The 1153433-nt window shown below is 45.5% G+C and overlaps 2 protein-coding genes across 3 annotated transcripts; one reads left to right on the forward strand and one right to left on the reverse strand.

Annotated features, from left to right (window-relative positions):
• Positions 1–136261: 136261 nt before the first annotated feature.
• Positions 136262–805894, forward strand: OIT3 (oncoprotein induced transcript 3). Its single transcript, XM_078643084.1, has 9 exons — positions 136262–136595; positions 248527–248901; positions 317948–318058; positions 501218–501340; positions 541706–541828; positions 670819–670979; positions 671806–672221; positions 786034–786133; positions 805337–805894. Exons 1-9 carry the CDS (start codon positions 136490–136492, stop codon positions 805511–805513), a joined length of 1692 nt encoding a protein of 563 aa, XP_078499210.1. The 5' UTR covers positions 136262–136489; the 3' UTR covers positions 805514–805894.
• A 68558-nt stretch (positions 805895–874452) lies between these two features.
• Positions 874453–1121619, reverse strand: PLA2G12B (phospholipase A2 group XIIB). Of its 2 annotated transcripts, none has more exons than XM_078643085.1 (4): positions 1121046–1121619; positions 931096–931184; positions 883057–883222; positions 874453–875870 (listed from the first exon to the last, which is right to left on the reverse strand). In XM_078643085.1, exons 1-4 carry the CDS (start codon positions 1121263–1121265, stop codon positions 875752–875754), a joined length of 594 nt encoding a protein of 197 aa, XP_078499211.1. In that variant the 5' UTR covers positions 1121266–1121619; the 3' UTR covers positions 874453–875751. The 2 variants fall into 2 exon arrangements, with proteins under 2 accessions (XP_078499211.1, XP_078499212.1); XM_078643086.1 differs by having other exon boundaries at positions 931108–931184; positions 1121046–1121389.
• Positions 1121620–1153433: the final 31814 nt, after the last annotated feature.

Below are 1153433 nucleotides of genomic sequence, written 5' to 3' on the forward strand. Positions count from 1 at the left end.
TTTTACCACTGGCTTGGCATGACACGCACGACCGACAGTATGTGTCGGACGCCACCCTCATTCGAGACCAATAAAAGTGGGGGACAAGCCGGGCAAAGGTCTTGTCCTGACCCAAGTGTCCTTCCAAGGGAATCTCATGAGCCAACTCTAATAGGAAGGCTCGGTAACACTGTGGGACTACCAGGGCCCGTGACAATCCGTGCACTGGCGCCCTGGGCTCACTGTAGAGGAGACCATCCTCCCAGTAAACACGGTAGTTCCCAGACTCGTTACCTGCTGCCTGGGCTTCAGCCTGTTGCCTCAGACCCTCGAGGATGGGACATTCCCTTTGTCCCTTGCTCAGTTCCTCCCTGGATGGTCCTCCCTCCACTCGCCACTCAGCGGGGATAGGCAAGCCCTCCAACGGAACCATGTCCTCCTCCGCGGACTCCGGGTCCACCTCCGCAGGTGGCCTATCCGTCTCACGGGGCACGGACATCGAGGCAGGCTCTTCCTGTCCTCAAGATGCTCCCTCATCAGCAGCTGGGTGGGCCATTGTTCCAGGCTCCAACCCACGCGACTTCTCCTCCCGAGCAGCCGCAGACCTGGTACTCACACAGGCCCAATCAGGTGTACACAGCATCTCAGTATGAGTCCAGTATTCCACCTCCTTCCAAGCATTGTGCTCCATATCATTACCCAGCAGACAATCGACTGGCACGGCGGGGCTTACGGCAACTCGAAGTGAACCTGCAACCCCTCCCCACTCAAAGGGAACCTCGGCCACAGGATAGTGGCCCATTCTGCTGTCAGCCATCGCGGCTGGATGAAGTACGCCTGGAATCACCTGCTCTGAGGACACCAGATGACTCCTTACCATAGTCATACTGGCTCTTGTATCTCTCAGAGCTTCCCCTCTATGGCCATTGATGGTGACCCATTGCCCATACTTGGTAGTATTTGAGGGCACCTGGATCTTTGGAACCATCTCCCGATCACCCTGGGACACTAAGGTGACACCCACCCACTCCCTCTCCTTAACTAAGGGCATCTCCTCCCCGAGCGCTACACTAGCGACTCCTGGGGCCTTTCCTCCAGTGGGAGGGGGTGGTCTCTTTGGGCATTTCACGTCTCCCTTATAATGTCCAATACCACCGCACTCAAAGCAATGGATAACCCTTGGCTGCTGACTTTGGCCAGGATTAGGGTTCTTATGCGGGTTAGCCATAGAATTGGAGAAGAAACTTTTCCCCTTAAAGTTATTTTGGGGGCCTTTGGAGAACTCCTGTTTCTTGTTATCTCCCCCCTCTTTCTTCTGGGGAGTGCCCTGTCCGGACTTCTGAGAATCTCCTCCCGTCCCCTTCGTGGACACTCGGGTACTTGCCCAAATGTCCGCCTCCTCAGCAAGCTTACGGGGGCAAGTAAGTTTGCTGTCTACCAGGTGTTGCCTCAGCTCGGGAAGACATTTCTCGAGTAGATGTTCCTTGAGTATTAGGTCGTACAACCCTCGATAGTCCTCCACCTCATTACCTTGGACCCAGCCATCCAGGGCTTTCTTGGCAAAATCCAGGAAGTCAACCCAATTCTGTGAGCTCAGTTTGTGGCTGCCCCTAAACCTTTGCCGGTATTTCTCGGGGGTCAACCCAAACTTTCTGATGAGCGCCACCTTCATGGCGGGGTAATTTACCTGTTCCTCCCGGTCTAGGGCCAATAGGGCATCCCTACCTGTCGGAGGCATGTACCGGTATAATCCACCACCCCAATGCTTCTCATGGATCCCATGGGCTCTTAAGGAGACCTCATAGGCTGCCAGCCACTTGGCTATGTCGTCTCCAGCGGTATAACTGGCGACCACGTCCTTGGGTAAATGGGGCCTGAGCTCCCTGGCAAATTCCTTTGACTCGACACCCTTCGGAGTGATGTTATGGGCCTGGAAGTCGAGTTCTCGTGGCTTAAACTCGTGTTACATCCTCCTCCCCTCCCTCCTTTCTTCCATCTCCATTTTTGCTATTTCCCACCTTAACTGTCTTTCCTCTCTCCTGTCGGCTAACTCGGTCTCTGACAACCCCCTCGATGACACACTGCTGCCCTCCCGTGAGGTTACCTTGGGGCTGATTGACATTTCACCCATCCCCGGGAGACATTCCGCAGTCCCATCAATGACAGTACCTCTGTCTGACTCCTCCTCCTCCACCGTTCCCTCCGTGTGCGTTTCCACCCAGGCTCGCAGACTAGTTCGGAGCTCCTCTCTTTTGGCCCCTCGCCTAACGAACACTCCCCTTTCCTGACAGAAATCCTTGAGCTGTGCCACAGTATAGGTCTCCAGCTCTGATATTTCGAATTCCATCTTGTCAGTGAAAAGTGTGGACAACCACCCCGAAGTAGGTTACAAGGATAGGAACTCTGAGGGTCACCTCCACCCACCTCCAGGAAAGAATTTGGAAAAAGCAAAATGTTGAATTCGAGGGCCGCTAGGAGAAACCTCCGGGTGTGTACCTGTGGTGCACACTGAATTATTATGGGGTACAAAACAAGCACGGCTCGTAATCCCAACCGCTGAGCACCAATTTTATGTTGGACCTGCGATGGGCAAGCCCAGCACAAAGGGGGTAGCTTGGCTCAAGTGACAAGGCAAGTGAAGGCTGTAGTGTTAAGCCGGCTTTGACCCAATAATAACTCCCTGCACAGCTACACCAAAAAGAAGGACACCACACCACTGCTGTAGAAAAATACGATTCCTTTATGTAAAAATTCTCTTCTTGTAAATAGGATTCAGTTAGGAAAGCACATTTGCATTTCTGGGATTCAGTTATTGACATAAATATTATAAATACAATAAATAGATCTTCGGGAATAAATAGCGAGATAAATAGAATAAATATCACAAATAAATATCACCAATAAATATCACAAATAAATATCACAATAAATAGCAGAATAAATACTGGTTCATTTAAATAAATAACCACATGTTCATTCTGGTATCGCTGCCACCAATTAAATACTTTAGAAAGATCACATTGCAATACGTTTCAAATTGGAAAGATAACTCTTACAGTTTACGTTGGTTTCAAGGATTATGAGTACGGGCTTCCCCAGGCACAAAACAACTTTGGACTCTTTGGGGTTCACTCAGGAAGTCAAGCGTGTGTATCTAGAAGGCAAGGAAACACAGTGAATATAACATTCGCACTCCGCTGCCACCAGGATGAGATCTCTGCTTGCCGGTGGAGTCTATGCGCGCCTACGGGCTTTATCACCGCTAGAACACAGGTGGCACCAGTTCAAAGTCTTTAGACTGACGAACGGGCTGCCGGAGAGGTCACACAACCTTCGCGCTCAGTCAAATGAATGCCGGTTCACAGTTCCTTCACAACGCTGCACCCTATCTGAAGAAACGGGCCCACCTCACATCGGCTTCAATCGGAAAGCGATTCAGTCAGGCCACAGCACTCCTCACGCCAGTGACAGGGTTTTCAGGGGCTCCACGGTCCTCCCTCCGACTTCCTCATACGGGGTGGATCCTGCCCACAGCTACCGCTTCCAGCTCACTGGGGTGGGGCAGAGACGCTAGTCTCGCCCAATGAAGGCCGGCCTTTCCCTGCCCCGGCGCACCACCTCACCTTCAGTCCACACAGGAAGCGCTCTACGGCGGAAGGGCTCGGAGACGCCCGAACTCCTCCCTGGAGGCGCCTGTCGCGAAGGGGGCACTTCTGAAGATCGCGGTCGCGGCGAACTTGCTCTCGCCTCGCGACACGCAGTATCAGTCACGATATCTTCACCGGGGGAAAGGCACTTCAAGTAAGGCCACAGTCTTTGGGGCAATGAGGCACTTGCTGGGCAGGCGCTGTAGGCGCTAGGTCACTTCTCACGCAGCTGACTGGAACGCCAGTCAGGAACAACGCCAGCAACCCTTTGCTGCTCTACCGCCTACGCTACCAGCCACCTCAGGGGGTCAACAGGGCAGGTGTCAATCTGGTGTCAAGTCTGGAATCTCTTCTCTCTTCTTATCAATCTCATCAAAACCCATCAATCAATCTAAAATGGCCGCCAGGGACTGGGTCTTTTATAGCCAGTGCCCTGGGGTGCTGGCACGAGCCAGAAGGTTCTAGAACCTTCTCTGGCTGTGACAATGACTTGGCACTTTTGAGGGGTATCTAGGTCACTAGCAGCCACCGTACTGCGGCTCTAGAGCAGCCATTTTGTGTATCTGAGGGAAACAAAGGGATTCCTGTCAGGAATGTGCGTTAAACCAAAAAGGCGCCAAAACCTCAAAAGGCCAGAGTTCAGGGAGGCTTCAATGGGAGTCACTCACCTGAGGGAAAAGGGTGTCCTCCATTTTAGGACAACCCCAGTTTGTAATGTCACAGGTTCCATCGGGCACCTTGCGAGCAACTGGGCGTCAAGGAACATCTAGCCCCATGAACCAGCACATAAAAAGTCCTGGTAGACAAAGAAAAGCGACAAATTTTGGGAGGTACGGGGGAACAAAAGAAATCATAGTGGTGAGGGGACTCTCAGAAGCAGACCGGTTTAACAGGGATCAAGAGTGATAAAGTGAGAGAAGACCTGTATGATTGAAAATCAATAACTTAGAATGTTAATGCACATGAACTTTGATTGTTATCTGCGGCAGTCCTAAGCTGTGATTTTGCTCATTTGCATAGATTTTTAAGCAACCTGAAGGTGACTAAAAGCACTGAGAACAGGGAGAGTGGGTATGTGAAATAGAAGAGTCCAGGAGAGAGGAAAGGAGGAGAAGCACTAGAGGGTATGAGAAAGGAGCCTTCTGGATTGAGTGGTCTTCTTATGACAGAAGAAATTGTGCATCAAAGGTGACTGGCCTCATGCATCCGACCTACAGATAGGGCGGGAAGGAAACGCAACAATAATGGGGTGCCGGAAGGGGCAAGAAGAACAGGAGAGGGAAAGAGGTATATGTGTGGAATGACTGTGAGAAGGATCAGCGGATGGCAGGGAGTTATAAATTGGTACCCTGTTAAAGATACTAGGGCAGGCAGAGAGAGCCCAGGAGACTATCCTGGTCCACAGTGTCAACAGGGACAGCTCTCATGATTCTCCCTCTGACTTACATTTTGCTGCGTGCCCGCAGCTGAAGATGCGTAGGAAGGGAGAGAGGAGAGCTGAACTGCTGGGAGGATGGAGACCATCAGGGTTGGAATCACCAGGTGTTTATCCATGGTTTAAGGTGGTGTTAGGTAAGGTTGACAGGAGGATGGTGCTTGGAAATGCTAGATGCAATTGTTTACTGTCTTAGAGACAGTGCTTCCTACTCAGAAGAGCGGGTCCTCTACATCTCAAAGCCAGATGAGATGGTAATTAGGATTCTTGCCTAGCTATTGTGCCCTCTTCCTTGGATATTGGAACACGGCTTACCTAGTATGTCTGCAACGCCCCTTTCCTTAAACTGATTACTCCTGTTCATCCACGCCATTTTGCAGTTACGTTTCTTACTGTGCCCCACAACTCCTGTTCGAAATAAGCTGTATATGTTTACCATTAGCCGGGTCTGGTGGCATAGTGGACTAATGCACCCACTGGAGGGGGCCTGTGTTTGACCTCATGATCGCACGCTCAAATACCGGCATGTCTACCCAGCCTTTCATCCTTCTGAAGTAGATAAAATGATTACCATTGAGTTGGGTAACAATAAACATCTGTTATTCAGTGCCAAGAGGCCCTTCTAGGTGAACATGTGCTTTACAAATACACGTTATGCTTAAGAATTCTTTTTCTGAAAGAAACGTGCTATGTCACTACCCATAAGAAGTCTTATTTCATGGTACCGCCTCCTAGCACAAGAACCATACTGAAAACACTTACCTTACCATGTGTGAAAACCTGTATCAAAATTCCAGACTTAAGTTGTAGTTCATGTATTCTTTATGCACTTCCCGTAGATATATTCACAGAGGGTGGCATTAATATATATTGCAAGCGTCCTTGGTTAATGTGCATGTTTGGGTACCTGGTCTTTGCTTTTTACATTGTTTCAGTGATTCATGCTGTTGTTTAGCTAATATCTTTCCAAATATGTGATACATATCAGACTATAAAAGAGTCCACGCTTATTAAAAATAAGGCCATTTGACGGAAGCTGGAACTCCTGGTTACTGTGTATTACTAAGGAGTACAGATTCAGGATCATATGTGTTATAGACCTTCTGCTCACGACAGTAAGAGATTTGCCTCGTCTACTAACATCCTATCCTGCAAATATGGTAAAAGTATTGTACGCTGGGAAAGAAAGTAAGAACAACGAAAAATAACAAAACCCAAGTGCTTAGACTGCACCATTAGCCACCAGTTTTGCAAAGCACTGTGAGGGCAGAGGGATTAAAAATATTGTTAAGACCTATTATGATGAGATCCATTCAACTGGGCCCAGGGTGGTTTAGATGACACCATTTGCAGACCTGCCAACTCACGCGGTGTCATTGGGTGCCACGCGATTTCGGTTCCCTTCACACAGTTCCCCATTGAGGAGCCAAAATCACACAGTGGCAGGCAAGGTGAGCTAGAACCCCTGGCATGTAGTGGATCTCCAGCTCATCTTTTGTGGCTGTAAGCAGCTCATGTCCATTAAGAGGTGTAAAAACACCCTAGGACGTTGGGGAAAGACTCAGAGAAATGGTGTTTTTTGGGGGGAGGGCGTGGTGTACTTGGTGGAGGACAGAATACCTCTAAAATAGCTTAGATAGCATGAGGCCCTGTCCCTCCAAGGTTCCCTGACCTCCTCACACAGTGAAGTTTATTTACAGGTTGAATATACCATTTTCCCGCTGTTTGTCCCTGAAACTAGATCATAAAACTTCAGATCCTGCCCATATACTGCCCAATTAGAAGCATTACAATGTCACATTTAACAGTGTTAAATTACTCCCTCCCAGATGAGTAATTTTGACTCGGGCGCTGAAGATGGCTTCGCCCCCACCATTCAAAATATTATCCCCCTCTTCTCCACCCACACTTGTGCCCCTGTCTGCGTACAAATTCCCTGAAGCAAGGACCATTTCCATTCGACGAGATCTCTTCTCGTAATTCGATGCTGACTAACGCTCCCTATCTCAGTACCGCTCATGTCACGTGCACCGCCCGGACAGGCTTGCCCCCTGCTCCTGTTTTCAATGCAATCTATTTCTCATCGGCCATTTTGTGTTTCAGGCTCTCAGGGAATTGGAACGCAATTATCTGCCCCTCGTTTCTGAAATGGCGTTAGGCCAAAGGACCACCGTCTCAGTCATTTGTCTTCCGTGTCTCGTGCTTTCTTCCTGCATAACATTTGGCAAGACAGAGAACATATTTCCATGTCTCCTGAAACACGTCTGCACGTTCATAGGTATTATCCTCATGTAGAACAATCTAGCTGGTTTAACTAAAATTAATGTAACATCCTGCAAGCAGCTCCATCAATTGTCGGTTGTTACAGAGCTCATGTCATTGTCAACTCATGGAGTCCTAACACCCCCGAGTACCTGAACCGTCGACACTTGCACGCTCAATCCTCATATCCATTCAAGGGTAAGTCCACTTTCATTAATATTGGCTGTTATTTTTAGATAAGGGATAACTCTTGTTTAAATTACTCTTAAAACTGCTGCTACGACTCAGTAGCAGGTATTCTGTACACGTTGCACCTTGAAACGGCAAAGAATAGATTCGAAGCTCCTTGATTCTCTCTGTGGCCGGTCCTATGCTCATTAGTCCCTATTATTTAACCTCCACGTTGCCAGGGGGTAAATGGCTCTTATACTGTGTAACAGCCTGATAATGAGGCCTTCCATCAAGTCCTTGACATCAGCTCCGGCATCCTTGGAGGCTAGAACAAGTGTCTTCCCTGAGCCAACTGCTTCCAATGCAAGATTTCGGTATTGCACATAGCATCAGAATTGAAAATGCCCCATTTTCTTAATTGCGAATCTTCTGACGTGAACCAAAGTTTTGTCAATTCACATCTTTATCCTCACTGTCATAGGGCTTCCTCTGGATATGATTCTCATGTACCTTGTTAAGAATGATGCATGTGCTTCTCTGGTGTGTAGCCAGTGGTCATATGTGCAAAGGATCTGAGGCCTGCGCAAAAAGTGCCCGCTTAATGCGGCACTGATTGGAGCAGTTTTAGGCTTAGCCGCACTCCTTCGGCTTTAAGACTGCGCCTTTGACCCCCTTGAGGCTCTGTGTTCATGTTCTTAATTTTAACAGATAAAACACTGATCAATGTCTCAGCAAATGACTGTAAAGACCCCTAAGGTAGTGATGCAGTGCCTGTTTTTATTTCATGTGTACTTCATTCTGTATAACCTAAGTGTATTACCTTTTTCCTGATATTGGGTTTCTGAAGTTGTGTTTCATGCAACATATAGAGCACTCTGTGCAATGAATCTTATGGGTGACTAGGTGAGTTCAGGATGAGTGTGGTTGTTTATGACAGGGCACAGTTTAGTGTGATAAAGCAGAGGCTGAAGGAAGTACAAGTCTAAAGGCGTTCACACTACATGCACATCCAATCCTTGGCTTTTCTGCAGAGCACATGGTGTGAGAAGGACAGAAGTGTCTAACAGAGTGAGAAAAGAAAGTGGTGCCACTGTATGACACTCCACTCTATGCCACTCCACAGCACTCTACTCCACTCTATGCCACTCTATGCCACTCCACAGCACTCTACTCCACTCTATGCCACTCCACTCTGACACTCCAGTCTGCAGCATACCAATCTGGCACTCTGTCTGCAACACAACACTCTACTCCACTCTATGCCACTCCACTCTGACACTCCAGTCTGCAGCATACCAATCTGGCACTCTGTCTGCAACACAACACTCTACTCCACTCTATGCCACTCGACAGCACTTTACGCCTGTCCACTCCACTCTGTCACACTCTACTCTATGGCAATTTACTCCACTCCACAATGTTATGTTATGTTGTTATGTTAGTTAGTTTATAAAGCGCTCAACTCACCCTGGGGCATCTCGGCGCTACCTAGAAGTATAGGATCCTGCGAAGGGAGCACAGAAGAAAAACTGGAGAGTGGATCAGAACAAAAAGGCTTTCAGCTATTTTCTAAAAATGGCGACAGTCTATTGCACTCTACACCACTCCACGCCACCCTTCTTTACTTCAATCTACGCAACTCTACTCTACGGCACTCTATGCCCCTCCACTCTACAACAATGCCAGTCCTGTCCACCTTACTCCACTCCACTCTACACCACTCCGACACTCTACTCCACTCCAGTCAACAAAACTCTACTTCACTCTACGACACTCCCCTCTATGCCACTTTATACCACTCCACAACACTCTAGGCCACTTCACTCTAGTCCATTCTGTGACACTCTACTCCACTAACTTTAGCCATGCTGAATACCAGCCACGCTAGTGTGCAACTTGGACAAAACACATTGGCAAAGTCAACAACTCTCACATAGGTGAGACCTAGTGTCTTTGCCAATGCTTGTCTTTGCTAGCCCTCCTTTTTTCCTCAACCATATTAATTATCAGCCCTTTTCTATTTCACCCACCTTTCTTCTCTAACAAACTTATTTCATCCGCATGCACTTAATTTCGTTTAAACAATCTGATTCTCTACCAGCCTTTCAGCTTTGCATACTCCATTGCTCTGTGAATGAGGGCTCAATCTCTTTGTCACGGAGACACCTCCATTACTACCACATGGCTTACTTCGGTAATGCCAGCTTCTTTCCTGCATGTTGATTCTTCCCTAAATTAAACAAACATTAGCAGTGACAATAGGTATGCCTTATGAATGAAAGCGTTTGGGATGCTTCTATCCATAGACACACGTTCCTCCGTCCATGCACTTTTATCATTCAGCCATGCACTCGGTCACTCATCTGTGCACTGAGTCACTCATCTCTGCACTCATACATCTATTTATATAGCCAGTGTCTCATTCTAGTACTCATCCACTCTCCCATTCACAAAACAACACACAGATAAAATTCCACCAATTAGTGAAGAGGACTTTTCTATTATCAATCAGCCCTATTGGCTTTGCTCATGCTTCTGTGAGTGATGCAAGTGTTTCCAGAACTCTGTTACTCTACTAAGTGATCGATATTTTTTTGTTCTCACACAAGCCACTCCTGAGTTGGCTCCAATTACTAATGACCTTTGGTGTTGTGGCACCAGGAGAAGTGTGTTTTTTAGAGAGGAGGGATATACAAGGGGCCACAGTTAACATTGGAGACACAGCTTACAATGTGTATTCATGAAGTGTATGCGTGTGCAGCCACTTGCAACGTCATCTCACAGGCTACTTACCAGCCTTTTACAACACCTTCTTTATCATTTTGAAAATACCTCTGGGAAAAAAACATGGATACTGGCCCAGTTACAAAGAGGGCTCTACTATGAATGCACTACAATGCAGGTACGTTTTTGACACTACAAAGCATAGTGACTTTCCAACACAGGTAAGTACATGTAAGGGATTTTAGGGCTCAGGGCTGGGTATTTTTTGGGGTGCAAAGGAATATCTAGGGTCCAAGGATGGATAGTGTGATGTAGTACAGGATTATTGGGATTTAACAATGGGTAGTAATTTGGGGTGAGATGTTGGCATATATGTGCATGATAAATGTGTGTCTATAAAATAAACGCTATATATATATATATATACATACATATATATATATATATATATATATATATATATATATATATATATATATATATATATATTCGTCTGTACATAAAATTTACTAAAGTATACTTATTTGTGTAATTGTGCTGTGATAATTCATCAGAAGTAGTAACCCACGCTGTATTGAATACGTGCAAGTCTCCTATTTTCCTCTTATCACACACCCACTTGACAGCACTTCAGACCCCGTAATATCACTCACCTGCTTTTGCCATTTTCAAAGCACTCTGATACAATCAAACCATCCAAAAGCACTCACTTCACCCACTGGAATAATCCTTCACTCTCCACCGTTGTTTCCTCCCAACCTCACACATCACTGTTGCAACATTAGTTTTTCCCACAACACTGCATTCCAACCGGAATGCATGCTCTCATTGTAAAGAGCTGGGGTGCAATTCATACCTTCACGCCGTGGCAGGCAGCACCTCAAGGTGCCTGCCACGAGGTACAGGGATCCACATATTGTGCCCCCTAGGCCGCTATCCAGAGTCCTTGCATCCATGGGGGCCTGCTGGGGGCCCACCGCCTTTCAGTGTTGGAAAGGCCAGCACAGAAAGGCTGTGGAAATCTACCATCGTAATCCTTGGGCGGAAAGAGCCGTCCTTGGGATTACAGGCCCCTTTCCGAATGGCAGACGGGCTCGTAAGCCATTCGGAAATCCTATTTGGATTAATTTCCAACCGACTCCATCAAAATCGTTCGGTTGATAATGAATCCAAACAGGAGATTACCATGCTGTAGGGACGGCTCCGACCCTCGTTCGGGCCGTTCCTACAGCATCGTAATCGGGCCCTTAATTGTTTACATTATTCACTTACCATTATTCACATACAGCACACTTTTACAACTCTAAGCAGACATACAAAATAGGTGCAGTACCGCTCACCTATATCATCACTTATTCACTTACACCCACACAAAACATCAGACCTTTAGTAGCATGTAACAACCAACCATCCACTGACCAAAACACCACACAACAAACACACACACAGCGCTACTTAAACCACCAATCAGTTTCCCTCTTATTAACAGAATTTACTTTCAGCACCAGTCACTCACACTATCACACAACCATAAAATATCTTGTCCACACTATAACGGACTTTACCAATCCAGAAATTACTTGGGCACTGATTGTAGTATTCTGCCACCCATATAATTTTGCCATTCACAGAATTGACAGACACTTGAAACACCACTCACCTCTACCACCTATACTACTTATTTACTACCCCATTCCTCACACCTCCTACTGCAAACCAAGTAGTACATCTCTTAGCACAGCCTAAACACCATTTATTTAAACCACTCACCTTTAGCCACCTTGAGTGTTCACATTCCGGAACACCAGTCATTCACATCAGCCACAAACAATAGTTACTACAATACCATTCTTTATTAATGTAGGCTATCACCTGGAGCCACTCACACTCAACCCCACTTGCCAACTCCTTTAATTCATTCTCAGCCATTTTAAACACCACTCACTGACAGAACCATTCACTCATGGCATTCAGACACATCTCACCCACAGCCATCTGTAACCTTTTTCAGTCTTGCACATATAACACTGCAGCTCACCTTTCTCACACTGTAAACTTGCAATTGCTCAGAACACCTCAGCTCTTTGTACCACTCATTCACCACACCAGTTCCAAAAGCAGTCCACATTACTCATGCCCAGCAGTTTACATGACAATTCCAGAGCCATTTGGTAACACCTGTCTTCTATATCCACTCAAACCCATGCAGTGGTCTCCATGACCACTTGCAATATCCCTCACTCACACCACTTCTGCAGCCATTTATGATACTCTCAACACCTACTCCTGTCAAGTGTTATTTGTACTACTCACTACCATCTACATTATCTATACCATACATCCACATTCACAAACAACCACGCTGCATTTGTCTCGTGCAGAAGCAGTTACTTGCTTCCCCCACACAAAACATCACGCCTCTGAAACTTTCTTTCCTTCACTCACATACATCAAATAATGGTCCTTAGCCATTTACACCTCATACTATCATCCACACACAGCACATCCACTTTTTCATTCAACAACACCCTTTCACTCACCCACCCACCACCCCTTTCCAGAATTATTCAGTTGCTTACTCACTTTTCACTGCAACGACCCATGTAATCATAACATATGATAAGATTCCTCAGCACCACATTGCACAAAGTGCCTCGAAATATCACTGTAATACAAACATTTGCAAGGCCCAGAGTGCCTCAAAACAACAGTTGATCACAAAACAGCAATCAATCACTACTGACTCTAGCTTTTTACAGTATCCCTCACTGCTACCACCATTCAACTGAAGTATTCTACTTGGCCACTCACAATAAGACATAAGTTCAGTACATGCCTGTCCCACATACCTTGACACCCCTAACTTAAATTTAGCCACTTTTGGTGATACCACCTGCGCTTACAATCACTTACTTACACCTTCCTCTCCACTACTACTTAGTAGGAATGACACACCAACATTTAAGGGTAGAGAGAAGTCAGGATAGAAAGTAGCACAGTAGTGGCATTGCAGCCCCAATAATTGTCCTTTCTCTATATTAGCCTATCAACACTTCGGTGCATGTAAGTTGTGTTTGGAAGAATGGCAATCATAGTGATCCAGCGCTGAGCCTACCCTCTTACTATTCGTTATTCGATGATTATTTTTGTGCGACTGAGAGGTGATGGGAGTTTGCACTTGGTCAAACACATACTATTAACAGTGTTACCCATTTGGCTACACAATAAGGACCATGAAACAGTAATGAAAGTTAAGATGTTGTATTACAAATTAGCAGTCAGATTAATGTAAATCAATCTCAATACCAAGCTGTAAAGGTACAGAATAACAAATGGATAGCCAAACCCCCTGAAGAACTTTAGGTGCATCAGCAGAAGACAAACAAGAAGTTCAGCCACAGCAATACAAAGAATTCACAGCAAAATCTGGTGCTCAGTGAAGAGTATATGGGGCACATGCATCAATGGAAATTGCATTAGCAAATGGTGTGAATCACAAAATTCGGCCGTTTGCGAATGCAATTCCAATTTTTGGGATGCATTATCACTTTTGTAATTTTCGCAATTTAAGAAATCGCAAAATTGCGATTTCTTAAATTGCGACAATTGCATTTAAGGAATCTCAAATTGAGATTCCTTAAATGCAATGCATCAAACTTTAAAAAATTTGCGAATTCGCAAATAAGGGGAGCAAATTACCATGAAGTTGACCTTCATGGTAATTTGTGAAAACTTTGAAAAATGCACTAAAGTGCATTTTTCAAAGTTCCATTTTACACACACACATGCCCTTGGGGCATGTGTGTGTGGAAAATGTACATATAGGCAGATTTCAGGGATGCAACAGGGTGTCCTTTGGACACCCCTGCACCCTTGAAATTGCATTCTCAATTTGGGAATTTCTAATGGTGAATCGCAAATTAAGAATGTCTTCCCATTCATTCCTATGGGCCTCTAGGCCCATAGGCATGGATGGGGAGGTATTCCTTAAGTGCGATTCTCAATTAGAGAATCGCAATTAAGGAATTTTAAGAAATCGCTATTTTTTTTGCGATTACTTGATGCATTGCAGTTTGCAATTCCTAAATTGCGATTCCTTATGTTTCGCAATTAAGGAATCTCAAAATGCAATATTGATGCATGTGCCCCTTTGTTCCTCTCTCCTAAACACTGAGTAATATCTAAAAGGTCCTCAAATTGAGAATCTAAAACTAATAAGGATGGTTAAGTCTAAAAAGATCTAAAAAGTTTGGAAAAAGTCTGCAAAAGTTGTGGGAAGTCGTGGGAAGCAGTCAGGATTTCAGAAGCTAGGTCAAGAGTCTTCTGGGGATAGGGAAATAAGTGTTAGCCTAAGCCACACTCAGCAAAAAATCAAATGGGTAAGCATAGAGGTCTGTAACTCTCAAAGGCCAAGGAAGAGTGGCCAACATCAGCCGGTGAAGACACTAGTTAATACCACGCAAATCTATGGGTAGCACCCATTGATCACACTATCAGGGTCTCCGTTGTCCCTTCAATTCTCAAGTTGTATGCTGATACATTAGCAAACTCTCCCAGGCAGGTTCTGAGAACGGCAGCGTCTGTGGGTACCTGTGACTCCTTGATAAATTAATGAATAAAGCTTGCCAGTTAACACCCTGGCTCTCCATGTTACTCGTCAAGGTCTTCTTCTCAGGCTCTCTATCGCTAGTACAGAGTTACATCTACTCTCAAACTAACAAACCATGTTAACATATCTACAAGGAAAAAAATCATGCAAGCAGAAATGCAATAAAATATTTTATGAAGAAAGAAATACAGGCCTATTTTTGTTAGCTTAATGTATCAACTCAATGGTGCACATTTAATATATGTGTGCACATACAAATTACAAATGAATAAGTCATGTCAGTACATTAAATTCATGTTACATTTCAGTAAATGTGAAATAACTTTGATTGCACGAATGCAGGTGTGACTAAGAACTACATTATGAATACCAATGTGGAAACATTAGTGCAAGTGTAAGGAGTATATATATTGTTTAATAATGTTAAGGCACACAGAACATATGATCCCTAGTTCTACAGTGAATGCACTTCAGCACTGAATTCAAGTGCAACATTTTACATTAATAATACTAGGACACATAAGTATGTAGTGCTAAGTGCACACATACATGCGTATTTGTGATGTGTACGAATGAAGCCAAAGCTATGCTGCTCCAATATACTTCCCTGAATTAGTAACTGTGGAATCCATTCTGCTATAACAAACACTTCTCCTACAGAAGTTTGGATGGTGAGCGGGAAAAGTCCTACTTCCTGAATCCTCTTCCTTTTCCCAAGCACAGAATAAGTGCATGTTGCCAGTCATATCCAGTGGTTTCGGTTTCAAAGCTTTATTCGAGGGATAAACTCATAAAAGCACAAACGTACATTTAAAAGAATATATCCCATTAAAAAACAATTTTCCTCGATTATACATACTTTTGAAACATTTATACATACATAAAAAATAAGGATAAAAGAAATCTTTCATATGCATTACACAGCGATCACCTATACCCTAGTTAAATTACAGTAATAGAGATTGCCCTCCGCCTAATGGACCATGCCCAACCCAAGTACTTTGCTGTTCCTAGAACAATAGGCATATCAGTGGTTGTGCAAATAATTCGTAACGCCTCAACACCCCTAGATATCCCTAGATTTCTACAAAAGGGAGCTAAACAAACTCTTCTCGGGGTGGTGTAAGCTTTGCACAGGAATAAAAAGTGACCTATACTTTCCTTGATTGCACCACAAACCGGGCAGCACGAGGTGGTTGTATTCCTCCACCTACCCGTCAGAGATCTCAAGGGAAGGGCACCTGATCTTAACTGGAAGAAAAGCTTCCTGTCCCCTGGGTTGGTAATGCTATCCCAGTATTGTTCCAATATAGGACACAATTTAATTTCTAGAAAGCGCCCCGCCATTGTGTCTGGTCTCGTGCTATTCCAAAGTCTGCTATCTATCCAATCCCAGTATAAACCTTTAATTATATTTTTACTTGGAAAGGGTTCCCCAGATGGATTATCCCATAGGTGGGAAAGGCCGAGGTCACCTAAAGCATTCCTAAGATTTTTTAACCATACAATTTTATGGAAGGTGTCGGCTTTAATTATGGCAAGGAACCCCTCAGCATAGTGCCGTATCTCTGGAGTAGTCCAGAGACGTCTCCAGTAGAGAATCGGGCGCAATCGCGCACGGTCACTAACTGATCTTCTCCCTAGATCAAGACCGAGCGGGATTAGTGGTGTACTCTGGGGGAGACCAGTAATTCCCCTAAGGAACCTATTCTCTGATATTTGCAAAGTTAGAAGCCTGTCAAATCCCCACAGCTCAGCCCCATATAGGGCAGACCCAATAGCCTTGGCATCATATACTGCCAGGACTGGTTTTATAGGCTTTGATTTAGATTTTTTATGTTCCACCCGGAGAGCCCCCGAAATCTGCTGGTGCCTCAGAACCGCCTTTTCTATGTGTTGAGACCATTTTAGATTATTTGCTATCTGCACACCAAGATAGGTAAATACAGTAACAACCTCTAACACATAATTCTTCAGGAGTATTTTAGGCCGGGGTCTACGTTTCGGTGAGAAGGCCATTAACTTGGTCTTACCCACGTTCACTTCCAAGCCATGTTCCCTACAGAAGTGGTCAAAGATGTTTAAAGCTCGCTGTAAGCCGGCCGGTGTTTTAGATAAAATCAAAGTATCGTTGGCGAACATCAGGATCGGAACCCTGAGGCCCGCCAACGAAGGTGCATCGACACTGGCATCCAGCAACCGAGCCACAATTCCGTTAATAAATAGGGAAAAAAGCAGGGGGGCCATAGCACACCCCTGTCGTACTCCACGACCAATTGGAAAGTCGGCAGAAGATTCACCGTTGGTACCCCACTGGACTTTAGCAAAGTTACACTCGTGCAACCTCATTATCAGAGTGAGTAACTCTGCCGGAAGGCCTATTTCGCTCAAAACTGCCCAGAGCTTTCTCCTTGGGACCAGGTCAAAGGCAGCCCGCAAGTCGACAAAGGCGACATACAGGCTGCCCTCGCCTAGCACCACCGTCCCCCACTGCAGCAGAGCAAAATGAAACACCTGATCGACTGTGCTGGTAGCCCGCCGAAATCCAGCCTGATACGGGGACAGGGCGTTGGACTCGTCTACCCAATCCATTAGCTTGTTAACCACCATCCTCCCCACCACTTTTTGAATGGTGGCAATCAAACTTATCGGCCTATAGTTGGCCGGAAGGGACCGATCCCCTTTTTTATATATGGGTATAATAGTTGCTCCCTTCCATAATTCTGGGACTGCCTTCCCTTTGCAATTGCATTTCCTAAAAGGAAAACATACCTAGCCCACCTCGCCTTATCGTTTGTAAAAACATCAGAGGGTATCCCGTCTAAACCCGGAGCCCTTCCCCCTTTAGCAGCACAAATTGCAGCTTCAGTTTCTTTGGGGGAAAATAAATTTCCAGTGGGGAATACAGCTGAAATTACCTCCACATCATTAAACTCAGTATTCTCTGCATATTTGGGGTTTGAAGTACTCCACCGAGGCACCCTCTGCGACATTATTGTCGGGTTTATTTGGGGGTCCACCTCTGCCCCACTTAACAATATTCCAGAATAACCTGGAATCCTTAGCACCCGAGGCCTCCTTTAGGTCTGCCCAATACTTTTCGTCCCATGTTTTTTTTGCTAGTAATACACTAGCCTTGTAGTGCTTCCTAGCCTCACCGATCGCTGCTTTATCCCTGTTCCTGATTGCTCTTCCCAAGCTTACCCTGGCTGCCCTACACTGGCGATTAAACCACCTATCTGGTTTATGTGGTTTTTTCCTTTTCGCATTATTAGACCTCAAAAAATGCGGTTTTAAAAGAGAGAAGAGTTTATTGTGTATATCCGTTATTTCTCTTGAGCCTGGGATTACGGAATTTACAGCCTCCATAGCAGCAATTGCAGTATCCACCTCAGAACTTATAAAAACCATGGACTCTGCGTTTGCCAGTACACTCGGCCAATTAAGTCTGCGCATGTCATTAGCCATTATAGGCAATGGACCATCACTTATTTGAGTGTTCCCTGGTATGACCATCCACCAATCATGAGTCACGCAGAGGGGATTATGGTCACTTTCCAGTCTAACCTCAATTTTCATGTCGCATACCGACTGCCACAGATTAAGGCTGCATAGAACATAGTCTATCCGACTTTGGTTGTGACCATTGTCGAATGTACATGCACCTTCCATATCGCCCTTCGTCCTCCCATTTAAGGCTCTCAACCCATGTTCCAAGCAGATGGCGTTCAGTTGTAATATATCTTTCGTCCACCGCTTAACAGGAGCCAGATGTAAAGTCGGTACACCCCATTGAGTATCCTCTTCTTGTCCTAAGGGATCCTCCGAACTATCCAATGGTTCGAAAGTCCTATTTAGGTCACCAGCTAATACAATTTTATTACCCAGGGACTGTGACTCCAAGAATGTGGCCAGGGCCTCGAGGATGGGTGAACTCCCAGTGGTGCTTCCCCTAACATAGATATTATATATATCTATCCCTCCCCCCTTTTCAGAGGTTATTCTTAGCATTTGGATGTCTTTGCAGCTCAAATCCACCATTTTAATTTTTATCTGGAGACTTTGTCTTACCCAAATAGTTAGGCCTCCCATCGGTCGTCCCCTAGAGCCTCTACTGGCCGGAATTGAAAAATTTAAGTATCTAGGAAGAAATATAGGGTCGCAAGCCCATGTCTCCTGGAATAAACAAACTTCAAATTCATTAATAAAAATCTATCCAGTGTGGGGAAGTCAACTTGCTACTCAGCCCTGCGATGTTCCACGAAAGAAACTTCCCCAAACTGGGACCGTCCTCGGGTACTACTCCTAAACAGGGCACCCCACAGTTGTTTACTGCAAAACCATCATGCCCCTCCCTCCCTCGGGTAGTATCCTCTGTGTTGTAATCAGCCTCCTGAATACCAACAGTACTTAATATGATTGGTTCCACGTTTTCGGCGACCCCAGAAATTGGGATACACTCCCCACAAGTATCCTCCATAATCACAGTCTCCCAACCAGTTCTTAATTCGTTAGTTTCCACATTTTTAAACAAAACAGTTGGCACAAGCTTCTCACATGTATCCCAGCGGGTCATACCTTCCCTATTAGTCAGGCAATAATCAAAATTTTGTCAATGGACCCATCCTAGATCTTGCATTACATTGGGATGATTATACATTGGTCCATTGTAGAAGTTGCTCCGTTGTGGTGGTACATGGAAAGCATCAAAACCAAGGGAAGGGAAATAATTACGGTAACCCAATTAATTGATCCAACCAACTTGAACACCTGTTGGTCTTGGATAAAAAAATGTGAGATCAACCACACCAATCCCACCACTGCTTGTGCCCCAATTTTGTTTCGTAATTATACGTGCCACCCTAGGATCTTGGAAATTAACAACTATACACTCCCCCCAAGCTCTTCGGAGTACAACCTGTCCAATCTGTCCTTCTCACTCCAATAATCAATCCATCAACTTCCCCAGGCAGTGGTCTGTTTGCCTTCAACCAATGCATTACCTTGTTTTTTAACATCTGGAAAGATTCTCTTTGGCCGGCCAACAAAGGAGGTACATTGGTGAGGACAACCACAAAAGGATAGGAATCTGGGGTAAGATCCATTGGAGGTATCCTACGGGGTACCTTCAATGGAAGGATGTTGGGCAGGCCAATGGCAGAAGCAGCTGGACAGGATGTTGGAATACTGGGTAGTGGTTGGGAACTATTCGATGTCATGTTGTTACTTTTGGAAATATCTTTGTTACCCTTAGCAGAAACGCCAAGAGAGGGCTTTAAACTGCTTGTTGACGGTTGGGAGCCATTAGGTATAGGGTTGCCACTTTTAGAACTCTCTTTATTGCCCTTCGTCACAATATCAGGCAGCTTGGATTGTTTGGTGGCACTAGTACCTGAGCGGTCCGACAAATCTAAGTTGGTCTTGGAGATTTGTCCCTTCGGCTGGGGTTTACTTGAGATGCTAACTATGGGGGGAGGAGGCACAGTAATGGACGCGCCATGTGCCTGGCCATTTGGTTTCAGAATATTAGTGCTATCCCCCATCCTAGGGTGGGACTTGATCAGGACTTTGGTGGAAAAAAAGTTATCAGTTCAGTTCAATAAGTCTTTATTTCGAAATAGAATTCATAAAAGACAAGTATACAATACATGGAATATTAATAAAACCATCATTTCAGAAGAACATTAAAAAAGTTATTAAACAATTGATAACGACTTTACAATAAAAATGCCTTCAGACATTATCGATTATAAAACATCATCAATATTTAAAACCATTATAAAATGTTGGGATTCCTAGTACGGATAATCCATGCCCAACCTAGGAACTTGGCCACACCAACCACAACAAACTCAGACTGGTTAGTACGAAAAATCCTCAGGGCTTCAAGATACCCCTTACTATCCAGTCTACAACATAAGGGTTTGAGCAATTTTAGGCGTGGGGCTCGATAGGCTGGGCAGGCAAAGAAAAAGTGACCAATGCTCTCTAAATGATCCGGACACCAAGGACAGCTATTATTTGAATTCGCAGCCCACTTAACAGTAAAGGAATTAATAGGGAGCGTCCCGACACGGAATTGATGATATAATTTCCGGTCAAGGGTTTTACAAATCACATCCCAATATGGCTCAAGGGAAGGTGTCAGTTTGTGAGTCAGAAAAAGACCTGTTAAATTAGTATCTTCCGATTGGGTAACTGTAGTTAGCTTAACAGAAGCCCAGAACAGGTCTTTGAAATCTTGTTTGGAGGGGAAGATGGAACCCCCCGGATTGGTCCAGAGCTGGTGTAGACCCATCTCTAAACATACCTGTTTCCCTTCCCTAAGCCATGGGATTCTAGAGGCTCCCCACAGTGATTTGACCTCATCTAATTCTTTGGCAAAAAGGCTAAGCTCCGGAGTCGTCCAGATCCGTCGCCATAATGCCACCAGACGAAACCGGGCCATCTCATTTAGGGGTTTACAACCCAGGTCTAGCAACAATGGTTTGGTAGGCGTGGACTGGGGAAGGCCTACCAAATTACGCAGAAACTTATTCTGTGCTTTGACCAGGGGAGACAGGTCCTTAAAACCCCAAATATCTGCACCGTACAAAGTGGCTGCATTTATCTTGGCTTCATAGATTTTTAGTACCGGGGCAATTCGTTTAGTCAGGGATTTCTTTTGTTCCAGAAGCAAACAACCCGTGAGACGTACAAATTTGAGATATAATGCCTCAATCTGGGGTGTCCAACTTAGATGGTAATCCAGAGTCACACCCAGATAAGTCATTACCTTCACCTGTTCAATCAAGACACCATTCAAGCTGACAGAACTTGTGATTGGATTTTTATTACTGAAAACCATAAATTTGTTTTTATCTACATTAATCTGTAGGTCATTTACCCTGCAAAACTCTGCACACCTATTCAGGGCTGTTTTCAACCCACTACGAATTTTAGAAAGAAGCAGGGTATCGTCAGCAAAAATTAGCATCGGGTACTTAGACCCGCCCAAGGATGGTGCATCTGTCTGAGATTTGGAAAAAAATTTGACTACCTGGTTGATGAACAGGAGGAAAAGAGTGGGGGCCAACACACATCCCTGGCGCACCCCACGTGTTACCGGGAAGCTGTCAGTCACCTGACCTTGTTTGCCCCACCTCACTGTGGCAAAATTATCCTCATGTAATCTCATAACTATGTCCAGAAGTTCAACGGGTAGGCCCATAAGTCTCAATGAGTCCCACAGTTTTGCTCTTGGAACCAAGTCGAAAGCCGACTTAAGGTCCACAAAGGCGGCATAGATAACACCTCCACCCAGTAGTACCACCTTCCAATATAACATAGTAAGTCTGAAGACCTGATCTATAGTGCTAGTGCCCAGTCTGAACCCAGCTTGCATGGGGGACAGTATGTTTTCCTGCTCCATCCACCCCTGTATTCTTGCAAGTACCATCCTAGCAACTATTTTTTGAAGTGAATCTATCAGACTTATAGGGCGGTAATTTCCTGGAAGTGAGCGGTCCCCTTTTTTAAAAACAGGTACAATCTCTGCCCCTTTCCAAGAGTCAGGGATCCTGGCCCCTGCTGCAATGGCATTGGCCAACATGGTTATGTACGGAACCCAAACATCAAGATTCGATTTAAAAAGATCTGCAGGGATTGCATCCAATCCAGGTGCTTTCCCTGACTGTACAGCACCAAGGGCATGCTCTGTATTAGTAGATGAGAAAGTAAGCTCGGCCCCATCGATAAAAGGCGAAACCGCTGCAGGCTCCTGCTGAATATCATGTGCTGCACTCATATCTTTAAATTGAGCGGAGTAGAAGACCGCCCAGTCCACTGCGGAAACATGGTTCACAGGCGTTTGAGAATCCGAATTCCTGCCCCACTTGACGGTCTCCCAAAACTTCATTTGGTTTGATGATTGACACGCCAAGAGGAGTTCTGACCAATGTTGGTCATCCCACTCCCTCTTTGCTGCCCACAATACTTGTTTATATGATATCCGGGCAATTTTAATGTCATTAATGTCCCTAGATTTGACTGCTGAGATTAATTTACTGTGTGCTGCCCTACAACTCTTATTATACCACCTTTTGTGAGCATTATCATTCATTGACCTCAGTGGCTTTGTAAGCAAAATTTTTAATTCCATAAAGCATTGCTTGTGTAAATCGATTATTTGAGAATTAACCCAAGGGGAAGATGGAAAATCCGCCATAATACCCATTGTTTTCATTACTACCGCCTCTATATTTTTGATAAGCGAGGGGTCTGCAATGACCCTAGGCCATTTTACCCGTCTTCTGTCATTACACAGAATGACATCAGACGTTGGGCATGCTGTTACAGAAGGTCCATCCCCCACACCGGGTACCCTAAGGCCTAATGAGAGAGGATTATGGTCACTCTCTGGCCGTACCACAACCTCCATGTCAACCACAAAAGACCAAAAATCTACTTTAACTAGTACATAGTCAATCCGACTCATACTGATCCCATTATTAAAGGTCGGATGGCCAGACTTATCAGAAAATGTACGCCCATTCACTGCCCGCAACCCCCACTCCAAACAAAATCCCATCCAAAGCAGTGCCGCCACAGTTCCCCTAACACCCTTGCTTATAGACAATGGCGGGATGTTCCAAACAGTATCCTCATCAGCTCCCAAATTCTCAACTAAACTAAGAATAGGTTCAAATGAACAATTTAAATCCCCTGCCACTAGGATGAAATTGTCACTGTCTATTTCCCTCAGAAGCAGATCAAGGTCGTTCAAGACTGGTTGCTTACGACCTCCTTGGCAGCCCCGGGGATAAATATTTATTAACACAATGCTCTGATCATTACCCCTACTGGGTTTAATACCTAAGATATCTGGGTTGCCTACCAAAATTTCAGAGGGTCGGTACCCCAAAGAGTGTTTAATCCACACCACCAGTCCTCCAGAGGCTCTTCCCTTTGGGCCCTGGATAGCAGGCTTGTAGTAGTTTAGGTACCCTGCTCTAAATAACGGGGCTGTTGCCCAGCTCTCCTGAAGCATAACAATGTCAAAGGTGTCGATGAATTCTGCCCAATCTTCATTGTCCAAGTGACCCCTTAACCCAGCTATGTTCCAGGATACTACTCTGAGCAACCCCACTTGGCTACAGGTTGGATTAGCCTCTGGTGAGCTAACATCCACCACCCTAGTCTCAATAATCCTATGTACAGGACTCAAACTCAGGCTGGGGCCTTCAGGCATAAGAACACTATCTTCGTTACATAAATCCTCCTCCACAGTGTTCAGTTCTAAGATAGATGACAACTTGCTAATGCCTGTATGATCCCTACTAATACCATTAGGCTTGGTTTCCTGTTCAAGTCAATCGATAGATTCTAACCCAGACAAAGGATCAAACCTATTCGATAGAGAGGGATAATAGGGGAGGTTGGGAAAACACGCTACCTGGTTCCTCCCCACTGATCTAAATAACGGTAGGGTGTTAGGGGGGGGACGCCATTCCTTTTGGGGTAGAAGTAGTTCAAGCTTAAAGATTGAACATCCCCCAGCCTTCCAAACCTAGCCTCCCTACATATATACTCAGCCACCCAAGGATCACGAAAATTAATTAAAATACAATCACCATCCAGGTCCTTGGTGCAATAACCCACCCAATCAACTCTCCAAACAGTCAAAATCTTAGTGGAGGAGTTGGGTGGGAGGGGACGATTTTTATGTAGCCAAAAAGCTACCTTGTTCAGTAGGTCGCCATGTGACTCAGATTGGCCATCCCTGAGAGGTGCAACGCCTGTCAGAACTATGGTATATGGCGTAGCTTCAATTGGCAAGTCCGCTGGAGGGGGTATCCTTCTAGAAACATTCCTGAGGGGGTGAGTCCGCCCAGCAGTAGAGCTGGAACTAGAGCTAGAACTAGCTGCATGGTGGGTGGGAGCATTACATTTAGCTGCCACCACAGTCTGGGCCTGAGCATGAAACATAGGCTTGGAGGTGCCAGGCTGTGGCACACCATTAGATTTGCTGCTAGCCTTTTTGGGAATGGAAGGGTGGACAGCCGGGGTCGAAGGTTGGTTGGAAGTACCAGACGATTTAGGATTCCTATCCTTTGGAACCGGTTGTTTGGAGCTAATATTAGATGGTCCACCAGCTGCATGAATCTTGGATGCTGGGAGATCATTCCCCTGGGGCTTTAGGTTGCTTTTAGAGGACGTAGAGGCCAATTGAACAGCCTGTTCCTGTACCAGTTTTTTAAGAAGGATTGAGTTAGCTGTTAAAAGGGACTCTAAACTGTCAATTTTAAGGCTCATGAGTCTTGTTCTCTCGAGTACTGGCAAGAGGAGTGTCTTAAATAGAACCTCCATACGTGTCAGTAAGTCGATGTCACAATTACTCATATTAACTATGCCCGTACCTGGAGCCCCAAGGGGGGTGGTTTCTAGACTACTAAGTGATTGGGGTAGTAACAAATCTCCAGGTAGTAAACAAGTATTACTTGCAGGTAGTGATGGGCAAGAGGTTTTTAGAACCTTAGACGGTCCCCCTTTCTGACGTCCCTTGTTGCGCTTCCTTTTGCCAGTAAGACTTGTCTCTGTAGCCTCTTCTTCAGATGAAGAGATTAATAGAGACGGACTAGCCGATAGCGCACTATTTCCCCCCTCACCTTCTGATATATCAGCATCATTGGAATCAGTAGTGGCATTTGGAAGGGAGGAAGGACCAGCTAAGTCACAGTGTATATCCGCTGAGACAAGGACTATACTTGTATTATTGATTGGGGGGTGTAAAGTAGGTAAGGGACTTGTCACGGAAGCTATGTGCCCCAAAGAGGATCGTTTCCCGCTAATTAAATCTAAGGATAGCCTTTTCTCAACAAAGGCTATCTCCTTCTCTAGTATTCCCGTTGCTTTAGTTATGAAAGCGTCCAGTGGGCCTGAGACCACCCCCTTAGAGGTCTGTAGTACCACTGAGCGATCCTTACCAGAGCGTAGCGGCATACTGGGAAAATGCTTGGGAAATACTAACAAGGTACAATAGGAAATAAAAGGGGAAAAGCCCCACAACAACAATCGGTGAGTTAAGACAGCGGGCTTAACAGTAACCCCAGGGACAATACAATATCAATAACAAAATGTAGACCAGTAAGAAAGAAAAAGCCAAAGGGTATGGCCCAACCCAACTTCGCCTGACCACGGATGGCCACAGACGGTCCCGCCCTTGTCCCGGGCTTCTCCCGCGCGCGCTCCCGCGCAGCGGCCAAGGAACCTCCCTATGAAGCAGTGTGGAAAAATGATGGGCAGGTGGGCGGGGCCAGCAGGGAGAGCAGCCCAGGTGTGGTTAATAGGGCTCGCAGGGACTCCTGGTTGCTGGAGTCCCTGCCTCAAAGCTCGCAGCCCTGCCGGCGATTCTACACGCCCCCTAGTCCTTCCCGAGGGCAGCCCCTCTCTATCAGCTGCTCCAGATGGCGATGGCACGCTGCGGGGCCCGCGAAGCGGGTCCGGCGAGGTGCTAAGTGTTCCGAACAAACAGAAAGTCAGTGGCAGCAAATACCTCTCCCAAACTGCTTACACAACAGCAAATCCGATTTGGCAGGGTCCCGCAGGAAACAACACAAAGCCCGCTTTTCACTCCGTGGGCGGGGGGGCGGGGCCAGCAGGGAGAGCAGCCCAGGTGTGGTCAATGGGGCTCGCAGGGACTCCTGGTTGCTGGAGTCCCTGCCTCAAAGCTCGCAGCCCTGCCGGCGATTCTACACGACCCCTAGTCCTTCCCGAGGGCAGCCCCTCTCTATCAGCTGCTCCAGATGGCGATGGCACGCTGCGGAACCCGCGAAGCGGGTCCGACGAGGTGCTAAGTGTCCCGAACAAACAGAAAGTCAGTGGCAGCAAATACCTCTCCCAAACTGCTTACACAACAGAAAATCCGATTTGGCAGGGTCCCGCAGGAAACAACACGAAGCCCGCTTTTCACTCCGTGGGCGGGGGGGCGGGGCCAGCAGGGAGAGCAGCCCAGGTGTGGTCAATGGGGCTCGCAGGGACTCCTGGTTGCTGGAGTCCCTGCCTCAAAGCTCGCAGCCTGGCGGCGATTCTACACGCCCCCTAGTCCTTCCCGAGGGCAGCCCCTCTCTATCAGCTGCTCCAGATGGCGATGGCACGCTGCGGGACCCGCGAAGCGGGTTCGGCGAGGTGCTAAGTGTCCCGAACAAACAGAAAGTCAGTGGCAGCAAATACCTCTCCCAAACTGCTTACACAACAGCAAATCCGATTTGGCAGGGTCCCGCAGGAAACAACGCGAAGCCCGCTTTTCACTCCGTGGGTGGGGGGGCGGGGCCAGCAGGGAGAGCAGCCCAGGTGTGGTCAATGGGGCTCGCAGGGACTCCTGGTTGCTGGAGTCCCTGCCTCAAAGCTCGCAGCCCTGCCGGCGATTCTACACGCCCCCTAATCCTTCCCGAGGGCAGCCCCTCTCTATCAGCTGCTCTAGATGGCGATGGCACACTGCGGGACCCGCAAAGCGGGTCCGGCGAGGTGCTAAGTGTCCAGAACAAACAGAAAGTCAGTGGCAGCAAATACCTCTCCCAAACTGCTTACACAACAGCAAATCCGATTTGGCAGGGTCCCGCAGGAAACAACACGAAGCCCGCTTTTCACTCCGAGGGCGGGCGGGCGGGGCCAGCAGGGAGAGCAGCCCAGGTGTGGTCAATGGGGCTCGCAGGGACTCCTCGTTGCTGGAGTCCCTGCCTCAAAGCTCGCAGCCCTGCCGGCGAATCTACACGCCCCCTAGTCCTTCCCGAGGGCAGCCCCTCTCTATCAGTTGCTCCAGATGGGGATGGCACGCTGCGGGACCCGCGAAGTGGGTCCGGCGAGGTGCTAAGTGTCCCGAACAAACAGAAAGTCAGTGGCAGCAAATACCTCTCCCAAACTGCTTACACAACAGCAAATCCGATTTGGCAGGGTCCCGCAGGAAACAACACGAAGCCCGCTTTTCACTCCGTGGGCGGGTGGGCGGGGCCAGCAGGGAGAGCAGCCCAGGTGTGGTCAATGGGGCTCGCAGGGACTCCTGGTTGCTGGAGTCCCTGCCTCAAAGCTCGCAGCCCTGCCGGCGATTCTACACGCCCCCTAGTCCTTCCCGAGGGCAGCCCCTCTCTATCAGCTGCTCCAGATGGCGATGGCACGCTGCGGGACCCGCGAAGCGGGTCCGGCGAGGTGCTAAGTGTCCCGAACAAACAGAAAGTCAGTGGCAGCAAATACCTCTCTCAAACTGCTTACACAACAGCAAATCCGATTTGGCAGGGTCCCCAAATAAAAAGTTATCTAAAGTAGCCTGCTCAAAATGGTCTAACCGTTCGACTAGTTTCTTAACTCGCTCCTCGATAGGAATCAAGAGAGCCCTCATCAGCTTCTCCAACTCAAGAAGCAGGGCTGGAACAGAAGATAATGTCTCAGCTGGTCGCATCGCTAGATGGTTGTCAGCGTTAGATACAGGACTAGCCGGAACAGCTCCCTCCTTATTAATCTCGACCCCACCAGAGGCAGCCCCAGTGGGTTTGGAAGAAGGGCGCAAAGATATTCCAACCTTCCTTATTTTTATCGGATGTTTGGGAGGATTGCACTTCTTCGTGGCAACACTTCTTTTCCTTTTAGTACTTGGTTTTATTTTATCTACGTAAGTTGTCATACTTGGTTCGACAGTGGTCACCAGTCCTGTAGATAAGCCGGTTGGTAATAAGGGCGAGGTGCAAGACAAGATGGGCACATTAAGATCCACAGACGAGCCAGCCAACAGCTCTGAAGCGGGGGGAAAAGCATAAGGCGTTTCCAGTACAACTGGCAGGGTTAAAGATGACAGGGGAGGAACCAATGCTAGTGCCGGGAAACCCTGGGGTGGCCGTTTCTCCAAGGGAATTTTTAAGAGTTCGATAGATAACCTGCGCTCGGCACGCCTCTCCACCAAGGCGATTTCTTTATCAATATCTTGGGTAACCCGACTAAAGTATTTGTCTAGGGGGCCCAAAATAGCTAAACCCACTTCAGGCTGAGTAGGGATCTGGGCAATGATATTTAAAGGAGAAGACATACTTTGTGACCAACAGCCAATAAACACAAATATATGGGCTCTCAAACAACTAGAGACAAACTCTGCCGGATCGTCAAAAGCACAATATCAGAGGGTGGGCCCAGCCCAGCCTCCTTCGGCCTCTGACGGCCACAGACGGCCCCGCCCTTGTCCCGGGCTTCTCCCAGTCGCTCCCGCGCAGCGGAACTAGATGGTTGTAATTATATGATGTGTGAGAGGGGAGGAGCATGCAGGGAGAGCGGCCCAGGTGGTGTCAATTGGGTCTGGCAGGCGCTCCTGGGACTTGGAGTCCTGCGCCCGCAACTCGCTCGCAGCCCTGCACAATACAAGCACCCACAGTCACAGCCTCAGGCCAGGGGCGACGAACTCCACAAATAGGCTTCGCTGGTGATGATGAAGATCAAAGCCCCCACACGAAGTGGGACCCGCGAAGCGGGTTCCGCGAGCAGTAGCGGTAAGAACAGGGAGAGTTTGAGCAACACTGAATCCCAGCGTGAGCACTAGAGAAAGCGAAAGTTAGCAGTGGGAGATGCACACCTCAATTTACAATATTGTGATATACTTTATAAGAAAACTTAAACAAGCGTGCTGCAGAGGATAACGCAATGTCCAGATTGCGATAAAGAACAAATCAGACCAGTGACAACAAGCGAACCTGCTGACCCCCTGCGCACTGTTGCTGTCCAAAGTGGACCTCTACATATTATACGTCCAAAACAAGACGATAAAAAAAACTCTTAAGTCTCAAAAGATTATGTTGCAAATATATTTTATGTACGTTTGTTTTACTGATTTAGTCTCAGTGTGATATTAGGTCAATACATACTAATTACTAAATTCATTTGCTCATCTGAAATCCAAAAGAACTCATGATTTTACAGCAATATCATAAATATTACATTCCTCTAATTTCCTGTATCGAAATTGCCCTGCCCAATGCATTTCGGGCCCCACGGCCCTTCGTCAGGGGCGGTACCTGCAAGAATAAAAAATGTATGGTAGTCCTTTGTACAAGTTTTCTCCAAGATGCAAGTTACATATGCGAGCCACAGTTTAACAAAAACCTCTTAATATACAGGTGAAAAAATTCTTAAGTGTGACAAGCTAACAGTGTTACAAACATTATTTCACACTCACTTTAATGACTTTGAACGTGGTAATTCAGTTGGTACACGATGAGCCAATCTAAATGTATGTTGGGTCAAATCACGTGTAGAAATAATCTGTGGACGAACAAGAAATGAACGGGATTTGTGTCTGGAGACAACACGTGTGACTGAAAACAAGAGAATAAATAAATGCGCTTACAGTTCGAGAGGAAAACAGACAGTTGCGTGACTGGTTTTCTTTCAGAATAATTTCTCAAAGCGGCGGAGGGTTCCGGAGCGCTGCGCCCACACGTTGTCAACAGGGATACTAATCTATGACAGAAATATATGACACAAATCAAACTGGTTTGATAAGAATCAAAGGTACTGATTTGGATTAACTATATATAGCCGAACGGTTTAGACCAAGATCATAAACACGATAAAGGACGCCAGCTAAATCCATAACCAATCATCACTCACATAAAGCCGGTAATGTTCGGTGTTTTCAAAACTGACCTCATCTATTACGCTGACTCCTCAACTTCCACCAAGTTTCATGCGCCCGTCCGGTACGCATATTCAAACAAGTACCCTAAGGAAAACAATGAAGTTGTCAGAATGGGTGCAAGCTCTACACCGCGAGGCATGACAAAAAACCTTTTCAGAGATGCTTGAATTACCTTTAAACGACCATCTAAACGCCGACACGGCTAGCGTCCCTCCGTCGAAAATACCCCAGGTGGTGGCGGTGATTCGAGTTCAATACGAGGCGCAGGGGCCTTATAAAATGACGTCAGTCAATAGGACAAAAATAAACAACGGACTTAGGTGCAAGGCGAACTCGGAGGGGAAATGCAAGCAGGAACTACTGTGTTAAATGTGTAAATGAAAGGGGTTTGCGTGTGAAAAAAAATTGCGTGAAGAGTGTGAACAAGTGAATGATATATGAAATATTACCACAGTTCAAATATACCAACATTGTAAAATGTAAAAAAACATTTAAACAGAAACATTAAAAAATGTTGACAGGTCCTACAGCGTGCATCTACGGTGCAATATCATAAGTAACAACTTAAATCCACTCGATCATTGATCCCATACGGATCTTGGGTATTAAGACGTTTGATCTCTGTAACAATGTTTTGGTGAGATTTCTACTTGGAGTGGAGGACACCATTTCCAGAATCTGGAACTTCATCTGCGCAATCGTGTGTTTATTTTTATCCCAATGGATTGCCAGACTGCTTTTGGGATTTTTGTTCCGAATAGTACTTTTATGCTCTGAGATGCGGGTTTTGATCTTCCTTTCTGTTTTGCCCACATATAACAGGCCACACGGGCACTTGATGGCATATATAACATTGGTGGTATTACAGTCCGCACTAATCCTAGTGGGAATCAATTCTCCTGTATGTGGATGTCTCACTGTGGTCGTTATCATGACGTTGTTACAATGTACACAGTTAGTGCATTTTCTCATTCCTCTGTGAATTGTTGTTTCTGTCACAGATTTGGGTTTCAATAATTCCTTTATATTTTGTGATCTCCTATAGGCAAAAATGGGTCTGTTGGCAAATAATTCCTTGAAATCAGTTTCATCCCTTAACAAGTCCCAATGACGGTTGATACTCTTTTTTATGTTCAACGAACTTGTGGAATATTTACTAACAAATACCTGGCGATGACGTGGTTCTTTGTTACTCTTTTTTAACAGACTTTCCCTAGGAACGTTGTCAGTCTTGTTTCTGGCTATTTCCAGTACATTGATGGGATATTTTTTGGATAGATACTTGGAAGTGATTGTTTCAAGATTGGTTTGCAATGTCTCTTCTTGTGAACAGATTCTTTTGGCTCGGAGCATTAAAGAGTATGGCAAATTGTCAATAAGTTTCCTTGAGTGAAAACTGTTGTATAGAAGTGCTGTGTTTTTGTCAGTATCTTTGTGATACACTTCCGTTTCTAGGGTGTTGTTCTCAAGCTTGACCAGTACATCCAAAAATGGAATTGCATTTTCACTGATGTGATGCGTGAATTGTATATTCTCATCATATTGATTCATTTGTAAGATCTTTTGCTCCAACATTGTTCTCGAGTTGTGCCATATCACGAAAATATCGTCTATATAACGACAATACAGAGTCGTGTTTCATGCGCCGGACGGGCGCATGAAACTTGGTGGAAGTTGAGGAGTCAGCGTAATAGATGAGGTCAGTTTTGAAAACACCGAACATTACCGGCTTTATGTGAGTGATGATTGGTTATGGATTTAGCTGGCGTCCTTTATCGTGTTTATGATCTTGGTCTAAACCGTTCGGCTATATATAGTTAATCCAAATCAGTACCTTTGATTCTTATCAAACCAGTTTGATTTGTGTCATATATTTCTGTCATAGATTAGTATCCCTGTTGACAACGTGTGGGCGCAGCGCTCCGGAACCCTCCGCCGCTTTGAGAAATTATTCTGAAAGAAAACCAGTCACGCAACTGTCTGTTTTCCTCTCGAACTGTAAGCGCATTTATTTATTCTCTTGTTTTCAGTCACACGTGTTGTCTCCAGACACAAATCCCCGTTCATTTCTTGTTCGTCCACAGATTATTTCTACACGTGATTTGACCCAACATACATTTAGATTGGCTCATCGTGTACCAACTGAATTACCACGTTCAAAGTCATTAAAGTGAGTGTGAAATAATGTTTGTAACACTGTTAGCTTGTCACACTTAAGAATTTTTTCACCTGTATATTAAGAGGTTTTTGTTAAACTGTGGCTCGCATATGTAACTTGCATCTTGGAGAAAACTTGTACAAAGGACTACCATACATTTTTTATTCTTGCAGGTACCGCCCCTGACGAAGGGCCGTGGGGCCCGAAATGCATTGGGCAGGGCAATTTCGATACAGGAAATTAGAGGAATGTAATATTTATGATATTGCTGTAAAATCATGAGTTCTTTTGGATTTCAGATGAGCAAATGAATTTAGTAATTAGTATGTATTGACCTAATATCACACTGAGACTAAATCAGTAAAACAAACGTACATAAAATATATTTGCAACATAATCTTTTGAGACTTAAGAGTTTTTTTTATCGTCTTGTTTTGGACGTATAATATGTAGAGGTCCACTTTGGACAGCAACAGTGCGCAGGGGGTCAGCAGGTTCGCTTGTTGTCACTGGTCTCACTAGAGAAAGCGACCCAACAAAGATCCAGGGACACAGGTTTTTGAAATGCGATGGTGGGGAGGAGCATGCAGGGAGAGCGGCCCAGGTGGTGTCAATTGGGTCTGGCAGGCGCTCCTGGGACTTGGAGTCCTGCGCCCGCAACTCGCTCGCAGCCCTGCACAATACAAGCACCCACAGTCACAGCCTCAGGCCAGGGGCGACGAACTCCACAAATAGGCTTCACTGGTGATGATGAAGATCAAAGCCCCCACACGAAGCGGGACCCGCGAAGCGGGTTCCGCGAGCAGTAGCGGTAAGAACAGGGAGAGTTTCAGCAACACTGAATCCCAGCGTTAGCACTAGAGAAAGCGACCCAACAAAGATCCAGGGACACAGGTTTTTGAAATGCGATGGTGGGGAGGAGCATTCAGGGAGAGCGGCCCAGTTGGTGTCAATTGGGTCTGGCAGGCGCTCCTGGGACTTGGAGTCCTGCGCCCGCAACTCGCTCGCAGCCCTGCACAATACAAGCACCCACAGTCACAGCCTCAGGCCAGGGGCGACGAACTCCACAAATAGGCTTCGCTGGTGATGATGAAGATCAAAGCCCCCACACGAAGCGGGACCCGCGAAGCGGGTTCCGCGAGCAGTAGCAGTAAGAACAGGGAGAGTTTCAGCAACACTGAATCCCAGCGTGAGCACTAGAGAAAACTCTCAAACTAACAAACCATGTTAACATATCTACAAGGAAAAAAATCATGCAAGCAGAAATGCAATAAAATATTTTATGAAGAAAGAAATACAGGTCTATTTTTGCTAGCTTAATGTATCAACTCAATGGTGCACATTTAATATATGTGTGCACATACAACTTACAAATGAATAAGTCATGTCAGTACATTAAATTCATGTTACACTTCAGTAAATGTGAAATAACTTTGATTGCACGAATGCAGGTGTGACTAAGAACTACATTATGAATACCAATGTGGAAACATTAGTGCAAGTGTAAGGAGTATATATATTGTTTAATAATGTTAAGGCACACAGAACATATGATCCCTAGTTCTACAGTGAATGCACTTCAGCACTGAATTCAAGTGCAACATTTTACATTAATAATACTAGGACACATAAGTATGTAGTGCTAAGTGCACACATACATGCGTATTTGTGATGTGTACGAATGAAGCCAAAGCTATGCTGCTCCAATATACTACCCTGAATTAGTAACTGTGGAATCCATTCTGCTATAACAAACACTTCTCCTACAGAAGTTTGGATGGTGAGCGGGAAAAGTCCCACTTCCTGAATCCTCTTCCTTTTCCCAAGCACAGAATAAGTGCATGTTGTCAGTGATATCCAGTGAAAACCACTGCATGTTGTATGCCTGTCCATCCAGTCATGAACAGTCTGACTGGCTGAGCATGCAAGGACAGGGTTATTCTGAACAGGTGAGCAGAAGCTAATGAGAAGACGTGTGGAATGGGAATATCAAAGCTAGAGTAGGGATGGGTCACGATATCATGACCAGAATATCATGGGGCAAAATATTGAGAGATAAGTTGGTATAGCTTTTCTATACCCAACTCTACATAAACGCACCTTAGGGATATACATATTTCTTCAAAGTATGTACCTGTGTAGTTAAGAACAATAAACCCACACCTCCCTCTGTGTACTTAACGTCTTCAATATTTTGTGCCTCAATATTCGGACACACAATAGGTGATGGAAGGAATGCTTGCATTTTGTCTAAACACTGACAATCTTTTGGGGTAGCATCCCAACCCATCGTTCTTTTGCCCACCACGCCACCTCAGTTTGCACCCTGCCATATGCAAATCAGCTTTGACCCTGCCCCTTATGGGAACAGTCCAGCCCGAACTGCCAGGCCCGGTCCTTCCTGAACCGGGACACAAACAGCCCAGGATAAGTTTTGCCCTAAATATTCGGGTCACAATATTGTGACATGCCGATAATCTGGCTTTGATATTCACTGCTAAAAACATCAGAAGGGTGTAACACACAGCAGTCTGGTTTTTCAGGACATCTGATCAGCTCCCAATTGGAACAAGTCTCTGTTGTTCTATCCTTCTGGTTGACTGTTGGGAATCCTTTCAGATTAACAGTGGATAGCGCATGCCTTCCTGAAACCAACTCTTCTTTCTAGTTTGCTTGCAAAGTGGTTCCAGGTGTTTTATGTAGCCACAATCCATTATTCAGGTGAATGTGCAAATAATGTTTATATTTTCACAAAAGTATTCAACTATCGCTACTCGTGAAATCACCCTGGAGTAATCGCCCCATCTTGAAGTCAGCATGGGATCATCCTGGAGTAAATGAGACACATCCAAGGATAATTTGAGCATGATCCAGGAGTAATAACTGCCTCATCCTAAAATCATTGTGTTATCTTCCTGGTGAAATATAGCCCCATCTTTAAGTCGTCATGTTATTATCCTCGAGTAATAAAAACCTCATCCTGAAGTCATCATGGAATCATCCTCGAATAATACTACCTCATCCTGAAGTCATCCTGAGATTATGTCAGAGTAATAAAACCTCATCCTGCAGTAAACATGTCACAATTTTGGCGTAACACAACTTCACATTCAAGTGAGTAGGAAAAGACCATTTCATGTTTCCCCCTGAAGTAATCAGATGACCATCCTGCAGTAGTAGAAAATGATCCTCACCTTGAAGTAATTACAACATCATTCTAGAGTAGTTTTTGTGATGATTCCGGAGTCATCTCATTTAAATATTTCACGCTATACAGATACCTCAAATGGTTTGGGATGACTTCACCACATAATTACACGAATACCACAGCTGAAGTCATAAGATGACTTCAGAATGACTTGAGGATGTCTTCCTTTTTACTTGGGGACATCCATGTAAAAGTTTGGAATAACTGCAGATATGCACCTTGAAACTTTACTTCATTGCTATGATTGCTGTGTTTTATACATAAAACAACAACCTTTTATTGCTTTCGTTTTGTCTCTTTAGTAAACTTGACTGCTGAAGACATTGTGGTTAAACCTGGAATGCTGATTTTATTACCACCACCTCTCCTAGTAATCAGTGAAAATATGCAATTGCTGCTGAGAAGAAAACACAGGGTAACCTAGATATTGGGCATTTTTCCTTTCCCACACCTCAATGGAGGAGTCAAGAAGAACCTTCTAGTTCACTCATTTAAAGTTAAGTAACATTCTTAAAGTAGCTTGTCTCAAAGTGTTGTAAAAAAGGGGGCTCTGCAGTTTTAAACGGACAGATACTGTCAAGTACGCAGTACTTGCTCTTCTTTCATTTAAAAGGGAGAGTACCCGAACTTCTCAGCAAGGGTGCAATACTTTTGCAGGAAGAGTATAGGCACTTCTGTCGAGCAAATAGGTACTCGGGGATAGTCATTTTCCACGTAACTATATTTCCATATAAAGCAGTTTAAGTGTAATTCCAGGTACCAATATTCTGTCTGGATACAATATTGACCTGTCTGGGAGGAAGGCCGCCCTGTTAGAGGATATAGGCGGGGTGAGAAAATGAAGCGAGAATGATATCGCAGGGCCTAGTTGAGGTTGCATGGTTACTGTGAAGTAATGCATTCAAAAGGGTAATACGGGGACCTGCAATATATACATATTTTTCTTTTTGTTTTGTAACATATCAGCTGTGATGTTACTGCTCTCCTATTGGCCAGGCCATGCGCCATATCCTCCACAGGCGGCCACCCTCTTCTTCGCATGCTAGCAGGAGGGTGGCTGCGGGGCCGTACCACCAGCTGGCCTCTATAGCCAACTCTCTGCGAGAGGTCTATACTGTGTGCAGTAGGGTTGGTTGGAGGGCCACACCTCTGTCCAGGCCCTGCACTCAACAATCCACTCAAGCTACATCTCTATTTGTCAAATGTCTGCCAAGTATGATGTGTAAACATTCAAAGATCACCCCATCTCCTTTTCTATTTCACATCTATCTCCACCCCCTCCCAAAGACCAGTGGAAACCACAATGTCCAAAACCACCTTGACCATGTGCATCAATGAAAAGCAACATTAATAAAAGGGAGAAAATATCTGGTTATTCAACTTTGAACCATAGTAAATTACACGACTGCTCCACCTAAATGCTCCGAATCAGAGTTACTGTCCCTCTATGCAAAATATTTCACCCAGTAGGTGACCAACAAAACTGCTCCACTCACCCTTGACTAGTCAGGTACCACAAGAACTCAAATGAAAGGCAACTAATTCAACCTTCGGTTGCAAATTACACTTGACGTCCAGTCATACATTTTTCAGAACCTTCAGGCTCTAACTCAATCATTGGGAAAAACGCCTGGCTGCTGCAGCAGAAAGTTATGACTCCCACGTGATTGTCCTTACAAAAGCTTGGCCAACCAATGCAATAATCAACGCTCTTCCATGTAGAGCAAAATATTGAAATCGATTTGTTTTTGGGAAAGAAGGCCTCGAGTTCTATAGGTGACCTTAGGAGCACAAATACAACCAAAGGAGGGAGGGAGAGGAAGAGGTGGATTCAGTCTCCCCTAACACTTCATTTAAACAAAATAGAATCCACTCAGAAGGTGGTAGTGATCCCTAAAGTGATGGGGAGCACACAGTGTTGTTTGAATACCCCTCACACACCAAAAGGCCCCTTGGTGTCATGCTTCATCATCGGGGCCTTCGCATCCCTCTACGGGACGCGGCGTGCTGCGACTCACGAATACGTAGGAGCACTGATAGTGAACTATGTGTGTGTGTGTGTGAGAGGGAGTGAGTGGTGAGGTGAGAAAGTGAGGGTTAAAAAATACCTGGCTCATAGGAAAAAATACATTTATTATGTCCTTGGCTGGTATTGTTAAAAGGGGTGCAAGACGAGGTTGTCAATTATACGTATTAGGGTATACCAACCTCAAAAAGTGCGTCAACATGTTTCGGAGTCCAGCGACTCCTTCTTCAGGACGAGGATATGCACGACTATCCTCACCTTACTCACATGGGATTGAAATGTAAAAGTGTATTCTACAAAAAACACTAGGTGAAATGTACCTATAGGTGTTATCGTATGTATAAGTTCTGTTGCGCCCAATTGGCGTTGAAGATATAGAACCTGTAGGATAAACCAAAAGCATAATAAACATCACAGTTGGACGTCCAGGAGTAGGAAAAAATAATTCCATACATCGGAGGGTAAAAATGAACCAAAAGTGAGGTTCAAGGACCCTGTGGAACAAAACACGAAAAAGACACACAATAGACAAAGACATACACTAATTGAAGATGCGCCAAATATCTTCCCAAAACATTAACTGTGGAGGAAGGACAAAGAAGATCTTATAATTTGTGGCTTACTTATGGACCAAGGTTATCTGACCTCATGAGCCTTAGCGTGGTATTGGGGGTTCCTTCCTCACTGCTCAATATAGCAACCTATAAGATGTTAAAGGTAGGTTTTAGGGTCATGAATAAGTGATAAAACTGGATATCTCAGTTGCCCTTCTTTTAACAACAGAACTCACGGTTACTGCACGACCTAGTAGACTGCCATCCCCTCAACGCGGCTCCGACGATGTGTCGAGGCTTGTTGACTCGTCTCTTTTATACCGCCATAAATGCTTCAATTTGATGGTAATTTTAAGCGGAATCATGCCCAAAGAAGGATAGGATCCTTCCATCAGGTCCGGTATTGCGCGCTGAACAGGGGTGTGTCTAGCGGTCGGAACGCGCATGCGTTAGAAGTAAGTGCTTTCAAATGCGCACATGTGTATGGCCGTTCGCGCTGCTGTCTGGGAGGCTCGGCCTATATACGCAATGCGCATGCGTCTTAGTATCAAAATAGGGAGACGCTGGTTAATCGCGCATGCGTGTTACGCACTGGGGAGCGAACGGAGGTTCAACATAATGCATATCCTATGTCAAAGCCAATATTGGGCGAAATTGTATGCTAGCGCCCGCGTCTTATGTTGCAGGAAGCTGTTATGAAGTGGCCATAATGTAAAAAACCAGGGGAATCAGGTACACATATCAGGCTTGACAATATAGGAAATGGGTTATAGTTATGGCCAGAAGACAAGAGGGTTCTTTGGCATAACCTAAACGAGATCTATACATTCAGACCGGCTTTATTTAAAAAAAACATTGAAACCGTAGCTGGTAGCCAGTATAAAGGTGATTGTCAGGTCAGTTTTCGCATCAGTTGTTTACAGTATCATAATTCAATTTTTAATCTGGTGGGTCAAGATGGATCATCGCAATTGGCTCCAAGGGACGGAGTTGCTTTTATGTTCATTAATCCTGATTTTGACCGCCCTTGTAGTCATGCCCACATATTCTTTGTTGCAAGGGCATGTGATTAGATACACAACGTTCTTACTATTACAGTTCGTGAACGTGCGTTGTTCCCATCTAGTGCCATTCATGAAAGTAAGGATCTGACTCTTTTTAGTTAGATGACAGCTATTGCAGTTTCCACATGGATGGTGACCGTGTAGCCCCTGTAACCTTGTTTGTTGTTTTTTCGTGGTTGGTGGTCTCGTGTGTACAAGAATGTCTTTTAAATTCGGGGTAAGAATTTAAAAGAACGTTGTGTATCTAATCACATGCCCTTGCAACAAAGAATATGTGGGCATGACTACAAGGGCGGTCAAAATCAGGATTAATGAACATAAAAGCAACATAAGATGTAAAAAATCAAACACAAAAATGGCAGCCCATTTCCTGGAACACCAGCACTGTGTGAACGAAATACAGTGGACAGTGATTGAACAATTGCCAACGGATGTTGGCTTATTCGAAAAGGAGCAAAGGTGGGTGTTCCGTCTAGGGACAGACACCACTGGATTGAACGACTCCGTCCCTTGGAGCCAATTGCGATGATCCATCTTGACCCACCAGATTAAAAATTGAATTATGATACTGTAAACAACTGATGCGAAAACCCCTGGTTTTTTACATTATGGCCACTTCATAACAGCTTCCTGCAACATAGGACGCGGGCGCTAGCATACAATTTCGCCCAATATTGGCTTTGACATAGGATATGCATTATGTTGAACCTCCGTTCGCTCCCCAGTGCGTAACACGCATGCGCGATTAACCAGCGTCTCTCTATTTTGATACTAAGACGCATGCGCATTGCGTATATAGGCCGAGCCTCCCAGACAGCAGCGCGAACGGCCATACACATGTGCGCATTTGAAAACACTTACTTCTAACGCATGCGCGTTCCGACCGCTAGACACACCCCTGTTCAGCGCGCAATACCGGACCTGATGGAAGGATCCTATCCTTCTTTGGGCATGATTCCGCTTCCAATTACCATCTAACTGAAGCGTTTATGGCGGTATAAAAGAGACGAGTCAACAAGCCTCGACACATCGTCGGAGCCGCGTTGAGGGGATGGCAGTCTACTAGGTCGTGCAGTAACCGTGAGTTCTGTTGTTAAAAGAAGGGCAACTGAGATATCCAGTTTTATCACTTATTCATGACCCTAAAACCTACCTTTAACATCTTATAGGTTGCTATATTGAGCAGTGAGGAAGGAACCCACAATACCACGCTAAGGCTCATGAGGTCAGATAACCTTGGTCCATAAGTAAGCCACAAATTATAAGATCTTCTTTGTCATTTTTTTTCATTTTTAATGCTTTATTCGACATTTGCCATAAAAGCGTTCACCTAACCCTAATACAATAAATACTACGTTTTAAAAATAGTTCTAAAAATACATATTAAACATTAGATGTCGAATGAATACATGATAAAAATACATCTGATCTTCTTTGTCCTTCCTCCACAGTTAATGTTTTGGGAAGATATTTGGCGCATCTTCAATTAGTGTATGTCTTTGTCTATTGTGTGTCTTTTTCGTGTTTTGTTCCACAGGGTCCTTGAACCTCACTTTTGGTTCATTTTTACCCTCCGATGTATGGAATTATTTTTTCCTACTCCTGGACGTCCAACTGTGATGTTTATTATGCTTTTGGTTTATCCTACAGGTTCTATATCTTCAACGCCAATTGGGCGCAACAGAACTTATACATACGATAACACCTATAGGTACATTTCACCTAGTGTTTTTTGTAGAATACACTTTTACATTTCAATCCCATGTGAGTAAGGTGAGGATAGTCGTGCATATCCTCGTCCTGAAGAAGGAGTCGCTGGACTCCGAAACATGTTGACGCACTTTTTGAGGTTGGTATACCCTAATACGTATAATTGACAACCTCGTCTTGCACCCCTTTTAACAATACCAGCCAAGGACATAATAAATATATTTTTTCCTATGAGCCAGGTATTTTTTAACCCTCACTTTCTCACCTCACCACTCACTCCCTCTCACACACACACACACACATAGTTCACTATCAGTGCTCCTACGTATTCGTGAGTCTCAGCACGCCGCGTCCCGTAGAGGGATGCGAAGGCCCCGATGATGAAGCATGACACCAAGGGGCCTTTTGGTGTGTGAGGGGTATTCAAACAACACTGTGTGCTCCCCATCACTTTAGGGATCACTACCACCTTCTGAGTGGATTTTATTTTGTTTAAATGACCTTAGGAGCACTCCATATAAGCCCAGAAAATGGATGAAAGGCCATCAAAGGTTTAAATCTCAAACAAATATGCATACCTTGGAAAAGGCCCCCAAAAACTCAGCTCTAAACTAAATAGGCCTTCCTTGGATATTTCCTATCCTCATATTGTCAGCATTGGAGGACTGGAGGAAGGGCCACACTGTGAGGAGGGGTAATGTAGTCAACACAACCAGCACCACTGACTTTCCTCTCTGACTGGTGATAGATGCTAGATCTGCCAAGTGTCACACAATATGTGTGACTTTTACACATCTGAGGGAAATTGATTCAGTCAGGCATCTCTGGGACTGGATGACGCAAATTTAGAAACATTTTCCATGTGCACTGTATTTCTCTTGAATGTGGGCAGCGCGGGTTGGCGGCTGCCCCGAGGTCTGCACTTTCTTCCTGATAGGGCACCCTTTCTATTTTTGCACTCCACGCATCCGCTTTAAGTTGCACCATGGTGCAAACATGGAAATTGCGCTCTAACTCTAATGTGGGCCCAGGTGCTTTCGCATCTCTTTTGCCAGTTATTATTGAGGCAGCCGAAGGGGTAGTGGTTTAGAGTGCAGAAGCATTTTCAGGAACATAAGCTGTCAGGAGACGAAGCCTCACGGTGGAACCTCATACACTGGTGCGTTAGCAATTCAATTACTGTTGTCAACTGCACCACCAGGGCTTTTGAGATAGTTTGATGTTCTATGTTAGTCAATTATATTGGGTGGTAGGAGCTGGCCTGGCCTAGTGGTGCCACAGATTTGGGTATCCATGTAATATCCGCGAGTTTCAGGTCATATGGCAGCCTGCCAAGACTCAGGGCCTCATCTAACATTTATTTTATTGCTAGTTCTGTATACCTGGCAGTGTGTTTAAAAAGTTCTGCCAAGAGACCATTAGGACCTGGAATTCTCCACTTCTGGAATTGTGCGACGACCTCCGCTAGTTCCTCCTCACTGATCTCTACCTCCAGCTGGACTCGTTTGTCGCTTGAGAGCCACAATATTTGTAAATCCCACATGAATTTGGCCAGCACCAGCGAGTTGGAAAGATCACACCTGGAGTACAAGGGCACACCAGGATCTTCAAAATACCGAATCACCAGGTGTCCCACCACCAACAGGCCATGAGGCTACCCTGATGACAATTTCTTGGACAATGTGGCCTTGGTGTACATGGAATCCAAGGCAGCACAGCTGAAAACAAGGCCCTATAGCAGTGTTAGATTTAAGGCAAATAGCCTCCTTTCCAAAACTGACAGGGCAGAGTCTAGGGCTGTGCTATAAGTTGTTATTGTTTAAAGTGGTGTAGGTTGCATTAAATCCTCTTTTTTGCTGAAGGAGTATACTAGTAGACAGCTTACTCTATTGTGTACTACTGAGAGGGAGCTACATTACAACGATTTAAACTGGCAACCTCAGTTCACACACAGATCTGTGCAGTAGGTGCATAAACCCATCGAGCCACTTAAAAACCATCTGCTTGAAATTACACAAAGATCTCTTCAGTAGGTACAATATGTATTACTCATTCACTGGTCGAACCCCTTAGGATTGGAGCCTGTGATCTGGAGGGCCCTGTTCACAAAAGCCATTTTAAAACACATAAAAGCAGTACTCCAGAATAGAATTGACAAATCTCCGACTAAAGATGTCCATCTGTCCTATACATTGTGTACAGAGATGTCCACTCTAGTAGCGGAGGTCTCTGCATGGAGAGTTATAGGTTTTAGTACTAAATGTAGGAGGGACAAGGCAGAGTGGTAGGAAACTAATAATAACGTGTTTTTATATAGTAAAGCAAGCTAAACACCATACATAGTCAGCCACTGGTACTGCAGCTTACTCCCATGGAAAACAATGGAAGCAGGAATAACACTAACAGCATATAGAAATAAATATAACATAATTTACCATAAATTAAAAATGTTATTTGTAAATATGTTCATTTTTTAATTAAAATAATCCTTAATATCATTAAAATTGTATATTTTATACAATTAAATTACACCTTAATTTAATTTAAATAACTTAAATAAAAATGTAAACAAAAATAATGATAATGTAAAACAAAACTTGAAACCACGCTTGTAATACATACAGTGCAACAGATACTAGGGAAGGCAGTGGTAAAATTTAAATTGTAATCAATTAATATTTTTTTTATACATAATGTTATTTTAAAATATATTTTAACAGTATAAGATTTTGAGTTGAAGTATTGTGTCTTGTTAATCTGATAGTCCTAGATTCTTAATTTCTATACATTTTTCTACAATTTTCGTTACATTTTATTGATGTTTCCTATTACTTGTTTGTGGGAGGGATGGTTGGCAATAGAAGCTAGTAGACTTGATATGTTTATCAATGGTTATGATTTATTTTGGGCTCCTCAGACAAAACAACAAAAGTCTTCCAGGTATGGGCTTCGGAAGTTGGGCGTCGACACCTGATCCTTCTTGCTCTGGGTTTTTAGGTTGGCTCTGTGGCTGGCCGTCCCCCAGGAAGCTCAAAGAAATAAAAATAGGATGGCAAGTATTCCTGAAGGGTATTTTCCTCTCATGTTTAGGTTAGGCCCGCCACCACACCAGGAGTGGGAAGAAAAGTGCTCTACTATATAAGGTGGGAGAACTTAAGCTGGTTCTGGTCTAGTGCCCCGTCTCGTTGGCTTTGCTTTCTTCTTCTTCTGGGACCGCCTTCCCCCTCCCTCCCTCTTCCCTTTCCCCCAACTGGTAACTCTTAGATTATGAACATGCTGCTTTGGCTTTGGCAACACACCCGGAAGTCAGCGAAGCGTCTCCCCGTAGCACAAAAGAAACACAAATGTGGCTGTCAGCCGGCATAGCAAAGAAAAGAAAAACATTTGAAGGGGGGGTTGGATGTGGGGAAACAGAAACCCACAACCGGACTGTCCGTTACTTTGGAAATAGGTCACACACCCTGTGATAGAAGATTACTTCCCCTTCCCTTTACTCTGCTCTCTCCCCACTCCCTCGAACTCCCACCCAGTTTCCAGAGGCAACCGCCTTAGGCCTTTGTATGGTTTACTCACCGTCCAGGCCACAACTCTCCTGAGCTGCGGCGGCATTTCCGCTCCTTCTGGGGGGAATCCACCACTCCTCGGACTACTCTTCGTCACCGCTCCAGTCGTTGTCGGTTTCCTCGCTTCCCTTCCTCAGCATCTCTTTGGTTCTTTCGGCTCCGGCATTCAGCAACTCTCCCGAGTTCCGCCTTCCGTTCTCTTCCTCCTGACATCCCTCTTCATCAGGCGCCACCTTTTCTCCAGCCGGCAACTCGTCTGATTGGTTCTCCCTTTCAAGAACACCTCCTTCTTCCTGCGGGTAAGAGGTTGCGAACCAGGGGTTAGCTGCCACAGCACCCCAGCGTTTCCTGGTTTGAGAGAGTGTCATCTCTATCCAAGGTATGTGGAGCATTTTGGAGTGCGTGATATTGGCCTCCTCCTGACATTCCTATAGGGAGATCTCCTCTTCTGTGGGAGTGAGCTCTGCAAACAGTCATAAAATAGCTAATAGTACATTTATAGTCATAAAGTTGGTCGTAGGATTCTCCACCTCCTCTTTTGAGGTGTTGGAGATTCAAAGTTTTAAATCCAAGCCCCTGATTCAGAGTTTGTTGGATTGAAGGTGCTATTTATTACACCTGATAAAATACGAAACCTCGGGGTTCAGAATTTATCAGGTGCAATAAATGGCACCTTTTCCGAGTTGTCGAGGAACAACGTGTGTATTTTGTGCTTCAACCAAAATTCACATGTCAGTAATTATCACATTGCTTTATTTTGCCTGGTTTGACCTGCGAAATTTAATGAAGCATTATTTATTTAAAGCACCCAGCAATTACAGCTAAACAACTTGAAATTCTGACCCCTGCCCAATCTGGGCTTTGCACAGGGGTCGTAAAATTCGGACAAATTCACAACCAGGGCCTATGTGGATATCTACGCACATAAATGGTGCATTCCATCCTGCCTAGGTGTAGGTGGAGAGAACTAATTCAGCGGTTCACCAACAACAGATTCTCCTCTACCATATACTCACCTGGGCCCATAAAACTCAAAGTGGTTAAACTGCTGGTGTGGTCAAGTTTTATATAATTTCACAAACTGTTTAGGATTAGTTTATTCAATACTTCTGTTCAATTTTTAACTAACCATTCACAGATCAAGAAGTTCTTTCCTCTGGTCGATGGACCATTAGTTGAATCTAGTTGATGGTGATAATTAATATAAACTATTTTTTCTATACTTTAAGTAAATCACCACAGACTCAAGAAGTTTTTAAATCTTTATCTAAATTTTTAGATGCATATGAACAATCTCAATACGTGCAGTCACCATCATTCATAGGAGAGAAAATTCAATTGATGAACACATTACATTTATCTCTGACTCACACAATAATTGATGCCGGAAAGGGAGAAGACAGAGAGAAAAAGTTTAAAAAAACATTAGCAAATAACAGAAAATTATATCTACCAAGGATGGTGTGGAAGACCAACCCCCTGGCCAAAGGGCTGATGGGGTCCCCTGAGATAGATTCAGGAGACAAAGACTTCAGTTCTAGAATCAGGGCAGGATAGTTACCCTCTCTAAGATACCGAGGGTTACGTCACACCCATCTCTGACACTCTCTTCCTCCTCGAGAGTCGTCCGCGAACTTCAAATCGAACCCAATTAAATTAGGACAGAATTTTTTGCTTCAGGTTCTGAAATAAGTTCTTCATCAGCAACTCAGCATCTCACAGCATCAGCTTCTCTCCCTATCATTCAGCAAGTCTCCGTCCGACTAACTAACTGAAGCTATCTTAATTATACCTTTCGTTCTGCATGTTCCACCCATTAATGTTTCAATATTGGGAAAGTACAAAATTTGATTGGTCCGGCAAAGGGTGGTCTTCATCACACCATGCTTACATTTCACAAAATTCAGTTAAACCATTGTTCGTAAACCCAAGCCCTTACTTTTTATTCATAAATGTTATTCTCATATACTACATGTATCAATATTGAAATATTAAGACATTATGATGAATAGAACTTTTCACTGTTGAACTCTGCACCATCCGTTTCCATGAAATAGCACTCAATCTTGGCTCTATTTCAACTGCTGTGTCATTGACCTTCATGGCTTCACTCAGTGGGAATGCGCAGACTTCACGTCATTCAGTTATGCGAGAAAGGCCCAAATACGCACTAATGATAAAAGTCAAAAGATAGATGTTTATTCCTCAGAAAAAGTGTTTGCACTATATACCACCCAGCTCTATTCTATCCCATTTTATTTATTAGACTTATTCTCGCGTTAGCATTAGTAAAATAGCTTGCTTTAATTTCAGATAAGCAGGTGCCATGCATGCAAGTCTTCAAGCCGCCATGTTAATAGCTCCTGCTCATGCACCAGAATTTCCCTCCAAGCATTACCTCGTCATACTACGTAGATGTAGTTGACGCACGCGCAAAACAGATTTTCCCGTTTAAAGCGGTATTAGTCCTTCAATGTTATCTGCGTAAGTACATCCATACGCAAGCTTCACTAACCCAAAAATGTTTGTGTAAATGCGTATTAGTTTCCACAAAACTATGTTAATAACTTGTTAATGAGTTAAACAAGCGGATTGCTCTGAGCAAGTCTCTTCTCTCTGAGACCTTGCTCCATCAATCCCCTGTCTGTTGGCATTTTTGAGCCATCACAAAATTACTCATCCCAACCACATGCCAACATCAACAATTCTCAATTTTTCCGTTTCCTTTTATATTTTCATCCTTTACTTCTTTTCCTTCTAATTCTTTCATTCTTTTATATATTTTCCTTTTAATCTCTTCTAGTTGGATTTCCTCATATTCTCTCTTTCTTTTCCTTCCTTTCCCATCTATTTCTGCACATATTCTCCTTTTTCCTTTACCCTTGCAACCCTTGCATGTGATCATTATCATTAACACTATTGCCACTATTACAACTACTGGTATTACTATTTGTCCTAGTAAACTCTTTCCAAAGTCAGAAAACCAATTCCCTATTGCAGTAATACTCTTTGTTAGTCTTTCCCATACACTGTCAACCTCGAGTTGGGTCAAATCTTCATGATTTCTTGTAATATTCTTAATATATCCTTTTAATTTCGTTACTCTTGTCAGGTATGTAAGTGCAACAATGTTGAATTTTCAACATTCCACAGACTCCTCCGTCTTTTGCTAATAATATATCAAGAGCAAGACGATTCTGTAAAACCATAGATCTCATTGCAACCATTTCTAAATTAATCAAGAATCCTCCAGCAATATCAGTCGAAAGACAATCAACTACTGTTGTCAATTTACGAATTTTGTGCAAATTCAGAACGACTCCAACTGAGGGTATCAGTGCACCAAATATATCACCCACTATTTCAGAAAAACTAGCCCTCCTAATTCGTGTTAGTCCATTAGATATTTCATTGATTCTGTCCATGTGATACTTTTTTGGAAATACTATTCCAAAGTAACACTACCATACCACCTGGCAGGTAATCTATAATAAGCATTATTTCCGCTTACATAATCGATGCTTGGAAATACAGGATCACTTCCCCCTTTTAGTCCCCATCCCCCTATGATTAGGAAGTTGTGTTCACATTCACTGGAACCAATGAAAATGTTATTATAATCTGTCCTTAACCTATGGAGATAACATTTCCACTTCTTTACAAAGTCTAGGGACATCGCAGCATGAGCTTTGCTCTTAGCATAAATTACCTCTTTCACAACCCATGGAGGTACATGGGTTTTCTGTTCAGAAGCTTTCTTTGTTAAATCCTGTCTCCTTTCTTCAACTAAATTAAGAAACTCGTTTTCTTCTTCACGTAATATACATGTTAGATTATTCTTTTGTGCCTGTACTATGTCTATTGGGCTCACTGTTAAAAAGAATTCGCCCATGAACTGTGTATCCTTACTACTAAGTACTGGATTCATATTCTTTCGAACAGGTCATCTATTGGATACGGTGTTTTCTAATCTTCCCCTTCTTTCCATGTCACCGTCCCTGCCTCTCCCTTGGACCGATCATTTCCTGATCCCCTTTCAACTGGGTTTTGTTACAGCTCCCCCACCTCCCCCGGCAGCCACAGCACAAGTACCAGTAAGGGCATGGTCGAAACTCCCGGTCAGCGATCTTACACGCAAGCTGACACATACCATCCCAGTGGATGTATGACGTTACAACGCATACTTTTACCACGCCTACCATTACCACGCAATTTTTACAACGCAGGATCCATTACAACGAAGTACCATTACCACGCATGTATTTACAACGCATATACCTTTACAACGCATACAAATACAACGTAAGTATTGGTAAGTATATAATATTTTTTTTAATTTTATTTAATTAAAATTAATATAATGTAATTTAATTTAATTTTATTAATTTAGTTTAATGTAATTTAATTTAATTTAATGTAATTTAATTAATTTAATTTAATTTAATTTAATCAATTTAATTTAATTTAATTTAAATTTAATTATATTTAATTTTTACCCTGTACCCTTTTACCAAAAAACCCAAAACTGACCCTGAACCCTAAAAATACCCCTTTACCCAAAAACCCAAAACTGACCCTGAACCCTAAAAATACCCCTTTACCCAAAAACCCAAAACTGACCCTGAACCCTAAAAATACCCCTTTACCCAAAAACCCAAAACTGACCCTAAACCCTAAAAATACCCCTTTACCCAAAAACTGAAAACTGACCCTAAACCCTAAAAATACCCCTTTACCCAAAAACTGAAAACTGACCCTAAACCCTAAAAATACCCCTTTACCCAAAAACTGAAAACTGACCCTAAACCCTAAAAATACCCCTTTACCCAAAAACTGAAAACTGACCCTAAACCCTAAAAATACCCCTTTACCCAAAAACTGAAAACTGACCCTGAACCCTAAAAATACCCCTTTACCCAAAAACTGAAAACTGACCCTGAACCCTAAAAATACCCCTTTACCCAAAAACTGAAAACTGACCCTGAACCCTAAAAATACCCCTTTACCCAAAAACTGAAAACTGACCCTAAACCCTAAAAATACCCCTTTACCCAAAAACTGAAAACTGACCCTGAACCCTAAAAATACCCCTTTACCCAAAAACTGAAAACTGACCCTGAACCCTTTAAATACCCCTTTACCCAAAAACTGAAAACTGACCCTGAACCCTAAAAATACCCCTTTACCCAAAAACCCAAAACTGACCCTGAACCCTAAAAATACCCCTTTACCAAAAAACCCAAATAATATTTTTAATAAAATAATATACTTACCAATACTTACGTTGTAATGGTATGCGTTGTAAAAGTACCTGCGTTGTAAATACATGCGTGGTAATGGTATGCGTTGTAATGGATCCTGCGTTGTAAAAAATGCGTGGTAATGGTAGGTCGTGGTAAAAGTTGCGTTGTAAAGGTTGTATACCCATCCCAGTGCCTAATAGGGATCCTATAGAGGCAGACGAGGCTTTCTGCGAATGGCTCAGCACAGCCTTAGATGCGGTACTCCCCCTGAAAATAGCCAACAGGAAGACGGGGGGCCCCAAATCCTTATGGTTCACCCCAGAGCTGGGTCTTCTGAGAAAAATTTGTAAAAAGAAAGAACGTGACTGGCGGAAAAACTGGGCAGGAAACTCCAAAGAAGAGTACAGGGCAGCCATGAGAACTTATAAAGTGGCACGCAATGCTACCAAAGCGGCCTACCTTGAAAATAGGATAAAATCATCAGCCAACTCTTCAAGGGAAACCTATAAAATTCTCAAAGAGCTGCTCAAAGTTCCAGGATCTCCAGAACCCTTAGAGGGGAGTACGGACCGCTGTAACCTTCTGGCCCAGTACTTTAACCAGAAACTTCAAAACATCATAGCCGGCCTCCCCTTGCCCCGTCAGAGCCCGTCCTCAGGGGAGAGCTGTCTGGCCACTGACAGAGCCGTGCTGGACAAGTTTGCCCCGATCACCAGGGAAGCTTTCTGTAAAGAGCTGGCCGCGCAAAAAAGTGGCTCTCCGACGGATCCCATGCCTATGTACATCCTAAAGCAGTTTATGGATGTCATAGCGGGACCGGCAGTAGATCTTCTCAACGCTTCCTTTGCCGCCGCCAAGGTCCCCCCCAGTTGGAAGCAGGCTATAGTAAAAGCCCTGCTAAAAAAAGCGGGGCTTGACCCCGCTGAGTTGTCCAACTTTCAGCCAATCTCCCTACTGCCAGGGATGGGAAAGATTGCTGAGAAATGGGTTAACCAGCAACTCTCGTCCTTTTTGGAATCCAACGAGTTGTTACGGCACACCCAGACGGGTTTTAGGCCCGGTCAGGGTACTGACTCGGCGCTGATCACCATGGTAGAAGAGGGTAGGTGCATCTTAGATTCAGGAGAATCAGCTGCCCTGGTCCTCCTGGATCTGAGCGCGGCATTTGACACGGTGGATCACAAGATCTTGATCCACCGGTTGGAGGAGCTGGGAGTAGGAGGCCTGGCGCTCACCTGGCTAACGTCATTCTTGAGTGATCGAACATATCAAGTGTGCGAGGGCAACAATAGATCAGTGCCCACCCCCCTTCAGTTTGGTGTCCCGCAGGGCTCATCCCTGAGCCCTACGCTTTTTAACGTCTACATGGCCCCACTGGAGGGGGAGGTCGCACCCTTTGGAGTGAAACTCGCAACGTACGCGGACGACACCCAATTGATTGTTTCGCTCTCGCTCGCAGAAAGCCATGGTGAGAAGTTTGCCGCCTGCCTTACTAACATCATGGCATGGATGGCCGACTCAAGACTCAAGCTTAATGCCTCCAAGACCGAGGTGATGTTGCTGGGAAATCTCTACACCTCCCTCCCCAAATGTATGTGGCCGGCTTGTTTAGGAGATCCTCCGACCCCGAAGGGATCCATAAAAAGTCTCGGCGTCTGGCTTGAACCGGAGCTGTCGATGCACACTCAGGCGAAAAAAACTGCAGGGTGTTGCTATGGGCTGCTCCGCTCAATACGGAAAGTTATGCCCTTACTCCCACTAGACTCCAGGAAACTGCTGGTACAGGGCCTTATTTTGTCAAGACTTGATTATAACAACGCCCTTTTCTTGTCTGCACCGGAATACACCCTGAACGTGCTCCAGAGGGCACAGAATGCAGCTGCAAGACTGCTGACGAATACATCCAGAAGAACGTCAGCGAAACCAGCCTTGAAAGCGCTCCATTGGCTGCCCATAAGAGCGAGAGTGAAATTCAAAGCGCTCTGTACAGTGTTCAGAGTCCTCCAAGGCACAGGCCCTCCGATCCTCAGAGATCTGATCCGCCCTTACAAATCATCACGAACGCTGCGCTCTGGCGAGGAAAACCTGGTAGCTATCCCGAGAGCAAAAAGAGCAAGGACCGGAGGTCGCCGCTTTTCAATAAACGCGGGTTAGCTATGGAACTCCCTCCCAACATCAATGAGGAAAGAACATAGCTTGACCAGATTCCGAAAATCCCTGAAAACATTCCTTTTCCCCCAGAATGACTAACATCTCTGGATGTGGTTCAGAGGAGGTCTGTCTGTGTGTACACGTAGCGCTGGGACGCTCAAGGGCAGCCATGCGCTTTAGAAATTCTTTTTCATTTCATTTCATTTCATTTCATTCATTTCAGGTCATTCTGAAAATACTACCTCTATATTAGAATAGAAATACTGCAACTTTGTGATTACATAAAATAAACTTGATAATACACTACATGACACACCATATGTTAAAGGATTATGGTGATAAGTTACCCCTTCTGATACTGATGTGGTTAATTTCATACAGACGCAACAATCACTAATCTCCATTATATCTACATACTGAAACAACAACTTAGTAAACATATTTAAAGATGTATCATTATTGGATCCATCATGAAGATACATAACTTCATCTACTTGTTCTAATCCTGTTTTAGTACGTTCTGTATTGGTATCTATTCTCTCATTAATAACTGTTTTATTTCTATTATTAGCTACTGTTAATAAAGGTACCAGCACTGTTAGAATTAACCATGTAAATATTACTAATGAAATACTACATAAACAAGCTCTAAAACATTTTCATTTAACCTCGTTTCAGTTGTTCAGTGACTTTAACTTCTGCCATTTTCAATCAAAGGAAAAATAATTTTCCTCTTTTTCTTTTCTTAATCAGTTTAGAATCAAACATTTTTATTGTGCGGTTAGAACATCTTAGAACACAGCCCAGCTGCCTACATCGACCCGCCGGCAGGGCGGATTCATACAATGAGCAAACACAGCGTCTGGGTCTACATCCCGGAGGTCGACCCCGCGTAATTGAGGAATCACCACCACCTCACCATAAGCATAGTGTCCGCTTTTAGAAGAGAAGAGTTAAAAGAACAGAAAAATGGAACCCTCCCACTTACCCTAACCCCCAACCCGCCCCATGCACCCCTACCCCCTCCTCCCACACCCACCCCCCTCCGCATCAGCTTATCCAAGTATCACTTGTCCCCCATGGTTCAGTCTCCCTCGGCGTGGCCGCCTCTAGCGAATCTTCAGGTGCACGTCGAATCACCTACAGGTTCCAAGGGAATAAGTTGTAGTATTTGCAAGTACTTCGGGCATGTCACTTTCCGAAGGTCCTTAGACAAGAGCTGTAAAAACGGTGCCCAAAGGTTAGCATATTCAGAACCTTTCCCATCCATACCCAATGAAAGGCGATCCATAGCAAGGGTGTGCCACAGCCGTTGAAACCAGTCTCGCATATCAGGTATCGCCGGCGAACCCCATTGTGCTAAAAGGACTTGCCGCGCCGCCAATAGAGCCAGCGCGATTTGTTTACCCCTGATGGAACACAGGGGAAAACATTTAGGGTGCGGTAGCCCTAGCAAAGTATGTTCGGGCAGTCGGGGCAGTGTGATCAGAAAAGCAGCATCCAGCTCATCAAGAACTGTTGCCCAATAGCGTTCCAGTTTCGGGCAGCACCATAACATCTGAACTAGATTCCCAGACATCCCGCATCCCCTCCAGCATAGGCCAGTCTTAGCTTTGGCCCACATCATAACGCGCGCTGGAGTGTAATACCAATAGGTCGCTGTTTTGTAGGCCGATTCAGTCCCTGCAGTGTTAGAGGTCGTGTGGTGCGCTCGATAGAACACATGCTCCCATTCTTTGGTCGACAGGGGACGCCCTAATTCCATCTCCCACCACACTTGCGCCTTCGTACGTTGCTTTCGAGGGCCACGCACAATCATCGCATAGAGTTCCGAGATAAGGCTGCAGTCATCCTTTTTACAAACCAGCCAGTTTCCAAAAGCTGTTATCGGCCTTGACATGAGCGCTACATTAGCCGGACGAGTCACCCAATGCGCCACTTGCGCATGATAGAACTCGTCCTCCGGGCCCAGCGGAAAGTAGTCCGATCGCAGCGTCTGGAATGGAATCAGCCCTTCCAGGTCAAAAAGCATGCCCACTAGTTTGCAACCCTTCTCCCGCCATCGGTGGAAAACCGGAGATGAACAGCCCGGGGGGAAGGCAGGGTATCTACTATTGGTACTATAAACAAGAAGGGTGTGTGGGGGTCAAGGGGAAAGTTTTATGACCTGACTGCTCACTCCCCAATTACAAGATACAAAACACAAAAAGAGCAGAACAAGTCTGAAAAAGAGTGTGTGCCTACAACAGTAGCCGTGTGGTACTGGTGATGCATGCGTGAGACAAGGGTTGCCAGAACCATTGGTTGGAAGTCGAGGGAGGCTGACACGATTCCCATCAGACCACCCATGCGGTGGAGTTTGCGTCATGTGGGAAAGGTTTTGTCATGCCGTCCCACAACCGACCATATAGTGCCGGTGCAGGGATGGATGTAAAAGATATCATCACAGGCATGCATCCTAAAGTGATGGAAGAATGAGAAGAGTGCAGTGCTCAAATACTAGTGAAGATAAAATTAAAAATTCAACTGTCCGGACTCCTGGAGGCATTGCGACAGAAGTGCGGGTGTCAAAGATTAAAAGACACGCTGGGTAATATGGCTACCCTCTAGCGTAGTGTGATGTGGTCGACATGTTTCTGCTTATGGGCATCTCGCCCAGCTTTCTTCAGGACCGATAACAAAAAATCAGCTACTGCAACTACATACATAGTGTATAAATGATGAATAATAAACCTGTACTGACAAAGTTACTTTTATATCAAGGGTAAGAATACTTAAGTGTCCACTGTAGGGAGAGAAATGAATCTTCTTCCTGTTAACAGACAAAAGACACTGTATCAGACAATACCAAGTTAGACACACACAACACGGGGCGTACACATAGAAACCGTGCAGGCACACATACATGAAAAATATATGATTTTTACATGAAACTAAAGCATAAATGCTTGATCACACCAAGGCATTTCCTCAGCGTGATACTCACCCAGCTTTGTGTGTTACACAACGAGGCTATTTTAGGAGGGAGGGCGTTGTCTTTAACTCGCCTCCACTTCCGCTCGCTGACAGTACTGAGGTACCGACGGAAAGGTGAGACGCCCGGCTGTCCTGAACCTTACTTCTTTACCTAACTAGGATTTAGTCTTCTGTTAGGTGTATTGTGATTTGTGGGCTCAGAGAGAGTCTTACACTTGTTACAGACTCTGCGCTGGGAGAGGGAGGCTATCTTTGTGTTTCCCTTATAATTTAATACTGCACACATGGGAACTCTTTCCATGCAGCCAGCTATGGATATAGGTTGAGATATTTTACTAGCACCTTAGCGTTTTGTGTTGTTTTCTAATAGGCCATGGTCATTAACAGGTTTGACTCCTCAATAACAGTTGTTATATTATTATTATTCCTTGAGTGTCATTAAATATGCGAGATTTACGCGCCCTGGGTATTGTCAGTGGTGGTTTGTGGCAGGAGGGTCGCTATCACACGTTTGTTGGGTCTCAGTGTAAAGTCATTTGGCTAAGACACGGTAAAGTTCAGTGCTTACTGAGTCTTTTATTTTTACACTACAGAGCGGGGCCTCTTCCTCCCGAGCGGTTGCCGGGTGAGGTGAGGTCGTCACCCACACAAAGCTGGGTGAGTATCACGCTGAGGAAATGCCTTGGTGTGATCAAGCATTTATGCTTTAGTTTCATGTAAAAATCATATATTTTTCATGTATGTGTGCCTGCACGGTTTCTATGTGTACGCCCCGTGTTGTGTGTGTCTAACTTGGTATTGTCTGATACAGTGTCTTTTGTCTGTTAACAGGAAGAAGATTCATTTCTCTCCCTACAGTGGACACTTAAGTATTCTTACCCTTGATATAAAAGTAACTTTGTCAGTACAGGTTTATTATTCATCATTTATACACTATGTATGTAGTTGCAGTAGCTGATTTTTTGTTATCGGTCCTGAAGAAAGCTGGGCGAGATGCCCATAAGCAGAAACATGTCGACCACATCACACTACGCTAGAGGGTAGCCATATTACCCAGCGTGTCTTTTAATCTTTGACACCCGCACTTCTGTCGCAATGCCTCCAGGAGTCCGGACAGTTGAATTTTTAATTTTATCTTCACTAGTATTTGAGCACTGCACTCTTCTCATTCTTCCATCACTTTAGGATGCATGCCTGTGATGATATCTTTTACATCCATCCCTGCACCGGCACTATATGGTCGGTTGTGGGACGGCATGACAAAACCTTTCCCACATGACGCAAACTCCACTGCATGGGTGGTCTGATGGGAATCGTGTCAGCCTCCCTCGACTTCCAACCAATGGTTCTGGCAACCCTTGTCTCACGCATGCATCACCAGTACCACACGGCTACTGTTGTAGGCACACACTCTTTTTCAGACTTGTTCTGCTCTTTTTGTGTTTTGTATCTACTATTGGTGTCATTGGGGAGGGGAGGAGGTCCAACCCTTACGGAGAGCCAGTTGATCCCATGCTTTTAGTGTCGGAGATGTCACCGGGGAGGAGTACAGTCCCCACGCTCTGCTTTTGCGTGGCAGCCAAAGCTCTCTCCAAATATTACACCCGGCCACCGTCTGTTCCATAAATAGCCAATGTTTACTGGACATGGGCCTATTCCATTCCACTATATATCTAAGACAGGATGCTTGGAAATATGCAGATAGCAGAGGGAAACCCAAGCCACCCGCCGCTTTTGGGGAGGTGGTCACCGTGAACGCAAAGCGAGGTCTTTTGTTGTTCCACAAGAATTTGTTAAGGAGACTCTGCAGTCGTCTCAGCATGCCCGTCGGTGGGGTTAGTGGCAACATCTGAAAGAGGTAGAGTATGCGGGGAAGCACTGTCATTTTAATTGCGGCTAGCCTGCCAAACCATGCCAACTTAAGGCAGGACCAATCGGATAGGGTCTTAGTAACCTGCTCAGCCAGCACGGAATAGTTGAGGGAAAGGGTTTTGGAGAGGGTCAGGCCTAATCGTATTCCCAAATAAGAGATGTCCGAGTGCACCCATTGGAAGGCAAAGTCTCTCTGTAAATCCACTACATCATTATCCGGGACCGAGACATTGAGGATTTGCAACTTAGCGAAATTAACTTTAAACCCCGCCGCCATGTTAAAGGCAAGGAGCTCAGTGGACAAGAACCATAGGGAAGAGTGAGGGTCAGTCAGCGCTAGAATGACATCTTCTTAATCATTTTAAAGGAAAATGTGATCTTTATTTTAGGGTGGACTTAATTTGCTTTCATCAATCTGACTGACAGAGGCTCTCTCTGATTCTTCACGTAAATCTAAATTTTCAAACTCTTCAAGTATGATGTAGGTCCACTCAGGAGTCTTATATTTTCTGTTCAAAATTCTCAATCTTAGGCTTCTTCTTGTGGATTTTGCTAATGAATTCTTTGGTTCAGTTTGACTTGAAACCTCATTTACTTGCTCTGGGACCCTCCTTGTTTTTCTTAAATAATATTTTAGGCTTTTAACTCCACTTGGCCAATTTTCACCTTTTCTAACTCTTTTGACCTGAACTGCACTTTCACCTTCCCCGTCTTTCTCTAGGGTTCTTTTATATTCACTTTGTTTAGGCACAATTTGCTCTTGTTCTTTCTCACATTCTGTTTGTCTTTGTTCTGTATTTTGTTCTTCTTCCGCTTGTTTTTGTACTTGTTCTTCTATATCTAACTGGTCCTGTTCAGGTCTTTCTGTAGTTTGTTCTTGTTCTGCCTTAACCTGTTCTTCTACCCCTATCTGATCCTGTTCAGGTCTTATTTGCTAATCTTCTGCCTGAACTTGTTGTTCTTCTTTCTGTCTGTCCCTGCTCAGGGTTCTCTATAGCTTTATTTATTTCTTCCTGAGTATGTTCTTCTTTCCCTGCCTTTTCCTTTCTAATTCCCTGTCTCTCTAGATTATTTCTTCTTCTTGATTTGATAACACCTTCAGGTATTTCGATCAATGGTGTCCAGTCTTTTTGAATTGTACTTGGTTGCTCTTCATCTATTAGTCTGTCAGAATCATTTCCTTTAGATTCTTAAGCTTCACCACCTTCAGCTTCTGACGTTTCAGCTTGCTCAGGCAGTTGTTGCTCTTGCTGTTCAGGTAAACTTGGTACTCTTCTGGTAAGGCTAGCATGACTACAACTGGGTAAACCTGCACACTTCACTGCTGTTGTAGTGACCAGTATGACCTGTCGTGGTTTATCCCTCCTGGGTGCTAGACACGATTTTCTGGCGTATTTCTTCACTAACACCCAATCTCCAGGATTCAAATCATGAGCTTGACTTGGCTGCCTTGCAACTGTGTGTTCTTCAACCTGATGAGAGACAGAACGCACCAGATCAGCCAATACTTTACAATAGTCCAATACCAGATAATTTTATTTATTTATTTATTTAACGATTTGTAGAGCACCTGGTGACCCGGAGGCATCCCCGCGCTGTAAGGACTTGTGATGACCAAAGGGGGAGAGGAGGTCCTATTTGGGAAAAAAGAGAGTTTTCAATTTTTTGCGGAAACGAAGGTTGCAGGGTTCCAACCGCAAGCAGCGTGGGAGCGAGTTCCAACTTGAGGACGCTTTTACTGCGAAGCGTCGACCGCCAGTGCGCACCTTCCTGAATCTTGGGACATTGGCCAGACGCTCATTGTCCGAGCGCAGGAGTCTGGGTGCCTTATACGGAGTGACCATGTCTCTCAAGATCGAAGGGCCTAGGCCGTTGAGGAGTTTGTGGGCGATACACATAGCCTTAAATTCTATCCTCTGTCGCACTGGGAGCCAGTGTAGGGCCTTGAGCGCTGGTCTGGCAGAGGCTCTGTTGGGAAGACTCATTAGGAGCCGGGCAGCCGCATTTTGAGTGCGCTGAAGTTTTGCCAGAGTAGATTCGGGGGCTCCTAGATAGACGGCGTTACTGTAGTCCAGACGAGCAAGGATCAAGCCTTGGACCAGGAGTTTCCTCGATGGGGGAGGGAGTAGCGGAAGGATCTTCCGGATGGAACGCATGAGTCCGAAGCAGGTTCCTGCTGTTTTAGCTGCCTGGGTCTTCATGGACAGATCAGGTTCGAGCCAGACTCCCAAAGTCATGATTTCCTTCTTCGGGGTGGGCACCTCGCCAAAAACATCAGGCCAGACCGATGGAGGAATAGTAGCCCATTTCTTGCCCATAAGCATGACTTCGGTTTTAGATCCGTTGAGCTTAAGTGATGAATCACACATCCAGTGGTGGATTTCCTGGAGGCAGTTCAACAGATTGTCTGGGCGGTGGTCAAGATGTGAGAGTGAGACGACCAATTGCGTGTCGTCCGCGTAGTTCACTATCTTGATCCCGAATGGGGCAACTACATCCTCCAGAGGGGCCATATAGGCGTTAAACAAAGTGGGACTTAGCGAAGACCCTTGGGGGACTCCGCTAGAAAGAGGGAGTGAGGCTGAGCGGGAATTGCCGTCCCAGACCTGGAACGAGCGGCCCGATAGAAAAGATTCTATCCAGGCAAGCGCGGTGCCCCCGAGTCCTACCCTGGCCAGCCGGTGGAGCAGGACACGGTTGCAGGACACGGTGGTTCACCGTGTCAAAGGCTGCACTAAGGTCCAGGAGGATCACTGCCACTGACCCTCCTGAATCTAAGATGCACCTTGCCTCCTCGATGACTGTGAGGAGTGAGGAGTTATATTCATCAGTTTATTTCCAGGAATGAATGCTTGTCTCATTGCCCTTTCCGTCAGGATTTCGTGTGGACTCAATCCTGTTTTCCTGACAGGGATGCTCCTGAGACCCATCAGTGAAAGTGGTAATGCTTCTGGCCATTTCTGGATTGTGTATGCAAACACCTTCCCTAATCTTGATTTAATTGTGCCATTAAGCTGTTCAACTACTCCAGAAGCCTCTGGGCGATAAGCACAGTGCAGTTTTTGTTCAATGTTAAATGCAGCACAGATGAATCGGATTATCTCATTATTAAAATGAGATCCTCTATCTGATCCCAAAGTCATTGGAAAACCGAATCTCTGTATCAATTCCCTCAGCAATAATTTTGCAACAGTCAGACTGTAATTTCTTCCAGTGGGGACTGCCTCTACCCATCTTGAAAACAAACACAGTCTGACCATTACATATTTCAATCCGTTGCATGGTGCTAACTGAATAAAATCTAATTGCAACCTGGTGATGGGTCCTTCAGCCTTTCAAATTTTCCCCCAGCTAACCACTGTATTCCTACCTGGGTTTTGCTGCTGACAGATTAAGCATGGTTGGCAAAGTCTCTCTGTGGCTACCCTAAACTTTGGATTATACCAATTCTGTCTGAAAGTCTGATCATTGCATCCCTGCCTATATGTGTTGCTCCATGATATACTCTTGCCATTTGGGAGAGCAGGCAGTCTGGCATGACTGGTCTGCCTTCTGAGTACACCCACACTTCATCTTCTGTCCTTTTTATGCAACCTGACCTTATCCAGATTTCTTTCTCTCTCTCTTCAGCTTCTTCCTGCAAGTGTCTGACCTCATCCCATGTTTCTAATGCTGAGAAAAACATCAGTTGGCAGCTGGTTTAATAATTTTCCACTTCCTTATTGATTGCCGATTAGTTTCTTGCACAATATTGAGCCATTTGGTCGGCATATCTATTGCCCGCCGTCACATAGTCATTTCCTGACTGATGTGCAGCACATTTGACCACTGCTATTTCTTTTTGTAATTGTAATGCTTCCAACAATTCTTTCACATCCTTATTGTTTCTCATCGGAGATCCTGAAGAAGTCAGAAATCCCCTCTGCATCCAGAGCTGGCCGAAGTCATGCACAACCCCAAACCCGTACCGGCTGTCCGTAAATATGGTTACTCTCCAATTTTTCCCAATTTTACATGCCTTTGTTAAGGCCACCAATGTGGCTACTTGTGCAGACTTGACTCCTCGTAAACAGGATGCTTCAATAACTCCTGATATTTTACATACAGCATAAGCAGCACTTAGGCCTCCTTTTTCCATCCTCAAACATGACCCATCCACTAATAATACATGATCTGATTCCGTGAAGAGAACTTCTTTTATGTCTGGGTGAGGTTTTGTACACATTTCAGTCACATCCAAACAATCATGATATGCTTCATCTTTCACCTCTTCACAACATGGGTCTGGTAACAAGGTGGTAGGATTCATCATTGTGCACCTTATCACCGTCACATACACCCAAAATCACTCTTTCATACTAAGTCATCTGACTAGGAGTGAGGTGTTGTGTTCGAGTTCTTGTTAAAAGAATCTCAACTCAATGTGGCTCATAAACCTCAACTGGATGTCTCATCACAGTCAATTCACTTTTTTTTTCTTGCTGAAATTCGTTTTCTTGTTTTTCAAACAAATCATACAGTGGAGTCATTTACGCATACAGTATTCGACACATTGCAGTACAGTACGTTCGCAGTTTCTGATATTTCTAGAATACAACTTGTGTAGCGGGCATAAGACAATGTTCACATAATCATCAATGAGGAATTGACAGTACAACAGATCAGTACACAGGTCCTCAGATATTTAAGCATTACTAGTTACACGCAACACATTTTATCAGAAATAAGCCATGGTTCTATTGTCCCAATAATTTCCAAATCCGGGTGCATACGATCAAACTAATCACACCAGAATGCATCACAATCATATCAGGGCTAGCAACATCATAACTCACCAGGGGACACATTCCTATTAGTGATGTGTTTACCCAGGACATCTAAGAGTGCAGGCACCTCTGTCTCAGGGGCAGTATTCTCACGCAGGTGTGCCAAAAGCTAACTTGTCAGGGAGGCCCAAATGTCCCTAGGCCTGGAGGTTCTAGGTAACTGTTCCGCATATGTGGCAAGTTGTTCCTGACAAAAAACGAGGTCATCGAGCCAGCCCTTGAACTTCGGCGCTTTTCCCCTTCCCCACCGGCATGCCACCCGCCTTTTGGCCATAAGTAGTGCGAGGGCCACATATTTTTGATGCGTAGCTTGTAGCGGTTTTACATAACCTAGCAGGGCCAGCAGTGGTGTGGGCTCAATATGAGTGTTTGTCATCAAGTTGAAGGCTTCAAAAACATGTCCCCAATAGTCATGTACTCTCTAGCACTCCCAGGCCAAATGCAGGAAGTCTTCTCCCGGAGCCTGACATCTGTCGCACCTATCTGTATTACGCAGAGCATATCTGTGCATCCTGGCTGGGGTGTAATACAATGGATGGAGAAATTTGTAGTGTATTATTCGTAGTCTGCTGCTGGCCGAGACCTGCTCAGTTTGCAAACAGCAGTATTCTCATTGTTCCTCAGACATGTCAAAGCCCAGCTCTGAGCTTCAATGTGTGTGAGACAGCACAGTCGGTTCTTCCCTTTGTGTGTGCACTGTGCAGTATATCAGTGAGACAAGGCGTTTGGCTGCCGTGTTTTTAAGCATCAGTTGTAGTGGAGCAAGTACTGGGGGCTCAGCCGGAAACTCCGGGGTTAGTGAGCGGATACCTTGTCTAAGACGTATATATAAAAATACATCAAGTAGAGTGTGCTGTATGCCCTGAAAGACATGCTTGGCCTTACGAAATGGGCCATCATGATACAGGTCTCCCCAAGTTTTAATGTGCATTCGCTCCGCAAAATTGTGAAATATCGTTTCTTGGAGAAGGGGCATGCTAGGATATGTGAGAGGCAGCAGCAGGGAGTAAAGCAGGGGGGTATCCAGCATACAACTTATGCGGTGCCACGCTGTGATTGTACAAGTAACAGTAGTCTGTTTCTTTTCCCTAACATTAGGTGTATCATACAACACACCTTCGATCGGTATGGGGTGTGGAAGCCAGTGCTCTGCTGCCACTTGAGGCATATATCGTGGCTGATACACCCAATAATATGCATAGTGGGCCTGAGCACTAAGATAATATAATTCAAAGTTTGGTACACAAAATCCCCCCTGCGAATATGGCCTAGTGAGAACAGTCCACTGCAGTTTCGAGTGTTTACCCCCCCCCCACACCAGATGCGTCAGTTTTGACCTGAGCATTTTAAAGAAATAGCCCCCTGGATGAAACTGTATATTTAAAAACAGATAGAGCAATTGGGGTAGTATCACCATTTTTATTAGGGATGCCCGCCCCGCCATTGAAAGGGGAAGTGTAATCCATCGGGTAACATAATCCGTTATGTGGGTCAACGCTGTACCATAATTAAGTCGCATCAGTTCGTCCCTATCCCTAGTGACACGAATGCCCAAATACTGCAAATCCTCATCACACCACTCTAAGGGATAATCCAGCGGGAAGCGAGTTGTTGCGGCCGTCAGGGGAAAGATACAGGACTTACCCCAATTGATTTGGATCCCTGAGAGTTTCCCAAAAACAATGAATTCCCTAAGAACTGGGTTTAAATTCTGCTGCGGATCGCGAATGTATAGAGTAATATCATCAGCATATAGGGATAAAAGTATCTGCCTCATGTTCGTAGGGCTTTATCATTATGGTGTTACCGCGGTTTGGCCGCTAATGGCTCAACAGCAAGTGCAAAAAGTAAGGGGGATAAGGGGCACCCCTGCCTGGTGCCCTTAGTGATCGGGAACGCCTTGGACACACGCCCATTTATGAGCACCTTGGCAGCTAGTAAATTATATAATAGTTGAATCCAGGAAAGAAAGAAGGGCAGGAAACCCATGCGCAACATCACCCCGAAGATATAGTCCCACTCAATTGAATCAAAAGCCTTTGTGGCATCTAAAAAAACAGCCGCCAAGGGCAATTCAGGGGAGACATTATTTAAAATGGTGAAAATGGTTCTTAAATTATGGGAGGTAGCCCTCCCGGGCACAAAGCCAGATTGATCGAGGAGAATCAGATTTTCCATCAATAAGCTAAGTCGAGTGGCAAGGAGCTCGGCCAGTATTTTTGCATGGCAATTAAGAATGGACAGTGGCCTATAGGAGTCGCACTGAAGGGGTGGTTTCCCAGGTTTCAAAAGCGAAATAATGAGAGCCTCTCTCATGGATGGTGGGAGGCAGCCAGTGTCCACGAGTCTTCGTACACCTCTCGCAGTATGGGGGCCATCCGATCTATATACGTTTTTATAAAACTCTATGGCAATGCCATCCGTACCGGTAGCCTTACCCGATTGCATATACATGATGGCATCCCTGACCTCATCCAATTTGAATGGGGCACGTGAAAACTTTCGCTGCACATCGCTCAGCCACCCCAATGTCACATCTTCCAGATAACTCTCTAAATTCAAATCATCTATCCTATTTGTGGTGTAAAGTTGAGCATAATGACTGGTAAAGGCATTGAGTATGTTCGCAGTGTCCCTGTAGACCACCTCACCCGGGCCTTCGAGCTCTAACACATAGTTGGAATAGCGTGACTTCCTAATTGTGCCTGCTAGTGCTTTGCCCAGCTTCTCCTCTTCCCCATAGCGGCAAACCATCCAATGTCTACCCCTGAACCGTTTTTCTCTCTGTGCCAAGTCCATATACTCTGTGAGCGTCTCTCTAAATTTGAGTTGTGTGGAACTATCGGGTTTGAGGCCAATGTCACTTCCAGCGCTTTCAGCTCTGTTTCTAGTTTGTGCAGTGTGTTAGTGATGTCTTTGAGTACGCCAGACCCCTTTGATATGCAGTACCCCCGAAGCGTAACCTTGAATGCCTCCCAAATGGTCTCCACACTCTCTACCGAGTCCTTGTTCTGTACGAAAAATTCTCTCACCTCTTCTCGCAGCTCCTCCTGGAAGACAGTATCTAATAGAATAGGGGCATGTAATCTCCAACTATTGCGTGGGGGGGCCGTAATCTGACAAGGACAGTGTGAGCTGAACAGGAGCGTGTTCCGAGTAGGTACGAGCCAAATGCTGCACCTTAAATATAGCTGGGCCTAGCCCTCGGGACAGAAACAAGTAATCCAGTCGCGCCCACGATGTTGCTTGCGCAGTGTAGTGTGTTCCCTCTAGCCTATGGGGATGGGTGTGTCCCCAGGCATCAATCAATTGATAAGTATCTAGCGTGTTCTGCAGGATAGCACGTGCTTTGGTGTAGTGATGGGGGGCAGGGTGAGACCTGTCAATATCTGGGTTGCATGTAACATTGAAATTCCCTCCCTAGATTATGTGATTAGAGCCTATGTCAAAGATCTTAGCCCATAGGGAGGTATAAAAGTCCGGGGCATCCACATTTGGCCCGTAGCAGCAGGCCAGGGTGACTGACTCAGAATATAGTCGTTCCCAGGCCAAGCAATACCTGCCCTGCATGTCCCAGGTAGCTCCAGCTAGGTGAAAGGGTGTCCGCTTTTTTATGAGTATGGCCGTTCCCCTTGCATAAGACAAATAAGAGGAAAAGATTCTGTGTTCCGCCCATTTACATGCAAAAGTATTAACATTCTGGGGATTAAAATACGTTTCTTGTAACATAGCTATGTGTACTTGATGCCTGCCTAAGTAGGCTAGAATGTGCCCTGAATCCTCTGATGTTCCACGTGACAATATTCAGTTTCTCTGGGTTTGTATCAGCCATTGACCGATATGCCTGTCTGTGATGAGGCCCGTGCCCAAAGAATGCATCCCAGTTCATGGGTGTGTACATAATGCAATTCAATACTGTGTGCCGAATGCTCAAACCTTAAATCGTATGCTATCCATATGGCGCCATAAAAGAAACCATCTTGCCTTACTAGAGACATGCGTAACCTGAAACAGTCCCCCCGTATCCCCACCCCCACCCCCACCCACTGAAGCAGCCCAAACTTGCCAGAAATGAATTCTGTCCACCTTGTCCACTATGGTGGTGAACCCTTGTCGGACCTCTTGTTGAATACTCTGTACACCAGTGTTCTGTGCAGTCGCCCCTCCCTGGGCCTCATCCCTTTTGTCCAGGTCGTCTTGCAGGCTCCGGGCGCTCCGTTTAACCGCCTCAAAGTTTAGTTTGGGTTGATGGGTGTCTGGCTTGCCCATGGTGTTCTGTATTCACGGTCTGCCTGTTGATCCGCAGCGTTGCCGCACTTGCCCTGCAGGCAAAGGAGATGATGCGCACAGCGGCTATCGGGGTCCGGGCGTAGAAGAAACAGCGGTACGAGGAGTGTATCACAGTGCCTGCCACCTGTGTGTCCTAGCTGTAGGCAGATCTCGGCTCCTCTAGAGGACCGATAATGAGCAGTTCAGTGCGGTCAAGCCCCCTCGCCCCCAAGCATGCCCACCTGCCCAGGAGGGATCTAGCTAGTCCGATGGGCTCAGAGAGGTCAGTGGGCTATTATACAGCAGCACCTCATAGCATCAGCACGCTGATATGTCAAGGCCGTCATCGGGGCAGGTTCCACTCATATGGCCGGCAAGTTGTGGGGAGAGTGCAAAGTGTTACTTATATTAAGTCGCCGCGTCAGGAGCCTCACCTCTTCAAGTGCCTCTACAGCCAAGCAATAACTCCCAGTGTCAGTAAAAAACAACATGAGTAGGAGGATCGTATTGTGCACCCAGCTCCTCATCGCACAAAATGGCGGTCAGCAGCATCCGGCCTCAAACTAGCGCCAGACCAGGGGACCCAAACGCCCACAGTCAGTGGAAGGGCACTGGTGGATGGATGATCCTCAGCCCCACGCCAGTCCCCCTCCTAACATCAATGGGGACCCCCTTGGGAGAGGGCCATGTCCACGGGCCACGCCGCCAAAGAAGTGAGCGTCTCTCACCCCTCAGCAGCAACAGTAGGTGAGGGCAGATCCAGCGCTGGAGTGCAACTGTTAAAGGTAGCGAGTGCCGTGCAAGTATTACGGGCGGCCTCCGGTGCCGGAAATTACACCAAGGCAGTATGGATTGTGTGCGTGCTGCCCAGCGCTGTATTACAAGTTCACGGGGCAGTGAGGGCAGCGCGATCGCTCCGGGCGGCCTCTGGGCGCCAAAACTCTTGCCAGGATAGCGGTGGCGGTGCGCGCCTAACCGCCGAGGAGCCCATGGCGTCCGCAGCACTGATCACGCGCTGCCGCTCACCTACCACCCTCAATGTCGTTGCGGCCGGTGCAGTCCGCCTCAGGCAGCAGATAGGTAGGAGTCGTCATTCACCATGTAGATAGTCGCTGCGGCTGGCGATCAAGAGAACCGGGCCGTTGTCAATGGTGCCGCCGCCCAATTCGCGTCGCAAGGCCTAGGTGCCTCGTGTGAAGCAGCGGGCTCGCGTAGTTACTGAGGTTGCGTTGGGGCACCACACCGTTTGGCTCTCTCCCTCGGTCGGATCTTCACGCTGTCATGGCAGGTTCAGGGTTGATCCAATGCGGCTGATTTTTGCAGCGAGTCCTCAGTGGGTCTAGGTCTACATCAGGCAGTATTTTCAAGCATCAGTGGGGCCTCTGAGTAGGATAAGTGAAAGGATTTACACGCCAGGCTGCAGGAACCTCACGATTGTGCGGCCATCTAGCGTGTGCACCACCTAGCGTCCCCCACAGTCAATTCACTTTGCTTCAGACTCACATAAGTAGCAGCTACTGCCCTTAAGCAGCCAGGTAAAGCTGAAGCCACTGGAATCAAAGTGGCAGAGAAATACGCCACTGGACGTCGGCTCAGTCCATGTCTTTGAGTCAAAACTGAAAGTGCACAACTCTCTTTTTCACAACAGAATAATGCAAACTCTTTTGTATAATCTGGCATTCCCAAGGCTGCGCCTCACACAGACAATTTTGCAACTTTACAAATGCTTCCAAACATACATCATCACAATCAATTGGACCCTTTGCTCTTTTCCGATTCAGTTGTATCAATGGCTTTGCCAGCAGGGAAAATCCATTGATCTACTGCCTGCAATACCCAACCACTCCCAGGAACATTCTTATCTCCTTTTGTGTCTGAGGTAATTGCATCTGTTTGATTATTTGTATTCTTTCGGGGGTCACTTTTCTAACTCCTCCTTCTATTTTATGCCCTACATACTTAACTTGTTGTTGACAAAACTACAATTTCTCTGGAGACACCTTGTGTCCTACTTCAGCCAAATGGTTCAGTAATGCAATTGTGTCAGGGACACAATCCTCTCGTGTCTTCGATGCCACCAATAGGTGATCAATATACTGAACCAGAACAGATTTTCTGGATTACTAATGACTCTTGACACTTTTTCTTTTTTTTTTTTTTTTTTTTTTTTTTTTTTGAAGACCTTTATTTGCATCATTAGGATAAACATGTACGGGCCTACAACCAATCCGGCCGGCCACAAATCAAAGACAATCAAGAGGCAAAAGAGGCGACACAAAGCCAGGTGGCAGGCAAGCAAACATAATCGAACAATGCTAGAAATGGGATAAGCAGCAATAACGGCCCAACATCAGGATCAATGAGGTCTATTTTATAATAAGGGGACAAGGCTCATGGCTGACTCACAAATTCGGAAAAAACCCAGAAACAGGATTATACCCATGCCAGAACGAGAGGAGGAGGGGGGGGTGGGGGAGAGGAGGATGTAAGGGCATGTTACGACCATAGCACAAAACAGATGCAAAATGTAGTGGAGAAGCATACAAGTGCTACCAAGATATAATGACCCCCACCCAATAACACGCTAACGGAGGCAAGGGGAACGGAAAAATGTACGAATCAAGTCCACTTCTCACAATACGAGCCTGGGAAAAAAGGGGGGAAGGGGGGGGGGGAAAGTGGGGGGAGAAGGGAAGGGGGGGAAGAATAGGAAGGAAACTAGGGGGAGGAAACCAAAAAAAGGGGGGGGACAAAAAAGGGGGGGGAAAGGAAGGGAGAAGAACAAAATAAAATAAAAATAAAAGGAGAAACACAATCGTGCGAGATGGGCGCCACCCCGGGCCAAGCAACCCGCGGCTAATAGTACAGAAGAAAGTGGTAGCTGGCGAAAAGAAGGGTATGGCAGTCGCAACGAAGCATCGAAACCGAGAAAAGTGGCAAAGCAATAGACCCCAACCCACCCAAGCCTGAGAAGCGAGGACAGAAGCGGCACCGCTATAAAGAGATAGAAAAGGGCCATAGAACCAAAAGAAAACATCTGAAAGACCCCACCCACCCGTCCCACCCCGCACCCCTGCAGAAGGCTACGGCCTACCCTCCAAACAGCGTGCCTGTCGCCCTAATCCGAAACCCGAAATATAGTGAAAGAAAGTAGAGGAAGAAGACAAAAAGAGAAGGAGAGGAAATACAAAACAAAAATAAATTGTGAGGGAGGAGCCAGAGGATATGATCAAACACATTCGGCCACGACCCTCCCCCGACCAACAAATGAATAAGTATCAAATCAGTACTACACCTTCACATACAGCAAGAACCACAGGGAGGGGGAGGAGGGAGAGATCGTAACGTTTCACCGTGTCGAGAATACAAACATCAATGCAACGGGCAGGTAGACCAGCAAACTATCATGTCGTGTAACTCACCCCCAACCCTTCCTGATCACGAAACCAACCCAATAAAGGATAATGTGGAGCGGACCACCCAGCAAAAAATAATCATAACGTAGTCCAGAGTCACGACAATGATATAAATCAGGTAGACCTTTCGTACGGAGGGAATACAAAAAGTCAATTAAGCAAGTCAATTGTAGCAGTAACGACAAGGCAAGCAAAGGCAAGCCGAAGTCCAGGTGCGCAGTTCGACAGTACAAAGGTATCCCTCCAGAACAAAAGTTCGAATCCAACGAAGCGGGAGCAAACAGCGGCCCACCATGAGTCCCAGGTACCCGGGAAGGAGCAAATCTCCGCGGCGTGTGGAAGTCCTCGAAATCCAGGCGACGAGGAAGCAGAGGGTCAAAAGTCACCGGCCCATCAAGCGGCCGAAGAACAACAACAGCAACTCCTGGCGCAGCCGAAGGGGGTGAAGCAATGGCGGCATCAGGACGACAGGGGTGCATGAAAGAGCGGCGGCCCAAAATGGCGGCGAGCCGCACGGGGTCAGCAGAGGCACCGGGGGCCAAGACAGCGTACAATGACATCAAGGCGTCCAGGACATCTCCGGGCGTGGGCGCTCGAGTACACACCCAGGCCTCTGCACAATCCGGCCGGCAAGGAGCATCGGTGCAGAGCGTAGTACCCCCAACGTTGTCGGCAGCCATCTTGTGAGTTTCGCCGCCCCACACTCCACCGTGGGCCCCCAAACAGTTCCCAAATGTAGGACTTTACAGACCCCCGGAGGCTCCCAACAACGGCCTCACCGGCACAGGATGGGAGAGCGCCCGATGGGGGGGGATCCTCTCCGAACAGCGGCAGGCCCCACAGGCAAGGGCCAGGCGCGGGGTCCAGGACCGCCGGACAGGACAAAGGCGAAGGGACCCCTTCACACGGTCAGCCCCCAACACAGCTCGTCCCCCTCCAGCCGCACGGCCCAGTCATCGGGCCGGTTCAGGATCTCCGGGGCACACGCACAACGGTTCCCACCAGTGGCTCACTTTCGCGGCCGGGGCCGGCAATCTCTTCTCCGCCGGTCGGGTCCCGCAGGAATCTCTTCTCCGCCGGTCGGGTCCCGCAGGCGAGGTCCCGGTCTCGAGCGCCCGGAGGCCCCAATCTCACCGAGGGCACAGCTGCGGATCCACAGCACCCAGGGACCTCCGGATCAGACGGTGAGTAAGAGTGGGTGTTCAAAGTTCGAATTCTGTATGGAAGTAGCGTTGCAGTGCAGGATATATGACAGGATAGTCGGAGTTAGCCGGAGGGTCGACGGAGCCGAGCTAAAAGGCGGCCATTACGTCCGCGAGCTAGCTAGAAATGCTCTTGACACTTTTTCAAGGTCTGATAAAAAATCGAGGGACTCTCTGTGTGCCCGTGAAGAACTCGGCACCATGCCAACACACGATCTCCAAACCGGAAAGCGAAGAGAGACTGGCTATTTGGGTGCAAAGGCATAGAAAAGAATGCTTGACACAAATCAATCACTCTATACCAACTTGCTTTCCATGGGATCTGATAAAGAATCACTGCTGGGTTTGGTACGACCAGACAAAAATGCATTACAATCTTATTAATCTTTTGCAAATCCTGCACTATTCTCCACGTGCCTCTAGGTTTATTAAGTCCCATAATTGGCGAATTACAAGGGCTCCCTACAATTGCTTTAAAAATTCCTTGCTCAATCATTTGTTTAATTACTTGAGCAACTCCTGCTTTCACTTCTGGACTCATTTTGTATGGTTTTGTGTTTGGATAAACTGCACCTTCCTTCACCACTATTATCACTGGATCAACATTTGTCATTAACCCTATCTCTTTTTCTGAAAAGTCCCATTCCTCTGGATTTACTGTGATTTTCAATTCTTCTGGCAAGTCATTTTCAGTCATTAATGAAAACATCTCATCTACTTGTGTCCCTTGCTTAGCTAGCAACAAATTGTAAACAATATCCTCATCAGGTGTTTGGAAACCAACACCATCAGGAGTACAATAGATTGTGCAGTTCATCTTGCACAATAGGTCTCTACCTAACAAATTCACTGGTCTTGAATCACACACCACAAATCGATGCATATCTTTAAAATTTCCAATATGCACTTCCATTGGTCTTGTAACAGGGGTTCTAATCTGTTTGTTTGATACTACTACAACTTGGATAGTCTCTCCCAAGAGGGGTAGGTTTGGGATGTCTGCTGTTCTCACAGTAGACCGGGTAGCACCGCATCAGTTTCCAATAGAAAAGTGATGTCAAAACCTTCAACTTTCCCATCAATGAATGGACCTGGCTGGTCTACCAGCAAGGATGCGCCAAGCACGCACTCTCTTTCTACCCCCTTAGGCACAGTCACTGCACATAGTCTGAGTCATCTTCATCATTCTGCAAAAAATATTGTGAAACCACAGGGTTTTTCTTACCAATTTCTCAGTGAAATCCGGTGTTCGCACTGGATTTTTGAATTTTCACATGGTTTGGCATAGGAGCTTGTGGCACCTGATACTGTGGAGTAACTACCTGTTGCTGGTTCACAATCACTTCATTCTGCATCTGCGGATTTACATTTTGATTTACCCCATTATTATTCTGAATATCCTTACACTCGTTCTTCCAATGTCCATGCTTTGCGCACGCATGACAAGGACATTTCTTCCTTGCTTCCTCTTTACTCATTCGTACTCTTCCTTTACTACCATTCAACACTTGTTCACTCTGACTCTGCTCTTTCATCTGATTTTCCGTTTGAGCCACTAAATTCATTTCTTGCTGTTCTGCCAACTTCATTTGTGCCCACATAATTTTCTCTTTTAAATTTCTGTGTTTTGCCTCAATCTCATTGCTGCAATATTTCGCATATTTCAATATCTCATCAATTGACTTGCTTTGCCAACACGTGTTGCTGAATCATCTGACTAATCTCCGGTTTCATACCATATACAAACCAATACACAAAATGTCCAATATCTTTAGCACCAATATTTTCAAAACGACTATACTGCTTAAACACCTGTAATAACCTCTCATAATAGGCATACACAGACTCCCTAGGTTCTTGTATCGTTCTGTCTATTTTCATCCAATCCGTTTCTTTAAGAGGGCTTTTCCCTTTTAAGAAAGTAACCACTTGGTGATACTTCTTCATCACCTCTTCTGACGGGGCTCCTGTTTTTGGATCTCTTGCATACTCTTCATTCGGCCAATCAATTGTAATTTTACACTCCGTCCATAAATCAGCACGAACCACAATGTCAAATGCACCATCCAAATCTTTCAACAATTCCTTTGAAACCTTCACAAACCTTTGTACTTGCTTGTACCATTCAACGGGTTTCTGTCTCAACCTGGGAAAGTCATTTGTAAATGACAAAATATCCTGTCTACTCCATGGAACATGAACATATCCACCGCCAGGTACCTTCCTCATTGGACTTACCCTTTCAATCTTTTCTGATTCCCTTATTGGAAATGCAGACGATGCTTCTTTAGCTTGCGCTTTCTCTTTCTTTCTTATCCATCTAGTTCTCCATTTATCAATGTCTCCCCATTTTATTAAAATATTAATTAATTATTTTATCTGAAGTCTTTTACCAGAAGTATTTATACTTTCTAAATCCTTTCAGTAAACTTCACTCGATATGGTTTCTGCAACAACTTTGATCTCTCTATATCTATTCCAATCTCTGAAGCAACTTCTCCTGCAAAAATCGTTGCTCTTCTAGTTATGCTTTTACACAAAAACAACAATTCTTCTTCACTATAAATGTTCAATCTTTCTATGCTTACATTACCAGCTATCATTTCTTCCAAATCCACTTTCAATCTGCTAATATATAAAACCTTTGATTGTGAATTTCGTTTTTCTATTCCTTGTGCCCATCTCTCTAAATCCTCAGGAGCAACCATTGTTGAGCCTCCCGTTTCACTAGGGCTGGTAGATACCTTTTGTTTTACTTTTTCAGGTGTAACTCTTTTTGGAGTCTCAGTTAAGGGTTCCATAATTGGAAGATCCATTAATGAAATAGCTGAATCACTCTGACTGACCTGATCATCAGACATCACTATTTCTTTTCTAAAATTACCTAAGGGAACTGTTACAGTTTGTGGTTTGGGACTGCTCTTTTTATCTCCTTATAATGGGGTCACCGGACCAATTGTCACTGGCACTGTCAAAGCTTTAGTATTCAAATACAACGGACTTATTTTCTGTACTTCTTCTCTAGTTTTGTTCAAAGCTTCTCTCTCGCTTTCTTGTAACACCCTAGCGTTTGAAGCAGGCATTTTCGGTGGTGGAGTAGGAATTCCCTCTCTAGTCAACAGAGGCATATCTTTCTTAAAGAAATTCTTAATTTTCTTTATTAACAACATCTTCCTCTTTTCTCTATACATTCTGGATGAACGATATAAGAAAGAGTCTTCCGTAAACCCTCGAACTCTGTTACCTACATCTCGTACTATCTCAGCACGACTCACACAAGCAATCAAATCAGAATTCAACATACAATTTCTTTCTTAACCAATCCTAACAAAGCTTCTATCTAGCAACCAATCAACGCTCAGGCTTGCGCTGCTCGTCTAACCAATACTAGCGGGGCCTTTTGTGACGTCAGTATTGCTCCTCACTGGTGACCCTCCCTTTACAATCTGCTGCCTTCTCACGCCCGCTGCTTCGACCACTCCCAGCACGGCTCTTTGTGATGTCAGTATATCTCCTACGACTGACTCTCCCTTTACAAGGTAATATGAAAACTTATTTCTTTACCTTTTCCTAATAAAATGTGTTAGTAGCAACATAAAAACAGCTCTACTCTCTCTGCTCCACTAAATGAAAGAAGAAATTCAACCTTTTCCGAAGTAAAGAAGTACTTCTTCTCACTGCGAGTAACACCCCTGTTTACCCTTCATTCAAGCTCGGGGTGTACCCATTTCTACTTCAGCTATACCCCTTTTGGGAAAGAAGGCTTAGGTCCCTCTGTTAACACCCTCCGCTTTCATTTGCACTCTACATTTACAGGATATAGTCCCTAATGTAACACTGCCAGGCCTCCGTAGCTTCTCAGTATTATGACAACAGATGAGTAACCTTCTGCAGTGTGGCTTCTGTCACCACCTGTTATTCAAATTCCATTCCCGGAATGCCCAGGTATCCACTGTACCTGTGCTTCTAGACAACATAAACCAAGATAACTCTTTTTTAAACATAAATCGATAATCAATAATCAATGCTTATTACCAAACTAGTCAATAATAACCATAGCTCTGCTACCAGAAAACTGTTCCAGTTGTTCACCAACAACAGATACTCCACTACCATATACTCACCTGGGCCCATAAAACTCAAAGTCGTTAAACCGCTGGTGGGGGCAAGTTTTATATAATTTCACAAACTGTTTAGGATTAGTTTATTCAATACTTCTGTTCAATTTTTAACTAACTCTTTGCGGATCAACAAGTTCTTTCCTCTGGTCAATGGACCATTAGTTGAATCTAGTTGATGGGGATAATTAACATAAACTAACCTTTTATACTTTAAGTAAATCACTACAGACTCAAGAAGTTTTTAAATCTTTATCTAAATTTTTAGATGCTTGTGAACAATCTCAATACAGTGCAGTCACCATCATTCAAAGGAGAGAAAATTCAATTAATACACATTCCATTTATCTCTGACTCACACAATAATTGATGCCGGAAAGGGAGAGGACAGAGAGAAAAAGTAAAAAAAAAAACATTAGCAAATAACTGAAAATTATGTTTACCAAGGATGGTGTGGAAGACCAAACCCCTGGCTAAAGGGCTGGTGGGGTCCCCTGAGATAGATTCAGGAGACAAAGACTTCAGGTCAGGTCAGGAATCAAGACAGGATAGTTACCCTCTCTAAGATACCGACGATTGCGCCGCACCCCTCTCTGACACTCTCTTCCTCCTTGAGATTCTTCCGCGATCTTCAAATCTAACCCAATTAAATTAAGGTAACAATGTTTGCTTCAGGTTTTGCGATCAGTTCTTCATCAGCAACTCAGCATCTCACAGCATCAGCTTTTCTCCCTAGCATTCAGCAAGTCTCCATCTGACTAACTAACTAAAGCTATCTTAATTATACTTTTTGTTTTGCTTGTTCCACCCATTAATGTTTCAATATCGGGACAATACGAAATTTGATTGGTCCAGCAAAGGGAGGTCTTCATCACACCATGCTCACATGTCCCGAAATTCAGTTAAACCATTGTTCGTAAACTCAACCCCTTACTTTTTATTCATAAATTTAATTCCATATATACTGCATGTATCAATATTGAAACATTAAGACACTTTTCACTGTTGAACTCTGCACCATCCGTTTCCATGAAATAGCACTCGATCTTGGCTCTCTTTCAACTGCTGTGTAATTGACCTTCTTGGCTTCAATCAGTGTTCATGCGCAGACTTTGCGTCATTCAGCTCATTCAGTTATGCGAGAAAGGCCCAAATACGCACTAATGATAAAAGTCAAAAGACAGATGTTAATTTCTCAGAAAAAGTGTTTGCACTGTATACCACTCACCTCTATTCTATCCCATTTTATTTATTAGACTTATTCTCGTGTTAGCATTAGTAAAATAGCTTGCTTTAATTTCAGATAAGCAGGTGCCATGCATGCAAGTCTTCAAGCCGCCATAGCTTCTGCTCATGCGCCAGATTTTCCCTCCAAGCATTATCTCATCATACTACGTAGATGTAGTTGACGCATGCGCAAAACAGATATTCCCATTTAAAGCGGTATTAGTCCTTCAATGTTATCTGCATAAGTACATCCATACACAAGCTTCACTAAACCAAAAATTTTCGTGTAAATGCTTATTAGTTTCCACAAAACTATATCAATAACTTGTTAGTGAGTTAAACAAGCGGATTGCTCCAAGCAAGTCTCTACCTATGGGACCTTGCTCCATCAGCTCCATGGACTGAAATTCCACACATATAAACTTCCCGCTATGAATAGGGCCTTACATATAGATCTCTGTACAAAACACTCAAAACCACCGATTTATCTCACTCATCTATTGACCTGTCAGATGCAGAATAGGACACCATCATTTAAATTCGGATTTCCGCTCCCTGGGTCTGATCTCCTCATCACTTATATTTCGTTGTGCACTTAAGTGTTAATACAGAAAGGGTCTCACTACACAACAGCCCAAACTGTTTGCCGGGTCAGTGATTGCTTATTCTTATTTACTGTAAAGCCCTCTCCTTTTTGTAATATGAAATATGAAATATGAACTAAAAAATGCTCCAAGCTTCTTAAATAGCAAAAATTAAAAAGTAGCCTTTGAAATCTGAGGCAAGTTATATAACCTCTTAGTGTACAATATATTATTAATGTAATCATGTGACCTTGAGAGGGCTTTCACTGCCTCACTGTCTGTACTATAATTTCCTGTTTTTGCCCTTACAAAAATACTGAGCAGCAGAATCCATAGAAAACATGTGCTTGATTTGCCTCAAAGGAGCTAAGCTTTTGGGGACCTTTTCCTTCGGCTACCAGTGTATGATTTCTTGATTATTGTATGTATCGTACAGTTTTAATGTAGCACTATCCATACTATTAAAAGCAAAAATAACACACATTTGCACAAATAATAAGTCTGTGTTTTGTTTTTTATTTATTATTTGCAAACATATGCAATACGCGTTGAAATTTTAAAAACTTGTTGTGACTGCCCTGGGTGCGGTCTAGGTCGTGCAAATTTTTTACACATGACATAGACCTGTGGTTGGCTGCAGGGGTACTGGACAAATGGGACAGAGAACTTATGCAGGGTTACTAGGATGAAAATTGCACGATCCCCCCATTATTGTTTGCTGGGCACCCTCCTATTGTCCAAAGGGAAGAAGATATGGTTTCGGTTTGCAATGTTGGAGATGGTGTTGGCGAAATGGTTCACAGCTGTTCGATGGTTGCAGGTGACGGGACCTGATACTGTGTGCTGGGAGCGGGATTTGATGGAGTAGACTTTAGCACAGGAAATAAGAATGAAAATGGTCCACATGGATGAACATCCAGCTGATGCCTTAGAGGATTGGGCTTCAATTTGCAGGGATTTTACGGTGGGTGTGCAGGGAAGATTTGAGGTGGTCATTGTGGATGCATGGGAATAGTGGTTGTGTTGCCTATACAAGCCATGGTGGTTCATAGAGTGTAAGGTGTCATGTTATTTGTCACCATATGTTTCCTTTTATTGTTGTTCGTGCTGCAAAATGAAAAATAAACATCTTTTCTTTTAAACCTTCAAAAGTTTAAAAACGAGCAAATTGTAATAGCGTCTACCGGTTGCTTGATTATTTATGTCAAATAAATAAGTAAATAAATAGAAAATTACCTATTGCAAATATAAATAATAAAAACCTGAAATTAAAGCATTGCCACTGCAATGGATTCATTTTTAGGTGCACATCCATAATCAAAATGGCAACAATCACAGTGAAGGGAATGAGGAGATCCAGTGGCAAAAGTGAGTAGAATCAAAATGTAAATGAGACTTCAACAGACCAAGGAGGTAGACGACTGAAAAACAGCCCAATATATATTAGTCTGTATGGTTTTTTTTGTTAAGATTTTCTTGAAAAAGATGAGTGTGCATACACAGCTAAAGCTGTCTCTAGGCCAGACCTAAAAACGTGTACCCAATAAACAGAAAAGCACAAGTGATGTAGCAATTTTATATACATATAGTGGGGAGGCATGGTGAAGCATACCTTAAAAGTGACAAAGAGAAGTAAAATAGTGTATAATACCTACTGGCGGTCGGCAGTAGGTAGTTATAGTTAGGACCAAGTTTCCATAGGAAGAACATTTTTTGTTTTGCTTATAACTTTGGCGTTGTTTGATGAATTTCATGAAATTTTCAAAACTAATTCTTTGTTCATATCAGCTCCTGTGTTGGAAGCTTGGGGGTGATTGGGCAAGGGGAGCGGGCATAGATAAAAGGAGGGTCCCAAAACGTGTTTTCTCCATGTTAATTTCCATAGGAAATTTTAGACACGGCTACAGGTCGAACGGGTGAACGGAATTACCCCAAATTTGGCAGGGAGAAGGGTTTTGGTCTAGAAAGCATGCTTTTGTTTCTTTGGTGTACATCCGTTCAGTAGTTTTGGAGAAATATCAAAATTTACAGATATCGATATTTGGGAATTCTTCCATCTGATTGGCTGAGGCGTTACGAGCACGAGCTTTCTGCTTATTGGTTGCGAGCGCTGCAAGTGGTTACAACTAGGAAGTGTTCGCTGCCATTTTGTGATTCAGTTGAAGCGAGTAAGGGGAAAAAAGGGTAAAAAAAGTAGAAAAGGAGGGTAGGAGCACTGTAACCTCTGTGGGTCAGTGCGAAGTGAAGTAGTCACTCCTACAGGTCTGAAAGTGAAGTGTTGCTCAGAGTGACATGGTGCTGAGATGATATGCTGCTACACTCAGGTATGAAACCGAGAGCCTAAATCGTGAGCTCATTGCTGTAAAGTGATGCGCTCTGGTCTTTGTAGCATACGTGTGCAAGTAGTGTTAGTAGCCATTTATACCATACAGGGAGTGGAAAGCGAACTACTGACCGCTATTGTGTGTTTATACTATACCGGAAGCAGGAAGCGAAATACTCACGCCTACCGGTGTAAAGACTCGGGGATCAAACCGAGCTGATTGCAGTAAAGTGATGGGCTCTGGGCGCTGTAGGATACTAGCCGCTGTAGTGTAACTGTGTAAGTATGTGTTTATAGTATATAACGGGAGTGGGTAGCGAACTACTTTCTCCTACTGGTCTGAAGACTCAGGGATTAAATCGTGAGCCTGAATCGAGAGCTCATTGCTGTAAAGTGATGTGCTCTGTGTGCTGTAGTATACCTGTTCAAGTAGTGTTAGTTTGCGTTAATATATTACAGGGAGTGGGAAGCGAACAACTCACCCCTACCGGTCTCAAGACTCCTGGATGAAACCATGAGCTCATTGCTGTAAAGTCATGTGCTCTGTGTAGTCTGTGTAAGTCATAGTAGAATATTAGTATGTAATTCTACTAGAATGTAAGTATGTAATGTTAGAATGTAGGGCTGTCATGAGGGGAACCTTGGGGAGTTTGTACACGGTGCTGGAGAAGACGGTTGCCTTGCTGTCTGCTCCTGTTGGTGGGTGTTTAAGGTGTCTTGTTTTCCTGCAATAAATCTACTTATTGGATCCACTGCTGTCTGCCTCTTTACTACATAAATTTGGCAACGAGCGGGAGAAGGTAAAAAGAAGGCAGCATTCACCAATATTTCAAAGTAGCTTGCTTTGTGCTGAAGACCCGTTTTCTTTGTGTAGCTGTTACCACTCATCCCAGGGTCGTCGGCTCATTGAACTATGTTATCCGACCTCTGGTAGGATTTATATTTTTAGATTTTGCGCTTCCTCTGCCTCTTCAGTACACTCTGGTCGCTGTACTACACGTGTTTAAGTAGTGTTAGTATGCGTTTATACTAACCAATGCATCATGGTCCTAGGGAGCGCCACCTCCCAGGCGCAGCTCATACAATGTCCCGGGGTGTGCATCCGCGGGACATTTATGTTTACTATTAGAGGGCGGGTGCATGGGTTCAACACTGTGATAGCAAATCCTTGTTTGACTAGTTGAAGCGAGAGGAGGAAAACCTCGTATCGCTTTAATAGAGCAGATCCGGATGGTAAAAATGGAGAAAAAAAAGCGGGGTCTCACTCGTTCATTTAAATGAGACTCCTGGTGGATAATGTTCCGTGGCCAATCCTATTATTATATTGCGGGGTCTCTGTAGGAATGGGGATCTTAATGTCACATGTAAATCAGGCGCGGAAGGGCACAGAGACGTTTCGCAGCCTAGAGAATCGCCACCTTCCCGGGTATTGTTTACTAATTGTTCGGGGGGCTTCGAGGCCAACTGAGGTCCGGGGATAGCCACCCTCCGAGGATTTACTTAAATATGCAGGGTGGGCCTCAGCAGTCACTGAAGCCACGGTGGTCCTAGGCAGTGCCTTATTGGTTCTGTGATCACACGGGCAGTACTCATGTTGTTATAAAGTGATACACGCATAGAACCCTTGCAGTTGTAGAATTACGCAGGCTTCATTTATGTAATAGTCTGTTGGTTTATATTTGGTAGGTGCACTGCAAAATTACAAATGTTTTCACTCATAACCTCCTATAAACAGACGATTTTCACAATAAACACCAGGGGCATCGTGTAACACACATTTGTTTTTTTGATGTAACGTTTGAGATGCATGGCCATCACACATGGAAGGCTAATGTACAGGCCATGAATATTGATCAAGAGGATCGTTGCATGATGTGTGTAGTATAAGATATGTGTATACAGCAAAAAACATTTCAAAAAAGCTGTTTAAGCTGAAGAGGTCTCTCATCAAACACTGTAGAGAGAATGACTAAAATGGGTGGGGTCGTCCAACTGTTACAATGGGAAATGGTATGAAGCAATCAAATGCTTTTTTTAAGGTCACATGGCAATCGAACACCGAGCGTGCAAAGAGGCCGCACCCAACACGATTTTGAGAAAATATATTTATCATAATATAAGTTTATTATAGTTAGAAATATATAAATGTTTAAACTATTTCAGATTATCGCTTGCTGTCCTATACTAATTAAAGTTATTTAGATATACTTTTGAGACAAAAGAGAGAATGGCGTACCCGGCGCGACACCATACGTCTGTGACGTGACACAGGACCGGGCGGCGTGCACCCATCGCATACGCAACGTGCAGCGGGCGTGACTCCATACGTACATGACGTACCGCGTGGCTTGGTACTGTGTACCCGTCGGATACTAAAGTAGCAGCTGGGGCGACTTCATGCGTATATGATGTTACCCGGGACGAGGTGTCATAAACCAGTCGGATACGAAATACGTATCATTTACGAGTTTAGCAATATGGTGGATCGGATTCACGTGGTGATGGAGCTTGGTACGCTACCAATATGGGAGTGCAGTTTTCTCTCCAAAAAAAAAGAGATACATATTTTTGGGGGAAGATATAAAACATTACATAATTTTTAAAGTTAAAAAAAGAAGTGTAATAGAGTTCCAAAATATTTAAAAATATAATAGAAAAAATATAGGTTTTATAAACATTAAAATATGAATTTAACATTTAAAAAACCTTTGAAATTCACTAAAAAACCATAGGTTTCAGGGACGTTACAGTTAGTTGAACATTTGACTCATATAAAACCAGGGAAAGTCGCCTGTTACAGTTAGTTGAGCTAACTATAACTCGCGCGCCCGCAATGCACTGGTGATACCGTCACGTATTACATCCCTCATGACATGGTCAGTGACATCACTGATGACATCACTGATGATATCTCAAAGCATGAAGTATTTCAAGCATCTCTGTGCCAGCGCTAGAGTCCCAGCAAAGATGGCGTTCCCCCCCCCCAAGGGAGAGACCAGTGTCCAAGATCTACACCCTCTGCTCCATATAGCACAGCAATCTTCCCGCCCTGTGCTTGTCTGTAAGCACGCATGTGGGAGCTTGTAAATTTTGGTCAACTGTGTCGGGGGTCCGACAGCAACATTGACATACAGTTGCAGACCAGGAGAGACCTGAAATACCTAGAATCCACCATGGCTACAGCCCGGACGAACAAAGAAAGGCCGGTGAAAGACATGTTGTGGAAGCAACTTGGATTGGGTGCCCCAGTAGGGACAGCACATAGCGATGATGGGCAGCAAGACATAACCAAAGGCACATACGGGCCGGCTACTAAAGCATTCATGCCAGTACTGTTCACATCCCTTAAGGAAGATCCACAAGAGATGAAATATAAACTTTCAACCGACTTGAAGGAAATAAGGCATGACCTGGAAGAGGTGGGAGACCGGGTGGCAGCCCTGGAGGAGCGAGATACCAGCAGGAATGAAGAGATCACAGTGATGCAACAAGAAATAAACTGGCTGAGGGAACAACACACAGATCTTCAAGCCCATACCGAAGATCTTGAAAATCGCTCCAGAAGAAATGATATCCGTATCAGGAGAGTACCAACACAAGCGGAAGGAGAAAATATTAGGGCCTATATCCTTGCTCTCTTCCACCATTTCCTAGGCAACAAGCACACTAAAAATATTCAGGTAGACCGAGTACACCGTGTGGGCCCACCTAGAGGGAACAAGCCCCGCCACCAGACATATTAGTGTGTGTTCATGATTTCCAAATTAAAGAAATGATCATTCGTAGGATAAGAGAGGCCCATCCCGTACAATTTCAAGGACACTCTCCAACTTTCTTCCAAAACATAGCTATGTCGACTCTGTGTAAGAGGAGGGAATTCCACGATGTAACTAACCACTTAAGGGAGCAGATAATCTTATACTACTGGGGACCACTTCCAGATTATTTTTAAATATGAAGGAAAGCTGAGACAGCTCCGCTCCTTGAAGGAAGCCCAAGATGTCCTAGGGATAACGGACTCCACTGAACATAAGCGAGACAGCAAATACCGGGAGATTCCCAAACACAGATACCCAGGATGGCAACTGGTTGGGAAGCCCCCCTCCAAGCTCAAACCAGACCTTGCAACAATTGCTAAAGAAAGAGAAGCAGTCATTAGTACGCTAGCCAGATCACCAGGCCTTCCGGCTCCCACCTAATAGGAGCTACAACATGGTTGGAAAACGCTATTCTAGGCGGGGCCGGGGGGACCAAGAGACCACGTCCATGATTCCAGATGGAGAACTCTATAACACTTTTCGAGTGGCTGAGAGAATTGAAGACCGCAGGATCCTCATTGGCTCATGACCCCTATGGGTTACCTTATTTTGACGAACTGTTGTCTTTATTTCTTATTATAGTTGGGAAGTTTTGGGATTGAATTCTGTTCTTGGGTGAAGTTGTATCTTTTTTCTTTGTGCCTGCACTAGTCTCTGGAAGACCTTTTATTCATTTGCTGGCCAGCGCGTTTGTCCTATGCTCCCAGATATGCAACGTAAATTTGTTCTGGCATGTGGAGCATATCTACACCTCTACTAACACACTATAGGTAGAGATTTGAAGATAGTGAGCCTTACTGTTAGAGGCCCCAATCACCCTGTAAAACGTGTAGCAATTCTCACTGCTGGAGAATTCTGGTGGAGACATATGCCTACTGCAGGAGACACATCTCCTACCGAGGGACACAGCTCGCATGCGATCACACCGCTTTCCCCACCAACTTTCGTCCTCAGGCCCCACTAAAAAGAATGGTGTTGCAATATTATTGAGAGCAAATTTCCCTTGGAAAGTTATCTCCACAATAGCAGAGGTGAAAGAGCGTTTGCTTGCAGTTAGAATCCAATGGGGGAACACACATATCACACTGGCTAACATTTACACCCCCCAACACTCAACAAGAGCCCTTTATCCTCAAGGCTCTAACGGAGGTATTCACGTCTCCTGATGCAGCAATACTTGTGGGTGGGGATCTCAACTTGGTGAAGGACACCACACTTGACCGTTCATGGCAACGATCTGCGCAAGCGGGGGCATTCACAGCAAAAGGTACGCAATGGTTGGCTGGAAATGGTCTTCAGGACGTTTGGAGCAAACAACATCCAGGGGTCCGGGATTATACATTTTACTCTGCAGCACAAAAATCGTATGCACGTCTGGACCACTTGTTAGCCTCAGCTGCGCTTGTGCCTTGACTGACAGATTCAACCATTGAACCCAAGTATCTGTAAAACCATGCACTGATTACCGTCACGATTCAAGCAAACATATGTCAGCCGAACCCTACCAAATGGCAATTGAGGGAGGGCCTTCTGCAAGCACCGACGATCTTGACAGATATGTAGGCAAAGCTGACGGAATACCTGCAGACAAATGATGTAGGAAACACCTCCTTGGTGGTGGTTTGGGAAACATTAAAATTGGTAATGAGGGGGGAATTTATAGCAATTTTGACTGCGGAAAAAAGACCCGCTGTGAAAAGAGCCACATTCTAGAGCACGAGGTGAATGAAATGTAATCTATCCATAAATGAACTGGAGCTCCGGGAATATGGAGAGAGCTTGAAAAGAAAACGCTCCTTCTGAAGTGCTTAGACTTGACAGGGCAGAATATGCACTACTCCGGATTCAACACAAATTTTATCTGAGTAGTGACAAATGTGGCAAGATGTTAGCACAGAGGCTTACGGCTAAAACAATAGCAAAATCAATAACTTCAATTAGGCGACCCACGGGGGAGGAGGTATACATAGATTTGCAGATTGACAACGCCTTTTAGTCCTTTGACCAAACTCTCTATTCTGACCAAGACTCCCCTCAGAGAGAGACCCGTGTGTATCTTGAGAAATGCCAGCTCTCTCGCTTCCCACATACATATCGAGGAGGTAATTACTGCAATTGCCCGTCTAACGGTGCAAAAGGCCCCGGCTCAGACTGTTTTCCTGCCCAATTCTACAAGGCTTTTTGCCAAGGGTTCAAAAGTGGGTTTATGCTGTTCCTCTGGGATAGGTGCTGGTAGAGTCCCGAGTAACTCTACCAGTGACCTCTTCTGACTTGATTGTTCAATTCATTCCTAGATACGGGCTCCATAACTCATTCAATGACAGAAGCCTCAATCTTGGTAATCTTAAAGCCTGCCAAAGACCCCACTGAATGTGAGTCGTACAGACCCATATCGCTAGTAAATATAAATGCGAAAATGTTCACCAGCATCCTGGCAGCTCGGTTAAACCCGCTGATAGCAGACCTGGTAGACCCGGATCAAGCAGGCTTTATCCCCTCTAGACAAGGAGGGAACAACACCAAATGTCTTTTCCATCTCATGGACAGAATCCAAAGGTCCCACAAGGAAGCACTGTTCCTGTCAATAGATGCTGAGAAAGCATTCAGTAGGGTATGCTGGACATATATCTTTGACACACTGCGTCATTTTGTGTTTGTTGAACAATTCATAAAATGGATTAGCTGTCTCTACTGAGCCCCAAGAGCCTTTGTCCGGGCGAATGGGGCATCGTCGGTAACGTTCCTGATTGCTTGTGGCACGAGGCAGGGCTGTCCCTTGTCCCCTCTTTTGTTTGCTCTATATATGAAGCCGCTCGTACAAAGATTAAGGGATGATCCACAGATCGAGGGTTTACGATTCGGTAACAAAACTCATAAAATTTGCCTTCATGCTGACGAAGTAATACTATGGCTTTCCAACCCACAGTCCACTTTGCTGGTCCTAGTAACCCAATTGAATAGCTTTGGAGACATTGCGGACTTTAAAGTCAACCTGAGCAAGTCACAAATTTTAAACCTCTCGGTGCCTCAGGTAAAGAACATTCATAATCAACTCCCACTCCAATAGACAGAAAGTCCATTCCATACTTGGGTATCCAGCTTCCCCCGACTATACAAAAAACTGTTGTTCTGAATTATGCAACACTACTAGATCAGATGACTAAAACATTAGACAGCTGTGCACAACTCAAGCTGGCATGGTTTGGGAGGATTGTAGCAGTCAAGAAGACAGTATTGCCACATATCCTATACATTTTCCAAACGATACCTATGGCCCCACCCCAAAGGCTATTCGTAAACTACAATAAGCAATCAATAAATTTGTCTGAGGGGGAAACCATGGCTATTGTTTGCCCAACTGACACTACCTAGGCAAGAAGGAGGAGTTGGGCTACCAATGATTCATAGATATTTCCGAGCTGTAAATCGCCGGTATATGGTAGAGTGAAATCGCCCCATTTCTGAGAAGCACTGGTCCTTTATGGAGCAAACGGTGGCAGGAGCGAACATCTGGCGAGAGATGTGGCTCCCAAGCATACAAAGGGCACCACATCAACAATAAAAGTCTGGGATGCAGTAGCCGGCGAGAAAGGACTGACCACCTTCCCATCTCCTATATCCCCAATTGTAGACAACCCAGACTTCCCCACGGCCGTGACTCACATGTATTTCAGAGATGGGGGGAACGGGGGTGTAAACGAGTTGGCTCTCTGTTTGATATTAAGGGGCTAATCCCATTCGACCAACTGAGGCAGGACTATGATCTTCCCCAATCAGATGCATTTTATTACCACCACTTACATCATTGGATCACATCTTCTGATTACCAATTAGCGGCATCCCGTTCTCTCACAGTTTTAGAAAAATGGCTGTTATATGAAAAAGATGACAAGCATCTCATCTCTGACCTATACTCAATGCTTTCCACTGAGATAGCGGGGGGTCAAACCAAAGGACAGCTCCGATCGGAAAAAGAATTAGGAAGGGCACTCTCAGACAAGAGTGGGCAGATATACACTACCGGACACATCATACAGCTCATAATATAGCAGGGATGGAATCGGCTTGCAAGTTGACGTCATATTGGTATTACACGCCCGCCCGTATATGTAGCTGGGATAAGGACCGTTCAGAAAAATGTTGGAGGGGTTGTGGGCTAACGGGCTCGCTCTTACACTTACTCTGGCATTGCCCCAAACTGGGGCGCTACTGGAAGTTGTCCTAGACTAAATTGATAGGGCCTTCGATACCTCACTCCCTTGCTTTCCAGCGTACACCATACTGGGTTTACCAAACCCTCTGACCTTTCCCCTTCACTCTCTCAGAGGCAGACAGATCTCTTTGGCACTACTAGCAGTGCAACAGGTAATTCTGGCCCAATGGGGTACGTTGATTATCCCGGATCTTAGTGCATGGCTACAGAAACTCTGGCTAATGCTCGCTATGGAACGTATGTTCGTAGCGGCAGATCAGAAGGGAGAGACTTTCGCCGAGCTATGGGCCCCTTTCCCTTCTGATCCTTTTCAAAGAATTACATGAGATTGCATGCCCCAAATACCTGCAAATGTTGCGACTAATCCCTCATGAGCTAGGGTAGCTTGAATCAAGTGGCAAAGTGAGCAAGGGACCTATGTCTGCACATACCCTGCTAACTTCGTGTGAACAGAGCAAACAAAAGGAGATGATGGACGGAGTGCTGAAACTTTTCAGACACTCACCCCCCGTCACAGGTCTGGGTTGAATCCATCATCGTTCTTTAGCTCACTTCACCTCCACAGTTCAGACACAGCTATATGCAAATCAGTCTTGACCCTGTGCCTCATGGAAACAGTCCAGCCCGAACTGCCAAGCTGTGTCTTCCCTGGACCGGAAACAAGCATCCTGGGACCGTTTCGGGGTCACACCCCTCATAAGCCCGGCTAGCTTGAATCCAGTGGCAAAGTGAGCAAGGGACCCACATCTGGGCATACTCAGTCAACGTCGGGCAAACAAAACAAACACAAGGAGATTATGGTGAGACAATCTCGGGATTTTTTGCTCGCGGGATATAGTTTACGGCTAATGAACAGTATTGGAAGTTCAACACCATCTTTAGTTTTCTGGGAGAGAACGGCACCCAGGGCTTTTTCTAAAGCATCAGTTTGTGGTATAAAAGGCTCTTTAAAGTTTGGGGGTATCAACTCAAGATGGGGCTAGACTTTATGGCTGACTTAAGTTTTTGAAAAGCAACCTGGGCAGATAGGGGGGTTTTAATAAGTCCTCCATTTTCATGTCCTTTTTTAAAAGGTCTGTCAAGGGGGCTGCTACCTCGGAGTATTGGGCTATGAATCTTCGGTAATATCCTAGTAAACCCAAGAAGGCCCGGATATCTCTCTTGGTAGTCTGGAAGGGGGTGTCTAGAATTGCCTTCACCTTTTCTTTTTGTGGTGCAATGACATCATTCCCTAGGAGGTATCCGGGATACCGAACCATATTGAATCCTAATGTAGACTTTCTTGCAATTATATAGAGTTCTGCCGATTGTGAGGCTTGAAACACCCTCTGGCAGAATATAAGATGTTGTTCCCAATTGGGGCTAAAGATCACAATATCATCTAGATAGGCCGATGAATAAGACAGATGATTGTGGAGTACTTTATTCATGAGTCTTTGGAAAGTAGCAGGGGCCCCTTGTAACCCAAAAGGTAGGACTGTGAACTCAAAAAGGCCGGCTGGGGTACTAAAAGCGGGTTTTTTCTTGGTCCTTAGCTCTTAGGGGCACCTGCCAATACCCTTTGGTAAAGTTCAGGGTTGAAATATATTGGGCCTCCCCAAGTCCTTCAATCAACCCATCTATCATGGAAAGAGGGTATGAGTCAAATTTTGAGATGGCTTTCATCGCTCTAAAATTGATGCAAAAATGAATCGAGCCATCTGGTTTTGGCACGATTACAATGGGCGAAGACCAATTACTATGGGATGGTTTTATAACTCACACCTTCAGCATGTTCTCTATTTCTGTGGATACAGCACCCCGTTTGGCAGCTGGGATTCGGTAAGGGAGCTGCTTTACTACTTTCCCTGGAGGAGTGTTAATAGAATGTTCCACCAGGGTGGTCTTGCCCGGTAGATCAGAAAAAATGGGAGCAAAAGTGGTTAGGACTTCTTGAAGGGAAGTTCTTTGGGTTTCTGTCAAGGCTTCATTAATAACCAGGTGGTTAAGGGAAGAAGAACATGAGTCTGTGAGTAATAAATCACCATTTTTGGGAGGGGACCCTGTCTATTTTTTAAAAAGATTGATGTGGGAAATGTATGTTTTCCGTGGAGAGATTCGTATTTTGTACATCGTAAGGCCTATCTTACCTACAACTTCATAAGGGCACTTCCACTCTGGTTGTTTCTTTGTCAGAGAGGGGGATAAAAGTACTAGTACCCAGTTGTGGACTTTTAGGTGTCTACGTTTCTTTCCTCAGTTATAGAAGGTTTGTTGTTGTTTTTGCGCTCTTTCTAGATTAGCATGGGCAAAGTCTCTTAGTTTACGCAGGCGGGTTTTCAGTCCCTGAGTATAATCTATGAGATTCTGGTTACTTTCTGGTTTTTCTTGTTGCCAAGCCTACCATGTCATCTCCAGCAGTGCCTGTGGTTGTCTCCCATACAGAAGTTTGAAAGGAGACGCTCCAATACTGCTTTGTACCTGACTTCTGATGACAAAGAGAGTGAGTGGTAGGAGAAGGTCCTACTCCTTTCCTGAGGTACTCGGCATCTTTTTGAGAGTTAGCTTCAGAGTGGCATTGTATCTCTCACATGAACCGTCTGTTTGTGGATGGTACACCGATGTCTTTATGTGGGAGATATGAAGGGTTTTACAGATTTGTCCCATAACACGGGACACAAAAGGGGTTCCCTGATCAATTAGGATTTCATGGGGAAATTCTACCCTGGAGAAGAGTTCTAGTAACTTATCACTTATGTTAGTGGTAGTAGGAGCTCGTAGGGGAAAAGCTTTGAGGTACCTTGTCGTTTAGTCTACTATCACCAACCCGAATAGGTTCCCTTTTTTGGATCTAGGAAGGGGACCTATATAAGATCCATGCCCCCTCTCTCAAATGGTCTCCCTATTATACGAAGGGGTTGTAGGGGTACAGAAAGAGGCCTGTATGGGTTCTCCTCACATTCCTGACAATATTTGGTGGGAAAAGATGCCAGGCCAATAGAAATATCTCAGAACATTTTGAGTAGTTTTTAAGGCCCCTGAACGGGCAGCCAAGAAGTGGGAGTGAGCATAATAAAGTACTTGTTCCCGGAAGGGTTGTGGCACCACTATCTGAGGTAAGTTGTCTTGTTTCCATAGGCGATATAATAAGTTGTTTTTGCTGATGAAGTGGGGGTAAGAACTTTTGGAGTAAGTCGAGGGGTTTCTCGCTTGTTGCCAGGCCAGCTTCAGGGTAGAATCCTGGGTCTGGGCATAATGAAAACATCTGTCAGAGACCCACCGAGCTTGGGTGAGTAGGGTTGGGGCAGATATTTGTTTAATTCCTTGATTTTGGAGTTTTTCTGTCATGAGGTTAAGGAAGGTTGGGTTGTCTGTTCCCAGGATGATCTTCTCTGCAAGACTATCCATCACCCCTACTGTAACATGCATCGGTGACCATTTTGATGTTTTAACAGGAAAGTTTGTTAGGGGATATATCTTAACGTCACCATGAACACAACGAATAGATAGATGAGCGTTAGGGTATATTTGGGAGGGTTTTTACAAAGGACTTTTGTACAACTGACGGATGACAGCCTGAATCTAATAATGCTGAAACCTCCTCCCCGTTAACAAAGAGATTTACATAGACGTATGATCCTAGTTCTTCAGTATACAGGAGGGACTGGGGTAAATAGCTAATATCCATAGGTACTTCTGTCTGCTTCTTGTGCAGACAAAGTCTAGGTATGTGGCCCCACTCACCACAGTCAAAACATTGGGGTCCTCTAGTGGGTAGAAACTCCATCTTAGGTAATCAGCCTTTTGATGGTTCTGTCAAGGTCTTGAGGTTATTTTTTTCTCCTTTCCCATGTACTGTTGAGGGACGCGGTTGTCTTTCGACTCTCCAAAAAAGGGTTTTGGTTGAGCACGCGCAAACGTGGTTGCCATCTCAATGGCTTGGTCAAACGTAAGATAAGGTTGTTGTCTCAACCAACGTTGGGTAGTGTACAGTAGAGCCTCTAGGTATTGCTCTAAGTAAATAAGGTTCATTATGTCTTCTTTGCCGCTTTCTTGGGGTCAAAGCCATTTGTCTGCCGCAGCTTTTAGTTTAAAGAAGAGGGTTTTAGGGTTGTCCCCTGGAGAGCCTCTTTCTTTCCTAAATCTCACCCAATAGGCCTCTTGGTCCGTGCCTAGATGATCCAGTATTATCTCCTTAATTTCCTTGTATGATGCGTTCCCGGTGGGATTAGTGACCTGGTATGCCGCCTGAGCTTCACCTGTTAGGAGGAGAGCAAGAAAAAAGGGCCACTTAGCCTCAGGCCATCCACAGGCTATTGCTGCTATTTCAAAATTAAACAAAAAAGCATCTGGATCCTCCCCGGAATATATTTCTGAAGGGCGACATTGGGGTATCCTGCTTGAGTGCCTTGTACCCGAGTATCTAACTGTACTTGCTTTTCTGCGAACTTTTGAATACATTCTACCTGTTGAGTCATCTGTCATTCCCTTGCCCACTCTAATTTTTCCTCTCTTTTGATTAGGTGTTGGATAAGGTTCTCCATTTTACCAATCAAATGGATGTAATTCCCGGGTTTCGGCACCAAAACTTGTGACACTGCGGTTATGGTGGCGATATGTCAAGACTCTGAACCCGACATTTTTTAAAAATTTTATCTTTATTGTTCTTCTCTTTCTTTCTTTCTCTATTTGACACAATTTTTATGAAGATTAATTGTTTTCTCTTATTTCTTTTGTGAGATCTTCAGAACATCCTTTCGTGGTTCTGGTCCCTGCCGATGCCCCTCGTTAAAGAAAACAGGCTTTTAGTAAGTCTTTTATTTCTTTCCTTCCTTTTTTACATTAACAAGTATTAGGGCCTGGGAGTGCGGGGGGAGGGAAGTAACTTTATTCACCCAATCCGTCACCAGTGTTCTCTTCTTCTATATTTTCCTTTTCGCTAAGGTGATATCGTGTGTCCTTTGTCCCACAATCCCGACCCTTTCCAGACCTCCTCCTCCTAATTTTGGGTTTATTTAAACAACCCTTGTAACCGGTAATGCACCTGAGATAGCCATGTCCCTCCTGGGACGAGGCGAAATACAGCTCGACGTGGCCCACTCCTCCGGTTGTCTTCTCCCTCCGCGGGCTGCTGTATAAGGAAAACTCTTGTCAGTTCACATTCTGCCTTCGGTTTTGCTTCCGATCTCCCGTTCTTCTCCACGTCCCACTCTCTACTCTCCTCCTGCGTTTGGATGTGCTTCTCCGTCTCTGCTTCCATCTCTCTTCTTAAAGGGCACGCATCCTTCCCAGCAGGTTCTCATGACAACTGCACATCAGCAAATCCGGCTTGCATGGAATCGTCCTCATCAGGGGGGCTGTGATCCACGCCTATATCGGCAATGTTCAGAGGACTCGCGGGCTGTAAAGAGGGAAAGGGAGAAACGAAAGGCGGTATTGTTTCAGTTTCCTCCCCTCCTTCTTCTACCGCATCAAGATGTAAGGGCACTTCGTGACATCTGACTAGATGCAAGGGTTCCTACTTGGAGAAAGATGCAAACCACTGCCAACTAGAGACCCCCATTTCTAACAGTCACCAACTGCCACTGTTGACACAGAGAGGCAGCTGAAAAGCTGGTGGTGTTAAACTTTACCTTCAGATACCATCTCAACACTAAAATGACTGCCCTGGACCAAATGCCCAGAAAGGCCCTTGATGGCTTCAACGGTGTAAGATTTGAAAGGAAGCCCTTTACGAGTGCGGAGAAAAGAGGCCAAGAGTTTCTGGTTGCATTTACCAAAAATAGAATAGATATGTTGATTATTGCTTGGGACAAGTAGAAGTTTTCATATTTTTTGCTGATCTTCAGTACGTGTGTGCATTAATGAAACATGGCCAGAGTATTAGATTGGTTGTGTAATGTGCATCGCATAATTGGTAGAGGCAGAATTGGATACTGCATTGTGCACTGCATAAGCGGTAAGACTAAAATGGACGTTTTAATGTGCATTACGTACTTGCAAAGACATATTCTGATGCTTTAATGTGCATCATGCACTTGATGAGACAAAACCTAATGTTGTAATGTGCATCGAATATTTGGTAGAGGCAGAATTGGATATAGTGATGTGCACTGAATGAGCAATAAGGCTAAAAATTTACATTTGTTTTTCGGCATTGCATAATTGTTAAAGACAAAACGTAATGTTTTAATGTACATCGCGTGCTTGGCAAGACAAAACATAGGGGCATATTCTCAAGAACGTGTGATAACCATCGCAAAAGTAATTTAACGCAACTCCCAACATCGCAGTCCATTGCGGGAAAATTACGCTGCGTTAACCAAGTATTCACAACAGGGCGGTACCATGCGATAGACGCCAGATTACGCCTCAAATCACTGCGTTAAATTCAACGCCACACCGCAAAAATGCGAAACATGAACGCAAAAAATGCTGCGATGAGGCCAACACCGATACAAAAAGCAGCAAAAACCAGCAGCAGGCCTGCAAATCCCACACGTAAAAGCTACAAAAACAATATACCAGAAGCAATCCAAAGTGCGTAGCAACATGGATGCACCCTGACCGAGTGCAGACGCCAAAGTGAACCCCACAAGCCCACAGACTACCAGCAAGGAACAACAGGGTCGGGGAAGGCCAGGGAGAAGATGGAGAGGAAGACGGGGTACAGTTTGCAGCAAAACCAGATCAGCATCACGGAGGTGACAGAACACTACCATCAACTGACCTACAATTAGACTACCCGCACAACGATGTGTAGCACACTGCACACCCACAATTACCCTGGATCATGTCCCTGATCCCCGTGGCACACTCCAGCACCCACACATAGCAAGAACGGCACACCCACATTGACAACAATATGGTACAATGCGCAAACCCAACTCTGCATAACAGAGGACACAACTGGACCCACACACGCGCAGAAACAGGCCTATTACATCTGACAGAGCTAGGGAAACTGTGAAATGAAAATGAACTCGTACAACCACACATCCGTCATGTAGTCCAAATGTACACAGTCCCGCATCTAAATCCTGCACCTCCCAAACAGTCAAAATGTACATTGCCATACAGTCTGCATGTAAACAAGAACAATGTGCCAAAATACATGTCAACACAATGTCAACATGCATCTCCCCTTCACATTGCAGAGGGACCCACAACACCTTCAGCAGAGCACAGAAGACCACGCATCAGTGATGCCAGAAAGGACCACCACACCTTCGACACCGACGCCCTACAACAACCCATGGACATCCCACGCAACCCACCACCAGGACCAGGGCAGTCAAGCTACTTAGAGGAAAACACAGAACCTGCAACAGACCACACAGCAGGATGCACCCGCAAGCACGGCTGGCTCACAACACTTCAACGACCCACACATGGCACCTCAATGCCAGATGTCAGAATGCCAAAAGGAGGTGGCCGAACAGGTGCAGGTGAGGTCCGAACCCATGGAAGGCAAACTAGATCACGTACGTGGGTGTCTATTATCCTTCAGGGACCACCTACACCCCACAAAGGAGACCCACACTGCCATAGACACATGCAAATGCACATTCCCATACAGAACCACGCCCAGGGGCACGCAAACATCAGTCACACACCCATATTAGCTCTGCGTACGATGGCCAGTCTACTCCCCAGGACAGCACACCTTACTGTGGTAACCTGGGCTTGCCATGTACATGAGGGATCACTGACACATCATCGACGGAAAAAATATCGACCTACACAAAAATTGACGTTGTTATATCGGAAGCAAGAATATCGACAGCCTATCTACAACATGGTGTCAAAAAATATCGAAAAAAAATTATCCAAGTTAAAAATATCGTAATTAAAAATATTGTTTTTTTTTTAAATAAAAAAAGTGTAAAATAATGTAAATAATAATTATAAACCAAATAAACACAGTTAAAAATATTTAATAATGTTTAAAACTAATAAATAATACATATACAATAATATAACATTAATTAAACATATACATAAAAAAAATAATATATACCTTTTTTAAAAACTTTATTTATACTTTTTCAGTACAGAAAAAAACCAAAACAGAGCAAGAAAAGCACACACATAGGCACAAGTCAGTGTAATCAATTACATATTGAGTCTTCATCTCATTATCAGCAATAAACAGCAGAATTGACACAAGAGCCGTGTCATAAAAGCTTATGTCTCTCAGCAGGGAAGAATCGACATCAGTAAGCATCCCGTCATCACATCACCGAGTCATATTCCAAAATACATTACATATACATTGATAGGATCAAGCAGGAGGAAGTGTCATCCCTGCAACTACTATTATATTCGGTTAAGCCAACAATAATGGTTCAGTAGTTATTACATACCCTCAATATAATACATATCGTACACGTTTACGCCCACCACTGCCATCGGTGCCGCAAAATGTAATCATGTTAAAGGAACATCATTCTCCTTGTTCCCATCTATCTCTGCAGTGTCCGGTGTCTCTGCATGGTCTAAGAGGTATGCCTGTAGGGGACCCCAGACATCCCTAGGTCTGCACATCGTTGGCAATATTTCCGCATATACTGCATGTTACTCCTGGCAATGTGTGATATCTGTAAGCCAATCTTTGAATTTCGGTGCCCTACCTCGTCCCCAGCGGCATGCTACACTACGCTTGGCTAACAGCAGTGCTATGTCTAGTAGCTTCCGGTGTTGTTTTGGTATCTGTCTGGTGTATCCCAGTAGCATAATAAGCGGATCCCTGTCAAATGTTTGGTTTGTCATTGCCTGAAGGGCCGTGTGTACGTGTGCCCAGTATTCCCACACTCCAGGACATTCCCATGCTAAATGCATAAATCCCGCTCCTTCCGCTTTACACCGTGCACACCTATCATCTTCCGACAAGTGAAATCGGAGTTTCATTACTGGTGTATAATAAAGTCGCTGCAGAAACTTATAGTGGATTATCTTAAGTCGGCATCTTGCTGAAATGTTAGCTGTCATGCCACAACAGTAGTTCCATTGCGCCTCCGATATATCGCATCCCATGTCCTCACTCCATCGTCTACAAGCAGTCAGGGCCGGACTGGGAACCAAAACCGGCCCTGGCAAAGTGCTTGGCCGGCCCCCCTCCTCCCCCTGGGGGAGAGGGAGAATGCCACCAAGCTCTTTACCAGGGCCGCTTGTCCGCCAAATTTGTTACAGGGACGAAACTGCCCTGTCACAAAAACGGCCCCCAGGGGGCCAAAAACGGCCCCCACCCTTGCGGCCGACCGGGGAATTGCCCGGTGCCCGCAACGGCCAGTCCGGGCCTGCAAGCAGTGCTATCGGTCCCCTGCCTTTGCGCCCTATCGCCCCCATAAATGCATGATACTATATGTCTACCAGTTGTCGAGCACAGCATCCCATGTAGTGGGAGGGCAATTTCCCATTCATTCGGGTAATCTGGTAGTACCCCCTTCAGTCCTTGAGTGAAGCGTAAATAGTAAAATATATCCAGAGGTGTGGGTTGGAGTTCTCGGAATAGTTGTTCTTTGCTGCAAAGTTGCCCATCTGTGAACAGGTCCCCCCACCTGGCAATTTTGAGTCGCCTGCACCAAGCCTGGAATCCTGGCTCTTGCAGCAAAGGCATCTTAGGATGGTATTTCAGTGGCATCCGCGGAGAGTACAAGAGCTTTAATTGCAATTTTTTCATTATCCGTTTCCAGGAATCGATCGTGCATGACACTGTGGTGAACTGTGTCTCAATGGCCTCGACAGGGCCATGTATGAGGCCAACCAGGGGGAGTGGTCGAGCTACCCAGTCTTCCACTGCTAGGTGTGGCATGTATGGCGTCGGTGCCATCCAATGATAAGCGTAATGTGCCTGTGCGCTCATATAATAAACCTCGAAGTCTGGCACATCAAAACCGCCCTTATCATATGGCTGCGTTATGATAGTCCATTTTAGGCGTGGTTGTTTGCCACCCCAAAACAGACGCAACAATTCCAACCACAGCGTTTTAAAAAAGAAGGCACCTGGAAAGTAAAGTATATTGAGGAACAGGTACAAGAAACGGGGTAAGATCACCATCTTAATAAGTGACACTCTACTTGCCATAGAGAGTGGCAACGATATCCAGCGTGTTACCTTGTCTGCCAATTTGGTAATAGCTGTGCCATAGTTCAGCCTAAGTGTCTCTTCCTTATCCGTAGAGACTTGTATTCCCAAATATCTGAGGTCCGAGCTGCACCATTCTAAAGGGTAATCCAGCTGGAACTCTTTTACTGCAGCAGTGAGTGGGAAAAACTGCGATTTGCCCCAGTTTATCTGTATACCCGATATCCTACCAAACACCAAGAATTCGCGCAACAAGGGGTTAAGATTCGTTTGAGGGTCAGTTACATATAGTGTCATGTCGTCTGCATACAGTGACACCCCTATTTGTCGCTGAGAGCACTTGAACGCACTTGCCATGTGGAGTTGTCTTATGCGACAAGCCAGAGGTTCTATCGCAATAGCGAACAGAAGGGGGGAAAGTGGACACCCCTGACGGGTACCTCTCGTGATCGATATCTGTGGTGACAGGCGCCCATTAATTAGGACCCTGGCGGTGGGTTGTGTGTAAAGCAATTGAATCCACAATATAAATAGTTTGGGAAACCCCATTCTGTAAAAAATGGAGAATAAATATTGCCATTTGACCGAATCGAATGCTTTAGTAGCATCCAGAAACACTGCAGCCACTGGGAATCCGGGCGCTATAGTCTGAATCAGTGAAAACAGGGTACGCAAATTGTGATTTGTGGCTCTTCCAGGAAAGAATCCAGCCCGGTCAGGCAGCACTATCTTGGTCATAAGTAGCGAGAGTCGCGTGGCTAGCACCTTAGCCAATATTTTGGCATCGCAGTTAATGAGGGATAGGGGACGATAGGAATCACAGTCTGTGGGATCTTTCCCTGGCTTTAGAAGGGAGGTAATAACCACCTCCCGCTTCGAGCCGGGTAATATTCCTATCTCTAGCGATTCCTCAAAGACTTCCTTGAGGACGGGGTCCATTATGTCAATTTACTGCATATAGAACTCAGCAGGCAGCCCATCACTTCCGGACGCCTTGCCATTTTTCAGGGACATTATTGCCTCCTTGATCTCATCCAGCTCGAGAGGAGCCCCAAGAAATGTTCTGTGCACATCGCTTAGCCAACATAATGCTATGTCGTCCAAGAACATCCCAAAACCTTCCTCTGTCTGCCCCTGTGTCGTGTATAACGTATCGCAATGTGTCTGAAATGCTCGTAGAATCCCTTCTGTGTCCAGGTAGAACCTGCCATCCCTTGTGTTTATCTCCAATATATTAGTTCCGAAGCGGGGGTTCCTAATAATTTCTGCCAATGCACTCCCTGGTCTCTCCCCCTCACAGTACCTTCGGGCCACCCAGTGTTTTCCTCTGAATTTCGCCTCTCTGGCCGCCTCTTCTTCAAACTCCGATAGCTTAGCCCTGAATTCTTTATATAACCTTCCATCACTGCATCCAATCATCTGCACTTCCATCTCTTTCAGTTCTTGCTCTAATTTGCGTATGGAGCCTCTTATGTCGCGAAGTACCCCAAAACTTTTAGAAATGCAATAACCTCTAACCGTGACTTTAAACGCTTCCCATATTACCTCCACACTTTCCACCGAGCCTTTGTTGTATGGGAAGAATGCAGCTATTTCTTCGCCCAATTCTGTCCTGAACACTTCATCAAATAACGCTGTGGGCTGCAACTGCCATGGGGGCCTAGTTCCATCATAACCTGGCATTTTTAATTGCATCAACACAAGACAATGATCTGAGTATGTTCTAGCCAAGTGTAAAACTTTACCTATATCTGTGCATAGCCCTCTAGACAGAAGACAGTAATCGAGACGAGCCCAAGTGTTAGTGTAGGATGTGAAATGTGTTCCCTCTCTTCGTGTAGGGTTCAAGAATCGCCAGCTATCTATTAGACTACCCTCTTCTAGAATACCTTGCAGCACATCTCTAGATTTTTTATTGTACTGTGTACATCCATCCGCTCTATCCAATGTAGGTGTCATAGCCACATTGAAATCTCCGCCCCAGATTATGTGCATAGAGCCAATGTTGACAATTTTTCCCCACAGCACTTTGAAGAATTTCGGCATGTCTACGTTTGGCGCATAGCAATTGACAATGGTGATCGTGTCGGTGCCAAGCCTGCCCCACATTATAACATATCTACCTTCTGTGTCGCAAATATTTCCAATTAACATAAAGGGGAGTGACTTTTTGATCAAAATGGCAGTGCCCCTGGCGTACGATGAATATGAAGAGAACACTCTAACCGCTGCCCATCTGTTGCCAAATGTGTGAGTCGGACGTGGTGACAAGTGAGTCTCTTGCAATAGTGCTACATGAATCTGCTGACGATCTAAGTAAGCCATGGCATTCCTGCCCTTCCTAGCGTTATTAAGACCCCCGTATATTCCAGGAAAGTACTGTCAAGTGAGACGTTCTCCTGTCCTCAGCCATGTCTGATTACAGCTTCTTTAGTCGTCTCCGCTGAGGATTCTACCTCCAACATACCAGTATAGATCTGTAACTGCCTGTGGATCCGGACCTGTGCTATGCTCGGTGCTTTATAGTAGCTAACCTCCCCCGCCCCACTTCCCTCCCACTGACATACCCCAACTCTGTCAGGCAAGCCCATCCCGTCCACCCCAACCCTGTCCCAGCTCACAGTGCATAACCATGGAGCGCTAAACCATCGTAAACTTTCCCCATGCCCCCCCCACCCACTGAAGCAACCCAAACTTGCCAGAGAAATCTGACCACCCCCCTCCCTCCTGCCCTCCCTTAAAGTCTAACAGTACCCAAGAAGCATGTTCCATCATGGGTGTATGCCCATATGGGAAGTCCTATAGGGAGCGCGCAGCCACTTCTCCCTCCCCTAGCCTTGGTTTCTGTACCGCCCTTGTATTCGGCATAGGAGGGATAGTGGTCCCTGTAATACATTACCACTGGGATGGCATATGGGTCCCAGCCATGGAGTGTCTCGTGTTCTCAGTCCATAGTCCCCCTCAGAGTTCATCAGCCCTGCGTTCCATCAGGGTATTAGGCATTCCGTTCGTGTATCTGCTCAAGCGTCCTCGAAAGCTTCCGGCGGATCATCTCTGTGTGCAGGCTCTCGGCCACTTCCCCCCCTCTGCGCTCTCCTCACAGATTTTAGATAGTCCTCCACGTGTTGTGGATTTGTGAAAAATCGTTGCTTCCCCTTGTGCGTTACTCGAAGCTTCGCTGGGTATAACAATGCATAGTCTATTTGAGCAGCACGTAGTTTCTTCTTAACTTCCAAAAACTTGCGCCTCTCCTCCTGCACAAGTGGGGTGCAATCCAAGTAGTTTGAGAAGGATACGCCATTGTATGCCAGATTCTGCTTGGTGCGGGCTGCCCTCAGGGCCACGTCGCGGTCGCGATAATTCAATAGGAGCGCTATAATGGGCCTCGGTGGAGTACCAGGCTTGGGCATGGGGCCCAGGGATCTATGTGCCCGTTCGACTATGAACTGTGCACAAAAGGCCTCCGCCCCGATGGATGTTTGGAGTAGTTTCTCTATATAGATCTCCATCCTGCCCGTGTCTGTGGACTCCGGGATGCCCGTAACGCGGATGTTATTGTGTCTGCTACAGGCCTCCAAATCTTCATTTTTTGCCGCTATTACCCGTAGCAAATTATCCATCCGGGCAAGCTGGGTCGTGTGAGATGCAGTAGTATCGTCGTTGTCCGATATGCGTTGCTCGGTTGCCTTTATACGTTCCTCGTGTTGGTCTACCTTATGCACCAGCGCGTCCATTCTGGAGGACATTCGATCGACTTTATCCACCACCGTGGCAAATTCCTGTCGCATCTCCTGTAGTATTTGCTGCATGTCCAATCCTGCAGAGGGGGGCTGCAGCTCGCCGCGCCCTCTCCGATCATGTCGGATTCCGCCGCTGGTGTCTTTGACGCTCTTTTGGCTGTATCAAAGGTGAGTCTCGGTTGGCAGCTGTCTTGTCTCACCATTGTGTCACGCTCCAACTAGCGCGGCAGGGATCGCTAAGTGAACGTGCACCCGTCACACCAATGGTCAACCACGATATGTCCAGCACCTGTGGTGCTTGTACTCCACTTCGCAATAAGCCGCCAGTACTTTAATATCCAATGTCACTCAGTTGCACCCAGGTCCCGCAATGGAGACACATCAATACTCAGATCAGGCCGAAATCAGAGGCGGCAGCTCATGCAATGTTGTCACTAAACAGGCCACCAATAATTGTAGGTCCTCCCTAACTCGCACAGGCTCTCGCACCAGCCTGGCACGTTCCGGTCTCAGGACAGCGACGGCACGCCTATATTCAATTTGGTTAATATCTTTGCTCTCTTTGCATTATGTAGGAAGCGCCGCAGCACTGTTCAGGGCCTCAGGCCACCCGCATCCAGCATCTCTCCTCCCTGTAGCACAGTATCAGGAGGGGGGGAAGTTGCGACCTTAGTCTGTCCACCTCTCCTTACCGCCAGGCCCAGCACACCATATGGTCATCCCCTACACCTCGTCATGTATTACAATGTCCAGCGCCAAGGGATGGAGGCCCGAAGAGCCCCACAGCGCTGTCCGATAACTTCTTCGCCCCGGGGAGCCGCCAAAAATAGCTGCGCAGATTAATGCGGATGCGGGTATATTGTGTGAGCCTACGTCGATTATCGCCACCGCCGCCAGTCACCAAGCGCCTCAGTTCCGCACTTTGATGTATGCAGCCACATAAGGAATCCTCTCCGGACCCCCGGCGCTCCGTAAGTTTTTTTGCAGGCCTTGCGCTTACCGCCCTCGGCGTCACCTCGCGCTTCAGGCAGCCGTGTCTCCGCGCCCGCCAGCTAGCCCATTGTTGGTGAGGGCTCTGCACCGGCGTCAGGAGTACCCACAGCGCGCTGCAGTCCGCCGATAGGAGGCCGCTTCCACCTCCAGGGCTTCAATAGTGGTATGTCTATTTCTCCGGGCGGGCCTCCGCAGACGCCAGCAAGACGGGCGATCGGGAGCCCGTCGGTTCAGCCCTGCAAGCTCACCATATCAGGTCCGTGCCCTTCTGTTCCCAACCGTTCTCCCTTGTGCTGTGTCTTGTGGTGGGCGGGGGGGTGCCTCACTCGCCCCATGTGCAAGAGGGTCGGGCGTCTCAGCGTCTGTGGTGCAGGCTGTTAGGTCAGGCCTACCTCCTCGTGGCGATCCCTGGGCTATCCCAGCACCGGCAGCCGCACCTCCTCGCTCCAGTAGCTCCAGTGCCAGCCCCGGAGGACCCTGTCGTGACCTCTCACGAAGGCTGAGATGGTTGCAGCATTACCAAATTTAGACCGAGTCTGGGGGGAGCCACAAGCTACCGGAAAATGTCTTTTGGGACCGTCTACCTCCCAGTTGGACAGGATAAAGGCAGGATAACTGTTCCAGGGAACAGGAGCTTCACCGCAAGGCGGCCATTCTGTTTGCGCGCCCTCTAGCGCCCCCAAAAAATATAATATATACTTACCTAATAATACGTTTTAATAATTATTTTAATAACCTATAAAATATTTAAAAGTATTATAAATTACAAATACATCTACACACATCAAAAAATAGCATAAATAAAAAGTACATAATTATATTTAATACATTTAATACATTAAAAAAATTAAATATACTTTCAATATTTTTAAAATTAAGAATATACTACATTATCAAAAATAATAATAAAACTATTAAATAGATAAATAAATGAAATTACTATTCAAAGTCCCAAAAACAACTACAGTAATGATAACATTAGATAGCGTAACACTTAAAATTACTATTCCAACTTCAGAAAATGCAACAGTGGGGAAAGCGTTGGATAGCGTAGGGATACAAATTACTATTCCAAACTCCAGAGGGGACAAGTAGGGAAAGCGTTGGATAGCGTAGAGGTAAAATTACTATTCCAACTCCAGAGGGGGCAATGGTAGGGAAAGCGTTGGATAGCGTAGGGGTAAAAATTACTATTCCAACTCCAGAGGGTGCTACAGTAGGGAAAGCGTTGGATAGCGTAGGGGTAAAAATTATTATTCCAACTTCAGAGGGCGCTACAGTAGGGAAAGCGTTAGATAGCGTAGGGGTAAAAATGACTGTTCCAACTCCAGAGGGTGCAACAGTAGGGAATGCATTGGATAGCGTAGGGGTAAAAATTAATATTCCAACTGCAGAGGGCGCTACAGTAGGGAAAGCATTGGATAGCGTTGGGGTAAAAATTACTATTCCAACTCCAAAGGGTGCTACAGTAGGGAAAGCATTGGATAGCGTAGGGGTAAAAATTAATATTCCAACTCCAAAAGGTGCTACAGTAGGGAAAGCATTGGATAGCGTAGGGGTTAGAATTACTATTCCAACTCCACAGACTGCAACAGTAGGGAAAGCGTTGGATAGCGTAGGGGTAAAAATTACTATTCCAACTCCAGAGAGTGAAACAGTAGGGAAAACATTGGATAGCGTAGAATTTAAATATAACATACTTATAAACAAAATTTGTATTTAAAATATTAAATAAGTAAATTTTGTAATAACTCTATACATCATTTACAAATACCCATAAATAAATATTAAAAACATAATTACAATTGAATAATTAATTAACAATAAATTATCAATAAATTAACAATAAATACCAATAAATATTAATTCATAAATATTAGTCACTAAATAATAAATATTGAACAATACCATATTTTTCTATACAATTTTTTTTATTATTTAAAATTAATTCACAATTATAAAATATTAAACAATAAACTTATTTTCCATACCAAATAATACTTTTTATGAAACATTGATTACCAATTTATTAAAAATATTTTCCAATTAATAAAAAATAATTACCAATTAAAAACATTAATTACCATTTGCGAGGCGCTAGGGGGCGCACAGCGGAATGGCTGTATGATGTGACAGCTCCGCCGGGCAGACACCAGCAATGCGGGATTTCAGATGTCAAATGAATGATCTTTAATGTGCCACACATAAAAAGCGGAATGGGAAGACACCAGGTGTAGGGCGGAATAACTTAGAACATTGACGGACTGCTATTCCCGGAGAAAACGGAGGCTGCAGCCGGAGGCGACCGGAGGGTAAGATGGCGGCCGCCAGCAATGGAATGCCCGGAACGAACGGCTGCCGCTTTGTGGAGTAACGACTGCTGTAGCTGTCTGACCTCCAACGGTGGATTCAGTGATCGGAGGAATGCTTGGTGTCCTGAACGGCAGCGGTAAGGCATAATTGCATTGCGGGGCAAACCAACGTGTGACAGAACGACAGGGCAGCGAGAATCGAAATGGCAGCGCCCGTGTGTACAACCAACTGCTGACTGTAATTGCGAAGTGCGCCAAGACCCTCTGCTCCACGGCTCCAAAATATTATATGGCAAGTAACGGGGCGAAATCGGAGCAGCACCTGCATAATGGAGCTGAGGAGTGGGGATCGGCGCGCCTGATGTACGGGACTGATGAACTTAGACGCAGGAACCTCTATGACCACGAAATGGCGGCGATGTGGCGCACCATCTGAGGTAATAATGGCAGGGACCGGGAGAATAAAGTTGTAACGGTAGAATCATTGGCATACAACTAACACCCTTACACAAATGAGGATCTTAACGACGATATTGAGGATCTTAACGACGATATCACTGGGGCGTCTACTTGTATTCTAACTAATTGTGTCGGGTAATGGTGATGTACACACTCCAAGCTGAACAGCAAGGCTCTGGACCCGGGGAACGGTGAAAGGGTACACTAGCAAATACCAGAACTGTTCACTCCATGTGGTTGCTGGCGGGGACCCTGGGATATAGAGAGCACACCACCTGCTGCCTCCAATCGGTAGTGCATAAAGTGACCCATGGGGAGCTGTCCGAAGAGGTGAACGCCATTTTCCCTGCAGTCTGCCTCGGATGTCCCGACTACTGAATGCATAGCGGAGAGAACCGGCGGTAGGTGGGGGAAACTTGAAACCGTAGGATGAGCGAGGCAGACTACAACTATCACATAGCCTGATACAATTGGTCCCATTTATTACGCAGGAGACGCATATCGTGACATTGCAACGCTATACACCACTTTCCCTAATGTGCGCTGGGTGCTGTATGAGAGTGTCAGTGGCTGCAGCATTGGCTTAAAATAGCGAAACGTAAAAACCGTAACTGAACATTCAGATAGAGCCACATACCATTCTGCAATGGTACGACCGGACAGGCAGCAACCCAAGATCACTTTTGAAGCTAAAAAGGCACCCAAGGGATCTGCAGAACAGGCGGAGGGCGAACCAACTTCAGATATGCCGGCAGAAAGTAGCATGGAATCCATCCTCAAAGCCATACAGTCCAATCTGCAAGAAATTAACAGAAAACTAGATCACTTAACGTGTCTAATGGACAGCATGGCCGCAAACATGGACAAATAAGGGGAGAGGCTGGAAACGACAGAAACACGCATTTCGGTGGTCGAAGACGAGGCACAAGCAACAATGGGCAAATGTAATGGCATGGAAAAAGTCCTCGACGTGATTAAGGCTAAGGCTGAGGAGTTGGAGGCTTGTTCCCGACGTAACAACATAAGGATAGCGGGATTGCCTGAATCGACAAATACAGGCCGCATGGAAGCATATATCGAGCAGCTATGTACAGACATCTTTGGAGCGGATGCACTATCATCGATTTTTATCATTGAAAGGGCGCACCGATCACTTGCACCGAAACCGCCACCGGGTGCTGCACCGCGGGCAATTGTGGCTCGTGTGTTGAACTATAGGGATCGAGATAATATTCTACGACTTGCACGTGAAAAAGGACCGATAAATAACCAAGGCAACAAGTTAGAATTCTATCCAGACCACACTATCGCAGTTCAACAAGCACTAAGAGAGTTCACAGCGGCAAAAGCTAAATTGCGAACAATGCAGATAAGCTACGCCATGCTCTATCCTGCCCGTCTGAAGCTAACATGGGAGGAAAAATCGACAATTCTACCCAATCCAAAGGCGGCTCAAGAATTTATAAAGAAAGTGTCGAAGCAGAGCAAAACCGCGGAAAGAAAAGAGCAGCAGCAAGACCAGGACTAGCGGGATGGTGCTAAACTGGGGAATGGTAGTAGTGACGGCCGTAAGGGCAGAATTTGCGGTGAGAGATTCGGATGTGCTTAACCTGGGTAAGACTATGAAGCAGCAATTGCGGAGACATTGGAGAGTGTGTGGCCGAGATCAATGCCTAGTAATACACCAGACTCAGCAGCTGGATTTGCAAGTATGCATGTGACACTGTGTGGAGGGCTCAGGTGTGCAGATGCGTACAGACTAAGCTGTAAACAAGCGACGCAGCGATAGCGCAATGGAACTGAGAAGCATCCTTTTCAAGGTTTGTTGGTTGAGCCTGGCGTGGTCTAAAGGTGGCACATATAATGGCTTGTGATGCAGATCCGGTTGGCTGTAGTACATATGAAGGGACACGCACTGACGTTGTTCTAATAACAATGCTAGATGTTATGTGATGATTCTGGACATATTTCCGGACTGCTTTCAGGCACTCCTGGTTATGATAATGAGTCAATGATGTTGTTTAATTCCAACTGTTACATAGAACACTAGAGAAGTGGTACTGCAAGATATTGCTATATTGATCAGACACGGGTACTATTGTTGTAATATAACACACTGAACTATTTCCCAAGGAATACGTCTATATATTACAGTGAAGATCTGCCCCCATCCATTAAGTTGGGGGGTGTAGTGTACCCTCGGCGGACCTCCACATGGGTGATCCCCATACAAGTTATGTTATCAAGGGATGTTAAATGGGGGCTGCGGCTTCGGCAGACTTGGGTTGCTAAAGTGGGTGGGGATGGGTGGGGGTTGGGTTTTGTTCTAGTTAAGAGACCAAAGCATTTAAGATGCATTGCTGAAATTCATGTTGTATGACAGGTGCATGTAAAGGGTACTATGCTACCGTGGAAATATGAAAGCATTATGTATAGACACTCTTGCACTATCATTGTTATAGTAATGTTCCAAAACCTTGAATGGCTAAGAGAGTAACACCTGCCAGTAACACAAGTTTGAAACTCCTCACATGGAACGTGCAGGGCTTCACGAACCCGAAGAAAATTAGACCGATATTTGCCTGTTTAAATCGGTGGGGAATAGATATAGCATTCCTACAGGAGACCCATATTGCTCCTAACACGCATAAAACCATTAATGCGAAATGGGCGGAATCAACCCACACATCTAACTACTCATCATATTCCAGAGGGGTCATAACGCTGGTAAGGAAGGTAACGAATTTCAAAATCAGTGAGGTAATACTGGATCCAAATGGGAGGTACGTCATAATCACGGGGATGTTAAGGGGACAGATGATCAGACTGGCTAACATATATGGTCCCAACGTGGACAAGCCAGAATTCTTCCAAGAACTATGGAATCACATGCACACACTCCGTGATACGCAAATACCTTGGGGAGGGGACTTTAATATAGCGCTGGTAGATCAAATAGATCGTTCTGCAAATTCCACAGAACCGCACAAGAAGGCTAGAGCGAAAGTATTAGATATAATGGCAGATATACCTCTGAGGGATATTTGGAGGCAGAGACACCCAGGTGCGACAGGGGCAACACATATTAACGTGGTTCATAACAGCTGGTCCCGAATAGATTATTGGCTAGGGTCAGATAACACCTTACTATGGACAAGGGAATTACGTACTCTACCTAAAGTCCTCTCGGATCATAACCCGGTTTTACTGGCGCTCCAGATAGCACATTATATCCCGCCTCCATTCAAGTGGAGATTCAACGCTAAGGACCTCACAGACACAGTATACGCTGATACCATACACAAGGCAATAAGGGACTATTTTCAATTAAATGAATCAACAGTGGAGGACCCGGGTATTTTATGGGAGGCATTTAAAGCAACTATACGGGGAGTCTGTATAGGTACATCGGTGGGGATCTTACGGGATATAAGACAACAGATTAAGCAGTGTGAAACCCGCATGAAAGAGCTAGAGACAAACTATGAAAGCACACACGGTACAGCACTACTGGGGGAATTATGACAAATACACACTGAACATCAAACTTATCTCGAGGATGAGCTCAAGTATATTAACAAAAGACACACGGCTAGGAACTTTGGTGAAGGGGGCAGACCAGGCAGAATCCTGGCAGCTAAGATTTGTGAAGGAACAGGCCCTCAGGCAATATTACAGTTAAAGGCGGAGGATGGCACATTAACGACAAACACGGAAGGAATATTGCAATGCTTTGTGAATAATTATAGAGCATTGTACAAGTCACAATCCACGGCGCCCCCCTCAGAAGTACTTAACTATCTGGAAGATGTGGCCATTGCAATTCCTGTCGGATAATCAAAGGGAGTACCTATCGCTACCAATAACTGTAGAGGAAGTGACAGAGGTGATACAGTCATAACCAAATGGGAAAGCCCCTGGCCCAGATGGGTTTACATGCGAATTTTAGAAAAAATATGTTGATACTCTGGTCCCCCATTTGGTGACAATGTATGGCAATGCCTTTGATCAATCAGAACTACCCCCAACACTTAGAGAAGCAGTAATAATAGCCCTACTGAAACCAACTAAGGAACCAGAGGTATGCGAATCATATAGGCCTTTATCGTTGATAAATGTAGACTCTAAGATATTGGCGAAGATCCTCGCAGTCCGGTTACAACCATTGATGGCGAATCTGGTCCTTCCGGATCAAGCGGGTTTTATACCCACTAGAGCCACCTCCCATAACACCAGAACCCTCTTCACCCTTTCCCACTATTTACTACCCACTACCAAGGCAGTGGCGGTTATGTTGGATGCTGCCAAGGCCTTTGATTCAATAGAATGGCAATATATACTAACAATACTGCGGAGAATGGGCTTCCCCCCGATGTTCATACAGTGGGTGACATTATTATGCACGAAACCGGTGGCCAGAGTCAGGATCAATGGGTATATATCAGACACGTTTATCATTGAGAGCGGGACAAGGCAAGGGTGCCCCCTATCTCCTTTATTATTCGCGCTGGCTTTGGAGCCGCTGGCCTGCCTGGTCCGACAGAAACCCAAACTTTCTGCTTTGCAATTCCCTTCCAGACCTCTACAAATATCATTATACGCAGACGATATGCTCTTGTACGTCCGTGATCCCGCAAAACATTTGGCACCTCTGTTGAGGGAATACACAAAATTTGGTAGGCATTCTGGCCTTACGATAAACTGGACCAAGTCATCAATTATCCCCCTGACAAACACAACTACACCACATGACACTGAATTTCCCTTCGACTGGCAGACCGATCCTATCAGGTATCTAGGGGTATGGTACCATAGAAATCCCGAAGTGGTCATCCGCACAAACTATGGAAGAGTTATCTCCACTTTAGAGGACAAAATTAAACGTTGGATACAACTACCGCTCTCACTTGCAGACCGTATTGCGATCGTGAAAATGAATATCCTGCCTAAATTCCTCTACCTTTTTAATAACATCCCCATCCCTCCCCCGAGTGCAGTTTTTAAGAGCATAACATCACTGGTGCTAAAACTGATTTGGGCGGGCAAGCAGGCACGCATAGAGCTTAGGACATTAACGCTACCCTATGAGAGAGGGGGATTCTGTGTGTCAGACTTCCTCCTTTACTACTTGTGCGCCCAAGCGCAATATGCTGCTTACTGGTACCATAAAATACCGTATCTCACGCACACTGCAGTGGAAGAGGGGGATGCAATGCCAGTGCCACTGACAGCCATAATCTCGCATAAACGTCCACCCTTACATGCAGAAGACATAAACACTATTGATACTACGGCGAAGGCATGGCAAAGGCGAGGACAACTGGCACATAAAGTACCATTATATGCACCAGCCTTGCCTCTACACTTTCATCCGGAGATCTCGGTAACTGGGGAGACTGTGGGTATGGATCTCCTGCGGCAAGTAGGATTCGACACGATGGGAGACCTATTTCATGAGGGGCAATTTCGTCAGGCATGGGACTTGACATACATTCAAAACCAAACCTTACTGTTCCGATTCACTTACTATAGGCTGCAAAGAGCAGTACAAAAGTTATATCCAGATTACCCAGCTGAACCAGCCAGCTTAAATACACTCCAACTCATCTTGACATCATCCAACACCACACACCTGGTATCAAGGCTCTACTCAGTTGCGCAGGCAGAAATTCCGTATACTACTGATAAAGCCAGGACGAGATGGGATGCATGGCTTAATGACCCACTAACCGAGAAGGAATGGCAAACGGCATGCACGCTAGTCCAACTGCTCACACCTAACGGCAACTTGCGCATTATACACTTCAAATATCTCCACCAAACATATTACACGCCGGTTCAACTACAAAGATATGGATTACAAGAAGAGGCAACGTGCAAAAGGTCTGGGGTAGGTGGGGCTGATTTTATTCATCTGGCATGGAACTGTGTAAAGGTGTGGGCGTTTTGGGAGGAAGTGACCACCAAAATCACAAACATGATAGGAACTGAAATCGCTTGCACAGTAAAAATTTGTTTGCTGGGTCTACTGATGAATGTGAAAGCAGAGAAGCGTAAGTTCTGTGCCATATCATTATTGTTAGCAAAACGCCAAATTGCGCAGTGTTGGAGTAGCACAAAGGCCCCAACGGTGATCCAATGGTTCCGAGATATGACTTATTGTAGAGATCGTTTATTGACATATGAAGAAGAACTGCCGGCCAGATCTCGACCGAAAGATTACTGGCGATTCTTTACAGAATATGTACGTACCATCGACCTGGATGAGATACCGTAATTCAAAGAATGTCTATCAATTAATGCATGGTAGTAGGCAAGCTACCCTCAAGATATTGTCTGATGATACTGTTCATGTAATGATTACACATGGATAATGAATGCAGAAATGTAATGGTCTGAGTTATTGTTTACAATATGATTTTGTTTTGTACTCTTTGATGAAAATCAATAAACAAATAAAAAAAACATTAATTACCAATTACCAAAATTAATTACTCAAAAAAATTAATTACCAATTAAAATAATTATTTGCCAATTAAAAACATGAATTACCAATTAAAAAATAATTACCAATTAAACAATTAATTGCCAATTAAAGCAAGTATTTACCAATAAAAAAATTAATCACCAATTCATAAAATTAATTATCAAATAAAATAAATAATTACCAATTAATAATTAATTCAAAATAAAATATTTACCCATTCCAATAAATAAAAATAAATCATTATTTAATTATATTTAAATTACTTCCCACCCAATTCCCCTATAAACCCACAACCCGCTACAGAAATAAACACAAACATTAATTTAAATTAATTTATAATTCCTAAAAATTAATAATTAATTTAGTATATTTAAATTACTTCCCACCCTATTCCCCTATAAACCCACAACCCGCTCCGGTACTAAAACATAAAATGTACTTAAAAATAAAATTATTAATATATAAAAAGAATACACATATAATTTAAAACAAGTAAAATACTTACTCATACATAACAATAATACAAATATCGATATTAGTAACTCCGATATTACTTACATCGATATAAAAACAATCGATATTACTTACCTTAGGGTCGATATTCTGTCCGATATTCTTGACCTCGATATTATGTACCTTCGATATTCCCAACACGATATTTTTGTAGGTCGATATTTCAAACTCGATATTTTGACTGTGCACCGTATATGAGCCATCAACGGCATGGCACCTCAGCCACACAGTAGCAGATTGTGGGGAGAAGTGGCAACGAGGCATGTGCGAAGGAGGCAAATGACCCATGAATGAGAATGTAAACAATGCCAAGTGTGGCGTGGATGCGCTGGCCAGACTGCAGTATGCAGACCACAGACATGTCCATGTCGACATATACTGCTGGTGTTTGGAGTGTAGTGGACAGTGGACCAAATGATTACATATAGGCTGCCATTTGTGACAAGTGACAACGGGGCTTTTTTTGGGGTCAAATATGTACCACCATGATGCAGGGATGCACCCTGTGACTCAATTCCTTCAACATGAGCGACATATACGTAAGGGGTAGTCACTGCCCCACATTTGTCCATGCTTTCATACTTGATTGATCATAGACATGACACATCTGTGTGCAGGAGGTGTTGATTGTCCCTCTGCAATGTGAATGGGAGATGCGGTTTCCCAGTGTGCTCAATGTATGTTTCTGCATTGGCGCAGTTTACATGCAGACTGCATGTCAATGTACATTGTGACTGTTTGTGAGGAGATGCCTATTTGATGCGGGACAATACGGGACAATACATCAGGGAATTGGGGCTGTACTCGTACATTGTCATCGCACTGTTTTTTTTCTCTGCTTTCATGGTGCATTTTCCCGCATGACGCATGAGAATTGCAGGCCTGTTGCTGGTTATCGCAGATTTTTGTATCGGGGTTTGGGACATCGCCGCTTTTTTCACGTTCGTGTTTTGCATTTTTGCGGCATCGCGTTGATTTTAACGCGGTCATTTGATGCGTTATCATGAGACTATTGCATGGTACCGCCGTGTTGAGAATACAAAGTTAACACTGCATTATTTTCTCGCGATGGACTGCGATGTGAAGAATTGCGTTAAGCTAATTTTGAGATAAATATCACACGTTCTTGAGAATATCCCCCTAATGTTTTAATGTGCATCGCATACTTGGTAAGACAAAACCTAATGTTTTAAAGTACACCGCGTACTTGGTAAGACAAAACCTAGGGGTCAATTAGGATGGCGGACGGACAAAGTCCGTCCTCCATCCTGTCTGAGGACGGGACCGTCGGCCACAGGGGCGGAGGTCCCGTCCGTGGATTTAGGATACACCCGCCACAGTGGCGGGTGCATCCCGCATTTTTAAGATTGCACCGCAGCAGTGTTAAAAATGCATGTTGTGCGTTTCAAAGCACAACATGACAGGCACCACGCGGTGCCTGCCATGTTGTATTTTGAAACGCAGGGGGGTACCATAGGTACCCCCCATGTGCACCCCCACCCCCCCTTCACCCTGGGGGCCCGCAACAGGCCCCCAAAGCAAGGAACGTAAGTCCAATTGGTCGCACACTGCTTGTCCTATCAGCGTGTTGCCCCAAAGCATTGTGGTCCATGAAGTAAGCATCAGCGGGTGCGCCTCTGCCAGAGTCTTGAGCAAAAATCACTGTCGCGTTGGCCTTCCCTGGACACGTGTTTCGAGGTTGTTACCTCTCGTCAGCAGGGAATAGGCATATATGTAGGGGTGCTGCGTAGGCTGCCAAAAAATATTCTCAGGTCCGGTACCACTCGTGGCACGCAGGTGGGTAACCCGGGCTCGTCAGCCCCACCAGCTCAAGGGAGCTTGAATATAAAAGTAAGTCAAATTGGTCGCACACTGCTTGTCCTATCAGCGTGTTGCCCCAAAGCATTGTGGTCCATGAAGTAAGCATCAGCGGGTGCGCCTCTGCCAGAGTCTTGAGCAAAAATCACTGTCGCGTTGGCCATCCCTGGACACGTGTTTCGAGGTTGTTACCTCTCGTCAGCAGGGAATAGGCATATATGTAGGGGTGCTGCGTAGGCTGCCAAAAAATATTCTCTGGCAGAGGCGGTGGGGCTGACGAGCCCAGGTTACGCACCTGCGTGCCACGGGCGGTACCGGACCTGAGAATATTTTTTGGCAGCCTACGCAGCACCACTACATATATGCCTATTCCCTGCTGACGAGAGGTAACAACCTCGAAACATGTGTCCAGGGATGGCCAACGCGACAGTGATTTTTGCTCAAGACCCTAGCAGAGGCGCACCCGCTGATGCTTACTTCATGGACCACAATGCTTTGGGGCAACACGCTGGTAGGACGAGCAGTGTGCGACCAATTGGACTTTCCCAAAGCAAGGAACGTATGCCTTTTCGTGGCGGCATAGCCCCCAGCACATCCTAATATGGCTGGCGGTGACTGATAGACACCGCCACCATATTAGAGCTTCTTGCAACCGTGGCGGAAAAGCGGCGGACGGTCTTCCCATCCGCCACGGTCCCGTCCACCATTGTAATATGGCGGGGGGGGAAATAGGTGGCGGATGGGCAAGGATGGCGGACAGATCGCCACTGCCTGCATGGCGGTGGCGATCTGTCTGCCATCCTAATTGACCCCCTAATGTTTTAATGCACGTCATTTACTTAGAAAAACAAAACCGGGTGTTTTTTAATGTGCCTTGCCTAATTTTGAATTTCCCAGTCTTTTTTAAATACTCATATAAGTCATTTACAAAGAGCAATAATATCTGCCCAGACAGATAAAATGTGTTGTAAAAAGCACCAGAAAGATAAATGATCATGGAGACTCCTTTAGCGCACATGCAAAATACTTTTTCACACGATCAGAGAAAATTACAACGGTATAACTTAGAATGATTTAAAGCCACCCAAAAACGTACGTATCCCCAGCTGAGAAGGAGAACGTTTTAATGACAACAATCAAGCATATTACTATTTATCTACTATTTATCTTAGGAGTAAATATGCAGGGGCCAAACTACAGAAGATAGAAGCTATTTTAGCTTCATGGCAAGTTGTTTGTGCTAAATCAAAGAACTCCTCAAAAGATGGTGCCTCTAGTACAACGTCTGTCCCCCAACCCCATATAATATCACGGGCATCCCTTCGAAGATACCTAGTATCCGTCCACTGCTACAGCTACAAGAAGCTGCAGTAGGACGTGAGAGCTTTTAAAATCTCCAAACCCCACCCCAATTATCACCCTACAAATGCCACAGCCAAAACATGCGAGGACACCTAGGCTGCAAACCAGAGCAGATGACTCACAGTTCTAAGGACAGCTAAAAGCTTTAGTTTACACTGCATTCAGACCGCGCTTCTCCAGAGAAAGATAAAAGCGAAGAGCAAAGCACGGGATATGATGATGACCAATCACATGTATCCTCAGAAACATCGCATTTATTGCAGAGAAGTGACACCACAGGAAAGGTAGTTAGGGAGCAAGAGTTCACTCCACAACAAAGGGATGCCGATAATGAAAGATGGAGAGACTATGTGGATAGGGCTGTAGGTATAGCACCATGGCCAGTATATCAAGGAAGAGATGAGGATATTAAAAGAGCTAGAGCTAGTGTACCATCTGGAAAAAGGAGAAAGTGAATGTAATAGTTTCACCAGAAAGTGTTCAAGAATGACTATCACAAAGTGAGAGTAGGAGAGATGCAAGTGAAAAAAGGAGGAATTTCACGATAACTTTTCAGGACAAATTGATGGAGGGCTTGGGAAAATAACAAATAAAATAGAATATATACATAAGCAGGTTGATAGCATGGGCGAACTGCCTCAAACACCAGAAGCTAGGCATGCTACCTATGATGTTGATATTCAAGAATGACCCCTTATTGATTTGGACCACACAAGGAATGCAAGGAAACTGCCTAAACCTACTGATACTAGAGAAAGATACCCAGGATGTTCTGTCTAGAGGTAGGAAAACTCGAGCAACAGAATATAAGTGGTTGAGATTGCAAGGTACTCATGGCCAGCCAGACCCCAGAATGCGATCCTGCGAGACTGTGTGAGGATTGACACTGCATGATAGACTAGTGCAGCAAATGTGTGTTTAATCAATTTTGCGCAGTGTAGATCTCACTTCTAGCGAGAAAGTCGCTGAAGGTGAGAATAGCTGGTACAGTGTTGTGCCGTATGTAGACAATTTGGTAGATTGGCCTGAGCAATTAGCTTCACAAGTGAGTCCATGGACAAAGAAGGGTCATTTGAACCACGATTAATGTTAAATGCTGAAGATTGCATTCTGAACTGTGAGGGAAACCCAGACTGGGATTACCCTTACATGCAGGAATGTTTGCATGTATTGCAGAAATACGCCAGACAGTACAATGCCCAGCATTCAACCACTCCTTTACACCAAATGCCCCATATACGCTAGGAACCTGGGGCACCACATTATGTTCCTTGGCCACAGATGGACCTAGAAAATCTCAGAAAACTGTTGCCGCTGCTTACAGAGGGAGCAGGGAAATGGATTAGTGCATTTGAAAAGCAAACCGCAGGTGTCACCGGAGTAGTAGGGGACATCAAGAGCCTGCTTAGTTCTCTCATAGGAGATGAAAAAGACACTGTATTTCAAAAGGCTGAAGTGAGAAATGTTACCCTCACTGAGACTAGATGTGATGGGTCTCCATTTATTTTGGTTAGAAAAGTAGTTTGGAATCCGCTGCTGAAAATGTATCCTGATAGGCCAGATATTGATCTCTCATGGCTCAGTCAATGCAGCCTAATGAGGATCCTGCTCAGTTTTTTCATAGGATGAAAGAGAAATGGACCCAGGATGTAGGTCAGGGTTAGGAAAGAACTGGAGGAAATGCTGTATTGTTTTACAATGTAGTTAAAAAAGGGTTGCCCTCAATCGTGCAGGATTAGCTAGATAACAGTGGTGCTAGGAGCCAAACCCTTGACAGAAATACAAGTGCACATAATACATTTTTGCAAGAAAAAGCAAGAGAAAGAAAGGCACAAACAGGATGTGACGTTGAAAATAGGGGAAACATCCTTTACAACGCAACTTTTACCACGCTGTGCTTTTACATCGCAACATTTACAACGCAAACCATTACAACGCATTGCGCTGGGGGGCGCTCTAGGATAGGGAATAGATTTAATTTACTATCCAACACCTTCCCTACTATCCACGGGGACTGGAGTTGGAATAGTAAATTAAACTATTCACTATCCAGCACCCCAAAGCGCTATGCGTTGTAATGGTATGCGTTGTAAAAACTGCGATGTAAAAGCATGCGTGGTAAAAGCATGCGTTGTAATGTCATACATCCTGAAAATAGCTGCCAAGGTAGTGTAGCAGAAGTTTGCAAAGAAAGGAGCACTGGAAGGAGCTGTAGTGACCACTCAAATGACTGCAATGTTTGTGGGATCTGTCCCAGGGACCACTCAACAAAAGTACCCATAACAGCAGGATGATGTAAGGGTGCAGGGAAGTAGTAGAGGTGGACGAGGAAGAGTATAAAGAGTTAGGATGTGTCCTCCAAGGAGGGATCAGGTATGTCATTATTGTCAGAGTATGGAAATTTTATCCGAGACTGCAAAACTAAAAAATGGGATGAGCAAACTGGTAGAGCAGGAGTTTGTAATCAGGCAGAAACGCAGCAGTGCAGCCACAACAAAATCCCCAAATAATATGTGAGCCGCAGACACCACACCAAAATACACAGCCACCAGAAATGCCCCAAGCATAACAGGGGCCACCTCAGCAAAACTACCAAAAAAAAACAATGGTGACCCCACATCCAAGAGGACAAGGTGGTGTAGTTGTGAGGGGAGAAAATAATTTCCAGATTAAATCTGTGGGAATATATATACAATGAAGGTGCTCACAGAGTATTTCTATGTGTCCAGTCTTGTCAGTGATACACAGGCCAGATGAGAAACCCACTGTAACGGTAGCTATCGATGACAAAAGGTATGCATTGCTCTTAGACACAAGAGCAACTAGGTCCTGTATTAAAGAGGGAAACCTTCCGATTTTTGTTATTGACTTGAAGAATGCCTTCTTTAGCACCCCTCTTCTTTAGCACCCCTCTCCGTCCTACAGCCACTAGTGTTTTTAACAGAATGATAAAAAATTACTTGTTAAATTTCCAGTGTGGCAGCCAATGCTCCCTCTAATTTCTTTCGTCTGTGTGCGGCAGTGTAAGGTCTATGTGCACTGCAACCAAGGCTATGTGCGCCAGTAACCAGACGCAGTTGTGGGTGCAGCGCCAAATATCACTCCAAACCTTTGCTTAAAAAAGTGAAACGAGAGTGCATTTCCTCACATACAGATGCACGTGAATGGTGTTAAGGTAGGTTTGAAACCATCCCGCATATCAATTTGAAACCTTGGCAGCTATGTTGCTGCATTTCTTTTCTTAATATAGCTGGGCCACGGGGTGATTGTGTGCATTTGTTCAAGTTTTCATGTTCATTTCAGCTAATGATGGGTGCTGCGATTAACAAAAACGTTAACAAATGCTCTCTTTGAACATGAAAAATAAAGTTATAATAACGCTGTTATTATAATTTTACTTTTTCCAGGTTCAGGGCAGGGTTAGGATAGGGCCGCATCAGGCTTTCGACTAACGCATTTTAATGCTAGTGTCCGCATCACAGCATTAAAATGCATTAGTCACGTATTCTAGCTCCCCTCTGACAATACTGCAATTGAGGCACATTGCCAGTGAGGCAGCACCAGCACGCTAAAATTGTCTAACATATATGAGCATGCAACTGCGCCATCAAATTTAAAATGCTATGCGTTAGAGATAGAATATTCATGAACAGCGCTGAGCAGGCAGGCCAGAATTTAACAGATCAATTAGCCGTGCACCAATCAGCCTTCCTGTGAGTCAACTATGGGGGTACCAGCCATCACATGGGTGATCCATGAAGCGGATCTTGCCTGTTGTTTTCCCACAAACACACCACCCTTTTGGTGACCAGAAGCACACACATGCTGCGAAAATTGGACACACCGGTGGGTGGTAGTTACACCGGTGACATACTAATCCAGCAGTGACAACGTGATCAGTCAACCTTTGCAAAGGGCCGTCGACTTCTGCCGAAACACTAGTCACATTTTTTAGTAACATTTGATCCGTTTGAGCTACAAACAATTTTTTAGTTACTATTGTCAAATTATGCAGCAGATGACGCATTATGCTGTAAATATTGCAGAACCAGAATTATATAGAAAACATTTGCAAACTAGCATATTTTGCCATTCATGCCTGAACTGCTCTTGTTGAAAAATGGAGGACAAGTGCTGATGACAGAAAATCCATGGCTCGGAGACAAATGATTTGTGCTTCCACTTTTAAGCTTAGGCAGTGGCGGCTGGTGCTTTTAAAAAGTGGTGAGCCAGAAAACTTTGAGTTGAATTTAAAGTGCGAGAAAGCGCGAGAGAGCGTAGCGATTGAGCTTGAATCAACCATGGAGAAGAGGTTACTATGAGACTAATTATTAGTTTGGTACTATTTCACAAGAAAAATGTAGAAAAAATGGGTGCAAACGGTGCATTTTCATCATACATTTCAAGAAACCTTGCAACAATTCTTTGAAAATATGCAAATGACCTCACAAAGACTCACCACTCTCCCTATACTCATGCAAACACCTTGCTCCTCTTATCCTGTGTTCACAGATGCACACCGCTTTGCTCAGCCTACACTCACATAAGCATACCCTTCACCCTGCTCTCACTAGTGCACACCACTCACTGAGTGCATTCACACCCCTCATCCAGTATACTCATAGTCACACAACTCACTGTACGCTCACACAGACGCATTGCTCACCATGCACCCCCAGCACTCACCCCAGTTCTCACGGAGGCAAACTAATGAACCTCCACACACTCACTCACACAGGCACATCCTTCGGGTTGCGCTCACACAGTGGACTTGCATTATTCACTCTGCAGGCTCAAAGGCACATCACTCACCCTGCAATCGTACAATCTCATATCTTACTTTGCAGTCACACGGGCATTTCACTCACCCTGCATTCATACAGTCACAGTACTCTGTATTCACCCTGCACGCACACAGAGGCCCCAAGGTTGCAGCTCCACTCCAGTCAAGTGCTCTTCCTGTGGTGTGTTGGGAAGGGGTGTTGTTATGTAGGCACTCAGAGGAACAGTCGGGCTGCAGGAGTTTGGGAGTCCACGCTGATGGCTACCCCTCAGAAGTGCAAGTTAAGAGTAGAGAATGTATATCTTCTGCCCTCTGGGTGCCTCCCTTCCCTACTGACACTGCAGGATCCTGAGCCTTTGGAGATAAGGGGAGGAAGTAACAGCAAGGCCTTAACTATCCAGGGCATATCACTTCACTCACTTGTTTGTGTACAATAGTTGTGCACAAATGTGTGCAATCATTAGCTTTACACATTTATGCACATTTCGCCCATAATACCAATGTTTTACAGTTCTGCATATGTCCTACAGTATCTGTCTTTCCAGTGAGCCCTTTTCTCTCCCAGTATGTCTAGTTTTACAGATGTTGCTATGTTTCTTAGCATTAATTTGACAGCGGTGCACATTTTCTCTCATTATTACTGTTCTACAGATATGCATTTCTCCCCATTAGTACTGTCTTAGAGAGCTGCCCATTTCTCGTGCAGTATTGCTTTTGTATTCATAATTGTCTATCTCAGTATGTAATATTTAGAGGTGTGCCTTTCTCCCCAGTGTTAGCATTTTAGAGCAGTGCACATTTTCTCTTGAATTGAGTTCTTGATGGTGTGCACATTCCTCTCCCCTTATGCTCCTTGCCGAAGGGCACAGTTCTTCCTCAGTATAAATGTCTACATGGGTGAATACCTATCCCTGTATTGATGCCTTGGAAACAGTGCTGGGCAGGAGTCAAACAATATCCAGAGCCTCTGTCATTTTCAACTTTTCTTGCTGCGAAGAGTGGCGCTTCCTCCCTTCCCAATTCCAAGCCCTCCGTCCTCATTCAAGCTAAACTATTGTTTAAAGGTTATGTCAATTGTTTCAAACAGTGGAACAGGCTGAAAACATTCTCAATGACAAAAGCGCAAACATCCCTATACTAATGAAATAACATTGTGGATCTTGGTTACACGTCCATTAAAGAGGCGAAAGAGGTAGTCTGGAAAACATGAGTTGCAACGTCACCCTCCTCCTAACACGTTTCACAATAATCACTTTATTTCTGTTCATTGTCCGCGCCGTTGGTCCGCAAATATGTCACCTGTTCCCTAGAAGCAAATACCGCGTTTGTAAGCTTGCTGTATTTCTTCCCTTACTAGAGCACAGCTGCAGGGTGATTGTGCGCCTTTCTTAACGTTTTCATGTTAATGGCAGCGCCTGACCTGCAATTTACATGAAAACTTTAAAAAAAAAGGCACACAATCACCCCGCAGCCCAGCACTAATAAGAGAAGAAATACAGCAGGTCTACAAACACAGCATGTGCTTTTAGGTGATTCTAAAAGCACACGCTGTGTTTGGTGCTGCATTTCTTGTGTTTTCTACAGTGTTGTTGCAGGGCAGATTGTGTGCTTTTTAGGTCTCGCCTGTCGATGCGCATGCGCATCGAGCTTGCGAGCCTATTGCGGCTTTAACAACGTTTAACTAAGAAGCAAGGAATCGTGGCGATTCCTTGCAGTGCCCGTGACTTTTAAGCTCAATGCGCATGTGCATTGAGCTTAAAAGCGCGTGCACATCAGTTCCCTCAGCCGCACTCCAGGCCCCTGCTGTTTTCACACCCCCTCCCCGCTCCGCCCCCTCCCCTGCCCGCCGTGTCGCATTTCTCCTCCCCCCTCCCCTTCTCTGCCTTCCCTCCGTCTTGTCTCTTCACTTCGCCGTGCCTCCCCTACTCTCCTCCTCCCCCTCCTCCTCCTACTCTCCTCCCCCCTCCTCCACCTACTCTCCCGAGCGAGCTTCAATCTTGTTTGTAAAAGAGATAACTTGCCAGTTTTATAAAGTCAAGTTCGGAATACATTACATTGTCCCAAGATGATTTACGAGCAGGTAGAGGAAATGCGCCATGATTCTGTTATCCCTCCCGCCGTTCACTGCTTTGGTTCCCGCTGCCATATTAGCATGCAGCTGTGTGAAATAGCAGCGGAGTTTACACAGATACGAAAAAAAAAAAAAGAGAGTTCTGGTGCGCCATGGCTGCACCAGCTTCAAAAAACAAAGGGCATGATTCCAAAGGGGAATATGGAAAAGGAGGGACTTACACAAAAGGCCACAGACAGCCGTAGTTTTCAATAGGCTCTAACGCAGATCGGAAATGCAGCACTTTTTACGCATGTTCATAATGACAAAATGAATCTGCACGCGAGACGCATGTGCAAAAATTGCTGTTCTAACATGCGTTTGTCACTTGCACAGAATATGCACCAGGTACCGGTGGTAGGGGTGTGGGAGGTCCTGTGATTTGCACCTGATACACTTTATTTTCATTGGACAGTGTTAAGCCAGCAGTAGGAGACAGAAGTGTCCCCGCTGAGTGAGTTGAAGGTCAAACCTATGCCTCTACTCTTGTACGCCATGATCAATAGAGTAGAACATTGTATGTGTACCTCATAAGGGATAGGAATGTAATTCAATCGATTAAGGTGCAGGCTGTTTCAAGGTCCATACGTGTCAAAGCTTCTCCCATGTGTGATATGGGCGCATAGATGGGGGCACTCTGACATCAGCAGGACCCGTTCCTTCACCCATATGCCTCGCTTTATCATTTCATTTTGGGTTTTTGAAAAGTGTGAGCAACTATTCCTTTGGCGGCCTCGGAGCCTCACGGGAGCCAGCGTTTATAGAGTAGCAGCTGCACGCCCACTGCTCTGATATGCACAGTCCGGCATGGTTAACACCCCAGCCCCACCCCACAAAATCCAGGCCTGCGGCCAAAACGAATTAGAGCAGGTACGATTATTATTTCGCCGTTACATGCCATTAATTTCCCTTTCACGCACGACCTTGTACACACTGCTGCACTTTATATGTGTTCAAATGAAGATGGAAAGTGCATTCCTCGGGCTTTGTAAGTTATCCACGGTGTACTTCCTTGTGGCAGCGCCTGCATTGCATATTACTTACTTGTCGTTCCAACTGATCTGCAAATAACACATTTGCATCACCAAAAGTGGAAATAAGCTGCCATTTTCTCAACTTCTGTGTGTACTGTACCGTAGCCCCCACAAAAGTCCCACAGTCAGCAACAGTGGTAACATCTCTTGTTTATTTTCTCTTCCTTGTTTGTTATATCTTCCTCCGCATTGCTGGCTCGCCCCTCCCCCTCCACAGCGGCCCTTATTGTCACCTCGGCTTACACTCACCCCTCCTTTCTCCCCTTTAGGCTGCTTTCGGATGCTTTGTTCGCAGCTTGTCATTTACTTTTGCATTGTGGGCGTATTATGATTATATTTCTTAGGGAAGGGTAGTGCTAGTCCAAGGTACATTGCGCGCTCCCACCTTTCTCTGGCCTCGTCTTAATTTGTCTCTGTAAATAATTAAAATTTAGCATCTGAGGTATTGCGGGTTACCTGTAAATGTGAAGCGATCTAATTTTAGTTTCTGATTTGACGTTTCTGAATTTAAAAGTTTGTTTTAATTTATCTGAACAAACTTTTTACTGGCACAGTTGTAACTGTTCTCACTGTGGATACAATCATGTTTGCAAGCGCTGCTTCTAGTTCGAACCTTTGTAGACAGGGCCTATACTGAGCGTGTTCTTGTGCTAGGGCTTAATTTCAGCCGGGGTTTACCGGTGCGCACATTGGCGTTTAATTCCTGGCGCTTACTCTGGGCATGTTGTAATACATATTACTTAAGGAATATGCTGTTTCCGTTTTTTAACACCCAAAAGTGTAAGTTATCTGTGTTCTGCTTATTATGTTATTCATCCTAGGTGTCTGGGCCACGGCAACATTTGTGCTCTTGTGCTGCCCACACAGGAAGCACACCAGCCCCCTCACTGTAATAGGAGGCAGACCCAGCACCTCTCCCATACTTCTAACAAACAGCTCTACAGTAAACAGTCTGTGTACTGCTTCTTATCACTGCAATCTATCTCCGTTCACTGGCTCCTCACCCGCCCCCTTCACTCCTCTCTAAACATTCCTTCCCATGGCGTTTGGATCTCGGGAGAGAGCAGTGGCACACAGCTGCATTCCTCCCCTGTTGTTGAAGATTTTACCACTAATTAACACAGTGCAGTCGAGGTCGCTTTCACTTTTGTGTCCGCGCTTCTTTTACTGGTGAATTTCATGCCTATCTGTGCTCCTCACATTCACGCATAATAAAGTGTAATTCATAAAGCACATTCGGTACCCCTCACTGTGCAGGTCGCAATAACTGACTTACTTTAATAATTGGGTGGCAATAGAAATATCCAACACTCCAACATGTATCACAGTGAGCTGAGCACGTTGTTATAACTACTTCCCTTTTGACAAACTGCGATACACACTGTGACAAAGGCACACTTCCACGTCTCTCTGGCCTTCTTTTTTTTTGCCTCTGTAAATAATTAACATTGGCACCTGGTGGATTGCGGGTTACCTGTAAATGTGAAGGATGTAAATTCATTTTCTGTTTTCACGTTTCTGAATTTAAAAGTTGTTTTCATTTATCTAAACAAACCTTTAACGGGCACAGGTGGAACTGTTCAAACTAATAGATACAATAATGTTTGTAAGCGCTGCTTCTACTTAGAACCTTTGTAGGCAGCGCCCAGAATGAGCGCGTTCTTGGGCTGGGGGCTTAATTTCAGCAGGAGTCTACTGGTGTGACCGTTGGCACTTAATCATTAACACTTGCATTTTGTGTGTATTATGAAACATATTTCTTATTTAATCTTCTGGATACTGTTGGACTGCTGTAGTAGAGGTAAGATGTGTAGCTACCTCAGCAGTTCATAGTCTTCTAGCTGCCATTGGTAGGGCCCATAACTATACCTTTTTATATTGTAGTATGCTACATTTAGTTTGTCTTGATGAAGACACATGAAAAGGTGTTGCAAGGGGCCAAAACGCTTATGCTTCCACTGATACCGTTTGCAAATAATTCTATGCATTGCAGCCTTCACATTGGGTGAAGTCGGTGCCCTTGCAAATAATTTATTGTAGAAGCCAAAAAAGAGACGTTGTTTCTCTTTTTAATTAACTTTCTCCATGCACCTAATACTTGTTCACTTGCACTGTGCTGCGACTTGGAGCACATTTTGATGAACTATAGTTTTTGTGTAGTTGTGACAAATCTATATATAGCTTATTTTGAATTTTATACAAGTGTTTACTCTATATCAATTTTTTCTCAGCACTTCGTCGGAGACCATTTGCTTTCTTGCTCCCTCGTTTGTATACCGCTTCCCACTCACAACCACCAGTATTTTATTTTATTTTTATTAACATGCTTTCCTCACTCACCCTCACTCACCCTCACTCACCCTCACCCTCACTCACCCACCCTCACCCTCACTCACCCTCACCCACACTCACCCTCAACGCCTCACCCTCACTCACCCTCAACCCCTCACCCTCACTCACCCTCAACCCCTCACCCTCACCCACCCTCAACCCTTCACCCTCAACCCACCACTCACCCTCACTCTCACTCACCCTCACTCACCCTCAACCCCTCAGCCTCACCCTCACTCACCCTCAACCCCTCACCCTCACTCACCCTCAACCCCTCACACTCACTCACCCTCACCCTCACTCACCCTCAACCCCTCACCCTCACCCACACTCACCCTCACTCACCCTCAACGCCTCACCCACCCTCACCCTCAACCCCTCACCCTCACTCACCCTCAACCCCTCACCCTCACCCACCCTCAACCCTTCACCCTCAACCCACCACTCACCCTCACTCTCACTCACCCTCACTCACCCTCAACCCCTCAGCCTCACCCTCACTCACCCTCAACCCCTCACCCTCAACCCCTCACCCTCACTCACCCTCAACCCCTCACACTCACTCACCCTCACTCACCCTCAACCCCTCACCCTCACTCACCCTCACTCACCCTCACTCACCCTCACTCACCCTCACTCACCCTCACTCACCCTCACTCACCCTCAACCCCTCACCCTCACCCACCCTCACCCACCCTCACCCACCCTCACCCACCCTCACCCACCCTCACCCACCCTCACTCACCCTCACTCACCCTCACTCACCCTCAACCCCTCACCCTCACTCACCCTCAACCCCTCACCCTCACTCACCCTCAACCCCTCACCCTCACTCACCCTCAACCCCTCACCCTCACTCACCCTCAACACCTCACCCTCACTCACCCTCAACACCTCACCCTCACTCACCCTCAACCCCTCACCCTCACTCACCCTCACTCACCCTCAACCCCTCACCCTCAACCCCTCACCCCCTCACCCTCAACCCCTCACCCTCACTCACCCTCACAACACATATTGTGTTACAATAGGTGTCACATTTGCGAAAGATAAAACTATCTAGAGATGTAGCATAACGACCAGAGCTGCCATATAAGTCACGTAAATACAAAACATGTTGCATTCCAAATGCTATAGGTGTCACATTCGCAAAAGTTATAACTATTGGCATTGTAAATGACAAAGCCATCAATTTAGCAATTTTAACAACGAAAAAATAAATAAATTATGTCATTTACAAGACCAATAACTACAACTTTTCTAATGCGAAACCTATTGCATTCCAACCCCACTCACCCACGCAACGCCACTCACACACGCAACGCCACTCACACACGCAACGCCACTCACACACGCAACGCCGCTCACACACGCAACGCCACTCACACACGCAACGCCACTCACACTCCACTCATCTACGCAACGCCACTCATCCACGCAACGCCACTCATCCACGCAACGCCACTCATCCACGCAACGCCACTCATCCATTTGCAAAACAAAAAAAGTTAAACTCTTCTATTGCGAGACCTATTGCATTTTCAATGCTTGTTTTAAAAAGCATTCATGTTAATCGCAGATCATCATGCTCTGCAATTAACACAAATGCTTTAAACAAAAGCACACAGTGAGCTCCAGAGCCTCACTCTAGAAAACAAAAGAAATTTGGCTCTTCCTCGGCAAGTTCGAAATGCCTGTTTTTCGCGCTGCAGTGGTGGCGTGAATCCTCTTGTTATGTGTGTGCGCGCCACACCCACAGCACTGCGCGCCCGGGGGCACTGAGGTGCGCGCATGCACAGCCGCGCAGCTTCGAGGGAACAGTGCTCCTGACTTGCACTTTGTGCAGCATTCCTGTCTTCTGACTTTTTGGGATGCCTACAGTGAAGTAGTCAATTTAGTACATCCTCATGTACACAAGAACTGTGACAAAGAAGATAAATGGGTGGTAATGTCTTAATTACTTACCCATAATCTTCATTATTACGAGCCCTAGCTTTCCTCATTCCCATCCACACTCTTGCCTTCCCTTCCTTACAGGAGCCTCTTCTGTGGCTGCTATTCCAGGGTTTGCGGTGTTTAGTGCTTGGTATCTGAAAGCAGGAGGAGTCTTCACTGGGTTGGGACCTTATGGGTAAAGGGGGTGGGCCAAAGTCTCAGAAAAGGAAGAAGGGTTACATCGTCTAGGTGGGACAAGGAAACTGATTTATTCATAGTAATAGAGGGTTATGTGTCTCGGGTAAGGAGTCCCCTCTTATGCATATGGACTGAATGAGAATTGGTAAAACATGGAGATTACCAGTAAGCAATTGGGACATAACCTTGCTTTGTGTATTCAATGCAATCAAATGATGTCCACAAACAGGCACTGTTATTCAACTCATGTTCCCAATGTGCAAGAATACACAATGTACATAGCACCCAAGCATCTCAGTATGCTCCAGACCTTTCCCATTATACGATAAGCAAGCACTTAGAAAGCAGAGAGATCTGGCTTTTTAAATGGAATGACAAGTGCTGCCTTTAAAAAAACTGTGGGCGTGCCGGTGTGCTTGTGTGTGTTGGTGTGATTGGGTTACTGAGTCAATGTACGAATGAGTCACTGGGTGGATCAGTAGGGATAAATGTGATTACATGGATAGATAAATGAATGGATCAGTGCATGAATAGATGCCTGATTTTTTGAGTGAGTGCATTCATGAATAAGTGTGTGAATGAATTTGTAGTGGGGGTAATCCAAATACCATAAATGCAGAAAATGTTATACATACCTAGTGAATTTACTTTTTAGGTCGAAGCCTACCAGATAGTTCATCTGTCTGGTGTTCTGTCTGGTTTGTTAAAGACATCTGGTGGACATTCAGAAAGCTGACCTAGGAATGCATTCTTCCCTTTGCTTACCATTGGCTTTGTGGTATGCAACTCACATTGTCTGGCGTTCTATTTGCTGACTTCATTTGCTTTAGGCTGTCAAGCATGAGTTTGTCCCTCCCGCTGCCCAAACCTTGTTTACTGTATTCTTCCACAAACTTGTTTTCTGTAAACAAGCCTTTAAATATTGTTCTTAATCTTGTTCTTATCTTGCCATTTTTGCTGTGCATTCAAACGCATAGGCAAGTATGTACCCCAAACTAGGCCAAGTAGCAAATGCCGTTCATCTATATTAGTCCTATGTTGCTCTGCATAACGGTTCTAGCATTGACCTTTTACCCAGTTATGTGCTGAATAAATGCCGATCGGTTTGCTTGAAACTAGCTACATTTATTACATATAAGGATTCTTAGAAAGGTCCCCTGCACATGACGTACATAATAGGATTAACAGACTCTGTATAAAAGTCATGGTCATCTTCATCTTAGGACGACAGAACTACTTTGCATAATTGCAAGTAATGATTTAGACTCATTTACATAATCATGCTAACAACATATCGATTGTGGTAGGAACCTTGAGGCTATCTTTAGAGCACAAAAATAACCACACCTTCACTAGATTGAGAGAGGAGATGCTTCCATACTGACACTAAGGTCTCTGCATGCACAAGCTCCAGCACGCAGGGGTCTGACGTAACTTACGGAGTGTCCAACTCATGACCAAGACCGGGTCTTTCATTCTCTCCCAACAGGTAATGAGGTTGGCTCTTTCCTAGGGGATTCTTGGCTTTAAACCCACATACATGCTATGTATACTTAGGTAGGATCCGCTTTGTAGGAGTAAGCTTGCTTACTTTCATGTTTATATGCCTGCATATATTCACTGTATTAGCACCATGGTAGAATTCTACCTTCTATGTACTCTGTTGGTGCTTGTAATCTTTTACATTTGCTTCTGTCTAATGGTTGTCACAGCAAACATGTTTTATGCTAGAATGACGCTGGTTCAATAAATGCTCATTGAAAACGTCCCCAACGTTTATTCTGTGTATCTCTCTGAGACTAAGTGAATACGATTGACCAAGCGAAAAGTACTGTACTGTTTCCAAGATCTCTGAAGGATCAAGGGTTGTCATGTTCGATCATACCGGAAACTATTCGCTCCTTGGTAAGGTTAGTGGGCTTATGGTGGCACTGTGAGCTAGCTGGGCTACAGGTTGACATATCCTTTGGGGGTGTCCGGAATTAGCCTAGACACCAATCCCTTAGTTTATGTTACCTACAAACACGCAGATCCTCTGTATTTTTAAAGAACTACACAACACTCTTTTCCGAGGGAGTTTGGCGTTTCTCTGGCTTCAAAGTGGAAGAATGTATGTGACAATCCTGCTAAGTATCCATGTAAGAGGAGAGGGTGTAGGATGTTTTTTTTCTTGCACACAAAAAAATTAACTGAGCTGATGTTTCAGAATATATCAAAATTAGTACAAATGAAGCAAATTTGTTTGTAATTCTGAAGTGTGGTAAAAACAAATATTTGAATATGATCAAAACACATCAATACCCTAGCTGATTACATTTGCATACATTATCGTTTGTGTGCAGAAACACCATGTATAGGTGCAAATATAATGGTAATTTCAATTGAAAATGTGTTGTCTGTAAATGCAGTGCGCAACTACACTAGACATACTCCATGGTATGCCACTCCACTCCATTTAATGCTCTTCCACTCTGTCACGCCACTCCATTCCATAACACCCCACTCTACAACACTCCACTGTACGACATGCCACTCCACTCTAAACCCCTCCACTCTAAGACAATCTATGACATGCCACTTGATTCCATGCCACTCCAATCTAAACCACTCACTCCACGACACAACAAGCCACTCAACTCCATGCCCCTCCAGACCACACCACTTACCCCACTCCACTCTACCTCACTCCAATCTACCCTACTCCACTCCAATCTATCTGACTCTACTACAATGTACCTCAGTCTACCCCACCCCACTCTGCTACAATCTACCCCAATCTACCCCACTTCAATCCACCCAATCTCCCCCACTCCGCTCCAATCTACCCCACCCCAATTTACCCACCCCACTCCAGTCTACCCCACTCTAACCCAATCTACCACAATCCACTCCACTACAATCTACCCCTCCACTACAGTCTACCCCACTCCACTTAACTCTAACCCAATCTCCCCCACTCCTATTCCACAACAGTCTAATCTACCCCACTCAATCTAACCCATTCCCACCACCATGCTTAGTATTCAAAATAAAATGGCAATTAAATAATTTCATTGCCAATTTATTTTTTAATATATAAGCATGGCTCGCAGCAGGTGGGGGAGCGACGCTCCCCTGACCTCATGAAGAAACCATTGCTGTTCGTATCGCCTATTTACAAGGGAGGAAACAAATCAGACCCAGGGAAATTTCAAATTGATACCCCTGGTTGGCAATGAGGCGAAATACTATGGAGCATTTTATTGGAGCACCTTCTTGAATGGGCCACCATAAACTCAATCATTTGGCCCAACCAGACTAGATCCACCCCAAAAACCCTGGGACCTTGACAAACATCATGACCCTGTTACTAATCATCAACTCCTCGAAAAGCACCAAACTCCCTCTCTACCTTTGCTACATCAACTATAAAGGTGCTCTTGACTGCATCAATTGAAACAGGCTTTGGAGGAAACTAGGAAGATGGCTTAAACCCCTGGTGCTCCTAAGAGATATCGAAAAGCTATACTCCAAACACCTAGGTCAGAATCAAACTGGGAAGCGGAGCCAACCTACCAAGGGCTATTCCAACATCCAGTAGACTTAAACAGGGCCGTGTCCTGGCCCCATGCTATTTAAACTATTTCAGGCTGACCTACTCCCAGCCTTGTCCTCTGTCAATTTTAACGCTCCAAAGTTTGGTTCCACACTACTTTCTCATCTCCTCTACGTCGACAAATTGGTGATCAGTCAGAATAAGGATGGCATGCAGCGCCTTCTGTGTGCCACCCAATAATACTCCTCTGTGAACGGACTGGCAATAAACACCAAATAGAGAAAAATTATTAAACTTTCTGGAAGAAGAACAAAAGCAAAGGAAATCTGGTTTCTTGATGCCAACAAAATGAAATAAGAGAATATAAATATCGTGGCCTCTTATTTAACAGCAATGGCTCATTTAAACCTCACAAGGAAGAAATCAAAAGAAATGGGAACGCCCTGGCAGCAGGGCTAAAGACACTGTTTGGAAATGTAAATGGCCATTCGTATAGCCCGATCTTAGAAATTACACAGGCAAATGTGGTTCCTACCCTGGTTTACGGAAGTGAGGCCTTATTGGACAGAGACTCGAAAAACTCTGGATACCACCATTGCAAGAATATACAGGCAAATTTTCCAACTACCCAGCTATACTCCACCAGCCCAGGTCAGGTTGGAGTTTGAGTTAATAAGACAGTCTTTTGCTAGGCGAGCAGTATTTGCCATCACCTGCTATAGGTTCAAATCCGTTGAGGACAAAATCATAAACTACAACGCATGGAAGGAAATAACCGAAGGATCCCAATTCCCCGCAAGACACTATCTCAACAAAACAGTTGGTCTATTTGGTTTAGCAGAATTATGACCTGCGGCAGCAAGCTATGGAACCTGTAAAAGAGCAGTTAGCAAAACATCCAGAATATTATCATTCTTAGACAACATGGCCACCCTAGTAAAATGCGCTCACGCCTGGACTGTATTAAATAGCTACACAAACTAGAAACCACAGAAATACCTGAGTGAGGTCTTCAAGGGCTGGATAAAAGGGAAATACCTGAAACACCTGAAACACCTACTTGGGATCCTGCCCTCCAACTCACATGACTGGCCCTGGTTGAGGGCCAAAGGGAAGGCTGCTTGTCGACTACCCAACAACACAAACAAAGACGCTAAACACACAGTATGCCTCTGCAACACCACCTTAAGCCCCTGTTGACGTTGGCTGCTTCCTCAGTGGAACCTGTCAGGGGTGCACTCCTACAGACATTCCATATGGTTCTGCCTTAATTCAGAAGACACCTAATCAATCTCCCAGACAGTGAAATATCTCCAGGGGGTTGAAAGTGCCACTCTGGTCTACCCCACTCTACTCCATCCTACCTCCATCCACCCCACTCTTCCCCAATCTACCCCACTCCACTCCAGTCTACCCCAATATATCCCACTCCACTCTACCCCCAATCAACATCAATCTAACCCACTCCAATCTACTCCGCTCTAATCTACCCAGCTCACTCCACTCCAATCTACCCCACTCCACCCCAATCTACCCAAATGTAATCTACCCTACTCCAATCTACCACGCTAATCAACCCAACTCCCCCACTCAAATCTACCCCACTCCACTCTACCTCAATCTTACCCAATCCACCACACTCTATTCTGCCCCTTTCTACCCCCACTCCACTCTACGTCAATCTACCCTAGTCCTTTCTACCACATTCTACCCAATTAACCCAATCTACTCCACTCCAATCTACCCCACCACGCTCCACGCCACTATCTTTTAGCCATGCTGAACAAACAGCCACACTGGTATACATAATGACTAAAACACATAGCCAAAGTCAATAGCTCTTGCATAGGCAAGAGCTATTGGCTTTGCCAGCGCTTTAAAAGACTGGTATTTAAAAAGGGGAAAGGACCAGAGCGCTTTTAATCACTTAAAACAGTGAGGTTCCTCAGTAAAAATCCCTTGTTTGAAAGCTTTCTAGTGGTTTGTGATGGTATGATGGCAGTGAAAGTGCTCCTGCTATACAGCTTCATTCATGTTCCAGCTGTGGTAAAAGTTGTGTGGGCGCTGAGACTGGCCGGCAGGAAGGGTAGGCGCGTGCATGTGGGGCACTCATGGTGGCCAGCTGGATTATGAGAGGAGCACCCAACCAGAGCCCTAACACTCACACACAACACTTACATCACTGACTTTAAAATGTTATAAAATAGCTCAGTTCTCTCAAGTTGCAAAATGCAACACTTTACTCTCAGTGTACCATGAATGCGTAACGCAAAGAAAACAAAAGGGTCGCAGGGAAGGTGATGCGTTGGTTCCTTACACGTAGGGGAGTGGATGCGTCGTTTCCTTACTGCTTTGCAGGGGAGTTGATGCTCGCATCCTTACTGTGTGGGGAGTTGATGCGTCGGTTTCTTACTGCTCTCCAGTACGATGCGACAAGATGGCACCTCGTGCGATACTCTTCTCCAGTGCGATGCGACAAAATGGTGTCTTGGTTGTGATACGACAACGTTGGTGTGATGCGTGCACAACCGACGGCCGTGTGGCGATTCGATGATCTTTGGAGCCTCGACAGGCCCTTCGACGCACTTCTCCGGTGATGTGACGACGACCTCTGTGGCGACGTCCCGCGCTTCAGCGATGCGATGATGACAGCGGCAGCGGTGGCTCGCTTCTTCAGCGATGTGACGACAGCTGCTGCGGCAGCGACACGCCTCCATGCTTCCAGCTCCCAGCGACACGCAGTCTCTCAGAAGGCCCAGCACAACAGCAGGCACTTCAATTCCCAGCAAGGGAATTCAGGGGGGGCTGGTTGGTGAAGTCTTCTATCCCTGAGACTTCAGGCAAGAGGCAAGCTCTAGTTCAAGCCCTTGGAGATTCTTCTTCAAGTTGATAGAAAGCACACTCAGTCCTTTTCTCCTTTCTTCGGCAATGAAGCAATCACTGCAGGCCAACCCCCAAACACACAGCATAGGGGTAGTCTCCTCCTTCAGCTTCCTGCTTCTTCTCCTCAGCAAAGGTTTGTCTTGATTCCCAGAAGTGATCAAAAGTTCTTGGGTCTGGGTCCCAATATTTATACTCCTTTTCCCTTTGTTCTCTGAAGGCAGAGAGGCCTTTGCTGAGTCCAAACCAGCTCTGGTCAGTCCTGGAGCACTTTGTTTACAGGACTCCTTCTCTTCATTTAACAGTGCAGGCCAGGGACATCAGACACACCACAGGAGGTGGAGCCAGCATTGTGGAGGAAAGGCACAGCCCTATTCAGGTCCCAGGTGCAACTCCTCCCTCCCATCTGCATGCAGATCTCTCTATTCAGCTTTGTGCTGACTCACCCTGTCTCCTGTATTCCCCCAACCCTTGTCACTCAAACTCCATACAAGGAATACACAACCTAGCAGAGGCAGGCTTGGATAGTTAGGCAAGAAAATACCTACTTTCTAAAAGTGGTATTTTCAAACACAGAATGTTAAAACCAACTTCTCTAAAAGATGTATTTTATCATTCTGAGTTTAGGCATACTAAACTCGAATTTCTACCTAGTTCTCTGAGTCAGTTAGGATTATAAAATGTTATAATCTAACTGCCCATTCTGGCCTGTGGGGAACAGGTAATTGCCTCGCAATAGTGAAAAACGAAAATGTCTGTAATTCACTATTAGGACATGCCACACACATCACATGTCCTACCTTTTACCTACAATGCATCCTGCCCTGGGCCTACTGTAGGGGTGACTAATATGTATAAAAGGGAAGGTTTCGGGACTGGCAAGTGGGTGCACTTGCCCAGTCAACATGGCAGTACCAGACTGCACACAGGCTCTGCAATGGCAGACTTGAGACACACTTTACAAGCTGCTAAATTTTTTCAGTCTTTCTCTGTTTTTCTGGGTCTTTGATGTCTGTCTGACTCCCCATATATTTCTCTCGTCCTCGCTCTACCTGTCTTTCTGTTTATCTCTCTTGCTGTGTCTCCTTGACTCTCTCTCATAGTTTCCCTCTGTGTCTAAGTGTCACAGTCCAGATTAGCATCTCTGGAGACTGAAGGGCGTTTAAACCATAATCGATCCATGCATCTGTAGGGCCAGAAGTGCATTTTGACCCCAATCTGTCCAACTATCTGAAGGAGACACATTGTGTCCATTCATCTCAAGGGCCAGAAGACAGTTGTGGCCACAATCTCTACCCCCATCTCTTGGGGAGACAAATGTGTGCTGTAGGTACATTCTATCCACATTTGCTGTCCAACATATGCGAGTCAGAACTGCACTCCTGCCACAGTATGGCCGGTATCTGTAGGGGCAGCAGTGCATTGTGGGACCAATCTGTCCCAGCTTCTGTAGGGCCTGGCATCTATGGGGGCACATGTGAATTGTGGGCCTGTGGGAGAGCGGTTTAGCCAAGGGGAAAATATACTTAGAAAAATACATACAAAACCCACAAAACTGATTGCCAAAAAATGTTCAACAAAATGTGACTGTTGTTTTTTTCTGGTTGCAGTCAAGTTGAGACGTAAACATGAAAACGTTAAGCATCATTGAAAGTGTAGAATGAAGTTATGTTCACAAACAGATGTTGTGTTCTCCCCTTGCTCTCAGTTAGTGTATGAGGCAGTGAGATCATTGTGCAAAGATTTGCGTTGTATACGCCTTTCGTTTTTAATTTGGCTGAAACCTTCATCTGCTATAAAGATGGCCAAGGAGGAGAGCTGCAGTGAACCCACGAGGCTTACCCAATGAGTGAAGAAATTAAAGTATGTCATGCCTAGAAGATCTGCCTTTTCACTCTTTTAACACAACTTGTGGACTACCACACCCGCCCACTAGGCCTACAGTACAAAGGGAGGTGAACATTCATATCAGTAAATTGTACCTAATAAAATTGTTGTACCGAAGGTCAAGCACCCCCTTCGCCAAGATCTTCTCATCTCTCCTTTTGTTTTTTACAATATCTTCGGTCATTCTTTACTTTTTGATCCTCAGCACAGAGCTCTGTTTGGTCCTAGCTAGGTCTGCACTCCACACATGTCACGCCTACTTCCTTTTCCATAAAAAGGAGAGGGATTCAGTCATAGGGTCCTAACTAATGTCCAAATGAATGGAGGTGTACTTGAAAAACATCCTATTTTGTAGGGTCCCTTCGCACTCTGATGGGCGTGGGGTCTGCTCCTATTCCAAGTGGCCAGTGTTTGCATTTCCTCACTTGTTGGCTGTTCCCGCATGAAGAAATAGCTCTGGGTGGCCTGTGACCGATGTGGCAGACAAGGGAGGAAGCCTGTGATGATAGTAGGGTGTGATGGTGCGTGTCCATCCTCTGTCAGCTGTATCTGCTGCCCCGCCGCAGTTCCCTTTCGGATAAGAGGGGAGTCCTTTGCAGACAGCTCGCAGAGGGAGACAATAGGAGGATGAGACCACGAATCGATTAGCAAAAAATAACCTTGTTGACAAAGCAGGCTCTTCTCCGGAGGTCAAGGCCGCAGCCCCGCCGCTTTCCCTTGATAAAGTCTCCAGCACAACCGATAAAGGTGATCTCTCGGTGACGGAGACAAACAAAAAGAGCGGGAGAGTCAGTCAAAGGCGGTGAGGCAGAGCAGGGGCAGTGAGAGAGCGGGGACAGTGAGGCAGAGAGGGGGCAGTGAGAGAGCGGGCACAGTGGGACAGTGAGACAGGGAGGAGGCAGTGAGACAGCGGAAAGGTGGAACGAAAGAACAGAGGGAGACAAGTAAGTAACTCGGAAGAGACCAAATAAAGTAGTACGTCAGAGAGAAGGAGAACGAACGCGAGCTCCCGTCTGAAGGTGTGGGAGAGGAAGTGCTGAAGAAGGATGGCAGCAGTGCAGTCCGTGGCATACCCGTTGTCGACGAGGGCACTCCGTTCCCTGTTCTTCTGCCTTTGCCTGTGCTCCAGACTGCAGCTAGCGGCGTCTTTAGGTAAGTGCAACACAGGCCTGCACCTGGCTCCCGTCCCTTTAAAAGGGCCCAGCATCCCTCTTCTGAATACATCTGTGCCACCTAAGGTACCCAGAGTTATCCATGTCTCGTTGGAAACAACCTTACCTTGCTGGCTGGCTATACACCCAACTGATGAATGCATTATGGGAGTTGCAGTTTTGAATTGTTCCAGATTAACCCATTAAAATAAAAGAACTTAAAACAGTAATTTAAGCACTCTGAGATGATTGGAAGTCACCATGTTATTGTAAGGGTGAAAGTGTCCAGGCATGCCGTATAATGGCTTCAGGATACGGCTTTGTCAGGACTGAGTTGATGTTAATTTTTTTGCAGTAGAGGGTGGAGATATGGGCGTGAAAAGCAACATTTAGCCTGGAAGATGCGCTCGAACCTTCAGATGTTAATGAAGGGTAGGAGTTTTGCATTGAGGCTGATGGTTTCAGGGATCTGACTTCACAGTCTGGGCGCTAAGCAAAAGAAGACCAGGCTTCAGGTCTTTGCTTTTCTTTATTCTGACATTCTAAATTGTATTTAACATTTGTTTATAGCATTTCAGTATAACACCATTGATGTTATCAACCTAAGGGTTATGATCGGTTCTAAAAAAAATAGTAAGATTCAAAATATCATTAAGAAATGTAAATATATACAGTAATTGTACGATGGTTAGCAAAACCTCAACATGGATATTTTTATGTGCGAAAAATGGCCTACTTTCGCGCTCTTGTTGATATTGCCATATTGAACATTGGACATCATCCGTCATGGTAGATAGCTTCATTACTCTTCATGGGGTGGGGGATAGACTTTAAATTAGCTGATTGGAGCCTGCAAACGTAAACACATATTAAGATGAATGTGATATTTCTATTTATTTATTTCTCTATCTATTTATTTATTCAAGTATTTACCTATATATTTTGACGTCACAGCAATTACATTCCTATCAGCAACTTTTTACATAGCATTTACTAGCTCAATGAGGTTTGGGTGGTTTAAATAGTTTAGACAAACTACTGGCTGCTGCATATGTTAATTGCACCAGTTGTGAGGTTGAAACTGGCATAGACATACATTTCACAATGGGTACAAAATATACAGCTACTACCTGGTGAATCAATCCTACGCGCATGGAATTCCATATTTACAGTTAGACGGGGGCACACACACCACCTTTTTTAAGTTGCCAAAAAGTACTTTTCTGTTTCTGTGCTGTTTGAAATCCTTGTAGAGATGAGATGGAGTTACTGGTGTATAGAGTTCAAATGTAGTGACAAGATCAGAGTTTGGAGAAAGCGCACCGAGGCACAGATGTACCTAAAACATTGAGTCTGGTGGATTCAAGGTTTCCAGTTGGTGTGTTTTGGCCCAAGATGTCAGAGGTGTAGTTTGGACAATTGTAGAACACCTACTGTCTTGGGAGTGTGCACAGATCGAAGTTTAGTCTAGTTATGGAAAGGATAACAGGCTTTGTGACTGAGTAACAACAAGTCACAATATACAAAAGTTCTCAGTCAGTCAGAAATGTCCCTTTGACTCGTAAAGTGTACTTTGCGACTCACTACGAATCACGAGTTAGAGGGTGTTCAAAAGGAGGGTATCTCCTTCCCTACATTTCACAATGCAATATATCACCGCTGTTATTTACAACAAGGGGTGGTGATGGACAGAGTCTCTGAATTAAGCAGAGTACTCTCACCCAGTCAAGAGATCAGGGCTAGATCCAACACCGTTTTTTAGCTCATTGCACCATCCCAGTTTCAGAACCTGGCTGTATGCAAATTAGTCTGTCCCTGGCCCAGTGCATCATGGGAACAGGGCAGACCAGACTACAAAAGCCAATTCTTACACTGGGAAGGAAACAAGCTTCCGGGGACCGGTTGCTGGCATTACAGCCGTCTTCGGCCCGGCTTGCTTGAATCCTGATGGTGCAATGAGCAAGGGACTCACATCTGAGTATACCCTTCCACGCTTAGGGTGGACAAAATTATTTACAACAAGGGGTGGTGATGGACAGAGTCTCTGAATTAAGCAGAGTACTCTCACCCAGTCAAGAGATCAGGGCTAGATCCAACACCGTTTTTTAGCTCATTGCACCATCCCAGTTTCAGAACCTGGCTGTATGCAAATTAGTCTGTCCCTGGCCCAGTGCATCATGGGAACAGGGCAGACCAGACTACAAAAGCCAATTCTTACACTGGGAAGGAAACAAGCTTCCGGGGACCGGTTTCTGGCATTACAGCCGTCTTCGGCCCGGCTTGCTTGAATCCTGATGGTGCAATGAGCAAGGGACTCACATCTGAGTATACCCTTCCACGCTTAGGGTGGACAAAATTATTTACAACAAGGGGTGGTGATGGACAGAGTCTCTGAATTAAGCAGAGTACTCTCACCCAGTCAAGAGATCAGGGCTAGATCCAACACCGTTTTTTAGCTCATTGCACCATCCCTGTTTCAGAACCTGGCTGTATGCAAATTAGTCTGTCCCTGGCCCAGTGCATCATGGGAACAGGGCAGACCAGACTACAAAAGCCAATTCTTACACTGGGAAGGAAACAAGCTTCAGGGGACCGGTTTCTGGCATTACAGCCGTCTTCGGCCCGGCTTGCTTGAATCCTGATGGTGCAATGAGCAAGGGACTCACATCTGAGTATACCCTTCCACGCTTAGGGTGGACGAAATTATTTACAACAAGGGGTGGTGATGGACAGAGTCTCTGAATTAAGCAGAGTACTCTCACCCAGTCAAGAGATCAGGGCTAGATCCAACACCGTTTTTTAGCTCATTGCACCATCCCAGTGACCACAACTGATGTTGTAAAATATTAACAGGCTCACCATTATCAAAGCAGGTGCTACTGTTGTCAAGAGAAAGCTGCCGGTGATAGCACGCTTGAAGTTGGTGAATGAGACCGGGGTTTATCAGGAGGAACAGGCAGCATTCTAAGTCTTCATTTCATCTAGTCCCCATTCCAAACAGGCAGGCGGCTCCACCCAGTACCTCTTTAGGAAGCACCAGACCCTCCTTCCTCTCTCTTATCTACCCAACTCCACTTCTCTGCCTCCTAATTCAGATCTCCTCCCCCCAGACCAACCCCCTACACTGCCACCCTTTCTCCTTACCGGAATAAACCATAGGCTTACCCTCTGCCTCTTTATTCTCCCGTTACCATCACTCATGTCCCTATTACTTTTCATTTTTGCTTTTCCCTTCGTATTTCACTACTTTCATCATCCACCAAATTCCCCCTCTCCAAACCCTTACCCAGCACTCCCTATCTCCTACTGCTTTGTCTCCCAACACCCCTGTCAAATCCTCCATTTCTGGAGGGCACTGTTTACCTCCCTGAAGTGCCACCAGCTGCTGGAGCCAAGCGCCCTCAGCTGAAACCCCTCCCACGTCCTCTTGCCCCACCACCATCTTTTGTACTTGGGCTCCCCGTTGAGCTGCAGCCCTGGCCTCTCCAAGCACCTGTGATATTCGTAGCTGAACGGGCCTTCCTACTTCACCCACTTCCCAGTTATGCGGCGGCCCATCTAAGAGGCTAGTAGTGCACAATGTCAAACATGCCAATAGGGAAGCACCATGCCATCTGCTGCCACCAGCTGCTGCTTGTTCCACTAGCCTGACCCTCCGTGCCTCCATTACAATGTGGCGGGCCAGAGGCACCAGCAGGTAATCTAGCCCAGCCTCTCGCAATCCCCCTTGGCTACGTCAGGACGGAGCCGGGAGACGTCGCCTCCCGGCGTGCAGAGGTATTGCTGGGGAAAAAAGATTTTCCGGATCCAGTCTGACGCCTGGGGGGATATTCTAAGTTAAGGAATCTGAGGCTAGACTGTGTCTCTACCAGATATATTGTTACAGAAGGTAAGTAACTCTTCCATCTCTCCATTGCTAAACTCACCTCTAAAAACTATCCCTCAATGCAAGCTACACTCACTCTGGCCTAGCAGATGTACCCTAATGGCTTCGCCGGCCAACCTCGCTGCCATAAACTTTCTTAGACCACTGTGTGAGCACAGGACAGGAAGAAAGGGGAAGCCATTCGTGTTCACCTATTCACTGAAGAACCCTGTGCCTCACCACCCCAGCCAATGGGCTCCAATGCCTACCCTACCCACTCTGAATGCCCATTGAAGAATGGGCGAATCCATTTTAAGCTTTCCCGATTTCTCTTGCAGCACCTCTGATATGCTTAGCGAGCCAGCAATGAAGTATGATTTGCACTTTAGAACAGTAAACCTGCTAAACTGAAAACTAACCAATGATACGTCTATACATCCTTTGAAAAGACAGACTTGAAAAGAGCGGGGTTAGATAAGAAGTGAATTTACTCCAACATAATAAGCTCATGGCCGGCTTGGGATACTGTGATGGACACAATGGCACAGGTTAAGCCATCTTTATGAGGATCGAAACAGAATCTATTTGTGTTCCCCTTGTGATAGGACTGTTCACAGATAATGCTCATCTCTTGCCCAGTTCCTCTGAAGGCGCAGAGATTCCCGCCATCTTGGAGTTCTTCTGTTCTTCTGCCAGGGGAGTGGAGGGCATACCTCCTCGTACCTGGCGGGCCACCTGGCCAGCCACAATCTCGATATAAGCCCTCATGTCTTCTGACAGCTTCACTTCCTCAGTCTCATCTCAAAGGCTCCAGCACCTCCTTCGGGCTTCCCATACCGAGCCTGCATGGAGTTGGATTCAACCCGTCCCGACTGGTTCACAAGAAGACAAGCAGCTTCCGAATCCGAAATGGTGTCTCATAATTAAACATTACCGTCCAGTGATGTGTATTTCCTGTAAATTGTTCATAGCTAAATACATTTTTCCAATAGTTTAATCTGCACCACTGTGCATAGTAATCACTTTCACCCAATTAATGACTACTGATGTTGTTAAACATTCGTCCCCTAAAACAAATCATAGCATTACTATGATTGAGACTTTATATTAGTAGTACACCTGTGCATTTTTATAAGGAACGTACACACATTTTAACACACATCTCATCAAATTCCTGAGCAGCCATTCTCGAGGATGCTATTCACGAACACTGAATATATTTACCTTCCTCGTGGTGACATGCACACCCTTGAAATTGACACATCACTCATTTGTCTATTCACTTTGTAGAGAGGGAGCCATAGATATTGGTTGGTCGAGTTTTACTGGAGCGAAGTGTATGCATCTCCAATTTTTTCATTTAGAAACAAACACAGGAACTTACTCAAACATGTCTCTGTGTCGAGAACTGACTTTCATCCTTCACCTCAACAGGCAATCAGTGCAATTGTTAGAGTACATGAAAAGGCACTTCCATTTGATCACCCCTAGGATGATGTGGGCATGGCACTTTTATACCTTTTGTAGATGGCATGAACATTCTTTAACAGTCCTATAAAGAGCAGAATGTGTGCTTGTGCTTGCAGGTGGTGGCCACCGACTATCATGTTTGGGGGCTGGAACTTGTTTTTCATCAGTAGACTTTGACCAAGAGCAAGTGAGGGAAAGAGAGAAGGATAGGAAAACTGACAAACAGAAAACGTATGGATGAAAATAAGCTACACATGTGAGATTAAGATGCAGGAAGCGCAGGACGGAGAAAGGAGTCATGAGATGGAATCAGAGCTAGGCAGCTTTGGTATTCGACAATCCAGACAATCATTAGCACAGCGATGGCCTCCAAGAAAAACGTCCAGCCCCTGTTCTTAGTTTTAGGGTTTACAACGGCTAGACATTATGTAATCTACTCAAAAAGAGCATTCAGAGATCTTCAGAGGGAACACCTTTGGCTCTGCAAATTGATTCATTTGACCACAGCACTTGGTTGAGTAGATTTTGTGTACTTCTGCTGAAAAGGAGTATATTATGTTATTGGCCAGTTTCCTTAATTGGTATACCCGCAAAGATCGTGGGCAGGGTTATATATAATAGGTGTTGGAATGGGCAGAAGATAATAAAATCTTGAACCCTTGTCAATGTGGTTTTAGGAGCCAGGTGGGTGCAATAGCACAGAGTTTATACCTAATCAGAGAATATATACAGAGGCAAAAAAAAACTCCACTTTATCTCTCGTTCATGGACTTGTCCATGGCTTTCACCATGTCAATCGGCCAAAGCTCTGGCAGCTCCTACTGGGAATGAGCCTGGATATAACACAGGTTCATTTGTTAGCTACCTTGCTTGCCAACATGAAAGCTAGGGTCATGTTTGGCCCCAATGGGAAACTGTCCAATGAAATAGATATCAAGCAGGGAGTTCATCAGAGTTGTGTTGTTGCACCCCGGTTATTTATTTTACATATAAATAACCCTACACCAGAATTGGCTGCCTGCACCCAGGATGTGCCTATGAAAAAAGGTGCTCCCCTGCCAGCATTATAGTATGCGGACGATGTGGCGCTAATTGCTCGCACTCAGTTAGCCCTACACCTCCTAGTTTACTCTTTTGCACATGTTATGGGTTGGATCATCATTTAGTCTCCCTTTGTCACTGGGAGGCAGGCCTGTGAGCCCACTGATGCAGATATATGCCTCTAAGTGTGCGCCCAGTAGCTACATGTAGGGTGGATATGGGGCATAGGTGAGCGTGCGTCTGTTCAAATAGGGGAAAATGGCTTTTGCATGAAGATACTGTGTATCCCCTGCACTACTTCGCACTTTATCTGCCACAGAGCACTGGGATTGGGGTATTTGATTCATAGATTGTGTACCCTTCCATCCTTGCTTTGGTTGTCTGTGTGGAAAAAGGAGGAAGCTGCCCTTACAGGGGATATTCAGCCAGATTCATGAAGCAATATTCGGCTCCCAAAGGGCCAGATTCTGCGAATCTGGCCCTTTGCGAGCGCTTTTTTTGCATTTGGGATTCATCATCCCAAATGCAAAAATCGCAAATTTTGAAATCGCTAAATTGCGATGAATTGCATTTAAGGAATCTCTATTTGAGATTCCTTAAATGCAATTCATGAACCATTATAGAATTGCGAATTCGCAATTTTTGGCCGCTATTTACCGCGAAGTCTGACTTCGTGGTAAATAGCGAAAACTTAGAAAAATGCACTTTAGTGCATTTTTCTAAGTTGGATGTTACACACACACACATGTCCTTTGGACATGTGTGTGCACAACACCAGTGTAAATCACCATTTCAGGGGTTCTACAGGGTGTCCTTTGGACACCCTGGCACCCTTGAAATTGCTTCCTTATTTGCGATTCGCTAATTGCTAATCGCAAATAAGGAAGCAGTAGAAATCGCTATAAATTTTGCGATTTCTACATGCATCCCGTTTTGCGAGTTTTTAATACCGATTCCTTAATAATCGCTATTAAGGACTCGCAAAAGAGGAGCATGATGAATCTGGGGGATAATTAGCAATTGCTTAGCATGCGATAAAGGTTTGTCCATACCCTGGTTGACTTTTGTGAAGAACGCTTTTGAGGAAATCGGCCTTAGTCAAGCCTTTTGTAAAACGGCAACCTGCACTTTACCTGGTAAAAAGCAAGTTCAAGCATTCCTATTAGCACAGGCACAAGGCCACAAACTGGATGCAGATTCCCTTAAACCTACGGTTGCAAACTATTTGCGATTATGTCCAGAAAAGTCCCCTACTAGCTATTTGTGGAACGCTGGAGGAATATGGGCTCGAGCATTATTATTTCGGTTTAGGGCTGACGCTGTTAAATACTTGTTGGCTTTCCCTTTAGGTTATCAGCACAATCTTGATTCTAATGATCATTCTGGCCAATCTATGCTGCACCTTGTTTTCTTTTGCGGGCATTATATAAGATATAAGCAACACCTGGTCCCCCTGTTGAAGATTAGAAATCAAGCAACACCTGGTCCCCCTGTTGAAGATTAGAAGTCAGAGACAGTGCAGTGGAGAAGTGTGGCTCAATGGTTAGAGCGGCAGACCCTGATGCAGAGGTCTGCCCGGGACCAGGGTTCAATTCCCCGCCTCGGCGGGTCTTGGGCTCAAAAATTCCACGGACCTGATAATTCTCGCCTCGGTGCCTATTCCAGTCATGGAGTCCCACTCTGCAACTCTGGGCAATAGCTTGCTTAATCTCCACAACGGCCCCCACAACGCTAAGGATGCCTGGCCTCCACCTTGGGGGTGCCCAGGAGTGGACACCTCACAGGGAAAGCCAGGATGGGTTCCACAGCGGTATTCGTACAAGCGCCTTGAGACCCTTGCGGGTGAGTAGTGCGCTATACAAGTATCAATTTACAATTTACATTTACAGGTCCGCGTATCAACACTAAAGGGAGTTATCTGATGTTGAAACATGCCTTTGAGTTAGTTCATTTGTGCGGTCTGCGGTTCGCTCGAGGGGAACTATGCTCTTAGGGGCTTATTTACAAGCCCCTTGCACCACTTTTGCATCACTTTTCCCATGTTAAAAGTGGCGCAAGGGGCTTGTAAATTTGCCCCTTAGTATTTTATTATTACGGCTGAACATGGCCTTTCTGATCAACAACAGACAGTTTGAGCATGTGACATTGCTGAGAAATGATGTATTGAATATGTACAGAGTGCCTGTGGCTTAATGTTATTTTATCGTATGATTGCACTTTAATGGTTGTATTGGCGGCCAAACAAAGTTTGACGATGATGATAATGAAAGGACGGCAGGTACTGCACTTTTTGCCTTGTGGCAAATCTTATGGTCAATACAGATGGACTCAGATTGTTATGGGGCTGATTCAATGATCAACTCTCTATGACTGCTCGGTTTATTATTTATAGTTGCAACAAATGCACAAGGCCTGGCCTATTTTACGAGAAAAGCTTATGTTAAAGCTGATAGGCATTTAAGGCTGGATTGTTATCACACCGTGTTAAAAGAGACAGAACGGTATTTTGTTACTTGGATTCTCACAGGTTGCTCTAGTAGGAAAGAAGTTTGGTGTTACCAACCCCCACTGACAAACTCTAGGGGTAGACTTTCACTGTGATCAACTCTGATAATCCATTTTGAGAGGGGTTGTATTTTGTTATGTCATTTATAATATATATTTGTAATCAATTCAATTCAAATATTTTTATTCGGTTTCTATAAGAAATAACCATAAAAGCACAGTACATTATACAATTAAAAATAATTTCAGTGCCTGGTAGATACATAATTAAGAATCACATAATAATGGATTTCCGAAGATTAAAAACATTCTTTAAGCAAGCACAAACAGATGCCATACCTAATTCATTTTCTAAAAATTGTAGTGTTAAAAATGCGGGTCAACACTGTCTTAGTCCAAAGTTCTTTAAAACAGGGGTAATCTATCTCCTTCTTGGTGTAACATAATAATTACAAAAGAACATAATATGTATATTTGATGGGACAGAGACATCATCACACTGACATTTGCACAGTACTCTTGACCAATCGTTTACTGCAGGAAAACTTAAAGATCTATATAAAATATTCAATCTAAAACGTATCAACAGGAAACGTTCATAGTCGCCAATTAAAATAATATATGGATGTATTGTTGGGGTCAGTAAAGTTAAATGGTGGGCTTGAACCGTAGGCTTTCTCATTTCGGTAGTAGCTCTGATTTCGCCCAAAAGACAGCTGGCTTTAAGGACTTTCCTGGCTACACGTAGAAAGAGGCTCAGTGAAGTATTCCAAGAGTCCTAATTGTGAAAGGAACATTTTCACATATTCCAGCCATCTAATTTGTTCAACACCATCAGACCCCAGCGCGTCTGTCAATATATAACGATTAAAATCAGTTTCATCTGATGTCCAAAATCTATGCCACAGGAGGACAGGCTGAATCTTAATTGTGTCCTCTAAATAAGGCATACCCAGTTCTAAGTGAAAAATATAGTTTGATGTACTTTCTGGTAAAGTCAGAAGAAACTTAAAAAACGTATTTTCCGCAATCTGCAGTGCATTTACGTCCGCATAACCCCATATTCCCGCTCCATATGTGGCTCTTGCCACACATTTGGCCCTGTAGATGTGTAACAGTTTCGTTGGATGGCATCAACCTAATTTGCGGCTAAAATTTGATAATGCCATTAGCGACTTAACTAACAACAAGCGTCTGGCTTTAACTGCCTCACACCATGTTTCTGACCTATCAAATAATATCCCTAAGTATGAAAATGTTTCAGTGCACTCTATCGCCCTCGAATCTACGAAGATAGATGTAATCCTCTTATTTGAGCCAGCCCCACAGTTCATTGTAAATGTTTTAGAACAATTGATCGTAAGCCCCAAATTCAACATAAAATTAGAAAAAGAATTAACAACCCTTCGGAGACCGAGCGGTGTAATCTTATGACTGTTTGCCTAATCATTGCCTTTTGGGAAAGCTTATGCTCCATACAGTGGGCCTGAGTTGGTTACAGTGACAAGCCAATAATAAAGGGAGTACGTTGCATTGTTTCATTAGGGGATTTTAACTTCCACCTTGAGGATAACAACTCCACTGAATCCACTACCCTTATAGAGAACTTCCGTAGCTACGGACTCACCCAACTAAGGGTAGGACCCACTCATACTGCTGGCCATACCCTAGATGCCATCTTTACCAATAATCGCCATGTTAAAGTTACGTCCACCACTCTGCTTCCCTGGACGGACCATGCCGCTATTCACTTTACTCTTACAACTATACTGACTAATCCCAGGAGAAATGACCTTGCACTTCCCACTAAAACTCGCCCATGGAAAAAGCTTGAAGTTACTTCCCTTACCAACACACTCAGAAGAAATATGCCCACTCTCGCTAGCACAGATAGCAACTGTGGAGCAAACAAATTCCACACCTGGCTCACCCAGGCCATGGACGAATTAGCCCCGGAAGAAATAAAAAAAACAGGATTCGCTCAGCCACCTCACAATGGTATACCCCCGAAGTCAAATTGATAAAGATAAAATGTAGAAGGGCTGAGAGGCTATGACGAACTGACTACAGCTCCCAGTCAAGGACTGAGTATACAGTGGCCCTACATGAATATAAGCTAACGATAGAGCAAGCCAAGGCAGCCTTCTATACAAGGAAGATACAAGAATCCTCGAAGTCCTCAAAAGAACTGTTCAAAACCATAACTCACCTAGCTAAAAGTCCCAGATACACTATCTTCAAACCATGTCAAGACTTCGTGGAAAACATTGCCCAAGGCTTCCAGCAGAAAGTTCAGACAGTCTGCAATGACCTCAGCCGGCTACCCACTTGTAAAGAGTTCTCCCATGAAACAGATCGACAGGCATCAGCTCCGGAATTCTACAACTTTTCCCTGCTTAATGACGACCAGGTCGCCACACTGCTTCTTCACACCAAATCTCGTTCCCCACTAGACCCTTGTCCCCCGTATGTACTACACCTGGTTCCTGACACTATCAGTCAAGCACTTACCCGGCTCCTTAACACTACAATCACCTCCGGGCAGTTCTCCAGAAGTTGGAAAAAGGCCTGCATCAGGCCCATCCTTAAAAAGGAGATACTTGACCCCAATGAAGCAAAACACTACCGCCCAATATCGTGCTTACCCCTTCCCGTCAAAATTCTGGAAAGTGCAGTGAACCAGGAGCTAACCAAACACCTTGAGGACAGCCATCCATTAGATCCTACACAACATGGCTTCAGGGCCTGTCATTCAACCGAGACAGCCCTGATAATAGCCTCGGAGAACATACGACAGACCATGGATAAGGGAGGCAGAGCCGCTCTGATCCTTTTGGATCTGACAGCGGTGTTTGATACCGTCAACCATAATGTCCTTATAAACAGACTAAAGGTGTTAGGTATCTCACACACAGCCTTAAATCTACTCAAGTCCTTCCTCGAGGCACGTACCCATCAAATTCACTGGGATGGCCTCCAGTCTGACGAGTTCCTTCTACCTTGTGGAGTTCCCCAGGGATCGTCCCTGTCACCTACCCTTTTTAATCTCTACTTCACTCCTCTGGCTGCATTGATAAAATCCCATGGCCTCCATCTAGTCTCCTACGCTGACGACACCCAACTGGTAGTCTCACTTGCGCAGACTGTGGAAGCTTCCGCCACCAGTTTTAAGAACTGCCTGTCAGACATAAAGAAGTGGATGAACGACCACTTCCTCAAGTTGAATACTGAAAAGACGGAGGTGATCAAATTCGGCCAAAAACCCTCCATCTGGAATGATCTCTGGTGGCCACCAGAGGCTGGCATCTGCCCTATTCCGGCCAACAAGGTTAGAAACCTAGGATTCATAATGGACAAGGACCTCACCTGTACAGCCCAAATTAGTCAGGTCACCTCAGCTTGCTTCTTCACACTGAAGGTCCTCCGTAAAATCCTGCCCTACATCCCAATCGCCCTGAGGAAAACAGTTACGGGAGCACCGATTCTGTCCAGGGTAGATTATTGTAATGCCCTGTACATTGGCGCGGGAGAAAAACAACTTGACAGACTCCAGTCAAATCAGAATGCTGCGGCCAAAGTTTTGCTTAACCTCCCCAAACGACATCCTACCTCCAAAGCAATTCGTGAACTCCACTGGCTGCCAGTTAGGCATAGAATCCAATTTAAGGTTATGTGCCTGGCCCACAAGTCCCTCCATGGGCAGATATCCAAGCAGCTTTCCAACCTTCTTCTCCCATATGTACCTGAACGCTCACTCAGATCCAGCTCCCAAAATCTACTGCATATCCCGAGGATCAAGAGAGTTCGCTGGGGCGGCAGATCCTTCTCTCATCAAATACCCAAGCTCTGGAACAGTTTACCATCTGCACTTCGTTCAGAAATGAGCATAATAAAGTTCAGAAAGGCCTTGAAGACCTGGCTTTTCGCACTGCCCTAAGCCTACACCTCTCTTTCCGTCCTACAGCGCCAAGACGCCTCGGCATAAGAGCGCTCTAAAAATAGTTCAGTCAGTCAGTCATTAGATAACTTATATCCGGTGCCATAGGTCAGATCTGTTTATTATGAAACGTTATGACAAAGGTACTAGTCCTGGCTTGTTTATTGTGCAACGTATTTGCTGAAGCCAATAGGCCTCTACGGTTGGATTGTTATTTCACAGTGCTAAAGGCTATGAACAGATAATTGTTACATGGAATCTCGCAAATAACTGTAGTTGGCAAAAGGTTTGGTGTTGGAAGCCTCCACTAACTAACCATGGGGGTAGCAGATCCTTACAGTAATAACCCATGTTAACTTCTCATAGAAACAGTTGATTTTGTTCTGACAGCTAAAATGTTGTGTTTGTTGTTTTATTAATGCATGCCTCATAGTTGCCTTGTGGGAAAGCCTGGGCTCAATACAATTGGTTTGAGTTGGATATGGTGATAAACCAACGATAAAGGTTACAGGCCTATATTGGTTAGCTGGGAAAAGTTATGTTAGACCCCACATGGCTGATCTGTTTACTATGGAAATTATGACAAAGGTAGTAGACAGGTATTGTACTACAAGTAACCTCACAGATTACCGTAGTAGCCAAGAGTTTTGGTGTTGGTCACGCCCTGTGACAAACCCTTGGGGATGAAGAATTACAAAATGAGTCTCCTTGTTAGGGTCTTTTCAGGGGGGTGCATAGTATTTTGCCAAGAGTATTTTTGCACATATATGAGGTTTTAGGACTATATGACTGATAATTGCCAGCATATGCACAACCCAGGAGACACGAGCAGCTTATATTGACAAGTCAATGATAAAGGCTTGATTGGTCTATTGGGAACAATTTTGTGAAATGCTATAGGCCTGATATGTTTATTATGAAAAGTTATGTCAATGGCAGTAGGTTTAACCTATTTATTGTGAAAAGCATTTGTAAAGTCAATAGCTCTTTACTGGTTAATTGGTGGCAAGTTGTGTTAAAGTCCACACATAGATATTTCGTTACTTGATCACCATAATTAAGCAAGATTCTGGTATTGGTTATCCACTTTGACAAACAATGAAGATTGAAGAATTTTGCAATTAGAATCCATATTAGGTCCCTGCAAGAAGGGTTGTATTTTGTATTGTGAACTGACCTTTGTACATATTTATCATTTTATGACTAATATGCCTGAAGGTTGCCTTGTGGGAAAGCTTATGCTCAATATGGCAGGCCAGAGTTTGTTATGGCTACAAGCTAATTTTATAGGCTATAGGTCAGCTTTAATTCATTTGGAAAAATTGTGTCAGATGCCATAGGTCCGATCAGTTATAAACAATTATGACAAAGGAATTAATACTAACTTATTCATTATGACAAGCATATGTTTAAGTATTTGGCCTAAGCAGTTGATTTTATTCCACCCTTTTAAAACCTGTAAACAGGAATTTTGTTACATGGAATCTCACTGATGACTTTTGCACGCTAGGGTTTTGGCGTTCATTGCCTCTTTGACAAAACCTGGGGCAGAAGATTGCCACCCAATTGGCAAGATTTGGGAGATGATATGGCACAATAGCCAGAGCTGCTGACTTTGGAGCTGGAGAAAGCGTTGTCTCTACATCCTGTGATTCTGCAAAAATCACGTCATCTCCCCATGCTCAGAAAAAACAAAACGAATTTGTCTTGGTCTAATGTAAAGCCCTTCATTTCCTTTGGGTTCAGTCTACGCAATAAGAAAACTGCAACATAAGAAACTGCAACACTGTGATAATCCTTGCTAGGGTTTCTTAAGAGGACCAGAAAGGTATAACTGTCTTCCAATCTCTTTTAATAAAATCAAATGGATTAAATGCATTCTTACATATGAACACATACATATGCACACGTAGAGAGGTTTTGGATCAGCCCACTTCTTCCATTGGTCTGTTCAAGTGTCATTCTCACGCTGCTTCCCTCGATGAGGAAATGGATCAGCCCATCTCAGCCATTGTCTCTTTTACACTAAGAGCAGGGGCATAGCTTTTGTCAGTAAGATTTGGGGGGGCGTGGGGAGGTGAGTGCCAGACTTTCTAACAATCTCGCTGGCATATCTTGTTAAAATACATTATATGAGAAGCAGCGCATGAGGGAGGACTAGGAGGCTGTGGAAAGGGAAATGAGGGTGGATTGTTAGGGATACTTAAAACACAATATTTGGCAAACAAATCAACATTTCTGAAGGCCTTCAAAACAGGGACGAGAGTGTATGTGTATATGTTTTTGTCAGTGTGGGCATGAAAAAATCTCAGGAAAAATTCGACGTACACTTCTCAATACCCAAATGAAAGCACTTATACCTAACTATTTACTCCAGAAAATATTTTTATGTGGAGTTTCACACCCCCAAACATCCCCACTGGAGCTACGCCCCTGACCATGAATGATAGCATTTTGCCTGAACAAATTTTCGTATCTGTCTGAAAATGAGTGCGCTTCGGTACCATGTCTGGTGCCAGTCCTTTAGTTTTCCATTTTATCTTTTATACCTGCCCTTTAATTTTTTTCCTTCTTTTTTAATGATATTATTAGTTTTTAGAGCATAATGCAACTTCCCAGACAGTGCTACTAGGCCTCTCACTTGCTGCTTATCATCTGCAATGCACCGCATCCCACGCAATCACTGCTTCTAAACCGGGAAGCCATTTTGGAATGATATAGTCCATAGTGTATCATTGTTTATCGTTATAAAATGGCCAGCATGTTGCTTTTCAACATAGCAGCCATCTTAGAACCTTAAAATAACCATAAAATATGTGTACTATCATTGCAACATGGGCACAAGTTCCTGTGCTTAATTTATTTTTTTACGACAAGCATAAAGTCTAAGTGGTGGCATCTTTTCTATTTTATACTTTTTTTCTACTAATTTATCTTTTATAAGCTTGTTGAGCTTTTGTGTCTGTGTTATTGTGTATAGGTTAGTGGATGAGTGCAAGACTTAGTCAATGTGTAGATGGCTGAATGAATACACGATTGCAAGGGAGAGTGCAAGCATGTATTTATGATAGTTACTTGAATTCTCCATGCTAGCTTATTCACTATAAACACCACCTTTTAAGGATGGTACTACCGTGGTCTGCATCACAGGCCATATTTAGCTATGACCAAATCATGACAATCACAAGATGTTGGATGAAGTTGATGGTGTCAGCATTAAAAGCAGACCATGGGAGCAGTATTGCATACAATCAGTAGATCAATATCGTAGTTCATTACAATAGTTTATTTTAAAGTTATAAAGTATTACCCTCACATTCCTTCCTCCTTTTTTGAATATCAAGAGTAAGTACAGACTAACGAAAACTGTAATTAGCTCATTTCCTTTTGAGAGGCGGGCAATTTTAGATACTTTCATTGTTGCTTTATAGGGTATACAGTATTAATTCTAATTACAGCAATTATATACAAGTGTGAATTAGGCAATGCCACCAAATTGCATCCCACAGACTGTCTCTCCCTTTGTAGAATGTATTATGTTTCCTTCTCTATCTTACTGCCTTTTGTTCTCTTGCTCTCTTTGCTACTGCGCGCTCAGGCTGAGCAAAATTAAATGCACAAGGCTTGCTTTCTGTCCCTGAAGATGTGTATATGTGTTTGCTTCCAGCTATCAGTAAAACAGAGGGGCCAGGATTGCTTAGTCTCATGGCTTCTATGGAAATCCCTGCTTCCCCTTCAAGCTACTCACACAAAAAATCATCCTATGCAGTGCCTTATTAGTTAAAAAATAAAAGAAGGCCCCAAATATCTTCTTAGAAGCCTTCCACTGGCCTAAGATTCCAATGCTTCCTGTCTTGATTCCTCCTCGTGCTTTTTTCTCTAGACTTCCTGTCTCTCCAGCACTCTAGACTTCCTGTCTTGTTATCTGACTCTTGCATATATTTTTCAACCCTAATGTTTCTCTTTGTCACTATTTTCCAATCTTTGTTTTCCTTTTTCATTTTCTCTGGTCTGCGTTTCTCTTGTACTGAGTTGAAGCTCAAGGATGAAAAATAGTTCACAGACCCAAAAATTAATTTTCGGTTCTCACCCCCTTACAACCACGGGGACAAATAAAATGCTGCTGTAAATATTAGCCAACCAAATTCCTATGCTTGATCAAACCTTTTATTTCAACGCAACAATCACATTTCCCAACAACTCTACCCTTAACTCCAGTGACAGCTGGTAGGGAAAGGTTGCGGTGGTGTGGCGAAGGGGGGGGAGGGGTGTTTGCGGGGAGAAGTTAGGAGGTGGAAAAGTTAAAAAAGTAAGAAAAAATAAAGAAAACATACCTGCTGGTCGCATCGCCAGTCGCCACCTCTCTTCCGTCGCAGGAAGCATCCGGGCTCCAAGGCTCCCTAAGCCAATGGCAACGCTGCAATGTTGTGATTGGTTTCCCTAAGCCAATTTGATTGGCCTGAGTGCCTTGGCTCGGTGCTCAGATGGGACAGAGTGCCTGTGCATGTTCCCCACCAGGCTGTGTAATGCAGTCTGGTTGGGAACATGCAAAGTGCGCATGACTGTTTGGCCTGCCCAAGATGGCCGGCCAAACAGTCATGGGCTTTTTGAGTGTGCTCACCACTACTCCCCCTGGCTCATGCGCAGGCCAGCCCACCCCTCCCCGCACCTAGGAAAGGGAAAATAAAATGACAATAGTCGCTTTGTTATTATAATTTTATTTTTCCTCTGCACTCGTCTTAAAACAGTGGGGCGATGCTCCTTTCGCCTTAGTACAGAGGCATGTGAGTTCCATGCCCTTCTGGGTCGCCCACCTTCTTCTTTCCGGAGATTTAGGGGATCAAATTATTCCTGCTTAGGGAGCTGTTATAGGTGGGAGCCACTGATTAAAAGTGGCCCCACAACGTATTTCTGCCAGTTTGGTAGTGTCAGTTCAGGGTTATCCAAAGTCGGTCCTGGATTGCCGGATTCATGCCAGATTTTTCAGATAGTTACATTTATCTAAAAAGGGATATGCAAAAAATCTGGCATGGATCCAGGACTGACTTTGAAGAACCATCAGTAGCACCCATTTTTTAACATGAAGCCACCTCGACACGCTTCAGTTGTTCTGATTTATTTTCTTTAGGATTTTCTGGAGCATGTGCCTTCCCCCTGCTGAGGCACCTGAAAGGCTCTCTACTTGATCACTCGAAGGGCTCCTTGAGCCGCGCTGCCAGGTCTGCTCCTTCACATGCCTGAAACTCTCCCTGCATTGCCAGGCGTTGGAGCCAACTGTTCTGCCTTTCCCGCACTGCCCTACCACTGTGGCGTGGGAAGGGACCCAGTGGAGGGACCTCCCCATAAATGGAAGCCATTAGGCTACGTGGAGGTGGAGGATGCAAGCAAAGAGTTCCTGTGAGAAGTAGTGTTTAAAAAGTTTGTAAGACCGATGTGCAAGATTTGCACTAGAATTTAAGTGTGATATAAAAGGTGGGGGAGGAGCTCAATGGAATCATCATGCATTGAACTAATTTAGAAATAGAGTCCTACTAATAGAGTCTGACTCAACATAGAATAACCAGAATCATTGGCAAAATTATATTTATATAACTGTTTATATAGCACTATTATCCAGGAGCAAAGCTATCAATGGTTCAGCAGGCGGTGTGGCCCAGAGGCAGGGAAAGCTCACTGAAGCGTGGTTATTGATTAATTTTGATACCAAGCTAGATTTTAGGGGACCCATTTTACTTGTTTGCACTAGGGCCCATGACACCCTTACTAATGGCCACATGAAATAATTAAACTTGACAAGATCAGCTCAAAAGTAACCAGATTATTCAGTTTAAATAAAATAGTATCTTAGGTGCTATAGCACCATGTTATCATTATACCAATGCAGGACTTTAACCCTAGTGGCACCACTGACCCAGCCCAGATCTACTAAAGCTTTGCACTGGAGCTGGTGCAAAACAAACTGACAAAAAGCACCGCCAAGGGGCGGATGCCATCTACTATCCAGTAAAAAGGGTGTTTCACATTGGAAAAGGGCATTTTTGCTATAAAAAACATAATTTGCATCCTTTGTGCCACTTTGGTTCAAGGGGGCTTTACTAGTGCACATAAGCGAAAAACGTGCATTGTTTTTGACGCAAAGCCTGATGTAATGAGATAGCCAGACTGGGCTTTGTTTAAAACACTAACACTTACTTGATGCAGGTGGATGCTAGAGGAAGAGTGTTAATTTTTGAAAAAAAGAAAATAGTAAGCATTGAATGTGTTCTGTAGTTCACAGCACACTTCTAAAGCGTGGGAATAATCTGAGTATGTCTACGGATTGGAATCTATACTCGAAGGGTATGCCTCCAGCACAAATCCTATCATACCTATTACACACTCACAATATTTTCATAGCACATTTTTCTGCTCTATATTCAGAAATGCTACCAATTTTGTACTTTTGGATGAATTGGTGTAGTGATGTTAAGAAATCTGTGCCATAGAACTGTTTGGCAGAGGAGGACCAGAGGCACATCGGGCATTGCCAAGGTTTTATTTTATTTTATAAAAGCAGAAAAGTTAATTTATCTCAGCAACTGATAATTGCTATGGGGTGCATTCCAGTTAATTGTTTTTGCCCCTATTCCCCTCTTGATAGGCCAGCCAAAGGTAAATCAATCTTGGTTCAGCTCCAATAGACTGGGTCTACTCTGAATTGTCAGGCCAGATCCCCTCTAGACTGGAACATAAGCAAACCCAGCTGGTTTAGGACTTGTTAGGGAAAATGAATGAGATGCTGCATAAGATACATGGCCCCCAGGACTCATCACATCTATACTAATCACCACTAGGTGATTAGCTCCCAAACAGTAAGGCCAAACCCTGCCTTTAATTATGTCACAAAGAAGATGCCAATACTGCTAATTTTGAATTCTAGGGTTATTATTTCATCACATACATTGGTCAACCACTGGCAAATGAATAATCACGGAGACAATGAACTACGATGGACTGTGATTACAAAAGTCGAACAAGATCCAAGAGGTGGAGACTTGGACGCAAAACTTTCGAAAAAGGAAGCAATGATGATCGTAAGATTTAATACAGCTACAAACGGATTAAATGAACTTTCCGAGATGTTCAAATTATAACTATGAGTATATATGCGTATCAATTTGGCCCTACCATCTGACCAAAAATTAAACAGATTACTCAAAATTCAGCACACGATCTAGTGGATAGTCTCCCTACTCAAGATGGCCCCCAGCATACAAGGAACCTAAATGGTATCTCGTCAATTTCGAAGAACCGTCTCAAAGCTTACAGCCAATTGCAACTATCCACCAACTAATAATACCAAATTCATACTATTTACCACGCTATTTAAATACATGCTCATAGAGATTAGAGCACACTTGAACATACAAAGATGGAGCCCGCATTACATCAGAAAGTCATGTGACACTACCAAACAGGAAATATTAGCGGAATCTAGCTGCACGCCTGAGATCGTGAGACGGGACCAAGCCGGAACACGCCACAAATGAAAGGTATGATCTATCCGACAATTTAATGGAGCTTCACTTGGCCCCTGAGCTTGCGAAACATCCAAACAGGTATTTATATGCTCGCCCTCTTTTCCTTTCATCAGGCGCACCGTGAGCCCAGAAAATAATCCTGCCGATCTCCTCATGCACATCACAGGAGAACCAATTAGAAAATTCTGGTAAGACATCTAACTTTCGCGCAGGACTGTGTCACTAGTTTCACGATAGAGATCGTCCCTCTTATATATTGTCATCCTTGTCCTTCACAGAAAGAAACGAAAAAGCACTACATATAAGTAAGTACACCTCAGAGTGTGTCTGACTTTGAATGCATATAGTTAGATGATATAAACAGCGCGTGAGTATTTGTCATGTAGGTGGTCCCGCTCCGCGGACGTTGGTGAATCTAGGAATCACATCCCTTCTGACATTTACCGCTATATGTATCAACAAACCATTTTGCATTTCCTAAATAGCGAATTTTAAGGAATCGCTATTTAGGAAATGCAAAACGGTATGTATGTACAAAATCGCTTTCCAATAGCGATTCCTTAGCATTCCTAATTTGAGATTAGCAAATTGTCATTCGCAAATTACCCCTTCATTTCCATGGGCCAAGAGGCCCATAGGAATGAAAGTGCAATTTGCGATTAGCAATTTGCTGATCGCAAATTAGGGATTTTTCCAAGGGTGCAGGGGTGTCTCAAGAACACCCTGCTGCACCCCTGAAAAAGACATTTGGGGGCATATGGCGCACATACATGCCCTAAGGGCATGTATGGGCGTCATATGGCACCTTTGGTTTTTTTCAAAAAAGCTTTTTGATAAGAATTCGCAAATTACCACCAACTAGAAGTTGGTGGTAATTTGCTAATCCTTAATGGCATTTTTTCCATAATATTTGTTTGATACATTGCATTTAAGGAATTGCAAAATTTGCAATTCCTTAAGTGCAATCGCAAAATAAGGATTAGCAAATTTTGCTAATCCTTATTTTGCATCAAACTTGTTTGATACATTCCATTTGTCTATTTAGCATTCGCAAAGGCCGAAATTCGCAGAATTTCGGCCTTTGCGAATGCTAAATAGCTTGATACATATAGCGGTTAGAGAGGTAAGAAGTAGAGAGCTGGGTGTCGAACCCAAACCAGCTTCTGTTATATAAATAACGTATTATAACAGAGGTCCCCCGTGTTTTCCATTTACAGTCTATGGTCCTGACGAGAACTCTACATTAAAATGAGTTTGAAACGCGTAGACCTTCCCATGTAACGTCGCCACATTGAAACCATAAGAAAACTGAACAACACTTTGATTACAGTGATTTATGCCTTGAAATGCGATTCTATGGTTTCTTTTCAAAAATTGTATATAAATTGTAAAAATATAGCTGTTTGTCATTTAGATTGCTAGTTGGACGAATGTGTATTGAGTGTGTATGGAAAAGTTCTTTAGTGAGAATGAGTATGAATGAGGTATGAAGAGAGAATTAAAATTATTCAGTAGACGTTTGTTTTTGTGATGTGTTTTGAAATGTTCTGTTTAAATATTTAAATGTCAAAAATCTAAATGAAAAAAGAAAAGTACAAATAAAATGCAAAATTGAAAAGATTGATTCTAACAATCAAATTCCTCTTACATAGTGTTTTTTTCGTATGTGAGTAATGAAATAATAACCCTAGAACTCAAAATTAGCAGTATTGGCATCTTCTTTGTGACATAATTAAAGGCAGGGTTTGGCCTTACTGTTTGGGAGCCCATACCCAGTGGTGATTAGTATTTGTGATAGCAGGCAAATGCCTGTGTGGTAGCCCCTCTTCGTGGAATTGTGGGTATTTGTTATTTGTTGAATTGTAAATTCTCATTTGAGAATTAGGAACTCGGTCCTGCGTCAGTTTTGGAATTGTTTGTGGGTGAATTTGAGTGAGTGTGTCAAGAGTATAAGAAAATTATGTCAGAAAACGAGGCTTGTGCCTATAGTGAGGATCACATAAAGAAGCTGCTAGCGGCTCCACCCCTCTTTGCATCGGCTTCTCTAAACGTGTCAGCACAAAATCAAAACGAGACAGAAAAACTCCTTAGACTAAAGAAAAAACAGATTCGAACAGACGTACATGGTCATTTCTTGCTCCAACATTTGAGAGCTAGGACTATTCCAGGAGGCTTACAGATAAAAAATATACCTGTAATTTTTACAGAAGATCCCATCTATAAAAAGGGCTATAGTTTCTGAGAAACAAAGTGTAGTCGGGATTTAATGGTCCTGACAATTGAGACAGCTCAAAGACTATCAAAGGTCCAATTGGAGGAAATAGAAAATTTACAATCAAGTATTGCTACAAACCAACTGATAACCGACGCCAAAGAATTACTGGAAAAAGTGGAAAAGGAAATCAGTGAAATCAAGGACTATACCATTAACCAAAAGACCAACCAATTTGACAAAGATCAAAAAAATTTCAATATAGAAAAGGTATATCCGTTCCTTCAACAAGACTTCTATTCACGACCTGATTCTCGAAGATACCTACAGGAGTATCAAGGAAGATCGTTCCAAAAATATATCACCTTCTCCGACACTTCATCCTCAGGCAGTAGCAGTGAAGGAGAGAATACAGACCCTAGAAGAACTACCAACAGAAGAGGCTCCTTTCAACAAAACCAACAGGGCCCTACTTTTTTAGGGAGAGGTCAGACAAAACCCAGAGAAAAACCAAGATATACTCAACCATGGGAAATGTCGACCAGACGTCAGAACTACAAGAACTGACGCCTTCATTAATTTTCAATATCTCCCAAAAAATCCTGACTAAGGACGAGGAAAGTATACTTCAAAAAGGACTAACTTTTGTCCCCACCAAAAGGACAGATTTTGTTAAACTTAAGACTGAAACTATAGAGTTCTTCCGAAAAATCAGGTTAACAACATTCTTTTCAGAAAATCCTATGGATTCAAATATGGAAACTACTGGACTCCATAATAAATCTACATTCTGTCCTCCCAACCATAAAATACCAAAGGAATTATTAACATTTGAGAGAACTATCCTTTCAGCAATCACTGATATGGAAAAGAAGACCAAGTGGGTCAAACACAACATCACAAAGTCTGAGTCATTGGCATTGACGCAATTATCAAAAGACACATCTGTAATTATAAAACAAGCAGATAAGGGTGGGTCTATCGTATTATGGGGCCGCCTATTATACACTAACGAGGTCAAGAAACAACTGAGTGACACCAATTGCTACCGTAAGCTCAACAAAGATCCCACAATGGAATTAAAACATCAATTACATGCCATCATTGATGAAGCATTCCAACAAGGTTTCCTGGGAAAAAAAGAATTTGATTACTTGAAAATAAAACACCCCAGAACTCCTCTTTTTTACGTACTACCGAAAGTACATAAGAATGCTAATACTCCACCTGGACGCCCCATTGTGTCCGGTTGCGATTCTCTCATGGAACCAATTTCCAAATTCGTGGATTTCTTTTTAAAACCATTCATTCCCTATGTTAAATCTTACATCAGGGATACAACTGACTTCATTAATAAATTACATGATGTGAAATTTGACAAAACGAGTGACTGGATGGTGACAATGGACATAACGTCCCTGTATACCCAAATACTGCAAGACGAGGGCATACAGGTTTGGAAATCTATCTTGGAAACTAGAGAAAAACCAGAAAAGGTACCGACAGAATTCATAATACAGCTGGCACAATTTGCACTTAAACATAACTACTTCTACTTCGATGGAGATTTCTATTTTCAAATAGGTGGGGTGGCGATGGGCTGTCCGTTCGCTCCAGAACTGGCTGTCCTCTATATGTCAAGTTATGAGGATAAATTCATTTACCAGGATAATCCTTTTGGACCTTAAATTAGTAATTGGAGTCGTTATATTGACGACGTTTTCTTTGTGTGGTCTGGCTCTGAAGAAGAACTGAAGCATTTCAATAATTGGCTTAACAGTAGAACACAAGAAATCAAATTCAGCCTGATGTACTCAAAAAATAAAATTCCATTCCTTGATGTAGAGATATACCCTTCGGATGAAGGAGGTCTGATGACTACTCTATATAGAAAGGAAACCAATCGTAATAGATCATTACATTTCACCAGCAACCATCCCCGAAGCCTGAAGGAGAACCTGCCATATGGGCAATATCTAAGGATCCGGAGAAATTGCCAAGACAAGCAAGAATATGAAAAGCATGCGGAAAAATTGACCACCAACCTAATAGACCGGGGGTACCCCAAAAAACTACTTCGACGTTCAAAAAAACGAGCGTGGTGGACACCACGAGAGCATTTGTTGGAGAAAAAGGTCAAAAAGAAATTTGACCGAATAGTACTAGTCACCACATATTGCCCCAATTCAAACATGTTAAAAAAGGTGGTGAATAACAATTGGCATTTGGTAAAAAATTTAAGCGAAGAATTGCATAAACCCCCACTATTCGCTGTTAGAAAAGATTCAAGTTTGGCCAATAGACTGGTAAGAGCTGCACTACCAATAAAATCACAACCCAATTTGAGAAGCATGATTGGATTACCTCCAGTTGTGGGTCACCACAGATGTGGAGGGTGTAACTGCTGTGACTCCACCGAAGAAGGATCAATTTTTAAACACAATGAAACGACATGGAAACACGACCTGTTCACAAATTGTAAATCACGATACGTGATCTATGGAATTAGGTGTCCATGTAACCTTCTATACATTGGCAAAACTAATCAAGAGATCCGCTCAAGAATCCAACAACACAAATCACGGATAAAACGCAAGGTGCCGAATGCCCCATTGGTCAACCACTGGCAAATGAATAATCACAGAGACAATGAACTACGATGGACTTTGATTACAAAAGTCGAACAAGATCCAAGAGGTGGAGACTTGGACGCAAAACTTTCGAAAAAGGAAGCAATGATGATCGTAAGATTTAATACAGCTACAAACAGATTAAATGAACTTTCCGAGATGTTCAAATTATAACTATGAGTATATATGCGTATCAATTTGGCCCTACCATCTGACCAAAAATAAAACAGATTACTCAAAATTCAGCACACAATCTAGTGGATAGTCTCCCTACTCAAGATGGCCCCCACCATACAAGGAACCTAAATGGTATCTCGTCAATTTCCAAGAAACCGTCTCAAAGCTTACAGCCAATTGCAACTATCCACTGACTAATAATACCAAATTCATAAGGCAAATACTACTACACCACCACGCTATTTAAATACATGCTCATAGAGATTAGAGCACACTTGACCATACAAAGATGGCGCCCGCATTACATCAGAAAGTCATGTGACACTACCAAACAGGAAATATTAGCGGTATCTAGCTGCACGCCTGAGATCGTGAGACGGGACCAAGCCAGAACACGCCACAAATGAAAGGTATGATCTATCCGACAATTGAATGGAGCTTCACTTGGCCCCTGAGCTTGCGAAACATCCAAACGGGTATTTATATGCTCGCCCTCTTTTCCTTTCCTCATGCGCACCGTGAGCCCAGGAAATAATCCTGCCGATCTCCTCACGCACATCACAGGAGAACCAGTTATAAAATTCTGGTAAGACATCCAACTTTCGCGCAAGACTGTGTAACTAGTTTCACGATAGAGATCGTCCCTCTTATATATTGTCATCCTTGTCCTTCACAGAAAGAAACGAAAAAGCACTACATATAAGTAAGTACACCTCAGAGTGTGTCTGACTTTGAATGCATATAGTTAGATGATATAAACAGCGCGTGAGTATTTGTCATGTAGGTGGTCCCGCTCCGCGGACGTTGGTGAATCTAGGAATCACATCCCTTCTGACATTTAGAGAGGTAAGAAGTAGAGAGCTGGGTGTCGACCAAACCAGCTTCTGTTATATAAATAACGTATTATAACAGAGGTCCCCCGTGTTTTCCATTTACAGTCTATGGTCCTGACGAGAACTCTACATTAAAATGAGTTCGAAACGCGTAGACCTTCCCATGTAACGTCGCCACATTGACACCATAAGAAAACTGAACAACACTTTGATTACAGTGATTTATGCTTTGAAATGCGATTCTATGGTTTCTTTTCAAAAATTGTATATAAATTGTAAAAATATAGCTGTTTGTCATTTAGATTGCTAGTTGGACGAATGTGTATTGGGTGTGTATGGAAAAGTTCTTTAGTGAGAATGAGTATGAATGAGGTATGAAGAGAGAATTAACATTATTCAGTAAACGTTTGTTTTTGTGATGTGTTTTGAAATGTTCTGTTTAAATATTTAAATGTCAAAAATCTAAATGAAAAAAGAAAAGTACAAATAAAATGCAAAATTGAAAAGATTGATTCTAACAATCAAATTCCTCTTACATAGTGTTTTTTTCGTATGTGAGTAATGAAATAATAACCCTAGAACTCAAAATTAGCAGTATTGGCATCTTCTTTGTGACATAATTAAAGGCAGGGTTTGGCCTTACTGTTTGGGAGCCCATACCCAGTGGTGATTAGTATTTGTGATAGCAGGCAAATGCCTGTGTGGTAGCCCCTCTTCGTGGAATTGTGGGTATTTGTTATTTGTTGAATTGTAAATTCTCATTTGAGAATTAGGAACTCGGTCCTGCGTCGGTTTTGGAATTGTTTGTGGGTGAATTTGAGTGAGTGTGTCAAGAGTATAAGAAAATTATGTCAGAAAACGAGGCTTGTGCCTATAGTGAGGATCACATAAAGAAGCTGCTAGCGGCTCCACCCCTCTTTGCATCGGCTTCTCTAAGCGTGTCAGCACAAAATCAAAACGAGACAGAAAAACTCCTTAGACTAAAGAAAAAACACATTCGAACAGACCTACATGGTCATTTCTTGCTCCAACATTTGAGAGCTAGGACTATTCCAGGAGGCTTACAGATAAAAAATATACCTGTAATTTTTACAGAAGATCCCATCTATAAAAAGGGCTATAGTTTCTGAGAAACAAAGTGTAGTCGGGATTTAATGGTCCTGACAATTGAGACAGCTCAAAGACTATCAAAGGTCCAATTGGAGGAAATAGAAAATTTACAATCAAATATTGCTACAAACCAACTGATAACCGACGGCAAAGGATTACTGGAAAAAGTGGAAAAGGATATCAGTGAAATCAAGGACTATACCATTAACCAAAAGACCAACCAATTTGACAAAGATCAAAAAAAATTCAATATAGAAAAGGTATATCCGTTCCTTCAACAAGACTTCTATTCACGACCTGATACTCGAAGATACCTACAGGAGTTTCAAGGAAGATCGTTCCAAAAATATATCACCTTCTCCGACACTTCATCCTCAGGCAGTAGCAGTGAAGGAGAGAATACAGACCCTAGAAGAACTACCAACAGAAGAGGCTCCTTTCAACAAAACCAACAGGGCCCTACTTTTTTAGGGAGAGGTCAGACAAACCCAGAGGAAAACCAAGATATACTCAACCATAGGAAATGTCGACCAGACGTCAGAACTACAAGAACTGACGCCTTCATTAATTTTCAATATCTCCCAAAAAATCCTGACTAAGGACGAGGAAAGTATACTTCAAAAAGGACTAACTTTTGTCCCCACCAAAAGGACAGATTTTGTTAAACTTAAGACTGAAACTATAGAGTTCTTCCGAAAAATCAGGTTAAAAACATTCTTTTCAGAAAATCCTATGGATTCAAATATGGAAACTACTGGACTCCATAATAAATCTACATTCTGTCCTCCCAACCATAAAATACCAAAGGAATTATTAACATTTAACTAGAACTATCCTTTCAGCAATCACTGATATGGAAAAGAAGACCAAGTGGGTCAAACACAACATCACAAAGTCTGAGTCATTGACGCAATTATCAAAAGACACATCTGTAATTATAAAACAAGCAGATAAGGGTGGGTCTATCGTATTATGGGACCGCCTATTATACACTAACGAGGTCAAGAAACAACTGAGTGACACCAATTGCTACCGTAAGCTCAACAAAGATCCCACAATGGAATTAAAACATCAATTACATGCCATCATTGATGAAGCATTCCAACAAGGTTTCCTGGGAAAAAAGAATTTGATTACTTGAAAATAAAACACCCCAGAACTCCTCTTTTTTACATACTACCGAAAGTACATAAGAATGCTAATACTCCACCTGGACGCCCCATTGTGTCCGGTTGCGATTCTCTCATGGAACCAATTTCCAAATTCGTGGATTTCTTTTTAAAACCATTCATTCCCTATGTTAAATCTTACATCAGGGATACAATTGACTTCATTAATAAATTACATGAAGTGAACTTTGACAAAACAAGTGACTGGATGGTGACAATGGACATAACGTCCCTGTATACCCAAATACTGCAAGACGAGGGCATACAGGTTTTGAAATCTATCTTGGAAACTAGAGAAAAACCAGAAAAGGTACCAACAGAATTCATTATACAGCTGGCACAATTTGCACTTAAACATAACTACTTCTACTTCGATGGAGATTTCTATTTTCAAATAGGTGGGGTGGCGATGGTCTGTCCGTTCGCTCCAGAACTGGCTGTCCTCTATATGTCAAGTTATGAGGATAAATTCATTTACCAGGATAATCCTTTTGGACCTTCAATTAGTAATTGGAGTCGTTATATTGACGACGTTTTCTTTGTGTGGTCTGGCTCAGAAGAAGAACTGAAGCATTTCAATAGTTGGCTTAACAGTAGAACACAAGAAATCAAATTCAGCCTGATGTACTCAAAAAATAAAATTCCATTCCTTGATGTAGAGATATACCCTTCGGATGAAGGAGGTCTGATGACTACTCTATATAGAAAGGAAACCAATCGTAATAGATCATTACATTTCACCAGCAATCATCCCCGAAGCCTGAAGGAGAACCTGCCATATGGGCAATATCTAAGGATCCGGAGAAATTGCCAAGACAAGCAAGAATATGAAAAGCATGCGGAAAAATTGACCACCAACCTAATAGACCGGGGGTACCCCAAAAAACTACTTCGACGTTCAAAAAAACGAGCGTGGTGGACACCACGAGAGCATTTGTTGGAGAAAAAGGTCAAAAAGAAATTGGACCGAATAGTACTAGTCACCACATATTGCCCCAATTCAAACATGTTAAAAAAGGTGGTGAATAACAATTGGCACTTGGTAAAAAATTTAAGCGAAGAATTGCATAAACCCCCACTATTCGCTTTTAGAAAAGATTCAAGTTTGGCCAATAGACTGGTAAGAGCTGCACTACCAATAAAATCACAACCCAATTTGAGAAGCATGATTGGATTACCTCCAGTTGTGGGTCACCACAGATGTGGAGGGTGTAACTGCTGTGACTCCACCGAAGAAGGATCAATTTTTAAACACAATGAAACGACATGGAAACACGACCTGTTCACAAATTGTAAATCACGATACGTGATCTATGGAATTAGGTGTCCATGTAACCTTCTATACATTGGCAAAACTAATCAAGAGATCCGCTCAAGAATCCAACAACACAAATCACGGATAAAACGCAAGGTGCCGAATGCCCCATTGGTCAACCACTGGCAAATGAATAATCACAGAGACAATGAACTACGATGGACTTTGATTACAAAAGTCGAACAAGATCCAAGAGGTGGAGACTTGGACGCAAAACTTTCGAAAAAGGAAGCAATGATGATCGTAAGATTTAATACAGCTACAAACGGATTAAATGAACTTTCCGAGATGTTCAAATTATAACTATGAGTATATATGCGTATCAATTTGGCCCTACCAGCTGACCAAAAATAAAACAGATTACTCAAAATTCAGCACACGATCTAGTGGATAGTCTCCCTACTCAAGATGGCCCCACCCATACAAGGAACCTAAATGGTATCTCGTCAATTTCCAAGAAACCGTATCAAAGCTTACAGCCAATTGCAACTATCCACTAACTAATAATACCAAATTCATAAGGCAAATACTACTACACCACCACGCTATTTAAATACATGCTCATAGAGATTAGAGCACACTTGACCATACAAAGATAGCGCCCGCATTACATCAGAAAGTCATGTGACACTACCAAACAGGAAATATTAGCGGAATCTAGCTGCACGCCTGAGATCGTGAGACGGGACCAAGCCAGAACACGCCACAAATGAAAGGTATGATCTATCTGACAATTGAATGGAGCTTCACTTGGCCCCTGAGCTTGCGAAACATCCAAACGGGTATTTATATGCTCGCCCATCTTTTCCTTTCCTCATGCGCACCGTGATCCCAGAAATAATCCTGCCGATCTCCTCACGCACATCACAGGAGAACCAGTTATAAAATTCTGGTAAGACATCTAACTTTCGCGCAGGACTGTGTCACTAGTTTCACGATAGAGATCGTCCCTCTTATATATTGTCATCCTTGTCCTTCACAGAAAGAAACGAAAAAGCACTACATATAAGTAAGTACACCTCAGAGTGTGTCTGACTTTGAATGCATATAGTTAGATGATATAAACAGCGCGTGAGTATTTGTCATGTAGGTGGTCCCGCTCCGCGGACGTTGGTGAATCTAGGAATCACATCCCTTCTGACATTTAGAGAGGTAAGAAGTAGAGAGCTGGGTGTCGAACCCAAACCAGCTTCTGTTATATAAATAACGTATTCTAACAGAGGTCCCCCTGTTTTCCATTTACAGTCTATGGTCCTGACGAGAACTCTACATTAAAATGAGTTCGAAACGCGTAGACCTTCCCATGTAACTTCGCCACATTGAAACCATAAGAAAACTGAACAACATTTTGATTACAGTGATTTATGCCTTCAAATGCGATTCTATGGTTTCTTTTCAAAAATTGTATATAAATTGGAAAAATATAGCTGTTTGTCATTTAGATTGCTAGTTGGACGAATGTGCATTGAGTGTGTATGGAAAAGTTCTTTAGTGAGAATGAGTATGAATGAGGTATGAAGAGAGAATTAACATTATTCAGTAAACGTTTGTTTTTGTGATGTGTTTTAAAATGTTCTGTTTAAATATTTAAATGTCAATAATAATAATAAACTTATTTATTCGGTTTTTTTCACAAGTGAAAACCATAAAAGAAACAGATAAAAATACAGTTTACATTTTGTGAACGTGGATAAAAATTCATACAAGTACTTAAAAAGGTAGGTTTTTCAGTCCATTTCATTTCCTCAAGGCGAGATTAAACAATACTGTTTAAACGGTGATTGCTATAAGCTTTTCCTGTGCTTCATGATACATTTTAGGAAATTGAGAACAAAATAGCAGACAGTCTCGGATTCTAGCATTTGAAGTCTAAGAAATGCCGGCCTGCATTGTCTAAGGTGCCAGCTCCTCAGTGTAGGCAGGATCCAAATTTTCCTGTGTGCATGATGGAATTTGCAAAACAAGATGACATGTAAATTAGATTGAATTGATTTCTCGTCACAGGGGCAAAAGGGAAAACTTGTAGCCCATCCATTGTTCGTAGGAAAAGCGACCAGTCTAAAGAATGTATCTAGTCTGAATCTGGTCAACAGCATTCTGTCATATGTCGTCAACGACAAAGTTAAGTACAAGTGGATGCTGTATGATGTTTGGACCATATTCGCGTGAATGGTCGCGCGTTTCAGTGATTCCGAAGCCAATCTCAACGTCTCTAGGTGTCGGAGAGCTTGTTGTTTTAATACTTTCTTTGGAAGGTTAGCTATGGACTCTGGATGGGCATAATATTTCTCTAGACCAAGATCTTTAAAAAAAATTCTAATATAGGAAAGCCATCTTATCTTGGAGGACTTGTCAAGAGCCATTGTATCTATGATGATAGACTGGGACAGAGCGTTATTCACGGATGTCCAGATACGCCGCCACAGCATCAGCGGTTGGATCTTGATCAAATCCTCCAGGTAGGGAATTCCTAGTTCTAGATGTGAGGCATAGGTCGAGGTGCCTCTGGGGGTAACTAGAAGAAATCTCAAAAAGGCGTTTTCCGCTACCTGGATGGAGCTGGTGTCTGTGTGACCCCAAACACCCGCTCCATAGAGAGCAATGGCCTGGCATTTGGCGTTATAGATCTTCAAAAGCTCCACTGGAGCTCTTCTCCCCAATCTCCGAGAGAAACTGATCAGAGCCGCTATAGATCTTTTGAATAGGTGGCATCTTGACTCTACTGCAGGCTTCCAAGTCAATCGTCCGTCTATCATGATGCCTAGGTACGGATACTGGGGAGTAACCTCTAACTTTTGCTTATCGAGGAAGATCTCTTTTACTCCTTTTTTCTTAGTACCCGCTATCATGACAAACGTTTTCTTGACGTTGACTTGTAGGTCTAGGCCTCCCATGAAAGTCGTGTATCTCTTCAGCAAGCTCTGAAGCTCGCGTGGAGTGGGTGCGAGGATGACGGCATCGTCCGCGTAGAGCAGGGCGGGAATCAGGCGCTGTTTTATGCGAGGAAGGTCCTGGGCCCCTCTCAACAGTTCCCCCTCCAGACCGTTAGTGTAGAGTGAGAAGAGAAAGGGGGCCAGGACACAGCCTTGCCTGACTCCTCGCTCCACTCCAAACGGAGCCGTTAGCTCACCGTTCCGCCCAAAATGAACTCTAGCCGAGGCTCCTGAGTAAAGTTCCCTTACAAAGTCTACTAGAAGAGGTTCCACGCCCATTTGGCTTAGGACCATCCACAGCTTTGAATGCGACACGCAGTCGAAGGCTGCGGATAGGTCTACGTAGACCATGTAAATCATGTTCTCCTTGGCCTGTGTGTATTTGCCCACTATCAGGCTGAGATTAAGGGCCTGCTCTACAGTTCCGAGCCCCTCCCGAAAGCCGAATTGGAGGTCAGAGATAATGCCTCTCTCCCCGGCCCATTGCTGAAGACGTTCCAGGATTACTCTTCCCACGACCTTGCCGAGCGAGTCCAGCAATGAGATGGGGCGATAGCACTTCACATCTTGGCGGTCCCCTTTTTTAAATATTGGGACCATGATGGACCTAGTCCAGGAATTCAATACCCCCTCATTGGCAGCTGCTATGCATACTCTTGTAAGGATGGGAGCCCAGAGGTCCAAAGTATATTTGAAAAAGTCTACTGGGACCCCGTCAGGGCCCGGGGCTTTCCCCGTTTTACTTGCTTCCAAGGCCAAAAGCAAGTCGGGTATATCAAAGAGGAGCGGGATTGGGTAATGTACTTTCGAAAGGATGCTCTCAGAGCTGTCAATAGGTGAGCCATTTTTAAAGATCTTGGAAAAATGAGCCACCCAAGTTTCTTCATCAATGGCTACTTCAATCTTGGGGATGTTATTATCAGCGAGAAACGGTGCTCTAACTGTGCGCCAGAAAGCCTCGCTATTTTTTTGTACGGCGCTCTTATGCAGGTCTTCCCACAGTTTCTGCTTCAGATCTTTAGTTCTTTGCTTTCGTTCCCTGATATATTCACGCCTGAGAGATTGGATTTGTCCCTTGTCTCTAGGTTTGTGGTGTAGTGTAAGTTTTAATTTAGTGAGGGCTACAGTACAGTTGTGGTTAAACCACCCTTTGTTACCGGGTTGCTTGGACGTTAATTTAGACGAAAGTAGTCCCTTGATTTTGACCAGGATTTGCTTAAAGTTATCAAGGACCTCTTCGTGATTTACCGAAAGGTCCAAGCATTTAATGATGTTAGGATATGCCAGCTTGACCAGCTTTTTAGTGATTTCGATCGGGTTAGTTTTTTCCCATTTTATTGTGAATCTGTTCTGTTTGCCTACTTCTAAATTATTCTGAGCGAGGGTGTTTGCTATTTTTAAATTTTGATGCTTATAATTAGGTAAATGAAGATACAGGCTCAACGCTGAATGGTCGCTCAGAGAGTTATCAATAACCAGAAAGTCATTTGCCATCTCTAGCAATCCAGGTGACAGAAAGATGTAATCCACGGTGGTTTGGTGGCCTCTGCCCACATAGGTCGGAACTAAACAGCATGAATCCGAGCTTGGGTGAATTGCAATTTGCAGGTCCAGTTCACAAAGCACGCTGTTTAGGGCGTTCCCCGCCTTACTGTGTGTAAGATGTGCTAATGGGAGATCAAATTCGTCCACGATTCCGCAGCAATGTGAGTTCGCCAGTGGGCACGGGTGAAGGTTAAAATCCCCTCCCCATAATACGTGGTTTGCCCCATGGGTGCCTTTCCTCAAATAGAGTTGAGCTAATCTCTCATGAACGTCGCTGAGAAGAGTCACAAATTGGTCTTCGTCTAAATTATTATAGAAATTGGTAAGAAGAATAGTCTCCTTTTCCGCTAAAGTGAGTAAAAGAATTTGGCAATTGGAATCATTATGGATGGTGGTCACTTTTAGTTGATTCAGAGTATTCGCAATGTACGTTATTAGGCCCCCTTTAGGCCTGCCTATTGTACTACGAACAGCAGGGACAAAAAATGTTTTGAATCCTTGAAGGTGAAGCTCAGAGGTTGACCATGTCTCCTGCAAGCAAATTATGTTATATTGTTCCAAAAACTTTTGAGCCGACCCGTCCTCGATCTTATTGCGCAGGCCTGCTATATTCCAAAAAAGAATGGATATAGACGATGAATCAACTTTTAATTCTATTTGGTCTGTTGGTGGCGGAGAAGGATTAGTTGTGAAGCTCTGATGAGGAGATCTTAGGTTAGCGGATTCTATGTCAGTTGGTGGTCAATCGACCATCTCGAGGCCGCTAAATCTGTTAGTTGTCGGGATATTAAACCATGGTTCCCAACGGGGCGGTTCTCTAAATGTCATCCTTTGAGTAGGGGGCCTCCATTCTCCCCAACCACCACCCTGCTGGCGCGATCCCACTAATTGCCATGAGTAGTCTTGATCATACTGTCTAGGGGGCCCTTGATATCCTGTATATTGGAGATCAGTGTATCGGGGAGCAGGAGCAGACCATACGGGATCATAGTCCTGAAAGAAACCCTTCGGTTGTCTTGAGGGGTAGAAGAAAGAGAGTGGTTTGACACTGATACCTCTGTTTACATTCGTATCTTCCCAGGAGCAGATATAGTCTGCAATACGAATGTCCTCAAAGGTAACCAGGATACAATCCCCAGGGATCGATTTTCTCGCTTTGCCCACCCATGGAGTCCTGCGAACTGACAGGATCCTTCCATTCCAGGTTGGGGGGAGGGGACAATTGTTCTGTAGCCAATGTTGTACTTTATTTTTGAGAGACCAGCCTGGTTCCGCGTTGCAGTCCGCGGTTGCTGGAACTCCGTTCATGACCGCTACATACGGCGAAGCCTCGGGTGGTAGATCCACTAGGGGTCTGCCCTCTCCGGCGCCTCTGGGGATATTTCTATGAGTTTTGGGGACCGGAGGGTCAGGAGCGGGTACTTGAGAGGCCGATGATTTTGATGTTATCTTGGGAGTGGCCTTGTTTTTAACCACTAAGTTTGGAGCAGGTGAAATTAGTGACTGAGAATTATCTTGTAGCAAGGAGGTAGAAGCGTTAGTCACTGTGTTCGAAATGCTCTTAGGGATCGGGCGGGAGGATGTTGCAGTTTGGGATAGCTTGTTCTGCTCTGATACGGGTTTCTGGGGAAGATTTAGTGGCTGTATGGAGGGGTGATTTATGTGATTGTTTCCCCGTGTGTTTTGAGCCCCTACTGGTTGATTATGTTGTTGAAATTTCACGAGTTTACCTAACTGCATCTCCAACTGAGTTAATCTTTTTTCAATTGGTTGGAAGGATGATTTGAATAAGTCAGCGATCTTCTGTAAGAGCTGGGTGTTTTCGCCATCTCCTGCACCCCTATTAGTAAGTAATGGAGTTGGGGATTCTAGGTCAATAAGAGTAGGAGTTTCATGCTCGTTGTGGTGTATTAAAGCTGTGACTACTAGGTGTTCTGCTCTGGGGGGTGGATCCTGGGGGGCGCTTGGTGTATGATCTAGCATATTCAAGCTGGGATTTATTTGATCATCTTTTCTCTTGCTTACCGCACCCTCCCGCCTTCCTCTTTCGTAAGATTTCTCTAAGAAGGTCATTTGAGTGGGGGATTGTGGAGGTAGGTCAGGGGATCTCTCCAGATCGGTGCTTAGCTGCGAATCAGCGAGTTGGGACACGGATAAGTCCACATTATTTGGTAGGCTTTGCCTCCCACAGCACTCCCTCTCCCCTTCCTTGTTTTTCCCTACCGCTACTGGGGTTCTTGCATCGGCTAGGTTACCCAAGGAGGATCTCTTGGCAAATGCAAGATCTAATGATACTCTCTCTTCTATCAGTGATATGCTTTGGTCTATGAATGTGTTCGCCTTGGTTATAAACTCATCCATGGGACCAAGCAGTTTACCCACGCTGCCCGGGGCTTTAGATTTATTCCCTCTGGTGACTACCATGATCTTAAGATAACAATTAAAAAAAAAAAAAAAAGAACAGGAGATAATTTATGAGTGTAAATTAAAAGGGAGTGGCCCAGTCCAGTCTCGAAAGTCCTCGAACGGCCTCAAACGGCCCGCTCTTTGCCCGGTCTTCGCCCCGAGCTCCGCCCCGCGCGTGTCCCGCGTCGTGGTGGGGCTTACACCAGTGAAGTACGTAACAAAAGGGGCGTGGCCCCGGGGGAAGAGGCACCAGCTGTGCAAGGTGGAGAATGCTGGGCCTCGCAGTCCCCTGGTAGGCTCCTGGCGAAGTTTCCAAAGAGTAGTCCTCTACCTGGGCTGTCCGTCACTGGGAGCGCGTCAGGAATCCGCCGACTGCGGAGCCGCTCACACCAGGTTGGGCAGCCTCAGGGAGCGTGCAGGGAACAAGGGCCAAAGACGATCCTTCGGGCAGGCAAGGTTTGGTCAGTGAGCGTCACCCGCGGAGCGGGTGGGGCGAAAGGTATTTCAAGCTGAAACAAGGGGCGTGGCCACCGGGGGAAGAGGCACCAGCTGTGCAAGGTGGAGAATGCTGGGCCTCGCAGTCCCCCGGTAGGCTCCTGGCGAAGTTTCCAAATAGTAGTCCTCTACCTGGGCTGTCCGTCACTGGGAGCGCGTCAGGAATCCGCCGACTGCGGAGCCGCTCACACCAGGTTGGGCAGCCTCAGGGAGCGTGCAGGGAACAAGGGGCCAAAGACGATCCTTCGGGCAGGCAAGGTTTGGTCAGTGAGCGTCACCCGCGGAGCGCGTGGCGCGAAAGGTATTTCAAGCTGAAACAAGGGGCGTGGCCACCGGGGGAAGAGGCACCAGCTGTGCAAGGTGGAGAATGCTGGGCCTCGCAGTCCCCCGGTAGGCTCCTGGCGAAGTTTCCAAATAGTAGTCCTCTACCTGGGCTGTCCGTCACTGGGAGCGCATCAGGAATCCGCCGACTGCGGAGCCGCTCACACCAGGTTGGGCAGCCTCAGGGAGCGTGCAGGGAACAAGCGGCCAAAGACGATCCTTCGGGCAGGCAAGGTTTGGTCAGTGAGCGTCACCCGTGGAGCGGGTGGCGCGAAAGGTATTTCAAGCTGAAACAAGGGGCGTGGCCACCGGGGAAAAGGCACCAGCTGTGCAAGGTGGAGAATGCTGGGCCTCGCAGTCCCCCGGTAGGCTCCTGGCGAAGTTTCCAAATAGTAGTCCTCTACCTGGGCTGTCCGTCACTGGGAGCGCGTCAGGAATCCGCCGACTGCGGAGCCGCTCACACCAGGTTGGGCAGCCTCAGGGAGCGTGCAGGGAACAAGCGGCCAAAGACGATCCTTCGGGCAGGCAAGGTTTGGTCAGTGAGCGTCACCCGCGGAGCGGGTGGCGCGAAAGGTATTTCAAGCTGAAACAAGGGGCGTGGCCACCGGGGGAAGAGGCACCAGCTGTGCAAGGTGGAGAATGCTGGGCCTCGCAGTCCCCTGGTAGGCTCCTAGCGAAGTTTCCAAATAGTAGTCCTCTACCTGGGCTGTCCGTCACTGGGAGCGCGTCAGGAATCCGCCGACTGCGGAGCCGCTCACACCAGGTTGGGCAGCATCAGGGAGCGTGCAGGGAACAAGCGGCCAAAGACGATCCTTCGGGCAGGCAAGGTTTGGTCAGTGAGCGTCACCCACGGAGCGGGTGGCGCGAAAGGTATTTCAAGCTGAAACAAGGGGCGTGGCCACCGGGGGAAGAGGCACCAGCTGTGCAAGGTGGAGAATGCTGGGCCTCGCAGTCCCCCGGTAGGCTCCTGGCGAAGTTTCCAAATAGTAGTCCTCTACCTGGGCTGTCCGTCACTGGGAGCGCGTCAGGAATCCGCCGACTGCGGAGCCGCTCACACCAGGTTGGGCAGCCTCAGGGAGCGTGCAGGGAACAAGCGGCCAAAGACGATCCTTCGGGCAGGCAAGGTTTGGTCAGTGAGCGTCACAGTACATTGCACAGAGATTTCTTATAGTGTGGTAAAAGCAGTGCTCTGTGCACAGATTACCTCTTTAAGCTGTAAATATCCTTTACAGTGCCCTGAAAAGCAATGCACTGTGCACATATTTCTTATAGTTACGTAATAAACACGTACAATGTGCACAGATTTCACATAGTATTGTAAAAATCAGTCCAGTGTGCAAAGATGTCTCATACAGTATTACAAGTAATGCAGTGTGCACAGAATTAAAGAGTAAGCTGTAATTACCTCCGTGTGCAGGGAAATGCAAAGTAACATGCAGGATTTCCCAGAGAGCAATAAAAAGCAGCACAGTATGCACAGATTGTTATATAGTAGGCTCTCTCCCCCTCCTGGGGGGCCGTGGGCAGATCTGGAGGGGGGTCTGTAGATGAAGATAGCTGCACAGACACCCAGGGAGGGTCCTTCCGCCTCTGCAGTCAGCTGAACACAGAAAGAAGCCGGGAGGTATGATGCTTGGGTTCGAGGAAGGGCTCGTTCGACCCAAAGTGGTTGAATTGGTTTTCAGTCCGAGGTGGTCGGCCCCTGCGTCTACTCGTATCTGCTCACATACATTGACGCTGTAGTGCCTCGCAGCCCGTGTATCAAAGCTCATACGGTGTCAAAAATCTAAATGAAAAAAGAAAAGTACAAATAAAATGCAAAATTGAAAAGATTGATTCTAACAATCAAATTCCTCTTACATAGTGTTTTTTTCGTATGTGAGTAATGAAATAATAACCCTAGAACTCAAAATTAGCAGTATTGGCATCATCACATCTATGGCATTTTACTTAGAAAACATACAAGTGATGGGTGGAATGCTTGAATTCATCTCGGCCTCTGGTAATCACTCAGGGCTGCATCGTTTTTTGCCCACTGTCCAAATCAGTCTTGGTCCTGCTCCTGCTCCAACAGGAGTAGTCTAGCCTGAAGTGCCTGGCCAGATCTTCTCTCTATGGGAACTCAAGGAACCCTAGACTTGTTTCAACTTTGATGCGCCTCGTCAGGGAGGTGCACCTTGAATCCTATGGCACAATGAGCATGGGTTCCACATCTGGGCATACTGTCACACCTACAGCGTTGCCTTTATAAAGTCAAATTCATAGTCAAAGTAAGTTTTATTGTCTGGGCAGTTAAAACCTTAACAATATAAAAAACATTTAAAATATGAATAAAATGCACTAGATTTTAGCACTTTACATCAATATGTAGCTGATAAAATATTACACACTATTAATTAAACATACTCTGGAGGCGTGGCTTAGCCGGAGACCGAAATGGCCGCTGGGCATTAGCGCTCTCCCGGCCGATGTGACATCGCAGCCTTTCCCTACGTCTCATGGCAGCCTGAAACCCGTGCAGAGGCCAGATTCCTACAGCGGAGCGGTCTGAGCAACATTTGTGGCAGTCTGATGTCCCAGCAAGCTGCAGAGCGGGCGGAATCAGCGGCCTCATCCGCCGGAGGAATGCAGCGCAAGATGGCGGCGGGAGGACGGCCGCAGGACCAGTGACTGTGGCAGAGTGTATGCGGGGTGGAGACAGCTGACAATGGCGGTGTGGTAAATCGCGGGCCATCCCTGGCCAGCTGCAGAGCCCAGCTCCAGTTTGTTATGCCCTTTCTGGTGCGGGCGGTCCGTTTGGCCTCCTGCGGGGCAAGTGCGGGACGCCCCCATAGAATCACAACCGGCGCGAGCAGGGATAGGGCCTGCTCACGCTCACTGATGTGGGCCTCTCTCACTGCCTCGGTAGTATGCGTTTGCCCCTCGCTACTGGGGGCTCGTCCTGTGCTGTGAGCCGGCTCCAGGGCGGTCCGCGCTGCCCTGTCTCCCCCCGCTCCCCCAGATGAATATACATTGCTGCTGCCCCCCCCCTTCTGAACTCCTCTGGGGGGGGCTCTTTCCATTGGTTCCGATTGGGCTTAACTCCCGTTGCTGCACTGCCTCTCCCTCTACTCCCTAAGGCGAGTCTGTCTCTACCTTTGACCGCCAGTGCAGTACTTACCGCAGGCAGACCGGGTGTGTTCCCCAGTCGGGCCTCCACACAGTTTCAGACGGGCTTTCCTGGCCGTAGCCTGTTCCATTAAAGCCCCACCTCTGTGGGTACCAAGGTTTCTGAACTGGGGGGCCAGCGAGTCCACTCCCTCCACGTGCTTTCCATCGCTGCTGCGGCATGGGCCGCAAGGAGCCCAAACAGCGTCTACTCCCATTCGAAAAAGTCTCTGAGACCGCCACCGACACCGACACCGACACAGATATGGCAGAAGGGGGTCAGTCATCCGCTACCACAGACGACAATGTCACACAACTGGGCCCACTGCTGCAGGAAAGGAGGACGGGATTTAAAGCCCTGGATGTCCGATTTGACGCTTTGGACAAGCATATCGATACAAAAGGGGATGATGGACGGAGCGTTTGAACAAATCAAACACTCACCCCCAGTCAACTGATCTGGGTTTAATCCATCACCATTCTTTAGTTCACTCAGCCACCCCAGTTCAGACATGGCTATATGTAAATCAGTCTGACCCTGTGCCCCATGGGAACAGTCCAGCCCGAACTGCCAAGCCATGTCTTCCCTGGACCGGAAACAAGCATCCTGGGACCGGTTTCGGATTCATAATCCTCATCAGCCAGGCTATCTTGAATCCAGTGGCCAAGTGAACAAGGGACTCACGTCTGAGCATACCCTGCCACACTTAGGGCGAACAAAGCGATACAAAAGGGGATGATGGACGGAGCGTTTGAACAAATCAAACACTCACCCCCAGTCAACTGATCTGGGTTTAATCCATCACCATTCTTTAGTTCACTCAGCCACCCCAGTTCAGACATGGCTATATGCAAATCAGTCTGACCCTGTGCCCCATGGGAACAGTCCAGCCCGAACTGCCAAGCCATGTCTTCCCTGGACCGGAAACAAGCATCCTGGGACCGGTTTCGGATTCATAATCCTCATCAGCCAGGCTATCTTGAATCCAGTGGCCAAGTGAACAAGGGACTCACGTCTGAGCATACCCTGCCACACTTAGGGCGAACAAAGCGATACAAAAGGGGATGATGGACGGAGCGTTTGAACAAATCAAACACTCACCCCCAGTCAACTGATCTGGATTTAATCCATCACCATTCTTTAAATCACTCAGCCACCCCAGTTCAGACATGGCTATATGCAAAACAGTCTGACCCTGTGCCCCATGGGAACAGTCCAGCCCGAACTGCCAAGCCATGTCTTCCCTGGACCGGAAACAAGCATCCTGGGACCGGTTTCGGATTCATAATCCTCATCAGCCAGGCTATCTTGAGTCCAGTGGCCAAGTGAACAAGGGACTCACGTCTGAGCATACCCTGCCACACTTAGGGCGAACAAAGCGATACAAAAGGGGATGATGGACGGAGCGTTTGAACAAATCAAACACTCACCCCCAGTCAACTGATCTGGGTTTAATCCATCACCATTCTTTAGTTCACTCGGCCACCCCAGTTCAGACATGGCTATATGCAAATCAGTCTGACCCTGTGCCCCATGGGAACAGTCCAGCCCGAACTGCCAAGCCATGTCTTCCCTGGACCGGAAACAAGCATCCTGGGACCGGTTTCGGATTCATAATCCTCATCAGCCAGGCTATCTTGAATCCAGTGGCCAAGTGAACAAGGGACTCACGTCTGAGCATACCCTGCCACACTTAGGGCGAACAAAGCGATACAAAAGGGGATGATGGACGGAGCGTTTGAACAAATCAAACACTCACCCCCAGTCAACTGATCTGGGTTTAATCCATCACCATTCTTTAGTTCACTCAGCCACCCCAGTTCAGACATGGCTATATGCAAATCAGTCTGACCCTGTGCCCCATGGGAACAGTCCAGCCCGAACTGCCAAGCGATGTCTTCCCTGGACCGGAAACAAGCATCCTGGGACCGGTTTCGGATTCATACTCCTCATCAGCCAGGCTATCTTGAATCCAGTGGCCAAGTGAACAAGGGACTCAAGTCTGAGCATACCCTGCCACACTTAGGGCGAACAAAGCGATACAAAAGGGGATGATGGACGGAGCGTTTGAACAAATCAAACACTCACCCCCAGTCAACTGATCTGGGTTTAATCCATCACCATTCTTTAGTTCACTCAGCCACCCCAGTTCAGACATGGCTATATGCAAATCAGTCTGACCCTGTGCCCCATGGGAACAGTCCAGCCCGAACTGCCAAGCCATGTCTTCCCTGGACCGGAAACAAGCATCCTGGGACAAGCATATGGCAGACCTGGGTTTCAAGATTACGGTGCATGATAGGCGCCTCGATGTAGTAGAATCCCGCACATCAGATCTGGAGGACGGAATGGCACAATCCTTGAAGAGACTTGATTGCATGGAATGTATTCTTAAGGAGGTCGCAGTCAAGAGCGAAGATTTGGAAGCGCGCAGCCGGCGCAATAACGTTCGCCTACTGGGAGTGCCTGAATCCACAGCTGCTAGTTGAGTGGACTCCTTAGTGGAGACGATACTAACTGTCCTGTTTGGGAGGGAAGCATTTACAGCGGACTTTGCGGTGGAGCGAGCCTACAGATCGCTCGACCCTCGGCCCAATCCAGGTTGCCCGCCTAGACCCATCATCGCCAGAGTGATGAACTACAGGGACAGGGACACTGCACTGAGACTAGCGCGTGAGCGGGGTGAAACGATATAGCAGGGTTCCAAAGTTTCTCTGTACCCTGACTTTACATCTATGGCTCAGGAGGCTAGGAGAAAAACACGGGGGTCAAGGCAACACTCAGGAACCTAGGCCTGAAATATGGCATGCTCTATCCAGCACGGCTACGGGTGTAGATCGACGGCCGGGCCCGTGTTTTTGAGAATCCTACAGCAGTACAGGAGTTCTGCCACACTTATAAAGTTAACTCCAAGCATTCCACAGATAAGGACAAACTTTCACCCCTCGCATAGCGGTTCGGACGCCAGCATGGAGCTGTTTTCGAGTTCCAGGCATGGTTGACATTCCAGATCTGTTTTTTCTGCATGGCTAGGCTGCTCATGTAAGATTTTACCGTTCACGTTGGGAAATGGTTCATAAACGTACGTATACTACATGTGTCACTTAGCCGTTGGAGAGTACTCGCCCCCTGTTTGGTGTTCACCCACTAATATTTGTTACGGGGGCAAAATGTACCTAAGATGCCTGTTTTTCATTTGTCTGATGTTATTATTGGTACTATGTGGTAGTTTGTTACACTTTGGTATTGCCTTTCCGGATGGGTGGGAATGCTGGGTGGGCCTTGGTTCTTATTGCTTTGCATTGACACGAAAGTTGACACGTACATAGAAATATTTGATAGATACGCACGATTCTTGTTCACCAGATCACGTCCATCTGCAGTTATATGGCACAGATAGGTTTTAATTATGGCCCTTCGAGTGTCACCTTTGCCACTTGGAATGTGCGGGGTTTGAAAAACACGCGCAAGCGGAGGCAAGTAGTCCATTATTTACTCAGACACGGGGTTGACATAGCTTTTATACAGGAAACACATCTCTCCACAAGTGACCCCTCCCGTTTTGCCGCGAGCTGGGGCACAAATAGGTTCTTTGTGAATTACAGCAACTACGCCAGGGGTACGGCCATCTTTGTACACAAACGCATCCCCTTTAAATGCCACTCTGTGACGTGTGATGAAGGGGGCAGGTTTGTGATTCTTGTGGGTATACTTATGGGCCACAGGATAGTACTGATATGTATCTATGGCCCAAATGCAGATTCTCCTGATTTTTACTATTCACTACTCTCTAAATTGATGCATTTGAGCCCCATGCCACTGGTGCTGGGAGGTGACTTTAACATAGCCATCCACCGGACAATGGACAGCACTACGACCGCCCCGGACCCCAAGCCTCGAGCACGTAGAGCCCTGGAGTTTGTATGACCAATTCTCACTGTTAGACCTGGGCCGCTCATGAGATCCTGGCAGAAGCACCTATACACATTACACCAGCCCGCATAACACATGGACAAGGATTGATTACTGGCTCACGGCCCCAGAGATCTCCCATTGGTTCCAAGGTATTAGAACTCTCCCTAGAACCTACTCTGATCATTCCCCAGTGTTACTATTCTTGAGGGTCCCCCGTCCCGAGGGCTATGAGAGACAATGGCGTTTTCCCAATCGCGCATTAGAGGATGAGCTTTTTAGAAAATTTTTGAAATACAGGAGGCAATTGAGGAGTACTTCACCTTAAACACAGAGTCAGTAGATTCCGAGGCAGTGCTGTGGGAGGGCTTTAAGGCTTACATGAGAGGTGTGTTCATATCAAAGAGCGCAGGAATGCTGCGGGACTTGCGTGGTTCCCTGGCCCGCTTAGAGGCAGAACTTAGCGCGCTAGACGCTCGACAGGCGCAGTTATTTGACCCGGACTCTGACAATAAACCAGCGGCACTTCTCATAGACTACAGAGACACAGCAAAAGGGAATTCCTCTTTATGGAGAAATATCATTACACTAAGGTATATGGGGAAGGAGACTGCCCTGGAAGGGTATTTGCCCAGATGATCAGGCCGCCATACATAAAAATATGCATCACAGAGCTCCAAATGGCGATTGGGCAGCAACGCACCGACCCACTTGACATCCAGGGTGAATTCCTGTCCTATTTTAAAACCTTATACACCACGAGACTAGGACAGGACCGGACAGACCAGGAGACTTATTTATCGGATATTGCACTGGTGTATCTGGAGCGCTTTATGCAGGACTTTCTGGTGATTCCCATCACTGAGGACAGTATAGATGAAGACATCACTGCCCTCAATTCCTCTACTGCCCCCCGGCCTAGACGGGTTCATAGGCGAATTCTACAAGGCCTACAAGGATCTACAGAACCCCCGGTTATTGGGGATGTATGCCGAAGCACTGGAGATGCAGGTATTACCCCCCACCCTCCGTGAAGAGGTTATTATACTGCTTCCCAAGCCTTGAAAGGATCCCCGACTGTGCAACTCCTACAGACCTTTGTCCCTTTTAAACCTCGATTACAAGTTACTTGCCAAGGCTCTCTCCTGTCATCTCTCCTTGTTCATGGAATCTATAATCTCCCCGGCTCAGTCCGGTTTTGTTCCACACCGCTCAACTGCCCTCAATCTCCGCACATTATTTAACACCCTGCACAGGATAGACCCAGGAACCCCCGCCGCAGCGATATTACTTGACACTGAGAAGGCCTTTGATTCCCTAGAGTGGCCCTTTTTCCTGTCCATAATGCAACGTATGGGGATGCCTGTCGGTTTCATCGCAACAACGGCTCTACTGCACAGCCGAACCACTGCTAGGCTCTGGTTAAACTGCACTCTATCGGCTCCTTTCTCCTTGTCCCGCGGCACAAGGCAGGGCTGTCCCTTATCCCCCTTGCTCTTTTTATTGGCAATGGACCCCTTGATCAGGCATTTTCAGGAGAAACACCTACACCGTGGATTACAATTCTCCACTGGGCCACTGTTAGTTTCCCTATATGAAGATGACACAATATTATATGTTCGAGAACCCCGACTAAACTTGGATCCCCTTATTCGGGAAATACTCCGATTCGGTACCTTTTTCAGACTGGGCATAAACTGGCATAAGTTGGTGATTTTACCCCTCACAGCTAGCACCTCAAAATGGGATACTGAATTTCCACTGGAGTGGGGATCAGACTCAGTAAGATATCTGGGTGTGCACATCCACCTTGAGACAGATCAGATCATCCGCCGTAACTATGGGGTGGCAATCTCTAAATTGGAAACACAGATAGACATATGGCTGAAACTCCCACTCTCCATGGCCGGACGCGTTGCCCTCATAAAAATGAATGTGCTCCCGAAATTTTTATATCTCTTTCAGAACATACCGATCCCACTCACAAATCGGTTTTTCAGTACTCTTTGCACACATTTATTCAAATTGGTATGGGGCAACAGAAAGCCTAGAGTACGCTGGCAAATCATGATGCTTCCCTGCAATAGACGAGGGTTCGGGTTCCTGATTTGCAAATATATTATCTGGCAGCACAATGCGGCTTAGTACAAACTTGGTACCACTTAGATACTAGGATACCGTTCCTGCGTCCCGAATCAGACTTCGTGCTCCTGGACAACTTAGCTTCAGTCCTGCCCTTGGGTTTCCCCAGAGACACCACGGATATTCAGCCGGTCTCAATGACTAGCTGGGCCTGGACAAAACTAGGACGCATATTGAGCGCTTCATCATTGTACTCTTCTGCCCTATCGCTCCCTAACCCCAGATGGTTCCCCATTACAGGCGAGAAGCTAGTTCAAAAGACCTGTACTAAATTTAAAATGTTTAAGATGGGGGACTTTTACCCTGGTGGCCACATTTTTGACCCAGACGACGAGGCTCTGTTTCCTGACATCACCTTCATGGACAAATTTATCCTAATGAGACTATGCTCCGCCTTGAGGGCCAAGTTCACGGAACATCCCCTAGAGCCTGCTTCCTTCCCCACACTCACTATAGTGATTAACAGCAGCAAGGGAGTCCATCTTATGTCCCAACTCTACAGAGCGTGTGCCGACATCCTTCTGGTTACAGATGACAAGATACGCGAGGATTGGGAGATAGACCTGGGGAACCCGATATCAGAAGAGCAGTGGACGGCCATAAACGGATCCATTTCAAATTTTTATGTCGGCTGTGTATCATTTCAGCCAAAATGCACAGAATAGATCCCACCAGGTCGCATTCCTGTCAGCGATGCAACTCCCCGTATGCAGATTTTTCACACCTCGCCTGGACATGCCCCAATATTCTCAATTTCTGGATTGGTATACACAAAAACAATTAGTAGGATGGTAGGGATACCGGTTAGGCTCTGCCGGAGATTGCCTTACTGGGCTATGTTGTGCAGTTTCCACAGATAATTTGTAGATTTGTCGCTATTTGTTTAGTATTGGCCAAAAGCTAAGTCGCTATATGCTGGGGCAGTAAACTTGCATCCACAGAACAGAATTGGATCCAAAGCCTGGCCTCCTGCTCCGTGAAAAGCAAACTATATGCCAATACAATCCCACCAACATCTAGACCCAAGGATGTTTGGGGCCCCTTCCGGACCTTCAGCAGCAAGACCCCCCACCCAACAAGAACAGGGTATAGTTCCAACGAGTGTAGGATAGAATGGCAAAGCAAAGTTTTCTCCCATAATACACATACGTTATATGATGATTGTTAGACCTGGCACCATTGGCGTGGGTCTCCCTTCCATTTTTGCTGTTGCCTCATGTATTTTTGCTGGTGTTGAATGCTTTGGGCACTGTGCCACTGCTATTCAGTGCCACAGTGCAAGTGCTCCCTATTGTAAATTGATGTATTAATCAGTGGTTCCATGTTTGGCTATTTGGTTTACTTGTCAGACCCTAGTCTAGTGCACTGAGTGTGCCCAGGGCGTGTAAATCCAAATGCTGCTGGTGGGCCTGCAGCACTGGTTGTGCTACCCACAGAGGCAGCCTTGTAAAATGTGTCCAAGGTCTGCCATTGCAGAGCCTGCATGCAGTCTGGTACTGTCATGCTGACTGGGCAAGTGCACCCACTTCCCAGTGCCTAAACCTTCCCTTTTCTTCAGTCACCCCTATGGTAGGCCCAAGGGCAGGGTGCATTGTAAGTATAAGGTAGGACAAGCCCTGGTGTGTGTGGCATGTCCTAATAGTGAATTACAGCCATTTTCGTTTTTCACTATTGCAAGGCTACCTGTTCTCCATTGGCCAGAATGGGCTGTTAGAGTTATTACATTTTATAATCCTAACTGTCTCAGGGAATATGGTAGAAATTCGAGTTAAGTATTTAATATTCTATGTTTGCAAATACCACTTTTAGAAAGTAGGTATTTGCTTGTCTAACCATTCAAACCTGCCTCTGCTAGGTTGTGTATTCCTATGTCTCGTATTGTGAGTGACAGGGCTGGGGAATTCCAGGAGACAGGCTGAGTCACCCGGTGGTGAATAGAGAGATCTGCATCTAGATGGGAGGGAGGAGTTGCACCTGAACCTTGAATAGGGCTGTGCCTGCCTTCCACAATGCTGGCTCCACCCCCTGGGGAGAGGCTGATGTCTCTGTCCTGCACACTGAAAGAAGAGAAGGAGTCCTGAAAACAAAGTGCTCCAGGACTGTACTTGCCTTCCACAATGCTGGCTCCACCTCCTGTGGGGCGTCTGATGTTTCTGCCCTGTACTGTAAAAGGAAAGGAGAAGTCTGGTAAAGAGAGTGCTTCAGAGCTGGTTTGGACTGGGCAAAGGCCCCTCTCCCCTCAGAGAACAAAGGATTTTGGGGTATAAATATTGGGACCCTGATCCCATAAAATTAGATCACTTTGGACTACAAGAAGAAACCTTTACCGAGGAGAGGAACCTGAAGAAACTGAGGAGAGACTATTCCCAAGCTGAAGTGCTGCTTGGGGGATTGGCCTGCAGTGGTTGCCTTACGGCCAAAGGAAGGAGAAAGGAACTTTGTGTACTTTGCTTTCAACTTGTGAAGGATCTCCAAGGGCTTGGAAAAGAGCTTGCCTCCTGCTGAAGTCTCAGTGACAACAGACTTCAACCCCCAGCTCCCCGGAGTTCTTTTGGAAGTGCCTGCTGCTTTTTTGGGCCTTCTGAGGAACTGCATGTTGCAAGGAGCTGGAAGCGCAACTCAACAAGAAGAAGCGTTTTGCCGTCGCTGAGCCTGCCGTCGCAACTTCGAAGGAGGGTGTCGCCGCTGTAGTTGTCGCACTGCACCTCATCAGGAGAAGAATCTCGCAACGAGGTCGGAGCGTGTCGCTGTGCCTGCCGTCGCAACTCCGAAGGAGGGTGTCGCCGCTGGAACTGTCGCACTGCACCGCATCGATCAAGAGCACCTCACATCCCCAAGAAGCGCGCCGCCATTGGAGCTGCTGCCGTCGCATCTTGGATGTTGCTGCTGTTGTTGTCGCATCGAGCGGAAGCTTCACGCATCGTGGGAGAAGAGCGTCGCCGCTAGAGCTGTTGCTGTCGCATCGTCAGGGTGTCGCCGCTGCAGTCCACGCATCGAACCGAGAACTTCTTGAATCCCCGAGAAGCGTGCCGCATCTGAAAGATCTTCACGTCTTTATTTCATTGTATCTGAACTTTGCCGCATTTCCAATCGCTGCTACATTGCTTGTCGTGGAAGCACAACGCAACCTAAGGTACATTGACGCAGAGTGTCGCATCTAAAAACTGAACTGAACTAAGCTTAAATGTACCATCTTAAAGTAATCATAGTGTGTATTGTTGTCGTTTATGGTCTTGTGGTAACTCTATATAAAGTTTACTTGTTTTTGATATAAAACCTGTGTGGTGTCCATTTGTAGTGTTGTCACTGGGTTACTGTATGGGGTCACAACTGCTTAACTTACAACGCCTCTGAAGTAAAGCCCTTCTGCTCGTGCCAAGCTACCAAGGGGGTGAGCAGGGGTTATTTGGGGAGTGTAATCCCCTTATCCTGACTAGAGGAGAGGATCCCTATTTGTCACACGTACCTACCTGTGCCAACTAAGAGACCCCCAAATCTAACAATGGTTGCATATGGATAACAACTATTGGCGAGACTTGGGAGAGGGTAGATAATGAAGGGGTACTGGGGGTGGGAGACATGAGCAGACGCTTGATGGAGGCTGCTGAGAAATGCATATATTTTAAATCTCCTAGATGTGCCTATTTGAACGAGTGTAATGTGTAAAGAACTGATATACATGAACACTTGTGCGGTTAATCATATATCCTCAATGCAATGCTGATGTTACTATGAAAATGCTAAATAAAGTAAAAAAAAATAATTAAACATACTCTAATTATTATTCCAGATTCCTGTCCATTTGCACTGGCAAAATTCCAACCTTTTCAATGGACTTGATTTGTTTTTTTTAAAGTTTGAGTCACATGCTTTACTTCAGAGGAGTCAAACATTGCCACCTTCGAGCTAGCTTTTAAAAAAAATCAGTTTTCAGGGCCTGTTCAAAGACAGTAAGGAATTTAATCAATTTGCAATTCAATTGTGTCAGATGGGTTTAGCCCTGAAATTATTGCAGCCCTGCAGGTCCTGATACCTCTGGCATTAAGAGTTTTTCTAAGTAAAGTGACTTGTGCATTGTGAAGTTTAGTGCATATACAGATTATATGTATAAAATCCTCTTTATAGTTGCCACAAAGTCGACATGATTTATTTAGGCCCTGTGTGCTCCCAGGTGGGCTGGTCAGCTATCGACGGTAGTTTCCCAACACGTGTTGCCATTAATTGTTTCTTCAAGTAGATTGAGAATGTTATGTTCAAGTAAGGTGCCGGTGCAAGAGTGTGTGGTGAATAAGTACGCAGTAGAATTGAATATATACTCCTTTATTCCTCAAGATGAGTAGTACAGGTAAAAAGGTGCTGCCAGCTCGTAGAAGAACTCAGGACTGGCCAGTACTCCAAGTACAAGCATAATGACATACACACATTCTATACATGACCTATACCCATTCTAAGATTGCTTAATAGGTACTATATAAATAACATTATAAGCATTACTACACATCCTCCCCCTAAAATAATAAACGAAAACAAAATTAAATTAAGGAATTATTTACAGACAAAATCACTTAAAAATTTTGGAGTGACAACACTTCTACCACTCCTGGTAAGAACCGGAGACTGCACTGCCTTAGAAACAAAAGGATTGTGATCACACTGTAATTGAGAAGAATCAGAGTTATTATCTTTGGAAGTTTCAGAAATAGATGATGACAATGAACAAGGCTCTTCACTTGTGTTCTGAGACTCCTCAACCAAAAACCCAGACCCAAGTAAAGGAGTTAAAGGCTGACCTACACTATTGTCTCTGTCAAGAGAATCTGTACTGGAATCAACGGATCCAACTGGAGTCAACCACCAAAAATCATCAACATCACACACATCCCCTTTCTTATTTTTGCGAGAATCAGACCCTTTGGCAAAGGCAATCTTACCCATATGATGAATGGAACCATCATCTAATACGACGGTATTGCGCATTACTTTAGTAATGGTCTTGGGATCTGAAAAACGAGGTTGCAACTTACCCAATTTCTTGGAAGATTTAACTCTAACCAATTGACCAACCTCAACGCGAGTATCCCTAGTGCCATGTTTCCTATCATAATATACTTTGCTTTTCTCTTGAGACTTGCAAATGTTGTCAGTGACATTGACAGCATTCCACACATATTCTTTGCTTCTGCCCATCCACACAGGATTCAATTTGGAATAAGGAAATCTGCCCCTCATTAACCCAAAAGGACTCTCACCACACGTTTCATGAATAGTGATTCTATATGACCATAACATTTTATCAAGTTCAGTATACCAATTCTTTCTGTTCTTGTTGGCTAATTGTAAAGTTCCTTTAATGACTCTGTTAACCCTTTCAACAACAGAATTGCCTTGGGGGTGATAAAGTGCAGAAAATCTTTGCTTGATACCAGAGGATTCCATAAAAACCTTCATAGTGTCAGATTTGAACTGAACACCATTATCAGTTAAAATGGAAGCAGGGAGACCTTCTCTGATAAAACACTCATCTAAAAATGCTATAACAGTTTCCGTATTTTCCTTGTTAATCACTTTCAATTCAATCCATCTAGAAAATAAATCTACTAAGACTAAGATAAACTTGATAGAATCATCTTGCCACACAATCGTTCCCATAATATCTAACGCTAATTCCTCCCACGGTAATTTGGGACAGTTAAGAGAGGACATTGGAGGATTAAGCGTTTTTTGGCTTTTATCAGAACATTCACATTGTACACAGTCTCGAACAGACCTTTCGATCTCTAAATCAATGCCAGGCCACCAGTATAAAGCTTTTATAACCCTTTTTGTTCTGGATATTCCAGGATGTCCTTCATGGCCCAATGAAATAATCTTTTGACGTACTCCCAACGGCGGTACGAGTTTGTCACCTCGACATAAGAAATCACCGTCAACACTGAGCTCATCTTTGACCTCCCAGAATGGCTTAAATTGAATGTCCTTTTTAGATAAAACAAACCAACCCTGGTTGATTTTCGTTTTGATTGTTTCAAACACCACATCTTTGCCCGATGCTGAATCCCACTCATCCTTTGATAGGCCATGAGGATCAGAAAAAATTCCAGCAACACAACAATCATTCCAAGCATTCACATCAATCTCCTTCATTGGCAAGGGTAACCTACTTAAGAAATCAGCGACTACATTCTTTGCACCAGGTAAATATTGAATAGTGTACATGAAATCTTGCAGTCTCATGGATAAACGAGCAATCCTGGCTGAAGCTCTGGATAAACCCTCCGTAGTGAGAAGTTTGGTCAAAGGTTTATGGTCTGAACGTAAAATAAATTGTTTACCCCAAATAAATTTACGAAAATGTTCCATGGACCATACAACAGCAAGAGTTTCGCGCTCGATCACAGAGTACTTTTCCTCACAAGGCGATAAAGAACGTGAAGCGAAAGCTACAACTACTTCATCACCTTGTTGAGAAATCTGTGAGAGAACACTCCCCAAGCCAACTCCACTAGCGTCAGTGGTTAAATAAGTTTTGGCGGAAGGGTCAAAACCTTGTAGCATAGGTGCATTCACTATGGCATATTTGATTTCCTTAAATGCGGCACTACATTTTTCATCCCAAACAAAAGGTGATTTGTTTTTCATCAGAACACGCATGTGAAAAGTCTTCTGTGAAAATTGATTAACAAATTTAGAATAAAATTCAGCTAATCCAAGAAATGATCTAAGTTCATCCTTGGACTTAGGTTCAGGTGAGTTCACAATAGCCTCAACTAACTTCGTCTTAGGTCTTATACCTTCGTCACAAATTTCGTGACCTAAGTAAGTAACAGAGCTCTCCGAAAATTTACACTTGCTGAGCTCTCCAACTAAACCATTATCAGCTAACACCTTCAGAACTTTTCTCAGGAGGTTGTCATGGTGATCTTTATCTTTTCCCATGATTAAAATATCATCCTGGAAAAAGATTACCCCTTTGATGTGTCCAAAAAGATTGGCCATAAGCCTCTGAAATACTGCCGCAGCAGAGGCTAAGCCAAACGGCATTCTTTTAAATCGAAAACATCCAAATGGGGTAGCAAATGATGTTAGATGTCTGCTGTCGGGATCAAGAACAACTTGATGGTAAGCTGCTGACAGGTCCAAGGTGGAAAATATCCTTGCATCTTTGGTTAAGGACAACATTTCATCAATGCGTGGAAGTGGATATTGATCAACCAAAATTTGACTGTTCAAATATCTCAAATCCACACATAAACGGGCCTTACCATTGGCCTTGCGTGCGACGACCAATGGCGAAACCCATTCAGCCGCCTCAACAGTCTCAATAATATTGGCATTTAACAATTTATCCAATTCGGATTTAACCTCATCCCTAATGATGAGAGGAATATTCCTGGCTTTGTGGATTTTTGGAACTGCATTGCTTTTGTGCTACCTCTTGAATGCAAGCAATCTTACCTTTAAGATTACCTTAATCTTACGTGAAAAGCAATTTCCTTTTCACGTGTTGTTTATATCATAGCGCTGTTCTGCTTGACTGCTCTAACTGTGCATTTTAAGCTTTCCACATTTCGCCAGCTGTGGAGCACATTTCCGCTCTGCTTCGTTAATTAAATAATTAATTCCCCACTGCTGTTTTTGCCCTGTTAGCGCGTTTGACTCCAGCGCTCCGCTCTGCCCCCCCCTCCGCCTCCATTTTGTTTGTTGTTGTCCTCGTGTGCCCGCCCCGCCTCCCAGCTGAGACGCCCTCGCCCCTCCCCCTTCCCACCATCCATATATGACAGCAGCCCAAGCGCGCAGCGTTCACGCGCAGCGACCGCGCCCAATCCGCGCCGAAGGTGCGCCAAAGGTAAGCCCGTCTACGCCCGTCCGCGCCTGGACCGCGCCCAGCGCTAGACCCCCTGGCCCCCGTCCCTCCCAGCCCCCCCGCATTACCTATGATGCCGCCAGCCTCCTAGCCCTTAACCCCGGCCGCTCCACCAACTGCGTCCAAGCCGCTCCTGGACACACCCATGGACCTTTCTCCTGCTACTCCTGCAAATTCAGCGGCACCGTCAACATCTCCGCTACGACCACACCACAGATCCCCGACCCCAACCACCTACAATGCATCCTTCTCAACACCCGATCAGTCCACAGACACGCCATTGACCTATGGAATCTACTAGACACCATCTCTCCAGACGTCGCCTTCCTAACGGAAACATGGATGAACGCTTCCTCCGCACCAGACATCACCATTGCCATCCCTGAAGACTATAAGATCACTCGCAAAGACCGTACCAGCCACACAGGAGGAGGGATCGCTATCGTCCATAAGAAATCAATCCGCATCTCAACCAGCTCTGACGCCAACCTCGCCAACCCCGAACACCTCCACTTCCAAATACACACCGACCCCAAGACCACACTCAGAGGCACCCTCCTCTACAGACCACCAGGACCCCGAGCTAAATTTAGTGAAGACATCACGGACTTCATCACTCCACACGCGCTCCCCTCCAAAGACTACATCCTTCTGGGAGACCTCAACTTTCACCTTGAAAAGAGCAACGACCGCAACACCGCCACCCTGCTGGACAACCTCGCCAACCTCGGACTTAAACAACTGGTCACTTCCCCCACCCACATCGCAGGTCACACACTCGACCCAATCTTCACCTCCAGCAACCATGTCTCCTTCAGCCACACCACGGACCTCCTCTGGACTGACCACAGCTGCGTTCACTTCACCTACAACAAACCTAAACCCAACATACTCCCCCAACCTACCCTGCAAAGAAACTGGAACAAAATCACCACGGACCAAATTTCCGCATCGCTCCTTCGAAACCCCCCAGCCCTATCTTCCGACACCAACGAAGCCGCCGCCAACCTCACCCTATGGTTATCCAACACCGCCGACACCTTAGCACCACTGAAAAACGTCGAAGCAAACCTGGCAGCAAGAAGGCCTCATGGTTCAACGATGATCTCAAGAAGTCTAAGAAACTCTGCCGTTCCCTTGAAAAGACTTGGAAAAAAGACCCAACCACCAGCACCAAGGACGCCTTCAAAAGCGCCACCCGCACTCACCACCAACTGATCCGAAAAGCCAAGAAAACAGCATTCAAAGATCGACTTGACAACAACGCCCACAACAGCAAGGAACTTTTCAACATCGTCAAGGAATTTTCCAATCCCTCGGCCAACTCCAACGACATCACCCCATCTCAAGCCCTCTGCGACTCCCTAGCCTCATTTTTCCACAACAAGATCGCAGACATCCACAACAGCTTTGACAACCAACCCAGAAACCAACCCACCCCACCATTTGCTGTTCATCTTCCCCCCCTGAACACCCTTAACAACTGGAACCCAATCTCCACTGAGGACACCATCCGGCTGATGAATTCCATCCACTCAGGATCCCCCACAGACCCATGTCCTCACCACATATTCAACAAAGCAGACTCCGTCATAGCACCACACCTCCGAGACGTCATCAACTGCTCCCTCAACTCCGCCACCTTCCCGGAAGACTGGAAACACGCTGAACTCACCGCCCTCCTGAAAAAACCAACAGCAGACCCTACCGAACTCAAAAATTACCGCCCCATCTCGCTTCTTCCATTCCCGGCCAAAGTCATCGAAAAGGCTGTCAACAACCAACTCGCCGCCTTCCTCGAAGCCAACAAATCCCTCGACCCCTCACAATCTGGCTTCCGAGCAAAACACAGTACTGAGACCGCCCTCATCGCAGCAACAGACGACATTCGAACTCTACTGGACAATGGAGACACAGTCGCCCTCATCCTCCTTGACCTCTCTGCAGCATTCGACACAGTCTGCCACAGCACCCTTTTACAACGCCTCAATAACATCGGAATCCAAGGAAAAGCACTTGAATGGATCACCTCGTTCCTCACCGGAAGAACCCAGAGAGTCCGCCTTCCTCCATTCAAGTCCGAGGCCTCTGAAGTCATCTGTGGCGTACCACAAGGATCCTCACTCAGTCCCACCCTCTTCAACGTATACATGAGCCCCCTCGCGGCCATCGCACGCCAACACAACCTCAACATCATCTCTTACGCGGACGACACTCAACTGATCCTCTCCCTCACCAATGACCCCAGCACCGCCAAAACTAACCTACACGAAGGAATGAAAGAAGTTGCCGAATGGATGAAACAAAGCCGTCTGAAACTGAACTCGGACAAAACAGAAGTCCTCATCTTAGGTACATCCCCCTCTGCTTGGGACGACTCCTGGTGGCCAGAAGCCCTCGGAAAAGCACCCATCCCGACAGACCACGCACGAAACCTAGGCGTCATCCTGGATTCTTCACTCTCAATGAACAGACAAGTTAGCGCCGTTTCCTCTTCTTGCTTCAACATTCTTCGCATGCTCAGGAAAACATTTCGCTGGATCCCCTCCGAAACGAGGAAAACAGTCACCCACACTCTGGTCACGAGCCGACTGGACTACGGAAACACCCTCTACGCAGGTACTACCGCAAAACTCCAGAAGAAGCTCCAACGAATCCAAAACGCCTCAGCCAGGCTCATATTAGACATCCCACGCAACGAACACATCTCCGGTCACCTTAAAGACCTCCACTGGCTACCCGTCAATAAGAGGATCACTTTCCGTCTGCTTACCCACGCACACAAATCACTCTACGACATCGGACCAGATTGCCTCAACTCACGACTGTCCTTCTACACCCCCCCCCGCCAACTACGTTCTTCCAGCCAAGCCCTCGCCACTGTACCTCGCATCAACAAGACCACCATGGGAGGCAGATCCTTTTCTTACCTGGCTGCCAAAACATGGAACTCACTCCCCGCGTACCTTCGCCTTACCCAGAACCACCTAGCATTCAGAAAGCAACTTAAAACATGGATATTTGACAAGTAACCCTCCTCTCCTTCCTAAGCGCCTTGAAACCCTCTGGGTATGTAGTGCGCTATACAAATTCCATGACTTGACTTGACTTGACTTGACCTTTGGAATTTTTAAAAACTTTCTTCTTACAAACCTTAGCAAAATGCCCCATAACCCCACAATTCAGACATTTAGTGTTCTTAGCTGGACATTTAGGATAATGAGCAAGGTGAGAGTGACTACCACATCTATAACACACTGGTTCAGAAGTTTTCTTATAGTCAAAGTTTTCCTTTCTATAATTACTAGACCTGAAATCTTTGCTACTTTTAACAAAAGATTTCCCTTCAGAAATTTTGTTTACACTTTCAGTTTCTTTTTTTTCACTGGAAAGAGAAGCTTTAGCACAACGTTCTGAAAGTTCAGCTTTTTTCACCATGGCGATAATTTCTTTCAAATGTCCATCACCTTCAACCCATAACTTGTTTTGAATGGTCTTAGTTTTAGTATACATGACAATTTGATCACGAATGAAATCATCATGAAGTTGAGCAAATTTGCACTTAACAGCTAATTTTCTAAGTGCAGAAACGTAATCCTCTACTGATTCGGATTTCTCTTGCTTACGTTGAAAGAAGGAATGTCTAGTGACAGCTATGCAAACACATGGAGAAAAATAATCATCAATATCCAAAAGTGCTGAATTGAAAACATCAATGTCACCCGCAGATCTATCAGTCTTGTCCAATTGATTGTAGATTCTTAATCCTTCTGGGCCAAGACCTAATAATAGAATCCTTTTCTTCCTTTCAGGAGTGAAAGGCCCACTCACATCCTCAAGATTTGCAACATAGTTCAAGAAATATTCTTTCCAATCTAACCAAGCAACAGGAGGATCGCCAGGAACAACTAAAAACTCTCTGGGGGCATTTAAGTTCAAACCATGTACAGGCTTTTCACTAGATGTAGTGGCACTGTGAGTGTCAGGCATAACGAACGAAGAAAAGTAATATATATATCACTTTTATCTTATTTGAGGAGGAGAAAGAAAAATAATTGCAGGCAGCACCTTAACTTAAACACGTTTGAAATTGCATATAAATAACAATAAATAAAATCGTAGATAAATACCCCACGAAAAGCAGTTGCTCGTGTCCAAAATAGAAACGAAATGAAATGCGGTGAAAAATGAGAAATCGGCAGAAAACCAATCCAAAATGGCCGCCGGCGTGACCTTACGTGGGGTCGTACCCACAATGCACTGCACAGGTTGTTGTCGAAGTATTAGTGACGCGTGGTGCAATGACGCACAGCAACAAAGGAAGGTTCTCTGAGAAAATGCTGCGTTGTTTGAATTCGCTGGAGCCAGAGCGGAGATGCTGCAGCGGTTTGTCAAACGGCAACGTTTGAAAGATGCCGGCACAGACGCTGGTAGGAATTCAAACAAAGTTTCTTCTTCTCTTCCCTTTTTTTTTTTTAAATAATAAATAAGGATCTCACCGCAATAGAAGTGGAGCAGTTTTGAAGAGAAACAGGAAGTTTTCCTTTAAAACGAAGAGTTTTGTTGAATCCGGAGACAGGCAATTGTACTGTCGAATGAAGCAGGATCACAAAATCTTCATTAAATTAGTGGTTTCCCTCGTCGCCAAATTTGTGGTGAATAAGTACGCAGTAGAATTGAATATATACTCCTTTATTCCTCAAGATGAGTAGTACAGGTAAAAAGGTGCTGCCAGCTCGTAGAAGAACTCAGGACTGGCCAGTACTCCAAGTACAAGCATAATGACATACACACATTCTATACATGACCTATAACCATTCTAAGATTGCTTAATAGGTACTATATAAATAACATTATAAGCATTACTACAGAGTGTTATAGTTATTAATCACCATCCCGGCATGCGACCTTGACCTGAAGATATTTGTGTCGAACAGTAATGAATGGATTTTTGCTGATTTGTTTATTGCTTGTTTGAAGGACTGATATGGCAAGTTTGTATTCCATCACTCGGTCGGGCAGGTTGTTAACAAGGATTTATATAGATATAGGTTGTATGGTGATTTTATTAACAAAGCCTTTATAAGAAACATTGATAGGTGGAATGCCACTGGCAATTACTCAGGCCGCACTCCAGACAATTATTTTTTCGCTGCTCACAGCTGCCCCTGCTCCATGTTCATAATTGCAAAGAAGGTTCAGAAGCAGCCATGAAATGTGGTTCTCCTCCACGTCCCACAGCATTTGACGGCACATGGAAGAGGGGGGCAGCTCACAGCTTTCCTGCTTCTCCGTGTCCTGCTAAATGCCATGAGACGCGGAGGAGTGTTCTGCAGCTCATTCCTGCCAGACAGCTTTAGTTGCAGGCATTGTAAATGGATATAAGCAATGTAAAAAAACTAGAAAGTGATACAATACATGTTAAATAAGGTCCACCATCTACAACCTGGAACTATTGAAAGTCCTACATTTTTTAACAGTCTTTGCCTGTTATGAGCAGAGTTTGAAGTGATATTGATGGGAATTGGAGTTCACAGTAACCAAATGCCACTACTTTATTCCTACTTGTGAATGGTTGTACAACTTTTCCTAACCATTTTTATGGTTCTGATGCTTTCTCTTGGCAATTGAGACACACGTCTTTTAATTTTATAACTACAATTAATGCTTTTTATAACTAAATTATATTTCATTTATGATCCTGCTGAGGCAGAAGCTTTCTAGTCTGTTCTGGACAACAAAATAAAAATAAATCTACAATTCACCAAAGTCCTGCCCCCATTAGTCTTCTATACCCCCCCCCCCCATGGCCTGTCCTTTGGCTCCATGTTATTCTCACCAACCTCACATACCCTCTCTCCCAGAATCTTCCATGTTGGTCGCTTATCCACTCTTTTCTTGCTCCACTTCGACGTCCAGTGGATAACATGTTTAGTTGCCTGGGCCATAAATTTTTGATCAGTAGGAGTAGTAGAGTGGTCGAAAGATAAAAAGTTTAAGACATTTTTTAAACCGGGTTGTTAAATGCAGACCTGCCAACTCACACGCTACCATTGTGTGTCACACAATTTTGGTTCCCTTCACACGTTCACCCGGTGAGGAGCCGAAATCATATAGTGGCAGGGAATCAGGGCTCGAGTCGGGGTACCACGCGGGTGGACGGCGTCCCCCCCACTTATTTTACGGGGAGCTCGATAACTCGAGCAAATGGAGTCACACATTTACTCTTTGGCCTCTCTGGGGCGAGGTCATGACGTCAGCGTCCCCCCAGTTCTTTTTTTAGGACTTGTGCCCTGCAGGGAATATGAGATGGAAACCACTGTAAACAGGGGTTTTCCAGCTCATTTACACAGACAGTAAGCCGATGTCCATCAAAAGGTGTGAAAACACCCCACGACATTGGCGACAGCCTCAATGACACTGTTTTCTTTTGGGGGTTGGGGGTGGCTTGATGAGGGGCAGAGTGCCTCTTTAAGAAGCTCGCAGCATGAGGCCCCGCCCCCTCCTCACACCGTAAAATTCATTTATAAGTTGGCAGGTATGCAGATCATGGAAATGTGTAGCAATGTGCACACTTTATGAAACTGACATATGCTCAGGTGAGGTCCATAGATGCCACGTTGCTTGCATCATGGGGTCCACCTCAAGTCAATATGGGCTTTGAAGTCCAGGGGCCATATCAAATAGAGCTGCTGTGGCTCAGGGCAGAGCTGACTCCTGCTCTTTGGGGAGTCTAAAGTTCATACATATAACTTGGAAAATTCTTGTAGTTAATGCATGAAATGCAGACACACAAGTAGGAAACACAAGTTGAGCACAGATTGCTTCTCTCTGTTTCTGACTTGCCCTGGCCAAAGTTCATACATTATTAACTCAGAAAAATTCTGAGTAATATTTACAAACTTAAGACACCTCGCTCTTAAAAAAAAACAGCTGCTCTGCTTCTCGCTGATCCAGCGCAGCTCTTCATGATACAGAAAGTATCTCATGTTATAATATGGAGTGAAATATCCCTGCATGCGAATTCTGTTGGTTATATACCTAGGAGTGTCTATGGTGAAATTGAAATTGATTCGCCAAAATACCAGAGGTAGAGGAAGAAGTGACATTTTGCAAACTTTGACCTTTTGACCACCAAAGCCATCACAGTACCCAGGTAAGCACCCATACCCCAAAACAGCCTTGGCTGATTGATCAGTGGGCCAATGCGTCCCCCGTAGGTTACTGTTTTTAACTTCATGGTCATTGGTTCAAATCTTGGACAGGTGACAATAAACATCTGTGATTAACTGTGAATATACCCTACAGGGTTAAAGTGCATTATGCAAATACACATGTGATGTCCTATGTGTGACGGGGAAGGAGAGGGAACTGTAAAATGGGCCTTAAACCCTTATCTACTTGCTGGTGCTGTCATGGCCATCATGACCTCTGACATCAGGCGTAGCAAGGTGCACCAACGAAGAAGGAAGGGCAGATGTTGCCACCTTCCCTCACCACAGTTGGTGGCCAATGATAGGCTTATGGAGGGCAAGGGCCTCAGTCTCAGCTACTTTCTAGGTTGATTCTAGACTGTTCTAGGTCAGATGTACACCGTAAAGTCTAATTGTCATGAGTGAGGACGTTTTAGCAGCCTAGTTGTTGTACTATCGTAAGACACGGTCTAGTGTCTCAGAATGATGTCAGCACACTTAACACCCACCCACCACCAGGCGTCATTGGTCAGATGACCCTGGCCAATAAAAGGGACTGAGTGCACGTGCTCAGGGCCCATTCACCCATCCCATACCACTGTGTCCGTGTCTGCCTCATTGTGTGCATGCCTGCGTCATGAGGGCCTAGCGCCCCTCACCTCAAATCACCACAGTTGTGACAGATGACAAGCCCGTATACCCGAGACCATGATAGTTCTTAACTTTATTACCACACTTGCGGGCTCATTCTTAAATGCTGTACGAAGTTTAAAAACAGGTGAAGCCCGCTCCCTGATTTTAAATCCCGATTTTTCAGCAAATTGCACTCGGTCCTGCATATTTTACATGCACAATTGCCTCCACGTAGTAGCTGGGTGAATTTCTGTTGACAGGATATTGAATTAAGAAGAATGCCAGGTTGTCAAACAGTCGCAGTGGCATGATATTCCGCAAATGTGGTTAACATCTTAACAAACGCAAAACCCCGCAATGAAATGCACAAACGGTATTTCTCTGGGGGGCTTTTCTGCCGGTATTTTGCATGCCACTCAGAATAATACTGTTGATGTTGGTACAGATGCATATTTGTAATGTTTTTAACGAAATCCATCTCTTTTGCTGATGCTTCGAATTAATTTCATTTTGTTTTTTGCTCTTATTCTCAGAGCACTCTCTATTTTGCCTTTCCTATTAGCAGTTTGTTGGTGCACGGGTATTTTGTGTTAGCGCATCTTGGGGGACATATTCGTAAGAGATAAAAAATGGAGAAGGGCGGGAGGCGCTCCGCCTGCCTGCACATTGTTTACTGTTGGAGCATTGAAAAATGGCTCGTGCATGCATCGGCCTTGGTGAATTAATGCATCGATCTCTTGCGCGGGACAGAGCCGCCGTAATCATAAATAACCATCCTGCAACGACGAGCTCCTTTGCTCTCCTCAGAAATGATCCCTGACAGCTTCTTGTTTATTCCTTTCTAAAATTGCGAGATGGGCTGTAGACAGAATGGAGTCGTTAGTGACTGGGAACAAGGCGTGTGTCAGGGCTGGACTGGCCATTTACCCCGGGCCGTGGTGCATTTTCCCTGGGGGTTGGAGTCCTTGGGGGTCTGACAACCATTGACAAAGCCAATAGTCCTGACTTGTTGTAGGTATGATTTTACGTGTTGCATTATATATCTGGATGCAATGACAGAATCAGTAAAATAGAAGTCCAGCAGCACACTATGCTAAGCACACATTTTTAGATTACTTGTATTAAGCCACGTCCTTAATTACATTGGCCACGCCCCCTTGAGAGACCTCCCAGTTTTTTCATCCCACTTAAAGCCCCGGGGAAAAGAAATGAAGTCAGGTATTTTTCCCTTCTTAACGTGTCCGGACTGGGAATCCAAAGCAGTCCTGGCAAATTTTGTCAGACCAGCCCCCCCAGTATGGGGCATAGTGAGTGCAGCGAGTGAGCCTGACCACTACAAGAAAGGGTTGGAGGAGTTCTCCCTCCAAGAAAAAGTGTGCAAAAATGCACAAGACATATATTTTTCAACACATATTTCAATATACGTTCAAATGTATAGCTTGTAAGGCATAGTAAAGGATCACCTTACAGTGCACCAGGATTCAACAATGTTTGTTGGGGCCCTTCGATGATTCCCTCACTATCACCTATCTATAGTGCCCCTCATCTCTCCATAACCCCTCTTTCACATGTATTTCATTTGTTTTCCAGCGCCTCTCATACCAGTGTAGGGTGTTGGAGCACTTTACATCACATTCAAATATAGAGACAATGAATCATATGTGTGTAAATCAGTGTATAGAAAATGTTTACATAAGACTAAGAGGAATACAAGGTGCAGGATTTATGTAATCCATATTGGTCAGCATTTTGTAAGAGTGCTTGGTCTGGAGAATCACACACTCAGTATTCAGAACGTAACACAGTGGTTTGGAATGGCTTTACAGATAAGAATTTATTTCTACCCAAAAAAGCTTTTTTTAGCAACATTAGGATAGTAAAAGCCTCGGAAAAAAACATAACTTTCTAACCTGTACAATGTAGTTTGCATGCAGCTCTTTGATGTCACTTCATAGCTCACTGTTCTAGATAATGATTGTAATTTATGAACTGCACAGTAAAAAAAAGAGTCTCTGTGACAAAAGCAGTAACCCACTAAGCTATGCACATACTGTTCTGTGATCTGCATGGTACACGTCCTTTGCAGCAGGCATATTAACCCAATGCACTACCTTAGATAAGTCCAAACTGCCACTAGACAAAGCAAAATTCCGATCACTCTCCAGCATGTAGATTAATCACAAGAGTTATCTTGACACTTTAAAAAAAAAAATAAACACATTTTATTGGTTCACTTGATAAAAATCAACAAAAACAATACAGGAATTACTTACCAATCAGATCCTGCCTCCCCATCCACCCACAATCATAAGCAATTACATGAAATCCAGAGCACCAGTTGGCACATCCTCCGATGTAGAAGACAAACCATAATATTCCCACCATTGACCCAAATTTTATGGAAATTCCAAGGGCAACCACTAGTGAGATAAATCGATTCCTCCTATGTAGCGCCCCAGTCCATGCCGGATCTCCACATAGTCAGGCTAGGTGGGCGTGGCTACTTCCAATATTTTGCAATGTATCATTTAGTCACTAGTGTAGTCAGTCCTAACAATGTTCTATTCCCCCCTCACCCTCCCAAACTCGTCCAGAAGGCCGAGGCGAGCTACCTTCGGTGACAACAGGACAGGTCGATCTAGGGTCATGGAGAGAGTGTGCGGTTCTAGTATTGGGTGGTTAAGGGGCACTGCCAGACCATGTGATAGAAGTTGGCCTCTGGAGAAGAGCAACAGGTGCATACAGGTTCAGGTATAAGATCCGCATGCCAGAGCCTTAGGGGCGTCATGTATGTGATGTGTAGGTAATGTATTTGGACCACTCCGAGTCGTGCCGAAATGACAAGTTCTCGGGGGGGGGGTGGCATACAAGCCTCCCACCATTCAATGTCTTCCAATTTCCCAACCCATCCCTCCCATTTGTGTTGGGTGTGACTCAGCACCTCAGGGGCGCTACATGTCAGGGAGCGGTACAGTGTGTAAATCCTCCCATAACCCAAGCTCCCCGTCAGTAATCTGACCTCCAGGGGGCAACATTCGGTCAGGGCATTTAATTGAGACTGATAACAGCCAAGTGTCTGTCTCACTTGCAAGTATTTATGAAACTGCGTTTGGGACAATGCAAATTGTGCCTGCAGATCTGCAAAGGAGTGCACACAACAACCCTGCCGCACGCCACCCAAGGTTCTAACCTCAATTCGATACCAGTGCTTGAATCCCTCCAGTCGCGCAGAGTAGGCAGAGTTTTAAGTCATGGGTCGCCTCCAGAATCTCGGCCTTGGTGATCGGAGAGCCTAGAGCTACCTGCTAGGCACGAGTGAGATAGGGGAGGGAAGCATCAGGCAGGAGGGGCCGAGCGAGCTCACACTTGGATCTCAGGTGTCGGAATTGTGTGTTTGAGAATAGTTAGCAAAGGCATTCACAGTGACCTCAGGTTCAGTGACCAGGGACCCAGTAGTGTCAGTATTAGAGGGAATAAATCAGGGGCGGGTGCCTCTGATGGGGAATCTATACAGAAGTGTACTACTATTATGTTCATATGTGATGAAGGGATGCTCTCCAGCAATGGCAGGCCTCGTGAAAGGCAATTTGGTGAAGGGAGTTACTGTCTAATTACAATTGCCGATTCATGGCCTCAGACGCATTGGATGCCACTATTGGCTCCAACCGTATGATGCAAGCCTCTAGTTCTGTCACATGTCTGCAACAGTCCCTGTACGCATGAATAAGGTAAGTCTTGGCCATGCCCCGGAGTGTAGCCTTGCTGGCTGCCCACAGACAGTCCCTTCATTAGTGTTGAAGTAGGAGAAAAGCTCCTCAGTCAAATGGTCTAGAAATGTATCATCTGTAACAAACCTGGCATTAAGCTGCCACATGGGTCTCTTGCACCCATGTGGTGTTCTGTGATGAAGCAGCATGAGAGAGTGGTCTGAGATACCACGGGGTAATATGCTAACAGCAGAGCTGGAGGTCATATCTGTGGGTGGGAGGAGTATAAGGATGATGAATTTAAGCCACTTCGTGGAGGCAGAGGAATGAGTCTATGCACGTTCTCAAGAATGCCAGGTCCACCCCACATCATACAAGCCTAGTGAGTCCGTCCACAACACGAGGACCCTGGACAAATCCCTACAGCTTTGCGAAGGGGGCCAGTGGCATCAATGTCAGGGTTTGGGGTGGTGTTTAAGTCCCCAATGAGCAGCACCCCGTATGGTAAAGCAGTTATAGCTTCACTGAGGTCCTCAAAGGTTTGGTTAAGCAGGTGGGGAGGTCTATATAGACACACTGTGATTGCGGGTTCCCTTCCAGTGTCCTCACCACCCCCACATCTCTGCCTAAGTATCATGAATGACCTGGCCAACCACTAAGGGAAAGTCCTTGTGAAGAAGTAATGCTGCACCCCAGGACCTTCTACCAAAACCTGAATTAAAGGCACAATTGTATCCAAACCTATGCAAGAAAGGCCACAGAGTGCCCATGAGGTGAGTCTTCTGTATAACCACGATCCCAGGTTGGTGAGATTGAGAAATCTAAGAACAGCTGTGCATTTGATACAGTCCGGGAGGCCACTGACATTCTATGACAGAAGGCTGAATTCAGCCATTAGGTATGTGTATGGAGTTAAAAGGGGACAGCCAGGTCTGCTGCCCAGAACATAGCATATAGTGCAGAGCAGGCAAGGAACCAGTCAAAACCAAAAGATGTAAACCATGTTCAATAAAAAAAACAGAACTCCCCCATCAACACCCCCCGGTCTGCACTTCCACCCACAAGCATCAGTCACCCAGTCCCGCACAACAGAACAAGCAAAACACATAACTGGGTATTCAAGGTCAAGTCAAGTCAAACAAGCTTTATTTCGACCGTATGGCCATAAAAGCACATAGGAAAAAGGCAATACAATACATTTTGGTATCAAGGACGATTTCCTCCTATGGAGTCTCTACTATATATAAACACAATGTGTGCCCAGGCCCGGATTAATCGATAGAAATGAGTCACCAAGCGTTTTAAAGTTGTCCCTCACTGAGCGGCTCCCAATCAGGGTTAGTCCCCAGGTGGCTCTCAAGGTGCCACGCGACATCAGGGGTCTGGGATTCATCTGTCGGGTCTTTGGCACCACCCCAGCTTTGTATCAGAGGAGTCAGGGGAGCAGCCATGGTGCCTTCACCCTCCCTTGGGGTTAGGGCATCACAGCTTTGGGATCGGGCAGCGTTTGGACATGGTGTTCCCCGACTCATCTCAGCAGCAGGGCATGGGGGTTATTAGCAATGGAGAGACTTCTGCTTGGTGGCCAACTCCCACGCCCTCTTCAGGATATCGAAGAAGTAGGAGCGAGATCCGTGAATCACCTTCAGCCACATCGGGAAGAGTATAATGTAGTGGACGGACATCGCACTAAGCTTCTACTTGATGGCATCAAAGGATCTGCACTATTTCTGGGTAGCTTTTGTTTAGACTGGGAAGATCATGAAATGAGCAGATTGGAATAGGAGTTTTCCTTGACTACGAGCCTGTCGAAGGATCTCACCCTGTCCTCAAGGTTAAGTATTTTAGCAATAAGGGGGAGAGTGTGTACCCCCGGAGAGGGGTTTCTGGGCCGGGACTCGGTGCGCCTATTTGACCATGAACCAGGGTGAAAGACTTGATCCAGTTTTCCACATAGGTTTAAGGGTGGGGTGTCTCAGCCCCCTCAGAGTACCCTACAAGCTGCAAGTTACTGCATCTGGAAGGACTTTCAGCGTCTTCCACTGTGGTTTAATGGGCACGGACAGTTGATAGCAACAGAGGGGCTTTATCCTTACCCATCGTTGTCAACGATGGTGGAAGTTGTCAGGCCACCCTTCTACGTAGGGAGAGGCAATAGCAATAGTGTCCTCAAGCAAGATCATAGGTGGAGTAGGTGCTTAGGTGTAGCTCTGCTAAGGAACTAGATTGTGGCCTCTGGCTTCAACACTTGTCACACAAGTGTTTGGCCTGCCTACCCAGATACAGGGGGCAGCACGAGTAGCCAAAGCACGAGGCCATCAGCAAGGAGGGGGCCCCCTCCAATGGGATGCCATTGGCGTGGGGTGGAGTGCCCCAGGGGCCTACATTCCCTCACCAGCGATTGAAGTACACAGCTCCAAGAGGGCCACCGAGGGCTCCGCACAAGTGGTCTCCCAACCTGCTTGCTTCAAAATCCCCAGTCTCCAGGGAGGCAACATGAGCAGTTGACTGGGCCTTGCGAGTACAGCAGTGTCCAGAGGGGCAGGACAAAGCATGGACCCACAGCAGCTAAGCATAGGCCAAAGAAGAGGGAATAATGATAGGTGTAACAGGCAAAATGCCCAGAAGCCACCCACCTGTCCACAGCCAGAAGTCAGGGCGCACAAAATCTCTAGTGCCCCACAGACCCAACCAGCACGTCACCAGCTCATGGGGGAGGGGGCTCACGGGCCATGTCCTCACTAATTAGACCCACAGTCAGGGTCACTCAAATTAGGGGAACTACAGGGCACTATGTTGAAGCTCGCTGGCCCCCCAAGACCCCGGTAGGTCCCAGCACTCCTTACTTCATAACAGGGCCCTCAATACCAACAGGGGGCCCAGTAGCGGCTACCAAGATTGGCGCTAACGCAGCACGGCTCCTCCTCTGCTATGTCTGCTCCGGAAATGGGAGGTCTTGAGGAAGCTGCCCCCAGCAGCACACAGAGTCCTTGGTGGATGGGGACCTGCCCTGGCAGATTGTGCGGGCTCTGAAATCCCCGCTCAGCACAAGAGGCTTGAGCAGTACGACCTGGCTCAATGCTGCTGTCTGGGCCTGGGTGCCATCTGGGGGTCATGAGCTCTGTCCCATACTAGCTTCATCAAACACAGCCCAAGCCCAGAGTGACCGACCCCAGCAGCCACACAGGGTCCCCACATGTCAGGGAATAGCCCAGCAGGAGGAAATATGGGCCCAGGACACAGTTCTTTTAGACACGTCAGCCATCTTGGCTGCTACGGCCAGGCTTCTTCCTTGACACTTTTATTGTTGCCTGAAAACTACTGTTTATATGCAGAACTCTGCAGCAGGTGCTCTCAAAACTGCTGCACAGCTACAAAAACATACTCCAGTAGCAGAACTGCCCCCCCACCCTTCAGGCCTCCCAGGGAAATCCCTGATGCCCGCTTTCGGCCAGTCTGGCCTTGCTTCTGACACATGAGCCGAAAACAGCAAACACATAAGGAACTGAGAGCAGTCTAAATTGCTTCAGAATGAGTATTAGATCCAACAGAGGGATAATTACATTTTACAAAAGATACAGAAAATATTTTCCACTTACCAGCTCTTGGCTGTTCCCAAATAGTAAAATGTAAATAAATGGCAGTGTTTATTATTTAAGCACGGTAGCAACCGTATTGAAGGTTGAGGGCTTCTGCCGGGCCTTCAGAAAGACTTTCTAGATCTGGGGGTTTATTGTAGAAGGGAAAGCATATTCACAACATGTGGAGAGTGGTAGAGAGAGAGGGAGAGGAGGGAAGAAAGACACGCAGGTGTAGAGCTAGTTGGCAAGTCTGCATGTGGTACCCACTCTAGCTTTGGTGTGGAAATGTTATTAATATGAGGATTACATCCAGAAAGCCATTGATTGCTCTCACCTTTTGAAGTACCTGAAAGACTTCAATATTTATTCAATTATTATCTCTTGCCAACAGCCAACCATTCTAGCTTTCTTAAGTTGCTTATTTGCCCACTTCTTCCTATAAGTATCAGATTCTTGGCCTCTAACTGAGAGTGACTCAACTACTTTCATTCCAGCAGTAAATTTGAATGGTACAGGATAACTGACTTGTAATGCCTCATTTGCCCTATCCAGTTAGATACCATAATTTTTTCTTTGGCACGCACCATTACCAGAGGCCTTGTTTCCTGTTTGGCCACAGACCTCGACCATCCAAACCTGCAATTGTGCCATACAATCACTACACACATTCACACAATTTAACCACAAGTACTCATCCAAGGCAACCAAAACAGAGGCCTTATTATGAATAAGCACTATTGGGGTAACATTGAGAGCACAATCTTTGATTCAAAAGCGCTTGTTGACAGGTTGGGGGTTACTTTAATGGCAACTGGGTGGTCCCGAACGTGCAATGCGTATGCACTACCAATGAGCAAAAGATCCTGCAGTAACCTGAAGTCCGGAATACAGTTGTACTGTTCCACCTCAAATGCCTAGTCAATTTTTAGTTCCCTGAACCCATTCATACATTGGACAAGGGTACCTTGTTTACTCCTCAGGGCAGCCATAATGAAACCTTTTCTGGTGCACAGCAATTCTTCGAGGTATCCTGATGGCTCATGATCCTGGTGGACCACGTGTCATGCATATCTTTAACTAGGTTATTTAAAAATGTTATACTTGGTTTATCATTTTCACGGCTTTTATGCACCTCATGACATCATTTGGGTATTGTCCAGTACATTTAAATGAATGTCGTAGGCAATATACAACCCTTTGATTCCTGGTCATCACACTGTCAATCGTGCTTTCATTGCTTTTGTAGCAGCTGGAACGCCATCTGCCAATCTTCATAACCCTCTCTTTTGAACAATCTATTGCTGCCACCTCTGAAGCTGCTCCAATCCTGAAATAATGTTCCTTGAAATGCCTATGTTGCAACCCACATTTCAGCAGAGCAATTGTCATTGTGCTGCTGATTTGATACCTTATTAAGGTGCAACCATCCTCCTGCACCGGTAGCCTTCTATGGTCCCAAGTTCTCAAAGCCATAAATGCCTTAATTGCCACTGATGGTCTCAGCCTGCCTTTTGTATTTTGAAACCAATAATTCACTCTTTTAAAAAAAACTGTTTTGGACCTCGGAATCTGATATCCATTTCTTGTCTTTCAACCTTCAACTGTATTCCCTCCTTCTGATGGTCTGATTGGCTAAATGTTTGTTCCAGACCTTGAAACTCTAGCATAGTGGCTGGAGATGTGCCCTACAACATCAATGTACGTTTCACTGTCTTACAGGAATTACAAGACTTCTGTGATTAGCACTCCAACTGGAATTAAACACATTCTGCCACTGACCAAGTGAAGGAGTTCGATGCGGCCGAAGTAGGTACGGAGGTGGGTCCCTGATTTTGATGAACGTGTGACTATAGGTCGGGCCCCCACACAGAACTCATGGGGCACTTTCCAGAAATTCTCTTAGAATGGGCTGCTAAAGGAAACCATCCTCTACCACATAACGCACCTTAGCGGGTGCGCCACATAGATGGTCTGCAATACACTATTTTTTAGACCACCACTTTAATATTCACTCACATAAGGTCCTGATGAAAGCCAGCCCAATAAAGAGAGCGTGGCTGAAACATGTTGACTGGTAAGGATATCAGAGTTACTAAAGACCTCCACTGATATCCGCCTCTCGTTTTTAACCACTGTCCAGGGCCCAAACATTAAAATAGTCCCTTTTGTTACCTGGGACCCTTCGGACAGTTTTTTAATTCTCACTCATTCACTTTCACTGCACACTCATTGCATAAAATCTGCTCCATTGTATCCAGGTGTTGATGAAGCATGTCACCAACCAGGTTGGTGGGTGAGGGTCTTGCAAAAACACAAATGTGTTTCCCCTGTACAAACATACACTAGGAGCACCGTCCTTATAGCTAGTTCTCCTTGATATAACAAAGTGAAGGAGCAACCAGCGGTTTCTTGCTAGATCACAAAAGTTGGGGATCTAGTTTGAGAGAAGGTTGCAGATAAAAAAGAGTTTGGCCCGTCCTACTCTGCACCTGTGCCTATCCTTGCTGTATAAGGTACCCAAACTGATTTTTCAACCACTGGCTGGTTGTAAACAAAAATGATAGGTTTCCATTGATTCAATCAAGTTACACCATGTGGTCCATTCATCATAGTAGGCCACAAGGTTTCTGGGAATTTCCTTCACACCTCTTCCTACCCTGCATGAAAACCCTCTACAAGTACTAAGTATTTCTAATCATGTTACTTCCAGGCTGGGGACTTCAGATGCTGAACTTTCAAATGTAACAGTTAATGATGAAAACACAGGATGTTTTTCTACCATGAGTTTGCAGTTTCCAACTGCTGCTCCTTGCTATGAGATTATTTACCATAAACCACCTTTGGAGGAACCTCCCTGCTCTCTCTCTCTTTGCCTGATGAAGTCCCTGTTTTCACTCAGACTGCCTCTTTTTTTGTCAACATTGATGATTTTTCAACATACAAAAGTACAGAGGCACAAATAGGTAGTCTATAAAGCACTGCTGATTCGTGGCTACACAAGTATGCAAAAGCAGTCTGGAATGGTGTTTCTTCTTTTTATTATCCAGTCTTTTCGTACAATACACGCACAATGGCAGCCAACATGTGTTTTGTCCTACGGACCTTTTCAAGGCAAGCAGTCCTGGGATGTAAATAAAAGCCCGAATAGGTCAGAGGAAACTGGTCCCAGTATGGTCTGACCTCCCAAACACATTCTTAATATGCGTAATGCGATCTGTTCTGTATTGCCAGCCAATTGCAAAGAAGTAGTAGTCTAGGATTCCCCTTCCATGTAGGACTTCAGAAGCATGTATAGAATAGGCAAACGGCACAGCTCTTCATTAGAAAGCGGTCCAGGCTACTACGTTCGTGGTGGACCTGTAAAGTGTCTCAGGCAGTGCCCCAGTATTCTTCACTCTATTCTAACAGGCACCCGAGACCCAGCACCTGTACCCTAAACTCAAGTCCTTCCCTAACTCCTGTGTTGCTCTGCTGGCGCACTGCTCTTTCGTCGGGCTGCAGATTGTACCTAGTGTGCCCAGGCAACTCCTTATCAACAAACAAAGGTGCATACTTGCATTCACTTGGGGACCGGAACTCAGAGGCCTTATGCACAGAACCCAGTGTATCCGAAGCAACCCTTGTTTCAGAGGAGGTCACCTCAGGTAAAACTTCCTTGGTCTTGTTATCGGGCTGTGCCTCTCTCAGCTGAGCATCAAAAAACAGGAACAAAGTGAATAATTAGCTCTCTGTCCTGATTTGTGACCCCATCTTTCACCCAAGAATTCACTCTCATGGACCCAGTGCTTCTGGCTACCTTCACTGCGGTCCTCGTTGCCAGCAACACCTGTGCTGGTTCCCTTTAGCTCGACTCCAAGCTGGACCTGCGCTGAATCCCCAGGCTGTATTCGATGTCCGGACCCCTCTGGCAATGGTTGTAGGGCAGCAGATAGCTAACACCTGTCGATCATAAAACATAGCTAAGTAAATAAGATAGGCTTTACCCAGGCACAAGCTACAAATAAACACTGTGCCTTTCTATTCTGCTTGAGTCATCAACTGTAGTTAACTCCTTCAGTACTGAACCAGAGCACTATGTGAGCTCAGAAAGGCCTGTAGTTGCTAGACTGCTCCTGTCTTAAAATGTAACTGTCAGACTGCTCCAACTGATGTAAGCAATTCTGTCTTCCCTCCCACTCTGCTGACAAAGTGGTTTCTATCTGTCCATGTTAGTCGATAGCTATTCCTGTGTCTGCCTGTATCCTCTATTTGAGTCTCCATGCTTGCTCAGCTACAAAGTGTGTAGAAAAGGCACCTGGTTTCTGTATTCCTGGTTCTACCTCATACAGTGCAGAGGGTGTTGTATCGATGTTGTCCAACTCATGAGTGATTAATAAACTTGGTATTTGATATTCCAGCTTCAGTGCCAATCTCTATTTTGTTGGTTTAAGGACCAGTGGACAGATAAGAGTGAACCCCTGCACCAGTGGACCCCTGAAAAGGCTCATTTCCACACTGTGAGACCTACCTCTCCCATTGGATAACATTAGTTTTACCGTTTTACATTTACTAAGCTGTAATTTCCAATTGGGAGATGTTAGACAGACAGAAACAGCACTGAATAAAATCGCTCCTATGAGCAGAATTAAACAGAAAATCAGAACGGCGCCTTGGTTTACAGCAGAACTAAGAACTGTAAAATCAAAATGTAGAACCGCAGAAAAGAAATGGCGGAAGAGTAAAGACCAGAAAGACAGGAAAACATTTAAACTTCTGCACTCTAGCTATATGCTGGAAATAAAACTGAGGAAAAGAGCATTCCTCACGGAGCGAATAGATAACGCCCAAAACTCCTCCAAGGAACTCTTCCAAATAGTGCAGGAATTTACAGCCCCCAGTGCTGCATTAGAAATCCCTAATACTCTGGAATGGACTAATGCAGTGTCTCAGTTCTTTGAAGACAAAATTACCACCATTCATCTCTCCTTTCCCGATCACCACGACCAACTGCAGTTGGCTGCTCTGGTCGCACCGTATCTAGACCCCCCCCACATCTTGGAAGAATTCAATAAATGTGACCATGAGATGGTGATATCAGCCAGTTTAAAAATTAAGTCAGGGACCCCTACCGATCTCATTCCCCCTAAACTATTCTCTACACTTGCACCGGTGTTGGTCGAACATCTTACTGATCTCTTTAATAAGTCTTTTAAAGACGCTGATTTTCCGACAATATGGAAAGCCGCTAAAGTCAGGCCCATTTTGAAAAAACCCACGGCTGACCCTAACATCCTGACAAATTATAGACCTATATCCCTGCTCCCATACTTTGGGAAAATACTTGAATCACTTGTGAACAAGCAACTTTTGAACCACCTCGAAAGCCATGGACTTTTGGATCCTTCACAATGCGGTTTTAGGGCTCAGCATAGTACTGAAACCGCATTGGTTGAAGTGGTTGATAACGTCAGACTGGCGCTAGATAAGCGCCGATCAGCCATCCTCGTGCTGCTGGATTTATCGGCAGCATTTGACACCATCTCCCACCGTATTCTAATTCACCGGCTGTGGGAGATTGGTGTCAGAGGAAATGCCCTGAACTGGTTTGTTTGCTATCTGTCCAACTGCACTACGACAGTCCAAATCGGAGAACATAGTGCACATGTAGTAAACAACAGGGAGGGACAGGGAAGGGACAATATTTAAAGGGGTCCAGTATGCACGTCCCATCAAGCACTATCCGAAAAGATGCACAAAGTTCCCCTAGAGAGTAGTATTAGTATAGTGGAGTGGTATTGCTTACTCTCTCCGGGTGTGGTTGTATGTGAAAGTTAGGGACAGGTATCCCTTGTCGGAACTAGGGATGCCTCACACAACAGGCTGGTTTAACGGCTGCTGTCATATCACCAGCCAATTGTCTCGTGTCATCATCGGCTTCCTGCTCCTACGTCAAGCCGGCGCTGCAATGCCTGACGGGTAGCCCTTAGTGCTACACTTTTGTGGAGATCTTTTGTTCCTGGCCGTTGATTGAGTGAGTGTGAGGGGCCTAAGTGATTAAGTAGTGAGCGTGAGGTGAGGTAAGTTAAAAAGGTTAGCGTAGTCTACTCTAGTCAGTTTATTCATGTAGCTAACTACCTTGTTAAAATGAGAGGGGTATAGGGACTCAACCAGACTATGGGTGGGGGACCCGTTCGACCCTCGTCAGTGATCAGGTCAACATGTTTCATGCCATCACGGCAATTCGTCAGGACCTAAATACCCCATTCAAAGCTGGCTTTCACAAATGAGCGCGCATCCCAAGCAGCCTTCTTTGAACTAGATTTATAAAAATTTACAAATGCATTCTAAAAAAGGCAGCTGTGTTTGTACCGCATCCAAGAAGCCATCTGTGATCTGTGTTTATTTTATTTTTTTAAACTACAAATGCATTCAATGATGGCCGCTGTGGATGTACACGCGCAAACCCGTTTGTAATATTTTAATAAATCCTTTTCCAAGTTGGACACAGCGGATGCCAACAGATTTCACTGCCCAGACCTGTTTTCTTCGCCAACGCTTGTTTCTGTTTACAAAATGTACTAGTTATTGAATGCAATAAAAAATCAATTACATTGAAGGGAACATGAATAGTATGACTGGCTGTGAACAATGAAGGCTAAAAAAACACAAGCGGTGTTCTTTAAAAACGTACTTTATAGTCTGCCTCGCTGAAAGGACACACTTGTAGCTTTTCTTAAGGTATAATTAGGCACGTTTTCATCACGCAGCTGCATCTTTTGTGCCTCTGTTGTTAAAGTGACATAGTTGGGACTGCACCCATTGGTGATTTAAGGAGACAGTAATGACCCCGTCTCATTTTCGCGTATTAACTTGTTTTTCTGTGTAAAATTAAAACATCAGTGCATCCGCTTAAATACTGACTTTGAAAGTGTTCGTTCAGTATATGCTGCAGGAACAGCCATTAATAATCTCTACACCAATATTGCAGGTAGGTCCCAGTATGTTCACATATGCAGTGTCTAGCTGTTCAAACCATTAGTAGAAGTGTGCGAAATTCTCACAATGTTCATTTGTGGAATTACGAAACTGCGAAATTTCACGGAAAATACAAAATACAAGACCTCCATCTGGCGCTGTTTTAGCATGAAAGGTGTTCTTCCATCCATTTTTGACACGAGAACACATTTGGTGCTAAACAAATGTCACAAAAACACAAGCTCTACAAACAGCAACCACTCGCGTTCTGGTTGTTGGCGTAATAGCCTAATTTAAGAAATTTCAAATTATGCTAATTTACCAAAATTACTTTAGATTACTCTGTCCTAACATATATTTCTCCCATGCCTAGCCAGTAGTACATTGGCCAGCTAGCATACATCTAACTGAAAACTTCATGTCGCTTGGCAAATTTGCTGCAACCCTGCAGTGTAGCTACATTGATATCTGTGAGCAGAGTTAGAAGTGACAGGATACTTGTACACATTTGAGGCTTCTGTGTATGTACGAATATGTGTATCCTGGGCTGATCAGAGCAAGGGTGCGTACGATTGACTACGGCTTTCAAGCAGCCACGAAAGCAGTTTTCAAACCCAAATCCCCTCGATATTCTGGAGGTCCCGCCAGGGAGACCTCGACCCAACTATAAAGGAGGGACTTACTTTATTAGAGAGATGGAGCCCTGCATATATATTGCCCTCTCCACCGTCTCTACGAAGAAGACATACAAACATGGATTTGGTTACTTGTCATCGTAAAGTCAAATACGCTATTTCCTACCTTGTCGCGCACGATTAGCCATATGTGTATGAATGTGTCAACCTGTTTGTGCCCTAGATAGAGATGTGGGTGACCTAGGCGATAAAGGCAAAGGCTAAAATGCTTGTGTCTCCTTGTTGTAGCAGAAAGTCAAAGCAAACCAGCTGTAGAGGAGTTGGTGGTGGAGAATAAGCTAGGGCCCAGCCCATTCAAAGATGGCAGCTGAGTGCTGGGAGGCTAGAGATAGAGGAAGAGAACAGACGGCAGTGACTAATTGGAAACAGCGGCTGATTATCTTTAAAAGTGGTGGGGCATAAATAGTTATCCTAAATTACACGGAGCACGCCCAACATCTCCCAAGGGTGGTTTTGGGGTGGATTCTACCTCATAACGTAATTGATCAAAATGGTGATATACCGTGCATTTTACAGATACCGCAAATATATTGGCTGAAAAGCCACAGCTCTGAAGGAACCCTCATGAAATATTTCAATATTTTCATAATGTGTCAAGCAGGTTTGAGTCCAGAAATGTTTTGTAAACCTCGGCTTTAAGTAGTTTTTTTTTCTCAAAACAATTCCACAACAATTGGTTGCAACGCCTAGGTTTTGCAGGCTGTTGAAGGAATCAGTGTACGTACTTCGGTATGGCCTCAAATCAATGTTCACTTCTACTGTCCACCTCCTCTCATTTTTCCATTCTGCTCCTTCTCAGTAGAATCTTAGTCGTATTTAGTGTTGGAGAATCTACCTGAGGGGCAGGGTGGGACAAATAAACAATACACATATCTTCATCTTAGATTGTAGGAACCAGAGCTATCTTTAGGTATCAGACAAATCCTACATGTGCAGACACTGAAGGTTAGGTTACATATATACATGTTAGGAGGCAACATGCATCTCCTTTAGGTTACACGAATCTTACATACTCAGATAACAGAGGGCAGTAATGATGATAATGACAAAAATGCTATAAAATGCCTCATCATTTTAGTTGATGGGACATTTCCCAAATCAGTAACACAATAACACCCACTGCGACAAATGCCTTATACACACAATAAATCACAGGAACAACCGATGTGGCGAATTCTGCACGGATTGACACTCAAATGTCAATTTTGAATGCATTATGGAAATGCATCTGCTCTCAGACATCAGTTTGCCATTTTCTTAAAATAGACACATTTAAGCCTCGAACAGAAGCCTTTCTTTAACTTAGTTCACAATGTTTATTTTCTCAAATACTAGCTTGCCAGTCTCTGAAAAATGCAAATTTTGCTTCTATATGCCAGCGTTTCATTTTGGGTACAACATTCCCAAAACAAAAGATCGTGATGTCTGTAACAAAGTCTTTGATTTGAAGTAACATCTTATAATTTTAGTAATGTTATGTGGCATCCTGGTTTTTAGGTCTCGCACCTGCGACGCATCGCGAAGCGATGTCGCAGCGAGACCTATAGCTGTCGACTCTGCTTCCCAGGAGACAAGAGATGGGCACGCGCGGCATGCCGGAATCGGATCAGGTCACGCGCGTGAACACGTGCTCTGATTCTGGCATGCTGTTGACACTCACAATGGATCAGGACGCGCGCATGCACAGACACACGCGCGCACACACAGACACACGCGCCCGCAGACACACGCACGCGCACACACACACACACGCGCACACACACACGTGCACACACACACGCGCACACCCCCCCCACTCACCGGGCTCTTTCTGCTACAGGCTCCGTCACATCACCTGGCACACGCTCTCTGCGAGAGGGCGCCATGCCTCCATCACACAGGCTACAACACGCGGGGCTCCCTCAGCTCACGGGAGCCCCGGACACTGCTGCGCACTCCATGCCCCAGGCAAAGTTGGCCGCACGCATACGCAGTGTGTAAGGACTGCGTGTGTGTTCCTGTGAGGTCGCGCGCTTTCGCTTTCACTTTGGCTAAACCCGTCAACTGGTCCTGCCTCTAAGGAACACTCATCTCCACCCTCAGTGCTCCAAGCTTCTCAACACGACCCACAAGCTTGTTTTTATCGCGGATTCTGATCAGGGCAGGCGGGCATGTCCCGAACCGGCGAGCGGCAGACACACCTACCTCGTTTAGTTACAAATCAGTGGCATGCCGGTTTTTAGGCTGAACGCAGCCGCTGACCTTTCCTCATTACGGCTGGTTTCAAATTCCTATTAATGCAGCTCCTCCAAATCACGAATGTCAGCTCGTAGCACTTCCGGATAGTTTCCCGCACTAGTTTCTAGCGTCACTAGCAGAGGCTTTTAATAGGTGTTATCAGCTAGAGCAGGCGACTTTGGAGCCGAGGTACCGGGTCCGTGTCTCGGCGCGAGGCTCAACATCCTGTGAAGCTGGACAAATCGCTCAGTGCCTAAAAATTAATGTGTCTGCAACTCAACTGGTGATCACATAGAGCGCCTCGATATCTGCGGGTCGAGTTCGCTCTATATAAAAAACAACTGCAAATAGAAGAAACCAACAATGTACGTAGCAAGCAACCTACATCACAGGGCGGGGGCTCGGATCGGCTCTCAGCAGTTGACTTGGGCAGCGCGTGTCTGTGTGTGGGGAGTAATGAAAAGCAGAGGGGCTTTGCGGCCCGGGGAGCAGCCGCACAGTCACCCGTTCATAACAAAAGGCCCTATGATCCCTGCAGGGGAGTCAGGCTGTTTGGGAAGGAGGCTAACCGTGATAGTGTACGGGGTGGGGCGAGGCAACAAGACATGTTTTCTCTTTTTTGGGGGGCATGTTATTGCGTGAAAGTGCTTTTTATTTTCTGGAAGTGCGATAACTTGGTGTAAATGCCTCAGCTTGTTTTTGGTAGGCACGGGGAGATAAAGTGATTTGCCCAGAATCACAGGATGTTGAGCAGATGTCAGAGGCTCCAACCTGGTTCCCCAGTGCCATGGTCGGCAGCTCTGGCCTTATGCCACATCTTCTCCCTGCAGCGGACTCGGGGCTGTACGGGCCGCCTGCGTCATTGGGTACAGTGTGTGCTTGCCATAGGCTACCGTCACCGACCCCAGCAGCGACCTCAGAATGATGAAAGGCTGAGCGGGCATAACCTTCATCAGGAAAGAGACAGACCCCAGCAGCGCGCATCTTATCGACCGCAGATTGATGAAAGTCTGAGCGGACATAGCATTTAGCAGGCAGGAGACAGACCTCAGCAGCAGGCACTAAACCCCTTGAGCTGAGATGAGCACAGCCTTGTGATGGCAGAGAAGAATCCGAGGCTGCGCTTACCATGTGTGTCTCTCGAGGTCCCGAGGCTCCGCATTTCACGTGTGTCTCTCGAGGGCCCGGGCGCCGCATTTCATGTGTCTCACGCGGCCGCACATTCCACTGTTGACAAAACCAGGCCTTTAAGAATGCGGCTGGCCTCGGGGTACACACTTCCTCGCCCCCTGTCACGATTAACAGTTGAGCTACACAAACCCAGGCACTTTAAAAACGTGTTCTTTGAGTAAACACTTGGAATGACCCTGTCGTGGCCTCGAGGCACTTTACTGAGCCACTAAGGCCACGGATTAAAGAGCGGGCTCAGGAGACGGCGCCCCTCTCACACCACTCTCCCCCCTCACCTCTCTCCTCTCTCACCACTCTCCCCTCTCACACCACTCTCCCCTCTCACCTCTCTCCCCTTTCACCGCACTCCCCTTTCACCTCACTCCCCTCTCACCTCTCTCACCACTCCCCTCTCACACCACTCTCCCCTCTCACACCACTCTCACCTCTCTCACCACTCTCCCCTCTCACACCACTCTCCGCTCTCACACCACTCTCCGCTCTCTCACCACTATCCCCTTTCACACCACTCTGCCCTCTCACACCACTCTCTCCCCTCTCACACCACTCTCTCCCCTCTCACACCACTCTCTCCCTTCTCACACCACACTTTCCCCTCTCACCACTCTCCCCTCTCTCCTCTCACCACTCTCTTATCTGTCCCCTCTTCCCTCTCTCCCCTCTCCTCTCTCTCCACTCTCCTCTCTCCTCCCTTCCCACTCTCCCCACTCTCCCGACTCTCCCCTCTCACCACTCTCACCACTCACCACTCTCTCCACTCTCCCGACTCTCCCCTCTCACCACTCTCCCCTCTCACCACTCTCCCCTCTCCGCTCGCACCACTCTCCCCTCTCACCACTCTCCCCTCTACCCTCTACCCACTCTACCCTCTACCCACTCTACCTTCTCACTACTCTACCCTCTCACCACTCTACCCTCTCAACACTCTACCCTCTCAACACTCTCCCCTCTAACCCCTCTCCCCACTCTCCCCCCTCTCACCACTCTCCCCTCTACACTATCACCACTCTCCCCTCTCACCCCTCTCACCACTCTCCCCTCTCTCCCCTCTCACCACTCTCCCCTTTCACCACTCTCCCCTTTCACCACTCTCTCCTCTCACCACTCTCCCCTCTTACCACTTTCCCCTCTCTTCTCTTCTCTTCTCCTCTCCTTCCTCTCTCTCCTTACTCTCCCCTCTCCTCACTCTCCCCTCTCCCCTCTCCCCTCTCTCCTCTCCCCGCTCTCCCCTCTCTCCTCACTCTCCCTTCTCTCCCCTCCCCTCTCCCATCTCTCCTTTCTCCTCACTATCCCTTCTCTCCCCTCTCCTCTACCATCTCTCCTCAAGTACACACACATGTCAATGAGCAATTACACTGCACTCTATGCAACATACACTCCAAATACCACTCAGTGCCACATAATTACACTGCACTCTATGCAACATACACTCCAAATACCACTCAGTGCCACATAATTACACTGCACTCTATGCAACATACACTCCAAATACCACTCAGTGCCACATAATTACACTGCACTCTATGCAACATGCACTCCAAATACCACTCAGTGCCACATAATTACACTGCACTCTATGCAACATACGCTCCAAATACCACTCAGTGCCACATAATTACACTGCACTCTATGCAACACACATTCCAAATACCACTCAGTGCCACATAATTACATGCTACATATTTACACTGCGCTCAACGCAACATACACTCCAAATACCACTCAGTGCCACATAAGTACACGCCACATAATTACACTGCACTCAATGCAACATACACTCCAAATACCACTCAGTGTCACATAATTGCACACCGCATAGTTACACTATCTATCTATCGCCCTCACTCTATCTATTTTTATCTATCACCCTCTATCAATCGCCCTCTATCTATCTATCTATCGCCCTCTATCTATCTATCTATCTATCTATCTATCTATCTATCTATCTATCTATCTATCTATCTATCTATCTATCTATCTATCTATATATCTATCTATCTATCTATCGCCCTCACTATCTATCTATCGCCCTCACTCTATCGTCCTCACTCTATCTATCGCCCTCACTCTATCGCCTTCACTCTATCTATCCCCTCACTCTATCAATCTATCTATCTATCGCCCCCACTCTATCTATCGCCCTCACTCTATCTATCTATCTATCTCCCTCACTCTATCTATCTATCGCCCTCACTCTAGCTGTCTATCGCCCTCACTCTAGCTGTCTATCGCCCTCGCTCTATCTATGGCCCTCACTCTATCTATCTATCTATCACCCTCACTCTATCTATCGGCCTCACTCTATCTATCTTTCGCCCTCACTCTATCTTTCGCCCTCACTCTATCTATCTATTGCCCTCACTCTATCTATCGCCCTCACTCTATCTATCTATCACCCTCACTCTATCTATCTATCTATCGCCCTCACTCTATCTATCTATCGGTCTCTCTCTATCTATCTATCGGTCTCACTCTATCTTTCACTCTATCTTTCGCCCTCACTCTATCTATCTATCGCCCTCACTCTATCTATCTATTGCCCTCACTCTATCTATCTATCGCCCTCACTCTATCTATCGATCGCCCTCACTCTATCTGTCTATCTATCTATCGCAGTCACTCTATCTATCGCCCTCCCTCTATCTATCGCCCTCCCTCTATCTATCTATCTATCGCACTCACTCTATCTATCGCATCACCACATCATCACTCAGCACCACCACAGCATCACTCAGGGGCACCACAACATCACTATGCGCTACCACAGCATCACTGAACGCTACAGCATCACTCGTCGCCACCACAACATCACTCAGCGCCACCACAGCATGAATCTGTGCAACCATTCAACAACAACTGGTTCAAATATGTTCTCTCAATGTTTCAAGCTTTATTACAAATGTCACAAAAAGATGTTAATATTTCACTTCTGTTCTTGGATTTTTGTCACAATAAAATACACTGAACTATGGGCCCGATTCACAGAACTAACTTAAGACAAAATCCTAAACTTACTACCATTTTGATATTCACAGAAGGCACTTACTCATTTCGGTATTCACAGAAGTTAGGAGTCCTAACTTTAATACTCCTAAACTGAGAAAAATCCTAACTTTAAGACTTTCGGTATTCACAGAAGGCATTTAGGAGTCCTAAAGTTAGGACTCCTAACTTCTGTGAATACCGAAATGAGTAAGTGTCTTCCGTGAATACCAAAATGAGTAAGTGCCTTCTGTGAATATCAAAATGGTAGTATGTTTAGGATTTTGTCTTAAGTTAGTTCTGTGAATCGGGCCCATAATCTTCACAAAAGTTATTTACAAAAGTTTAAGCTATTGCCATTATAAATTACAATAACTTTGATTTAAGTATTAATTATTAAAAAGAATGAAAAGCCTTTGTTATTTTTAATATCAATACATCTAATTCACGTAAATACAACACATATTGCATTCCAGATGCTACAGGTGTCACATTTGCGAAAGTTACAACTATTGGCATTGTAAATGACAAAGCTATTAATTTCGCTATTTTCAAACAAAACACATAAATAAAAAATTTGCCATTTACAATACCAATAGCACAAACTTTCCTAATGCAAGACCTATTGCATTGCAAATGCTTGTTATATTGTGCCAGTGCTTAGTGTATAGAATGTACCCTGGAATGTGAAACTCACATTGCTTTTAGAATGTAAGTAATGGCAGTTAACCTGCTGTTGTTCTGGTGGCTGGGACATTTCCATGTATCATTTATACTTGAATAAAGTTCAAGTTAGATTCGTCCTCCGTGTTTACCACCAAGATTGTACACACACAAGGATGAACATGAAGTTTATTCAAGTATAAGTGACACATGGAAACATTACAGCCACCTCAACTACAGCAATGCAACTGCCCTTACATACATTCTAAGAGCAATCTGAGCTCCACATTTCAAACACTCAAGGCATATTCTCTACGCTAAGCATTAGCACAATACAATAAACCAGGATATCACACATCTTTCCCATTTAGATATATTTTTTTAAAACAACAGTGTAATATAATTCCAAAAACTTAACAAAAAGCCAACTAGTTAGTGAATAATGTCAATGAGAAGATTAAAAAGTATCTTTTGGAAAGAAAAGAAACAGAACATATGTGTTCAAACATAATCCTCCATGAACCTTGGAGGAACCACAACACATCTACTGCGTCTAAATTAGCTGTCATTACCACCCTCAGTGCAGATGCATATTTTTGACGGCTTAGCACATATTACTACAATTCTATTTAAGTTCCAAATGCGGTTGTCACTAAGTTTAACGGAATTAGGAAATATTTCCACCACTTGGAAAGGTGTAGAAAATTTCGAAGTTCCGCTTTTCTGTGGAAGTTTCACCTTTACCACGTCTCGCACTTCTACCTCAGTAAGACTAACAGCTGTATGTACATCAACATTTTGTTTTCTCTTCCAAATCCTCACTTGTTAGCATCTTTTCCAATCAACTTCGTTAGTTTCTTCCAATCCTTGTTTTGTGCTTTACAAGTTTGAAAAGACTCTTTTAATACTCTGTTGAATTTCTCTACCGTCTCATTAGTCTTGGGATGATAAAGAGAACATTTGTGTGTGTATGACCCCTCTTGAAGATAAGACCTCTTCCATTCCTTTGGACACCAATTGGACACTATTGTCCCTCACGCTGCTGTCTGTAAGCCCTTCTCTCCTGAAAAAAATCCCTAAGAAAAGTCATTACCTTACTAGTTTCTACGCTTTGTGTAATGCCTATTTCAGGCCAACGCGAGAACATAGCCATCAGCACTAAACCATATTACTGACAAGCCTTGCTCGTGACTGGATCCAGGATGTCCATAGTCACTTCCTGCCACACTCTCCATGGGGTGCTTCTCACTATCATCGGTTGAACTCTTGGTTTACAACTCTTGTCAATTGAGCACCGTTCCAAGCACTCTCTCACACACCTATCAACTTGTTTGTCCATTCTTGGCACAGAATTGCAACCTGATCTGTAGACTTAGAAATTCCTAAGTGTCCATGATGACCCAACTTTTTTATGATCTTACTAGGAATAAGCGACTTTGTACCTCTCCATAGCAACCCCTTACTTTCAGGCAAATCATCTTTTACTGCCCAACAAATCAAAACACTTCTACAGAGCCCTCTTTTAGAATTCCATCATTCCCTAGCCAGACTTATTACCTCTTTTAGAACTTCATCTTTATTAAAAAAGATCTCCACTCAGACTCACTGACCGCACCATCAGTGAACTCACAGACCTTATAATTAACTAGATCCTAAATATCATCCTCCACATCAGGATTAGACTTTCTTTGCGTTGGTCTTAAGTGTGACAAACAATCTACAACATATTCCTCCACTCCAGGGATTTACACCACCTTAAAATATAGTTCTATAAGAACACCACCCATTTGCAGATAAGACTTGAAATGGCATTCACATTTTTCTTACAAAACATATCTTTGAGGGGGCCTATGGTCCGTCCTTACTTTGAACTCTACCCCCAGAGGAATTTCTTCAGTTTTTTTAGTAGCCCAGTAAATGCAAACAGCTTCTCGCTCAATTATGGAATACCAGTTTTCAGGCCCCACCAAACTTCTAGAAATAAACATAATAGTTCCTTTCACTCAATATTTTACCTGTTTAAGCACCGCACCCAACCCTTTAGAGCTGGCGTCAGTATTTAATATGGTGTAATCTCTGACATTAAAACTTTGCAAGGATGGAGCATTATTTAAAGCAGACTTCGTATCTTGAAATTCAGGTTCACACAAAGAGAACCAATTAAATGTTACACCCTTTTTTAGCAAAGGCTTCATATTTTGGGTATGGCTGGCAAAAGACGGCACAAATTTGTTATAATATACAACCATTCAGAGAAACATTGTTAATTCTTCTTTGTACTCAGAAGCATGCAAAATCCCAATGGTTTTAACCAATTTTTCTTTAGATTTCACCCCCTCTTTGGTCAACCTATGATCCAGCTATTCAATTTTTGTTTGATTAAACTTGCATGTATTCTCCTTTAAGGTCAGAGGTCTTGCTCTGAACCTTTCTAAGACTAACTATAGTATTCAATCATGTTCTTCTTGGTTGGACCTATAGATCCAAATGTCATTCTGGTAGATTGTTACCCCAAGAACATCATCTAACACATTCTCCATGGCCCTTTGAAAAACTGCTGTAGCCGAGTTGAGTCCAAATGCTAATCTAGTGAATTTGAATACACCAAATGGTGTGATAAATGAAGTTAAATCCATAGAGTCTTCATCTAATCTAATTACATGCCTCCTTTAGGTCTAAAGTTGAGAAAATACAAGCTCCTTCTAATTGTGTAAGTATCTCAGAGATATTCGTGAGAGGATATTTATCTACCACCACTGCCATATTGAGACCTCAACACATACATGTATATCACCTGAGGTCTTGTGTGCGAGTACCACTGGCGCAACCCATTCAGTTGCTTCAGTCTTAACAATGATCCAGTTTTTCGAATTTATGAAGTTAAGCCTGCTTGTATTCTCAAAGGTACTCCTCACAATTTGCACACTACAGGGGGAGCCTCACTCTTCAGAACAATTTTATGTGCATAATCAGACAGACATCCCAACTTTTCTTCAAAGACTTCCTTAAAATCCTGGTGTAACTCATGTGGTAAACAATTCACACCTCACTTGAAGACAGCTATTGCATCAGGGAAATGTTTCAAAATAATACTCTGCTCACTTTTCAGATCTAGCATGACACTTAAATCTTTTGGGTGGAAGCAACTGATGATTCTGTCTCCTCTGCAAGAAACATTATTTTTCCTGGCTGTGAGACACCCTTTGCATTCTAAATCACCATTAAAGTACCCAATCAACTTTATGAGCTGCCCTCTATAGGCTAATGGTCGGATGTCTGGTTTGAAAAGTTTACGATTTTGAATTACCACAGATGACTCAATGTCACTAAGAACTTGCGGGTACATGCATCAAAATCTGATTTAGCAATTCCTAAATAGCGATTAATAAGGAATTGCTATTTAGAAATCGCTATCTGCAATGCATGAAACCCCTCACAAATATTCACCGAATCGCTAATAAACACAATTGCGAACAGCGAATTTTCAAATATGATGCGCAAATTCCAAAAAAGATGACTTGCGATTTCGCACTTAGCGATATCGCAAATTGTGAAATCGCAAATTGCGAATTCGCAATTAGCATGTCGCTTTGGAAGCATGTTGATGACATCACAGCCAGGAAGTCATTCAGCCCATGCTTCATTCAGTGCCCAAAAAAAGTGAGAGGAGGATGCAGAGTGCTGGACCTGAGCAGATTCACCAAACTCCAGTCCACATTTTCCCTCATACGCCAAATGCATTATGGGAGTTGTAGGCATGTCAGGTAAGTGGGTTGTCAAACACAACAATGGCAAGAAAAGCACGCGAACACTGCATGGCAGTCAGTGATTTAATGTGAGCCAAGTATGCTCACTTTCACACAACAGTAACCTTAACACAAATTACCATTGCACTGTTTCACATCACAGATGCAACAGAAGGAGACTCTGAAGACAGTAAATGTCTACACATCTCGGAGACTCCTGCAGAGATTGATATGGAGACACCTGTTGCCCCAGCAAGCACATCCACCGCACCCACAAAACGCAGGGCCCAAGTTCCATCACTGCAGCCCGTGGAATCTGAGCTGGCGCCTGCACCCGCTCCTGTGACTAGCCAGCCTTTTGTGAACACAACATCTACACCCCAGGCATAGGTCCGACAAAGACGGAGGCACAGTTCAAGTGCCCGCATTGCTGCTCAAGTTGACCAGGCTCCAAATGTGTGGGGTGACGTGGAGTCCCAGATTTTGAGGGTGCAGCACCTGCAAGCAAGAAATATGGGGTCAATCCAGCTGCAACTAACAAAATTAGCCAGGAACATCACGGTCATGACAGATAGTGTGCGGGAACTAACCACAGTGGTGGTGGAGGGAAATAGGCAGACCAACACAAGCATGCAGGATCTGACCAGAGTAATGCTTGAGGGCCACGAGACACAGAGGAGAAGGCATCAGCAGTTCATGATGCGCATGGCTGGGTTATATATATATATATATATATTTTATATATTTTATATATATATATACATATATATATATATATATATATATATATAATATATAATATATTATATATATATATTATATATATACATATATATAAATATATATATATATATATTATATATATATAACCAGGTCCAACAACAACCTTTGGAACACCACTGCGCTGTTGTCATGTTGCTCCGTTGCCTTGCAAATTGAAATGGGCCTTTGTTGTGGGGATGTGGGCTGGGCTTTGACAAGTAACCACTGCCGTGGAACAGATCCAGGCTGCTACTTTTGGTAGCAGCAATGTAACGGGGGAGGAGGGTAGTGAGGAGGCATCCAGCCTTAGCAGCCTGTTGGTGCCAGTGACCACTGCCAGGAGGCGCAGTACCCGCAGCACAACACCTTCCGGTGCACACTAGGTGGATGTTGCAGATGCAGGCGAAAGGCATTTGGGGGTGCGTGGCAGGAAGCGCTAGACTGACATGTCCTTCTTCATTTGCCCATGGTTACGTAACCATGGACAAAACCATGATAGTGATTGAGTTCCAGGACCTGGAATAGTTTAATTTGCTGTTTATTGAATGCAATAACTGTTCTTTTTAGCAGCATTCTCTGTGTGGCTACACAATACTACATGGGCTCATGTTAGTAAATACTTTTCTGTTCGAAATTTAAGTGTCTTGTCTCATCATTACATACCTCAGAAATAATGTTGTGTGATGTCTGCACGTCTCCTTTGCCCTTCTGCTCAGCTTGCCCAAAGCTCTTGTTGTGCCGGTGGCTGGTTGTCCCCCTCAGACTTACTGTCGGATACCTCAATGGGTATACCTCTCCTGGTGGCAATATTGTGCAACATGGCACATGCAGCCACAATCCGGCAGCAGGTCTGTGGATGGTACTGCAATGCTCCACCAGTTTTGTGTAGGATTTAAAAGCGACTTTTCAGTAGTCCAAACGTGCATTCGATAACATTCTGTGTGCTGCATTGTACCTCTGCTCATGTGGTGTGGCTGGGTTGAGGTATGGCGTCAAGATGTAGTTCCAGCACGACATATGGGCTGTCATCCACAGGGTGGTCAGCAAAGGGTTAGCAACAGTTATGCATTGACATTTTGTCTATTTGTGTTGGGAATAAGAATTTGTGTGTACCAAGTAGGTGTCCTTCGCCAAATTCACCCCTGAGCAGACGGGTGTGGATGCCACTGTGTCGAAATATATAGGAGTCATGGGTGCTTCCAGGGTATTGCGCCACAATGTCTGTTATGATATGGTTTGCATTGCAAACTACTTGCACATTGATTGAAATATAGAATTTCCTGTTCCTAAAGATGTATTCATTAGCTGCTGGGGTACAAATGGGAACATGCGTAAAATCTATGCAACCGATCACATTAGGGAACTGTGGTACCTGGTGGAAGTCCAGTTTTGTCTTGTTCAATTCCTGATGGGTTGTGAGAAGGTGATGTGGGTGTGGATCCTTGTCATCATAGCGTCTAGGAAGGATTTGAAGAAATGTGAAAGGAAGCTTTGTGATACCCCTCCAGCTACAGCTACTACCCCTTGGAAACTGCCTGAGGCAAGTGAGTGCAGGCAACATAGGACCTGTACATGAGCGGGGATGGCATGGGTCCAAGGGTCTTGCTCTGCATTGGGGGTTCCAATTCTGCTATTAGGTGTAGGATCATTGCACCGTTCAGCCTGCACTTATCGTAGATTTAATCGTCTGTATGTCTCAGCATTGTGATGCGCACTCTGAAAATCTGCTCCTGTATTCTCCTTCTGCGCTGTGCTGCAGCATGAATCCTTATCCTCCTCGCCATCACGTAGAGCACTTCCATTGTGAAAAGCTTCAGGGGCATTCTGGGTCAGTTTAAATAGGTTTCTGAGTGGTTGCACCTGTGTGATTTTTTTTTCTCCACTTTACCACCTAATTGTGATTCCCCTTAGTCTGCACTTGCAAAATTGCGATTTTCATGCGAATCGCTATTTGCAAGTTTAGATGCATTGGTTTGCGACTCTTTATTAGTGACTCGCTATTCACAGACTCACAAATAAGGATTCGGATAATTGGTTCTCGAATTTTTTAGTTTTTCGGTAATTTAGTTCCTGCATTTTGAAGGGCTGAATTGTGCTTGCAAGCAGCCTTTTTTTGCGAATCACAATTTTTGCGGTGCATTTTTTGCTTGATGCATGTGCCTGTAAGAGCTCTAGTCCTGGGTTTTCATTCAACAACCTAATGCATTCTAGGCGATATAGTCAATTTTTATTTCCATTGAACTACTTGAACAAATGCAAATTCACCTAAAAGCAATTCATTAAAACTATGAAATGCTTTTATGTCTCCTAACCTTTCCTACTTTGCGTGAGTGCTGCACTGTACAGCATACATCCACTGTGGGAAAAGTTTTAAAGTTTCTCTAGGTATAGTATTTTGTACTGAAAGGGTAACCTTCCAGTACAAAACCTTTGTTAGACTCACACAGGCACCTTTGCACTTAGTAGATATGGAGTTGTTCTGCTCTCTCCCTCTCGTGCAATGCAGTGCAGCAACTTTGGGCGATGCGCTGTATTGTTTTATAAATCTGGGCCCTAGTGTTCAGGGTGCTAGTGGGTCAGATACAGGTTCAGTCTCACATGTCTGTTCATCATGATAGCATACCAGGAATTGCCTTTGTAAGGCATGGTTAGCCACCAGAGGACTATAGTAGCCACCAGAATGCTTGATTTGTCTAGTATATGCAAGGCTATTCTTGAGCCAGGTGCAGCTATTTATTCCTGGGCAGCCAATAATGTTCTTGATTACCATAATGTTAAGAGGCCACACTATCCCATCATTGTGCTAGGTGTGGTCCCAATATACCAGTCAGGGGCATAAATATGGCTAAGTGAGGTTACTATTCTGCCAAGGGAACCACTATAAGCCAAGGCCACCATAAAGTTAAGTAGGACCACAATATACCAGGGCCACCATTATGTAAGAAAAGTGGTGCCCAGAATATGTGAAGTCCAATGTGTCAGAGATGTACACAATTACGCAAAATGAGCACATACAACGACCCTAAACTATGGAAGAATGAATTGACTGTTATATTTTTTTATTCACGGCCACTGGAATGTCAACCAACAGCTATGATTTAACTGATTGTTTTATTAAAAAAAAGGAAATATAATTAGAAGCTCAAACTATACAATGGTATATTTGTGAACAATGTTTTTAGGCATAAATCAGATAGCATCATGATGTGATTTTCTACTTAAAAATATTTTTGCTAACAAAAAAAGTATTTTGTGGAACGTTACTGCGTGGACATATGTTCTCTTTTGATCTCTGAGATCTAGTATGTTTCTTAAAATATGTTTATTGCAATTTTTTGTTAGTGAGTTACAGACAATGTTTATAACAATATCAGTATAAGTCACCAGTGCGATTACAATATGCGTAAAATCATCAGAATAATTCTATAAGAGTTGTGACTAGATATTTATATAATTGTAGAAATATAGTATTAAAGGAGAAATAGTGTAGGGTTCTTGTATGCATTCAAGTTTCACTCCTGTCACACAAAAAAGAAGATAAGTGGCACCTTCTAATATTCGTAAACACCACTATGCAAGGGTCAAAACACACACACACACACACACGCACTCACCCACCCACTCCGTTAAGGCACTACTCCACAGTGCCGACCCCTTGGCAGAATCCATACTGGACATTGGACAGAGACTGGTTCTTTTCCAGCAAGACTTCAAGTTTCGCAGCACTAACTGTAGGAGAGTAGGATCTGCTTTCCTATGGTCACCCCAATTTTTGCTTTTTGCTTCACTGGTTTTCGACTTAATGTGGCTGTGGGCCTGCTAATCAGACCCACAGCCTGCTGTTCTCTCTCTAAATTCATAACCATGTACTATAAGTACATCACCAATTTGGTACTGGACACCTTATCAGCCCCTGTACAGTGCACTATAGGTGCCCAGGGCATAGATGCATCCAAGGCCTACCAGGGGCTGCAGCATATCTTTTGCCAACCCTGGCTGGTCATTTAAATTGACACAACTGGCTGATCACTCAGCTGGGGCAAGGTGGTGTAATCACCCCTTGCTTAGATATAGTATAACTATGTCTAAACCTATATCTGGACACATATGCACCTATAAGTCACTCCTATGGCAGGCCTTAACAATCCTGGAGGCAGAGTGATTGGTTTTATGTGAGATGGTGCTCTAGCATGAGCTGAGCCTGTCTGCAGCATTCGGAGCCATTTCCTTACTGCTGTTCCAGGATATTGCCATACCATATACTCTTAAGTGCATTATAATCCTCGCGGTTATTGCTAACTTTGGGTTGGCTTTATCAAAACATGTCGTGTAAGGTGTCATACACTTTGGAATACTACTCCCTCGCCAGTTCTGGCGACGGGGGTAGCATTCCACCCTTCTAGACGGAGAAGACATGTTACTTCACTTAAACGCGGTTAATCCTAACCAGAGCCTCAGCATCACAAAATGGATGCTGCTGCCCCGACACAAGTCTGGCCTCCTGCTCCTGACCGAAACCTGGCAGGGGAGGCCTGGACAAAGAGTTTCCTGTCACAGGTAGGTGTTACACCACCCCAGACAGGAGATAGTGGATTGGAGCAGGGAGGGTTGAAAGAAACTAGACACTGCCTGGGGCACACAAGGTGTCCCATGCAAAATCCAGTCAAACCGGTTCTGGGGCACTCCAGCCCCAGCTCTGGCGCGAAACTGGACAAAGAGAAAGGGGTGTAACCACCCCCTCCCATTCCCACCCATAGGCGGGACCTAGCAGGTAATCCAGCCCCTTGATTTGGAATAAAGGTAGGAGCTGTGCCCAGGAGCATCAGATTATCCTGACTGAAACTTTGATACAGAACTCTGGACCCTTCGACATCCCACTCAACGTGGGAGACTGAAGAATCTCCCTTGTGGTCAAGGAGTGACCACCCTGTGCAAACAGGCACCATCCAGCGCCCAACAGTTTGCTTTGTTACAGTTCCCGCCGGAACTCGAGCAACAAAGATCAACAAAACCAGCTTCCCTCAACTTCTAACAGCCCGATCCACAGTCCCAGTGAATCTGAGACCCGTGGAGGCGACGTGAAGCATGGAGCCGGCTATCTTGGAAAAACTACAAAGTGCTGACCGTTCAGCTCCCAAGGATCCTTTGAAGCTGTGCATTAGGGTTTGAGAAGCCCCAGCTCCGAGCAGTTTTTGCACCGAAGATCTCCCCTCCACACTCACCGAGTGCTGCGTGGGGCCCTTGTGCATTTTCCTGCTTGATGCGTTGGTCTGGTCACTTGCCCGTTGGCTAGCGGCCCCAATACCGACGATCTTTTAAATTTACACTGCTGGTCTGGTTGCTCCAGACTGGCCCTCGCTTCCCTGAAAAGGAGCAATCTATCTGACCTTGCTGGTCCGCACAAGAAGCGATCTTCCAATCCTGCGTGGGTTGCACTTGCCAAGGCTTGTTAACTCCGATCTGGACGCCAACACCGCCGACAGCGAGAACCTTTGTGGGACAGCTTGTGATCTACTCCTGGACATCCTCGATGCCCCAGAGTCCACGTGGCAGTGGAGACAAGCTTCCAGTCAAGCACCTGATTGCGCCCAACATTGCCTGGTTCCTTCCTGGTTCCTTCCTGGTCACTGGCTAGTGACCCAGACTCTGTCCCCTCTGCTTTCAGGTACTCTACATCTTCGATCCACCCTTGGATCCAACCAGACTCTTCTCTCCTGGGCGCCTGCAGCATCTTCGTCTCCAGGTTCCATAGATCTACACGACGAAACCTGACACACTTTGGCACCTATGCACCCGCTTCCTGTGGGTGAGGTAACGATCTAACACCGGTGCTCCTGTAGAGGTTTATACCTCTAGTGTCTAAGTTTAAAGTGTGGTAATTCTATTCCAGTCGGAAGACTCTTAAAACTGTAACTCGATAACTTTTACGCACCATTGACTTTGCATTGGTGCATGCGTGTGCTTTTAGCGCTGCACCCGATTCCCGCGGGCTACTCCCGTCCTAACTGCTGTTAGTCCAGTGTAGTCCCAGCGATTCCCAAGGCCCCAGGCCTTACCCCAGTTCAAAAGGTGATACTTATACCACTTTTTTTATATATGGTTTGAGTGGCCACCGGCCTCATCCATAATTGTGCAACTTTCATATGTTTAACTGTGCTTTTGTTTAAACGCTTGTGCTTCTATACTCATAAAGAGTATAGGGGATTATTCTAGTAATAAATACATATATTTTTATAATATATAACTTGTGTGGTGTCCTTTCATTTGATATTACAGGATTGCATATGGTAAAACAGCTAGCTTCACATGCCCTCTTGAGTTAAGCCTGAAGGCTGCTTAGTCCATGCTACCATTAGGATAACTTGTCTTTTAAGGTTGACTTACAACCACCACCATAAGGGATTGTTTGGACTGATACAAGGTGCCCCCAGAATTGGAGACATCATACATCAGGCCAACTTCTCGCACTAACCCTATCCAAATGTTTTATCCAGCTGTCCTTGAGAGATAAGGGACGATAACAGGCCAGAGAGTTCCTATCCCCCTTCTTAAATATGGGGACAACTATAGCTTCAGACCATGATGGGATTAGATCTCCCTTAATTGATGCTTTAAAAATGTTAGATAAAATGGGGGCCCAAAGTGCTTCATTTTCTTTGAAGAGGTCCAAGGGTACCCCATCAGGCCTAGGAACTTTCCCCACCATGCTTCGCCTGATGACGGTGATTATATTAATAGTGTCTATCATGTCGCTCCGAGCCTCGTATGATTCTAAGTTATGTCTCTCCTATCTACTTGGGGGTAAAAAGTATTTTCATTTCTAGGATTGAAAATATTACAAAAAAGCTCCACCCAAGCTTCTGCTGGTAATAACAAGTACAAAGTAGGCTTATCAAAACAGGTAAATAATGGTCGGTTTACCACCTTCCAAAAAGAGGCACAGTCCCTCAACCGAGATGCCTTGTCCAGCTCTTCCCAGGCGGCATCTAAGCTCAGATGTTCTGGCCTCCAGGATGGCTTTGTATGCCCTGCGAACTTCTGTTCCCTCTTCCTTGACTTTTTTTTTAGAGAGGACTGCTTTTAGGTTTTTGTGTTCCACAGTACATTCGAACCAGCTGAGGGGTGGTTTTATTCCACTTTAGGCTGATATCACTACTACACACATGGAAGTAAAGGCATCAATATTGACACTCATGATTCCTCTACCCAGGCCAATAATGAAAAGAATTGCAAATTGTTCTTGAACAGATTGGACAAGAAAGCCCCTTTGTCCAGAGAGTCCCACTTAACTCTTAACCCTCGTTCTGTGGATTCGACAAAGGTAAGGTTACCGCAGTCACTTCCTTGTCCCCCAGGTGGAAATCCAGTCAGTGACAGAGGATTAGGGTCACTAATACAAAAAACCTTAACCGGGTGACTTTTTTTTACATTGACCAAATAATATGAGATAAAGTCAATCTCACTTCCCTTTGAGGACCCCGTATAGGTGGGAAGGGGTGAGAATTCCACCATAAATTCTTTGGCGAAAACCAGATTCCTGCCTATTTATATAGTCCCCAATTAGGGAATGTTGAAAATGTGGGGAGCCATCACCATCCTTTTCGTTTGCTCCACAACACCTAAGATTATTGGCTCCACAGAGCTTGATGTTGAAATTGCCTGCCAGATTATGAGTGTCTCCCTGGTGTGACTATCCATAAAGGAATCTTGGGCAGTCTCAAGTTCCTCTAGTACCTTTGTCACTTATTTTCTTTTGTTTAAGTATCTTTATTGTTTTTCATTGATTTTGTAACAAAACAGGGTTATCGGAGGCATCATACCTGCATATGCAAATTGACATTTTGAGAACAATTGACATATCTGTGACTAGTTACATGAATATGGGTACAATACACAGTTATGCTGACTTGTCACTGCAGGAGGCCAATATTTAAAAAACAGTGCATGCTACTTCCTGTTCGCACCAGTGAACTTCAATTCCCAATTAACAAATCATATCACCCAAGAAAATGCAAACATAGCTGATTGAGCCAGTCAGTTGTGACACAGGGTGTATATCTGTAGCGTATATGGGAGTTGTAAATGTGTATCAATGACAACGTTTAACTGGGAAGTTGTGCAGAGAAAGAGATGTGGGCCAATAAGACATATGTTAATCAAACTTCAAAACCAATAATATAATAAAGGAACTGCCATCGAAGAAGAGCAAATAGGATATCTATAACATTACAGGACACACAAATGTGTATCTCGTGCGTGCCATTATGGTGGCTCACCAGGGTGATTCTAAGACTCTTTAGGGCGTTAGAGATCTCTGCCATCTTAGCGATTGGTTAGGGGTTGGAGGGGGTTCCCAGCAGCAGATCCAGGTCACAGGTGCGCTGTAGCATAGGACGCAATGCTGACTATGGATATCTTGTGTCTCACAGCTCCGGGCCACCATAGGGTGGGTTACGTACTGGCTGTTGGGGCACCTACTTTGTCCCTGCCTCCTCCACTCTTAAAGGCCCTGAGCATGGCATCCCAGTGCTTTACTATGTGATATTTGTGGTGACCCGCTGTTTCCTCCCTATGTAGTATTGTACTTTCCGCCTGTGCCCATATTGTGAATGATCTCTCCCAACTGACCGACTCCAGGGGAACAATATGTTTCCACCTTTTTGTGATTAAGTGCTTCGCTACTATCATCCCCAGATCTCAAAATCGTAGTACCTTTGTTACTCATGCATCAAATACATTATTGTACAAATTTATCAGGATCAGGTCAAAAGAATAAGGGGTTTGAATGAGAATAAGCTGGAAGTGAAAGGAGTGCCTGACAGTTCTTAGGGAGGTGGCCAATAGGACGAGTGAAATTATGATGTATAGGCCCCCCCCTTGGCCCGCCTTGAGCTCAACGGCATGGCACTGCCCCTTAGGAATTGATAAACATCCACACTAAAGCTATCCAGTGACCAAGTTTCCTGTAAAAAGATATCAGCTTCTTTTAATTCAAAATGCCATTCCGGGTTCCTCAGCTTATTCTGGACGCCGGCTATATTTTGTGATGTTAGCCTCAGTCCCACTTGATCCATCCTAGGGCTTCCTTGACAAGAGGTCATGGATGCATAGGCCCCCGCTTCCACTGCTTGTTCCTCTATCCCCCCCACCCCCTGGATTCCCATTCAACCTCCCCTGATATTTCCTGATTGTTGATTTCCTCCAGATTATTGGTGAGTCAGCCCAGATCCTTAACCCCTTCCCTGCGACCATAATTTTACTGCGGTGTGGAGATGTAATTGGAGGCATAACCCCTTGCGTGCTCAGGATAGCCCCCGGCCGTCCTACGTCACCCTGGGCGTGTGCGCAGGACAGCCGAGGGGCGTATGAACTCCGCCCACTAATTAATTCCCCAGCGCAGGTGCGGAATTTGCACCGCGCTGGGGAATCCGTGGTGTTCGGACGACCCCCGGCCATCTTGAGCACATGCCCAGTGTGACGTAGGACGGCCGGTGGCCATTCTGAGCACGCAAGTGGTTAAGGGTGAAAAGTGGCTCAAAAGAATTCCAGACTACAATGCTAAATTCTTCACCCACACCCACTTGCAGACGACAACTCCCTTGGTTGGCTATAGAGGAAAAGGACATTTGGCGACCTAAGATCCGACTATGGAAGTAGAAGAACTGCAGTAGAGACTCTTCCAAACGAGGTGACCTAAAATTAATGAGGAGGCAGTCCCCCGGTGATTCCTTCTTTCCTAGGCTAATCCATGGTGTTCTTCTAATCATCAATTTCTCGCTCAAGAAATCCACCCTCTATCCAGTTTTTCCCCTTAGCCAATGTAGCACTTTTTTTTCAGGGAAGAAAACCCTTCCCTTTCCCGTGGCACATTATTAAGGACTGGGACATAAGGGGTTGGTCCTTGGACTACTTTCTTATTAATAAATTAAAAAATATATTTTAATCCAGTTTGCATGCAGAAGCGTATTCAGCCTATAATAATCAATATACAATGCACCTTGTGAAAAGAAAACCATAGATACCCACTGTTTCAAACAAAACTGTCTATTTTATTCATAGTATCAGAAACACATGTTAGGACATAGTTATACAGTTAGAGGAGGGAAGTGTGCTCTAGGGCCTGATAGAAAAAACAAGGATGAAGATAATTCAAAAAAAGTGGGGGGGGGGGAGTTTCAATGATTTACAATAAAAAAACTGGTCATAACATTAGCACCAGTTGGTTGAGGCTTGCCCATGTAAACATCATTCTTTTATTCAAAACAGATTGTGTGGCGTTGCAGAGAAATGTATCATCTGTTCGAGGGACATGGTGGTGGTGTCTTATGATATAGGTCTGTGTAAGGAGTAAAAGTGAACGTTTTGACCCGTCTAAGGTGTGAGGGTATTTTGGAACCTCCACATACGGGTCTTCCTCAGGACAGGGAAGGAGTGGGGCAACCTAATTCAGGTGCCTGACGTTAGAAGGCCCTGCTGCCAACTCCCATGAGTGCACAATCCACATCATACTCATGAAGGGGGTTGATTATGCTTTCAGACACCCTCGGGCCACAGAAAAGATGCACTTTTAAATTTGCCCTTACCTCTTCAGTGACATGTTTCTGTAGTGTTTTAACCTCACAACAGTAGAAGCCAATGTAGCTCAAAAAGAACCCGGGCATACTCATATACTGACATATTGGGTTCTCTGCTGGGCATGATCAGTCTAACAGGTAGTCAGTCAACAATAATACAGTTATTATTGAACAGCTCAAATACATTGTAAAAACAAGCTAAGACTTGACATATTTATTCTCAACATTACACAGTCCCATAAACATATTATTCTTGTGCATGAACATATAGTAAATAGGCTAAGTCTGGATCTACCGAATCTTCTACATGCCCAATGTATATGTTAATTCATCCAATTTTATTACAAGACTTGACCTTGTGGATTCCTGGGGAGGCCACCAAGAGATTGTACGAAACGCTTTGACCATGCTCGTAGAGGGTATTGCCACCAGACCGTGAAAGACTGCAATTCGAAATACTTGTGATATTGAATATAAAGGATGATTTCTCGTCTTATCCTTACCATTGGTGGTTGATCTATTCATAGGCGTACCATGGAAAATTGAATTTTGTTGCACGCCTGCTGTTTGTATGAATTCCAATGACAAGGACAGTGCCTTCAGGTGTTTTTTTTTAAATGTGATCTATTTGTAATAAAATTGGGCAAATAAACACATACTATGTGCATCAATGAGATAAATCCCCTGAAGAGTCAGTATTTGTTGTGTTTTAAAGTTGTCTTAATGGGTTAGCAGTTGTGGGCCACCAAGTGCATAGATCCTTGTGCTTTTCGTTGAGTTGTGGGCGTGCCTTTGGGCTCACGAATGGCTTGTGGTCCATTACACTGACCTATGCCCAAGTATCTATGATGACTACTATCTTGAGTTCATTACCATAAATCTTGCATTCAGGTTGCTACATTTTAGTTGATGAGTTCCTGTCAACAAAAGAAATTAGAAACCCTTCTTCCTTGTTATTGCCTCTGTCAGTCTGGGGGGTGGTGGGCAGCAGCCAAGTCACTCGTTGCTGTGGTCCATCACTGCTCAAACATGTCATGGTTGTGTCATGTTTCTCCACTCTTCTCGATTGTTTCACTTCACATGGCAGAAGCATGGAACGTGGATTCATACACTCACATGGCTCAGGCCTTGTCTCTGAATGGAGAACCTTATCCATCTCTGCCTCAAAACCTCAGCTGTCGCAAGTTCTTCTCCATGTTGTCTACTTTCCTGTCAGTGGGATTTGTTTCAGGCAGGGCATGAAGTCCCCTTTTGTTGATGTGCTCCCCATGCTCAGGCTCTGGCTTATTTGCATGCATTCAAACAAGGACCTCATTCAGGAGGCTCTGGCAGGCAGTAGTGCTGTGAAAGATATAGGGTTAATAGCTCATTCAAACGTATGTGTGGTTCTCTGGAAGGCTCAGTCATGTCATAAGCAATGTCTTCTAACCTTGGATAATTTGTGCTCTGCCTTCCTGTTATGCTCTTCATTGGTGCAGGCGCTTCAAATATCCCACAACCATACGTGAACTTTATCCAGTGATTCCCCCATATAAGCACAGATGAAAGCGTTGACTCTCTCACTTGATGCCCATGGCCTCGAATTTAAATGTGCACCATCTGGTCTCAGTTTCAGAGACAGCTCAGTTGGGAAATGCAAGTGGCCCACTCATGCCGTCATATTTACAAGGAAGTGGCGGAGCACGGCGTTAGCCTCCTTGGTTTAAGGCAGCGCTCCACCACTTCTGAAATGCAAGGCTGCACAGTATTTACAAGGATACAGTGCAGACCCTGTGTTTCTCCCTGTGCTGGTGCTAATATAGCTGCCCAGCGCCAACGCAGGCACCGTTGCACCATAGTGCAAGGGTGCATGCTTTGCAGGGAAAGATTGTTTTCATGCAGGAACGTGTCCTGGACATAAACAAACTGAAATAGCGTTTTGTAACTAGTTGCAAAACAGAATTTTCCTTTAATGATTGTCAGGCAACAGGCTTACAGCTTTTCTCAAGATAATCTTTCGTAATCATAATAAACACCCTCACCCAGTACTGTTTTAACGCATGGGAACCCTGGGCAGTTGCCTGGGTGCCCCACGAGCATTGGAGCCCCACGCAGACCATCATTTAACACTAATTTTCCGTTAAACATTTTTATTCCTGTGGGTGGTTGTCCAGGCAGGGCAGAGTGCACTGGGCCTATAGTGCTTTTAATACGTCCCTGCACTCACCTAGTGCCCCTTTGAAGTGCTTGCAAAAGAGGATGGCCCTGGATTGGCTAGCAGGTTCAGTAGTTCACAAAGTTTCTTCCACGGAACACCTTGGGCCAGGCCCCACTTCCTGGCTGGCTCCTTTCACAGAGGCTGTTCACAACCTCTCTTCCTCTTGCCTTTGCTGGATTTAACCATGACAAAATGCAGATGTCAAATACTGTTATTTTCTGCCACAAAACAGCTATGACTCCCACACAATATAAACTGAGCAAAACTGCACACCTTACCAAACAACTAAGATGGTGCTAAATACAATATTTGTGGAAAAATATAGCACTACCCAGGCACTTGAACTCCAGCTCCCTGTATGTTCAAGACGGTCTTACCAAACTCCTCGTATAAAGGGATTGCTGAAACCATCATCATTTCCATCTTTATTTCGACAATGTTGTCTTAAAAGAAATACATTTGATTGAACAGTTTAAAAAAGGAATTCATACATTACATCCTAATACACTATAAAAATATGATCTAAAATCTAAATCGTCAAATAACCAGGAAGTTATTTCATCGCAACATAAAAAATGGCAGTAGAGATAAATGAGTGCATAGTCATAAATGAGTGCATAGTCTGCTGAAACATGGTTCGGAGGCAAGCTAAGACAAACCTGAAATGTAGAAATATCATACTTTTTTGTTTTGTAGAGCAATATGCTGCAACATTTATATATTCTGCATGAATGCTAAATTCCACAGAGATACGGGAGCCATAAATAATACTAATTTGGCTTCACTAACTTGTTTTATTACTTTCATATTTTTTTATTCATAATATGAATGGTATGTGTTTTAACATCAGTACTGAAGGATGGTTTGAAAAATACATATGGATCCGCAGGGATGCATTTTGCGAATATTCTGTAAAGCATAATTCTTACAGTTCAAATTATATCCGAAAGTGTAGCATCATGCATATTTTATGAATCTAGAAAACTATTAGAAATTGGATTTTAATACGCTAATTATCTTAATGTTTATGATGGCAACAGCAGAATATGCAATAAAATAGATAAAAGTAGCTGTCATGTTCCTCAATTGAAATGTCTTGGAAAAAGGAGATATTTTCTAAACATCTCACAAAAGAACTTCAATACCAGAGGAACTTTATTACAGAATTCTATACCGGCTCGTTAGAGATATACGGTTTGATTTTAGGTGAGGAGGCACAGAATGTATTCCTGAGATACACTGAACCGAGCTACTTTAAGAGGACCAGATTCAAGACCCTGGAGGCAGCTTATAAGGTGTGGAAGGCGTTTAAAAAGAGCTTTGGACTGGGTAGATACCATGCATATACTAGGTTAGGGAACGACCCCACATTACCCCCAGAGATCTTTTCTGATACTGTTTTCAAGGAATGTGGACGATTAGGAGTGAAAAGAATGGGGGATTTGATAGGCCCGCTAGGAGTGCGCCAATTCTCAGAGATACAGAGAAAATTTGGGCTCAGTACAAGGACGTTTTTTAAATATTTACAGATAAGAAGCTTATTGGCTGGAAAGAGAGGAGGACCTCTAGAATTTGGAGACAATACAATATTACAAGTAATAGAAGGGGGACACGGCTGTATGATAAAAAGGTTCTATGCTGAACTTATAGCACACAGGGGAGATGACCTGGGTACATTTGAAACAAAATGGATTGATGCGCTAGGGATTACGGAGGGGATCTTTGAGAAGTCATTGCAGATGGGACAGGAGGTTCTCCGCTCTTCTTCATTGCAAGCCCAGCACTATAAGACCTTGTACAAGCTATACTACACCCCAGCCAGAATTGCACAGTGGGGGGGCACACAAGGGATAACATGCCCAAGATGTGATAGCCAGGAGGGAGACATAGTCCACATGTTCGGCTAATGCCCCAACCTGGTCCCTCCGATAAAAGAAATCGAATGGTTTTTAGATCGATCGCTGAATTGTAAGTTAACGATGACATCCGAAGTAATATTAATGGGACTGGACGGGACTGGAGAGCAATCACAGTTTGAGAACTTTTTGTTTGTAGCCATGGCAGTATTTCGTCTATGCATAGCTTCAGCATGGCCAGATAAACACCCCCCACTATGCAGCAATGGTTGGCCAGGCTTTTACATATATACAACATGGAAAAAGCGTTATACGCCAGAAAAGGGAAGAAGGTCAGATCCCTCGGTCTGCAGATCTGGAAACCAATAACAGATTGGAAGAATAGGGTGGCAGGAAACATAGAATTTCCATAGGGCCTCAAGTCGGGTGTGTAATGAAAATAAGGAATACTAATCAAGCTGTATCCATGGGGTTATGTTTAGTTGTTTGCCCTACTTGGTTTTTTTTTTTCTTTTTTTTTTCTTCTTTCCAGCTGTTTTGATTGATGCTCTAGCTTACCCAGTATAATTTGCCAGGCAGAGTTCTTGTAACCTGAGATATAGAAATGTTGTGGAAAAAACAAAATTTGATAGTATTTTTTTTTGCATTTTTCATGTCCTGTGCGGGGGCGGGAGGGGGGAGGAGTTAGGGGAATAAACGTTGTAAAAAAAATTTGAATAAAAAAAAAAAGAAAAAAAAAAAAGGAACTTTATTACGGAATGTCGCGCATAGGAATATTGTGATATCAGAATATCGAAGGACAAAATAACGAAAAGAAATGGCATATAGATTCACTTTTCTTAATTCCACATGGAAGGTATATACATATACAGGCACATCTATGTGGAAACAGGTAAAGAAGTTCTGTACTTACCTTATGATATTTCAGCCTTGATATCCTGGTCATTGAGATTGCCTCTCGATCTTCTGGAGGTACTCTGAGGAACTGACTATTTTGAGCAACATCCTTAATAACTCTCTTCCCTCTCTTTAGTCACTTACTCATCCTCATTGACTCCCTCCTCTCCTTATTTCTAGTTATTTTTCTTCCTTTTTCTCTCACCCACTTTGCTCATACTTTTTTTCTTTCTATTTTTTGCTCAACGTTATTTACTTCTCCAATTCTGTCACCTTTTCCTGCTCTCTTCCCCGTTCTTGAACCCTCTCCTTTTCTTTCATCCTCTTTGCGAGAAGGTGGGTTGGTATATGCTGCCCACTAGTTAAAGTGGGCACCTTGTACAAGGCCACACGACACTCATGATGTATGAGGTCAAAGATAACCTTTAGAAAGCTATCCAAGTGGTAGCTGTGGAGAGCAGCCTTCAGGCTTAATCTTGAAGGAATGTAAAGCTGCTTGTTTTACCGGAATATCACCTCCTGAATAACTAAATGATAGGAGAACCACACAGTAGTTTTATAAAAATATGTATTTATTAATATAACTATCTCTACTAACTTCTACATGAGATTAGAACATAAAGCACACAATACTGTAACAATAGAACATTCGTAAGTAGCAAAATACACAGCGGGCTCCAGGAGGAGACCGAACCATATACAAAGAAATGGTATAAGAATCACAACTTCAATGGACACAGGGCCTAGAGCACGTAGAATCGCTGGAACCCCAAGGAACCACCCAGTGGAGTGACGCTGGGAGCCCACAGAGTAGGGGTGCAGTGAGAAAACACGACCGGGTGCTCCGTACAACTCTATGGGAAAGTCGCAGTTGGGAAGTTAAAGTTTAAGGACACCTCTACGAGTACTTCAAGCAAACCCTTTGGAACATAGGAGGTTGTAAGGCCAACCCACCAGTGAGTACCGAAGTACCCGTGTTACCTATCCCAGAGGAGCCGGGGGCATAGGGGTCAAGTGGTGTTGGAAACCTTCGTCATTTTTAATGGAGAGTTGCAAAGTAGCACTGCTGCCAGGAAGGCGAAGAGTGTCCAGTGGAATCCAAGCCTGGATTCGAGGTGAGAGGAACCTGAAAGCAGAGGGGACAGAGTCTGGGTCACAGCAAGTGACCAGGGGCTCGGCAGTCGAATGCCCACTGATGTTGGGTGCTTCAGGTGCGAAGAAGGGATGCTTGACTCTGCAGCCACGAGGACCAGGAGATGTCGAGGAGGACCAGGGTCCAGAGGTGAGGTATTCCACGAAGGATGTTGAGTGCTGAGGAATCGATGTCTGGCTGGAGCACCAACAAGCCTTGGCAAATGCAACCCACGCGGTCAGAGAAAACAGGTTACGGTGAAGATCAGCAAGGTCCAGGGGACTCTCCAAGCAGTGGAGAGTCACGGCACGTATGGAGCAACCAGGTAAGCTCAAGAACAAACAAGGTGACCCTCGCCAGGACCCACAGGCCAACGGACCAGGGATCGCGAGGAGACCTCAAGCAAGTTTACAAAGCACCAGCCCACAGAGCACTCAGTGAGTGGAGGCCAGATATCTTCACTGCAAATACTGCTCGGGGTCAGGACTACGCGGAGTCCAATGCACAGACTCAGGGATTGCCAAATAGCATATGCACTTGCAAATTTAAGCGGTGCACAGAGGTTCAGGTTGCACGGCCCCCACGAGTGATACTGGTCTCAGAATCGCTGCGAGGTCAGATCTACCTCAGAGACCTTCAGGAACCCACCTCCTGTGTTGCTGAAATTTTTGGAGTCCGCAGGAGCTTTGGAGAAGCAAACGGTCAGATACGTTTAGGTGCCTGCTGCTGAAGGGGAGTGACTACTTTTCTCCAAGGGATATTCTTCAGTTGTGCAATCGATGTGCAGGCAGTCAAAGTACTTGGTTTCTTCTTAGCAGAATCTTGTCCAGGTAAAATCTAAAGTCCTGTAGTCTGGTAACCCACTTTATACCCATGGGAATGGGTAGGACTGATTACGTGGATCCTCCTAGGGGAAGGGCAGGACAGAGGGGTGGCTACACCCATGTCCTTTGTCCGGTTTCGCACCAGACCAGGAGCCAATGGCTCCCAGAATTGGTTTAAGCTGGACTATGCACAGGGATACCAAATGTGCCCCCAGTGCAGACTTTCTGGCACTCACAGAGTGCACCCACCCAGCCCCAATACACTAAATCCTGTCTGGGAGGTGGTAACACCTCCCTGTGACAGCATGCCTATTGTCATGCCTTCCTCTGCTCAAGCTTGGCCCAGCAGCAGGAGAGCAGAATTATGTCTGTGGCTGGCAGCATCCATTTTGTGCTGCCAAGGTCGAGAAAGCTGGTACCGGGTAGACCGGTGAACCACAGTAGTGTTACTTGAAGGGTGGAATCATATCTCCCACACCAGTTACTGGTGTGGAGGTGTGTTTCCAAGGTGTTTGACACCAAACACAACATGTTTCTAAGCAATCGTTTTAAAGTTAGCATTTATCGCGAGGTTATAATGCACTTAAACATATATATCTAGCTGCATCACAGACAACCCTGGAGAATGGTCCCTGAAGGCTGGAGAGGGGCTCTGCTCATGCAGGGGTACCATCTCACATAAAACCCAGCACCCTGCCTTCAGGATTGATAAGGCCTGCCATTGGGGTGACAGATAGGTTTTTAAGTGTAGTGATTTAGATAGATATAGTGAACCTATATCTTAGTAAGTGATGCAAGCCCCATCTTACACAGTCTGCTGTAGCAGACCTGTCATGTAATTTTGAATGGCCTCTCATGGGTGGCATAATACATGCTGCTGCCCATGGGAGGCCTCTGGGGTACCTATGCCCCGGGAACATGGGAATACTAGGGACTGATAAGGGTACCCCAGCATCCAATCTGGAGTGTACCTAAAATACATATACAACAATTTAAGGGAGAAAGAAGATAGACTGGGGTCCTGGATAGCAGTATCCCAGTCAGACTAGTCAAAAACAGAGATATATCAGCAAAAAGTGGGGGTAACCATAAGAAGCAGATCCTACTTTCCGACACTCTTCCTCTCTCTTCTTTATTGTTTCCTTATCCTCTACTAACCCTGAACCCCCTCCCCCAAAAAGTAAACACTGCCAAGTCTGGCATGCAATGTGCTTGAAAAAATATAAGAACAGGAATCCTCTGAAATAATATCACTAGGTGCAGGACAGACTAGACCCCGTCCCACCTGTGGGCTCTGGTGCATTGCATTGGCTGCATTAAAGGTAGCTGCGCCCCAACTTTGCCTGGGTGAGTTATCCTCTTTAGTGGAGTGTTTCTTAAACTTTCTAATTCTTGAGTCAAAAGTAAGAAAAATATATTCTATCTGGCATAATTATGGCATATAAATACAAGGGGCCATATTTACAATACCCCTGCAGCACTTTTATGCTGCGGGAGCAGCACTTTTGTGACGCTCAGAGGCGCAGTGTGCCGGCCCATATTTACAAAGCCATGCAAAGCCACACTGCGTGTCTTTTTATGACCTTGTAAATATGGAGTAAGGTAATGCCTTACTCTGCTTGGAAGGGGTGTTCCATGGTGTTGCTGTAGGTGTTCCCGCGCAACACCAATGGATTTTGACACTGCCCCAAATTGACAAACTAACTTGAATCTGGGGCAGCACCAAAACTAACTCCTTTTCAAAGCAGGCCTAACGAGAAGAAATGTTGTGTGCTGCATTCTGAAGCGCACATAGGACAAGGAAAACACCTCCCTTGATTGTTTTTGTGCAGGAAGGGACACCTTCCTGCACAAAAACAATCATGCCAACAACACAGACACCCTTGCACCATTGTGCAAAGGTGCCTGCATTGGTCGCTTGGCTGCAGTTGTGAGCCAGCGCTGGAAGAAACTACAAGAATGCGCCATATCTTGTAGATGTTATTTCTAAAGACAGTGGTCCCTAGACAAGGATTTATGAGAGCAAACAATAAATATAGACCCAATCAGTACTATATTTTACAGCTGTACAGACGGACAGCGGTTTTGAATATATAGAGCTGAAATATACACAAAATTCAGCAAGAAACTAATAAAGTGAGACACAAGCCTGTATCCAACTTAGTGGGAAGGACGTACAGCATGAAACAAAAAGGCTTAGGCAGAGTAAATTGTTTGTATGAGACACATTTTGGTAGGACAAATAAATTATAGTGGAGACACCATTACACATAATAAGTATTAAATAAAGAGGTGTATATGGCGTACAACAAGTCGACGGCGTTTCGACCCTTACAAAAGATATAGGATCATCATCAGGACATTAACAATGGTATGCCTGTATACATTTTGCCTGTAATAAATAAAACCGTAGGAGGGAATAACAGATGAAAAAAGAAAAAGAGACATATGAATGTTAGCTTGGGCGGAATTTTTTTTTAAAACAACTTGGCTGGAGGTGAGGGCAGTGTATGTCAGACCAACGTAAGAGGATCACACGTGAGTACAATGATACCGGAGAAGTGAGCAGAACGTTTAAAATTGCTAAGAAAGAGTAAAAGAATTACGCAATAACAAGCAATATTTGCTAAAAGTCATAGTCATACGCGTGCAGTGATAAAAAGCGCAATACGGTAGAGAGCTTGGTGAGTGGTGAAAAACCAGCGAAACTAGCGGAGTGCCAGTAAAGCGCTGGTGTTGAAAGCAAAATGTGCTTGGGATTGCGTAAGAGAAACAAGGAATAATTTAAAAAGTGGGAAACGTATGCACTGGTGAAGCGTGTGTGATAACAATGCCAGTGGGTAGAGTGCTTGAGGGCAGCGAGCGAAAAATAGTTAAATTAATACCTAGATCCAGGTCAGAGTGACTTGGACGAGGTTTGTTTCCGGCGAAGACCAAGTAGAAGTCCAGGCCAAGTACAAGGAGAGTAAAGGATGCAGACAGCAGCGGTCTGTGCAGGTGGATGCTGGGTCAGAGTCAACCTACATGAAAAATGACATGGTTCCGTGAGGGATACCAAAATTGGGAAGGACGTTGTACTTACTTAAGAACGAGCACTGACGGGAATTTATAGTGAAGCCAACAAACACAGGAATAACACTGACATATTGATGCAATCACTTAGGGAAATAATTATATTTATATTATAATTGTTTTTCCTCTATCTCTCTTACATCTCTTTCTGACTCTTCTCTGTAGCATCTTGCATAAATCTAAGTGTAATTATCACTTCCTTAACATTCATGCTATACTAGTCCTTCTCTCATTCACCACTACAAAATGGCTGCCTCCTTTACGTAACCTTGTCTGTCCTTTATTTTCTTTATTTTCTTGATTCTGGCACATGACCTCATGATCCAATTAACTCCCTGCCCATTCAAATTGCCTCCTCATCGGCAGCTTGTTCCTACATATCCCCGATTCCGACAGGCAAGACATGCTGTAACAGAGGTTGTTCACAGGTAAGCTCACCCTGCACCCAATTCCCCTTGCCTCACCTCTTTACTACCCAATACTAAATCTCTACAAACTTTTGTTTAGATTGGCCTCTACCCCATTCCTTGTCACTAGAGACCTCGGACGCGGCTCACAGGTTACTGGCTTGCCGTCCCTGATATACAGCAGCCCACTGCAATAGGTAAGCCTTGTTGCGCCTGCAATTGTTACTGTCCCACCCACCTTGATCTCACCCTTCTTAATTGGCCACTCTCCTTCATTTAGGCCACTATGATTTTGACACCGCTCCGCTGCGCGAACATTTCAAATGCCTCCTTTAAGCTGTTACAGACTTTATTTGGTAAGCTCCTTTCTTCCTTCGGCACCCCACCAATCTTTACGATCTTCTCTTAAATCCACATACCTTGTAATTTTTCATGTAGGTCGACTCTGACCCAGCATCCAACTGCACAGACCGCGGCCGTCTGCATCCTTTACTCTCCTTGTACTTGGCCTGGACTTCTACTCGGTCGTCGCCTGAAACAAACCTCCTCCAAGTCACTCTGACCTGGATCTAGGTATTACTTTAACTATCTTTCGCTCGCTGCCCTCAAGCACTCTACCCACTGACACTGTTTTCACACGCGCTTCACCAGTGCACGAGTTTGCCACTTTTAAAATTATTACTTGTTTCTCTTACGCAATCACACCCATTTTGCTTTCAACGCCAGCGCTTTACTGGCACTCCACTAGTTTCGCGACTTTTTCACCACTCACCAAGCTCTCTACTGTATTGCGCTTTTTATCACCCCTCGCGTATGACTATGACTTTTAGCTAATATTGCTCGATATTACGTAATTCTTTTAATCTTGCTTATCAATTTTATACGTTCTGCTCACTTCTCCGGTATCATTGTACTCACGTGCAATCCTCTTACATTGGTCTGACATACACTGCCCTCACCAGCACCCAATTTGTTTTCAAATAGTTTTCCGCCCGAGCTAACTTTCATGTCTCTTTTTCTTTTTTCATCCTTTATTCCCTCCTAAGGTTTTATTTATTACAGGTAAAATGTATACAGGCATACCATTGGTAATGTCCCGATGATGATCCTATATCTTTTGTATGGATCGAAACACCGTCAACTTGCTGTACGCCATATACACCTCTTTATTTAATACTTATTATGTGTAATGGTGTCCCCACTATAATTTGTTCGTCCTACCAAAATGTGTCTTATACAAACAATTTACTCTGCCTGAGCCTTTTTGTTTTATGCACGTCCTTCCCACTAAGTTGGATACAAGCTTGTGTCCCACTTTACTTGTTTCTTGCTGAATTTTGTGTATATTTAAGCAACTATATACTAAAAATACCTCCGGCTGGACAGCTGTAAAATATAGTACTGATTGGGTCTATATTTATTGTTTGCTCTCTTTAATCCTTGTCTAGGGACCACTGTCTTTAGAAATAATTGATTACACAAGGTCCCTGACCAACCTTATTTTGATTCCCTTGTTCTTTTTAACATATCTTGTAGATATAGCACATTCCTGCCCTTTTTTTGGCGTAGGGCAGCACAGCTAAAAGACTGGAGGCACTGCCCTACGCCAACATATTGTAAATATGCCCCAAGGTACACCTACCAGAACACACCTTGGTATACATACCAAGGTGTGTTCTGGTAGGTTTTCTTTTGGTATGAATTATCATTGGGTGTTTACAAGTATGTAATTTGGTTGTTTTTATTTTCATATGAATTTTCATTGGCTGACTTTAGCAACAGAGTTAGCTTTTTGTTGGTTACAGGACATTATGAACCGATAGATGTGGGTATGGTGCACCTAGTCGAGAAGTCATGGACTGATAAATTATTTATCTTCTCTAAGACAAGCTGTGGTATGTTATGAGTACCTACTCCTTCTTCATTTCTCTCCTAAGATGATGTTTAGTTCAGAACTCAGAGTTCTTGTTTCTTGTTCGAAAGTATGCATGCCTAACATTTAATGTTATGCACAGGACCTGGGACATGACTGAGTTAATAGATGCAGGAACCCACTACATGATAGCAAGTTTCAGCTTATATGCTTTCTCTCCTTTCAGCCCTGGATCCTTGCTCTGCCTACATCAGTCTAAATGAGCCATGGAGGAACACTGACTATCACTTCAATGAGACTCGGGACAAGCCAATGTGTGACAACCACCTTGATGGAGAATGGTATCGTTTCACTGGCATGGCTGGGGATGCTATGCCAACCTTTTGTATCCCAGAAAACCATTGCGGCACTCATGCACCAATATGGCTGAATGGGAGCCATCCTAGTGAATCAGATGGCATTGTCCAGAGGCATGCTTGTGCCAGCTTCAATGAGAATTGCTGCCTTTGGAACACCACTGTGGACATCAAAGCTTGCCCAGGCGGATACTACGTCTATCGTCTAATGAAACCAAGAGTCTGCTTCCATGCTTATTGTGGACGTAAGTAATTAGTAGCCCTTGACCTGTTTTATCTTTTTCTTTCCTTATTTGTTAAAAAAGAAAAAACTCCTCAGAAAAAAATAAGATAATTTGTACAATTAAAAAAGAAAAGAAAAATGTAATACAACGGCTTTCCAGCTACAAGGCATGATTTCTTTTTTTAATACTTGTACAATGGATAACAAACATCGACTGTCTTTCGGTGATACAGAAGAGACAAGCGTCAGAAAATTATGAGGGTTATAGTTTATAAAAATCAGTGTTCAATATAAATCAAGCTTAAATTACATGCTTGAGCAAAATAAGAGTACAAAAAGAACATCCAGGGTGTTCAGAACCACTTGTGCATGAAATCCAAATTTGTTCACTCATTGCAGGATTCCCCAATATGAAATTAATATACAACCTTATCACATCAAGTTCCCATCTAGCCTTTTTAAATAACTAGGCTTCACCCAATTTCAGAAAATTAAAATTACAATTCAACCATTTGTTTTTCAACAGTGGCCCAGATAATAAGTAAAGCTTATACTCTTGGCTATCCTGTCTAACCATAATTTCATATTGGCCATATTGGTCTGATTCAAGATCTCGGCCTTAGGTATTGCCAAGGCCACCAAGTATACAAAAAGTAGTTTGGTGAACGAATTCTTCAGAGCGAGACCATTTAAAAATTCAGACCAAACTATATTTTTTAGAAAAGAGGATGGAACTTTAGATATATTATTAAAATAGTGTACCATCTGAGAGAACGCATGGTATCCCAACAAAGTTAAACCAAGCTCCTGCTTCCTTTACCCAGTCAGGGTGTACCATCTTACTCCACAATTGTCCTTTTAAATTTGAGACTCTACCATATCCATTATATTAATCATAAATAAAGGTTGAGATTCAATAGTATATAAGGAATAGCTGGGATTTTAGACACATAAGGCCTGATTTAGAGTTTGGAGGATATGATTTCCATCACAAATGTGAATGATATTCTGTCTGCTATATTACAGGCGCCCTAGGATGTAATGGACTTGTAATACGGCGGGTGGGATATCAGTCACAATTGTGACCAAGTGTCCCATCCACCAACCTATAAATAAGGCCCAAAGACTTTTACTATGGAAATTATGTCTCTCTTGCCTAAAGCTTTAAAAAATTGGATTTCGGTCAAACCGACAGTGCTACTTTTGCTGACTGCAATTTTAGATAAGTTACCCATCACAGATTATTCAAAACTATGACACCTGACTAGGGACAATTGTTTACAGTTTCACAATGACTACCATTGATGGTCCAGTGTCAGGGAGCCGTCAGCCCTCGGGTGCCCATTGTCATGATTCTATTTTTTTCTATTTGTAACCACGCGATTATGGGTGCTGAAGTAGGTATCTAGCCAAAACCTTGAGCTGATGCCTACTGGAGTGAGTCGTCTGCATATATTTGTGTGGATAATTTTATCAACCCTAATTTGCGATGAAAGTGATTGAAAGTTTTTACAAATCTTAGACAATCCAATTTAGATAATAACAATAAAAGATGGCTGCAACACTGTTGTAGGCTATTAGTAACAGGAATACTGGTTGTTAGTTCAAAGCCAGTCCCAATCATAACAAGTGAACCAATTGCTGGAGTGCTGATTTCCTATTGCTTGCAGTGTCATTTGGTATTTTCAGATATTTTATTTTTTACTAACGTTTAAGTTGATCAGCATACTTTGCACATACTTATCACTCAAAAGTTGCATACACAAGATATTATCAATTGTTGATCAAGAAGCATGAAATCCAACTTACTCAAATGGTAGTTGTTTTTCAATGGTGCATGACTAGAGCTGAATTAGATTTACTTTGGCAAACCCTTTTCCTGCCTCATCCAACAAGGTAATGGGACAATAGTTTAAGAGGTCGGTCCTGCCCTTACTTATACAGGGAAATATACAACTATTTTTCCATGAGTCAGGCATTTAGTTAGAGACAATACAATAAGTCAAAATGTGTTGCAATAACTTGGCCCAAATGGCTAGGGCTAATTTAGGAACTGCAGCAAATGGAAATCCATAAATATCCTGGACTTAGGTGCTGTTCATATTTGTATAAGATTGTAAATCATATTTATTGTTATTGTTTAAAAAGCTAAAGAACTCAATTCATTATTAACTCTCTGTAAAATTGTAATCTCCTGATAAAGATTGCTAAAATTAGATTGCCAGAAGGCAACAATTATAGGAAAAAGTTATTTCTAAAACATCCTTACCCGAGACCCTTGAAACTATGGATCAAAACTCTATTAGGCGGTATTTTTTCAGAGAAGTCTGAATTAAGAACCACCACCCGGCTTCTAGCCCTCCTCCCGCTCATCTTTGTTCTTTTCGTTAGATCTTTCTTATTTTAGATCTTTTTGTACCAAGATATGTTTTGGAGCTACAGCTGTTAAAAAAATGTTGACCACATATATCATAACATCTGCAAAGGTTGTTACTTCCATTGCCCCAGAAAAGTTTAAGCCTCTAATAGGTGTTCTTAACAAATCTATATAGATGTCAGCTAGCTCATTCCAGGTGAACAAACTATTATTATGACAACTAGAATTTTGTAGAGGAGGTGAAGAATCAAAGGGAGAAAGAAGAGACATTTGCATATATAGCATTAATTGAGAGTGATCATTAAGGTTCTTTGACACAATATTCATTGAGGAAACAGGACTACATCCTATACAGAAACAAATATATAACGAGTGAAGCATGACAGCCTTCTTTTATCCCACAAAAACTGCCTGTTGCGTTTCCCCTGAATAATCCTTTAACTAATGCCAAATTTAACTTTAGTCTAACCCAGGACTAACCCTTATACCAATTTCACTGAACCTGGTCAACAATTAAGAGTAAAGCACAGTGGTTCAGGGGGAGTGAGTACTTCAAAACAGGTATACTGTTTACAACCTGTCCAGATTAATTTCACAATTTGAATTACTCAAAAGACACACATAATAATGTGAATAGAAACAATGCCAGTGAGAACAAATATCTCTTATAACTAACATCAGTATGTCTAACTTCAATGGTATGCACACTTCGATCATTATGGTGGTCAATTAGCTATCCCTATCTTATGCTCTGTAATTATTTGCCGAACGTTTTGTGGTGTGCACCAACACCATACAGGACTTTATAATGTGTGTACAACAAAGATTACACTTACAACACATTCACACAAATCGATGACATTTACCATTACCACGCAGCCCTCAACCACCATTACATCGCTTTATTTAACATACACAATTATGTTTATATACATATACACATGTGTGTTATATATATATATATATACATATATATATATATATATATATTCACTGAAAAAACCATAGGTTATAGACCATATATAGTTAGGAATTAGCATTTAAAAAACCTTATTTTACTCACACAAAACCATTGAAATTCCATATATAGTTAGTTGCACTAACTATATATCGCGCACCCGCAATCCACTGCTGATCATGTCACATATTACATCATTCATGACATGGTCAGTGACATCACTGATGACATCACTGATGACATCTCAAATGACATCACTGATGACATCACTGATGACAACATCCAGTGACTGTATGTTTCTGTAAAGTTAAAATATGTCTTACATATTGAAGAATGAGTGGATGTATAAGTGTCTGGATGAAGGATTTAGTAGGTGCGTGACTGACTGTATGAGTGAGTGATTAAATGTGTCTCACTGAATGCATGGGTTAGTGACTAAACTGTCTTAATTTGTGCATCATAATGTCTGTTGTGATGTAAACTGCTGCATGTGTTGATCATTAGCTATACGAGAGGCTATATGTGTTATTGATTGGTTGCCCAAATATTTGTATGGGAGATTGAGTTTGTGTAGGGGTGGCTGGGAGGTGTGTGACTCTGTGCATAGATGTGTGAGCAGTTGATTCACTAGGTGTATGAGTTCAAGAGTGCATGTGGAAACAGCTACATGGGCAGTTGACTGTGTGCATGAGTGTATTGATGAGTGAATGGATATCTCAATGCTACATGTCATAGTAAGTACATATGTAAAACACAGTACATGTGAGAGTTGGCATATATAAATAACTGTGCATGAGAGCCACTGAATGTGTGAGTGGTTGTATGGATCATTGTGAACTTGTATCAGGGATTGTATAAGAGAGTAAATATGTGTTAGTATATGTTTGAATAAGTACGGTGTGTATAACTGTATAGTTGAAGAAATGGAGGTGAGATTGTTTATTTGCATGACTGACTAGGTGTGTGAGTAACTCCATGGATGAGTGACAGTGTGTGAGTGTCTGTATACACTGAGTGTATCTAAGGTTATATTAGAGTCTGAAGAGGTTTATCGTATTAGCAAAAGAATGATGTCAAATGAGATGTCATCATTGATGTCATCAGTGATGTCATTTGAGATGTCATCAGTGATGTCATCAGTGATGTCACTGACCATGTCATGAATGATGTAATATGTGACATGATCAGCAGTGGATTGCGGGTGCGCGATATATAGTTAGTGCAACTAACTATATATGGAATTTCAATGGTTTTGTGTGAGTAAAATAAGGTTTTTTAAATGCTAATTCCTAACTATATATGGTCTATAACCTATGGTTTTTTCAGTGAATTTTCAAGGTTTTGTAAATGCTAATTCCTAACTATATATGGTCTATAACCCATGTTTTTTTCAGTGAATTTTCAAGGTTTTGTAAATGCTAATTCCTAACTATATATGGTCTATAACCTATGGTTTTTTCAGTGAATTTTCAAGGTTTTGTAAATGCTAATTCCTAACTATATATGGTCTATAACCTATGGTTTTTTCAGTGAATTTCAATGGTTTTTTAATAGCAAATATCATACACTGTCGAATGTCAAGTACGTGGTAAGTAAAAACATTTTCGTGTTTATGCACACTGATCTGCTTTGAATGCTGCCCCCCACCCCTCATTTCTATTAGGAGTACTCTCTCTTTGCAGATAGTGAAGGGTAGTTAACGCAGGCCTTTGCCCCCGTTGTAATCCGTCGTGCCTGCTTCTCTCTCCATTTGATTGATTGTTCTCTTTGGTTCATTCTCTATTTACAAACAAGCACAGAGTCGCAATACTCTGTTTAGTCTTTGCAGATAGCGAAAAATCGTGTAAAAAAACAAAAGGAATCGAGCAAAATCAGTAGGCCACTAATGGGATCTCTTTTTGACCTCGCTAAAATAGAAACATTAGGAACAACCTGTTGAAAATAGCAATGTGTATGTACATAAGCGGCGTTCATTTCTGTTCACAGTACCCCTTGTTGATTGTTTGAATCGAGCATTGAATTGTTCGAAGTTGGTTCTCTTAAGGATCTTCTCTGCCTGCAAACGAGGAAGAATAGGAATATTCTCTCTCCCTTTGCAGATAGTGAAGGGTAGGTAACGCAAGCCTTTAACACGTCGTACCTATTTCATTCCTCATTGATTGATTGATTGTCCGAACATTGACTGTTTGGGAATTAGTTCTTTTTGGAGGTATTCCCTGTTTGCAAATAAACGTAGGAAAATCTTTGCAAGTAGTGAAAGGGTACGTAATGCGGACCTTTCTCCCCCGTTGTAATCTGTCATGCCTATCTACTCCCCACTGATTGATGCACCTGTTTCACCCAGACCATTTACTAGAGATAGGTCATCTGGCCCGACCAGAGAGCACCCCTAGTGAAAAGGACATATGCAATAATAACGAAGTGATCACTGTATCCTGTTAACAGAAACTTTAGCATGAAACAACCTGGAAAGAAAAGAATAGGAAAACGAAAATCAGTAGGCCACTGATGAACTTTTTATTAAATAACAAACAAAGAAACGATAACAATACGTAATGATAAAACCTATTATTGTCCTAGAAACAAGAAACGTTAGAAGTAAGCCCGTAATAAGAAACCTGAAAACATCGCCCCTCACTGCCCCAAAACGTGTCTGTCCCACCGCCTGCCACGGCCAAATAAACTGGGAAAGATAGAAGTCAGCAGACATCCGCCCCATTCTAGAAACTTCCAAAGGGCAACAGGTTTTCGGCTACGCCCAGCCGGAAGCAACACATATAAGGCGGGTCCTGCTGCCACGCCTCGGCCAGGAGATCATCACGTAGGGTGTAGCCGGAGGAGAGGCCGAGGCCAGCGGGACCCGGCCAGGGGGATTGACAACACTGGAGAGTTTCAGGGGGGGGAATGTCCCTGTCCTCGACCCTCCCCTCTCTCTCCCAGTCCGGCCGCGGTGGCCCTTGAGAGTTGCAGGTTGTCCCTCCACACTCTCTCCCGGTCCGGCCACCAACGGCTGGGGGGCTGGGGCCGACGGGATCCTGCTGCAGCCGATGAGCCAAGGAACCCGTTCATGGGGCCAGAGCAAAGGGCGTCCGGCCGCCATCCACCGGAGGTGCGGCCCAAAGACGGACGGGACATTTCTTCTTTCTTTTATAATGGCTGCGACAACACTGGGGGGGGATGTCTTGCACATGCCTCCGACCCCCCCCCCTCATCCTCATCGCCTGGTCCGGCCATAACAAATGTCAAGCGAGACGCCGTGGGGTGCACTGGGAGGGAGAGACGATGCGAACAGGCCTCTCCCGCCTCCCCAGGTGAAGGCTTCCCAGCTGCAGCCTCAGCGCTCCAGGCGCCCGGAAAAGGGTTCTTCCACTGTGGCGATGCTGCAACGTCTCGCCCGGCAGGGTGGAGCCCGTCCGCTCATTTGACCCCGCGATCGCCAGTAGCTACCGAACTCTCAAAATGGCGGTCGACCTGGCAAGAGCGGGCCCAGCATAAAGAAATGGCCCGGTCACTGGTTGACTCCACCACCGTAGTCCTCCACGACCTTGAAGATTCTAGAGGAGCCGCGGGAGTCTCCGACCCCCGCAGACACCCCCGATGGGGAATGACTGCCATGATCGCCCGTGGAGTGACGAAACTGTAGCCGCGGGACGTCGGCGCTCCCATGCTGCCACCAGCCTCAGTTTGAATGACTAGAATCCTGCAGACCTCAGTTCCGGTGAAAGCACAGTGTGACCCGGTAGGAAAAATTGTTGCACCCCCTCCCCTTTTTGACTGATAGTTCAAACCACCGATCCTTTCCTTTGCCCTTTTACCGGAACTATGGACTGCCTCCCCCTCTTTTACATTTTCTAGAGAAAACAAAACATTAACCACTACATTAGCATAGCAGTTGACACCAGAACTGTTTTCAAATTGAAAACCAACAACATCTTCAACAGAATCCTTTTTGTTTCTGCTGTGACCCTGCTACAGCACAGGCATTGTCCCCAGCAGTAATTCTGCAATGCCGATAAGTATAGCTGTGGTGCCTACTGGACTCACTCACCCCCGCGGCGCCCCACGCCGTTATTTGCTGGGCGGCAACTTACTAGACATCACCTTCGTGACATCCAGATTTCAGCGCTTTCTGCTGCCTTGGAACTATTCGCAAAACAGACCGCTACTGACAATCCACCCCCCGGGACGCCCCACGCCGGATACCCAAATCAGTGCGGCACCCAGGCAACATCTTCTGAATTTTCATAATTTGAAAGAACTAGTAACATGTCCTCATCAGGAATTTCCTCATGAAAAGTCTGCAATGATGATTCTTGTAACTCTATGGTCTCCAAACATTCGATAAATTCGCCATCAAGAGATTGATCAAAAAAATCATTCAAGTCATCTCCTCCTTGTGAGAATATTTCATTATTGGTGCTGTCAATTTCAATAAATGTATTGGATAATTCAAAAGAAATTGCCACGGTCTCTTCGTTGTTTAAATGTTTTTACTGTTTTTGTTTTGTTGTATATATTTATAAGTTATTAAAGTTTTATAATCCTACTACTTTGTTGGAGTGCTATATATTTTTAATATGACACATAATTGTAAAAACTTTGATGTACAAAGAGTCATCCCTGGAATCTTCCGCTTCAGGCTCGGTCCCCTCCCCAATCACAATACAGGATGGTTTTCAGATAGTAGGAACACGTGTGGTGTGACGGATCTCATCGGGTGTGGGCCTTGATCTACTATAACTCCTTTGAAGAGGGGTGATTCTTTACAGCTGGGGCCATAAACTACATCTGCAGGGCTAGCTGATAGCCTGGACAATCGGACACAGAGGAAGAGGAGTGTCAGAGGGTGCGGTAGTGAATAGGGCGAAAGGGAGGTGTCGGGCGGGCACAGAGTGTGATTCTCAAGGAAGAGCAGCGCGGATGGGGGGAGGTTTATTGCCCATGCATAACACAGAGAGCGGGGGTGACCAGTGCCTGGGGAAGATGCTTGCGAAGGTGGGGAGCCATGCTAAGGATCGACAGCGTGCAGAGAGTGGGTCTGGTCAAGGCATCTAAAATGGCTGCCGTGCACGACAAAAGTGTGGCATTTCAAAAAAGGCAAGATGGCGCAGACAATGTTTTTCAACACTTCCTCATTTCCTTCGAATCGAACGTTAACAGACGTTGGTGCATATTACCAAAGTTAAGCGATATTTATCGCTAACGATGCTTAGCAACGAATTTTTTACCGCTAAGCATCGTCAGAAATTATCGAAGATAAACCTTGCTATTATCAAGGTTTATCGCAAATGCGATAAAAAACGGCCGCAATGCATGAATATCGCTAAAAAGTCAGCGATATTCATGCATTACCGAGCTAATGCTCTTAGCCATGTTATCCACCTCCCATTGGATAACATGGCTAAGAACTGCTCAGGGCAGGTGTTAGTTTTTGGAGATATTCGCGCTTAGCGCGAATATCTCCAAAAGTTGGTAATAGGAGATAGATATCTTGCATGTTGTAATGCAAGTTATTGTGGTATATGGAACTCATACCATAATCTCTCAGGAAAGCAGAAACTGATCCTTTTGGGACCGCCTGAGAAGGCCTAGGAGGTGAGGGGTACTCTACTTTGCCCCCTTTTCACGTTCTGAACTATTTTTTTTTACTCTCTTCTGTAATTACACAAAATGGCAGCGATAAGATGCATCAGAGACAGACAGTGAGAGAAAGGAGGACGGAGATGAAGAAGAGATGTCAAATACACATTGGAGATAATATAGTGGGAGAAGGAAAGTAAATATGAGTAAACTTACCATGTAACATAAAAATGTTGCACTCTATACTATAAGTCTCATTTTATACTACAATCACTTCGCTACAACCTCATAAATTAAAAATAAAAATGAATAATGTCTCAAACAATTTTTGATTTCTAAATATAAATTTATTCTTCTGAATTTTCAAAATTTGAAAGAACTAGTAACATGTCCTCATCAGGAATTTCCTCTTCAATCATCTCATCTGGAATCTCCTCATGAAAAGTCTGCAATGATGATTCTTCTAACTCTATGGTCTCCAAACATTCGATAAATTCGCCATCAACAGATTGATCCAAAAAATCATTCAAGTCATCTCCTCCTTGTGACAATATTTCATTATTGGTGCTCTCAATTTCAATACATGTAGTGGATAATTCAAAAGAAATTGCCACGGTCTCTTCATTGTGAGCCATTTTATTTTGAAATTGCTTACTGTAAATTGCAGAAAAAAATAATCACTTTCATTTATCGTTTTTAGTAATACATAATATAAAACTAACTTTATCAAGTATTTAGTATAACAGAAAGACTGTAAATAAATAACAGAAAACATTTTTCAAATTATCTTCAAGTGTACAACATAGTTCCCCTTACAAATTAACAACTCACCTTTTTAAAAGTAGGAGAAGTGTTAGTACTGTGTAAATCAAACACCAGCAATTGACCACCAAAAATTCCTCACAAATGTACCTCAGACAGTAGTATCACAAAATGACTGTGGTTTCCTCTCATTTTTGATATATACATAACCAATTAACTTTCATCACACACAAATACAAAACCAAAGTAACATTTTAATTGGTTCTAAATTTCAACACTTTCAAATGTGTTTTCCCCATGCAATTTTCCATAGGACATTTAGATACGTCTACAGCCTGAATGGCTGAACGGAATTACACCAAACTTGGCAAAATGGTACATCAAACCTAAGAGGTCAGGGAGGATCTACTATGCCCCCTTATGGTCATTTGCCCCTTCGCTTTGGCCTCCTCTTGTCTCTCGATCCTACCGAGAGACAAGATGGCGGCCGCTACGGACTGTTTGGAATGTTTACAGACGCCGGAGAACCAATCAGCTTCGCAAAGCTCCGTAACGCGAAAAGTACGCGAAGCGGAGCGCTGTTACAGATATATATCTTTTTTTGAACGTTAATTTCTCAAAATCCACTGGAGCACATATATTGAGACCTAGCAAAGGCACATCGGGCTACCAGTCCCTACAATTTTGCCAAAGTTTCGTGCAAATCCATTCAGCCGTTCGATTATTATTATTATTATTTTTTTTGCCCCGCGGGGCCCTTTTAAAACCTCCACATCAAACCTAGAGGGTCAGGGAGGATCTACTATGCCCCCTTATGGTCATTTGCCCCTTCGCTTTGGCCTCCTCTTGTCTCTCGATCCTACCGAGAGACAAGATGGCGGCCGCTACGGACTGTTTGGAATGTTTACAGACGCCGGAGAACTAATCAGCTTCGCTTCACAAAGCTCCGTAACGCGTAAAGTCCGCGAACCGGAGCGCTGCCTGGTCCGCTGTTACAGATATATATCTTTTTTTGAACGTTAATTTCTCAAAATCCACTGGAACACATATATTGAGACCTAGCAAAGGCACATCGGGCTACCAGTCCCTACAATTTTGCCAAGTTTCGTGCAAATCCATTCAACCGTTCGGGCTAAAAGTGAGGCCAACCGCCCTATGGAAAACTCAATGTTAAAAACACGTTTTGGGACCCCCCTTTTTTCTCGGCCCCCCCTTGACGAACCCCCCCAAATTTTCAGGGGCTGCTCAGAAACAAAATGTTCCATTTTCCTGAAAATTTCAGCCAATTCCGTCCACAAACGCCAAAGTTATTAGACATAGAATTTTCAAAAATCCCATAGAGAAAAAATCCTAACTATATATACCTACTGGCGACCGCCAGTAGGTAATATATATATATTATATACATATATATGTCCATTTCAGTATGGATGGAACGAGAAATTGTGTAACGCCTTGCACATGGAGAAAATGAAAAATAAAGAATTGGAGATTTTAACTTGGACCGGCGCTGTCGTCATTTGACTGTGTTCCCACTGCATGAGGTGCTCGCTAAGTTGGACGCCCAGGAAAACATATATATATATACACTCACATGATTAAGATCACTCACGCTTAGCAATTCTTTAACGCGCGGACAGGCAGCATTACAACATATTGTGATGTATCCCAATTTACTATGTTCCCATTACATATGACATCTATAAGCCCAAACATGTCCCAAAACTGCAGTTAGGATTTCTATTTGGACTAACCCCATTTATGCACTTCTTAATATTTTTTTTAAATGTGACGTATAAAAATCTAATTATTGTTTTCTCTATGTCTATGACATGCTAATTACATTGTACCTTTAAATATGATGTACTGTGGAGACGTGGGTCATGTGACCGAGACCACAGACGTGGTCGAAACGCATCATCTCTAGCTGCCAGGAATAAACCTTACCTGCTAAATCGACTTTGTGGGTTTGTTTGATGTCTGTCTCATCGGATTTCTCTTGCTGAAATACATTGGCGGTGGCGCCCGCGACAAAGCCCCGACTCGACTGGAAGGGTACTCCGTGTCCACCCATTCTGCACCTGGATTCCTTTTCATTAGGAGTACCCGCCAGATGGATTAAAGCGCACGCAGTCGACCTCTGGGAAACCGGAGCCCCGGTCTACGAACAGAGGAGTGACCCTAGGGTAAGCAACATGGTGAGTACGGCACGTCTCAGCAGTAGCTGTCTCACCCTTGCTGTTACTGGGTTGCGAAGCAAACGAGGAGGAGCAAGGAGCGGCGTGGAGTGCATCGGCACTTCCGCCTGACCTGTCTCGATCGATCACCTCGACCGACTGCGCAGCCATTCAGAGTTCACGTGAACCAGGTGGCTCAGAGACGTGAGGTCGATACCACTAGCAGGAGTGCACATCAGGCACTGAACGCTGTATATCCAACAACTTGGCAGATGAGTACCTCAGGGGACGTGAGGAATCTGCAAAGGCAATCTTTACATGGACACAACGAGACCTCCAACCAACTGGTAGTACAGAATCAACGGTGACACCGACCAGCCTTCACCAAAAAGGTAACACGCTGGAACGCCTGCGACGCAAGGAAATAAGCAGATCGTGGGAGGCGACCTCTCTACAAAAATACTTAGAGGTCAACCGGATCCCAAGAGGACTGCGTATTTTTATTACCCCCACGCTAGCAAAACCAAAACCAAAAGTACTGCAAGATTTGGTGGAAAACACCACTGCATGTTCCAGACGCATGATGGAAATTCTAATTACAAACACATGGGAGGAGCAAAAATCGCTGCTTGTACAAATCCAGGAAGTCCTAGATGATCTGAAAAAAGACAAGGAACAGCAAGAGGTAGAGAAAATAATCAATTCCGTGGAGGACAGAATGAAAGTGTTCGAGAAGGATATTGTGGCAAGAAAGCAACGCAAATTTGTACGAGATGAGAGGGACTACGCAGCTGGCCGCATATTAAGTTTTGCGAGGAAATACGGCAAAGTGAGAACAGAACTAAGGAAAGACAAGGCCATGGAGTCCCTAGAACTGAGCAAGGATGACTCCACCACAGACCTGAGCTCGCACCAGGAATCAATAGACAGCACAGCATTGGGCAGCCTTGAACAATAGTCTTTTTTCCCGGGAGCACCTACTGATTCAAAAAGCAAAGGAACATTTGAACAGGGGGAGACCGAAGGGAAAAAGAAGAAGAAGAAGACGCAGACAGAACCGGAAGAGAAACATCAGGCGCCGACAACACAAGATCCACTGGCATGGGGACAAGAGGCCAGAAAGCGAAGAACCAGTAATGGAGAACGCCGTACACAAATTAACGGTAATGAATCTCAGTAATAAGACTCTCTCTGATGTTGAAATGAGTGTTTTAGAATTGGGTTTGTCGTTCTGTCCCGATAAAGGGCTGGACTACGCACAGGCAAAAGTTGACCTGCACAAATTTGTACAAAAGGGGGTGGTGATGGACGGAGCATCTGAACCAATCAAACACTCACACCCAGTCAAAAGATCTGGGCTTGATCCATCACCGTTCTTTAGCCCACTCTGCCACCCCAGTTCAGACATGGCTATATGCAAATCAGTCTGACCCTGTGCCTCATGGGAACAGTCCAGCCCGAACTGCCAAGCCATGCCTTCCCTGGACCGGAAACAAGCTTCCGAGGACCGGTTTCTGGCATTACAGCCGTCTTCAGCCCGGCTTGCTTGAATCCAGTGGCAAAGTGAGCAAGGGACTCACGTCTGAGCATACCCTGCCACACTTATGGCGGCCAAAGCGGTACAAAAGGGGGTGGTGATGGACGGAGCATCTGAAACAATCAAACATTCACACCCAGTCAAAAGATCTGGGCTTGATCCATCACCGTTCATCATCCCCTTTTGTATCGCTATACAAATTTGAGCGTAAGCTGAAATTATGTAAAATGCATGCCTAAAAAAAAATCAGTAATAAGACACACACCAACCACACCAATGACAGTGACGTAGGCATAACAATTGGGGACATTCCTGCATTACAAACCATGATGAACTTAGCACAACAAACACCGCTCGAACTCACTCATATGACCCTTGACCCTTTTGATCCCACACATACATCTGACATAACGAATCTTCTGGGCACAGACACCGACGCAACATCACTCACTGGGTTTAGGGCTAAATCCAAGTTTGTACCAATACTACCGGAAGATAACATTGATGTATTCAGCGATCTAGTGGCCCAAGACCTACTTTCCTTTTTAGGGAGAAGCCCAGGCAAAAGAAATTTAACCAAAGGTCAGTGGGAGGCAGTGCACAATCTACAGAAAGATCAAAACCTTACCATAAAACCATCTGACAAGGGGGGGAACGTTGTCATTATGACACGTGAAATGTACCTAAAAGAGGCATATCGCCAACTGCAAGACAAGACATGTTATGACAAAGTAGACAAAAGGTACCTCACCAACCTCAAAAGTCTATATCACGACAAACTGGCAACATGGCAAGAACATGGGCTCCTAACCTGGTATGAGAGACAATTCCTTAAGAATGACCCCTCGACCACACCGACTCTTTATCTTCTACTGAAGATTCATAAGAGCAATACTGACCCACCAGGGAGGCCCATAGTATCCTCCAAGAATAGCTTGATGGGGAATACAAACACATATGTAGACTACTTTCTGTTCCCCTTTCTCAAAGACCTCAAATCCTACATACGGGATACCACTGACTTTTTGCATAAAATACAAGACATCAGAATGGGCGCCAGGGACTGGTTGGTATGTCTAGGTGTAGAGGCACTCTACACGAGTATACAACATAAAGACGGGCTCAAAGCTTGTCATTTCTTCCTCAAAAATCGCAAAGCTGAATACCTACAACACACCAATATGCTACTTGACATGATTTCCATGTGCCTCAAAGAGAATGTATTCATGTTTGAGAATGTTCATTTTAAACAACTACAGGGCACTTCCATGGGCACTTGCTTCGCCCCCAGCTACGCTAACCTCATGGTGGGCTGGTGGGAGAAGCAGGTGCTCTGGAATGATCAAACTGAAAAATGGGCCTATAATGTTTCCAAGTGGCTAAGATACATTAACGATATTTTCTTTGTGTGGAGGGGAGCTGAGAATGACCTAAATGTATTCATTGACTGTTTGAATTGTAATGATGTCAACCTCATTTTTACCAGACACTATAGCCAAAGTTCTGTTGAGTTTCTGGACCTGAAACTCACTGTAGAAAAAGGGAGAATAAGTACGAACGTATTTAGAAAAAGCACAGCAGGGAACTCCATCCTTCACTCCACCAGTTCCCACCCTTCCAGTTTCAGGTGGGGAATCCCCCCCACAGTGACTTCCTAAGAGCTCAACGCAACTGTAGCACTGAGGAAACATTGCGTACCAGTACCAGAATGCACCTTTCTGACTCTAAACGCCCATGAAGAAGGAAAACGAAAGGCGTCGGCATGAGTCAGATGCTTGTAATTGACTTCTGCTCTCATGTGCCCGTACCAATAAAGGCTAATGGGGAAAAGCAACTTGCTCTAGAGTGCAGCTCATGTCTTGGACATTTTCCCACAGAGCGTGATGTGTGTGTGTATATATATATATATATATATATATATATATATATATATATATATATATATATATATATATATATATATATATCCAGCACACAGGAACCCAATTGATGAAGCCACATGGAGTTGAAATCAGCTTGTGAATTTATTAATCATCTTGCAAGCAGGCTGCACATCCAGAAATACAAAACAAAGTGAAGGACGCCGGACGCGTTTCAGGAAGTGAATCCCTTCATCAGCGGCGTGAGTTCTTGGAAAGAAATGAAAGCGTCGTCGGACTACGCATCCCAGAAGACTTTGTGCCTGATTATGCCCACTGGGGCAGGTGTGTTGAAATTCAGGTGTGTGCTTCCGACGACGCTTTCATTTCTTTCCAAGAACTCACGCCGCTGATGAAGGGATTCACTTCCTGAAACGCGTCCGGCGTCCTTCACTTTGTTTTGTATTTCTGGATGTGCAGCCTGCTTGCAAGATGATTAATAAATTCACGAGCTGATTTCAACTCCATGTGGCTTCATCAATTGGGTTCCTGTGTGCTGGATGTTTACGGCCTTCCCAGGTCGTGAATGAAGCCCACTGCTTCTGGCGGACCCGTGCAGACACCATCTGGTGTTTCGCGCATTGGGAGGGAGACAAGCAGACACCTTGCAGGAGGTCGCCTGCTTGATGCTCAATTTTTCATCTGTAAAGCAGGGCAGGCGCCGCACCAGGAGTGCATCACAACCCACTCGGGTTTTACTGTTCGTCACTTGAAAGCTATGTAAGCGCACCCACGGGGGAATACAAGCATGCACTACGCATCCCAGAAGACTTTGTGCCTGATTACGCCCACTGGGGCAGGTGTGTTGAAATTCAGGTGTGTGCTTCCGACGACGCTTTCATTTCTTTCCAAGAACTCACGCCGCTGATGAAGGGATTCACTTCCTGAAACGCGTCCGGCGTCCTTCACTTTGTTTTGTATTTCTGGATGTGCAGCCTGCTTGCAAGATGATTAATAAATTCACGAGCTGATTTCAACTCCATGTGGCTTCATCAATTGGGTTCCTGTGTGCTGGATGTTTACGGCCTTCCCAGGTCGTGAATGAAGCCCACTGCTTCTGGCGGACCCGTGCAGACACCATCTGGTGTTTCGCGCATTGGGAGGGAGACAAGCAGACACCTTGCAGGAGGTCGCCTGCTTGATGCTCAATTTTTCATCTGTAAAGCAGGGCAGGCGCCGCACCAGGAGTGCATCACAACCCACTCGGGTTTTACTGTTCGTCACTTGAAAGCTATGTAAGCGCACCCACGGGGGAATACAAGCATGCACTACGCATCCCAGAAGACTTTGTGCCTGATTACGCCCACTGGGGCAGGTGTGTTGAAATTCAGGTGTGTGCTTCCGACGACGCTTTCATTTCTTTCCAAGAACTCACGCCGCTGATGAAGGGATTCACTTCCTGAAACGCGTCCGGCGTCCTTCACTTTGTTTTGTATTGCTGGATGTGCAGCCTGCTTGCAAGATGATTAATAAATTCACGAGCTGATTTCAACTCCATGTGGCTTCATCAATTGGGTTCCTGTGTGCTGGATGTTTACGGCCTTCCCAGGTCGTGAATGAAGCCCACTGCTTCTGGCGGACCCGTGCAGACACCATCTGGTGTTTCGCGCATTGGGAGGGAGACAAGCAGACACCTTGCAGGAGGTCGCCTGCTTGATGCTCAATTTTTCATCTGTAAAGCAGGGCAGGCGCCGCACCAGGAGTGCATCACAACCCACTCGGGCTTTACTGTTCGTCACTTGAAAGCTATGTAAGCGCACCCACGGGGGAATACAAGCATGCGCTACGCATCCCAGAAGACTTTGTGCCTGATTACGCCCACTGGGGCAGGTGTGTTGAAATTCAGGTGTGTGCTTCCGACGACGCTTTCATTTCTTTCCAAGAACTCACGCCGCTGATGAAGGGATTCACTTCCTGAAACGCGTCCGGCGTCCTTCACTTTGTTTTGTATTTCTGGATGTGCAGCCTGCTTGCAAGATGATTAATAAATTCACGAGCTGATTTCAACTCCATGTGGCTTCATCAATTGGGTTCCTGTGTGCTGGATGTTTACGGCCTTCCCAGGTCGTGAATGAAGCCCACTGCTTCTGGCGGACCCGTGCAGACACCATCTGGTGTTTCGCGCATTGGGAGGGAGACAAGCAGACACCTTGCAGGAGGTCGCCTGCTTGATGCTCAATTTTTCATCTGTAAAGCAGGGCAGGCGCCGCACCAGGAGTGCATCACAACCCACTCGGGTTTTACTGTTCGTCACTTGAAAGCTATGTAAGCGCACCCACGGGGGAATACAAGCATGCACTACGCATCCCAGAAGACTTTGTGCCTGATTACGCCCACTGGGGCAGGTGTGTTGAAATTCAGGTGTGTGCTTCCGACGACGCTTTCATTTCTTTCCAAGAACTCACGCCGCTGATGAAGGGATTCACTTCCTGAAACGCGTCCGGCGTCCTTCACTTTGTTTTGTATTTCTGGATGTGCAGCCTGCTTGCAAGATGATTAATAAATTCACGAGCTGATTTCAACTCCATGTGGCTTCATCAATTGGGTTCCTGTGTGCTGGATATATATATATATATATATATATATATATATATTACCTACTGGCGGTCGCCAGTAGGTAGTTATAGTTAGGATTGTTTTCCATAGGAAATCCGCAACATTCTATTGGGAATAACTTTGGTGCCGGTGGACGAATCTTCGCGAATTTCTCAAAGAAGATGGCCCGCTCCTCTCCTTCCCTGAAAGTTTGGGGGGATTCGTCAAGCGGGGGCCGAGATATTTGGGGGGTCCCAAAACGTGTTTTCCCCATGTTAATTTCCATAGGGCGGTTGGACTCACTTTTAGCCCGAACGGCTGAATGGATTTCCACCAAACTTTGCAAAATTGTAGGGACTGGTAGCCCGATGTGCCTTTGCTATGTCTCAAGATATGTGCTTCAGTGGATTTTGAGTAATTTAGGTTCAAAAAAATATATATATCTACATGCGCGCCCCGGTACGCGCACCGGGGCGCGCTCCAGCGCACTACGCGAGTTCGCGAGCGGAAAGCTGATTGGCTCTCGGGTGTCTGTGAACATTCCAAACAGTCCGGAGCGGCCGCCATCTTGTGTCTCGGTAGGATCGAGACACAAGAGGTGGCGAAAACAAAGGGGGAAATGACCAAAAGGGGGCAGTGTAGACCCCCCCTGACCCCTTAGGTTTGATGTGGGAGCTATAAAAGGGCTTCGCGGGGCAAAAAAAAATTAAAAAATTTCGATGTTCGCGGGGGGAGCGCCCGGTACGCGCACCGGGGAGCGTACCGGGGAGCGTACCCTGGAGAAAAAAGAATGACAGAGTTTTTTAAAAATGTAGCATTTTTTATAAATTGTAGGTAGTTCTAAAAAGAACTGTTTTTTTAATTCTTTTTCTTGTTTTATATTTTTTTTTGGTTTTTTTGAACATTTTTTACCTTTTTTGGCTTTTATGAACAGTTTTATATTTGTTTTGTAATTTTTATGGGGAGAAACAAAAAACAGGGAATTGTAAACGGCTCAACTGGAGCAAAAAAAATCAGGGAAAAAATTAAGTTTTTTTTCTGTAGATATGGTTATCTCCTGCACAGTTGATTAGGTTTATACTTTTTTCGCCATACGTAATTGTAGTCCCACAATAGATACAAACAATTTTAAAACCTCCAAACTTTGGTTTGTAAGTTTGGGACCATCTCCCTTGCCTCTGGACCCGATGGAGTGGGTTCTTTGCTTGTTGAGGTTCTGGAAGAAGATTGGGGAAGGTTTCTGCACAGTTCTCTCACCTCTGCCGCAGAATAGTTGTTAGGATGCCTGCGTTGCATGTGGCGAATCATGGTGTAATTACCAAAAGAATATTTTTTTGTAGGGTTCCCCCTGGAAAGTTCACAGCCACAGATCAGACAAGTCACTTTTGCTGCATTGACTTTCTTCTGGCCTCTTGGGAATTTAAAAAACTCCCACACAATGTGCTCTCTCGGTTTGTAAGGGGGATTGTCTTCAGGCAGGAAAGTCCTCCTCTCCTCCTCCTCCTCCTCCTCCTCTTCTTCACCACCAATGTGGTGTTGTGGTGGTCCTTGTGGTGGTGGTGGTGGTGCAGATGCTCCTGCTGCTGCTGCTACTGTAGCCATTTCTCAATGAATGAAACAGGTCTTCCTCACTCAAAGAACAAAGTGAGAATGAGGATAAAAGGTGGGGGCTTTCATCATTTGGAAAACAAAACTGTTCTGAACCAATGAAAAGTGTTATTTTCAGGTCACATGACCCGGTCTTTCATCATTTGGAAACCAAAAGTGTTCTGAACCAATGAAAAGTGTTATTTTCAGGTCACATGATCTGACGCGCTTACGCTACACGCCCCGGGGCACGCCCGGCGGCGCTTACGTTGCGCGATCGTATGCGCTTGGGCGCTTCCGGGTGCGCTTACGCCGTGCGTCATAAGACGCATCACGCGGCTACGCGATACGTCACGATGATGTTTTCGTTCGCGGCAATAGCGCTAACGGGACGCTCACCGGTATGCGAACCGGGGCGCGGCAAGACTGCGCTTACTGGTGAGCGCATCGGTACGCGCACCGGCAGCGCACCAAGGCAAAAAAAAAAAAGGGAAAAATATACATAAAAAAATAGTATTACATAAATATACAATATAAAATTCATTATAAAAAATCTTACATTTCATACCTATAGAGATTTGCTATTAAAAAACCTTTGAAATTCTCTGAAAAAACATAGGTTTCACACCAGTTATAGTTAGGAATTAGCATTTAAAATACCTATTAAATTCACTGAAAAAACCATAGGTTTCACACCAGTTATAGTTAGCTGGAAATTTTACTCGCATAAAACCATTGAAATTCCCACGTTATAGTTAGTTGGACTCACTATAACTTGCGCGTGCAATGCACTGCTGATGACGTCACATATTACATCACTCATGACATGGTCAGTGACATCACTCATGACATCACTGATGACACCATCCTTGTGACAGAGTGACAGACCTACTTTCACTGTAATGTAACCCTTGAAACACATATTCAAAAATAGAAACTAACATTTTCAAAAAAATTGAGATACCCATACCAGTTACAACAACCAATTCAATAATTCCACCATCTATATACACATCCACTCATTTACCAACAGTTCTATATACTCACTCATACATATACTCACTCATCATATGTAGTGATACACCTATACATCCTCTTACACACCGACAGTCATCCAAAAGATACTCTCACACATACTCACACATGCAAATAAACTATTGAACATCCATTTATTTGCATATACAGCTATACACACACTACCACTTTACTTCTAAGGAAACTTACACATACTTACTCTCTTAAACAATCACTTATAGAAACACATACTAATTTAAACAGGAACTCCTACAATCCCTCACTCTCACATATACTCACTTATACACATCAATATTCACATATACTAGATTAAAACATATGTAGTTACTGGTAAAGACTAGTGAGACAGTCATTCACTCACTAACACACACATATACACACTCATCCACCCATACAGTCCTGCACATATGCTGTCTTCAAAACACATACAAAGAGAGAGTCAGTCATTCATTTTATTTATTTATTTTATAGCATTTATAAGGCGCACAGCTACCCACAAAGGGTTTCCCGGCGCCGAAACAGCAAAGACACATCTATGCATCTATGTGCTAAGTAATACCCCCACCAAACCATACAAACACTCATACTGATACTAAGAAAAACATCTAATAACCCATATACATACACATGTAGCTACTCACCAACCCATGCAGCCACTTATACACAAAGTGAAACACTAATACATATATTTAAATATTTAAACATTACTCTCTAATATATGTATTCACTAAGATACACTTAATAAACCAGTTAACCAATCCATTTTTTTTAAAAAAACATCCATGTAAACACTTATTTAAACATTTATTCTTCCATCAACTTTTACATATACATATATAACACATATTTATTTTTTAAAAAGACACACATTCACTGGATGGTGTCATCAGTGATGTCATGAGTGATGTCACTGACCATGTCATGAGTGATGTAATATGTGACGTCATCAGCAGTGCATTGCACGCGCAAGTTATAGTGAGTCCAACTAACTATAACGTGGGAATTTCAATGGTTTTATGCGAGTAAAATTTCCAGCTAACTATAACTGGTGTGAAACCTATGGTTTTTTCAGTGAATATATATATATATATATATATATATATATATATATATATATATATATATATATATATATACCTTAATGATCACTCTCAATTAATATATGAATCACAGAGTGCCGGTGGCCACTCAGTAGATATCGTTAGGCTTCCCAGAGATAGGAATGCCTCAGATTTTTCACCATTTATAACTTTGCACCCGTTTGACGAATCTCCACGCAACTTTGCAGACCTATTCCTTCCTCTACATTGGCTGATTGTGCAAAGTTTTGTGGAGCTTTGTTAAGAGGCTGCAAATAACAATCGGGGTCCCAAAAAGCACTTGGGCACCAATGCTTTTTCCATAGACTTTGTACTAATGCATAGCGCAAAAACACCTGGACGGATTTGATTGAACTTTGTCAGGATTACACAATATAGTGCGCAGATGATCGTTTTGGGTACTACAGGTATGTAGGGTCAGTATTTTTTTTAAGTAATTAGGCATTTTAACTTAGTGACAACTATAGTTGAGGTACTTTTGTAAAATGTCACTGTATGTTACGGAAGTACCGCGGTACATAGCGATGACGAATCATTATGTGATTGGCTAATGTCTTGCTTTACAAAAGTTAAAGACATCCATGTTGTTTTTAGGTACACTTTGGCTGTGTTCCGAGTTACGTCTTCAGATCTAGGTAAGTAATAAGTAAAATATTTTTCCCATACCTATTACCACATTATTAAAGTGGTAATAGGTAGGGAAAAACATTTATAAGTTTGTATATATATTTTTTAAATGTATGGAGAAGCGAGGTAATGCCTCGGGATAACGGCGGTACTTAAGACAAATTAAAAAAAATATGTTACAAAATTAAAAATACACTGTAAGCCACTATATTGAACAAATACAGTGTACAACAGTGTATTTTCTATGTTTAACTTATTCATATATGCACAAAAAAAGTCCACGGATAATTTATAATGCGCGAACTTAGCCCAAAGGGCATCAAGGCGCAGACTAAAACATAGAGTATAAATATAAAATTACATAAACAGACAATGAGTGACCGTGAGTTTAAAAGTTTAATAATAGGCCTGAGAGAAGAGCCAAGTCTTCAAGAGCTTCCGGAACGTAGTCAGGGAAGGTTGGTTGGAAAGCTCGGGGGGAGGTTATTCCACAATTTGGGGGCCAGAGTGGAAAAGGCTCTTCCTCCCCATTTCTCCTTTTTGAATCTGGGGGCCGCAAGCAAATTTCTTGAGGATGATCGAAGGGTTCTCTTGGGAGAGTAGGGACTGACCAGGGCCTTTATACCATCGGAGCCAGAGCCGAACACGGCTCTGTGGGCCAGACATATAAGCTTAAAGGAAATCCTGGCATGTATGGGTAGCCAATGAAGATCCTTTCTGGCCTGAGTTGCAGATGATCGCCTTGGAAGGTTTCAAACCATCCTAGCGGCAGAGTTTTGAACCATCTGAAAATGATGGAGGGCTTTCTTATTGATGCCTCCATACAACGCATTGCAATAGTCAAGCCTGGAAGATACCAGGGCGACAGTAGACTGCTTGCGAGCATCAGATGACAAGTAGGGAGCAATCTTTTTTAGCATGCGGATGGTGTTGCAGCAGGTAGATACGGTTCTATTTACCTGAAGGTTAAAGGAGAGGGCTGAGTCAAAAAGAACTCCCAGGTTCCTGGCCGAATTGGTGGGTTGGGGACAATCTCCCAAAGAAGGAGGCCACCAGTCCTTGGACCAGATGTCGGGATTTCCTCCAAAGACTAGGACCTCCGTCTTCTCACCGTTGAGCTTCAAGTAATTGCGCACCATCCACTGAGAGACCGCCTCCATACAAGTTCGAAATTTGGAAGCGGCCTCAGTGATCGGTGAGGTAGTGGAGATGATAATTTGGGTATCGTCTGCATAAGACAGAATTTGGTACCCAAAAGATCTTATCACCTCGGCAAGTGGGGTTACATAGATGTTGAATAACAGGGGACTCAGGGCAGAGCCCTGAGGTACCCCACATTGCACATTATGGGAGGAGGATAGAAAGCCACCAAGTTGGACCCTTTGCTGTCTCTGCGAAAGAAAAGAAGACAAGAGACTCAGGGCACTTCCCCTCACCCCTATCCCCTTCAGCCGGTCGACCAGGATCGAAGGGGATAGGGTATCAAAAGCTTCCGTAAGATCGAGGAGCACCAGCAGGGTTGTCCGCCCTCTGTCAACCTCAGTGCGGATGTTATTAGCCACGACAGTGAGGGCAGACTCGGTGCTGTGAGCAGCACGGAACCCATGCTGGGAGATGTCAAGAAGACCCGATTTCTCTAGATATGTGGTCAGATGAGAGTTAAGGTGGGCCTCAAGCATCTTTGCTGGGGCTGGGAGCAGAGATATTGGCCGGAAGTTTTTTAAGACTTCTGGATTGAGTGAAGGTTTCTTTAGAAGAGGCTTTACAACTGCCGATTTCCAAGGGATAGGAAAAGATCCCTAATCAATGGCCATATTCATAACTTGTAGGAGTGGAGGGAGAACAGACTCTCTGCAGGTTTTCAAGATTTTTAAAGGGCAGGGATCGAGAGGAGAGCAAGATTTAGTGGCATCGAGAAGGTGATTTAGATCCTCATGCGACAAGTGAGGGAAGCAGGAGAAGTTTAGCAGTTTGGAATCAGAATCAGTGAATTCCGTGTATGAGGGGGGAGAGGGAGAAGGCAGAGATGTACTATTGACATCTAGTGAGGTATTAAGGGATTTGAGAGAAATGTAAATATCCAAGATTTTAGAGTGGAAGAATCCCACGATGTCGTCGCAGAGCTCTTGCGACTCGTTCACTGATTCAATCGTTTTGGGAGTGGCCAAGGTGTCAATAATTTTAAAAAGTTCCCTAGAGGATTTCAATGAGGTGGTAAGTTTGTTAAAGTAGTTCTTTTTTTCTTCATCAATAGCTTTTTTGTATTCTCTCAAGGCGAACTTATGTGAGTTTTTCCTCAGGGAGTCCGGGTGGGCATACCAAGCTCTTACCTTCTGTCTACATTTCTGCCGCAATGATCTTAGATGTTCCGAGAACCAGGGTGACGAGGGGCTCTTCCTGGCCAAGTAGTGTTTTTTAAGGGGTGCTAGTGAATCCAGGGCATTAGTAAGAGCGGCCGACAGAGCCATAGCAGCCTCGTTTGCATCAAGCCGAGAGAGGGGATAAAAGTATTTCAGGAAGGGAGCGAGTGTAGTATTAGATAAGTTATTATAGTTCCTCCTAGTCTCCCATCCTTTTTTATTGGTTGGGTCAAAACAGGAAGGAGTAATAGTGAGATGGAAAGGAATAGCCGAATGGTCCTACCAGGACAGGGGAATCGGAATACCGATCCCCAGTCTGGTATCGTTGGAGAAAATGCCATCTAGGGTGTGTCCAGTGGCGTGAGTCGGACCATCTACTAGTTGGTTAAGTCCACAGGAAGTTAGACCCTCTGTTAAAACTTTGGTGTTGTTATCCTCTAGTAGTTCCAGATGGAAATTGAAATCACCTAGAAGAGTGAACTTGGGCTTGCTAATAAAAGGTTCTAGTAAAGTAAGTAAGTTATGACAGAAATTAGTTCTTGGGCCTGGGGGCCTATAGCAAAGGATACCAACAAAGGAAACAGAGGTAGCTAGCTGAATGGTGAAATGTAATGCCTCATAATTCTCCTCGGAGGATGAGAGGGGGTCGATACGGCAGGTAAAGCGATCTTTGCACAATATTCCCAGTCCTCCACCCCTACGATCTATAACATGTTTAAATATGTTGTTCTACCTAAACTGCTGTAAAAATATAGAGACATTTAGAAATACATTTTTCTACCTATTACCACTTTAACAAATCTGTAATCTGTAGTAAACAACAATAAAATCTACCACTTACTTATATCTAAGACTGTAACCCACAACACAGTGAAATTCAGAATGCAGCCAAACTGTGCTAAAAACTACATGGCTGCCTTTTAACTTTGGTAAACACAGCCATTAAGCAATTACATACTGGCTTCTCGTCCACATGGACCACTGTATACCGGGAAGTTACCACGGTTTACTACGGCACAATATATAACTGAGTTTTAAAACTGATATCTTTAACATTATTTTACTTATGCTATTCACACATACTACCACAAATGACCATTTACACCTCATAATGTATATTCCTGACACATTCACATATCTACATCAGTTCACATACTTTCACGCTACATCTGTTTGAATTACCCCACTCCACTCTGTGCCACTCCTCTCTACGCCACTACACTCTACACTTTTGCACTTTATGCCACTCCCCTCTGCATCACACCACTAAACACCACTCCACTAAACGCCAGTCCACTGTATGCCACACCACACCACTCTACTCCTCTCCACACCATTTCACTCTGCACCACTCCAGTGTATGCTATTCCACTGTACGCAACTCCATTCTACGACACTATAGTCCACTCTATTGTACTCTATGCCACTCCACTGTATGCCACTTCAGTGTACACCACTGCACTACAAGCTATTACAGTGTACGCCCCTCCACTGTATGCCACTCCTCTATATGCCACTCCACGACAATCCATTGTACTCTACTACACTCTACGATATTCCACTGTCCGACACTCCACTCTACACCACTCTACTATACGCTACTTTACGCTACTCTACTATATGCCACTCCACTCTACGTCACTACACTGTACGTCATTAAATTCCACATTATTCAACTCTACACCACTCCACTGTATGCAACTCCTCTCTGTGCTACTACATTCTATGCCAACAGTTCTTAACCTTTTGACTTCTGTAGACCGCCGCTGAATCATTACTGGAATTTGAGGACCCCACAGAGTCATTATTTGAAACTGGTGACCCCCAGCATAAGCAATATCAAGAATTTCAACTTCAAAACAATACACAAAAATACAAAAACAAGCATACACTGCATAAATGCTTAAAAAATGCAATATTTTGCTTAATTCACAATCAAATATAGAAAAGAAATAAACATTTTCAATTTTGCTTCTTTACTTGTATATACTTTATTAATTGTAATGAATTAATTTTAGTATTATTTAATTTTATAACGCTGACCCCCTGGTAGGTTTCACGGACCCCCAGGGGTCCACGGATCACAGGTTAAGAGCCACTGCACAATGCTATTCCACTGCATGCCTCATCACTCTGCAACACTCCACTCTACGCAACTCCAGAATATGCTATTAACTGTATGCCACTACAGTCAACACCACTATACTGCACCCCGCCCCGCTCTACAACACTCTACTCTATGGTATCCCACTCTAAAACACTCCATTCTACACCACTCCACTGTACTACACTCCAGTCTACGCTATTCTATTGTGCGTCACTACACTGTACCTCCCTCCACTCTACGCCACTCAACTCCACTCTACACTACTTCAATGTACGTTATCTATTATACGCTATTCCACTTTACGCCACTCCACTCTATGCCACTCCAGTCTATGCCGGTCCACTGTATCCCACTACAGTGTATGCTATTCTTCTGTACACCACTCCACTGTATGCTACTCAACTCTACGCCACTGCACTCTACGCTATTCCACTGTATGCCACTACACTGTACTTCACTCCACTCTATGCCAGTCCACTCTAAACCACTACACTCTTTGCCATTCCACTATACGGCACTCTACTATACACTATATGTTTGTACACCACTCCACTGTATGCCACTCTGTCATGCACTTACCTGGTTCCAACTATGGAGACAATGCTGGAACTGATGCAGGACCTCCTATCCCTGCAGGGCCTGGCCCGTTCTAAAAATAGCTTCTCCCTAAACAAGGCATGGCCCCGGGGTGCTAGGGGGGCTGGACAAAATAAGAAAAGAGAGACTTGTGGCACTGGTTCCAGTCAGCAACGGTGTGTCACAGCATTAACTGGAGACCATCTGAGTCTGTTAGGTAGATGTGCACAGGGCCATGACCTCTGATTTTGCGAAGATGCAATACACTGGAAATAACAAGAAGAGGCAATTACCAATAATACACTACGGGCTTCTCAAACAATGGATTTGCAATAACTTCAGTAACATACACTTACAGTCTCTATCAGAAACACAGTAAAGAAACAGAAGAACCGGAACCACCGATTGGAGCTATACACTTCCAAGGAATAACTTGAAATACAGAGTGGAGTTACTGCCACTGCTAAGGAAACACGCGAAACATAGATTGGAGATAATGACACTCCCAAGGATAAACTTGAAACATAGATGGTGGTGCAGGGTTCATTTTTTTAAAAACAATTTTGATAGATTATCAGCTAATCAAGACAGTAAACAAAGAACAAAGAAAAGAGCAAAATACAATAGCGGGTTCAGTTACATACCCCAGTTGTTTTAGCAAATACTCATGTCAGGCTATTAAGGCATGCCAGCGACTCTTCAGGCTACGCATCCCTCCTGCCATGGCATGGTCCATGAGTGATTGCATTGCTAAAGTTGTTATCCAACCATTGCAAATTCCTAACCCCAACTATTCCCCCCAATCCCCCTCCACCACCCCTTAGGGCCTAGCCTTATTATAATTGGAAGGGGGACATGCACCCCCCTCCTGGTCCGATTTCAGGCCTGGGAACCCCATCTCCAGGGGCCCAGATAAAGAAAGAAAGGGAGAGGGAGGCACACTGGCTCCCCCTCCCCTAGCTGATTTCGGCCCCAGGGACCCCATCCCCTGGCTTCAGCTGGAATAGCAAAGGGAAGAGGGGCCATGTTTGCTCTCGCTTGGCTGGAGCAATTTCAAAGCTCCATCCAAGCGAGAGCAAACACACAGGGCCAGATGTAGGTCGCCAAATACCGGTCGGTAACGGCCGATTTCGGCCGTTACCGACCGGTATTTGGGATTTGACATGTAGGTGGCCTTTAATGTACAGAATCAGTATATTTACCGATTTGGTAAATTTACCGATTCTGTAAAATACCGAATCGGTAAATTTACCGAATCGGTAAATACAGATGTAGGTGGCACTTCAAACAGTGCCACAGGCCATTACCGATTTGTTATTTACCATGTAATTCCAGTGTACATGCACATCTGTGCATGTACACCTGTGCCATGTGGCACACATACATGCCCTAAGGGCATGTATATGTGTCACATGGCACACAAGCCAAAATCAGGGGTGCAACAAGGTGTCAAAGTGACACCTGTCCCCCTTGCAAATTCGGTATTATTACTCAAGGCCCATAGGAATCAATGACAATTACCGAATCGGTAATTACCGATTCGGTAATTACCGAATCCTACATATACGGTAAAAAATACCGAATTTTTAACTACATCTCATTTACCGAATCTAGAATACCGAATCGGTAAAATTCGGTATTCTAGAGTCGGTAAATGAGAATTACCTACATCTAGCCCACAGTCTGGTCCCAGCTGGCGGGAGCTTTAAAAATGCCCTCGCCAGCTGGGAGTGGTATTCTGATCTGTGTCCCTGCCTGCCGTGATGCAGGCAGGGACACAGATCTGACTATTGCTCCCGCCCGCAGGGAACAGCATTTTTAGCTGTGAGATTATCCATCTGAAGAAGAATGGAACACTACCTTGTGTTTTGCAAAGCTCTGGACTGCAAAGATGCCTGCAAGCATCTCTAAAGAGTGTATGTGCAATTTTGACTCTGAAAAAGACCATGTGCCTGCAGTTGAGATCAGACCACACCCGGTGCCCCAGCCTGTCAGACTTGCATCTGATTCTAATATATGATCAGGGGTTGATGCGAAAATTGTTCTGCCGTTCCCGGCATCTAAACGGTCTATCCAACATTTAAACTGTAGATGAGACTTGTGATCTAAGTTTCATGAGATTGGCGTAAGCTGAGCCTTTGTGAAGGTGGCAAATTTTTTGTTGTTGAAGAGCTTCATATTGAAGAGGCCCCGGAAAGATGGCCTGTATGGAAGAGGATAAAAGGGCCACAGTCCTTGCGGTTTCTGTTGCTTCCACATCCTGTTTGGCTACCAGCCAAGCCATCCCCAGGAACACAGGTTCCGCTCTAGGGCCACTGAGTCCCTCCAGTAGCCCAAGTAGTGCAACCCTCGGTGCCCAGGAGCACGGATAGGATTTGGCCCACTCCCTCCAAAAAGGGCCTCAGCTCTGGGCACCCCCAAGCCACGTACTAGAAGTTCGCAGTAGTAAGTGCACATCGCACTCATATTGCTTGCACACCTGGGAGTGAGTGTTGTATGCACCTTGGTGTGAGGTGGGTTGGATGCAGATAGTTAAATTGTACCATATGCCGCCGCGTGGAGATCGCCAGCTCTCTAGTTGCCATGTATGTCTCCCTCCAGTTGTCTTCATTCACATCCCCCAAACAGGACACCCACCTCTGCCCAACCTTCTATAGTCCGTCCAGGGTGTGGATCACAAGTGAGCGATAGAGTCCTGAAGTCGCTGTCTTACCCAGCTTTCCTTGGAAGATCTTCGCCTACAGTGGATTGTATTCAGGCAGAGGATCTTCTGGGAGGTCCTGAGCTAGCAAGGCGTAGCGCAGCTGGAGATATCGAAAAAACTACGAGTTAGACAGAGAGTACTTGGTCTTCAACTCCTGAAATGACATAATGATTCCTTCCTTGGAAAAGTATCCGAGTATGAGATCCCAAGGCGATCTCAAGACCGGAAACCCTCTAAGGGCGTGAGGAGACCCAGCCAATTACTTCACCACAAGGGGGTTATCCCGGTCAGGCGGCTTCCATCAGTAAGTTGAAGTGAGTGCTGCCCTCCAGCAACTGAGCTACACCTACATCAGAGATGGCAGGGTACTCTGTAAGCACACTCCATATTGGAGATCAAACAGGCCATCAAACCCCAACGTATATATTTCCAGGCGATATGCTGGGTTGTCCCACCCCCGGTGAACCAGTCATTAACCGGCACCATGTGTGCTGCTAAATAATATAAATAAATATCGGATAGCCCCAAATCTCCATCAAAGGGAGATCTATGTAATGTATGAAACGCCACTCTGTGACGGCCTAAAACCCACACAAAATTGGTAACCTTCATGGTCAGTGAGTGAAACCACTTACTGGGGATAGGTTAGGGATAATTACTCAACACGTACAAATAACGTGGTAAGCACACAATTTTAAAGAGGGCCTTTCGCCCCATAAGCTTCAAAGGTAGCGTGACCCAGCGGCTGAGATCCCGATCAAGGCGCAGATCTAAATCCCTGAAATTGTGGGACCAGGCCAAGTCCGGGAGGGGAGATACGTGTGCGCTCAGATATTTAAAGAAGTTGTGCAGGGAACATTGGGGGACCAAAGCATCGCCTTTCACCTCCACCAAGGAGGATTTCCCCTCATTAATCTAAAGCCCAGAAGCCTCGCCGTATAGCCAGAAGAGTTTTAAGTAGTGGGGCACGGAATGTTGTGAATCTTTTAGGAACCGAAGCATATCATCTGCGTAGAAAACCACATACTCTTCCAGGTCAATTCCCCACCGCCAACCACTGACCTGGGCATTGCAGCGTATAAGCCGCACTAGGGGGCTCTATCACTAAGGCAAACAGCAGTGGCGACAGTGGACACCCCTGGCGCATCTCACGTTTGATGGAAAATACAGGACTCCATTAACCCGAACCTGGGCTGTCAGGGACTGATACATGAGACAAATCATTTTACAGAACCCCTCTCCCAGGCCAGTCTGCTGAAGAACTCCATCTATAAAGACCAACGACACTGTATCAAACACTTTAGTAAAATCAACTAGCAACAGGGCCAGTGTGTCATCAAGGGTGTGTGCCTTGGATAGCGACACGTGGACTTTCCTAATACAGTGGCGTATGCCAGGGCCCGACATTAATCCACACTGATCTGGGTGGGCTAGGTGAGGCAAAGCCCTTTCCAACCGCGCAGCCAACAATTTTGCATAGATCTTAATATCAGAGTTGATCATCGAAATGGGCCGATATGTGGAGCAGTGGATATGAGAAAGACCCTCCTTGGGTAGGACTGATATTATGGCACAATTCAATTCTGGTGGAAAGGACCCTCTCTGCAAAGCAGCTGTGTAAAAATTCAGAAGATGGGGGCACAGAATCTCCTGCAAGCGTTTGTAATATTCAATAGGATAACCACCTGGGCCCACTGTCTATCCAGCCTGCAACCCAGACACTGAAGCATTCACCCCCTCAAGCATCAGATCTTGGTCCAGGTCTGAGCCAAGGCAATTGGTATACTTGGCAGTGGTATACTGTCTAGCATGGGTTTGACATCTCCGCTGGTGACGGAAGGCGTTGCGATAAAAATCAGTAAAAGTTCAGGCAATTGCAGGGAGCTCCTCATGGAGTCTCCAATCACTGGAACACTCGGTCGGAAATTCAGTGGGTTGCCAACCAATGCAGCAGTTTACCGGATTTATCACCAAAAGCATACCCCCTCTGCATAGAGGCTCTTAAACATTGTCTGGCCTCCTCCATTGAGGGCTATGGCTAAAAGCCGACTCGAATGCTCGTTATCCAGACGCCGGAGCACGGCTTCCACTTATAGGATTTGGGCCTCTAGGTCCGTCAGGCACGCCATCCGGAGCGCCTCGGCCCGACAGACGTAGCCTTTAATATGGCCTCTCGTGGAATGCTAGCCGCCCATAGCGTCGACACGAAGCCACGGACCCCCATTGAGCTAAAAAACTGCTGCAGTTCTTCCTTGATAAGGGCCTCACATTCCGAATGTTGAAAATGCCAAGCTTTACACCTCCAGGTCGGGTGCACGACAGTGGGGTGAGCTCCACACGACATTAACGGGGGGTGATCTGAAATCCCTCACGGAAGGATACAAAACAAGTGAACCATGAGAATGTCCTCTGCCGGCAACCACATTAGGTCAATGCGGCATACAGCTGCATATGCTACGTACTGATGGGTATAAGCCTGTTGCAAGGGATGCCAGGAATGCCAGACATCACAGAGTCATAGAGAATCCACCCAGGAGGACAAGCAGGCCGACCGGGAGCACCTGGCAGAATAAGGGGTGGAGGAAGCATCTAAGATAGGAACAGGAAGCGTATTGAAGTCTCCTCCAATCTCCGTTACGCCCTGCAGGAGAGTTAGGATGAAGGATCTCAGGGATTGCAAGGAAGGTTGTAGTATGGGCAGTGGGATATAGAAAGATATGAAATTGTAGTGCCTCGCTTCCAGACGGCCCTCAATACCTACATGGCATTCCTGTGTGTCCAAGTGGTGTGCCATCACTGCCAGGGGGAGGGATTTATGCAACAATATGGCAACTCCTTTGGAGCTGCACATAAAACCTGAGTGATAAACCCTTTCATAGCCAAAACGGCCTAGGTATGGGAAATTTGTACCCAGAAGGTGAGTCTCATGCAGGAAAACGACCACTGGCCTATGACTCTTAATATAACGTAACACTGCACAGTGCTTAATATGGTCCAAAAGGACGTTCATGTTCCAGGAGAGCACCGTTATCTTAGGGGAGTTCATAGCTCGATTAAAGAGAACCAGGGGCAGACCCTACCCAGGGCAAAAAGGGGGATAATGTCCGCGGACCTGCCATGACATGCCCTATCAAGCAAACTGCTGCAGTTTGTGTACGTGCCAACTGTTAGCCTAAAAAGGAAAAGCAATAGCAAGACATAACAGTTAAAAGGAACAAGAAGACAAACACGACTCAACTACCCGACCAATCTACCCCAACAACACCCCCACACCCCACGCTTCACCCCATGAAGCATCTGTTGCCCTAACTAAAGAAGCCAAAAACCTCTAACTAGAGGGTTGGAAGACCACTGCGGCTCATTGGTGACGGTACATAAGGATCATAGGCCTGGCAACTAAAGTCCACTACATAACAAGGCATTGGCCCTCAATATTTAACTGATGTAACTGCACAAAGAAAAGAGAGTCCCATTGGCCACAACCCCGAGGGAAGGGGAAAGATGGCTAGTCCAGCCATTGTCCCCAGCAGTTCCTTCCAGCCTGCCCGCCCAGCCCAACCATCGATGCAAGTGGGGAAGGTACCAAAAGTCATGACGGGTTAGAAAGCTGAGAGGAAGAGCCCAGGTCCCCCTCTCCCAAGCGGAACACCATTGGAGAATCGGAGAGGCTCTCCACCTCCCCAGGTGAAGCAGGATTTAAGGAAAGTTCTTCCAGAGCCGGGCCCAACCCCTCCTCAGCAGCTCCCCAGTCCACTCTGGCCCTCCAGGAGAGAGAATGCCCCCCTCCTGTGACAGCGGGAGAGCGACCCAGCTAACTCCTCGCACCCCCAGATCAGCGCTGCTCAGGGGGATGGGGGATGATGTAGCCAGTGCTCGGTTACCCACTCCCATGATTGGTCTGACGTGTCAAAGAAGAGAGTACGGGATTGGAAGAAGACCTTGAGGCAAGCGGAGAACAGGAGCATATAGTGCAGGTCCAGGGCACAAAGTTTCTGCTTCACTTCCGTAAAGGAACTCCGCTTTTGCTGCACCGCCTTGGTGTAATCGGGGAAAAGGAGAATCTTCAAGTTTATGTATGCCACCAACTACTGTGTCCTGGGAATTCAAAGGCAGTCCAAGAACTGCCTGAGGCCACTGGTGCAGGCCTCAAGTGGCCTCAGCTGTGGCTGCAAGCAGCACTGGACCCCACTTGATGTGTGGCAGCCACACCCTCTCTCTGCCGCTTACTCCCATTCCCCTTCTGATGCGATAGTTGCGTTCAGTACATTGGCTACCAAGATTCCAATCTCACTCACGTGCAGAGGCCTATGTGCGCAAGTCTGGTCCAACGCCAAGCACGAGAAACAGGAACGGGCAGGGTCGGATTGAGTCACAAAATAGACCTGGTCACCAAAATAAAAGTGGCCTTCATCAGCAAATCTGATAGTTAAAAAAGAGTGGTCGGCATTTATAAATCGAAGCAGTTTTCAACTTGGAACTGTAAGCTGTAAAGGTGATTTTAAAAGTATGGGAGACTGCATGCAGTTATGCTTGCTGCAGGCGGAATTTGTTACACTATCAGCGAAATGAACACAAACAGCGGCCCAGCTGACTATACCGGCCCGCAATCAGCCAAATAATCGGTCTGCACTCTCACCTATTAGACCAACCCTTCAAGCGTTGCCAGATTTCCCTACCTAACGCTGTATGTGGGCAGCCTCAGTGAAGGCCACGCCCATGAGAAAATACATGAATGAGCAGGTACGGATATATGACATTACAACGCATGCTTTTACATCGCATGTTTTTACAACGCGTTTTTTACAACACATACCATTACAACGCATAGTGCTTTTGGGCGCTGGATAGTGAATAGTTTAATTTACTATTCCAACTCCAGACCCCGTGGATAGTAGGGAAGGTGTTGGACAGTAAATTAAACCTATTCCCTATCCTAGAGCGCCCCCAGCGCAATGCGTTGTAATGGTTTGCGTTGTAAAAGTTGCATTGTAAAGGCACTGCGTGGTAAAAGTTGCGTTGTAAAGGATGTTTCCCAGCAGGTACAGGTGCTTCCCTGATAAAAAAATTGTCAATTGTTAAAACAGACTGTTTTACCACAATGTTTGGAATGTTCTAAAACTAAGTGCAATGGATTATGAACATTCCTCTTAGAATAATTGGTATATACATCTTGCATGTAATCCTCCTTTGCCTGAAAGCCCTAAATAATTTCCTAGATATTTTTCTATTCCTGCCAAGTTGCCAACAAGACTATGCCTCAAACTACGATGCCGGTCTGACAAGCATCTGACCAGCATTGTGTCAGAATGGAAACCGATCGACAAGCAGTCAGCGGTTCCATCAAACAAATTTGAATGCGGCCACTCCTGAGGCAGTCGTACACATCAGTTTACCTAATGCAGTTTGTGCAGTGGGATGAAAAGGGCTGCTGCACAAACCGCATTAGGAAAATGGATTGTTATATGGCCCTTAGGGACATTGTCTACATTGCTAAGTTAGCATGAGCTTTGCTGCCATGATGCTGCTTTTGTGCATGTTACTACATGACTTTATTTGTCAAGACTCTGTTTATGCCTTTCACATGAGAACTCTCTGCTATTCACTTTCTCTGCTGAGTTCCTGCAGTTTTATCTGAAGACGTTGTGCAAGGTCGATAAACAATGCTCCTGGTTATCTGTTCTGGTCAGTCCCTAGCACCTAGACATAACAAGCTAAACACAGCTGCAATGCTGGAGACTCGTGCTTTGATATTGCGGGGATGCATGTTGTTTTTATCAGACACTCTGAGAGAGCCTTTCCATGGAGAAGATCTATGCTGTTCCTATGATGTAAACTTTACATCCTGGCTTTAAGATATGAGATCTGCTGTCAAAGCCCAGAGATCTTCTTTTATATAAATAAACTTCTTCCACTCAAGGGGAGGGTGGTTAGGCCTTATAGTCCTTTTTCCACTGTCTTTATATAATGACTTCCCCCTTTGTACTCTATGGAATTGTAACAATGCTAATTGTTCTGAGTTTATGCATTTTGCTGCTGGTAGTGGCTCGTATACTGTAGTGTAGAGCACGATAGTTAAAATAAACATTTTGAACTATTACAGTGACTCTGCCAATTCTTATTGTGGACAAGTACGAGTGAGCGAGCGAAAGGGTATGTCTTGCTATGGCGATTCCTGAGAGAGTCGGGAGTGTTGTGTTCTGGGTTGTTTAATCATTTGTAGCTTTGTGATTTTTATAGGAGAACAAATGAGACACTATAGCTAGTCGGTTTTGGGATTTTGGGTACTAAGGCAATAGGTTGGTACACCCCTATACACCAAGGTCCTGTTTTCCTGCACATAGTTCTGTGTATGTGCAGAATCCCTGCAACAGGATGTTTCAAACATCCATGTACCTTGGGCAGGCACCACATAGTGCCTGCCATAAGGTGCATGGATGACTGGGGGGGGCACCACAGGTGCCCCCCAGGCCTCATAGCGGAGTCCGCAGAGTGACGGGGGCCTTGCTAGGGGCTCCCAACATCCATTTAGGACTGCCTTTCTAAGGCGGTCGGACCACCATAGAAAGGCAGACCTAAAGGGACATCGTAATCCCTACAGCAGTGCCTGAGTAGGCACTGCCCTTATTACAGGGATTACATTCTGACCGCTGGGCCGACAGCCTCCTTGAGTCTGTTGGAACAGCAGCAGTTGGTCCCTCAGCATGCTGCCTCCGACTGCCACATCATAATGCGGCGGGCGGAACGCAGGGGCAGATGTTGGGGGGAACTCAACCGACAGGCTGTCAGTTGCGATCCGACCGACATCATAATCAGCCCCAAAGTATTAGTCGAATTCTTGAATAACAGGGAGGTGCAGTGCTGTTTACTCATGATATAATTTTTCCAATACTAGATCTCGGTTGTCCGTGCTTTACTTAATTTTCCCCCTATATTTTTGCCATGTGCTCCACATTTTCTCAGCTTTGCAATGCAGTCCTGTGTTGTGGCAATATACGTCCTCTGCTACCATAGTCAGATACATCTTATGACAAAGCTTTTAATATACCAAGGCAGTAGCATAGCCAGTGTGTCCTGGGCCATAGTGAAATGAAGTAAATGAGCCCGAAGGAAACTGTTTGAATTAATCTGGGTTTGGTGGGCCCCTTATGGCCTCTGGGATACGGTACCGCTGCCCCTGCTGCACCAACGGTAGACACACCCCTGTTTCCAGGTCTTTCTGATGTTCGATTCTTGGTATCAGAGTTCTTACTACCAGACATCTCATGAATAAAAGGAAAGAATACTGAAGAGTTACATCTAAAAATTCACTACGCGCACTCAACAATATTTCTAAAGTGTATTTTCCTGCTGATTTTATTATTACTGGTGAATGATGCTAAACATTCTAATGTTAAAATGTTGACTAAGATAGAATGCAACCACTTATGATGCTCATATCATTTTGTACGTTGCATTCAATATAATAAATATGGATATGCAGTGGGGCGGCCTAGGAAGGTTCACAAGTGCTGGTGCCTTTCTGCCTGTCCTTGTGGAGCAACAGTTGAAACCGCTGTAAAAGAGGCAATTGCTGGTCATTAGAGATGGCGTCTTTCCACATTACAGGGCCATGTAGCACCTTATTGCAGAAGGGGAGAGTGTGAAGCGATCATCAAGATAATGTACTTTTGTAAACAGGCTAATCAATTTAATTGACCTTTATACTGAGACCTAATCCATTTGTCTAGTTATCTACCCTAAAACACAGTAGTTTTATGAAGCTTTTTTATACTCTCCAACATATACTTTCTCAGACTACAGGATACAGCTTTTGAGATGCGCCTATGCTTCAGATCTTCACTAAATGATATCCGCTTGAAAAACTAAGAGAAACATTAGCAATTCTAATAATTTTTTCAGGCTAGTCAGAAAAAATAAGTGACATATGTATGTATTTAATTCATGTAAAGCATTAGCTTGAGTAGTGCTTAATTTGGGAAAGAAAGTGTCCTGGTGCCGTAAGCTCTGCTCCGAAGCCAGCGACCAGTGCAATTAAACATTGGTGTGCGGAATACAAGGCTGGTAGTCTTTAATCCACTACCAGACACTTCATTCATATTGTTCGTACTATTACAGGTTCCTGCTTTCTCCCTTTGTGACGATTTTGCCGTGTTTCTCTTCCTTTGTCTTTCTGATCTGCGTTCTTGCACTCTGTAAATTACTGATGGGAGCGACCCCTGACTCTTGTTTAGGTAGGTCGTGCCCCATGCCGCACAGCGCCACCTCTGTGCTTGTGTTCCCCGCTGCTGCAGCTTGCTGTAGTGCCGAAGTCGAGGCCCTCCTCCACCCGCATGCTACCACCTGCGCCTCATCCCTGGTGGCAAGTGGTAGGCCGTAAGCTCTTGCGCTTGCTCTGCCCTTGTTCCCCTTTCAGCCCTGGTGTGATTGTGATCCTGCTCCCCTAGTGTACTTTCTGTATTCTTCTTATTTCTTGTTGTATTACTGTGTTATTGTGCCCGTTTTGACATCTGCTCCTCTGCCCGCTCTTCCCTCTCGTCTTCCCGCCTCTGCATCCCCTGCGGTCCCACCCCCCTGTGCGCCCATTCGCCGCCTGCTCCCAGCTGCTCCTCCCTCCCACCTCCCCTCATATGGCGGCCGTGCACATTGGGCACGCCGAAGGCGCGCATAAGGCAAGCCCGTCTGCTCCTTGACCACGCCCAGTGCCAGACCCCTTGGCCCCCCCGAACGCCACAACACCTGACGCCGTTACGATGCCAACACCCTCCACGCATTCAACACCGGAAACCACACACCTGCTTCCTGGCCGCCCCGAAGCAGGAGGTGGAATCGCCATCATCCACTAGAACACCCTCAGGGTATCGACCAGCACCGACGACACCCTCAGCACCGCCGAACACCTGAACTTTCAGATCCACACTGATCCCAACACCACCCTCAGAGGAACTTTCGTCTACAGACCCCCCAGTCCCCGGCCTCAGTTCAGCGACTCCATCGCCGACTTCGTCAGCACACACGCCCTTGCCTCCACAGACAAGATCCTCCTCAGAGACCTGAACTTCTACCTCGAGAACAACTATACCATCTCCACCACCCTGATTGACAACCCCGTAAACCTCAGCCTCAGACAGCTTGTCACAACGCCCACCCACTTCGCTGGCCACTGATCCCATCTTCTCCGCAAGCCCCCCACGTCATCTTCAGCCACACCACCGAACTCCACTGGACCGACCATCGCTGCATCCACTTCACCTTCTGGAAACCAACCACGCACTACCGCACTCAACAGAACCCCCGCCGCAGCTGGAGGAAAATCACCGAAGGCGAGCTAAACACCACACTTGCCTGAAGCCCACCCGCCGACCCCACCGACGCCGACACAGCCGCCCGCAACCTTAGACGTCGATCGACAACTGCGCCAACACTCTCGCCCCGATCAAGAAACCCTCCAACAGGCACACTAACAAGAAAGCCATCTGGGTCACGGCATACCTCCAGGCCTCCAAGCAAACCTGCTGAGTACTAGAGAAAAAATGGCACTGCAAACAGACACCAGAAAGCTACGCAGCCCACAAGAACGCCATCCGCAGACACCATCACCTCACCAGAACTGCCAAAAGGGCCTTCTTCAAGGACCGACTAGACAACAATGGGCACAACAGCAAAGAGCTCTTCAGCATCGCGAAGGAACACTCCAACCCCAGCTCCAACACAAAGGAGATCCCACCATCACAAGACCTGTGCGACTATCTCGCCACCTTCTTCGATTGCAAGATTGCAGACATCCACAACAGCTTCAACAACCTGACCACCCCAACAACCACCAACACCTCAGACCCCGCGGCCTCCACCCACATCGATCCCCTACTCACCTGGCCCAGCATAAACAACGACGACACCATCAAAATCATGAACACCATCCACTCCGGCTCTCCGTCAGACCCATGCCCATACAACATCTTCAAGAAAGCTAGCGCCACCCTTGCACCCCATCTCCCAAAGGCCATCAACATCTCCTTCAAGACCGCGACCTTCCCGGAAAGCTGGAAGCACGCCGAGATCAGCGCCCCAGTGAAGAAACCCAATGCGGATCCGAGGGACCTCAAGAACTTCCGGCTCATCTGCCTGCTCCCGTTCCCGGCAAAGGTCATCATGAAGACCGCCAACAGACAGCTGACCCGCTACCTCAAGGAGAACAACATCCTGGACCCGTCCCAGTCCGGGTTCCGCAGCAACCACAGTACAGAGACTGCCCTCATCGCCGCCAACGATGACATCAGGGCCCTGCTGGACAACGGCGAGACCGCGGCCCTCATCCTTCTGGACCTATTAGCCGCCTTTGACACTGTCTGCCACCGCACCCTACGCACACGCATCCACAACGCAGGGATACGCGGCAAGGCTCTGGAATGGACCACCTCCTTCCTCTCCGGCAGAACCCAGAGCCTCCCCCCTTTCCGTTCCGAAGCCTCCGAGATCATCTGCGGCGTACCCCAAGGATCATCCCTCAGCCCGACACTGTTCAACGTCCACGTCGCCCAACTGCACGACCTCAACATCATCTCCTACGCCGATGACACCCAGCGGATCCTCTCCCTCACCAAGGATCCCCTCACCGCCAAAACCAACCTCCAGGAAGGAATGAAAGCCGTCACTGAGTGGATGAAGAACAGCCGTCTGAAGCTGAACTCGGACAAGACAGAGGTCCTCATCCTCAGCTCCACCCCCTCAGCCTGGGACGACTCCTGATGGCCGTCCGCTCTGGGAGCAGCACCGACACCCACCAACCACGCATGCAACCTGGGGTTTATCCTCGACTCAACACTCTCCATGACCAAGCAAGTCAACGCCGTCTCGTCCTCTTGCTTCAACACCCTCCGCATGCTCCACAAGATCTACAGGTGGAGCCCCACCGAAACAAGAACGGTCACCCAGGCCCTCGTCAGCAGCAGGCCGGACTACGGAAACACCCTCTACGCAGGAGCCTCAGCAAAACTCCTGAAACGCATTCAGAACGCCTCTACTCGCCTGATCCTCGACATTACGCGCCACAGCCACATCACACCACACCTGAGAGACCTGCACTGGCTTTCCGTCAACAAGAGGATCACCTTCAAGCTCCTCACCCATGCACACAAGGCACTCCACAACTCCGGACCAGCATACCTCAACAGACGACTCACCTTCTACACCCCGAACCGACAGCTCCGCTGACCTCGCCCTCGACACCGTCCCCCGCATCCGAAGAGCCACCACCGGCGGCAGATCATTCTCCCACCTCGCGGCCAAGACCTGGAACACCCTCCCCACCCTCCTACGGCAGACCCAGGACCTACTAACCTGCAGGAGGCTTCTCAGGACCTGGCTATTCGAGCAGTAGCAGCACCCCTCCCCCCCCCCCCAGCGCCCTGAGACCCTCACGGGTGAGTAGTGTGCTTTACAAATGTACTGATTGATTGACGCGAAAAAACAAGTGCAAGTCTCCAAAAATAAGTGTTGGTGCCCACCACCTGCAACCATCAGCTCAAATGAAGCAGTGATGCTTGTGCCAAGAGACAATTTCGTAGTGCAGAAAATATATATATCTTTTTTAATTTTCAAAAACCTTTATTACAGAATAAAGACACATCGGGCACAATACACCGTGCAGCACCATCGCACGTAGCAACAAGATACATTACAAGTAGTGTGGTAAATTACAATCAGGTTACATTCACAGCTACATGGTAAATCAGGAATGTAAAGACACAGCTCCACAGTATCAGGGTCTCAGCCCCCAGAGGAGGAAGCACACATGAAAAAGCGTTATTAGTGGGGAATCTGAAGCAACAGGGGCGCTGGTGGAAAGGAAAGGGGTGAGGAGCAGTCTCTGACCAACACCGGCGGCTGCCGCGGACCCAGGGCTTGCGGGGAGCGCGGGAGACGAAGACCCGCTGGGGTGGGAGCGGGAGAGCAGGTACGAGACCAATGGGGCCCAAATGTCAACAGGGTGGGATCTGGCAGGCATTAAGTCCCAGAACTCCGAGAGGAGAGTCTGGCACCGAGAGGCGTCCTCCAGCCAACTCTCAACCTTGGGAGCAGGTCGTCGCCCCCAGCACATGGCCACCCTACGCCTGGCGAGTACCAGTAGCATCGAAATGAGGCGGCACGAGGCATCAGGGCAGAACTTGACGAAGCCCAGAAGGCACAGGGGAAGGTCAGGTTGTACGACAGCGCCAGTGATGTTGGAGATGATGGAGCACACCGCCAGCCAGAGTAGTGCAGAAAATATAGTTTGTAACAAGTTCTTAGATATCCGTATCCCACCGAATCAGGATTGTAGGGGTACTCAGATCGAGAAATTAGTGGGATTTAAACTGCTCTCAGAGGGGCTTTCCTCTTTTTAGAGTGGACGGGGAGCTGAAGTCTCTGTGGTGATATGGTAGGAAGAGAATGCCTCCTTGAAAATGCAATTTTGTTTTTTTCTTGATAGCAGTCAGATTTGATTGGGTCCTATAATTTGGGTGCAACTCGCTCTAGACAATGCACCCATCACCTGATCAATCTGCCTTCATGTGACGTGACTCATATCTGTGTGATCAGGTATGCTTTACTGGACCTTAGGGATAAGCTGGGTGTATATTACATTAAGAGAGTCTGTAGGTATTGTGGGCCTTGGCCACCCATGATTTGAAAAAGATGCAGAGAAACTTTTCTTTTATTATTATTTTTTTTTTTTTTACTTTATTTTTTCAGTTTATGCAACAGATACAAATAACCCCCCCCCCCCTTAATTGGCATCGTTACAACACATGTACACAGATCGACTTTCTCATTATGGCACTTGGGGATATAGGCTTCATCTGGATAGGCACGGACACATGAGGAATAACAGGTTAGCAGGCAAATAAATAACATCGTGAGGAAGCAGCCAGGGCTTGCACACCTCCCTGTAATAAATAAACTCTAGGAAACCCCCCCTCCCTCTCCATCAGATCCGGACCCCATTGGCGAGAACAATTCATCACTTGCCCCATCAGACTCGCTCTGGGAAGACTGCCCTCTCTCTGCCAGTCCCGAGATACACATGCTCCGCCAGGCAAGTAAGTCCTCCTGCAGTTTCTCATCCCTCCGAGTGAGCTGCATATGAGTTTCCTCGGCCAGGGACCACTCTCTCACATCTCTAAGCCAGGTGGGCAACTCCAGGGCCCTCTGTCCCATCCAAGTAATCGCCACCCTACGCCTGGCAAGCACCAACATCAGTTGCAACAGTCTATAGGAGAGTTTCCGTTTCTTGGGCTTGGGGACTAACGCCAGTAAACAATGCAAGGGATTCATTGCGATCTGAAGGCCTGTAGTGGTGAGTATGTGATCTACCACGCCCACCCAGAAACTCCTGATCAAAGGGCAGTCCCAGGCTAGATGCAGGAAGCCCGCCCCCCGTACCACATCTGGGGCAGCTGTCCCCCTGTCTCCAGACAAGCGCCTCAATGAGATCGGGGTGAGGTAGGTGCAGGAAATTAAAGTGTATCAATTTGAATCGTGCATTGCATGATACCTTGCGCGTGAGGGACCCTATTCGCTTCCGTTGCCCCTGTTCCAATGGAGCACCAAGATCCCCCTCCCATGCCACCCAGGACGGCGGCACCAGCGGCGTGGAGTCCTGTTTCATAGCCACATATAGCAGAGAGATTAGTCTATGCCCCCTGCTGCAGGAAAAAAGAATGTGTAAGGTGTGAGTCATCGGTGGTGCATCCGGGCACTGAGGCCAGGTGACCTTTACCACATCCTGCAGTCCCCGATAGTGCTGGTACTGCCCTCTTCCTAGGCCGAAAGCCTCCTCCGCCTGCTCATAAGTCAAGAAGAACTCGTTGGGGTATAGATCGGCCAGAACCTCGCACCCCCCCTCCCGCCAGTTGTGAAAGGACATATGTTTTTCCATTGCCACGAAAGGGGCTAGTATCCAGACCGGTAGTTCCCTATGGAAGGGCGCCCGCCGCAAGACTCTCTCTACAAACCGCTGCCAGATGCCCGCCGTGTGACGCACAACATAAGGCAGGTTTTCATCCGCTCCCCTTCCCTGCATCAATGCAACCTGTAGCTCCTGCACAGTCACTCTGCCCGCTAAGAGGGGCATCTCCCAGTTATTCGGGTCTGCGAACCACCTGGCCGCAGGCTGCAGTTGTGCCGCGTAGTAATATAAGTCGAAGCGCGGTGCCTCCAGGCCTCCCTCCTCCTAGTTACGCACAACAGTGTGGAGAGCTACCCTGCTGCGCTGACCCGTCCAAAGCAGGGACATAAGCAGCATGTTGAGAGTGCAAAAGACTCGTGGGGGAAGAGGACACAGCGTATTCTGGAGGACGTGTAGCGTCCTGGGAAGAATTACCATCTTTGTGACTGCCAGCCGTCCCATTAAAGACAACGGCAAGGAATTCCAAAAGGACACCAATTGCTGTAGGGACTTGAGTATCCGATCGATATTCCTGGCTAGCAATTGTGAGTCCTCCGGGGCCACCTGAATTCCGAGATAACGGAATCCCTCCCGTTCCCAGCGCAGCCCGAGATCTGGCAAGTCTTCTAGTGGCACTGAGTCAAAGCCTGCCAGCGGGAAAATCAGAGACTTGCCGCGTTTGAGTTTCAGTCCCGACGCCTCGCCGAACCGATCCAGGTGGTGCAACAATATCGGCAGTGCCTCCCTCGGGGTTGTCAAGTAAAACAAGGCGTCATCCACATATATAGATGTGGGCTTTCGAACAGACTGACGGACAAAGGAACTCTGGGTAAGGATGGTTTTATTAACTTATACGATTGTTTCTTCTGAATGGTCTTGCGATAATAGGGGAGTGGCGTGTCCGTGTCTTCCGACAGGCGTTCCAGGCGCTTCACTGCACCAGTCCTTCGGTATTCCCGGGGTCTTCTGGGACTTGTAGGCCGCTTCTCTTCTGAAGGTCTCCCCGTCCCGTCCAGTGTACCGGAGAAAGAAAGAAAGTGCAGTTAGGCTGGGGCCAAGGACTGTGCACAGGGGAGGGAGTGAGGAACACACGTGTCTTTTATCCGACCCAGGTTAGAGTGTAGTGCTTGTGAGGATAGGGTTTAACACTAGGGATGACAGGTGGTTCAGGGTGGCTTAATCCACCTACGACCCGCCCAGCCCGCAAAGCGTGACCGTACCTGCTCAAGCCACACTTCCCTTGAAGCGTGGCCGGGCGAAGCGCCTCTAGGGTGGCCTCCTGGCTTGTCGCGGACGTCTCGTCCCAGTCTCCGCTGGTCTCTGTTCTTCTCCTCGACTCCTGGTTGTGGGTCTTCCTCGTCTTCGCGGTCTGCCTTCTCTTCTTCCCGCCGTTCGCCTCTCGCCTCCTCCTTCCTCCGATGGTCTCCGCTCACCTCCTCCTTCCTCCGATGGTCTCCGCTCGCCTCCTCCTTCCTCCGATGGTCTCCGCTCGCCTCCTCCTTCCTCCGATGGTCTCCGCTTGCCTCCTCCTCGTCGTCCTCTCGCCAGTCTCCTTCTCTCGCTCCGTACTCCCACTCCTCTCTGTCCTCACGCCAAACATTTCCGCCACCTCCGGGTGTAAAACACACCTGTAGGTCGTCTGAGCAGGGTTTTACCTCGGACGGGAGGGCGTGGTCTGGGTCCAGTTCCGCCCAATTAAAGAAACAGGATTCCGCCGTCGTCTCTGGTCCGGGGGTGTACACAGCATGCGGTGTCTTCCAGGTCTCGGTGTGCTGTGTAAAGAGATGGGACACAGGTAAGCCAGGGGGGTCCGGGACCCCCTGGTCACAATAGAGATGACATTGCATGTGTCTCCCACCGGAATGCCCCACTGTATCATCTCCGTGCGGACTCGAACAGCAAAGGGCTCTATGGCCAGGTCAAATAGGAGTGGTGAAAGGGGACACCCCTGTCGTGTACTCCGTCCCATTCGCAACCCATCACTCCCCGGGGACTTAGCACGCGGCAAGCCGCCCAATGCCACACGCACCTCACTCAGCGTTAGGGCCTCATCTAACTCCTCCCGTGCCGCCTCGGGAAGGGACTGCAGGGTCAGCCCCTGGAGGTAAGGGAGATAAGAGGCCTCAGTGATAGCGGGGTCTGCAGCATATACCTGTTGCAAGTGGGACTGGAGAACTAGGAGGATGCCCAGTTCTGAGTGAACCATGGCCCCCGTAGGGTCCCGCAGGGCTACAATACGCTCCGGGCCTGCTCCTGCTGGAGGATCCAAGCCAAAAGGCGACCTGATTTATCGCCCTCCCTATGAAGGTGCTGTCTATATTGGCCGAGGGTATACTTGTCAAGCCGATCGAGGATGTCATGTACGTGAGACCGAGCAGTCTGTTCCTCCTCCCGCTGTAAGGCATCATGGGCCGTCGAGGTTTGTACGTTTAAGAGAGTATCCTCCGCCTTCTGAAGGTCCTGATGGAGCTATTTCCGAACCCCATAGGTGAGACCCATGCACACCTCTCTCACCACCGCCATCAGGACATCCCACCTAGTGGCTAAGGTAAGTCCCCCCCCCTCTCAGTTCAGGCCCACGTAGTCGTTAAGAGCGGTCTCTACATGAGCTTTCCCCACCTGGTCCTGAAGGATATCTGCCGGCATCCTCCAAGTCCTGGGGCAGGAAACCGGAGCTCCCCAATGCACCATGCACGCCACCGAGGAGTGATCAGATAAGAACCGAGCCTGGTGGGTAACCTCAAGGGACACGTCGGACTCTGTGTTTGCCACTAGTACCCTATCCAAGCAACTATGTGTGTTGTGAGTGGGGGAAAAGCAGGTGTACACCTTCTGTGTCGGATTTCCCTGGCGCCAAACATCAAAAGCACCTATATTCCCCATGACCTCCCTAAGCTTCGCAGTCATACGGGGCTTTGTGCAAGCTCGGGGCAGAGACCTATCCAGCGCGGGATCAAGGACACTGTTAAAATCCCCGAACCAAAGCACCGGCGCCTCCAGGTCAGGGATCAGGACTTCCTGAAGGGTCTGGAAAAAGACCGGGTCATCCGTGTTGGGTGCGAATGAGTTTAATATGGTGACGTCCCTGCCATTCAGTTTCGCCTAGAGAAGCAGGTATCTGCCATTTATGTCCGCCTTCACGTATTGGATAGCAAACGGGACCCCGGGTGCCACCCATGTCCCGGTAATTCAGGATCTTAGCGATGAGGGCTCGCGGTGGGGCGCCCGGCCTCGGGGGCGGAACCAACGCCCTATGGGCGCGCTCAATTACAAAGACATCAGATAGACCCGTTGGGCAGAGTGTTGTATGGATCCAATGTTCCAGAAAGCGCTCCGCATTGCCCATCTCCTAACGTTCCGGAATGCCGAGAACTCTAATATTACTGCGGCGTGCCCTCCCTTCCGCATCTTCCACCCTACGCTCTAGCGCCACCGTTGAGGCGGTGAGCTGCGAGACTGTCTTTTTTAGGGACGCCACCTCTCCCTGCAGTTGGACGATATTCCCCTCCGCTGTGGAAACTTTAACTGCCACCTTTCGCACATCCGTTCGTAGTAGGTTCACATCAATGGACACCGTTTCTATCTGCCTCTCCAGGGCGGAATGGGACCCCTGGATTGTCTTCAGCAGCTCCGCCCGGGAGGACTCGTCGGGGACCTCACTCCCTTCGTCCTGCCCCGACTGACGCGTGATCCGCTGCAAGGGGTGTTGTTGAGTGGTGTACTGCGTTATGGTGTTATGGTGTTTGGCTGAAAGGCGCGGGCCATCTTGTCTTTACGCATTGCAGTAGCCTAAAAGGACCGCACCTGGGTGTCCGGGCAGCAGAAATGTCCCTAAGCAGTCCCACCCAAAGGCCTGTGAGGATGTGTGGAATCCGCGACTGACTCCCTGGCCGCACGTGGCCACGTCCCCCCACAACACCAGCTCCTGCTCACCGCAGCGTCGCCCTCGAGATTCTTGGCCCACGCAAAGGAAGTCCCTCGGTACCGGGTCACAATGTCTCAAAGCTCCACAAAGGCCGGACTCGGTGCGGTCGTAACGGACCCCCAAGGAGAGTGGGCACCACGCTAGTGGTGCAGAAAGGCTAGGTCCATAGGCCAGCATCCAGGCGTCGCCACTTCCCCCACGCCGCGCAACAGGAGCAGCCGCACGACAGAAGGGGCCCAACGTCCTTGCACACAAGGAGAGGACCCTCACCACTCCTCAGGTCCTTCAGCTCCTACTGCCCCTCCTCGTGCGCCATGTGCATAGTCCAGGAGTCAGGCGAGGCACCGGTCTTACGCCTCTCCAGCAGAGGCCTCAGCTTCAGTCCCACCCATCACACCGGGTCCGCTCCTACAGGGTTGCGATGGGCCAGGGGCTCACCTCACCACTCGGAGGCCCCCCAATGGCATCGGGTGCCCCCCTCATTGTCCCACTAATCCTCCTGGGGCGACCAAACGGGGCACCCGGATCGCGGGCCGCCTCTGCCCCGTCAGCGTAGGCCGCAGTCCCGGCCTGATCCGCCAAAAAGGGTGTGTACCTGTATGGTCCCGGCGGTGTGCGTGAGGTCCTCGTTCCTCGGGAGGCCCCCGATGGCAGTGGGTGCCTCCCCTGCTGGCTAGCCTCGCTGCAGGGTCAGTCTTGAGAAGGGCAGAGAGCGAGGGCCGCCCCCTCCTCAATAGTGCAGGTCCCCGCCCCAGCCTCACTCCCCACACCGTGTGTGTCCGCCGCCGGGCCCCCACGAGCCCTTGAAGCTCCGGATTTCACGGGAGGCCCCCCGATGGCAGTGGGCGCCTCCCTAACTGGTATGCTGCTCAGGCGGGACAGTCTCGAGGAGTGCTGGGAGCGGTAGTCTCCCCCGCCGCTCCGGTGTAGGCCACTGTTTCAGGCCTGCCGACCACCCACCGCGGGGCTCAGTAGGGCCGCAGGCGATCCTCGCTACGCTGGAGGCCCCGGATGGCAGCGGGCCTCTCCTGCGGTGATGCTGCAACAGTGGCCCAGCCTCGATGGGGTCCGGGCACGCGGGCTGCCCCCGCCGCCCTGGTGCAGGCGGCCGCCTCGGTCCATCAGTGCGTCCACCGGATGGGGCCCTGGAGTTCTATTCGTCACGGGGGGCCCCCGATGGCAGTGGGTGTCGCCCTACCTTCCCGCTTCCCCGCCAGGAGCACTCAAATCACGGGCCGCCTCTGTCACGCCAGTGTAGGCCGCAGTCCCCGGCCTCGTGTGAATCCGGCCCCGCCGTCTCGCAGCCCGGGCTGCCGTCGCCGCTCTCCGTCCACCGGGCGTGCAAATCCCCGGATTGACCCTAGGCAGCTTGGACTCGTGGACCCCCGTTGCTCGGTCCGAGAACCCCCGGAAAGGATATCTTGCAGGATTTCTGTGCTGGCCTGCCGGGAGCCGAAGGAGCTCACGTCCTGTCGGCCATGCTGCCTGGCCACGCCCCCAGATGCAGAGAAACTTGACTTTTATTCTCTGGTCCACCACAAGCTAATGAATGGTCTTATTTATTTATTTATTTATTTATTTATTTATTAATTTTATATAGCGCGACAGCTACCCGTAAGGGTTTCCCGGTGCTGAAAAACAGTGGTAGCAAAATACAATCCAAAGGAGAAATCTATTGGACAAAAAGCCAGGTCTTTACGGCTTTACGGAAGAGGAAGTGACAGTTCTCCATTCGCAAGTCTAAGGGAAGAGAATTTCAAAGTTTGGGTCCTAAGGTGGCAAAAGAGCGACCGCCCATTCTCGAGAGCCTAAACTTAGGAATACAAAAAAGGTGTTGGGAAGAAGAACGAAGAGAACGAGCAGGCACATAAGGTTTAACAAGGGACTGAAGATAAGAGGGGGCGACTCCAATTTTGATCTTGTGCATAAAACACAGTGCCTTGAATTTTACCCGGTTGTCAAGATTGAGCCAGTGCAGCTCCTTTAGACGCTCAGTGATATGATAGCGTTTCCGACAACCACAGAGAAGCCGTGCAGCAGCATTTTGAACCAATTGGAGACGGCGTATGACCGCCCTGGTGGACCCCAGGTAGAGCACGTTCCCGTAGTCTAGTCTGGAGGTCACCAGGGCCGTCACAACAGATCTCTGGGTATCAGAGGGCAGAATCCAAAAGATTTTTCTCAGCCACCTTAAGATGGTAAAACAGGTGGCTGCCACTTTGTTGGCCTGGTCTTTCATGGATGGTGTGGCTCACTGGTTAGAGGCGGCAGACCCAGAAGCAGAGGACGGCCCGGGACCAGGGTTCAATTTCCGACGCGGCAGGGTCGTGGACCAGGGTCAGCGGGCTCGATAATTCTCGCTTCGGTGCCTACTCTAACCAGGGATCACACTCGGCAACTCTGGGCATTAGCTTGCCTCATCTCCACAACGGCCCCCCACATACACCGGGGATGCCTAGTTTCACCTTGAAGATACCCAGCAGGGATCATCTCACAGGGAAAGCCCGGACGGGTTCCCCATTGGTCTACAGCGCTGGGACGCCCCATTGCTGGGGTAGCCATGCGCTTTACAAGACAACCTAACATAACCTAACATGGATAGATCCCTATCAATGATGACCCCGAGATTGCGCACTCGTTCCGATGGAGTGGGTAAGGAACCCATGGCCGAAGGCCAGTGTCTCGGGCTCCAAAGATCAGGTTTGTTACCAAAGACTAGTACCTCCGTTTATCGCTATTTAATTTAAGAAAATTGCGATTCATCCAATGGGAAATTTCACTAATTTCACTTGCAAAGATGAAGGAGAGGTAGGATCAACTTGAGATAGGGAGAACACAATCTGTGAATCATCAGCGTAGGTGAATAGATTCAGACCAAAACAGTGAGCAATATGGGCCAAAGGAATAACATGAAGATTAAAAAGAAGAGGACTAAGAATAGACCCCTGGGGCACACCATGTGGGGAGACATAAGTATTAGACGTAGACGTATTAGAAAAAATTTGGAAAGTCCGGTCAGTGAGGAAGGATGAAAACCAGTACAAGGCTTTATCGCCGATACCGAAAGAGGCAAGATTGTTAAGGAGGATATTGTGCGATACAGTATCGAAGGCTGCACTGAGATCAAGCAATATCAGTGCAGCCGATTCGCCTCGATCTAATAGTAGGCGAAGATTCTCAGTCACTCCTAAAAGAGTGGTTTCTGTTGAGAAACCCTGACGAAAACCAGACTGGGAAGGGTGAAGAAGATTATTGGTTGCTACAAAACGCGATAAATGCAAATGAATGTGCCTTTCAAGAATTTTAGAAAATGCAGGCAGCAATGAAATGGGGCGAAAATTTGAAGCAACATTGGGATCCGCTGTAGGTTTTTTTAATAGCGGAGTGACCATTGCGTGCTTCCAACAGCTAGGAACCGTGGCCAAGCTAAGAGAGAAGTTAAGTAAGGTGCAAATCATAGTGAGTTGAGGAAGCTCTAGCTTACGTAGAATCGAAATAGGTAGGGGATCAATGGGGGAACCGGACTTAATATTGTTTAGAGTTTCCAATAGAGTAGTAGGTGAAAGATCAGGCCAAGTCAACAGAGAGGCCGAATGGGAACATGATTCAGTGGGAGACCAGGTAGAGCCAGCACCATTATTTATGATCGATGATGGATTAGTTAAGGCATTTTTGTCGTCATGGGCAGCAATGTCCAGGTAGATGTTTTCAATTTTCAAAGTAAAATACTGGGCAAGTTCGTCACATTTCCTGCTGGAGAGAGGGGGGGGTACAGCAGTAGTTTGTGAGCCGGCAAGATCTCTCACTACATTGAACAATATTTTAGATTTATTCATAGCTTCAGTGATCATATTATTCACATAGGTGGCCCTAGTATGAGCACAAGCCTTGTGATATAGTTTTAGTTCTGTTCTATATATGAGACCGGCTGGGATGGAATAGTCCTTTCTCCAGGCACGTTCCAGTTTTTTACATTGGGATTTATGGAGACGAAGGGTTTCATTGTACCAGGGAGCAGGTGACTTGTGAACAGTAGTTTTCTTTTTAGCAAGGGGGAGGCAGGTGTTTATAGCCTCCAGAAGCCAGGAATTCACTGAGTTGGCAGCCACATCCATGTCATCCAAATCTAGTGGAAATTTAGACACAAGGTCGAGCAGGATTTTGTTAAGAGCAACAATATCGAGATTTTTCCAGTCTCGCTTCCTGATGTTTACAGAAGGATTGTATTTAGACTGTGCTTCATTACTCGTAAAAGTAAATTTAATAAGGTAATGATCAGACCAGGAGACTGGCAGTGCAGGAAGACATATCAGTTGAGTGGTATTAGATAGAACAGGATCTAAAAGATGGCCACCCTTATGAGTGGGGCCCTTATTATGTAAGGTTAAATTCATAGAGGCTAGGTCTGCAATGAAGTTGCCCGCCAATTTATCAGTAGGATCATCGAGATGCAAGTTTAAGTCACCTACAATTAGAAAATTGCTAGATGAAGTAAGAACAGATGCAATGTATTTCAAGAATGGTCTTGAGCATGGGGCTACTTTGAAATGGATACTTTAGGTTAGGATGGAGTCTGAGGCACTGGTTTTTTACTGTTTTTATTTTCAGAATTGCTTTTTTTGGGGTTCTGGCATAGACATTTTGATAGGAGTCCAGTCTCGACTCCATCCTTGCTCGCATCAATTCACTGTGTGTGATGGTGGGAGCAACAAGAGGATCCTTCTCAATAAAACAAGGTAGAACCTAGTATTTTGAATTACTGTCGCATTTTCATGGTTCAAGGATGCATTTGTGCAGATGTCTGAGAGGCTTTACTGTTTCAGATGGGCCTGGGATTGCTTCCAATACCTCTGGCCGCTCTCTCCAACCCAGAGGATTCTGTTATTTTGTGCCATTCAGGCACAGGTAGCTATTATTCATTTAAAAGTATATTTTATTCTGGGCAATTGTTGATTCTATTGCAGTGCTCTATATGACCACTCAGATGTGGAGTTGAACATATGCAAACATTTTGAATTGTTAGTGGGCCTCGCAGCTACTTGTGCGAATACCATCTGCATGTGTTGAGAATGGTGGACAATGGCGCTCACTTGTGACGAAGGAGAATTAAGTCTGATTAGCTATTTGAGGTTTTATAAGAATGATTTAAAGCATGCAAGGGTGATTACATCGATTGCAGCCAAGTTTTGAATTGTTTTAAAACCATTTCATGCTAAATTAAATTGCACGCAATGTATATGTCAAGTAGGATTCCGGTTTTTCCAGAATCAAGGAAGCAGAGCAGATCTTGCCTCACATTGGCAGTGGGCTTTTCTGTGTCCTTCCTCAGTGTTATACCCAGTGCTTTAAATGGGCCGGTACTCATCGGTACTGAGTACCGGCACTTCCGATTTTTTTTGCCGTCAGTACCGGCACTTCTCTGTAGCCAGGGAGAGTACCGGTACCCTGATCCGCAGGCTCAGGTTAATTAGGTTTCTGCTCCAGTGCAGGGCAGACGCCGCTCTGTTTCCGAGGAGTTTGTAATTAACTCGGCTCAAGTATTCTTTTGCAGAGTTGCTGGTGAAGATTCCAGCAGGCACGGCCCGTGACGAGCGTGCCACCGGGCGGTGACGTGGGGAGGGGGAGGGGCAGGGTGGGGGTTGTAAAATGTGGGAAAGGGATGATTTCAGGTAAGTACCGGAAAAAAAAAACGAATTTTGTTACGCGCGCTGCATCGTCAAATGTGATGCGCGCAACGAAATGCGTTTTTTTTTTCCGGTACATACCTGAAATCATCCCTTTCACGCATTTTACAACCCCCACACTGCCCCTCCCCACGTCACCGCCCGGTGGCACACCCGTCACGTGTTGTGCCTGGATTCCAGCATTGCCCATTTGAATTCCCCAAAACTGCAGGGGTGTGAGAGGGGTTGTGTCACACTCTGATTAACAGGACAGGGTCTCTAGACAGACCCTGCGTGGTCAATCAGGTGCTCTGTGATCATTGGGGTGAAAGTGCCAATGGCCTTTCATTTTGTGTTATGAGTTAATCTGTGTTTTTTGACATAAACACATCTCATGTGTTTTAATATGTGATGCAACTGGTACAGATGTCATTATGTATGATGCTATTTTGCCCTTAGCCCCGCCCACTTGCCACACCTCTATTTTAATGAGTACCTGCACTTGTTTTTCCCCATTTAAAGCACTGGTTATACCTGATCGCCTGTCATGTAGGATATTGCTTGAAATTGCACGTTCTCACAGCTGGCATGGTACCTTCTCCTCCATGATTTTCCAAAGTAAGGATAAGGTTAATTTGGGCCTTTAGATTGTGGATTGCAGTTGATCTGGCTTTTGGTTTTATTAAGTACTTGTTTGAGAGAGTTGGGCACTATTTTTGGTTACAGTGATTCATTTATAATGTTTGTTATTTTGGGGCAGAGACTTGAAAGGAATTTTTTATTGTGACGGCAGGGCAAGGCACAGCTAGAATGTGTGAAGCTTTTGCCTTACTAGCTGCTTTTCAGGCTTTATCAAAACTCCTAAATGCAAACGATGCAAACAACATTTAGATATGGTGTCTGGTTGACACATAAGATTTCTGATCAATTTTTCTGGATTTTAATCTCACAAAAAGTCGTCAGATTGTCTCAGTGTTTGTCTTTGATGATAGGGCAATTCTTATTACACCTAACACCGCAACTTTGCAGAATAAACTGTTACTCAAAGAGGTTTGAGGACCAGTAGATTCGGGTAACACAATTAGGCTTCTTTGCCATCTGGTTTGCTTTATAGTATTTCCTTATGGTTGCTCTACATTTCTGTCATATTTATAAACAAAAGATATCAGTGCTTGCTAATTTTTTTTATTTCCCTATCTAGTGCAATTAGAGGCACCGTTGTGAAAGGTTTGCACAGGTGAATGGACTAAATTGGAGTTTTGTTATGCATGACTAATCTATGCGTAGGGCTCCTTAGGGTCATCAAATAAAAGTATTTCAGAATATTCAGCTGACAATTCTCTATCCCCACAAACCTAATTCATAATGGTTTATACAATCCAACCCTTAGTTCCTACATATTATTGAGCACTTCATGCAGGCAAGCGAGCAAAGCAAGCATTGAAGCACTGATCCTTTATAGGTAATTTAACAGGGCAATATGGTCATTGGTCCCAGAATAACTCACAGTGAATTTAGGCACTCCTTACTTTGATTCCAGAGATTTTATCGGTCGATCAAACTACTTGTCCACTCCTATAGTCCACTGCAAGACATTACTACAACCTACTCTCTGCCTTCCTAGTAAGGGACAACCAAATGTCAAAGTATCCCAATTTTAATAATCAACCTCAAACACTTAAGAAGTGCTGGGGCTATTGTTGTTTCACGATTGTGCTGAAGACACTGGATTAACCACCTACTTTACTTTCACATGCATTTTATTTCAAGTGTGATCTTCTTCTAGTTCTCTTGGTGCAGTATCGATATAGACCCAGTAATCTGCTTATACACCAATAGATTAAAACTAGAAGCTGGCTATATAGCATCAAGTTTACAGAGGATTGCTTGGATATCTTTGTCTGCCTTTGCTCTCTCATCGATACACAGATCTACACTTGATTTACCCACCACACCATCTTCAATTCCACAAACGGTTATATTGCTGAAGGCACTGAGTTATCAAAAAAATCTTCATAGTCCTCTCTCCTTAATCTAACAGTGAAGCGGGAGGAGATTGAGCAAGTGATGGCAACCACGCCCTTGTGTGAAGCCAAAAAAGACATAATATACCTAGGAGTCAGGATAACGTCCCAAATCACAGATCTCTTTAGGGCTAATTTCCCTCCCCTCCTCTGTCATCTTCACGATGACCTTTGTAGGTGCGCCCCAATGTATATTTCCTGGATGGGATGCATTCAAGTAATTGAAACGAATGTGTTACCCCGATTGCTGTACCTCTTCCAGGGCTTACCAATTGAACTAGATAGGGATTTTATCCCAGCACTAAAAACCCTAGTTACAAACTTTATTTGGCAAAGAAAACTCCCCTACAGGCAATTACGACTCTCGAAAAACAAAGGGGGGCTGGCACTTCCAGTCTTTAATCTCTACAACCAAGCCTCTCAACTGAGAGTCATCACAGAATGGTCCTCAATGGAGTCCGATAAACATTGCCTCCATATGGACCTAGCAATAGCAGGCAGATATACATGGGACTTACTCTGGAAGCCTAAGGGAGATAGACCACCCAATGTATACCTCAGCACACCCACCAGAACTATGCTATGGGTACAGGATAGAATCCCTACACGATCAGACTCAATGACCTATCCCTCCTTGTATGTCTCAAGCCACTTCAATCCAGCATTCCCCCCATCCCTACAGACTGGATGCATGGTGTCAGGGAGGTTGTCTCACAATCTCTGACCTCTTCCATAACTGGGACCACATTTGAGAACTATCAAAGAGACTTTCTCCTTTTGGCAATGGAACACTACCATTGCACCAACACGGAGACTGGGCCCTCCAACCTGAAATACAAGAGGCCGCCACTAGAAGCGTACGGCTCATAGAACAATTTGTTCGAAAGTGGGAGGTTCCAAAAGTTGCATCTCCTTTCTGTATTCTCTCTCCTGCTCACTTCTACCACCCTCATGCACTCGTGTTACAAAGCCTTCTGGGAGAAGATCATAGAATGGGGGGTTTCTGGAAGGATATATCACGGTTCAGCTAATCTATGGGAATCAGGGAAGCGCATTACAGGATAGCATATGACTGGTACCTTTACCCCACCAAGCTGCGGATGATATTCCCAGAAACCTCAGATTTGTGCTGGCGGGGCTGTGGACTGCAGGGAGATTTCAGAAAACATTTGGTGGGATAGTCAGGGGATACGCCCATTCCAGGCGGAAATACTGGCCCAGATTAAAGACATACTGAGTTATCCATTACCGAATACAATAGGGTTCACACTACTGGGACTCAGGGATGACTCTCTTAAATACCAAACTACTGGAGATCGATCTATCCTATGGCTCTGTCTTGGGGCGGTGAAAATGGCAATAGCGCAGGCTTGGAAAAAGAAAGAGGCCCCATCATTACTTCAGTGGTACGCTAGATTGTGGCAGGCACTCACAATGGAGAGGATGGCAAGCATTTTTATAGATAACTATACGGGTTTCGGATATACTTGGGGGCCACTGGTAGCCTACCTCTCCAGTGGACTGGCTCTCATGGCATGCCTCACTCGCACAAGAGCGCTTCACCTCTTCCAATACTCAGAGCCTCCTCATTGACTCATTCTAGACCTCGTGAATCTGGTAGTCTTCCCACCACACAACCTCACCTGGCCTAGGCTCCCATATCGCTCTACACCAACTCGATATATATTACTTGATCATCCCGTGCACCAACTGGTTAGGACTTTGTTTGATAGTTTTTCTTCTTTTTTTGTGGGGGAGGGGGAAGGGGGATGGGGAGGGAAACTAGAAAGCTGCACGGAAGTATTGACCACAGTTGCCACAATGTGAGGTTTAGGAATACCCACCGAAACTTGAGGAAACTGTATCTGGAAATGGCTGTGTGTACCATTTGATGGGGGCAATATATGTCCACGCCGTTACAATATACCTATGGAACCTAATAAAAAAAAGTTCGACAAAAACAGCTTCAGCACTCTAATGGCATTATTTAGGAACGGGGCTAGAGAACCTTCTTATATCAAAATACTCTCAAAGGGCTGAATACATCCAAATTTTGGCATTTGTTATCGTGACGGATTTAAACATAGTTATTTCCATTCACATTTACTCCTTAGCTACCCGCCTGGCAATGTGTCCTACCAAACCTTAGAATATACAGCCTGATTCATCATTCTCCCGTTTTGCGAGCCCCTAATAGCGATCCATAAGGAATCGCTATTAAGGACTTGCAAAACGGGATTCATGTAGAAATTGCATAAAGAATTGCGATTCCTACACATTCCTTATTTGCAATTAGCAATCGCAAATAAGATAGCGATTTAAAGGGTGCCAGGAGTGTCCAAAGGACACCCTGTAGCACCCCTTAAATGCAAATTGAAACAGGTGTTGCGCACACACATGTCCAAAGGACATGTGTGCGTGCAACATGCAACTTAGAAAAATGCTTTTAAAAGCATTTTTCTAAGTTTTCGCTATTTACCACGAGGTTTGACCTCGCGGTAAATAGCGGGCCGAAATTGCGAATTCGCAATTTTTAAATGGATGATGAATTGCATTTAAGGAATCTCAAATAGAGATTCCTTAAATGTAATTCCTCGCAAAATAGCGAAATCGCTATTACCGATTTTTGCACTTGGGATGATGAATCCCAAATGCAAAAATAGCGCTCGCAAAGAGCCAGATTCTCAGATTCTGGCCCTTTGCGAGCCGATTTCGGCTTGATGAATCAGGCTGATAGACCCCACCGTGATTCAAAAACTGAAATAACATACTGTTGTACATTTAACAGGTATTCTAATTTAAAACACACTGAAAAGGTACACTGATCAATTCCATAACGAGTCTGGTGTCCAGCACCTCCTTCCCTTTCAGTATTCACCACAGGTGTGTATGTCCCTCACTCTGGATCTGAAAGCCAAACTCTCATTTGTACCTTTTACAATCCCCTCCTCCTACAGATGAGCAAAGCTGGTTGATGGATTTCACACAATCTAGTGTAAATGATTGCCTGCATCTCATTCCATATTAGTCTGCTCCTCTGACATCCTACTCTTCATCTTAATGATGCATGTTCCTCCGCCAACTAAGCTCTCTTCTTCAGCATCTCATTCGGAACTGCATTTACAACCTTTTATCTGATAAAATGTATTCCATTCCACCTCATACAGCCCATATAAAATCCTTAAATTGTAAAACCGTAAGTATTGAAGTTCTGAATTCCTTCAATGCACATTCCTCCTAATCATTACACAACACAAGTCCTGTATTTAATGAAAATTAATTTGACATGGCTAGTCAGTCAGTCAATAGTTCTTTATTTCGATATACTTAAATATAGTTTAAATACAGTATATTAATAATTACAGTATGTTAAAAATAACATTACATTTAAAATACATTACAATATTGCATTCATAAAACTTTCACTTAAAATTAGGGTGAGAAAACAGGTAATATATAGTTGGAAAATCAGTTCTATATTAAGTTAATGGGATTTATGTATTATTCTCTTCATAAGAGTTGTACTGTGCCAAGGATATCTACTTTGTGGGTCCACATGTGATTAATTCAAGAATAAATCTCAATATTTTTCCTCATATTGTGTTTTTCTGTGCATATTACAGAGTATTCATTGGGGTCTACGACCTCTATATTCAAAGCTATATTCATAATTACATTTCAGATATGTGATAACCATTGGACAAAGGATTTTTAAAACCTAAAACGCTATACTTAATATTCAGTTGTGGTCCAAAGAACAAGATCATACATTGATAAATAAAAATTATCAGCAAATTACCATATTTGCCAAAAGATTACAAAGCATCTAAAATTATTCGAAAGATCAGCATCTTGTGTAAAGCTGTAAACAATTCAAAGGTTTAGATCAGAATAACAGTTGATGGTGAGAAAATTACGATCACTTTGCACTAGATCGCAAAGCAGTCTCAGACCTGGCGCAAATTATAGCGTGGGGATTTACTTTTCAAAACAAATCCTAATTTGCATTGGAAAGTTGCTTTAAAGAATGTGTCTGCTTTGCATCAATGTGGCGTTCAATGGGGGGTACATGGGCATTCCCATGCAACCCATGGGTTTTGACTCAAGGATCTATCTCCTAAATTTAGGCAGGACTTTGAGACACAAATCTATGCCTCCTCTTCTTTTACCAAAACGCTTTCAAACTTTGCGTGTGTTCAGCACTTTACAGAACGCATAAATGGTGGGAAAAGTATCAAACTGTGTTAAAGCACAGGTTTTGTATTGAAAGGATATCCTTCAAAGAGAATGTAAGTGCTTGATATCACGCACACACACTTGCACAAGTGTGCAAGGGTGTGTGTGTTGGGCTAAGGCAGTCCAAAAGAGTGAAAACAGTGCAAGGCCTCGACCTCCAAACAAACTGATGGGGTGAGTCCGCCATAGTCTACAACACTGATGAGCAAATGGCACTCTTCTTCAATAAGAGGGGAAGATGAACTTCCACAGCAAAGTCTCCACACCCACCAATACCCTGCGGTTTATGACTGCTGCAATCCTAACCAAGGCCACATGCCAAATTTAGCAACTTGGGTTCTGAGAGATCACATATCCCTGACTTTGTAGCTTGAGGAAGGAACATTTCATAATACTTCACATAAAATGCCTGTCCTACCGATTACATAGAAAGATAGAACCAACATGAAAAAAGACAGGGTTTGGCTAGATCTGCACAGAACCCATTAGGAGGACTTGGAGCAAGCTCACTTTTAATCCAAAAGGGGCACTTGTATAAGGAAATAATAATGGGCTCAACTATAAATAAAGGGTTTCTTTTACACACACTAATAGATACAAGCGCATATAAAGTAAGACTTTTACTTGGGCACCACATGTAACATATTGCACGTCTTATTGGACTGCTGGAAGGTCATGGATATAAGAAAAATGTTTGTAAGCCCAATATTTAAAAAGTATGATATTAAAAATCGCTCACAAGCGGTAGACTTTTTAATTGAAATGCATAATTTGGATATAGCATGTGCCATTGGGAAGTTTATTCAAAAAGTTTTTAAAAACCCTTAAAGGTGAATAGAATCGAAATTTCTCCCGTAAATATGTAATATGATACATGGTATTTTAAATAGAAAGGTAGAATGATTAATGAATTTTAAATGTATGAATTTTATGTGAGATTTTATTAAGTTATGGTTTATATGAGATAGTATTTATGGAGATTTTGTGTGTTTAAGGACTAGTTGGTCCAAATAAACTTTTGTACTGATATAAAGTAAGAAACTCCCCACCAGGTGCAAGATAACCTATCTGATTAGCCTCTCTCTCGGTTCAGGCTCACCTCACACCAGCACAGTCACAGCATTCCATCTTATTTCCGACTAACTAGGCCGGGCAGGATAAGCATGAAGACACCCCAGGAAAACAGATACAACAGATTGTTAAACACTGAGTCATCTGATAACCTGAGGTCAAATTAAAGTTCCCCCAGCGCACTCAGCACAGCTAAAGAAATCCAAGTTAATTTAATCCCACTCAACACCTCAAAATGTATTTTTTTTTAAATAAATATTTTATTAGTTGCGTGTCAACAAAAGTACAAAATACTGTACTGTCTACAGTCCTAGCACACCAGGCCAAATACTAGTTCCTTTCCAGCTCATTAGTTCACAAACAATCAAATAATGCATCAGGACCCAATACAATGATGGCCAGGCGGTCCATATCTAACCATAGTATGCTTCTCATTACTGCGAACCTCAAGCAACTTACCAAAACTACCCCTAAACCCAACTAAGGCCCACCCCCCTCCCTCCCCACCGGTGTGTAGTACATTAAGCACAAGATTAAAGCGCATTTCTTGATCCAACTGTAACCCAAGGTTTCCCACAATGGACATATAAGGGGCCTCCCTTGAGTATATCGTCCTCCACCTATCCCTCTTCTGATTGGTGGTCAGACAAAGATTGTACCACCGTCTCCCATGCTTTTGCTGAATCCAGTGCTTTCTCATTATTCAAGCATCGTGCCTGCTGAAATCTAATAACACTCTCGCTACTGGCCCATTTTTGCAGCTCTATTTCCCTTTTTGCTAGCAGTAACCCCATATCCACGAATTTACTTGTCACCTTTGTCTTGGAGGTATGAGGGAACCAATGCTGTATACATGTTGCCATGTCAAAATGTAAGTGTCGCTCAGTGATTGCATTCAACATGCTTCCCACTTCATCCCAATAATCCCCCAGTTTTGGACACTCCCACAGCATGTGTTCCAGTTCCACCCCTTCACTTGTGCACCGAGGACATGCTGCATCCTCAACCTTAAAGTACTTCCTGATCTTACCCGGTGTCAAATATGCTCTGTGTAGTATAAAGAAGTGCACCAGTTGAAACCTTGCGTTCCTAGTGCTTTTCCAAGCCCTACGTAGTATATGCCCCCATGCAGTCTCCGGTATGGGCTTCCCAATGCCTGCCTCCCATTTTAGTTGCAAGGCGTCCAGTGGTGCCAATCCCTCGTTTAGCATCCTTGAGTAGAGGCACGTGACTGCTTTAAAAGTCCCTGCTGCCACCACTACATACTGACATGCCATCGTTGTCTTGGGCTCTACTAATCCCTCCCTCCAATGTTTCGGAATTGCATATACCAGCACGGCGTGTACCAAGAATCCTCCCCCAGGAAGATCATACCTCTCCTGCAGTGCCTGAGAGGTCAGCAATTTCCCATCCTCATATAAATCCCCAAGTACCTGGATCCCTGCTAGTTCCCAGTCCATCAAGGACGTCCAGTCTCCTTCGTGGGGTAACGATGTAATCATCCCCAACGGAATTTCCGGTGCATAGGGATGTAGCACTCCAGCCTTACGCTGGCTGCGATTCCAGCATAATCTCAACGTTTTCTCTTCTAACGAGAGATCTCTAAGATCAAGCTTTTGTCGTAAGATTATAAAGGATAAAATGTGCCTTGGAATCCCCCTACCTCTCAAGTTCTCAGGACCTCTAAATTCCATTGCAACTGCCTGTGTCAATACCTGGAGTTGAGCCCCAGATAATACAGCTCCAAGTCAGGAACCTCTAACCCACCTTCCGCCTCTGGTCTCACCAGTGTTGCCTGGGCCACACTCTGTCTGCCAGATCCCCATAGGAACCCTACAATCATGGAGTTCAGTAATTTAAAGACAGAGCCCGGTATCCAGATAGGCAATGTTCTAAAGAAATACAACATCCTAGGTAGCGCCACCATTTTTAACAAAGCATTCCGTCCCATCACAGATAACGGAACCGTAGACCAAAATGCCATGCTACCTTTCAGAGCTCTCACGCATCTCCCTATGTTCCCTTCCAACATATCGTTGACCTCATGGTAGATATGCACACCCAGGTATGCCAAGCACGCCGAGTCATCGGAGGCAGCAACCCGCCGGGCTTCACTGGGAATAAACACGTCCTTGCCCAATTCACCCTTAGTCTTGAAATGTCACCAAACTCCGACAACAAGCCCGCTGCTCCCGCCAGTGCACCCTCCGCATCTGACAGAAACATCAATAGATCATCCGCATATAACAAAATATGCTGCCGATCCCCTCTGAACCCCAGGCCCTCAAAGCCCTGACCCAACCTAGCTCTCGCTGCCAAAGGCTCTATTGCCAGGGTGAACAATAGCGGAGAAAGTGGGCAGCCCTGCCTCGTCCCGCGGGACACACGGTACAGGGGCAAAATTAACGCCCCCACCTTCACCCTGGCCACCGCGGAGGTATACAATACCTTAGCCCAGCCTAAAAACTCATCTCCCAGTCCAAAACACCCTAGTGTCTTATGCAAATATAACCATTCCAAACTATCAAAGCCCATCTCTATGTCTGTCCACTGACATTTTCGTGGGCATAGGTGCGCCAGGATGATCCTCCCCTAAAATCCTCAGTAATCTCCGCACGTTAGTAGTTGGGATAAACCCAGCCTGATCTCCATGGATCAGACCGGTCATATACTGCAGGAGACGAGACGCCAATATCCGACTCAAGATCTTATAATCAGTAGTCAACATTGGTAACGGTCGATAGGCAGCTGTGTCCGTACCCTCCCGCCCAGGTTTTAACAATGGGATAATGAGCGCCTTTCTCATTGACATAGGAAGTTGACCCAAGTCCCTCGCCTCTTTATAAACCTCCAGCAACCGCGGAGCCAGTAAGTCCACATACTGCGAGTAGAATTCTACGGGCAAACCGTCAACCCCAGGAGTCTTATTGCGGGCCATATGCTTAATGGCGCTCCTGATTTCCTCCAGCGTTATATCTCGGCCCAAACATTTCGCTTGTTCCTTCTCCAACTGCGGGAGGAGCACCCTTTCCAAAAAGGCGTCAATTTCGGATTCCCCCACCACTAGCGAGCTTTCATATAATGCTTCATAATACTCCAAGAATCGAGCCATAGTCTCACGCTGAGTGTATGTGGCGCTACCATCTTGGGCCTTCAGTGCCATGATTGGAGAGCCACGTGTAGTTGGATTGGCCAACCACGCTAAGAGAGTCCCCGCCTTGTCCCCCTCTGCATGAGCCTTTGTAACATAGGTTTTATAATCGATGCATCGCAGTCTCTCTAGCCCCCCAGCCACTGCTTCCTTTGCTTCCACTACTTCTGCTTGCACTTCAGGATGCTTAGGTCTCGCTTGCTCAGCTGACCGCAATCTATTTTCCGCCCTGTCCACGTCCTGTAGAAACACCTTCCGCACTCCTACATGCTTACTAATTCAGAGCCCCCTTATCAACACCTTAAAGGCATCCCACTCCATTGCTCTAGTGGAAGCTGTCCCTGCATTCTCATTAAAATAAGGCGTTATCCCCTCTCCAACCTCCCATCGGAAAACCAGATCATCTAATATTTCGGGGCGCAATCTCCAAGTAGGGATGTCGGATTTTACCGCCATCCAGTGCATAGTAATCAACAACGGGTTGTGGTCGGACAGTGTCCTAGAAAGATATTCAGAGTGGATTATGGAGGGCACTATCGATGTGGAACATAAGACTGCATCCAACCGAACATGTAGTTTATGCATTGCTGAGAAGTAGGATAGTCCCGGTCTCGCTGGTGGTGGGTCCGCCATATGTCTACTAAGTTCCATCTGGTTTGCCAATCCAGTCTATATTTGGCCAATCTGCGATAGGAGAATCTGCCAGAGGGGAGTGTGATCTGTCCTGAGATACATCCGCAATGGAATTAAAATCCCCTTCCAACACTACCGGGCCTGTAAGTAATGTGCCAGTGTGTCTGATAAGTGGTCTAGGAAGCGCGCCTGGTCTATGTTTGGTGCATATATGCTACACAGCGCTATGTCCCTACCATGTAATTGCCTCTCAACCGCTACACATCTGCCTTCAGGGTCTATAGTTTGTTTTGTGACCTGAAAAGGAACCCCCGCCCTTATCCAAACCAATTCCCCCCGTGCAAATGCCGAGTATGATGTGCTAAAAACCTGCCCTCTCCACCAGCGCTGTAGTGCCAGACCTTCTGCTTTAGTAAGGTGGGTTTCTTGGAGCAGTGCTATATGTACTCCTCTCCTGACCAAATATGCATTGACCTTATGGCGCCTCGTCATTGTGTGTAGCCCCCTCACATTCCAAGTGACACAACGTAAATCAGGTACCGCCCCCATCACAGTAAAATAATGTCCACATTTCGCCCCGTACAAAAGTAAACACACTGGTGATCCCCACATCCCAACCATTCCCCCAACCCCCCTGGCCTCCCACCTCCCCGAGAACAGGTCCTAGAACATAACTGCTAGTCCCCATCCAAACCATACCAACAATCAACACACACCTAAGCCCACCAGTAGTCACTGCGGGCATGTCTTATGGGCAATGGGGGGTGCTCAGTGCCAACAGGCGACCACGTACACTCCAGGACTAACCCCGCTTTGAACCCCCAGATAAATACAGTATCCTCTTCCCACCCGCGAAACCGTTCCAGGAATTACCGAGCACCCACAAACTGTTCGAGTCTGTCATTGCATAATGAACCCGCAAAGACCCCCTTCCCGTGTAGTACCAAACACCAGCACCCTGCCTCCGTAACAGTGTGCACAAGCCTCCTCCCCGCTCCCAACATTCCCACAACAGCCTCCCGGATTGCAAACCATTACTCGTCCAACAGTCCATCTGCTGTCGCCGGAGTGACCTGCGGCAAACGTAGACTCTGAGGTCTCAGTGTCCGAGTGCGCTTTGTCCTTCTCCGAGTCCGTACACTCCGGTGACTGTCCCATCTGTTCACCCGACAAAGCAGACACCGCTTCCAACACTCCCTGTCTCTCCACCTCAGTTTGCTACATCGATGGCTTCCGCAAACCCCGACCCTTGCGTAGTTGAAGCGCTCCAGAGAGTTCCGGGGCCTGAAGTTCCATTCGAACCGTTCCAGCCCTGTAAGATTCCAACCACGTCCATGCTTCCTCCGGGGTTTCATGGAAATAAGTCTTACCATCTAATATTATTCTCAATTTGGCTGGGAACAACAGGGAGTACTGGAGACCCTCCAATCTTAACTCTTTTTTGACCGACATGAAGGACGCACGGCGGCACTGGATCTCCAAAGTATAATCCGGAAAGAGAGTCACTTTGCCGTTTCCAACTTGAAATGGGCCATCGGTGCGCGCTTTTTGTAGCAATAAGTCTCTGTCCTTAAAATGCAGTAGGCGAGCCACCACTGGGCGGGGAGGACGCCCCAGCTGCGGCGGCTTTACAGGTACTCTGTGCACACGTTCCAGGGAGTAAAAAGGAGACAAGCCCTCAGGAGCCACCACCTTCTACAACCAGTTCTCTAGATAGTGCACCATGTCCGATCCCTCCACTTTTTCAGGAAAGCCCACTACGCGAATGTTATTCCGCCGATTTCTACTTTCAGCATCCTCAGCACATTTCTCCAATGCCAGGATACGATCCAAGGCATCCGCCATTTTGTTCGACAGCGCAGTTTGGGCTGGTGCCACATCCTGGAGTATGCCTTCCACCTGTTTTACTCTAACTGTCAGCTTAGAGTGATCCGCTCTCAGGAGGCCAAGTCCTGTCGCCACTTGTGCAATGTCCTGTTGTAGGGCCGTGTGGGAGTCCGCAATTGCTGCCAGTATTCTGTCAAATTGCTGCTGCATTCTGGGATCCCGGGGTGCTTTCAGCGCCTCTAATTCAGCCTGGTTTGGAGCCTCACTGTCCGATAGCTGTTGTGCTCCATCTTTCTTCCCTCTTGGTTTGCCTATAGCCAGGCCCTCCAGTGCGTGTCCAAGTAGTTATAGGTACCCCACCGCGTCCTGACCGCCTAAAGAGAGCCAGAGTCCATACCCTCTCCAGTCAAGATCAGGAGTCCTTCCCTCCAAAAGGTCCTCTGCTCAGCAGCTGGTATGTCCTAGCCCGCAGAGCACTATCGTGTCCCAGCGGCGTAAATTCAGGAGCCCTAAAGGTAAGGTCCCCTCACCGTCACCTATTCCAGTGCACAATTGCTCGTGTCTGCCTTCGTGCTCTCCGCCAGCCACAGCTATTCAACTCCGCAGTCTCCAGGAGAGGCCCAAATATAGAACCACCACCTCCCGTGGCCCTGCCCAGGATATGCGTCCGTAGTTGTGTTAGTCCTAGGCCAATCCCATGCAGCCCTGGCCGCCACCATGGGCCCAGACCTTAACGGCGCTCCTTCATCCTCATGGGTGCTTCGAAGATATTAAGCCCCCAGGCCCGCTACAAGCCGCCCCGCCCAGAAGCCAAAGCACTCTCCCCGGTCCTCCTCCGTTTCCCATAGTGCTCCTTCGCTCTTTAGCGCCCAGCTTCAGGAGCCCCAGGGCCAGGCCCGCAGCTCTTCTAGTCACAGTCACTGCAGGCGCCACGATCTATTCCAATACAGGCCCCTCGCCAGCAGCCTCTAGCCGTCAGTCTGTGCACTCCCCCGATCCCGCCCCAGGTTACAGGCCACAGCTTCTCCGGTGCCCCGCGTCCGCGGGCCGAGGCTCCGGGTCGTGTTACACTCCACTCACCAAGGCAAGATCAGGCTCCGCTGCCCCTCCACACACCTCCAGGCAGTTCCACTCCGCCGCGCCTTGACCCGGCCTCCCAGCAAAGCTCTGGGAGAGCCGGAGCTTCCGGGTCCGTGTCTCCGGTCTCCGCGCCTACTCCACCGGTGTTTGATCTCACGCAGGGCTTCCACAGCGCCGGCCAAGGTAGTCCGCACACCTCACAAGCGCAGCACTGAACCAGTTCACGAGGGAACCTCTGCCGCACCGTCCCCCTGGTCCGCCAGTGAATCGGCCTCTCAGCCAGCAGTCTTGAGTGTCCTCCGTCCCAGGCTCAGCGTCTCCGCGCCTCTGCCATTTTGTGGCCACCGCCATCAGCAGTCTCGGGCCGGGAAACCACCAAAAACTCTCAATTGACGCCCGGTGGAGCGTCAGGGCAGCGCCAGTGCAGGGACGCACCTTTCTCAGTTCACCCGGTGCTGCCAGGTGAGTCGGAGTTCCGGTTATATCAAGATTAGTGTGGGGGTCCTCGCGGAGCTCAATTCTCACGCAGCCTTCCCCATCGGCTTCCAAGCCACGCCCCCCAACACCTCAAAATGTAGTCAAGCCTTTGGTGTTTTAAAGTACTTGGGGAGGGCAAGGATCGTGATGACAATCAATAAACTAGGCCCCAGTACATCTTTTTGGCTACGCCAACGAGAGGCCTGCTGAATTGTAACCCTCCTTAGTACATTCAAGCATTATAAAAAAATGCAAATCATAAAACGAAACCGAAACAAAAGTAAAGTAACTTATAGAAAGCAGCCAGGAAGAGGTCTGAGTCAGAGAAAACATTCAAACATGACTTTTGTGTGATAGGATATGTGTTTTTATAGTCAGAACAATTAGAAAAGGTAAAATGGTCACAGCCGGCTTTAGGGTGGTGCCACTGGTTTGGCTGCACTAGGCGCTGACCTGGAGGGGGAGCACTGACCTCAGGGGGGCGCTGTGTTTAGCTATAACTTAAGATTTAATAGCACCTGCTGCAGAGTTCCTTATGCATCCAGCTTTTAGGCAGAAATAAAAATGTAATGGTAACTCTTGTGATTGATATTCCTGCGAGAGAGAGAGTACGGAGTTTTGTCTAGTGGCCGTTTTGACTCCACATAAAGTAGCGCAGAGGGTTAATATGTCTGTTCAGAACAGATCATTATGTTATGTGGGTAGCTGAGTGAATTAGGATAGCCAGCCTTTACCAGGAATTTAAAACAAATGACAAGTATTTGAGAGAGAAGCTATGGAGAGTTGAGGGGGACTTTTGATTGGTGGTAGTCAGGAAATCCTAAGAGATCATATTGGGGGGGTGGGGGTGGGGGAGTAGGGGGTATACCAAAAGGATAGTCGCACGAGTTGCCACTAGAGTTAAAGCCGGCACTGATAATGCTTTTTAATATTAAAGAAATAGCATATCTCCCTTTTTCTGTGCATATATTCTTAGGGGAGGAGGAACAAAAAGGCAAAACAAACTACAGCCCTAGTTATAGGTGACAATTATTTTATTTGTTTCGGTGCTGATCCAAACCTCTCCCGTGCTTCTTTCTTCAGATAATGATGACTTCGCTCTTTTTTCTTCAGATTTCTATGACATATGCGACATGATGGATTGCCAGGGAGCTTGCTTGGACGCCACGGACTGCACGTGCGGTGCCGGAACGTTGCTGGGCCCAGATGGCCAAACCTGCCTTGGTAAGTAAAGGAAGCGGTGAGCTGGGCCTGGGAAGAAATCATTTCCGTCACTTCAAAGGGTAATTACGTTTCTGCAACCATTAAGCTTCGGGCTTTAATAAAAATATTGCTGGGTGCACTCTTTCTTTGATAAAATACAAATGCATATTTTCATTATTTATCTTCCTAAATTTTTCCTTTTGTGCTGAGTTGAGTTTACACCTGGAAGTTGGTCCCGGAATGTTTTCAACGTCCATAGTTAGAATCTACGCAGCATAACATGACAAGAGGCAAACTGCTGCCCATTCTGCGCCCGATCTGGCAAGCAATTATCACCAAATCTACTGGTCCTGTATAACTAACCACATTCTAAACAAGCATTGGCAAGGCCAGTTAGTCTGCTCATATCAAACCTGCAATGCTCTTTTATTTTTACAAAGAAATGCAATGTACATTGAAAGTGCAAAAATAGTTAAAAAAAAATGAAAGCCCTGACAATTAATGGTAGTATGCATATGTTTGTTAAATAAAAGTTAAAATTGACGGATCACAAAAATAAATGAATTCAATCACAGCAAAGATACTCCTTCTAGCCCTGGCATCGAAGTGGGCTAGTTTCTATGTAGATGTCCAAGAGCAAAATGCAGTCACTCACAGTGAGGGGAGTCAGTGGGTGAAGCGGGCTTTCCCAGAGCCCCAAACCGCGGGCTTTGGTTCCAGGAAGCGAAATGTGAATAAACAGACTAATGGATGAAGAGTGCTAACAGAAAGATCCTCTATGTATTTATCTATGTATGCATTTGTATTATGATTTTTTTTAACATGAGCCTGACAAGAAAGCTAAAGCTGTTTTTCATCCATCTCTAAAAAGTTATTACCAAAACAATCCATTCCCAACCAGTAAGGCTACATGATGTGCATAAGACCTAGTTCTATGACCGGTAACAACCATTTAATACAAGTACCGATACAGAACAAAAAAGATACCACCGAAAACCTCCTGTGCCACATTATGCCGACAGAGACTCTTGAGCCAAGGGAGTTTCCTCATGCATACCTTCACAGAAGAAAGAATTGCGCTAAAAGAGACTAGATCCTCGTTTCACCAGAGAGAAAGTAATGTGTTTGTTTCAGATGCTACAAGCCACACACAGCGTTCGATAAACTCAATACCCTTCCTGGCTACCAGCGGTCAACATCCCGTCTGACCAAAAAACAGATATGTCACAGTGCCCTTCAGCACCAAAAAAAATCAATTATAAACCTGCGAATCTTTGGGTTGCCGCCCCTGACACATAAATGAAAGCCCCTGGGCAGTCTTTATTAAAGACCTACTCTATGGTCCTCATTGGGTACCAAATTCAAACAGTAGTTGCCCTGGCTGAAACGTCGTCTGCTCCTCCACACAAATTACAAACTTGAATTTACCGCTGTAGTGAAGGCATGTTTGGATCAAAGCAAGCAAATCTGTACAGGTGTCCTCCAAAAAACGCTCTGAAGTATATGACAAAACAAGACAGCAGCAGCATAGGAAGCCATCTTGAGCCCCACCTCTGGAAGCCAGAGAAACACGAGAAGACCTATGTTCTGAGATAATTTGCTGGTTTTGTGGACTCTGCCTGGAAATTTGCGACCATGTTCTTCTGACCTATCACGAGTTTCTCCTGTGGTGTAGAATGGGTTCGATAGATTTATTTTCTAGAACCAGAAAAGAGAGCTGTCAGGGCCTGTCTTTTTGGTATAGGTAAACCAATGGTGTAGACATTTTGCATACATTGTAAACAGTTGTAAACCACAGTAAATAACATACGAAGCTTCTTGACGAAAAAGACTTATGTTCACATTTAAATTCCTAATTAATTTCAAAAGTAGTTTGCAAATCATTGTTTTAAATGTTAGCCACGCGTTTTATAGGCCTTAAAGTAAACCATCGCTGAAACTGTTTGAAATAAACTTCAAAGTCTTCCACACCACGAACATGATCTTTGAGGGAAGGGTCATGCTGGAGCTGGGCCTCAACCGCACACTAGCAATCAACAGTCAATCCACCTTTGGATTACTCCGATTTACCCTCCAGACTCAGGTGCACAATCTTTCAGAGTGCTCCTACTCTCAAGAAATCTTGAAATCTGTTAAACCCAGCGTTGACATGTTCACCGACTCACAGGTCACAGGTTCTACCATCCTTCTCTTGGCCAACCTAAAGTGCCCTGTACGTCAGACTATCTGCAGGAGTCAAGTCCCATCCTAAGATTTTTGGGGGCATCCCCCCAATTTTTTTTACCGATTATCAGCTAATCCAAGCTCTCAGGAGGCCACACAAATTTTGAATGACAGCTCATAATTTTCATAAACAGAGACATGCCAAAATAGCCAATACTGAATGGCAGTGCTCAACAGCCTAATATTGTATTTTGTTGTAATATAACAGTTCTGTAGGACTTTCCAAGGTCTTTGGAAGGCCTAAACCACTTTTCTGTATGGTCACGTTGTGTTATATATAGTGTGTTTCATATCCAAGTTAATGTTGAAAAGCACTCAGTTGTACATGGATTTCCTAGGCACCGTTCGGAGTGCTTGGTTGAAATTATTCTGTTTATTTATGAAAGAGGTGAAGCTCAGGGAGAGAATAGGGGAGCTGTACAGTAAAAGCAGAAAGTGGAGGTAGCCAAAAAGTAAGAGAGCGAGAGAGAGAGAGAGAGCGAGACCGAGAGAAAGGAAGAGGTAGGCTGCGAGATAGGTAAGGTTTTAAAGTGAGATAGAGAGAGTAGTTAGTGGCAAGAAGGAAGTGTAGAGTTGGAGAGAGTGCGGCGGCATACATTGAAGGGTTGAAGTCGAGCGAGAGAGAGACGCAAGATACAGTGAGAGGTGAATTTAAAGAGACTGGTGGAGAGAAGAGGGAGTAAAAAGGAGCAGATAGGTGCAAGGTACAGATTGGGCACACTGATGTATAGTAAGATAAGTCAGGTAAAGAGCAGCGATGCAGAGAGAAAGGTCTACAGAGTGGGTTGAGAGAAGAAAAAGACGAAAAGGTGCAGAGAAAAGAGGTGAAGTAAAAAACAGGTTAGGTTAGAGAAGAGAAGTATGTGATGCTGATTGAGAGGTAGAGAGAAGGTGAGATAGAATTGTGAGGTAGAAAGTCAGGTAGAAATGGACGGGGTAGAGATGTATTAAGAGAGAGGTGAAGGGGGGGGAGGAGCTTGGCGGGCATCCGTGATGGCCGCTTGAGCACAGCGCTCTCCGGACCTTCGCCGCTCCCGGCGATTTATCCTGACTAGATCCTGATTTCTTGTAAGAATTCAAGTAGAGGTCGTTTGGCTGATCACCCTGGCACTTTCCGGAATTTGATTTGGATCTCGTACTCCTGAGCTACGGTGGTCTGAACTTTTGGGCTCCGCCCTTGAGGTGCGCCCGGGACGGGGTGCGGATCTGTGGCCGTCCTGGAATTGAACAACAACGGCAGGAGATCTGGCCTTGTGAGACCCCCTTCCTGAGTTTCGGTTTCGATTCTGTCTCGACCTGTGCCACGAGTGTGCGTATTGCGCTTGGCTGAGACTTGGAGACAGTTCGGACACGGGGCTTTCCTCTTGTCTATTTGCTGGTTTGGTGGCCTCCTCCCGAGTTGAGCCCTTCCTTTTGGTGCACTTTTGATCCTGAGTTTTGGGTGTTTGGCCCGTCGACCCTGGTGGCTTATCCCGTGACGCATCTTCAAAATGGCGGGCAGAGGGGACAGAGAAACGCGCAAGACGAAAACACCTCTGCGCGGAGCGCCGGTTCAGACGAACGTCATGGACCGTTATACTCAATCCAAGGGGTCCCCCGGAGCTGCCCTACCTGGCCACAGTACTGCGTCTGAACGCATTTTGGAGGAGTCGGCGGAGCCTTCCCTACAGGATATTATGGGCGCCATCTCGGGAGTGAAGGAATCCACCGGCCTTCAGTACGAGGCCTTGGCCCACAAACTTGACACCGTGGCCATTGAGGTGAACCTGATTCGTGCTGATCTCGGCAAGACGAATGAGAGGGTCCAGTCACTGGATATTAAATCATCTAGCCTCACGAAGGACGTCTCGGAGCTCCAGACAGAGGTTGGGAATCTTCGTCGGGTGAACGACTTCATGGCCCGACGCCTGGAGGATTTTTAAAACAGGGCACGTCGCTGCAATGTTCGCCTGGTTGGTGTACCGGAAAACCCTGAACCCCACTCTGTTGATCTCCTGGTTGAGGGTCTGATTTTAAACCATCTTGCCCCCTCCGGGCTTACCAAATTTTTCACGGTTGAACGCGCACATCGTGTCCCGGGGGGCAAAGTTAAGCCGGGTGCTCCGCCAAGGCCTATTGTGGATAAACTGTTTCATTATAGGGATCGGGACGCTATCCTGCAGGCCTCGCGGGTGAAGGGCCCGGTGGCCTTCGAGAATGCCACAGTGAACTTCTACCCGGACTTCTCCCAACAGGTTCAAAGACAACGGATGGAGTTTCGTGGTGCTAAGAAACGTCTTCGAGATCGGGGTCTACGCTATGCTATGCTTTTCCCCACCAGACTTCGTGTCGAGTATAATGAGCGTACTCTGTTCTTTGATAGACCAGATGCTGCTAATGACTGGCTGGACTCCTTGCCTGACTGTCCTCCTGATACTGAGTCTGCCGCTCACCCTGGTGGTGCCGAAGGTGGTGTGGAGATCTGATTGTTTGACTCTGACGTCTCGTTTTGAATATGTTCCCAGAAGTGGTGGCCGGCGTACCTCTGCAATGTGATTATTTATTTTTTGTGTTTTGTTTCTTGCTCTTACTGTAGTCTGGGGGCGGGTGGCCCAGAGACCTTTCCTCCTCCGGGGTCTTTGTGTAGACTAGGGGTTATGGGGCGACAGGCACACTGCAGGTTGGGGTGGCTCTTTAGCTTTTTGCAGGGGTGCAGGGTGGGGGGTGTTTTCTTTCAGCTTGGGGGAGGGGGGATGGGAAGTTCTTATTTTTTTGTGTGTTGTTTTCAAGGCGAATTGCTCCTGTCTTTACTGATGTCTCTGATGTCTAGCTCTTGGATGGGGGGTCCTGGCTCGGGTGAGTGGGATGGGGGGTAGGGGGTTGAAATTTGTTTCCTGGAACGTTAATGGCCTGGGAGATCGCATCAAGCGCAGTGTGGTGTTGAAATATATAAGACGCTTGTCACCGGACATTGTTTTCCTGCAAGAGACCCATTTGATTGGGAATGTATGTAATGCAATGAATAGATGGGGCTACAGCCTTGTGGCACACTCGGGGTTTACTTCAGGATCCAGGGGTGTGGGTATCCTTGTTCGTAACTCCCTCCCTCTGGCGATAGATGACGTGATTCGGGATGATCGTGGGAGATATATTGTTCTGGTGGGCAGATATGAGGGCCGCACCCTGTCCCTCTTTAATGCTTATGTCCCCCCAGGCTTGCAAACTGCTACTTACACTGATTTAGGCCGTGTCTTGTTGGATCTTCCTGATAGTGTACTCTTTCTTGCCGGTGACTTTAATTCAGTGCTTTCTGGCCTTCACGATCGCCATCCCCCCAGGGATACCCCGCATGCCCAGCGTTGGTTGGGTGGGTTTTTGGATACTTTTGGCCTCGTGGACTGCTGGCGCTTGTTACATCCTACTCAGCTTCAATACACTTTTCACTCTGGTGCCCATGGTAGCCTTTCTCGGCTAGATTATTTCCTGATGCCCGCTGCCCAGTCGTCGGCGGTCCGTGAGATTATACATTTGCCAAGGGGCATCTCTGACCACTCGCCGCTCTGGCTTCGTTTTGAGGTTGGGATAGAGGCAGTGGGCCGAGTGGCTCCCATTAACCCATGGTATCTCTCCTCCCCTGAGACTCGTGCCCTCTTGCTCAAGTCCATAGATGCTTATTTCCTGGAAAACGAGGGCTCGGTCCCTTCGGCGGTGTCCCTGTGGGAAGCCTTCAAAACTGTGATTCGTGGACAGGCCCTTTCTTTGATTGTTGAAGCTAAGAAAGCCGGGAAGAGGGAGGTAGTGGACCTCGAGGGGGAAATTTCTGCCTTGGAGGCCGAGTTGGGATCTGGTGTCACGCCTGAGAAACTTCATGCCCTGGGTCTAAAACAGTTTGCATATAAATCCCTAGTCACTGACGCTGCAAAAGTGATGTTTCGTGAGCAACAAGGCCGAGTGTATGATGTTGGTGATAAGGCGGGTAAACTCCTGGCGTGGTTGGACAAGAGAGAAAGAGCTAATCGTGTGGTGCCTGTGATTCAGTCTGCGAGTGGTGAGAATGTGATTGATCCGATCGCCATTGTGGATCGTTTCGCGGAACATTTCCGTGTTGTGTATGCTCCTGTGTCTGTGAGGGACATGGCTGACTCCCGCCTCCTTTTGCGTGATATTGCATTGCCCTGTGTTTCTGATTTGGACCGTATCGCTTTGGACTCCCCCTTTACGGTTGATGAAATAGCTACTGCCATTCGTTCGCTCCGTTCGGGCAAGGCGTTGGGTCCAAATGGTTTGCCTATTGAGTTGTACAAGTTGCGACCCGACAAAATGGCGCCATATCTCCGCGATATGTTTTTGGAATCACGTGAGCGTAACCTCCTTCCCTATGATCAGCGTTTGGCGACGATAGTTATCATCCCTAAAGACGGTAAACCTCGCGACCTTTGTTCCTCATATAGACCCATCTCCCTGTTAAATGTTGAACCCAAGGTTCTGGCGAAACTTTTGGCGACCCGACTCCTATCGGTTCTCGGGGACTTAGTTCATCCGGATCAATCTGGTTTTATCCCGCATCGCAACACTGCTTTGAATCTACGTCGTCTTCACGGCGTGATAGCGAGGGCGGGGCTACTGACTGAACCGGCCATTTTGGCGTCCCTGGATGCCTCCATGGCCTTTGATACTGTGGAGTGGCCCTATTTATGGGCTACTCTTGAGAAATTCGGTTTCGGGTGCGAGTTTATTAACTGGATTAAGTTATTGTATGCGGAACCTTTGGCGCAGGTGGTTGTGAATGGTAGGGTGTCTGCTCCCTTCCCCCTGGGCAGGGGCACCCGCCAGGGTTGCCCCTTGTCCCCGCTACTGTTTGTGCTCGCCCTTGAGCCGTTGGCGGCCTGGCTCCGCTGGGAACCGTCCCTTAAAGGGATCCGTTGGGCCCCGGACTTCGAGGACCGAGTCTCGCTCTATGCTGACGATATCCTCTTATATCTTACCTCCCCTCGTAAGTCTTTATCTGTTCTATTTGATGTTCTTGTGTCCTTTGGTGCTAACTCGGGCCTCGTAATCAATTGGACAAAGTCCTGTGTGTATGTTTTGTCTGGTGTCTTGCCTCCGTTACCGAGCAGGCTCCCTCTTCAGGTGGCCCGGGATGGTTTCAAATACTTGGGAGTTTTCGTTACTCTGGACTCGTCTCTTCGCTTTGATCGTAATCTCCTTCCTCCGTTGCTTCGTTTGCGTTTGGACGTTGCTCGTTGGCGCAAACTTCCCTTGTCTCCCCTTGGTCGGGCAGCCCTGTTTAAGATGATGTCGTTACCGAGGTTTCTTTACGCTCTCCAGAATTATTATGATCCTGTCCCTCAGTCCTATTTTCGGGAGATTGAGACCCTTCAGAGACAACTTGTCTGGGATGGACGCCCGCGTATTGCTCTCGCTAAGCTTTCCATTCCTTGGTATGACGGTGGCATCGCACTCCCCGATATTAAGAGGTATTATTGGGCCTCACACTTGTCCGCTATCAACCACATCATGTTCTCGCCGGGTAGTAATCCGGCGTTTGAGATGGATAGACTTCAGCTTCCGGGAGGTGACTTTAACAGAGTGCTTTACTCTCGCCCTGCTGGGCGCCATCTTGTGGGTCCCACGTCGATTGCTTTGGCGGTGTGGCGGGCCGCGACTCGGAGCTTGGGCTGGGAGGATCGCTTGACGTTAGCCACGCCGCTTTATGCTTCCGAACGTCTGGGCGGTCTTTGGTCTACCAAGGGTTTCGATCGCTGGGACATGATTGGAATTTCTAAAGTGGGAGATGTGTACTCCAAGGGCTCTGTGCGAACATTTCAGGCCCTCCAGGCTGAATATGGCTTGAGTGATCGGGAATTCTTTCGATATCTACAGGTCAGGCACGCCTTGACCGCTGTATTTGCTCCTGGTGAGACTCCGCCTGATTCTTCCCCCCTTGAGGACCGTGTCCTTGACGGACATCTTCCTGATAGCACTATCTCCCTGATTTATAAGAAACTGATTTATAATCGGACTGATCTGTTGGTCCGACTCCGGGAGGCGTGGGTTCGTGATGGTTTGGAGCTTGATGACGAGGATTGGCAGTCGGCCCTCTCTTCTCCTAAAGAGGTGGCTATCCCGGCTCGTCTCCGTTTGGTCCAATTGAAGATCCTTCATCGGGTGTATGTTACGGGACCTCGTTTGCTTGTGATGGGTTTTTCTTCCGATGGGTTGTGTAAGCGTGGATGTGGTTTGAGTGCGACTTTCCTACATATTCTTTGGGAATGCCCGATGGTGGTTGCTTACTGGACGGCTGTGCTTGAGGTTATGGCTGTGGTGACAGGGGTGTCCTTGTGTCCGGAACCTCGTCGTTGTCTTTTGAATGTTTGGGAGCCCACTGACTGCTCGGTGGCCCAGATTAGGTGGGCCACCCTGGGTTATATGGTTGCTAAGCGAGATATTGCTCAACTTTGGGGGGCCTCCAAGCCCCCTGAACTATCGAAATGGGAAGACAACATGGATTGGTCTATGTTCCGTGAGAAGACTGTCTACGTGGCTAGGGGCAGACCCAGGGCATGGACTAGGGTGTGGGGTCAATGGAATGAATATCGTGGTGCCATCTGTACTCCTCCCCTTGTTGATGACATTGAGCTTTCCCGGTCTCCTTAGGCGGGCGTTCTTGGAACCTGGCATATAGGGGTTGTGCTGGTTTTCCGGCTCCCCCCCCCTTCTTTTTCTCCTTCGTGCCCCGTCCCCCCCCCACCATCCGGGCTCTCTGGAGCTTATAGCTTTGATTCCGTTCTTGTTGCTGTCCCCTCCCGTCCTTTGGGCTGACCTTCAGTAATACACTTTCGCCTTTTTTGTGTGTCTGTTCTTTATTGTAAAACAAAATCTGTTTTTGTCCTGTATATTATATGGAGTATTGCATTGACGATTGATCGTTACCACTACGAAAGTGTATATTGTGTATTTTCTCCTCTTTAGCGGCTGGCCCGTGTGGTTGTAGGCCCATCCTTGTATTTTACTGCATACTTAAATAAAGGTTTTAAAAAAAAAAAAAAAAAAAAAAGAGAGAGGTGAAGGGGTGAGTTCAAATAGAGGAGGTGCAGACAGAAGGGAAAGAAGATAATGATAGAGAAAAGAGGTAGAGATGGAGAAAGAGAGATAGAAAAGAGTAAGATAGTATTGGAGGTGAGGTAGAGGTAAAAGAGGCACAAAGAAAGAAGAAGTAGATAAGTGAGTTAGCGAACAAATGTGAAGGGAATTGAATATATATATATATATACATATCACTGTAGGAAGGTGGATATCTGACTATATGGTTACCCCAACTTTTTGCCTAGTGTTTAGCTGGTTTTTGACTTAGTTGGCCTGGGATCCTGCTATTCAGGGCCCCATGCTATCTGCTCTCTCTGTAAAATGGACTCCATGTACTTTAGGTATATACCTAATTGGATATTGGGTCACCTTGTGAGCCCCTATATAGTGTACCATAGGTACCCAGGGCATAGGTGCATCCAAGGCCTACCAGGAGCTGCAGCATATATTATGCCACCCCTGGCTGGCCATCCAAACTGACACAACTGGCTGATCACTCAGCTGGGGCAAGGTCATGTAAACACCCCTTGCTTAGGTATAGTATTCCTATACCTACCATTATATATAGACACATATATACCTATAAGTCACTCCTATGGCAGGCCTTAACAATTCTGGAGGCAGAGTCCTTGGTTTTATGTGAGATGGTGCTCTAACATGAGCTGAGCCTGTCTGCAGCTTTCGGAACCATGTCCTTATAGCTGTTCTATGATATAGCCATACCATATACTCTTAAGTGCATTATAATCCTCGCAGTTATTGAAAACTTTGGTTTGGCTTTATCAAAACATGTCATGTAAGGTGTCATACGCTTTGGAATACTACCCCCCCCTCCCTGCCAATTCTGGCGGCAGGGGTAGCATTCCACCCTTCTAGAGGGAGACGACATGTAGTTGTAGCTTTACCCGGTTAAAGTTAAACAGACCCTCAGCATCACAAAATGGATGCTGCTGCCACAGACACAAGTCTGACCTCCTGCAGCTTGGAGCCCTTCCAGCGAGGGAGGCCTGGACGATAGCACCTCCCCAGACAGGCTATAGTGTATTGGGGCAGGGTGGGTTGAAAGGAATGAGACACTGCCTGGGGCACACAAGGTGCTCCATGCATAGCCCGGTTCAAACCAGTTGCTGGGGCACTCCAGCCCCAGTTCTGGCGCGAAACTGGACAAAGGGAAAGGGGTGTAACCACCCCCTTCCCTGGTCCCACCCATAGGAGGGACCTAGCAGGTAATCCAGCACCTTTAATTCGTATAAAGCTAGGAGCTGAGTCTAGAGACTTTAGATTATCCTGAACTGAAACTCTGAAACGAAACTCTGGACCTTCGACATTCTACTGCAACTAGAAGACTGAAGAATCTCCCTTGTGGTCAAGGAGTGACCACCCTGTGCAAACAGGCACCACCAGTAACTTGCCGGTTTGCTTCGTTGCCGCTCCCGACGGAACCCGACAACCTAGCAACGCAGTCTCTGGACTTCCAGACCTCTCTGATCCCGACCCACATCCACAGCAAAGCTGAGACCCACGGCGGACACAAGAGACGTGGGACCGGACATCCTTCAGTACCTGCTTTTTGCTAATTGTGCAGCTTCTGAGGCGTCCTCGAAGTTGTGCATTGGACCCTGAAAAGTCCAAACCCCAGCAGTAAGTGCACCGAAGATCAGCCCTCCACACTCCACGAGTGTTGCGTGGAGCCTGCACCTGCATTTCTCCTTGACGCGTCTTCGCGGTTGCTAGCCCGTTGGCTAGTGGCCCTGTTGAAGACTCCATTTTGGAACAACACTGCTTGCCTGGTTGCTCTGGGCTTGCTCCTGCTTTCCTGCAAAAGGGAAGGCCCTCAGACATTGCTGCTCTGAACAAGAAGCCGATCTTTACATCCTACGTGGGTTGCCTTTGCCAAGCCTTGTTGACTCCAATCCGGAAGCCGACACTGCCAACAGCGAGATCCTTTGTGGGACAGTCCGTATCCAGCTCCTGGTCAACGTCAACACCTCCTGGTTCACGTGGCTGCAGAGACAAGCTTCACGACATCACTTGATTGCATCTCGCCATAGCCTGGTTCCTTCCTGGTCACTGGCTAGTGACCCAGACTCTGTCCCCTCTGCCTTCAGGTTCTTAATTTCTTCGATCCACCCTTGGATCCACCCAGACATCTTCCTCCTGGTCGCCTGCAGCATCTTCTTGCAGCTCTCCATAGGATTCGACGACGAAACCCGACACGACTTGACACCTATGCACCTGGCTTCCCTGGGTGAGGTAACTCGAGTACTCCGGTGCTCCCGTGGGTAATACTATCCAAGTGTCCTACTTTAACTGGGTTTTCCCGTAGTCCATCCGGAAGGTCCGAAATCAACTAGCTTCTAAACTTTACGTTCCTATTGTAAGTCTATGAGAACCCGCGTGTGTTTAGACACTGCACACGCATCCTGTGGGACTCCTGCTTCATAACCTCTGGTTACTATGTGTAGCCCCATCGATTTCCAAGGCCCTAGGCCTGTTCACCTGTCCTGAAGGGTTCCTTATACCACTTCTTTATTATATGGTTTATGAGGCCCCTAGGGCAGAATTGTATTTGTGCAACTTAACGTATGCTTATTAAGTCACTTGTGCTTTATCTCGAACTCTGACCTCATAAACAGTGCAGAGTGGTTGTGTTAGAAATAAACACATATAAATTTTACATATATCTTGTGTGGTGTCCTTTCATCTGGTATTCAAGGGGTTCTTATTGGTAAAACAGTTGGCTTCACATGCTCTCTGAAGTGTTAGCCTAAGACTGCTTTGTCCATGCTACCACTAGGATAGCTGGTCTATAAGGTTGACTTTACAACCATCACCATAAGGGTTGTTTGGACTGGTGCAAGGTGCTCACTAGAATAGTGCACATCATATACCAGGCCAACTTCGCACAATCACTAAAAGAAAACAAAGGTAAAAGTGACAATATAGCTAGATGAAACTTTCAGTGACAATGCAAAAATTTAAACACAAAAACAGAAATTAAACAAATATAGTTATCTGCAGTAACTATAACTCATGCCTTACGGTAACTGTAACTCATGCCTCCACCAAACACAGTCTTGTCATCAATGATGTAATTTTAGATATAAATCCCAGGATGCTTGTTTCTGGTCCCGGGAATACCTGGCTTGGCAGTTTGGGCTGGACTGTTCCCAGAAGGAACAGGGTCAAGATTGATTTGCATATGGCTCGGTCTGAATTGAGGTGGCGAAGTGAACAAAAGAACGATGATGGATTCAACCCAGATTTAATAGTGACTTGGGGTGAGTGTCTGAAAAGTTTCAGTGCTCTGTCCATCATCTTATTGTGTTTCTTTGCTCGCCCTAATTTGGCCGGATATTTCCAGACGTGGTTCCCTTGCCACTGGATTAGAGCTAGCCTGGTTGATGAGGGGTGTTGCCCTGAAACCGGTACAAGGATTCTTGTTTCTGGTCCAGGGAAGACCTGGCAGTTCTGGCTGGACTGTTACCATGAGGAACAGGGTCAAAACTCACATATACCTGGGTCTGAACTGGGATTGCGAAGTGAGCAAAAGTGAGAGAACGATGATGAATTCAATCCAGATCTAATAGTGACAGGGGGTGAGTGTCTGAAAGGTTTCAGTGCTCCGTCTATCATCTTTTTAATTTATTTATTAAGCATATAAATAGGTAACATCAGATTCGTCATGATTATTTCAGCTTAAACAAAGCATACCCAGATATTGCTATAAAATAGCAAAATATATGTATAGATTAAGCCAGTTTAATTTACAAAGCGGTACAAAAGTATTCAATTTTCCATCAGTCCTTCATTACGCATTATACCTTAATGGCATGAACATAACAGATATAATAAAATGTACTTAAATGACAACATCAGATAGAACCCATTCATCATTATATTTTCAGCAGTGCATCAAAACCTAAGTATATCTGGAAAGTGTGAATGTGCATTAGTGTAAATATTGGGTATGTAATATATAAAGTGCAGAGATAAGGAATTTAGCAGCTATCCATTCTATATAATTATGTCCTAGAAAGTGCTTGTGTGCTCTTTAAAGAGAAAATTATCTGTTCAACAGGGAATCCTAACGTATAGTTCTAGATCTTTGTCATAAACTGCCAAGAGGCGAGAAATCTTTTAAGGCTCCTGACCCTGCTAGCATATGCTTTCTCAAACCTTTGAGTTAGGATCATTTTATTATACCATTCCTGATAAGTTGGTGCTCTATTAGTCCTCCAGTTCTCAAGGAGCAAGCAACTAAAGACGTAATAGTTTTAAATAAATCAGCGCCTTCACTCACATGTTGGTATTGCCTTCGGGTGCTTAACCCAAAGAGAGACACACCTACATCAGGTTATACCTGTATATTTAGCCCCCTGCTTAAGGCATCAAATACTTGTTCCCAAAACAACTTTATCCCATGGCAGGTAGAAAAGATATGGAGCCAATCTCTGCTCCTAAACTGCTGACATCAAAAACAGCAATCTTCCACCTCTGGATAAATCTTTGAAAGGGGTATAATATGCCAGCTGCCAAGCTAAAAAAGAATTTTTTGTGTAGTTTGCATCTTTTAAGGCTGAGTTCCCTAATTTTGAGATCATCTGCCATTCAGCTTCTGAAAAAGTACACTGCGGTGCCAAGGAAATCTTCACAATTTTTTCTTTCATCAGGAGACATTCCGTTTGACTACTTAGTAACCTATACCAATTTCCTATCCCCCTCATTCTTGTCTTAAAAAGAGCAGTTGCTATTGGTGAAGTGTTGGAGCTCGTTGGTACATTAAACTGTTTTAAAAGTGCCCAATTTGCTGATATTCTGCCAGGAGATAATTCCGCTTCCTACCATAAAATGTCCTAATTCTTTAAATCCATTCATATACCAATACCTCGTATGGGTTTTAGGGATGTGCAAACCCAAGACCTGGCATTTGTCTAACTGCAGATACCTACCACTCACAGTTTGTCCCTTTACGGCATAAAATATTTGAAGTTGGGTTACATATTCCTGAAGAACCTTATATCTTGTCTTTTTTGGGAGCTTTGCAGTATTTTAAAAAGCCGGTAACTGGGACCCCTCCTGCTACACCATCTTCTCAATAAAATATTATCCTGTGTTCCTACAGCATCCAAGATCTGCACAGTTCTATCTAAAAGGGCTGCTTCATAATAAGAATACATGTTGGGTAAAGCCGATCCACCCTGACTTATATCCAATTAGAGTATTGGGAGTTTAACTCTTGGAGCATTTTTATTCCAAATAAAATTCCTAAAAAGTGTATCCAATTCCTTAAAATACGCCCTACTGATTTTAATCGGGATATTCCAAAAAATAAAAATCAACCAAGGTAAGATAGACATCTCGATCAATGCTACACGTCCTATCAATGTAAGAGAGAGAAATGCCCATCTATCAAATAATTCCTTGATTTTACTCAACATTGGTTCATAATTCAATCTATATAGTTCTGCATATTGGTTAGTTACTCCTACCCCTAGATAATGAATTGGCTGGTTATTAGATGCCTGCTGCTGAAGAATTAGCAGGAATATAGTAAGCATGGCATTGAATACAAGCATTTCTGTTTTGCTATAGTTGATTTGATATCCCCCTATTGCTTGAAAACAATCAAATTCTGCCATTAATTCTTCAAGATTTTGCCTTTCTGGCCTGAGACAAAGTACTATATCATCCTCAAATAACTTAAGCTTGGACATTCACAAGATTGGTGGCTCAACACCCCTATTGGCCCTGATACTAATGGCTAAGGCTAAGGTTTCAATAAAAAAAACAACACTGCTGAATCCCTGACACGTCCCCCCATTTATTTGAACTACTCCTGCTAACTTTGAATTTATAAGGACCTTTGCCTGCGCGCCATAATATATTCTGCGAAGCATGTTAGTAAACTGCGAGGGAAGCCGAACTTCTGAAGGGCAAAGAAAAGAGCATTCCAGTTGACTAGGTCAAATGCCTGTTCGGCATCTACCATCGTAATGACTGCGGGTGTATGATCAGTATTGAAAATATTAAGTGTCTGGTCCTTATGGATTAACTTCTGTGCTATAGATGACACACAACTAGCCCATATTTTCATTAAGATTTTATAGTCTGCATTTAATAGGCTTATCATCTGTATGCATTTACATCTCTCCTGGATTCTTGCTCTTCTTGGCAAAGCTTACTATATTCTTCAAAATCAGATGGAATTTCTCCCTCCATTTTTATTGCATTAAAAATCTCAACCAGAAAGGGTGTCAACTCCTTAATAAAGATTTTATAAAATTCTATTGGAAACCCATTGTTGACGGAAGTCTTGCCACTTGGCATTGTGGAAAGGGCAAGTTGGATTTCTAGTGCTGTTATGTCTGCATCTGATTCTTCCATTTGTATAGTTGACAGTTGTGGGAGATTTATAGAGTGGAAGTAAGAGGATATAGTCTCCTTTAAGACTATATTTTGCAGCATATAAATTGTTATAATATTGTAGAAGATTGTGGCTATCCTGTCCTGCTCAAAGACCATAGTACCTGTCTGTGGTTCTGCCAAATCCCTAACTGTTGCTGCTTCCTGTTTAGTCCTAGTTGAATGAGCAAGGAACTTCCCTATCAACTGGCTTTCCTCATAGACCCTTTGTTGGTATAATCGTGAACTCTAAATTTCCTCTAAAATAAAAAACTGTCTTAAGTCGTGCTTTGCTTTACTTATTCGCCTAATATTATTCTGACTCCCCAGCCGTCCATTGCTGAGCTGTAATAAGTTATCGACTGTGGATTGCAATTGAGCTATATGTGCCAGCCGCTTTTTAGGTTGTACAGCAATAAAAGCTACCATTTGTCCACGAATTGTGGTCTTAAGGGCTCCCGAGACTGAAAAAATGATGCAGTGCCTTTATTGATATGAATTTGCTCATATCTAATTCCCATTGCTGATTAGACAAAAGGGAGCGGTCCAACTGCCACCTGGGCCTCTCTCTTATTCTGGCCTCCATTTTCAGGTCAATACTAACCAAAGAATGACCAGAAAAGGCATTAGCCCTTATTTCAGAACCCAGACAATTAAGCAAATGAGAGATTGAAAAGAACTCTATACGCACAGCAGATTTTAATTGCTGAGAATAGCAAGTATATTGTGAAGATTCAATATTACCACTGCGCAGGTCCGTCCATCATTTGTTTGCGTAGCACTTTTTACCCCAAGTGGGTTGGGTATGCCCAGACGTGGGTCCCTTGCTCACTGTGCCAATGGATTCAAGCTAGCCTGGTTGATGAGGGGTGTTACCCCGAAACCGGTCCCAGGAGGCTTGTTTCTGGTCCCAGGAAGACCTGGCTTGGAAGTTCGGGCGGGACTGTTCCCATGAGGAACAGGGTCAAGAGTGATTGGCATATGCTGGGTCTAAACTGGGGTGGCGAAGTGAGCAAAAGAACGATGATGGATTCAACCCAGATCTAATAGTGACTGGCGGTGAGTGTCTAAAAAGTTTCAGAGCTCCATCCATCATCCTATTGTGTTTGCTGTTTTCACCCTAATTTGGCAGGGTCTGCCCAGACGTGGAACATGTGCTAACTTTGCCACTGGATTCAAGCAAGCCTGGCTGATGAGGGGTGTTAGTCCAAAACCTGTCCCAGGATGCTTCTTTCCGCTCCAGGGAGGACCTGGCTTGGCAATTCGGTTTGGACTGTTCCCATGAGGCACAGGGTCAAGACTGATTTGCATATAGCTGGGTCTAAACTGGGGTGGCAAGGTGAGCAAAAGAGCAATGGATTTAACCCAGATCTCTTGACTGGGGGTGAATGTATGATTTATTCAGCATTCTGTCCATCATGTGTTTTCATAGCACTTTTCACCCTAAATGGGTTGAGTATGCCCAGACGTGAGTCCCTTGCTCACTGTGCCACTGGATTCAAGCTAGCCTGGCTGATGAAAGGCAATACCCAGAAACCGGTCCCAGGATGCTTGTTTCTGCTCCAGGGAGGACCTGGCTTGGCAGTTCTGCGGCATATGTGCTGGGCTGCTGGTGCGGTGATAAACCGGCCTGTTTGGAGCCCGGTCCCAGAGAGGACCTATGTGCTGGGGGGGTCGGGGCCTTCCTGGCGGTGACCGTCGTCCCCCCCTCGACGCTCCGGAGACACGTGGTTTGGATGCTGAGAGGGGACCCGGCGCCTGGATGCGGATAAAGTGGTGAGCCCGGGCTCGACTGGTGGTGGACTGCGACCCGGTCTGGGCCTCCCCCGGCCTCGAGGCCAAGGCTTATGTAATAGGCCGCAGTGCTGCATCTCAGAACGGGCCTGAGAGGAGCTTTGGCCCAGGACGCGGTTTTCAAGCTGGGGAATCGAGTGCCTCTAGGAGATTGATGGGGCCCCCCTCGGCGGCCCTGAAGCTTGTGGTCGGAAGGAGGACCTGGCGCTTGGATGCGGCCCCGGAGTTGGGCCCTAACGTCAACGGGATTGGGTTGCTGCCCAGTCGGGGCATCCCCACCCGTGAGGCCACCCTGTAGCGATCGCCTCGCCCCCTGTCTCCCTTCTGCTGGCCTGCTCCTTGGGAGATAGAGACCACTTGTGCTGACTGATGCGGGTCGTGGGGGGCCCCATATGGTTGAGGACGCGGGCCATGGATCGAGGCCTTCTTGCGCCCTCTCGCCCATCCTCCCCTCTGGTGGGCACTTAAAGCTTGAATCACGAGACACCGGCTTCCCGAGCGGAGATTGTGGGGATACTGGCCCCTTGCACTTGATCATCCCACCCCGCACAGGAGCACTGGATGTGTGAAAGCTACTAGGACCCGTGGCGTAACTTGGACCAGACAATACGAGGGCTCAGATGACAGGCCTACAGTCCTGAATGGAGATGAGGTGGTGCCTCTAGGGGGGAAAAGCTTGAGGCACTTGCATGCAGAGCAGGGAAATGCAGAAGAAATCGAATGCTGGGCCTCCACGCGAGTCATGGATGAACACACAAGAGGGATACAGGTGGTGCATATGAGGCATTAGCTGGATCTAAAGACATTGCCTACCCCGGGGCGCCTGATCGCAATTAGTTGGGGTGATTGCCTGCCCTGGCTGGGATGCGCAGGTGGGTCTCCGCCATACTGGGTGCAAGGACATTTCATACAGCAGATCGGTGCCCCCATGCATGATGCCAGGTGACGTGACCAGCACACTGTGTACTGGTGGAGGGGTGCAGGGGCTGGGGACCGGTGGGTATGCCAGGCCGTATACCTAGCAATGGGTAAGGATCGTCTGCCGATGGCTGCCCAGCAAACAAAGATAAACCAGTTTACAGCTCAGGATGTGTCCCCGAAGACTGTTACACTGCCTGGGATGTCGACGGGGGAGATGTGGAGCAACCAGAGCCCACGGGATCGCAAATCTTGCCTGCTATTGAATCCTCGAGGGCAAAGGTAATGTCAAAAATAGAAGCGTACTCCCAGAATGTGGGACTGCTGCGGGCGGACCTTCGCACGATCGCAGAGCGGTCTCTGGCCACGGTGCAAACTGTTAGTGAGCTGCGGGAGGAAGTCTTGGCCCTGAAGGTGACACTTACTGAGCTGTCACTAAAAACGTTGTCCTTGGAGCGCCGAGCGGAGGATGCGGAAGGAAGATCCCACAGATGTAACCTGCATTTTGTTGGTTTCCTGGAAAGGGCTGAAGGGAGGGAACCGGAACACTTCCTAGAAAAACGGATCGGAGAGACGCTGCCTACAGCTGAGCTGTCCTTGGTCTTCATAATAGAGCGTGCACACCGGGCACTCGTTGCACCGCCACTGCTGGGGGCTCTGCCCAAGACCTCATCACCAGGATCCTCAATTATAGAGATAGGGACAGTATCCTTAGGGCAGCATGACGGGAAGAGGATCCTGCGTTTGAGAACCTGAAAATGTGCATCTTCCCAGATTACACCCTCAAGGTTCAACAGCAGAGGGCATCTTTCCTCGGAGTCAAGTAAAAAATTGCGAGCCATGAACCTTCAGTACATGCTTCTCTACCCAGCAAAGTTGAAAGTCCTCCATGCTGATCGCACACACTTTTTTACAACACCGGAGGAGGTGTGGGACTGGTTGGAGGTCCATGGTGAAGGAAGGGTGCTGCGAAGGGGACGAGTGGCGGCAAGATCCTCGGTGAATCCTCAGGGTGGAACTGGTAGAAGCTGTGCTGGAAATCCCAGTAAAATCTCCAGATCGACACAGAGGGTGGTGGTGCAATGGGATGTGTCCTTGGAACTGGAGGGGGCTGACTCAGGAGGCGAGGGCAGGGTATCCCCCAGGATAGACCTGGAAACCCAAGGGGCTGAACAGGACGCTGCCAGAGCTCTGGTCGAGGTGGTGACAGCGACGGGGTCGGACGCAAGCATGGGTGAGGTTGTTGAAGACACTCCGCAGCAAACAGATCCTGCATGAACACTTGATAAGTGGACATAGTGGTGAACCGAGTAACCCAGATACGTGTATTGTTGGGACGCAACTTGTACCTTCGCCCTCTTGGGGGTGCTTGGGTTTGGAATCTGAGGGGGTCACTTTCTGCCCTTACCCCCCTCTGCTTTCTCCTCTCCTTATACTAGCATGGGGAATCCGGATGGTCAATGCAAATGGTGCGGGTGGGTACCGTCTCATGTCCCCCATCTTTACCCTCTCTTTCGCGCTACACCCCTCTCTCCTTACTCCTGTATCCCTACTATTCTTTTAATCTCTCAACTTTTGTTCTAAGTCCCTTCTCTTTGGGGGGAGATATTGCTTGACTTGGGCGTAAATATTGAGGTGATTTACTATGAGTGACTGAGGTATGCATAGGAGTGATTGTCGATTGGGCTAGGGTGTGCTCGGCTGACGGACTCCCCGGTGTTAATGGGTATTGGTTGTGATGGCCTGAGTGGCATGATGTCTGTGGAGAGTGTGTGTGTTTTTGTTATTATTGTTTTTTTTCATTGTACAGTTGGAATGTGTGCTATTGTTAATGAGGTGTACAATGGGGGTGGCGGGTGACGTTTGGAGATCATATGGGGATGCACGTTGGTTTCAAACAGTGTCTACCTGGGGAGTTGGGGGTTTCCAATGTTCAAGATATGGGGTTGTTTGGCAGCGACGGTGGTGGAAGGAGGATCGGTAACACACAGGTTGAGACTGGTGGTTTTGTTGGTCATGGGGCACTATAAAATTATGACATGCCTGTAAGTGATCTAAACTTGTTTGTGAAGCATTATCGAGTGCAGATATATTTGCGGCGGCAGGGCACACAGGTGGCTATGTTACAGGAGACTCACCTACTAGACACTGAAATACAGACACTCCACAAAAAATGGAGGGGACAATTGTTCGCATCTACATTCTCTTCCTAAGCCAGGGGAGTAGCTATATGGGTAGCTCCACAAGTCCTGTTTAAGCTCTACAGCTATGAAGCTGATGTAGTAGATAGATAGGTAATAGTGCATGGCGATATGGATGGGATAGAGATGTGTCTGGTGAATGATTACGCACCAAACCTGGATAATGTGGATTTCTATGGTGAGCTACAGAATCGGTTACTACCATACATTGGGATACCAGTAGTATGGGCGGGGGACTTCAATTGCATGCTGGATGGTATACTGGAGAGACACCACACCAAGTCGAATATGTCAGCGCCCTTAGAGAGATAATGGATAGGCTTCAGTGTGTGGACATATGGCGTGAAACACAACCTGAAGAACGGCAGTATACATATTATACGCCGGCCCGCGCGGTCTACAGCAGGCTCAACAGGTTTCTGCTCTCCCGTGAGTTGTGTGGTAGTGTGGGTGGGGCCACGGTACTGGGCCGCCTTCTAAAGGATCATGTAGTCCCTGAGTCCTGTAATGGCTGCCAGCAACATTTTTCTCATTGTGCTGGCAACCAATCAATGCGCTTGCTCTCGCTGGAGTCTGACTCCCGTGGGAGGTAGATGGCCCAAGGGAAATAAAGCTCCCTGGCTCCGGTTGTGAGCAATAAAAAATGCTTTAGACGCTTTGGGTTTTATGTTTTTTTGTCTGTGCCAACTTTTTGTTGCAGAAAAAAGTAACATGCTGCAGATACTTTCCAGAGCTTGATTCAGAGCGATTGCTACATGAATGAAAAGCAGCTCTCGGACCTGACCAGACATTCCAAATATTTGTTAAGCCCCTCAAGAAACAGGAAACCCGAATGCTGGGCAACTTTCGATGACTTTTCTTTCCAGGCTCTTTTACCAAGACTTTTTTTGTCAGTGCTGCTAGCTACGCAGGCTGACTCCCCACCTATTCTGCCTTATGTTTCTTTTATGAGGAGTGTTCTGCCCTCCACGGGGTCCGATCTCTGCAATGAGCAAAATCCTCAATGCTAACGTCAGAGAATGAAATCTCTACCCTCAGCGCTGATGGGACTTCTTGTACAAGTTTACCACAACTCTAGTGTTTTTTTAATTAATGTTACAATCTTATTCATTCGTAGCTCTTTCTTTGCACATTTCACATGAAAAGTTATATCTCAAATGATTACTGTTCATTTGTAATCGGTGCCAATGACATGCTGTTTGCAAAGTGACCATCTTCTGCCAGTAGGCTTCGGTTCACTTGATCACTCGGGCGTTGACATGGGTTCTGTTGCAGCTACACAGTGAAGTTAGAGGATATGACATTCTGTGAAGGTGACCAGCTCATTCAGTTAATCAGATCATTTTCATGTCAAAAAGGCCTCGACACAGTGGCCAGGACACTTCTTTTTGGAGGTACTGAGTTTTTAAATGGTGAAAATTGACTCAACATTTCAACTTCTTATGCTCATCTTGCAGGGAGGATGGGTCTTTTTTTTAGTTGGTGATTGTGAAGTCTGCATCCCATCACTATACCTACATCTTCCAGGAAAGCGAAGCATGTTTTAGTTGGTGATGGGTATCTCAGCATTTCAGCATTACATGCATGTCTTCCAGGAGAGTGTAATGTTTTTCATTTGGTACTAGTTGACTCAGCATTTCAGCTTTCTATGCACGTCCATTCCCTCTGCCTCTCCCAAAAATACATTTGAGTATAAGCCTCGTCTATTTATGCTTGTGAAAAAAATATGAGATTAGAAACTTTGGAGGTGTTTATGGTGATGTCTCTATTCTACAGCGCCTTGAGGCAGCTGAGGGCCACATTAAACTGCTAACGTTACACTTTCATTTGCGGCTGCATTGTGTCTCCTTTGGCACAGAGCTTTAGATCTGTTAATGCTCCACCTTGCATCTGTTGGACTTGTCTTCATGTTAGCACAGCACCTTGTATATATTAGTGCATCACCGTGCATCTGTTGGACTTGTCTTCCTGTTAGCACAGCACCTTGTATCTATTAGTGCATCACCTGGCATCTGTTGGACTTGTCTTCCTGTTAGCACAACACCTTGTATCTATTAGTCAATCACCTGGCATCTGTTGGACTTGTTTTCCTGTTAGCACAGCACCTTGTATCTATTAGTGCATCACCGTGCATCTCTTGGACTTGTCTTCCTGTTAGCACAGCACCTTGTATCTATTAGTGCATCACCTGGCATCTGTTGGACTTGTCATCCTGTTAGCACAGCACCTTGTATCTATTAGTGCATCACCCGGCATCTGTTGGACTTGTCTTCCTGTTAGCACAGCACCTTGTATCTATTAGTGCATCACCGTGCATCTGTTGGACTTGTCTTCCTGTTAGCACAGCACCTTGTATCTATTAGTGCATCACCTGGCATCTGTTGGACTTGTCTTCCTGTTAGCACAGCACCTTGTATCTATTACTGCATCACCGTGCATCTGTTGGACTTGTCTTCCTGTTAGCACAGCACCTTGTATCTATTAGTGCATCACCTGGCATCTGTTGGACTTGTCTTCCTGTTAGCACAGCACCTTGTATCTATTAGTCAATCACCTGGCATCTGTTGGACTTGTCTTCCTGTTAGCACAGCACCTTGTATCTATTCGTGCATCACCGTGCATCTCTTGGACTTGTCTTCCTGTTAGCACAGCACCTTGTATCTATTAGTGCATCACCTGGCATCTGTTGGACTTGTCATCCTGTTAGCACAGCACCTTGTATCTATTAGTGCATCACCCGGCATCTGTTGGACTTGTCATCCTGTTAGCACAGCACCTTGTATCTATTACTGCATCACTGTGCATCTGTTGGACTTGTCTTCCTGTTAGCACAGCATCTTGTATCTATTAGTGCATCATCTAGCATCTGTTGGATTTGTCTTCCTGTTAGCACAGCACCTTGTATCTTATTAGTGCATCACCCTGCATCTGTTGGACTTGTCTTCCTGTTAGCACAGCACCTTGTATCTTATTAGTGCATCACCCTGCATCTGTTGGACTTGTCTTCCTGTTAGCACAGCACCTTGTATCTATTAGTGCATCACCGTGCATCTGTTGGACTTGTCTTCCTGTGAGCACAGCACCTTGTATCTATTAGTGCATCACCCTGCATCTGTTGGACTTGTCTTCCTGTTAGCACAGCACCTTGTATCTTATTAGTGCATCACTGTGCATCTCTTGGACTTGTCTTCCTGTTAGCACAGCACCTTGTATTTATTAGTGCATCACCGTGCATCTCTTGGACTTGTCTTCCTGTTAGCACAGCACCTTGTATCTATTAGTGCATCCCTTGGCATCTGTTGGACTTGTCATCCTGTTAGCAGAGCACCTTGTATCTATTAGTGCATCACCGCGCATCTGTTGGACTTGTCTTCCTGTTAGCACAGCACCTTGTATCTATTAGTCAATCACCTTGCTTCTCTTAGTGCTCTTGCTTGTCCGTCTACGTGTCGTGGTTTACGCAACTCATACAAATTCTATCTTACATACCTTAACCAAGCCCCAAAACGTTTCCTTATCATAAAACTAGCAAAAGAAAGAATAAAGAAGCAATAAATGCAAATTCATTTTGGGTATAGAATTTATGTTTTATAAAAAATTCATTTATGTTATTAAAATGTTTTACAGTAGCAGACACAGAGCACAACGTGTGTCCTAATCCAAGGCCCAAGATATGGCTAGCGGACTTTATTGATTAGAGTTTCTAGCAGAGCAACTTGTATCTATTAGTGCATCACCGTGCATCTGTTGGACTTGTCTTCCTGTTAGCACAGCACCTTGTATTTATTAGTGCATCACCGTGCATCTGTTGGATTTGTCTTCCTGTTAGCACAGCACCTTGTATTTATTAGTGCATCACCGCGCATCTGTTGGACTTGTCTTCCTGTGAGCACAGCACCTTGTATCTATTAGTGCATCACCATGCATCTGTTGGATTTGTCTTACTGTTAGCACAGCACCTTGTATCTATTAGTGCATCACCGTGCATCTGTTGGACTTGTCTTCCTGTTAGCACAGCACCTTGTTTTTATTAGTGCATCACCGTGCATCTGTTGGACTTGTCTTCCTGTGAGCACAGCACCTTGTATCTATTAGTGCATCACCTGGCATCTGTTGGACTTGTCTTCCTGTTAGCACAGCACCTTGTATCTTATTAGTGCATCACCCTGCATCTGTTGGACTTGTCTTCCTGTTAGCACAGCACCTTGTATCTATTAGTGCATCACCTGGCATCTGTTGGACTTGTCTTCCTGTTAGCACAGCACCTTGTATCTATTAGTCAATCACCTTGCATCTCTTAGTGCTCTTGCTTGTCCGTCTACGTGTCGTGGTTTACGCAACTCATACAAATTCTATCTAACATACCTTAACCAAGCTCAAAACGTTTCCTTATCATACAACTAGCAAAAGAAAGAATAAAGAAGCAATAAATGCAAATTCATTTTGGGTATAGAATTTATGTTTTATAAAAAATTCATTTATGTTATATAAAATCCAGTCGACCCCAATTAAGATTTTTTCCTAGTCCTTCCTTTGAGGAATTTTGCAGTATGGCCCACACGGTGTCATCGGGCTCTCCGCTCGATCCACTGCCTCCTAAATTCTGGAAGGCATTCCAGGCGGAACTTTTCCAGCCCCTATATTCCATCTGCCTCCAATCTTTGGATCTGGCTATTGTTCCCGAGTGTTGGAAGTTAGCAGTAGTGTCTCCTCTGCTCAAGAAACCAACGCTGGATCCTGCCTGTCTTTCCAATTACAGACCAATTTCCTTGCTCCCTTTTCCTATTAAGATCATGGAAAAATGGGTGACCCGCTCCCTCTCGGGCTTCCTGGAGGAAATTGGATGGTTCGATGAGTCTCAGTTCGGCTTCCGTCCTGGGCACGGGACGGAATCCGCACTGGTGACCGTACTGGACAATCTTCGTTCGCGTGTCGACAGTGGTCGGGCAGCCTTTCTAGTGCTGCTCGACATGTCGGCCGCGTTCGACACGGTTTGCCATCGGACCCTTATCGGGAGGCTCGAGGAGTGCGGGGTCACAGAGGGAGCAAGAGACTGGCTGGTATCCTATCTTAGTAACCGGCAGCAGTTGGTCTCGTTACCTCCATTTCGATCGGAGCCACGGAAAGTAGGGCAGGGAGTTCCACGGGGCTCGGCCATCAGCCCTATACTTTTTAATCTGTACCTTCGCCCTTTGGTCCAGCTTATAAAATCTTTTGGTGTCTCGGCTTTTAATTACGCTGATGACACCCAGCTGGTTTTCTCTCTGGAAGGAAATAATGCGGTCCCATTGGAGACCTTCCACCGCTGTATGGCAGCCACAGCGGACTGGCTGCGGGCTAATTCCCTCCAATTTAACAGCACAAAGACGGAGGTGCTTCACTGCTCCATAGACCGGATTCCGCGAGTACTCCCAGAGAACTTTTGGCCTGTGACCTTTCCCGAGCCAGTGTCGGCGGCGGAGTCAGTTCGCAACTTGGGGGTGATCTTTGGCCCAAATCTACAGCTTGATATGCACGTCAACAAGACCATCTCTACGTGCATGATGCTGTTACGCATGTTGCATAAAGTTTTACCCCTCCTCCCCGCTCAGGCCAGGCCGGAAGTAGTGCGTGGGTCTATACTAAGTCGTTTAGACTATTGTAATGCGCTTCTTCTGGAGGCTCCAAAAAACCTGCTGGGGAAGTTACAACGGGTGCAGAATATGGCCGCGAAGCTGGCTCTTTCTCGCCCTAACTTTAGCTCCTCTACTTTAGCTTTAAGAGATCTTCACTGGCTACCGGTGCACTTGCGTGTATTGTATAAGGCGGCGTGCCTGGTCTTTAAGGCGGTACATCGACAGGGTCCAGTGCTTTTGCAGAACATGTTTGCCTGGTACTCTGCCTCGCGGCCTCTCCGCTCTTCTTCAGCACATTTGCTCGTGGTCCCAAGGTTTCAGAGAGTCAGGATGGGCGGCCGCTCATTTAGTGTTCCAGCGGCCAAACTCTGGAACTCCCTGCCACTCTCTCTGAGAAGCCATAGGGATTACCTTCCGTTCAGGAAAGCTTTAAAAACGCATCTCTTTCCTAGAAATGTTTGAGCTGTGAAAAGTGTTGCTGACCGAAGTTCAAGCGCCAGGATGCCCTTTGGGTGACAGGACCGCGCTCTACAAGTACACAAAATAAATAAATAAATAAATAAAATGTTTTACAGTAGCAGACACAGAGCACAACGTGTGTCCTAATCCAAGGCCCAAGATATGGCTAGCGGACTTTATTGATTAGAGTTTCTAGCAGAGCAACTTGTATCTATTAGTGCATCACCCGGCATCTGTTGGACTTGTCTTCCTGTTAGCACAGCACCTTGTATCTATTAGTGCATCACCGTGCATCTGTTGGACTTGTCTTCCTGTTAGCACAGCACCTTGTATCTATTAGTCAATCACCTGGCATCTGTTGGACTTGTCTTCCTGTTAGCACAGCACCTTGTATCTATTAGTGCATCACCGTGCATCTCTTGGACTTGTCTTCCTGTTAGCACAGCACCTTGTATCTATTAGTGCATCACCTGGCATCTGTTGGACTTGTCATCCTGTTAGCACAGCACCTTGTATCTATTAGTGCATCACCCGGCATCTGTTGGACTTGTCATCCTGTTAGCACAGCACCTTGTATCTATTACTGCATCACTGTGCATCTGTTGGACTTGTCTTCCTGTTAGCACAGCATCTTGTATCTATTAGTGCATCATCTAGCATCTGTTGGATTTGTCTTCCTGTTAGCACAGCACCTTGTATCTTATTAGTGCATCACCCTGCATCTGTTGGACTTGTCTTCCTGTTAGCACAGCACCTTGTATCTTATTAGTGCATCACCCTGCATCTGTTGGACTTGTCTTCCTGTTAGCACAGCACCTTGTATCTATTAGTGCATCACCGTGCATCTGTTGGACTTGTCTTCCTGTGAGCACAGCACCTTGTATCTATTAGTGCATCACCCTGCATCTGTTGGACTTGTCTTCCTGTTAGCACAGCACCTTGTATCTTATTAGTGCATCACTGTGCATCTCTTGGACTTGTCTTCCTGTTAGCACAGCACCTTGTATTTATTAGTGCATCACCGTGCATCTCTTGGACTTGTCTTCCTGTTAGCACAGCACCTTGTATCTATTAGTGCATCCCTTGGCATCTGTTGGACTTGTCATCCTGTTAGCAGAGCACCTTGTATCTATTAGTGCATCACCGCGCATCTGTTGGACTTGTCTTCCTGTTAGCACAGCACCTTGTATCTATTAGTCAATCACCTTGCTTCTCTTAGTGCTCTTGCTTGTCCGTCTACGTGTCGTGGTTTACGCAACTCATACAAATTCTATCTTACATACCTTAACCAAGCCCCAAAACGTTTCCTTATCATAAAACTAGCAAAAGAAAGAATAAAGAAGCAATAAATGCAAATTCATTTTGGGTATAGAATTTATGTTTTATAAAAAATTCATTTATGTTATTAAAATGTTTTACAGTAGCAGACACAGAGCACAACGTGTGTCCTAATCCAAGGCCCAAGATATGGCTAGCGGACTTTATTGATTAGAGTTTCTAGCAGAGCAACTTGTATCTATTAGTGCATCACCGTGCATCTGTTGGACTTGTCTTCCTGTTAGCACAGCACCTTGTATTTATTAGTGCATCACCGTGCATCTGTTGGATTTGTCTTCCTGTTAGCACAGCACCTTGTATTTATTAGTGCATCACCGCGCATCTGTTGGACTTGTCTTCCTGTGAGCACAGCACCTTGTATCTATTAGTGCATCACCATGCATCTGTTGGATTTGTCTTACTGTTAGCACAGCACCTTGTATCTATTAGTGCATCACCGTGCATCTGTTGGACTTGTCTTCCTGTTAGCACAGCACCTTGTTTTTATTAGTGCATCACCGTGCATCTGTTGGACTTGTCTTCCTGTGAGCACAGCACCTTGTATCTATTAGTGCATCACCTGGCATCTGTTGGACTTGTCTTCCTGTTAGCACAGCACCTTGTATCTTATTAGTGCATCACCCTGCATCTGTTGGACTTGTCTTCCTGTTAGCACAGCACCTTGTATCTATTAGTGCATCACCTGGCATCTGTTGGACTTGTCTTCCTGTTAGCACAGCACCTTGTATCTATTAGTCAATCACCTTGCATCTCTTAGTGCTCTTGCTTGTCCGTCTACGTGTCGTGGTTTACGCAACTCATACAAATTCTATCTAACATACCTTAACCAAGCTCAAAACGTTTCCTTATCATACAACTAGCAAAAGAAAGAATAAAGAAGCAATAAATGCAAATTCATTTTGGGTATAGAATTTATGTTTTATAAAAAATTCATTTATGTTATATAAAATCCAGTCGACCCCAATTAAGATTTTTTCCTAGTCCTTCCTTTGAGGAATTTTGCAGTATGGCCCACACGGTGTCATCGGGCTCTCCGCTCGATCCACTGCCTCCTAAATTCTGGAAGGCATTCCAGGCGGAACTTTTCCAGCCCCTATATTCCATCTGCCTCCAATCTTTGGATCTGGCTATTGTTCCCGAGTGTTGGAAGTTAGCAGTAGTGTCTCCTCTGCTCAAGAAACCAACGCTGGATCCTGCCTGTCTTTCCAATTACAGACCAATTTCCTTGCTCCCTTTTCCTATTAAGATCATGGAAAAATGGGTGACCCGCTCCCTCTCGGGCTTCCTGGAGGAAATTGGATGGTTCGATGAGTCTCAGTTCGGCTTCCGTCCTGGGCACGGGACGGAATCCGCACTGGTGACCGTACTGGACAATCTTCGTTCGCGTGTCGACAGTGGTCGGGCAGCCTTTCTAGTGCTGCTCGACATGTCGGCCGCGTTCGACACGGTTTGCCATCGGACCCTTATCGGGAGGCTCGAGGAGTGCGGGGTCACAGAGGGAGCAAGAGACTGGCTGGTATCCTATCTTAGTAACCGGCAGCAGTTGGTCTCGTTACCTCCATTTCGATCGGAGCCACGGAAAGTAGGGCAGGGAGTTCCACGGGGCTCGGCCATCAGCCCTATACTTTTTAATCTGTACCTTCGCCCTTTGGTCCAGCTTATAAAATCTTTTGGTGTCTCGGCTTTTAATTACGCTGATGACACCCAGCTGGTTTTCTCTCTGGAAGGAAATAATGCGGTCCCATTGGAGACCTTCCACCGCTGTATGGCAGCCACAGCGGACTGGCTGCGGGCTAATTCCCTCCAATTTAACAGCACAAAGACGGAGGTGCTTCACTGCTCCATAGACCGGATTCCGCGAGTACTCCCAGAGAACTTTTGGCCTGTGACCTTTCCCGAGCCAGTGTCGGCGGCGGAGTCAGTTCGCAACTTGGGGGTGATCTTTGGCCCAAATCTTCAGCTTGATATGCACGTCAACAAGACCATCTCTACGTGCATGATGCTGTTACGCATGTTGCATAAAGTTTTACCCCTCCTCCCCGCTCAGGCCAGGCCGGAAGTAGTGCGTGGGACTATACTAAGTCGTTTAGACTATTGTAATGCGCTTCTTCTGGAGGCTCCAAAAAACCTGCTGGGGAAGTTACAACGGGTGCAGAATATGGCCGCGAAGCTGGCTCTTTCTCGCCCTAACTTTAGCTCCTCTACTTTAGCTTTAAGAGATCTTCACTGGCTACCGGTGCACTTGCGTGTATTGTATAAGGCGGCGTGCCTGGTCTTTAAGGCGGTACATCGACAGGGTCCAGTGCTTTTGCAGAACATGTTTGCCTGGTACTCTGCCTCGCGGCCTCTCCGCTCTTCTTCGGCACATTTGCTCGTGGTCCCAAGGTTTCAGAGAGTCAGGATGGGCGGCCGCTCATTTAGTGTTGCAGCGGCCAAACTCTGGAACTCCCTGCCACTCTCTCTGAGAAGCCATAGGGATTACCTTCCGTTCAGGAAAGCTTTAAAAACGCATCTCTTTCCTAGAAATGTTTGAGCTGTGAAAAGTGTTGCTGACCGAAGTTCAAGCGCCAGGATGCCCTTTGGGTGACAGGACCGCGCTCTACAAGTACACAAAATAAATAAATAAATAAATAAAATGTTTTACAGTAGCAGACACAGAGCACAACGTGTGTCCTAATCCAAGGCCCAAGATATGGCTAGCGGACTTTATTGATTAGAGTATCTAGCAGAGCAACTTGTATCTATTAGTGCATCACCCGGCATCTGTTGGACTTGTCTTCCTGTTAGCACAGCACCTTGTATCTATTAGTGCATCACCGTGCATCTGTTGGACTTGTCTTCCTGTTAGCACAGCACCTTGTATCTATTAGTGCATCACCTGGCATCTGTTGGACTTGTCTTCCTGTTAGCACAGCACCTTGTATCTATTACTGCATCACCGTGCATCTGTTGGACTTGTCTTTCTATTAGCACAGCACCTTGTATCTTATTAGTGCATCACCTGGCATCTGTTGGACTTGTCTTCCTGTTAGCACAGCACCTTGTATCTATTACTGCATCACCGTGCATCTGTTGGACTTGTCTTTCTATTAGCACAGCACCTTGTATCTTATTAGTGCATCACCTTGCATCTGTTGAACTTGTCTTCCTGTTAGCACAGCACCTTGTATCTATTAGTGCATCACCGTGCATCTGTTGGACTTGTCTTCCTGTTAGCACAGCACCTTGTATTTATTAGTGCATCACCGTGCATCTGTTGGATTTGTCTTCCTGTTAGCACAGCACCTTGTATTTATTAGTGCATCACCGCGCATCTGTTGGACTTGTCTTCCTGTGAGCACAGCACCTTGTATCTATTAGTGCATCACCATGCATCTGTTGGATTTGTCTTACTGTTAGCACAGCACCTTGTATCTATTAGTGCATCACCGTGCATCTGTTGGACTTGTCTTCCTGTTAGCACAGCACCTTGTATCTATTAGTGCATCACCGTGCATCTGTTGGACTTGTCGTCCTGTTAGCACAGCACCTTGTATTTATTAGTGCATCACCGTGCATCTGTTGGACTTGTCTTCCTGTTAGCACAGCACCTTGTATCTATTAGTGCATCACCGCGCATCTGTTGGACTTGTCTTCCTGTGAGCACAGCACCTTGTATCTATTAGTGCATCACCGTGCATCTGTTGGACTTGTCTTCCTGTTAGCACAGCACCTTGTATCTATTAGTGCATCACCTGGCATCTGTTGAACTTGTCTTCCTGTTAGCACAGCACCTTGTATCTATTAGTCAATCACCTTGCATCTCTTAGTGCTCTTGCTTGTCCGTCTACGTGTCGTGGTTTACGCAACTCATACAAATTCTATCTAACATACCTTAACCAAGCTCAAAACGTTTCCTAATCATACAACTAGCAAAAGAAAGAATAAAGAAGCAATAAATGCAAATTCATTTTGGGTATAGAATTTATATTTTATAAAAAAATTCATTTATGTCATATAAAATGTTTTACAGTAGCAGACACAAAGCACAACGTGTGTCCTAATCCAAGGCCCAAGATATGGCTAGCGGACTTTATTGATTAGAGTTTCTTGCTACTTTTAGGGGGAATCTACCTAAATAATTATTTTAAAATAGAAAACTAGTTCAAGTAAAACTGTTTTGGTCTAGAAAATGGCATTCACAAAGAACCAGAAGGCGCATTATTTAAAGTATGGTGAGGTCGGTGACATATTTGCTGATACAACACATATGCAAATACTTCATTAGAACAACAGCTCTGCCTGGTGTGGCCAGTAAAATGCCTGCGTCTTCCTTGAAAGGCGATTAATCTAAGAGCATTTACAGTAGGATGTGAGGTATCGGTCTAAATTTGGCATACATACTACTGAGTGTGCTGGACAAAGTGCAGTCTGGCAATTGCCAGAGGCTCCAGTAAGGTGAGGGATACCATCTATGTGACGCGTATTTGGGTCCTCACATTGTCTCCCTCCCTGCACTTGTTCTTCTCTCTTTTCATTCCTGCCACATTATTTCCTTTGATATGTTGAATTTGAATTGACATATGCTTGCTGCATCTGTCCATTAGCTCTGTCGAAGGTTCTGCTTCGAAATTGCTGCCACATTTCCTCAGAAGACTGACTCTGAGCAATTGAGCTACCAGCACCGAATATGCTCGAATGTAGTGTACTTTCCCTATTGTCCCTAGAAAACTACAAGACCCAGAATGCTTCTGGCTGTGTGATGAAAAATTTACTGTTTGAAAGTCATTCTCATGACAATAGGCCAAATGACACCTGTGGGGCTTATGATGCAGTAAGCACATTCGACAGCAGGTGAGTGGTGACGTACCACAAAATGAGGGCCCCCCCTGCAGAATGTGATGATGAGGGGTCCCTACATCTCCCAAATCTCACAGAAATTCATTGGCCTTGGACTGAATAGGATCTCGCTGAAGTGCTGGGAGCCACCAGAAGGGCTGAGGGCCCCCTGCACCTTGGGGCTACAGGGGCCTGCGTTACGCCCCTGCTGGTGGGACTTGTGAAGTAATTCTAGAGCTGCACAACTGGCCAGTCCCAGCTAGGGTTACTAGAAAACACAGAGGCTCGGGGTAAGTGGCAAGAGGACAGTCTATACCACTGAACACCACCCTAGCAGTGCTACTGCATTAAACATTGAATACCAGTAGCAATAAATAATGAAAATCAGGCTATTTAACGAGACCTAATGAATCTATCCGACCAAAAATGGAAATGTACATCTTCGAATATCGCTTCAACTTGAAGATGATGAGGGTGCATTGGAAATCAAATTGTTCCTGCTGAATTATATTCTTCGCGCTCTATTATGCAGTGCATGTTTCAGTCCAGCTGACCAACATGATACATATCAATTTTAATAACTCTAAAATATAATTGCAAGTTTTTTCACATATTGACACCTTTTCACTCAACAAAAACCTTAGTTTTACACAATTCGTTAACACATTGTTTTATGCCCGGGCCCTAGGGGGGGGGGGTGAGAGGGAGCGATATATGACGCACATGTATATATGCGAATGTTACGGGCAAGCCGTGGGAAAACCTATTCAATAAAAATGCCCTTTCTGCCATGTCTAAACATGTTTTAAACGTTGAGCCTGATTGTACAGCCGACTCCTCAGCCTGGTCTGCATTCAATTGTATCCCTCTGAGGGCAGTTCCAGGCAGAGTGACAAGGCTGAGCGTGCAGAGCCCGGATTAGGAGTAATTGAGACATGGATCCTGCGTCATCAGTATGCCGGAGGTGTCTGTCCACCACGTCTCTGCGGATGATGCACGAGGCATTCTCTTCATCGTTCCCGCTGCATTCAAACTCAATTCGTACACTTTTGCAAAAGCTTATTTTTTATCGGTGAAATCTTACATTTAGAAATCTGCACTGGCCAAAAAATTCATAGTGCGTCCAGGCCCGGTTCTAGCGGGTGGGCCGGGTGGGCCGGGCCCACCCAAACATGAGCCTGGCCCACCCAAACAGGAGCCTTGGCCCTCGCAGTGAGGGCTTGAAGGCAGGTCCGCAAGGGTGTCTCTGTGTGTGTGCGCGCCCGGGCCGGGCTGAGACAGCGATTATCACAGCCGCACCCGAGTACTTAACAGGTCTTTAAAAGACCATTTACATAATTAACAAGGCTTTGTTTATTTTTTCACCCCTTAATCTTCATGTGGCGAAAGGTGACACATCCTGTCTTTGACATGGGTAACCTTTGCCTACAGTTCTGCTGCGTGGATATTTCTTTTTTATGCAGCGCAGGAGAAAACGAGTTTGGTTATTCCTATTCACCTTTCCTGACCCCTGCAGCTGCTTACCACACAAAGTTTAACTAATGAAGTAGTAGGTAAGAGAATGTGTTACTATTTGTTTTTCTTTAAAAAATGTGCACATCCCCAGCACCACACATACTTCGTGTGAGCTTCATTTAAACAGTTTTATCATTATCATGGCTAATGCAGGACAAGAATTAGACACTACAAAATGCCCAGATAACGCTGGTGATTAATGATCCTGCTGGAGAGCAATCATTTGTCTGTTAGTAGTTTTTAAATGCAGATGAACTGTATTTTATGTGGAAGCTCAGTGGGTTACTGCCTTTGTCACAGAGATCCTTGTGTTACTTGCAGTTCAGAAGTTACAATCCTAACATAGGACAGTGACTAATGAATTGTTACCAAAGAGCTGCATACAAACATGAATGGTATAGTTAGAACGTTGCTTTTTTTTTATATATAGTTAGAACTTCCTTTGTCTTTCATTATTCTAATGTTGCTAAAATGAGTATGTTTGGGCAGATATACATTTTTATCATTTAAGCTGACCCCCATGGAATACTTTTTAAATCCTATGTTTGTGTTTCCCCAGACCAAACCCTTTAAAAATATACTGCCCACCAGTATGGATGACATGTGATTCCTACACCTTGTAATTCTTATTGGTTAATGTGACATTCCCTGTAGACTGATTTACATACTTGTATGATTCATTGTCTTTGTATAATGTGTGCGTGGTGTAAAGTATTGACACACACTACACTGATATGAGTAGCGCTATACAACAAATGAAATGCATATGAGAGAGTGGCTACGTAGAGATGAGGGCACTGGAGGAGGGTGGCAGTGAGGGAATCAGAGGAGGAGGTCAATAGGGGGCATTCACGGGGGGGCTACGGAGAGATGAGGGGCGCTGGTGGAGGGTGGCAGTGAGGGAATCCGAGGAGGAGGAAGTGGGAGGGCCTATGGAGCGATGAGGTGCACTGTTGGAGGGTGGCAGTGAGAGAATCCGAGGAAGAGGTCATGGGGTGGAGGTGGTAGCTAGGGAGAGATGATGGGCACTGGTGGAGGGTGGTAGTGAGGGAGTCTGAGGAGGAGGTCATGAGGGGGAGGGGCTACAGAGAGATGAGGGGCACTGGTGGAGGGTGGTAGTGAGGGAATCCGAGGAAGAGGTCATGGGGTGGAGGGGGAAGCTAGGGAGAGATGAGGGGCACTGGTGGAGGGTGGTAGTGAGGGAGTCTGAGGAGGAGATCATGAGGGGGAGGGGCTACAGAGAGATGAGGGGTACTGGTGGAGGATGGCAGTGAGGGAATCCAAGGAGGAGGTCATAAGGGGGAGGGGCTGCGGGGAGATGAGGGGGACTTGTGGCATGTGGTGTGGTAGTGAGGGAATCCGAGGAGGAGGTCAATAGGGGGGCATGGAGGGATGAGGGGCACTGTTGGAGGGTGGCAGTGGGGAGTCTGAGGAAGAGGTCATGGGGTGGAGGGGGGAGCTAGGGAGAGATGAGGGGCACGGTTGGAGGGTGGTAGTGAGGGAGTCTGAGCAGGAGATCATGTGGGGGAGGGGCTACAGAGAGATGAGGGTGGAGGGTGGCAATGAGGGAATCTGAGGAGAAGGTCATAAGGGGAGGGGTTATGGGGAGATGAGGGGCACTTGTGGCACGTGACGTGGCAGTGAGGGAATCCGAGCAGCAGGTCAATGGGGGGCATGGAGGGATGAGGGGCACTGTTGGAAGGTGGTAGTAAAGGTTTTTACAGAGAAATAGGTCAGTGGTGGGGTGCCAAAAAAGACTTTCGCATCAGCGCTGAAGCCGGCCCTGTCATGGCCTTTCTGTTTTTGTTTATTTAATTAGCAGTCTGGTCATAAGGGCTACTGTGGAACATACTTTAAAGTGCGTGCTAATTATATTTACTGCTATAGTCCGTGTTTTAAGTTTGAAGGTGATTTTAATAATGATTTTACCAGGAAAAATTAAAGTGGAGCCCGATGGTGCCTGATATGGGGCTGGGGCCCAAGGTCAGCTGTGAGATAAGGTGCATTGGAGAGGAGTGGGTATAATCAAGCCTGTAAGGGAGTGTGTTGCAGAGTCCAGGGTCAGGTGGAGGTAGGTATGAAGAGGGATTCTCCCTGAAGTGTCACTTGCCTGATCCTCCCACCTCAGAAACCTCCTTTTTCCATCAAAGGAACATTACATGGAAAAAGAATTTGGGGAGAGTGATAATATTTAGAAAGAGATTTGGAAAAGAGTGCGTTTTACTGAGCCTTGTAAGACTAAAAAGAAATAAAGGAGGGCCCTGAAGCAGGTGTGCCTAGAAATATATGCGACAAATCGAGCCCGCAGTGGCCCACCCAAATGCACCCTTGGCCCACCCAAATAAAAATTCCTGGAGCCGGGCCTGAGTGCGTCCGAGCAAAGAATCAAGGAGAATATAACATACGGGTACTTTTGTCGCAGCAGTAAAGGAGAGAGAGAGACCAAGGCGATAGGTGTCAATGGCCAGATTCAGTAAGGTCTGCACAGGGCCAAAGCTGCAAGAGTATGCTTGTGGGTCCATCATGCGGCCTTTGCCAAATTTTGGGAAGCACTTTGTTGTGATTTACAGGTGCGAAGCGAGATATCCTCTGAACACGAAGACGCCTGCTGAGCTTCTGACTTTTGTACCTCGATTTTAAAGTTCAGGGGCTTATTTATCATTCTTTAACGCATCGCAAAGAAGCAAGCTACTTTGCGGCGTGACAGAAAAAAAGGAAGGAATCCGCCGTATTTACGCCTTGAGACCCTACGGGTGAGTAGTGCGCTCTACAAATGTCTTGATTGATTGATTTACCATTATACAGCGCAATCCAAACCTTTCCTAGCGTTGGTGCACTTTTGGCTGCTTAGCGCCAATGCAACACACTTGCGTCGTATTGCAAGGGAGCCTGTGTTGTAGGCAGGATTGTTTTTGTGCAAGAAGGCACACAATCAATCTATGGAGGCGTTTTCCCATAGAAAGAGGAAAAACAAGGAGAAAGAAAGATACTCTTCCTTGTTACCCCTCATCTGGGGAGACATAGCATTTTGACCCATTCCCAGGCCTACCACTAATGGTAAATCTGTGACTGCTTCAATATCTATGGGTCAATGCGTGGGAACACCCACACTCCACCCATGGAAGGCTTCCCTGCTGCAGATGCTCCGTCCATCACCACCCCCTTTTGTACCGCAGAGTATTTCAAGGCATTTGCTCTGCCTTGCGTTACTCTAGATTTATCAAGCCATGCAGGGTCACGCATGGTGGCCTTGCACGGCTTGATAAGTCACGCTTAGGTTTTGCGTTGCCCGAGTGTCTCCTTGTGTGGAGCAAGGGCGACGCCAAACCTTGATAAAAATGTATCTCAGTAATTTTGATGTTGTGCCACCCTTCCATAGTTCCAGATTCCTACTCTACCATTCGTTACTCTCTTAATAGTCCCATGCATACTCTTAGTGTCAAAGCATGTACTGTTGTCATCTAGTACGATTTTCAGTTTAGCTGCAAATATTATCCCTCCTTTAGCCCAATGCCTAGTAATGCCAGCTTGAGTGTCTACAGCTCCTTCCTCCTCCTTGATGTGACACTACCTATAACTGGAAATATTAGGATCTGTGTATTGTTGTGCATAACTTTGCCCACCATCCTGACCCTGGTCAGGACCTAATCACACACAAGTTCACCGTCAAGCTTGACAATGATCGTGGTGCTACTGTGCACTGACAGGTTTTTAGAGTTCTTGATCTGACGCAGTGCCAAGTCCTTATTCTCAGCTGCAGACTCTCTCATGCAAAGTCAAGGTGTACCTTCAACCAGACTTTCAGAAAGTATCTGAAGTCAGTCCTTTAAGGAAACTGGTGATCCACAAGTATCCCGCCGGTGCGTGATTCTTCCGCTACTACACTTGCTCTGACAAAAGTTTGTGTTCTGTCATGAGAGCGCTATGCTTCCCCTTGATCTTCATAACTTTAGTTGAAAGCTATTAGACCTAATCAGCAGCTTTTTGTGGAGTGGGACTACAGTGAATTGATCAAATGTTATTTTCCATTAACTATCAGCAAATGCAAAAGCTACAACATGCGCAAATAAAAGAAAGTTCCCAAATTCTTTAACGTCCACAAAAAACATGCAGAATATAAGAGCGGTCAACAAGCTCACCTTCCTAAAGAAACTAATCAGAATGATTGTTTTCTGTTAGCCTTTTCTCACGTTGTCAATCACAATTCCATTTATCAATCTGGATTCTACCCTTGTTGCAGCACAGAGATTATTAAGGCAGGTGATGATGTAGTGTATATTCTTGGTGCAGCAAAAAGGATCCAGTGGAGCCACGATGCGTGAGTATATTTCCTCAGTCCTCGTTCACATCCTCTAGCTTCCATGTAAGCAAGAATCATCCTCACAATCTTCTGGTTTCTGTACAAATGCATCAGTTTACAACATCCGCGGCACCACAATTGCAAACTCTAAGTGGACAAAGACCTCTTATCCACCAGAAGCCAACCAGTCTTAACTTTTAAGAATTCTGCTGAACATTAAATGTAAAACTCTAAATCAGTTGTTTCCTGCTGTGCTTCCAGGGCGTTTAATTCTCTACAAACAGTCATTCAACTTGCTGCATCTTGCCCAGAGATCGTGTCTCTTCACATCCCATCTTGCTGCTTGAGAGATATTATGTCCTCTGCGCACCTCAATAGGCTCGTAGCATCCTTAACAGACACCTCCCTATGCTGAAGGTTTGCAGGTGCTGAATTTCCCCCCAGCACATCCGAACTAACTTCCCAGCATGGCAAAATACTCACTATCTTACTTTTTAATTTTTAATTTTCAGCAGATATTTGTCCTCAGTTGGGCCGGCCAATCAGAGATTCATGTCTTTGAATCTGCCGTGTTTGCAGCCCTGGCCACACCCCTTTAACTCATTTTTTAGTACTCTTTGGGGGCAGTTGAACCTTCTTCTGTCTTTCCATAGAAGGAATTATCTCTACTAAATGTGAACTTTAGATGTTGGGTTAAATAAAAAAAATACTCCAACCTCTGCAAATATCAATATCCATTGATCTTTCCCCTTCTAAAAGCTCCCCTCTGATACACCAATTCTCTCTCTGAACATGTGTCTATATCACATTAGACAACTTATAACAATGAAGTAATTTTACATCTAATTATCCTTGATTACGGATCTTACGAGTCAGTTTCATGTTACTAGCTAATCATACTTCGAATTTGCCTACTTTGTATTGCACCACAGGTAGAGTTTAAAAATGCCTATAATTGGATATTTTATTCCACATCCTTTTTTTCATTCCTTTTGTACACTCTCTATCAATCTCCAGTATTTCGAATCTCACAGAAATTATGTAAACTAAAAAAATATTTATTGTGGTTTCACCTGTCCTATCTTCACAAGTGCAAAGACAATCGCTTTGTGGTTTCTTGTCCCATGTTCCTTCCTTAAACGTACGTGAGAGCTGGCCCCCAGAGAACCTTGTGTAGATTTCACCAAGAGGATCTGTATACATATCTGTGACGAAGTGCTCAAATGCCCCTGGTGTGTTCGCTCTCAAAATATGGAATGAACTATGAGCGTTTCAACATATTTGCTAAATAGTGCGCTTTTTGGAGCCAACATGTTGGACCTTGATTCTTCCAAGATAAGCTTTCTCCGTACCTTTTTAGATATCTCCTGTGTTTACCAACAGTCGGATTTGTTTAGTTCTCCAAAATCTTCCTTGACTCATGCAAGTCTTTGAAAGTGATGTAGTGATACCTGGCACCACCACATCTAACCTCTTTAGTGCTCCGTGATATCTCCCATCCTTTCCAAGGTATAGAGTCAAAATATCGAGTTTTGATATCGACTAGAAACAATATCGAGTAAAAAATATAGAATGGACACAATATCGACTAGACATAATATAGACAACAAAAATATCGACTAGAAAAAATTAATATCGAATAGAATGGACATAATATAGAATCAAAAATATAGAATGGACATAATATCGACTAGACATAATATAGACAACAAAAATATCGAATTAAAGGTAAGTTAATATTATTTTTTTTTGTGTAATATAATTCTGTAGCGGGTTGTGGGTTTATAGGGGAATAGGGTGGGAAGTAATTTAATTATAATTAATTAAATTTATTTATTGACATTTATTTAGAATTAATTGTTAATTAATTATTAATTGGTAATTAATTAAAATATAATTGGTAATTAATTATAATTGATTAATTGATCAATATTTTAATTTTAGTAATTTATTTTCTGTAGCGGGTTGTGGGTTTATAGGGGAATAGGGTGGGAAGTAATTTAATTATAATTATTTAAATATGTTAATTTGTTTATTGTTAATTATTTTGAATTAATTGTTAATTAAATAATAATTGGTAATTAATTAAAATATAATTGGTAAATCATTTTAATTTAATAATTGATAAATATGTTAATTTCATTAATTTATTTTCTGTAGCGGGTTGTGGGTTTATAGGGGAATAGGGTGGGAAGTAATTTAATTATAATTAATTAAATATGTCATTTAATTTATTGGTATTTATTTAGAATTAATTGTTAATTAATTATTAATAGGTAATTAATTAAAATATAATTGGTAATTAAAATTAATTGATTAATTTTTAAATTGAAAATTAATTTATTGTTAATAGGTAATTAATTAGTATTAGTAGGTAATTTTTATAATTAAATAATTTTAATTTGTATTTATAAATAATTATTTAATATATTTTAAACAATTGTAAAATATTTTAATTAATTTGTAATTGGTATTGCTATTTGTTATTTATATTTATATATGAAGTATTTGCTTTCCCTACTATTGCACTCACTGGAGTTTGAATAGTAATTTTTACCCCTACACTATCCAACACTTTCCCTACTGTTGCACTCTCTGGAGTTGGAATAGTAATTTTAACCCCTACGCTATCCAACGCTTTCCCTACTGTTGCACTCTCTGGAGTGGGATTAGTAATTTTTACGCCTACGCTATCCAACGCTTTCCCTACTGTTGTACTCTCTGGAGTGGGAATAGTAATTTTAACCCCTACGCTATCCAACGCTTTCCCTACTGTTGCACTCTCTGGAGTGGGAATAGTAATTTTTACCCCTACGCTATCCAACACTTTCCCTACTGGTGCACTCGCTGGAGTGGAAATAGTAATTTTTACCCCTACGCTATCCAACGCTTTCCCTACTGTTGCACTCTCTGGAGTGGGAATAGTAAATTTAACCCCTACGCTATCCAACGCTTTCCCTACTGTTGCACTCTCTGGAGTTGGAATAGTAATTTTTACCCCTACGCTATCCAACTCTTTCCCTACTGTTGCACTCTCTGGAGTGGGAATAGTAATTTATACCCCTACGCTATCCAACGCTTTCCCTACTGTTGCACTCTCTGGAGTGGGAATAGTAATTTTTACCCCTACGCTATCCAACGCTTTCCCTACTGTTGCACTCTCTGGAGTGGGAATAGTAATTTTAACCCCTACGCTATCCAACGCTTTCCCTACTGTTGCACTCTCTGGAGTGGGAATAGTAATTTTTACCCCTACGCTATCCAACGCTTTCCCTACTGTTGCACTCTCTGGCTTGGGAATAGTAATTTTTACCCCTACGCTATCCAACGCTTACCCTACTGTTGCACTCTCTGGAGTGGGAATAGTAATTTTTACCCCTACGCTATCCAACGCTTTCCCTACTGTTGCACTCGCTGGAGTGGGAATAGTAATTTTTACCCCTACGCTATCCAACTCTTTCCCTACAGTTGCACTCTCTGGAGTGGGAATAGTAATTTTTACCCCTAAGCTATCCAACATTTTCCCTACTGTTGCACTCTCTGGAGTGGGAATAGTAATTTTTACCCCTACGCTATCCAACGCTTTCCCTACTGTTGCACTCTCTGGAGTGGGATTAGTAATTTTTACCCCTACGCAATCCAACGCTTTCCCTACTGTTGCCCTCTCTGGAGTGGGAATAGTAATTTTAACCCCTACGCTATCCAACGCTTTCCCTACTGTTGCACTCTCTGGAGTGGGAATAGTAATTTTGACCCCTACGCTATCCAACGCTTTCCCTACTGTTGCACTCTCTGGAGTGGGAATAGTAATTTTTACCCCTACGCTATCCAATGCTTTCCCTACTGTTGCACTCGTTGGAGTGGGAATAGTAATTTTTACCCCTACGCTATCCAACGCTTTCCCTTCTGTTGCACTCACTGGAGTCGTTACAGTAAATTTAAACCTCTTGCTATCCTACGGTACAAATATTGTATATGTTTTGTTAATAATATATATATATATATATATATATATATATATATATATATATATATATTACCTACTGGCGGTCGCCAGTAGGTATATATAGTTAGGATTTTTTCTCTATGGGATTTTTGAAAATTCTATGTCTAATAACTTTGGCGTTTGTGGACGGAATTGGCTGAAATTTTCAGGAAAATGGAACATTTTGTTTCTGAGCAGCCCCTGAAAATTTGGGGGGGTTTCCCATAGGGCGGTTGGCCTCACTTTTAGCCCGAACGGCTGAATGTATTTGCACGAAACTTGGCAAAATTGTAGGGACTGGTAGCCCGATGTGCCTTTGCTAGGTCTCAATATATGTGCTTCAGTGGATTTTGAGAAATTAACGTTCAAAAAAAGATATATATCTGTAACAGCGGACCGGGCAGCGCTCCGGTTCGCGGACTTTTCGCGGTACGGAGCTTTGTGAAGCGAAGCTGATTGGTTCTCCGGCGTCTGTGAACATTCCAAACAGTCCGTAGCGGCCGCCATCTTGTCTCTCGGTAGGATCGAGAGACAAGAGGAGGCCAAAGCGAAGGGGCAAATGACCATAAGGGGGCATAGTAGATCCTCGCTGACCCCCTAGGTTTGATGTGGAGGTTTTAAAAGGGCCCCGCGGGGCAAAAAACATAAATAATAATAATAATCGAACGGCTGAATGGATTTGCACGAAACTTGGCAAAATATTAGGGACTGGTAGCCCGATGTGCCTTTGCTAGGTCTCAATATATGTGCTCCAGTGGATTTTGAGAAATTAACGTTAAAAAAAAGATATATATCTGTAACAGCGCTCCGCTTCGCGTACTTTTCGCGGTACGGAGCTTTGCGAAGCTGATTGGTTCTCCGGCGTCTGTAAACATTCCAAACAGTCCGTAGCGGCCGCCATCTTGTCTCTCGGTAGGATCGAGAGACAAGAGGAGGCCAAAGCGAAGGGGCAAATGACCATAAGGGGGCATAGTAGATCCTTCCTGACCTCTTAGGTTTGATGTACCATTTTGCCAAGTTTGGTGTAATTCCGTTCAGCCATTCAGGCTGTAGACGTATGTAAATGTCCTATGGAAAATTGCATGGGGAAAACACATTTGAAAGTGTTGAAATTTAGAACCAATTAAAATGTTACTTTGGTTTTGTATTTGTGTGTGATGAAAGTTAATTGGTTATGTATATATCTCAAATGAGAGGAAACCACAGCCATTTTGTGATACTACTGTCTGAGGTACATTTGTGAGGAATTTTTGGTGGTGAATTTCTGGTGTTTGATTTACACAGTACTAACACTTCTCCTACTTTTAAAAAGGTGAGTTGTTAATTTGTAAGGGGAACTATGTTGTACACTTGAAGATAATTTGAAAAATGTTTTCTGTTATTTATTTGCAGTCCTTCTGTTATACTAAATACTTGATAAAGTTAGTTTTATATTATGTATTACTAAAAACGATAAATGAAAGTGATTATTTTTTTCTGCAATTTACAGCAAGCAATTAAAAAAAAAATGGCTCACAATGAAGAGACCGTGGAAATTTCTTTTGAATTGTCCACTACATTGATTGAAATTGACAGCACCAATAATGAAATATTGTCACAAGGAGGAGATGACTTGAATGATTCCACTAAATTGATTGAAATTGACAGCACCAATAATGAAATATTGTCACAAGGAGGAGATGACTTGAATGATTTTTTTGATCAATCTGTTGATGGCGAATTTATCGAATGTTTGGAGACCATAGAGTTACAAGAATCATCATTGCAGACTTTTAATGAGGAGATTCCAGATGAGATGATTGAAGAGGAAATTACTGATGAGGACATGTTACTAGTTCTTTCAAATTTAGAAAATTCAGAAGAATAAATTTATATTTAGAAATCAAAAATTGTTTGAGACATTATTCATTTTTATTTTTAATTTATGAGGTTGTAGCGAAGTGATTGTAGTATAAAATGAGACTTATAGTATAGAGTGCAACATTTTTATGTTACATGGTAAGTTTACTCATATTTACTTCCCTTCTCCCACTATATTATCTCCAATGTGTATTTGACATCTCTTCTTCATCTCCGGCCTCCTTTCTCTCACTGTGTGTCTCTGATGCATCTTATCGCTGCTATTTTGTGTAATTACAGAAGAGAGCAAAATAAAATAGTTCGGAACGTGAAAAGGGGGCAAAGTAGAGTACCCCTCACCCCCTAGGCCTTCTCAGGCGGTCCCAAAAGGATCAGTTTCTGCTTTCCTGAGAGATTATGGTATGAGTTCCATATACCACAATAATTTGCATTACAACATGCAAGATATATATCTCCTATTACCAACTTTTGGAGATATTCGCGCTAAGCGCGAATATCTCCAAAAACTAACACCTGCCCTGAGCAGTTCTTAGCCATGTTATCCAATGGGAGGTGGATAACATGGCTAAGAGCATTAGCTCGGTAATGCATGAATATCGCTGAGTTTTCAGCGATATTAATGCATTGCGGTCGTTTTTTATCGCATTTGCGATAAACCTTGATAATAGCAAGGTTTATCTTCGATAATTTCTGACGATGCTTAGCGGTAAAAAATTCGTTGGTAAGCATCGTTAGCGATAAATATCGCTTAACTTTGGTAATATGCACCAACGTCTGTTAACGTTCGATTCGAAGGAAATGAGGAAGTGTTGAAAAACATTGTTTGCGCCATCTTGCCTTTTTTGAAATGCCACACTTTTGTCGTGCACGGCAGCCATTTTAGATGCCTTGACCAGACCCACTCTCTGCACGCTGTCGATTCGTAGCATGGCTCCCCACCCTCGCAAGCATCTCCCCCAGGCACTGGTCACCCCCGCTCTCTGTGTTATGCATGGGCAATAAACCTCTCCCCATCTGCGCTGCTCTTCCCTGAGAATCACACTCTGTGCCCGCCCGACACCTCCCTTTCGCCCTATTCACTACCGCACCCTCTGACACTCCTCTTCCTCTGTGTCCGATTGTCCAGGCTATCAGCTAGCCCTGCAGATGTAGTTTATGGCCCCAGCTGTAAAGAATCACCCCTCTTCAAAGGAGTTATAGTAGATCAAGGCCCACACCCGATGAGATCCGTCACACCACACGTGTTCCTACTATCTGAAAACCATCCTGTATTGTGATTGGGGAGGGGACTGAGCCTGAAGCGGAAGATTCCAGGGATGACTCTTTGTACATCAAAGTTTTTACATTTATGTGTCACATTAAAAATATATAGCACTCCAACAAAGTAGTAGGATTATAAAACTTTAATAACTTATAAATATATACAACAAAACAAAAACAGTAAAAACATTTAAACAACGAAGAGACCGTGGCAATTTCTTTTGAATTATCAAATACATTTATTGAAATTGACAGCACCAATAATGAAATTTTCTCACAAGGAGGAGATGACTTGAATGATTTTTTTGATCAATCTCTTGATGGCGAATTTATCGAATGTTTGGAGACCATAGAGTTACAAGAATCATCATTGCAGACTTTTCATGAGGAAATTCCTGATGAGGACATGTTACTAGTTCTTTCAAATTATGAAAATTCAGAAGATGTTGCCTGGGGGTGGGTCGTCAGTAGCAGTCTGTTGTGCGAATAGTTCCAAGGCAGCAGAACGCGCTGAAATCTAGATGGCACGAAGGTGATGTCTAGTAAGTTGCCGCCCAGCAAATAACGGCGTGGGGCGCCGCGGGGGTGAGTGAGTCCAGTAGGCACCACAGGTATTCTTACCGGCATTGCAGAATTACTGCTGGGGACAATGCCTGTGCTGTAGCAGGGTCACAGCAGAAACAAAAAGGATTCTGTTGAAGATGTTGTTGGTTTTCAATTTGAAAACAGTTCTGGTGTCAACTGCTATGCTAATGTAGTGGTTAATGTTTTGTTTTCTCTAGAAAATGTAAAAGAGGGGGAGGCAGTCCAAAGTTCTGGTAAAAGGGCAAAGGAAAGGATCGGTGGTTTGAACTATCAGTCAAAAAGGGGAGGGGGTGCAACAATTTTTCCTACCGGGTCACAGTGTGCTTTCACCGGAACTGAGGTTTGCAGGATTCTAGTAATTCAAAGTGAGGCTGGCGCCAGCATGGGAGCACCGACGTCCCGCGGATACAGTTTCGTCACTCCACGGGCGATCATGGCAGTCATTCCCCATCGGGGGTGTCTGCGGGGGTCGGAGACTCCCGCGGCTCCTCTAGAATCTTCAAGGTCGTGGAGGACTACTGTGGTGGAGTCAACCAGTGACCGGGCCATTTCTTTATGCTGGGCCCGCTCTTGCCAGGTCGATCGCCATTTTGAGAGTTCGGTAGCTACTGGCGATCGCGGGGTCAAATGAGCGGACGGGCTCCACCCTGCCGGGCGAGACGTTGCAGCATCACCACAGTGGAAGAACCCTTTTCCGGGCGCCTGGAGCGCTGAGGGTGCAGGTGGGAATCCTCCACTGGGGAGGCGGGAGAGGCCTGTTCGCACCGTCTCTCCCTCCCAGTGCACCCCACGGCGTCTTGCTTGAGATTTGTTATGGCCGGACCAGGCGATGAGGACGGGGGGGGGGGTCGGAGGCATGTGCAAGACATCCCCCCCAGTGTTGTCAAAGCCATTATTCAAGAAAGAAGAAGTGTCCCGTCCGTCTTCGGGCCGGGCTTCCGGTGGATGTCGGCCGGACGCCCCTTGCTCTGGCCCCATGAACGGGTTCCTTGGTTTATCGGCTGCAGCCGGATCCCATCGGCCCCGGCCGTTGGTTTCCGGACTGGTAGAGAATGTGGCGGGACTACCTGAAACTGTCAAGGGCCACCGCGGCCGGACTGGGAGAGTGAGGGGAGGGTCGAGGACACGGACATTCCCCCCCTGCAACTCTCCAGCGTTGTCAATCCCCCTGGCCGGGTCCCGCTGGCCTCGGCCTCGGCCTCTCCTCCGGCTACACCCTACGTGATGATCTCCGAGGCGTGGTAGCAGGACCCGCCTTATATGTGTTGCTTCCGGCTGGGCGTAGCCGAAAAAATGTTGCCCTTTGGAAGTTTCTAGAATGGGGCGGATGTCTGCTGACTTCTATCTTTCCCAGTTTGCCGTTATTTGGCCGTGGCAGGCGGTGGGACAGACACGTTTTGGGGCAGTGAGGGGCGATGTTTTCAGGTTTCTTATTACGGGCTTACTTCTAACGTTTCTTGTTTCTAGGACAATAATAGGTTTTATCATTACGTATTGTTATCGTTTCTTTGTTTGTTATTTAATAAAAAGTTCGTCAGTGGCCTACTGATTTTCGTTTTCCTATTCTTTTCTTTCCAGGTTGTTTCATGCTAAAGTTTCTGTTAACAGGATACAGTGATCACTTCGTTATTATTGCATATGTCCTTTTCACTAGGGGTGCTCTCTTGTTGGGCCAGATATCTCTAGTAAATGGTCCGGGTGAAACAGGTGCATCAATCAGTGGGGAGTAGATAGGCATGACAGATTACAACGGGGGAGAAAGGTCCGCATTACCTACCCTTTCACTACTTGCAAAGATTTTCCTACGTTTATTTGCAAACAGGGAATACCTCCAAAAAGAACTAATTCCCAAACAGTCAATGTTCGGACAATCAATCAATCAATGAGGAATGAAATAGGTACGACGTGTTAAAGGCTTGCGTTACCTACCCTTCACTATCTGCAAAGGGAGAGAGAATATTCCTATTCTTCCTTGTTTGCAGGCAGAGAAGATCCTTAAGAGAACCAACTTCGAACAATTCAATGCTCGATTCAAACAATCAACAAGGGGTACTGTGAACACAAATGAACGCCGCTTATGTACATACACATTGCTATTTTCAACAGGTTGTTCCTAATGTTTCTATTTTAGCGAGGTCAAAAAGAGATCCCATTAGTGGCCTACTGATTTTGCTCGATTCCTTTTGTTTTTTTACACGATTTTTCGCTATCTGCAAAGACTAAACAGAGTATTGCGACTCTGTGCTTGTTTGTAAATAGAGAATGAACCAAAGAGAACAATCAATCAAATGGAGAGAGAAGCAGGCACGACGGATTACAACGGGGGCAAAGGCCTGCGTTAACTACCCTTCACTATCTGCAAAGAGAGAGTACTCCTAATAGAAATGAGGGGTGGGGGACAGCATTCAAAGCAGATCAGTGTGCATAAACACGAAAATGTTTTTACTTACCACGTACTTGACATTCGACAGCTTATGATATTTGCTATTAAAAAACCATTGAAATTCACTGAAAAAACCATAGGTTATAGGCCATATATAGTTAGGAATTAGCATTTACAAAACCTTGAAAATTCACTGAAAAAACCATAGGTTATAGACCATATATAGTTAGGAATTAGCATTTACAAAACCTTGAAAATTCACTGAAAAAACCATAGGTTAGAGACCATATATAGTTAGCTGGACATTTTATTGACATAAAACCAATGAAATTCCATATATAGTTAGTTGCACTAACTATATATCGCGCACCCGCAATCCACTGCTGATGATGTCACATATTACATCATTCATGACATGGTCAGTGACATCACTGATGACATCACTGATGACATCTCAAATGACATCACTGATGACATCTCATTTGACATCAATGACCACATCACTGATGATATCATTCATGTGACAATACAATGCATCTCCTCACATTTTAATATAACCTCTGTTTCACCCAGTGTTAAATACAGAGTATAATTTTTGAAACCATTGACACACCAATACTAGTTACTACGTACGCACTCACTGATTGCTACGTCTACACACACCTTCACTCATTCACCCATACAATCATTCATACATACAATCACTCATCTTTACAACACTATCATATGCACTCATACACCTATACAGACACTCACAGTCTGCCACTCATCCATGGAGTTACTCACACACCTAGTCAGTCCTGTAAAGAATCAATGACACTTCCATTTTCTTGTCTATACAGTTAAACATAGAGCACCTTACATTTTCAAACATATACTAACACATACTTACCTTCTTATACAATCATTGATACAAGTACACATTGATCTGCACAGAGTCACACACCTCCCAGCTAGCCACACACACACTCAGTCTCCCATACAAATACTTGGGCAATCAATCAATAACCCATATAGTTACTCATATAGCTACTGATCAACACATGCAGCAGTTTACAGAACAACAGACATAATGATGCACAAATTAAGACAGTTTAGTCACTAACCCATGCACTCAGTGAGACACATTTAATCACTCACTCATACAGTCAGTCATGCACCTACTAAATCCTTCGTCCAGACACTTACACATCCACTCATTCTTCAATATGTAAAACATATTTAAACTTTACAGAAACAAAAAATCACTGGATGTTGTTATCAGTGATGTCATCAGTGATGTCATTTGAGATGTCATCAGTGATGTCATCAGTGATGTCACTGACCATGTCATGAATGATGTAATATGTGACATCATCAGCAGTGGATTGCGGGTGCGCGATATATAGTTAGTGCAACTAACTATATATGGAATTTCATTGGTTTTATGTCAATAAAATGTCCAGCTAACTATATATGGTCTCTAACCTATGGTTTTTTCAGTGAATTTTCAAGGTTTTGTAAATGCTAATTCCTAACTATATATGGTCTATAACCTATGGTTTTTTCAGTGAATTTTCAAGGTTTTGTAAATGCTAATTCCTAACTATATATGGTCTATAACCTATGGTTTTTTCAGTGAATATATATATATATATATATATATATATATATATATATATATATATATATATATATATATATATATATATATATATATATATATATACCGTATTTATTTTCCGGCGTATAAGACGACCCTCTACTTTGCTTGATAAAATGTAGGTTTTGTGCTATACTCACCGTATAAGACTACCCCCACTTCCAGCGCAGTCCTGCATAGTTGGCTCGTACTTTGTACGCTTTTGTAACCTGCACACTTATCACTTTTTACTCCAGGAATGTACCGATTGCTACCTCATGTATTTTGGTTGCTCACTATTGTCACTTTTGATCCATGTAACTTAACGTTTGCTTTTGTAATTTGTTCATTTGTACGGTAATTGTTCCTCTTGTATCAATACTGTTCCTACTGTAAAGCGCTCTGACACCTGATGGGAAAAACAGCAAGCAGCCCCTGGATGGAAAATCTGTCATAAGTAACAGTACAATTCAGGGGAAGAGGAGCGCCACCCCTGTCACGGTTGCTGAGAGTAGCAGTTCAACCTTTCAGCACTGTGAGGTCAAGTACAGGAGTATTAAAACTGGCAGAACTAAAAGTAAAGTCTGCGCTATGTAAGAAACGCATGAAAACATACGTCAAATTTGGCACCCGGCGTATAAGACGACCCCCGACTTTCCAGAACATTTTAAGGGGTTAAAAAGTCGTCTTATACACCGGAAAATACGGTATATATATATGTATTAAAAATATTTTTTTTTTTTAAGTTATATTAATTATTTTTTAATAGTACGTTTATTTAAGTATTTTAAATAAGTTAAACATATTTTTATTTATTATTATATTACTTTTAAATTACTTTTAAGACATTTAAAAAAAATCGATATTTTGACAGTCTATATTTTTTACACTCGATATTTTGGAGTCGATATTTTTGTACTTACCTGTTTGAAGATAGGAAGTCGATATTTTGGCAGTCGATATTTTTACCTCGATATTTTGTCATCTCGATATTGTGACTGTCGATATTCTGTCAGTGATCCCCTTTCCAAACTGAGTTTCAGAGCTTCACCATGAGACTTTCTTTTGCAAAAGGACCAGCATACACCTCCCCAGAAGGAATGCCTCCTCCAGCGTGAGATCTTTTTGGTTACAAACAAAATCGCAACAGCTGTTGATGGGTAACGAGGCACGACGTAAAGGCAGAGTTCTGCAGCCTTCGTGGGGGAAGGGCCCTCGCTTTGGAAGCCTCTCAACTCAACAAGGCCTGAGCAGCAAGCAGTGGGGCACCGCTGAAGGGGAGGCAAACTGAGTTGCAAACTGTTGAAACAGAGGGCACCATGATACCTTAAAGGCAGTCATTAGGGCCAGTTAATTGTGTTGGTGTATCTTCCATAAGAGAAAGAGCCTCAGTACAATAATGTATTGGGACAGAATTGAGGGAAGCAAAGGGAGGAGCATAAGATGATGGGTTCCATTGCAGATCTAATAGCAGCAACAACAATTCGGAGACAACTGAGGGTATTGTTGGTTAATCAGTCAGAAAGCACCCAACTAGCTCTTAAGAGGAAGATCCATGTTACTAGAGACAACGCTCATAACTTACTAGGTTCAAAATTAAAAGCTAAGCAGAACGTTTGTGTGGCTTGAGAAGTGAGGCACAGGACCTGTTCCGCTCCTTCTACACAACCCTGAAGTGTACATGAATAGAGACAGAGCAGGGAGGATATCTTTCCAGAATAACCTGTTCTTCCTCAAGATTTCATGGGAAGAGGCAAAACCTACTAAAACCCGAAAAGTAGAAGAAGAAATTCAAACGGTCATATAAAAATGAAATCAAACAATAGCCCCAGGATGGATTCCGTGTAGAGGATTTTAAAACTTTCTCCACAAAATTAACGCCAATAAGACAAAAGTTATATTGGAATCCTTCTCCGATTTAGACAGAGAGTTCCCCTCTGTCGAAGGTGCACACGCATCATAATAGAACCTTGATGGGCTGCTCGAAGTGCTCAGTCTGCAGGCCAATTAGGTAAAGTAATGTGGATGTAAAGATATCCATGCAGGTTCTACCTGACTGACTGGTCAAGTTCTTTGTGATCCACAAACACGAAGACCATACTGGTTTTGGTGTAGGGCAGCAAACCTTTGACAACATTTACAGTCTGCAACACATTGTTGCAAAATCTAAATAAAAGAATGTCAAATCAGCATTTCTAGCATTAGAAGCAGAAAAGACTAAGGGTGAGCTATTCCTTCATGGCACAGATTGGTAAAGGTCAGGCACGGCCCGTGCAGGGCGTTATATTGGGGCGGTGACGTCAGGCGGGGGAGGGTCTGGGAGGGGGGTTGTAAAATGCGGGATATGGACCATTACAGTTAAGTACCGAAAAAAATCAATAAAACGAATTTCGTTAACTGCGCTGCATCGCCAAATGTGATGCAGCGCGGGCAACAAAATTCGTTTTTTTCCCCCGATACTTACCTGTAATGGTCCATATCCCGCATTTTACAACCCCCCCCCCCCCTGACCCTCCCCTGCCTGACGTCACCGCCCCGGTATAACGCCCTGCACGGGCCATGCCTGGTAAAGGTATTCATAAACTGGGTTCTAAGTACCTATCAAACCCAGGGGGCCTTTGCCTTTAATCATGGGGTGGCGTTACTTCTTTTGAATTTACATAGGGGCCTTTGTGAAGGATGCCAACTCTTTCTCCTTTTTTTGTAGTTTAGTGATCATACGCCTGGCTATAGCTATGGGATCAAATGCAGTTATCAGACTATGTTAGGAGACTGGGACCATAAACGTGAACCATTTGCAGATTATGTCATGTACTCGATTGGACCAAGTGTCGTCGCTAATGCCCCTATTGGAAATCTTAGCAGACTATGGGTCATGTCGGGGTTCAAAATTAATGGTGATAAATCAGACCTCATGCCCCATCGCGAATCTCCAAGCTAATGTTTGCTTTAAAATATTCAGACGGTTTCATTACTTGTGGGAACAAATGACTACCTCTTTGCTGGGGCTATATGCAGCCTTATTCCAGACATATTTAATGAAATTCATAATTCCACTGGTCCACCTTTGGTCCACCAAAGGTCTGTCTGGCACGAGGAGAACATGGGTTGGTGATCTCCTTGCGCCAGACAGACCTTTGGTAAGATAACAGCAGACCAGTAAGGCCTTGTACTTTCTGTCTGACGAATTGCGAGTGGAGGTGCATCAGTGTGGGTGACAACAACCGTTATCAGATCCACATTCAGTGTGGCACATTGGATGTATCATTTATTTTCTATTACCAGTTTTAAAGATTATTGACTTCTCTTGCGGAGTGAGAACATACAAGATGTCGGTAATTAAGAGTGCCATACAACTCATAGTAGGGTTTTAGACTGACAGAAACATGTTGACCTTTTTATTACTGGTGGGTTGAAGTCATATTGCCCTTATATTTTAATATACACTTGGGGATGTTTAATGAACTGTTGTTTTATTTCATAACAGGTATTTCTAATCTATGCACCCCTCACACTACAATCTGTCATACACAACTACACCTTATTGGCTCACATTAAAAATCTGAAGATCTCTCTGAGTGGGAGTTTAGCCCACACCAGTCGCCTTTTGGGTGTTGTGTGAGGAGAAACTCTATGATGAAGCATACCACCTAAGGGCGGGTGAGGCTTTTGTCCTTAAAATAGGTTTTTTTCTCAAATCAAGAGACTATTTGTTATTTTGATCTTTCCAATGTGATTGGTCAGTCATACTTGAGGTATTTCCTTTGTGTTATGGTATTGTGTTAGGAGTAATTTATCTTTGGTCTCTAAACAACACTACCCCTGGATCATCTTTGTGATGTAATATAGGGGATCCTGTCATAACACACTATATGAATATTATTGTGAACAGGAAGTGTGTAATCTCTTCAAATTCTGGTTCAAGAAAAAAAGGCCTGTACTTCATAATTTTCATATATGATCGTACAGACCAAATCTCACATGGAAACAACATTAAAATCATGTGGAGCATCTGCTATGGGACTCATTACATGTGTAGGTCTGACTGAAGGTTGAAATGTGGAGCAGGCCAGCAAATGGCAACTGTTTGGGGAGTTTTGTCCCTACAGCTCGGCCCATGATTCTGTTATATCTTACTGCTGCATTCAACAACAGCAACTCTGCATTTTTTGCTCACATGTGAAATGTCTTATTTGGTGAAGGAGTCATAGAATAGTTTTTTGTGTAAAATCAAATTCCTCCGCCTGTTTGCTTCTATTGCCCATGCTCCCACTTTTTTTCAGAGTAGATTTATTAAAAGTGGGTCATTTAGCACAACAACCAAAATACTATGCCTATACAAACATTTAAACTGTTTACATATTCAATGATCTGTAAAGTGCAGCACGTATGCTACGTGTGAAACGTTAGGAGAAATTAAAACTATTCCTTCTACTCATTGCCTGCCCCAAGGAGGCGTTATTATTTTGGCAAAGCACTAACAATTTTAGTAGATATGGCTTTGTGTCAAAAACCATGGGTGGTAGCATGGCAACGCCATGTACCACCCATGGAATGCCGCAATGATGCAAAGTTGTGCACAGTGCTGGTTGAGATACTTCTAGGGATATTTTCAAGCACAAAGAGGTTTTGCACTCAAAATAAATATTTTATCAAGAATTCGCACTGGTGTACATCACTTTGCATCTTTGGTCTTTGCATCGGTTGTGTCTTGATAAATCTACCCCACATGTTGTGAATCTGTTGGCGATAGTCTTCAACATTTATCTTTGACCTAGGCAGCTGATTAGTTATGTATTATCTCCAATATGGTTTTAGGCAGGGGAAGGCCACTCTGGACCAATGCCTTACGCTCCATTTGGTGATAGGGATGTACACAGTCACAAAGTACGGGGATCTCCACCTGGCCTTTATGGATTTAACCTCGGCCTTTGACCTTGTTAATAGGTCAAAGATGTGGCTGATTCTTCGAGATATAGGGTTAGATGCTGACCTGATTTCATTTCTGGCTGCCATCCACGAACACACAATAGGGGCAGTATGTTTTAATGAAGATGGCAGCCTGACTGATTCTTGGGCAGTAAAAAGAGGGGTTCGGCAGGGGTGCATATTGGCCCTCTTGCTGTTCACCCTCTATGTTAATAAATTAGGGGGCTCTCTGGCTTCCTGCTGTAAAGATATACCTAGAGCCGGTACCAAAATGATTCTGGCGCTTCTATATGCCTATGACGCGGTCTTGGTGGCCAGAACTGCAAGGGGGCTGCAACTGCTTTTAAATTGTTTTATAGATTTTATGGAGTTGCTGCATTTAATTACTAATTCAAAAAAATTGCATGCCATGACCATAGGCTCCAAGAGGGCAGCGAAGGTTAAATTCTATGGCACGGGAGTTGAGTTAGTAAAAGTCCACGCTTTTCCCTATTTATGGGTTCTTTTGATGATCAACGCTCATGGTGCACGCAGCGTGCTCACAAAAAGAACGTGTTAGTTAGAGCATCGGGGGCTTCTCTAGACTTTGCAAAAAGAATAGGATCAAAACCACTCCCTGCACTTATGAAGATTTATAATGCCAAGTGTGTTCCCATGGCGACCTACGGCAGTGACATTTGGGGTTATACAGATGTGAAAGAAATTCAAGGGTCCAAAAATCTTTTTATGCGTAAACTGCTCTCGGTCCCCGCATCCACCCTAATCGTAAACATACATGAGGAACTGGGAGCGGGTTTTATTCTCGATTAGATTGCGGCTGCGCCTCTACTACGTTGGCTGAGAATCTGGGCCAACCGACCCCAAATTTAAAGCAACTGATCATCCAAGACTGTCTTACCTTAGAAAAGGTGTTAGATATTCCTTGGGTGAAATACATTAAGGATCAGATGGAAGTCCTTGGCTGCCTCGACTTATACTTGAGTCCATAGCATTGGGTAAACAGGCCATTAGAGATGTGAAGCAGCAATTTTTAGAAAGACGAAAAGGATTAAGGGAGGAGAACGAACTGAAAAAACCTATGGTGAGAAGATTTGTCACATTGAGCTCGGGCCAACAGATGCAACCATATCTATCTTACATAAATAAACCTTATCATCTTTTTGTTCTGACAAGATTTAGATTGAATATGGTTCCCTGGCTACTTGCCTTCCCTAAAGGTTACTTTAAAGAGGGCACATGAAATCCCTGCCCCTGTGACAACTTCTTGGATCAAAATATGCTTCATATAATGTTTTTCTGCCCTTATTACAATCTATTGCGCAGAAAGTGTATCCTCCCTTTGCTTAGAGGTTGCAATTTTGTTCAGGTTAGGCCGGCGCTATTTTTTTTTTATAAACGCTAGCGTCACCCATGGTCTCCTTTGGGATAGCCAGTTTCCTAATGGGGGTGATTAGACATAGGAATAGGCTGCCCTTGAGTCAGCCTGCGGATACTGTTCCTAATCATGTTTTGTAATTTTTAAAAGAACATATTTTTATTCTCTGTATGTTGCAGTCTTGTTCAATATGAATTATTTTTATTTTCAATTATAAATACGAGTAAGTGTATGTTGGGCAAATTATATTTTGTACTCTCAGGTCTAATTATGTCATGACGGGCTGATCTCTTATTTATGTATTCTTTTTTCTTGTCAGGGATTTTATGATGGGTGTTCTACTTTGTACGAATTGTCACATTATATGATGTTGTGTATCATATTTTGTTTTTCCCCAAGGGGGCTGCAGACTATGACTTTCGTGTTGAGTAGGATTTTATGATGATTGTTAATTGTCTTATGGTTTTATTATCTACTTATTTATTTTATATGTTTGTTTTATGGTTGTTAAATTGGTGGGACTTTAACTGACTATGGACTACATATCAAAGTATTATAATGTTTGCAGAATGTCCCGCTTTCATTTTTATTGTTGTACTTTTATGGCTTTAATTAGCCGAATAAAGTTAATTTTGACTGACTGATTAGTTATGTATTTGTGGTGTATTCTCTGAAGCCAAATGTGGCCTACCAACCTCTTCAAAGTGACGTTATATACATAAGAGCCCATGCATTAGGTGTAGTATAATCTGTGTGATGGTAATAACATTCAAGAAACAAAGTTCTAACTTCCAATATCATCTGCTGAGGAAGAACAATACTAGTGGTTAATAGTTCTGAGGGCAGCAGATCTTTGTGGCAGCTGTAGGTTGTATTAATTTAGAGAATGGCCATTGATCTACTGTATAACATACAGAAGAGAAGTTGCCTTGAATCTGGGCTGCCTCATGAACTCCATCAAGGTGAGGAGGCAGACCTTTTATTTATTTCTAATTGTAGACACCGTACTTCTCACTTTTCCGAAACTTGTTTCAGATCAGAGAGAAGGTCGCTTTATTCTACATACCTTACGTTCTAGCCAAACATTTTGCTTAGATGTTGGAGGACTTAATCGATGCTTAGTTGGCTAGTAATAGAGAATGGCACTGGGTTCCTCGAGCAGCAGGTTATTGATTAACTTTCACAAGCAGTTCGGAATTGCTTTGACCAGCAAGTGTTTCAGATTCTTCTTCTTCATCATCATCATAATTTATTTGTCAGATCGAGTATAAAAAATTAATCAATACCGAAGCATACAAAACAGTGTAAAAATAGAGTAAGAGTCAGTGAAACATACCGACCAATAAATTAACATCCAAAATAGCAATAGTCTATACATTGATAACCAACCAATACATATGTATAAAATCATAATAAATCAATCACAACTTAAGGTCACTTTTAAGACCTATCAGCTCAAATAAATCAATCCTAGAAGTGCAAGGAGGGCACTAACTGTTCAGGGCAGGCAGACTGTGCAATCGAGTCAGCCACTCTGAGTACAAACATTTAGATACTGCAGCTACCACAAGCAAACTGGAATCGCTTTTACAGATTCGTAACACATGTACCCAGTTTGTTAGCCCCAGTAATCGGGACATAAGGCTAATACAACGAGATCTTGGTTTGGTTTATGCTGGACAGAAGAACAAAAGAGGTTTGCCACGAGGGCCCCAACAAAAGTGGGTGTAAATGCCCTCGGTGGAGGCATAATATAATATTAAGAAGGTTGCTAGGAACACCTATACTAGCCAACATTTCCCAAAGCTTAACTCTAGCGACCAAATCAAATGCTGGGCGGAGATCAATATTAGCTATAAAAAGCAGTAGTGGCTGCTACTGGGCGGAGGGAGTGATGGGGGAATAAAAAATAAAAGGGCTTACCTGGGTGCTGCTAGCAGCACCCTCTCTGCAGTTGTCTTCTCCACGCAGCAGCCGGAAGCACACAGCTTCCCAGAATCCCCTGGCCAAGCATGACGCTGCCTTACAGCAGCGTTGTGATTGGTCTGAGCGCAGTGGTTCGGTGCTCAGACTTGACAGGGAGGCTGTGTATGTTCCCTACCAGGCTGTGTAATTCAGCCTGGTGGGAACATGCAAAGTGTGCAGGACAGTTTGGCCAGCCCAAGAGGGTGTGTGCTTAACACTCCTCCCTGGTCCTTGTTCTGGCCAGCCCAGTCCCACCCACTCCACCTCGCACTGAAGCAGGAAGGAAAACTAAAAATATAATAACATTAATTATTATCATTTTAGTTTTTCTTTTTAAACTGCTCTCAGAGCAGTGGGGCGACGCTCCTCCGCCATAGCGGAGGAGTTGTGGCTGACTAAAAGTTTCCCACCACTGATAATAACAGGTTTCCACTTAAACAAGAAGCGAAAGACTTGATGGACAGTACCAGTGTTTGGTCTAAACCCCGCTTGCAGGTGTGTCAGGGTGTCATTGTCTACGATCCACTCTGATGACTTCGCAAGAACCTGTTTGGAAAATATATTTAGCAAATTATCCAAAAGACTAATGGGGTGATAGTTGCTGGGAAGGTTCCGACAACCTTTTCTTGAACATTTGAACGATATCAGCAACCTTCCATGTTGGGGGATAGGAGCATCCGCTGCTATTGCATTAGAAACCCGATTAATATAACAGACTCAAATAGTGGGATCAGAGAGGAACAGGTCCAAAGGTATCGTTTTCAATCCATGGGCGTCTTCCTGCTATTGGGACATAACTGCTGCTTCAGTATCAGCAAGTGAGAACATAATCGGAGGCAGGGCAAGTCCCTTCATCTGTCCACTTACATGCACCATAAAAGATGGCCTTAAGATTGGCTCATGTGAAAGTGAATAAAGAGATTCAAGTGGTCAGACCACTCCCTGGGTTGAATGTGTACCTATGAAATCATTGCATGATCTTTGCCCCCTTCCCTAACAATGTGCCAGAAATATTTGAGGTCTTTTTTCCTAGTCGCTTCAAGGTCTTCCTACTTCCTGCTTTCCCAATCAGATATAGCAAGCTTTAAGGCTTCCCTATAGAAAGCTCTAGCTTCCCTAATCTTAAAGTTGGGAATATTTTTGATTTTGGGGCAGTTAAATATTTATCTGGTTCAATCAATCAATCAATCATTTGTAAAACGCACTACATACCCACGAGGGTCTCAAGGCGCTGGAGCAGGGTGCTACTGATCGAACAGCCAAGTCTTGAGTATCCTCCTGAAGGTCAGCAGGTCTTGGGTCTGTCGTAGGCTCAGTGGGAGGGTGTTCCATGTCTTGGCGGCGAGGTGGGAGAAGGATCTCCCACCGGTGGTTGTTCTTCAGATGCGCAGGACGGTGGCGAGTGAGAGGTCTACGGAGCGTAGCTGGCGGTTGAGGATGTAGAAGGAGAGCCGTCTGTTGAGGTAGGCTGGGCCGGTCTTGTGGAGTGAGGAGCTTGAAGGAAATCCTCTTGTTGACGGGGAGCCAGTGTAGGTTTCTCAGGTGGGGGGTGATGTGGCTGTGGCGTTGTACGTCGAGGATCAGTCGTGCCGAGTCGTTTTGGGTGCTTTGTAGTCGGTTGATGAGCTTGGTCGGGGCTCCCGCGTAGAGGGCGTTTCCATAGTCGAGTCTGCTGCTGACGAGGGCCTGGGTGACTGTCTTTCTTGTATCTGTCGAGATCCATCTGAAGATCTTGCGGAGCATGCGGAGAGTGTTGAAGCAGGAGGAGGAGACGGCGTTGACTTGCTTGGTCATTGAGAGCGTTGAGTTTAGGATGATTCCCAGGTTGCGTGCATGGTCGGTGGGTGTTGGGGCTGCCCCCAGTGCTGTCGGCCACAAGGAGTCATCCCAGGCTGAAGGGTTGGAGCCGAGGATGAGGACCTCCGTCTTGTCCGAGTTCAGCTTCAGACGGCTGGTCTTCATCCAGTCGGCTGGTCTTCATCCAGTCGGCGACGGCCTTCATTCCTTCGTGGAGGTTGGTTTTGGCGGTGATGGGGTCCTTGGTGAGGGAGAGGATCAGCTGAGTGTCGTCGGCATAGGAGAATATGTTGAGGTTGTGCTGTCGGGCTACTTGTGCGAGCGGGGCCATGTAAATGTTGAACAGCGTCGGGCTGAGGGAGGATCCCTGGGGTACGCCACTGATGATCTCGGAGGCTTTGGTATGGAATGGGGGAGGCGGACGCTCTGGGTTCTGCCGAAGAGAAATGAGGTGGTCCAATCCAGAGCCTTGTCTTGGATCACTGCGGTGTGGAGGCGTGTGCATAGTGTGCGGTGGCAGACGGTGTCGAAGGCGGCAGAGAGGTCTAGGAGGATGAGTGCTGCGGTCTCGCCATTGTCCAGCAGGGTCCTGATGTCATCGGTGGCAGCGATGAGGGCTGTCTCAGTGCTGTGGTTGCTGCAGAACCCTGACTGGGAAGGGTCCAGGATTCTGTTTTCTTCGAGGTATCGGGTTAGCTGTTTGTTGACGGTTTTCTCGATGACCTTGGCCGGGAAGGGGAGCAGAGAGATGGGCAGGAAGTTCTTGAGGTCTCTTGGGTCTGCCTTAGGTTTTTTGAGTAGGGCGTTGATTTCAGCGTGTTTCCAGATCTCTGGGAAGGTCGCGTTCTCGATGGAGAGATTGATGACGTTGCGCAGGTGGGGTGCGATGGAGCTGCTTACTCTGTTGAAGACGTAGTGCGGTAATGGGTCTGACGGAGAGCCGGAGTGGATTGTGCGCATGGTCTTGATGGTGTCATCTATGCTCACGCTGGCCCAGGCTAGCAGGGGGGTCGTGGTCGATGGTGTGCAGAGTGTCTGTTGTGTTGCTGTCTGTTGGGGCTGTCTGGGTGTTGAAGCTGTTGTGGATGTCTCCTATCTTGCGGTGGAAGAAGGTGGCGAGGGAGTCGCACAGGGCTTGCGACAGTGGGATGTCGTTGGTGTTGGAGCTTGGGCTGAAGAGTTCCTTCACGATGTTGAAGAGCTCCTTGCTATTGTGTGCTTTGTTGTCGAGGTGGTCTTTGAAGGAGGTCCTCTTGACCGCCCTGATGAGATGGTGGTGGTTGCGGATGGCGTCCTTGTGTGCTGCGTGGCGGTCCGGAGTTTGTTCACTGTGCCATTTCTTCTCTAGTTTCCGGTAGGCTTGCTTGGAGGCTAGGAGTTCTGGGGTGAACCAGCTGGCCCTCTTGCTGGTGTCTCTGTGGGGGGGTTTCTTCAGCGGGCAAAGGTGTTGGCGCAGTCCTCAATCCAGCGTCTGAGACTGTGGGCAGCGTCGTCGGTGTTGGAGGATTTGGTGGGTGGGCTGAGAGCGAGGTTTGCGTGTAGTTGGTCTTTGGTGATTTTTCTCCAGCAGTGGCGGGGGATCTGTTGGGTGCGGTGGTGTGTGGTGGGCTTCTGAAAGGCGAAGTGGATGCAGCGGTGGTCGGTCCAGAGGAGTTCGGTGGTGAGGCTAACGGAGACGTGCGGGCTTGAGGAGAAGACGGGGTCGAGCGTGTGTACGGCAGAGTGGGTGGGTGTTGTGACGAGTTGCTTCGTGTATTCTACTCCCAGGAGTGGGTGGTGAGGTTTTTTCTTCTGTCACTTTTGTTTTCTTTGTAAGAGAGGTTGAACCTTGTGGTTTAGCTCACACTGTTCCTTGAACTTTTTAGAGACTCTGTAATTTTCATTTTAATTATTAATATTATTGCTCGTCTCTACTGTAGGTGTTCTGGCTCGAGACAGATTTCTGGCTCTAGTTTGATTGATCAGGCCACAGCCAAGCCAAAGCACTGCTCCTCAGTTTTCTGCCACACCTAAGCCCAAACCACTGCCACAAAAACAGCCCCAGACAATCAGTGGCAAATCAAAAAATATACAAACATTAGGCTCATGTGATAAAGTTCGGGGACAAGTAACAGGGAAAATCTCCAGATCCGCCTCCCAACCTACACCCCTAATTACCACTGTACCGGCCCCTAGGAAGCCAGTACGTCGGACGCCGCCAATAAACCTCCCGCCAGACTGTCAACCTTTTGTTACAGTTCTGGTAAATGTTCCCCCACTAAAGGAAGGCCAGTTGGAAAATCACCAATCCCTCAAGAATAAGTGCATCCACTGGCTAAAGTCAAACAAGCCAATCCCGTTGGGTGTGGATGGGATTATTCTAAGTGTCCGTAGAGTAGGCTGGGTAGGACAGGGAAAGAAAACCCAGGAGGGGGATTGTATAATAATACATTATCAAGACCCCAGAGTAGTGCCTTCCATCTGCACTCCAATAAAAAATATGGGGGCACCAGGGGTTAAAGTAGTAGATTTATCCTACTTCTACCCCATGCAAATTGCTAGTCCAACTGGTGAGAGCCCAAGCTCCCCCGATTTTTGCCAAAATCGGGAGACACCTTGGGATGGGGCACCTGGGGGTAGAGGGATGAACCCAGTGTGGGTGTCAGGGTCCAACTGACTGCAGGAGGATGACCCCTGGGTATGTAAAAATGCAGCCGTAGATAAAACTTCTGTGAGTGTTCTAGATCCAATGGTATTATCTTCCCTAATTGACTCCCCTCCAACTGGAGATATTGGAGATTCTAGCGGGACGAGGTCAATAGACAAGGGTACTCCTGCGACTTGCGACATTCCAGCTGTGACAGGCCTAGTATTTAAGGTTTTCAGCTGGAATGTCACTGGAATCGCAAGGAAGTTGTCTCTGCCTGACTTTACTGAATGGGTTGATGAACACTCTCTGTGTATTTTTCAAGAGACGTGGAGCTTAGTGCCGGTACACAGGGTGGGATTTTCTTCCTACTCTGTCCCTGCACTGACCTCGGAAACTGGAAGAGGGCGACCTTCAGGCGGTCTGCTCATTTGGGTAGCAGCCTCCCTAGACTGCAGAGTAGAGGAACTTTATACTGGTCACCCGGACATCCAAAACATTATTCTAATAGATCAGAGGGGAAGACTGGTTCTAAATGTTTATAATGTTTATGCTAGAGGGACTAAGGGTGGAAGAAAGTCACCGGTAATATCCCTTCTTGAGACCCTCCTAAATAAAACCTCTCACAGGTTGCGTACACTCGTCGTGGGCGACATGAACTGTACGTTCGAGCCTCTGGGCTCGGATGTTGCCCTAGAACAAGATGAGGAGGATACTAGGTTGGGGATCCCTGTATTGGAACTCCCACCTATCAGAAGGTGGTCCGAAGTGGCGCTACAGTTATACTCCCTGAGCCTGGAATTAAATCTAAGGGCAGCTAATGGGAGGACAACCTCGGATAGGGGGGGTGCCCACACGTACAATAGACCAGGACACACCTCCAGGATAGACTACATATTAGTAGATGTGTATCTATGGAAGCACGTGAGGGACATGCTAGTAGTTCCATCAACTGAAAGTGACCACAACCCACTTTCCTTAAGCATGAATCAGTGGTGGCGACCTGCAATAGAAGGTCATGACAACCCGGTAGTAGTGCCCCCCGATGAGTCCGAAGTCTCGCCCTGTGGCAGACGAATAAAATGGGCTAAACTGGTCCTATCGGAGGCAAGGGTCGGAGAAATTTCTTCCCTCTTAAATCATGCAGTGGCATCCTTGGGGACGTCCCTAGAGGGGGTGGGTAGGGCAAGTGGTCTCTTTGTCTCCCTAGTAGAGGCTTTGTCTAATGTGTTTACCATCCACTCTAGCAATTTGGGTAATAAGAGAAGTAAAAAACTAGAAGTCGGCTGGTATACCCAATCATGTAGGGTCCACAAGGCAAGGCTTGTTGAGGCAGTAAAGTGTAATTCCCACAGTGATATACAGGTAGCAAGGAAGGCCTACAACAGATCCCTTAAAAGTGCTAAAAGGGAGTGGGAAGATAAATTCTGGGAAGATCTGCTCCAAGCTAGTAAATGTAGGGACTCAAGGGTTTTTTGGAATCTTATAGGATCTCGGAATAGGCCCGAGGCAGCTATGAGACCGTGTAATATCCCGCCACAAAGTTGGGTGAAACATTTCGGGACTTTATACCTCCCGGCACAAGGGGAACTGAATGTTAGGGCGTACTCCCCACTAGCAACTGAACCGCACGCCTATGACCTCTTTACCCCTATAGAGATTGAAAAAGTAATAGGGTGGGTAGCCCCCCGCAAGGCAGCTGGCCCAGATGGCCTTCCGGGGGACCTTATGAGGGCATATTCAGTAGAGTGGGGAAGGGTCATTGCAGCTCTCCTTAACGACATCATGAGGGGAGGGCCAGTGCCAGAATCATGGAAAGGGGCGGTGGTGGTACCGATCTATAAAAAAGGTTGTAGAGAAACCCCGGGGAACTACCGCCCTATAAGCCTGATAGACTCCACCCAAAAGATAGCAGGTAAAGCTATACTTGGGAGGATTCTTCACTGGGTGGAGGAGAATAAAATACTATCGGATTTTCAGGCAGGTTTCCGGGCAGGAATGGGGACAATAGAGCAGGTATTTAGGCTGGCACTTCTGGGGTGGAAGGTGGTGGAGCTAGGCAAGGGCAGTCTATATCTGGCCTTTATAGACCTAAAGACTGCCTTTGACCTAGTTCCTCGGGAAGAATTGTGGAGGGTGCTCTATGAGTTGGGATTGCCCCCTTACATCCTGTCCCTCCTCGTTAGCCTCCACGCCCATACCTTTGCCCAGGTCCGCTGGGGTAAAAGCGGAGAGCTCACTGAGAAAATACCGGTGTCCAGGGGCGTGAGACAGGGCTGCGTTCTGGCGCCCACCCTATTTTCACTATATGTGAACGGGGTGGTAGAATATCTTCAATTGGACCCAGCCGACGCTCCTTGTCTCGGAGGAGTGCGGATCCCTACCCTGCTATTTGCGGACGACACGCTTTTGATTTCTAAGACTCCGCAAGGCCTCCAAAAACTGCTAACCCGCTTCCAGGATTTTTGTGCTGCAAAGGGCCTAGTAATTAATGTGGACAAAACTAAATATCTAGTCCTAAATCCCCCAAAGAAACTGGGCCGCCCACCTATGCTCAACTCTGTTGCCTTGGAGAAAGTATCCGAATTCGATTATCTTGGAATTCGGATAACGGACAAAATGTCCTGGGCACCCCACATCGATAAGATGGTTCTTAATCACAAAAGGGTAGGAGGAGCCTTGCTGAGAGAATTCCGGGCTTCACCTAGGAGATCGCTTACCCCAGTAATTGATATCTACAAGGCCAAGGTAGTAACATCTGCCTTGTACGGAGCAGAACTGTGGGGTCACTGCCGTCTGGAGGCCCTGGCCACAGTGGAAAGTAAGTTATTAAAAACCATTATCGCCATCCCTCCGAGCACTCCAACTATACCTGTGTTGATGGACACAGGCTGTAAAAACATCAAACACCAGGCCCAACTCCGCCCCCTCCTTTTATGGACACGAATTTGGAGGGGTGAAGACCTGAAATCATATGCTGATGGATTGGCAGAAATAATGAGTTTGGGTGGCTGGGCAAAAATAAGATGGCTGAGAGACACTAAAAAACTGCTGGAGAAAATCGGACTGGGGGACTGTTGGTCAACTCACACAGCACCACCAAAAGAGGTTGTGAAGAATCTTTATTGGAAATGGACTGCGGAGTGTTTAGTTACAAACACGATTCACTGCAAGTCCACTGCTGCTTTCTTAGTGGTAAAAGATGTGGTGGCATTTGAGCCTTATTTGGATCTTATTACCCTCCCTTTTGACCGAGCACTATATTTTAAATTTAGAGTTGGCTCTCTCCCGCTTGGGGCTGTGGTATCAAACTGGAAATCAGCTGCTCACAGGTCTCCCAACTGTGCATGCTGTCCGAGCAGGCTTGAGTCCATTACGCATATCCTGTTTGAATGTCCGGACTATGCAAAGCCCAGGAGCTTTTGGCTTAAACCCCTTTGCCGAAACATGGGAACGCGTAGTTACTTAGTAGCTTTGCGGATCCTAATGACGGACACATCCCCCCCAATTATATGTGGAATAGCAAAATTTTTAAAGCAGTTTTGGCTCATTCGTTGCAAGAGATTGTCAGTAGCGGTTTAATTCTCTTTTTAGTTAATTTATTCAGGGCATTTTCATGTCCTTTTATCCTTTTTAAACGTGATTATTATTGACTTCTTATGTAATGGTTTTGTACATTTGTAAATGGCTGTATCGTATTTGTGCTTATAAGATATCTTGCATATCGAATAAAAGCTTATGACTGACTGAAAAGCAAACCGCACACTGCGATCTAAAGAAGAGCTTCATTAACACACTTTCAACATAATTAAATCAATAAATGTGTGTTCTTCATCTTTTAATGAACCTGTAGTTTTAGAGAAACACAAAGGAAAACCCTGAAAATATGCAGCCCACTGACAAGCCGAACTTCACATGCTTGCCCTTCTAAAGAATGTCATCTGAAAGTGATGGTGCTCTGCGCATCCTTATTGTCTTAATTTCTTATATTGCTTCTACAGAAGTGTGGGCCTTTTTCTGAAATAGGATTGTTTGTTAAGTCACAGGAGGCTGGTGATATTTACATATAAATGGAGTTTGCCTCTTCCTTTGATTTATCTTTCCATGTTAGAGAATAACATTAAACTTTCTATTGAATCCATACTATTTGCTTTATACAGATGTGACAGATAAACTTTTCAGCAAATCAAAAGGGAGAGAGAGGACTAGGTAAGCCAGTCCGGGTCCCCTGGTTATATGTAGAGATATCAATATAGGACTAGCTATGTTGTGTTAGAGGAAACTCAGAAGGTATATCTGTAGGCAAACCCTTAGGTTTGGTCATGAAGCCCTCACACACCAACCTAGTTGGTGTCATGCTTCATCATCGGGCCCACCACAGTGACACCGAATGTGTCCCGGGTGTGCTGCGACTCCAGATTACTGAGGAGCTGGTATTCTTACTGAGTGTGCAGTGTTGGTGAGAATGAAGATGAAAGGTTTTAAAAGCTATACAGGTGGTCCCAGTTCCCGAGGGTAAGAGGTAAATTTAATACCTGGGCCCCTGTTAGCAAGATAAAAAGGCTGTGGACGATGTGGAGTATATTAGGGGCTCCTACGTCCTTGTGGTCTACATGTTTCAGCCAGGCCTTTTGATTAAAACTGGCTTTCCTCAGGACCAAATGAGTATGTGTGGGTGAAAATAAACTATATTAAGTGAAAGTGTGTGGTAAAAAAGTGTTGCACTCGCTAAGGTGCCGTACGTGTAAGAGGGGGATTCCCTCTGCTTTACTGTACATAAAACACAAAGACAGTACAGACATACAAAAAGAGTCATTGAGAATGGTATTAACCAAAACACAGCAAATAGCCGGCTTCTGGTGTGCGTGAGCGACCTAGAGCGGCAAGTAACAATGCCATGAGTGTGCCATGGCTAAGGTGAACTATGGCGGTTAAATATTAAACGCAGTGGCAGTGGTGGGCTACACAGCGAAACAGGCATAGCGTGAGGTACAGGTAAGTATGGTACATAATTCCTCACACTTGCTACTTGCTGTTAAAGCCTCATGGGTCACTTGGCAGGGAGGGAAAGAAGATCCTAAATGTTTGTAGAGGATTACAGTTAGGATAGTACCTGTGGAGAGAAATTGTTGCTTACCCAGAGCGTTGTGCAGAGATCAAGCTTACTCACGGTATTTCCGATCAGCGGTTCCTGCGACCTATCGTCCTGCTCCAGTGTCCCGAATGAGCTTTGCCAGAGTCAGGTATGGGCTTAAATAGCCGGTTTGATTGTTATCACCTGGAGAGGGGAGAGGGCGCGGTCGCGTTTCCTTTTTAGAGCGCGGGCGCTGGGAGCTAGCGGTCTGCGCGTTGCGCATGCGCGATGTGAGGTTTCCAGCGCATGCGTGGTAGAGGTGTGTGCGAGCGCTATCCATTCGCGCATGCGCCATGGTACCAGGACTAGGTTAGCATTGGTAGTGGCATGTGCGCGCGAGTGCGTGCGCAACTGGGGCAAAAAAAGGAAAAGAAGCCCGTGTGGGTCTTTTAAGGTTTAAAAAGCAACAACAGCCTTTTGCCTAATGTGTTTCCAAAATATTTCATCCATAATGTTATGCTGATGGACCAACTGATTTGTAAATGTATCAAGTCAGCGGTATTGAAAACATATTATTACGTACCTCTTAAAGTGAATGTATGTATTTACAAATAATCAGCCTGTTTAATAATATCAGACAAATGAACTAATACATTATATGCCTTCATTGCAGAATTTCTAAGTGGGAAAAATTGCCTTGCATTAACTGTTCCCCAACTGACAAAAATTATGTGATAACGGGAAAACCATTTTATCTCATTGTGACTCATATTCCTTAACCTTATCATTCGGGAACACGTACAGGGTCATTCTGAGTTTGGAAGTCTTAGCTTCAGAACACTGTCACAAAATGTCCGTGCACAATTTACAACCTCTACTTGTGATCTGTCTATTTGTAAATTGGTCCTTCAGACTGACCATGTTAGAAGCAATTCTGTTTGGTGTCCTGCTGCATTTTTATACACTATATATTGCTCCACATATAGAAATATTCCGGCCCAAAATTTAAGTTAATGTGTTTTTCGACACAGTCTGCCATAGCACCCTTCTACAGCACCTCAGAAACATCGGAATCCAAGGAAAAGCACTAGATTGGATCACCTCGTTCCTCACCGGAAGAACCCAGAGAGTCCGCCTTCCACCATTCAAGTCAGAGGCCACTGAAGTCATCTGCGGCGTACCACAAGGATCTTCACTCAGCCCCACCCTTTTCAACGTATACATGAGCCCCCTCGCGGCCATCGCCCGCCAACACAACCTCAACATCATCTCCTACGCGGATGACACTCAACTGATTCTATCACTCACCAATGACCCTAGCACCGCCAAAACTAACCTACACGAAGGAATGAAAGAAGTAGCCGAATGGATGAAACACAGCCGTCTGAAACTGAACTCAGATAAAACAGAAGTCCTCATCTTAGGTACCTCCCCCTCCGCATGGGACGACTCTTGGTGGCCAGAAGCCCTCGGAAAAGCACCCATCCCGACAGACCACGCACGGAACCTGGGCGCCATCCTGGATTCCTCACTTTCAATGAACAGACAAGTCAACGCCGTCTCCTCATCCTGCTTCAACATTCTTCGCATGCTCAAAAAAACATTTCGTTGGATCCCCACCGAAACTAGGAAAACGGTCACCCACGCCCTGGTCACGAGCCGACTGGACTATGGAAACACCCTCTACGCCGGGACTACCGCTAAACTCCAGAAAAAACTCCAACGAATCCAAAACGCCTCAGCCAGGCTCATATTAGACATCCCGCGCAAAGAACATATCTCTGGTCACCTGAAAAACCTCCACTGGCTTCCCGTCAATAAGAGGATCACTTTCCGGCTCCTAACCCACGCACACAAAGCACTCTACGAAATCGGACCAGAATGCCTCAACACACGACTGTCCTTCTACACCCCCTCCCGCCAGCTTCGATCTTCCAACCAAGCCCTTGCCACTGTACCTCGCATCAACAAAACCACCATGGGAGGTAGATCCTTCTCCTACCTGGCAGCTAAAACCTGGAACTCACTTCCCACTTACCTTCGCCTTACCCAGAACCACCTTGCATTCAGAAAGCAACTTAAAACGTGGATATTTGACAAGTAATTCCCCACCCCTCCTTAAGCGCCTTGAGACCCTCTGGGTATGTAGTGCGCTATATAAATTCTCTGACTTGACTTGACTTGACTTGTTTTTGCTCCGAGAAAATACCCTGCATGATGATGTGCTACTGCCATTAACCAGATTTAAGAAGAACACGTGTAGTGGTGGCGCCATACCATTTTTGTAATGGTGATCAGTAAAGTGAACAGACATTTTTACCTACCCTGTTTGTTATTTATTTATTTATTTATTTATTAATCTTATAGAGCGCGACAGCTACCCGTAAGGGTTTCCCGGCGCTAATTGACAGTGAACAACATAATTGATCCTGAAGAAAAAATTATTGGGCAAAAAACCAGGTCTTTAAGGCTTTTCGGAAGCGGAGATGGCACTGCTCCATTCGTAGGTCCAGGGGAAGAGAATTCCAGAGTTTGGGTCCCAGTACAGCAAAGGAACGGCCCCAGTAATCGGGACATAAGGCTAATACAACGAGATCTTGGTTTGGTTTATGCTGGACAGAAGAACAAAAGAGGTTTGCCACGAGGGCCCCAACAAAAGTGGGTGTAAATGCCCTGGGTAGAGGCGTATTATAATACTAAGAAGGTTGCTAGGAACACCTATACTAGCCAACATTTCCCAAAGCTTAACTCTAGCGACCAAATCAAATGCTAGGCGGAGATAAATAGAGTTAAGTAGAACTTGTAATGGTGATCAGTAAAGTGAACAGACATTTTTACCTATATTACTGCAGTGGGGCCTTCTAGCCCATTCCTGTAAAGTTCTGCTGCTGTGTACCTAACTCGCCCTTGGCCTACATCACGTTAGTATGTATCACGGTGCAGTGCATGAATGGTTTTGTTTACATGCTGTAATCTATGAGTTCCTGTGTGTGGTATAGGACTCGGAAGCCTGTGGGTTCCATTTATTGCAAGGCCTGGGCCTTAGAAAGGCATGTGTAGGTGGAAGGGTCATCCCAGACAGATTTGTGGATTGCTTGCATTCCTGAGAACTGTGTGTGACACTCACGCACACACTGGAGAATGGTGGGCCAGGCTGTCTTGTGCACTTCAAAAGAGATCTTTAATTCTGAAAATATCACTGGTCAGTGAGGCCTAGGCATTTCTCAAGAAGGAAATGGGACTGGTAAGGGAATCATAAAGAATAGGGATGGAGCCTTAGTAACCCTTTGATAGGCATATGTCAGTGAGGCTGACATCCAGGTATGATCCACTAGTCACTCCCATGGCCTGTGTTGTGGCGCTATCAAGTTTGAAGTCACTACTGCTGTGACAGGCTGCTTCCTAGACAAATCCCAGGACATGGTAGTGAGCATTTCAAAGGGGCATCCCCATATCACAAACTTCAAAGACTAAGACACTGAATCAATCTGTATCTGGCGATGGACTATAAAAAGGGGAGCTTGAGTCTCCCAAAATTGTCAATCTGGAGATGTACGTCAGTGTGGAGAAGTTTTTTGACAGGGCAGGAAAGTATAATATAAGGGAGAAAGGTTCAAATAATTTTTACTGACCGCTTGGCATGGTTGGACAGGGCTTATTTTTTTACACTGACTAGGAATGTCATGGTGTATTTGGTAGCCCTTAGGTGTACCCCAAGGGCATGCTAGGGTGAAGTACTATTTGTTTCTGTCTCCGGCTTATATGGCAGGCCAAGGAGATTCACACAAGTGGGAGTGCCAAAGGCTAACCACCATATGCATTGGTAGTATACACGACTGATGTGCTGCTTTGTTTAATTGTGGTTTTGTTTGCTTTCGAAGATTGGTAATGTGGGAGAGTATGAATGGCCAGTGGACTTGGGCTTACACTTCATGTGCCCTTTATTAGCATTTTGTGGTGTTTGCCTAGGATTCTTCTGAATTTTCCAAAGATCGCAAACACTTAAAGATTGATACATAGCTGGAGCATGGACACTGGACTGCCACCGTTTTGCTTATAGATCCAAAATGGTTTGATGAATATTACCCAAACCAAGAAAAGGCACCAAGTAATGGAAAAGTTGACGAGCCATAAAAACCTGGTTAACTTTTGTTAGGGAAAACATTTTCTCAGCAAAATCTATGTTATTTGCTAAATTCACAGGTATTGGAGCGTGTGATGTGTTTCACCAACCTGCATCAAGATGATCCCGAGAATTTTTTTGCATTAATGGCCCTACTTAAAGATTACAAGCAAAGCATTATTCAGGCTAAAACCTTATATTTCTCTAAAAGAATTGTAGATTCTGCCTCTAAGGCGAAAGATATTTTTTCCATTGTGGAAGAACTGTCACACCCAGATAGGGTGACCATTAAACCTCTTCCGTCTCAAGCACTTTGCGACTCCCTTAACTCCTTTTTCGTGGATAAAATTGTTAAAAATAAAAATATTATCTCTCGCCGTATGCCATTATCTACACTGATCCCCGCCACTACCCCCGCCACTCCGAGTCCCCACTTAGTTGTACAGATACCCCCGATCTCGGAGGAGTAATTTTTTGTTCTATTAAAAAAGGTGGCCTCGGGTTCCTCCACAGATTGTTGCCCCCCCATGTCCTGCGAGAGGCCTTTGCTGCCTGTCCAAAGCCGCCCCTGACACTTCTCAACAATTCCCTCCGACTCGGTTTGGTCCCCGACTTCTTTAAGACCGCCGAAATGGTACCAATACTAAAGAAGCCTAATGCCGATCCGTCTCTGATGAGCAACTTTCGTCCTATCTCCCTCCTTCCTTTCCTTAGTAAAGTTCTGGAGGCCCATGTCACTAACTTTTTGAGCTCCTTCATCGAACATACTCAGTTCCTTGAATCCCAACAGGCTGGATTTAGACCTGCCCATTCGACTGAGTCAGTTATACTCTCAGTGATGGAGGAGCTGCGGAGATGGGCGAACCTTAAGGTCAGCCAGGCCTTGGTGCTCTTGGATTTGTCGGCTGCTTTTGACACGGTCGACCATGATATTCTGGTCGGCGGTATCAGAGATGCCGGCATCCAGGGGCCAGCCCTTGAGTGGGTTCGTTCCTTTTTAAGCAATCGGCACCAGGCAGTTCGTCTCTCCCACTTTTCAGCGGAGAAAGTTAAGTTGACATGTGGTGTCCCTCAGGGTTCTTTCCTTTCTCCCCTCCTTTTTAATTTGTACCTCACTCCCCTTATTCGTTCTTTACGCGGTAGCAATGTCACCGCATTTAATTATGCGGATGACATTCAGTTGGCTTTTGAGATTGATTCCTCTGATCAATCCATTCACAACTTTCAGTCCACCTTGTGCCTTATCAGTGATTGGATGGGAGAAAATCATCTAAAGCTCAACCCCGACAAGACCGAGTTGGTCTTGATCGGGGGCGCTTCCAATCCTTGGAATTCCAACTTCTGGTCTTCGTGTCTTGGCTCTCCTCCTTGCCCTGCAGACTCTGCTAAGAGTCTGGGAGTTATCATTTGTAAGGACCTCTCGATGAAGCCCCACATTAATGCTGTGATCTCTTCTAGTTTTTTCCATCTTCGAAAGATCCGCAAAATATCTCGCTTCCTCACTACAGAGGCCCTTACCCTGGCCCTTCTGGCACTTGTAATCTCCAGGATTGATTACGCTAACTCCCTCTATGTCGGAATGCCTGCATACCAGCTGAACCGTCTGCAGCTGGTACAGAACCAGGTTTCAAGATTAATTTTCCATCAGCCCAGACACCACCATGTTCGTCCCCTGCTTAAAATCCTTCACTGGCTCCCGGTGGCCAATCGCTGTGAATTTAAATTAGGCTGCATCACCTTTAAAGCCCTGGCCGGCATTGGCCCGGTTTTTATCGCTTCTCTTCTTCACCACTACCTCCCATCGCGCAACCTTCGCTCCTCTCATCTCGCCCTCCTCACGACTCCCACTTTTAAGCGCAAAAAGCATGGTGGCCTTAGATTTTCGTTTCTCGACCCCTCGCGCTGGAATGTACTCCCTCTGGAGCTCAGACTCACCACTTCTTATGCCCATTTTAGGTCCCTCCTGAAAACTTTCTTGTTCTGTAAAGCTTACGACTAAAAACTCCTTCTCTCTGCTGCCTCGACTTCCGACTGTCTCTCCTCCCTTGCTCATAGCGCCATGAAACCGTTGGGTGTAAGTGCGCTTTACAAGAATTTTAACATAACATAACATCAACTTTTTGCACTCAAAGATTGCCTTATAACTTCTGTTTCCTTGACGTGTGCTGTAAAATGTTTAAGAGGGTGCAAACGTGGGATTTCCCAAGGAGCAAAGGCATTACCCGTTTACATAGTGCGTACCAGAAATACCAGAAATGTAACTGTATTTGAAACCATTCATGTCAATGTCTTCAGGACATTATTTATTAAAAATGTCATGGGTTTATCTTTAAAAATACGATTTTTAATAACTGCCACTCAAAACAGAAACTCACTCTTGTGTTTTATGTTTCAAAGATTCCTTTCAAATTTCCACATGCCGTCTATTGCATGACATACATGTTGGTGGCTGAACTCATATACTGTACACATACATTAAAGCAAAGTCACACCACCGGCTTGGCGGTAAATTATGAGTCTGATTTATAAATATTCCATTCACAAAAAGTGATTGCAAATTGGGCATCGACTTTTTGCGAACGGAATCTCATTTTACCAAATGACTAATGTACTAATATGTCGCTATTGTGCAATATAAAGAATTGTAGCGAGTCACAGACCATCCTAACCAATAAATATCATGAGTTCACAGGAGGCTGGTCGCAATTTGCGATTTATTAAATTTGATCCAAATATCTACAAGCCAGAGCAAGCATGCCTTGATACATTAGTATGTATGTATTTGCATACTTATATAGCGCTATACTGTCACCCAGAGGGCATCCTGGCGCTTTGACACAACAAGCCGAGCCACCGATGCAGAGCTCAGACTGCTCTTGGGAACAGATGGGTTTTGAGCCCTTTTTTAAAAGCTGGGAATTCAACCTGACTTCCTAGCAAGAGCGGGAGAGAATTCCAAAGTCTGGCGGCCGCAAAGCTAAACGACCGCCCACCCATCCTTATCCTCTGAACTCTGGGGACCGTCACCAAACAGGCAGAGGAGGAGCGTAGGCTCCGAGAGGTGGAATACCAAGAGAATAAGTTCTGCAGAAAAACTGGGCCCTGTCCATGTAAAGCTCTAAAAACCAGGCGGGATGCTTTAAAAAGGATACGCTGATGTACAGGCAGCCAGTGTAAATCCTGAAGTGCCGTGGTGGAAGAGGCAGCGCGCGGTCGAGAAAGTGCCAGCTTAGCTGCCATATTTTGGACCCGCTGCAGTTTGCCCACCAGCGTACTAGGCGCCTCCAGGAGCAGTGCGTTGCAGTAATCCAATCTGCTTAGGATCAGGCCCCGCACTACCTCTGGCCTAGCCTGCGCTGGGAGCAGTGGTAGTACTCTCCGCAACATCCGAAGCAGCATCATGGAGGTGGCTACGGTTTTGTTGACGAAGAGGTCCAGTTGTAGGTTGGGGCCAAACATGACCCCCAGATTTCGAGCAGACTCTGCTGCAGTCACCACCCCGGAGAAGGAAGGGGGCCAGAAATCATCCGGTAGTGCACGCGGGACACGGTCATTGGAGCAGTACAGCACCTCCGTCTTAGATCCATTAAACTGGAGGGAGTTGGCGCGCAGCCAGTTCGATGTGGCAGTCATACAGCGGTGGAATGTCTCTAAAGGGACAGCGTCTTTGCCCTCCAAAGAAAAGACTAATTGGGTATCGCCGGCGTAATTAAACACCGAGATGCCGAAAGATTTTATCAATTGGATCAGAGGGCGGAGGTACAGATTGAATAATATGGGGCTGATGGCCGAGCCCTGCGGTACCCCCTGCCCAACTTTCCGCACATCCGACTTAAAAGGTGGCAAAGCCACCACCTGCTGTCTGTTGTTGAGGTATGAGACTAACCAGTCCCTGGCCAGCCCCGTAACCCCGATCTCCTCCAGTCTCTCAATGAGGGTGGAGTGGCTGACCGTGTCGAACGCGGCCGACATGTCGAGCAACACTAAAAAGGCTGCCCGACCTGTGGCGACCCGCGAACGAAGATTGTCCAACACGGCCACCAACGCAGATTCCGTCCCATGCGCTGGCCGGAACCCAAACTGGGCCACATCCAACCTGGTGTTGTCCTCTAGGAAACTGGATAGAGAGCGGGTGACCAACTTCTCCAAGATCTTAACCGGAAAAGGGAGCAGGGAGATAGGCCTATAATTTGACAGACAGGTGGAGTCGAGTGTAGGTTTTTTCAGAAGGGGGGAGACCACCGCCACCTTCCAACTCTCCGGAACAGTCGCAGTAACAAGCGACTGGTGACAGATGGAGTACACAGGGTAGAAAAGTTCTTCCTGGAATATTTTCCAGAATTTATGCGGAAGAGGATCCAGCGGAGAGCCAGATGATACAGTCTGTGCCAATCTACAGAACTTCTCGAAAGATGGAAAAGAGAAGCAGCTCAACTGAGGTTGAATGGAGAGTTCACCCGAAGCTCCCAGACTAAGGGGAGAGCAGTTCTGCCGGGGACAACTGGGAGATTTCTCCAAAGCCTCCAGACTAGGGGAAAGGCAGCTCAACTGGAGACAATTGGATGATACTCCCGAGTCTGCAGAGCTAAGAAGAGAGTAGTTCAGCTGAGGCAAACTGGAGGGTTTCTCCGGAACTCCCAAGCTGAGAGGCAAACAACTCTGCCGGGGTCGACTGGAAGACTCTTCCGGAGCTCCCATGCCGAGAGGAGGACAACTCGGCAGGGATCGACTGGAAGATTCGTCCGGAGCTCCCGGGCTAAGAGAGGAACGACACAGCTGGGGTCCACTGGAGGACTCTTCCGGAGCTCCCAAGCCGAGGGGTGAATAGGTCGGCCGGGGTTAGTTGGGTTAGTAAGAGTGTGCACATTTGAGTTGCTACCATTTCGCCATGAATTAGATTAACAAAAATGAAACAAAAATTGCATAAAGCTGTTGTATTTTCATAAAAAATGAACAAACATATCACGCTGACGTTAATGCTTCAAGGTGGTACCAATCACTTATTCTATGTTATGCAACCATTTTCACACCAAATCACTTTATTTATTTTGGTGGCTTGATATAGCACACGACTCACTCCTGAAGAAGCATCTCGGCTCTGTGCTGATCATAACAAGGGAAGACACATCCTAAAACAGCAAGGTTTTTAGCATCTTCTTGAAGTTCGTAAAGTCTGGGCAGGTACGAAGGTGAAGCAGGAGTTTGTTTCAGTAATATGGAGGCATGTAGGCGTAAGATTTACCCCTAATCTTGAGGAGCCGATGTGTGGCGTCAGCAAAAAGGCTTGATTTGAGGATCTGAGTCGCCTAGATGGCAGATAGTAGTTCAGGCATGATAACAGAAAGGCTTGGCGGGCCTTATGAAGAGCTGTGTGTGTCAAACAGCAGAATTTAAAAACAACATGCTTTCTGATGGGCAAACAGTGTAATTTCATTAGAATAGGGGAGGAGAAGGAACATGCAGGAAGGTTGCAAATGTGCAGCTGTATTCTGCAGTACTCGCAACTTAGTTAGCAGGGTTTCATTTACTCCTACCAATAAGGTACTCCCATAATCCAGGCGACTGGTTATGAGGGCTTGGGCAAGGGTTTTTCTGAAGGCATCCGGAAGCCAATGAAAAGCCTTTTCAGAAGTCTCTTTGTGGCAAAGCAGGTGCCACATGTGGCATTGACTTGGTCTTTCATGGAGAGTGACTGATCTATTTTCACTCCGAGGTTTTTCACCACCTGCTTAGGTGCAGGGGCAGGACTAAGTTCCGCTGGCCACCAGTTTGCCAACCACAACTCATTGGCTTTGCCAAATAACATGATCTACGTCTTCTCGCTGTTTAGTTGGAGACAGTTCTTATTCATCCATACTGCGATTTCCTTCATGAAACCCGAGAATCCGTCCTTAACTTTGTCTGGATCAGGGCCAAAGGAGATGAGAAGTTGAGTGTCATCTGCATATGACTCGATCTCCACCTCGCAAGTTTTCACAATTTGGGTTAAAGTTGCTACATAGATATTAAACAGAGTTGGACTCAAGCATGATCCCTGGGGACCTCCTTTGTTTATTTTCATCAGCCTTGACTTGAAAGGGCTGAGGCAGATGTGTTGTCTATGATTATCAAGGAAGTCCATGAGCCAATGTAGCTGATCCTTAGGTAACTTGGCCTTAGCCAATAAGAGACTGAACAGATCCCTGACTGCAGGTGCCAGACAGTGCGCTAGGCTGGCTGTTGTTCTAGGAGGACATAAATCCTGAGGGGAGACAGATTTGGCAAGAGTGAGCATCTCCTGCACTTGAGCTATAGAGCAGTATTCAAAAGCACACAGGCATCAGGGTGTGGATGATTTAGATCAGGTTCCCTTTCAGATCGTTCAGGGCTACCTGAGGTGGTCTTATAAATTATGTCAACTGTGGCTTTAAAAAAGTCAGCTAAATCGTCGCAAAGATTTTGGGAAGCCACAATGGTGGAGGCACAAGTACGAGGTTTTATACAGCTATTAAGTACTTTATATAACTCTTTGTAGAGTTGCCTGCATTGGGAATCGTTGAGGTAAAATGTGCTTTGCATGCTGCCTTGATCATATTATGATATTTGCCTAGCCTAGTCCTATATTCTATATTATCCTCTGAGGATTTGGTAGGACGCCATCTGCGTTCTAACCGTTTACAAATTGACTTTTCTTGCCGCAGGGTGTAAAAATACGAGGGAGGTTGATTTCTGGAGGAGGAGTGCATGGATTTTTTTTAAGGAGCTATTTTATCAAGGTTGATTATAATGGAGTCATGGTAAGCAGACAGCGCAGAGTTAACACCCAGGTGGGTTGCAAATGAGCAGACCTTAAAGATCTCTTTAAAGGAGTCTGAGGTGACCAATTTTCAGGGACGTCCAGGTCTATTGACTGCTTTTCTGGATTTCTCTGAGGAACTTTTACAGGGGGAAATGACCTTAATTAGGTGGTGATCCAACCAGGTAGTAGAAAAAGAAGGTTTGCATGTTATTTCCGAAACATTGGTATAAATTAGATCCAGCATGTGTCTAGCCCTACGCGTGGGACCTGACACTATTTGATTCATCCCTAGTGCCTCCTGGTTTACTAGAACTTGTAGTACTCCTGGATAATCGGTGTTCTCACCATGGTAATTGAAGTCACTTAACAGTAGAAACTTGTCAGAGGCTATTACCTGTGGCACAATATAATCAATTAAAACCTGACTAAAATCCTTGTTGACGTCTAAAAGGCCATACATTAGGGCTCCCCTCCAGACTTTTGTAACAAATTGTAAATTTAAAAATGCATATCTCCAACTAACATGATCATAGTGTATCAATCAGCTGGAATTTGAAAGAATAGTGGAAGGTGATGGCAATGCCACCCCCAAGCGTTTTAACCTATCTAATTTAACCGGTAAATAATGCTCTGGGATTGCTTGACGGAAATAGACGACAGCTGAGTCACTGAGCCAAGTCTCTGTAAAGAAGCATAGTTTGGGATTATGTGATGAAATGAGATCCCATGTCTCCATGGCATGTTTGGCCATATACCTGATATTACAATATAACAATATCCCAAAACACTTTGTTTCGTCATCCGCCAAGAATATGCGTAGTAATAATATTTTAGTTAATAAACTTGTATTTTGATTTGGGGATGCCACTAGGTTTTGCCATTTCAAAGTTCAGGGAATAGTGCCCCAAATAAGAACTTTGTATGCCTAGTTTCTGCAATGATACAATGTATTTTTTCAGTATTAGATATTAGATTGCGACAGTCACCTTTTTGATCTGCATTTCAACGCTTTCTGCAGTGGCATGCGTAATGTGCGAGAATTTAACAGGTGAGACAATATTTCCTCTGCACGATCTCCCCGCAGCCAATCACCACAATTTACCAGCACTATAGCCAATAAAAATATCTATTTTATGGATGTTTCTCCCTTAGTTTCTAGGCTTTAATTCTTATGTATCATGCATTTTGTATTATTGCCAAGCCCTTTTCTGGCCTGTTAAGAGGATGTTTCTGATAAGCCCCCATCTTTTAGAAAATACGGCTGTGGTATCCTAGTCACTGGCTCCTTGGTGACTGAATGCCACAGGTGCCAGAATATTGGGTGGTGGAGCAGTTGCAGAGAGTGGAGCTAGCATGAGGTCGTACCTGCCTGTTCTCTTCTAAAATAAAGCTGTTTCCACTGGATTTTCGTGTCGGTGGTTCTTACAAAGTGGCGACGAGCGAGGGATGACAACCCACCGGTGCTAACCAGACAGAGGTGTGTCTCCATTGAGCTACAAAGCTTTCGAGAGAGAACAGGCAGAGCAGAGTTGTATTTTATGGGAAAAAAGAACTGAATTAACATACCCGTGAACAGAGCAGTGGACTGCCAGAACACAAGTGCGGTGTTGTGACCAGGTTTGTGACCAGTGCAGCCGGGTGAAATTGGCCCACTCCAAGTACGTGGCAGTTGTGGTTGGAGTGGCCGTTGGAAAGCTTGTGGTAACTTGCGCGAGCTGCAAAGAAGGCTCGCGTACCATTGCGTGCAGGTGCATGATGATGCTGTGTGGTGACATTTGATCCCAATGCAGAGACGTCATCACACTTTTATGCGGCGTGCCGCCATTTTGGGAAGAGTTTTTTCCGTCTTACAGGTACACGCATCAAAATATGCATAGTACACACGCTAGCAGCAAGTCACGCTTTATGTTTCACGGTGATACGCACACCACAGAAGTAGCGCTCATCTGGAATTCATACCAGATTACTGTCCAACGCTTTGGAACCGGTAAATCGGTTTAAAGGAAAGTGCGTAAGTCTCAACAAGTGGAAGGTTTTTCTTTCACATCACGCATACCATTACACACAGTATACGGTATACAGCATATCTCGGTGATATGCACATCTTGTATTCTACTTAGATCAGCACATTATTATTATTATTACTCTACACAATGGCAGTAAGAGTTGAGATTCATTTTGCAGAATACTGTGCTGAGATTTTTTTTAGTGAATTCTGCAAGTAACAATATGAGTTCACAAAATTGTGGACTTATTCCACCTGTTCCCTTTCTGGCTCATCCTGGAGAACCAATATTAAAGTAGCCAGAGTGGAAGGATTATTTCTTGAATCACAGTACCCCTTTAGAGGAAGAAAGTGCAGATGAATTTTTAGCTTCCAGGAATAAGAAGATGCTTTTACACAGTTTGGGGCCAGAGGGTCTTCGTGTTTTCAATCAAATGGAAAAAAAAGTCAGGCCCGGTACTAGCTCCAATGTTTTCTTAGAGGCATTGGAAGTCTTAGATACTCATTACCACCCCACTGTGTGTGTTGGCATAGACAGATATACATTCTTCCAGAGAAAGCAAGTAAGCACAGAAAGTGTAGAGTATTACGTTGATGCTCTGAAGAAGCTAGCCATTTCATGTACATTTGGATCGCTACATGATAACTTTATTAGGGACCAATTAGTTATGCATTCATGGATTCAAGAGAAACTATGGGTGTGTGGTGAAGCTCCCTTGGCTGAGGATACTACATTAATCAAAAAAGCAGAAATGTCCAGAAGGTGTGCAAAAGCAGCTCTTAAAAATGATGGAGAGGTTGTAGGGAAAGTTTTCACCATTCCTAAATGTGAAAACAAAAAGATAGAAAAACCTAATCTCAGGGAGATGAATAAAGTAAAAGTAGTTCATACTGACAGGAATCATACCTGTTTTAGATGTGGCAATAAGGGACATTTTGCTAGAGATAAGAGTTGTCCTGCCTGGAAATCTAATTGAGCGTTCAGCAGGAATATGGGTCATTTTGCAAAAGTATGCAGAAGAAATTTAAACTGAGCAGGGAAAAAGCATGTGATGTGTGTGTGCGACAACTGTGTGGAAGACAATGAAGACGTTGATTCCTTAAGTGAGGAAGATGTATTATGTATTGAGGATGGAGAATATCCTGATGATATTGATTTTGGAGTGAGTGCAAGTTTCCAAAAGACACCACGGTGTGATATAACTATTGAGGGAGTGCAAATTCAAATAGTTACAGACTCTGGGTCCCCGTACACCATTATTCAACAGAAAATATGGGAAGATAAATTGGTTAAGGTTTTGAATAAGGAGTTAAGACCTACTGACGTCCATCCTGTTACATTCACAGGGGAAGAAATTCCCATGGTTGGATTTGTGGCGGTAGTATTTGAGTTTAAGAACAGGACTGCCATAGGGAAGCTATATGTAGCTGAGAAAGACCCATCAGTTTTGGGGTGGAGGGACCAAGGGGCTCTTGGTATCATCCTAGATCTCAATGAGAACCAAGTGTTATTGCTTGGCGATCATAGACAAATTTTGGTGGATGCTTTAAAAAAGAAATTCCCCAGTGTATTCTCTGGTGCAGTGGGCAAATTGAACAGCTTTGTGCACAAAATAGTACACTCTGAGGGAGATGTTCCTGTTTGCCACAAAGCAAGGAATATGCCCTTAGATGTGAGAGAAGGAGTTATGGCAGAACTGGACTCCTTGGAGGAGAAAGGCATAATTGAACCTGTATAAAGTGCAGAGTGGTTGACCTCATTAGTCGTAGCTCAGAAACCTGATGGCCGCCTTCGTCTATGCATTGACTTGAGAGATCTTAACAAGAATTTTGTTGTTGATAAATTTCCACTCCCAAGGATTGATGAATTATTGGCACAGTTCCAGGGAGTAAAATGGTTCTCTACCATAGATTTGACCTCGGCTCATCACCAGGTTTTGTTACACCCTTCTAGTAGGAATTTGACTGCATTTATCACCCCTTTTGGCTGCTACAGATATGTATGCCTGCCCTTTGGCCTTGCGTCAACCACTGCTGTGTTTCAGAGGTTGATGCACAGAATATTCAAAGGCACAAAGGGGGTGACATACTTTCAAGATGACATCCTGGTGATGGGTCGAGACAAGGTTGAAATGATAGGAACTTAGAGTTTGTTCTAAGTAAACTTTCTGTATAAGGGCTAACTGCTGAATTGAAAAAGTGTAAATTTGCCATGAAGTCTGTGACATATTTGGGGCATGAAGTAGTAGTTGATGGTATTTCCCCACAAAAAGATTTAATCAAAGCCATCAAGGATACTCCTCTCCAACTTCCAGGGAAGATTTGAGATCCTTCTTGGGGTTGGCAGAGTTTTACACAAAAATTGTAAAAAGATTTTCCACAAAAACACATACTCTAATGGAGATACTGAAAGTAAGACAACAATTTAGATGGAATAAGGACTTACAAAATTATTTTGATGGTATTAAAAATAAATTATGCAGCGCTTTTGCTTTGCAGGGATGCGATCCACTGGCTCACAGCTTTATAACCACTGATGCAAGTGGTAAAGTTTTAGGTGCTGTGTTGACACAAAAGAATGATACAGGTGAGGTATCCACTGTAGCCTTTGCTTCAGGATCCTTGACGACTGTGGAAGGCAAATTCTTGGTCATAGATAAAGAAATGTTGGCCACTGTCTGGGCTATAGTAAAATTTAGGCAGTACATTTGGGGATCCAAGTTTACCATTCTCACAGACCATAAGCCCTTAGTGAACATTTTTACTTCCGAGGGGATCATGAAGGCTGCACCTAGAATTGCTAGAATGACTGTTGGATTTCATGTACAATGTATTATACTTACCAGGGAAGAAAAATCAAGTGGCAGATTTTTTTAGTAGAGCTCCCTTACCTGATATTGCTGATATAAAAACAAACTGGGAAGATAATAGTGTAGTGAGCATTTCTGAATTTCTGATTTAGCTACTGCTGCTATTTCCAAGACAGAGTGAGAGGAATAATGTGCCTCGATGTTTTCCTTACAGGAGTTAAAGAGTTCATCGTTAATGGATGGCCTTGCAAGAAAGACATTCAATCTGATTACAGAAGTTTTTGGGAAATCAGAGAAGAATTATCAGATGCTGACACCAACCAAGTTTTAAGAGGTGACAGAGTAGTAGTGCCTTATGGATTGAGGGCCAGGATACTTGATATCAACCATGGTGGACATCTAGATATTGTGAAATTAAAAAAAAGAGTGAAACGTTTGGACTGGTGGCCGAGTAGGGACAAGAAAATTGAGAGCGTAGTTAGGTCTTGTCAGGTTTGTGCTAATTCGGACAAAACACAGTTGTTGTTCAGGCCATCTTTGGGTGATAGGAAAATTCCTAACGGACCTTGGGAGGATCTAAGTATTGATCTTTTAGGCCCAGTTTTGGATGGTAACCAGAAACCCAAGCATTTACTGGTTGCAATGGATAATTTTTCAATGTGGCCGGGAGTGGATGTAGTAGATAATGTGGATAGCAGGACTGTCATTGATTGCCTTGGAAATTTTGTTTTGAGAGAAGGGATTCCTAAGGTTATTTTAAGCAACAATGGCACTCAGTTTTGCTCTGGCAAGTTTAACAGCTTATTTGCCAGGAATGCCATTATTGGTAAGAAGACACCTATCTAATATCCGGCTGGCAATAGAATCGTGGAATGGTTTAACAGAGTGATGGTGGGCAGCATTCAAGCTTCCATTGGTGTTGGCAGGGATTGGAAGAAGGAACTTTTTAAAAACATCTGGGCTTTCAGAATTACACCCACAGTGGTTATAGTCAATTTAGAATTTTAAGAGGTAGGGATCCCTTCACTAAAGTTAACATAGCCTGAATCAAAGGAAGATTTGCAGCAAGTGGGCACCTGCTGTGGTAAGGACAAACCTAAGAAAATGCAAGAAGTTTGCAAACTGCATTAAGATCAGAAACATGGCACCAAGGATGTCTATCTTAACCAAGGTGATTGGGTTAGAGTGAAATTGGGACACAAAACCAAGAAAGATGAGAGCAAATGTTCTAATCCTTTGCAGGTAACTGACGTGTATTCGAAATCTGCTAAACTAAGGGATGGGAAGGTATGGCATTTTAGTAGTAGGGACAGATGCAACAGAGTCTTGAATTGGGAGAGTGTTTGTAGGTGTGATTCCAATTTGTCTACCAATCGGATGTGTGACGACATCACTAACACGTGTTATGGTGCATCTTATTACCCACCCTTGGAACCCCATTCTGAACAATCTTTGCCTGTGGAAGATGTTGCCAGTTCTGTTAGTGGTTCCTTTGCTCATAGTAGGGGGGCCACACCCATCTTTAAAGGTAGGAAAATTGTTCTAACAAAGAAGTTTCACCATTTTGTCTTGTAAATTCTGTTTGTTTTTGTCCCTGAAGAGGGGGTGGAGGTGTAGGCACATTATATCTTTTGTTGTGCTTATATTTCCCCTGCACTTATTATATTGTTTCTCCATTGTACTTAAATTTTTATTGTGCTCAGATCTTATTGTTTCACTTAGGTTCTCAATTATTGGTTTCCTTATCGCTATGTTGTGCATGCCTGTGTTTTTTCTTAATATACTTTTGTTATGTTTTGTTGGGTTTTATAAAAGAGGAAGGATGTGGTATCCTAGTCACCAACTCCTTGATAATTGGATGCCACAGGTTTCAAAATCTTGGGTGGTGGATCAGTAGCAGGGAGTGGTGCTAGTGTGAGGCCGTACCTGCCTGTTCTCTTCTACAATGAAGCTGTTTCCACTGGATTTCCGTGTCGGTGGTTTTTACAACGGCAACACCAAAGTACACAATTCTAGATGTAGAATAACGTGTTTATCCTCAAGAAGCAGAGTTAAAATAGCATTTTCCTGAAGAGCATTAAATTACACTGCACAGATCCATGGACAGGCCAAGCCACATTGTAATTGCTGGAAAATGCAGTTCAGTTTTTAACGTCTTTATTTCGAAATTTTTCTTCATAACAGACAACAAACAAAATATATACAAAAATACAACATGGTAAATGCAGATCTTTAAAAAGTACAATATAAACAATCATAATTCTATAAAATCAATTAAATTGCATCGAAAGACGTTTTTGGAAGTTGATAAACATATTATAATTCATTCAATAGACAACAACTAGTGGTGTATTCCTACTATTACAATTCTCTCATTTGTCATCTAGTAGGTGCCTAGCTCTGATGGTCCAAGCCCATCCGAGATATTTTGCCATACCTATGGACAACCACTCTGCTGTATTATATCTTAAAATTTGCAACGCTTCTTCGCACACCCGTGTATTAACCCTACTGCAAATGGGTTTAAGCCATTTCCGACGTGGTGCGCAATAAGCTGGACAAGCAAAAAGAAAGTGGCTTAAAGATTCCCTTTGCTCACTACACCAGGGACAATGCAAAGACGGTTGGTTATGCCACCTGTTGGTAAATTCCCTTATTGGCAACGTCCCAACTCTAAATTGGTGATATAGTTTCCTGTCTGCACTTTTAGTGATAGTGTCCCAATAGGTCTCAATATGTGGAACCACTTTGTGGACCAGGAAAATACCTGTTAGGTTGGAGTTCTGTGAGAGCGAGACCAGATCTTCCTTTACTGTGGCCCAAAACAAAAGTTTAAATTCTTTTTTCGACGGGAAAGCCTGGTTTCTCGGATCTGACCACTGCGTATGAAGACCCATTCTAAAAAGTGTAGCCTTCACAGTTTTAAACCAAGATATATTCCCTGACCCTATTATCGATCTCACATCCAGAATCTCATTAGCAAACATAGATAGTTCCGGTGTGGACCAGATACGTCTCCACAAGGCTACCATCCTATATTGGGCCTGGTGTTTGATGGATTGGCAGCCCATGTCTAGCATAAGGGGAAGTGATGGTGTCGATAGCGGAAGGCCTACCAAACTACGAAAAAACTTATTCTGGATTTTATCCAGAGGGGCGAGATCTACATTTCCCCATAAATCCGAGCCATAGAGGATGGCTGAACTAATTTTTGCATGATAAATTTTTAGCGCTGGCAGAACTCTTTTGGTTTGGGAGCAACGCTGTTCTTTAACAAGACATCCCGTTAAACGGGCAAATTTTAGGCAAAGTGCCTCGATCTGCTCCTTCCAGCGTAACCTGTAGTCTATAACCACCCCATGGTAGGTCATTACCCCTACTTGTTCCAAAATGGTACCATTCATAGTTACATGACCCTTTAACGGTTTGTTCTTGGTCAGGACCATACATTTTGTTTTTGAAACATTAATTTCGAGGTCATTTATACTACAAAACTCCACAAACTTGTTTATTGCAGTCTGGAGGCCCACCTGTGTTTTTGCCAAGATTAGGGTATCATCGGCAAAAATTAAAAGGGGGAACCTGGTCCCACCCAAAACTGGCGCATCTGTCGATATAGCTAAAAGAAACTGAACTACTTGGTTAATGAAGAGTAAAAACAGGGATGGTGCCAAGACACACCCTTGTCTCACTCCTCGGGTCACTGGGAAGGATTCCGTCACCTGGCCGTGGCTACCCCAACTTACTCTAGCAAAGTTTTGTTCAGGTAGCCTGATGGTTAACTCAAGTAATTCAGGAGGCATTCCCATTCTCCTTAGGGCTACCCACATCTTCTCTCTGGGGACCAAGTCGAACGCAGATTTAAGATCCACGAACGCTGCGTATATTGTACCTCCGCCTAAATGCACTGTCTTCCAATAGATCATAAGAAATCTGGGCACTTGGTCGACAGTGCTTGTATTGGCCCTGAAGCCAGCCTGTAGTGGGGACAGAATGTTTTCTTCTCTCATCCAAAACTGAATTCTGCCCAGCAACATTCTAGCAATTACCTTCTGCAGGGCGTCAATAAGGCTAATAGGGCGGTAGTTCCCCGCATTGGTCTTGTCACCTTTTTTATATACAGGGAGGATCTCAGCCCCTTTCCAGGAGTCTGGTATTCTAGCGCCTCTGGCAATAGCATTAGCCAGAGTGGTTATATAGGGAACCCAATTTTCCATATCATACTTAAAAAGATCCGCTGGGACGCAATCCATGCTGGGTGCTTTACCAATTTGGACCTGCTTTAATGCGTTCTCTGTCTCGGTTTCCTTAAAAACTATGCTCTCATAGATAGCTGCAGGAGTGGGAGGCAAGTTACTCTCCTCTATAATATGACTTCCTGTCACCATGCCACTGAACTGGGCCGAGAAGTGCTCGACCCAGACCTCGGCTGGGACATGATTAACTGGGGTTTGCAAGTCCCCTGACCCTCCCCACTTCACTACCTGCCAAAATTTTAGCTGATTGGTGGACAGGCTAGCCTCATAGAGGTCTAGCCAACGTTGATCGTCCCATGCTGTCCTTGCTTGCTTTAAAACTTTCTTGTATTTTGCCCTCTCTACTTTGATATCCATTGTTACCCTAGTTTTGATAATGGCTATCAGGGAACTATGTGCCTTACGGCAGGTCTTATCATACCATTTGGCCCCCAGAGGGTTCCTGCCAGTTTTCTTGGAGATACCTGGTTTTATAAAGAAGGATTTAAGTTTAGCAAAAAGGGACTCGTGGATTGAGCCAATTTGCTCCAGTGACCACAAATCATCCAGTAGTGGCTTCGCTTTCATGGTCGCTGCCGATACTTCTAATGAAATTTTTTCTATGGTACCAGGATCTTCCAGAACCCTACCCCAGCGTACCCTACGACAGTCATTTGTAAGGACTGCCTCGGCTGTAATATAGTTAGTTGCATTATTTCTGAACAAGCCACCATCCACTTTCAGGTTTATTGATAAAGGATTGTGGTCACTTTCCGGTCTTACAATTATTTCCATGTCCTCCAATAGGCTCCAAAACTCCATTTTAATTAAAAAGTAATCTATGCGGCTGGTACTATGACCATTATCAAAAGTGGCATTTCCCGCCAAATCGGACAAAGACCTCCCATTTGCTGCTCTTAAATCCCACTCCAAACATAGACCAAGCCAATGCATAACGGCCTCAGTAACCTTTTTAACTGGTGATATGGCCAGGCTGGGAATATTCCATAGTTGGTCTACCTCACCATAGCACCCCTCTTCCAAAGTAGGTAATGGTTCGAACGTACAGTTAAAATCCCCTGCCACTGTTACACACTTGTCACTACCAATATTATTCAATAGGAGATCTAGGTCCTCAACAATTTTGGGACTCTTCCCTCCTGGTCGCCCCCTTGCATATATGTTGATTAAATAGAAATCCCGATTATTTGCTCTGCTAAGTTTTAGCCCCTGTATATCATCACTTGGGATAGACACTTCATGGGTCCTGTAACATAAAGATTGTCTAATCCAAATAACAAGCCCCCCAGACGGGCGACCCTTTAGCCCTTTGAGAGCTGGTTTAAAAAAGCTCAAATAACCCAAACGAAATAATGCGTCAGTTGACCAACTTTCTTGGAATACAACAATATCATATTGCTCTACAAAGACCCCCCATTCAGTTTCATCCATTTCCCCCTTCAGCCCCGCAATGTTCCAGGATAATATCCTAAGTGAATTTGCAGGAGCTACTGGTACCTTACCAGGTGAATTAACATTCCCCCCACTTTCCTCTTGTATTGGGGAGCTACTTGTGCACTCATCCACCGATTCTATACCAATGGGGCCATTTCCTAATTGATCCTCTAGCATAACGTCTGCGTTGATTCTTGGTCTTTCGGTGGTACTATCTAACGCCTGTATGGTTGAGGAATGAGGGGACGTTACTCCAATGGGTGGTCTAGGCAACCTATTGTTTTGTTCCAATAACCCACTATTGAGTCAGTCTACTCCATCCAGCCCCATTAATGGTGCAAAACGATTTGAGAGGTGGGGCAAAAACATCGGATAGATAGCTGCTTCTGGAGGATATCTGCCTCTAAATCTATTGTTTTGGTTGGAATGGTTTTGACGGGAATAATCTCTCACTGAATTAAGTTTGGGGTAAAAATAGTGCAGGGACAAAGTTTGGACATCACCCATTCTTCCAAATCTCGGTTCTCTGCGGATAAGATCCGCTACCCATGACTCCCTAAAAGTGATAACGACGCAATCCCCCTCAAGATCTTTTTTACTAAATCCCACCCAGTCCACCCTCCTGACATTAAGGATTTCTGTTTTGGACATTGGTGGAAGAGGTCGGTTCTTATTTAACCAAAAGTTTACTTTATTATATAAATCTCTGTAGGTTTCCACCTTTCCCTCTCCCAATGGAGCCACTCCTGTTAGAATTATAGTATAGGGCAGTGACTCAGGGGGGAGATTTACACATTGTTTTCTAGGTGGAACTATTTTCCTAATCTGGTTGCTTTGATCTATTGGATGGGTAGGATTAGGTAATCCTCTGGGAGTGGGCTGTGAATTGTTAACCAAATCTACCTTATGTGATATAACGTTCGCAGATGTCTGCTTGTTTTTATTGATGGCAGGCTTCTGCTGTGGAGCTCTCAAGGAAGAAGATACAGGTTTGGCCGTATTCCCCTTATCTCCATTGCTCGACAGCTTTTGCTGAGTACACATTAGATCTAACCCCGTGGGGGCAGTAGATAGTTGAATCTTTTTCGATATGCCCACATTTTCTCTTACTAATGTTTCCAAGAGGTCCATTTTGTCATTTAATGACCTAGTCCGTTCAAATAGGGGCAAAAGGAGAGATTTAATCAGCAACTCAATTTTATCCAAAAGAATACGTTCTGCATCATTTCCTATGGTTTTATTACTCACTGGGGGGTTTGACAGGGTTGATGTAGTAATTAGTATAGGGGCTGTGTCGTTAGTTCTCAAAACCTTTTTATTGCCCCCCTTCTGTAACGAATCTTCCCTTTTCCTTTGACTGGGTTTATATGTAGTCATGTTCCCCAAGATTGGAGATCGGATTTCTTGCTCAGGGCTTCGAACGATGCTAGGGGAATCTGAAAGACCGGTCTCAATGTGTTGTGATATAAAGAACTACCTTCCAATGGGGAGCCAAGGGCAATTTCGATAACACCCCCCCTCTAACTCCTGGTCTTGGCAAACAGGTACTATATCTAAGTCTATAACATTGGTAGCGGTGATAACGGTACAATCCAGTTGTGTTGGGGGAACCGGAGAATCCGCCTCACGGATTTTCCCTAGTGAAGAACGCTTACCCGTGACCAAGTCAAGAGATAAGCGTTTTTCTGCGAGTGCAATTTCTTTTTCTAGAATACAGGTGGTACGTTTAAAGAATTGGTCGATGGTGCCTGTAAAAACTCCATTAGAAGTGGATACCTGAACCTGTCTTTCCTTACCGGAACGTAGGGGCATTTTGTTGATGTATACTAGCCCACCCTTCTAACAGACCCGGAATAATGGGACAATATAAAAAACAATCAAACAAACACTATTTACCCAGAAAACTTCCTAGACCAGTCAACATAAAAGGAGATGTTAGAATACTAAAAACATGAAGGGAAGGTGGCCCGACCCGACCTGAGTCGGCCTCGGACGGCCGCAGACGGCCCCGCCCTTGTCCCAGGCTTCTCCCGGTTGCTCCCGCGTGCTCCCGCGCAGCGGGTCTAAGGGAATACAATTATAGGAACTGTGATTGAGGGGAGGAGCAGGCAGGGAGAGCGGCCCAGGTGCTGACAATCCGGGCTGGCGGGCGCTCCTGGGAATCGTAGTCCCAGACCCGCAACTCGCTCGCAGCCCTGCTAGCTGCACTTCCACCCACAGTCCGTGTCCTGGATACACCACAGGCAGAGTCCGTAGAAAAAAGGAACCCCCCACGAAGCGGGACCCGCGAAGCGGGTTCCGCGAGATGTACCAGCAGGGGTGTCAAAGAGGAACCACAAGCACAGAGTCCCAGCGTCGTCTAGTAGGTAGCAGCAAAGCGTCCCAAACAGTTTCCGGTGACTGGGGCTTATGAACACGAAGGTGGGGAGGAGCAGGCAGGGAGAGCGGCCCAGGTGCTGACAATCCGGGCTGGCGGGCGCTCCTGGGAATCGTAGTCCCAGACCCGCAACTCGCTCGCAGCCCTGCTAGCTGCACTTTCACCCACAGTCCGTGTCCTGGATACACCACAGGCAGAGTCCGTAGAAAAAAGGAACCCCCCACGAAGCGGGACCCGCGAAGCGGGTTCCGCGAGATGTAGCAGCAGGGGTGTCAAAGAGGAACCACAAGCACAGAGTCCCAGCGTCGTCTAGTAGGTAGCAGCAAAGCGTCCCCTGGAAAATGCTAACAGAAACGTCCTGCCGGCTACAGTCCCAGAATCCTCGTTATAAGCCGGCATAGCATTGAGCAAACTCGACAAACCATCAACTATTTTGCAAACCCAAACAGGAGGCTAAATCCGTTGAACACATTCACCCTACCATGCAAAGAAAAAACTGCCATAGACTAACAACAATACCCCTCTAAACCCGTCTATCTATCCATCTGCTACCGCCAACCAAACACCCAGGAATACTAACACTTCAGTTGCACAGCCACACTCGGATCCCCACACTTGCAAAATCTAAGTAACATATTTATGAGGAAATAGTGCAGCTCAGCTGCAAATTTTGCAGTGCCGTGCTGCGTCATTTAAAAAAGCAGGGATGCACCTTATTTTCAAGAATACGGCACACCCCTGTCTTTTTCCTAGCACTGGCACTAAAATTAGCTACTTAGCGCCAGCAATGACAACCTTGCGCCATAGTGCAAGGGTGCCTGTGTTGCAGGGATGATTGTTTTTGTGCAGGAAGGTGTCCCTTACGGCATATAAACAATCAATATTGCCGATTTGCTACTTGCATTTGTGCTGCATTATGCAGCGCACATAGAAGTAGCAAATCGCCTTTATCTATTTGATTGTTTTTGTGAAGGAAGGGATACCTTCCTGCACAAAAAAAATCATTAATGGTGTTTTGCTCTTTAGAAAAAGCAAAAAGGAGGAAAAATAAAAGTAGTTATCCTCTTTGCACCAATCTAACACCTGCTTTTGCATGGCATTAGTTTTTGGTGCTGCCTCAGATTGACAGATCTTTGTAAATCTGCGGCAGTGTCAAAAAGCAATGCGTGTTGTGGTGGAACGCCCACAACAACACCCATTACACGCCCCTTTCATGGAGAAAACTGCGTGAAAGAGGACCATATTTGCAAAGTGGCTTAGCGTCACTTTGAATAATATGGAGCAGGACATTGCACCACCGCAACATCGGAAAATGTGACTTCCGGTTGCGCAATCCCCTTGTAAATATGCCCATAAATCTCGTTAACAGCATGTACCCAACTAGAAATTAAGCATGCAAATTGTGTGACAATGAGCAAGGGATAACAGAAACAATTGAAAGTAAGGGGCTTATTTACAAGCCCCTTCTGCCGCCGGGGCGTCACCTTTAATATGGGAAAATGTTGCGTCCCGGAGGTGCAAGGGGCTTGTAAATGAATCAAAATGGAAGTAAAACCACAGAGGGCATCAGAATTCAAATCAGGAATAGAGATGACCTCACTTAGTCAAACCTATTAACATGAGCTGCTTGTGAAAAAAGTGAAGACTAAAGAGTCTGTTACCACCATTCACTAAAAACCAATGCTGGTTGTTCCAGCACACTTAAAGCCGGTTGTATGAAGTGTACCACATTTGTATTCAGCCTGTAGCATGAATTGTACTACAGCAGCTAGTTGTCCAAATGGGAGCAAAAAGTGGGTGGGAGGAACGTGCAAAAAGCCTGTTCCCTCACACAGCCCTACACTACAACCTGAAACAGGCAGAAGCAGTACTTTACAATAAAAAGGTATCCACATTCCACAAAAAGCAACCCCACATCATATAGAGATGGCAGTAGTTACACAGAAGCGGCATAGACCATGCCAGATTACACACTCAGGAGACATCACACTTCCAACATTACCCCAACTCTCATTCACACAATGTCCACAGCCTTAAGCTACAAACCAACCAGGAAATTTGAGACACATACCTATGCTATTCATGCAGCCATTCCACATGTGAAGGTGATTCTGTGTCCCAACAGGAGCCTCTAAAACCCCTAACTCTCCCCACAAGGCCTGCACCAAAACCCAACTGGACAAAGAGCACAGATCATTGCAATACAGCACCTCAGTATTGCAATAGAAGTACGGTATCTGTTCATCGCTGGACATCATGCAGACTTATTCTTATATCGTATGACCCTATATATTATACACTACATTGTAATTATGCTGAGTAGGTATTATTACATATAATAATAATTATTATAATTAGATTATTAATATGTGTTGATATATATTATACATATTATAATATTATTCTTAGCTATATCACTATTGCAGTATAAGGAAGTCTTTCTTTGAATGGGAAAGGTAGAGTGCAAGTATCGCATAGAAATTTAGCCAAGAGACATATAACCTTTCACTGGTAAAACCAAAACTATAAACTGGGGAAATAGCAGACAATGAGATGGTCATATATGTTGGTCTTGTGTATCGTACGTGTCTAGCGAGTCGGCACAGGATGCATGGTCATAACCATAAGACGAACCCAGGGATAACCGGATGTGTCACAGTTGTCAGGGCACAGAAGATGTGCTTGATGCCAAAAACTCAAACCAGGGTAAAGACAGTGGTGAGGGCTGCGGTATAGTTCGGCGAACAGTGTAGGTGGACGGGAGACCAGGGTGTCGGCAGTTGCCTCAACACTGTAGCACCTGTCAGAGAGACGCTGTAATCACCTCTGTTGGTACTTGTTAGCTCTACAGGAGGGTAGACATAAAGGTGATGAGGCAAAAAGGCAAGCCAACTTGGGTGGGCATTCAATGGATATTAACTGCTCATTGCAGATGGTACGGAAGAGTTCAGGAATTTATGTAGTTCAGTCGGGTCCGTGAAGAGCAGGGTTTTTCCATGATGATGATCCGAAACTTCGAGGTGCCCGCAAATCCGTATGAGATGTTGTGATCCTTCAGAGACGGATGGAGGGTCAGGAAGCCTTTTTAAGTTGTAACTGTGTCCTTTGAGTAGTCGTGTGCAATATTGATTTCGGAGGCGTTCCAGAGGACCTGCTGAATTTTCCTCATGTGGGCAAGTATGATTTTTGTGTGGCAATATCTTAGTGGTTTAAATATCATGGCTCTAGGGAACATATTAGGAGGGTTGGAGCGTGATTTGCCCATTGGTACTCAATGAGCTTGTTCCATTTCAAAGTCTTGGTCAAATTTGATTCCCAGGGTGCGTGGTAATCAGGCCTCCAGAAACTCCACACATGAGTTTGCGTCATCCTCCACTTTTCCTTGCCGTCCAAAGATGCACAGCTTACCCCTGCAGCTTGATCTACCAACTCGGAGAAATTTTCATAAGGGTTTTGATCTTATTAGCGACCACCTCCACTCTACTCTTTTCATTTGAAGCAGCATTCTCTAACGTACCGATATTTGTTTTAATGCAAGTCTGCTTGACTTGTTTTGGAAGTTGTTCCTTAGGGCTTGGAGGTTGTGCTGCATTACATTTGTGTTTGCCTTTGTCTCTTGGGTCAGGTCATGTAATGCACTGAGTTACTGGAGGATCATTTCTAGGCAGACACCTGAGCCTTCTTTGGCTTTGATGAGGAAGTTTGGGTGAGAAGGGCCCGCCTTGGTTGGTTCTCTTTAGAGAGGATTTATTTTCCTTTTTGTCCTTGGAATATTTCCCCCTGTGGTCTGCCATTTTCGAATTCGTAGAAGGCACTACGTGTTGGTGTATGAGTGGTCTAGAATGGTGTCTTTGCGTCTTTGCGCCCGTTGGTCACCTAGTGTCTACCAAAACACATTCAGTCACTAAGGGCCAGATGACCGTCCCTTACATTGTGAGACTCGCAAATTGCGTTGCTTTGTGACTCGCAAAATGCAATTTACAACAGTGTCTCAGACACTGTTAGCAATTCCTGATGGGGTTGCAAATTGCCTGCCTCATTAATATTCATGAAGCGGGTGCTATTTGAGAAATGGCCAGCTCTCACAGGGATGGTGGCCTGCTGGGGTCAGCAGACCACCATGTCTGTTATTGCTTTTTTAATAAAGCAGGTTTTTTTTCAAATAACAGCCCGTTTTGCTTAAAGGGAAATGGGATGCATTTAAAAAAGAAAAATTAAACGTTTCTGTTTCATTTTATGAGAGCAGGCAGTGGTCCTGGGACCACTGTCTGCACTTAAAAAATATTATCGCATGCATTCACAAAGAGGAAGGGGTCCCAGTGGCTTACCACCTACTTGAAGTAGGTGGTAAACTGTGTGTGTTTTGCGGCCGCAAATGCAGTTGAAATAAACAGTAGTACATACCATTGTGACTCGTTATTAGGAAGGGACGCCCCTTCTTAATAGCAAGAGGCACAAACCGACTCGCAAAATTGTGTTTGTACATGCCAGGGCCCATTTTTGCAGTCTCAAACGGGCCGATTTCCCGTTTGCAATTGCAAAAAACGGTCGTACAACTGGCCCTTAGTATAGAAGGATCGACTTTTCAATGGCATCAAGAGCCAGGTATTTTCTTAAAGTATTTAGGATGGCCAAATTTATAAAGAAGGAAATCACCCCCCAAGGGAAACTCACTTGTCAAGGCTCTAAAAAATGGAGAAAAAAGGGTTTTATCCAAAAGTGATGATCTTGTATTCTTCAGGTAGAAAGCCCATAATATTGAAAATAATCTGGGGCTGCAATGCCCTTTGTTGTTTCCTCCTTTGGAGTTTACTCCAGACAGTTCTCACTCTTTTGGCCCTCCATATAAAACTGCTCAAAACTCCCTGCAGCTTCTTAAACCATTCCGGTTTAAACTACAGGGAGATTGCGTGAAAGATTCAAGTACATTTTGGTAAAATAGACATTTTCAAGAGGTTAGATCATCCTATAAATGAAAGCGGGAGACCCACCCCATACTTTAAGAAGCTTTTTTGTCTCTAGGCTACTGTATCAAAATGTACCTGGGCCATTCTGTCCAAGTTTAGCACTGCTTGTATTCCCAGGTATCTTCTTTCTTGTTTTACCAGTGGACTGATATGGTGGGTATTCTACTCCATAATTTCGTTTTTCTGTTGATTGACCTACTAGCCCAAGACCTTCCTAAAGTTTTCTAAAAAGGGAAGGGAGTGACACTTCAAGGTGTCCTGTATAGATCATTAAGTCATCAGCATACATGTCGGCGTTTTTGCTCCCACCCATTTACACCAAAAGGGAAAATATCCATACTTGCCCTTATCGTGTTCGCTAAAGGTTCTAAATAGAGATTAAAAAGCAAAGGTAAGAGCAGGCATCCCTGACGAGTTCCTCTTCTGATGTTTATTTGCTTTGTTAGGTACCCATTAACTAACATCCTAGCCATGGGATTTTTATAAAGGTACCTGCCTGCTCCAAAAAAGCTCTCTTCCAAGTCATAATATTTCATTATACTATACAAAAATGGCCAGCTAACCCTATCAAGTGCTTTAGCTTTATCTAAGGTAAGAACTGTCAACTGAGTTCTATCCTTATTAGCCAGATCTATTGCATCTATTAAGTCATGCACCAATTCATTTAATTGCCTTCCTTTAACAAAGACCCTTTTGATCCCTGTGAATTAAGACATCCGTCACCGTTTTCAACCTTTTCGACAAGATCTGTTTGAAGATTTTATAATCACTATTTAGAAGAGAAATTGGGATGTAGGATTCATAGATTTTAGGATCTTTGTTTGGTTTAAGAATTGTGTTTATTGTGACCTCATCCCAGGAATGCAGAAGGTCCTGTTTTTTTTAAAAAGTGCCAGATTAAATACTTCTGTTAGAATAGGAGTCAGTTCATGACTTAAAGACATATATATTTCATTTGAAAGGCCATCCAGTCCAGCTGCTTTCCCTCTTTTTAGCTTTTTAATTACTTCGGATACTTCTTCAGTAGTAACCTCAGCATTCAGTTCATCCTCATAGCCCCCTTGTATTGGCGATGGTTATACTTCATTGAGATATCTTTTAATCTGGTCCTTGTCCCCCTCCACATCTTCTGTATAGACATTTTGAAAGAATTGTATAAAAAACAGCTCTATATCTACGTCCACTAAATGTAATTTTCTAGTAGCTTCACATCTAATGACCTTAATAACATTTCTTGTCGGCTCTACTTTAGTTTTCCAGGCCAAGAGTTTCCCTCATCCCTCCCCATATTAGTAGTAAGAGAGTTTACTAGCCTCCTATATTCTTTTAATTATTGCTTCTAGATAGTTTGCCATTTCCAACCTTGCAAATTTAACTGTTCATCCAACCCTATGAAATTTTGGGGGTCACAGGTATTCTCTCTCTCTCTTACCAAAGACGGTATAGAAAACTCAAGATCATTTGATTCCTTTTTTGTTTTTTTATTTTGTGCTATAGTTAAACCTGTTAGGGTTCCTCTTAAGAAGGCCTTATACATATCCCAGACTATATGTTGGGGAGCCGATAAATTATTTAGGAGAAAAAAATCCTTTGTTACCTCTTTCAGACTTTTTATTGTTTGCGGCTCAGTGAGAAGGACTCGGCTTACAGTCCAGCTCTTCCGCGTCTGGCGCTCACTTAACAGGATCTCTATGTTCACTGCTGAATGATCAGATAACTGCTCTACTTGTATTTACTTTATTAAAACTTTATTATTATTTGTACCCAAAATTGCATCTACCAGAAAGAAATGTATCCTGGACCGATATCTGTATTCCCCTTTATTTCCTTTTAGCCTCCAGATATCAATGAGGCCAAAGTATCCTATTACTTGTTTCAACAAAGCTCTCATATTGGGTGAATTGGCTGTTCCTCTGAAAGTAGATTTATCTTGTACAGGGTCTATTAATGCATTCAAATCTCCTCCCAATATGATTGGATGTTTAACATCAATGAGCTGATTATATAATCATTGGAGAGGGGAGATGTCTATATTTGACCCATAGTACCCTACAAAGGCCAACCAGGCACCTTATATTTTTGCACTAGCTATTACCCATCTGCCTCCGACATCTACCGCACAGTCACCCATGGTAGCTTTGATGGATTTCTTTAAAAAAACTGCCACCTATTTACACAGCATGTATGGTTAGTACATATACAATGTTCTATCCCTTTTTGACCTACCATAATTTGCTCCCCTTCCTCTTTTAACATTTCTGGTATGATTATGACCTCACTGTTCGAAAGTATGAGATACTCTAAAATATTTTTCCTTCTGCTCCTGACCCTAAGACCATTACCATTCCAAGTTTGAACTTTCAGTGGTCTAAAATTCACTAATCCCCCCATTGATTCAATTTAGTGAAAATGAACCAAACTAAACTGACCTGTATTCCAAAATCATCACCTCTCACTATTGAGAACTTATTTTTTTTTCTTTCTTTCCCCACATGCTCTCCCACCCAGTATTTTTTTTTTTTTTTTGTAGTAAGACCTTTATTACAATTTGTTAATCATACACAGCCACTAGCCTACAACCCTGGGGCCGGCTGCAAACTAATAGACAGGACATAGTGATGAGTTATACATACATTCCTAAATTCAATAATGTTAGCTCCGGCATTGTAGTGCATATCATGAGGTCTTAGAGTTTTATAATTTTGTAGATGGTCAACAGTGAACACAAAATAAACAAAATAGCAACATAAATATGAGACTCTTACAAGCCAACTGGCGCAGTAGTAGTATGACAGTGAATCATGGTGTCTACAGACATATGGGACTGAGTGACGCATAATACCTATAGAGTAGCCCTTACATCTGAGTCATTCCTCCTCACCTGTATGCAGTGTCAGTATATAGTCCGTGAGATAGCACCAGAAGTCCTTGGGCCTGGATTTTGCAGGCAATTCCTCTTCGTAGGTCTGTAGCTTGTCTCTACAGCTGGCCATATCTTGCAGCCATCTGGATGTTTTGGGCACTTGCCTGCTGTGCCAGCATTGTGCGATCTGTCTCTTGGCCAACAATAGTGCTATCACACAGAATTTACGTCGTGTAGCTCTGAGTTGCGGTACTACACCCAGCAGACAAGTGCAAATTGTGCATTCCAACTCAACCCCCAACATAGCGGACAGCGCAGCTACCACTTCTATCCAATAAGCATGGACCACAGAACAGGACCATGCCAAATGTGCAAACCCTGCGCCCTCTCCGTTACATCTTTTACACCTGTCGTTATCCTGCAGCCCGAATTTCTGCATGCGCGCAGGTGTGTAGTATGCCTCATGTACAAACTTGTAATGGATAATTCTTAAATTACCGTTTGGAGTAAGGATTTGTGTTAATGCACAGGTTTGGTGCCATTCTTTTTCGGAGAGTGGTTCTGACAGTACCTTGTCCCATCTTGCTTTTGCCCTGTCAGTGGTGTACGGTATCTCAGCCTGTGCTGTGGTGTACAATCTAGACACCAGGTGTGATAAATCTTGTGTAGTAATGATCAGCTGTAGCGTGTCCAGGCTATCGGGTTCAGTAGGGAACGTTGGATAGTGTACCTGCATAGCACGTTTCAGTCTGTAGTGCGTGAATTGAAACATGGGCGTTTTATTTTGGATATACGTTAGGTCCTCTGTATTTACAAAGGAGCCCTCATGAAACATGTCTCCCATTTTTTCAATGCCCACTTGTTGCAACAGAGACATACCCACTTTTCCCCCCGTGACCGACAGTGCTTGATGGTAATGTAAAGGCATTGCGGGTGCATACAATGGTGTCTTATGCGCTAATTGTCCCAATTTCCTCCAAGCCTTAATGGTGGTGCCAACTGTGTTGATGTCTTGAGCATGTAGGGGCTGCCGGACATGGGATAGGATCGCCGTCAATGGTACCGGTAACGCATCTCTCTCTTCAATAGCAGTGTGTGTGAGGTATGGTATTTCGTGGTACCAATATGCAGCGTATTGAGCTTGAGCGCATACGTAGTACAATAGGAAGTCTGGTACTCCGAAACCCCCAGTATATATGGAAGTGTTAGAGTTTGGAGGTCCACACGTGCTTGTTTGCTAGCCCATATAAGTTTTAGTACAAGCCATTTTATACGGCGGAACACCTCTTTCGGAGGCTCAATAGGGATGTTATTAAAGAGATACAATAGATTAGGCAGTATGTTCATCTTCACAATCGCTATACGATCCGCTAAGGATAGGGGCAGTTGTATCCAGCGTGCTATCTTATCTTCCAATTTGGATATTGCTGAGCCATAGTTTGACCTGATAACCACTTTGGGATCTCTATGGTACAGCACGTCTAGGTACCTCACAGGGTCTGATTGCCACTCCAAAGGGTAATCAGTGTCTTGGGGGGTTGTCGTATCTGTCAGTGGGATAATGAAGGATTTGGACCAATTTATGGCCAGACCCGAGTGTCCACCAAACCTGATATATTCACACAATATTGGATTTAAATGTGTGTTGGGGTCGCGGACATATAGTAGCATATCATCTGCGTATAGAGAGATATGTAATGGCCTGGATGGAAACTGTAGTGCCGACGATTTGTAGTTTTGTCGTATTATGCAGGCTAGGGGTTCGAGTGCCAAAGCGAATAACAGAGGCGAGAGTGGGCATCCTTGCCTGGTGCCACTCTGTATGTGAATTGGGGCTGATACATAACCATTGATACGTACTTTGGCACACGGTTTGGTGTATATGAGTGATACCCACTGCACGAAGCGTTTGGGGAAACCCATTCTATGTAAAATAGCAATTAAATATTCCCACTCAATTGAGTCAAAAGCCTTGGCGGCATCTAGCATTACCGCCACCGCCTTTGTGGATGGTTGAAGATAATGTGAAAGGGCAAACAATGATCTAGTATTATGTGAAGTGGAACGCGTAGGGATAAACCCTGCTTGATCCGGTAGGACCGGACTCGTCATCAGTGGTTTCAGTCGTACAGCTAGTAATTTCGCCAATATTTTGGAGTCTGTATTGATAAGTGAAAGCGGCCTATAGGAGTCACACACCTCTGGGTCTTTGGTAGGTTTGAGGAGCGCTATTATTGCTGCTTCACACAGTGTTGGGAGTAATTCCGATTGTTCAAAGGCTGCTCCATACATTTCTACCATATGTGGGGCAAGGATATCCACATAACGTTTATAAAACTCATTGGTGTACCCATCAGGGCCCGGTGCTTCCCATTAGGGAGAGATCCAATTACTTCAGTTACCTCCTCTACCGTGATGGGTGATGCTAACAGTTCCCTTTGTCCGTCCGATAGCCATCCTATTGCCACGTTTTCTAGATAGTTAAAAATGTCGTCCGTCGATGCTATCGGTCGTGACCTTTATAGCTCCTCGTATCCTTCCGCAAAGCATGTTAAAATATCTGTAGCCTGTGTGTGGAGGAAGCCATCCTCCGATTTAATACGCAGTATAGGTGTGTGCCCTTTACCATCACAAATTTTGGCCGCCAGGACGCTGCCTGGTCTGCCACCCTCCCCATATGACCTGTCTGTGCGTTTTTTGTCTATGTATTTAATTTCGTCGTCGACGAATGTCTGATGTTCTGAGTGTAGTTCCATCAGCTCTCCCAAGAGGGTGATATCTTGGGTAGTCTCATAGGCCCTCTCCAGTTCCCTCAGATGTGTCTCACTACGTGCAATTTGCCGCCCTATATCCATTAAAATACCTATCGTGGTGCTCATTCATACTCCACGTATCGTGGCCTTGAATGCTTCCCACAGTAGTCCCGGGTCTTCCACCACAGGTTCGTTTAAAAGGAAGTATTCTTTAACCGCTTTGTGGATGGTTTCTGCATAGACCGTGTCTGTGAGTGCGCGGGAATTGAATCTCCAGTGAAAAGGGGGTGTGGTATAATTCGGAATCATTAGGGTTAACATCACAGGGTTGTGGTCCGAAAGGGTCCTGGGTAAAATCTTTAGCTCTCGTGTCCATAAGGCAATGTTATCCGAGCCCAGCCAGTAGTCCAGGCGTGACCAGCTATGATGGACCGCAGAAATGTGTGTAGCGCCTGGTGTATCAGGGAATTTGTGCCTACAGATGTCAGTCAATGATAGATCTGTGAGCATGTGAAGGAGTTTAGCTCTGGCCTGTTTATGTGGTTCTGATGAATATAAGGAACGGTCCACCTCCTCCGCCATCGTCACATTCCAGTCCCCCCCGCATATGATGTATGTGTTTACTAGTGTTTGGAGATGTACCCACAATTCTTGGAAGAATTCCGGGGCGTCCGTATTCGGACCATACACATTAAGAAGCGTTATCCTTTGCCCACGTAGTGTGCCTGACACAATAACATATCTTCCATTGGGATCACTTATAACTTTATGTACCGTGAAGTTCACGCCTTTACGGATTAGCGTGATCACCCCCCTCGAGTAAGATGAGTAGGTAGCCATGTACGAGGACTCCGACCATCTTCCTCCCATCTGCGCATGCGTGTTAGGTGCAATATGTGTCTCCTGTAATACAGAAATATCAACTACCCATCTAGTTAAATAGGCAAATACCTGTCTTATTTTTTTCGGCTGCGTCAAACCCCGTACATTCCACGTGAGGAGGTTGATATGATTCCTACCAGTACCTCTAACTACCTGAGCCATCTATAAAATTGAGGGATCCATCTAAGTAACAGATGACAACCAGATACAAAATACAACTTCAGTCCCTCAGTCGAGGTCAATTGTTCTCTATCAGTCCGTCGTCTTTTAACACCACGTGAATGAACATGCAGCATTTGCTTTGGTCTCATAACCTTAACAATACCCCAGTGCTCCCCACCCCCTCCCACTCCAGCATCCCAATTCTGCCGAAGCCATTGTCCCTTCAGAAACATCCCCTGAAAACAGTCAAATACAAACAACTTTTGTAGGGGTTACCCTTTTGGAGGTCCGCCTGGGGCACAACTCTACACCCAACTAAATGGGTGCGGACGACTCACATATTTTACGATTCATACATGTGTACTCCGTCCATCCACCCTGGTCCCACCCGCAGATTGCAAATGCCCTGATGCAACAGTGTAGACCTCGGCAGCAGGCGATTCATCATATAAATCGTAGTAATGCTTCACCACTATACAGAGAGGGTGGGCCTACAGAATCAACATTAGCGTTCAACACATTGGCATTCATTATCGCAGCCCTCAGTTTCCCATACGTGGTATTCCATTCAGAAGAACGACAACACGCTGCCTTATACACTCCGGGTCACCCGTGTAAGCGTTCCTGTATATCAACACTCCAGAAAGATGAGTGAATGGTCCATGTAGTGCATTTGAACGCTAGCCATTAGCACTGTAACAAACATGGTGTAAAGATGCCAACCCCAGTGGGGTGTGTGTGGTCCAAATGGTCATTGCGGCCCTTATTAGAGCAGTGTCGTGCCCCGTGGGAGCAGAAATGTCTGAGGTCATCAGGATGGTGGTGTAATACTTCGTGTATTGTGTAACAACAACGGGCCCTCTCGAGTTAATATTACGGCAGAGTGCCCCCACAGACCTGAGGGTACGGACACCATGGCCCGCCCGGCAATATATCTGAACAGTTCAAAATGTTGTCAGCCTTAATGTTCCCACATGTTAGTAATCAAAATTCCAAGATTATAAGCTCCCCCAACCTCCCAATCAGTCAGTTCTGGCCGTTAGTTGTGGTTCCAAACGAGAACACCAGGTTGTCCCAACAGAGTCAGTGGCATTTCCATCATTGGAGTGGTAATTCACACCACAAGCATTCAACATCTTACCGCAGGTTTGGAAGGGGTGCAATCTCAGCGTACCTCATCTTCAGTCCGATTCCAGGTGTTGCTCCTCACGTTCCGTCGCCTTAGCCTGCTGTTGTACTTTTTTAACGAACTCTTGCGCTGCCTTTGGCGTGGCCAGCAGCACGGGCTTACCTTTCCAAGTTACCCGCAGTCTGGCCGGATACAGCATAGAGTAGTTGATGTTCAATTCTCTGAGTTTGGCTTTAGCAGATGCAAATTCCTTCCTAGCTTGTTGAACAGCGACAGTGTGATCCGGATAAAACTCAAAGGTTTTTCCCTGATGAGTAATCGTACCTTTCTCGCGGGCTAACCGTAGTATGGTGTCTCTGTCACGGTAATTTAGAATCCTCGCCACTATGGGCCGTGGCGTAGCTCCCGGCGGTGGGCGTGGTGCTAGAGATCTATGCGCTCGCTCCACGATGAAGATCAGAGAGACTGTCCCCTCGCCAAATATATCTTTACACAGCTGTTCAATGTAGACCTCCATGCGACCGGTGTTGGTCGATTCCGGCAGGCCCGTGATGCGTACATTGATGCGTCTAGAACGCGCTTCCAACTCCTCCTCTTTCATCTTGATCACTTCCAAGACGCGTTCTATGCCGGTGCATTTAGTGGAAGTTGCACATGATTCCTCTTCCACCGCCGAGATTCTTTTTTTTTTTTTTTTAAATATGTTTTTATTGCGAAAATATAGAGTAGGCACAAAGTACAATGACATCCAGGTCGCATACGCAAATGGGATAACAACACAGCCAATTACGGCCCACACCCCGGAGGCTGGGCGGCGTAGGAGCAAAGCATGCAATGAGGATAGTAGAGATGCATTCGTGCCCTGAGGATACAAAATTATCAATACATTCGCCAATTTTCTCATTCTGAATTCTTATCGCGTAAAACATTGCAACAATAACCACAACCCCCAAAAACAACAAAGGCATCAATAGTACAAAGTCTAAGGAAGTAAGTCATAAATGTGGGGCCCAGCTAAGGCACGGACATTATAAAGTAGTCTGGACCTATGGGGATCACAGCTATGCACAAACAGACATTCTAAGGAAACCCGGCGTGGGTACAATGGGCTCCTACACCTGATCTAGACTCCCCCCTTCGGAACGCTCCCCAGGACAGTCAGACTCCGGATCAGTGGAAGTAAACAATTCAGCGCTGGTGGCATCCGACTCATCCTCTGCTAGCCCCTCCATGCACAACACCCTCCAGGCAAGCAGATCATCCTGCAGTTTCTCATCCCTGCGAGTGCGCTGCATGTGCGTCTCCTCAGCCAGGGTCCACTCTCTCGCATCTCTCAGCCAAAGGGAAAGGTGGGGTGCCCTCTGCCCCATCCAAGTGATGGCCACGCGCCTCCTCGCCAGGACCAACAAGAGTTGCAAGAATTTATAAGACAGTTTCTTCTTCCTGGGCTTGGGTACCAGCGCCAGGAGACAATGGAGTGGGTCCAAAAGGAGCTTGATATGCGTGGCCCGGGCAATGTGGGGCACTACTTTCCCCCATAAGTCCTGAACCGGAGGGCAGACCCATGCTAAATGCAGAAAGCCCGCTCTCTGCGCACCACACCGCGGGCAAGTGTGACGTCTATCTGCCGAGATGCGATGCAAAGAGACAGGGGTCATATAGGTTCGGTGGATGAAGTTAAAATGTATGAGTTTAAAACGCGCATTACAGGAGACCTTGTGGGCAAGAGCCCAATCCGCATCCGCTTCCGCTGGTCTGGCTCCAGTGCCACCCCTAAGTCCGTCTCCCAAGCCGCCCAAGCCGGCGCCGTCGGGGGGGTTGAGTCTCGGCGCATGGCCGAGTAGAGAAGGGAGATCAATCGTTTGCCTTGCCCACAGGACAATATGATGTCGAGAGTATGCGTGGGTGGAGGGGCCTCTGGATACTGGGGCCATGTTGCCTTGGCCACGTCTTGAAGGCTCCGAAAGTGGAGGAATTGCCCCCTTCCCAGCTCAAAGGACTCCCTGGCTCGTTCAAAGGATAGGAAGGAGTCGTCTGGGTAGAGATCCGCTAGTGTCTCACATCCACCAGAGCGCCACTCCCGGTAGGACATAGTTTCTTCCAACCGGAGTACCGGGGCCAAGATCCATATCGGAAGCTCCCTATGAAACGGCGCTCGCTTCAACACTCGATCAACAAACCGCTGCCAGATTTCGGCCGTGTGGCGCACCACATATGGTAGAGTGTCATTGGCGCTACGGCCCTGCATCAAGGCCTCTCGTAGGATCCTTTCATCGACCGTACCAGCCAGCAGTGTCAGCTCCCAGTTCTTCTCCTCCGCAAACCACCTCGCCGCTGGGAGGAGTTGCGCCGCAAAGTAATATAGTTCGAATCTCGGGGCCTCAAGGCCTCCCTCCTCCCAACAGCGCACTACTGTGCGTAAAGCTACTCTGCTGCGCCCACCCGCCCAGAGCAGGGAGGTGAGGATCGAGTGCAAAGTGCGAAACACTCGGGGAGGCAATGGACATAGGGTGTTCTGTAAGAGATATAGGATCCTAGGGAGCATCACCATCTTGGCAACCGCCAACCGACCCATGAGAGAGAGAGAGAGGAAGCATATTCCAAAAGGTGACAGATTTGCGGAGGGCTATAAGCACCTTGTCAACATTATGAGTCAGCAGGGCCTCATCAGATGTGGCCACCTGAATACCAAGATAGCGGAACGCCTCCCGCTCACAGAGGAGGCCCAGGTAGGGCCTATCCACGCCGCCCGTCAGCGGGAAAACCAGGGATTTGTTAAGATTAATACGCAACCCAGAGGCCGCACCAAAGCGGTCCAGGATCCGCATCAAGACGGGATGGGCCTCAGAGGGGGAGGCAAGATAAAAGAGTGCATCATCCGCGTATAGGGATATCACATTAGTAGTGTCACCCACGGCAATCCCCCAACGCTGTAGTTCAGCGCGGGCGGAGACGGCAAGGGGCTCAATCGTGAGCATGAAGAGGAGAGGGTAGAGAGGACAGCCCTGCCGGGTACCCCTCCCCAACGACCACTCCTCCGAACGGGCCAATCCCAATGGCACCCTGGCCCGGGGCGCTCCGTAGAGCACCCGGATCCAGGCGCGAAATTCAGGTCCGAACCCTGTCCTCCGGAGCACCTGCATCAAATATCCCCAGTGCACCGTGTCAAAGGCTTTAGCTAAATCGATCGACACCAATACATGAGGGCCCTCCCGTCCCCGTACCTCATGCAGGATATGGTTCAGGCGGCGCAAATTCATCGCCGTATTATGACCCGGGATAAATCCGCACTGGTCGGAGTGTATCAGCCGAGTCATGAGTGGGGCAAGGTGAGTGGCCAACAACTTAGTGAGGATTTTTGCGTACGTATTAATCAAGGTGATAGGGTGGTATGCCGCGGGGTCAGCACTATCACCGCCCGGTTTTAAAATCATGCACACCTCTCCCTGGTTCATGGTGGGCGGAAGGGCGCCCCTTTGCAGAGCCTCACCATAGACTTGCAACAGGAGGGGAGCCAGGACGTGCCCGAAGGAATGGTAAAACTCTGCCGGATAACCGTCCCCACCAGGGGCCTTGGCACGAGGGAGGGCGGCCATTGCCGCAGTAATCTCACCCAGTGTCAGTTTCGCGTCTAGGTCTTTTGCCGCCGCTTCCGGCAAGGCTTGGAGGTTCAGTTCCTCAAGATACGAGTGATAGGTATCTTCCGTAACCGACGGGTCTGCCTCATACACCGTCTGCAGATGATTCCGGAGGACCTCGAGGATATCGGATTCAGAGTGGACCATAACACCATGCGGGTCGCGCAAGGCAACTATCCTTTCAGGTGCAAACTCACGGCAAAGTATCCAAGCCAGCAGGCGGCCAGATTTATCGCCCTCACGGTAGAGACGTTGCCGGTACTGGCCCAGAGTAAATTTGTCAGGCCGGGAGAGGATGTCATGGATTGATACCAAGGTGTTCTCTTCCGCCTGTAGATCTAATGCTCCCGGATCGGAGCGGGACTGGGTGCGCCGAAGCACAGCTTCAGCGTCCTGCAACTCATACAGTAATTGTTTTCTGACCCCTTAGGTGAGGCCCATACATGCTCCGCGCACCACTGCTTTCAATGCATCCCACTTAGCAGAATAGGGAAGCTCATCACCCCCCCAGTTTAGGTCCACATAGTCCGATAGTGATGTCGCTACATGATCCTTACCCACCTGATCCTGGAGGAGGTCAGCGGGCATTCTCCATGTGCGGGGGCGTGTAACTCGATCAGGCCACTGCGCCACACACGTCACAGGGGCATGGTCCGATAAATACCGGGCCTGATGGGTAACCGTCAAGGTGAGAGACGGAGTGAGGTTAGCCGCAAGCACGCGGTCCAATCTGCTATGTGTACCGTGTGTTGGGGTGTAGCACGTGTAGAGCTTCTGTGCAGGATGACAAGCCCATCACACGTCCAGCGCCCCAAGATTGTGCATCACGTCCCGCAAACGCGCCGTCATACGGGGCTTAGCGCCCGACCAGGGTGGATAGCGGTCCAACTCAGGGTGCAATATGCAATTAAAGTCCCCAAACCAAAGGAGGGGTGCATCCAAGCTAGGGGCCACAAGATCCTGGATCCGAGAGAAAAAGGCTGGGTCATCGGTGTTTGGGGCATAGGTGTTAAGCAGCAGGAGTTCCGAATCATCCAACCTAAGTCTCACCAATAGGTATCTACCCTCCACATCTGCGTCAACATACTGAACAGCGCAAGGGATCCCCGGTGCCACCCAGATGAGGACCCCCCTAGCATATGTAGCGAAGGAGGAGTGGAAAATCTGGCCCCTCCATTTCTTGGACAGGCGCTGCGCACCGTCGTCGTCTAAGTGGGTCTCCTGCAGACAAGCTACTGAAACCCCATGTCGTTTAAGAAAGGTGAGGACTCTGTGTCTCTTAGTGCAAGTACCCAATCCACGCACATTCCACGTTAAAAATTTAAATCCCATGGCCAACCATTACGCCCGTTCGGGCCACAGTGGAAGTACAGCATGACCTGCCCCCACCCGGTCCCCAGAGTAGTCAGACTGAAAGGAGGAGCTCCACGAGGGAACCCTCCACAAATCGGATTCGACATACACATGATGCCAGCAACAACTTCTGTGTAAACCCCAACCCACCCTCCAGCAACCCCAACACCCGAAACATTTGCAAAAACAGATTCCCCACCCCCACCCACGAGCGAAAGGAGAGCAACAAAGAAAAACGCCTCCCCGCCCTTCCCCTGCCAGTGCCAGGACGTACACAGCCACCCCATACAATCCACTCAACACACACTCACACACACCAAGTCAACCCCACCCACCCTCCCTCCCAGCTCCCAGAAGAGTCCAGGGACCCTAAGATAGTGCCTGGGCATGTCTATCCACCCCTATTTGCTTTTTGGGCAAGTAGTTCTTCAAGGCAAAAGTTGGCCCCGCCCTCCTCCCCGCCCCACATGCCAGAAGGGTGCAAGTCTTCCATCACAGTCTATGTATCCAAAACCCTCAGTAATAGCAAGGAGTTATGGTAGCTTACCAAAGTGTCAATAGGAGGTCTCGCAAGTGGTGGACATCCACACATAGAGGAACATGTACCTCAAATTAACAAGTTATTCCAGTCTTGGCTCAGGGAGGGCCGTCTCCGGGACCACCGGGATCGTAGAGTCCGTGGCCAGCGGTGTTACCTGTAGAGTATCTGGGACCAAGACCTCACCAGGGGGAGAGCTCCCGGGCGATCTCGGCTCCGCTCTCAGCGGCGATACCTCCATTCGAATAGCTCCATCTGCTCCCACCGTAGGGCGGTTCCCAGTAGATCCACGGGATCCAGATCAGCGTCGTCCCCTCCCTCGGTGGCGCCTCTGTGGTCTGGTCCCCCAAGTTTCACGGGGGCCGCCTCGCTCACCTGGGGGCAGGTCATCTCCTCTGATCTCAAGCCACTCCCACACCTCCGCTGGCATCTCGAAGAAGTGCGCTCGGCCCTGGGATAGCACCTTGAGTTTAGCTGGATACAACAGCATATACTGGAGTTTCATATCACAGAGTTTTTGCTTGACTCCCAGATAGGATTTCCTTTGTTCCTGCACTTGTTGGGTGTAGTCAGGGTATATTGACACGCGGCTGTTTTCAATCATGAGGGTTTCCACCTCCCTTGCAGCTCTCAAGATACAGTCACGGTCTTTATAGTTCAGGATCTTCGCAATGAGGGCTCTAGGAGCCTCGCCTGGGCGCGGAGTTGGCACAAGGGCTCTATGCGCTCGTTCCACGACGAAGACGCCGGACAGACCAGACGGGCACAGATGGGTACGGATCCAGGTTTCTAGGAAGCGTTCAGGGTTCCCCGCCTCCAATCTCTCCGGCACTCCCAGGACCCTTATGTTACTCCGACGGGCCCTCCCTTCTGCGTCCTCAGCTCGCCTCTCCAAGGCTCGAGTGGCAGATGTAAGTTGCGCAACTGTCTTCTGCAATGAGGCCACTTCACCCTGTAGTTGTGTAATATTGCCTTCTGCATCTGAAACCTTTTCTGCCACTTTGTGGAGGTCGGTCCGGAGTAGATTCACATCTATAGAAACAGTCTCTATTTGCCGCTCCAGGGCAGAGTGAGAACCCTGAATAGCTTTCAAAAGTTCGGCCCTAGATGGTTCCGCAGGGCCTTCGCTTCCGTCCTCGGGGCCCGTCTGGCGCGTAATCCTCTGCGAGTGCAGGCGCGGGGTAATGTATTGAACAATAGTGTTGAGTTGGGAGCCCTTCGAGGACCGATCCTTGCGTGTCGCAATACTACTAGATGGACGCTGTACTTGACTGGTGCGTTCCAGAGGACCCACTTTTGGCTCGCTAGCCTGGGAAGGTGAGTGCGAGGATGTCCAGACCACGGCCAGGCAGCGGAGAGGCCGTTGCAAGACTCGCGTCAATCAGGTCATGGGCTATGTCCAACGTCAGCCAGACGACCCCACAACAGTGGCAAAACGACGGTAGCAGGCTCCCGACCTCTGGGCCACGTTAAGAACTCAGCCGTGATCAGGGCCCCACGTCTGCCAAAGGAGCGACCAGGGGCCGGCCGGACCGTCCGTCAACGCACCCCTCCAGGATCCCTCCACCTCCAGTCGTCGACAGTTCGGGCCCGAGGGCTCCAGGGGCCACCCTCCAGGCGGGCACCCACTTGCAAGCAAGTTATATTCAGGAATCCCCCCTCACATGCGGCTACAGTGCCACCCGGGAGCCTCCAGGGCAAGCTATCCAAGATGGCAGGCGAGCGCGAAACGGGCGCCGGCGCCACCACCACTCTCCAGGCGCCTCGTCCCACGTCTCCCGCCAGGAACCGGGGCACCAGCAACGGGCAGCGGGGGTGTATCGTGCAGGCTCCCGTGTTGAGGGGGGAGGGGCGAAGCTTCAGTTTCCGTGTGTCCAGGCCAGGGGCCCAGAAGAGGCCGAGCACCCAACATTCAGGGCCCGTCAGGGGCCAGGGTCAGAACACTCACGGAGTCCTTTGTGCCGGTCAGGGTCCCCAGAGTCGCAGGCGGCCGTCAGCCGACCCTCGGCGGGATCAGCGCTGAGCCGGGCCGTCACGGCAGGGGCCTCGCCCGGGACGGGCGACGTCGCGGTCCCACCCTCAGGCAGACAGGAACTCCGGGGGTCCGCGGCCGCCAACCGCCACCGCCAGATGCACCCCAGTGGTGTATTTCAGCGCGCCGAGGTCTGCCAGGGAGCCCCCCGTGCCAGGAGCTGTCACGCGTCCGTGCCAGGCGGGCCGCTCGGCGGACGGGCCCACGTTCTAGGCCCAGACCGCGGCGTCGCGTAGTTCAAAGCGGCGACGCGCACGTCGACGGCGCCACCACATCCGCTCACAGCCGACCTCCGAGTTGCTCCGTCAGCCCAGAGGCTCCAGGCGAGTTCGAGAGGTTTCCGACATCGAATTCAGGGACTTTGACAGCCCAGGCAGGATGTTTGAACAGGATTCTGCGGGTCCTCGGGACGGAGCTGATAGAGCTCATGTCCTGTCGGCCATGTTGCTTGGCCACGCCCTCACCGCCGAGATTCTTTGTTCGGCCGTGTCTAGCCGTTCACCATGCTTGTCTAGTTTCGCAGACATGCCATCTATCCTGCATGTTAAATTGTCTAGCTTGCCATTAATGTCTTGTAGGTTTGCTTGTATGGCCATCAGTATCTTCTCTATGTTAAAGTTAGACGCCATATCAGTCGGTACATCGCTATCAGCCATCTGTTCCGTAGGTTTAGGCACTTTCTTGCTTTCAAATGAGATCTTTTGTTGCTGCTTATCAGGCTTGCCCATCTTAGTCAACAGCGGGCGCTTCGATTGTGTAGCCTGGAGCGAGGACCTGGTTATTCTGTCCGATGACGCCGTGTTGCCTGTTTGGTGGCTTGTGACTGATGGCAGCACTCCAAGGCTTGGAACACCGCGTTGCCGGTCTTCAGGCTCCCCTGGAACGTGAGTTATGTTGTCAGTGGGTCCGGTGAGCACCCCAGCCTGCAGACCTCAATCAGGTTGAATAGCGGCCAATGATCCAAATCACCAGTAGTTGCACGATGTTCGACGTAGGACCGAGCCCCATTCACGACCAGTTCTGAGCGCCTGCGTCTTGGCGCCTTAGAGGACTCAACAGGTTTCCTGCCGAAGCACCCATCGCTCGGTTCACACTTTATGTTTGTATCACCTCGGGCCGCCTGTTTCTCCCAGCGGCAGCAGGTGTGTGCTGCAGATGTCCACCCTCTGGACTGCCCGCTCTGTCCCCCGATCCATCCGATCAGATCGTGTGTAGATGCACGAGCCAACACTCGGACCGCTAACTGTCTCGCAGCCCAGCAGTTGAACATGCGAGAAGTGTCGCCATGCTACCTATCTCTGGTGACGCAAACGGCGATCGCTCCGCACACAAACATCATGATGTCCCTCGTGTCACAGCTGTTCAGGCGTATGGCGGGGCTGCACGTCGTTGTTGTCCTGATGTTAGGGTATTACTGCGCCCAGGGATCCTCGTCAGCCCGCCTCAGAGGCACCCGACTCCATGGATCCGCGAGTGTCACGCTCACCAGTGCGAGTGCCTGCTTTAGCGTCGGGAGTGTGGTAGTAAACGCTTCAAGCTGGGGTCGCGAGGTGCTGCATGTGTTCTATGTGTGTTCCGACCCCCGAAGGAATGTACCGCATTGATGCTCGGTTCCCACGTCAAGTAATTCCGAGTTCTGCCGGTATATCAGTAGTCTGCTAGGGCGTCGCCATTTTGTCAAGATCGCGGTCTGATCCGAGGATCTGGCTATCTGTGTGGGGCAGTCGTAATATCAGCAAAGATTACATGCGCATCGTAGGTCGCAGTTCAAAATACAGCTACGCCACTTCAGTCGCGCTCTCGCACCCTCCTCTGGTGCCCTTACCGGCGTTACAAGTCCACGTTCAAAGGAGCTCCGGGTCCGGTCGCCATCTTAGCTGCAGTCGCCGGCCGCCGACCGCCGAGTTCTCGTTGTCCGCCGTCATTAATGCTTACATTTACCGCACAACACACCGACACGGGGTGCCCAAGATGCGTATACACCCGATCACTGCATTTTTGGACGATTGCACAGGGTCTGGACGGGAGAAACACGCATTTTCGCGGTCGTCCGGCGGAGCTGCGGTATTACACAGCCATTCCGCTGTGCACCCCCTAGCGCCTCCCCTCCCACCCAGTATTTTTAGAAAGCTACACTTATTTTCATTGTCTGTGCCCCTCCCCCTCCCCCACCCCTACCCTGCGGAACCCTACCTGATAACTATGGGTATTCTCAATAGGCTACCCATTCAAGCTCTTTCAGCTCTGTGGTATTAACCATTCACTTTTGGTTTTGGTGTGCTTTGTTCTGTTCAACTAGTGTAACTACTTCCTTTGGGTCTCTGATGTTATGCATTTTATTATTTTACGTAACTCTAATAGAAGCTGGGAAACATATGTGTGCCACAGCTCCTAACTTCTTGAGTTCAGCAGTACATTGTCCCAGTTCCCACTTCCTGTCTTGGGTAGCCCTAGAAATATCGGACCTAATAGGAAAGGATCAGTCATCTTTTGTGTAGCTCTCTGCCATAAGTGCTCAGGAGAGAATTCTCTCTTTAACGGAGTTGGTTTTAAAATTTACCAGTATTTTCCTAGGAGTTTTCCTAGCAGGACCTTTAAAGAGCGGGTCTTGATGGATCCTCTGTATGTCTTGTTTTAAGTTGTCTACTTCAATACCTTGACTATAGTCTTTAGTAAATTCAATATAAAGACTTTGATGTTGTCCCCCTCCAGACCAGATATCCTGATGTTATTTCTCCACGTGTTATTCTCAAGTATTTCCAACTTATCAATGAGTTCTCTATCTCTGGTTTTTAACTGCTGGATCTCCTTTTGGTTCAATCCTACCTCCCTAGTAAGCTCTATAAGGGATACTTTCATTACATTTACTCTATCTATTAAAAAGTTCAGTTTGACCTCTAATGACTCGCATCTCCCTTGATGTTTTGCTGATTCTTTTCAGACATTGCAAATTTATTCATAACGTCTTCTATCAGGGTGATAAGCATCCCCTCTATACTTGGCTGATTTTCTTTCCCTAAGGATTGTGTCTCAAGATCCTGAGTTGGGGTCTGGGAGTAATTTTCTTGATCCGGGAGATCAGCTAATACTTGATACCTGTTCCCTAACTCCAGGGCTCGCTTGGTCTTTGATATTTGTTTCCTGCTCCCAGACTCCACCAATTTATCCATGCTTCCTTGCACCTCGACTTGTGTTGTATGATTCTGCAAGGATTCAATTGTACAGGGAGGTAAAAGGGGGCTAGATTATCTCCATTTAGACTGAACCCTAAAATAGGAGCGCAGAGAGGAAGTAATCTTAACCCGATTTGTGGGTTTGGCCACTTTTCTTCCCGCCACTTTTAAGGGTGCCTGTTTGCCTGGTACCCTCTGGAGTTGGAAAATGGGCCACTGAGGGGGCAGCCTCCAGTTGATAGTAGGCTGTTCTTGAATTGGGTCCTCCTGACAAATAACCACTGTGTTGGGGGCTGTTATTTTTACTGTATTAGATAAATCTGTAACCCTCTGTCCAACCAGATATGATTGTTTCTTTAAGCATATCTATTAGGTTGGATTTCCAAAAGACTCAATTTTGGCTCTACGGACCCTTTTCTTTCTCACTTTCCCCCTTACCTTTGTTTTTTACTTCTGTTTTTCTTCGTGGTTTGTAGAGGCTCCGCCGCTGTGAATACCTCTACCACTCTTCCTATCTGCAGTACTCATAGCGGCTCTCCGTTCGCCATATACCTTGTTGTCCTCAGCAATGTCCTCATTGTCCTAGGCAACGCCTTCATCTTCCACCTGAGGCAAAAGCCGTAATCGACAGTGTCTCCCGCTGATGCCGCCTGATGTGCCTCAGAAGCTAATCCTTGCAGAGGGTTGCCGACCCTTGGCGAGCTGCTTTGCGGCCTACGCCCACAAGCCTGCTCCAGTTCAGATTCAGGAAAGTATGCAAGTCTAGGTCCGTCCGAAGGCTACTTTCTACCAAAGGTAAGTTTCCTACTCTTTCACACCATTACTAGCCTAAATTCACCACTGCCGCCATGTCCCCCCTACTTGCGGATGCTTGTAAGGTGTGGTATCAAATTAGACGGGCTTTAGGAATACCATACTACAACAGCTGTGCCCCAATATGGAATTCGCCTTGTACCCCAGCTTGCCTTACAGATAAGCTTGCAACTCCCATGATTGAATGGGATATTCATAAATGGGGGCAGGTGTTAGAAGATAATCAGCTAGTCCCTTGGGAATGTTTGGCAGAAATTACAGAGGGTAATATATCAAAATGTAAGTGCTATCAAGTAGGAAGTTGGGCAAGAGAGCTAACAAATGACAGAAAAGGAAATTGCTACTGGGAGGATAAGATACTAAAAAGATCAATTCAGCAAAAAGAAGTGGCTGAATTTGTATTGGATGTTGGTCCAGACAGGAGAAGAATTTACTTTGCCTTTGAAAATCTGGAAAAGGGAGCTACCAAGGCTGGATGTAGATTCTTTGTGGCAAGTATCATACATATAGATTCATAACACAAATTGCGATCACAATAGCTGCGAAATAGCTATTGCGATCGCAATTCCATGAATCGCAATTCATGAAATAAAACCTGACCAAATTGCGAATTCGCAAAACATATTTTGCGACTTCTCAAAGAAAATCGCAGAATCAAGGTGGAACCCCCTTTGCGATTCGGAAATTGCGAGTTCCCATTGATTCTGTGAAATAATCGCAAACCCAATGCATGAAATATTGCAATTAGCGAAAAACCTAAAATTCGCAATTTGCGAGGCGCAAATTAAGGAGAACCCAAACCAGGTGGTAACCATGAAGTAAAAAAAAAAATCTAAAAAAAAATTCCTAACTAGCCACAGGTGCGGGGCTGATCAAACACACTTAATGAGACACAGTTGGAGCATGATACATTCACAATGCCAGGACTCTACATGGTGGTTAGGCGGCGAAGGCTCCAGGCTGCAGCAAGGAACAGAGGCAGGATCCAGGAGAGAATTTTCCGCCAGCGGATCACACTACTGGGCCAAACTGAGGAGGAAATCTGCTCAAAGTACCGGCTAAATGGGGCAATGATTACAAAAATCATCCGGGACCTTGACCCCCTGATGCAGCACCCAACAAGGAGGACCAATGCCGTGCCCACCCATGTCCAGGTCTTGTGCAGCCTGCCCCTCCTGGCCTCCGGAAGCTTCCAGGGGATAGTTGCCGTTGCAGGGGGGATCTCCCAGAGGACCATGTCCCGCTGCCTAAGGAGTTTCCTGGAGGCCATGCTGATCCGGCTACACCATTACATCAAATTTCCAACCACCCAACAGGACTTGAATCAAATCAAGCTACAATTTTACAACATTGCGCAATTCCCCCATGTAATTGGATGTATTGACTGTACCCACATCCACATCTGCCCACCCGCAGAGACTGAATACATGTACCGGAACCGCAAGTCCTACCACTCACTAAACATCCAGATGGTGTGCGACGCTAAGACAATCATCACCGACATAGTGGCACAATACCCAGGGAGCACGCATGACTCCTTCATATTCCGGCACAGCGGCATGCACACACGACTTGCCAGGGGAGACTATGGCGAAGGACACCTTCTAGGTAAGTACACATGCCAACAAACAGTACATCGAGACCATGTAGCTGCACATGACAGGCACTCACCCTCTGCTCCTTTCATTCAGGTGACAGCGCATACGGCCTCCGTGAGTACCTCCTCACCCCATACCTCAACCCTGCCACACCACAGCAACGGCGTTACAATGCTGCACACATTCGCACTAGAAATTGCATTGAGCGGACATTTGGGCTTTTAAAGAGCCGTTTTCGCATTCTACACAAGACTGGTGGGGCCACCAAATACCAGCCTGAGGTCTGCTGCTGCATCGTGGCCGTGTGTGCAATACTCCACAACATTGCTACCAAGCGGAGAATACCTGTGGATATCTCTGGCAGTGAGTCGGAAGAGGACAGCCGCCCACCTGCAAATGTGCATCATGCACTCGAGGAGAATCCTGCTGAAGGACACAGGCGCCGCAACCAAATCACAATGAACTGTTTCTAGTGCACACATTCCCCTCACACAACACTGCACTCATGCATGACAAATGTAATAATGACATGAGTCGGATTAACTTGTGACCATAAATTCTTATTGTTTTTTCACAATAATGGGTACTACGATTATTTTAAATATTACATGCAAACTGTATTCCCTCATACAGCCCCATGATGGGTTAGAGGGCGTGCTTGTGTAATCAGCATGGCCCTGCTGGTAGAGTACAAAGTGTCACTGGAGCGTCCGGCCGGACGCACCCAGTCCCTTCTCCACGTCCTCCACGACACTATTGGCCCGTGATGCAGCAGTGGGCCTGGTGCTGCGGCGGCGTTGCGTTACCAGCGGCAAGGACAGGCTGCTGTGACTGGAAGTGCCCTCGCTGGCATCATCCCCCCACCTGCTTGGCCATGGCCAGACGCCTGCAGACTCTGCACAGCTGTTGTCACCTGTTCAAGGGCCCTAGCGACATCCTGGCAGCATTGGACCATCTGCATCTGCATCGCTGGGGAGCGGCGCGAAAGTTGGGAGGTGGCATTTCCTATAATATGGTTAGATCTGGTGTAGGCTGACAGGCGGGTCAGCAGCTGGCGGTGACGGCGGCGGGTGATATCCTGCTGGGACACCAGGATCTGGCTGTTCTCACGGACAGCTGCAGTCATGTCCTGCATGCTTTCTGTGAGCTGGCCCACATTTCTCGCGGTCCTATTCAGCTGCAGGTGGGTGGCTGCCAAGTGCCTACCCTGCTTCTGGTGTACTGCAAGCATCCGGCGTTCTATGGCCAGCCCAGGATCCCGAACAGGTACCCCCCCTGCCAGCGCGTGTTGAGACGTTGTGCTGCTGCCTCAGTCCGCTGGACTGGGATCGCACAGTGGCTGTGCGCCGTGTCTGCCTCCTGGGTGCTGGTGGTGTGGCCTGTACCACTGCCATGGGTGTCACTTGGGGTGGTTGCTGGGCACCTGTGGCTGCAGGGGTGGCCCTGTCCACATGGGGAGGTGGTGGTACTGCTGCTGCTGGCTGAGATGGTCCGGGTCGTGGGGCAGGATGGCCCTCACCCTCGGTGTCCTCAGGGTTCTCCTCTATGTGTAGGGCCTCACTGTCGGTGCTGGGTTGCTCAGACGCACCTGTGATGTAAATGGGTGCATGATTAATGATATGTATCTTGCACATGGGATGTTACTACATGCATGCAGGCTTGCATTCCCTGACTGGCTTTAGGAATAACTTTCACTTGACAGGTCTGGCTGTGTGGGGGTATCCGGGAATTGTGGTCACACTACAAGTACCACAATGCAATAGGGCATTTCAGGTGTGCATGGCCTGCATTACTGGGGTTATCAAATAGCTATCTCTGGAGTCATGGGCATTGTTAGGGGACGGGGTCGCAGTCGCATGGCACTTACCTTGGGATTGTTGGGTGGGTCGGGAGGAGTCCAGCCGGGTGACCCCCACGCAGGCTGCAGGATTTAGGGTGTCCTCCACAAGGTCTTCCGGTGGAGTGTTGGGTTCAACAGTGGGGTCTCCTCCTCCGGTGGAAAGTCGCTCCCCCAGCCTCTCAGCGATGCGTTCTTTGGCACGCCCTCTGAGGTCATCGATGGAGTGCTGGGTCACCCCGACTGCGTTAACCTTTGCGCGGATGCGCAGCCAGATGCGCCTTTTGTCCGCATCAGGCACCCTCCGGGACTCCTTTCCAAAAAGGCGATCATGGTCCTTAGTGACTCCCTCAATGAGGTACTCCAAAATGCTCTGAAAATTTAATTTTCCTTTTCCTTTCTGGTGCACTGCTCCCTGCTGCTTCCTGGGACATTTTAAGTTGGTCTTTGTGTCCTGGTGTGGTGCTGCAGGTGGTCTGTTGTGGAGCTCTGGCCAGTGCTGCTTCCACTTTCAGGCTCAGTGATCTGAATGAGGGAGGGAACTGCCTACTTCCTGGTTGTGATGTCATCAATGTGCTCGAAATGTGACTTCCCGTTTTTGCGATCTCGCAATTAGCGAAATCGCAATTTGCGATTTTGGTAATTGCGAGTTCGCAATTTATACATGGGAAACGGCCGATTCTGCGATTTTAATGCAATTTTGCGAAAATCGCAATCGGCAATTACTGCCGATTGCGATTCGTTTTTTTTCATCGCTTTTCTTGTTGCATCCCATTCTGCGAATTCTAAATTGCAAATCGGTATTTTTCGCAATTTAGAATTCGCAGAATATGGGCTGGATGCATCTGGGGGTATGTCTTTTCTTTGGTCATCTACTAAATCCGTGCCTTTTAAGATGAACCATTTGCTTACTGTTCATAAGGCATACTGCACACCCAAAAAACTGGCCAAGATGGGAAACCATGGGATTAGAAGATGCCTAAAGTGCGGGGAAGAACTGGCATATGATGTCCATATGTTTTAGCAGTGTCCCCCGACAGCGTCCTTCTGCCAAGAAGTAGGCAAGTTTCTTTCAGACATTTTGGGCCAAGAGATCAAGGTAAGCTTGCATTGGTTGTTTTTGGTGTTTTGTATGAGGAAGGTCCCTTGAATTTATTGAAAACACAAAAGTCCCTTATGTATGTTTTAATCTTGCTTGCACGAAGAGAGATATGTCTGAAGTGGATCATCCTTAGTCCACAGGAGATAGAGAGATGGTTAATATCATGGCAAGGGGTAAATAGCCTAGATCACCCTTCCAAAAAACAAAATTTGGGGATATATGGTAAATCTTATATAACCCTCATATAAGGTAGAAAATGTAGTCACCTTTCCTCTTTTCTGTAAAATGACTGGTCCAATGATTAGACATTCAATGCAATAAACTGAAAAGACAGTTGCATTAATGGTCATATCCCAGAACTCCCAAATTCCTGGCACATTTGAGTATGAGGCGTAGGACTCCAGGTGAGTCATACGCCTCATACTCAACTTGGTTGTCTGGGCTCCACCAAGTGCCTTGGAAAGGCAAGGGAGAGCCTTAACGCTACCTCGGAGACCCGGACCTCTTTGATGAATAATGAGGACTAGGAAAAGAAGAGCCAGGTATTAATTTCTTGTGCTGGTGTGATTAACTTGTTGAGCCATTATGGGGTAAGGCAGAGTGTGGTGAGCAGACTGGGCTTGTTCTCAGTAGACAGTAAATTACTTCTCAATAAATTACTGCACAGTGGTCGTAGAGATGAGGGAAAGTACACAGGGCGAAATAACAGACAGTGGTGTTTGACCCTGCATTTGGGCATGTCAGGCGATAGTCTGAGAGGGTGGACACTGTGGGACGCTTCAGGATGGGCACAACTGCTTTTTTTTAACCTCTATTAGAGGTTGTAAATGTTGATTGCCACGTGTAGGATCGTGCTGATAGGTGTCTGGCAGTAGGAAGCAAAACTGGGTTCGAGGTCGCTGTTGGGGGGTATTCTGTGAGGATTCTTTGTGCCCTCTTTTAATGTTCCTTTGACACTCCTTGTGTGTAACTAGTGCATACAGAATACCAGTTGATTACAAGTCCCTGATATGGGTGCATCCGCCATTTTGTTTCGCTTCAATGGAGGGCAAGAGACTTTGTTTATGAACCACTGGTTCCTGCAGCACAGTACTTGATGGTGGTGCTTGGTGGCGGGACCCCAGTCTGGGATTGCCGTGCGGGGGTTTCTTGTGGGTAGACAGTACTCCTTTTGTGTGACGTGTTCATAGAAAATGGACAGCCGCAATAGCGGGGTCGAACACACCAGGGTGGATGGTTTATAATGGAATCTGGGCACCGGTCCTAGCACACTCTATTCGCTGGTCCTTTCCTTGTTGTGTATAACGCTGTAATTTATTCATCGCCCAGTCTGCAGAGGCATCTTTAAGGATTTGTGTGGCATAGGAGTTTGTGTGGCATGTATCTCTCTGATTCTTTTGGCCGCATCATTTGTGGCATCTTTGCACTATTGACATTTAAACTGCTGACCGTGTTTTATTGCAATATTATGGGGCACAATACGAGACAGCAAAATACATTAGTGCATTGCATTGAGAGGGTGCTACAGTTGTACGTGGGTTTTTCCACCCTAACACACATGCTTTTTCGCAGACAACCCTATCTACTAACTATGGTAGACAGGGCTGTAGGCCCATTAATAATGCCTTCTCGAGGCAGACGCTAAAAAGGAGATATGGTTTTATTTCTCCAGATTTTTCACATATTGCATGTGCACTGCAGCATACTGTATAGCATACATACTATGTAGGAAATGTATTCAAGTATATTAAAACATTATATTTAGTAATAGAAAGGCACCCTTCCAGTACAAATTGTGAGCAAGACAGCATGCAAAAACTTTTGCACTGTACGAATGTGTGTGCGCGTCACTAGGCCGCCTGAAAGAGCGCCACTGCAGGGTAAGAGAGCAGAAGTGCCATGTCTTAGTAGATTTGGTGCTGCCTTGCTCTCTCCTCCTAGCACAACGCAGCACAGAAACTCTGGTTACTGTACTGCAATACACTATAAATGAGTAAATGTCCCCCTTGCAGACCGTTTTGCGCCAAGTGGTAATCTTGATGTTGGTTGCATGCTGTATATGCACATAAGGCTCCATGTTATGCTGATCACCTACAGATAATTTCTTTTTGCATGTAGTAGCTACGCATGTATGGACTTGCATTTATTTTTTGGAAATTCTATACAACTCTAATTGTTGACATGTGGCTACCACAGAGCACCATAATGGTTCCGGATAAAGATTTGAGGTAGTAGGAGTCCAATTGAATGCGTGGTGTAAACCATTGTGAATTTTAAACATGTTTCCACAAATCTGAGATGTGGGATCTAACAACCAATGAATCCAAGCCTTAGTCATACTTGGTCATACTTATAATGTCAAAGGCGAAGCTACCACTGCTAGTTTTCTTAGGGCCTGATTAAGAAATAGGTGAAAAGAGGTGGAAATGTAAGACCAGCAAATTCTAATTGGATTCGGTAAAGGCTTCATTGGTAGGATTACTACCTATGGAATTAACACCACCGTGTTGCAGTATGGCAGTACCGCTCACAGCAGTAGCTGATAGCAGGTCTGCCCCTCGGCGGCAGATTTATGGCATCAACTGGGACTCAGCAGACCATGAATAACTGAGGCTGGATAAAATCCACCCATGACTTTTAAAAATTGGAAGCTTTGTAACTATGCTGCTTCTATGGAACACACTGTTAACTGGATTGCCTCTTGGAGTCTGCATGATTCCACCTATTAAATAACACTAGGAGGCGACAGTGCAGGCAGACGTCCATCTTGGAAGTAAGAGAGACTTGAGTCCATCCATGTCGTGGAGAAAACAATGGGCCCGATTCACAAAAGTAATCTGAGACAAAATTCTAACTTTATGACTTTCGGTATTCAGGTAGGAGTAGTAAAGTTAGAATTTTGTCTTAAGTTTGTCTTAAGTTTTGGTCTTAAGTCAAAATCCTAACTTAAGTTTAACTTAAGTTTAATTTAAATTAGGATTTTGTCGTAAGACCAAATTTAAGACAAATTTAAGACAAAATCCTAACTTAAATTTAATTTAAGTTTAACTTAAATTAGGATTTTGTTTTAAGACCAAAACTTAAGACAAACTCAAGACAAAATCCTAACTTTACTACTCATAAATGCCTTTTGTGAGTACCGAAAGTCGTAAAGTTAGGATTTTGTCTCAGGTTCCTTTTGTGAATCTGTCCCAATATAATTAGGAGAACCCATGCAGGACGGCCCTGGAGTGGCCAAAGCAATAATTTATCAAACCACCACTTCATAGTTGGGCAAAAGCTGTACTTTAAAAAAAAATTAAAGTCCAATAAATACAGCGCTCACTTAAAACACCTTCTTCGTGTTAATTTGGAGAGTTGTGAATAATTACTACTACCCTTAATGTCAATTAATTTTTTTAAACCCGCTGCAGTATGTGTTTTTTTCTCCACGCAGCAATATTCCTCTCTTATACTTTCCTAACTAAAGTCACTAATTTTTCCCCTTAACTTCATGTTGTCTGCCATTGCAGACTCCAGTCACAAATCCCTGCAGTCTCTGGTGTGTGGCCTGCCACCCATCAGGGAGTGTGAATCACCAACCGAGCAACCACCACTGTCAACTAAAAGAGCCGCAGTGACTGGGCAGCAGCAGATGCCACAATTAAAATGCTTTGCTCTGCTGCCGCTTTCCAAGCTGCTTTTTCCCAGCTTCTCAAAAGCAGGCGCGCTCGCACAGCTTGTGCCTGTTGTCATAATATTACTCAAGGTGCAATTCCATTAGAAGTGAACACTGCGACAAGTGTGGCACGGTCAGTGACCTCCTGGGATCATTTATATAAAGAAGCATTGGTAAAAACCAGTAGGTCTTGCCTACAAGACCTATTGGCTTAGCCTATTTTTTGTAGGCATGCGGTTCAGCTGTGCAACTGTTGTGCAGAATGGCTAAAAATATGTCTAAAAAAAAGATGATTTCATGTAATTTTGTATGTGCGCAAATGCATTCAACACACATGCATGTGCCTACAAAAGGTCATGGACATTTTTTCATTTACCAATCTGAGATGGGTCTGTAAATTTAAACAAATCACAAAAGTTCCTTTTTTTAACCTTTTGGATGCTCATGACGAGCTCAGCTCGTCATGAGCGATGGCGCTCCGGTGCTCATGACGAGCTGAGCTCGTCATGACCGCGCCCGTTCCATGGAACGCTCGCACGCTGGGCTGATTCCCCAGCTGTGCTGAACGTTCCATTGGAACGGGTGCGGTCATGACGAGCTCAGCTCGTCATGAGCACCGGAGCGCCGTGGCTCATGACGAGCTGACCTCGTCATGAGCATGGGGGCGCTGTACGCGCCCCCCGCCAGCTGCGAAGGGGTTAAAAAAAACATGTAAACAGGGTAGCAGGGTGAGGATGGCTGGCACGTGAAGCAACACACCAGGCACTGTGTGAAGCAATACAGCAGGTGGGGTGTTAAGCAACACTGCATGTGTGGAGGAGGTGCAACATGAGGGAGACAACACAGGTGAAAAAGAGCATTGTGGAGTGTGCAGGGAAGAAGGGCAAGAGAGAGCTGTACAAGTGCGGGTAGGAATAGTGAAGCACATAGTCGAGAGAGAGTAAAATGGAGGGGGGAGAAAAGCCCACGAGAGAGACAACTATAAAAAACATGCATCATCATTGAGCGCTAAAACAAAAAGAAAAAACTTGTTCCTTAAAAGCGAGCAGAGGAAGCATATAAGCCAGCCAAAGATATGGTCAAAAGGTTATGCTCCAGAGTCGGGACAAACAAAAGATAGACTGGCAGAAACAAGGAAAGCCATCAAATCAAACAAATAGGAGTTACAGTATGACAATGGTAAGCAATGGGCGGGCTACAAACCCTCAGGATCCTTGGTAAGCCCTCAAAATGTCTTTCACAACCAGACAGCTTGTGCTGTGTCATTGGCAGTATTTTATGCAAGGTTAATTTAGACGTGCAATCCTAAATTATGCATGAAAGCATTATTTGTCATGTTTAAAGGTAAATGATGAACACTGTATCCAACATACACAGTGACATATGATATTGGCTGGAACTAATGTTCTGGGAAAGGTTTTGAAGTGGTGGTCTACTGACATGAGACAGGGTGTGTGGGTTTCCATTTTACATAATATTTGTACTGAATACTAGGCTCTGGTGTAGGGTGTCTACGTGTCTGAAGCTACTCTCGCATCACTGGATGGACAATAAAATAATCTGCATAACTTCTTTTTCTACAGGGGGTTGGCTGCAATATCATCAGTGTATTGTATTAGATGGCAACATTTATGTAGTGCCTACTACCCCTTTGTGGGACCCTGAAGCGCTTGTCTACATGTTTAGTATGCTACATCGTGTAGTGTGTATGCTTGGAAGTGTTTTGCCTTTTTTTAGATCGCATGTGGGTAGTCTTTCCATGTCGTGTGTGATGACCACCGAGGTGCGGCTATCGTGTTATGCAACGCAACGCTTAACAGTGTGGTGGATGAAGAAGTGTGAGAGAGAGACAGTCTTGTTATGGTTTTTATTGAGCTGGCAGCTTTGAGCAGCTCTGTAGGTCCCTTTATGGTATTTGTTTATGATCATGATCCCCTTAGCTGGTTTCTTCACTATATTGCCAATTTTAACGTATTTTGTGTAAAGTTGATAGAGCTGGACAGGCATAGATTAGAGGGAGAAATTGTGGGGAGATCTATAGGGGTAAGATTTGTTAATATAATCCCATATCTGACTGTCATTGTGAGAGGCCAAGAAGTTGTCATAGCACGCAGCTTGTCCGGTTCTGCAGTGGTGGACTAAGTTAAAGTCCTCCATTAGCCAGATGCATGTTGCATATCTCTTTAGTTATTCTATGCCTCTACAGTTGGGGAGGCGCGGTTTATTGCTGTGGATTGGTAAACTACTGGGCAATGGACATGGGTCATTCATGTTTTGTTTTAAATTAGTATAAAAGTGACACTCCCTAGCTAGTGAGTGTTATGGTATTAGTGTAGGCCAGTAGGGTATTGTAGTTGCATTTATATAGCACCTACTAACCTTGGCATGGGGTTAATGTGTTTTACACCAGGCAGCACGTGTTGTTGGGTATTGGGATTAGTCTTGTTCTGGTTAGGAAACAATTCCATGCATTTACTCCAATTACTATGTGCAAGAATAAATTAATGAGTTTGATGTGATCTTTAGTGGGAGAGAGACTATGTGAATTCATACAAATGGTGGCATTATTAGCTTATAAGCAACAGGAGTTTAGTTATTGTTAGGTTGCAGGTGTATACCTTTAAAGGATAGGTTTTGATCTTTGAAATGAGGCGTGGGCAATTTGCAAAAATACAATTATAGTGATTAAGGTATGTGACTTGGAGTGAGCTGTGCTCAGAGAGGGGAGGCATGCAGAGGGTGGAAAGTAAGCAAAGGGCCATTTGAAAGAAAAGGGGAGGCAGTGCATGGAACTGTTAAGCACGGTCACTTTCTGTGGCAATGCAAAGAATACCTTTTGAGATGGAATGCAATCTGAAGATGCAAAACCGTAGAAACAAACAACATTATATGCATGTGAAACAGGGTTATAGTAGGTACTTTTGAAAAGCACTAGAATCAGGCAAACGTTCTATCCCTGTCCCAGGGCAACACTCCACCCGAGGGCTTACCCAGGTCACTGATGTGCTGGCTGACAGACAGGGTGTGGGGTCTTCATTGCCCATGCTTGTTCAGCCACTCCCAGACCACCACGGCTGGGGTCAGCAGCATCCTGCTGCCTGTGGAGGGCGCAGGGGGCTCCAGGATTGATGGGTGCTCGGGTGCATGGGGCAGGGGAGGCAGAGAGCCAGGGTAAGAGGAGGCAGAAACCTAATCTAAACACGTATACTCGATCAATAACGAACCCCTCCCCCTTAAGCGCCTTGAGACCCTCTGGGTGAGTAGCATGCTATACAAATTTCTGATTGGATTGGATTGGAACAGGAGATAAAAAAATCTTTTGAAACAAATTAAAAGTTTAGGCAGCGGGCAGCAGTTCAAAAAGCATTTGGAGCAGGGGCAGTCGAGAGACAGATTAAAACTATTAGACAGTGGACAGAAGTTTAAAAAGCTGAATGTCCTGATTGTTGTTAAAGTGATGTCCTCTGCACAAATGTATTATTTACATTTCTAGATATATGCAGCAGTAACAGGAGGCAATAAATAATTCAGGCATGGTACACAGTGACTTAATTTATATACTCTGATAAAATGGTGTTGCAAGAAGTTCAAACGCTATGCACATTGATATACTCCATTGCTGAAGGCGTTTTCAATAAATATTGAGCATCCCTTTCTTTTGCAACCATTAATTAGTATAAACACTGGGGACGAACAGCTCACTGCACAGGAAGAAGGGGGCAGTGCTTCCCTGGGATTGCCAGCCTCAGCTCTTTGCTTGCTGCTTCCAGTAACCAGCCCATGTCTTAGCTTGAGCAAGCCTTGTCACTGAGCTGTGCCCGGCTGAGCGATTCCCCTCATTCCACAGCGCCTATGTTGCAATCTGTTGCTGGTGATTTGCGTACAACAGCTACACCTCGACACTACTACTCGGTCACCTTAACTAAGACAAGGGGCAACGCAGCACGACATGCACAAAGAGTAGGAGGTACCAGTAGTGCCCCCATATATGACACACTGCACTATTCGCGCCACTGGAAGTGGTACAGGTACTTACACTATCTTGTTTTTCTGGCCCATCAAAGTAGAGTTGTTGACTCTTTGGGGGGGCATTCAAAAAGGTAAACTTATATGTGAGTAAATCTACATCTGAAATTTTACTCTTAGACTTTGCAGGAGATTTAATACTTTAGGCTGTTCACCATTTTCACAGGTAAATTTGCTGAAAAGTTTAGGCTTACATGCCTCCATCCCCTGAATTAAGGGAGGAGAGCCAAATTTATGATTGTAAAGTTACTACTTGTGACTTTTCACATGTAGGCTGAGATCTCTGCCACCGGGGAGGAGTTATCCCTATGGTAAAGTATAGGGAAATATGTAAAACTTTAATAAAAGTTTTTTTTAAAACAGAAAAAATATTCTTGCGATAAATATTAATGTAGTGATGTCATCAGTGATGTCACTGACCATGTCCTGAACGATGTAATATGTGACGTCATCAGCAGTGCATTGTGGGTGCGCGAATTATAGTTAGCTGAACTAACTATAACGGGAGATTTTCTATGGTTTTGTACGAGAGAAATGTCCAACTAACTATAATGTCCCTGAAACCTATGGTTTTTTCAGTGAACTTCAAAGGTTTTTTCAATGCTAATTTCTAACTATAACATGCCTCAAACCTATGGTTTTTTTCAGTGAATATATATATATATATGTAAATATATATATATATATGCTATCAATTAACCCAAGAAGGCGCACACTCAGGGGATCATTACTTCAGCCTAAGATTTTATTTCCAGTAACGCGTTTTGACTGCCATGCAGTCTTGCTCACACACTGGATTATGAAAAACACAGTTACATACAGAGGATTCGACATAGAGAACAGACAATTCATATTAGAATACCTGATGTCATCATAATGGTAGCATCCATTTTGTAATGTGTTTCTACTCCCTTGGAAACCTGTGTTACAACATGCATTTCATACTTTACATATATCAAAACAAAATCCATAAACTAGGCAAAAAAGAAGCAGAGAACTACCCAGAGTTCTCTGCTTCTTTTTTGCATAATTCATGTGTCACTCTATTTATTTATTTTATGTATGGATTTGCATAGCGCTTGAATCACCCCCGAAGGGGCATCTCAGCACTCACGGACCCAAATAAGAAAGCTGTCGCAAAGGAGCGAGTCTACAACAGAACAGTTTTCAAAGTCTTTCTGAACTGCAGATGGTCGGGCCCTGGATCAATGAAATGTGAAGCTGGTTCCAGGAGAGGGGTGCCAGATATGAAAAAGCTTTTCCCCCTGTCGTTATCTTCTTGACCTTAGGTACCATGAGGAGGGATTTAGAACCAGAGTGGAGGTTCCTACGGGGAGTGTATCGGTTAAGTTTCTCCGCCAAGTAAGTAGGTCCTTTACCCCATACTGCTTTGTGGATGATGCAGCAGATTTTAAATTGTGTTTGTTTGCGCACAGGCAGCCAATGAAGCTGTTGGAGAAGGGGAAGTGACGCTGTTCTGTAAGGGGCATTCAGTGTTAAACGAGTCGCCGTATTCTGCACTACCTGTAAGCGGTCCAGCAAGGACTCAATAGCTGCAATCAACAAGGCGTTGCAGTAATCCAATGTTCTCAACACCAGAGTCTGAATAATAGTTTTCCGTGTGGAATCAGGAAGGAAGGAGAAGACTCTTCTCAGCAGGCTGAGCACATGAAAGCCTGTGCCAACCGTGTGGGTCACATGCTCCTTCATGGTCAGAGCCTGCTCGATACGAACGCCTAGATTTTTTACTACTGTCTTCGGTGCTGGAGCGGTCCCCAGCTCTCTTGGCCACCACTCTGGTGTCCGTAGCAGTGGAGCCCCTCCAAAAACATGATCTCAGTCTTTCCGGCATTTAGTTGTAGAAAGTTGTTATGCATCCATTGAGAGATTGCCCAAATGCCGGAAGAAAAGGTGGCTTGAGCTGCCTGGAAAGATTTATTGAAAGAGAAGGTAAGCTGGGTGTCATCTGCATATGATATTGGAGTGAACCCGTAGGTCCTCAGAAGTGTGGCCAAGGGAGCGATATAGATGTTAAACAAGGTGGGGCTTAAAAAAGAGCCCTGGGCGGTCCCTTGGTTTGTAGACTGTAGTGATTTATTGATTGATTAATTAAAATCTTTACAAAGAATGAATGCTCAATTTTGTACATTTAAGTTACATTACCTCGTTAAAAATGGTTTGTAAATAACAGTAAATCTTTTAAAATGTATACAAATACATTTTAAAACTGTTTTAAATAAAGCAAGTACATATGTATAAAAGTTAGTGATGAATATAGTGATTTTAGAAAACAATGTTTTAATTTTTTCAGTGCAATTGTTAAATAAGTTTGATGTTTTTTATTTGTAAATGAAGTGGTGATAATTTGCTGACTGTGATCGCTCTCTGGGACATTCATTAAAAAGTACGAAGTAAGATTACAAAAAATATTCAATGATACCATGGTGTAATCAATACAAGATTTGGTGTTATGGGTGTAGCAGGACCATGTCGGGGGTGAATCTGTTGGGAATCTACCATTAAGTATTCGTAGGCCCAATGCTTCCATATCCTTCAGAAAATGTAGTCCTATTTGTTTTTTTCCTGGTTTAGTTGAGGTTTTCAAAACTTGCGCCGGAATTAACCATTGGTGATCTTGTGACTGCGTCACCTCATCTCTTGGAAATGGTACTAGGAGATTAAGATTGAAATCACCTGTGATAATAAAATCCGTAAAGGGGTCCTCTATCCTTTGCTCTACCAAGTAGGTGGAGACAGTAGCGCACATGGCCTTTCTAGATGTGAATGTTGGTGGAATGTATATATTAACCAACTTTAGCAATCTTATTTGTTCTAGAATTTTGTATTTTAGCAGTACACACTGAACATTACAGCTGTTTGTAACTAATTCCACATGTTCCACATTTAAATCCATTGATATAAAAATTGCTAAGCCGCCAGAGGGGCGACCATAATTGCTTTGCTTAATAGCCGGTTCACAGTATCCTTTATAACCGTGGATTATAAACGGGGCTGTGGCCCAGGTCTCCTGTAATAAAATTATCTGGTAGTTTTTAAGTAATTGAGTTATATTATCCAATTTTTTGCCTACACCATTTACATTCCAAGAACAAATTGTTATAGCTGCGTTGCTATTCGTTAAATCATCAACTGATATTTCCTGATTTACTTGTCATTGATTGGTAATTCCGTGTAGGGAAATATTGATCCATGAATCATGTATCCCGTTTTCCTTCTCTTCCCTTTTATTATCTGATAGATTTGCGACTCCTCTATCTATTTGTTGAATTGGATTTTTTAGGACAGAGAAGGGTGGCTGCCCCTTTTTTCCTTTATCAGAACATGGCAAGTTTTCTACTTTTAAGAGTGGTGTCGGGTATTCTTTTGGCCTAATTTTACTGATCATTATTCCCCAGCTACAAAAGATATACTCTTCCTTCGTAATTTGTTCCGCTACAGCCGGGGATGTAACTGTCAGAACCGTTAACGGCAATGGGCCTTCTGGATTTTGTAGGAATCCAACACACTTTATTACTTTAGTTGTCAAATTTGCAAGAGATGGAACCGATTTGAACAGACACAAAAGGTTGCCTCTATTTAACATATCTTGGTGTCCTCTGGATTCGTATACAGGCTTAAAGATTAGTTGTTCCTTCCTCTGATTATCCTTAACCCTTTCAGTGTCTGTATTCCGTTCCTTTCTAATTATGTTTATGAGACGTTCGTTGTTACCAGTTCTAACTACTACTATTTGGTCTCCTTTTATTACGTCAGCCACGTCCTCTATAAGATCAATTGATTCCAACGATTTCACCGATTCCATAGATGAAAGTTGTTTTATATTTGTTACTTCGTTTAGAATTTGTTCCGATATTTGATTTACCGGTTCAGGGAGCAAAAGTGGTTTGATATTTGTTTCTATATTTAGAGGTTGTGTCAATGTTTGTTGTTCCATAATATCAGCCTTCAGTGAACCTGAATCCTTTTTTTCCAGCACTGTTTTATCTATTTCCTGTTTTACTGAACAGATTGTGAGGCAACTTTTTACTTGGGTACCAATCGATGTTTCCTTTTTAAACGTTTTTTTCCCGAGGTTAGTTTCCACCTTATGGTCAAGAGGCTTATTTAGTGTGAAGTTTTTCCAGATTTTAGAGGCTTTATCACAAGCAAGATCAACTGTTTCCACAACAAGAAAAGCTATATCATTTTCAGGTTTCCTATCTGTTAGAGTTTTATTTACCGGGTCTTTAGTCATATTCCTGCATTTTCCATATTGTGAAAAAATATCATAATACTTAGTTTTTGTTATAATCGGTTTTGTTAGCGCGCCATTACCTATATCTATCATTGTTTCCTTTAGTGGTAATGCTCCCATGTTTCCTTTATTAAGTTTATTATTCAATGTTCCCTCATATGACCCTTGATCTACTTGGTCCTGCACTTTTGGTTTATTTCTTGCTTTGCGTAATTTTTTTCTGTCCCTTTTCGTCATTTTGACCGGGTATAAGTCAAGAACACTTTTATTCTCATCATCATTATCCCCATTATGTTTTTCCAGCAGTTGATTATTAAATTTCCCGGGAATCCACTTGGATATAAGGTAGTGTTGTGGTAGGTAAATGATTTTTAACTTCCGACTCACTTTGGATTGTTAGACAATCATTTTTAATGTGTTTCCTTTCTGATTTGCAACTTATACCTTCATTATCATCTTTTTTCCAACTTTGATCCCTTTTAAGCGTTGCCTTAGCATCCTCTAATATAGCATTAATAACTTCTGGTATGGTTGTAAGTTTATTAATTATTGGCACACAAGGACATTCCAAATAATTGGTGGATTGATCTGCTTGAGCTCTGGTTATCAAGCAGTTAAGGTCAGCTAGTTTATGATCTATTCCTGTGACCGCTTTTGCCATTGTTCCTAGTAAATCAACTTGTATATCCATTTTGTTGGACTGAAGCGAGTGTGCCTCAAGAGTAAGTGATGAGGTTTGATAAAAAAAAACAAATTGCACCCAAATCCTGATTATCATTAGTTTTAGTGCCTTTACTCAGTCGCGGTTTCTGGTCTATAGTAGAGGTATTTTTTTGACAGCTCCTATCATAGCAATCAGATTGTACCTTTTGCAATGGTACAGAATTACGTCTTGTTCTAGCTCCCACAGGTTGTGTCATTCCAATGTCCAAGTTTGCTCTATCAGATTGTTTCTCTAAAACTGTTGTAATGTTTTTTTTGTTCGGGTACTCTGTTCATTACACAGTGTTTGGAGACCTATTTTTTCATCATTAAATAACTGCATAGCTATTTCCAATGTAGGTGAAGCGATTTCTATTTCTGTTTCCTTAGAACAACCATTCTGTTGAAAATCATCAAATATGTTATAATTATTAATGGTCGGTGCTAAACTTGAAACAGTGTTTATCCTTATTTCAACGATAACCTCTATAGGCATCCTAGATGACATGGTTACTATACCTGGTTCCATAGAGCGATCAACATATAAGATGTCAGTTTTTATTTCCTCTATAGTGTTCTCTGTAGTGACCCCTTCCTGTAGATCACTTATACACTCTGAGTCTTGGTTAGTAGTTTCCGAAGGTGTTCGATTTACTAATTTAGCCTAATTGTTAGATTCGCTGTCACCATTATTTATTTCCTCTAAGCCATGTTTTAGTCCAAATTGATGCGTCATACTTGTCTGATTAATGATAGGGATAATGGGTGATTGCAAGTTTCCTATTGCTGGATCGGATTACATTGACATTATAGCTCCCGTTGGGTCCTTTAGAAAGTCACATTTCTGAGGAATTGTAGAACTTTTTTCAAACATTCTTGCAATTGGTGATATAAGTGTCTGACTTAGTTCCTTAGGTTGAGCTTTAGACTTTTTTAATACATTTGGAGCTTTAGATTTACGTGCTCTATGTGCTGGGGGAGCAGTTGGCCTCTCCTTCCCAGAGAGCATTGGCTTTTCTTTAAAGAACGTTTAGAGGATAAAATATAAGGTATCAGTCAACTCCCAGGCGAGCAGATCGTCCAAACCAAACAACAGTATCTTCAACAACCATATACAATTATACAACAATATTTGTCCTAGGTGAATAAAAGGAAATTAAAAATTCAGCAAGTATTCCGCTTTCCTCCGAAATGCTGCTATTACAGCTAACAATAAGTAAATACATTTTAGATTGCAGTTCTGGAATGCACGATGTTCAATATATCGCTGTAACTTGTTAGAGGCTAATTAATTATAGGTTTCCAGAGGAACATACTGGTTATAATGCCTTGCAAAAGGATTCCTCACGACTCACGGGCCACTTAAGTTTATGAGGTTTTAAGTCCAGTGTATGTCCTATATCATGCCTGTAGTTTTAATATATTTCCATATGATTATTCGTATTTATATAAATTGTATTTTGATCAATGCTGTAGCAGAAGCAGCAAGTCTAAACAAGTCTGTGCAATTCAGAGGATAATCACAAAGCTCCTCACCACAGGCAGGCGCCGGGCACCTTTCCCCCCTGCACACTCAGGGGGTTAAGGGGATACTTCAACCCACCTCCGCCTTTGTCACTCACTTCGCCATATAGAAAGCCAGTGGCCAGTGGGCAGGTCTCAAACCCACCGGCAGCGTCCCTCCGTCCTGCAGTCCTCACGACCCGTCACCACCTCCCCAGGCTGTCAGCTCAGCGCCTGTAGCCTTACCAAAAACCACCAAACCGCCAAAACCGCCGAGCCACCGGGCCGCTGACTACCTCACAACAAGGTAACGTGGCGCGGCGCAGTGCGGCACGGCAGCGGGACGCGCTGGCAGTAGGCAGGCACCATCAGGCACCAACAGACTCCGAGCAGCAGCTGTCGGGGGTCGGCGGCAACAGACGGGTATTGCGGTAGTGCGGGTGCCGTAATCCAAGGGCTCGGCAACACAGCACAGCAGCAGCAGCAATTCGGCTCGGCGGCAGTTTCGGCGGCAGCTCGGACAAAGCACGTGACTCCTCCCCTTCCCTTAGTCAGTTCCTTGGATGTAGAGCGATACGGACCCAGATTGACTGTCTGGGAACGATTAGAAAGAAAACTTGTCATCCACTGCAGAACCACTCCACCCATACACGATTCCTCCAGTCTCCTGAGCAAAATCTGGTGGTCGACTGTATCGAATGCGGCGTAAAGATCTAATAACACCAGGAGAGTGGATCGGCCGCTAACCAGTGCTAGCCTGATGTTATCTGTAACATCCACCAGGGCCGTTTCAGTACTGTGCCTCGTCCGAAAGCCTGATTGGGCTGGATCAAGGCTGCCTGCCGATTTGATATGGTCTGACAGGTGTTTATTAATGTGCTTTTCCAGAAGTTTGCTCATAAGAGGTAGCAGGGAAACTGGTCGTAAATTAGTAAGATCTTCCATAGAAGCTTTGGTGTTTTTGCAGATCGGAATTATCTGAGCTGCCTTCCATAACGCTGGAAGATGGCCTTCCTTCAGTGACAAACTAAGGAGAGAGCAGATTGGAGCAGACAGTTGTTTAACGAGAGAGAAAGAGATTCTGGCAGGTATAACATCAAGCGGTGAACCTGATTTAACATTGCACATTAAAGATTCCACCTCCTCCTGAGTCAGAGGGGAAAAGCTCACCAGTGAATTTACCTTCGAGCAAGGTGACAGATCTATGGTCGTGGTAACCAACTGCGGACTGCCAGCAGAGGTGATCTTATTATAGATAGTATCAATTTTCTGTATAAAGTAATCAGCTATATTATCACAGAGGATTTGAGATGGGGCTTCCTCTAGATCACAAGCTTTAGGATTAGTAAAAGCTTTCAGGATCTGGAACAGAGCTTTGGGTGCGTTCTCTGCCTGGCTTATCTGTCGGGCAATATAGGATTTCCGAGCCAGCTTTATATTTTTGTGCTACTGGGGCTGTCCTGTATTTCTCTTTATCATTAATAAGATGGGTCCGTTGCCATCGCCTCTCCATATTCTTGCAATGACCTTTTTCGTTACGAAGCTCAAGTGTAAACCAGGCCGCCTGGGCTTGTCTAGATTTACTCGGTCGGGTTCTTAATGGGGCGATCTGGTTGATGGCGGCTCTGGCCACCTTATTAAAGTCGGCCAGGCCCTCCTGGACATTCCTAGGTTCAGTGTCCCATGGTGATGTAAAGACTGCTGAGAAGGATTCGGGGGTAATTTTATGCCATTGCCTATAAAGGAACCAGCATTCTGGGCCAGGTGACGCCTGTCCTCTGGTTCCCTGCACTTGGAAGTCTATGAGTGCATGGTCGACGAGCTAAATGGTCTTGGCGCTTTACATGAAATGTGGGTTGAGTTGGAGAAAATAATGTCCAGAGTATGTCCAGCTTTATGGGTTGGACCGTCATTAATTTTAGTTAGGTCCAATGCGGCAAGATCAAGCAAATCAAAAAGTCTCTGCATTGTCCTGACACTCACTATACATGTTGAAATCTGCCAACAGCATAAAGTTATTGGAGGGGATAACATAAGGTGCAATCAATTCCACCAGTTGAAGTGAAAATTCAGCAATAGGACCCGGGGCCAGTAAACTAAGGTGCCTTTCCAACTGTACTGTGAAAGTAAATCCATCCGGAAAACCAGGATTTTGATTTTATCGTTACTACGTTGCTCCAGTATAGTAACTTTAGCCCTATCATTGTAGACTATGGCTATCCCGCCACCCACCTTAGCCTGTCTGTCCAATCTTTGAATCCTGTAGCCCTCCGGAATTGCTATGGTAATTGCAGGGGTGGAACCAGGTTTTAGCCATGTCTCAGTCAAAAAACCTAGATCTGGTTTCTCTGAATTAAGTAAATCCCATAACTTGATCGTGTGTTTTGGGAGCGATCTAACATTGCCCAGGAAACCCTTCCAGTTCCCGGTAGTCTAGTGCCTGCCCTGAGTCCGGTCTCATTACTTTTACTATGGGAAAGTTTCTCAAGGTTGTACGAGATTGACCCATTGGTGGGGGGCCATCTGGATTATTTAGCTCTTGGTCAGGACCAATACTCTGGTACCTACAATATATACATGAAAAAGGCCCTTTCAGGGAATTGAGGCTCTCCGCCCCCTCAAGTAAATGAGAGTGGCACCAACGTTGGGAGTTTTCCCTAAGGCAGACTAGGTCCCTGCTTGAGTATCTTAGCCTCGGGCCAGTACCTTAATCTGATTCAGAACAAGCAGGGATCCTGGCTCCTGGCAACGGAAGGGCGCGGACGGGCTTGCCTTTGGTGCGCCCTCATCGCGCCCGCTGCACTCGTCCGCTGCACGCTCCGTTCTGCATCCGGTTATATGGGGGAGTTGGCGGACTAGACCACCAACCTCCAACCAGCCGCAAGTTGCCTCCCTCCACACAAATGGGGAAAAACCTGCGGTGGACCAGGGAGAGAAACCTAGAAGAGATGTCAAAGGTAAAAAGTATTTTCAGGAATGGCTATGTCCACGCAACTACCTAGGTACACTTTAAAAATGCAGCAACACAATTGACGTGTATTTTGCAATTAGAATTTAATGTGCCTGAAAGGGTTTTGTTTTGACTTATACTTGGTCCTCTCTTGTATCTGGACAAAGCTATACCAATCTGAAGAGTTCTAATGAGAGCAAAACACATATCACGGGTTGCTTTTATTTATTTCAGGTTGGCTTGGATGGTATTTATTGTGTTCTACTTGTTGGGTTAATGCCTCCTCTCCATTTTTGTTCTCTGCCTCGCTGCTCAGCCAGTGGTGAGGTCATTAGAATTCTGGAGTGTTGGTGCTTGAAGTGGAAGAGTCAGTTGGAGTTTAGGGGCTGACAGCAAGGAGGCTTCTCCTGGTGTGGCATTACATGAATCTTAAAACACACAAGATGATGGACGGAATGTAGCACAATGGCAAAACATTCACCCCCAGTCACAGATCTGGGTTTAATCCATTGTTATTTTGCTCACCAAGTCACCCCAGTTCAGACATGGCCATATGCAAATCAGTCTTGACCCTGTGCCTCATGGGAACAGTCCAGCCCGAACTGCCAAGCCATGTCTTCCCTGGATCAGAATCAAGCATCCTAGGACCGGTTTCTGACTATCAGCCGTCTTCAGCCAGGATAGCTTGACTCCAGTGCCAGCTTCCTATAACCTGTAACTGTAGCTGCGACCCACTTTGTTTTAACACTGGCGACGAGCGGAGAAGACCCAAGCATTAAGGAGAGTTAATGCAGGACCACAAGAGCTCTGAAGTGTCACTAGAAACAAAGAGGAATCTAAGATGAAGACAAGATGATAAAGTAATTGAAGACTTAAGATTAGAACCGGTAATGAGGAATTGCACCTGGTAGCCCCACTGGTGTCTATTTGCACTGACAGCCTACAGCCAGCACAGTGTGCAGCACAAGTAGTAAGCTGCTTTCATTCTGCAGACCTAAAAGATAACCTGTGCATCTGTTCACAGACATTTGTGTTTCTGCTTAAATGGACTATTAATACTGAAGAAATGGTCAGAGTATGTTAAAAAAAAAAGAGGAAAAAATGTACAGCAACCCAAAGTAAAGTCAGTTTGGTATGGGCGTTTGATCTACATCTTGTAGCGTGACAAGGATCTGAAGTTTCAGCACCATCAGGACATTCGACCTGCAGAGAGTGTTTGATTTGTGACACTACTAGATTTGAATTTCTATCTTTGAATTTGAACCGGCGGAGAGCGGATAGATGACGTTGAGTGTTAATTGGCTGCACTGAGGCACGGTGGTGAGTATATCTTGAGCTGAGCGCTGGTAGCGCTAGGGTGGTGCAGCATTCAAAACAGGGCAACTTGGGCTTCAGTGTATTTTCCCCCAGGTGCATGGGGAGTACAGTTCAGCGTGTGCCCCCCCTTACCATCATTTGTTCGTGAGTTTTAGGAATTGCCGCGTAGACTGCTCATCAACATAATAAATATAACGCTTTAGTTAGCGTGAGTTGGTGCATGCGCGTAAACGCTAAAGTAACGTGTCACAGTTTACTTGTGACGTGTGGCCACTGACTATAATGTTGACAGCTCTGTCCAATGGTGGTGCGGACATCATGCTGACGCGATGGCTTGGAGGCTAGAATGTGCACTGCTGCGATGAAGAGAACAGGAAGCAGTCTCAACGCACGTTGGAAGCAGGAGCAGGGACATCATTTTCTTGTTCCGCGGCCTTTATACTACTTGCAAACGTGGAAATGGTGTAAAACTTGAGCAATAGCCTCAGCTCTCGAGGGTATATTGATGCTTTTTGGGATGCAAACTGAAACATGAAGTGAAGGGAAAAAAAGATAACACTGATAGAACTATAAAGTACTGAGGTGCTGTGGTGACTGGAATTGGGGATACAAAGGAAATGTTGTTCAGGTGAGATGGTCGCTCACCGGAGAAGGAAAATTGTGTTAAGTTTTGCATTGTCATGCTGTTGTGACTGTGAGGGTATATTTTTATTGATGGTATGGTGAATTTGCTGACTGGCGGTGTGTTCTTTGCCATTTACAGTTTGTTACTGTCCTGGTGGGAGGATTCTGACGTCCTAAGTTTGTGACTGAGACTTTACCATCTTTAAATTTAGAGGGGGCGAGAAACGTTGTGGTGAGTCCACGAGGTGGGTTAGATTATGCCCACTGTCTAGGAGATTAATTTGAGGGGCGTAATACCCTGTGTGTTGTTTAGGGGTGAAATACCCTGTGTGCTCACCTTGATGTGAGGTGAAGTGGGTTGGGTGATACCCACTGTCTAGGGATTAAAGATATCCTGTGTGTGTAGTGCCTTTAACTGTGTGTGTAGTGCCTTTAATGTGAAGTGAGGTGGGGATGTTACCCACTGTTTGAGGGGCGATGGATACCCTGTGTGTATAGTTACTTTGAGTGTGAAGCTAGGTGGGGATTTTAGCAACTGTTTAAGGGGTGATAGATACCCTGTGTGTGTAGTGTGTCTTGAGTGAGAGATGAGGTGGGTTAAGTTATCCATTACCCACTGCTTAGGGGTTGTGAAGATGCCCTGTTTGTGTGTAGTTGCGCCTTGATAGTGAGGTGAGGTGGTGTGGTTTACCCACCGTTTGAGGGGTGAGAGATAACATGTGCGTAGTCATGTTTGGAGTGTGAGGTGAGGTGGGTGAGCACCCACTGTTTTAAAGGATAGAACTTTTACTTTGTGTGTTTCCTAGATTGGAAGGGCATGTAGTTTTTTATTCATTATTTTGGACGTGTTGTGTGTGTATTTTATCATCTTGCGTTCATATGTTTTTCTATAATCATTATAAGGGGAGATGTGTTGTAATCTACTTGTTGCTTTAATGCTTCCTCCCCATTGTTGTTCTCTGCCTTGCTGCTCATCTAGTGGTGAGGTCATTGGAATGCTGGAGTGTTGGTGCTTGAAGTGGAAGACTCCGTTGGAGTGTATGGGCTGAGCAGCAAGGAGGCTGCTCCTGGTGGGGCATTATATGGAATTTACCATCTTCCTGTAACTTGTAACTGAAGCTGTAACTTGAAGAATACATCTATAACCTTTATCTACATGACTTGTCTACCTGGTATACTTTGTTTTCACAGTATTTTACCAACCCAAAGCTGTAATATTGTGCCTGGAGTGGTAAAAGGCTTTGGTCATTTTATAGCTCGGCATGGATAGCATTGTGCTAATCCTATGCTTAAAGATTTTGCTTTAGAAATGGCAAAAGACTTTGGGCCAGATGTAGGTGTCCCAATACCGGTCGGTAACGGCCGAAATTACCGAATTTTGGCCGTTACGTAAATTGCAAATTCGGTAATTTACCGATTCGGTATTTTAAGGAATCGGTAAATTACCAATTCCTTAAAATACCGAATCAGTAAATTACCAAATTTGCAATGTAGGGAGCACTCAAATGAGTGCTTTTCCCATTTTAGGATTCGTTATTTACCACCAACTATAAGTTGGTGGTAAATAAGGAATACCTTTGAAAATGCAAATCTGTGACATGTGGCAGACGTGTGCCACATCTGCACACAAGCACGATTCAGGGGTGCAACAGGGTGTCAAAGTGACACCCTGGCACCCTTGAATGTTTCCCCCATTTTACCGCATCAGTATTTACCGATTCGGTAATTGCTATTCATTCCTATGGGCATCCAGGCCCATAGGAATGAATGGCAATTACCGAATCGGTAAATACCGATTCGGTAAATACCGAATCTTACCGATTCAGTAATTTTTAACGAAAATGTATCTACATCCCATTTACCTATTCTTAAATACCGATTCGGTAACATTCGGTATTTAAGAATAGGTAAATTGGGATTAACTACATCTGGCCCTTTGTCCCTTTCTATCTCGGTGTGGATGACACTGTGCTAATTCTATGCTTAAAGACTATGATTGAAAAGCAGACATTTGAGGTGAGCAAATTTAGAGTGTCGCTGGTTTTGAGGGTGCTCTATATAAGAGCTACTTTCCACCTAAACCTTAAAAGTATGCAGAGTTCTCTGCTTTTTTTTGCATAATTTATATGTCAGTCTATGCCTGAAAGGGTTTTGTTTTGACTTATACTGGGGGCTTCCTTGTGTCTGGACAAAGTTATACCTCTCTGAAGAGCTCTAATGGGAGCGAAAGAAGTGTCAGGGGTTGTTTTATTCTTTGAGGTTTGCTTAGATGGTATTTTACCAATCCAAAGCTGTAATACTGTGCCTGGAGTGGTAGAAGGCTTTGGTAATTTTACAGCTTTGCATGGATAGCACTGTGCTAATCCTATGCTTAAAGATTTTGCTGAAGAAATGGCAAAATCCTTATCCCTTTCTATCTCGGCGTAGATGGTACTGTGGTAATCCTATGCTTAAAGACTTTGATAGAAAAGCATACATTTGAGGTGAGCAGATTTAGGAGTGTCGCTGGTGTTGAGGGTGCTCTATACAGGAACTGCTTTCCACCTAAACCTGAGAACTACCCAGAGTTCTCTGCTTCTTTTTTGCATAATTTATTTGTCACTCTATGCCTGAAAGGGTTTTGTTTTGACTTACACTGGGTGCTCCCTTGGGTCTGGACAAAGCTACACCTCTCTGAAGAGCTCTAATGAGAGCGAAACACATGTCAGGGTTTGTTTTATTCTTTGAGGTTGGCTTGGGTGGTATTTTACAAATCCAAAGCTGTAATGCTGTCCCTGGAGTGGTAAAAGGCTTTGGTCATTTTACAGCGCCGTCATGGATAGCACTGTGCTAATCCTATTCCTAAAGATTTTGCTAAAGAAATGGCAAAATGCTTTATCTTTTTCTATCTCAGCGGGGAGTGCACTGTGCTAATCCTATGCTTAATGACTTTGATAGAAAAGCAGACATTTGAGGTGAGCAAATTTAGAGTGTCGCTGGTGTTCAGGGTGCTCTATACAGTAGCTGCTTTCCACCTAAACCTGAGAACTACCCAGACTTCTCTGCTTCTTTTTTGCATATATATATATTGTAATATGTGACATCATCAGCAGTGCTTTTTTTTTTTTAAGTATTTATTTTTTTAGGTCGCGCCTGGGCAGCGCATGCTCTGCTCTGCAACGCATGCTGTATTAAGGTATGCATGTGAAGTTCCGCCCACTCTCTGCCCAGTTTTTTCATTGACTTATGTCATTGTCCATTGTAAACTGTGGCATTTCGTTAGTAAATAGGCTTAGTAGTCCCTCCTAAGTACCAACTTTTCCCATTTTGTAACCTCCCATGATAACACCCCCTGTTACATGTGTTGTTGCTCGCAAGGCTTTAATTACAGCCTCAGAGCACTATTTTCTCAAAGAGCTTTGTCCTGGCTGTTTTCGCATGACGGAAAAAGCAGGACATACTTTCTCCTAATTCATTTTCGATGCATTAGGTCTCGCATTTGCGAGAGTTCTAGCCATTGTAGATGACAGTGGCTTTTATTTATCTGCTTTAAAAAAAACACATAAATAAAAGGCACTGTCATTTACAATGCCAATAGCTCATACTCTAGTAAATGCAAGGTCTATTCCATTGCAAATGCTTGTTAATTGTGTACTATGAATTAAAAAAATATTTGTTGAAGTGAATTATTTAGTTTCTAATATTGCATTGACTGGAGTGGGAATAGTAAATTTTACACCTCCACAATCCAACACTTTCCCTACTTTTGCACTGTCTGGAGTGGGAATACTACATTTTACCCTTCCGCAATCCAACACTTTCCCTACTGTTGCTCTGCAGGAGTGGGAATAGTACATTTTACCCCTTCGCAATCCAACACGTTTCAAACTGTTGCACTGACTGGAGTGGGAATAGTAAATTGTACCCCTCTACAATCTAACACTTTCCCTACTGTTGCATTGACTGAAGTGGGAATAGTACATATTACCCTCTCACAATCCAACACTTTCCCTACTCTTGCATTGACTGGAAAGGAAATAGTACATTTTAACCCCTCCACAATCCAACAATTTTCCTACTGTTGCACTGACTGGAGTGGGAATAGTAAATGTTACCCTTCCGCAGCCCAACACTTTCCCTACTGTTGAATTGACTGGAGTGGGAATAATACATTTTATCCTTCCTCAATCCAACATTTTCCCTACCCTTGCATCGGCTGGAGTGAGAATAGTAAATTGTATCCCCTCCACAATCCAACACTTTCCCTACTGTTACGCTGACTGGAGTGGTAATAGTAAGTTTTACCCCTCCGCAATCCAACACTATCCCTATTGCTGCACTGACTGGAGTAGGGATAGTAAGTCTTACCCCTCCGCTACCCAACACATTCCTTACTGTTGTACTGACTAGAGTGGAAATAGTCAAATGTACTCCTCGGAATGTAAGAATTACCCTACAGTTACACTAAATGGAGTGAGAATAGTAAATGTTACCCTTGCGAAAGGTAATAGTTTTCCTATAGTTTCATTGTGTGAAGTGGGAGTAGTACATCTGATCCTGCCTCAGTTCAAAACTTTGCTTGATATTTTTTACAATTTAAATTATTATGTTTTTGTTTATTTAAAATGATATTTATAATTACTGTTTTTAATGTGTTAAATATTTTCAGTAAATTGTAATTTTGTATGTTGGTTACTCTTTTATTTGTAATGAACTCTTTCGCTGCTAGGCCTCCTCCCCTCCCCTCACCCCCCCCCCCCCCCCTCCACCCCCACCCGTGCTAAGCCTTTTTTGGCTATTTGGTGTAGTTGATGCTCAGGCCTCTGTAAAGTTTTGTTCACATAAGATATCCACATCGAATTTGTGTCCTTTTTTTCCAATATATACGCACAAAACCCTAATCTTCAAATGGGGAGGGAACAAGAGGCTACAGGGAAGTCAGGGTAGGGATAGTAAGTCTTACCCCTCCGCTACCCAACACATTCCTTACTGTTGTACTGACTAGAGTGGAAATAGTCAAATGTACTCCTCGGAATGTAAGAATTACCCTACAGTTACACTAAATGGAGTGAGAATAGTAAATGTTACCCTTGCGAAAGGTAATAGTTTTCCTATAGTTTCATTGTGTGAAGTGGGAGTAGTACATCTGATCCTGCCTCAGTTCAAAACTTTGCTTGATATTTTTTACAATTTAAATTATTATGTTTTTGTTTATTTAAAATGATATTTATAATTACTGTTTTTAATGTGTTAAATATTTTCAGTAAATTGTAATTTTGTATGTTGGTTACTCTTTTATTTGTAATGAACTCTTTCGCTGCTAGGCCTCCTCCCCTCCCCTCACCCCCCCCCCCCCTCGACCCCCACCCGTGCTAAGCCTTTTTTGGCTATTTGGTGTAGTTGATGCTCAGGCCTCTGTAAAGTTTTGTTCACATAAGATATCCACATCGAATTTGTGTCCTTTTTTTCCAATATATACGCACAAAACCCTAATCTTCAAATGGGGAGGGAACAAGAGGCTACAGGGAAGTCAGGGTAAGCTGGCCTCTAAGTAACATATATCACACACCAAGAAGCTATCCTGGCAAGATGTCTGATTCTTAAGGGAGGTAGAGGCACAGTATGCTCGTAACATTTGTGCTGTTGGGCATCTAAAAAAAATGTAAGGACTGATCTCACACACCACCAGGTGTCATGCTTCATCATCGGCAGTCCTCGCTCTTTAAAAACCGCGTTTGATAAAGAGCGGGCCAACACCTGGAGACAGGGAGGCACTTCTACGACTAAGTGGGGGCTCGTACTAAGAAAGTGAGTGAGTGGTGTTAAAAATTGATGCAAATACTACATGAAAACTTTAATTGTGCAGGATTTGGTCAATATTAAAACTAAAAAACGGGACTTAGGGTATGTGTGCCTCATCCCCATCAGTGTTGCCAACAAGGAAAAATGGGCTCCTATCTAGTCACAAAGAGACTAAGATGAATCCACTTAAGGTAGGTTGACCTTTGTCAAACTCTACTGTAAAACTCCAGAGACCCCGGGTAAGGGGTAGAAATATTCCATGGGAAGGGAATAAATGAGGCACCCCTGTAGTCACACTTGCTTCAAGGTGCGTCCCTCGTGATGTTTCTATGGTTTGTCCTCATTGCTTTCCTGCCGGTGAATTTTAAAGGTACCCAGGTTTGTAGATTCCCCTTGAGGGGACTCAGAAATTAGGCAAAATACAGCAAAACAAACTTTTTGTTGAGAAAATGGGAAAAACATGCTGCAGAAGATTGCGTCTGTTTTTTTCCCTTCAAATGGCATCAACAAACGGTTTGTGGTGCTGAAATTACCATCTTCTCAGCTTTCAGGGACAGGCAGACTTTTGTCAGAAAAACACATTTTCAACCCAGTTTTGGCATTTTACAGGGACATGGCCTATTTTTGCTATTTTTGCCCTTTTAACCTCCTTCCAGTTAGTGGTAGAAATGGGTATGAAAGCAATAAGTAATTCAGCAAGGGGTCAATGTGTTGATCCTTCAAGTTTTTTTAATAGAAATTAACAGTTGAAAATTAAAAATATTGAAATTGAGTTGCAAAAAACAGCCATTTGTGCCAACATTTTCACCTCTAACTTCTGACAGATTTTTTAAAGCAATATGCTGTTACATCCGCTGGCCCCTTCTGGTAGTGGGGATACGTAGGACTTGTAGGTTTACCAAGAACCAGAGGAACCCAGAGCCAATAACTCTTGCAATGGTTTTTCATTGTGTACCAGGTATATAGCAATTCGTTTGGTGAAAAAAAGGTACCAAGGAAACCTATATATTTCTGAAACAAAATAGTGGGGCATATTATCAAGGACGGGGGATACATTATCGCCGCTTTTATCGGCAGGAAACTGCCGATAAAGCGGCGATAATGGGCTTGATAATATGCTCTATGAATTCCTATCGAAGCCCATGTTAGATGTGAAGATAAAAGCGGCGATAATGTATCGCCTGTCCTTGATAATATTCCCCATAGAGTTTAATAGCAGTGGTTATTTGCAAATCTCCAAAATTGTGGGTACCCATACAAGCATGTGAATCAGAGGTTATTTTTCAAAATGACTTCTTTTATTACAAATTGTCTTATATTTGCAAGGGAGAAATGCAAAGAAAGTCAATTGATAATAACACTTGTTCTACTATTCTGTGTTCCTTTAAGTCTCCCAATAAAAATGCTACCTCACTTGTGTGGTAAGGCCTAGTACACGTGACAGGAAACTTCCCAAAACGCAACATGGTCCATCACATTTTTCCAGTGAAAACTGACCCTTTTTTGCAATGTGCCTAGCAGTGACTTGTGTGGCTCTCACCAGGTTCTGTTATCCAGAATCCCTTGCAAACCTCAAACATTGTAAAAAAAAAAAACATTTTCATCATATTTCTGTAATGGAAAGTTCAGGCTGGAATCTGTGTGGAGCTACAAATTTCCACCCTCCCGGCATTCCCCAAAGACTCCAGATAAAAATGGAACCTCACTTGTGTGGGTAGGCCTATTGCCCGCATCAGGAAACGTCCAAAAACACAATGTGCACAAATCACATTTTTCCAGTGAAACTGACCCTTTTTTTGCAATGTGCCTAGCTGTGGATTTTGAACCCTAGATCAGCCGGCACCTAGGGAAACCTAGCAAAACTATACGTTTTTGAAAACTAGACAACCAGGGAAATCCAGGATGGGGTAACTTGTGTGACTCTCACCAGGTTCTGTTACCCAGAATCCCTTGCATACCTCATACTTTGTAAAAAGAAAAACACATTTGTCTCACATTTCTGTGATGGAAAGTTCTGGATTCTGCGTGGATCCGCAAACTTCCACCCACCCAGCATTCCCCAAGTCTCCCGATAAAAATGGCACCTCACTTCTGTGGGTGGGCCAAGTGTTTGCGGCAGGGAAGGGCCCAAAATATATTGTGGGACATCAAAATTGCCAATCACAAAAAGACCTGGTTTTGAAAGGAGGGTCACCTGGATTTTTGGCCCCGGGCTCAGCGACCATCTAGGGAAACGTACCAAACCCAGACATTTCTGAAACCTAGATACCCGGGGGAGTCCAGCGAGGTATGGCATGCATGGATCCCCCAAAGATTTCCTACCCAGAATCCCCTGCAAACCTCAAATTTAGTTTAAAAAATCCAATTTTTCTCACGTTTCTGTGTGGGAAAGTTGTGGGATCACCGGGCTGACACACATTTCCCTCCACCCAACGTTCCACCAGGTCTCCTAATAAATATGAATGTAAGTCTATTCACGCTGCAATAAAACAACCCCTGGAAGTTCCAGAGATTTCTGCTCATCAAAAAGGGGTTCTCCAATAGAAATAGCAGAACTGAAACAATGATGCTGAAAACGTTGTCACGAAAAGCAACGTTTGCAACAGCGCCAAAGTGCAGCTGTCAATTTGTTTAACTTAGGCTTGTGCTCAAAATGACATTTTAAATCTTTAACCTTCTACTCAAGAAGGGCCACTTCTTCTGAAGGAATTCTGATATTTGTGCCCTCAGCCTGTGTTGATTCCAGTATGGAATGGTACAGCTCATGCACAAGGGTTCTCCTTTCTCTCAGTGTTGCCATTTAGGTGACTTACCACCCCTTTTGACATAAAAATCAGCCTCTTGAATTGCTTTGATTATCAGCAACTCTGGCCCAAAACTAAAATATGTATAGGTTTCATTTTGGATGCTGAGAATATTCAAAAAATAATATTAACCTATTCTTAAACGCCAGCCCTATTACTCCTCCTTCAAACTGAATATTAGCTTTCTCACTGTGAAGTCTACAGGGCCCTTCCTCTTGTCCCATTGCACCTTGACCTATAACTATTTTTTTGATTGTGCAAGGTTGACCTATAACTGTTTTTGTTCTGGTAGTGCAGAGAGCCCACTCCAGTGCTGCTGCTGCATCTTTGTATTCTGATTCTCGCTATTTTGAGTGCCCCTGTCCGCTTCAGGCACAACAAGCCTTTTTTTTTTTTAAACCTTTTAGCAGCACGGGGGCCCACTTCTGCGCTGTCTAACTGGCACCCCACCTGCCAGCACACTAAGTGCAGGCATGGAAGTGGGCACCTTCTTGCTCTCTGTCCACTCCATGGGGGCAGGGTGCTGAGGTGTGTGCCATGCTCCCTCGGTCACGGGGATTGGGAGGGCACCCTGCATGGATGGTTGTTGCACAAGGGAGCCACCCTTCTCCTTCCTTTGTGGTCCTGGTCCTTACAACTCATGCCACACCCAAGGGAGATGAGGGTTCTCAGGGTCCTTTTCGAACTCAGGGAGGGGGCACTACAAATTCAACCCTCCCCAACTATTAAATAAAATAACAATGCTGATCTCGTCTACCCCAGAGGATTATAATTGAAACGGACAGATCTGGTGTTATCATTTGATCTACCGGTCCCCCATTAAATATGTCATCAATGATGTCGTAAATGATGTCATACAACATGTCGTGAGTGATGTCATATGTGAAGTCATAAGCAGTGAATGGCAGGTGTGCAAGTTATAGTTTGCGCTGCTAGTTATAACTGGTGAATTTCTGTGTTTTTTTTGGTTCAAAAAGTTAATGTTATCACTTACATCTTCACCTAACCATAACGTTACTTTAACCTTTGGTTTTTTTCAGTGAATATATATGTTTATATATGTTATGTTATGTTATGTTATGTTATGTTATGTTATGTTACAAATTGCTTGTAAAGCGCACGTACACCCAGGGGTTTCATGGCGCTAATTTCATATGCCATGCAGCCTTGCTCACAATGAAGGCCGCATTTTGGAAATTAATTTTTAAAGTTCATGTGTGCAGCGTCATGCTAAACATAAAAGATATACTTGTGAAAGTTCTTCATGCTGAACAATTAATCTTCAAATGTAAACAGACATATTTAATTTCGACAAACTAGGAATGCATCAAGGACTATGATATATGTATTTGGTTTTGAGGCACATATTTCTATAGAAATTCCACTTATTTCGATTTGAGGACAAGTGAGCCCCAGTGGGCTAAACATATTTATATAAAATATTTCCACAAATAATTACGAACAAAATATATAGAAATATATATATATGTGTGGACACGTTTAATTATTGACAATAATATAAAGCAATTCAAGAGTCTTTTCATTAAGATGGCTTTAAAACTCAAACAATATGTTCAGTTACACACACACTCCATAAAAAAATAAAGACTTCGAAAAACTTGCATTAAATGGTATCTCGGAATTCGATGTACGTGCGACAACAATTAAAATTTGTATCTTTAATTGTAATTCAAATAATGTAAGTTCTGAAGTGTTCCAGCCAAAGGCATTAGACATAATGAAACTATAAATTGTGGTTATTAATAATGAATTCCTTTCAGTGGATTATCTAAACAATGTGGTGCACAGTTTACTCTCAAAATACTCAGCCAACAAGTGCAGAAAACTGGTTTCCCTCAGACTGAAAATGATGGTTACATTTAAGTTGTTACTTAAAACATTCACTCAGTAACAAAAATGAGTACGTTGGCTCGGGTCCACCCATAAAATAAATTCATCCGGGTAGAGTGATCAGTAGAGCGGCTTCTTGTTCAGAAATGGCATTTGTTCTTTAAAGATAATCTAGATATTAATTGACTGCACAAAGGTTCAGCAAATGTAGTGTCAAACTTGCACCCATCAAAGATTGCTCGATCTGTGGGTGAATATTATCTGGAATCTGAAATAGATGCAAATGAGGTCCAATTAAACACAGCCAGCTATGAATTTTAAAGGGTGCTGGTCAAGAGTTGAATATATTATGCGTGACATGGAAAGAGTAATATTTCAAGATGTTGGTATACAATGTTTTGATGTCTAAAGCAACCAAAAAGTTAATGCTATTGTCAGAGTTGAAAACTTCCACCATGATCACAACAGTGGAGGTCCTTGGAGAAGGATGGGTATCCTCTATTCTTCTTGAACCTGCAAAATCTTATACATGTACTCCAGGGAGTCAGTGTGGTATTAGTCCAGGCAAGGGAATGTGGCAAAATCAAGATGGAAGTCTTGTGTGCCTTATGCTACATACAATAGGCGAACCCTTGGTTGTTGGGTCAGTGTTCTGTGGTATATAAATAAATAATACCGGATCTAGGTTTTACTAGGCATAGCAATAACAGATAGCTCAATAAATAAGAGTCAAGATTCGAGGTAGTAGGAGTTTGCAGGTTTATTACAGCATAAAGGACAGGAACAGGACAACCTGCATAGGAATAGGATGGCAGGGCCCAGCAGCTGCTGGGGCTGGATCTGGGGTGAGCGCGCTAGGAAGGATAACTTTTTAATAACAGTACATGAGCATATATACATAACGCGAACACATAGCATTACATTGCAATAGGCGTAGCAGTGGGAGGAGCAATAGGCGTGACGCGTAGCAGTCGCGAAAGATAAGGGTGAAAAGAGGTGTAACAGAGGCGTATACATAGACATGTGATGCAAACGTAACAGAATATGTCATGAATGGGGCGGAAACCATGGAGGGGGCTACCTGAGGAGCCAGGACCTCTAACCTGATGGTGCGCGCAAACTGGCAATGACGTATCACTAGGAGAAGCTGGGGGCTATGAACTCTGTGCTAGGAGCAGAGACTGAAGTCTGGAGAGTCAGGGCGACATGTACCTAAACCCTATCTAGTATCTGATGTTTAGAGAACATGTTGATATAAACTAGAAGTCAGGAGGGGAAATGCTAACTTGATTCTAAGACTGGAGCATGCATTATTCTACATGTAGTGCGTGATGAAGAATATTAAATGACCATTAATACAGTATTTCTCTAACGTGGAGACGTGAAGGCTAGACAATGACGGAAACTATTGATGCGATTCAGTAGCTTTAGGAATGCAGAGAAGGAGGGCTGGACTGATAGCTAGAATCATAACATACTCTTGGCAGACTCAGAGGCAGAGCCAAGCTGAGCCGGGCACTGCGAGGCAGGAAGTAAGTGAAGGGTCGAGGATACAGGTGGGGGCTGTATCGCTCCTCAGCGAGGGCTTCAGGAGACAGGAGACAGGAGCTGAATCTGGTGTCCAGGCCCTTTTGAGGCCTAGAAACGGGGACTTTACAATGGAATAACGTGCACACTGAGAAACGTGGCAACGTAGCTTTACATAGGCCTGATATTCGTAGTATTCACGAGAACTGGGAACTGACATACTAGAGGTGGACACAACTGTAATTGCGTCTTTAATCGAACATAGGGAATACATATGCATATTTAATCATGCACACATAACATATGATGGATGACACGTAGGGACACAGAACATGGCAAAATTTACTTTTCCACATTCCCTCCTTGTCACTACGTTTCCATCAGGAAACATCAATATTCATGATACCATCTATCATTTCATACAGTATCATTTGCTCGTCTCGAATTATCCTGGAACGGGATCTAGAACGGGGCTTGGGACTAGGAATACATGATGTAGCACAAATGCCGCAAATCGCAGGGCCACATTGTATACAGAGGCAGCAGCTGAATATGATCGCTACTGCAATACCTAGAAAGGACAAGACTTTCCATCCCCAGGCGGAAATTATATTCCAGAACCAACCGGACCATGTCCAGGTGCCTGGATCTTGGTGTAACAGATGGGCAATTTTATGGAGTCTGGTTATAGCTGAATAAACAGACGGCGCGTTATTTGGAATGAAAATGCAGCAACTAGATCCGATGACTCTACAAGCCCCGCCCCTATCGGCCAGTATGACGTCAAGGACGAGACGATTCTGTAAAACGACAAATCTCATAGCAGATTGCTCTTCAGTTAAGTTACCTAGAGCAGAGGCAGTCTCATTGACTACTGCTTCAAGGGTTCTGGTTAACCTACGGATCAGCTTACTATTCTGGATAGGTCCTATAAAGAAAAAGAAACCTCTGTTGAAATCTGTATACTGTTCTAGAGCAGTTTCAGTATAATCGACAATGGGGGACTCCCTTCTATGTCTAATGTGTACTAGATGTGTGTTTCTATGATAATCAGATGGGGCCAGGAAAACTGGTGGCAGTAGGAAGGCAATGTAACAGGTTCCCTCCCAATCGAGGGGCAGACGAATATATGCAGTTTGACCACAAATAAAATAAGAATGACGTGAAGCTTTGAAAATAGACTTCCCACTGTCACTATACTTGACAATAGTAGTACAATCACTATGTCCTACGTGTATGGAACCATTATTTGGGACACATAATTCGCCTTTGACTGGCAGTACTGAAATAGCAGGTAAGTCTGGAGTAGTATCAGACTGAACATTCAGGACCATGAAATTCGAAGAATAATTACCTAAATTATACACTTCATTTTCTAGATCTAACCCGGTTCTGTGGGGAAGACCTTGCTTGTCTGGAAAACACGTACTGTTAAGAAAAGACATATCTGTTGAGGATGACGTTAACGTGGACCATGCTCCACACGAACCATTATGTGAAAAAGGATAAGGAAAGAGTGGCAGAACTCCCTTCGGCGTCTGGAAAGGGGGGAGTCGACCACACACCCAACAATTAGTGGCATTGCTGGTCTGGTGTGAATAATGTAACATGCGGATGAAAGAATTATTTCGCATAGCGAGGCGGTAAGAGAGTTCATGAGGAGGTAGATCACTAAACGTATGCTCTACTGTAGCATTAGCAGACTTATTTACATGAAGAACTGGGAAATACAGGTAAAATGCATAACTGGTGCAGGAAATCATAATGCTGAGAAACAATATGAAACATAGAAAAACGATACATCGGATTGAGTTTTGACTAACTCTCTCACTATGGGGGTCTATTTTATACATGTCAGAAACAGTCTAACCGTTTCACCTAGGGGAGGACTTAGACAATCAAACTGGCTGACTTATTTTACTAGACCGGAGTTTCAACTTGTACTCCTGTTGCGGAGTTTTCTCTAACAGGGGAGGGTTTGTAGCAATGTCTTTTGCGGGACAGTCCTTGAGAATAATACTTTGGCAGTCCTTCAAATCCTGGGCAATGTTCTTTGAGACTGGTTTCAGTCCATAAAACTTCTTTATATGTGAAAGGTGCACCCAGCCTTTGCGACCCTCCAACTTCACGGCTGTACGGGTGGCGAGGAGGACCTGTCGGGGCTCCTTCCAGCGTGGCTCCAGCGGACTTGAGCGGTCAAAATTGCGGACAAGAACCATGGATCCTGGAACGATTTCATGCGGTGCCACCTCGGTATTGTCTGGAAATGCGGCGGCAACCTGTGAACGACAAGAGTTGAGGGCAGACATCAAGGAAGCTAGGTAATCTGTCAGCATATTACTTGAAACATCGGTAATACTTCGGGGTCTAGGAGTACCCCACATGTTAGGGGGGCGGCCGAATACGACCTCATACGGGGACAGACCTGATCTGGAATGTGCGACCATGCGCATATAGAACAAAGCGACTGGCAGAGCTACTAGCCAGTCCACACCTTTCTCTTTACATACTTTGGCGATGCGAATTTTCAGGGTCTGGTTATGTCTCTCTACGAGACCGGCTGCTTCAGGATGGCGTACACAATGGAACTTCCACTGGTATCCTAACAAAAGGGAAACATGCTTCATTAACTCTGAGGAGAATGGCTGGCCGTTATCAGAATATACGACCCTAGGGAGTCCATAACGGGGGAAGAACTCACGAACCAACTGCTTGGCAGTGGTCGCGGCTGTGTAATCTGGGACTGGATATGCTTCTGTCCACCTGGACAAAGCGCATACAACTACAAGGACATACTTGAAACCTCGACATCGCTCCATCTGAATGTAATCCATCTGGAGGACTTCAAAAGGGTGGTCAGGAGGTTGGAATCCACCTTGTTCCACCGGGACACTTTTACCTGGATTAAACTGACAACATATCATACAGGTACGGACTTTCTGCTTGGCTGCAGCTCGTAAATGCTTGTTGAACCAAATGTTCTGGATACTGTCTAACATAGCTTTTTCTCCTAAATGTGCTGGACTATGTGCAGTATTAATAATGACTTGAACCATAGAGTCGGGGAGAAACCAAGTGGTTTTTCCTTTCATTACCCATCCCTGATCTGTCTGGACCCCTCCTTGTTCGGACCATTTCTTGATTTCTTCGGGAGTAGCATGTAACTGGATATCTATGACATCTTGAGTAGGGTCCTTAACTGTCATACATGTAGTCGGATCTGGAGTGTGTGTCATGTTAACTGGAATGTCTGGAGTCTGTGCTGTAAGCTTGGCTGTGCGATCTGCTAGATCGTTACCCTGGGAAATAATGTCAGTAACTTTCGTATGTGCTTTGCACTTCATGATAGCGATAGATGTCGGTAAATGTATGGCATCTAACAGAGCTTGAATAAGGAGACCATGCTGAATCTTGGTTCCATGAGAAGTCATGAAACCTCTCTCCTGCCAGAGCACTCCGAAGTCGTGTACAACTCCGAATGCGTAGCGTGAATCTGTGTAAACATTAACTTTCCGGTTCTTAGCGTGTATGCAGGCTTGTGTCAGAGCAACTAGCTCTGCTGCTTGAGCGGACAGGGTGTCAATACGGTGTGTCTCAATAACTTCAGTATCAGTAGTCACTGCATACGCGGCGACTAGTTCTCCTGTACTTGTTCTCATACATGAACCATCCACATAAAGTGTCAGGTCGGGGTCTGGTAACGGAATATCTGTCAGATCTTGTCTTGGCTTTGTCGTAATATTAACTACTTCCACACAGTCGTGTGTGTCAGGATTTGGATTAGCTGATGGTAACAGTGTAGCAGGATTGAGAACGTTGCAGCGTCTGATTTCTATGTGTGGCTGGAACAGTGTCAATTCATAACCTGTTAAACGTGCAATTGTCAAGTGCTGAGTCTGTGTTCGATTTAAAAGAACTTCCACGGAGTGTGGAACTTGTACTGTCAAGGAGTGTCCTAATACTATGGAATCACTTTGTCTGATAGCTAGTGCTGTGGCTGCAACTGACTTGAGGCACGCAGGCAGAGCCTGGGCTACAGGATCTAATGTGCTCGAAAAATAAGCACAGGGCTTGTATTGTCCTGCTTGATCTTGTGTGAGAACAGATAATGCTGTACCTTCACGTTCTGTGACGAAAAGTGTAAAAGGCTTACTGTAGTTTGGTGTAGCTAGAACTGGAGCTTGGCATAGGGCTTTCTTTAACTCATTGAAACTAAGTGTATGTTCAGATGTCCAAGGAAGGACAGTCGATGCGGCTGCCTCCTGTGTCGTTAACTGTATCAGTGGCTTAGCTAGAAATGCATACTGAGGAATCCATTGTCGGCAGTAAGAAGTGAGGCCGATAAAGGCACGTACCTCCTTCTGGGTCTTGGGCTGAGGAAGACTCGCTATTAACTGGATACGGTCTGGTGTCAACTGCCTACCCCTCTTGGACAGTAAGTGTCCTAAGTATACCACTTGCTGGACACAGAATTGAAGCTTCGAAGGGGACACCTTGTGCCCCATCTCGGCTAGGAAATACAGAACCGTCAGTGACGCTCGCTCGCAGTCACGTTCAGAACGGGCTGTGATCAGTAGATCATCGACATACTGGAGCAGGGCAGTGTCAGTTGGCATGTGAATGTTGTCTAGTTGTCTCTTGAGTGCTTGACTGTAAATACTAGGACTTTCTGTGAAACCTTGAGGAGCTCGTGTGAACATATAGCTCCTTCCATTTAAACAAAATCCGAAAAGGAACTGGCTGTCTGGATGAATGGGAACACTAAAAAATGCGTTCTTGAGGTCGATTACAGTAAAGAACGCGGCTTCGGAATCAATGGCTGTCAATAGGGAAGAGATATCTGGGACAACTGGGTACTGGGGAATAATACATTTATTAAGCTCTCGGAGATCAATCACTAATCGATATACTGGGGGTGCATTTGGATCAGTACGTTTCATGACTGGAATGATCGGAGAATTGCATACATTGGAGTCAGTTTCTACAACTACTCCTTGAGTGATGAGCTCGTCAATAATTTTGGATAAGGCTGCTACAGCCTCAGGTGGCAATCTGTACTGTCTGATTCGTGGTAACACTACACCTGGCTTGAGAGTCACACGATGGGGTGTGATTTGCATGTAGCCTACATCAGTTGGACCTTGCGCCCATAAATGCTGCGGAACATTAGACAATCTGGGATCAAAATCTCGTAATACATAGTGACCCTTGAAGTCACGCAGGAACAGACGTATTCCCTCTGGGGAACAGCATATAACTGCACCTAACTCTTTCAGTGTTTTAATACTTAATAGATTTTCTGGACATGACTTAGTAAGTAACAGATCAGTAGTGCGGGACAATGGACCTACTTCTAGAGTAACTGGCTTTGATATCTCATTTACGATAGGTTTTCCTGAAAATCCAAGGGAAACATTTCTTGAGCCTGAGAGCGGAGCCCCTGGAACTTCGGCGTGACTTATAGTGGTCCTACTTGCCCCTGTATCGATCAAAAACTTTCTGTCTTTCCCTAATACTTGACTGTGAACATAGGGACCTTCTTGATCTACAGGTATCTCGATGAGAGGCAAGCCTACCTCCCTCTCTAGGCTGTTTCATGAATACTGCTGGTACTCTGGATACTCAGACTGTGCATACTGGTACATCTGCTGTGTAACGTGCTGTGTTGCAGCGATGGGCTGCGGAGCTGTAACTGTCTGTGGTGCATTCTGTGGCTGAGGAATCTGTGAAACTTGTTCTTGTCTAGGCGGACGTGGTCTTTCTTTAGTCTTACCAGTAGCTATGTTGTGTTTCAGAACTGCACACTCGTTTATAAAATGACCTGGCTGTTTACAATAATTGCAGTTCCCTTTAACGGGAGCTGCAGGATGACTGGCTTGATTCGGACCCCTCTTCTGACTGTCTTGAGGAACAGATTGTGCAACTAGTACTTTCATTTTCGTGTCTTTCATACGCTTTCTCTCGTGTTCTTGCTCTTCCCTGATTCTATTCTGGTGGTATTGGAGCATCTGCAACATCTGGGACGGGGTATTAGCTTGCCAGGTGCTTTCGACTTTCAAAACTCGATTTTTAATTTGTGGGCTTGAATTCTCGACTAATTTAGTAACAAAAAGGTGAGGGTATGACTCACTACTTGTCTTGAGGCCACTGTTGATGCTAAAACATTTCTCAAATCTAGAATAAAAATCACTAATGTCTTCGTCTTGTTTCTGTTTACAGGCTGAGATTGCATCCCAGTCTTCCTTTTTCGTTGTTAACAATCTGGGTAAAACTTGTATTAATAATTCTGGCAATTCTTTACATTTCGCTCCAAGACCGGTACCTGGTACTCGTGCCTTGTCTTCGGCTTCTAGAACTGCCCAATCGATCTTTTTCTCTCCCACCTCCCATTCTTTTTCCTTGAGCTTTTCATACACCCCTGCGGGCAGCAGAACCTTTAACATTTTAATTATATCTGGATACGTGTATTCTCCCATACGGAGCATGTCCTTTAATTCTCTATGGAACCCTGCTGGATCTTTATCATGACAGGGAATTCATTTCTTCATCTCTAGGAGTTCCATCTTTGTAATCGGAGTGTGAACAAACACTCGTTCTAGTTCGCCACCCGTTCCTCTAACTGGGTGGACTTCTCGTAACGGATTCTGTCTCTCCATGTAAAATGGTTTACTTTCTGGGGGTGAGACATGAACAAAATGCGGATTCAAAAACGTTCTATATTTGTGACGCTGTTCTAGAATGACACTAATTAAATCGGTACCTAAACCTTTCCATCTATACTGGAGTAACTCGTTCAGGATATCATGTAACGGACCTGGATCAGAGTGCTGACCCTCATACAATGTAATGAGGTGCTGGATCATATACATACCCGCCAGTCGTTGCTCGGCTGGGGGCATTTTCAGAAACATTTGTGCCACTATTTCATCTGGAAAAGTGGTAGAATCAGTAATCCATCGGACTGCTGATCGGACTAGTTCTTGTTCATGCATGGTACTCAACTCACTGTAACCGATTCGTGATTTCAGAATGTGATCGGTAGCTTGAAATACTTGTTCTAGAGAACCTTGTTCTGGTGCTGGATGATGGAAAGTTGACTTGTGTTCTAGGCGTAAATGGCGATCTGGGAATCTAGATTTTCCTACATACGCTATTCTGGCGGAATTCTCGTCGTCTACCTCTTCAGTATCAGAGTTACTTTCTTTCTCGCTTACTTGTGCTGCTTTACGCTGTTCGTGTAACTTTATTATTTCTTTACGGATTTTCTTGTACATACTCTCCATAGCACCGACGGTCTTGTGCTTACCCTCGGCTATATTATCACTCCACCTTGTCAGGGTTCTCATTTCGGCTTGATCTTTAGACGGGTAATCTTGTTCTCTTATTAAACAATTAATCAAAAACTTTAGTATCATGAGCTGGGTCTCAGCTTTCCTTTGAGACATGGCCTCGCCAATGCTTTCTGGATCATCCCCGGTACGGATGAAACGATATATTCTGTCTAGATCTTCTTTCATATTCGGTAGGGTGACTAGATACTCGGCCACCTTTCTTACGCGGAATGAATATAAAACCATATTATCCTCGCCTGGGACTGGATCATAGCCGCATTCATTAAGGGCTTTTCTTATTTCTGCTACAGACTGATGTCTGGGCGTACGCTGTGACGCTTGTGTATGTAATTCGGCTGTCGTTAAACGCTTGTGCGGCGGCGGGGTTTGAGGAGTACCTCCCCCTGCGGCCCCTAAACTAGAGTCGTCGACTGATGCTCTTCGTCCTGGCAGAGTGGGAAATGGAAATGCAGGCTGGACTTGTATGGCGGGCTGGACCGGGGGTACCGTAACAGGTACTCCGGTGTCTGGAGGAGCGGGAAGTGCCTGATTTACAGGGACCGGCGGAGCGCGAACAGGATTTGCATATTCTGGGACTGTGTCGTCCAAATAGGACGAAATGAAAATATCAGCTGCGGTCTGTTTGTGACGTAGCTTGGTCGGAACTAATGGTGGCGGAAAGTTACTGGATGCCTCTGGGGTCGCTTTTGGCAAGCCCTCGGCAAGGAGAGGATACATACCCTTAATAAGGGCATTCCTCTGTCTCTCTGATTGTTCGGTTCTAATTCGTTCACCTATCTCGATTAATTCTTTTTCTTGTGCTCGTTCTGAGGATTCTCTACTTAATTCTGACTTTCTGATTTCTTTTTCGGTTCTTTTATGAGATTCTTTGCGCCATAACTCGATGGCATCTTTCTGTGACTGTCTGGCTTTCTTTTTCCATAATGCTTCTTCTACTCTCATGATGCACTCGGCATCCCATGTGCCTGATACGGGCCATCTATACTCTTCTTCTAACTGTTTGGTATACTCTACCCATAAATCTAGATATAATATGGCGCTTATGCCATGCTTCTGATACATAAAATGACCTGGACTGTCCCTAGGCGGGACAGGAACTGCTGCTTCCAGCAGACCCTTTCTAGTTTTTAACTGACGTAACTTAGAAAAGAGCGGCATGACTGAACTATAATCTAGACACAATACAATACACAATGAACACGATACTTATTCCCCATTCATACCACGACATTAAAATACATGAAAAACATTTAAAATAACAGTTCGAACAGAATACTACCTGGAATACGGAACACAGAATACATGAATTTTCTCGAGAACAGAACTGACTAGAACAGGAACTAGATGCACTGCTGAAACAGTACGAGACTTACCGGTCTCATACAGAGACACGTCAGGACCCGCATCCACCGAAGTGGACACTTCGTTTGTGGGACTGTGTACCACCAACCCACGGACCAGAGTCAATTAAATTGACCCTGTCTAGATACTACCCCAGTAACGGTACTCACCGGGCAGCAAGAACGGAAGGCCTCAGACTGGACGAGACTGCTTGGACGCCGGACGGACGAACTTCGGACTTCTGTTACGGGTGGGCCTCCGGATACCTCGGACCTTGGACTCTTGGCTCGGGCTCTGGTCGGGACTCGCCGCGTTCCTCCACCGTCTCGTCTGGATGCTGGACCGCCTCCTCCGTGGGCCTGAGGGATACTTGAAGCAGAAATATCTGCCGGTGCGCAGAAGAGTTCCGTCACGACTGCAGAGGGTCAGGGGGTCGGCGTGGCTTCACCGACGCGTGGGGAAAGGGCAAGTCCCTATTCGGGCGCCATTATGTGGTATATAAATAAATAATACCGGATCTAGGTTTTACTAGGCATAGCAATAACAGATAGCTCAATAAATAAGAGTCAAGATTCGAGGTAGTAGGAGTTTGCAGGTTTATTACAGCATAAAGGACAGGAACAGGACAACCTGCATAGGAATAGGATGGCAGGGCCCAGCAGCTGCTGGGGCTGGATCTGGGGTGAGCGCGCTAGGAAGGATAACTTTTTAATAACAGTACATGAGCATATATACATAACGCGAACACATAGCATTACATTGCAATAGGCGTAGCAGTGGGAGGAGCAATAGGCGTGACGCGTAGCAGTCGCGAAAGATAAGGGTGAAAAGAGGTGTAACAGAGGCGTATACATAGACATGTGATGCAAACGTAACAGAATATGTCATGAATGGGGCGGAAACCATGGAGGGGGCTACCTGAGGAGCCAGGACCTCTAACCTGATGGTGCGCGCAAACTGGCAATGACGTATCACTAGGAGAAGCTGGGGGCTATGAACTCTGTGCTAGGAGCAGAGACTGAAGTCTGGAGAGTCAGGGCGACATGTACCTAAACCCTATCTAGTATCTGATGTTTAGAGAACATGTTGATATAAACTAGAAGTCAGGAGGGGAAATGCTAACTTGATTCTAAGACTGGAGCATGCATTATTCTACATGTAGTGCGTGATGAAGAATATTAAATGACCATTAATACAGTATTTCTCTAACGTGGAGACGTGAAGGCTAGACAATGACGGAAACTATTGATGCGATTCAGTAGCTTTAGGAATGCAGAGAAGGAGGGCTGGACTGATAGCTAGAATCATAACATACTCTTGGCAGACTCAGAGGCAGAGCCAAGCTGAGCCGGGCACTGCGAGGCAGGAAGTAAGTGAAGGGTCGAGGATACAGGTGGGGGCTGTATCGCTCCTCAGCGAGGGCTTCAGGAGACAGGAGACAGGAGCTGAATCTGGTGTCCAGGCCCTTTTGAGGCCTAGAAACGGGGACTTTACAATGGAATAACGTGCACACTGAGAAACGTGGCAACGTAGCTTTACATAGGCCTGATATTCGTAGTATTCACGAGAACTGGGAACTGACATACTAGAGGTGGACACAACTGTAATTGCGTCTTTAATCGAACATAGGGAATACATATGCATATTTAATCATGCACACATAACATATGATGGATGACACGTAGGGACACAGAACATGGCAAAATTTACTTTTCCACAGTTCTTTGGATCCTTTCTTTGGTCCTGGTGAAGAGAGCTAATGTTTCTCAGGGCTCTAACTCTTTCTAGACCTTGAACTGGGGTTCATTCTGGTTGCAAACTCAGCATATCCATTTTTCTCAGATCAGAGGCTGCTTCAGTCACCCATGGCAAGGTCATCTTATAAAAATACCCAATAGTATGCTTATTGGGCCTCCCAAATCTGACATCTGCACAACAACTAGGGATCTCCCTGGTGATGCTCCAAGGCTCTAGTGTCACCAAGAGGTTTGGATGGATGTAAATTCCAGTTCAATGTCTATCAGATGAAGAATACAATTGCTTTTTGTTATACCTGACACCCTTGAGTGGTAGTCTCCCAAACATTTTGTCTGTACCCCTCCTGTTGCTGAATCAAGTTCTCTTGGTTTTAGGACTCTGTGCACTTTACCACTGCTAAAGAATGCTAGAGCACTTGTGCTCTTTCATTTTAACATGGTAAAATTGGCTTACACCCAATTGCCCCATTTAATTTATGTATATGTCTTTAATAAAGTAGTACTAGCTGCACACAGGACCTGTAAGTTAAATGCTACTAAGTAGGCCTGCCACCCTATTGTGCCACCGACTTCAGTAGCCTTTTAAAACATGTCCTAGGCGTACCATTGCAGCCTGTATGTGCACTCTAAGCTGCTATTTTGACCTGGCAACATAAAAATAAACATTTTGCCAGGTCGAAACCTTCCTTTTTAATACATATAAGTCACACCTAGGATAGGCCCTAAAAAGCCCATAGGGCAGCTGTGTTGTATTTAAAACGTTGGACATGTACTTTTAAGTTTCATATATCCTGGTAGTAGAAAACTCTTATATTTGTTTTTGCCTATTGTATGGCCTGCCTCTCCAATAGGATAACGAAGGGTTACCTTATTCAATTTAATAAGTGATAACTTTTGATTGAGAGCAGGTAGGAAAGTCATGTTTGGTGTCTGAAGAATGGTAACTTAAAAACGTCTCTACTAGAAAGTTAGCATTTTCTTGTGCTAAACATTTGTTGGCTGCAGCCGGTTTCATGAGTCACATGGCTAGGTGTAGTTGGCAGTTGGACTCAATGTATTCCTCCCAGACAGCAACACAATGGTGGGTCTTTGTGTTATCAGGATGGACAATCTCTAGCAGAATGGAAGGGCGGAGTTATCACCGACCACACTTGCACAACAAAGGCGCTGGATGAGCTCACACACACAGGACAGGACTTCACACTAGCCTATGTGACCCCAGGCAATCTGGGACCAGGGCAAGGAGACAGGACTTTCCAGACATCTCCGTACTCCCTCTTACTACAGCACTGTTGTAAACACTAAATAAAGACACAAATAGCTGTATGTTGTTTTGCCGCGTTCGAAGGACAGCATCGAGGGTATTCTTGGGAAATAATAATGTTATAGTTAAGTATGAAGTGGCTGGAAAAGCAGCCCCCTGACTGGCCACTCTTTGGAGCGCTTCCCCTCACTCTTCGGGTCCTCCACGCTTCGGTTAAGCAGAGTTCAGCTCAGCTCTGCTACTCTACCTTGCTCTGTGTGCAGCTCATCTCCCTGGAATAAACTTCGTTTATTAATTATGGCTAGTGTCCAGAAGAGCTCGGGACAATCGACCTCACATAAATGAATACCAATGACCCAGAGGGGAGAGGGCGTGATTAACGGCGCATTTCAATGGCCCAAAATGCGGATTTTTATGTTCCATTGATTTTTCACGATCAATAGCTTGTATCTGCATAAGGCACATAGGCTGCACCAGCACATATGGTAATATATGTATTTATGTTATTTGTTCATTTTGAAGGTATCCACGACCACGTTGCCAAAGGCAAGCAGTAGATTTATTACTGGTGCATTCAAATGAGATATTACAATTAGAAATAGAGGATTTAGACGGTGAACTGCGTGAATTGTGTTTAGTGTGTGTAAAGCACAGCTCCTCACCGCGTCCAAGCCTTTCCCATGGAAACAGAGAGAAGTAACTGGGGAAGGATTAGAATGGTTTTGCTACATATATGATTTTTTTCCTTTTTATATTTATTTTATTGGTTTTAAATTCTATAGATCTACAGTGCAATTGACAAATAAACGCTTAACAGAAAATCTCTTTAAAGTAGATACCTCTTCAGCTGTTGATAAAAACAAACCACGTAGATTTGGCGAATGTAGGAGAGTTAATGGTCGGGACATTGCTCTGCACTGTTGCACACACAACTTTGTCATATTATCATAGACCAAGCAACATGGGAAATACAAAGAAAAGTAACATTTCATACGCCTCACAGGTCACGGACGTTTCTCCATTCCCTATTGTTCCATGAGTTGGACCTTCAAAAATATGTGAAAGAACTACACATTTTGAATTTCCATCAATTAATTCCAGCTTGTGCCTAAAACTACAAAATGTATTTGCGAGTGAGCATGGCAATTCTTTATAATTAGATGTATTTCACTCCGATAAAATGCTTTATAACAGTAAAAAAAACATTTTTGGTGTCTTAGTCACATGAAATAAGGGACAGCAAACAACCATTTCATTCACTTCAAATAGGACAATGTTAGTATTGGACAAACGATAATGTTTTCTTTGTTATTGGCCCCGTGAAGGGGTTTGTTTTGAAGTTAAATGGCCAACTTCTGTACCTTGACAATTCTTCGTTAAGCTGTATTGCTTCATGTCACATCCGCCTTTTGTAAGGTCTTAAATAAAATCAATAACATTTGTTATAAAAAAAAAAAAAAAAACATTTCATTGTAAAGGATTGAGCATGCCCGAGGGCACATCAAGTAAAGGCTAAAGTCTATTTACTTCAGCTGTAAGACTTCTTCCACACCTCCTTGACATGGAGAATACATTTACAAGCATTGGTCCTCCAGTGCCCTCATCGCTTAGAAGGTTCTTCCATAAATGTCATGAACAACACCAAAAATTAGAGCAAACAGGTCCTGATTCAGGAAGGTAACCTTACACTTTTGTGTGAGTTGACTCTTTTTCGGTATTCATAAACTACGAATTAATAGTAATTTTATAACTGCTGAGAACCCGCAGTCGGGCGGATGGAGCACTCCCCACTTAAAACGATAGCCCAGATATGCAAGACTATTTTTTTTCAATACAAGATCTGGAAGTAGGACCAAAAAAACATTTTTGCAAGTTGTTCACATTTTAAAGCTACACTCGCGCAGTCTCTGAGGCCAATGCAAAAAAAGGAAAAAGCTTTGTGCAATTGACGAAATTCAGTTATATATGGAAAACCTCTTTTGCGATGCAGGCAGAGTGCAGGAAACACCAATCCCCTAGTACATAGTCAAGAAAAGAGGGCCATTAGCCGAAATCAAGATCAGGAAGCCAGCACTGGAGAGCAAATAGTCCTTTAGCGCGATAGTTAAGCGCTCAGTGGGTCAGATTGTGACCACAAACAGGCCCTGCAAAAAAAGGGGCCAAGATTCATGCACCTGGGCCTCTGAGTGCGCACACCAACATCAAGGCCCTTATTTACAAAGGATGTATGTTACCTTTTAAAAACAAACCGAAGCAAAGTCTTCTTTTGGGGTTTCAAACCAATGCAGATTGCGTTTTACATTGGTTTATAACCCAAAGTAACTCTGTGTCAAGGGGGTGTTCCATTGGTGTTGCAAGGGCGTTTCCATGCAACCACCAATGGGTTTTGACACAAATCTCCATCTACATAGAACTGTAGACAGGATTTGTGCCAAAATCCTACTCCTGTCTGAGGTAGGCATAACAGGGAGAAATGTTTTCATATTGTCTCGTTTTTTTAACTCTTTGCATCTGTGCTGCGTTCTGCTGCACACAAACAAATAAAAAAAAGGATTTAAAACACAGTTTTTGTTCAGGAAGACACTCCTTTATTGATCAGACTATGCTGACTACAACTCAGACACCGTTGCACTATGGCAAAAGGGTGCTTCCACTGGTGCTTGACATCCACAAGTATGCCAAAACACAGAGAGAGCAGGACTGCACCACTCTAAAGAGATATGCTGCGCTGCGTGAACACTTTGTAAATGTGCCTGAGATTCATAATATGATTCTCTGGCAGCCCTCCATTCATCATATCCCACCTAAAAGACTTGTGCAATGTGAGCTAATACAAGTATCCTGACTTTAAGGTAGAGTCTTTCATTGCATTTGTACTTGACATTACGCACTCCTTGTAATAGAGTGGATCAGCACTTTCTGCAACAACAAGCACCAAACCACCTCTGTACCCAGTGGGCTTATAGCATCCTGGCACCCACCGTATATCTCTGGGTGAATCTCAGCCATGACTACGGCACCTTCCAGCAACAGAGCCCCTGGTACCGATGTGGACATTTGCATTTAATGCAGCACAGTGGGCATGGTTGAGGCTCTCACCAGGGAGGGAGAAACACTCTTCACTCACTGCCCTGCTCAGCACCACTTCAAGTAAGACTTCAGCCTTGCCTCCTCTTGGCCTCCCTACAGAGTTCAGTGTTAAGGCAGAAACTGTGAGTACTGACAGGGTGTAGAAGTCTAAAATTATTAAAAACACAGAGCCATAGGATTCCAAATGTAGCTTTATTAATCAACAGCTGTGCACTGCTGACTATCAGAGTGGACCTGCTCAATTTACAGAAGGTAATGTGGGGTATTATAGATTACAGTGCATATTGCACCAATGAGACACAACCCACGAGATGCAGTTGCTTTGAGACACTCAAATACGTTGTGTACAGTGAGGGAAGAAATGGCCGACCCTAGGTGTGTAGTCAGCCAAGACTAAAGGAAAGATAATAAAAGAAATGAAAAAAATGGGAATCAACTCAAAAAGTGACTGTGGCCAAATATACCTTAGCCAGCAACGAAGCAGTATATCTAGGGTTCATGGACCTCACCGCAGCTTTTGACCATGTCAATAGAGAGAAGCTGTAGGCTCTGATGACTAGACTAGGGGTTGATCAGGGCTTGGTAAACATCTTGAGAGCATTGCACTGGAATACCTCCGCCAAAGTGCGTTTTAATCTGGAAGGGGGCACTAAGGCACCTTTCCCCTGCACTAGTGGGGTAAAACAGGGATGCATCCTGGCCCCGTCCTGTTTTCCTTATACATTAATAACTTAGTCCAGGCGTTAGGTACATTAAAAGTAGATTCTCCCAGAGTAGGCTCCCGCCTGGTCCCAGTGCTGCTGTACGCAGATGATGCGGTTCTCCTAGCCCGCACCCCTAAGGGTCTTCAGCGCCTGATAGATGAGTTTGTCAGTTTTATGGACACATTAGACCTATCGGCTAACCTAAGTAAGTCTTACGTCATGTTGGCTGGAACCAAACCCTGCAAGAAGTTCTCTTACAAAATAGGCTCACATAAAATAGGGCAGGTACAGACCTTTTCCTACCTTGGTATGCTATTTGATGGGTTTTAAATTTTTTAACTTTTAATTGAAGAGCGGTGTTCCAAACTAGTGGCCTCGACCGGGGCCATAATGAACTATGGATGCAGGCTGGGTCGATGGTCCCCAGAACAAGTTATGAACTTGTATAGCTCAATCTGTTGTTCCACAGTGGTATATGGATCTGAAGTCTGGGGTTTTGTAAGCACCCATCAGGTACAGATAGAGGAGAACCAATATCTGAGAAAGGTGCTCGAAACCCCACAAAGTACACCCGCCTATATTATTCATGAGGAATTAGGAAGGGTATATATCGAGGACTTGATTAAGGTCAGACCTCTCATGGCCTGGTTAAAGATTTGGTCCAATACGGAGGCAGATCTGAGCAGACAAATTATTAGAGACTGCATAGATAGGGACAAAGGAATGAGTATTCCGTGGCTAAAATACGTGAAGACTACCCTTGAGGGAATTGGGTGTAAGGATCTTTTTACCAACTCAACGGCAATCATCCCTCAAGATAAATTGAGAATCAAAAGAATTTTTATAGACATGGTAGCCTAACACAGAGCTGCTGCGGAAGGCTGGAAGACCACAGTCTGCGCTCATAGAATGGTAAAGACAGGGGGAAGGAATGGAACCCTGCCTCGCTCTTATGTATAATGTACAGGAAAGATTTTTAATCACCTGTTTTAGGCTCAACCTTTTACATCACTTACTGGCTGATCCTCCAGGTTTTACTGTAACTGTTGAGCAGAAGGGTCACTGCAGTTGCGACAATAGGTCTCCGCAGGATGCCCTTCATTTTGTATTATTATGCCCATTTTATGCTTTACCCAGGCGTAGCTTTTTAGTAATGATTTTAAAACAGGCGAAGTTCAGACACGCCAAGGTCGCCCTTTTATTTTTGCAAAGGGCCAAAGACCCCCTACATTGCTATGTACTATGAATTTCATTAAGGTTGCTTTAAGACTTAGGAACTCAAGAGGGCTGTGTTGAATGAATTCTCGGTCAACTGTCTCCAATGTATTTTGTCATGAACTGTATTTTATTGTATTTTAACTGTATCTTGCACTTTTATGGTATTTTCTAAATATCGAATAAAGGACTATTGATTGATTGATTGATTGACTGTGGCCTATTATCAAAATTCATCATCCACAAATCACACAGAGACTGTTGCACCAGCATTGTCCAGTCCACATGTTAGTGAATTGAGGTGAGTGTCAATCAGTGTAATCCCCACTGAACATTGCCCTCCCTTCCCTCCGCATCAATACATCTTTACTCTTGTCTTTAGGGATGCTGCCGTCTTTTGCTGTCTCCCATCCCTCCAATCACCAGAGACTAGACGCTATTCCATTTACCCAGTATGTACTTTTTACTTGTTTTTCAAACTGGGGTTTCTATATATTGAAAAGATCCATCGATTTCTAATACTCATTCCTCTTCTTCCCTAGACCCCTACCATCCTCAGTCCTGATGAGACCCTATTATTCTGAAAGGGTCGAAACGCTGTCGACACGAGTATAGAGACAAGCAAAGTTTCTTGCTTTATGAAGATACAAATTTACATTATTGTATCCATGACTGTTTGTACCTGAATTTGCTGTCTCACATGTGTGTGTATCAGCCAGTCACTTTTTGAGTTCATTCTCATTTTGTTCACTTCTCATAATATCTTTCCTTTAGTTTTAGTTGACTACACACCTGGGGTCTGCTATTTCTTCTCTCATTGTACACAACGTAATTGAGTTTTAGAATTCATATTGGTTTTGAATAAACTTGGTTTAGCTGAACTGTGCTACATACTAGTATGGCTCAGTTATCATTGCTCCTAATAATGTTTGAAATATTGCATTGCCTTTGTATATGATTTAGTCCACACAGAAATATCTGTGATACCCAAACATCAATGTTTAAAATGAGGTGCATATGAATGTTTTTTCTCGAGGATCCTTTTGGTTACAGCAAAAGCACAGACAGTTCAAGTTCACTTAGAAGCCAACAGGCCTGTGCACCTTCTGCATGAAGCTCCTATTGAGTGTCACAAAATGGAACCTGAATCAAAAATGTATTCCACATTCCCTCCTCTGACATGCAATAGTCATTTAATCAAGCTCAATGGCCATCATTTTTCTTGCTTCCTGCTCACTGGGAAACTCGGCTTTGTCTCAGGGGCCTACACATTTTAGGGATTTTGGATGCATCGTGGCACAACCGTTACTATGCAAAGAAGTACCAAGATACCAAGTCCCATCAAAACTGCCTCCATTATCACCTTCCCCATCTACCTATCTAGTGGTCAGGGAATCCAATAACCCTACTTCATGTATCTTTCCTGCTACCTTACTTATCTGATGGATCTAATTTACTGCCTTCCTAATGATGCCTCTGTTGTCCAGTATGTAGGCATCACACTTTTGGCTTACCACCTGGCACGCTCCTCCTTCCTTAGTCAACAAAATATCAAATGCTATCCTATTTTGTTTAACTGCTGTCCTCGTTTGTTTTATTTCATATGTAATATTCCCCAGGCAGCTGTTGTTTCATCAGATGAATCCTTACTCCATTTTGCCAGCTCATTTATTCTATGCTATTTTCAGACACCCCCGCTGTGGCATTATTATCCCAAGGCCCGTTGGTACTAAATAAATTGGCCATTGTTCAGTACCTCATCATTCCCTTACTTTCTTCATGTCCCACTCCAGGCAAATGTTGAACATGAATCATCATCGGCACAACAAAGAATAGGTGACAACCCCCATAACAATCTCAAGGCAGATGGTAGTAAGCTGATGTTCTACACACAAAATGCATTCTCGTCTATCCAATTACCTCAGGAGAGGACCCTTCAGCTTTCCCTTCTTTCCCACAACAAGTGTGTAAACATATGTGATATAGGCACTTAGGCATGTGCTTGTCCCCATATATATATTTCTATCCGGAGATATCCCTCCTGTTAGATGCATCAGGTAATCAATAACATAGCATTTCTTAATTTCTTCGCTGCTACTTTTGAGAATAGCTTACAAGGGAGATGGACAATGAATGGGGTGGCTCGGAAGTACTTTTGTACACTACTTATTCCTGTGCTATTTTTAACTTAGGAATCTCATGCTTGTTTTCTAGTGGACCCCCCCCCCCCCAGGCCTTTGTTCCTCAATCCTACCCTAGGAATTATGCCATACTGTTTTTTGTGATAATTCTTCTGGGTTGGTGTTCCTTGTTATGGAAGAGGTGATATTCAGGGCCTCATTTTTGAGTTTTTGTCATAGAGCAGCGCTGCAGGCCTTTCTGCAGTGCTGCCCTATGGCAAAAGAAAAGGGCAGGAATTTGCGGTATCTATAAGATATGGCGCATTCCTGTCCTTTTCCTCAGTGCTGGCGCACAATTGGCAGCCGTGCGCCAACACAGCCACCTTTGCACTACGGTACCTGCGTTGCAGGGATGATTATTTTTGTGTCTGAAAGGAAACCTTCCTGCACAAAAACATCACAAGAGGCCTTTTCCTCGTTCTATGTGTGCTGCAGAATACAGCACTCATTGAAAAAGAAAAATGAGGAGAAATAACGATATTTCTGCTTGTTGTGCCTCCCTTACGCCTCCCCTGGGGAGGCATACATTCTCGGCACTGCCTCAGGGTTACGATTTCTCATAAGTCTGGGGCAGTGTCAAAAAGTCATGGATGTTGCTGGATAAAGGGGCGTGCAACACCCATTGAACGCCCCTTTATCATAGAAACTGCGTTAAATGGAGTGATAGTTACAAGACAGCATTACGCCAAAAAAGTGGCTTAGTGCTGCATGGTAAATATGGAGCAGGCTACTGTGCCATCGGAGCATCACAAAAAGTGACGCACTGGCAGTGCAAGGGGCTTATAAATAAGTCAATCAGTTGCTTACGTGGTACCCTTCTAACACCTTCCTGGTGTGTTTTCACTAATATGTTATACTATCCTAGAGCAGAAAGCATTTCTTGTATGAAGACACAACTCACAGCTCTTGTTAAAGAGAGAACAGAACAAAGCTATATCTACTAAAATATGGTGCTGTTTTCCACTCCCCCCCTGGTGGTACACTTTAGGCTGCTATGTGCCAACACACACACCCTTTTGTGATTGTGCAAAGTTGTGTGCAATCTGGCAGAACTAGTTTCTGGACTGGAAAGTGACCCTTCCAGTACAGAAACTATTATAAACATATATAAACATGGAAAAATGTAAACATATCTCCTTGTTACGCCTGCCTTGAGGAGGCATAATATTTTGGCACAAATTGCTGTCTACGAATATTAGAATATAGAGACTTATGTTAAAGCCCATTGGTGGTTGCATAGGTACACAAATGTACCACCCAGGGAATGCCCTATTGACGCAAAGCAGTGTTTAGTGCATTTTTACATTACTTTGAGAAACTAGTTATGTTATAAGGTCTCTTATATAGCGCACGTCTACTCCAAGGAGTGTCCCGGCACTTTGGCAAAGAGAACTGGGAAAGAGTACACAACACAGCAACTCACAGAGGGCCGAAAGAAAATGATTGAAAGAAAAGCCAGGTCTTCAACTCCTTTCTGAAAGAGAACAGACTGTTGGCTTTTCTTAGGGAAACGGGGAGCTCATTCCAGCACCGAGGTGCCAGGTATCGAAAGGAGCGACCTCCAATACGTGCGCGTCTAATGGGGGGAACAACGGCTTTGGCCAACAAGGCCGACCGTAGAATCCTCCTAGGCGCGTAGAAGGCCATACGCTTCCCGATGTATTTCGGGCCAATCGAATGAAGGGCCTTAAAAGCAAGGGTCAAAACCTTAAAAGTAATTCTCTTAGAGACAGGAAGCCAATGCAGTCTCTTGAGCAGCTCCGAGGCTTTTGCCCTGCGCTGAAGACCAAAGATGGCTCTTGCAGCAGAATTCTGCACGATCTGCAGACGTGCCAGAAGATATTTGGGCAGACCGAGGTAGAGGGCATTCGCGTAGTCCAAACGCGAGCCTATCAAGGCCTGAACAATGTTTTTTTTATGTTGCAGAGACAACAACGGGAGAAACTTCCGCAGCATTTTCAGAATGCCGAAGCATTGCCCGGACAGCCCAATGATCTGGGGTCTGAACGAAAGGCCGTCATCGAACAGAACACCAAGATTTTTGGCTTTTGAAGAGGCATCGTCGGGAGGAAACATGTCCAGAGGCCACCATGTCTTCCAGCTGGGATCAGGCGGACATCCGAAGAAAAGCAACTCCGATTTATTGGAGTTGCATTTCAGACTGTGCCGCTGAAACCAGTCAAAAACAGCGCCCAAGCATTCTTTGATCCGACTACCATCGAAGGCCTCACCCTTATTACAGGTGAAAAGGAGCTGGGTGTCGTCAGTATAAGATATGATCCGGGCACCAAAGGATTCCGCCACCGCCGCCAGAGGGGCCATATAGATATTAAAGAGGGTGGGGCTCAGGATAGACCCCTGAGGAACCCACACCTCCAGCTGCGGCATTTCCGTGGAGAACGGAGGTGCCCAGATCACTTGTCGGTGGCCGGTCAGAAAAGACTTAAACCAGTTCCACACCGTCCCACGAAGGCCGATCTCCCAGAGTCTTAAAAGGAGACCGTCGTGGGGAACGGTGTTGAAAGCCGCCGACAAATCCAACATAACCAAAATAGCCTTACCCCCATAGTCAAGAGTCTCTCTGATGGCATCGATGATCTCGAGAAGGGCCGTCTCCGTGCTAAGATTAGCACGGAAACCCGATTGAGAATCATGCAAGATGTTATTGCTCTCGATAAAGCTGGAAATGGAGAGATGCACGTGCTTCTCAGTCACCTTTGCCAGAGCAGGGAGGAGGGAGATCGGCCTATAATTGGCATGGATAAGGGGATCCAAAGTGGGCATCTTGAGCAGCGGCAGGATCAGGGCATGTTTCCAAGCCTGAGGTACCTCTCCCGTGATCAGGGAGGAATTAAGCAGCGGATTAAGCAAGGTGTTAACTGCAGGCGCTACTCTCCCCAGGCATTTCGCTGGACAAGGATCAAGTGGCGAGCCAGATTTTAGCTGAGACAGGAGATCAAGAGAAGTAGCAGAAGACATAGGAGGAAAAACGGAGAGAAAAGGACCTTTCCCTTCCAATAAAAAGGGTAAAGTGGTTAGGTGGCTAGCAGCTGAAATGGAGCCAGCATGGGGGAAAGAATCCTGAATGGATTTAATTTTGTTTATGGAAAAATCATCAAGCTGGCTGATCCAAGCTTCGGTGTGAGAGTGGGAGGGCGTACTCAAGGAGGGGGAGGTGAACTCTTTTACTATCCCAAAGATTTCTTTACTCATGTTTTCTGCTTCATCGATTCTACGCTCCAGGTATACTTTTTTTCCATCCATAATATGTTTATGATAAAGCCTGATAGCATCCCTATATTTTACTTTATCAGCCGGGTCATACATGTGCCGCCAAGCTCTTTCAGCCTTCTTACAGTCTTGGCGCATCTTACCAAGAGAGGGAGTAAACCAAGGGGCCGAGGCGTGCCTACCCGCAGACTTGGCCGGCTTTCCAGGGGCTAACTCCTCAAATCTAGCTATCAGCCACTTCTGGACCAAATCAAGATTTTCCTCCAAATTACCAGATAGCTGACAGGGATGACGGCGGAGAGCATCAGACCGCATTTCCACCCAAACCTGATGAAATGGCCGGGCCACCCCTCTAACATCTTTCAGCGATCTTGGGCAAGTCATAGCAGAGGAAAGAATACGAAAATTAATTAAAAAGTGATCTGACCATAGGACTGGAAGCGGCGAGGACACGTCAATCGGCCTAGTCGAAAGTATTTGGTTAATGGTATGGCCTTTAATATGGGTGGAACTGGTGATGTAGGGGATCAACCCTAACAAAGAGGCAATGTCCTGCAACTTAATAGTATCAGGATCCGTTGTATTATCCATGTGAAGATTCAAGTCTCCCAATAAAAAGCAGTGCTCGGATCTAAGGCAGGGCACGGAGAGCGCCGCCTGCAGTTCATCAAAAAAAGAGCCGAGGGGACCAGGTGCTCTATAGATAAGGATCCCTGCGCATGCTTGACAGGGAGATAGCCGAAGGGTAAAACCCAAGGCTTCACAGCCCGCGATGTTATCAACGGGAAAAGCCGTGCAAGGGAGATGCTTATCCACAATCAGTGCCACCCCCCCGCCCCTGCCTACCACTCTATCCCTCCTAAAGATGGTGTAATCCGGAGGTATGGCAGTCACCAAATCTGGACCAGAGCACTCTCCCAACCAGGTCTCAGTTAGAAACAGACAGGATGTTTTAGAGTCCGACAACAAATTCCAGATGTCAATGGAATGTCTACTGAGGGATCTGGTATTAAGGAGAGAACATTGATTGTACGTGAGTGGGGTCTCGAGTAAGATTCCATCCTGACCAGGAATGCGCCAGCCGCAACCCGAACAGCCCTTCCTAAGTGTTCGTCCGCCCGGGAAGACATGATGGCATTTAGTGGAATGTCTTCGCAACGCGAGTAGCTCCGTGGAAGAATAGGAGAGCATGATGACAGGAAATGCAAACACGCCCCCAAAATATGAAAGAGGAAAGAAAAGAGGCCAGTAGTGCTACCTCATCCGCCTCAGAGATGCTGACGAGCGCAGACGTGCAGGACTCTGGCACGACTCAGGCGCAGGGAGGGCGCTCCCGCTGCGCGTCGACGCTGCGCGCTAGGGAGAGTGCTTTAAATAACCTGCTCTCTCAGTCCACGAGCGCAGGGACGCTCCAAGATTGCGGCGATACTTCCCTTCCTGATCCAAGATGGCGCTCCCCGCCCACAACCTCCCCGGAACTGGACCCGCAAAGCAGCGGTGAGGTTTCTGAAGAATTATGGTGCAGGTAAGGGGCAGGACAGGGTCGCTAATAACAAGGGTAACTCGAACCAAAAAATTAAAATAAAATAGAAAAACCGGCAATTTAAAATAAGCAGACAGCGGTCTAAGCGCGCGCGACCAGCACAGAGGCGCTGAGGCAGACTCTAGCCGCAGGTCACCTTCAAACTAGCCAGTGTAAATTGTTATTTGCGTTAAATAGTAAATCCCAGCATAACACTTTGTGTTGGGTTTGCACAACAAAAGTACAAAGCATTAGTAGATCTGGGCCTTGGTGTCTTACTCTTTCATAAAACTCATTGTTTGCTTGCTCAGGAAGAAGGCAATCCTGTAGTGGTTCAACTCTAGAGTGCGCTAGAGAGCTGAGGGAGACACGCTGCTGCCCAAAACGCCATTCTGCCGGAGTTGGACACCGCAGCAGGCTGCTGCTGCTCTGCTGCTCTGCTGCTCTGCTACTCTGCTCTGCTCTGTGTCTGTGCTCTGTGGCTGTGGTTGAACTACGAGCTGATTATGCGTGGGTTGGCAGGATACCGGTGGCACTTTGAGAAAAATCTCCAACACTAACTCCGACGCGGCAGGAGCAGCACGGCCACTACTGGACTGGACTCACTACTGGACTCAGCCAAACCGCTCGATACCGCCCCGAGGTTGGGAAGTCGGCAGGACCGCTTCATTTGAGGACGGCTGTAGGCTGCGGGCCGCGAACTGTGGACTGTGGACTGTAGCCTCAACGGGCTGGCAGCAGATGTCCGATAGCAGACTACAGGCCAGTGGCGCCTTCGGCGTATTGGGAAAAAGAAAGCTCCATTTCGCAAAAGCGGCGGAAATTGTACCGAAAAAACGTTTAGTGACAGCACTAAGCACTAAGCACTAAGAGTGCTGAGACCGCTGAGACCATTGAGCTGGGAGCCCATCCCATCTGCCATTCTCTGCCTTCTCTGCCACTGGTTTTAAAAACTTATTTTGACATTTTTGACATCTGACATTTTCATCAGGCATCAGGCATCAGGCATCAGGAACTTGCAATTGCGTGGCCTGGGCGATCTGGGAGGCCATGTGAACCCGGCAGCTTCAGCCCTAAATCATGGAGTTGTGGGATTGGCAAGCCAAGCCAAGCCGAACCGAGCCGAGCCTAGCCTAGCCAAGCTAAGCCAAGGTAGGAACGCTGATGCCGATGCTGTGGTCAACTGGCTTCTGCACAAGCGACAAGCAGTAAGCTGGTGGAGGGTAATCATCATCGGGCAGTGACTGGATTGGTAAGCCCAAAAGAAAAAAAAAATCACTTGTAGTCCTGCCTATTATAAACATTATAAACATTATATTACATTACAAAACTATAAGCCGCATGTTTTCAGAGCTTTCCGAGCTTCTTCGACAAGGCGCAGTGCCGAAAAGGTTATATTAAGGTGTGCTGACAATGCAGCGATTTCTGCGAAAATATAAACCTGACTGGGACAGACCAACCCCATTGCCCCTGCCTAACCCTGCCTAACACTGCAAAACCGGCAATTGCAATTGCGCAATCAGCGTAACGTTGCCTCCCTGACGGCAGCTGCACCAGATCCCCGTGTGTCGTGCTCGTGTAGGAAGTGGTTACACGGCAGAGAACGGAGGGTGCAGACAGGCTTGGGAGGGCGTGCGGTCTGCGCAGCTTTGTACTATCGAGGTTGAGTGAACATCCTGCAGGGATCAGCAAGGGGTCCGTTTATACCATTATATTGTCTGGACCAAGACTTAAACCAAGGACTAGGATATAACAAAGACAAAGTCAAAACCAAAGACAAAGATAAAGATAAAGATAAAGATAAACTTAAAGTCAATTCAAGTTCTAGTACCGCCAGGTTTCACCATGAGGTCTGGTAAAGTGAGGAAGGCACCAGGGGATAAGATCCCAGCCTCACGAGGCACCCTCAAATGGAAAAGATTGGAAAAACTGAATGTAAATAAAGCAAATAGTCCAAAACAAAATCCACTGATTGCCTCTCTCTTTGAAAAGTCAATCCAAAACAAAAACTCGTCATGCTCTCGATTCCAGTACTTGAAAGACCCGGGGGCTGTTGTGTTTTCATCTACGGAAGGAGTCCCGGGTTTATTAACACCGATTGAGCCCACAATCGAGACTCGCCCTGGGGATCACGGAGCGGCCATGCCAAACAAAGCCTTTTCAATACCACCAATGATACCTGTCCAAGTGACCCATAGTAATCAATCAAGTGATACATGTGAGCCCCGTAAGCACATTGATCAGATGGAGAGTTTAGGAAACATTGAAAAATCAACAGGCGTGTGGGGGAAAAATAATGAAGTTATAACTGCAGCATTAGTACATAATACCCCAGTGGTCAAACCAACGACATCTTCAAATCTGCAGTCCCCAGGATTGTTAACAACAATTAGACCAAGCCCAGCTTTTCCGGGTTTAACAGAGTCTACAGATATTGGGGAAGTTTACAGCGTGGGTTCGATGGAATCGGCCCCTGACGAGCGGGCCTGCTCTAGTCTCAACACAAGTCCATTTCCAGATAAAAGGGACTGGAAGGATCAGCCGGTTGGGTTCTCCCCAGGTAAAGGGGAGCTAGAGGGAGTAGGTAAAATAGATAGTGTCAAGGAGGACAAGTTCCTGGCCTGTGAGGGCCTCATGGAACATCTACAGAGATCACTGGGTCCCAGGCCGGCTTCATCACCACCAGGTAATACAAACAAATAATGAGACCACAAAGCTAATGTTAACCAAGAGACAAAGGAAAAAAGAGAGGAAAGCCCGAAATAAGAAAAGTGAGGTTGTTCCAAACAAGGTTAACAGAGTTTATCCAATTTTTTCAAATCTGAACCAATGTCCACCAAAAAGCACTGGCAACTCCGGAAGTCACTCAGACACATTCGCAAGTGATGAAACGTTCAAAGGAGGTAAATCAGTGTTTAAAAATGCTCTTAAAAACCTCCAGAAATCCGACACACCTTCCAATTCTACACAAGTTGTAAAAATGCAGCAAACCGAGAATGTTGGCATAAATCATTCGCCCACTCAAATCCAGATAGAAATTGCAAATTAATTGGTGATCAGAGCATGCAGCTAGAAGCAATGTCCAAGATCAAGCCCATTGAAGTCATTTTCCCCGGCTCGGATAAGGATGATAAGAAGGGGCACTTGCAATCTAGTGGCAGTTCAGTGGAATTAATTCCACCAATACCACAGGTAGATGATCAACCAACAGATAAAAATGCTGCCCCAGATTGTTTAATTAGCCTTGCACAAATGTCAGTATGTAGAGATGAAGGTCAAAAGGTAATTCCCGCTCCTTCGATACAAGCAATAACAGATCGGGGGAGTACAATTAGAGAGGACTTACCTCACCGTGGACGCCAAGGGCTGTATGAGGATTTAAGCTCCTTGACGAAGAGAACATTAAAATTCTGTGTAAAGAATCCAGAGGTTGCACAGGAAAATACGGAATCTGTCATTTCGACAAGGCCACTCAATTATAAAGCTGGTATAGAGCTGCACAAAATAATTTGGTCACCAGAGTATAAATCACAGGGGGCACATGATATACTAAACAGGAGCAACATTCTGAAGCTATTGGCAGAATTTGATGACCTAAAAGAAATTAACACGGCAGATCATGAGCTGGTTGAATTTCTTAATGGCCCTAATGATACATCAGCTGAACATACTTTGACAACCTGGAAATCAATAGAAATAGCAGAAGCAATTATGGGGAAAGTGGATATCTTTCAATCGTGGGGCATTCAAATATCTCATCAAATTTGAGATGATCCTAACACTGGAAGATGATGATAAATTATTAACTGATAATAGCTACTGGGGTGTTCCCGAATAGATACAAGGAGGTGTTGGTACACGGAAAGATCGACTAGCAATCCAATTAGTGACTAAATTGGAGTTTCTCGGATTGCGCGTACTGAACGGGAGGTTTGCCGAGGACCAACCACCTAGTAAAACAGACTCTGGTCCTCATTCTCAATCCACGTTGGACTTTACAATGGTTGGTCTTTCATTAATCCCCCTTGTGATTAGTTTTCAAATTGAGTTTACCCTGTTGAGTGACCATGCACTACAACATACCATTTTTAACCTCGACAAGGAAAGATTGCTACCGTCATACATATTAGAAGGCCAGTTAAGTTCTGTCAATTTGAAACGGATAAATTGGTCCAACACAAATGAATATGAGTGGTTCTCTACAATGAAGGACACACTGACTGAGATAGGTAGTTCCTCAACGGATGCTATCCAAGGATGGTCTCTTTTTCTGTCAAAATTGAAACAAAAGATGAAGCTGCCTGTCATGAAATCCAGCACTGACGGATTACAGAATAAACACACGAAAGAGCTACAAAACCTGAGAAGACTTCTTCGAAAATCTCAAAGGAAGTTACAGTCGGCAGACCATGGTACATCCCAATGGGCCAGCTTCCGTGCACAAAGAAAAGAATATAAAAATATGATTTGGGAATTTAAAAGGTCAACAAATGATAGCTTCTGGTCAAAACTAATTTACAGTTCAAAACTACAGAATACTAATATATTTTGGCAAACAATAAATCAGTTAACAAGACCCTGTAACGTCCTAAGTTCTAACGTGCAGGAATCGGAGTGGGCAGCGTTTCTCGCATCAAAATTTACAGACACCTCGACAATAACTCAAAGTAGTGACCCATGCACAAAAAGTCAAAATAAAATGTGCCCCGTAGAAGAACCTTGGAGTACAACGTTGACCAGCGTACATTGCAACATACCGGGTACAGACTCTCAGAATAATCCATATACGGCGGAAGAAATAATTAAAATAATCAAAAAAGGAAAAACCAATGGGGCCCCAGGCCCGAATGGCATCCCACAAGCGGCGTATAAACATGCCCCAGAATTTTGGGGACCTTGCCTGGCGGAACTGTTCTCAGATGTGCAAAATTTGAATCAAGTACCTGAAAGTTGGCAAGGATCAATATTCATGCCAATCTATAAAGGAGGAGAAAGATCATTAGCAAACAACTATCGTCTGATAGCATTGCAGGACGTCGAGGCAAAATATTTTGCATCCTTGCTATTAAACGATTTGGTCTCTTGGCCAGTTGAAAAAGCCCTGATCCCCATTAATCAAACGGGGTTCAGGAAGGGGATTGGAACAACAGCAAACATCCTATCCATCACTATGATTGCGGAGAAGTGCATGAGTCGCAAACAGGACCTGAATATGTGTTTTATTGATCTTCAGGTGTAGATCGTAACTTATTGTGGGCGAAACTGAGAACGTGGGCAATACCGGAAAATATTCTAAGGGGTCTGCTGCTATTTTATTCGGATACTTGGTCGCAAGTAAAAATAGGCGATGGAACACGACTGTCGAGAAAAGTTCCTACAACGATTGGCCTCAAACAGGGGTGTGTTCTTACTCCACACTTATTTAACCTCTTCATTTCAGATCTTTCCGGGAAATTGAACCATTGCAATGCCCATCCACTGAAATTAGGTGTTTTACAGCTCACCCATCTGGCTTACGCAGATGATATAGTACTTCTGAGCCTAACAAAGGTGGGACTAACGAGATTAGTAACGGAACTCTCGGCTTTCCTGTTGGCAAACAAGCTGTCATTAAACATCTCAAAAACCAAAACCATGTGGATTACTAACCGCCGTGGATCGCATCTTGATATTAGGTTAAAGGGAAAACCGCTTGAGAAAGTCTCAGCTTATAAATACCTGGGTTTCTTTATAGACGATAAACTTAACTTTATAGAACAGAGGAAATATCTGACTCAAAGAGCTGGTGCCCTATTATTTGGACTAAGTACTTTGTCAAAAAAATTGGAAGGCCATCACTTAAACCCTTATTAACCGTGATGGCAAACAAAGTCCTCCCAACCCTGACTTATGCAAGTGTGGCAATGCATGGAAAAGACGCGGACTTACTAAACAGCCTGACAACAAACATTTACAAAAAGGTATTGCGATTACCAAACAGTACATCACCAGCGCAAATGCGACTTGAGTTTGGATTAAAAAACGAAACACCGGGCAAATTATACTCCTACATTAAGGTGTGGTATCAGATCAAGCAAAAAGCATGTAATAAAAATCTTAACACCTACCTATGGCAAGAGCTCAAATCTAAAAAAAAATCCATAGCAAATCAATTCCTCACGCATGCTTTGGAGACAACTTGCGCAAAAACCTTATGGGATAAAAATCTGTCATTTGCTGTACTAAAACAGACCCTTAATAAAGTGGCCAAACTTCATTCATTAGTTTAGGCAAAGAAATTTTCTCCCATCGCTCGCACTCATGGGCTGTGATAAATGGCTATAAGACATTGATACCAGCACAGTACCTGGAAACAACCTACTCTATTTTTATTAAGAGAAAGCTGATGTCTCTGAGATTTGGTGATTTTCCGACACTAGCCGATGATCCTGCCTGGAAACAGCATGCTGCCGTTATATGTCGACTGTGTGGTAGCCATAAAGAAGATCTAATACACATAATCTGTCATTGTAAGATGCTGTCCAAGGAACGGTCATACTTTTTAAAGGAAAGTTTTCGGATCAGGAGATTACGAACATGCAGATCCGCCATTATTGGAAGCCTGGACATAACGGCTCCTCGAATACATTGCAAGCTGGTGAAGTTCCTGCAGGCTTTTGAAAAATGCATAAAGCAACATGAAGATTTTAAATTGTCAATGATTTGAATTTTTTTTTCTGCCTCAATAATTCTTAGAGTGATGTAAATAACAGTAGGAAAATTATTTAGTTTTACCTTCCGTTTTTACCATAAGCCTTTTTATCACTCATTTTTAATGATAATCTTATAAATTTTTATATCTGTTGTGCGACATACATCAAATTGTTATGGTTTTAATTAACTAAACAATAAAGTTTAAATTTCAAATTACTCTTTCATATGAAACAGATGGTATGTTTGCAGACATGAAGAATGAAAGCAGAATTTGTAGTGTGAACGTAAACTCACCAAAGAGCATTGAGTAATTTTTGCCATAAAAGCATATTAGTATTAGATTAATGTAAGCCGTTTGAAAAACATTCTATCTCAGAATGTGTAGGGACACCCAGAGAGATTCTATCTTTCCTGTATGATTCTATAATGTGCAAACAAATAAATATGTTGCTATAAATATGTTCTTTCTGCTGATTGCTGTTCATTTTAGAAAAATAGATAAGAAGAACGATAAGTCAGTTTTGGATTTCGTTTTCTAAACTGCAGCTGTAATTATGCTCTGTGACCTGCCTTTAACTCTAGCTTCTAGTTCTGTCTGTAGGCATTAGTAAATTCATTTTGTTATTACAGATTCTAGAGAGTAAGAACTCACCTATAATAAGAAAATTAGAGATGAGCTTTTACATAGGGCTTGCAGTGTCCCGTATACTGCAAATATATATTATTTAATGTACCCTTCCACGGTCTTCCCTATTCCTGATTACATATTGGAAAACTAAAGAGAATTTAAAAAGTGAGAATGATAATTTCTGCCCTAAGTGTACATAGTTCTCTGTGAAACTCTAGCGAAACTCAGTTGCTCCTCTTTCTCTACAAGTACTAATACAGAGGTTGGGAAGTAGCAGCAAAGGGACACTGCCTACCACTCCCCCCTGTATAAGCAAGCTGGCTGAATGCAGTAAGGTAAACCTGAAGCAAGAGATGGTGGCAATGCACCAAAGAAACCTTTGAATTTGTGTGGTTATTGTGTTGGTCTTTTTTGCTGTGTCTGTTGGTCTATACAGTAGCTGTGACTTTGCTGTTACTTGTTTTTCCGCAGATGAAAATGAATGCGAGCACAATAATGGAGGCTGCAGTGAAGTCTGTGTGAATCTCAAGAACTCGTACCGTTGCGAGTGTGGCGTCGGAAGGATCCTGGGAAAAGATGGCAAGACCTGCACAGGTGAAATCCCAGTTGAGGCTAAAACATGACTTGTCAGCAAAATGTTTTGGCCATGTATATCTTCTTCCAGTAACTCACACACTAGCAAAGGAATAAAAGGAATATGACGTAGCGCCCTAGCCTTTACTGCAGGACTTGTTCATGGAAGACTTCCATATGCACATTGAAGGACTGACCATGAACCTTAGTTGGCTTCTCTCTGGCAGCTGACTCCAATAACTCTATTACAGCCAATTCCTTACAGCTTTAGGGATGTTTTACTGCAGGTAAATATGGACCAGCATACAAAAAACAATCTTTGTAAAGATTAGGGAACTACTTCATTTCGATTTAATTTCTATTGCACCATACCTTTTGGGACTACATGTGCCTTTTATATAAACCTTTATAGTCAGTTGATGTATGTTCTCCTACATATGTTGAATACGCTACTACACATGATACTTGTGGGGTTTCAACAGCTCATGTACAATATCATATTTTGATTCTTCTATTTTTCTGGTGAAAGGTATTATAGCCTAATACATTTATTTGATGTGTCTTCTCTGCTACGTTGTAAACAATTATTTCCTTGCTGTGTACCTTTCCTTTGACTCCATCACTGAGTCAAAATGGTCATCTTGTGGCATAGGAGTTTAACCACTTACCTTTGAGTTGTTTCAGAGAGGGTTTAAATCTTTAAAGGAAACTACACATTAAAATTGAATATACGCATAGTAGATAACTTGGTATCCGTCTGAAGGTTATTATAAGCCTCAGTAAAGTTGAAAATGCACGTGTAAAACAGATCAGTGGTGGCAGCCATCTTGTTCCCATAGCTCGAAGCCAGGAATCACCACATCTCCTAAACAGTAAACGCCACACCTTCCATGAAGACTATTTCTGACAGAAATGTAGCCTCTATGGGGTTTTAAATAGAAAATAAATTGTGTCAGGTAGGCTGAGGCATGTGTCCCCCGTCATCAACTTGGTGGGATGTTGGAGGTGTGCAAGATGGAATGGAGTATTGGTATGTAAGCGTGGATTAATATGGTTTGAAGGGAAATCAAATCACACAAAAAGAGAGGGCCCGGAGAGATTTTAAAATCAGCAGTTATTTTCTCGTAATTCATAAACTAAAAAGACACACTGAAATACCAAGGTCTGGGAAATGGCCTAATGAACTGACATGTAACCTGAGTTGTGAGAGGAATGTTTCCTTTTTCAGACGAAAACTCTCACCCACCAATGGGTGGCATGCTTCATCGCAGGGATCCTCCTCACACCAGAGCAGAGTTGTGGTGTGGGCTACAGCTTCTAAAGAACTTAGGAGGAGCTTTTTGGATGTTTTTGATAAGGCCCTCTGTGTGTCAAATGCATGGTTGACTTTATGAGTGACATTCAACTCTGGCATAGGGTATCAGAATTGCTGATATGGACCTGAATGTTCTGACGGTATTTTATCTCTCTACAGGTCTTGTAAAACTAGATTTCCTCATGGTTTTGTGGGCCACTTTCATTGCATGTTTATTTTTTTGGCATATTAGAGTGATTGATTGGAGGTCTTGATGAATACCCCTACACCTTAGATAAGGGTAATTTGAAGCCAGAAACATATTGACGAAAGTCCACAGCGCTATGAGCGTTGTATAGACTTTTCCCTGATCAGTCACTTCCGCGTATTTCTTTATCCCATCCCCAACAGACAACAATAAAGACAATCATCTGTTGTGGCGTTTTGACTTCACTTTATTCACTTTTTCATAACAGTCACTCATACATTTGACTACCTTATCAAAAACATCAGAAGAGCTCCTCCTTTTTAGGAGTTGTAGCCCACATCACACCTCTGTTGTGGTGTGAGGAGGTACCCTACGATGAAGCATGCCACCTATTGGTGGGTGAGGGTTCTCGTCTGTAAAAGGAAACATTCCCCTCACATCTCAGGTTACATGTCAGTTCATTAGGTAATTTCCCAGACCCAGGTATTTCATTGTGTGTGCTGGTTTGAAGGAAGCGGTAATGTCGCCTCGCCTGACCCTGGTGCCGGGACAGGGCAGGCAGAGGCGGAAGAGAGGGAATTAGGAGGGCGGGGAAAAGCGCCAGTTCGGCACGCGATACGGGAAAATAAAGAAGCTAGAAATACGAGCTCCCGTGTCCATGTTTCCTTGGGGGCCCCGGACACGACACTGGCGACGAGGGTGGGATCGCTGCAATCCACCTTTTGCCCCCACACGGCCGCGATGTCAGGGAACTGCTGTAGCTGCGCTGCATCGAGCAATCTAGGTGGAGAAAGAGCGCGAGGCAAAAAGAAAAAAAAAACAACAACCCAGCGCGAGTGGCGGCCTGCGAGCAACGGGACGCCGCAGCAGAAGAGCAACTCGCAAGACCTAGGGTGAGTCCAGCCTAGCGACTACCCTTTCGTGCCAAATTATGAAAAATTGATGTAGTGCATGCAGAAATCCACGTCCCATCTGGCGGCCATCTTTAAGTCAGGCATCGTGTATAGGGCAGCACTAACTCCTGCCACGGCGGCCATCTTTAAGTCAGGCAAGTCACTGAAACACCTCACAGACCTGAACATCTCCGCAAATAAAGGCATGCACAGTTCACCAATGCCATGTCCTAGCCCAGCATGTCATTAGAAGCTGACTCCACACGCGTAACCGCCACTGGATCTGCCCAACAGGCCATGCAACCAACGACGATGCTCATGGGAGTGTCATATCTTCCCCCTCCGGAGCCCCTGGAGCTGACATCCGGGAACAGCATGGGGCCCAAGTGGAAGAGCTGTGCTGAAGATTTTGAGGATTTTATGACGGGGTCCCAAGTGCAAGACTCAAAACAGAGCTAATAGCACTGCGAAAACTTGACAGGGAAGGACATTGCCCAAATCATCAAAGAACTGCCTGCTGCAAACGCCGCCTCGTATGAAGATGTGAAAGGAACGTTGGACAGGACGTTTCTTCACAAACGAAACCTTGATTACAAACGATATACCTTTAATCTTGCTTCGCAAGAGAAGGATGAGCCAATGTGCGACTTCATCGGCCGCATCCGGCGCCGAGCCCGATACTGCGAATTTGACACGTTCAATACCGCGGACGCGCCCCGCCTGCGCATTATTGAAGGATGTCACTCGGAATCGCTACACCGCCGATTGCTGAAGAAACACTACATGCTTGAAGAGCTCACCCGCATAAATGATCGGGCCGATGAACACGCCAAGAAAATGGAGGCCAGCAAATCCGACAAAAAGGAACAAGCTTTTCGAATACAGTCTCACACCGAGTCGAGGCGCCGCCCTGACCATCGCAAACCTGGAAGAACGACAAAGTCCAACTGAGTGACTTCCTCACGCCATGGATTTTAAAACAGTCAAACAAACAGACCAGCCTCGAAATGTTACCGATGCTGCCAAGAGTATCCGCATTCAGGACAATGTCCTGCCATAGGTCAACAATGTCATCGTTGTGGAAGGGAAAACCACTTTGAGGTGGCCTGTCAGACGCGACGGTCGGACACAAAGTCATCCAAGCCAAGCACAGAAACTCACCACCACGCGAGAGCAGTACGAGGAAGAAGAAGCCGTTCCTCCAGTTCGTTGAGATCAAGTGCTCAGTCAGTCAACACTTACAGGTCCCGGAGGTTGACATCCCAGGAATCAGAATCCCTCACACCCATCTCGCAAGACAGCGATGAATACGTGTGCATGGTGTCAGACCCCGACAGATTGAAGAAATACGAGCGAATAAACATTCAAATAGGGAGTCAGCCCGCCAAGTTTGTACTGGATACAGGAGCGTCACTTTACATCTGTGCCACGGAATACCAGAGCATGAACCCCCAGCCCAAACTGGAGCCTTCAGCTGTACGAGTCTACACTTGGATGTTGAGGAAACCCTTACCGTGTTTGGGACAATTCCGCACGACTCTAACCTACAAGAACAGACAAATATAAGCCCACATCCACGTGATCGAAGGCCCTGAAGCGGCAGACTGCCTTCTCAGTTTGCCAACAGCAGAACGTCTGAAGCTTGTTTAACTTCTCTACACGGTGGATGACTCGACGGACATCGTCAACAAATTCCCGAAGCTCTTCAAAGGTCTGGGGAAGCTCGCGCACTTCAAAGTCAAGCTACACATTAACAAACAAATACCACCGATAGCACAACACCACAGGAAAGTGCCATTCCATCTGCAACAGGCGGTGGATGATGAATTACAAGACTTGCTGAGAACAGACATCATCGAACGATCCACGGGCCCTACTCCCTGGGTGTCACCAGTAGTAGTTGTACCTAAGAGAGAGCAGGACAACCAGGTACGCCTATGTGTGGACATGCGAGCCCCGAACACGGCTATTGAGAGGGAACGTCATCCTTGACCCCACATCAGCGACATGATTGCGCGCCTCAATGGGGCAACCGTCTTCTCGATCTTAACAAAGGTTATCACCAGCTGGAATTTCACAAGAAGTCTCGGTATATCACCACATTCACCACCCATCAAGGCCTCTTCCGATACAAGCGCTTGAACTTTGGAATATCCTCAGCCGCCAAAATTTTTCAAGATGCTATCCGGCGTGTAATTCAAGGCCTCCCCAATGCTTTCAATTACAGCGAAGACATCCTGGTCTTTGAAGAGAATCAAGCGGAACATGACAAAGCACTAGACCGAGTATGCCATGCCTTGCTCAATGCTAACCTCACACTCAACCCAGACAAGTGTGAATTTCACAAGTCTACTCTGAAATTTTATGGACACATCTTTTCCAAGGACGGCATGAAGCCAGACCCCGAGAAAGTATCTGCCCTGGCGGACACTCCACAGCCAAAGGACGTCAGTGACCTTCGGTCATTCCTGGGGATGGCAAGCTATTGTGCCTGCTACATTAAAGACTATGCCACCATCAGCTACCAGCTCAGGGAACTCACTCGCCAAGGACAGCAATTCATATGGTCCTCTGCGTGTGAACACGCATTCAACAAAATCAAGACGGCTGTGAGCACCGCTATCAACCTAGCATACTTTGACACCAAAAGAAAGACTGAAATTACTGTAGATGCCAGTCCTGTAGGACTAGGTGCCATCCTGGAGCTGTACGATGATGATGCTGATCAACGACAAGTTGTCGCGTACGCGAGTCACAGTCTCACCGACACGGAAAAGGCTTACTCCCAGCCTGAAAAGGAAAGTCTTGCGGTCGTGTGGGCCTGCGAACACTTTCATCTGTTTGTTTATGGGAAACACTTTACACTCATCACGGATCACCAGGCGCTGATTACCATCTTTGGCAACCCACGAGCAAAAATGTCCCCACGGATAGAAAGATGGGGAATATGTCTGCAGGACTACGTCTACACCATTGTCCACAAACCCAGTAAGGCAGAAGATCCAGCGGACTACATGTCACGACACCCGCAAACCCAAACACAAGCGCAACGCTCCGTGGCGGAGGAATATATCCACTTCGTCATTGACAATGCCTGTCCTCCAGCGGTGCCGTTAGACGCCATTCGTGAAGCATCTGCCCAAGACACCACCACCCAAGCCATCATGCTCCGAATACGCACCAACTCGTGGAGACACTTGGAAACTGGCCACCAAGACACAGCTGTCGATACTCAAGAACTTACCGCATTCAAACATGTCCAAGAGGAATTATCAATCAGCACGGATGGCTTACTGCTGAGAGGGGGGAGGATAGTAATTCCTCAGAGACTGCGCCAGGGTGTTATCAACTTAGCCCATGAAGGACACCGGGGAGTGGTAGCCACGAAGAAAGCACTCCGAGAACGTGTTTGGTACCCATTACTTGATCAGATGGTGGGAGCCACACTCAAAGATTGCACCTCATGCCAAGCGGTGGGTCGAGATGAACCGCCGGCGCCACTGCAGATGTCTGAGCTACCAGACGGTGTGTGGCAACAAGTAGCGATCGATTTCTTTGGTCCGCTGAAATCAGAGAAGTACATACTTGTCATCATCGACGAGTACTCACGTTTTCCCATCGCACAGCAAGTACCCTCCACCAAAGCGACAGCTGTCATCCCCGCTATCGATGAAGCGTTTGCAGCCTGGGGAATACCCATGACAGTGAAATCAGACAACGGACCACCCTTCAATGGCCACGAATTCGCCGAGTTCGCAAAACATCTAAACTTCAAACATCGGAAAATTACTCCCTTATGGCCTCAAGCCAACGGGATGGTCGAACGCTTCATGGGGACACTCAAGAAAACCGTTCAGCAAGCAGAACTAGCACATCGCGACATCCAACAAGCACTCAACGAAGTGCTGCGAGCCTACTGAACCACGCCACACAGCACCACGAATCAATGTCCTGCCACTCTGATGCTCGGGCGGGCTCCACGTACTCGGCTCCCTGCCTCGGATGACGTCACACAATCCCGAACCGTGTCTACCGATCATGACACTCTGGTAAAACTTGACCATGAGAAGAAATCAAAAATGAAGGACTATGCTGATCGACGCAGACATGCGCGACCAATGGACATACATGAAGAAGACTGGGTGCTGGTAAGGCGCGACCGAAGAACAAAAGCAGACAGTCGCTACCTGGCACACCCCATGAGAGTCTCTAGCTGGAAAGGAACCATGATCACGGCTGAGGCCGAAGGCAAGTGGATAACAAGAAAAGTGTGCCATTTCAAAAGGTGCTACCCCTCGTTCTACACTAGAACTCAGGACCTAGACTCTGAGACAGATTCGTCAAGTTAAGGAAGAAACAATGATGGCGCGCCTCGCCGAACGCTGTCAGTTGAAGATCTGAGGGACAACAGTTTGGCTGAACAAGTGCGGATAAGTCGTCCACAAGGAACAACCAGGCGACCTGTTCGACTCATTGAAGAACTCTGAGAGACAGTAAGCATTACTGTACAAAGGGGGGAGGTGTCATGTCGCCTCGCCTGACCCTGGTGCCGGGACAGGGCAGGCGGAGGCGGAAGAGGGGGAATTAGGAGGGCGGGGAAAGGCGCCAGTTCGGCGCGCGATACGGGAAAATAAAGAAGCTAGAAATACGAGCTCCCGTGTCCGTGTTTCCTTAGGGGCCCCGGACACTACAGAAACCATTATGTGTGAGGCAAACAGAGATTTCAAACGTGTACCTTGATGCGCCAACACTAAAAGTCGTTCCTCTGCAGTTTTGTTGTTCCTTTACTAATTGCACATTGTATTAAAAAAAACATATATTTTAAGATGTTTTTGAAGCACCCTAAGGACTGGCAGAAACATGTCTTCAAACAGCGCACCATTGCCCAGCATGTATCTAAAAGCGAACATTAATCAGAAAACGACTGGGGAGCTCAGAACATTAAAAAGTATATACAATTTTAACCCAATGCTCCATCTCATAGATTTGTAATATTTTCAGTATGCATGACTGGGGAAACCTAACAAAATGAATTCCTAATAAACCTAACAATAAAGTAATAATAAAGTAGCAAAAAATAACATTAGAATTCTCCTTCAAAACCTACCCTGGAAATCGCATTCAGATCACTGTTGTGAAATCCTAGCTTGCTAGAAAGTGGCTTCAAACTAAGCTTGTTAGGGCAGCATTTGATTAAGGGATGCATCTTTAGAGATTTCAGTTGTAACTCTATTTATCATTTTTGGTTTAAATCTTTTCATTTGGTATCAAGCCAAAGTACTTTCGAGAACAACAATATTCAAGTTAATCTGACATCTCTTTCGTACTCGTGCCTTTAAACTTTAGATCACTGTATGATGCCACTTTAAAATGGCAGAGCATGCTAGGTCTCTCTAGCATTTTAGACAGTAATGGGTGTAATTAGGGGCTTTGGAAAGGCAGGGTTCGTATGGAAGGGTGGTCAATTCAGAGGGGAGGTGTGCCCTTCTAGACACCAAGCGGAGGGACCCTGTGTCTGCCGGGGGTGCGTCATCTTTGTCAGTTGTTTGCTGGAAGTGCATGAGTACGATGGCGCACTGCTCTCTTCATATCGGAGTGCTTCTTACTCTGCAACACCACATTTGCGCACTGCCCCTGTCGATTTCTCCACTGGATGACCCTCAGGTGCACGCCAGTGTAGTGTAATTGCTTGCTTGGCCAGGGCGGTGAAGCATGTTTGCACCTTGTGTTGCTACCGACACTTGGATATGCCTAGTGAGCAGCCCTCCCAAGTTTGAATGTCCTGGAGTCCTGTGACTGTCCTGTCAGTGTGGCATGAATGGCACCCCAATATTGTTTTAGAACAGTGCAGGCCCATAACATGTGTATAAGTGTTACGTTAGAGGTCTTACATCAGGGGCAAGCAAATTGTGACTCTGGGAAGTGGCAGTGGAACTGCTTCGGTGTTAGATAGGCCCTGTGCAAGATGAAGTACTATATGTTCTTGAATCATGAGTTTCGGGAGACCTTTTTGGGGAATTCAAGTGCCCTCCTCCATTCTCTATCGTGGAGCATTCTACCTAACTCCTCCTCCCATTTTGGTGAAGTATAGTGAGCGGGGTGGCTGACAACTCTCGTATGGCTTTGTAGAGCCAGGCGATGAGGTGGTGACTGGGTCCCATGATCAACACTGTCTGAAGTACTGGTTGTGTCATGGGTTCCCTCCCAGATAGGTCCCAGAGAAGCAGGCAGGTGTGTGTGAGTTGCCTGTGGACGAGGAACCGCCCTGGGGGAGCTCAATTTCCTCAGCCAGTTGGTCAAAGGGGAAAAAGTGGCCCTCTTTAAAGAGGGCTCCCGCCTCAAGTTCCCCGGCTGTGTAATAGCCTTGGCCTCGAGTCAAGCTAACCAGGGGCAGCATGGGGGTATAGAGTGGGGTCTTCAGGGGGAGGAGATGTATCCTAGCCATACTAGTCTTCTCTATCTACACCTGTTTGGGATATGGCGACATGAGTTGTGCTCTTGGTAGAAGCAAACAAAAAATTGCTGGACCTGAACTCTGAAGAGGCCTCCCCGAGATAGCACCCAATGGGACAGCCATTGGAGTTGCACCACCAGGAAGTACGCCTCGAAGGATGGGACCTCGAGGCCTCCCCGGTCTGCCGGCAACTGTAGTTTGGCCAGGGCAACTCGTCGGCATTCAGTTCATCATATGAGTGTGCAGAGGATTGTGTCAAGTTATTTAAAGAAAGAATGGGTTGAGATAACTGGGAAGTTTGTGATGTAGAAGGGAAATCTGGGCAAAATGACCATTTTCGCCAGGGCGATCTTGCTGATAGGGCCTTGGGGAGGTGTCCTCCTAAAGCAGATAGCGATTGCCCTTGTAAAGATAGTGGGTTTATGATGCAGGTGGACTCCAAACAAGCATGGTGCCTGCACAAGCCAAAATAGCAAGGAGTCATCAACGTTCACCTCTCGCAGTTGGAAGTCACGGCTGAGTCGGTAGATGGTTGATTTTGCCCAATTAACTCGCAGTCCAAGTGCTGTGGCGAAGTCCACTAACGTGACTTGGTGGTGGGTGAGGTCTGCTGTTATGCCCTGTATATAGAGGAGTAGGCCATTTGTGTCCAGGGACACTGTTTGTCTCCCACCCGCCAGAGGGATGCCCTATTTCTAATCTCCCCTTCCATAGATGTGTGGCCAAGGAATCCATAGCAAGCGCGAATAATAGGGGGGAGAGCTGGCATCCCTGTTTTGTTCTTTGGCATATCAGGAAGGGAGATGAGATGTTGCGGCCCAAACGAATCCGGGAGGTGGGGTTCAAGTACAGTAGCTTTGTGTACTCTAGAAGTATGGGTCTTACCCCCATGCGAGTGAGTACTGTGAACAGATAAGGCCAGGTCAGGTTGTCGAAAGTCTTCTCTAAGTCAAGGATGAGGCAGGTGGCATGAGGAAACTAACGATACAAAAGGGGATGATGGACGGAGCGTTTGAACAAATCAAACACTCACCCCCAGTCAACTGATCTGGGTTTAATCCATCACCATTCTTTAGTTCACTCAGCCACCCCAGTTCAGACATGGCTATTTGCAAATCAGTCTGACCCTGTGCCTCATGGGAACAGTCCAGCCCGAACTGCCAAGCCATGTCTTCCCTGGACCGGAAACAAGCACCCTGGGACCGGTTTCGGATTCATAATCCTCATCAGCCAGGCTATCTTGAATCCAGTGGCCAAGTGAACAAGGGACTCACGTCTGAGCATACCCTGCCACACTTATGGCGAACAAAGCGATACAAAAGGGGATGATGGACGGAGCGTTTTAACAAATCAAACACTCACCCCCAGTCAACTGATCTGGGTTTAATCCATCACCATTCATTAGTTCACTCAGCCACCCCAGTTCAGACATGGCTATATGCAAATCAGTCTGACCCTGTGCCTCATGGGAACCGTCCAGCCCAAACTGCCAAGCCATGTCTTCCCTGGACCGGAAACAAGCATCCTGGGACCGGTTTCGGATACATAATCCTCATCAGCCAGGCTCTCTTGAATCCAGTGGCCAAGTGAACAAGGGACTCACGTCTGAGCATACCCTGCCACACTTAGGGCAAACAAAGCGATACAAAAGGGGATGATGGACGGAGCGTTTGAACAAATCAAACACTCACCCCCAGTCAACTAATCTGGGTTTAATTCATCACCATTCTTTAGTTCACTCAGCCACCCCAGTTCAGACATGGCTATATGCAAATCAGTCTGACCCTGTGCCTCATGGGAACAGTCCAGCCCGAACTGCCAAGCCATGTCTTCCCTGGACCGGAAACAAGCATCCTGGGACCGGTTTCGGATTCATAATCCTCATCAGCCAGGCTATCTTGAATCCAGTGGCCAAGTGAACAAGGGACTCATGTCTGAGCATACCCTGCCACACTTAGGGCGAACAAAGCGATACAAAAGGGGATGATGGACGGAGCGTTTGGACAAATCAAACACTCACCCCCAGTCAACTGATCTGGGTTTAATCCATCACCATTCATTAGTTCACTCAGCCACCCCAGTTCAGACATGGCTATATGCAAATCAGTCTGACCCTGTGCCTCATGGGAACCGTCCAGCCCGAACTGCCAAGCCATGTCTTCCCTGGACCGGAAACAAGCATCCTGGGACCGGTTTCGGATACATAATCCTCATCAGCCAGGCTATCTTGAATCCAGTGGCCAAGTGAACAAGGGACTCACGTCTGAGCATACCCTGCCACACTTAGGGCGAACAAAGCGATACAAAAGGGGATGATGGACGGAGCGTTTGAACAAATCTAACACTCACCCCCAGTCAACTGATCTGGGTTTAATCCATCACCATTCTTTAGTTCACTCAGCCACCCCAGTTCAGACATGGCTATATGCAAATCAGTCTGACCCTGTGCCTCATGGGAACAGTCCAGCCCGAACTGCCAAGCCATGTCTTCCCTGGACAGGAAACAAGCATCCTGGGACCGGTTTCGGATTCATAATCCTCATCAGCCAGGCTATCTTGAATCCAGTGGCCAAGTGAACAAGGGACTCACGTCTGAGCATACCCTGCCACACTTAGGGCGAACAAAGCGATACAAAAGGGGATGATGGACGGAGCGTTTGAGCAGATCAAACACTCACCCCCAGTAAACTGATCTGGGTTTAATCCATCACCATTCTTTAGCCCACTCAGCCACCCCAGTTCAGACATGGCAATATGCAAATCAGTCTGACCCTGTGCCTCATGGGAACAGTCCAGCCCGAACTGCCAAGCCATGTCTTCCCTGGACCGGAAACGAGCATCCTGGGACCGGTTTCGGATACATAATCCTCATCAGCCAGGCTATCTTGAATCCAGTGGCCAAGTGAACAAGGGACTCACGTCTGAGCATACCCTGCCACACTTAGGGCGAACAAGTGGGAGAAAGCGGTCAAGGGACACATAGAGATTGTGCAGGATGGAGTATAAGGAGTATAGATGGGACCTGGGGTGGTGAATCTCCATGCATCATTAAGTGTCCAGTAACGTGCCCAGGTGCGGAAACGGTCTGCCCTCGTGTGCGGGGGAGTGTGGAAGGGGAGGTTGGGACCTGTCTAGGGTCAGGTCAAGCACACAATTATAATCCCCACCTAATATCCCTGGTGACGCTGTGTTGTGGACTAGCATGGCGGAGAGGGAGTCCCAGAATTTTCCCTGTTCAGTGTTGGGCGCATATATGCTCCCCAGGAGGATGGGCTGGCCATCTAGGTGTCCCTCAAGGAGGGCTTATCGACCGTCCTTGTCTACCACCCTGTGAATTTCCTAGAAGGGGACTCCGTGGCGGATCCACACCATAGTGCCCTAAGCATATGCCAAATATGTTGTTGCGCAAAAAGTGCCCCTCCAGCGCTTACCCTAGCGGCCTAGTTCCTCTGCAGTAAAGTGTGTCTCCTGCAGAAAAATTATTTTCACCTGCTGGCGTTTGTTGTAGGAGTAGACAGTGTAGCACTTTCTAGCTGTGTGCATGTCAAGCTTGTTGAGCGTCAGAAGACAGGTGTCAGTGTTTGAAGCCATGGCAATTTAATAGTAGTGCAGAGGAGACGAGTAGGGCGTAGGAGGCGTTAGCCTCGTCCCCAGAGCTGTGTGTCACTCGCCCACCATAATGCTGAGGGTGTGAGAACGAGAGTAGTGAAAGTAAACTGAAATAACTGGGGACGTGAATTTTCCCAATACTGGGTGCCTACCTCAACCAGCAGTACACTCAACATAACATGTTTAATATAAACTAGTATATCGTGGGGGTGACCAAAACGTGTGCCCAAGACAGAGTGGGTTAACTGTCCTTTAATGTCCAGGATGAAAATTTGCCAGTGGCTTCGGGGAGCCATTCATACGTTGCTACAGTGACTTGGGACCTCTGGCAAGAATGGGACATTGTGAGGCAGTTAAATTAGGGTATCCGTCGTCTGTGGAGTCACTTTAGGGCGGGGGCAGCGAACCAGCCCAGGAGCTGTCCAAGCAGCTGGGGTCCTCCAGGAAGTAAAGATGTAGGGACCTTTCTCATCATCTGTGGAGGCAGGCTCTCCATTTTCTAAGTCTTTGAGAGCTTGTCTGAAAGCCTCGGGTGTGACTGAGTCCTTTTCTTGCAGCGTTGCTTGCTCTGGGGAGCTCAGGAGTTCAGGGTGTGGTCTGTGTTTGCCTTCCCCAGTTCTTTCAAATGCTGGTCAGCCCAATCCCTTGCTTCTGTGGGGTCAGTAAAGAAGATATTAGTGCCCTCTAAGATTATCTTGAAGTGTGCGAGGAACAGCAACAATTTTTGTACTCCGCATTGGTGAAAGTGACGTTTTACCTCCAAGAAAGAAGAGCATTGATTCTGCATGGCCAGAATAGCATAATGTGTTGGTCTTTCACCTGCAGGGGCCTGCCCATCTGGTGGCGCAGAGAACCGCATCCCTGTCCTTATGGTGAAGTAGTTTCGCCAGCATTGGATGTGGGGGGTCCTGGGAGTGGACGCTTCGGAGGTTGGGGTGAACCAAGACTCTAGGTAAGTAATGGAGTCAGTCCCCTCAACTCCCTCCGGGAGCCCTAGAATTCAAATATTGCTCCATTTGGAGTGTCCCTTGAGGCCTTCTGCTCTATTCTTTAACTGTGTAACATGGCCCTGAAGGTCTCATATTTCAGCTTAATTGTCCTTCGTAAGTGCTTGTAGATACAGATAGGGTTTTCTCACCTTCTGTGACTCTATCAGCTAGTTAAGGTCGGTAGCTAAGGGTCCAAATCTGTCCTCCTTGGCGACCCTGGATTGTTCTATTGCTCCCGGTACATTGTACAATTTGTCGGATGTAGTGAGGGCCTGCATTCCCTACTCTTCTCTCCACTGGGCGTTAGGGTTTGGGGAGACTGTATTACGGGGACTGGTGTCTGGGCCCTAGTAGCTGAGAGTAGTCTGCCCATGGCGCTAGGAGTCGTCCCAAAGCTGGCTGATGACTCAAGGGAGACACTTATGGTAATGTGCTGTCCGTCGCACCCCCAGGTGCCCACAATGTCGGGAAATGACTGGCTTGGGTAAACGTGCATGCTCAGGAAGGGGTGGGGTGCCACCAGGTATCGAGCCGTTAAGGGCTGAAGGTGCTTCCCAATAGAGGCGATGGGAAGATGCTGACAGTAGGGATGGTCGCGCTGTGTCCCTCTACCTGTCACTTATAGCAGCAGGGCCAGACCTGAATTTGGGATGTTAAGGCACAGCTCCTAATGCGTGGTGTTGTTTTAAAGCAGTCGAGGTGTCACGAGGGCCAAGCCCAGGGAGTGCCGCAGACGTTGGGCCGAGTCCGGTTCCAGTACCTCTTCCAAGCCCGCGTGGTGCACGTGTCTCGATTTTGATGCCGGTGTGCTGTTCCAGATAAGCGGGGTGATGCAGCTGCCCAGAGTCCCCCAACTGCAGCAGTAGGGTTACAGTGAGTCCCACCAGGACGTGGAGGCAGCTCTGCCATGGGCCGTGGCTAAGTTGTGGTAATTGGCTAGGGCCTCACCCTTCCTCAAGCAAACTCTCACGATAAGGGGGGCCCGTTGGTGATCCAACGGGAATCCCCGAGCACCAGGTCCCAGGACCAAACAGTCACAACCAGGGAAAGTGCTGGGGGAAGCAGGGAGACACAAGGCCTCACTCCTCGGTGGTGACCGCACCCCTGCTCCCCAATTATGGTGCCGGCTTAGGGGCTAGGCGGAGTGCCCCCAAATGCCAGCCCCCCTGCCCGATCATGCCACACCGCTCCTCATCTGCCATGGCCGACTGGTGGTTCAATGTGTAGTTCCCCATGGATGCACCTCACCATGCAGGATCCGGTGTCCTGGCAGTTGTCCCAGCCATTGACCCCGCTCTCCGTGCTGCAGGGTGCCTTAATGCTCCTTGCTGCTGACACCAAAGTGATCAGGGCAGATGGGCTCAAGATCCCACTGGATTAGGCCACCTCCGGGGGTCCTCTCTGTTTCGGCTCCTCTCCCCGCATAGGCTCAGTGGTCTGCCCGGGCCACATCCCGCCCAAGTGCCACTGAGCCGCAGGCTCAGTGACCAGATAGGCCCTGCTCAGGATGATGCAGGAGGGCAGGGAGTGGGAGGGCCCTTATCACAGCAGCATCCGGCCGAGATCCACCACCGCACCTTGATTGTGGTCCGATTCAGGGGCCAGGTATGGGGTCCCTGCTTTAGCCCCCACGCCAGATCTCACCAAACTGGGGGCAGACCGCATGGCACCGCCTAGATCAATGCCGCCCTGCACAGGGACTCCAAAGTAGGCAGCGAGCAGTGGGTCATGGGAGCCAAGCGGGAACCCCCGCCCCTCGATAATCTCCATCCTCAATTCCAATCGCCATGCAGCAGAGTACTTTCATGCAGCGTACTCTGGGTGCTGCTGCAGACAGAGCCAATGAGCGGATGGGGGGGTCTTTGCAATTCAGCACAGGGCCACCTCGGAAGGCTCAGGGTGGTCACCTTCTCCGCAGTAGTAGCGCTCCCCGCCCATTGAGGTTAGTGGTGACTGGCCACCGCCATTTTGCTGGCGGTCATGCAGCTCATGGACGCCGGGCCCTCTATCTGCACATATGCCGGGTCCAGAGTGGCAGCAAGGGAGCAGTGTGATGTGGAGAGCTTCCTGCGATGCTGTACTGCTCCCACATTGTGCCACCGGCCAGGATGTGTGTCACTGGGCGGGCTCGTTATCGGATCTCCAGGGAGCCATGTCTGCCATCTTGGCTGGCTCGGCCATGCCTCCCCTACATACAGCCACTATTACAAAGCTGTACTGTATTAAACAACAAACCATCTCTGCTTCAATCCTACTCCACTGTTAGTGACAAGAAACTTTGTAGGTTTCCAACTTTCTAGATCATTTCTGTCCAGCATATTCCCCGAAGTGTTGGCTGAGTCCTCCAGCTGCCACCACATATGTCTGTCAGGTTTCCTACATTCTTCTCTGCTGCTGTTCATGGTTTGCTTCTGCTTTTATGGTTGCAAGAAAGTCTCTCACTGTCTGGGGAGGGTTGAGAAAGCATGATATTTCCCAGCACTGTGCACACAAAGCCTCGAAGGATATTACATACAGAACTCTGCGTCCCAACAGCTCTCTCTTAGAGCTCTGACCTCTTGTGTTGCATGGTCCTGCCTAAATCTGTGAAGATTAGCACTGTTCCTCCTGTGTAGAACAGCCCTCTTTTCTTAGAGGCCAAAGATGTGACCTTCTCCCTCTGTCTTGGAGTTCCCAGTTCTGTCGGGATTGTCGCAGTGTCTGACGGTTTACTCTCAGGTCCTCTTGTTGGTAGATATGTCTCATATTACCAGCTTCAGGAAAGGCTGCATTGTCGTCACCCCTCATTGCCATCAGCAGACATTGCTGGATGATTTCTCTGATGTCTTCTTCTTCTTACAGTTTAGGGAATTACAGTATTCTCTGGTGCATTGCCCGCAATGTATTGTCCAGTGGTTGGACCATAGCTGGGATGGAACACTTCCTGAAGCTCTCTAGACTCTCTAACTCCTCCACTTATTTATTGAGAGCTTCTCCACTTTCACAACACACCGATCCATTCCCTCAAGTTGTACTTTGGGGCGGCCTCCTCTCCTTTAGTCCTTTAGAGTTCTTCCATAATTCCTTCTATCATGGTGACATTTTGGTCAGTGCTTCCCACAGCAGCCTTCGAATCCCTCAGCAGGTTGTGGAACACGAGCTCCCCGCAGGTCAGGCCAGAGGCATGAGGGTCCCCCATGTGACTTTCTGTTCTATCTTCCTGGCTCTAAGCTGTACGTCATGTGCTAAAACAAAAAGTTTTATGTTTTGTCTCTGGAGGGTTTTGTTTTAACCTCTTTAAACAGTATAGTGGTAAGGAACATCTAATGGAAAGTACAACAAAGATAGGTAGTAGTGTTCCCATAGGGAAACGTCCGCACAACTCTCCAAAGGATAGTATTATTAAATATACAATTTGTACACACTTATGATCTGGATCACACAAGAAAAAGTTTACAAAAAGGGTGCTAAAGAAACTCAGGGCACCTACTACCTCAAGGTGCTATTGGCATACACAAAAAGTGTGTGTCACATAAGCTACAAGGGGTTGAGATTCTAATTACAGCACTCCTGATAATTCCAATTATAACAGTCTGGGCATAAAGTACATAAGGCCCTAGGTATAGCACACTCTAGTTATCATAGAGAATACCGTAAGGGACAAAAAACAAGATTCTATTCAGTGGGGGGTTCCAGAGAAATTCAAATACAGTCCAGTTTTTGATTTCTTCAGTCTTTTCTTTATTGATATTCAAATTTCATAAAACAAGTTCTCCCAGCACATAAATCGCCAACACGTGTTTCGTCCCACACAAGGACTTCATCAAGGCATAAATGTGGTGGAGTGGAATTTTGTTCGTTCATCAAAATAAAAGATGCAGACTGTAGTGTAATTGAAGCAGAGTACCATTGAATTTGATGATAGAGTAAATATCTGCAGTATAGTGAGGAATTTGTTCAAATCTGTCAACCAATCGCAACAACAATCAGGTACGATGGAGGTAAACAAAAAAAAATTTCTTGCTGCGGGGACGGACCTGTGTGGAAGCGCTACTATTTAACTTTCTGCGAAGCAACTTATCATGGTTGCGAAAACGTAAATTCCACGAATACTGTTCAGCCGTCTACTGTGTACCTAGACCATTACTCCAACAGGAAATGTATAAACGGTAAACTAATTTGTACATAGTGAGTAGTACAATAGCTCCATCGTACCTGATTGTTGTTGCGATTGGTTGCCAGATTTGAACAAATTCCTCACTCTATACTGCAGATATTTACTCTATCATCAAATTGAATGGTACTCTGCTTCAATTACACTACAGTCTGCGTCTTTTATTTTGATGAACGAACAAAATTCCACTCCACCACATTTATGCCTTGATGAAGTCCTTGTGTGGGACGAAACACGTGTTGGCGATTTACGTGCTGGGAGAACTTGTTTTATGAAATTTGAATATCAATAAAGAAAAGACTGAAGAAATCAAAAACTGGACTGTATTTGAATTTCTCTGGAACCCCCCCACTGAATAGAATCTTGTTTTTTGTCCCTTACGGTATTCTCTATGATAACTAGAGTGTGCTATACCTAGGGCCCTATGTACTTTATGCCCAGACTGTTTTAATTGGAATTATCAGGAGTGCTGTAATTAGAATCTCAACCCCTTGTATCTAATGGAAAGTACTCCGGTATCCGCTGATTTAAGTATCTATACCATGACCCTGTGCAGGCCGTTTAAACCTCACGGGCCCCTGCATCGGCTTCTCCCGCTACTAATGGGCCTCACTTCTCTCTTTGACAGAAACAACCCTGATCTGCCAGCTTGTACTCTCAGGCAGGTTCTCCAGGTGAACACACACTATCAGGCCATTGTCTCACGGCTCTGTGATGTCATCTGGTGTTGGAGTAGTAAAAGCCGTTCTTCGATGTTTCAAAGGCTGGTGTGCCCGACAGAAGGCATACCGAGGCCCTTCCCCTCTCACCGAGGGTACATGCCCCACCTCACTCACTCCCAGGGACCAGAATTGCTCCCATGAGCTGTTCCCAGCAGCTCCACAAAATTAAAAAATGTATCAGAACATCACAATTGGAAAATAATTAGGGCTATTTGCCCCAGGTGCTCCTCTTAGCCATGCCCCACGTGGACACTGATAAATATATTTACATATCACCAAAATATATTGTGGCCTGCATTTATGATATATTCCTGAAGCGATAGATACTTTCAGTTGACACTAGGTGGTGTCATTTACTGAGCTGTTTACAAATCTGTCCTAGAGCATTATTTATATCTTGAATGAGATGCTATTGGTGCCAGAAACCAAAAGGGCTACTCATGACGTTTGTGATCCAGACTCCACAAAAGCTTCCGACAGACCGGGAATTTATTATGTAAATTACCTTGACATGATAAGAGGTCGTTGGAGGAATGAGGTGCCATATATCTCCTTACACACCATTAAAATAGGAACAAAAAATGGTGCTCCGTAGAATGCATGAAATGCTATGCTTCCTCCATCCATCGAAATCTGAAAGTATTCAGTGATGTCTGTCTGGTGCTATTGGGCGTGAAGGGTGTGACCCTGCCACCCTGGGGAGAAACAAAAGGATGAGATGAACAGCCGAGCAGCTTCTAGTAAATTATATTTGCAGCTGGATGACAAAGCTATTCAAATCTGTGTTTTGTTTGGGGGAGGGTGATTGCCCCTGGACCCTGCTCATCTGTTGGCTGGGCAAAGATAACCTCGCCCTGGAAGCCTTAGCCAGGGCAGTGACAACACACTGATGGGCTTGGTGTGTGTTACTGGGAGGACAGATTTATTTTGGGTGTTATTTATATAGCCCAGGGCGATGGCTGGGGCAGGCCAGGCCTTTTGGGACAATGTAAGAGTGAGTTTTTCAGTCACCTCTGCCTCCTTCACTTCCACCCAGCAACTCTTGTTGATAATCTTCAGATAGGTGGACTAGAGTCTGGGGGGGAGGGGGGACTCCAGCAGCTTCCTTCAAGGATGAGTTAGTGTGGGTTCGTAGTGTTTGCGTTTAGTGTTTCTCAGTTTAGCTTGTTGTATTTATATATGGCCCACAGAAGCATGTCTTGTCTGTGAGTGATGACAGGGATCATTCATGCACAAATCCCCAGCACACGAGGTGCACCTGGCCCTTCAGTTAGGCCTCTGAGAGCACCTACAGGCACATGCATCAACCATATTTGCGAGTGCAAACGGTGCCATTCGCAAAAATCGGCTGTTTGCGCCCGCAAAACGGGCTTCTGCAATACATCAACATGTCAGCCTCTCGCAATTTAAGAAATCCCTAATTATTGAGATTTCTTAAATTGCAATTGCATTTCAGAAATTGCAAATTGCGATTCCTTAAATGCAATGCATGATGGAATCGCAAATTGCGATTTCGCTACTAGGGGGCGCAAATTACCATCAAGTTGAACTTGATGGTAATTTGCAAAAACTGAAAAATGCACTTTAGTGCATTTTTCAAAGTTGTAGGTTACACACACACATGCTTGCGCAACATGTGTGCACAGGTCAATTTTCAGGGGTGTCCTTTTGACACCCTTCCACCCTTGAAATTGCATGCGCAATTTGCGAGTACCTATTGGTACTCGCAAATTGCGCATGCAATCTCACAGAAGAATGCGAAGGCATTCTTCAATTGCGACTCGCAATTTGCAAGTTGCAATTAAGGAATGTTTGGGAATCGCAAATTATATAGCGATTCCTACATGCATAGGCTTTTGCAATTCCTTAATTGCGATTCCTTAATAATCGCAATTCAGGAATCGCAAAAGCCTACGTTGATGCATGTACCTGTTGGTCTCTCCCCTCCATTATGCTTTCCTCCCACCCTGTCTTCTTTTCATTGGCTATCACGCTGTCTACCTCCGTCTGTCCCTTTACTCCCTCTCTCCCTTGCATACCCATAGGATGTTATTTTTTTCCAGTTTTATAACGCGAGAGCTCTGCCCGAAGGTGTTGGAGCGCTTTGCATCAGAACCGGTTACATTTTTAGGTCTCGCTAGACGTAAGCAAAAGCGAAGCTTTTGCGTCTAGCGAGACAACTTATGTTGTTACTTTTCAGGGAATGAGGACAGCAAAGTGCCACGCGCTCCAGGACGAGATTTGACCTCGTGAACACGCACGCACAGCCGGCGCCGTGCTCAGCCCCTGCCACAGACACACACATGCACACGCAGGCAGGAAGGGCCACACACACACACACACAGACACGCAGGAGCGCACCTACACACACGCACGCACACACGCACGCATACAGAGACTACAACCACCACCACCACCCCGCCCCCGCCTCCCCCGCCGCCGCCGCAGACATAGAAGCGCCCCCGGCCGCCGCATGCATGAGGCCTCACGCCCCTCCTCTCTATCCGGGACTCACCGGGTCGGCTGGCGCTAGGCGGCGGGCCGGTCTCTCCTTCTCCAGCGGGGGCTCCCTCTTCTGCACAGGCCCCCCCGCCATGGCTGGCACGGCATTTCCGGTCTCCCTCACGACTCGGGAGACCGGAGGACAACAGACAAAGCTTTCCGTAAGGCAGTGGGAGCGGGCACACCTCTTCCCGGCCCCGCCCACAACCAGGCGGCGGGCCGGATATCTGCTTCCAGTGTTTTCCTCCGGGCTGCGGCGGTGATTGTTGTCTACATTGCAGAACTGCCTTGTTAACAGAGGTTTTATTTGGCCGCTTTCTCTGCTTCTCCCTACACATATTATATACATTGTTCACACCCAACTCCACAGGGCAATCAGTGAATGTCTGCAACCTACATCATTTGCAGTCGATTGTAACTAATGTAGGTTTGTTCCTTTTTGCCACCGAGGCATAACGTGCTTTCTACAGCAAATCATTCGGCAGCAGCAATAGCTGAGATCCCAGTGTTAAATGCTACCGTCAGTACTTGCTTAGACTATGCCAGTACTCACCCATTAAATGTATTTTTGCGGTGCTGAGAGGTGCGGGTACTGTCCTTTCAAGTCACATGTCAAATACAGATATGGCATCCAACTCCTCATTTGGGCCACTATAGTGTGACAGATAAAGGATGCCAAATGTGTTGGTACTTTATTAACATCCATGTCCTCTTCTTTGATTTCTAAGAACTCAGTGCACGCAGCATTGGCAAACGAACAGGATGTAAATGATTGGCCCAGTAGGAAGCTCTCTGTTCACATATTCAGTTCCCCCTATGTAAAATATTATGAAAATAGCAACTGAATCAGCAGGTTCATTTAACTGCTCAGTATACCAAGTCACAACGCTGGCAGCACTGTAAGTTTTTTTATTTGTATAACTCTTTATTGTTTTGTCAACAACAGGTACAACATGTAGTAATGTTACCTTTACTAGTACTCTTGCTCAGGTAAGCCATCTTCATTAATAAAGCATTTTTCTAATAACTAGGAACAGTTTTCCTGGAGCAGTGATAAATACTTTTGATGGATTGGAGATTTTAACTTGAAATAATTTTGCTGTGTGAGTTTTTAGAATTTCTGAAAATATCCACTTACTACTTTCTGTCTTGCTGTCTTATCTAAAATTTACGACTTTTCTCGTTCCAAACCTATTTGCTTCGGAGTCTTCTCTAAACCTCGATCTACCCCAACCCCCTTTTGGAGAGTCTCACACCACAATCAGTCCTCTTTGTTTATCTTTGAAGTGCCCAGCACCCATGACTTTATCCTCCCGCCTTTTGTTTTAAAATATAATTAAAACTTGGCCTCTACTTGTGACTTGCCAGTCCCATGTAAACTTGATAGCTTGTTTTGATGACTGAATATGCACAGAGCGTGTGGATGACAAGGGAGAAATAAAACAGAAGGAAGGGACTGGGCAGTGCAGGGTCTTTAAATATAAAATAAAAGCAGAGTTTTTTTCTGGGAAGGTAACAGAGCCTGCACCTCTGACCTCACCCTCAAATATTGTAAAAAATTAAGTAAAAAACAAGCATTAAAAAATAAATATTTTAGGTAACAAGCTGCAGCTAAAACAGACTGCTTTGACAATATTGCCCCTAAAAAATAAAAAATGTAAACAAAACCTATCTCGGGGAATCTGTTCCACATCAGCTAAAGATGCATCCAATCAACCAGAGGTAAAGTCTGTGGAAACGGTCGGTTGCAGTCAAATATATATTGTTTTACTCGATCTTTTTGACAATATTATCCTTTTCCAAACAGCTGTTTAATGTAAATGTTTAATGCCAGAGTATATATTTATTTCACAGTCAGTTATCAGATTCCTTCCATATTAGCATAATATCCTTCCAAATGATAATGTCACTAACTTCCTCCTGAAACAGACACAATTATAAATATTCCTTTAAGCTCACTTCCATACAAATATTGTTTACTGCTGTTTGTTGAATTAAAGGATCAATTCTCAATTTCCTGGTCATGGAGCTGTGGATAACAAGCCTATGACACCTGTTGGTTTACACAATAATTTGTAGCCATGCTATACAATGTAGAGGCACACAGACAGTGGATGTAAAGGATACACGATGATTCTGCAGGAGCGTCAGGAATCCGAAGTATAGTCCACAGCCTTCCCCTGCAGCCTTCCGACTCTATCAAGCACTAGAGCACAGGAGGCAGGACAGGGGAAAACAGGGAGACAAAACAAGGAAAGGTTGGGGATAACAATGGGGTGTTAGCTGGAGTCTGGTCTTTTGTCTTAACTGCCACGAAGCACACCCCAAAGGTCTGATTGAATACAAAAACTCGGTTGCCAATATCCTTGATAGTGGGAACAACATCTACAAATAACAAAACAGGAAATCAAAACACTACAATACAGTTTTCCTTATACTAATACAATGTGCAGCGCAATAATGCGCTGTTACCGTGATTCTGGAACGTGTAGCTGTAGCCCAATCCTCACTGGTCCACGCAAGATACCAAGTCCAAATAGGTGAAATATCACAAGAGCTGAATGACCCCAAGGAAATGAAGTCAGAAGGGATGGGCAGAGGAAACACAAGGTAAGGAAAGACCCTAACTGACTAATGTTAGAGCACCGGTAACAACCCGGCCGCCAGCGGAGAAGAACCCGGCTGACAGCGGAGTACCCCGGTATAGGAGAAAGGAAGGGGGAAGGTTTGCCCGGCCTGTCAGCGGAGCACAAGCCCGGCCGACAAGCGGAGCAGAAATGAGGCCAACAGAAGGGAGAGGATGCCCGGCTCGTCAGCGGAGCACAAGCCCGGCTGACAAGCGGAGCAGAACTGAGGCCAACGGAAGGGAGAGGAATCCCGCCGGATGGCGGAGATAAACCCGGCCGCCGGGCGAGATACCAGAACACTGGAAATGCAATAAAAAACGGGAAATGACACGGAGTGTGTCAAAATGCACAAGCGCGGTGGCAAGGCGCTTGGCAAACACGAGAGAAAGGCTGCGTAGGCTCAGAAACAAACCAACGGAGCCGAGGACACTCTCGAGCAGGAAGAACGCCAGGACGGAGAAACGGAAGTCAGGCACAGGAAGTCAGGCAGCAAACGGACCCAACGGAGCTAGACGCAAGAACGTGAAGCGTCGCTCCCTGGGTCAAAGAATCCTAAATAGTGCACAGTTAAAGGGACAGTGCACTGGGAGGGGGCTTGAGGCATGACAGTACACTCCCCCCACAACAACCCCCACCCGGTTTTGGCTTGTCAGGGTATCTTTTATGGAACGCCCTTAACAGTCGAGGTGCATGGACATTAGAAGAGGGTTCCCATGTACGCTCTTCTACCCCGTATCCCTTCCAATGAACCAGATACTGAACCGTACCCCTCACTCTCCGGGAATCCAGGATAGTCTCGACCTCAAATTCCTCAGAGTCCTGCAGAGTTAACGGAGTAGGTTTTATCGGCAGTTTAGTCCCTGGTTCAACCGGCTTTAGTAGGGAAACATGGAATACCGGATGAATCCTGAATGAAGGTGGAAGCTGCAATCTTATGGCAACAGGATTGATTATTTTTTCCACCTTATAGGGGCCTATGTATTTGGGATTGAACTTGCGTGGACCCCCAAGAGCAATGTATTTAGTGGAGAGCCAAACCTCGTCCCCTGGTGTGTATATGGGTTCTAATCTTCTGTGTAGATTTGCCCCTTCTGTGTATCTCACCTTGGCCATCTCCAGATTTTCTAATGCCGTCCTCTGTATCTCAAGCAACATTTCTACTCTATCTGCAGCAGCAGGGGTTGGACAATCTGTGGAACAACCTGAGGGCAGCAATTTAGGGTGATAACCATACAAGCAAAAGAATGGTGAGACTTTGATGGAGGAGTGTGTGCTGTTGTTATATGAGATTTCTGCTACCCAAACTAACTCATCCCAATCCACTTGAGACAGCAACACCTGATTCCTTATGTATTGCTCAAAACACTGATTTACTCTCTCCGTCTGCCCATCTGACTGGGGATGGTGACTTGAGGACAGACGAACATCTATCTGGAGCAAAGAACACAAACTCTTCCAGAACCGTGACACAAATTGGGCTCCTCTGTCGGAGACCAAGGCAGAAGGAAAACCATGAAGTCGCACTATGTGTTGCATGAATATGGAGGCTAACTCAACTGCTGTGGGTAACCGCTGTAATGGGACAAAATGGGCCATTTTGGTGAACATATCCACCACCACCAGCAACGTATTATTCTTTGCTTTAGTGATCGGTAGTTCCACTATAAAATCAAGGGACACTGTATGCCATGGACCGGGAGGGGAAGGTAATGGCAGAAGAAGGCCTACAGGGTTGAGGCGAGAAACCTTAGTTTGTGCACACACGTAGCATGTCTTAACAAAGTGTTCTATGTCTGCCAACATGGTAGGCCACCAGTAACGTTCACGCACAGTGCTAATGGTCTTCTTAATCCCTGGATGACCTGCTATTGGATGTGTGTGATACCACTGCATGACTTGTTCCTGTAGGTTCTTTGTTGGTATAACCACTCCCCCTTGTACACACACAAGGTCTCCCTTCTTAGACGTGTCTTGTGAACCCACTACAGTCTGCATGTCTGCTGATGCTTGACTACACCTGACCTGTGACAGGAATTCATCCTCTGACCTAGTTCCTCCTACAATATTCTTTCTAGGGATAATCAGTGTAGGCTCGATGGGATCTGTAGGAGTTTCGAATCCCAAACGTGATAGAGCATCTGCCTTCCCGTTACGTCTGCCTGGTCTGTACTGGACAGAGGAGTCGAACTCACTAAAGAACTGAGACCAACGCAGTTGCCTCATGGAAAGTGCCTTTGCTGACTTGAGATATTGGAGGTTGCGATGGTCGGTGTATACCACTGCGGGATGTCTAGCACCTAGGAGATACTGTCGCCACTCTTCGAATGCCTTCTTAATAGCTAGGAGTTCCTTATCCCCTACCGCATAATTGTATTCAGCAGGGGAGAGCTTGTGAGAATAATAGGCCACCGGATGGCACTCACCGGACACGGCATCTGCCTGAGATAGAACACCTCCCACTGCCACTTGAGAAGCGTCTACCTCCACCACAAAGGGCAGAGCGGGGTCGGGATGATGTAGCACCGGGGCACTGGTGAAAGCATCCTTTAGCAACTGGAATGATCGCTCTGCCTCACAGGACCAGACGAAAGGAACCCCCTTTTTCAACAACGATGTAATGGGTGACACCAAGTCAGAGAAATTGCGAATGAATCTCCTATAGAAATTGGCCAGCCCTACAAAACTCTGGACTTCTTTGATTGTACGCAGAGCCGGCCATGCCAGAACAGCCTCCACCTTGGAGGGATCCATGCGCAGGCCTCGAGGAGAAACAATATATCCTAAAAAAGGGACCTCTTGAGTGTGAAAAGTACATTTCTCCAACTTACAATACAATCGATTGTCTAGTAAACGTTCCAATACGTTACGTACATGCTGTTGGTACATCTCCAAAGTAGAGGAAAATATCAGCAGATCATCAATGTAGGCAATTACATAATCATCAAGAATGTCTTTCAAAACTTCATTTATGAAGAATTGAAATGCCGCCGGGGCATTACAGAGCCCAAAGGGCATTACAAGGTACTCGAAGAGACCATACTTGGTGCAGAACGCCGTCTTCCACTCGTCCCCCTCCTTGACTCGGACCAGATGATAAGCGCCCCGCAAGTCCAACTTGGTGAAGTACTGGGCATTGCGAATTCTGTCAAGGAGGGAGGCTATAAGAGGAAGAGGATAGCGGTTCTTGATAGTCACTTCATTGAGCTTCCTGTAGTCGATACAACATCGCAGGCCCCCTTCCCGTTTAGGAATGAAAAACAATGAAGAAGAGGCCGGGGATCGCGATGGTCTGATGAATCCCTTCTCAAGCATAGAGTCGAGATATTCACGTAAGTATACGTTCTCCTTTTCAGTGAGTGCATACACTCTGCTACAGGGTATTCTGGCTCCTGCCTCGAGATCAATACGGCAGTCGTAGACTCGGTGTGGCGGAAGAACCTCTGCTTCCTGTACATCAAAGACTGCCTGCAATTTGTGGTAGCAGGGTGGTAGAACAGGACAGACCTCAGTATTTTCCGTGGCTGTGAGTGTCTCTCTCTTAGTAACCCCTACCACAGGCCCCGGAACTACAGGAGGAAAGGATACAGTGGAAGTTTCCCAATTGATGTCAGGGTTTTGCGTTCTTAACCATGGAATACCCAGAAGCACCGGGAACTGTGGAGAACTGATTAAGTCAAAAGTTAAGTCTTCATGATGATCAGGTGCTATAACCATGTGCATAGGGTTGGTGTGATGTGTAACTGGACCAGAAAGAAGGGGACTGCCATCGATGGTAGTGACATTACTGGCAATCTCCTTTTCAGTGCTGGTTATCATGTTCTCCCTAGCCCATTCCCTGTCCATGTAATTACCAGAAGCCCCAGAGTCCACCATTATCAAAACGTGTAAACCCAGAGTGCCTTGTGTGAGATATGCTGATATGTATAAATGATTAGTAGGAGTGTATGTATAATCGGAAGAAGAGACTGTTAGTCCAGACCTACCTGAGTTCCTCGTCTCACAAGAACTCAGGCTGACTAGTTTCCCGACAACTTGGACTGAGTGGGCTTAACTGGGCATTCTCTTAGGAAATGTCCCGCTTTCCCACAATATAAACATAGCCGAAGCGTTCTTCTCCTCTGTCTTTCCTCGGAAGTCAGAGGTCCTCGGACTATGCCTATCTGCATGGGTTCACTGTCTTCCGTGGCTTTTTCTGGGGCACTCTTTTTCTCCTTCAGAGCAACATACCGATACTCATGCTTCCCTTTCTCCTTCTTTCGTTCATGCAATCGATGGTCTATCTTCACTACCAAATCAATGAGAGCGGTACAGGAGGTAGGGAGATCGACTATCTGGGACAAGGCGTCTTTCAGTTCCTCCCGCAACCCCCTGTAGAACATGGTACTGCATTTTTCCTCCGGCCAGTCGGACTCAATCACCAACCGGCGAAATTTGGTAATATAAGCTACCAGATCCTGAGTGCCCTGTTTCAGTTCTAATAATTCTGTATCGGCAGAATGTGTATACATGTGTCGATCGAAGAGTTTACGAAATTCCCGTCGAAATGCTGCATAATTATGTAAGAGGGGGTCATCTCTGTCTACTAAGGGAATAGCCCAATCAGCTGCAGAACCACTGAGGTAAGATATTACAAAGGCTACCGTAGCCTGATCAGAGGGAAAACATTGGGCCTTGCAGGAGAAGTGTAGTTGACATTGACTAAGGAAAGCCGCGCATCGCGCTGCTTCACCTGCAAAACGCTCTGGGGGTGCCAGAGGTATCGAAGGCGGAGTGGTCACCTGCACAACCGATGTCCCTCCTCCTGTAGCACCAGAAGCATGCTGTCTCTGCAGGGTGTCCATTCTGGCCATCAATGTCTGAGTCTCAACCTGCAGATTTCCCAACATACCTGCCACATCAGCCAGTGTGACCGCTTCGAGATCCATGACGCTCAGGCAGAACGAACCTCTTGGGCTTCACGTTCTGTAAAGGATACACGATGATTCTGCAGGAGCGTCAGGAATCCGAAGTATAGTCCACAGCCTTCCCCTGCAGCCTTCCGACTCTATCAAGCACTAGAGCACAGGAGGCAGGACAGGGGAAAACAGGGAGACAAAACAAGGAAAGGTTGGGGATAACAATGGGGTGTTAGCTGGAGTCTGGTCTTTTGTCTTAACTGCCACGAAGCACACCCCAAAGGTCTGATTGAATACAAGAACTCGGTTGCCAATATCCTTGATAGTGGGAACAACATCTACAAATAACAAAACAGGAAATCAAAACACTACAATACAGTTTTCCTTATACTAATACAATGTGCAGCGCAATAATGCGCTGTTACCGTGATTCTGGAACGTGTAGCTGTAGCCCAATCCTCACTGGTCCACGCAAGATACCAAGTCCAAATAGGTGAAATATCACAAGAGCTGAATGACCCCAAGGAAATGAAGTCAGAAGGGACGGGCAGAGGAAACACAAGGTAAGGAAAGACCCTAACTGACTAATGTTAGAGCACCGGTAACAACCCGGCCACCAGCGGAGAAGAACCCGGCTGACAGCGGAGTACCCCGGTATAGGAGAAAGGAAGGGGGAAGGTTTGCCCGGCCTGTCAGCGGAGCACAAGCCCGGCCGACAAGCGGAGCAGAAATGAGGCCAACAGAAGGGAGAGGATGCCCGGCTCGTCAGCGGAGCACAAGCCCGGCTGACAAGCGGAGCAGAACTGAGGCCAACGGAAGGGAGAGGAATCCCGCCGGATGGCGGAGATAAACCCGGCCGCCGGGCGAGATACCAGAACACTGGAAATGCAATAAAAAACGGGAAATGACACGGAGTGTGTCAAAATGCACAAGCGCGGTGGCAAGGCGCTTGGCAAACACGAGAGAAAGGCTGCGTAGGCTCAGAAACAAACCAACGGAGCCGAGGACACTCTCGAGCAGGAAGAACGCCAGGACGGAGAAACGGAAGTCAGGCACAGGAAGTCAGGCAGCAAACGGACCCAACGGAGCTAGACGTAAGAACGTGAAGCGTCGCTCCCTGGGTCAAAGAATCCTAAATAGTGCACAGTTAAAGGGACAGTGCACTGGGAGGGGGCTTGAGGCATGACAGTGGAGGGCCGGGGAGCACAGAGACATGGGTAACACTGCGGCATCTATTGAAATAAGGAAACAATTTCTAGGGCAACGATACCGCACCAGATCTTTCATGTGCCACAACAGATCTTTAACGCCTTAGGCACTGCGCACATTTTAGCCCTGTTCGGGTGTTTTAAACAGTAGGCGGAATTTGGATGGCCCCGGCATTTCTCCGCACACACCCACCGTGACGCATGACGGCCGGGGGCCTTCATGCGCACCGAAAGTATTAATGTGACACGTGATGCTCAGTCCTCTAGGCAGTGCTGCTTGATGCTAATATGGCCCCAGTGGTAATTCATGATTATCAGTCTTCTACCCAGTGTTGGAGCTGCTTCTCTAGTCCCAGTAGTAATTCCTCATTCTTGGTCCTATAGCCAGTGCTGCTTCTCTGGTTCCAGTGGTAATTCCCCAGTTTTAGTCCTCTAGAACGTTGCTGCAGCTGCTACTCTTGTTTCAGTGTTTTTTCCTCATTCTAAGACCTCTAGGTAGTACTGCTGCAGTGATTCTAGGTCCAGATGTAACTCTTTATTCTAAGTCCTCAAGGCAGTGCTGCAGCTTCTACTCTGGTCCCTTTGTGAATTCCTACATTCTAAATTCTTTAGGCAGTGCTGCAGCTGTGTGTCGGTCTCAGTTGTAATTCCTCATTCATGGTCCTCAAGCCAGTGCTATTAGCCGCTTTTCTGTTCCCAATGGTAATTCCTCATTCATAGTCCTCTATGCAGTGCTGCTAGCTGCTTCTCTAGACCGAGTAGTAATTTCTCATTCTTAGCCCTCTAGGCAGTGTTGCAGCTGTGTCTCTGTTCCCAGTTGTAATTCCTCATTTGCAATCCTCTCAGTCCTCTATCTAGTTAGTTCTGCAGCTGCTTCTCTCGTCCCAGTGGTAATTCCTCATTGTTAGTCCTCTAGGCAGTGCTCCTATCTGCTTCTCTGGTCCCATCAGTAATTCCTCATTCTAAATCCTCTATGTAGTGTCGTACCTGTGTCTCTGTTACCAGTGGTAATTCCACATTCTCAGTCCTGTAGGCAGTAGTGCAGCTGTGTTACTATTCCCGATGGTAATTCCTCATTGTTGGCCCTCTAGAATGTGCTGCTTCTCTGGTCACAGTAGTTGTTCCTAATTTTTAGTCCTCTAGACATTGCTGCAGCTGCTTCTCTAATTCCAGTGATTTTACCTCATTCTAAGTATTTTAGGCAGTGCTACAGTGTCGATTCTGGTCTCATTTGTGTCTTCATTGTAAGTCCTATAGTCAGTGCTTTAGCCGCTTCTCTGGTCCTGTTAGTAATTCCTCATTCTAGGTCTTCTACACAGTGCTGCACTCTGCTACTATGGACAAGCTGGTAATTCCTCCATCTAAGTCTTCCAGATAGTGCTGCAGCTGCTACTCTGGTCCCATCGTAAATTGCTACATTCTAAGTCCTCTTGGCAGTGCTGCAGCTGTGTCACGGTTCCGAATGGCAATTCCTCATTCTTGGTCCTCTAGGCAGTGGTGTTAGCTGCTTCTCTGGTCCAGTCAGTAAATACCCCATTCTAAATCCTTCAAACAGTGCTGCAGCTGTGTCTCTGTTCATACACCCACTACACTCCAAACAAAAAAAAAATACATAAAACACATTGAAGTTACAAAGCCAATAGCTCCAACTCTGACAAATGCGAGGCCTATTGCATTGCAAATGCTTGTGCTATTTTGACGCCGCCGGGGCCCGCTCCCTCATCCGCAGAGCTTCACATTAGTGTTACAGACTGATGTTTCTCTGGGTTTGGTCGCCATGCTTGGCTCACTGCGACTAGCCCTGACTCAGCACAGAGAGGGGGTAGAAACAGACACCCCACAGAAAAAAATAAGGCTTCATTACATATCAGAGTAAGAGTAAAGCTTGTTAGGCCTGCTGCTTCTTTAGCATACTGCCAGTGAATTCTGTGTCCTCAAACCTGACCCCCCTCTCTGCATTCAGCATGAATTCTGGAGAGTAATTAGTCCACATTCCTTCCCTAGCTCCCTCCCTGGAAGGAGCCATTAAGGATGATAAATGCCCAATTGATGGAGGGAGATACAGCTCGTTTGAGAGAGAAAAAAAAGCAAATAATAGCCAGGGCCAGTGTTTGTAAGTGCAATTTCCATTGTCTCGTATTATTCTAATATAGGGAAAGAGACAAAAAAAAGTGAAAACATGCTCCTGCTACTCTGGTGTGCTGCGACAAGCCTGATTCGAACCTCTCCAGACTCGAGTGTGCGTGTGGGTCGCGGTACTGGTAGCCTAGGGTTCGGGTAACGTAAAACATCATGTATTTGGCTCTGAGGCTGAAAATCAGTGCCAGCTTTAGGGCACAGTGCCACACACCGCTGGGTGGGCTGCTGCAGCTTGCTACAGACACCTTTAGGTAAATGATCAAGTTTCAGAGTTCCATAAGTTCCCAGTTGGTAATGCAAATGTCAACATAAGGCAGGCAATGGGTGTATCTGCTGGAGAGAGCCGAGTCCTGTTTAGTGGCAGTTTTGGCTCGTTCTAAAGAGGTGTAGGGGGCGCCTTCTGCAAAGCACAACGTGTACCATGCAGATCGCCGAGTTGCATTTTATGTAGATAGCTCAGTGGGTTACAGCTTTTGTCACAGTGATGGTTTTGTTATTTGCAGCTCGTAAGTTACACTCCTAATATAGCACAGTGAGCTGTATGCAAACTGCACGGCATAGATTTAGAACCTTACAGTCTTTTTTCACAGTCTTTAGTTAGTTTAAGGTTGCTTACATAAAAGACAGATTTAGATAGTAATGAATTCTCATAAGTAAAGAAATTCTGAAAGGGCACTTTTAAAAGGCATTACACCTTCCTACTTCTTTGGACACACAGTTAAGACACATAATTGAATTCTTACCTACAGACCAGATTGGGCTTTAATTCCTAAAACGGTAATGTAACGTTTGCCCTCTTTGACGGAATTGCTTGACTGGCGGCACCCCTTACAGAAAGGGAGTGTTACTTAGCATTTTATATACAGAAGAGTGCATATTAGTTGCGGCACTAACAAATTGTAGAAGTGTGAATGCACCACGCAACTCGGGAATTGGGGGTTAAGATACTTTATTCCCCGGAGCGCCGGGAGCTGTGCCTGTTACTTTCAGCGGTCGGCGCCGAACACAAAATGGCCGCCTTCCGCTTCCTGTCCCATCATTTCCTGTTCCGGTAGCGGAACACTAGACCGTTACTACATATCTCCCCCCTTTATGCAATAACCAAATAACAACAATAAGTCCTTACTTTCAGTTCATTTCATAGTCCTTAAACTTCTCAGGTATCCTTACTGTCCTTCCCACTCGGGTTCTCACCACTTCACTGCTCCTTTCTTCTTCCGGTTCCCTTCTGTCTGACCTTCTCCCTGCACCTTCCGTTGCTCTGTCCATCACTTCCTCCATACATTCTTCCTTGCTCCTGTTCCTCATACCTTCTCTCGTCCCTCTTTCTTCCTCGCTGTCTTCCACTTGCTGCAACTCTTCTTCGACATTCTCGTTACTCCTTCCACTACGTTCTCTGTCTCCTTCGTCTCCTACTTGCTTTGCTCCTTCCACTTCCTCATCTTCCCACTTCAATATCTTACTGCATTTGGCCATTTTGTCCTGTGACCACACCTTGCCGTCACTGAGCAGGGCAGACCTTGCGTATGGTTCCAGCACTTGTAATGGTGGCGAAAATTTGCTTTCCCCTTTCTTCTTGAGGATTGCCAGTTTAACTCTCACCCAGTCTCCCTTTTCCAGTTCTACTCCTTGTACGTTGCGCCTCTTGTTAAAGTGTGTCGTATATACTTCTTGAGCCCTCTTGAGATTTCTTCTGACCACCGCTGGTGACCACCTGCTTTGCACTACTAATTTCCTTCATGCTATGTTGTCCTTCGTGAAGGCTTCTCTTCCTCTCAACACCTTAAAAGGGCTGTATCCCGTGCTTCCCGGAGTGATACGATAGGCCCAGATCATCTTTTCCAATTCCTTCTCCCAGTCCATACCATCGTTAATTGCCGCTTGAACAGTGCCCATGTTAACCCGGTTGAACCTTTCCACTTGACCGTTACCGGCGGGGTGGTAGATGGGCACGTGCTTGACTTCTATGCCATTCCTGGTCATGAAAGCTATCCACTTTGCCGAGGTGAATTGCGGCCCATTATCACACGTGATTATCTTTGGGATGCCTTCTCTGACAAAGGTGGTGCGTAGGAAGCGCACCACTGCGTCTGTGTCCACGTTCTCCATTACCTCCACTTCTGGCCATTTGGAATATTTGTCGATGAGGACTACCACATACTTCTGCGTTCCTTCTTTGTTGAGGATAGGACCCATTATGTCCACTGAAACCATTTCCCATGGTCCGTCTGGTACTGAGAATTTCCCCAATGGCGGTCTTAACATGCTCTGTGATTTGTCTGCCTTGGCACACGACTCACACCGCAGCACATGTCTTTCTATCTGCGCATCAATGGCCGGCCACCAGTACGCTTGCCTGGCAAGGGCTTTGGTCTTAGTGATTCCCTGGTGTCCTTCGTGCAGTAAGGCCATTAGATGCTCCATTAGGTCTCGTGGAGGAATCACTTTGTCTCCTCTTAGCAGGAATATGGGGTTCTCTGCCAGCGACAATTCATCCCTTACCTCCCAGTACTTTCTTAGTTCTTCCTTGAGGTGTCTCTTTTCTGGCCACCCGTGGACTACGTATCCTTTGACGGCTCCCAAGTCCGCGTCCTTCTTGTATGCTTCTTCCCACTCTTGGGCACTAATCACTTCCTCTGTATCCTGTATGGTGGCTACTACATAATCTTCCCACTTGTGTTTCTCACTGCTGTCCGCTTCTTCCATCGCCGCTGCTCTGCTCAGGAAGTCTGCCACTTTATTCTGTGGTCCTGGAATGTGTTCCACTTCGTATACAAAGTCTAAAAGTCTAAGAGTCATCTTAGCAATTCTAGGGGTCGCGTGAGCATGTCCACTTTACGTCAGTACTCGGACCAAGGGCTTGTGGTCCGTTCTCACCAGGAATTTCGCTCCCCACAAGTACTGCCTAAACCTTTCCATCGCCCACACCACTGCCAGCATCTCCTTCTCTATGACGCTAAACTTCTCCTCATTGGGCGTGAGCGATCTTGAGGCGAAGCTGACCGTCGATGTCTCTCCGTTTTCCGCCTTCTGCATGAGGACCGCTCCTAGGCCACGGTCACTGGCATCCATGGTGAGGATGGACTCCGCCGTCGGGTCGAATCCCTTCAGAGGAATGGCAGTACTCATGTCCTGTTTGAGGGCTTCAAACTCCACCTGTTCATCCTGACTCCATACTAATTTGTTCTTTTCCTTCAGGAGTTGGCGTAGGAGATGCGTTTTCGTGGCGAAATGAGGAATGAATTTACTGTAGTACTCGGCCATTCCCAGGAATGACCGAACATCCTCTTTCTTGTTTGGTGTGGGGGCATCTTGGATAGCCTTCATGTTTGCACTTTTAGGCTTTATGCCGTTGTCGTTCACCTCATGTCCCAGGTATGTGACGGATTGCACTGCGTACCTGCATTTTGCCCATTCCGCCGTCAGGCCATGTTCTTGCAGCGTCCGTAGTACTTTGTGAAGACTCTCATTATGGTCCTGTTTGGTTCTCCCCATTATCAGGATGTCGTCTTGAAAGAACTGCACGTTCTCTATATTCCTCAGCAACCTGTACATCAGCTTCTGAAAAACCGCTGCTGCAGAAGCTAGTCCGAATGGCATTCTCAAGAATTCATAACAGCCGACAGGCGTAATGAAGGATGTGAGATGGGTGCACGACGAATGTAGTCGTACTTGATGGTATGCTGACGACAAGTCTATTGTGGAAAACCATTTGATGTCTTTGGTCTTGGCAAGCATCTCATTAATACGGGGCAGGGGAAACTTGTCGATTACAATGTTTTTGTTCAGTTCCCTTAAATCAACACAGAGCCTTACTTTTCCATTTGGCTTCTGGGCTACAACCAGAGGGGAAAGCCATTCGGCGCTCTCTATGGCTCTGATCACACCTTCCTTTTCCAGCCTGTCCAGTTCCGTTTGCACTGCTTCCCTGCTGCGGAGCGGGATGTTCCTCACCTTGTGTACCACTGGTTTGGCTCCTTCTCTGAGCTTTATGAGGTGTTTATACTTCGCCAAATCTCCAATTTGTCCCTTAAATACTTTGGGGTACGCTCTCTGCCACGACTCCTCTCCGTCGTGCTCTTCCCTGTCCATGAGCAGTATTTTCTCAATGCCCCCCGGATTGAGTTGTATTCCTAGTGCTCCTTGGTCCTTCCAGCTCAATACTGAGGGGCCTTTCTCGGCTATGTATAATTTGCAGTCCGCTTGGCGACCTCTGAACTCGAATAGGAGGGGGCAATACCCCAGCATGGGAATTCTTTGTCCCGTATATGTGACTGGCCTCAAATCCATCGGACACAGTGTTTCCTCGATCTTGGGTGCGAATTTTTCTTCCCATACTCGTCGTTGTATGATGGAGATGGGTGCCCCACTGTCCGCTATCATTTCCAAGGGTATCCCTCCTATGTGCATATTCAGTCTGGGTTTGTCCGTTCCATCACCTTCCATTTCCAGCACCTGCACATCGATATACAAGAACTCCACTTGGTCGTCTACATCTTCTTGATCGTCTGCATCATCTCTTTGTTCTTGGTCAACATATCTAACCATAGTTCCTTTGGGTTTCCGGCGGCACACCTTTTCGTAGTGCCCGAACACGGTACAGTAAGCGCATTTCGCCCTGAACGCCGGGCACACTTTGTCATTGCCCAGATGTGACGTGCTGCCACATCTGTAGCAGCTCGGTTTTCCACCTTTGGTCGTCCTAATGTCCATCTGATTGTTGTTGTTGTTTGGTCTTCTACCGTCTTGATTCCTTTGTTGGTCTCTCTGCCTTGGTCGTTCTCCCCTCGACGGCGCCATTATCCTGCAGACAGTTGCTGTCCCACCTGCTTCTTTCTTGGCTGCCTGCGCGCAGCGTCTCGACAATTCTGCCTTTTTGACCATCGCCCATATCTCTTTGAGGGGAGCGTCTCCATTGACCCACAGCTTCTCTTGGACTTGGGAACTGGTGGTGTGCATGATAATTTGGTCCCTGATTATGTCGTCATGTAGCGCGTCAAATTTGCACGTGAGGGCCAACTTTTGTAATGCTACGACATACTCGTCCACCGTCTCTCCATTCCTTTGTTTCCTTTGGAAGAAGTTGTATCTGTCTATCGCGACGCACACCACTGGCCTGTAGTGTGCGTCCAGATCCGCTATGGCGTGACTGAAAACATCTGTGTCCGTGGCGCCCCTCTCGGCTTTAACGATGGTGTCGTAGACTCTGATCCCTTCCGGGCCCAAATTGTGCAACAATATTTTTTTCCTCCTCTTGCTTGAGAACGGAGTATCTCCTTCTTCTTCTAGGGCGTCTAGATAGTTTAAGAAGTACCTTTTCCAGTCTACCCACTTCATCTCCGGTTCACCGCACTTCGTCAGGAATGGTACCAGTTGGGTGAGGGAGGACGACTGGACCGCCATCTTGGCTGCACCTCTCTGATTCACCGGAACGGGGATCGTACGACCTGGAGGACTCCCCGGTGTGTGCTGCTCGGCTGTGTCCCCAACACTGCGCTCACTGCCGCTATCTGCACCCTTGTCTCCCTCAGAAGGACCCGGTGATGTTCGTAGGCCGTTCCCTCTGGGTGGGTCCGACGAGCTAGGCACCTCTTTGTCCAACCGCTGCTCCGCCAGGATGCCGGGCGCCTTGTTGCTGCCAGGAAGGAGGCACCCACCGTGTGGCTCTGTGGCTTCCTTGGGCCCTGTACTGTGCACCACTCTCCGGGTTGCGTGTACCCCGTCCCTCACAGCGCACGATGTGCTTCGGCTTACTGTCCGTCAGCTGTGTGCGTCCCACTGCTGTTCTGGGGCGCCGGCGCGTTTTCGCGCCCTTTCACTGTGGCACCTCGGCTCCTCTGCCACGCTCCGGGTGAATTCCGCTTTGCGCGTAGTCTTCCCGCGTCGTGGGTGACGTGTGGGGTCTAAACACCGACCCTCGTCGCCATTGTAGAAGTGTGAATGCACCACGCAACTCGGAAATTGGGAGTTAAGATACTTTATTCCCCGGAGCGCCGGGAGCTGTGCCTGTTACTTTCAGCGGTCGGCGCCGAACACAAAATGGCCGCCTTCCGCTTCCTGTCCCATCATTTCCTGTTCCGGTAGCGGAACACTAGACCGTTACTACACAAATCTTGCTTCGAGCTCCAATGGCTGGTCTTTAGCGTACACCAAATAAATGTGTGCGCAAGTATCTTTAGGTATCTGGAGTCACAAGATCCTTCCTCTGCCAAGACTCCCATTAATCGACGACATGTATGCATATCTTGCTTCTACCAGTCAGAAGGACATTTGTGCAGTTTATCTATGTTTCTGTGTTGAGAAACTCCACTTTGAGAGCCTCTGGTTTGTCTGAAAGCACCATTTCTGAGCTCAGTGATTCACATTTGAACACATCTTGTGCTGGCTCGACTCATAAAAATAAACAAATCTATTCTACACCTTTCTTGAGCACAAACGAGCTGAGATTTTATGGGAGTTGATGTGGCCTCATGGCTACAGCTGCCGACCATGCAGTGCTTAATTTGTAGAAAATTAAGTGCCAGGGCCCTTGTTAGGAGGCCACTGCAGCGCGCACCACCCGCTCGCTGCCTCTCTTGCACTGCCAATGTCGTAGCAACACAACTACTGACCATCACACTCTTACAAGTGTGATAATTCAGACTATTCCCTGTCGCCAAAGCTATAAGAAGGGCTTGAGTAGCAGGTTTTAGTCATTTTTTAATACATATTTTGTTAAATAACAACTTTAGTTGTGCTCATTTCTAAATTAGACAGACGATGCAACCATGTGGCAGACTGTCATAAGGGCCGGTGTTGGCCATTAAATGCTGGTGCCGAGCACCAGAAACTACCGCCTCAAATTAAGCACTGCAACCATGTATCATGGGGATCGGGGTTGAATCCCGGCCTCTGCTCATCATCCGGTAATACTCCTGTAATACTCCTGGCACTGCAAGCTGGGTCTCATTACGCAAATCTTGTAGAAGAACATAACTTATGTCCTGGACAAGGTTTATGCTATGTAAAACTACCCACATCGATTAAGCTCACTCACTTTTCTCGCTATGTAAAATTTATCCCCAACTTTTATGCCCCACCACTTTCAAATATCACCAGCCACCAATGAATATACTGTAGAACAAGAAAAGTACGCTTCGTAATGCATACAGGTTGTTTACAGGAAACACAGGAATCAGAGACCTGTTGGGATTAAAGTTCCAACAATTGGCAAAATATTACAAAGGAGTTACCCACTATGACTGGCATGAACTTTAAGAAAGGGACCAAGACTCTGAATGTGAGTGAAGTACACTCCTAACTTAAAAACGTAGGGGTCAATTAGGATGGCGGACGGATTGCCACCGCCATGCAGGCGGTGGCGATCCGTCCGCCATCCTTGCCCGTCCTTGCCCGTCCGCCACCTTTCTCCGCCCCGCCATATCACGATGGCGGAGGGGACCGTGGCGGAGGGTAAGACCGTCCGCCGCTTTTCCGCCGCGGTCAGCTTTCGACCGCAGCGGAAAAGGCCTGATATGGTGGCGGTGTCCAGCCATATTAGAATGGCCTGTGAGGCAGGCATACGGTTCCTGCATTGGAGGCCCGTTGCATGTCCCCAGGTTGAAGGAGGGTGGGGGTGCACATGGGGGTACCCCCCTGCGTTTCCCGCTGTCAAACGCACACCAAGCATTTGTAACATTGCGGCAGCCGGTGCTTTAAGCACCGTCCGCCGCAACGTTATAAATGCGGGATGCACCCGCCACTGTGGCGGATGCATCCTTATTGGGGGCACGGTTCCTCCGCCCTTGTGGCGGACGGTACCGGCCCGGACAGGATGGCGGACAGACTTTGTCCGTCCGCCATCCTAATGGACCTCAAAGTCTTTTGAAGGGTTCCGGTTTACGCTCCATTTTGACTCCTTGGGGCTTATTACAATGTCGGACAGATGCACCGTTTGCGGATTGGGAACCACCCGACTTTAGGTCGGCGGTTCCGACCGCCTGATTTGGATGCAACCAACATCCATTCCACAATTGAAGCTTGTGCGGCAGGCGGAATAGGCCTGCAGCACAATCTGGCATTGTAGAATGGAGGTTTGCAAACATCCCTGCACTGTGTGGCAGGCTCCGTGCAGTGCCTGCCACAGGGTGCAGGGATGTTGAGGGGGGCACCATACATGCACCCCAGGGCCCCATTGCAGCGGGACCTGTAGGGAAGGAGGCCCAGCTGGGCCCCCCAATGACATTTTCCGACAGCCTTTTCATGTCTGAAAAGCTAACATGAAACGGCTGTCGGAAACTGCCATCATAATCCTGACGGCAGAGCCGAGCCTGGCTCCGCCATCATTAGGGGATCATTGGGTATTCTGACGTATCGACGGGCTCCTTGAGCCCGTTGGAAGTGCCATGGACGGTCCCTCCGCCCGATATGACTGCGCCTGCGCATCTTAATTCGGCAGGCAGACCGCAATGTCAGATGTCGGGTAGACCGCAACAGATGGTTGGTCGGTGGCAGTCTGCCCGACATCGTAATCGCGCCCCTTGTATCTTGAAAACTACGGCCTTAATTCTGATTAACCTGAATTAGTAGCTGGTCACTGCTGTTACCAGCCCTATTAGAATTAAATAGTCAATTATAAGGAGGGCCTACATTTTGTCTCTCGCCTTTTTGTTCACCATGTCTAAAATATTTATTTTTCTCTTTTACACAACCAGAAATCGAAGGCTGCCATAACAACAATGGTGGATGCAGTCACACTTGCACAGAGGTTGGGACGAGGTACCTCTGCCAGTGTCCCAGGGGGCTCATCCTTGCGGAAGATAACCACACTTGTCAAGGTATGAGCGCATCACAGTGAGCATTGCTTAAATTAACGTAACCAACCTAATCACCTTTTCGCGTTAACAGGGTCATCAGTTCAAAAGGTTTGATGCCTCTCTTGGGGAGCCATCAAAATTGGCTCTTTCGTGAGGTCATTGGCCTGGATTCTGAATGCCGAATAATTAACGACCCATGTTCAAAAACCTGGTTGTGCAAGGGCTGCTAATTACGAGTGGGTAAGAGTTTACCATATCCAGTAATTAAAGAGCGCTAAAAAGGCAGGACACCCCAGACACATCTCAGCATATCATCCTTGCCTGAATTCAGTGGAGGAAAGCACCTGATCAGTGTCGTGACGTGCAGATTTTGATGTAGTAAGCACGACAATCTGCAACGTTATTCCCCATTTGAAAGAAGGACACTTGTAATTGATGCTGTTTATCGCACCACTTTAAATTCAAAGCCCTGGGTATTGGATTGTAATGAGTTGAATGACTGTCCCTATCGTCGAGGGTAATCGTAATCATGACCCTATTGCTTGTTACTTTGGATGATTTGGTTGATGCATGTGACTCCGAGGGATTTCAGATCAAGACAGTGATGTGCTGGTTATTGTTAATGAGTACCTAGCGCTCATGGGTAATCGTTATCTATTCTGTAGTTCCCAGGGTAATCAGAAATGTAGGATTTGCACAATGACTATTCATGAGAAATGTTTGCATAAAACTGATCAGCATGGAATGCGTTGTTTGTATATTTGTTTGAAATACTGAATGCCAGACATGGTGAGAAAGATCAAAAGAGATATGCGGACCGCAAAAATAATACTATGTTGGCTTTGCAAACATGATACTGAAACATAAATATAAAAGATAAAGAACAGGAATGTGACTATAATATATGCAAAGCGATAAATATATTATGGAACAGTAGAACCTTAAAGAAATAAAGTTTAGAAATACAACTTTGAATTTGCTCTCTGTGGCAACAATAAGAGAAAGATTTTTTTAAATATATTTTATTGCAGTTTTCAGAAAACAATGTCATGTACAATACATGTACGTGCTAACGGTGTATCTGAAGCCACACAATATTTTAAACAGTGAATATTCTTTGTGACGTATCAGAAATAGTCTGCAACATAATAGATATACCACAACCAATATAATGATGACATATGTGCCAGTGCAGCAATGGTTAATGAAAAGAATCAAAAACTGTAAGCCAAATTAGAGACCAAATCCTGGAGCCCAGTCCCTGATCGTCCACCAGACCACCCCAAGGGAACTGAAAAGCCTTAATGCCACCCACTGAACCTTAAGAGTGGCAGGACTATGGCCCAACTGAAACCCATCCTGAAGAAACTCAAGGATCTGGGGGAGGGACACAGAAAGAGGAAGCAAGTGCTTCTGATTACACCAATGTTGAAAAGTCTTCCAATGCCGGGGAGTGCAAAGACCTAGTGAACAATCTCCTGGAAGCCTGCACAGAGGGGGAGACAGCGGCAGAAAGACACTGCAACGTCAATCCCTCGTTCAATCGCCAAGCCATCAATTTGATTTTTGCCATAGACTTGAACTGAAGAACTGTACTCAGGGCTAAGGGACCAAGGGAAGCCATCACTCCTGACCCACTTTTATTGCCATCAGAAGAGGAAACCAGATTGAGCGGGGCCATGTTGGAGCCACCACAATGACCTGAGCCCTCTCCCTTCGCACCCCAATCAGAAACTTCTGGATTAAAGGAAATGGAGGGAAAGCAAACATCTGGCCAAACTACAAGGACATGTCAAGACATCCACTCCTGATGACAACTCCTCCCATCCCCTGGGGAAAAAATGGGAGAAGAAGGACATTACAAAGACTCACAAACAGATCCACCTGGGGTGACCACACAGCTGACACCCTCGCAAACACCTGGGAAGAAAGATAACATTCATGAGAGGACAAAATCTAACAGCTCAGGCAATCAGCCTGACAATGCAGAACTCACTGAATGAAAATGTCGGGGACAGAACCCATATGATACTGAGCCCATAGAAACAGCTGCTCCGTAATCACCGTCATTGCATGGCTCTCATCCCCCCCTGACGATTGACATACGACTTGGCAGTGGTATTGTCTGTCTGGATGATGGTGTCCTTGTCCATCAGCAGGTGAGAAAAGTGAAGGAGAGCTAAATAAATGCCTCCAATTCCCTCCAGTTGGAAGATCGAGAACTTTGGCTGATATCCCACAAGGCACCGACTAGAAAGGTTTAAGACCAGGCCCCCCAACCACTTCCACCCGAATGAGTGGTGGCAACCACCGGAGCAGGAGCAGACAAGAGAACACCTTTCAAGATGTTGGAAGGAATAAATCTTGACTATCCTCAGGTCTGGCAGAGTGACAATGCCCAGATCCGTCTAAAACTGCACCCCTGTGAATATGTGATCTTGAGTCGGAGTCAGCTGGGATTTCACCAAAAAGCCATGAGATGACAGAAGATCCAGCACGGTCTTCACTTGCGAAGAGGTCGGGAAGAAAAATGACATTGACCAGGCAGTTATTGAGGTAAGGAAAGACGGAAATCCTCTGCAGGTGGAGAATGGTCATCAAGGGGCCACCACCTTGGTAAACACACAAGGGACTGACTTCAGCCCGAAGGGAAGAACGTGGAATTGAGAATGTGTTGAATCCACAGCAACCTCAGAAACCTCTGAGGACTCAGGTGGATGAAGACATGCAGGTATGCATCCTGAAGTTCGATGGTCACCATGAAGTCTCCAGGGTACAGCAGAGGGATGAGCTGCTATGACATCAGCATCTTGAAAGCCATGAAAGCTACCCAGGGGTTCAGGCACTTCAGGTCCAAAACTCCGTACACCTTCTGGACCAGAAAGATAATAAAATATACCAATGAACAACCTGATCCAGTGGCACAGGAATGATTGCCTTCTTTTTCAGCAGAGCAGTGACCCCAACCAACAGGGCTTCTTCCTCACTGGATTCCTTGGAATGGGAGTAGGGATGCACCCCATATGGGTAGGAAGAGAGACGAAGTTGATAAGATAACCTTTCTGAATGATACTCAGAACCCACATGTCAGAGATGGAAAGATCCCGTGCTGGAAGAAAGTTCTGTCATCAATAATTTTATTGCGGGCATACACTTACATACAACTATACTATCTCCCTCAGGTGTCCCTATATTGCCAGGTCTTGAAGAGACCCAATACCCTAACTGGGTCGAAACGCCATCGACAATTGAAGAGGCGAACCCAAAGCAGCATTTTTTGATTGTTAAAAGTGTTGCGGCGCATGAGACTATAACATTTCAGTGTCGCATCATTTGTTTTATGATTGAAACCTTAACCATCTCTCACTTTTTTGAAGTCACTTTGTAGCTTAGGTTCAATTTCACTTTCACTGGGACACAAGACACTACTGTGTAAATGTTTAGTTTTTGAATAAATACAATTGTCCACTGTAAATATGCCTGTATGTACTATACAATCCATGTGATTTCTATATAAATAACTACGCTAGTTTAACAAACCTCGCAGTTGTATGGTCAGCGTTTTGTCTGATATCTCCCAACCCTTTTTCATACCATTGTGCGTTAAGTCTACTATAAATTATCTCTTATCAGTCCACAGGAGCCGCTGTTTTCTCAAATAGTCTTCACACCCAGGCTCCCAGTGAGTAGGGTCCGCTTGTTTCCTTTTTATTCAACACAATCAGACTGTAAGATTTTCCAGGAACCACCAATGCCTGTTGCCGAGAAGTCACTTGTCTCCCCAGAAACAAAGACAAACCACTCTTGCAGACTGGAGGGAGACACCACACTCTTGTATCAGGCAGAAAAGGGAGAGAAGGGGAGACATGCATGCTCCAGCCTGCCACGCCGCAGGCAGGTGAGCCACACAAGTCTTGCTCCTATTAGAAGGAACTGACTATCCTGCTGGCCCTATATTCATCTGCATGCCAGCTTCCTGCTGCATCCGATGGCCGATAAGACACCATGAGGATCTAATGCTGGTTAACACCATTAGGACAGTTGAGAGGGCCGGCCAACCCCCAGTCTCGCCGACAGCTTCCAGCGGTAAAGGAGCTGAGAATGCGCTGGAGCAAGCGCACTACGCCTGCCCAAGGGTCATGGCACAGAAAAGGAACAGAAAGTAAGGGGGGGGGGTTTATACTTTGGAGGAAGTTGTTAAAGGAGGCACAGGGACCTCAATCAGTGATTCATCATGGTGAGAGGGACAAGGAGGTAATGAAACTGTACTGGATAACAGTGTGTGAAAAGTGCACAGTGACATCAAGGTTCCTGGACTGGTCGATAAAATTGTGAAGGCCAGAATGACCAGAACGCATTATTAAGAAAAATTAAAACCGGATAAAAGAAAAAGCACTCTATGAACTAACTAGAGTTTTATTTTGGGACAGCATACATGTGACCTGATCCATAAATTTCACAAATCTGCAGTTCATCTGTGTATGCTTGCCATTCATACTTTGGGCCTGATCATAATGTTGGGCGGACTACCACTGACAGGCCATTGGTTGTGGTCCGGCCGTCAGCCAGGATAGTGGTCCGACCACCACATTAAGTTGTGGTCCGTCAGAGCACAGCGGGCGGAGCAGGGGACTGACGCCTCTGACAGGTTCAAGGACCCTGTTGGGGCATCGGTCGGGACGCAATCCCTACAACGGATGCCAGACGACAAGAGCAGCGAGACGCCCTCCGCCTCGTCATGGAACTCAGCGGCTCCCCTGCACAGAGTGAGGTGGCGAGCGGCGGCACACAAGGCCTTCAGAGCGACGACGAAGCAATCTATGGAGTGCCTGATTCCCCGACGTCGGATGTCCGACCTGATGTCACCCCCCAAACGGCAGACTACATCAGCTAAGCAGGCGCCGGATGCAACTCCCCACGGAAATGTATACAAGTGACCATTACAGAGTGCCAACGACACCACGACTACGATGAACCCTGAGTGCAGTGGCGGACAAGCCCCCTCGTCTCCTGTACTACGCCCTTGGGACACATCCACCGAGGGTCTCGTCGATGGCCATGACTCCCAGCACTAGCGATGAGAACCCACACTGGACGAAGCACAGCTGCGGAGACACTCTGCCCAGCCTGAGGGTGGCCCGACTGGAACACTTAATGTATGGCATCTTACAATGTATGTGATGGGATCGTCCGATACGAGGGCGGCATTGACTGAACCGCTCCCCCCGGGAAGGCAATAAGCCTTCACTTCACAAACACTTTGACATAATCCATCTGATCCTGTGCATGTAGCACAACCACCCCCTTAGACTTGAACATTGTTGCTCTCCTAGAGAGTATGGACGGGAGCACGTTTTGCATCCGACCTTTTGGTATTTTGCAAGTTCATACTGTTCAATGGTTTACGGTTTCGATAGCCATGTTTTTCCCCCCTCCCATGGTCATAGAGCACTGGAGCGCCACGTCAAATGTTTGTGGGGTGGCGGGGACTGATTTCATGATGATATGTGGGCATGTATTGAGGGGTGGTGGTAGAGACGGATGGGAAGTTTCGTTCAATTGCTATAATGTTCCCCTTTAAGATATGCACGTGGAATGTGAGAGGTATACATACACCGTCCAGACGCTACCAAATATACTCTTACCTCAAACGCCACCACATTCAAATTGCCCTCCTGCAAGAAACCCATCTTAACAACACTGAAATTGCTATGCTACGGCGCAGGTGGCGTGGACAACTTTATGCTACAGGGTTCTCCTCATACGCCCGGGGTGCGCTGGTATGGGTCAGGCCGGGCATCCCTTGGACCACACAAGATGTACATATAGACCCCGAGGGCAGATACGTGGCTATCCACGGTAAATTAGATGGCAACCAGATGGTAATCGCTTCCATTTATGCGCCTAACACGGGGTTAGCGGATTTTCTCACAATCTTATCACGCACACTAGCCCCCTGGCACGGGGTCCCTTGGGTCATTGGCGGGGACTACAATAGTTCGCTAGACTTGGCACTTGACCGCTCTCATCCTTCATTACCCAACTCACATGCACAGGCCACCACGAAGGCGCTACAGGCGTGGTCCATACAATGGGGCTTGCAAGATGCATGGCGCTATCGCAATCCAAACTCCAGGGTCTACTCATATTACTCGGGGGCACACACCCTGCATGTCCGCCTTGATCGCTTCATGGTCTCTAGTGAACTCTTGCCCATTGTCACGGACACATGCTACATGGGACGCACACATTCCGACCACAACCCACACCTCCTAGACCTGCAGTGGGATCGCCCTCGACCACCAATACCCACATGGCGGTTACAACCAGATCTCCTACTAGACGCCACGTTCAGGGGTTCCATCAGCACACAGACGGCACAATACTTTGAAGATAACACAGGCTCGGCATCCACACCTCAGATTGAATGGGACGCGTTCAAGGTGGTCCTCAGGGGACAATGTCTGGGCACTCAAGCACACTCCCGGCGACGCTTGGAGGCGGATCTCAGACGCGTTGAATCTGACCTGCTACGGCTGGAGCAGACTGCGACAGCTGGCCCCACCGCGGAGTTAATACAAGCGCGGGCAGAGCATGCTACTCTGATTGACAGCTTAAAAAATATCAATTACAAGGCCCACGCAGCCCGCACTCACCACTCTGGCGATAAGCCAGGCAAGTTGTTGGTGTGGCTGATCCAACGCGAACAGCGTGTCACGCCGGTGGCAGCGGTGCAATCGCCGGCAGGCCCGGTGGTATACACGCAGGCGCAGATACACAAGGCCTTCGTGGCTCATTACAGCGCGCTGTACAAGTCCCGACTGCTAGCCGCACCATCGGCAATAGCCACGTACTTGGAAGACATCGTGCTGCCTACCCTGACAGATGATCAACGTGAGGACCTGGGGTCGCCGTTGATTGCCGAGGAACTCCGCGACGCCATCTCTGCCCTTTCGAACGGCAAGGCGCCTGGCCCTGACGGGATGCCAGCGGAGTACTATAAAGCGTGCTCTGACATCCTAACTCCAGAGCTCCTGAGGGTGTTTGCCGCGGCACTGGACGACTTAGCCTTACCCCAGTCCATGAATGAAGCAACATTGGTGTCCCTCCTGAAGCCAGGCAGAGATGAAACACAACTCGGCTCATATAGGCCCCTGGCGTTGCTTAACACTGATTACAAGATCCTTGCCTCGACTCTAGCCCGACGACTGGCAGGGCTGGTACCCGGCTTAATACACAATGACCAGAACGGCTTTGTACCCTCCAGATGCACCTCCCAAAATATCCGTAGATTATTCAGAGTACAACAGTATGCAATACAAGATTGGCCCAGCTCGGGTTGTCTAGTATTGGACCTGGAGAAGGCATTCGATTCGCTCGAATGGCCTTATTTGCTGGCAGTGCTGCGCAGATTCGATCTCGGGGATGACTTTATTGAGCTGGTGGGATTACTATATAGGCGCCCAGTGGTGCGAGTCCGCACGGGCGGGCTACTTTCGGACGCCATTAGAGTGCAACGCGGCACCAGGCAGGGCTGCCCGCTATCCCCGCTGCTGTTCTCATTAGCCATTGAACCCCTAGCCGCACTGCTGCGCGCAGAGGGCACACACTGGGGGATCCCGCTCGCGGACGGCATACACGCAGTCTCGCTATATGCGGACGATCTCCTTTTATACATCAGGGACCTCACCCACATACCCCGACGCCTCTCGGAGATCTTTCAATCCTTCGAGACCATGTCAGGCCTCAAGGTTAACTGGGCCAAGTCGGGTGCATACTCGTTCAACCCTGACCTCCCTGACCCCGGAGTCACGATCAATGGGGAACAGCTGCCATGGCACCACACAACGTTCAAATACCTAGGAGTGCACATCCACAGGACACCACAAGATGTTCTAGATGGAAACCTGACACGTGCCATCACGTCTATAAAATCCCAGATCACCTTTTGGAAATCCCTACCACTCAATGTCCCGAGTAGAGTGACACTGACAAAAATGATTGTACTCCCCAGACTCTTATATTATTTCGCCAACCTACCGGTGTACGTACAGACGCGCACCTTTAGGGAACTGGCCTCAATGGTCAGAGAGCTGATATGGAACACAGGACGGCCTAGAGTAGCCCTCCGGAAACTATATGCCCCAGTCGATGAGGGAGGCCTCGCGTTACCGAACCTTGAACTTTATTATCTGGCGGCCCAGCTACAATGGGTCACCGCCTGGTTGGCGGGCAACCACCTGGGAGACACTGCTACGAACACGGACATATACTCCCCCACGCAGATACATACAACATTCCACCCCCTGACAAGCCCGAGGAAATCCACTCAGTTACACGTCGCCGTGGCGATACGTTGCTATGTCAGAAGCCTACGGCTCACGAGGGCGACCAAGCCATACGCCCCGGCGCTACCACTCCTGGGCACCCCCAAGTCCACCTCTGTAGCCACGGAAACAGCGCTAGAACCATGGACGCGCACAGGGGTAGACACTATGGCAGACCTATACGCCGATGGTGTCCTGATACCATTTGCAGCGCTAGCGGCAGACACAGGTCTCCCGGCGGGTCAATTTTTACAGCACGCCTCAATACTTTTAGCGTACACACAGCGGTGGGGCAACATCACGGAGGAACTTCCGACGCACCAATTGATACAGAGCCTGCATGTCATGGGGGATGGCACACATGTAGTGCACTGGCTACACCAGGCACTGCTGTCACACACACAGCAATCGCTGCAACCACTGCGCGACCACTGGGCCACTGACAGAGGGAGGGAATGGACGGATAAGGAGTGGAAAATGATCCTGTTAGGCCCCAGACACGTGCCACGGAACGCGCGTTTTAAACTAATACAGTTCTACATACTGCATAGAGCGTACCTCTCACCCAGTAAGATTAACCGCTACTTCCCAGGAGCGGCGGCCACATGCCCGAGATGTGCGCTGGAAGAGGCAGATTTACTACACATGCTTTGGCAGTGCCCACGGATTCAGACATATTGGGGGGCGATACTGACGACACTAGACAAATGCACGGGCATGACGATCCCGCACACGTGGGAGGCATGCTTACTTGGCCTGTATAAGCGGACATCACTAAACAAAGCCCCCTCTCGATTCTGGGACCTTGCCCTCCTCACAGCAAAAAGATTGCTCACGAAACACTGGAAGAGGACTACCCCGCCACTACCAGAACACTGGCACGCATCCCTAGACACCTGGGCAAAGGCGGAAAGCACCGCCCTCCATAACGAGGAAACGGCAGGCCTCCGTCAGTTCCCGATTGCGCAATTCTGGGACACAATGCTCATCTCTTTTCACAGGGAATACCTTCTCACACAAACCACGACAGGAGTCGTCCGTCCGGACAATACCGACGATGCACCCCTTGTACATACTCCATGAGGTCGCATCAGATGGCACCCCCACCAGCACGTTCTCCCCCTCATGCCCGATGTCTGTAGTGACAGACGAGCTCTCACCCCCCCGGGCCATGCCCACTTCGTTAGACACTTCTGAGTGACACTCACGATCCCCATGACGTCCCACCCACACAAAGACGCAAACATCTTACTCCAGCATCAGTTGACCATATCCACCCCTTCCTGATTTCCCCTTTATGTCCCCTGTTCCCTACCCTCCCCTTCTTCCCTTGATGTTTATTTCGGAATTTATATCCTTGTTACGCAAACATGGTTTGAAACGTTTGTGATGGCAAATATAGTCATGATGTATGAAGACAGTAAACCAGAGCATTGGGTGCTAGGCCCCGTATACCTGACAGACATCTTTGAGATGTAATGCTATATGTATTGTACTATTCATGTTTTACTTCTCCTATACCCCTAATAAAGGATATTTAAACAAAAAAAAATAAGTTGTATGCTTTAGTGCTGCAAATTTCTTCCCATACTAGGTTGCTTACGGAGGTTTTGGGAGCTTCGTGCAGTTTTCTGAAAGATTTAATGAATGGTGAGTTCTTGTCTTAACCTCATCACTGCGGCAGGAATTCCGTCGCAGTGCTGAACATTCCAATCGCGGGCGTGGTCATGACGGCTCCCAACCGACATCAGCACAAGCCCACCGTGACTAATGACGGCCGGGTGCCATCATGAGCATCGAAGAGGTTAATAATCCAAACTGTGGATGTAGTTATATCATGTTACATAATTTTTAAAGCGCATGTTTACCCTGAGGTGTCTTGGTGCTAGCACAGCTTGAGCCCGACTGATAAATCTATAGATTAGGGTTAATTATTGAAAGCCAGGTTTTCAGGAGTGTTTTGAAAGCGAGCAATGAGGGTTAAGCTCTAACGTGAGAGGGAAGGAGAGTCCAACACTTACTAGCTCCAGTAGCAAAGCTACTTCCTCCCCATTTCACTCGATAAAATCTAGAAGGCAGACCTTTCTTGCTTCTCTGGATCTCAAAAAGAGTTCTCAGATTGTAGGCATAGCGTCTTAAATTTAGTCTAGTTTCTGATGGTCAACCAGGGAAGTTCTTCAATTTCTTTCGACACTGATTGACATTTTGGAACCCCTACTAGTAGCCTGGCTGCTTCATTTTCAAGGTCTGAAATTTGTTGAGGTATTGCTCTTGTAAATTCAGATACTAGACCATTGCAATAATCTATTTTTGCTAGCACCAGTGAGGAGATAACTGTTTTTTTGTGCAAAAAGGAATGAAAGGAATAATTTTCGTAATAATCTTTAATGTAGTAATGGATGAGGAAAACATAGAGTTAATTTATTTACCAAAATTCAACTTGTCATCAATTATTAAACCAAGATTTTTGGCCTTTGTGACTGGAGCTGGGAGTGATCCCAGTTCTAATGTCCAGCTGAACGGAGTCCAGAACTTTGTATTATTTCCAAAAAGAATAATCTCAATCTTATCTGAGTTTAACTTTAAACAATGCCCACTCATCCAGTTGCTAGTCACTCTCATGCAGCCATGCAGCTGTGAACTTATGAAGTTGTTATTGTTAGAACCAGACAACACAATTTGAGTGTTGTCTACGTATGAAGTGGGCAAAAAAATCATAGGATTAAATTATTGATGCTAATTCTGTGGCATATATGTTAAAAAGGGTAAGGCTGAGTGAGGATCCCTGTGGGACCCCCCCAAGGGAGCTTAAAAGGTTTAGAAATAAAATCATCTAGCTTCACTGAGTTCTTCCTTCCTTCAAGGAAGGATTTCAAGAGTGCACACGCTTTGTCTTTAATGCCTAATGTATTGAGATGGCTGACCAGGACAGCATGGTCGACTGTGTCAATGGCCGCCGATAAGTCAAGAAGAATAAGGACTGCAGTGCCTTCCTTATCTATGGCAGCCTTTAACTCATTGGTGGCCTTGATCAAAGCAGTCTTGGTACTGTGACCAAAATCCAAACAGCGTAGGGTCCAGTAGTTGCTTAGCCTGGATAAAGTGAGGTCATTTCATGTTCATAAATGTCTCCACTATTTTATTTTTAGTTGGGCTTGAGAAGTATGTTTTTTGGAGGAAAAATAGTTGCCTGTATAGGTTTGCTTGTAAAATGTCTATCTTCATGGCATGTCTTCCACAAAGTAGTTCAGATCGGTATACATTTGTCATTCAGAACTTTTTAAACATGTTCCAGTGATGGATTGTGCACAAGGGTCCAAATCCAAAGGTCAGGGATCACACTCTTGTTTTTGTTTCTGATATTTGAAGATGAGCTTTAAAATTGTAGCTGTTATATGTATGTCGAGGTTATAGCAATTTCATCCTCCAAAAAACACCTACCAGATTTTTGGTTGGAAGCAAAGACCATTAATTTGCTATTTTTGAGATTGCTTTCCAAGCCGTTTGCTTTGATATACGTGGCATGGGCTGTTATTAACCCCTGAAGGCCAGAGTGTAGCTCTGTAGCATGATTTAATCAGCATTTCGGAGATTGATTATTGATTGATTTGCTAATCGTGGGCTATGGGTTACTGTGTTAATTGGATTATTTAAATCAAAAGGTTGAATAGCAATGGGGCAAAAACACAGCACTATAAATATTTCATTTTGAAGGTATTTTCCTTGATGTTATTTTATATTCTTCCAGCTTGATGCCCACCCACGTACTGGAGTATAATAATTCAGTTGCGCACAGGCGCTTTGAGCGGAGCTCAATTTGATTACATTTTTACCATAAATTCTACCGCGATACCTTGTTAAATACAGATTTTAGATCTACAAAACAAGTGTACAGCAGTGGCTTTTGATGTCAAGTCTTCGATGATGATCGACAAGGCATAGAAGATTGGAAGAGTGCAGTTTTCCCAACTGAACCCCATTTGATTAACAGGAGCCATGACCATTTGATTGACCCATTCTTCTGGATTTTTTGGGGTAGAAAAGCTTTGCCTCTAGATCTGATAGGGCGATCAGCCTATAATTCGAAGGATCACCTGGTGGACCATTTTTATAAATTGGATACAAATGCTTTATTGTACGGAGGGAGCAAGGCCTGATTCCAGAAAATAGGATATGATTCAAATAGACTAGATGTCAAACTATTCAACCCTGGAGCAGCATCAGATTTTGCATTATTTATTATGTAATGTAGTTGCTTATTGTCAATGGTAAGAGCACCTGCATCATCCGCTTGGTGAATAGTATGTGTTAGTTCATCAGTCGGATGAGAAATGCCATAACGTTTCTTTATGTGGTTCATCTGTATTTGTTCACTGATTATAGCAATGCGGACTTTCAAGAATCCGTATGTTAATGTGTGTATGAGTACCCGAAAAACCCTTGGAGTTCTTCTTTTTCAAAATTTGCTACAAAGATAGCCACATTTGAGCTTTGTTTTGTGCTTCATGTCTTCAAACGGCTCATCTATACTTCCGCCTTTAGTGTGTACTATTTGCAGTTGACTTAAATTTAATGTGGCTGAATTTTTAACACTCTTAGGGCCTGATTAAGAGTTGACGGATGGGATATTCCATATCAAAAGTGACAGATATCATGTCTGCCGTATTGCAAGTGCCATAGCATATAGTGCACTTGTATTTAGGTGTAAAGGATATTGGTCATATTTCCGACGGAGTATTCCATCCACCAAACTCTAAATCAGGCATTGGATGTACCGTTATTTATTTGTAGATTGTGTCTCTTTTCAGAGAAGTGCTATGCATAGTTTCAATGGCTGTACAGCAAAGGGTTAGTCAAACAGAGAAAATAAACTCATAAACAAAAAACAAGCTTTGGCAAAGGTCTGGAGTTGGCTGCTAGCTTTTCATTTTGTCAATGTTTGTTATTTTTTCATGGACTTTGTAAAAACCTTATTGTTGGTAGAGCTGCTGGGCCCTTGACAATATAAAAAAGAAACTTTGCTTACAAGCAAAGATATGTTTTGGTCTCAGAAAGCACACATTGCAATAGTAGCCCATAGCCCTGCAGGGAACTACTTTGTGTGTATGTGCTCATTTTAAAATATCAGAAAACTGTCAGTCACTATTAGTTAGCCAATTGCTGAAATGAGATGATTTATTGCTGTAGTGGGCAAATTAAATGTAAATGACACTGCAACAGACCAATGGATGAAGAAGACTGACTGAAAGACCCTATAACTAATTATGTTGTATGTATAATTTTAATAAAATCTAAAGGTTTTGGCTAAAGCAGGCCTTAAAAAAGGAGCGATCCGATAGATATTGAATTTTTTTTCTTATAGAGCACAGATCTATCTGGGTGCAACTAAGCATTGAACATAACGCTGGACAGAAAATGATTCAAGGCTGTGGACAATAGAACTGGGGTTCCACCCCAGGATTATATATAACAAAAAATGCAAGGACCGTGCTAGGAATAAAGGGGTTCTCATGAACACTAGTTACTTTCTGTTCCCGCATCAGTAACTGACTAATTAAATGTACTAGAATGTGCATCACCCTTCAGGATGTATTTAGCTTGTAAAATTGATACGATCTGAAATGCAGTGCACAAACCGATTAATTAAAATAATGAGTCCTACATGTGTGTGAAAAACATCTCTACATCTACCCGCAGGCTGCGTTGTTCCGCTGTTCACTGATGCTGCAAAGGTAAAGGATGCTTTGAAATGAAGCAGCACAACAGCGAGTTTAGTTAAGTCTCTTAAAGAGCCAGTTACAAATCTCTGCCAGCCTTTAACAAGACAGGACCGTGGGCTGCTGTGTATCTGGACAGCGCATTTCTGCTCTATATGTCATCTGCAGAGTTTGTTTCACTTTCTCTGTGGTTGGAGTGAGCAGGACCTCTCTGTCTGGCCTAGTGAGAAGAAAAGAAATTCCAGAGAGAGACGAGCCTCTTTATGAGTCTTTTTGTAATGCGGATGCGGCTGGTAGCATCAGTTACCGATCCAATCGGAAATACACCACCCGTGGGAACACTGCAGATCAAGTGCATTAGTGCCAATCTCAGCAACACACCCAACCCGCAAACACAGCAATACAATAATAAAGAACACACAAGACACATTGGTTGTTGGAGAAAACATTGCTGCAGGTTTATTTTGCATAAGAAATATGCCAACATGGTGGGTCAACTTACGGGCGATCATAGGGCGGGTAGCTCCTATGCTGCCTGCCCACATGATGAGCCAAGCATTGTGGCATAACCAATCGGTGCTATCAATTTTGGGGGATTACCCCTTACATCCTGTGGACCACCAGTCCACCCATTTACTCACGCCCCTTGAGGGGGCGGAGCGTATCTAGACAAGCCCCCGGTTGTTCAGGTTTACGACCACCCGAAAGACTAATGGGGCGCCGTCGTTCCTCCAGGGTCCTGTCGTAAGGACTTCATGGGGCTAGTTAGCAATTGCACGCTTCTTCTGGCCCTGAAGAGGGTACCCCTGTACCATTCAGCCTCTGGATCGCCCTATAACTCTGCCTGCAACACAAAACAACAAGTTAACAGCCTTCCTACCCTAGCCACCCTTCCAGCCGACACTCCGGGTAAGCGGTAGGGAGGGAGACGGCGTGATGCCTCGGCACGGAAAGGATTGCCAGCTGGGCTTGGGAGATAGATATATGTGACCCCACCCACTGGCGCGCCGGAAATGATGCAGAGCGCCGGACCCCAAGGGGGTTCCAAACACTAGCCCTGTCGGGTTTATGCCCTCATGTGGCACTAAGGTGGGCGCCCTCCTATGGGGGCCCCCTGCGTGTGATTCGGGCAGCCTCATAGTGTCAATATCGGCAACACATCCAACCCACAAACCCAGCAATACCATAATAAAGAACACACAAGACACATTGGTTGTTGGAGAAATCATTTCTGCAGGATTATTTTGCAACTTCCAGGGGATCCAAGGGCAGGCAGCCCCTATGCTGCCTGCCCACCTGATGAGCCAAATTGCACCATGGCATAACCAATTGGTGCTAAGCATTTTGTGGGATAACCCCATACATCCTGTGGACCACCAGTCCACCCATTTACTCACGCCCCTTGAGGGGGCGGAGCGTATCCAGGCAAGCCCCTGGTTGCTCAGGTTTACAACCGCCCGAAGAACTAACGGGGCGCCGTTGTTCCTCCAGGGTCCTGCTGTAAGGACTTCCTGGGGCTATTTGGCATTTACACACCTCTTCTGGTCCTGAAGAGGGTACCCCTATGTACCATTCAGCCTCTGGATAGCCCTGTAACTACACCACAGGTCTGGGTGTGGCACCCGTCATACTCAGGGCCCCTCACCAAGGCAGGCATTCTTACTTACACCCTGCTGATTCAAGGGCATCACCCAGGTCCAGCAAAGCAGGTCCATACCCATACTAGACAAATGGATCCCCATCCACATCAAAACATTCTGTGGTCTTGGCATGCAAGAGCAGAGTCTGATAAAACCAGGAACCCCTTTGTTACCTGAATTTTGTGCATGGCGCTGTTTACCCTCCTGCGAGAAATTTCAACGGCTTCTCCAGACCCAGAAAATTCCAATTTACCTCTGACATGGTTACCAGTTTTTTTGGCTGGACAATTCACATCAACCTCTGCAGGTGTTTCCTGGCCCTATCAGGGAAACCCTGCGATGTAGCATTAACGAGACCATGCCTAATTCACTGAGCCCTTCAGATTGTATATGATTTTGAATTAGAGTTGCACCAAGCCCTCATGCTTGGTGTGCTTACGCATGGCTTATTTACCCTTCCTTAGGCAATTTTGATGGCCTCCATTTAACTTAGGAACTACTGTTCTCTGTTTTAACAACAGCTTAATTTACCCCCATGGGCATGTTCAATGGTTTCCCCGGGGTTGCAGCAACTGATCTCTACTTTTACCACTTTTCAGGAAGAAATCCCTATGGTGCCCTTTGCGCCGATAAGGGCTTTCTTGTTAGGTGTTGCTGCGTCATGTGTTTATCCATTACCACCCATTCCCTGGTATAAGGCTTCGCTGGTAATCATGGTAGAGTTTGTCTCCAAGCCCATCTGTATAGTTGTTAACAGTTATTAATTGTGGCTACCCAATACCCTTCTATCTAACCACTGACCTCTGTTGTATGGGAGTACAGCGCCAGCTAGAGGTAATACCATAGAAATTAAAACTACTGCTCTCCTCTTGACCAGGATTCTGCGTGGCATGCTCTCCTGTTGACTGTGTACCATTATTTGCAGTTCCATAGGGGGGTTGACAAAGCCCTTGGTTACCCCCTTTGCTTGGCAAGTCCACATTTGGAGGTTCACTGATGACCATGTGCGGTACCAAGAGAAATATGGACCCCCTGGAGAGAGCCACCGGGCGGGGACAGGGTTAAGACTTGTGACAGATGCTGTGTCGCCATGCTGGTGTCCCCACCTGAGTAGTAGCCCACAACCCTGCGCACAATTTTATAGTTTCTACGCAAGGTTGTACCTAGTTTGTTCAGAAATCACACTGCACACATATTAGCACATGGTGCTACGCAAAATTGCACTTGGTTTGCTCAGAAGTCGTGTTGCATACATATTAACACATGGTGCTCCAATGCACCTAAGCCCTGAAGACTAAGCCCTTGCTTTACCCCCGTACTTGCTTATTCCCGAACTTTGGTGGGTTCACCCTGGTAACCGTGTACTGCACCAACAGAGGAAGTTTACCTGCTCCTTCCAAATGTGAATTTTCCTGAATAATGAACATGCCAAGTATTCTAAATGCTTTGTAGCCTGTTTATGCTTTTACCCCTTGTTTCCCCATCTTGGGGACAGTAGCACCCTTGTCAGCTGACAACTTCCACATCCTGCCTAGCTACTGAGGCTAACAGGGTGGGGGATTTTTTGCTTAACTGGAGCAGCCTGTAACCTACCCTCGGTTCCAGACTTCACATACTTTGCTGAGTTCGACCAGGCATTTGCAACACTTTTTTTGATTGCTGAACCCAAGGCTAACACATTAATGGTATCATATCTGGTTGAGGGATTGTATGTATTGTGCCCACTATTGCCGTCACCACATCCTTACTTGGAGTGACAACTTACGAGGCCCACCATGCTTGCTTAACTGCAGTCCGATCACAGATTTACACTACCTGCTAACCAACTATGACCTTTGTTGCTACAATCAGCAATAGAACTAGCTCACTTAGTTTTACCTAGAATTGATTGCCCTCAACCGAATCAAAGTTTGGTTTGGCTTACTTTCTAGTTATCTTTTAATTAATGTTGGAACATATTTCACCCCTCATAGCCAGAGAGTCTTGCATATTATTAATCCAATGATGATGTCAGAATCAAGATTCCCAGTTTCATGTTTTGCCACAGCCCACCCTATGTGGGTCTGCTGGGACCCATCTGCCTCCCTGCAAGTACCCTTGTTACCTAATACAGCTCCCTTACTGAACTTGCCTGACTCAAAAACAAATGGCAACAACATGACACCCTGAGGCTTAGTGAAGAGAATGTTTGAGACAAACGTACCCTGGTCCGTGTTTTCAGCAGTTTATCCTTATGGAGGCTGCTGTTCGTGTGAAGTGTGTCAAATGCCTGTTCAACCTTGGAGACTATCCTACCATGATGTGTAAAGGCTCAACTATCCGATATTAGAATAAGCAAGCAAGGGAGTCCTCATGTACTTGCTGTGAATCACTCCTTTCTTACAGGAATGTTGCCTGTTCAGTTTATCTGTGGTGTTTGCCCCCAGACTTCCCAGACTGCTTACTGCTAACCATGTGAGCAGCTGCTGACGTTCATGATGGACATCTCCCAGTTGCCCTTGAACTTATGCACTGCCGTCTTAATGTGCCATGTTGTAAGCACTGAAGTACCTAACTTATGTCTCTTCATCTTGGAAAGATACAAAAACCCGCATTGGTCATGAGACCATCGTAAGCACAAACTTTTAACATGGACATACCTCTAAGTGAGAATGGTGCTACCCAGCCATAAGCCCAGAGATACACATGCATTAAACCCACAGATACACCTCTGATGTATATTAACCTGCCCCAAAATCTGCTTCTCCCTGCTCCTGAAGTGGGAGCCTGTTGCCTTGAGGCACAACTCCTCCGCCCCTGAAACTCTCAATAACATCAGCTGGCTGAAGCTGCGGCTCAATTAGTTACATTTGTTTGCCCAGGCCAGTGAAAGTAAATTGTACTCCTTTATTCGGAATCTAGGTAAAGTTGAGGTGGGTGGGGGGACTAATATTTGCCTTTGCAGTACCATAGTTATTGTTTTAACCAATTTATGGTACACCTGCTGCTGAAACTGACCCCTCAGATCTCTGACTTTATCCCATTGAAGCATGAACCTGTGGCTTTTGTCTAAGAAACCTGTATGTATGAGCCAAACATGACGCATATTTGAGCGCACCGTCACCCTGAAAGTTCTGTTGGCTCTGAACAACATATGTCTGTTGATACTTGACTTAATGGTAGTCATATTATCTAGCTCAGTGGGCTGGAAGGCTTGGTGAACCTGCTGGGTTCTCACTGTTGTAGTGCTGCAGACCTACCAACACCTGAATTGCCCATACTCCATCGAAGCTTACATAAGGACGTGATTCACACACTGATATGCTTGTAGTATTAACCAACTTGCCTCGCACTGGTTTATACAGCCCCCCTTTAACTATCCTAAGAGCTCCGCAGTCCATTTCCTGTGGAAGGCAGGGCTAACTTAGTAGCACATAATATCAGACCCCCCAGGATATAGCGGCATGGATTAGCAAATTTAGCGGCACAAAAATGGAAATTTAGCGGCACAAATATGGAAATTTAGCGGCAATTTTGCCGCATTATATTTGGCCATTTTTCCTACAACAAACACAGATATCTTGTTTTTTTTAGGTATTTAACAACATGAAGCTATGTATATTTGGTTTATTTACTATGTAGACACTTTGTTTCCCTCGAAAAGCAAAAGACTGCCCGTCAGCAGCCCAGGGCAGCAAAACAGAGTTACAGGCGTCCCGCGTTGCGTGGGGGGGCTAGGACCGTCGTCCCACCAGGAGCTACCAGCATCATTCACGGGAGGATGGCAGAAACTGGTCCGGCTTATGACGGTGGAAGATTTGCCCAGCGATAGAATGGCATGGAGTTTCTTCAGGGAGAGATGCTGGAGTTTGGAGGTTCATCACTCAACAATCATTTGCGCCCTCAGCTCTTCCTCAAGACCAGCGACGGTGCACTACAGCAACTCACTCTATACTGGAATTCACACTCAACTGGCCAGAAGAACTGGCCGGAAGACTTAAGATCATACAAAACGCAGTGGTCAGGCTCACTCTGAACCTCCATCCCTGCATTCACAAAACCCCACACCTAAAAGAGCTCCACTGCTCCTAATTCACAAAACAGCACTCTTCAAACTCCTCATGCACACATACAAAACTTACACAACATTGGCCCCATGTACCTCAAAAACTGCATAAACTTCCACAACCAACCAACCACTTAAGTTCAGCTGGACTTCTACTTACAATCACACTCCACATACACAGAACCAGATCCTGAAGTCGTACCTTCTCCTACCTCGCTCCTAAAGCCTGGAACAACCTGCTCTGCACATCAGAGCCGGCTCCTCAGAATTCTGCAAGAAACTGAAGATCTGGCTCTTCGCCTAGCACCGACCCTGGTTCAGCCCACACAGCTACTGCTTCAGCTTCAGGGTACCCTCCGGGAGAGTTGTGCGCTATACAAATACACATAACATAACAGATGCTGCATTTAAAATGAAGTTGTAAAGACAGAGAAATAATTTTTTGGGTGCAAATCTGGCTCGTTTTGAAACACGTAGGGCCTCAAGAATGCTGTGTTATGGAGTGGGAGCTTTGACAGTCAGCTGGCAACGTGATTGCTTCTTCCAATCTCCAAAATAGGGTGCCACCAATGACCATAGAATATGTTAAATTGGAGAGAATCACAAGATAAAAATATAATAACTGTAAAGGTATAGATACAAAGATAATGGAGATTGGTGACTTGCCAAATAGAAATCGTCCAAGATAAGTTAATAACACTAACAGGGAATGCTACAGGCATCGTAATATGCAACACATCTACCAGCCCATGGAAGTAGAAACATGGCACGCTAACTAACATTAGTGGCCAGGCCCAAACAATCAGAAGTGACGGATTACTACATGGAACAAACTAGAAATGTTTTTTAATTCGGTGTTTTGTTAACAGGACAGCACTTTGCTGTACATAACATGCTTCCGCACGCTCTATGATACAAGCAGCTTAATCCCATGATTTATCAGCAGGCCAAACTCTTGTTCCACATAGGGTCACCACACACACGCCCACCCAAATCAAAACAACTCCCAGATTTTAGAAAACACTTCCTAGATCGGACTCTAACGTATATAGCGTGGAATATATAAACAAATGCCTCGGCTTACGCGGGGCTCCTCTTTCCGTACAGCCAGCCACACTAAGGCATGTTGAACCTAGCCTGGTGACGGCTTCTTCCACACTCTGTGCGCGCCCGCTCCCTCATAAGCAGTTCCCACTGACCTCACTCACCCTCGTCGTCTCCTGCGCCACAACCCCCTACTGTGCGCTGTCTAACCGCCACATATATTTGGTAGAGGGTAACTGCTGCGCCGAACGGTACCGAAGAAAACTGGATCTCCCGCGGCTGGACTGTCAGTTCACTCCCTTCGCAAACACCAGCAGCGCGGCGACGATACCTGTTTCTTCCTGAAAACTGAAGCTGCAAAATTCAGCCACCCCAGCAACTTTGGAAGTGACAGCCCACGGCAATCCGGAAGCGATGGACCTTCCGCACGCAAATTCAACTCAGTGACTGCGCGTGAAAATTAGCACAGGGCAGAATTGGCAGCTGCCGGGTCAACTAAGGATAAATACTAGGCGACTGTGTCGCACTTCCTGGACACAGCTTTCTCTTTCTAACCAATTGCAGCTTTCACCGAGGCTGCCTGGCTGCCAAGCCTTTAGATTGGTCCTTTTCGCTGTCAGTAAACGAAAACTAGCTTTCCGATTGGCTGTCCCATTTTACCTGTTGACAGCCCCTGCTCAGACCCCCCAGGATATAGCGGCATGCATTAGCTTTTGTAAAAATGCCGCGATTTCTACAAAAGTGCAGATTTCGCGGGCACTTTTGTAAAAATCGCGGCATTTTTACAAAAGTGCCGATTTCGCGGCAAACCGCGAAATCGCGAAATCCTGGAGGGTCTGCTTAATAGCGCTCGACAATGTGGTGTAAGTGCAACTAAAATTGGAGGTCTAAACCCATCCTTCCCAGATCCTGGCCTCATTTCACAACCCCAACAGCTCAATCCTACAATGCATAATTGAAACAACAAGCTCACCAATGCTTGCCCAAGTACCTTGCTGCATCCACCAAACATGCTATGTTGCCCTGAAACGCTACAAAATCAACCTTATGAGGCCATACTTGGGATCATAAGGATGATCATAAGCACCACAATTAGCCATGGCTATACCTTGAGTATATCTGCAGGTGGTCACGAAACCTTAATAAGCACCATAGTAACCTTCCATACCTTAAAATGTCTGGGGTTAGGAGGAAACGCATGTTAATGAGGCACAATTGCAATAAGATAGAGACTGTATAGCCGCATGTTTGTTGAGAGATGTCTTCCAATGGAAGAGATGTCTTCAAAATGAATGTATTCCTACTGTTATATGGTGTGGTGCACCATATATGCTTCTCCTATTTCGGTTAGTGTAAATAACGCTTGCCATTCTACTTAGCATTTATATGAGTGTTAGTTCTCCTGGAAGCCCACAAGGCGGTACCCGTTAGTGCCTGTCCCCACCAATATACATGGCGGCACAACTTCTGATGGGATGGTATTAAGTAATGGATGCCCCTATAACATCTGGTAATATTACCTGTGCCATCGCATACTTCTGCTATGTATTTGTAAACCTAGTGGTTTACTGCCGTCAGGCCTAGCTATCGAAAAAATTGTGCTGCGTTGGGCTTCTGAATGTGAAAGCACTGCCCTATTAACCCAACTTCCCCCCTTTTGCACGACTGCCACGCATCCGTATCTGAATATAACCTTACAGAGATGCTCCCTAAACTGATGCATTCAGCTGCATTCCAGTTGTAATAGGGTCAGAAGAGTCATTAAACTGGTGGTGATCGACCTTAGTAACCCAAAACCGGGGTGCTAGTTTACTCTCAATATGGTGCCAGCCACATGATGCAGTCTGCACTCGCCTCAAACTGTGGGAGCACCTCATTACCTAAACATGCCGCCACTCCAGAGTGATGTCCCCCACACAAACGTCCTCTGCTGCCTCCCCTGGCCCAACGTGGGAACCAACACTAAACCAACAGCACTCGCCCGTCGCAGCCCATGGCTGGGATGTTGGTTGATGAGACAACAAGGTCCCCAGACCCATTCTCTGGGGCATTAACTCTGAGTCCCAAGGACTTGTGACACGGCGGAGTGATCCAAAACGTGCCTGAGTAAAAATATCTGACCAAATGGCTGCAACATGTCCCCTCGCAACATTATTTACATGTAAAGCCCGCCTTTTAATGCGATCGGGAGCACAAGAGCCCTGTCGCCCAAAGAATGCAAAGTGGCGGAGCCCAGTCAGTGACCTTAACAGTGCCCGAGACATGCACCGGAGAAGGGAGGCCAATATTATAAACAAAGTTTTACAACTTCTTTGCACGTGGCTCGTGCAGCACCCTAGAAGAGGTATGCAAAATTTCCTATTTGTGAGTTGAGAACCTAATAGATAACCCACACATACAAGCCATTTCTATTACTCCTCTCTCACTACATACTCGCCCTCTGCTAGATTACTGCATACTGTGAACACTTCCTAGTCTGTTTTCGTGTGAACATCGAACGTTTGCAACCCTTTTATGCTGTTGCAAGACAAGATTAACTAAAAGCTACATTTTCAAAATCCCTCAGAAGAAACTTTAAAATTGACTTGAGAACCCTTCAACAATTTTGAACAACAGCTATCGTGCTGTATTCTATGTGTCCCTATTCTATGCAAGTGTGAGCTGGTGTTTGAACTTCTGTGATTGAATGAGGTAATGGCATATTGGTGAATGGGCTGGAGTTGAAGCTATGCCATAGGGACAGTTGGAGGGAGAATGGGGACCTGACATGATCTACTTGCTGTTAATATATTAATGTAACCTCAATATAGCCTTTGCAAAGAAACATAACATGCTATGGCGCAGACCTGGGAAAAGTTGGGGCAACTTGGGATCAACATCAGATAACACAGAATGACGAAGCCATTTTCTCACAATAATTCCATCGTAAACCACTCTGAACATATTTACCAATTCAAACACTGTTATTTTCAGTTGTTCCTATTAAAATCAAATACGTGAGTGTCAACCGGCATTGGAAGCTGTCTTTCCCTAAAAATTTTAAAAGTATTAACATTGTGATCCTACATGAGGAAAGTTTAAATTCACTCTGCCAGGTTTCGAACCTATAAACATCATTCTACACTCAGAAGTCTGCCAGACTGATGGCATCTGGTTAGTAACTGTTGCGAGAGTACCAGATTCAATTCACACAGTCTGCCCAATAGCCGATCATAGCACTGGGCCGGTATCGAACCTGTGACCCAGAGGAAGCCCACCCTCTAACCAGCAGCGGTGAGTTGTCAAAATATCAATTTTTTAAATATCGACATACAGTAATATCAAGTGTTTTATGTCCTAGGGACAGAATATCGATGTCAAGAATATCGTTGACCAGAATATCGACCTTAAGGTAAGTAATATCATTTTTTTTATATTGAAGTAGGTAATATCGAAGTTAAGAATATCGAAGTAAGTAATATTGTTAGCAAAAATATTGTTGTTAATAATATTGATATTTATATTAGTGGTATGTATTTTATATGTATGTTTAACATTTTTTGTAATGTAGTTTTATTATTTTTAAATATATGTAATAAATGTTTAGAAATTTGTAATTGTTTTAAAAGTAAATTTAGCATTTTAGAATCAGAGCTGGTTGTGGGTTTCTAGAGGAATAGGGTGGGAAGTAATTTAATTATAATTCATTAATTCATATGTTTTTATTTATTGTTATTAGATATTCATTTATTGTTAATGAATTATTAACTGGTAAATAATTTTATTACTTGATTAATTTATAATCATATTATTTATGATTAATTTATAATTATTCTGATTTATTGTTATGGTTTATTGTTATTTATGAATTGGTAATTCCTTTTTATTAATTGGTTAATTGATAATGAAATTAATTATGTTAATTTTGATGTGTAGCAGGTTGTTGGTTTATAGGGAAATAGAGTGGGAAGTAATTTAATTATCATAAATTAATTGATATTTTTATTATTTATTGTTAATCAATATTAATTGGTAATTACATTTTTACAATTGATTAATTTGTATTGATATCAATTATAATTAATGTATTCTTTTTTATTTGTCTTTGTTGTTAATTAATTTATTGATAATTTAATATTAATTGGTAAATATTTTTTATTAATTGATTAATTGATAATTAAAATAATTATGTTTATTTCTATGTGTAGTGGGTTGTGTGTTTATGGGGAAATATGGTGGAAAGTCATTTTATTTTATTTAAGTAAATATTAATTTAATTTTAATGGTTTTATTATTAATTTCTTAGTTAATTTAATTTGTAATATGTTCTTTATTTTTCAAAAATTATTTAATTAATAAGTATGTTAATTTAACCCCTACACTATCCAAATTTTCAACACTGTTACATTAACTGGAGTTGGAATATAAATTTTTACCCCTACACTATCTAACACTTTCCCTACTGTTGCACTCCCTGAAGTGGCAATAGTAATTTTAACCTCTACGCTATTCAACACTTTCCATACTGTTGCACTCACTGGAGTGGGAATAGTAATTTATACCCCTATGCTATCCAACACTTTCCCCACTGTTGCACTCCCTGGACTGGGAATAGTAAATTTAACCCCTACGCTATCCAACACTTTTCCTACTGTTGCACTCACTGGAGTGGGAATAGTAATTTTACCCCTACGCTATCCAACAATACAATTAATATTAAAAAGAGTAAAACATATTGTAATTTTTTTAAATGTGTTATATATATTTATTTCATTTTTTAATATTATTGTTTTATGTGTATAGATGTATTTATAATGTATATATTTTTTTATAAGTTATTAAAGTAATTATTAAACATTATTAGTAAGTATATATATTATGTATTATATGTATATGTTTAATTTATTTTTACATTATATATATATTACTTATAATTCCATTAAAACATTTTTAACTATGTTTATTTTAATTATATGTATTTTTTACTTAATTTTACATTATTTTTTTAACAAAAAAAATACGATATTTTTAACAACGATATTTCTGACATCGATATTTTTGTACTTACCATAATGTAGCTGGATGTCAAAATTCTTGACTTCGATATTCTTGCTTCAATATTTCTGTGGGTTAATTTTCTGTCTGTCGATATTCTGTCAGACATTCACCAGCAGCGGGGTCCGATTGTTAGTATTAATGACTCATTCCAGTCTGGGACAAAAACAGGGGAACCCTACTCACGGAGGTACCAGGGTAAGAGTTTTTTTTTAAAAGAAACAATGGTTCCTGTGGCTAATACAGATAATAATATTAATATAAAGATCAATGGCAATATGTAAGGTACTGTAATGTCAGAGAATAAGGAACCAATCACACACAAGGGTTGATTTGTAATCAAATTCACAGTTTTATATACATTTGTAAACAAAGAAATAATTGTGCATTTTGTCCCCATGTGAAATGGAACCTAAATGTGAGTCTTAACGTGGTCTAATATATACAAGGTTTCCAAAATTACAAAGAACGACCATTTATACATCCATGCTTAACGGCACCAGTATACTATAATACATGCTGAATAGTGGCTCGTTCTTTTAAACTTGTCGACGGCGTTTCGACCCCTGCCTGGGTAGGGGGTCTCTTCAGCACTATGATGACTGGGACATCTATAATGATAAAGGAGAATGCATAAGGCCCATGTACCGGCGCTAATGCTGGAGTGGACTGGAAAAGGTAATTTTAGCGGGAGTACCTTTAGTTATAATAGCGCAGCCTTGGTGAAAGTGTGCCACCGTGGAAGTTAATTAATTAAAAATGACTCACATCAGCACCCAGCCGGGTTCTGTCACATAATGAAAAGAATGGTAAAAGTATCACTTACCTCAATGTGAGGCAAGTTATGCGTATAAGGATAGTGGTAGGGCGGTGCTCCTGTTCAAACACGCTACAGTCGTAGCCGTGTTGATGTTCCCTTAAATGCAAGGCACTCACGATGGACTGATGCGCCTAGAGGGGGCAAGTAATAAAAGTTCAGACTAGATTGGGTTTGGGATGTAGAGTGGATGAAAGCGAGGTGGGTTATCTGCTTTCTTACCCGGATCCAGAAAAGGGGGTGGTGATGAACAGAGTGCCTGAATTAAGCAGACCACTCTTACCCAGTCCAAAGATCAGGGCTTGATCCATCACCGTTTTTTAGCTCACTGCACCATCCCAGCTCAGAACTTGGCTATATGCAAATTAGTCTGTTCCTGTCCCAGTGCATGATGGGAACAGGGCAAACCAAACTACCAAGCCAATTCTTGTACTGGGAAGGAAACAAGCTTCCGGGGACCGGTTTCTGCCATTTCAGGCGTCGTCGGCCCGGCTTGCTTGAATCCTGATGGTGCAATGAGCAAGGGACTCACATCTGAGTATACCCTTCCACGCTTATGGTGGACAAAATGATTCAGAAAAGGGGGTGGTGATGAACAGAGTGCCTGAATTAAGCAGACCACTCTTACCCAGTCCAAAGATCAGGGCTTGATCCATCACCGTTTTTTAGCTCACTGCACCATCCCAGCTCAGAACTTGGCTATATGCAAATTAGTCTGTTCCTGTCCCAGTGCATGATGGGAACAGGGCAAACCAAACTACCAAGCCAATTCTTGTACTGGGAAGGAAACAAGCTTCCGGGGACCGGTTTCTGCCATTTCAGGCGTCGTCGGCCCGGCTTGCTTGAATCCTGATGGTGCAATGAGCAAGGGACTCACATCTGAGTATACCCTTCCCTTGCTCATTGCACCATCAGGATTCAAGCAAGCCGGGCCGAAGACGGCTGTAATGCCAGAAACCGGGCCCCGGAAGCTTGTTTCCTTTCCAGTGAAGAATTGGCTTGGTAGTTTGGTCTGCCCTGTTCCCATGATGCACTGGGCCAGGGACAGACTAATTTGCATATAGCCAGGTTCTGAACTGGGATGGTGCAGTGAGCTAAAAAACGGTGATGGATCAAGCCCTGATCTGTTGACTGTGATGGAGCGGGATAGAAAACAGAAATCTGTTTAAACCCGTGAAGTCACACTTCCATAAATAAATTAATAATGCTAACAATTTGTGATATGTGTATGCTAATTCAACCTAGTTTAAAGTTGCATTTTCACAGAACACGTGGGAAACTAACATGTGTGCTCATAAATGTGCATTATGTTGCATTCTTATGTATGTGGAAAATAATACATTAATCTTGTCTATTGTCATGTCATAACTAATAGCAGCTGTTTTTAAAATAATGGCATGTGCTTATTTTGCTTCCCTTGTCTATGTGATGTCATTTCTACTATTCTAGGTGCACATAAGGCTTTATGGATTTATGAAGACTGGTAGATATAAAATGCTGCTTTATTTGTGCTTTACTGCTAGGTAATTTAGACTAATGGGTTAATTATTAGCAATGATGGGAGGCAACAGAACAAACTGTATTTCTTTCATTAATTATTCTTTGTGTTTGTTTATATAATAGTTTTACAAGTGAAGCTTAGAGATGGCTGCAGAAAATTAGTACCCTTTTAAAAGTGGCGCAGGGAAGGTGGCGCAGAAAATTGACGCTCTTTGAAAAGAGGCCTAATGATGAAAATGGCTCAAGTGAAAATAATTCTGAGAAGGATGGAAAAGGCCTCTGAGCTTTTATTTTGAAAGGTTTTGGATTGAACTGCTAAAAAGAGGACTTTTTGGAGAAATTTGCTAACGTTTGCTAACGTGCCACGGGAGTTCAGAGCTGACTGGCTCAAGGTTAAAAGGAAGCTGTCGCTACAAAATGTAGCAGCCTAAGGAGAAGCTGCCAAGACTTCTACATGAACAATGGACTAGTGAATTTGCCCGGGCATGTAAGAAGGAGGTGTCACAGTTTACTGTGGTACGAGGTGGCTCAGCCAATGGAGAACTAGAATTCGTCTGCTGGAATGTGAAAAATAGTTAGCTCAGCTAAAATTAGGGTATAAGAATAGGTTCAGAGAACACATAGTTGGCTTACGCTCGAGAATTCTGGAGGACGATGTTATGCTGATGGACTTTACACGTGAGGACAGGAGTTTTTATTAATTACTTTATTACTAGGTGATGAGGGTAGAGACAGAGATATAGTTAGGATTTTGGAAAATGCTTAATTTTACTTATTCCTGCTAATGAATAATAATTCTTGATTTATGCTCTTTTTATTAATACTGAATAAATCTTTCTTTATGACATTTTCTAATGCTTGTTTAATAAAATACCAAAACCTAAGTTTTTCTAGATGTGTTTAAAATAAACTTTCTAAAATGACAAGCTGGTCTTGATTATTGCAGATGGTTTAAACAACTATATTTAGATCTTATCGCCTCATGATTCAAGCGCTCTATTGTTGTTATGGGCCTAGTGTTGTAGTGTAAGTTTTGTGGTAGTAAATAGTGTCATTTGTGCAATATTTTGGTGAGAGCGCTGGATCAATTTCTGGTAGCCATCGGACGGTTTATATATGTTGTTTTTGACATACATGTTACATGCATGATACATATATGTTGGTAAATTCATAGGATTAAATTTTAACACATGTTGAGTTTGTTTGTTTTGTGATATATGTGAGTTGTACCGGTACAGTTTGTGTGATGAGAAGGCAGTCACACAAGACATCTGTTCTGTTTGTAGTGATATCGCCGAGTATCACAAGAGGTATCGCCGTGTACCATAGTGTTGTCGCCGAGCAGCACAGTTTTAGGGCTAGGTGTGAATGTTGAATAGTGAGGGTTTTCTAAGAAATTAGAGCAGCATGAGAATAGGGACAAAGCGCCTTCCATAAAACTCACTGTGATAAGAGTATTAGTTATATTCAAGCTTGAGTGAAGGGTAGAGTAATGTCGGTGCATGATTATCTATAAACAGGTTAGAGTCCTGTAGGGGTACATGTTTTATATCTATAAACAGGTGAGAGTCCTGTATGGATAACGGTGTTATTTTGCTAACGGTGCATGATTTCTATAAACAGGTGAGAGTCCTGTACGGATTTCATGTGTGACTGAAGTTAGGGAATTTTCAGTGTGAAAGTGCGTGATTGTTTTGTAAGGTATGTTCAAGTGGAACTCTTAGATACTGTCACTTCGCGGTGCGTTCAGAGGAAAATGAGTTCATATTTTACGTGTTAGAAGGGTAGGGTAAGAGTTACTCTACTGGCAAATGAAAAATATTCTATGGGAATAGCGCCTTATATTCCGAGAATGAGAATACTTGAATGCATGTAAAACTATCCTAAATAGTGAAACAAACAGATAAGTTCGTTTTATGTATTTACTAAATAGTACCAAAAGTAATTTTAAGGTACTTAGGAAAGTTTAGGATAAAGTCTGTACCATTCTAAGACTTTTTATGATGATGTGCAGTGTTTAAATACATTTAAAAGCTCTGCACGCTAATAAAATTCAAATCAAAAGTGTTCAGCATAGTTGAAAAGTATAAAAAGGTGAACTGTGCTATTTTAAAACATTCAGGAGCATTTTAGAATGTTCTGTGTTAATTAGGCTATAATTAAGGTATTCAACGTTGTTAAACAATTTTAAGTAAGTAAAAAGTGATCAGAATTAAATTTATAAACATTCCTCGCTTTAATTGTAATAATAAATCGTTCTCCGTAGTTTAAATCCATTAAAATGTGCCCCGATCGAAAATTGTAAGGGAGGGGTTGGTTTTAGGAGTGGGAACGTGTGAGGAGAGAGCCTGCAGCTGCAGCAGCTGCTTACGTCAAAACAACCGCGCTCTGATTCGTTGAGGCCTAAGGCTCGTCATAGGGAGAAGACGCTCTGATTGGTTAAAGGTGTCAGGAGTGTCTGAGCAAAGCTGTGCTCTGATTGGGCTGGAGCGTCAGCTAAATTACTGTGAAGAGAGTTTCAATTGTTAAGAAACGATTGCGCTTTAATAGTTGATATATGTCACCACAAATGTTCAAATAGTTTATAAAATAAATTGCCCCTGATTTAATTTCTGCCTTGGATTAGGATTTTGATAAAAACGAAGCGTGTCACATGAGCGTGAGGAGATAGACTGTGGTGGAAGGGTTTCCCTCGCTATAATAATATCGTTGTTAAAAGAAGAATATTAATGCTGGTAAAGCTGGTGCGTGTGAAAAGCATAGCGCGCTGTTAAATATCAAATTTTGTGAGGGAGGGGCTGTTTGCCGAGAGAGAGAAGCGCAAGGGGAGAGCTGCGAGCTGCAGCGGCTGTCTACGTCAGCCACCGCGCTCCTATTGATCAAGGTGCTCGTAGCGTCATAGCTGGGTCGCGCCCTGATTGGTTGGAAGGTCGCAGCGTCAGAGCAAAGCTGCGCTGTGATTCGTTGTTAGGGTTTCAATGTTTAGAATTGTCGCTTGCTGAAACATTTTCCCAAAATTTACATTGATAAACTTTAAATAAAGTTGAGTGCCCGTTTTTGATTCCCTTCCTTGTTGCGCTATTGTATATCTTTGAAGTGCGAAGGGAGAAATGCTTGGATCTGCAGCGGCTGGGTGTGTTAAAGCCGCCGCGCTCCCATTGGTTAGAACGCCGTCGCGTCATAGGTAGAGCCGCGCTCTAATTGGGTGAGGCTCCGCTTCGTGTCCAGATTGGACGAGGCTTTGTAGATAAATATCCCAATAATAAATATTTGTTATTGCTTCTGGCGGGTGGTTTGAATGTATATTGGCCCTGAGTATTCTATATAATAGCGCGTGTGGAGGGAAACTGTCTGTGGCTGTGAAGAGCGCGCTTCATAGAGAGAGAGATAACCCTTGTTTCAGCGCGTCTTTAAGGAGTTGTACACCCATTGGCGCGAGGAGCTAAGAGCAGCAGTGAGGAGCTGAGAGCCGTAATGGCTGTGTGGGCGGCCGCGCTCTAATTGATTCCAATGTCTGGCGCGCGTCATTGTAGAGCCGCGCTGAAATTTACTAAAAGTTTAAAGCAATTGAGCAAGGACAGGCTCTGATTTGCTGAGAGGCCTGGCGAATGACAGCGAAGTAGCGCTGTGATTGGTTAAAGTCCCGGCAGGTCGCGCACCCATTGGTTGGTGACGCGCACACCCCTGGTTCCCGGTGCAGCTTAGAAAGGTTGTGCACCCATTGGTTGTTGACGCGTAGCGTCACACAAAGGCCGCGACCTCATTGGTTGAGGCTTCGTGAGCCTCGAGATTGTTTATTTTTGTACAAATATTATGCTACACATGTGCCTGCTGTTTGGAGATTTTAAAAATTAAGAGGCAGGTTGGATTTTAGTACCAGTGTTGTTTAGGAGGTTAAGGAAGGCTTCGTGAGCCATTGGGTGGGGCTCAGTGAGCAGCGCTGGGATTGGGCGAGGTTCTCCAAAGTGTAAACAAGGAGCTGGCTGTGACGTGTGTTGTCATGAGCTGTGACCTGATTGGTCAGAGCTCTATATAATTAAGACTTCCTTTTCTTATTACAGAGGGAGTGTTGGTGAGCGCTACATAGCGGAATAGCGCTACACTTTGTAGAGTATCTGCCTTAAGTTGAAGATTGATTTGATTATACCTCGAGGAGAGGCTTGCTGTATTCTGATTGGCCGTGACTCGGGTGAGCACTGTGATTGGCTGTGCGTTGTGATAGCCGCGCTGATTGGCTCAAGCATTTGTTGAGCTAATACCAATTGTTTACTTCTGCTGAGTGATTGGGCTTTGAAATTATTAGCGCTAGTGCCCAGATTTTCAATTTAAAAATGTTTTGACTTGATTTTCTTAGCGCTGTTATCTGGAGTTTTAGTAATATTAAAATTGTTCCCTTCAATTATGATTTAAATGTACTTTGGGGAGGAGGGAGTTACTGCTTTAGAATAGTAGATAGCACAGCAGCCTCCCTGGTGGGGACAATAGTAGCAGAGGTGTTCAGAATAACTGTTAAAATTGTCTTCAACAGCAACATTGTATTACATTTGGTGATTTGTGATTTCCAAGTCAAATTAAATTATTAGTTTAAAGAAATTAATAGAAGGGGTCAAAGGTTATTTACAAGCAAGACAATATATGTAAATTTAAGGCAAAACAAGTCAGGTTTTCTTTTTCCACAGGTATATGTTGCAGAAGGTGTGTAAGTGAAAATAAGTACATTTAAAACACATGTGATTATATGTTGGTATTATTATTATAAATAAATATTTTGCGTCGCTACTGTTTTTACAAATTAATTTTTTTTACAGGTAAATTAAAATTAGTGATACCGGTAAATTAGGAGTTATATTAAATTGTTCAGGTTATAAAGTTTTACTTCACCTGACCTTGTTAAATTAATTAATTAATTGATCAACAAGCACTGCAAGGCAAATTTAAAGAGTATATTTATCAAATTAATTAAAGAAAATGTCTTCCTTGTATAAGAAAATGAAAAAGGTTGTAGCCAAATGCGAGAGTAAATTAAAAATTCCCAAATTAGTGAAAATAAATAATAAAGGTGTCAGAGAAGAATTAATTGATCAGTGTAAAATTGATATTGTGAATATGGATCAGAACAGAAATCCAAGAAGACCCCCAGAGCAGATTGATGCAACGCCAAAAGTCCCAGATCAGATTAATAAAGTGCCAGCTCAGAATTTTACTAAAAATAATGCAACAGAAAAGCATGATGAAATGCTTAGTACTTCTGGAATTAATATTCCTGATTATGTAAATTCATCAAATGATTTAAAGGAGTCCATGAAAATTATGGAAACGGAGATAGTCCCTGTGCTAGGAAAGGATGAAATTAGTTCCGCAAATTTAAAGGTCCCATTAACTGAAAAGGTTTATTCTATTGTACTTGAGATTGAATTAGTAGGGATTGCAACTCAGCAAGAAACAGAGATGACTTCAGTTCTGGTAAGTGAGAAGTCTGACATTGACTTAATTGAATTAACACAGCATGATGAGTCAAAATTATGCTCAAAGGAAAAGGAGATTGAAATAAATGAGCTGAATGAACAGTTACAAATACAGCGACAGGTATTGATTCAGCAGAATGACATGGCTTCATTGCCATTACACATTTTTGTTAATGAACAGAAAGACAAGACAGATACAGGATTAAATAAAGAACAGGAAAACAGTCCAAAAGGATTAAATACACTTCCAGAATGTTGGAATGAAAATAATGTTCTTTTGAGTGAAGACATCAAGGTAAAGGACACAATTGATCAACAGATTGAAACATTGACTTCTGCAGGTTCACTTTTCAGAAATGCAAATTTAATTAAAGGGTTGATTAATGATATTCAATTGGCAGAAAGGTTTGCTGTCGTGATATGTGCAGCATACAAAATGAATGATGAACATGCTTTGAGTTCACTAATACTAACAGCTGTAGTTGAAACATGGCAGGTAGTCAAAGGCTTACAAGATGATGCAACTCATGAGGAGAATAACACATGGTTGAGAAACACATGGTTAAGAGCAGATCTTAGACAGCGAGATGAGGATGAGATTTGGATACACAAAGATGACAGAGTAGTTTTACCAAATAGCATGAATACTGACATGAACAGAATGTACCATAGATTTGTAGAATTTCTTTACCAGAGGTGTCTGACATATCAACAAGTGAACTTAATTAAGAGAACAATTATGAGATTGGGAACAGAATTACAGGAGAATGATTCATTGAACAGATTACAAATGGATTTCTGTGGGATGTCACTACATGAAAAACTGTGCTACATTTTTGTGATTTACTGTTTGTTTTCAAAATGGGTTGAAACATTTCAGATGCGACATGATAAAATTACTGCTGAAAAGTTATCAGATAACAGAAAACATATTGAAAACAGATTGCTCCATTGTACAGATAGACTAGAAATTTCAGATGTTGAGGAGCATGAGAATGTTATTATAAAAGACAGAGATGCAGAAATGTGCCTAGCTGCAGGTACAAAGTGGACAGATGTTTTTCCACTTGTTTTGATGTTTCTGAGAAGTACTACTGATAAAAAGACAGATTTAAGTCCACGTGAGATTATGATGGACAAGGTCATGAGACAAACATTTATACCAGAGAAAAGAATGATGTCTATCAATGATGGCATCAATTTGGAGACCTGCAGGAATATATCAGATGAAATGATCTCTGTGTTTGATGAAGATGAAACTGAAGTGCAAACAAGAGAAAAAGAGCAAGCACTTGATTTGTTACCAGGTAAAAGAATAAGGAAAAAGGTTCGTCTAAAAAGAAATTCTCTAGTGCCAAGGTGGCAGAAAAGGAGGTCAGTCAGTCTTGTCACAACAAATGCAGAGAAGTGCAAAAGACTGAAGAGGTGGATTGACACTGGCCATACTTTTCGTGTATCTACACCTGAAAATCCTGATGAGGATAGTGTCACAACTGCTGATTCAGATTCTGAAGAAGAGCCTGAAGAGAATCCAGATCTTGAAGATCGACAAGTTGGTCGACATCTGGAGAACATGAAGAGAAAACAAGCCTTGATTGAAGAAGACTTGAAAATTGTGACAGAAGACTCAGAAAATGATGGAAATCTGCCAGAAAAAGAAGCAGAAGAAGAATGTGATCAGATTGTGATTCAAGACCAGGAGAGTATTGAAAAGCAGAAAAGTAGCTCTGAAAGCAGGAACAAGAATTCTGAAACTGGGAAGTTGAAGGTAATTGAAGAAGAAAATGAATTGCCAAGTACCAGCTACAAAGATGATGTTCCTAACAGAGTGAAGCTGCCGAGTAAAGAAGTACCTGAGTCTGAAGTTGAAATTTCTGACACTGAAACTGATGAGAGTGATGAAGATTCTCAAATAAGAAAATTCAGAAAAGGAGCTTGGAGAAGAGAATGTAATGTAACCAAGCAAAAGAAGAAATTACAAAGAAAAAGTGATAACTGGCCAGATGAAATTGAAGGCCTAAAATTCAAATTGAGATACAGATCAAAGGAACAGATTGATGAAAAATCAAGTCAAAAAGATTCTGAAAAGAAAAGTGAGGCAGGAAAGAAAATAGAAGTGATACCTGTAATGGATTGCAGTCAGGAAAAGATTGAAGAGAATAGTGACAATGATTGAAGTACATACCTATTAAATTTTAGGTTTTCTGTTTTTGGCATAAGGCTGAAGAAATCTTGTTAGATGACACAAGGTCGAAGAAATTGTGTTAGCTGAAAAATTAATTTGTGACATTAGGTCGAAGAAAAACTGTTAGAAGGTTTAAAGAGTATATAAAAAAAAAAAAAATTTGAAAAAGGGGGGTGTTAGAAATTTTTAGAAAATTTAAGTAAAATTTTTTAAATTTTTGTTTTATTTTTCTTTGCAAGCTTAATGAAAATATAATTCTGCTTTGGTTAATTTAGGTTATTGTTCTTTTAGAAATTAACAAGGAAAAGTTTAAGGTTAATATGACAAGCAAGATACTGACATTTTATTAGTTATAGTTTTTGCAACACTTTTGTTGAAGCTTAGTTGCATGTTACACAAAGAGAAAGAAATAGAACTAGAGGGGTTTCTTAAAACTCAATATGAGAATTGTAGATAAACTGATGAGATAAGTCTTTAGAAATACTAACACAGGTGAAATTGAATCATGTTCATCTTAGATAAAAAAAATTTGCTAAAATATTGGGTGGTGGTGTGGTGATTTGTTAATCACCAGATGAGGGAGTTGATGGAGCGGGATAGAAAACAGAAATCTGTTTAAACCCGTGAAGTCACACTTCCATAAATAAATTAATAATGCTAACAATTTGTGATATGTGTATGCTAATTCAACCTAGTTTAAAGTTGCATTTTCACAGAACACGTGGGAAACTAACATGTGTGCTCATAAATGTGCATTATGTTGCATTCTTATGTATGTGGAAAATAATACATTAATCTTGTCTATTGTCATGTCATAACTAATAGCAGCTGTTTTTAAAATAATGGCATGTGCTTATTTTGCTTCCCTTGTCTATGTGATGTCATTTCTACTATTCTAGGTGCACATAAGGCTTTATGGATTTATGAAGACTGGTAGATATAAAATGCTGCTTTATTTGTGCTTTACTGCTAGGTAATTTAGACTAATGGGTTAATTATTAGCAATGATGGGAGGCAACAGAACAAACTGTATTTCTTTCATTAATTATTCTTTGAATTTGTTTATATAATAGTTTTACAAGTGAAGCTTAGAGATGGCTGCAGAAAATTAGTACCCTTTTAAAAGTGGCGCAGGGAAGGTGGCGCAGAAAATTGACGCTCTTTGAAAAGAGGCCTAATGATGAAAATGGCTCAAGTGAAAATAATTCTGAGAAGGATGGAAAAGGCCTCTGAGCTTTTATTTTGAAAGGTTTTGGATTGAACTGCTAAAAAGATGACTTTTTGGAGAAATTTGCTAACGTTTGCTAACGTGCCATGGGAGTTCAGAGCTGACTGGCTCAAGGTTAAAAGGAAGCTGTCGCTACAAAATGTAGCAGCCTAAGGAGAAGCTGCCAAGACTTCTACATGAACAATGGACTAGTGAATTTGCCCGGGCATGTAAGAAGGAGGTGTCACAGTTTACTGTGGTACGAGGTGGCTCAGCCAATGGAGAACTAGAATTCGTCTGCTGGAATGTGAAAAATAGTTAGCTCAGCTAAAATTAGGGTATAAGAATAGGTTCAGAGAACACATAGTTGGCTTACGCTCGAGAATTCTGGAGGACGATGTTATGCTGATGGACTTTACACGTGAGGACAGGAGTTTTTATTAATTACTTTATTACTAGGTGATGAGGGTAGAGACAGAGATATAGTTAGGATTTTGGAAAATGCTTAATTTTACTTATTCCTGCTAATGAATAATAATTCTTGATTTATGCTCTTTTTATTAATACTGAATAAATCTTTCTTTATGACATTTTCTAATGCTTGTTTAATAAAATACCAAAACCTAAGTTTTTCTAGATGTGTTTAAAATAAACTTTCTAAAATGACAAGCTGGTCTTGATTATTGCAGATGGTTTAAACAACTATATTTAGATCTTATCGCCTCATGATTCAAGCGCTCTATTGTTGTTATGGGCCTAGTGTTGTAGTGTAAGTTTTGTGGTAGTAAATAGTGTCATTTGTGCAATATTTTGGTGAGAGCGCTGGATCAACTGGGTAGGAGTGTTCTGATTAACTCAGATACTCTGTCCATCACCACCCCCTTTTTGTAATTATTTTGGCCACCATGAGTGTGGAAGGGTATGCTCAGACATGAGTCCCTTGCTCATTGCACCATCAGGATTCAAGCAAGCCGGGCCGAAGACGGCTGTAATGCCAGAAACCGGTCCCCGGAAGCTTGTTTCCTTTCCAGTGAAGAATTGGCTTGGTACTTTGGTCTGCCCTGTTCCCATGATGCACTGGGCCAGGGACAGACTAATTTGCATATAGCCAGGTTCTGAACTGGGATGGTGCAGTGAGCTAAAAAACGGTGATGGATCAAGCCCTGATCTGTTGACTGGGTAGGAGTGTTCTGATTAACTCAGATACTCTGTCCATCACCACCCCCTTTTTGTAATTATTTTGGCCACCATGAGTGTGGAAGGGTATGCTCAGACATGAGTCCCTTGCTCATTGCACCATCAGGATTCAAGCAAGCCGGGCCGAAGACGGCTGTAATGCCAGAAACCGGTCCCCGGAAGCTTGTTTCCTTTCCAGTGAAGAATTGGCTTGGTAGTTTGGTCTGCCCTGTTCCCATGATGCACTGGGCCAGGGACAGACTAATTTGCATATAGCCAGGTTCTGAACTGGGATGGTGCAGTGAGCTAAAAAACGGTGATGGATCAAGCCCTGATCTGTTGACTGGGTAGGAGTGTTCTGATTAACTCAGATACTCTGTCCATCACCAACCCCTTTTTGTAATTATTTTGGCCACCATGAGTGTGGAAGGGTATGCTCAGACATGAGTCCCTTGCTTATTGCACCATCAGGATTCAAGCAAGCCGGGCCGAAGACAGCTGTAATGCCAGAAACCGGTCCCCGGAAGCTTGTTTCCTTTCCAGTGAAGAATTGGCTTGGTACTTTGGTCTGCCCTGTTCCCATGATGCACTGGGCCAGGGACAGACTAATTTGCATATAGCCAGGTTCTGAACTGGGATGGTGCAGTGAGCTAAAAAACGGTGATGGATCAAGCCCTGATCTGTTGACTGGGTAGGAGTGTTCTGATTAACTCAGATACTCTGTCCATCACCACCCCCTTTTTGTAATTATTTTGGCCACCATGAGTGTGGAAGGGTATGCTCAGACATGAGTCCCTTGCTCATTGCACCATCAGGATTCAAGCAAGCCGGGCCGAAGACGGCTGTAATGCCAGAAACCGGTCCCCGGAAGCTTGTTTCCTTTCCAGTGAAGAATTGGCTTGGTAGTTTGGTCTGCCCTGTTCCCATGATGCACTGGGCCAGGGACAGACTAATTTGCATATAGCCAGGTTCTGAACTGGGATGGTGCAGTGAGCTAAAAAACGGTGATGGATCAAGCCCTGATCTGTTGACTGGGTAGGAGTGTTCTGATTAACTCAGATACTCTGTCCATCACCACCCCCTTTTTGCAATTATTTTGGCCACCATGAGTGTGGAAGGGTATGCTCAGACATGAGTCCCTTGCTCATTGCACCATCAGGATTCAAGCAAGCCGGGCCGAAGACGGCTGTAATGCCAGAAACCGGTCCCCGGAAGCTTATTTCCTTTCCAGTGAAGAATTGGCTTGGTAGTTTGGTCTGCCCTGTTCCCATGATGCACTGGGCCAGGGACTGACTAATTTGCATAAAGCCAGGTTCTGAAATGGAATGGTGCAGTGAGCTAAAAAACGGTGATGGATCAAGCCCTGATCTGTTGACTGAGTAGGAGTGTTCTGATTAACTCAGATACTCTGTCCATCACCACCCCCTTTTTGTAATTATTTTGGCCACCATGAGTGTGGAAGGGTATGCTCAGACATGAGTCCCTTGCTCATTGCACCATCAGGATTCAAGCAAGCCGGGCCGAAGACGGCTGTAATGCCAGAAACCGGTCCCCGGAAGCTTGTTTCCTTTCCAGTGAAGAATTGGCTTGGTAGTTTGGTCTGCCCTGTTCCCATGATGCACTGGGCCAGGGACAGACTAATTTGCATATAGCCAGGTTCTGAACTGGGATGGTGCAGTGAGCTAAAAAACGGTGATGGATCAAGCCCTGATCTGTTGACTGGGTAGGAGTGTTCTGATTAACTCAGATACTCTGTCCATCACCACCCCCTTTTTGTAATTATTTTGGCCACCATGAGTGTGGAAGGGTATGCTCAGACATGAGTCCCTTGCTCATTGCACCATCAGGATTCAAGCAAGCCGGGCCGAAGACGGCTGTAATGCCAGAAACCGGTCCCCGGAAGCTTGTTTCCTTTCCAGTGAAGAATTGGCTTGGTAGTTTGGTCTGCCCTGTTCCCATGATGCACTGGGCCAGGGACAGACTAATTTGCATATAGCCAGGTTCTGAACTGGGATGGTGCAGTGAGCTAAAAAACGGTGATGGATCAAGCCCTGATCTGTTGACTGGGTAGGAGTGTTCTGATTAACTCAGATACTCTGTCCATCACCACCCCCTTTTGTAATTATTTTGGCCACCATAAGTGTGGAAGGGTATGCTCAGACATGAGTCCCTTGCTCATTGCACCATCAGGATTCAAGCAAGCCGGGCCGAAGACGGCTGTAATGCCAGAAACCGGTCCCCGGAAGCTTGTTTCCTTTCCAGTGAAGAATTGGCTTGGTAGTTTGGTCTGCCCTGTTCCCATGATGCACTGGGCCAGGGACAGACTAATTTGCATATAGCCAGGTTCTGAACTGGGATGGTGCAGTGAGCTAAAAAACGGTGATGGATCAAGCCCTGATCTGTTGACTGGGTAGGAGTGTTCTGATTAACTCAGATACTCTGTCCATCACCACCCCGTTTTTGTAATTATTTTGGCCACCATGAGTGTGGAAGGGTATGCTCAGACATGAGTCCCTTGCTCATTGCACCATCAGGATTCAAGCAAGCCGGGCCGAAGACGGCTGTAATGCCAGAAACCGGTCCCCGGAAGCTTGTTTCCTTTCCAGTGAAGAATTGGCTTGGTAGTTTGGTCTGCCCTGTTCCCATGATGCACTGGGCCAGGGACAGACTAATTTGCATATAGCCAGGTTCTGAACTGGGATGGTGCAGTGAGCTAAAAAACGGTGTTGGATCAAGCCCTGATCTGTTGACTGGGTAGGAGTGTTCTGATTAACTCAGATACCTTGTCCATCACCACCCCCTTTTTGTAATTCTTACCCGGATCGGCGATGTGATAATGCCTCTCCTGGGTTCAGTAGCAGCCGCTTCGGTCTGCTTCCGTGTGCCGCTGCCGTCAGCACTCAGGTTCGATGACAGTGATCGCTTGAGCAGCGGGAGGTTAAATACTGAGAATCCCGCCAAGCAATTGTAAGCCGGGATGGGGATAGCCGCATCACCGTTCCATCCGGTGATCGGTTACTGTCAGTAGAGATAGAAGTCTGGAGCAGATAAAATTCAGATATCTTACGTGGAAGGGCCTACCTGCTCTCTTGGCAGCCTCCCCTGTGCCTGGCAACACTAGGGTGGTGATGAGGTGCCGCGCACACAGCAAGCAATGCGGATACCCTCAAGAAAACACCTCCTCAATCGGCAGCCTAGCCTCAGCCCCCCCCGTCAGGGCACGCCCCACCATATCCCTTCCCCACGGGGCACCGGTTCACCCTCAGCCGCCCAGCCCAGCCTCCCACAGACCCATCAGGCCCGGGCCCGACCAGGCCGCGGGCCCGACTCCTTGCAGCTCTCTTGACCCATCACGAGCTAGGAAAACTAGCATCAATCCGGGGGCCACAATCACCAGCCGGCCTCATCTCCTGCATCCAATCGGACCGGCGAACCCAGGCTCGTTAGCGAGGAATTGTGTGCGTTGAGTCGGAGGTCGGCACCTCCGTGGCTGAGGAAAAACTAGGGGATAGCACAGAAAGGGCATTAAAGGCTGACGTAAATAAACACTATCGCACACAAAGTCAGGTCGGGAGTGTCGCCCCCTTGCGGACGGCCTCCTTTTATTCTCTCCCCGCAGGCCACGCCTGGCCTGCGGATGTCAGGATGAGTGAGGGGTGACGTGTCACAACAACTAGAGCGGGGACATTACATCCCTATCCAACTATAATTTTTTTTAATTTTTTTAAATAGTCCACAACAAAGAGTTTAAAACGTGCCATGCCTCCCAGGTTGCTAGCATGGCGAGGGTGTCGCTGGCATATCTCTTGTTGGGAGATCAACGTCTCAGCACACAAACATTGTCTCTAAGTCTTTGACTAGGCCGCGGGTTTGGCCGCAACCCATAACTCTGCGACCGGGTTCCTCCGCTTGGGGCGCCCTGGCTCGAGCTGCTTTCCATGGTCGCTGGTATAAGCGGGCCTCCTGCTTCCTCCTTCTCCACTTGTTGTTCAGCCTCAGCTGTTTCGTTTCCGCCCTCAGCTGCCTGTTCTCCTTCAGCATCTCCTTGCCCCGGGGCAAGGTCCTTGTTTTCGCCTGGGGTGATCTTTTTGAACCAGGAGGTGTTCCGGGACACCTCTTCTCCTCCTTTCCGTGCTGTTACCATGGTTCCTGAGGTTGAGGCTACAGTCCAGGTGCCTGGCTCGAAACCGGTCTGGAACTTTCCTCCTGGCCGCCTGTTCTTGAGGATTACTTGTGTTCCCAGTTCTATCCTGTTGGGCCTTGCTCTCCTGGTGTGGCTAGCTTGCTGGTTTCCCCGTCTTCTTCTTTCTTGGGTGTCTTCCACGGGAGCCGGAGCTGGTGTCCATTCCGGGCTGCTAGGAAGGAGGTCTCTTCGGGGTCCCTGAAACATGAGGCTCCATGGGCTTCTCTGGGTGGTGCAGTGAGGGGTGCTCCTGTATTCACGCAGGAATTCGTGTAACCTGTGTTCTGGGTCGGCTTGTTCCACTAAGGCAATGCGAAAAGTCTTGTTAAGGGTGCGCATGAACCTTTCCACGTCACCATTGGCTTGGGGCCATTGTGGGGTGATGCGGCGGTGATGGATTACCCTCTGCTGTAGGAATATGGCGAACTCAGCACCTTGAAAAGGAGGACCATTGTCATTGCGTACTTCCTGAGGGTACCCGAACATTGCGAAGACTTTTTCGAGTGCCGGGCCCACGTGGCTGAAGGCCGTGGATTCCACTATTTCCACCACCGGGTACTTGGAGTAGGCATTGATGATTACTAGGGTATGTCCGCCTCCAGGGAAACTTCCAAAATCGACACTTATCTTGGTCCAGGGTTTCACACACGCTTCTTCAGTGATGACGGGCTGGGGCCTGTCTGGGACACTTGTCGGTTGGCATGGCATGCAGCCCCGCACATGTTCTTCGACTAGTTCATCCAGGTCCAGGAACCACATTTTCTCTCTTATCCTCGTCTTCATTTTTGTGACCCCTTGGTGCCCCCCATGGGCAAGTTGTATCGCCCGATGTCGCAGAGTTTGGGGGATGACTAGTCGGGATCCCCGTAGGAGTATGTTGTCCTCGGTGGCACTTAACTCATGCCGGATCCGCCACACTTTCGTGAGCGCTTCTTTGTCCTCCGCAGTCCAGGAATTGGTGTGACGGAGATATTCGGCCCAGGATCCCTCCTGCACCGCTCTGAGTGTCCGGGCATACACGGCATCGGTAGTGGCGGCTTCTTTGATGTCTTCGAGTGTCATGTTCTGAGGGCATGAGGTTAGTGCTACCCACTGGGCGAATTCGTCACAGTCTCCATCTTCCCCTGCCTGGCCTTGCTCCCCTGGATGGCGGGACAGAAAATCCGCTGGGTTTTTAACGCCTGGCCTGTAGACCACCTCCATTTTGTAGGGTTGTAGCTGGATTGCCCATCTCTCAATGTGCGGAGGGGGGTGTGGTGCAGTCCCCTTAAAAAGAGATACCAGTGGCTGATGGTCGGTGACCATGACAAAAGGGTGTCCTCGCAGATACAGGTGGAAATGACTGCACGCCCATTTAATGGCAAGCGCTTCTCTCTCAATTTGCTCATACCTCGTCTCCGTTGGGGTGAGGGCTTTGCTTGCAAACGCCAATGCGACCCATTGTCCTGGCTCTTGTTCCTGTGTGAGTACCGCTCCCAGGCCTACGGGACTGGCATCAACTAGTACTTCTGTTCGTTTGTCCGTATCGAAGTAGGCCAGGGTGGCTTTCTCCAACAGTGCATCTTTGATTCCTTGGAACGCCTCCTCTTCCTTTGTTCCCCACCGCCAAACTGCTTCTGTTTTGGTCAGTGCCCGTAGCGGTTCACTCCAGGTGGCCAAACCAGGTATGAACCGGCCACAGTAATTGGCCATACCTAGGAAACTCCGGATTTCCGTCGGGGACTTAGGTGCTGGTGTGTCTTTGATGGCTCTTGACTTTCTGGGATCCACTTGTATGCCTTCTTGACTGAAGACATATCCGAAAAATTCAATTGTGGGCTGGAAGAATTGGCACTTCTCCTTGTGGAGTGTCTCTCCGTGAGCGCTCAGCCGTCTCAAAGTGTCCCGGAGGTGTTTGTAGTGTTCCGCTGCTGTCTTGGAATGTATCAGGATGTCATCGCTGACATTGATGACGCCGGGTAGGCCAGAGAGCAGTTCCCTGATCGTGTTCTGGAACACCTCAGCTGCAGATGATATGCCAAAATTGAGCCTCTTGTAGCGCCGCAGTCCTAGATGTGTGCAGAAGGTGGTGATGAAACGACTCTCCTCTGCTAGGGGAAGTTGATGGTAGCCTACATTTAAGTCAATTTTGGAGAACCATTTTGAGCCATTGACGTCTGCGATGATGTCGTCCATGGTGGGTGTCAAATGGCGCTCCCTTCTGATGGCCTTGTTAGGGAGGCGCATATCAATGCACAGGCGGATCTCTCCGGGTTGTCGAGGTTTTTCAACGATTACCATTGGGGACACCCACGGGGTAGGTCCAGACACCTTCTCGATGACACCCTGGCTCTCTAGTTTCTCTAGTTCTTTCTCCACTATTGGTCTCAGGTGGAAAGGGATACGACGGTGTCGTAATGCAATGGGAGTGATTGTCTTGTCAATATGTAGCCTCATGGGCTCACCCTTGATGCAGCCTAACCCCCTGAAGAGTTCGGGGAACTGATCCAGCAGTTCATCAACCTGATGGGTTCGGATCCGATTGGCAAAAGCTATAAGTCTCAAATATTCAGCTGTGTGGCTGCTTAGCAGTGTGTTAGCCTCCCTGTCGATTATGTGGATGGTCGCCATCACCTCCAGGTCATCCGCCTTGATCGGTACTGTGATCTTCCCTTTGAGGGGAAGTGGAGTGTCTGCCCCATAGGCGAAGATACAAGTTTTTGAGGGAACCACCGGTGGGCGAGGACGCAACTTTTTGAACTGGGGTAAACCCATGACATTTACCGTGGCCCCGGTGTCAATCACCGCCTTGACTTCATTGCCTCCCAACTGGACAATACACGTAGGTTGTGGTCGTCTGCGTCGTTTCAATTCCCGTGCGAACGAGATTACATGTACCTCCTCGTCTTCTGAGTCTGATGATTCATCTTCAGTCGGTAGGTATGTCCCCGGACTGCGATAAGGTCCTCCCAGAGGGGGTGGGTCACTCACAGACAGCTGTCTTACCGCCTTGGACATCGACTGAGGTCTCCTTGGGGTTTTTGCGTAGTTGCGTCTCCGACACACTGAAGCAAAACGATTTGGAATCCCACAGTGTGTGCAAATCTTCCCTTGGGCTGGGCAGTCTTTTGCAGCATGAGGTTCATGCCCACAGTATCCACACTTCGTTCGGGGACTTTCTCTTCGGGTCTCCTTGGAGTAGCGACCCCGTGTCTGCGTCTTCACTGCGTCTGCTCGTTCTGTCTTCACAGCATTGAGTTTTCCTGGAAGCTTGTTCAGTGCTTGGTCCATCGCCGTGGCCCTGACAGCTGAGAGTTCATGCGACCTCGCTAGGATTAAGATGTCTTCTAGCATAATTCCTGGCTTCCTCAAGATGAGTCCTTGCAACGTCTTATCTCTGCACCCTTGGATGACTTGTCTCCGTATGGCTTTGGGTTGGTCTTCGTCGGTGCAGGTGCTGGCGAGTTCCCTTACTCTGGCATAGAATCTGTCCATGGATTCACCCTCGCGTTGTCGTGCTTGGCCCAACTTGAAAACCTCAAAATCAAGGTTCAATTGCGGGTCAAAATGACCATTGAGTGCTCTTACCGCTGCGTCGTAGTCTCCGGCAGCTCCGGTGTCAGGCAGGTGTTTGAATAACTTGAATATTTCATCCCCTGCGTAGTGGAGGAGTAGGGACCTCTTGATCGTGTTGTCGGTCTCTCTTGATACCACAAAGTAATTTTCCAGCCGCTCTAGCCATGTCTTCCATCGGGGAGACGCAGTGGATGGGTCTGTCAGTTCACTAAATGGGGGTAGAACCGCCGAGGCGGCATGCTGAAACGGGATGTGAATCGGAACCGCGGGTGCGTCTTCATCCACCATGGCCGATGATTTATTTATTTATTTATTTTTTTGTGGCGTTTGTGGTTGACAATGCTTGTTTGCCGGGGTGCCCCTCTGCTGTTGTCCTGACTGAGTGTATCAGGGTGTATTGTATCTGTCCCTGCTTGTGGAGACCCCTCGTGGGCGTTTCTGCTCACGCGATGTGGAGTGTTCACTGTGGGCTACTTTTATTGCAGCTACTAATGGTTGTTTCACCTAGCGCTCATATGTTGTAATTGATCCGCGCTGTTTTCTTGTGTCTCCGACCTCGGTGCCATCCCGGCACCTCCACACGCGATTTGCGTGTCAGCAATAGGCCTCAGCTAGGCCTCAGTTAATCATGCGCATGCGCGTCGGGCCTTGCCGATGTCAATTTCATCGGAGCAGCATCCCACTCCCTCGCCCTGTTCGCGCCGTCTAGATTCTTCCCCCGCCGGTCTCCCCTTACAGCTCCTGGTGTATGCTGCTTACCGGCGGCGTTTCTGAGGCAGGCAGTCTTCCTCCCGGCTTTCTGGCGTTGGCCCGTCACCACACCGTTTCCTCACAGACCGCCCCGGCCCAGGTGAGTTCCTTCAATCTTTCCTCAGTTGTTGGGGTGACCGCAACAGTCTCCGGTCATCCCACCCTGCGTCGCCAGTGTTGAGTCGGAGGTCGGCACCTCCGTGGCTGAGGAAAAACGAGGGGATAGCACAGAAAGGGCATTAAATGCTGACGTAAATAAACACTATCGCACACAAAGTCTGGTCGGGAGTGTCGCCCCCTTGCGGACAGCCTCCTTTTATTCTCCCCCCGCAGGCCACACCTGGCCTGCGGATGTCAGGATGAGTGAGGGGTGACGTGTCACAACAACTAGAGCGGGGACATTACAGTGTGCATCGCGGCACACCCGCACTCCCATTCCCACATGGCACCACCCCTGCGTGCTCCTGGCTGGGGAGGAGGCAGCCTGGCAACCCTGCGGTGTCGTGTTGGGAGGAGGCAAGGTGGAATGGATTCTCATGCATTCCCAGGATGCACAGCCATAGCCGAGCATCGACCCGGACTCCCAGCCCAATTTCGGCCGCTCTGGCAGCATGGGTAAGGTTCCCCCAAAGTCCCAGTTCTCGGCGGCCTAAGATCACTGCCAGCGACTGAGGAGGGGTGGACGCACGCTCCCCCCGGCATCCCTCAGCAGCCTGCTCCTGCGCCCCTTACCGTTGCCCGGTGGATACCCTCCGGGTCCTCCCGCACAATTGGCTTTCGCGCCGCAACTTCGCTCCATTACTGCTGCCTGGTGGGTATGCCCTGGGCCTTCTGCAGAAATTGGCTGACCAGACGCAATCTCCGTGCTCTCTGAAACCGCGCTCCGACCTGCCCAGGCCCCATGCCGGAGTACGAGGCCGGGGCCTCTAACAAGTCGGACCAAAAACTAGGGCCCTGGAATAACCGGCTTCCCCCCAAGTGGGGAGCCATAACATGGGGGAATTGGGGAAGGGGGAAATCAGACGTATCTCCTAAACCTGCAGCTTCTGACCTAACACGGCGCGGTGGACGACTGATTGAAACGGCGTGATGCCTCGGCGCGAAAAGGATCGCCAGCTGTGCAGGGGAGGTAGATATACCTGCCCCCCTGCCCACTGGCATGCCGTAAATGACATAGAGAACCGGACCCCCGAGGTGTCCAAACACTAGCCCTGTCGGGTTTGTGCCCTCATGTGGCACTAAGGTGGCCGCCCTCCTATGGGGGCCCCCTGCGTGGGCCACGGGCAGCCTCATTCTACCAGGCACATGAGCTGCTGAAACCAGTTGAAATGTCCTGGTGGAAGTCTGTTAACAAATGAGGAATCACCCAGAGAATCAATGTAGTATTCCTGATCATAAATGCATTTCCTTGTTTCTGAGAATACCTTTGGGGCATACCTCCAGTGGCGGGCAGTGACCTTCAATGCTGGAAGGGCATCAGGGGAATTGAGAGCAAAACCCAGTGGGGCAGCAAACAAATAATAAAAAAAATGCAACATACTTTCCCGTGTTTCAGTTTCCTTTCTTCTTTCACTTGGCGGTGACGAGGGCCGAACTGGCCATTAGTGGGCATCCAGTGTTTGCCCGGGAGGCTGGAAGGGTGGGGGCTGGTTTTGAAGCGGTGGGAGCCGGTTTTGCAGCGATATTGCAATATCAGCTTCCAGTAACAAAAGCAGCAGTGCTGGGGGCTGGTTTTGTGAAGAGACTTGCACCTCCCTCAGTGGTGGGGGCCGGTCCAAAACAAATTGCCAGGGCTGCTTTGGGTTCCCAGTCCGGCCCTGGCAGTGACGGCATGTACCTCATAGGAGCCTCAGGCAACCCCCTTCTGCAAATCCTGACGCTGCTCTTGAGCTGCAGATGAGCAGCATGAGAGCAGCACCAGGATTGGCTGGCCCGGGCAGCCTCAACGCTCGAGCAGGCACAGGTGACCTGTGCCTGCTCTACACCGAGCTGTTGAAACAGCTAGGTGAAGAGGTTTTCATTGCTCATGTCACACTGGCTGTTGCAAGAAGGCCGGCCAAAGTGACCTGCGCAGTGTAAACTGGTGAAGTGAGCACCTCTCCCCTGCTGCCAATCAGCAGCTATGTCCCATCCCCAAACATTGCTCAGATTGGGAGCAGTGAAAAATAAAACGGTAATTCATTTTATTACCATTTTACTTTTCCCTTTTGCTGCACTGGCAGAAAGGAGTCGACGCTCCTCCGCCCTAATGGGGAGGTTGGGCGCCACTGCAGACCTCGTATTGCCCAGTAATTCAACCCCCCCCCCATTCATTGGTGTAACAGATGCCTCAGTAATTCCGGGGGTATATACCAGTCCTGATACTAATGCACTCAAAATGATGCTCTATTATGTGGCTTGCCTGTAAGGTGTGGAGCCCTGTTCCTTCAAAAAGTTATTACCTAGATGGTGAGACACCCTAATACATTCCGCAGACTCTAATCGTTTTATTTTTAACAGTTAAATAACCTGTCTGAGCCAGAGTCAAATGAAGGGATAAGGAAAAAGTGGAGGGTAAAGGATAGACTGTGTAAGTGAAAGAGCATGAGAGGAATTCATGAAAATAAGGGCAAGAAATGGATTGAAAGAGAGAGCAAGTGGCAACAAGCTAGAAGGGTATAGAACTATTCAGTGCAAGTTGGATGAGGATGCACCAAGATGTAGGCTGGATGCAGGGATGAGGTGGTGAAAGGAGTGCTTGAGAGATTCAGTGAAAGGTGTGACATATGCAAACAAAAGAGAGAGTTTTGAAAGAATAAACAGGAACATGAGAAGAGGTGAAAAATGGGGAAGGGGGAAGTTACTGAAATAGCAGTCTGACTGGGGAAGATGGAATCTGTACGAAAGATGTAAGAGAACGTCTGCGATAAAGAGGAGGTTGATGGTATAATGGGCGCGGTGTAGAGCTGGGCTGATAAGAGAGGAAGACGGGACGGCTAAAGAGTGCATTAATTAGTGGTCAAAAATAGTGGTGAAGACTATTAGTTTGAGTCAAGAGAATTCAAACACTGCAAGTCAAAGGGAAATGGTGATGGAGGTGCTAATGAGAAAGTTAAAGATGGGAAGGAATCTGGGCGACATGCAGATAAGCATGGGATAGGAAGAGATAAATGTGAGACACATAAAGTGATGAAGTTGGAGGTAAGAGGCTAACTCTGGACCCAACTTAAAGCAGGGAGGTGCAACCCAGGAGAAAGAGGAGGGACTTAGATTGTCAGATACAGATGTGAAAGAATAAGAGTTAGATGTGTTGGGAAAAGTGTGCGAAATGGGTGTGAGTGAGAGAGAGGGGCAGTGGGAGGGAACATGTGATACATCTTTGAGCTTAAGAGAGAGTTAGATGTAACAATATCACAAAAGTGTGGTTAAGAGGTACACTGTGAAAGAGTTAGACAGGGTGGGCAAGAAAAATATGAAAGATAGTGAAGACTATGACGGGTAATGTTGGATGTGAGGATACAACAGTGAAGGAAAGCAATAAGCGGATAGTAGCTACAGAGGCCAGAGGGAGACTGAGGGAGAGCTATAGCTAGAGATGTTAAGATGTTAAAGGAAGGATACAAAGGTTAATATGATAAGATTAGAAAGGAAATCTGTATTTTATTTACCTTGCACTATGTGTAGGGTTCTGTAGCTTTAGTGATGTACTTCCTATGATAGCAGGATTAAAAGTCATGTGAAAGCACTCCTCTGGAAGATATCAAAGGTCACATGTCATTTCCCATGATGCCATATGGTGTGTGATAACAGTTCAGCTACCCCTGACATTTGGTGAATCTCCTTCCCTGGAGGGTCAATGTTGGCCTTAGATAAGCTATGTTCTAAATTGCAGGAGCAATGAGGCAAACCTATTTTGTGGAGAGATGTTATTCCAGGTCCTGCATCCACAGCCTGAATAGCATTATTGTCTGATCTCTTCCTTTTTGCACTTATTGAGTTCAACACTGATATGTTATGGCTTACATTGTTGCATTGACCACCTAAGATGGTAAGCTTTTTGCAAGATGGAGTACCATGCTAGCTGTTACTGTTTTGTAGGTGACTGAGAATGTCTTGGACATGATATAACCTAATAGGGCTAGGCAGTACGGGCTCCCCAGCGTGAAAGTAATGTGATTAGAATGTTTAGTTCTTTGATTCATTGAGCAGCAGTGTAAGGAAAATCTTCAAAAAGGGCATCATGAATTTGGGCACACAGTCCTGGTGAGAAACTATAAAAATGTGTGTTTGGTACATTTGAAATCTGAATCAGGCTGGAATGTTTTTTTTAAGTATAAGGTACCAGTGACACTGTCAGTCGCGCAGCAGGTGCAGTGTCACCAGTACCCAGCAGCGTGAGGAGTTCTCTTCCCCCTATGTATGCGTGTCTTTCATAATGGGTGTAGCAGACCCCTATTACTTTCTTGTATTAGGGCCCTTGGCATCCTTACTATGCCGCTGGAAGGCACAGCTTCTACCAGACTGTCTTGGCTATCTTTCTGATGGGGAAAGGATTGACCATTGAAGTACACTGTAGCACGTTGTTTCCTGCTGGAGCCGCCAATCTGAAAGAGTTGGTTTTAGTGATGTACTTAAAGGAGACTCAAATCAAATCAAATCAACTTTATTCGGTTTTTCATAATAATAGAAATACCATAAAAGATCATACAATACATTTGACACATTTACTCAATTTATAAAAACAGTTAAAAGACAGAGATTAATTATTTCTGTTCTATTAAAAAAAAAAAAGAAAAAAAAGATAAAATAACAGTTTGTATAAAAAGCACAGTTCCTAGGGTCTTGGCTATGACACATAGTTTTTATACTAAGTTCATCAAATCTTGGTTAAGCCAATATTAGGACTCAGCAGTATCAAAGATTTAAGCGATGGCGTATGCAAAATTTAAGAAAGCATGCAATCGCTTTTGCTATTAGTTCGTTTTCAAGATATTGAAGCGCCAAGTATGCTGGGCGGCATTGACGTAGACCCCAGTTTTTTAATATGGGCAATAACCAGTGCTTCCGAGGTGCAATAAAAAATTTACAAAATAATATTGTATGTATAGTTGATTGTTTAGACAGGGAATCACAAGGGCATGGTGATAGTTTTGATGACCAATCATTCTGAATGGGAAAGGAAACCATTAGGTGGAACATATTAAACCTAAAACGTGTCAGCAGCAGTTTTTCGAATTGGGTTAGTCTGTACGTCAGATAAGGTTCTAGAGAGAACACAGTTTGTACTAATAGACCCTGTTGAACAGAAGGTTTCTGTATCTCTTTTAGCAGACGTACCTGACGCAGATGTACAAGGCATGCTTTCTTTAAATCTGCCTTTGAGATATCATTTAAGGATAATGGCTCTGTAAAAAAATGTTCGTATCCCAAGTCTGTTAGAAGGGCTTTAACATAGGCTAGCCATTTTATCCTTCTGCAATGATCAAGTGTCTGAATGTCTTGTACAATAGATCTTGTTAGCTGACATTGTTCAGTTACCCAGATTCGGCGCCACAACATTACTGGCTGGGCTTTTATGATGTCTTCTAGATAATCTAGGCCCAACTCTAAGTGGCAGGCATATGTTGAAGAATTTTTCGGCACTCCAAGTAAATATCTTAAGAAAGAGTTTTCTATTTTTTGTAGTTCATTCACATTTACGAGGCCCCATATCCCTGCCCCGTAAGTGGCGGTACTGACACATTTGGCATTGTATATTTTTAGCATTTCTGGCAGTGGTTTCTGGCCCAGTTTTTGTGCAAATGATCTTAATGCCGTGGTTGCTCTTAAAAAATATAATTTCCTGGCATTAATCGCTGCCTTCCACCTAAAGTTTTCGTCGATTACAATTCCCTGATATTGGTATGTTGGTGTTCTTTCCAGTGCCTCACCTTTCACAAATAGTCTTTTGAGTTTTGCACTTTTTCTCCCCGCGTGCATAGTAAAAGTTTTTTTTACATTTAGGGTCAGATTTAAGCTCAACATGAAGTCACAATATTTGTCCAGTGCTCGCTGTAATTCCACAGAAGTTCTGGCTAAAATGACCGCGTCGTCGGCATATAACAAGGCAGGTATCTGGCGACGACCAACTGAGGGGAGATCTTTACTTCCTTCCAGCATGGCGGCCTCAAGTCCATTTGTATAAAGAGTGAATAAAAAGGGGGCCAGAACACATCCCTGTCTGACCCCCTTTTCCACTCTAAAACTTTCTGTGAGTTAGCACTCTACCTGTTGTTCCGGTGTATAGTTCCCGAAGGAAGTCCACGATGGGAGGGTCAACTCCCATTCTTAGAATGATTTTCCACAGCCTCGAGTGTATAACACAATCGAAGGCTGCGGACAAATCTACATACACCATATGGAGTGCAGTCCCCTTAGCCTCCACATACTTTCCTGCCAGTAAAGACAGGTTTAATGCTTGGTCTACAGTACCTAGCCCTTCTCGGAATCCATACTGTATTTCCGATATAATGTTCTTCATAGCTGACCACTCCTGTAGTCTCTCGAGAATGATCCGACCGGCGACCTTCCCGAGAGAGTCCAGGAGTGAAATGGGCCTATAACAAGTCGGGCAGTTTCGGTCCCCCTTTTTAAAAATCGGGACAAGTGTCGATGTTTTCCATGATTTTAGCAGGCCCTCTTCTACGGTAGCATTTAAGACATTCGTCAGGAGCGGGGACCAGAGATCTTCCTCATATTTAAAAATGTCAACAGGAACCCCATCCGCCCTGGGGCTTTGCCTGTTTTCGAGGACTTTAATGCTTTTTTTACCTCATCGTGTGAGAAGTGCAAATTTAATGGATAGGTGACTTGATTCAATGAATCTATATAATCGATGCCATGTTGTTTCCCTATACTAAAAACTTTAGAGAAGTGATTTACCCATTCGTTGTTAGTAATTGCGATATCAATGGATGGTAGATCCTCTTTGTCTGTAAGGTATGGGGACCTTACTATTTGCCAAAACTCTGCGCTGTCTTTAAGTTCCGAACTTTTCCTAAGACGCTCCCATAATTCAGTTTTTATCTCTTGTTTTCTAGCTTTTAGAGCTAGAGCGTATTCTTTTCTTAGACTGATGACCTCCCCTCTGTCCCTTTTATCCCTCCCTAATGCTTTCTTTAACCTTGAGTATGCTTTAGTGCAGGCTGGACTAAACCAGCCTTTCTTCACCTGATTTTTTTGTTTGTGGGTTCTGGTAAGTGCCTTCTTTATATTTTGTGAAATAGCGTTGAAGCTAGTTATGACATCACTACATTTTGTCTCACACTCTAGACAAGTTAAGATGTCTGCTTTGCATTCAATAACTATTTCTGCAGTTGCGACTTTTTTATCAATGTTTCCCCATTTTAAAGTGTAACCATTCAAAGATCCTAGCTCAAGATTTTGTTGGTCTAATATTGTCAATATGTCGGGTTCTCTTTGGTTTTTTGAATCACGCAGGGCAATGATAATTGGGAAGTGGTCACTTAGCAGGTTTTTAACTACTTCAAATAGTTCAATATTTGGGCCTTTGTGTGCTGGGATCAGAACGAAGTCTATCAGACTCGTTAACCCCCTACCATTAAATGTTGGTGTGAAGGGTACTCGGGAGGACCTCAGTTCATTTGCAAAGCCCAGTTCTAATTCTGTTATGACCTCGTTCATTTTTTCGCCCTCAATCGAATGTATGAAGTGTGTTATTCTGTTACCATCATCCTCCTCAATTCCACACTTATCAGTGTTATTATTTCCGCATAGGTGGAAGTTAAAGTTGCCGCCCCAGAGTATTACGCATGATTTATTGACATATTGCGCCTTAAGGTCTTGGAGGACTAGGGAAATCTCTGAAAGAAGGTTGGTCAGGTCATCTGCTTTCACGTTGTTATAGAAGTTTACTATAACATATATCCTCTGTTTATTTCTCTTTGGTATGATTATTTGATAGTTCTCTTTTAATATCAGGGGTAAAATTTCCTCATTGCATAATGTATTTGCAATGTAGATGACTAGACCACCACTACTTCTTCCAGATGGAGATTTTTTAGCTGCAGAAAAGAAGGTCTTATATCCTATTATATGTATTGGATCGATAGTCCAAGTTTCCTGGAGGCAGATAATACTGCTCGTGTTAACTTGGTTCAGGAAGTTGGAGTTCGTTGATTTAGCCAACAGACCGGCTATATTCCAAAATGTCAGATGTATTAGGGAGGTGGATGGATTATAACTAGAGGGGATAGGTTTTATTGCTAATTTCTCCGCTGAGGCAGTATCAATTTTTATTTGTAATGGATTAGCCACATTGACCGATCCAGTTCGCATAGAAGCAATGAGAGTGTATTTGTCAGAAACAGTTACTATGGGCCCGATGTAGGTAAAATAGATTTACCTATTTTTAATTACCGAATCATACCGATTCGGTAATTAAAAATCGGTAAATCTAAGGGGTGGAGATGTAGGAACATCCAGATGTTCCTTTTACCGAATCGGTAAAAATCTGTATTTACCGATTCGGTAAATACCGACCGGTAATGCCCCATTCATTCCTATGGGCTTTGAAGCCCATAGGAATGAATGGGGCATTACCGGTCGGTATTTACCGAATTAGTAAATACAGATTTTGACAAGGGTGCAGGGGGTGTCACTTTGACACCCTCTAGCACCCCCAAAAAAGATTCGGGGGCCATGTGGCAGGCATACCTGCCCTAAGGGCAGGTCTGCCTGTCATATGGCACAGGTGTGCATGCACACATGTGCATGCACACCTGAATCGGTATTTTACCATCAAATATATTTGATGGCAAAATACCGAATCGGTAAGGGTTGTGGGACTCAGAAGAGTCCCACCTACATAGCAAAAATACCGAATAGGTAATAATACCGATTCTGTATTTTACAGATTCGGTAAATTTACCGAATCTGTAAAATATGTGGCCCTACATACCGATTTGTAAATACCGGTCGGTAACGGCCGAAAATACCGATTTTCGGCCGTTACCGACCGACCTACATCGGGCCCTATGTCCTTTTCCTCTCTATCTAGGATGTTATCTGTTGCCTGCCCCTCTGAAGTCGATGTATGGATAGTAGTCCCTTTGGACTGATCGATCTTTTGTCAATCATTAAAGTCCAGAGTAGACAGTGCGTTAAACCTATTTTGGATTGGGATGCTATAGGAGTTGCCTGGTGCAGCAGCGACTTGGTGCCAACGAGCATCCCTGTATTCTTTATGCGGGTTTGTAGACAGATAAGGATGAGTCGTAAAGTTTAAGTGAGTTTGAGCTTGATGTCTTTGTACAGGAACACTCGGATAAGTGAATTTAGGATACTGTTGTAAAAAGGGAGAGTTGCTTTCTGTCATCTGATAATGATCAAAAAAAGGAGTAGCTAGATTGGATCCCATATTCGATTGAGTAGTGATCAGATGCCTATAAAAATAGCCCAACGGAAGGAGGGTGGTATTAAATTCCCACACCGAAGGTGAGGGGGCCCTTGCCAGTGTTTTTTTGGCCCATTGTGGATTCTTGAAACTTATAGTTATACAGTCCCACTCGAATTTTTTCTTCAGGGGGCCTATCCATCCTACTCTCTGGGCATGATTTATTTCTCCTGAGCATTCCATCGGGAAGTTACAGTTTGCTATCAACCAATGCAGGATCTTATTTTTCAAGGAGGAAGAATTTTCCTCCTGGTCATATCTGAGTGTAGGAACGTTAACCAGGGCCAGCACATAAGCACCACATTCCGGTGGCAAATTGATTCGTGAAGGAATCTGTCTTGAATTATACGCCGGATCGTGTAACAGCCGAGAATTTTGGAAAGTTGGAAAAATGTCACTTGGTTGGTTAGATGTCTTTGTCACTCCATGGGATGCTGCTTTCTTCTTCCCTGCATTTGTAGTTGTATCCTGGGTGTTAATGGTTATGCTCGGGGTAGATCTGCTTTCTACAGCGTGGTTATTTGAGGAACTTTCTCTGCTTGCAGGAACAACTGTTTTTGATTTTGTTGCAGTAACTACAAGCGGAATAGCTTTCAGTTTGGAAATTATAGATTTACTGGTGGTTGTTTTTGGGCCAGTGTTACTTTTTATGATGTCGCTAGGAGCTTTTATATTAAAGGCAATAAGTTCTTCTAGTTGTTTTTCGATTCGGGCCAATCTAGATTCAATTGGTGACATAAAGATGGCCAGAAGATCACCAACTCTTTCAATTAGTTGGTCATTTACTGTAGATGCGTCAGGGTTAACCGCGCACGCCTGAATGTTCCCCTGGGTATCTTCAGTTATTGTCCCTGTGTGTATGGTTATTCCATTGTCAATAGGATGTTTGGTTATATCTTTACTGGGTTTTGCTTTTGTTATATTGCGTTGTTTTGCAGCAAAAGGGATAGATTTCGTTGTTTGCTGCGTCCGTTTTCGTATGGCGCCCTCTTGCCTGGATCTTGAGTGCGACACATTGTGTTCTTTTACAATTTCCGGAGTGTGATCTATATTTAGTTCTGGTGTCTTTTCTAGATCATCACTTGCATCCGAGTCACAGTCAGTTAAGGGATCCGTTGCCGATAAATTGATCTCATTAGGGATAGTGTGGAGATCAGGTCGAATTTCTCGGGGTCAACCTGCTTGTAGATCATTATGTTTTACTGGAGTTTTTGCTAGTAAGATACTCCCGAGAGAGGAGCGTTTGGCGTTTAATAAGTCTTGGGAGACCCTACCCTTAGCGAATTCTAGGTCTTGTGAGACTCTACGCTCAAGGAGCGAGATACTGAGGTCGATTGCCTCGTTTGTTCTTGTTATGAAGCTATCAATAGGGCCGATCACATATGCACCGGCCGCAGCTGTCTTGCTTCTACTTCCCCTGGTGGACATTCTAGTATACATGTAAATACTCTGAATGTAAAATGAGTTTGCTTAGTTTCAAAGGTGTCAGGGCGAGATAATACAATACTAAAATACTGGTAGCCCTATGCTGATGATTTCAGCTAATCCATACTGCCAAGGTACAAAGTCAGGTAACCTACTTGATGTTAGGATGATGTTGTTAGGGGAGTACCCCCGACCCGACCTCCTCGACCTCTGAGGGCCTCAGAGGGCCCGCCCTTTGCCCAGGCTTCGCCCGGCGTCCCGCGAGACGGGTCTGATGCAGTTTTAAAGCACCGCCTGGCGCTCCCAGGTGACACGGATCACCGCAAGGGCTTCTGGGGGATGCAGTTCGCCCCTCGCCAGTCTCCTCTCGGCGGCCCCGCTCTAGCTGGAAAAGAGCAGCCGGGCAGCGGGAGACAGGCGGGCGGGTCCGCGGTATCAGCTAGGGGTCTGCAAGAGGTTCAGCAATAAGTTTGTGGCCACAATAGAACAGCAGCAGCAGGGCAGTAAGAGTTCCCCCACTCGATGGGTCTGATGCAGTTTTAAAGTGCCGCCTGGCTCTCCCAGGTGACACGGATCACCGCAAGGGCTTCTGGGGGATGTAGTTCGCCCCTCGCCAGTCTCCTCTCGGCGGCCCCGCTCTAGCTGGAAAAGAGCAGCCGGGCAGCGGGAGACAGGCGGGCGGGTCCGCGGTATCAGCTAGGGGTCTGCAAGAGGTTCAGCAATAAGTTCGTGGCCACAATAGAACAGCTGCAGCAGGGCAGTAAGAGTTCCCAAAAGGAGACTCATTTTGGTGAAGTGTTTCAAATCCAAGTCATGTTTAAGAAATGCTGATCAGCATTTCTTGGTCAATGATGTCAAAGGCTGCTGAAAGATCTACCAAAATTAGGAAGCAGATTTCACCTCTGTCGATGTATTTCAGGGCTGTGCATCACAGTTTGAATGGCTGCAACCTTAGTGCAGGATTGTGGATGGACACTGGTCTGCTGGCCTGTTGGCCTGTTGTTGATTTTTACTCACAAGAGGACAGCATCATAATCAACAAGAGTCGCTAGATGCAGGAATGGTTTAATTGGTAGAGAAAGTATTTAATCTTTGGAGAGCATTGGGAAAAATAAGTTAGACTAGGAATGTATTGACTGCGCTGAGGGGGGTGGGGGCTTTAGAGCATCTCTACTGACGGATTCAAAATCAAAAGATGGGTGCGCAGAGAAATAAAAACAAACAAGGAAAGAAAGAGATCAAAGTAGAGTTCTGAGGAGAGACACTTTATTGTGTGTAAAAATATGGAAAATTGAGAGATCGCACTACCACGGAAATGTAAGAAAATAAGTCAGCAAAAAGATCTTAGTTTTTGTAAAGGAACAAAATAGATATAGGCAGACAAGAGAAGATAGAGAAATTGCAACTTTAAGGAGTCAAACGGGAAAGAAAGGAAAGAGGTGATCGTAAAGGGACAAAAGAGAACATTAGGGAGATTTTTGTGGACAGCAGAGATAACAGAGATATACTGCGTGAGAACAAATGCAGGAAGGTGGGCTTAAAATGGAGATGAAAAAGATAAAAGGGCACAGCGAGGGAGAAGCTTGAGATGTAAAATAATATTCTGAAAAGGCAATATACAGCTAATTGAGATTTACGGAGACAAATATGGGTGAAAATACTTGGTAAAAATGAAGAGATGTATGGGAAATCTGAGAAGACATTGTTAAGAAGTAATTAGTTTGATGATGAAATCGAAGAAAAAGGTATCTTAACAGAGAATATGCAGTCATTTGAAAAGTGATAAAGGGAAGGTGGTAGGCAATACGGAAAGCTGACAAAGGCTGTTAAGGAAAAAAGGAACAACAAATTAAATGAGGGGCGGGAAAAGATAAATAAAATATATTAGGAGACAAAGTGAAGGAGAAATAAGGAGCATATTATGAGACATTTTGGAGAAGAAATAAGGATTGGAAGGGAAAGAGAAAAGAAGATGGAGCTCTGAAGATTGCAAAGTAGGTAGAAAAGAGAGATATTTCTGATTGCAAAATCGATCAACAATAACAATAATGGAACAAAATGAAAGTGAGAACTTAAAAAAAAGTCTTATGGCAAAGAAGGCAGACGAGGGAAAAAGAGAAGCAAAAGAATAAAAAAAGAAAATTATCAATTTAAACAAGAGAAGCTAGAATATTTGGGAATGAATAAACACATAGGATCATATGTATCAGCATATTTCCCCATAGACACAGAATGGACAAACCCCTTTGATACATCTGGCCCTATAGTTTGTATAGTGTAAAAAATCTGAGGCATAAAAAAAATCTCTTGGAAATGAGCAATCCCTAGAGAGAAAAAAAGAAGGCATGATTAAGTCTGATCGAAGACTACGAAATGTGAGAGTTCATGGAACTAATGAAGAAGTTAGTATTATTTTTAGGGGCTAGTAACATGGAAAGTTGCTACTTATAAGAATTACAAGTAACCTCTGACTTCAAATTTGTGTTACAAGTGATTTCTGATACTCCTGTAATACGTAAATAATTGATAGGCCATTTTAGGCATATCCCATCACCCTATTTATTATATGTACATGCAGGATAGTATGTTATCAATTTTTTCCGAAAGTGCATATTACTCCCTTTCTCTAAATTGGCCCCAGGTGTGGATGCTTTAAATAGTGGCTGACTTTAAATTGCCTGAACCTGACTGAAGCCCTTTTCGATTGCGATACCCAAATCAAACACATTTGCGTCACAAAAGTGACCAGCACAAAATGTTTTTTTTGCTATTTACTTTCCAGCGCAAAACTTGGTTTGCATCACATGGGCGATCCCATGCAACCCCTCATGCTTTTTGACACAAAACCCTATCTACCTAAACTCTGAGACATGGTTTTGCGTAAACAATTAAGGACATTTGAAAGCAGGTGTTAAAAGGAGAAATCGACTTTGCATGTTTGCTACACTGTACAGCACACATACAAAGTAGGAAAGGTTTAAAAGTTGGCCAGGGATAGTATTCTGAACTTGAAGGGTGCCCTTACAGTACAAAACCTGTGCCTGACTCAAACACACACCCTTGCACTATGGCGCTGAGGTGTCTGCATGGCGCTTGGCAGCAAAATTCTGCGCCAGCGCTGGGGAGAGAAATGGAGAGAGCATATCTCTGTAGATATGGTGCTCTCTTGCTCCGTCCTTCTCATGCAACGCAGCACAGCATTTTGTGGCTGCTGTGCTGCGTTGTATGAGGAGTTAAGAAAAATTGCCCATTTTATTTCAAATAAAAGCTGGCCAAGGTCTTGCGTAGTAGTAAAACCTTCTTAGGTCACCCTACACTCATCTACAATTGCCAGTGTCATAAAAACTTCAAAAATAACTATCATAGTTTAAAGTAGCCCCATTAAAGTTACGTAACTCACTCTTAAGCGAATGATGCACACTTTCTAAACAGTATATCACCTAAAATCCCCTTACAGGCATGAACATAATCAGCCACCTGTGCTATTGACACGTAAAGCAAAGGTTTGCAAGTTTTCTGTGCATAAAATCACATAGAATACAAATACAAAACCAGTATTTCATCAACTTAAATGGAGCTTTGTATTACAATGGAAGCCATCCCCTTAAGCGGCAATTTTCACAAACTAATTGTACTAATGCAATGCCGTAACCTCATTTAATTTCTTTCCAATTTCACGCGTCAGATCATCACTTTAGCACATAACAGGCCGCCTGCTGATCAAGGCAGACTGCTGATCAAATCCTTGGCATTAAGTCAATCAAAATCCATACCTAGATGGATCACCAAGGTTAATCCAATTATTTGCTTCCTCATGCCTAACTGGGCAAGCTGCCTCATGGGAGAGGGTTGACCAAACAATGCAGTGTTGCTGGCCTTCAGCTGTGCTTCAAAAGGACACAACGTGCCCTCTACAACTTCCGATTTGGAATACTGCAGTGCACAACTTAAACCGCTCCTGGTAGACGCAGTTTAGTATCAGCAACATTTCTCTTTCATTTCAAAGCATGACGGATTTCTTTCTGAAGTATTTGGCACCCACAGCCGTGGCATAAATATTAACAAGGCCGGAGATCTGTGTATCCTCCTGGGTTTAATTTGTAGCACCTTGAGACCCTCAGGGGTGAGTAGCGCGCTCTACAAGTGTATTGATTGATTGATAATACAGAATAAGCCGAAGGGGCACAAAGTTTTTTGTAGGAGCCTGCTCAGTGCTTAATTTGAGCTGGTGGTTTAAGGTGCTCTGCACCGACACTTAATTGACAACACTGGTGCTTATAATAGTCTACCACATGGTGGCACTGTTTGTCTAATGTAGAGCTGAGCACAACAGTTGTATGTAAATCCCATATACATTAAAAACAACAAATACCTGGCGCCTAAGCCATTCTTATAGCTTTGGGGGCCTAAAATGGTCTGGATTGTCAGACTTGTAGGAGCGTGATGACCCGTAGTTGTGCTGGTACTGTCATTGTCACCTCTGGCAGGGGCGGTTTAAGTTGCAATGCCTTCTGAGCCCTGGCACTTATGTTTTTACAAATTATACACTGAGCCTGCGACCTGCTCTGCCTAATGTCGGGGTTGCCAAATACCAAGACTGGCAGGTAATGACTTAACCTCATGACACTTTGTTCTACAACCCTACAAGGCCTGTCCTGTTATCTCACTCTTGCAGGTTATTTTTCATCCATGTTTTCGCTGCTTTTCCATGCTTCTCTTTCTCCTCATCTCTGCCTCCTTTTCCCTTGCCTAGAGTGGAAGAATGAAGATGAAAAATTAGCCGCGGTTCCAAAAAAAATGATTGCTGGTGCCCTCCATCTTCGACCACCGGCACAACTGAAGCACCAAGAAACGGACGCTTCAGACACTGGTACCCAAATACACATGCCGACCTTAGGAGAAAGAGAGAGTGCCTTAGGGACAAGCAGTGCACTGAACACTGTGCTACAGAGATGTGTAAATCAGGCCAGGGATTTACTGACAATGAGCAGGGAGCAACCAGGTGGAGAATAGTATGCCCCTGGTGTGGAGAACAGCACTCCTATTCTGACCAGCTCATAATCGGGGCATAGGAGGCCAGCCCATAAGAAGGCACACGCTACAGAAATAGCAGTTACAGCACAACATTGCACAGCAGCAAGTTAAGTATTAAGCGTAACAATAAAACCAAAGTATTGCTTCATCCCTGGTTCATGTGCAGGTGTTGTCCATGGAGACCTTGTAAACAAGCATTTGCAATGCAATAGGTCTCGAATTTGCAAGAGTTTAAGCTTTTGGCATAGTAAATGGCAATGCCTTTTATTTATATGTTTTGATAGTTAACACATAAATAAAAGGCATTGTCATTTACAATGCCAATAGCTCAAACTCTTGTAAATGTGAGGCCTATTTCATTTCAATGAAGCAGCCGACATTTTCACGGGCTGCTTGGAAAGTGAAAGCACGCATGGCGCGCTGAATGTTGCAGGAAAGCATGTCGGGCTTGCAGGAGGAGAAACTCATTAAGGAAAATAGTGCTTACAAACTAAATACTGTGTAGCAACAGAAGTAAAAGGGCCAATCCTCATGGGAGATTACAATGGAAGACAAGGTGATACTAAGGAGGGACTAACAAGCCTATTAACGAATCAGAAGCCAGCATTTACGAAGGACAATGACACATGCCAATGGAAAATATGGGCGGAGTGCGGGCGGGCTTCAAGTCTATACTCGAATACAGCATGCCTCGCAGACCACCACATGTGCTGCCCAGGTTCAACCTAAAAAGACATGACTGATAAAAGCAAGTAAAGAAACTAGGTCAAGCCTAACCTACTCAAGAGGGGAGTACATCCCCAAATCCCTTCTTTTCTTGGAGACTGACGTCCGTGAAATACGTAACTCTGAGTAGCTCCTTTTTTATGGGCTAGCATGCTCTGCGTAGTACCCTTGGATGGTAAAAGCTGGGAGTCTAGACCTTCCAAAATGTGAGGTTAGAAAATTCTCAGGCAGATGTGTGTAGTGATACATATGCAGTGCAGAATTAACTTCACTACCCTTGGTTGAAACAAAGGCAGAGGCAATAGTCTACCAATAATGATGGAACAAGAAGCCAGTTGTGGTTCACTTGATACGAGAGGATAAAAGGAAAGGTGTGTACAGGGATGCAGGTATAAAGGCACCCAAGAACATGGTACAAGGGGTTGTGATAAATATTGAAACGGGGATATAGGACGAGAGGGCAAAGAGGCAGAGAATTAGAGGATCATGTAGACACGAGGATGGAGAAAGTGTGCACAGAGAAATGCTGGGACAGACAGGTATCACACCAAGTGGCCATGTGGATGGAGGACAATGTGAGAGGCAGGAAGGTGGGCGCATGGAGACAGGGGATGAGGAGACAGTGTGAAGCTCAGAGTCAGGGACACCTGTAGAAATAGAGAGAGTCAGGGAGGCATAAAGTCAAAGAGACACATGGGCCTGTATACAAATAATGGGCCACATGAACAATCCATAGCAAAGACTCCGGTGTAAAATCGCACAAGTTTGGTGGAAGACAAGTATACTTCCCCACAGGTTCAGCTTTACACAGTGCCCTCCACAGAGGAGTCTCACAACAGCAGGAGTCAATGGCCATACCTGCACTGGATAGCAGGAGTGCCTGTTGTCTCAGAGGGTTCAGCTGACATAGTGTTATTTGTTTCTTGTGTAATGGACTATTTTAAGCTTGAGGTTCCATACATGGTAGTTGGTGAAGTTTGCTTTAATGGACACTTGTTGTGGTTCTTAACTTTACAATGAAGTTTTATCTCAAATTTGGGGCGCTAGAGGGTGCACACGCAGCATGGCTGCACTTTTGTGAGGCTCCTGCTGCCCGGACCGTCGATCCTGCAATTATCCTGTTCAATTGGAGGGATACGCGATGAAACTTTGCCGACTGGCAGGGTAGGTGGTAAACTACCCTCGCTGACAAAATTAGCCCGATCGGAGCTTGCTTGCCTCCGCGCCGGCCGCCTGAAATCCTGACTGCGGGGAGAGCGGTACGAGAGCGGAGGCCTGTGGGGGCGTTCATCGTCAGGCAAGGCCGGGGATCCTCTGGAAGCTACTGGGCCGAGCTGTGCTAGGTGCGGGACGGCCTGCAGAGACAGCCCCGGAACAGCAGGCACACCCACGTGGGTGAGGGGCCGCACAATAAAGGCATGTGCTGTAGCTGAGGGCAGCTCAGATCAGAGCCTGAGGGGGCACAGGGATGCCCGTCACGACAGAGGGCGGCTGCGGACTTCAGATCGGCGGCTGGGAGGCCGTGACCTGAGCCCTTGGAGGAGTCCTCTGGTAATTTCCAACTGCGAGGGACGCAAGAGGCGGAGAAGCGCTGCAGCTGGGGTGAGGGGGACTGCACATGTGCGCTAAGAACAACGGTTTGCAGCACCCAACATGGACAGTGCAACCAGCTGCAAGTCAGGGTGAGAACTCGATTTTTTCGCTGTCACCCCCCTCCTTCTCACTCGGGGCCATATTGGATTGCTGCAAAGCCAGGAGAATTCTGCGAACTGCCTGTAGCCATAGACTGCTGTGAGTGCGGCCCTGTAGGGCTGGGGACAAAAAAAGTAGGATGCATTAGGGGACCCTCTCCCCCCACGCTGCCAGCTCAGGTATTGACGCTGGGCTCCAGGATTCGGCACTGGTGAGGAGGATTCCGGATACCTGAGCAGGAGAGAGGAAGACGGTATATGACCCTTGGAGCAACAGCACTGCACTTTGCGTGTGGCAGCTACTACCTGTAACTGCTGGATCTGACATCTACAGTGAGGAGCGGAGTAACGCAGTTTTATTTGGCGCTCTACACCTGCGAAGGATAACCAGGGCTCTCGGCCTATCTTGTGCACGGGGGACTGCGCAAGTGATTTCCTGTGTGTCGGAGCAGCTAAGCGACGGCGCGGAGGGGAGACCAGACCCCCACTGATCCCTGAGGGACGCTGGGATTTCCTGGGGATAGCGCCAACAACGGCGGTGCAGCTTTACCCCGGTGCGGAAGAGTACAGGAGGCGTCATGGGTAAACTGGACACCAGACAGCCCAAGATCAACTTTGAACCAGCCCATATAAAAGGGAACAAACAGGGGTCCGATGACAGGGACACGGCGGAAGGACTGAGGGCCGAGGAGGGAGCCACGTCACAGGTGGCGGACATGCACAATATCCTACAAGAAATGCGGCAAAGTTTTACAACAATTGCTGACAAAGTGGATCGGGTGTCGTCTAGAATAGACGCAATTGCACACAAATTGGATGCGCATGAGGAACGGATTAAAGAAACAGAGAGACGTATATCGGACAATGATGATACCACCGCTAGCCATACAGCACGGCTCACACGCATGGATAAACTCCTGAGAGTTATAGCTGCCAAGAACGAGGAGTTGGAAGCTCACAGCAGGCAGAACAACATTCGCGTGGTGGGTATTCCGGAGTCCACCAACACCGGCAGGATGGAAGACTATATTGAAAAATTACTATTGGCGACCATGTTTGAATCTAGCACGTATTGTGTGAGGGACTTAAAGACTACCCTGACTTTGTTGGGAGCGGGGCCGGGGGGAGGGTAACAGATACAGGCAAGATTGGGTTGCTTCAGTGGGAGGTGGGCGGGGGGGGGAAGTGTTGGGAGAGGTTGTTGTTCAGGTATGGTTGTAGACGTGATGTACACATTGGGGAATAAGAGAGTTCTAGCACAGCATGCTTTACAGTGTCAGCCGTACGGTACAGCCTTGAGTGTAGGAGAGGTACCAGGAGGGAGGCACATTGCACCACCACTGTTTGAGACACAGCCACCAATAGAGGAACATGGCTGGGGCAACCTTAGGCAAATTGCATTTCATCACATGGAACGTCAGGGGACTAGGTGATCCTCGAAAAAAGCGGCAAGTCCTCTCCTACCTAGATAGGCATAATGTACACATAGCGATGTTGAAAGAGACTCACTTTCCACGCAATTCACAGAATACATTTGCTTGTAAATGAGCAGCCCACAGTGTTTTCTCTTCTTACTCTACATATGCAAGGGGTACTGCAATTGTCATTAAGGCGCGGGCACCGTTTCAATTACTGGGGGCAACCGGAGATGCAGAGGGCAGATATTGTATTGCTTGGGGACGTCTGGGATCCCAATCTGTGACACTGGCCTGCTGCTACGGACCCAACACAGATGACCCAGGGTTCTTTGATACACTATGGGCCAAAATATTTGAGATAGATTCCACACATACTATCTGGGGGGGATTTCAATGTCACATATAATCCTAATATGGATAGATCCCGCGCTGCGCCGCACCATTACACATCTCCTTTCTGGTGAAGAATTGGCTTGGTAGTTTGGTCTGCCCTGTTCCCATGATGCACTGGGCCAGGGACAGACTAATTTGCATATAGCCAGGTTCTGAGCTGGGATGGGGCAGTGAGATAAATAACGGTGATGGATCAAGCCCTGATCTTTGGACTGGGTAAGAGTGGTCTGCTTAATTCAGACACTCTGTTCATCCCCACCCCCTTTTCTGAATCGTTTTTGGCCACTATAGGTGTGGCAGGGTATACTCAGACATGAGTCCCTTTCTCACTGCTCCATCAGGATTCAAGCAAGCCGGGCCGAAGAGGCTGAAATGCCAGAAACCGGTCCCCGGTAGCTTGTCTCCTTTCTGGTGAAGAATTGGCTTGGTAGTTTGGTCTGCCCTGTTCCCATGATGCACTGGGCCAGGGACAGACTAATTTGCATATAGCCAGGTTAAGAGCTGGGATGGGGCAGTGAGATAAATAACGGTGATGGATCAAGCCCTGATCTTTGGACTGGGTAAGAGTGGTCTGCTTAATTCAGACACTCTGTTCATCACCACCCCCTTTTCTGAATCGTTTTTGGCCACTATAGGTGTGGCAGAGTATACTCAGACATGAGTCCCTTTCTCACTGCTCCATCAGGATTCAAGCAAGCCGGGCCGAAGAGGCTGAAATGCCAGAAACCGGTCCCCGGTAGCTTGTCTCCTTTCTGGTGAAGAATTGGCTTGGCAGTTTGGTCTGCCCTGTTCCCATGATGCACTGGGCCAGGGACAGACTAATTTGCATATAGCCAGGTTCTGAGCTGGGATGGGGCAGTGAGATAAATAACGGTGATGGATCAAGCCCTGATCTTTGGACTGGGTAAGAGTGGTCTGCTTAATTCAGACACTCTGTTCATCACCACCCCCTTTTCTGAATCGTTTTTGGCCACTATAGGTGTGGCAGGGTATACTCAGACATGAGTCCCTTTCTCACTGCTCCATCAGGATTCAAGCAAGCCGGGCCGAAGAGGCTGAAATGCCAGAAACCGGTCCCCGGTAGCTTGTCTCCTTTCTGGTGAAGAATTGGCTTGGTAGTTTGGTCTGCCCTGTTCCCATGATGCACTGGGCCAGGGACAGACTAATTTGCATATAGCCAGGTTCTGAGCTGGGATGGGGCAGTGAGATAAATAACGGTGATGGATCAAGCCCTGATCTTTGGACTGGGTAAGAGTGGTCTGCTTAATTCAGACACTCTGTTCATCACCACCCCTTTTCTGAATCGTTTTTGGCCACTATAGGTGTGGCAGGGTATACTCAGACATGAGTCCCTTTCTCACTGCTCCATCAGGATTCAAGCAAGCCGGGCCGAAGAGGCTGAAATGCCAGAAACCGGTCCCCTGTAGCTTGTCTCCTTTCTGGTGAAGAATTGGCTTGGTAGTTTGGTCTGCCCTGTTCCCATGATGCACTGGGCCAGGGACAGACTAATTTGCATATAGCCAGGTTAGGAGCTGGGATGGGGCAGTGAGATAAATAACGGTGATGGATCAAGCCCTGATCTTTGGACTGGGTAAGAGTGGTCTGCTTAATTCAGACACTCTGTTCATCACCACCCCCTTTTCTGAATCGTTTTTGGCCACTATAGGTGTGGCAGAGTATACTCAGACATGAGTCCCTTTCTCACTGCTCCATCAGGATTCAAGCAAGCCGGGCCGAAGAGGCTGAAATGCCAGAAACCGGTCCCCGGTAGCTTGTCTCCTTTCTGGTGAAGAATTGGCTTGGTAGTTTGGTCTGCCCTGTTCCCATGATGCACTGGGCCAGGGACAGACTAATTTGCATATAGCCAGGTTCTGAGCTGGGATGGGGCAGTGAGATAAATAACGGTGATGGATCAAGCCCTGATCTTTGGACTGGGTAAGAGTGGTCTGCTTAATTCAGACACTCTGTTCATCACCACCCCCTTTTCTGAATCGTTTTTGGCCACTATAGGTGTGGCAGGGTATACTCAGACATGAGTCCATTTCTCACTGCTCCATCAGGATTCAAGCAAGCCGGGCCGAAGAGGCTGAAATGCCAGAAACCGGTCCCCGGTAGCTTGTCTCCTTTCTGGTGAAGAATTGGCTTGGTAGTTTGGTCTGCCCTGTTCCCATGATGCACTGGGCCAGGGACAGACTAATTTGCATATAGCCAGGTTCTGAGCTGGGATGGGGCAGTGAGATAAATAACGGTGATGGATCAAGCCCTGATCTTTGGACTGGGTAAGAGTGGTCTGCTTAATTCAGACACTCTGTTCATCACCACCCCCTTTTCTGAATCGTTTTTGGCCACTATAGGTGTGGCAGGGTATACTCAGACATGAGTCCCTTTCTCACTGCTCCATCAGGATTCAAGCAAGCCGGGCCGAAGAGGCTGAAATGCCAGAAACCGGTCCCCGGTAGCTTGTCTCCTTTCTGGTGAAGAATTGGCTTGGTAGTTTGGTCTGCCCTGTTCCCATGATGCACTGGGCCAGGGACAGACTAATTTGCATATAGCCAGGTTCTGAGCTGGGATGGGGCAGTGAGATAAATAACGGTGATGGATCAAGCCCTGATCTTTGGACTGGGTAAGAGTGGTCTGCGTAATTCAGACACTCTGTTCATCACCACCCCCTTTTCTGAATCGTTTTTGGCCACTATAGGTGTGGCAGGGGATACTCAGACATGAGTCCCTTTCTCACTGCTCCATCAGGATTCAAGCAAGCCGGGCCGAAGAGGCTGAAATGCCAGAAACAGGTCCCCGGTAGCTTGTCTCCTTTCTGGTGAAGAATTGGCTTGGTAGTTTGGTCTGCCCTGTTCTCATGATGCACTGGGCCAGGGACAGACTAATTTGCATATAGCCAGGTTCTGAGCTGGGATGGGGCAGTGAGATAAATAATGGTGATGGATCAAGCCCTGATCTTTGGACTGGGTAAGAGTGGTCTGCTTAATTCAGACACTCTGTTCATCACCACCCCCTTTTCTGAATCGTTTTTGGCCACTATAGGTGTGGCAGGGTATACTCAGACATGAGTCCCTTTCTCACTGCTCCATCAGGATTCAAGCAAGCCGGGCCGAAGAGGCTGAAATGCCAGAAACCGGTCCCCGGTAGCTTGTCTCCTTTCTGGTGAAGAATTGGCTTGGTAGTTTGGTCTGCCCTGTTCCCATGATGCACTGGGCCAGGGACAGACTAATTTGCATATAGCCAGGTTCTGAGCTGGGATGGGGCAGTGAGATAAATAACGGTGATGGATCAAGCCCTGATCTTTGGACTGGGTAAGAGTGGTCTGCTTCATTCAGACACTCTGTTCATCACCACCCCCTTTTCTGAATCGTTTTTGGCCACTATAGGTGTGGCAGGGTATACTCAGACATGAGTCCCTTTCTCACTGCTCCATCAGGATTCAAGCAAGCCTGGCCGAAGAGGCTGAAATGCCAGAAACCGGTCCCCGGTAGCTTGTCTCCTTTCTGGTGAAGAATTGGCTTGGTAGTTTGGTCTGCCCTGTTCCCATGATGCACTGGGTCAGGGACAGACTAATTTGCATATAGCCAGGTTCTGAGCTGGGATGGGGCAGTGAGATAAATAACGGTGATGGATCAAGCCCTGATCTTTGGACTGGGTAAGAGTGGTCTGCTTAATTCAGACACTCTGTTCATCACCACCCCCTTTTCTGAATCGTTTTTGGCCACTATAGGTGTGGCAGGGTATACTCAGACATGAGTCCCTTTCTCACTGCTCCATCAGGATTCAAGCAAGCCGGGCCGAAGAGGCTGAAATGCCAGAAACCGGTCCCCGGTAGCTTGTCTCCTTTCTGGTGAAGAATTGGCTTGGTAGTTTGGTCTGCCCTGTTCCCATGATGCACTGGGCCAGGGACAGACTAATTTGCATATAGCCAGGTTCTGAGCTGGGATGGGGCAGTGAGATAAATAACGGTGATGGATCAAGCCCTGATCTTTGGACTGGGTAAGAGTGGTCTGCTTAATTCAGACACTCTGTTCATCACCACCCCCTTTTCTGAATCGTTTTTGGCCACTATAGGTGTGGCAGGGTATACTCAGACATGAGTCCCTTTCTCACTGCTCCATCAGGATTCAAGCAAGCCGGGCCGAAGAGGCTGAAATGCCAGAAACCCGTCCCCGGTAGCTTGTCTCCTTTCTGTTGAAGAATTGGCTTGGTAGTTTGGTCTGCCCTGTTCCCATGATGCACTGGGCCAGGGACAGACTAATTTGCATATAGCCAGGTTCTGAGCTGGGAGGGGGCAGTGAGATAAATAACGGTGATGGATCAAGCCCTGATCTTTGGACTGGGTAAGAGTGGTCTGCTTAATTCAGACACTCTGTTCATCACCACCCCCTTTTCTGAATCGTTTTTGGCCACTATAGGTGTGGCAGGGTATACTCAGACATGAGTCCCTTTCTCACTGCTCCATCAGGATTCAAGCAAGCCGGGCCGAAGAGGCTGAAATGCCAGAAACCGGTCCCCGGTAGCTTGTCTCCTTTCTGGTGAAGAATTGGCTTGGTAGTTTGGTCTGCCCTGTTCCCATGATGCACTGGGCCAGGGACAGACTAATTTGCATATAGCCAGGTTCTGAGCGGGGATGGGGCAGTGAGATAAATAACGGTGATGGATCAAGCCCTGATCTTTGGACTGGGTAAGAGTGGTCTGCTTAATTCAGACACTCTGTTCATCACCACCCCCTTTTCTGAATCGTTTTTGGCCACTATAGGTGTGGCAGGGTATACTCAGACATGAGTCCCTTTCTCACTGCTCCATCAGGATTCAAGCAAGCCGGGCCGAAGAGGCTGAAATGCCAGAAACCGGTCCCCTGTAGCTTGTCTCCTTTCTGGTGAAGAATTGGCTTGGTAGTTTGGTCTGCCCTGTTCCCATGATGCACTGGGCCAGGGACAGACTAATTTGCATATAGCCAGGTTAGGAGCTGGGATGGGGCAGTGAGATAAATAACGGTGATGGATCAAGCCCTGATCTTTGGACTGGGTAAGAGTGGTCTGCTTAATTCAGACACTCTGTTCATCACCACCCCCTTTTCTGAATCGTTTTTGGCCACTATAGGTGTGGCAGGGGATACTCAGACATGAGTCCCTTTCTCACTGCTCCATCAGGATTCAAGCAAGCCGGGCCGAAGAGGCTGAAATGCCAGAAACAGGTCCCCGGTAGCTTGTCTCCTTTCTGGTGAAGAATTGGCTTGGTAGTTTGGTCTGCCCTGTTCTCATGATGCACTGGGCCAGGGACAGACTAATTTGCATATAGCCAGGTTCTGAGCTGGGATGGGGCAGTGAGATAAATAATGGTGATGGATCAAGCCCTGATCTTTGGACTGGGTAAGAGTGGTCTGCTTAATTCAGACACTCTGTTCATCACCACCCCCTTTTCTGAATCGTTTTTGGCCACTATAGGTGTGGCAGGGTATACTCAGACATGAGTCCCTTTCTCACTGCTCCATCAGGATTCAAGCAAGCCGGGCCGAAGAGGCTGAAATGCCAGAAACCGGTCCCCTGTAGCTTGTCTCCTTTCTGGTGAAGAATTGGCTTGGTAGTTTGGTCTGCCCTGTTCCCATGATGCACTGGGCCAGGGACAGACTAATTTGCATATAGCCAGGTTCTGAGCTGGGATGGGGCAGTGAGATAAATAACGGTGATGGATCAAGCCCTGATCTTTGGACTGGGTAAGAGTGGTCTGCTTCATTCAGACACTCTGTTCATCACCACCCCCTTTTCTGAATCGTTTTTGGCCACTATAGGTGTGGCAGGGTATACTCAGACATGAGTCCCTTTCTCACTGCTCCATCAGGATTCAAGCAAGCCTGGCCGAAGAGGCTGAAATGCCAGAAACCGGTCCCCGGTAGCTTGTCTCCTTTCTGGTGAAGAATTGGCTTGGTAGTTTGGTCTGCCCTGTTCCCATGATGCACTGGGTCAGGGACAGACTAATTTGCATATAGCCAGGTTCTGAGCTGGGATGGGGCAGTGAGATAAATAACGGTGATGGATCAAGCCCTGATTTTTGGACTGGGTAAGAGTGGTCTGCTTAATTCAGACACTCTGTTCATCACCACCCCCTTTTCTGAATCGTTTTTGGCCACTATAGGTGTGGCAGGGTATACTCAGACATGAGTCCCTTTCTCACTGCTCCATCAGGATTCAAGCAAGCCGGGCCGAAGAGGCTGAAATGCCAGAAACCGGTCCCCGGTAGCTTGTCTCCTTTCTGGTGAAGAATTGGCTTGGTAGTTTGGTCTGCCCTGTTCCCATGATGCACTGGGCCAGGGACAGACTAATTTGCATATAGCAAGGTTCTGAGCTGGGATGGGGCAGTGAGATAAATAACGGTGATGGATCAAGCCCTGATCTTTGGACTGGGTAAGAGTGGTCTGCTTAATTCAGACACTCTGTTCATCACCACCCCCTTTTCTGAATCGTTTTTGGCCACTACAGGTGTGGCAGGGTATACTCAGACATGAGTCCCTTTCTCACTGCTCCATCAGGATTCAAGCAAGCCGGGCCGAAGAGGCTGAAATGCCAGAAACCCGTCCCCGGTAGCTTGTCTCCTTTCTGTTGAAGAATTGGCTTGGTAGTTTGGTCTGCCCTGTTCCCATGATGCACTGGGCCAGGGACAGACTAATTTGCATATAGCCAGGTTCTGAGCTGGGAGGGGGCAGTGAGATAAATAACGGTGATGGATCAAGCCCTGATCTTTGGACTGGGTAAGAGTGGTCTGCTTAATTCAGACACTCTGTTCATCACCACCCCCTTTTCTGAATCGTTTTTGGCCACTATAGGTGTGGCAGGGTATACTCAGACATGAGTCCCTTTCTCACTGCTCCATCAGGATTCAAGCAAGCCGGGCCGAAGAGGCTGAAATGCCAGAAACCGGTCCCCGGTAGCTTGTCTCCTTTCTGGTGAAGAATTGGCTTGGTAGTTTGGTCTGCCCTGTTCCCATGATGCACTGGGCCAGGGACAGACTAATTTGCATATAGCCAGGTTCTGAGCTGGGATGGGGCAGTGAGATAAATAACGGTGATGGATCAAGCCCTGATCTTTGGACTGGGTAAGAGTGGTCTGCTTAATTCAGACACTCTGTTCATCACCACCCCCTTTTCTGAATCGTTTTTGGCCACTATAGGTGTGGCAGGGTATACTCAGACATGAGTCCCTTTCTCACTGCTCCATCAGGATTCAAGCAAGCCGGGCCGAAGAGGCTGAAATGCCAGAAACCCGTCCCCGGTAGCTTGTCTCCTTTCTGGTGAAGAATTGGCTTGGTAGTTTGGTCTGCCCTGTTCCCATGATGCACTGGGCCAGGGACAGACTAATTTGCATATAGCCAGGTTCTGAGCTGGGATGGGGCAGTGAGATAAATAACGGTGATGGATCAAGCCCTGATCTTTGGACTGGGTAAGAGTGGTCTGCTTAATTCAGACACTCTGTTCATCACCACCCCCTTTTCTGAATCGTTTTTGGCCACTATAGGTGTGGCAGGGTATACTCAGACATGAGTCCCTTTCTCACTGCTCCATCAGGATTCAAGCAAGCCGGGCCGAAGAGGCTGAAATGCCAGAAACCGGTCCCCGGTAGCTTGTCTCCTTTCTGGTGAAGAATTGGCTTGGTAGTTTGGTCTGCCCTGTTCCCATGATGCACTGGGCCAGGGACAGACTAATTTGCATATAGCCAGGTTCTGAGCTGGGATGGGGCAGTGAGATAAATAACGGTGATGGATCAAGCCCTGATCTTTGGACTGGGTAAGAGTGGTCTGCTTAATTCAGACACTCTGTTCATCACCACCCCCTTTTCTGAATCGTTTTTGGCCACTATAGGTGTGGCAGGGTATACTCAGACATGAGTCCCTTTCTCACTGCTCCATCAGGATTCAAGCAAGCCGGGCAGAAGAGGCTGAAATGCCAGAAACCGGTCCCCGGTAGCTTGTCTCCTTTCTGGTGAAGAATTGGCTTGGTAGTTTGGTCTGCCCTGTTCCCATGATGCACTGGGCCAGGGACAGACTAATTTGCATATAGCAAGGTTCTGAGCTGGGATGGGGCAGTGAGATAAATAACGGTGATGGATCAAGCCCTGCTCTTTGGACTGGGTAAGAGTGGTCTGCTTAATTCAGACACTCTGTTCATCACCACCCCCTTTTCTGAATCGTTTTTGGCCACTATAGGTGTGGCAGGGTATACTCAGACATGAGTCCCTTTCTCACTGCTCCATCAGGATTCAAGCAAGCCGGGCCGAAGAGGCTGAAATGCCAGAAACCGGTCCCCGGTAGCTTGTCTCCTTTCTGGTGAAGAATTGGCTTGGTAGTTTGGTCTGCCCTGTTCCCATGATGCACTGGGCCAGGGACAGACTAATTTGCATATAGCCAGGTTCTGAGCTGGGATGGGGCAGTGAGATAAATAATGGTGATGGATCAAGCCCTGATCTTTGGACTGGGTAGGAGTGGTCTGCTTAATTCAGACACTCTGTTCATCACCACCCCCTTTTCTGAATCGCACCATTACACAAAAGCGCAGTCAGTGGTGCGAGAGATTACAGAGGAGTACCAATTGATGGATGCCTGGTGGCGTATGCACCCGCAGACGCTGGAGGGCACACACTTTACGGCGCAGGCGCATTCCTGGGCTAGGTTAGATTACTTTCTGGTGACTAGAGGGTTGGCACCGGCATTGGCCGAAGCGCGACATCTCACTAGAACTTATTCGTATCATGCCCCAGTACTGATGGCACTCTCCTCTCCCGACTTGAATGCGCCCCGCAGTCCCTGGCAGCTCTACGCACCAATACTACATGACACGGTATTTCAGGAGGAACTGCGGGAGGAGATTAACAAGTTTTTTAAACACAATAGAGATTCTGTCAATAGTGTGGAGACTGTATGGGAGGCGTTCAAAGTAACGATACGAGGATACTGCATAGCGAAAGGGGCTGGGGTCCTTAGAGACATACAGATGACTTTGAGGAAACTGGAGTTGGAGCTTAAAACACTAGAATCAGAGATGGCTGAGACCCCGGCAGGCACTACTCAAGCCCTCTTTAGGGAGAAGCTTACAGCTTACATGGAAGAAACGCAGAGGGAAACAAGGTTTAAAGGGAAATACTGGGTAAGGTGATAGGCCTGGCAAGATACTGGCGCAAAAAGTAAGGAGACCCCGCTGCTCTGGGTACATAACAGGAGTGACGGATTCAGAGGGGATAGTGTGCCGAGACACGAGTAATATACTCAACACTTTCGTGGATCATTATAGCACGCTCTATACTACGAAACGGCGGGGGGGCCTGGAGTTAGATGATTTTCTTGGGGATGTTGCGTTGGGCTGGCTTAGCGATGGCCAGAGGGCCTTTCTGTGTGCCCCATTTGAACTGGATGAGGTGAGGGAGGCCATTATGAGTTTGCAGTCGGGCAAAGCAATGGGCACAGACGGAATACCTGCAGAGTTCTATAAAACATACATTGATTTGATGGCTCCTCTTCTTAGGGAAGTGTATGAGGACACGCTAGAGGTGGGGTATTTACCTCCCTAAGGGCCATATGTATCAAGCAAATTCGCATTCGCAAAGGCCGAAATTCGCAGAATTTCGGCCTTTGCGAATGCTAATTTGCTAAATGGTATGTATGAAACATTTTGGCTGCAAAATAAGGAATGGCAAAATTTGCCATTCCTTATTTTGCGATTGCACTTAAGGAATCGCAAATTTTGCGATTCCTTAAATGCAATGTATCAAAGAAAAATTAATAAAAAAATGCCCATAAGGATTTGCTAATTACCACCAACTTCTAGTTGGTGATAAGTTGCAAATTCTTTTAAAAAAGCTATTTTTTTAAAATCCAAAGGTGCCATATGACGCTCATACATGCTCTTAGGGCATGTATGTGCGCAATATGCCCACACATGTCATTTTCAGGGGTGCAGTAGGGTGTTCTTGTGACACCCCTGCACCCTTGAAAATATCCTCAATTTGCTATTAGCAAATTGCGAATCGCAAATTGAGAATAATTTCACATTCATTCCTATGGGCCTCCTGGCCCATAGAAATGAATTGAAAATTATTCCTTAATTGCGATTAGCAATTTGCTAATCGCAATTAAGGAATTTTAAGGAATCGCTAAAAAATAGCGAATTTCTTCATACATACCATTTTGCGATTTCTAAATAGCGATTCCTTAAAAATTGCTATTTAGGAATCGCAATAGGGTATGTTGATACATATGGCCCTTAATGAGGGAAGCTGTCATACTGTCGCTTTTAAAGCCAGGGAAGGAGCCAGAACTTTGTGATTCGTATAGACCTCTCTCGCTACTTAACTGTGATGTTAAGATATTGACCAAACTTATCGCAACGAGGCTGAGCCTATTGATGGCAAACCCGATCCTGCCAGATCAATCAGGAATTGTGCCCGGAAGGGCTACGTCCTACAATCTCAGGACGCTCTTTGCTGTATTGAACAATGTGTCTCCGGACCTCCCCCTAGCTGCGATTTTTTTAGACGCCACTAAGGCATTTGACTCTATAGAGTGGGATAATATATTTGGGGTGATGCTGAGAATGGGGTTCCCGCCATTGTTTCTCTCATGGATTAAATGACTGTACACCTTGCCAGTAGCGAAGGGTCTTATTAATGGCCATACTTCACGAACTTTCAGTATAACGATGGGGACTCGGCAGGGGTGTCCTCTTTCACCATTATTGTTTGCCATTGCTGTAGAACCGCTTGCGGCGAAACTACGCCAACATCACAAAGATAGGGCCCTTAGGTGTTATCAGCGTCAGATACTAATAGCTCTCTATGCAGATGATATTACCCTATATGCACGTGATCCTCAGCACAACCTTAACCCAGTGCTTCAGGAGTTCATAGTGTTTGGAAGACTCTCAGGAGTCCGAATAAATTGGGGGAAGTCCAGTTGTTTTCCGCTTACTGAGGCTACGGGGCGCTTCTCGATGGACTATCCCCTGGAGTGGTGTGATGATGACCTGAAATATCTAGGGATTAGAATCACTAGAGATAGGGATGCGCTCCTGAGGCTGAACTATGGGACGGCTGTGACTCGAATTACAGAGACCATTACACGATGGGTGGCATTACCTCTATCCATGGCGGGGCGAGCATCATTGATAAAAATGGTGGTACTCCCTCAACTGCTTTATTTATTTTTGAACATACCCTATTATCCAGGCGGGCATTTCTTTAAGACGATTAAGTTGGAGATGATACGCTTAGTGTGGGGGGCAAACAAGCTAGATTACAGTGGGAGGTGATGACGCGCCCGTACGCGAAAGGTGGATTTGGAATACAGGATTTTGAGTTGTATTTTGCTGCGGTGCAAGCCTACTATGCATGGTTTTGGGTGAAGCAACCGAAATATATTCAGCAAGTAGCAGCTGAACATTGGCTGGCACACCCTGTACCATTGGAGGGGGCGCTCTTCCTCCCGATAGGGGACAAAGATAGACGGCCATGTTGCCTTGGCATGCACGATAACAGCCTGGCGCAGAATCGGGCGCATGCTCGATGCGCCTTTTCTATATTCGCCATTGCTACCCCTAGTCTATCATCCGGCTATGCCGCTGCTGCAGGAAACGGTCTTTCATAAATTCAAAAGCCGGGCCCAAATTGTTCATTGGGGGACTTGTATGTAGAAGGCCGCTTTCGTACCCTTGACCAGATGCTATCAGACACACAGAGGACGGCGCTGGACGTGTTTTTGTACATCAGATTAAGGCAGGGCATAAGGTCGATCACTCCTGTATTCCCAGAGGAACCCAGGGCGCTAGCCCCCATGCAGCACATACTAGGCACAGATACGGCAAGTAAACTGGTATCCCGGATATATAATATGATACATACACAGAGGGAGCTTCCGGCTGCACAGTCGCGTGTACGGTGGGAGGAGGAACTCGGAATTGCCATGACGGATGAACAATGGGAGGACTGTTGCCTACAAACTGAGAGAGTATACGCGAGTAGTAGACTACGGATCATACATTACAAATTCTTACACAGACTTTACTACACCCCGGCCAAAATGTACAAATATAAACTTAGAGATAATGACAGCTGTGACAGATGTCATGCGGAGGGGGCGGGATTCCTGCACCTGGCGTGGGAATGTTCAGGAGTTAGAGATTATTGGACACAGGTTTTTAATGCTTTACAGACTATGATTGCCACCCCATTGGCACCGGCTCCGCTGTTGGCCCTGTTGGGTTATGTGAAGCCACTCCGTGCCGAACATCGTAAATTTATGGCCATAGCATTATTGTTGGCTAAACGGAGAGTTGCCTGTAGATGGGGCAGGGGGCATGCGCGTAAATTCAAGGTGTGGCTGGAGGACTTGATAACATGTCTAGAGAACCTGTCAACGTATGTGGAATTGCTACCTCTGGCATCTCGTCCTCAGGTTATATGGGCCCCACTGATATGCTTCCTGATTACAAACCCCAGAGGGGAGACATAAAGGTTATTTGCGTCATTATGTAACAGTATACACGGGTCTAAGATCATTAGAAATGTGGGAGAGATGGAGAAGGAGGGCTAATATTTGGATATGTGTATAGAGAACTCGTGGTGTAGGAGGCTAAGCCGGATTAGACTGGATATACTACCTGAGAGAACTTAGAACTTAGAATAATAATTTGAAGATGGGCGGCGCACTGTATAGAATTGTATATGATCTTATTATTATATGGTACCTTGTAAGCACTGTGGTAAATATGCTGATGCAGTTATACATCTGTCGCTTATAGCCGATCATAATGCATGCAAATGCTGGAACTAAGGATTTGAGCAAACTATGTCACGGTATACCTGTAATTGTTGCATTGTTGTGTAACTTGAAACTAATAAACAAAATAAAAAATAAGAACAATGTATCTCACATTTTTCATATCATCGTTTCATTTGCGGTGAGGCATGTGAGGCAGTGTATGGACCAGGATGTAGGGGACGAAAAATACTTTGCACTGCAGCTTGTGAGCAGTTGCCAAGTGCTATGAAGTCAGTGGCCAGTCTAGAAACAGCAGATAATCTGCAATCTCAGAAACGTTCTTTAGAAAGCCCCTCTGTAGTTGTGGCAGTTAGCTTCAGTGGACATTTGTGATTTATCTTGGTTCCAAAGTAAGGTTTCACTTACCTTGCGCATGTATGTTTTTTGAGTGCAGCAACAGCCGACCCCCTCTCAGAGCACCCGATCAGGAAACACCTGCAATCAACATACAACACAGACACATAAACCACACTCACTCATTACAAGAGGAAGGTTGACAGACCTCCTCAGAAATCCCTGTCCAATAGGCAAACACATAACCCTTAACAATAGACTTTTCTCTGAGACTCCAATAGCCAGAAGGATCTAAGTAAAACATGTAGCTGGAGATAATATTTGGCTTGATTAAAAAACATGAAGAGGGCTGTGGCATTTATAATGTTCAGTTCTAGAGAACATATAATTCTTCAAGAAGACTAAATCTGAAGATCACCATTACACATAGCGCCCAAATGAATGGACTGTGGTGAAGACACCGCATCAGAAAGACATAGGCTGGTCTGTAGGGAAATGAGAAGAAGTCCTGTGTGTTGTCAGCCTAATTATCTTGTGCTCCGTCTATCACGGGGAAATCTATGTATGTCTCGTGTACAGACATGACTGAGATTGGCCTTTGGCACAATATGGATTTTCACAGCACTCAGAAACAACTAGAGTCAGTAGAGATAAAAGATGACTAGAAAGTGGCGGAGAAACACCTTTATGTAGTATTATGTGTAGGGGTATGACATTTTAACTACACACTTAAGCGCATATAATGGAATCAATGCAAATACAAAAGCAACTCAAAATTATTCTATATTGGGACCCATTTCTAAAGTCCAGTTGCAATCACAACTGATTTCTTTTAGTTGAGTAACATCAATAGCCAAACATTTAAGATTTTTCCACAATAACACACAGTTCCAAATGAACGTTTGAGGCTATAGTTCGTCACATTATAACACAGCAAAGTCTAAATGCAAGCACAATGATTTACGGCAAATAGAGAACAAAGTTTAAAACATGTATGATGGCCTAAATGCATTAATATGATCTGAGGGAAAGGAGAACATGTAGGATGTGAAAGTAAGGCTAAGATTAGCATAATATGTTCAGCTTTAAGGCTAGTTGAAAATACAGCAGCAGTCATTTGGTGTTTGCAAACTTTGTCTGCTGCGTACAGCTAAAGGCTAAATCATATGCTACTCAAAGCTACTCAAAGCTGAAAGGTTGCTCAGATTAACTTGCTCTCTCTATTCGTCTGATTGTAAATTCTGATATTTCTGTGTGCCTGCAGGGAAGGGGGGGACATTTGTATTGATTATTTTAAAAACTGCACTGATTCTGTGTTGTTTTGGAGTGTGTTAAATGCCTTTTAACTTTTTACATTCTTCACTGTGCGTGGCGGCCATTTTTGAGCCATGCGTCTGGGCAGTTAGCCCTCTAGTCTTTTGCTGCCCTGCCATTTCAGTATTTAATGGCCACGGGACGGACGCGCAGTGCCTGAAAGGTTGCTCAGATTAACTTGCACTCTCTATTCTTCTGATTGGTAATTCTGATATTTCTGTGTTCCTGCAGGGAACGGGGGGCATTTATATTGATTATTTTAAAAACTGCACTGTTTCTGTGTTGTTTTGGAGTGTGTTAAACTCCTTTTAACTTTTTACACTCTTCACTGTGCGTGGCAGCCAGTTTTGAGCCACGAGCTGGGGCGGTTAGTGCTCTTGACTTTTGCCGCCCTGCCATTTCAGTATTTAATGGCAAAGGGAAGGACGTGCAGCAGACGCGTGCAGCGGGCAGGCCGAAGGCGTGCCTAAGGCAAGCCCATCTGCCCCTGTCCAAGCCCGGTCGGGACCAGGGGCCAGGACCGCTGGATCAATCGAGAGGAGTACTTATAGCTACACTCCTTTTCAGTTAAAGGAACTTAAGACTGTGCCGCGCCCTGACTGTCTATTATTTAATACTGAATCCATGGTCTCACTTTGCCCCTGCTGCGGGTTTGCACTTAAGCCTAGGGAAGGTCATTGTCTAGCAAATGACAAACTTCAGGGGAATCTTTCCGTTATCTACCGCAAGGAAGTGGAGGAAAAGTACTCCTTTTTCAACATAAATTGTCGTTCACTTGCAAAGCATAAGTTAGATATTCTGGATCTTTTGATTAATGAGCAACCAGATGCCATTTTCCTTACCGAAACTTGGCTTCATGGAAGCTCTGGCCTCGATATAGCAATTACTTTTTCCCCTAACTATGCTATTCTTAGACGAGACAGGGGAATCAAAATTGGGAGAGGTATAGCCATTTTTTTGTTTTAATTCTTTCACTTGGAAATTTGATACTTTACTCTTCCAGGGTTGTGAGGCCGCTCTTTTTAGGCCTATTTTAACCCCCCAATTTACATTTTCGGGAATCTTGCTTTATCAGCTGCAGGGGCCTGGGCTGCGTCTTTTCCGGATCAAGTTATACCATACCTCGTAGACGCTACCAATTTTACTATATTGGGTGATTTAAATCTACATTTTTGAAGAGACAACCTTTGGAACCAGTGCTGCACTTATCTCTGATTTTGCTGCGGTGAATATGTTGCTTTGTAATTCGGGGCCTACTCATGTGGCTGGCCATCTACTTGACACCATCTTTTCTAATATGCACAATATTTGCTGCTCCCCAACTTTGCCTATATTGTGGTCCGATTACTTCCTAGTTGGCTTTCTAATCTCACATGACTTACCTGATCCGTCTTCTATGGTCTCTGGCCTTACAGCTAAATTTAGGAAGTGGGGGAAACTTAACACGAACGTGTTCAACAATATGCTATTCAAAACTGCCCCCATAGTCGGCCTTTCATTTGCAGACGATGTGGTTGCCGTCCACAGCTGGATTTCTAACTCGGTTGCGGTTTGCCTCCTTTCTCTGCCACAAATACAAATAACCACCATCCACATGCCCCTTGGTTTACAGAGAAACTAAAAATGGGAAAAAGTAAATGTAAAATATTGCAGAGGCATTGGAGAAAGATGTATGCACCAGAGGCTAAACTAACTTATAAAAAGGCTCAAAGGGACTATCACACACTTTGGAAGACTGCACGCACAGATTATCTGACATCAGTTGTGTCCAGAGGACAGAATAATCCCAAGCAATTATTCAAGCTTGTAAAAAATCTATCAGGGGCTGACTGCCTACCTGCTTCTCCTGGTTTGAGTGCTTCACAATGTGAGGAACTTGCCACATTATTTTTGAGTAAACTTGAAAAAATCTATGGCTCATTTCAGGAATCTACGTCGAATAATGCATCACAGCAATCTGGGAATTTCCATAATTTTGCTAATGAGGGGCCCGTCAGGCAGACCTGGCTGTTAAACATACTGACAAACATGACTTCTGGGCACCCTTAGAAATTAATTCCTTCAGGCGGATTTTGGGGAGCCTGAAATCTGGCTCCCCCAGAGATCCCATTCCTATCACTGTGCTTCAGAAATTTACACAATCCTCCCTGATGCTGATCATGGAGCTGCTTAATGCCTCTTTAAAAGAGGCTATTGTTCCATCTATCTGGAAGCACGCAATTGTTCTCCCATTAAAGAAGGCCACCGCTGACCCCACACAATGATCTAATTTTAGGCCCATCTCCCTTCTTCCAGCGTTTTCCAAAATTTGGGAAAAGCACGTCAATTTCCAATTGACATCTTTTGTGAATTCCCATAATTTCCTTCATGGCTCCCAATCAGGCTTCAGAGCGTGCTTTTCTACTGAAACCGCTTTGCTTGGGGTCACAGATATGATGCGTCAGCAAGTCGACGCAGGCGGCACTGTGGCACTTATACTTTTAGACCTGAGTGCCGCTATTGACACTGTTTCGCATACTGTGTTATTGCAGGCCCTGCAATTACTGGGGGTGACCGATAGGAAACTCAAGTGGCTTGCAGACTTCCTGACGAATTGCACGTTTCAGGTTTTCTCGCCAACAGCGTGCTCTGGGATTCACAACTCACCATATGGGGTTCCCCAAGGCTCTGTCCTCAGCCCTCTACTATTTAACATCTATGTTAGGCTGTAACGGGGAGGACAGGAGGGTGGAAGAGCCCTCCTTCTCTTAAAAATGGTGGGTCGCTTATTCTACCTCCCCTCCTACCCTCCAGAGTGACTGGTCTTCGGTTCCATTGCTAACCAACACAAAGGAAAAAGAGGAAGATGCCTTTAACTGGGCCTATACCGAGAATGAGGCCACACCCCCACATGACGTCAGGACCACGAAATTGGAGAAAACCCAGGAAATCCAAAAGCCAGCAGGAGGTTGTGGAAGGAGCGTGGCGGAGAGTAAACTGTGACGGGAGCGGAGTGCGTAATCGAGGGAGAGACGAGAAGGAAGCCGAGCCAGGAGGCCAATGACCCTGCAGAGCGCCGTGCCACACTCCCGAGGGAGGAGTGTGCCTGAGACAGGTACGGCAGCGGGAGGCGGGGAGACTCTCCTCCTTAGCGATGCGAACGCCGAACCATCGCCCTATATATATATTGTAAATTCCCTCCTTTCCTGTTCGTCCTGTAACCCCTTACACCTTTTCCTCACTACGTGTCCCTCAGCACAGCCCCTACTGCATAATACACTTGTCAGCTGTGATCCCAGCACAACCCGGTTCCACGTGGGTGCCTAGGTAGAGACCTTGAGTCCTGACGGCCTCTCCTCTGTTTTGCTTTCCACATCTGACCGGTGGGGAGCCAATCCAGACGCCTGACGAGAAGGACGACTGAAGACGAAATTCCCCGCCCCTACGAGGGAAACCGCAACCACGGAGCCTGCCGAATTTGCCTGTGAAAGGCTAATGTCACGCACAAGAAAATCACTGACAAAAATAAAGCCCTATCCCACAAGAAAGAGTCTCCGGTCCCTTACTTCACCCACGTCACATAGGCCTATGGCAAGGATTGCGGAGGAAGCTGGGTTGTCCCTTTTTTTCATACGCCAATGACACCCAGATTGTCTTCTCCCTTTCTGCTGATGGGGCATTTAAACCCTCCCTACTTCAGGTTGGCTGGTGGAATATTGCAGGTTGGATAACTACCAACCTGTTAAAACTCAACGGCGAGAAAACGGAAGTGCTGATTGTGGGCAAAAATAAAAATAAAGATCTGTTGGGCCCCCAGCATTGGCACACTGAAATGGGTCCTTTACCTCAGCATAAACAACAAGTCCAAAATGTGGGCGTCTTAACTTAATTGTCCATGAAGCCGTAAGCAGTGAGACTAGCCTCTACTTGCTTCACAATCCTTAGATGGCTAAAAAAAATCCTATGGATGTTACCTCCTTCTACCCAATGTGCTGTGGTCCAGGCGCTCATCACCTCTAGACTGGACTACAGTAACATTTTTTACTTGGGTGCCACCAAGGATGTATTACGCAAGCTTCAGTCAGCACAGAATGCTGATGCAAGGTTGCTGTGTAAGATTCCTAAAACTGCTTCTAACTCTGGATCACTTCAAGATGTCCATTGGTTCAGGATTGCGTGCCGCATTAAGTTTAAGGCATTGAGTCTCATGTTTAAGATAAAATCTGGAAAGGCACTTCCCTACCTGAAGACTCTTGTTCACCCCTACGTACCATCCCGTGCACTCCGCTCAGCCACTCAGGCCAAGTTTATTATTCCTAGGACAAGACTAGTGCGTATGGAAAATGTCCCCTTTTCGCATCAGGGTCCTTCTTTATGGAATTCCCTTCCTGCTGGGTTGTGCTGGACTTGGCCCTTTTTGCAGGGTCATCCTGAACTTTTTGCCTTCCTCCTGGTATTTTTCTGATCTGGTGGTGGTGGTTTTAGGACTCTGAGCACTTTATCACTGCTGTCCAGTGTAAAGTGCATGTGCTCTCTATGGAAAACGTGGTGAGATTGGTCTACACCTGTTTGGCGTATTTCATTTACCTATCAGTCCCTTGTAAAGTGGTATCTCATATACCCAGTGCCAGTACATTAAATGCTACTGGTGGGCTTGCAGCGCTGCTTGTGCCACCCACCAAAGTAGCCTTTCAAACCTTACTCAGGCATCTGCCCAAAGTGGGTGCCATGTCTGTGACTTACCTTTTACTACATATCAGTCATCCCTAAGGTAGCCTTAGGAGCAGGGTGCACTGTAGGTAAAAGGTAGGACATATGCCTTAACTGTGTGGCATGTCCTGGTAGTGACAAACAGCCATTTTCATTTCTCAGTACTGTGAGGCTACCCTCTCGTATGAATACATTGGGGATTCCCTGATATGTGTTTCAGTGATAATTCCTGACATGAGAGGATTAGTGTGATCAAGTTTGGTATATTTGCAATAGTGGTAATAAGTGCTGCGTAATGGTGTTCGCGGATTTATTATCACTAATTTAGAAATGCCACTTTTAGAAGTGTAGTAACAAATTAGTAGGAAACCCAAAATACCCTTGGAGGCTTGGGCAAATAAACTATTGATAGCTGAGGGTGCCTACAAGGGATTTTATTTACAAACAAGAGGAATCCATTAGGAAGTGGGTCAAAGGTGTCCCTACTGTGGTTGGGAACACACTAGTTGTTTTTGGGTACCCCTCACACACCAACAGGCCCCTTGGTGTCATGCTTCATCATCGGGGTCATCGCATCCCTCTACGGGATGCGGCGTGCTGCAACCGATGATTGCGTGGGAGCACTTGTTTTGACTATGTGTGGTGTTTGTGAGGGATTTTTATATGTGAGTGCTGTGGTGGGGTTTAGATAGTGAGTGGAGTATAAAAAGTGCCTGGCTCGTGGGGTAGCAAAAAAACTTTAATTGGCCCCTGGGCTGGTACTAGTAAAAGGGGTATAGGAGGAGGTTTTGGCGTAACCTATGTGCGCCACCTCCTATGTGTGTGTCAACATGTTTCGATGTAAAAACATCTTCTTCAGGACTGGGGTACACAAATCCCCACCTTACTCACGTTTTTCTATTTTTTTATTTTTTATTATTTCTAAAAAAGTGGTATTTACAAGTGCAGGTATATCAATGTACCTACTGAACAACCGCTATTTAGCTGACTGTTTTGTTAGGAGTTTGTTAGTCCATGAGACCGTACTAACGTAGGGGTTACCCGTGCTTCCTTGCTGCGGGTCTATGAGGAGAATCCCTCTTCGCTGCCCCTTACGCCGGCTCCGATGGCGGCTCCACCACAGTCAGCTAAATAGCGGTTTTTCAGTAGGTACATTGATATACCTGCACTTGTAAATACCACTTTTTTAGAAATAATAAAAAAAAACAAAATAGAAAAACGTGAGTAAGGTGGGGATTTGTGTACCCCAGTCCTGAAGAAGATGTTTTTACATCGAAACATGTTGACACACACATAGGAGGTGGCGCACATAGGTTACGCCAAAACCTCCTCCTATACTACTAGTACCAGCCCGGGGGCCAATTAAAGTTTTTTTGCTACCCCACGAGCCAGGCACTTTTTATACTCCACTCACTATCTAAACCCCACCACAGCACTCACATATAAAAATCCCTCACAAACACCACACATAGTCAAAACAAGTGCTCCCACGCAATCGTCGGTCGCAGCACGCCGCATCCCGTAGAGGGATGCGATGACCCCGATGATGAAGCATCACACCAAGGGGCCTGTTGGTGTGTGAGGGGTACCCAAAAACTACTAGTGTGTTCCCAACCACAGTAGGGACACCTTTGACCCACTTCCTAATGGATTCCTCTTGTTTGTAAATGTAACCCAGGGAGAACGAATCCATTTCAAGGTAATATATTCTCTCTCTCCCCCTTTTGTTAAAATTGGTACAAGGGATTTAATTCATTAGTCTCAGTCAGTGGTTGTACATATTAATTATTTGTATGTTGAGCTCCAAATGGTGACTGAACCTTGAAACAATCTAGACATCAGTTATAGTAAATAATATGCAACAGAATTTTGAAAGATTTTTACAGACACGGGTATATCTATTTTTCTCAGAAGTACATACTTTTAATGTGAACAAAAATGCAAAGGGTACAATTAAATACAATATAACACCATGATAGAGGGTATATGAAGGAGCCTACAAATCAATGATGTGAACATCTATTCCAAATGATCAACAATAGGGAAATGAATCTAAAACAATAGAAAACAATTCCTCAGTAGCCACATGTGAAAGTGTGTACTTCTGAGAAAAATAGATATACCAGTGTCTGTAAAAATCTTTCAAAAATCTGTTGCATATTATTTACTATAACTGCTCAACATACAAATAACTTTTAGAAGTGGGCATTTCTGTGTGCTATGTGTCTTTGTGCCTGCCTGTTGCGCATTGCATGTCTGGCTCTGGAGTAACAGGGGCTCCAGAAGGGCTGGGTGAGTCAGCACCAGGCTGAATAGGCCGATCTACATTTGTATTGTATTGTATCTATGCTTATATAGCGCTACTGCCACCCTACGGGTATCCTGGCGCTTTAGATATCCAGACACTTGGTCAGCTGGCTGGTGAAGAGAGAGAATGGAACATAGATCAGAGTTTTGGGAAAAGCCAGGTTTTCAGGTTTTTCCTAAATTCGATTAATGAGACTCTGTCTGATCATTTGTGGTACCTTGTTCCATAACTGTGCCCCTACCACACTGAAAGCCCTCCCCCCATCCGGGAGCGTTTAAATTTCCTGACTGCCAGCAAGCCGGTACCCGAGGACCGGAGCTGTCTCTGAGGGAGATACCAGGAGAATCTTTCCTGTAGTGGGACTGGGCCCATCTCATGTGAGGCCCTAAACACCTGGCAGAGTGACTTAAAAACAACCCTTTCCCTGATTGGTAGCCAGTGGAGCTGCCTCAGTGCGGAGGTGGAAGAAGAGTCACGTCGCAACCCCAGTACCAGTTTTGCCGCCGAAGACTGGACTCTTTGCAGCCCTTGAAAGATGTACTGGGGGCTCCTAAATATAGGGAGTTACAGTAGTCCAGTCTGCTCAGCACTGTGCTGCTTACTACCACAGCGCGCAGTTCTCTTGGTAGCATGGGGAGTATTCAACGAAGCAGGCGCAGCAGGCCAAAGCAAACATTAGCTGTCTTGGTTGCCTGCGACTCCATCTGGAGGTTTTTGTCTATTAGGACCCCCAGGTTCCGCACCGTATTGGCCGGGGTCAATAGATCTTCCTCCGGAGTAAGTCTAAACTCCAATGGGGAGTAGATGGTCAGCCTTGCAGGGGAGCAGTAGAGCACTTCAGTTTTTCCGTCATTGAACTGCAAAGAGTTCCTCCGCAGCCAATCCGCGGTGTGGCGCATACACTCTTGGAAGTGCTCCAAGGAAACTGCCTGTTGTCCTTCCAAGGAAAATGCCAGCTGCGTATCGTCCGCATAGTTGACCAAGTCAACCCCGAACGATTTGATGATAGAAAACAGCGGCTGTAGATAGGCATTAAAGAGAACAGGGCTAATAGCAGAGCCCTGAGGCACCCCATGGGTGACCAACATCTTGCAGGAGGTGAAAGGTGCCATAGAAACTGTCTGTTCTCTTTCTGTCAGATAGGAACCAAGCCATTGCAAGGCTTTACCCCTGACCCCCATCCTTTCCAGTCTCTCTAAGAGGATTGGATGGCTTACCGTGTCAAACGCGGCCAACATATCGAGAAGTACCAATACTGCACCATTCCCGTTGTCGACCCTCATTCGTAGGTTGTCCAGCATAGTAAAAAGAGCAGACTCTATCCCGTGCGCCAGCCGAAACCCAAACTGATCCTTGTCCAACAAGTGATGTTCCTCAAAGAAGTCTGACAAGAACCTGCTTACCGCCCTCTCCAAGATTTTGATAGGAAAAGGGAGCAGCGAGATTGGACAAAAGTTGACTGGGTTTGTGGGGTCTAAGGAAGGTTTTTTAATCAGTGGTGTCACCACCGCCTGTTTCCATTCCCCCGGGACAGTGCCTGTTTCCAATGACTGATTGCATATCTGTTGAAGCCAGGGAAGAGTTTCGTGGTCATAGGTTTTCCATATTTTCTGTGGCAAAGGGTCAGAGGGAGATCCTAAAGATATATTTTGCACTACCTCGCTAAAGGCGGAGTCAGAGAGAGCCTGAAAGCCATCAAGAGTGTATAATTGGCTCAGGGCCCCCTCCGTCTCCAGTGGGCTGTGGGGCTGGGTGTCGGTATTAGGCACCCCAAGTGATCTAACAATCTTTTCCACTTTATCCAGGAAGTGCAAAGCAATATCATTACATAGTTCCTGGGAGGCCACAACTTTAGTGCTCAGACATGCTGGGGCTGATAGATCTCTGACTATCCTGAAGAGTTCTCTAGTCCCATTAGAGGCGTGCAAAATGGAATTAGCATAGAAAAGGGCCTTGCAGCCTAGGATCCATTGTTTATATTCAGTCTGTGCTGCTCTCAGCTCAAGCCTATCTCCCTCCAAATAACCCTTCCTCCATTTCCTTTCCGCCTTTTTACACAACAGGCGTAGATGTCTTTGGAGTAGTGGAGTAGTAGGTTGAGTAGCACCTGGGCCTGAATAGTACTGTGCCTGCCTTACACAATGCTGGCTCCACCCCCCTGTGGTGTTCTCTGATCCTAAGGAGCCTGCATGGGAGGCAGACCTCTGGGTGAGTGCCAGGGGGTCTGAGGAGAGATTTGGGAGTGGCACAAAGAGGAATGGCTCAGGTATTTCCAAGCCTGGGGTGGTGAGAAGGGTTCTTAGTAGCCCAGATAGGTCCCGGTGTAGTGGGAGGGTTGTAGGGACTTACGTCCTGTGTATGCAGGGAAGGAGTGAGAATGTGATGCATCCCAAGGTGCCCAAAACCCAGTCTCAGTGCCTGCAGGGTTCCCTAAGGGAACGCCAGGTGAGGAGCCTAGGCTGTACTGGTAGGCCGTCCTTTGAGGGGGATCTCCTAGTGTCAGGAGAACTGGGAGCGTCTGTTAGCAGAGCTCCATCCGTTCTGGTGTCTGGCAGTGCCACTCCTAAGTGGAAGGTGCAGCAGTCCAGATGGAGGGGTACGAGGGGATGCAGTCCCCAGTGGGAAAACCAGTGGGTCAGGGGCCAGTCATAAGGGCTGAGCCTCCTAAGAGTGACCATGGTGACACCACTTCTGTTTTGGGGGGTCTTCGTGCACTGTCAAATAGACAAGGGGTCAGGAGATCAGTGCCAGGCAGACTGTCATGCAACACATCAGTTATGTGTTACCCTTGGGGGGGCATGCATGCTCCCCAGGAAGTCCTGGTGTGCCAGGTGGATGCTCAAACGCAGATGTAGTCCCTGAGTTGGGAGGCCAGGTTCAGGTTCTGCCTGACCTGGAGGGAAGGACATCTGTAGCTAGTGTCCCTACCATCTTGTCTTCTGGGGGTACTATTCCAGGTGGGAGGGTGCAGACCTTTGGAAAGGGTGCAGAGGGAGGCAGTCCTCACCTCGGACCCTGGTTCAACCTGAGGGTTTAGCTCCTAAACTGGTGGGAGAATTGTTTGGGAGGACTGATTCATGAGCCCTGAGAGTTTTGTGTTCTGACGGTGCCTTTCCTAGGAGGAGAGTACGGAACCCCAGAAGGAGAGGTAGGGTGAGGAGAGCCTCGCCCGTGACCTCTGATCAGCCTGAGGGTGCAGACGCTGGGTTGAGGGATCAGTGGCAGTATAGGACTGCACTGATGAGAGGTAGAGTGGAGAATGGATAAAATGTACCTGGGGCTACTGCTCCGCACTCGGTGAGAGGGGAAGGACCAGAGACATCCGGATGGCCTAGGGCCTGGTCCTGGCCGCAGAAAGCTAGGAAGTCCCAGTAGGGTAGCTTAGTTGGTCCTGGAAGCTTTGACAGAGGGAACCACATGGATTCACTTTGGCGAAGAACTGGAGTGTGCCTTGCAGTGTGGCCCACGTCCGTGTTCTATCACCCCAAGCAGGGAAGCCCATCAAGGTATTGCTTGGTCTACCCTGGCTTTAGGCTGGTAGAGGGTTGTGTTGGACTTGGCCCTTTATGCAGGGTCATCTCTGAACTTTTTGCCTTCCTCCTAGTATTTTTTCTGGCCTGGTGTGGGTAGTTTTAGGACTCTGAGCACTTTTTCACTGCTGTCCAATGTAAAGATCATGTGCTCTCCATGGTAAACATGGTAAGATTGGTCTACACCGCTTTGGCGTATTTAATTTACCTATCAGTCCCTTGTAAAGTGGTATCTTATATACCCGTGGCCAATAAATTAAATGCTACTTGCGCCACCCACCAAAGAAGCTTTCAAACCTGTCTCAGGCCTCTGCCATTGCAGGGCCTGCACGCGCAGTTTACTGCTGCTGTGACGAGACACATAAAGTAGGTGCCATGTCTGTGACTCCCCTTTTACTACATATCAGTCGCCCCTAAGGTAGGCCCTAGCTAGCCCTATGGGCAGGGTGCGTTGTAGGTAAAAGGTAGGACATGTTCCGTAACTGTGTGGCATGTCCTGGTAGTGACAAACAGCCATTTTGGTTTCTCACTACCGCGAGGCTGCCGTCTCATAGGAATGCATTGGGGATTCCCTGATAGGTGTTTCAGTGGTAATTCCTGACAGGAGAGGAGAGCGTATCAAGTCTGGTATAATTGGAATAGTGCTAAATGCTGCATAATGGTGTTTGCAGATTTATTATTGCTATTTTAGAAATGCCACTTTTAGAAGTGGGCATTTCTGTGTGCTCTGTGTCTTTGTGCCTGCCTGTTGTGTATTGCCTGTTTGGCTCTGGAGTGACAGGGACTGGGGAGGTGCAGTGGCTCCAGAGGGGCTGGGTAAGTCAGTGCCAGGCTGAATAGGCGGATCTGCATTTGGAGTAATGGGAGGAGTGTACCTGGGCCTGAATAGGACTGTGCCTGCCTTACACAATGCTGGCTGTGCCCTCCTGAGGTGTGTCTGGGGCCAGAGTCTACACAAACAAAGAAGGTTGTGGTGCACTGTAAATAAAAGATGTAAGAGCCCCCCAGAACTGGTTTAAACCAGGCACAGAGCCTGTGCCAGGGGAAGAACAAAGACTTAAAGTAGTATACGTATTGGGGCTGTGACCCCATGTGTGTGTGCTGTTGGGTGCTTACTTGGGCTGGAAGGAGCATTTTGCCAGGAGGAAGCGCCGTGGGACCCAGTTGCTGCCCTCTGCTGTGAGGCCCTACATGCTGGCCTACCTGTGCACAGCTCTGCCCTGGTGGACTTGAGCATTAACGATAATGGGGTAACCCAGTGACCCTCAGAACCTGGGTAAGTACACTAGAGAAAAAGTGGGTCTGTCTGGTAGCTCAACTGATTTGCACAAGGTATTAAATACAATGATCAATGTGGCTCCCTGGACTTTGCATTTGGTTCTGCTTGAATGTTGTAAAATCCTGTTTTTAACTTTTTGTGTGGTCTGTCCCATGTACATCTTTTGGCAGGGGCATCTGATAGCATAAATGACATTATAACTGTTGCAATTTGTGAATTGTGTAAGGTGGTATGTTTTTCCATGGTGCGTGAATGTGGATCTAATTAGAGTAAGTTTGCACGCTTTACAATGGCTGCATCTATGGTGGCCAATCACTGGTGGTAAGCACAATTGCTGTCTGATGTCTGGTGCCGTGGGCCTTTCTAGGTACGAGGAGACATAGGGCACACATGGTTGGCGTATGGTTGGATAAGGACCTCACCTTTGGCCCACATGTCGGTCGAGTGGCAGGGATCTGTTTCGGTGTTCTGAGAGCTCTTAGGAAAGTATTAGATCTGCTTCCCACTCCTGCTCGTCAGACACTGGTGCATGCCCTGGTTACCTCCCGACTCGATTATGGGAATCTGCTCTACCTGGGGGCCTCAGGCAGGGTCCTCGGCCGCCTGCAGGTTCTACAAAACGCAGCGGCGCGGCTGGTCCTCAGACTCCCCAGGAGGTCATCTGCCAAGCTGGCCTTGCGGGCGCTTCATTGGCTCCCCATAGAGAGGAGAGTGGAGTTTAAGGCTCTTGCCACTTGCCATCGCATCCTGAGTGGCAAAGCACCTCTCCCGCTCCAGAGCCTTATAGCCCATTATGAGCCTGCACGCAGTCTCCGGTCTTCGCAGACCGGGCTGTTAAAAGTCCCAAGAATATTTAAAGCTCGCATGGGAGGCAGATCTTTCAGATACCTTGCTCCCAAGCGCTGGAACAATCTGCCACTGGAACTTCGGTTGGAACCCTGCGAAGTCCAGTTTAGAAAAAAACTTAAAACGCACCTGTTTCAGTAGATAGCTTGGTTGGGAGGAGGGGGGGACAGCCACACCACTTGCCATAGCGCGGAGACACGCCAGTGGCGTAATCAGGCGCTTAATAAATTTCCAATAATAATAATAATAATAATGGTTGGGGTGGACAAAGGTGAGTTGCACCCCCGCCCCATGTGAGGATTGTGCCCATACTGAGTGCTGCATCAGTAGCCAGAAAAGCTCTGACTTTGGGACAAAGGGCACTGCTGGGAAGCCCAAGACGGGCTCCCGAGGAGCAGACCAGTTGGCGGAGTGTTTACCTTATTTGTCGGTTATGCGTAATGCCCTGAGGTGGAGTGTGCACCGTATTAGTGTTACTATGGTGCACTGGTAATTTGGGATGTATGCCTAATATGGTTTATGCATAATGTGCTTATGCCACGTACAGTGTTTACCAGAAGATACTGGTTGTTTTATTAACTGTGAGTTCTAACGGTTAAAACAGTGGCCCGATTGGCCCTGTAATGTATATAATCCCCTGTAAAGTAATATCTAGTGTTAGGTGGCACAGTGTATATATGTGATTACGTTCTAATGTGTTTTATGAGTAATACAAAGGCTATTTTTGATATAACCTTGTGTGGAGTTTCTTTGTGGTGTGTGCCTAGTGTGTCGCTGCTGTGTAAGTGTGTTGCGCAGACGCTTTACACATTGCCTCCGGGATAAATCTGACTGCTCGTGCCAGGCTACCATGGAGGTGAGCAGGGGTTATCTTCGGCTTGTAAATCCCTTGCCCTGACTAGAGTGGTGGTTTCTGCCTGGCTTAGGTGTAACCCCTAGCCAATAAGAAATCCCATTTCTAACCCCTCCTGCGTCCCAAACTCACAGACTTTGTGGCACCAAAATCCAATGTTGCAATGAACAAAAAATATTTTGCGAGACTGAATTGTCTTCCTAACTCAAAAATTACACTTAGTGACTCACTGTTATTTAGAAAGTCGAGGGACATAAAAGGGGTAGCTCCTCCTTCCAAATTGCAATGGAATATTTCAAATGTTGTGGTCACAAACAATTGAACAAATGCCAGCCTGTCAAAGCAGGGAGTATACATTTTTTCATGATGGGCAGCTGATGGTATCAGGTTGAGCAGTCAGTGGTCCAAGGGACCACTGCAGGATGACCCCAAGTCATCTCACAGCAAGCCAATTTCTTCTTATGGATGCACCCATGTCCCTTTAAAGTAAAAGGCATTTTGTGATTGTAAATGCAGACAGTAGTGCCTGCTAACGGACAGGACTGGTGAGGAAGGGGGGATGAAAAAGATGAAAAAGATTTTAAAAAAGAACAATTACCTGGAATTGCGCCAGCTGGCTCTACCCGGTCCTGTTTATCTTCCTTGAGTCCGGCAGCAGGAAGCACCAGGGCTCCCAGGCTCCCAGAGCCAATAACAACTCTACAATGCAGCATTGTGATTGGTCTGAGTGCCGTGGTTCGGCGCTCAGACAGGCAGTGAGAGCTTGGGCATGTTCTCCACCCAGGCTGTAATGCAGCCTGGGTTGAGACATGCAAAGTGCGCATAACGCTTTGGCCGCCCCGAGATGGCCGGCCAAAGCATCATGCGCACTTACAAAGTGCTCACCACTCCCCCCCCCCCTCTTAGTGCTCTGGTGTCATGAAGTCCAGCTGCCCCAGCACATAACCAACTGAGCCACTGCAGTAGGAAAAATAAAATGATAATTACACTGAATTATCATCATTTTATTTTTCCTCTTGCAACTGCTTTGAGGGCAGTGGGGCGACACTCCTCCACCTTAGTGGACGAGTCGCCACTTAATGCAGGGTATGTATGGGTATTTATATAGTGCAAACCAAGCTTTGAACCCACAGAGCGCTTTACTTTAGGCGAGAGGTTGGGAGATGATTGTGGATCGTGTACATCAGGTGGGGATTAAACCAATATATTTTATACACAATAGGCACTTAGGCACATGAAGATTTAAGGGATTGCCCAGAATCACACAATATCAGGTCTAGCACCAAGGCAAGAATTCACACCTGGGTCACCAAGTTCTAAAGGGAGCAGCTCGAGCCACTAGGCCACATCGCCTCCCTGTCCCTCTCAGGCCTCCATCCCTGCATTCATAGGCATTCTGTAAGATTTCACAACATAATACTGTTTGTTCATACTGATGAGGTTAGATTCTGGAACTCTTAGCAATTGGCTTGCTCTGTGATATTTGTGCTGTGACCATTTGGTCGTCTATCACAATGCAAAATAAATGTCAGGTCGCACAGCAGTTGGTGCGTGAAAACCTATCCATTAGCTAATAATACAGGAACTAAATAAAAAGTGAAACATTGGCTAAATGGATACGTTTTCTGTTTCATCTAATAGCAACTGTCAAACCCCGAAAATGTTCTTTTTTCCAACGAACTAGGACATTTACAGATGCACAATGCAGCAGACACACAGATAAAATACACATACGTACGCAAGACCTACACCAATATATACAAGTAAGGATAGAAGGAGCACTATCTTAATTGATTAATTAGTCAAACTCATGGGTTACATTCCTAAAGTCATATTTCATTATATATCCAACAATTCATAAAAACAGAAACCATTATATCAGGCTGAAACTAAAAAAAAAGTAAGGCAATATCTTGATTTGTATATCTTTAGGCTTTTTTTCCTTTATTAGCAGTTTCTTATAGTGAACACACAAATACACCATTATACTCCCCAGACAAACTGTATCCAAGGGTGTAGCTACCATTGGTGCAGCAGGAGCAGTAGCTCTGGGGTCCAGAGTCCTGAGAGGCCCATTAAACTCTGACAATGTTGTATTTCACTAGCCCACAGCTGTTAAAGGAGCTTTTTTCCTAGCTCGTATCCGGGCCCATGGCATAATGGGTATGCTTCTAACTAGATCTGAACAAGATCTTACAGTTTTGTCAATTAGCAATTTTATATCACACTATGGACCACATGTACAAAAGGTGTTAGTGGGAATTGGACTGTTTGAGATTGCTAAATAGCCTTTTGACATATACTAACCCTATTTTGCAAGTAGGTATCCCATTACCGAATCGCAAAATAGGGTTTGCGAGTCGGTACCGGGAAGGGGCGTGTTAAGGGCGTCCCTTCCTAATAGCGAGTCATCATGGGATGTATGAATGTTTTGCGACCGGAATGCGGTTGCAAAACATTTGCAGTTTACCACCAACTTAAAGTTGTTGGTAACCTATTCGCCAAGGGGAAGGGGTCCCCAAGTGACCCCTTCCCCTTTGCGAATGTGGGCAGAAACATTTTTTTGAGAGCAGGCAATGGTCCGATGGACCACTGCCTGCTCTTAAAACATGAAAAGAAACTTTTTTTTTTTTTTTTAAATGCGTCCCTTTTTCCTTTCAGGAAAAAGGGGTGCATTACAAAAAAAAATACCTTTATTGAAAAAGCAATCACAGACATGGTGGTCTGTTCACTGCAGCAGGCCACCATCCCTGCAATTTTAGTAATTAACAAATGGTCGCAAATTGTGTCCAACCTCATGATTATTGATAAGACAGGTTCATTTGTGACCCACTAGGATTCCCAGTGTCAAACACACTGTTGTACATTGCATTTTGCGACTTTCATAATTACGAGTGTCAATAAAATTGCAAGTATGAACTCACAAAATGTAGCAATCGTACATGTGGCCCTATGTGCCATGGGTATTCCATCACAGCACCTGCCGGTAGTCTGAGGTATGACTTTTCAAATATTTCCATTTCCGACAGGACTGTGATTCGATTTTGTTGATGTGTGTGGTCACTGTTAAGAGTATGTGAGTCCTAAAGGGTTGCGAGAGGCATATGAAGGAATTGATGATCCTGTGACCTCTACAACTTTGCATGAGCTACCTTTCAGAGGCGTTCTTTATGTCTAATGAAAAGTCAATGTATTTAACATTTGGTTTCCCCACAAAATCTTATGACTGATCCTTTGAAATTGATGTTTGACATTTAAAGGCTAAAACATTGCAGAGAATTGTGCAATATTCAAACCGAATTGCAAATGATCTTGAGTAATTGTGGCTCTTTTTAAAGGGAACAGCTCTTCATGTTGCTTATTCATTGAACTATTAGTCTTGGTGCTTAAAAATAGCACAGAAGATGGAGATGAGACAGACCCTATGAAGAAATATAATAAAATTGTTCTTTTAAGATCAAGTCTCAAATTTACTAAGGTTTCTTTCTGTGTGTTCAGATAATGCAAACAGATGCTTATATGATACAAAGCTGCACAAACGACGGCGGTGATCAACTTTTGTGTGAAAGAGTAATTTTTGCATCTAAAGTTGATGCAAGGTCAGTGCCACATACCAATTGTAAGATATTGACGTATTGGTTGAAGGGGGTGAAACCCTATTCAAGCATGGTCCACAATCCTTGTTAGGTGAGGCACAAGCAAACCCCAAATTAACCTGTGCTCAACCCTCTGGTTGTTTTGCACAGACCAGTCAGGCTTAACTTAGAGGCAAAGTATTTATGTACCACTTCAAACATTAATAAAGTGAAAACACAACACAAGGAAAATCCCACACCACTTAGAAAACAAGAGTAAATTTTAAGAAATAAATCAAAAGACTAAAGCGACAAAAATCCTATCAGTAGAACTGGAGATATGCAGTTTTAAAGATTTAAGTGAACAGAAGAGTACAAAGTGCTAACCGTGGACATCTGGTTGCACTACACGGGACAAAGTAAAAAATTCAGGCCGACAGCGATGGAGCATGCACGGGCAGCTACAGGGACCCAATTAGGTCAGCTGACAAGAGTATCTTAAATTCTATTTACGGAGTCTGCATGGAGGATACGTCAAACAGCCGAGGTGATGTGAGGTCTTGCTCAGGGATGTGTTGCACAGCATTGCTTCCGAGGAGCTGCGAGGCTGCGATACAAGGTCCTGCATTGTCATCGAGGAGGCCATCAAGTAGGGTCTTGTGACATTAAGTCATGAGTCGAGGCAGTGGTTCTGATGAGGCTGCAAGGACAATGTGAAGGTTCTGTGCGGAGTTGTGCCGCATAGCAGAGGAGATGCGTTGATTCTGCGTCGTCCACGGATGGGCTGGCAGAGCGCTTTCATGCCCACTTTAAAGGGTCCAGGACTGGGATTTCACCACTTGGAAGGGTAGGACTCACAGATGGCAGAGTCCAGGTGCTGGGTTCAAGTTATTGGAAACCTGTTATGTCCCTGAGGCTTCTCATCAGGAGGCCAGCCAACTAGCCCTTAGAGTCACTTTGGGTCCTGGATTTAGAGATGCAGGTCCATTCCTTCTCACCCAGGCAATAGGGCAGCTGGGCATCAGGGCAGCAGTCCTTCAGAGCAGCAGTCTGGGAGAGTCTACAGATCCAGAAGTGTACTGAAGAGTTGGGTCTACATGTCTAAAATGTATATCTAGTGGCTGTGGACATAGAAGATATTTTGGGGCGATAAGGCAATTTACAAAAAAGTCTAAAAAGAATATCGGTGAAAGATTAAGTTAGTGCAAGCGTACATTTTCACGCTAAACAACAGAAAGGCAGATCTTCCTGGACATTAAACTTTTAAGATAGTAAAACCGCTTCTTTATCCCAAAGCATGTTGCGTGAGAATTCTGGCCTCACAAGAACTCTGCAATAAGCTTGCCACCAACTTTCTTGAGAAAAATTATTCAAGCCTCATTTCTCAACAGGAAGTCCCCTTTGCACATGGACCCAATGCCCGATGCCCAATGCCACTTGCACTGTAAATTATTTTGACCAGATTCCTTTAGAAGAGTCGCAGAGGCGATTTTATTTTGTAACTTTAGCTCAACCTTTGAGGCCTGCTGGCCTAGTGCCCTTGGGGCGCGATTGAGGTTATCAGACCTGTTTATAATCAAGTTTAGATTCTTCCTTGGAGTGTGGCCTAGTACCCTAATGTTGGAAACACATTGTGGTGACTCCTTTACTTTTTTTTAAAAAACTCTTTTTTTAAACAGAGCTCGCAAGACCATACAGTGCAAAAACATTTCCATTAATACATTATGGAGTGATCACAGAAAATCGATAACAGATTGGTCATGAGAGAATACAGAAGATATTACACATCCAATGAGCCTCTATTCGCCCACACCCAACCCTCTATACTTTCACCAGGGTGCCCACACTTTCCCCCACTTTTTAGCACATCCCCTACATTTGTACACTGTTCCTCGGCACGTTGGCACCAGTCTAGTTCACGTTTTCATTCCTCCAGCTGCGAGGGTTCGGGTGCCCCCCACCCCCTGGCAATGTTTTGCTTTGCTATGCCCGCTGCCAGGGCCAACCATATTCCCACATATCTGGACCAGTCAGATTCGCCTTTGATCATTAGTAAAAACCACTTAGGCTCCAAGGGGACAGTCTCTCCCACCACTCTGGTCATAGTGTCTTTAACTTTCTGCCAAAACGAGCTACCTCGGGACAGTCCCATAAAAGTGACTCCTTTACTGAAAATAACGGCAACAGAACTTACAAAATTGGGAAATAATCACTCGATATCTCTGCTCCTTGTAATGCTAGGAAAAACTTGTAAATCAACAACTGAGCTGATATTTGGAAGATAACAATCTGCTTCATCCCTCTCAATCACACTTTCGCTCCAAACACAGCACAGAGTCAGCTCTTCTTGAGGTCTCTGAGAAAATGAAATCACGCTTAGATCGGGGTCATATCATCGCTCTCATTCTTTTGGATTTGTTGGTGGCTTTTGACATTATCTTCCATCATCTTTTGCTATCTAGGCTTGAAGATTTGGAAATCAGTGGCTCAGTGTTGAGTTGTTTACAATCCTTTTTTATCTGAAAGAGTGCAATCTTTGTATCTGGAACCTTATCTGTCAGCATCAAAGAAAATAAAATATAGAGTTCCTCAGGAATCCTCTCTTAGCCCTACGCTGTGCAATGTGTACATCCCGCCCTTGGTCCATCTCATTGAGGTGTTTGGAATTAAAGTGTTTTCGTACGCAGATGATACCCGGCTTAGTTTCTACTTTGGGAAAGCAGGTCCGAATGAGCCAGCCTTATTTAAAGCTTGCCTGTTAGAGATAGTAGGTTGGATGATTGGGAACTGTCTAAAGTGTAATGCTTCAAAAACTGAGATTTTGTTTTTTGCCATTCTGCTTCAGAATGTTCCAATGACTACGGGCATGCAAAAATTAGGCCCACTCCACCACCCTCCACTGTGGCAAGACATTTTGGGTTCAAGTTTGATCAAACTCTTGCCTTTCACCATCAGATCTCCTCTGTGGTGTGATCTTGTTTTGTCTTGCTCTGGCCATGAAGAAAACTTTGGCGCTTGTCCCCTTAGAGACGAAAAAACCACTGTGCACGCAGCCATTACTTCCAGACTGGACTATCCCAATGTCTTCTATCTTGGTCTGCCATCCTACCTGCTTAACCAGCTGCAAACAGTACAATTACTTCTGGATCTTCCCAAACCTCAATTAGGAATTCCTATACGGAGTAAGCTGCATTGGCTTCTCACTGAAAACCACATTATTTTTAAAGCCTTAGTTATCTCTTTTCTTGCCTTCATTGCACGGCCACCAAATACATCTGCATTAGGCTATAGCACTACCAGCCTACGTGTAACTTAAGATCGGAGCACACGCTATTGTTAAAATAGACGTCGGTGTGCCTGAGTACTAAGGGCGGCTGCTCTTCTTCAGTTCTGGAATCTGAGGCATGTAACTTACCTCCTGTTACTTTGCAGTGCTTCGAAAAGGAGCGTTTGTTTAGATCTCAGTTGAAGACTTGGCTCTTTGACCTGAACTAATCTGTTACTTTGGCTGTGGTTCTTGTCTTTTGTATGAGCGCCGGGACGACTTGTGCAGCCTTGTGCTCTATAAATCTTTTGACTGATAGATTGCTGCCCACTATGAAGTGGAGGAAGCTTTTAGAGGTTTCTACCCCCCTGAGGTGTCAGGCATCCTGTTCCTAACTGTACTGGCTCCATCTTGTCTGGGGTCACAAAAGACTAGAGACAAACCTTTTGTGGGAGTGCTCAGGCAGAGCCTTTGTAATGTGCAAGTGTGGTAGGTGACAGCTCCTCCCCCTAGTTAACAAAGAGGGGCTCATCCCTCCATCACCTATCTTCCCTTTGTCTCACTGTCTGGGAGCAATACACAAAAACCAACTGCCAGCTACATCTAGTCATGTGACCCAGGAACAGGCTGCAGGCATCAAATGTTTAGGACAAGAAAATTCCAACTTAAAAAATAAAAAATAAAACTGTACCATTAAAGAGGGCTTTTAATTACGATTCTTTAGACATGAAAACTGGACCTGTCTACTTGCTCTTAATTGGAAGTTACAGCTTACTAAAAGTAATAAGGCAACTCCAAAGTTATTCTATCGGAGAGGTAGGCCTTGCAGTAGTTAAAAACAAATATAGGAGTTTTTCACTACCATGACAAGTAAAACTTAAAAGTACATGTTCTACTTTTTACACAGCACCCTGTTCTCTGAGCTGTTCAGCGCCTACCTAAGGGTGACATATGTATTAAAAAGTATGGTTTGAGCCTGGTAAAAGGTTTATTTTGCCAGGTCAAAATGGCAGTTTAAAAACTGCACATACAGGTCTGAGACATGTTTGAAGGGCTACTTAAGTGGGTGGCACAATCAGTGCTAGAGGCCCACTAGTAGCATTTAATTTACAGGTCTTATGTACATGTAGTACCACTTTAATACAGACTTACAAGTAAATAAATGTGCCAAGGACGGAGCACTGCAGCACTGGCTAACGGTGGTAAAGTGTGCAGAGTCCTAAAGCCAGCAAAAACAAAGTCAGAAAAACAGGAGGGTTGAAGGCACAAAGTTAGGGGAGAACCACTCCAAGGATGCCAGGTCTAACACCTATCCATTGAGGAGAACCAAACCGTAGATAATGTATTCAAGAGAGTATAAGAGAGATGGAAAAACACAAAACCACATTTACAAAACTCGAGCAACCTTGTTTTGCATGGAATCTTAGCGCCAAATGAAGCCACAAGTATTGAGGTATGGGATTATCCTGTGATATTTCCAGGGATAATGATACATTCCATTGGTTCATTGTCTTCACCTACAAATTTGTTCTGGAAGATGTACCTCAAGTAAAAATGTTACACAAATCAGTGCTTGCTTGTTTGCCTCTGTGGCATGGTGCAATGCGCGGGCCCAGATTTACAGTCCAACGTACGACATGATTTGCATTGGATTGTAAGGTTGTATTAATTGTGAGCCAAATGAATGCAAAGGTGTGCAATGTGCTGCCATGTGTTACATTGTGTCAAAGGGTTGTTCCATGTTTGGTGCATGGCTGTTCCCTTACAACCACTCACAGGTTTTTACTCAAATCCTATCTACAAAAAATTGTAGACAGGCAGGCATAAAGAATTTTTAATTTCTACTTGTTTCCCAACTTTGCTTGTAAGCTACACTGTGCAGCACTCATACAAACTATCAAAAGTCTCAAATCATATTTTTTGTACTTGAAGGGACCCCTTCCAGTATAAATGCTAGGCTTCAAACAATGCATGCATCCTTGCACTATGGCTCAAGGCTGTCTGCGTTGGTGAATGGCTGCCTAAAGTGCACCAGTGCTGTTCTGCTTTCTTCTGTTCATTAAATCAGCTGTCCTGCGTTGTGTGACTTCTTGATAAATTTGGTCCTTTGTGTTAAGCGAATAAGTCATTTTTGGCGTATATAAATGTGGCAGTGCACAACTATTCCGTCTTTACGCAATGCGGCACCGAAGTTTTAATGCTGCATTGTGATAAATGGATTTTAATAAATGTAGGCCTCAAATCAAATCAAATAAACTTTATTCAGTTTCACAAGAATAAAACCATAAAAGTTGCATAAAAACTATAATACATAAAAACAACAATTCATTAAATAGAACACTTTTTAAAACATGATGAGAACCCATTGCACAACCTCCTATTACGATCTACAACAATTAAAAACATAGTATATAGGCCTCACATTTTAACTTTCTGCCTTAATGTTTCAGATAGGAAAGTTAAAAAAAAAATGTATCTCAATGTACCAAGATCCAGTTTACATAGTTGAAAAAAAAGAATTAAGACAACTGCAGCTGACAGGGCTCTACTGGATACTGGTGGGCCGTTTTCCAATCTCTTAAGCAGCAGCCATGTTAGATATAAAGGCCGTATGGTTTTTGCTTCCATTAGCTACAGAATACGGGATTGGGCAATCAGTGAGCCCTTTGCAGAAATGGGCTATCTTGCTCTGAGCATTGTGAGTGAAGGCATTTTACCTGATCATTAGTGTATCTTTTCTCTACGGCCTTAAAAATCGTATTTTTCTTTGATGTGCATTAAAACAAAAACAAAATATCTACACCATTTTTAGCACGTCTTCCAATTAGAAAGCATAATTAATTTAATGTGATGGTTACATTTTTGTTATGTAATTTTTTTTAATACAAGAATATAGCAACGGTTCAGCATGGCATATTCTTGCAATGACATTTTTAAGCATAAATAAATAACCATTACACCAACTTGAAAAGGTTAGACTTATTAGCTTTGCTTTTGTTGGCAGCTTTACAATCAGCTGCCAATTTCTGTGTGCCAAGATTTAAATTGGCAAGAATGGGAGGCAGATCCTTTTCCCATCTTGGACCATCCCTCTGGAACGCACTCCCTCCCTTCATCCGAAAGGAGGAAAACCATGTCAGATTTAGAGGGTACGTCAAGACCTGGCTATTTGAACAATAACATGAATAACCTGAACCTTCTCCTGACTTCTTTCTAGCTGTGTCTCGGCGCCGGGAAACCCTTTTTGGGTAGCTGTTGCGCCTTACAAATTGAAAAAAATAAAATAAATAAATAGTTCTTTTTAAAATATAGAATAAACTAGATTAGGTCAATATAACACAGCAAGGCTATCGTTTTTCCCTTAAGCTATTTTTTCTCTTAAATTGGCATTGCTAGAGAAAAGGTTCAATTAATATATTTTATAAAAAGTGCTCCTGGATACCGCAAAAGGATGGAAACAACTGCTTAGGACCAACAATAAGATTGCCTAAAGGAGATGGATGTGTCCAAAAAAGACTGTGGAGGAAAATTAGCATCCTATCCCATGCAATAGGACTTCTCATCCAACTAAAATTCACCTCCTTGATGATCGCTCTCACAACATAACTGATCAGTAGCAATGTGCCAAAAACCTGCTTTAGGGACATCCACTGGATAACTCCTACACATTCTTTTGAAAAGTGGTACCAACACTACCCAGTCTGATAATCACATTTGCATAACCCCTTCTATTTGTTAAGCACAACAGTTGGTATTACTTGGCTGTTCAATATGGACTGAATCCTATTCAGCCTCCCTATGCAGAGGCTATTTTTAATCACACAGTCAACCAGAGAATTTTCTCCCCCCCCCCCCCAGTATGTCTTACCAACATGTTCCGAAAGGAAAACGAAGAAAAAAGGTGTGACCAAGTCATTGATTCTTTGGACGTAACCCCTGGCCAAATGATGACTTGCTGAAATAAACAGGATTCTATGTCAGGACCGGAGGCGAGGTTTATGCTCAACTTTCTTCAGCTTCAACTTTAAACAAAAACTAACATTCCCATAAGGCACACAGCAAGGGTCATCTCCAATCCACCAATAGGCAGTCCATGAGGGCTACAAGGGTGTATGCTTCCTGCATGACCGCCTCTTTCTTTCCTGCTTCCAGCAGATAAGTACACGTTTTTTGCTCTCGCTACATAAACGTTTACAGTTTATTTATGTAATAGTGATATGCTTTGACACTGGTGTTATGTTGTTGTGGTTTATCCTTGATTGTAGGAATCAGGGCTGCAGGAGCGTTTTGTTCGCTCTGCTCGCGGCCCCTCATTGCCAGGCAGCGGTGCAGTGTGTATACCGGAATTCCAGGGGGCGCTTGTCTGCGTCTTGTTGATCCGAGCTGCACTATCCGGCAGGATCAATGAGTGCTCGACATTTCGCCCGCGCTGTACACTTGCTGCTTGGGTTTTACCTGGAAACCCTGACGCCCGCGAAGCAGCGGATCTGTACTAAAAGAATTCCCTCAGTTGGACGCCCGCTCGCCGGGCCAGTAATTGTCGACACGCTGTACGGGCAAGTGCCTTTTGGTTTTACGAGGCTATTGGGGGCAGGCCCAGGTGTGAGAGACACTCGGTGCTATCAAGGGTGAGTCACCCCTAGCAGAGAGTGGAATCCGACTAGCTCCTTGAGAGCACAAAATCAGTGACTTCAGTCATGCCACGACTGGCCATAGGCTGACTTTGAGACCAGTTGTAGCGCATAGAGCGCTTGAATAAGCAGTTAGGCTGGGTTTGAACCCCAATATATTACTCAGAGTGCTTGAGCAATCAGTTGCCTAACTTTGCCCAGCTGCAGGGGTGCTCGATTTTAACGCCATGGAGGAGGACTATACAGAGTAGGAGTCTCTGCAGGTTCTCCCCTTTGATGGTGAATTCTGAGATGCAGTGGAAGCTTACATCCACCAGGCAGTGGCGGCTGCCATGGGCCCTTTCTAGTGCTGCATAATGCAGTTTGCACACTCTTGCCAGATTGATCAGTCCCAGCGCGCCCAGAAGCGCAAAAGTGCCCCAGGTATGCATATGGGGGCTTTTGAGTGCCTAAAGAGGGCTTTCCTGACAAGAGCAGATGCAGGCCTGCAGACTCCTGTCCTAGAGTCCCCAGAAGCTCCCAGCCCGCAGGATGATGGGGAGGAATCCTCGGGGGAGTCCGCAGATGAGGCAGGTCCCTCCAGACCTTGGTGTCCTATTGGGTCACCCTCCTTAGACACGCCTAAAGGCACAGAGGAGGTCTCTAACATGTTGGTTCCCGAGGATCTCGTACAACCCTGGTCCTCGGAATGGGCACCCTCCTTCAAGGTCGCAGCGTTCGTTGCCGGGCGTCTTCGCAAACCCCTGGAGAAGGAGGTGAGAGCTTGCCTTAGAGCGGAATGCCCCCGCCTGAAGGACTGGGTTCTTTAAGGCCCAGCGGTGCCAGGGAACAACACCTGAAACCTTCGTGGGTTACCTGCTCTGGCGTACAAGTGACAGAGACACGGGACACTTCCTTCGGCGTCAAAGATCAGCGTTTATTACTGCAGGGATACAGAAATCGCAAGAAGTACAACATAGTGTAGGTTCTGAGAGTCTGCTTCAAATTGCAAAAGGGAATCGCTCCTTTTATACACATTTTCGTCATTGCTCGACATAACGAACAAAAGGTTACAACTCAGTTCCCACAGTAAACTTCAAAAGGATTGCATTCATGTTTTCAAAAGCCCGGAACATGATTATAGTAACATTGCCGGTTCCCAACTGTAAAAGCACATCATTTCGCCATAAGGCACATTCCACTCTAGTTGTAAACAGGCGAAAGAAAGAGACAGGAACAGGTGAAAGAAAGACAGACAACCGTAACAGAAGAGTGTGGGGGCAATATTGGAAGCGTGATCACAGGATCAAAGGACTCAAACCTAACATATGTAAAGCTGAAACAATAGACCAACACGGCAGAATAAACCTCAAGCTGAGCCATCTGCCTTTGCCGTGTCATTTCCCCGGTCGTAAAGACGACCCCAAAGAATATTCATCTTCCGCCAGAGCTTGGGAATCCCAGGGTCACGAAGCGGACATTGTCCCTTCGCTGGCTACGTGAGGGCAAGAAACAAAATGGATGCCGTATCTAAAATGGAACCCGAGGGTTCAGATGGAAAAACCCGTAAAGGAGACGAACCCTTCTAAGTAGTGTAGCGTAAACGCATACACCTACTAATCTCGTCATTTACGGTTCATAGATACCAAACTCGTCCATATCCGAGCATGCCCAAAACGTCGTAATGATTCTCACGGAACCTCACGCCCCGCCCTACTAGGCAAGGTGTCACTGACGCTAGCGGTGGACCCTAAAATGGCCACCTTCCTACAGAAGTATGTAGGAGACCCAAAAAAGGGGATTGATAGATCGTGGAGGTCCTGCCAAGATAAATTATTGGATATATCGGGATCTATTACTAAGATCCTGGAGTTGGCAGAAGAGGCCAAGCTGGCTGGCACCCCACTTTCCCCGGAAAGGATTTCAAACTGGGTGCAACGTGCAATAGTGTTCTTAGGCAATGCCAATTGTTCCCTCCCTACAGAGACACGCCATTCATTTCTCCTCAAGGTTGATCCCAAACTAGGGGACTTGGCTTACTCGGAAGCAGTCATGGTGGCACAAGGACCATGGGGACCCGTTTATCAAGGAGCTACCTAAGTTTGTAGCCACTTTTACATCTTTAGACAAGGTGCAGGCCTCCATAAAGAATGTGTTTCACCCTAGAATTTTTGTCAGGCAGAGGGCGTTCGGTCGGCCGCTTCTATATCCAAGGTCCTCAAAGAGGTGGCAAGAAAGCCCAAGATCCAGGCAGACAGGAATTCTTCCAGTCACGAAGAGGTTACAGAGGCCGCGTGGCAGAGGAGCAGCCAGAGGCCAACCCCTGGCCACATCAGGTGAGCCTTTCCCCCTTTCCTCACTTAAAGGTGGGCGCAGGTTGGCGCTTTTCGCACACAATTGGAGATCGATCACCTCCGACGCATAGGTGTTGCAGACCAGTCAAGGTTTTCAGATAGAGTTTTAGGGGTCTCCTCTTCAGGAGTTTTGCCCCGGTCCGCTGGTTTTTGCACAAGATCAGGTTACCCTCATAGAGCAGGAAGTAGCGGATCTCCTACAAAAAGGAGTGATAGTACCAGCACATTTCCATCCAAGGGGTTTCCTCAGAAATATTTTTCAGGTGGACAAAACTGACGGTGGGCAGAGACCGGTGATAAACTTAAGAGAATTCAACCAGTGGTTGGTTTATCGCCCTTTCAAGATGGAGGGCATCCATCTTTTGCGGGACTTCCTTCAACCCAACGACTGGACAGCCAGGTTGAATTTGAAGGATGCATATATGGCGGTCCCTATTTTTTCCCCGCATTGTTGGTTCCTCAAGTTCCAGTGGGACGAACAGGTGTACAAGTTTGTATCCCTCCCCTTCGGCCTTTCTTCGGCCCTGTGATGCTTCACCAAGGTCCTCAAGCCAGTGGTGGAGACACTAAGGGCAAAGGGCAATCGTCTCATCATATACCTAGACGACATTCTGCTCTTAGAACCCTGCTTGCTCCGCCTCCTTCACCTGTTACAAGAGACGGTAGACCTCCAGAACCTGGGGTTTGTGATCAACTCCAAGAAGCCGCTATTGAAATCTTCCAGGCCGGTGACCTTCCTAGGATTTGTCATAGATTCAGTAGCCCGCACCCTGAGACTCCCAGCAAGGAAGATGACCAAAATCCGTAGGGAACTTAGGAGAATGCTAGCTCGTCCTTCCACCTCGTTAAGGCAGATAGCAAGGTTGGTAGGGCTTTTGGCCTCGTCTATCCAGGCAATCTTCCCAGGTCCGCTCCTCTACAGTGCGTTACAATGCCTGAAGGCCTCTCATCTACACAGAGGACTGCAGAATTCAGATCCAGTGCCGTTTACAGAGGAGGTACGCACGGAGATGAGATAGTGGCTGGAGCACATGGAAGCCTGGAACGGCAGAGCCATCTTTGGCTGTGATCCGGACTTAGTGATAGAATCCCACGCTAGCTAGTGTGAGTGGGGTGTGCGATGCAGCAACTCATTTACAGGAGGAAATCGGTCTGCCGCAGAAAGCAACCTCCATATCAACTGCCTGGAGTTGATGGCGGGTTCATTCACAATCCAATGTTGGACAAAGGACAAGATAGCTAGCAATGTCCTCCTGAAGATGGACAATGTCTCGGCGGTCCGTTACATCAATCATCTGGGGAAACGAAGTCCAAGGCCCTGGCGGATCTGGCCAAGGACCTTTGGACATTTTGTCTATCCCACAATATTTCGGTGACAGCAGAATATCTCCCAGGAGCTTCCAATGTGGTAGCAGACTGGTGCTCCAGGAGCTGGTCAGACATGAGCCTGTGGCATCTACATCCACCAGTATTTCAGAGACTTCACCTTGTGTGGGGCCAGTTCAAAATAGATCTTTTTGTGTTGCGTCTGGATTACCAAATGCCGAGGTTTTTCAACTGGAAACCAGACCCTCTGGCCACAGCAACGGACGTTTTCTCCAGGATTAGTCCGGGGAGACGGGCTACGTCTTTCCCCGTTTGCGATGATAATGAGACTCACGACACTCATACACAGACGTACAAAAGGGGGTGGTGATGGACGGAGCATCAGAACCAATCAAACACTCACACCCTGTCAAAAGATCTGGGTTTGATCCATCACCATTCTTTAGCCCAGGGTATGCTCAGACGTGAGTCCCTTGCTCACTTTGCCACTGGATTCAAGCAAGCTGGGTTGAAGACGGCTGAAATGCCAGAAACCGGTCCTCAGAAGGTTTTTTCCGGTCCAGGGAAGGCATGGCTTGGCAGTTCGTGCTGGGCTGTTCCCATGAGGCACAGGGTCAGACTGATTTGCATATGGCCATGTCTGAACTGGGGTGGCAGAGTGGGCTAAAAAACGGTGATGGATTAAACCCAGATCTGTTGACTGGGTGTGAGTGTTTGATTGGTTCGGATGCTCCGTCCATCACACCCCCTTTTGTACCACTTTGTTCGCCATAAGTTGGCAGGGTATGCTCAGACGTGAGTCCCTTGCTCACTTTGCCACTGGATTCAAGCAAGCCGGGCTGAAGACGGCTGAAATGCCAGAAACCGGTCCTCAGAAGCTTTTTTCCGGTCCAGGGAAGGCATGGTTTGGCAGTTCGGGCTGGACTGTTCCCATGAGGCACAGGGTCAGACTGATTTGCATATGGCAATGTCTGAACTGGGGTGGCAGAGTGGGCTAAAGAACGGTGATGGATTAAACCCAGATCTGTTGACTGGGTGTGAGTGTTTGATTGGTTCGGATGCTCCATCCATCACACACCCCTTTTGTACCACTCATACACAGACAGCAGGCGATGGTAGTGTTGATCACTCCATACTGGAGGTCTCAAGTGTGGTTTCCAGTTCTTCTGGAACTTTCCTGGGATTCTACAATCTTCTACCTGGAGATCAGTTTATTCTGAGGGATCCCAGTGCAATCCATATCCTCAAGTCCAGCAGGGATGAATACCACTGGTGGCTTGATGGATTTCAAGCATCATTGGAGAGCCTCAGGCCTATCGAACGAAGCTCAGAAGTTACTGGGGGCAACGGGGGGACAACACAATGAAGCACTACAGATCAGCATGGGCCAAATGGGTCAGTTGGTGTGTTCAGAATGACCACGATCCCATGGGGTGCGAAGTGGTAGCTATCATGAATTTCCTGGCCTCCTTTGTGGCCTAAGGGTTAGCGTACTGTACTATTAACTCTTATCAGTCAGCAATCTCAGCGGGTCATATGCCCATTCAGGGAGCCCCAGACAGGGAACACCAGATGATTTACAAGTTTATGTGAGGAGTTCATCTCATGTTGCCTCCGTAGCTCAAGTACTCGTCATTATTGGATGTCAATTAGGTTCTACACCTGTTCCAATCTTGGCAGCCTAACAAGTATTTGTCTCGTAAGGAGCTGTTGGCTAAGCTGGCCATGCTACTGTGCCTAATGTCATGCCAACAAGTGTCTGATGTTAGAGCCCTGGATATCTCGGGAAGAGTATTCACCCCACAAGGAGTCACCTTTCATATTGTTCACAGAACCAATACAGACTCCAGAATGGTGTCATATCCAGCTTTTGACAATTCCCCTAAATTGTGCGTAGTCCGATTCCTCAAAGTATATGAGAGTATGACAGAAGAAACCCGTCCTCCAGGGGAACGCCAATTACTAATCTCCCTAAGGAAGCCTTTCAAAGCGGATTCGCTACCAACCATAGCCAATTGGATTGGATGGGTGATGCAAGAGGAGGGTATAAACTTCTCGCAGTTTGGTGCCCATTCAGTGAGGGGCGCAATGGCTTCAAAGGCCTTTTCTCTGGGGGTCAGACCCAAAGATATTATAAACGCCGAAGACTGGCAATTAGATTCGATGTTCAAGAGATTCTATTTCAAGCCAGTCGTAGACATGCCGTTGTTAGTGGTGGGTAAGCTTTGAACGAGCATAATCCTCGCCTCCGGTTCTGACATAGAATGAAAAATGTCCTAGTAATCAGGACGGAAAGTTTCAATTCTACTAAGAATGTGGATGCGAGGATTATTCCCGCACGAGGCTCGGTGAGACCTGATCCCAACCAGGAAACATTCAGACTTACAGATATCAAAACGGAACGGCTCGTACGTTATAAGTATGTGTTTTTTTTTAATGAATGTCTCTTTTTCTAATAATGACAGCCATACAGGGGTGGATGAAGAGTGTTACATAGTCAGGTGTACTGTGATTCGTTTGCATTATGGCCTTGTGATACTTACCTATCAGAATCATTGGTCTGTTTCGGCTTATTTCAGGTTGTGGGAGTTCCAAGGCTGATTAACACCACTAGAGGATGAAGAGGTTGCAGTCAAGAAAGAGGAGGTCACGCAGGAAGCATACACCCTTATAGTCCTTGTGGACTGCCTATTGGTGGATTGGAGATGACCCTTGTTGCGTGCATTATGGGAATGTTAGTTTTTATTTAAAGATGAAGCTGCTGCTGGAAAAGGAATAAAGAAAGTTGAGCATAATCCTCACCCACGTGTCCTTAATAGAATTAAAACTTTCCGTCATTATTACTAGGACATTTTTCATTCTCTCCAATATCTCCAGTACGAATGGCTGCTGGAACAAAGGGATGAGGGGATTTGTTCTTGGAATGTCAATGTGGATCTGCTTTAGGAATACACACATCAAGTCGAGCAGCTCTCAACAGGTCTCAACTGGCCTGGGCACCACATACAAATATTGGAGCTCAGTATCTCTGCAAGGTATTGCATTAGCGAGGCTGTGTAACATAAGACACCATACACTGTGTTCTAACAAGGGATAGGTATTTTGGTGTGGAACCATTGACAAATAAGAGACTGCCACCCCTCTTAAGTGTCTGACACAGGCACAAATTATTATATTCCCCTGGCCCAACTTCATTAAATCGATCTGTTTCTACAGACGCCTAGTTCGCACTTATATACGTTATAGGTTAGTTAGTCTAAACTCAAAGATTCACCGCTTGCAAGCTGTAGGGCAGGTTATTTCTAGACACCTTATTTGCATATTGATAGAAAAAACTGGGGTCACTCTAAGAGACATAAGAAAGATTGGACGTGTAAGTGGGGTGAATATGACATTAAAAAGCATAAGAGACTGTTTTTACACATTGTGAGTCATTATTATAGGAAATAGAAGGAACTGCTTTTGCTGTCATATTACACTATACGTGTATTTAAAAAGTATATGTTCTTTGAGAAGACAGCAAATAAAGACATTATCCCACCTGTAAGGCCACTGCCTGGAGTTAGTCTAGCAGTGCCTGGCGGACCAAGATAAATGTAGGAGGGCTGTTAAGATCTATGCCTCTTTCTGACTTGAGGAGCCTAAATATTCCGTTATTAAGAATACTGTGCACGCTCTGACAGCATTTTCTTAGGATAGATATTACCTGGATTGCACAAAAACTGGTTGCTGAAAAAACGAACATCAATAGGACAAAAGTTGGTTCTGTTAAGTTTTTCTCTCCATCAGTTCATCCCCAAAAACATTGCAAAACACATATTTGATTTTATGCCCACGATATTTGGCGATTTTTAGGTGTTGATATTCTGTTAATAAACCGTACTTTTTATACAACAGGTGCGTAGACATAAACTTTCTCCACTTTTGTTACCAAAATGTCGTATTCTGTGGATCCAATCCACAAAAAATCCTACACTTCATAAAATACTCTACAGTTAGAAACAGTTGGAACACCGTGGCCTCGGCCACATGTGTTCCAACATCGCAAGCATAACCACGCTTGCATAAGCGTGGTTAAGGCAATGCGTTGTCTAGCTGCTGCTGGGACAGAAGTATGAAGGCCTCGCCAGGAAGAGAGCCACGGTGAGGTTAGTGGGGCTGGGCTGGGTGGGTATTTTTCTGGGCTGGGGGTTGAAGTTTTTGGAGCTGGGGGCTCAGGGTGGTTTACGGGGCTGGGGGTTATTTTCTGGGTGGGGGGGTGGTCCGGTAGTTTACAAGGCTGGGGGAGGGTCAAAGGTAGTTTACAGGGCTGAGGAGGGTTGGGTAGTTTTTTTAATTAGGGGTTAGGGTATTAGGCCTAAGGGCAGTGGAAGGGGTAGGGGTAGTTTTAGAGACAGCACAGGGGGTGAGAGGGGGTTTGGGTAGTATTTATTAGGGGTTAGGGACAGCGTGGGTGTCGGGAGGGGGTCAGGAATTTGGGCCTCAGTGCGAGGGGGTCAGGTAGGAAGTTTGTGGCTTAGGGCTGGGGGTGGGTGTGTTGTGATCTTATCCACGCATACCCCTTTGCCATGAAATTACATGTAAAGGCATGCTTGGTACAGGAATGCGTAGATAAGATGCATTCGTGGTTTAGGCTGCATGGTAGAGGCACATGTTGTTTCACCATGCTTGCCTCTATCTTACAACCCTGTACAGTTTATTTCACATTAGAAATTACGGTTTTTAGCTCCCATTCTAAGTGTGTCAGTTCTTTTGTCTATGTGGAATTTTGGAGCATGCTGTTCCACAATAATGGCCCCCGTACCAAATGACATGCCTTTGCTGCTTCTACATCTTTATTCTATCTATGCCTGTGTCATAGTATGGTGAATAGATGTAAAACATGGTCTCAGTGTTACAGTTGGAGTATCAAGTCTAATCGCCCCTTACTGTAACAGGACGTTCCATTGGAGTGATATATGAACCAGGCATCATTTAAGGGGAAGGCGGGGCAGCTTTGTTTTTATTACGAATTTCCTATGCTGGAGATTGGTGGGGTTGAAATAAAGGCCATGCTGCGCTATTGTGAAAAGACCGTCTAGATAATATTTTGGGAGTGTATATGAGAGTCCTGGAACATACCCACCTCTGGATGCGGAATGCTGCCTGTGCTTAAGCGGCCATACTATGAGCTGCTGATATTGGGCAAGGTCAACAAAGTCACCTTCTCTTGCTCTTTATTTCAGACATTGTGGGTACTTAGAGCCTACTGGCTAGGCCTGGGAACCTGTGAATCATACTTAATAGCAAGCTCTCGTTCACCCTGCTGAGGAACGCAGTGGTCCAGACTATGAGCTACCAACTCAACACACTAAGGCCATCAAACTGCTTAACTCTGATCATCTCATTAAATTACAACATTGATTGAAACTAGCGTGCAAACTTCATGTGAAATCTCTGAACCAGACATTTCAGGGACTACAAAACAAAGTAGCAAGAATTTTTACAACTAAAGAAGTGAAAACAGATGCCTCAGCCTTAAATTGATCTCACTGACTCCTGGAGGAGGAGAGGGTTAATTTCAAAGTTCTCTGTACCTCTCTCAAAGCTTTTGGGCACTGGCGCCAAACTACCTTCATATGCTGGCTCTTATCTACACGTTGGTTTGAAGCTCTTCTCCAGCCGAGTGCATCATATCTGCCAGAAATGGTTCAAATTTTATAAGCACTACAGTAGATTCCTGAGCCCCCACAGGTCAAGTCTCTTGAAAAATCCAAACCCGAATCTTAGGCTGCTAAGGAGATGTTATCCTTTCAGAAAGATCTGCAAATCTTCCTCCTTATGATTAATTTCAACTGCTGATTAAGTGTGAAAGGACACGGGGGTGGTGCCAAGCCGGCGACAAAGATGGCCGCCAGCTAGAGAAGCTCTTCCGTTCAGCCTGACCCTGCGGCAATTTTCCCCATGAAATGCGAGGAAGCTGGAGAATCTCCAGACGGCGTGGACAGCTGAGGCGGCGCTGAATCCGCAGAGCCGTGCATGACCATCCTACACGGCCGGGACCCGAAGTTACACCGAGCGACGTGGGGGCCGGGCCTGCCGGTGCGGCCGCATCAACGGGGACCAGCCGAAGTCCTACCTGCAGCGGAGTGGCCCCGGGTGAGTTAAGCGGTGCACCGCAGTTCCCCCCTCTCCCCCCCTGTATGCCGGTGCCCGTGGCCTGTGCTCGGGCCGGCTGCCCGGCCCCCAGAAACGCTCCCCAACTGCACCCCACGCCGTGGGGACAGGGCCCACGTGCCTGTATCGGTGGGGGCTGGGGCGCCGGTCTGTGGTGGTGGGCGGGCCAGGTGGGGGAGGGTCAGTGCATCCACTTGCTACCACCACATTGCGCTATTGCCTCACACCCCCAGGGGCCCTCCTGAAGCGCCACAGCATCACTGAGGGGGACACGCTGCCCGCTGCACTTGATATGGGACCCTAGTACACCCCATTTGGCCTGCACATCCCTCGCGCTGCATACCACAAGGCGCGGACCAACAGCATGACCCAGTCAGGAATCTGAGGGCAGATCAGCGGATTGAACACCTGGGAAGTCGCTTCTGCAGGCCTCCTGCACGCCTCTGTTACTGGGGTGCCATAATCCGCATCAGCTTACTTACAGCTACTGCCTTCAGCCCTGGTGAATCCAACTGACTTGTCTGCACATTGCCGGTCTTCTGTACCCACGTGGAGCCTGTCGGGGTCCACTCCCTGAAAGACAGCTCCTTGACGTTATGGGTCGCAAAGACCCTAAGCAGAGCACTCTACCCTTTGGGAGGGCAACTGAGGGAACGGCGACACTCCCCCCTGAGATGGCGGAAAAGGTACCTGTGGCGTAGGCTCCAGAGCCTCCAGAGGCCTCGTTCTCAGCACTACTACTGGAGATGAGGGCGGGTTTCAAAGCTCTGGACTCTCGATTTGACTCGCTGGATCAGACCATTGCTTCATTGGGCGCCAAGGTACAGGCCCACGGCCGACGGCTGGACTTTGTGGAGGCACGTGTGTCTGACCTGGAGGATGGGACATCCCAATCTTTGAAGAGGCTGGAACGGACTGAACGCCTGCTAAAGGAGGTCGCCATCAAGAACGAGGACTTGGAAGCGCGTGGGCGATGCAACAATGTTTGCATAATGGGTGTCCCGGAAACGACGTCTACAGGCCGGATGGACCTCTTTGTAGAGAAGCTCCTTGCGGAACTGTTTGGCAGCGAGTCTTTCACTCCGGGTTTTGTTGTGGAAAGGGCGCACCGGTCGCTTGGCCCTAGACCTAATCCTGGCCTCCCTCCGAGACTCATTATTGCGAGGCTCCTGAACATCCCAGACCGCGACACAGCGCTGAGAATGGCTAAAGAACGAGGAGTAATGGAGTGGCAGAGGTCGAGATGGAAATTTCAGGGGGTGAAGGCCGCACTCCGCAACCTTGGCCTCAAGTACAGGATGTTATATCCGGCGAGACTGAAAGTTGATTTTGGCCGCAGGTCCGGAATATTCAACACCCCTGCGGAAGCCCAGGAATTCTGTCGCACGTACAAAGCGCGGAACTCACAGCACTCGGTGGATGGCACGTTCGCCTCCCCGCCACACAGGGGGTCAGATGCTAGCGCAGAACTGTTCTCGAATTCCGGAACTGGGTGATGGCTTGCTCATAATTCCTTGCATGGCTACTTTGCTCTTGGGATTTTGCATGGATTAACGTAAATAGTTGTTATATCGCTTGGCTGGGCTGATGGCGGGCTGCCACCCCCCTAGGTGTATCCTCTGTATTTGGTTTACTGGACTCCGGGGGTCCACTTTTTGGTCCTCTATGGTTAGCCTTACAATCCCTATGACCCACGGGCTGGAGACTTTTGAGAGGGATGTCCACCCTCGGGTTGGAAGGCGGCTGGGTGAGGGGAGGGGGGCAGGGTTCAGTATTACGTACTGTTTGAGTTGTTGTTCACACTTTATTGTAGCATTGTTTAGCGCAACATCATTACATACAACACCTGATGCACAAGGGGCCGATGGCATGGTTAGGTAACATACAGGGGCCCTCGGCCGTCACCTTCATGTCCTGGAATGTTAGGGGGCTCAATAATACTCGTAAGAGGAGGCAGGTGATCCATTATCTTCTGCGTCACAAGGTGGACGTCGCATACTTACAGGAGACGCACCTCCCCACTACAGATTTGGCCCAATATGGCGCTAGCTGGGGCACACACAGATTCTTTGCCAATTACAACAACTACGCTAGGGGCACAGCTATATTGGTCCACAGGAGAATCCCTTTTACACTCACAGATGCGACCCTGCACCCCAGGGGCAGGTATGTGATTGCCACGGGTAGCCTCTATGGACACAAAGTCACTTTGGCGAATGTGTATGCCCCCAATGTCAATTCCCCCGAGTTTTTCAATGACCTGAACGCACGGATCACAAAACACGACCCCCATACACTACTCCTGGGAGGTGACCTCAATTTATTATTGCACCCCGACCTAGATAGCACCTCTAGGATGCCATACACAAAGCCGCGAGCGCGATGTGCCCTAAGGAACCTCTGGGAGCACCATACTTTAATCGACATTTGTCGGCGGCGCAACCCTGCCCTTACCAAATACACACATCACTCTGGCCCACACGGAACCTGGTCCAGAATAAACTATTGGCTGATCTACCCCGTGGTTGTGGACTGGTTTGACTCCCATACGACACTCCCTTGCACATATTCTGACCACTCACCAATAGTTTTACATTTAATGCTCCCCTGACCAGAAGGATACAAACGACAGTGGCGATTCCCTGGGAGAGCCCTCCAAGACGACCTGTTCAAGGCAGAGGTCCAGGAGGCGATAAAGGACTATTTTGTGCTTAACCATGGCTTGGTGGACACAGTGGCGGTTCTGTGGGAGGGATTCATGGCCGTTATCAGGGAAGTGTGCATCTCCAAACAGGCAGGGGTACATAAAGACCTTAGACAGACAATGACCCGCATTGAGCGCGAAATAACTGCGTTTGACTCCCAATTAGTGATTCTCCCGGAACGAAACGGCTCAGGCTGTGAGACTGGCCCTGCTGACTGAATATAGGGATACAGCGGAGTGCGAGATTCTGAAAATGGGCAAATACCACACCACAAGATGATACGGGAAAGGTGAACAACCTATAGTAAAAACTATATCACCGGGTTGCACTCTGCGACTGGCACCCCTCTCACCTCCACGGTGGCTATCCGTGATGAATTCTTAGATTTTTATACCACTCTTTACACATCTAGGAGAGACCCCAACGGTATGGCCCAGACTGCATACCTAGATGAAATCGCATTGGTATTCTTGGAGAAATATATGTTGGACTTTATGGCAGAACCAATATCCGTTGTGGATGTAATTCTTGCCATCGGCACCCTGCGGAAATCTACGGCCCCGGGATTGGATGGTTTTACCGGGGATTTCTATAAAGAATTTAAGGACATTTTGGCCCCCCAGCTAATCGAGGTGTATGCAGAGGCATTGGAAAAACAAAGTCTCCCCCCCCACAATGTGCGAAGCTGTGAATATTCTCTTGCCAAAACCGGGCAAGGACCACAAGCAGTGCGGCTCCTACCGGCCGCTGTCCTTATTGAACTTGAACTACAAAATCCTGGCATAAGTGCTGGCCAACAAGCTTTCCCAGCTGATGGAATTTAATATTTCGCCAATGCAGTCTGGCTTTGTCCCCAATCATTCCACGTCCTTGAATCTCCGAACACTGTTCAATGTCCTGCACAGGATACAACCTGAGGTGCCGGCGGCGGTGGTGTTACTCGACGCCGAGAAGGCGCTTGACACTTTGGAGTGGCCGTTTCTGGTGGAGGTGATGCAGCAAATAGGCATACCTTATGGCTTCATTGCAACCATTTTGTTGCTATACAGCAGCCCCTCGGCACGACTCCGCTTGAATGGCACTCTGTCAAGGCCATTTTGATTACACCGCGGGACCAGGCAGGGATGCCCCCTGTCCCCTCTACTGTTTATCTTAGCGATGGACCCGTTAATCAGGCACTTTCAAGGACACCATCTATATAGAGGGCTACAATTCAAACCGGGCCCCCTTTTAGCTTCACTATAGGCGGACGATATCATCTTGTATGTCCGCGAACCCCACATAAACCTGGCTCCTCTGATCAGGGAAATTATCAGTTTTGGTAGATTTTCAGGACTTGGCATCAACTGGCATAAGTCCATCATATTCCCGCTAACAGAAGTTACCATCCAGTGGGACTGTGAGTTCCCGCTGGAATGGAGCCGGGACTCAGTGAAGTATCTTGGCATCCACATCCACCTGGACACCACTCAGATCATACGTTTAAATTATGGACAGGCCTTTTCTAAACTAGAACAGGTAGAGAGATGGCTGAAGCTACCCCTGTCACTAGCAGGCAGGGTGGCCATATTAAAAATGGTGGTCCTCCCTAAATTCTTATATCTCTTTATTAATATCCCTGTGCCCTTGGCAGACGGTTTCTTTTGCACTTTGCGGACTCTTCTGACCCGACTGGTGTGGGGTGGAAAACGGCCCCACGTGCGATGGTCCATACTCACCTTACGATATGAAAAATGAGCTTTTAGTGTGCCAGACTTTGAATTATACTAGTTGGTAGCGCAATGTCGCTATGCACACGCTTGGTTTCACCCCGACGCCCGTATTCCATATTTGAAACCAGAGGTGGACCTGGTCCTTCCGGACAAATTGAGTGAGATACTGTCGAGTGGTTTCCCACGGGACAGGCGAAACATCCAGACAGTGTCAACCACTACTTAGGCTTGGGACACGCTGAGAAAGCGCATGGGTGCTACATCTCTATACTCCTCTGACCTACCATTACCCAACGTTAGATGATTCCCACTCACTGGGGAAGGTATAGTACAGCGCACATTGGCAGCGGCAGACATAGTTAAGATGGTTGACCTATTCCTGGCGGGTCATATTCTTTCCATAGACGAAGTCGACAGATTCACTGACTGCAGCTTTATGACACACTTCCTAATGAGCAGAATGAAATCTGCATTAAGCGCAGAGTTCCCATCATACCTGATTGAACACAGAGTCCTTTCCACCCCTGGGTTTGGTCCTGGTGGCGCACGTCTCATCTCCAAAATGTACAAGTCCTGCGCCTCAATGCCACCTGTAGAGGACTCCAAGATTAGGCAGGCCTGGGAGAAAGATACGGGTGGGGCGATCACAGACACCCAGTGGGAGAAGTTTTGTAGGGTTACCAGGGATGTCTCGCTTAACAGTTGCCATAAGTTATTACATTTCAAGTTTCTCCACAGTGTATATTTTACACCAGCCATGGCCCATAAGATTGATGCTACTAAGCCACATAATTGTTTAAAATGCACCTCTCCACATGCCGACTTTCTGCATCTGGCCTGGTCCTGTCCTCGTTTGCAGACCTACTGGGCAGCGGTGTATGAGACCCTGGGGAAAATATTTAGGATCCCACTTGACCCCCTTCCTGAAATTGCCCTCATGGGCTATACAGTTCAGATTCCCAAGAAAGTGAGGAGGCTGGCGTCCCTGGGGCTACTGCTGGCAAAGAGGGAGGTGGCCATTCATTGGGGCAGGAGGACAACTCCCAAACCAAGAGATTGGCTGAATAGCTTAGTATTTTGCAACACCAACGCAGTACTATATGCCAGTCTTATGCCACCGACATCACAAAAAAATAAATAAAAAATGAAAAAGTGTGAAAGGACACATCTATAGTTTACACTTGACCCTCAGCCAGCACCCACAATTGTAATCCAGCCGGAGTTCCTACACTCAGCCATGACTCCTACAGCACATGCTGTCAGACCAGCATCCTCAAGTTTAACGCCTAAAGTACAACTTAACAACCAAATCAGGCATATTCATAACACACAGCACCATACAAACTCCTCCAAACACATAAATATGTAACCAAGGTGCTGGGCTCCGTGGAGGAAGCTGTTGGAATAGGCGCAGGTGATCGATGCCACGCCCTCCGTGGAGGAAGCTGCTCGGCCGAGTCTGGGCTGGAGTGTAATGGCGATGTGTATGTTGAACGCCGAGCCCTGCTGCTGAGGAAAAACAGAAGAATCATTTCTTTTGCCTCGAAGTGTGGCAGAAATCCCCTTTGAATAAGCTGATGAACTGGGTCCCCAGAAGTAAACGAAATGTTCAGTCGGTGAACAACCATTACAACGTAACTATTACAACGACATACTATTACCACGCAACTATTACAACGCAAGTCATTACAACGACTTGCGCTGGGGGGCGCTCTAGGATAGGGAATAGTTTAATTTACTATCCAACACCTTCCCTACTATCCACGGGGACTGGAGTTGGAATAGTAAATAAACTACTCACTATCCAGCACCCCCCAACGCAAGTCTTTGTAACGACTTGCGTTGTAAAACTTGCGTGGTAAAGGCATGCGTTGTGAAAGCATGCGTTGTAATGACATACATCCGTTCCGTCAATGCAGAGGCTGGCTGTAAAAGTAAACTGTCGAACTGGGCCTCAGACTAAACAAAGGTAAACTCAGTGACTATCCTATTACATCGAGTAAATTACTCGACTACTCTTCCTGGCCTTGGAAACAAAGCTGCTTCGGTAATGCAGGGGGTGCAGGGATTGCTGTGCTGCCTGTAAAAAGTAAGATACACAAGCCGTTTTTATAATACACATGCAGACAAAAAAAACGGCAAAGCGTAAAGTGCAGAGGCTGTTTGTGAACAACAGGTAGTTGATTGGAACTGATTGAAACAAAGTAACCAGGGAAAATCGGACTTTCAAATTCAGCCGAGCAGTTAGGAGGAGCGAGGAGGCTAAGACAGTAGTCTGTCGGAGGGTTAAAGGAGAAGAAAGGAACTGTCAGTAAACGCCAAAATTAATTGGAATCGCTGGTCGAGGAGGACGCTGTGATTTCTCGTGGGGGACTGCAAGTCCCAGAAAGCCCTGCTGCTGCCCCTATAGCGCTACACCAGTGTTGGGGAAAGGCTACATCACCCCTCGCGGGAGCCGCTTCGCTGGTGGAGGAAGAAGCTGTGATTTCTCGTGGGGCGCTGCAAGTCTCAGGACGCCCTGCTGCTGCCCCTAACGCGCTACATCTGTGTTGGGGAAAGGCAACATCACCCCTCGCGGCACCCGCTTCGCGAGACGCACGCGGACTGGCCCGTCTGAGCCCGTCAGTCACCGGAGGAGACTGGGCTGGGCCACCCCTCTTGTTACCTCCATCAACTGATCATTCCCCCGGATGTATGACATTACAACGCATGCTTTTACATCACATGCCTTTACAACGCTGTTTTTACAACGCATGACTTTACAACGCATAGTGCTTTGGGGCGCTGGATAGTGAATAGTTTAATTTACTATTCCAACTCCAGTCCCCGTGGATAGTAGGGAAGGTGTTGGATAGTAAATTAAACCTATTCCCTATCCTAGAGCGCCCCCAGCGCAATGCGTTGTAATGGTTAGCGTTGTAAAAGTTGCATCGTAAAGGCACTGCGTGGTAAAAGTTGCGTTGTAAAGGATGTTTCCCCATTCCCCCTAAGGTGAGTGCGCATTTACTCTTTGCTGTGCACTGGACAATATGGGGAAGCGAAGGGGAGCACCCCCAGAACTACCTGTTACCTCCAGCATAGATAGCATGCTGGAAAGGGCTGTAAGCATTGTAGCTAACGAGATCAAATTAACTGGGAGGCGCCTATCGTTTGGCATTGTGGTTCCTCCAATGATAGGTCCCACGCCCGGGGGGATCATGCCACTACCTCACTTCTTTGTAATTCTAGCGCTCGTTTGCACAATGGCTGTATTAATGACTCTACTATTGATATTGAGTCTATTGATGGTGTAGACACTGTAGCCCCCCCTGCAAAGCCGGCTCCTAACTTAGTATCGGTGGGGACTGAGGCAGTTTCTGGGGCAAAACGAAAGAGAAAGCCAGCAAAAATGGTTACTGTAAAGAGGAAACAACCAACCCGTGTAAGCTCATCCCGTGCTACCCTGAGCTCCTGGATACATACCTCACCCTCTGCCAAGACTCCTGAAGCACCTATCCAAACTTCAACCAAAGAGCCTGGCGAATCCACTGGAACACAGACCAATGCAGGCCCCCCTTTATTAGAGGGTCATAATAATAAAGGGGACCAGTTCACTACTTTTGTTATATATACTGTGTATGGACGCATCAGAGATCTACTGGATAGTAAATTTGATGTCTTGTGGAAAGGATTGGAATGTTTGAACATGTTCAGTGTTAATTTAAGTACACAGTGTAATCCTATTGAGCAGGTCAATATCAGGTTGGCGCCATTGACTAATGTTTCTAATTCTAACTCTGATATTTTGACCAACGCTCCAACTACTGCTCCAACTATCGGTACTTCTATAACCTGTGATAAAGTAAAAGATTGCTTTGTACTAGAGCGTAGCAGGGTAATAAATAACATAGCTGTCTCTGGTCGTGCTAATAGCCGTGGCCATAATTGGTCAGTGAAAAATTTGCAACTGACCTGTGATCCTTCTACTATCTCTACTGTTGCACCAGTCCTCGGTATCCCTAAAGCCATTAGATCAGGTGAGGGTGGTTTAGACCCCGGGCTCATTCAAAACCCAAAGCGCAGTCAGGAGTCATTGGACCTACCACCACCAGCCTGTCCCTATGTAGTGGTCCTGGCAAGAGTACCACCCCTCAAAGAAAATCAGGTTGAAACATGGGACCAAGTACGTAACAAAAGTGTTGACTGCATGTCAAAACATAAGGGATTCCGGGCTTTATTTACTAATAACATCATTCTGACACAAAGGGTGGGATGGGTGGGTCAGTCCCCTAAAAACATCGAGGGGTCTGTGTAATTCTTAATTGTTGAAACCCATCCTTAGTGAAATCAATAGTAATGGCTCAGGAGACCCACCCCAATGTTTCAACCCAGATCTGGGCTTTGCCTTTGGGATATTTTTTTAAGCCATATTTGGGGACCCTAAACACCGCAGCTCCTGTCTCCACATACAATAGGTTTTTGGCGTTGTCTGACATGGATAATCAGGATTGACTGCTTCCCATTGCGGTGTCTTCTAATGTAATTCCTCTATCCCCTGACTCTCTATCTAGGGGCCCATATACTCACATTGCCCCCACCTCTGACACCGATCCCGAACTTTTAGCTCGGGCCCCTGTTTTTCGATCAAGCCCACCCCTGACCCCGATTTCGACTTACAAATACTAAGTTGGACCGTCGCCGGCCTGGCTTCTAAAATTAATTTGCCAGACTGGACAGAATTTGTCCAAAAATATGACATGTTAATGTTTTAGGAGACATGGGCAACCAGAGATCTATTTCTGGAGGGGTTTGAGTGCTTCAATTCTCTTGCTTCTATTCCAAATCTGGGTCGCCCGTCAGGTGGCCTGTCAACTTGGATAAACATCTCTGCAGGTGGAAGTGTAAAGACCTTGGATACCAATAACAACAAATTCCAGGCAATTATTTATAAAAGAGGGGCTTCCATATGTGTCATCAATTTTTATAATAACGACTTTCAGAATCTACCAAATGTTAATTTCGCTAATCTATTCAAATTTATAAGCACTATACAGAACTCAAACAGTTTTCCCAATTTTGTAGAGATCTGCCCAGGGGGAGATTTCAATGCCAAAATCCTTAACGGTAGCTATACTACTACCCATCAACCTAGTAATGCACCTACCTGTAGCAGGGGGATTGAATTAACTAATTATTTGTGCACACACAATTTTGTGGATGTAATGGAGATTGTCGCGGATCCTTAATGTGAGAATTACACCACACCTTCCTACAGAGGCAGGAGCCACGCCTCTATCATCGACTATGTTTTTATATCCCCCTTATTAGAAGACTGTCTATCCAAAGCTGAGGTGATCGAAACTATTTATGGAGATCACAATCCTGTAAATGTAACCTTGAGACTCACTCCTAGAGCAACATTTAGCAAAGAGTGTGGCGCAAGAGATCTGTCCCCGTCTACTGATAATCTTAGATTGGTTTGACGTGGTGTTGATAACACAGTTTTATTTGGCAAAGTGGTAAAAGTGCATTCGGATCTTGTAGATATTTGTCTGACTTTTAAAGAATATAACGCGGACATAGTTGGCTCCTTCACACAATTATGTGAGGGCATCAAACACATGCTTTCCAGGCCCGTAAAGGAAACACCCTTAGGCCCTAGATGGTTCAATAGCGATTGTTCTGCAGCTAACAGAGATCATAGAAGAGCAATCGCAAAAATTCCCAGAGACCATGTGGCCATTAAATTGTGTAGACAACGATACAGGGCTGCTATTAAACTAAGAAAAGATGACGTAGTTAAAGAACCCTGGAAGAAATTAGCATGTGCCACTACACTAAAGGATGGGAAAGGTTTTTGGCAGGCTGTCAAAGCCATGAGGTCTATAGGACAACTGCTAACTCCCATCAGTTGTAACATCAGCAGCGAGTGATGGGACAATCATTTCTCTAAGATCTATTTAGCTCAAGTCCAAAACATGGTCTTGAACGAGAGTTTGGCAGCTATTAGGCTCCAGATAACCCTTTCTGAAGTAGAGGAAGCAACACATCAGAGTCTGGGCAACAAGGCGCCAGGCCCAGACGGCTTCCCAATTGATCTTATTAAACATCAGCTTGAAATTTGGGCGCCTCTTTTATTGAATGTTTTTAACAATTTATCGGTTTCATCAATCCCTAAAACATGGTCGACCAGTATCATCGTGCCTATTTTTAAAATGGGCGACCGTTCTAATCCAAGTTGTTATAGACCGATCTCCCTGATCAACAATATATTTAAAATTTAGGGAGTATCCTGTTTAACAAGATCAGGGTTTGGGCCGAGGAGGTTCACATTCTCCATCCTTGTCAGTTGGAGTTTAGGAGCAAAGTTGGCACTGTTGAGCAGTGCCTCAACCTCAATCTGATTATAGGTAAATATACAATAGCTACAAAATCTCCTAGTTACCTGGCATTTATGGATCTTACCTCTCCTTTGATTTTGTTTATAGGTCTCAGCTTTGCTCTATCCTTTTAAAATATGGCCTGGATGAGGTTTTAGTGTATATTTTGGCCTACTTACATAAGGACCTGCACACCAGGGTGCGGATTGGGAAGGGCGGAGAGGTATCGAAGGCCATCAGAGTTGGCAGAGGGGTCAGGCACGGCTGTGTCCTGGCGCCCCTGCTTTTAATCCTTTATATCAATGATTTGAGCGAATCATTGGTATCACTTACCCCTGATGTCCCTATTATTAATGGTAACATGCTCCCGGCCCTTCTTTATGCCGATGATGCAGTTTTAATGGCACGCACCCCGACCGCCCTACGCATATTGGTGCGGGGCTTTGTAGATTTTATGGCAAGCTTGGACCTATGCACTCATTTTAAGAAAACGTTTTTAATGGGTTGTGAATCAAAAAAGTATTTAAATAACACCATTGTTTTGGATTCAGATTGTTTACAGAGCACTTGCCCCTATTTGGGGCTGGTTTTTGCAGGTAACGGTCTATGGGTGGAGCACGTGGCGCATTGTGGTAAAAAGTACTCTAGAGCGATTAACAACATACTCAGCTTGCCCCAGCCTGGAAAGACACAGGTCGTTTCTTTTCTGCCATCACCAAAATTTTTAAACTACAATGTATCCCCACTGCCACCTATAGCGCAGAAGTTTGGGGTTTTAGGCAATGTGGTAGCATACAGGGGGAAAAAACTGATAAATTATTGGGCGCCCCTATTTCTTCATCACAGAATGCTTGCCATAGTGAATTGAAACTTCCTTACATAGAAGACTATATTAAAGCTGCTTTATTTTGGCTCGCGGTTTGGAAGAACCCCGGGGCGCAGCTAACAATGGAAATAATTACAGATTGTCTTAGCTGCGATAAAGGAAGGGATATACACTGGCTTGCTGCTGTTAGGAAGAGTCTGATTAGCGTAAACCTTGAGCGGATATTCTTAAACCCAACCAACTCAGATGGCATAAGTAAAAAAAGCCTACAGAAGGCACTTTACGCAGTATACAGCAAAACTAGACATGAAGCAGAGATACAAAAACATTTAGTAGCTAGATATATGATGATTGAGAAAACATCCCATCTACCCTGCAGTTATCTTTTAAGACCAATTGGCAGATGGGAGAGGGGTCTGCTTTTTAGACTAAGGGCTAATACTGTGAAATTCTTGCTCTTTTTCCCGTTGGGGTTTAATTCCAATCTTGACCAACCTCCTTGCCCCTTAATGCCCAACGTAAACAAACAATGATGCACTTTTTATTCTTTTGTAGCTTTTATTTAAAATACACTAAAAAGTTTTTGATACAATTTTTTAAGACTATACCGATGATCAATTACAAGGTAGCATATGGACACATTCTTACTCTGGAAGACGAGGAGCTAACCTTACGAGTAGGATCTTTCCTGAAAGTGGCAGTACTTGCCCGCAATTCCATGTGCCCCTACTGATTTATATTCTTTGCAAAATTCACTTGTATATATTGTAGATATATCCTGTGGAGTTTCTTTTTTACTGTATTTGTATATATGATGAATTGTTGTATGCATTTGATGAAGGTGATTAATGAATCCCACCGTGTTTTTTAATTGTTTTCCCCATCCCCCTTTTTTTAACTGATTCAAAAATTGTGATATTTCAGATGCTGGACTTGTGCCTTTATGGATATTTAGTGCATCCAAATATTGAATTGATATAACCAAGGCTCTGTTTATTGTCAGTGCGTCGGTGGCTCTCTGAGGATTGTCCTAGTCTTCAACTTTAACTGCTGGTGAATGGATTTGAGGCCTTTATTTACCCTCTGCTATGAGTGACCAATTTGCTTTAGCTTCCATTTACTCCCAGAATGGGCAAATGGGCACTAAAGTATAACATATCCAAAGAAAGGGCATTCAAAATTATATGTAGGCTTTCCTGTTTTCAGTTTCTATTTTTAGTAAATTCTGGAGTTTTTTTGAGTGTTTTCAAGTGATTTCAATACGTTTAAAAACAGTGGTTATCAGTGGTTACACATTTTAGCGTCAGTAAAAACAACAGAAACAGTGCTTTACCTGGTGTTTATGGAACTTTTTGCTTTTATTATTGCTTGCTTTCTGCACTGATATGCAGTCTCACAATTAAGAGTTCATCACTAATGATTGCTTTTGCTTTCCTTGCAGTTCCAGTGTTGTGCAAGTCGAGCAGCATTGAGGTGGCTGTCCCAAAGGATCTAGTTGGAGGGCTGGAGTTGTTTTTGTCTAACTCTTCCTGCAGAGGGGTGTCCAATGGCACGCATGTCAACATCAACTTTAGCTTGAAAACGTGCGGCACAGTGATCGATGTGTGTAATTCTCAATTTCAACATTTGTATATATCTTTTTATAGCTTAAATTTAGGATATAGCATAGGCCATGGGCAGAGCTACACAGAGAAGAGGACGTGTTTCAAAGATGACTGGGCCTGGTTTACTAAAATTGAAGCAAATTAAGGTTTCATTTGTTACAACTATACCGAAACAGGTGTAACTGGTGACAATCATAAAGCACAATCTTATGTGTACAGGATATCCTTAAAAACCGCCTGCACCTCTTTTTCAAGCCCTAAATTAGCATATTTCATTCACTGAGTAAAAAATGCTAGGCTTAGGAAATGACATATATTTTTTAATCAAGTTTAGACAATCTTTCTTCTCCCTGTAAACAATTTTTATGTAATATGTATTTTTTTCCTCTGCTCCTAAGCCCTGTGAAAACTGCTGTGATTTTGTTTCCTTCCTATGCTTTCTGCAGCAGTTACGCCTGGACATTTGAGCTATAAGTTGAGGGTGCAAATTCATTTGGTAATGCAGTTACAAATGTTTGTAACCCTGAGTGATTGTTTGCCACATTAGCCTGGAACTTTTCTGACTACTCCTCTAACATATACTTCTGTGACGCCTCCAAGAAAAACTTCAGAGAAGATGTAAGAATGCATAGATTATGCACATACAAGTGGGTTATACACTCTTATTTTATTTAGTACCCCAAGCTCCGGGTATAAGGCAGGCTTATGTGTGAAAAGCAATCCTTGTCAATCCTTTGAAGAATACATGCAGAGAAAAATAAACAACTTTGTGCCTACTTTCTATTCTTCCTACCTTTCATTCAGTCTTACTTCCTCTTTTCCAGGTGGTGAATGATAAAATAATTGCTAGCAATCTGGTGACTGGAATGCCAAAGCAGACACCAGGCAGCAATGGCGACATTATCATCCGCACCAGCAAGTTGCTGATTCCTGTGACCTGCGAGTTTCCTCGTACGTACGTCATCACGGAGGGATATGTGGCCAACCTCAAGAACTCCCCACTAGAAATCATGGGACGCAACAGAGGGACCTTCCCCTTCGCTCTTGAGATCTTCAAGGACAAGGAGTTTGATGAGCCCTACAAGGAGACACTCCCTGTGTTGAAGCTCAGAGACTCGCTGTATTTTGGGATCGAGCCCCTGATGCGCGTGAACGGACTGGAGACCATGGTTGAAAGCTGCTTCGCCACCCCATCTTCTAAAATTGATGAGATGCTGAAGTACTACCTCATTCAGGATGGGTGAGTATTAGCTTGAACACTGAGTGTGTCATTTATTCAGTTCACAAGGTAGTGGTACTCATTTCATTTGACACAACAGACTTTTACTGCTTGCCCCATCATTTTATTTCAAGCCCTAAATATTTAAAATATTCACTATCTTTTCACATGTTCACAAATAACTGTGTTGTTGTCACTTCCTGGTTATTTCCTGATCTGTTATAAATGAAACATAATGCATATGTTTTACTTGTACCTAAGGTCTATTTCTAAAATATTATGGGGCAGATTTACAAGAAACTGATGCATCTGCCAGTTTCCCTGCGTCTCCATGTGAAACCCTTGCTTCACCATGGATTGGCCGGATTTACAATACGATTCAGAAAAGGGGGTGGTGATGAACAGAGTGTCTGAATTAAGCAGACCACTCTTACCCAGTCCAAAGATCAGGGCTTGATCCATCACCGTTTTTTAGCTCACTGCACCATCCCAGCTCAGAACCTGGCTACATGCAAATTAGTCTGTTCCTGTCCCAGTGCATGATGGGAACAGGGCAAACCAAACTACCAAGCCAATTCTTATACTGGGAAGGAAACAAGCTACCGGGGACCGGTTTCTGGCATTTCAGCCTCGTCGGCCCGGCTTGCTTGAATCCTGATGGTGCAATGAGCAAGGTACTCACATCTGAGTATACCCTTCCACGCTTATGGTGGACAAAATGATTCAGAAAAGGGGGTGGTGATGAACAGAGTGTCTGAATTAAGCAGACCACTCTTACCCAGTCCAAAGATCAGGGCTTGATCCATCACCGTTTTTTAGCTCACTGGTGCAGTGAGCTAAATAACGGTGATGGATCAAGCCCTGATCTTTGGACTGGGTAAGAGTGGTCTGCTTAATTCAGACACTCTGTTCATCACCACCCCCTTTTCTGAATCGTTTTTGGCCACTATAGGTGTGGCAGGGTATACTCAGACATGAGTCCCTTGCTCACTGCTCCATCAGGATTCAAGCAAGCCGGGCCGACGACGGCTGTAATGCCAGAAACCGGTCCCCGGAAGCTTGTCTCCTTTCTGGTGAAGAATTGGCTTGGTAGTTTGGTCTGCCCTGTTCCCATGATGCACTGGGCCAGGGACAGACTAATTTGCATATAGCCAGGTTCTGAGCTGGGATGGGGCAGTGAGCTAAATAACGGTGATGGATCAAGCCCTGATCTTTGGACTGGGTAAGAGTGGTCTGCTTAATTCAGACACTCTGTTCATCACCACCCCCTTTTCTGAATCGTTTTTGGCCACTATAGGTGTGGCAAGGTATACTCAGACATGAGTCCCTTGCTCACTGCTCCATCAGGATTCAAGCAAGCCGGGCCGACGACGGCTGTAATGCCAGAAACCGGTCCCCGGAAGCTTGTCTCCTTTCTGGTGAAGAATTGGCTTGGTAGTTTGGTCTGCCCTGTTCCCATGATGCACTGGGCCAGGGACAGACTAATTTGCATATAGCCAGGTTCTGAGCTGGGATGGGGCAGTGAGCTAAATAACGGTGATGGATCAAGCCCTGATCTTTGGACTGGGTAAGAGTTGTCTGCTTAATTCAGACACTCTGTTCATCACCACCCCCTTTTCTGAATCGGTTTTGGCCACTATAGGTGTGGCAGGGTATACTCAGACATGAGTCCCTTGCTCACTGCTCCATCAGGATTCAAGCAAGCCGGGCCGACGACGGCTGTAATGCCAGAAATCGGTCCCCGGAAGCTTGTCTCCTTTCTGGTGAAGAATTGGCTTGGTAGTTTGGTCTGCCCTGTTCCCATGATGCACTGGGCCAGGGACAGACTAATTTGCATATAGCCAGGTTCTGAGCTGGGATGGGACAGTGAACTAAATAACGGTGATGGATCAAGCCCTGATCTTTGGACTGGGTAAGAGTGGTCTGCTTAATTCAGACACTCTGTTCATCACCACCCCCTTTTCTGAATCGTTTTTGGCCACTATAGGTGTGGCAGGGTATACTCAGACATGAGTCCCTTGCTCACTGCTCCATCAGGATTCAAGCAAGCCGGGCCGACGACGGCTGTAATGCCAGAAACCGGTCCTCGGAAGCTTGTCTCCTTTCTGGTGAAGAATTGGCTTGGTAGTTTGGTCTGCCCTGTTCCCATGATGCACTGGGCCAGGGACAGACTAATTTGCATATAGCCAGGTTCTGAGCTGGGATGGGGCAGTGAGCTAAATAACGGTGATGGATCAAGCCCTGATCTTTGGACTGGGTAAGAGTGGTCTGCTTAATTCAGACACTCTGTTCATCACCACCCCCTTTTCTGAATCGTTTTTGGCCACTATAGGTGTGGCAGGGTATACTCAGACATGAGTCCCTTGCTCACTGCTCCATCAGGATTCAAGCAAGCCGGGCCGACGACGGCTGTAATGCCAGAAACCGGTCCCCGGAAGCTTGTCTCCTTTCTGGTGAAGAATTGGCTTGGTAGTTTGTTCTGCCCTGTTCCCATGATGCACTGGGCCAGGGACAGACTAATTTGCATATAGCCAGGTTCTGAGCTGGGAAGGGGCAGTGAGCTAAATAACGGTGATGGATCAAGCCCTGATCTTTGGACTGGGTAAGAGTGGTCTGCTTAATTCAGACACTCTGTTCATCACCACCCCCTTTTCTGAATCGGATTTACAATACAGCGCACCATGGCGCAAGGATTGACAGATGCAGCAGAAATCCTGATGCATCTGTTGCCGCAAAAGTCACGCATTGCTGGAGTCGTGTCGCAAGCACAATGCAACTCCAGCAATGCACGGGGAGGCCTTATCCCAATACACTGTGTCACTCCTTACACCTGCTTCAAGCAGGCATAGGGTTTGGACCCAGTGGCGTCCTAGAAGTGGCGCAGTGATATCTTGTTGATTTCACGGCGTCCCTTCTACAAGGCTTTTTTGCGTGGGAAAGCCCACCCTTCATACATTTAACCTAACACAGACATAATGTGACGCAGGGTTTTTACAACTTGACACATCTTCCTAGATGCATTACGTTGTAAATGGCCTGCAGCGTGGTACATTGTTTACGCCACCGTTGCGTCGCAAAACGCAACGCAGCGGCGGCGCAAAAGTGTCGCAAGGGTCTTGCAAATCAGCCCCTTTGTTGTAGCTACTGCAAATCATACCAGACCTATAAAATGCTGTTTCAAAATTTTGCATAATTCAATTAAATTGAACCATACAGAACAGTTGTTGATATTACATTTGTAATTATCCAGTTTTTGCCTTGGAATACAGGATAGACCTAGGGTTTCTTACATGAGAGCCCAAGTGACTTGAATCACTGCTTCTCGCCAGATAGAAAAATCTAAGTTGGAAACAGATGGCTTCCACAGCCACTTTCACATGCAATTTAATGAACTGTTTTAAAAACGACACGAAACCTCCCATGCAGAAACTGCCATATGTGTCGAAATTTCAAACCAGAGATAATTTAGGTGTGTGACATTGTAGCAAGGGTTTGCTCTGAATCATTTAATCTAAAAAAAAATGCAGAATAAAATGTCAGTGCCTTCAGCTATTTAAAATATGCGAAACGAGATGCATTTCCAGAACATGCAAATAGAGTCATTTACTGAGCCAATTGAAACCTCGTGAAATGCAATTCTAGGTCAATAAAAACAGGAGGCAGTGCGAACGCTACACAACTTGACCTGAATGTGACCCAGCCGGCCCTATTCGCGCTCTAGTAAGCAGTCTCACCAGCAGTGCTGCTTATAAACAATGGGTTGGACCCTATAAAGTCAAAAGGACCTGGGTAACAGTAGAAATGAAGGAAAGCGGTCCTAAGACTGAGTACAGAAAAATATCACACAACTATTCAATTACATTAATTTAAATCAATTTGAAGAAGCAAAGCTATTCAATGCAAAAGGATTTAATTCAAATTTTGCATGTATATCCTTCTCAATGGATTACAAATTAAGTTACATTAGACACATTTCTCGACATGCTTGTGCCCACAAACACAACAGGGGGGGGTGAAGTGGAAGGAGTGTTAGGAAAAGGGTAAACGTGATCTGAGTCATTCAGTGACAAATCTTATTTACAGTCAAAACAATACATATTGGTGGTCCCTTGAAAACAAAGGCCACACTACAAGGCTCATACAGAGTCCAAATTTGATCTAGTAGAACGAGCCTAACTCCCTTGGAGCGATCAGTGTCTGTGTGGGGACAGGAGTTGGTCACTGGTGTGTAGTCGTCTACGTTTCGACCCGAAAGAACAGTAGGGGTTTCTTCCTTACAATTGGGTCTTCATCAGGACAAAAGGAGTTGTGGGCGGGCAACCTCCTGGGGGAAATAAAAAACTTGTTTGAATTATTTCGTTAGAGACCACTACATCCAGTTATATTTTCAATGGATGGTGGGAATAACATTAAAATATGAAACCGTGTCGTCTGATAGTGTCTGATTGCCACACTATTACGTCTAAACCTATGTACACAAATAGTTCTCACCTATCGCCAAAGGCGAGCGAAGTTGGAACTACTCCAAGATGGATTATCTGATCCTAAATCAAGTTCTTATTGGTCGTGACGTTGTTGGTAGATCAATTTGTGCAGCTCACTTGGTAATGTCTAAAGGAAAAGGAAATTCGAACTCAGTAAGAAAGGTCCATACTAGACCACAGAGAGAAAGGCACCACATTGGGAACATTTACGCACACGTTGGAGAATAACGTCTTATTTTATTACCTAGTAGCCTCTAGAAAGTCATCTGTAGTGGACTTATGACAAATATTCTTCCACAGTGAGTTTAGCACCCTACAGTAATGGATAAAAGGAAATTGGTCACCCTGTTGTAGGCGTGATTGTATACTACCGCATTATAATTAGACCACAGAGTGATTAACAAATAGTTATTAGCGTTGAAATATATTTCTGAGAAAAACATCATGGTGTATTACCTAGTATCCTCTAAGCAGTCAGCTTTAAGGAGACTTATGACACAATTTTCTTACTCAATTTGTTTGACACCCTACAAGAACAGAATAAACGAAAGTTAGTAGCCATGTTATGTGCTCGATTGTATTCTGCCACAAAACATGTTGCGTGTCCATACCTCTAAGTGTTCACAAAGGCCACTTCGGATTATTCTGGTAGTGGTAATGCGTTGAGCGTCATATGAATATTATATGTGAACTCTTATTGCGTATTCATATCCGCGTTGGGGATCCATGAAACCTTATTAAAAATGACATGCAAGACCATACATTGATTATTGTCATTCTACGTAATAGCTCCAAAACGATGGAAAATATGGATCCTATTAATATCTCATATTAACATTACGGTTTTCTTTAAGCGGCGCTTCTAACAAATAGGAGAAGTGAGGAGTCAAGCCTACAAATCGGAAAGAAACATATTACCATCTAATATACGAACCACCATGCACGATTCCAAACGCCCCTCACAGTTATTAAATCATACCGTCACCGGAGAAGGCTATCACCGGTGAGAGACAAATTCTTGTTGGTTATTCGCAGCTATCTGTTGAACAATAAATAGGACACACACGTTTTAAAAAAAATGTGTCATGAAATCGCTACCGCGATTCTATCTACAAAAGACACCAACATAGAGCGGGGTTTAAATACCTTAGGACGTCTAAAGTTGTCCCAACAGATCGTCAAGTATTCGTAGCTTGTATATTTGTTCAATGGTTGCTGCAAAGTGTTAGGAGGAAACAAAGCCCGTTTTTAAAAAAAGCCGTTCTAAACACAAGGGTCTCGTGTGTGGCGCGCCATTAATTTCGACGGATTACGGACTCGCAATAAATACCTTATAGCTTCATCTGTCATCCGACAGAGATCCTCTGGTGTTCCTCCCCCATGTAATTCCCCCGGGGCGTCAAACCTGAGCTGCATTCACATCATCCGCAGTCCGCTTCTACGCAAAGTAAAATAAGTTACACCATTTCCTGGGTGTTCGGTGGGTGGGCGGGACTACTACGTGAAAATAGAAGAGATACTTTCCTTTGTAAAGGAATAGTAGTTCCAAAGCCATTAAGCTTAATCGGACTACAAACTCTTCATTGATCGCAATTACTGTCTACATGCGTGTCCCCATACTTATATACGATGGTTTTAACGGTGACGCGACATCCATCCCTATGGGCATATAAGATGACTTTTTATCTCATATTATATTTCAAGATTCCGTGTATTACCGACGTATTTTGCTTTAGATTACATGTCAAAAAATCCAAAATTGTTGCGTGTGAAATTACCATACATATTATACAAAAAAGCGAAACGAGTGCACTTAACTCGCAGGTTAGTGAAAACCCGTCACTTCAATGATCATTGTCAAAAGATTCTACATCAGTTCCTATATAACTCCCGGGATGAGGGAGTTCCACAGCAATGGCCTATCACTGATCCCGTTATTAACTATCTGTTGACATGTTGGTTTTAAAATTTAAACAAGTGCAAATATGCAAAGCGTCAAAGCATTTGAATCACATAATTCTGCTGTTAAGCCCTGGATAAAACTGAGAGACCATCACCACCATTCTACCATGTTGTACTCTATGGTTCACAATTAGAAAATACTTATTGAAAGAGTGCACTTATCACATAGGATAGTGAAGACTCTGCCAGTTGTTGTATAAATAGTGGAAGAAAAATTGTGCAAACAGACTTTCAGTTACCTAACACAAAAGGATATCAACATATATGCTTAGATATTCGCTAGTTGAGCAAAACTAGTTTCTGTTTCATTGAGACCTTCAGCCACAGAGTTGAAAATATGCATCCACTTTAACTCTCTAATGTTCAGAATATTGGACAGATTTCCGCCCCTAGGGCCAAGTGTGATGTGTTCCAAAACTACCCATTTCAATGATTCAGGTAGATGGTTATGCTTCGTGCAATGTTCAACTAGAGGTGCCCCGGGTACCTTGCATCTGATTCTGCTGCAGTGTGAAAGGAACCTTGCCTTAACGCGCTGTTGTGTCTGACCGACATATATAAGCTCGCACGGACAAATTATTGCATAGATCACATTTTTCGTGTTGCAGTTCGTGTGGTGTTTGTGGGTATGGCGATGGTTCTTAAAGACAAAGTCCTTAGATTGAATCGTAAAGGGGCAAGCCTTGCACTTGCCACACCTGTAGTGTCCCACTATCTGAGGGAGATTCCAGCATGAGGTTAGCGTGGGTTCGGGCGGACACTCTAGAAATGATGACACTACATAGTCTTTCACATTCCTGGCCTTTTTGAATGCATGCATTGGTACGTTTGTTATGCCTAGATCTCTAGCAACCATGCTCCAGTGTTTGTTGATAACTTTCTTAATAGAGTTACTTTTAGTAGAAAAAGTAGTAACACAAATCATGCGTTCCTCCGACTGATTGTTACGTATGGTAGGTTCCAGAAGTGTTTCGCGATGACAAAACCAGGCTCTTTTCCTGGATCGTTTAGTAAGCCGTTTGGGATAGCCTCTCTCTATTAAGCGTTTCATCAGGATCTCTGATTGAAGCATATAATCTTCTTTTTTACTGCAGTTCCTTCGAATACGGAGGAACTGCCCGTAGGGCAAGTTATCTCGAAGGCTCCTCGGATGGTGGCTCGAGTACTGTAACAGAGAATTCCTTTCCGCAGGTTTCCTGAATAGGGTCGTGTGTAGTGTGCCATTTTCCACCACTACTGTGATGTCTAGAAAGTCAATCTTTTCATTGCTGGCTTGTATAGTGAATTGGATATCTGGAGACCGTGAATTTAGCCATGTATGAAAAAGTGTCAGTTCATTATTATTACCTTTCCAAAGTAACAGCACATCATCTATGTACCGAACCCAAAGTTGTATATGTTGTTGAAAGGGATTCTGGTCACAAATGACAAATGTCTTTTCATAGAAGGCCATGAATAGGATGGCCAGGTCCGGGGCAAAGGCTGCCCCCATTGCCACGCCCTTGGTTTGAAGATAAAATACATCTTGAAAAATGAAAAAGTTCCTCATCATTGCTATTTTCAATAAAAGGATTATGAATGAGGTGGGCACTTGCACAGGGGCTACACGACTGTCTAGGGCTTCAGTGATCACCATCAGTGCTTCATCCTGCGGTATGCTCGTGTACAATGACACTATGTCGCAGGTTACAAGTAGCTCTTCGTCAGGATCAAATGCTTTGCCGTCTACCAAGGTGATGGTCTGTGTGGTATCTCTCAGGTAAGTGGAAGTCGCTTCTGCCAAAGGTTTTAAAAAGAAGTCTATATAGCGACTTAGAGGTTCAAGGATGGAACCACATCCGGAGACGATAGGTCGCCCCGGAGGGTTATGTAGATCTTTATGCACCTTTGGCAAGGTGTATATCGTTGGTATCCGTGGGTGACTCTGGTTAAGATATTGGTATTCCTGATCCGTCAAGAAACCATGTTGGACTCCTTCCTGAGTTACTCGTTGAATTTCAATAGCTAAGTCGCGTGTTGGATCAGATGTCAGTCTTCGATAGCTCACACCATCATTCAATTGGCGCAGGATCTCATCTTTATACTTGGATACATCTTGTATGATAATGGCTCCACCCTTATCGGCTGGCTTCACAACCACATTGGGATTTGATTTGAGAGTTTCCAGCGCCGTCCGTTCTGTCTTCTTAATATTGTATTTGACATAGGTTTTCTCATTCAAAATCTCTTTGACCTCGTCAGTAATGATGTTCTCGTATGCCAATATTCGGTGGCTCATCATGTTCGAGTGGGGTACAAAAGTAGAAGGTGTCCTAAGTCCTGTTACCGAGATGTTCCTTGGAGGTGGTCTGTTTCTAAAGAAAAACCGCAATCTGATTTTGCGAAAAAATCTGGAAAGTTCCATGATCGTGTTAAAGCAATTCGGTGGTGTTGTTGGGACAAAAGATAAGCCCTTACTCAGCACCCCAAGTTCGTCCTCATTGAGTTCATTCGATGACAGGTTGATGATGGGTGTATCCGTGGTTCCTACCACCTGTAGTTCTTGCGTCTGGTGGAGCGCTCGCCGTGTTCCTCCGGCGGGAATCTGACCTGTTTCTGGCCTCGGCCTCTGCCACCGTCGTTGTCCCACTGCATCGGAGGACCTTGCTGTCCACGTCCTGTCCCTCGGTTCCAGTTGTTGCCTCGTCCGCGAGGTGGTCTCCATGTACCTTGTTCTAAAAAAGAATTTGGTTGGTATTGGGGACGGTAGTTATCCTGGTAACTGTAGGGGTTGCTGCTACCTGCTTGCTCTGAATCCTCTCCGGAACTGTAAGAGGAGTCGGAAAATGTAGTGAATTGTCCTCTGGGTCTTCCGCCCCTAAAGCCCCGATTCGTGAAACGCCCTTGTTGGTCCTGTCGATAGAAATCTTCAGATAGGTATGGATAGGTTTTCTTCTTGTCATAGAATTTAAGATCACGAGCTAATTTGTCAAGTTTTTTCTTGATGGTAGATGTCTCAAAATCTTGAAGAGTGGCAACCAGTTCAACTGGTTCAACTGGTTGCCACTCTTCAAGATTTTGAGACATCTACCATCAAGAAAAAACTTGACAAATTAGCTCGTGATCTTAAATTCTATGACAAGAAGAAAACCTATCCATACCTATCTGAAGATTTCTATCGACAGGACCAACAAGGGCGTTTCACGAATCGGGGCTTTAGGGGCGGAAGACCCAGAGGACAATTCACTACATTTTCCGACTCCTCTTACAGTTCCGGAGAGGATTCAGAGCAAGCAGGTAGCAGCAACCCCTACAGTTACCAGGATAACTACCGTCCCCAATACCAACCAAATTCTTTTTTAGAACAAGGTACATGGAGACCACCTCGCGGACGAGGCAACAACTGGAACCGAGGGACAGGACGTGGACAGCAAGGTCCTCCGATGCAGTGGGACAACGACGGTGGCAGAGGCCGAGGCCAGAAACAGGTCAGATTCCCGCCGGAGGAACACGGCGAGCGCTCCACCAGACGCAAGAACTACAGGTGGTAGGAACCACGGATACACCCATCATCAACCTGTCATCGAATGAACTCAATGAGGACGAACTTGGGGTGCTGAGTAAGGGCTTATCTTTTGTCCCAACAACACCACCGAATTGCTTTAACACGATCATGGAACTTTCCAGATTTTTTCGCACAATCAGATTGCGGTTTTTCTTTAGAAACAGACCACCTCCAAGGAACATCTCGGTAACAGGACTTAGGACACCTTCTACTTTTGTACCCCACTCGAACATGATGAGCCACCGAATATTGGCATACGAGAACATCATTACTGACGAGGTCAAAGAGATTTTGAATGAGAAAACCTATGTCAAATACAATATTAAGAAGACAGAACGGACGGCGCTGGAAACTCTCAAATCAAATCCCAATGTGGTTGTGAAGCCAGCCGATAAGGGTGGAGCCATTATCATACAAGATGTATCCAAGTATAAAGATGAGATCCTGCGCCAATTGAATGATGGTGTGAGCTATCGAAGACTGACATCTGATCCAACACGCGACTTAGCTATTGAAATTCAACGAGTAACTCAGGAAGGAGTCCAACATGGTTTCTTGACGGATCAGGAATACCAATATCTTAACCAGAGTCACCCACGGATACCAACGATATACACCTTGCCAAAGGTGCATAAAGATCTACATAACCCTCCGGGGCGACCTATCGTCTCCGGATGTGGTTCCATCCTTGAACCTCTAAGTCGCTATATAGACTTCTTTTTAAAACCTTTGGCAGAAGCGACTTCCACTTACCTGAGAGATACCACACAGACCATCACCTTGGTAGACGGCAAAGCATTTGATCCTGACGAAGAGCTACTTGTAACCTGCGACATAGTGTCATTGTACACGAGCATACCGCAGGATGAAGCACTGATGGTGATCACTGAAGCCCTAGACAGTCGTGTAGCCCCTGTGCAAGTGCCCACCTCATTCATAATCCTTTTATTGAAAATAGCAATGATGAGGAACTTTTTCATTTTTCAAGATGTATTTTATCTTCAAACCAAGGGCGTGGCAATGGGGGCAGCCTTTGCCCCGGACCTGGCCATCCTATTCATGGCCTTCTATGAAAAGACATTTGTCATTTGTGACCAGAATCCCTTTCAACAACATATACAACTTTGGGTTCGGTACATAGATGATGTGCTGTTACTTTGGAAAGGTAATAATAATGAACTGACACTTTTTCATACATGGCTAAATTCACGGTCTCCAGATATCCAATTCACTATACAAGCCAGCAATGAAAAGATTGACTTTCTAGACATCACAGTAGTGGTGGAAAATGGCACACTACACACGACCCTATTCAGGAAACCTGCGGAAAGGAATTCTCTGTTACAGTACTCGAGCCACCATCCGAGGAGCCTTCGAGATAACTTGCCCTACGGGCAGTTCCTCCGTATTCGAAGGAACTGCAGTAAAAAAGAAGATTATATGCTTCAATCAGAGATCCTGATGAAACGCTTAATAGAGAGAGGCTATCCCAAACGGCTTACTAAACGATCCAGGAAAAGAGCCTGGTTTTGTCATCGCGAAACACTTCTGGAACCTACCATACGTAACAATCAGTCGGAGGAACGCATGATTTGTGTTACTACTTTTTCTACTAAAAGTAACTCTATTAAGAAAGTTATCAACAAACACTGGAGCATGGTTGCTAGAGATCTAGGCATAACAAACGTACCAATGCATGCATTCAAAAAGGCCAGGAATGTGAAAGACTATGTAGTGTCATCATTTCTAGAGTGTCCGCCCGAACCCACGCTAACCTCATGCTGGAATCTCCCTCAGATAGTGGGACACTACAGGTGTGGCAAGTGCAAGGCTTGCCCCTTTACGATTCAATCTAAGGACTTTGTCTTTAAGAACCATCGCCATACCCACAAACACCACACGAACTGCAACACGAAAAATGTGATCTATGCAATAATTTGTCCGTGCGAGCTTATATATGTCGGTCAGACACAACAGCGCGTTAAGGCAAGGTTCCTTTCACACTGCAGCAGAATCAGATGCAAGGTACCCGGGGCACCTCTAGTTGAACATTGCACGAAGCATAACCATCTACCTGAATCATTGAAATGGGTAGTTTTGGAACACATCACACTTGGCCCTAGGGGCGGAAATCTGTCCAATATTCTGAACATTAGAGAGTTAAAGTGGATGCATATTTTCAACTCTGTGGCTGAAGGTCTCAATGAAACAGAAACTAGTTTTGCTCAACTAGCGAATATCTAAGCATATATGTTGAAATCCTTTTGTGTTAGGTAACTGAAAGTCTGTTTGCACAATTTTTCTTCCACTATTTATACAACAACTGGCAGAGTCTTCACTATCCTATGTGATAAGTGCACTCTTTCAATAAGTATTTTCTAATTGTGAACCATAGAGTACAACATGGTAGAATGGTGGTGATTGTCTCTCAGTTTTATCCAGGGCTTAACAGCAGAATTATGTGATTCAAATGCTTTGACGCTTTGCATATTTGCACTTGTTTAAATTTTAAAACCAACATGTCAACAGATAGTTAATAACGGGATCAGTGATAGGCCATTGCTGTGGAACTCCCTCATCCCGGGAGTTATATAGGAACTGATGTAGAATCTTTTGACAATGATCATTGAAGTGACGGGTTTTCACTAACCTGCGAGTTAAGTGCACTCGTTTCGCTTTTTTGTATAATATGTATGGTAATTTCACACGCAACAATTTTGGATTTTTTGACATGTAATCTAAAGCAAAATACGTCGGTAATACACGGAATCTTGAAATATAATATGAGATAAAAAGTCATCTTATATGCCCATAGGGATGGATGTCGCGTCACCGTTAAAACCATCGTATATAAGTATGGGGACACGCATGTAAACAGTAATTGCGATCAATGAAGAGTTTGTAGTCCGATTAAGCTTAATGGCTTTGGAACTACTATTCCTTTACAAAGGAAAGTATCTCTTCTATTTTCACGTAGTAGTCCCGCCCACCCACCGAACACCCAGGAAATGGTGTAACTTATTTTACTTCGCGTAGAAGCGGACTGCGGATGATGTGAATGCAGCTCAGGTTTGACGCCCCGGGGGAATTACATGGGGGGGGAACACCAGAGGATCTCTGTCGGATGACAGATGAAGCTATAAGGTATTTATTGCGAGTCCGTAATCCGTCGAAATTAATGGCGCGCCACACACGAGACCCTTGTGTTTAGAACGGCCTTTTTTTAAAAATGGGCTTTGTTTCCTCCTAACACTTTGCAGCAACCATTGAACAAATATACAAGCTACGAATACTTGACGATCTGTTGGGACAACTTTAGACGTCCTAAGGTATTTAAACCCCGCTCTATGTTGGTGTCTTTTGGAGATAGAATCGCGGTAGCGATTTCATGACACATTTTTTAAAAAACGTGTGTGTCCTATTTATTGTTCAATAGATAGCTGCGAATAACCAACAAGAATTTGTCTCTCACCGGTGATAGCCTTCTCCGGTGACGGTATGATTTAATAACTGTGAGGGGCGTTTGGAATCGTGCATGGTGGTTCGTATATTAGATGGTAATATGTTTCTTTCCGATTTGTAGGCTTGACTCCTCACTTCTCCTATTTGTTAGAAGCGCCGCTTAAAGAAAACGGTAATGTTAATATGAGATATTAATAGGATCCATATTTTCCATCGTTTTGGAGCTATTACGTAGAATGACAATAATCAATGTATGGTCTTGCATGTCATTTTTAATAAGGTTTCATGGATCCCCAACGCGGATATGAATACGCGATAAGAGTTCACATATAATATTCATATGACGCTCAACGCATTACCACTACCAGAATAATCCGAAGTGGCCTTTGTGAACACTTAGAGGTATGGACACGCAACATGTTTTGTGGCAGAATACAATCGAGCACATAACATGGCTACTAACTTTCGTTTATTCTGTTCTTGTAGGGTGTCAAACAAATTGAGTAAGAAAATTGTGTCATAAGTCTCCTTAAAGCTGACTGCTTAGAGGATACTAGGTAATACACCATGATGTTTTTCTCAGAAATATATTTCAACGCTAATAACTATTTGTTAATCACTCTGTGGTCTAATTATAATGCGGTAGTATACAATCACGCCTACAACAGGGTGACCAATTTCCTTTTATCCATTACTGTAGGGTGCTAAACTCACTGTGGAAGAATATTTGTCATAAGTCCACTACAGCTGACTTTCTAGAGGCTACTAGGTAATAAAATAAGACGTTATTCTCCAACGTGTGCGTAAATGTTCCCAATGTGGTGCCTTTCTCTCTGTGGTCTAGTATGGACCTTTCTTACTGAGTTCGAATTTCCTTTTCCTTTAGACATTACCAAGTGCGCTGCACAAATTGATCTACCAACAACGTCACGACCAATAAGAACTTGATTTAGGATCAGATAATCCATCTTGGAGTAGTTCCAACTTCGCTCGCCTTTGGCGATAGGTGAGAACTATTTGTGTACATAGGTTTAGACGTAATAGTGTGGCAATCAGACACTATCAGACGACACGGTTTCATATTTTAATGTTATTCCCACCATCCATTGAAAATATAACTGGATGTAGTGGTCTCTAACGAAATAATTCAAACGAGTTTTTTATTTCCCCCAGGAGGTTGCCCGCCCACAACTCCTTTTGTCCTGATGAAGACCCAATTGTAAGGAAGAAACCCCTACTGTTCTTTCGGGTCGAAACGTAGACGACTACACACCAGTGACCAACTCCTGTCCCCACACAGACACTGATCGCTCCAAGGGAGTTAGGCTCGTTCTACTAGATCAAATTTGGACTCTGTATGAGCCTTGTAGTGTGGCCTTTGTTTTCAAGGGACCACCAATATGTATTGTTTTGACTGTAAATAAGATTTGTCACTGAATGACTCAGATCACGTTTACCCTTTTCCTAACACTCCTTCCACTTCACCCCCCCCCCCCTGTTGTGTTTGTGGGCACAAGCATGTCTAGAAATGTGTCTAATGTAACTTACTTTGTAATCCATTGAGAAGGATATACATGCAAAATTTGAATTAAATTCTTTTGCATTGAATAGCTTTGCTTCTTCAAATTGATTTAAATTAATGTAATTGAATAGTTGTGTGATATTTTTCTGTACTCAGTCTTAGGACCGCTTTCCTTCATTTCACCAGCAGTGCTGGGCTGGCTCGTTAGTTTCCAATAGAGAGGCAAAGGTGAAAGGTGGAGTTTTAAAAGGTGTATTTGTATCACATTCTGATATTCATCACTTGTCGCATCTGTATATGGGCGTTATCAGTGTCGTAATTCTTGGTCGCCACTGGAATTATGCAATTCTGCGGCCATGGCAGTTTTTGCATAATTTAAGATTTGCTGCATTTGCCACATAATCCAGCATCTGCAGTTTTTATCACAACATGTTTTTGTTTCTAGCTCAAACGGTTAAAAAGTCACTCAAAATGCAGCTATGCATTGCTGCACAGTGTAAGGCCCTCTGTAAAGCTGAACGGATCACCTTCCTGTTGCTTATTGCTATATTTGGGCATTGAACTGTTACTAATGAGGTGCAACAAATGCCCAGGCAGTGTTGCAAAGTTTAAAATTGACAAAATAATGTACTACTACTATAAAATGTGACACATTATGCGCACAATTTGCCTTTTCTTGCTGCATAATTTACTTTACCTGCTGCATAATTTGGCCCTCACCTGCCGCATAATTCCAGTGGCCCTGGCAATGAGTCAAATTCTTCACTGAGTGTTTTAGTCTCATGCTCACAAGACTGATGTACCAACCTTAGGGCTTGATATAGATTTGGCGGTAGTAGATAATTATTTAATTTGTGAAGGAAATGCTCAATAAAAAGGGGAATCCGCTGGTGGAATTACTTCACCCTCCGGATAATACAGTAGAGGATTTTTCACCTGCACCTAATTCCATGTATTTAGTACTCCGGCTTCCAGCCTGCTATGATCACCATCTTACCAGCGTTCATAAACAAGCAGAATTGTAATAAAAACATTTCTAACCACAATTTTTGAATTTTTGTAACAGTTGGTCATTTTTTTTAAAAATTTGTGCTTTCAACCTACTTTCAATTTTTGGTGGAAACAGGTGTCTCATGGGTTATCCTGGAAGGGTATACATTTCTGGAAAGTAAACAAAATGATTTCAGCACAGAGTCATTTGTGTAGCTCCCTCAAGTTTTTCCCAAATAACCCATTGTTAAAATAAAAAAGAATGCAAAGAAGTAGGAAAAAGAGGCATTAGTGACAAGCTTTTCTTCTATAAATCTTTGCCACAATGGGCAATTTACAAAAACAATATACTGTTACATCCGATAGACCCGTCTGGACACAGGTATGTATAGGGTTTTGGAGGTTTTCCAAAAACACATGCTACCCATAGCCAACAACTAGAGGATGTTACCTAACGGCTAGAGTGGTCGACCTCGAAGCTGGGAAACTGGGTTTGAGTCTCAGCAGGGACGCTCAACATCCAGTGATTCTGGGCAAATCACATCTCCCCATGCCTACCAAAAATGCATGTGTCCATCTGTAACGTAACTGGTGGTGATGTAAAGCACTCTGATATTCTCGGGTTGAGTTCGTGCTAAATAAAACACAACAAAAAAATAGTTTTTTTAAAACTGAGCTGGAGCATGTAATTAGTTTTCATTGTACACAGCAGTTCATATGATACCTTCAGGTCGAGTTTGTGCTATATAAAACAAAAAAAGTACACGTTTTTTTAAATGGAGCTGAAGCAAGTTATTAGTTTTAATTGTATACAGCAGTTCATATGATAGAAATATAATGGATGAACAATGCATCTGATGAAACATATGCATTTCTGAAATGTGCACAAAATACTGAATTTAGAAACAGTTGTTGTTTGTATCCCTTTGAATTTGGAGTTATCCATACTAAAGTGATTAAGAAGGCATTTCACTAAATCTCTTCTTTCTTGCGGACTCGCTTACATTTGGAAGCCAAACATCCAGAGAAATCCAGTTAGTAATACCAAATGTTCTACTAAACTGTGTTCCCACATGTCACCCATTAAAAACAATACCCCACCTACGTGGTTCAGCCTAGCGGCTGCAACACATCGTTCCCCTAAATGTGATTAAGAGACATCACATTTCACTCATCAAAATCAATGTTTTGTATATAAAATGTGGGTATCTGCAGAATTTGGGGCCTAGCTCAGCCGCTTCTCAGTAAAACCTCCCAAACCCAGACATTTCTGAAAACTAGACATGCAGGGGACACCAGCATTGTATGAATTGTGTGAATTCCTCAATGTTCTTTTACCCAGAAGGCCATGCACACCTCAAACTTTATCTAAAACCACCCTTTTGCCTTACATTTATGTGAGAGAAAGATAAAGATAAAGAATGTACGGAGATCAATCAAATTCCTACCACCCAGCATTCCCACATGCTTTGCAATAAAAATGGTACCCCAGTTGCGTGGCTGGGCCTAGCATGCACTACACAAAACACCTCAAAACAAGACATGGAGACATCCCATTTCACTGATTGAAACGGACACTATTTTTGCAACATAGGCAGATGTGGAATTTGAGCCCTGGCTCGGCCACCACCAAGGGAAACCCGCAAAGCCCAGACATTTCTGAAAACTGGACACCAAGGGGTATAAAGGGTGGTGTTACGTGTGAATTTCATCATTTTCTTCACCAAGAAGCCCTTATAACCTTCAAGCCATGGCTAAAAAAACATCATTTACATCACATTTCTGTGAGAAAAAGTTCCAGACTCTCTGCAGATCCACAAAATTCCTATCACCCAGCATTCCCACACTTCTCCCAATAAAAACACTACCACACTTGTGTGACTCAGCCTAGCACCCATGACACTACAGGCCTAATACCAGAACATTGGGATATCAATATTTCCTGTAAAAAAATTACCTAATTCTGCAAAAGGGGTAGATATGGTATTTGGCCCCACGCCCTACCGCAAAAAAGGGAAAGCTACCAAGTCCGGGCATTTTTGACAGCGCCCCCATCGCACCCTGGCCCCAAAGTTTTCCTATCAGGTTGGCATTTAATTATGGACCTGCCAAGATGTTGTGGCCAAAATATTGGCGATAAGAATGCTGTTTAAAATGTTTCTATATGGAAGTATAGGTTGACTATACTTCACATATACATACATTGATAATATGTATATCTACATACACGCTGTTGTGCAGTTAAGAATAATAAATCTATATTTGCTTATATAGATTTACGGTCACAATATCCTGCTATTTTCTATTTTTGCCAGCGTATTTAATCAGGGCAGTATTTTGTCCTCAATATTCTGACATACAACAGGCCCCAAATAATGCAAGTCCAGACTGTTCTACTATAAGACTTTATGTTGACCATGGAAGTTCCATGCATCCACCTACCATGCAGGTCTCCCCGTCTATAGGGGGACTTTGCTCAATCCCCCCAAAAATTCAGTCAAACCTCAGAAACTTAGGGCTTGATTTAGATGTTGGCGGACAGGTTACTCCATCACAATGGTGACTGATATCCTGTCTGCCGAAATATAACTCCCTTACGATATAATGTGGTCCTATGTGGTATATGTCTGTTGGATTTGGCGGAATGCTTATTTATGCTGATTTAACACTAGCAAACTAGAATCAGTAATTGTTTTAAAGGGTCTATTTATCGATTTTTAATCAGGTCTCGACAGTTTTGTTATGTTATTTTGTTATGTTATGTTATTTTGTGACTTTTATAGCGCACGGCTACTCGGAAGAGTGTCCCGGCGCTTTATTGACATCCTATAAAGACAAACACAACAGAGTAAAAAAAGACAGGGTTTGGAGAATATGAGAATCTAAGAAGAGAAAAGCCAAGTTTTCAGGCTCTTCCTAAAAGACAACAGATATGGGGTGCTACGCAACGTCAGGGGCAAAGAGTTCCAGAGCTGAGGTGCCCGGAGCATAAAAGAGCGGCCTCCCATACGAGCCCTCCTCACATGAGGGACAATGGCAAGAAACTTCGACTCTGATCTCAGAGATCGGGAAGGACGATAAGGAACGAGCCTCTTCTGCAGGTATTTGGCCCCTGTGGAATAGAAGGCCTTATGAGCAAGGGTTAGAGCTTTAAAAGCTATCCACTGTCGGATAGGCAGCCAATGAAGCGACTGCAACAGGCCAGAAACATTGACTCGCCTGTGCAGACCAAAAATGGCGCGTGCCGCCGCATTCTGGACCACCTGCATCCGTTGCAGGAGATATTCGGGCAGGCCCAGATACAAGATGTTAGAGTAGTCCAGTCTTGAACCGATCAGGGCCTGCACCGTAATCCTCCTTTGGTCCTCCGAAAGCAGAGGAAAAAACTTCCGAAGCATACGGAGAAGACCAAACCAGGTGCCAGTGAGGGCAAGGATCTGAGATCTTAAAGTCAGACCATTATCAATTTTAACCCCCAAGTTCTTGGCTGACTGAGACGACTGCCTCGGAGCCGGCCACCATACCTGCCAGTCCGGATCGGATTGACAACCGAAGAAGAGTACCTCCGATTTATCTGAGTTGCACTTTGTGGACAGTTCTGTGGATTTTACCTCAGAATCTCTCATGTCGCTTGTGTAACTCTGTCCCCTGGTCTCTAATGGGGAAACGTAAGTTAGTGACAGTTGCCACCATGAATACAGTAACCACTATGCATGCCTTTTTACAACGAGCTGGTGGTGTTTTAGATAAAGAGCTAGAGCTGGTTACTCATCACCTCTCTCACTCTCCCCTACATCCTTTGCCTCTGTTTGATTCATTTTGTTCCTGACTACGGGGTCATGGCACCCATTTGTTACTGGATACTAGGGAAGCTGATGTAGTTCCAGTAGAGGACCTTGGAGTGGTAACAGGAGCTAAAAGGAAGCATCCTTTGATTGGTACTAAACCCAAGCGCCTTAGGGTTGATTTCCCACAGTCTAGCTTGCATGACCCACAAGCTTTGGCTAAATCAGACTTGATGATCATGTTGGACCTGCTTGAATTCTGTCTGCCAGCTGCCATGGACACCAAATTGGACCTAATTAAGCAATGTTAAACAGCAATAGAAAAGGAGCTTATTAACCATAATCAAATTAACCTAGCTGGCCCAACAGCAGTATATACTCACAATCTTGTTCCTATCACAGAGAATCATAGTGATCGGGAAAGTGGCAAAAGGGGAATGAGCCACTGATACTACAAAAGCCTGAGAATGTCACTCATCTGTCAGGCCCGCCCACGCAGCCTGCTTCTTTCCCACCTTGTCGATGAACGAGGGGGCATCCTCAACAGAGCGACCTAGGCCTAACATAAGACCTGGAGTTGCTTTTAGCAAACTAGTTGATGTGCACAAAGTAGGGTAAAATAGACCACATTTTGGTGTATCTAGTATTATCAGCCAGAGGTCAATCACCCTACATTTACCACCGGAATCAAATCTGTTTGCAGTGGTCTTGGGGTACACCCCCCGCTCTTATCTGGTGTACTGAGGACTTTGACCAACTTAAGAATAAAGTCTTGCACTTGTTGAACCTCAACACCATCAAAGACAAACGGGTGGAAAGACACATCAACATGGTGTGTAGAATTGCGTAGGGAGGGCTAAGAAGAATTGTGAGGGTAATTGCGCCATTATTAAATTCAACAGACCCAATGTGGCGGAGAGAATTTTACTAGCTGCCAACCAGTCTACCCCTAGTGGTTCTACTCCTACCATTGTGGCTCTTCCCCTGTTATATTTTTATAGACCCACTAACCATTCATCACAGCCTGGCTACAGGAACCACATGAGGTATTTTTTTACTCTGTTTGGACTGGATGGCAGGGGTGCCCCTGACATAGCCCTTTCTAGTAGTTTTTCACCATTTTCATCATTTGGAGCCGATGACCTCTACAGAGCAGAATCTCTCTGGGATTTTTGTTTCTGTGTCATCTGAATGTAAGAAATTTCATTTTATATCTTGGAACATTGCTGGCTTAGCACACACGTTTACTGACCATTTATGGTTGTGTTTTATAAGAACATTTGTTGTGATTTGCCTTCAAGAAACTTGGGCCACTGAGAATTGTTTATGCCTGCCACACCATTGTGGGCGGGCCGATCAATAGGAGGATAGATTGTCTTTGTTTATTTACCAGTTCAATGTAGTCTTGTTGTGTTGCCCACAGAAAGTCCTACTGTGCAGGCTCTGTTATTTTCTAGTGGGTCTTGCAAGTTGTTGTTTTTGAATTTTTATAATGCAATATTATCCTTGCCTGACGTTTGTAACATCTCCCTTTTGGGTTTCTTTTTAAGTAACTTGAGAGCTTCAAATTTATACTGTATTAACATCATGATTGTAGGAGGCTTTAACGTCCATCTGTGTTGAAACCCGAGGTCTGAAGGTTCAAACCTGACGCATGACGGGCATGTACATAGAACACACCTTCCATGGAGGTAATCTCAAAGCCATTGTGAGTGAGTTTGATTTAATATCTGCCATGAGCAAGGTGCCCCCCCTGACAAGACGGATATTAATCCCACCTTTATAGGGATTGATAGTGAGTCCTTTATTCATTTTATTTTTGTTTCCACACCTTTGTTTTATTATATCTCGGATTTTACTACCCTTTTGAGTAATTTTAGCGACCGCAATCCTTTGGCCCGCTGGCCTATGTTAGCTCAAACCCTGGTGGTAGGAGTTAGAGGGTCTATGAAAGCTATGAATGGGGGTGGGAGACTTAAGTGGGCACAGATAACTCCAGACTCTTTTTACGAGTCTTTGTTCGCTCAGTGGCATTTGGAGCTCGCTATCTGTTTAAAACTACAGGCTGGCCCATTAGATGTAACAGAGGCTTTTTTTGTAATTTCGAGCACTATAGCAACCCTTTTGAAGACTCCAGCTATGCGACATCATGATTTGGCCCCAAGGTGGTTTGAGACTGACTGTTCTTGTGCACTAAGAAAATTGAAAGAGCATTAGGTATCAAACAAAGGTACCCCTGCTTAGTTTAGGAATCTCGCAGCCGGTACAATGCAAAAATGGCAAGATGTGAGACTGTTTTAACGGACGAGGCTTGGTCAGACCTTATAGAGACTAGTATCCAGAAAAGAAGTTCAACATTTTGAAGTTTTATAAATAGTCCTTTTTTGGTGACGAACATCACCATTCCATTGGAGGTTCACATTACGGAAGATAACTAGGTAAGTCACTTCAAGGAAATGTTTCAGTCCTCTTCCCCTTTGAGTGAGGGTCAGGGCCTGGTTGAAGGGGAACCGGCTGTCCTGTTCAGAGTACAGGAAGTAAGAAAAGGTATAGCGGGGTTGTCTAAAAATAAGGCCCCAGGTCCTGATGGGATCCAACCCCATCTTTATATCTCTAACATGGATATTTAGGTACTGGCCCTTACCTCTATCATTAATGCAAAAGTTGTAACTGATCCCCAGGGTTGCTGGGCAATATCTACCATCGTTCCTGTATTTTAAAAAGGAAACAGAGACAACATTCATTGTTATAGGCCAATCTCTTAGCTAGATTAGGTGGTAAAGGTGGTTGGACGTGTTTTATTAGATAGGCTTTTGGCTGGGCAGACGAAAATAATATATCATCAGAAGTTTAGTACAGTTTTCGTCCAGTACGGTCAGAAGTTGATCAATTTTTGTACCTTTGCATGATCCTTAACAAGTGTACCATTGCCCGTTCTGGTTGTATTCACCTAGCTTTTATGGATCTGTCTTCTGCGTTTAATCCAAGTTTTAGCAGATCATGTTGTCAATTGGAGTGGATAAAGATATTATGTTCATAGAGACACTAAGGCAGTGGTTCGTTATTCAAAAGATCTTAACGTTAGCCGGCAATATTCAATACATAAAGGGATCCGGCAGGGTTGTATCTTGGCCCCATTTCCTTTAAACGTATATGTTAACAACGCACCGCTTTATGGAGGATCTGAATCTGTTGGTTAATAATAAGAAATCTTATGTGATGGTGGTGGGACCCTGCTCAAGAAAATCTTACACTTTTATAGTTGGGCCCACCCCAGCCCCCAAAACAAGTGTTTTTCTTACCTTGGGGTATTGTTTCACTCTGCTCTGAATTGGCAGCCTCTAATAAGTAGAAAGAGAGGTGACTTAGTGAGGGCTAATGCTGCTGTTTTTAATTTTGCTTCACGACTGGGCGATAGACCAGTTGGGGCTCTTCTGCAGATATACAGGGCTAAGTGTATCTCCAAGGTAATCTATGGTAGTGAGATCTGGAGCTACACTTCCCATGACGAGTTACAAATTGTAGAAAACAACTTTTTGAGACAGCATTTATGTGTGCCCCAGGGTACCTCTACTTTTGTGGTGCATGAAGAACTGGGTATGGCCTGTCTTTCTGACGCTCTGTATTATTGTCCCCTTTCTGTATGGATGAAAATTTGGCTTAGGGTGGTGAATGAATTAAGTAAAGTGATTTTAAAGAATTGTCTGGCCCTTGACTGTTTTTATAATGTCCCCTGACTTAAGTACATCCGGGAGTGTCTTGTGAGCCTGGGCTGGGGAGATCTAATTTTTAACCCAGAAACAATCGGTTGGAAGGTTCTCTGTTTGGTGAAGGAGTCCTTCTTTAGAAATCAGATGTTGGATAGAGAAGAAGGGGCGCCGAGGAAGTCCAGCACTTGTAGGCACATCGTGTTGAAAACCATGTGGTCAACTGAGCCTTATCTTTTAGGGGTCAAAAATAGCTATGACTGTTTTTTATTGACTTGGTTTTGTTTGGACTTCTTTTATCTCCTCCTTGCTCACCCTCACGGGGGGAACAAGAGTCAGAGTTTTTTGCCCTCTGGCTGTGAGAGTAAGTCTTCACAGGACATGCTTAATTTTGTTTATATTTTGTAGTTTTTATGAGGTGCTCAATCAATCAATCATGACACTTGTATAGCGCGCTACTCACCCGGAAGGGTCTCAAGGCGCTTGGGGGAAGGGGTCCGCTACTGCTCGAACAGCCAGGTCTTGAGCTGTCTTCTGAAGGCGAGGTGGTCCTGGGTCAGCCGAAGGTGGATGGGGAGGGAGTTCCATGTCTTGGCCGCCAGGTAGGAGAAGGATCTGCCTCCGGCGGTGGCTCTTCGGATGCGTGGTACGGTGGCGAGGGCGAGGCTGGTAGACTGTAGCCGGCGGGTGGACGTGTAGAAGGTCAGGCGGTTGTTGAGGTACTTGGGCCCAGGTCGTGGAGAGACTTGTGTGCGTGGGTGAGGAGCCTGAACGTGATCCTCTTGTTGACGGGGAGCCAGTGCAGGTCCCTCAGGTGGCCGGAGATGTGGCTACGACGGGGGATGTCCAGGATGAGTCGGGCGGAGGCGTTCTGGATGCGTTGGAGTCTTTTTTGTAGCTTGGCTGTGGTTCCGGCGTAGAGGGTGTTTCCGTAGTCCAGTCGGCTGGTGACGAGGGCCTGGGTGACCGTCCTCCTGGTTTCGGTCGTGATCCATCGGAAGATCTTGCGAAGCATGCGAAGGGTGTGAAAGCATGATGAGGAGACGGCGTTTACTTGTCTGGTCATCGAGAGGGAGGAGTCCAGGATGAAGCCCAGGTTGCGTGCGTGGTCTGTTGGCTTGGGGGCGGTGCCCAGGGCTGGGGGCCACAAGGAGTCGTCCCAGGCGGAGGGTGATGGTCCCAGGATGAGGACTTCCGTCTTGTCTGAGTTCAGTTTCAGGCGGCTGTTCTTCATCCACTCGGCGACATCTTTCATCCCTTCGTGGAGGCTGGTTTTGGCGGTGTCGGGGTCTCTGGTGAGGGAGAGGATCAGCTGGGTGTCGTCGGCGTAGGAGATGATGTTGAGGTTGTGTTGGGCTGCGATGGTAGCGAGAGGTCTCATGTAGATGTTGAAGAGGGTGGGGCTGAGTGAGGATCCTTGCGGGACGCCGCAGATGACTTCAGTGGCCTCGGATCGAAACGGGGGGAGGCGGACTCTCTGTGTTCTTCCGGCGAGGAACAAGATGATCCACTTCAATGCCTTCTCTTGGATGCCGGTGTTGTGCTGAGGCGTTGGACTAGGGTGCGGTGGCAGACAGTGTCAAATGCTGCGGAGAGGTCCAGGAGGATGAGTGCCGCTGTTTCCCCGTTGTCGAGCAGGGTTCGGATGTCGTCGGTGGCTGCGATGAGGGCGGTCTCGGTGCTGTGGTTGGCTCTGAACCCGGACTGCGAGGGGTCGAGGGAACCGTTCGTCTCGAGGAAGGCAGCCAGCTGTCTGTTGACGATCTTCTCGATGACTTTAGCAGGAAAAGGGAGGAGTGAGATGGGGCGGAAGTTTTTGAGGTCGGTGGGGTCCGCTGTTGGTTTCTTCAGTAGGGCGCTGAGCTCGGCATGCTTCCAGCACTCCGGGAAGGTGGCAGTGTTGAAGGAGGTGTTGATGACGTCCCGGAGTTGGGGTGCGATGGTGGAGTCGGCCTTGTTGAAGACGTGGTGGGGGCAGGGGTCTGTTGGAGACCCGGAGTGGATGGTGTTCATCGTGCGGGCTGTGTCTTCGGTGGTCACCGTGGTCCACGTGCGGAGGGTGGCGGTGGGGTGCGTTGGTTCGGTGGTAGGGAGCGTGGATGGTGCGCCAAAACTGTTGTGGATGTCGGCAATCTTGCGGTGGAAGAACGAGGCGAGGGAGTCGCAGAGATCTTGTGAAGGGGTAATGTCGTTGTTGCCGGTGCTGGGGTTGGAGAACTCCTTGACGATGCTGAAGAGTTCCTTGCTGTCGTGGGCATTGTTGTCCAGTCGCTCCTTCAGTGATTTCTTCTTGGTGGTGCGGATGAGCTGGTGGTGCTTGCGGGTGGCGTGTTTGAGGGCGGTCATGTTGTCAGTGGTCTGGTCGAGGATCCAGGCTTTCTCGAGGGTGCGGCAGGTCTTCTTGGAGTCCTTGAGTTCGTCGGTGAACCAGGGGGCTTTCTTGCTTCTGGGTCTGCTGGGAGGGTTCTTCAGTGGTGCGAGGTCGTCGGCGCAGGCGGTCAGCCACTGTGTGAAGTTGCGGGCTGCTTCTTTGCGGTCCGATGTGCTGGCAGGTGGGTTCTGGCTGAGGGAGGTGGTGAGCTGGTCGGCGGTGATCTTGCTCCAGCTCCTGTGAGGAACATGTTGCGGGTGGTGGTGGGTTGTGGTTTTTCTGAAGCTGAAGTGGACGCAGCTGTGGTCGGTCCAGTGGAGTCCAGTGGAGTGGCTGAAGGTGATGTGTTTGCTGGATGAGAAGACGGGATCAAGCGTGTGGCCGGCGTAGTGGGTGGGGGTGTTGACCAGTTGCTTGAGTCCGAGGTTGGCGAGGTTGTCCAGCAGGGCGACGGTGTTGCGGTACTTGTTGTTCTCCAGGTGAAAGTTGAGGTCCCCTAGGAGGATGTAGTCGGTGGAGGGGAGGTCGTGTGGGCTGATGAAGTCCGTGATGTCTTCGCTGAATTGTGTGCGAGGTCCCGGGGGTCTGTAGATGAGAGTGCCTCTGAGGGTCGTCTTTGGGTCGGTGTGAATCTGGAAGTGGAGGTGTTCAGCGGTGGCGAGGGTGTCGTCGGCGTCGGTCGTGATGCGGATGGTATTCTTGTGGATGATGGCGATGCCTCCTACGGTCTGGTTGACGCGGTCACTCCTGATGATCTTGTATCCATCCGGGATGGCGACGGCTATGTCGGGGGCTGAGGAGGCGTTCATCCAGGTTTCCGTGAGGAAGGCGACGTCTGGTGATGTTGTGTCGAGGAGGTTCCAGAGTTCCACGGCGTGTCTGTGGATGGAGCGGGTGTTGAGCAGGATGCACTTGAGGTCGCTGCTGGAGCTTGGCTTGGTGGGCGCGGTGCAGATTTGGAGGCAGGTGAACTTGCAGGTTGTGCAGGTGAAGGGTCCGTGAGTGCGTTTCCGGGCGGCCTGGCAGCAGGTGGGGTTCCGGCCGGCATTGAGTGCGTTGAGGGCCGCGGCGTTGTAGGTCTGTCGGGTCGTCTTGCGGCGGTGGGGGCCAGGGGTCCTGGCGCTGGGCGCGGTCCAGGCGCGGATGGGCGCAGACGGGCTTGCCATTGGCGCGCCTTCGGCGCACAATCGGCGTGACCGCTGCACGTTCGCGCGGTCGCCATTTATGGCGAAGTGGGAGGGAGGAGCAGCTGGGAGGCGGGAGCGGGGGGGACACAAAATAAAAGGGGGCGTGGCCGCGTGAACGGCGGCGGGAAGACAGGTGGGCAAGGCACAGGGGGACGACAATGAAATTAACACAAGGCAATAATAACACACACAGGCACAGGGGACAACAGCAAAGATGAAACAGAAGGCAATAAAAACAACAGCAAAGCCACAATAAATTATGAAGCACGGCGGAGGGGCAGGGGGCAGCGAGGCAGGCTGCTAGGTGGCAAAACAGCACAACGAGGCTGCGAGCAGCAGCGGGGCGAGGGGCACTCACACAGCTGGTGGCCGTGCGGCGCGGGGGTGTCCTGAGAACAGGTCATAGCTCAGGAGGTCATATATAATTCCCATTTAAAAAAGGAACATTTTAGTTTGGTTTGACCTGCTTTTCATTTTTTACAAATGCTTTCAGGTAATACTGTACTCTATGTTCTTAGTTTCTTACGGTCTACTGAAGCTTAGATCCAGTTGTGATTAAAAGCCGAGGGTTAGTCATGTTTTTTAACCGTTTTTGCTAATTTAGTAATAATTTAATTTTATTTATATTGAGTAAGGGGTGGCACATGTATTGTGTAACAGAAGTTTTAACTTTTATTATGTACATTTATTGTATAATTGAACTTTTATGTTTTTTTGCAAAAGCTGAATACAGTTTGTTTGTTTGTTTGATTGATTGACTGATTGATTGTTAAATAAGATAATGATTCATTTGGCTCAAAAGTGTCTCATCACACAGTTTGTTTAAATGACAGAGACGTCTTCCCTCACACTGAAGAACGTGTTCCTGAGTATCTGACATGAGCAGCATCAAACTGGACTATATTTTAGTGCTTCAAAATCCTTCACCATGTGAAATGACTCCCAATCTTTTTATCATTTTCTCACCCAATTTGCTGCAACACTTTAGGGAGTTAAAGAGCTTTCCTCCAAAGGCATGAAGTAAAATCATTACTTTGTATATCAAATTAAAGTTTTATGTATAGCAGGGGTGGCCTGTCTATATATGTGAACTCGATGTTGCTTTGGGTTTGTGTTACTTACTTTAACACAGACCCAAAACAATATTCAGCTTGGTATTTACAAACAAATGCAAAAGTTGATTTATGTTGGTTTGAAACCAAAATTACTTTGAGTCAAGGAAGCATTCCATTAGCAATGCATGGGCATTCACATGCATCCATCCATAGATTCTGATGCAAATCCATATCTATGAAGCCTTATACATGGATTTGCACCAAAATCCTGTTCTTGTTGAGACTGACATAAAGAGGAGATATAGTTTTATTTCCTAATTTTTTCCTCTTTGCATGTGCCTCTGCACAAAGACTGTGCTAACCACAGCTTCCTTGTGACACCCTTGCAGATTTGTGTATGGCTGCAGTAAGCGCAGCAGCAGAGGGAGAGAGCAGAACTGACCCACTTCTTTTACATATGGCTCAGTTCTGCTCTCCACAGTGTTATGGAAGAAAAGAAATATGAAAACATGGCGCAACAGCAGACATCAGTAGACTGCGTTACACAGCTGTACGTGGTAAAAGAGAAGTGCAGGCCAATACCTCGTGCTGATGAGAAAGAGGTGAAGAGTTTAATTGAGAACAGAGTGTATGACCTGTATGGTTATAGTTAAAGAAAAACCTGTGTTTAGCAAGCTTAAAGCAATATATGGCCTTATCACACAGGCACATTGGCATGTATTCTTTGTTTTCAATAGATTGGGAAAAATGATTAGACAATAGGAACAGGAGATCAAATTTGGTAAGAACAAACATAATCTGATAAGAATCCTTAGGAGCCTAATGATAAGGCACACACACACTAATTTACACCAGGGACCGCTCCTCCATTATGGCGGAGGAGCGTTGCCCCTCCTGCTGAAAGCCTGCAGAGACAAAGGACAAAAATAAAATAATAATAAAACATTTTTATTATCATTGTATATCTGGCCCTGCAGTCTGCGAGCCGAGGGAGTGGTGTGGCCTCCCATACAGACGCTGCAGCACCAGGGAGGAGGGCTGAGTTGTGGGCACTGCCAAGTGCGCTTGACGGTTTGGCCACTCCTCTGGGGTCGGCTAAACTGTCATGAGTACTTAGCCTTTCTCCACCCGAGCTATGTTGTACAGCTGGGTGGAGAAACCAAAACAGGCTCCCAGTCCATGTCTGAGCGCCAAAGTTGTGGTGCTCAGACTAATCCCAGCGATTACTCAGATACTATTCCCAGCCTGTGAGCAGCGCTGGAATTGGGAGCTGGGAGCCAGCGTTGTGTACAGCAGTTCATGGACGGGACGCGAGGATCGGGAGCAAGGCAGAGTCCGTCCGAGCAGGTAAGTTTTATTTTCTTTATGTATACTTATGTTTTTTTTGTGTGTTCCCCCTCCCCGCTACACCACTTTGCAATACAAGTGGCCGCTCATGCTGTACATGCATTTAACCCAAATACGTTTATATTCAAATATAGAAGAATAATAAGGGGTCTAATAGGATGTAGGGTTGATCGCCACCGCCAGCATGCTGGTGGCGATCCGCCCTACAACACACCCCGCCCGCCACCCACTTCCCCCTGCTATATTAGTGTGGGGGGGTGACCCAGGTGGAGGAAAATACCATATGCCGGTTTTCCGCCAGTTGACCATTCGACCGGCTGGAAAAGGGGCTGGATATGGTGGCGGTGCTGCTAGACACCGCCATCCATATTAGCATGAGCAGCGGTGCAGGGCTTCCATGGCGAAGACCCCGCCATGGAAAGCGATGCAGAGTTTTCTCACAGGGGCCCGTTGCGGGCCCCCAGGGCATTGGGGGGTGCACATGAGGGGTACCTATGGTACCCCCTACGTTGTCATGAGCAGGGTGGCAGGCAACGCACAGTGCCTGTCACCTTGTGCATGACAATGCACAACATGCATTCCCAGCATTGTGGCTGGCGGTGCTGTGAGCACCGCCCGCCACAATGCTGGGAATGGAGGACCCCACTGCCACGGTGGCGGTGGCATCCTAATTAGCGGTGTGGGACCGCCGCACCACTGGCGGCCGGTCCCTGCACCGCTAGGGTGGCAGGCGGACTAAAGTCTGCCCGCCATCCTAATAGGCCCCTTAGTTTATTAAGCATTGTTAGAACTGCAACAAAGGATGTGTATAGAATTAGGTTAAAGTCAAGGGTCACAAGTGATTTCATATTTCTTCATCATCAGTGTGTGCCAATGTGTAATTGGCGGTATGCATACATAGGAGTCTATTAGTATGTCGTGCCGATCGCCACCGCCCTACCAGCGTTGGCGATCCGCACGCCAAAGCACCCAGCCGTTCAGCCTTTTACCCCTGCCACATTAGCATGGGAGGGGGTACCGGGGCTGACAGAAAGACCGTCCCTCGCTTTTCTGCCGGTAGGCAATCGCCACGATTGCCTATTGGGTGGAAATGACCCAAAATATGGTGGCGGTGCCTTGCAGGCTCCGCCATCCATATTAAGATGGTGGCGGTTTCATGCCTTTCCATGGCGGAGACTCCGCCATGGAAAGGCGCAGAGTTCTCTTTGGGGGGCCTGTTGTGGGCCCCCTGGGGGGTGGGGGGGTTGGGGTTGCACTTGGGGGGTACCCATGGTACCCACCAACATTGGCATGCACAAGGTGGCAGGCACTGCGCGGTGTCTGCCACATTGTGCATGCTAATGTACAACATGCATATATTGCATTGTGGCCGTTGCTGCTTACAGCACCGCCCGCCAGAATGCAATATATGCAGGATGCCACCACCACGGTGGCATCCTAATTGCCGGTGTGGGACCGCCGTACCACTGGCAGCCGGTCCCAACACTGCTAGGGTGGCGGGCAGACTTCAATCCTTATAGACCCCATGATATCAATTTTTTATTATCGACCTACACTAAAATAGAGCTTTAAATATCGTAGGCACAGAATATAGATGTCAAGGATATCAGTGACCAGAATATCGACCTTAAGGTAAGTGATATCGTTTTTTTTAATATCGAAGTAAGTAATATCGAAGTAAGTAATATTGAAGTGAGTAATATCGTTTGGAAAAATATTGTTGTTAATAATATCAATATTTATATTAGTGTTATGTATTTTAGTATGTATTTTATATGTATGTGTTTAACATTTTTTGTAATGTTTTTTAATTATTTTTAAATATATGTATTAAATATTTAGAAATTCGTAATTTTTTTTCAAAGTAACTTTTGCGTTTTAGTATCAGAGCGGGCTGTGGGTTTATAGGGGAAAACGGTGGAAAGTAATTTATTATAATTAAATACTTTTTAATATTTATTGGTATTGATTATTAATGTATTGTTAATTAATTATCACTTGGTAATTCATTTTTAATAATTGATTAATTGATAATTATATTTAATGTGTTATTGTTTATGTGTGGGGTTGTGGGTTTATAGGGGAATAGGGTGGGAAGTAATTTATTATAATTAAGTACTTTTGCATTTTTCTTAATTGGTATTGATTATTAATTTATTGTTAGTTAATTTTTCATTAGTAATTAATTTTTGTTAATTGATTAATTGATAATTAAATTAATTGTGGTATTTTATATGTGTAGCGGGTTGTGTGTTTATAGAGGAATAGGGTGGAAAGTAATTTAATGCTATTTAAGTAAATATTAATTAAATTCTATTGGTATTTTTTTTGTTAATTAAATATTAATATGATATTTATTTTACTAAAATTATTTAATTAATAAGTATGTTAATTTAACCCCTACACTATCCTACATTTTCCACACTGTTGCATTCACTGGAGTTGGAATAGTAATTTTAACCCCTATGCTATCCAACACTCTCCCTACTGTTGCACTCACTGGAGTGGGAATAGTAATATTAACACCTATGCTATCCAACACTTGCCCTACTGTTGCACTCACTGGAGTGGAAATAGTAATTTTTGCCCTATGCTACCCAACATTGTTCCTACTGTTGCACTGTTTGGAGTTGGAATAGTAATTTTATTCCCTCGGCTATCTAACAGTTTTTGTATTATGTTAGTTAATGAAGTATATAATTAATTTTAAAAAGATTAAAAATAATTGTAATTTTTTTAATTTGTCATATATATTTATTTTTTATTTATATTATTGTTTTATGTGTATAGATGTATTTTTAATTCATAAGATATTTGTAAACAATGTATAAGTTATTAAAATAATTATCAAAACATATTATTAAGTATATATTATATATTATATGCGTATGTTTAATTTATTTTTACATTATATATCAGTAATACTTTTTACACATTTTACAATATTTGTAACTATGTTTATTTTAATTATATGTATTATTTACTTTATTTTACATTATTTTTGTAACTTAAAAAAACCCAATATATTTAACAACTATTTTTGCCATCAATATTTTTTTTTCGATATTTTTCTAGTATATAGATAGGATGTCGATATTCTTGACTTAGATATTTTTGCGTTGATATTTCCGTAGGTCGATATTCTGACTCGCGATATTCTGTCAGTGATTCGTAATTGGCTAGTAATTCATTGTTTGAACTTTTGTAATAACCATTGTCTAACTCTGAATACAAATAGCTGCCTGTGAAGCAGGAAGTGAGACCGGCTGTTTACTTGTGTGAACTTGCCACTCTCCTTGCCGCTACTGTAAAGAGCTGTTTTTAAATTGCCCAGAGGGCCTGTCATTTTCTTCATTTTTAAGTTGCCCTGCAACCACAGTTAATGCAACGCAGCACAGCGGCTTTGCATACTGTCCTGATTTGCATCAAATTTAGGTCTTAGTGTCGACTAGTACACCAAGTTAAGTGGGGAACCATACTTTTCTGTTTTAAAATGAAAAGCGAATTTTGCAGGGTGCCAATTACCTTGTCGTCTAGGGCACCTGTTTCTGGCAGCTATTATAGAGCCGACATTAGGCAAATTTTCACATAGCATGAGAAGAAATATCAGCAATTCCCAGTAAACTATTTGGGAGTCAATCATTTTGTATATATCTTAATGTTATTTATGACTCAGAATTAAGAAAAATACTGCGCTGTTTATTGAATACCGTGAAAACTCCAGGAATATGTTTGTGCCATTTAATGATCCATTTTTATTTTAACTAACAGCTGCTAGCTTGCTTGTTAACATATTTTGCAATAAAATTATTTTTAAAGCACAGCTACCAGATTACCTATTTTTACAGTATACATAGAATCAGCTTTGGTTCCACCCTCAGAAATATTTCCCTCTCACCTCATGCTGTTGGATGTTTGGTGCATCATTTCACCTTCTCGAAAGTACTTCCATTGGAATTTATGAGGGACTATTATACATTATTGACCTGAGAAGCACACTTAATTATCACACTATCTGTAACCTTCAAATACTTTTCTACTATATGCCTTATACACAGAAAGCATTATTTTGCTGCTACATTTTTCTCAGCATAAGTAAAGTTAATAGGGCTAGCCTTAATGTAAAAAACAGCATTTGAACATGCCACACGTCCTAACAGCATTTGTGAGTGTCTGTGTTTACATGATTTGGTACACTAAATTCAGACATATTGCCTTGTCCCATTCTTGTTGAATATGCTGTCTTTTTAGGGACAGTGTTCTAGACCTATAACTTAGAGAGGAGTATTGTAACATTTATGTCACCCCAGTAACATTTTTGTCGACCCAGACATTATTTTAAAAGCTTCAAATGCATACAATTCCAAATAAGCTATGGTAGAGATGTTTTGTTAAAAAAAAAATGAATGTGTGAAATATTGTAATGAGGGCTGAAAGCCCGAAACCGGTCCTTGGATGCTTGTTTCCAGTCCAAGGAGGACCTCGCTTGGCAGTTCGGGCTGGACTGTTCCCATGGGGCACAGGGTCAAGACTGATTTGCATATAGCTGGGTTCAAACTAGAAAGGCATGGTGAGCAAAAAAACGATGGATTTAGGCCCAGATCTCTGTACTGGGGTGAATGTATGACATTGTTCTGCATTCTGTCCATCACCTGTTGTTTTTGCTTTTGTCACCCCGAGTGGGACGGGTATGCTCAGACGTGAGTCCCGTGCTCTCCATGCCACTGGAATCAAGCTATCCAGGCTGATCAGGGCTGAAAGCCCGAAACCGGTCCTTGGATGCTTGTTTCCAGTCCAAGGAGGACCTCGCTTGGCAGTTCGGGCTGGACTGTTCCCATGGGGCACAGGGTCAAGACTGATTTGCATATAGCTGGGTTCAAACTGGAAAGGCATGGTGAGCAAAAAAACGATGGATTTAGGCCCAGATCTCTGTACTGGGGTGAATGTATGACATTGTTCTGCATTCTGTCCATCACCTGTTGTTTTTGCTTTTGTCACCCCGAGTGGGACGGGTATGCTCAGACGTGAGTCCCGTGCTCTCCATGCCACTGGAATCAAGCTATCCAGGCTGATGAGGGCTGAAAGCCCGAAACCGGTCCTTGGATGCTTGTTTCCAGTCCAAGGAGGACCTCGCTTGGCAGTTCGGGCTGGACTGTTCCCATGGGGCACAGGGTCAAGACTGATTGGCATATAGCTGGGTTCAAACTGGAAAGGCATGGTGAGCAAAAAAACGATGGATTTAGGCCCAGATCGCTGTACTGGGGTGAATGTATGACATTGTTCTGCATTCTGTCCATCACCTGTTGTTTTTGCTTTTGAAATATTGTAATATCGGGATGAAGTCTCTGGTATGTTTGTAATAACGTAAACTGTGGCATGTAATTGTGTCTATGGGCTGCTTGTGGTTATAATACAATATAATACTGATTAACAAGATTCAATTGACAGTAAACATCTGTATACATTTTAATACCAATGCTTATGAATTTCCCTCCTCTCCAATCCATACCACTTGCTGTTTAATACAACATTTCATTGATATTCCAAGTTCCCTTTTTGATTACATTCAAATATGTCCATACCTTGATGGCAACATATAATTTGCTTTTAGTGAAGTGACTATCCATATAAAAGGTATGTTCCCAGAACTAACTCCTTATATAAATTTCTGCCCAGCCTCTTGCTCATTCAGCAAAAATATTTGATCACACCATTGCACTTTCACTTTCTTTTCTAAAGTTAAGAGGCCCCTAGTCTACAATGCACTTCACCCTAAACCCTTGTAGTTGTACATCGCAGTAGAACAGCATGTACTAGCCACACTATCTCTCCTGAAACACAAACACAAAGGTATGCTTTCCATCAGAAATTCTCTGAACTCAAACACCTTTTTTAGTGGGCTTGTATTAAGAGGTTAGAAAATGTGGGTGCATAGGGCATTCTCATCGGTGGTACATACACTTGGGATTCCCTTTTAGGTGAAGGTGAGGCCCATCTAAAACTTCAGCATCTGGTTTCTTGTCATATAATAGAAAACATCCTCACAGGAACACACATCGATAGTTCTTAGTGCCTCCTCTATGTATACAAGGGAATTGGAGTTGAGGGATTAGGCATCTGGGTTACCTGTTATATTGCTGTTCTAGCTCATGGTCACTGTAGCTTCCATATATAGGAGCCTATCCCAGGTCATTGCCTCTGTAATGATGGAACCCTACACATATTTCCTGCTAAATCCATTTCTGACTTTTTTTTGGTCATATTTATTCATTGTCAATATTAATAGCTGGTTACATTGGATTTCACATAGTTACACAATACTGTTCAAGGTTTCAGATGTACCAGCTTCAATCGTCTATTCATCCTTTCCCCCCTCCCCATACCCACTTGGGCTAAACTCAGATAATAACAGAAAACAATTGGACAATAGTTTTTTAGTAAGAACAAAGCGGGATAACAGGTCAGATATAATGAATTTCCTGATAGGAGTACAATATAAATATGGTCTTTCTGTAATTATGTCTTATGGTCATTGTTCAGCGCCCACCGCTTGTTGTTATATATGCTATGTGTCTGCTATTTGTCTCTGTGTTGTGTACCCAGCGATTGTGCCCCCGTCTGCAGTCCTACGTACATCTGCCTCCATGCCCTCAAGTCGTCTTCTAGTTTTGCATTTTTTCTAACGTGCTTCATTCTGATCTCTTCAGCTGTTGTCCATTTCAGCATGTCACTGAGCCATTACCCATGCATTGGTGGATTCAAATTCACCCACTTGATTGCAATGCATTGTTTAGCGAGTACTAAACTTAGAACAAAAATTAGCATCTGAACTTCGTAAGCCCAGCAAACCCTCTCTAGGGGTGCCCTCAGATTTCCAGCCTGTAGCATCTTTACTTGTCTGTGGGACCTCTCTCCAGCATAGTGGAATATAGGTACACTCCTAGACCATATGTAGGAAATCTGACTCAGAGGCCCCGCACCTAGGGTATTCATCAGGTCTGGTAGGATATATATCATACAGAGTCTTAAAAAGGAGTAGGTTTCTGCGATCTGATCAGGGGGTTCAGCAAAGGTTTATCCCAATCATCCCCCTCGTCAAACCAATGGATTGCATGCTGGAGGTGTGCTGTGAAGTAATAGTAAATTTGGAAGTCCTATGCCCCCTCTCTCCCAGAGCTGTTGTAGCATATGGAGTACTATTCTTTTACGTTTCATGGACTAGAGCAGTTCCACCAGGAGACTATCGAGCTCACAGAAATATCCACGGGGATCTCATAAAGTGAATTTTGCATAGCATGTAGACAGCAGGGCAATATCACCATCTTAGTTGTAGCCGATCTACCCAGAAGTGACAGTGGGAGGTCTTTCCAAAACTGGATCGACGCTTGGAGGGTCGCCATGATCCTGTGAATGTTTAGATCTAAAAAACGTTGTTTGTCTGTGGCAATTTGGATGCCCAAATTGCGGGTATCATCACAGCACCAAGGTAGTGGGAGTTGTAGGAGCTGTGACAGATCTACCTCCGCTAATTTACCAAGTGGCATAAGTTGAGGTTTGCAGGGATTCACCCCTAGGCAAGAGACAGCTGCGAGCTCCGACAATGCTGTCTGCAATATAGGTAATGCCACTCTCCGATTCCGCAGGTAAACTAACATGTCATCTGCATAGAGTGACACCACATGTACAGTCCCCTATTTTTATGCCCCATTCCATAAGCCGGAGTCGCAACTGCACCGCTAGTGGCTCCATCGCCACTGCAAACAATAGCGGTGACAAAGGAACAACCCTGTCCCGTACCTAGGCACAACGGGATGGATTCAGAGACACAATCACCTGTCTTTACTCTGGCTATCGGAGCAGTATACAACAGTTTCACCCATGCAGTGAATTTAGGTCCAAACCCCAATTTGTCCATTACTCGCTATATATGTGACCAGGCTATTGAATCAAAGGCTTGCGCGATGTCTAGATATGCAAGTGCACGAGGTTCCCGCTGCGTTTCAGGGGCCTGCATCACATGAAATAGTCTACAGAGATTTAACGTCGTATTTCTCTCGGATATAAAACTGCATTGGTCCTCCTGTATGAGTGTAGACATGTAAGGGTGCATTCAGGAGGCTAGCAGGCCACTTGGTATTTTAATATCTACATTGAGCATTGAGAGTGGTCTGTATGAATTCAGCTCATCGATTGGTTTCCCAGGTTTAGGAACTAGCACCACCTTTGCTTCTAGCATAGTGTCAGGGAGCATTCCTACCCTTATTTCCTCATTGTATACCTCCAATAGTTTGCCTTTAATTGGTCTGCAGACTTATGATAAAATTCTGCAGGTAGGCTGTTTTCACCCAGTGTTTTGTATACATATTTTTATTATAATACTGCATTGTAAATCACAGAAGAATTATTACATTTTACATTTACTCATAATAATCTGCCCATGGGCTATCATCAAGAATTACATTGCAATGTACGAGTTCTCACCCACACCTCATTTATATTTACAGTCCTTGTGCAGCAGTCACAATAATATGGATGGTGCAGTATGATTTAGTGAAAAACAACAGTACAAAAATGGGGATCATTATGACAATGTACAGCAGTGACTGGTGATGGAATTTGCTCTGAGGGGAGAGCATACCAAACCGTTAATTATCCTTTTTGCGAGACCGGCCATCCACCCTTCATTTAGTGGTTATGTACCACATGTGAGGGGGGAGAGGGGGAGTGTGGAGTCATTCCACTTATCAATATCTGACTCTCCCGCGCTTGGGTATCCAGACCATCCCTTGTCTGTGGATCTGACAAAGAAGTGTTTGATTGTGTTCTCTGAGTGTTGCCTGATTCAAAGTCCAGTTGCGAGTCCGGCAATCGCACCCCTTCTAACATGTGCCTCCAGTACTCCAAATCCTGCTTGGTGTGTTCATCCGTACGTACATATTTTTACGTGCCTTTCTTCCGCCACCCCTCATAGTGCCCACACCGTCATCCGCTCCCACCCAACATCATACACATTTTGCCCATATAATGATTACACTGGACACATTGCTTATGGGTAACAACTGCTGCAGGTTTATTTTCATATAACAAGCATATGACGTTTGATGGGTTATCTTACGGGCGATCCAAGGCTCGCTGTCCCTCGCTGTCCCGCCTGCCTAATGAGCCAGCCAGCACGGTGAGTCGACGCTCGGACAGTGCAGCCCTTGTAGATCCTTATCTTATACTCCCGCCCCCCCTTTCAGGGCGGAGCGGTATGGCACACCCCCTGTCGGTTCAGGCCCCCCGACCGCCCAAAGGACTAACGGGGCGCCGTCGCGGTTTCCCGGAACCTCCTGCGGCTCCAGGTCCTTGGCTCAGGCACCCTTACTGTGCCAGGCAGAGGTACCCTTACTGTACCAGTCTGCCGCAGAGGTACCCTTACTGTACCCGTCTGCCTCCAGATCGCCCTGCAACTCCGCCTGCAACACAAGAAAAAACATTAAAATACTCAGCAATCCGCGCCACCTGTCCAGCCGCTGGGTACGAGGATAGGGTGGGTGCAGCACTCAGGTGGGCGAACAGGACAGAAGCAGGAACAGAGGCAGAGCTAGGGGCGGCCGGAGTTTAAGTAACTGGCCCGCCCCTACTGGTAAGCCCTCCCCTGACCGCGCGTCATGGAGACCCCGGGGAGGGGCAGACGAGGCTCGCGCGCCTCCTTCGAAGCCCTGGACAGGGGGGGGGGCTACGACTAGTGGCCACTACGGTGGCTGCCCTGCCAATGTCCCCCTGCGTGGGATGTGGGCAGCGGCATAGTGCCCACACTGTCATCCGCTCCCACCCAACATCATACACATTTTGCCCATATAATGATTACACTGGACACATTGCTTATGGGTAAGAACTGCTGCAGGTTTATTTTCATACAACAAGCGTATGACGTTTGATGGGTTATCTTACGGGCGATCCAAGGATCGCTGTCCCGCCTGCCTAATGAGCCAGCCAGCACGGTGAGTCGACGCTCGGACAGTGCAGCCCTTGTAGATCCTTATCTTATACTCCCACCCCCCCTTTCAGGGCGGAGCGGTATGGCACACCCCCGGTCGGTTCAGGCCCCCCGACCGCCCGAAGGACTAACGGGGCGCCGTCGCGGTTTCCGGTAACCTCCAGGTCCTTGGCACAGGCACCCTTACTGTGCCAGGCAGAGGTACCCTTACTGTACCGGTCTGTCGCAGAGGTACCCTTACTGTACCCGTCTGCCTCCAGATCGCCCTGCAACTCCGCCACAGCTCTGGAGGAGGCTACCGTCGATGACAGAGTCCCCCCACCTCTGAGTTCCCTACTTCCATCTCGCAGCTTCCAGTGCCTCCGTATATCGAGTATAGACATATCCGTACCGACTTAGGACGAGTGCACGCCATCCTTTGATAATAGACTTCCACTCTTGCCTGCAATAGTGCCTCTGCAATAGAGCCTGCTTGGTGACCCCCAGCCTTCCCCTTCTGTGACCTCTGCGTGGCCACGTAGAGCCCTTTTGCATGAATGCTCTACCGCAGCTATGGACCTGGCACCCTGCCGTTCCCTACGTGGAACAATCTCTGACCACACAAGCTCGCATGGCCCAAATTATTGCTGATAGCCCGCTATATCAATTTGCATGGCCTGTAGAAGTGCCCTCCTCCCCATGGTTACTAAGTCCTTGCCCCCTGCATGGGTAACCAGGACATGGGAGGGGGTCCCCTAATGAGAGCTGTTGTTCACCTGCTCTTCCAACCCGTCCCGGGGTAGCCCACATACAACTGCGTCCGTATGAAACCCTGGGTCCAGTCCCCGTGCGTTGCCCGCTATGCCAACCTGGCAGCGTATGAGTGTTCCTAGCACAGCTGACAACCTGATGGGTAAAAGGCCACCTTGTCACACTTGTGTAATTGTTCGCGAACACTGCGCACCTTAGTTATTGCTCCATTACTAATACTCAACAACATTGCTGCTCGTTGTACCCAAGGAGGACCATGTTGCTTACCGCGGTGCCGCCCTACCCAGGAAAGTGAAGTCCTGCCTCCCCAGTGTATTGCCAAATTGGTGGGGAGGGGGAACTCTCCCCCCCCCAAAGATTGTCGCAGTTGCTATCGCAAGCTGTTCCAGCGCATGCTGCGGCTCCCAACCAAACTATCTCAGTGGTGGGCGGCAGCTTCCCCTAAGCTGCGTTCGCGCGTGCCTCCCTTTCTAGCTCAGACCTAGCTGCTGGCATCCTAACGGGCACTGCACTCCATCTTATACAGCTAGACACTCTCACACCTCCTCACATGACCGTTGGTCCTGGAAACTTTGAAGTGCTAGGTTGCTGAACCCCCTATTGCGCTACCTTTGTCATGACAAAGTGCATTTGGCTGGTGGGGCACTCGGAAATTTAATACGCACAACTAGCCTCCGCCTTATTCTTGTCCTAGCCTGGCGGTCCCACGCCATCTTATAGCGGTCCATAGCTGCTGATTCACCTTGTTCCTGACCGAACCCTGGAGTGCGACGCCCTGCGCCACACCACACCACTGTTCATGTACACCAGGAAGGAGTGGGTGGTGACAGTCATATACACCCTTCCTCTCCTTGCCGCCTAGCAGCGGTGTCTTGTTGTACCCACTACCCACCCCTCTAGACAGGTCATGGTTGGCCATGCTGAAGATGTGTGGTTACCTCTCATCCGTGTAGGTGGAACATATAGCATGTGCCCCAAAAGCCCAATATGTGTGATGTTGTGCAGGTGTATCAGAATCCTCACTCAAGTAGCAGCGGATATAACACCCAGTACCATCATAATTTGTTCTAGGTATTCAATCACTGGCATTGATTTTATCACGATTCATGAGTGTAATCTGTCCGCCCCCACCCAGGGACAGTGAACTGGTTTGTCATTACCTTCACATTACCGAATTTAACGTGGGTCTTCTCTATTATCTGGAGGAAGACGTTTCAAATAGAATTCTAATCTCCCTGCCTCTGTAGGTGTTTTCCCAGTGTATTCCAGTGGTTCGATAGTCTGCCCCTCGTTGCAGTGATATCCCTCACCCTGAGGTTGGTACTCAGAGTGGCATGCACCCGTCACTATTCTCTGGTACTACACTGTTTGCTACCTCTTACATTGTGTTTGTTTCGTCACTTGCAAGAATGGCCCCATAGCGTACGTAACGTTTGGCAGTCTGATATGTATCGCAGTACTATTCCCCACTTGTACCTCTTGTGGTTAGTGTCCACCATGTATTGCAGTATTATCCTTCTACCTGTGTTTGGCGCTCTTTTGTAACCTGCAAACATCACCTCTTGCTTGTCACAGACTGTTTGCTACCTCTCCCATAGTCCTTGCTGCCGGTACTTGCACAAGTGCCACCGTTGCCTATGTAACGTATGTCCGTGTGTTTGACTGCCTGCCGTGTATTGCAGTATTGTACCTCTACTTGTACTTTGTACCCTTTTGTAACTTGCATCCTGAGTTACGAGAACTATTTTGCCCACAATACCTTCTCGTAAAGAGTTTGGTGGGGCACCTACTTGCATACCGCCAGGGCCTGCTGCAGGCGTGTGGTGTCTTGAAACTAAGTCAGATATCCACATGCTAAGTTTGCTAATGACCATTGCACTTAGGGGTGTGTGATTTGGAGTCGCTTCTTAACTCGTCTCCTTACTATCCCTCTCATCAACACCTCCTCCTCTCAGGAAGACCTTTTTAACATAGAATATCCTATTCTCCTTGACTACGGAAGTGTCTTCCCAGTGTGTTACTTGTGGTTGGAGAGTCTGCCAATTGTAGCAGTATTGTCCTACCTGTGTATGGTACTCTATTGTAACAAGCACACGTCACTTCCTCTTGCAACACACTGTATGCTACCCCTTACAATGTCTTTGCTTCCCGTACGTGCCCCAGTGCCACCATTGCCTTACTTACGTTTGTTCTTGTGTTTGAGTGTCAGCCCTGCATTGCACTAATATCCCTCTACTTGTACATTGTACGCATTTGAAACTTACCTGCCTGTCACTTTTCCCACCCACACTGCACCGTTCGCTACCTCTTGAACTGTTTGCTCACGTATGTCACTTTGCTACATGTAGCTTAGCGTCTGCTTGCGTAATGTGTTCATTGTCGTGCTCTCCTGGTCAGTTCAGTTCCCTCTGTGAAGCGCTCTGACACCTTCGGGTACAATCCGCGCTAATCCAGGCAAAAAGAAGGGTGAGTACATGATTAGAACTGCAACGGGCAGGTCTCTGTAAATACGGTAAACACCAATGAGCGCCAAGATTGTGGGCCACGTTAAATTTATTTATGACAGGCTCGCGAGGCGGATAATCCGTGCAGCACCTGGAGAAGGGCGGCCTGCAACATCCCCACGCCACGGGGGTGAAATACATTAGCTATATCGTAATTGAAAGGATGTGAAGAATGCGATGCGCGTCATGGAGACCCCGGGGAGGGGCAGACGAGGCTCGCCGCGCCTCCTACGAAGCCCTGGACAGGGGGGGGGGCTACGACTAGTGGCCACTAAGGTGGCTGTCCTGCCAATGTCCCCCTGCGTGAGTTTGAGTTTGAGTTTGAGTTTGAGTTTAAAAGTTCTTGTAAAGCGCGACGTATACCAGCGGTTTCTTGGCGCTATAGCTAACGGGGACTGAGGTTTAAAAGGAAGGAAGGAGAAGGGAACAGTTATTCAAAGGATTTGGTGAATAAATGGGTTTTAAGGCATTTACGGAATTGTGAGTAGAGGGGGATAGAGCGAAGGTCAAGGGGAAGAGAGTTCCAGAGCGTGGGGGCAAGAAAAGCAAATTTGGAACCGCCCCACTTCTTTCTCCGGAAACGTGGGATAGAAAGGAGGGACTGGGAGGAGGAGCGTAGGGCCCTGGTGGGGGCATAAGAGACAATCTCAGAGGAGATGAAGGCCGGCGCCAAACCTGATCGGGCCAGGAAAGTGATGGATGCGAGCTTGAATTGAATTCTAGCTCGCACGGGGAGCCAATGAAGAGATTTCAGGAGTGGGGTAGAGTGGTGGAACTTGGGGAGATTGAAGGCCAGGCGGGCCGCTTGGTTTTGTATTTGCTGTAGGCGGCGTAGGCTATAGGCAGGGATCCCAGCATATAGGGCGTTCCCGTAGTCCAGGCGGGACACCACCATGGCCAGGATAATAAGTTTGAGGGCAGAAAAAGTGAAGAAGCGGGACACCCTACGTATAGTACGCAATGAAAGGAAAGAGGAAGACACCACAGAACTAACCTGGGAGTGTAGGGTGAGTTGAGAATTAAGTTTTATACCCAAGGTTTTAACTGAAGAGGAGGGAACAGGAGAAGAACCAAGAGAAGGGGGCCAAAAAAGAGGGGACCAGGGACTGGACGAGCCACCCGTCAACACCAACTCTGTTTTATCAGGGTTGAGTTTAAGGTGGTTGTGGTTCATCCAGTCCCTGATGTGAAGCATGACAGTTTGAAAGTTGAGGACAGCCAAAGGGGAGGAAAGATTGAAGACCAGCTGGAGGTCATCCGCATAATTAAATACGGCGACCTCCATCTGTTGAAGAGAAAAAATCAAGGGGGCAATGTACAGATTAAACAGGAGGGGAGAGAGAGAGGAACCTTGGGGGACCCCGCACTGAACTTTCCGGGTGTCCGCTGTGAAGTCACCCAGGCGAACAGCCTGGGTGCGGTCGCTCAGGAAGGAGGATAACCAGACCAGGGCACTCCCCCCGATCCCCGCCGCCCCGACACGGGAGAGTAAGATGTTGTGATCTACCGTATCAAAGGCGGCTGAGAGATCGAGGAGCACGAGGGCCTGGTGCTGATCAGTGTCCATACCCTCCCTGAGGGTGTCTAAGACCGACATGACAACGGACTCCGTAGAGTGTGCGGGGCGGAAACCAGCTTGGCGGGGGGCAAGAGCTCCGTGCTTCTCCACAAAGGAGCTCAGAGCGCAGGTTACATGGCGCTCGAGCACCTTAGCCAGAAATGGCAGAAGGGAGATGGGGCAGAAATTGGCCGGGACAGAGGGATCTGCCCCAGGTTTCTTTAAGATAGGGACAATGACCGCGGATTTCAAGGAGTTCGGAACTATGCCTTGTGAGAGGGAGCTGTTGAGAAGGTGGAGGGGAGGATCTGGACAAGAAGTAAAGACGTGACGGAGGATGTGGGCAGGGCAGGGGTCGAGTGGGGAACCAGATTTGACCAAAGGCACCAAAGAAGTCAGACTTTCCCTAGTAAAAGGGGGGAAGGAGGTCAGTGTGCCCTTGGCGGGAGGACATTGGGGATCAACAAAAGATGGGGACGATGGGGGGATGTTAGCCTTGATAGTGGCAATTTTTTGAATGAAATAGTTATTAAGAGAGGAGCAGAGATCTTCGGACGGGGCTGGTTTTAGAGTAGTTCTGTCCGAGAAAGCCAAGTTATGGACGATGGTAAAGATCTCTTTGGACTGGTTCTCTGCTGCTAAGATTTTGGAGGAGAAGTAAGATGTTTTAGCCTCCAAGATGGCTTTTTTGTACTGGCTCAGGATGTTGATGTATTCCAGTTTCAGAGTGGGGCAGTAATTTCTCCTCCAGGCCCGCTCCGCGCGGCGGACTATTAGTTTGGTGGTTTTAAGGTCGTTGTTAAACCACCGATTAGCGTCTTTGTCACGTTTGGAGGTAATGCGCTTGAGCGGGGCAACGGAGTTGCAGCTATGAGAAAGCCACTGATTTACGGCATCAACCTGGGAGGTAGTGGTGAGGCCCTGAAGAGAAGGAAGAGAGCCAGTAAGGAGAGAGGAGAGATGCTCGAGGTTGACACGGCTCCATGATCGGACCCAGGTATTCTTGGGCCGGGGGGGCTTAGCTGGGGGGAAAATGGAAAGATGAAAAGAAATCAGGTGGTGGTCAGACCATGAGCAGGGAGAAATAGAGAGTGATTCCACAGGGCAGTTCAGAGACCAGATCTGGTCGAGCCGATGACCTTTAATGTGGGTGGGGGAGTGAACATGAGAGGTGAAGTTGAGGGAGTGAAGGGTATCGGAGAATTCCCTAGATGATGAGCATTCGGCGGGATCAGAGGGCCAGAAATTAAAATCGCCAAGAAGCAAGATGGAAGAATTGTTGACTGTAATGGTGGCCAGGACCTCCAAAAAGTCGGGGAGAAACTGTAAAGGGGACTGAGGGGGACGGTAAGTGAGGAAGCAGGTAAGAGGGGGAGAAGTGGAGACTGTGCGAATCACCAGGAATTCCGTAGTAGCGATGGTCGGTAAGGGTAAAATTTGAAAAGGGAGAGTGGTACGTGCGATGACCGCCACGCCACCCCCGGCTCTACCAGAAGAACGATCAGCCCTGAGGGCATAGTAGGAGGCCGGTAAGGTGGACAGGAGAGCCGGGAGGGAGTCGTCGCAGAACCAAGTCTCAGTTAAAAAGAGAAGATCGGGAGCATGGAGGTCCAGCAGGACCGAAAGTTCGTGCGCATGGGCAACAGCAGATCTAGTGTTAAGGTAAAAGGCAGTAAGATTATTAGGGATTTGCGGAGAAACAGACCCACACCTCGTGGGGGGAATATCAGCAGTGGGAGTAAGAAGGGAAGGGGGAGTAAGGGGAGCTATGCCAAGAGCAGTAATGCGAGAGCTTGTTGTAGCCGAGATGGGCCAAGAGCCCTGGTAGGTGCGTAGTAGGTCCGGGGTGAAGGTGATAAGTGGGGTAGAGTGAGGCGCCCCTAGTCCCGGCCGGTCGCGGACGAGCGCAGACGGGCTTGCCTTAGGCGCGCCTTCGGCGCGCAATCGACGCGCCCGCTGCGCTCGTCCGCTGCGCTTCCTACCAAGACACATGATTTATAGCTGCTGGACGGGAAGTAGGGGGGTGTGGCCAACCGAGGGGGCGTGTTTCAATCAGGCGCCGCGCCCTCGAGAATGGCTACCCAGGAAGAGAGTCGTTGCAGCGTGAAGCGCTGTTCAAAAGGTCACAAAGTGCAGGTAGGTGGGGGGGGGATCAGAGCATAATATCACAACAATTTTAAAAGTTTTAAAAAGACAGCGTTTTTCTCGCTCCCGGCTTTCCGCCTCAGGAGTCCTATCGTTAGTGCGACGCCTAGTCTTGGCGCGCTCTATTTATATAATCAGCGGGGGGCGTGGCCAACCGAGGGGGCGTGTTTCAATCAGGCGCCGCGCCCTCGAGAATGGCTACCCAGGAAGAGAGTCGTTGCAGCGTGAAGCGCTGTTCAAAAGGTCACAAAGTGCAGGTAGGTGGGGGGGGGATCAGAGCATAATATCACAACAATTTTAAAAGTTTTAAAAAGACAGCGTTTTTCTCGCTCCCGGCTTTCCGCCTCAGGAGTCCTATCGTTAGTGCGACGCCTAGTGTTGGCGCGCTCTATTTATATAATCAGCGGGGGGCGTGGCCAACCGAGGGGGCGTGTTTCAATCAGGCGCCGCGCCCTCGAGAATGGCTACCCAGGAAGAGAGTCGTTGCAGCGTGAAGCGCTGTTCAAAAGGTCACAAAGTGCAGGTAGGTGGGGGGGGGATCAGAGCATAATATCACAACAATTTTAAAAGTTTTAAAAAGACAGCGTTTTTCTCGCTCCCGGCTTTCCGCCTCAGGAGTCCTATCGTTAGTGCGACGCCTAGTGTTGGCGCGCTCTATTTATATAATCAGCGGGGGGCGTGGCCAACCGAGGGGGCGTGTTTCAATCAGGCGCCGCGCCCTCGAGAATGGCTACCCAGGAAGAGAGTCGTTGCAGCGTGAAGCGCTGTTCAAAAGGTCACAAAGTGCAGGTAGGTGGGGGGGGGATCAGAGCATAATATCACAACAATTTTAAAAGTTTTAAAAAGACAGCGTTTTTCTCGCTCCCGGCTTTCCGCCTCAGGAGTCCTATCGTTAGACGCGGGCAGCGGCATTCCCGTAGATCCGACAGCCATACAGCAACTTTTGGGGGAAGTGTTTGAGTCCAGAGTATTGCAATGCGCTTCCCAGGAGCGCAAATGTATATCTAGCGTGCGTTCCCTTATTTGGTGTCAGGAGTACCCCCAGTAGGCAATGTTTAACCATCTGTTCTATTCAGACTGCTGTGATGGTCCGAAGAGTCTGAATAACTCGATGCCAGTAACATTGTAGCCTGATGCATGTCCAAGTCATGTGGAGGAAAGGGGCAGGGTCTGAGCCTGTGTGAGTCTGAGTCTGGCCAGTGGGAAGGGCGTGCAGGGTTGAATTGAGCCAGTCTCTGCGGAGTCAAATACGTACGATGTAAGTAGTGGAATTGAGTTAGTTTAAACCTAGCGTTGCTAGCCACCTCCCGGACCTGTGCAAATGCCCTTTTCCATTCCCCATCCATGGCAGGTCAGCAATCCACCTTTATTTTATCTGTGTTATGTTATGTTATGTTATGTTATGTTATGTTATGTTATGTTAATCTTATGCTTCTATAGCGCACGGCCACTCCACGGAGCATCCCGGCGCTTTAACGAAGGTACCCACCAAAAAGGGAGCAACATAACAACTGAAGGGACACATAAAAACAAGAAAACAACACCAGTTTAAGGGAAGAGCCATGTTTTAAGGGCCTTTCGGAAGGAAAGAAGGCTAGAGGCCTGTCTTAAAGAAATCGGGAGGTCATTCCAAGCACGGGGAGCTAGATAGCGAAAGGACCGGCCACCTGCTCTGGCGCGCTTGATAATGGGAACATTCATTTTAGATAGAGACGAAGATCTAAGGGATCTAGAGGGCTGATACCAAGACAGTCGTTTAGCAATATATTTAGGGCCTATGCCATGTAAGGCCTTAAAAGTCGTGGTCAGGGTTTTAAAAAGGATCCTTTTGGCAATGGGTAGCCAATGTAAGGATGAAAGAAGATCAGTGGCTCCGGCTCTTCTTGGAAGACCAAAAATGGCTCGGGCCGCTGAATTCTGGACGATTTGTAAACATCTAACCGAATATTTGGGAAGTCCCAGAAATAAAACATTTGCATAATCCAGCCTAGAACCAACCAGTGCCTGGACAATGATTTTCCTGTGCTGGATGGACACTAAAGGGAGAAATTTGCGAAGCATCCGAAGGATGCCAAAGCATTTCCCGGTAAGAGAAGAAATATGCGGTCCTGTGACGTCTCGAGGACGTGGTCCTCTACAATGGCCTCATATATGTGAGAGATTAGGCCTCTGGTGGAACCCGGATTTAACAATAGGGCTAGCAAGTGTGTCTCTGTCTGTTCATCAGGAGCCACCCAGTGTTTTAGCTGACGTTTGTTGTTTTAAAGAAGCAATGATCTTATCCCTGGTCAGATCAGCTTCAAGCACGGCTCTATCCTCAAGGGACAAGCTTGGCAGGTTAACATCTGCTAAAATACCCGACTGGTCAAGTGTGGACGTTATCTTTGGCATTGTATTTAAATCAGTAAGATAATGTGGCGCTAACCGATTTATGGTAACCTTCATTGCATCCCAGTTATGGGCTCTGGCTGTGGATGTCCCCAATTTTCGGAAAAATAATGCTCCAGTGCAGTCTTACAGAAACGCAAAAATGGCAATCAAGCACCTCAGTGCGCAAGTGCCACTCTGGGACCGCAGGCCGGGGCTTCTAACGTGATATGGATAACAAGAGTGGGGAATGGTCTGACAAATAGCGGGCCAGGTAGTTCACCTCAATTGTTAGGTTTACAATGGTTGAGGTCAGGAAAAAGTAGTCAAGGCTACTGTGTGTGCCCATTGCCGGGGTGTAGCAGGAGAAGGCACGAGAATGTGGTTGCCTTTCTCTCCATATGTCTTTTAACTCTAAAACTTTCAATATTGTTTGTAAGCGTGAGGTCATGTAGGGCTTAGTACGGTCCTAGAGGGGTTCATGATCTAGTATTGGTTTCTGTACACAGAGAGTATGTCGCCCACTAGACAGGGGGCTGCCACTGTCATCACGTCACCATAAAACTTTGGGCAGTCCTCATTCGTTGCATAAACCGAGATACAACAGCACTCTCGTCCCTCCAACAATCCAACTAGGATCACAAATCATCTCTCCTTATCCACTACATGGCTACTAAGCTGAAACCGTATCCCTGGAGCCACCCATATCAATGTACCCTGTGTAAACCTGGAGTGTGGTGTTGCGTATAGTTGTCCCCTCCAACGCTTGCGTAGTGCAGGGAGTCAGTCACCCCAGACGTGTGACTCCTGTAGGAAGGCAATCACTATATGATATCTTTTAAGATATGCATGCACCCTCTACCTCTTCCCAGACTGTGCCAGGCCTCTGACATTCCACATCAGGAATTTAAACATTCTATCTGCCATGGTAATGTATTGTTGTTATCAAGATTCAGATGTGACCTGTTTGTCCGTCTGAGTAGCCCCCCAACCCAATATAGGAACAAACTAACTTCTCCATCCCCCAACTACCCCCTCCCACTGGGTAGTACCACCAACCCGTCCCGCTTCAAACTAAGTGATATTAGGATTTGAGGATGCCGCGCCATACCTATTACTGTGTACAAAACATGAAAGTATCAAGAAAACAACATGAATTTACTAGTATGCAACACTAGGAGTCGAGGGGGTGTGGCCTGACAACATGGTCGGCTAGACGTGTCTCTGCGCTGCGCCTGACCCAACGGATGGAATCCTGTGTAATCCTTGCGTAATGGTGACCTTTCATACTACAGACTGATTGCGGAATCCCCCCTGAGTCCGTGGATCCCGGTGGTGCTTTTCGCAATCGGCCTGCAACGTCGCGACGGGCTGCCGGTGACCCATGGAAATCCTGCTCCCAGTGCATGGCAGCAGCCATGCTGCCTTCAAAGCTGGGTATTGCGGCGAACGCCCCCCAGGCTTGCTGACGGGCGGTGGAGGTACCCATGGATCCAGGGAAGTCCCTTCATCATTACTCGACTGCTGTGAGGCCCCGGACGGGGGTGAAGGCAGAGAGGGACGGCCGCGTACGGCCCGCTTGACAGGTCGCTGGCAGCCAGGGTTGAGATCTAGGCGAGACTGGTGCGGTGGGGCCTGCTCGCCTCGGCCTGGAAGTGCCCGGAATTCCGGCGCGGCGGCCCCAAGTGACAGATTGGGGACTGCTGTGAAATGCCACGGGCCTCCTGGTGAGCTCTGAGGAGGCCCGTGATCCTTGATGTGCCCCGCCGCCATTGCCAGTCGGATGCAAGGCTGCAGGAGAGGGTGAATGAGGAAAGTGGCAGACGCCTACATAGCCGCCTGCATTTACATGGAACAGTAGTGCCTGGAGTGATGTGGGAGACAGCCCGGGGCCTCCACGACCGGTCATAGGGCTGCTGACCTGGGACTGAGGCTCAAGTTAAAAAGATGAGGTGACCCCCTGCCAGAAGGCGCAAGATCCCCCGGTGCTGATGGGGCCACGAGACGCAAGAGAGGGCCTGGAACACTTGCTCGGCTGGCCTGAGACCGAGGCTCAAACAGGGGTGGTGAGGAGACCCCCCATAACACGCGGGATCTCCTGATGCTGGAGGGGCCGCGAGGTGCAAGAGAGGGCCTTAAACACTCCCTCCACCGGCCTAGGACGGAGGCTCAAGCTACGGTGGTGAGGAGACCCCCCATAAGACACAGGATTCCCCCAATGCTCAAAGGACAGCGAGGTGCAAGAGAGGGCCTGACACACTCGCTCTGCGGATCGGCAGAAGATCGGGCATCCACTGTAGGAAGGTGCAGTCTATAAACTGAACTGAGTGGCAGTCCGAGCGGAGAGGACCGGTGGTGCCAAATCGCTGTCTTGGCCAGCGGAGGGCGAAACCTGTGCACTATCGCCAACTCTGAGGCCCCCCGGTCTTGGCTTGGCGGCGTGGTAGTAGGCCTGGGGGATCCCAGTTGGACTAACCATGGCATAACTGTTGGCCTGCCTAAAGGGACACCTGAGACCTGGACAGGGGGAAAGACCGGCCCCCTAGAGGTGCCCAAACAAATAAAATAATGCAATACACAGTTCCAGGCCCAACTGCAGTGGACCGCCTCAGAACAGACCCAGAATTGGAAACTCACCAGGACTCAGCGGCCAGAGATGAGGCCGACATTTTGGATCAATTTGTGACTCCAGAGTCGCGCTGGAAACCAAAATGGACGGGATGACCATAGACATCAACCATTTGCGCCTGGATCTCAGAAAGGTGGTAGATAGGGTTCCCACAAGAGAAGGTGACCTGAATGCTTTGCAGACAGAGGTCCGTCCGCTACGGGAAATGGTAACGGCCCTCCAGGACCACACGGCTAGGCTGGAAGACAGAGCAGACGATGCGGAAGGGCGGTCGAGGAGGAACAATCTCCGTTTTTTGGGATTTCCAGAAAAAGCGGAAGGGCCAGCGGCAGACCTATTCCTGGAAGATTGAATTTGCACAACATTTCCAAATCTCAGACTCTCCAAACTGTTCGCTGTAGAGAGGGCTCATAGATCTCTCGGGCCACCGCCGAAACCAGGATCCCCGCCCACAGCCATGATCGCTCGATTGTTCAACTTTAGAGACCGGGACGCGATCCTGCAACATATTCGCACTAATGGACCGCCCAGGTTCGAAAACCAGGACATTCACATCTACCTAGGCTATACGAAAAAGGTGCAGGACCTACGTAATGGCTTCCTGAGTGTAAAATGCTGCAAAACCTCAAAATTAAATATAGCTTAATGTTCACGGCCAGGCTCCGAATACAGTATGGCGACAAGGTGCACTTCTTTGGTAACCTGCCGGAGGCAATGGACTGGATGGACTCGCTGGACTTGGCGGAGTGGTTGACAGCGGAACCAGCAAATGGCGGATCTGGAGCTGAGATCGAGGGGTTTTGGATCATGTACACTGTGAGTAAATGCTCTGCATCGAGGGGCACTGGACTTTACTGAGGGACTTGAGTGGGAGGGCCATTGGCCCGGGGACACGGCAGGGGGGCTGGGGGGGAAAGTTTTTTAGGAGGTTACACTATTTCGCTCAAATTATTTTTAGACTGGCCGACTGTAGAGTGCTGAGGTGAACCGGCTAGACCATTGGTCGGGCAGGGCTGTGCGGTGCCAGTCAGTCGGTTACATTATGGAAGTTTAGAGGGGGCTTTCCTGACTTGGGAAAGTTAGTTTGTTTATAATTGTTAATTCAAGTTGGGTGGGGTCAATCGGGGGGTGGGTGGAACTTTGAGGCGGGGTTCTGAGTCCTCAGACCAGGATCGGGTTGTGAGAATGAAGTGCTACTGCCTGTGGGCGGCTGGGGTTTGGGGTTTACATTTTGGTTTTGTTTGGGTTGATGCCGGGTCTGGTCTTTGTTGCACGGTTAGAGGTCGTAGAAGATCGTATCATGAGAGGTCGCGCTGCAGCACGATAGGGGGTCCCCTACATGAACATTGGGTGCGGCGCCACCCACAGCTGCTGACTCAAGCAAGGTGACACACAGAGGTATAAACTAATAACATGGAATGTTCGGGGGCTCAATAATAGGGTCAAACGGATCCGGGTGGCAACTTATCTTAGACGCTATGGGATAAGTATAGCTCTGCTTCAGGAGACGCACCTATGGGGAGACTGTCTAAAATATGTCAACGTAGATGGAGCGGTCAGTTTTTCGCTACTTCCTACGCGGGGTTTGCCAGGGGTACGCTTATATGGGTGGCACTGGGAGTTCCCTTTAAGGCTTTACGCACTACACAGGATCCTGAGGGGAGGTTTGTGACAGAGGAGGGGACGCTGGATGGGCGTAGTATTTGTGTGGTGAATATCTATGCCCCGAATAGTGATAATGGTGGGTTTTTAAGTCGAGTCTTGGGGCAGTAGGATCTAGATCCAGACACGGAATTGAATGTGGCAGGAGATTTTAATTGTGCCCTTAATGGGGAATTAGACAGACACCCCCCAAAACTGGATGCCAAACCCAAAGCCAGAGAAGCGATGGGCCAGATGCTTCAAAACTATGGCTTATTGGATATATGGGGACATCGCAACCCAGATCGTCAAATGTACTCGTGCCACACACCTGCTTCCAATACCTATAGTAGACTAGACTACTTTTTTATTCAAAAGACAGCTGCGCATCAGATAGCGGAGTCGCAATATCTGGCCCGCTATCTGTCCGACCACTCCCCACTACTATTAACGTATTCGATGGGCCGGCCGAGGTCTGAGACCCCGCTTATGGAGGCTCAACACCGAAGCTTTTGGGGACCCGATCTATAAGGATGCCATATCGAAAGGGCTGGAGGCCTATTTCGAGATGAACTGGGGCTCTGCCAGCACCAGGGCAATCGAATGGGACGCAATGATGGTAGTGGTATGGGGGTATGATGTCTACTGAGGTGGGAGTTAAAAAAGTGCTGGAGCGTGACCTATGCCAACATGAGGAATGCTTGGTGGCTCTGGAGAAGGAGCTTCTCACGAATAAGGAGGGGTCGGCTAAATGGGATGATATGCGACGGAAGATAGGGGACATATGGGACTAACTTGGCAAATTCAATAAAAATGCGAGCAGGCATCGCTGGTATACAGAGGGGGATAAGGCGGGTCGGCTATTGGCGCGCCTGATCCGGGCAGAGACTCAACCCCACCCGATTTTGGCACTTAAAGATGACCTTGGCCGGGTGGTCAATACGCAACACAAGATCAATAAAACATTCTGGACCCATTTACGTAGAATATACTCTGAGCCCCTATCCCCCATGGCCCCAAGGTGGTGGAGGCTTTTCTAGCGGGGTTGAACTGCCTTGCGTGGACTCAGAGAGTCAGGAGGCTTTAGGAGCCCCCTTTAGTGGGGAGGAGATACGGGCGGCGATCACCCACCTGAAAACCACTAAGTCTCCCAGGATGGATGGCATGGCGGCGGAACTCTATAAGGAATATGGAGGGGTCCTGATCCCTAAACTCCTGGAAATCATGGAGTAGGCCAACGAGTGAGGACAGCTCCCGGATTCCATGAGGGAAGCATTGATAATAATGATCCCCTGCTCCCCAGTTCTTATAGGCCAATTTCAATGCTGAATGTAGATCTTAAAATCATCAGCCAGGTGTTGGCCAACAGGCTCCTCCCATATCTTGGGCGGTTGGTTCATGAGGACCAGTCCGGGTTTATACCGGGCAGGATTACGCTGCGGAATGTCCATCGCCTTGCCCACGTTATGCAATACTTGGAGGGACGGGCCCAACAGAGCACCTTAGTGTTCCTAGATATCGAACAAGCGTTCGACCTGATCAGGTGGGACTATCTATGGCAGGTACTTCTAAAAATGGGACAGAGTGAGGGATTCGTCAGTTGGGTGAAATTGCTCTATGCCCGGTCGCACAGAGCGGTATGTGTCGGACACAATACCCATAGCAAGGGGGACGCAGCAGGGGTGCCCGCTCTCCCCCTTGGTGTTCGCCCTGGAAATGAAGAGATTGGCTTGCCACCACCGTGGGGTATTTGCGGGACAGGGCATACGGGTTGGGGGTTCGGAGCATGTCGTATTCCTGGTCGCCCACGACGCGCTAATATACCTGAATCGGCCAACCCAATCCTTACCAACCCTGATCGCTGCACTGAGGCGGTTTGCTGCCGCCACTGGGCTTTCCATCAACAAAACAAAATCTCAGCTTTACGCAATTGGATCGGAGAATGAATGGGAGGGAGCCCAGCACCCGGTGATGGAACTTCCATGGGCAGAGGACACACTGAGACATCTGGGGATATGGATCGGCAGGACTGAGGCCATTTTTTACCAGCATAACATGGAGAGGATAATCTGGGGCCTGCGGGGTAGTATTGCCTTTTGGAACACACTTAACCTCTCCCTAATGGGCAAGATCGCCTTGATAAAGATGGTGGTCCTGCCTCGATGTCTCTATGCAATGCTATGTTCCTTTTTTGAACTTCTGCAAAGCTGAATGCACTCCTGGGCCTATTATTGTCGAATGGGAAGAGATGTCGGGTTAGCCCTGAGATCATGAAGCGTAGGTGGGGCAAAGGGGGGTCTAGAGGTCCCAGATTTAGAACTTTATTATTTTGCATCGCAATTGCAACATGCTATAGCCTGGCTGGACAAGGCCCCCTCCTGGGAGAGGTCACTGCTGGAAGGCATATATGGGAACCGACAGCAGCGCTTCTCTGGCAGACGGGGGCAGCGGGATCAGCGTCCTCCATTGGTGCGCCTCGTAGCAGCAATATGGAACCGGGTGGTACGACGACTGATTTGGGTCCGGCCATTTGCCCCGGAGGCGGACTTCTGGCTAATGCCACCCTTTGCTCAAATAGACCAGATTATGTCCACAGATAAATGGAAATGATGCTGTCTGACCTCTACCTGGACAATAAATTCATTACTTATCAAGAGGCAGTGATCAATTTTGAGCTGGGATCGGGGCAGTTTCTGCAGTATGCTAAAATAGCTGCGTCGGCGTGGCACATATGGCCCTCGTCCCCAGAGGCCCCAGTGCATACCCACACCCTGGTCACTATGATCACCCTGGCTCAGGGCGAAAGTTTGTTACTCACCTCTACAGGGTGTTGAGACAAGATAAGAATGGCCCCTTAAAAATAGAAGATGAATGGCAGCGGGTGTGTCCGCAGTATATCACACCACGAGAATGGGAAAAGATACACGAAAGTGTGCGTAAGGTATTGGTATGCAATCGCTTCAAACAAATTCAGTATAATATAATACACATGACCTACCTATCACCCAGACGGCTTCAGGCCATCGATAATTCCAGGGACCCACATTGCCCCAGATGTAGTAGGGCTCAGGCAGATTTCCCGCACATGTTGTGGACGTGCCCAACAATCCAGAAATATTGGCTGGCGGTTCTAGAGGACCTGACCAGGATAACGGGATGGACAATTGCCCTGGACCCATGTGCCTGTCTCTTCGGCTTGATTCAGCGGGATCCTAGGAGCAAGACGAGTAGGCGGTTCCTGGTTTTGGGCCTCGTTATTGCCAAGCGGCGTATCACAATCCATTGGTTAACCCAACAGGGGCCACTAGTGGCAAAGTGGTGAACAGTTTTGAGGGAGTGGGAGCAGGCAGAGGAAGTGCATATGCGGAACACCAGGAGAGATAACAAACTACCTGAAGTGTTACTGGCGTGGGGAGTGATGATCCAAGAGATAGCGGGACTAACCTCACAATCCACACAAGAAAGCTAGGAGCCGGCGCCTTCCGCAGGGCGGATGGCTCCAGGTTCCAGGGGAAGGACACAAGGGGACCCAGCATAAAGGTTTCGATGCACAGACCTCGAGTTATCCAGACCCGGCAAGGGGGGGGGGGAGGGGGGGGGGGGGGTTTGACGGGAGGGGGTTCAGGGAGGGTTGGGAGGGTAGGGGGAGAGTTTAATTACAGTTAAGTTCTGTTGTCATTCATAAAGATGAAGAAGAACATTGAAAACGGAGAATCCTCCACTGACACGATCTTAGGTCTAATTGATGATATGTATCATTGTTAAAACGTGCTCCATCTTGGCTGAGACGGAAGAGAACTATGATTGTTGATGTACATTGTCTGCTGATATGGAGGAATACCTAATAAAGAAATTTAAAAAAACACTAGGAGTCGAAGCACCACAACTAGCACCAAAGGAAGTTAAGACCCAAATGGTCACCCATTCCCTCCTGCAACCACGCCGTAGTCATACGACTCCTAACCCCTAAATATATAGATTGTGTATTGCAATATGACATTAATACAGGGAAGGCCCCCAGTCAGACCAGTGTACACCACATGTGGACAAACCCATCCATCCTGAAGGTGGAGCTCACTGCCCCACCTACCTACCTCCATCCTAAGAAAAAGTATCAGTAATTACATATTGCCCAGTATATCAGTGGACACATTTGACATTACATATTTTACTAGGGGATTGTAGACAGTCTGGTAATGCTACTGATTATTCAAGTCTCTGACCCACTCCAATATTTGCAATAGAAAGAAAGAGGACTAAGTGCGACCATCATCTGTACTATCAGACTGGTACTCTGGGTCGCTTTGCATGTCTCAACAGTCCTGCGAGGTCGTTTACAAGGTTGTTGTGTGTCACAGCTCCATCTGAGCAGACCTTGACACAACCCTTGTCCACCTGTGCCTCAGCTTGTCCTTCACTCCTCGATGTCTCTGTCTCGAGGATTTGAGTCTCAACGTTGAGGGATGTAGGGTTGAGGTCCTAGTGGATTGGGAGCCAGATCCCAGAAGAGTATTAATCCAGTCTGATGCTTCAGTAGCTGAAGTAAAAATCATACTTTTGCCTGATATATTACATGCAGTTTTGCAGAAAGCATCGTATAATGCAAATCAAGATTTCGAAGTCTGCCCTTGACTGCTAAAAAGGTGCGACGTTGCTCCTGCCCCTTCAGGTTGTAGTCAGGGAACACAGAAATTATACGTCCCTCATAACTTGGAGAGCCCTTCGCTGTAGTATTGTGTCTCGATCTTTATAATTGAACATCCAACCGACGATGACTCTCGGGGGCACCAGGATGGGGGGCGGTGCCAGAGACCGGTGGGCTCGTTCAACCATGAAGAACTTAGGCAGGGACTGTGGTCTCATGTATTCACTGATCCATTCTTCAAGGAATAGTTTCACTGATTGCCCCCTCAGGAAACCAAACAAAACAGAGGTTATTAATTCTGGAACTACCCTCCGTGTTTTCAACGCGGTCCTCCAGGTGTATAGTTAGTTTCTGAAGGGAGGAGACAGCTTTGCAGAGGGACACAACCTCCCTCTACAGGTCGGCCAAAATGCCCTCTGTCGATGTCACACGGTCTGCCACACTGTGGAGACCTGTGTGCAGCAGGTTAACGTCAATGGCCACTGAGTCTATTTTATTAACCAGCTCAGTACGTGTGCCCTGAATAGCCACCAAAAGGTCAAATAGGGTAGGGTATTTTGTCTGTGCCATCACTGACACATGCTCAGCCGCTGTAGCATTATTTTCTCCAATGGTACCAGCTGGCGGAATTATTTAAGTGTAGTTATCGATGTTGTTTGACTGCGTGGAGCATGGGACATTGTCTTTCCCCATATTACCACCGCTTGCAGTAACGTGTGTAGGAATGACACTACTTTTCAACTGCGAAACACCTACTGGTAAGTGCAGTACGGAAGGCAATAGTTGAGAGAGGACAGAACTTAGTACAGTACGCTTATCAGGGTGCCAAGACCACAGCGCGTCATAACAGGCATATGCAGTTGACCCTTACCATGCTCACTGCTTGTAGGCACACTCCCAGTAAAAGGGCAACAAAGTCCTTATGCTGTCCAGCTATGTTATGTAATTTAGCACAGTGCCTCAAGTAGGGCACAACATGAATCACTCGCTTTTCAATGCAGGTGGGGCCGCAGAGATTTATAATCAGGAGGGAAAGGGGCCCCTGGCCCTGATAGTTAGACTTCATGCATGGCCTAGCAGAGGGAGTCGACCGGCCTACATCCTGTTCCCACCTGCAATCTCTGCTAGGATCGTCACCATACCAAGGCTTCGGGATGGTGTGGCCGCCCACAACTAGTATTGGGATGGAATGGCTCACTCTCTTGCAAACAGGGCTCAGTTCATGTTGCAGTTTGCCTTTGGGCGCAGTGGCTAAGGTCAGACAGCGACTTCTTTGTTGGCACAACATCTCAAGTCATGCCACAATATATCTTCTGGCATAGCGACTTAGGTAACAACGCAAATTTGTATCTACATCAGTGGTCCAGGTCACACCACTGAGGATCATAGCCCCAACTGGCCTTCAGCAATCTTCAGTCATGGCACACAGTTCCAACGAAAAATTCCAGCGAGAGGGAGACTGCTGCCCATCGACACCGGGAAGGTATTTTGGTGCTGAGCAGGTGTTAGTCTAGGCACACCATTGGTCTAATGAGACTACTCAAAAAGCCAGGTCTTCAGCTTCTTGTGGAATTCAAGAAGTGAGGACAAAACAGTTATATGTAGCAGCAGGTTGTCCCACACTTTGCGAGCCTCCACTGCCAGATTACGATTTCTGTATCCACGGGAAGCGTGCAAGTAGGAGTCCAGACGAGCAGAGGTGTCTGGAACGTTTGTGAAATCATGTCCAATTGTCGAGGTTAGCTGGGCCAGTCTTATGTAGTACCTTCAAATTGTGGGTGAGGACTATCAATTGTGCTCATTTGTAAAAGTGGAGTCAGTGGAGCTTCTTCAGGTGAAGTGTGATGTGAGTGCTGTATGAGAGATTGAGAGTGTTTCTGTCTGCTAAGTTCTGAATGGTCTGCAGCTTTTTGGTGAGTGTTTTATTGATCCCGACATAGAAGGTGTTCCAGTAGGCCAATTTGCTTGTGACCAGGGCATGTGTGACGGTTTTCCAGTATTGACTGGGAGCTGTTTGAAAATGTTCCTCAGCATCTTCAGAGTATGTAAGCATGAGACAGTGACGGAATTGACTTAGGACTTTCTTGTCCAGTATGCTGTTGATGATGTTCCGAAGGTTCTTTGGGTGGGTGGTGGGTGTGGATGGCGATTTTAACTCTCCTGACCACCAGATGGAGTCCCACTGTGATGAGCTCTTCCCTAAGACCACGATTTTGGTCTTGCCGGTGTTTAGCTTTACAGAGCTGGACAGACCCCTGCGATTTTGCAGCTTTGGGTGGCAAATTTCGCAGCCAAAAAAAGCACAATTTTCATGTGGTGGGTGAATAATGTCCCCGTCACAAAAATACCAAAGGTTTGTGCTCGGTCACTGCTGGAGGTGGAGGGGTGGGAGGGGGGGAGTAGAGAAGGTTGAGGGTAGGTAAAAAAACAATTAGGAGACATGGGGGAGGTTAGATGTTAACAGAAGATAATGGGGAGCCGAGGGAGAGAAGTGCAGTGGAGGGTGGGGGAGGAGAGCCTTTCAAGGGTCCACAGGGGGCACACAAATGTGTGAGGCATTTCAGAGGCATGCCGCAAAGGAATTTAACACCTCTGCTGCCTGCTGCAGCACAGAACCAGTAAGAGGGTAAAAGGATATTTTTTTTAAAACATATTTTGCGGCACTTTTGTAAAAATGGCGACATTTTTACAGAAGTGCTGATTTAGCTATTTTTCCGCAAATCGTGAAATCCCAGGGGGGTCTGGTTGGAGGCATATTTACAAGGGCCTAATGCCACACAGTGTTAATTTTTGTGATGTTCCTGTGGCGTAGTCATTCACATTATTTACACAGTGGCATTAAGCCACTTAACGTGTCTCAAAACGACCTGGCAAATAAGGCCTCCTTTCACGCAACACTTAGCGTGAAAGGGGTGGGCAATGGGTGTTGCGGTGGGCATTCCGCTGCAACACCCATGGAGTTTGCTGCTGAATCCTATTTAAAAGGGTGGCATAAATAGGAGGCAGCGCCAAAATTAGTTTCTCCTCATTTTTGCTGTTTCTATGTGTTCTGCATTGTGCAGCACACATAGAAACAGCAAACCACGATGAAGGATTGTTTATGTGTGGGAAGGTGTCCCTTCCTGCACATAAACAATCATTAAAAAACTGATGATTCCCAACTTCTATGTGTGCTGCAAAATGCAGCACACATAGGAGTTACAAATCACTATTACTGATTGTTTATATGCAGGAAGGGACCTTCCAAGACACATAAACAATCATTCCCTCAACGCAGACACCCTTGCACTATGGTGCAAGGGAGCCTGTATTTGCACTAGGGATCTGAGTTTAGTGCCAGTGCTAGGGAAAATGCAGGAATGCGCCATATCTTTGTACATTTGATGCATCCCTGTGTTTTTCCAAATAGTGGAGCGTGGAGCTAGCAATTTTTCCTTAACGTCACACTTCACCATTCCTTTGTAGATATGCCCCTTGGCCTTTATACAGTGGGAGATTTCAGTCAAGCAGGCATTGAACTTGATCAGGGTACCGGGCATCTTGTCCTAGGGGGAGAGAATGAGGTGCATGTTGTCGCAATAGGAGAGGATGTTGATATTGTGAGAGTGGATAAAGCTGGCTAGATGAATCATGTATGCATTGAAAATGGTCAGACTCAGGGAGGATAATTGTAGAACTCTGCAGATGAGGTTGCAGGCGTCCTGGGTGTAAGGCGCTAGGCTAAGTGACGGGGTCCTTCCAGACAGGAAGAAACAGATCCATCGGAGTGCATGTCCTTGGTTTCCGATGTCATTTATTTGTTGAATTAGGATGGGGTGGGAGATTGTGTCAAATGCTGAGAAGTCCAGGATGATGAAGGCTGCTGTGTCTCCTCTGTCCATAATCATGCAGAGGTAGCGATGAGGGCAGTTGCCATGCTGTGGTTGGGTCTGAAATTAGCCTGATTGGTGTGAAGGAGTAAGTGGTTGTTGAGGTATTCAGTGAGGTGTCTGTGATGATTTTCTCTAAGACTTTGGCTGGGAATGGAAGCTGGGAGATTGATCTGTAGTTGGCTGGCATTAAAGGGTCCACTGAGGGTTTCCTCACCAATGGGAGGACAGTTCTGGGTTTCCAAGCATCTGCAAAGGCCACAGGTCAAGGGTGGAGGCATTTAGAATGGGTGTGAGAATGGCACTGAAGGGTTGCAGCGTCTGGAGTAGGCGTGGTGGGGGCAGGGGTCTGCTGGGGCCCCTGAGTGGGTGGAGAAGTGTGGCTCAGGGGTTAGAGGCAGCAGACCCGGAAGCTGAGATCGATCCTGGACCAGGGTTCAATTCCCCGCCTTGGCGGGTCTTGGGCTAAAAAATTCCACGGACTCGATAATTCTCGCCCGGTGCCTCCTCGACTCACGGGTTCACACTCTGCGACTCTGGGCAATAGCTTGCTTAATCTCCACAACGGCCCCTCGCGGCGGGATGCCTGACTTTCACCTTGTGGATACCCTGCTATCTCACAGGGGAATACCTGGAAGGGTTCCCTAAGCAAGCGCCGGGAAACCCACTGCGGGTAGCTGTGCGCTATATAAGCTCAACTACATTTACAGTGGTTTCATCTGGGATAGTTACAGATAACGTGTTTACCATAAGTTCTTGGATAAAATTGGGAACCATTTGGTGAGGTTTGATGGACTGAAGTTGCTGTAAATTGTGGTAATTGTATTGCTAAAAAATTGAGAGAGATTGTTGCAGAGGTCCTGTGAGGGAGTGATAATGTAGGTGGATGATAGTGAGGTGAAATCTTTCACAATGGTGAAGATTTCTTTGCTTCTGTTGGTGTTGGCATCGATGCGGTTCACCAGAGAGGCTAGTTTGGTGGTCCAGGTATTTCATGGTAGCGCCTCAGGGGGGATTTGATTGTGCTTCCATCTGCATTGTCCTAGCTCATTCTCCATTTGCGCCCTAGTTGTTTGCGGTGGCGTTTCATCAGTCTCCATGTAGCAGCTGGCCGGAGGTCTCGAACTTGTTGTGTTTGTTGAGGCCAGGGAGTTGACACATCCAATTGTTGAAAATTCTTGATGGCTTTGGTGAGACTGTTCCAGTCCTTGTCAGTTGTACTGTTCCAGTTTCGGTTGGATGGTCTGGCAGTGGTGCATATGTGTTGGACTGGGATACGATGGTGAACTTGACAAGGGTGTGGACTGTCCAGGGAAATGGTCTGGGCTTGTTGACTTGAATGTTGCCGAAGTAGGTGAAAAAAGAGTCCAGGAGACATCTGGAAAAGTGGATAGGTCCCTGTACTCATTGGTAAGGCCCAGGTTTCCAAGGTCTTCAAGGGGTGCTCTTGAGTTGGTGTTGGCGTGGCCTTCCAGGTGGAGGTTCAGGTTTCCTTGTAGGATGTAATTGCTAACATTGAGAGCAAGTGGTGTGATGAAGTCTGTGATGGTGTTGATTAAGTTGTTACGTGGTTCCGGGGGTCTGTAGATGAGAGTGCTGCTCAGGGTGAAATTAACGTTGACGTGGAGCGTGAACAACAGGTGTTTCATGTTGGAGGATGATGTGTCTGTGGATGTGGTGCAGCTTATGGTGTTCTTGACAATGATGGCGATTCCACCTCCGGGCTTATGAAATCTGTCTTGCCTGGTAATCTTGTAGCCAGAGGGGGTTGCTGTGGCAATGTCAGGTGTCCATGCAGTATTCATTCAGGTTTCTGTGAAAAAAGAAGGCCAGGAGCCTTATCGTGCAGCAGGTCCCAGATCTCTGTGGCCTGCTTGGTGAGTGATCGGGTGTTGATGAGCATGCATGCAAGTGTGAAGTGTTGTGGGGGTGGTTGCAGGACTGTGTGAGTGTTAAGAGCGGGCTGTTGGATGCTGTTGGTGCAGTGAGTGTCGAGTGTGGGTGAGTGCATGAAAACACTTGCAGGAAGTGCAGGAGAAGGCTCCCTCTGTGCTGTGTGGTGAGCATGCAGCTTTCTGCAGCCTTTATCTTCTGGTAGAGTGCATCATGCCAAAATCACACTGCATATCACTTCTCCTGGACAGTCATTCATCCTGAAGGGATGACAGGCTTGTTCCCTTTGCCACTGGACTCATGCTAGCTTGGCTGATGAGGGGTGTTACCCCGAAACTTGTCCCAGGATGCTTGTTTCCGGACCAGGGAGGACCTTGCCTGGCAGTTCGGGCTGTACTGTTTCCTTGAGGAACAGGGTTCAAGACTGATTTGCATATGGCTGGGTCAGAACTGGGGTGGCGAAGTGAGAAGAAGAACGATGATGGATTTAAACCAGATCTAAAGTTTTAGCGCTCCGTCCATCATCTCATTGTGTTTGCTTTCTTCCCTCTCACAACAGGCCAGGCAGCTCATAGGCACTTAAGGACCGCTTTTACAGTAAGGGCTACAATCATGTAATCTTTTCATACTTTTAGGACACTGGCTGTTAGGCAAACACCAGGTCTGGTTTCATAGTAGTCCTCTGAGTATGTTGCCAGCACTCCTTTCCTTAGTAATAGAGAACTTGGAACTGGAAATAAATGTGGATACATGTGTCCTACTTTCATTCAGTAAAATAGATGTGGATGTAGATGTGGATCAACTGTCTACACTTTCAGAACTGACTTGAGGTGGCTTTCAAGACATAGCCTTTGTGCAGAGTGATGCTTTGCAAAGTAGGGTTTTCTCCAGCCTGGAATACCCATGGCAAAGGCACAAAGAGGTGTGAGGTTTCTGTATCTGCATGTCATCAGCTAAACTGAAAATCAGGTCTCATCAATGGGGTCCCCTCCACCATGCACAAAAGAGTATACCACCTTACCCATCACCCTCACCAGTTACTAAATGGCAGATTTTAAAGAAGACTATCAGCAGTTTTTTGTTCAGCCAAAGGCTTAGTTGAATTTTTAAGGGAGCCTTGGCTCCTCTTCCCTCATTTCACTGTATAGGGCTCCTCTACCATGCTTCAGGAATGTTAGCAATACATTTCCATTATCTGGGAAAGCAACCTCACCTCCATCAAGAGCAGCAAGCCAGGCCTGGGGCATCCAAAGTGGTTCCTACATGCTTCTATTATTCTGGCTCACTTACACACACCATGCAAATACCATGCAGACCACATACACAAAACACACACACATACACTTCAGATGTTAGTGCTAGGATCTGGGTAAGTACAAAAAAGTGGAACTTCTGCTCCTTTGACACAGATAAAATGGTCTAGTCACAACTATATATAGGCTTTCCTGTTTTCAGTTTCTATTTTTGGTAAATTCTGGTGTTTTTTTCCAGTGTTTTCCAGTGATTTCAATACCTCAAAAAAACAGTGGTTATCAGTGGTTACACATTTTCGCGCCATTAAAAACAACAGAAACAGTGTTTTCCAGTGTTTATGGAACTTTTTGCTTTTATTATTACTTGATTTCTGCACTGATAGTGCATGGTATATAGACAGTGTACGTACAGTGTATATGAGGTCCAAATGCATTTTTACAATTCAAACTTATCGTAGTACACCATACAATAGTTCTTCAGTGAGTCTTTGTTCATGCACGCTCGCTCTTTCCTTCTCATGTAAACTTTTATCTGTGAAAAGGCCCTCTAAACATTGGCACTTGAGACAGGCAATGCCAGAATAGCCAGTACACAATTTGCTAACTCTGGCCACTGGCATAGCTTTACATGCCAATACTGGTGCACCTGAAGATTGTGATTCTCTGCGACAAGTTCGGCAACATATGCATTGAACTGGGCGCATATGCCCTCAGAGTTATTGAAGCGGTCAAAAATTATACAGCACTTTTGAAACCCTGGAGAAACCTGCCCTTTACAAGGGGATCTATAACTTGTGCAGAGTACCACAGTGAGGCTTCATTGACTTCAAATACCATGGTTGGTGAAGGGCTATTTCTCATACATTGTAAAATAAATTTTCTTGAATTGCTCCTCAACATTTCTTTGCTTACCAAGTGACAAGCACTCTAACATGGGACCTGTTGCAGTGCCCAAGTCACTAAAAGTGTCACCCAGCCTACTCTCAAAGAGATGTTTCACATCTATATGAATTATGCTGAACACTTGGCAGACAGGAGTGTTTTTTTATTATGTCCACTACCGCAGTCGTGCTTTCCTGTAAAAATCTAAGAATGCAGTAGTGCACTTTTTTTTCAAATCACCATCAACATGTCACCAAAGATCCTCACATTTCTTGCCGTTTACATCATCACTCAGCAAATGTTCTGTAAATGGTTGCCACATGGATAATATAGGATTCATGGCCTCTAGGACTGCGAACCACCAGCTAAGTGGCACAATTGGGATGACTCTTTCTTTGATGCGATACAAAGCACAAAATGAGAAATATTTGTGTTTTAGTTCCCACACATAACAAAACAGTGCACCAGAATGGACTAAAAAGTCAATAGCATTCTTCATTAATTCTGAAGATTGTAAAGATGCTTTCAGCATACCATCGAACAAGTGGCAAGGATCTCTTACAGGGAAGCACTTCAGCTCAGGTATCGATTTTGACAGGTCATCATACAACTTTTTCATATACGTAGCTGAATTACCGTAAATACAAACAATACCACTCCAATCTTTGTTGAACTTGGTAAGAACTTTTTGCAGCAGTATTCCAAGGGACACTGCATTCCATGTTTTCCAAACGTCTGGTGTCATGTTTTCACCAGTATCCCAGATGCACTCTTTTCACATATACCTGTCACTTTACCTTGCATTGAATGTTTCAAGCCTGGGGTGTTTCGCAATTCGACCTACTATCAATACTGGCTCACTAGAAAAGGGGGTTGGTGTATCAATGGTTTTTATCCATTCTCTGTGAATAAATGTGATGGTATATATTGGGAAAGATTCTTATGAAACCTACATTTTTCCTATCAGTGAAAGACTCAAACGTAGCCAAAAAATCAAATATGATTTATATATTTCCTGATTCTCTACAGTTTATAAAATAAATAAACAACACCTACAATATGCTTCTAACCCCTGTATCTTTAGACCAAAGACCACAAAACTGAAGAAAGGATGAAGAAACAATATTTTAGTAACATCCCTAAACAACAAAACTCAAGCAGAATAATGTTAGCTCTCTCTTTCTTATTGCTACCTTATATAACAAAGTTACATTGTATTGGCCCATTCAGGAAGAAATAAAAATGACTCACTCTCCTTTTCCTGTCTTTGAATGCCATTTAGTTTGTGGTTAGCATGGTTTTTTTCCAGTGTTTATATGTTTACACTGGTGAGGGCTATTTCCCTTCCGGTTGGGTTTTATCAGTTAACAATAGGTTTAAAAATAAAACCGGACAGCCTAACTATATATAAGCAAAATACAGTACACTGCCACCACCGCTCTGTGTGTTAAGTCATTGACAGGGACAGTTGTCAGTCCATTGTCAGTGCAATGAAGGGAGACTTGTAGCACCCCAATAGGTCACAGGACGGATCCAGGACCTCACTTATGTTAAGGGTAAGGCCTAGGTTTCAGTACAACCCCTAGATTAGTGTGAACCTAGAGCCAATATCAAGAACCAGGGTGCCAAGTACACAAAGTTGGGCACTCAAGGAGGGAGAACACAACTGTACACCACACAGGGAACATTTCTGTCTCACCATTTTCCGTCATACACTTAGGCACACGCACCACCTTCTTGACCTTCCACATGTTTCCATTCGACCGTTCCACTTATAAGAAAGGGCTGAAATCTAACCCTCAAAACTACCGTATGATCTCCCTGCTCGACATCGAAGGAAAGGCCTATGCAAGCACCCTACTAATAGACCTCTCAAGGTGGGTTAGTAAGGAGGGTCTCCTGCCCTTTTACCAAACAGGGTTCAGACCAGGAGCCTCAACAGTGGACAACATTATATCGCTCTCATATCTATCACAGAAGGCCGTGGCGCGAAAAACCCTCCCGATCTTTGCTTGTTTCATTGATTACACGGCGGCCTTTGATGGCGTTGACCGCTCGATTTTCTGGCAGAAATTGGAAAGCTGGAACATCGCCCCCCCCTTTATTTAAAGCCATTCAATCATTATATTCAAGAACCTGGGTTAGAATCAAACTTTCAAATACGGCAGCCTCGGAGAAAATTGATACAGACCGCGGATTGAAGCAAGGCTACGTGTTAGCTCCGATGCTGTTTAACTTATACACTGCAGACCTGGGCAAAGCCCTGACTGGAGCATCATTAGCAACACCTCGGCTCGGTCACACGAAGATTCAACTATTGCAATATGCCGACGATTTGGTGCTCTTAGACCATACTAAAATCGGCCTACAAAAAGCACTAACGTCCTTGGACAATTACAACGCCAAGAACAAACTGATTGTAAATCCATCCAAATAAAAAATAATAATCTTTGGGCCCTACCCGAAAAAAAAACTGATAAAATGGAGGATAGGAAAGTTGTCTTTGGACTGCACACATCATTATAATTATTTGGGAGTTTGGCTTAGCGAGACAGGGCACCCAGGAGTACACCTTGACAAAATATGGGCAAAAGGGAAAAACATTACATATGCCCTTGGCAAGCTGCATGCTACCTTACATAGCCCTACAACTACAGCAATTCAAAGAGTACTAAGGGCTAAGCTTATACCATCATTGAATTACGCACAACAGGCTTTCCCTGGTAAATTACCAAGCACACTAGAAAAAATCCTCTGCTCAGCATATAAAAAGTTATTCCACCTACCCGCTTGCACCAGAAACAACTTAGTGCGGCTGGAGTTCGATCTGACCCAACAAAAATATGAAGAGTTGGCCTTAATGAGCAAATACTTTTTCCTCGCCATTGCAGCAAGAGAGAACACTCTGAAATTTTCTATAAAAAGTATTTTTCTGGAACCAGATAACCCGTGGTCAAATAGCCTCTGCGCCGCCAAAGAAGCTCTGCAGCTCGCAGTGGAAAACTGGGACCCTGAGTCAATTAAGTACGCCGCCATTAAAAGCAGGTACGCCTCTGTTCTCGTACCTCGGACCTGGAATCTTTGGAATTAAGAGGCTTTCAGGAGTCCTTAAAACTCCCTCACACAGTACGGAATTCTAAACTTCACCTTACCAAGGCGGTGGGGAAACATGCGTTAAATAGGATTTTAGCGCTCAGATTACATCCTCTCCCCCTTAAAGATCTTTACCCCTCGAGGTCACCCTGGATAAAACACTCGGAGTGCCGGCTATGTAATTACAAACACGAGAGGTTTGCACACATCTTATTTTGCTGCCCGGCGCTGTCCTCTGAGCGTAACCTTTATCTAAAGCCAATCCTAGTCAAACATGGGATCAGATCCATAAAGGAGGCCGTTTACCACCTATTCACAATGGAAACAGTGAAAAATATGGCTATGTTCAGCAAATTTATCCAACAGTCACGTCGGAAATTGATGGACTTTCACGGCTAGGCCATTGGCCCCGATCGTGAACTCTCACACCATCGAGACTAACTAGCTCTTCTGAGTGAGACCAGGCAAGATTAATGGGCAAGCACAAATGGTCTAATGAACTTTAGATTTTAAGTATGTCTATGTCGTACCCATTTTAAGTTTCTTTTATCTAACAATAATGTTCATTTGTAGTTTGTTGTCTTATTTTAATGGTTTTGAGTAACCACAAATACATTTTATTCATTCATTCATTCATTCATTCATTCAACCGTTCCACAACACATGTTTCCACTTTCATCACCTAAAAGGGCTTGAGAAATGTTGCAGACACTTTCAAACTCTTTGACCAAATTTTACTATAACCCAGCCTCCCAACTTGAAACACAAGCACGTTGGTGAAGTTCCCTCATCCACACCTTTACTCCTCAGCCCAGAACCCTGACATCCATCACAGTTTAAGCTCAGAACAAAAATCTATTCCTGGTATTAGCCTGTGGGAGTTTTACCTGTAGCAAAGTTAAGGATGGTGCAGTATGCCTGAACTAGTTTTCTCATGGCATTACACCAATTACGATCTTCACACCGAGATTGTAGTTCCTCTTTTGGGATTCCGTCCCACCTCTTCAAAAAGCCATTACTTTGAGTACAATAAACAGATGATCAATTCTGGCGTTTGTCAAAAAACAAACTTCTTCCAAGAATTACATGGCTGTCCTATGCTTCACTTGTTTCACAAATTTTGGGGCATATTATCAACAAAAGGTGATACATTATGGCCGCTTTTATCGGCAGAAAACTGCTGATAAAACGGCGATAATGGACTTGATAATATGCCCTTGAGAATTCCCATAGAAGCCCATGTTCTTGTGTGAACATGGGCTCTATGGGAATTCTGAAGGGCATATTATCAAGCCCATTATCGCCGTTTTATCGGCAGTTTTCTGCCGATAAAAGCGGCGATAATGTATCGCCTTTTGTTGATATGCCCCCGAGTCTCTGGCCAATGGGAAAAGTAATCTATTATGAGGCATACATAAAGCCACTGCCTAAAATGTGGAAGAAACCTGATATAGCCATTGCCATTTTCCTCTAGGGCCCCATGCTCTTACCTGTTACCTGTGGGATATTTGTTGTGTTTTTTTGTGATTTGTCACTCCAAGCCTAAGTCACACACTGCCTCATCATTCTTCAAACTCCTACTCCAATCCTGGCCACCACATTCTGTCCACAACTTCCTTTTCATAGTATTCATGCCTGTATGCCCAACTCCATTGTTCTCGTCCTCAGAGCTACCAGTACTACTAATGTCCATTTGTTATAATGGGATTATCTTGCTAATAAAGCTCCACCTTTAGGTTCTCCTCTTCAACAATTTCTTTCTTCTTAGACCATCTTGTCATACAGCTTCACTTTACTCAAAGCATCATCAAATTGAGACTCTTCCACCCATTTCTAAAGAGACATACTCATGGCGGTCACTTCCATCACATTAAGCCATTACACACTCTTCCATCATCCCCTTGTCTGACTACATTAGTGGTACCCGTGACAAGCAATTTGCTGTAACATTCCTCACCACAGGGATGTATTCTGTTTAGAACAGAACCCCCTGCAGTTTAAAGTGTGATTTTGTTCTGCATGATTCACTTTAACAGCACCTTTCACAGAGATCAATTCCACCAATGGTTTATGGTTTGTGTATACCTTAAACTCACCTCCCTAGCATTGTACCGAAAGTGTGTTACCTCCCCATTCACAGTCTAAGGTCTCCTTTTCCATAACAGAGTAATTGTATTCTACCTGCATTAAAGCCCTTGAAGCATGTGCCATTACAACTTCCTTGCCATCTCTTTCTTGCATTAGCATGGCAGGAAGCCTATAATTCCACTCATCGTTCATTATGCTAGTCAGAAGTTTTGTATCAAATGGCTTCTGGATTGGGGCTTCAGTCATCTCCAGGTCAGTCTCAAAAAATCATCTTTGATGTTCAGACACCACACATCCTGGCATCTTCTTGAATAATTTCTGTAAGTTTATCGTATCTGCAGATTTTTCGTATATTTATCTGCCAGACCTAAGAATTAACAGAGCTGGTCCTTGTTAACAGGGTCTGGTGCTTGTCCTTTCTCCTACACTAGAATTTCTTTTAGTTTAATCCCTACACAATCAATATGGTGTCCAAGGTAATCTGCCCCAATGGTGCCCACTTGCCTCTCTTAATTGTCAAACTATTCTTCAACATGTCAAAACTTCTCTTAACATGTGGTGGTGATCTTTTCAATTCTTCCTGTAAACATAAATATCATCCTGAAATTAGGTGCTGTTAATCATATTGCCAAATAACTTGTGCATAGCCATTTGGAAAACTGTGGATGCTGAGGCAAGACTAAAGGGCATGCGGCAAAATCTATTAGCTCTTCAGAAGAGACAAAAGAGGTCACCTCTTGAAACACTCTTCTTATACGATCTGATGAAATGCTGAAGAGAGAACCGATGTTCAGAAAACTATTACGGCCTTCACAGGTCTCAATATCTCATTGATATTGGGCAGTTGGGTGTTGCTCTACCCAAATATTTTTGGTTAAGGTCATTTTGGTAGACACACATCCATAAACCTTCTCCCACTTTCTGCCGTAGGCAACTGGGATAAACATTCTGGAGCCTCTATTTACACTATTATGCCTTGCTGGCACAATCTTTCTAGTTCCTCCTTTAACTACAATCTCAAGGCCATCAGCACAGGCCTTACCTAAAACACTTTGGCCACAGCTTCTTGACATAAAACTATTCTATCCTTGAATCTGACAAAAAAAAGCTGACCGTTTCATTGTCCATCTCAAAATCCATCTGTACCTTAAATGTGGATTTTTCTCAATCCCTTCTGATACTCAGAACTTTATCAGAATGATTCAGGTCAAGTTTTATTCCTAATTCCTCATTGATGGGGCCATTCAGCAGCACACATAGAAAGAGGAAAGCAATCAGCTCTGCAATGCAGACACACTTGCACCATTGCACCATGGTGCAAGGATGCCTGCATTGGCCCATTGTGCGACCAGCGCGGGGGAAAAGGACAGGAATGCCCCAGATCTCATAGATACAGCACATTCCTGCACTTTGTTTTGACTCAAGGCAGCACAGCAAGGTTGCATGCGGCGCTGCCCTACGTCAAAACCTCATAAATGAGGCCCTCAGTGTATAGAAAGATTCGTCCTCCAGTCAGCATGTCAATTACTTCTCAGCAACAGTTGAAGATGACTCTGGGAGCATAGTAAACATATCAGTGTAGATGTTTGCATACCTTCAAATACCTAAACACATATGCAATTCATAAAATACTACTAACATAACATATCACATTAACACACCCATGCCACTTCATCAGTCCACAATGTCACTCCCTGATCTGCATGATTCTCAGATCACACCAACCACACACCATCTGAACATACTCTAGTTTTGGCTCACATTTCAAAAGATCATGTCAGTGGGAGACAACCTCTGTCTATATGAATAGCAAGACACAACAAAATAAACGGCAATAAAAAGGACTTGGGGGCATATTATCAAGCAGGGCGATAGGCAATTATCGCCGCTTTAGCGGCCGTTTTCGGCCGCTAAGCGGCGATAATTCTATCGCCCTATTAGCAAGCTGTTGCTAACTGATGTTAGCGATAGCTTTTAGGCGATAGAGAGCGGTTTGGGGCCCGCTTTGCATGTCAGCGATGCTTATCGCTAATGACATGCAAAGTGGGCATACCCAACCAGTTAGCGACTGAAAGCAGTCGCTAACGTCGCTATCGCCTATTAGCAAGGCAGGCGTAGCGATGGAAATATTTGCGCTAAGCGCGAATATCTCCAAATACTAACACCTGCCTAGACCAGTTCTTAACCATGTTATCCAATGGCAGGTGGATAAAATGGCTAAGAGCATTTTGTCGCTAATGCGTGAATATCGCTGTATTCTCAGCGATATTCACGCATTTCGCCGCTATCGCGGGATATTTTAGCACAATGGAGAAAAACGTTGCTAATAGCATGTTTTCTCCGCTACATATCCAGCGATAGGCAGCAATAAAATAAAATGCGCGAAGCGCATTTAGCGATAAATATCGCTATTCCTTGGTAATATGCCCCTTGGTTTCGTACTTTAGAAACTCTCATGTCTTTGATCACATAGAAGCACTTTAGTGATTGTACATATACAATGTCTAATCTATCGTAGTCATACTAAAAGTGTCACACGGTCCCCATTGCTTTACCTTCGTTGTTGTAGATATGTTTAATACATTTCCCAGCAGTGTTTTCTGCTAGCAGAATCCTCAGTATTGTGATTTTCTCTGTGCGCGGCTTTGCTGGTTTTACAGTAAATTAATATCTGGTGGGTTGGTGGTTGCTGTGCGTTATTGTTTTCTGTTTCGTCAAATGCTGCGCTCACACCCTGGAGGACGCTACGCTGCAGGCCACATGCAATGTAATTCAGGCACAGCTTGCTGGCTGACGACGCTTGGCTGGGCCATATATTTAAATCATTGCTTTTATTTCAGATCATTAGAATCCCCTGCTGCATTTGTCTCCCCCTTGCAGTTAGGCAAATAACTTTGGCAAGAAGTGACAAGACTGAAAGTTGTTACTCAGGCCGTGAGTACTAATGGATGCAACATTATTTATATATAAGAGATTATTTGACTGGCAAGTGGGGGATTGTACGGATATCAGTGCCAGTGTAAGCTAACTGTCTCGCTTTTTCGTTAAGGCATATTCCTATGGCTTTCTGCAACTGCAAACAAAAGTCAGTTTCTCGATCCAGCGCTGTGAAATGATCGAATGGAAGCAGCAATTTGGTCCTGAATAAACTTCCTTTCATAGTTCGCCACCATTCGTTCTCGCTTTCTCCGTGTTGCCTAAGTTAGAATCATAACTCTTGGCCAGTGGTGACCCATCCTGTATCATTTGTGGGGCCTCTCCTCGTCTCCCTGTATGGGACTGCCAGTGATGCCATCATGTCATTGGTCAGCGGATCCTGCCACCACTGTGTTGGTGACACCCCCATTTTCTCTTTTCCCAACCTTCACTCGCCCTGATGCACAGATATGAGACTGCCAATAAATCTGATATAGGTCACTGGGTGATTCTACTGTCAATCATGCTAAATATCTTTTATCTAAAAGCAATATATGAGTCAGCGCCAAGAAACCAATTGGTGTATGTGCGCTTTATAAGAAATTTTAACATAACATTTTAACATAACATGCTGAGCTCATCTAAGATTGCTGTGAGGTGCCCTCCTGCAAACACTGCACCATGCTCTTTATTTGACACCATCCTGTTCTCACCTGACATCCTGAGGCCCCCCCACAACCACAAGCTGCCTCCGCATTGTGTTATATACAAGTATGAGTTTCAAGTGCCAGTGCAGCAAGTAGCCAGGTTTTAAACATACGAAACATACCTCCTGAAATTCCACCGACACAGTCACGTGTCTTGTCAACCCTCTATTAATGAGCAAAACGATGACTATAGCAAAGTTCTAGTCGACCTTGCCTATACTGTTACCTCAACTTTCCCGCAGAATATCTCTTTAACTTCCCCAAACTCCTCCTACCCGTTGACCTCACTAGTTCCCTGCAAAAATAGTACTCTATTTCAAGAAGTACATTGTGCTCAAGTTCATACATGGAGCCAATCCAACATACTTTACCCCCATGCTATACCGCCATATACTTTCTTGCAATCTGTGCTCTGTTAACAACAATCCACTGACAACACCACAAACACATTGCAGCTCAACCAGATTCTGACCCTTCTGTTTTCTAACTCTGCATTGGATTTCTCTTCTTAGTGGGCTCAGAAGAGTCACCTCCTCGCCCCTCTTCGAGACTGACCGAAATATCTTCTGATGCAGAAAAATAACAGGATAATGACTTCCCCTCATGTATTGAACACCCACTCTTCATTGTGATATCAGACCAGTGTCTATTTTGGTTATGGTCTGGTATTTGCCAATAATGTGACCAATTTATGTGTGTTTACCCAAACTGATATGGGTCTAACGAGCCCCCGTTGAAACTTTAACCAGCACTAGTTTTAAATTGTTCTGGCTTATTCTACAATAAATATTAAACAAAAGTTCCATAATATCTTCTCACCATCTTCTGACGATGAATCGCCACTCTCACCCATTGGCTCTCCTTGATGGCTCACCATCATTTGTTCTCCAAACTCTTGACAAGGGATCACGACTCCACTCCAGCGAATTCCCATCATAGCACCTCAACGTTTCTTGTCCACACTTCCTAATGTGGATACATTTAGTCCAGGTTCCATTTAATGTGTTGTCCCCATGTTCCTCTATTACATTGGCATAAGAGGAGAAAACCAGAATAATGAAACTGTCTTGATTCATTTTTCCAGATACCCATTGCCTTTGTAATGAAAGCATAGAACATTACCCTTTCATCCATCATGCTTGTTAAATTTCTTAGGAACACAAGGTGAGTCCTCACCATGAGACGGACAACCATTTTTTTAATAGTTGGGAAGAAGACAGTTTTCCTTTATCCACCTTGTGGATGTAGTGCTTCTTCACTTTTTACAACTTAGGCTCTTACCACTTTCTTGTAAAACGCCCACCCTTCTGAAGGCTCAATCTTTAAATTTCAAGCAACAGCCAACTCAGGGCCTTCAACATAATACAAGGAGTCACGGCAGAGAGTGCGCATAGAGGAGTCTTTAGAAGCAAGAGAGCTTGGCAGTGAGGACCGGGAAGGAGCAATCCTAATGTTCAAGATAATTAAGTTTACAAATAAGTAATTGAGACATTACCTCCTGGGCATTCTTTCCTGTCCCAGTGGATGTTGAAAGTCAAACATGACTTGCAGGCGCCCTAAACTGACAGAATACATGCATGCTGTGTTAAAAGAAAAGAAGGAGCCAGAAATGCAGAACCAATAATTACTGAGGAGGGGCCTGCAAGACATTGTCAGGATGCTGTGAAACAAACAGCTGAAGAATAAGAATGAAGTGTAATTCAACAGCAGCCTCACTGAAGATGGGATTAAATCAGTAGACAGGAATCAGGCATGTTGAAGTGCAGCATGACCTTGGTTCCAGGAGAATGGCAGGTGACATGAACTGTGACAACAGTGCCAAAGAGTGGGTAGTACTCAAAGGTAAAGAGACATATAAAATACAGCAGGTGCACGGCACCAGGTGGCTGCCCAGGAAACAGACTCCCTACCAAAAGAAGAGCAGAATTATCCAGAAGAGAATGGAAGCTACACTGAGACCACAAAGAGTGACAAGGCCAGGATGTACACCTGAAGGAAACTAGAGAAGAACTCAAAACACTGAGAAGCAAAAAGGAATGATCAATCCAATACAAAATGCCAAATATAGGCAAACAAGAAAATGGAGGAGACTGACCATGAAAAGGTAGTGGGTAGTTGACAGAAATATTGTTTTACTCGAGGTGAAATAGGTCCAACTCAAGGTAAAAAGACCACAGCAGAAGATTCAACAGCCAGGACCAGGTAAACCCGAAGGAGTAATAAGCTGTAGGTTTTTCCAGACTGACATCTCAGCTCACCATGGTGGTGTATCAAACAACAGAGCCAGATGCCCAGGATTATAGATCAGAAAATACTGGCAGTTGGTGCAGAAATAAGGCCAGAGCAATAAACACGTGAGAAACTGGCAAAATCAGTCCATGCCCACAGGGACTGGTGAAAATAGATTCCAAACCTATGCCTGATGAGACAAGTGTTCCCACCACACCACAGTAAAATGTTTCCATTCATGTGGCTATGGGTAGCAGACAAACTGCAAATTGCACCTTTCCAGAAGGAGCCCACCGTGGCATACAGCATCAGAACAAGCCCCAGAATCAGAGTTTAGCACAAAATCATAGCCATGGTAACAACCTGAGAGCCTGATGTAGATGAAGGAAAGAACCTTAGATGAAGGAGAGAAATTAAGAAGACAAGGACAGACAAACAAAACACCTTTTAAAAGACAGAACACTCACCCACAGGAAACCGAGCACTGGCAATCAGATGCACCTTTAAAATAAGTGCCTTAAACCTTATTAGAAAGGACTTTATAAAACCATGTGATTGACCTTAAGCCCACACAGGAATGGGATGAGGAGAACTAGGACTTGCAGTAATGAAGATTACCTACAAGTGGTTATGACCTTATCGTCCATGTGTACACATCTATGTTTAAGACTCTGCCACTGTATGAATTAATCTGTACTTACGATTCTAGGGCCCCGATACAGAATGTACCCTTTATGAGGGGTGGGGAATTGTGTGGTAGTTGGGGGAGGGCAATACCCATCTGCAACAGCTACCTCCAGAAAAATGTGTTATTATAGAAAGGACTAAAATTCTTATGCAGTCCTTTCTACACATGGATTTTGCTGGTGCAATTCTATGTGAAGGAATATGTGGATTTTTTTAAAGTTACATATTAAATCACACTCAATCAACTTTCCACAATCTACCTTTAAATCCTATCAATTATATGGAATTTAGAAGTAGAGAGGTATAAAGGTGTAAGGTAGACTGAATAACAACTTTGTGTATTTCTTTAAACTGTTCTAGCTTCGTGAAATCCAAAGCTTATGAAGTTTTTTTTAAAGCAATTAAGCTGGCCTCAGCTCAGAGTCCTTCCTCCCACACTCTTACCTCAGGTGGTGGATGTCCACCCTCCACGTTCAACATTTTTATTTGCTGGAGTATGCCCTACCCAGGAATTTCTACATCAGGAAATCATCCCAGGTGGAAGGCCAAAAGGCTACACCATAGCTCACGTAAAGTTAAGAAACTTCATCTGCTTTGTAAAGTGTGGAGTCTCCTGATTCCATCCAACTTCATAAGTGAAGTTTTATTTCAACTCGCCACTAATTTGAAATACCTTTACAGAGAGCGTGGGGCATATTTAACAAAAACAGTTTGGAAAATTAGTGGTGAACAGTGTGTTTTTAAACATTTTCAGATGGCAACAATGTAGAAAACTAAATAGCATTTAGATGTCATTTTACATGGGAAAGTGGGAAGGCCCCACAATGAATTTCACTATTAGGTTGTGAAAAAAGATTGACAGTTCAATTACATTTGATCAAAAGCACCAGCCAAAACCTCATAAACCTGAAGCAGGCTCCAACATTGGCATACACAAAATAGGATAAGTCTAGTCTGGAGAGAAACATGAAAACAAAAATGACACAATTAATCAATTTTGCGTTATATATAGAAAACAGCTTCTAATCAAATAAGGTGTATGTGCAATTAATTCTGTGGTCTTTTCACAACAAGCTGTGTCAAACTCTAAGGTAAGGTAGATAATATTACAGAAAAAGAAAAGGGAAAAAAACAAAGTGGGTCATTTATGAGAAGTTGGATTGTAGGTGGAGTGCCCATGTCTGTGTATGTGAAATATCATAAGGGCAGTGCACAAGGGAGAGAAAGTTGGGGAAACTAAAGGTCAGCAGTTGTTTGCTACATTAGCCTTACAATTATATATGAAGGGTCTCAGCAGCTAAAGAAAAAACAATCACCTGGATAAGAGAGAGTAGGGAAAGTGATTTCAACGTTGTAAATGGGATGAGAAAAATATCATAGCGAAGTGAGTACATGTTCAGTTGGACTTAAGTCCTTTCAAACAGGAAGGGGTGCTTTAAATCTGTAGACACGTGTTTCTAGATATCATCCGTCATTAGTATGGATAAAAACGAGTTTTATTTTTCGTTGCTGAGCAGGCTACCACAATCTTTTCAGGTCTCAGTACCTCTCACAGGCGCACAGGTGCATCTCCACATGCTTGTCAGCTCAATGGCTCAAGGGAGCCTTTTCAAACAGGAAGGGGTGGTAGCACACTGCTTCACCTCCCAGCACAGTTCGCCCCTTAGCATTCTGGTCAATGCAGTTCATGGTACATGCTTACTTCAAATTTCACTGGCGCATTCCACCAAAGCTGGTGCAAGTTAGTGCTGTAAATCTGTAGTCACTGTTTCTGGATATCACCCGTCATCAGTACAGATAAAAACAAATTTTATTTGCGGTTCCTGAGCAGGCTTCCACAATCTTTTCAGGTCCCCAACCCATATAAAATTAGTTTTTATCTGTACTGATGACGGATGATATCCAGAAACACGTGTCTACAGATTTAGAAAATAAAGTGCAAATTGTACACTTAAATCACATTGGTCCAGTTGGATTGTCCATAACATGGTAAGCTATGAATTCCACTTACAATCTCCAATCACTTTTCTCTAAGTGTATGTAGCTATCGGTTTGCTCATTTAGGCTATTTCTTACTTTCTCAATGCTCTCCCAATCTCTTACTATCTGTCCCCACTGTCTCTCTCAACATTTTCCCCACTGCTCCTTTCTGTAGGCTGCTGCTTCTCTCTTACCATTACTGTCTTTCTTGCTCTCTTGCCTTTTCTATTTATCCTCCTTTCCTTCTCTCAATCTTCTCACTTCGACTAATCTGGAGCTGCCCCCCCCCCCACCTAGAGACCCTCCCGGGTAAGTAGCGCGCTTTATAAGCATGGACTAAATTGCAAAAGTACTTGAATCACACATCTCTCTACTCACCGCACATACCGTTAGCCGACAACCTGGCAATGCCACCTGCCTTAGAAACAATCACAAAGAAAACGCTGATTATAAACAGACATTTGAAGATGGGGGATCTGTTTCATAACTCCAAACCATGTTCTACCGCAAAACTTACTGCAAGCACTGCAAACACATACATGGACACATTTGTACTGCACAGAATCCGCAGTGCCTTATTAAAAATACTGCCCCATCAATCATCCGAACCAGATGATTTCCCACTACTTACGCTTGTAATAACCTCCCCGGACAACGCTCACTTGGTCTCTAGTATGTACTATCTGGCGCTTTCCCTCCACCCGGCTGTAGGCATCAAGGTGCGCACATCCTGGGAACAGAACTTAGGGGTGAGGAACGGTGGGAACGATGAATGAAGCTATGTAACCCTATCCCCTATATGGAGTGACCTGTGAGTATGTTGTTTTAACTCAACAGATAACACCAACATAGGGGAAAGGGAAAAAAAGGGACAAAGGAAACAATAAAGGCGTGGCTGCGAAATCACAGATGAAGAGGTATGCGGAGTTGTAGACCTCACTCCTGTCCTGTCAGTCCAGCTGTCTACCCCCAAGTTCCCTGTAGTGGAATATAAGCACAGCACACACATTAAACTGCCACAGCATGTAGAGAGCATTAGACACCATAGACAAATGTGTAAACACTTAGGTTCACGCTCGTCGTACTTGCATCAATACAGAAGTGCAAAATCCAACATTAAAACAGGACATGTATTAACCATGTCTTCAATTGGAATATGCAGCGCCTGCGCCTCTTCCAGCACTACATTAGCCTTCAAGTAACGGAACATATAAGCGTACTTAGCTGAATGTGTTCCTATAGGGTATTTGCAGGTAAGTCCTCCGCTGTGCAGTACCATGGGAGCTCTTCTTCAAAGCGAGGCTCAGGTGTACGTCATGCGGTTCCTGCGAGCAACAGTGAATCGAAAAATACGAAGGAAAATCCTGCACAGACACTGAGCCTTTTGACGGCTCCGAAACGCACACAGGCGCGTGATCCTTAGATATGCCCACAAACACGGAGGTTTGAAAAAATGAAATCCAAACCTTTCAAGCGGCTCTTGACGCACTCCAGAGTGTGTGTCTGGGAAATGACAGTGTAAACAGGGGTTTTAGGAAAAGTGAAATCTGAGCCTTTCAGGCGGCTCTGAACGCGTGCTGCGTGTATGTCGAGAGAACTCAATAGTTCTGAGCTCTTTAATCGGCTCTGAACGTGATCACACGTAAGAGCACGCAGAACATACAACAAACTCATCAAGGAAAAAAAATCTTCCTTCTTCTGCTCCGCTCTAGATAACGCAAAAAACCACCCTAAAGAGCTCTTCAACATCATCAGAAGTCAAACATCCGAACCTAGCAAATCCGTCTCAGTGGCCTCCAAAAAACAATGCAACAACTTCGCCAACTTTTTTAACGAAAAAATCATCAAGATCGACCTTTCTCTCAGCACTGCCCCTTCTTTTCCCAAGGAGAACATCACCCCAATATTGACTGACACCACCTTATCGATCCCACCCACTCAATGGTCCGTCTTCACGCCGATTCAGGAAACAGAGATCATCAACCTGATCTCCAACGCCAAACCGTCATCCCACTCCCTTGACCAGCTTCCTATAAACTTGACCAAAGCCCTGAAACACACCCTAGCTCCAATCTGGTGCAAAATCATCAACAGCTCGCTGAGCTCAGGAACCATCCCAGACTGCCTCAAGGTCGGCCAAGTCACGCCGCTACTAAAAAAAACAGGGTTAGAAACAGAAGATATGAACAACTTTAGACCCGTGTCAAATCTCCCTCTGTTATCCAAAACACTAAAAAAATGTGTGCTCCCACAGCTAACCCAACACTTAGAGAACATCAAGCTCCTTGACCCCCACCAATTGGGTTTCAGGAAAGGATGCAGCACTGAAACTGCCATCCTCAATGTCATAGACGATCTTCACAAATCACTTGACTCTGACCAATGCTGCCTTCTCATTCTCCTTGACCTTTCGGCCGCCTTTGATACTGTTGATCACACACTGCTCCTAAAAGCCCTTCAAGACAGAGCAGGCCTGGAACTGACGGTATTGAATTGGTTCTCCTCCTTTCTACACAATCGCTACCAAAGAGTAAAAATCAAAAACTTTGAATCCGACCCCCTACCCGTCAGCAGAGGTGTCCCTCAAGGGTCAGTACTCTCCCCGCAACTCTTCAATATCTACATGGAACCGCTAACCACAATACTCAGGAATTCAAACATCCCCTTCCTCCTCTACGCTGATGACACACAACTCTATCTGGAAACCACCTGTATGGATGACATTCTCAAACTTAACGACACGCTCAAAGACGTTCAACAATGGCTTTCACAAAATCACTTAAAGCTCAATCAAGAAAAAACTGAAGTTCTTCTCATCTCCAACAGAGACGAAAACCCCCAAATTGAAGAATGGCTCAAAGCCATCGACGCCATCAATGTCACCCTCAAGCCAAAAGACTCGGTCAAATCCCTAGGAATCACCTTAGACCCCAAACTAAACTTGAAAAAACACATTGCTAACTCCGCCAAAAGCGCTTTCCTCAATCTGAAACTTCTCTACAAAATAAAACCATTCCTGCCTCCCAAGGACCTCCAACAGGCCACTCAAGCTCTGGTGCTCTCCAGAATTGACTATGGAATCGCAACCCTGACCGGCTCAGCCAAATCACACCTTGGCCCCCTGAAAACCACCCTCAATGCCGCGGCTAGAATGGTCACAGGAACCAAGAAATTCGACCACATTTCCCCGGCACTCAAGGATCTGAAATGGCTCCCTATTGAACAACGAGCAAACTTTCGAACAGCATGCCTTACACACTACGCCCTCCACACAGGCAAACCAGAATACCTGGCTGCGAAACTCAAAAGGGCTGGCCAATCCAGGACCCTAAGAAGCTCCAACACGCTTCTTCTCATCCCGTTGAAATCGCGAAAACGCAAAACTCTAAGCAAATGCTTTGCAGGTAATGCTCCCAGGATATGGAACGCCATCCCCTCCCACATCAGAATGACATCCCACTTCCCTACATTCAAGACTTTACTCAAAGCCCTCTTCCTGGAGGACACCTGAACTGTAAGGGGATGCTCATAGTTCCACTAACTCTTGTAGTCATTATGATCTGTATGTTTTTGTTGTTTTGTTATCCTCTTGAACTGTACAGCTATCAAACTTTCTTCGCCATCAAGGCACTTTGTTTTACCTGATGTGAAGCGCTCTGATACCCTCGGGTCCAGCTAGCGCTATACAAAACTTATAATAAATAAACGTAAAAAAGGGGTAAGCGCTGAAATTCCTCTGAGAGGGTGAAATGAAGCCGGCAACGAACCAGCTTCTTGTAACGGCTCCAAGACGTGCCCAGCGCCTGTGTGTCAGGAAAGGTCAGGAGACTTCCGACGTGTTCGTTTCAGGAGCGAAGCATTCTACACTGCTAACAACAGCAATGTGCTACCGGACCTGGATATGAAGGCAAAGCATAATACTCGACGTATAGCTTTCAAATTGACAAACACCAGGTAGCCTGTGGGCGGTGCTTATGCAGGGCTCTTGATTCAAAGTCAGGTGGTGCTCCCAAAGGATTATGTGAGATGTAGTGCAACCGCTCGTACGCATTAATCTAGACCCCCATATTCATGCCTTGTTGTGTATTTAAGGCCCTATCTATGCTTAAATGTGACATGAGCATAACTGATGACATGTGGCGTTATTGCTGCTTGCAGTTACGTTATGTCTCGGGTAACTACAAGCACAAACTGCTACATTTTAAATATATACACAGAACCTATGTCACTCCCAAACTGATGGCTAAGATGAACCGTGAAGTGTCTAGCGCCTGTGCAAGATGCGGCATCCTTGAAGCAGATTTTTTCCATTTAGCTTGGACTTGATCTCCGGTACATGCATATTGGATAGAGGTGTTCAGACGCCTGTCCACTATGTTAGAGCATACTATTCCTCCTGAACCACTGACAGCCCTATTAGGATTTGTCAAACCTTTTAAGAGAAGCATCAGACGTTATGGTGCTATTGCTCTATTGGTAGCTAAAAGAGAGATTTCTCTGTACTGGGGCGTGGCACAAACGCCATCGTACAGGCATGGATCCGAGACCTTACTTATTGTGACACTATGAGTGACATTTACGCTACGTTGGTACCTACGACCTCACTACCTCGTGATATTTGGCATCCCCTCAAAAGCTATTTACAATCACACTCCACAGAAGGTTAGTGATGTCATGTTCGCTCATTGCCATAATTGGAGGATGTTTTATTCATATAAAACAAAAATCTGAGCTATGATTTGACATGGTATATGTAGGCTCTCATTTATAGAGTGTTTGGGTGGAGGTGTTGCTTGGATGTACACTCAGATAGTTATGCGATGCATGTTTCCTGCAACACATTTTGCACAATTGCTCCATTGTACTTATTTTGTAGTAATGTATAATTTCTTTTTCTTTTTTTCTTTTCCTTTTTTTTAAAGTTTTTCATGTTGTTATTCATGACTGTAGATTAATCGGAAATGCTCAAACGCACTGTATGACAAACTGAGATCCCCATCTGTGTATGGGCCAACGACCTTCCGTAAACAAAGTTTAGTTGTATGTTTTTCTTGAAAAATGTAATAAAAAAAAATAAAAAAATAAAATAAACATGAAAAAGCCAAATAATACAAAATATAAAACAAATAAACAAATAATACTAACAAAAATACTTAATCAATATGAGGAAAATGATTGGGGTCTGGGAGTATGAGATATACTATTCCTACTCCAGCCCATGCAACAGTGGGGAAGGTGTTGGACTTCAGAGGGTTACATTTACTATTCCCACTCCAATGTAAGCAACAGTAGGGAAAGTGTTAAACTTTGGAGAGGTTAGATTTACTATTCCTACTCCAGTCAGCGCAACAGTAGAGAAAGTGTTGGACATCGTAGGGGTTAAATTTGCAATTCCTACTCCTGTCAGGGCAACAGTAGGGAAAGTGTAGTAGTTCGTAGGGGTTAAATTTACTATTCTCACTCCAAACAGTGCAACAGTAGGGAAAGTGTTAAACTTTGTAGGGGTTAGATTTGGCATTTCCTCTTCAAACAGTACAATAGTGGGTAAATGTTGGACTTCTGAGGGGTTACACTTAGTATACCTACTCCAGTAAGCACAACAGTAAGATAAGTGTTGGACTTTGACAGAGCTAGATTTACTGTTCCTACTCAAGTCTAAGCAGCAGTAGGGAAAGCACTTCACTTCAAACACGCATTACATACATGAATAACCCTATTCATGTAGAAAATATTAAATTCTAAATATAAAGAATAATATTTAATATATGTGCGTAAGTGTGTTTGTGTGTGTATATATAATATATATGTATATTATATATACATGCTAAGAGAGTGGGCGGACAACAACGCTGAGTCATCAAGAAGGATGTTGGTCTTTCACATAAAATATGCAGACATTGACCGACAAGCATTATTAAAAGAGATTGACTCTTTAAGTGAAGATTTGAAAAAATTACCGGAGCAAGAAACAAGGAAGAATATGCAGGCGGAAATGCAGGAGAGGGTGAAAAAATGTGAACAGGTGATTACAAATCGGAAAGCTGTAAAATTCAGGCGTGACAAGCTTTATTACCAAAGAGGTCAAATTTTCACCTTCTCAAAACATTTTGAAAACATCCGGCGTCAGAAACTTTCACAGAGTCTGCATGTGAACACCATGCAGAAGAATGATGAGACTGGTTCAGATCTGAGCTTAGAGGTAGAAACGGGCAATGAAGATGCAAGGCCAACAACAGTGATACCATCAGTAGAGGATGGACTACGTGTTTTATGCTGGTACAGGTACACAAGCCTAAGACCATTGAGAGGCCAAGAAAGAACATTTAGAGGTGATGGAAGAGGCAAAGGAATAACATGTGGTCAAGAAGCACAAACCGCCAGCAGAGGCACCAACAGGGGAGTTCACAAGAAGAACAAGTAACGGAAAATGTGGACAACAACATAGTGAATTTGACTAATCTTGAATGAAATGAGACAGAAATTAAAACTCTATCTTGTGGTCTATCATACTGTGCCTCAGAGAATAAGGACTATGTCCAGACTCAAATAGACTGTTTCAAATTCACTGGTAAACTGAGGTTGACAAAACATTTTGAGAGCAGTTGAACATCTGCGCAACAACAGTAAGAATGGACTAGCACTGATGACAATCTGGTGGTATCTGATTTGACTGTATTATGTGATTTAGATAGTTTTATGAGACATAACAGTGTAGCGTAGCTGATGATGTATTAATTAAAGATTATGATTTTAATGTTTATGGGAGACCTGCAACATCATTTAAACCTAGGTCTGTTTTTTCACAAATGGTCCTAAGGGACTCCATAGATCTATTTTCAGACCTAGTAATACAGATTTAAAAGAACTACATACCAACTTTGAGCATGAAGCAACATCAAATTCGTCCACAATAGGATATAAGAGTCCTGATATAGTAGTGACACAGGCCAATAAAGGTGGAAATATAGTGCCCTGGCAACTCACCATGTATCAGGATGTGGCAATGAAACAGTTGAGTGACAACCAGTGCTATAAGAAAATTGATAGCGGAACCTTAGTTGATGTGACTACGAAGTTCTATTCAGAGTTAACACAGTGGAGGTCAGAAGGACTTCTAACTCAATCAGAATACACATTTCTCAAAGTCGACTTGCCCATTATTCCTGCTCTGTAGCTCATACCAAAGATACATTAGAACATCAATGTGCTACTAGATCTCCCAATCATATTGGCCATGGGTAGTCTATTTGAAAATACTTTGAATTATTTAGACTATTTTCTTCAAGATCCAGTAAAGAACTTGAGTTCCTACACCAACGACATAGGAGACTTCCTGAAAACAAATCTATGATGTAGACACAGAAACCTGACTATCTAATGATCTCATTAGATTTCTCTCCTCTATACACAAAAATCTCCTACTTGGAGTGCATAAGGCAATTCGACATTTTTTAAGTTTTCGACCCTTGTCTCTGTACAAACATACAAATATGTTGTTAGATGTACGAGGATGGTGCCTATGTAACATTATATTACTGTTTGGTTCAGATCTATGTCAACAAATGAGAGGTACTGCCATGGGCACCTGCTTCGCCCCCAGCTATGTGAATCTGCATATGGGCTGGTGGGAGGAGCAGGTGCTAGCCAATCAATATGGCAAAGAGATTAATGAAAATGTGATACTCTAATCACGCTATATTGACAATCTGTTTGTCCTATGGCATGGCAGCAGATTGTCAGCAGAGGATTTTGTAATCAAGTTAAACATCAATGATCTGAATTTGCATTTCACCACTTATCTCAGTGACACAGAAGTACCGTTTCTAGACTTAACCATCTATGTAGAGGATGGAAAAATACAAATTAAAACATTCAGAAAGAGCAATGCAGGCAATACTGTGCTGCATGCTCAGAGTTTCCATCCCACAAAACCTAAAAATAGTATCCCCTACACCAGAAACCTCCATATGAGGAGAAATTGTAGCGATTCTCAGTAACTTCAGATAGCACAATTAGATCTGTCTAAGAGGCTTGAAGCAAGAGGATACAATAGAGCCATCTTGAACAAGCAAAGTGTAAAGCAAATCTGAAACCCAGAGAACAACTTATATTTATCCGAGCCATCTTTCAAAAACATATGCATATACTATGTAGTGATTCCATATTAGGGCCAAAAATACACAAAAAACACTCATAACCTTCTGTAAGGCAAGATCTATGGGGAAAGATCTGGTGGTTAACAACCACTACCGGCAACAACATGGTTAAGTGGAAGTAGAGTCTTCAGGCGATGCGATAAATGTAAAGCATGTAAATATGGTACAAATACAACAGAGGTACCTCTGCCATTTTCGGACAGGCAATGGCAGATAATGAAGCCACTCACCTGCAGAAGTGAATTTGCCATATTCACTTCTTTTTTTCAATATTGTTATTTCATGAATCCCTGAACAATATTGAAAAAAATCAGCGAAAGAAATTTTCAATATTGTTCAGGGCTTCATGAAACCGAAAAGCACTATTCCATCCTCAAAAACTTTATGTGAAAATCTAGCTACCTTCTTCATGACAAAAATTCAGGATATTTATTCCTCCTTTCCACTCCCAAGGCCACTAGATTTTCCATCTCAAACATTGTCGCCTCTTAAAGTTGGAATTGTCGGCGGGGGAGCTTAATAGGATAAAATCAGGCTCTCCTATCGACCCATGCCCGGCCAGATTCTTCAAACTTCTGGCACCCTGGTTTCTCCCGCTATTGCATGAAATTTGGAACTCATCTCTGGCAACAGGGGTCTTTCCCTCTAGTTAGAAAAATGCATTTGTCCAGCCTATTCTAAAAAAGGTAAATGCAGATCCTCTGGAGCTCAAAAATTTTAGACCAATTTCTCTCCTTTCTGCTCCGGCGAAAATCCTAGAAAAGGAAGTACAGAAACAACTTAAGGACTTTCTAGAATTGAACCATCTTCTTCACGATTCCCAATCCGGGTATACTACAGAAACGGCTTTGCTGGAAGTGACAGAGAGTATCCGGGAAACTATTGATCAAGGAAGGTGTGCGATGCTGGTGCTGCCGGACTTGTCCGCAGCTTTTGACACCATGTCGCACAGGATCCTTTTAAACAGACCTAAGGATCTTGGGGTGTCAGGCACGGTCTGGGCCTGGTTTGGCTCCTTCTTAGAGGGACGCACGCAGCAAGTCGTTCTCCAACCCTACACTTCTACTGCTAGCCCCCTAAAGTGTGGGGTTCCGCAGGGGTCAGCCTTGAGCCCAATTATTTTAATGTGTACCTCATTCCTTTGGCAGCAGTAATTGAGAAATTTGGGGTAAAGGTCGTCTCATATGCGGACGACACACAATTAGTGTTCTCCTTTAAAGACAATAGTGAGACTGCCTTTGTTAATTACAAGCAAAGTCTTCTGAATAGTCCCTTATGGATGACAGAGAACTGCTTGAGACTGAATACAAAAAAGACGGAGGTTCTCTTCTTTAATCAACTTACTACCCCATGGTCAGAGCTCTGGTGGCCGGGTGAGCTAAACCCCCCGCCTCTTCCAGTTATCTCTTCCAGAAAGTTGGGCTTCAATTTTGACACAGAATTGTCTAGCAAAGTGTAAATTGCCCATGTCTTGGGCAATGTTTTTGGAAGACGAAGGTTCTTCGGAGCTTTCTCCTCTATCTTCCTATGGATTGCAGGAAGACCGTGGTGCATGCATTGGTCACATCCCAACTTGATTACGCAAACAGTCTGTGTATGGGACTTCCAGAGTATTTACTAGGAAGACTGCAGACTGTTCAGAATGCAGCAGCTAGGCTTGTGCGTAACGTGCCAATGCGGCACCACGTAACCCCCCACCTGATCAGTCTTCACTGGTCACCAGTGAAAAGAAGAGTAGAGTATAAAGCCCTTACTTTGCCCCATAAAGCAATGAACAACATTGGTCCTCTATTTTTGAGGCGAAGACTGGTACAATACAGTAACAAGAGAGCACTCAGATCTAATGACAGGAACTTTCTGGTAATTCCACGGTTTGCAAAGGCCAGGACCGGTGGTCGCACCTTTTCGGTTAAAACGGCAAAGTTGTGGAACACCATGCCTGACTACCTAAGGAAGATACATCCTGAACAGATTTTCAGGAGAGCATTAAAATCATGGCTCTTTACTGTTCCTTAACTCCTAACATTTGTCACATAACTAGATCAATAGCACTATTAGCGTCAGGACATCTCTGTTGGAGGAAGCTGTGCGCTTTATAAGCCTCCTATTATTATTATTATTATTATTATTATTATGTGCTTAGATGTAGCTGCCACAAGATCTATATAGGCAGCACTATTTTACGGGCGCATCAGCGCATTGTACAGCACATTAGAGCTATTAAAAATAAAGACCAGACTTATCCAGTGACAAGACACTTCGAACAGATGCATTACAGCAATGTCAATAGGTTGGAGTATTTTGTGCTGAATCAAGTGCCAAAAAGACTGAGGGGTGGCAATAGAGAAAGATATTTAAGGCAATTGGAATCGAGATACATTCTACGTTTTAATTCAAAGATTCCAAATGGTCTGAATATCGAGGAAGATTTGCATGTTCATTTGTAAGCTTTAGAAAATACAATTGTATCGGTTTGGTGTCCAGCAACATATTTGTTTCAAATCTTTTTTATTTCCATCAAAGAACACACTCCACAGGGTCATGATATACACAGCGATAAACCTACAACCCTATCAAGGGCCGGCCGCGTGATTAGATAGTACGTCAGATGGCAGCGTTTACAAGGGGAAAGTTAGATCATACACAGCGTTGCGCCTACAACCCCTGAGGGGCTGACCGCGTTCATATTGCAAAATGTGGTGTCAGTTAGGCCTGTGGAATGGCAAGGCCCAGAAGGCCTACCTGTGGGACAAACGGGCACCAGGCCCAGGTTCAACAGTCAACTCGGTAGGGCCAAGAGCTCAGAAAGTGGCAGAGACAGAAGAGAAGAGAGCAGGTGAAGAGAAAGGAGCGAGAGAGAGGTGGAAGGCCAGGAAAGCGCAAGGAAGATCGGTGTGTGCAGGGGAAGGAGGGCCTAGAGTCTAGCCCGGTGTCAGCAGCATTGGGGTGTGTTGCAAGGGGATGGAAGCAATCTGCTCGGGTCAGGGGGTAGAATAGCGTCTTCAAACACGCGCAGCGTCCTAAGTTTGGTGGGCACCTGGCGCGCAGGTTCAACCGCGCAGAGGTATTTGACTAGGGATTGCCAGACAGCTTTGAAATGGATACCACACACCTGCAGCTGGGGTGTGAAAAGCTCCATTGTGACAACATGCCACAGGCGCACAAACCAAGCCGCGATTGGAGGAGCTTCGGGATTTTTCCAGTGTAGGGCTATAAGCTGTTTGGCCGCTCCCAGCATTTGGAGCGTCAAGATCCAATTGCTCCTGGTTAGGGCCTTCAAGGTAGAAGGCTTGACACCCAGCAAGATTGTACTTGTGGTCTCAGGCAAAGGAAATCCCAACACCCCCTTGATGTGGCTCAGGACCTCCTTCCAGAATAGAGTCAGCGATGGGCATGTCCACCAGATATGAATGAGATCCCCCATTGCAGAACGGCACCGCCAACACAGGGGAGAGGATGCAGGAAACATCTTATGTAGATGCTGGGGAGTATAATACCATTGCGTCATAAGCTTATAGGCTTTTTCCCGCTGCGGGATGCTACGGTACACTTTGGGGATATCCTGCCATAGCCTACGCCATTGTGCGGGAGTAATGTCCGTGTCCGACAGTGCCTGCCATCTGCCCTGATACGGATGAGAGGTTGGCTTTTGCGGGTGCTGGAGGATCTGGTAGATCCGGGATATTAACCCCTTCGATTCAACAGGGTCGCGAGCCAACCGTTCAAAAGGAGTGAAGGCGCGTGTGGCCGCCTGGTACATTGAGTCTTCAGTCACCTGATGTCGCAGCTGGGTATATTGTAGCTGCGCCACTAGTGGTATACGAAATTCTTCTCTACATTGAGCGAAGGATTTAAGTTTACCCTCTTCAAACAGATCGGTGACCACCCTGCAGTCACCCTGCGTCCACTTGGCGAAGGCTCGTGACTGGTGCACCGGTGGAAAAGACGGGTTCCCCTCTATCGGGGTGTGCGGTGAAGGAAAGGTTGTGAGGCCTCTGCGCACAGCTACCTTATCCCAAAAATCGAGCACCGTCTTTGTGGGCACCGCTATATAAGCGCTCTTAGAGCGCGCCGCCCGTTGATGCCAGACAAGGTCCCAGATGGTTCGCCCCGTCACAACCCGGTCCATGTGGAGCCATCCCTTTCCACTCTCTGTCACTCCCCACTCCACCACAAAGCGAAGATGTGAGGCCCAATAGTAATCCACTAGATCGGGGCACGCTGTCTCTCAGTGTCGTTAGAAGCTTCTGGGAGAATCGGGGTCTTTTCCCACCTCAGATAAAGGTTGTGAGGGAACGCTGTAGGTCTCTTATACAGCGAAGTGGGATAGGGGTGGGGAGGCACTGGAATAAATATAAAATTTTAGGAAGAATTGACATTTTGACGGCATTGAGTCTGCCCAGCCACGTAAACACTAGGGGTCACCACTTCCGCAGGTCCTCAAGAACCGATCGCCAACATTCCCTTAATTGACTTGCGTCCACGTGTCCAGGGAAGGGGTTATCTGGAGACCGAGGTAGCGAATGCCTTGGGTGGCCCACTGGTATAGCGCTAGCTGTTCAAGGTGCGGGATCTCCGCCTCTGGGATGGTTAGATTGAGGGCCCAAGACTTGCTATGATTGATCTTAAGGCCTGAGGCCCGCTCGAAGAGGCTCAACGCTGCATGGAGTGCCTGTAGGGACTCTCGAGGGCGAGTCAGGGTATGGAGCAGATCATCAGCAAACAACGCCACCTTGTTCTTGCGGCCTCCCATGGGGATGCCATGTATATCGGCTGCTTGACGGATCATTTCTGCCAGAGGCTCTACCACAAGGGCAAACAATAAGGGTGAGAGGGGACACCCCTGTCTGGTGCCCCTGTGGATGGGCGGTACGAGGCACACTTTGCAGGGTCCTTCCCTGGTTTCAGGATCAGAGCTGAAGTGAATGAATTGAACAGCCTCAAGAGGTGAGGCCAGAGCTGCGGCTGGAACATACGATAAAAGGTTAGAGGTAGGCCGTCCGGCCCCTGGGTCTTCCCGAGGGGGAGATCCCTCATGGATGCCACTATCTCTTCCTGGGTGATGGGGCCTTCCAGGGTCTTTGCATGGTGGGGGTGAAGCAGCATCCCCGTGTAGTTGTCCAGGACAGCTGCCACCGCTTCCGGGGATGGTGGTTTCTCCCCATACAGTGCGGAGTAGTAGGCTCGGAATGCCTCCCATTTGTCTTTCTCCGAGGTGACTCTCGTCCCATCAGAGAGCAGGACATTGGCTATATGGGCCTTGGCGGCTTGCGCCCTCAGGCGTCTTGCCAATAGCCTGCCCACCTTGTCTCCACCCTCAAAGTATTTCTGCTTCAAGGCCAGCAGGGAGGTTTCCGCCTTGTTGGTGCGTTAAAGCTGGAGCTGTCCCCTAAGGTTGGCCAGCCGCCGCCGAGACGCCAGGGAGGTGCCGCCGTGATCACGCCACTCCTCCAGCTTCATGTCCCGTGCCAGCCTATCCTCTAGAGCCCTGGCCACGCGCATCCGTGCAACCGAGAGGGCGGTAATGTGTCCCCGGATCGTCGCCTTGAAGGCGTCCCATACTACAGGGAAGGGCGTCTCTAACAGGTCGTTACTAGCAAAGTAGGAGTCGATGGCCGTTTTAATGCTATCCGCAGCGGTCGCGTCTCGGAGGATATCCGGCGACAGGCGCCACCGCACCTCACGAGTAGGGCAGATGGCCGGGTCCTGCAGGAGCAGTTCAACATGCGCATGATTCGACAGCGAGACAGCGGAGATGGAGGTTCCCAACACGTCACGCAGCAGAGCATGGGAGACGAAGAAGTAATCTATATGGGAATACGAACGGTGGGCATGAGAGTAGAACGAGTAGTCCTTCAGCCCTGGGGAGTGATAGCGCCACACATCAAATAGCCCCAAGCCTGTAATCTGGGTGCGCAGCGCGGAGGACATGGCTCCAGCCCCGTAGGCCGAGGCTCCGCTACGATCCACGTCCGGGTCCTAAACCGAGTTAAAATCCCCCCCAGGATCAGGAAAGGGTCTCCGTGCGGAATATGTGTTTTTAGAAGAATTGAATTGAATTAAATTACGCACTTGTATAGCGCATGGCTACCCGAGGGCATCCCAGCGCTTCCAACTCATTCAGACTCCAAGATTCAAACAAACAGAAAGGTCTTTAACAATTTTCTGACTTTTAAGTGATTTGCTTCCATTCTAATTACTTCGGGAAGAGTATTCCAAAGATTTGTGGCTTGTAAGGAAAAACGTCTCAGGGTCCGCTTGGGAGCATAGGGGCAGAGCATGGATTGGATAAGCGCAGGTCCGGTTTTATTAACTGCCTTATGTACCATAGTCAGAGCTTTAAATTCCACTCTCTGTTTCACTGGTAGCCAGTGAAGCTGGCGCAGACCAGGCTTAGCGGATGACCTGCGCGGGACATTCAGCAACATTCGTGCTGCACAGTTTTGTACTGTCTGTAAAATTTTGATTGTCCCTAATGGGGCACCGAGATATAGTGCATTAGCATAATCCAATCCTGTCAGGATCAGCACTTGCACCAAGATCTTCCTAGCTTCGAAAGGAAGAAGCCTAACAATTTTCCTCAGTAGCCTGATATAAGCAAAGCAGGTACCTGCAACCCTCCGGGCCTGTACCGCAAAATTAAGAGCAGGGTCTAGCCAGACCCCCAAGCTTTTAATTTTTTCCTTTGGTAGAGGAGGCTGGCCAAGTTTAGAAGGCCACCAACTTTCCACAGTGGTGGGTGGGTTGTATCCCAGCATCATCACCTCCGTTTTTGCGCCATTTAACTTTAGGAAGGATTTATCCATCCAGTCATAGATCTTATCAAGACAGGTGGTAAGATTTACATACGGGGCGGCTTGGGTGGTCAGGGAGATGATGAGCTGGGTATCGTCTGCGTATGTCACCAGCTGTACCCCCCAGGGCAGCACCACCTCAGCCAATGGCCTCATGTATATATTAAATAAGGTAGGGCTGAGGGAGGAGCCCTGGGGAACACCACACTGTAGACCCATTTGGGGGGAGGATACATTATTCTCGACCACAGCAAACGATCTATCGGACAGGAAGGAGCACAGCCAATTGAGCGCCTGGCCTGGCCTGGCCTGTAACACCTACTTCTCTTAACCTCTGAATCAGAATGGAATGATTCACGGTGTCAAAGGCCGCGCTCAGATCTAAAAGTAGTATAGCCGCACAACTTCCACTGTCCATGATCTTCCTTGTTTCCTCCACCACTGTAACCAAGGCTATTTCTGTACCCAGATTGCTTCTAAAGCCTGTCTGTGTAGGGTGCAGAGAGTTACTCTTCTCCAAAAAGGAGGAGAGCACGGAATTTACATGCTTCTCAGCAAGTTGGCTAACAGTTGGTAAAAGGGATATTGGGCGGTAGGTTGCCCAGTCATCCGGATTAACCCCTTCCATGCTCATTACGAGCTCAGCTCGTCATGAGGTACACCTCTCATACACTCATGACGAGCTGAGCTCGTCATGAACAATGGGTTTTTGCAATCTTCAGCACAGAGTGTAAATCTGCACAGCACTAAAGGTGTTAAGGTTAGGTTTTTTTAGCAAGGCCCTCACTCTTGCCTGTTTCCAGGAAGGGGGCACTACGCCTGCTATAAGGGAGGAGTTGATCACCTCCTTGATCACTGGGGTCACAGTATCAGACACCAGATTCAATATAGTTGGAGGTGCGGGGTCTAGAGGAGAGCCAGATTTAAGATTCTTTAGAAGCATTTTGGTAGTCGAGCAGTCCAACAAATCAAAATGCTCGAGTTCATTTACACCTGCATAAGAAGGGCCGATGGATTCAGTGGGAGGATGTTGAAAAGAGGAAAATATATTGGCCACCTTTGTGGAAAAGAAGTTAGCAAGTACATTGCAGCGTGTAATTGCTTGGCTGGGGTCAGCTATGGGAACAGGGGGAACAACAAGAGAATTAAAAATTTTAAAAATTTCTCTGGGCGCATTAGCTGCAGCACTGATTTTTGTCTGGAAGTAGTTAGATTGTGTATTTTTTATTTCCTGTTTGTACTTCCTTAGAGCTAATCTATAGCTCTCCTTGCTGGTTGCCGTATAGTCTTTCCTCCAGCTTCTTTCTTGTTGTTTACACAGCAATTTGAGAGCTTTCAGCTCAGGGGTGTACCAAGGTTTTTTATTTCCACCACTTCTGTGGGATAAATTGCTTTTAGGAAGGGTGAGGTCCAAAGATGCCTCCACCCATTGTTTAAACCGTGCATCGGCCTCCAATGGATCATTCGTTATAGCGGGTAATGTTTCTTTCAAACTCTTGTTCCAGCTATCTATTGGGAGTTTGGACCAGACTCGAGTTGTCCGTTTGGAAACACTAGCCGGTTCCTGCTGTTTCTCCGGGGTCAGGGAGAAAAGTAATAATGAATGATCGGACCAGGGAATCCTAATGGACTTATCAAAACTAAGGGTATCCATATTAGTATGGCAATGGTCTAAAGTGTGTCCTGCCTTATGGGTTGGACCTGTGACTATTTGCTTCAACTGGAGCACTTCCAAATTGGAGGTCAAGTTACGACAGGCTAGAGAGTCAGGCTCATCAAAGTAGATGTTAAAGTCACCTAAAATGGTGAAATTGGGAGCAACGCTTGCATAGTTTATTATTAAAGGGGTTTGTAAAGCGCCTGGTGTTTAATGCATTAATCGAAAGATCCTCACAGAATTGGCCGTACGTGCCTGGAGGTCTATAAAGCAACAATCCAGAAAAGGTGCAGGTAGGGGAGAATAGGATCGCAAACTTCAGGCATTCAGCCCCTGAAATTGTAATTTCTTCTATTCTGCAGATCAGTGTTTTCCTATAAATAATGGCGATGCCTCCGCCCCGGCCCAGTGGGCGATCTTGCCTCAATATAGCGAAGTTAGAAGGAAGAGCCCGTATAATATCCGGCTCTGAGCTGTCATCCATCCATGTCTCCGACAGGAAGAGTACATCAAGGTCTCGTTCCTCCAGGAGCATGTGGAGCTCAGTCGCATGTTTCGGCAAAGATCTACAATTCAATAATGCAAGGGGAAACAATTGGGAGGTATCCTCTCTCCCACAGGAGTTGGTTAAGTTATAGTTACATCCTGTACATGGTTTCCAAGTCCTTAAGTATGTGTCGAACTTGGTACAGAGAGAGCTTTCCCTCCCCTTTAGGGCATTTAACTCATCAGGACTATACCTTATAACAGGGACTACAGGATTTGTTCGGGCAGGGTACCTGGCCCCTGGGCCCGTCCTGGCCCGGACGGGCCCAGACGGGCAGGACTCTGGCATGACTCCGGCGTGCATCCGGCGCGTCCGCAAACCGCGTCCGCTACGCGGAGTAAGCCCGTCCCTTTTTATAGAGAGCTAGAGCGCGTCAGGTCGCCACCACCCTCAATATGGCCGCTGTAACGCCTTCACCTCCCCGGGACCAACTCTCTGCGTCGGTAATCAGCTGAGAGTGGCCCAGGCGGTAGTGGGATGAAGGGAGAGTCGGGTCCAGTGAAAAACGCTTTCTAAATGAAGCGGAGGTAGGTTTTACACACAATTTTTTAAAACGACCTAAAATAGCTTTTTCAATCAAGCATTAAACTACTAGCAAAAATAAAAAGAACAGAGCTTAAAGAACCTCCGGCTTTCCGCCTCAGAGGGTGAAAGAGTTATGCTGCGCGTCACAACAAGCCCCTTTTATAGAGAGCTAGAGCGCGTCAGGGCGCCACCACCCTCAATATGGCCGCTGTAACGCCTTCACCTCCCCGGGACCAACTCTCTGCGTCGGTAATCAGCTGAGAGTGGCCCAGGCGGTAGTGGGATGAAGGGAGAGTCGGGTCCAGTGAAAACCGCTTTCTAAATGAAGCGGAGGTAGGTTTTACACACAATTTTTAAAAACAACCTAAAATAGCTTTTTCAATCAAGCATTAAACTACTAGCAAAAATAAAAATAACAGAGCTTAAAGAACCTCCGGCTTTCCGCCTCAGAGGGTGAAAGAGTTATGCTGCGCGTCACAACAAGCCCCTTTTATAGAGAGCTAGAGCGCGTCAGGGCGCCACCACCCTCACTATGGCCGCTGTAACGCCTTCACCTCCCCGGGACCAACTCTCTGCCTCGGTAATCAGCTGAGAGTGGCCCAGGCGGTAGTGGGATGAAGGGAGAGTCGGGTCCAGTGAAAACCGCTTTCTAAATGAAGCGGAGGTAGGTTTTACACACAATTTTTAAAAACGACCTAAAATAGCTTTTTCAATCAAGCATTAAACTACTAGCAAAAATAAAAAGAACAGAGCTTAAAGAACCTCCGGCTTTCCGCCTCAGAGGGTGTGCATAGGTACCGATCCTGCATCTGATTGAGAGTATACATATTGCATAGGGTAAAGACACGCCGGCCAACGCCTACACTCACCCTGAGGAAGCGCCCATCCCCACTTCTGAAGGGCTTGGTCTCACCCCGCCTGATGCCAGTTCTGCACAATATTGCCACGCCTGCTGTCTTGGTGTCTGCAGTAGCCCAGAATTGGAGGGGGTACTTAGGATGTGCCATGCGCCCAATATCTGCCTGCAAGAGATGGGTTTCCTGTAGGAAAAATATATCAAGAGTCTGCTGTAGGAGGTAACGCCAAGTTTGTTGCCTCTTGTTGGGGGAATTCAGGCCCTTTACTTTAAGCGTCAAGACCTTCAAAGTGCTAGGTAAGGGAGCTGTCATAGTGAAGTCCTAATGGGTGTTGCCTGCGCCCTTCCACCCCCCACTTCGCATCAGCACACCATCGCAGATACCGGTCACCAACGCACCCCACACTAAGTTTCTCCGCTGCATACCCCCACCCCAACCCGGAAAAGACAAAAAAAAGAGAGAGTGGAGAAAAGCAGAGAGAGGCAGAGAAGAAAGAGACATAGAAGAAATAGGGAAGAGACCAACAGTGGCAGAGTGCAGGGGAACAGGGAGCGGCCAAGCCGGCCACAAAACATAGCATAACCATGACAGCCAACAGGGCTGCACTTGTCTGGCCCACGTACAGGGCATCCTACACCCAAGGGTTTGGATACTCTCAGGGATGTCACTCCCCTAGGGACAGTCTGGGGTGGAACCGCAGTAGCCTCACAGCTCCATCCTCAGGGAGCTCCCTCCACCCCATCCTCCCAACCAGGAGCCAGGGCATAGGGTGACGTATGCTGCAAAGTACCATCCATCGGAGTGAGTGAAGCCCGCCGGAGGAGCGGGCAATCCGTTGCACGGGTAAGAACCAGTCTTCTGATCATGGTGTCAAGGGGCGCAAGACAGATTCCTCCCGGTCTCCCTCCAGGGATTTAATGTGCGCAATGATGTCCTGCTTGGCCTGGGAGGCCAACCGCTCGCCTAGCGGGGGCGTGCGACGATGGCGCTGAACAGTGGTCCAAGTCGGCTTGGCTGGTATCCGTTCCAGTCGCCGTGGGCGGCTTGGGCTTGTCGGCGGCGACATTGGCACCTGAAGGAGCTGCGCTGCCTCTGTGAAGGTCCGTATCACTCTTCTTTTGCCCTCCCACTGGAATATGAGGGCGAAGGGGTGACCCCACTGGTACGGAATGTCCAAGGAGCGCAACTTCTCTGTCACTGGCTTGAAGGCTCGTCAACGCTTCAGAGTGTTGGGCGTTAGGTCTTGAAATATCTGTATCTTGTGCCCCTGATATCGGAGGTCCTGTTTGTCACGGGCTGCTCTCCAGATGGCTTCCTTCTCAGTACAGAAATGGACCTATGTCAGTATGTCGGGGAGGAGGCCCGGCCACCCCGGGGGTCCAGAGACTCGATGCGCCCGATCCAAAGTCGGAGGCGAGGCATTTTCATCGCCTCATACTTCATGGAGGAGCTGCGCTACATACGTTAGGATATCCTTCCCCTCTTCTCCGATTGGAACTCCCCGGATGCGCAGATTGTTCCTGCGGCTCCTGTTCTCCAAATCCTCCTGTTTGATTTGCAGCTCAATATTCTGCTCCTCTAAAACCGCTAGGCGCTGCCACAGCTGCTCCTGGTCCTCCGTGCGAGCATCCATAGTTTTTTCCAGCCCATCCACTCGGTCACCTAAGTCCATGACTTCCCTCCGAAGTTCCGTCACGCAGGTGTGCACCTCAGTTCTGAGGGAGCCAATCTCCGTCTTAGGCCATGAAGGTGGCCATAAACGCCTAAGTGACCGGCAATGAGTCCCCCGCCGCCTGGGAGGAGCCCTCAGAGGCCGTTGACGTCCCCGCCTTGCCCCACATAGCCACGACAGAAGTGTCCTTGGAGGCCGCAGCCGGGTCCGCCTTGCCCCCTCTGGAGCGCGTCATCACCAGCCCCGAAGTGGTTCGCAGGCAGCCGGAGAGTGCAGCCATCGTATGCCCAGCACAAGGGTATTAGGGGGCCTCACCAAAGTGGTGCTGTACATCAGATGTGGTCCGAAGCTTCAGTCCCAGAACAGTATGCAAGGTGTTAGGCCCCAGCTCCCCGCCCGTCCGCTCACCGGTACCCAGGCAGGGGGACCCTCCCTCTAGACCGCCCACCCGAGAAGACTTTAACAGGTATGACACAACTGTCGGAGGTGATGACGCTAGCCCCCAAGGACACCAACCGCGAACGGAGAAGAGTCAAGGCTGCGAAGCGGGGTGCGGGGGAGATACCCAACCCACCTCAACAAACGAACCTGGGGCTTAGGGGCCCATATGGGTTCAGTCACTGCAGTACGTACAGCAGGCCGCCCAGCCACACCACCCCAAGTCAGCCCTCGCTGCCCCCCAAGTAGCAACCCCCAGACAGAGGATAAGCCTCCCGAAGCTCAGGACATACAAAGCATGTGTCGCAGGGCAGGCAGTCTCAGCAACGGGTAAGAGTCCATATAAATAGTCCCCACCAAAGTGCCAACTCAAGACGGGGGGTATACCCACCTCTCCACTGTCCTTCCGGAGGCCTTCCTCAGCAGTAGTGTCCCTGCACCCCCGTTTATGGCCCCGTATCGCAGTCTCGAGGTTCATGCAGCCCCCGGGTAGAGAGAGAAAGCGCCGTGAGGCCAGGCCCACCGGGGCAGGGTGCTCAGAGGCATCAGGTCGGGCACCAGATGGAGTCAAGGGCCGTCGGCGCCTCCACCCGGGACACCCCAGTGTCAGTGCCTAATAGCAGGTCAGGGCCCCGCAGCAAGAACAGAGGCGACCAAATGGAGGGGAGTGCCAACCCACGGCAGGAAAGCAGGCAAAATGACGGGGAGGAGCACGCATCCCCTCTCACCTGGGCCGGCTACCTCCAGTGCCAGCAGCGTCCAGGCCCCAGCACCTCCAGCAGAGCGGGGGGACGGCCCAAGTCCAGCTTTGGTCCCCGCGGTTCACGCGCTCCCCCAACCGGCAGGTCACAGGTCCTCCCCAGGGACCCAGCTGCTCCCACCCCGCTCACCTCCAGGTCTCCTCAGCAGGCCCCCATGCTCAAGCAGGCCATAATCCGCTCCGCGGCAGGCAGATCCCAAAATGGTGGCTCCGGCCTCCACTCTGGCCCTCACTTCCCGCCGGGCTCCCAGGGGGGCACCACAAGACGGGAGACAGCCGCACTTCAGGTCCTCCGCCAGGGGCCCTCCCCTGCGGGGGGCCTGCAAACACCACCGGCCGCAACAGTCTCCCCGTACCTCTGCCACCGCAGCGGGGCCCCTCCAGGAGTCAGGGCCGCCCACGGCAGAAGGCCTCAGTCGGGGGTCCGGCGTAGAGCCCCCGATGCCCCCTCACCACCTGTCAGGGCGCGGGGGTGAGGCATCTCCAGTCAGGCCACGCACCCAGCAACATATTTGTATAACAAATATGAATGAAATAATTTGTACATTTTAGCTCCGATGTTCGACTCCAAATTGATGTTATAATTCCTTTTTCTTCAAATCACTTTTACTCTTGGAGTTTTATTGGTTTTTGTACTTTATCTTTGATAAGATCTCACCATTCACAGCAGGAAGTTATAGCTTGAAAAATGTGATTACAGTTTATTGATATGCAGGGTCAAAATGGGCAATTGCCCTTGATTACAAAGTATTTAATTGTGTATTATGGGAGTAACTTCCATTATGCTTATTTTGCTCTGCAATAATTGGTCAAATTAATTTTATTGCCACACAGTTAGTAATTGCTCTCATAGTTACACCAACTTAGCTTTATACATGTATACCTGTGTATCTCTGCAATAATTGCTGGCAGTTGCTAATGCGAAGTGCATGCTGTTTGAATTGTTTTTTTAGATATTCATATGTTCAGGCACTTGTCAATGTATTCAATTTTTTTTTAATTGTTTAAAACAATGGGATAGGGTGCTTTGGTTTTTAACGCACATGTCACTTTAAACTTGAAATGTTGCACTGTCACTTTAAGTAGATTTTAAACTCCCGGGAATATGTATAAATGAATTTGAATATGGCGATAACATTTGGTTTGAAAAAGACTGTGGCTGTGGTTGAAACGCATAACCTTTGTGAGGCACAATAAACCGTGTCATGGTGAAAACCTGAGCGTGCTTGAGCCTGTTTGTATGGAGAAAGCAGGCATTTTTGAATATATATATATAAAAAATTAAAAGAAAATAAATATATAGGTTAAGGCCTATCACCGGGACATTCGCCTTGGAAAAAAAGCCTACCTTGCAGGGAGGATAGAAGCCGCCTCCAACTCCTGCAAGGAGATTTTCACCATAGTGAGAGAATTTATGACCCCACGGTCCATTACATCTGAAGAGATGCCCTCTGAATCCTGGGCCTCGGATCTTGCTAATTTTTTTACTAGCAAGATCAAACTTATACAGGACTCTTTTCCATCGGGAGCACCTGCAGGGCCGTTCAAACCTGAGGCTGACTTGCTCCCTCGGGCATCGCCAGGTGCGACGTTGGCTGTGTTTCCATCCATTTCAGCCCCTGCTTCCTTAGCGCTTATGGGCAATCTCAAATCTGGGTCGCCTCTGGACCCGTGCCCGGCCAAATTTTTGGGGAAAATCGCGGAAGTGATTAATCCGCTGGTGAACCCTCTCCTGAATCTCTCGCTGAGCCAGGGAGTGGTCCCACAGGCCTGGAAGCAGGCAATGGTCATCCCTTTGCTTAAGAAGCCTGGTCTCGATCCGAAGGCCCCAGTCAACTATAGGCCTATTTCATTGCTGCCGGCTCTCGCGAAAATTTTGGAGAAGCACGTTCAGACGGTGCTCTCCAACTTTTTAGAGACACACGAGATCCTGCACGCCACCCAGTCTGGCTTTCGCCCAAATCTCAGCACAGAGACTGCGCTCCTAGAGGTTTCTGAAACCATTAAAGGGGTTTTGGATACTGGGGGCAAAGCCATGCTGGTGATGTTGGACTTGTCGGCGGCTTTTGACACCGTCCCCCATGATGGCCTTCTCGCAAGACTCTATGAGATCGGCTTACGGGGGACGGTGCTCAGCTGGTTCTCTTCTTTTCTAGCTGGCCGCCGGCAAACGGTCTGGGCCTCCCCCGATTCTGCCGTGATGCCGCCTCTGGGAGTCGGGGTCCCACAGGGCTCTATTCTGAGCCCGTCCCTTTTCAACATCTTTATGACCCCTCTGGCGGCGTTGGCGGAGTCATTCGGGGCCCAGATCGTATCCTACGCAGACGACACCCAGCTCCTCTTCTCTTGTAAGAGAGGAGGAGACTTCGATGGGGAGAGTATCCGGGATTGCCTTGGGGCTGTTTTTAAATGGTTCCAACTGAACAGCCTCAAGTGCAATTCCGATAAGTCCGAGGTACTCTTCTTTGGGTGCGATACGGAGCCAGACTGGCAGGCCTGGTGGCCCATTAATATGTTCCCCCCCGTCTTGTTCTTCCCAAATTGCTAAGAACTTAGGGGTCAAGATGGATAAGGGGTTAACGCTGAAAGCCCAGATCCTAGGTGTGACTGGCACTTGTTTCGGCCTCCTAAAGATGCTGCGGAGGTTTTTGCCCCTTCTGTCTGAGGAGCATAGGAAGTTGACTGTGCAGGCTCTGATCGGCTCTAGGCTAGATTACTCGAACGTTCTCTACCTAGGACTACCAGAGTATTTGCTACAGCGGCTCCAAGTCGCGCAGAACGCTGCTGCCAGGGCCATTTTTGGTCTAAACAGACGAGTTAGTGCTGCGGGTTTGTTGCAGACGTTACACTGGCTTACCATCCGCAAACGGATTGCTTTTAAGGCATTGACTCTGGCCTATAAGGCTCTCCATGCGGTGGGAGCAAAGTACCTTCAAAAGAGACTTGCCTTTTACCACCCGGCTCGTTCTCTGAGGTCAGAATCTCTATTCCTGGCGGCTGTCCCGCGAGTGAAGAGAGCCCGTCTGGGTGGCCGCTCCTTCGGATTGTTGGCACCACAGATGTGGAACTCACTGCCGCTCACACTTCGGGGAGCCACCAGTCTTCTTGCTTTTAGGAAAGGCCTCAAAACCTGGCTGTTTACCCAGTAGGCCATCCAATTGTCTGTTCTCTTTGTGTACTTCTCTTCCCCTTATTTTTACCGTGTTATGTTATTGTGCTGTAGCTCTCCTTACTTAAAGCGCCGGGACACTCTTTTTGAGTAGCCGTGCGCTATACAAACACCAATATAACATAACATAACATAATATATAAAGAAATAAAGCTAAGGAAAAAAATCAAATGACATTGTTCCCTATTACCAAAAAGATAAAATCATTAGTAATAGATTTAATTTCAATTAATACATTAAAAATCATTCAAATAATATCATAGCACAAACCAACTTTCACAAACACTTAAAAAATGAATAAAAATGGTTACAAAGTTATAAATTGTCATATAATATAGATAACTAATTAGCGGTGAATAAATTGCAAATAAATATCTATTATAAAAGAAAAGCTATTTCTTTTTTTCTCTAATCAACTCATCCCAAAAAAGTAAAAAACAACATCGAAAAATACATGTGAAATACACATATAAATACTAAAATCCATAGAAAAATAAATTAAACATTGGAACAGTTACACAATTATTAATAACATAGTTATTTTACATAGTTAGTGACAAAATAACAAATAATGTAAAAACAAGACTTTAAAGTAAATCACATTTAATGTTATGTAACTTTCCACCTTATACCCGTAATAAACCAGCAGCCCACACCTGAAATATAACTAAAACAAATCAGTATTAAACAATTTACATAATTAATAATCAAATAAATATTGAATTGATAATTAATTATTACTTAATTAACTTCCTACTCTATGCACATACAAAGCTATCAGCCTGCACCTAACGTATAACTAAAAAAAATTGCATTAAACAAATTACATAATTAATAATCAATTACATAATTAACAATGAATAATGATTTTAAATATTAATACTTAATTAACTTCACATCCTATTCCACTACAAACTCAACAACCTGCTACAGCAGTATAAATAACTATTAAAAACTAAATTATAAATGACATAAGATTACAAACTATATTAAAATAAATTATAACAATTATGCAAACAATAGTAACATATAAAATTAATATATAATAACAAAAACACATTAAACTAATTTGAAAACAATATTTTTTCAAATATATTACTGAAAACGATATTAAAAACGATATTTTAAAAAACGATATTGCTTATCACAAAAATGATATTCTTGACAATTATATATTTGCATCACAATCATTTTTAATCACAATATTGTTTTACCTATATTTCTACCTCCCTATATTTTGAACGCATTATTTTGTCTTAATACCGCACCAAGTTATGGGTGTGCCTTGGTTCAATCAAAGGCAGTGAAACTGATTGAATATTTGGACCATAGAATGTAAAGTAGACCAAAAATCAAGGGTTGGTGAGTTGTACGTAGGTGTCCAAAATTTGAGTGCTTTATAAAGGGGGGGGGGGCACAGTTTTGTTCACCATTGATCCAATGTGAACCAATGGTAAAATGAAACTCTTCTCTAGTAAAAATAGGTGTATACTTGTAAAATAATTTCCAGTGATGTACCTGGTTAGGTCACCAATATATATTTTCTAGGGACTTTAGAGAATCATTTTCCAGTTATGATGATGCTAAGAAAAACCTAGCTTCATATGCTTATGTATTTCCCCAGATTTTTGTTCAGTACTTTTACCCTAAACGGAAGAGGTGGATACAGATGTCGATTTCTGTGTTGGTGTGTTCTCAGCTGTTAAGAAAAGTAGGCTTAAATAGTTTTGCTACATTTTTTTATCCATTAGCCAGGCATGTTCTCACTTCATTTCACCAAAATGACATCACATACTTTCTGATCATTTCTAATTGGCTTTTTTTAGGAAGTGACAACACATGAGGTTTGACTCTAATTACTTGACAAAAAATACCATTGTACATTTGTTAATCCAGTTTGTAACGTGGGAGTTGAATTGTACAAGAACTGTACACACAATACGTTAAAAAGCTTGCAAAAGCAGTAATAACAGCAGTAATAAGTATAGGGGTGCAAGAGGGCCACATTGGCAGGACCCCTTGCCATAAAGAATGGAGAAAGAGAAATTTGGAGTAAAAATACCCTCAACAAGGAAATAGCAAAGAGGGATCAGTCATGGGATTGGATTTCTGAGACTTTGAAGAGTAACACACAAATCAAGGATTCCAAATCTCCTGTTTAGCACAGGCTTAACGATCTCCTCCTGGAACATAGCTGGAAAAACTAAAGAAAAAATGGAGGAACTAATAAAAGACTATCCAGCTATAATGGCCCTACAAGAAACATGGACTACACAAAACTTTAACCAAGAGAATTATTTTGTATTTGATATCTCTGCAGTACGGGTCGAACGGGGTCATGCGAAAGGTGGGATAGCGATTTTATTAAATGAAGAATTCGACTGGGCCCAAGAAATAATACCATCTAAATCAAATAATTATCAATGTATTAAGATCAAGTGTGGGACAAATTTTTCAGAATCCTTAGAAAACCTACTAATTTTTAATGTTTATATCCCACCTGGAGTAAAAATGGATGCACTTGCAATAGAAATACTAGAGGACATCGAACAAATAATTGAAAATCAAGGCTATCCATCGTTTCTCATTATGGGTGACTTTAATGGGAAATTATCCAACGAGGAATTGCAAAAATGGGCAAATTGGTACAAAGAAGAGGCGCTGGAATTTTCTGTACCACTATTTCCTAAAGGAAATAAGGCGGATAAAAGAGGAAAAATCCTAATACCTTCACTCCCAATGTTAAATGGAATCATATTAAATGACATTCCTGCCTCAAATACGAGACAGGGAAATAGTAGTTCATCATTGCTGGACTATATGATTTGCAGCCTTGACTTGTTTGGGTCCGTCTCACACCTTAAAATTAATTTTGTCCATGGTAGCGACCATGCTATTCTACAATTATGCACAGAATGGAAAACACATCTATGTTCGGCTAGTCAAATTATGTACAGGTATAGCACGGTTATGGTAAACCCAAAACAAAGGCGGATCCATTGGAATTCAGCTATGCTTAATAAGATAATTTCCATAATCAATTCAACGCAACTTCTTCAAGTAATGCACTCCACAAACCCAATAATACATTTTGAATTGGTTATAAAAAAATTAACACAAACACTGCAGGAAAAATTGATGCAAACGAGATCATCAAAGATCCAAAACAAAAAGCCAAAGTTAGCTTTCAATACAAAACTTTTAAATAAACTGATAAGAGCACAGTTCCTAGAAAATTCACTGTCCAAACAGGTAGAAATTAATAAATTGAAGAACCAACGCAGGAGAGAAAAAGAAAAACATAAGAGAATACCCCAAGACAAAAATTGGGTGGACCTGCAGATAGCAGCGAAACAAAACAATCAACGCGCATATTGGAGTATAATTGCCAAAGAATCTGGCACGAAAAAGCACTACAAGCTACTCCGGTGCCCCCAAAAGAATGGGAACTCTACCTTGCTAATTTATATAAAACAAATACCAACTCAAAAACGGACCATAATTACAATAGGAACTTAGAAATAAAACCATCAAACAACGTAACATCTGCCCCTTTTTCTATCGAGATACATATAAGAAAGGCGAGAACAACAGGAGCAACTGGTCCTGACCAAATTCCAATTAAGGTCCTCCAGTCCAACCCCAAAGAATGGAGCAAGATGCTATCCCCCCTCTTCAACTACATTTTTAAAACTGGGGAAATTCCCAAATCTTGGAAAGGGAGCATCATTATACCTATACACAAAAAGGGATCAAGGCTGCAACCTGGTAATTACAGACAGATAGCCCTTCTGGATTACGGCAGCGGTATTAAATCATCTTAAAAACTGGGCCTTTTCATCTGGACTAATTCCTCTATACCAGGCAGGATTTAGACCAAAGCCTTCGGTCACTGATAATATTGCAATGCTGCAAACCATACTAGACAAATACGTGACAATTAAATCCCAGCCAGTATATGCTGCTTTCATCGATTTTTCCACAGCGTTCGATAGAGTGGATAGAGGAACACTCTGGAGAAAACTTAGCAAAATGGGCATCCCGGAGCAGCTATTACGTATATTAATCTCACTGCACACAGATACCTGGTGCCAGGTCCAAATGGGAAGAGCAAAGGGATTAACTAGCCCCATCCCGACCCCAAACGGCCTTAGACAAGGATGCCTTCTTGCTCCCCTATTGTTTTCCCTTTACCTCAGTGATATGCCTCAATGTCTTCAGCAAGTACCCAACGTTTCACCAAAAATAGCCTTCCACAATATACATACTATGTTATATGCAGATGATATAATTATATTAGATCTAACTCCATTCGGTCTACAAAGAAGACTTCATGCACTGCATAACTACACGGTGGAAAATTATCTAATACCTAACATCACAAAAACAAAAATAGTTTCATTTTCAGGAAGGAAAAAGAGCACAAAATTCAGTTGGATCCTAGAGGAAAAAAGGTGGAAGAGGTAAACGAATATACCTATTTAGGCAGAATTTCTACTAAGTCTCTTCAAAATCGGTCACACACTCTGAATCTGACCCGGAAATCTGATGTACACGCGGGAGCTCTTTCAAGGTTATACGCAGCATCAGGACAAAGGCATTTCTCTTCTTTGCTCACGGGATATAGCGCCAAGATCCCGCCAGTACTGTCATGTGCTCTGGAATATATTCCAATAAACCAATGGTGCTTCTTGGATTTAAAAGAAGGAAAAATCCTACGGAAATTAACGAAGGTGTCCCAGGCTGTACTAGTACAAGCTCTCCGCCTTGAGTATTCACTAACCAGTTCCTATTCCCGGGGAATCGCAAATATCATCAGGTGGGTGTATAATCTCCTTCACGCGGAAGAAGGAACGATTCGATCTCTGCTCAAAAAATAAACATTTGACTGCGACTCCTCCAAACATGTATTCTCAAAAAATGCGTTAGCTGCTTTTAAGTTATCAGAGACTAACATCAAACTTGTTACTAGCTTGGACACCAGCCCAGTTGAAACTCTTTTTAAAGCACTTCACTCCAAGACTTAGTTTTGACCTTGACTCTCTGTATTGCTCTAAACTGTCTATATATAAGAATCTTACTGAAACTATAGTTTTCAAGAAACCTCAGCAATATATTACTTTTAATTTAAATCATGGGGTCAGGAGATCGATTGTTCTGCTTCGATTTGGGATACTACCTGTAAAAACCGTAACATCTAAATGGCACTTAAAAGTAAGCTCTATGTGTAATTTGTGTGAAGGCGGGGAGCAGGATTTGGAGCACTTGATATTTATTTGCCCAAATGCAAAAGTGGTAATGGCAAGAAAGAGGTTTTTACAACCAGTTTATAACAAATGTGGAATTAACTCAGCAAAGGAACTGATTATTTTAAGTAAAGCTCCGCCTAATGAATTTGTTTGTTACAATTTTTATACATTTTTAAAATCATTTTGAACTTTGTATTAGAATGACAATTTTAACAAAATGGTGTAAATAATGGATTATTATGCATGAAACATTTGTGGTTCTCAGTGGAGTACCAAATCAAATAAATAAACTTGAAAAACTTGGAAACTAAATAGCACCTGGCCAAATCTCTTTTTTGGTCCAAGTATTAAGCAATTTGATTGGTCCCTCAAACCATCCAGGGATGCATTCACCAGTGTTTAAATCTATTGCAACCAGTGAGAGACCTCACATCTCCGGGAGTAGAGGATTTTCTTTGAGTGGGCAGCGTGGTTCCAAATGGTTGGAGGGTGAGGCAAGGCAGATAACCACTTTCAAAATGAAATGTTTTTTCTGTCAGGCATTTCAGAATTCCTTCCTACCACAAACCAACTAGTGCCTGCATCCCACTCTCATTGCGTAGTGACGAAGCAAATGGTTTCATGCCACATATAAGCCATTGTTCTACCACACTGCATGTCAACTAGGCCTGCCGGTTTCTCCGTACCAATTAAGGGTTAAAAAGTCATTGCAATGTCTCCAAGAAGCCTCTTTCTGCAAATGCACTGTTCCCTAACTGCAGCTTAACCACACAATCTTTCTCACTTTACCGATGCAGATTCAAAATACCATTTCAATTCCAAACAATGTAAAATGGTGCACTAATGCATCCATCAACGGTTCATGTCCTTAACCATTTTGCTATAAACTTGTATCCTGGTAGGTAAAGTCAGCCGTTCATCATTATGTGCTTGATACATGATAAGAATACTGTGTTGTCAAAATTCTATCATCAGCACCTAGAATCTCTTTATGTGGTGCAGGTGTGCTATTATGTTGTCCTATTGTAGCTCTATCTGCTTGCCTGGCTCATTAGCGCGGTATTACATTATAAGTTAAATTTCTTTTAGTGCTCCTTCAGTTAACACAGTGTTTCCTTAGAGTACGCCAACCTGTGCCTGCCTCTCCCACTGAGCAGTGTCAATAGAGATCTTAAGTTCAAACAGTTCCACGTATAGTTAATGAAAAATATTTTTTATGAAAGGAAAACCCAGGCCTATATCCTCTATAAAGTAGACTCTTACTCTTCCTGAGGTGCAGTAGGTACCGTGTCATTAGGTCCCCACGATGTGCAGGTGTCACTGCACATCAACATAAAGCATGTCCACATGAGGTCTAACTGTGTGGACTTGGTCTGGAGGGGGTTTTGGGAATCCATACTAAATGCGTTCCCATGGTCTCATGGCACCCTTGATAAGCCACTGAATCTCTTTTAGTAATAATCAAATATTGTTTCTAATCCAGATGACATTTTGGTTACTGTTAGCAAAATAAATAATGTTGCCTTTGACTGACCCTGCTTTTCCATGGCTCAAGAAATATCGATCTGTGTGCTCTATGGGCTAGATTTATGAACCTATTTTACAGTTGCGAACACTCCGATTCAGAATTGGTGCCAAAATAGGTGTTCCCTCTATACCAACCACAGTTTAGTAGTGGGTAAACTTTTGCCTGCTCCTAAAATGGGATTTCGACCCCATAATGATTCGCTATTTGGAAGAGCTGTGTTGTAGGTGTCAGTTCAAAATACGAATCTTTAGGACATCTATCAATTTTTTGCAACCGTAATCCTGAGTTGGGTTGTAACCCATTCGCAAAAGGAAAAGGGTCCCCTTGGCACACCTTCCCTATTGTGAATATAAAAAAAAGGGGTTGTTAAGGAGAAGGCAGTGATCCAGGGGACCTCTGCCAACTCTCATACAATTTGTTTTGAAAAAAGTAAACTTTTATTTTTAAATACAGCACCGTTTCCTTCAAGGAAAAAAGTTAATTATATTTAAAGGTGATTAGGTGGTCTGCTAAACTAGCAAGTGGTCGGCTGAACCCAGCAAACCATGTTGCCTGTGATGGCCACAATCAGAGTGAATCGCAATTTGTGACCTACCTCGTTAATATTTATTAGATATATTGGATTACAGCGCACTCCGAATCAGAATTTTATGAGCCACCCTTTTAGTGCATTGATTAATTCATAGAGTTCTTCATAAGTCTCAAAAATACTGGTTGTTTATTTTTTAATGGTTTTTATTGAAGATTCAAAAGCAATATAAAAAAGAAATAACATTTGTGAAGAAATGGATACATCAACAAATATTGCAATCTTAAGAGACAAAAGCATGGAATAAAAAGATTATTTTATATAAAAGTAAGAGGAGATAATAGGATAAAAGAAAAAGAAGAGGAGTAAAAGGGAGTGGAAAATAGAAAAGAGGTGAGGGGGAAGAAAAGAATCATTCGATTAAGATATTGATGAGTGTGAGGAGAGAAAGGTAGTGAAAGGTAACCAGTATAAATCAGATTTAATCTTCTGATGTAACATCAAAGAAGAAACAGTATGAATTCTATGTTCATCACTTATATAATTCCAATATGTTAACATAGACAGTTTAGAAACATCCTTCCCACAAGAAAGTATAACTTTAAAATAAAAGCAAGTGCAAAAAAAATATCAAATAACAAAGTTTTAGGAGATAAATGTTCAAAACTAGGGGCCTATTTACGAAGTCCGCCCGACATCGTTTCGTTCATGGGATTGCCCGACCTCCTGTCGGCGGTCCCGACTGACTAAATAGGATGCGACCGAACAGTGTTCGGTCGCACTCCTATTCTTTACAATGGGAGCATGCATTCCAACTAGAATTCATGCTTTCATTGTAAAACAAAGAGGTGCAGTTCATCCCTGCACCAAGGTGCCTGCCACAGGATGCAGAGATCAACGGGGCACCATAGGTGCCCCTTCGACCACCAACCGGAGGCCTTGCACCCCTGGGGACCCCCAAAATTGGCTTCTGGCAGCCTTTCTGTGTCAGAAAGGCTGACACAGAAAGCCAGTTGGAGGCCAGTCTGAATGACCAGTCAGATTCCTTTCTGACCGACACCATCAAAATGGGTCGGTCGGAAAAGTATCCAACTGACTTATTAGGATGCCTTAGGAAACGACTCCGATCTTCAAAGCTGTTTCCTAACACATCGTAATCAGCCCCTAGGTGTTAAGGAACCTAAGAAAACAGTTTGGAAAGTTAGTGGTATAGTACATTTGAAAATCTTTCAACATTTAGACCAACAAAAGTTCCAAAATGTATTAATATTGGGGCAATGTAGCAAATGTGTTAAAGAGCCATTCCATATGGAACATTTCCAACATATTGAAGAAGCAGATGGGTCACATTTAGAAATAAATTCTGGGGTAGTAACAGCGCTATTATAAATTTAAAAAAAAGGGCTGGATTAATGCAAGCAGCTTTGGAGGCATTGAATATCTTTTTTTGTTAAATTCTTTTTATTGAACACGCTCAGTAGGCAGCATACTAACATTTTCAAAAACATGTACATTGGAAATTTCCCTACATAGGTTAGGCGGACACTTGAAGGGATGAGATAAAACTTTGTTTGCCAATTTAAAAGGAGCCTCATTAACCGGGTACTATTCTCTACACGTCTGGGGCCACTCTCATGTCTACTTGGCTTTCCAGCAATGAGGCATCAAATATCTTAAGCTAAAGTCTATCCCAGAATTGTACAGGAAAATATATGGATAGAACTGTTCCTATAATAATTCAAGAGAACTTTTAGTAGGAGACAACAATGTTTTATATACAAGCATTATTGGAAATAGAATCATGGTGGACCAAATCCAGAGGTGTCAGAGGAAAGGGTGTAACTGGAGAAGAAGGGAGCTGGTGAACGAGAAAACGGAATGGAGAGAGGTGGACATTAATTTATATTTCTTCAAAAATTAGGTAGGTAAATTATATTGTGTTTGCTATTGAGGGAAAGGTACAATAGAATTGTCTATTACAAATTGGTGAACAGACATAATACCCTGATTGCAATTTATAACCATTTTTTTAGACCAGTATTTCATATAGAGGGCCCTAGGTTTTGATGGTCAGTACAGCACACCACCGGGCCCATCGCCACACTTAAGATGTTTTTCTCCATAATGGGGGTGACTTTCAGCAATTTGCCCTTTTCACAACCCAACTTGACTACTGACCTTGACTCTCAAATCTTGAATCTGAAACCCCTAGAAAGTTTTCATAGAGTAAATATCAATGACATCTAGATGAACACTCCAGTGGTCACAAATCATGGGGGGAAAGTATGGTCCTTTGAGTGAGGGAGCTAGATCACCTGACGGGCTCATGTTGAGCCAGACTTCATGATCAAAACTACAGAAGTCTCCTGTCAGTCACAAAACTGAAACCATTATTGAGTTGTACGTCCCTCTCAGGTGTTTGTGGGACAGCTGTCAGGTAAAACAGAGGATGCATCCCTTTGCTCTCCTTTAACATTCATCCTTATATAGAAAACTGAATGTGACAAAAATGAAATATATGTAATACATCTTCAGATTAATTTTTAAAAAACTTGTAACAATTGTTGATTAAGACAGCTTAGTGCTATTGTCCATGCCTAATCATTTTGCTCTATTTTCCTTACCCTCTCCTTCTTCTTCATTGTGCCAGAATACCTTTGTCCTGTCTGTTAAAGTAATGGAGTTGTAACAGAAACCGATTCTTTGCTTTTTTTCCAGGTGTGTCTCAGATGAGTCTGTAAAACAGTACACTTCTAAGGATCATCTTGCCAAGCATTTCCAAGTTCCCGTGTTCAAGTTTGTAGGCAAAGACAACAAGGTGAGCCAACAAACTAATACATTATATCAGGGTAGCGAGGTCACCTTCCTTCATAGTGATGGCAAAAGGAAAAATGTATGGCTTAATTTTATTGTTTCTTTTATTTATTTATTTTCCATTACGAGTCCCATGCTAATAACATCAGCATAGTAATTGTGCATGGGTCAGTAGGTAGCCAGTTTAATTTTTTAGGCATGGTCAGGTACTTCAAACATGTAATACAACCTGTAGATCAGAGTGGCGGGTGGGTGATTTCCTCAATGAGGAGTAACCCTAAACTTTAAGTGAGTAGTAGAACTTGCTTTTACATTAAGGTGAACAAATGGTACTACAACACATAAATGAAATGATGTGTCTCTCTTACTTGCAGTGAGTTAGAATAAGATCATTTATTATCCACCATAAGGGGATAATAAACATCATATAGCCTTAATTTTTCGATCAGCAAATGCTACATCCCAAACATTCTCCATGTAGGTCTTTTTATCCTGTCTCGTGATGAAAATACAACTTCTCCAATTGTAAGGATTTTTGTCTGCTCAATTGTGAACCCTTGAACCTTTTGCCTTTGCCTTTCCTACACACTGATTTTTGAAGTTCCCTCATGTGTGGCCGGCATGTATGAAAAGACTAAAGAACAATAAGTACAAATTATTTCTTCATCATGTGAAGAACGCACAACTGCGCTCTGGAAAACTCCACTCTTGTTCACTTAAATCCAAAGGAGTACAGGTAGTCGGAGGTAAAACAGAGCAGTTTATTCACGCTTAAGCGGGTGCAAAATCAACAAGGAAAATTCTTGTTCCATGAAGGTAATGAACAACTGAGTTCTTTTATATTTATACTATACTTCAAACAAGTCTGCGTACAGACTCCACTCCACTCCCCAAATCCATTGGACATTTCCTTCCAGTTATAAATACAAAAAGAATAGATAACCACACTACATTTTCAAGGTAAGTAATGTAAGAGAAAATCACAACCCATCACTAATTGCTAATTGAATGGAAAAAAACAGTGTGGTTTACCATCTCAGAGAAGCACAAATAATTAACAAATTGTAATTATTCTAGCAACCTTTCGGTACTTGCCCAAGGGCATGGAGAAGAAAAGAATGGACAATGTCAGCACGTATATGGAAAAATTCCTCAGACAATGTTGTACAAAGTCAGGTGGATTTAAAAAGATGTCTGCACTCATGTTCATATTATATAACCTTTTCCTCAATCAGATCACTCCATTAAAATGTACACAAAAGAAATTCCACTTAAAAACAACTTTCATTTTAAAAAAATCTAAACAACAATTAAAAGTTGCATCCATGGACCAAAAAAGAAATGTTGCCTACAAGTTTTACTTTTCTTAGGGGCTTCCTTAACAACATCATTTATAGATGCTGTTCTTAACATGTGGAACATGGAACACTGTGGTTTGCCATCCCTAAATAGAGAGCCCATGACTATTACGACAATTAAATAATGCAAGCAGTTCAATCAAATAAAAATATAGAAAAAAACAATATGTAAAATCAATTTTTATAAAATGCTCTGTAAATGTGTCAGGAATTTGAAACTGGAGTCTAAGAATTATATTGGTATCTTTAGCTAGATTCGTTAGAGCAATCAAAGTACAGCAAACAGAATTTAGTACAGATGATTAGTGGTGTCAATTGAAGCATCAGTATAGATCAATAAAAAAAGAGCATGTGCAAAGACCAAAACAGACAAAGTGATATGTTCATGGATAGATTATTGCTTTGTCTTTTAGGTGTAAAAAACATTTTTGAAAATCTCCAACCTTTCCATTAAAATTTAACTTTTCTAGTTTTTTTGTTTCTCTATTAAATAAAATATTTCATGATTAGTGTTTATTTGATGGATACTTATTTCTGTATTTTTTAAATATTATTTTGAGATTTGAATCGTATAAATTGATTCAGCCGGACTCTTCGGATTCCAGTAGTGATTCAGTGGGCGTCTACACAAGTCAAAAGAACAGCTGCTCTACGGTATACATAAAAATGTTGTCCACTGATCTCCCCTTTCCTAGATGTAGAAAAGCTTTGTCATCGTCAAGGTTGTCTCATGTATTGGTTTCTAACCTTGGCATAATGGTAACAAGGGCATAAGAGCACTGCCCCCTTCTTACCAAACAGTCTACAATTACACCAGTTTGGGCCAACGTTTTCCCTATCAACTAAACTGTCCTAAACCCAGAGGCAGCATGTTTACCCTACCCCTCGCTATGTGTGATGGACTCTGTTGCGAAATAATCTGAAAAACAAAAACCTTACCTTCATAGGGGGAACTTACACAGGCTTAAAAGGACACAGAATAAAGCTTTAAGGTTGTAAGACTGGAAAATGCACGACACTACTCTGCAGCACAATATTAGCCAGGGGATGGCCTACCGCATCCTAACAATTCCAACTCAAATTAGATACAGACTGTCCTAAGATGGTGGATGCTTAATACCAGGAAATTAATTTAATGTACTAGAGTGGTTTTTTGATAAGCTTATTGATTGCAACTTCTACAGTACTTTTCTCTCCCCAGCAGGTAGGGTTGACAGCCTCATGCAGAGTTGAAATGCGCCAACCAGACCAAGGTGCAGTAGCAGGTAGCTGAAGCCTGTCTTTGTCAGAACGCCACTGATACTACCCACCGTGTTCCACTGGAAAAAAGTCCTATGCTCTTCAACACTAAAAGCTCTACTGCCCAGCAGTGTACAATTAAAAACAAAGGAACACATGCAGATTGGGTGTTCATATTCCCAGCAAAACAGGTGGGAAACCTTAGTCAGGTGCGTAGCAGGAAGCACAATCAGACTTCAGCTTCAAAAGTGCCATTTGCAATCTCTGGGTTGTCTTTGGTCTCACAGCTAGCAGGCCACTTTAGGACTTCCAAGCATTTAAGACACCCACTGTAAGCAAGAAGAGCAAGGGAGCATGTCAAGCTATCCCACTGGTCCTTGGAGTAAATATGGAGCTTAATGTTCCAAATCTGGTAACATGATTAAATGTTGCAAAGACTCTCATCCTGGAAGACATGCTTCTTTTATGTCGAACTGGTATCACTATTAAGAGTTCCGAACAACCTCAAAGCACAGTGCATTAATATTGAGGTTAAATGTGCACACTCAAGGGCCGACTTGGGGTTACCCGGTCACAAATGTGAAGAATATCCTAATCACCTTATTACAAGAGCATTTGAATAGAAGAGGGACTGAAGGAAAGCTCAAATTGTGGGTAAGAGCTAGTCTTTTCGCTTGTTTTAATGACCCTAGTACGTAAAACATACCATGTAGCAAGACAGAGACAAGAGAGAACCACCCTGCTTGTTGTGGAGCCAGCATGACTATCCTGCTACCAATAAGGGTGAAAGGATACAAATATCCTCATCAGCGTACTTAGCGTTAAGTGATCTCCTTGGGCGAATCCCAGGTTGTCAAGAACATTCTCAAAAATTGTGATGAGCGTATGTTAAAATATATTTATATCTTTCAGGAAAGGCAAAACCTTCTGATTAAATAAAGTTTTAGGAAAAATAGAAAGACATATTGTATTTGATAGGACCAATGCGAATAAAACATACATAGGAATGTTCCCAATAATCGCTACTAATGTGAGGAAATTATGAATTTAATAATTTTATTAAAAGAGGGTACATTTGAAACAGGAGCTTTTGGTCCTCTCTGTACCTGTTGGAAGACAAAAATCAGTTGCTTTGCAAAAACATGGTAAGAGTGAGAAACGGTATTTCGTCTCTCTGTCTTTTCTAAGTAGGCCATTGCCGTATAGGAGAAATAAACCCTTTTGTAGTTCACTTCAGAATATTATATGAAAAAAAGTCATTTTCCACGTTTCTTTGTTCTTGTCCTTGGGTAGGCTTAAATAGTGCTACCACATGTTGCATTTGTGGGGAATATATTTACTATGTTAAGAAAGAACAAGGTCCTTGACAGGTATATGGGCCGCAGACATTGAACAGCTCTTGCATGAGAGTGATGTTTAGATGCTCATTTCAATGTATTCACACTTATAGGGTGGTATGTGCAGCATTTTTGGTTTATTCAGTGTACTTGTATTGTTGCAGAATCCAGACTTTGGTACGAAAGAGATGTGCCTTAGTAGAACCATGACATCATTGTCCATTAAAGAAATTGATAGCCCAAACTCATTGATAACAATCCTACCATTGGGTGTATAAACAAAAGAGTATTGTCATATTGGGAAAGATGTTCAACATAACAATATGAAGAGGTTACCATGCCAGCGAACTCTATAAGTAGCTCTATACAGTCATTCTTTGACTGACTCTTGCATTTCTGCAGATAGGCAGAGAAGCCATTAAAAATAACATTACTTCAAACATTCTCGACCTACTCTTTCTGACCAAAACCTGTCTAAAAGAATCCTCTCAGACAATCCCAGACGTATTTGCTGCTCCTCGCTAGTACAGTATCTGCCTGGGTGGGATAGATAGAGAAAACATAATAAGGTGGCATTAATTCTCAACTACATTGAAAAGTTTAAAATGGCCAGTCCTCTACCTTACAATGTTTGTCAATTGAAAAAAAATTATTGACCCAGAACAGATTAAGTGTCTCTGTTACCCACCGGGCAGAAACGAAATATGTATTGAACAACTGATGTAACTCCTCCTAAGGGACATAAAAATTAATTGGGTGGAATAAAAGACTTCACTGTATCATTTCATTTTTTTTTAACATTTCTGTCTGTATTTATCCATATTTATTTTTTGTCCATCTTATTGGTATTTATCCATATTTATTTTGTGTTTTGCGGATATATGGAGTCATAAAATGGTATATTTCCACATTTATTTAACTTATAATCATGCACTCATACTTTGCTGCCTGTCGTGTTTTACCACATTAAGCAGCCCAATATACCAAATCACTACTCCTTCAGGTATATATGAGCATTATAATACAAATATATGTTACCATATACCTGCATTTTCGGAATTCTCAATCTATTTTTAAATTTCCATGCGGCCTATCTGCCCAGCTGTTGTCCTAGAAATCACGAAAAACAGCATGGAGGGTCAACCACAAGAAGCACCATTTTCTGCATTTTTGCACTTTAAAAAATAAATACAGATGCAGGGGGGAAAATGGGCATGCCGCGCGCAGACAGCTTCTGAATACACAGCAAATATACGCCAGTGAGCTCCTAGACGAAGCTCGACTTTACTGGCTCACCACCAGCAGCCGGATTTACCAGTGGGGGGATAAATCCAGGGCCCTGTTGCATCTCATGTGTCAACAGACGCTACACCCACAGAACCTTTTGAGCATACCTGGCCCAGACGGGGAAATACCCGCAGACCCGTCATTCATCGCAGACTGTTTTGCAACGTACTTTGCAGAACTGTACGCCCTGTGAGACCCTACCCGCAGCAACATAAGTTTATCAAAGATCTCCCCCAGCGAGCTTTACCCGATACTTTGCGTGCAGCACTGGATGCCCCATTGTTGATAGAGGAACTGCGAACTGCATTGTTAGATATGCGCTTGGGGAAGTCACCAGGCCGAAATGGTTACCCATGTAAATTCCTCCAAAAATACCACCCTCAACTGCTGGGCCCATATCTAGCAGCCTTAAGTGCGGCCTTGGAGGACGGCTCTCTTCCGCCGGATTGAAGATATGCAGAGATAGTGGTATTCTTAAAACCGGAACACTACTCATCATACCGCCCCATATCTCTTCTCAACGTAGAGGCTAAGCTGCTGGCTAAGGTGATTGACAACCGCTTGGTTACCCATATAATGGAGTTGGTCCATCCAGATCAAGCCGGCTTCATGCCTAGCTGGGCCACACGGCACAATATCCAAAGAGCACATAATGCTATAGCTGCAGACAACTGACTTGAGGGACCGGCCGCGCTCCTCCTTGCGGACATTGACAAGGCCTCCGACACCCACTGTTGGACCAACCTTTTCCCCCTGCTTAGCCGCCTAAATATTGGCCCTTGCCTATTGAACTTAATACGTCTACTATGTACAGACATAACGGCCGGGTCTGAGTAGCTGACTCCGCCTCGGGACACTTTCCTATTAGATGTTGAACACGTCAAGGATGCCCCCTCTCTCCATACCTTTTTGCGTTAGCCATGGAGCCACTGGCTGCCTGGGTAAGAATAAATCCACAGGTCAGCTTTGAGTAAGCGTTGGGGGTATCGGATCGCATAGCACTGTATGCGGATGACGTTTTGTTCTTCCTTATGCGTCCATATAGAACTGGCCCATGCCTCCACAAATCCTGCAAATTTTGGGTGTAACGTTCAGCCTCTACATGAAACGCTTGATTCGTCGGACCTGTTACACGGTCCATACCGGCTTTCTTTGTTTCCCAGAGGCACGGAAGGAATTCTAAGACCATTTTGTCTTTTCCTCGAGTTTAAGCCTGACTTTGCCTGGCACGCCCAGCCCCGTCGGAATTTTGGAATTTGAACCCTGGTGGCGGACCATTATGAGTTATACATCGAGCTTGAATCTCTACCCCCATTGATGTCCAGAGATGTGGTACTTTTCTTCTTGATTAGTTCTTGGCTTCGATTCCCTCTGAAGACGTGTCCTTGGATTCCTGACATGGAATCTGCCTACCTACTTGAAAGAGCACAGGACCACATCTACGTAACCATTGTCCTGATGATGACCTCAAGTCATAGAGGCTGAAACGCCGTCGACCCTGCAACGCCATTTGCGGCTTTCTTTTGGTCAATTTGCAAATAATGAAATTTTGTATATAACTGTAAATACTGTATTTTGACCGTCACATACTATTTGTCTACTCTGCGCCGCCTCACGTTGTTTTATAATCACTTGTGTCACTGCGCCGTTCATTCACTTTCACTTTGCCAGTACACCCTTGGTTGTTTCGGTTACTGGAATTTATTTGTGCCTGTGTGCTTCTATATGCGAATAACAACCCTGAATTATCCTTTGGTCTTCCTTGTTCTCTTTTCCCTGTGCTATGTGATTTACCCACGCTTTATTTGTCTTTTTACGTGATACTCCTGTTGAGACATTGTATTATTGCTATAACTAGTACCTGGTCTCAACTGGGTTAACAGGTTTACTCCTTTTATATGTTTATTCTCTACATGAACCGAGGCAAATCCTGCCTGTGGCCACTGCGGGGGGAGATCAGTTGGGTGAAAGGTCGCAGGAGGTGGAGGTGGTCCCAGATGGCTTCAAATATTTAGGGGTATTTCTCTCGCCATCTCAGACTATCACTTGGGATAGAAATTTGGCCCAGCTGTGGACGCAGATAGGAGATCAGGTCCGACTGTGGTCTCACCTGCCACAGTCCCTGTTTGGCAAATCTGCAATTTTTAAAATGGTCTCCTTGCCCTGTCTCCTGTATCAGCTTCAGAACCACCCATACCTCATACGACCAACATAGTTTCGTCAAATAAATGCTATTCTGGCCTGGTTCCTCTGCGGGGACGGTGTGGCGTGAGTAGCACTGAGGTCTTGTTTTCAGTCCGCATACTGTGGTGGTGACGCCACCCAGGTTTTCAAACATATTACGCGGCTGCACACTTTCTCGTCATTAATAATTGGTCGTACAGGGATAATCGGGACCCAGCACATGCGGTCGAGCGTTGGCTGCTGGGCGATAGTACGCCACACACAGTCTTATACTCAGCATCAACACTTAGGGAGCTGCCACCTGAAACCAAAACGGCCTTTACGATTTTGAAACGTACACTTCGTACAATAGGGTGGTGGGGAGGCTTACAAGAGAAACTCCTCTGTGGCGAAATGAGCAGCTGCCACAGCTGGTGCAGTTGTCTGGCTTTCGGGGTTGGGAATCTATCGGAATAGACATGGTGGGAGCAGTTCTGCATGGTTGGAACCTAAAGTCTTTCCAAGAACTCCAGACATTACACTATGCCCACTAATAATTCTATAGATATCTCCAATTTCGACATGCCTCCTCCATGTGTTTGATACAGCAAACAGACATACCTGACTTTAATCCCATAGAGTCCAAGGGTTTTTATGGGTGAGTTGGGAGATCATAAAATAACTAAAATCTATTGCACACTCATTAATAATACAACTACAACACTGCATAAAACTAGAGAGGCGTGGTAGCAGGACCTGGGCCCCCTGGAAGAATACGATTGGGACCCCGCGCAGCACGGCAATTGTGGCCCGCCTGAGACTCGGCCAATTTAAATATTTATCTACTATACAAGACATAGACTGTGGTGTGCCCGCCTGATCACATCACCACACTGCTTGCGATGTGGGGCAGAGGAAGGTACCTTTTTACACACGGTGTGGGAGTGTACGACACTGCTGAGGTTTTCGAGACGGATGACCACATATGTGTAAGAGGTTATGGGGTGGGATATCCCCTGTCTCCAAAACTAGGTATACTACATATCACTGAGAGCCTTGGAGAAAATAGATATAAACGTCATCTGCTATTCCTTGGCCTCACTTTGGCAAAGAGAGATATCGCTAGGGCATAGAAGGATGAACCCCCGCCATCGGTTGTGGTGTGGAAGAAGGGATTAGACTTTACCGTGGGCCTGGAAATCCCTGTCTTTAAGGCGAGGGACTGCCCCCAGAAACATTTTAAAATTTGTAAAAGCTGGGCGGAATATAGAGGGTTGTATTTGGTACCTGCTACCCCATCGCTGATTTAGAAGAACAGTTGAAATGACGGTAATAGGTCGGGACTCAAATGTTAAAGTTGTTTGCCCTAATTGTGAATGGCTTGGACCCCTGCATATAAGATTTATTTGTTCCTCCTGCAGATGCAATGTGGCACTACTGTCGATTTTTATAAAAAGCTATTTAGCACGACGTTTACTTTATAAAAGATACTACAATGTTATTGGAAATGTTGATGTAAATGTATATATATTACTGGTGTCCCTCGAGGCACCAGACTTGTACCGGCTGTCAACAATAAAATTACTTTATGGAAAGAAAAAAAGAATACAGACAGGAAACACTTTGTTTTCTGTCTATAATTATCTGTGAAAACCCGTAAAAACTGAAAACCGGGAGCCTTTATGATTAATACTACAATCTGTATGGACAGGTTTGACCACTTTCTCATTCCCTTCTATCTTCGCTCCCTAAAAGTTGGTACTATTGGGTAACCACAGTGAACTAAGCAGAGGTACCTGACGAACATTGATACTCCTATACAATCATCTCAAGTAGCACATCTTTTGCATCCCATCTCTCCAAAATAGCAGATTAAAAGACTCAGGGGCTCATTTACAAGCCCCATGTGCAGCAGATGCATCGCTTTTAATATGGTAAAAAGTGACTTACTGGTGGCGCAAGGTGCTTGTAAATAAGCCTCTCACTGTTTAGTACAATCAAAATATAATAGGGGTAATAGAGATGATAACACCATAAACATTTAAAAGACAAAAACAAAATCAAGAGATCAGCCCATTGGTACTCTACTGATCTGAAGAATCAAAGAAGAACTTGATTCTTGCATGAAAATCTCTACCCGGAGAACCTGGCACAACTTTGGATAAAAACAAACATTAAAAAAAAACATTTTTAATAAGTTGATAGACTCACTATGAGCGAGATGATAAAACCACAACAGTCACTGAATGGACTGGAAGAATGGTTTCAGTGCAAAACTGAAGAACTTGTATAGAAATCAAGGCGTGTACATAGAAAGTATGTTAAAAAATTAGGCCCGTGGCTGAATTCTCCAGAAATTGTATTATAAAAACTTGCATCCAAACAGCATTAATGTGAATCTTATCCACATTATTGAGTCTTACCTTGTCTAGCCTAATTAGACTATGACTCTACATATACCTGTGTAGTGACTGTATGTATGCTTAACAAATTGTATGTTAAAACCAATTTACATAATTATAAAAAATGTGACAGATAAGCATTAAAATACGCCAAAAATATTTTCGAGTTTGTCAAAATATCCACTATTCTTACTTCCAAAGAAACATGTTAGGAGGGTTAACAAGATAGAAATTCTTCTCACATATCCTAGGAATACAGTGAAACTACACAGACATCCATGGTTACTTGGTCTTCTTCAGAGAGGTCACCCCAATGGAATTGCTCAACACAACTGCAAAGCATTCCTTTAATTTGTAAGAACCTATAACCAAATGAAATGAAAGAAATCAATTCCTCTGTTATTCTTTAAATAATAGTGTTTAGAAATTGGCCTTTAGTTAAGGCTTAAATTCGGAATAGTTTTTGCCCGGTTTATAACCTTTCCTTTCCAAAGTCATATGCAGTTGCATGGAGACCCACCTCACATACTGCATTGAATAATATGACCTTTTAGATGAGCTCCAGTCTTGTTTTAGGTCAGGATGCAGCTCTGAGACGGCATTCATTAAACATTGTTTGACACCCTCCACATTCTGGATAAAGGTGTCTCCTTGCTTCTTGTCCTACTTCACTTGTCACTAGCCTATGACATGGTAAAAACCACAACTCACCAGGAAGTTTTCAAAGACAGAATGGGTTTCAATGGCGCACTACCCAGTTAGTTTGAGACCTACTTAGAAAACATATGCCAATACATTATTAGGAAAAGCTTTCTGTCCAACTCTGCCATGGTCCAAAAGGTGGTTCTCCAAGGTTCTCTTCTCTACCATCTCCAACCTTTAAACAAACCCTTTGCCCTCTACTCTTAATCAATCTGATATCTTATTCCACTTTCATGTTGACACACTCAATTCTATATGAAAATCTAATCCACTAAGGATTTTGAATTCAAAGTTCAATGTCTTGAGGACATTCAATCCTGGATGTTGTGCAGGTATCTTAAAATAACTGCACTAAAAAAAGAGGTTTTTTTCAATCTCCACCCTTAATTAAATTGGCCTGATCCATATGTGACTTACCTCACGTTGTTCAAGGTGACCCCTCCATTGTTAAGTGGACTAAATATCTCAGATTCTTTTTTAACAACAGCCTCAACCTGCAAGTGCATACCTTATCCTGCATGCGCACATCTATTGAGGAAAGGAGTATCTTTAAGCTAATTCACATCACACATTAAAGCCTTGTCTCTGGAAATGCCTTGTGAGAAATAATTGTATCCAGTGAAGGGCTACTCCTGTCTCTCCTGCCCACTCCACCAGATGATGTAAGAGTATTGTGTGGTCCACTGTAACCTAGGCTGATTACATGTTGAGAATTGGGCCAGGCACACTGATACAGATGAGAAAGTGGAGCATCATTTTAGTTTTTGAGTTCACAGATACATTTGTTGCACAAAACAGGTTGCTAGGAAAACAAGCGATTTGCTTTGCCAAAAAACTGAGAACAGGAAGCCTGTCAACCACTTCATTAATTGACCCACTTCAAAAAATGACTCTACTTTGAACTCAAGAGGAGAGAAGAGTTGCTGACATGGTGCCGCACTAATAATTTCTGCCTGTCTGATCAGCGGGCTGAGGTGTTTCCAGCTACCTCTAGTTCTTCTGTTCTTCCAGTTTTTCAGGGTGAGTTGTGGCAGCACCTACTGGCCCACAGGTGTAGTGGGTTCAAGGTCATGGTAGAAAACCCTTCTTGCCCCTTTGAAATGTCCCCCCTGTGTCTGGAGGGTGTGTAATGCCCTGAGACACTGGAAGCTGTTGCCTGTCTGGAAGGATCACAAGGGAACAGTTGAAATTGGCCATTTCTTTAGGTTGCATTTTGTAGAACCTTCCCCCCATGGTTCCATGATGAGTCACAAGCTGTCTTGCTCACACAAAGGTTATTAACCCTAACCCTTGAAGAATTAGGAGCAGGAGAGTGACTCCTGTATCCAGAAGGTGAGAGAGGTCCTTTCGTAAGTGAAAGGAAAGGGGATACGAACTCCACTTAAATATCGAATAACCTATGTGGCATCCTTCTCTGCAGGTGGCAGGGTGATAAGGAGATTAAACTACACTTCTACTTCACCGCACTCAGAGGTGGGAAAAATGAAAACCTTTTTTATATAACCCGTACCCACTCGGGTAGTGGCATGCTTCATCATTGGATTCAACCTGACTCCTAAAGGTCAGGGTGCGCTCGACTGTATTCCAGCGAGCTCTTTGAAAATATTTTTGGAGGGTTCTATACTATTAGATAAAGATTCCCCATCCAGCCCAAGGTATCCCTTAATTCGTGGGGGGCGGTGGGAAAGATTACAACTGTAAATACACGCGGCAAGCAGGGTATTGTGATCCTTTGTCCCTAGTGTTAAAAACACCAACATGTTTCTGCCCTACTCTATTGGCCTAACATAGGTCCTGGGCATTCCTCAGGGTGAGGAACGTGAAAGTGGTTCCACTAGTGATGCACCACTGTAACAATTTTGCAGAGAAATGCGTGGCATGCAATAGATTATGAATGCAGGTAAAAAGTGATATACTTGCCATATTTTGGAAGTATCACAGACTCAGGTAAGTTATACTCATCAGGGAGCGGTCGGGGAAGACCCTGTGGTCAAGCTAACACCAAGGGTCCCTGCCCTCTGCAAACCTGTTTGATGCCCCATCTCTGCCTGGCTGGGATTAAGAGAATAATTCTATACAGTTTAAAATAAAGAACATCAGGACACAATAACAGACTCAGGCAATTTATACAGTTAGTGATTGTATTACTGTTCCAAAATTGATACAAATATCCAATTTAAGCATCTCAGTCAAAAATCATAAAGCGTTTAGTACCAGAACACAAATTAAGTCAGAAGTTCAAATCCAAAAAGGATAGTTTTAAACAAATATCAGATACTAGTTTACGGGCTTCTACCACCATTAGAGGCAGAAGGACAGTTCAGTCCTATATAAAATACAAATAAAAGAGGTAAAAGAATCCATTTTGAAGTCCTCTAAGGGCTAGTCCATGAGCATTGGCAAAAAGAAAATATGAAGCAAAAATCTATTTGTTCGGCAAAGAAGGATTCCATGTTGACTGCATGAATGCAGCAGCATTAGCAAAAAGGCAGTCCAAGATCGGATTAAGAGATAATTATAAAATCATAGGAAAAGAGTTTGATTTTCTCCCGAGGAAAAGAAATTAATCAATGCATTGTCCCAAAGAAAAATAATAGCGATGCCTTGTCAGAAGGGAAAAGGTATGGTGTTGCCGCTTCTTTGGATTTCTTTTTTATAGTCCTTATTACACCTTAATGACGTGGTGTCACTCCACTAGTTAGTCCATCGTATGACTAGTTTACGTATGAAGTCACAAAATACACTTTAGTTACTCCTGCATCCTTTCCAAAGCACTCCATGAGAACGACTTATCTTTCTGGGTCTCACCCGTTTGTCATGGGTAGAAAATATACAATCTAACAGACTATGGCATCTGGTGAGAGTTGACTTTCCCACAGAGCCATTCCATCATGAACATCGAAATAATGTCCTTTGTAGTATACTGAAACATGCACAGACAAATAAAGCAACATTTGCAAAAAGTCTATGAATTATTATGCTTGCTATGGGAAAATTGCAGCTAAAAAAGAACACGAGTAAATCTTAAAATGTATACATCTGTGGTAAATGAATTATTGGAATCAATATAATGCATCAAATCATCACTTCATAATAAAGAGTAATAATACATTTTTCACCAATGTATTATTACACAAAAGTGATTAGCTTTAGCTATGGGCCACTGCCAAATTTTTCAACATCCATGCATGTAACTTTTTCTTAAAAACCTTTTTACCTAAATCGTTTCTACATCTTATAAAATCATTAAGGTCTCTACCATGACCTCTGCAAGTTTCTACCTCCTAGCTAATTTTATCGCATAATTGCACCACAATCCAATTATAATGCATTTGCAATGAAGGGGAATAGAACTGTTGGGCCTAATCATTAAATTCATTAGTTTTCATCAGTACATGAATAATAAAGCATCATTTCATGATTAATCATTTTATGAAAATCTATTAAAAAGCGTTACAATTATTTAGCAATGTATTTTCTCCTTTTCTAACTCTTTCAAGCAACCTGTCACGGTGCTATTACTTTTCTTGTCTCAATTGTTGTATTACTTCGTGCATTATGTGCAATGTGCAAATGTAGGTTTTTGTCTATAAATCGGTAAAGTGTCATGTACTGTGGTCGGGAAAGTATTTGCACAATCGAGACACAGGAAGCGGTTGTCTGCCTGGAAAGACTCCATGGGACCAGCTGGAATTGGACATTTCTTTTGTTTGCATTCTGTGGAACCTTTCCCCCACGGTTCCATGATGAGTCACAAGCTGACTTGCACACTCACAGGGAATTAACCCTAACCTACCTACAGCTAGGGATAGCCATCATTTGGATAACTAGGTCATGCAGAAGAGGTAACGTTCGAACATTGAACTATACATTCTTATATGTATTGCTGGCCCAGTAAAACTCTGCCACACTTCTTCAACTGCTATTATCATCTACCTCGGACCAAAACTTCTTAACTCTCCCAAGGCATTTTGGGGAGCTTTGCACCTCACCAAATAGGTTTAAAGAACCACCCTCATATTCTGTAGGGGTCTGGATAGCAAATTGACAGGCATTGTGGGGATCATGTTAGCCAAAGAAAAACCAAAAGGTGGTGATGGACGGAGCGTTGACAATACCAACACTCACCCCCAGTCAACTGATCTGGGTTTAATCCATCACCGTTCTTTAGCTCACTCCGCCACCCCAGTTCAGACATGGCCATATGGAGTAGTAGTGGAGTAGTGTGGCTCACTGGTTAGAGGCGGCAGGCCTGAGAGCAGAAGTCAGCCGGGGACCAGGGTTCAATTCCCGACGCGGCAGGGTCGTGGACCTTGGTCAGTGGACTCGATAATTCTCGCTTCGGTGCTTACTCTAATCAGGGGTTCCACTCGGCAACTCTGGGCATTAGCTTGCCTAATCTCCACAACGGCCCCACCAATTCCGGGGATGCCTGGCTCCACCTTGGGGACTCCCAGCAAGGGACCATCCCACAGGGAAAGCCAGGACGGGTTCCCCAGAGTTATACAGCGCCGGGACGCCCCGTTGCTGGGGCAGCTGTGCGCTTTACAAGTATACTACATTTACATTTTACATTTACATTTACATATGCAAATCAGTCTGACCCTGTGCCTCATGGGAACAGTCCAGCCCGAACTGCCAAGCCATGTCTTCCCTGGACCGGAATCAAGCTTCCCAGGACCGGTTTCTGGCATTACAGCCGTCTTCAGCCGGGCTTGCTTGACTCCAGTGGCAAAGTGAGCAAGGGACTCACGTCTGAGCATACCCTGCCAACTTAGGGCGAACAAAGAAAAACCAAAAGGTGGTGATGGACGGAGCGTTGACAATACAAACACTCACCCCCAGTCAACTGATCTGGGTTTAATCCATCACCGTTCTTTAGCTCACTCCGCCACCCCAGTTCAGACATGGCCATATGCAAATCAGTCTGACCCTGTGCCTCATGGGAACGCTCCAGCCCGAACTGCCAAGCCATGTCTTCCCTGGACCGGAATCAAGCTTGCCAGGACCGGTTTCTGGCATTACAGCAGTCTTCAGCCGGGCTTGCTTGACTCCAGTGGCAAAGTGAGCAAGGGACTCACGACTGAGCATACCCTGCCAACTTAGGGCGAACAAAGAAAAACCAAAAGGACGGTGATGGATTAAACCCAGATCAGTTGACTGGGGGTGAGTGTTTGTATTGTCAACGCTCCGTCCATTACCACCTTTGGTTTTTCTTAGTTCGCCCTAAGTTGGCAGGGTATGCTCAGACGTGAGTCCCTTGCTCACTTTGCCACTGGAGTCAAGCAAGCCCGGCTGAAGACGGCTGTAATGCCAGAAACCGGTCCTGGGAAGCTTGATTCCGGTCCAGGGAAGACATGGCTTGGCAGTTCGGGCTGGACTGTTCCCATGAGGCACAGGGTCAGACTGATTTGCATATGGCCATGTCTGAACTGGGGTGGCGGAGTGAGCTAAAGAACGGTGATGGATTAAACCCAGATCAGTTGACTGGGGGTGAGTGTTTGTATTGTCAACGCTCCGTCCATCACCACCTTTGGTTTTTCTTTGATCATGTTAGCCAGTCTGAGAAGGCTACCTTCCGACGTGCCAGTGTCAGTTAATGCTTAAGAAGGCCTTTGATACCCAGTGGAAAATGTGTCTTTGCATCTGGCTGGTAGTCCTAAGGGTTGTGACCCACTCTGTGTCACCCATTTACTGCCTCACAGGAGTCTGATAGATCTGGGTTCCAAATAACTCCTCTTCCATTCCAGCACCCACCAAACCCTCTAGGCATGTCATGGCACACAAGTGGCCCTGGGAGATCTGCCTGCAGGTGAACCATTCAAGATTTCAGCCTGTCCAGTGGTATATGTACCCTTTGGTCCTCTCAGGCTAAGTCCCTCACAAGAAACTATCAACATCCTCATTCATCCTGCAGCAGGGCGTCACCTAGCAACTGCGTCTCATTGACATCAAATCCAGTTAATCTTGTCATCAAAGAGGGTTTGGATGTCCTGAGACCTGAACTCAAAAAGTCTTATAATCACATGTAGGAAGATAGCCGGAAACGGCCTCCCCCGCTACGTTGTTCCTGTGGTCACTGTGGAAGGCTGCATGTTGTTGATAACAGGTGCTGTGACCTGAAATCCCCTCCCTTTGCACTACCCTGTTGGCCAGGACAACACCATCAACATTTTCTGTCCCTAAATCCTTGCAGCGTTTACACTGAAACCCCCTCCTTCATTCTAACCTCTCCTGAACTAGAGCACCAGAGGAATTTACTGCCGAAAATGAAACTGTATCAACTGGGCAGTAAATATTCTGTAAATGGGGCTTCGGGCATTTGTGATTTGCTGCCTTTTTGAGAACTTTCCACTGAAGAAAGCAGTAAAGCCTCAGTCCGAAACATTCGTGATATTCATTCTGCTTGGCCAGTTTTCAAATATATGATCAGTAGAATCCGTTGCTTTATTTTGTGGCTTAAAAAAAACTGATACAGACGCAGCTTTTGTGTACATGGAATTACGCATAACTAACTCCTTCCCTAGACCGTTTATGTAGTTGACTAGAAATTAAATGGTGACACTGCAGTATGTGCTAAAATTGTTCACATTAATGTTCATTGCAGGGCATGATTTGTTTATGGCTACTTATTACACAGCTACTTCTGCCACTCTGAAAACGTCTAATACTCTAACAGAGAGAAAATCAACTGTTTGGGTAATTCACATATGAGATAATAGATGCAAAAACACCCTGGTGCAAATAACATTAAAACTGGACTTGGGGGCTTATTTACAAGCCCCTTGTGCCGCTGGTACGTCACTTTTTTCCATGTTAAAAGTGACGCACCAGCGGTGCAAGGGGCTTGTAAATAAGCCCCGAAGTGTGCTCTTTCACCCGTTTATTACCTTGGATCCATACGCTGGCGATTGCCACGCCTATTTTGACAATTATTACACTTTTCACATTGTTTTGCACAAGCATGTTACACCAGCTCTATGGTGGCAATTACACGTGTGGCAGTCATAGCAAGTTCCATTTTCACCCAGCTCTTAATGGGGGCCGGTGCTATAACAGGCTCAAATGCTTTTGGATTCGGTTTCAACACTTACAAGTCTAAATGACGCCTTCCAACTAGTGGCAGCTCCTCCGATATGGCGTAGGAGCATCGCCCACTACTTTTGAGCAGTGCAAAATAAAGGAAATATAAAATGATAATACGTTTGAGTTATTGTCATTTTAGGCTTCCTTTACAGGCGGGAGGTTGGGCGGGCTGCTCTGCTCGCGGAGCAGGGCAGGAGAGGTTTGCCCACTCCTAAGTGCGCAATGACTGTTTGGTCGGCCCTTTCGGGCAGCCCAAAACTGTCATGCACACTTTCCCTGTTTTCCATGCAGGCTGCATTACAGCTTGCATAGAAAAACTGCCCAAGCCCCCATTCCCTGGCTAAGCATCAAACCAGGCCGCTCAAAACCAATAACAACGCTGCGTTGTAGCATTGTGATTGGTATGGGGAGCCTTGGTGCCTACCAATCACAAAGCTGCATTGCAGCATTGTGATTGGTCAGGGGAGCCTGGCTGTTTTTCCTGGCTTCCTGTCCGATGCAGAGAGCAGGGGTAGAGGCACGGGACCAGGCGGCAAAGTAAGTGTTTATATATATGTGTGTGTTTTCCATTGCGCAATCCCCGCGACCCCCCATGACCCCCCCCCCCCCGCGCCCTCCCCCACACCGCCCACCATGAGTCATGCCGGCCGCCACTGAATCCAACTGGAAAATGTGTGCATCATTAAGGCCCTAATTGCGAGTGGCCAGTTCATTCCAAAAGGACTTGAAACAGGAATTGATCCGAAATAATAGAAATCTGTGTTGCATTCCTCAAAGCTTCCGGTGGTTGAAAACAGCCAAAAACGTCAAGGAAATTGTAGAGAGTAATAGGGATTTACCAGGAGCTGTATTACACAAAGTGCCCCGGGGGCGCAACGAGCCTTTGCGCCTGCTGAGGCAAAGAAGCTCTCAGGAGGTGCACTGAAAGTGCGCCACTTAAAAGATGAAGCACTGTCAGTGCCCCCCCTGAAAGCAGCCCTCTGGAGGGTGGACAGACATCCCCATGCAGGAGGGTGCAGTCACTAGCTTCACCTGCATGCAAGGGGGTCTCTAATCCCCTTTCAAATTTCAGGTGGGTTGCTGCCTTGCACTGTGAAAACAGGGAGCGGCTTGAAAGTAGCTGCTCCATTTCTCACATGAATCCGCTGCCACTAGTTAGTGGCTGCCCTCAGGGCAGCGCATTCATCATAATAAGGCGCATTTCCCTTCATTGCGCTGAGCACACCTTTTAAAAGGTGCGTCCAGCGCAATGAAGGAAATTGCGCTGAGTCTCGGGCCTTGAAGTAGCGATTTATAAGGAAATACGCCCTTTCTCAGGGAAACCCAGGATTACACTCAGAATATCCTCTAATCGGCATTTACAAGGCTTAACCGGACACCTGGCAGTGTTAATTGTGTCAAGGAGGATTCACCTGGGCATTTATAAGAAGGCCTATATTTGATTCACCTGGGCATTTATAAGAAAGCCTATATTTCCTTTACATTGCTATTGTTTATGAATATCATTACAATATTTCAACACTGCCTGGACTTTTCGGTGGCCTACTCTGTGTGTGTGCTTGAATTGAGCCTGAGCAGATTCATACAAATATGATTATGTAGACTCATTTGCAATATTTTTCACCCAATGTAGGAAGTCTTTTTGCACTGTCGAGTCCTAGTATGCGGAGCACTGGATGAGCGGTCACGCTGTGCACAGGGCTGCCGAAGACGCGTGCGCAGATCAACTGATTCAGAGGAAGAGGAAACGCGTCACCTGGGGAATCATGTCCTGGTTGGTGGACCTATTATGATTGACATGGAGGAGTAACATCACCACAAGCACTATGCACTGCTCTGGCTCCCCAGGTCCTGACGCCCTGAATACCTAACTTTTCTAATGGCTTTCTAATAAATGCTTACTTCATTGGTGTGTCCCTGCAGGACAAGTCTCCTTCATGCCTGAGATAAATAGTGTCAAAGGCTATATATTTAATAAAAACCTGTCCAGCGGCAAGGATTTAAAATAAATATAATATAGAAATGGAAACCTATTTACATACATTATGTTGTAAAATAAAGCGAAATCTTCTCTTTTAAAAGAAACTTTCGTATATATTTTTCTTCTACTTCGGTGTTTTATTTTCATAAAATATTTACAGAAAGCTATACATTTTGAAATAGCTCCTGCATGTTTTTAAGCAAAGTTAAATAATAAATGTCTTTTTTGTCATTGTGGTGTGAGCTGTATGCGTTCCTCAGATGATCTCAGTCTATTCCTGAAAGTCATTTAATATAAATGAAATTCATGCCAAAGGTAAAATTGTAGCCCATTGGAAAATTATGAAGTGGGCTAGCGGCTGAAGGTTGACCTTCCGATTGGCGTGGGTGTTTATGTCGTAATTTGTTGTGTGCTCATGAAATTAAATGATAAATTTGATTTTCAGCTCATTTGTGACTTGAATTGGACGAGAAGGTTGAAGTCACCCAATTTCATGGCCTACTTTGTCGATTCGTCTTATTTTGTGCAAGGAAAATAATGAAAACAAGATAGATTGAATACTTGGAGGCATGTTAATAAAATGCAATTGTGCAAGCAGAGTCAACCAGAGACACCCCTTGCAAGTTGTCCTATGCACTGGGCTTGACAGAGCAATCATTCTGGACTCGCAATTTGTGTGTGAAATTCTGCATTAAAGCGATGAATCTGCAGTTAAACAAATGTGCTCATCTGGCACCTTGTCTGATAGACTGCTCAATCCGATTACTAATACAAAAGTAAACCCTGTCCAAACACCCCTAAAATACATTCCATTATCATCCTAGCTGTCCTCTAATGTTAAATGGCTAATCCACTTGTGTCTCCTTAGTCCTTTGTCCACCCGCAGGGCCTGTCTGTTCTATTAGTCTTATTCCCCCCTACATCACATACCTTTTGCATACATGCCAACCCCTCCTGATTCAGGCGGGACACTACCGATTTCAAGGCTAGTCTCCCACCTCCTGATTCCTGTATGCCAAAACCTGATTCCTCGTCAGTCTTCTGCAGACAGAGACTAGTCTTGTGTGACTCAGAGTATGCACTGCCAGTAACCTGCTCCTGCAGGCCAGTGCACAACATTATTGTCACGCTGTCTCTGCCTGCCAGAGCGCTTTCTCCATCCTCCTGACAGGTAAGGTAAAAAAACTATGGGCCATGTTACCAAGGTGAAGTATCGCCACTTTTTCGGCGAATTGTGCCGAGAAAGCGGCGATACTTCTAGCGCCCTATTAACAAGGGCATGCTAACGCCTGCCTCAAGCCCACTTTGCATGTCAGCGAGAAACATCGCTAATGACATGAAAAGTGGGCGTTCCCACGTCCAACCACAAGGCAGGCGTTGGGAGATGGAGACCTGCGCTAAACTCGTTTATCGCACGTCTCCCAACACCTGCTCTGATCAGGTGTTAGGCATTGATAACATGGGGGTGTGGATCATAAAGCTGAATCCACCCCCCGTATTATCAAGGCACACATTAGCGCGTGACAACAACGCTTGTTTTCACGCGCTAATGTTCCCTATCGCCGGATTTAATATCGCCTACGTGTTGCGCGTTGATAATGACGCGCTAACACGGCGATAAAATCCGGCGATAGGGAAATGTGCGATGTGCTTTTTTTAACGCACATCTTGGTAATATGGCCCTATATTTTCATTTAGTCCCAGTACATGGCACTAGACCCGATTCAGGCCTCAAAAGAAGAAAATTGGAGAAATACATTCTTCTGATTCTTTTTTACAAATCTAACACTTTCCCCTTCTAAAATGTTGGCATGTATGCTTTGGATCGTTCAGAGTATATCAGGTCAGTGTCCCTTCCTTCCTTCTACCTAGATACCTTGTCCATACAGGAACAACAGCCAACCTTCAAGCAACACCTTAACTTAACAACTCCATACCCATGAAATACTTTCTTTATTGAGTTTTCCTACGTTACCCTACCCAAAACCTACTCCCAATATAAATGTCTTTACTCATTGGTTCCCTCGCGTGCCAACATTCTCAAATAACAATAAGCCACAGGTTCCCTTCCACACGGCACCTGCTCTATTACAAGTAGATACCTAGCACCCTTCTCATTTCAAATCTTGAAATAAAAAAAGAACCCCATAGCCCCTGAGCAAGGTATTCTCCTTACATTTAATCATACAACCTCAACGATAATGCACAACCTGTTGAACAAGTACAAGTGCATGATATAAGAATAGCACAAGCACACAAAGGAATGCCACGCTCGTGTAACAAAGATTACTGCATCAATTGAAATGAGCACGAGTCTAACACCCGTCACACTTGTGCATAATAGCTACATGTTCCCCCTTTGATAAACTATAATTCTTTTCCATTACGTCAACAAATAATCTCGGAGTCTTGGCAGTCTGTGTGTTCTCATGCTTCTAGATGTATCCCTGACACCAACTTCTTGACTGGAATGCATTCCACTATTCCTATTTGTGTCTTCCACGCAATCGGATTAATTCACATTCAAAAAACATTATTCACACGTTCACTCAGACACCATTCTTTCCTTTTGAACAAAGACACACAACTGAAGTTCTAGACACCCCCTCCTTCCACCCGCACAGCATTCTTAAAAAAATTCAATGACATGCGTGGGATCCGACCAACATACTAGTCCCTTGCCTTCTGCCCTTCCTTTCTTGAGATAAACCAAATCATTAACATTCACCATCACCTTCTGTTTGCTGCTAGCTCCTTTCCTTTTCCCTATAGTATCTCTCATTTTCAACTTATACTCCTCTACCCTACGTTGGATTTCCGTAAAATACACATCATCAAAACTTTTCTTCTGGTTTCTCAACCACCAGAGGACCAGTTTCATACTAGTTTTCCATCCCCATGACAACTCAAATGGACTCACCGAAGTCACAGAGTTAGGCAAAGTACTGTATGCCAACAGCATGGACTGTTCCTCCAGGTCAAACCCCCCATCACTGATAACTGAATTGCTTCCTTAACTACATGGTTAAACCTTTCTACCTAACCATTAGCCTTGGGATGGAATACAGCTATACACTTATGCACCACCCCATACCTCTCCAGATACCTTTTCATTTTCACTAACAACCTGTGGACCATTGTCCCTTATTACCTCCTGAGGAATACCCTCCCTGCAGAGAATTACATTGAAAAATTACACCACACTTTCTTAAGTAACTTCCTTAGGTAACTTCCTTCACCATTTACATTTTAGGCCATTTGGAAAAGTAGTCCTCCATAACTATACCAAAAGCCTCCTGCCTGGGCAGCACTGTAAATGTGCCAATAATGTCCAACCTAATTTTCTTCACAGTGCCTCAGGTAATTCAACTAGCTGGGGAGAAGGAGTCAATGCCCTTGCTGTTTTGTCACTCACAGCACAATAACCACACATCCTCACTTGGTGTTCCAGAAAAAAAATCAATTCCCGGGACTCCAGAAATTGACCCTGACCTGCCTCCTGGTGCTTGACATACCCAGATGTCCTTCATATGCAATATCCACATTGACCTTCCCCAAATTAAAAGGAGGTACAAAATTCAATTCTCCACAGCTAACGCTTCCTGAGCTTTAAAAAACCCAACAACTCACCCAAATCTTTCCTTTCCTCTGTCAAACCACTCCTGATACATTGAATTACCCTATTCAATTCACCATCCCTCTCCATCTCCTCTTTCCACCTAGTTTCCTGAATGACAGGATGTTCTACACCTGCCAAATTAAGATCCTGCAACGTAAATTCCACCTCCCATACATCCACATTAACTTCCAAATGGCCCTTACCAGGTAAGGGTAACCTGGACATGCAATCAGCATAAACATTGCACTTTCCCAGAACATACTCCATGCGGTATTGGAAATTCTGCATTCTGAAAGCAAGTCTAGCCAACCAAGCAGATATGGAATGCACCCCCACCAGGTGCCATAATATGCTTTAACTGTTTGTGTTCTGTTTTGATAAATTTGGTACCCCACAAAAAGGTCCTAAAATGCTCCACTCCCAACACACAAGCCAGCAACTCTTTCTATGACAGAGTAATTTTTCTCAGCAGCCCGCAAAGCACATGATGCGTATGACACGATCCACTACTTGCCATACTTTTTTTTCACTAACACTCCTCCATGTCCACAATTGCTAGCATCAACCATCACCACACATTCCTTACCAATGACAAAAGGCTTGTTGTGGTGAGCCTTAGCTAGGCCTACCAGTGCTAGGAGTTCGCCCTTCTCTGCACAAATCCTCAGACCAATGGAATAGAAGATGGCACATAAACTGGAATATAAAACAAAGTATTTATTAAACCTCATGAGGTGGAACTACATTCACACAACTCCCTTCGGTAGTGTATGAAGTAGCACACTGAACAGAAGGAACATGGGGCCAGATGTAGGTGGCCGTTTCAGGCCATTTACCGACCGGTAACGGCCGATTTCGGCCGTTACCGACCGGTAAATGGGTTTTCGGTATGTAGGGGCAATTTTTTACAGATTCGGTAAATTTACCGATTCTGTAAATTTCCTGAATCTGTAAAATACCGAATCGGTATTTTTACCGATTCGGTAAATCTGAGATGTAGGTGGGAATCTTCTGAGTCCCAAAAGCCTTACCGAATCGGTATTTTACCATCAAATCCAATTTGATGGTAAAATACCGATTCCGGTGTGCATGCACATGTGTGCATGCACACCTATGCCATATGACAGGCAGACCTGCCCTTAGGGCATGTATGCCTGCCACATGGCACCCGAGCCTGTTTTGGGGGGGGCAGAGGGTGTCAAAGTGACACCCCCCTGCACCCTTGTGAAAATCGGTATTTACCGGTTCGGTAAATACCGAATCGGTAATGCCCATTCATTCCTATGGGCTTCAAAGCCCATAGGAATGAATGGGCATTACCGATTCGGTATTTACCGAATCGGTAAATACCGATTTGTTCCAATTCGGTATTCCAGCACATCTGGAATACCTACATATCCACCCCTCAGATTTACCGATTCTTAATTACCGAATCTGTAAAATTCGGTAATTTTCGGTAATTAAGAATCGGTAAATCTATTCTACCTACATCTGGCCCATGGTCCTTTTATACCCACACAGGGGCTCAGAAGAAGGTGGTACAACTACAGAAGAGAAGGTTTACATACATAAAAGGTCATACAGAAATGCACAGTCAACAGTAGGGTGGAGCTTAGCAGTTTGCTAATTGCGGTAAAAATATCCTGACAGTTACAGATTAAGACATATGTGAACAGTTGCAGTGTCTTCTGCGCAAGTGCAGAGTAGCAGAATCTAAATATAGTCTGTCCATAAGCAGAGTACAAGAGTAAAAGACAGCAAGGAAGGGCAGAGCACATGGTGAGCACACGGCAGACAAGATGGCTGCCGAAAACAAGATGGCTTCAGCTAAATGCTAACCCCGATTGCTGCCAAATTACAACAGGCTTAAGACAGGGTGCTTTAAACCAAAAATATTTTTCCAGTGCATTAAAGGCAACAGGCATGTTTTTAGTCCATTCAAACCTTATTTTATTTTTTAAAGACATCTAAACGGATCTACCCTTGCCGCATAGTTAGGAATTAACTCTGTGTAAAATTCTGTCAACCTGAGAAAGGCCACAAGTTGTTCCTTGCATTTGGGGATAGGTGCATTGGTAATATTCTCAACATGGTTGCGCTTGTGTTTGATACTAGCTCTGCTAATACTGTGCCCAAGATACTCCACCTCCTGTTTCCTGAATTTACATTTCTCAGAGCGCAACGTAAGTCCCTTATATAATAACGCTGCCAGCCCATTTTTCAAATTGTTGTCATGATTCTCCACATTTTTACCAAACACTAGGATATCATCCGGGAAAGTTATTTCACCCTTATTGTCCTCCAATGTTTCTTTCATCACCCTTTGAAACACAGAGGCTGCGCTGGCTAACCCAAATGGCATTCTACAAAATCTAAACAGACCTTCCGGTGCAATAAAAGTGGTCACACTTTTAGAGTCGTAATCAAGTCGGACTTGATGATACGCACTAGCCAAATCTTAGCATGAGAACATGTGTGCCCCTGCTAAAGTTGTACTATCTCATGCAGATTTGGGAGAGGATGTGCATCCACCCAAATTGCACTGTTAAGGCTGCACAAATCCACCCAGAGTCTCAATTCACCAGAGGCCTTAACTGAAATAACTACCGGAGAAACCCATGGTGAAGACTCCACAGGTTCAATGATGTTTTTCTTACACATATCTTGCAACTTGTCCATGAGTTTATTTCTGCAAGTGGGCGGTACGTTTCTCACTTTGTGTTGTGTAGAGATGACATTATCACATAACTTAATGCAATGTTTAAACCCCCGGTATTCTCCAATTTGTCACAAAAAAATCACAAAATTGTGATTTTAACTCTTGAATTAATTTGTCCACATATGTGCCCACTAGCTCTTCTTTGTCCTCGGAAGCATTTCTAATGATGCACACAGGAGGATCAGCCCTAGGATCCAATTTTATGCTATCTCCCCTTGCTGTGGCCTACCCAACAAAGACTGTCTGCTTCACATACACCTTACCACAAGTGTGTTGTCCAGAGAGCCCTAAATCAACCCACAAATATCCCACTAAGTCAATTTTATGACCCGTATACCCTCCAAGTGCCACATCAGGTGATAATAAGATCTTGATAGGCAATTTCTCCTTTACAATGGCAAGTGACAAAATATTGTTCCACACACATGAATCAACTAAAACAGGAATCTTCACACCATCAATAGTAATATCACATGCTTGAATTTTGTTTTGGTCTTTCCATCATTTATGTTTAGAATAGTGTTAGGATCCTGATCAAAACTGTTGTATTTGTATTCATCATCACAGTACTGAGCCAAATTCACTTTCTTGAATACTGATTTACACACTCTGACCCTTCTTGCCATATGGTGTGCAAATTGTATCTACAGCAGGAGAAAACTTTGAATTCCGCAAATGAGATGCACTACCGCAGCTATGACATAATGTTACACCTTTCTTCCCATGAGTTCTTTGTCACGTTGGTTTCACCTCATTCTTTTGTCCCCCTTTCTGCTCGGTCTTCACCCAACATTTGTGGACACCAAGAGGCATATCTGTTGTAGTCCAAAGGCTTTCTTGTATCTCCTTGTTATTAGTTCTCATTAAAATGTGATCTCTTAAAACCTGCTCATATGTAATATGTCCTGAATCGCAAGTCCCAGACAAAGATCTAAGCACTGATACATAATCCTCTTGAGATTCATCTGACCCTTGCTTCCTAGAGAAAAATGTAAACCTCTCCATTACTACATTAGTTTTCCTTCCTTATCGTATATCTAATTGTTTAGAGGCATATTGATCCACATTAATGTTATCAGGATTAATTAATGCCGGTACATTTTAAAACTCCTTCAATCCTATTCCTCCTAAACAGTGCTTCAATAATGCTAATTGCCTCTCAGGTTCACAATCATCCCTTTACAAAACCCAGTTCATAGGTGGATCACCTGGTACTGTGAGAAACGAAGGTGATGGCACAATATCAGACATTTTCCCCTAAACTGATGGCAATATAATACACAAAACCAAGACACATACGTAGTAATGCAATGCTGTTATAATAAAATGACAAAAATGGTGACAGTTGACTTGTTGAAATTAAATAACCGAAGTAGACACCACTGTCACGCTCTTGAAGGTAGGAACTTCACCATGTGAAGGCGCGCTGCAAAATCCAAATGGAACTCCAGAAGACGTGCACACCCTGGAAAACCACTTCCATATAATTTGCATGTGGTTCGCCCCACCAGCGTAGTAGAAGACAATGCAAAAGAACGAATATGCAGATACACCCCATCTGAGCCTCCCTGCATGCGGCGTACATGCTTCGAACTCACTGGTAACTGGCTCTATCAAACTCGTTGGTTAAAGCAACCCCTCCATCAATTCCTGGCACCAACCAATCGGGACCAGCCTTTGTCGATTCTGTTCCCGTTCATCGACAGTGTAACAAATGTCATCCACACCCCAGTGTGAAAACACGATGCACAGTAAATAATTTCCAGGAACATGTAGTTTATTTACACAGGTCGAAGTGATCTCTCAACATGCATGTCACAAACTGATTACATAATCGTCAACCCTACGTACAATGCCCCTCTGTTCAAATACATACAACCCCCCAAAGGATGCACAACCTGTTAAACAAATACAAGTGCATCATATAAGAATTGCACAAGCACACAATGAACTGCCACGCTCGTGTAACAATGGTTACCATATCAATTGAAACGAGCGCGAGCGTAACACCCATGTCACACTTGTGCATCAAAGCCACTTGTAACACGAACCCCAACAAAAACTCTGTTTTAACTGTCAGCACACCTGCATCAACAAAATATTGAAACCTAGGTGCTTCCCCAAGTCCTACCATTCCAGCTGCTTTCTAGCCCACTGCAAAAGTGAGTGAACACATGAAGAGATGCATCCTATTGTCAGCCTGGTCCCACATTTAATCTACGTTAAGAGACCATGGAAAGGATGCTTATAAGAAAGAGAGGAGGGAGAAGTTAATTACTCCATCTCCGCATATCTCCTGCAACATCTAGACACCCTACTTATCAATGTGCTAGAGGTGAGGCCAGCTGGCAGTTCCACTTTCGCACCTCTCAGCACAGGTTAAAGTTCTCCTGCAATTCCTGCATCTCGGGAAGCCACCTTCCAGCCTTCGTAGCAGGAGGTGTCTCCCCTCCTGTTCCTGCCTGTTCCTTCTCCAGTGCACAGAGAACCCGAAGACCACCTCCCACCAGACGTCAGATCCCTCCTGAAGAAAACCCAAGCTGAACCCAACGTTCTCAGAAATTATCATCTAATCTCCCTGCTCCTCTATCCAGTCAAAGTTCTTGAGAAAGCAATAAACCTGCAGCTCACCAAATTCCTGGAACAAAACCACCTACTGCACGCCTCTCAATCAGGATTCTATGCCAACCGCAGCACTGAGACCTCGCTGATTGCCATCACAGACATCAGTACACTCCTCAATCATGGAGAAGCAGTGGCCCTGTTCCTCCTCGACCTCTCTATGGCATTCCACATAGTCCCCCACAACACCCTCATCAACAGACTCCACAACACAGGCATACAGCAGGCTGCACTCAAGTGGATCGCCTCCTTCCTCACAGGGCACACACAGAGCATCCGACTGCCTCCCTTTACCTCTGCATCCAAGGACATTATATGCGGCATACCACAAGGATCTTCCTTCATCCCCATCCTGTTCAACATCTAAATGACGCCGTCAGATCTCACAGACTCAACATAATCTCCTATGCAGATGACACTCAACTGATCCTCTCACTCACTGGGAACCCCTCCAACGCCAATACCAACTTCTGCAACGCCATGACCAACGTAACTATATGGATGAGAGATAAATTCCTCTAACTCAACTCAGACAAAAATTAAGTACTGATCTTTGGAAAGAACACTGTCGCATGGGGCCACACCTGGTAGCCTGCAGAACTCGGACCCACACCGACCGACCATGCACACAACCTTGGCATCATCCTCGACAGCCAACTGACCATGAAATGACAAGTCAACACAGTCGCTGCCTCCTGCTTTCACACACTTCACATGCTCCACAGACTCTTCTGATGGATCCCAACCAACACCAGAAAGACCCTCAATCAGGCTCTCGTCACCTGCCACCTTGACTACGGCAACACCCTCTACACTGGCACCTCTACCCAGCTCCTCAGAAAACTTTAGACCATAGAGAATGCTGCAGCCACACTCATTCTGGACCTCCCCAAATGAACCCACATCGCCCTCCATCTGATAGACCTCCACTGGCTCCCCATCTAGGAAAGATGCCAGTTTAAGCTTCTCGTGCATCCCTACAAATTCTTCCACAAACTAAGACCTGCTTACCTCAACCATCGACTGAACTACCACCACTCCACTGGACACCTGCCCTACTCTTCACCCTCGCACAGACATCATCCCAGTGCTGGCAGCTCCATCTACATCGCTGTCAAGTCCTGGAACAACCTTTCCCTCCAGCTTTGTACAGCCCCCTCACTGGCAGACTTCAGAAAGAGATTCAAGACTTGGCTCTTCGACGGTAGCACAGCGCCCAGGTACCCCTAGCGGTGATAGTGCTGTGCTTTACAAATGCTGTTTGATTGATTGACATGCCGGGGTAAACCCGGTGAAACATGCTGCAAGAACTGGGAGTGTGTTTGCGCCCTCTTTTAGGAAGACTGCATGAATGAAAAGAGGCCAGTAGACAACACTGTATTCTCTGATAACATTAGGTAAGGACCTTACCTAATCTACTGATGTTTTAAGATAATTTGCGGCCTCTAGTTCATCTGAGGTAGGATGTATCAGAGCTCTCACTCAATTAATAAGTTGATCTATAATGATAAAAGCATTTGGGAAGCTTTGGTTAAATAATAAGCCACGAGACCTAAAGGCTTAGTGGTTTGCAAGCATAATCAGAACTCAATGTTGCTTCTATTAGATCATAATACGCATGCTACCAATTATGAATTTTTTATATTGCATGATTTATTATGTAATTTTGACCCTATTGTGCCAGAATTACGTACTCCACAGTGCCTTTGATTTTCTACTTTACAATGGGGCCTATTCCCAAAAGCATTTTCTAGTGCCTAAATTAATACTCCAGTAGAATGGCTGTCAAATGCTATTACAAAATCTAGTGCCATTAGTCTTAATCTATGTATGTCCAGAATCTGTGGGGCATTCTCAACCATGAGTGTGGAGAACTCCATATGTGGAGAAAATGGGAGCGGGACAATCGACAATATCTACTGCTAAATGGATGGAGCTAAAGAGCAAATAAAAAGGTTTAGGTGAGACAACCAAATTCTAAAACACGCCCACAAAAGACACAGGGAAGGATTTAGATCTTGGCAGAAGGGTTACTCCGTCACAAAGGTCGCGGTTATCCCGTCCACGAAAATATATATCCTTTTATATCCTATGGATTTATATTTTGACCGATGGAAATCCATCATCGTTGTGATGGAGTAACCCATCCACCAAGACCTAATCAGGCCCTAAGGCAACCACTATTCACCAAAGTTATGCCAACATATACTGTAATAGTACTACTGAAAAAAACAGGCTAAATTCTAGCCGAGCCAATTCACGGATTAAGAGGCCCATTAGCATGGCGGGCGGATCGCCACTGCCCGACCGGCGGTGGCGATCCGCCCGCCAACATACCCCAGCAGACGGCCTTTTACCCCCCGCCACATTAGCATGGCGGGGGATACCGCAGCCGACAGAAAGACCGTCCGCCACTTTTCCGCCGGTAGGCATTCGTCCCGATTGCCTACTGGGCGGAAAGTCCCATAATATGGTGGGGGTGCCTTGAAGGCACCGCCATCCATATTAGCATGTGGCATTTTTAATGCCTTTCCATGGCAGAAACTCCACCATGGAAAGGCATGTGGCTTTCACTTAGGGGCCTGTTGTGGGCCCCCAGGGGGTGGGGGAGTTGGGGCTGACTTGGGGGGTACCTATGGTACCCCCCAACATTGGCTTGGACAAGGTGGCAGGCACGGTGTGGTGCCTGTCACGTTGTGCATGCCAATTCCCAGCATGCATATATTGCATTGTGGCGGAGGCTGCTTACAGCTCCACCCGCAGCAATGCAATATATGCGGGAAGCCACCGTGGCGGTGGCATCCTAATTGCCATTGCAGTACCACCGCACCTCTTGTGGGCGGTCCCGTTTGCCGTTGCGGTGGCGGGTGTAAAGCATGGCTAGTCACTGGTAGTGTAAGGACTCTCAAAGCAAGCTGGCATAAAGCAAGCCATCTATGATGCAAGAGGTTGCATCACCAATGTGCACACTGCCTTTCCTGGGTGCACCCATAACATTTACATTTTCCAGAAGTCACCTCTTTCACATCAGTTGCAGTCTGCGGATTTTGGTGACATGTAGCTACTTGATTATTTCAAACAAATGTTCCTTGGAACAGAATGTATATCTAGAGAATGGCATCAATATCATTTTCACCCATAACTTCACCATATCACAGTATACACCTGTAGCAATTCGCATGAATGCCTATGGTTAGGCTTTCCTGTTTTCAGTTTCTATTTTTGGTAAATTCTGGTGGGGTTTTTTCAGTGTTTTCCAGTGATTTCAATACCTTAAAAAACAGTGGTTATCAGTGGTTACACAATTTTGTTCCATTAAAAACAACAGAAATAGTGTTTTTCCGGTGTTTATGGAACTTTTTGCCTTTATTATTGCTTGCTTTCTGCACTGATAGTGCATGGTATATAGACAGTGTATGTACAGTGTATATGAGGTCAACATGCATTTTTACAAATCAAACTTATCGAGTACACCATACAGTACTTCTTCAGTAGGTATTTGGTCATGCACGCTCCCTCTTTCCTTCGCATATAAACTCTTATCTGTGAAAAGGCCCTCTCAACACTGGCACTTGAGACAGGCAACGCCAAAATAGCCAGTAAACAATTTGCTAACTCTGGCCACTGGCATAGCTTTCCATGCCAATACTGGTGCTTCTGAAGATTGTGATTCTCTGAAACAGGTTCTGCAACATATGCGTTGAACAGGGCGCATATGCCCTCAGAGTTATTGAAGCTATCAAAAATGAGGCAGCACTTTTGAAACCCCTGAGAGAAATTCCCTTTGCGTGAGGGATCTATAACTAGTGCAGAGTACCACAGTGAGACTTCATTGACTTCCCATGCCATGGTTGGTGAAGGGCTATTTCTCATACATTGTAAAATAAAAGTTCCTGAATTGCTCCTCAACATTTCTTTGCTTACCAAGTGGCAATCACGCTAACATGGAACATGTTGCAGCACCAAAGTCACTAACAGTGTCGCTCAGCCTACTCTCAAGGAGATGTTTCACATCTACACAAATTATACTGAACACTTGGCAGACAGGGAGTTTTCAGACTGTAGTTTTTTTTATTATGCCCACTGCAGCCGTCATGCTTTCCTGTAAAAAATTAAGAATGCAGTAGAGTGTACTTTTTTTCACATCACCAACAATATGTGACCAAAGATCCTCACATTTCTTACCGTTTGCATCAACACTCAGAAACATTTCTGTAAATGGTTGCCACATGGATAATATAGCATTCACGGGCTCTAGGACTGTGAACCACCAGCTAAGTGACACAGTTAATATGACTCTTTCTTTGATGCCATACAAAGCACAAAATTAGAAATATTTGTGTTTTAGTTCCCACGCATAACAAAACAGTGCACCAGAATGGACTAAAAAGTCAATAGCATTCTTCATTAACTATGAAGATTGTAAAGATACTTTCAGCATACCATCTAACAAGTGGCAAGGATCTCTTACAGGGAAGCACTTCAGCTCAGGTATCAATTTTGACAGGTCATCACACAACTTTTTCATATACGTAGCTGAATTACTGCAAATACAAACAATATCACTCCAATCTTTGCTGAACTTGGTAAGAACTTTTTGCAGCAGCATTCCAAGTGACAGTGCATTCCATGTTTTCCAAAAGACTGGTCTCATGTTTTTACCAGTAACCCAGATGCTTTGTGACTGCACTCTTTTCACATATACCTGTCACTATACCTTGCATTGACAATTCACCATTCTATCAATACTGACTCACTAGTAAAGGGGGCTGATACATCAGGGGTTTTTACCCATTCTCTGTGGGTAAATGTGATGGTACGTATTGGGAAAGATTCTTATGAAACCTACATTTTTCCTATCAGTGAAAGACTCAAACATAGCCAAAAAATTCAACATTGATTTAGATATTTCCTGATTTTATACAATTTATAAAATAAATAAACACCTAAAACATGCTTCTAACTCCTGTATCTTTAGACCAAAGACCACAAACCTGAAAAAAGGACGAAGAAACAATGTTTTAGTGACCTCCCTAAACAACAAAACTCAAGCAGAATAATGTTAGCCCAGTCTTTCTTACTTCTACCTTATATATATAAGTTACATTGTATTGGCCCTTTCAGGAAGAAATAAAAATGACTATTTAACTCTCCTTTTCCTTTCTTTGAATGGCATTTAGTTTGTGTTTGTGCAGGGGTTTTTTCAGTGTTCATATGTTTACACTGGTGAGGGCTATTTCCCTTCAGGTGGGGTTTTATTTATTATTATAGGTTTAAACCTAAAACTGGACAGCCTACCTATGGTACATACTGCTGTTTACCACACTATACTAAATACTATGGCCCAGATTTGCTAACATTTCATGCAACACAGATCTGCAAGGTGAGATGCTTCACTGTGTTGTGTGAAATGGACAGAGCAGAACTGCTACATATTTGCAAAGATATGGCACAGGTCTCTCCTAGCGCTGGCACACTTGTGCCTGTCTAGTGCCAACACAGGCATCCTTGCACCATATTACAAGGGAGTCTGTCTTGTCGTCAGGATAGTTTTTGTGCAGGAAGGGGTAGCTTCTTGCACAAAAACTATCCTTTGCAGCTATTTTCTCCTTGTACGTGTGTTGCAGAATGCAGTACACATGCAAAGTGTAACTAAAGAGGAGAAATAAATTCACCTTGTTAGTTCAGCCTGAGGGGAGGCATACCATTTTGGTGAAGCCAATGTTTCCTGACTTAAATATGGGTTTGCGTCAAATTACATGGGTGGATGCACAGGAACACCCATGCTCCACCCATAACAGATTTTGCATCTGGGCTGCGGCAAAAAACTGACAAAACACAGATGCGAAATCTTGACCTACATGTCTTTCTTGCAGGTGATGGCGAGTATGCCCACTCCCCCTCCTCACCCCCTTTCAATGTCCAGCTGCATAGCCTCAACAGAGGTATAATAGGCCACTCATACTTATGCAAGCCATCACTTAACACACTTTTGGTGTCCACAAGTTGCACTTCTTGCCTATTGTGTGTTGCACAACATTGTGAAGTGACGGGACTTGTTGCCTGAACTATGGGCCCATTCTGGTTCTGGGAGTGAGACATAAAACAGAGGTCAGTGTCTGCAGGTTTACGGCCAACGAGTGGCCTCATTTTCTACTTCAGTGAACACTTTTGTTGCTACATCTCAGTGGTTGTACACTGACCAGCCAATCATGAATGGTGGAGTATGACACCATCTATGTGTACCATCCTGAGACATCATGGCTGTAATACTATGTCGTCACAAACATACTTGTAGATCTCAATGTAATATGCATCCACTAACGTCATTTATTCATAGGTTACAAAATGACTATATATACACATCACTCACACACCCTAACATTTAGAAATCACATGCATGGACACCACATATAGTGTATAAAATAAAAAAGACAATAAATGCACAATTACATACACATATCTGCATAAATACATACATATACTTCTATTTTTAAAGGTCATGCAACACTCTAGATACCTTCAACGCTACAGATGTGTTTCTCTTTACCTTTGCTATCATTCTTTATTAATCCTCCTAATGTTGGATTCCTCTACCTCTACAATGCAGGCACAGTGCTCCATCGCATAGGTGGCGAACTCTGCATGCAAACCATGCGGACTTCTCTGCTCAGCGTAACAAACAGGCTATGACATTCGAGAACAAGAAGTAGGCCATTCCTGAATCACCAAACTATCTGCCTCCATTCCGCTGCCCTTTAATTCCTGTAATCCGCCAAATGGCTGAGGATAGAGAAGACAGAGCTACAGTTTCTCCCATAAATCATTGGAGATCACCAGAGGAGGGTATCCTCCAGGACTATCCTCGGCTCCACAAGGGCCCAGCTGACAATGCAGCGCAGACTGAGATCTGGTAGGCTATTGCAAATGTTCACGCTCAAAGGAGTTGGCCTAACGGCTAGGGCGCTCGACCTCGGACCTGAGGATCTGGGTTCGAGTCTCGGTAACGACGCCAAAAACCTCCTGTGATTCTGGGCAAATCACTTAATCTCCCCGTGCCTAAAATGAATGTGTGTCAGTCCTCATGTAACGTAACTGGTGCTATGTAAGCGCTCTGATACCTGATTCGGTTCGGGTCTAGTTCGCGCTATATAAAACTCTGCAAAAAATAAAATAAAAAAGATCCATTGAGTACCCCATGAACCGGGATTATCTCTGGAGCTGGGCAGGATTGAGGATGGTCATGGGGTATCCGCCCAGCCCCACACACATTGGTGTTCCCACCCAAAGAGCCAGGGAGGTCCACAGGCGCTGGGATTGCCTTTGGATCTAGGCAAGACTGAAGGTGGAGGAAGTGCATGGAGTATTCTTCCAGCCTCCCATGTTATGTTATGTTATGTTATGTTAATAACACTTCTATAGCGCGCAGCTGCCCCAGCCAAGGGGCGTCCCGGCGCTTCAGGAAGAGTACCCAGACACAACACAGCAGTACAGGACAGCACATAGAGCAGAGACCTAAGACCTAAGACCTATGAGGGAACAGATGCGTTTTAATAGCCCTCCTGAATTTCAACAGCTCATCAATTTCACGAATGTGAGGTGGGGGAGTGCTCTATCCACTGCAGATGAGGGTACTGAAAACATCATGGGGGACCCTCAATGCTGAGCTGGTGGCAAACGAGCAACAGGAAGGTAGTAAGTCTTACAATAATAATTAACTTATCATTTGTTCCAGTGCTTTGAAAGGTTTTTACTGTCATGTTTCTTGTTTAATTTGCTTGTGTATGTTAAAGATGAGAGTGTTCGATGTTAACAAGCTGAATATGACTTTGAATGAAAGTAAAATATTGTGCTAAAATGCATGTATTTTATTTTGTAAACTATGACCTATATACTGTAAGAAATTGGGATATTAGTTTAGAAGAATGCGAGTCCTGCGCAAGTAATGGGTCGATAATTGTCTCGTTTCTGCGAACGAAGTGCCCCATTCCAGCTCTTGACTCTCCCAGGGTAGCGAAGCAGAGCAGTCGAAGGCCAACTCAGGGAAGGGAGTGTGGGCTAGCAAAGCAAATTCGCTAGCACAAAACAACAACACTCAATAAATAATTGTCAAATCAGTGTTTTTTATTTCCAAAAGGAAAAATACATTTATTACACACACACTACTATATACAATGCATTAACTTACAAATATTTACACAAGCTAGATGGAAGTCTCTTTGGTGACATGCTCATATCACAGTTCACTCCTAGTTGATCAGGGGGTGTCATTCTATATATATGGCAGTCCTACTGGCTTTGTCAAAGGGTCACCTCAATAATAAGAACAATAATCAAATGTTAGAAATCACCAGTAAAACCAATGGAAACCATAATCATATACTTATGCAACCATTGTAAATATAAGCATTAGAATGCCACGCAATTTGTCTGAAGGCACACTCCAAGCGAAGGCTTCGATAGCCCCAGTATAATCCACCAGTATCCCTTGCTTCAGTTGCATTAAGGGTGGACTTTCCTGTGTCAGGGAAGCTGCCAACTCTGGGGGGAAGCAGTGCAGCAGATTGTGAGATTGGCCAAGAAAATGGGCTGTGTGGTGGCAGTCCCGGGCCTTTGAGTGCCAGGCCCCCGGGTGGTACAGAGGGGCCATGGGATGAGAGCGATGAGACGGACGGGTGGCCCCCTGCACTGCACAAGAGGAGGAGACCGCTGGGGACGCCATTGAAAGGAATTATCATCTGGGAAGCACTGGGGCATGGGGCTAGTCTGCTAAACTATTGTTGAAGCAGCACAATTTGCCAAGGTGCACTGGGAGGAGAATGTGAGACAGTCTCCAGAGGCATCAAGCTGTTAATGTAGGCTTGCCGGAGCTGAAAAACCTAGCTGCTACCCCCCTCCATGGAGCTGGGGGAGCAGGCATCACACCGCTGGCTGGGTGGTGGAGCAGGCCCGCACTGCCGCTGCTGAGGCCCATACTGTCGCTGCTGAGGCCTGGCAGGTTGAGGCCCCCAACTTAGGTTGAGAAGAGGAGTCCGGGAGACTGTGCTGCAGAGGGGCTGTGCAGTGGTGAAGGTGAACTGGGGTTGTTCTCTTCACCCCCTGTTTTTGCTTCTCCCGCTGCTCTTTGTGGCCCTTATGGATTGGGATGTATTGTCACCTCAATATGTGATGCTCCCACGCAGCACAAGGCCCATTAACGACCACTGACATTTGACCCCCAGTCCCAGGGATTGTATTGGTCTTCTTCCCTGTATTTGCCATTCTGAGGAGTGAGGGGCAGAGACAGGAGCCCATCATGGCAGCAGACCAGTATGGATCAGTTCATGGGGTTATCCAAGATTGTGACCCATTGAGCTGATCAGTGGAAGGGGGAGACACCCAGGCGGCTGTGGAGCCCACAGATGTCAGATTCTAGCAGCCACTGAGGCCTCTACATGAACATTGGGAGGAAAAATAGGCTCTGTCTGCATTGAGGTCAACCTGCTGGGGACAGATGCACACAAGGTGTTGGCGAGATCCCAGGAGAATCAGGCCAGGGTGTAGAGCCTAACTAAGGAGACAAAGGAGCTGTAGTCCACAGTGCACGGACTAACTGAAAGAACAAAACAGCTTGATAACCATGTGGAGGATTCAGAGGACAGGTTGCGAAGGGGCAACCTGCTCTTTATGGGGTTCCTTGAGGGGCTGCAGAGGGAAAGACCGGACTCTTTCCTGGAACACTGACTCCAAAGCTTCATGGATTCAACCCAGTTTCCCTCCTTTTTTGTGATTGAGCGGCCATTGGGCCAGAGTCTCCCGGCCACCCTCTATCGAGTGCTCTGATTGCAAAAGTGGTTAACTATCGAGATAGGGACAACATTCCTCATTGTGCCCGCAAACATGGAGATCCCAAACACAAGGATCACACCATCAGAATCTTTCCAGATTACACTCATACCCAGGCACTCCGATGCACCTTCTTGGCCGCAGCGCAAAAACTAAGGACCCTGAAAATTAGATACATGTTACTCTCTATGGTGAAGTGGCGGGTGGTGCACAATGGCCAGTCCCACTTCTTTACTTGTCCGGAAGATGTGTGGGCCTGGGTTGACATTTGAGGCCCGTGGCAGGGGTCGTCCACCTAGGAGATCCAGAACCAGATGTTGGAGGCGGCGCACCAGGCCAGTTGCTCCATAGATAAGCAAAGATGGGTCATGGAAGTTACTTCTGGTGATTCAAGTGTCGAAGTGCAATAGGAGGGGATGCTAGTTGTAGATGCTGGGGGAACCCGAGGGGGTCCCCTGAGCCCAAAGGTGAAGATGCACTATCATTATCTGATACTGGCTGAATCGTTTATTGCTTGCAATGCATACTTTATGATGTGGACATGAGGTATGTTTGGTTGAGTTCTTGAATATCATTGTGCTGAGAAGTTTGTCCCTCCCTCCCATTCCCCCACCCCTGTTGTCTGCCTTTTGCCATTGGTTTGCATCCTCATCTCTTGATCCTTGGGAGAGGGTGGGGGGATGCCCTTTCGGTCTCTCCTACTGCTGGGTATCTGGGGGTGTTGAAGGATGAATTTATTTATTTTAATTTTATTTAAGACGTTTTCTACAGTGCTGGCCTGACCCTAGGGTATCGGAGCGCTTTACATTAAGTACATAGCAGATAATCACCAGATACAAAATAGAGAGCGACGTATTAACAGAGGAATGCAAAATAAAAGAACAACACATTATAGTGCAGGACAGTCTTTGTCTTCAGGATTCTACGGAGTCTTATAGTTGGAGCAGAGCGTGATGTACGCTAGCTGCCCCGAGCTATCGACTCCCTAGGGAGCAATTGAGGAACAGAGTTTTGAGTTGGCTTTTGAATTCTACAAAGGAGGGAATGGTTTTGATGTGAGGGGGAATAAAGTTCCAGATTTTAGAAGTGCCTTCGGCGAAGGATCGGTCCGCAGTCTTTTTTCTTCTAGTTTTTGGTGGAATGAGTAGGAGGGAGTTTGTGCTTCTAAGGTTCCTAGTCTGGCCGGCTTTTTTGAGTTTTTTCGCCAGATATTCGGGTTTGCTGGTGTGAAGGGCTTTATGGATGAGGCAGGCTGTTCTGAAGCTAATCCACATTTCGATTGGAAGCCATTTCAGTTCCCTGGGTGCAGGGGAGATATGATCGAATTTCTTGATACCGGTGATCATTCTGGCAGCCGCATGCATGGTTGTTTTGATGGGAGCTAGATGCGATTTTGGAATTCCTGAGAGGACTGCGTTCCCATAGTCCAGTCTTGACAGTACCAGAGATTGGGTGGCCTGTTTGAGATCACTGGGCGGAATGAAGGGTTTTATTTTGTTCAGTAGTCTGAGGTTAAGAAAAGCGTTTTGGCCAAATTCTTAATGTGTCTTGTCATGTACAGTTTTGGGTCTAGAGTGATGCCTAGTGATTTGACAGAGTCTGCTAGTGAGATTCCCGTTGAGCGCATCGATGGCCTTTAACCACTCGGCAATTTGGGGGTTATCCTCCTTATTCGAGATGAGGAGTGTCTCAGTCTTGTCCGGGTTTAGTTTAAGGTGGTTGCATGTCAACCAGTGTTGGACATCTCTCAGTACATCATTGAGTCTTTGAATGTCTTTGAGAGAGGTAGTTTCCAAATAAATCTGGGTATCATCAGCATAGAGATGGAAGCGGATGTTGGCATTTCTGTGTAGTTTGGAGAGAGGTTCCATGTAGATGTTAAAGAGTTGCGGTGATAGCACCGAGCCTTGTGGGACACTCTTGTTGACTTGTTGGAGGTCTGAAGTGAAGTTTTTGATTTTTATTTTTTGTGTGCGATTATGTAGAAAGGAGGAGAACCATTGGAGGACTACCTCGCCAAGACTAGCTCTTTCTTGGAGAGCCCTTATGAGGAGTTTGTGATCTACCGTGTCAAATGCTGCAGAGAGGTCAAGGAGAATGAGGAGGCAGCATTGGTCAGTGGTCTAGTGATCCGTGGATATCGTCGATGATGTTGAGGATCGCAGTTTCAGTGCTACAGCCTTTTCTGAAGGCAGACTGGTGGGGGTCCAGGAGGTTGATGTTATCTAGGTGTTGGGTTAGTTGTTGTAATACGCATCTTTCTAGGGTTTTTGATAGAACGGGGAGGTTCGACACAGATCTAAAGTTGTTCCGCTCCGTAGCGTCTAGGCCGGGTTTTTTAAACAGGGGTGTGAATTGTCCCATTTTAAGGCAATCTGGAATGACTCCATTTTTCAGGGAGCTAATTACGATCGTGCACCAGAGCGGAACTAAGGCGCGCTTCAGTTTTTTGGTCAGTAGTGGAGGAATGGGGTCTAGGACATGAGCTGAGGGTTTGGAGGTGGAGATCAGCGTGACTAACTCAATTTCTTGAATGGGGCTGAAACTTAGCCAGGAATGGGAAGAGGTACCAGGAGAAGGATCAAGCGACCCAGTCGCGATGCTCTTCGTGGGGTGTGTGTTGTTGACGTCCAGTGAGAGTTCGATTTTAGTGATCTTATCATTGAAGAAGTTGGCGAAGTTGTCGCAGAGTTCTTTGTACGCCTGCATAGAGGAGGACACAGGCTTGGAGGTTTGTTGTCTGATGATGCTATAGAGCTCCTTGGGTCTGTTTTTTGCACTGTCCAGAGCCGCATGGAAAAAGCTGGATTTCTTGTTTTTGATGTGATTGTTTTACTTCCTATGGGCTGATTTGAGTTGATCATGGAGGATGGAGGTAGGGTTATTTCTCCACTTTCTTTCTTTGGCTCTTAGTTATCTCCTTTCAGAATTGAGGTCGGAGTTGAACCATGATCTGGATGGAATGGCTCTGCTCTTTTTCAGCTTTAGGGGAGCTAGTTGGTCAAGCATGGACACTAGCTTAGTGTTGTAACACTCAGTGAGTTCATTTGTGGAGAGGTGGTCGTTGGTGTCGGGAACAAGTGAGCTTATCCATTCTTCAAGGACTTCCATGGGGATCTGAGAGAAGTTTCTCAACCATTTGGGGGGGATCTTGAATAGGCGTTTGAAAGAGAGTTAGTTGGTTGATATGAAATAAGATCATGTGGTGGTCTGAGCAGCCCACGGGGAGTATGTGGTTGATTATGATTGTGTCTCTTTGAGCGATGATGGCATCCAAGGTGGCTCGTTTGTAGTGCATCTCCTCTGTGTAGTATTGGATTAAGTTGTTGTCACAGAGGAGACTGGATAGCGATTGGATTAGTTGGTTGTTAGTTCCATTCCATTGCAGGTTAAGGTCACCAAGAATTAGATTATTGGCATCTCCGAGTGCACCATGAGCTATCAGGTCAGATGAGTGTTCCCCGAATGCGGAGGTGTTGCCTGGTGGATGATAGAGATGCTGGCAGAGCAAAGTTCTATTATCTTTGGTCTTATTGTTTGCTGAGAGACATTCAAATGAGTGGTAATTGCATGAATCTATTTCCGGGATGACTATGTTGTCTTTATGGATGATAGCAACCCCTCCCCTTCGCTCATCTTTTCTGTCTTTGTTAATGATGGAAAAACCTGGGGGTACAAGCATGTCTAAGCATGGTGGGGAGAGCTCGTTGAGCCAGGTCTCCGTAATAAATGCAATGTTGATGTCATGCGAGAGGATGGCCTCTGCTAGTTCAGTTGCATGCAAAGAAATCGACCTGCAGTTGATGAGCAAGCAGTTAGTGAAGAGCTCTTTGTCGCTGGGGGTCTTTTCTTTGGGCGCCCTAGGTAGGGTGGTGAGGACGGGCGGTTGCGGGGGTTTTGTGCAGAGGGTACTTTTCGGAGACCCGTGATCACTTGGATTTTGGCTTTAGGGGCCTCAAAAGGAGGTGTGTCATATGAGGAGGCTAGATCGGCTGCTTCATTGTCCGAAATGGCTTCTTATGTCCTAGTGGGTCTTGCGGTCGGGGGCTTGATATCAGTAGTTGAACGTCTCTGGGCCCTGGTGGAAAGGACTGGGTTTCTTAAGTATTTTTGTGGCCAGGGTTCCGTGTCCAATCTTGGGAGTCTCTGAAGCTGAGTTTCGTGGGTTTTTGAGGGCCAGGAAGGGCTCTTGTGGCTGTTGTTGTAGGAAGTGGAGTGGTGTGGCTCACTGGTTAGAGGCGGCAGACCCGAAAGCAGAGGACGGCCCGGGACCAGGGTTCTATCCCCGACGCGGCAGGGTCGTGGACCAGGGTCAGCGGTCTCAATAATTCTCGCCTCGGTGCCTACTCTAACCAGGGATCACACTCGGCAACTCTGGGCATTAGCTTGCCTCATCTCCACAACGGCCCCCCACATACGCCGGGGATGCCTGGTTTCACCTTGGAGATACCCAGTAGGGACTATCTCACAGGGAAAGCCAGGACGGGTCCCCCAGTGGTCTACAGCGCAGAGATACTCCTTCGGGAGTCGATTCTAGCGCTTTAGAAACCCACAATCAATCAATCAAACCCACAATCAACCCATGGAGTGGATTGGTGGGGTCTGCGTACCTTATCTGGGATGGTGAGGATTTCGGACAGGCCACGGGTGATCAAGTCTATCTGGTTTTCTAGTGACGCTAGACGGTGCGCCACGGAGACTTGGATGGGGGGTGGGGGCATCTTGGGGGGATTCGCCTTTTGTGGTGTAGGACGTGTTTATGGAGTGTTCTCTATTGCTCATTATGTAGGACTAGTTGTCCGCTTTTGGAATCCTGGGAGGGGGGTGAGTTGGGTCATGATAAGAATTTTGAGTTTCTGCGATATATGCGGGAACTAGTGAGGTTAGGGGTCACTGTTGGCGGAGCTCGTTCGTGGGGTTGTGGTGGGAGGGTCCAATTAGGGAGTGGAATAGTGTTTTCCTTAGGGAGTTGTGGAGCATGTTTAGTAGGGATGCTGTAGTATGAGGTGACTCGGGGGAGGTGGAGAGTGGGGGCATGGGGTGGGGTGGATTGTGTTACCTGTTGGGGCCGATTAGCTGTCAGAGGGAGCTGGGATAAGGAGGGTCGAGGCAGGTGGGGGAGAGCGGATCATAGTGTGGGGAAGAGGGAGTCAAAAGCCTCAAGGTACTCGTTGTTTGCCTGAATTTGGACAGTGCCGTTAGTGTAGATGGTCACGGATGTGATCCCTCTTCTTGACGAGCGATTGGGGAGCAGGGATGTTAATTGGTAGCTGTGTGGTGTGGATGTGGTTTTGGCAATGTAAAGTTGTGCTCTGAGAGTGGAGATCCAATCGTCTGGTCTCTCCGTGTGGAGAATTAGGTCCATCTTAATCAAACCTTTGGAAGAGGAGTAGTAGATGTCTGTAAATAGGGTTTCTCTGGGTTGTCTGATTAGTTTCTGTTTGAAATTTTGTCTCATTTTAGCAGAAAGGTGGGGGGGAAGTTAATAGTGTATGAGTTCAGGTTTCAGATGGGTAGGTGGGGATTGGATGGGGTGAGTTGGCGTGTCAGGAGCCATAGTGTGAGTTCTACACAGTGGAGGATCAAGTCTCTGAAAGGGAGTTTGAGGGGGTTGGAGAGAGAGGCAGATCAGCAGTGAGTGAGATAGATGTTGAGTTAGAGGTTGTTGCCGGTGTCGGTCTTGGGGTACTGACTTCAGGAGTCCACCTTAATGGACCTCTGGGTCAGGAGAGGATAGGTCAGCCACTATTGATATGGGCGCAATAGTTCTAAACTTATGGGAAAGGGCTGAACAACTTCTTCTTGCTTGGTGGCCCTTAAGGCGGATTTGTTTCAGAGCCTGATTATGTGGTTGGCGTTCGGTGGTCCCTATTTCTCGATGGAATGGTCGTGCGTGGCTGCCATTTTGAGGCCAGTCGTCCTACCTGAAACGCTGCTCCAAGGCAGATCGGGACCTGGAATCCTACTATTTCATTTCATGAAGCTTTATTCGGTTCATATAAGACAATGACCATAAAAGCACACAGCAAAATGTGTTATAAAATACAGAAACAGATTAAAAGAAGTAAATATGTAAAATATCATGCTATTTCTAAAGTAAACAGATTTACAAATAAAAGTAGCAATATAAAAACATTTATCCGGTGAGTTCATATTATAAATCAGCCTCATGGCATCCTCCACGTTACTAATTCCATACTTTATAAACATAGGTTTCAGATATGCGACCCTTACATTCAGAAAAAGAGTACAAATTAGCATAAAGTGCAGCGTGCTTTGCTGTGAACGCCCGTCACATGGGCACGGCCCAACAGGGTGCTTTTTAGGCTGCGGAAAGGCCACCAGAACGTGGGCTGTACTAAATCTGAGTCGGGTTAGAACAAACCTATAGGCAGGTCTTGTTACCGTGCTCAAGTATAGCTGAAATCCGTCACTTTCAATGTATTTGTTATAAAGGTGGACTGTGGTAAGGCGACAGTTGACCACTAAACGTTTCTGGGCTCTATACAACATAAAAGCATTTTTCAAATCCGGTTTGGAGATGGTACCTGCAGAACATGGTTCTACCAATATGTTAAGCCCAAAGATGTCCCGGAAACTGTCTACAACATACTTCAGCCAGGGTATCTTGGTGTAATTCTCCCGATCAAGACAGTCCTTGATGACGTTTTGGTTAAAAACTGTCTCGTCCTTCCTCCAGATCGCACGCCATATCATCAGAGGCCTCAGCGAAATGAGGTCGCCTAAGTAGGCGACACCCAATTCCCTGTGAATCAGATCAGTTGGGGCAGAGGTGGGTAAGCAAAGAAGTTTTTTGAGGAAGGTATTCTCTTCCCTTTGCACGGAACCTGCGTTAGAATAACCCCACAACCCTGCCCCATATAACGCAATTGAGACGCTCTTTGCTTTGTAAATCGACATCATGTCCCTGATCCGTCTATCGCCGAGTTTGGAGGCGAATTCAAATATACCATAGGCGCTCTTTGCCATCTTAGTCCTAACATTTGAAAGTTCTTGGGACCAGCTACCGTTGCGCATAAAGACAACGCCCAAAAAGCAAAAGGATTCCACTTGCTGCACTTTCACCACTTCAACGAAAAAAGCATGCTTTTTGTTGTATTTAGAACCACAAATCATTGTATGGGTTTTAGTCTTATTAATTAACAGCTTCCTTTCCCTTATAAAATCAGAGAACCTATCCATCAGGCGCTGTAGACCTATAGGGGTCTGCGATAGTAGCACAGCGTCATCAGCGTAAAGCAGGACTGGCACACATGACCCGTTAACCTGTGGTGCATCCGCCCCAACCAATTTTAAAACGGAATCCACAGCATTAACAAAAAGGGTAAACAACAGAGGGGCGAGAACATAGCCCTGCCTGATTCCGCGCTTTACGATAAATTTGGGGTACACTCTCCATTTACCCCATACCGCACACAGGCTTGCATCTTTCCATATAGCCTGGCTAAAAAGAAGATAATGGCCTCCGGTGCACCCACTTCTAGCAGGACTGGCCATAGGATAGAGTGGTCTACCAGGTCAAATGCACTACTTAGGTCGGCAAAGCAAAGATATAGAGTACCAGGCTTCGCCTTTGTATACTTGCCGATCAAGACTAAATTAAGGCACCGATCTAGTGTCCCTCGACCTCTCCTAAAGCCATACTCGGAGTTTGCAAGGATCCCCTTCTCCTCAGCCCAAGCTTCCAGCCTGGCCAGCAGCACTCTGCTCATGACCTTCACCGAAGAGTCGAGCAGGCTAATTGGGCGATAGTTACTCTCTGTTGACTTGTCCCCCTTCTTATAAATGGGAACAATAATGGAGTCTCCCCATGTAGGCGGAATCGAGGTCATCACCGCAGCGTTAAGGACCAAGGTGAGAATAGGTCCCCACAGCAGCGGAACGGCCTTATACACATCAATGGGGACACCATCAGGCCCTTGCGCCTTGCCCCCCTTGCTGGCCTTAATACTGTTTTCGACCTCACCCAGGGTAATGTCTAACGGGACTATAGGCCAACAGCTTTGTTCTCCCTTGTTGGGACCACCACCATGAAATATAGCCGAAAAGTGGGATACCCAAGCCTCGCAGCTAACATTGGATGCAAGATGTGGGGCTTTCTTGTCCCTAAGAAAGGGGGAGTTAACAGTGGACCAAAACAGGCAGCTATCAGTAGTCTCTGCAGCCCTAGACAAACTGTCCCAAGCTTCCTGCTGTAGCTCCCTCTTCCTTTTGGAGAGTGCCATTTTATAGTCACGTCTCAAAAGTATAACTTGGTTCTGGTCCCTCAGCCTGAGTGTAAGGGCCTGTCTGAGTTGGGTCAGGAGGGCTGTACAGGCATGGTCAAACCAGCCCTTTTCATGGACAGAATTACCTGGCCTACGTCCTGTAAATAAGGTATCAATCTTACTGATATTAACAAAGTTGTTCAAAATGGCAACAGGCGCGCTACCTGCTGCCAGAATGCCGTTAATGTCTGCTAAGCAGTTTGAAATGATTAAAGGCATTACTATTATTGATTTAAACCCACTCCACCTTAACCTGGTCCCCTTTGGCCTATGTGGCTCAATGTTGACCAGGGTTCTTGTCACACACTGATATCTACGTTTCCAGGACTCTACTCTCAATACGATACGATTGTGATCGCTTAGAGTCGGGTCCTCGGTTACCAAGGTCCTGCAGTGTGGTGCAATGCTGGATGAGACCATAACATGATTAATGTTGGAGTTGGTGTTCCTTCCGGTGTATGTAGGAATGATTTGGCCATTATGATCTGTCGCTGGTTGTAATAGTTCTAAATCATAACTTATCATGATGTTGTTAATAGCCTCCCCGTAAGTGTTGTGTGGGAAGTGGGGTGTATTCTCGCCGCTAATATTTAGAACACCACATGCCCTAGAATTCGACAGTGATCATGTCGGAGAATTAAAATCACCTAACCAAATGTAACTAAAAACACATTTTGCTTCTGCTTCAAGCTTCACGAGGGCACTTTCCAGTTCCTCAATAACCTTGTGCCGTGAATTATCAAATATGTTATTATAAAATGTATTAAAAGCAGCTCTGAGCCTTCTTGCTGATTTACCCATAAAATTTGAGAATGGCTTCCTACTGTTATATATTTAACAACGGACAACGTTAAATCTACAGATAATAATACTAGCAAACCACCCTAGGCCCTGCCATGCCGTGACTCTGAGGCGTTCAAGTTATAACAAACAAACCCTTCAAAGCTAGATTTTGTGGAACACCAGGTTTCTTGGAAGCATAGAATATCATATAACCTGATCGTATCCACCCAACCCAACTTTTCCCCTTTGGATGCCCATCCAGCTACGTTCCAGCTGACAATAGATATACCCTCAATAATACAGCTTATGGGATGATCAAGGGCATTACCACAGCTGGCAACGTCTAAACAGGATGCAACCTCAGCTGGATCAACATTGGTATCCTCAATACGTATTAAAGACTGAGCATTTGCCACACTATTTACAACAGAAACAGGTTCAAGCCCGTTTCCGGAGCACAGTATAGGAGTGGCTACACACAGATCTTCGGAATCCATGCTGGTCCCCTTCGGATTTTCATCCTGGGAATTTAAAGATATATTCGGGCGGGGCCTACTGACCTTTGGATGTTAATCATTCATGTCCAATGTACTCAAGGCTAGATACCTATTCTCTGTCGGGATCTCAAAAGTTGGACACTGACTAGAGCTGGGAGGCCTACTTCGGTTACTAAGGTGAGGGACCTTACAGAGGTGGGTATAAAAGTATCCTAGTGGGTGTACACGTACACCATTCTCATCCGGTGTTAGGGAGGCTGCTCTGAGTAAAACAGTTGCAACGTGTTGAGGGTGCTTGAAGTTAACAATAACACACTCGCCCCTACAGGATTTCCTGGTGTTACCTATCCAATTTACCCTTCTCGTTGTGAGTATTTGGTCAGAGTAATTTGTTGGAAACCCGCAATGCCTGTTCAACCAGGAAACTGTCTTATTTTTGAGTGAATCATGTGATTCCTGAGGGGGTTGAGTCAAATTATGATCAAGGGGCGGGACGTTAGAAAGCACAACTACATAGGGTGCACAGTCTGGTGGGAGATTACCAGAACGGGTTTTCCTAGGTACTGGGGCTGATACCCCCACCTTATTAGCTGGTGCCGTTGTAGCTTGGTCTGTTTGTATATGTCCGCCCACTGGGCCTAGCCCACCTATTTCATTAATACTAGACCTCCCCACAGTTAGCTTCTGTACAATATTGCTGCGTAATACATCCCTCTCTAAGGGCCTAGGGCTTTCTTTATTGCCAGTGTGGGCACCCAAAAGATTACCCAGTCTGGACACTTCGGCGGTCAATAGGTCTAGCTTATCCACTAAAGGCTTAACAATAGTATCTAGCTTAACTTCTATCATATTGACTAATAAATTAAATTGTTCTGAATTCATGTGAGTTCCACTGTTTTTGGTCATGGTCTCCTTATCATGAACAGGGCTCCTGGGTACAGTTTCAGATCTTTTCTTGCAACGGTTTCCCCCTCGCTTATACTGTGCTTTCCTGCATGCCCTCACTGATCTCTTAACCGGAGAGCGCCGTGGTGGTGTATCCAAGGAAACATCCAGCAAGTCCTGAACACAGACATCCTGAGCTGGTGCTGGTGTTTCCGGCGATTCCGTTAATGGGACATTGATAGTACAGGGGGGGTCCGGAGATGTTACAATACTGTCTATAGAGGACGTAGGAGGTATGGCTGGGGGAGTTTCCCGACCCAGCGATTTTCGTCGATCATGATTAATCTTGCTCACAACTTTAACTAAATAGTTATCCATGATTGATTTCTGTTTGGACATTACTGCAACGGATAGATAATCCCAAGATCGTTATAGTCGGAGCAACAAACAGTAGGCTCGGCGCAGCGATAATAAGGGTCAGTTCTAAAAATCCTTTTACGTTAAAATACGAGGTTAAATATGAGAACGAAGAGATTAATCCACTTAGCTGTTGATTGGGTAGTGTAGCGGCAGTCAAGGGGGGTGGCCCAGCCCAGCCTCGTCCTGTCCCGGACTGTCACAGACTGTCCGCCCTTTGTCCGGGCTTCGTCCGGCTCCGTCCCGCGATCGCGTCCCGCGTTGCGTGAGCAGGATGATGTTATAATGGGCCGATGTGTGTGGGCGGACCTCCGCACAGGTGGACTCTCGCACGGACTCCTGGTTCCTGGAGTCCCGTGCGGCGTGCTCGCTTAGCCCCCACAGGTACAGCTGTCGCAGGCACAGCCTCAAAGCCCTCGACGTAGCTCCCCTCCCTGGGAAACCGCAGTTCTGCTGGCAGTAGGCTCAAACAACGAAGCGGGACCAAATTCAAGACCTGCAGCCCTTGCTCAGGCATGAGCGGTCGTCTGGACTGAGGTTTAGTACGGTGGATTTTTGTGTGACCGACGTGGATTCTGGAGTGCTTGCAGGAATCCTACACAGAGTCCTGTCAGGGCTGCTGGCAGTCCTGCGGGGTCGGCGAGGGACAAATTTTGCCAGGCACTGTGATCTGCGTTGATATCGTCTTCAGGCTTCTTCATTTCCGTGAGTCACGTTAAGCTGAGTTGCGGGGAGAATGGGGTTTCGGGGGGGGGATTCAGGTGGGGAGTCATTGATGTAGTGAACCCAATCCCGGGAGCCAGCTTCAGAGCTCACTCCCCGCGGCCATCCTGCCTTGACATTCCCATCAACGCGAGTTGTGCTGCACACCGCCAACTCACTGCAAGCAATGCCGTCCCCGCGGTGTGGGCCAATAGCTGCGCTATGTCCGGTGACCAGCCGCAGGGACTCACACAGGTAGGGTGTCATAAATGTGGGGATGACAAGGGAATGTATGACAAGGGCACTGCCCCTTGTCATACATTCTACTGAGAAGGAGCATACTATCTACTTGGAACCTTTGATGCAAAGGTGAGATGGGTGCTAGATTGTGCTTTGCATTTCTCTTCCCTCTGGTTATTGCTTCCCATCCTTATTTGTTGTCTTTAGGTCTAGCCTAAGCAGCGAGCATGCGCTGCAAAGGGAAGAGACCTGTAGCGTCGATTGCCTTTTTCACTCTAAAACAGGCATGCCTTCCATTGCCTTCAATGGCAATGCGTGCACGTGTGGCGATTCCCTAGCGGGAGCTAGCGGCGCCATGTGTTAGTAATTATTGCAAACACATAGTGCCCCTGGCTCACTCCGGCAAGGGAAACGCTTTGGTTGCTCTGGGCGTTTACCAGGATTGCTCATAATTGTTTCAGTGACACCACAGCTCTTGCTGTAGTACTAGATTTTGTTACAAGCTTGCCTTCTTGGAAAGAATATCGCATCTGCCGTTATTTCCCCTCTGACCCGAGCGCGCTGTTCTTCCTACCTCTCCGAGTGGCCCGGACAAATTGAGCTGCAAGCCTTTGTTCCTCACAAAGGAGCCCCAGGTTTTTATCAGCCCGTGCCTGCAAAGGGGGTGGGTGGTTGTGTGGTTCGAACGTTAAGCCGCCATGTGATTTTCCGCGTCAGATTGGACACTTTACAGCTGAGGTATAGGGAGAAAAAACTGCCTCCAACAGCTCGCAGCAACCCACAACTTAATTTGCGACTACATAAACTACTTCCTCAAAAAGCACAAATTATATTAAAAAGAGCTCTCTAGGCTCTATCATAGTCAGGCTGCGTAAATGATGTACATGGTTTGCAGATGGGGTTAATGTGCAAAAGTAAGGTCCCTAACCTCAATCATGGACCACACAAAACCCCACGTTTGCTAAAACTGACATGTTCCTCTATGATATTTGCCACTCATTGAAGTGGGAACGAACTATCTGGCTGCTTTCAGATGCGTTGGATGAACAGGGCTGCAGACAGTGCTGTAGTTAGCTTTTTATGTGGGATGCAGCCCAATTGCTTCTCTAACACAGAAAATGTTTTGTGGAAGAATGGAAATGCATAATTAAGTTATAGGATGAATACATTAGAGTTCACTTTCAAAGGATGTTCATGTCGCCAGGTATGCACCTCAACAAAATGTGATGTCATTTCCCAAACTTGCAAAATGTTTCCACACTGACGAGTGACGTTTTCCTCACACACCCTATACACACAAGCAACCTCTGCTGCTTGCAAGAACAACTATCTCTGCCTTGGCTTTGCAATCTCACTAGCATTAAGAACAAGAGCTGGCGAAAGCCAATAGTTCTGACATTGGCATATAGTCTTTATGCTTTGTCAATGTTGTTTTGCTTTGCCTTGGATTTTACAAAACGTTATTGTTGGTAATAGTGCTGGGCACAAAGTTATACTTTTTTGTCTCAAAAAGCATATAGTGCCACAGTAGTCACTGCAGTGAAGTGAACTACTTTGTGTGTGGAGGTGGTCCTTGGTAAAGGGATGGGTGTTGCTACTCAGGTTAAAGTTAATTAACAAAGTGGGGTGACCGATTGCCCCATACTTTTAGGTGTAGGGGGCAGAAGCAAAATGTGAATGACACAATAGCAGACCAATGGATCTGGCACAATGTAGGAAGTATTCCCGCCACAGAGCCTGTGCTTGGTATCTGCTTCAGCGTCAAACGTTTAAAACAATAACATGATAATGTATTTGCACTATTCATAGCTGCAGGACTTGATTCGTATCCGGATTTATTAAGTGAATGTTTTTCGCGGACTCATGTGATTCTCCCACTTGGAATAAACTGCTGAGAGCCGGGAACCTGCCTAGCTCATCCACGGAAGGGTTTCACTTAGGTGTGACATTCCCATGGTTTCAGCACGCTTAACTTGACATGCTTGTGCGTGTGATATTTAGAGAGGCGCAGTGTCGCTGGCTCTGCAAAGCACGTCTTATTATTAATTATATCTGAAATTATCCAGTTTCTACGTCCTGCATAAATCATAGCAGCCAGGGCCGGTCCTAGAACGTCTGGGGCCCCGGGCGAAAGGAAAGATGTGCAGTCCCTTGAATTTGCATGTAACATCCAGTCGCGGCCGGCCTGATGCGAGTGGGGGTCACCAAGGTGTTCGCACGTGGGGGCGTAATTTAAAAATAAAATAAACTTACCTTCCCAGGTCTCGCGTCATCTCTGCTCCTGACCTGCTCTCCTGCAACAGGAACAGGAACAGAACAGGAAGCAGGCAGCCTCCCTCCCCAAAGCCAATCTCAAGGCTGCAATGGCAGCATTGTGATGAGTCGGTACGCAGACAAGCCAGACCAGCCAGGCGTACCTGCCAGCCAAGCCATTCGTACAGCCTTGGGGGCCTGAAATAGTTCAAATTGTCGCGCTTGCAGTAGTGTGATGGTTAGTAGCTGTGTTGTTACTAAAATTGGCAGCCTGGTGAGGGCAATGTGAGGTGCAAGCTGCAGGGACCTCCTGATGAGAGCCCTGGCACATATGTTGTTATAAATTAAGTACTGACTGCTCTGCTCTTTGAAAATATTCTGCCAGCTAAAAATAAACTACTGCAGACTACTGCTGGCTGGGTGTGTTTATTTTTGTCTCTTTTATTGAAAGGCTGCATGCTACATCATGTGTTTTTGGTGAAAGGACAGGCCCCGTACCAAGGAGCGATATACCCGCTTAATACATACATGCAGATGGTATTGTCAGACTTCTCTCTTTTTAAATTATGGACAAAAAGCCTCAGGCAAAGCTCATTTATGCAGATCAGATAACTGGTCTGGGACTACAGGCTCCTAATCCATGACTCAGCGAGAACCAAAAGGGACATAATACTTAAATATGACTGCAAAATAAGAGTCTTTGGAAGTTCAAAAATTAATAGAGAGGTGAAGTCAGTCTCTCACTTGCAGTGCCAGATGTCATGCAAGGCGGACACACTGTGGGTCAAAGGTTACACAGGAGGATGAGTATGCCATGATAATTCTCACTGAGTAATTGTTATGGATGATTTCAGCTCCAAAGGTGGACAGTGCTATCACTGGCTCACTGTGCAACTAATATGCTTAACTAATCTTAGTGGGCAGACACCAAGCAGATACTTAGAGCTCTATAGTTGTCTCACACATGTGCATTCTGGGACCTGTAGTTTTACTTTCCTTCTTAGGCGCTCGGAGTGCCAGAAGGAAACAAGCATTCACAATGCAATAGGTCTCGCATTTGCGCAAATTGAAGCTATTAGCATTGTAAATGACTATCCCCCAGATTCATCAAAGTCCCGTTTTGCGAGTCCTTAATAGCGATTTTTAAGGAATCGCTATTAAAGACTCGCAAAACAGGATGCATTTAGAAATCGCAATATTTTTTGCGATTTCTACTGCTTCCTTATTTGCGATTCGGTTATTGCTAACCGCAAATAAGGAATGGCTTTCCCATTCATTCCTAATGAATGGGGAGTAATTCCTTATTTGCGATTCGCAATTAGCGAATCGCAAATAAGGAAGCGATTTCAAGGGTGCCAGGGTGTCCAAAGGACACCCTGTAGCACCCCTTTAATGGTAAGGTACACTGGTGTTGCACACACATGTCCAAAGGACATGTATGTGTGTAACATACAACTTAGAAAAATGCACTGAAGTGCATTTTTCTAAGTTTTCGCTATTTACCACGTACTTAGACTTCGCGGTAAATAGTGGCCCCAGATTGCGAATTCCCAATTTTAAAATGGTTCATGAATTGCATTTAAGGAATCTCAAATTGAGATTCCTTAAATGCAATTATTCGCAATTTAGCGATTTCTAAAATTGCGATTTTTGCATTTGGGATGATGAATCCCAAATGCAAAAATAGCGCTCGCAAAGGGCCAGATTCTCAGAATCTGGCCCTTTGCGAGCCGATTTCGGCTTGATGAATCTGGCTGTGAGCCTTTTATTTATTGTCATTTACAATGTCAATAGCTCAAACTCGCTCAAATGCGAGACCTATTGCATTGCAAATGCCTGCTTTACATGGAGCACCAAGATTGAACATTTAAAATTAAATCAATGCCAAAAATCCATTCAGTTCTTTTGCTGTTCAAGGACAATCAAAAAACGAATTATGTATATGAAAATGGGCAGTGGAAGGAGCTGCTGAGGCCTCTCGAGTTCATAGCAGCAGAGCCAGCCTCAACATACATGAGGAAAAAAAACGGCCCACTTAAGCCTCAGGGACTGGGCCTCTCGCACCAGCCGAATAACTCCCTTCCCAATCCAACCCTGGCACTGCATATTACTACAAGGCCCAGGGACAGGGGCCCCCACACCTGAACCTTGCAGCTTGATCCAGTGCTTCAAGGCCCAGGGAGGGGGCCCCCTCCCCTGAGCCATGAAACAGTAAGGACACACTTCGCAAAACACACAGTTTATACACAAAGAAAGGTCAAAAACAAGTAGATCTGGCTGCCCCCTCCTCCCATCACCCACCTCCTCTTATCTGTGTCCGGCTTCCCCTGGAAACAAAGGGGCCTTCTGTCGCCTCACTCTATCTATCCATCGCCCTCATTCTATCTATCTATCTATCTATCGCCTTCGCTCTATCTATCTATCTATCGCCCTCATTCTATCTGTCTATCTATCTATCTATCGCCCTCACTCTATCTATCGCCCTTACTCTATCTATCGCCCTCACTCTATCTAGCTATCTCTCGCCCTCACTCTATCTATCTTATCTATCCCACTCACTCTATCTATCTCCCTCACTCGATCTATCTATCGCCCTCACTCTATCTATCTATCGCCCTCACTCTATCTATCTATCGCCCTCACTCTATCTATCTGATGCATGCGCCCTCACTCTATCTATCGCCCTCACTCTATCTATCTATCGCCCTCACTCTATCTATCTGATGCATGCGCCCTCGGTGATTTGTTGTCTCACTTTATTTTTTTAATTATGTTCCGAACTGTTACAATGCGGTTCAACTGTTGTTGTAAAGTATTGTAAAGCTCTCTGATATCCTTCGGGATCAAGTTCGCGCTATATAAAACTTTATAAATAAATAAAAATAAATAAAAAGGACGCCTAGAATGGCCGGTACTTAACAGAGGCGCTGCCTGCCTCTGACACTGAGCCAAGATAATTGCTGGCCCAGCTGGTCTGCTGTCCCCAAATCAGTTTGTACCTTCCCCTACCCCGGCACCCCCAGGAATGTCACCACGCCAGCAAGTTCAAGACGTAATATGATCAGCTGGGGCAGGGGCCTCGCAAGAATAGGTTGGCTAATGTGAAAGTGTGGCCTTTCACACTGATGGGGGGGCCCTAATTTTTGGCAGAGCGCGAGGCCCTGGGCAGCTGCCCCCACTGCCCATGCCTAGCGCCGGCCCTGATAGCAGCGATGCACTGCCATCAGCTGTATGAGTGTTGTGCATGGTGCACCCTATAAACGTACAATCAAGCACATCTACATGCTAGTAAGCTGCAGTGACATGAATATTTGGCGCTTCTCCATGGAGGGGCCGCAGCCTGTGGTTTCATTTTAGTTTTGCAAACCTTGCCTCCACGTTTGCCAAAATCCCATCCTTTCATCAGCATGCAATCATTTTTTAGCACGCATGATTTGCTTTCTAGAGTTGCAACGTCACCCTCTGACATGTGTCACTTTGAAAGCCCTAAGTTAGTGATCTAAAAACAAACCCAAGATTGTTTCAAGTGACATGCAAGGGGCCACTTGGTGGTTATTTTATTTTACAGAACTTCCTCAACTGGTGATGAGCTGCTTCCGACGTCCATCATTTAACATCCACCCCCGCCCATCATGCATCCATTCGCCCATTCATTCAACCGCCCATTCACACTTGCATCCATCGATGTGTGCTGCCACCCCTACCCACCCACCCACCCACCGCTGCATGCAGGCACACCCATCCAACTATATATTCATCCAAGTATACACCTATAAATGTATCCATGCATCCATTCGCCCACGCCCAACTATTTACACACCCATTCTCACTTACACCCGTCCATGTGTGCTACCACCCCTACGCACCCTTTCACACTGGCACCCATCCATGTGTGCTGCCACCCCTACCCACCCATCAACCGCTGCATGCAGATACGCCCATCTAACCATATATTTATCCAAGTATAAACCTATCAACAATAAACATATCCATTAATGTACCACATTAGTACTATGTGCATGTTCTTATACGTCTGTCGTTTGTCACCATATGTCTTAATGTGTTTGTGTATGCATGCGTGCGTGCGTGCCTGTGTGTGTCTAAAATATGTTCGCCTTATCGCATTTTTTCTAATGATTGTTTTATAAAAAACATTTTCCTTACTGCTCTCAGGAGGCCACAGATTCAGTTTAGAAGGAGATACAGCCTCGTAGTTCCTATTCTTACCCTTCACAAATGTAATAAAACCTTCATGAACAATAGAAACACAAATACAGCAATAGTCATTCGTTTAAAGTTCTTTCAGGGTACACCATAAACCAAGGAGTAGAAAAATACATCTCTAACCTCAAGGCAGGGCTAGAAAACACGAGGAGCCCTGGCAAGTGCTGCCTCATACCAGTCTGCATGAAGTACAGAGTGGGAAAGACCAGTACGGAAGCTACTATATCTAAAACAAGCATTGGCATAGCCAATAGGTCTCGCCTTTGAGACCTTATAAGTGTTTAGTTATCCAGCACAATATTCTTGGTGCAACACCATCAACTATTGCATGGCTAAACACTTATAAGGTCCCAACGACGAGACCTATTGGCTATGCCAATGCTTGTTTCTATTGTGTTCATTGTCTGTCTGCAGTTTGTCTGGACTCATAAGTCCACTGCTGGCTTCGACTGGCAGTAGCTTGTGGTTTTGTGTGGCACACCGCATATGGTTATGTATATTATCCTTGAGGGTATTCTAGGGACATAGATGCTATAGCAAGTGGTGGGGTAAGTGTAGATACACAACTGCATCTAACATGGGGAAACATCTCCATTTGAGCATTAGACTTCTACTGCATTATACATGGCAGTATGGACAGGTCATCCCCAAACACAATACAAAAGCGAGCATGACTAGAGTACTGGAGGAGGTAATGACTCAAATGGACTGTATTGACACGTGATGAACACTGAACCCGGCGGAGATAGAGTTCACCTTCCATTCCAATGTACATATTATGCATAATCGATTGGATAGAATACTTGTGACACATGAGTTGGGGGCTCAGATGACTGTTGTGGAACACTTGGGTAGATTCCTGTCTGAGCATGCCCCGGTTCTTCTTACGAATAAATGGCGCCGCAAGGTTGCCCCATCCCTACTTGGCGCTTGCACCCTGAGATATTGAGAGATGGGGCGTTTAGTGCAGATATACAGAAGGTCCCGGAAAATTACCTTATGTGCAACTGGGGGTCCACTGAGACTAGAGGTAATGAATGAGACACACTTAAATTTGTACTGTTTGGGGAGTGCCTTGCTAAGGTTTATGGTAAAGCAGCTGAACAGGGAGCTAAGGACTCAGGAAGAAGAGTTGACACGGCTTCAGAGAGACACTCATGGACATTCCACTTCTCAAGGCAAGATACTGGCTGCCAGGCACGTGCTGGGGAAGACGTGAGACAAACTGGATCATTTTACCCAGAAATAATTCAGAAGTTTATTGCACATAGACAAGGTTCGGCCTGATAGGCTTTTGATGTGGCTGCTCCATTGGATGAATCCCACACACTTGTTCATGTCCCTAACGACAACAGATTAGTAGTGACACTGGTATTTGTTAATAGAGAGCTCTGGAAATACTTGCAGACACTATACCAGAGGCAAGAAGGCAGTGATCAAACTGCCATTGAAAAGATTCTGGGAGGGACTTGGATTACCATGACTGGAGCCCTCACAGAAGGACTAACTATAGGGGGCACTCACCAAAGAGGAGATGGGAAGATGCCCAGGTGTAAGACACCCAGCACATATGGGTTCACAGCGAAATTTTATGCTGTATATGCTGATGTACTTACGGGAAAGCCACTGAAGGTCTTTAATGTAGCTACGGAGGCAGGGGTCTTTCTGTGGTATATGAGGGAAGCACCCATAGTCATGTTTCCCACACCTGATAGAGACCTGGAAAAGCTTGGCTCATATTTCCTGCTGTTCATGATCAATGTGGATGTGAAGATCTCACCCGAAATCATAGCGAATAGAATAGAGGGAGTTATCAAAAATTGCTACATAAGGGCCAATGTGGATTTATCCCCAAGAGGAGTACACGCCTGAATCTCCGTAGGCTTACTCCACGTAATGGTAGGGCTTCCAAGAGGATATGGCGGTGGTAGCCCTTGATACAGACAAAGCATTTTTTTCGATAGGGTAGGATTTTATGTGGGCTGTGTTGAAGCACATGAGGTTCTGCGCGAAACTCCTGAGCCGGGTAGCTTTACAGTATTTGTGGCCGACTGTCAGGGTTCGATCTGAGAGATACATATCAGCCAACTGGAAGGTACAGAGTTGTACTTGGCTGGGGTGTCCCCTGTCCCTCGACCTGTTCGCTTTGCCATGGGGCCACTGACGGTCCCTTTGTGGGTGATGTTACAGGTGTTGGGGATACAAGAAGTGAATTCAGAGCAAATCATATCTCTCTATGAGGATGATGCGCTAGTGTATGGAACCTAGCCACCAGGAGCAAACTCTTCAGGACTCCTAGGCTTAAAAAGGGTGCACTTTGATGGAAGAATGGTTTTCTAGCTCACTGTGCCTGCCTTCTTCTTTGCCTGGCTGTTTGGAAGGGCACTCAGGGGGCCAATGAGGTCCAGGTCTTCCTCCAACTGGTCCACAAGGGGCATAAGGGGTTCAACACTACTGGTCCTGGATAGCACCCTCTAGTCCTGGAGGTCAGCTGGAGACAAAGGGCCTCATTTATGAAAAGTGTAACATTGCTGCGTGAAACCAGCGATGTGAGACCTTTCAGTGTGCCCTCCTTGCAACACCTTGGATGTGCCGTATTTACTGTACATCACTCCATGTCACAAGGAGTCAACAGATATGTCAGTATTCCTGATGTATCTGTTGGTACAGTAATGATGGATTGCTGGAGTGTGTCGTAAAACAGACGCAACTCCAGCAATGTGTCCTTTCACAGGGGCAATATGAAAGGGCCTGCGTCAGTCTTATGCCTGCTGTGAGGCAGGCATAAGGATGTGACGCAGTGGCGTCCTAGAAGTGGCGTAATGAAATATGATAGATTTCAGTGCCCCACTTCTATAACCCTATTTTGTGGGGACGCCCACCCTGCATACATTATACCTGACAAAGGTATAATGAAGCACAGGGGTTTACAAAGTGTCGTAGTATGGCGCATATTTTACACCACCGGTGCATCACAAAAGTGATGCACCGGTGGCACAAGGGGCTCATAAATAAACCCCAAAGTCCTTAATCATTCTTTCATGGCATCAGGTGACTCCTCTTTCCAGCTGGTCATTTCCTCCGCTATAATCACCTCCCAGGTTCAGGATCTTCTTCACTGTCTCTTCTCTGTGAAAGGGATTATAATTGGGGGTTTGGAAGTTGTGCATTCAAGCAACCCCGGGCCAAACATATCATGCGTAATAATTCAGATAAGGGGGTAAGGTACTCCAGTCGTGGTTTGAAAGTTAAATTGCTTTCCCAAAAATAAAGGTGTGCGTCTGGGTATCGGCTTCTGATCCTAGGCGTAGGTAAATGAATCACTAAATAGCGCTCCCCAGTTCAGGGGAAGCATCCCCTTATTGCACCACGGTTATCTCTGCATAAGGATGTATTCCAAGTATTTCAAAAGGTTTTCCAGATAGTTAGACTTAAAACAATTATACATGTACACACTATGAAGGAAGGTAAGATCCTTCTGCATGGTTATCCCGACACCCTGGTGTTGCTATGTTTTAATGACTAGTCTGACTGGGATCCTGCTAATCAGGACCCCAGTCTCATGCTTCTTCCCAAAATTGGACATGGTGAGTACTTAGATACACTACAGATTGGCTACTGATGTACCCTGGTAAGTCCCTAGTATATAGTACTAAGGTACCCAGAGCATAGGTATACCAGGCGTCTCCCATGGGCTGAAGCATGCATTATGCTACCCTTGAGAGACCCCTCAAATTGTGACTACAGGCCTGCCATTGCAGCCTGTGTAAGCTGGTGCTAGCACAACTTACGGCAGATATGTTTCCTTATATCTGAAGTCACTGTACTGGAAACCTATAAGTAACCCCTGAGGCAAGCCTTTCAATCTTAAAGGCACAGTGCAAAGTTCTAAGTGTGAGGGTGCCCCTGCATGAGCAGGACACCCCTACAACCTTCGGAGTCCATTCTCCCGGATTGTAAGTGCACAAGCCATTAAGATACATGGAGTAGCCATGCGTCATTATGCTATGGCTATCTCTGAACTGGCTGTAACGAACCCTGTCTTTGGTATCAAACATGTTGGAATCGTACCCTTACATGGTAAATGGTGTGGAAGGTATGATGCCATGCACTGTAAAACTGTAAAGTTCCTCCAGGAGGCCGTCGGTGCTCCCAGTACTTCTAGACCCGGACAAAAACCTATGGCTGCTGCCGGCCAGAGAGACAATTCTGCCCTCCTGCTGCTGAGCCAAGCTCAAGCAGGGGTAGGCAGGACAATAGGTTTTCTGTCACAGGGAGGTGTGACTACCTCCCAGACAGGACTCAGTGTATTGGGAGAGGTTGGGGGTGCTTGCCAGGACCACTAGGCTGCTTTGAAGGGCACATTTGGTGCACTCCTTGCATACTTCTGTTAAAGCCAGTTCAGGGAGCCATTGGCTCTTGCTCTGGCGCTAAACTGAAATAATTTACAACAAGGGGTGGTGATGGACAGAGTCTCTGAATTAAGCAGAGTACTCTCACCCAGTCAAGAGATCAGGGCTAGATCCAACACCGTTTTTTAGCTCATTGCACCATCCCAGTTTCAGAACCTGGCTGTATGCAAATTAGTCTGTCCCTGGCCCAGTGCATCATGGGAACAGGGCAGACCAGACTACAAAAGCCAATTCTTACACTGGGAAGGAAACAAGCTTCCGGGGACCGGTTTCTGCCATTTCAGGCGTCTTCGGCCCGGCTTGCTTGAATCCTGATGGTGCAATGAGCAAGGGACTCACATCTGAGTATACCCTTCCACGCTTAGGGTGGACAAAATAATTTACAACAAGGGGTGGTGATGGACAGAGTCTCTGAATTAAGCAGAGTACTCTCACCCGGTCAAGAGATCAGGGCTAGATCCAACACCGTTTTTTAGCTCATTGCACCATCCCAGTTTCAGAACCTGGCTGTATGCAAATTAGTCTGTCCCTGGCCCAGTGCATCATGGGAACAGGGCAGACCAGACTACAAAAGCCAATTCTTACACTGGGAAGGAAACAAGCTTCCGGGGACCGGTTTCTGCCATTTCAGGCGTCTTCGGCCCGGCTTGCTTGAATCCTGATGGTGCAATGAGCAAGGGACTCACATCTGAGTATACCCTTCCACGCTTAGGGTGGAGAAAATAATTTACAACAAGGGGTGGTGATGGACAGAGTCTCTGAATTAAGCAGAGTACTCTCACCCAGTCAAGAGATCAGGGCTAGATCCAACACCGTTTTTTAGCTCATTGCACCATCCCAGTTTCAGAACCTGGCTGTATGCAAATTAGTCTGTCCCTGGCCCAGTGCATCATGGGAACAGGGCAGACCAGACTACAAAAGCCAATTCTTACACTGGGAAGGAAACAAGCTTCCGGGGACCGGTTTCTGCCATTTCAGGCGTCTTCGGCCCGGCTTGCTTGAATCCTGATGGTGCAATGAGCAAGGGACTCACATCTGAGTATACCCTTCCACGCTTAGGGTGGACAAAATAATTTACAACAAGGGGTGGTGATGGACAGAGTCTCTGAATTAAGCAGAGTACTCTCACCCAGTCAAGAGATCAGGGCTAGATCCAACACCGTTTTTTAGCTCATTGCACCATCCCAGTTTCAGAACCTGGCTGTATGCAAATTAGTCTGTCCCTGGCCCAGTGCATCATGGGAACAGGGCAGACCAGACTACAAAAGCCAATTCTTACACTGGGAAGGAAACAAGCTTCCGGGGACCGGTTTCTGCCATTTCAGGCGTCTTCGGCCCGGCTTGCTTGAATCCTGATGGTGCAATGAGCAAGGGACTCACATCTGAGTATACCCTTCCACGCTTAGGGTGGACAAAATAATTTACAACAAGGGGTGGTGATGGACAGAGTCTCTGAATTAAGCAGAGTACTCTCACCCAGTCAAGAGATCAGGGCTAGATCCAACACCGTTTTTTAGCTCATTGCACCATCCCAGTTTCAGAACCTGGCTGTATGCAAATTAGTCTGTCCCTGGCCCAGTGCATCATGGGAACAGGGCAGACCAGACTACAAAAGCCAATTCTTACACTGGGAAGGAAACAAGCTTCCGGGGACCGGTTTCTGCCATTTCAGGCGTCTTCGGCCCGGCTTGCTTGAATCCTGATGGTGCAATGAGCAAGGGACTCACATCTGAGTATACCGTTCCACGCTTAGGGTGGACAAAATAATTTACAACAAGGGGTGGTGATGGACAGAGTCTCTGAATTAAGCAGAGTACTCACACCCAGTCAAGAGATCAGGGCTAGATCCAACACCGTTTTTTAGCTCATTGCACCATCCCAGTTTCAGAACCTGGCTGTATGCAAATTAGTCTGTCCCTGGCCCAGTGCATCATGGGAACAGGGCAGACCAGACTACAAAAGCCAATTCTTACACTGGGAAGGAAACAAGCTTCCGGGGACCGGTTTCTGCCATTTCAGGCGTCTTCGGCCCGGCTTGCTTGAATCCTGATGGTGCAATGAGCAAGGGACTCACATCTGAGTATACCCTTCCACGCTTAGGGTGGAGAAAATAATTTACAACAAGGGGTGGTGATGGACAGAGTCTCTGAATTAAGCAGAGTACTCTCACCCAGTCAAGAGATCAGGGCTAGATCCAACACCGTTTTTTAGCTCATTGCACCATCCCAGTTTCAGAACCTGGCTGTATGCAAATTAGTCTGTCCCTGGCCCAGTGCATCATGGGAACAGGGCAGACCAGACTACAAAAGCCAATTCTTACACTGGGAAGGAAACAAGCTTCCGAGGACCGGTTTCTGCCATTTCAGGCGTCTTCGGCCCGGCTTGCTTGAATCCTGATGGTGCAATGAGCAAGGGACTCACATCTGAGTATACCCTTCCACGCTTAGGGTGGACAAAATAATTTACAACAAGGGGTGGTGATGGACAGAGTCTCTGAATTAAGCAGAGTACTCTCACCCAGTCAAGAGATCAGGGCTAAACTTAACAAAGGACATGGGAGTATCCTCCCCACTGTCCAGCCCCTCCTATTGGAGGGACCCCTGAATCATCCCAACTCTTTCCTTAGGGTACTTAAGGTCTTACCTGTCTCCAGATTCATCGTGGGACAAGATTCAGATCTTAAACCACTTCTATTTCAACCATCTGACACTCTGGACTTTGCTTGGGGAACCGAGACTGCAACTGGGAAGGCTACTACTGCTTCTGGTCTCGTTGTCCTGCTAGTCTGCTGCAACGTCTGTGCCCATGCACCATACAGTTTCTTCACAGGGCCTGTATACATTCAAGACACCTGAATGAATCTCTCTTGGAGTCACTTCCCTGCATCTGCAGGCACCGCAACAAAGCTGACCGGTCTGTTGTTCCTGGACTCCAAATGGCTCAGCAACACAGATGGTGGTTCTACATCTCCCTCAAGACCTGCACTGTCTTCTCACCGAGTTTGAGGCCAGTATTCCTCATCGGAACCCCTGGAGCAGAACCCCAGTGTACAGCGTTGACTGGCAGTTGCCAAGGCTTTTTGACTCTCTCCTCCAGAGATCTTCAGGCTCCAAGAAGCTCCAGTCTCAAGCATCTCCTACAGCCAAGATCTTTGCCTGCACTACATTCTTTGCACCATTGGCCTTCATCCTTTGGTGAGCTGCTTTAGGTCCTCTTGTGGCTCCAGTGGGCTCCCCTGCTTGCTCAGGGCCTGCTCTGACTTACCTGCTCATGGTGAGTAACTTGGACCTTGCTGTGCTCGACACTGCACCTTTTCTTCAACTACGTTGGTTGCTGTTGCCAGACTTGCTGGTGTCCCTGCCGGACACTGAACCCTTGGCTCTTGACATCCAACGTGGGATAGCTTGTGCATGGCTCCTGGTCCTCCTCTACGTCGCCTGGTCCATAGAGCTGCAACTTCAAGGGCACCGTCAACTCTCCTACATCTCCGACATTGGTGGGCATTCATCTTCCGTGCCTCCTGATCACTCCTGAGTGGCATAGACTCTGTCCCTTCTGTTTGCAGGTTGTACTCATCTCAAATCCACCTTTGGGTTCCACCGGGTACTTTCACTTTATTCGCCAGCTGCATCTTTACTGCAGTCCTCCATTTTGGTCTATGGAGGTTACAGACTCACTTTGCACCTATGCATCTGGCTTCCCTGGTGTAGGTATCCTGGTTCCTAGGGTATTCACGGGTTGGGGTGACTTTTCAACCTTCCATCTTCCACAATGTTTCTTCAGGGTCCACTGGGAAGGGCCCTTTTTCTTTAAAAATGCAACGGCAACTTACCTATTGACTTACATTGAGCACGCGATCGTGTTCACACTCTGCACACAAGCTCTGTGGGGTTCCTAGTTACTCACCTTGGGTGGTTCTTTGGGTCCCTGGCTCTTCTACGTTTTCTGGGTCCATTCTCGACTTAAGTTGTGGTTTGCATTCCACTATTTTACGATATGGTTTGGTCTCCCCCTGGAGATCACTGTGTATTCTGTGCTACTTACGTATTCTATTGACAAAGTATTGGATGTATTGTGTTTATATCTCCGGGTAGGAAATATTACATTGTGTTAGTGAGTGTTAATAATAAATACCTATTTTTATAATGGCACTGTGTGGTTCTTTTTCACTTAACCTATACCATAAGCACTGGTAAAACAAGCTGCTTTACACTCCTTTTGGACTAAGCCTGACGGCTGCTCTACACAGCTACCACTTAGAGAGCTTTATAAGGTAGTCTAAGGTCACTAAAATCACCATAACGGTTGTCTGAATTAGTGCAGGGTGCTTCACTTAAATAAGTGTGTACCATATACTAAGCCAGCCTCTCACACATTCGCTTTGGGCTTTTTTCAATTATCTTCATTTGAGTAGCCTTCTTGTTCAGTTCATGTCAAATTGAATGTGCAAACAAATCCTTGTTTCAAAATATATGAACATCCAAATTTTCAAGTAACCCAACCTTTCCAGTATCCCGATGCATTTCAGGCCGGGCCCTTCTGTAGTGTAGTTCCTATATTCCCAATAGGCTCTGCGCATTGGAATAATATAAACAGCAGTGTAAACATGACAACTTTGCTCCCTCAGAACAAGAGTGTATCTCTAGAGTTGTGTGAAAACAATAGACAGCTATTTTACTCCGTCAATCGTGCATACTTAGTTTCACCAGAGTGCAGAGAATAGAGAGACGGGCGTTTTCAATAAAAGGTGTTATCTATTGAGCAGTCTTCTTTCTCATGCAAGAGAAATGAATTGCCACAATTGCAATACTTATAGTAAAGTAAAGTGCGTACAGTAAAAGGAGTATTATAAAATAATACTGTAAAAGCATTGATATGGTTTCTTAGCCATATGATACTTTAAAATAGATAAAATATATACATACATATATACATTGACTAACAAACTCAACTGGTGCTTCTAAATACGCCTACCCTGGTGTACCTGACCTAAGCCTAATACTTGGGAAGGAGTAAGTAAGTAGCAGTTTAAGTTAAGTTGGTTTTGCCAAGAATCTGAGTCAAGAATTCTCTTTAAGGGTTTAGTCAGCTCCGTACCTGGGTAATAGAAAGCAGGAGGTCTGGTATCGCTCTCTTAGGACTCGATATCCCAGCAACCCGCAAGGGCGGCTGAAAACACCGGAGATGGATTTTCTCGGCTGGAGAAAAAGACAGCGTCTCTCTCAGTGCGTCAAAAGGGAGGGTCGGCGTCCGTGGGCTCTCGCATCAGCTGGGCTCTCTGGCAAGTAGATAGCTGCTCTGCTCCAAACCACCGTGTGTTTGCTTAAGGCAACTTTGGTATATTTATACCTGAAAGGTGCCGGGTTTGACGTAAGGTTGGACATAAGACGTCATTAAAGATGTCACTAAGAACTGCCCGTTCTTTCAGTGTTCACAGGAGTTCTAGGACAAATCAAATCAGAAGCATGGGGATTTCCCAGGTTGCTGGAGGTTTGTTTTGTTTAAAGAACTCGTTGTACTCTCTAGGAGCCTGGGGAAGTAGCCTTGCTTAATTTGGACTGCATGGGCTACGACTAAATATGGATATGATTCTTATGCCTTTATAAGGATATTATTTATTATAACCACATAAGGGCATAAATCAGGAATATCGAATTAGGGTCCTAGATAAAATTACAACACCTACTCCACGATCTAATGTCACTCATTACTTAAAACTAAGCAATAGTAAGCATATAATGGTGCATGTGTTTTCCAACCCACCCCAAAATACATAATTCGCATTTGAAATGGTATATGGTAAATACACGAAAATGAATATTGGTACTGTATGTTTTTCAAGCAGTGGTATCATTCAGTTAAAAACGCATATATGTATATCAGCTGAATGAAATGCGAAAATTACACATGAAATGGCTCTTAATACAGAAGAGAAGGTCGAGACCATTCCATCACATAATAATACAAATTCTGTACATGTGCTAGAGGCTGAGGTAAAATATTGTCTCTAGAGTTCCTAAAATAGAAGCTCGGTTCTCTAAGAATAGTTCTACTTTAAGCAGAGTACATGTGCCAGAAAAAGGTAAATATTTTGGAAGTGAAAAAAAATAATTTCGTTTTTGGGGGAAAAAAAAATTGTTCCAAATGTTTTCAGTAGCTTTTGTTTATCAAAGCTGAAGGCCGAATTCAGAGTTCAGGGAACGCTGTGTGCTCGTTGCTTTAAAAGTTATTCTTTCTGTTCAGGGGAGAACATCATTTCAGACAGACTCGCAAAAAATTGGTCTACAGCATCAGGTGAAAGTTCGACCAAGTTTGAAAATGCTGCAACAGTGCAGTCGTGATAATGATTGCTATCATCGATGTCAGGATCAGCAATGCTCACTGAACGTTGTACCTATGTGATGCTGCTCTCATCTCGTACTCCACTGCCACATACTCGTAGTGGTGAAGTCTCAACGAATGCCGTCATCAGAATAGGTAGCCGCTGGGGACAACACGATGCATGAGCCGTTACAGGACCTAGCAAGGCATCTGTATCCATTGGTACTGCTGATGGTAGTGTAAGACAGACGTCCAACACGCATTCTTCTCTGCATAGCATACATCGAAGCACAGGTAAGATGCAATTTTGCCAGATAGGTCTGAATGAAAGAAACCAGGTCATATTCAGATCTCTTAGCCGGGCTAATCAGAGGACTTTAGTTATGCGGTCCCGCTAGCGTATAGCTAGGATCGTTTCTTCCATCGTTGCTGGAGTCTTGTCTGCGACTTGGTTTGCCATATCGGAGCAGAAGAATCAAAAATAAAATTCCTGCTACGAGTCCCAAAAGTAGAGGTAGGCCGCCAAAGACAGAATGGACAAAATTGGGAAAAATGCCCAGAACTGTTTCGAAGGGTGTTAACAGTCCCGAAAAAATTGTCTTGAATACATGTGCGATGCCACTGGTATCTGACATGTTTAGGATTTGGCTTAGCATTTCTATGAAATGCACGGGGCAATTTGTTGATAAAAGGGTATGTATCTCTGTCGTTGTCCTTGCGACTTGCAGATCATACGTTTCCTTGGACGAGGTCAAAGGCACAGTTGTCTGTAAAAGAATAGACTTCATTCTGCTTAAAGTATCAATTCGAATGGAAGAGATATTCAAACGAGGCCATATTGCCGCCTCCATATCTGGAGTGCTGTTTGGATACAATACTTGCATACAGTAAGTGACCATGGAACTAACGCTGACGAGATAGGCTTTCCCTGGCACCATGCCACAACAGCTGTGGTCATTTATTAGAATATAACTCCCGTTAGAAAGTTGTCTAAAGAATGGCTCTATCTGTGTTGCAAGAGTGCCGTGCAGGTGACATGAAAGGTTATTCGAAAACACTTCGCAGGCTCCATGCAAGTTAATACCTTGACACAGAAGTGTACCGCTTAGTGATCTTTTTCTTTTCACTGCAACATGTGTGTGTATAAGGTAAATTCCATGTTGACTTGATGTACCCTTTACCCAACCTTTCATACTGGCCCGCTGGTATATATTCTTGGCAGTATTTAAATTGGAAAGTTGTTATCGGAATTGTGATTATTCCGTGTATTATCCATTCAATGACAGGTCATTCTGACATTGTCAATGGTAATCTCTCAAGTTTTTCAATGCTCAGAATCGTATAGTCTGCTCCTTTTTGTGCCCAACTGATTTGTTTATCAGTAAGGTTAAAGATAGAAAATAATGACGTTACGTTGATTAAACGCCATGGCACGTAGCCTGAACGCAGATTTTGCAACGTCCAGCCAAGCTGTACAATAGAACGTAATTGGGACTGACCATGTTGTAACATTAGTAAGTCTTGCTCTATTATATCAATAGCAGATGATACAATACTGTCCAGTGAATATATTCTGGAGGACAGAGTCGATAACCCATTGTCCACAACAGAAAGTGATTTTTCCAAATTAATACGATCAATTTCTCGTATTTTTTTCTGCTGTTTCAATTTGCATTACTTTCCAAGCTTCGTTGTACGCAGCGTATATACCGGCCGCTATGAAACGTTTTTGACGCTGTTTGTGTGGTCCCAATATGAAATCGCGCAAGTCAGCACCGTCTTTAAGTAAAGTCAAGTGTTGCTTAATTTCAGCCAGTGTGGATTTCTGTAGCCATTCGAGGCATAGTTTCCCTACACTGTATGTTGTAACTATCCCTGGATGTTGTCTCTGGGAGTATCTTGGGTCTGGCCTGTTCAGTTTTAACCCCTGTAAATTGTTCAGGAATCTATCTTGACAGTTATTTGTGTCTGTGGGCCAGATCAACCATTTTTTCCAATCAGGATGTGTTCTGTTTTGGTATAAAATATGGGATACGTCTATCTCCATATCAGTAGTGCTATTACTATCAGGTATGGGCTTTGGAATAGACGGTTTGTTTAAGTCTTTAATTTTGGCTAGGCCAAGACAGGTAGTCTGTTGAATGGTGTCATTCAAGAATATTAATTGTTCTGGGATCATGCAGGCTCTAAATAATGCTTCTAGACCTTGGACCTGCCATTCTTTTGTACCCCAGATGGTTTTTGTTTCAATGCTGTATTTCCAGAATTCAAAACCAAATGTAATCATTTTTTCATAAAATGTTTCAGAATAGATCAATTTAGTATTTGTCAGCATTGTTTTCATTCCTGTCTTATTTAACATTTTAAAATAAAACGTTTCTGCATCACTTGTGTTAAAACCTGAGAAGTATGGGAATTTCTCATAAAACGTTTTTGAGCTGCTTTTAGGTGGTGTTGCACAATGTTCCCATTGGTTATAATTAAAAACATTTCTAGGTTGAGCAGATTTATGCAAATAGTGATGACCAAAATGATTATAACAATATAACTCTTCATAATTTGATGAACCCTGCAAATAATCATGTTCTGTGAATTTTGCTGACATTACTAAATCTGACATCATATTATTAATGTTTTCAAAGTCCCAATCATCAGAAAAAGTATTTGGTTTTACAAAGTCACTTAATGAAACTTTAAACTGGTGTGGATATTTCAAGAGCTCAATCGGGCCAAAAATGTCAAATTCAGTTCTGTCCCATGCTACCCCACCGGATATTGGATTGGCTGTGACGTTCACTGATAATAGTTCTCTTTTCTCGATGTGAGATGACTTGTGAGGTTTTAGGACCAAGTTGATGTTCTGACTTGCTGTGTCCATTGTACTGTATTTTCCTTCAATGAATTTTCCCAAACAAAGAACCATGATGAGCCAAAGCAGGAGGAAAAGTACACCTAACACAATCCAAAATTCAATCCATGGAGAACTCAGAAAGGTTTTTTTGAGTTGATGAAAGAGTTCTGTTACTTTTTCTTTGAAAGTTTTTGTTGCTGGCGTTTCTTCATGGTCACTTGGATCTTCAGAAAAGTCATTGAAATTGATGAAGTAGCCAGATGCAGTTCTGTCAATTGTTGGAATTGCTTCCGGATTTTCATTTGCTTTTGGATTTTTCTTTGTTTCATTAGCATAGTCTGAGGCTACATCGTTGTAGACTGGTGTTTCTTGACAAACTGTTGCAATTTGGGTCGCAAGAGGCATAAGTTCCATGGCATTATTGCATAGTTCTTTATTATTTACTGCAGGTTTATCGAATGTGATTAGTCTCTCAGTTTGAACCTCTTGAATTGTAGCAAATTTTGGTGTTCTGCTATTTCTTGGGAGTCCACTGGGCCTACTACTTATTATTGGCCACATGATTGTGGTTTTACCAGGTCGATGGATACAACTCGGTTCTCCTTTTTACCAGCAAGGGGCGGTAGTACTACTGATCTTGATCCGTTGACAGCTAAGACAGGTACTGCTTTTCTGTAAGAAGGCCCAAATTCCTTCTTTACCGCGATCTTCTCTCTGACCAGATCCCCAATATTTGGAATCCAGACAGGTCTTGCTGGGACAGGTGGTTTTTCTTCAGTGGCTGTTGGCTGTTGTTTTAACTTCATGTTGCTCAGGTTTCGTCTTGTTTCATTTAATTCCTGTAAAAACAGCCAAACGGTCTTTGATATCAAAGCATTTTTCTTCTACCACTGAAGTGTGACTATCAAGGTCCTGAATACACATTCTAGTACCGAACAATAGTTCGTACGGACTGAGACCTTTTAGAGAATTTCTTGGCAGATTATTAAGACTACGTTGGACACTTGTTAAATGTTGGACCCACCCATCACCCGAACCTAATACCCTCGCCGTTATAGATTGCTTTATGTCCCGGTTTTTTCTTTCCACTACCGCATTTCCCTCAGGATGGAATGGACAAGAGTACCGCAATGCAATGCTCATGCTGGCCATGGCCTCCTTGTAAGCCCTAGAGCTAATCGCAGGACCCTGGTCAGAATGTAGCATGCCAATTGCGTATGTGCCGATAAAGACTCACAAATCTTTTATAACAGTTCCAGCGTCAGCCGAGCGCTGGGGCCACATTTTAAGTGAATCTAGTCTTAAACATAAATGGGACGCATTTCTCCTACTGGATTTCTGCGTATAGATAGCCTTATGCTTTCTAAAAGAAGGGTCCTGGCATTACTCCGGTCAGTTCGCGACTGCGATCTCTGTTGCAGTTTGGACAGCCCATTGCAAATTTGTGAAATTGCAGGCTCATCCCCGGCCACCAGTATTCTGATTGTAATTCTTTCAAAGATTCCTTGATCTCTCGGTGTCTTAGACCCAATCCCATGTGTGCGTCTGCTTTTAAATAGACTCTCCTGTTCGTGTTTGGAATTACTCTATCCTCCACTCCAGGGACTCGAGCAAAAGGAACGGAGTTTGCATCAATTATGTATGTATAATTGAGTGGATAGTTCAGAGGTACTGCTGCAAAGTCGCCTTTTAAATGCGCTTTTACCGCCAGCATAGTTCCTCCGTCTATGTATTTTTCTGAATGCTTTTTTGTGGCTACGGAAGCCAGTTGAGCTGCTTCCGCTATGGCTCTGCGAGCCAATGAATTCCCTGCAACGTGAACGCCATCACGTTGATGACTCAGTGCATGTATCACGTGAGTCTTTTGTAGTTCTTTCTGTATGTATCACGTGAGTCTTTTGTAGTTCTTTCTGCAAAAGAACTACCTGTTCCCAAAGCTTTTTATGCTTTATTGTGGCACCTGTGTCATCTTTGTAATCGTTTTGAACCCAGTTCTGCAAGTCATTATTGTAAGATTTGACGCAGTAATGCGAATCGCACACTATTAGTGTGGGGAATTCGCGATCCGCATTTTCAAGCGCCATCTTTAACCACTTGAACGCTATGGGGATTTTTCCCCTGTGCTGTAAATACAGGAACACCATTATTCATGACGAGCTGGGCTCGTCATCAGTGTAGCAGGAGGCTACTGCATGACGAGCCCAGCTCGTCATGAGCGTGGAAGGGGTTAAAGATCTTATTTCAGCTCGCTGAGTTGAACAGTTTCTGAGTGATTCAGTTTTGGTCATTAACGGTCTGAATTTACCAAAGCGCCAGCGACCTTCAACAATCGCGCACGCTGCGTTGTAGGATTTTTTCTCTACATCGTAGTGTTGTGCAAATCTGTCCATATATATTACACATGTGTATTGTTCGAGAGGCAGAATTTCGATTGGCAGAGGATATTCTTCATATTCTAGATTTTCTCATTTTTTCATTTTCGGGTCAAAATAGTATTTCACGTCTTCTGCAGCAAGAGAATTTTCAGATTGTATCCATTTTGGATCTAATGCCACAGTAGTCAAATTGCGTGGGCTTGTTAATGCCTCAAGGGCTGATTCTGCTGTTAAAACAGTTATTCTTCTGCCTTGGGCTTGGGCTCTTTCTTTTGCTACAGCAGTTTGAACCGCTATTAGAAATTTTTCAGTAGAACTGAATTTCATTTCGGCTTGTGTGTACAAGTGTGATTTGTAAGCTATTGGTACCGTTTCTCCCTCATTAGAGGTTAGGGACGTGAATCCGCATCTTCCTGGGATGACTCGGATTACAAGGTTGCGTACGTTCTCGCGTGTTTGCAATTTTGTTTTAGCTAACATGCCTGTTTGCAATGATCTTAAAATTTCTGTATGTTTCTGAGTCCAATTTATTGGTTTAAAATCAGGTTGTATTAATTCATAGAGAGGTTTAACCCTCTCTGCATAATTTAGAATGTATGTTCTTCCGAAATTCAGGAAACCTAGTATTGATTGTAAGTTCTTCAGCGTTTTAGGTGCTTGGAGTACAGCACATTTCTCTAAGAAGTTGTCAGCTAGGCTTTTGCCTTCACTTGATAATTCATATCCTAAAAATAGGACAGTTAGATGGGCAATTCTTGATTTTTTAAAGTTGAATTTGTAACCTTCAGCTGCGAAACCAAGTATTATGGTGTTCACTCTTTTCAAGTGAGTCTCCAGGTCACCATCTGTTAGATAGATGTCATCAACATAAGATAATGCTTCATCATCATATATTTGTAGTAACTTTGTTACTCTTCCTGAGAAAAATCCTGGGCTATTCTTGAATCCCTGTGGGAGTCGACAGAAGTGTTTTTGCGACCCCATTATTGAGAACGCGGTCACATACCTGCTCACAGGTGCAATGTTTTGACAAAAGAATCCATTAGAGATGTCTAATGTTGTTTTGTATTTTTTGCGCACAATGTTATTCATCAGTGCTGCACTGTGTGAGTTTTGTACTGCAAATGTTTTGCAACATGAGTTAAGGTGTCTGTAGTCCAAAACTAGACGATATGAATCGTCTGGTTTGGAGACAGGAAACAAAGGATTGTTCATTTGTGAGGTGCATGTTTCAATCACCCCTTGGTATTCAAGTTGATCTAAGATCTCCCTGACTTGCTTTTTAGCTTCTTGAGGAGGAGAGACCTCATCCCATCCTACATGATTTTTATATAATGCAGGAGCTTGGGCCACTGCCCATTTTCTTGCATATATGGATTTTTTATGAATTGAAATATGATTTGAGAAGGCAGGCATAATCATTTCTTCGCCATGAGGGCACTCCCTGACAAACTCTGGTGGCCAGTCTTTCTCAGCTAACAGGAAGTCATAGCCTTTCGAAAGGTTATCCCAAAAGAGACCCCTTACTTTCCTAGTCTTGTCCCCCTCCATACGCTGTGTTATTTTGTATATTTTATGAGGTTTGCTAACTCTGGTATCTGCAGTTTCCACCAGAATGTATTCATTCCTGTCCACTGTCTCCAGAAGATTCATCAAGATCTTGCGAGCTATGGTCACTTCTGCTGCGCTGTCTAGCATTGTCTGAGCCCACTCTCCGTTTTTCAGTTGCGTCCTCAGTATCCTCGGCATGTTTAATTATTTTAATACTGGCTACCTTCTTTCTTGGAAATTGTAATTTTTTACTTTGATGAGCAGGTTCCTTGTCTTTGGACTTGACGTGCTCTTCCTTTTGTTCTGACCGTCCTCTTCTTTCCGATTTCTGTGAGGAAGTCTGAAAAGATCGAGAGGGACGTGTATCAATATCTTGATATCTATCAGGTTTTCTCAGATTATCCCTATTACTAAGGTTGTATCTTTTCTCAGAGGGCTCCCTCTGGGGAGACTTGTGTCCTTGGTCCGGAGATCTTTCTCTCCGTTGAGGAGACCTTCCTCTGGACAGGAAACGTTTTTCTTTGGGAGTGGATTGTTTATTTCCATCCCAGCTCTTTTTTGGAGTGTTTAGATTATTTGTAATAAAAGTTTTTTCAGGATTTTCAGTTAGTTGGGGTTTTACTGGTTTCCCACCCAAACTATCTCTTCCTAGTTCTTCATAGGATTTTTCTATGATTCTGGCAAGTTCAAAAGGTTGTTCTGCTATATCTGTTTCTTTCAATTTCTGGCGGATCGCCACAGATGCTGCTTCTCCTTTTATGTTGGCTAATAATATAGCCCAGACCTGCTTGAAGTCTTTCAGTAATTTCATACCCAGAGTTAAAGTAGGTTCTGGACCGTATTCATTTTGAATCTGTCTTAGCACATCTGGTATAACCGCCATGGACGGAACACCATGTGTTTTTGTGTAAATGGAAGCAAAGACTGTGCCCCAAGTGTCACAGTCCTCCACATGTGGTGCGATCCCCATTGGAAGACAGATAGTCAGAATTCTGTGTTTCTCAGTAGGTGTAGTATCAGGAAATACTGCCTCTATTTGAGTGATTTTTTGTGCTAACCAGAATGGAATTTGTTCCCGTTTTGCAGGTGTTTTACCAAGACATGATTGTATGTTTTGTGGTGTAATTTTGTTTGTGTTCCCCTGATGAGGGGTCAGCTGTGGAATGTTAATTGCTGGTTGGACTGTTGAAGTCCGCATTACATATTGGACCAATTGTCTATGTATATTAATTAGTTGTTTTAGCTGGGCTAAAAGTTCCTGGTTTGACATTTTTTCAATGTCTGGATGTGGTGTGTAGCTGGCTAGAACCGGCCATGTTGCTCCTGGTCTACCTAGTGGACCGAGCCTGGTGATGTGATTTCGATGTTTTAGGGCGCCTTTAAACCAGAGCAGGTGCTCTTGGTAATTTAATGAGATTTAACCTTCTCGAAAGGAGTGTATTCATCCGGAGGTTCCTCTATTTTGTAATAGTGGAAGTCATGTGTCACAGCATTTGCTGCTGGAAAATGTATCCATGAATAGAATACCTCTGTCTGCCGATATTCATGGGCCTCTACCACGAATATGACTGTACCACCTCGTGATGTCAGTCCATTTTCTATAAGTTTAATAGTTATAGTTTTTCTTACATTTACCGGAATGATTATAGCATTCGGGTCATTCTCTTGGAGACTTGTGTCATCCTCTAGGAGTTGAGCTGCTATTCTAGCTGCCTCCCTTTCATCTTCACTTTCCGTCATTTTTACTTACAGAAAGTTTTTTTTTGCAGATCAAGTTTCAAGGGAAACAAAGATTAGGTGCACAATATTTTGGAACACTGTATCCTTCAATGTTGACTAAACCAAAAACTATACATAGGAATCTCTTCCTACTAAGTTCCGGCGGATTTTAACCTTTTACCCACTCCAGACGTCTTTTGGAGTATTTGTGGGAAAAAGGGTTCTGTGTGAAAAAGCACGACTGAGTTACTCTAGTGTCTTGCGTTAGATTATCGCCTTACCAAACGTTGGGCACCATGTAGTGTAGTTCCTATATTCCCAATAGGCTCTGCGCATTGGAATAATATAAACAGCAGTGTAGACGTAGGACTGAGGTCGACTAGGTCTCTACTGACTATATTAGACTTAATTAGTTTTGCCAGCTAGCTCAGAGGTCACCAGAAACTTTCTCGAATAAACAAGGAGGAGTTTAACTTCCCTGGATAGACAAGAAGGGATTAGCTTCTGACAACCATAAACATGACAACTTTGCTCCCTCAGAATAAGAGTGTATCTCTAGAGTCGTGTGAAAACAATAGACAGCTATTTTACTCAGTCAATCGTGCATATTTAGTTTCACCAGAGTGCAGAGAATAGAGAGATGGGCGTTTTCAATAAAAGGTGTTATTTATTGAGCAGTCTTCTTTCTCATGCAAGAGAAATTAATTGCCACAATTGCAATACTTATAGTAAAGTAAAGTACGTACAGTAAAAGGAGTACTATAAAATAATACTGTAAAAGCATTGATATGGTTTCTTAGCCATATGATACTTTAAAATAGATAAAATATATACATACATATATACATTGACTAACAAACTCAACTGGTGCTTCTAAATATGCCTACCCCGGTGTACCTGACCTAAGCCTAATACTTGGGAAGGAGTAAGTAAGTAGCAGTTTAAGTTAAGTTGGTTTTGCCAAGAATCTGAGTCAAGAATTCTCTTTAAGGGTTTAGTCAGCTCCGCACCTGGGTAATAGAAAGCAGGAGGTCTGGTATCTCTCTCTCAGGACTCGATATCCCAGCAACCCGCAAGGGCGGCTGAAAACACCGGAGATGGATTTTCTCAGCTGGAGAAAAAGACAGCGTCTCTCTCAGTGCGTCAAAAGGGAGGGGCGGCATCCGTGGGCTCTCGCATCAGCTGGGCTCTCGGGCAAGTAGATAGCCGCTCTGCTCCAAACCACCTTGTGTTTGCTTAAGGCAACGTTGGTATATTTATACCTGAAAGGTGCCGGGTTTGACGTAAGGTTGGACATAAGAGGTCAATAAAGATGTCACTAAGAACTGCCCGTTCTTTCAGTGTTCACAGGAGTTCTAGGACAAATCAAAACAGAAGCATGGGGATTTCCAAGGTTGCTGGAGGTTTGTTTTGTTTAAAGAACTCGTTGTACTCTCTAGGAGCCTGGGGAAGTAGCCTTGCTTAATTTGGACTGCATGGGCTACGACTAAATATGGATATGATTCTTATGCCTTTATAAGGATATTATTTATTATAACCACATAAGGGCATACATCAGGAATATCGAATTAGGGTCCTAGATAGAATTACAACACTTCCTCAGGGGATATGTTATCCTACAGAGTGATGAAGATAGCGAAAATAAGAGTCTAACCTTCAAGGAATAGTTGGTATTTATAACATTGAACCATGGGTGTAAGTAACCCAATAAGAATCCCTTATGGTTAGTGCTCAAAACTCAATAGCTAAAAGGAGTGTCAGTTACCATCCACTGTGAACCGAGCTAAGGAATAAATAAAGTGCAGTGATATGTAAAACCAAAGATAACTGATAGTAGTGATTGAAATACTGGGCTATTACAGTCCCATTTAATAGGCAAACTCAACCATAAAATAAAACCATCCATTTTTATTGTCGATGTGTGTGACATGGTGAAACTTGAAATATACTTGCATACTGGACTGTTGTAACCAAGTTACCATCATAAACATGCATCCTTATTTAGGCAAAATTATTAAATAAATGCGAAAAAACGATAAAAGAAATGGAGCAATCATCAGAGTGAACGCGCGTTTGTGTGATAGTTAAAATCTTACAGTGTAGCATGCTCACACACACCTCACAACCTTTCTTTTAGCGTTTGTGGCGGCCGCCATCTTACTGCGGTTAAGAATGCGTGCTCGAGTGTGGTGAACATAAAGAAAGGCAAACTTGGTTGTGAAAAACCTGCACCATGATGAAACAGAACATGAATAATGTAAAATCACCCAATTTATATATTGCAGAGTGTGTGAAACCCTGCGGCACAGCGATCAATTCCTATGATGCAAAAATGTTATAACATTCACCCAATTATTACTCATATCTGATAGCGGGTATTAGCACCCATTGATAATTATGCCTTATGAGGAGATAACAAATCTGACTGACAAAAAAGCCAACGTGTTTGCATTTTCGTCTGACGAGGCATTTTAGAGACTACAGATTCAAGTACAGAATCGATGTGTTACACTTTACCTTATACCAGAGCTACTTTACTTGAACTGATAGATATTTTCTACAGAGAACAGGTTCCTCCATGGGAAACTGTCCTGCCCCTTGCTATGCCAATCTCTTCATGCGTAAATTCAAACTTGATAACATCTTCACCGACCAAACATGGCAAGACAATCTCTTGAGCTTCCTGAGATATATTGATGACATATTCCTCATGTGGAAGGGAACTTACAAAGGGCGAACCCTTAAACTGAACTGTTAGGGAGCCTGTGGCGGCCACCCCTCCCAATTCTCCTGATACAGAGGTAACTCATTCCCCAAAATGCACCTGGGGACTAACTACGACTCTCCTCTGGGTCACCGCCCCACCTCACTGTATGGATACCAGGTCCATGGGCCAGGAGAAGTCCTGCCCATGCGCTGTGTAGTAAACTGGACTTTTGCAGATGTCACCCCACTTTTTGCTGTTAGATGCTGTGGTAATTGACCTGAAAGTGTACCAGGTCCTTCTAACCAGGCCTCAGCACCAGTGCTATGTCCCTTAAATTGTAAATGTGAATTGGTACACCCAAGTGTAAAGTATTGTTAGCCCCCTGTATTACCCTAGTATACGGTACTAGTGGTACCCAGGGCAGAGATGTAAAAGGGGCACCAGGGCGGCAGCACTTATCGTGCCACCCTGAGTGACCGGAGTGGAACCAAAGGCTACAGGGCTGCCAAGTCAGCCCTGCATGAGCAGGTTGCCTGCTCAAGTTAGATCCTGCACACACCATGTATGGTAGGGTCACCTCACTGCATTTAATTTATGTCAGTCACCCCTAAGGTAGGCCTCCTATATCCATGGAGGCTGGACGCATTATATGGCATATGTGGAAATATAGGAGCAAGCATATAGTACCCTGTGGTAGAGTTCTAAACGTAATTCTACAGCAAGTGACGGACCCTCATTAGGATAACATTGGCTGGACACTTGACATACCCCAGATGTCCTGCTCCATTATAAAATGGTTGATTATCTTCATGTTTGGTAGCAAACACCATGCTTTTTAATCCTGACACAATGGTGATGTTGAGGTTTAACCAGCATATACCTAGGTGGCACTTTAGACAATGCCCACCAAGTTAACCCAGTGATCTTGTGCCTTGGATGGCTTTTCCGAGGGCTTGCCACTGAGATAGAAGTCTGATCTCATGCTGGAAAGTGTGCCACTCCCAGAGGCCAGAGATAGAGTATTGTGTGTTCTGAGTGTATGACCCCCTTCTGTAAATGTCTGGAATGAGCTCAATGTGTTTGTTTTTTTATTTTGCTGTCATCATTCTATTATGCAAAATGTCATTTAGTTACTTACATATTAAATACAAAATCCAGAAAAGAATTATATAACATATGCTAAATAGCTGCATGTTACTATTAAATTGAGAGAGTAGGAAACTATACATGTGTGCAAATTGCCACAATGCTAAAGATAAAATAGAATTCACATTCAATAGGAATAAAATAGGCCTCAAAAACAAAATATTGTGCTTTGTAATAATTATGATGACTAAAATACAAAATGTTACAGCATTTTCCTTAGATACATTGTATTAGATATTAAAAGGTATTCACATCATCTGAGTGAGTTGGTTGTTGCTGAACTAAACACACATTACAGAACGATAGATTAGTGCTGGCTTGAAAGGCGCAAGAATTTGACGTCTGCTGGTCACAGCAACAGTTGCGTCAATAGCACATGGATTTTCCTGACTGCAAGCCACAAGGAAACTTCTGAGTCAACTACATATTAAGTCAGTGCAAACAAGATTTAAAGGCCTGCAAAACAGACTGCTGTTTTAAAAGTTAGAAATACAGTTTCATTATTTTTGGATAACAGAGAACAGATTGAAAGTAGGGATTTTCCTTTCTTAATGCCTTTTTACACAAGCACATCCGTGGTTTTGATGTTAAATAATAACTGTCCTTTAAAAAGTAGCGCAGAATTTTCATGTTTCAAGTAAGGCTTCTGTGCTTGGTGTTATAAATTAATGCGTTTAAATATGATAGGAAAGGAATGAAGTATGCTTCTCATATGTGGAACCATCAAAATGATTGGTGTTACTAAAAAAATTTTTTTTGATTAAAATTAATGCGTTTAAATATGGTAGGAAAGGAATGAAGTATGCTTTTCATATGTGGAACCATCAAAATGATTGGTGTTATTAAAAAATATTTTTTTGAGTATGTGAAAAAAATTGTTATTAAAAATAAGTGCAGTAAATTCGTTTTGTAATCTTTATAATGCCTAATAATAATACTGTGAACTCCTAGCATTAAAGTTGAATTTAAGCAGTGCTGTACAGCAATGGGGGTGAAACTAACATGGAAAATGTCTCTTCACAAAGGCGTACAAAACTCATTTTTATAAGGGTGTAACTTATACATTTCTAATCCCCCATCCCTGGGATATGTAGAGGACATTCTGGGGATGACTAATATGCCAAAACAGTATAGGTTATTCATTTTTAACTGTCCCTAACACCAAAGTCGAAATTGGTCAAAATTCACTGTTTAAAAGCAGTTCTGCCACTCAGAGCAGCTTTCAAACTGCTCTTAGGCTTCAGTAAATGCATACATTTAAGTATAACACAAACAACTGACCTCTATACTGCTAGAAAAGCACATCGCACACTGCACACAAATGAAACTAAATGTAAAAACCCAGCAGAAGTTATTAAGCGTACCTCTAAATTTAAATTACTGGAAAACAGGAATGGAACAGGACTGCTTTTCAGCTGTGTGTTTCCATAAGTTGCTTTGAATTGGAAAGCTGCATGAAAAGCCTTGCACACAAATAGGACAGCTGGTAAGGGTTAAAAGGTTGAGTTCTGCATTTAGCAGCCTAGCAGGGCTCAGAGCAAGGTTTGCTTTGACACTTCGACCTCTGAAACGTTTTGAAAGACGAGATGGCAACACAGGGAGAGAAAGAGAAGTTTTGCTTACTATTTTTGGCAAAAGCAAGTTTTTGTGCACTCATATGAACAGAGGGAAAAATAATGGTATGTGAGCTCTGATTAAGAGAATAGCTCTGCCATGTATATAGCACTAATGCTTTTAGGGCTGAGATAAGGAGGCAGTGGGATTTAGTTTGAATTCATGTTCCCTCATGTTACAACTAGTATACTTGCTAAGGGAATTGGTGGTTGGTTATTAATGTTTTCTAGCTAGCTACATGTGCTATTTACCTCCTACCAGTGTATTTGTGCCCACCTGTCACAGATAGAAGTGGATAGTGTTGACAGAAGTGAAACCTGTTTCAGGTTTTCCTACTGTCGAAATGGGGGAAGGAGACTAGCTCCTCTACAAATTAAGGGTAGGCAAATTTATGTTTTCTGTCTCTTTTTCTCAATCTCTCCTGAGCCTGTCTAAGCTGTCTGTGAATCAGTCATGAGCCATTTAATTGGCTATTCAGTAATACTGTTTTACAAATTGTTATAATTAATCAAATGAATAAATATATATATATATATATATATATATATATATATATATATATATATATATATATATATATATATATATATATATATATATATATATATATATATGCTATGTTACTGTCCTGTTTGATGAAATTATGAAAGGATGAGTAGTCTAGATTGCTGTTCCCCTATTTGACCTTTAAGGGGAACTAGATGTGGGTAGTTTTTGTTCTAAAATTCTCAGGTGATAACACCATTATTATTACCTAGTCTGTGTAAATAAGCTGACAGTCCTTATTGGAGCTGATTCTGCATAGTCTGGATCGTGAAGAGTAGAATGTAGGAAAGACTCCCATGTGATCTTAGCAAACATTTTTGAAGAAAATATTGTTTTATAGGGGTTTGTTTGTCACAACATGTTCTGAAAGAGAGAAATTTATGTACCCACTATGTTGAAGTTTTTTTTAGTTCTTTATGTAATAAGAATCCCTGTTAAATTAGCAGTTTTCGATTTTCCTGCTGCACCTATAACATGAGAGCATGGTCCTAAGCGTACAATGTAGGTGATTTTATTAAGAGAAATCATTTTAGAAGTGTCTTCAGTCCTGGCTCCCGATCAAAGAAAGGGTCACTTTCAAGACCTTATGCATTACGCATAAGTTAATGCAAGGCAAAGGCCCGCCAATCCTGAAATCCCTCATCAAACCCTACCACCCTAACAGACAACTTAGGTCTGATTCTCTCTCCCTTGCCTGCATCCCAAGAATAAACAGAGCCCGATCGGGGGGAAGATTGTTTTCCTACAACGCCCCTAAATTATGGAAGTCTCTCCCGCTTTCCATTCGAAGAGAACACAACCTACTCACGTTCCGCAGGCAACTAAAAACCTGGCTCTTTCCATAATGCCTATCTCTCCCCCTCCCCTCTGGAATAATAGGTTGTATGTCAGCGCTGGGACGCCTCAGGGTAGCTACGCGCTTTAGAAATCTAAAAATAAAATATAAAATAATAAAATAATGCAAAGTCTATGAGTAAAAGTGTAGAACATTTCCTTTTTTCTTGAGGGTTTTCAGATAAATAGTGTAGGAATACACAGATGTAAGGATTTAGAGTATGTCTGTATTGTTTTTCTCCTTTCCTCAGAATTTAGTAAATGAACACAGACTTCCTTAGCTGCTTCAAATAGAGTAATAGGTCCAGGTTTTTTTTTTACTCTCAGATAGATGAAGTGGTTCTTGGATGCCTTGCTAATATATGGGGCGTCCCAAGACTAGGAAGTATTCTGAGATTATCCTCTCTGTTGATAGATTATTTCTGTGCCTTTGTCTAAAGACCTTTTGTTCTGTCCACCAATAGATATTTGCTGCCTTACAACCATTGCCAGAGGGGCCCAGACATCAGATCAAGCCTGGGGAGTCAGCACCAGTCCAGCTTGAAGCCAAGGTGAAGGTAACCAGCACTGCTGTTGCTGCCAACAAGGACCTCAGTGATATCCAAAGCACTGGGATGTGAAGTGTGTACCCCTGCCACTGTCTTGGGTGAAAGACAGGGTCACAAATCAGAAAGGAGAAATCGTGGATCAAGTTTTTGATGCCCAGCTCAGAGAGTCACACACCGACCAGAACGGCGAGGAGGCTTTGCTTGAGGTGGCCCCTTTTGAAACAAGGGTTGCTTCTGAGATCCTAGCATGAGGCCTCTGAATCCTGGACCCAAAATGAATGCAAGTTTGCACCTTTGTTTGTTGATCAAGAGTGCCTGGGCACACTGGATGCAATTAGTGGCCCCAACAAAGGAGCAGTGCGCCAGCAGAGTAATACAGGAGTTAGGGAAGTACTTGTGTTTAGGATACAGGTGCGGTGCCCTTGGTGCCTGTTAGACTGAAGTGAAGAAAACTGGTGCACTGCCTGAGACACTGGACAGGATCATTGAAAGACTTCTCTTTCTTCTCAAACTGGGCCCTGATTCCTGATTTGCGAGTTGTGCAGCTCCACCGTGGAAATAACAAGAGCCTGCCTGTGAGGCTCAAATGGACACAGGGAGAAGACTCCCCTCTGGCTGGTTGTACAGCGGCTTCAATTTCCCAAGGTATTCTTTTTATTTGTTAATAGTGTGTACCCCTTTGGTCGTCCCATTTTCTAGGAGGAGCAGCCCTTTGCGGCTCCTCGTCCTAATTCCTATGACCCTGTGTGGTCCTCCTGGTCCCCTGGAGCCAGGATTGTTTTTTGTAATAATATGTGTGACTGCTTTAATATTTGTATTAGGTATTTTTTTTGCGAGAGAAACATTCTTCTGAGCAGTTAACAAATGCAACTTTGCCCGCCTCCTAAAAATATAATGATTGATACTCTAGCCCTTATAAAAGAAACACTGGAAAAGTCTATTGAAAATGTTTTTATTAGATATGTACTGTTGGCTATTCTGAGATTGAAATGGATGGTCGCTGAAATGCATAGGAGCCCTGAAAATGTTCTTTACATAGAATTGGACTAGATGGTTCTAGGATTTGCTTTTTGCTTAGGGCTAGAAAAAATGATAATTCTGTTTGTGATAATAGTCATTACTCTCTCCTGCTATCTGTATGTTAATTATGACCCAATGCTCTGTTCCCTTTGTACTCCTGCTTATACCTTATATATACCCACTTAATCAAATGCTTAGAATGAAAAATGCCCACCTAGCAATGAATTAGGATATTGATAAATTTATGAAAATAAATGTGCAAAATATTTTCTATGTTCCTACTAGATCATGGGAAAGTCTTTAGCTAATGCTAAAAGGACTATCTGTTAAAGATTGCAGGAATCTGATAGCATGAGCCGAAAGCCATTTTGTACTTGGCAGCCATCTTAGTTAGCCATGTGCTTGCCATGTGCTTTCTTCCTCTTGCAGAGCCTTGCACATGCTCAGAAAGGCCTAGCTGATAGAATGCACCTGCTCCTAGTGTAGAACTGTCAGGTTATTCTTACGGATGTGCTCAGTTTAGTCTCTCCTCCCACTTTGTAGAGCAAGCAAATTTTGTGCACCCATATTAGTCAACTTGCATGCTGGTATGTGCCAGGACCTCACCTTGGTTTTATGCTGTCTAATGTAACCTATGCATATATAAGGCCCCTGTTCTTTGTACTCCTTAGACTGGCTCCTACAGTGGCCTGAGGGGAACACAGTCTCCCTCATCTGAGGTTAATAAACTGTTATTTATTTTTTATATTACAGCTTCTGTGCCAATCTCTTCTTTGTTGGCTAAAAGAACCAGGTGTATCAGTGAACCCCCTTAGGAGATTTATATTTCTTCAAGAGCAGTCAGGCTACCCTAAAGAGGCAATGTCTAAAGTATTTATGCACACACACAGTAACAGTGAACAAATCACAAAGAGACTAGACTACACGCTGGTTAAGAAAATATAGTATTATTTTCTGAACAAAACAAGACCAACATAACATAAATCTAATAAGTACAAGTCAAGATATGATTTTTTAAAGAATAAGTTAAAAGTAGCGCTTTAAGCAAATAGTGCTTTGGAGCTACTATAGGTGGTGCTGGACCGGGACAATGACAATAATTCAGGCTGTACATGAAGGAGCACAGGCCAGTTACAGGACCTACGCAGGGCCCGCTGAGCAAAGTACCATAATCCTTTCACAGAAAGGAATGCAGTAGTGGCGAAACGTCGGTTTCTGTGGATGAAACGCCTTGTCTGGAACGAGTGGGCACTGTGCCAGGTTAATCTACGCTAGAGGCGATGCGATGATGTTCTCCATACGAATGCGGTGATGGGTTGATCCCTGAAGCAGTGATTCCGGAGGTGCTGCGGTGGTGCTGAGTGCAGTGCGCCGGGTCCAGACCTCGCCAAAGTGGGGATGCGTTGATTCTGGTGTCGCCGCATGCAATATGTCAGTGTTTGATCAGTGCAGGGATGTCAAAGCGCAGGTTCTAGCAGATGCAGCACTTTCAACTCACATCTAAGCGCCTTAGACTGAAATGGCAGGACTTGGCAGAGCAAAACTTACAGCAAGTAAAGTGCAGGTGCTGGGATGAAGTTGAAAGGTGAAGTCTGATCTCCCTGAGACTTCAGCAACAGGCGGCAAGCCAACACGCCCTTGGAGAAACTTATGGGCATATCATCAAGCGGCAGCGATAATCATCGCTGGCCGAACTCAGCGCGAAAAATGTTATCGCCAGCTATGGCTGGTAATTATCGCCATGCTAGCACTGTATTAACAACGCGTAGCGCAATGGCGATAATTATTCCAGCAATAGCAGTGTTTTCCATGGAACATCGCTAGTTTTTCAGCAATGTTCCAAGGAAAACGGCGATGACCTTGCTGATACGACCCTGTGGTCGTATCAGCATAATCCACCCCCAATGATAAGTATACCTAAGTCAGCATTTTTGCAGATTCTAGTTTTCGCCAAAAACGAACGTCTGCAAAAATGCGTGGGCCTCCTTGTAAATATCGCAATGTACACATCAGCGATAATTTACAAGGAGTACTGCCCAGTGATGCCCACTTTGCATATCAATAGAGACGCAAAGCGAGGCGTTGGGAAAACGTGTGCTAACATGCACTAATGCATGTTAGCACCCTATTGTAGATAGGGCGATGTCATTTTCGCCGCTTGTTTGGCTTTTAAAGCCAAAAAAGCGGCAAAATGGCCCTTGATAATATGCCCCTTAAGTCCTTAGTGATGTAGAGAGCAGGTCCAGTGCTTCTCACTTTGAGGCAAGAAGCAGCAGGGAGCAGGCCAACACAGCAAAGCAGGTAGCAAAGTGGTAGTCCCTCCTATAGAACAGCAATCAGAAGGCGACAAGCCAACATAGCAAATCAATTAGCAAAGTGGCAGCCCCTCCTACAGCACAGCAGCTCTTCTTCATGTCCTTATTTCCAACAGTGTTCTGAGTTGATGGGGTCTGAGGCTTAGTGCCTATACCCATTTTAGACTTTGAAGAAGAGTAATTTCAAAGAAAGGTATTTGTAGTGCAAAATTCGAAGCCCTGGCTCCAGACTCACTCCAGGAGGGTATGCAATCCTTTGTGTGGGGACAGAACACCGATCTTTCAAGTGAAGAGTGTCAGCTCGCACTGTCCTTCCTGCTTAGGCAGCCCCATCAACATACAGATGATGAGGCAGGCACACCTACTCGCCCTTTGTGTGTGGCTGTCTAGAGGTAATGCAGGAAATCAGCTGCCCTGTCCAGACGTGTATTCCAGAGTCAGGCAGAAAGTACAAAATAGTTTAAGTAAGAAAATGCCAACTTACTAAAAGTGGTAAAAGTAGTGATACATGAATTGAAGAATATTTCAGTACCACGCATATAAAATTAAAAAGTACACATCCTACCTTTTAAGGACACTGCACCCTGCCAATGGCCTGTTCTGGGCCAACCCTAGGGGTGATTTATTTGTAATAAAAAGGAAGGTTTGGGCCTGGTATGTAGGGTAACTTGCCTGCTCGACATGACAGTTTAAAACTACCCATACAGGCTCTGCAGTGGCAGGCCCGAGTTATTTTTAACGGGCTACTTATGTGGGTGGCAAAATCAGTAGGCCTGGGTGGTAAATTTCGTTCCGCTTGCGGAATTTGGGTAATTTTGGGAAATCGCCCAAAATGCATGTTCTCAAGATATTTACCCCCGAGCACGCAAACAGCAATTGCGAACAGTAAAAAAGCATCGCGAACAAGCAATTCCGCGCGTTTGCGGAATTTCTGCGTGTTCGCGGAGATTTTTTACCGTTTCGAGGAGATTAGCGTAACGCGATTATGCAAATTCCGTCCACCCCTAGAAATCAGTGCTGCAGGCCCCACAGTAGCATTTGATTTCTATGCCCTGGGCACCTCTGGTGCACTTTACTAGGGACTTAATAGTAAATCAAATATGCCGATTGTGTTAAGCCAATGTTACCATTTTTAAGCAGAGAGCTCATGCACTTTAGCACTGGTTAGCAGTGGTAACGCGCCCAGATTCCTAAAGCCAACAAAAACGAATTTTAGGGAACAGGGGCGGAGGAAGGCAAAATGTTTGGGGTTACCCCGCAGAAAGGACCATTTCCTACAGTTATGATGTCAGTTGGCCCAGCTGCCACCACAAAGAACATACAACCATACAGCAAGACTCCAATACCGTAGCCTGAATAAAACCATACAGCCTTGCATACAAATCTGCACTGACATGTGATGTCCTGAAATACCATCTATGCTGTCAAAAACAAGAAAGGTTACAAGAAGGGCAGTCAGAAAGTAGAATACTGCCTCAAACATTGTGCAGTAACTCCTCTTTAAGTAACGGCAGGCGCTGTCTTTTTGACCAGGTGTACATGCCAGATGTGTGCTCTCTGATGTTGAAGCAGTCCCAATAATGCATTGAAGCAGCTCTTAGTTTCTTGAAAGACGTGTTACGTGTTTACCCTGCACAGTCCTTAGTATTACAATGCATTGTAGAACCACCAAGACGGTAACTTTAAAATTCATTTGTCGCTGTCCTATAAGAACAGGAGATCATGCTACAGAGCATACAATCCAGTGTTTATTTATTCAACTCTAAACATTACTGCCATTTTAGCTCATTTTAATATGGGTGGTATCTGAAAAATAAGCTTGCACTATTACAGGCATGGATACTCAGCAACCTATATGGTGTTAGCCATTTACGAAAGTAGTTGAGCCCTGCCTAGAGAAGATGAAATAATTGTTGGTGGTTTGAGAAAATATTTCAAAACACAACAAGGTTAACAGTTAGAATTATCATTGATAACGAGTGGTTCATTTATATTTGTTTTATCAATATTGTTTGTACACACACATTCTGAACGTGACAATAAAGACTATACATATATAATTAATCTTCACAAGCTACATGATTGCCTACATTTAAGAACCAGGCATATAGCTCTTCAGAAAAGTATCCTGGGCACATGCTCTCTAGCAAAGCTATCCACCTATATGAACATGTAAAGCTGATTTTATTAAGCCAACCTCCATCAGCGGAAAAAAAATCTCAGTCCAAAACAAGCATATATTTTAAGAACAGGCACATTGAATTAAAAACAATTCCTACAATGTTGCTAATTCTACCTTTTGTAAGCAAGTAAACAATGAGAGCACGTAGGAAACAGCATGTGCTTTGCATTGGTTCAGAAATATTGCAAGTCTTGTGTAGTGTAGTGTGGTCTTGAGCTATCTTGAAATAGGTTGCATTGAATTGGGTTACAGTATATATGGGTGTGTAGTACATTGCAGTGGGATTGGTTGCATCCAATTGGTGGGATGGGTTCATATTAGTTGTGCAGTTATGTGTTGTTTTGGTAGAATAGCATAGTGTGGCAGGTAGTAGAGACTAGTGTTAGTAATGTTAGCAGCATGTGTAAGGCGGTGAATGATCCACTTTAGTGGCCTTAGGGTCCTGGGACCACACCATGCAGCAAGACCACAATGTTGGTTGGTACTAGGAGAGGATTTCCAATGTAATCCAAATCGAGAGTGGAATCCTGATTACAAACATATATAAATACATGTACATCTCATCCACATTATTTTACTCACAAAACGTCACTTGTTAAATTTTTTTAGAATTACTTAAATACGCTTATAACAGTTGTCAACGTAGCATGTATGAATAGGTGCCAACAACACATTCTAATTCGTAGATTGGCGTGGTGCCTTTAAAAAGGACATCTCCAGGAGGAGCATTAAAACGTTGTCAAGATGCAGACAATCTACAGTCTTTGGTGAAAAGTAGATGGATGAGAAACAACAGTTCGTTGGTAGCGAGGCTGACCGGAAGACTGAAGATGCCTCGTGCCCTCGACTTCCTCAGAGCTCTTCCCGCTCTTCCTCGTTACAGATGCAGGAGGCTCTCTGACTGTTCATGAAGGGCCGGCAGCCCAGAGTCCAGACGGTGTTGAAGACTGTGTCCGCAACGGACTCGCAGGCTGCAAGGGCGAGAAAAACATAATGTTTCATAGTTCCATATGTGACCCTGTTTGATAGACCTGCCTGTTAGCCCTTCACTCTAGTCTACAGCTGCATTCTCAGCATGACTTATGCGTACGTTTCCCCTAACAAAAATATACAATCCAGCTATAAAGTGAGATTATCCTAAATATCCCAAAACTTCTAAAACAAGGTCACCACCTGGATCCCAATTCAGCTTCAGGTGCAAACCATGGTCTATTAGTATGAACACGGTGCTGACTAACCCTCTCGCCACACGCCACTTTCCACTTTAAGACAACCAGACCAGTCCAATACAATGGTTTACAAAGATGTGTATTTTTCACATCCGAATTTCAATTTTAGGTCTATGTATTTGGTATTTCATTCCCACTCATGCTACAGATGTTCATATTTTCTGTAAGTGTCTGTGTTATTCTATATAATGCTACATGGATCAAGTTTTTATTTGTTTTGTTGGGGTGGGGGACAAATATCACCCCAGATACATGATTAAAATTAAGTTGCCTTTTAGTAAGTGAACGGCCTTACACTGTAAAAATAGAAACAGCTACCCACCCTGCTTCTCAGCATTCAAGTAATCAAAAATATGGTCTTGCATTTTTTTACTTTCAATGAAAAACTAATGATGTACAATAAATGTTTAGATATGTATATTGCAAAAAAGTAAATTTAGGTGTTCGTAGGTAGATACATTTCTGATGAATACAGGTCACATTTGGATTTTTATACATGGGTCATTTATCCAAAACCTTAACAACCTAACCCATTGTACAATCTCTAATACTAAAAAGGTTTTTAAAAAATATTGTGTGTGACCTCTCGTGCGGCACAAAGCAACGCAAAGCACTGAGTCGTTATTTACCATCTTAAAAATCTGCTGGCACAGCGCAAAGTTGTGCAGTGTCGTGCAAGGACCCACACATCCCTCTGTAAATAGCTCCTTGGTGTTTTGCCCTGGTTCTTTGTGAATGAACAGAGAGCAGAGTATCAAACGGGTTTCCCAGACATAAAGAGTGACTTAAATGTCATAATCTATCCATGCATAATTGCATATAGTATGTGGTATTCACAAAGGTGAAAGCGGCCGCATACATTTTACATATGCATAGTGCATGCAACACATCTATACACCGTGCATACGAAAATCTTCAACTTGCATCCTTTTTTGAGGGTACCTATGGAGGGACCGGGACATACAGTGCAAATCACAAAGGTGTGAAAAAGCGGTTTCTCCCCTGAGGCTGTTGACACTGCCCCAAAGCCCTCGAATTTGGGGTCCACAACGACAGTAATCTAATCTCTCAGGCATTGCCATCTCTGGTGTAGGACGTGCTCCACACCATAAGGAGATAGCTGACAGGTGGTGACCACTTGACAGGGATCATTTGAATTCCATTGGAATTGGTTGGTTCCAATATAACTAAGGCTGTTTCTGGTGAACTTTTTCTAGTAACAAAGGAGACAAGCGGAAGAATACTACTGCAAGAAAGTTCTATTCTTCATGATTTAAAAATAGTCTGGATGCAAGTTTTACCGAGATATCCTAGTGCTGATATGAACACATTCCCGTAAATTGTAACTGTCCCATGGGCTAATTATGGACAAGTATGTCATGGTTAGAGTTGTAAAAAATATTCTTCTTAATTCCCACCATACCACTCGGGAAATCTTCCATCTAGGATTATACCTGCTTGTTGATGGTTTCAAAAGCTGTCAGAGCATCAGAAAGTTGAAGAAGAATGGCGATGCTCAGTGCAGATCCACAGCCTTGTCACAATGCCGGATGCCAACAAATTGGGCTCACAAAATTATTAGAAGCTGGTAGAAATGCAGCAAGGAAAGTTGCAGGCACATGTGCCTCTCATGATCAATAGACGTAAAGACATTCCTACTTAGGTCTCAGAATGAAGCACACGCCTTCGCAGAAAGCATTCAAGGGAGTTCCAGATTAGGCTGAGCAGCAGCTTGCAGCTCCGGCCTCAACAGGCTTGATATTTCATCCTTCTCACCTCAAGGTGCTCACACTAAACTTGGTCTCTAGCTGAACAGAGCATTTTTCTGTACAAATTCAGCAGTTTAGTTCCTGTCCCCTTTAGTAAGAGCAGCGGAGGAGCTTCTTCTTGGAACCGCGGCATGGTCCATACCCCTGAAGATGAAGGCAGTCACGTATTATGGCTCTGGTCCACATCTTCTTCTACACATTTGTGCTGAGCTCCTAGACATGACAGGTGAACCCTGGATATAGTATAGAGGCCAGCCGTTCCTTGAGGCCAAAGGTTCAAAGCAACCGTGCAGTCAAATACATTTTAATTTTGTCGGGAAAGAATCCTAGTAAAGTGGAGTTTCCCTCTAGTTGGCCACAGCTTCATGGTAACAAGTAGTAGGTGATAATCAAGGCACAAGCCCTAAAAAAGAAGTGGGGGGACTAACCAAGTTAGGCAGTATGCAAGTGACATCATGCCTTGTGGCAGCACAGCGCATGACATCACAATGCTTGACGTCACAGCGCTTGACATCGCACATGGCATCACAGGAAGTGACCTCAGATATTAAGACCTCACACATGTTTAGCACGTCTAGGTGCATTAAGAGATTTAAAAAATTAGATTTTGCACAAGGGTCATGCCAAAAAAGTGGCACAACCCCAGCAGTTTCAGAACTCCGCCACAAAGAAATTGGCAACAAGGAGAAACATGGCAGTTGATCTGTTCTGCTTAATTGGTTGCAAAGTCTGCTTTTTAAAATATCTTATAGGGTTAAGGCACCATTGCAGGGATTAATAATAATGGTAAAATAACTCTGGAGGTTAACGCTTTTGCTGGAGGGATTTGTGTTCTGTCTATTCACAGATTAGAATCAAAGTAGTATAGAAGATTAACGTGTCTCCTGTAAAGTACATCATGTAATATGCAGATGACAGATTTTTCTATTATGCAGATAGGTAAGTGGGTTACTGCGTTTAACACAGATCCTTTTGTTTCTTGCAGTTCATATATTAAAATCCTCCAGATATAGCACAGTGATCTACAAAGGATATGTGACTCCTACACCCTGTAACACTCTCTGTCTTATATAACACATCTTGTACATTGATTTACACACTTAAATGATTTATTGCAAATGTCTAATGTGTATGTTTTTTGTTACTTGCCTAAATACTCGGACAGACTAACACTTCGGACATTTTTTCAGTGCATGCATATGTCTTACATACAGGAACTGAACAAAGTCAAAAACATGTCTCTCTTAAGAACCTGTGAAGTAATAACAAGCTGTGTGCCTTCGTTTCCCCTCTGTTGCATTTGCATCTAAGCGCAAGGCTCAGGAAGATATTGAATCAAAAGGTGGCTTGATGACCCCTTAACTTTTGAGCCAGCAGGAGGCGAAAATAAAAAGGCCCACTCCCTGCCTGCAAGTTGCTGCTGGGAATCGAAAGCAGGCAACATTCTGGTACTGCTGAACGTGTTCTGGTGTCTGAAAATTGCACTAGAACACGTTAGGCATATTTTATGGGGCCCAGCTTCTTGGCAGGGTGGGCGGTGTCCACCCTGTGAAAATAGTGGGTGGATGCCATTTACCTGTGTGTACCACCGACTTGTGCCCTGGTGATACTGTCATCTACTTATTGTGTCCAGGTAGGCTGATTCTGCTTCGGGTATCAATCCATACTTTGAGCCCGAGGTTGCAAGTGGGGCCCATTTTAGGGGTGGACTGGAGAGCCAAAAGCAGCACTGGCACGAATGCTGAAACCAGCCCCACCCCTTCTTCTCCTCCTAACTTAGTCGTTGTGTTTCCATCCATCCAGTCTCTCTCCTTCTCTCCTCTTTCTTGTCTCCCTCTCTAATCACTTTCTCTCTACCTTCCCATTTCACCACGTTCTCTCTCTCTCTTGAAGCCTCTCCATGCCTGCTATAATTATTCTTGGGGAGCTGGGAAGAGGTGCCAGGAGCGTCCCTGGGCTTTCAAAACAGGCCTCTGAGGAAATGTCCAGTGTTATAAAAGGCCTGTCTAGCTGTGTTCACTGGCACTTTTTGGGGGAGCAGCACTTATTTGTCCAAAACAGATTTTGATCCATAGCAAGAGAGAGAGAAAAAAAACAAAATGAAGAAAGGAGGAGGAAGAGAAAGATTGAAAAACTGTAAAAAAAAAAGGGGGAAAGCAAGGATGTAAAGAACCTGCATAAAAGAGATAAAGAGGCACAAAGTGTATGGTGATGTGATAAAGAGGCATGAGGTGGACTCAAGATTGTGCAACCTGGTATTTGACTCCCCAACCTTAGCTAGCACAGGCTGCAGGCTTACTGAGCAAAACTTTGGGTCCCAGCACTTATCCTTTAACAAACTAAGCACTGTTCAGCATAAAGAACAGTATGCAGGGAATAGTCAGGCAACAAAGTCTTACTGAAAAGGATATGGTACTTTTGGATTTGACTGCCGCATTTGATACGGTAGACCACACAATGCTAACTCAAAGACTGGAGGATGTTGGAATCAGAGGAACAGCTAATCAATGGGTTGCGTCATTCTTGAGTGACAGAACCTTCCAATGTATGGAGGCCGGTTTTAAGTCAGATACTCTCTTAGCATCATGGGAAGTGCCTCAGGGATACTCCCTGAGTCTGACTCTTTTTAACATTTATTTTAGCCCTCTGACACATATAGCACAGTAATTTGGCATCTCCATCGTGTCATATGCCGATGACACGCAATTAGTGTTCTCAATCTCAGACTCTCTCAATTTAGACCACAGACAACTTGTCCCTTGCCTGGAAAAAATTGGAGCTTGGATGGTGGACTGTAGACTCAAACTCAATGAGGACAAAACAGAACTAATGATTTTGGGCAACAACTTTAATCCTCGCTCGGAGATTTCTTGGCCCGCCAGATGGGGCCATCTCCTCCCCTCCAAAGCAGCCATAAAAAACCTAGTAATGTGGTTGGACCAGAACCTATCAATGGAGGTCCAGGCCAAAAAATGATCTGCCACCTGCTTTGGGATACTACGCTTGATTAGAAAAATAATATCCCTACTCCCAGAGGACTCCAGGAAGACGGTAGTCCAAGCCTTAGTGGTATCAAGGCTGGATTTACGGCAACTCCCTCTTTCTTGGCTCTCCTAAATATGTAACAAACAGATTACAAATTGTGCAGAATGCAGCTACCCGACTGCTGCTGAACATACCCAGACAACACCCAGTGAGACCAGCATTGAGGGAGTTGCACTGGCTCCCAATTCAAGCCAGAATCAAATTTAAGTCCTTAAGTTTGGCCCATCAAGCCATGTATGGGAGGGGCCCTGCCCTCATTCAAAAGCTGGTTTCCCACTACTCTCCCCGTCGACAACTTAGGTCAAGCTCAAAATTCATGATGAAAGTGACCACATTCAAAAGAGCCAGATGGGGTGGAAGATCTTTCACCCATCTGGTACCAACACTCTGGAACAGCTTTAACCCAGAGCTCCGACTCATTGAAAATGTAGCATCCTTCAAAAAAAGACTTAAGACATGGCTTTTCCCGTAAACCCAAGTGCTTACCGCTTCTATTCTGTATCACCTCAGCGCTAAGATGCCCAAGGGTAGTCATGCGCTTTATAAAACTCCTAAATCAAATCTTATCTAATCAATGTGCCTCCCAAATATGCTTTCAGGCCACAGTTATGTTTAAAGGGCTGTTGTCTATCTAGGTCACACAATGATGCCACGCTAGGCATAGTTCAGTTTTGGTCCGCTTCTACCATAGGTCCTTCTTCTGGATGGGTAATTCAAATTGCACACAGAAGCACACTCTGAATACAGTCAGGGAGGATGTATGTGACTACTTTGAGGTAAAGAAATATTACATCAACTACCTCACCTACCATTCTCATGGTAAGTATATACTTACTATTATTAACTGCATATATACTTACTTTGACAATGTAGTAGTTGTAAATGTAATGCACGTAATACTTTTGGCATGTAAGATCAAGAGAGTAGCCAGACAATTAAAATACCTCCACCTTGAACCATAGAGTTGATGGCACCATGCAACCAAACCAAGCGAGCATTACGCTCCATGGAAATACTCCTTTGACTCTTTTCAAACATGAATCCATTCATCCTTTCATCCCTTCATTCACTCACTAATAGCCACCATTTTACTTTTCTATTCTGTCATCCCTTCATTATTTAATCCATCATTCAATGGTTCACCCTTCCTTCAATCCATGCATCAATCCATCCAACCATCACATGACTTTGCCATCCCTAAATAAATCCATCTAACCATCAATTGATTACTTTGCCCAACCATTCATTCACACTCTAATTTTTCCAGTTACTCTACCATCGATTCATCCTTTCAACTATCCAACCTTCTATCCATCTCTCCTTTCACTCTGAATCCATTCTTCTTTCTTATTACTATTCCTTCCTCTCTATCACCTTTCCTTCCAACCTTCCTTGTTTATTTCACGTTTCTATCTAGCTGTCGCTCTTTCTTCCTCGCTGATGCTTGCTCTCCTATTTTATCATCGCTGTTAATGTTCCCCATTTTCTTAAATGCATCTCTCTCGCCCCTTCACTGATACCAGTATTGCCATATAGTTTTTGTCTGCAGTGTTGCACATAGAACAGGCTCATAAAGAACCCCCTCCCCGCTGCAGTTTCTGAAGCAGGGGATTCATAATGCCCCTGCCTGCGATATCACATGTGATACAGGGACCAACCACTCTCATCAGCTAAAATGATGGGTCTGATGTAATGATATACAATCTTAGTTATGGGGGGCAGCTAGCAAGCAGTCTTCAGATTCAGTAAAAAATCTATACCATATTACTATAATCAGCTGACACCAACCCCTAGCAGTGCTGTGGTCGGAGGATGGGAGTAGTCACCCACTTTAACAGGAGTACCATATTGGACACCCCTGAAAAAACCTGCCACTCTGACACAGGGTTCTTGCAGCAGAAACATAACGAGTGTGTGTGAAAGGAATTTCAGTGTTACACAAATGTTTTCTGATTTTGTGTCATTTAAATCTTACATTGTGTTCACTATAGCAAAATAATCTACATTTCTGAAATGATGAATAAAAACGATGCCAGTGAATAAAATTACCTTATAAACCACATTCATTTTTTTTAAAGTATCAGCATTAATAGAATATTTCACATTATACAGACCTTCCACTTTGGAGACAAAACCCAGGCTTTTTTTTAGGTCAGAGCAGATAGAGTGGAGACACCAACGGAACTTGGCATCACAGCGGTATTTGTTGGCCCCACAGGTGTCGTAGCAGGTATCCAACTGATTACAGCACTTGGTCATGGCAGGAATTCCCATGTCCAGCTGAAAAGAAAGGAACAGAGAGAAAGAGACATGTTTAACAGAAAATCGAAGGTCAGACTTTTAAGGATGGTGATGAGTGCTGTGATGGTTTAATTTTTTTGAGGATACAATTACTAGAAGATTGGCAGCTGCACCTGTGTCGGATAACAGAGTACACCTTGTTTCTGTATAAATGGTATTTTGAGGAGAAGTAATAGACACTACAGCTATACACAGCAGCAAGTAATAAGAAAACCACTTTTGACAATTATAACTTAACCATTAGTAAATATCACACTCTTTTGGGATATTGGAGAGAGCGGAGTTTATTGAGTACTGAGGAATACACATTTCTACCTCTGAGCAAGCGGGTAGCACTTTGCTTTTATATGATACCAAAATCCCATAAGAACAGGGAGGCCAATTATCTCTGTAAATAATAGATTTCTTGCGCACACTTCTATCTATTTTGATTTCTTCCTGTTGCCTTATTTACTCAATCGATCCTCTTACTGCAGGAACAGCACCGACTTCATCAGCAAGGTGGGTGGGATACCCTGGTACTCAGATTTTACCTTAGTAGCCATGGATGTGGTGTTGCTGTACACATGCATTGACCATGTTCTGGGGATCCAGGTATGCTGTTCAGTGATGTGTGGCACCACCAGCTGATTGGAACGGCGATGGGCAGTGGTTTTGCTCCAAGCTATGCAAGAATTTTCATGGGCCGGTGGGAGTAACATATGTGGGTGGATGAAAATGAGAAATGGACTAAACATATAACCTTTTGGACAAGTTACATTGACAATCTTTTTATTATCTGGGATGGTCCTAAAGATCAGTTGCATGATTTTCAAGCATATATTTCACATAATAACCTCAACCTGTCCCTCACACACAAGAAACATGATAGACGTTGAGACCGTACACACCAGTCTTTTCTGCAAGAGCACAGGAGAGAACAGTGTGCGTCACGCACACAGTCATACCCGGGGAAACTGAAGTGGAGTATTCCCTTTGGAGAACTCTCCAGGGCCAAGCCGAACTGCAGTACAGCACTGGCATACCAGGAGGAGGAGGAAAGGATGAGTAACAGGTTTAGAGCCAGGGGTTACCTCTGGAATAACTCAAAGCAGCTAGTGGAAAAGCAAGCAGTATAACTAGGGACACCCTCCTCAAGATAAAAAGCAAGGAGGACCTAAACAAAGTCAGACTCATCATTACTTTTAATAGTGAGTTCAATACCAGCAAAGTGCCCATCCATCCTTTGGTGACATACCGTAAGTCAAGATCTATTAGAGAAGTTTTAGTACACAGCTTCACTGGTACAAAAGGCAGAAGGGAGGGTTGGTTGAAAGAGCAAGGGGACTTCTACAAGTGTGGAAGATGTAAAGTGTGTAAGGGAAATCGCAACCTGAAAAGTTTACCAATGAGCAATACTCGCACCATCAATAAGTTTATCACATGTAGCAATGACTATTGCATATATGTTTCACTATGCCAGTGTGGTTACCGATATATGGGCAGCACTATCTTCCCAGTGAAGAAGAGAGTATTTGAGCATTACAGGGCGATAAAGAATTGTGAGGTCAATTACCCTGTAGCCAGACACTGGTCTAAGTTACATAACGAAAACCCATTATCAGTGACAATGATACTGGGAATCCCTTCCATCAAAAACACCTCCTTGAGTAAACAAATGAGAGACCCATTGTTGATGAGACTCACCACTTTCGTCATGATCCAGTGTGAATGGTAGTCCACTAATTCCAGTATAAACTTTCCCTCCTACAAAGGTACCTTGAGGGGCCTATATTGTCCAACCCAAGTTTATCCCAAGGTTTTGAGGGACAGACACAGGAGACAAGGACGCTTTATGAGTAGATCCCGATTTGTCACTACGGGCACATAATAAACAATCTCTGACCGGTTCATCAATTACAGAATTCATTCTGGGAACCAGTATGTGGCTAATTCCAGTATAAACTTTCCCTCCTACAAAGGTACCTTGAGGGGCCTATATTGTCCAACCCAAGTTTATCCCAAGGTTTTGAGGGACAGACACAGAGAACAAGGACGCTTTATGAGTAGATCCCGATTTGTCACTACGGGCACATAATAAACAATCTCTAACCGGTTCATCAATTACAGAATTCATTCTGGGAACCAGTATGTGGCTCTGACCTTGGCTTTGGTTAGGCTTCTGCCCAAGTGTCCCTTTTGAGCAATTGTGGCAATCCTAGTCCACAACTTAATCGACGGAACCAACCTGTCTCCCTTCATGACTTTATTGTTAGAAATGCCTGATTAATGACGGACAACCCAATAATCCTTAAGGTTATCACAAAGTATACCAGGTTTAATGGGCCAGCCCTGAATGATCTTGCTTTTGACAAGTTCCAAGGTCTCATCACCACACATTTCCGATTTCCACTCTTCCTCAAAAATCCTGGAATTTCCACTGAAGCCACAATCTCACCACTCTCAGTCATGGCTTTGCCTCATCACAGGGTAACCATGAAAGACAGTCTGCAACTCAGTTCCTGTTACCAGGCACATATTCTACAGTGAAATTGAATCCTTCCAGACCCAAAAGCCATTTGGAAATACTGGCCGTTGTGGCAACTCTCCCTTTGATCGAGATCAGGTACATCAATGGCTTGAGGTCAGTGCGCACCACTAAAGGAAGACTCCATAGAAAAAAATGTAAAGGGTCAATAGCCCAAGAACAAGCCAGAGCTTCTCTTTCAACTGTAGAATAATTGCACTCAGCCTCTCTCAAAGCTCTAGATGCGAAGGCTAAACTCACTTCCTTACCGTCTACTACTTGCGACAGCGCCGCACCTACACCAACACCACTAGCATCTGTGGTCAAAATAGTTTTGCGCTGTGTATCAAAACAGCCCAGAGAGGGAGCATTTGCAATGGCCTCCTTAAGAGCCTCAAAAGAAGTAAAACATTTTTTTTTAAAAATGTGTGCAATGAAGAATAGATAGGTGGCCCATAATATTGAATTCTGATATGGTGCTAAGTCTTGTGTAATAATTACAGCCTTGAGAAAGCCTGCGGAGGGCGAAACGCGCGTCGGCTGTGACGGATGTGACAAGAAAAACCTAAAATAAAGAAAACTGAATATCAATGAACATTGTGCATTTGTATCTTGGATCAAAAGAAAAATTGAGACATTGGATTGACTTGGCTGGATGCCCATTGGATAACAGTGACTTATAAGGATGTGCCCTGGTGGTATTTTGTAAATTGTATATGATACTCTGCCGCACCGTGAGTGGGTAAGGTATCGTAGAGTGGTGCCAAAAGGTGGATGAGCACTACATCGGGTTTGCACTCCAACAAAGTCACATAAATTGACATTGTTCATAACCATAACAAGGGAGATATCTTGCTCTGAGATGTGCTGATCGTGCTATAGCAAATCCGCCATTTGTTTATTGTCATATAAATTTTGCTGATCTAGCACTCGTTTCCCACATATATATGGTTTACTGAATGTTCTATTGTATGATGTTGTGATAATTAATGTGACTTACAGTAAAAAAACATATGAACACAGGAATTGAGGACTCAAAACTGAACTCGGAGTCAAAATATAGAAAAAAAGAAATATAGATATAATATGGCCACCTTTGATGATAATAGGGATGCCCTATTCGATGACCTATTTAGTGAGAACCCCAGCAAAAACACTCTTCCAAAATCAACTATGAATGAGGGTATGAAACAAAAGTTCATGAGATTGGAGAGGGTAAAAAAACAGGAATTATCCCGATGGTGGGATGCCGCCGTCCTACGTAAATATATTACCAAAGAACAGGTCCCTAGAGGTCTACGAGTACTAATATTTCCCTCATTTGAGGACTTGGATAAAGGACACTTAAAGGAATGGGAGAAATTATTGTTGCATTCCTCCATGGGTATGATGGACATCCTGATTAGGGATGCGGAATTGAAAAGAGAAAAATTGCTAGTGGAAATTGCAAAATTAGAGAAGGAGATCAAAGAGATGGGTTTACCTGAAGTAGCGGATAAGAACTGGGCCATCTTAAAAGTTGAGCTCCAGAAACACCAAATATATCTACGAGATAAAAAGTCCCAGAAAATAAAACGTGATGAACGGGACTATAAATGTGGTAGGGTATATACTTTCGCAAGAAAGTTTGATAACATAAAACCCTACAATAACCAGAATGGCTCAGATGTGACATCACAAACAGCAGGCACTACTAGTATGTCTGATATCTCAAGCATAAGTAGCATGACGAGCATTGAATCATTGGGACTAGAAGGAGGTGCACAGGGCCCTGTGCAGGATCCCTTTTTTTTTTTAGAACTGCAGCGCTTCAGGAAGGGCAACAAGGAGGCATTCAAAAAGGATCTAAATGTAAAAGGACAAGGAGAGGGATCAAGAGAGCAGGATCAAAAAGGAAGGGAGGGTGTGGCAACAAGATCAGTAACACGCAATCAAAAAATGTAAATGAATGTGTGGAAATGGGTGACAATATTGATGTTGTAAATCTTTCAGATCATGTGTTGACACAATCGGAAATAAAAATATTGAGCAAAGGCTTGGGTTTTTGTCCAAGTAATACACCTGATTTCACGGCATTTCACATTAGTTGCTTCAAATTTATCAGAAACATCAAACGTCATAAATTCTTTTTAGGTAAACCAGAAAGTGTTGGTGGAGGGGGCAACGTATTAATGACCAGCTCTAATCCCTCAATTAGAGAAATCAGGGATACACATCTATTGCTAAGTATAAATGATGAGGATGGCATAGAGAGCATAGAATCTGTGGCAACAAATCTACAGCTAGAAACATACACGGAAATCAACAGTGGTCTTAGAATTAAATCTAGGTTTACACCCCAACTACAAGGAGGGAATAACATAGACAGATTCCAACAAAGTGTAGTACAGGACTTGTATCGATTAGAGGATAAATATCTCCGTACACAGAAATACAAAACTCAAAATATAACCATGGAAGAACGTAAGGCGGTAAGGAATTTGAAAAACAAAGACTCCCTTGTCATCCGAGAGGCTGACGAGGGAGGGAATATGCAGCCTGATTCATGAAAAACGGGATTTGCGAGTCTCAAATAGCGATAAAATGCGAACCGCTATTGAGAACTCGCAAATCAGAATTCATGAAGATTACCGGTAAAAAAAAGCGACTTGCACGCGGGCGCAAATTCCGTTAGCGATTAACGATAATCGCAGAATAATCGCTATTTCCGGCTACCTGCGTCGGGATTGCGTTTCGCAATCTCGCGAGATCGGGAAAACAGGAAGTCGCTTTTCTAGCTCAGTGATGACATCACAACCAGGAAGCAGGCAGTTCCCACCCCCATTCACCACAGTGAGGCAGACCTCGAGGGAGCAAGTGGGAAAGCTGCAGCTATTCTGGTGATTGCTAAAGTGCAACTACTCTGCTGCCATGTCTGAGGAACCTGTTCCTGGCCCCAGCAACAACACAGGGCGGAAGAGGAAGCTAAAGTTTTCTGAGCAGGAGCTCGAAAATTTGATTGAAGGGGTGGTGGCCAACCACGAAAAACTCTTTGGCAAAGACTCCAGGAAGGTCCCGGAGCAAGAAAAAAGGAGGATCTGGCTGGGAATAGCCTCCACTGTCAACTCCGTGGGTGTGGCCGATAGGTCACTTGAGGAGCTGAAGAAAAGATGGTATGACCTCCGAGGTCGTGCCAAGGAGAGGGTGGCGGAGCGCCTTGGAGAGTCATCGGGCACTGGAGGTGGCGGACCTACAGTCCCTCCTAACACACCCTTGGAGGACCAGGTGGAGAACACCCTTGAGAGGGAGGCGTGCGTTGGCGTCACACTTCTGGACTCCTCCCGCCCCACCCAAGACACCCAAGGTAAGTGGCATGCGACTGCGACCCTGTCCCCTATGACCGTCCCTGACCAAATAGGCTCACATAATGTCCCTTAGTCATGCCAATGTTGCGCATCAGGAAATGCCCAGAAGCATTGTGGGAGATGTAGTTTGGCCACAATGTAGTAGTACCACAATGCAGCCAGACAGGTTCCGAAGTACGCAAATCCACAGCCATTCAGGGAATGTCACCCAGCATGCATGTAACAACAGCACGTCTGACAGTCACATGCAACTAATGAGTGTCCACTTACCCTCACAGGTGGCGCAGAAAGCAGCGACAGTGAAAGACTGCAAATAGATGAGGAGGCCCAGGAGGAGTATTTTCCACCACAAACCCAGGCACCAGCCCCTGCCGCTGCAACAACACCAGCAGCCAGGCCCCCCACCATTGTGCCCCCTGCATCTGGCGGACCACCGACAGCCAAAGCCAGGCCCCCCACCGTTGTGCCCCCTGCATCTGGCGGACCACCGACAGCCAAAGCCAGGCCCCCCACCGTTGTGCCCCCTGCATCTGGCGGACCACCGACAGCCAAAGCCAGGCCCACCACCGTTGTGCCCCCTGCATCTGGCGGACCACCGACAGCCAAAGCCAGGCCCCCCACCGTTGTGCCCCCTGCATCTGGTGGACCACCGACAGCCAAAGCCAGGCCCACCACCGTTGTGCCCCCTGCATCTGGCGGACCACCGACAGCCAAAGCCAGGCCCCCCACCGTTGTGCCCCCTGCATCTGGCGGACCACCGACAGCCAAAGCCAGGCCCACCACCGTTGTGCCCCCTGCATCTGGCGGACCACCGACAGCCAAAGCCAGGCCCCCCACCGTTGTGCCCCCTGCATCTGGCGGACCACCGACAGCCAAAGCCAGGCCCACCACCGTTGTGCCCCCTGCATCTGGCGGACCACCGACAGCCAAAGCCAGGCCCCCCACCGTTGAGCCCCCTGCATCTGGCGGACCACCGACAGCCAAAGCCAGGCACGCCACTATTGTGCCTCCAGTCCCTGCCGCACCAGCAACGCCTGCTGTGACACCACCTGCAGCTGGTGCTACAACATCTGGGCCTGCGACAGCGCCAACACAGCGGCCAGCCACAGTGACAGGCCAGCAGAGCAGGCGTGGGAGGTCTCGCCATCACACCACTGCTGCAATCAGCAGGAGGGGCAATGGACAGAGTCATGCCTGTTTGAGCGTCGAAAGACGCATGTTGAGGATACATCAGCGCCAGGCACAGCAGCAAGGTGCCATTCAGCTCCAGCTCCACAAGATTGGGCGCAATGTGGCCGCAGTGGGAGACCGCATGGACCGCATGATGGCGGCCATGGCAGGTATGGGGGACCGCATGGACAACATGACTGCAGCCATGGCAGGTGTGGGGGAGGGAATGGCCCGCATGACTGCAGCCATGGAGGCCAACACCGCTGCGATGACTAAGCAGCGCAGTGCAGCACGCCGGCGCCACCACCAGCTCATGAGCCGGCTGGCCTCCTACAGCAGGTCCAATTATGTGACAGCAAATGCCACTTCACAGTTGTCGGGCGGTCACTAACACAGCAGCACCAACTCGTACAGTGCTGTGAGGACATGACCAGGGTCCTGGAGCACCTCACCACGGCGGTTACGGCACTACACCCTCCTGCTCTACCTGCCACTGTAGGGGGTGATGATGGCAGTGAGGGGGCATCCAGCATCAGCAGCCACTCTGCCACACTAGTCCCGCCACTTAGGCGCAGCACCAGGGCAACGCCAGGTACAGGTGCCCCGGAAGAGGAAGAGCCTCAGAGGCGCTTGGGCGTAACGCGCGGGAGGCGCAATTGACTCATTCAGACAATTACAGGCACAGGCTGACTATAAGCCTGCCCTGTCCTTTGACACTGCAGTATGAAGTAATACTGTTAGTAGAAAATAGTTGTACTGGTGACATTTTTTGTGAATGAAACAAATATATTTATTTTGCAGCACACATTAGCGTTGTGTCATCATTACATTTTGCATGCAATTGTGATTTGTGGGGTGAGGGAAGAGGGTGGCCTAGAAATTGTTCTCAGTGATGTGGTTGCGACGTCTGTGGCCTTCAGCTGGGTTCTCCCCGCGTGCATGGTGCGCATGTGCTGGTGGCCGGTCGTCCCCTTCTGATTCACTGCCTGAGATGTCAACAGGTATCCGGCGCTTGGTTGCAATGTTATGAAGCATTGCACAGACAGCCACAATGCGGCAGCACACTGCAGGACTGTAATACATGGCCCCACCTGTCTTGTGCAGTATACAGAACCTGCTCTTGAGCAGGCCAAATGTCCTTTCTATACAGTTCCTTGTCCGGATGTGCGCAACATTGTAGCGCCGTTGCTGAGGTGTGGCAGGGTTGAGGTAAGGGGTCAGGAGGTATTCCCGTAGGGCGTAGCCACTGTCACCTGAATGAGAGGAGCAGATGTTGATTGCCTGTGCAGCGCAGTTACTTCATAGCAATGTGACATTGTCGACAAAGTGTACTTACCAAGTAGGTGTCCTTCCCCAAACTCTCCCCTGAGCAGTCGTGTGTGGAGTCCGCTGTGCCTGAAGATAAAGGAGTCATGGGTACTCCCTGGGTACTGGGCGACAATGTCAGTGATGTAGGTCTTGGCATTGCAGACCATCTGTATGTTGAGGGAGTGGTAGGACTTTCTGTTGCGGAACATATACTCCGTGGCAGCTGGTGGGCAGATGGCGACGTGGGTACAGTCTATGCAACCGAGTACATGGGGAAAATGGGCTACATTGTAGAATTGTAGCTTTGTCAAGTCCAATTCCTGTTGGCTCGTGGGAAATGTGATGTGACGGTGGAGCTGGGTGAGCATGGCGTCAACGAAAGTGTGGAGGCAGCGTGACATGGTGGGCTGGGATATCCCCCCAGCAGCCGCTACTATGCCCTGGAAACTCCCGGAGGCCAGGAGGTGCAGGCTACACAATACCTGCACATGTGTAGGCACCGCATTGTTTCGCCTTGTTGGGTGCTGCATGAGGGGGTCAAGGTCATGTATCAGCCAGATTATCATTTCCCCATTCAGCCTGTATTTAGCAAATATCTGCTCTCTGGTTTGGCCCAGCAAGGTGACCCGCTGGCGGTAAATCCTTTCCTGCATCATGCGTCTCCTCCGTGCTGCTCGCTGTAGCCTTCGCCGCCTCACCACCATGTACATTCCTGGCATTGTGGAACGCCTAATGCTGCTGCTGAATGTCCTTATGTGTGATTGGTCAGGCCTGAACCTGTTGGTGATTGGCCAACGGTTTTTCAAATGTAATTTATTCATGGCTTTTATGGTTACCACCTGCTTTGAGTTGTCCTTAATTTGCGCCGCGCAAACTGCGATTTTGGGGTTTTTCGCAATTGGAGATTTTTCATGAATGCCGATTGAGAATATATTGCGTTTCGCTATTTATTTCGCAGATTCCGTGGTTGGTCGCTTTTTCCGTATCGCTAATGCTCGACTACCGGGAATCTGCGACTTTTATAGCGTAATCGCTATTATGTGTTAGCGTATTCGCTATTATGTGTTAGCGATTTCGCTATTTTGTTCTTGAATGCCAATTACGTAAATTGCGCCCGCAATTGCTTTTTCGCAGCGATTGCGGGCGCTATTTTGCTTCATGAATCAGGCTGATAGTACTGATGAATCGCAGTGACTATACAGGTGAGATTGATAGACAACTAGGGGATACTAGTACGTATACCAAGTTGAGAAGCAATCCAATTAAAGAAACGAAGGTAAGAATTTTTGATCATCTTAAGAGTTGGAAAGAACAGTGTCTAATTTCAGATACAGAGATGAAATACCTTTTTAATGACTCACCAACATATCCCTGTATATATTGCCTACCTAAGGTACATAGGAAGAATGATTTTCCTCCAGGAAGGCCCATTATAGCTGGTATTGGATCCCCAACTGAAAAAATATCAGAATACATCGATCTATTTTTTACAGCCGCTTGTCACTAATCTACCCACATATATACGGGACACAGGGGATGTCCTGAATAAGATTGGAGATGTGGATTGGGTGGAGGGACACTTCCTAGTAACATTAGACGTATGCGCGTTATATACGAGCATACCCTGTGACAAAGGACTAGAAGCGGTACGGCACTTTTTGGACAGTAGACCCATCGAGACCTATGCGCATTCTAATATGCTGATTGCAATGATACAAGTGGTACTTGAGAATAACATATTCCTACACAATGGGGAGTGGTATCGCCAAATAAGGGGTGTGGCCATGGGGGCGAAATTGTCGCCCTCATTGGCCAACCTCTATATGGGCTACTTTGAATTGATACACATATGGAGAAAATGCCCAGCGACTCTGACAGAGAACATTCTATATCTGGGTAGATATATAGACGACCTACTTATGTTTTGGTCAGGTAGTAGGGATGAGTTGGACATGTTTTTTGAACATCTAAATGAAAACCCCTTCAATCTAAAGTTTACAAAAGAACAAAGTGTGTCGAAAATCAACTTTTTGGACATTACTATTGTGGTCAAAAAAGACAAATTGCACACTGTTCCCTATAGAAAGGAAACTGCGTGTAATTCAGTGCTACACGCGCAAAGTGCCCATCCTATATCACAAATTAAGGCAATCCCCTTTGGGGAAATGTTAAGAACTAAAAGGAACTGTAGTGATATAGATAGAGTGGATACAGAATTGAAATCAGTGGAAAAAAGATTCCTATCTAGGGGCTATAACAAAGAAATGATATCCAGTGCAAGGAGTAGAATAGACAAAATCAACAGAGACTCGTTACTGAAATATAAACAACACAAACTTCCTCATAAGAAGAAGAACATAAGATTCATTACACCATACAGTACAGTGAGCACAGATCTGTACAAAATATTGAATAAACACTGGCATTATTATGGAGAACCCAGCTGAAGGCCACAGACGTCGCAACCACATCACAGAGAACAATTTCTAGGCCACCCTCTTCCCTCACCCCACAAATCACAATTGCATGCAAAATGTAATGATGACACAACGCTAATGTGTGCTGCAAAAACTTGAGGATACCAGCCTGCATGTGAAAGTGGGAATGAAACCAAGCATTACTTTTAGTAGAGGTAAAACTCTGAGACAAGAACTATGTCCAAGTTACCTTCCCCCAAAGAGAACACAAAACTGGATGCCTATAACACCGAAAGGGTTTTTCAGATGTGGTAGTTGCTGCATATGTTGCTTTGCAATGAACAGAACAACCAATTTTAAATATAACAGTCAGAAACAATACACCATACATCAATTTATTAATTGCAACACGACACACATAGTGTATTGTATTAAATTAACCCTGGGCGTAGTGGGGCGTAGTGGGGCTCCGCGGAGCTACGCGGAGAGGGCGAGAAGCTACGCCCACTCCCGCACTCCGCGTAGCCCCACTACGCACCTCCCTCCCGCTCTCCCCTACATACTTTATTTAAGCATTTACACGGATTAAAACAACTTAAAAGCACTTACCTTGTCCGGGGCTCGTCCGGGTCTTCATCTTTGAATAGCGTCCTTTGCCTGGATACCAATGCGCATGCGCGGGCGGCCGCGCATGCGCATTTCTCCCGAGAAATGCGCATGCGCGGCCGCCCGCGCATGCGCATTGGTATCCAGGCAAAGGACGCTATTCAAAGATGAAGACCCGGACGAGCCCCGGACAAGGTAAGTGCTTTTAAGTTGTTTTTATCCGTGCAAATGCTTAAATAAAGTATCTAGTGGAGGGCGGGAGGGAGGCGGGTGGCGGCCGACTCGGCTACGCTCACGGAGTGGGCGTAGTGTTGCCGGCTACGCTGTCTACGCAAAATGCGTAGAAGGCAACACTACGCCTACTCCGTGGGCGTAGCCGATTCGGACGCCCACCCTTATATTAAATGTATATGTGATCGGATATACATTGGAAGTTCTATAAGGCCTTTGAAAGAAAGGATACAGGAGCACATTTGTGCCATACGCAATAACAATATGCAATATCCTTTTGCAGTTCATTTCAACGCAACACACCAACAGAACGATTTACATAGCATTAGATTCCATGGAATTGATGTGGCAATGGCAGGAAACAGGGGAGGAAATCGTGAGTGTAAATTACGCCAGCTAGAAAGTAAATGGATTATATCTCTGAGAGCTGTCGAGAAGGGGGCTAATATCGACAAAGAGATGTATGAATTCTTGTAACAAAAGATGAGGTTGCATTAAACTGCTTAATAACATTCAAGGTATGCACTGGGGCAAATTTAGAGATTCTTGGTCTGGGGTTGCATATGTTCGTTGAATAATGTGACACCTTTGAAACTGTATGAAAAGTGAGTGGAATTAGTTGTCTTTGCTGAAAGATAACATGACTTTAAAATGGACTTCAAGTAATGAACAAATCAGCAAAAATAATTAATAATATGGAATTGCAATGTATAAATTGAAACACCAATTAATTAAGATTTGTTGTTTTATAAATAGAGCGACAACCAAGTGCGATCACTTAAAACATGTATTTTTTGATAATGTTTTAAACTGGTTCACATTGTTGAAGAAATTGATTAGATTGTAGTTATAAATACATTAAATTAGAACTGGCCCTACATAAAACCAAGACTCCTTAACCCCTTCGACGCTCATGACGAGCTGGGCTCGTCATGAGGTAGCCTCCTCGCACGCTCATGATGAGCCCAGCTCGTCATGAAACATGGGAATGAGTAAATCCCAGCGTACGGGCGGAAATCCTACCGCACGCATGCGGTTAAAATGGCCGCGCCGTTTTCTTAATATTGAATATGAGACCTTTGAAATTGGTCTGTCGTCGCCTTTTACGTAAACAAAGGGGAGGGGTAACAGAGAGGGCCGGGAAAAGGAAACGCGGAAGGAGGCATTTTTCTCCGAGTCGGGGGCACGCGTCAATGGCGGTAAGCGGAATAACCTGATTTTTGCAGGTTCGAGTGTAAAAGCAATTGGGATATAGATACCTGCGCTAGTACATAAAGTGGGGAGCTTCTGGTATGGGAAGTGTATGTGACCTTATATTTATATAAACGAAATCCGCCGTCGAAATGATGTGTCACATCACGTAGTGGGGAAATGGCACTGATGCCGCTATTGTGAATGACACATCAGAACATGTATTACTTGCACTACAAGAAGAGACACTTTGACTTTGAGCCCAGCATAGAATAGTAGGATCTAGTCTTTTTCATATTTAGGAATGTTTTAGATATATCTAACTATATCCTCTTTTAACCATGGATGTGAACCAGACAAAGAGTAGTTCAATATACATTTTTATAAAAAAATGGCATTGTGATACGAGCAGATTAGCAATATTAGTTGATATAATTGTGCAATAAGTATATATTTGGACTGGAATAACTAATAAATAGAGCTTTTTACATGGTTAGTAAAACTTATGGTAAAATTCTATTGATACTATAGATGGAACTTAACAAGGCTCCGAACAGCGCATCCAAATTTTGAAACACTAAACGTGGTTGTACTAGACAAGGATTCCGAAATTTAGAGGCTCGAAGGTAAGCCTGGAATCAGTTAATTTTTAAAATAAATCAAATGAATTGCCAGTTATATATTGACTGCAATGGTAATACGACGTTCGTATATTTTTATAGGAACAATGATCAGAGATCTTCATTAATTATTGATTTATCACACACATGCTGCTCATCTAAAAAGTACTTGGTAATTGTAACTATAGAGTGCTTATTATGACTATTAGCTCTACCAGCTTGCATAAATTGGCAGTTGGTCGATAATGAGTTTGGATGCGATGGAAGAACTGGTCTTTAATCAACACACAGTGGATATATGGGAACATTGTCTATCATGGTGAAGGTGGTCGCACTAATTGGTTGTGCTTGTAGCACAGGAACTAATAGTAAACTGATTAGAAAATATGAGTACAAAATAAAATCAGTATGAGATGCACATTCACCTTGTTGGTGGTGGTGGCACGATCCTTTGATGTGGATCAGATGTTTTACAAGTAAAAAATGTTTTTAAAAAAATGTGTGCAATGAAGAATAGATAGGTGGCCCATAATATTGAATTCTGATATGGTGCTATGTCTTGTGTAATAATTACAGCCTTGAGAAAGCCCGCGGAGGGCGAAACGCGCGTCGGCTGTGACGGATGTGACAAGAAAAACCTAAAATAAAGAAAACTGAATATCAATGAACATTGTGCATTTGTATCTTGGATCAAAAGAAAAATTGAGACATTGGATTGACTTGGCTGGATGCCCATTGTATAACAGTGACTTATAAGGATGTGCCCTGGTGGTATTTTGTAAATTGTATATGATACTCTGCCGCACCGTGAGTGGTTAGGGTATCGTAGAGTGGTGCCAAAAGGTGGATGAGCACTACATCGGGTTTGCACTCCAACAAAGTGACATAAATTGACATTGTTCATAACCATAACAAGGGAGATATCTTGCTCTGAGATGTGCTGATCGTGCTATAGCAAATCCGCCATTTGTTTATTGTCAAGCTATAAAGAACTTTCAATAGGTTCAATAATGCTCAGTGAAACCAACCTGTCCAATTCTTCCTTCAGCGGTGCTTACATGAGGTTAGGAATGGGACGCACTTTATAAATTACAGGGACTGAGTTATCTTTTACTCTAATTCTGTGCTGGAAGCCTTTTAAATCACCCATATCATCACATAACACCTCCAGGAACTCATCACAAATAGCATCAAGCTCCAGTTTCCCCCCTTCTACAGCAATCACAGGCTCAACTCTATTAGGATCAAACCTTATGCCCAACTCTTTCTGGTGAGCCCATCCCAACAAACATGACCCATTTCTTGTAAGGTAAACTTTCCCTTGTGTCAAACGTTCCTTAAATTTGATTTGCATACACAACATGCCCACCAGAGGAATGGGATCCTTATTATAACTTTGTGGAATTATATCAGGTGAGTTCAGCGTGTAATTCCTGCCCAGGAACTTTTCCTTAAAAATGTCATAATCGATTAAAGTATATGGAGAGCACGAGTCTACGAACACATTAAACTTGATATCATCAAGTGAAATCATGCATTTAGGCTAGTCCACTCCCTTGCACAAGGTGTTTTTTCAATTTGGAAAATATACATACTGTTGGTTCCCTCAGCAACCTCACCGATTACATGAATGTTTTTCCTTTCTGAACTTGCATGTTTGCAAAGTCTCGCAAAGTGTCCTATTTTATTACCCTTCATTCAGACTATGGATCGAGCAGGACAACTAGGGCTGTTCGCTAAATGATTGTAATTACCTCAACGGTAACACCTTAGTCTTTCACCCTCCTATCTTCTAAAAACTTGCTACTAGAGGGTTCACCACTTTTTTTGCTCGAGAAACTCTCCTTCTTAACACTTTCAGGATCAACTTTATTTTCACCACCTGCATTGTCTCATTCCCATTAGAATGCTTCATTTCTCTAATACACTCAGCTGTATGTTTGAAACTTTTAGCTATTTCCACAGCAACTTTTAAGTCAGGGTTCCCAGTCAGTAACTTCTCTTGGATTTTTGGGTTATTAGTGCAGCGAACAAGCTAATCTCTAATAAGAGAATTACCTAAGACGCCAAAGTCACATAAATTCACCAGACTTCTCAACACAGCTACGTAGGATGAAACTTTTTCTGTTTTTCCGGGCGCCCTTCAAAAGAACGTATGTCTCTCTCTAAGACCACATTCACTCTTTGCCCAAAGTGTCTTTCAAGCTTCAGTAAGGTCGCAGAGTAGACATTATGAGAATCCGACAGATTCTCGTAGGCTTTTCAACGTTGGATACCAATGTTGTGTAACATAACATGATGTTTTCCTAAAGGAGAAAAAGTCTCACACCCAATTGCGATGAGATGGGAACTGAATAATTTTTCCCAGTCTTTCCAAACAATAGTAGGTTCACCCACATCATCCAAGAAGGGTAGAGATTGGTTCATGTTAGACGTATTCATGGTGGAAAGATTAGAGAAAGGTGTGAAGAAAGGGTATCTAGTACCAAAGGTATGCTCAGCGGTGTGCAGGGACACTAACAAATCCACGTAAACCGTTCAGATGCCACTCAGTTGCAAAGAAATGCCTCATTATGAACTCAGGTTCTCATAGTGAAGAGGCAATCAATTGAAAAACAAAGTCACTGCTCCTAGATTTATATTGCTAACAGGCCACAGAAGTGGGAAACTACACCAACAATTTACTTTCTTCTGAGCTACACGATGTGAACATGTGTGCTGTTTAAATTACAACTCCTGTGCCGATCAGCGTGACAGGCTTGAGAAATGATTTAAGGGTTGCATAGATAATAGTGTACGGAAGTTTCCACAGAGGAAAATAACTTTGGATTAGCGCATATTGAATGGCATTCAGCTGTTCCTATCAGAGTGACAGCCTAGTGGAATAAAATAATGTGGAGTGTGAGGTACTTTGTCACTTGCTTTGAAGATTTTTGCTAAGCTGTGCCCATCAGCGTGACAAACAAAATTGGTTCAGGGGCAATGTTTAGATCAAAAGCTACCTCTAGAGGATCCAAAATTTAATTAAATTAGAGGCGGAAGATGGCTGGGCAGGCAAACGTGACGAAGAGCGCAGCTCCCCACAGACACAGTACGTAGTCCCAGAACACGGCACACACGTGACTCGATGATGCCCACCACTCGGCTCCTCACCTTAGGACAGTGTTACCTCAACACAGTAAGTAGCGGCTCACTTAAACAATATGGACTAGGAGTACAGGTGGCTACGGTGAAGAAAGGATTCGGGGATTAGGCTGGCTGCGCTGTCCGCGACCAGTAACAAATCGTCGCCAAAATGTTGAAAGGAACATTCAAAGAATCATGATTAAACTCATGTTTATTAGTCTCACACCCTTCCAAAAATCACTGCAGCTCACAGCTCAGGAAACCATCACCAACAGAGAAAGAATGTTGGTGACAGCGGGAACAGCTCGCGGCAGAAGAGGGGAAGGAACCAAAGCGGGTTAAGGGGGTGGGAAGGAAGGATGACAAGGTGAGGGGAAAGGCAGGGGAATACCCATTACAACAGTCCTCACCCCGAAGACGAGCTGACAGGTGGAAAGACCAAGAGGGGTGGCACAGCCCAGCCTCTTTCGGACTATGACAGGAGCCCGGGGGCATTTTGCGCATGTCCTGTACCGAGTGCCAACCAAGCTGATCAGGCAAATACCTGCTGGCAAAGTAATGAGCAGGGAAACCGCTGACTTGAGGAACCCAAGCAGCGGTCCGGCAAGAGCACTTTTAGCGCGATACTGTTTGTTACTGCCCCTCTGGGCGCGCAGTGGTCTGGGGGACCGAGTCCCACCCCAGCCGATCAGGCAAGTAGCTGTAGGCGAAGTAATGGGCAGGGATACTGCTGACTTGAGCAAGCAGGCCCACACGCAAATTTCTGTTACACAACAATTATTAAAAAGTTCAAAGATTTTTTTATAATTGAAGTTTGTACATCTCATGCTTTTGTTCTTCTGATTAGTCAATATTTTGTAGTCACATACAAATCCTAGTTTTATACATTTTGAACAAATGGATGCCTAAATGAGGAACCATTTATAAGCTTTAGATGAGATTTCTGAAAAATGGAGCACAAAACTCATTTCTTTTCACCCATGGCTCGATTACTTACAAGTAAGGTTACATTTTTCTCATCTTCTCCATCATACTACTACATCTTTAGATTTTTCTCATTATGCAGACAGGGTTTACCTATCTTAATCCTAATCCTTGTAAAAACTTAAAATGCAGTACTATTTCTTAATAATTAGCCTAGACTCCAACTCTTTCTGGATGTCTTAAGGAATGAGCCAAACAATTTTCCTGAAATAGTGAAGCACTTCACAGGCACTGTGGACCATCAACCCTAACTTAGGACTAGTACATGGTTTAACAAAGACTACCAGTAAGCAACAGAGTCATACCTTCTTGTCAGTCCAAGTTGTCCTGGTACTACCATCATCAGAATGTGCCAAAGCAGTAATGTGACCTTTCAGTCTGAAAATAACATACCCATTCAGACTCAAAACTGCAACATAAGAGAAAATCATACTTCTTAGCAAGATCCCACAGAAGCCAAGGTGGTGGAATGGAATATGTTCCCGAGGGAATTCCACTGAAGTCCATCCAGGAGGTGCTCCAACTGGTGAATCAACCCTGCCAGAAACAGTTCCCGGAAGAATGACCTCTGCAGACTAGTAAGTGACTGTAATGGTTTGACGAATACAATAGCTAAGGGCAACAAAATATGGGGACTGTCCTTCTCCATCAGGCCAGCAAATAACAGGGAATTGACGTTCTGGAAGGAAGTCGTTTGAAACAGGTAAATGAACAGAGTCTTTGAACACAAGAATGAAGGTCTACCTCCTAAGTCAAAGAAGTTAAAAAGTACATTTGCAGGACTAAATCCTGACAGCAGTAACATCTTGAAGAAACTGTGGGTAGAGAAAAAGCGTCCAAATGAAGGGCCATCTTGTCTGTGGAAAACACAGAAAGGGATCATTGTATAGTAGGATTTGAAGTTACCCAATAGAATGGCCAAAGCAGGTTGCTACTAGAATGCAGGCTTTTAAATGTATTTATACTATGGTATACTCTTAAAAGTACTTCAAGTAAAATAAAAGTTTTATATGTAATATTATTTGAAGTAGCCTAGTTTGATACAGAATACTTCAAGTAAACAGGTCTATATTTGGTGATCTTTTTAGGTGTCTCAAAAGCTTCTGTTGATGGCGGCAGTTTATTTCTCCTGTTCTCTCAATATATAATTAGAGTACAGTCGCTCTGTAAATTTTCTGCAGTTAATTTGTAGATTTCTATTTTGAGCTGATTATCACCCCTAATATCTTAGAAAATGGGGGCACCTTTGTTAAGTTGGCGGTATGGCCTAGAAACAAGCACTCAAAAAACCAAAGTGTAGAGAGCTAGGACAGTAGGATGGCCGTCCTTGTCCCTAGAACTATTTTATAACCAAAGAAGACTGCCAAGATGAATGACTGTCTGACACTAGAGTGTCTGGCAGCTCATAGGTTTGATAAGAAAACCCTCACACACCAACCTGGTTGGTGTCATGCTTCAACATCGGGTCCCAGCCGGGTAGCCGAATGCTTTCCAGCTGTGCTACAACACCTGTTTACAGTGGAGCAGGTTGAGGTGTGGGTGAGTGTGATGAAGTAAGTGTAAATGTAAAAATACCTCCAGAATTCTACCCGTTAATTTATTCCTGGTGATCTGGGGCAAGTTTAAAAACAGGAGAGTGGGTAATGGGTTACAGATACTATGTGTAGCTTATTATTACCCTATGGTGGTCAACATGTTTCAGCCCTCTAGAAAAAATATTGGGGCTTTCTTCAGGACCTCTCAGAACAAAGGTGAGTGACGTGAAAAAGTGAGTGGTAAAAATGAGATACCACGTGCAAAGCATTTTTAGCACTCGCGCTAAGGAGTGCTGTATATGCGTAGAGGGCTGACCGTATGTGGGTCCTCACAAATTTTGTAATCAAATAGGGGGAGAAGGAATAGAGGTCCATTCAGTTCCCCAAGTTCAATAATCAAATAATCAAAAAGGGAATGGACACTTGTAGCTTCATAACCATTGATTAATATGGATCCCCCTCATAAACGCTATGTTGTTGTTTGCGGTGTATATCTGTTTTCCGCCCCACATTCGCGTTATGGCATAGTCATTGGATGTCCAATATCGTGCTGTATGCCAGCCTCATCCCGAAGCAACCTCTGGTCTGGGTAGCAGTGTCTAGAGAATGAGGGGCACCCCCAGAGGGAAGGTGAAAGAAAGGAGTAGGTGGTTTAAAAACAGAGTGTCACCAAACAAAAGTTTATTAAAAAAGGTGGAATTCTGTAAGTTAAAAATTCGATGGGTATACTGATAGATCAGGTTACTGGATCATCTTATACTACTTTATGGACAGAGTCGACATGTTTCAGCTCACTTTGCCCACCCGGGACTATGGAGCATTCGTCAGGACAACAAATATAAACACGTATATACTCACACCACTTGTGTAGTATTTCAAAAGTGTAACACTCAACACTAATTTTCTTTACTTGTTCTCAATTCCTGTATCGAGAACGTATTTCTCTTTATCAGGGTGCATGGGCATTGACACCACGGGACTCCCGGCCGGGCAGTTCCTACTCCATGCGTCGGTACTGCGGGCATACACTGACTCCTGGGGTGACATCCAGGTTGAGCCGCCGATGCACCACCTGGTCCAATATCTACATGTAATGGGCAGAGGATCGCACATCACGCATTGGTTAGCGCAGGCGCTTCTCATCCACACGCAAACACCCACACAGCAGATCAGGGCTAAGTGGGCGGCGCACCGTGGGAGGGATTGGACGGATAAGGAGTGGAACATGGTACTAGCTAGCCCCGTAAACATCCCCCGCAACTCCCGCTTCCGCATCATCCAACTGTACATATTGCACCAGGCATACCTAACGCCAGATAGAATAAACAGATACTTCGCGATCGACACTGCCGTTTGTCCCAGATGCGACCTGTTGGGCGCAGATATCCTGCACGTGCTTTGGCACTGCCCAACCCTGACCACGTACTGGGGGGAGGTGACCTCACTCCTGAATCACAGCACGGGCCCGGGCCTGCCAGACACATGGGAGGCGTGCATTCTCGGACTCTATAACAGAACCAAACTGAACAAAACACAGGCACGATTCTGGGATTTGGGCCTCATCACGGCCAAACGGCTGCTTACGCGACACTGGAAACGGCGGGAACCGCCTACCCCAAAACACTGGTTCGCATCCTTTACAAACTGGGCCAGGGCGGAAGGCACGGCGCTCCACCGGGAAGAAATAGCGGGTCTGCGGCAGTTCCCGATAGCACAGCTCTGGGATGGCATCCTGGGGACCATGCAGGGGGAGGGCACTGCCAGAGGGCTCACGTAGAATAAGTGAAACCGGAGGTGGGTCACAGAGGCTAATGCTGTATCGCAGGAACCACCGCAAGCGACGCCCCCCCCCCCCCCCTCCTGACACAGACAAGAATCAGCCAGCGCGTAGACCTCGGATACGACCCAACGCCAATGCGGGCGCCCATCAGCAGCCATTGCCCAGCAGCGCGCCCCAAGCACAGAGTTGCTGACATCGCCCCCGCAAGCACACTCCACCCCCCCCCCCCACCCACTTTCACATATATGTTTACATGTTTACAGTATCGGACCCCTGCTCACAGACGGTGGCCTCCCTGACCCCCCGTGTTGAAGTGGGTAGGAGCCACTGGCGGCACTACAGACGGCGACTGCAGGCGTAGACGCCGATAGCCACACCGACAGCGAGGCTCCTCCACCTGATTGCAACATGCTCCACTAACAAGGCCGGCGACCGATGACACATCATGGCCCACAGGGGCTGTCCCACTCTAAGTTCAGGCACACTTGCGCACACACACCTCTGACCTCCAGTTGCACTGTAACAGCATCGGCAAACAACACACCGATCAGAGGTGGTTCCTACTAACACCGTGCAGGTGGGGCGGACTTCGAGTGGGGAAGTCGCGAAAGGAACATTGGGACATACCGATACGAACTGTTTTGTTTAGTTTGCCGATTTCATGGCTAAGTTCTAGGGAAAAAAAAGAAAAACAAGGCGTCATTTATGGACTTTTCCTTTCTAGACTTACGAATATGTGACTATCTTATCCATGTCCTAGCACACCGGGGACACGAGGGACGCAATGACATGCCCTTTTATGATGACCCACACCCTCACGATTCACCGTTCATTTGCAGCCGGCCCGCAGGGTTGTAGGCTTTGCTATATGTACTGTACCTTTGAACACTAATAAACGTCTTAAAAAAAAAAAAATCAGGGTGCATGGGCACTGTGCGTCCCGAGCCGCGTGGGGAGCGGTCACCTTCGTCTAGTGCTGGCTCTGCCCCTGGACGTTCTCGATACAGGAATTGAGAACAAGTAAAGAAAATTAGTGTTGAGTGTTACACTTTTGAAATACTACACAAGTGGTGTGAGTATATACGTGTTTATATTTGTTGTCCTTACGAATGCTCCATAGACCCGGCTGGGCAAAGTGAGCTGAAACATGTCGACTGTGTCCATAAAGTAGTATAAGATGATCCAGTAACCTGATCTATCAGTATACCCATCGAATTTTTAACTTACAGAATTCCACCATTTTTAATAAAGTTTTGTCTGGTGAGACTCTGTTTTTAAACCACCTACTCCTTTCTTTCACCTTCCCTCTGGGGGTGCCCCTCGTTCTCTAGACACTGCTACCCAGACCAGAGGTTGCCTCGGGATGAGGCTGGCATACAGCACGATATTGGACATCCAATGACTATGCCATAAAGCGAATGTGGGGCGGAAAACAGATATACACCGCAAACAACAACATAGCGTTTATGAGGGTGATCCATATTAACCAATGGTTATGAAGCTACAAGTGTCCATTCCCTTTTTGATTATTTGGTCCTCACAAATTGTCGAGTACCTATAAGGAAGGAAAAATATGGTACAGTGCAATAGTTAAGAAAACATTAGATTCATTCCATGAATATCGCCAATACTGATGGTGAATATATGGTGTTTTTGCGGCACGAGGTGTCAGACAGACGTGTAACATCTTTCATACACATGCCATGCACACTATACAACATGTAAAAGTGTGGTGATTGTGCCTTCCAACACTATGAGAAAGGCGCGTTTTTTATGCCCTGTGTAGCAGGTCAAACAGTGGCAGTGGCTAATCTGTAGGACTTATGGTGATCAAATGCGTGAGGAGTCCAGAGCAGATAGCTAAGGTGCGCTGTGAAAATGCCTATAATTAAGCTATATAGCGCGCCGTGTAAATTTGTGTAGTAAGTATTGACTTAAGAAATAATTACATTAATAGATTTGTACACTTTCACATCTGGTCCTGGGGGGAGCGGGCCTCTTTTAAGTCAAATACTGAAGTAAAGGGGGGTTAAAACAGAGGAGAGGATAAATGCGGACATCCATGCTTGTATTGTGGCAAGCTCTGTCTTTTAAGACAGTATTGCAAAAATTAACGAGAGTGCAGCGGTAAACCGGCTGTACCCTGAACTGGTCTAATCTTACTTATTGTGGAGGTCGCGTCCGCCGTCTCACCTAAATGGGGTCCTCAGGAGCAGGCTGGCACCCATCCTGGTGTTCACGGGTGTTTTATCGTAACCGTTCCACTACTGGGGGCGTTTCTGGGTAGTGGGCCCGTCATCACACACGTAGCGTGTGACGCGGTTTGACGTTTTTTGCTTTTGGGATCTAGAGCGCTAACTTTCTTTGGAATAGAGTTCCATTTCCATTTAGCGGAAGTTGCGCTCTAACGTGATATTCACTTGCTTGTTAGAGTGTCTGTAACGGGGTCTAAATATATTCACCATATTGGTTATACATGGTGCACTGAACCACTTATTGTCATGGTAAATAGGAAAGAGACAAAATTAAAAATGTATATTATTCGTGCAGCAATCTCACTGGTGATGACTTCTAACTATTAAAATGCACATGAAATCCACTGAAGCGGTATGCAAGTGTATTGATTAGTTGCAGTCACTGGCTCAAATAGCTGTTCCAGTTTTATGCGTCATAATTAGTAGACACAGTAAGTGTCTAGTCAGTCAAATAGCAGATATCATAGACACTTTCTCAAGTATTAATTTCACTGTTAATGCAAAGGTCTATTGATATCCTGCAGTTATTGGCTCAAAGCATTAATTCCAGAGTAGTGAAATAAATAAATAAATAAATCGATACTAGGTACCAAGGAAGGGGAACATCTTCTTATTTAGAAGGTTCGATAGTGGCACATATTACATTTCTTTTCGTTTTGTCGTAAGAGCGATGGACGAGCTCATCTTTATGATATCTAGACCCATTGTGGTTTCAGAGAAGCGTGTTTTTCAGCGACTGAGGCTGTTCCAGGGTATATTATCATTGAGCCCTTGGATGTGGTGGACATCCGATATATCCATCTTTGTTCTTTATCCAATAATTCCTGTTGGATATGGTTCGTGTTACGGTCCAGTTGCTCTATCACTACCCATTGCATGTCATTAGGGGTGTGACTTTGTTCAAGAAAATGTTTGGTCATTCGTGATATGTTGCGTTTGCAACGGATGTTACTCCTGTGTTCACAGATTCTTGTTTAGACTTTGCAGCTTGTCATGTCAACATATCTTAAGCTCCACGGGCAAGTTATGAGGTATATGACGTTGATGGAGTTACAGTTTGTATGTCGACGTATCTCCCAGGCTTTCCCAGGTTCTAGGTTTAGGGTTTTTGCGGGTTGCGTTAAGTGACATACGCTGCAATCGCCGCAGGGATTATGTCCTGTTATTTTTGGCAGTCACCAGGCGTTGATGATTGTGTTTTATTCTTGGCATTTTTGTGTTGGAGTTTCGTGTTGACCAGACTGTCTTTCAGGCTCCTCCCTCTTTTGTATGAAAATAGTGGTTTCTCCCACTCAAATTTACCTGTGTTCAGTATGGCCCAATGTTTTTGTACTATCTTGGCCACTTGATTCGACACAGGATTATAAGTTGTCACGCAAGTTAAAGGAACAGGTGTTTTGGGTTCAAGCAAACCCTCACGATTTTGGTTACGTGCTCTTTTTTCTGCTCTTCTGGGTATTTTGTTTGAATACCCATGATCAATTAGTTTAGTAGTCAGCACGTTTGTCTGATCTTTAAAGTCTTTGATGTTGCTGCAGTTCCTGCGTAACCAAGATATTGTCCATAAAGGAGATTTTCCCTCAGGGGGCGGGGATGGAAACTAGTATAATGAAGCAGCACATTTCTTGCTGTGGGTTTAAAGTGTGTCTTGGTGTCTAGTCTCCCATTGTGAAGTGTAATGTCTAGGTCTAAGGAGGTGATGGTTTTCCTACTTATGGTGTGTGTAAATTGGAGGTTACGGTCACACCCGTTGATCCAATCAAGAAAAGATTTTAATGACTCCTCAGATCCTTCCCAGATGAGGAACACGTCATCTATGTATATTTTGTAAAAGCGTATGTTCTTTGTGAGGGGAGTGTTAGGACTCAACAGGAATTTTAGTTTGAAACTGTAAATGTACAGGCCTGCCACGCTTGGGGCGAAGGTGCTCCCTATCGATGTGCCAATACGTTTGTAGGTACAGTTGGCCTTCAAATTCAAAGTAATTTTTTTTTAGGGCTAGTTCAGCACATTTCAGAATAAATGACATAGGTGTTTGGTAGGACCAGCTACTGCTGTCTAAGGCAGTTTTCAGAACTCCCAGTGTGTCACCCTGCGGGAGACTCGTATAGAGACTCTATATCCAAGCTTACTAGGAAGCCTGTGTTGGGATTAAATGTAAGATCTTTGATTTGACCTAAGGTCTTTTGTGTCTCTTAAATATGTAGTAATACTCTGCACCAATGGTTGCAGGAAGAAGTCACAAAACTTTGACAGTTTCAACAGAGATTTTCTGATCAAACCTATGAGGTCCCAGACACTCTAGTGTCAGACAGTCATTCATCTTGGCCGTCTTCTTTGGATAGAAATAAGCATGAAATGAGCACGCCAACTCATGATAGTGGTCAATTGGGGTAACTCATGACTGACTGCATCATGGTCCCACCTTTATTTTTATAACCCCATGTTAACGTCACCTTGGGGCAAGCTACAAACTGCGGTAGGCACACACCTCTACTCCCACCTAAACAGTGGAACACTACATGCCTCCTCAACTTTAATAAAAATCAAAACATTGAACAAAACATTTTAACAGCTCTCGTCATTATGAACATCAACCTGATACTGATACCAATATTCATTATAAGAGTTCCCACAGTTACCAGTCTGCTGATAGCAGCCTGGTGTTTCACTCGCCTCATACCAGAAACTCTGCCAAACAGGAGGATGGAGTTGGGTTGCTTCTAGGTTTTGTCAGGTCTCTCTCGCATGGAGTTCGGAAAGAGGCATCGTAAAATCTAGGCACACTCCCATGAGATGGCGAACCTCTTGGAGGAAGACTTCGGAGGGAAACGGGGAACTCTGGAACTGTGTATTCTTCACCACTCGATGCGTGATGAATGGACATGGACCTTTTGAAGAATGTAATGTTCCAGGTGACTTTTTCTCCTTGGTGCACTGTGACCATGTTTCCCTTCTGACTCGTTACTCTCCACAGGCTATGTTTGAGGGGAAGATGGAATTTGCTGCCCGGATGGCGATCTTTCAAGTAAACTAAGCCCCCTTGGCTGATAGAGGATGCCCTGGCCTATCTCCTCGTGCTGGATTGGTTATTGTGTGTGCCCTTTTTTCATCAATAGACATCGATGCCCAGCTAGGATGATGGGGGATGGTGTCTTGTACAACCCTCCCCATGCTGGCATGCACTGGAGCTCTTCCAGTCATTACTTGGGATGTCACCTGATATTCTCTTAGGAAATTGTAGATGGCTCTTTCAACGGATGAGTTATCTGCATGAGCGATGCGGACCACCTTGTTTAATATCCTCATGAAGTGCTCGACCTTGCCATCTGCTTGGGGCCACTTCGGAGTTACCCTGCGATAATGGGTGCCCCACGAGTTGAGATAGTCTGTGAATTCTTGCCCATGGAAGGGAGAGTCAGTGTCTGTCATTATGACCTTAAAAAACCCATCGGTAGCAGTGACCTTCGCCACCTTGGTGATAACCTCAGCAGCGGTCTGTGTCCACACAATCGCCATGTCTGGATACTTTGTGTAATCATCGGTGATGACAAAGGCATACCCCCTGTCCGGGAGGTGTCCAAATCCATGCTTATATTTTTCCAGGGGCGTTTTATGGTGTCTTCAGTGAGCACCAGGGATAGTCACTCAGGGATCCCCGATGCTTGGCACCACAAGCATTGGCCGTTGCCCTGCTCCACCATATAATCCATCCCCGGAAACCACACCTTTGCTCTGAGTCGGCTTTCCGTCTTCACTTTACCCTGGTGCCCTCGATGGGTCAGGTGCAGCGCTTGGGTTGTGAAACTCAATGGGATGACTAGCCTGGGGCCTTTCAGAGGGCAAACTCTGTCGTCTGTAGATAGTTCCTGCAGTACATGGATCAGGAACTCTAGGACCTCCTAGACGGCTCTGTTACGAGCCGCACGCACGCTTCAGTGGCCTCTGCCTCGCCCATCTCCTCCAAGCTGACACTCTGAGGGTGTTGTAACAGGTAGTCAGCCGGATTAGATGACATTGGCTGATATTTGACCAACCAATCATAATCCTGCAACTTGAGGAGCCATTTCTCGATGTTTGGTGGTGGCTTTGAAGCTGATCTTTTAAAGAGGGGTAAGAGTGACTTGTAGTCCATCAAGATAGCAAATGGATGGCCATAGACATATAAATGGAAATGTCTGCAAGCCCAGTGGATCACAATGGCTTCTCACTCGATCTGAGAGTAACGTCTCGGTTTCAGTCAGAGAGGGACTGACGTACGCAACTGGGGCCCAGCTTTCATTCTGCTGTTGCATTAGGACGGCACCTAGTTCGTGCGGGCTGGCATCTAAAGATACTTTGGTGAGCTTTGCGGAATCAAAGTAGGAGTGGGTGGTATCCAAGGAGAGTGCATCCTTGGTCCTCTGGAAAGATTGCTCTTGGTCCACTCCCCGCTGCCAGGTTGCGGTCGATTTTGTGGGCTCGAGTAGAGGTTCAGTCAGGTTTGTCAGGTCAGGGATAAACCTGCTGCAGACTTGACCATACCAAGGAAACTTCGCATCTCCAATATGTTGGTGGGTGCTGGAGCTTCATGGATGTCACGCACTTTAGCTGGACCTGGGGCGATGCCTTTGTCGGAGAATGTGCATCCAAAGGAACTAATCTTTTGCTTTAAGAATTCACTCTTCTCTAAAAGTAGAGTCAGGCCAGACTCTTTGATACATTGTAGGACTCCTCATAGGTTTTGAGAGAATTTGCATAAACCAGTATATCATCACTCACGTTGAGAACCCCAGCCAATCCACTGAGCCTTTACCTGATGGTGTTCTGGAATACATCAGCTACGCTGGAGATTCAGAAATGTAGGTGCTGGTATCAGCGCAGACCAACGTGGATAGAAAACATGGTTATGTAGTGTTAGTTGGGGTGGAATGGCAGCTGGTGGTACCCAGACCTGAGGTCCATCTTCGAGAACAATACTGCACCCTCCCAGGATATCTTTGATGGTGGAGGTGAGGTGGCACTCCCGTTTGATGGCAGCATTTGGTGGGTGCATGTCCACACAGATGTGCAACTGTTCTGGTTGTTTTGGTTTCTTGGCGACGTCTATTGGGGAGACCCAGGGAGTAGTGTCAGTGATTGTTTTCAAAGATGCCTTCTCGTTCCAGCTTCTTAAGTTCATCCTTGATTTTGTGCCTGAGATGGAAGGTGATGTGATGATGCCTCAACACCACGGGCTGGATGGACTTGTTGATGTGAAGTGAGATCTCTTTGCCTTAGCGGCATCATATACCCTGAAAGATTTTACTTTACTCTCCCAGTATCATCGCGATTTCTTCCTCCTGCACTCTGAACGCAAACAATTTCAGCTTGAGGGTTTCCGCTGTGGCTCCACTTATGAGCATGCATTGCCCTTCTTTGTCTGCGTAAATTGTGGTGTTCGCTGTTTGCTCTTGGTGGAATATGCCAGTTGTGAAACACCCGATGAGGGGAATGGGTCCTTTTTGGCCATATGCAAATACATAGATTTTCGCCTCCTGCAGACGGGGCTCGGATTCATAGAGCAGCAGATACATGCAGACATGAGTTCGATGGATTCCTCTATGTCAATGGTGGTCGTAATATTCTGTTGGTGGATCTGGATCTGGCATCTGAGAAGGTGACACCGGTTGGGTGACTGTTTTCCTACAGCAAAGACGTAGTGCACTGGGTAACCTTCTGTGTCATTGTCCATGTCTTCCCTTTTGGTGGTGTCCTCTACTACTTGTGCTGCCTCTTTCTGGGGTCTGAAGGACCTGCAGACTTTTTCAAAATGATTAAGCTTCCCACAGGCTGAACACCACTTTCCTTTGGCTGGGCACTCACTCATTCTGTGTGGGGGCCCGCCACAATATCTGCATTCTTTCTGCTTCTCTTGTGGGTGCTTGGCCGCTGGAAGGTGTGATTGTGCCTTTGCCACATTGGCCTGCACTGTCTTGATGGGGCGATGGAGAGCGGCTTCCATGTGTGAAACTTTGGCTTTGCCAGTTCTTTGGACCTCCCCATAGACAGGATGTCATGCAGCAACTTTCCTGATTCATGGAGGATGTTCTCACGGAGTTTCTCCGAGTAGCAGCCCTGAATTATTTGGCCCTGAATCTCCTCTTGTTCATCCTGGAACCCCCATGTGCTGGCAAGCTCCTTCAAGTGACTGTGGAAACTCCCCGGCCTCCTGGCAGGCTTTCCTAAAGGCAAAACACTCATAGTCCCTGTTTGCCATAGGTTCAGGAGGGTGACATATGTTTTAGGGATAGCTTCTACTAGTGTTTTGTACATCCTGTGGATGCCTTTTCACCCTAAGTGCAATAAAAGGGCCGGACATCGCTTGGGGACAATGCCTGCACCTTCAAAGTAGAACTGTAGGTAGTCCGTTTATTTCTTCCACTCTGGTGCTAACGAGGAAGGTGCGCCGTCAACCATGAAAGGTTCAATGGCAGGGATAGCAAACATTACAAGTAGCGTGTGCTGAAACACCTTCTGGAACGCTTCACAGCACAAGCACTTTCACTCCACTGTGGCGCCCCAGACAGCCACCAGACCAAAGAAAGGTTCCTGGAAAGATGTGAGTTTGTCACCCAGTGCCGTGGCGGGACGCTGCTGGGAATAGAAAGTTCAGCTGGCCATTTAGTGGGTGCTGGGGCCAGTGAGTTAATGTGGCAGCAGCAGTGCCTCGCCCACCATCTGGGTATCTTGGACCTCCAATGATGACCTCATGCCTTGTCGCTGCGCAGGTAAAGCAGTAGGCACCAGATGAAAGGAGTGAGACCCCCTTGCTTTGAGGGGCACTTCGGGCAGTGGCCTGTTTGTCGTATGCGCCGTATCATCTGCCAGATGAGGCCGGGTGAGAGGCCTCCCAGGCTTGAATGAACCTTTACCTGGAGCCACCAGGCATGATACAGGAGATCGTGAGGGAAATCTGCAATGTACCACATCTTCACGCTGGCTCTGAGTGCCGGCCCTGTGGGATGCTGCAGTTGTGGAATGACCTCCTGCAGTGATTGCCGGGCAGGAGGCCACCAGATACACAGTCCGTCGTGTGAGTGTGAGAATGCTCGGCTCTTCCCTGTGGGGCTGGCGCTCACTGACACACTGGGGTAGCTCACCTCAGACATGTGGGCTGCGCTGACATCTCTGCTGCTGGCCTATGCGCACTGGAGGGTGCAGAGAAACCAGCAACACCCATGTGCAGCAGTGCGGGCAGCCCTGAGCTCGGCATCACCAGGAACCGTGGTGGGGTGGGCAATTAGCCCTTGTTGTCAGTGAAGCCTTGGTGGTACGGCCTAGCAGTAGGCACGCCAACTCATGAGTGTGGGCAATTGGGGTAGATCATGACAGACTGCAGCATGGCCCCACCTTTATTTTTATACCCCCACTTTATGTCACTTTGGGGCAAACCACAAACTGCAATAGGCGGATGTGTGCTCTTTCACACCCCTACTCCCACCTAAACAGTAGAACTACAACCATTTCAATGATTGTGTATGCACACTCTGAAAGGCAACATATTATTCCAGAATTTGCTTCTTTGGGGCATTTGTTTGTGAAGAACAAAACAAATGCTGAGGGGCCACATTGATGTGCTGGACAGCAATGCATAGTTTTACTAAACGTGCTTCCACCATGTCACTAGAAGCACTTTCTGTGACTATTTCTCACCCGTTCAGCATGAAACTAAATTCATGGGATCCACTGCCGATTGGCCAGCAGTAGCAGGGACTCCACCACACCTGTGCCATTGCAGCAGGCGCTCCAGGGCTCAAATGAGGCCTTTCGTTACTTTGATCAAAGGGATATACATTTAACCAGTCAAGAACCCTTTATGCACCAGTAACTTAATCTGCAATATTGATTGTATAAAATAAGTGGTTCTTTTAAAGCAACAACATTGGCAATATTTTGAGGATGGTTCTGAAACGTGAGGATGAAAAAGCCCTATAAGTGGAGCAAATTTCAGAATCGTATGACATTGTCAAACAACTTAGGAGCAGTCCTGGAAAACAATAATAGATGTGGTTTTATAGAATATCTCACATGCATTGGTTTCCATGTGCCCTAATGCAAGCAAGGAAAATGGGCTGTCCTGGCCCGTGTGTGGAAAATGACTAAAAATAGGTATACATAAGCGGCGTTCATTTATGTTCACCACAGCCACTGTTGAAAGTAAAGCGAAAATTACGAAACAGTGGCCACGCCATCTTGTCCCTTTTAGGCCCCATCACGAACGTAGGTGACAGCCATTTTGTGTGTCATAACCTCTCTGCCCACTGCCAATAGCCTGCGCGTCTCTCCTCCTCACTCCCCAGTCTCGCAAGCATTCCCCCGCGCCCCGACAGCCCCCGGTCTCTCCTGCTTGGGCCATAAACGCACCTCTAACGCGACCCTGTCTCCGAGCCACATCCCGTGCTGAACCCCCTCGCTCTTTCACCCCATTCATGGAACAGGCCCTTTTGATAACCTCTTCCTCCCTGCCCGATTGTCCGGCCTGATCCCAGGCCATCACCTAGCCCGACAGATGCAGTTTATTGCCCCCTACAGTAGGACCTCGCCTCACATCAAAGGAGCGGTGGTTAATCCATACCCTCACACCTCCAGATCCGACCGATCGCCCACTTTCCCGTTCCCAGCGGAATGTCCAGCTGCGCGACAACCACCACATGCTGAGATTGGGGTGGGAACTTTTACTGTAAATATGTGTGGGAACGGGTGTGAAGCGGGGATTCCGAGGATGTCTTTCCGTACTTCAAAGTATTGACAAGAACATGTTTCATACAATAAAGCCATAAACCTGTGTATAAGAGGCCAGGCCTCAGAGATGCGGTTAGAGCACCTCGAGAAGATACCCTGTTGTCTGATTTGACGTGTTCTGCTCCGTCGGAATAAACTCCTGTTTCCTGCCTTCCTGTCTCCAGCGCCTGCCTCTTTGTTTGGTAATATTGAATGGTATGAGAGGCGGCTAACGCCGGGCAAAAACTGAAGGTTCTTGGTCGACACCGGCCCTACCTTTCAACAATTGGCGTCCCAAATGTGGGGCCCATCAGTGACACGTGGATCCAGTGGGAGAGGTCCCAACGACAGAGTGAACGACTGCAACGATCGGGAAGTGCACCTGCCCGATAGACCCTCGTCTGGCAGCCGATCATCCGAACTTCACTGGTTCCGAGCAGACCTCTCTCGAGTGATCTATGGTCCTGACTGGGAACCATCAGGAGTGCCACAGCAATTACGGAGAATAGAGGACGATCGGGCGCTGGAAACGGAAGACGAGAAACTGTCCATGCGGTCCGAATTGCGAATTGATTGTTTGATTGTTTGAAAATACTAGTATTACTCATTTGATTGTTTCTGAGAGATTCTCTATTTGCAAACAAGCACAGAGTCGCCATACTCTGTTTAGTCTTTGCAGATAGTGAAGGGTAGGTAACGCAGGCCTTTGCCCCCTTTGTAATCCGTCGTGCCTACTTCCCTCTCCATTTGATTGATTGTTATCCAAGCATTTACTGTGTTGGAATTGGTTCTCTTTGGATCATTCTCTATTTACAAAAAAGCACAGAGTCGCAATACTCTGTTTAGTCCTTGTAAATAGTGAAGGATAGGTAATGCAGGCTTTTGCCCCCGTTGTAATCCGTCGTGCCTATTTTTATCCCTCATTTGATTGATTGTTTGTCCGAACATTGATCGTTCGGAATTGGTTCTCTTTGGGTTATTCTCTATTCACAAATAAGCACAGAGTCGCAATACTCTGTTTAGTCTTTGCGGATAGTGAAGGATAGGTAGTGCAGACTTTTGTCCCCTTTGTAACCCGTCATGCCTATCTTTGCCCCGTTTGTTGGTAGTTGGTTCAGCCCGGACCGCTCCGGTGGTCGTGGTGAAGGGCGGCTGCTGCGGGACTCACAAGATGGCGGCCGGCTCATGGGCCCTCGACTCCCGCGGGCTTCCAGTGGGGGCAACCGCCACTGTTGCTCGACTATCCCCCACGGATATGCCGCTGCCCCGGGTGACCGCCGCCTTGTCCACATCTGGTGCCGTGGGAGAGGCTGATTTGGCGCATCGGTGGAGGGACACGCCTGCTGTCCCTCTCTCTGGAGTGGCCACAACGTTGCCGCAAGATGGTGGTGCTCTCGTGCTGACGCCAGCTTTTGTCCAAATTACTAAGAGACACTGTAGACTGCCAACTCGATCAGCTCTGGTGGGACCTCAGCGTGACCCGGTAGGGAAGATTTAGCCTTCCTCGCTTTTAAGTTGCGGTCCACGCCGCCTGTCCTCTCTGCTGGCATTAATGGAATCTTTTGAACTACCGAAAGGGATTCTGGTCCGACCACTTGTTATTGGAGGCATTTGGACTATGCTCTGGGCCCGCCCGGCCTCGACCAAAATGGCGCCAGTATGGGCGGGACTCGCAATTCCTTATGACGTCCTAGTTGCTTAAACCTTGATGTTATGGGATATGTATGCGACCTTTGTGCACACGGCGGGCGGGAAAGGGTACGGACTGAACATGCGAACAACCCTATCGATGTGTTTTCTTTGTCATTTTTTGTATTTTTAAAGCTCCGAAATAATGTTACTGATGATACTCGCCCATGGTGTACGTATGGACGATTTTATTGTAACTGATCCTGTTATATTTCCAACTATAACATAAACCTTCACTGGTCCTGCAACCATTAGTCGCGTTTAGTTTTTCAATTAAAATGGCTCGTCCTTTACTTATTTCTATACTACAGTGTAATGTCTCCTTACCTCATGCGTTTCCCGTCTGCCCCGTGGCCGGCCTACATGGTTGAAGACCCGTATTTGAATTCTGACATGTTCACAAATAAAGTTTTTTTAAATATATGGAACTAGCCTCATAACAGTCACTTAGATTGGTAGATTCTCGAATAAAGGCTACTATTCTCAAAATAAATAAAGGGCAAGTAAAATGAAGCAATTTTAGTCGTGAAAAATTAGAAAGACATGGTACATAGAAATAATGCGAAAGGAATAGTCAGGATCTGTCGTATTTTACATTTCTGCAGCATAAGCAATAGGTAAAAGATCCTGATATTTAGATATATCTATGAATAGGACAATAGACCAGTTCCTCTGGGCTTCTATGCCGAGATGCAAGGTACTGCATCCCAAAGAAGATAAGTTAGGTACGTGGTAGGTAAAAACATTTTCGTGTTTTTGCGCGCTGATGTGCTTTGAACGCTGTCGCCCCCCCCCCTCTTTTCTTTTCAGCAGGCTACATCGGAATTTCAGCTGAAGTATGGAGAAGACCCCGAATGCACCGTGTTCCACGCAGAAAGAAAAAAAATTTGTATGGTATGAATGTGCGCATGGGCCCCGATTTGTGTCGTATGAATGCTTATGTGTGGTGCACGTCTGGGTTGACGAAAGAATGCTTTTTGTATGACTGAGGTGTTGATCGAACGGTCACTGGGATAGGAAAATTAAGCCCGAACATGGTACCTGCATGTGAAAAATGAATAAAAATATAGCACTTTCCTTACTTAGGAACGACTCTCTCTGGGGCTAGCGAATGGGAGAGTGGCCTACGCCAGAAACTTGGAGGCTTATTTCAGTACGACGAACCCAACCCCAACCGATATCCCAAATGTACGCCCTAAATGACGCGCACCAGTGAGTCAACTTATGTGCGGACTAGATGAGAAAAGTTAAGAATACCACGGGTTGGGGTTCATCCAACCCCCCCCCGGCCCAGCTATTAGGGATACTGTTATTTTTAGATTTACCCCCTCTTCTTCCACCCTCATAGAAAAATCAGAATTGCACCATCGCACGTCCGACTGACACCCCTCCTTTACCTCAGCTTGGATCGTCATTTGTTAGATGTTGGAAGACCCCACCGTGAGTATAAGCACGACTGGACTAGTGTCCGACCAATTAAAAGGAGTAAGTATTTTTGTAGCGAGGTTACCAACAGAAATTGTCTGCTATTAGGAAGGAAGGAGAACAAAGAGCTCGACCCCCAAATGAATTAAATGGAGTACTGAAAATACGCAACACACATGAAAAGGCCCTTTCGCCAAAAATAGCCCTCTGTTTTGTCTTAGGTTTTCGTACTTGATGTATGTATTGTCGCACCCTATCTGGTATTTGTGTATACGTAAACTATGAATTTATGTTTTCCCTCAGCTTGTGTTTTATACGTGAAACCGACCCGTACTGTTCTATATGTGTGTGCACTGAATAGTCTATTATTATACACGTTTCTCTCTCTCTCTCTTTTTATGTTGTACGTGTACTAATAGCCTATTTGGTACGCACGACGCTCTCTCCCTCTGAGGGCTCCCTTGCTCCCTTTTGAATAAATGACGACACTGTACCTCGCCGGTACAGGTATAATTGGCTTTAGACACGACAGTGTTTGAACAAATTGACAGAAACGAAACGATCGTATTTTGCCATATTACTACCTCTCCTTTCTGTAAAATGATGGAACTTAATTGGCTGAGAAAGAAAGGACAGGTAAGACGACTGATGTCCCCTAATCTGACCCTTAAAAGGGAACTATATGTCAGTGGCGTTTGGTTTAGCGCTTTAGTAACACCACCCTCATCATTCGGATTACCACCGCCCATTGCACAAAAATAGAATGTCCGATACGTCCCCGTTTCTCCAGAATGGTCCCAGTTCTGTACCAGCCGTCCCAGAAAATCTTAAAGACTGTAGCTATAAGCCCACGATAATAGCATTTCACACTTTTTATAAATTAACAGATCTTGAAGAAACATATAGCTCAACAGGATTTGTTTTAGACAAACGCGAGTCTCTACTGCAGGAGCCGGTTTGAATTCGATAAACCATGTAATTTTTAGCTATCAGACTTCTTGCCACGTTCGCAAATATAACAGGAGTAAAACACCAGACAGACATGATGTTTGAAAATAGAAAAATGCTTGCCGACCTGCACCACAGCAATGATGCATGAGTTAACAACATACACCGATGTAAGGATTACTAAGCATCCACCCTATCGTGACCAATGAACGTTTCCCCAACTACTTGGGGTTGGGAGAGAAATTAAAGTGTGTAAACGTCTTCCTCTGCCAGTTCTCTAAGACTTGTTTTTTTATACTCATTTAAGGATAACGTGCAGTCGTCTGAGGAGAGGGGCCGGACGTGACGCACAGCTGGCTGCAGATCGGGGAATATCTATGACCTCGACCAAGGTGGAGCCACGGAGCAAAGAGTTGCGGGACAAGGCACCATTCTCAGCATGGAAAGTGAAGGAAAGAAGGGCCGTCCAGAAGCCCCAGCACGTTGATGAGCTCGTGCCGAAAGTCCCAGCCCATTGTGCCCGATTGATGAGCCCACTTGCTTGAAATTTCTGCCCTCCTTGGTCCGTCTCAGATCTGATCCCACTCCACCCTCTCCTCCCTCGGCCCACCCCAAAAGCACGCCCCCATCACACCCCCCCCCCCTTTTTTTCATATGGAATTTTTGAACTTGACTCTGAGAAGAAACACAGCACAAAAGAAAGAATAGGGTTTGTCACGAAGGAAGAACGGAATGCGGGTACCCCGCCTAAGGTACCTATGATAGGTTAGTTAGGGAACAGGACAAACACAGGACTGTGGTCCGAGAGCAAAGAATGGCCACACCCTGCAACGCAAGATCTGAAGTAGAGCTGGACGCATAGCTCCACCGCCGGTGCTCAACAGTGCCAACGAAAGAGGTAGAACGATGAGAGCCTACCAGTGATGGCTCGCTGTAAATAAGACACTGGAAAGACGAACCCTTTTTGAACATTGCCACCCCTTGACTGTCCCTTGTATTAAGTTGGATTCCTCTCCCAACCACTTTGTATTGATTAACACCCAATTGAGCTTTTCGTAACCTTACATCGGTCACTTTTCAACTGTACAAGGATAACTGAGAAGGCGTTAACTCTGTACCTTGATGATTGTAGAACACCAGTTATGCACATGAACATGCTGTCTAGTTTTGACCCCCATGGAGTCCAGACCTCAAGAAATTTACTTAATAGCCCTTATTCGGCCAGAACTTTTTCTGTATGACACCATGTTTGTATTCGAACGAAATACCCTACATCATCTAAGTAATGTCCCCATCTCCAAGGTCTAACGTATGACACAGCTAATGTAGTTTTGTATGCACTGTCTCCCCACCCATCACATTGATTACATATGATTGTGTACGATTCTGTCTACATTGATAGCAGAATTATTTTCCATCTGCCTGTAATGCTACCAAAGCGAATTGTATAACTAATGTCAGCTTGTACATCCTCACCTATGACATTAACAGGAATGAACTAACTTATGATAAAAAGTGGGGACTGTGGAAAATGACTAAAAATAGGTATACATAAGCGGCGTTAATTTATGTTCACCACAGCCACTGTTGAAAGTAAAGCGAAAATTACGAAACAGTGGCCACGCCATCTTGTCCCTTTTAGGCCCCATCATGAACGTAGGTGGCAGCCATTTTGTGTGTCATAACCTCTCTGCCCACTGCCAATAGCCTGCGCGTCTCTCCCCCTCACTCTCCAGTCTCGCAAGCATTCCCCCGCGCCCCGACAGCCCCCGGTCTCTCCTGCTTGGGCTATAAACGCACCTCTAACGCGACCCTGTCTCCGAGCCACATCCCGTGCTGAACCCCCTCGCTCTTTCACCCCATTCATGGAAAAGGCCCTTTTGATAACCTCTTCCTCCCTGCCCGATTGTCCGGCCTGATCCCAGGCCATCACCTAGCCCGACAGATGCAGTTTATTGCCCCCTACAGTAGGACCTCGCCTCACATCAAAGGAGCGGTGGTTAATCCATACCCTCACACCTCCAGATCCGACCGATCGCCCACTTTTCCGTTCCCAGCGGAATGTCCAGCTGCGCGACAACCACCACATGCTGAGATTGGGGTGGGAACTTTTACTGTAAATATGTGTGGGAACGGGTGTGAAGCGGGGATTCCGAGGATGTCTTTCCGTACTTCAAAGTATTGACAAGAACATGTTTCATACAATAAAGCCATAAACCTGTGTATAAGAGGCCAGGCCTCAGAGATGCGGTTAGAGCACCTCGAGAAGATACCCTGTTGTCTGATTTGACGTGTTCTGCTCCGTCGGAATAAACTCCTGTTTCCTGCCTTCCTGTCTCCAGCGCCTGCCTCTTTGTTTGGTAATATTGAATGGTATGAGAGGCGGCTAACGCCGGGCAAACACTGAAGGTTCTTGGTCGACACCGGCCCTACCTTTCAACACGTGAGGAGTGGCTAAAAACAGCCATAATGTGGTGCAGCGGATCACAGACAACTCTGGGCTGCAGGGTCACTAAATCTGTTGCGCTAATGATACCTACACTCCTGCTTATTATATGTGTAACAATTACGCATGCTGCATTTCTATCAAGCAACAAAAAATAAACGCTGATCAGTTTTTTTGAAGGATGATAGGAAAAAATTGTTAATGTTTGTATTTTTTTGCACCAGAAATAATCCAACAAGTGATAATACAAACAATGTGATATGCAAATATTTAAAAAAAAAACTGGGAAAGGTTGCATGTTAGTCCCTTTGGATGCATAGATGGCATTTAAATAAGTGAACTAAGATTTTCTAAAAACAGACATTGTCACATATGGAAGTTGATCGACATTACTCAATCAGAATACCAGCATGTTGTGATAATGATAACATCGAAAATAGACTGAAGTAGCCAACAAAATCAAATATGCCCTATCATGTAGGGGAATTATTTTTTGGTGAATTCTGAACAAATATGGCACTGGACCGAGTAGCCCAGTTTAAGCACTGATAAATATTTGCCCGTATACTGGAACCAGGGCTATTTAAGAAGATTACACTTGTGAATATGATGCTTGTCCCCTTGGGGTCACTGATGCAGCCAGATTCCGCTTTAAACCGATGGTGCTACACACAGAACAGTTAAGCCTAACAGTACCTGATCTAGGAAAATCTTATCAAGCTGCACCACTGATATGTTTGGTGGAGCTAGCCAGGTACACTTGAGGCGTATTATCAGGGAGCCTTGACCACAGAATGGCTAACACACCAATTCTTGATATCTGTCGTAAATGAAGGGCACGGGGAGTGAGCTGCAGATGATGCAATTTTATTGGCAGGTGAGAAAAGAGTCTACTCGAGAGGTCGGCATCTACAGCGCTGGCCTGGAGTCGTTAACTATCACAGATGGAATAATTTTCATCTCTCGACATTCCAGGCCAAACCCACAGGGAGGATGGGGAACGAAGGAAAGAGTTCAAGCAGAAAATGTGGAGATATAACAGCATGCTTTGTTGATTAAACCTAGCAGCCACAAAACTTAATATATAACTCTGAGGCACCAGGCTTGATTCTAAGCAGGTGCAACAATATATGTGCAATTAAAACATAAAACGTTATCAATGTTTATTTTCTATTCTTTGAAATTCCAATAGTACACCAAAGCTGAAGAGGATGGTCACAGATATTGGAGGGCCAAACACTGTCTAAAATTGGCGATAACTTTACTGAAGTCACAGTAAAAACATTTTTAGTGAATAAGGTTTGGTTTTCACCACAATTACAACTAGGTCAGACCGTGAGTTACTAAGGATCAATTTTTACTGTATATACTATCAGGTGAGAACTTGTGCTTCTAAGGCAGACATTTAGAAAGAGGGTACCTTGCCAAACTTTAACAATTGACAAAAAAATCAATGGAATATGTCATCTGATATCAGATCATAGTGATGGTGGGCTCCCAGCTACAAGTAAATACCACTGTAGTCAAATTACAAGTGGTCAGTCCAAACACGTGCAAATAGTATAAACCTACTATTTGAAATATTGTACGTTTGACATAAGGGTTGAGCTTTGCAAGCCAATGGTAAGGACATTATTCCAACTCTCGTTGTCCATGGCTATGGAACCTTATCTGAAATATGTAACCAAACCATACCACCGTTTTTTACTAATAAGGTTCAGGTTTAACCAGATACATCTTTTGCTTGGCTCATATACAAAATGGGGTATTCCAGAAAATTCTCCACCCTGTTCCTGCGACTGCTTTTCCACGCAGGATACTCTTCATCTAGTTATGCTTTGCGATCATTACAGGGTGGCCCGTAAAAAATTCCTCTTCCCAATTCTGAAAGATCTGAACTTCGCCCAGGTACGGCCGGCCCTCCTACACCTACAGATGCTGAACTCGGTGCAGGTCACATATAGTGTAGCTTGTTGTTTGGTAGCAGCCGTCAGACAAAACAAAACTAAACTCCCTCCGTTAAACAACCTCCAAACCTGATATTTTTCTGTAAAATATGTTCGTGGGGAATGTACAAAATATATTGGAAGGTGTATTTTTCATATCTACTTTTTTTGATCTTGTTTTTATTTTTATAACTTCTTTCTCTTTTAAATACTTTTTAATGGATTCTTCAGGATTTGCAATCACTTTTTGAAACTTTAATTGTAAATTTAATCATATTTTAATTGTGTTTTATTGCTTATGAACTATGTACTGCTTTTATGGTTTTAATTAACCGAATAAAGTTTCTTGACTGACTGACTGACTGACTGACATAAGGAAGCACTTCAATATAAGAAGACAGATAACAATTTGATGAGTCTGGGCAGGGGAATGGAGGAAGGGATGAACTGTGTAAAACCTGCTCCATTTTGCAAAAAGATAATTACTCTGTTAGATAAAGTAATTGGACAGCTAATTCCTAGAAAAGCAGTTGTCGTTTAGCTTGCTGTGCCATATAGGAACCCACACCTACTGCACTAGAAGAAGTGGAAACTAATATCTCAAAGTAGGAGCTTGTCGCTTGTACTGTGTAGTGTCGAATTTGCCCAGTAGCAAGGCTGCCTAGTCCTGATTCCACCCTACGTCTCTTTCTTTCACCTCTTAGACTGTAAATCTCTTTATCAAATTGTTGCTGGTTCTATTCCCTGATTTCTCTGCTTAGCACGGCTTTCCTATGTTTTTCATTCTCTTTCTTGCTCTAGGCCAAATTTTAATGGTGAAAAAGAAGTCCTCCCCAAAAAATAATTGCTGGTGCCTGGCAAGCAGCTGTGTGTTGTGGGCTACGCTTTTGGGGTGATCTGGGCCTCCCTTGGACCTAGGAGGTAGCGCGGGGGCAGAGCTCGCAGCAGCAGTAACCCACACCGACACTGGGTAACAGTCGGAAGTGACGTCCCCGAGCGGGCGTCCTCCTTTTATTCAACCCCGCAGGCCAGGCGTGGCCTGCGGATGTGGGGATGCGTGTGTGCGTGCAGCGACTAGAGCGCTGTGGGCATTACATCCCTATCCAACTATATATTTTTTTCAACGAATAAAAGCCTCATAATGCAAACATTTGGAGATGGTAACACTCAGGTACTTGAGTGTCTACTGGTGACATCTTCAAGGTTTCAGTTGGCAAGCATAGTCTCTTAGTCTCTGACTGGGTGGTGGGTTGGGCCGCAGGCTGTAGCGCTGGGAGTTGGCCCTGCCACTTTTGGCATCTTGGTGCGTATTTCTGGCCATGACAGGAGGTGTCGGAGGCACCAGCGCTGAGTCGTGTCCTTCCGCTTGTCTCCCGACCATTAGGTTGTCTTCTTCTTCGGGAGCTGCGGCCACGTTTGAGTCGGTTTCCTTTTCGCCTTCCTCGGATGGTTGTCTGTCCTTGGCGGAATGGCTTTGAACCAGGAGGTGTTTCTGAATACTTCCTCACCTCCTTTCTGTGCAGTGACCATGGTTCCTCTTGTGGATGTAACCGTCCAGGAGCCTGGCTCGTATCGGGTTTGGAATTTTCCCCCTGGACGTCTGTTCCGAATGAGCACCCGGGTCCCCGGGCTTACCCTTCTGGGGATGGCTTTTCTGCGATGGCTAGCTTGTTGGTTCCCTTCGCGCCTCCGTTCCTGAGATTCACCGATGGCACCTGGTGGTGGGGTCCACCCCGGGGCACTGGGAAGAAGGTCTCTTCGTGGTCCTCGAAACATAAGGGTCCACGGGCTGCTCTGGGTGGTGCAGTGAGGGGTGCTGCTATACTCCCGTAGGAATTCGTGTAGCCTCTGTTCCGGATCAGCCTGCTCCACCACTGCTATCCGGAAAACTTTGTTTAAAGTCCGCATAAATCTGGATTCCCCTTTGTCGAAGAAACATGGCAAAATCAGCCCCTTAGAATGGTGGTCCATTGTCACTCCGTACCTCTGATGGATACCCAAACATGGAGAATATCTTCTCTAGTGCCGGCCCCACGTGTGAAAATGCCGTAGATGCCACCTTCTCCACTAGTGGATACTTCGAGTAGGCGTCAATGGCCACTAATGTGTGTCCTTCCCCTGGGAAACTCCCAAAGTCTATACTGATCTTGGTCCAGGGAGAGGTACAGGCTTCTTCAGTGATCACGGGTAATGGTCTTTCAGGGTCACTGGTTAGCTGACAGGCCATGCAGTTCCTCACATATTCCTCCACCATGCTCTCTAACTCCGGGAACCACACCTTTTCCTTCATTCGTGTCTTCATCTTCGTCGTCCCCTGGTGGCCCCCATGGGCCAGTTGCACGGCTCTGTGTCTCAGGCTCTGGGGAATGACCAGACGTGATCCTCTCAACAGCACCCCTTCTTCGGTAGCGCTCAGTTCATGCCGAATCCGCCACATCTTCGTGAGCTACTCTTTGTCTCCCGCTGACCAGGAGTTGGGTGGGCGGAGGTAGTCCGCCCACGACCCTTCTCAAACCGCCTGCAGTGACCTCAGATAGATGTTGTCGTTGGAGGCTGCTTCCTTCACTTCCTCTATCGTCATGCTTTGGGGGCACGACGTGAGCGCTACCCACTGGGCATATTCCTCACAACCGTCGTCTTCTGCCTCTGGTTCTGGTGTAGACGGATGTCGCGATAAGAAATCTGCAGGGTTTTTGGCACCCGGCCGATATACGACTTCCATCTCATATGGTTGGAGTTGGATCACCCACCGTTCTATGCGAGGTGGCGGGTGTGGAGCCGTCCCTTTGAAAAGAGGCACCAATGGTTGGTGGTCAGTGACCATGACAAAGGAGTGTCCTCGCAGGTACAGGTGAAAATGGCCACAGGCCTACTTGATAGCCAGGGCCTCCCTCTCGATCTGGGCGTACCTGGTTTCAGTTGGAGTGAGGGCCTTACTGGCGAATGCTAGCGCCGTCCACTGGCCGGGTTCATGTTCTTGGTTCAAGCTCCAAGGCCCACTGGGCTGGCGTCCACTATCACTTCCGTGCGCTTCGTGGGGTCAAAGTATGAGAGGGTGGCCTTCTCCAGGAGAGCGTCTTTGATTCCTTGGAATGCCTCGTCTTCCTTCGGGCCCCACTGCCAGATGGCATCTGACTTGGTCAGCGCTCGCAGAGGTTCACTCCGAGTGGCCAGGCTCGGTATGAATCGGCCACAGTAAGTGGCCATCCCAAGGAAGCTTCGGATTTCCGTCGGGGATTTTGGCGCTACGGCATCCTTGATGGCTTTGGATTTCCTTGGGTCTACCTGGATACTCTCCTGGTTGAAAACGTATCCAAAGAACTCAATGGATGGTTGGAAAAATTTACACTTTTCCTTGTGGAGGGTTGCTCCATGGGCACTCAGTCTCTTCAAGACATCCCGAAGGTGTTTATGATGTTCCGATGCGGTGGTGGAGTGTATCAGGATGCCATCGCTGACATTTATTACCCCAGGCAAACCAGACAGGAGTTCTCTGATGGTGTTTTGAAACACTACCGCCGCTGAGGAAATACCGAAGTTCAACCGCTTATATCGTCGTAGGCCAAGATGGGTGCTGAACGTGGTAATGAACCGGCTCTCCTCCGCTAATGGTAACTGGTGGTACCCAGCGTTTAAATCAATCTTCGAAAACCACTTTGACCCGTTCACGTCAGCAATGATGTCATCCATCGTGGGGGTCAGGTGTCTCTCTCTCCGGATTGCAGCATTTGGTAACCGCATGTCGATGCACAGGCGTATTTCACCCGGTTGCTTGGGCTTCTCTACAATCACCATCGGTGATACCCACGGGGTGGGCCCCGTGACCTTTTCTATGACTCCCAAGCTTTCTAACTTTTCAAGTTCTTTCTCCACCAGTGGACGTAGATGAAAATGTACCCGGCGGTGCTGCAGGGCGGTGGGAGTGATCGACCTGTCGATGTGTAGCTTGATTGATTCACATTTTATACAGTCCAAGCCTCGGAACAGTTCGGGGAATCATCCCAGTAGCTCATCTACCTGGTGCGCCCTGATGCGGTTGGCAAACGCTATCAGTTTCAGGTCCTCAGCTGTGTGACTGCTTAGCAACGTGTCAGCCTCTCTGTTGATTATGTGAATTGTCGCTGTTACCTCTGACTCGTCGGCCTGGATGGGTATAGTGATTTTTCCTTTGAGGGGTAGTGGTGTGTCCGCTCCATAAGCGAATATCCTTGTCTTGGATGGTAGTATCCGGGGCCGTGGGCGTAGTTTCCGGAATTGTTGCAGACCCATCACATTCACAGTGGCTCCGGTGTCGATTATCGCCTTGACTTCGTTTCCTGCCATCTGTACAATGCACGTGGGTTGTGGCCGCCGCCGTTGTTTAAGGTCTCGCGCGAATGACACGATGTAGGCTTCTTCGTCCTCGGACTCCGAGTCGTCATCCACCGTGGGTAGGTGTCTCTCTGTCTTTGATGGCGACGGTTCTGCTATTGACAATGCCGAATAGCTTTGGTAGGCATGCGTGACCTTTTGAAGGTCTTTGTCGTGTTCCTCTTCCGGCACACTGTCGCGAAGTGGTTTGGAATTCCGCAGTTCGAGCAGGTTTTGCCCTGTGCTGGGCAATCCTTGGCCGCATGGGGCTCATGTCCACAATATCCAGACCGTGCCCGGGACTGGTCCTTCCGGTAGTCTCTCTGGGGTGGTCCGCGTGGCTGAGTCTTTATCGCTATCGCATTTGCTCGCTCGCTCTTGACAGCCTCTGATTTGATTATTTGGGGTTTATGGAGGGCTTGTTCCATGGCTGTAGCCCTGACATTCGAGAGGTCGTGGGACCTGGCCAAGATCAGTATATCTTCTAGTGAGATCCCTGGTTTGCGTAGTATCGACCCTCTCAACGCCTTGTCTCTACACCCTTGTATGATCTGTCTCCGTATGGCTTTCGGTTGATCCTCGTCGGTACAGGAACTGGCTAATTCCCTTACACGGGCATAGAACTGGTCCATGGTCTCGCCTTCCCTCTGACGTGCCTGTCCCAATTTGAAAACTTCAAAGTCTAAGTTCAGTTGTGGGTCAAAATGACCGTTGAGGGCAGCCACTGCGGCATCATAATCACCCGCCGCCCCCGTGTTGGGCAGGTGTTTGAAGAGTCGGAATATTTCATCCCCTGCATAGTGTAGTAAGAGCGACCTCTTCACTGCTTTGTCTGTCTCTCTTGTGACTATGAAATAGTTTTCCAGTCTCTCAATCCATATCTTCCACCTTGGTGACGCTGTGGACGGGTCCTCCATTTCACTGAATGGTGGTAACACCCCCGATGCGGCATATTGAAATGGGATGTTAATGGTGGCCGCTGGCGCCTCTTCATCCGCCATGGCGACAGCTCGCCGGGATATATCCGCTTTCCTTCCCTTCTCCCCTGACTTACACGTGCGCTGGGCGTGGTCTTGGTGGTCGCGTATCCCTCATACGCTTGCCTTGCGACGCCACGTGGTAGCCGTGCGGCCTACCACGGTTCCGTCGAGCGTGTTGCAGGCTTCCGGTGGCGTGGGGTGTCTGGCTCTTTCTGAGGTCCTTCCCCTGGTCCAGATGCGGCTTGCACTCCCTCCAGGGCGCAGTGTGTGACGTCAGGAAGCGATTTCAGCGACTCACGCGCAATGCGTGAGCATTGGCAGGGAGCCACGCGTGTGCGCAGCTCACGCGAGATGCGTGAGGAATGGCCTCATGTCGCGTCTCCGGTCCGGAGCAATTCGCTGCCGCACAGGGACACACGGCTGCCACAGGAGATGTCCAGCGCCCAGGCGTGGGGAGGCTGGGGAGGTCAGGAGGGGCCAGGCCGTAGCAAGGAGGCACACGGTGGGGCTGCGGAGAGGAGCAGGCAGCTCCGCTTCAGCCACCGGTGTACGGGCGAGGGTTTGGCCCCCTCCGCTCGTCACCAATGTTGTGGGCTGCGATTTTGGGGTGATCTGGGCCTCCCTTGGACCTAGGAGGTAGCGCGGGGGCAGAGCGCGCTGCAGCAGCAACCCACACCGACACTGGGTAACAGTCGGAAGTGACGTCCCCGAGCCGGCGTCCTCCTTTTATTCAACCCCGCAGGCCACGCCTGGCCTGCGGATCTGGGGATGCGTGTGTGCGTGCAGCGACTAGAGCGCTGTGGGCATTACACTGTGCACATTAAGTAGTGAAATATTCATTCAGAGTGACTCAAAAAAACAAAGAAACATTTAACAATGTACCACTCTCCTGTGCTCCAGCTGTCTGTCCTCTTGTGTTTTATAGCGTGTAGCGATGGAATTACAATTATGCTATGACCACCAATTAACAGTGGCGGCTCCTCCGCTAAGGCGGAGGAGCGTTGCCATAATGCTCCGCAGCAGGAAACATAAAATGATAATAACTTGTGTTATTATCATTTTATGTTTCCTTCTGCTGCAGCAGCTCTCTGGGCAGGGCGGGCTGCTCTGAGGACAGAGGAGCAGGGGAGAAGTGGTTTGCCCCTTACTCAGTGCACATGACTGTTTGGTCAGCCCTCTTGGGCCGCCAAAAACAGTCATGGGCATTACCCTTATTCTCCATGCAGGCTGTATTACAGCCTGCATGGAGAACATGCCCAGGCCCCCATTCCCTGGCTGAGCACTGATCCACGGTGCTCAGACCAATTGCAGCGTTGTGATTGGCTATCGGGAGCCTGGGAGCCAGGTGCTTTCTGTTGCTTCCTGTATCCTGCTGCAGGGCCGGAGCAGGAAGAAGAGGATGGAGAAGAGGCGGCAGCTGGCCGGCTTTCAGAGGTAAGGGTCCCCCCCATCCTCTTGCCCCAGCCCCCGCCCCACCAACGGAGTCTGGTAGCAGCTGCTACTGCCAAACAATTCTATGTTGGATGCCTGTCTGCCTTATTTTCTACAATATTTCAGCTAAATTGTCCTTCCTCTTTTCATAAACCACACACTCTCATTCTTTGCAATCCTTTAATTGCAATGTTTAAACTCATTTACTCCTTCCACCTTCCATTTGCATGAATTCACACTAATGATCAAACCTAACTTCCATCAACTTAATCTATCACAAGATATTGGAGCAAATGTATAGAACAGTTTGTTGAAAGAACAATACTAATCCCAAAAAACACAAATAACCAGGAATGACTAATAATCACTGTATTAAGTACCACTGGGATTTAGAGTAGTGTGCTACAGATCACAAAGCACTGCAATGCCTCATCAGCGTAGTAAGCACTATATAAATGCAATTACAGTACAATTATCTATTCCTTGTGTCCCTAAGACTACTAAAATCATCCCACACTCCAAAAAATTGACTGAGTGAGGGCATTAAAGGAAGGACAGAGGAAACGAAAAGGTGTGAAGAGTGGGAGTGATGTCAAACAAGCAGGAATAGCTACTAACTAACCCAATGCAACATACTGATTCACATGCACACTAGTTGTTTCCTTTTAATTGCGCTGTTATGAATCATAAAGTGGTTCAAGTAGCCCGAAACTGCATTTTTCAGGAGTGAACCTAGGTTATTATTTGTATAGGTTAATAAGTGGAAGTGGTTAATATTCTAAGGCGGAATCATGTTGCTTATTAGGGGTTAGTTGTACATACACTCTCTGGTACCTGGAGACCCATGAAGTAGGAGCTGCATCCATTGGGCTCTGGCGCCTTGTATTCGGGTCTGGGCATCGGAGCCTTACCTGGGTGAAAGCAGCAAAGAAGAAGAGACAGTTAGCAATGAAGACATCTCTTTTCAAAGCAATCATAACATACAAACTAGCACAACTAGTTCAATCGTTGAATTGATGTAGTGCTACCAAAATGCTCTGACAAGGGCATTGATTTACATTGTCCATATTAGTTACCCATGTTCCTGTGCATGTGTAGCATCCACTGTCGCATGCTTTAAAAAACAGGAGGCAAGGCAGAATCAGAAAACCACGTAGCGTTGGATACCTGTCATACGCTGTTCTCTGGTCGAAGATAAAAAGGCAGTAATTGTATACTACCTACTTATTATTAGAAATTAAACTCAATGAGTCATAACTTAAAACCCAACCCTGCTTCTCAAATTACCTCCAACATGATCCACCGCGCTAAATAACCTCACAACATGGGAACTGGCATTATTTGTTCAAGATGTGGGAGCAAATATGATATTACACAGCCTTTTAGTCTTTTATGTCATCAATGGAAGTGACACCAAGTGACCTTTGACCCAATCACACCACAAAAAGTGATATTACGGGGGCGTGGCCAAGATGGCGACGGAGTAGGACGTGCTTCTTGTCCCCTCCGGCGCCGGGCCCTGCATAGCCTTGTCCAGCGTTGACCCCAGGAGCTCCTCTGGGCTGTGGGACGCTTCGGAGCCTTCTGTGAGCGGTGGCCGGCGGTGGTGTGGACTTCGTCGCTCCTGGTGCCCGAGGCCGTGGGAACGGAGCTGGCCGCAGTCCTTTGCGGCCCTGCGGCGCTGTGAGCTGAAGCGCCGGACGGAGCTGTGAGGAGCTCTGGTTGTACCCGGCGAGCAGTGGAGGTCGGTGGCGCCTACTCTTCGGTGCGGGGCACTACAGGGGCTGAGCGGTGGCGTGGACGGACCCGGCTGGAGCCGCGGCCTTGAACCCCGAGAGGGGGAGGGGTCTATTACCCGCGAGCGGCGGGCCTGCGGTGCGGCCGGCGGACTAATTGAGCTCGGGGTCTGGGCCTGGTCCGCGAGGCGGTAGGCGCTGCTCTGGGAGCCGGCCCTCTGAGTGGAAACCTGCACAGTGAACGGCGGCTGGGACGACCCGAGGGGAGAAGCTTGGCACCTGCACTAGTGAGCAGCAGCAGTTACGGGAGGGTGCGCTCCGAGGCCCATGCTTGATCCAGGGTGTGCCTACCTCGCTCGGTCCGGCTGCTGGTGGATGAGTGGGGGCACAGGGCACTGCGAGCCCTCGGCCCATCAGCGGTGAGCCCTCCTACAGGACGGACACGGGGAAGGCTGCCGGTGAGCAAATCGACCGGGGATCCGGTGCAGCCACGCAGTATCAGGCTGGTGAGACTTTGGGGCCCTTTGCGGATCTCTCGGGTGGCCGGGACTCCTGAAGGGGGGCTGTGGCTCCCCCTCGATCGGGACTAGTGGCAGATCTGCGTCAAGTGGGGGGGCGCCTCAATCGCCTCGCGCACCCGGGGGGGCCTGGCTGGCACTGAGGCCCCCGGCAGCACTACTACTACCACACCGCCACGCGCCTGCCTCCGGGGGTGCACCTCCTGTGTAGTGGGACATCGAGGTCTACAGGCTGGGGGCGCCTGGTTCACCTTTGACATTGGGACGCCGGGGGATGGCTGGAGATCGTTGGGAGGTGTGTCCGCCTGGTTATTGCAGCAGGCTCTGGTGAACTCTGCCCCCCTGCGCACCGCTCTTTCGACCTGCCCCCGGTGGTGGACTGCGACTGCGATGGCCACCTCCCTGCGCAAGGGGAAGCCTGGCAAGGATGGCTCCGTTAAGGGCTCCCAGCCCCCGGCCTCCCCCGGCCCTAGCGCGTCCCCGGGGAGATCTGACGATGAGGCCCTGGCTACTAAGGCTTTCATGAAGGAACTCTTTGCCTCCATCAAAGATGATATCTCCGAGCTTCGCACTCAGCTGGCCTCGGATCTCCGCGAGGTGCGGAGGGATGTCGAGGGTATTGGGGAAAGAGTGGCCACTTTGGAAGACCATGACCTCAGCATGGCCAATGATGTCCACCTGCTGCAACAGGACGTGCTCCGACTTATGGAACAGAACATTGATCTGCAGGCCCACGCTGAGGAACTGGAGAATCGTTCCCGCCGGAACAACATCCACATTCGGGCGGTCCCTTGGGATGGCGAAGCTGGAGATCTCAGGGGTTATGTGCAGGCGCTCTTTCTTCAGATCTTGGACGAGGAAGACTTGCAGGACATCAGAATGGATAGAGTCCATAGAGTGGGGCTGCCCAGGCGGAATGGGGGCCCTCCCCCTGACATACTAGTGTGCGTACACGATTTCCAACTCAAGGAACGAATCCTTAGGAAGGCGCGGGACATCCCCTCCCTGCTATTCCGGGACCATCGTCCTCAGCTGTATCAGGACTTGGCCGCATCGACGCTTCAGAAGAGGCGCGAGTTTCATCCGGTCACTACCTATCTGAGAGAGCACAACATCTCCTACTCGTGGGGCCACCCCTTCCGCATAATCTTCCGTTGGCAGAATAGACTGGCACAGATTCGGTCCCTTCGGGAAGCGAAGGAACTCCTGGGGATCAAGGAGGAGGCTCCGGCGCCAGGGAGTCGCAGTGCTTCACCACGGAGAAGACACCGCTCCTCGTCTTGGCACAGAGTGGGACCGGCGGCAAACCGCAGGAGGCCTGACCACACGACTAGCCTGCAGGAGCGTGGGAGCGCAGTGGCGTCAGTGGCCTCTGCCACGGTGGCGGAGCAGAGCTCTGGGGCAGCCTGATCTTCGGGCAGTTCACCTTGGTGCCGGAGGGGCACGCACATTCAGGTACCGGGGTTATGTATGTACTTTTCGAGAAGACACCCCGCCCTTTGGCCTTGGGAGATCCGATGTTTGATCCCCGTCCACGCCCCCAGGGGGGTTTACGTCAGGGTTTGTTTCTTTCGGGACTCTGTTTGTTTTTGATCTGGGGTGTTGGGGAGTTGGGGGGTTGGGGTGGGGGAGGGAGGGAGGGGGAGGTGAAGGGGTGGTCTGACTGGGGCGGGGGTTTTGGGGGTTTTGGTGGGGTTGTTAGTGGTGGCGACGGTTGGCTGCTTACTGTCCGACAGGCTGGGTTGCGGGTTGTGTATTGCAGGTTCTGGACGACGTGTGTTAATCCGTATTGTACTTCAGGGAGATCTCTTAGCCTCTGTATCTGGAGGACTTGGCCGCTGGACTCTTGGAGCTGGGGAGGGTGGCAGTGTGGAGGGGGCTTGTCCCGGGGTGAGCTAAGTGGAACGCCTGTCGTGGATGAATGTGGGAGATGCGCGAACTGGGGAGGGCGGGGAATTATGGATCTAGCGGCAGCGGAGCGGGGGGGCCTGACATATCCTTATGCCTCTTAGCATAGGCACCTGGAACGTAAAAGGTCTTAACTCCCCGCAGAAACGCCAAAAAATTTGGAAATATCTGCTGGACCATCACTTAGATGTCGTGGGCCTACAGGAGACCCACCTGGCCCGTAAGGATGAGCTCCGGCTCCGTCATAAACAGTATCCTCTCATCTATAGGTCCTCTGCCTCTACTAAGCACAGGGGGGTGGCTCTGCTGTTTCGAGCTTCCATTCAATTTCAGCCTGTGGAAGTGTGTGGTGACAAAGAAGGCAGGTGGTTGATGGTCAAGGGGATGCTTTGTGGCCGACTGTGTACATTTGTGGTTGTCTATGTGCCCAATGCCCAGCAAAATAGCTACGTCCAGGGCTTATTAGATAAGATGGGGAGCTTTGTTGAAGGCCATCTGGTTGCCATGGGGGACTTTAATATGGTGTGGGACCTCGCCCTAGACTGTTCCCGGGCCCAGAGGGCGGACTCTGGTCTTTTTTCCACCGCGACTAAAGACACGGTGGGGGAGTTGGGACTCATAGATGCCTGGCGCGCTGTTCACACACAAACTAGGGACTATACCTTTTTCTCCCACGTACACCATGCTTATTCCCGCATAGACTATGTGTTTTTGAGCCAGGGCCTCAGGGGAGATGTCCGCGATTCTAAGATCTTCCCGCTCTCTGTCTCGGATCATAGCCTGTTGGTGCTTCTGCTGCAATGGTCACCAAGGGGGGATGGATATCGGAAGTGGTACTTCCCAGCGGCGCTTGTACGGGACGACGCCTCCTGTAGGGAACTCAGGAAGGCCATTTGGGAGTTCTTGGCGCTTAACCCGAGTTCGGACACCTCTGTGTTCAACACTTGGGACGCCTGTAAAGCCTCCCTGAGGGGCACCTGCATAGGCCTTAATGCGGCCCTTAATCGCCTGCGGAGGGTTGAGCGGGAGAACCTGGAGGCGGAACTCGAGGATCTGGAACGGGCTCACAAATTGAACCCTTCCCGCGCGACTCTACGCCCACTTTCGGCTGTCAGGGGGAAGCTGAAGGCGCATTATAACAATCGCTCTGAGCTTGCTCTCCTACGACTACGTCGAGGTTCGTACGCTCAAGGGAACAAAGTAGGCCGACACCTGGCACGCCAACTTCGAGAGAAGAGGGAGAAGGAATATATAGGGGGGATTCAGGACCTGGGAGGTTTGGTGCGTCACCGGGATGGAGATAAGGCGGATATCTTTGGCCGGTTCTATGCGGCACTATATGCTGGTGACTCGCTTGACCCTAGTGCGCAGGACGCCTTTTTGTCGGGCCTCTCCTTACCGCAGGTCTCTGACGGTAGCAACGAACAACTGACGGCTAGCTTCACTAGGAAGGAGGTCCTTGAGGCTATCAAGGCCTTGAAGCCTAATAAGGCTCCCGGGCCGGATGGATACACCGCCTACTTCTACCAGTCGTTTGCCTCTGAGCTGGTTGACTACCTGGTCTCGCTCTTTAACGAAATGGCGGCCAAGGGGGAGACCTCTGGCACTATGGCAGAGGCTATGATCACCGTGATCCCCAAACAGGGGAAGGATCCCTCCAGCTGTGCCTCATACCGCCCCATAGCCCTGTTGAATGTGGACGCTAAATTTTACTCCTCTATCATCGCCCGCCGGTTGCAAGACCTGATGCCGGCCATTATTCACCCAGACCAATCCGGTTTTATTAAGGGTCGGCAAACCCAGACAACCTACGGAGGGTGATGCACTTGATGGAGAAGGCCTCCAAATTCCGCATTCCAGCCATACTGGTGGGTCTGGATGCCGAAAAAGCTTTCGACCGGGTGGATTGGGGGTTTATGTTCCGCACCCTGTCCGCCTTTGGCTTTTCGCACCACTTCCTCACGATGATTCGTGCGAACTATAATCGTCCTACCTCGAGAGTGCTGGTTAACGGTCATCGCTCCGCCAGCTTTCCTCATTCCAGAGGTACACGACAGGGATGTCCCCTTTCCCCTCTCCTCTTTGCCTTAAGTATTGAACCCCTGGCCCTGGCAATACGGGAGAATTACCGCATCACGGGACTCCCCTTCACAGGGGAACAGCACAAAATTTCCCTTTTTGCGGACGACGTCCTGCTGTCCCTTGGGGATCCAATCCAGTCTCTACCGGCTATACAAGAGGAGCTCTCCCGGTTTGAAGAGGTGGCGGGCTTTAGAGTCAACCTCGACAAGTCACACATCCTGAACCTGACCCTGTCCTCTGCGGAGGTCGACCAGGTGCGTTTACTGACGCCCCTGCCATGGGCTTCCACTTCCCTGATATATCTGGGAGTGCACCTCACACCTACTGTGAGGTCCCTATTTGAGGCCAACTTTCCCCCCTGCTGGCTTCGATACGATGTGATCTGGATCGATGGAAGCCAAAATTCCTTTCATGGCTCGGCAGGATCCATGCGGTCAAAATGGTTCTCCTACCTAAATTTCTATACCTGTTTCAGGCCCTCCCTATACCTATTGATCTGGCCTTCTTCCGCAAACTGAGGACGTTGATACTGAAATTTGTCTGGCAGGGGGGTCGGGCTCGTATTCTCTTTACGACGCTGCGCCGGCCGAGGGGAGAGGGAGGCGTGGGGCTCCCTGACCTGCTTCTATACTATAAGGCCGCGCAGTTGCGGGTGATAGTGGAATGGTCCCAGCAGCTCTCAGAGAAACACTGGCTGCATATGGACAGGGCCGTGGCGGGGAGGTCCATCTGGGATTTAATCTGGAAGCCCAAAGGGGATCGCCCGCGGAATGCTTACATCAGCACTCCCACTAGCACGGTCCTGAAGGTGTGGGACTCGGTCGCTGGCGACGACCGCTGGACCACATTTCCGTCTCCCTTCACCCCCATTCACTTTAACCCTGCCTTTCCACCGGCCTCGCAGGAGGGACCCTTTCGGCAGTGGCGAGAGGGGGGATGTAGGGCACTTACGCATTTGTTTCACGGGAGGGCCCCCCTCACCTTTCACAATTGCATGCGCGACTATGGACTCCCGGTCACTGAGCGCTACCGCCACGCCCAGCTTCTCCATTGGGCGACATCGCCCGGAGTCGGCGAGGCCGCTACGCGTCCGCCTTCCCCTTTCGAGTCCTTTTTACTACGTACGTCTACGATGCGGGGGCGATCTCCTTCCTATACAGCCTGCTTCTGACCACCACGGTCTCCCCGCGGCCTCGGTACATGGGACAGTGGGAGGTGCTATTGGATCGTGACATCACTGATACGGAATGGAAGTACCTCTGGAGGGATATAGCCACGCACAACCACTCCGTGCGCCTTAGGGAAGCCCATTTAAAGACCATGTATGACTGGTATTTATATCCAGTCAAGCTTCACCGTATATTCCCTGCTACGTCGGATAGATGCCGGAGAGGGTGTGGCCTATTGGGAGATTTCCACCACATTTGGTGGGACTGCCCGATCATTCGGCCCTTCTGGACGGAGATCCTAGCCCACATCAAGGAGATACTGGGGTATCCGATTTCGGATTCGGTGGCCCATGTGTTACTGGATCTCCGGGACCCACTGTTGGAACATCAAACTAAGGCGGACAAGCGCATTCAATGGCTGTGCTTGGGAGCGGCTAAGCTTACGCTGGCGGCGGCATGGAAGAAACCGCATGCCCCGGCTATATCATTGTGGCACGCGAGACTGTGGGAGCTATTGAGCATGGAGAGAATGGCGGACATCTTCCTGGGTGATTTTAAAAACTTCTTATTCCGTTGGGGGCCTCTTGTCCGTTTCTTGTCCTCTGGGCTGCCCTCTGCGGTGTGCCCACCCACACTGCGTGCCTTACACCTGTTTCAAGTTTGACCTGACTGCATGACTGTCCAGTCCGCTAGGATGTGTGAGTGTGGCGTCGTCACCACTGGGGGAGGGTGGGGGGTGGGGTGGGTAATAGTTGGGGTCTGTTTGGTGTTACTTGTTGCGACAATGCTCAGCTACGGGGATTTCCGAGCTTTTGATTCGCTCTGCACCCCGCTTCTACTGACCACGGACTACTTATGGGCGTGCCCTGCGAACTCTCGAATGGTCTCTGGACTCGCAGTTGGGCTAGCTGTTGGACCTTCCAACCTCCTTCGTTGCTCATTGCTTTCTTCCCCAATATACTATACGGATTCCCCTGTGCGGGATTTGTGGCGGGTTTGTCGCCCATTTCTTTTTCCCTCTCTTGTCCCCTTTACTTTCCCTCCCCTATCCCCTCTCTGAAAAACTCTGAATAAAAACACGTTTTACAAAAAAAAAAGTGATATTACACAACCTTTAAAACTGATTAAGCCACAGGAAGTGGATATAACGATTCCTGCATTGAGTGTAAAGCTAATGACTCACTCACAATTTCACCAGAGTAGATAAAAAGCAGACTGAGGAGACGCAGGTCAAGAACTGTTGCCGTCTCAATCCATTGGTGGTTCTTCTATGACATCCCTGGCTTCAGCTATTGTAAAACATAATAGGAAGCTCAAGTTCCTTCTGTGATGTGAGGTAGTACACTCCTGTGGGAGCTAGCAACTCACAAGATAGTGCTTCTGAAATGGGAGAGTCTCACATGCATGGGGGAATCTAAGGAATCCTCAGCAGGCATAAGTGGACATCTCTTCAATAGACCACACTTTTCACTTTTCCTTTCCTAACACCACTTAATGGTTGCACACAGTTTTCTGCCACCTAAATCTGCTTTATTGTCTTTATGCCTTCCCATCAGCATGGTATTGTCCATGCTATTTTACATTGCTATTGCAACAAGCACACTGGACATATTAGGCTATCGTCATCAGCCTTCAACGTAGTACCTAGGGCCTCATTATGAGAAGGCCGTTATTGGAGTCACTAATTCCAGCTCCGGGAGTTGCTATTACCGGCTGGTACAGTACTTTGACTCCTTTTTCTTCAGGGATAGCTTTGTCCTATCACCTAGAGGTGCTGGTCTCTGGTGTATTGTCAAATTATATGGTTGTAACAGGTGAGCATGAATGGCTTAATATAAAAGTCTTGTTCCACCTCTTTCACAGTAGTCCAGTTTCTCCCCTCTTCAGGGCTGTTCTTGATGTCTTTCAGAGATCAACAATAGACCAGGTGCAGCATTGTGATCTTACTGGTTAGTCATACGGTAACATCAAAGTCATAATGCCCAGATCATTTTTTGGATCAGAATTGAATAACGTTAAGAACCGAGGAGGGAAAGGCTACACGCTATGGTGTTCATGTGCATGTATCCTCTTTAGGTGCAAATGAAGAAGGGTTAAAGGGGAATGATGAAATAGGGAATAGGTGCTACTAAACTGGTGAAGTTTAGAGGAAGAAGTTGGGATGGGCAGGACTAGAAAGTACTAAAATACACAAGAGTAAGACAACCTCTGTTAAACAAAGTTACACCTAAATGTACTACAGTATTGCTATTGTCAGTCCTTTGAGTAAGTCAAGCACTAAACATAACCTGTCAATGGTGTCATGTCTTGTGTATTATAGAGTGCGGGACCCTTATATTCCCTAACAAACTTCTTAGTCTAGTGACATAAGTGATTGGATGTGCTTATTAAAATTCATGATGTAGTACTTTTCATTTAATGGTTACACTTTAGAGAATAAAAACGTGTAATATCGAGCTCCGTGTGTAGTGTAATTTGTTGAGATGGAAACATGGAGACGTGAAGGTTTCCTTAGTGTAGGGTTTATTCTTGAAACCGGCAGAAATGAGGAAGACAGGCTGGACACTCCTTCCAGTGAAGCTCAGTCAACATATGACTCGCAGGATTCCACAGCTCGAGAACACAAGAACTGGAATCCTGTGAGATCACACGTCAGCATAGCTGATATAAACACAACACTTCCTTTTCCACAAAAGAACACATTAGCAAGAAATTAAACAGAAATTACAATAAGAGAGAAAATCAAAGGAAAGTAAAATAGAAACTTTAATGCATCTAAGAACTAAGAACGACAAATGTGTGTAACATAATCCTTTAAATGCTTGGGTTTGACACAAGCTCTGCCAGCTCTGGTGAATTCAGAACTTTTAGAACCAATGCACTCCTTAGGGACCAAAACAACTTTAGAATTGCAGACTTCAGCATTGCTAATGCTGGGACTACTGCAGTCACTCAAACAACCCTTCTTCCCTGTAATATTAGAGTAGGAAGATCCATGACCACTTTCCTTAGTAATACTGGAAGACTTAGAACCAAAAGTACCCTCAGATGGAGTACAAACCTGAATCCAATCATACCTGTTCGGGCGAAACTTAGCACGAGAATCATGTTGAAAATTCTTCACACAATCAGGTAAAGTTTTGCCTTTAAACTTAGCAATTCTATTGGAAGCCACACCTTTCCATTACTAAGTAAGACATAATTACACATAACTTTGACAATTTTGAGAGGAGCAGAAAACATACTTTCCCCTTTGCGCGTTATTCTACGTTTCTTAACCTTAACAGTATCACCTACACAAAGATGTACTTTTTTGTACCATGAGATTGGTCAAAATTTCCTTGTACTTCAATTGAACAGCCTCCAAGGAATTCCTAACTTCCTTGGCAGACGATGAAAAATAACTGGTACACCAAACACAATCCCACATTGTGTTTGGTGCGAGGAGACCTGCCACTCATTAACTCAAAAGGACAATGCCCAGAAGTCTCACAGCATGTAACTCTGTATGCACAAATGGTCTTCCTTAACTCATCCTCCCAATCTAAATGAGGAAAATTCAATAATATCTTTGATTACTCAGTTGAAGCGTTCTACACCACCATTTCCCTCAGGGTGGTACAAAGAGGTGGCCCTAAGGGTGATGCCAGATTCTTTAATATATTTCTTGAAGATATCTCTGACAAACTGCCCACCATTATCAGGAATAATGTCTTTGGGTAAACCCTCTCGTCCAAACACATCAGCTAAGAACAAAAGTACTGACTCCGAATCTGCCTTTTCAACAACCTTGTATTCTGGCCACTTCAAAAAGTGATCCACTAAGACAAGAATTTATTTCAGCATCCCTACATAATTTTGTACAGGGCTACAAATATCAATACCCAATCTCTCCCAAGACATGTCAGGGACAACAATGGGATGCAAGGGAGATTTATGAGTAACTAAACTCTTGTCAGAATTAGTACACTGTACACAATCTCTGATAACACTCTCATCATCTTTGTCAAGATCAGACCACCAATAGGATTGTTTGACTCTGGATTAGCACTTCACAATACTTAAGTGACCTTCGTGGCATACGCTGATAATTTTATTTGGAGGAACAAATCTTCCACTCCTAAGTAAAAGATCATCCTCAACAGACAAGTTGTTTCTAATTTCCCAAAATGCCAAAAGATCCCTGTCCAAATGTGCTTTTCCAGGCCATCCCTTGCGAACATGGTCAAGGACAGAAACTAAAAAGCAGTCACGCAATAATCCTTGGACCCACTCATCACGGGAAATGCTTTACAAATCATCACCAAAGATCATAGCAACCAGCCAATCATCCCACTCATTTTTTTCTTCACACGTAATAAATAGGCAAAGGACATCTACTGAGAAAATCAGCGATCCTGTTGCAAACACCAGGAAAATAACTTACTTTGCACACTAAATCTAACAACTGGACAGACATGCGTGAAATTCTGGGTGAAACATAGCTAAGACCTCTAGAAGTAAGTACCTTGGTCAGAGGTTTGTGATCAGTTCTTACAGTGACACACATGCCCCATATATATTGTCTGAAATGCTTAAGAGCCCAGACACAGCCAAGAGCTTCACGTTCAATTATTGAATATTTCTCTTCTGTGCTAGTGAAGGCTCTGGAAGCAAAGGTAATAACGCATTCTTTGCCATCTTCCTGAATTTGAGATAAAACTGCATCGAGACCTTTCCCACTGGCATCCGTGGTAATGAGACTCTTAAGGCATGGAGAGAAACCTTTAAGTGCTGGGGAACAAATATCATTCTTTATACAATCAAAACTGCATTGACATTCCTTTGAACATGAAAACTTATAACCTTTTTTTAGGAGTTGCTTAATGCAGTACATTTTACCAGAGAAGTTGTGTACAAATTTCGAATAGAATTCGACCAACCCTAAAAAGGACCTGACCTTATCCTTATTCTGGGGAATAGGTGCATTCTTAATAGCATATACAAGTTCAGATTTGGGACAAATTTCAGCAGAACTAATCTCATGACCAAGATACGTAATGCTACTCCTTGCTAGTTTGCATTTGGATTCCTCGGCCGTAAGGCCATTTTGTTCTAAGACCTGTAGAACTTTAACCTGAGTTTTATGATGTTCTGCTCTATAAGAGGCTCTATAAGAGGCCATAACAAGAATATCGTCCTGGAAAAATACTATGTTTTTCATATCTTGGACAATCAGGTGCATGAGCCTCTGAAACATGGCCGCGGCAGAAGTTAATCCAAAAGGTACACATTCGAATTGAAAATGCCAATTGGAGTAACAAAAGCTGTAAGCTGCCTGCCGTCAACATGAAGAGGAACCTAGTGGTAAGCAGAGGTGAAATCAATCGTGGAAAACCAGTGTTTGTTCCTAGTAGCTGAAAGTAACTCTGAAATTCCAGGAAGTGGGAAAATAATATCAACAAAAATGTTTTTATAGAGTTCTCTCAAATCCACACAGAGACGGATACGGCTGTTGGCATTGCATGCCACCACCAAGGGGGCAACCCAGTCAGATGATTCTATACGTTCGATAAGTCCATTATCAACTAATTTATGTAATTCATTGATAACTTCCTCTTTGACACTCATAGGAATGTTTCTAACTTTGTGGATGCATGGACAAGCGTCCTTTTTTAAGGACGATTTTATGTGAAAAGCCTTTCAATTCTCCAACACTCCCTGAAAATACTTTGGGAAACCTTGAAATAACCATGTTATACTCCTCACTTTTAGTCTCAGACACACTTAAAACGGGATCAGCACTGTTAGGATCAAGTAAAATCCCCAATTCACCTTGATCCCACCATCCAAGGCCACAAGGTCCAGAGTTCGAGATGTAAAGCTTACATTCTTCCCTTAAATTCAAAAGACAATTTTCGAAAACCAAGCAAATCAATAGGTTCCCCAGTATTACTCACAGCGTGAATATCAGGAGTTTAAAAAAAAAAACAATTTTCGTACAAAAGATTCACTTCAGGTATCTTGATTGATAATAGAATATGGAGAACCTGAATCAGCCATGAGTGTCACCGGTACACCACCAGCAACAATTTTACAGACAGGTTAACATTTTCCTTTCAAATCAGCATACCTGTCATTATGAAAAGGCTTAACATGTTTCCTTTCCTTACTCATATCTTTCCCAATCTTTTTCTTCCCTTGTTCATTGGAACAAACACGAAAACGTCTTACAATTTTAATAACTTCTTCACCCTGGACACATTTAGAAGAAGAAACAACCGTCTTGGCACACCTAGATGTAAGTTCTGCCCTAGAAATAATGGCAGTGATTTCACTAAGACTGGCGTCCCCATTAATCCACAATTTGTCTTGTAAATGAGTATTATTACAATGCATAACCAATTGGTCACAAATTAATTCTTCTTCAATGAACCCAAATTTAGAAGTAAGAGGCAAATTCTTCAATGCAGCAATGCAGTCTTTGACTTTTTCATCAGCACCTTGTTTACGATCATAAAAATTGAAACGATGTATAGCTTTACAAACAGTGGGAGCAAAATAAGCTAAAGCATGTGAAAAAACATCACCTTCGTTACCAGCTCTAGGTTTTTTATCTATATGATTATAAATACCTAAGCCACCAGCACCCAAACAATGTAATAACAATTCTTCTCTTTCAAAAGCATCTAAATAGTTAATCAAATAGTCTTTCCACTCTTCCCACCTCAAACTGGATACTTCACCATCTTTAATCATGAACGGTTGAGGAGCCGGTAGGTTCATTGTGGCCATATTGAAATTTGCACGTGTGAAAATAAACATTACACAGAAGTGCGGATTAAGATGTTGCAAACTGCACAATGAAATCTCAATTAAAGTTAGTGTGAAACAGTAGGGAAAAGATAAATACAATTTGCGTTAGCAAGAACACTGTACAGACAGTAATAATAAAGGTGTGTGAAGATGAACACACGGAGCGTGTATGAGTTACCGTGGATCAGGAAGTTGAAGTTGAATTTGACAATGGAGTAGACACACGGTGTGTGTGTTACCGTTGTAGAATCAATGAAAACCCCCCCAAAAAACCAATGTTGAAACGTAGGTAAACATGGAATTAGAAAGCAAACACGCTGGAGTGTGTGTCACCGTTGAAGCGAACGAGGAGAATGACAGGACACGTTGGTGTGCGTGCCACCGATGGAGAAAACCGAGTAGAGAACTTCAGGCCATAACAAAAACTGCTGCCACATAAGTACGTTGCGTGCGTGGCGCACGGAAGAGCTTTGTTCCTTAGTTGCCAGAAGCTGTGAGGCACAACATTACACATGCCGCACAACCACTCGTTGCCAGGGTGCTGCGAGACGACGTGGAAGGAAATGTCGCATGGAAGGAGGTGAGGCAGGAGTATCGAGCGGGATAGAACACAGGTGAGGTTTAAACCACGCACACTCAACTGCCAACTGTAGACAAGGATAAATGCACCAACCTCTGACTGGAATGAATCTTAGAGTAAAGTAGCTTGAAGATCCTTGACGCGAGTGACACAAAAGTAGATCGTGGTTGGTAGCGAGAAATCCTCATGTTACATTGGTAGCGAGAAAGCCTTACGAAACAGCTGAAAACAATTGTAGTAAAAACCCTGAATCCTGCAACCTTCAGTGATTCGAGAAATGTAGACAAGTGGATTCGCTGAGTTCAAGCTCGTCACCAGTGTTGAGATAGAAATACGGAGGTTTCCTTAGTGTAGGGTTTATTCTTGAACCCGGCAGAAATGAAGAGGACAGGCTGGACGCTCCTCTTCCAGTGAAGCTCAGTCGACATATGACTCGCAGGATTCCACAGCTCGAGAACACAAGAACTGGAACCCAGTGGGATCACACGCCAGCACAGCTTACATAAATACAACATAATTCATTACACGTTACTAGACTGCAGAGGTCAATACAACCGGCAAAGAGATAGGGGTACGAAAACCCTGCTACTGGAGAGTCAAGAGTGCTCTCCCAGAGAGTTTGCGGAGGTCCAGCAAACTGTTTGTGTGTGCCACATGTGCCTCAGTCAAAGTGAAGAATTAACGGTTGGCATATGTGGAGTAAAAGTGTAACTCCAGCCAGTAGGAGATTTTCATAGGCAGTGAAGACCCAGAAGGAAGTTTCATTTATAGTCGGTCAGAAGATTGCTAGTACGACTGAAAAGAGAAGAGCAACGCCACAACTTAACACAGAGCTGTCATTCATACAGTACGGTAATGGTAAAGCAAGTGACTGCCAGGTTCAGAAAGCGTACCAAGCGGCGACAGCCATATGCCCAAGAATGCTGTGAGGGAAAGCAGATAAATGCAAAGGAAGGCTAAAGACAAAGAAAATCAGGTACAATGCAGAAGGTTGTGAGTGGTGGACAGCAGGAGCAAGAGACAAAACTGCTACTCACTGTCAAAGAAGATGGTGCCTCACCACCTCCAGTTGTGCACAACAGTCCAAGCACTAGTCAGAGGGCTGATGCTCGCAGAAGTGACACTGGGTCAGAAGACGCTGTAGGTCAAGTGCGGACTGAACAGCATATAATCCTGGCAGCAGCTGCAGAAAATAGTGCAAAGTATGATGCTGCCATTTTCTTAAAATCGCTGTCTTCATTTGATACCACCAAAAATAAGTCTATTCACTCCATGGACTGCTTGGATCAAAACCTTTGATGATTTAATTGATGCGCTAGAAATAACAGATGACAAAACATCATCAAATATCCTGAGAACATAGCAGGAGAAGGAGTAAAAGAAGTGATAAAGCCAATACCACAGGTGGGGGCAGTGTATCTAACCAGGATGTCAAGGTGGTATTGAACCTCAAGTTCAATCCAATGCCAAACAGTGACTTTGAAAGGTACATCGTCAATCATTAGAGACAGAGAGATGGTGAAACGATGGATGAATTTGCTGAGAGTCTTGAAGGGCTCATCAAACACTGTAAGTTCAATTAATTCAATGATGAATAAGCCATTTGTCTCAGAGTCATAGATGATGGCCCGTCTGATTCCTTTAGACGCTGATTGCTGACATAAATGCTTAGTCTGGAGCATGTGCTCATGGCGGCCAGAGCAGAAGAACATACCGACAAACAAGTCGTTGACATGGAGGCTGGAGGAGCCCACAGTGAATCGCATTGAGTATGAAATGCAAGATAAAAGACAAGGTAGAAGGCCGGAAAGTGATGTCTCTGGAGTAGAAGAAGCTCTGTTTTCCATGTGGATTTTCCCTTCTGTTGTAGCTTAGTAATTGGTTGCTGACTATACCAGATTCTAGATTATGGAATCCGGTGAAGAGAGAGTAGGTGGTTGCTGATGTGACAGGACGTGACGGGGCTGTGCTCTGTGCTCAATAAAATTACCTACTTATTTTACCTGCATCTGCGTCTTAAAAGTGTGAATGAGATACTAAATATAGGCATTTTGGGAGGAGGGTTCGAAGGAGCATTTCTAATGTTGGAACAAACCTTGGTTCTCAATTTGACTGTGAAAACACATTCAGGTATGTTAAAGAACTTAATGGGGACCAAGTTAAAAACAAAGGTGATCTCAACAAAGTAAATGTTGTACAGAAATGAAATAAACTGTTGAAACCCCATCCAAAGTGCTGTCAGTTGAGAGCAAATATATGTGGTAAAGATGTGGGAGCTTTAGGAATACTGCAGATGCTACAAAAGCAAACGCTTTAAATGCAAAATGTTAGGGCGTTTTTATCACATGTGTAAAGAGGGAGGTCAAGATGGGCGGAAATATTCAGTGAGTGCACTTAACAAATATTGTGCAGAATATTCGGAGGAAGAGGAAGTAGGTAGAGTCGAAGTGCTAGTAATAAATGAGAATGTAATAGGCGAAATAAAGGAAGGGCATTGTCCACCTAAAGGCACTATGAAAATCAATGGGACAAATGTGTCTGTTTGGGCAGACTCATGCTCCCCGTACAGGAATATTTTTAGACATGTGTGGGAAAGTTTAGGTGAATGCAAATTGTTTCCCCCAGACACAGAGTGTGAGGGGTATTGTAGCGTGAAGCTTCCTTTAGTGGGATACTTCAATTGTGTCTTACCTTTCAAGTACAGAAAGATAAATGGGAGAGTTTATGTTGTGGAAAAAGGGAGAGCCCGCTCGGGGTGGAGAGAGCAGAAATCTTTAAGCATTATCCTTGATCCCAATCACCCAGAATAGGTACTATTGACAGAGGATGCGGAGAGAGCAAAATGGAGTGCGAAGTACCCCAAAATATTTACAAAACAAACTTGGATGTTTAGATAACTTTGAACGGCGCTGTATTTTAAAGGCAGGGAGCATACCGAACACACACAAAGTTAGAATGTGCCATTTACTTTGCGCGCACAACTGAAGGAGGAACTGGATAGGTTGTGTGAGGCAAACGTTATAGAGCCAATAGAATCATCAGAATGGCTTAGTCCCATTGTTTTGGCATGCAAACTGAGTGGCAAAGGTGCGCTTTTGTGTCAACTTGAGAGACCATAATAGCAGTATCTGAGTCAATCTCACCCACTGCTGCGCATTTAATTAAGTGATTCCCAGCATAAAGAATGCCAAGTACTTCTCAACAATAGATTTATCCAATGCATACTATCAGATTTGTTTACATTCCGAATCTAAACACCTTGCATTGTTTATAACACCAGAGGGCGCGTTTCAATTTGTATGTATGCCTATTGGCCTTGCAACTGCATCTGCGGTCTTTAAAAGACTCATGAGTAGCATTTTAAAGATGATATCAAATGTAGTGGCATTTCAGGATGATATTCTGGTTTGGGGAGCCGATGTCGGAAGTCACAATGGCATTATAAAAGAGGAGTTGGGGAAATTGCAAGGGGGTTAACAGTGATCGGGGACAAATGCAAGTTTGGGGTGATGCAAGTTGATTACTTAGGGCATACGTTGTCTGGAGAGGGAGTTAAACCAAAGAAAAAATTACGTGAAGCTAGAGAGTGTGCACCCTCACCAACTGACAAGGAGCAACTGCGCTCTTTATTCAGTCTTGCTGAGTATTACTCTAAATGTGTCCAACATTTTCCTGACAAGGTACATGTTTTGAGATTATTGATGAAGGAGGGGGTAAAGTTTGAGTAGACCAATGCATGTCAACTAGCTTTTGAGGGAATATAATTGGAGATTGTGAAAGCTGTTGCCCTAAAACCTTTTGATCCATGTGACCGACTTATTGTGGTAGTGGATACAAGTGCATATGGCTTGGGGGGTGTATTAATGGAGAGGAAGGATGGTCATGAACGTGTGGTGGTGTTTGCCTTGTGTACCCTTAAGGGGGCAGTGGCTACATATTAGGTCATAGAAAGGGAAGCACTGCCATGCTGTTGGGGTGTCAGTTACTCCAAGACATATGTGTGGGGGACCAATTTCGAGTTAAGAACTGATCATAGACCGTTAATTGACATGTTTACAACTAAGGGTGCAGGTAGAGTGACTCCTGGAATTGCAAAATGGTTGTACAGGTTGCTAGAGTGTATGTCTCCAGAAATAGGAACTTAATTGTTGATTGTTTATCCTGGTTACCATTGCAGAAATTTGAAGAGGATGATGAAGATAAGGACACCGAAGAATGATTGGTAGTCAGCATGAGCGAATCTTGTGGTGGGGCCATATGTGAGGATGAGTGGAAACAAGCAGCATTGGAGGATGAGGTTTTGAAGCAAGTACTGACAGGTTTGGCTAATACCTCTAGCCCAGTGGTAAAGGTAAGGAAGGAGTTTGAAGAGCATAGGATGGTGGGGTCGGGTTGTCGGTGGTTGACAGAATTGTAAGAAGAGATGGTAGCCTGGTGGTGCCTTTGGGTTTGCGAGTCAGATAGCTAGAATTATTGCACGAAGGTTATAGCAGCATGTCCGGCATTAAGAGGAGAGGTTTCATTAATTTTTCTTGACTAGGCATGGAAAAGGAAATTGAAAGGTGTGTTCGGAATTGTGAGGCGTGTACATGTAGTGATAAGTCTCATTGCTCTGAGGAGACTGCCAAGTGAAGGTTACCTGGAATGTGTGGTCACAGATAATGGGCCCCAGTTCTTAGCAGAAGAGTTCAAGGAGTATGTGAGGAGGTTTGGGACAACACACCACACTATGGAGATCTATAATCTCAGGGAAAATGGTCTTGTGGGAGATTTAATTGTGTGTTGAAAATGTGTGCAATTGGCTGGGGGAAAGTAGAAAAGAATGCAAGGGTGCGGACAAGGAAATGTTATGGAGTTATCGCAACACACCTCATGCAGCCACGTTAGAAACTCAGTTTAGCCTTCGTAACGGTAGGCGAGCCAGCACCAAGGTGGCACCAGCGTGGATAAACAGGTCACACATTAAATTTATTGAGAAGAAAATCTGGAAAGCAGGGTAAAAGAGTATCAAAAAGGGCCTGTACATAGGCAGAATGATAGATTGAGAAACAAAGCATGCACATTTGTGTGTGGTGATTGGGTTAGGACCAATGACCAGTGGTCAGAGTGCGAGTTTGTCCAAGTGGTCCAATCCCAAGCAGGTCAGAAGAGTTGTTGGAAATAATGTGTGGTTGGACGATGGGAGGAGGTAAAATACCTGGAAGGTAACTTTATGTAATGAGTTGGAAAGCTGTGTTTGGCTACAGGAAAGTGGTGGAAATGTTCCTGGAATTTGTTTTTGCAGCAGAAGCAAAAAGTGCAATAGATGTGAAGGGCAGAAAAGTGGAGTGGATAAAGACAAAACCATTTTGGCTGAAAGACTGCATTTGTATATGAGTAATATGCGTGTTCCCAAGTGTAGTGCAACTATTAGTATTATGTTTTTATGTTAAGTGCATGAGGATGCATTGTGTTTTCTGTTGTGGTGCAACTTAGTGCCAGTGGAAGGTGTATGCTCCTAAGCAAGTTATTTTTACTTGAAATTTATTTTTTGGAGTTGTTAAACTTGTGTTGCATTTACTGATGCATTTTAACCCAGTGTATGACATGTTATTTTTTCCGTTAATTTTATAAAGGGGGGAAATATGTTTTATCTTAGCAACTGGTTGCTGACTACACCAGATCTTATAGTGTGGAACCTGGAGCAGCAAGAGCAGGCGGTTCCTGAAGTGAGAGGTTGTGCCAGGGGTTGTTGCTCTGTGCTCAAAAAATGTCCTACTTCTATCCCCTGTGTCTGCGCCTTAAAACTTTCCACATGAAAGTAACTGTCCACCATTGGGCACATTTGTAAAGGCTGTGGTAAAGAGAACCATTTTGTAAAATTTTTTAAAGTGAAAAGAAAAGTGAGTGTGTCACGTCGTGAAGACGAAATGTCTTCCAGAAAGTTCAAGAAGCATTGAGGCAAGCAGAAACTGAAAGAGGCCCTTTGTCCTCTAATTCCTCATCGAAAGGTTAATCGACGTCACTGTAGAGCGACAGTGAAGAAAATAGTTGTGTGATGTTGACTCCTGAAAGATGTGTACATGTAGGTCTGATTTATTGCAAGAAAGAATACAAGTCAGACAAGAATCAACAAGTGAAGACACAACATTCATTTGGAAATAGTCCCAAAATAAAGTTGAAGGTTAGTGGCTGCTATATACAGTTTATCATAGACAGTGGTTCGTCGATAAATATCATAACAGATGAAAAGTACCATGAACGGTTTTCGGTGCCCCGCCTCATATCATCGAAAACCAAAGTATAAATGTGGGCAGCCTCGAAAGTTAAGGGTCATTTATGGCGACTTTGAAACATAAAAATACGAAGGTACGAGCCCCAATCCATGTTCTTCAAGGCACTGCAGCTGACATGGGACTAATTTCTGCGAATTACAATATTAATGCTCATCACAAGCGAATCAGTTTCTGTCATTGTTTTCAGGGTTATGAAAGTGCAGCTCGACAATAACGAGGACATTCATCCTGTTGCTCAATAACATCGCCAAATTGCATTTCATCTACAAGAGGCTGTTGCAAAAGAAATTGAGACTTGCTAAATCAAGGTACCACTGAGCGCCTTACTAGTCCAACGCAATGGGTGTTGCCAATAGTCAACACAAACATGAGGAGTGTGCCGCCAAGTCAATGTCCAATAGCTATAATAATAATAATGACCTTGAATTTGTAAAGCGCACAGCTACCTCCGAAGTTGTTTCCTGGCGCTGGGGGCCCTCAGGAAGATTAAGCGAGCAATTGCCCAGAGTCACATGGTGCTGGGCTGACCTGCCAACGGGGATCGAACCATGAACCCTTTGGTCCGGAGTCAGGCACCCTGGCCGCAGCGCCACACCTCTTCCACCGTACCATATCAGCACAATCAATCATATATATTTCAACATTTTCTTTATTTTTCTTAGTGATGACACCGGACAGACAACAAGTTTCGTTCACTACACCTGAACTTCATTAGGGCTGTAAAACATATACAAATAAAATATAAAACCACCTGCATATAACATACATATCATACAACATAAACATTACAAATTTTCACTATAACTGACAAAAACAACATATTAACTTGATACCAACTACACAAAAGACAAGAGGGAAGTTAAATAAGGACTGACATAATACTTAGACAAAAACATATGACAAACGAGTGTGTCAATTTTAGAAGCAGTAACAAAACCATTAGACAAATGAAACGTACTAAAAAGACAGGGTCTGGTCTATATATCATATCGTTTGTGGTCAAAAGTATGGTGTTGTAAAGAAAAAATCATAATATCTAAACTCTTAAGTGATAGGAGAAGCAGCAAAGAGGTCAAATAATTTAAATATGTGTCTGCCCGAAAGTGTCCAGTGTGATATGAAGAAAAAAGGGAAAACACACCATATATTCGTCTAGATCAAGATATATATGGAAGAACAATGGTTCCTTTTCTTTAATATCACTTTCTTTTTCTGTCTCGCACACTTAAAAAATATCTCTCTCCAGCTCTCTTATGTGAAAATGTGCGAAAGTGGTCATCAGGGGCATGTATAAATCCCTCGGGGCACCTGCAACCACACAATGCAATTTTATGTAGATTACCTATCAACATATTCCAAATCAAAAATTGAGATTAATGGTTCTATCCATGTAGTATAATAATATAAAGACACTAGATTGCCTAATCCACAACAATCTAATTTAAAGTTATAAAAAGCTGTACCGGAATGCTTTCACTTCTGATGTCTCGCGCAGCTAGTTTTTATTAGGAAGTACTCCCAACCAGCCGCTGGCTGCATTTCAAGATCGCAACACAAAAATAGCGCTTGGTTATGTAATAATCTGGCCCAATATGGCATGTGCACATCAATTGGTTGCACCTCATTACATAAATACTGTGGGGCTGATTTACAAGCCCATTGCGCCACTTTGCGTGACTTTTAACATGGGAAAAGTGACGCAAAAGTGGTGCAAGGGGCTTGTAAATCTACCGGTCTCGCGAGTGGAGGAGCAATACCGGCGTGTTTCATAACATGCAAGCTATACTAGTCTCGTGTCCAATACCAAAGGGAGCCCAAAGTATGTCAACGCCGCTTGCCACAAGCAGACATTAACGGAAATGTGCATGACACGGACGGTATCCCATAACAAACCCCACTCGCTCCCTTACGTCTCCAAGAAAATCATCAAAACATGTTGGGCATAGCCTCGCTGACCCAGTTTTACGCTGACAATAAAAAGTGATGGTCCGAAGGTAAACGAAAATAACACTTATTTTCAAAATGCCCATACACAGTGACGTCCTCTTAATGCCCTCCTCCATTATCATTCTTTATATTTATTGTACATCCTATTGTCAAAGAACATAGTGTGATAAGTGCCGAAAACGCTCTCCAAAGAAACTACATATGAGATACCCTAAAAAGATGCGAAAAGAGGCTTCTTCAAAAATAGGGCAGCCATTTTCATTACTTCTGGCATTTCAAAAACGAAAAATGGATTGTGTAAGGATCTTCATATACTAACATAAATTGGGGAATCAAAGAAGGAACCAGGGTGGCCAGAGGATAAATAATGATCAAATCGTAAAATATAATGAAGTTCCTCATCTCTGTTGTGTACCATATCTACACACCATAAGCAACAAATCCAGCCTGCCTTATTTTGTCTTGTCATTAAATCTCTGTCCCCTCCCCTGAAATTAGATGGGATATGGTCACTGCAGTGAAACCAGATGTCCAAATTTCCTTTATGGTGCTCTGTCATGTGTGAGATCATGGGATATATTGTATCTGAGTGTCTTATTGCTCTGACATGTTCCTGTATTCTGGATTTTAATGGCCTTACAGTACTACCAACATATATTATGTCATAATTGCATCCAGTAATATATCTCACAAACTGAGTTTTACAATTGATGTTGTAACGTATCTCATGAGTATATCCAGTGTTGTAACTGAATTGTTTGATCTTGTTTCTGCTATATTTGAAAATATTGCAATCATTACATGTGAATAATCCTTTCACAGACTTCGGCCACCAATTGTTGGTGGCTCTAAATGGCATTATGTACCTGAGGTACAACCAATCTGTAATGGTTTTCCCCTTGCGATATGTCATGCTTGGTTTGGGCGCGATCTCATCTTTAACTCCTGGTATTTCTTGTAATAAGTGCCAATGCTGCCCCAGGATCTTGTAAACACTATTGCTGTGTTCCGTGAATTTTGTGACAAAGGCTAATCAGCATTGTTTACCTTTGATTATCTTTGGTCCTTTCAACCAAAGTGTTCTTCCTAGGTATCTGCTGTATCCTGTTATCAGCTCTTTATAACACACTATCCTTATAGCCTCTAGTCATAAATCGCTGTTTAACAACCTCTATATTGACAGAGAATTTTACAGTTTCACAGCAATAGCGTCTCACACGCATCATTTCACCATAAGGGATATTGTCACTGGTGGACCTGGGATAGGCACTGGTCGCATGGAAAACGCTATTGCAGATGATGCTTTCTATAGTTCGGGAGAGCCTTGGGTGCCAAGCTACCCCGGTGGACCAGTAAAAGAACAATTGATGCACAGAAAGTTCGACTCACTGATTCCGCTCACAAGTCCAGAATGAACACTTGTGCAGACAAGCGTCAATGTGCTCGGGACCTTATGTTTCAGAAAGGAGACCGTGTCCTTGTCAAGCAGAAGAGGAATCACAAATTTGATGCTCCATTCAATGCTGATCCATTGCAAGTAATGACTAGTAAGGGACACATGGTGACTGTTCACTGTTCTGGAAAGGAAATTATGAGGGACTCCTCACATTTAAAGCACCTGTCTCGGAGTCTGTCGGTTCCAGACATGCAGAGTGAGACTCGGTCATCAGAGGGCCCCAGGACACCCTCTGTGGCTCACTGACCAGTGCCTGCTGTTGCTGTTTCTTCTGTGTCTCCTCAGCCTCAAACCACAAGATCTAGAAAAGTGGTTAGAGTGCCTCAGCGACTCATTGTGAAACTATGATGTATATGTCTGTATCTTTTTATTTTAAAAGAGGGAGATGTTGTGTCTTGTGTATTATAGAGCACAGGACCCTTATGTTCCCTAACAGACTCCGTAGTCTAGTGCTGTAAGTGATTGGGTGTGGTTGGTAAAATTCATGATGCAATACATTTCAGTTAATGGTTACATTCTAGAGAGTAAAGATGTGTAATACCGAGCTCCATGTGTGGTGTAATTCCTTAACATGCTATTGGGCCAGGGGGGAACGTTACAACTGGTACTACAAGTCAATCTCTTTTAATTTGAAATCATTTGAGGAATGGAATAACACTAACAACATGCTAGGAAAATGTAAAAAAAAAGGAATTTAAAAAAATGTAATAAAAATTTTATTTGAACATTTTTCAACAAAAAATAAAATAAATAAAAAAACTATAAATAAAACAAATAGAGAATGTGTATTGCAAAAATGCTTCATTTACGTAAAACACCCATGAACAAATGAATGTCTTAAACAGCATCAACCAATCACACAACACAACCCACACAAGCAGCATTGTGGTTGGTCGGGACGCCGCCCAGCCAGAGGCTAATGGGGTCGCCATGTTCTCCACACAGGCTGTAATGCAGCCTGCATGGAGAAGGGCAGAGTGCGCATGACTGGTTTGACCAGCACAAGAGGGCCGAACAAACAGTCTTTGCGCACTCAGGAGTGGGCAAACCACTCCTCCCCTGCCCTGCTCAAGGAGTAGAGCGGACCCGCCCACCCGCCCACAATGTGCAAAGCAAACATGAAACGGTAATAATTTTATGTTTTGGCTTTCTCGCACTGTGAGAAAGCAGTGGGGCGACGCACCTCTGCCCTGGTTGAGAAGCCGCCCCTGGTGGCATGCCCAGGAAAGCAGTTGTTGCTAGATACCACTTCTCACTGGATGTGATCCTTGACACGTGTGCATGCTGGGAGAAGGAGATCAAATGATGTCAATTCAGCTACAACACGCTCCTAGGCCATCCATGCACTTCAAAATACTAGTTGCACTCCATTTCCAGGACACTGGATGTTTCCAGTAGGTCAGTGGGGAAACCATGAACATCTCACAGGCAGGCCAATCACTGTATTTTTGAAAGGTACTCTGATGCGTCACTGACTAGTGAGCCAGTTTATCACTATGCAATAGTCACTTGCAGAAAGACAACCGGTCACAAGGAAATTCCATGCCTTTGCCCTGTTCCCTCGCGTATATGTTGCTCCATCAGTTGCACACACTTGATACTTCAGCCACTCCACCACACAAAACATAATTTCACAACAGACACACACCACTGACACTGCATCAACATGCAAGTAAGAGGAAGTGGACTGAGCCTAGGAGGTCAGCTGTAGTTATGTGATTGTTGTGCCAGGTGTGCGATTGAGATTAGGTGAATGCAGTTTCCCTTGACTGCTCCATTTTGAGTCTTCCAGAGGAGAGACCGGAATGTTTGCCTCCGCTGAATCAATCAATCAATCAATACATTTATAAACCCGCGAGGGTCTCAAGGCGCTGAAGGGGGGGGGGTGCTACTGTTCGAATAGCCAGATTTTGAGGTGTGTCCTGAAGGTGAGATGGTCCTGGGTCAGTCGCAGGTGTGCGGGGAGGGAGTTCCATGTCTTGGCACCCAGGTAGGAGAATGATCTTCCTCCCGTGGTGGTTCTGCGAATCCGTGGGACGATGGCAAGGGCGAGGCTGGTGGAGCGGAGCTGGCGGGTAGAAGTGTAGAACGAGAGGCGGTGTTGAGGTATTCGGGCCCATGTCGTGGAGTGCTTTGTGTGCGTGGGTGAGGAGCCTGAACGTGATCCTCTTGCTGACGGGGAGCCAGTGCAGGTCTCTCAGGTGGGCAGATATATGGCTGTGGCGAGGGATGTCGTGGATGAGTCGTGCGGAGGTGTTCTGTATGTGCTGAAGACATTTCTGAAGTTTGGCTGTGGTTCCTGCGTAAAGGGCGTTCCCGTAGTCCAGTTGGCTGGTGACGAGGGCCTGGGTGACCGTCTTTCTGGTTTCGGTGGGGATCCACCGGAAGATCTTTCGGAGCAGGCGCAGGGTGTTGAAGCATGAGGATGAGATGGCGTTGACTTGTTTGGTCATCGTGAGGGAGGAGTCCAGGATGAATCCCAGGTTGCATGCGTGGTCCGTGGGTGTCGGTTCGGTGCCCAGCACTGTGGGCCACCAGGAGTTGTCCCAGGCGGATGGGGTTTGTCCGAGGATGAGGACCTCCGTCTTGTCTGAGTTCAGTTTCAGCCGACTGAGCTTCATCCATTCTGCGACATCTTTCATTCCTTCCTGGAGGTTGGTTTTGGCGGTGGCTGGGTCTTTGGTGAGGGAGAGAATCAGCTGGGTGTCGTCGGTGTAGGAGATGATGTCGAGGTTGTGTTTGCATGCGATGGCGGCGATGGGGCTAATGTAGATATTGAAGAGGGTTGGGCTGAGCGAGGAGCCTTGGGGTACGCCGCAGATGATCTTGGTGGCCGCGGAGCGGAACGGCGGGAGGCGGACTCTCTGGGTTCTGTTGGAGAGGAACGAGGTGATCCAGTCCAGGGCTTTTCCTTGGATCCCAGTGTTGTAGAGGCGGGTTATTAGGGTGCGGTGGCAGACGGTATCAAAGGCGGCTGAGAGGTCTAGGAGGATGAGGGCGGTTGTCTCCCCGTTGTCCATCATGGTCCTGATGTGAGGTTCTGTAATTCTCGAGTCTGACTCCATTTTGTTCTGTGCCACCATTTTGTGTTGCCCTCACGTAGGCCTGTAAAGGTAACCTGGCGAACGAAGTGGCCTGGCCTTCTTAGTTCATGTATACATTAACTAGGTTTCTCTTTGACTCTGAAATGAACAGTAAGAAACTGACCTCTTCACCTGAAACTGCCTCGCAAAGCCAATTTCCCTGATCGATCTTTTATCTGAGATTGCCAATCAATGTTCAGGACATCGTTTACTTTTTAGTTTCCTTGCACGTGCTTATCTTGTTCAGTATCTGTTACTGTTTCTTTTTTTTATGTTTCTTCATTACATGGGTTATGCTTTCAATTATAGGTTTGCCCGGCTTGTGGAGATTGAATTTGGGACATTCCTAATAATTAACTTTTGGGTTGGGAAACTGTAAATTGAGTTTTTGCTATGTGATACTTTGTTTGAAAATGTATCTTATTGGCTAGAATTTTGTGCAGTGGGTGTACATTTATAATGTGAATATTGGGTATAAAAGGAGACGTCTCGCCTTAGTAAAATGAGCAGTCTCCTGAGAATTTACACCGGGATGTATTTCTAGGATCACTGTTACTAGCTGCAGCTAATAAACTTGGTCTCTGACGCCATCCAGAAGTATTCCGTGTCTTTGAATACCAAGACAGGTGAACTCGAAGATCTTAGGCATGTCCCTGACGCCGCTGGGTTAAACCCCGGTTCTTCAACTGGCGCCCAACATGGGGCGACTTAAGCGGTACTGGTCCAAGCCCGAAGATTGTGAGGAGCCCCGTGAGGAAATTCTGGAGGACGGCCGCCACTTCAATGACCCCTGCATGTCGACGTGGACCGAAGGTTTTTTCTGTGAGGCTTCCCCTTTCCGACGGCTGCGAAGGACTGCTGCCCTAACTGTCGCCCTGTCTTGGACCCTCTTTTGATGATTTGTAAGGCGAGACGTTAGACGGTCTTCTGGTGGCGTGACAGACATTTTAGTCTAAGTGAGTCGCTCCCACGACTTTGTTTTGTTTCTTGGTTTTGATTCGGCCATTGCAATAGTCGAAGCCGAGAGGTTCGTATATTTACGAGTGTATAATTTTTTGATAACCCCTTGAAGTTTGAAGCAAGACTAGCGAGCTAAAGATGCCTGGTTTTGGTCAAATTAGGACATGGTTGTTGTAGTTGTAATAAGGATTCCCGATTGGAGGACTCGTGTCCGATACCTCCGGTTGGAACTCCAACCTATGAGCTCTATTCAAAGCATGGTGTGGGTCCCATTACCTATAACGAAGTATGGGTCCGTTATACAAGGAAAGATGGTGTTTTACGATGGCCCCAACATGGTAGTTTTGAATCAGATGTTTTAGATAACCTAGAAGTTGCGCTATTTAAGAAAGCCCGGCCGGCGATGTTTGACTCTTTCCGCCTTTGGCGTAAGAAAGCCAAACAGCGAGAAATTAAGCAAGCTAAGAGAGATAGGAAGGAAAGGAATATGTCGGTAATGCAAGCTGCTAGGCAGTTTAAGGAAGATGAAGAAGATCGTGCGATTGAAGTGTCAGATAGACAACATTGCATGGCCATTGACAAATGTTACCCGGCTTTGCCACCTCCCCTTTCAAATGTGACTGAAGACCCTGAAAAGGATCCTTTGATGTCACATTTACTGAGATTACCATGCCCTTATGTGCAGGTGCTACTGCACCTCCGTTACCTCCAGTTGTTGCACCCCTTGTTGTCGTTCAACCCCCTGTTGTTGTTCCGCCACCTGTTGCTTCACAGGTGGTTCTTCCTTCCGCAGCGCAGACCCCTCCAGGGCCGCCAGCTTTGTCACCAGCTTTGCCTCAAACTCCTTTGCCTTACACTCCTTTATCTTCGACTTCTCTTATTTCTGTCCCTACGTCTCTCTTGCCTCAAAACACTTTGTCTCCTGTCCTCATGTTCACTTCTTCTCCTTCTGCTCGGCAACGAATGACTGAGACTGTCACTAGTCTTTTGTATCCTCTCTTTGGGTCACTAAATATGACCCCTGTTTCTGAACGTAAGCAGAGACGTAGTCAGCTTCCTGGTCCAGAAGAGCGGGCAGTGTTAGATCTCCTTGCTCGTAGATGGGTTTAGAATGCCTCCAAGTACGGTCCGCAAGTGGTTATGGATATCTTCCTACAGTGGGAGGCACCAAAACAAAGGTATGTTTTTGATGTCATGTGTACCTTCCTTCGTCAGGAGTGGGAAGATAATGAGTTGTGTTCAATTCCATTGGAATTGATTAATGTTCAGTCTGAATTTGCTAAAGGAACGATAGTGGGTTCCGATGTTGAGGAAGCGGTAGAGACACTACTCACTTTTAGGTCTAGATTTCCACCTCAGTCATTGTTCGAACCTGACCCTTCTGTTAGGAGAAAAGTGAAGCAGTATCCTATGAGAGAGGTTCCCCCTGTATGGAGAGAAGAAGTTTTGGCTGATGCCGCTCATGGTATTGCGCCTGCACCGGCTCATTTTCAGCGAGTGTGGATGCATGTCCCTTGGAAGAGAGCTGAGGTCCTGGCTCTTAAGCAGACCTTGCCTGACCCCCGTAAAAATCCTGCTGGTTATTACAAGGTGCAGTACTGAAACAGCTATGTTAAACATTACTGATGACATACATCGCTCCCTAGACAAAGGTGAATCTTCTCTACTTATCCTCCTTGACCTTTCGGCTGCATTTAATACAGTGCACCATCCCGCTCTTCTCAACACTCTCAAAGATCGATTTGGCTTGAAAGGCACTGTTTACAAATGGTTCTCCTCATTCCTTCAAAACAGATGTCAGCAAATCAAGCTTAACCACTTCCTCTCTAAACCTCAACCTGTCTCTCTCGGTGTCCCTCAAGGATCCATCCTCTCCCCTACCCTATTCAATCTTTTCATGGAACCACTCACCCTCATCCTGAAACAAGCTAAAATCAGCTACCACCTCTATGCCGATGATACACAATTATACTACAAGATCAAATCCCACAAAGACTTTCTTCACCTCAATGACACCTTGACTAGAGTTCAAGCCTGGTTCCATCTGAACCACGTCAAACTGAATGCGAAAAATACTGAAATCATCCTCTTCACCCCCAAAAACAATCCCCTTCCCATCCAACTCTGGATCAATGATATTTAAGCACTTAATTGCTCCCTCTCCACCTCTAATTCTGTCAAATCCCTAGGCATCAGCATCGACCAAAATCTTAACCTCATCCCACATATTAAAAATGCAGCCAAAAGCGCTCTCTTCACCCTTCTCCACCTCAAAAAAATAAAACCTTTCATCCTAGCGGATGACTTCAGAATCGTTGTCCAATCGCTTGTCCTCTCTAGGATTGACTATGGCAACGCCACACTTGCCGGCACCCCTAAAGTCCATCTCACTCCAATTAAATCTGTTCTCAACCTACCTGCCAGACTTATCTCTGACTGTAAAAGGTGTGATCACATCTCACCCGTCCCTAAAAATCTCGAGTGGCTCCCAATAGAAGGAAGATCCACCTACAAGATTGCCTGTATCATGCACAAAGCTCTTCACCAAACACCCCCTCTTACCTTGCAAGTAAACTACAAATAGCAGGTTGCTCTAGGTCTCTGAGAAGTACTAACTCCCTTGTCCTGATCCCTCTCAGACTTAAATGCCAAAAGACCCAAGCCCGTTCTTTCTCTGGGAATGCTCCTATGATCTGGAACACTCTCCCCAAAAATCTTTGCTGCAACCCCTCTTACTCTCTCTTCAAAAAAGAACTCAATATACTTCTCCTCAACAAATATTGGGGTGTCTAGGGTTATCGTCCTTGATCATGTTCACTCTTTTCTCTTCTCTGGTCCACACCTCTCCTCACCCCATCCTACTTCCTCTCATATTCTCACTCACCCTCTACACTCCTTTCTCTCCCTCAACTCTCAGCATGCATCTTCCCATGAATATACATCCCTGTTTTTCTACCCCCTAGCTCTTCCCAATAAAAAATTTGTATCCCCTATGAATGTCCTTCATTCTGCCAATTATATCTTATTATTATTTTCTCACATGTATAGCGCTCTGATTGCAATACTATATCCCTTGCATTTTCTGCACACTGTTAACTTCTTCGTTTTATGTCTACCTTCGTTGTAAAGCGCTCTGATACTCTCGGGTCCAGCAGCGCTATATAAAACCTTTGAAATAAATAAATACAAGGAGTTGTCTCAGACAGTTGATGCATGTGTTATGAATTTAGCTGACATAGATATGTTGATGGGTAATGTAGTTCCTCAACCCTTGTGGGCGAAGATCCGTCATGAGGACCACGCGCCAGAGTTAGGAGATACATGGGTTAATATTACTGCTGCAGATGGTCGGCAGGTAGGAGGTGCTAAACCTGAACCCTTAGTTGCAGAACTACCTGGTAGGATTATTAATTTAATGAAAACTATGATGCCTCCTTTGCGGGTGAATTGGGACAAGTTAGCAGCATGCAAACAAAAGAAAGATGACGGTGTTTCTGATTTCTTCACTAGGTTCGAGGAAACATTCATTGATCATAGTGGTCAGGACATGAGTACAGAAGGTGGTCAGAGGTTGTTTGTAGATAAGTTTGTTTTTAATTTACTTCCTGAACTTTCTAATAAGTTAAAGGACTCTGAGAGTTCATGGGTTGTTTCTTCTTCAGCCCAGATATTGGCTACTGCACAATACTAGGAGCATAGAGATAAAGATGAGAAGGATAAAGTAGAGAAGAAGACTAGAGAATTAAAAATGAATGTTCTTCTGCAGCAGGCTTATCCGCCTCGCCCTAATCAGCGTCAGTTTCAGCAACCCCCACAGTTTCAGAAACTGTTGCAGAAGCCTGAGTCTTTTGATTCGCGACTCCCGCTAGGCCCTAATCAGTGTGCTTATTGTAAAGAGGAAGGTCACTTCAAGAATAGTTGCCCGATCTTGCTACAGCGTGCGAATGGTATGTCTGGTCTGAGAGGTCGTGGTGGTTACCAACAAGTACCTAGGGGTAGGGGACGTGGTACATTTCCCCAGAATGAACGTTCCTTTCCCCCTCAGAATTCTATTAATTATTTTGACCAACAGAATGTTCCGACCGTTCAGTCCGCTCAGTACTATACTGATGATTATTATGTTGGAAGTGAGAGTGCTGGTTTCAATGATAGTTAGGACAGCCATGGACGAAGGGAGGGAGTAGTGTCAGTTCCAGTAGACCAGAGTGGACCTTATGTTGAAGTGATTACATCAGGTGTGGCAGAACCTTTTCTTTTGGATACTGGTGCAGCAAAGAGTTCTATCATGCACTCTAAACTCCCTGGCGCACCCTTGTCTGGCTTGACTAATGTTTCGGTAGGATTTTCTGGCGCCCCAGTTCGTAACCCGGTTTCTTGTCCTTTGCCCCTTTCTATTGGTCCTTGTGAGTTGGAGGCTCCCCTTATTCTAACGACTGGCTGTGGCGACAATTTGTTGGGTTTGGACTTATTGAAAAGATTGCATGCGACATTACATTGTTCTCCTTTGGGAGTACATCTTACAGTGGGTAAGAAAGTGATTTCCCCGATGTATCTGTCTAAGGATCACCTTCCACTGGAACTGCGTTCTCTCCCTGATACACTTTGGGCTACAGGTCCAAATGATGTTGGCCTCTTGCAGATTCCACCTTACGTTGTTACCCTTAAGTCGAATGCTAAATTACCTCGCATTCCTCAGTACAAAATTTCCATTGATGGCGAAAGAGCTCTTTTAGCGATTATCTATGATTTGGTTGAGAAAGGTGTGGTTGAAGAAACGAGAGGCAATGTGTGTAATAGTCCTGTTCTGCCTGTCCTTAAGCGTACTGACTCTTCTCAGCCACCTGTGTATCGGTTTGTGATTGACCTTCGAGAGGTCAATAAGATTGTTGTGCCACAGTTTCCTGTTGTCCCAGACATTACTGCTTTATTGACTATGATTCCTGCCTCAGCTGCTTGGTTTTCTGTTATTGATCTGAAGAACCCTTTCTTCAGTATTCCGATTGCCGAGGAAAGTAGGGATATTTTTGGCTTCTCTTTAGGAGGTCGCAGTTTCCGGTTTAAACGCGCTCCTCAAGGTTATTGTGAGAGTCCCTCCATTTATAGTCAGGCTTTGAAAACTCAGCTTGATACTTTTGCATTGCCTTCTGGTGCTACTCTTATCCAGTATGTTGATGATCTGTTGGTTGCTGCTGATGATGAAGAGATTTGTAAAGAGGTTACTCTTTCTTTGTTGCGACACCTGTCTGACCTTCATCATAAAGTGTCACCTTCGAAGTTGCAGTATTGCCGACAAGAAGTGACCTACTTAGGTCATCTCTTGTCAAAGGAGGGAAGACGATTGACCCCAGAGCGTATTCAAGCGATTGCCCAAATGACTGTGCCATGCACACAGAGAAAGGTGCATGCCTTCTTAGGTATCACCTCGTATTGTAGACAGTGGATTCCGAATTTTTCTTTGTTAGCGAAACATTTGTTGGCACTTACTCTTAAGGACACACCACACCCTCTTCCTTGGTCTGACAAATGTCAGAAGAGTTTTTCTGAATTGCGTGATGCATTGTGTTCTGCTCCGGTGTTGGGTACCCCCGACTATAGTAAACCTTTTACACTTTATGTACACGAGAGAGAAGGTTGTGCGTTGTCAGTGTTGACGCAACAATTTAGAGACAAGCAGCGCCCATGTGCGTATTTTTCAGCCACTTTAGATCCGGTAGCTAGGGCATTGCCTAGTTGTCTAAGAGCTACAGCGGAAGCGGCTGTTTCTATTCGACAGTCTGCTGGTTTGGTATTGGATAATACATTGATTGTGATGGTTCCACATGCAGTGGATACCCTATTGAACAGAACAAAGACTCAACATCTTACCAGTGCACGTTTGTCAGGCTAGTCATGTGCACATCAAGCGGTGCAACACATTGAATCCAGCTACATTGTTGCCAATTTTTGAAGAGACAGATGCTCAGGAACAGCATGACTGTTTTCTCCGGACAGAGGAGAAAACGAAGGGTAGAGTTGTTCTGAAAGATACTCCTCTTTCGAATCCTGATGGTACCCTATGGGTGGATGGTTCGTGCTTTAAGCTTCCGAATGGAGAGACGACTGAAGCATATGCTGTCACAACTTTGCACACGATTGTTGAGACAGCACGTATTGCACAGAATTCAGCACAGGCAGCGGAGTTGATAGCATTGACTAGAGCGTGTGTGTTGTCAAAAGGAAAGAGAGTGAATGTTTTTACTGATAGCCAATATGCATTTGGCGTGGCTCACAGTTTTGGTCGTTTGTGGAAAGAGAGAGGATTTCTTACTTCCCATGGTACGAAAATTCAGCATGGACAATTAGTGAGTGAACTTCTTGAATCACTTACTTTGCCGACCCAAATTGCGATAGTAAAGTGTAGTGCGCATAAGAAGGTTACGGATGATGTGGGTCGAGGGAATGCGTTTGCAGATGAAGTAGCGAGAGAAACAGCGAAAGATGTGACGAGTCGGATGTATGTTGCAGGTCCTGCCAGATGGGTTGTGGAAGGAGGAATGTGTGAAGATACAACAGAAAGTGTGAAGATGATTCAGGCGGAAGCTACTGGGAAAGAATTGAGTATGTGGAGAGAGAATACGGGAATGTTGGATTCAACAGGCTGTTGGGTTGAGTTGTCAGAGCACCGGTGATGGTTGTTGTCAGATGCATATATGTGCTCCCGGTGGTTACTATGGCTCATGGGCTGGCTCACATTAGTTCAAAAGGGATATGTAAGCTGTTGGCTCCGGTATGGCAGAATGGTGGAATTCCTGTGTGCTGAGAATTTGGTTAAACACTGCATGATTTGCTTGATGCATAATCCTGGAAAGGGAACCCCAACTCCAGCGGGTCATTTTGCTCCTCCAACGTATCCGTTCGAGGTGCTGCAGATAGACTACATTCATATGGAAAGATGCAATAACTTGAAGTATGTCCTTGTGGTTCTTTGTGCCTTTTCCAGATGGATAGAGGCCTACCCCCCTAAAGGATAATACTGCCTTGTCTACAGCCAAGGTTTTGCTTAAAGAATTTTTTCTCAGATATGGCTTGCCGAGGATGGTATGGAGTGATAATGGAAGTGAATTGGTGGGTCAGATTATGAAGAAAGTATTTGCGGATCTGGGTATTAAACAGAAATTTCACGCTGCAAATCACCCCTCGGTCAGCAGGCCTGGTCGAGTGCTATAATGGCACTCTGAAGCTGAAGTTGGCCAAGGTGCAAGCGAGCTCTGGTCTTACATGGCCCGATGCCTTACCATTGGCACTTTTGTCCACGAGAACGACCGTACATTCTCGCGTGGGACTTAGCCCATACGAGATTGTTTTTGGACGCCCGGCAAATGTCTGGGGTGTGCCGAGGCCTAAGAAGTACAGTGATATCGAGTACCCTATGTTGGTTGACTACTTACATGATTTGACTGCTAAATTGCGTGTTCTTCACCAACAGGTCCATGACACTTTGCCTTCAGTTTCTGTAGACGCAGGCCACACAATTCAACCTGGCGACTGGATTCTAACCAGGAATTTTCAGAGGTCAAAGAACTTGGAACCAAGATGGACCGGTCCATACCAAATCCTGTTATCAACTCGGACTGCTATTAAGGTGTTCGGCAAGAAAAACTGGGTACATGGTACCCATTGCAAGAAGATACCTTTGCCCTTACCGTACAATAAGTGGGTCCGGGAAGGTGTTGCCGATTCCGAGAGTGAAAGGGTTCCAAGATTTGTACCTTTTAGCGATGCACATCTGGAATGGACTCAGTCAGAACGTGCGGATAATGAAGTCTTGCAAGAAGCTGTGCCGCCGTGTTTGAGACTTGATACTACGCATCCAGAGACACTCTTTCAGGATCAAACTGTGCCTGGTAAAGAACGATACAACTTAAGGTCTAAAAAGGACAAATAAAATTTGATTTTTTTTGTGAATTACACTCTTTCAGACAAGAGACTATTTTTCTTTTTTGAGCCACCATCCGGGTTCAGCTGCAGGGTCGCGGTATAAGACTTAAGGGGTGGTCCGCGTATTGACGAAAGGTCTGCGGTTCTAGGGACGTCTAGGACGCCTGGACGCACACTTGAGTGAAGAAGGAAAATTGCCGCGAGCAGCACGTTAGAGGATGGAGTCTGTTGTAACTGAAAGAGATGTTAGGAGAATAGATCTTAAGACAAGATTTTGTACATTGATATGTAGCAAATGTTTTATAATATTGTGCTTTTTGATGTTTTTAGGTATCACATTAGCTTGTGTGGGTTGGATTGTCTACGTTACACAACAGACCTCTGCACCCACCTCCCAACCTATGCTTTCTTTCACTACTGTTTCTTTGCATCAGTTTTATACGTTGCCTGAACATGAGCAAACAAGGAGAACAGAATTTGTCAACAACTCGTTCATACAGTTGTTGCATCAGCATAAGTTAGTAGTAAATACCACTAATTGTTGGGTTTGTGGTCTTATGCCTCATACGACAGATAAAGGTATGCCATATTTGGTTTTGCCTTTTTCTTTTAATGGGTCTGTGTGGGCTTTACAGACCATGTTTATTTATGCAAATGAGGTACGCCCCTTACGTTCCCTTAAAGATAACTCCAGCAATAATGCCTTGATAAGGGGAATAGTAGCTATGATCCAAGATATTGATGCATATAATACTATCCCTAAGGATGAGGTGCAGGCTTATGTTGGTTGGAACGTGACTGGATATAGTACCAGCTTGACAGAGAAGGAGAGACGAAAAAGGTCTCCCCCTATTTGGATTGTACCCCACCAAGGCCATTTTTGTTTGCAAGGTACTGGTTGAAATCCGAAAGCTCAGCTAGGTAAGAGTGTGTGTGCTCAAACCTATGTCTATTCATCCCGGACTTCTCCACCGTTCGTGCCAGCTAAAGGCACATATTTTGTTTGTCATGACAGAGCCTACACATTGTTGCCACCTGATTTTTCAGGAACATGTATGTGGCGTTTTTGCTTCCCCCTACATACACTACTGCTTCAGACTATCATTGAACGAGATATGGTAGATGTGTCGGTGTCTTCAATCAGGAAGATACTGCAGCACATGAAGTAGGAGATTTCTTCAAGGGCTTCCTGCCCTTTTGGGGTCCTTGATCAATAGTAGGCATATTCGACAGCTTGTCCGCGTTGTTGAAGCTACTATTAATGAGACAGCAGGTGCTCTTAGTAATGTTACAGCTGAGCTTCAAGCGGACCGCCTTATGACTTCGCAGAATCGTACGGTATTAGACATCATACTTGCAGATCGAGGAGGAGTATGTAAATTGATTGGATCCAGTTGCTGTGTTTTCATACCAGATAATGCCCCTACAGTATACCAAGCCATCTCTAGGTTGCATAAGATCTCTGAGTCTATCCATGTAGACAAAGGAGACTTGTCATTGACGGGATGATTTTGGGGAATGCTGTCTAAGTGGGGATGGAAGATTCTGACATTCCTTGGTATGGTTTTAGCCATCCTTTTCTCTTGTTGTCTTTGCATCCAGTGTGGTCCCGCCATTTGTAGTCTTTGTGCTATTATGTGTGTTGGGAGATCTGTTCCGAGAGAAGTAGAGAATAATAAAATGATGCTACAGCAACACTTTGATGACCTAATGAATATTGATATAGACATAGATTCAGATTAACATGAGTCTTAGGTTATTGCCTACATAGTGGCAAAAGGAGGGACCGAGGTTCTGTAATTCTCGAGTCTGACTCCATTTTGTTCTGTGCCACCATTTTGTGTTGCCCTCACGTAGGCCTGTAAAGGTAACCTGGTGAACGAAGTGGCCTGGCCTTCTTAGTTCACGTATACATTAACTAGGTTTCTCTTTGACTCTGAAATGAACTGTAAGAAACTGACCTCTTCACCTGAAACTGACCTCGCAAAGCCAATTTCCCTGATCGATCTTTTATCTGAGATTGCCAATCAATGTTCAGGACATCGTTAACTTTTTAGTTTCCTTGCACGTGCTTATCTTGTTCAGTATCTGTTACTGTTTCTTTTTATTATGTTTCTTCATTACATGGGTTATGCTTTTAATTATAGGTTTGTCCGGCTTGTGGAGATTGAATTTGGGACATTCCTAATAATTAACTTTTGGGTTGGGAAACTGTAAATTGAGTTTTTGCTATGTGATACTTTGTTTGAAAATGTATCTTATTGGCTAGAATTTTGTGCAGTGGGTGTACATTTATAATGTGAATATTGGATATAAAAGGAGACGTCTCGCCTTAGTAAAAATGAGCAGTCTCCTGAGAATTTACACCGTGATGTATTTCTAGGATCACTGTTACTAGCTGCAGCTAATAAACTTGGTCTCTGACGTCATCCAGAAGTATTCCGTGTCTTTGAATACCAAGGCAGGTTAACTCGAAGATCTTAGGCGTGTACCTGACGCCGCTGGGTTAAACCCCGGTTCTTCAGATGTCGTCGGTGGCTGCGATGAGGGCGGTCTCAGTGCTGAGGTTGGCTCGAAATCCGGACTGGGATGGGTCGAGCGAGTTGTTTGCCTCGAGGAATGCAGTCAGCTGTTTATTGACGGTCTTCTCGATGACTTTTGCCGGGAAGGGAAGAAGAGAGATGGGGCGGAAGTTCTTGAGGTCTTTAGGGTCTGCTGTGGGTTTTTTCAGAATGGCGTTGATCTCTGCGTGCTTCCAGCTCTCTGGGAAGGTGGCTGACGCGAAGGAGTTGTTTATGATGTTCCGGAGGTGGGGGGCGATGATGGTGTCGGCTTTGTTGTAGATGTGATGGGGGCATGGGTCAGAGGGAGAGCCAGAGTGGATGGTGTTCATGACGTGGGTGGTGTCTTCTGTACTGATGGGGTCAAGGCGCTGAGGGTGGTGGTGGGGATCGTTGGTTTGGTGACTGGAGGCGGATTCTGGGCATCAAAGCTGCCGTGTATATCTGCAATCTTGCGGTAGAAGAACGTGGCGAGGGAGTTGCAGAGGTCTTGCGATGGTGTGATGTCCGCTGCACAGTTCTCCGCCTATAAGTGTAGATCTGAAATTCGGTTCTAAAATGATTCCCAATTTCTGTTTTATGAGCCTCATATAAGGGGGTGGAGACTTGTTAATCCTACTACTGTGCTGAGAACTCCACCCAGAATAGGTGAATGTTATGCTGGCCGAGATCTCCGCACAGAGATTTACCTGTGTAAATCGGACCCTGTCTTCAAATTTGTGGTTTTTTTTGGCCATGAATCTAGATCGAAAGGGTTATTTTCTTTATAAATTCCAGTCAAAATCCACTTTTGAGGCCAGATTTACCAAGTCAGCATATTCATGAGCTAATACAGATCGAATAGTAGCATTATTGTTCTACCTACGTTGTATAAGAACATTACAACACAGCACGAAATGCAGCAACACAACTCAAAAGACCTGGTGCATAGAATTAATAAAGGTGGGGAAAGGATGGAATGGCACAGCTATGGCAGTAGTATATTAACTACAGTCGAATTAATAAGTCCAGAAAGTTCTCCAATTTTGTCACCAGTTTTATTAGAGCACAGAAAAGCATCATCCAGCCAAAGCGTTTCGTTCCCAAAAAAATTCTTGAACTTCATCATGGCAAATCTTCCTTGATCCAAAATGTGCGTCAATCAATGCATGTCATGGGTCTCGTAATAAAGAAAACCAAAATGTCCAAGCTTGTGGCACCAGCTTTCCGCACGGACCACCGGAATATTATATCCGGGCCACCTCCTTTGTGGCATCATCAGAAGGCTACACGTGATTAATCTCCACAGCAAGGTTTCTGGTTGCAGCATGACTTTACCCTAAGTCTTGGATGTTATGGTTTTCTTGATTTAGAGACAGGGAATAGAAGAACATTTCCATTATCTATATTTGACATATTATTTTACAAGAACAATGGGAAACAGTGTTTGAATAAATTAATGTCCCACGTTAAGATAATCCCATTTAAGAACCCGGCTGCTGTGTACATACCTGCTGCTTCTGTTTGAATATTACTTTGGCAGGAAGGCTGCCATGTCTTTCAAAGCATTTATAGAAAGAAGGTAATTCATTCTTTCCACTACAAAACTTTAATCAGTGACCTACTCAGGGTGCCGTGGGTCAGTATGAAAACAAAGACAATGTGGCCCAATACCGTTGCCAAATTGGGGTGCAGTGAGATCCTCAGGCTCTTAGGCCTCTAAGTCACAACACCTACCACACTTTTCATTGCTCTAGCCCCGGATTTAGACTTGGGGGATGATTTAGAGACTTATGGAGAGTACCCTCTCCACCACACTGAAGGCCTGCCCGCCTTTAGTATGTCAGTGAAGGAGCCTACTCCAGCTCGGTAGCTGTCATACTCCTTCGAGGGCCCGATAGAATATTGGCTATTGTAGGTGTTTTTGGTGTCCCCCACTGCCAGGGAAAAACCTGGTCGTGAGGGACAATAACAAACAAAATAATAAAGACTCGCAGAAACCATGGGAGACAAATCCCATGGTGTGGGCCCATTAGTTCTAATTATTTCAGAAACAAACTTCCGCTTTGGGAGTTTGTTTTGAGAAAAAGTAAAATGCTGTAAACGTTTGACAGGTGGCCTTTATGTTTGACAGAGCCGTCCATCGAAATTTTATAACATTGACATTGACTGTAACTGCCATGATCGCAGTTCGTGTCAATGTTTAGAGTTGTCTGCAGGGCTTGTGAACAACTCTAAATTTAATGGAGGAAGGAGACCAAGACACTGAAGTGATGAGGGCGAAGAAAGGGCTCCTTTAGATATTCTATGAAGCCTTTTGGTAAGCAAAGAGCTGCTGATCAGTCTTCCTGAACACTGTCATTTGGTGGATGGTAGGGGTGGGACAGCAGCCCGTGAAAGGTGAGGAAAGCTTTAGGTGAGAGCTACCCTTTGTCTTTCCCACAATTACTTTGCTTGGGCTTATGACAGCCAGCCTCACACCTCTTTGTGTCTCTTTTGTGTATATTCCAGGATTTAGACAACGGTGCTGTGAGAAACATCCCTCTACACAAAGGCTGTGTCTCAAGAACACTGTGGAATGGGAATTTAAAAGAAGAACCATTCCGAACCAGTTCTACAGTCTGAGGCAGTGGATCAACATCTCCTATCTGAAAGTTGTGAATAAAAGTAGGACCCAATCCACACTACTTTGTTCCTGTTCCAAATCCTCTATGACCAAGGAAGGGAGGGCTTCACCAAATAATCAGAGGCCTACTGTGCACCCAGTGATGTGTCTGATTATTAGCGAGTCTTCCAGAGGTGAAGGGTCAACATCTGAAGTCTGGATGTCTTGCTGACGGTGTGCAACTCCCTTGAAGCACCTAGACTTTTGCCTGTCTCCGGGAGTGAAATCTGCCAGGCCCTGCAGTGAAGCCTGTACAGGAAGAAGCCAAGTTCAGCACGTCCTTGGTGGCTGTGTGGTGCCAAGACAAAGCAGACTAAGCGAGAGTGATCCAAGAGGCCCCTGCTGCCACAGGGCCCCTCAGACTCCCTTCCGTTCCTGATTGGAACCGCATGTCTGTGATTGTGTGATTGCCGAAGACCTAGATGGGGCTATAATAGCATCGCCACCAGCATCTGCTGAGCTGCTGAAGGGCATGAGAGGGCTGCATCGGCCAATATGCTGGAGGCTCATGAAGGGCTGCATCTGCTGAACTTCTGAAGTTCTGAAGCCCCAGTTGGGGGCAACACCGGCTATCCAGTCAGCGAAGACAAGAGTTACAACTGCAGATTGTGAAGGACACCCTGGCATTGCACCTCCCTACAGTCCGGTGGGAACCACATCTTCATCAAGACTGCCAATCGTCAGGTGACTGCACTAATAGCAGATCCACTCCATCCAGACCATCGTGACCTTAAAATAAAGGACTTGAGCACCTCCACACCACCTCCCTGAGAAGCCTGTGACTACAAGCCATTGCTACCGAGAGCCATGTATTCAAAGGGTTGTACTTGGCCCAGTTTGCAGAGGCATACCCCAATAGCTTGTGCCTGCCCTTTGGCCTTCCGAACGCGATCTGACAAGTCCTGAATAGGTGTGGTTAGCATTTAGCAGAAATTGTTCGAAAATATTCCCCTGTTTATTCTAGTACATTGATAAACATTGTTTCCTATTTCTGTTTTATTTGTATTCATTCGTTAACGTGAGCGTTGAAATATTTCACTAGAACATACGAGGTGATTGTCTGATCTTCCATCTCTAAATCAATCTACAATGAGAGATTAATTTGGTCAATATGTACACAGTGATTTAGCAGTACAAATAATGTGCTCCTTCAAACCTTTATCAGCCTGGCTAAGCTAGGCAACATTCCTTACACGATGCAATCTGCATTATATCTATTCAAAGGAGAAGTGTGTGGCAATATCAAAGAAGTTGAAACTATCTCTGAAATACTGTCCTCCATGATGACAAAAGGGAGTTCAGATATTGGTGATATACTTGTGACATAGTAGGTGCAAAGAGAAACAGTGGATACATAAATAAATTAATAAATCTAACAGGAAAACCCCATCTGAGAAATGGTATTCATTAGGGTTAAAATAAAAAAAAAGGAGATGTAAATCCCTAGAACACAAGTGGAGACTATCCAAAGAAAACAATGATAGATTACTCTACAAAGAGGACTTTAAAATCTATCATAATTATTATTATTATTATTATTGGGACATTTGTAAAGCGCTGCGTTACGCACACCGGCGTGTCCACGCGCTGAAAGTGAGAGAGGCAGAAAAACAGGGAGCAGAGTAACTTACTAGTCATTTACTTCGTATAGAGGTGGGTTTTTAGTTTCGCTCGAAACCTCGCTTCTTCAGGTTCCAGACGCAAGTCCACTGGGAGTTTATTCCAGTAGTTTGCCGCTAGACACCTGAAAGATCTGCCTCCCATGCGCGCTTTCTTCACCCTGGGGACCCTAAGCAGACCCCCATCGGCAGATCTGAGCGCTCGAGCGGGTATATAAGCTTCAACCAGTTTCCTAAGTGGTCGAGGAGCCCTATCAAACAGGATACGGTGACACGTGCAGAGGGCTTTATATTCAACTCTGCGCCTCACCGGAAGCCAATGCAGCTTCTGCAGTGCCGCCTTCGAAGGCGCCCTTTTGGGCAGCCTGAGGATGAGACGAGCTGCCGCATTTTGCAGCACTTGGAGGCGAGCCATGCTCTTATCTGGCACCCCCAAGTAAAGCAAATTCCCGTAATCCATCCTGGCGGTTACCAAAGCATGTACCAGGGCTTGGCGCGCTTCCATCGGCAATAAGTCCAGGACTTTCCTCAGTCTTTTCAGTACCCCAAAACATAGGCCTACCACACGGTTGATCTGGGGCCCGAAAGTAAGACCTGCATCAAACCACACCCCTAGATTTTTTGCCTCCAGGCAAGGGGTGGGGGTTGGTCCTAAACAGGGTGGCCACCATGCCGATGACCAGGCAGACTGGGATCTCCCTACCACTAGCACCTCTGTCTTGTGCCATTGAGTTTTAAACAGTTGATGGCCATCCAGTAGGCAAGTTCTTTCATGCACGACCGGAAGCCATCTGCAGCAAGACAGGGTGCGTGCGATAGGGAGATGACCAGCTGCGTATCATCGGCATATGATACCAATTGGAGACCATAGTTCTCCACAATGGAGGCCACCGGCGCTACATATAAATTAAAAAGGGTAGGACTCAGGGACGAGCCCTGAGGCACGCCCTGGCCCAAAGGTACCCCCCTTGAATAGCAGTCGCCTTGCCTCACTTGAAAGCTTCTTCCCGTTAGGAAGGCCTGGATCCACCTCAGCGCGGTATTGGTGATCCCACCTCTGTTCAGACACTGTAGCAAGGTGGTATGTGCTACAGTGTCGAACGCAGCGCTGAGGTCTAATAGGATCAAGGCCATCGTTTGCCCCTTTATCTACGCCCTGTCTCAGATGTTCCGTTGCCATGAGAAGGGCGGACTCAGTAGAATGGCGTGGTCTGAAGCCAAACTGTGTGGCATGCAGCAATCCCATCTCCTCCACATGTTTCATGATTTGGGTGTTAACCACCTTTTCCGCCACTTTGGACAGAAAAGGCAGGAGAGAAATGGGCCTCAGATTTTCCAACACCTCAAAACCAATGTGGGATTTCTTCCGGAGAGGGAGTACCACAGCCTGTTTCCACCCTTCAGGTAACATACCCGATTTAAAGGAGGTATCCAGGACATGCCTTATGTAAGGCTCCAACACTTCCAGGCTGTCCCCCAAACGTTTAGGGGACACCGGGTCCAAGGGAGAGCCCGATTTGACAGAGAGACATACCCTGACTAGCTCTTCAGGAAAAGTGCACAAAAACTCTATTATGCAAAAGGGAATTGAAGATAATTGTAATTCTTCTAAAGAATGATATAAAATAGTGAAGAGACTCTGCAAATCAGCTAGTATGACCCACACTATGACCCCATCTGTAGATAACTGTGAGATAATCAACAACTTCTTCACCGATAAAGTCACTACAATATACTCCTCTTTCAATAGCCAATTCACTGTCAATAAATCAGATAGGTAGACATCAGCGCCATACCCCAAAGCACAGGCTTATTTAAGCAACCTGGCCCCTTTCTCAGACAAAGAAGTCACGTAAGCTATGATGGAGGTTAAAGCAGGATCTCCACTCGACCCCTGCCCTCTCTTTATTTTCTCAAAACTTGCCTCAGTCCTAAGCTGCATGTCACTCGTATCTTTAATAAATTCCTGGACTCAGCATCTTTCCTGGACTTATGGAGAGAAACCATAGTATTCCCACTATCAAAAAAAGCTGGTCTAGAAATTTACAACCCAGCTAGCTACCGACCAATCTCTCAATTACCCTACCTGTCCAAGGTGTTGGAGAAACTGGTGAACAAGCAATTTGTAAACTTCTTGGAAACTAATGAATTGCTAGACCCCTCTCAGACCGGCTTTAGAGCTCACAACAAGACAGTAGCCACTCTACTTGCAGTATTAGATAACATCAGAACCTTGGTAGACCAAGGGAAAGCCGCCACACTGATCCTTTTGGACCTTACAGCGGCTTTTGATACTGTTTCCCATGACCATCTGTTACATATACTGTAAGAAAAAGGAATGTATTCAAAAGCCCTTCAGTGGTTCACCTCTTTTCTATCCAATAGAACACAAAAAATCCAAATGGGCCACCACTCTTCCAGCTCACAAACTATCAAGTATGGGGTGCCACAGGGGGTCTCCTTGAGCCCCATTCTCTTTAACGCCTATGTCTCCCCCCTGGTGGAGATCAGCAGGAAATGGGGCCTTAATATCTGCTCCTACGCCGATGATACTCAGCTTCTAATTGCCTTTGAAGAAAGGCATGAAAATGTCAAACACAACCTAATCAACTGTCTCACAGAAACAGCAACCTGGATGACGGAACACAGCTTGAAACTAAACGCTGAAAAAATCAGAGATCCTGCTTTTTGGTGGAGCACACAAAATCCGGGACAACACCTGGTGGCCCCAGGTGCTGGGGGCCAGCCCAGAGCCTACGCGAGTGGCAAACAACTTGGCCATTCTCATTGACAACGCTCTTACAATGCAAGACCAAGTCCGAGCACTATGTGGAAAGAGCTTCACTTTGATGGAACTATTGCGCAGACTTTTTTCATGGATTCCCTTAAACTGTAGAAAATCCATTACTCAGTCACTACTTTCTAGCAGACTAGATCATGGGAACGCGCTCTATGTGGGCATGTCTGACTATCTTTTCTCCCGATTACAGGTGGTTCAGAATGCTGCTGCTAAATTGGTCTGCAACAAGAGCAAGTATAGTTCAGAATCCAAAAGTCTGAAAGAATTACACTGGCTGCCCATTCGCCAAAGGGCTAAATTCAAGCTCCTGTGCTATGCTCACAGAGCACTACACAGAAAGGGCCCTTGCATCATAAGAGATAAATAGAATTTTATATGCCCTCACGAAATCTGAGATCCCGCCATCAGGCCATGGCCAAGACTAAACGGATCAAAAAGGTTAGCACCGGAGGGAGGTCTTTTTTCAATCTGGCGGACGTCCATTGGAATGAGCTACTCTTAGACCTTCGCCTAATGGATGAATATTTGTCCTTTAGGAAGAAATTGAAAACTTGGTTGTCCCCTAAAACATAACAAAAAAATGCACTACCATTTCGACTGAAATATCAGCCCCTAAACTATCAGGATAATTGTTCTTTTGCTCACCATGCCAACTCAGTTTAGACCCAGCCATATGCAACTCAGTCTTGATCCTAATCCTCATGGGAACAGTCCAGCCTGAACTGCTAAGCTGTGTCCTCTCTGGATGGGAAACAAGCATCCTGGGACCTGTTTCGGGGTATTACCCGTCATCAGCCAGGCTAGCTTGAATCCATTGGCACAGTAAGCAAGGGACCCACATCTGGGTATACCTAAACTGGGTTGGCATGGTGAGCAAAAGAACGATGGATTTAACCCAGATCTCTTGACTGGGGATGAATGTTTGATTTGTTCCATATTCCATCCATATTTTGTGTGTCTTTTGCTTTATTGCCCTAATTGCGCCAGGTATGCCAAGACGTGGGTCCGGGATCACTGTGCCACTGGATTCAAGCTAGCCTGGCCGATGAGGGGGATGCGCTGAAGCCAGTCCTAGGATGCTTGGTTTTGGTCCAGGGAGGACCTGCCTTGGCAGTTCGGGCTGGACTGCTCCTATGAGGAGCACGGTCAATACTGATTTGCATATGGCTGAGTCTAAACTGGGGTGGCATGGTGAGCAAAAGAACAATGGATTAAACCCAGATCTCTTGACTGGGGGTGCATGTTTTATTTGTTTTCCAATCCGTTAATCATTTGTGTGTCTTTAGATTTAGAAAACAAGTCAGAAATGTGCATCTGTACGGTATTCGCAAAGTTAGGTGCAGGAATTAGACATTTAAAAACCCTGGGCCATATTTACTAACATTAGTGTTTGAGATTACCAAATAGCGATTTTTTGCGATTCACTATTTGGTAATCACAAACACTAATGTACTAGAGTGTGTTTAACACTGTATGTGATTCCCAGTGAGGCGCAAAAAGACCTACCTCATGAATATTAATGAGTTAGGTCTCAGTTTGCGACCCATTGAAATCGCAAAAATCACAAGGATGGTGGCCTGCTGGGGTCAGTAGACCACCATGTCTTCGATTACTTTTAAATAAAGAATTGAATTGTTTTTGTTTTAAATTAGCCCTTTTCTTTAAAGGAAAACGGGGTGCTTTTTAAAAAAAAAAAGTAAAGTTTTCGTTTCATTTTTTTAAGAGTAGGCAGGGATCCATAACTATGCATGGATCCATAGGACCCCTGCCTGTTCTTAAAAATATTTTTACAGCCATTCTCAAAGGGTAAGAGGTCCATTGGGGACCCTTTCCCATTTGCGAATGGGTTACCACCGAATTTGAGTTGGTGGTAAAATGCTAATGTTTTGCAACCGCATTTCGGTTGCAAAACATTTGTACATACCATTACGAATCAGTATTAGGAAGGGACGCACTAAACATGCCCCTTCCAAATACCGATTTGGAATCCTAAATTTCGATTCAGTAACAGGTTACCGAATCACAATATGGGCTACATTCAAAAATACCTTTCTACTTTTCAGAACGACCCGATTCGCAAAAGGCATTGCCCATGTGTCCCCCAGTTCCTAGCTCAAGGATTCAGGCAGGAATGTTGGGATTTTGATCGCTTGAATGCGAGTTGCTCACGCACACTTTCCACAAGTTGGGTGGAATTTTCATGGGAGCTAATTTGTTCATGGGGAGGTTTGTATGGAATTCTAGAGAATTAGTTTACTTGCAAATGTTGATTCACATCCACTAGCTTGAAACTTTGTTGGTATTCGCTAAGTTTCTGCAGGTCGCTTCCCACCTTGAAAAGAGTTCAGAGATATATTTCTGCCATTGGCAGCTTTAAACACATTGTCAGAGTGGGAATGGGGAGGCAACATCCACAAAGTACTTGTGTCATAAGATGCAAGAAGTTTTTCATATGAAGTGGAGTAAAAGCAGACAAATGAGACAGAGATCTCTCGAATCATCAACTCTGCAGATCCCAGACCTTTCTACAAGGTGTTGCACAACAGTACAGAAGGTTCTGACCCAAGGGAAATTATAAGCATAGGCGTGATCCTTATTAAGTGATCACACACTCATGCGTTCTTTTCCATTGGATAAAAATCTATGGAGAAATGATGGTTAGGGGAAATGGTCCTTAAAGGTGAAAAACTAAATTTTGTCATTAAAGGTCGGGACTGAACATTCTTGGAACATTCAATGGCTTTCCTATCATCAAGTGCTGCTGGGTGTCTTCCCATTTCCTTTGTGTTGTTTTAAATGTTTGAGTATGTCCCTATGTACATTGGGCCTGATTACGATGCTGTCGAAAAAGGCTCCGACCATCGTTGGAGCCTTTCCGACAGCATTATAATTTGCCGCTTGGATTCTTTTCTGCCAGCCTCATTACAATAGAGGCGGCCTGAAAGGAATCTGACCGGTCATTCCTGCTGACCTCCGTCAGACTCAGAGAGTCTGTCCGCCAGTCAGAATGCTGTCAGTAATTCCAAAGGCGGCTCTTCCCGCCTTGGGATTATGATGTCGGATTTCGGCAGGCTTTCTGTGCTGGCCTTTCTGACACAGAAAGGCTGTTGAAACTGGACTTTGGGGGCCCCCAGCAGGGCCCCCATGGGTACACAGCTTCCGGTTGGAGGCCGAAGGGAACCTATGGTGCCCCTGTGTACCCCATGGAAGGCACATTGAGGTGCCTGCCACGGGGTGCAGGGATGAATTGCACCTCCTATTTTACAATGGGAGCATGCATTCTGGCCAGAATAAATGCTCCCATTGTAAAGTATAGCAATGTGACAGAGCAGTGTTTCATTGCATGCTAATTAGTCAGTTGGGACCGCCGACCGGGTGTCGGTTGGTTCCTTGACTGAGACGATGTCGGGTGGAGGAAACTCAGCCCGACATTGTAATTGGGCCCATAGTTGTATTTGAATGCTTCAGCTCCAACACTGGATGAGAATCATATTATTATGAACAGATATTCAAGGAGGTTCATCATCTTAACTCCAACCTTTGAATATTTGAGATCAGTGTATTTTCATGTGACCTTGCCTGGCCTTGGCACCAGTGAGCATGAAAAGAATGACATGCTAGCGCTTATTCATACAATTCATCTACACGCGTGCTCAGAAGGCGCAAAAAGAGTTCAAACACAGAGAGCACTGGCCCTTTCAAATGGTATAAAATGAAACAAGGAACATTCAGGACTTGTTTCCCACCTCTGCATAACAGCTTCTTCATTAACAGGGATTGCAGCGTGGATCCCTGTTCAATTGTTTGCTCTTGAAATGCCTTTCAAGCTGAAGTGCACGTAAGCATGATCTCTGATTAGAGATAATGTACTTGCTTTAAGAGACAGAATCTTGGCAGTGAGCTTAGAGTGCAGCATCGGTCTTCCCCCTCCCCGTTCCAATATCAGTAATGCATTAGGAGAGATCGCTGACCAGGGATTGTAAAGAATTTAACTTAGATTGCATATGACAGAAATCCTTCCTCAGTCTATAGATCAATGTGCACAATGTGACATCAACCTGGTGTGGAAACTGCTCCAGCTTTCAACTGCACAAATTCACCGGATACCTGAAAGCTCTCTGGGTCAGAAATATCGTCTAACATAAATATTGTATCCTTAGTATCATTTTGCACATTTTTGCTATTATTAACTCGAATGGGACGATATATTTGTGAATGATATTTAAGGTACCGGGTTCTGTCAAATTATATTCTGACAACAGCAATCTGCTCCCACACCTCTGTTGCGTGAGCACGTTTTGTACGTATTGTGGGGAGAATGACTATTCCTCATTTGTATGGAATCCACCATCAGGGAGTTATAATCCCAAATAATCCTTTATGGTGCCACCCATACAATTCACTGCAATTCAAATCCCTGATATGATCTGCCAAAAGCTTCAGAGAGTGATTGTGGAATATGAGTCAGTCAGATCATTGGCACAGGTTAATTTATTTTGTAATCATTTTTGGTACACAGGGGTTAGGGTGGACATGTGCTTCAGATGATGAAGAGACCTCTTTTTACCCAGTTCCGATGTGAGGTTTGAACATGGGGTTCTAGCCACTGGAGAACTAGCTAAATTATGGTTGAGGATAATTCTATCGTGAAATAACGTAGATGACAGATGCAAACAAGAAGGTTCTATCGTGAAGTAACAGAGATGGCAGATGCAAACCCGAAGGTTCTATTGTGAAATAACATAGATGACAGATGCAAACCCGAAGGTTCTATTGTGAAATAACATAGATGACAGATGCAAACCCGAAGGTTCAATTGTGAAATAACATAGATGACAGATGCAAACAAGAAGGTTCTATTGTGAAATAACATAGATGACGGAGGCAAACAAGAAGGTTGTAGCAGGAAATAACATAGATGACAGATGCAAACAAGAGTTATTTATGAGTTGTTTGAGCAGGATTAGATTCAGGGTTGCTGCAGAAGATGGGAAATTGGCAGCCTGTGTGGCAATGCCTCCAAAGGCTGTATCTGCATATGTGTCAAGCATAACATCTAAAGGTAAATACTAATGTAAAGTTGAGGTTGAGCACAGTGTTTGCATTTGATTTTACAAGTTGAGGGCTGATACTGTGAATGCAAAGTCACAGTCTTTCCTTCCGTTTTGTGTGGCATTAGTAATGAGGACATAAACAGGGACAGTCAGCTGAGCACCATCCTGTAGAACAAGCCAGTTCTCTGACCCAATTAGTCGGTGGGGAGAACAGATCCAACCACAATGTCCCAAATACAAGGCATACTTGAAAGAACTGTTGGGTAGACAGATGATGCCTCACTGATGATGGTAAATGTCCGCTCAGGTTTTCTGCCCAAACGTTCAACACTCCAGCAATGTAAATTGCCTTGAGAGCCAGTAAGTGACTCTCTACCCAAAGAAATATCTGGGTTGCCTACTGATTGAGTGAGTCGCTTCTCGCGCCTCGCGGACGATTCAGGTATCACCTGGCTACTTAGATGTCTGTTATGACCACCACATTAATTTCCGTCAACTGTGACTGAAAAACTTTGAGGGCTCCCAATATCACTGAAAACTCTCACTAATTGAACGCCTGACTGGTCTCCAGGGGAGTCCACTGGGCTTTATATCCCTGATTGCCCAGAACCCCCATCCCCCCAAACTCACTGACTGTCATCCATGGTCAAAAGGACCAGAGGTGGATATTGAAACTGAATCCCCTTCTGTAACTTTTTCTCCTCCAACCACCACACTAGATCTTGAACTAATTTGTGAGTTATCAGAACCCATTGCTTGTAATTTGCAGAGCTCAGGGCTCAATGTTCAAGAATGTGATTGACCACAGGTTTTAAGTGAAAACGTGCCCAGGGAATAACTGCTGTGGACGTTGCCAAGAGCCCCTTTGTCTGCAGCCACAATGGAGCCGTGGTCCTTGATTAGCTTGAGAGCATGCAAACATTGGACATAAGCGACATTCTCTTGTCTTCTGGAAGAAAAATAGTACCCACATGACTGAGCTCAAATGTCTCTGTTTTACTTGTGAGGGAGTGATCTGCAATTTCTGATGATTCACCAACAGTCCTTCCTCTTGCTGCACCGTAGTCACCTTGCAAAGATTTTCCTCAGTCTTTAAAAGAGAAGGAGCAGACCGTAACCTGTCATCCAAATACAGAAATACATTTCAGTTTTAGACACAGCTGGAGCCAATAATTTGTTAACACTCATGGAGACGTAGCCAGGCCAAAAAGAACTTACAATTGGTAGTGCTGATCGTCTAATGCAAATCTCACCCTTGGTTAGCGGCTACATGAATCAAGACATGAAAGTAGGTGTCCTTAAGATCCTAAATGATCAGATAGTCTCCTTCCGTGAACGAGGAAATGATGACTTGTAGTGTCACCATTCTGAATGATTCGACCAACGGAAAACTGTTCAAGTCGATGAGATCCAGGACTGGGCGATATTTCCTATCTTGTTTTGGGACAAAGAACACTACTTAATAGAATCCTGTTGAAATAACGTAAGAATGAGGGTAGGCAGAGATGATGGTGAATACAAAAGGTGGTTTACTCTTCAGATTAAAGTAGGCGTCTTAGGTAACAGGAATAGTAGGTTTAAGGTAGTAGATGTAGCAGCCCCACTGGGAGCAGCATCCCAGCTGCTCAGTCCACACACTCCAACTGATATTTCACACCACCAGGCACACATGAACATTCTATGAAATCACTCACACTGGCTTAGCAGCAGGGCACAGAACACAAAGGAACGAATAGAGATAAAGAAGAGTAGGAAACCGCCCACTTTCCTCCTGAACACAAGAACTCACAACATTAAAAATAAGATGGAAACACTCATTGTGAGAACAAAAAGGTAAAGAAAGTAAATACAGAGAGAAATAACACACACACAGCACACTCTCTACCCTACAGCAAATGGAAATAAATGTGCCTCTAAGGATGCAACAGTCATGCCCAAGTAAAGGATGCTTCAAAACCAGGGTGCCAAAGGTGCACTCAATAAAAGGTAATTAAAGTGTAGTTTGGGCGCAAATCCATATCACCAGTAAATGCAAAGAGGTAGGAAAATAACCCCACAAAACAGTTTAATCCCACAAAAGTGACCCATCACCAGGAACAGCAAGTAAGAATTGCACAAAAAATCTGCCGATCAACAAAAATGCACTTAAAGTGCACAGAGTAAAAGGCAACTGAATAGTAGTTTTTGCACAACTGCCCATCACTAGCAAATGCAAAGAGGTAGGAACAGAACACCATAAAACTGTTTGAGCTCAAAAACGTGACCCATCATCAAACACCTCAAGTAAGTATTGCGCTACAAACTGCCCATCAACAAAAATGCACTTAAAGATTGGGGAACCAAAATGCCCCCTCAATATGGTTTGAGCAAAGCACTATGTCCTACCACCATCAAATATAAGAAAAGTTTGAGAAAAACAAAATGCCCACCACCAACAAACACACGCAAAGCTAGGGGCGCAATAAGTGGTTTGAGCTCAAAACATGCCCACCACCAGTAAATTCCAGAATAGCTTTGGGTCCAAAACACACAACCATAAAAATGGTTTGATTTCAAAAATATGCTCACCACCAGACAACTCAAGTAAAGCTTGGTGTCGCAATATGCCCTATCAAAAAATTAATGGGTTGAGCTCAACATCAAGCCCCCCTTCCTATGGTTCTTAAGATTCTGGACTCGTGTAATAATTCTGGACTCGAGAATTAAACTTCGTCGAAACATGACGAATTTGGTATCAAAAGACCGAAAATGACGAGTACACTATGTACAAGCATTTTCAGCATATTCGAGTGACGATTTCACCTCGAAATCGCCATTATCGTTCTGAACCCTTGGCTTCCATTTTATGTATGGCAGCCATCTTGTGAGTTGCCCTTTACATAGGCCTTAATCCAGCTAGATTCGATTCCAAAAGGACACGTACACCTTAATCGACTTTCCTATGACCTGTGCAAGTTGGAACCATTGCCCCAGGCCGAACCTGTTAGGTCAGTTCCTCTCCAGTGGCCGAACAAGATAGCATCAAGGCTCAACAAGCCATAAAACCTTCTTATCGCACACACACCCTGCCGAATCTTGCTCACATCTGTCCCTGCTCTTTTTCTCACTTGCTTTATTATGGGGAGGTGCCCGTTTTTATTAGGGGTCCACTGATATCTGATGGAAATACCGGACCTTGCCGGGTAATTTATTTTGGGCTGGGCGAAGTGAAATATGGGCTTGTCACCATGACTCTGCTTTCTCTTTGTAAACTAAAGTATGTGAATAGTATATTGTAAATTCAAGAATGTTTGCCTGAAGCTGAATATTTTGTATAAAAGGAGAAGCCTGGTTTTGTGAAGTCGAGCAGTCTCCTGAGAATATACTTCCCGTGTGTTGTACTTCTAGGTCACTTGTTACCTTGGTTGCAGCCAATAAAATCGATCCTTGACTTCACCTAGAAGACTCTGAGTTTCTGTGGTCTGAATCAGGAAAGGACTCGAGGTCTTTGGGTGTACCCTGACACCGCTGGGTTGCCGGTTCTATACCGGTTCTTAAAAACCCGGTACCTCAGCTGGCGCCCAACGTTTGGGGCGATTCCAGTGGTGCCAGCCCAGCCAGAGGTTCGTGAGGAGCTTCGTGTGAAAATTCTGGAGGACGGCCAACCACTTCATCGACCCCTGCATGTCGACGTGGTCCGAAGGTCTTTGCTGCGAGGTTCCCCGCTTCCCGACGGCTACAAAGGTCTGCTGCCCTGGCTATCGCCCTGATTTGGACCCTTGAAGTTTGGTAGAGCGAAACACTAAGACGAGTCTTCTGGTGACGTCATCGATATCTCAGTTAAGTATAAGTGGAGCGTCTCCCAGTCCTTAGTTGATTCTTAGTTTTGGGTATCCTTTGGGATCTTTAATTTGGAACTTGCAAGTGCCAAAGCCGAAGGACTCGTGTATTCACGAGAAATATCGTAATCGATAATCCTTTGAAGTTTGGAGCTAGACTAGAGAGCGAAGATGCCTGGTCTTAAACTTGGAAATTTGTTTTGTCTTGGTTGTAATAATAGGGACTCCCGATTTGAGGACTCATGTCCGGTTCCTACAGTTGGAACTCCAACTTACGAGTTATATGTGAAACATGGGGTAGGCCCCATCACATACAATGAAGTGTGGATCAAATACACCAGAAAAGATGGTGTTTTAAAATGGCCCCAATATGGTAGCTTTGATACCGAAATCCTAGATAACCTTGAAGTTAAACTTTTCAAAAAGAAAGCCCGGCCGGCGATGTTTGACTCTTTCCGCCTATGGCGTAAAGAGGCCAAACAGAAGGAAATTAAATTAGCAAAGAAAAATAAGAGAGAAGGGGGAATTTCGATAATGCAAGCTGCTATGCAGTATAAAGACAATGAAGAAGAACAGATGAGTGAGCAGTTGCACTGGCAACGTAAAATGGTAATAGATAAATGCTATCCAGTTTTGCCACCTCCTCAAAAGATGCAGCAAAAGGGCTTGAAAAAGATCCCTTAATGTCGCATTTATTAAGTTCGCCACCTCCCTATGCGCAAAATGCTACGGCACCCCCGCAACCTTTGATTGCAGTGCCTCCTGTTCCCCCACAGCACCCACCAGCTGTTCTTCAGCTGGCTCCTGCTGCTTCGGTGCAGCCTCCTCAAGGCCCACCGATCACATCTGCTTCACCTGTGCTTTCTACGATTTTGCCTAGTGTACTTTCTACTTCTCCTAATGCTCCCTCTACGACTTTGCCTAGTGCACCATCTATTTCTCCTGATGCTTCCTCTGCTATTGTCTCTGCTCCTGCCTTATCTCACCCTGTTTTTGCACCCGTTCTTCCGTCAGTTTCTCCTTCCGTTCGACAGAGAATGGCCAACACTGTTACTAATCTTTTCTCACCTCTTTTCGGGTCGCCTACTACGACCCCTAACATGGAACGAAGACAGTTGCGAAGTCAACTGCCTGACTATCGAGAGAGAGATTCACTGAATCGTTTAGCGCATAAATGGGTTATGGACACTGTAAGGTATGATGTAGAGTCAGTCATGGAAGTCTTCCATCAATGGGAAGCACCGACGCAGAGATATGTTTTTGAACAAATGTGTGTTTTTCTCTGTGAGGATTTGGAAGACAATGATCTGGAATACAACCCGCAAAAGTTGTGTTGTGTGCGGTTCGAGTTCGCAGAGGGCATGATCGTAGGTCCCAATGTCGAGAGAGCAGTTGAGACATTGTTGTCATTTCGGAGTAAGGGGGGCACTTCTCAGTCGCTATTTGAGCATGGTAGGAAAAAGGCGCGACAGTACCCCATGAGAGAGGTTCCACCACAGTGGAGGGAAGGGGACCTACAAGCTCATCCACCTGTTCAGCCTCATTTCCAGCGTGTGTGGGTACATGTCCCATGGAGGCGAGCTGAAGTTTTAGCCCTTAAACAGACATTACCTGATCCCCGTAAAAATCCTGCAGGGTATTACAAAGAGTTGTCACAGACTGCAGGGTCATGCATCATGAATTTAGCCGATATCAATATGTTATTTGGGAATGTTGTTCCACAGCCTTTATGGGGTAAGATTCGTCATACAGATCATGATCAGGAGTTAGGTGACTCATGGGCTAATATTGCTGCTGCAGATGCCCGACAAGTTGATGGTGCTAAGCCTGAGCCTTTAGTAGCTGAACTTCCTGGTAAAACAATTGATTACATGAAAACGATAATGCCTGCAATGCGTGTAAATTGGGATAAGTTGTCTGCATGTAAGCAGAAGAAAGATGAAACAGTGTCAGATTTCTTCACCAGGTTTGAAGAAACATTTGTCGACCACAGTGGTCAAGATATGAGCACTGAAGGTGGTCAGCGTTTGTTTGTCGATAAATTCGTGCACAATCTGCTTCCAGAGTTGTGTAAAAAGTTAAAAGATTCAGAGAGTTCTTGGGCAGTTTCGTCTTCAGCACAGATATTGGCTACTGCACAATATTACGAAAATAGAGACAAAGACGAGAAAGATAGAGCAGAAAAGAAAACTAAGGAGCTGAAAACGAAGGTTTTGTTACAGCAAGCATATCCGCCACGTGGTGGTGGTGGTCAGAATAATGGTGGTCAGAGTAACTATCAGAGTAATTATCAGCAGCCTCAACAGTATCAGAGGAACTCGCAAAAAGTCGAGTATACTCAACCCCGTGTTCCTGTAGGCCCCAATCAGTGTTCGTATTGCAAGGAAGAGGGTCATTTCAAGTATAGTTGTCCCATTTTGTTACAGCGTACAAATGGTGCTTCTGGTGTAAGAGGTCGTGGTGTTCAGCAAGCGCCTAGAGGTAGAGGACGTGGAAACGTCCCCCAAAACGCACGTCCCCTTCCACCTCAAAATTCTATGAATAGGTTCGATCAGCAGAATAACGCATCTGGTAGGACGGCTCAGTACTATGCGGTAAGGGTGGGCGTAGTGGGGCTCCGCGGAGCTACGCGGAGAGGGCGAGAAGCTACGCCCACTCCCGCACTCCGCGTAGCCCCACTACGCACCTCCCTCCCGCCCTCCCCTAGATACATTATTTGAGCAATTAGCCTTATTAAAACAATATTAAAGCACTTACCTTGTCCGGGGCTCGTCCGGGGCTCCCTCTTGAATAGCGTCCTTTTCCTGGATACCAATGCGCATGCGCGGGCGGCCGCGCATGCGCAGTTCTCCCGAGATCCCCGGACAAGGTAAGTGCTTTAATATTGTTTTAATAAGGCTAATTGCTCAAATAATGTATCTAGGGGAGGGCGGGAGGGAGGCGGGTGGCGGCTGACTCGGCTACGCACACGGAGTGGGCGTAGTGTTGCCGGCTACGCTGTCTACGCAAAATGCGTAGAAGGCAACACTACGCCTACTCCGTGGGCGTAGCCGAATCGGGCGCCCAGGGTTACTATGCGGATGATTACTATACAGAAGATGAGCATTGGGAAGGTAATGATTGCTAGGACAGCCATAGACAAAGAGAGGGAGTTGTTCCAGTTCCAGTAGATCAGAATGGACCATACGTTGAGGTGATTACATCAGGTGTGTCAGAACCTTTTCTGTTGGATACTGGTGCTACAAAGAGTTCTATTATGCACTCCAAACTCCCTGGCGCACCTTTGTCTGGCGAAATGAATGTTTCTGTAGGTTTTTCTGGCGCCCCGGTTAGGAACCCGATTTCTGACCCTTTGTCTCTTTCTGTTGGTCCTTGTGAATTCGAAGCACCCCTTATTCTGACAACAGGTTGTGGTGAAAACTTGTTGGGATTGGATTTGTTAAAAAGGTTGTATGCGACTTTGTACTGTTCTCCTTCTGGAGTACAACTTACTTTAGGTAAGAAAGTGGTTTCTCCAATGTATTTGTCAAGGGATAAACTTCCAACAGAATTGTCGTTTCTTCCAGATATTCTTTGGGCTACTGGTCCTAATGATGTGGGTCTTTTAGAAATACCACCATATGTTGTAACATTGAAAGCCAATGTTAAAAATGCCACGAATTCCCCAATACAGAATCTCTAGTGAGGGTGAAAAAGCTTTGCTAGCGATCGTTTACGATCTAATTAGAAAAGATGTGATTGAAGAGACAAGAGGCAACGTTTGCAATAGTCCTGTTCTGCCTCTTTTAAAACGAATTGATCCCTCTCAGCCACCTGTGTACAGATTTGTGATTGATCTCAGAGAGGTGAATAAAATAGTTGTGCCACAATTTCCAGTTGTCCCCGACATTACTGCTTTATTGACTATGATTCCAGCTTCTGCCACCTGGTTTTCAGTGATCGATTTGAAGAATGCTTTCTTCAGCATCCCGATTGCTGAGGAGAGCAGGGATATTTTTTCCTTCAGTTTAGGAGGACGCAGCTTCCGCTTTAAACGCGCTCCTCAGGGCTACTGTGAAAGTCCATCAATATATAGTCAAGCTCTAAAAACACAGCTTGATACAATTGTTTTACCTGAAGGTGCTGCTCTTATTCAGTATGTGGATGATTTGCTCGTTGCTGCAGATACTGAGGAAATCTGTAAAGAAGCCACGTTGTCATTATTGCGTCATCTGTGTGATTTGCATCACAAGGTGTCACTTTCCAAATTGCAATATTGTCGACAAGAAGTGACCTACTTAGGTCACCTCTTATCGAAGGAGGGAAGGAAACTGACCCCAGAAAGAATACAGGCAATAGCGAAATTGAGTGTGCCAAGAACACAGAGAGAAGTGCGTGCTTTCTTGGGCATTACATCGTACTGTAGACAGTGGATTCCAAATTTTTCGTTATTAGCCAAACCTTTGGTGGCATTAACGTGTAAAAATACACCCAATCCCATTCCTTGGTCTGAAGAGTGTCAGAAAAGTTTTTCTGAATTGCGCACAGCATTATGTTCGGCTCCTGTGTTAGGTACCCCCAACTACAGTAAGCCCTTCACATTGTATGTCCACGAGAAAGAGGGTTGTGCATTATCAGTGTTGACTCAGTTGTTTGGAGGCAAACAACGTCCATGCGCGTATTTTTCATCGACTTTGGATCTGGTAACTAGAGCATTGCCAAGTTGTTTAAGAGCCACAGCGGCAGCAGCTGTTTCTATTCGACAGTCTGCTGGTTTAGTAATGAATAATACACTAGTCGTGATGGTCCCGCATGCAGTAGACACGTTGTTAAATAGAACCAAGACACAGCACTTAACTAGTGCTCGATTGTCAGGTTACGAATTAACATTGTTAGCGAGTCATGTGCACATAAAAAGGTGCAACACTTTAAACCTAGCTACATTGATGCCAATTGTAGAGGAATCAGGTGCCTCAGAACAGCATGATCGTTTTCTTAGAACGGAGGAAGAGACAAAAGGGAGAGTAGATCTCTACGATACTCCTCTTGCTGAATGTGATGGTACATTGTGGGTGGATGGTTCATGCTTCAAGCTCCCGAATGGTGACACGACTGCAGCATATGCTGTCACGACTTTGCATACAATTGTTGAAGCTGCACGTGTCCCACATAATTCAGCTCAAGCAGCAGAATTGATTGCACTCACGAGAGCATGTGTGTTGTCGAAAGGGATGAAAGTGACCATCTACACTGATAGTCAGTATGTGTTTGGAGTGGCTCACAGTTTTGGGCGATTGTGGAGAGAACGTGGGTTCCTGACTTCGCATGGAGCTAAGATTCAGCATGGTCAGTTGGTAAATGAGCTTCTTGAATCACTGACCTTGCCTCTGCAAATGGCGATTGTGAAATGTAGTGCTCACAAGAAGGTGACTGATGATGTTGGTCGTGGAAATGCATTTGCTGATGAGATCGCGAAAGAAACTGCAAGGAATGTAATGAGCCGAATGTATGTTGCAGGCCCTGCAAGATGGGTTGGTGATGTTGGAATGTGTGAAGACACGATAGAGAGTGTGAAGTCCATTCAAGCTGAGGCCACAGAGAAAGAGTTGAGCACGTGGAGAGAAAGTACGGGTAAAATGGATGCAAATGGTTGTTGGATTGAATTGTCAGAGCATCAGAGATGGTTGTTACCCGATGCATATGTGCTGGCAGTGGTTACAATGGCCCATGGAATGGCTCATATCAGCGTGAAATGGATTTGCAAGTTGTTGGCTCCAGCATGGCAAAATTCAGGGATTCCCAAGTGTGCAGAGAATGTGGTCAAGAATTGCATGGTGTGTCTGAAACACAATCCTGGTAGGGGAACCCCAACTCCAGCTGGTCATTTTGCACCTCCTACGTATCCGTTCGAGGTTTTGCAGCTAGATTTCATTCACATGGAGAGGTGCAACAATTTAAAATACGTACTCGTTGTTGTTTGTGCCTTCTCAAGATGGGTGGAAGCCTATCCCCTAAAAGACAACACTGCCTTATCCACAGCTAAAGCCCTTGTGAAAGAGTTCTTCCCCAGGTTTGGAATGCCTAGAATGGTCTGGAGTGATAATGGGAGTGAATTTGTGGGTCGAGTGATGAAGAGAGTGTGTGAAGGGCTAGGCATTCAACAGAGGTTCCACGCTGCAAATCACCCCCAATCAGCTGGATTAGTAGAATGTTACAATGGCACGCTTAAGTTAAAACTGGCCAAAATTCAAGCGAGCACAGGTCTTAAATGGCCTGACGCTCTGCCCTTAGCACTCCTGTCCACCAGAATGACTGTGCATTCACGAGTGAAACTTAGCCCCTACGAGATAGTTTTTGGCCGCCCAGCCAACATATGGGGAGTGCCTAGGCCCACTAAATTCAGCGAACTCGAACACCCTGTTTTGCTTGATTATCTGTATGAATTGACGGCTAAATTGCGTGTTTTGCATCAACAGGTTCACAACACCCTGCCTCCGGTCTCTGAGACTCCAGGTCACGCCATCGACCCTGGTTCCTGGGTCCTCGTTAAGAACTTCCAGAGAACGAAAAACGACCAGCCCAGGTGGACCGGACCGCACCTCGTCCTTCTTTCCACAAGATCAGCAGTTCGAGTGGAGGGGAAGGCCAACTGGATCCACGGGGTCCATTGTAAAAGGATCCCTTTTCCTCTGCCTTATGACCAGTGAGTCCAGAAGGGTGTCGCTGACTCAGAAACTGAAACCGTGCCACGTTTCCTACCCTTCAGTGATGCACAAGTAAAAGGAACATTTACTGAACAAGAGAGCGATAAACTTTTGCAACCAGCTGTATCACCGTCAATTCCATTGGACACTACAGAACCTGAACTCTTGTTCCAAGACAACACCATACCAGGAAAATAACGGTATAATTTGAGGCCGAGACCTATGGACAAATAAACATAATTCTTTTTTTTCCCTCCAAGTACTATTTTTTAAGTGCAGCTCTCCCATCTGAGAAACTTGCTTATTTCTGTTTTTTTAACCGCCATCCGGGTTCCGCTGCTAGGGCCGCGATTGCTTAAAGTCTTTGGGGTGCAGCTGACGACGTTAGGTCGGCAGTTCTGGTTGGTCTAAGGGAGTTGCCCTGGACTGACAGAAGCATTCCTTAGCAGAATCAACCTCCCGTCGCGGGCAGCACTTTAGAGAGGATGGAGCTTTCCGAGATGGAGAGACCTGCCAAAAGAGTGAACTTTAAAACAAGGATCTGTAATATAATGACAAAGAAAAGTTTTTTGATATTGTGCATTTTCATGTTATTCAGTGTGATGATATTTTTAATAAGTTATGTGGTATTCTCTTTTCGAGTAACGTTTGCACCCACTACATCGCCTATACCTCCCCCTTCTACTGTTTCCCCACATTCTTTTCAACCCCTTCCTGAACACGAATCAGCTAGGAGATTAGAGTTTATTAACAACTCCTTTGTTCAGCTCCTGCACCAACACCAACTTGTAATGAACACCACTAACTGTTGGGTGTGTGGTCTTATGCCTCACACAACGGATAAAGGTATCCCATATCTGGTCCTGCCTTTCAGCCACAATGGTTCTGTGTGGGCATACAGAACAATGTTCATATATGCGCATGAAGTCTACCCCCTACGTTCTGTAACAGACAATCCTAAAAATAGTGCTCTAGTTAAGGGTATAGTAGACATGATTAAGGAAGGTATTTCTTATGAAACTATCCCGAGAGATGAGACACTAGTATACATAGGATGGAACATGACCGGATATGGAGCTACTCTGAGTGAGAAACAGCAAGCTAAGAGATCTTCCCCGATTTGGATTGTACCCCATCAGGATCATCTGTGTCTGCAAGGTAATGGCACGAATCCCAGAGCTCAGTTAGGGAAGAGTATCTGCAATAAAACGTATGTTTTTGCAGCCCAGACTTCCCCTTCGTTTTTAGCAGCTAAGGGTACCTATTTCATCTGCCATGATAGAGCCTATACATGGTTGCCCCCTGACTTTTCGGGCTCATGTTTTGTTTCGTTCCTGTTGCCTCCCACCTACACAGCAGCGGCAGATTACCACAAGACGAGGATAGTTAGAGGTGCCTTGAGTCAAGAAGACACTGCAGGACAAGAATTTGGGGACTTCGTAAAGGGTTTTCTGCCGTTCTGGGGACCGATGGCTAACAGCAGGAACATAAGGCAATTGACAAGGGTGGTTGAGTCCACCGTGATAGAAACTGCTGGTGCCCTTAGTAACTTGACTGCTGAGCTCCAGTCAGATCGACTTATGACCCTTCAGAACAGGGTCGCATTAGATGTCATACTTGCAGACCGAGGTGGGGTATGTAGATTGATCCAATCGAGTTGCTGTGTTTTCATTCCAGATAACGCTCCAACAGTGTACCAGGCCATCTCTAAACTGCATAAGATTTCCGAATCTATTCATGTGGATAAAGGAGATTGGTCATTAATGGGATGGTTCTGGGAACTGATATCCGCCTGGGGATGGAAAATTCTGATGGTCATTGGGATGGTCTTAGCCATTCTTTTCCTGTTCTGTCTGTGCGTACAGTGTGCTCCTGCAATATGTGGCCTCTGTGTTACATCATGTGTAAGGAAGCCTGTATCAAGAGACGAGCTAAGTACTAGAATGATGTTACAGCAACATCTCAATGACTTTAGGAATATGGATCTGGACTCAGATTAGCATGAGGATAGATTAATTGCCTATGTAAGGGCAACAGGAGGGTTTGTGGTTCTGAAGATTCTGGACTCGTGTAATAATTCTGGACTCGAGATTTAAACTTCGTCGAAACATGACGAATTTGGTATCAAAAGACCGAAAATGACGAGTACACTATGTACAAGCATTTTCAGCATATTCGAGTGACGATTTCACCTCGAAATCGCCATTATCGTTCTGAACCCTCGGCTTCCATTTTATGTATAGCAGCCATCTTGTGAGTTGCCCTTTACATAGGCCTTAATCCAGCTAGATTCGATTCCAAAAGGACACGTACACCTTAATCGACTTTCCTATGACCTGTGCAAGTTGGAACCATTGCCCCAGGCCGAACCTGTTAGGTCAGTTCCTCTCCAGTGGCCGAACAAGATAGCATCAAGGCTCAACAAGCTATAAAACCTTCTTATCGCACACACACCCTGCCGAATCTTGCTCACATCTGTCCCTGCTCTTTTTCTCACTTGCTTTATGATGGGGAGGTGCCCGTTTTTATTAGGGGTCCACTGATATCTGATGGAAATACCGGACCTTGCCGGGTAATTTATTTTGGGCTGGGCAAAGTGAAATATGGGCGTGTCACCATGACTCTGCTTTCTCTTTGTAAACTAAAGTATGTGAATAGTATATTGTAAATTCAAGAATGTTTGCCTGAAGCTGAATATTTTGTATAAAAGGAGAAGCCTGGTTTTGTGAAGTCGAGCAGTCTCCTGAGAATATACTTCCCGTGTGTTGTACTTCTAGGACACTTGTTACCTTGGTTGCAGCCAATAAAATCGATCCTTGACTTCACCTAGAAGACTCTGAGTTTCTGTGGTCTGAATCAGGAAAGGACTCGAGGTCTTTGGGTGTACCCTGACACCGCTGGGTTGCCGGTTCTATACCGGTTCTTAAAAACCCGGTACCTCATTCCCTCACAAAAGGTTTGGGCTCAACAACCTGCCCACCACCCTAAAATTCAAGTAGAACTTCAAATTCAATCAAGAATAGATTGGGGAATAGTCAGTAATCACAGCACTAGTAATTGTATGTAACTTAAGAGAGGAAACAATACCCTCACCAAATGTGACCTCAAGAAGCAATAGAAGAAGGTACACAAATGTCCTAGAAAAATCACAGCTAAGCCAATACATGGAGACTACCTCCATGGCATAAATGCTTTTAAATATAAGCAGGAACAAATTCAGCCGGGCAAAAACACTTACAAGCAGGCAGCAGAACTTGTATAAAACATACATAATCATGCGTTTAAAATTCAGTATGGGTAACAAATGGCTCGACACCCTCAAATTATTGCTATTTGCAAATGCAGAAAGAAATAATGAATGCAATTAATCAGGCATGTTAAATAAGGCATGTAAGAAAACTGGTGAGATATAACACTGGTAGTCGAACCTTGTACCCGAATTTCCACATTCTGGAAAGAAAAAAAATGTAGTCAGCTCCAAATTTAGTGCACAGTCCTGGAGTATAAATGGAAATATTCCGATATTTCAGAACTGAGCTGCAATTCCTGCTGTCCTGTGTGTAGTGTCAGCTGTGCCAGAACGCCGTGATGAAAATAATAATTGAGTGCGAAGAAGGCATAAATAGAAACATCACACTCCCTGAATAAGACCACATAATCCATCCCCATCCAGCAAAATGTCTCCTAAAACGTTGCTCTACGTTGTTTTCTTGGGGTGATAGAAGTACAAGCAATCCATAGACCAGACTGAAGTCAGCCTCAGAGTGCAGACATTGTGCACGCACCAGCAGTTCAATACGGAGATACCGACATGTCAGGAATACTCCATGGAAGGCATAGCTGTCTCACAAAATGAATGCCTGGAATCACTCCACCTCCCATGCCACTTTAAGGCTCGAGGTAAGCTGCTCATGCAGAGAAGAGTGGAGAGCACGCTCAACATTTTAAAGGTCCCCGCTCATAAGAGAGCCCTTTCAAGTACAGCGCATGACAGTCCATGTGCCATTGTATTTTTTTTTTTTTAAAACACATCTGCAGTGTTACAAAAGTAAGGGAACACGCATATGATGCGGGCACCATTTTTAATAAAAAATAAATAATGTTGCAGCTCACCAGTAATGCTCATACAACGGGGCTAAAATTGAGGAAAACAAGAAATAATCCCAGTGGCAGCAAGCGGACACAAACTGGAACTTTTCCACTCACCAGCTGTACGATGAAACCAGTTCAGTTCAAGTGTTCAGTTCCACATACTCACAGCCAGTGCACTGTAGGCTCACAAGTTTTGTAAAGACAGCAGCTGCAGTTTCATTTTGCAAATTGTTGGAGGTTTATCAGCAGGCTCCATCAATTATCAGTACTGCCAACGCCCTCCAAAATAGCATTACTCCAGCAGCGCCTGTCACAATACCCTGGGATGAGACTGTCTGGTGGAAACAAACACCATGGGGCTACCAGGAGCATTGATTCTTCTCAGGCTTACCGAATTTGTTAGAAGAACTCTTAATTATATTTCAGTTTCAATCTTATCTCTCCGTCCGTTGTAGCAATTATGTCTTCTCCCTTGTCTCAGTAGTGGCCTTTCCTCCACAGTAGGTCTGTTTTCCACTCGTCGCCAGTGAAATAACATAAGAATGAGGGTAGGCAGAGATGATGGTGAATCCAAAAGGTGGTTTATTCTTCAGATTAAAGTAGGCGTCTTAGGTTACAATGTAACCTAAGACGCCTACTTTAATCTGAAGAATAATTACATGAATAGTAGGTTTAACCCCTTGCCTGCTGATGACGGCCCCCGTCCGTCATGCATCACAGTGCTCGTGTGCTGATGACGGCTGGGGGCCGTCATGAACCCGCCCACTCTTCAAAACGGCCGCACAGGTGCAGAATCGCGGCCGCGACCAAGGGGTAAAGGTAGTAGACGTAGCTGCTGCACCAGGAGCAGCATCCCAGCAGCTTAGTTCACACACTACAACTGACATTTCACTCAATCAGGCACACATGAACATTCTATGACATCACTCACACTGGCTGAACAGCAGGGCACAGAACACAAAGGAAGGAATACATTTAAAGAAGATCAAGATACCACACTTGTCTTCCTCCGTTCGTGCGGAAATAGAATCACGGTTTCTTTGTCTGGAAGAGCTTTGAGCCCTGTTGTTAGAGCCAATCACTTTACACTGTCTCTTACTAAAGGAGTATTCCTGAAGAATGAGCGAGAGATCTCTTTGAACATGATTTGATAGCCATGTTGGACTACTGAGAGACGCCAGGAATCTAATAGCAGTGTCTGATGGCTTAGTTGAGTAATGCGCCCACTGTATGGGGCATGTGCTTTTTCTCATGGTCACAGGTTCAAATCCTAGAGGGTCCACTCAGCATTCCATCCTTCTGACGTCAATTAAAAGAGTACCGTTAGGTAACAATAAACAACTGTTATTTAGCGCCAAGATACCCTTCTGGGTGAACCTGCGCTTTACAAATACACGTTATGTTATGAAATTGTGTGAGCCCATTGCTGATAAAACTGCTGTAGTCTTCCCCTTACCATCATAGAATAATTTTTGTTGTTGACTGATTTCCTGGGGTTGTTAGAACTGTTTTTATTGTTGACCACAGCCCCCGATCATAGGCCTGTCCTCAAAAGGGCTGCTTATCCTGAGATGTAAAAGCCCCCTTCTTGGGAAAGAATAATTTCTTATGTGGCAGATTCTTAAACGGCCTCAACATTTTCTTTTCGTCTGCAACTTTATGGACCAAATCATCGAGTAAACTATATGAATATTGGTGGCAAGGGACATTATGTGCCGTACAAACTACGTGTGTTTGTAAATATAGAACAAATCAGTACATTAAGTCTCTGTATAATGCCCACCTCTAAGAGCCAGCCATCATTAATGGCCCTTCATATTACAACATATTTATACATAGATAAGAGAGGCACATAAAAGGAGATATTCAATCAGTATTATTGGATATTCCAGTACACAACGTAATCAGGATGACAGAGGTCTTTGTTCTTTTTGTATTCTTTACTTCTTTTATTCATTTCTTGACACAAAACATGAACATTTCTGTACATGCAGGGAAAAGACCCCATCACCTCGATATCCCTGTTTTTTGCCCAGAGCTGCGCCCTTGGGGCAGCAGTTCTGCCATTCAAAATTAATGCTTTTTTAAAGAATTATTCTTTATTGCACATTTAATTTTATACATAACACAGCACTGAAAAGATAAACCAAAAAAATAAGCAGTCCGGTAATACCCCCACAGCTTCCCCCCACCCTCCCCTGATCCAGACTAACAGAAATGGAACAAATGTCATCATTTTGAGGAAAAAGCAAACATTGATAATAATGCAATATCTACATTAAGCCCGATGTGTAGTTGACCCATCAATTCATATTCAGATCATATCCCACCTATTCAAATTAAATCCACCTGTACAGTACTGCTTCCGAATTAAAAAAAAAACCTTATACCCTTCTGGAGCCACCCTACCTGATTGTGCCTCCACGAACACCTCTCTCATAAGTTCCTGAAGGCAGGGGGCAAGCCTCTTATAAGGTTCCCCAGGAATTGGGTTGGTTCCAACCGCCTTCCCTATCGGTAGTGATTGAATTGACCCCCTTACTTCTTCTTCTGTAATTAGGGCCTCCAGCAGCTCTCTCTCCTCCAAAGATAGCCTTTCAACTGGTAAACCCGTCAAATACTCATCTATTTCTTTTCCCCGTAATGAGCCTTCTCAGTATACAGCTGCTGGAGTACCACTGAAATGATGAGTGTATAGAAGTAGGTTCAGAGATTGTGCCAAACATTGGATTCTTAATTTCAGTGATTCCCCCTTGGACTATTCGCTGTCTTGTACGCATTGCAAGCAAATGCCCCACCCTTTCATTGCATTTATACATTTTGCTTCGCCAAGCCGTGTATTTCCCTGTAGCTTTCTTTGCCGTGATTTCGATTATCGCCGATTTTACCATTGCAACTCTCGATTGTGCCTTATCGATTTCCCCCTTCCTGCGATTGCCCCCACCAACTGCCTTTCTGCCTCCAAAAACTCCCCATATAATTCCTGTATGAGTTTGTACTCCTTCCTCTGACACGCCCAACCGTATCTTGATATCTCCCCCCTTATGCCCGCTTTGAGGGCATACCAGACCACGTCAAGCCTGGCACTTCCTTTTTTCTCTGCTATAAACCTAGGAATCCAGATCTTCATTTGTTTGATAAATTCCTGGATTGTATAGCAGTGCCCTGTCAAAAGTGCACCGCGAGATCGGGGACAGGTTAGCCTGTATGGCAATTTCTAAAACTAGCAGATTGTGGTCAGACATGACTCAAGGAAACTTATATATGTGGCCATGTCTGCACCATCTTCTGAGACACATAGAAGTAGTGAAGCCTAGCATGTACCTGGTGCGGGGTGGAAAAAAAGGTATAACCAGGGTCCGGAGGTTCTTGCATAGCCCACACAACAGATAACTCATGTATCATACATAAGTGTGCTCAAGATTTAAAAACCTTGGGTTTACGGCCTTGATATAATCTTTCCCCTAACTTGCCTCCCCCAGGGTTATTGTTTATATTAAAGTCTCCCCAAGTCTCCACAAATTATTAGGGTGAACGACCACCCAACTTGTTCAATATTAAGCCACTCAAACAAAGCAGGGTCATCCAGCACAGAACCGTACACTGAAAACACCGTGAAAGAATTGTTATCAGTACAGGATTGCGTAATAACCCATTTTGTCCGCACTTGAATGCTGGAAGCTGCCTCTCCCCTTGCGTGCCATAATAGCGACCCCCGTGTTTGTGTCCCCTGCAACGTGCTAGAAACCAAATGGTAACCCGCCAACTCCACCACCTCCCATCTGCTTGCCTCAATGTGGGTCTCCTGCAGGCACACTATGTCTGCCTTTAGGTGTTGTATGTCTTCGTTGACCCTACGTTTTTTAATGGGGTTATTTAAACCACAGATATTGATAGATGCGATCCTTAGCTTACCCATTCACCCATTTAATCAATACCGGCTTCTGCATATTCACCATGTCTGGCATTGCCCTCCTCCCCAAAAAACCCTTGGATCAGCCCCCGACTCTCCCCCTGCCCCCTGCCCTCCCCCTTAACCAGGCAAAATAAGTCTGAGGACCCTTGCAATGCCTCCTACATCCTCCTGCCCCCCACTGCTCCCCACCCCATCCCTGCTGAACCACAAGTAGAAAACGCAGGTGCGCAACCAATTTAAACCAAAAGGAAAATCAGAATAAGGACCAGCCCCCACTATCAACCCTATCCCCAAGGCCACTTGCTGTGAACCATGCCAATTTTCTTCTTTTTTCCCCACCCCATATTTTCTGTACGAAGTCTAGGGCCTGATTTTCCAAGGAGAACACCCTTGAGCCGTGCAGGGCTCATTAAAAACACTTTGCTGCCCAGTTTCTGAAAAGGCGTAATCAATTGTCGCAGCCTCCACATTTTCTCCACGGTTGTATGACAGAAACCTGGCCTATCAAAGAAGGTATGCCCTTCAGCAGAGCGTCTGGCCTCGGGTCTTGCTTTATCAAATACTGCCTGTCTCTGGAGGACGTTCCCCTAAAAAATCAGAATGGCCCTAGACTTCTCATTAAAATTGATCTGACCCCTTCTCTTCTTGAACATAAGTGGGAAGCGGTGCACTCTCTGCACCTCTGAGGCCAAGTCCCAATGAGCCGGTTCTGGAAAGGTCCCCTTCAGCAAGCGTAGCATGAACGCCCGGATGTCATCCCCTTCGGCGTTTTCTGCTATGCCCAGTAGTCTCAGGTTATTCTGCCGCTGGCGGTTCTCAAAGTCCTCCAGCTTCCACATAACATCTGTCATCTGGTTTCATTTGCAGAGACTTGCCGGCCAGTAGCCTCGGCCCATCCTCCAATATTACAATCCGCTCTTCCAGCACTGTAGTGTGTTCTCAAATTTCAGTGAAAGCCTTGCTGACCTTTCAAATAACCCCTTGTAGTTTTTTTGTTGTCAAGTGAGCCCTCTTATGCTCTTGTCATGCTTCCCCTTGCATCTGCTTCAATGTAGAGTAGATTAGCCCCATCGAGGGGGGTGGTTCTGAAACTGCCTCTGACTTAGGGAATAGTTTTGATATTTCTTGCGGAATGCCGTCCCCTCCTGGCCCTCCGTCCTCTACCAAAAAATGAGTGGCTGAGTAGTCCCATTTCATCTGGCTGGTCCTGCTTTGACCGGATTCTGACCCCCTTACTTCAGGCCTCTTTCCCCCTGTGTTTTTCCTCCTTCTTTGAGAGGACATCCGTTTTTTGGTAACTTGTTTAGGTAGAGAGCTATCTGAGTCAACCCCAGAATTGCCCAAGTCTGTATCGCTGTTCTCGCTTGAACTAGATATCTCTGAGTCAACAGTGACGGAAAAGAATTTCTCCCCTTGCTGGGTTCCCCCTACTTTGCAGCATATCTGGCTAATGCTGTTTCTGATATCGCCATCAGGTTCCCAAAGTCTGAGCTCTCCCCTTGTTGAGCCTGGGTCTATTAAGCCGGTCGGGCATTGCCCCCCCATCAGAGCTGTTTAGTGACAAGCTTAAAGTACTCAATTCACTACCTGCCCCCTTACATCGATCTATTGGAGCCAAAGTCAGCGAGTCTATATTAAAGCTACTCCCCAAAAAGCAGTCACTAGTGCCAGCATCAGCCTCTCATCGGTCACCTCCATGCCTGCCTCTTTCTTGTTCCCCGCCGGTCCACGTCCAGAAAACATGCCAGTAACTACCGGCTGTTTTGGTCTCTCCACTTTCTCATTGGGACGCTGCTCCTTTGGTTTCATTTTACAGCTTGTCTCCTCCTCCTTGCGCCCCACAGGGGGAGTAGCGTCCTCCGTCTTCCATCCTGCCAGCGTCTTCCGGCGTCTTCCGGGCTGGAAGCATACCACGCGATCCTCTGGCTGCTCTGGTTTCTATGCGGTCCCTGGGGGGCTTGACTTGCTTGTGAGGCATACCGATTCGCTGGGTCAGTCGTCCACCTCCTGTATGGCCACCAAGAAGTTTCAGCGCGGTGCAGACCAGCAGGTACATGAGTTGTTTAACTCAGACAATCCTTTGCTGTATCCGTCTCGCACTAGATGCCCATAGTGCTCCAGTTCACCGATGGGGAATCATTCATGTATGTATTCGTTTTCCCCGAGTGGTCTCAGTCCATATTGTTACCACTGAGCGGGGGTGAGCGGCTCCCGCAGGAGTCACGCAGCCGCCATCTTCCCAAAATTACTGCTTTTCAACCATTCCTAAAAATACTTGGAAATGTATAACTTCTCCTCAAAATACACAAGGCCTGGAGTGGTAATACTAAATACGCCTCCTGGAATTGTTGGGGGAAAGTTGCTCTTTCCCCAAATATTCTAGGACTGGAGTTAGAATAGTAATTTTGACCTTCCAGTGTCCACTGCAGCCCTGAGGGTACACTTGAGGGCAAGAAACACAACTGACATGCAGCGGGAATTCAGGAAAGCTCAAATTGAGCACACACATTGTTCATTCACCTGCACACTAGATATCCTCCCTGCCCCAGTACATGTACGGGGAGCATGCAGGCAAGGGGCATAGGGAAATAACACCACTCACCCCGCGGAGCAGTAACAAAACAAAAATCATAACAATATGAGTGATTAAACATGAGTAAATATACAAAGAAACAAGCATTGGAAAATCCAATTGGTCTCACCTATGCGAGAGCTATTGGCTTTGGCAATGTGTTTTAGCAATATTGTTTACCCAATGTGGCTGTTGTTCAGCATGGCTAAATGTTAGTGGTGTAGTGTTGGGTAGGGTAAATGGAAGTAGGGTAGAGTGAAATGGGGTAGATTGGAGTAGCATAGAGTGGGGTAGGCTGGAGCAGCATGGAGTGGGGTCGGTTTGTTTGGAATAGCGTGTAGTGGGGTAGATTGGGGTAGCATTGAGTGGGGTATATTGGTTTACAGTATAGTGGGCTAGATTGGGGTACAGTGGAGGGGAGTAGATTGGTTTAGTAGGGTAGATTGCAGTCGGGTATATTGGGGAAAACTGAGGTAGTCTGGAGTGGGGTAGATTGTAGTTGTGGGGAATGGGGTATATTGATTGGAGAAGGGTGGTGTAGACTGTAGGGTAGTGGGGTAGATTGGAGTGGAGTGGGGTAGAATCGAGTTCTGTATATTGGAGTGGGGTGGAGTACATTGGAGTGGGGTGGGGTAGATTGGAGTGGGTGGGGTAGATTGGAGTAGGGTAGGTTTGGGTGTATTGGGGTAGATAGGAGTAGATTTGGGTGGATTGCGGCAGATAGGAATGTGGTAAATTGGGATAGATTGGGGTAGAGTGCAGTGAAGTATATTGGGGAAAATTGGAAGGGGTGGATTGAGGAAGAGTTGAGTGGGTGGATTAGGGTAGATTAGAGAGGAGTGGGGTACTAAGAGTGGGGTAGACTGGGTGGATTAGAGAGGGGTTGATTGGAAAGGAGTGGGGTAGTTTGTGTGGATTAGAGTAGGGTAGATTGAAATGGAGTGGGGAGATTGGGGTAGAGTGGACTGGAGTACATGGGGTAGATTGGAGTGGGTAGGTGGAAATGGGGTAGATCGGAGTGGAGTAGGGTAGGTTGGAGTGGAGTGGAGATGGGTAGGGTGAAGTGGGGTAGAGTGGCATGGAGTAGATTGAAGTGAAGTAGATTGGAGTGGAGTAGATTGGGCTAGACTAAAGTGGGGTAGATTGGGGTGGAGTGGGTAGATTGAAGTGAAGTGTGGTAGATTGGAGTGGTATAGAGTGGTGTGAAGTGCAGTGGGGTAGATTGGGGTAGAGTGGAGCATGGTAGATTGGGGATAGAGTGGAGTGAGCTAGATTGTAGTAGAGTAGAGTGCGGTAAATTGGGTAGACTGGGGTAGGGTAGATGGAGTGGGGTAGATTGAGGTAGATTGGGTGGATCAGAGGAGGGTAGATTGGAATGGCCGATTGTAGGAGAGTGGGTAGATTGTAGTGGAGTGGGGTATATGGGAGTGGAGTGGGCAGTTTGGGTTGGGGTAGATTAGAGTGGAGTGGGGTAGAATGGAGTGTGGTAGAATGCAGTAGAGGAGCGCACATTGGAGGGGTGTGGAGTGGAGTGGCGAGCTGTGTCGTTGAGTGTTTTATAGTTGAGTGTTGTGGAGTTTAGTGCATGGCGTGGAGAGGTATGGCATAGAGTGGAAGAGAATAGAGTGGAGCATAGTGTTATAGAGTGAAGTTGTTTAGAGTGTTGTAGAGAGTAGTAGTGTAAAGTGGAGTGGCGTAGTGTGGACTATGCATGGTGTGATAGCACACTGTCATTACAGACAACACATCAATGGACACTACATTTTCACAGACATACAGTTTTACTGTGCACAAATGATAATGAGTGGAAATGTCATGACCAAGTGTATTGATTTGTTTTGATCATATTACAATATTTGTTTCCACCACACTTCAGAATTACAAAAAAATTGATTATTTTCTACTGTTCTCATTCTGCTGTATTCTGAAATATCAGCACAGTTCACTTTTGGTGTGTGCTAGAAAACATAACATCCTACAGCCTGTTCTCTCTCATTGGTACTCAGCAGGATGGATTGTCACATAAATTCTCTCACTGTGAAGTCAGTTAAAGAAAAGTAAACACCAAGTTACCTGGAATACAAACCCTGAAATTTGACCTCTGCCTTTGAAGGCACAGCAAATGAGACAAGATAAGAATACGATTTAAAGGCCTGTTTACAGATAGCGAGTGCCCACAGGAGAGACAAAGTCAAGCTGGACAACCTAAACCAACAAGCAAACGACAGAGCCAGCTAGGAAAGATGCACTCTGTACCGTGGCTCAACAAAAAGAATAAAATAGGTCCCAAAGGTGTGAGCAGTGTAAGGACACAGTATTTGGGGTCCTGTAGGGGTAGGGTCACATACAAGAAGAGGCAAGTGCCAGCCGCAGAACTGACCTGCAGAAAGCAAGCAATTGAGCATGGCTTTGAGAGCATGAGTGTGGCTCCAAGCCCACTAACCGTAAACGAAATGTCTCGAAGAGACCTAAAGAGTGAAGGAAAGTGCAACGTATCTGAGGTTTGGGTGACAGGCGAATAGCGAAAGGTGGAAGGCTGGAGGGAGGGTCTGTATATGACCTTTTCAATAGTAAACATTGAAGACAGATATTATCTGTCTACGGTCTTTTAAAACTTCGGATGTTTATGAAAGCGTGTGTTTGGGATTGAAGGCGAGGCAGCTCATTGTTTAGGACTGGCATGAGAAGGACTCCCTGAAGGGGTACTGTATTACATTTCTTTTTGGGCAATTCATGACTTTGACACTCTCCTGTACTGGAGGTCCTTAACAAGCACATGACATGTTCTAGTAGGTCGGTTCGTGGTATGAACCCATTTTTAAAGATGTGTTTTTTACATTTAGCTGAGATGTTTCTAATCTCTTCTACAAACGTGTATTTATTTGTGTTTATAAATAGTACGGTTATGATTGGTTTGTGGTTTAAGATGCCTTTTTTATGTATTTCGCATACCAATACTACAGCCCCAATTTTGGAGCGTTCCTGTTGATAACCTGAGAGCGTCTAAAAATGTCAGCCTCAGTTTGGCTGCTGCGTTTTAACGTTATTTGAAGTGTCTTCTGTATGACTATATGTATGATCCCAGCTTCCACCATGCCAATTTGTCTGCGGTGTTCACGCGTTTCGAAGATAGTGTTTTTTCCTCCAACATATAGATGTTACTGGTTATCAAATGCCGTCAAGAACAGATGTGGCTAAGAAAGAGCCTTTTTAAAGGCCTTACTGTCATGCAAACCTACTTTCGGAGAGATACAAAATATCCCTATTCAGTAGCACCATCTTGAGGACATTGTTAACACTGCAAGACAAGCAATGAATTATCAAAGCAGCTACCCGTCTCTTCATTCAACAAAGAAATGAGCCAAACGATTGTGCCAAAGGATTTACGTGAGACATACTTTAAGGACAATAGAGGTTTTTTTCCCTCACAGCAAGATCCATAGCCGTCATCTAAGGATTGAATGGCAAACATGTTGAAGGGCTTCTTTCAATATTGAGTGCTGACTGAGCCTTTCCAAACAGCACTGGTTTAGGGAGGGTAAATGAAATAGTTCGATTCTGAGATTAAAATTGCTTACTTGGCTGTGATCTTTGACCCCGCCGTTGCCTCGTGGGAGCTGAGCTTTTAACACAATCCCTGCCAAGGTCCCGCTCTTTGACCTTGTTTTCAATTTTATCTTTACAATATACCGCCAAGCTAGCAGCTGCACGATGAAGGTCGAAGTGTCAGGTAATGATAAATAAATATATTTGCTGAATATCGCTCACTATCACCCTTTCAACCCTCGCTTTACTACTCCTCTTGCTCGAAGACGTGGCATGAGGCCTGGTCTCGCCTTACAGGGTTTTGTTATTACTCCCATGAGAACAGCCCGGGTTTGTTTTGTTAACGTGTGTCCGTCCATCTTGGGTGAGTTTTTAGCAACGAACGGAACGAACAGACGCCAACTCCCCTGCGTCTTCATTACTGGCAAAACGACAAAGGCAAGGCTTGTGCAGATGTCATAGTGCGGTACCAGGTTAAAATCATTACAAATTTTGCATACGTGACTGAGCAGTAAACAGCTACTGTGAGCACCAGAATAAACTAATTGGGGCAGATTTATAAGCCCCTTGCAAGTTGCAACACTTTTACGCCCCCGATGCGTCACTTTTGTGAGGCAGCGGCGTCGTAATCAATGTGCCACGTTGCGACACATCTACAACGTGACGCATCTAGGGAGATGTGTCACGTTGTAAATCCCTGCGCTACATTATACCTGCATCAGGTATAATGTATGCATGGTGGGCGTTCCGAGGCAAGAAAGCCTCGTAAAAGTGACGTCGTGAAATCTACAAGATTTCACTGCGTCACTTCTACGACGCCACTGCATCAAAACCTTACGCGTGCTTAAAGCAGGCTAAAGGAGTGACGCAGCATAATAAGAATAGGCATTCCTGAGCATTGCGGGAGTTGTGTTGTGCTTGCGACACAACTCCAGCAATACTTTGCCTTTATGCTAACAGATGTGTTACGCATCTGTCAATCCTTGCGCCACGGTGCGCCGCATTGTAAATGCAACGCATCCATGGTGGCGCAAGGTTTTTTTTGCGCGCCTCAAATTAACTGACGCAGCTCTGCTAATATGCAGAGATGCGTCAGTTCTTGCAAATCTGCCCCATTATTTCGAGTTTCTATTGTCAACAACCAGATTTTTGGGGCTTTTTCCAGTTAAAGGAGCATGTGCATCATTGACAACTGCGAAGAGCCCGTTGGAAGAGAATACAGGAGTACGCACCCAGAAGCTGATTAGAATCCTAACTATAATCAGAGCTCAAGTCTGCCAAGCAATCTACCTTTGTGTATTTTTTAGCAATTTGCTAGTTTGTGCCTGCAGCACTCGTCTTCACAAGGCTGCTACACGTTTCTGTAAATGGCATAGGGTAAGGTCAAAACCCTGAGATGTCAACAAAATGACACATACAATGCTACAGTTTCCAAAAATGTCTGATTTCAGATTGACTAGCAAGTGCTCTGGAGAAACAAACAGGTAATCTTAAAGAAGCCCTCTTGTATGTCTTCACAGTGGGTTGTATGACTTCACAATGCATACCTTTCCTACGCAGCTTTTACCACGCAGGTAACTTTTACACTCATGCCTTAACCATGAAGTCTTGACCACTCAAGCCTTTACCACTCAGGTAAGTATCATTAACTACATATATATTACTATATAAAGGAAACAAAGATTAAGGTAACATTATGGTTAGGTGAGAACTTAAGTGATAACAGAACATTTTAAATATGACAAAACCACAGAAATTCACCAGGTATAGTTATCTCAAGTAACTATAAATCGTGCCCTAAGGTAACTTCAACTCATGACCCGCCATGCACAGTTCTCTCATCAATAATTTAATTGCAAATGTTGCAATGATATTGTCAATGATATCTTAGAAGATGTCATGAGTGATGTAATATGTGGGGGTAATTAGCAGAAAATGGTGAGGGTGTGAGTTATAGTTACCCTAGAGCATGAGTTATAGTTACTAGAGATGACTAGAACTGGTACATTTTAGTGGTTCTGTACATTTAAAACAGTAAGTTGTCTTTTAATATGTAAACTAATTTTTTAATATTATACTTAAAGCCAAACCCCTGCCTCCCCAAACCACTTCAGACCCCGGAGACTCAATTCACCACGGCGTTTTTTGTTTTCAAAAGAAGGGGGGGGGGGAATTCAGCCCACCTCCATGATCCACGTAAGGCCTCGGGGACCCCATCCCCTGGGGCCAAAATATATTTTTAAAGAGGAGGTGAGCATGAGGACCCCACCAAAGCCACAAGGGCATCCAGAATTCAAATTCCTATGGCCTTTAAGGGTAGGGGCCGTGTCTCCGACCCAAACCAAATGCACTGCGACATGTGCCACCTTTGGCGCTGCTTTCTTGCTTTTTTAAATCCATTTTAACTTTTTCTTTATCCTTGTTCTCTTCTGTTTATTGCAATTTTTTATTATCATCCCCATAAGACTTCTTATGCTTTTTTCCAAGTTTCTGATGTTCTGCCTGTGCCTCTCCAGGCCTCTTGAAAGAACATGACTAGTGCAGGGTTTCGTAAAAAGCAGTGTTTAATTAATACCCAATGCATTTCGGACTAACATTGCCCTTCTTGGGGGGTCACTGTAGATAAATAATAAAAAAATATGATATAATACCATCCCATCTGTACATTTGGCCTACATCTCCAAGTTTGAACCAACACTAACATGTATTAATTCAGCATTTTTATATTTCCTTAAACGGTTCCCTCCTCTCCCTCTCGCCGTTGTCAATGCATGCTTTTCCTTAAAGTAATGGCTTGCCCTCCCTCTCCTACTTCAACAGCCTGCGATCACTCGTAACGATAGGACTCGATGTTCCTTTTTAAACAATCATTCTGTTCCTCGGCTCACCCGTGCTTCACATTTTAACAAAATCAGTAATGTTTCATTATATGCAATCCTTTCTTCATTCTTATGTCTATGCACGTACCTGCCAAGTATCATTTTAAAAGCCGTTCGTTCTCCTCTTCATTCAAAAACAATCTTATCCCTCCCATGATCCCTTGCGTTTTTAAGCTGCTCTCGGCCCACCAACTGTTTTACATTTTCCTCATTAAGGCAAACTGCAAAGGTTAATGTTGGTTTAACCACATACCACTAATCCCATGATGCAATATAATCTCCATTAACTTGGTATAATAGTCCCGATGTATTCATGTTATACTGAAAGTTTTCAATATATCCACAGTACCATGTTTCCAAGTTCATTCCGTCCGATATTTAACACTGATTTATAGACGAACCACATATTCCAAATGTCTTGTGGGGAACCGAATTTCAATTTTATTTGTAGTTCTTTATTTTGGCGGGTGCACTCCCACGGTTGGGCAATCACGTTATGTAAACAATACGGGGGTTGTGTGGAATGCACTCCTGTTCGACTTTTTTTAAATGTAAGTTTATCTTGCGTACTCCTTAATGCGTGCTACTTAGTTGCGGTGTCATGCCCATTAGACACTGATATTGAGTGCATTCCACACAACCCCGTATTGTTTACATAACGTGATTGCCCAACCGTGGGAGTGCACCCGCCAAAATAAAGAACTACAAATAAAATTGAAATTCGGTTCCCCACAAGACATTTGGAATATCTGGTTCGTCTATAAATCAGTGTTAAATATCGGACGGAATGAACTTGGAAACATGGTACTGTGGATATATTGAAAACTTTCAGTATCACATGAATACATCGGGACTATTATACCAAGTTAATGGAGATTATATTGCATCATGGGATTAGTAGTATGTGGTTAAGCCAACATTAACCTTTGCAGTTTGCCTTAATGAGGAAAATGTAAAACAGTTGGTGGGCCGAGAGCAGCTTAAAAACGCAAGGGATCATGGGAGGGATAAGATTGTTTTTGAATGAAGAGGAGAACGAACGGCTTTTAAAATGATACTGGGCAGGTACGTGCATAGACATAAGAATGAAGAAAGGATTGCATATAATGAAACATTACTGATTTTGTTAAAATGTGAAGCACGGGTGAGCCGAGGAACAGAATGATTGTTTAAAAAGGAACATCGAGTCCTATCGTTACGAGTGATCGCAGGCTGTTGAAGTAGGAGAGGGAGGGCAAGCCATTACTTCAAGGAAAAGCATGCATTGACAACAGCGAGAGGGAGAGGAGGGAACCGTTTAAGGAAATATAAAAATGCTGAATTAATACATGTTAGTGTTGGTTAAAACTTGGAGATGTAGGACAAATGTACAGATGGGATGGTATTATATCATTCTTTTTATTATTTATCTACAGTGACCCCCGAAGAAGGGCAATGTTAGCCCGAAATGCATTGGGTATTAATTAAACACTGCTTTTTACGAAACCCTACACTAGTCTTGTTCTTTCAAGAGGCCCGGAGAGGCACAGGCAGAACATCAGAAACTTGGAAAAAAGCATAAGAAGTCTTAAGGGGATGATCATAAAAAATTGCAATAAACAGAAGAGAACAAGGATAAAGAAAAAGTTAAAATGAATTAAAAAAAAGCAAGAAAGCAGCGCCGAAGGTGGCACATGTCGCAGTGCATTTGGTTTGGGTCGGAGACACGGCCCATTTTCATGTTGTTAATCATTATCAGTGTCTAATGGGCATGACACTGCAACTAAGTAGCACGCATTAAGGAGTACGCAAGATAAACTTACGTTGAAAAAAGTCGAACGGGAGTGCATTCCACACAACCCCCGTATTGTTTACTTTAAGGGGAGGGGGCACACTGCCCCCTCCCCAAGCAAACAGAGGCCCTGGGTACCCATACCCAGGGTCATTAATTAAATATAGGGGAGGAGGCTCCAGCTCCCCCCTCCCTGAGTCTTCACAGGCCCGAGGGACCTCATCCTGTATTTCTTTTAGGTGGGTGCCCCCTGTGCCTACATGGGTCACCTATTAAAAAGCAAATTGGGGGCTGCAGGGAAACCTCATGCCCCCATGGCCCCAGCCAGCTCCCAACATGCGGCTGGAGCTGGCATTGCTCCCACCTGGAGAGAGCAGCTGAATCTGCTTGCTCGCAGGATCCTTTTTAAAGCTCCTGCAGCTTGACTGCAGATATACCTTACCTGCCTATGCTCCTGCAAGACATGGCTTGGCAGTTCGGGCTGGACTGTTCCCATGAGGCACAGGGTCAAGACTGATTTGCATATGGCCATGTCTGAACTGGGGTGGTTTGGTGAGCAAAATAACGATGGATTAAACCCAGATCTGTGACTGGGGGTGAATGTTTTGCCATTGTGCAACATTCCGTCCATCATCTTGTGTGTTTTGCTGTTCACCCTATGTGGGAAGGGTATGCCCAAACGTGGGTCCCTTGCTCACTAAGCCACTGGAGTCAAGCTATCCTGGCTGAAGACGGCTGATAGCCAGAAACCGGTCCTAGGATGCTTGATTCCGGTCCAGGAAAGACATGGCTTGGCAGTTCGGGCTGGATTGTTCCCATGAGGCACAGGGTCAAGACTGATTTGCATATGGCCATGTCTGAACTGGGGTGGTTTGGTGCGCAAAATAACGATGGATTAAACCCAGATCTGTGACTGGGGGTGAATGTTTTGCCATTGTGCAACATTCCGTCCATCATCTTGTGTGTTTTGCTGTTCACCCTATGTGAGAAGGGTATGCCCAGACGTGGGTCCCTTGCTCACTAGGCCGCTGGAGTCAAGCTATCCTGGCTGAAGATGGCTGATAGCCAGAAACCAGTCCTAGGATGCTTGATTCCGGTCCAGGAAAGACATGGCTTGGCAGTTCGGGCTGGACTGTTCCCATGAGGCACAGGGTCAAGACTGATGTGCATATGGCCATGTCTGAACTGGGGTGGTTTGGTGAGCAAAATAACGATGGATTAAACCCAGATCTGTGACTGGGGGTGAATGTTTTGCCATTGTGCAACATTCCGTCCATCATCTTGTGTGTTTTGCTGTTCACCCTATGTGGGAAGGGTATGCCCAGACGTGGGTCCCTTGCTCACTAAGCCACTGGAGTCAAGCTATCCTGGCTGAAGAGGGCTGATCGCCAGAAACAGGTCCTTGGATGCTTGATTCCGGTCCAGGAAAGACATGGCTTGGCAGTTCGGGCTGGACTGTTCCCATGAGGCACAGGGTCAAGACTGATTTGCATATGGCCATGTCTGAACTGGGGTGGTTTGGTGAGCAAAATAACGATGGATTAAACCCAGATCTGTGACTGGGGGTGAATGTTTTGCCATTGTGCAACATTCCATCCATCATCTTGTGTATTTTGCTGTTCACCCTATGCTCCTGCAGGCAGCAAACGTATGTCTGCCCCCACCGGGTGGGAGTTTTAAAAAAGCTCCCGTAAGGCAGGATCAAGCATATGTCTCCATGACCATGCTGATGCAGGCAGGGAAACTTCTGTTTCCCGTGGGTGGGCTTTCGGGGACCCAGTAATTGATCTGGCACTGAGGGAAGGTTTCCCCTAGGTCTTAACAGTCTCATGGATGGAGCTGCATGCCCTCTCCTCCCTTTTAAGCTCAGTTCAACACTAGGGGCATGGGGTCCCTGGGGCCGTTTACAACTCCAGTGTGGGCGCCATGCAGCCCCCTCTCATTTTTTATGGTAATTGGCCCGGGGGATAGGGTTCTAGTGGCCTAATAAGGCTTGAGGAGGAAGACCATGCACCCCCCTCCCCTCATATTGTATGTAAGCCCCGCGGTGATGGGGTCCCCGGGGCCTCACCGAGGCATGAGGGGAACCCAAGCGCTCCCTTCACCAAAAGAAATATTTCAGGCCACCCCCCCCCCGGGCACTGGCCCACCCTGGTGAGTGGGGGTGATTCGTCAAGCGGGGGCCGAGAAGAAAGGAGGGTCACAAAACATCTTTTCCCCATGCAATTTTCCATAGGAAACTTTAGCCGCGGCTACAGCCCGAACTGCTGAACAGAATTACACCAAATTTGGCAAAGAGTTAGCCCTCTGTTATAGTTAGTTCTACTAACTATAACTCGCGCGCCCGCAATCCACTGCTGATGATGTCACATATTACATCATTCATGACATGGTCAGTGCCATCACTGATGTCATCTCAAATGACATCACTGATGACATCATCCATGTGACAATCTGATACACCTCATCACACAGTAGTATAACCTTTATTCACTCAGTATGAAATACAAAGTACCATTTTTGAGACCATTGACACACCAATACAAGTTTCTAAAAACCCACTCAGCGATTCCTAGGTCTACTCACACATTTAAACACTCACCTATAAATTGACTCATACACGATGTTACAACTCAATAGAACACTATCAAATGCACTTATACACCTATATCGACATTGACACACCAGCACACATCCTACTACTTATACAGTCATCCTACTCACTTATGTAAACTATTGATCACACTTACATTTACTCAGCTACACACTTATACAAACACTACTTCATTTATTTATACAGATAGAAACTCATACTTAGCGTCTTACAAAATCACTATTACAAGTATACAGTCATCCATAAAGTCATTTACACAATCACTGACTCTTATGTATAGATTGTTATATACAACTGTCACATACACTGCCTTTTATGTTTTCTTCTTCGTTGCACATGTATCACTAAGAGATATATTTGCTCATCAACACAGTCATAAACATACTCCCTCACCCAAACAACTGTTTCCACATGCACTCTTAACCTCATATACCTAGTGAATCAACTATTCACACATCTTTGCATAGTCACACGCCCCCACCCAACCACACACACATTCACTGTCCCATACAAGTACTTACCTAACTAATCAATATCTGATATATACTTTCATGTACCTAGTAACCAACTGATGCAGCACGTTACACAACAACAGACAGAGTGATACAGACATTCACACAGTTTGGTCACTAACTCATATATTTAGTGAGACACTTTAAATTAGTCACTTAATAAGTCAATCACACAGCTAGTAAATCCTTTATCCAGACACTAATACATTCACTCATTCTTCAAGGCAGATTGCTATTTATATCATAATAATACATATTTAAATATCAAACCAAACCACATTCACTGGATGATGTCATCAGTGATGTCATCAGTGATGTCATTTGAGATGTCATCAGTGATGCCATCAGTGATATTACTTTACCACTACCCACCTGGAAACCCTAAATTTAGCCTTGCCGTTTTTTTTATTTCCCTTCACAGTGGCGTTCAGCACTCAGGCCTGAAAAACTCAGAGCCATGAGATAGTGGAAGGCTCTATACTCAGTGATAAGACAAATAGTGCCTATAGGAAATAGCTGCATTGCAGAAAAGGAAGGCTCCTCTCCAACGGGAGATCACAACAGGAGCAAAAGAAAAAACAAAGAGCACAAAACAGAAGATTAGTGGGGTTCAGGACCAACCTGAACATTTTCCAACTCACTGCTTGAATCAGGAGTATAACTGTGAGATATTGGCACATCGCGGGGCAGCACTGCTGCACCATTTCAATATAGGGTCACTGGGGAAGAGGGGTGTGGGAAGAGGGGAGGCAGTATATTGTTTTTCCTTTGATAGTGTCCAAGGTCACACTGGCCTATAGAGCAATCAGGCAGTGTGTGGGCTGATATTTTGGCTGTTTGTGTATCTGCTTATGATCTGGTGGGCCTGTTTTTACCCTTGATACCCCTGATATTTAAACAAATATTGCCTGCAGCATGCGCAAATACATGCAGCTTTCCATACCTTGCAAAACATGTATACAGCGTGTGTTTACAAGTTAAACACTGCCCCAATTTGAAAATATGGGCCACTTTTCTAGCTATTTAATTTACTAATGGGGGTCTACTTTTATTTTGGTGCCTGGGCCTCTTTTCTGACACAGTCTGACCCTGATAGTTTCTCTGTGGCTAGCATTGTTCTGGGAAATAATGTATTTTCAGTGTGCCATTTTTTCCCCCCAAGGAGTGTTATTGTTAGCTTATTATCTGCAAGATGTCCCTGTTTCCAATGGCTATCTCTGCCCTCTCACCCACAGGGCAGTTTAACCCCCGGGAAAAAAGGCAGAAAGGCACAAATGACATTTTATTTCGCATTTTACTAGTCTTCTCACATATGTTGAGGGTAAACTCTTTCATTCCTTTCAAGCATTAAAAAAAGCACTGGCAATTCCTTCCCATTGGAGGTTCGGGCTACCTGGGTGGATCAAAGAGGCAGATATGTGGGTATCTCGGGCCAACTTGGGGGTAAGACAGTGACCTTCCTATCAATCTATGTACCGCCGGGCCTTCAATCCGATACTTTCAGGGATTTAGCCGTTTTTCTGCCCCTGCCCCTGGGCCTTTTGGTGCTGGGGGGATATTTCAATGCAGTGCTGGACGGGGAAATGGATAGGTTCCCGGAGCGTGTTCTAGCGCAATCACAGAGGTGGCTCCCTGGTTTCCTTGAGACTCTCGGATTGGTCGATAGCTGGAGGGTACGTAATCCGACCCAGAAATATTTTACCCATGTTTCCGCCGCACATAACAGCATGTCCAGGTTAGATTATATTTTGATACCAGCGGCTGACGCGGGCTCGGTCAGAGAAGTGAGGTACCTGGGTAGAAGCATCTCAGATCATTCTCCAACATGGTTGCAGGTCGAGTTCGGACAGCTGATGGTCGGCAGGGTGGCTCCGATTAATGCATGGCATCTGAAGGAACCAGACATCAAAAAAGAGATATTCTGAGTCTCCGACAGCTACTTCCAAGAGAATGTGGGCACAGTTGATTCGACGCAGTCACTGTGGGAGGAGTATAAAGTTGTGCTTCGGGGTGAGGTACTCTCCCTAATAGTGGGCAAAAAGAAGAAACGCCAGGTTCCGCTTCTTCCCTGAAAGTTTCGGGGGGATTCGTCAAGCGGGGGCCGAGAAAAAAGGGGGGTCCCAAAACGTGTTTTCCCCATGTTAATTTCCATAGGGACATTCTGACAAGGCTACAGCTCGAACGGCCGAACGGAATTATACCAGATTTGGCAAAATGGTAGGGACAGGTATGCAGCAGTGCCTTTTGTATGTTTGGTGTAAATCCCTCCAGTAGTTTTTGAGAAAATTGAATGTGAAATTGAGTCCAATGCAATTTTCCATAGGACCTTTAGACACGGCTACAGCCCGAACGGCTGAATGGAATTACACCAAACTTGGCAAAATGGTAGAGCCTGGTATGCAGAAGTGCCTTTTGTATATTTGGTGAAAATCCCTAGAGTAGTTCTTGAGAAAATCGAATTTGTTCAAATTATATATCTATAGGTGGCACACGTGAGTGCACTGTAAGCTTACTGTACTCTGTACCTTCCAGAGTACGAGCTGCATGCTGATTGGCTGCTACTGTCTGTGAACATTCCAAAACAGAAATTGTTGGCAGCCATCTTGTGCCTCGGTAGACTGAGGCACCGGAAAGCAGAAACACAAACTTGTAGAACCCAAAAAGGGGGCAGGGTAGAAGCACACTGACCCCCTAGGCCTGCTCAGGGGGCCCCACAAGGCCCCCTCGAGGCAAATAAAAAAAAAATCCACGAAAAATCGCGAGGGTACCCGCACCCTACAGAGTACAGTAAGCTTACTGTAAGCTTACTGTACTATGTGCGGTGCGCGTACCCTCGCGATTTTTTGGGGGGAAAAAATGTTGGGGCCCCCTAAGCAGGGCTAGGGGGTCAGGGTGCTTCTACCCTGCCCTCTTTGCGTGTTTTGCACCTTTGTTTCACTGCTTTCTTGTGACTTGGTTCTACCGAGGCACAAGATGGCTGCCAACACTTCCTGGTTTGGAGTGTTGACAGACAGTGGCAGCCAATCAGCATGCATTTCACAGGAAAGCAGCATGCTCATTGGCTGTCAACACTTCTAACCATGAAGTGTTGGCATTCATCTTGTGGTAGGTAGACTGAGATACAAAAGAAGCAGAGCTCACAGCCCACACAGCTCTCACAGCCCACACTGCTCCCACAGCCCACATAGCTCTCACAGCCCACACAGCTCTCACAGCCAACACAGCTCTCACAGCCCACACAGCTCTCACAACCCTCACAGCCCTCACAGCCCTCACAGCCCACACAGCCCTCACAGCCCACACAGCCCACACAGCTCTCACAGCCCACACAGCTCTCACAGCTCACACAGCCCACACAGCTCTCACAGCCCACACAGCTCTCACAGCCCACAGACCTCTCACAGCTCTCACAGCCCACACAGCCCACACTCTCACAGCCCACACAGCTCTCACAGCCCACACAGCTCTCACAGGCCTCACAGCCCTCACAGCCCACACTCTCACAGCCCACACAGCTCTCACAGCTCTCACAGCCCACACAGCCCACACTCTCACAGCCCACACAGCTCTCACAGCCAGCACAGCTCTCACAGCCCACACAGCTCTCATAGCCCACACAGCTCTCACAGCCCACACAGCCCTCACAGCTCACACAGCCCTCACAGCCCACACAGCTCACATCCCACAGAGCTCTCACAGCTCTCACAGCCCATACAGCTCTCACAGCCCACACAGCTCTCACAGCACGCACAGCTCTCACAGTCCACACAGCTCTCACAGGCCTCACAGCCCTCACAGCCCACACAGCCCTCACAGCCCTCACAGCCCACACAGCTCTCACAGCCCACACAGCCCACACAGCTCTTACAACCCACACAGCTCTCACAGCCCACACAGCTCTCACAGCTCTCACAGCCCACACAGCCCACGCTCTCACAGCCCACACAGCTCTCACAGCCCGCACAGCTCTCACAGCCCACACAGCTCTCACAGCTCTCACGGCCCACACAGCTCACACAGCTCTCACAGCCCACACAGCTCTCACAGCTCACACAGCCCTCACAGCCCACACAGCTCACATCCCAAACAGCTCTCACAGCTCTCACAGCCCATACAGCCCCCACAGCCCCCACAGCTCTCACAGCCCACACAGCTCTCACAGCTCTCACAGCCCACACAGCTCTCACAGCCCACACAGCTCTCACAGCTCACACAGCCCTCACAGCCCACACAGCTCACATCCCACACAGCTCTCACAGCTCTCACAGCCCATACAGCCCTCACAGCCCACACAGCTCTCACAGGCCTCACAGCTCTCACAGGCCTCACAGCCCTCACAGCCCAAACAGCCCTCACAGCCCACACAGCTCTCACAGCCCTCACAGCTCTCACAGCCCACTGAGCCCACACAGCTGTCACAGCCCACACAGCTCTCACAGCCCACACAGCTCTCACAGCTCACACAGCCCACACAGCTCTGGCAAAGATAATACCAGCAGCGAACAAGCACTGGCAAAGACAATAACGGAAGCAAACAAACACTGGCAAAGACAATAATGGCAGCAAAGAAACAATGGCAAAGACAATAACGGCAGCAAAGAAACACAGGCAAAGGCAATACCAGCAGCGAACAAACACTGGCAAAGATAATACAATCAGGGGGTCAGGGGCACGAAAAACGGCACAATCAGGGGACAGAAGGCCCGACAAACGGCACAATCAGGGGGCAAAAGGCAAGAAAAAACGGCGCAATTAGTGGGCAGAAGGCAAGAAATACGGCACAATCAGGGAGCAGAAGGCAAGAAATACGGCACAATCAGGGTGCAGAAGGCAAGAAATATGGCACAATCAGGGTGCAGAAGGCAAGAAATACGGCACAATCAGGGGGGCAGAAGCCAAGAAATATGGCACAATCAGGGGGGGCAAAAGCAAGAAATACGGCACAATCAGGGGGGCAGAAGGCAAGAAATACGGCACAATCAGAGAGCATCTTGCTCCCGTCCAAAAATCTGATCCCTAGGGCTGCTCAGGTGGTCCCACAAGGATATTAACATATTTAAACATTATCCGCTAATAGAATTAGCATTTTAAAAACCTTGCAAATTCACGGAAAAAAACATAGGTTTCAGGCCTTATTTAGTTAGGAATTAGCATTTAAAAAACCTTGCAAATTCACTGAAAAAACCATAGGTATCAGGCCTTATATAGTTAGGAATTAGCATTTAAAAAACCTTTGAGATTCAGTGAAAAAACCATAGGTTTCAGGCCTTATATAGTTAGGTATTAGCATTTAAAAAACCTTGCAAATTCACTGAAAAAAACATAGTTTTCAGGCCTTATATAGTTAGGAATTAGCATTTAAAAAACATTTGACATTCACTGAAAAAACATAGATTTCAGTCCTTATATAGTTAGGAATTAGCATTTAAAAAACCTTGCAAATTCACTGAAAAAACCATAGGTTTCAGGCCTTATATAGTTAGGAATTAGCATGTAAAAAACCATTGAAATTGCTCCTATATAGTTAGTTGTACTAACTATATTTGGCGCACCCGCAATCCACTGCTAATGATGTCACATATTACATCATTCATGACATGGTCAGTGACATCACTGATGACATCACTGATGACATCTCAAATGACATCACTGATGACATCACTGATGACATTATCCAGTGACTGTGTTTTTCTGTAAAGTTTAAATATGTTTTACATATTGAAGAATGAGTGGATGTATAAGTGTCTGGATGAAGGATTTAGTAGGTGCGTGACTGACTGTATGAGTGAGTGATTAAATGTGTCTTACTGAATGCATAGGTTAGTGACTAAACTGTCTGAATGTGTGCATCAGTATGTCTGTTGTTGTGTAAGCTGCTGCATGTGTGGATCAGTAGCTATATGAGTGGCTATATAGGTTATTGATTGGTTGCACAAGTATTTGTATGGGAGACTGAGTGTATGTGTGGCTGGCTGGGAGGTGTGTGACTCTGTGCAGATCAATGTGTACTTGTATCAGTGATTGTATAAGAGAGTAAGTATGTGTAAGTATATGTTTGAATAAGTAAGGTGTTGTGTGTATAACTGTATAGATGAGGAAATGGAAGTGTGATTGATTCCTTACATGACTGAGTAGGTGTGTGAGTAACTCCATGGATGAGTGCCAGTATGTGAGTGTCTGCATAGGTGTATGAGTGCATATGATAGTGTTGTATTGATGAGTGACTGTATGTATGAGTGATTGTATGGGTGAATGAGTGGATGTGTGTGTAGACCTAGGAATCAGTGAGTGCCTATGTAGTAACTGGTATTGGTGTGTCAATGGTTTCAAGAATGGTAGTCTGTATTTAACACTGGGTGTATCAAAGGTTATATTAGAGTGTGAGGAGGTGCATTGTATTATCACATGAATGATGTCATCAGTGATGTGATCAGTGATGTCAAATGAGATGTTATCAGTGATGTCATCAGTGATGTAATTTGAGATGTCATCAGTGATGTCATCAGTGATGTCACTGACCATGTCATGAATGATGTAATATGTGACATCATCAGCAGTGGATTGCGGGTGCGCCAAATATAGTTAGTACAACTAACTATATAGGAGCAATTTCAATGTTTTTTTATATGCTAATTCCTAACTATATAAGACCTGAAACCTATGGTTTTTTCAGTGAATATATATATATATATCATTTTAGACAATAGAAAATTTTGTGGGAGTCGCGCACCCACCGCTTCCAACACGTATATGACGTCACGCGGAAGCGTGTGAGCGCCGCTGCACATGTGTCGCAAATGCGTGGGAGCAGGAGTTGCGTACCGGTCGCATAGCAATCGCGCACGAAAATACGCACACGTCGCACACCCTAAACGGATCCTTCACAGCATTCCTAAAATGGCGGCTAGGTTCCCTGCAGTGATCGAGAAAGGAACGCTTTGGGTGCACGGCTCCCCCAAAAAAAATTACGAAGAAAAAACAATAAAGAAAATTATATAAATATATTAAAATAAAAATATAAAGCAAAAAAACTATATTTGACTTTCAATATTTCAAAAAACATTTTTTTCCATATATATTAAAAATATATAATGTAATTTAAATAATAAAATATGTAAAAATAAATAGTTAAAAAAGTAGAAAATCTGTTTCAAAAAAATAAATATAACTATTATTACATTTGAAAATTGTCATTTAAAAAACCTTCGAAATTCACTGAAAAAAACACAGGTTTCAGACATGTTATAGTTAGGAATTAGCATTTAAAAAACCTTAGATATTCACTGAAAAAACCATAGGTTTCAGGGCTGTTACAGTTAGCTGGACATTTCACTCGTACAAAACCACTGAAATTCCTCTGTTATAGTTATCTCTACTAACTATAACTCGCGCGCCCGCAATCCACTGCTGATGATGTCACATATTACATAATTCATGACATGGTCAGTGCCATCACTGATGACATCTCAAATGACATCACTGATGACATCATCCATGTGACAATCTGATACACCTCATCACACAGTAGTATAACCTTTATTCACTCAGTATAAAATACAATGTACCATTTTTGAAACCATTGACACACCAATACAAGTTTCTAAAAACCCACTCAGCGATTCCTAGGTCTACTCACACATCTAAACACTCACCTATAAATTGACTCATACACGATGTTACAAATCAATAGAACACTATCAAATGCACTTATACACCTATATCGACATTGACACACCAGCACACATCCTACTACTTATACAGTCATCCTACTCACTTATGTAAACTATTGACAACACTTACATTTACTCAGCTACACACTTATACAAACACTACTTCATTTATTTATAAAGATAGAAACTCATACTTAGCGTCTTACAAAATCACTATTACAAGTATACAGTCATCCATAAAGTCATTTACACAATCACTGACTCTTATGTATAGATTTTTATATACAACTGTCACATACACTGCCTTTTATGTTTTCTACTTCGTTGCACATGTATCACTAAGATATATATTTGCTCATCAACACAGTCATAAACATACTCCCTCACCCAAACAACTGTTTCCACATGCACTCTTAACCTCATATACCTAGTGAATAAACTATTCACACATCTTTGCATAGTCACACCCCCTCCACCCAACCACACACACATTCACTGTCCCATACAAGTACTTACCTAACTAATTAATATCTGATATATACTTTCATGTACCTAGTAACCAACTGATGCAGCACTTTACACAACAACAGACAGTGATACAGACATTCACACAGTTTGGTCACTAACTCATATATTTAGTGAGACACTTTAAATTAGTCACTTAATAAGTCAATCACACAGCTAGTAAATCCTTTATCCAGACACTAATACATCCACTCATTCTTCAAGGCAGATTGCTATTTATATCATAATAATACATATTTAAATATCAAACCAAACCACATTCACTGGATGATGTCATCAGTGATGTCATTTGAGATGTCATCAGTGATGTCATCAGTGATATTAATTTACCACTACCCACCTGGAAACCCTAAATTTAGCCTTGCCGCTTTTTTTATTTCCCTTCACTGTGGCGTTCAGCACTCAGGCCTGAAAAACTCAGAGCCATGAGATAGTGGAAGGCTCTATACTCAGTGATAAGACAAATAGTGCCTATAGGAAATAGCTGCATTGCAGAAAAGGAAGGCTCCTCTCCAACGGGAGATCACAACAGGAGCAAAAGAAAAAACAAAGAGCACAATACAGAAGAATAGTGGGGTTCAGGACCGACCTGAACATTTTCCAACTCACTGCTTGAATCAGGAGTATAACTGTGAGATATTGGCACATCGCGGGGCAGCACTGCTGCACCATTTCAATATAGGGTCACTGGGGAAGAGAGGTGTGGGAAAAGGGGAGGCAGTATATTGTTTTTCCTTTGATAGTGTCCAAGGTCACACTGGCCTATAGAGCAATCAGGCAGTGTGTGAGCTGATATTTTGGCTGTTTGTGTATCTGCTTATGATCTGGTGGGCCTGTTTTTACCCTTGATACCCCTGATATTTAAACAAATATTGCCTGCAGCATGCGCAAATACATGCAGCTTTCCATACCTTGCAAAACATGTATACAGCGTGTGTTTACAAGTTAAACACTGCCCCAATTTGAAAATATGGGCCACTTTTCTAGCTATTTAATTTACTAATGGGGGTCTACTTTTATTTTGGTGCCTGGGCCTCTTTTCTGACACAGTCTGACCCTGATAGTTTCTCTGCGGCTAGCATTGTTCTGGGAAATAATGTATTTTCAGTGTGCCATTTTTTCCGCCCAAGGAGTGTTATTGTTAGCTGCAAGATGTCCCTGTTTCCAAAGGCTATCTCTGCCCTCTCACCCACAGGGCAGTTTAACCCCCGGGAAAAAAGGCAGAAAGGCACAAATGACATTTTATTTCGCATTTTACTAGTCTTCTCACATATGTTGAGGGTAAACTCTTTCATTCCTTTCAAGCATTAAAAAAAGCACTGGCAATTCCTTCCCATTGGAGGTTCGGGCTACCTGGGTGGATCAAAGAGGCAGATATGTGGGTATCTCGGGCCAACTTGGGGGTAAGACAGTGACCTTCCAGTCAATCTATGTACCGCCGGGCCTTCAATCTGATACTTTCAGGGATTTAGCCATTTTTCTGCCCCTGCCCCTGGGCCTTTTGGTGCTGGGGGGAGATTTCAATGCAGTGCTGGACCGGGAAATGGATAGGTTCCCGGAGCGTGTTCTAGCGCAATCACAGAGGTGGCTCCCTGGTTTCCTTGAGACTCTCGGATTGGTCGATAGCTGGAGGGTACGTAATCCGACCCAGAAATATTTTACCCATGTTTCCGCCGCACATAACAGCATGTCCAGGTTAGATTATATTTTGATACCAGCGGCTGACGCGGGCTCGGTCAGAGAAGTGAGGTACCTGGGTAGAGGCATCTCAGATCATTCTCCAACGTGGTTGCAGGTCGAGTTCGGACAGCCGATGGTCGGCAGGGTGGCTCCGATTAATGCATGGCATCTGAAGGAACCAGACATCAAAAAAGAGATATTCCGAGTCTCAGACAGCTACTTCCAAGAGAATGTGGGCACAGTTGATTCGACGCAGTCACTGTGGGAGGCGTATAAAGTTGTGCTTCGGGGTGAGGTACTCTCCCTAATAGTGGGCAAAAAGAAGAAACGCCAGGCGGAGGTTGGCGGAGGTTGACAGGGTGGAGGCAGAGGTTGAGAGCTTGGAAAAGAGAGTTGCCGAATCTACCGCTCAGGAAGATTTCCACCAGTTGAAATTAAAGCAAGAGGAGTATAACAGCCTCTCTAGGGAACGAGCGATTGCTAACAATCTGGCCACCCAAAGTCGTATATATGAACATGGGGACAAGGCAGGTAAATTGATTGCTTGGTTGGAAGGAGGGGAATGGGCCTCCAGGTTGGTACCCGAGCTAGAAGGGTCGGGATCTGATAAAATCACAGACCCACAGGCGGTTGCGGATGAGTTTTCGGCATATTTCAGGGACGTGTATACCTCGGCGGGCGGTTTTACAGAGGCCCAAAATGGCGAGATTATTAAGGATATCGATATGCCGAGTTTATCAGGGGAGGAGGATAGGAAATACCTGGACTCCTCTTTTACAGATGAGGACGTAGCGCAAGCGATTCGTGGTATTAATTCAGGAAAGGCAACGGGCCCCAATGGGATTCCAATTGAGCTGTATAAATTGAATGCTCATAAGGTGGCCCGCATCCCGTTGCTGAAACCAGGTCGGGACGGTAGAGAAACAGCCTCTTATCGGCCGCTATCGATGTTGACCACTGACTATAAAATATTAAGTAGTGTGCTGGCGACCAGACTCTTGCAGTTTATGACCACATTGATCCATGAGGACCAGGCTGGTTTTATACCGACAAGAAATACCTCCGCGAACATCAGGAGGCTAGTGCGACTACTGGAGGATAATCATCCCGCGGTGCGGCAACCAATGATACTATCAGTGGACATAGAGAAGGCATTCGACAGTCTAGAGTGGGGATATTTATATAGAGTACTGGGACGCTTTGGCCTAGGATCAGACTTTATACAATGGACGAAAGTGCTATACACGTCGGCTATGGCTAGGGTAAGAGTGGGCACGCTGATATCAGCGCAGTACCCAGTTAAGCGGGACACGAGGCAGGGATGCTCGCTCCCTCAATATTATTTGCATTAGCGGTCGAACCTCTAGCGGTGAAAGTACGAGAAGGAAACTGCTACGGGGGCCTGAGGGGCAGAGATGATCAGCAGTATATATCGTTATACGCTGACGATATGCTATTGTTTCTGGAAGATGCAGACGAGGCGCTGATGGGGGCTGGGACTTTACTCACGAGTTTCGGCAACATCTCGGGGCTAAGGGTAAATTGGTCCAAAATATGCCTGTTCCCGGTGAGGCGGGGTAAACCCAGCCCACCACAAATTGGGAGGTGCTATGGGAACCCTCGTGTCTGAAATATTTGGGGGTCCATGTCTACCACAGAGCCGCGGACATGCTGGAAGGAAATGTAGGTAGGGGCGTACGAGCCTTGAAAAGCAGCAGGGCCTTTTGGGACACCCTCCCGCTCTCGGTGACGGGCCGTATAGCACTATTAACAAGCATTTACAATGCAATGGTTTCGCCTTTTGAAAAGTTTGAGCTATTGGCATTGTAAATGACAAAATGTGTATTTATGTGTTGGTTTTGAAAACAGATAAATAAATGGCATTGTCATTTACAATGCCAATAGTTTAATCTCTGGCAAATGCCACTCATCAAGCTGAGACACTCAGCTGCAGTCACAACTGTGGTTTGGAAAAGACACGGACACGCTGGAAGTAAATATGGTGTTACTGGAAATCACAAAAATATTTTTATTAAGATTTTGTGTTACAGCACAGCAAAAATCCAATTTCTATACATTATGAACCTTCATGAACATATTTCTCAAATTTTACCCTCACAACTTAAATTATTCCGACTCCTTTAAATGAGGATTAAACAGATAGAAAGGAAGGCATATAAAAATAGAAATATAGAGAAAAGAGAGACAAAAAAACATTCCATCGATAATAACAACCTATTGTGTATTTTTAAAGTTCTCCTTCCACCTCTGAATGGGCTCCCAGATTCATCTCCCAAGTAATCTGCCCTTTTTTCCTTTTCTTGCATAAATTCCCTTCTCTAAGTTAAAGACAGCAAGCAACCTAGCTAGCCACTGGTGCAGTGTTGGGTGGCTTATAGAGGTCCCTTTACAACTCCACTCGGATTTTATTTTATTACTTATGCTTCTGATGGGATTTTATTTTTTTAACAAAAACAAATCTAAAGCATTATTTGCAACGCCAATAGATCAAACTTTCAGTAATGCAATACCTATTGCATTGTAAAGGCTTGTTGAGTGAAGTAGCTGAAACTGTCTTTCATGTGATTGGCTAAAGTAATCCCTAAAATGATTCCTTAAGCCTGCCTGCAAAGTTGAAAACACTTTTCCTCTGCAAATCTACCACTCTTAAAAATGTCATCATACAGTGTGTGGATGTGACGTAAAGTAAGAATATGTTTTTTTTTTTGTTTTTTTCCCCCAGAGTTTTATATAGCCCAAACTTGACCCGAATCAGGTATCAGAGCGCTTTACATAGTACCAGTTGCATTACATGAGGACACATACATTTTTGTTAGGCACGGAGAGATTGTTATTTGCCCAGAATCACAGGATATTCAGCGGTCATTGCCAAGACTCGAACCCAGTTCCCCAGATTCAAGTGGGACAGCCCAAGCCGTTAGGCCAACTCCTCTGTGTAGTGGCAAATGTGCCTTGTAAAAGTTAAGTCTTCTTCAGCTGAACTCCACCAATCCTCCTTTTCCAGACACTAAAGTTAATTACAATTGAAGTAGTAGTCCGGTGCAAAAACGCCCCCTTAAATATTCAACGTAAATGTTATTTGCCCATGGCGTTTTGCAGACCTTATTGCATCATGGGTATAAATGGCACTGCTGTAGTTTTTAACTAGAGATTTTAGAGCTATGAAAATAAACAACAAATATGGAGTGGATGCTCTACTCGAGACTGTGCACCATTAAAGGGTTTGTGGCAACAATTACTCCTGTGAGTTTCAGTCAGTGAATGAAGTTGATAACACCATACGTCAACATACCCTTAACGGCGCCCAACATCGGTGAAAGCACTCACAAGGTTTCACCATCAGCGAACACCACAGTACAGAATTACCACAGAAAGTGTGGTCTGGGATATTCACACAACTGAGCCAAAAACGGCTTCATGACGAACATGACTGGGGACTGAATCATAAGCATACTGTAACACCGGCAAGAAGAGCACCACAGAAATCGGACCTGAATCTTCAGTCAGCATCAGACACCTCTATTGCTTCATGATGGACACAAACCAGTTAGCACTGCTTTAGTGCTTACGGAGTGGGCGAGCCATAAGATATCTTCATAAGAATGTGCATTTTTTTTCAAACTTCAGAAGAGCCCTTAGTCCCCATACGAAAGGAGTAGCTTGTAAGGAGTAAACACAAATAAAGTCGCACAGCAGCCCAATTATATATGGACTTACGTTTGGCAAGCAGGCTTTATCACAAATTCTTTGACAAATCATTTGGCGTCAAATGTGCTTTTATTCCAGTCGTTAACTTCGCAATTAGACACATCACTAGTTCAAACCATATCTCTACCTAAAAGATTATTGACGCATCACCCTAGGTAATGGCAGGATGGTTTGTGCTATTTAATAACCATATCGCCTTAGTCGAATAGTTGCACATGTACCATAATTCAACTATTTTTCTTAAAGAAAATAATAATGTTATAATTTCACAAACATAAATGTTATTGTGTCACAGACGATCAGAAATAGCGATGAATGTGCGCTGCACAGACACTCCATGTCTTCTCTCTCTCCCTTATAAGCGTTACTGATGAAGTTGTCCAGGAACACAATGTGCTCATGAAGATTATGTTAATGTTCTTCAAAACTAAAGTACGGGCTTGGTTTGGGCTCTTGAAAATTAATCGGACACAACCTGGATAAAACTGGCTGCTATGCCCAGAGCATCACAGTTGCCCGGGTACGATCATTTTAAGCACACCTCGGCAACTGGCTGGGATGGGACTGAAAACTGATGATGGGAAAACTTTGAGGATGGGACTGAGCTGTTTTTCCATACACAGTTGAGTTGCTCGACTGAACTATCACTGCCAAGGCCTGACTGTCTGACTAATTGGCTATTATATCTACATCCAGGCATCCATCTTCACCAAGAGGCCTTAGACTTATAGCACCAATGACTATGAGTGAGGGAACCAGGGACCATGTGCCTCAGGGAAAGAGAACCCCAGAAAGTATCAGTGACGGCATGGGGCTATGGCGGCACCAGGACAGAGGAACACTCACAACAGAGCAACAATGGGCGGCGGAAAAACAGACACTGCAGCCACGAACACCACAAGTAGTAGAAAAGAAAAAGTGTAGGGTTGGGACCACTGTGCTCCAACTACAAGACGAGGGAACACAAGAATCTTGGGTAGTATGTTATCCCTACAGTAGGGTTACCAGGCGCCCTGGATTTGCCAGGACAGTCCGTGTTTTTCACCAGCTGTTCTGGCTGATTTCAGGAAATGCAACTCGTGTCCCGTTTTCTTTTTTAGCTTTTATTTTTTTATTTTTACAGACGGTCGATTGAAAGCTGAGTGTGGTGTGTTTAAAAAAAGCAATTTGATTAACAGGTATAATACTGGCTTTAAATATTGCTCTTTATTTATTTTCTCAGTTCCTCTTCTGTAGTTCTTTGCTGATGAGCGTTGTCATTCTGTGCACTCGTTTGATGTAAAATTGTAGTCCTTCTCCTACTTTTGCTAAATGCCCTGGCTTTTGGTTTTAAAAATCTGGTAACCCTACACGAACATTGGGCAACATCAACACATTACAGATTAGAATCCGAAGATTCATAAAAACTGCTGTAAAAAAGTAATAACCAAGGTCATCTGGAAAAGGTTACAGTCATTGCCCATACACAACAATGCTGACACAGAAGACACGCTAAGCAAACGGCCTCGAGATCCTAACTGCAATTGTAAACCAGTATGAGATACAGTCTACACACCTGACAAGGACACAGGTTAGGTTGGAATATTTTACTCTCGCCCATTCTTAAGACCTCTGTGAAGCACCGACCTCACCAAGAAATGACAGCTGCGTTGCCACGAAGAAAAAAAATTGTCCTAACAGTGATGTAAAAAGCACAGCAAGCCCCCGCCTCAGTTTCTGGGCATTGCTGACAGCTTCTAAGAAGCTTGTGTGGTGAAAACAGTAAACAGAAAGTCTAAAGGATCCTTCCAATGGCAGAGGGAGAGCTTAACTTGTCGGCGAGTGTGCAAATTTGTGGAAGCAAGGGATTGTGAAAGTGAAAGCAGAGCTAATAAAAATAAATGGCAACAATGAAGCGCAATTGTGTTTCAGAGGAAAAGCTATACTTCACTGTAGCTGTCTTCCGAAACAAAACACTATGCCGTAAACGTTGCACGTCCTCGCATTTAGCAGGCAGGACAGTATTTTAGTATTGTGTGCAGCATTTAACTTTGAATTAAAAAAGTAAGGCTAAATTACGCCCCGCTTACTGCGAACCTCTCACAGGGCTCCAAGTAATATGCCCGCGATCGTCGGGGCAGCCCCCTGCCAAGCGGGGCCGCCCAAAGCATCCTCGCTCCGTTGGAGTCCCTCACGGGGGACTCTGACACAAATACTGCCCCACACACCAGCCGTAGCCACCCCAGAGCCCTCTGCAGAGCGGGGCGGGTGAGCGTACGGCGCCAGCGAGGTAGGCGACCTCGCACTTCAAATCCCCGCCGGCTTCCACTCACCGGCTCTCAGGACGTGGGGGGCCACGCGTCTCCGTCGCCGCGCCCGGCAGCAGCGCTTCCCTCTAGGGCGAAGGCGGGGCTCTTCCTGCAGCCCGGAGGCCTCGCGGCGGGGGCGGTCGAGCTCCGCTCTCTCTGCAGGGCTCCCTCGGCACACGGGAGCCCTGCCTATCGGTCGCCTCGTCTCCTCGGGGCTCCCTCAGCCGAGAGGAGCCCAGCCACGGCCGCCATTGTCCGCGCCTTCCTTCTCCCTCCTCCCGCCGACCGCGGGGGGGCGGGACTTCCGGCCGGCCGCGACAGGATTGGCCGGCCGGTCAGTCACTTCCGGGTCGCTGCGGGCAGCGCAGCGGCCCTCTCTCTAGGCAGGCAGGCGGGGAACCACGATCCGAGGGGTGGCACCCTCGCTACGAACAGCTCCCCATAAAAGTTGAAGCGCTATTAAGCGCTTGGGGCCAAGTAGCGCTGGGAAGTCAAATAAAGCGCTCTCCAGCACTTGGGCAATAAAACGCTCCAAGGCGCTAGAAAAATAGGCGAAGCGCTCCCAGGCACTAGGAAAGGCAAATACAGCGCTCCTAAGCGCTATGGACCAGCAAAGTCTTCCACGCAATGCAGCAGGCAGGGGGGACAGTCAGGAAGAGTCCCCCAGCAGTCCATCCGCCTCCAGGGGCTGGGCAGCGCCCGCCCCGGGTAGATTCCAGTCAGCAACAGAACACGACTAGAACATTTTGGAAGGGGCAGAGCCCCTTCTTATACACAGAAAAGGCTTTGAAGTCTTTTGAAGTCTTTGTGTAAACGAGCCCTAAGCTCTGGGTGCATCTGGTTTCCCTCTCCTGTCAGCCTCAGGTCATAGGTGACAGGGGGCCATCAGGAGGGAGAGCCATCAAGGGTGGGCCCACAGGCACAGCCTGGCTCCACCAGACGCTCTTTCCACTCCTCCCTAACAGCAGATGGGGGCCTTTCATCTACGGCTGACTCAGACCCCCTCCTCCAGGGCCTGGCATACCCCATCCTACTCAAACAGACAGTCCATCCACCAGCAGGCCCAGGCTCATCAGCCAATCACGTGCCAGCAGACTCACTACACAATTATGCCAACTTCTAAAAGTGGTGCTTCTAGACTAGACACAGCCATGCCGCATACACCATTCTGCAGCATTCATTCTCACGAGTTCATACATATCAAACTCGCCCCTGCACTCTCCACGCATCAGGAATCTACCATGGGCACACATATTCCCCATTCATTCCTATGGGAGGGCAGGTCGCTCACCATCCATACACAGAGAGCACACGCACTTTACACTGTACCAAAGTGAGAAAGTGCGCAGAGGCCTACAATCACCAATCCAGGTTCCAAAAACAGGCTAGGAAAAAGCAAAAAGTCACGGGGTAAACCTGCCCAAAGGACCGGGTCCAACACTTACCTCCTCACATATTAAGGGCCAGACGCTGCCTCTGCTCCTCGTGTTGCAACCGGAAAAAAGACGGAGTGCTAGTCAGCTAATAAAACAAGGTGAAAACGGTGAGCCATGTAGAAAGAAAGAAGCGCGGCCGGCATTATGATAGTGAAAGCAGAATGGCCAGCTGCAAACAAAAACAACAATTCAGGTCCCAAGGTGAAAACGGTGAGCCGTGTAGAAAGAAAGAAGCGCGGCCGGCATTATGATAGTGAAAGTAGAATGGCCAGCTGCAAACAAAAACAACAAGTCAGGTTCCGGGCCGTGCTGTGATTGGCTGACGTCACGGGGGCGTCCCGGGCCGGCAGCCAATCACAGCGCGGCCCGGGAAATGACATCACTGGGGTGTCCCGGGCCTGCAGCCAATCACAGCGCGGCCCGGGACACACGGCAACAAGGGGCGGGGCTTAAAAAAAGACCCAGAAACGCCCCTGAATCGCGTTTTCTCTGGAAAACGTGATTGACGGCCAATCTCTTCCAATGGCTAGCCTCCATTTATGGAGCTAGCCAATGGAAGAAGGGGCGGTTTCTAGTCGCCACTATAGAGCTAACAATAGATTTCGCCCTTGGGCGGAGCAACTGCTACGCAGTTGCAACGCCAGGGCGAAACCTAAAATTGATAGCGCTACCTCACTTCTTGTATTATTTCAGGACACTACCAATATGGATACCGAGCTCCATATTTAAATCACTAAAATCACTAGTGGTGGCTTTCCTCTGGGGTGCAGGCCGGCGCAGGGTGGCACAAGCCACGCTAATGCGGCCTAAAGCCGAGGGAGGACTGGCAGTCCCGGACTTTGAGATCTATTATTTAGCTGCCCAGCTACAAGTGCTAACGCATTCAAAAAGGGGGTGGTGATGGACAGAGTATCTGAGTTAATCAGAACACTCCTACCCAGTCAACAGATCAGGGCTTGATCCATCACCGTTTTTTAGCTCACTGCACCATCCCAGTTCAGAACCTGGCTACATGCAAATTAGTCTGTCCCTGGCCCAGTGCATCATGGGAACAGGGCAGACCAAACTACCAAGCCAATTCTTTACTGGAAAGGAAACAAGCTTCCGGGGACCGGTTTCTGGCATTACAGCCGTCTTCGGCCCGGCTTGCTTGAATCCTGATGGTGCAGTGAGCAAGGGACTCACATCTGAGCATACCCTTCCACACTTGTGGTGGCCAAAACGATTCAAAAAGGGGGTGGTGATGGACAGAGTATCTGAGTTAATCAGAACACTCCTACCCAGTCAACAGATCAGGGCTTGATCCATCACCGTTTTTTAGCTCACTGCACCATCCCAGTTCAGAACCTGGCTACATGCAAATTAGTCTGTCCCTGGCCCAGTGCATCATTGGAACAAGGCAGACCAAACTACCAAGCCAATTCTTTACTGGAAAGGAAACAAGCTTCCGGGGACCGGTTTCTGGCATTACAGCCGTCTTCGGCCCGGCTTGCTTGAATCTTGATGTTGCACTGAGCAAGGGACTCACATCTGAGCATACCCTTCCACACTTGTGGTGGCCAAAACGATTCAAAAAGGGGGTGGTGATGGACAGAGTATCTGAGTTAATCAGAACACTCCTACCCAGTCAACAGATCAGGGCTTGATCCATCACCGTTTTTTAGCTCACTGCACCATCCCAGTTCAGAACCTGGCTACATGCAAATTAGTCTGTCCCTGGCCCAGTGCATCATGGAAACAGGGCAGACCAAACTACCAAGCCAATTCTTTACTGGAAAGGAAACAAGCTTCCGGGGACCGGTTTCTGGCATTACAGTCGTCTTCGGCCCGGCTTGCTTGAATCCTGATGGTGAAGTGAGCAAGGGACTCACATCTGAGCATACCCTTCCACACTTGTGGTGGCCAAAACGATTCAAAAAGGGGGTGGTGATGGACAGAGTATCTGAGTTAATCAGAACACTCCTACCCAGTCAACAGATCAGGGCTTGATCCATCACCGTTTTTTTAGCTCACTGCACCATCCCAGTTCAGAACCTGGCTACATGCAAATTAGTCTGTCCCTGGCCCAGTGCATCATGGGAACAGGGCAGACCAAACTACCAAGCCAATTCTTTACTGGAAAGGAAACAAGCTTCCGGGGACCGGTTTCTGGCATTACAGCCGTCTTCGGCCCGGCTTGCTTGAATCCTGATGGTGCAGTGAGCAAGGGACTCACATCTGAGCATACCCTTCCACACTTGTGGTGGCCAAAACGATTCAAAAAGGGGGTGGTGATGGACAGAGTATCTGAGTTAATCAGAACACTCCTACCCAGTCAACAGATCAGGGCTTGATCCATCACCGTTTTTTAGCTCACTGCACCATCCCAGTTCAGAACCTGGCTACATGCAAATTAGTCTGTCCCTGGCCCAGTGCATCATGGGAACAGAGCAGACGAAACTACCAAGCCAATTCTTTACTGGAAAGGAAACAAGCTTCCGGGGACCGGTTTCTGGCATTACAGCCGTCTTCGGCCCGGCTTGCTTGAATCCTGATGGTGCAGTGAGCAAGGGACTCACATCTGAGCATACCCTTCCACACTTGTGGTGGCCAAAACGATTCAAAAAGGGTGTGGTGATGGACAGAGTATCTGAGTTAATCAGAACACTCCTACCCAGTCAACAGATCAGGGCTTGATCCATCACCGTTTTTTAGCTCACTGCACCATCCCAGTTCAGAACCTGGCTACATGCAAATTAGTCTGTCCCTGGCCCAGTGCATCATGGGAACAGGGCAGACCAAACTACCAAGCCAATTCTTTACTGGAAAGGAAACAAGCTTCCGGGGACCGGTTTCTGGCATTACAGCCGTCTTCAGCCCGGCTTGCTTGAATCCTGATGGTGCAGTGAGCAAGGGACTCACATCTGAACATACCCTTCCACACTTGTGGTGGCCAAAACGATTCAAAAAGGGGGTGGTGATGGACAGAGTATCTGAGTTAATCAGAACACTCCTACCCAGTCAACAGATCAGGGCTTGATCCATCACCGTTTTTTAGCTCACTGCACCATCCCAGTTCAGAACCTGGCTACATGCAAATTAGTCTGTCCCTGGCCCAGTGCATCATGGGAACAGGGCAGACCAAACTACCAAGCCAATTCTTTACTGGAAAGGAAACAAGCTTCCGGGGACCGGTTTCTGGCATTACAGCCGTCTTCGGCCCGGCTTGCTTGAATCCTGATGGTGCAGTGAGCAAGGGACTCACATCTGAGCATACCCTTCCACACTTGTGGTGGCCAAAACGATTCAAAAAGGGGGTGGTGATGGACAGAGTATCTGAGTTAATCAGAACACTCCTACCCAGTCAACAGATCAGGGCTTGATCCATCACCGTTTTTTAGCTCACTGCACCATCCCAGTTCAGAACCTGGCTACATGCAAATTAGTCTGTCCCTGGCCCAGTGCATCATGGGAACAGGGCAGACCAAACTACTAAGCCAATTCTTTACTGGAAGGGAAACAAGCTTCCGGGGACCGGTTTCTGGCATTACAGCCGTCTTCGGCCCGGCTTGCTTGAATCCTGATGGTGCAGTGAGCAAGGGACTCACATCTGAGCATACCCTTCCACACTTGTGGTGGCCAAAACGATTCAAAAAGGGGGTGGTGATGGACAGAGTATCTGAGTTAATCAGAACACTCCTACCCAGTTAACAGATCAGGGCTTGATCCATCACCGTTTTTTAGCTCACTGCACCATCCCAGTTCAGAACCTGGCTACATGCAAATTAGTCTGTCCCTGGCCCAGTGCATCATGGGAACAGGGCAGACCAAACTACCAAGGCAATTCTTTACTGGAAAGGAAACAAGCTTCCGGGGACCGGTTTCTGGTATTACAGCCTTCTTCGGCCCGGCTTGCTTGAATCCTGATGGTGCAGTGAGCAAGGGACTCACATCTGAGCATACCCTTCCACACTTGTGGTGGCCAAAACGATTCAAAAAGGGGGTGGTGATGGACAGAGTATCTGAGTTCATCAGAACACTCCTACCCAGTCAACAGATCAGGGCTTGATCCATCACCGTTTTTTAGCTCACTGCACCATCCCAGTTCAGAACCTGGCTACATGCAAATTAGTCTGTCCCTGGCCCAGTGCATCATGGGAACAGGGCAGACCAAACTACCAAGCCAATTCTTTACTGGAAAGGAAACAAGCTTCCGGGGACCGGTTTCTGGCATTACAGCCGTCTTCGGCCCGGCTTGCTTGAATCCTGATGGTGCAGTGAGCAAGGGACTCACATCTGAGCATACCCTTCCACACTTGTGGTGGCCAAAACGATTCAAAAAGGGGGTGGTGATGGACAGAGTATCTGAGTTAATCAGAACACTCCTACCCAGTCAACAGATCAGGGCTTGATCCATCACCGTTTTTTAGTTCACTGCACCATCCCAGTTCAGAACCTGGCTACATGCAAATTAGTCTGTCCCTGGCCCAGTGCAGCATGGGAACAGGGCAGACCAAACTACCAAGCCAATTCTTTACTGGAAAGGAAACAAGCTTCCGGGGACCGGTTTCTGGCATTACAGCCGTCTTCGGCCCGGCTTGCTTGAATCCTGATGGTGCAGTGAGCAAGGGACTCACATCTGAGCATACCCTTCCACACTTGTGGTGGCCAAAACGATTCAAAAAGGGGGTGGTGATGGACAGAGTATCTGAGTTAATCAGAACACTCCTACCCAGTCAACAGATCAGGGCTTGATCCATCACCGTTTTTTAGCTCACTGCACCATCCCAGTTCAGAACCTGGCTACATGCAAATTAGTCTGTCCCTGGCCCAGTGCATCATGGGAACAAGGCAGACCAAACTACCAAGCCAATTCTTTACTGGAAAGGAAACAAGCTTCCGGGGACCGGTTTCTGGCATTACAGCCGTCTTCGGCCCGGCTTGCTTGAATCCTGATGGTGCAGTGAGCAAGGGACTCACATCTGAGCATACCCTTCCACACTTGTGGTGGCCAAAACGATTAAAAAAGGGGGTGGTGATGGACAGAGTATCTGAGTTAATCAGAACACTCCTACCCAGTCAACAGATCAGGGCTTGATCCAACACCGTTTTTTAGCTCACTGCACCATCCCAGTTCAGAACCTGGCTACATGCAAATTAGTCTGTCCCTGGCCCAGTGCATCATGGGAACAGGGCAGACCAAACTACCAAGCCAATTCTTTACTGGAAAGGAAACAAGCTTCCGGGGACCGGTTTCTGGCATTACAGCCGTCTTCGGCCCGGCTTGCTTGAATCCTGATGGTGCAGTGAGCAAGGGACTCACATCTGAGCATACCCTTCCACACTTGTGGTGGCCAAAACGATTCAAAAAGGGGGTGGTGATGGACAGAGTATCTGAGTTAATCAGAACACTCCTACCCAGTCAACAGATCAGGGCTTGATCCATCACCGTTTTTTTAGCTCACTGCACCATCCCAGTTCAGAACCTGGCTACATGCAAATTAGTCTGTCCCTGGCCCAGTGCATCATGGGAACAGGGCAGACCAAACTACCAAGCCAATTCTTTACTGGAAAGGAAACGAGCTTCCGGGGACCGGTTTCTGGCATTACAGCCGTCTTCGGCCCGGCTTGCTTGAATCCTGATGGTGCAGTGAGCAAGGGACTCACATCTGAGCATACCCTTCCACACTTGTGGTGGCCAAAACGATTCAAAAAGGGGGTGGTGATGGACAGAGTATCTGAGTTAATCAGAACACTCCTACCCAGTCAACAGATCAGGGCTTGATCCATCACCGTTTTTTAGCTCACTGCACCATCCCAGTTCAGAACCTGGCTACATGCAAATTAGTCTGTCCCTGGCCCAGTGCATCATGGGAACAGGGTAGACCAAACTACCAAGCCAATTCTTTACTGGAAAGGAAACAAGCTTCCGGGGACCGGTTTCTGACATTACAGCCGTCTTCGGCCCGGCTTGCTTGAATCCTGATGGTGCAGTGAGCAAGGGACTCACATCTGAGCATACCCTTCCACACTTGTGGTGGCCAAAACGATTCAAAAAGGGGGTGGTGATGGACAGAGTATCTGAGTTAATCAGAACACTCCTACCCAGTCAACAGATCAGGGCTTGATCCATCACCGTTTTTTTAGCTCACTGCACCATCCCAGTTCAGAACCTGGCTACATGCAAATTAGTCTGTCCCTGGCCCAGTGCATCATGGGAACAGAGCAGACCAAACTACCAAGCCAATTCTTTACTGGAAAGGAAACAAGCTTCCGGGGACCGGTTTCTGGCATTACAGCCGTCTTCGGCCCGGCTTGCTTGAATCCTGATGGTGCAGTGAGCAAGGGACTCACATCTGAGCATACCCTTCCACACTTGTGGTGGCCAAAACGATTCAAAAAGGGGGTGGTGATGGACAGAGTATCTGAGTTAATCAGAACACTCCTACCCAGTCAACAGATCAGGGCTTGATCCATCACCGTTTTTTAGCTCACTGCACCATCCCAGTTCAGAACCTGGCTACATGCAAATTAGTCTGTCCCTGGCCCAGTGCATCATGGGAACAGAGCAGACGAAACTACCAAGCCAATTCTTTACTGGAAAGGAAACAAGCTTCCGGGGACCGGTTTCTGGCATTACAGCCGTCTTCGGCCCGGCTTGCTTGAATCCTGATGGTGCAGTGAGCAAGGGACTCACATCTGAGCATACCCTTCCACACTTGTGGTGGCCAAAACGATTCAAAAAGGGTGTGGTGATGGACAGAGTATCTTAGTTAATCAGAACACTCCTACCCAGTCAACAGATCAGGGCTTGATCCATCACCGTTTTTTAGCTCACTGCACCATCCCAGTTCAGAACCTGGCTACATGCAAATTAGTCTGTCCCTGGCCCAGTGCATCATGGGAACAGGGCAGACCAAACTACCAAGCCAATTCTTTACTGGAAAGGAAACAAGCTTCCGGGGACCGGTTTCTGGCATTACAGCCGTCTTCAGCCCGGCTTGCTTGAATCCTGATGGTGCAGTGAGCAAGGGACTCACATCTGAACATACCCTTCCACACTTGTGGTGGCCAAAACGATTCAAAAAGGGGGTGGTGATGGACAGAGTATCTGAGTTAATCAGAACACTCCTACCCAGTCAACAGATCAGGGCTTGATCCATCACCGTTTTTTAGCTCACTGCACCATCCCAGTTCAGAACCTGGCTACATGCAAATTAGTCTGTCCCTGGCCCAGTGCATCATGGGAACAGGGCAGACCAAACTACCAAGCCAATTCTTTACTGGAAAGGAAACAAGCTTCCGGGGACCGGTTTCTGGCATTACAGCCGTCTTCGGCCCGGCTTGCTTGAATCCTGATGGTGCAGTGAGCAAGGGACTCACATCTGAGCATACCCTTCCACACTTGTGGTGGCCAAAACGATTCAAAAAGGGGGTGGTGATGGACAGAGTATCTGAGTTAATCAGAACACTCCTACCCAGTCAACAGATCAGGGCTTGATCCATCACCGTTTTTTAGCTCACTGCACCATCCCAGTTCAGAACCTGGCTACATGCAAATTAGTCTGTCCCTGGTCCAGTGCATCATGGGAACAGGGCAGACCAAACTACCAAGCCAATTCTTTACTGGAAGGGAAACAAGCTTCCGGGGACCGGTTTCTGGCATTACAGCCGTCTTCGGCCCGGCTTGCTTGAATCCTGATGGTGCAGTGAGCAAGGGACTCACATCTGAGCATACCCTTCCACACTTGTGGTGGCCAAAACGATTCAAAAAGGGGGTGGTGATGGACAGAGTATCTGAGTTAATCAGAACACTCCTACCCAGTCAACAGATCAGGGCTTGATCCATCACCGTTTTTTAGCTCACTGCACCATCCCAGTTCAGAACCTGGCTACATGCAAATTAGTCTGTCCCTGGCCCAGTGCAGCATGGGAACAGGGCAGACCAAACTACCAAGCCAATTCTTTACTGGAAAGGAAACAAGCTTCCGGGGACCGGTTTCTGGCATTACAGCCGTCTTCGGCCCGGCTTGCTTGAATCCTGATGGTGCAGTGAGCAAGGGACTCACATCTGAGCATACCCTTCCACACTTGTGGTGGCCAAAACGATTCAAAAAGGGGGTGGTGATGGACAGAGTATCTGAGTTAATCAGAACACTCCTACCCAGTCAACAGATCAGGGCTTGATCCATCACCGTTTTTTAGCTCACTGCACCATCCCAGTTCAGAACCTGGCTACATGCAAATTAGTCTGTCCCTGGCCCAGTGCATCATGGGAACAAGGCAGACCAAACTACCAAGCCAATTCTTTACTGGAAAGGAAACAAGCTTCCGGGGACCGGTTTCTGGCATTACAGCCGTCTTCGGCCCGGCTTGCTTGAATCCTGATGGTGCAGTGAGCAAGGGACTCACATCTGAGCATACCCTTCCACACTTGTGGTGGCCAAAACGATTAAAAAAGGGGGTGGTGATGGACAGAGTATCTGAGTTAATCAGAACACTCCTACCCAGTCAACAGATCAGGGCTTGATCCAACACCGTTTTTTAGCTCACTGCACCATCCCAGTTCAGAACCTGGCTACATGCAAATTAGTCTGTCCCTGGCCCAGTGCATCATGGGAACAGGGCAGACCAAACTACCAAGCCAATTCTTTACTGGAAAGGAAACAAGCTTCCGGGGACCGGTTTCTGGCATTACAGCCGTCTTCGGCCCGGCTTGCTTGAATCCTGATGGTGCAGTGAGCAAGGGACTCACATCTGAGCATACCCTTCCACACTTGTGGTGGCCAAAACGATTCAAAAAGGGGGTGGTGATGGACAGAGTATCTGAGTTAATCAGAACACTCCTACCCAGTCAACAGATCAGGGCTTGATCCATCACCGTTTTTTTAGCTCACTGCACCATCCCAGTTCAGAACCTGGCTACATGCAAATTAGTCTGTCCCTGGCCCAGTGCATCATGGGAACAGGGCAGACCAAACTACCAAGCCAATTCTTTACTGGAAAGGAAACGAGCTTCCGGGGACCGGTTTCTGGCATTACAGCCGTCTTCGGCCCGGCTTGCTTGAATCCTGATGGTGCAGTGAGCAAGGGACTCACATCTGAGCATACCCTTCCACACTTGTGGTGGCCAAAACGATTCAAAAAGGGGGTGGTGATGGACAGAGTATCTGAGTTAATCAGAACACTCCTACCCAGTCAACAGATCAGGGCTTGATCCATCACCGTTTTTTAGCTCACTGCACCATCCCAGTTCAGAACCTGGCTACATGCAAATTAGTCTGTCCCTGGCCCAGTGCATCATGGGAACAGAGCAGACCAAACTACCAAGCCAATTCTTTACTGGAAAGGAAACAAGCTTCCGGGGACCGGTTTCTGGCATTACAGCCGTCTTCGGCCCGGCTTGCTTGAATCCTGATGGTGCAGTGAGCAAGGGACTCACATCTGAGCATACCCTTCCACACTTGTGGTGGCCAAAACGATTCAAAAAGGGGGTGGTGATGGACAGAGTATCTGAGTTAATCAGAACACTCCTACCCAGTCAACAGATCAGGGCTTGATCCATCACCGTTTTTTAGCTCACTGCACCATCCCAGTTCAGAACCTGGCTACATGCAAATTAGTCTGTCCCTGGCCCAGTGCATCATGGGAACAGGGCAGACCAAACTACCAAGCCAATTCTTTACTGGAAAGGAAACAAGCTTCCGGGGACCGGTTTCTGGCATTACAGCCGTCTTCAGCCCGGCTTGCTTGAATCCTGATGGTGCAGTGAGCAAGGGACTCACATCTGAACATACCCTTCCACACTTGTGGTGGCCAAAACGATTCAAAAAGGGGGTGGTGATGGACAGAGTATCTGAGTTAATCAGAACACTCCTACCCAGTCAACAGATCAGGGCTTGATCCATCACCGTTTTTTAGCTCACTGCACCATCCCAGTTCAGAACCTGGCTACATGCAAATTAGTCTGTCCCTGGCCCAGTGCATCATGGAAACAGGGCAGACCAAACTACCAAGCCAATTCTTTACTGGAAAGGAAACAAGCTTCCGGGGACCGGTTTCTGGCATTACAGTCGTCTTCGGCCCGGCTTGCTTGAATCCTGATGGTGCAGTGAGCAAGGGACTCACATCTGAGCATACCCTTCCACACTTGTGGTGGCCAAAACGATTCAAAAAGGGGGTGGTGATGGACAGAGTATCTGAGTTAATCAGAACACTCCTACCCAGTCAACAGATCAGGGCTTGATCCATCACCGTTTTTTTAGCTCACTGCACCATCCCAGTTCAGAACCTGGCTACATGCAAATTAGTCTGTCCCTGGCCCAGTGCATCATGGGAACAGGGCAGACCAAACTACCAAGCCAATTCTTTACTGGAAAGGAAACAAGCTTCCGGGGACCGGTTTCTGGCATTACAGCCGTCTTCGGCCCGGCTTGCTTGAATCCTGATGGTGCAGTGAGCAAGGGACTCACATCTGAGCATACCCTTCCACACTTGTGGTGGCCAAAACGATTCAAAAAGGGGGTGGTGATGGACAGAGTATCTGAGTTAATCAGAACACTCCTACCCAGTCAACAGATCAGGGCTTGATCCATCACCGTTTTTTAGCTCACTGCACCATCCCAGTTCAGAACCTGGCTACATGCAAATTAGTCTGTCCCTGGCCCAGTGCATCATGGGAACAGAGCAGACGAAACTACCAAGCCAATTCTTTACTGGAAAGGAAACAAGCTTCCGGGGACCGGTTTCTGGCATTACAGCCGTCTTCGGCCCGGCTTGCTTGAATCCTGATGGTGCAGTGAGCAAGGGACTCACATCTGAGCATACCCTTCCACACTTGTGGTGGCCAAAACGATTCAAAAAGGGTGTGGTGATGGACAGAGTATCTGAGTTAATCAGAACACTCCTACCCAGTCAACAGATCAGGGCTTGATCCATCACCGTTTTTTAGCTCACTGCACCATCCCAGTTCAGAACCTGGCTACATGCAAATTAGTCTGTCCCTGGCCCAGTGCATCATGGGAACAGGGCAGACCAAACTACCAAGCCAATTCTTTACTGGAAAGGAAACAAGCTTCCGGGGACCGGTTTCTGGCATTACAGCCGTCTTCAGCCCGGCTTGCTTGAATCCTGATGGTGCAGTGAGCAAGGGACTCACATCTGAACATACCCTTCCACACTTGTGGTGGCCAAAACGATTCAAAAAGGGGGTGGTGATGGACAGAGTATCTGAGTTAATCAGAACACTCCTACCCAGTCAACAGATCAGGGCTTGATCCATCACCGTTTTTTAGCTCACTGCACCATCCCAGTTCAGAACCTGGCTACATGCAAATTAGTCTGTCCCTGGCCCAGTGCATCATGGGAACAGGGCAGACCAAACTACCAAGCCAATTCTTTACTGGAAAGGAAACAAGCTTCCGGGGACCGGTTTCTGGCATTACAGCCGTCTTCGGCCCGGCTTGCTTGAATCCTGATGGTGCAGTGAGCAAGGGACTCACATCTGAGCATACCCTTCCACACTTGTGGTGGCCAAAACGATTCAAAAAGGGGGTGGTGATGGACAGAGTATCTGAGTTAATCAGAACACTCCTACCCAGTCAACAGATCAGGGCTTGATCCATCACCGTTTTTTAGCTCACTGCACCATCCCAGTTCAGAACCTGGCTACATGCAAATTAGTCTGTCCCTGGCCCAGTGCATCATGGGAACAGGGCAGACCAAACTACTAAGCCAATTCTTTACTGGAAGGGAAACAAGCTTCCGGGGACCGGTTTCTGGCATTACAGCCGTCTTCGGCCCGGCTTGCTTGAATCCTGATGGTGCAGTGAGCAAGGGACTCACATCTGAGCATACCCTTCCACACTTGTGGTGGCCAAAACGATTCAAAAAGGGGGTGGTGATGGACAGAGTATCTGAGTTAATCAGAACACTCCTACCCAGTTAACAGATCAGGGCTTGATCCATCACCGTTTTTTAGCTCACTGCACCATCCCAGTTCAGAACCTGGCTACATGCAAATTAGTCTGTCCCTGGCCCAGTGCATCATGGGAACAGGGCAGACCAAACTACCAAGGCAATTCTTTACTGGAAAGGAAACAAGCTTCCGGGGACCGGTTTCTGGTATTACAGCCTTCTTCGGCCCGGCTTGCTTGAATCCTGATGGTGCAGTGAGCAAGGGACTCACATCTGAGCATACCCTTCCACACTTGTGGTGGCCAAAACGATTCAAAAAGGGGGTGGTGATGGACAGAGTATCTGAGTTCATCAGAACACTCCTACCCAGTCAACAGATCAGGGCTTGATCCATCACCGTTTTTTAGCTCACTGCACCATCCCAGTTCAGAACCTGGCTACATGCAAATTAGTCTGTCCCTGGCCCAGTGCATCATGGGAACAGGGCAGACCAAACTACCAAGCCAATTCTTTACTGGAAAGGAAACAAGCTTCCGGGGACCGGTTTCTGGCATTACAGCCGTCTTCGGCCCGGCTTGCTTGAATCCTGATGGTGCAGTGAGCAAGGGACTCACATCTGAGCATACCCTTCCACACTTGTGGTGGCCAAAACGATTCAAAAAGGGGGTGGTGATGGACAGAGTATCTGAGTTAATCAGAACACTCCTACCCAGTCAACAGATCAGGGCTTGATCCATCACCGTTTTTTAGTTCACTGCACCATCCCAGTTCAGAACCTGGCTACATGCAAATTAGTCTGTCCCTGGCCCAGTGCAGCATGGGAACAGGGCAGACCAAACTACCAAGCCAATTCTTTACTGGAAAGGAAACAAGCTTCCGGGGACCGGTTTCTGGCATTACAGCCGTCTTCGGCCCGGCTTGCTTGAATCCTGATGGTGCAGTGAGCAAGGGACTCACATCTGAGCATACCCTTCCACACTTGTGGTGGCCAAAACGATTCAAAAAGGGGGTGGTGATGGACAGAGTATCTGAGTTAATCAGAACACTCCTACCCAGTCAACAGATCAGGGCTTGATCCATCACCGTTTTTTAGCTCACTGCACCATCCCAGTTCAGAACCTGGCTACATGCAAATTAGTCTGTCCCTGGCCCAGTGCATCATGGGAACAAGGCAGACCAAACTACCAAGCCAATTCTTTACTGGAAAGGAAACAAGCTTCCGGGGACCGGTTTCTGGCATTACAGCCGTCTTCGGCCCGGCTTGCTTGAATCCTGATGGTGCAGTGAGCAAGGGACTCACATCTGAGCATACCCTTCCACACTTGTGGTGGCCAAAACGATTAAAAAAGGGGGTGGTGATGGACAGAGTATCTGAGTTAATCAGAACACTCCTACCCAGTCAACAGATCAGGGCTTGATCCAACACCGTTTTTTAGCTCACTGCACCATCCCAGTTCAGAACCTGGCTACATGCAAATTAGTCTGTCCCTGGCCCAGTGCATCATGGGAACAGGGCAGACCAAACTACCAAGCCAATTCTTTACTGGAAAGGAAACAAGCTTCCGGGGACCGGTTTCTGGCATTACAGCCGTCTTCGGCCCTGCTTGCTTGAATCCTGATGGTGCAGTGAGCAAGGGACTCACATCTGAGCATACCCTTCCACACTTGTGGTGGCCAAAACGATTCAAAAAGGGGGTGGTGATGGACAGAGTATCTGAGTTAATCAGAACACTCCTACCCAGTCAACAGATCAGGGCTTGATCCATCACCGTTTTTTTAGCTCACTGCACCATCCCAGTTCAGAACCTGGCTACATGCAAATTAGTCTGTCCCTGGCCCAGTGCATCATGGGAACAGGGCAGACCAAACTACCAAGCCAATTCTTTACTGGAAAGGAAACGAGCTTCCGGGGACCGGTTTCTGGCATTACAGCCGTCTTCGGCCCGGCTTGCTTGAATCCTGATGGTGCAGTGAGCAAGGGACTCACATCTGAGCATACCCTTCCACACTTGTGGTGGCCAAAACGATTCAAAAAGGGGGTGGTGATGGACAGAGTATCTGAGTTAATCAGAACACTCCTACCCAGTCAACAGATCAGGGCTTGATCCATCACCGTTTTTTAGCTCACTGCACCATCCCAGTTCAGAACCTGGCTACATGCAAATTAGTCTGTCCCTGGCCCAGTGCATCATGGGAACAGGGTAGACCAAACTACCAAGCCAATTCTTTACTGGAAAGGAAACAAGCTTCCGGGGACCGGTTTCTGACATTACAGCCGTCTTCGGCCCGGCTTGCTTGAATCCTGATGGTGCAGTGAGCAAGGGACTCACATCTGAGCATACCCTTCCACACTTGTGGTGGCCAAAACGATTCAAAAAGGGGGTGGTGATGGACAGAGTATCTGAGTTAATCAGAACACTCCTACCCAGTCAACAGATCAGGGCTTGATCCATCACCGTTTTTTTAGCTCACTGCACCATCCCAGTTCAGAACCTGGCTACATGCAAATTAGTCTGTCCCTGGCCCAGTGCATCATGGGAACAGAGCAGACCAAACTACCAAGCCAATTCTTTACTGGAAAGGAAACAAGCTTCCGGGGACCGGTTTCTGGCATTACAGCCGTCTTCGGCCCGGCTTGCTTGAATCCTGATGGTGCAGTGAGCAAGGGACTCACATCTGAGCATACCCTTCCACACTTGTGGTGGCCAAAACGATTCAAAAAGGGGGTGGTGATGGACAGAGTATCTGAGTTAATCAGAACACTCCTACCCAGTCAACAGATCAGGGCTTGATCCATCACCGTTTTTTAGCTCACTGCACCATCCCAGTTCAGAACCTGGCTACATGCAAATTAGTCTGTCCCTGGCCCAGTGCATCATGGGAACAGAGCAGACGAAACTACCAAGCCAATTCTTTACTGGAAAGGAAACAAGCTTCCGGGGACCGGTTTCTGGCATTACAGCCGTCTTCGGCCCGGCTTGCTTGAATCCTGATGGTGCAGTGAGCAAGGGACTCACATCTGAGCATACCCTTCCACACTTGTGGTGGCCAAAACGATTCAAAAAGGGTGTGGTGATGGACAGAGTATCTTAGTTAATCAGAACACTCCTACCCAGTCAACAGATCAGGGCTTGATCCATCACCGTTTTTTAGCTCACTGCACCATCCCAGTTCAGAACCTGGCTACATGCAAATTAGTCTGTCCCTGGCCCAGTGCATCATGGGAACAGGGCAGACCAAACTACCAAGCCAATTCTTTACTGGAAAGGAAACAAGCTTCCGGGGACCGGTTTCTGGCATTACAGCCGTCTTCAGCCCGGCTTGCTTGAATCCTGATGGTGCAGTGAGCAAGGGACTCACATCTGAACATACCCTTCCACACTTGTGGTGGCCAAAACGATTCAAAAAGGGGGTGGTGATGGACAGAGTATCTGAGTTAATCAGAACACTCCTACCCAGTCAACAGATCAGGGCTTGATCCATCACCGTTTTTTAGCTCACTGCACCATCCCAGTTCAGAACCTGGCTACATGCAAATTAGTCTGTCCCTGGCCCAGTGCATCATGGGAACAGGGCAGACCAAACTACCAAGCCAATTCTTTACTGGAAAGGAAACAAGCTTCCGGGGACCGGTTTCTGGCATTACAGCCGTCTTCGGCCCGGCTTGCTTGAATCCTGATGGTGCAGTGAGCAAGGGACTCACATCTGAGCATACCCTTCCACACTTGTGGTGGCCAAAACGATTCAAAAAGGGGGTGGTGATGGACAGAGTATCTGAGTTAATCAGAACACTCCTACCCAGTCAACAGATCAGGGCTTGATCCATCACCGTTTTTTAGCTCACTGCACCATCCCAGTTCAGAACCTGGCTACATGCAAATTAGTCTGTCCCTGGTCCAGTGCATCATGGGAACAGGGCAGACCAAACTACCAAGCCAATTCTTTACTGGAAGGGAAACAAGCTTCCGGGGACCGGTTTCTGGCATTACAGCCGTCTTCGGCCCGGCTTGCTTGAATCCTGATGGTGCAGTGAGCAAGGGACTCACATCTGAGCATACCCTTCCACACTTGTGGTGGCCAAAACGATTCAAAAAGGGGGTGGTGATGGACAGAGTATCTGAGTTAATCAGAACACTCCTACCCAGTCAACAGATCAGGGCTTGATCCATCACCGTTTTTTAGCTCACTGCACCATCCCAGTTCAGAACCTGGCTACATGCAAATTAGTCTGTCCCTGGCCCAGTGCAGCATGGGAACAGGGCAGACCAAACTACCAAGCCAATTCTTTACTGGAAAGGAAACAAGCTTCCGGGGACCGGTTTCTGGCATTACAGCCGTCTTCGGCCCGGCTTGCTTGAATCCTGATGGTGCAGTGAGCAAGGGACTCACATCTGAGCATACCCTTCCACACTTGTGGTGGCCAAAACGATTCAAAAAGGGGGTGGTGATGGACAGAGTATCTGAGTTAATCAGAACACTCCTACCCAGTCAACAGATCAGGGCTTGATCCATCACCGTTTTTTAGCTCACTGCACCATCCCAGTTCAGAACCTGGCTACATGCAAATTAGTCTGTCCCTGGCCCAGTGCATCATGGGAACAAGGCAGACCAAACTACCAAGCCAATTCTTTACTGGAAAGGAAACAAGCTTCCGGGGACCGGTTTCTGGCATTACAGCCGTCTTCGGCCCGGCTTGCTTGAATCCTGATGGTGCAGTGAGCAAGGGACTCACATCTGAGCATACCCTTCCACACTTGTGGTGGCCAAAACGATTAAAAAAGGGGGTGGTGATGGACAGAGTATCTGAGTTAATCAGAACACTCCTACCCAGTCAACAGATCAGGGCTTGATCCAACACCGTTTTTTAGCTCACTGCACCATCCCAGTTCAGAACCTGGCTACATGCAAATTAGTCTGTCCCTGGCCCAGTGCATCATGGGAACAGGGCAGACCAAACTACCAAGCCAATTCTTTACTGGAAAGGAAACAAGCTTCCGGGGACCGGTTTCTGGCATTACAGCCGTCTTCGGCCCGGCTTGCTTGAATCCTGATGGTGCAGTGAGCAAGGGACTCACATCTGAGCATACCCTTCCACACTTGTGGTGGCCAAAACGATTCAAAAAGGGGGTGGTGATGGACAGAGTATCTGAGTTAATCAGAACACTCCTACCCAGTCAACAGATCAGGGCTTGATCCATCACCGTTTTTTTAGCTCACTGCACCATCCCAGTTCAGAACCTGGCTACATGCAAATTAGTCTGTCCCTGGCCCAGTGCATCATGGGAACAGGGCAGACCAAACTACCAAGCCAATTCTTTACTGGAAAGGAAACGAGCTTCCGGGGACCGGTTTCTGGCATTACAGCCGTCTTCGGCCCGGCTTGCTTGAATCCTGATGGTGCAGTGAGCAAGGGACTCACATCTGAGCATACCCTTCCACACTTGTGGTGGCCAAAACGATTCAAAAAGGGGGTGGTGATGGACAGAGTATCTGAGTTAATCAGAACACTCCTACCCAGTCAACAGATCAGGGCTTGATCCATCACCGTTTTTTAGCTCACTGCACCATCCCAGTTCAGAACCTGGCTACATGCAAATTAGTCTGTCCCTGGCCCAGTGCATCATGGGAACAGAGCAGACCAAACTACCAAGCCAATTCTTTACTGGAAAGGAAACAAGCTTCCGGGGACCGGTTTCTGGCATTACAGCCGTCTTCGGCCCGGCTTGCTTGAATCCTGATGGTGCAGTGAGCAAGGGACTCACATCTGAGCATACCCTTCCACACTTGTGGTGGCCAAAACGATTCAAAAAGGGGGTGGTGATGGACAGAGTATCTGAGTTAATCAGAACACTCCTACCCAGTCAACAGATCAGGGCTTGATCCATCACCGTTTTTTAGCTCACTGCACCATCCCAGTTCAGAACCTGGCTACATGCAAATTAGTCTGTCCCTGGCCCAGTGCATCATGGGAACAGGGCAGACCAAACTACCAAGCCAATTCTTTACTGGAAAGGAAACAAGCTTCCGGGGACCGGTTTCTGGCATTACAGCCGTCTTCAGCCCGGCTTGCTTGAATCCTGATGGTGCAGTGAGCAAGGGACTCACATCTGAACATACCCTTCCACACTTGTGGTGGCCAAAACGATTCAAAAAGGGGGTGGTGATGGACAGAGTATCTGAGTTAATCAGAACACTCCTACCCAGTCAACAGATCAGGGCTTGATCCATCACTGTTTTTTAGCTCACTGCACCATCCCAGTTCAGAACCTGGCTACATGCAAATTAGTCTGTCCCTGGCCCAGTGCATCATGGGAACAGGGCAGACCAAACTACCAAGCCAATTCTTTACTGGAAAGGAAACAAGCTTCCGGGGACCGGTTTCTGGCATTACAGCCGTCTTCGGCCCGGCTTGCTTGAATCCTGATGGTGCAGTGAGCAAGGGACTCACATCTGAGCATACCCTTCCACACTTGTGGTGGCCAAAACGATTCAAAAAGGGGGTGGTGATGGACAGAGTATCTGAGTTAATCAGAACACTCCTACCCAGTCAACAGATCAGGGCTTGATCCATCACCGTTTTTTAGCTCACTGCACCATCCCAGTTCAGAACCTGGCTACATGCAAATTAGTCTGTCCCTGGCCCAGTGCATCATGGGAACAGGGCAGACCAAACTACCAAGCCAATTCTTTACTGGAAGGGAAACAAGCTTCCGGGGACCGGTTTCTGGCATTACAGCCGTCTTCGGCCCGGCTTGCTTGAATCCTGATGGTGCAGTGAGCAAGGGACTCACATCTGAGCATACCCTTCCACACTTGTGGTGGCCAAAACGATTCAAAAAGGGGGTGGTGATGGACAGAGTATCTGAGTTAATCAGAACACTCCTACCCAGTCAACAGATCAGGGCTTGATCCATCACCGTTTTTTAGCTCACTGCACCATCCCAGTTCAGAACCTGGCTACATGCAAATTAGTCTGTCCCTGGCCCAGTGCATCATGGGAACAGGGCAGACCAAACTACTAAGCCAATTCTTTACTGGAAGGGAAACAAGCTTCCGGGGACCGGTTTCTGGCATTACAGCCGTCTTCGGCCCGGCTTGCTTGAATCCTGATGGTGCAGTGAGCAAGGGACTCACATCTGAGCATACCCTTCCACACTTGTGGTGGCCAAAACGATTCAAAAAGGGGGTGGTGATGGACAGAGTATCTGAGTTAATCAGAACACTCCTACCCAGTTAACAGATCAGGGCTTGATCCATCACCGTTTTTTAGCTCACTGCACCATCCCAGTTCAGAACCTGGCTACATGCAAATTAGTCTGTCCCTGGCCCAGTGCATCATGGGAACAGGGCAGACCAAACTACCAAGGCAATTCTTTACTGGAAAGGAAACAAGCTTCCGGGGACCGGTTTCTGGTATTACAGCCTTCTTCGGCCCGGCTTGCTTGAATCCTGATGGTGCAGTGAGCAAGGGACTCACATCTGAGCATACCCTTCCACACTTGTGGTGGCCAAAACGATTCAAAAAGGGGGTGGTGATGGACAGAGTATCTGAGTTAATCAGAACACTCCTACCCAGTCAACAGATCAGGGCTTGATCCATCACCGTTTTTTAGCTCACTGCACCATCCCAGTTCAGAACCTGGCTACATGCAAATTAGTCTGTCCCTGGCCCAGTGCAGCATGGGAACAGGGCAGACCAAACTACCAAGCCAATTCTTTACTGGAAAGGAAACAAGCTTCCGGGGACCGGTTTCTGGCATTACAGCCGTCTTCGGCCCGGCTTGCTTGAATCCTGATGGTGCAGTGAGCAAGGGACTCACATCTGAGCATACCCTTCCACACTTGTGGTGGCCAAAACGATTCAAAAAGGGGGTGGTGATGGACAGAGTATCTGAGTTAATCAGAACACTCCTACCCAGTCAACAGATCAGGGCTTGATCCATCACCGTTCTTTAGCTCACTGCACCATCCCAGTTCAGAACCTGGCTACATGCAAATTAGTCTGTCCCTGGCCCAGTGCATCATGGGAACAGGGCAGACCAAACTACCAAGCCAATTCTTTACTGGAAAGGAAACAAGCTTCCGGGGACCGGTTTCTGGCATTACAGCCGTCTTCGGCCCGGCTTGCTTGAATCCTGATGGTGCAGTGAGCAAGGGACTCACATCTGAGCATACCCTTCCACACTTGTGGTGGCCAAAACGATTAAAAAAGGGGGTGGTGATGGACAGAGTATCTGAGTTAATCAGAACACTCCTACCCAGTCAACAGATCAGGGCTTGATCCATCACCGTTTTTTAGCTCACTGCACCATCCCAGTTCAGAACCTGGCTACATGCAAATTAGTCTGTCCCTGGCCCAGTGCAGCATGGGAACAGGGCAGACCAAACTACCAAGCCAATTCTTTACTGGAAAGGAAACAAGCTTCCGGGGACCGGTTTCTGGCATTACAGCCGTCTTCGGCCCGGCTTGCTTGAATCCTGATGGTGCAGTGAGCAAGGGACTCACATCTGAGCATACCCTTCCACACTTGTGGTGGCCAAAACGATTCAAAAAGGGGGTGGTGATGGACAGAGTATCTGAGTTAATCAGAACACTCCTACCCAGTCAACAGATCAGGGCTTGATCCATCACCGTTTTTTAGCTCACTGCACCATCCCAGTTCAGAACCTGGCTACATGCAAATTAGTCTGTCCCTGGCCCAGTGCATCATGGGAACAGGGCAGACCAAACTACCAAGCCAATTCTTTACTGGAAAGGAAACAAGCTTCTGGGGACCGGTTTCTGGCATTACAGCCATCTTCGGCCCGGCTTGCTTGAATCCTGATGGTGCAGTGAGCAAGGGACTCACATCTGAGCATACCCTTCCACACTTGTGGTGGCCAAAACGATTACAAAAGGGGGTGGTGATGGACAGAGTATCTGAGTTAATCAGAACACTCCTACCCAGTTAACAGATCAGGGCTTGATCCATCACCGTTTTTTAGCTCACTGCACCATCCCAGTTCAGAACCTGGCTACATGCAAATTAGTCTGTCCCTGGCCCAGTGCATCATGGGAACAGGGCAGACCAAACTACCAAGCCAATTCTTTACTGGAAGGGAAACAAGCTTCCGGGGACCGGTTTCTGGCATTACAGCCGTCTTCGGCCCGGCTTGCTTGAATCCTGATGGTGCAGTGAGCAAGGGACTCACATCTGAGCATACCCTTCCACACTTGTGGTGGCCAAAACGATTCAAAAAGGGGGTGGTGATGGACAGAGTATCTGAGTTAATCAGAACACTCCTACCCAGTCAACAGATCAGGGCTTGATCCATCACCGTTTTTTAGCTCACTGCACCATCCCAGTTCAGAACCTGGCTACATGCAAATTAGTCTGTCCCTGGCCCAGTGCATCATGGGAACAGGGCAGACCAAACTACTAAGCCAATTCTTTACTGGAAGGGAAACAAGCTTCCGGGGACCGGTTTCTGGCATTACAGCCGTCTTCGGCCCGGCTTGCTTGAATCCTGATGGTGCAGTGAGCAAGGGACTCACATCTGAGCATACCCTTCCACACTTGTGGTGGCCAAAACGATTCAAAAAGGGGGTGGTGATGGACAGAGTATCTGAGTTAATCAGAACACTCCTACCCAGTTAACAGATCAGGGCTTGATCCATCACCGTTTTTTAGCTCACTGCACCATCCCAGTTCAGAACCTGGCTACATGCAAATTAGTCTGTCCCTGGCCCAGTGCATCATGGGAACAGGGCAGACCAAACTACCAAGGCAATTCTTTACTGGAAAGGAAACAAGCTTCCGGGGACCGGTTTCTGGTATTACAGCCTTCTTCGGCCCGGCTTGCTTGAATCCTGATGGTGCAGTGAGCAAGGGACTCACATCTGAGCATACCCTTCCACACTTGTGGTGGCCAAAACGATTCAAAAAGGGGGTGGTGATGGACAGAGTATCTGAGTTAATCAGAACACTCCTACCCAGTCAACAGATCAGGGCTTGATCCATCACCGTTTTTTAGCTCACTGCACCATCCCAGTTCAGAACCTGGCTACATGCAAATTAGTCTGTCCCTGGCCCAGTGCATCATGGGAACAGGGCAGACCAAACTACCAAGCCAATTCTTTACTGGAAAGGAAACAAGCTTCCGGGGACCGGTTTCTGGCATTACAGCCGTCTTCGGCCCGGCTTGCTTGAATCCTGATGGTGCAGTGAGCAAGGGACTCACATCTGAGCATACCCTTCCACACTTGTGGTGGCCAAAACGATTCAAAAAGGGGGTGGTGATGGACAGAGTATCTGAGTTAATCAGAACACTCCTACCCAGTCAACAGATCAGGGCTTGATCCATCACCGTTTTTTAGCTCACTGCACCATCCCAGTTCAGAACCTGGCTACATGCAAATTAGTCTGTCCCTGGCCCAGTGCAGCATGGGAACAGGGCAGACCAAACTACCAAGCCAATTCTTTACTGGAAAGGAAACAAGCTTCCGGGGACCGGTTTCTGGCATTACAGCCGTCTTCGGCCCGGCTTGCTTGAATCCTGATGGTGCAGTGAGCAAGGGACTCACATCTGAGCATACCCTTCCACACTTGTGGTGGCCAAAACGATTAAAAAAGGGGGTGGTGATGGACAGAGTATCTGAGTTAATCAGAACACTCCTACCCAGTCAACAGATCAGGGCTTGATCCATCACCGTTCTTTAGCTCACTGCACCATCCCAGTTCAGAACCTGGCTACATGCAAATTAGTCTGTCCCTGGCCCAGTGCATCATGGGAACAGGGCAGACCAAACTACCAAGCCAATTCTTTACTGGAAAGGAAACAAGCTTCCGGGGACCGGTTTCTGGCATTACAGCCGTCTTCGGCCCGGCTTGCTTGAATCCTGATGGTGCAGTGAGCAAGGGACTCACATCTGAGCATACCCTTCCTCACTTGTGGTGGCCAAAACGATTAAAAAAGGGGGTGGTGATGGACAGAGTATCTGAGTTAATCAGAACACTCCTACCCAGTCAACAGATCAGGGCTTGATCCATCACCGTTTTTTAGCTCACTGCACCATCCCAGTTCAGAACCTGGCTACATGCAAATTAGTCTGTCCCTGGCCCAGTGCAGCATGGGAACAGGGCAGACCAAACTACCAAGCCAATTCTTTACTGGAAAGGAAACAAGCTTCCGGGGACCGGTTTCTGGCATTACAGCCGTCTTCGGCCCGGCTTGCTTGAATCCTGATGGTGCAGTGAGCAAGGGACTCACATCTGAGCATACCCTTCCACGCTTGTGGTGGCCAAAACGATTCAAAAAGGGGGTGGTGATGGACAGAGTATCTGAGTTAATCAGAACACTCCTACCCAGTCAACAGATCAGGGCTTGATCCATCACCGTTTTTTAGCTCACTGCACCATCCCAGTTCAGAACCTGGCTACATGCAAATTAGTCTGTCCCTGGCCCAGTGCATCATGGGAACAGGGCAGACCAAACTACCAAGCCAATTCTTTACTGGAAAGGAAACAAGCTTCCGGGGACCGGTTTCTGGCATTACAGCCGTCTTCGGCCCGGCTTGCTTGAATCCTGATGGTGCAGTGAGCAAGGGACTCACATCTGAGCATACCCTTCCACACTTGTGGTGGCCAAAACGATTAAAAAAGGGGGTGGTGATGGACAGAGTATCTGAGTTAATCAGAACACTCCTACCCAGTCAACAGATCAGGGCTTGATCCATCACCGTTTTTTAGCTCACTGCACCATCCCAGTTCAGAACCTGGCTACATGCAAATTAGTCTGTCCCTGGCCCAGTGCATCATGGGAACAGGGCAGACCAAACTACCAAGCCAATTCTTTACTGGAAAGGAAACAAGCTTCCGGGGACCGGTTTCTGGCATTACAGCCGTCTTCGTCCCGACTTGCTTGAATCCTGATGGTGCAGTGAGCAAGGGACTCACATCTGAGCATACCCTTCCACACTTGTGGTGGCCAAAACGATTCAAAAAGGGGGTGGTGATGGACAGAGTATCTGAGTTAATCAGAACACTCCTACCCAGTCAACAGATCAGGGCTTGATCCATCACCGTTTTTTAGCTCACTGCACCATCCCAGTTCAGAACCTGCCTACATGCAAATTAGTCTGTCCCTGGCCCAGTGCATCATGGGAACAGGGCAGACCAAACTACCAAGCCAATTCTTTACTGGAAAGGAAACAAGCTTCTGGGGACCGGTTTCTGGCATTACAGCCATCTTCGGCCCGGCTTGCTTGAATCCTGATGGTGCAGTGAGCAAGGGACTCACATCTGAGCATACCCTTCCACACTTGTGGTGGCCAAAACGATTACAAAAGGGGGTGGTGATGGACAGAGTATCTGAGTTAATCAGAACACTCCTACCCAGTCAACAGATCAGGGCTTGATCCATCACCGTTTTTTAGCTCACTGCACCATCCCAGTTCAGAACCTGGCTACATGCAAATTAGTCTGTCCCTGGCCCAGTGCATCATGGGAACAGGGCAGACCAAACTACCAAGCCAATTCTTTACTGGAAAGGAAACAAGCTTCCGGGGACCGGTTTCTGGCATTACAGCCGTCTTCGGCCCGACTTGCTTGAATCCTGATGGTGCAGTGAGCAAGGGACTCACATCTGAGCATACCCTTCCACACTTGTGGTGGCCAAAACGATTCAAAAAGGGGGTGGTGATGGACAGAGTATCTGAGTTAATCAGAACACTCCTACCCAGTCAACAGATCAGGGCTTGATCCATCACCGTTTTTTTTAGCTCACTGCACCATCCCAGTTCAGAACCTGGCTACATGCAAATTAGTCTGTCCCTGGCCCAGTGCATCATGGGAACAGGGCAGACCAAACTACCAAGCCAATTCTTTACTGGAAAGGAAACGAGCTTCCGGGGACCGGTTTCTGGCATTACAGCCGTCTTCGGCCCGGCTTGCTTGAATCCTGATGGTGCAGTGAGCAAGGGACTCACATCTGAGCATACCCTTCCACACTTGTGGTGGCCAAAACGATTCAAAAAGGGGGTGGTGATGGACAGAGTATCTGAGTTAATCAGAACACTCCTACCCAGTCAACATATCAGGGCTTGATCCATCACCGTTTTTTAGCTCACTGCACCATCCCAGTTCAGAACCTGGCTACATGCAAATTAGTCTGTCCCTGGCCCAGTGCATCATGGGAACAGGGTAGACCAAACTACCAAGCCAATTCTTTACTGGAAAGGAAACAAGCTTCCGGGGACCGGTTTCTGACATTACAGCCGTCTTCGGCCCGGCTTGCTTGAATCCTGATGGTGCAGTGAGCAAGGGACTCACATCTGAGCATACCCTTCCACACTTGTGGTGGCCAAAACGATTCAAAAAGGGGGTGGTGATGGACAGAGTATCTGAGTTAATCAGAACACTCCTACCCAGTCAACAGATCAGGGCTTGATCCATCACGTTTTTTACCTCACTGCACCATCCCAGTTCAGAACCTGGCTACATGCAAATTAGTCTGTCCCTGGCCCAGTGCATCATGGGAACAGGGCAGACCAAACTACCAAGCCAATTCTTTACTGGAAAGGAAACAAGCTTCCGGGGACCGGTTTCTGGCATTACAGCCGTCTTCGGCCCGGCTTGCTTGAATCCTGATGGTGCAGTGAGCAAGGGACTCACATCTGAGCATACCCTTCCACACTTGTGGTGGCCAAAACGATTCAAAAAGGGGGTGGTGATGGACAGAGTATCTGAGTTAATCAGAACACTCCTACCCAGTCAACAGATCAGGGCTTGATCCATCACCGTTTTTTTAGCTCACTGCACCATCCCAGTTCAGAACCTGGCTACATGCAAATTAGTCTGTCCCTGGCCCAGTGCATCATGGGAACAGGGCAGACCAAACTACCAAGCCAATTCTTTACTGGAAAGGAAACGAGCTTCCGGGGACCGGTTTCTGGCATTACAGCCGTCTTCGGCCCGGCTTGCTTGAATCCTGATGGTGCAGTGAGCAAGGGACTCACATCTGAGCATACCCTTCCACACTTGTGGTGGCCAAAACGATTCAAAAAGGGGGTGGTGATGGACAGAGTATCTGAGTTAATCAGAACACTCCTACCCAGTCAACATATCAGGGCTTGATCCATCACCGTTTTTTAGCTCACTGCACCATCCCAGTTCAGAACCTGGCTACATGCAAATTATTCTGTCCCTGGCCCAGTGCATCATGGGAACAGGGTAGACCAAACTACCAAGCCAATTCTTTACTGGAAAGGAAACAAGCTTCCGGGGACCGGTTTCTGACATTACAGCCGTCTTCGGCCCGGCTTGCTTGAATCCTGATGGTGCAGTGAGCAAGGGACTCACATCTGAGCATACCCTTCCACACTTGTGGTGGCCAAAACGATTCAAAAAGGGGGTGGTGATGGACAGAGTATCTGAGTTAATCAGAACACTCCTACCCAATCAACAGATCAGGGCTTGATCCATCACCGTTTTTTAGCTCACTGCACCATCCCAGTTCAGAACCTGGCTACATGCAAATTAGTCTGTCCCTGGCCCAGTGCATCATGGGAACAGGGCAGACCAAACTACCAAGCCAATTCTTTACTGGAAAGGAAACAAGCTTCTGGGGACCGGTTTCTGGCATTACAGCCATCTTCGGCCCGGCTTGCTTGAATCCTGATGGTGCAGTGAGCAAGGGACTCACATCTGAGCATACCCTTCCACACTTGTGGTGGCCAAAACGATTACAAAAGGGGGTGGTGATGGACAGAGTATCTGAGTTAATCAGAACACTCCTACCCAGTCAACAGATCAGGGCTTGATCCATCACCGTTTTTTAGCTCACTGCACCATCCCAGTTCAGAACCTGGCTACATGCAAATTAGTCTGTCCCTGGCCCAGTGCATCATGGGAACAGGGCAGACCAAACTACCAAGCCAATTCTTTACTGGAAAGGAAACGAGCTTCCGGGGACCGGTTTCTGGCATTACAGCCGTCTTCGGCCCGGCTTGCTTGAATCCTGATGGTGCAGTGAGCAAGGGACTCACATCTGAGCATACCCTTCCACACTTGTGGTGGCCAAAACGATTCAAAAAGGGGGTGGTGATGGACAGAGTATCTGAGTTAATCAGAACACTCCTACCCAGTCAACATATCAGGGCTTGATCCATCACCGTTTTTTAGCTCACTGCACCATCCCAGTTCAGAACCTGGCTACATGCAAATTAGTCTGTCCCTGGCCCAGTGCATCATGGGAACAGGGTAGACCAAACTACCAAGCCAATTCTTTACTGGAAAGGAAACAAGCTTCCGGGGCCCGGTTTCTGACATTACAGCCGTCTTCGGCCCGGCTTGCTTGAATCCTGATGGTGCAGTGAGCAAGGGACTCACATCTGAGCATACCCTTCCACACTTGTGGTGGCCAAAACGATTCAAAAAGGGGGTGGTGATGGACAGAGTATCTGAGTTAATCAGAACACTCCTACCCAATCAACAGATCAGGGCTTGATCCATCACCGTTTTTTAGCTCACTGCACCATCCCAGTTCAGAACCTGGCTACATGCAAATTAGTCTGTCCCTGGCCCAGTGCATCATGGGAACAGGGCAGACCAAACTACCAAGCCAATTCTTTACTGGAAAGGAAACAAGCTTCTGGGGACCGGTTTCTGGCATTACAGCCATCTTCGGCCCGGCTTGCTTGAATCTTGATGGTGCAGTGAGCAAGGGACTCACATCTGAGCATACCCTTCCACACTTGTGGTGGCCAAAACGATTACAAAAGGGGGTGGTGATGGACAGAGTATCTGAGTTAATCAGAACACTCCTACCCAGTCAACAGATCAGGGCTTGATCCATCACCGTTTTTTAGCTCACTGCACCATCCCAGTTCAGAACCTGGCTACATGCAAATTAGTCTGTCCCTGGCCCAGTGCATCATGGGAACAGGGCAGACCAAACTACCAAGCCAATTCTTTACTGGAAAGGAAACAAGCTTCCGGGGACCGGTTTCTGGCATTACAGCCGTCTTCGGCCCGACTTGCTTGAATCCTGATGGTGCAGTGAGCAAGGGACTCACATCTGAGCATACCCTTCCACACTTGTGGTGGCCAAAACGATTCAAAAAGGGGGTGGTGATGGACAGAGTATCTGAGTTAATCAGAACACTCCTACCCAGTCAACAGATCAGGGCTTGATCCATCACCGTTTTTTTAGCTCACTGCACCATCCCAGTTCAGAACCTGGCTACATGCAAATTAGTCTGTCCCTGGCCCAGTGCATCATGGGAACAGGGCAGACCAAACTACCAAGCCAATTCTTTACTGGAAAGGAAACGAGCTTCCGGGGACCGGTTTCTGGCATTACAGCCGTCTTCGGCCCGGCTTGCTTGAATCCTGATGGTGCAGTGAGCAAGGGACTCACATCTGAGCATACCCTTCCACACTTGTGGTGGCCAAAACGATTCAAAAAGGGGGTGGTGATGGACAGAGTATCTGAGTTAATCAGAACACTCCTACCCAGTCAACAGATCAGGGCTTGATCCATCACGTTTTTTACCTCACTGCACCATCCCAGTTCAGAACCTGGCTACATGCAAATTAGTCTGTCCCTGGCCCAGTGCATCATGGGAACAGGGCAGACCAAACTACCAAGCCAATTCTTTACTGGAAAGGAAACAAGCTTCCGGGGACCGGTTTCTGGCATTACAGCCGTCTTCGGCCCGGCTTGCTTGAATCCTGATGGTGCAGTGAGCAAGGGACTCACATCTGAGCATACCCTTCCACACTTGTGGTGGCCAAAACGATTACAAAAGGGGGTGGTGATGGACAGAGTATCTGAGTTAATCAGAACACTCCTACCCAGTCAACAGATCAGGGCTTGATCCATCACCGTTTTTTAGCTCACTGCACCATCCCAGTTCAGAACCTGGCTACATGCAAATTAGTCTGTCCCTGGCCCAGTGCATCATGGGAACAGGGTAGACCAAACTACCAAGCCAATTCTTTACTGGAAAGGAAACAAGCTTCCGGGGACCGGTTTCTGACATTACAGCCGTCTTCGGCCCGGCTTGCTTGAATCCTGATGGTGCAGTGAGCAAGGGACTCACATCTGAGCATACCCTTCCACACTTGTGGTGGCCAAAACGATTCAAAAAGGGGGTGGTGATGGACAGAGTATCTGAGTTAATCAGAACACTCCTACCCAGTCAACAGATCAGGGCTTGATCCATCACGTTTTTTACCTCACTGCACCATCCCAGTTCAGAACCTGGCTACATGCAAATTAGTCTGTCCCTGGCCCAGTGCATCATGGGAACAGGGCAGACCAAACTACCAAGCCAATTCTTTACTGGAAAGGAAACAAGCTTCCGGGGACCGGTTTCTGGCATTACAGCCGTCTTCGGCCCGGCTTGCTTGAATCCTGATGGTGCAGTGAGCAAGGGACTCACATCTGAGCATACCCTTCCACACTTGTGGTGGCCAAAACGATTCAAAAAGGGGGTGGTGATGGACAGAGTATCTGAGTTAATCAGAACACTCCTACCCAGTCAACAGATCAGGGCTTGATCCATCACCGTTTTTTAGCTCACTGCACCATCCCAGTTCAGAAACTGGCTACATGCAAATTAGTCTGTCCCTGGCCCAGTGCATCATGGGAACAGGGCAGACCAAACTACCAAGCCAATTCTTTACTGGAAAGGAAACAAGCTTCCGGGGACCGGTTTCTGGCATTACAGCCGTCTTCGGCCCGGCTTGCTTGAATCCTGATGGTGCAGTGAGCAAGGGACTCACATCTGAGCATACCCTTCCACACTTGTGGTGGCCAAAACGATTCAAAAAGGGGGTGGTGATGGACAGAGTATCTGAGGTAATCAGAACACTCCTACCCAGTCAACATATCAGGGCTTGATCCATCACCGTTTTTTAGCTCACTGCACCATCCCAGTTCAGAACCTGGCTACATGCAAATTAGTCTGTCCCTGGCCCAGTGAATCATGGGAACAGGGCAGACCAAACTACCAAGCCAATTCTTTACTGGAAAGGAAACAAGCTTCCGGGGACCAGTTTCTGGCATTACAGCCGTCTTCGGCCCGGCTTGCTTGAATCCTGATGGTGCAGTGAGCAAGGGACTCACATCTGAGCATACCCTTCCACACTTGTGGTGGCCAAAACGATTCAAAAAGGGGGTGGTGATGGACAGAGTATCTGAGTTAATCAGAACACTCCTACCCAGTCAACAGATCAGGGCTTGATCCATCACCGTTTTTTAGCTCACTGCACCATCCCAGTTCAGAACCTGGCTACATGCAAATTAGTCTGTCCCTGGCCCAGTGCATCATGGGAACAGGGCAGACCAAACTACCAAGCCAATTCTTTACTGGAAAGGAAACAAGCTTCCGGGGACCGGTTTCTGGCATTACAGCCGTCTTCGGCCCGGCTTGCTTGAATCCTGATGGTGCAGTGAGCAAGGGACTCACATCTGAGCATACCCTTCCACACTTGTGGTGACCAAAACGATTCAAAAAGGGGGTGGTGATGGACAGAGTATCTGAGTTAATCAGAACACTCCTACCCAGTCAACAGATCAGGGCTTGATCCATCACCGTTTTTTAGCTCACTGCACCATCCCAGTTCAGAACCTGGCTACATGCAAATTAGTCTGTCCCTGGCCCAGTGCATCATGGGAACAGGGCAGACCAAACTACCAAGCCAATTCTTTACTGGAAAGGAAACAAGCTTCCGGGGACCGGTTTCTGGCATTACAGCCGTCTTCGGCCCGGCTTGCTTGAATCCTGATGGTGCAGTGAGCAAGGGACTCACATCTGAGCATACCCTTCCACACTTGTGGTGGCCAAAACGATTCAAAAAGGGGGTGGTGATGGACAGAGTATCTGAGTTAATCAGAACACTCCTACCCAGTCAACAGATCAGGGCTTGATCCATCACCGTTTTTTAGCTCACTGCACCATCCCAGTTCAGAACCTGGCTACATGCAAATTAGTCTGTCCCTGGCCCAGTGCATCATGGGAACAGGGCAGACCAAACTACCAAGCCAATTCTTTACTGGAAAGGAAACAAGCTTCCGGGGACCGGTTTCTGGCATTACAGCCGTCTTCGGCCCGGCTTGCTTGAATCCTGATGGTGCAGTGAGCAAGGGACTCACATCTGAGCATACCCTTCCACACTTGTGGTGGCCAAAACGATTCAAAAAGGGGGTGGTGATGGACAGAGTATCTGAGTTAATCAGAACACTCCTACCCAGTCAACAGATCAGGGCTTGATCCATCACCGTTTTTTAGCTCACTGCACCATCCCAGTTCAGAACCTGGCTACATGCAAATTAGTCTGTCCCTGGCCCAGTGCATCATGGGAACAGGGCAGACCAAACTACCAAGCCAATTCTTTACTGGAAAGGAAACAAGCTTCCGGGGACCGGTTTCTGGTTGCTGGCTAACACAAGCAAGAAAATTTAGAGGCCCAGAACAACAAAGAGGCAGGGGTATACCGCGCCACGTACTATCGTTCATAGCGCTACAGCAAAAACTAGACCTTACAGATCTGTTAATGGAGGAGAAAACCCTTCGCTTGTGCTGGAACCGATCGCAACGCAGCGGGGGAGTCCTACACCCCTATGCACCCGAAAGCCCGCTGGGAATGGCCACGGCATTGCCCCATGGCGGCGACTGGTCGCAATTGCAGACATGGGAAGATGTGGGGCTCCAGGTATTGGGAGACCTCTATGAAGATGGAGTCTTGCTACCCTATCAGGCGCTGCGGGATAGATTTGACCTCCCAGGGGAGGTTATTTGTTGCATGCCGCCTTGACGAGGGCGATGCAGGCACACTGGAGAGAAGGGCTCACGGAGCCTAAGACAACGATGGCTTGCCAATACACTATGATGGCAGCCAGGACTCACAAAGCAGTCACGTGCCTATATTCCAGAATGCTTCATGAAGGACTGGCGCCCTTAGAGACACTAAAGGGAAAATGGGAGATGGACATAGGGAAGGATATCCCTGATGCTGCCTGGACGCAAATAGTGCGCAGGGCCTGGAAGAGTACAAGAAATGCTAGATTCCAGCTTGTGCACTTCGACATACTCCACAGAGCGTACTTGACACCAGGCAGAATCCGTAAATATTTTAAGGTAGCGGAGGCTACATGCCCTAGATGTGCGCGTACAGGAGTAGAATTAGAACATATGCTCTGGTCATGCCCAATGATGGGACCTTACTGGGAGGAGGTGAGGGCAACGCTGAATGACACCACGGACAGACAGCTGACGTTTGATATGGCCACTAGCGTACTACATTGGTTTCCCCACACATCCAAAAACAAGATAACGAGTACATTTGGGGACATGAGCCTCATACTGGCAAAGCGGGAAATCACTAAGCATTGGAAGTCAACAGTAGGACCTAGCAGCAAGAGATGGAGGGGAGAGTTCATAAAATGGGCAAACAGTGAAAGTATGTTACGTTTTCAGCAAGCGCGCAAGCTAAACAACGGTAAAGCATTGGAAGCGGCCACAGCATGGGAGACATTGGTGCAGGCATTGCGATATTATGAGGCACGCGAAGACTAGGTGAAACCCCCCGTTACATAGGGGAAGCCCCGGGACATGACAGGCATATCAAGTAGAATACAACACAGTGACTCCTGAGCATGTTTAAGAGATAGGACTATTATCACCCTATGCGTCGATGACGAAAGTTGGGGAGGGAGGGGGATGGGAACTGTTCATGAAGAAAGGGAGTTGAGGATAAACATTTGACATAAATTTGTGGGTTTTCTGAATGTATTGAATGTATGATGCTGATACATCACCATGCCATATACCTTGTATGAGGGGGGAGTTACAGTTAAATTCAGATTGCCACTATATTACTGACGGAAATGTATCTTTGTGTGCATTGTGCAGAAAATCAATAAAATACGTCTTAAAAAAAATAATAAGGTGGCCCTGCATGTAAGAGCCATGTTTTTGGAAAGTAGGGAACTGGGTCAACTTCCATATGACCAACGAGTCGCAAATATCGTGGTTATCTATAAGACAGGCAAGCCTAAGACATCCCCCTCCTCATACAGGCCTATCTCGTTGCTCAATGCTGAGCCTAAAATTTTGGCGAAGTTGCTCGCTACCAGGTTGGTAAAGGTTATCTCGACCCTGGTGCATCCCGACCAGTCCGGCTTTATGCCGCGTTGTAATACGGCCCTGAATTTGCGGAGGGTACATGGAATCCCTGGTGGTTCCCGAAAGATACTAGAGCCAGCGGTTTTGGTTTCTTTTGATGCTACTATTGCATTTGATAGGGCCGAATGGCCCTATTTACTTGCGGTATTGACCAAGCTGGGCTTTGGTCCGGAGTTTATCAGATGGTTTGGCTGCTGTATGCCGCCCCCCTAGCTCGAGTTATCGTAAATAATTGTAAGTCAGGGGATTTCTCCCTTGGGAGGGGCACTAGATAGGGGTGCCCGTTGTCCCCACTTCTCTTTGCGCTGGCGTTGGAGCCTCGGGCGGCATGGGTCCGATGGGACCGGACTATACGTGGCTTGCAGTGGACACCGGCCTGGGAGTACAAAATTTTGCTTTACGCGAATTATATCTTGCTTTACCTCACCAACCCTGCGGTGTCCCTGAGCAATTTTCTGGATGGCTTGGCCGTATTTGGCAGTTACTCCGGGTTTGCTATCAATTGGTCAAAGTCGGTGCTGTTTGTGTTGGCAGGAGAACCGCCGGTAATCCCACAGTCGTGCCCAATAAAGATTGAACCAGTGGGGTTTAAGTATTTAGGTATATATATCACACTAGATTCGAAAGTGAGGTATGCCAATAATCTGGAACCCCCCTGCGGCGGTTTAGGAAAGATGTGGAACGTTGGAGGGCTCTGCCTCTATCTTTGCTCGGGAGGGCGGTATTGTTTAAGATGATGGCGATACCTCGGTTTTTATATATTCTTCAAAATACGCTAGACCCGGTGCCTCTTTCCTATTTTAAGGAAATTGAAGGGCTTCAACGGCAGCTCCTCTGGGATGGTAGGCCCGCATAGCATTTGCCAAATTAACCCTCAAGTGGTACGATGGGGGTACAGGTCTCCCGGATTTGAGGAAGTATTATTGGGCCTCCCATCTGGCAGCGGTAAATCACATGATATATGGAACCCCTGGGGACCCAGGGTGTGCTATGGATCGTGGGCAGGCGCCGGGAGGAGATATTGTCAAAGCCCTGTATGCCAGACCCAGGAAGTTTCCACTGATGGGCCCAACAGCACATGCCGTGCAGGTCTGGCATTCAGCTACCAGAAGTTTGGGATGGGAGGGCAGATTAACATCGGCCACCCCCCTGTTCAGTTTGGAGAAACTACGGAGTCTGTGGAGGTCTAAAGGGTTTGAGAAATGGGATCTTATTGGGATTAGTCAGATTAAGGATGTGTGGGGGAGGGACAGTGTGTATGCATTTGAAACCTTAGAGCAGCAGTATAGCTTAAATGACAATGAACATTTCCGATATCGGCAGGTTAGGCATGCCCTTTTGACCCATATACCCGGAGGTGCGGAACTCACGGAGGCTTCTAATCTTGAGGACCGCGTACTAGATGGTCACATCCCAGAGAAAACTATCTCCTTAATCTATAGAAAGTTGGTAAACAATATGGAAGACCCGTTAGATAAGATAAAAACGGCGTGGGTGGCGGATGGATTAGAACTAGATGACGAGGACTGGGCGGAGGCTGTCTCTTCTCCTAAAGTAGCAGCGATTCAAATGCGGCTCCGCTTAGTGCAGCTTAAGATCCTGCATAGAACTTACATCACGGGGCCTAGAATATTGCATATGCGACGGGCGGTAAACAGGGACTGTAGGAGGGGCTGTGGTGAACTTGGCACCTTCATGCATATCCTGTGGCACTGTGAGGAGATACAGACCTATTGGGCAGGGATACATGATGAAATCACGGAAGTAATGGGATAGGAGATGTCTACTTAATGTTTGGGAGCCCACGGACTTGAATGTGTACCAGAGACAATGGGTGTCATTGGCAAATATGGTGGCGAAATGAAACATTGCTGAGTTGTGGGGAGCCAGTCGGCCACCCCGGATTCTTAAATGGACTGAGGACCTGGATTGGTGTATGTTTAAGGAGAGGGCAGTATATGTAGCATGGGGTTATCCAGAAAAATGGGAGAAGGTTTGGGGGGCTTGGAATAGTCGGAATAGTCACCGTGGTGATTTATGTACACCCCCGATGCAGAACAGGGAAGCTGAGACACATGCGTCCCCGTGATCCCCAATTTATGTATATTGTCTGTCATGATTCTGTACGTAAGACAAACTGAGCCTCACGTTGATGTCAATTGTACTACACCTGATGCTATTGTTTTCGTTTTTCCTATTTTCATTTAATAAAAAGAATTGTTAAAAAAAAGCGCTGGCAAAACAAAATGTTTTTTCTTTTATGCAGTGGAAAGTTGTATACCAACACAACACAAGAAAGGTTCCACATGCATAGTAGCAGTACAGCTTTTCCTTAACCCCTTCCATGCTCATGACAAGGTCAGCTCGTCATGAGGCACACTGGAGCTGTGCTAATGACGAGCTGACCTTGTCATGAACAATGGGAATTGAAAAATATCAGCACCCAGCAGGAATTGCCTTAGCACCAATGTGGTTAATACAAAGAATAAGTAAGTGGCAGGTTGCAGAAGAGCAGTGAGAGAATTTAAAGGACACTTTCCATAAACTTACATAAACATACAACAAGCACAAAACACCAGCAAGAAAGAGGCAAAACTGTAATTAAATTACCATATATTCATATGCCATATTTTTCCTATATTCACATGCTGTACGCCGAACACGTGCAGCAGGTGCACTGCTGATGCGCCAAAGGCAAGCCCATCAGCACCAATCAGCAACCAGTGCCAGGGACCCTGGTCCTCCGACCCCCCCGCCGATGCGATTCAGCAACCTTCCACCCACTCAACTCTAGACGCAACAACTGCCAGCTCTTGACGCAGAGCATCACCCAGGCCCATTTCTCCTACCGACACTGCCGCCGCACCTTCACCTACCTCCGGACCATGACAGCTACCGCCAACCCATCGAACGCCAGCGCACCCAAACCCCTGAGCTGCATCATCCCCAAAGTATGCTCCCTGCACAGACAAGCTGTAGAAATCTGGGACCTCTTCAACACCCTCTCGCCCGACGTTGCCTTCCTCACAGAGACCTGGACCAGTGCCAGATCTACACCCGATATCACAACCACCACCCGACGGGTACAAGATCCAGAGGAACGACCGCCCCAACCACCCAGGAGGAGGCTTCTCCATCGTCCACAAAAGCTCCCTCCGACTGACAATCTCCATCTCTAATGACTCCTCGCCCCCTAGGGAACACATCCACTTCCAGATCCAAGTTAACCCCAGAACTACCCTATGCAGAACCCTCACCTACAGACCTCCTGGACCCCACACCCCGTTTGCTAACACCATGGAAGAACACATTGAACCCACACCCTCGCCTCCACGGACTACGTACTGCTCATAGACCTGAACTTCTACCTTGACAACTTCCACGACCCCAACTCCACCGCCCTTTTGGACAACCTCACCAACATCGGACTGAAGCTCCTCGTCACCACTCCCACCCACAAGGGAGGACACACCCTCAACCCAATCTTCGCCAGAGGAATCAACATTCGCTTCAGTCATACCAAGCAACACCACTGGATAGACCATCACTGTGTCCACTTCTCCTTCTTGAAACCCACCGCATACAAGCTAACGCCAGGCCCCTAAGCAGAAACAGGATCAAGATCACCGAAGAGCACCTCACCTCCGCCCTCAGCCGCACTCATCCCCCACCACAATCGACGACAAATCTTCAGTCAACGAACTCCACAAATGGATCGCTGATTGCGCCAACACGCTCGCTCCCCTCCAGAACTTCAACAGACAAAACACCACGAAAGCCACCTGGTTCACTATGGACCTCCAAGAATTCAAGCGTTCATGCAGACAACTCGAGAAAGCATGGAGGAACAGCAAGACCCTGGAAGCAACCACCGCCTACAGGACCACCGCTACAGCACACTACCAACTCATCAGATCCACAATTAGGAACTTCATCCAGGACAGCATCCTCTCCAACTCCTGCCTGCCTCCCCAACTCCCCGCCCCGGTGAGAGAGCCAGCTCCCTGTTAGGTGGAACGAGGTTAAGCAGTAGTACAGTTACACTGCTGACTTGAGGAAATCACACTCTGTACACACACACCCTGTGACATGTCATGTAATAGTTCATTAAGAGTACATATGATAATTAGTGAGTTGCTATCTGTCAATTTGGCAGAGGATACTGATTAATGTGTGTACTGCTTTGACAGTGACCCTATGGAGATGTGCCCAGTCTGCATAAAAGTTCAAGGCCTGTATCTGTCTAGATTTGTGGCAACTCACCTCTCACACATATGCTAAATGTACAGTGGACATCACATTGTTCTTTTGGTGCCATTATGTGTGGAGGTTCACATGTGTATGTACTGTGTCATCATTCTCATTGTACAGGCATGTGATTCTTGTGATGGACCACTATTTGCGTCAGTGAAAAGCCCCCAGGCAAGTCTAGAAAATGCACAATGTATCATGGCCTCATCACTAAAATGACTTAGAAAAACATATGTGTAGTCCACCCTCCTATATATGAAGAAGCAATTAGAGGACTGAGGAGTACACAAGACAGGCCTACACCTTGTGACAAGAAGTAGAGAATGTACGGTCAGGTACCTAATTGTGACCTCCATGACACGTGTAGCTATGCAATGGTCCAGGACATTATGGGTTGTGTAGTGTAAGACACAGTGAGTCTGACCACTACATATAATTTCCAGTGTATTTTCTGTGATGCTCACTCACATAGTGCATCACAGATGAGGCCCTGTTTCACCTTGATCTATGTGCTGGCACTCTGCATGTGTATGAGATGGGCAGGTTGTCTGTCCATCCTCATAGATGTTTTCATTTGAATCTGCAAGCTTGCTCCAAGTGTAGTGGTTGACATGGTATGTGGCCTCTGCTATACATTGAAGTATGTGTGTGGTATGTGTACATATGCTGCTGACTGGCATACAATGATCCATAACACAGTGCTAAAAGTTTACCTCATCTTGTCTCCCATGCCTACAGGTCAAGGTCCATCAGCGTAAGGCAATATGGAGGGCCATTGCCAGCAAGGTGCAGGCCCTGGGGTCTCAAATCAATGCCATACTCACTGCCACAAGAGGTGGGATGACATCTGCTGCCTCAGCAAAAACATTGTGGAAATGGTGCTGGGGCTGGTCCCTCAAAGTGGCCAGTTGGCGCGCCAGAGCATGACCCCACTATTGGGCTGCATCCTGGCAGTGAAACAGCCAGAGCTGGAGGGACGCTTGAGGGCCCAACATCAGCAAGTTGGGGGTGAGTATTGTGCAAAGTGTGACTGCTTATGATGACTGCATTAATCCCAGACCAGAGCAAGGCAGGACCTCTGAGATGTCTCTTGTGTGATGCCATCAGTTCTATGTGGCTTCAGTGGCAAGTGCAGAGGTTCAGCATTTGGATTCTCATGTCGGAAAATGATTAACTCTGTCACAGCAATTCATCTTGACATGTTTTTATCTACCATCTGGTGAATGTTGTCTGAACTGAGACCTTCCTACACAGGAAAAGACCTTGTGTGAAATGTGTAGCCCAGTACCCTTCTTAGGCTTGTGTGTGCTGTGTGGCTCCCACAATAGTGTTGCCCATGTGGTGATGTGTAAGTTGCTAGAGAAATGCGCAAATGTGGATTCAGGGAGCAGTGAGTTGGTAGAGGTAACACCTTGTCCCATGGGTTGTGTTTTTCTAAATGACACCGATGACCGCATCACTGCAAAATATTTAGCCAAATATCACCAGCATGGTATCACACAATGTAATACCTGCCCCAGTGACAGCAAGAGTACACTGGCGCTGATGGGGTAGGTGGTGATGATTGTAGTGAGGCATTGGCTGATTTGCATTTGCCAATTGTGCACATGGCAACAAGTCTGGGACTTGGTTAGACTATGGAGGTTTGATGCAATGTAGCTAAACCTGGCTATTGTGAGATTGGTTTGGTACTAGGGCTTAGCATGGTTGGATGTGATCAGTGGGTATGGCAAATAGTGATGAGAGTGAGGTGTCGGACTGTACTTTTATATTGAAAGAAGCAAATGTTACTCAGAGTGTCAGTCCTCAGTTTGTGTGCATTGATGAGGGGTGTCCATATGCATCAGTGCATGGTGCAGTTGTCGCTACTGCTTTCAATCAGTGAGTGAATTCTTGGCACATTGATATGTAATGGATGTCATCAGTCAGCACAACATAGGGATGTCAGATGTCAGACCCTAGGTATTGGCACACATTAGTTGTCCTTATGGAGGCCTCTCTCAACTTCATCTACAGAGGGCACTCACATGCCTTGGATCAATGCCGGCCTGTCAGGCAATTGGAATGGTGTTGGTATGTGACATGTCACAACACATAAAGGCCTTGCATTACATTGCCCTTATCATGCTATTGTGCCTTGTCGATGTGACTACATTGGTACATGGGGCTTATTCGCACTTCATCACCACAAAATATGTGTCCATGTGACATATGCAGCAGTGTGAGTCTCAGAGACATCAACTGGCAGTGAACAGCAGTGAGCATCATGTTAGGGTGCATTTAGAGATTTGTGCTGTGCACTTCCATGTAATTGATACATCTACAAAGTTGACACCAATGTACAACTGTACTTGTGCTTCAGTGCCTTGTGGATTTAAGGAGGTAATGTCACTTGACAATGGATAGGTTTCACTTTGTATCTATGGTGTTCAGTGAACTCATACTTCAAGTGTGAGAAACACAACATATTTGGCTGAGTAGCTCTCTTACCCGCAGGCATGTGGGTGTGCCTACAGATGATAGTATGTGATGTTGAAACGAGGACACATGCACTGAAGTTTGGCTGTGTCAATGCAACATGGAGCATGACTATCCACTAAGCATGTTTCCATGCATCAGCGGATCATGCCAGAAATTTGGAATATGCAAACAGTACATGGAGAAGTTAAATGTGGGTCTTTCAGTCAAAGTATTTCTGTTTGTATTGCATATGATGTTTGTGAGCATGCCACTTGAATTAACCTATGTCTCTTTCTCTTGCAGCATCTACCGAGGGCAGGGAAGGAGAGGGGCCAGACACCATAGGGGAAGCAACAGGTACAACTGGTCCATGTGAGTACAGTGACACTGAGGGGGCCAGCATCTTGGAGGGGGACAGGAGTGCCCTGGAAGAGTCAGGTCTGGAAACACCAACCTCCACATCTTCAAACTCCAGCGGTGACTCCTCGGTGTTGGCGGGCACAGGAAGTTCAAGATCTGCTTCTTCGTCCACCATACCCCGTCCTGTGTCCACCCTCCCTGATGCTCCCCAAAGTGCTGTTCGAGCCCGCTGCCCTAAGGAAGGGTAGAGTATCCTTCTCACCAGGCACCGGCTGCCCCTGCCTCTGTCCCCCCTGCTGTCCTCAGTGTGGAGGCCATAGACATTTTGCGGCAGCTGTGTGTGGTTCAGACTGCGCTCCTGAATGTCCTCCAGGATCATGCAACAAGTTGTCACAGGTTGTTGCGTTCATGGAGGGCATTCATTTGGACGTGGGAGGCCTGCACAGACAGTCCAGTCTTTCTCCTCCACAGTGACGGCAGACATTCTGCAGTCCCAAGCTCCCAGTCCAGCTCTTGTCCCTACCGCAACCACCCTCCCAGTGCCCCCACCAGACCAGAGCCCTCACACACCAGAGCACTCAGGCGCCCAGTCATACACATGCACCACAACAGCACTCCACGCAAGCCAGACACCATACACCATCACCACAGCACACAAAGAGCACACATGACCGCACAACAACAAGCCCATCACAGGACACTCAGAAACATAAGGAAAACTAACATGCATCCACTTTGCATACCTCACATTCCTCACCCTCCAAGCGACCTCCCCTCTCCACATCTGATCCCAAATCAGCACAAACACTTTCCCTGTCTGCCGTGGACCTGATGATGCCCCTATCCTGGGGTGATGCCCATGGCAGTGGACTGTGTTGCATGTTTGTTGCGCAAGTTTTCATGCACACGTGCAGACTTAAAATTTGATTTGGCGTTGGCCTTAATGTTTTGCACTTTTGATGCCGATACAGAGTTTATGTAATAAAAAGGTTATTTCTGTTTTGAGCTTTGTCGCTGGCCTTGCTATTGATGTAGTGCAATGTATGTGTATATGTTCATCTGTTCCATGCTATGTTTGCCATATTCACATTGGCATTTACTTGGTTTGCTTTTGCAGAAGTTGCCAGAGGTTACAGCAACTATTGTGCCCATTGACTCAGACGCTTGATGGTGCCATGATACTTCTCTATGATGGTCTACTCTTGCCCTAATAATTCTTTTATCGGGGCTCTACTTTTGTACACATGTCATATTTGGATGCTGTACCACAACAGCAGCACATTTCATTTACATGATGACTTGAGGTGTGGACAGGGACCATCTTGTCTGTGGAATCTATCTTGATGTGTACACACCAGTGTAGATGTGTAGTCAGCTTGTGTAGGTCTGGCTTCATAGTCACATGGGTACATTTGAATGTATACACTTGTGTACTCATACAGTGTGATTGTCCTGTCTTTAGCGGAAGTATAGATGTTTCATCCAAAACTACCATTCCCACCCACCCCCTGTGAAGCGTGGACAAGAGAGCAAAGTGGGGAGAGTACCTCCACAACAGAGGGGGCAGGAGAAAGGCCACCCCCACCCCAGCCATATTCACATTGGCATTTACTTGATTTGCTTTTGCAGAAGTTGCCAGAGGTTACAGCAACTATTGTGCTCATTGACTCAGAGGCTTGATGGTGCCATGATACTTCTCTGTGATGGTCTACTCTTGCCCTAATCATTCTTTTATCGGGGCTCTACTTTTGTACACATGTCATATTTGGATGCTGTACCACAACAGCAGCACATTTCATTTACATGATGACTTGAGGTGTGGACAGGGACCATCTTGTCTGTGGAATCTATCTTGATGTGTACACACCAGTGTAGATGTGTAGTCAGCTTGTGTAGGTCTGGCTTCATAGTCACATGGGTACATTTGAATGTGTACACTTGTGTACTCATACAGTGTGATTATCCTGTCTTTAGCGGAAGTATAGATGTTTCATCCAAAACTACCATTCCCACCCACCCCCTGTGAAGCGTGGACAAGAGAGCAAAGTGGGGAGAGTACCTCCACAACAGAGGAGGCAGGAGAAAGGCCACCCCCACCCCAGCGTACCAGCAAGTCCGGGAAATTCCCACAGGAAGATCCACCACCACCTGCTACAATTTCGGGAAAGAGTGAGGCATTTGGGGCCACCTCACTTCTCACTTGTGGCAAGACACTTGGTGGCTATCGGATCCTTAAACCTTTGAGATCCAGACCTCCACATGCACCATCAGTCACTGAGCCTCCACGCAGGATGTCTCCGCATCCTGTGCCACGACTTCACCTACTCCAACCAGCCATCAAGCTCCCACATCCACGGATTCCTCTACCTCAGCCAATTCACCCCCTCCCAAGTCCGGTCCTCCGACTTGCCCAGACAGTCATCCCCCTCCCAGTTCAACTTCCACCCAATTATGAAGCAAAGTCCCCCTTCCAAACCATTCCTCCCTGAGTGGAGCCTGGAGTGTCCATTTGATGCCGCTATCCTGGGGTGATTCCCATGGCAGTGGACTGTGTTGCATGTTTGTTGCGCAAGTGTTCTTTCACACATGTGCGGACTTGAAATTTGGACTGACGTTGGCCTTAATGTTTTGCACTTTTGATGCCGATACAGAGTTTATGTAATAAAAAGGTTATTTATGTTTGAGCTGTGTCGCTGGCCTTGCTAATGATGCAGTGCAATGTATGTGTATATGTTCATCTGTTCCATGCTATGTATGCCATATTCACATTGACATCTACTTGATTTGCTTTTGCAGAAGTTGCCAGAGGTCACAGCAACGTTTGTGCCTATTGACTCAGAGGCTTGGTGGTGCCATGATACTTGTCTGTGATGGTCTACTCTTGCCCTAATCATTCTTTGATCGGGGCTCTACTTTTGTACACATGTCATATTTGGATGCTGTACCACAACAGCAGCAAATTCCATTTATGATGACTGGAGGTGTGGACAGGGACCATCATGTATGTGGAATCTATCTTGATGTGTACACACCAGTGTACATGTGTAGTCAGCTTGTGTAGGTCTGGCTTCATAGTCACATGAGTACATTTGACTGTGTGCACTTGTGTACTCATACATTGTGATTGTCCTGTCCTTAGTGGAAGTATAGATGTTTTGCCCAAAACTGCCACTTCCGCCGACCCCCTGTGAAGCGTGGACAAGAGAGAAAAGTGGGGAGAGTACCTCCACAACAGAGGAGGCGGGGGGGAAAGGTCACCCCCCCTCCAGCGTACCACCAGGTCTGCGAAATTCCCACTGGAAGATCCACCAACACCTGCTACACTTTTGGGAAAGAGAGAGGCTATTGAGGCCACCTCACTTCTCACTTGTGGCAAGACACTTGGTGGATATCGGATCCCCAAACATTTGAGACCCAGCCCTCCACATGCACCATCAGTCACTAAGCCTCCATGGAGGATGTCTCTGCATCCCCGTGCCACAACTTCACCTGGTCCAACCAGCCGTCAAGCTCCCACATCCACAGATTCCTCTACCTCAGCCAATTCACCCCCTCCCAGGTTCAGTCCTCCGATTTGCCCACTCATCCCCCTCCCAGTTTACCTTCGACCCAATTTTGAAGCCAAGTCCCCCTTCCCACCCTTTCCTCCCTGAGCGGTGCCTGGACTGCTCATTTGATGCCCCTATCCTGAGGGGATTCCATTGGCAGTGGACTGTGTTGCATGTTTGTTGCGCAAGTTTTCATGCACACATGTGCAGACTTGAAATTTGGATTGGTGTTGGCCTGAATGTTTTGCACTTTTGATGCTGATACTGAGTTTTTGTAATAAAAAGGTTATTTATGTTTTGAGCTTTGTCGCTGGCCTTGCTAATGATGCAGTGCAATGAATGTGTATATGTTCATCTGTTCCATGCTATGTATACCACATTCACATTGACATCTACTTGTTTGCTTTTGCAGAAGTTGCCAGAGGTTACAGCAACTATTGTGCTTATTGACTCAGAGGCTTGATGGTGCCATGATACTTCTCTGTGATGGTCTACTCTTGCCCTAATCATTCTTTTATCGGGGCTCTACTTTTGTACACATGTCATATTTGGATGCTGTACCACAACAGCAGCAAATTCCATTTACATGATGACGTGATGGGTGGACAGGGACCATCATGACTGTGGAATCTATCGTGATGTGTACACACCAGTGTACATGTGTAGTCAGCTTGTGTAGTTCTGGCTTTATAGTCACATGGGTACATTTGAATGTGTACACTTGTGTATTCATACAGTGTGATTGTCCTGTCTTTAGCGGAAGTATAGATGTGTATGTGCCCTTGAGAATTACCCTTACACACATGTATGATCCAGTTGATGAGTGCCTGGTTTTTTACATGCTCTCTGTGTGCAGTCTGTGGGTGTGACCTCGCAGTCCTAGGGTACACCTACTGTTTTGTCCAAATCAGCTGTGAGTATGCAGTGTGTCACTGTAATGTCTGTGTTGTGAGTTTTGTGATCAGCCATTGCTCTAGCTTACCTTTGTCCTCACTGTGCTGACTGGCTCTGGCAAACAAACATTATTTATGACTTTTCACATACATTGATGCCACTTTACACTTTATCTACTCCACTATGTGGTATTCAAAGTCATACCAGCTCCAAGAAGACCATGTGAGGCCTACACATTGTGAGTTGCTTATCTATTTGTTTTTGCTCTGTACACTCTCCACCTGTACTATATTAATGTATACACCCTTTCAGTCCAAAACTGAACCCCTCTAAGCCATGCCAGTGTTTGACCCTCCCCACCACTCCATTGTGTGACACTATATTGTGGGAGGATGATTTGTGTCCAGAACCATTGTTCACCTCAGCACTGTTTAACAAGTTATGTGCTATTTGAGTCCACTTGATTGTAGTAATCGTTGCTCATGTACAGTACAGATGAGTTTCCAGCACAGGCCTCTAGTCTTGTTCCAGGCATATATTCTTGCCTTAGTTGTGCAGCAGTAGGTGATAGCAGAAGTGTGTATCTGTTTGCGGAGGTACCTGCTACCCATCCTGAGTGTGAAGTGATCTGTTTGCTGTGAAGATTTGTGATGTTCTGAGTGGTGAAATCAGATATGTGTGATGCTGGTTTTAGTGGTGTTCACCCACTGCTTGCTGTGCATGCACTGCTGTCAGTGGATGTTGCATTGTCCTTGCCAGGTGTGAGTCCCCCTGCTGTCCAAATGAGATTGCTGAGGGATGTGTTTGGATATGCTTATGTTAACCTTTTCCATGAGGCCGGCGGCCGGCCGTTGTCACAGTGGGCCTGTGTGGAGGACGGCCGCCGGCCGTCCAAACTGGACATGCGTCATTTTTTTCCGCATCGAAGCAGTTAAAAAATTGTTGTAGAGGGATGCAGTGTTTGGCCTGTGTGGGCTCTTTCTACTGACAGGTCTGTGTGTGTGTAATGTTGTTTTTTATGGACATTGTGTGAGGTGTGTGTGTATTTGGATGCATTTCGATTGGTGTTGTATTTGTACTGTGCATTTCTTGTATGCATGTCACACATGGCAATGTGGTATGTTGTTTATTAGCTTGTTTTATGTACACCATTGTGCTGTGGCCTCCTATCTTTGAACATTGACATTGTCAAGATTGTGCGTGGGAATGCTTGTGCAACACACTGACACCATGCTCACTATGTCTATGGCTGTTTTGGCCAATGTGTCTGGATGCACACACTTTGGGGTTATATGTGTCATTTGTTTCTGTTTATTTAGATTACATTGGATTATGCTGTCTGTGCAGTTTGACAAAGGAAATTTGTTATCTGTTCCAGGGTGGTCTGGGGTCACATTGCCTATCCACTCTATTGCTGCACGGGGCCATGCTTGTTTGACTTCTTTTGGTGTAGTTTGTGATACGTGTATTTAGCAATTGTGTTGAGTTGAGCATTCAATCATACATCCTTGAGTGGACCTCAGACTTTTCTACATACACACTGTGGTGTAGCATTGGGTACCAGGGAACTCATAGAAGCTTATTTTCACTTTTATCAGAGATAGTCCCAGGTGTTGAGCAGTGAGGGGGAAGATAGGTAGGTAAGGGGTGTGTGTGAAGGTGATTGTTAAGTTTGACAATCAGGGAATGCCACTGTGAGCCATGATTGTTGTGCTGGTTGTATACACATGTCGTATTAGTTAATACAGGTGAGGGGCTGGTCACTGTATGGCTTATGAGAGGTCATCTCATTCTGGTCCAATGCATTACTTGCATTGCCGGTTCAAAGTGATACTGCACAGATAATAACTTTCATATATTTGTAATCTCTGTGCCACACTAGTATTCATTGATTTCCTAGGTGTAGTGTCATATTTGGTACCTCTTAAATTCAATCTACATATGGTACCAGTCATTTCTCCATGCATTTACTGCACTGTGCCCTCCACTTTTGGATAGTTTACTTGTTATCATACAGTGCTGCTGACTTATAGTTTGTGTATGAGGTAGTGTAAGAGTGTGTGAGCTGTATCAAGGACTTAACTTGCAGACTGACCTGTTCCAAGGTTGGTAATCTGCACAGTGACTCTTCATGTCTTCAATTACTCACATTTATTCACATGAGTGGAAGGCAGGTGTGAGGAAGAGAAGGCTTGTCATGAGCCTCAGGTCAGAGTTTACTGCTATCAGGATTGCCTCTTCCTGAAACTTTGGCATTTATTCAATACTTTATAGTTAGTGCTACATTTGTTGAGGTTGAGCTATGGTGTGGAGGTGTTCTGTAAAGCTGGCAGTGTAGTCAGTGTTGTTGATGTACAGGACATATTTACATGGGTTCATTTCGTGCAGGAGTACACAAGTGAATCAAATGCACAATTTCATTTTGCTGTTTGAGTCTACAAAATTCTACAGTGTTGCATGTAATGGGCCGTCATTATGTGGTATGGTCTGGCATTGTATGTGATGTGCCTACCAATGTCTGATTAGGGTGTGTGCTGAACTGTGATTATGTGGCAGTGGTGGCTATCTTCATATGTCATCTACCATGGCTCTCTGACTCATTCAACACCTTGTTGGACTACTGTGTACTCCCCATACACACCCTGTTTGCTCTGCCCTCCTCTGTTCCGCCTTGTATGTGGGCTGACCTTTATTTGACTGCAATCGTGTATATTGTCCCTTTAAAGAGACTCTTGCCTCATCCGTCACTTCTGTTGCTATACATTTGGTAATGATCCTACTGAGTGTCACTATAGACAGTGTGCGTGCACATGAATCCTTGCAGCAGATATATGTTGTGCTAACTGGAGGCTCTTTTATATTTTTTGTGTGGTGGTGGTTGTTATAAGGATCTTGCTAGCCTGGGACAATGTGCTGGACTTCAGCAACAATGTGGTCAAGTTTTTCCGCCGCTTCACCGCTGCTGTGACGAGACTGCCACACCCGGGCTAGATGCCATTATTTCTATGAAGATGGGTGCCCCCGATGCTGAGGTGACAATCTGCCTCTGTGCAAGACATGGGTACTTTGAGTATGATAAATGTTCCTGTGTCGATCAGGGTGTCCGATGTGGACAGGGCACATATCTCAGAGTGACAGTTGTTTGTTGTTGTTGTACAGGAGTAGCAAGCGGGGAGATTTTTGGAGATGTCTCTGCTGTTGACCATGACGGCGTCTTATCTGCTGGTAGTGAATAAGGTACAGCAGTGGATGGGCTTGTAGAGCAGGATTCATGATTCATGATGGCAGGAACATGTAGAGGTGTGTGTGACTAGAGTATCGCTCTCCGCAGTTGTGCTTCCGCCACCTCAGATGAGCTTGTTTTTCTGCCACATACTAATGGGCTGTTTGACGCATCGTGATCTGGTTAGCAGTCAGGACGTCATTCCACACGGCGGCCTTTCTCTATTGGCTCCCTCCGGCACCGTTACATAACGAATTTTCTGGCAGATACTGAAACACAGTGATGGAGGGAAAATGGGCTATCTTTGCCCATTTTAATATGGCGGTCGCGATCGCCGCTTCCGGAGTAACTAAATGGATGTGTTCCTCCACCGCCAACACTGCAGAGGGGCCTACGACTGCCATCATAATCAGCCCCTGAGGGTCTAATTATGAGCCTAATTCACGGAAGCGCTGCGAGGTCTTTCCTTCATGAAAACAGTGGCAAAGGTAAAAGAAAGGCGGCCCTGCAGGGCCCCTTTGTGCCCACACCTTGTGGATGCACACAGGGGGGCACAACATGTGCATGCTGTGCCAGAACTTCCTTTGACGTTCCCATTGCAGTGCCTATTTAATAGGCATCGCCATGGGAACGGCAAAGGAATCGCCTGCCAATGACAAAGAAGTTATTATTTGGAGGGCGGTTCTCACGCAGGTTTGGCGGTGCGGCGGTGGGGCAGTCCCACTGCTACACCGACAAACTCGTAATCGGGCCCTTAGAGAATCTTATGTGTCCTAAGTGCAAAGACGATGAGCAAACCAGTGCAAATATACCAGAATATGCAAATGTGTGCAGAAAGTTTTAAAGAATATGGGCCATATGTATCATCATACCGTTTAGCGATTCCTAAAAAGCGATTTTTAAGGAATCGCTATTTACAAATCGCAAAACGGTATGTATGTAGGAAATAGCTTCTTTTTAGCGATTCCTTATCATTCCTAAATTGCGATTAGCAAATTGCTAATCGCAATTTCCCCATTCATTTCTATGGTCCAGGAGGCCCTTAGGAATGAAGGGGATATTTGCGATTAGCAATTTGCTAATCGCAAATTGCGATTATTCTCAAGGGTGCAGGGGTGTCACAAGAACACCCTGCTGCACCCCTGAAAAAGACATGTGTGGGCATATGGCGCACATACATGCCCTAAGGATACATAAAAGGGGGTGGTGATGGACAGAGCATCTGAATTATGCAGAACACTCCTACCCAGTCAAAAGATCAGGGCTTGATCCATCACCGTTTTTTTTTAAGGGCATGTAGGAGCGTCATATGGCACCTTTGGAATTTAAATAAATTGCTTTTTTTAAAGAATTCGCAACTTACCACCAACTAGAAGTTGGTGGTAATCTGCGAATCCTTATTGGCATTTTTGCATAAATATTTCCTTGATACATTGCATTTAAGGAATCGCATATTTTGCGATTCCTTAAGTGCAATCGCAAAATAAGGAATAGCAAAATGTGCGATTCCTTATTTTGCTGCGAAAATGTTTCATTCATACCATTTAGCTAATTAGCATTCGCAAAGGCCGAAATTCTGCGAATTTCGGCCTTTGCGAATGCTAATTAGCTTGATACATATGGCCCTAAGTATGGCCTCCTTTGCTCATGGAACGGGCTCATTGTGGTATCAGTGAGATAGTATTCTTTTTTAATAAATCATGGGAATTCACACTCAGAGGCTGTATGAGACTTCTGTATCAGGAAAACTCTACAAAAATCAACAACCACATTCAATGAGTGCTCTTCCGGCAGAATTGACAAGCAGCAAACCCCTTCCTGCTTATCACTAGTACATTGGTATTTAGACCTTTGACTAGCTCTTCGTAGGACTCACGAGTCAACCCTTGTGAAATACCGGTAGCTATATCAGAACTGTCTGTAATCTATTCCCACTGAGATAACACATTACCGGACGTGGCATGCCAGGTACGACTATTCACACGATGACAAACGGCCAAACATTCAAGTCATATAAAGCTGCAAGGAAGAGTATGAGAGGATCCAACCTCAGAAGGCATATAGTAATGCCTTTTCCATCAGTGGGTTCCTTTGTGCTTGGTAACGTTCATATCTTACTTAATTGTATGGCCTATTTATCAATCAATCAATCAATCTTACAATCTTTCATTGTTTTAAGTGAATAGAAACCATCACAATATTACCATATACATAACATTTCATAAAATTATAAAACTCAGCTAATAATACTTTTTTTGCCAGTTCCAATTCCATTTTCACTAATGTTCATAAAATATCTGTAGTTATTTACCTTTTTCCAATAGATTCTGCCCTATTGAAATGTGCCTATGTGCTTGTTTGTGCAGTTAGACTTTATCACACTAAGCACCTTTATCTCCTTGATGATAATTTTTAGTACAAATCACAACTCACCTAAAGCTATGTGGCATAAATGTGATGTGAACTTTGGCCTTGGATAATTATTTACTTTATCATTTCAAAGCAGAGCAGAGATTTGAATCGGACTCTTCTTTTCCAAAACTTACTGTAGCCTACGTTATGGAATCCTCAAGTTTTACACTAGTGAAACGATAGATAGCCTTCATAGAAGGCTTAAAAGTGATTAACAAGCACTAGCCAAGCCAGAAAGTCTGGACTGGCAAAGCTGGTTAAATATATTTTTTTCTTGTGAGCATATGCCACAGATATAAAAGAAAATAAGGGGAAAAAACATGCCACTGCCTAAACATGTGGTCAATTTGCTTGCAGCAACATTTTAAAATTAACCATCCCATGCAAATAATCAAACGGTACAGGGATTTCCTAGCAGTCCTTAGACGAGGCATAGAAATCCTTTTTACTTTTAATGCACAACACAGGAAAATCAGAAATGTATTGGCATACAGATTGTGCCGTTGGCTTTGAATTACTACAAACTAAAGACACATTTTAACCATGTAAGTTAGGCTAAAAAAAGGATAACCAATGGTAAGAAAAAAGCATTGGCAAGGTAAAGTATTGACCTATGAACCCAGACACTAAAGTGCAATTCTTTTTAGGGTTGTGCACATGTAATCAGGAAAAATGCCATCACTTGAAGTACAAAAGAGCCATGAACTGGAGTGGCTGAGCCGTTACTCCATGAGGACTGCTGTGATGGGTGGAAGCACAATGTAAATGAGAAGTAAACAGGCCAGTGGGTGAGAAGGCCTGAACCAAGCCTCTTAATTTGTATTCATATGTCTGCATTTTTATTAATTATTAAAATAATTTTGTAAGCTAGCTAGATGGCTAAAGCTACATCTACACTATACCCAAAAAGAGAGCTATAAGCCTTCTCCAACACTGCTGAGACGGCTAAGAGTGTGATTTCGAGTTCAACACCCTCGGTGGCTGTTCGACCACAGCCGCACTGCAGGACTGCCCGCAGTATTACGACCACCGCTGTCAGACTGCTGCATGACCACCTGCCTGACCAGGAATAAATTAATAATCCAGCAGGCGGTCGCACCATGGGTTTGGTGGTCCTACAGTGAACAGCACATTACACCATCCGCTGTAGGACCGACAATCAGGCCCTTAGTGTGTCTGGTGATCTCCAGGATACAGATTCTGAGCGCAAAACTCCTTAACATAAGTGCAATATAGCTACGTTGTTTTTCTATGGAAAACAACAAAATAACCCTAAAGTTCCATGAAATAGCTTAAATTTGACACATATCCCTAAAGATGAAAAATAAAGAAAAGGAAACGTTTTGAGAGGTGGATTACATATGTGTATTATCTAATAACCCTTTTCCATCATGGCCGTCCTCCTGACTTGCGCTGTGTTGAATTAAGACATGGTATGCGAATCAGGTACTAACCCTCATGATCATATCTCTGACAATTTATATGTTATGTTAGTTTAGGCTATGGTATGTGATGTTACACTACCTTACTAACAGCAACCACTCTGGCACGGTAGCGCTGTGGCCAGGAATCCCTTCTGAGTCATCCTATGTTAATTTACTTGACTTGTTCAGTGTGCCCTTCTTCCTAATGCATAGGAAGTGCACTGTAAAAACCTGGAGAGGCTCCATCTTTCTGAAAAAGGCATTTGCCAGGGAAAGCCTTTTCCAATAGGAATATTCAGAGGTGTACAGGGCTGAGGATCCACGCCCTCACCATCAGGATTGTGGTACCTCTTCTTGCACTTGGAGACAGGGTGTGCTATGATGGTGACATGGCAAAGCTCGGGGAAGTTTATCTTTTAAGTACAGGTGAGAGTAGCGATAGCAGGGATTAAAAGCTGAATGGGGTAAAGGGCACTGAAACTGAATAAGGCAGTGATTCTTAGCCTCTTGACTTCTCTACAGTCAGAACGACTCGCTGCTGGAAGCTAGATGGGCCGGCCAGAGCGTTTTGTACTATTTGAACCTAAAAAACGCAAAAACAAGCGCATACCAAAGAATAATTATGAAATGTGTATTTCATTCACAAACTAAAATATGTAAAAATCCCAATTCTAATTTTAATTGGAAAGTTGGAGTTTTTCGGAATTTTGTTTAATTTCTAAAAAAAAAAAACCAATACGCTAGACTCTAACTTATCACGTCCTCTTTTTTATCCTAATGCATGTTCTCTTTTTGTCATCACATGCCAGTGCTTAAATTGAGGCTGCTGATTATCATGCATGCTTTATTGCTTGGCTGCACTTGTGCTACTCCCACGACTCAATCTAAGGATACCATCTTCGGTTTCAGCCTCCATTTTTAAATTTCCTAAAATTTGCGAATCATTTTAAAAATACATCAATTTAGTTTTTTTACAACACAATACAATTTATTGGATTTTATATATTGTGCGGCTGCGTTCGAAGAGGCGTCCTGGCGCAAGTGGCTAAAAGTCAAACAGGCAATTGATCAAACCCAAAACAGGAGGCCTATTTATCAAATAGTTAGGTCTTCAGAAGTTTGCAAAAAATTCATTCGATGGGCACAAAGTGATGAGTCGAACGCAAAGAGGTCCAGAGATTGGATTACATGAGTATGATTGCTTTATTAATCTGCTAATATTTTTTTATTTTCTGAACAGACGGGACCCCTTGCTTAGGTCCGAGGATCCAGGATAAGAATCACTGGACTAACGGGTCCAAGTAATCACAGCAGGCAAAGCAGTGCTTTCAGAATCCCAGTGCAGGAAGCAAAGCGAGGCTCAGTAGGTGCCACTGCGGTGATGCTCTGTGGGCATGGTGGGTTTTCCTCATCTTGCGCAAATCTGTGCACATACAATTGAGCATTAAGCATCCTTTTCTGAACTCATCATGCCATTTCCTCTTTGGGTTTCATTCATAATGGGCATATGTAGCAAACGTCAGCTGTTCTAAAAGCAAAACCAGCTGCCAACATAGAGTTGCATGGAAACTGCAGATGCCACAGACCGGTCTACCTGAACTAAAGAACAAACCTATGTTCTCCTTTAAGAGAACCTAAAGGATCGTATAGTACACGCATATGAAGAGATTAACATCAATATAGTTGACAATATGAGACAATTGATATCAATAGTGGGACACTACAAATGCAATATGTGCATAGCATGCGACACCGCACGACCAACTAAAACATGTAACATCAATGGTGTCACAATTGTTCTGAAAAAAAATTCCAATTGCAATACATCAAATGTAGTATACTGTATCAGATGCCCATGTGGGCTATACTACATAGGAAAAACAACACAGGTCTTTGAGAAACGAATTTTGCAACACCAAGATTTGAATCGGACTCTTCTTTTCCAAAACTTACTGTAGCATACGTTATGGAATCCTCCGTTTTTACACTGGTGAAACCAGGCCCGGACTGGCCATAGCGGGCACCGGGCAATCCCCCGGTGCGCCGCACAGGTGGGGGCCGGTTTTGGGCCCCTGGGGGGCCGTTTTTGTTATAGGGCTGTTTTTGAAGCATAGCTGCAAAATCGGCCCTGTACCAAAATCGGACAAAAACCGGCCCCTGCAAAGAGCTCGACGGCACCTCCAACCCCCCTGAGTGGGGAGGGGGGGCCGGCCGAGCACTTTGCCAGGGCCGGTTGTAGTTCCCAGTCCGGCCCTGGGTGAAACTATAGATAGCCTCCATAGAAGGCTTAAAAAAGATTAACAAGCACTAGCCAAGCCAGAAAGTCTGGACTGGCAAAGCTGGTTGAATATATTTTTCTTGTGAGCATATACCACAGATATAAAAAAACAATAAGGGGAAAAAACATGCCACTGCCTAAACATGGTGGTCAATTTGCTTGCAGCAACATTTTAAAATTAACCATCCCATGCAAATAATCCAACGGGTCAGGTATTTCCTAGCAGTCCTTAGAACAGGTATAGAAACCCTTTTTACTTTTAATGCACAACACAGGAAAATCAGAAATGTATTGGCATACAGATTGTGCCATTGGCTTTGAATTACTACAAACTAAAGACAAAGTTTAACCATGTAAGTATGACTAACAAGCATTTACAATGCAACTGTCGCGGCTTTGCAAAAGTTAGAGCTATTAGCATTGTAAATGAACGCGAGTTTAAGGTCTTGACATTGTAAATGACAAGGGGCCAGATGTAGGTCGGTCGGTAACGGCCGAAAATCGGTATTTTCGGCCGTTACCGACCGGTATATGGGTGACAGGTATGTAAGGGGCATTATTTTAACGAATCGGTAAAATTACCGATTCGGTAATTTTACCGATTCGGTAAAATAAAAAAATCGGTAAATTTACCGATTCTGAGGCACCGAGATGTAGGTGGGACTCTTCAGAGTCCCAGAGGCCTTACAGAATCGGTATTTTACCATCAAATCCAATTTGATGGTAAAATACCGATTCCGGTGTGCATGCACATGTGTGCATGCACACCTATGCCATGTGACAGGCAGACCTGCCCTTAGGGCATGTATGCCTGCCACATGGCACCCGAGCCTGTTTTGGGGGTGCCAGAGGGTGTCAAAGTGACACCCCCTGCACCCTTGTGCAAATCGGTATTTACCGATTCGGTAAATACCGAATCGGTAATGCCCATTCATTCCTATGGGCTTCAAAGCCCATAGGAATGAATGGGCATTACCGATTCGGTATTTACTGAATCGGTAAATACCGAATTCTTCAGAATCGGTATTCCAGCACATCTGGAATACCTACATATCCACCCCTTAGATTTACCGATTTTTAATTACCGAATCGGTAAAATTCGGTAATTCGAAATCGGTAAATCTATTTTACCTACATCTGGGCCAAGGTCTTTTATTTATGTTTTAAAAACCAAAACATAAATAAAAAAGTCATTGTCATTTACAATGCCAATAGCTCAAAGTCGCGTAATGTGTATGGCAAACTACAGTAGCCTCCTGACGAGTGCCCTTTCACTTAATTTTTTACAAATGAAAACCCTGGCACTTTTTTTTTTACAAATTAAGCACGGGTGGTGTCCGTGTCTGCATGGCAGTGGTGGTGTCCGTGTGTGCATGGCAGTGGTGGTGTCCGTGTGTGCATGGAAGTGGTGGTGTGCGTGTGTGCACAGCAGTGGTGGTGTCCATGTGTGTATGGCAGTGGTGGTGTCCGTGTGTGCATGGCAGTGGTGGTGTCCGTGTGTGCATGGAAGTGGTGGTGTGCGTGTGTGCACGGCAGTGGTGGTGTGCGTGTGTGCACGGCAGTGGTGGTGTCTGTGTGTGCATGGCAGTGGTGGTGTCTGTGTGTGCATGGAAGTGGTGGTGTGCGTGTATGCACATCAGTGGTGGTGTCCATGTGTGTATGGCAGTGGTGGTGTCTGTGTGTGCATTGCAGTGGTGGTGTCCGTGTGTGCATGGCAGTGGTGGTGTCCGTGTGTGCATGGCAGTGGTGGTGTCCGTGTGTGTACGTTTCTCGTGCCATGGAGAGACTGAGTACAGCGCCTGGGCTGGGTCGGGGTCAGTCTGCCCAGTAATGATGTTTTTCATGCCATGGATAGACTGAGTACAGCGCCTGGGCTGGGCCGGGGTCAGTCTGCCCATAGGCCACGGTGCTCGTGCCATGGAGAGAACAGCGCCTGGGCTGGGTCGGGGTCAATCTGCCCAGTAGTGACGTTTCTAGTGCCGTTGAAAGTACAGCGCCTGGGCTGGGCGGGGGTCAGTCTGCCAGTAGTGACGTTACTCATGCCATGGAGAGTACAGTGCCTGGGCTGGGCCGGGGTCAGTCTGCCCACAGGTCACGGTGCTCGTGCCATGGAGAGAACAGCGCCTGGGCTGGGTCGTGGTCAGTCTGCCCAGTAGTGACGTTTCTAGTGCCGTGGAAAGTACATCGCCTGTGTGCACCGCAGGCCCCAGGGTCTGGCAGACACCGCTCGAGGTCTGACTCTGCGACCTGCTCACATCTACCCAAAGACAGCACAAGAGCAGCGAACACCAGTCCTGAAATGAAAGCAGAGCCTCATTCAAAAACAACTCATCCAGAAGTCATTCCAAAAGAAAGAAGAAAAAAACCACATTCTGCTTTGAAAAGCAGGCCATGGTCCCAGAGTGCAGGCAGCAGAAAGACTCAGGGCTTCCCCAACAGACAGACTCCACTGTAGCGTTATTTTCCCTGTGTGTGGATTTTGTTCCACTATAACTCAATGTGTTGTAACGTAATCGCCCTCGTTCCAACCCTCACTTGTTCTGAAGTCTGGTGAACACTTTTCATGGATGATGCGCCGTTTGAAATTACATGTCGCGCGGATGCACACTACAGAGTGTATGACACTGTTCGCATAGTTCTGCTTCTTCATGATGCTGTTAAACTAATGTGAATATATAGCGGCTTATACCTCACGTTTTCATTTGTAGACGCTATAAATAACAGGTCTTGCAAGTACAGAACGCGAGAAAATCAAAGGAAGAAGCAAGTCCACGTTGTTGAGCAGTATGATTATATTTGCTTAAAAAGGCGAGAGACAGACCATTTAAAGGCATGACTGACAGCTGCACCCTCCCATGTTTGAAATGCGGGTGTGGCATTACACAATGGGTCAGATGTGGCTGAATCAAAGAGGGGACGCGCATGTGGAACTCATCCGCTGCCTCCACCGGTCCGTGGCTTTGCTGAAAACAAGGAATGACAATCAGAACATACTGCTCCACACCCCATTCCTTCTAACAGGCGAAATAAATACACTTGGTATTTGTAAAGCACAAACGAATCGCCCATAGGGGTCTGAAGGCGCTGGGGGCCATCGGGGAGATTAAGTGAGCTATTGCCCAGAGTCACATGGTGCTGGGCTAACCTGCCGCCGGAGCCGGGGATCGAACCGTGAGCCCCATGCTCCGAAGTCAGCCGCTCTGGCCGCTGCACCACACCACTCCCTCCAACTGATTCTATCTTTGTCTATCCACATCAGAGTTGACTTAAACCCATCTGTACATATTCCCAGATTATACACTCCTGCTTGTAGTCCTTAAAGCCCAACACTCAACTCCAGATACCCGCTCCTGACTTGTGTTTGAATATAAGCTGTTTATCCCACTTTACTAGGCATTGCCATAACGGGTTCAACACCCGTTGCATTGACCTGCCCTAATAATACAATATCGTACTGACTTATGTAGATTAGTAAAACATGTAAGTTTGAGCTGTGGTCAACAAGCTGCCGCATTAACTCCCCAGTCATTTATAAACATACTAGAAACATGAACATGTTACTGAATGCAGGTACACTTCTTATAACTTAGCAATGGGTTTATTTTTTTAGGATGAAACAGAATTAAATTGGGTTTTCATCCCACCGACCGTAACCATAAGACACCTTGGGTTTTGACTATTGTGTTTTTAATGGTGTTTTAAAGCTGCACCCAGTTGTATGTGGTAGTGTGAAGGGGTGTGATGTAAAGTGTGACCTGTGACCGTCTAATAGGAGGGGATAAGGGAGGTGATGCGCCACTGTGTACTGGAGAATGAATAAAGGTGATTGAAAAATACATTTCTGATCGACCTTAATTATGTTCTATTCCTTACACACAAACAAAAACTTCTGACTGGATATCGTTTTTAGCGTGATTATTATTGTTTATATAGTGTCTGAGGCCAACTTAATGCCCCCTTCTAGAGAAAGCCTTAGTAGATCGATCAAAGCTGCCCCTGGAGAGCTGGGGAAAAGGTAGGTATTGGGCATCTTTTTCAAAGGCCTGTATAGAGTGCGCGTGGACAGTGAGGAGAAACACGAGTGCCAGACACAGACACTGGCCACTGCTGATCACCTGTCTCGGGACCTCGAGAAAAGGCCTAGCAACAGGATACACACCTTTTTGGCATCGTAATTGGCTTCAAGTGGTCTAAACGTGTCGGGGCCTTGGCAGATTGGCGCAGTGCGGCCCTTTCTTCCACCAGCATGATCTTTTCTGCCAATGAGCAAGCTGGACACTTGTTTCGAGGCAGCTGCCACGGGCGCTGCGTGCGGGTGTGTAACTGTCTTGAATGCAGCAGCAATGGGTTCTAACAGGAGCGGGAGGCCCAGTGTCCTACAATTATGTCTATTTTCTGCTTCGTAACTAGCGGAAAGGTGACATCCTTTTCAGTAGCTTGCTTTAGGACACCTTGCACCTTTGCTACATCTGTGGCTACTCAAGCATCATCTGTTTTTTGTGGTTTTTTTTTGCAGCTTTATATAGCGTAAACTCCACCCGAAGGTAGGTAGCGGAGCGCTTTACATGAGCACTAGTTAAGTTACACAAGGACACGTTCATTTTGGTACGCACGGGGAGATTAACTCATTTGCACAGAAGCACAGGATGTTGAGCCCACGCCAGGCTCGAACCTCGTTACCTAGCGCCAAAGTCGCAGTTACGCCACATCTGTTTAGTGTTACTGTTCACCGGTTTTAAGATGCACTGCGAGTGTCTACCGTTCCTGACCGGTGACAGGTATGGTGTTCGCGTTAGAATTCAGAGCATAAACAGAAGAGCCTTTCACAGCGCACTCTCTAAAGCCACGACAGTAATCCGCCCGGGCAGCCCTCGACGCGGGGATCATTTTCCATTGTCCATGACTCGCTTTCCCCTCTGTGGGATTCTTTGCCTCTTGTACCACAGAGAAAAACAAGCTCACGCGCCGCGCGCCTCTCTGCAGACTCCCCCTGCATTCCAGAGAGGCGCGCGGCGCGATCCGGCCTGCCATGCATGCCGTGGAGACAAGACCTGGCCACGCGCACAACGTTATCCTATGGAAAAACGCTGCGCACGGCCAGGTCTTGTCTCCCTTCGGCGTCTCAGACGCCGACTATAGTTCTCTGGCGAGAACGCGCTTTTCAAGCACGTTATAGCCCGAGACCTAAAAAAAGGATAACCAATGGTAATAAAAAAAGCATCGGCAAGGTAAAGGTCTTTGAGAAACGAATTTTGCAACACCAATCATTCATTTGATGTGAGGTTGAGAACGCCCTCTTAGTAGAACATTATCTTAAACCTGGACATTCAGAGAAGGATATGCTCTGGTGGGTCATTGAAGTCGTCAAACCGACAAAGAGACAGACCAATATAGATCAAGTGCTTACTTTAAAAGAAAGCAGATGGATCTGTTGCACTGATAATATCAATAAAGGTTTACATTTGTCAACTGAATAGGACACCTTATCCTGTATTCTATAAATTTAACTGTATTCCTATACAAGATTTCTGAAATGCTGTAGGAAAAAGTGTACATGAATTTGAGTTGTTTTCTCAATGTAGACATTATTTAACATTTTATGGCCAGATACATCATTTGTCCAATTTTCAATGTTTTAAGAACTTGTAAAATAACCTGTATAATTGACTATTTGTCAACTATTGATCAGTACCAACTGTAATAAAAGAGGAAAGACACATTAAGACATGATTTGTCAGGATATATGATGATGTATATGACTCTCATGTCTCATACAAATAAGGTATTTTCTACAAGGTTGTACTGCAGACATTGTATGCATGCTTTCTCACTTGGTGAATGGGATGTCTTTTCAACTAAACAGCTACCTAACTACATTTCTTGAACAATCTTTAATGTGCACTGATCTATACCTGAAAATTCATCTTGAATACCTATATCCTTCAAACATTCTGTTAGACTTAAGACGAACTTGGTCATCAATTCATTTTTTCATAAGTGAAGAATCTGCATTCATTAAGGAAATTGTACCCCCTTGCTGTTAGAACCTATCGATTTTCGTTTTCGACACAATTCAAGATGGCTGTGAGATCCCTAGACGTACGGGTATTTAACAGTCCATTTTTGATCTCAGATATCATCTAGCACCGACCATGACTAACTCGGTCATCAAATATTTTCAAAGATTCCATTATAATCGAGGAATTTGCACTTCTGTTCTAATTTTGTAAGGACATTGTGTCTTATCGTGGTCATAGACTCTCTATAATGAGTGTCTTTGACACATTTCAAGATGGCCGCAATACTCATGGACGTATTAGCACTTGACAGTCCGCTTTCGATCCCTAAAAGGGACAACACGCTAAGGCATGAGTGTTTGAATAGATGCCGTCTACAACTAAGCACTTTTAGATGCCGACTCCTGAGTGAGCGTGACTGACTCTTTGACCTATGGCGTGTTAATACAGGTAACTGCAGGCCAGGCTATAATATATGTATGGTCTGTGTAACCAAATATTAGCCACTTCAGCTAGGTTATTGAAAGGAATTAAGTTTGTATTCTCGATACATTCCCAGATTTACCTGTCTTTGACCAGATTGCATATTGATGAATATATCTTGGTCTTCAGTCTAAGCAATATCGAAGTAAGATTTTGAATAATCCCTTTTCAATATAAATACGTAAAAATCAATGTTAGATCCTGATTTTGATCTTTTAACTTGGCAACAGGTTATATTTGTAGTTGTAACATGCAAGGATAAAACACAGGCAATCCTTGTTTAATGCATCTGTTTGCATTCCATATGTATTTTGGAGGTGACTTTTTGACAAAGATACATGATCCCTCCCCTTGTCATCCTATAAGGGCTATTTATGAGTAGTGGAGAGTATATCTGACTATAATAAGTATCCCTTGAAATAAGAATGGATTTTCATTTGACAATGAAACAGGGAAATTTAGGTTTGATGAATATAAATGCACTCCCTTCTCTGATTGATTCAGACACGTGATAGGAGTTCAGTGCTGCTTTTAAAGTCATAAAAGTAAAAATTTGCAGCATTAGTTAAACATGCATAGATTCTTTTTATTAAAACGTGGAGATCAAAGTTGGACTAAACATACAGTAACTCTCTCTTCGTTATTCGTTTAGTGAAGTGTGTTAAACTGAAGATGTATTCCATGCAGAGAGTTTGAATTCTGGTGCTTGCGTCCATCTTTTATTAAACTAAATATACATTCACTTTTTCATCTTTTAGCATTTATTGCTGGCATTCTTGCAACTTTATATTGGTCTGGATTATAATACCCCTAATTACTTACATCATTGTTAAAGTAAGTGTCAAAAATGTCCTAAATTATCTTTTGACTCGCTCCTTTCACGTAGTTCGGTGAAATAATTTCCTCACGAGACGGGTTGAGTCTTTTCTATTTGTTTTATACTTTTAACTGTCTTTCTATACACATTTCATTTCCTATCACTGTTCACAAGGGTGATATTCAAATAAAAACGCTGAAGATTACACGGTAACTATTGTTTTTTTCCGTGTTTATACAGGAGTCATTCTTCTTTATTTTTAAAGTCATGAAGAGGGTCTGGTGGATGCAAACAGTTTTAGACCGAATCGTCGACAATCACACGATTTTATGTATCATTGTATTAAAAGCAAAGCTGTCTGTAGAATCTAGTCACATTGACGCAAAACTATCTGAGAAAAGGTGTTCACAATTGTAACGAAGAAGGATATATATGATGTAACTTCTGGTTGCTTTGTGTTTTGTATGATTTTGTACCCTTTTTTAATTCATAACATTTGATTAATATATTATTCAATCTTTGAATACATACACCGTGTGATAAATCTTTCTTTGATTATTTATTTATAGGTAAATAATTGGAATTGGTTTTGAAGAATTGAATTGAAAGCTACTTTGATAGAGTTTGTCAACATTGAATGCAGCAATTATATAAATATTTGATCCAACAAATCCCTTGTAGGCTCTTTTACCAGCTAATATTTGTTTTCCCAGGCCATCAATGGTCAATTGGGTTTCCCATTTACTGTTGAAAACCGACTAGGAGAAGCAAAACTGGAAAGAGCATCCGAGAACAAGATCTGAATGATCCTCATAGGAACAGCATACCAAGGCAGCGTAACAGTCACTTTGTCCATGAGAAGGCACTTCCTGGGCCCCCTCTAACAACTGGACCAGAAAAGTAGTTAAATAGTGTTCTATTTTATGATACAGGAACCATTCCAAGAAGATTAACATTAATAGTTTTTTTTAAAAAGCCACTCTTGGTTTTGTCCATTTAGAAGCTAGTGCCCTTGGCAGTGGATCAATATTAAGGGCATTATTACAAGTACAGTGGTCCTGGGACCGCAGTACTTGCAGTGGAAGTCTGACCTCCATATTACTATGGCCACAAGACTGCCTCCACCGCCAGGATCCAGGATCCCTTGGCGGTGGTGGTCGGGGGCGGACTGTAAATTGGTATCCTGTTGATGCCAGCACGGCAGAGCAGATTAGGATCTGCATTTCCACCGCCTATTTCATTGCGGGTACCCGGCTATGAAAAAGGTGGCGGAAAGGCAATAAAGGGGGCCCAACCTGGGCCCTCAGGCAAAACTGCCCATAGGGTGCGTAATTGCACCATCGTGCATGCACTGTGTGGCATGCACAACATGGTGCATGCCACACAATGCACCCAATGTGGCAACGGTCCCACGGTGGAGGCATGACTGCTGGCTGGAATCTTCAGCCAAAGCATGCCACCACTGTGGGACTGCCACTGCAGCACCACCAGCCCAGAGAAAAATGTGTAACTGGGCTTGCAAGAAGCTGAAGGCTTGGCAGTCTTCCTCAGACCGCCACGTTGGCAGTCTGGCTGGAAGACCACCAAACTCGTAATCAGGCCCTAAATGCAGGAACGCTGCTAGGACTGTCCTGAAAACCTGAGAAGAAGCAAACAGTAATACGAAGTCACAAAGAGGGAATCCACCTGTTATGCAAGATCGAGGAAAGCTATGGAAATGGTTGGTTTTTCTTACCTATTGCACTGCGGTAGACGCCTCCTCTTTCTTAATAGCCTTCATTGTAGCACCAAGGCAAAATACCAGCAAGAGCTGTGGGCTGGCAATGAGCCTCAGGGATGTTGCTCCAATGTTAGGACAAGGAGCTTTGTACTAAGGGGCCCTTACGTTTCTTAAGACTGCCGCTGATTACTACCTTATTTTTACCTTCAGTGACTTTGCTGTTTTATACACCAATAAATGCCATTTCACGAAAAAAGTACGTATTTCACAGAGCACGTTACAATTTTTAGGATGGTGAAGTTGATCCCCTTCTCATAGAGTCTCTGGGCATTTTTACCCAATTACTTTAGCAACCTCCATCTGGACATAAAATAACAGATTGACTCAGGTCCCCATGCACTAGGTATCGAAATACAAAGTAACCTTTTCTATGAAGGCCAACCAATTAGTGAGACTTAGAAGGGGGTTGCTACCGTGCACACCAAACATTCAGTGGCTTCTCTGCTCTAGAACTACCAGGATTATTAGAACATTACCTCTATATTCAGTTACTAACACCAGTCCTTATTAATGAGAGGCATGTTCACCTCGCTTCTAGGCACCCTGCTGCCCACCTAAAAGAAAAAAAAAACCTGGTTCATCACTACTGGAGGTTACACCCCAGCTCCAATTTGTATGTACCCAGACCAGGCTCAACCACAACTCCTGTTTGGAATCTATCTGCGACAGACTCTTTGCTGTGCTCTCCTTACTTTGGGGTCAATTCCGATCTCGAAGGGCTCTGAATTGGATGCGGAATTGCCTAAACCGATCCGGAGCCCTTGTTCCCGACCAAATCACTCACAGTTCCGAACGACCATGTACGATGCCTTGTAAGCCTTAGCACTGACCAAATCGGTTGTGGAAGGCATTGGGGGAGATAAAGCCTTCCGGAGCTGAATTATTCAGCTCTCTGGAGTAGATTTTCCAAGCGAGCAAGTATGATGAACGATTTGGAAAGCCTTTATGATTCAGTGTACCTTGATCAAAAAGGCTGCTGGAATCAGTCTTTGGGGCCCGTAGCAGGCCCCCCTTCACCCAGGGCCCTCTGAATCGTGCCCATGGGGGTTCTCAATGGTCCCCCCTTTCCAACCATGCACAGTGTGGCAGTCACCAAAGGGGGCTTGCCACAGGGTGCACGATTATCCCCAACTACCACTTTTGTCAATGCGCGCCTGTGTACGCGTTTGTATACGACCAAATCGTATCCAGATGCACTCAAATGCATCATATTTGTTCAGTCAGACTCCCCTGCCACGAGTTGTACCGAAAGCATTCCAGACGCAATTCGGTCCCAATGCTTTCCGAACGAGATAGGAGCTGGCCCCTCTGTGTGTTTTTGTTTTCTTCAGATCTTGTGCTAGGTATTGCACAGATCTTGGTAGTCTGCAAATACTGTCTATGCATTCTCCTTCTAACTCATTCTCAGCTATGGCTTAGGGAATAGGCCTCCTTCTCCTGTGGGTAGTTGTTCTTTCTAGGTGTTGTTTGCCACCTTGAGCCAGTGCAATTGCGGTCTTCTTCTTAGGACTTCTTTCCTTAGAGTTACCTCATCTCCACTGTTTGTTCCTGATCCAGGATCTTTGTGGTCAAGTCTTCTTCTCTTCCTACTCTTCCTTTCCTTCAGCATGTCTTAACTGTTTGTGGATGTCATCTTAGGATCCCTTTCGATTATGGCTTCTCTGCAGCAGCTTCTGTCCGTGCCTGGTTCTAAGCATTCCTGCAGAATCCCCACCCCTCACTGACTTTTCTTTTTCTTCCTGGGACCCCACAAAGGTTCCTCTTTGAGGGCTGTCAATTGAAAGGCTGGGGCTCCATTTACCAGGCTTGTTTCTGGGTTTTCCTGCCGCAGTTAGGGCCCCTTTTTGCGCTGTCCTCTTTTGCTTTGTTGTCTCCCTTGGTCCTGTGGCTGGCCTTTCCCATCTCTGAAGTTTCCATGGGGAAGTATTCAGCAGGTTATGCTGGTGGCTACCTGTTTGCAACACCAAGCATATTAGGAGTTTCCTCACCGCCGCACTTTTCATGGCGTTGCAACCGCCATGACAAGTGTGGCAGTGAGGAAACAAAGGGGGCCCCTTATGCCTCTGCGCCACGGGGTGCATGCCTGCCTGCACCCCCATGTTCCTGCACAGAACAAAATGCACAACGTTGTGCATTTTGGTCCGTGCAGGAACGTGCTTTGATGTTCCCATTGGGGTGCCTATTTCACAGGCACTGCCGGGGGAACGCCAAAGAACTACCCGCCGTCGACTTAATAAGTCGTAATCTGGCAGGCAGTCTGTTTTGGCTTTGGAGGTATGGGAGTGGTGTGGCAGCTTGGCATCCCCACTCCCAAACCACCAAAGTCATAATGAGGCCCATAATCTTGGCAATGAGACTGTATGCATAGATTTAAAATGTTATCAATACTTCCATATCTCAACCGGCTGGATGCATCATTGCACAAATTCTGAAGAGTTTTCATGAACTTGTTTAACAGACTGATAGAAATGCCTACGTAAGAATTCACAGTGGCACATTAGCCACCTCTGTGCAAATCATCTTGGCCAGTAAGAAGAGACATATTGTGTCTTCAGACCAGTAAATTGTAATAAAACCGTGTAACAAACTAGGTTTTTGTTAGGAACAAAGGGGAAAATTACGATGGCAGAAGGCCTGCCACCGCCAGCTGTGCGGTGGTGGGCCCTCTGCCATCCGACAACGATTTCCCCCGCCAAATTACAATGGCAGGGGGACTCATCCTAGTACAGTGGCAGGCGCAAAGACAGCCCGCCCGGGTCTGCCACAGGCAATCGTTCCAATTACCTGCCGGACTGGCCTGCATGGGTAAAATGGTGGCGGTGCCTAGCGGGCACCGTCCGACAAATTACAATGCTGGCTCAAGCCAGCCTTTCCATGGCAGTGAAACCGCTATGAAAAGGCTGGCGGTGATTGGATTCGGGAGGCCCGTTGCGGGCCCCCTTGTGTTGGGGGGTGGTGGTGCACTCGGGTGGTACCACCCTAAATTTCACTGCACTAAGTGGCAGGCTCCGCGTGTTGCCTGCCACGTAGTGCAGTGAAATGCACAGAATGGCTATTTAGCATAGCAGCGTGCTGCAGCCAGGCGGGCGTTCCCAATCCCCGCTACGATGGCAGTCGGACTCAAGTCTGCCCGCCATAGTAATAGCCCCTAAGTGTCAAACCATACATTTGTATTGGTTTCATTAACAGTGTTAGACCTTAATTTTATTAAAAAAATATTGTTGGTCTGCAAAAAAGTGGTGATGCCCAAAATATCGTAGGACGTACTATCGTAAGTAGGAATATTGCTTTTTTTCCTTTGCTAAATATCTAAGTCTATATTATTGTTATATTTATTATCATTTTATAAAATAATGTATTTTTATGTTTTGAGGTAATTATTTGCAATTGCTTTTAGTGTAGCTTATTCTTTGTTTTGGTTTGGTATTATATGTAAAGAATTATATTTTTTTAATTTCTTCTTTCAATTAGGTGAGCTGTATTCTTGGATTTTTAGAGAGGGGTGGGAAATAAATATAAATATCTAGTTTATAATATTTACAAAATTGTTAATTATTTTATATTTTTCCTTATTTAATTTAATTATTATGAAAATGAATGAAATACTTTCAACATGTACATTTTTGAGTATTTGTTTTTTCATGTATTAATGTTATACTTTTTTTTACTAATTAGTATTTATGAATATAATGTTTGTGACTATTTTATATATCATAAATGAACAGATTTTTTAAACAGAAAAGGGGTGTATTACTGAGTTTGTAGAGAAGGATGTGTGTTAAATATATATATTTTGTCAATTATAATTGGGTAATTTAGTTTTAATTTGTTAATCAGTTTATTAATTTGAATAGTTTATGAATGTATGGTTGTTAATACAATTCTTAAAACATATTCATTATTATATTTTTTGTTATTTTGTGTTTATGTTTATTTTGTTTAATACATTTTAATAATTAATAGTATTATTTTGTTTTTGTGTGTATTGTTCTGCGTTGATTATAAATCATAAAATGTATTCAATAATTATAATCTCAAAGCATTAAATAATTTTGTGAATTATGTATTCACATATATTACATTGAGTTGATATATTTTGGTTTTTTTGTTACAATTTTTAATATATATATGTTTTAATTGAGGGGAATGTCTAACTTCAATTCATATTTGTATGCTTTGTTTTGTTATATATCATTTTACTGTGTTCATTTAAAAAGAATGTTTGGATAGATATTTATTTTTTATATTAATAATGTTTATAAATGGAATGCAAATTATTATGTTTTTATTAATGAATGTATATTTGGTATATAATTAATATATTATGTTTGATATTATCTTAGTGGTAATTCTTTATTTTTTCTATTGTTATATTTTATATATTTATAGTTCGAATATATGAGTAATCGAGTCTCTCCTTTTTTGGTCTGTCGCGCCGGGATGCCCCCGGGTAAGCTGAGCGCGTTACAAGTTTCATATAATAATAATAATAATAATAATATTAACTTTTTTCCTTAGGATTATTAATGATTAAAGTGATTTTTAAGCTTAAAATATTTTCTACTGCTGGTCAAGATTGTTGGGAACAGTAACTATTATCCCTCCAAAGTTCAACAATTTGCTTACTGTTGCTTAGGTTAGAGTGTAAAAAGTAAAGCTGACTCCTCCAGCATACAACAGTTTCCCTACTCTTTGCTCACATTGGAGTGGGTCTAGTAAATCTAATACCTCCAAAGTGACACACTTTCACTGCTGTTCCTCCTGTTGAAGTGAGAATAGTCAATTTGATTTTCTTTGATGCACGTGTGATGTTATCATTTTTGTTTGAATGCAATTATAATCTGTTTTTTCTTGTTTGCATGCATTTGTTTCATGTTTATTATTATATATATATATTGAAATTTGAATTATAAATATTTTGCCTCATGTATCTACATATATATATTTCATTAATGTTTGATGGATTATATTTATAGCACTAGTTACACATTGTGTTTGTTATTGTTAAACGTATTTATTGTTTAGTATTTGCTTTAGTATTTTAAAATATAGTTGTTCTTATTATTATTTAAAATTTTTGTGTTCTACTGTTAGACAACTTTTTGGTAATTTTAAAGATTTAATAATCATTCTGTAAAGTGTAATTTGCTTTTACTTTATTAAATATCAGCATAGATATCCATACTAACATAATAAAGAGAGAGCCCAAACCTTTGAGGCGGGTAATCTCAGGAACCACAGCACCAATCACAACACCCAATACATCGTTGGAAAGGGCAGTTGCAGCAGAAGGACATAGGCTATGCAGACGCCCACCATATACATTTAAAAGGTAAAAGAACCGTGCCAGCAAAGTAGTCCCTTGTGGGCGTGTCTGCGTTGTGCTGTGGGCGTGTGCTGGGGGCGTGACAAACGCTGGGGGCGTGTGGTACGTTCCGCCCTTCCTGCCATGTCTCATATCGTGTGCCAATCCCACCCTGCTCCCTTTAAATACCCCTGCACCCCATAATCATAACCCACCCTTACTCCTTAAAATACCCCAACACCCTTAAACACTAACCCATCTTAACCCTATAAATATACCCTGTACCCCAAAACCCAAACCTATCCCTAAACCCTAAAAATACCCCTGTACCCCAAAACCCAAACCTAGTCCTGAACCCTATAAATACCCCTGTACCTCAAAACCCAAACCTACTCCTGAAGCCTAAAAATACCCCTGTACCCCAAAACCCAAACCTAGGGGCCGATTAGGATGGCGGACGGACCTGCGTCTGTCCGCCACCCCAGAGTAGGAGGGACCGTCCGCAGGGGCAGCGGCGGTCCCTCCGTGCAAATTAGGATGTGACCGCCACCCTGGCGGTCACATCCTGTATATTTAACATTGCGGCGGGTGCTGCTTGAAGCAGCACCCACCGCAAGGTTAAAAATGAAAGCAGTGCATCCATGCACGCAAAGGCAGGGGGGTACCATACCCCCCATGTGCACCCCCCACCTCCCCTTCACCCCTGGGGGCCCGCTATGGGCCCCCAAACAAAAGTCCGTATGCCTTTCCACGGCGGAAATGCCGCCGTGGAAAGGCATAGAAATGCAGACATCCTAATATGCCTGGCGGTGTCTGATAGACACCGCCAGACATGTTAGAGCTTTTCCGCCGCGGTCGGAAGGCGACCGCGGCGGAAAAGCTGCAGACGGTCTTCCTGACCCCCCAGCCATCCTAATCTGGCGGGGGGTCTTTGAAGGCTCCGCAGCGGTTTTTCCGCATCCTCCGGGCCCGCGAACACTTCCGCCGGCCCGGAGGATGCGGAAAAACCACAATCATAATCGGCCCCTTAGCCCTGAACCCTAAAAATACCACTGTACCTCAAAACCCAAACCTACTCCTGAACCCTAAAATACCCCTGTACCCCAAAACCCAAACCTAGCCCTGAACCCATAAAATACCCCTGTACCCCAAAACCCACACCTAGCCCTGAACCCTAAAAATAACCCTGTACCCCAAAACCCAAACCTACCCCTGAACCGTAAAATACCCCTGTACCCCAAAACCCAAACCTAGCCCTGAACCCTTATAATACCCCTGTACCCCAAAACCCAAACCTAGCCCTGAACCCTTAAAATACCCCTGTACCCCAAAACCCATACCTATCCCTAAAACCTAAAACTACCCCTGTACCCCATAACCCAAAACTATATCTGAACCCTTAAAATACCCAAACACCCCAAAACATATACCTCAGTACCCCAAAACATATACCCCTATACCCATACTTACCTTATCCAAACATTAAAAAAAAACATGCTTTTGCCATTCATGCAGTTACAACGAATTTCGTTGTAAATGTATGCGTGGTAAAGCATATAAAATGTAATGCCATGCGTTATAATGGCATTGCGGAGTCATGGTACTTTGGTAATGAAAGTATGCGGAGTGATGGTATGCGGAAAGAAAGTTGCGGAATAATGGGTGTTTACCCTCCCCCGGTGAGTACATTGGTGGCACAGCGGCCCACATCTCCAGCAACATACTCATATTTTTTCACCACCCATTTGAAAAATGCACAGGTCTCTCTCATTGATGGCCAGCACCGACATACACTTTTAGACACACCTCCCGGCACAAGTTCTAGAATTGCGAACTTAAGAGCTGGGGAGCTACGTTTGAATCTCGGCATCAGCTCAACATCCTGTGATTCCAGGCAAATCGCTTTGTCTCCCCGTGCCTACCACAAATGAATGTGTTCTTCTGTAATGTAAATTGTGCTCATGCCATGTTGTCGAGTTCGCGCTATATAATATTGCAAGGAAAAATAAAGTAGGGAAACTCGAGTTCACACTCTACTGAACGCGCACTCTTAAGTGCATCAGCAGTGCACTGTGAATCGGAGCGTTTCACAGGCCTGTCACAGATAAGAAATGCTATCTAAACGAAATCCTACAAAACAATATACTACTGGCCGGCAGCAATTCATACCCGGACAACGTCGTGACGGGCTGCTAGTATATATATATTTTGGAAAATCGCCACACTGCAGACTGCCGCTGCCCAAGTCCAAAATCACGAAGAGTGAACCCTGTAGTTGCTGGTGCAGAAAGGTGCTTTTATTAAATAAGTGCCAGCATGTCCGCCATGACGCGTTTCGCCTCCAAAGGAGGCTTGATCACATGACAAACTGCAAGCCCAGGAGCAGACTATTTAAAGTGACAGTGCAAAGCAGCAGGCAATAGACATGGAAAAAATACTGTGCACATTCACATTAATTGGACCAATACATAAATGGATAAATCCTTTGTCAAATTTTTAAATAAAAGAGACAACCTGTATAGCAATAAACTCAATAAAAAGTTTAAAATTGATTGCATAATAATAAATTACAGGTAATAGCGCATTCAAAGAATTTCCTATACAAGCCATAGTGGCTAACATCCTGAGTTAGGAAACTAATCTAATCTGCCCTTACATTATGTGTTGTAGGGACAAACTAATGCGCCATGGTCCCACTGTCGTTTGCCAATAAATTGTTAACACAGTTTGCAACTCAAATTTTAGAAAACATATCCATGTCAACATTGTCTGGTACAGTTTTTTAACTAAGTTAACTTCAAACACATGAAGCCCAAGTGGGCCATTCAATAAATAAATGTCTGCTCAATGGATTAAAGTGTCAAAAGTGATGTGCAAAGTGCAATAATAAAGTGCGAAAAGTGCAAGACAAAACAGATGATTAAAAAAGACACAAATTTGTGTACAAATTACTTAGTACACCTACAGCCACATATTACTATTAAAATCAGCTAAAACCAGTCAGATCATATCCCTATCCGGACAGGCTAAACTAAACTAATTCCTGAGAATCCTAAATGCAGGTATACAGATCTTCCCTGTCATTCAGTCCATTAGGATTCTTTGTATTCAACTCCAGTATATATCTAGTCTCAAGGAGACGGAGTTTGGCCTCGCGGTCCCCTCCTCTCCTTGATACTTCTACTGTATCTATGACAAAGTACTGGAGATGATCAGGACTGCCTAGATGTTTGGCTTCAAAGTGCCTGGCAACCGGATAGGTTTGGTCATGTCCCACAATAGCCCGTATGTGTTGGAGTATCCATTTGTGGGCGGGCAGTCGGGTGCCTACCACATATTCAACCCACACGGACACTCCAACACATATACGGCGTAATCTGTCCTACAGGTCAACCTTTTGGGGATAGCAATAGGATCCTGCCGAAAAGGACTGCTGTAATGTGTCCTGTTACTACCATAACGGCAGGCCTTACATTGGGGGCATGTTTTGAAACCCTTGCTGAGAGACAACCAGGTGGTAGAAAATTGGGGCTCTAAGGTGTTCCTAACTAACGCCTTAGCCATGGAGGGTGATCTACGAAAAGTGAGCAAAGGCTTGTTACTCACTCTTTGTCCAATAATTGGATCACTTTGGACAAGGTTCCAATTTTTGTATAGGATCTTCCTCAATTCCCCATGCTGACGATTGTAAGTCAGTATAATGCGAGAGGGTACTTCAGGGACCTTGTCCACCAACTGATCACCCTTGCCTTAGCCCTATCCTTCGGAACCATAGCCTCCTGTCTAGTAATAGACTTGGTCCGTTGAATAGCTTTGAGTAGGCTTGTGTTAGAATAGCCTCTGGCTAAGAAACGTAGTCTACTTGCCTCTTGCGCAACTGCGCATTCTGCCTCCGTGCTGCAAATTCTTTTGATCCGAAGCATTTCCCCAAAGGGAATGCTCCGGATCAGATGTGCCGGATGATGGCTGCTGGTATGCAATACTGTGTTGCCAGCACTAGGTTTCCTATACAATCTGGTTGCTAAGCTGTCATTCTCAATGAATACCTCTACATCTAAAAAACACAGTGACCTGGAACTGATATTGGAGGTAAAATTCAAATTGATGTTGTTCTTATTATTTATCTCTACAATAGCCATGCCACTCTCAAAAGTGCCCCTCCAAACAAAGAACAAATCATCTATGTAACGCAAGTACAGTAAAATATTGTTGGTAGTAATTTCCTGGTGTTGGCCAAAGAGGACCTGCTCCTCCCACAGCCCAACGTGTAAACACGCGTAGCTGGGGGAGAAGCAGGCCCCCATCGCCACACCTCTGACCTGCTGATAGATGGCACCATTAAAGATGAAGAAATTGTGCTCCAAGCACATCCTGGTCATGTCCAGTAGCATCTTGTTGTGGGCCACCGAACTGGGGGGGCATTTATTAAGATAAAATTCCATGGCTTTCAATCCATCACAGTGTCTTATGGAGGTGTATAAAGCCGACACATCAAGAGTCATCAATAACATGTTTGGACCCCAGGAGAAACGCTCTACTTTGCACAAGAAATCAAAAGAATCTTTTAGATAGGAGTCTAAAGACTTGACATAGTCTTGAAGGAAAAAGTCAATATATTTTGACACATTCTCCATCGAACTGTCAATCGCAGAGATAATGGGCCGACCAGGTGGTATGTCGGCCCCCTTATGAATTTTGGGAATTAAATAAAAGGACGGGATCACTGGATGTTCCTTTTTCAAGTAGCGGAATTCATCCTCCGATAGAAGACCCGCACTTCTCCATGCTTGTAGTTTCTGGTATTGATCCATCCATGCTGTTTTAAAAATTTGAATGTTGCTTCTACGATAGCATGTAGAGTCACCCAAATGGACTTCTGCCTCTTTCAGGTACATCTCCCGGGGCCACAAGACTACATTCCCGCCCTCATCAGCCTGCTTCACGATTATATTATGGTTGGTTTCTAGCTTGCTGATAAGTTGTTTATAACATCTGTTTTGTTTGCTGATACAAAACTTTTTTTGTTGATGGCAGTATACAATTTCTTGACATCTTGTACTACTATTTCCTGGAAGGTGTCCAGATTTTCATGTACCATGACTGGCTGGAATGTAGATTTAGGTTTAAAGGGTGTGATATGTTGACTACTAGAAGCATGGATCGTGTTAGTTCCAATTCGACCGGACCCTTGTTCGTTTTGTAATTCCCAAATTTCTTCAAAAATATTCTGGTCTTCACTATTGGTCATTGCTGGACTTGGCGTCACTTCAAGTTGATTTTTCTTTTTAGGTTGCAATTGGAAGAATGTATTCAATTTTAATTTACGGGTGAATCTGTAAATGTCCATCCTTGTATCTACATAGTTCATGTTGCAGGGCGGGCAATATGATAGCCCCAAGTTAAGGACAGCAGTGTCCCCTGTAGTTAGCTTTAGGTCTGTAAGATGAATTACTGATTTTGGTTCGGTTTTTTCGCAGTCTTTTTTTGAAACCGATTCCAATGACCTTGTTTCCCCGGCTTGCCTCCATTTGTGTTTCCGGGAGTGGCATTTCCTCCGTTTGAAGTTGGCCCTTTGTCTCTTGCTCCAGTAGGTTTGTGTGACCTCAAGGTTTCTCGGCGATCCTGGCACAAGCAGTTGACTTCTTGCGCCAGGGATAGTTTTGTAAACCCCAGATTTGAATCTCTTATTGGGTCTGCTTCTGGATCACTTTCTGCAGCCGAGCTGAGGTCCGAAAATGAAGCTGATGGCGCCATAGCTGCATTGGTCATATGCTGGGCAGTTTTGTTGCCCCTTGCCCTTGCTTTAACAGCTTCATACCTACGAGCAAATGTGAAGACCTGACCGTTTTGATAATCTATCCGGTCTCTTTCAAATTTAAAAGCTTTTCTCTTCTTTATGACTTCTTCTTCTTTACTGAGTCTATTCATCATGTCAGTTCTCATCTTTGTGGTTTGTTCCGTAATTTCCAATTTGGTCAACTCCTGCTCCATAATATCAATCTCTCCTTGCAATTTAATGCGGTCACTATCCGAGTATTTGACCAAAATGTGTAGTAGTTTGCCTGAGGACTCCAGGTTAGCCTCCGCCCACTCGGACAGCATGGTGGGATCTGGGTTATCGCAACTAGGGGTCTATGGTGATTCTCAATCCCCTCGGGACTCGTCCGACTTCCAAATGAAAGATACCGGTGCTCCCACCACTTGGATTGTTCGGAACGCATTAATTGTTCCAATTTCCTGAACAAATCCCTCGTGGTGGTGCTACCGGTCTCGTGGCTTGTAGGCGTAATATTCAATGATCCCCCAGCCGGGGAATCCAAAAACATGGAATCTGCTGCCTCCGCTCGGCTACGCAGTCTGTCGGCGGACATATTTAAATGCGCTATTAAATATATATATATATACATTATTTATTTATTTTGCTATATTTACATAGAATTATTGAGATGTTGGCTTTTTTATGTTTTGTTTACAGTTATTTTAGTTTCTTTGTTAATATTATGGTTAAGTTATTATGCCTGTCTTTGCTTTTCCTGTATTATGTATACATTTCATTATTTTCTACATGCATTCATGTATTTCTAAAGTTATTATAATTACCAAATACGTATACATACATATACATCTCCATTTAATAACAATATTTTTGTTCACTATTTTTTTGTAGTCGATATTTTTGTCCTCAATAGTTTTTTCTGCAACATTTTAATTTCACGATTTTTTTTGCCTTAATATTGTGTCATAGAATCTGCATTAATACTTGAAGTAATATCACAATTAGACTTATTGGATCCGCATTTACTTTGAGAAAGTCAATAGCATCCGATGAGAAAACAACTGACTTAGGTCACCTTGAAGACATCCAATCCTGTTCTAAATGGAGACAAGGTGACAGGCACCTATACAGAGGCTTTTGTGGTTTTCGTTAGACATTGAAGTAACTGGAGTGGCATTTGAAAGGCTGAGAAACCGAGAGATAGTGCCTATGTAAAGTAACAGACAAAATAGCTAAAGATATGTCCAAACCCTGGGATAAAGGCCAGATGATCTATTAAGAGACCATAATCCACAGTGTCAAAGGCACTAGGGGCCCGATGTAGGTCGGTCGGTAACGGCCGAAAATCGGTATTTTCGGCCGTTACCGACCGGTATTTGAGCTTTGGTATGTAGGGACACATATTTTACAGAATCGGTAAATTTACCGATCGGTAAATTTACAGATTCTGTAAAATACCGAATCGGTATTTCTACCGATTAGGTAAATTTGGTATGTAGGTGGGACTCTTCTGAGTCCCACAAGCCTTACCGATTCGGTATTTTAGCATCAAATTCAATTTGATGTTAAAATACCGATTCAGGTGTGCATGCACATGTGTGCATGCACACCTGTGCCATATGACAGGCAGACCTGCCCTTAGGGCAGGTATGCCTGCCACATGGCCCCCGTACCTTTTTTGGGGGTGCTAGAGGGTGTCAAAGTGACACCCCCTGCACCCTTGTCAAAATCTGTATACCGACCGGTAATGCCCCATTCATTCCTATGGGCTTCAAAGCCCATAGGAATGAATGGAGCATTACCGGTCGGTATTTACCGAATCGGTAAATACAGATATTTACCGATTCGGTAAATGGAACATCTGGATGTTCCTACATACCCCCCCTTCTTATTTACCGATTTTTAATTACCGAATCGGTAAAATTCGGTAATTAAAAATCGGTAAATAAGTCCTACCTACATCGGGCCCTTGATCATAAAAAAAACTTAGAAAAAAGCCAGGCCCTGTGTCAGTGCATTTCCCAAAATCAGCACAGATGCTGTTCATATCAAACACCCTTCTGTAAAGCAGGTGGACTCCAGACAGCATATTTCAGGAAACTAAGGGCCCGATTATGACTTTCGGTGGTGTGGGGAGGGTGGCCCACCACCACTGCGCCCCCGCACCACCAAGAGTCACTGCCGCCCAACAGACTACAAGTAATCTTGTGGTCTGGCGGGTGGGCAGCATGGCGGTTCCCGTGGTGGTGCCTTTAAAAAAGGCACCGCAATAGGAACGCCGCACAGGTTCCTGCATGACATGAACTGTACAGTCCATGCCGTACAGGAACTGGGGGGCAAGCACACAGAGGAGCACATGTTGTGTCTCCCCTGCATGCATTCTTAGGCGGAGGGGGCCATTTCAACACTGCTAGCCTTTTCACGGAAGAAAGACCCCCATGAAAACGCTGGTGGTCCTGAAACTTGCAATATGCAACTGCACCATCTGTATCTTACAATGGCCCTGACCACTGTGCGACTGCCAGGGAATGGTGGTATCCTGGCAGTGCCTGCAGTCCAACTACGGTCTGACCGCCCAACTCGTAATAGGGTGGTCGGACTGCCGGTGTGGCAGTGGCTGGATAGACACCGCCGCACCACCACGAGTCTGGCAGTTCTTGGACCGCCAGACTCATAATTTGGCCCTAAGTGTATCAATGTATCCAGAGTTGTCAGACATCTCGATTGTTATCAATATCTTGCGCACCATGGTACCATTTCAGATAAGACGATAGAAGAGACAATTTGGTGCAAGACTGCTTCAACGAGGCTGCAACAGAGCCTTGTTTATGGTACCAAATGAACTAACAAATAAAGTCAAGTTGGTAGGTATTAGAGAAGGGCGAGCCAACAAATTAACAGGGAGACCCGAGCCAGAGCCGAGCCAATCATCTGGTTCAGATCTTAGAGCGTGTGCATCAGGCGAGCCCTGAAAATATTTGCTATGTAAATCATAAAAAACATGATATAAGATAGGATAAAGTCTCTTCAAAATTCAAAAATATATTTCTTAAAAATGGTGAATCTTTGACATTAATAAGGCACATTAAAGCCCTGCACTGAGAAAGTACTCATGAAAGTGATAGTTTTGTACAACTGGTATTGTGAGCACACATGTTTGAAAGTGGTTTCATGCCCGATAAGGAAAACAAAAAAGAGTGTTGGTGAATTAAAATATTTGCCTAAGATCACACTATTTATACTATACTATACTATACTATACTATACTATACTATACTATACTATACTATACTATACTATAGTATACTATACTATAGTATACTCAGCATTTATAAAGCGCATGGCTGACCAACGGGCCTCCCAGTGCTAAATGTCCTGTCTGTCACATAGTGCCTACTAGATAGGCAAACTACTCAAATAATTGGGTCTTGAGATTGTTTCTAAAATGTAGTTCTTCTTTCATCATTCTTAATGGTAATGTCAGGGGGTTCCAAAATGTTGAATCCAGATACACAAATAAGCGTTGTTCAATTCTAGCTTTCTTAATCAAAGGTACAGTGCAGAGCTTCAGTTTTGCAGACCGTAGAGATCTTTTAGGATTGTAGGGGCTTAGACCCCACTGTAATAGCGGTGGACTCTTTTTATACATAGCTTGATGGGCTAGGCAAAGAGATTTGAATTGATTTCTCTTGGACACTGGTAAGCAGTGGAGGGACACAAGAGATGAGGTGACAGAATTATGTTTTGGTATCCTTAGGAGAATGCACGCTGTGGCATTCTGGACCACTTCGAGTCGCTTAACCAGATACAAAGGGCTACCCAGATAGACTGAGTTGCCATAGTCAAGGCAGGACAACACGGGGCCCTGGACTACCGTACTACATGTGGCAGGAGAAAACTAACTCAGAACCTTTCTCAAAGTCCTGAGTAGGCCAAAACAACAGGCTCTTAGTTTCCTCACCTGAACCTCCATAGTGAGATTTCTATCAATCCAGAAGCCAAGGCTTTTTATTTCAGTTTTTTGAGGGGTGAGGTCACCGAGGCAGTCGGGCCAGCTTATTTCTGTCCTGCAAGAGGGGTTGTTTACGACTACGAGGACTTAAGTTCAGTTTTACCGTCATTGAGTTTCAAATTGCTCCTCAACATCCAGTGAGTAACTTTGCTTAGGCAGTCATTTAGTTGAATGGCAAGTGTTGCTGTTTCTGGTGTTAGGAAGATGATTATTTGTATATCATTTGCATATGATACTATTGAAAATCCACGCCTTGTTATAATACCTGCCAACGGTTGAACAGAGACATTGAACAAGGTGGAGCTTATTGACGAGCCCTGAGGCACTCGATGTTGTAAAGACCGAGTGTCAGAAGAGAAAGTTTCCACACATACTTGGAAGCTTCTCTTACTTAAGAATGAGACAAGCCATTTGAGAGCTGTACCCTGAATTCCTACTTCTTCCGATCTTTTGAGAAGTATTGGATGGGATGCAGTGTCAAAAGTGGTACTTAAATCAATCAATATAACTGCTGCCTTGCCTCCTAGATCCAAAATTATCTTAAGCTCGTCGGTTACGGATAATAAGGCAATTTCTATTCTGTTTCCTGCCTTAAACCAGTTTGAGTGGGATGAAGAAATTTCTGTTCTTCCAAAAATGAAGAGAGTTCTTTGTTAACAAATGTTTCCACAATTTTGCTGACACCTGGAAGCATGGAAATGGGTCTGCAGTTTTCAGGTAAAGTGGGGTCTAAAGAAGGTTTCTTCAAAAGTAGTTTCAGCTTAGCATGTTTCCAGGCAGGAGGCGCTATGCCAGTTTCTAGAGAGTGGTTAAGCAAATTAAAACCAGATAGATTGCCGTTCCACATTTCATGAGAATATTAGGGGTAGCATGGTCTCAGCAGGAATCCCAATATAATTGAGGTGAGAATGCGTTCAATGATTTTAATACTAATCTTTGGGAAGGCTAATTAGCTTGCCTCAGATTTCCATTGCTGGTGCCAAGTTTTGACAGCAACGCTTGGATCTATACCCCTAGTCAAGGTGGCACGGATTGTGTTCACTTTTTCCCTTAAGTAATCTGCTAACATATTATTACATCTAGCCTCAGAGACTATTGGACCTGATTGTGCCGTAGATGGCTTCATGAACAAGTTAAACATTTTGTAAAGCTCCTATGTGGCATTAGTGCCATTTATTTAAGTATGTGTTTAACTGAAGAAGAGATGCCCAAATTTATCCAGGTTTTCTGGATTCACTTTGGACAAATTAGCCGGTAAATGGGTATCTATTCGTCTTTCCTTATCTTAAGGCTTTGTTTTTACATCTTAGTACAACTTTCAACATATAGAACAAACTCGACCCAAAGGTATCGGAGGGGTTTACATGAGTACCAGTTACATAACACAAAGTCATATGTGTTATTTGTAGGCACAGGGAGATTAAGTGATTTGCCCAGAATCACAGGATGTTTATACATCGGCAAGACTCAAACCTGGTGTCCCGTTTCCATAGTCAGCAACTCTGACGGTAACACCACATCATGGGTGGAGGGAGGGAGGGGGACAGGAAAAAGCCACATGAAAGGTCGGCTCGTTATGGCCTCGATCACCTCTAGTAGGGGTTGAATGTTGGTGAAGATAACCGGAATGTGTAATTGATCAACATTCTGAGAAGATACTTATTGGTAATAACTTATGAATCGCACGTGATAATAATTGGTATGTCGCCTTTGTACCTTGGAGTCATACTATCATCCTAGTGAGGTCATGTTATCAGCATAGAGCACTGCCAGCCTGTCACAATATTTCTGTAACTGACTCTGCAGATGTCTGATAACTGTCAACATTGAGCAATTTATTGATTAATGAAAATAGCTGAATAAGTCGATCTCTAGCAGTATTGATTTCCCTCTTGCAAAGTCTTTTTCTGAGTACGAATTTTGAAATCATGATAAAAAGAGATTATCAGTGAGGAGATTTGTATCTATCGGTAGTGTTTCTAAAGGCTTTTTTCATACTAACCATAAACAGAGGCAAGGACAGTCTTACTGACACTAGACAATGAAGAGGTAACGTCTAAAAGGTCAGGGGGCAATGAAAGAAAATATCAATCTCCGTGTTGTGTATGAGCGAGGACCCTTGGTTTCACATTTCAGTTGGACCAGGCTCAGATAATCATATTATTTTCAAGATTAGTTAATCTAGGTGAGATAGAATCTATTGGATTTTATGATCCAGCTATGAACGCCTTACATAGGATAGGTCAAATGTTTAAAACATATATGTCCGGATTTATTATAGTTTTGCCCAGGTGGTCATTCTGTGCAAAGTGGCGCACATAGTGCAGATTAATTTTTACGCACAAATGTTTTTCTGCTGAAAGTCTCTACAAGCAAGGCGCTAAAAAGTATTGCATAGTGGGAAATTCCTGATAATGTATGCAAAGTTCGTAAAACTGGAGGGAACTGCAAAATCCTACAGGAGGCTGTGCAAACCAATACCTACTAAAGTCATGCAAAGTAGCACATCCTACATTGCACAGAATACCAACGCCAGATAGAAACTGGTGCAAGCAATGAGCAAAATGCAGGGAGGGCTACTATATCACATGATCTTGCAATGCGTAATTAGTGCGACAATTGGAAAATATGCGCATCATACAATGTATCCTTGGATATCCTTCTGCCTGAAGATAATTGTACTCAAGGTTATGAACGAGTGCAAAAGTGCAATAACAATTTCAGTAGCTTTGCGCAGTGGCTAATAGTAGGTAGATCACGTTGTGCATTGCTCGGCATAATTTGCGTTTATATCACCAGTTTTGTAATCAGCACACGCGACTCTCAGTAAATGTGTTCCATAATGTCAAGAATATGCTGCATTTTATAAGAAATTTTCTGAAGTAATTGGAAAGACAGCATTTCCCTAAAAGGATTACTTCAGGTCAATTTCCAATTAAGGCAATTGCCAGGTACTTCATGTTGTATTATTGCTGTGGTGTGATGGAACAGTTACATCGTCATGGTGGTGGTTAGGCTCCTGGTGACACAAGCCCTCCTTCTTTTGACCTCATATGAATCCTTTCCGTGCTAACCAACCCTGCTTTCCATTTCCCATGCATAAAACGGTGTGCGGAGAGGGCTGCCTGTGGCAAAAGGTATGTTCCAGACCTCAGACATCTCTAACGCACTGTCTCCACTTCTGTGTCACTCTTGCTCCCTGACTGCATAAGTTCTGGACACTAAGGGGGCTGTTCACTAAGGAGCCATGAACAACAACAGGAGCAGTATGTTTTATATCTATTGGGATTCAGCCCTCCTGCTCTTGTTCACAAAAGGCCCTGCTGTCAAGATTCAGAAATCTATCACTTCCATAGGTTTCCAGGAGGATGGTAGGTAATCTGCAGAATGCAACACACATAGAAAGAGGAAAACAAGGAGAAATAAAGGTACGTTTTTGTTGCTGCCTCAGAGTTACAATTTCTCGTAAATCTGAGGCAGTGTCAAAAAGTCATGGATGTTGCTGGGAACGCCCGCAGCAACACCCATTGCACGCCCCTTTAACGCAGAAAACTGGGTTGAAGGGAACGATATTTACGAGGCAGGGTAAAGCCAAAAAAAGTTGCTTCGTGCTGCCTCGTAAATATGGAGCAGGCTCCTGTGCCATGGAACATCACAAAAACGGACGTTCTGGCGGCACACGGGGTCCCATTAATGAGGCCCAGGATTTATGCTTGTAAAACCGAAAAAAACAATTTACAAAAGCAGGATATTCCCACAGTAATCCATGTACTTCTGCAAGAAAGTCTACCTAGTAAGTGAGTACTTAGTAACGTTTCTCTTCTGATGAAAGTGTGAAAGGGCAGAATACTAAGAGGTGAGCATCCATGTTACTGATGCTTTACCTTGTGAGGGTATGCCCAGGTAAAAACAAATGACTAGTTAGCCCATCACAACACAATTTAAATCACCAACAACCTATCACTCCTAGAGTGTGATGCTATAAAAGGTACTGCATCTAAGACCTGGGAGGCAACTATCACTCTGCGATACTATAGTAGCTTATTAGAGAGCTCCTTTAAAGTAGACAGACAACACCACTGTATTACCTGACACATGCCAATAAGGAAAGAAAGGAGTGAGCTGTTTAACCACACGGTGTAGATCCCACCGAGTCCAGCTCATTTTCCTCAAGTTAATCTGAGGCTCCCCCGATGAGAGCAGTGCTGAATGCATATTCAAGTGTATCCACCCACCCAAAGGAAACTGCCTAAGGTACCTCAAGTAAGATTAGTATATTCAATGGTAACTTACAACAAGTCTGCTGTAGTTTCAAAATATGGAAAGAGGTATGAAGTAAGACCCTGTTCAGGGCGGGAAACAGCATTTACAACTCTGTCATTACTTTGCAGTATTATTACAAAGCGGTTGTTACAACACCTCCGTTGTTAGTAGTCAATGCATTTACATCGCAAGTCATTACAATGACTTGCTGTAGGTGGCGCTGAGGTATTGGAAATGAATTCCAACACCATTGCTACTGTTGCGCGATCTGGAGTACAAATATTAAATAATACTATTATTAAGTCCAGGGTGCCCCCTACTGCAGGTCGTTGTAATGACTTGCTATGTAAATGCATCGCGTACTAACAACTCGGTTGTTGGAACAACAGCGTTGTAAAAGCATGCAATGTAATACATCGCGTTGTAATGTGCTATATTCGTTCAGGGCACCACTGGTCATTCAGGGACTCTGGAGCCACAGTGGTGGAATCTGGGGTTGTTTGGCTCTGTTGTCCCAGGGTCCATCATACCATGGTGCAGCAAGCTGGGCCTAGTACAATCCCTTCATCACTTGACTCTCACAGGTAGTGATGGCGAGTAGTCACATGCTTCTCAGAGAGGTAGAGTGCAGATTTTCAAGCTGAGAAATCAACAATCACACAGCAACTCAATAACGGATTGTCCAAGCCAATGCTTGTGTTTGTTAAAAGAAAGTAATTTAATACACACAGAAGCCTTAATACTACACTACACACTACATGCCACAGATACAAATGTTTCACTGTAGTGGTGCAAATGTACCTTCGGTTGGTAAACACCCCTCCCTTAATTCCCTCACTCTCTCTCTTCTCCCAGGTTTAAGTTCTGTCCTGGGCAGGTCTTAGGCACAAGTCTAGTGCTATGCCTTTAATTGATTTCATTCTCTCAATTATTTGTCCCAGTTTTCCTTATTTCATCACTACAAATTTGTGTTTGTACTTCGGACAAGCCATGGACCCTCAATACATGTCTACCTTTCTCTCCCTCTTCCAGGAGGCAACAAGCTCACTGTTAGTACTTAAAAACTCTGATGTCAGTAGCAGAGGCCACCAACTATTGTCTGTGTAGGCATGCTGGCTCAGGCATTTTCTCCAGTCTCCAGCTGGTTGCAAGCCACCTTCTGGGAATAGAGTGAGTAGGGTTGGTGGTTTGCAGGGTCAAGGGGCCACTTTGTGGCACTCTACATCAGCAACTGTGAACCATCCATTGCTCACATTGCTGAGTTATCAGCACCGTCGGTTCAGATGCAATTCAAAGCCACAACGGCCCAATCTGATGGGGCATAACTTCAGGATGTGACAGCTGCAAAGTCCGCTCGGACACAACTTCACAATGTTTCAGCAGTCACTGTAGCACACAGATTGCTCTTCTTTGCCTTCCTTGGTAGATGTACCCTCAAGCTCCAGGGCCCGCAACTTCTACCTTGCCTTAGACAATCACACCTGCTGCAGAGTTGACATGCACCTTCTGTCATCCAGCAGACAGGAAAGCCTCCAGGCATTTCAGGTCATGGGACAACTTCTTCCTTCCAGATGTGTCTTCTCACCTATGTGAAACTGACTATAAGGCAGACACCTGCTTTTGTTGCATAAAAGTCCTCTTAGTGCTCCAGGGTGGACCTCCCTTCCTTAGTCAAAGAGAACTGGGAACTGGAATTATGATGCTCCGGACAACAGGGCTTAAGCCTGGAGTAACCAGGATAGAGGCACAAAGAGATGTAAGCTTTCTGCAGAGGATATCAACTGTAATATTAAACTGTTATCTGGTGCGGGACAAAAGGTTGGCCTCACCTAAAGCACCCTTTCCACTCAGAACAACCGAGATTATAGCTCCATCCTTCGCTATCTATCATATGGCAGTGCTCAGGAAGACTAATCAGCAGCTCCTTTCAGCAAAAAGATCTAATCACATTTCTAAAGGTAGCCCTTTCTCCTCTTTTCCTACTTCAGTGTCTAGGCCTCCTCCCTCCAGTTTTAGGATGTCATGAATACACTCACACTCTCTGGAAAAACAACTTCACCTCCATTAAGGGTATATGAAAAAGCCAGGGGCATCATCGATGGAACCTGCTAGTTTCCATTATTTTAGTTTATTTGCACACATGATGTATGACCCACATATGCATAATATACACTAAATATGTTAGTGCTAGGATCTTGTAAGTGCAGAGAAGCAGAACATTACATGAGTGGGCAAGTAACTCCAGTGAGACAGATAAAAAAGGTCTGGTCAAAACTACTGATTCACAAAACATGGGAAGTTCTCAACATCGTTCTACATATGACAGGGATGGTAATCCACTCCCCGTCAAATGAGAGCACACTTGATCCGCCTCTCCAGGTCACAAGATGTATGATCCGGAACCTCACTCCTGTCAAGAGGTACACCTAGGCCTTCAAGCAAACACTAGATTAGCATGACCCTGGGGCCAACATCAAAACCCACATTACCAGATACTAGGAGTCAGGCAATCAGGGTGGAGTAATATGATTTTACATTATGTAGGAGACATTCCCATCCAAACATCTGGAATTAAGTATGTAAATGTATTGAATATGACTATGACAAAGAGAACATTTCCTTATTCTTTAGGCAATGGGAGGGGTTTTCTTTATGTGATGAATCCTACTTGGAACCCTCACCCTCCCATATTCATGTAGTAACTTTGGTTGTTTTGCTAACTCATCATGAGCTCATTTGAAGTAAGGTTCCATCAACAGGCAAAATGCCATTTAAGTGCAGGGTCTAATCCATTTGGTCGAGGGGCTAATCCATTCATTCAAGGAATCTGAGTTTCACATGATGGCCAAAGGTTTGCTTCCCGGTGGGTCCACACAGACTTTCATCCTTCCAAGGTTGATAAAATGAGTACCAGTGAGTTGGACAACTATAAACGTCTGTTAAATGCTACAACGGTAGAATGTGTGCTTGAGAAGACACATATCAATCAAGCATTTGTTAAGCGCGACTACTCACCCATAAGGGTCTCAAGGTGCTGGGGGTGGTGCAGGTTCCAGTCCATTAAGGAGGGGGCCCATCAAAGAGCCAGGTCTTGAGGTCTTTTACGAAGATGGGAAGCGATGTTGTGTGTCTGAGGTGGAGTGGAAGGGCGTTCCAGGCCTTGGCCGCGAGGAAGGAGAAGGAGCGGCCTCCGATCTGGTTTTTCTGGTGCGTGGGACCATGGCGTAGAAGGGCGGGGCTGATTGTAGGGTCCTTTAGGTTGCATGGAATTTCAGTTGGCTGTTCAGGTATGCTGGTCCAGTGTCGTGGAGGGCCTTGTGTGCGTGGGTGAGCATCTTGAAGGTGACTCTTGCCTTGATGGGGAGCCAGTGGAGTGTGCCCAGGTGCTGGGAGATGTGGCAGTGTTTTGGCAGGTTGAGGACCAGTCTTGCGGCGGCGTTCTGGATGTTCTGTAGCTTGCGGGTGAGATTTTTGTTTATTCCAGCGTAGAGTGCGTTGCTGTAGTCGAGTCTGCTGGTGATCAGGGCGTGAGTGACTGTCTTTCTTTGTTCAAGGGGGATTCGTTTGAAGGTCTTACTTAGGAGGCGGAGGGTGTGGAAGCAGGAGGATGAGACGGAGTTGATCTGGCGGTCCATTTTGAGCTCGGAGTCCAGTATGATTCCCAGGTTGCGTGCTTGGTCCGTGGGGGGTGGGCGGGTTTCCAAGGGGGGGCCACCAGGTGTCGGGGTTTGGGCCCATGATGAGTACTTACGTCTTGTTGGTGTTTAGTTGTAGGCAGCTGTTTTTCATCCATTTGGCGATGGCTTACATGCCTTCTCGAAAGTTGTGTCTGGTGGTGTTGGGTTTGTTGGATAGGGAGAGGATGAGTTGGATGTCGTCTGCGTATGTCAAAATGTTGAGTCCGTAGGGTTAAGTTTGAGTGCAGACTTCCAAAAGAAGAGGTACAGTGCACATTGTGGAGAAGCGTGGCTCACTGGTTAGAGGAGGCAGACCTGGAAGCAGAGGTCAGCCCGGGACCAGGGTTCAATTCCCGGCTCGGCGGGGTCTTGAGTCCTAAAATGTCCATGGACTCGACAATTCTCGCTCCGGTGCCTACTCGATTCACAGGTTCACACTCTGCGACTCTGGGCAATAGCTTGCTTAATCTCCACAACGGCCCCTCGCGGTGGGATGCCTGGCTTTCACCTTGCGGATACCCTGCCGGGGTTATCTCACAGGGGAATACCAGGACGGGTTCCCTAAGCAAGCGCTTAGAAACCGCTTGGTGATTTGCGCTATATAAATTCCTGTACATTACATTTACACATTTGCACAGAGTGAGGCTAAATCTAAATGTGCCACTTCAAAATAAATATGTTGTCTAAGAAATACAGTGTTGTCCATATTTGACCCTTGATCCTGTTGCAATCAATCCTGAAACCTCGACATCCCACGACACAGCCACATCTCCGGACACCTAAGAGACCTGCACTGGCTCCCGGTCAACAAGAGAATCACCTTCCGTCTCCTCACCCACGCACACAAAGCCCTACACGATCAAGGCCCGAGCTACCTCAACAACCGCATCAACTTCTACGCTCCCAAACGACACCTCCGATCAGCCAGTCACGCCCTCGCCGCCGTCCCCCGCATCCGAAGAACGACAACAGGAGGAAGGTCCTTCTCCTACCTGGCTGCCAAGACCTGGAACTCCCTCCCGACCGACCTGCGCCTGACCCAAGACCACCTCGCCTTCAGGAAGAAGCTCAAGACCTGGCTGTTCGGGCAGTAGCAGCACCCCCCCCCCCCTAGCGCCTTGAGACCCTCCGGGTAAGTAGAGCGCTCTATAAATGTCTATGATTGATTGATTGATTGAAACCTTCATTCCATGACAGAATAGTGTATGGTATAAAAAAGGGATTTTTTTGCAGCACGTGCTTTGATATATGGCACCAATGGCGTTACTCCATTTTTTAAGGTAAATCTGGCGAGACTAACTAAATTGCAAGAGCTGTTCTTCTCTTGTTCGCAACTAAATGAATGCAAAACAAAGTATTATGCAGGAGAATAATGTATTACAAGCGAGTGGCGAAGTAACACCTTTACTGGGCTTGGCGTACTGTTCATAGACGAGGCAAGTGCTGACATCTGAGGGGTCTTGGTTCCAGAGAGAGTTCTGGGCAGAGAATCATCTCTCGCCACGTCCAGTGAACACAGAGTTGGGGTGGTGCTGAGGTGGGCAGACGTGAGAGGCATGCTGGCGCTGTTTTCCTGTCAGTGGTTCTAGGCATAGCGTATTCGTTCGCTTTGGACAGCACAGGCAGCAATAGTGCCAGCTTCTGCATTACACCTCTGGATCTTTAGAGAGCCCAAAGAGCAAAGAAAATAAATATTACTCAATACTCATCAACTCTTTGGCCGTTCTGTTGAAACTGCCAACTGTCTGCCAAACTGTGATTGGGGACTAGTGTCAGGAGTGGAGTTCTGAGACATTTATTGGACAGGGAGCACATGTAATTTCACAGAGTTCACTGACCCATCACCAGACACCAGCAACCCAATGAAGTTACATCACAGGAGATCAGAACCTTTATTGACATTTTGAAATTCAGACCTAAGAACTGGGAATTAGGTATCCCGAAGCTGCTGTCCTGAATCCATGCTCTGGCACGCCTGTGCTGTGAACTTGAGACAATCAGTCATACGACATAATTCCCCCTTCTGGAAAGACCAGGGTCCGAAATAGTGATTGGCACATGCGCTGCCCTCCAGGCTTCCACTCAGCAGTTCTCCAGCGGGGGCACCGGAGCAGTCGTGCGTGCAGGAAGGTGGTGCTGTTTATGCCTCTTGTCTTGGCACTTCTAAGCTGCACTGCCGTATTGAGAGGCCGACTGGCACTGCCAGTGAAAATGTGGACTGTCATATCTTCAGTTGGGATGGGTTACTTGCATTCCGTCTTGGCTTCTGTACTTGTCATGGGATAACCTTACCACTGCTCCGGAGGGTTGATGTGCTTTTAATGGAGCAAAAACCAGTGGGAGACCCAATATACCCTTGGAGGCTTGGGCGAAGTAATTAGGAATGAGTGATGATGCCTACAAGGGATTTCATTTATACAATTTAATCAAATACTAATTATGACTCGTGATTTGGGTGTTGAACTCTACTTAGTAGTTCAACCTGGAATAAATCTAAACACCAGTACAAGTATTCGTATCTAGAATATTCATCTAGAAACTCTAAGAGACACAGGTATATCTTTTTTTTAAAAAAAATACACACGTTTAATGTAATCAAAAGTCAAAAGGGTACATTTAGACACAATAAAACACCATGATGGAGGAAACATAAAAGAACCTACAATTGTCTATTGCATCTACTTCCTCATCATTAATTGCTTTTGTGGAATTGTTTCCTATTGTTTTAGATTCATTTTCCCTTTATATATTTATTTGGAATAGATCTATACACTCATGATTTGTAGGTTCTTTTATGTTTCCTCCGTCATGGTGTTTTATTGTTTCTGAATGTACCCTTTTGACTTTTGATTATATTAAAATTGTGTATTTTTGACAAAAAGGTATACCCGTGCTTTTAATGGCGCATCATCGATACTTCCAACCAGGGCTGGTACAGGTTTACTAGAGAAGTACTCACACTCTCACACAGAGCCTCTGTACAGTGATGATAGCCCCCACAGTACCGGTACTATAACATATCTGTGATACCTTTAATAAAATGGTCGTTATAAGAAGGGATGTTATATGTACACTAGAGAGTGTCGGACACTAGTCAGTAAGTCGGCTCTAATTTCATGGAAAAGGCCACTTCTGGGCAGAAGCGCCATATTTTCATCAAAGGCATTCCTGAGAAATGTCGCTATAATTTTAAGGGTAGATTCTCAGTCCTTCCTGACACTGTGCATCAAAGCTGTGACACTTTTAAGGCTACTGTGCTGTGCTTTACAGCAGGGTTGCTGGGTATTCCCGCACTCCCCAGCAGTTCTGCTAAAGAATTATTTAAGCACTTCTGTACTGAACTGCTATGGTTTAAAGGAATGTTACCGACTCGCTTTACTACTACACTTACAGTTAGGCAGGCCTAGCCCCTTCTCAGCAGTGCTCCTATATTTCTCACCGACCAGTAGTTTAGTGCTTTAAGTATGACTTCCATACTTTTAATCAAAGAGTAAAGGCTCTTCTCAGTAGAGCAGCTGCATATGTGCTTGAAGTATGCAAAACGTGATGGATGAAATGCTTGAATGAATTTATTTATTCATAAAGTTAATCTCGGCCACTCGAGACCACATCCCAGTCCATCCTTACTTTGCACTCCCTTTCACCTCAAGTGAACCTGCACACCGTGTTGCCTCCTGTGTACTTACAAACTGTCACCTCAAGTGTACTTGCACACCTTGTCACCTCACGTGTACTCGAGGGAGCCATGCATTTTAAGACACAGGGAGATAGAGGCAGGTGCACTGCTTTGTCCCCACCATAGAGCACGCTTCTACCTTCTAAGCATAGTAAACAGTGCAGCTGTTTCTCAATCGTGTACATTGACACATATGACATAGAAAGGGACTCACCATATCTGCACCTGTATTGGCAGACACCATTTCTCCCACCCAGCAGCTCCAGGAAAGAGTCAAAATACCCGTTGACCGCCTCAAAGCCGCCTCGAACGGTTCCAAGGCCCCAGTCATCAGAGGAGGTCTCTTCGGTCGGGGGGCTTGGTGAGGCGTCCTCCGTGCAGCTCCCAAGGCAGAGCGCTAGGCACAGCACCGCTACTCTGGTGATCAGCGCCATGTTGGAGTCAGTCAAGCACTGATAGGTTCTTCTGGCACAAGAAGGCACCGTGAGGAGAGAGAAGGCTCCCGCTGTGAGCGCGCGGCTTCTATAATCTCAGTCGGGTGGACTTTACACAGGGCTCTGGTGACTGTGCTGAGGTCAGAGCAATAATAATAATAAAAGTAAAAAACATGTTGTCCAAAGGTCAGACCGGGTGGACGTGGACCAAAGTTAGGTTTTCAAAACTTAACCATATGAGTCATGTCCTAAAAGTGACTCGTCTCCAGTACGGTACGAATCCCGTATCTTTTCCAGTTCCAGCTACCGAGCACAGGTTGTGTTCCTTTCTGTTTGGATACGTTCATTTGTCACAAGGCTCGATGTAATATTTAACTAAATTGTCCCAGGATAATAAACATTACTAGGGGGCCGAGACAGGCTGGTCCCACACCGCACCGTCGTCGTGATTTCAGAGAGCAGGGTAGGACTTTTGATTCTGGCGTTCCTTTTAGGGTTAAAAGGGCACAGAAGAACCCAAATAACGACAATATTATATATATCAAAGGGAAACCTGGCTGTTTTTGACTGTGAGTGGTGCGCTACAGCTGCAGCAAATCAAGTTAAAAGGCTGCCCGACCGACTGCCATACCCATACCAGACACAAGCAAAAATAGTTATAAATTAATTAGCAAAACAACCAAATATTGCCAAATGTGTAGTATCCTCTGTATCCCCCAATAAGACGCTGCAGCCACTGTGCCTGTTAAGCTGTTTATTTGGTAATTACACCCCTAAAGAGCGCCGAGCCTCTCCTGCTCGTACCAGCTCTACGCGCCACTGAGACGCGATGCGCGCGCAGCCTAACATGGCCGCCGGCACGTCACGTAGCTCACGTGACGTGCGTACACTAGACCGCGCTACTACATATCTCCCTTTTTTCCCAAAACAGGCATAACATAACTATAGTCCACTGCTCATCTCATAGTCTCTGCACCTTGTGGTAAATAAATAATTAATTACCGGTACTATTTTTGAATACATTAAGAATAACAGATAGCTCAATAAATAAGAGGCAAGATCCGAGGAATCTGAGGTTATCAGGCTTTAATCAGGCATAAGGGAAGGGACAGGATCGGGACAGCCTGAAATAAAGTGACATCGAAGGCACGGGATGGCAGCTGCAATGCTTCATCAACAGTACAAGCTATATATACTATAACATCATAATTACATTACATACAGTAGGCGTAACAAGTGACAAGCGTAAGATAAGAACACATGAGCGTGAAAAGTAGGCGTGCACAGGGCGTACACTTAGACATGTGATGAGAACGTCACAGAAGTGTCATGAAAATGGGTGGATACATGGAGGGGGCTACTCGAGCAGCTGGGACCTTTAACCTAGTGGTGCGCGCAAACGGACTATGACATGTGTCTGGGGAGAACTGGGGGCTCTGACTTCTGTGCTAGAAGAGGAGACTAAAGTCTGCGGTGTCAGGACGACATGTACCTATAGCATATCTGGTATCTCGTGTTTGGAGAACATGTTGATAGAATCCAAAAGCCATCGGGGTAAAGGCTACTTGACACTAAAACTGGTGCATGCATATATTCTTCATATATTGCGTGTGCTATGAATCTTCTATGGATATTAATACAGTAATTCTCTTGCATGGAGACAGAAAGACTAGACTATAGCTGAAGCTGTTTATACGGTTCGTTAGCTTAGGAATGTGAAGACGAGGAGCTGAACTGATAACTGGAGGCATAACATATTCTTGGCAGACAGGCAGGCAGGGCCAGGCTGGGCACCGTGCTGCGCGGCAGGAAGTAAGTGAAGGGTCAGGGATGCAGGTGGGGGCTGTATCGCTCCTCGGAGCAGGTTCAGGAGACTGGAACTTGAATCTGGTGTCCGGGCCCTCATGAGGCCTAGAAACGGGGACATTTCACTGAATTAACGTGCACAAAGAAAAACGTTGGCAACATAGGCCTGGAAGCCTAATTCACGTTGCTTTCACGGGGACTGGATAACTGGCATACTAGAGTTGGACACAACTGTAATTGCGTCTTTATCTGATCATAGGGAGATACATGCATATTAATCATGCACATATAATATAGGATGGGGAACACGTAGGCACACATAACAAGGCAAAATTCAATTTTCCACATTCCCTCCTTGTGCCCTACGTTTCCATCAGGAAACATCAATATTCATGATACCATCTATCATTTCATATAGCATCATTTGCTCGTCTCGAATTTTCTTGGAACGGGGCTTTGGACTAGGAATACAAGATGTAGCACACAAGCCGCAAATCGCAGGGCCACATTGTAAACAGAGGCAGCAACTGAATACGATCATTACTGCTATACCTAGGAATGACAATACTTTCCATCCCCAGGCAGATATAATACTCCAGAGCCAACCGGACCATGTCCAGGTGCCTGGATTCTGGTGCAACTGATGGGCAATTTTATGAAGTCTGGTTATAGCTGAATAAACAGACGGTGCGTTATTAGGAATGAAAATGCAGCAACTAGATCCGATGACTCTAAAAACTCCTCCCCTATCGGCCAGTATGACGTCAAGGACGAGACGATTTTGGAGCACGACAAATCTCATAGCAGATTGCTCCTCAGTTAAGTTACCTAGAGCGGAAGTAGTCTCATTCACTACTGCTTCAAGGGTTCTGGTTAACCTACGTATTAACTTACTATTCTGGACAGGTCCTATGAAGAAAAAGAAACCTCTATTGAAGTCTGTATACTGTTCTAAGGCAGTTTCAGTTTGATCGACAATTGGGGACTCGATCTCCCTTCTATGTCTATTGTGTACTAGATGTGTGTTTCTGTGATAATCAGATGGGGCTAGAAAAACTGGTGGCAGTAGGGAGGCAATATAACATGTTCCATCCCAATCAAGGGGCAGACGTACATATGCGGTCTGACCACACACAAAATACAAATGACGTGAGGCTTTGAAAATAGATTTCCCACTGACACTATACTCGACCATAGTAATACAATCACTATGTCCTAGATGTATAAAACCATTCTTTCTGACACATAATTCGCCTTTAACTGGTAAAACTGAAATAGCAGGCAAATCTGGAGTAGTCTCGGACTCAACATTCAAAACCATGAAACTCGAGGAATAATTACCTAGATCATATACTTCATTTTCTAGATCTAACCCTGTTCTATGGGAAAGACCCTCCTTGTCTGGGAAACATGTTCTATTCAAACGGGACATATCATTCGAGGATGACGTTAACGTGGACCATGCTCCACACGAACCATTATGTGAAAACGGATAGGGAAAGAGTGGCAGAACTCCCTTCGGTGTCTGGAAAGGGGGAACTCGACCACACACCCAACAATTAGTGGCATTGCTAGTCTGGTGTGAATAGTGTAACATACGGATGAAAGAATTATTACACATTGCAAGACGATAGGATAACTCGTGAGGAGGCAGGTCACTGAAAGTGTGCTCTACTGTAACATTAGAAAACATATGTACATGTGAATTAATAGGAAAACATAAATGTAAGGCATAGCTTATACAGGTAATCATAAGACTCAAAAATGTCATGAATATAAGAGTGACAACGCATCTACTTCGAAGATTCTTTTGATAACGGATTCTCTTAGAGTTTTGACTAACTCTCTCACTAGGAAGGTCTATCTCATACATGTCAGAAACCTGTCTAACCGTTTCACCCGAGAGGGACTTAGACAATTAAACTGGCTGACTTACTAGACCGTAGCTTATCTTTATACTCCTGCTGCCCATCACCCCACACGCGCTCCCCTCCAAAGACTACATCCTTCTGGGAGACCTCAACTTTCACCTTGAAAAGATCAACGACCGCAACACCGCCACCCTCTTAGACTACCTCGACAACCTCGGACTTAAACAACTGGTCACTTCCCCCACCCACATCGCAGGTCACACTCTCGACCCCATCTTCACCTCCAGCAACCATGTCTCCTTCAGCCACACTACGGATCTCCTCTGGACTGACCACAGCTGCGTTCACTTCACCTACAACAAGCCGAAACCCATCATCCACCTCCAACCAACTCTACAAAGAAACTGGAACAAAATCACCACAGAACAGATCTCCACATCGCTCCTTCAAACCTCCCCAGCCCTCTCTTCTAACGCCAACGAAGCCGCCTCCAACCTCACCCTTTGGTTATCCAACACCGCCGACACCTTAGCACCACTGAAAAAACATCAACACAAACTTGGCATCAAGAAGGCCGCATGGTTCAACGACGACCTCAAGAAGTCCAAGAAACTATGCCGCTCCCTTGAAAAGGCCTGGAAAAAAGACCCATCCACCAGCAACAAGGACGCCTTCAAAAGCGCCATCCGTACTCACCACCAACTGATCCGAAAAGCCAAGAAAACAGCATTCAAAGATCGACTTGACAACAACGCCCACAATAGCAAGGAACTTTTCAACATCGTCAAGGAATTTTCCAACCCCTCGGCCAACTCCAACGACATCACCCCCTCTCAAACCCTCTGCGATTCCCTAGCCTCTTTTTTCCACAACAAGATTGCTGACATCCACAACAGCTTTGACAACCAACCCGGAAGCCAACCCACCCTACCATCAGCTGACCATCTTCCCCCCGTTAACACCCTTAACGCCTGGAAGCCAATCTCCACTGAGGACACCATCCGCCTGATGAACTCCATCCACTCTGGATCCCCCACAGACCCATGCCCTCACCACATCTTCAACAAAGCAGACTCCGTCATAGCTCCGCACCTCCGAGACGTCATCAACTGCTCCTTCAACTCCGCTACCTTCCCAGAAGACTGGAAACACGCTGAACTCACCGCCCTTCTGAAAAAACCAACAGCAGACCCCACCGAACTCAAAAACTACCGCCCCATCTCGCTTCTTCCATTCCCAGCCAAAGTCATCGAGAAAGCCGTCAACAACCAACTCGCCGCCTTCCTCGAAGCCAACAAATCCCTCGACCCCTCACAATCTGGCTTCCGAGCCAAACACAGCACTGAGACCGCCCTCATCGCAGCAACAGACGACATTCGAACTCTGCTGGACAATGGAGACACAGTCGCCCTCATCCTCCTCGACCTCTCTGCAGCCTTCGACACAGTCTGCCACAGCACCCTTTTACAACGCCTCAGAAACATCGGAATCCAAGGAAAGGCACTGGAATGGATCACTTCGTTCCTCACCGGAAGAACCCAGAGAGTCCGCCTCCCACCTTTCAAGTCCGAGGCCACCGAAGTCATCTGCGGCGTACCACAAGGATCCTCACTCAGTCCCACCCTCTTCAACGTATACATGAGCCCCCTCGCGGCCATCGCCCGCCAACACAACCTCAACATCATCTCTTACGCGGATGACACTCAACTGATCCTATCTCTCACCAAGGACCCCAGCACCGCCAAAACTAACCTACACGAAGGAATGAAAGAAGTCGCCGAATGGATGAAACAAAGCCGTCTGAAACTGAACTCAGACAAAACAGAAGTCCTCATCTTAGGTAAATCCCCCTCTGCATGGGACGACTCCTGGTGGCCGGAAGCCCTCGGAAATGCACCCATCCCGACAGACCACGCACGGAACCTTGGCGTCATCCTGGATTCTTCACTCTCAATGAACAAACAAGTCAGCGCCGTATCCTCTTCCTGCTTTAACATTCTTCGCATGCTCAGAAAAACATTTCGCTGGATCCCCTCCGAAACAAGGAAAACAGTCACCCACGCTCTAGTCACGAGCCGACTGGACTACGGAAACACCCTCTACGCAGGTACCACCGCTAAACTCCAGAAGAAACTACAACGAATCCAAAACGCCTCAGCCAGGCTCATATTAGACATCCCACGCAACGAACACATCTCTGGTCACCTTAAAGACCTCCACTGGCTACCCGTCAATAAGAGGATTACTTTCCGACTGCTTACCCACGCACACAAATCACTCTACGACATCGGACCAGATTGCCTCAACTCTCGACTGTCCTTTTACACCCCCTCCCGACAACTTCGCTCTTCCAGCCTAGCCTTCGCCACTGTATCTCGCATCAACAAGACCACCATGGGAGGCAGATCCTTCTCATACCTGGCTGCCAAAACATGGAACTCACTCCCCGCTTACCTTCGCCTTTACGGCCCTCCACTTTTATGGCCGTCCTCGTGGTGAGAAGTACCAGGCGTGGGGACTTCCAACGGGGCTCCAGCGGACTTGAACGATCAAAATTTCTCACGAGGACTAGGTCGCCTGGTATGACCTCATGCGGTTTCACTTCGGTGTTGTCTGGAAAAGCGGCGGCAACCTGTGAACGACAAGATTGTAGTGCAGACATCAAGGAGGCCAGGTAATCTGTCAGCATATTACTGTCAACATCAGTTATCTTACGGGGTCTAGGAGTACCCCACATGTTTGGGGGACGACCAAAAATTACCTCAAAAGGTGACAGACCTGAACGGGAGTGTGCAACCATTCTCATATAAAAAAGGGCGACTGGCAGTGCTACTATCCAATCTACGCCTTTCTCTGCGCATACTTTGGCTATGCGGATCTTTAAAGTCTGATTATGTCTCTCTACGAGACCGGCTGCTTCAGGATGTCGTACACAATGGAACTTCCACTGGTACCCTAACAGAAGGGATACTTGCTTCATGAGTTCGGATGAGAATGGCTGGCCGTTATCTGAATACACGACCCTCGGCAATCCATAGCGGGGAAAATACTCACGAACCAACTGCCTGGCAGTGGTCGCGGCAGTGTAATCTGGGACTGGATATGCTTCTGTCCACCTGGACAAAGCGCATACAACTACGAGGACATACTTGAAACCTCGACATCGCTCCATCTGAATATAATCCATCTGGAGGACTTCAAAAGGGTGGTCAGGAGGATGGAATCCACCTTGCTCCACCGGGACACCTTTACCTGGATTGAACTGACAACAGATCATGCAGGTACGCACTTTCTGCTTGGCGGCTGCTCGTAAATGCTTGTTAAACCAAAGGTTCTGAATACTGTCTAACATGGCTTTTTCTCCTAAGTGTGCAGGACTATGTGCGGTGTTAATAATAACTTGAACCATAGAGTCGGGGAGAAACCATGTGGCTTTTCCCTTCGTCAACCATCCTTGATCTGTCTGGACCCCTCCTTGTTCAGACCATTTCTTGATTTCATCGGGAGTAGCATGTGACTGTATATCTAGTACATCTTGTGTAGGGTCCTTAACTGTCATACAAGTAGTCTGGGCTGGAATGTCTGTTTGTATCGTGTTAACTGGAATGTCTGGAGTCTGAGCTGTAAGCTTGGCTGTTCGATCTGCTAGATCGTTACCCTGGGAAATGATGTCAGTGACTTTCGTATGTGCCTTGCACTTCATGATAGCGATAGCTGTCGGTAAATGTATTGCATCTAACAGAGCTTGAATGAGGGGGCCATGCTGAATCTTGGTTCCATGAGAAGTCATGAAACCTCTCTCTTGCCAGAGTACTCCGAAGTCGTGTACGACTCCGAATGCATAACGTGAATCTGTGTATATGTTTACTTTCAGGTTCTTGGCTCGTATGCAGGCTTGGGTCAGAGCGACAAGCTCTGCTGCTTGAGCAGACAGGGTGTCAATACGATGTGTTTCTATAACTTTGGTTTCAGTAGTCACTGCATACGCAGCTACTAGTTCTCCTGTACTTGTTCTCATACATGAACCATCCACATAAAGTGTCAGGTCGGGATCAGGTAATGCAATGTCTGTCAAGTCTTGTCTTGGCTTCGTCATGGTGTTAACAACTTCCACACAATCATGTGTGGCAGAATTTGAAGTAACTGAAGGTAACAGTGTAGCAGGATTTAAAATGTTGCAGCGTCTGATTTCTATGTGTGGCTGAAACAGTGTCAGTTCATAACCTGTTAAACGTGCAATTGTCAAGTGCTGAGTCTGTGTTCGGTTTAAAAGAACTTCCACGGAGTGTGGAACTTGTACTGTCAGGGAGTGTCCTAACACTATGGAATCACTCTGTCTGATAGCTAGTGCTGTGGCTGCAACTGACTTGAGGCACGCAGGCAAAGCCTGGGCTACTGGATCTAATGTGCTAGAAAAATAAGCACAGGGCTTGTACTGTCCTGCTTGATCTTGTGTGAGAACAGATAATGCAGTACCTTCGCGTTCAGTGACAAAAAGTGTAAAAGGCTTACTGTAGTTCGGTGTTGCTAGAACAGGTGCTTGGCATAAGGCTTTCTTTAACTTATTAAAAACAAGTGTATGTTCTTGGGTCCAAGGGAGGACAGTCGATGTGGCTGCCTCCTGTGTCGTTAACTGTATCAGTGGCTTGGCTAGATATGCGTACTGAGGGATCCATTGTCTGCAGTAAGAAGTGAGGCCGATAAAAGCTCGTACCTCTTTCTGGGTCTTGGGCTGTGGAAGATGTGCTATTAACTGGATACGGTCAGGTGTCAACTGCCTACCCCTCTTGGACAGTAAGTGTCCAAGGTAGACCACTTGCTGGACACAGAATTGCAATTTAGAAGGGGACACCTTGTGCCCCATCTCGGCCAGGAAATACAAGACTGTAAGTGACGCACGTTCGCAGTCACGTTCAGAACGGGCTGTGATCAGTAGATCATCAACATATTGGAGCAGGGCAGTGTCAGTTGGCATGTGAATATTGTCTAGTTGTCTCTTAAGTGCTTGACTATAAATGCTAGGACTTTCTGTGAAACCTTGAGGAGCTCGTGTAAATTTATAGCTCCTTCCATTTAAACAGAATCCGAAAAGGAACTGGCTGTCTGGATGAATGGGGACACTGAAGAATGCGTTCTTGAGATCAATAACAGTGAAGAACGTAGCTTCGGAATCAATAGCTGTCAATAGGGAAGAAATGTCTGGAACCACTGGGTACTGGGGTATGATACATTTATTAAGTTCTCGAAGGTCAATCACTAATCGATAAACTGGAGGTGCATTTGGATCAGTACGTTTCAGAATTGGAATGATAGGAGAATTACATACATTGGAGTCAGTTTCTACAACCACTCCTTGAGCAATGAGTTCCTCAATAATTTTGGATAAGGCTGCTACAGCCTCAGGTGGCAATTTGTACTGTCGGATTCGTGGTAATACTACACCTTGTTTCAGGGTGACATGATGGGGTGTAATGTGCATACAACCTACATCAGTTGGACCTTGCGCCCATAAATGCTGTGGTACATTCAATAATCTTGGCTCAAAATCACGTAATACATAATGACCTTTAAAATCTCGTAGGAACAATCGTACTCCTTCTGGGGAACAACATATAACTGCACCTAATTCTTTCAATGTCTTGATACCCAATAAGTTTTCTGGACAAGATTTCGTAAGTAACAAGTCAGTAGTTCGGGACAATGGACCAACTTCTAGGGAAACTGGTTTCGATATTTCATTAACAATAGGCTTTCCTGAAAATCCAAGGGAAACATTTCTAGAGCCTGAGAGTGGAGCCCCTGGAACCTCGTCATGACTGATGGTAGTCCTACTTGCCCCTGTATCAATCAGAAACTTTCTGTCTTTCCTTAATACTTGACTGTGTACATAGGGACCCTCTTGATCTACAGGAATCTCGATGAGAGGCAAGCCTACCTCCCTCTCTAGGCTGTTTCATGAATACTGCTGATATTCTGGATACTACGACTGTGCATACTGGTACATCTGCTGTGTAACGTGTTGTGTGGCAGCTATAGGTTGCGGTACTGTAACTGTCTGTTGTGCATTCTGCGGTACTCGTGTATTCTGCGGAACTTGTTCTTGTCTAGGCGGACGTGGTCTCTCTTTCGTCTTACCAGTAGCTATGTTATGTTTCAGAACTGCACAATTGTTTATATAATGACCTGGCTGTTTACAATAATTGCATGTCCCTTTAACGGGAGCTGCAGGATGACTGGCTTGATTTGTACCCCTCTTCTGACTGTCTTGGGGAACAGACTGTGCAACTAGTACTTTCATTTTCGTGTCTTTCATACGTCTCCTTTCATGTTCCTGCTCTTCCCTGATTCGGTTCTGGTGGTACTGGAGCATCTGAAGCATTTGTGACGGAGTATTAGCTTGCCAAGTACTCTCGACTTTCAGTACTCGATTTTTAACTTGTGGTAGAGAATTCTCGACTAGTTTGGTAACAAAAAGATGTGGATATGACTCACTACTTGTTTTCAGACCACTATTTATAATGAAACATTTCTCAAATCTGGAATAAAAATCACTAGTGTCTTCATCTTGTTTCTGTTTACAGGCTGAGATAGCATCCCAGTCTTCCTTTTTCGTGGCTAGTAATCTTGGCAAAACTTGTATTAACAATTCGGGCAAAGCTTTAGCTTTTTCCCCAAGACCGGTACCTGGAACTCGTGTGTTATCTTCAGTCTCTAATGCGGTCCAATCTATCTTTTTCTCTCCCACCTCCCATTCTTTTTCTTTGAGTTTTTCATATATACCCGAAGGCAACAGGACCTTTAACATTTCGTCTGGAAACGTGGCGGAATCACTAGTCCATCGGACTGCTGATCAGGCTAGTTCTTGTTCATGCATAGTACTAGGCTCGCTATAGTCTATTCGTAATTTCAGAATTTTATCTGTAGCCTGGAATACCTGTTCCAGAGAACACTGTTCTGGTACTGGAGGAGGAAAAACTTTCTTGTAATCTAGACGTGAATGTCTGTCGGGAAACCTGGTTCTACCTACATACGCTATTCTGTCGGGATTCTCGCTGTCTACCTCTTCACTGGAAGAGTCATTCTCTTTCTCGGTTGCTCTACTTGCTTTCTCTTTCTCGTGTATACGTAAAATTTCCTTACGAATCTTCCTGTACATACTTTCTATACTACCTTGTGTCTTGTGTTTTCCCTCGTCTATATTGTCACTCCATCTTGTCAGAACTTTCATCTCTTCTTTGTCTTTATCAGGATAATCTTGTTCTCTTATTAAACAGTTAATTAGGAACTGCAGAATCATGCCTTGAATCTCGACCTTTCTGTGTGCCATAGCTTCGTGAATACTTGCTGGATTCTCCCCCGTACGGATAAAATGATAAATTCTGTCTAGAGGATCTTTTATCTCGGGCAGGGTGGCCAAAAAGTTGGCAACTCGTCTTAAACGTACTGAATACAAGAGCATGTGATCTTCACCTGGTACTGAATCATATACACAATCAGTAAGGTTTCGCTTGAGATCGGCGTATGTAGTTACTTTTGGCGTACGCTGTAACGCTGCTTCTCTCAGCGTCATTCGTTTTGTTTGAGGCGGGGTGATAGGAGCACCTCCTACCGCCCCTCCTGAACTAGAATCGTCTACTAATGCTGAATGTGCTGATAAGGTAACTGGCAAAACTCGTGACGTGGACTGGTCCGGGGGTACTGGCACATGGACAGGGTTCCCGGGACCAGTGGCTGGAGGGACAGGAATTACATTATTAACAGGATGCTGGGGTTGAACAGGCGGAATAGAATTTGCATATTCTGGGACAGTATCGTCCAAATAGGACGAAAGAAAAATTTCATCTGCAGTCGGTTTATGACGTAGCTTAATCGGGACCAAGGGTGGCGGTAAATTACAGGGTGCTTCCGGGGTTGCCTTCGGCAAGCCCTCGGCAAGGAGAGGATACATACCTTTAATAAGGGCATTTTTCTGTCTGTCTGACTGTTCTGCTCTAACTCGTTCACCTTCTTCTAGAAGTTCCCTTTCTTGGGCTTTCTCTGAGGATTCCCTACTTAATTCTGCCTTTCTGAATTCTTTCTCGGATCTCCTGTGAGATTCTTTGCGCCATAACTCGATGGCATCTTTCTGGGACTGTCTGGCTTTCTTTTTCCATAATACTTCTTCTACTCGCATGATGCACTCGGCATCCCATGTACCAGATACAGGCCATCTATATTTCTCTTCAAGATCTTTCGTGTAATCAGACCACAAGTCTAGATATAATATGGCATCTAAGCCATGCTTGTGATACATAAAATGACCAGGACTGTCCCGAGGAGGGACAGGAACTGCTTCTTCGAGTAAACCTTTTCTAGTTTTGATCTGACGTAACTTCGAGAATAGAGGCATCTTGAACCTATACCTCGACTTTAACACAATATACGATAAACACAGTAGTGAAATAGCAAACAAATCACTCATACCACGACATAAAAATACATGAATAACAGAGCGAACAGAAATATTACCTGATACATTGAAAACATAATACTTGAATTTTCTCGAGAACGGACTTAACAGAAATACTGGATGCACTGCTAGAAACAGTACAGAAACTAGATGCACTGCTAGAACAGTACAGACTGGATCTGTGTACCCAAACCCATTGGACCAGGAACAAACTAATGCTCCTGTCTAGATACTTCCCCCGCAACGGTACTCACCGGGAAGCAGAAACTGAAGGCCTCGGACTGGACTGGACTGCTACGACGTCTGGTTACTTGCGCCTCGAACTTCGGGCTTCGGTTACAGGTGGGCCTCCGGATACCTCGGACCTTGTTCTCTCGGCTTGGGCTCTGGTCGGGACAAACCGCCTTCCACACCGCCTCGTCTGGATACCGGACCGCAGTTTCCGTCTCCTCCGTAGGCCTGAGAGAGACTTGAAGCAGAAATATCTGCACTTGCGCATAGGGTTCCGTCACGGCTGTAGAAGGGTCAGGGGGCCTGCGTTGGATCGCCGGCGCGTGGGGAAGAGGTAAGTCCCTATTCGGGCGCCATTTATGTGGTAAATAAATAATTAATTACCGGTACTATTTTTGAATACATTAAGAATAACAGATAGCTCAATAAATAAGAGGCAAGATCCGAGGAATCTGAGGTTATCAGGCTTTAATCAGGCATAAGGGAAGGGACAGGCCTGAAATAAAGTGACATCGAAGGCACGGGATGGCAGCTGCAATGCTTCATCAACAGTACAAGCTATATATACTATAACATCATAATTACATTACATACAGTAGGCGTAACAAGTGACAAGCGTAAGATAAGAACACATGAGCGTGACAAGTAGGCGTGCACAGGGCGTACACTTAGACATGTGATGAGAACGTCACAGAAGTGTCATGAAAATGGGTGGCTACATGGAGGGGGCTACTCGAGCAGCTGGGACCTTTAACCTAGTGGTGCGCGCAAACGGACTATGACATGTGTCTGGGGAGAACTGGGGGCTCTGACTTCTGTGCTAGAAGAGGAGACTAAAGTCTGCGGTGTCAGGACGACATGTACCTATAGCATATCTGGTATCTCGTGTTTGGAGAACATGTTGATAGAATCCAAAAGCCATCGGGGTAAAGGCTACTTGACACTAAAACTGGTGCATGCATATATTCTTCATATATTGCGTGTGCTATAAATCTTCTATGGATATTAATACAGTAATTCTCTTGCATGGAGACAGAAAGACTAGACTATAGCTGAAGCTGTTTATACGGTTCGTTAGCTTAGGAATGTGAAGACGAGGAGCTGAACTGATAACTGGAGGCATAACATATTCTTGGCAGACAGGCAGGCAGGGCCAGGCTGGGCACCGCGCTGCGCGGCAGGAAGTAAGTGAAGGGTCAGGGATGCAGGTGGGGGCTGTATCGCTCCTCGGAGCAGGTTCAGGAGACTGGAACTTGAATCTGGTGTCCGGGCCCTCATGAGGCCTAGAAACGGGGACATTTCACTGAATTAACGTGCACAATGGAAAACGTTTGCAACATAGGCCTGGAAGCCTAATTCACGTTGCTTTCACGGGGACTGGATAACTGGCATACTAGAGTTGGACACAACTGTAATTGCGTCTTTATCTGATCATAGGGAGATACATGCATATTAATCATGCACATATAATATAGGATGGGGAACACGTAGGCACACATAACAAGGCAAAATTCAATTTTCCACAACCTGGCTGGCTTGACCACCACTCTACCCCTGCGGGTCAGTCTTACCGGGGTGTTGGGGTCCTCTCCATCGCTTCTTCCTCTACTTACTGGTGCGGCCGCACCTCCATCTCCTTCATTCATACCTTCTCCAGCCCTCTGCTCTCGGTCACTCATTTCAGTCCTTTGTCTTTGTCGGTCTTCTCCGTTCCCATCAATTACTGTCTCTGGATGTTCCTGCTTTATTGTTTCCTGGACCTCATTATCTAAGTCTGTTATACCTTGGTCCCAACTCAAAATCTTGTTGCACCTTGCCATGCGGTCCTGCGACCATACGTTCCTGTCGCTCAGCAGCGCCGCTCTACCCAGAACCTCCTTCACCTGCATAGGCTTGCTATATTTACTTTCTCCTTTCCTCTGCATCGTGGCAAACTTTACTCTTACCCATTCTCCCTTCTCTAATCCAGTGTTCTTCACATTTCTCCTGTTGTCGTAGTGTTTCGTGTAAACTGCTTGGGCCTTCTCCAGATTGGCTTGCACTACTGCTGGGGACCATTCACTCATCACCGTTTTTTCTTTCCACACTCTGTTGTCTTGGGTGAATGGCTCCCGTCCCCTCAGTATCTGGAAGGGACTGTATCCTGTGCTAGTAGGGGTAATTCTGTATGCCCACACCATGTGCCATATTTCCACTTCCCAGTCCTTGTTGTCCGATATGGCCGCTTGGATCGACCCCATCACTACCCTATTGAAACGCTCTACTAGACCATTCCCAGCTGGGTGGTAAATGGAGGTGTGTCTGGATAGGATGCCGTTCCGCTGCATGAAATTGTTCCATTTCTCCGATCTGAATTGGGGCCCATTATCGCTGAGGATCGCTTTCGGAATTCCTTCCCTCACAAACGTATCAGCCAGGAATTTTATGATCGTTTCTGTGTCCATGGTTTCTTCTATCTTGAGTTCTGGCCACTTCGAGTACCTGTCCACCATGTCACAAACATACTTTTGTATTCCCCGTGTGTCTAGGATCGGACCCAGGATGTCCACGGACAACTCCTCCCATGGGTTTTTTGGGTGGTCGAATTGTCCCAGTGCTGGTCGCAGGGGCTTGAGTGCTTTGTCTGCTCCCTGGCATCTGGTGCAGTTTCGAACATGTCTTTCAGCTCTTATGTCCATTCCTGGCCACCAGTAATCTTGTCTGGTCCTCAATCTCAATTTGCTTATTCCGAGGTGCCCCTCATGGAGCATGTCCAATAACTTGTTGATGAGGTTAGTCAGAGGAATCACTTTCTCTCCCCTGTGCACAAATATTCCCCGGTCATCCATCGATAGCTCTTCCCTGACTTCAAAGTATGGTTTTAGTTCTCCACTGATCAATCTCTTTTCCGGCCATCCTTGGATAACATGTGTCTTCACTGCCATTAGAATCTGGTCCTCCTCATACGCCTGTCTCCACTCCTGGAGGCTGATGGTGGTCTCTAGGTCTGCTGTTAGCGCCACCCATTCTTCTGTTCCTGCATTGTCGTCTTCGCTCTGTTCCATGGCTGCCGCCCTGCTTAGATAGTCTGCCACTCTGTTCCTGCTGCCAGGGATGTGCTCTACGTCATATCTGAACTCTAGTAACTTCAGCGACATCTTGGAGATCCGAGGCGTTGCTTCGGCATGCCCACTCGACATCAATACTTTCAGCAAGGGCTTGTGATCCGTTCTTAATTGGAACCGTGTGCCCCACAGGAACTGCCTGAATGTAGAAGTGGCCCACACCACCGCCAACATCTCCTTTTCAATCCCGCTGTATTTCTTCTCCGTGTCGCTCAGCGTGCGAGAGGCGAAGCTTATCGTATCCATCTGTCCATGTCCCCGGTCCTGCATGAGGACGGCGCCCAGCCCTTTGTCGCTAGCATCCGTGGTCAACACTGTCCTCCCTTGGGGGTCGTAACCTTGGAGCGGGATGGCTTCCGCTATTTCTTTCTTGACCACCTCAAATTCTCCTTGTGCCTCGTCTGACCATTTGAACTCTGTGTTTTCTCGTGTCAGTTGCCTCATGTAGTGTGTCTTAGAGGCGAAATGCTGCATAAATTTGCTGTAATATTCTGCCATGCCGATAAACGATCTGACTTCATCTTTGTTGGCAGGTGGTGGTGCCTCGCATATTGCTTTCACGTTCTCTGCTTTTGGGGTCACTCCTCCTACTCCTATCTCATGCCCCAAGTACGTCACCGACTCCATTCCTATTCGGCATTTGGACCACTCAGCTGTGAGGCCTTTCTTCTCCAGAATCCTTAACACCTCTCCTAATTTCACATCGTGGTCTGGTTTATCTTGGCCCATCACTAGGATGTCATCCTGGAAGTATTGCACTCCGGTGGTATTCTGGAAGAGTTGATGCATTAACTTCTGGAAGACCGCTGCCGCCGAGGCCAGCCCGAACGGCATGCGGCGGAACTGAAAGCATCCAAATGGGGTGATAACCGATGTGAGGTGGCGGCTTTCCGGGTGTAGGGCAATTTGGTGGTAGGCTGAGGTCAGATCGATGGTGGAGTACCATTTAATCCCCCTGGTGTTGGCCAGCATCTCCTCTATTCTGGGTAGGGGAAATCTTTCCACCACGATGTTCTTGTTCAATTCGCGTAAGTCGACACACAGCCTGACCTTGCCACTGGGTTTCTTGACGACTACCAAGGGCGCCAGCCACTCGGCGCACGTGATGGGCTCGATTATCCCTTTTCTCTCCAGGTCTTGGAGTTCCTCCCGGACTGCTTCACGTACCGCCAAGGGGATGTTCCTGGCCTTGTGGGCTACTGGCACTGCGTTTTCCTTTAGGATTATCTTGTGTGAGAATGTTTCTAACTTCCCCACCGTACCTCCGAAGACCTTGGGGAATTCGTTTTTCCACCTTTCCAGATCTGGCCAGTTTCCTGGTTCCGTTAGCAATATCTGCTCTTTACCTCCCGGGTCTAGCTTGATACCTAGGTCGCCCTGGTCCAGCCATCCTAGGACCGAGGGTCCTTTCTCCGAAACGTAGAGTTTGCAGTTGGCCGATCGGCCGCGGAACTCAAAGTTTAGCGGTCTGAACCCCGCCATTGGTATTCGGTCCCCATTGTATGTGACTGGCCGGATGTCTAGCTTTTCCAGTTCCGGGCCTAAATGTGGTGCAAATTTCTCCTCCCATACTGCTCTCTGGACGATGGTGTATGGTGAGCCAGTGTCCGCCACCACACTGATCGTGATGCCGCCTATCGTCATTTCCAGGATGGGTTTCATTGTTCTTTTGCCATCGATACTGAGCACTTGTCCCTCGACGCCCTGTACCTGGTCGTATATACACAGAACTGTGACCACGTCCTGCTCCGTCGTTTCTTCTTGGTCGTCGTTGTCTTGGCCTACGTATCTCACTGTGCCCTTGGAGGCCTTTTTCCTGCACACCTTCTCGTAATGTCCCGTTATACCACAGTACAGACATTTGGCGCGAAACTCCGGGCATTTTCTGTCGTGGGCCTCGTGCGACCAGCTTCCGCACCTGTAACACGGCTTCCTGTTGTTCCCTGCCTGTTTCCCCGGAGGACCCCCGTAGCTTTGCCATTTGGAATGTCCTTTATCTGCTGTCTTCTTGTTCAGGTGATCCTTATGGGGCTCTTCGTCGTCCACTCTGTTAACCATGGTGCTGGACGCTGTCTCTCTTTTCGTCGCCTCTGCGCATCTCTTTGCCAACTCTGCCCTTTTGACGATGACCAACACCTCTTTCAGGGTGGTGTCTCCACTGGCCCATAGTTTGTCTTGTCCTGACGTGCACGTGGTGTGCATTACCACCTGGTCCTTGATGAATTCTTCCTCCCAGTTGTCATATTTGCAGGTAGCCGCGAGTCTTTTCAGTGCCGCCACGTATTCTTCTACCGACTCTCCCAGGCGCTGTTTTCTTTGTTGGAAGTTGAACCTATCCACTGACACACACACAGCCGGCCTGAAATGTTCGTTGAGGTCATCAATGGCATGGGCGTATACGTCGTCGTCCGTGCTTGTTCTCTGTTTAGGTACTAGGCTCTTGTACACTCTCAGCCCTTCGGGGCCTAAGTTTAGTAACAAGATGCGTTTCTTCCTCTGGGGTTTGAACACCTCCTCATTTTCGTCTTCTAATACTCCTATGAAATTGTCTATGTACTCTCTCCAGTCCTCCCACTTCATCAGGGGCTCTCCGGGCCTGGGTAGGAACTGCACAGGCGCCATCGCATATCCAGCCTGCGTACTCATCTTCTCACTCTTGACCTTGGGCTGTGCGCTTGCTGGGCCTCTGGGGCTCCCCGGCGTGCTGTCTTGTTCTTCCTCGCTCACGTTGTGCTGGGGATTACCTGCGTCAGCCCCCTCACTCTTTTGTGAGATATCCAATCAATCAATCAATCAATCAATCAGAGCATTTGTATAGCGCACTACTCACCCGGAGGGTCTCAAGGCGCTGGGGGGGGGGTCCGCTACTGCTCGAACAGCCAGGTCTTGAGCTGCTTCCTGAAGGCGAGGTGGTCCTGGGTCAGGCGGAGGTGGGTCGGAAGGGAGTTCCAAGTCTTGGCAGCCAGGTAGGAGAAGGACCTTCCTCCTGTGGTGGCTCTTCGGATGCGGGGGATGGCGGCGAGGGCGTGGCTGGTCGATCGAAGCTGGCGCGTGGGAGCGTAGAAGTTGAGGCGGCTGTTGAGGTATCCTGGTCCTTGGTTGTGTAGGGCTTTGTGTGCGTGGGTGAGGAGCCGGAAGGTGATTCTCTTGTTGACCGGGAGCCAGTGCAGGTCTCTCAGGTGTCCGGAGATGTGGCTGCGGCGGGGGATGTCCAGGATGAGTCGTGCTGAGGTGTTCTGGATCCGCTGGAGTCTCTTCTGGAGTTTGGCGGTGGTTCCGGCGTAGAGGGAGTTACCGTAGTCCAGACGGCTGGTGACGAGGGCCTGGGTGACCGTCTTCCTGGTCTCGGTGGGGATCCATCGGAAGATCTTGCGTAGCATTCGCAGGATGTTGAAGCACGACGAGGAGACGGCGTTGACTTGTCTGGTCATAGAGAGGGTGGAGTCCAGGATGAAGCCCAGGTTGCGTGCGTGGTCAGTTGGTTTGGGTGCGCTGCCCAGGGCGGGGGGCCACCAGGAGTCGTCCCAGGCGGAGGGTGAGGATCCCAGGATGAGGACTTCCGTCTTGTCCGAGTTCAGTTTCAGGCGGCTGTTCGACATTCATTTGGCTACGTCTGTCATCCCTTCGTGCAGGTTGGCTCTGGCGGTGGCGGGGTCGTTGGTGAGGGAGAGGATCAGCTGGGTGTCGTCGGCGTAGGAGATGATGTTCAGGTTGTGCTGGCGTGCGACGTCTGCGAGGGGGCTCATGTAGACGTTGAAGAGAGTTGGGCTGAGCGAGGAGCCTTGAGGAACGCCGCAGATGACTTCGGTGGCCTCCGATCTGAACGGGGGGAGGCGGACTCTCTGTGTCCTTCCGGCGAGGAAGGAGGTGATCCACTCCAGTGCCTTCTCCTGGATTCCGACGTTGCTGAGGCGCTGTACTAGGGTACGGTGGCAGACAGTGTCGAAGGCCGCGGAGAGGTCCAGGAGGATGAGGGCCGCTGTTTCTCCGTTGTCGAGCAGGGCTCGGATGTCATCTGTAGCTGCGATCAGGGCGGTCTCGGTGCTGTGGTTGGCCCGGAAGCCAGACTGCGAGAGGTCGAGGGAGCCGTTCATCTCAAGGAAGGCGGCCAGTTGCTTGTTGACGGTCTTCTCGATGACTTTGGCCGGAAACGGGAGCAGCGAGATGGGGCGGTAGTTCTTGAGGTCGGTGGGGTCTGCTGATGGTTTCTTGAGTAGAGCGCTGAGTTCGGCGTGCTTCCAGCTCTCCGGGAAGGTGGCGGTGTTGAAGGAGGTGTTGATGATGTCCCGCAGGTGGGGTGCGATGACAGCGTCGGCCTTGTTGAAGACGTGGTGAGGGCAGGGGTCTGTCGGAGATCCGGAGTGGATGGAGTTCATCGTGCGGATGGTGTCTTCGGTGCTGATCGGGGTCCAGGCGCGGAGGGTGGTGGTGGGGGGCGGTGGTTCGGTCATAGCGTGCGTTGGTTGAGTGCTGAAGCTGTTGTGTATGTCCGCGATCTTGTTGTGGAAGTAGGAGGCGAGGGAGTTGCAGAGGTCTTGCGAAGGTGTGATGTTGTTGTTTCCGGCGTTGGGGTTGGAGAGCTCTTTCACGATGTTGAAGAGTTCCTTGCTGTTGTGTGCGTTGTTGTCCAGTCGTTCCTTGAATGCGGTTTTCTTGGTGGCGCGGATCAGCTGGTGGTGTTTTCGGGTGGCGAGCTTGAGGGCAGTCATGTTGTCCGGTGTTGGGTCTCTGCGCCAGGTTTTCTCGAGTGCTCTGCAGTTCTTCTTGGAGCTCTTGAGTTCGTCGTTAAACCATGGGGCTTTCTTGCTGCAGGGTCTGCTCGGCGGGGTTTTCAGCGGGGCGAGGTCGTCTGCGCAGTCGCTGATCCATTTCGTGAGGTTGGTGGCTGCTTGGCTGGGGTTCGTTGTGCTGGTGGGAGGGTTCTTGCTCAGGGAGGTAGTGAGCTGGTCTGCAGTGATCTTGTTCCAGCTCTTTTCCCTTCGTTTCTGGGTGGTGGCTAGCTCTGGCACGCTTCTAGTGCCTTCCCGGGGTCTGTCCCCTCCTGTGGTGGTTGCCCTATGCCTGTGACTGCTCTTGGGCTCTGCCACGCTCTTTAGGGTACCTGTGTGGTAGCCGTTGGTCTTCTTTGCTCTCTGGCACACTGTGGTGTTGATTTGGCTTGGTCTCTCCTGTCCACCGGTATATTGCTGTGTTCCTCGGTGTTCTTCCTCTCTGCGGGGGTTGGGGGGATTGGTCATCCCACCCTCGTCGCCATTGTAGTATCCTCTGTATCCCCCAATAAGACGCTGCAGCCACTGTGCCTGCTAAGCTGTTTATTTGGTAATTACACCCCTAAAGAGCGCCGAGCCTCTCCTGCTCGTACCAGCTCTTCGCGCCACTGAGACGCGATGCGCGCGCAGCCTAACATGGCCGCCGGCACGTCACGTAGCTCACGTGACGTGCGTACACTAGACCGCACTACTACAAAATGGAAATATACTGTAAATCCAGCCTGCGCTCCTAGAACTATGCAGCTTTGCTCAACACGGCAGGCAGCACAGATATTTTATGTATACTTCTACGATATCTGCCAAGCGCTAATCCAGCAGGTCTAACATCGAAGTTCGGTAAAACAATTTGAAATAAACTATAAAGTCTACCTTCATTGTAACTTTAGCTCTAAACATGCATTGTTTGGACAAGTTCGGTCATTTGATAAAAGCAATGTTTGAATTTTTGACGCTTAGGCGAGACATCCTATGAGGTTTTGATCTTCGTAGGTTATGGATGAAGTGGAGTTGGCATATAGGTGGTATGGGTTGCATGGAGGAAAGATGCTTTTGACCTTGTTTTTACAATGCCTTCGTAAATATGTGGACGTACGTCCTTGCCTGGCTTCCACTGCAGGCCGCCTTGTGGAGTCACACACAGATACAGTGGGCCTCATTTATGAGAACCCTTGCGCAGCCAGAACGTTACTTTTTGGGACGTTCCATGGTGCAGGAGCCTGCCCCATATTTACGAGGCAGCACTAAGCCACTTTTTTTGGCCTAATGCTGCCTCGTAAATATCGTTCCCTTTAATCAGTTTTCTGCATTAAAGGGCGTGCAATGGGTGTAGCCTGTAGCATTTCCCACAACATCCATGGCTTTTTGACATTGCTTCAGATTTATGAGAAATCATAACTCTGAGGCAGCGACAAAAACTTACGCCTCCCAGGGGAGGCATAAGGGAGGCACAACAAGGAAAAATATATTTTTTCTCCTCGTTTTCCTTGTTTTATGTGTGCTGCATTCTGCATCACACATAGAAAGAGGAAAAAGCCTCTTGTCATGGGTGTCCGCAGGGGGGGTCAAGGAGGGGTGCTTGCCCCCCCCCTTGATCACCCTCCTTGTCCCCCCTGCGGACGCCGATGGATGCAGCTTGGCTAATGGCCCACACTAGATAAAGGATCGCCCCCTGGGAGGGCACAGCTCACTACAATACCTCCTGTCCACTTACCCAAAGTCTTCTTGTAATTCCAGGCATCGTCGTAAAAAAGCGAAATTTTGAGGTTTCCTCTGGGACTTTTGCAACACTAGGGCTTTTTGTTCCTCTCATTGTGGCTCTCCTGTTTGTGCACTCTCTCTTACTTCGTATCTAAAAAACACTTCGTGTCGCCGTCAGTCAGAAATTTCAGTTCCTTCCTCAAAAAATGTAATTTATCTCAAACTGAAAGACGCGTAATTAGTAATAATGTATTTTTCTTCAACAGATATCTGTGCGTTGGGCGCACATACTTTTATTTGGAGTTGTATGTTTAAAACATTTGTCTCTTGCTTTGGAAGAAAAGTGGTGATAAGTCTACAGACCTATTGTATTCTGTGCTCGAAGGAAAAGAGGGAGCTAGAGTGCTCTTTAGTTCGCTTGCAGTGCTACAATTTTACGTAGCCTTTTGTCTGTAATTCTGGGCCCTGCATGGAGCTGAGCTGTTCCCTGCCAGAGGCCTCAACTCCTTGATGGGGCGCCTCGCACTTCCCCTCGCAGCCCCTCCCGCCCATTGTCATTCTGTCTGTGGCTGATTGTCACATACAGAATGACAATGACCAGTGTGAGATGCTAAAACATACATCCCACCCTGAACCTCTAAAGCGCCTTAGCTCAAAATCACTGAGGAGCCCAGCGAAAGGTAAAGTTCAAAGTTGAAGGTTAAATATGATACATGTAGGAGAAGCAGAAGAGCACTGCTGGGTTAAAACATGTCTCCTCTTGCAGTTGGGGCACACAAAAAAACGCAGTGGGGGTACCCGACGCTTTATCTCGGTATGAAACTGTTAAAGAAATGTACATCAATCTGTTTTAATTGTCTGTAATGAAAGAGAGAGATAGAGAAATGTTTGTGCATGTCTGTATACAAGAATAAACACAAACAGCTCCAATAAAAATACAAGGGCCATTTAGAAAAGTACCAGACTGACTGCAGGCAGCAGTAGAAAAGATTCTAGCGTGCCAGTAAAGGTGAGCAGTAGGGGATGTGAAAGAACGGTAGTGTGCGCATATGTGCACTGTCCTGAGGGTTCCCACCCTTCACACCACCAATTATGAAAGATAGATCAGTAAAAGGATGGATTGATGAGTGAAAGGGTGGATGATGGGCGAGTGAATTGGTAGATGGATGAGAGAAATTATGGATGGATTGATGAATTAATAAGTGAAAGGGTGAATGGATGGATGGATGACTGAATGGATGGATGGGTGAAAGAGTGGATGGATGAGTGAAAGGGTGGCTTGGTAAAAAGGTAAATGGTTGGAAGGATGAGTGAATGGAATTCATGAGTGGAAGAGTGGGTGGATGAGTGAGAGGATGGATTGGGCGAAAGGGTGGGTGGATGATGGATGAGTGAAAGGATGGATTAGGTGGAATGGTGGATGATTGATGGATGAATAAGTCAGAGGGTAGCTGGATGGGTGAAAGGGTAAGAAGTTGGATGGAGGAGTGGATGGATGGGTGGAAGACTGGATGGATGAGGGAAAGCATGGCTTGGGAAAGGGTAAATGGTTAGATGGATGAGTGGATGGATTGGTGGAAGAGTGGGTGGATGAGTGAAAGGATGGATTCGATGAAAGGGTGGGTGGATGATGGATGGATTGGGTGAAAGGGTAGATGGTGGGATGGATGAGTGAAATGATGGATGGAAGAATAGACATTGGATAGGTTTGCAAATGGTTGAAAAGGTTTGGATATGGATGGGAACACAGATGGAAGGACAGAATCAATTGTGAAAGACTGAATGGTGGATGAAAACATTAATAGATAACAGAAAGTACATTTGAAATGGTGGATGTCAGGGGTTTGATGGAGGGATGAATGGCTAGATCATTGGACAAGAAAGCTCTTCGGGGAAGGGTTGTGATAACTTACTTTGCTTTCTTGGTGCCATAAGACCTTTAGTTCAAAGTGGGAGGTATTTCAATTTTCTGGCTACTCCCTTGCCTATGTATTACTATTCTCTATTTGCTGTGTGCTTATGTGTGGGATCCATACACCATGCATACGACATTTTGAGTGACACCCAACTGCTACTTGAATGTTACACTAGTAATTGTAAATGTTTGCATGCTTTGTTTTAGGTGTAATGTTTTAGGGAGAGCCTCATAGTGCCATAAGCTGTGCTTGAGAGGTATTTTGTGTTTGAAACAATAGGCAAGGTGTCAAAAATAAACAATGTAACAGTGTATTGGCTGTGCATTCTTTAAGAAAGCTGCAGGGAATAGCACCTTTGTGACTTCCGTCAGCTAGTGCCACTCTCTACGAAGCCCCCATAAGCAAAGTCAGATTCCATACTTTAAGTTCCACTTGCTGAAACACCCATAATTAATGCGTTCCCTATAGTAGGTTCATCACAGCAATCCTCCCTTTAGTTCACCTATGCTTGCCGCGTTACATCTCACAATGGCACTCAGATATGAGATGCTAGTAACAAAGTCTATCTGAGCAGATCTTCCTGAACACTTCTCTCACCATACATGTCTGCTCACGATCATGAGTTGTAAACAAAATACCAGACTGGACAACCCAGTGCAGTAACCATAGAAATAGATTATTATCATATGAAATACCTCAAAAAGACCTGCACAGTTGCTCAAAGCTGTGCGCATACCGAAAAACAGTGAAGTGCACGATTGTCTCAACCTAATATAAATATATTTTGACTTGTACTTAAGTGGTTGTCTATTTACTTACTTTTATACTATCGCGTAACTTCCTCTGATGTGTCTGTAAAACGTACCTTTTGTTCCGAAGAGTTGTCCTGAATTTTGACCTTCTGTCCTGAATTTTCGGTCTGAATTTTGCCCCCCTGTCCTGAATTTTTACACTTACCGTACTGAATTTGCAACCATGCCAGTTGATCACCCTACATTAAGTGGTGAGTTCACTTCAGTTCGCTGCGTTCACACATGAAGTCACCAAAAGTACAGAGTTCACCCGAACGTGTCTGCAAAGCATTCACCAACGCATCCATGGTACTTACAATGTGTAACACTCGGATGCGCAGATCTGGACAGGACTGAAGCCCAGAAGCATGACTGAAGCACGCACCTCTACTAGCAGGGAAAAGACACGCGGCAAGCCGCGCAGGAACCATGAGCCTCCTCCTCCGCCACAAACGTCCTGCTCATCCCCCATTCCAGAACAGGGATTTCTCAAGAAATCTTCTGCATGTGGGGAGCCCTTTTGTTGCCGAGCTTCATCTCACATTGAAGTGACCTCTCAGCCAGGGTCACAGAGGACGTTGCAACGGGTCCTTATCGGGCTCTAACGCCATGCCCTTCTTTCTGGCAAACACTGATCGATTTCTAAATAATGAATGTAAAAAGGCAATCCATGTCAGTAATTTAGTTCCTGCTTGTGTTTGACGTTTTACTTAATATTTCATTCCCTTAGAGTGTTAATGATTTCCCGAATGTTGTGTTCCTGTATTTTTTCCGTGTAGCATATTACGCTTGTAAAGCGCCTACTTTGATCTGAGCCACCACCAGGTGCTAAGAAAGAGCCATGGTTGAAGGCTAAGCATCCGAGAATGTGATTTTTATGACCTCTTCTGAGAGGCCCGGAACCAGCCCAAGCCAGCCCGCCCCTGAACGGTTTCAGCGACCCTTCCTGCCCCCACCCTTTCTTTTCTTTTAGACTGGTGCCACCGAGGTGATATCCTTGCCTGAAGGCAGGGATTTCACATATGCACTTGATGTGTTGTGAATGTGAGCATGGGGTGGAAGATGTGCAAAGCAGGGGGAAAGGGATGGCCAGTGCAGGTGATGCTTTTCTTTTGTATAGGAATTTCTGCTGGCATCATAGCCCAGGGTTTGCTGTATGTGCATTTGTATAGATGTGTATTCCATACAAGTGCACAGACAGCAAACCCTGGGCTATGACGCTAGCAGGAATTACTTTACAAAGGAAAAGCGTCACCTGCACTCCCATCCCTTTCCCCCTGCTGTCTGTGTACTTGTATGGAATACACATCCACGGCGCTGCTCACCAGATGAATGGTGAACAGGGCCATGGATCTGTCTCTTTATGCACCAAGGGCACCGACGAAGAAGTAGAGGAGGCCCAGGCAAGGAGAAACTAGGAGACATTTGACCCACATCTATCTACACAGTGAGACCTTCAGGAGGGGCTGAATGCCAGGACGACAGTGCTGCTGATCAGCCTGACTCCACTGAATAGTATCAGAAGAGCAGACAGCAGTTTTTAACCCCTTAACCACGGCCGGTATTTCGCCACAGAGCGGTGGTTCCATGGAGTGGGCGGGGCAGCGTTGGCTGTTGGCCGTTCGCAAAACCAGCGAGCTAGTGCTCGCGACGGCCAATGGCCGACGGGAGCACAGAAGGTGTTAAGTAAGTTTCAGTTACTTTAATGCATTCTACAGCATCACCAGCATTACCTACTGGCTGCATATCTAGGTTACTCTAAGTGAACGGTGTTCTAGACTTACATGCATGGAAACGTCAAGGAGGACAGTCCCATCCGAATATGCAAATGTAGTGTAAGCTTGGAGTGTTCAGCTTTTGGGGTTCCAGAGGGTAACTTTAGGGTTCAGGTAAGGTGTGGGTTTTAGGGTGCCAGGGAGTAATTTTAGGGTTCAGGGAGGGCTAGGGATTGGGGTGCCAGGGGGTCCTTTTAGGGTTCCGGGTGGGTATGGGTTTTGGGGTGCCAGGGGGTAATTTTAGGGTTCCAGTGGGTATGGGTGTTGGTGTGCCAGGAGGTAATTTTAGGGTTCAGGGTGGGTATGGGTTTTGGGGTGCCAGGGGATAATTTTAGGGTTCATGGTGGGTATGGGTTTTGGGGTACCAGGGGGTAATTTTAGGGTTCCGGGTGGGTATGGGTGTTGGTGTGCCAGGGGGTAATTTTAGGGTTCAGTGTGGGTATGGGTTTTGGGGTACCAAGGGGCTAATTTTAGGGTTCAGGGAGGGGATGGGTATTAAGGGGCCAGGGGGGTAATTTTAGGGTTCAGGGCAGGTATGACTTTTGGGGGGGGAGGGGGGGGGGCAGGGGTAATTTTAGGGCTCATGGTGGGTATGGGTTTTGGGGTGCCAGGGAGATAATTTTAGGGTTCATGGTGGGTATGAATTTTGGGGTACCATGGGGGGTAATTTTAGGGTTCAGGGTGGGTATGGGTTTTGGGGTGCAAGGGGGGACATTTTAGGGTTCAGGGAGGGTATGGGTTTTGGGGTGCCAGGGGGAGAATTTTAGGGGTCAGGGCGGGTATGGGTTATGTGTTTCGGGGTGACGGGGCTAATTTTAGGGAATTAGGGAATGTATGAGTTTTAAGGGGATAGGGGGGTAATTTTAGGGTTCATGTGTGCTCTAATTGTTTCCAGTTTCAAATGCAGAATTCACCACTTTTTTTTCAGCTTGGCCTGAGCATTACCCAATCCTGATTCAGGGATGTGGAATTCCTATTGCCCGACGCCCAGGACATATTGTTGGGGGTCAAGGGCAACAAGTTTTAATGTGTATTTTTTCCTTGGGACAAGTAGTCCAAACCCCCTGCAGCACAAACCCTTTGGCTGCCAGTTTGCAGTACCACATTAAGGATCTGGGAAGGGTACTGCCTGTAGTTTAGTTAATATTTGTCTGCATGTGTTAATGCTGTTCAAACTTGTATTTATGGTTCATTAATTGAACGCCTTTATTATTAGGGAGAGCGCTCTAAGTAAATGTACGTTCTGACCGCACTACTGACAGTGATTTCAGTATGAAAATGGGTACACACGGTTTCAAAGTTTAGCAACATGAGGCTATGCATGATGCTCACAGAATGCTCTCTGATTAGATGCAAATATTTGCAGAAGCTGGAAAGCAAGATTAATGTGTCTTTGCTTTCAATAAAGAATGTTCCTAAAAAAGGAAAGTAGGGAAATAACACTTTGCTAAACAACTGCAAAATTTCAGGTACCATTTCTTTGCAGCATCATTTAGTAAAATGTGTTGATGCATGCTAGCTTTTCCCAAAAATATTCATATTGGAAAATTTGTGTAACCAGTTTCAATAAGATTATGGGAAACAAAAATAAACAAGCCTTGGCAAAGCCAGTAGTTCTGACAATGGCGGTCAGCTTTTTAGTTTTGGCAATGATTGACTTGTTTTGGCATGGCTTTTGTAAAACCTTATTGATGTGAGAGCTGCCGGGCACTCACCATTATAACAAACATTGGCAAATGCAAAAATTGTTTTTGGTCTTAAAAAAGCACACACTGCCACATTAGTTACTGCCACTGAATAAAACTACTTTGTGTACCGATATGCTCCTTATGAAAGAGCAGAATGCTGTCACTCACAGTGAAGTCAGCCGATTCAGAGAGAGAGAGAATTTTAATAAACACAAAAGGTCATGTTAACGCCAGACCAAATTAGGGGCCCAATTATTAAAGAAAGTCTCAAAAGTGCACCTTTGGTATATGGCTTTCGTGAATTCACAAGAATTTACATTATTAGGGCAAGAAATTGTACTTCTACAAAATATTTGTGAACTGCATTTTAGCATGAGCAAATATGCATGTGTAGATTTGCTCATGTGAAAACCTGGATGTTTGAAAGTTCATTTTCCCTCCAACTACTTTTTTCCCAACTCTGAAAGAAGGTTTACATATGCCACTCTCAGGAGTATATTTCCAACATTTCTCAGTATGGGAAAGATTAGAGAAGATTTGTTGAAAACCCTAAAACATGCAAGTCAGTAGGTTTGCACAGACTCAATAGGGCATTCCAAGCCTGGAACTACTGCTTACTACCATCTTCAGTCCCAGTATGTGGAGCTGCGGAAACGTGGCAACATAAAATGATTACTAGTATTCAAACACTACTATGGGATATGCCCTGGCATAATCAGAGAGGCTATGTAAGAGCTCTTATATAATGATATTGCTGCCATAATATGTGGCAGCACTACATGGCACCAAAGGGACAAGTGGATTTTGTTACAGGACAAGTAGATTTATGAAGCAACCTGCCCCATGGACAAGTAGATATTTTAATAAATTCCACACCCCTGCTGATTGTCTTTTTGAAATTAACAACAAACAACAAAACATAAAGCACAAGGCAAAAGTACAGTGATGGTGATCCTGAGTCCATGTGGGAGCAGCTCCGGACAGTACAAAACGTACAGTATAGTTAAAAGCATTAGCGAGGAGGGGGGGGGCAGCGAGGAAACAGTGCAATATATACAATCGATACAAAACACTGGGAATGCCAATTAGGGGGACAAGGGGACATCAGAGGTAGAGTCATGTGGGGGAGTACATATATTTCCACGATAAGCATTCCACTGTGACCAAATTCTGTTCCACTTTCTGGGTCTGCCCCGAGACAAATATACTGTCTTTTCCCTAAACATGCACAAGTCCATATTCTCCTTCCACGCCAGTACAGTGGGTGGTCTGTGGAAGCCCCATAGCTGTGCAATATCCCTCTTAGCAATCATGTTGCCGAGGGTCGCCTAGCAGATCTGAGAAGCATTATAATCGTTAGGTTCCCACATATTCAAGAGATAGCGCCGGGCCTCGGGTAGAAGTGGAACCCCCGTGACATTTTCCATAATCGCATGTACTCGGGACCAGAAACCAGCCACTTCGGGACATTCCCACAAAATGTGAAGGAAGGTGCCAATCACGCCGCAGCCACGCTTACACAGCCCATCCAAAGAATAGCCCATTCGAACCAGACTCGGACCAGTGACATACACACGGTGAAGGATCTTAAGTTGGACAAACCGAAGGCGGGCAGGTATGGCAACCTCTTTAGGCGAGGACAAAGCAGACTGCCAGTCCTCGTCGTCCAGTTCCAATCCGTCGGCAATCCAGAAAGCCCTGAGGTGCGCAAGCAAGTCAATTCTGGTGTTGATCAGTTTTTTATAAATCAGTGAAATTGTACTATCAGGGACATGGCCGTCCAGTATACGGTCCTCGAGAGGTGAGGATTCGGGAATAGCAGTTCCCACAGCAAAGACTGATAGCAGAGCATGACGTACCTGAGCATATCTAAAGAATTCCCTGTCTCCAAGCTCATATTCCGTCTTGAGCACCTCGAAAATCTTCACATTCCCTTTTGTCCAGAGGTCACCCACCTTACTTAAACCAATCATGTCCCATTTATCAAAGCCTTTCGTCCGCCACAAATTGCCCAAACCTTCGGAAGCATACAATGGAGTCGCACGTGTCAACCTATCACACCATCCCAAGGCCGCATTCGCATCGTGCCACACTCGTACAGCGATTTTCGTGGGCCCGGTCAACGTCCTATGGAGCCCCTTGGAATATAGCGCTCTATTAAAATTCCCACCGGGCAAGAGGTGCTTGTCCATGGCAAAGGCCGGGGTAGGACCAGGAGCGTAAGTTGCGTGGTTAACAGCACTTAATTGAGAAGCCCAATAGTAGCTCTTGATATCTGGGAGGGCAATGCCTCCATCGTACCACGGAAGCGTGAGCTTAGACAGAGCAATTCGCGCACGCCCGTCCCAGATCAGCCGCCTCTGCAGGTGCTCCACTTCACGAAAATAACCGGATGGAATGGGGTCAAAAAAATGTTGTATACAAAAATCTGGGCAGCGTCATCATTTTGAAAAGAGCCGCGCGGCCCAGTGGCGACAAAGGCAACTCCCGCCATCGTGCAGCGTCAAGCTTGAGCCGGTGGAGAGGGGGTAGCAAATTGCTTTCATAGCGAACTGCGGGATCCAAGGAAACATGGATCCCCAAGTATTTAAAGCCAGTATCAGCAATTTGAATCGGGAATCTACGAGGCAGTGGAGGAAGCTCACCGGACAAAACGTAGATGCACGATTTAGTCCAATTGATAATGAGACCTGAGTTCTTCCCGAAGGAGGTCAGAACATCAAAAAGCACATTAAGGGATTTCTGGGGGGATGTAAGATATAAGAGGATGTCATCCGCATATAGCGAGATTCGGTCCTCAAAGTCGGGAGTCCACCTAATGCCTTTCATTGAAGGCTCCTAATGGAGCCACTCCGCCAGTGGCTCCAAAGCAAGGGCAAAAAGCAACGGGGACAGCGGGCAACCCTGCCGGGTGCCACACCCAAGTGTAAAGACACCGGAGACCTTACCGTTAACAACCACCTGGGCGAGGGGCTTTTCATAAAGAAGCTTCACCCAGGCGATGAATGTAGGACCAATCCCAAATTTGGAGAGAGCCGCCCAAAGATAAGGCCATTCTATAGTGTCAAAAGCCATAGTGGCATCCAAGGAGGCTAAAATGGCCGGCTCAGTAAGAGTTCCAGCTCTCGCGAGAACTCCGTGAAGTCTCCGAAGATTAAGGGCGGTATTACGGTGTGGAATGAAGCCGGATTGATCCTGATGGATCAAGTCACTAATCACCGTAATCAACCGATTAGCTAGCAATTTTGACAGTATTTTGGGTTCGGCATTCAGTAGTGAAATGGGCCGATACGAGGCGCAGCGATCGCGCAGCTTACCCTCCTCATGGATTACAACGATGGTAGCTAGTCGCTGATCAACGGGGAGGGAACCAGAATCGAAAGCCTCAAGGAACATACTCCTTAAGTAGGGCGCCAATTTGTCGGGTCGTAGCTTATATAGTTCAATGGGCAAACCATTAGGACCCATTGCCTTGCCAGAACGAAGGGAACGTATGGCAACAGCGACTTCATCTATAGTAAAAGACGCATCCAGTAGGTCTCTATCATCATCAGAAAGGTGAGGCAATGCTATGTCTCGCAACAACAATTGGGAATCCTCCTCGCCCCTATCACTGACCGAGGCGTATACGGTTCGGAAATGGTCAACAAAGCACTCAACAATACCAGCTGGGTCAGTAACACACTCACCATCCGGCCTTTCAATCACAGGGACGACACGATTCACTCTCTCTTTCTTGTCTTGTCTTTCTTGTCCAGCCACGCAATCAGTTTACCAGCCTTGTCGCCCAAGTCATACATCCTGCCCTGTTGCTCTCTATTCATCGCTTTCGCCGCGTCGGTCACAAGGGCCCTATAATCAGCTTGTTTCAGAAATGCCCCTGGGAAGCTGACGGATCTCTTTGATGGAGGGTAATTGAGCTGCCGGCATTAAGAAATAATCTAACCTGGAAAGACTACCATGGGCCCCCGAGTGAAAGGTATATTGTAGCTGCGTAGGGTGCATCAACCTCCAACTATCTATAAGGCCAAAAGTTTCCAGCAGGTCAGCCAGCCACAATTGAGACCTAG

Source organism: Lissotriton helveticus, chromosome 5_1 (genome assembly GCF_964261635.1).
Source record: "Lissotriton helveticus chromosome 5_1, aLisHel1.1, whole genome shotgun sequence".
NCBI lineage: Eukaryota > Metazoa > Chordata > Amphibia > Caudata > Salamandridae > Lissotriton > Lissotriton helveticus.

Coding starts and splice junctions, on each gene's coding strand:
- OIT3 (XM_078643084.1), top strand. CDS start 136,490: ATGGCAGCAGTGCAGTCCGTGGCATACCCGTTGTCGACGAGGGCACTC. Junction 670,980..671,805: donor CGTGCGGCACAGTGATCGAT/GTGTGTAATTCT, acceptor CCTCTTTTCCAG/GTGGTGAATGATAAAATAAT. Junction 672,222..786,033: donor TACTACCTCATTCAGGATGG/GTGAGTATTAGC, acceptor CTTTTTTTCCAG/GTGTGTCTCAGATGAGTCTG.
- PLA2G12B (XM_078643085.1), bottom strand. CDS start 1,121,265: ATGGCGCTGATCACCAGAGTAGCGGTGCTGTGCCTAGCGCTCTGCCTT. Junction 883,223..931,095: donor GTCTCCAGGTACCAGAGAGT/GTATGTACAACT, acceptor CTTTCTTTTCAG/CTGGACATGGGAATTCCTGC. Junction 875,871..883,056: donor TTTTGTCTCCAAAGTGGAAG/GTCTGTATAATG, acceptor TCGCCCTTGCAG/CCTGCGAGTCCGTTGCGGAC.